The 1,095,874-nt window shown below is 44.3% G+C and overlaps 3 protein-coding genes, 1 long non-coding RNA gene, 3 other non-coding genes and 2 pseudogenes across 12 annotated transcripts; 3 read left to right on the top strand and 6 right to left on the bottom strand.

Moving 5' to 3' along the window:
• Window positions 1-6,591: 6,591 nt before the first annotated feature.
• Window positions 6,592-206,225, bottom strand: APC (APC regulator of WNT signaling pathway). 3 transcript variants are annotated; one of them, XM_073550956.1, is made up of 17 exons: window positions 206,096-206,225; window positions 174,868-175,013; window positions 106,308-106,460; window positions 82,518-82,602; window positions 77,214-77,415; window positions 70,937-71,045; window positions 69,919-70,032; window positions 66,174-66,257; window positions 31,990-32,097; window positions 20,115-20,213; window positions 18,503-18,881; window positions 17,614-17,709; window positions 17,388-17,527; window positions 16,881-16,958; window positions 15,520-15,636; window positions 15,172-15,386; window positions 6,592-15,086 (listed from the first exon to the last, which is right to left on the bottom strand). In XM_073550956.1, exons 3-17 carry the CDS (start codon window positions 106,440-106,442, stop codon window positions 8,630-8,632), a joined length of 8,418 nt encoding a protein of 2,805 aa, XP_073407057.1. In that variant the 5' UTR covers window positions 106,443-106,460; window positions 174,868-175,013; window positions 206,096-206,225; the 3' UTR covers window positions 6,592-8,629. The 3 variants fall into 3 exon arrangements, with proteins under 3 accessions (XP_073407057.1, XP_073406972.1, XP_073407138.1); XM_073550871.1 differs by lacking the exons at window positions 174,868-175,013; window positions 206,096-206,225 and adding an exon at window positions 165,115-165,505; XM_073551037.1 differs by lacking the exons at window positions 82,518-82,602; window positions 174,868-175,013; window positions 206,096-206,225 and having other exon boundaries at window positions 106,308-106,438.
• Window positions 206,226-228,879: 22,654 nt separating this feature from the next.
• ENKD1 (enkurin domain containing 1) lies at window positions 228,880-230,692 on the bottom strand. Its single transcript, XM_073550778.1, has one exon. It carries the CDS (start codon window positions 230,176-230,178, stop codon window positions 229,102-229,104), a length of 1,077 nt encoding a protein of 358 aa, XP_073406879.1. The 5' UTR covers window positions 230,179-230,692; the 3' UTR covers window positions 228,880-229,101.
• A 106,226-nt stretch (window positions 230,693-336,918) lies between these two features.
• On the top strand, window positions 336,919-928,875 carry EPB41L4A (erythrocyte membrane protein band 4.1 like 4A). 4 transcript variants are annotated; one of them, XM_073550632.1, is made up of 23 exons: window positions 336,921-337,223; window positions 469,771-469,875; window positions 685,772-685,823; window positions 700,389-700,467; window positions 704,956-705,053; window positions 722,663-722,783; window positions 761,703-761,790; window positions 778,273-778,361; window positions 780,399-780,462; window positions 813,381-813,472; window positions 839,961-840,038; window positions 840,316-840,437; window positions 850,014-850,104; window positions 867,818-867,901; window positions 870,340-870,447; window positions 881,190-881,237; window positions 882,990-883,067; window positions 904,295-904,414; window positions 906,150-906,197; window positions 909,140-909,208; window positions 920,196-920,306; window positions 927,953-928,031; window positions 928,181-928,875. In XM_073550632.1, exons 1-23 carry the CDS (start codon window positions 337,125-337,127, stop codon window positions 928,298-928,300), a joined length of 2,043 nt encoding a protein of 680 aa, XP_073406733.1. In that variant the 5' UTR covers window positions 336,921-337,124; the 3' UTR covers window positions 928,301-928,875. The 4 variants fall into 4 exon arrangements, with proteins under 4 accessions (XP_073406768.1, XP_073406735.1, XP_073406733.1 ...); XM_073550633.1 differs by lacking the exon at window positions 336,921-337,223 and adding an exon at window positions 439,286-439,330; XM_073550634.1 differs by lacking the exon at window positions 469,771-469,875 and having other exon boundaries at window positions 336,920-337,223.
• Window positions 928,876-945,476: 16,601 nt separating this feature from the next.
• Window positions 945,477-947,030, top strand: LOC141080492 (piwi-like protein 1 pseudogene; annotated as a pseudogene).
• Window positions 947,031-947,195: 165 nt separating this feature from the next.
• On the top strand, window positions 947,196-948,636 carry LOC141053142 (piwi-like protein 1 pseudogene; annotated as a pseudogene).
• Window positions 948,637-949,932: 1,296 nt separating this feature from the next.
• Window positions 949,933-950,059, bottom strand: LOC141080665 (small nucleolar RNA SNORA13). The gene has a single exon (XR_012228987.1). It is a non-coding gene; the product is annotated as a small nucleolar RNA SNORA13 (small nucleolar RNA).
• Window positions 950,060-951,078: 1,019 nt separating this feature from the next.
• On the bottom strand, window positions 951,079-951,208 carry LOC141080669 (small nucleolar RNA SNORA13). The gene has a single exon (XR_012228988.1). It is a non-coding gene; the product is annotated as a small nucleolar RNA SNORA13 (small nucleolar RNA).
• Window positions 951,209-952,619: 1,411 nt separating this feature from the next.
• LOC141080674 (small nucleolar RNA SNORA13) lies at window positions 952,620-952,748 on the bottom strand. The gene has a single exon (XR_012228989.1). It is a non-coding gene; the product is annotated as a small nucleolar RNA SNORA13 (small nucleolar RNA).
• Window positions 952,749-952,899: 151 nt separating this feature from the next.
• Window positions 952,900-955,000, bottom strand: LOC141053213 (uncharacterized). Its single transcript, XR_012220999.1, has 3 exons — window positions 954,832-955,000; window positions 953,826-954,392; window positions 952,900-953,175 (listed from the first exon to the last, which is right to left on the bottom strand). It is a non-coding gene; the product is annotated as an uncharacterized lncRNA (long non-coding RNA).
• Window positions 955,001-1,095,874: the final 140,874 nt, after the last annotated feature.

Below are 1,095,874 nucleotides of genomic sequence, written 5' to 3'. Positions count from 1 at the left end.
ATAGTAGTGAAGAGTGAAAAAAGACACACAGAATAAAAATTAATTTGTGTGATTATTTCATTAAACTTTTTGACCAAATTTATTCTGCTAATCCAACAGAATCCCTTGTCCTGTAAAATGAACCAATAATATCCATACCTCGCCGCCATTTAGTCAGGTCCCCCGCTGCAATCCATCACAAGGGGTTAACTAGTTTACAACAGAGATCGGTGCTAATGCTACCGGCCCCACTGTAAACCACTGCAGAATGACTGAAATCATGTCTGCGCAAGCGCCCCAGCTGACCAGAGATGAACTAATAAGCATGGGAAAGTTTCTGAACTTTTTCCCACGTTGTCAGTTCACCTCCGCTCAGGTAGGGAGTCTGTGCAGCCTCTGTGACTACCACTGACGTCACTGAGGCTGCGCGGAGTCCCTGCCTGACCTGAGGTGAACTCAGGAGCGTGGGAAAAAGTTCAGAAACTTTTGGCAAAAATTAAGACTACTGCAAAATTTTCAGTTTGTCTGATTTTTCTCTTTATAGGTATATTTTTGAGTAAAAAGTAAATTGCTCTTTTATTCTATAAACTACTGAAATGTCTTCAATTTTCCAAGCAATAAATTTTGTATTTATTTTCAGAAAATGAGGAATAGTCAAAATAAAAAAATGCAGTGCTTGCAGACCTCAAATAATGCTAAGAAAACAAGTTCATAATCATTTAGAAACAATACTTATGCTTTAACTCATTGATTTTTTAACGCTTCCTATTTTATGGGAAAACCATGATTTTTAGTCACAGCTTTCATGCGTCTTGGCACGCTTTCCACCAGGCTTTCACACTGCCTTTGGGTGACCGTATGCCACTCTTGGTACAAAAATGTAAGCAGTTCTTTGTTTGATGGCTTGTGACTATCCATCTTCCTCTTGATTATATTCCAGAGGTTTTCAATGGGGTTCAGATCTGGAGATTGGGATGCCCATGACAGGGATTTGATGTGGTGGTCCTTCATCCACACATTGATTGACCTAGCTGTGTGGCATGGCGCTTATCCTGCCAGAAAAAAAGTCCTCAGAGTTGGGGAACATTGCCTGAGCAGAAGGAATGAACCGTTTTTCCAGGATAACCTTGTACACGGCTTGATTCATACGTCCTTTGCAAAGATTAACCTGCCCAATTCCAGCCTTGCTGAAGCATCCCCAGATCATCACCGATCCTCCACCAAATTTCACAGTGTGCGCAAGACACTGTGGCTTGTACGCCTCTCCAGGTCTCCGTCTAACCATTAGATGACCAGGTGTTGGGCAAAGCTGAAAATTAGACTCATCAGAGAAGATTACCTGTTAGGGCTGGCGGAATACACCAAATAATAAAAGATGGTAATGAGGTGCGTTCGCAGCCCGGGGTCCACGTGCAGAGATGGTAGACCGCTGCTTGGTAATGGCGGCCAGAAACTGGCGGTATAGCAAACACACACACACGGGTTAACTTCACCCGGTGAATAGGAGGCGGACCCTGTTGCTTCACAGGGCCATGATACCGCAGAGTGAACGCTAGTGTCTTGGTCACAGGACCCTGCCCCAAGGACACAGGGTTAGAGTCCCTCTAGACCCACTAACATTCAGCGCCGCAACTGCGATGCCAGGCAGAGACCCTTACTGAACGCTGTGCCCTGTCAACAGTCACAGGGTGCAGCTGATAGAAATACCGCACGAAGTACGTACAGCGCAGCTCTGGCGGACGCCACTAACCAGCCTAAGCTTTGGCCTGGAAAGCGCATTAATGGCGCACGGCACCGCTCTGACTGGTGCTGCAGAACGTGTGGTACCGTAGTGCCTGATGTAGTGCCAAGATGTGACTGGAGCTGGGAGCACTGCAGCGCTAGGCAGTGCCACTACTCGGCGCTGACTCGTAACTCTAAACCCTACATACATATCAAAGGAAAGGGGTTTCATAATGAGTCAGTCAGCGGTTCACAAGCATCCATCATCACATACCACTACAAATTACAGACTATACTAGCACATAGCCGAGCGGCCATGTGAACCTTTTATAGCAGCGTCCTTCCGGGACCTTCCTGATGGTCCAATCCGAGCTGGAGAAGGACCTGAGTGTGTGACCCCCAATGAGTTCATCCCATGAGCATGCTCAGAAGGCTGCAAAAAGGACTTAGCCTCTGGAGCTGCTCGCAAGTGCTGATTGCCAAAGCTGACCCAGAGATGGCATTAGCCTGAGCAAGACGTTGGGAACCACGTCTTTGCTGAGCAGGCTCCTCTGCGGCTGGAGAGGAATGGGAGACCGCAGAAGGCAAGGCCTGGGATTCCTGCTGTGCAGAAGCAGGAACTCGACACCTAACATTACCTTACTCCAGTCCTCTATGGTCCAATCCTTATGGTCTTTGGCAAAATTCAGCCCGGCTCTCCTTTGCTTCTCATTGATGAAAGGCTTTTTTTTTCTAGCTTTACATGACTTGAGCCCTACCTCTATGAGCCTGTTACAAGCTGTTTTTGCCGTGCACTTTACCCCAGCTGCCATTTCTTTTGTAGGTCACTTGATGTCATCCTGCGGTTGCTGAGTGACATTCAAATAAGATGACGGTAATCCCGGTCAGTGGAGTCATTTTCGCCCTCTACCGGACTGGAGCTTTGTTGTCGCCAATGTCTGCTGCTTGACCTTGCTGTAATGGACTGCCGTCTTAAAAAATTTTAAGGATGGAGGCAACATGACGCTCACTGTATCCCTCTGCTAGTAAAGCCAGAATTGAGCCCTTCTTTTCCTCACTCAAGACTTTTTTCTTTTCAACTCCTTTGGCATGGTTAAAAGTTATATTTTCATTCCTATTACTTTTTTACTTTACTAATTATTTTTATAAAACTGTGCAGTGGTCTCAATTTTTGCCAGACCTAGCTATATATATATATTATATACACTGCTCAAAAAAATAAAGGGAACACAAACAGAATATAACTCCAAGTAAATCAAACTTCTGTGAAATCGAATTGTCCACTTAGGAAGCAATACTGATTGACAATCAATTTCACTTGCTTTGTGCAAATGGAATAGTCAACAGATGGAAATTATTGGCAATTATCAAGACACCCTTAATAAAGGAGAGGTTCTGCAGGTGGGGACCACAGACCACATCTCAGCACCAATGCTTTCTGGTTGATGTTTTGGTCACTTTTGAATGTTGGTTGTGCTTTCACACTCGTGGTAGCATGAGACGGACTCTACAACCCACACAAGTGGCTCAGGTAGTGCAGATCATCCAGGATGGCACATCAATGTGAGCTGTGGCAAGAAAGTTTGCTGTGTCTGTCAGCGTAGTGTCCAGAGGCTGGAAGCGATACCAGGAGACAGGCCAGTACACCAGGAGACGTGGAGGGGGCCGTAGGAGGGCAACAACTCAGCAGCAGGACTGCTACCTCAACCTTTGTGCAAGGAGAAACAGGAGGAGCACTGCCAGAGCCCTGCAAAATGACCTCCAGCAGGCCACAAATGTGCATGTCTCCGCACAAAGAAACCAACTCCATGAGGATGATCTGAGTGCCCGACCTCCACAGATTGGGGGTTGTGCTTACAGCCCAACACCGTGCAGGATGCTTGGCATTTGCCACAGAACACCAGGATTGGCAAATTCGCCACTGGCGCCCTGTGCTCTTCACAGACGAAAGCAGGTTCACACTGAGCACATGTGACAGACGTGACAGAGTCTGGAGATGCCGTGGATAGCAATTTGCTACCTGCAACATCCTTCAGCATGACCGGTTTGGCAGTGGGTCAGTAATGGTGTGGGGTGGCATTTCTTTGGAGGGCCGCACAGCCCTCCATGTGCTCGCCAGAGGTAGCCTGCCATTGGGTACCGAAATGAGATCCTCAGACCCCTTGTGAGACCATATGCTGGTGTGGTTGGCCATGGGTTCCTCCTAATGCAGAACAATGCCAGACCTCATGTGGCTGGAGTGTGTCAGCAGTTCCTGCAAGATGAAGGCATTGAAGCTATGGACTGGCCGCCCATTCCCCAGACCTGAATCCGATTGAACACATCTGGGACATCATGTCTCGCACTATCCACCGTCACGGTGCACCACAGACTGTCCAGGAGTTGGCGGATGCTTTACTCCTGGTCTGGGAGGAGATCCCTCAGGAGACCATCCGCCACCTTATCAGGAGCATGCCCAGGCATTGTAGGGAGGTCATACAGGCACGTGGAGGCCACACACAATACTGAGCATCATTTTGACTTGTTTTAAGGACATTACATCCACTTTGCAAATTACATTCCACTTTAATTTTGTGTCTGTCTCCAAATCCAGGCCTCCATTGGTAATTTGATTTCCATTGATGATTTTTGTGTGATTTAACTTTGTACAGAACAAAATACCCAATGAGAATATTTCATTCATTCAGATCTAGGATGTGTTATTTGAGTGTTCCCTTTATTTTTTTGAGCAGTGTATACATATCTATATATAAAAAACAGCTGGAGTGCTCCTTTAACCTTTATTAGATGTGTGGGAAAACTGACCAAAATGTTTGTATCCTATGGTTTCTGTTTCTTTCGGAGCCCGTTATTCCTTGCCAACCAACAACAAGGAAGTGATTCTTCTATATCTATCAAGACAAGTTGTGAAGGAATGCTTTATAGAGATGTTGCACTCATCTAATAGGGGATATGCATAAAGCGTTATTTTCTTCTAGTTTGATTGCAGTTTCCCACTTCTTGGGGATACAATGACTTAGGGTGTTTTCACACTGCGTTCTGGCACCTGTTCAGTGTACCCGTCTGAACCTCCGTAAAACAGGATTCGGACATATGCACTGATGGGGCCATAGACCATAATGGTGCCGACAGAGTAAATGTGCGCTCTGCTGTGCATAATTTCCGGGCGTGTACACTATTAGAGACGGACATCCAGACGCAGTCTGCTACATCCGAGTGTCTGTCTCCATGAGGCATATACACCCAAAAATGATGCACGACAGATCGCACGTTCACTCTGTCAGCACCATTATAGTCTATGGCCCCATCTGTGCATACACCTGAATCGAGTTTTGTGGGGGATGCAGACGCAAGCCCCGACAGGGCCAGTGAACGGTTGACTGCAGTGTGAAAGCCCCCTTAGCATTAAACTGTTAATACACAGTGAATGGTAACGTATTTGAAAAATGTATTTGAGTAATAGAAACGCATAACTACTGTATGTCATGGAAGTTTTTAGGCATAAATTGCACCAGAATTTGGGTGGATTTAGAATGATAAACGTCCACCAAATTGTTGCATATTGCAACTATTTATTTTGTATGTACACAAACTTTGCTGGGGGAAGGGGCAAATAAGAGATACATGTGCCTCCGATATACAGTTTCCATGTACTGACTGCAAAGTGCAGCAGAGTTTGTTGGCTAAACAGATCATGCAGACATCCGTATAAATCAGACCACCCACTGACCCGTTATCCAATATTAATGTTCAGATGAATGATTTTTTTCTTGGTCTAATTATCAGTGGAAAAAAAAAAAAAAAATCACAGCATGCACTAATTTCTTTGGAGACTCACACGTTCAAGTCTATGGGTGCGACAAAAAAAATATCAAATCCTACACAAACCATCAGAGCGGAGGCAGATTTTTAGGGATAGATTTCTATTATAAACCTGGGAAGCTGTATGCAATTGTGTCCATATTTTAATGTAGCTGTATGGAAATAGCACACGGAACATCACACAGATTAAAAAGAAAAAAAAATAGTTTTCTAGATGAAAAAAGTTTTTTTTTTCCTTTAAGAAAACTAAGGCCGATTTTTGGTACACTTGTTTGCAAGCACCAAAATAGTGACAATAAATGGGACAAGTGACAAGGAGATTCATACGAAGTCATTCATTATTCATTTACCTTTTATTATTTTAGTTACCATTTACAATAGATCTAGGCCTATGCAGCAAGTTTCAAGACTAGAAAAAAAAAAGGTTTAAACATTTTAGAATTAGGTTTCCAAAGCTGTATTAAAGTGGTGGTTCATTATTGGACAACGCCTTAATAGCTCCAGTGCAAATAACAAAAAAAAGGAAATACTTACATCTCAAAAATGAGAAAATGGGAACGAGAAAAGCGCAATAGGGTTTTATCCGGATGACAGTGGGGTGTGAAAGGAGGTGGATCCACTCACCTGGTATGGTTGCTCAAAAGCAACGTGTAACGGGCATATAAATCAGCTGCTGCAAGGATACCGGTCGTAGATTAGACCAACAGTTGAAGGAACCAGGATGGAGGTATCACTCATGCACTGCCAAAGATGTATAATATTGGATATATAAAAACATTTATTGTGCTGGTTTAAAAAGTCTACACGTTTCAAGGTCACACAGAACCTCTTCATTGTGACAAATAACCTGAGCAGTGCTGGTCCAGGAGGTAATTGTGCCCTTTTCTGCACTAGACTGTAGCTATTAAGAAGCGATTGTCTAGTAATGGACACCCCCTGCCGAAAAGACCAGCACTATCTTGTAGCGACAAAGCAATGCTGGGGGGAGCATAGCAAAAGTTACCCCATTCGCCTGAGTAAATTCCATCCAGAAATGGTTTGATTGAAATCACTTAAACCAGACACATCATTGTTTTAATTTTTATTGCAAAAGTCATAAAATTTTCTTAGTCACGCATAGATAAACTGCCTTGACAAGAAAAAAAAAAAAAAAGTTAGTATTTAAATTAAAAAATTTTCCACAACCATTCAGAAATACATTATTCCCATCTTGGCTTTACAATTCACTTCTATTAGTAACGATACACACAGTCTGCAAGTGTGTGCAGGTTATCTGATCTTTCACTAGCTGGAGCCCTGCATTGCAGAACTGCGGCTACTGAGACCAACAACAAATAGGACGATCAGAGTGCAGATAGCTTTTCAAAATTAATAAATAAGTTGAGTTTAGTACAAGTCAGTTCCTTTCTGGAAGTACAACTACATGTAAAAATCAGTTTAGGTGATGAAACCAGGATTTACACCAGTTGTAATAAAAAAAAACAAAACAAAGTGCAAAGTATAACAAGAATATTAACATTACTAGATCTGAGTGACTTCATTTGTTCAGAAAGATTTTGGCAGCAAGTGATAATTTACTTTTCCCCTAATGGCTCGATTCTAGCTCACGACAGAAAATTATCTCCAGGATTTTTAATTATATGGGGCCGATTCATCAAAGCTTTCACATCAGAATAAAGCTTTGAAAAACTGTTACATTTTGGTGCAACTCAAGGCTGCGCTAATATTTCGCAATTTTTGGCATTCTCCGCCATTTTCACCTAGTTTCGACAGAGTGGGCGAAGCGACCATTGCTCATCAAATTCATGAATGGCGATGGCGTTCGCTGTGCCATAAAATGTATGGCATATCACGGGGTTAAATATAAAGTAACATGGGTTGACTGCTGTCAAACAGATTTTATTGCTCTCTGATGTCAGCAAAGGGCCAATGCATTTGAAATAGTGTTGCTATGGAGACATAGCCTTATAAATTCTGTTGTCCCTAGCAACCAGTTGCCAGTTACTTAGGTCTTGTGTGCAAAGTTAACAATGCTGACATAAAAGAGCAGGCAATGACATTTGGTTTAGCCGAGGCCATGTTTTCAAAATCTATTACTAATCTCATATTAATCAGATATTTTTCAAAAAAGATAATGGGGGCCCTTAAAGGTCCTATTTATATCAAGCAACATAATTCAGCAATATATCCATTAACAAAATTAAAAAAATCTAGCGCCCTGCTCCCATTAAAAAAATGTGCATGCCACGTATCTTTACAGTTCACAATAAAAACACTTATGAATTTACATACAGTAATAATTTATTCAGAAATGTTCAGTTAGGTCTCATCATAAAAGAGCAGCCATCTCACCTCAAATACCAGGACATACACTAGACAGCATAGCAGTGGGGGGGTCTACGAAATCTCTGAGTAAGCAGAGTCTACGATGGGGTGGGGGAAGTTGGCGGTTGTCTAGAACTGCAACACAGATTTCCTTTTTTCATTGTGGATTGTTACACCATACCTATTGTACCTATGCACATCATGAGATCACGGTACTTGGGATTGTCAGATCGGTCATGCAAAAAGGCCAGCCAGGGGAGAAATAGGAGAGCGGGAGGAAAAAAAAAATAGAAAAAACAAACACCTTTCAGTAGAAGTCACATTGCTGATTACAGCCGCATAAGTTGCTTAGTTAAATGTATTCACAATCACTAAACCAACAGTCTGTTATTCGCTTCAATACAAGTTTGATGCAATTAGATCGGTCAGATCCTTTCAATAAAAAGGACCCAGCCACAGTTATAAAGGGTATGTGTATGGACTGCTTGAGTATTCTTGTTAACAGTATGCATCGGTGCCCAAAAAGCGTCAAATGCTCTAAAAGACCCGAAATGGTTTACTGAAAAAGCTCTATAAATAACCTGGGTTTTATTATTCTGAAGCTGTATCTGTTATTTTACAGTAAAAGTGACAATATTGTGTCATGTAGTATGGCTTCCTGAACAATCCTCATCAAAAATCAGTATTTACAGATTTTATATTTGTGTCTTTGAACAATATACACGGACATCTAAAAAATAATACATCAGTATTTCATTGCAAACAATAGTAAATAGTCTTTTCAGACAGAAGTCACCAAATATGAGCCAGAATGTCTTTTGGGACTTTGTGAACCACTAGAGTCTGTAGCTTCACTTTTTGAGTCCCTTTTTTTCGAATTTGTTGTCACAGGCGTGGGTATCTGGGAAGGTCGGGCTGTGCTACCATCTGCAGTGCTTTTTCTAGGACTAGGGTTATAATTAAATGGAGTCACGCGTGCTGCAACAGTCCCACTTGGTGAGCTATGCTTGCTTGAGCTACTTGAGCTAAAAGGAGTACGCTCTGTAACACAATTTTCATTTGTCTCCTGCCCTGATGACTGACTGCTAACTTTTGGGTCACTCCCTTTTGGATCCAAACTATCCAGTTTAATAAAGGATTTCTGCCTATTTTCCAAAACTAGCCCATTTCCATTCCCAGAATTATGCCTTCCTTGTGAGTCTCTTACTCCCTCATCCTTTTCTCCTGGCTCTGAGATGTTGTCAATAACTGGGGGAGAATTTCCAGAAGGGGACCTCCCTGACCTAGGGTTATTGATGGGGCAGTCCTCAATTCTTACCCATACATCTTCTGTTTTAGAAACTGCCGGAGCCATTTGATAGACAGTCCTACTTTCTGCTGATTCAGCAAATGCACTTGATCCACTATTTGCCGTGTCAAGTACTTCGTTCTCCTTTATTTTTCTCCAAGTTCCTTTTGCTGATGGACAGTCTGTTGGAAATTTAGGACCTGGAAAGTAACATGGCTGTTTTTCATCTTCACTTTTTGCTTTCTCACTGGATTCAGAAGACGCAGACAAAATGGAAGATGAGCTTCCAGTTCTTCTCCAAGTGCTAACACGAGGAAGTGAAGATGAATGCTTACTGTGTTCACGCTTCCAAGTTCCTGATCGTGTAATTGGAAGCCTGGATGGCGATTCAGAATGGGACCGGCTTATGTCATGACGCTTTCTGACGTCACCATGTTCTGATGAGGTGTTTAGGTTTGGTGGAGTTTTTCTCCATCCGCCTGATTGTACAGAATGAGTGGATAATGACATATCAGGAAAAGAAGGACTTAATACTGGTGTCTGCGACTGAGATCTTGTTGGGGAATCTGCTCTTGATGAAGATAAGGACTCAAATGATGCAGACTCCTCCAATTTTCTCCTTAAAGTTGGACTAGGTGCTTCCTTAATAAAAGTAGACTGACGTACTAAAGTTGGTCTATCAGATCTATCAGACTCACTTCCACTGGATTTTGTTGACGACATTCTAGACAGCTCTACCTTTTTAGTTGATCCAGATCCATTTTGATTTAGGCCCTTTGATGCAGACTCACTTCTTGGGATACCACTGGCTGTTTTTGGTAGACTCGACTGTTTGCTCATATTCTGCTGACTTAGCTGCCTACCTGGAGATGTATATGACATTCTGCCTGAGCCAGAGGATCTAGTGGATGCTGTGCTAGGGGAGGATGTTCTTGGCAACTGAGAAAATTTGTTTGGGGGACTTATCCCATTTCTGCCTGGTGAAATTGAACTTCGACCAGGTGACTGCATAGGTCTGCTTAATGGTTGAGGAAAAGGTTTTGAAGGCGTAGACTCTCTCGAACCTGATCTAGATGACCCTTTACTTGGTCCACCCAATGGAACAGTTTGTCTGTTATTATAGAATGATTCAGATTTTAATGGTTTTTGCACTCTAGGAGAGCTAGTAGAGTTGTCATTAGAACTTTTGGATGATGCATTCTTTAGGACAGGCGCTTTCTTTGAAACAGGGCTTGTACTTTGAGAACTAGCACGTACACCTGGAATATGAATCATTGTTCTACCTCGAGATATCGAGGGCATATTTGCTTGTGCTGGCTGTTTACACTGACTTGAAAAATCAGAGCTGGACCGTGATTTTCCAGTAATCATACTTTTATATACCTTCTTTCCTCCTTTAATGCCTTTAGTCTCATCTTCATTTTTCTTACACTCCAATGCACTTTTTTCTCCAGGCTTTAAAATTCTTGGCCCTTTGTTTGCAGTGATGGGTTTCTCTTCTTTGTCAGGTGTTAGATGGAAAGGGGAGCCCAACGAAATGCCAGATTTCAGTGAAAGGATCGAATCTGAGTCTGAAGATCCTTGCCGGGACAGTGAGGCAGCAGCTGCTTGATGTATTCGACTGACAATTGAATTGGCGCCTTCCTGGATTGCTTTCCAGTCAAAGTTTTCCGAATCTGGAGAAAATGCATTTTCAGAGTCTGGACTTTGTAAATCTCTTAAGTCAAGGGTAAGATCTGGCTCTTCAGCAAGAATACCACCAATACTATTTGAACGGACCTTCTCCTTTTCAGTTTTGTTCTTTGAGGGCTTCTTCTTCTTTGGCATTGCAGAACTAATACATTCTTGTAGCAAATCATCTTCAGAGTCAATGCTTAAAGAACTCAGAGAGCTATTACGAGAAAAGCAAACTGGGGTATCCTCAACATGAAAAGATTTAGGAGCATACCCTGAGGTCTGAGGTCTCCGCATTTCCATTTGGGAGTCTGGTGGTTCACTTGGCTTAGGCGGTTCAATTTTTTTGTTATTATTCTCTTGATCAATATCACTTAATGAGCTAAGAGATGAATTACGTGAAAAGCATACAGGTGTATTTTCAATAGCAAATTTCTGCATTTTCTCTTCAGAAGCTCCCCCTCTATCTTGGCCTTTAGATGCAGGTGGAAATGAAGCCTGTTTATGTAGTAATGATTTTGACCGATCTCTTCCAGCTATATTACTTTGCTCATCCTGCTCTTGAACTAATGATTGCTTTGATGATGGATATTTTTTATCCTCCTTTGTGTCAGTTTCTTTCACTTCTTTGTCCTTCCGCAACTCTTCTTTTTCTTTAGAAAGATCAACATCATCTTCATCAAAGTCTAAAGAACTCAAGGAATCATTCCTTGAAAAACAGTAAGGTGTGCCCTCAATTGGAGTATAGTGGTGGGGAGAATCAAAGGCAAAGCTTCCTTTTGCACGATCTTCATTGCTAGTTAGTTTCTCATTTGCTTCTCTCAGATTTTTACTATTCTGTTTTCTTGTGTCATTGTAAGGTTTTTCAGGTATTAAACTTCTTTTTTGATCAGGGTTTTTCTTTGACCGTCCATTTGGTTGAGTCATAGGTTTAACAGGGGAGGTTAGCTTCCTTTCATTTTCTTGTGAATTTCTATTTCCAGGAGCAGCGGAAGATGTATGATTAATTTGATCCATAATCTTTTTGACTCTATAAGGCTTGTGACTTTTACCTTTGGGCATTGCCGAGTGTATACATTCGGCAAGAATGTCACCTTCCTCCGTTTTATCTTCATCTAGACGTGGAGTAGCAGTATTTTTGCCTTTTCCTACCTGTGTCTCATCTGTACTCCTCCCCTCGGTAGGTATTGTGTCCCTTTTTTCATAGTTAGCAGAAACAGGTGCAGCATTAACATGATCATTAGTTGCCAGCTCATTTGGTGGTGATTCTATCGTGAGGTCACTAAGAGAAGTTGCTGTAGAAAAATTTATTGGTGTGCCTTCTACACAATACACCTTAGGCATATCATCTGTATGGGTGAAACTTACATGTTTTTGAGCCTGTAGTCTGTTTTGAGGAGGAAGAAGTTTATAGACTGGCAGCTGGCTTGGCTTCCTAACAGTAGGAGGAGCAGCTTTGGATGCAGCTGGTTGGGAAGATTTTTTACTTTTCCTTGAGGATTTTGTAGGCATAGCAGATATTATACATTCCTCTAATATGTCAATATCATCGTCTGTGTCATCAAGCATGTCTTTTTCTGACTCTCCTTGCTTCTTTTCCTTTTTGTTGTGACGTTCGTTTGATTCTTTTGATTTTTCAGACTCTTGTTCATTGGCTTGATCATTTTCAAATACTGGAGGCATAATTTTAAGCTCTACATCTTTAGGAATATATGGTTCATCAAGGCTAAGAGCACTGAGGCTCGATGCGCATGAAAATCCATCAGGTGTACTCTCAGTAGCAAAATGTAGCAAGGTATCAGCTTCCTGAAGCACTTGGACCCTCTGAATTGCTGCGTGCACAGCAGTCGGTTTTGTCACTGGCTCCCTTTCTTCAGTATTAATTGTTGCTTTTGGTTTATTTGTCTCTCTCTTATTTTGTGCTGTTTGAGGGGGTGGTGGAGTCTTACATCTGCTTGGTGGCATTGTTTGTCCTGGGCTGTCAGGAAGATCACTAGGACTTATAATTCCACTCACCATACCACTGCACGGTTCACTTTGCACAGAGCTAGCTATTGAATGACTTTCAAAACTATCCAGTGAGCTCACAGATGTACATCTGCTAAACATTAGAGGAGTTTCTTGTACATAATGCTCTGGTGGGCTTTTAGGTGTTTGAGCACCACTTTTTGAAGGAGATTTAGCACCTGAAGAAAATTCAACTGATTTGTGTCTTGAGGCATCAGCTGGAGACAAGTTTGATGCCTGCAGCCTGCTTGTTTTGGATCGTAAATGATGCGGTGCTGAACGAGTTTCGGTAGAAGCACCTTCTTTTGTTGTAGAATCTCTGACCTCTTTTAGTTCAGTTATTGGGAGAGAATGGTTTCCACTTTCTGCCTGGACATTTCTCCCTCTCCCTTCAATATCATCTTCAGCTGAAGACAAAGAGGACAAAGAGCTGCAGCGAGAAAAACATATAGGTGTGTCTTCAACGCAGTAGGTTTGTATGGTTTCTTGGTTAATTGAAGGAGGTTTACTTGAAGCTTGCTTCTGTCTTGTTTGTCCACTTCTGGTCTGAGCAGAACTAGGATGAAGTTGATTCTGAGGGTTTGTATTGGGTGTTGGAGTATTACTGCTGGATGACGCATGGTCTTTCTTAGTCCTCTGTTTGGAAGAGCTCTTTGAAAAGGAAAATGATGTCTTTTGAGTTAATGGTGGAACATCTGGTGGGTACTTTCGACTGTAATCAATGGGCTGCTCAACGTGATGTTCCTCTTGGTTATATTTAGTGATGTTAAAGTTGACTTGTCTGCCATCCTCTTCCTCCTGCTGCTCTTCCTCAGAATAACGTTCACCGAAATTAGTTGTTTTGTCATCATCATAATCGTCAACCTGACAGTGTGGTTTGGTAGACTTCTGATTCATTCCAATAGTAGAATTTGCTCGCATTTGATCTCCTTGTGTGTTCGGTGCTCTTGATCTATATGGGGATACATTTTCTGGCTTAGTAAAGTGCGGAGAGAATTTTGTGTGTTTCTCTTCTTTGTTTTCCGCAAACACATTATAAGATGTCTTTTGATTCCTAGGTTGCCTTTGCTCATTTTGTTTTAGTTCATTATCTGTTAAATGTTTAGGCCTGGCCCAGCGATCATTTTGAGTTGGGCTTTGTCTGCCAGAATTCAACTGTTCATCTGAGTATTTCAAGCTATAGTTTATTGGGGTGTCTAGTTCAGTGTCATTATCATCCATATGATTAGCACTGTGTATTTTGTGAGCTAACCCTGCAGGATATTGTCCATAACTGCAAAATTTACTTTCGTCGTCCTCAGAGTAGGCCTCAATTGAAGGTTTTACTTGACCACGTTTTCCATAGCCATCAGTGCTGCCAACACTGTTTAAGCTATCATTTGATGACATTTTAATATAGGATACAGGACAAGCTCTGTTAGAATGATCTCCTTTGGTGAAACTGTATGGGTTTGTAAGGGAATGGTTTGTAGGAGTCTTCCTAGAAATAGTTCTTTCTTCCAATGCACTGTGCACTTCTAAAGTGGGTGGCGAAATTCTGTCCTCGACAAGATGAATATTTGACACCTCATCCAAAACTTTAGAAATCGGAGCAGTAGTTAATAGCTGTAATCCAATACGTTTGGATGAGTTTACTTCACTCCCTGAATGATAGGTGTTTATTCCTGGCCTTTCCCTGTCCTTTTCTGTTCTGTTTTCATCACCTGCTGTTCTGGGAGAGGGTGCTGGCAAAACTGTTGCATTCATATATGGAGAAAGAACAGTCAAATTCCCAGGGGTAAAGTTGTCAGACCTGCAAATGGACTCATCATGTCTGCTAGAATCCACAGCATATTCGTTGTACATATTCTGCTTATGTCTCTGCTTATTGCGGTGAGAGGTTTTTGGACTTAAGTTATCAATGTTGTCAAAAGTTTCAGACAAATGTTGTGCATCGAGCTCTGCTTCTAGCGCCTTCTGCTTCCGTACATGAAGAGATGGGACAGTAGATCCTGGGGACATGATATTGGCATCTTTATATTTAGCAGGTCTATTTGCCATTAGATTTCTTAAGGCTGCTGCACTGCCCATTGCTATCATTTTGTGTTTTGAATGGATGAGGTTCTTGAGCATGCTGACGGCACCCATATCCCAGAGAGCTTCCTGGTCCTTAGCATTGCGTGCAGATAAATTCCACAGGGTCCCACATGCGTTGCTGACAATGGTTAGGCTGTGTGATTTCAAGTGCTGTAATAAGGTCTGCAAGCAGCTGTTCTCCCGCAGGATTTGCCTACGATGAAACACAAAAACAAAGTCAGACAAATCTGATCTGCTTACCATTGTAAAAGTACTTCTGGCTGGTACTGTAAGCAGACCTGTGGTCTTCATTAGTGGCAATCAGGCTGGATACATTTCGCAGTATTCCTCCTCCACTCTCAATAATGGCCAATGTATTGGTCTGACTTCGGTAAGTTAAGGTGCCAACTAGGAAAGCGAGAGCCCCATCCACCGAACATATGTCTGCTTTATTCTCTGTACAGTGGGCTGACAAGTTCCACAGGGCACTCAGTACACTCTTCAGTGTGGATTCCTAAAAACAAAACACAAAACACTAACATATCACGAGAAGATTAAAAACCTGTATTATTTAGATCTGACAATTCTTTCATTTTAAAGAAATTGGTAGCAAATCATATAAATGCACAGCCCCATTCTTCATTTACCTTCTTAACATCCAGGGCACATTCTGTCAATGCTTTAACACTGCCAACTTCACGCAAAGTCTTCTTACTGTTGACATCGGCTCTCCAAGAAAGATTTCTGAGCACACTTGCTATTACCTGCGACAAATATTATCGAGTTAAATACTGCTCCTTTTTGGTGTAAGTCGTTAATATTGCGGTCTTATTTTCTGAGGGATTTACTCAATTGACCTGCTAACTTCCATTTTGGTCAAGCAGATCTCTGCCCTAGGTTTAACTGTATCATATGATTTACTTCAACTACATGACCAAAATAGCAGTATAAACCTAGCAATAATCAAGGAAACCCTTAAGAATTAAAGTGAATTTTATCTCCAGCTTTAATTAAAGGAGTCTTCTGGGATTTTTCTTCTTTTTTTTTTTTTTTAAATTGTGCCAAAAGACATTGTCCTAAATAAAGAAATTCCCGTTACTTACCCTTATCAGGTCAGGTGACGGATGGCATTACTGTGGAGCAGCAGTCCTGGAAAGGGAAAGGATTTAAACAGGTTGTCCACTATAACGTTCATGACCTATGGTTAGGAGAAATCATCAATGTCTGATTGATGGGGTTCAACATCCTACACCCCTGTCGATAAGCTGTTCTTGGTGCCGGTGGCTGACAGTGCTCCGTTACAGAGCTGTTATGTCTACGGCACATCCACCCCCTATTAAAATCAATAGGGGCGGATGTGCAGTACACGGTCACAATCTCCGTAACTGAACACTTTCAGCCACCGGTACCGAGAACAGCTGATCGACAGGGGTGTAGGATGTTGAACCCCACTGATCAGACATTGATGACTTATCCTAACGATAGGTCATCAACGTTAAAGTAGAGGACAACCTGTTTAAATCCTTTCCAGGACTGCATCTCCCCAAGATCTGGCTAGTACCAGGACAGCCATCCGTCACATAACCGCTGTAGCTAACCACTGGCCTCAGCTGTGATGTTTGCATATTTGGCTCCTGACTGTTGAGGCCAGGGTTTAGCTAATGTATGAGACATCATCACTTTGGTGAGAGGTGGATTTAAGGAGTAAATAATTTTTTTTTTTGAACAATACTTAATATTGGGCACAATTAAAAACATTCTTCAAAAAACTCTCTAATATTTGAGGCCTAGGAAAATAGTTTCACACACTGAAGTCTATGCAGTGGTCCTCAGTGGACTGCGGGGTCTATGGAGGGACAGATCAATATTCTAACCACTACAAAGTCACTGCATTTTTAATTGAAGTACATTGCAGAACGCACCATGTCCTATATGACGCCTGAAGATGTTTTGTCTGCACTGTCATAATAATGTTTTTTTCATAGTGATTTATATACTGCAAGCTCACCTGCTGCAAGTCTTCACTTTCAGCTTTCAACTGGGCTACAAGGGCTCGCATACAGCTTTTCATTGAACACAGAGTAGCCTGAAGAGCAAACAAATGTGTTACAACCATACACATCTAATTATGAGAAAAAGGGTTTGCTCTGCAAATGGCCAAATAAGGCTGCGTGCACACGCTGCGGATTTTTCCCCGTGGATCCGCAGGTAAAGTGACCTGCGGTTTTGCCAGCTGTTTTCCCCTGCGGTTTGAGACCTGGACAATGGAACAGGTGTCAAACCGCAGCGGAATCCGAAGAATTGACATGCTGCTGATTTAAAACCGCAGCAAAACCGCACGGAAAAATCCGCAGCATGTGCACTGCGGATTTGAAATCCCATTGGCTAACATAGTACTATACACTGCGGAACTGCTGCGGATCCGCAGGACCAAATCTGCTGCTGATCCGCAGCAGAATCCGCAGCTTGTGCACATACCCTAAAACTGCAAAAAAAACAGGTAAATTATAATCACCTTATTGGCTACATCGCCAAATGTCAAGTTGGTCAAAGCCATTCCAGCATACCGCCGCAAAGTAACACTATAGTGGTCATTAATAAGTCCATACATTTCACAGTCAACCTGCAATAGCTCAGCAATCGCCTGCAATCCTCCTGTAACAGAAAACATTGACATCTTAGTAATCACACTACTCCACTCGAATTTGTAGGTTAGATCTGGTAGCACATCCTTATCTTACCGAGTTCATTCATTGCATGTCTATGTTCTTCATCAAAAGAGAGTTTCATCAGCACACACACGGCAGGACAGATCTGATGCTCCACCGGGGCGGGCACTGAAAACCAGGATGGCAATATGGGTGAACAATTGTTTGCCACACAAGTAGGGTTACACACAACCTAGGTATGCAAATTTGTCTGATTTTAATGGAGGTTCTCATGTCAAATACAGAACCTTTAAAAAAAAGGTTTCACTCGCAATCATATGCACTATGAACCAATTACGGTACATACATCGGTGACTTATATAAAAAAATACGTCTTTTAGTTCAGAGATTGAAGAATCGCTTTTATTTCCAATCTCACAAAACTGATGCATGTATTATATGCAGTTGGCAGATGGACCGTATGTATAAAAAAGTATGGAAAGAAACAAAAAGAAAGGGGGCAGTCTATATAGCTAGTCACACATAGTGAGCGCTCACACTGGGTGTCGGTCTTCATGCCAGGGTACTAAACAACTGATCTCCCAGAGTTCACATAGATGACAGCAAACAATTTCTCAAGTGTGCTCCCCAACCGATCAGATTTTGATGATCTGTCCTAAGAATAGGCTATCAATATAAAAGTCCTGGACGACACCTTTAAATGTGGAAGATTCAGGGAAGATAAAGATGGAGTCTGGGCATAGTGAGGCCAGATATGCACAGACAAAAAGCAACCGGCTACACTTCTGCTAGTGCAAGTGTCCACAGAGGAGAGCGCTCCAGCTGTATAAGAAAGTTATCACCTAGCTTGTGGATGGGAATAACCCTTTCAGTGCTAACACGGATTACTCCTTTCGAAAAGACACATGTCCCACCATTAATCTGTGGCATAACAATACATTTGATTTAAATTCGGTCTCACTTGGGTTTTTGTCCTGGTCCATTCCTTGTTCGTGTGCCTCCTGCCATTCCCAACATGTTTCACAATAGGCTCGGATTTGTTCAAGGAGATGCAGGACCCGGATTTCCCTCCGTCCCCTCTTGTCATCTGGCTGGGAGTGAATGATATTGTGCAGAGCTGCGCTCGCTCGGGCACGTGCTTCTTTACTACCACGGGAGTTTCCCAGCAACACCGAATCTTTATCGTTTCCATGCAGTAACTGGATGAGTAGAGGCAGACATCCAGACTGACGCATGGCAATACAACTGTCTTGGGAGCTGGACATGGCTAGCAGAGTACGAGACATGTCGTCCTTGTCATGAGTACCAAGCATTGATAGAAGAGAATATACCATTTCCACCTATGAATAGATTTTTTTTATAAGGTTAAGTTATATCTACAAAAGTCATACATTAATTAAAACATAAAAAGAAAAAAGGCAATAGAGAGAAGGAGAGCAGAATGTGTCATCATCCTGGCCTCATATCAATCTTATCAAAGCAGTTACTGCGGATGATGTAGTACATAAAGCTCTCACATAGGGCATCAGTGCCCAATTATAGTGATGTGCCTATGGGTACACCCAGGCTTCACACAGACTAGTGATCACATCAAGAATGGAGTCTCCAGATAAACCCTAGAAGAGCTCCACAGTTCTGACATCTTGGGGCTTTGGATGGTTTATTTCTCAGGAGTTAAATGCCCACTGATCAGCTACATGGAAGCCAACTGGTAGTCGATTAATAGCCTGTTTAGGAAAAATCAATAATGATTAACTGTTCTCTATGCATAAAACATCACATTCTCGGCAGAACATCACCTGTTTTTACAGAGGAGGATGTGCTGCTGAGAACAATGATTTTAAAGAATTTTATTCATTGGGTGTTTGCTGGCCAAGTTAGACAGGCCCCTCATTGGGAAATGAACGCTCGTTCCCAATTACTGCTCTGTCTAAATGGTCCCAAGTTTTGCTTTTCTCTTTATTCTGCATAGTATGTATGCTTGTTTCTACTATCTGGAAATGATCTATTGCGAAATATTATCTTTTAAACATTTCTATTATTTTGCTACATACTGTTTAGAGCTCTTCACGCTGGCGTATTATCCATATCTGCCTGTTATCATAACCAAAATGTAACAGAATTGAATCTAAGTGAAGCCAACCAATGGTACAAGAAAGCCACTAAACTCAATTTGTAACAGTCAGTGATAAGCAGTCATAAAGGAGCGCTTAGGAAGCAACCCAGGGGCCGACAAGGATGTCAGTTCTCCACCGCAGCTCCAGCCGAAAACCTCCAATGGAGGATAGTAGCAATGAGAAAATGGAAAAGGGTCTTAGGAGCGCAGGAAAGAGACTCAGACAAGAGATGGTCGCTTTCCTGTGCTCCTAAGACCGTTTTTCATTTTCTCATAACTAAACTCAATTTGGGTATTTACGGCCGATTCCCACAAGAATTTCTAATTTCGCTTGAGCAATGCTTTCCTCGAAGACTGTAGACGAGCCCGCAGAACTTCCACCGTGCTTGTCTTCAGTCTTGGAGTAGAGCAGTCACTGACTACAGAGACCACATTCAGTGTTACATTGTCCATTTACCTTGGTACCAAGATGGCTGGTCAGTCTTCGAGGAACGGAGTAGGTACTGTTTGAGCTCATAACACTGGCAGTCTCATGATCCCCACGAGTTGCTGTGCCCTATAACAAAGAACACAAGTGCTCTAGTTCCAGCAGATGCCACCTTTTCTTAGAAACCTCAAGATGAACTAAAGTATTTTAGTAAACTAGATTATCAGCAGCACACAAGCAGTGTACCATAAGGAAAGAGACAATTGCTTTTATTTCACTACACAGATGTTTCAGGAATAAAAACCCCCATACACAATAGATAGAACTCAGCTGAACGAAGGTTCAGCTGACAAACATCCTTCCGGACTTCTCCATACACAGGAGCACCGACTCTGCCGAGCACTACTGTGTTCTGGATGAGCGAGCCTCTGTCAGAATCCTCTGGCGGTGGATTTCACCAAGAACAAAGAGATTGGCAGTCCGAAATCAGACATGATGTTGGGATATTCCTCTCTGTCGAGGGAGAGTTGGGAAGCCCCCATACACATTAGACTGTCAGATGTTTGGGCTGCCGTTAGTCTACTGTGCATGGGGCCTACAGTACTTTCACACATAATGAATATGCTGTGGTTCTACATCTACATTTGCGATTAAAGTAACAGCGCAAAGCTCATCACTAGGATATTCCATAACTTAATTATAGCCACAAGGCACGGCTTACAATACGGACAATGAGGGAATGCAGTGATGGTGTAACACTACAACTACATCTAAGGGTATGTGCACATGTTGCGGATTCTGATGCAGATCCGCAGCGGATTTGGACCAGCAGCTCCGCAGCAGAACTGCAAGTGATGTACAGTAACATTTTATCCTATTAAAGAAAAAAAAAACACAGTGCACATGCTGCGGATTTTTCCACGTAGATTTGCTGCGGATTCAAAACTGCAGCATGTCACTTCTTTTGTGCAAATCCGCAGCGTTTTGAGACCTGCTCCATTATAGGAATCCCCAGGTCTCAAAACGCAGGGGAAATCCGCACAAAAACTGCAGTAAATCCGCCGGAAATCTGCACTAAATGCGCAGGTAAAACGGAAGTCATTTTACCTGCGGGTTTAGCAAAAACACAGCAGAATCTGCAATGTGTGCACATACCCTTATTCTCCCCTTGCCCAAATGCACTCAGCCATCGGGCCATGCTGCTGCTCCCAGCAAAATCAGGTAGCTGGGGTCTGCTGTACAGGGGAAACCAGTGAAGAAGGCCCAGCGCTACATTAGGACTGCGTTCCCTTCATTCAGTGACACTATGGGAAAACCCTTTTAAATTATCAAAAAGCAAATATTCATATGGATAATGGTTGTAGTGTTATATGGTATTAAAGGGGGGAAACCATTTCTAAAATGTCAGTTATTAAAAAAAGCTTATACTCCCCTCCCACTCACGTCACAGTTTCATGTAATGCGAGTGCTGCAGTCACTTAGTGTCCCCTAACAAAAGTATTGATAAACAGATCGATGATTGGCTGCAGCGTTCACGCGCCATAATATCATGTGAGTGCTGGGAGACCAGATGAGGGCATCATTGGAATGGCGTCCATGCGGGAGGGGACCATAAGCTTTTCTTGTTTTACTTGGGGGTCTCGGGCATTTAAAAAGGGGCTGTCCAAGTAGTGGACAACCCCTTTAAGAGGGCTCTCAACCTAAAATAAATACTGAACTCATCTGAAGCATCGGGAGTTCCTAAAGACAGGCTTATTACATCTAATTAATCGCAGCTAGTGTTGAGCATTCCGATACCGCAAGTATCGGGTATCGGCCGATACTTGCTGTATCGGAATTCCGATACCGACTTCCGATATTTTTTCAATATCGGAAGTCGGCATCGGAATCGGAAGTTCAGTTGATTGACAGCCTGACGTCATCATGATGCGCGGTGTGTGCGCATCATGATGCGCCGTCATTTCGGGCCTTCCGGGGGTCTCTGCCGGCCTGCCGGGGGGCTGTGCCGGCCTGCCGGGGGGCTGTGTGGACTGCCCGGGGTCTGTACCGGCCTGCCGGGGGGCTGTGCCGGCCTGCCGGTGGTCTGTGCACCCTGTGGGGGTCTGTACCGGCCTGCCGGTGGTCTGTGCACCCTGTGGGGGTCTGTACCGGCCTGCCGGGGGGCTGTGCTGATGTCCGGGGGTCTGTGCAAGCATCGTCCGATGGGACTACAAGTCCCATCTGGCGATGCCTGCTACCATGACAGTGATTGACACATTAGCCAATGATGGGACAGTAGTAGTCCCATCATCCGGCTAATGTGTTAAATGTTAAAAAAAAAAAAAAAAAAAAAATACTACATACATACTACATGCATGCTACATACATACTACATGCTACATACATACTACATACATACCACATACATACTACATACATACCACATACATAACACATATATACTACATGCATGCTACATACTATATACTACATGCATGCTACATACATACTACATGCTACATATATACTACATATATACTACATACATACATACTACATATATACTACATGCTACATACATACTACATGCTACATACATACTACATGCTACATACATACTACATATATACTACATACATACTACATACATACTACATGCATGCTACATACATACTACATGCTACATACATACCACATACATACTACATGCTACATACATACTACATATATACTACATGCATGCTACATACATACTACATGCTACATACATACTACATGCTACATACATACTACATGCTACATACATACTACATATATACTACATGCATGCTACATACATACTGCATGCTACATGCATGCTACATACATACTACATGCTACATACATACCACATATATACTACATACATACTACATACAATACATTCATACAATACATACATAGACATACAGTACATATAACATAGAGTAACATACTTACCAATACTTGTCACATTGTTCCCCAAAGCCATTGTCTTTTACGGAATAAATATTAACATAACAAACCACAATAATACTCACCCACGATCCGAAGCAGTCCACGAGTGTGTCCCACGACGATCTTGGGTAGAGAACTGCAGCATCAGCTGTTGCTGCCGTTCTCTACGGGCTGCAGGAATCCAATGACGGAAGGTAGGTATCCTTCCGCACTGTATTCCTCCGCCACTTAAAAAAAAAAAAAGTCCCTAGTCTCACTTTATGCCATTGCTGTGTGGGTAGTATATATGTGGTATGTATGTAGCATGTAGTATGTATGTAGCATGCATGTAGTATGTATGTAGTATATATGTAGTATGTATGTAGCATGTAGTATGTATGTAGCATATATGTAGTATGTATGTAGCATGTAGTATATATGTAGTATATATGTAGCATGTAGTATGTATGTGGTATGTATGTAGCATGTAGTATGTATGTAGCATGCAGTATGTATGTAGTATATATGTAGTATGTATGTAGCATGTAGTATATATGTAGTATGCATGTTGCATGCATGTAGTATATATGTAGCATGCAGTATGTATGTAGTATATATGTAGTATGTATGTTGCATGTAGTATATATGTAGCATGCAGTATGTATGTAGTATATATGTAGTATGTATGTTGCATGCATGTAGTATATATGTAGTATGCATGTTGCATGCATGTAGTATATATGTAGTATGTATGTTGCATGTAGTATATATGTAGTATGAATGTAGCATGTATGTAGTATGTAGTATGAATGTAGCATGTATGTAGTATGTAGTATGCATGTTGTATGTATGTAGTATGTATGTAGCATGTATGTAGCATGTATGTAGCATGTAATTTTTTTTTTTTTTTTTTACATTCAACACATTAGCCGGATGATGGGACTACTACTGTCCCATCATTGGCTAATGTGTCAATCACTGTCATGGTAGCAGGAATCGCCCGATGGGACTTGTAGTCCCATCGGACGATGCCTGCACAGACCCCCGAAGCCTGCACAGCCCCCCGGAGCCTGCACAGCCCCCCGGAAGGCCGGCACAGCCCCCCGGAAGGCCGGCACAGCCCCCCGGAAGGCCGGCACAGCCCCCCGGAAGGCCGGCACAGACCACCGGAGCCTGCACAGACCCCCTGGCAGGCCGGCACAGCCCCCCGAAAGGCCCGTACAGACCCCAGAGAGGCTGTACAAGGGAAAAACAGGATTTTTCTTATTCCGATACCGGAAGTCCCATAGACTTGAATGGGACTTCCGGTATCGGAATCGGCGATACCGATACTTTTTTTTAAAGATCGGCCGATCCATTCCGATCCGATACTTTGAAGTATCGGACGGTATCGCTCAACTCTAATCGCAGCACAATAAACGCTGGTACATTTAAAAAAATGTAACAGAAGTGATTTTCTACTATCCTATATTATAAAGCCAGAAATGTGTCAGATGCTTTTATTACTACAGTGCCTACAAGTAGTATTCAACCCCCTGCAGATTTAGCAGGTTTGATAAGATGCAAATAAGTTAGAGCCTTCAAACTTCACACAAGAGCAGGATTTATTAGCAGATGCATAAATCTTACAAACCAAAAAGTTATGTTGCTCAGTTAAATTTTAATACATTTTAAACATAAAAGTGTGGGTCAATTATTATTCAACCCCTAGGTTTAATATTTTGTGGAATAACCCTTGTTTGCAATTACAGCTAATAATCGTCTTTTAGAAGACCTGATCAGGCCGGCACAGGTCTCTGGAGTTATCTTGGCCCACTCCTCCATGCAGATCTTCTCCAAGTTATCTAGGTTCTTTGGGTGTCTCATGTGGACTTTAATCTTGAGCTCCTTCCACAAGTTTTCAATTGGGTTAAGGTCAGGAGACTGACTAGGCCACTCCAACACCTTGATTTTTTGCCTCTTGAACCAGGCCTTGGTTTTCTTGGCTGTGTGCTTTGGGTCGTTGTCTTGTTGGAAGATGAAATGACGACCCATCTTAAGATCCTTGATGGAGGAGCGGAGTTTCTTGGCCAAAATCTCCAGGTAGGCCGTGCTATCCATCTTCCCATGGATGCGGACCAGATGGCCAGGCCCCTTGGCTGAGAAACAGCCCCACAGCATGATGCTGCCACCACCATGCTTGACTGTAGGGATGGTATTCTTTGGAGACTGGATGGCACTGCATACGACCCCAACGTCACGTGTGTGGTTGGCACCAAAGATCTCGATCTTGGTCTCATCAGACCAGAGAACCTTGAACCAGTCTGTCTCAGAGTCCTCCAAGTGATCATGAGCAAACTGTAGACGAGCCTTGACATGACGCTTTGAAAGTAAAGGTACCTTACGGGCTCGTCTGGAATGGAGACCATTGCGGTGGAGTACGTTACTTATGGTATTGACTGAAACCAATGTCCCCACTGCCATGAGATCTTCCCGGAGCTCCTTCCTTGTTGTCCTTGGGTTAGCCTTGACTCTTCAGACAAGCCTGGCCTCGGCACGGGAGGAAACTTTCAAAGGTTGTCCAGGCCGTGGAAGGCTAACAGTAGTTCCATAAGCCTTCCACTTCCGGATGATGCTCCCAACAGTGGAGACAGGTAGGCCCAACTCCTTGGAAAGGGTTTTGTACCCCTTGCCAGCCTTGTGACCCTCCACGATCTTGTCTCTGATGGCCTTGGAATGCTCCTTTGTTTTTCCCATGTTGACCATGTATGAGTGCTGTTCACAAGTTTGGGGAGGGTCTTAAATAGTCAGAAAAGGCTGGAAAAAGAGAGAATTAATCCAAACATGTGAAGCTCATTGTTCTTTGTGCCTGAAATACTTCTTAATACTTTAGGGGAACCAAACAGAATTCTGGTGGTTTGAGGGGTTGAATAATAAATGACCCTCTGAATAAACTTTTCACAATTTAAAAAAAAATTAAACAAAGAAATAGCATTCTTTTTTGCTGCAGTGCATTTCACACTTCCAGGCTGATCTACAGTCCAAATGTCACAATGCCAAGTTAATTCCGAATGTGTAAACCTGCTAAATCTGCAGGGGGTTGAATACTACTTGTAGGCACTGTATATGACCACTGGGAATCACGCAGCTTTATGAAGCAGCTCACCTCTCCATTTTTAATCATACGTTTAAAGAGGTGGCGTTTACTTGTTGGAGCCTCTGTACCCATCCAAATAGTAAAAAAAAAAGCATATATGGCCGCATGCTCTGTCATGTAGCAAGCCACTAATCACTGTCAGCACACAATGGGACCAATCTGTGCAGAACGAGACTTCCTTCTCGGGAGACAGGATGAGATATGGTGATCACTTACCAGATGATTGGTGAACGATCAAGTGAAAAACTTTTGAGAAGAGAAATCCAATATTCACATAGTCTCAAAAAATCATTAAGAGTATGTATTGGTTAGCATCAACTTCAAAGCTACACTTATTAAGGCACCGAGCAAAAAGAGCACCGAAACCGAGGGAGCGCCTTTTGTTTCTTCTCACAAGGCACAGCGACATAAAATACTCACTGGTCCAGAAATACAGAAGCATACGGCTCAGTCTCAGGGGCATGAAGGGATTACTGCTCGAGCCATTAAGTCAGGCAGTGATTAACCTTCTCCAACCCTTGCAGCACTCACGGACCAGAAGATTCCCCAGATGGCCCATGAAAGGCCCTGTGCTCCAGCCAGTAGCCATCTGGCATGAAAACACTATGCAAATACACAGTGTATATGAGAACGCAGAAATACACAACATGTCTAAAATCTCTGAAATAAGAAATCACGTGAAGCCGCATAAGAGGGCCCTTTCTCCGGAAGTATCTGCATATTCAGACATTGGAGCGTCCAAGTACGCAACAATCAATAGGCGTCTCAGGAACAGTTGTATGCATTAGATATATATTATACATATATTTACAAAACCAGCTGGTTATTACAAGATATAAGGCCTATTACACTAATACCTAGGCCTTTCATATTATCTTCATTAAGAAGTTATTTGTCAGGGCAGAGAAAAAGAAACAACATTTCTACCACCAAGTTCAGAGGCCACATGGTCCTCGGAGGGTCAGCCACGGATTATACAAGCAGGACAATTAGTTTCCAGTTTTGCTTCATCAAGTTTTGGAAGTTGAGCGGTTAAAATGATGCAAAAGAAATTTTTGCATAAACATTAACAAAATATCATAAGACTCAATCAATACACTGCGTCTTCTACCTTCTGTAAAGTAGTACTCCTGCTAATTGTGCACCTATAATGCTAAGCACCTGCACTATACTGTGTGAACATGTAATTATGAGGAGGTCACTCATGTTCTATCCATTCTGACAGCCAGTCTAAGAAGTCATTCAGAAGTCCAATTATCATGTACGAGTGCCATCCCTGGTTTTTACGGATAGCACTCATACCTGTCCATTCAACGTCTCATTTATTCCTTGGAATGAATGGTTCACAGAAAATGTTGGAGACCTGTCCGATTTTGATATGGGGGTCAGATTAAAATCAGCAATGCAAGTCAACGGGTTTGTGAAAAAAAGCTGACTGCACTCAGATGACATCAGAGTACGGTCCAATTTTCACACACAGAATGGAGAAGATTAAGGTTTTTTTTTTTTTAATTTCTCCACAGGGTAGAAAAATCAGATGACACTCATAACACACTCTGATCAGAATTATCGGTCTGATTTTCTTGTACATGGAAAAATCCTAAGTCTGAGTGAGGCCTAATACTTTCTCTGCAGTGAATAAAAGTAGTCAGATATACTGAGAACTAGAGGATTTACTTCTTCACCTATTAAATCCCCCAATTTGTGCTTTATGTAAGATTGCAGTAACGTAGTAAGCAAGTGCTTGCAATTAGATGAAGTGGTAAACCTTCCTTGAATCGCATTCTGTGGGTTGTGTGAAGAATTTGTAGAGAGATGTAGCTTTAGCCCGTCTCCTCTGCCTTCTGCTTGTAAGAGGCACAGTGGGAAACCCTGCAGTGTGAGTCAGCAGACCAAGTCATTGGCTCCCATAAGATGGGACACAGAGCAAGTCCAGTGTAATCAGTGACCACTAGTGATGAGCGAGAATACTTGTTACTCGAGATTTCCCAAGCATGCTCGGGTGATCGCCGAGTATATGGATGTGCTCGGAGATGTAGTTTGTGTCGCCGTAGCTGCATGATTTGCAGCTGCTAGCCAGCCTGAATACATGTGTGGAATTCCTAACAAACAGGCAATCCCCACATGTATTCAGGCTGTCTAGCAGCCACAAACTAAATCTCCGAACACATCAAAATACTCGGAGATCATCCGAGCATGCTCGGGAAATCTCAAGTAACAAGTATACTCGCTCATCACTAGTGACCACTCATCTGAAAAAACAGAAGCATTATAGGAAATGCATCTTGTCAGGAGGATTGCGCACAGTAACCTACAGACAGTGTCAGGTCGACGCCGTTATACTGATTACAATGATACCTGGTGATGAAATCTGTCTTGTGGTTATTTAATCTTTATTTTCAGTATTGAGGTAATGATATGCTCCGGGGCGGCCTGTGGGGGTCTTCATGTGGTGCTCTGATTAGGCATTCACCGGTATGACTTCTGACAGGTCACTGATCCCTCACTGACCTACCCCCTAGTTTACATAATGAGTAATATATATATATATATATATATATATATATATATATATATATATCTGGAAGAAAAAAAAACCGCCTGCGATGCATCCTGATCGCATATGTACTGTGTTTGTAATTTCTTTGCAGATCTCCTGATTTCATTTTTATAGCGCCATTTATTCCATGGCGCCTTACATGTGAAAAAGGGGCATACATAGACAACTACAATAAACATGAGCAATACAAGACAAACAGAAGGACAGAAGGGGAGAGGACCCTGCCCGTGAGGGCTCAATATTCCTAGGAGAAAAAAAAACAGTTTGAAAATGGCGCCGACCACGCCATCTTGCGATCAGAGAGATAGTTTCTCCTCCAAGATGGCAACACCAGCGCCTGACAGTAGGAGCTATCGGATCAGTGACCCGTCATAAGCCATACAAGTGAATATCTAATCAGAGCACCACATGAAGACCCCCCACAAGCCGCCCCGGGGCAGGAGCATATCATTACCTCAAAACTGAAAATAAAGATTACCCAACAACCACAAGACGGATTTCATCAACCAAGATATCATTGTAATCAGTATAACAGCGCCGGCCTGACACTGCCTGTAGGTTGCTCTGCACAATCCTGTGGATAGGTTCCCTTTAAGGAAACGATCAGAGAGAAAAAAAGGAGCCAATATGACAGAATACCTAGCACATAAGCTAAACAAGTACACACAAGAGCCCTTACACCAAAATACCACAACCTGTAGCTCTCCAGCTGTGGTGAAACTACATTTTAAAGCAGCATTACAGTATTTTTATTTTGCCTGTAACATGCCGATAGCCTATAATTATAGTGGCCCTGTCCCCAGGTGTTAGACTACAAACTACATACATTATTAAACAGCAGTCAGGCTATGTGCACACAGAGTTTTTTGGCTCTGTGGATTTTGTAGCGAAAACCGCAGATAAATCCACAGGACTAAAGTCCTGCGGTTTTACACCTCATAATGGATGAGGTGTGAAACTACAGCGTTTCTGCACTAAAGAATTGACATGCTGCGGATTGTATACCGCAGCAGAATCCGCACCGTGTGCACATACCCTTAGACTCAAATCTCCGGCCACCTGACCTGACTGACAGCTCCTCAGTGTCCCTCCTGTTGCTGAAGTCCCACACTGGACAGTACAAGCTGCAGCTGTCAGTCATGCTGGGGGTGGTTGCGGGGGGTGATATTTAATACATTTGGACTCATAAAATGCTAATTTTTACATCAGGATCAAGCAGCCATTCTGACTAAGCAAGCCATTAAACAATTTATACAGTCTGTATTGTGAAGTACCGGGGGCACACAAGCTACTGACTACTCCCAGCCTACCCCAACAACTGGGCAATGCAGGAGGATATGCCAGAAGTTGTAGCTTCACAACAGCTAAAATGCTGTGGATTGTTGGCTCCCTGCTCTGTAAAGTTCTTTAAGAATAGCCAAAGCAGCAATATACAGGTAACAAAAAAAAAAAATTACTGGTGATCTAAAAAATACCTTCCTACCAGATCTGACATAAACAGGGGACAGACCCCAAAGCATCTTGGACTGGGCAGTTGCAGAGTTAATGTGTTTTGCAAAAACAATAATATGCATTTTGGGTCAGATTCAAACAGATTTCTTTTGGCATTTTACACGTGGCCTCAGCTTAGCCGGGTGCAAACACAGCTGACAAATTCATCAAAGTAAACACAAAAACAGTGGCAGAAAGTACAACAGATGTACTCCCATCACTGACTAGAGTACACAGCTTGCAGTAGTGCATGGCAGCTGGAAGATGAGCCAAATTAATTAAGAGGGATGCTCCCCTAAGTGAATTTAGAGCATCTTACGCTAGCACTGTACTAATCCAGGAGTATTACTTTGCCAGTATTGGCACCACCAGGTACCCAGTCACCAATTATTCTGGGGGACCCCATCACATACTAGATTTCCCTGAAGTAGCTGTATAATACAAATTATATGGCCCCTGCCAATGCTCGGAGCTGATGGCAGTTTCATGCTGCCCAAAAACTGCAGTCAGCTGATTGTTGGGACTGAATGAAAGTTGGTGGAACAGTTGTTAGATCGTCTATCAAAAAAAGCCATCTACTGTAGAAATTGTATTTCCCATTATAGTCTATACACTTCTGCAGTGAAAATAATAAAACTGAATTAAATCTTAAACAAGGACTCAAGCAAATCTCCTAAAAAGTATATCAAGAATTCACATGATGCTTTTTCCCCCATACATACCATAAGCAAGTTCCCCACTAAAATAAATTGAAAACTTATTTAAAGAGAATTAGACGTGCTTCTTGACAGGGACTTTGGTGCAGGATCTTTAGGGTACATGCACACAGGGCATTTCCGCAGTGAATATGCCACCCCAAAAGCCGCAGTCCGTGGGGTGAAATCAGGGGTATATACACCGCACTGGTCATTTCACGTTGTGAATATTCTCCGCAGCTTGTGTACGAGATTTCTAAAAATCTTATGCAAAATAATAAAACTGGGCAAAAACAAGGAAAATCCTGACCGTAAATCTCCCGTTTTTTCACCCTGTGGGATAACAAGCAAAGTAAACAGTGATATTTTTATGAATGTAATGCAGCTAATCTACAATACAAGACATCCATGCTAATGGTATATGATAGGTCCCTGATTGGGTCTCAGACGTGAACGTCCACACGTCCATTAATAAAATACATCTGTAGCTTAAACCTTCATCCAGGACCATGAATATCAGTGACCCCTCTTACCCTGTTTTTACAATAATCCATTCTTGCAGACGGGTGGCCTTGCGTCTTACTCCTTATGTCGCCGTGCTGCTCTGCTTACTAATAATTTTAACCCAAAACTGCAGCGACGCCGAGAATGTTTCTTTTGTGATGCGAAGAATTAGAAGAAATACTAAGGGCAGAGAGAATAAACGGCACGTGTCACCGGTGCCAACCTCTGGCCCCATGACATCCTTAATCAGGACTAACATTATCTGGCCTGTTAGTCGTCATCGTACTTTAAGAAAGGAAAACTAATGCCTGCAGTCTTCCCGAACAAAGAAAGCGCTCAGCATTGTGGCTGTAATACACAGAGACCTGACAGCGCAGCACTCCCAACTCCGACACAAAGGTGCTGGTGGCAGGTGTCACGCTGATTCTAGGTCTCCTCTCGGCCATGGCTTACAAAGCCCCTGCTGAACGCTGCCCTGACTGCGCAGATACTCAAAGCTTCATCAGATACAGCACATGCCGCCATAGCAGACTAATAACACACATGGAAATAATGGAAGACTCAGTCATGCCCATTTTCCTTCACCTGGCCATTTCCAGCAGTGCTGCTCGTGGCGACGTCTGGAGTCCCTTGTCCATCCACAGGCTTCTCCGCATCCCGGCCTCCAGCTTCATGCTTGCTCTGCGGCGGCCTCTGGAAGAGCGAACAGGAGTTACATCGTGACCACCACAACAAAGCAATCCTCACAACTCGCAGACTGTCCGAGCAGGCCGGGGACCAGGTCACTGCTGGTCAGGACCCTCCTGGACTGAGCTCTGCAGCATCCTACAGATGGGAGACGAGGATTAGCGGTGCACCGAGACGTGTGCCGGCTGGGGATTACAGCCCTGCTAGACAAAGGATGTGCTGGGAGACATGGGAAACCATCCTCCACCAGCTGAGCGCTAGCACAAGCAGGGGGATAGTGAGCCCGCTCCCAGCACCGGCTCTGCTGCACCGTCACATGACCTCATGCACCCACAAGTGTTGCAGGCAGCGAGGCGGCCGATTGTCAGAGCATCCTCCAGAATGACATTACTAGACTGAGCGGAGAGCTGACGAATAACAATCAGACAGGATGGAGACGGCTGTGATAATCCAATAACCTGCCCTGTAAGTTACAAGGTGGGCTCAATAATGTGGAGTGGGATTGTCCCTTAGACTAACAGATGGTTGTGCGGGGTCAGGAGGGCGGCCTCATTATGGGAGCTGAAGGGATGGAGTTTGTCAGCATGAGAGCAATTTGCCCATGGTAGCAATGGCACAGAGGAGGCCCCGACTAATGAGCAGGCATCCATCTGAGGCTCACAGTGCCTCGGAAATACAGAAATGGCTCAGGGGCGGCCAGCATTTTATTTACTTTAATCCATATAGAACTACAAACATGAATTTATATAATTTATTTTTTTTAGCTAAATGGGCCTGGGGGGGGGGGTGGGGGGGGAATCAGAAATTTGTAAAAAAAAAAAAAAAAAAAAAAAAAAATGAGCTTGTGTCATCATTTTCCATGACCCGTAACGTTTTCCATTTTCGATAAATGGGGCACTGTCAGAGCTGACTTTTTTATTGATACCATTTTGGGGCAGACTTGATGCTTTGACTGTCTCCTTATTACATTTTTTTGCAGTGTTGCGGCACCCTAAAAAAAACAATTCAGGCGTTCAGATGTATTTTTTTTGGATTACGCCGCTTACGGATAGGGTTAACTAATTTTATATTTTTTTTATAGATTGGACTTTTACAGACGTAGCGTTAGCAAATGTGTATTTTTTAAGAATTTATCTTTAATGGGGAAAAGGGTTATGGTAATTTGAATAATTATTTTCATTTTTTTACACCTTTTATTTTCCACTTTCAACTGTATCATCTGATCACTTGTAATATACACAAAAATACTAGAGTGCTGATGGGCAGGGCAAATATCACGGTGTCCTGTGAATGCCAATCATGGGCTGGCTTTCCCAGGAGAAGCATGCAGCCAGGCATGGGGGTCTTCAGCAAACCCCTGGCCGTCATGGTAATCCTTTGAGGCAGAGAGCAGGCATATAATGTATCAGTACGTCATATGTCAGTAAGGGGTTAATGTGGTCTGTGGTCATAAATCAGCTGACAGGAGCCGAGAAAAGACAAAAGTTACAAACTCTCCAGCTTACTGACAGATTCTCAGTTAATTCATTCTGCAGCCAGCAACACAGCGTGCATCACAGAGGCTACAGAAGACAAACAGTGCAACATTTTTAATTCAGTCTAATTGCAAAAAATAATCTTAGCTTAAAATACACACATTTCAGGAAAGAAAATGTACCAAAAAGTAAACAACCACTTTAATTTACATAGATAAGTAAAACAAAAGCATGCCAGATTATTCACACACCCAGTGTGCGGAGGCTGCTGTGCTCACATTACTTTTCCTATCAGTCATATAACCATTAACTGACCTGTCTGCTTCTGTCTGACCCTCCGTTGTCCTCTCCGATAACCTCCTCACACACAGGATGGAGATTGCTTTTGAGTTGCCCTAATTCTCTGGACCTTTCTCCTTTGCTCAATTTAATTCCTAAAAACCTACAGCTCCACGTGACATTGCCCTCCATTGTTTCCTCCCTTGCAGTTGTAGCTCTCGCTGCCCTAGAGAAACAATCACCAAGTAGATTTTCTTACACTATTACATACAAGTTATAGCGCCATACAATGATCACATAATAGCGCCACACACAATGCCACTGAGTGCTGACACATTAGTGCTGTGCCAGCTGCCACTATGTAATGACCAGCTAGATACGCTGCAGAGCACCCAAAAATGCATAAATAAGGCTGCTTTTACACTTGCTTTTTTTAGCGCTGCGCCTCGTGCGCATGCGCATTGCTCCCCTATCTTTAACATGGCGGGCGCATGGTATAGCGCTTGTACGCGTTCATGTGCGTTCTCGTGCGCTGCGCTTTTTCCAGGTGTGTGCCCAGGCGCACCAGACGCAACATGTTGCATTTTTCTGTGCGCCCAACTGCTGCCAAAAACCGCATGCGCACAAAAAAAAAAAAACATTACAGTCCATGGGATCGCACGCGTGCGCTAGTACATGCGCACATATGCGTTTTTAGAGTTAACATGGCGACAAACTGGTTAAATCGCATTCGCAAAAAAACAGCAAATGCATGCAAAATGCTTAATGCGTTTTTTGCATGCGTTTGGAATGTGCACGAGGTGCAGCGCAAAAAAACGCTAGTGTGAAAGTAGCTTAACAGCACCTTTACTAAAATAATCCTGCCACATGTACAGTACCCAGAAAATATAGTCATAGGGGCTTTATTATTTAATAAGGTAGATTTCACTGAACATTTTTCAATTATTTATTAAAAAAGTGCAATAAAAGCAGCAAATAAAACAAGTCTCCCCCTCTCCCGCATCGTGTCATTCAGGGATCATTCACAGGACAGGAAATTATTACTGAAAAAACCTACAAGATCATTTCCTCTACAGGGTGGGCCATGTATATGGATACACCTAAATAAAATGGGAATGGTTGGTGATATCAACTTCCTGTTTGTGGCACATTAGTATATGGGAGGGGGGAAACTTTTCAAGAAGGGTGGTGACCGTGGCGCCATTTTGAAGTCAGCCATTTTGGATCCAACTATATTTTTCAGATGGGAATAGGGTCATGTGACACATCAAACTGGATTGTTAATGCAACCCTCTTCTCCCACTCTTGACACACTGATAGCAACACCGCAGAAGAAATGCTTGCACAGGCTTCCAGTCAGGGCTGTGGAGTCGGAGTCGTGGAGTCGGAGTCGGTGCTCATTTTGGTGGAGTCGGAGTCGGAGTCGGTATAAAATGGACCGACTCCGACTCCTAAAATATATAATAAATTGGGTACAGTAATTCAATGCAGGATGTGCTGAATATTTTTTCATAGGAGTTTGGGAAAGTTATGAAATGTCCTATAAATGGCTGTTCTATTCCTGATCTAAGGCTACATTCACACACAGCGTTTTTCCTGTGTTTTTTGAGGATATGTTTTTCAGCTGCAAAAGCTGATCATCTTTTTAAAAAACTGCATCACCTGAAAGGTTTTTGAGCTCATAGATAATGTTTTCAATAGCAAAAGCAGATTAGAAATCTGCTCTATCTATCCATTTATCCATATTTGTCTATCCATATCGTATCTGTACCAAAAAGAATGAAAACCGGGTAGTACACCAATATATATTCTGTTCTATATAAATATCTTGATTATTGGATCATAAAAATGATTAAATGTCTGAGGTTCACATTGTACTACAATAAATTTTTCACTTAAATATAAGCAATATGTGTGGGAGTCGGAGTCGGTGTAAGGGAAATTGAGGAGTCGGAGTCGCAGGTTTGGCTTACCGACTCCACAGCCCTGCTTCCAGTATCCGTTGTTTCAGATGCTGCACGTAACTTCACAGCATAGACAATTGCCTTCAGATGACCTCAAAGATAAAAGTCTAAGGGGGTCAGATTGGGAGACCTTGGTGGCCATTCAACTGGCCCACGACAACCAATCCACTTTCCAGGGAACTGTTCATGTAGGAATGCTTGGACCTGACACCATAATTGATGGTATGGTGTGGTATATCGGGGTACAAAGATAGTGGGGCCATTCTTCATCAATGAAAACGTCAATGCCACTGGATATCTGAAATTGCTACATGATGTATTGCCCTCTTTATGCAGTAGGATGGCACGTTCCCTGAGTTATTCCAGCAAGATGGTGCACCACCACATTATGGGTGTCAGGTGCGAGCATTCCTACAAGGAATCTGACCCCCTTAGACTAGCGTTTCATCTGCGGTGTTGCCATCACTGTGTCAAGAGTGGGAGAAGAGGGTTGCATTGACAATCAACACAATGGGCAGCACTTTGAACACATTTTATAAGTGGTCATAAACTTGTAAATAACTCATGAAAGAATAAAGTTACATTAAAACCAAGCACACCATTATTTTTCTTGTGAAATTCTCAATAAGTTTGATGTGTCACATGACCCTCTTCCCATTGGAAAAAATAAAGTTGGATCCAAAATGGCCAACTACAAAATGGCCGCCATGGTCACCACCCATGTTGAAAAGTTTCCCCCCCTCCCATATACTAATGTGCCACAAACAGGAAGTTGATATCACCAACCATTCCCATTTTATTTAGGTGTATCCATATAAATGGCCCACCCTGTATATTAACCCCTTTCTGACCTTGGAAGCAATAGTCCCTCCATGGTCAGATCCCCCGCTTTGATGAGGGCTCCAGCGGTGATAGCGGGATTTAAACCAGCGCTTCTGGCCGCGCAGCCGGAAATACGCGCATCGCCGACCCCCGTCACGGGGGTCAGTGATGGAAAAATAAAAAAATATATAAAAGTTTAAATTACCCCCCTTTCATTCCATTCTAAATAAAACAATTAAAAAAAAAGTCACACATACACATATTAGGTATCGCCGCGTTCAGAATCGCCAATCAATAAAAAAAAAAAAAGGATTAACCCAATCGCTAAATGGCATAGCGAGAAAAAAATAGAAACGCCAGAATTACAGGTTTTTTTGGTCGCCGCCTCATTGCATTAAAATGCAATAATGGGTGATCAAAAGATTGTATCTGCACGTAACTGGTATCCTTAAAAACGTCAGCTCAGCATGCAAAAAATAAGCTCTCACCCAACCCCAGATCACAAAAAATGGCACAAATTTTTTTTAAGCAAACTTTGGATTTTTTTTCACCCCTTAGATAAAAGAGAACCTAGACATGTTTTGTGTCTATGAACTTGTAATGACCTGGATAATCATAATGGCAGCTCAGTTTTAGCATTTAGTGAACCTAGCAAAAAAAGCCAAACAAAAAAACGTGTGAGATTGCACTTTTTTTGCAATTTCACCTCACTTGGAATTTTGTTCCCGTTTTCTAGCACATGACATGGTAAAACCAATGGTGTCGTTCAAAAGTACAACTCGTCCCGCAAAAAATAAGCCCTCACATGGCCATATTGAAGGAAAAATTAAAAAAAAAATTTTGGCTCTGGGAAGAAGGGGAGCGAAAAACGCAAAACCAAAAAAAGCTGGGGTCATTAAGGGGTTAAATCTTAAAGAGGATTTCTGCTTTCTGAAAAACACTCGACAGTAGGGATGGGCGGATGACCAAATTAATCTGATTAATTCGCCACTGGAGATCAGCACCATTTATATTCTTTACAACATTGAAAACATGGATTTTTGTGATAACTCACCGTAAAATCCTTTTCTCCGAGACGCTCATTGGGTGACACAGAGACTGTGGGTGCATACTTCTGCCACTAGGAGGCTGACACTAAGTGAAAAAAAGAGGTTAGCTCCTCCTCCGCAGTATACACCCTCGCCCCTAAAGCGGGCAAAAATCAGTTTGGTACCAAAGCAGTAGGAGGACAACAAAATCAGCCTTAATACAGGTACAACATGTCCAAAGGAAAACACCACCCTTATATCAAATAAGTAGACACATTAATTTAAACAAAACAAGAGCCAACTGGCTAACAGGGTGGGTGCTGTGTCCCCCAATGAGCATCTCGGAGAAAAGGATTTTACGGTGAGTTATCACAAAAATCCATGTTTCTCCTTCCCCTCATAGGGGAACACAGAGACTGTGGGACGTCCTAAAGCAGTCCCTGGGTGGGAGTTAACTCACCGATCCAAGCTACATGCACTTCTTGGTTAAAGGTGCGCCACCGCTGCTTGGAGAATCCTTCTACCCAGGCTCGCATCCGCTGAGGCCTGAGTATGGATATTGTAATGTTTGGCAAATGTGTGCAGGATGGACCAGGTTGCTGCCTTGCAAACCTGTTCCGTCGAAGCCTGATGCCGAAGTGCCCAAGAGGCGCCCACTGCCCGAATAGAGTGCGCACTGATTCCTGCTGGAATTTGCGTGCCTCTAATGCGGTAAGACTCCTGAAAAGTCAAACGAATCCATCTGGCTATGGTCGATTTTGAGACAGCGAGTCCCTTCCTGCGCCCTTCGGGGAGCACGAACAGCGTGTCCATCTGACGAAAGGGTGCCGTCCTCGACACGTACCTCTGGAGGGCTCTTACCAGGTCTAAAGCGTGAAGAGCCTTTTCCACACGGTGCACCGGTGCTGGACAAAATGAAGGCAAGACAACATCTTCATTAATGTGAAAAGAGGACACGACCATCGGCAGAAACGGAGGGGCTGGTCTGAGCACCACCTTATCCTTATGGAAAGTGAGGAACGGAGCTCGGCAGGATAGGGCCGCCAGCTCTGAAACCCGCCTGATAGAAGTGATGGCCACTAGGAACACCACTTTCCAGGAAAGGTACCTCAAAGAGACATCCTGAAGCGGTTCGAAAGGAGCTTCCTGCAGAACACTTAGGACCAGGTTAAGGTCCCAGGCGTCCATAGGCGCCTTATAGGGAGGTACCAAGTGGGAGACTCTCTGGATGAAAGTCTTCACCTGCAAATTAGTAGCAACTCTGCGCTGGAACAGGACGGATGAGGCCGATATTTGTCTCCTGAGGGAACTTGGGGCTAACCCCAAGTCTAGCCCCGACTGGAGGAAAGCCAAGATGTTGGGGATCGAGAATCTCAGCGGAGAAACACCACGGCCTCGACACCAAGCGAAGAACACCTTCCAGGTGTGGTGGTAAATTCGTGCTGAAGCAGGCTTCCGGTCGCTACAATGATTAGCGCCCATCTTGCTCCCGAACCCTGCCTGGGTTAGAATCCAAGATTCAACAGCCATGCCGTCAAACACAGGGCCCCTGAGTTCAGGTGGCAAATCGGCCCTTGAGAGAGTAGATCCGGGTGTTCTGGTAGGCACCAAGGGACGTCAGTGAGCAGCAGCATTAGATCTGCGTACCAAACTCGACGGGGCCAATCTGGGGCCAGCAGAATTGCCTGGATCCCTTCCGTCTTGATCTTCTTGATGACTCTCGGAAGTAGTGGTAGCGGGGGAAATAGATATGGGAGGCGAAACTGGTTCCATGGCAGAACCAACGCATCCACAGCGATTGCCTTCGGGTCCCTGGCCCAAACGACATATGTGGGCACCTTGGCGTTCACTCTGGAAGAAATCAAGTCCACATCCGGAGTTCCCCACCATTGACAAATCTGATGAAAGACCTCGGGATGTAGAGACCACTCTCCGGACGCAAGACCCTCCCGGCTGAGAAAGTCTGCCGCCCAGTTTTCCACGCCCAGGATGTGAACTGCCGAAATCACCGAGTGGTTTGCTTCGGCCCACTGAAGAACGTGCCCCACCTCACGCATGGTTGCTCTGCTGCGAGTGCCCCCTTGGAGATTTATGTAAGCCACCGCCGTGGCATTATCCGATTGAATTTGGACAGGGCGGCTTGCTAGAAAGTGATGAAACTTCTGCAGTGCCAGCCGGAATGCTCGTATCTCCAATAAATTGATCGGGAGGTGTGCCTCCTGTGGCGACCACCATCCCTGGGTTGTGTGGTGGTGAAACACCACTCCCCAGCCGAGGAGACTGGTGTCCGTTGTCACTACCAGCCAATGGTCTGGGGGAAAAGGTTTCCCCTGGGTCAGAGAGGAACTGGTTATCCACCATCCGAGCAACTGCCTGACTTGAGAGGCCAGACGACACCGCCGATCGAGCGTGAAAGGGTTCTTGTCCCAGGCTGACAAGAGGGCGTGCTGCAGGGGGCTAAGATGGGACTGGGCGAAAGGTATTGCTTCCATTGCTGCCACCATCTTCCCTAGAATCCTCATTCCAGATCGGATGGTATGAGGGACTGGCTGGCGAAGTGTCCGGACGGACTCCCTGCTGGAGAGCTAGTACCTTTCCCTAAGGGGGAATCACCAATCCACGGCAAGTGTCGAAGATCATTCCTAAGCAGGAGATCTTCTGAGCTGGCATAAGGGATGACTTCTTCGCATTGATCAACCACCCTAAGCGGGCAAGAGTATCCAGCGTCATGCTGACATTTTCCTTGCATGCCCGTATTGAAGGGCCCTTGACCAAGGGGTCGTCCAGATAAGGGACGACGACTATGCCTCGAGAATGCAGTATGGCCATGACAACTGCCATAACCTTTGTGAACACTCTGGGAGCCGTGGCTAGCGCTACGAACTGAAAATGTCGACCGTTGATGGCGAAGCGTAGGAACCACTGATGAGGAGGAAAAATGGGAATATGCAGATTATGCATCTTGGATGTCTATTGAGGCCAAGTATTCTCCCTGCTCCATGGCCGATATGACTGAACGGAGAGACTCCATCCGGAAATGTCTGATCCTGATTAATCTGTTTAGAAGCTTCAGGTCCAACACAGGCCTGACAGACCCGACCTTTTTGGGAACCGCAAAAAGGATGGAATTGAAACCGAGTCCTTTCGTGTTCCGGTACTGGAATAATGACGCCATTGTGCTTGAGCAATTTGATGGCTCCCAATAGAGCCCTTGCCTGTGCATCTATCCTGGGAAGCCGGGAAAGAAAAAACAGTCTTGGGGCGTTCTCTGAAAAATTCCATTTTGTAACCTGAGGACACCAATTCTTTTAACCATGCGTCGTGAGCGACGTTGGCCCAGACGTGGTGAAAACAGAGTAGGCGGCCGCCCACCTTGCTGATGTCGTCTGGTAAAGACCTCGAGTCATTTGGACGATGATCTTTGGGATCTGGATCCCCTCGCTCTGGCCTGTTGAGCACGCATTCTCCCCAATGGATTGGCTCTATATGAGACCTGCCGCTCCCTATCCTGGTTGGGGCAGCCTGCGGGGGCGGAATAGGGCCCCGTAGTCCACCCGGGTTTGCGAAAAGCCCGAAAACGTGCCTGAACAGGGTGACGAAAAAGCAGTTTAACCTTTTGTTGAAGGAGAAACCCGCTCTTTCCTCCTGTGGAGTCTGAGATAAGTTGATCCATTTTTTCCCCAAATAGGCGGCCGTCCTGATACGGCAGGGAAGTCAAGGACTTCTTGGAAGTAGAATCGGCTTGCCATGTCCTCAACCACAGGGCTCTTCTGATAGAGATTGCATTGGCGGCAGCAAGTGCCGAACAATTTGCCGCATCCAAAGATGCATTAATTACATAGTCTCCGGCCATCGCCATCTGACATGCGACCTCCGAAATCTCTGCAGGTAGATCCTGCTCCTGCGCGACCTTGTTTAATGTTTCTGACCATGATATCATAGCCTTAGCTACCCAAGTTGCTGCGAACGAGGGAGCGAGTGCAGACCCTGACGCCTCATATACTGAACGAGCTAGGCTCTCAATAAGGCGGTCCGTGGGATCCTTAATCGAGTAAACAGTAGGGACAGATAACAGGGTCTTAAGGCCCTTTTACATTTAGCGATGCACCAGCGATCCAACCAGCGATCCGACCCGGTCAGGATCGCTGGTGCATCGCTAAATGATCGCTAGTGAGCTTTCATACAGAAAGATCTCACAGCGATGCAGCAGCGACGCAGCGCACGATACTTACCATTCACACACAGCGATCCTGCGTCCTCCCGCCCGCGTCCAGCGTCGCTCGTCGTCACAGCAGGAAGTCTCAGCAGGAAGCGGCCGACGAGAAATGGAGCCGGACATTCTCGCGCGATCAGCGATGGACAGCGGGGGAGCCGGTCGCTGGTAAGTATCACACATAGCGATATCGCTAGCAATATCGCTATAACGTCACAAAACCAGTGACGTTTTAGCGATATTGCTAGCGATATCGCTTAGTGTAAAACCCCCTTTAGTGGCCAGGCGTGAAACCGGAGGATCCACTATCAGGGATTCCATCCATTTTTTACGGAGGTCCGGAGCAAACGGATACCTCGTTTCGAGTGCCTTTTGACCTGAGAAACGCCGGTCTGGACGTTCTCTGTGCCACTGCACTATGTCCTCAAACTCAGGGTGAGAGGAAAAAATTCTGTGCAGCCGCTTCACTCGTTTAAATGCCAACTTATGCCCCGTAGCCGCTGCGGGATCATCCTCAATCCCCTGGGTCTGATTGACAGCTTCTATGAGGCTGTCCACTGTTTCATGTGACCCTGGAGTGTCCAGGTCAAGGGGCTCGTCTGAGTCGCAATCTGAGGTCTGCTCGCTATCAACCACTGGTGACGGTGACAGGGAGCGAGAAGCAGAGCTTATGGATGCCAAGGCACCAGATGGACTGGGCGACACCGTGTGAATTTGTTTCCTCCGGGTCTGCCTGGAGTGAGAGCAGCCCCTGCAGGCCGGAGGCTCTAGTGAGGTGGAGCCTCTAAAGGCGGCGAGCCACTGTCCCTGCCCCTATCTGGGGCTTGAAGGGACTCTATTGCTCTCGTAAGCGACGCCATGGACTGTGACAGTGATCGGGCCCACTCCGGCAAATTTGTCACATTGGTCGCGGTCGCAGGGGAGGGCTCCTGGGATCGTTCGGATTCGCAGGCTTTGCATAAACGCTTGCTCTGAGCCCACGGAAACGCAGCCCGACAAGAGATGCATGCAGCGCAAATGAACGTGTGCGTCTTTGCCTTTTCGGACATGCTGTATCTGTAGGTTGCTGGGGACATGGGGAGGAGGTAGCACCTCGTTTTTCCCTGTAGCGTGGCCTCTCGGGTAGCACTTAGCCCCGTCCTGCGCCCCCCCGACCTGGATGCTTCCTTTAAATTGCGCGCCGCCAGCCTGTAAAAAACGATTTAGGGGCGGTTCTTCTGCCTAGCGGCGCTCCGAAGCCGGGGCCTTGATTTTTACCGCCGCCCAGTGCGGCGCGGGCCGCCAGAAGTGATGTGCGGTCCCGGGGGCGGAACTTCCAGCCGCGGCCTAGCTCCGGCCGAAGCCGCTGCCTCAATTTCTCCCCTACCTGACCGGGGGGGCGCGGTACCACAAAAAAACAAAAGGCGCTACTGACCAGCGCGGCATTCCTGACCCAGGCTGCCGCCTGACGGATTGCACCCTCTCTTGCCACTGTGGGCTCCAGCCCGAAGTCTTCGCAGGAGCCCTCCCAGACCCTCTCCTCACCGATGATCCTCTTCAGCCTGAGCGCAGGCATGTGAGGGGGTCTTTGATAAAAAATAGGACGGTGCAGGGACCCTAGCTCCATCTAACCCCTTCAAAGGGTGAGGAGAGGGACCGTCCGCCACCTTGCAGCACCGCAGTCTGAGCATTGGTGCAGTGGGGGCCGCACAGACTAGTCTTGTGCCTCTGTACAGCCCATGGTTTCAATACCTAGGGGTGGTCAGGCTAAGTCGGGCATTGTGTCCCACGACGCGGGAGAGGATACGTGGAGGGACCCTCGCATGTGCTCGCCCGTTGTTGGTTTGGGGAAATTGGACCCTTTCAATAGGATCAGTTGCCCCTGTCACATCTTCATGGGAAAAAGACGAAAAAAAGTCTGGAGAGAAAAACCAGATGTGTGCCTCCATGGACACTAAGCAAAAAACTGATTTCTGCCTGCAATAGGGGAGAGGGTGTATACTTCGGAGGAGCTAACCTCTTTTTTTCACTTAGTGTCAGCCTCCTAGCGGCAGAAGCATACACCCACAGTCTCTGTGTCCCCCAATGAGGCGAAGGAGAAATGAACATTTTAAGCGCTGCTCCCTCTTCTGTCATTGGTGAAGTGGGCACTGCAGGGCGGGAAAGCTGCCGAGAGCCGCAATTGGTCAGAGTAGCCCAAACCTGAGCGGGAGTTGTGAGAGCGGAGAGGAGAAGGTGGTTGTATGGCAAACTCCGGGGATGGGACGCAGGAAGCTCCATACCCTCCATAAACTGCAACTGTTTCTGACCCTTCACCTCGCCCCATCCCACTAGCCCTATTGAAAAAAAAAACAATAGGACTTCGGCATGATCAGACTTACTATTAAAGGTGCCAATCAGCCATTCGGCTATTAATCAGTCCCATTGTCCTGTAGGTAATTAAATACTAGCATTGGTGTTTGTAGCTAAATGACATGATTTGCCATAGTTATCATAGTCGATTCAGCGAGCCATCCTTGGAGCACCACCATGCTCTTTTGATTGATCGTGCTAGTCGGGTGACCTCATTTTTGAAGTCTTGCACATGCCATGTCCTGCACACTAAACTTAGTGAGGCTGAGCTGTATTCACCTTAACTAACTGCACAAAACAGAGGGGCTCTAAGCCCGGACCCTTATAGATTGTGCACAGGTTTTTCAAAGACATCACCAGACTGCAGAGCGATCAATCAAACGAAAATGGTGCATTTTCAAGAATGATGACTTGGGGTAACGGTTGTACACACAAGGAGGCAAAAGTAAATTTACAACTATAGCAAAACACCACATCGCTCAGCCACAAACACTATTGCTATTCTTATTTCATTGCCTGCAGGAGCACGGAGTCAGGTTAATAGCAGATTTCATGATGTCAGGTTCCTTTAAACTGAAGTAGACTTCTGCTGTAATTTCCACCACTTTCCGGCATAGATTATAGTACACTTTAGGCCATGTGCACACGTAGTGAAAGGTGCTGCGGATTTTTCCACACGGATTTGGAAAAATCTGCAGGTAAATCCGCAGGTCAAAAGACCTGCGGTTTTCCCCTGCTATTTGACACCTGCACAAAGGAGAAGGTGTAAAACCGCTGCGGATTCCACACAAAGAATTGACATGCTGCGGATTTGAAAAAGCAGCAAATCCGCGTGGAAAAATCTGCAGCATGTGCACTGCGTTTTTTAATTTCCATTGAAAACAATGGTACTGTACAACGCAGCTAAATCTGCTGTGGTTCCGCAGAGCCAAAAACGCTGCGGATCCGAAAGTGTGCACATGGCCTTATCGTCTGAGGGTAACCATGCCCTCCTACTAAGCCTCACCCAAAATAAATTAAATAAATCAAGATTAAAATTTAAAAAAAAAAAAAAAATCGCCTTTGAAAGAAATTGAGATTATATTTTTTTTCAAAAAAATCACCCAGCCTATATGTGACAGTGGATAAAATTATAAGACTTTTCTAAAATACATATGAGTAGAGCTGGGCAGACCCCTGGATGCTCGGGTCCGATGGGTTAAATTCGGGTTTGGGTACCAGAACAATACCTGGACCTCATTCACTTGAATGGGGTCCCAAACATCCAGTGTCTGCCACACTGTCATGTGGGAACCGCGTCTGTCTGACTGGTGGTAATCATTTTACAGTCGATCACAAGCGGTGTTTGCCGCGCTACCAAACACATGACAGCGTGACAATCACCCGGTGTTCGGGGGTCTGAATCTGAACAGTAAGGCTATGTGCCCACGTTGCATGTTAAAACGCACACTGAAAACCGGACTCCTTCCCAGAAATCGCGCGTTTTTTTCCGCGCGATTTCACCGCGACTCTGTTCGCGATTTTCTCAAGCACTTTCCAAGCGATTTGAAGCATCGCTTGGAAAGTGATTGACAGGTTGGTCACACTCGTCAAACATAGTGTTTGACAAGTGTGAGCAGCTTTTTACTATTGAGGCCGCCTATGCAGCATCAATAGTAAAAGATAGAATGTTAAAAATGATATAAAAAAAATAAAAAAATCGGGGTATATTTACCTTCCGACGTCCCGCGCTGCTATCCCGGGCCTCAGCGTTCCCAGTAATGCCTTGCGAGACCTGTGATGACGTTGGTCTCGCGCTACTATAGCGATCTCACGAGACCTCTAGAGTAACGCGAGACTACGTCATTACAGGGCCTTGCCGCAAGGCATTACTGGGAACGCTTAGGCCGGGAATGCAGCGCGGGACGTCGGAAGGTAAATACGCCCCGATTTTTTATTCTTTTTTTACAGGGGTATGGTACCCAGGGCCTGGAGGACAGTCTCCTCTCCTCCACACCGTGGGTACCAACCGCACATGAGACGCTTAACTTCCCGCATGGTGGGCATATCCACATGCGGGAAGTAAGCGATTCTCATGCATTCCTATGGGTGCGGAATAGCGGCAATTCTTTGCGATTCCGCATAAAAGAATGAGCATGCTGCGATTTTTTCCGCGATGCGATTCCGCTGCGGAAAAAGGCGCAGCATTAGCACAGCATGTGCATGCGCAGTTCAAAATATCGGACTATCAACAAAAAAAAAAAAAAACCTTGCAAAGTCAATCTCATCCACCGGGGAGACGGTAAAATTTTGGCGGATCCGTCAAAAAACGGGTGTGACGGACGACCGTCAGTCAAGATCCGTCACTAATGTAAGTCTATGGGGGGAAAAATGGATCCGCCCCTTTTCTGGCGGATCCGTTTTTTTTCAGAATTTGGCGGATTTTGACTGACGCTAAAAAACTGTGTGAAAGTGTGAAACAGGCCTTAGGGTCTGGTATGTGCGATTCTTTTTTTTTTTGCGGGGGGGGGGGGGGGGGGGGGGGGGGGGTAAACAGTAGGTAGGGTAGTACATCTAAAAATTAAAATATAAATACTGCATATATTTAGCCACTAGATGACACCACATACAACACAATGAGGGAAAGGTAAAATATGACATACCCTGAAAATAAGCTCTGGTGGATTTTTAGAACCAAAATATAACATAAACCAGGGGAAGTCTTGAGGAGATCATTTGCATATTCCCAGTGCCTTCTGGGATAAGTGAAGAGTCTCCGCGAGCTCAACGATCACTGGGTTTTGGCCGTTGCAGCTGAAAAGAAGAAATCGGAAAACCAGGGGAAGAGTCTTGAGGAGATCATTTGCATATTCCCAGTGCCTTCTGGGATAAGTGAAGAGTCTCTGCGAGCTCAACGATCACTGGGTTTTGGCCGTTGCAGCTGAAAAGAGGAAATCGGAAAACCAGGGGAAGAGTCTTGAGGAGATCATTTGCATATTCCCAGTGCCTTCTGGGATAAGTGAAGAGTCTCCGCGAGCTCAACGATCACTGGGTTTTGGCCGTTGCAGCTGAAAAAAGGAGATCGGAAAACCAGGGGAAGAGTCTTGAGGAGATCATTTGCATATTCCCAGTGCCTTCTGGGATAAGTGAAGAGTCTCCGCGAGCTCAACGATCACTGGGTTTTGGCCGTTGCAGCTGAAAAGAGGAAATCGGAAAAACCGCGTGCCTGTCGGCTCATATTTCATCGTTTTTAAGAAATCTCAAGATGGAAGAGGCCAGGAGCCATTTGGTGAGCTGCATTTCTTGCTACATGTTCACAGATTTACCAGTGGAAAAGCCAAACTTCACATGCCACAAATGCAAGCTTGTAACCCTGTAGGAGGAAAAGTTGCAAAATCTCGAAGAGAGGTTAGCTACATTGAAGATCATTAAGGAAGGTGAAGAGTTCTTGGACAAAGCAGAATTATCTCTTCATGTTACAGAAAGAGAAGAAATTCGAAGTGCACCTGAAGAAACAGAGGAATGGAAACATGTGACCCAGAGAAGCAGGAGGATCAGGAGGCAGTCAGCACCCATACTGCTCAGAAACCAGTACCAGGCTCTCACGCAGGAAAACGATGAAGAAATACATCAGGATAAGACTTTGCCAACAAACAGCAACCTTGTACGCCTTCAGAGTCCTCCTGGATGGAGAAAGAAAAATGTTGTGAAGAAGAAACGGAGAGTGGTGGTCATGGGGGATTCCCTGTTGAGAGGAACAGAGGCCGCTATCTGCAGACCGGATATAACTTCAAGAGAAATGTGCTGTTTTCCAGGTGCAAAAATTAAAGATGTGTCTGACAGGATATTAGGACTCTTCAGACCTACAGATGACTACCCATTCCTGCTACTACATGTGGGGACAAATGACACTGCAAGAAACGACCTGGAAACCATCTGCAGAGACTTTGAAGACTTAGGCAAGAAAGTGAAAGAACTGGGAGCGCAGGTGGTCTTCTCTTCCATCCTCCCAGTGGATGGCCATGGAACAAGGAGGTGGAATAAGATTCTGCAGGTGAACAACTGGCTACGTCGATGGTGCCGTCAGCAACGATTTGGATTTCTGGATCACGGAGTGAACTACTTATACGATGGACTACTTGCTAGAGATGGGTGCACCTTACGAAGACTGGAAAGCAGGTATTTGGAAGTCGCCTTGCTACACTTGTAAGGAGAGCTTTAAACTAGAACAACGTGGGAAGGGAAGCAAAAGACCAGAAAAAGCCATACACCTGACAAATGCTATTGAGAATTCTGCTATTAGAAGTGGAAAGGAAGAACAAAGACGAAAGAATCTAATTAATAAAAATATTGGAGAAAGAGAAACCAATCACAAACTAAAATGTTTCTATACTAATGCACAAAGCATGGGCAACAAACAAGGAGAATTGGAACTACTAACACAGGAAAAGAAATATGATGTCATTGGAATCACTGAAACTTGGTGGGACAATACACATGATTGGAATACAAGACTAGAAGGATACAACTTATTTGCAAGAAACAGACTTGATAAACGAGGAGGGGGTGTCGCATTGTATGTTAGAAACGCGTATATCTGCACAGAGATTGAAGCTTCAGAGACTGGGAGGTCTGTGGAAACTGTTTGGGTAAGAATACAAGGACAGAACAATGGAAAGGACACCATTGTAGGCATTTACTACAGGCCGCCTGTGCAAGCTGAAGATATGGATGAAATCTTTATGCATCAAATGGCCAAGTTCTCCAAAAAATATGACATAGTTGTCATGGGAGATTTCAACTATCCAGACATTTGTTGGGAATCTCTCTCAGGCAAAACTAACAGGTCAAGGAAATTCTTATCCTCTCTTGCTGACAACTTTATCTTCCAAAAGGTAAGGGAGAAAACAAGGGGAACTGCTACCTTGGATCTAATTCTTATAAACAGGGAGGAAATGGTTGAGGAGGTAAAAGTGGCTGGGACCCTAGGAGGTAGCGACCATGCTATTTTAGAATTTTGGATAACTAGAGGCGGAAGACCTGTGAAGACTCAGACGTCAAGGTTAGATTTCAGAAAGGCAGATTTTAAGGGATTCAGAAAGAGAATTGGAGGGATCCAATGGATGGATATCCTTAACCCCTTCCCGACATCCGACGGTATATCCCGTCCATGGGACCTGGGCCCCTATGCCCATTGACGGGATAGTACGTCGGGCGCGATCAGCGGCGCCCACGTGGTGAGCGCCGCTGATCGCGGCCGGGTGTCAGCTGATTATCACAGCTGACACCTGGCACAATGTGTCAGGGGCGGTCACGGACCGCCCCCGACACGTTAACCCCTTGCACACCGCGATCAAACATGATCGCGGTGTACCGGGAGTTAAAGGGAAGCATCGGCAGGGAGGGGGCTCCCTCCGTGCTTCCCTGAGCCCCCCACGGCAGCGCAATGTGCAGCGCTGCTGCGGGGGACTCCTTTCCTCCAGGCCCCTGAATCCAAGATGGCGACGGGTGCCTGAGGAAGCTGGCTTCCTCAGTGCCTGCAAAGCGCAGGCATGAGGAAGCCTTCTGCAGTGCCTGTGTCAGATCGCTGATCTGTCACAGTGATCTGTGATGTGACAGATCAGCGATCTGTCACAGGACAGTGATGTCCCACCTGGGACTATTTAATAAAGTAAAATAAAAAAAAGTGTAAAAATAATTAAAAAAAACTCGCCAAATAAATTAGAAAAAAAAAAAATATTCCCCCAATAAATCCATTTTTTGGAAATAATAAAAAAAAAACAATAAAAGTACACATATTAGGTATCGCCGCTTCCGTAACGACCCGCCCTATAAAACTGTCCCATTAGTTAACCCCTTTAGCGAACCCCTTAAAAAATAAAAATAAAAAACGAAGCAAAAAATAATGATTTATTATCATACTGCCAAACAAAAAGTGTAATAACGCGCGATCAAAAAGATGCATATAAATATCCATGGTACTGCTGAAAACGTCATCTTGTCCCGCAAAAAACGAGCCGCCACACAGCATCATCAGCGAAAAAATAAAAAAGTTATAGCTCGCAGAATAAAGCGATGCAAAAATAATTATTTTTTATATAAAATAGTTTTCATTGCATAAAACCGACAAATACATAAAAAAAGACCTAAATGAGGTATCGCTGTAACCGTACTGACCCGAAGAATAAAACCGCTTTATCAATTTTACCGCACGCGGAACGGTGTAAACGCACCCCCCCAAAAGAAATTCATGAAACGCTGGTTTTTCTTCATTCTGCGTCCCAAAAATCGGAATAAAAAGCGATCAAAAAATGTCACGTGCCCGAACATGATACCAATAAAAACGTCAACTCGTCCCGCAAAAAATAAGACCTCACATGACTCGGTGGGTCAAAATACGGAAAAATTATAGCTCTCAATATGTGGTGATGCAAAAACTATTTTTACAATAAAAAGCGTCTTTTAGCGTGCGACAGCTGCCAAAAATAAAAACCGCCATAAATAGTAAATCAAACCCCCCGTTATCACCCCCTTAGTTAGGGAAAAATAATAAAATAAAAAAAATGTATTTATTTCCATTTTTCCATTAGGGTTAGGGCTAGGGGTGTGTTGGGGTAGGGTTAGGGCTAGGGGCATGTTGGGGTTCGGGTTGGAGTTAGAATTGGGGGTTTCCACTGTTTGGGCACATCAGGGGCTCTCCAAATGCAACATGGCGTCTGATCTCAATTCCAGCCAATTCTGAGTTGAAAAAGTCAAATGGTGCTCCTTCCCTTCCAAGCTCTGCCATGCGCCCAAACAGTGTTTTACCCCCACATGTAGGGTATCAGCCTACTCAGGACAAATTGCGAAACAATTTTTGGGGTCCAATTTCTCCTGTTACCCTTAGGAAAATAAAAAATTGGGGGCAAAAATATCATTTTTGTGGAAAAAAAATGATTTTTTTATTTTCACGTCCGAGTGTTATAAACTTCTGTGAAGCACTTGGGGGTTCAAAGTGCTCACCACACATCTAGATAAGTTCCGTGGGGGGTCTAGTGTCCAAAATGGGGTCACTTGTGGGGAGTTTCAATAGTTTAGGTACATCAGGGGCTCTCCAAACGCACATGACACCCGCAGACCATTCCATCAAAGTCTGCATTCCAAAACGTCACTACTTCCCTTCCGAGCCCCGACGTGTGCCCATACAGTAGTTTTCTCCCACATATGGGGTATCAGCATACTCAGGACAAATTGGACAACAACTTTTAAGGTCCAATTTCTCCTGGTACCCTTGGGAAAATAAAAAAATGGTGACTAAAAGATCATGTTTGTGGAAAAAATACGAATTTTTTATTTTCACGCCCGGGCGTTCTAAACTTCTGTGAAGCACTGGGGGGTTCAAAGTGCTCACCACACATCTAGATAAGTTCCTTGGGGGGGTCTAGTTTACAAAATGGTGTCATTTGTGGGGGGTTTCCACTGTTTAGGTACATTAGGGGCTCTCCAAAGGCAACATGACACCCGCAGACCATTCCATCAAAGTCTGCATTCCAAAACGTCACTACTTCCCTTCCGAGCCCCGACGTGTGCCCATACAGTAGTTTTCTCCCACATATGGGGTATCAGCATACTCAGGACAAATTGGACAACAACTTTTAAGGCCCAATTTCTCCTGGTACCCTTGGGAAAATAAAAAAATGGTGACTAAAAGATCATGTTTGTGGAAAAAATACGAATTTTTTATTTTCACGCCCGGGCGTTATAAACTTCTGTGAAGCACTGGGGGGGTCAAAGTGCTCACCACACATCTAGATAAGTTCCTTAGGGGGTCTAGTTTCCAAAATGGTGTCATTTGTGGGGCGTTTCCACTGTTTTGGTACATCTGGGGTTTTCCAAACGCGACATGGTGTCCGATCTCAATTCCAGCCAAAAACGTTAAATGGCGCTGCTTCCCTTCCGAGCTCTGCCATGCACCCAAATAGTGGTTTACCCCCACAAGTGGGGTATCAGCGTACTCAGGACAAATTGCACAATAACTTTTAGGGTCCTGTTACCCTTGAAAAAATAAGAATTGAGGGTGAAAAGATCATTTTTGTGGAAAAAATATGATTTTTTAATTGTACCGCTGTACGTTATAAACTTTTGTAAAGCCCTTGTGGGTTCAAAGTTCTCACCACATATCTAGATAAGTTCCTTGGGGGGTCTAGTTTCCAAAATGGGGTCACTTGTAGGGGGTTTCCACTGTTTAGGTACATCAGGGACTCTCCAAACGTGACATGGCGTCCAATCTGAATTCCAGCCAATTTTGCATTGAAAAAGTCAAACGGCGCTCCTTCCATTCTGAGCTCTGCCATGCGCCGAAACAGTCGTTCCCACCCACATATCAGGTATCTGCGTACTCAGGACAAATTGCACAATAACTTTTGCAGTCCAATTTCTCCTGTTACCCTTGGTAAAATAAAAAAAATTGAACCTGAATTATTTTTTTATGAAAAAAAGTTAGATGTTCATTTTTTTTTAAATATTCAAAAAAATTCCTGTGACGCACCTAAAGGGTTAATAAACTTCTTGAATGTGGTTTTGAGCACCTTAAGGGGTGCAGTTTTTAGAATGGTGTCACTTTTGGGTATTTTCTATCATATAGACCCCTCAAAGTGGCTTCAAATGTGATGTGGTCCTAAAAATAAAATGGTGTTGTAAAAATGAGAAATCGCTGGTCAACTTTTAACCCTTATAACTTCCTAACAAAAAAAAATTTTGGTTCCAAAATTGTGCTGATGTAAAGTAAACATGTGGGAAATGTTAGTTATCAAGTTTTTTGTGTGCCGTATCTCTGTGATTTAAGGGCATAAAAATTCAAAGTTGGAAAATTGCGAAATTTTCAAAATTTTCGCCAAATTTCCGTTTTTCTCACAAATAAACGCAAGTTATTTGAATGAAATTTTACCACTAACATGAAGTACAATATGTCACGAGAAAACAATGTCAGAATCACCGGGATCCATGGAAGCGTTCCAGAGTTATGACCTCATAAAGGTACAGTGGTCAGAATTGTAAAAATTGGCCCGGTCATGAACGTGCAAACCACCCTTGGGGGTGAAGGGGTTAAAGACAAAAATGTCCAAGAAGGATGGGAAATCTTGAAAAATGAAATTCTCAAAGCACAGTTGTTAACAATTCCGAAAAGAGGGAAGAATAGGAAGCATTTAAGGAAACCAGGATGGATGAACACAGAACTTAAGCACATGCTAAAAAGGAAGAAAAAAATGTTTATAAAATGGAAAGAGCGAGGCATATCTAAAGAAGAATATAATGCTGTCTGCAGAACCTGCAGGGCACAAATCAGATTATCTAAAGCTGAAAATGAATTGAGGCTTGCAAGAGATGTCAAAAGCAATAATAAAGGATTTTGGGGATATGTCAAAAGTAAAAGAAAAGTAAAAGATGCTATAGGATTTTTACAGGATGAAAATGATGAAATGGTAAGACAGGATGTTGAGAAGGCTGAACTTTTAAATTCCTATTTTGCAACTGTTTTCTCTCAGAAAGGAAATGTAACATCAACTGTTATTCACTGCCCTATTAAGGGAATAGAAGAATCCAGGAAATCTATAAACAGAAAGATAGTGAGGAAACAATTAGCTAACCTAAATGAATTCAAGTCTCCAGGTCCAGATGAATTACACCCCAGAGTACTGAAGGAGATAGCAGAAGAAATTTTTGAACCCCTCTCCATAATCTTTGAAAATTCTTGGAGAACAGGAGAAGTGCCAGAAGACTGGAGAAGAGCAAATGTTGTTCCTATCTTCAAAAAAGGGGAAGAAGGTGGACCCAGGCAACTATAGGCCGGTGAGTCTGACTTCTATACCAGGAAAGATCTTTGAACAAATTATTAAACAACATGTATGTCAATACCTGGATAAGAATGAAGTGATTAAGCAGAGTCAGCATGGGTTTGTAACTAATAAGTCATGTCAGACTAATTTAATTTCCTTCTATGACGGTATTACTGATTGGGTGGATCAAGGAAATGCTGTAGATATAGTATATCTTGACTTCAGCAAAGCATTTGACAAAGTCTCTCATACAATCCTTATAGAAAAAATGACTAAGTATGGAATGGACAAGGCAATTGTTAGGTGGATTCATAACTGGCTTAGTGATCGGACCCAAAGAGTGGTCGTAAATGGCTGCACATCCAGTTGGAAGAATGTCTCAAGTGGGGTACCACAGGGCTCTGTCCTGGGCCCTGTATTGTTCAACATCTTTATCAACGATTTAGATGAAGGAATTGAGGGTAAACTGATTAAATTTGCTGATGACACAAAGCTAGGAGGGATAGCTAATTCTAGAGGAGAGAGAGAGAGGATTCAAAAAGATTTAAATAAACTGGAGAAGTGGGCAGCAACTAACATAATGGTTTTTAACAGGGAGAAATGCAAAGTACTACATCTGGGCAATAAAAATGAAAAAAGCATATATAGAATGGGAGGAATAGGGCTAAGTGACAGCACATGTGAAAAAGACTTGGGTATACTAATAGATCACAGACTGAATATGAGTCAACAGTGTGATGCAGCAGCAAAAAAGGCAAATGCAATTCTAGGATGTATTAACAGAAGCATACAGTCTAGATCAGGTGAAGTCATTATTTCCCTCTACTCCTCTTTGGTCAGACCTCATCTGGAATATTGTGTCCAGTTTTGGGCACCACATTTTAAAAAAGACATCAACAAACTGGAGCAAGTTCAGAAAAGAGCGACCAGAATGGTGACCGGTCTGCAAACCCTGTCTTATGAGGAAAGATTGCAGGATTTGGGAATGTTTAGTTTGCAAAAGAGAAGACTGAGAGGAGACTTAATAGCTGTCTACAAATATCTAAAGGGCTGTCACATCGTAGAAGGATCAACTTTATTCTCATTTGCACAAGGAAAGACTAGAAGCAATGGGATGAAACTGAATGGGAGGAGACACAGATTAGATATTAGAAAAAACTTTTTGACAGTTAGAGTGATCAATGAGTGGAACAGGCTGCCACGAGAAGTGGTGAGTTCTCCTTCAATGGAAGTCTTCAAACAGAGGCTGGACAGACATCTGACTGGGATGATTTAGCAAATCCTGCTTTGAGCAGGGGGTTGGACCAGATGGCCCAGGAGGTCCCTTCCAACTCTACGATTCTATGATAAAACCCTGTCTTATTTTGGGGGAAACACGGAACAAAGAGCAGATAATTATCCAGCATGTAATAAGATCTTCTCTATAATCTGCAGCCCAGATTAAGGTTTTTATATTTTTATGGAATAAGCAGCAAAAAGAGACATCACTGCTTGTAAGGGTTCATCTACAAAAGAAGGAATCAGCTTCCAATAAAGGGAGATTACAGAGTCTTGCGGGGCCAGGACTTACCTCCGTGGCCATTTGTAGCCCCCTCCTGTTCCATCTAAAAATGCAGGTGACTGAGCATCTCTATTCTCCACTACATGCAGGAAAGCACAGACATTACCTTTTGTGGTGTAGCGTTGCAGAGTAGACACTAGACCTGTAGACATGTTCAGTGCAGGAAGCCCACACAGAGGGCGAGTGGCATTTCTATGGGTATGGGGTCAATGCACACCCTGCCCCGGCCCACTGAAGCCTTGTGACTAATGTGGCCCTGATCTCCCTTACATCAAATGTTCTCCCTCCTGATTGCACAAGACGCTGCGTTCTGCAGTGAAACATCCTTTTTAGTTGCCGGAACGTCAAGAAAAGTCATCCAAATACACAGACTTCTTTAAACTTTTAACACTACTGAAGATTTGCCATCTACTTTTCGTCATCCAAATAGGCAAATTGTGCACATTACTTTAGCCAAGACGACCTAGCTCAGATTTTCTGAGTGATCGTAGACCGGACCACTATAGGTGACCAGTAAAGGTCACGTCTCTGGTTCAGACGCAGATTGTGGACCTAAACCCAGACAGAATATGCGGCCGTAGTATGTGAATAAGGTATTATATATCCCATTTACACGCCTCAGGTACTAAAATCCTAACAAAATTGAACGCATTTGAAAATTATGAAATCCCCAGTGTATTCATTATTTCCATTGACATTGCATGAAAAAAAACCTTCAAAATCAGCTGAAGTTAATTACAATGTGTTCACTGGCCAATTATGTGACCATAAGCTGTGGCACAGGTTACTGATCAGCGCTGACACTTCCAAGTGTACACGTTTTCTGATCGAACCAGCTAGAAATCCACTTGACACCATTTTGGTGCGGAAAAAAAAAAAATAATTTCAGAGTGATTCAGCTACTCAGCGCCACATCTTTATGCTGCAATGTCTATGCAGTAACGAGCGTTCCCCGAGGCCGCTTGGTTTGGTATGCGATTCAATAAAGCTCTCATTATACATCCAGATTTAGAAACAGAATTATCATCATTGCAAATGTCAGAGGCTGAGACAACGGAAGCTGCTAAAGAGTACTGTGCCAGGAAGAAGATGGCATCATTACATGGTACTTATCCAAGACACACAATCAGCCTGAACATCTGCCGACAGTCAGCCACACAGAACCTCTATAGCATGAAACGCAATGGCTTCCGACACAACGTAACCAGAGATATACCTGTATATAGGTCATTCTGAAATCAAGAAAGGCTTACAAGTCTCCTCACTCTGACATGCCAGGCTCGGCTTCTCACTCTCCACAAGGAGACACTTTACCCCTTAGACCCCAGAAAGCAAGAAACAGTTATTTTTAGTATTTGTAGAACTAGACATAAAAGCACTTACAGGGATCCTGTACTAATGGAAAGAGAGGTTACAAAGAGTCTGCACATTTAGTAATAACAGCTGACCACGTACCAATAAAACTAGGAGAAGGCAGTTCACAAGAACTGAACTTAAAGGGAACCTATCTGCCGGATTGTGCACAGTACCCTACAGACAGTGTCAGATCAGTGCCGTTAAACTGATTACACTGACACCTGGTTGATGAAATCAGTCTTGTGGTTGTTGTGTAATTTTTATTTTCAGTTCTCAGTTAAATAATACGCTCGTGCATCAGCCTGTGGGGGTCTACATGTGGTGCTTTGATTAGGTATTCATAATGCAGACTGCTGACAGGTCACTGATCCCTCACTGACCTGCCTCCTAGTTTACATAATGAATATTATATATATCTTGGGGGGAAAAAAACCCTTTTGAAGGCAAGTGCTGGCAGTACCATCTTGGAGGAAGACATTTTTTTTGTTCTCTAGCTAGATGCAATGCCTGCAGTGGCAGCTATCAGGATCACCTCTATATACTAACAGGTACTACTGCGCAGGCGGGCACCATTTTCAAAAAATTATATATATTCATTATGTAAACTAGGGGGCAGGTCAGTGAGGGATCAGTGACCTGTCAGATTCCATACTGGTGAATACCTAGTCAAAGCACCACACGAAGACCCCCCACAGGCCGCTTCGGAACACAAGCATATCATTACCTCAAAACTGAAAATAAAGATTACACAACAACCACAAGACAGATTTCATCACCGAGGTATCATTTTAATCAGTATAACGGCGTCGACCTGACACTGTCTGTAGGTCACTGTGCACAATCCTGCTGACAGGTTCCCTTTAACTACTGACCTCCCTAACTATATCAGACATCTCCCTCTCCATGTGTGGCACCACAATAATGCCTAGGCAGCAGCACGCTGTCTGGGTGTTATGTGTGACACCAATCTTTCCTTCTCCTACATCTCCTCCCTCATTTCTGTTTATCAGCCTTCACGCACCGCGGGCGACTTTCGATTAACCTCTGCACTGATCTGCGGCACAAATTTCTTCCTAATTCCACTGCATTTAATTGGTCAGATTTTTTTTTTCCCACTTCTGCTGGTGAAAAGCATGTTTACAGCTTGTATATTTTCTCATGTTTTTTTCTTTTTTTTTTCGTGTGAGAAAACCAACATTGCAAATTTTTGTACAAATTTTAGATGGAGATTTTTGGCCTGTGCATATTTCCACCAAAGCATACATTGAAAAATTATTGGCCACAGTGGTAAAATTGCTTCAACGTACATAGAGGAAAATGATGAAGACAGAATGGCTGGAGGTCTGTTCTTGTGAGCTGTTCCACTAGTTTCACTGAGTGCAGCCGTTATCGACAGATCCCTTGTCACAATATACAGTGGCGGGTAGTAACATGCGAGACTCGGCCGTGTTTCTTGCATGTGTGATCTCGGCCTTACACTGGTAAAATATAAAAAGTGACTTCCAATCCACACAGCAGACACTGATTCAGCAGGACACAAAGGCGGTCGTGTGATACCGGAGAAGCGCTAGAAACGGCAGAAAACAGCGGCCAGTGAGTACTGAAACACATCTACATACTCATTACTCTTTGCTAGCAGAAGGGCAACTAAAAATAAATCAGAGTGCTCCATTAAAGGAGTTCTGTACATGGAAAAATTTATTATCACCAGAACACCGAATGCGAGTACCAGAGTTCTTCTTTACTGCAGCTTACTCAGCTGATAAATCATGCAGGCGTAGCCAACGGTACCAGTCCCATCATTTGATTAGTCACAATGACATCTAACAACAACATAAAAAGGGATTAAACACCATCAGATTTTTTCAGAAGCCTGGAAACTTGTAGGTATGGTTTTACAGAATGGTATCACGTGCTTGTCTGGAAATCTTCTAGTCAATCTGTGCGGACATTTCACCTGTATGACGGAGGTGTAGACCCTGACTGGCAGACCGGCAGCGCCTCTACAGTTACTCCGCTCCCTTAGGCGAGGCTGGCTCCAGTTTGCGCCCCTGTAGATTGCATTTACTGTGTAGGACCTTGATGAAGCTCCTGTTCTCTATGTGATTGTACGGCTTCCAGCAGCTTTTCCCAGCTTCTATAATTGCTTTATTTGTATTGATATCTGCTTATTTTTCTACATAGTTTTTTTATTTTGAGTTGGGGCTCAAGAACCAATCACTAGTTTTTCATAATTATTGTATCAAGATACAATGTTACAACCTATAATAGTCGCTTAGAACAAAAATTGTGACCTCGGTCAGCGCTGTACGGAGAGATCTTTATTCTGAACTGTGTCTCCTATAATTTCCAGTGGAATGCAGTAGAATCTGCCGTGGGTACGCTGGGCTTTTATTACATGTCCATTTGTAATACTTCCAACTGCGGCTGCTTTAAGTGGCAGTGATGGACGACGTGTCCAATACAGGGTGTATGTCATCTCTGCAGACAGAATGGACTCTTGGGATAACTTCACAATTAGTTTCCAAAAGGGTACGGGGAAAAAGTTGTAGACAGGGGGAAGGTGACAGAAAAGATATAGGGGTTGTCGGAGCAAAAAGAAGTTCCCCAAGGACTTGAACGTGTTAAAGATAAACTAATATTCACATATCTGACACAGGAAAGAGACGTCACCATTCCAAAATCAGCTGGGCCATTGCAGCCTGTGATTGGCTGAAGCAGTCAGGTGACTGTGGCGTGTCATCAGTTGTGTTTTACGCTCAAGTCGCCTGACCACTGCAGCTAATCACAGGCATCAGTGGCACTGCTGCTGGTGGAATGGTGACGTCTCCTCCAGATCCAGGTGGGTGCCAATTGGCGAGAATCGAACCCCTGGGAAACCAATGAACAACTCCTTTTGCCCTTAAAAGTCTGAACAACTTTTCCTCTACTTTTTCTAAGAGTCATTATTGTTCTGTCAATAATATCTGTAATAGGGCAGTTAATACGGTGTTCATACTGTTGTAAAAATGACAGTGACAAAAAAAAAAAAGATTATCCTTGTCAGTACGATATCGGTGATACCAAACTTTTCATAGATTCTTTTAGTTTAGGGAATCTATCAGCAAGATTTCACCTCCCCAAACCTTTTATGTGCACCTGTAGCTCTTTCACAGAGAAGTCCAGCACTAGCTTTACATGGCCAGTCTGTTCTACTGTTACTGACAAATAAGAGATTAAATTATTAAGCAAATGAAGCTGGAGAGTTATTTGTAGATCTGAATCCTATGTCACTCCAGCTCTATTCCTTGCTCAGTGCCTGCTCCTCCTGCTTAGAAAAGCAATACAGAAAAAAGTGGGTTAACTGCGCTGCTGATGAATATCAATGGAAGATTCCAGGAGACCGAGGATTTCCTGTGCGGTTTATCATCAACGCGTTTTGAAGCCACCTGACTTCTTCATCAGGACAAACCACACACAAAAAAAAAAAAAAAAACACATGTAAAAATCGTCAGTCTTCTGGAATCTTGATTTGATATTCATCAGCAGCGCCGTTAACCCACTTTTTCCAGTATTGCTTTTTCTCAGACTCCCACTCGTGGCCTTGTGGACAGATTCCCTTTAAATGAAGAGAAAAAATAATTTGTAAATGTAAAAAAAAAGTTTTTGTTTTTTTTTATGTCACTATTTTCCAAGACCTGTAACATTCTTATTTTTCTGTTGAATGACCAGTGCGAAGTCTTGTTTTCTACATGTTGAGCTGATCGTTTTGTTGATACTAATTTCCAGTACATATGTTTTGATTACACCTTTTTATTTTTTATTTTTAAGGGATGATTGGTGAAAAAACATTATTCCAATTATTTCATTTTTTGCTTGCTTTAAACACATGGCTTAATTACGATTTTGATAGCTAGGGCTATTAAAAACGTGGCTATACCAAATATGTTTATTTTTGTATTTACTTTATTTTTAATGGGGGAAAAGGTAAGCGATTTTAATTTTTATTTCTTTCTAAGGCCTGTTTCACACTTCCGTTTTTTCAAATCCGTCAAAATCCGTTGCTTTCCGTTAAAAAACGGATCCGCCATTTTTTTTGCAGGATCCGTTTTTGTCCCATAGCGGTTACCGCGGATCCGTCAAAAAAACGGAAACGGATCCGTTTGGCGGACACAAAAACGGAAGTGTGAAACAGGCCTTATACATTGACAAACTTTCATTTTTTACTTCTTTTTTTTAGTCCAGCTAGGACTAAATCATTTACAATACAGTATTACAGTGTATAGTGAGAAACTTGGTACAGTGTGTATAATAAATATGTTTGAGGTTCTCCTGATATTCCTAAAAGAAAAAAAAAAAAAAAAATGTAAAAGTCCATTTGAAAATGGCACTTGCTACTGCATAGGTGTGGCGGGCACCATTTCCAAATTAACTTTTTATTATTTTTTTTTTTTAATATCAGGAGAACCTCAAACATAATAATTAGTGATGAGCGAGTATACTCGTTGCTCGGGTGATCTCCGAGTATTTAGGCGTGCTCGGAGATTTAGTTTCTGTCGCCTCAGCTGCATGATTTACGGCTACTTGACAGCCTGAATACATGTGGGAATTCCCTAACAAACAGGCAACCCCAACATGTATTCAGGCTGTCTAGCAGTCATAAATCATGCAGCTACGGCGACACAAACTAAATCTCCGAGCACGCCTAAATACTCGGAGATCACCCGAGCAACTAGTATACTCGCTCATCACTAACAATTATATACACAGTACATATGCGATTATGCTGCAGCGCAGGCGCCTGCCTGCAGAAGGGATTTTTTTTGTTTTTTCTTCAATATGTATATATAATATTAATTATGTAAACTAGGGGCAGCTGTCAGCATTCTTCATTATGAGTAGCTAATCAGAGCACCACATGAAGACCCCCACAGGCCGCCCTGGGGCACAAGCATAGCATTAACTCAAAACTGAAACTAAAGATTAAACAACTTGGCACTCAAAATCGGAGAAGCAATTTTTTCTTTATTTAGCATCCAGACAAAAATAGACTCATATCATATGAACATTTTCGGTCCAACAACGGACCTTCATCAGAAAGATCTTTTTGTTTCTTTAAAGTAGACTGTAAGTTACAAAAAAGTAAACAAGAGAACAAAACAATATGTCAGAACAATGCTATAGACATATAATACACTTTCACAATAATAAATAATCTGACGTCAGAAGCAGGATCTATAGTGAAGGACAGTGACTGCAGACATTCATTCCAAAAGTGTAGATGCAGTTTTCAGATTTCATCTGTGCCATAAATGAGGCCATGTGCTCCCAGAGTGTTCATCACTATAATAGAATAGAAATGTCCTCTCACGGCGGCCCCCTGGATTGTTTCAGCGGCCTCTTAGTGCTGCAGCCCCTTGCAGATACTGCTCCATACAGCGCGGCTTCTCTCTCCCTAAGGCCTGCTTCATCCAGTCATATTGTATCCAGCCCCTTTGATAGACTCGAGCTCCAGTCATTACAAAATACACAGGTATATCCTCCTTGCCATCCATATTTGTCAGCATGGACATTTCTATTATAGTGATGAACACTCGGGAGCGCATGGCCTCATTTATGGCACAGATGAAATCTGAAAACTGCATCTACACTTTTGGAATGAATGTCTGCAGTCACTGTCCTTCACTATAGATCCTGCTTCTGACGTCAGATTATTATTTATTATTGTGAAAGTGTATTATATGTCTATAGCATTGTTCTGACATATTGTTTTGTTCTCTTGTTTACTTTTTTGTAACTTACAGTCTACTCTAAAGAAACAAAAAGATCTTTCTGATGAAGGTCCGTTGTTGGACCAAAAACGTTCATATGATATGAGTCTATTTTTGTCTGGATGCACAATAAAGAAAAAATTGCTTCTCCGATTTTGAGTGCCAAGTAATTTTGTATATGTCTATGGGTTGGAAATCTTACCTGAGCACCAATTCTCCTCCGTTTTTCTCTGGAGTGCCGTGTTTTTTTTTGTATAAAGATTAAACAACAACCACAAGACGGATTTCATCAGCCCAGGTATCATTGTAATCAGTATAACGGCGCCGACCTGACACTGTCTGTAGGTTACTGAGCACAATCCTGCTGACAGCTCAGCTCTGGCAACTGCTGTTAGACTCATATGCCAGCTGTGTAATATGACCAGCATCTGCTGCAGCAGCGTGTGGCGAGTGCTCAGCTCCTGAGCTCCCCCCACACACCATCACCCCTGCACTCACGTGCATATATGTGATATTGTGTTAAGAGGTTAAAGCGAAAAAGGATGGCAATTTGGGATAGTATGAATTTGGAGCTGGGTGCACAGGTATTGGTTGCATCACTGTTCTGCATTCTTAATTTGTGGTGCCGATATCTCCATGATGTGGACATTAGTGATGAGAGAATGTGCTGGGGTAAGGTGTTATCCGAGCATGCTCGGGTGCTAACAAAGTGACTTTGGCGTACTCGAAAAATATGTCCTGGCGGCTGCATGTCTCATGACTGTTAGACAGCATAACACATGCAGGGATCGCTTATTTGTAAGGCAATCCCTGCATGTGTTGTGGCTGTCGAGCAGCTGTTAAACCTGCAGCTGAGGGGGCTTAAACATGTTATGTTATTCGAGCATGCTGAAGACACTCGGTTAGCACCCGAGCATGCTCAGATAACACCTTATCCCAGCACGTTTGCTCATCACTAGTGGACGTTTGGTTTATTTCATACTATATTAAAACAGCTGGTCCTCTTCTCAGCAATTATTTTCTATTACACTACGAATGAACCTGCTGATAGCAACCAGCGGGATTCTTTAAGTCATCTCACCTTTTATATTCAATACGAAGGGTGAACAATGCATGAGAGAAGATCTAAGGAAACCTGAATTGCTCCACATGTCCTTCAGGTCAGAACTGTGGCCGGTTTATGATGCATCTCATCTGCTCACTATGTGCGGACTGACACAGCCTGAATGTATGCTGTACATCGCTTACACAGTATGCACCCACACACTGCAGGTATACTGACAGGTGTGCTGGGGATTTGTTCTTTGTTTTTTTCTGCTCAGCTTTCCATAGGCAGGTAATTACACACAGTCCGGCCCAGATCCTGCTCTGACCCCCTCTACGGTGGCAAATAGCAAGGTGAGATATTACAAAACAAGGCCATCCTGATTGGGTACACCTTGTCATGGTTGGCTGGCTTTCTGCTTTTCTTTTATTAAAAAAAGGTAAATAAGTACCCCATGTTTTTCCATATACCGTATATACTTGTGTATAAGCCAAGATTTTCAGCCCATTTTTTGGGGCTGAAAGTCCCATAACCCACCTCGGCTTATACGCGAGTCATACACCGGGGGGGGGGGGCGGGGGTGTCAGAGACCATACTCGCCTCTCCTAGCACTTCTCTGCAGCCCCTGCGTCTCCCTCTGACGTCTGCTTCCTGCATTCAGCGGTCATGTGGTACCGCTCATTAAACTCATGAATATGCGCATACTTAATGAGCAGTACCACGTGACCATCTGAATGCAGGAAGCAGACGGCAGAGGGAGATGCACAGGCTGCCGCTGCAGAGAAGACTTTGCGCTAGGAGGGGTAAGTATGACGGGGGCAGAGTGATATTCGCCTGTCCCCGTTCCAAGCTGTGCACCGCTGTGTCTCCGGGTCCTCCTGCTGTGACGGCAGAGGGCGCGATGACGTAGTCCGTGTGCGCCCTCTGCTGTCAATGCAGAGATCCGGGGGACACAGCGGTGTACAGCTTGGAACGGGGACAGGTGAATATCACCACTGCCAGGGGCTCAGGACACCGGCACCTGGCCCCCAGCGACGGAGAGGCGAGTATGTCATTTTTTTTTTTTTTATTGCAGCAGCAAATAAGGGCTATTTATGGAGCATCTTATGGGGCAGCATTAACCCTTGTGGAGCAGCATATGGGGGTATTTATGGGTCAGCATTAACCCTTGTGCAGCAGCATATGGGGGGTATTTATGGGGCAGCATTAACCCTTGTGCAGCAGAATATGGGGGGTATTTCTGGGGCAGCATTAGCCCTTGTGGAGCAGCATATGGGGGGGGGGTATTTATGGGGCAGCATAAACCCTTGTGCAGCAGCATATTATGGGGTGTATTTATGGAGCATCTTATGGGGCAGCATTAACCCTTGTGCAGCAGCATATTATGGGGGGTATTCATGGAGCATCTTATGGTGCAGCATTGACCCTTGTGCAGCAGCATATGGGGGTATTTATGGGGCAGCATTAACCGTTGTGCAGCAGAATATGGGGGGTATTTCTGGAGCAGCATTAGCCCTTGTGGAGCAGCATATGGGGGGGGTATTTATGGGTCAGCATTAACCCTTGTGCAGCAGCATATGGGGGTATTTATGGGGCAGCATTAACCCTTGTGCAGCAGAATATGGGGGGTATTTCTGGGGCAGCATTAGCCCTTGTGGAGCAGCATATGGGGGGGGTATTTATGGGTCAGCATTAACCCTTGTGCAGCAGCATATGGGGGGTATTTCTGGAGCAGCATTAGCCCTTGTGGAGCAGCATATGGGGGGGGTATTTATGGGTCAGCATTAACCCTTGTGCAGCAGCATATGGGGGTATTTATGGGGCAGCATAAACCCTTGCGCAGCAGCATATTATGGGGTGTATTTATGGAGCATCTTATGGGGCAGCATGAACCCTTGTGCAGCAGCATATTATGGGGGGTATTCATGGAGCATCTTATGGTGCAGCATTGACCCTTGTGCAGCAGCATATGGGGGTATTTATGGAGCAACTTCTTGGGCGAGCATTAATCCTTGTGCAGCAGCATATGGGAGGGTTTATCTATGGAGTATCTTCTTGGACCACCATTAACCCTCGGATTATACGCGAGTCAATAAGTTTTCCCAGTTTTTTGTGGCAAAATGGGGGGGGGGGGTCGGCTTATACACGGGTAGGCTTATATGCGAGTATATACACGGTATTACTATTTACTGCAATGTTTCTACGGATTGATTTATTGTAGGTTGTATTACTACTGCTGTACGCAAGTCCTGCAACAGCACGATAACATCAATGTCCTTAAAAAGAATATGTCATCATTTTTAAGCAAACCCTCTCAGCATTTGGTCTGTCCTGCTGTTTTGGTGACATCGATTTTAAAATTTGCAGCAAAATACTACCTTTTTTTTTTTGCAACAAGTAGAGAAGAAATAAAACAATTGTATGGCAAAAATGTGGTGTAAAAAGATGTCAGATATTCACTAACCTCAGAGTCTACATTCTGGGTCTGTAGCATCTGTCTCATCCGGAAGACGTCTTTTTCAATTTGCTGAATACGAGCAACTCTTAACTGCATGAAGAAAAATCCAAGTAATTAATCTCGGATGTGGTCAGGCTCTTTACCATTAATATCTGTTTGAACTAGACAGAAAATGATGAGTGTGAAGTGTAATTTGTTTACGTTGTAGAACAAAATCGCATTTCTGTCATGAGAAGGGTGCAAGAACCCCCAATATACAGCCTGCAAAGCCAGAGTCTAGGGGGCTAGATTCTGTGCCTGCCAGCCAGCTAAATATGACCCTGGCATGAGCATTGTACCCAGTATTCAATGAAACAAAGTGTATTTCATGTGCAAGTGAGGCATGTGTGATACTGTTCGTTCTGGATACCAGACCCGAAGTTGGGTCGGGACTTGCAACCACAATGCAGACAAGAAAATATGTCAGCTATGTAGTTGTGTGAATTACCCTTGGACTAAACTCTATAAAGCGCGATCGCTGTCAGACGAATGATGAATCAGTGGAAAGCTAGCTCTCTCAATTTCCTATAAACAGGAACAGTTGGCTGGCTGAGCACTCCTGTGTAGTCTGAGAGGACTGACCCACTGCCAGAATCGTATGGCATTTCTCTACCCCAACATCAGTCTAGTGTGTATGGGGAATCAACCCCCTTCACCAACGAGCCGGTTTCACCTTCCTAAACAGGCCAAATTATACAATTCTAACCACTGTCACGTTATGAGGTTATAACTCTGAAGTGCTTCAATGGATCCCCTGATTCTAAGATTTTTTTCCTGACATATTGTACTTCATGATAGTTGTAAAATTTGTTCGAGATGACTTTGTGAAAAAATTCAAAATTTGCCAAAATTTGGAAAATGTCACTTTTCAACCTTTTTAATATCTCTGCCCTTAAAATCAGAGAGCTATGTCACAAATAATAGTTATGGTAATAAACAACATTTCCTACATGACTACTTTACATTGGCATAATTTGTTAAACAATTTTTTTTGTTAGGAAGTTAGAAGGGTTAAAAGTTGACCAGCAATTTCTGATTTTTTCATCAAAATGTACAAAACCATTTTTTTTTTTTTTTTTTTTTTTTTTTTAGGGACCACATCACATTTGAAGGCATTTTGAGGGGTCTATATGATTGAAGATACCCAAAAGTGACACCATTCTAAAAACTGCACCCCTGAAGGTGCTCAAAACAACATTCAAGAAGTTTATTAGCCCTTCAAGCGCTTCACAGAAACTAACGGAATATGGAAGGAAAAAAAATATTCTTTTTTCACAAAAATTTGACTTTCAACATACACCAAATTTTTTTTATTGTCACAAGGGTATGAGGAGAAAATGGAACCCAAAAATTGTTGTGCAATTTCTCCTGAGCATGAAGATACCCCATATGTGGGGGTAAACCACTGTTTGGGTGAACAGAAGGGCTCGGAAGGGAATGAGCACTATTTGACTCTTTGAGCACAAAACTTGCTGGAATCAATTTGGAGAGGCCCTGATCTGCCTCAACAGTGGAAACCCCGCACAAGAGACCCCATTTTGGAAACTAGATTCCTCAAGGAACTTCTCTAGATGTATGAGCACCTTAACCCCCCCCCCCCCAGGTGCATCACAGAAGATTCTAATGTGAATTTGTGAAAATAAAAATAATCAAATTTTTCCAACAAAATTGATTTTAGCCCCTAGTATTTCATTTTCACCAAGAAAACAGGAGACGGGCTTTTTTATGCTATTTCACAGCCATATTATTCTTCGGATCAGTACATTTACAGTGACAGCACATTTATCATTTTTTTACACAAAAACAATTTTAGACAAAAAAGAATTATATTTGCATTGCTTCCAATAGCTGTAACTTTTTTACTTTTCCGCTGATGGAGCTGTTTGGCGGCTTGATTTTTTTGAGGAACAAGTTGACAATTTGAGCTGTACCATGTTTATTTACATTTGTCTTTTTGATAGCGCTTTATTCCACTTCTTGTTCGGTGGTATGATAAAGAATCATTTTTTACCTTTTTTTTTTTTTAAGGTGTTCACTGAAGGGGTTAACTAGTGGGACAGTTTTATAGGTCAGTTCATTCTGGATGCTGCAATACCAAATGTGTATTTTTTTTCTTCATAAAAATATTTATGAGTAAAATATATTTTTATTTTTTATTATTTTGTAATTTTCTTTAATTTATATTTTTACAATTGTTTTTTTTTTTAACTTACTTTAACAGCTATGATCACTTATAAAGATTAGCAAAGCAGGAGCATTGCTATGCCATATAAACTGTCAGTGCTGCACTGACATACAAGCTTGACAAACTATGCTCTAAACATGGTGTCACAAGTTTACTAGTTCTGGTGACCCGGATGTCGTGATGGCAGCATCGGGGATCACCATGGCAATGATCGGCCCCTCGCGATGAAGTCATGGGGCGCCAATCGGAGGGCAGAGGGGGGGCCCCCTCCCGCGGCCTGCCTTTTAAATGCTGCTATTGATATAGATCTCAGCATTTAGAAGGTTAAACTGCTGGGAGTGGTGTGGGCACCGCTCCTGGCAGTGAGTGATGGGTATCAGGAACTATGATAGCTGAACTCCCAGTGGCAATCGCCCATGCACAATCTCCTGTGTGTGGGCGATTGCCATGACGTATATATACTGCATTGGTCAGGACGTACTTTCCCATCATGACATATATATACTGCAAATGTCGAGATCGGGTTAAAGGGGTTTTACCACAATCTAAGTCGATTTTAATCAATAGATCTTGGAATAATAATAATTTCCACAATTGGATGTGTTTAAAAAAAATATTTCTGTGCTGAGAATCTTATGAATGTGTCCCTGCAATATACTGTGTAATGGCTGTGTCTGTATACCCTTTTGCTTCCTCCCCTGCCCAGGAGCTGTGGTATGATCAGACCATGTCCCTGCGTGGTCAGACACAGCCACTACAAAGGGCACAGCAGGGGCACATGTATAAGATCATCTCAGCTCAGGGACATTTCTTTAAACACATCCAATTGTGGAAGTTATTATTTAAAGATCTATTGAATAAAATGTTGATTTTAATGAATAAAATATAAGTTTTACTGAAGGTTTTCACCCAAGAAATGTATAACAACATCAGAACCTCCTGCACATCAGATACCATTTTCAACATGACAGGCTGCCTTTAAGCCAGAGATCAATTTAATAAAAAAGAAAACCAAAAAATATTTGTTTGAAATAACACACATGAAGTCTTCCGTTACACTCCTACATGTCTAGGTCTGCTTCATTCTATATACTGTGATCTAGCACACACAGTAAGAATAAAACTATTTATCAAAACAAGCTGGTAAAAGTGCAGGGGGGTTCCTTGGACGCCCAGATGTGGCGGATATTTTTTACACCAGATTTTGCTGAGAATTCACAACAAAGTCTGCATGTTCTACATGTCAACTTTGCCTTGGATAACGCACAGAATGAAATCCACAGTGAAAATCCAAGAGGATTCTGCACAGGGACGAATATTTTGGGCATTTAAACATTCACATCATGCTCTGAATTCCGCACTCTTTTCTGCTGCATTATAAAAATTGGATATCTGATGTGAATCCTTACAACTCAAATCCTTTGCAAATCTGCCACATCTGAACAGGGCCAAAATGTGCTATCAGAAGAAGTAGGATTTTGCATTGGGTGATACTTATTCTGAACTTTATAGTTAACAATCACATACCTGTGCTCGCTTCTCCATGTCCTGACAGGTCCCCAATTGCTCCTCCATCGCAGCTCTAATCTGTCTGGCCTCAAATTCGAGCTGCCTTCTGGTCATGTCAGTTTGTATAGAGAACTAAAAGAATGAAAAACATTATTGTAACCATGGCGTTGATTATTCTCATAAGTGAAGTACATTAATGAGGGCAATGTAGAAACAGCGTGAGGATAGCTATAGTGACTGCCACCTGTAACTGCACATTCTGCATGGAGAGAGAATTTAAAGAGTTAGTCCCATCTTCAGTCATCAGATATCATCAGGACAGGTGGTTACTTGCTGACCAGTGGGAGCCAACACCTGGGAAATGCCCCATCTGAATAAAAGGGTGATCGTAAATGCGCATTACCAAAATATTCATCCTCGACAAAACTGCCGCAGATGGCGGAGCACTGAGCTCAGCGATTTACAGCAATCCCACAGAGAATTTATGGCATGCCCAACCTCTTGTTCCACTCAAACGGGTATTTGAGCCCCTTTCCTCAGGTCAGTGATGGTCGAAACCCCAGCAAAGAGCAAGTTCCCACAGGCAGAGGTACGGACATTTCCAGTATCAATACGTCTTACACATTGAAGGCCTATGACATAAAGGATAGAGGAGACTGAAGGTGCCAGTGCTGCTAGTATTTATCTAGTATAGGCTGGAAAATGAAAGACGTTGCTTGCCATAGGGGACGCCGACACTTTTTTCAGCAGCAGGTTCTAGGCACGGAAGCCTGGATATTTAATAGCCCAGGTCTGCGGCACCACAGGAAACAACAGGCTGCCGTAAACGATAGCTTGTGTCCTGCTGACTCAGCAGCAAAAGAGAATTAGAATTTGAGATTCTCTGCTGACTTGTTATCAGATCGCAGCAACTTGCATATAGTTATTAAGTAGAGCTTCAAATGTCGGAATTCAATAATGATGACTACAGGAACCGAAGAAAACACACAGTTGCACTTTAAACTATTCGAGCTCAAGCCCATTTGCTGACACTCACATTTTCGGTAAGAGGGAGGCCATCGATTCTTTTGGTGAGATTCTGTAACTGGGCGTAGTACCAGTCCTTCTCTTTTTCTTCCTTTTCAAGCTCGGCAATAAGTAAGGACCTAAACAGCAAAGGAATATAAATATATAATGACTGGATAAAATTATTAACGCTGACGTCGTACAGTACCGGGAAATCTATGATTGACAGCAAGCCGGTCGATGCCATTTCTGCACACCTTCACATAATGGCCGGCCTGCACTAAGAATACTATATACTTTTACCAAAGGCAAAAAGCAAAACTAAATTTTTAACAAGTCGGATACAGAAATGTTGTGGCATTCTGGCATATTTAACCCTTTGCATTGCCAAAGGGAAAACCTGTGTTGATACCCACAGAATAAATTGGCTGCCGCCTGATTATGGATATGCGTCACTTTGCAATTTTACACTGACAATTTACGCTTCTGAGACTTTAGATGCCAAATCTGATCATTTTATGTAGATGCCATTGCTGTGCTGGCATCATTTGGCCTAGGGTTGGGGGGTCAGCCGCTAGATGGCACCGCTGTGTATGTATGATGGGACTAGATGCTGGAACCTGCTGTGACCACTACTGTTGGCGACAGTGCAGGGAAATACTTATGTCACTTGTACTGGGCACTCTGACGACACAGGAAATATTCTCTTCTCATTGTGGACGACGACTGGAAATATTTATCACAGCACGCTAAACATGCAAGTTGACTTGTTAAGGGTTAATACTAAAATCAGAGTTGAAGTTTCGTTTTATCCATTCAATGTAAGGTTTCGTTTCTCCGTTTTTGTTGCTGTAAGATAAATTTTTATAATTGGCATGGGCTGTCATGAAACCAGATTGTTCTCATCAGGTGCAAAGATAAGGGAGGTTGGAATGTTAAACTCTGAAGAATATGCCATTATACTACTTTCTATTTGGATACAGACATATATGTAGTTTCCGATTTTCTTGCAATATTATTGGCTTATAAAGTGAAATGATGCTATTGGTACTTGAGAACCTTGCATAATTAAGCAAAAGATTATAAAAGATGTGACTAAAATAAAGGGGCTTGGTGATCTGCCTCGATCCTCCCGTACAGAGACCCCCGTCTCCGTGTGGTCATTTGAGTTGCTAGCAACACTGGACTAATTTGGAAATCACTGGCTCAACCATGAAGGGTTAATTTAGCCCTCCCTAAATAGCTACCTCGACAGTGGCGCCCAACGTGGGGCCCCTGAATAGGGACGCCTCTGCCCCCGGAGGACAACAAGACAAAGGACCCTCGGAGCGGACACAGGTGCTGGAAAATTGGGACTGATCACCCCCCCACAACCACGGTAAGTTGGCAGTTATACTGTTCAGACTGGCCGTTGGTGTGGTTTTCCTGTGCTTGTTGCTGCAAAGAGGATCTGAGGTTTGTCCCCTGGTGGGGTGATTCATGGGTGGAATCATATAGAGGTGTAGTCCCGTTGGGGGCCCAGTGCTCGAACCATACCTCATAAGGGACGGACACCCCGGATTGACCAGTGATTGGGACTCTCTTTATAGTCAAAATATCCTGAACTTCCCGATCATTATTAGTATTGGGCGTGGTCATGTGATCGAAGACTGGGTAGGATACGTAACTCAGGTATATATAGAAAGATATATATAACCAGAGGTGTCCGGAGGGATAGTCTGAGACGCCCTCCTCCTTTCACTGGAGTACCGCGAATTTTGGGCAATCCCAGAGGGGGATTGTTGACCCTGTGGAACAAACGGAGACGGCTGCTCCAGTATTGTGCACAACTGAAGTAAGGATATTTAGCTCTAAAGGAGAGAATTATGTTTCTGTGGAAGAAAAAGAAAAGTTTGGACTTGTGTGAAGGATCAGATACTGTTAGTCTTATGATTCAAAGACGAGGAAAGAAATTTGTCAGGAATGCAGGATAAATATTTTCGATTCTGGGATTTCTTAAGGGCGGGAGGTTGCAGCCTACGCTATGGGATGAAGGAGTTAAAAGGTTGACTGATGATGGATTGCTTAAAGGCGCTGAGGAATTCCGTGGCTTGGCACATGAATTGTATAATGAAGGTTATGTGGAAATTGAACAGCAAGTGAATTCTGATTGTTTCTGTTACTGCTATGTTGAAGAAGGAAAAATTGTCTTATGACAGGGACGGGATGATTTATGGTTCAAGAAAGTGACTGTGGTATGAGAATGTGATTGATTAAAGAAGGAACTAAGTTTGATATTAATGTGTCAGGGAAATAGTTAAAAGTGATGATTTGAAAGAAGAGGTCTCCCTGCTAGATGACAATTGTACAAGGAGACCGAGAGTCGCAGCCCCCACCTCTGCTGACGGCACCTATTATCATCTGCCGGCAGCCTTAGTCCCCGTTATTGCTAGTGGTTATGAGTAGCCACCCCTTCCATTTACCAGCTCCAGAAAAAAAAAAAAAAAAAAAAGTTTTCAGACTTTAACCTGCTCTGTTCAAGAGAGAGAGAGAGAAAAAAAAAAAAAGAAAAAAAGAGCAACCAGCAGCCTCTAGCCCCCACCGCAGCTGCGAGCACACAGTGTGCCCTTCAGCACACACAGCAAACTCTGCCCCCCCCCCCCCCCACACTTCAGCTAGTGGGAGCCCTGCTCCTCAGCCCCTCCCTGCTAATTCTCGTTACTGCTCAGTTTGTAATCTCTCTCATATGTCCTGTAAGTTTACTAGGGGCAGATCCATTATCACAGTTCCGCTACAGAATACAATTCCAAGATGGTCAGATGGTTTTTTGTTATATAATCCCTATGTAGATGAAGACAGTGAGGAAATCTGTATTTTGTATGCCCTTCCTACAGTTATGATGGCCCTGATAGGCTCAGATCCACCCCCAATATTGCCAGAGGATCAATGACTCACCCCATACCTCTCAGAGATACTATCTAAAATCTGGTCAAAAGGGCCAAATGATATAGGGAAAATGCCTGTAGAACCAGTAAAAGTGTTTCTCAAACCTGGTGCCTAATCCTCATACTCTTTTGTCCCAAATACCCCAGGATGCTGCTTGGTTTACAGTTATTGATCTTACCAATGCCTTCTTTAGCATTCCGTTACACACAGACTGCCAGTTTCTATTTGCATTCACTTATCAGGGACGACAGTTAATATGGACAGTTATGCCACAAGGGGCCCAAAACAGTCCCAACCAGTTTGCAAAAATATGAGCAGGTGTCTTTTGCCATTGTTGCCATTGTTAGCCTCCTTAAGCATCTGGCAGCACTGAACTGTCGGGTTTCGGCCTCGGGACTTCAGTTCTGCCTTGGTCAAGTGATATTCTTGGGTCACTGTCTCCTTCAGGGTGTCAGACACCTCGCAGAAGAAAAGAATAATAGCTGTCAACTCCCTTCCTTTCCCAAAAGATGAAACTGAACTCCTGCGTTTTCTTATGTACTTATTTTTGTCAGTGGATACCGGATAAATCCCGCATAATGCAACCCCTTTACAACGCCTTGAAAGACGGCATAATGAATTATAAGGGAAGATGGCAGTGATGAGGATTACCTCCAACATGATTGTTCCCTATTTCTGATAGAAGAAACAGCTACTCCACCAAATGTCAGTGAGAATCCACTCCCAAATCCTGATCTGGTGTTATACACGGATGGTTCAAGATATGCTGACGAGTTTGGTAGATTCCACACGGGATATGCTGTTACCACAGAGGACACTGTAGTACACGCAGCTGCGCATCCGCCCTCACAGTCAGCACAAGACGCAGAACTCCAGGCTCTGTCTACTGCATGTACTTTGGCCAAGAACAGATGGGCTAATATATACACGGACTCACGGTATGCATTTGGTATTGCTCATGATTTTGGGGCTCTATGGGCCAATCGAGGGTTTATTACTACTGCCGGAACCCCAGTGAAAAATGCTGAAGCTGTTAAAACTCTCATGGACTCGATCAAATTAACTACTCAGGTGGCTATTATCATAATTAAGGCGCACGGTCCTAGGACCAGTCCACAGACTGTTGGCAACACATTTGTGGATATGCAAGCAAAAGCCGCCACTCTTTTATCCGTTGAACCAACTATACCAACTATGGTGACCACACGCTCTCAGCGTAAACAGTTACAAGAAGCACTGACCCTACAAGAACCTGATGATCTACAATAGACTGAAGTTTTCTGTCAAAGCCTGAGAGACCGCTTAATGACAATGCAGAGAATGTCTCCAAAGGAAGAGGTGAAGCAATGGAAGACTGATGGGGCACGTATGGATAATGGTCTCTGGAAAAAAGACCAACTCGTGTGTCTCCCTAAGCGGATGTACCCTGCTATTGCCACATGGGCCTACACATCGAGGAGAGAATCAGGCCCTCGCACTGGTGCAAAAATTCTACAGGGCCCCGGTTCTCCAGTTGGAAGCATTCCCTGTTACCAACATGACTGCAAAGACCACAGCGTAGAAACTGGTGATGGAAGTTATATGCAGATATGGGGTTCCAGAAGTTGTTGAAAGTGATCAAGGCCCGGCCTTTTCTTCTCATGTGTACCAAGAAGTTCTGACAATGCTTGGATCCACTGTAGCCCTCCATACTCCGTACCACCCACAATCCAGTGGGAAAGTTGAGAGGTTGAATGGCACACTGAAGGGACAATTGACCAAAATGATGCATGAGACTACGGCTCCTTGGCCAGAGCTCCTACCCATTGTACTATACCACATCCGTACTACCCCTATTGCAAAATATGGCCTGTCCCCATATGAGATATTGTTTGGTACTAGGCCCCCAGTTGCAAATTTCCAGCCTCAGCAGTTATCAGAAGAGCCTGACCGTGTTGCTCAATGTTTTTCTGCTTAGTAAAAATCTTGCTAACACCCATGTTCTAGTTTCCTTTTCTTTTCCAGATTCAGCAGAAACCGGTACTTGTCATAACCTGAAGCCTGGTGATTTGGTAGTCGTGAAGAGGCATGTCAGGAAGCACAGACTAGAACCCTTGTATGACGGTCTCTATCAAGTTCTCCTCATCACCCAACAAGCCAATAGCAAATAAAGGGGATATAATGTTTTGGTTTTTCGCATTTTCATATTATTATTGGTAGAAGTTAAAGCTGAAGTTAGAACATATTCAAAGACTCAGAGATTAATACGATAAAGACAATGATCGTAATAAGGACAGTTGGTGGTCAGACACCTTCTCCTTTCTCAATCCAGCCAATTGATTTAAGGGAATTGGGGACTGGATAGCTGGGATCTTACAAAGCTTGTTGCACATTGCTGCCTGTATCCTTGTTGTATATGTGATACTAAAACTTGTTCTTTGGTGTATTTCTGTATGTATTAGGAAATTCTGCACTAATACAGCTAATGATGATACCAAAGGTGTCGTTGCCCCTGCTCTTCTCTGCACCGATCTCAAAAGGCTACTTGATGAAGATGTTGAAGCCAAGCACATGCCTACCTACAAAAGATCCCCACCACCGTCATCAAAAATTGTTATTCGTGAACTGCAGTATACAGGGGGGATGGGTGCGCCGCGACAGCCATGACTGGTAACACGGCATCAGTCATGTGAAGACCAGTACCCCTCAAGCTGTTAGCTTGGGATAGCACCTCTGATGCTGCATATGTGTTAAAAAAATTTATCTAGGGGGGAATGTTAAGGGTTAATACTAAAATCAGAGTTGAAGTTTCGTTTTATCCATTCAATGTAAGGTTTCGTTTCTCCGTTTTTGTTGCTGTAAGATAAATTTTTATAATTGGCATGGGCTGTCATGAAACCAGATTGTTCTCATCAGGTGCAAAGATAAGGGAAGTGGGAATGTTAAACTCTGAAGAATATGCCATTATACTACTTTCTATTTGGATACGGACATATATGTAGTTTCCGGTTTTCTTGCAATATTATTGGCTTATAAAGTGAAATGATGCTATTTGTACTTGAGAACCTTGCATAATTAAGCAAAAGATGTGACTAAAATAAAGGGGCTTGGTGATCTGCCTCGATCCTCCCGTACAGAGACCCCCGTCTCCGTGTGGTCATTTGAGTTGCTAGCAACACTGGAATAATTTGGAAATCACTGGCTCAACCGTGAAGGGTTAATTTAGCCCTCCCTAAATAGCTACCTCGACAGACTAATTTAGGACAGGAATTCCATGCAGACAAGCCCATCAATCTCATATACTCAATAATTTCACTGTCCTTGTGTTCATCTTAATAACTGAAGGAAATACGACTTCATTGGCTAGTCCATATTAAATATGTAGTGTAACAGTTGCCGTTTACCTCTCTTTTTCAAGTTCCTCCATGTATCCGGTGCTTTCTCTGCTCCCATTGACAATGCCTCTCCTTGGAAAAGAGCCCATTGGGACCGGGCTGCACTCTCCCGAGTGACCGGAGAGGGAACCTTCTCGGCTTCCGTAGGAACGGAGGGACATTTTCGATTTCATCTTGACCCCGGGGAAGTTACTGCCATCCAAATTTAATTCTGGAAAGAAAGAAACAAAACCATAACAAAAGAATAAAAGTAAATATTTTCCTCGAACATAAAAAAAAAAATAAAATAATATAATCCAAGTCCAGGTCAAGAGAATCAAGTAAGGTTTGAGTGTTGCAGCAGTAAAATTATGTAATATCTGTGGAGGAGATAACTGGAAAGAATTGGCATAACAAGGCTGCATTGTCTTCATTTTACAAAATCTCGTAGGTAGCAATCTCTGAAGATCTTTTTAGTTGTCATACATGACTGCCATGATAATGAACTAGCTGTCCTACAAGTTAGGTTAGGGCCAAGGAAAGCAAGTCACATGCGACCAGCAGACCTGCCAGAACATCCATTAATTGTGTTAACTCATTGATAGGTTGGGGTCAGACAGAGGACAATTAGTAAAATAGGGAACTTTTATCCGCGGTTAGAATGGAGTGGCAGTGCACTTGCTCAATCACAGCTCCATTCATTCCCAATGTGGCTTTTTCAGGAAGTCCATATAAAGTGAATGGAGTGGCAGTGCACTTGCTCTACTGGGAATGAATGGAGCTTTTTCAGGCAGTTCATATAAAATTAATGGAGTGTCAATTGGGCTTCTGACCTGCTGCTCCATTTTGTAATGGCGATAACATCTCCACATTTGTGATAAAAATTCCATTCTGCTGATGGGGGCGGGTCCTGTGGATTCTGCAGTGAAGCTTTTGTCATCTCGCAGAATCAGGTCGGATAAATGTGGTTTATAGCGGATTTTGTTGTGAATTCATTTTCCCCTTCATTACTGAGGCCCGAGGAACTCCCTCTTCTTGTAAAGAAAGGTAGTGAGCCTGATTATCAAACACCTGACACTGATGATGATGACTGGCTGAGTGGAGTTACTGACTGGATATAAGGCTGCCGACGCCCTTCTGCCCTGCGGGTGATTTCTCTGTGGGATCCTTGGAGACCAGTCTGAATTCCTGCTCCTCTAAAGCTAAGTTTGCTGCTCGGCCTTTTGCTTTGGTGCTTTGATTTTGTTTTGCTTTGTTTTTCTGGATTTCTGCCATTCCCTGCTGGGGTGTGCTGAATTCATTTAGCTCTGTCTTCTGAAAATACCTGAGTGCTGATTTAGTTTTTGAAGCCTAGCTGCTTCAGGGCCTTTTTCATATCAGCTTGTTGGCTTATGTCTTTGATAGGGTTGTGGCAGATTGCAGACAGCAGCCTTCCTGTCCTTTCCTATCTAGGTAGTTTTGGGCCCCGTCTTTGCTCAGTCTATCTTTCTGTCTGTGTTAGTATTTTCATCTTGCTTCACCGTCATTATATGTTGGGGGCTGCCTATTGCTTTGGGGTCTGCTCTGGGGCAGTTTAGATTTCCCCTTTCTTTCTTTGGGCCTATGTAATTCTCCGGCTGTGATCGAGGGGTCTAGGGCATCGTAGGAACCCCCCACGGCTACTGCTAGTTGTGTTGATAGGTTCAGGGGTCTGCAATCTGATAGTTGCCAACTTCTCTGGTTTTCTGGACTTAGCTAGCATTTCTGCTTTTGCCTCCTACGGTGACTCATTCATAACAGGATTTATTCCAGCCTACGCAATGCTCAATGAGCGCTATGTAGCAAACAGAGGCATGGACAAGGTCACTGCGTCTACTAGACTCGCCAGTCACACACCTGCCGTCTGTATCCTCGGCATAGCAGAACTGCGGCTCCATCAGTGACTGATGCTACGACAGCGAGCCATTTCTGCCTGTAATTGGCACTCCTATAAATTCCACATTTACAATGTAATGGAAATCTGCACAAAAAAAGTCACCTAAAATCTTTTATGGCCTTTTTTTAGAGAAATATTAACCTCTTACCAATACATGTATTTCACACAATGGTTGCAGGTGTATGGAAAAGGCTGAGGTACTTCTCTCTGTTTGCAGAGATAATCAGTTGTAAAGTTTAGGTTATAATTTTTAAGCCCAGAGATTTGTCTTAGGGGGGGTCTGTACTTCTTCCACTTCATGAGGTAGACCGGGGGAGAGAAGAACACGATCACAATAGCTTTGAACAGGCTTTCTCCTGTGTGAGGCATGTAATGACAGAAAGTCTGCTCTCCTCACTACAGAGCTGTATGTGATTACATTGTGCCTGGAGTACAACAGAGCCGAGTGTGATAACTAGCATTTCTTCAGCTTTCATATCAGGTCAGTCAGTGTTGTGGGAAGGGCAGTACAGCAGAGGGGAACTTTGTATCATTACAAACACTTCTAGTAGCTCTCTTCTCACATTGCTGCCAACAACTGGTGAAAGAGACTTTTAAAGGGCTCTCCAGGTTATTGCCACCTAATGTGAGGGCAGCATAATGTCCAGCGATGTGTCTTATACTGGGGGCTGCTTAGTGTGGTTTTTATAAAATCACATAGCAGGAGATTATCACTAAAGGACTAGTAAATCTGCTGCCATGTAGTCCTCCATACATGAGCTCTATAACCTCGCCCCCACCAATAACTGACTTCTTTCTGCCTATGCACAGTGTACACAGAAAGCTCACAATCAGTAGTGTTAGCGGGGTTATACAGAGCTCCACATTCAAAAAACTGCTAGATCTGCAGCAGATAAAGCAGGGATTTAAAATAAAATACATCATGCATCCCAGTAAGTGACACATTGCTGGAATCAGCGTATCTGCCTCTACATCATGCTACTCTCGGATGGGGTAGCAAGAAACAGGTGACAGTCACTTCACAAAAAACATATAGAACCCCCCCACCACCACCTAAAAGGATGTATTTTATTAGTAATAATATGAAGAGATAACTATACACTATAAAAAAGAACACCAAATCAAGGATACCAAACAGAGAATCAGAGCAGCAGTCTTTGGGGGAAGACATAGTAATACCTCAAGCTCCCCCTAATATGCCCTAGACTCTGATAGCCTACCAGGCAGCGGAGGCTGGCACCCTAAATTGTGCCATGTGGCGCCCCGGCTCAACGACGGCTGTCCCTTCAATCCCCGTCAATCCCTTATCTATAAAAATATCTCACAGAAACAGATGCACTCAGACGTGTAATGGATCAAGTGTCTCTGTATTGTCTCAACGAACACACCTGGTAATAATGTGCGGAGTCTCCGGCTGCTCAGGAATAGCAGTTCTCAGAGATAACTCCTTATCTCCGTGGTGGTATGGCTACAGCCTCACAAAAGGGTCAGACTTAACTGTGTTATCTCATAGATACAATGATATAGTTTCCTGGCCATCTCTCAGATGGTAATAAAATGCTAAATGGAATCAGAAGTGCCTCAGTGCCAGGTAACAGTGCTATTATATCAGTAAGTATAAGTATCAATACAGTCAATGTCACCTTTATAACCTAATCACAGCCACAAGGCCTGAGCACATTCTGGGCAGGTCGATACCCTTCCTTTAGCTCATGGACCCACCGAGGCCTTCCTGAATTTGCAAGTTCCATGATGAACGCCCTCAAAGGAAAACGGAGGAGAAACTCGTCAGAACTCCTCGGGATAAGTTTACATGTTACAGCTGGAGCAAGGGGTTCACCTTGAAAACACAGCTAAGCCTTTTTTCTTTCTTCTGAGTTTTTGATTATCTCAGCACACCCGTACTTTAATACTTTTGACAACCTTTGTCCTTGCCCTTTGTCAGACCTTGTGGCTGTGATTAGTTTATCTAAGGTGACATTGACTGTATTGATACTTAAACTTACTGATATAATAGCACTGTTACCTGGCACCAATGCACTTTTAAATCCATTTAGCATTTATTACCATCTGAGAGATGGCCAGGAAACTATATCATTGTATCTATGAGATAACACAGTTAAGTCTGACCCTTTTGTGAGGCTGTAGCCATACCACCACGGAGATAAGGAGTTATCTCTGAGAACTGCTATTCCTGAGCAGCCGAAGACTCCGCACATTACCAGGGGTGTTCATTGTGATAATACAGAGACACCTGATCCAACACGGTCTGACTGCATCTACTGTGTGTTTCTGTGAGATATTTTTATAGATAAGGGACTGACAGGGATTGAAGGGACAGCCATCGTTGAGCCAGGGCGCCACATGGCACAATTTAGGGTGCCAACCTCCGCGGCCGGGTAGGCCATCAGATTCTAGAGCATATTACGGGGAGCTTGAGGTATTACTTTGTCTTCCCCCAGAGACCGCTGATCTGATTCCCTGTTTGGTATCCTTGATTTGGTGTTCTTTGGCAAATTGTATATATTCATATTATTACTAATAAAATCTATCCTTTAGGGGAGGTTTCTGTATGGCTTTAGTGTGGCACTCTTCACCCACTCTACAGGTTATTCCTTTCGGTTTCACTTTAGGCTGCATTGCCACGATGAGTATACAGTGAGTTTTGATGTTGTAGCATTTCTGCACCTATTCTGTTGTGTTTTTTTTTACATGCACTCTTTTCAAGTTTTAGACACACTGGTTTTTGTCTCTTTTTGGTATGAAAGCTTTAAATGAAGTTGCAGTGTTTTTGATACTTCCTGTTATTTTGCTTTGACAAAATTTTATTGATATAATCACGAGTGGATTTCATGCCTTTCCACAGCAGAAACGCACTAAAAACGCATAGGTGTTTGTTACCTTAGGGTCATGCAATTCTAGATTTCAAACAAGCACCGCCGGTCAGTTTACGCTGCGTATATGACTGTACGGTGAGCAGGAGAGGGCTATAAATCCATAAGACGCAGCATATTTGAAGCAGTGAAACGACACAATGTCAAGACTCATGCTGGGAACAAGCCATAAGGTCCTTTTAACTGATCAGAATGGGGTTAACGATTGTAATTGGAAAAAAAACTTTTGTTGTGAGATATAACCAAAAAAATATTAACTGTGTGGCACAATCCCATGAAGGAACATGAAAGGACAATAAGGAACTTAAAGGCGAGTACTTTAAGATATGAAGCGGCATTAAAATCCTGCACAAAATTACAAAGCAGGACCTGGAAAATGCAGAACAGCCCTGCAGCTGAACTGGCCTGCCGGCAGCGAGGACCGATCAGTCCGAAACAAGTCCTGACTGTGCAGAAGATGAGCGAGCAGAGATCTCACCACGCACTTTACCTCCGCACCCATAAAAGTGTTAGTTGAGGGATTACCTTTGAGCCGTTCCAGGAGATCGATCTGCCCAGTGCTCGTCATGGCTTCATCCTCAATGCTTCCTTGTAGGTGTTTGAGAACCTCCTGCAGTAGAGAGTGCAACACAATCAGCACCCCGATGTCCAGCATAATGTAGTCATGGCTCAGGTACCGCGAGCCACACGCTGCACCCAGAGCCGCACGCTGCACCCCGAGAAGTATGCGGCACCCCGAGCCGCACGCTGCACTTCAGTCTTTGGCTGCAACAGCGCAGAAACAGGATAGCACTCAGCCTGCTCCTGCGGGACTCTACATTACACACTAATAGACGATTTTGGAGCTCTGGCACAGCGCCACGCCAGTCCTACCTCAGTACTGAGCACCAGGCACATTTCTCCCTGCTCGGGAAGCCTTGATATAACGTCATTTTATCCAAATACACAACGTTCAAAACACTTAGGCAAAGATTACGGAATCGTCTAACGAAACCCAATATCCTGCAGCCTTGTCAGAGGAAGCCGAAAATCTGACACTTCTCCAATGTCTCTAGTAACCAGCGATAGACTGCTGTCCACAATACACAATGAATAAGGCCACCATGTCCACTGGCCTGAGGTATCAGCCTGATATATGACGGAGGTGGTCTGATCATCTAAAGGCCCCGTCTCACTAAGCGATCTCGGTAGCGAGATTGCTGCTGAGTCACAACTTTTGTGACGTAACAGCGATCTCACCAGCGAGATCGCTGTGTGTGACAGCGATCAGCGAGCGGCCCCCCTGCCGGTATCGCTGATCGCAGGAAGAAACCTCTGAACATTTCTTTGGTCGCTGGTCTCCCGCTGGCCAGCACGCATCGCTGTGTGTGACAGACGGGAGACCAGCGATCAGGTGTAAAAAATAAAAAAAATAAAAAATAGTTATTCTCACCTTCTGACGTCCTGTTCAGCAATCCCGCCTCTCTCCACGCTCCGGTCCCAGTGATCCTTTGCACGAATGACCGCGAGACTTTGTTATCCCTCGAGACCGTGACATCTCACGGTCATTCTCGCAAAGGATCACTGGGACCGGAGCGTGGAGAGAGACAGGATGGCTGAACGGGACGTCGGAAGGTGAGAATAACTATATTTTTTATTTTGATTCTATTTTTTACAGGGATGGCAAGCGATTCCGGGCGCTCGGCATCGCTGTGCTGATCGCTGGTGAAGCTGTCTGTGTGACAGCTCACCAGCGATCACATAGCGACTTACTAGCGATCCTGACACCTTGGTGTCGGGATCGCTGGTAAGTCGCTTAGTGTGACGGGGCCTTAACACGGGGCCAGACATTACATGGGGGGTCCAGGAGTAAAACACATGACTGCTTTCTTCCAAGGACACACCACGTGTGGAGCTGTTATGGAAGGAACCTGCCATATTTGTCGAATCATGGACAATCCCTGATCCTGTGAATGAAAGGACCACATGGCTGCCTCTCCTTTACACCCTGGTCCCCTGTGTAATGCCCCATTCATGTCAACAGGACTGGATGCTGTCACCATATTACTTTGTTAACTAGGTAGACTGGCATGTAAAGAAAGCTGGGGGACGACCTCTGTGGGCTCTGATATGCTCAGATGACCGTCACCTGGATGGAATGAGCTCCGGCTATCCAGGACAGGGCATCGCGCAGGTTTCCTGGCTTAGGTCACTCTGTAATTGCAGCCGCCATTCTCTGGATGCAGACGTTCTCACAGAGATGTGGACGGCACAGCTGTGGACTGGCACACAGCAGCGAATCTGTGCCGTCATTATACCGAGAGACATTCAATACCAGCAGTTGTCAGAATGATTTTTGTTACTGGTCAGGAAGCAAGGAATTAGGCTCCAGCAGACAATCCCGCTCTGTTCCCCGGCATCACTACAAGCATGGCAGAAATGTTCTGCTGCATTTTTCACAGCTTAAATAATAAAAACTCACAGCTCCACCACAGCAGCAAGAAATCAGCAATTTATGTCACTAACGGGGTCACATTTCCCCCATATGGCGGCGGCAGAGGTGAGGTGGGGACAGCCGGGGTCTCAGCAGTACCTAAGGTAATAGGACTGCAATGATCTGGATGAACGATAAAGCGGCCGTTCAACTATCATAAATCCTTATTTGTGACTTACACGTCACATTTTATGGAGCAACTGAGGAACGGAGGCCGTGTGTTCACTAGAGGGCGCTACAGCCCACAATGAACCAGGCATAGATGTACTGTACGTTCTGCGAGTCTCCAAACCCGCCAGGCTGGCAATGCATCTCAGGAAAGCAAACAATCTAAGACAATCTGTAGCAAAGCAAAAGGACGGCAATGTATTTCCAGCCGGAGATGGTTATAGCACAGAAATAATCAGTATCTGGTATGATGGCCGGGCTTGCGCTGTATACCGGATACCACGACTACCCGAGTGTGCACATCAGTGACAGACTGCAAGTCAGTGTACATGTATGCGACGATCAATCAAAATAGCATTCTATTCCCAGAAAAGGGAGTTTCATCTCCTGGGACACTCGACATCGCTAACTGGTCACAGATTTGATTCACACTAAGTTCACACCTAAATCCACATCAGAAATCCACATTTAAATGTGTCCATTTTCTTTCCTGATATTAATTTGAAGCATGGAATGTGCTACTGACATTGTATTGCTTGGCCGCTGAAATACACAAGGAAAGCTGCACCTGCGGGTTTCAAAATGCATCGATATTAATGGCCAAAGATAATGGACGTGCTGCAGAGTCAAAATCCACAAAACATGTCCAATATCTGCAATATAACAGATCTACAGCAAGTGAATGGAGTTTTGTAAATCTCAATCACTTTTACTTGGCTGTATTGGACTACACACTTGTGGTACAGAACCTGCTACACAAATCAAAGTGTGAACTTGGCTTTACAGTCTTCCCAAGGCAATCTGGGCTTTTCAAGTGCCCCTGTCAGCAGGATTGTGCACAGTAACCTACAGACAATGTCAGGTCGGCGCCGTTATACTGATTACAATGATACCTTGATTGATGAAATCCGTCTTGTGGTTGTTGTGTAATCTTTATTTTCAGCTTTTAGTTACTGACATGCTCATGCTCTGGGGCGGCCTGTAGGGGTCTTCATGTGATGCTCTGATTAGGGATTCATAATAAAGACTCCTGACAGGTCACTGATCTGTGTCTTAGTTTACCTAATGAATACCTGTATATACTAAAGAAAAAAAATAACCCTGCTCTGCAGCAGAATCGAATGCTTAGTGTCCTAGTAATCACTGTTCTTCATGTTTTATTGATCAAGTACAAAAAAATAAATCAATCAGTTTGAAAATGGCTCTCACCGCGCCTGCGCAGTACCAGCTATCGGTGTGCATAGAGATCGGATAGCTGCTGTTACACAGGTACCCGGGATGCCATCTTGCTGACGAAGAAAAAAAAATGTCTTCCTCCAGGATGTAGACACTGGCGCCTGCGCAATAGCAGCTATCAGATCTCTATGCACACCGATAGCTGGTACTGCGCAGGCGCGGTGAGAGCCATTTTCAAACTGACTGATTTATTTTTTTGTACTTGATCAATAAAACATGAAGAACAGTGATTACTAGGACACTAAACATGCGATTATGCTGCAGAGCAGGTATCATGGTATCATTTCTTCAGTATGTACATATATTCATTATGTAAACTAGGGGCAGGTGGGTGAGGGATGAGTGACCTGTCAGAAGCCATACTGGTGAATACCTAATCAGAGCACCACATAAAGCCCTGCCCACAGGCTGCCCCGGAGCATATCATTAACTCAAAACTGAAAATAAAGATTAAACATCCACAAGACGGATTTCATCAACCCAGGTATCATTGTACTCAGTGTAACGGTGCCGACCTGACACTGTGTGTAGGTTACTGTGCACAATCCTCCTGACAGGGTTCCCTTTAAGGGACGCTGTCACCAGGTTTTTGCCACCTAATCTGAAAGCAGCATAATATAAAGACAGAGACTCTGATTAGAGCCATGCAACATTTACTGCGCTGGTTAGTGTAGCTTTGATATAAAAAAAAAAATAAAAAATAAAAAAACACTTAAGAGCAGGAGATTATCAATATTATCAACAGAGGACTAGTAAACTTGCTGCGAGGTAGTCCTCCATATTCATGAGCTCTGTATAACCCCGCCTCCATCACGGATTGGTAGATTTCTGTGTACACTGTACATGGACACAAAGCAGCCAATCAGTGCGGTGGGCGGGGTCATACAGAGCTCAGCATTCAGAGAACTGCAAAATCTACAGCAGAGAAAACAGATTTCATCAAAACTACAGCAAGCAGCCCAGTATGTGACACAGACTCAGGGTCTCTGCCGCCCCTATATCATGCTGCTCTCAGATGGGAATTCAAAAACCTAGTACAGAGTTACCTTAAATACTGGGATTTGTAGAAAAAGACAGTCTTTATGATATTAGGGCTTTTCTTTTCCTTGGGGCAGCAGTGCATCCCTAAATGTAAGGATAGGTGCACACTAGCATTCGGCAGTCTGTAATAGGCACAGAAAAACTGGATACAAAAAGGGAAACATACTGGTCTGTTCCTTGAAGAAGAATGAACGTTTCGAGGGAGTGTCCATGTGAGCCCAGCCAATATAGTGATGTGCTACTGACGGTACAGAGAGGGGGATGGAAGCATTGTAACCCCGCTAGATTAATATGGTCTTTTGTGTTCTTACATTGTTGATCTACGATACACATATAAAGCATTTTAGTTTGTGACTTTATTTCAGAACGCATAATGCTTTGGACATGTCGTTGTTACTATAGGTTTCTTTATAAAACTGGTAAAATGTTATTAAAGAAAGAAAATTAGCAACAAATGGTAAAAAAAAAAAATAAAATAAAAAATGCTGCAATAAAAACCCAAGCATTTTTTGGCGCCTGGCATTTACGCTTAATGGAAGTATGAGACAGAAGCCATATCGGCCACCCATATACGCACAGCTTAGGTTTTTCTTTTACCGAATGCTACTGTATGAAATAATGCCCACTGCAGAGCTTAGCCATACAGTAAGAGAAACCCTGGCGTATACTGACCAACTGGAGCCCGCTGGGTGATCGGGGGCATATGAATGCACCCAAAGCCTGTTGTCGCAGAGTCGGAAGTAACATTTTAGGATGATTTTGTGATAAGGTCCTGACCTACGCCTTATGCGGCACCTACTAAATGCATTTATGGGAAAAAAAAAATCATCAACAGCCCTATTCATGTGCACACATTCCTAGAGACCGGTCTGCACCTTCTCCCCACGACAACGTCCCCAGTGTAATGTATTCCATGCTGGCTTCTTTCAGGATTCTTCTCTTTCAGCCTAAGGAAACCAATTCTCAAAAATGAGGATATCCTGCCTCCCCGGCATTTACAACATTTACAGAGTGCCGTGTCTAAATAACTGAGTAACATAAACCATATACAGCCAGACCTTCACTATGTGGTTTCCCTAGAAAACACACAGAAACCAGAAAATAACTGGCACTGTGTGCACAAGATCCACCGATTGCTCAAGATCGGAGCGCAGCATGCAAGAAAGGCGAAAAAAGAGCCATCACAGAAAGTCATTAACTTACTGAATTTAAAGGGCTTCCCCAGGAAAATTAAAATGTTTCCCAAGGGACTGGATATTTAAAAAAACACCATGATACCACCCTACTGGAATTCACATGGATTCAGCACAGGCCACATTGATGTCAAGAGTTCCACTGACCCACTGCCCCCTAAGACTGACTGCAGCGGTCAGGGGACTTTGAGCAGAATATCATCATAAAGCAACCAGTGACGCGCTGCTCAAAGTCACCTAACCGCTGAAGTCAATCACCGTTGTGGTCCAACTGCATATGAAATGGTGACATCAGTGTTCCCGTCTCCGCACAGACCATGGAGCAGCCTGGATACAGGTGGGTGCTACTTTTTTATTTTAATATATTTAGTTGTTTGACAAAACTTTTATTTTGCCCGTACATCTTTAAACTACTTCGGTATAAGGCTGAGTGCAGACGGACTTTTTGGCCCTGCGGATTTCTTCCATTTTTCATGCGGTTTTCATGCATTCTTTGTGCGGTTTTCCATCGCGGTTTTCCCCCTGCGGATTTGGTGACAGGGGAGATGGAAAACCGCACAAAAGGAGTAACATGCTGCGGATTTTGTACCGTGGAAAAATCCGCAGCGTCTGCACAGCGTTTTTTTTTTTTTACATTCATTTTAAGGCTACTGTACATCACAATGCAGAAATGCAACGTTTCTGCGCGGTAAAATCCGCTGCAGAACCGCTGCAAATCTGCATCATGTGCACACAGCCTAATTGGTAGCTTTTTTTTGTTGGGGGGGGGGGGATTTGATTAACCTCTTAGTGACGGAGCCAAATTTTTGAAATCTGACAAGTGACACTATGTGGTAATAACTCTGGAACGCTTCAACAAATCCCAGTGATTTTGAAATTGTTTATTCATGACACATTGTACTTTATGAAAACGGTAAATTTAGGTCAATATGTTTTGTTTTTATTTACAAAAAATATCAGAAATTTGAGAAAAATGTAAAAAAAATTAGCAAATTTTAAACTTTGAATGCTTATCCCTTTAACCCCTTCATGACCCAGCCTATTTTGACCTTAATGACCTGGCCATTTTTTGCAATTCTGACCAGTGTCCCTTTATGAGGTAATAACTCTGGAACGCTTCAACGCATCTTAGCGATTTTGAGATTGTTTTTTCGTGACATATTGGGCTTCATGTTAGTGGTAAACTTAGGTCGATAATTTTTGCGTTTGTGAAAAAATCAGAAATTTGGTGAAAATTTTGAAAATTTCACAATTTTCAAATTTTGAATTTTTATTCTGTTAAACCAGAGAGTGATACGAAAAAAGTGGTTTGGTACCGTGTTAACCAGTAGAAAAAAAATATATAAAGTGCTCTCAGTGAGAGAAACAAAATAGGAATCTTGTGGGTATGATACCTTTTAATGGCTAACAAATAATAGTGAATGTTGTTACAAAGCAAGCTTTCGGGACTGCTTATGTCCCTTCATCAGGCTGACATCAGCCTGATGAAGGGACATAAGCAGTCCCGAAAGCTTGCTTTGTAACAACATTCACTATTATTTGTTAGCCATTAAAAGGTATCATACCCACAAGATTCCTATTTTGTTTCTCTCACTGAGAGCACTTTATATACCAGAGAGTGATGTGACACAAAATAATTACTAAATAACATTTCCCACATGTCTACTTTACATCAGCACAATTTTGGACACAATTTTTTTTTGTTAGGAAGTTATAAGGGTTAAAAGTTGACAAGCGATTTCTCATTTTTACAACAATATTTACAAAACCATTTTTTTTAGGGACCACCTCACATTTGAAGTCACTTTGAGGGGTCTACATGGCAGAAAATACCCAAAAGTGATACCATTCTAAAAACTGCACCCCTCAAGCTACTCAAAACTACATTCTAGGAGATTATTAACCCTTCAGGTGCTTCACAGGAACTAAAGCAACGTAGAAGGAAAAAATGGACATTTTATTTTTTTTCACAAAAATTATCTTTTAGCCTCAGTTTTTTTCATTTTCACGTGGGCAACAGGATAAAATGGATCGTAAAATTTGTTGGGCAATTTCTCCTGAGTACACCGATACTTCATATGTGGTCATAAACCACTGTTTGGGCGCACGGCAGGGCCCGGAAGGGAAGGAGCACCATTTGACTTTTTGAATGGAAAATTCGCTCCAATCGTTATCGGACACCATGTCGCGTTCGGAGAGCCCGTGTACCTAAACATTGGAGCTCCCCCCACAAGTGACACCATTTTGGAAACTAGACCCCCAAGGAACTTATTTAGATGTGTAGGGAGCACTTTGAACCCCCAAGTGCTTCACAAAAGTTTATAATGTAGAGCAGTGAAAATAAAAAATCATTTTTTTTTCCTCAAAAATGATTTTTTAGCACGCTATTTTTTATTTTCACAAGGGTAACAGGAGAAATTGGACCACAAAAGTTGTTGTCCAGTTTGTCCTGAGTACACAGATACCCCATATGGGGGGGGAACCACTGTTTGGGCGCACGGCAGGGCTCAGAAGGGAAGGAGTGACATTTGACTTTTTGAAATGAAAATTAGCTCCATGTCGTGTTTGGAGAGCCCCTGTGTGCCTAAACTTTGGAGCTCCCCCACAAATGACCCCATTATAGAAACTAGACCCCCTAAGGAACTTATCTAGATGCATAGTGAGCCTTTTGAACCCCCAGGTGCTTCACAGAAGTTTATAACGCAGAGCCGTGAAAATAAAAAATATTTTTTCTTAAAAAATATTTTTAGTCCGCAATTTTTTATTTTGACAGGGGTACCAGGATAAATTGGACCCCAAAAGTTGTTGTACAGTTAGTCCTGAGTACACTGGTTCCCCATATGTGGGGGGGGACCACTGTTTGGGCACACGTCGGGGCTCAGCAGGGAGGTAGTGACATTTTGAAATGCTGATTTTGATGGCATGGTCTGCGGGCATCATGTTACATTTGCAGAGCCCCTGTGTGCCTAAACAGTAGAAACCTCCCGCACGTGACCTCATTTTGGAAACTAGACCCCCCAAGGAACTTATCTAGATGTGTGGTGAGCACATTGAACCCCCAAGTGCTTCACAGAAGATTGTAACGCTGAGCCATGAAAATAAAAAATATTTTTTTTTTCCTCAAAAAATGATTTTTAAGCTCGCAATTTTTTATTTTCACAAGGGTAACAGGAGAAATTGGACCCCGAAAGTTGTTGTCCAGTTTGTCCTGAGTACGCTAGTACCCCATATGTGGGGGGGAACCATTGTTTGGGCACACGTCAGGGCTCGGAATGGAAGTAGTGACGTTTTCAAATGCAGACTTTGATGGAATAGTCTGCGGTCGTCATTATGTTTGCAGAGCCCCTGATGTGCCTAAACTGTGGAAACCCCCACAAGTGACCCCATTTTGTAAACTAGACCTTCCAAGGAACGTATGTAAGATGTGTTGTGAGCACTTTGAACCCCCAAGTGCTTCACAGAAGTTTATAATGCAGAGACGTGAAAATGAAAAAATCATTTTTTTCCACAAAAATAATTTTTTTGCCCCCAATTTTTTATTTTCCCAAGGGTAACAGGAGAAATTAGTCCCCAAAAGTTGTTGTGCAATTTTTCCTGAGTACGCTGATACCCCATTTGTTGGGGTAAACCACTGTTTGGGCACACGTCGGGGGTTGGAAGGGAGGAAGCACCGTTTAACTTTTTGAACGCAAAATTGGCTGGAATCAATGGTTGCACCATGTCGCGTTTGGAAACCCCCTGATGTGCCTAAACAGTGGAAACCCCTCAATTCTAACTCCAACCCTAACCCCAACACACCCCTAACCACAGCCCTAACCCCAACACATCCCTAACCCCAACACATCCCTAACCACAAGCCTAACCCTAATTCCAACGCTAACCCTAATTCTAACCCTAATTCCAACCCGAACCCTAATTCCACCCGAACCCTAATTCCACCCTAACCCTCTTTCCAACCCTAACCCTCTTTCCAATCCTAACCCTAACCCTCTTTGCAACCCTAACCCTCTTTTCAACCCTAACCCTAATGGAAAAATAAAAATAAAAATATTTTCTTTATTTTATTAGTTGTGCCTACCTATGGGGGTGATAATCGGGGGGTTTATTTACTTTTTCTTTCATTTTGATCACTGTGAGAGTGATCAAAATGAAAGAATGGAATCTGCAGCCGTCAGATTCGGGCGGGCGCACTTCGCATGCGCCCGCCATTTTCCAAGATGGCGGCGCCCATCGTCCGGACCCGAGGGACACCAGGAGGGACGGGGGGGTGAGGGGGGGGGATCGGAGGCTGGCGGGGAGCAGAGGGAACGGGAGGGGGGCAGACGATGACAGCGGCGGCAGATCGCCGCTGTCATTCAGTTGCGGGGGGGGCGATCGCCGGTGGGGGGGGGTGGAATCGGTGTCTCCAGCCATGTACGATGCTACAGCAGCATCGGCCATGGCTGGATTGTATTATTTCAGCAATTTTCATTGATGAAATATTACTATCGCTCCGATTGGCTGTTTCACTTTTAACAGCCAATCACAGCGATTGTAGCCACGTTGGGGTGAAGCCACGCCCCCTGTGAAGAACAAAGCCCCCTATATCTGTGGGTCGGGTGACCTTTCAGTGACCTAGGTCACCCGACCCGCAGGGGGGCTTTAAAGTCATGACGCCACATAGGCGTCATGGGTCGTTCTGGCACGACTTTTCATGACGCCTACATGGCGTCAAAGGTCGTGAAGGGGTTAATCCAGATTGTCATACCACACAAAATCATTCACAAAATAACATTTTCCACATGCCTGCTTACATCAGCACCATTTGAAAAATGTTCTTTTATTTTGTTAGCATTTTAGGAGGTTTATCAAGGAAATTTACAAAACTTTTCTTTTTAGGGACCTATCCAGGTTTGAAGTGAATTTGGGCTTCCTATATATTGGAAAACCCCCAAAAGTTTTACATTTTAAAAACAGCACCCCCTGACATATTGAAAATTGCTGTCAGGTCGTTTATTAACCCTTCAGGTCACTTTCAGGAATTTATGCAAAGTGGCATGACAGAAATGAAAACATGTATTTTTACCACCTAAATGCCACTAACTTCTGAACAAGTTACAGCAGCCATCAGGCTGTAAGGCCACGATTTGGTCGTGAATTGCCATGGCAAAAATCAGGACCACACAATCATGATCTCAGGGTGCCGATGGGAATAAAGAGGAAGCCCCCACATTCTGTTAAGCATTTATATGATGTTGTCACTATTAACAGCAGCATCTAAGGGGTTAAAATGATTTTGACGGTGCAAACACTGATCGTGGCTGATGCAGCCATTTGTCAGCTATAGTGTACAGACGGAGAGATGCTATTCTCTTATATATCACGTCAGTTAAGAGACGAATTGGCAGTCATTAAGGGGTTAATGTACTACTGGGCAAAATCTAGGCTAAAAACAACGAACAAACACGCAGAAAGTAAATAAATTGTAGTAATAGTACATGTAAATGACAAAGTACTTTGTGATGTGATTTTAATTAAAAAGTGTAAAAGCGATCCCACCACAACAAGGTGTACCCAATCTCGATGGGCCCTATCTCTTGCATCTCATCTTGCTATGTGCAAGCAAGCCTCAAAATAGACAGGGGCAGAGAAGGTCCTAGCCCTGACCGTCTGACACCTGCCTATGGAAAGCTATACAGACAAGAGGTGCAGTGCAAAAGGGGAGCCACGCCAATACAAGGAACCATCCTGATTGGGTACACCTTGTCGTGGTGGGAGGGTTTTTCCGCATTGTCGTCAAATGTGTATTTGGTGTTATTAACAAATATTATTACTGCAGGGAATCTATTCATTGTAGTTAAACAAGACAGAAACAAAATAAGCATTGTTAATTAGCAATTATTTGTGGTAGGACATTTTGCCTTCATCCTTTTTTTTTTTTTTTTTTCTTCTTGTTTAAGTGGATTTTTAGGACTAGATGATCTAATTCACATCAGCAATAATGTGTCGCGTTTTCTCATATTTGACCTACGGTCACAAGATTTATTGTCTATTGCACAAGAAGGACTACACATATGGGAATATTGACCACTAAAGCCAAGCCTGAGAACCAATAACCAATTATACGAAGCCGGGCAAAGCAGTTGCCTGGAAACACAGGAACCGAAACGAGCGCAAGAAAACGGAAAAGCTACAGAATTAAAGGGGCTTTCTCAAAATCTGGTCAGCATTGTGAAAAACAAAATACAACATATTCCATACATTACTGCTACCTCTTCGGGCCGGACAGGCATGTGATCACCGCACCCAGTCAGTCACTGACTGGTTGGAGTGGTCACAAGCCCATGTATCAGTAATGGGAGGGCGGTTTTTACATTTTTTAACCCCATTTCCATTTTTTTTGCATTAATATTTTACTCATTTTTCAAAGAGCCGTTCTTTTTTTTTTTTATTTTGTCCAACATAGCCGTATGAGGACTAGTTTTTTTGTGGGGCAAGTTGTAGTTGTTAATGACACCATTCACTTTGATGCACTGAAAAAAAAGACAGAAATTTCAAGTGTGGTAAAATGGTGAAAAAAGCCTGCAATTCCACCAGTGTGTGTTTTTTTTTTTAACAGAATTCATTATGGTCAGTTTAACCACATTTAAAAAGTTTATTAAAAAAAAAAAACATTACAGTGGCAAAAAAAAGAATTTTGTAATTAAAAAAAAATTTGGTTTGTATCACCATTTTCTGAGATTTGCTACTTATTTATTTTCCAGCAATAGATCTGTATGGAGGGGCTTGCATTTTGCGCACTGACCTGACATTCTCATAGATACAATTTTGGAATACAAACTGTTTTGCTTTTTTTTTTAGTCTCCTTATTTGATTGCTTATACTATATACACAGTAACACAGTATTGCACTACGTAGTGAAATCATGGTTCTCCTTTGAAGCTCAGTTTATGGCTAAAGGCCCCGTCTCGCTAGCGATATTGCTGATTTTGTGACGACCCAGCGATCTCGCCAGCAAGATCACTGTGTGTGACGGGGATCAGCAACCGTCCCCCCTGCCGGGTATCGCTGATCGTGCTCGATTGGCCTGGACCATTTTTTGATCACTGGTCTCCCACTGGCCAGCACGCATCGCTGCGTGTGGCAGCGAGAGACCAGCGATCAGCAACGCTGGTTTCTAATGTAAACATCAGGTATCCAGGAGCCACAGCTCTTGGATACCCGCGGTTTACCTTGGAAACCGGCGTACATGCCAGTTTCCAAGGTAAACAGCGGGTATCCAGGAGCCGCGCGGCTCTTAGAAACCCGCTGTTTACCTTAGATACCAGCTTGCTCGCTGGTCTTGATCGCTGGAGGGGCTGTCAATGTGACAGCTCACCAGCGATCAGCCTAACGATGTCCCAGCGATCCCATCCATGCTGAACCAAGATGGCTGTGATAGGGGGCTTCAGCAGATTGCAGGCTGCCATGACAAGCCATTAGCTCCCCGTGATTACATTGTGGGGGATGATGAAATGACAACATTTAACTGCCTAAAGAGCAGCAATTAGAGCAAACATCGGCCGCCTTTAATTCAGCAGATATTTCACACAAAAGGCATGTTCTCTGCTTATTAACACAAGTCCCAAAGCATCACAGGAAAGAAGATGATTAATACTTATTTATCTGGGGGAGAAGGAAGTTAACTCTGTGTCCACGAGGTTGGAAAAGAGGACATAGAGAGAAAAACAGTGCATTTCGCTAATTACTGCTTCATTATATTGGGATATTGTGTTAGATTTAATTAAGTACGGATGTCAAGTGCCAATAATAAGGAAGCAGTCAAAAACCAATTACATTAATATCACATGTGTAAAGATCATAAGACCTAGAGAAAATTTCAGCTTGGACTCGTCGTCCTCACACCATATGAGCCAACCACATTCTAATCCTGTATACTTCATATGAGTTAATGGTGTATTCCCTCCACAGCATAGAAATTAGCTTACTGATAACAGGGGTTCCGAACACTCCACAGAATGGCGCTCTGGATCCCAAAATAGAGGTACAGCAGGGTCCAGTCCCAAATAGAGCAGAAGTGCGTATGCTTTACTTCCGCATTATTTTCTACGGGACTGTAATATGGCCATCCACCATTTCCTCAAGTCCCATAGACAATAAATGAATCAGGTCATATCGGCTCCATTCAAGAGCTGGGAAGCAAATATGAGCAAATATGGTCTTATGTGACAGGGTATGCTAACCTGATCTAACCTGTATCACAACATTTTGTGAGCAATCAGCTGTTGCAGATCCACCAGTCACCAGGCCAGATTCAAATGGGAAAGAAAAATGTGTGGATTAAGAAGAAATTATGAAAATCCGATATACAAGGGAGCTGTAGTTCTGCGGGTGTAGTGTTGAAGAAAAAAAAAACAACTTGCAAAACTACAGCTCTTGTATATCGGATTCTCATCATTTCTTCAGCAACGTTTATTAATCCACAAATGTTTCCTTTCCACTCAAGAAGAGGCTCTACAGGGCACTGCTGTCCAGGTTTAGAGCCATGCTCTCAGAATGCGGAGGGTCTCAGGGGTTGGTCCCTCAGGGATCATTAACCCCTTCACCCCCAAGGGTGGTTTGCACGTTCATGACCGGGCCAATTTTTACAATTCTGACCACTGTCCCTTTATGAGGTCATAACTCTGGAACGCTTCCATTGATCCCGGTGATTCTGACATTGTTTTCTCGTGACATATTGTACTTCATGTTAGTGGTAAAATTTCATTCAAATAACTTGCGTTTATTTGTGAAAAAAATGAAAATTTGGCAAAAATTTTGAAAATTTCGCAATTTTCCAACTTTGAATTTTTATGCCCTTAAATCACAGAGATACGGCACACAAAAAACTTGATAAGTAACATTTCCCACATGTTTACTTTACATCAGCACAATTTTGGAACCAAAATTTTTTTTTTGTTAGGAAGTTATAAGGGTTAAAAGTTGACCAGCGATTTCTCATTTTAAGGCTAAGTGCACACGTACCGGAACTCTCGCGGAAATTACCGCGAGAATTCCGGAATTCCAGTCCACGGGAAAATCGCATTTTAAATTCCCGCGATATTCCCGCGGAAAAACTAGCATTTTGCAAGCGTAATTAGCTTGCAAAATGCTAGCGTTCTCCAAGCGATCTGTAGCATCGCTTGGAGAACTGATTGACAGGTTGGTCACACTCGTCAAACATAGTGTTTGACGAGTGTGACCAACTTTTTACTACTGAGGCTGCCTATGCGGCATCAGTAGTAAAAGATAGAATGTAAAAAAAAAAAAAAAAAATATTGTTATTCTTACCTTCCGACGTCCCGCGCAGGCGTTCCCAGTAGTCCTTTGCGAAAATGCCAGCGATGACGTCAGTTCTCACGGGATCGCGACGTCTCGCGGTAACTCGCGATGACGTCGCGCGAATTACCGCGAGACTTTGCGATCCCGCGAGATCGGACGCCATCGCGGGCATTTTCGCAAAGGACTACTGGGAACGGGAGCGTGGAGAGAGGCGGGAAGGCTGCGCGGGACGTCGGAGGGTGAGAATAACAATATTTTTTATTTTAAATTCTATTTTTTACAGGGATATGGTACCCAAAGCCCGGAGGACAGTCTCCTCTCCTCCGGACCGTGGGTACCATCCGCAATTGTTCTGCTTACTTTCCGCATGGTGTGCACAGCCACATGCGGGAAGGAAGCGGAACAATGCATTCCTATGGGTGCGGGATCGCAGCGATTCTGCAAAATAATGAGCATGCTGCGTTTTTTACCGCGAAGCGATTCCGCCGCGGTAAAAACCGCAGCATTAGCACAGCATTGCGGAATCCCATAGGAATGCATGGGATGCTTATTTTTCGCGTTTTCGCGGCAAAATCGCGCGGTTAAAACCGCCGCGGAAATGCGAAAAAAACGCTACGTGTGAACTCAGCCTTACAACACCTTTTTATTTTTAGGACCACATCACATTTGAAGCCACTTTGAGGGGTCTATATGATAGAAAATACCCAAAAGTGACACCATTCTAAAAACTGAACCCCTTAAGGTGCTCAAAACCACATTCAAGAAGTTTATTAACCCATTAGGTGCGTCACAGGAATTTTTTTGAATATTTAAAAAGAAATGAACATCTAACTTTTTTTCACAAAAAAAATACTTCAGGTTCAATTTTTTTTATTTTACCAAGGGTAACAGGAGAAATTGGACTGCAAAAGTTATTGTGCAATTTGTCCTGAGTACGCTGATACCTGATTTGTGGGGGGGGAACGACTGTTTCGGCGCATGGCAGAGCTCAGAATGGAAGGAGCGCAGTTTGACTTTTTCAATGCAAAATTGGCTGGAATTCAGATCAGACGCCATGTCACGTTTGGAGAGTCCCTGATGTACCTAAACAGTGGAAACCCCCTACAAGTGACCCCATTTTGGAAACTAGACCCCCCAAGGCACTTATCTAGATATGTGGTGAGAACTTTGAACCCCCATGGGCTTCACAGAAGTTTATAACATAAAGCCATACAATTAAAAAATCATATTTTTTCCACAAAAATGATCTTTTCACCCTCAATTCTTATTTTTCCAAGGGTAACAGGACCCTAAAAGTTATTGTGCAATTTGTTCTGAGTACGCTGATACCCCACATGTGGGGGTAAACCACTATTTGGGAGCATGGCAGAGCTCGGAAGGGAAGCAGCGCCATTTGACGTTTTTGGCTGGAATTGAGATCGGACACCATGTCGCGTTTGGAAAACTCCTGATGTACCAAAACAGTGGAAACCCCCCACAAATGACACCATTTTGGAAACTAGACCCCCTAAGGAACTTATCTAGATGTGTGGTGAGCACTTTGACCACCCCAGTGCTTCACAGAAGTTTATAATGCCCGGGCGTGAAAATAAACAATTCGTATTTTTTCCACAAACATGATCTTTTAGTCACCATTTTTTTATTTTCCCAAGGGTACCAGGAGAAATTGGACCTTAAAAGTTGTTGTCCAATTTGTCCTGAGTATGCGGATACCCCATATGTGGGAGAAAACTACTGTATGGGCACACGTCGGGGCTCGGAAGGGAAGTAGTGACGTTTTGGAATGCAGACTTTGATGGAATGGTCTGCGGGTGTCATGTTGCCTTTGGAGAGCCCCTAATGTACCTAAACAGTGGAAACCCCCCACAAATGACACCATTTTGTAAACTAGACCCCCCAAGGAACTTATCTAGATGTGTGGTGAGCACTTTGAACCCCCCAGTGCTTCACAGAAGTTTATAATGCCCGGGCGTGAAAATAAAAAATTCGTATTTTTTCCACAAACATGATCTTTTAGTCACCATTTTTTTATTTTCCCAAGGGTACCAGGAGAAATTGGACGCCAAAAGTTGTTGTCCAATTTGTCCTGAGTATGCGGATACCCCATATGTGGGAGAAAACTACTGTATGGGCACACGTCGGGGCTCGGAAGGGAAGTAGTGACGTTTTGGAATGCAGACTTTGATGGAATGGTCTGCGGGTGTCATGTTGCCTTTGGAGAGCCCCTAATGTACCTAAACAGTGGAAACCCTCCACAAATGACACCATTTTGTAAACTAGACCCCCCAAGGAACTTATCTAGATGTGTGGTGAGCACTTTGAACCCCCCAGTGCTTCACAGAAGTTTATAATGCCCGGGCGTGAAAATAAAAAATTCGTATTTTTTCCACAAACATGATCTTTTAGTCACCATTTTTTTATTTTCCCAAGGGTACCAGGAGAAATTGGACCCCAAAAGTTATTGTCCAATTTGTCCTGAGTATGCTGATACCCCATATGTGGGAGAAAACTACTGTATGGGCACACGTCGGGGCTCGGAAGGGAAGTAGTGACGTTTTGGAATGCAGACTTTGATGGAATGGTCTGCGGGTGTCATGTTGCCTTTGGAGAGCCCCTAATGTACCTAAACAGTGGAAACCCCCACAAATGACACCATTTTGTAAACTAGACCCCCCAAGGAACTTATCTAGATGTGTGGTGAGCACTTTGAACCCCCCAGTGCTTCACAGAAGTTTATAACGCCCGGGCGTGAAAATAAAAAATTCGTATTTTTTCCACAAACATGATCAATTAGTCCCCAATTTTTTCATTTTCCCAAGGGTAACAGGAGAAATTGGACCCCCAAAAGTTGTTGTCCAATTTGGCCTGAGTACGCTGACACCCCATATGTGGGAGAAAACTACTGTATGGACACACGTCGGGGCTCGGAAGGGAAGCAGTGACGTTTTGGAATGCAGACTTTGATGGAATGGTCTGCGGGTGTCATGTGCGTTTGGAGAGCCCCTGATGTACCTAAACTATTGAAACTCCCCACAAGTGACCCCATTTTGGACACTAGACCCCCCACGGAACTTATCTAGATGTGTGGTGAGCACTTTGAACCCCCAAGTGCTTCACAGAAGTTTATAACACTCGGACGTGAAAATAAAAAAATCATTTTTTTCCACAAAAATGATATTTTTGCCCCCAATTTTTTATTTTCCTAAGGGTAACAGGAGAAATTGGACCCCAAAAATTGTTTTGCAATTTGTCCTGAGTAGGCTGATACCCTACATGTGGGGGTAAAACACTGTTTGGGCGCATGGCAGAGCTTGGAAGGGAAGGAGCACCATTTGACTTTTTCAACTCAGAATTGGCTGGAATTGAGATCAGACGCCATGTTGCATTTGGAGAGCCTCTGATGTGCCCAAACAGTGGAAACCCCCAATTATAACTCCAACCCTATCCCCAACACACCCCTAACCATAATCTGAGCCCTAACCCTAACCCTAGCCCTAACCCTAAGGCTGTGTGCACACGCTGCGGATTTTGCTGCGGTTCCGCAGCGGTTTTGGCTGCTGCGGACCCGCAGCAGTTTCTGCTGCGGTGTACAGTACCATGATTCCCTATGGGAATCAAAAACCGCAGTGCAGACGGTGAGGAATTTTCCGTGCGGATTATCTGCGGTTTTCAATCCGCAGAAAGAATTGACATGTCAATTCTTTCTGCGGATTCTCCTGCGGTTTGCCATCTCCTCTATTGAGGAGATGAAAAACCGCAGGACAAAACCGCAGAGCAATCCGCAGGTAAAACCGCAGGTCTTTTGACCTGCGGTTTCACCTGCGGATTTTACAAAATCCGCGCGGATGAATCCGCACCTAATCCGCAGCGTGTGCACACAGCCTTACCGTAACGGGAAAATGGAGATAAATACTTTTTTTTTAGTTTTATTATTTTTCCCTAACTAAGGGGGTGATAACGGGGGGTTTGACTTACTATTTATGGCGGTTTTTATGTTTGGCGGCTGTCACACGCTAAAAGACGCTTTTTATTGTAAAATAGTTTTTGCATCACCACATTTTGAGAGCTATAATTTTTCCGTATTTTGACCCACTGAGTCATGTGAGGTCTTATTTTTTGCGGGACGAGTTGACGTTTTTATTGGTACCATTTTCGGGCACGTGACATTTTTTGATCGCTTTTTATTCCTATTTTTGGGACGCAGAATGAACAAAAACCAGCGTTTCATGAATTTCTTTTGGGGGGGTGCGTTTACACCGTTCCGCGTGCGGTAAAATTGATAAAGCGGTTTTATTCTTCGGGTCAGTACGGTTACAGCGATACCTCATTTAGGTCGTTTTTTTATGTTTTTGTCGGTTTTATGCAATGAAAACTATTTTATATAAAAAATAATTATTTTTGCATCACTTTATTTTGTGAGCTATAACTTTTTTATTTTTTTGCTGATGATGCCGTGTGGCGGCTCGTTTTTTGCGGGACAAGATGACGTTTTCAGCGGTACCATGGATATTTATATGCGTCTTTTTGATCTCGCGTTATTACACTTTTTGTTTGGCAGTATGATAATAAATCATTATTTTTTGCTTCGTTTTTTATTTTTATTTTTTAAGGGGTTCGCTAAAAGGGTTAACTAATGGGACAGTTTTATAGGGCGGGTCATTACGGACGCGGCGATACCTAATATGTGTACTTTTATTGTTTTTTTTTTATTATTTCCAAAAAATGGATTTATTGAGGGAATATTTTTTTTTTTTTTCTAATTTATTTGGCGATTTTTTTAAATTTATTTTTACATTTTTTTTTTATTTTTTTTTTACTTTATTACATAGTCCCAGGTGGGACATCACTGTCCTGTGACAGATCGCTGATCTGTCACATCACAGATCACTGTGACAGATCAGCAATCTGTCACAGGCATTGAAGAAGACTTCCTCTTGCCTGCGCTTTGCAGGCACTGAGGAAGCCAGCTTCCTCAGGTCCCCGAAGGCCCCCGTCGCCATCTTGGATTCGGGGGCCTGGAGGATAGGAGCCCCCCGCAGCAGCGCTGCACATTGCGCTGCCGTGGGGGGCTCAGGGAAGCACGGAGGGAGCCCCCTCCCTGCCGATGCTTCCCTTTAACTCCCGGTACACCGCGATCATGTTTGATCGCGGTGTGCAAGGGGTTAACGTGTTGGGGGCGGTCCGTGACCGCCCCTGACACATAGTGCCGGGTGTCAGCTGTGATAATCAGCTGACACCCGGCCGCGATCAGCGGCGCTCACCAGGTGGGCGCCGCTGATCGCGGTAGACGTACTATCCCGTCCACGGTCATACGGGCCCGGGTACCGTGGACGGGATAGTACGTTGGATGTCAGGAAGGGGTTAAGATCTCCATTATGCCAAAGATTATACACAATAGGAAAATACAATGTTGTGCATTCAAGAGAACAGGGGTCTGCCGGGCATTTCTTCTATATTTACATTTTTGTTGTACCCTTTATGGAAAAAAACAGCAAGAATCTTCTGTTTGGGCAAAATGTGAAGGTTGCAGCCCATCAGCGAATGCTTATTAGCTGCAGGGGCTACAGCAGTGTTTCCCAAACTCCAGTCCTCGCAGACCCCAACAGGTCATGTTTTCAGGATTTCCTTAGTATATCAAAGGTGACTGAAGTATCATCAAGGCATCAGGAATTCTCTCACATGTGTAACACTATGTTAATCCTGAAAACATGACCTGTTGGGGTCCGCGAGGACTGGAGTTTGGGAACCACTGGTCTACAGGATCCCTGCAAGAGGGTTGATATCAGGAGATGGATACAGATTATTTTTTAATTAAAGGGAATCTGTCAGGATTTTGCCAACTTATCTGAGAGCAGCCTGATGTAAGCAAGTCACCCTGCAGACACAGGCACTTCAGGAGGCTCATGGAGAAATACAGCAGATGCCCACTGCATGCGATATATGATGACGCACAGGGCATGTGCATATATGCACAAAATGGGCACAAGCATAAGAGGCATCTTACCTGCCACCACACATGCGTGTGCGTCTGCGCACAAACATGAGAGCCCTACGTGAACTATGCATGCGCAGTCACGTCTGTGCCATCGGCTAACGTGCATGTGCCCGCACACATCCATGAACTCCCCAAGTCCTCTGCAAAGGAGGAAATGTGTTGAGGCACAATATGTGGATGACTGAGTACATTTCACACCCATGGGTGTAACCTGCTCTTTGATTAATACAACGTTTTCCACCTATGCAGATAGAGGAGATCCATGCCGTGGTTTGAGCAGTCATTAACATAGCTGATGGCTTTTTGCACATTTTGATTGTGTTTGCACTATAGTTTCATATCCCATTGGTCCATTATATTTACTTATGACCAGCACAGCTCTTGTACACAGTGATTCTAACCCGCACAAGTATCATTAGCGTCTAATGAGGGCTTAGCAGGGCCAGCCGTCACTGGGCGGGGGCGCCATCTGCGATACTTCTAGGGTACCAAACTCTACGGTCAGGGAGGATTAATTGTAGGGACTACATTTAGGGCGTTATTAGTGACTAAACTACTTTTGTCCGAGTTTATCCCAAGCTCATACTACTAGTCCTTTTTTGCTTTTGTATTTTACACCATTGGTGTTTGTCTATGGTCATTTTAATATATTACTAATAAAATGTACTGTTTTTAAAGACGATATTTATGTTAGACCTGATTTAGAAGACACCTTTATTGAATGTTCAGATTACATAGCAAAAAACTAATGACAGATTCCCTTTAATATTCTTTATTATATTCTGATACCAACCAGGGCTGTGGAGTCGGAGTCGTGGAGTCGGAGTTGGTGCTCATTTTGGTGGAGTCGGAGTCGGAGTTGGAGTCGGTATAAAATGGAGCGACTCCGACTCCTAAAATATATAATAAATTGGGTACAGTAATTCAATGCAGGATGTGCTGAATATTTTTTCATAGGAGTTTGGGAAAGTTATGAAATGTCCTATAAATGGCTGTTCTATTCCTGATCTAAGGCTACATTCACACACAGCGTTTTTCCTGTGTTTTTTGAGGATACGTTTTTCAGCTGCAAAAGCTGATCATCTTTTTAAAAAACCGCATCACCTGAAAGGTTTTTGAGCTCATAGATAATGTTTTCAATAGCAAAAGCAGATTAGAAATCTGCTCTATCTATCCATTTATCCATATCTGTCTATCCATATTGTATCTGTACCAAAAAGAATGAAAACCGGGTAGTACACCAATATATATTCTGTTCTATGTAAATGTCTTGATTATTGTATCATAGAAATGATTAAATGTCTGAGGTTCACATTGTACTACAATAAATTTTTCACTTAAATATAAGCAATATGTGTGGGAGTCGGAGTCGGAGTCGTGGAGTCGGAATCGGTGTAAGGGAAATTGAGGAGTCGGAGTCGCAGGTTTGGCTTACCGACTCCACAGCCCTGATACCAACTTGGACCCATTTAGCTTACCACAAAAATAAGATCTTACACTGGGAAAGGTGTATCATCATATCTAAAACATGACCCAGAACATGGGGAAACGCATCACGTTCTCCAGTCTCTGGGACAAATAAATGACTTATTGAGCTTATCAAAATCTAATGCCTGATCTACCGATCTCCTGGACGGGAGGACCGTGGTCTACTGTGAGTGTAGCATTTCTGGCCGGCACAAGTATCGGATGCAGAGAACAGGGCCCCTGCTGTTCTCTATTTACACCTTTGGCCTGGGACAGCTCATAGAATCTCATGGCTTTCAGTATCATCTTTATGCTGATGACACACAGATCTACATCTCTGGACCAGATATCACCTCCCTACTAACCAGAATCCCTCAATGTCTGTCCACTATTTCATCCTTCTTCTCCACTAGATATCTGAAACTCAACATGGACAAAACAGAATTCATCATCTTTCCCCCATCTCACGTGACCCCCCCTACGAACCTATCAATTACAGTAAATGACTGCCCACTCTCCCCAGTCCCACAAGCTCGCTGCCTCGGAGTAATCCTTGACGCTGATCTCTCCTTCAAACCACATATCCAAACCCTTTCCACTTCCTGCCGACTTCAACTCAAAAATATTTCACGCATCCGTTCATTCCTCACCCAAGAATCTGCAAAAACCCTAGTCCATGCCCTCATCATCTCTCGCCTTGACTACTGCAACCTCATGCTCTGTGGCCTCCCCTCAAACACTCTCGCACCCCTCCAATCTATTCTAAACTCTGCTGCCCGACTAATCCACCTGTCCCCCCGCTATTCCCCAGCTTCTCCCCTCTGTCAATCCCTTCACTGGCTCCCAATTGCCCAGAGACTCCATTACAAAACCCTAACCATGACATACAAAGCCATCCACAACTTGTCTCCTCCATACATCTGTGACCTCGTCTCCCGGTACTTTCCCGCACGCAACCTCCGATCCTCACAAGATCTCCTTCTCTACTCCCCTCTTATCTCCTCTTCCCACAATCGCATACAAGATTTCTCTCGCGCATCACCCCTACTCTGGAACTCTCTACCACAACATATCAGACTCTCACATACCATCGAAACCTTCAAAAAGAGCCTGAAGACCCACCTCTTCCGACAAGCCTATAACCTGCAGTAACCACCAATCGACCAAACCGCTGCACGGCGACCAGCTCTACCCTCGCCTACTGTATTATCACCCATCCCTTGAAGATTGTGAGCCCTCGCGGGCAGGGTCCTCTCTCCTCCTGTACCAGTTATGACTTGTATTGTTTAAGATTATTGTACTTGTTTTTATGTATACCCCTCCTCACATGTAAAGCGCCATGGAATAAATGGCGCTATAACAATAAATAATAATAATAATAATAATAATAATAATAATAATAATAATAATAATAATAACAGGACCTTGGCTGATCTTCATACCTTCATGTTTGACGCTTCAGTCTCTAGTTTTGTAAGGTGATTGGAATTATCCTCTAGTTCCTGACGCAGGTTTGTGTTCTCCATTTTCAGCGCCTCCACTTGCTTTAACAGCTGGTCATACGAAGCAGCAGCCATGCTGGGCTACCCCCAGGCCTGGAGAGGAGAAAGGGCAAAGTAACTACCGAAGTACAGAGAAAATAGAGTCACATATAGGAACAGGAGGTGATTGTTAGATACAAGTGGAAGGTGTTATGGACAAAGTATTCCCATTTCTACACATGCTAAAAAGTGCTACATACTGACGGACATGGCCAGATCTGCAGCATCCCCTACCACAACCAGGCATTACTGCACCACAATGGAATAGTTTATAGATCTGATGGAAATAAAAAAAAAAAAAAACAACTGAACTAGTGTGAACAGTTACCTAGATAAAATGGCGACCAGAATTATGACCATATGGAGCTAGATATAGAACATATAGTGTATACTTTTGTGACATCGGCATTTAATCTCATTTTGCTGCATTCATTGTCCAGATATCCTGTACAATAGTGATATCCACATCTGGAACATTTACTGCATATCAGGGTGGATAAAAATCAATGTTTTTTTTAAAAAAAAATAAAAAAAAAATCGGATTTTTTTTATTTAAATCGGGTTTTTTTTCAATAAACTGCTTTTTGAGGAAAATATTTTACCATCCAAAGGTTCTTCCATCATGAGATAAAGCTGAGTTGTTTAACTCAGTAGAATAAAGGCTGTATATGTGTAACATTCACAATGCCATGCTCTTCCAGAGGTTTCTGTAGGATTAGTGGGCAGTTTCTCTCCTATATTATCACAGACGCTCGCTTTACTTATGCAGTTCTCAAAACTGAATTTGACTCCGCAGAGGTCCCAGCCTCTTCTTCAAGGCAAAAATGTTACAACATGAACAGAGTTGAGAAAATGACCTTAATCCTATTGTTCTACAAACCTATGAATACAGAATCAACCCCTTCAGTGCCAAGTCCAAGAAGTTAGACAATATGTTTCTGATTGTTTGGAGTGGAATAGATCTGCACAACACAAGAAGAATGTGAATCTAAGTGTGAGGAGGAGGAAGGGCAAGCAGACAAGAAAATGAAAGTGAAACTTTGAGCACAATACTGCAGCATAGCCACAGACAGACAAGTCTGGATCTGTTTGTGTGTACGATCTGAGGTTTATTACATTCTTTCCTTATAATGGCAGCAGGCCGTAAAAGAGACCCAATTTGGGAATATTTTAATGAAGCTCCTTCGCCTATCGGTAAGGCAGGCATGCGTGCAAAATGCAAACGATGCAACAAAGAGATGCAAGGCCTGGTGGCGCGAATGAGGCAACATCATGAGAAGTGCGGTGATGAAGATGACCAAAGAAACACTTCTGAACAGGCAGGATCTTCAGGTTGGTAAACATTTTTATTGAATCCTATTTCTAAAGACTGAACTGTCATGTGTGAGAAAAATTATATTTCTTATTATTACTGCATGTTACTGTCATTTGGTACAGTTATGAAGAAAAACAAATATTCCTTTTGGGGCAGGGGCAGTGATGTGTTGTGTACAATAAGCAGAAATTGTATAAACAATAAAATAACAGCATTGACTTTTTTTGTTTAGGGGAATTCATGGATTCTGGAAACTATCCACCTCCAAGATCACCATCATCCTGTTCCACAGTTTCAGAGTTATCCATCCAGGAAAGTGCTTCATTAGCAGCAGCAGCATCATCATCATCAGACACCCACAGCCACATATCACCATCACCCAAAAGGAAGAAAAAACCTTTACCTCCTGGAACCACCATAGATAGGTTTGTGATAAGAACTAGCAGATTAGAAAAAGAGTTGATTGATGAAAAAATTGCCCAGTTTATTTATGCAACAAACTCTTCTTTCCGTCTGACTGAGAACCCACATTTCATTAATATGGTTCAGTCACTGAGACCAGGATACAGTCCACCCAGCAGAGCTGATGTTGCAGGGAAACTGCTGGATCAAGTGTATGACAGAGAAATGGAGCAATGTGCAACAGCTCTGGAGGGTAAAATTGTTAACCTAAGTATTGATGGGTGGAGTAATGTCCACAATGATCCTATTGTATGTGCTTGTATAACAACAGAAGAAGGTAAAGTCTTCCTTGCACAAACAACTGATACGTCAGGAAATGCACACACAGCAGAATACTTACAAGAAGTGGCAGTAAAAGATATAACGACATGTGAACAAAAATTCAAATGTCTAGTACGCAGTTTGGTCACTGACAATGCTGCAAACGTATCCAAGATGAGAAGAGATTTAGAAGAGCAGGGAGGGAATACAAAGCTGCTAATAACATATGGTTGCAGTGCTCATTTGCTGCACCTCTTAGCCAAAGACTTAAGTGTTCCAGAAATAAAGGCTAATGTTGTTGAAATTGCTAAATACTTCCGTAATAATCATTTTGCTGCAGCAGCTCTGAAAAGGATGGGTGGAACCAAGCTAACGCTCCCACAAGATGTTAGATGGAACTCTGTGGTGGACTGTTTTGAGCAGTATATCAAAAACTGGCCTATTCTGATGACACTTTGTGAAGAAAATCGAGATAAAATAGATGGCACTGTCACGGCCAAAATCCTCAACATTGGGCTTAAGAGAAATGTTGAACATATGCTGAGCTTCCTGAAACCCATCTCTCAAGCTTTAAACAAAATACAGAAAAATAGCTGTTTTATTGCGGATGCTGTTGAAATTTGGAAGGAACTGAGTGAACACTTAAAAACAGAACTACACATGGACAGAATTAAATTACAAGCAGTAAACAAACGAATGGGACAAGCACTGACTCCAGCTCATTTTTTGGCAAATATTGTCAATATCCAATATCAGGGTCAAAACCTAAGTGCTGAGGAAGAGGAGTTAGCTATGACATGGGTATCCAGCAATCATCCATCTTTAATGCCAACTATAATAAACTTCAGAGCTAAGGGGGAACCATTCAAGAAATATATGTTTGCTGAAGATATTTTAAGGAAGGTCACACCAGTAAACTGGTGGAAGTCACTTAAGCGCTTGGATTTAGAGACTGTTCAAGTAATGATTTCACGTTTAACAGCAGTAGCTTCTTCTGCAGGCGTTGAAAGAATATTCTCTTCCTTTGGACTCATTCTAAATTTAGAAATCGGTTGGGACCCAATAAAGCAGGAAAGCTTGTTTTTCTTTTCCAGATTATGAATAGGAACAAAGAAGAAGATGATGATGATGATGATGATGAAGATGACGACAAGTGAGCTACAGAGGACAGCAGGGACAGTAGTATTTAAGTTTTTCATGTGTCGGCTGGGCTGACAGTCTAAGTTTCTTAAAATATATATATATATTTTGTTTAGCCAAATTAGTTAACAAACATGGATGTTTGTTTAAGCAAATAACTTATGCTGTAATGTTGTTATTGTTTCAGTTGAATAAATCTATTTAAATTGTTATTAAGGTCAGGATTATTTTTCTCCTTCCTAAGTACAACAGAACAGTGGTGTCCAAATATGAATGATTAACCCATTAAACTGGGGAGAAAAAAGTAATATAAAAAGTGATTCTAAAAATCTTCATCTACTTGCATGTTAAAGTAGCAAGAACTAGTTTAGGTAGAAACTTTGATTTAAATCACTGATTTAAATCAAGCCTTACTGACTAGTGATTTAAATCGTGATTTACATCGTGATTTACATCAGTTAGATTTAAATCAAATCCACCCTGCTGCATATTGATAGGACGGTATGAGTATAACGATAACTGAAGGGGAAAAATAATGTGCTCCCATAAATCAGAATAATTGCTAAATTACTGTTCTTTAAGTACAGATTTGATAGAATTTACAATAATTTGAAGTCCCATTCAGGAAAAGGCTCATCTGAAGACTTGTGACCATTTTTGGGGTTAAACGGGCATGTAGAAGTAAGTAGGCCACTGCTGACATCTGACGTGAAATTACCAGCTTCAGACGACAGCTTAAAATCTGTAATTTAAAAGCACTGTGCTAAATAATCCCAAAAGCCTATATCGGTGGTGTGCAATCGTCTGAAAATCAGGGCAGAGTGAAAAAAAACAAGGGTTACATGACTGCAGAATAAAGACGGATTTAGGAGGTTTAGTATCGGAATAAAAATTCTGGATGGGTGCTGCGCGTTCTCCTAAGCCTCATACAGTGTCCTCTGCCATGATGAGGCACAATAATAACACAGAAAGCCGTAAGTATGGCCTGTTTCACACTTCCGTTTTTTCAAATCCGTCAAAATCCGTTGTTTTCCGTTAAAAAACGGATCCGCCATTTTTTGCAGGATCCGTTTTTTTTGGTCCCATAGACTTCCATTACGGTTACAGCGGATCCGTCAAAAAAACATGTCAATTCTTTCTGCGGATTCCCCTGCGGTTTGCCATCTCCTCCATTGAGGAGATGAAAAACCGCAGGGCAAAACCGCAGAGCAATCCGCAGGTAAAACCGCAGGTCTTTTGACCTGCGGTTTCACCTGCGGATTTTACAAAATCCGCGCGGATGAATCCGCACATAATCCGCAGCGTGTGCACACAGCCTTAGCAGAAACCAGGCTGCAGATTTTTACACTAAAAGCAAGTATTAAATGAGGATGACAGCGCCATTCTACCCATACCGTTAGTTTAACATGGAGAATTCTGATGGCAGGTTCTCTTTAAGCCAAACCTAAAAAAAAAAAAAAGTTGCTTAAAGGGAATCTGTCACCCTTTTTTTTTTTTTTTTTTTTGACTATCAGCTGCAGGCACCAACATCAGGGGCTTATCTACAGCATTCTGTAATGTGGCAGATAAGCCCCCGATGTAATATGAAAGATAAGAAAAACACGTTAGATTATACTCACCGGAGGGGGCGCTCAGGTCCGGTCCGACACCTCCCATCTTCATACGATGCGGTCCTCTTCTTCCCTTCCTGTAGTGGCTCCAGCGCAGGCGCACTGCTCTGCCTTGTTGAGGGCAGAGCACAATACTGCAGTGCGCAGGCGCCGGACATCTACCGACACCTGCGCACTGCAGGACACTGCTCTGCCCTCAACAGGGCAGAGCAGTGCACCTGCGCCGGAGCCACTACAGGAAGGGAAGAAGAGGACGGCATCGTATGAAGATGGGAGGCGCTGGACCGGACCGCCCCCCCCAGCTGAGTATAATCTAATGTGTTTTTCTTATCTTTCATATTACATCGGGGGCTTATCTACAGCATTACAGAATTCTATAGATAAGCCCCTGATGTCAATGCCGGCAGCTGATAGTAAGAAAAAAAAAAAAGGGTGATACATTCCCTTTAAAAATTCATCTATCCCCCTTATATTGTTCTAGAAAGCATAAGTGAGGGCTGCTGTATGCAACGTCCTCAGTCTGGGGGTAGTCTTACAGAGGTTGTCCTACAGGGTTCCTTCTGTTTGGTTGTGCTCTCATAGATCTGGGGAGAACAGCCACAGCAGTAACTCGGCCCGTCCATGTAATACACAAACCACCAATCCAATGCTCAAATATGCCATAGCGGTTGTTAAAAAGTGGGTTTACAGCCTTAAGGCCATGTGCACACGATGCAGATTTGCAGCGTTTCCGCAGCGGATTTTACCGCGCAGAAACGTTGCATATCCGCATTGTGATGTACAGTACCTTTAAAATGAATGAAAAAAAAAAACCGCTTTGCAGACGCTGCGGATTTTTCCGCGCGGTTTTCCTGCGGTACAAAATCCGCAGCATGTTACTTCTTTTGTGCGGTTTTCTATCTCCCCTGTTACCAAATCCGCAGGGGGAAGACCGCAATGGAAAACCGCACAAAAACCGCATGAAAACCGCGTGAAAAATGGAAGAAATCCGCAGGAAAAATGCAGGTCATTTGACCTGCGGTTTTCTTCCATTCTGCACGGAAAAATCCGCAGAGCTCAAAACTCCGTCTGCACTCAGCCTAAAGGGGCTGATCATACAATGCATGTGCACTATATTCTTGAAGAGGCTATACAGTTACATGCATCAGGCATTGCTTCCCAATATGTCAGATCAATGTAAAGAGTTGCAATACATTCTTTGGACAGAAGCAAATCTGGCACTTTGGCCTACCAAATCCGCAAGATAAAAGTCTCATTCATGGCCAAATCTCCAAATCAGTGGTACAGATTAGTCCTACTAAAGGGAATCTGTCACCCCATGGACGGTTTTTGTCTATTACTATGGGCATACAGGTAATTGAATGGTTACACCAGTCTTACCTGTATGCCTCATAGCTGTGGTGTAGACATTGAGGAAATGATTTATAATCTTTTATGCTAATGATTTCTTCCAGGCTCCGGGGCGTGCGGTGCCCAGAAGAAATCCCTGCCTCCACACTGCATTATACCATCACCTCCCTCCCATCAGTGTCATACTGACCTGGACGGCGCTGTGCGATCGCGCGGTTACACTGTCCGCCCTTGTATGGGCAGTGTCTGAGTTGATCTTCTGGGCAGCTCCTTTGTCATCACCATTGCGACAGAGGAATAGGGTCTACCATGTGGCTTTTTAGAACACTGAAGTCATCATTCATTGGCTAATTCATGCCACATGGGCACCGACTATTAATCACAGGGGATTCTCATTAGTTATTTAGCACAGGCAAGACAATATGTCTTTCCATACTAGTATAATGTAAAGGGTGCCAATACCAGTGTCACAGTAAGCTTTAGGTTTTTCTATTTTTCCCTCCTATTGTTTTTTCTTACAAGTTATTGTTTATCATTTGCGCTTTTGTGTTTAACACGAGTGCTCTTACAAAAAAAAAAATAAAACTTTCACTTGATTCATTTTTTAGGAGACATTATTCCACATTATGTATTTACACTTCATGGGTGCCTATAACGATGAGCAGGAGTGTAGTCGGCCTCCAAAATTAAATGGGGGTATCCTATTGGTTGGTATGAAAAAACACAACCCCATTTCCATGCAATACAGAAAAATCTTGCAGAGAGTGTTTAGGGGCCCTCACTGGTTTGGTCAGTCAGTCACCTCCATTAGTTATAAGTATTGAATGCCCTCATCTCTAAGGGGTCCTGATTGTGGATTTCATGCTATAATTTCCATACTACTATTTATATCCTGCTCTGTCCACAGGATGGGCGCAAGAGCCAAATACCCTTCATAGGTTAACAACTGGCTGCAAGAACATTTTAGAAAGAAAACCTATTGCAATGCGTTGCTGAGTAATCATACCGAGACACTTGTCAAGGGCCAGTAGTCACAGTTCCAGCATTCCCCAGGATGTGCTCTTCTGGGCATTTTTAGCTGGCTTACCAGTTGGACGTGACCTGACGAGGATGATGATTAAGCTATAGACCGAACAACTGCTTTGCTGGGAATAGCGTTTTTCTGATCATAACTTGATCAACTTCTTAAAAAAGGGGGAAAATTGGAAAATGTTTGTAAAAACAAGAGGGATTTTTAATTTTGTGGTTTAATGCTCGTTGCCTAGACTGCAGCAGTGGCTGTAACCTGTCAGAGGTGGCCGTTTTCCTAGGCAAGGAACACAGCACTGGGAACCCCTTAGGGCTCATTCTCACTGGTGCGAAAATCGGATTACACTCTGACCAATGTTAATTAATGGGTGACAGCTCACTTGCGATTTTTTTCCCATCCAAAATCAGACTGAGAAAAAAATCGCAGCTGCGATTTTCCCTAGAAAATCACCAATGCAAGTCAATGGATGCGTGTAAAAATCTGACAGCACTCGCTCCATGCGAGTGCTGTCAGATTTATGCGCACCAGTGTACTTTGAAAAGCCGGCAATTCATATGCCGCAACTGTTTAATCACACTGACATGTTAGAATAGATATATTCCCATAGAATACACACACACACATTATATATATATATATATATATATATATATATATATATATATATATATATATATACACACACACACACACGTCAGTGACACACACACATGTATATGTATTTATATTAGATAGATTCATATGCGGCTATACAGTAAAATCACACTGACATGTCATACACCGGGGGGTCGGAGGGGGCGGGGGTGTCAGGTCATACTTACCCGTCCTGACGCTGTCTCTTGAGCCCCCAGCTTCTCCACGCTCTCTATTCCTGCCTTCAGCGGTCACGTGGTACTGCTCATTAAAACTCATGAATATGCGCATATTCATGAGTTTTAATGAGCAGTATCACATGACCGCCGAACACAGGAAGAGAACGCAGAGAAGCCGGGGGCTCAAGAGACAGCATCAGGACGGGTAAGTATAGCGATACTCACCTGTCCTGCGTCCATGGCTGCTTGCTGCTGTCTGTCATCGGTCAGTGACTTCAGACAGCAGAGGGCGCGGTGACGTGATTAGTGCGCGCCACGCCCCCTGCAGTCTGAACGTCACTGACCGATGACGTGGCAGATAGCGGTGAGCAGCCATGGATGCAGGACAGGTGAGTATCTGACACCCAGCGACGGAGAGGTGAGTATGTCATTTTTTTATTTTTACATGCAGCAGCGACAGCACATGGGGGAATAATCTAAGGAGCTTCTTATTGAGTCAGCATATGGGGGAATAATCTAAGGAGCTTCTTATTGAGTCAGCATATGGGGGAATAATCCAAGGAGCTTCTTATTGAGTCAGCATATGGGGGAATAATCTAAGGAGCTTCTTATGGGGTCAGCATATGGGGGAATAATCTAAGGAGCTTCTTATGGGGTCAGCATTCGGGGGAATAATCTAAAGAGCTTCTTATGGGGTCAGCATATGGGGGAATAATCTAAGGAGCTTCTTATGGGGTCAGCATATGGGGGAATAATCTAAGGAGCTTCTTATGGGGTCAGCATTCGGGGGAATAATCTAAAGAGCTTCTTATGGGGTCAGCATATGGGGGAATAATCTAAGTAGCTTCTTATGGGGTCAGCATATGGGGGAATAATCTAAAGAGCTTCTTATGGGGTCAGCATATGGGGGAATAATCTAAGGAGCTTCTTATGGGGTCAGCATATGGGGGAATAATCTAAGGAGCTTCTTATTGAGTCAGCATATGGGGGAATAATCTAAGGAGCTTCTTATGGGGTCAGCATATGGGGGAATAATCTAAGGAGCTTCTTATGGGGTCAGCATTCGGGGGAATAATCTAAAGAGCTTCTTATGGGGTCAGCATATGGGGGAATAATCTAAGGAGCTTCTTATGGGGTCAGCATATGGGGGAATAATCTAAGGAGCTTCTTATGGGGTCAGCATATGGGGGGAATAATCTAAGGAGCTTCTTATGGGGTCAGCATATGGGGAAGTAATCTATGGAGCTTCTTATGGGGGCAGCATATGGGGGAATAATCTATGGAGCATTTCCCACCCTAGGCTTATACTCGAGTCAATAAGTTTTCCCAGTTATTTGCGGCAAAATTAGGGGGGGGTCGGCTTATACTCAAGTATATACGATTATATATATATATATATATATATATATATATATATATATATTTGGCACAGTAACATAGAAAAGATAGAACGCATTTACCGGCTTCTGTCAAATCATTTCAGAACCCGACAGGATATGAGACATGGGTTACATTTAGTAAACCATTGCATATCCCTATTTTGCGTGCGCATGCGTTTTTTTGGGACAAATCAGACACACAAAAAATGCAACAGGATGCATTTTGTGCGCCCGAGCGCACACTACAAAAAAACGCATGCGCATACAAACGCGTACAAACGCATGTGTATGCACACCCATGTAAAGTATAGGAAAAAAAGCAAGCGTTTTTTGCGCAAAAAAACGCAAGTGTGAAACCAGCCTTAGCACTTTATGAATCCATGAATCATGTATATGAATAATGTATGATTTTATGTGAAATTGATTGATTAATGTTCATTGTATGTATACCCTATAAGACTGTGTGTTTGTAACAGACTCATCGCTTGAGAAAGGATTGCCATATCCGAAACGTAGCCACGCCACTAGGCTAACAGTTCACACCACTACTATTTTGGTGCTGCTTTTTCTTTTTATTTGCTACTAGCTGAAGAGCCCGGCGCTGTCCGAGCATAGTAACTAACTGTGGATAGTTATAACAAATTATAATTATCCTCCATCCCATAGTCCCGTGCCCATATACCCAACATACCGATCCTCCATCCCACAGTAGAGTGCCCATATATCCATCGCACATCCTCCATCCCATAGTCCCATGCCCATATACCCATCACACATCCTCCATCCCATAGTCCCATGCCCATATACCCATCATACATATTAGCTATCCCATAGTCGAGTACCCATATACCCATCACACATCCTTCATCTCATAGTCCCATGCCCATATACCCATCATACATATCCTCCATCCCATAGTCCCATGCCCATATACCCATCACACATCCTCCGTTCCATGCCCATATACCCATCATACATATTCTCCATCCCATAGTCCCATGCCCATATACCCATGATATATATTAGCCATCCCATAGTCGAGTGCCCATATACCCATCATACATATTCTCCATCCCATAGTCCCATGCCCATATACCCATCATACATATCCTCCATCCCATAGTCCCATGCCCATATACCCATCACACATCCTCCGTTCCATGCCCATATACCCATCATACATATTCTCCATCCCATAGTCCCATGCCCATATACCCATGATATATATTAGCCATCCCATAGTCGAGTGCCCATATACCCATCATACATATTCTCCATCCCATAGTCCCATGCCCATATACCCATCATACATATCCTCCATCCCATAGTCCCATGCCCATATACCCATCATACATATTAGCTATCCCATAGTCGAGTGCCCATATACCCATCCTTCATCTCATAGTCCCATGCCCATATACCCATCATACATATCCTCCATCCCATAGTCCCATGCCCATATACCCGCCATCACACATCCTCCGTCCCATGTCCATATACCCATAATACATATCCTCCATCCCACAGTCCCATGCCCATATACCCATCATACATTATCCTCCATCCCATAGTCGAGTGCCAATATACCCATCACACATCCTCCATCCCATAGTCCCATGCCCATATACCCATCACACATCCTCCGTCCCATGCCCATATACCCATCATACATATTCGCCATCCCATAGTGAAGTGCCCATATACCCATCACACATCCTTCATCTCATAGTCCCATGCCCATATACCCATCATACATGGGATGGAGGATATGTATGATGGGTATATGGGCACGGGCCTATGGGATCGTGGATATGTATGATGGGTATATGGGCACGGGATTATGGGATGGAGGATGTGTGATGGGTATATGGGCACTCGACTGTGGGATGGAGGATAGGTATGTTGGGTATATGGGCACGGGACTATGGGATGGAGGATAATTATAATTTGCTATAACTAACCACAGTTAGTTACTATGCCCGGGAAGCGCCTGGCTCTTCAGCTAGTATATATATGTCAGAAACATATACAATTACCGTAGTATAGTGTTGCTGTCTATAAATAATAGGGGGACCCCACAACATTTTGTTCCTTGAAATAATCATGTATTAAATAAATACATATCCATAATTTAGAACCAACTTTAGAATAATTGTGTTTGTCAATAACATGTGTATATATATATATATATATATATATATATATATATATATATATAGTTGTGGCCAAAAGTATTGACACCCCTGCAATTATGTCAGATAATACTCAGTTTCCTCCAGAAAATGATTGCAAACACAAATTCTTTGTTATTATCGTCTTCATTTAATTTGTCTTAAATGAAAAAACACAAAAAGAATTGTCCTAAAGCCAAATTGGATATAATTCCACACCAAACATAAAAGAGGGTGGACAAAAGTATTGGCACTGTTCGAAAAATCATGTGATGCTTCTCTAATTTGCGTAATTAACAGCACCTTTAAGTTACCTGTGGCACCTAACAGGTGTTGGCAATAACTAAATCACACTTGCAGCCAGTTGACATGGATTAAAGTTGACTCAACCTCTGTCCTGTGTCCTTGTGTGTACCACATTGAGCATGGAGAAAAGAAAGAAGACCAAAGAACTGTCTGAGGACTTGAGAAACCAAATTGTGAGGAAGCATGCACAATCTCAAGGCTACAAGTCCATCTCCAAAGACATGAATGTTCCTGTGTCTACCGTGCGCAGTGTCATCAAGAATTTTAAAGCCCATGGCACTGTGGCTAACCTCCCTAGATGTGGACGGAAAAGAAAAATTGACAAGAGATTTCAACGCAAGATTGTGCGGATATTGGATAAAGAACCTCGACTAACAACCAAGCAAGATCAAGCTGCCCTGCAATCTGAGGGTACAACAGTGTCAGGGCCAAAACCGCAGCGGAACCGCAGCAAAAATGGCACCCAAAATAGACTAAAAGGGAGGGAATATACGGGTGCTGTCATGGACTCCGAAAAATACCGTTAACCGGTGAGTAACTAAGACTTTATCGGTCGTCCATGACAGCACCACCTGAGAGAATTACAGAGAGTAATAACTATTTAGGGAGGGACTACAGCCTGCAGCACCCTTATACCAAAAGAGGGGTCTGTGGAAGCACCCAGGTCTAGCCTATAATGACTATAAAAGGTGCTCGGAGAGGACCAAGTAGCCGCCTTACATATCTGGTCGATGGAGACTTCTGATCTCTCGGCTCACGAGGTCGCCATGGCTCTGGTGGAATGCGACCTCAGCTTCCCAGGTGGAGACCTGCCTTTTGAAGTGTATGCTACAGAAATTGCTTCTCTAATCCACCTGGCTAGTGTATTTTTTGACACTCTACAACCTTTCCTAGGGCCTTGGTGGGAAATAAATAGGGCATTATCTTTCTTCCAAGGATCGGTAGCTGCCAGATATTCTATGAGGCAATTCCTAACATCCAGGGTATGTAGTTTTTCTTCCTTCTCATTAGCTGGATTAGGGAGGAAGGATGGAAGGACTATTTCCTGAGTCCTATGAAAGTTAGAAACCACTTTAGGTAAGTACGCCGGATCAGGTCTGAGTATTACCCGTCCTAACCTGTATATAAGGAGGACGCCTAAATTATGCCTGGATGTCGCTTACTCTGCGAGCTGAGGTTAGAGCTACCAGGAAGGCTACTTTGAGGGACAGATTTTTAATGGAAGCTGATGAAATAGGTTCGAATGGAGCTTCCGTCATGGCCGTAAGGACTAGATTCAAGTCCCATGGCATGAATCTATCCTTCACTACTGGCCTGGACCTACCTGCTGCCTTAATGAACCTACGGATCCAGTAATTACCTGCGATGTTGCAGCTAAAGAGAGCCCCCAAAGCTGATACTTGTACTTTAAGAGTACTAGTGGAAAGTCCCATATCCAGACCTTTCTGAAGAAACTCTAAGATCTGATTTATTGGAGTTGAACCCCCAGCAACTATTTCAGAGCGCTGCAGGAACTTCTTCCAAATTCTAGCATAGATCTTGGTAGTAATGGCCTTCCTATTCTTAAGTAGGGTGTTAATCAAGTCTGGGGAGAAGTCTTTTTCTTTTAAGAGTGCCCGCTCAAACTCCACGCCGTCAGATGTAGGCCAGCCACCTGAGGGTGGAAGACTGGGCCGTGGGATAGGAGATCCGGGATGTCCGGAAGAACCCAAGGATCGGACACCGACATGGTCCTGAGGCATGAGAACCATGCCCTCCTGGGCAAAAATGGAGCAATGACTATGACCCTTGCTCGGTCTCTCTTGATTTTTCTCAACACCAAGGGTAGTAGCGATAGGGGAGCCTGAAGTCCCGCTTTATCAGAAAGGCATCTACCGCCAGGGGGTTCTCTCTGGGATTTTGGGAGCAGAATAGTCTTAATTTCCTTGGTGGCGAAGAGATCTACCTCTGGCTGTCTCCATTTTTGTATAATCAGGTCGAAGATTGAATTGTTTAGGGACCATTCTCCTTGTTTTAGTAGGTTGCGGCATTTATGTCAACAGGACAAGGGATTCCCAGCCAGTCTCCCATGCCGGTACTGGCCCGGCCTCAAGCTGCTTAACGGCTGCGCTCTGACGAGGGCATGCACATTCAGCTTAGAATGGCTGTTCTGCTAGTTGGAACAACCGTTCTGCCACATTCCTCAGGGGTTTGGAACGAGTCCCACCTTGGTGGTTGACATAAGCCACTGTGACCTGATTGTCGGAGAACACTCGCACATGATGGCCCTGCAGATACATAAGTAACTTCTTAGCTGCCTGCTCTACTGCTGTCAGTTCTTTTCAAATTAGATGACATTTTTATCTCTTGATGGTCCCATAGGCCCTGGACTAGGACTTCACCCATATGAGCCCCCCAACCGGAAGGGCTAGCATCCGTAGTGACTATGGGGGATATGTCACACTCCCAGGGAACCCCTCTGGACAAATTATCCTTTTCTAGCCACCACTCTAGGGACTCCCTTGTGCTTCGGGACAAGGTTAGCTGGCCCTCCAAGTAACCTCCAAGGATTTTTTGATGCAGTAAGATCTCCCCTGTAGTGTTCTTAAATGAAACTGGGCCCACTGGACCACTGGATACAGGAGGAAAGGGAACCCAGAAGGGACATGGCTTTCCTGAGGGACATGGTGGGGTTATTGGCAGCGTTTAGGATCTGATAGTGTAGGCGAACAAGCTTCTCCGGAGGCAGCCTGTTTCTCAATCTAGAATCAGGCCTAAAAATTGCTGAATTCTCATCGGCTGTAACCGAGATTTTTTGATATTAAGCAGCCAACCTAACCGCTCTAGGGCCGACATTGCCCTCTGTAGCTGTGCCTTACAATGTTTTGCCGTTTTCCCTATAATCAGGAAGTCATCTAAGTAGGGGACTACTAGAATGTTAGATTCACGTAGATGGGCCATAACTTCCTTCCACTACTTTAGTAAACACCCGGGGAGCGACTGCCACCCCAAAGGGGAGGGCCGCATATTGGAAATGTTCAACTGACCCATTTAACTGAACCGCTACTCTGAGGAAGCGCTGATGGGCTGTATGAATGGGTATATGGTAGTATGCATCTTTTAAATCTACCACCACCATAAAGCAGTTTTGAAACAACAACTTTATTGTTGAATTGATTGTTTCCATTTTGAACGGCCGTATAACCAAGAAATCGTTTGAGGGACTTGAGATTAATTATAGTCCTAAAGGAGCCGTCTGGCTTGCGGACCAGGAACAGAGGGGAGTAGAAACCTTTCCCCCTTTCTCCCTCTGGAACCATAGTCAGGACTTTCTTGTGGCAAAGCTCATGAACCTCGGCCTCCAGGGCAGCTTGTTCTGATGTGGAAGACCTGAGAGGGGTGACCTTAAATCGATCTAGGGGAACCCGGGTGAACTCTAGTCGTAAACCCGCAGCTATCACCCCCAGTATCCAGTTGCTGCTAGAGATCAGCGACCAGGCTGGGTAGAAGGCAGCTAGTCTCCCCCCACAGCATCTAGTCATTGGGGCGGTTTTTTAGTGTCACGTGATGGACATTCCTGGCGCCCCCCTCCTCCGAACATAAAACCTGTACCTCTCCTTTTGTCGTCCCATCTGCCCTGATCTCTGGACGGCCTTCTATGGAAATATCCTTTCCTGGTGAAGGGGCGTCTATAAGAAGGATTCGGGAGGCTGGGGAACTTCTTTTTATCGTTCCCGGCTTTCTCTAAAAGTTCGTCCAGGACGGGGCCAAACAGATATTCCCCTCATATGGAATGGAGCAGAGTCGTGACCTGGCCTGGATATCTACTGGCCAGCATTTTAACCAGAGGGCCCTTCGAGCTGCGTTTGATAACCCAGCTGATCTAGCCGCCATCCTTGCCGAGTCTGCTGAGGCATCAGCCAAGAAAGTCGCAGCACTCTGGATGATCGGTAGAGTTTTCCGACTGGATGCTCTTGGGGCTCCGTCCTTCAGATGGGAATCTAGTTGATCTAGCCAGACCATCACGGATCTGGCTATACAAGTGGCAGCTATCGCTGGTCTTAGGGCGCCTGCTGACATCTCCCATGTTCCCTTTAGAAAGGAATCCGCTTTTTTATCCAGCGGGTCTTTTAAGGAGGCCATATCATCGAACGGTATGGAGGACTTTTTGGAGGCTTTGGCTACTGCCGCGTCCAGCTTAGGGGCCTTATCCCATCTGTTTACTACTGGGTCATCAAATGGGTACCTCCGTTTGAAGGCAGGTGGTAAGGAGCCCCTTTTTTCGGGTCTCTTCCATTCCCTTTCTATCAGGCTCTGGACCTTATCATTTAATGGAAAAAGCTTTGTGTTTCCTGGGATCTAGAGCTCCGAACATTACCTGTGCCGAAAGCTCTGGCTTTGAGTCTGCTACTGCCATGGTGGACCTTATTGCTTTAACTAGCTTGTCCATCTGGTCTAATGGGAAGCAGAATCGGCTTGAGTCTTCATCCGAAGAGGATGAAGTGGAGGCCGGGGAATCTGAGGAGTAATTGTTCCTAGGGGCAGCTGAGGACTCCGACCCTGAGAAACCAAATTCTCTCCCCCTAGAAGAGTCCCTTTTAGATAGGGCTTTCATCTCTGTCCCTGTAAGGATGGGGGAGAGTGCAAGGGCCTGTCAGTCTATGCCTGGGCCCCCGTCCCTTTCCAACCCCTACCGTCTGTCGCACACATGACTGACATAGTCTTTTGGGTGGCCGTCTGGTAAGGGGCAACTACAGAGCGCACATTCCCTGTGCTTCTGTTTACTGTAGCTTTCCTCCCCTGCGAAACCAGCATAAGGGAACACCGCATCAGGGTACATTCACGGAGATCTCTTACCCATGCAGATGATGCAGGTACCGGATCACGGAGGGAGGCAGGGGGAATCCTTTAGACTGGAGGAACTTCTGCGGCTCTGCTCACTCGTCCGCTTCCACTCGTATGAGGCTTCACCGAGGCCTCCTTCTGTGGGTGCTCCTGCACGTCCTGCTGCTCTATGGGGGTTCTGTCATCCATCGCTGGGCCTTCAGAAGCACCCCGGCAGCATCACCTCCTGCCCTTTAAGGCCTCCCAGTATCCGGTCAGCAGGGCACTGGCGCGGCACCTCCCCCAGGAACCCTCCCGCGACCTTCCCCCGCATGAACCGTCCCCCCCCACCGCCTCGGGTACCGCGCGTCCCCCCGGATCGCCGCGCACACTAGGAAGGCGGCCGGCACCCGACTTCCGGTTTTGGCGTTCCCGGCCCCGCCCCTTCCACCGCGTCACTTGCGCCGCGCGTCAGAGGCCGCGGGATCGCGCGGAAAGGAGCCGGCACGGCGCCCCCGGCTCCGGTATGCCCGCCGCCCCCATGCGCCAGCCTGCGCTTGGCGACCGGACGCAACCGCCGACCTGGCCGGAGGGGGTTTGAGACCGGACCCCGGGGGAAAATGCATCAGGAGGGGCCTGCATACATACCTGGTGCCCGCATTCTGGAGACGGCTGTCCACCGGACCCTTTGCTCCGCCTGCTCTAACCACTGCCGTGGCGACCTACCCGGCCCCACCGTGGCGCTTCCAGGTACCCCGAGCTTGACCGAGGTAGGAGATCCCCCCGCTACCTGAGTCGGTCAGCCGGCCTGGGAATCCCTCGACGACTCCATGATGGACGATCTGAAGGAAGTCCCGTCCTCTAGGAACAGGAAACCAACTGATGCGTGGGAGAGGTGCCGCCCTTTTGTTTCTGTAGGTTTCCTGTTCCTGAAGGGCGGATCCCCTCTCTCAGGTGGTGCTGTCATGGACGACCGATAAATGTGGCAGGATTTCACCCTTTCAATGCACACAGGGGAAATCTGTGGTAAATGTGTAATACATATTCGCAAGCAAAATGTGTTATTTTGCAAGATTTTTCTGCTGCTGATCTCATCACAATGCCACCATAAATCATTATGTTCTAGTAAAATAACGGATACCATAAAGAAAGCCAAAAAGGAGCCCATTATAGTCAGTGGGGGTTTTCAGGTTGCATCCATTGTGCAGCAGATCTGTTATGTGCACACAACAGAGACAGAAAACCACCGCTGATATCCGACAACCAGCTACCGGGGGGGAGATGCCGCTGGCCTTGCACTGCAGCAGAGACACAGAACCACCGCTGATATCCAACAACCAGCTACCAGGGGGAGATGCCGCTGGCCGTGCACTGCAGCAGAGACACAGAACCACCGCTGATATCCAACAACCAGCTACCAGGGGGAGATGCCGCTGGCCGTGCACTGCAGCAGAGACACAGAACCACCGCTGATATCCGACAACCAGCTACCGGGGGGGCAGATGCCGCTGGCCGTGCACTGCAGCAGAGATACAGAACCACCGCTGATATCCGACAACCAGCTACCAGGGGGAGATGCCGCTGGCCGTGCACACAACAGAGACAGAAAACCACCGCTGATATCCGAAAACCAGCTACCGGGGGGGAGATGCCGCTGGCCTTGCACTGCAGCAGAGACACAGAACCACCGCTGATATCCAACAACCAGCTACCAGGGGGAGATGCCGCTGGCCGTGCACTGCAGCAGAGACACAGAACCACCGCTGATATCAGACAACCAGCTACCAGGGGGAGATGCCGCTGGCCGTGCACTGCAGCAGAGACACAGAACCACCGCTGATATCAGACAACCAGCTACCAGGGGGAGATGCCGCTGGCCGTGCACTGCAGCAGAGACACAGAACCACCGCTGATATCCGACAACCAGCTACCAGGGGGAGATGCCGCTGGCCGTGCACTGCAGCAGAGACACAGAACCACCGCTGATATCTGACAACCAGCTACCAGGGGGAGATGCCGCTGGCCATGCACTGCAGAAGACACAGAACCACCGCTGATATCCGACAACCAGCTACAAGGGGGAGATGCCGCTGGCCGTGCACTGCAGCAGAGACACAGAACCACCGCTGATATCTGACAACCAGCTACCAGGGGAAGATGCCGCTGGCCGTGCACTGCAGCAAAGACACAGAACCACCGCTGATATCCGACAACCAGCTACCAGGGGGATATGCCGCTGGCCATGCACTGCAGCAAAGACACAGAACCACCGCTGATATCCAACAACCAGCTACCAGGGGGAGATGCCGCTGGCCGTGCACTGCAGCAGAGACACAGAACCACCGCTGATATCCAACAACCAGCTACCAGGGGGAGATGCCGCTGGCCATGCACTGCAGAAGACACAGAACCACCGCTGATATCCAACAACCAGCTACCAGGGGGAGATGCCGCTGGCCGTGCACTGCAGTAGAGACACAGAACCAACGCTGATATCCGACAACCAGCTACAAGGGGGAGATGCCGCTGGCCATGCACTGCAGCAGAGACACAGAACCACCGCTGATATCCGACAACCAGCTACCAGGGGGAGATGCCGCTGGCCGTGCACTGCAGCAGAGACACAGAACCACCGCTGATATCCGACAACCAGCTACCAGGGGGCGATGCCGCTGGCCATGCACTGCAGCAGAGACACAGAACCACCGCTGATATCCGACAACCAGCTACAAGGGGGAGATGCCGCTGGTCATGCACTGCAGCAGAGACACAGAACCACCGCTGATATCCGACAACCAGCTACCAGGGGGCGATGCCGCTGGCCGTGCACTGCAGCAGAGACACAGAACCACCGCTGATATCCAACAACCAGCTACCAGGAGGAGATGCCGCTGGCCGTGCACTGCAGTAGAGACACAGAACCACCGCTGATAGACAACCAGCTACCAGGGGGAGATGCCGCTGGCCGTGCACTGCAGCAGAGACACAGAACCACCGCTGATATCAGACAACCAGCTACCAGGGGGAGATGCCGCTGGCCATGCACTGCAGCAGAGACACAGAACCACCGCTGATATCCGACAACCAGCTACCAGGGGGAGATGCCGCTGGCCGTGCACACAACAGAGACAGAAAACCACCGCTGATATCCGAAAACCAGCTACCGGGGGGGAGATGCCGCTGGCCTTGCACTGCAGCAGAGACACAGAACCACCGCTGATATCCAACAACCAGCTACCAGGGGGAGATGCCGCTGGCCGTGCACTGCAGCAGAGACACAGAACCACCGCTGATATCAGACAACCAGCTACCAGGGGGAGATGCCGCTGGCCGTGCACTGCAGCAGAGACACAGAACCACCGCTGATATCAGACAACCAGCTACCAGGGGGAGATGCCGCTGGCCATGCACTGCAGCAGAGACACAGAACCACCGCTGATATCCGACAACCAGCTACCAGGGGGAGATGCCGCTGGCCGTGCACTGCAGCAGAGACACAGAACCACCGCTGATATCTGACAACCAGCTACCAGGGGGAGATGCCGCTGGCCATGCACTGCAGAAGACACAGAACCACCGCTGATATCCGACAACCAGCTACAAGGGGGAGATGCCGCTGGCCGTGCACTGCAGCAGAGACACAGAACCACCGCTGATATCTGACAACCAGCTACCAGGGGGAGATGCCGCTGGCCGTGCACTGCAGCAAAGACACAGAACCACCGCTGATATCCGACAACCAGCTACCAGGGGGATATGCCGCTGGCCATGCACTGCAGCAAAGACACAGAACCACCGCTGATATCCAACAACCAGCTACCAGGGGGAGATGCCGCTGGCCGTGCACTGCAGCAGAGACACAGAACCACCGCTGATATCCAACAACCAGCTACCAGGGGGAGATGCCGCTGGCCATGCACTGCAGAAGACACAGAACCACCGCTGATATCCAACAACCAGCTACCAGGGGGAGATGCCGCTGGCCGTGCACTGCAGTAGAGACACAGAACCAACGCTGATATCCGACAACCAGCTACAAGGGGGAGATGCCGCTGGCCATGCACTGCAGCAGAGACACAGAACCACCGCTGATATCCGACAACCAGCTACCAGGGGGAGATGCCGCTGGCCGTGCACTGCAGCAGAGACACAGAACCACCGCTGATATCCGACAACCAGCTACCAGGGGGCGATGCCGCTGGCCATGCACTGCAGCAGAGACACAGAACCACCGCTGATATCCGACAACCAGCTACAAGGGGGAGATGCCGCTGGTCATGCACTGCAGCAGAGACACAGAACCACCGCTGATATCCGACAACCAGCTACCAGGGGGCGATGCCGCTGGCCGTGCACTGCAGCAGAGACACAGAACCACCGCTGATATCCAACAACCAGCTACCAGGAGGAGATGCCGCTGGCCGTGCACTGCAGTAGAGACACAGAACCACCGCTGATAGACAACCAGCTACCAGGGGGAGATGCCGCTGGCCGTGCACTGCAGCAGAGACACAGAACCACCGCTGATATCAGACAACCAGCTACCAGGGGGAGATGCCGCTGGCCATGCACTGCAGCAGAGACACAGAACCACCGCTGATATCCGACAACCAGCTACCAGGGGGATATGCCGCTGGCCGTGCACTGCAGCAAAGACACAGAACCACCGCTGATATCCAACAACCAGCTACCAGGGGGAGATGCCGCTGGCCGTGCACTGCAGCAGAGACACAGAACCACCGCTGATATCCGACAACCAGCTACCAGGGGGAGATGCCGCTGGTCATGCACTGCAGCAGAGACACAGAACCACCGCTGATATCCGACAACCAGCTACCAGGGGGATATGCCGCTGGCCGTGCACTGCAGCAAAGACACAGAACCACCGCTGATATCCAACAACCAGCTACCAGGGGGAGATGCCGCTGGCCGTGCACTGCAGCAGAGACACAGAACCACCGCTGATATCCAACAACCAGCTACCAGGGGGAGATGCCGCTGGCCATGCACTGCAGCAGAGACACAGAACCACCGCTGATATCCAACAACCAGCTACCAGGGGGATATGCCGCTGGCCGTGCACTGCAGCAAAGACACAGAACCACCGCTGATATCCAACAACCAGCTACCAGGGGGAGATGCCGCTGGCCGTGCACTGCAGCAGAGACACAGAACCACCGCTGATATCCAACAACCAGCTACCAGGGGGAGATGCCGCTGGCCGTGCACTGCAGCAGAGACACAGAACCACCGCTGATATCCAACAACCAGCTACCAGGGGGAGATGCCGCTGGCCATGCACTGCAGCAGAGACACAGAACCACCGCTGATATCCGACAACCAGCTACCAGGGGGAGATGCCGCTGGTCATGCACTGCAGCAGAGACACAGAACCACCGCTGATATCCGACAACCAGCTACCAGGGGGCGATGCCGCTGGCCGTGCACTGCAACAGAGACACAGAACCACCGCTGATATCCAACAACCAGCTACCAGGGGGAGATGCCGCTGGCCGTGCACTGCAGTAGAGACACAGAACCACCGCTGATATCAGACAACCAGCTGCCAGGGGGAGATGCCGCTGGCCGTGCACCGCAGCAAAGACACAGAACCACCGCTGATATCCAACAACCAGCTACCAGGGGGAGATGCCGCTGGCCGTGCACTGCAGCAGAGACACAGAACCACCGCTGATATCTGACAACCAGCTACCAGGGGGAGATGCCGCTGGCCGTGCACCGCAGCAGAGACACAGAACCACCGCTGATATCCGACAACCAGCTACCAGGGGGAGATGCCGCTGGCCGTGCACTGCAGCAGAGACACAGAACCACCGCTGATATCAGACAACCAGCTACCAGGGGGAGATGCCGCTGGTCATTCACCGCAGCGACACAGAACCACCGCTGATATCTGACAACCAGCTACCAGGTGGAGATGCCGCTGGCCGTGCACCGCAGCAGCGACACAGAACCACCGCTGATATCCGACAACCAGCTTCCAGGGGGAGATGCCGCTGCCCGTGACCTGCAGCTGCCCATGACCTGCAGCAGAGACACAGAACCACTGCTCAAATCTGACAACCAGCTCCTGGGGGGAGATGCCGCTGGCCGTGACCTGCAGCAGAGACACAGAACCGTGCAACCATCTCCCTGGGTGAGATGCTGCCGGCCGTGACCTGCAGCAGAGACATAGAACCACCGCTGATGTCCGACATCCAACTACCGGGGGGGAGATGCCACTGGCCATGCACTGCAGCAGAGACGCAGAACCACTGCTGATATCTGACACCCAACTGAGACACAGAACCACTGCTCATGTCTGATAACCAGCTCCTGGGGGGAGATGCCGCTGGCCGTGACCTGCAGCCAATCTGTAGGATTAAATGCCCGCCATTCATATTAATGGTAACACACTGCAGGACAGACTGAGTGTTCCTCCCAAATGAGGGTCCAAAGGCCGAGAACCCCCTCTTATCAAGGGCTTTCCTCACAGATAGAAGCCCTCTATTTTTGCTTCTTGTATAGGTAGCTGTGAGATCTTGATTTAATCCTCTGGGGCTGAGTCACTGTATGGCACGGGCTGAAATGTTTTCCACTTATGCACATCCTTTGTAAATGTTAAGTAAGCTAAAGATACTCTTCATGTCGATGCCAAAATTCTTTGTCAGTTCCTGTATATATAAAGCCCCTGAACAATGCTAGCCAGCCATAGGCAATGTAGTGTGACAGGGCGTTCAGGGAGTGCGGAAAATATTCTGGGTCAGCTGAATAGTGCATGTTATGAGGCGACTGACAGAGCAGGCAGCCCTCCTCGAACACGGAGCAAGGAGGCCATGCTAGACTACTGCGCTTTACAGCCAGGGGCTAAAATAGAAAGCTCAGACCTGGCAGGAAGCATCATTGCCAGAAACCATTACTCATAGGCAGGGAAGCTGCTGTCTGCTCCCGTCCTCGGCCACTCGCTGAGGCAGGCAGGAGGCGGCCATTCTTCGGCTTTGCCGTGTTGACTGTGTAATTACCAAGCAGGCTGCAGCGGCAGAGGAGAGTATTGATCCCTTCCCCGAGGCGCCTATGACGATGCAGTATTGATCACACTCACCCAAACAAGGAGAGGAGGACAGATCACAGGCAGGATTGCAGAGAAAGCCAGCTCCTCCATCATACTCTCTGCTTTTTTTCAGTAATTTTAAACTTTTGTGGAAATTTTTTTAAAAAACATATTTTTGGTGTTTTTACAACCGTTTTTGCAGATTGTTTTTTTTTTTTTTTTGGGGGGGGGGGGGGGGGGGCATTTTCCCCTTAGGCTAAGTGCACACGCAGCAGAAAATTTCTGCTTGAAAACCTGACTCCGTTCCCAGAAACCGCACCTATTTTTCCGTGGCGGTTTTTGCTCGCTTTTTGTGCGGTTTTGATGCATTTTTGATGCGTTTTCTGCAGCGGTTTCAAAACGCATGGAAGAAGCCAAAACCGCAGAAAAATCCGCAAAATTAATGTGCATGCTGCGGTTTTTTTAATGTGCACAAAAAATGCAAAATGCATACAAATGACTGGGAAGCTTATTTTGAGCGGTTTTATAGTGAAAACCACGGTAAAAACAAAAACGCTGTGTGTGAACACAGCCTTATAGTCCCACCACTGGGTCTAGTCCCCTTGTCCCTGTACTGCTCATTCAGTCTGGATGACATGTGACCTCTGCAGCCAATTACTAGCTGCTGTGGTCAGACGTCCATCTGGACCAATCAAAGTGCACAGTGCGCAATCAGGGCAGGTCAGAAGGCTTTGCTTACTATTTTACAAGGCAAGATGTACGCCCACCTGCGGCTCCTTTCATTCTTTATGGGCCTGCCAGAGAAAGCCCCATACAGAGTGAATGGAGTGATGGTCGGCATATGAACTGCATCTGCATTCTAACAGGGGTAAATGCGCTCTGTTCTGCCGATTGATGTGGGCCCAGTGACCAAGAAGGTATACTTTGTTTTCACCATATAACGCCTTTCAGCCTAATAAAGAAGGATACTTGAAAAACACCTAAGAAGTACATTCAGTGTACGCAGAGTCTTGGGGAAAAAAAAAAAAAAGAAATGCACCACAACACCAAAAAACAAAATGCTGTGTATGTAGACCTTTCAATTACTTTGAAACAATTCACATCCTTCATCTGTGTGTAAGGGTATGTCTCCACTAAGCGCATTTCCTGCGCTTTGACGGAGCGGAAAGCCCACTCTGCCCAAAGCCTCGCCCCCTTCTGTATGTGTGGTGATTTCGGATGTGTTCATTGAACACATGCGGTATTCACCGCATCGCATACATAGACCGAGTTATTTAACTTGCGGAGACGGAGCGTCTCCGCAAGATAAATAGACATGATGCGTTTTAAAAAGATACGCCACGTGTCCGGTTTCGTGGGTGTGTCACCTGCGTATTAGGAAGCATAGTGGAGATGAGATTTCATAAAATCCCCTCCACTATGCTGTAACCTGCGTTCAATCCGCAGCAAATCCAGATGTAAAACGGCCCATGGAAACATACCCTTATGGAGAACAGCAAGACCCATTCACACACATTGCATCATTTAAAGGGAACCTGTCACCCCCCCCCCAGGCGTTTTTAAGTAAAAGAGCCACCTTGTGCAGTACTAATGCTGTATTCTGTCAAGGTGGCTCTTTTATTTAGCATCCCTTCCACCGCCGAAATAATCGTTTTTAAAATTGGTCAGACATACTGATATTTGACAGGGGGGCAGGTCTTTCCCCACTGGACACAGACGCCTCACATACGTCAGTCATGTCCAGCTTTTGAGTTTGGCGCCACCTCCTCAGCGTTCATTTCTTTTTCGCGCTGTAAGATTCTTTCAGTGGTGCATGGACCTGTGATGATGTCAGGACCATGTGACCAGCAGGGGCGGAGCTCAGAGCAGTGGTGCAGCAGGACCTGTGTTGACGTCAGCACCATGTGACCAGTAGGGGCGGAGCTCAGCAGAGCAGTGGTGCAGCAGGACCTGTGATGACATCAGCACCATGTGACCAGTAGGGGCGGAGCTCAGCAGAGCAGTAGGACCTGTGATGACGTCAGCACCATGTGACACGTAGGGGCGGAGCTGAGCAGGGCAGCGGTGTAGCAAGACCTGTGGTGACGTCACAATATGCTGAGGAGGCGGCGCCAAATTCAAAAGCAGGACATGACTGACGTATGTGTCCAGGGGGGAAAGACCTGCCCCCCTGTCAAATATCAGGTATGTCAGACCAATTTTAAAAGCGATTATTTTGGCGGTGGAAGGGACGCTAAATAAAAGAGCCACCTTGACAGAATGCAGCCTTAGTGCTGCACAAGGTGGCTCTTTTACTCAAAAACGCCTGAGGGGGGTGACAGGTTCCCTTTAAGACTTAAGGCCCTTTTACATTTAGCGATGCACCAGTGATCCGACCCGGTCAGGATCGCTGGTGCATCGCTAAATGATCGCTAGTGAGCTTTCACACAGAAAGATCTCACAGCAATGCAGCAGCGACGCAGCGGACGATACTCACCTTTCACACACAGCGATCCTGATGTCCTCCCGCCCGCGTCCAGCGTCGCTCGTTTCACACAGCAGGAAACCCAGCAGGAAGCAGACGACGAGAAATGGAGCCGCGCGATCAGCGATGGACAGCGGGGGAGCCGGTCGGAGGTAAGTATCACACATAGCGATAACGCTAGCAATATCGCTATAACGTCACAAAATCAGTGACGTTTTAGCGATATTGCTAGCGATATCGCTGTGTAAAACCCCATTTAAACTGGATTCTGTATCGTCTGCCTTATGTCAGAGCTGAAACACACATCCTCCCTCGACAGCAATCACAGCAGGAGCCTCTCAATCCGGATGTTACATTTTAAGCACCCCCATAGTATATTTAGGGTGACGTCTTCTGATGTGCTGACATTTTAAGGTGACGCATCAGAAGATTACAAGGCCATGTGGTGTAGAAACAAAGCTGGGCCTCAAATCTGATAAAGGAACAAATGTGAGGTATTAAGGAGTTGGGACTCGGGGCCGGATTACAAATATGTGTCCAAAATCAATTAACATTGGTGCAATTAAATAAAACTGGATGTTTCCAACTGTTCTATAATTCCATTTTTTCTTGAGACCATCGTAAAAAAGAAAAAAAAAAAATTATATATATATACAGTGGGGAAAAAAAGTATTTAGTCAGTCAGCAATAGTGCAAGTTCCACCACTTAAAAAGATGAGAGGCGTCTGTAATTTACATCATAGGTAGACCTCAACTATGGGAGACAAACTGAGAAAAAAAAATCCAGAAAATCACATTGTCTGTTTTTTTTTTTCATTTTATTTGCATATTATGGTGGAAAATAAGTATTTGGTCAGAAACAAAATTTCATCTCAATACTTTGTGATATATCCTTTGTTGGCAATGACAGAGGTCAAACGTTTTCTGTAAGTCTTCACAAGGTTGCCACACACTGTTGTTGGTATGTTGGCCCATTCCTCCATGCAGATCTCCTCTAGAGCAGTGATGTTTTTGGCTTTTCGCTTGGCAACACGGACTTTCAACTCCCTCCAAAGGTTTTCTATAGGGTTGAGATCTGGAGACTGGCTAGGCCACTCCAGGACCTTGAAATGCTTCTTACGAAGCCACTCCTTCGTTGCCCTGGCGGTGTGCTTTGGATCATTGTCATGTTGAAAGACCCAGCCACGTTTCATCTTCAATGCCCTTGCTGATGGAAGGAGGTTTGCACTCAAAATCTCACGATACATGGCCCCATTCATTCTTTCATGTACCCGGATCAGTCGTCCTGGCCCCTTTGCAGAGAAACAGCCCCAAAGCATGATGTTTCCACCACCATGCTTAACAGTAGGTATGGTGTTTGATGGATGCAACTCAGTATTCTTTTTCCTCCAAACACGACAAGTTGTGTTTCTACCAAACAGTTCCAGTTTGGTTTCATCAGACTATAGGACATTCTCCCAAAACTCCTCTGGATCATCCAAATGCTCTCTAGCAAACTTCAGACGGGCCCGGACATGTACAGGCTTAAGCAGTGGGACACGTCTGGCACTGCAGGATCTGAGTCCATGGTGGCGTAGTGTGTTACTTATGGTAGGCCTTGTTACATTGGTCCCAGCTCTCTGCAGTTCATTCACTAGGTCCCCCCGCGTGGTTCTGGGATTTTTGCTCACCGTTCTTGTGATCATTCTGACCCCACGGGGTGGGACTTTGCGTGGAGCACCAGATCGAGGGAGATTATCAGTGGTCTTGTATGTCTTCCATTTTCTAATTATTGCTCCCACAGTTGATTTCTTCACTCCAAGCTGGTTGGCTATTGCAGATTCAGTCTTCCCAGCCTGGTGCAGGGCTACAATTTTGTTTCTGGTGTCCTTTGACAGCTCTTTGGTCTTCACCATAGTGGAGTTTGGAGTCAGACTGTTTGAGGGTGTGCACAGGTGTCTTTTTATACTGATAAGTTTAAACAGGTGCCATTACTACAGGTAATGAGTGGAGGAAAGAGGAGACTCTTAAAAAAGAAGTTACAGGTCTGTGAGAGCCAGAAATCTTGATTGCTTGTTTCTGACCAAAATACTTATTTTCCACCATAATATGCAAATAAAATGAAAAAAAAAACAGACAATGTGATTTTCTGGATTTTTTTTTCTCAGTTTGTCTCCCATAGTTGAGGTCTACCTGTGATGTAAATTACAGACGACTCTCATCTTTTTAAGTGGTGGAACTTGCACTATTGCTGACTGACTAAATACTTTTTTTCCCCACTGTATACACATACATTCACACACACACACACACACACTTGTGGTCATTATCAGCTGTGAATAAGGATCAAGAACTGAAGAAAAGACGGAAATAAAATGCAGAATTTGCTATGATTTTTATGCCTGCAGCTGCTTCCTTCCCAGATCAGCAGGAAACGGAAGTCTAGCCCTCTCTCCTTCTGTACTTGTGTGTCCCTTGTCTTGCACGTTTACCGTACTTGTCTATTTCCCCTTCTCACATGGAATAAGTGGCGCTATATAAATGTATAATAATAATTCCTCTTGCTGCAGGGGGGACTATTTGTGGCACAACATGTGTATCTGAAGCCGAGGTGTTATTAAAATTGAGGCGGCAGGGGATGAGATAGATATATATATATATATACATACACACACACACACACACACACACACACACATCTTAAAGGGAGCCTCGATCCCCACCTGTGATCACACCCTGATCCCACCAGTAATGCAACTGGTCCTACCTTGAATGTCCACTTTGGGGTAAGGTTTACACAAAATCTGCCCGTTTGGGAGGATTATATGGCAAAACGGGGGACCGTGGTCAGGCATGTCATGGATTATTCCAATCCAATGCTCTACTTTTGTATACATACACGCTCAGATCTGACTTCCCTTTATCGCTGCCATTTAAGCCGGATCCGGAGCTAGCAGTGCTTTGGACACAGTGTGTGCTCGCTACATCCAAAGTGCTGCCGGCTATTCAACAATCCATTGTATCCAATCCATTGTAGGGGTGAGACTTCTCTTGACGAGACGCTAGTCGACATGCTGCGTTCTGGAGACGTGCCGCACGTCCGTCTCCGTGAGTGATCCACAGGTGACTATGGACGCATAGTGGACGTGGGATTTCTTGAAATCCCATCCACTATGCTGTAACATCTGGACGCTGTGGGTTTAATTCTGCATAAGTATGAAGCGTTCAACCCGCAGCACCTCCAGATCGTGTGCACATACCCTGAGATGTTCTGAAGATAGACTAAGGGGGTTGTTCATGTTCACCATTATTTTCTTTTACTTAAATACAATTAATTAAGGTTAAATCCCATTTAATTAAAAATGTTGCACCGCAGAATGAGTTAACTGAGAATCATCAGTCAGCCCATTATGACTGATGGACATTATAGGGAGTTTGTAACTCTTACCTGATAAGATCATAAAAAGGTGCAAACGCAGCAAGGATGCCACCATAAGATACTTAACAACATGCAATATACAAGCCAGCCGATGGAAAAGTAAGGCTGTATTCACACACAGCGTTTTTTTCGCGGTTTTTCCAGCGGATTTGCCAAAAAATCACCATTCATTTCTATGCATTTTGCACTTTTTGTGCACATTGATGCGTTTTTTACAGCGAAAAAAACGCATCGCGGTAAAAAACGCAGCATGCTCATTAATTTCGCGTTTTTTTTCCGCGTTTCTGGCTTTTTCCATGCATCTAGTAACTGCGCGGGGAAAAAAAACAAAAAAAAGCGCAAAAATCGCGGTAAAAACCGAGCGGAAAACGCGCAGAAAAAAACACGCGGTTTCTGGGAAGGGAGTCCTGTTTTTCAGCAGAAAATTTCTGCTACGTGTGCACTTAGCCTAATAATCCAGATATCTCAGCACAGATAGATACTGAGAATTATAGAATCAGATACTGGTCACATATACACTGGAAAAATGAGCAAAACTAAAAGATGTGATCAACAGAAAACCAGATATATGTCCAAAAATATTATAAAAAATATCGCTAGAAGACTTGTCCAAAGCTGGAGTCCAGGGATCAAATCCCTCCAAAGACATCATCTGCAAGGAGTTTGTATGTTCTCCTGTGTTTGGGTGGGTTTCCTCCAGATACTCTGGTCTCCTCTCACACTCTAAGGGTATGTGCACACGCTGCGGATTCTGCTGCGTTTCCGCAGCGTTTTTGGCTCTGCAGAAACGCAGCAGATTTTGCTGCGTTGTACAGTACCTTTATTTCCTATGGAAATAAAAAAAAGCTGTGCACATGCTGCGTTTTTTTCCGCGCGGTTTTGCTGCGGTTTACAATCCGCAGCATGTCAATTGTTTGGTGCAGAAACGCTGCGGTTTTACACCTCATCCATTATGAGGTGTAAAACCGCAGGGCAAAACCGCAGAAAAAACGCAGATAATCCGCAGATAAACCGCAGAAAAACCGCAGCACTTTGTCCTGCGGATTTCCTGCGGTTTTCTCTACAAAATCCGCAGAGACTAAAAACTACGTGTCACAGGGCACATGACAAGTCTATGCTCTACACTGGATGGGGCAGCTGTTATGAATGGGTCACCGAGGAGGAAAGCGCAAAAGGCTGTGCCACTAGAACACCAGAGAGGTTGGTCACTCAGCGGATTGCAGACCCCTGATCTTAACAACACAACTAGCTGTAGCCGTGGAGCGTTCCTATGATGCCCTAGAAGCTTCGTCACAGCCGGAGGACTAACTAGGCCTAAAGACAGAAAGGTGAAATCTAAACTGCCCCGGAGCAGATCCCCAAAGAAACAGACAGCCCCCAAACATATATTGTCGGTGAGACAAGATGAAACACAGACACAGACAGAAAATAGACTGAGCAAATGATGGGGCCCACACTGACTAGATACGAGAGGACAGAAAAGTCACTGTCTGCAATCACGCAAAAACCCTAAAAATTCCAACACGACTGAAGCACAAAAATACTGAGGTTTGCACAACCTCGCCCCCACTATATCAGCACTCAGGTGTGAACTGGCAGCTAGCAGCAGGCTAATACAGCAGGGAACTGAGCAAACAAACACAAGTTACAAAAATACAGGGCAGGAGCCAGCTGACTCCTGACAGCAAGGCAAAATCAATTGCAAAGGATTTAGCAAATGACACTTAGCTGGAAAATGCAGGATCAGGCAGGAAACAGATATCCTCACTATGCACAGACAGGAGTATCACCAGCAGCCACTGAGAGAAGCTTGCTCGCTTATGTACTCCCAGTCACTACCTCCACTTCTCCAATCATGCTCTGCAGATGTTGGATTAACATCCTGTTGACCAGCTCCACTACCAGCAGTATCCACCAGAGGGAGCCCTGCCACAAAAGTCAGATTAAGAGCGTTCACAACAGGCGGCCCATAGTAGCCGGGAGTTCACGTCCAGATCTAAGGGTAATCCTTGACAATAATGAGGCAGCAAGCACCAATAAGTATGAAAGGGGCACGGGACAAGTCTACGCTCTATACTGGATGGGGTGACCCGTAGTAGCCGGGAGACCACACTCAGATCTAAGGGTAATCCTTAACAATAATGAGGCAGCGAGCACCAATATGTATGAAAGGGTCACGGGGCACGTGACAAGTCTACGCTCTACTGATGGACGAGAGAATGGTAACGTGACTTGTTATCAGGAAAAATGAGGTTATTCTCTTTCAGGAAATACTCTGAGTGAAGTTTTGTATACAAAAACACAAACGGCTCTACTCACCGTCCCCAGGTGAGTCTCTGCCGCTGCTGTTCCCAATGGCTGTGGTGATGATGCAGACTCAGGCTAAGTGCACACGTTGCAGAAATTTTCTGCTCAAAAACCTGAATCCCTTCCCAGAACTCGCACCTATTTTTCCGCTTGCGTTTTTTGCGCAGTTTTGATGCGTTTTTGATGCGGGTTTTTTCCGCAGCGGTTTAAAACCGCATGGAAGAGGCCTAAAACGGGGAAAATCTGCAAAATTAATGAGCATGCTGCGTTTTTTACCGCGATGCGTTTTTTTCGCTGTAAAAAACGCATCAATGTGCACAAAAAGTGCAAAATGCATAGAAATGACTGTGCAGCTTATTTTTAGCGGTTTTATAGTGAAAACCGCGGTAAAAACCGCTAAAAAAACGCTGTGTGTGAACACAGCCTGACAGCGCAGCAGAAATCAATGCGTTCAGTGGATGTGCCAGTGTAGTCAGGACGCACCACACCGCTCAGACAGTGAGGTCACCGATTGGATGTCGAAGTGGCAACAGTACCACAGACAATGGAAGATATTGAGAACAGCAGCAGAGACTCAGTGCTGGACCCAGAGACATTCAATAAAATGCGCTTATTATATTTCAAACTGCTCCTGGGAAGTAGATAAACCCGACAGGTGACAATCCCTTTAATATGAAACAGAAATTGCTCCAAGTTGAGAAATAAAATAGTGAATAATGAATGATAATTAAATATCTTTAAAGCGCACAGCTTCTCTTCAAACCAAGCACAACACCTCTATAGGGGTCCTAGCCCTAATAAAAGTTATACCTTTAGGGCTTTAATCCGTTTCTGTGTTTACAAGAAATTATTCTTTAGTCAACTATGCAAAAAAAGCCCTCTGGGCATCCTTGGTGTCACCAAACCGTCCCGTGCCCATTCTCGCCAACGGTTTCCCATCTCTCTCTTCCTATGGCTCCTATAAGGCCAGAGCTGTCCATGAAGGGACAGGTTGGAAATAGATGCAAAACAAGTAGCTGAGAAGGTGCACAGGACTGCTCGGCCATACTCAGGGTGCACAGAGCACTTCAATAGCACATCTGAATAAGGAATCATTTCTGTCAAACACAGCAATAGATTTGATCACTAAAGGTACAATTTCTATAAGGCTATGTGCCCACGTTGCAGAAATGCTGCGGAAATGTCCGCATTTCCACAACTCCCTGCCGCGGGTAAAACGCATGCGGATTTTGCATGCGTTTTACTGGAAAACACAAGCGTTTTTAGCTTGCAGAATGCTTGCACTTTCTAAGCGATTTGAAGCATCGCTTGAAAAAGTGATTGACAGGTTGGTCACACTTGTCAAGCATAGTGCTTGACAAGTGTGACCAACTTTTTACTATTGATGCTGCCAATGCATTGCGTGACCGCGACGTCATCTGGGGTGATTCTCGCAAAGCACGCCTGGGAACGGAACTTGCCGGCAGCATCGCTGGGAACTCCGGGGGCCGCCAGAAGCTAAGTATATCCCTATTTTTTATTGTTATTCTATTTTTACAGGAATATGGTACCCAGGGCCTGGAGGAGAGTCTCCTCTCCTCCAGACCCTGGGCACCATCCGCACATGTAGCGCTCATGGTGGGCATAGCACATATGTAAAGTGAGCTTTTCAATGCAATCCTATGGCGGCTGAATTTTGGGCCAGTCCTCCATACAGATCTTTCAGGTTCTGGCGTAAGATTGAGTTTCAGCTTCCTAAAAAGATTTTCTGTTGGGTTGGCCAAGCCACTCCAGGACCTTGAAATGCTTCTTACTGAGCCAATCCTTAGTTTCCCTGGATCTTAGGTTCAGGTCACTGTCATGCTGGAAGGCCCAGCCATGCCCATCTTCAATGCTCTTACTGAGGGAAGGAGGTTGTTGGCCAAAGTCTCGAGATACAAGACCCTATCCATCCTCCTTTCAATACGGTGTAATCCTCCTGTCCCCTTTGAGGAAAAGTACCCCAAAGTATTGTTTCCCCACCATGCTTCACGGTTGGAACACTATTTTTGGGGTTGTACTCATCTATCTTTTTCCTCCAAACACACCGAGTGGAGATCATACCAAAAAGTTCTATTTTGGTCTCATCTGACCACATGACTTTCTCCCATGAATCATCTGGATCATACAGATGGTCATTGGCAAACTTCAAAACAGGCCTGAACATGTGCAGGATTTTAATCCATGACGGATTAGTGTGTTACCAACAGTATTGTTTGAGACTGGTCCCAGCTCTCTTCAGGTCATTGACCAGATCCTCATGTGTAGTTCTGAGCTGATTCCTGACAGTCATCTTGTGTTTCTTCAGTTTTCTAATAATTGTGCTAACAGTTGTTGCTTTCTTACCAAGCCGCTTGCCTGTAGTCCAGGGTTCCCCAACTCCAGTCCTCAAGGTCCACCAACAGATCATGTTTTCAGGATTTCCTTAGGTGATAATTGCTTCACCTGTGCAATACAAAGGAAATCCTGAAAACATGATCTGTTGGTGGGCCTTGAGGACTGGAGTTAGAGAACCCTGCTGTAGCCCACCCCAGCCTTGTGCAAGTCTAGAATTTGGTCCCTGGCTTCCTTAGACAGCTCTTAGGTCTTGGCCATGGTGGAGAGGTTGGTGTGTGATTGACTGTGTGGACAGGTGTCTTTTATATTGATAACATGTTTAAACAGATGCAATTAATACAGGTGATGAATGCAGAACAGGAAAGCTTCTTAAAGAAAAAACAACAGGTCTGTGAGTCAGAATTCTTGCTGGTTGGTAGGTGATCAAATACTTATTTCATGCAATAAAATGCAATTTCATTATTTAAAAATCATTAAAATGTGATTTTTTTTGTTTTTTTTATTTTTAAATTGTCTCTCACAGTTGAAGTGTACCTACAATAACTTCTCCATTCTTTGTAAGTGTGAAAACTTGCAAAATCGGCAGTGTATCAAATACTTATGTTCCCCACTGTATATAATAATTAGCATATTTTACAGTCAATACATCATCACACAAGCTTCTTGTCTTCTCCACTGACACCTAAAGACACAGAAAAAAAATTTCTTGCCTATCTGAATTGAAAAGGCATGTTCAGAAGCTCTAGTTTTTCTTTTTTGGACTAATTATAATAAACAGTTGTGGCCACAAGTTTTGAGATTGGAACAAATTTTGGTTTTCACAGTTTGCTGCTTCAGTGTTTTCAGATCTTTTAGTCAGATGTTTCTATGGTTACTACAGGACAATTATGTTTTTAAACTTTAAAGACTTTATTTACAGTGTTGACTTATTTTTCAAGACTTACTGTGGCATGTAAAAGGTTGGGCACCCATGGTCTAAAATACCATTATTGTGTGAACTGTTAGGCTGTGTGCACACGCTGCGGATTCCGCTGCGTTTCCGCAGCGGTTTTGGCCGCTGCGGACACGCAGCAGTTTTAGCTGCGGTGTACAGTACCATTCATTTGAATGGGAAAAAAAAAACCGCTGTGCCGACGCTGCGGAAAAGACCGCGCGGATTTGCTACGGTTTTGAATCCGCAGAAAGAATTGCATGTCAATTCTTTCTGCGGAAACCGCTGCGGGTTCCTATCTCCACCATTGTGGAGATAGTGAATCCGCAGGACCAAACCGCAGGCAAAACCGCAGATAATCCGCAGGTCTTTGGACCTGCGGATTATCTGCGGTTTTTGCAAAATCCGTGCAGATTAATCCGCAGCGGATTCCGCAGCGTGTGCACGTACCCCTTACAAGGAATCCGTCACCCAATGGACTTTTTTTTATCTATTACTATGGGCATACAGGTAACTGTTACACCAGTCTTACCTGTGTGCCTCAGCTGTGGTGTAGACATTGAGAAGTTGATTTATAATCTTTAATGTTAATGATTTCTTCCAGGCTACGGGGCATGCAGTGCCTGGAAAAAAAATCTGCCTCCACACTGCATTATAGCATCACCCCCCTCCTATCAGCATCCTACTGACCTGGACGGCTGGTTTAGCCATTCAATTATCTGTATGCCCATAGCAATAAATAAAAATCATCCAGGGGCTGACAGATTGCCTTTAAGCAAGTTGAAGATTAAATCTTTCAAAGGCCTGAAGTTAAAGATGACACAGTTATTTTTTACATTTTAAAAATTACAAAAAGACAAATGGGCAGATGCAAAAGTTTGGACACCCTTGAAGATTTGTGTGCTCAGATAACTTTGACCAAGATTTCAGACCTTTATTAGCCTGTTAGGGTATGTGCACAAACAAGTTCAGGAATTGGCATCACTTTGGAAGCAGCACATGTCCCCTGCGTCCAACGAGCTGCCTGCTATTGAATACAAGTGTTCATTGAACCCTTCGGATTCACCGCGTCCAATACATTGTACGGGTGAAATTTATCTTGCAAAGACTCGAATCTCTACAAGATACATAGACATGCTCCAGTCTGGAAAGACGCGCCGCATGTCCGTCTCCGTGGGTAGTTCAGGACATCTGTCAAGTCAGCAGTCTTCCCCATGATTGTGGAGCCTACTGAAACAGGCTAAGGGACCTTTTAAAACAAAGCCTTTGCAGGTTTTTTTTGTTAATTATTCTAATTTACTGATATAATGACTTTTGGGTTTTCATTGGATGTAAGTCATAATCATCAACATTAACAGAAATAAAAACTTGAAATAGATCACTCTGTGTGTAATGTCCCTATATATTATACGAATTTCACTTTTAGTATTGAACTGAAATAAACTAACTTTGATGATATTCTAATTCTGTGAGAAGCACCTGTATGTGGCAGGACGATAGTGGGCAGGAATATGCAGATATGCGGAAATTTTATCTTAAGTGTATGGGAAACTTTAGTGTCAAGAACAGATAATAATAAATAATAATAATAATAAATTTTATTTTTATAGCGCCGACATATTCCGCAGCACTTTACATTTCAGAAGGGATTTGTACAGACAATAGACATTACAGCATAACAATAATCACATACAGTAGATTATAACAAATACCAAGAGGAAAGAGGGCCCTGCTCGCAAGCTTACAGTCTATGAGGAAAGAGGGAGACACGAAAGGTGGGTGGTAACAGTTACCCTGATTGTATGGACCAGTCATAATGTTAAGTGTGTAACAGTACAGACACAGAGGGCTAATGGAGGCATAAAGCATGTGGGAACATGATGCGGGGAACCTGGTTATGGTAAAACTTTTGGCTCTGCCACACAGGGATAGATTAGGTTAATGTGTTGGGGTGGTAGGCCAGTCTGAATAAATGCGTTTTCAGGACACGCTTAAAATTGTGGGGATTGGGGACTAATCGTATTGACCTGGGAAGTGCATTCCAAAGAATTGGCGCGGCACGTGTAAAGTCTTGGAGACGGGAGTGGGAGGTTCTGACTATTGAGGATGCTAATCTCAGCTCATCAGCAGAACGGAGGGCGCGGGTAGGGTGGTATACTGAAACAAGGGAGGAGATGTAGGGTGGTGCTGAGCCATGGAGGGCTTTGTGAGTGAGGGTAATAAGTTTATACTGAATTCTGGAGTGGATGGGTAGCCAGTGTAATGACTAGCACAAGGTAGAGGCATCGGTGTAACGATTGGTGAGGAATATGATCCTGGCTGCAGCATTCAAGACAGAGAATGAATAAGAGAAACAGTAAGAGTTTTTGCAGAGTCAAAGGTAAGAAAAGGTCGAATTCTAGAAATGTTTTTGAGGTGCAGATGACAAGAGCGAGCCAGTGATCGAATGTGGGGTGAATGCCAATGAGAAGTGTAAAGACATGGCGCATATGCCACCTCCAAGGTTGGCATTTTATTCTAAACGTGAATGTACAAGCCCATATAAAATATACAATAGTAAAGCCAAAGCGATTAATAAGTAGGTGCTAAAATAGCGCTAAAGGAACTTCTCCAGCCTCCCACACAAATGTATGGCATGGTTAGCAACAAGCTGTGTGACAAGGCTGCCCACATACACAACTAATCTGCACTCACACATCTTTGTAGTTGTCAGAAAAAAAAAATTTGGCCTCTAAATCCAAATAATTAGCACGCTTGCCAAATTGTCGATGGTAACAGACTAAGTGTCCAAAAATAATTAGAATAAAAATCACTTTAAAATATATTGGCCATAACTTTGATTTTCTATGTGGGCAACATATTTACTACCTTGTTAAAAAGCACCTTCATCTTGGCACAATAAAAATAAATCGTATATATGTTTGTCTTTGCTCAAGGAATTATTTGGACATCACAGCAGTTACGTCTGACGAGTACAGAGGGTGGTGAGGACTTCAGTGATCAGGAGGGACTTTTCCAGACATTGTCCTCTTAGGGGATGTTCACACAAATGTATTTCTGGTCCGTGTGGGGTACGGAAAGCAGCCGGACTTAATGTTATTCTGCGTTAGCACGCAAGGGTTACTTTCCCTACCAACCTCTGCTCCGTGTGATAAAAAAAATTGCAGAATGCTCTAAGCTGATCTGATTTAAAGACCCGAGTAGTGCAGATACATAGCAGGCAGCGCCTACATCCATCCGCTCTATGGACAGACGTGACCGGTCCAAATAATTCATCGGCAGCTGTGACAGCTTGGCCTAGCCAGCTGGATCGCAGCTTACGCTTTGATATGGACCTAGACTCTGCATTTTGGGTCCATGGACACATCTATGGGTTTATAAACTAATTGTTAGGGAGTGCGGTGATTTTGAATATCCAGACTATATTGTGATTTTTAGACTAATTATAATTGCAAGTCATAGGCAGGGCTGTGGAGTCGTGGTATCGGATTCGGAGCCCATTTTGGTGGAGTCGGAGTCATGGAAATTGAGGAGTTGGAGTCAGGTTTGGCTTATCGTTCCTGTAACAATCTAATGCTTATGTCAAGATGATGGCAAGGTTAGACAGCTAGAAAAAAAAAAGCGCAAATAAGTGAAGCACTCAAGTATAAGTAAGGCTGGATTCAGACATGTGTATATCACAGTCTGAAAACTAACTGGCCAAGGGGCTCGTGACCCAAACTGAAAGCCTTGTACGAGTCCGAGTAAAGAGACCTATGTCCAGTCCATACTCGAACCATGATATATACACGTAACATTGTAGTATTAAAAATAAAAACAACTAAACCAGAGAACCAAAATGAAGACGTTGCACTACCAAATCTGCATAAACTGTCAAGAAGCTCCAACAATTTCTTAGAAAAACAACGATCTACAACCAGATGTCCAATATAGACTGAAAATAGGCCAAATTAGTCATTGCAAAGGACAGCTCATATCAGGGGCAGGCTAGTAGTTGTTGCAATGCACAGGCCAGTGACTAAACAACAGCGTCAATTTCCACAATTCCATTTACCCGTGAGTGTCAGATACAGATTCAGTTACAATTACACAGTTCTATGTTCATCTTTTGGAGGAAATATCATTCCTGTGGTCTTGTGTGATGCACACTTTGTTTTTTTATTTCACATATATCAGATAAAACTCAGCTGATCTAGTATATATATATATATATATATATATATATATATATATATATATATATATATATATATATATATATAAAATTGAATGTATGTGTGTATCACCAACCAAATCCGAAGCATCTTTCATTTCACCAAAGCGGTTTAAAAGAAGCTGAGCTGTGATTGGTTGCTATGAGCAACAGTTTTCCCACTCGGCAACACCTCAGCAGACACTGACATGTTGGGAGAAATCTATCATCCCCGGGAACATAAGCTCCCAGCTATTGTATGCCCCCCAGAAAGGAACAGAGAGCACATGACAGAAAAGAATCACCCCTCCCGTGCCCATATACCCATCCTCCATCCCATAGGCACATCTTCCCTCTTAAAGGGATCTCTGGTATGGAAGTCAGGGCAAATTCCTCAGCGCTCTGAGGCTATGTGCACACGCTGCGGATTCACCTGCGGGCTTTTCCGCGCGGATCCGTAGGTAAAACCGCAGGTAAAGTGACCTGCGATTTTCCTGCGGATTAGCCTGCAGTTTTGCCCTGCGGTTTCACACCTATAATATGTTAAAGGGTGTGAAACCGCTGCGGAATCTGCACAAACAATTGACATGCTGAGGTTTGTAAACCGCAGCAAAACCACGCGGAAAAAAACGCAGCGTGAGCACAGCAGATTTGAAATGCCATAGGGTAAGACGGTACTGTACCATGTCTGTGGAACTGCTGCGTTTCCGCAGGGCCAAAAACGCTGCGGAAACGCAGCAGAATCCGCAATGTGTGCACATAGCCTGATACTGACCCCAGGCCTCTCTTAAAGGGATCATTGGTATGGAACTTAAGGCAATTCCACTAAGTGCTCTGGTTCTGACCCCAGGATCTCTTAAAGGGATCCCCGGAATGGAAGTTAGGACCATTCCACTCAACGCTGTGGTTTTGACCCCAGTATTCTATTAAAGGGATCATTGGTATGCAAGTCAGGGCAAATCCACTCAGCGCACTGGTTCTGACCCTAGGCCCCTCTTAAAGGGATCCCCGGTACAGAAGTGAGGGCAAGTCCACGCTGCGCTCTGGTTCTGACACCAGGCCTCTCTTAAAGTGATCCCGGTATGGAAGTTAGGACCGTTCCACTCAGCGTTCTGGTTCTGATCCCAGGCTGATGGGATGATGTGGGATATTAGGGGTAGTTGTCCAGTGGCTCCGGCTGACGTAGGATATTAGGGGTAGTAGTCCGGTGGCTCTGGCTGGTGAGATGATGTAGGATATTATGGGTAGTAGTCCGGTGGCTCTGAATGACGGGATGATGAGGGATATAAGTAGTAGTCCGGTGGCTCGGGCTGACAGGATGATGTGGGATATTAGTGGTAGTTGTCCGGTGGCTCTGGCTGACGGGATGATGTGGGATATTAGGGGTGGTAGTCCGGTGGCTCTGACTGACGGGATGATGTGGGATATTAGGGGTAGTAGTCCGGTGGCTGTGGCTGACGGGATGATGTGGAATATTAGTAGTAGTCCGGTGGCTCGGGCTGACAGGATGATGTGGGATATTAGTGGTAGTTGTCCAGTGGCTCTGGCTGACGGGATGATGTGGGATATTAGGGGTAGTAGTCCGGTGGCTCTGGATGACGGGATGATGTGGGATATTAGGGGTAGTAGTCCGGTGGCTTTGGCTGACGGGATGATGTGGGATATTAGGGGTAGTAGTCCAGTGGCTATGCAGACTGGGCGGGGCTATACACTCAGCTTTAGATATATATAGATTGTTAGGCGTCGGGTTCCTGTCGCTGCACAGCAGGAATCCCGAGCCTTGCATTTGGCTGGCTCCCATTCCTCTCCGACCGCACCGGAGGCTGCTCAGCAGACTCGTCGATCCAGGCGCTCTCTGCTCAGACCAGCTCTGTAGGTTGGGTTGCTGCTGCCACCTCTGGTCCAGCTATAGCAACGCATGCTGGTCAGCAGCAAGCTACTCCAGGGACTAAGTCCTCCTTTCGGTCCACTGAGCATGCCCGTGGGACGATCTCTCAATGGACCATCAGGAAGGTGCCGGAAGGACGCGGCTATAAAAGGGTTCGCATGGCCGCTCAGCCATGCGTTAATATAGAGAAAGATTTAGACCATGTGGAGTGAGAGTTGTATGCATATATGAATGTCTCTGGTGAATGACTCCTTCGAAACCCCTACCCTTGGTACGCATGTGTTGTGCAGCCTAGCCTGTTAGCGCCCAGGCTGAGGAGCAAGTAGGAGGCAGAGTCAGAGACTGGCATCAACGCCAAGTGGTGGTTTGGTCTGTATGCCACTGTTCACTTGGTCGACACACCACGGTCGCCAGAGTCACTTAGTGGCGTCCGCAGTTGCGACACCACACGCTTAGTAGGTCTAGAGGGACTCTGACCCTGTGTCCTTGGGGCTGAGTTCTGTGACCTAATACTGAGCGTTTACCTTGCCGAGCTCTGTGAGCTTTAACAGGCTCCGGCATTTATGTTCAGCGGTAGTGCGGCTCTGTGAAGCAACAGAGTCCGCCCCTGTACACACCGGGTGACGTTAAACCGCATGTGTTCCTCTATTGTACCGCCATATAGCGTCCGCCATTACTGAGCAGCAGTTTACCACCCCTGCACGGTGGACCCCGGGCTGTGAACGCACCTTATTACCATATTTATTATTTGGTGCGTTTTGCCAGCCCTAACATATTAGCGCCAGGGTCTGGCTACTAATGGCGGACGAACAGCGATTGCAGCGGTACATCCAGCAGCTGGAGGGTAGGTTGGCGGCTCTTGAGCTCCTGGCTGCACGTTTTCCCTCAGAGCGGGCTAAGGTGGGGTTCATAATATCCCTCCTGTCGGACAGGGTGTTGGAGTGGGCCACGCCATTATGGGAGCGCGACGATCATGTGGTACAGAGTGCTCCACTGCTCTTGATAACTCTGAAACAGGTCTTTTTAGGACCTCGGGTCACCCATGATACGGCGCTCCAACTGCTGGCATCGATACAGGGCTCGTCCATGGTCAGTCATTTTGCCATGCACTTCCAGACCCTAGCATCTGAGGTGGAGTGGCCGGATAAAGCCGTCATTCCTGTATTTTGGATGGGGCTGGCTGACCATGTGAAGGATGCCCTGGCCACTAGGGAGATTCCCGCCACACTAGAGGAGATAATAGCAATATCTACTCGCATCGACCTCCGTTTTAACGAGCGAAGGTTGGAGCGAGCCCAGTGTAGGCAGAGGTTTCGGCTGGCACCCACCTTCGCCAAACCTCTAGAACCTCCGGTCCAGGAGTTCGAGCCACATGAGGGCATGGAGACGTCTCGAGCGGGATCCAAGTCCCAGACTGGTCAGGCACGCATGGTCTGTCATGTCTGCCGGCAGTCAGGACATCTCGCCTCCAGATGTTTTCGGCAACTGGGAGAGCGTCCCCGTTTCGTGACGTTGGGAGCTGGCTCACTAATGCAGCGTTGTCTTCTTCTAAGTTGACCTTTAAGGGAACAGTTTCTATTGGCCCATCCTTCCATGTGGTAGAGCTTTGCGTGGATTTCGGGGCGAAGGGCAACTTCATGTCCTCTGCCTTCGCCCGACGGCACGCAATTCCACTAGTCATGCTCGCCAAGCCAGTGACCATACGGGTGATAAATGGGTCGAAACTACCGTCACAGATAACGTAAAAGGGATGGTCTGATGGGTTATCTATGTCTCCTTCCCATCAGGAGCTCATCTCCCTTCAAGTAATTCCCGAAGGAATTGACGAGGTCCTCTCACGGATGCCGTGGCTACGGTATCATTCCCCTCATAGAGTAGTCCTCAGAGAGAATTCTGGGATGGAGTAAATCTTGTGTTGGTAGATGTCAAAGGGAGTGTGTTCAGGTTCCCACCGGAGAGATGTTTGCAAAGTCTTCGACCTCCTACGGGCAAACTTACTCTACGCCAAGTTGGAGAAGTGTGCGTTTGAGCAGGACTCCTTGCCATTCCTGGGCTTTATCATCTCCGCCCAGGGATTGGGCGTGGATCCTGCCAAGCTACAGGCAGTTATGGATTGGCAGGAACCACATTCCCTCAAGGCGGTGCAGCGCTTTATGGGATTTATTAACTATTACCGCCAATTCATTCCTCACTTCTCAACCTTGGTAGCTCCCTTGGTGGCCCTCACCAAGAAGGGGCAAATCCTAAATTGTGGTCAGAGGAGGTCTCCAAGGCCTTCCTCTCTATTAAGTCTCATTTTGCCAGCGCTCCCATGTAGATAAACCGTTTATTTTAGATGTGGATGCCTCGTCCGTCGGTGCTGGAGCGGTCCTATTCCAGAAGGACGTTCAAGGTCGGAAGCACCCTTACTTCTTCTTTTATAAGACCTTCTCACCGGCGGAGAGGAACTATTCCATTGGGGACAGGCAGTTGCTGGCCATGAAATTGGCCTTTTCTGAATGGAGACATCTCCTGGAGGGAGCCCGTTACCCCTTCCAAGTCTACACTGACCACAAAAATTTAGTGCATTTACAAACCACCCAGCGGTTAATTCTCACCAAGCCCAATGGTCTCTCTTTTTCTCACGGTTCCACTTCACCCTACATCTTCTTTCCGGTGAGAATGTCCAGGCCGATGCACTCTCTCGCTCCGTGGTGTCAGCAGAGGAGGCGCCTCGGTTAATTGTTCCATCTGAGAGCCTGAGTACGTCGGCTCCGGTCGCCCTTGACTCTGTACCTCCGGCCAAGACTTTTGTCCCTGCCCGTTTGCATCCGGAGGTCCTCTCTTGGGCTCACGAGTCCAAGGAGGGTGGACACTTTGGTATAAAGTGGACAGTTAAGCTTTTGGCGAGGACGTACTGGTGGCCGCATATGGCCCGTGACATCAGAGACTATATTCAGGCATGCGTCTCCTGCGCCAAGAATAAGTCTTCCCAGCAACGACCCGCTGGGTTACTTTACCCCTTACCCGTGGCGGACAGGCCCTGGGAGATGGTTGGCATGGACTTTGTGGTGGGTCTACCCAAGTCCAGTGGCAGCACAATTATTTGGGTCGTCAACAACCATTTTTATAAAATGGTGCACTTGGTGCCTCTCTCTCGGCTACCTTCCACACGGGGCCTAGCAGTGTTATTCGTTAAACACGTTTTCCGCTTACACGGCATGCCAGAAAGATTGTCAGTGACCGGGGTCCCCAGTTCGCGTTTCGGTTCTGGAGAGAGCTCTGTCGCTTGCTCAGTATTGAGCTGAATCTCTCCTCAGCCTATCATCCCGAGACGAACGGGTTGGTAGGGAGGGCCAACCAGACCTTGGTCACATATCTCCGACATTTTGTCTCGGCCAGGCAGGATGACTGGGCATCCTTGTTGCCGTGGGCAGAATTCGCCTTGAACAACACTGTGGCTGATTCCACTGGCCAAACCCCATTCCTCCTTAACTACGGCCAACATCCTCGTGTCCCGATGCCCATGTCTTCCACCAACTCTAGGGTGGCAGACTGGGCGGTGGAGGCACCTGATATTTGTGACCGCACCCAGGATGCTATCCGGGCCTCTAAGGAGAGAATGAGGGTCTCCGCGGACGCAGACCGGCGTCCTGCTCCAACCTTCTCCCCTGGCGACTTAGTGTGGCTCTCCGCCTGTAACATCAGGCTGCGAGTCGGGTCCACTAAGTTCGCGCCTCGCTCCTTTAAGGTCCTTGAGCAGATCAGTTCTGTGGTCTTATCGGCTGGCCCTTCCACCACACTTGGCTATCTCTGACACTTTCCATTTGTCCCTTCTTAAGCCGGTCCACATGTCTCGGTTCTGAGAGTCATCTGCCGGAACATCTGACCTGTCCTCAGACAAGTTTGAGGTAAATGCCATCATGGGATGCAGGGTGGTACATGGAAAAAAGTTTTATTTGGTGGACTGGAAGGGTCATGGTTCAGAAGCTCAGACCTGGGAGCCAGTGGAGAACATCCGCGCTCTGCTTCTCATTGCGGCATTTGAGCGTAGCAAGGCTCAGAGGGGATGGGGCCCTAAGAGGGGGAGTAATGTTAGGCGTCGGGTTCCTGTCGCTGCACAGCAGGAATCCCGAGCCTTGCATTCGGCAGTCTCCCATTCCTCTCGGGCCTCAGAGGAGGCTGCTCAGCAGACTCGTCGATCCAGGCACTCTGCTCAGACCAGCTCTGTAGGTTGGGTTGCTGCTGCCACCTCTGGTCCAGCTATAGCAACGCATGCTGGACAGCAACGAGCTACTCCAGGGACTAAGTCCTCCTTTCGGTCCACTGAGCATGCCCGTGGGACGATCGCTCATTGGAGATCGGAGGTCACATGCTCAGGTCCTTCTCCAGCTCAGATTGGACCATCAGGAAGGTCCCGGAAGGACGCAGCTATAAAAGGTTTGCATGGCCGCTCGGCCATGCGCTAATATAGAGAAAGATTTAGACCATGTGGAGTGAGAGTTGTATGCATGTATGAATGTCTCTGGTGAATGACTCATTAAGAAAACCCTACCCTTGGTACGCATGTGTTGTGTAGCCTAGCCTGTTAGCGCCCAGGCTGAGGAGCAAGTAGGAGTCAGAGACTGGCATCAACGCCAAGTGGTGGCTTAGTCTGTACGCCATGGTTCACTTGGTCGACACTCCACGGTCGCCGTCACTTAGTGGCGTCCGCAGTTGTGACGCCGCGCCCTTAGTAGGTCTAGAGCAGGGGTCCCCAACCACCGGACCGCGGCCCAGGACCGGGCCTTTGCAGCGCTCTTGCCGGTCCGCGGACACAAGGGGAGCCGGCGGCTGTAGCTTCCATATGGATACTCACCCTGCATCCTTGTCGGCGCGGCGGCTTCATCCAGCGCTGAGCCGTCAAGTGGTACAGCTCATTTAAGGTCATGAATATGGACACCACTCCTCTCCCATAGGCGTGCCGTCCATATTCATGACCTTAAATGAGCGGTACCACGTGACCGCTCCGCACAGGAAGAAGCTGACGCGCCGCGAGATGCAGGGAAGTTCAGCGACGTGAGGGTAAGTATGATGGGGGAGGACGGGGGAGCCCAGCCATGCATACACAGGTGGGAGCGGATCCATATATACAAGGGAGGGAGGGTGCTTGCGGAGCCATATATACAAGCGTGGGATGGTGGGAGCGGAGCCATGTATCCAGGATGGGAGGGTGGGAGCGGAGCCATGTATGCAGGGTGGGAGCGGAGCCATGTATGCAGGGTGGGAGCGGAGCCATGTATGCAGGGTGGGAGCGGAGCCATGTATGCAGGGTGGGAGCGAAGCCATGTATGCAGGGTGGGAGCAGAGCCATGTATGCAGGGTGGGAGCAGAGCCATGTATGCAGGGTGGGAGCAGAGCCATGTATGCAGGGTGGGAGCAGAGCCATGTATGCAGGATGGGAGCAGAGCCATGTATGCAGGATGGGAGCAGAGCCATGTATGCAGGATGGGAGCAGAGCCATGTATGCAGGATGGGAGCAGAGCCATGTATGCAGGATGGGAGCAGAGCCATGTATGCAGGATGGGAGCAGAGCCATGTATGCAGGATGGGAGCAGAGCCATGTATGCAGGATGGGAGCAGAGCCATGTATGCAGGATGGGAGCAGAGCCATGTATGCAGGATGGGAGCAGAGCCATGTATGCAGGATGGGAGCAGAGCCATGTATGCAGGATGGGAGCAGAGCCATGTATGCAGGATGGGAGCAGAGCCATGTATCCAGGATAGGAGCAGAGCCATGTATAAAGGATAGGAGCAGAGCCATGTATACAGGATGGGAGAGTGGGAGCAGAGCCATGTATACAGGATGGGATTACATGTGTGGGGCCATCATATATATGGGGGATTATATGTGTGGGACCATCTTGCTATACATGGGAGTATTATATGTGTGGGACCATATTTCTTTACACGGGGGATTATATGTGTGGTACACCTTTTGATCATTTGTCAAATATGGGACCATCTTGTTGCAGGAAAACAAGCCCAGTGCTCCCACTGATACAGGGAAACAAGCCCAGTGCTCCCACTCATTCAAAACCTATGGTGAGTTGAGACACATTCACATTATAAATGTAATATTAAATCATAAGTATGCACTGACTACTAAACTACAACCCGTCCATAGCCCCGCCCCCTTATGACCAAAGGTCCGCCCCTGCCAGGCCATGGAAGAATGGTTTTGCTTGAAGCCGGTCCCTGGTGCAAAAAAGGTTGGGGACCACTGGTTTAGAGGGCCTCTGACCCTGTGTCATTGGGGCCGAGTTCTGTGACCTGATACTGAGCGTTTACCTTGCCGAGCTCTGTGAGCTTTAACAGGCTCCGGCATTTATGTTCAGCGGTAGTGCGGCTCTGTGAAGCAACAGAGTCCGCCCCTGCACACACCGGGTGACGTTAACCCGCATGAGTTCCTCTATTATACCGCCATATAGCGTCCACCAAACTGAGCAGCAGTTTACCACCCCTGCACGGTGGACCCCGGGCTGCGAACGCACCTTATCACCATCTTTATTATTTGGTGCGTTCCGCCAGCCCTAACATAGATACAATCATTATAATTTATTATAACTAACCGTAGTTAGTTACTATGCCGGGGCAGCGCCGGGCTCTTCAGCTAGAGATCTATAATGACCAGTCGCTGCCAAATGAGTCTGGCAGCTGCTCGCTCCACACTCTCCATTAAGAAGATCTGAATATGATGGCCGTTGGTCAAAGTATCTAAGGTGTACAGAACTTGGAAAATAAAATCTATACTAGGCTGCAACACATTCAGGAGGTAAAGCACAGTTGTGTTCAGCCATTGGACACGTGTAAGAACCAACCTGCTTCCACTGGGGTTCCTTCAAAAAGATAGAAGATGGCATCATTTTCTGGGCAGTGTATAGGCTACATGAATTTTGAGAAGTGCTGCAAAATATTTATTGTATACTTCCATCATATTCTGTACAAAGGCTCATCAAAAGCACCAGACCCGGTCCTCAATGGGACTAGCAATGTTAACTTTCCCATCTCTTGTTTTTGGAATGTAAGAAGACATATCATATATAACGGTGGATGCGGGATGTGCAGCGCCTGCGCAGTGTGGCACCAGAGTCAGTGCATGCGCATACCGCACTACAGCACCATTTTATTGAAGCCACTGTACAAATGTACCAATAAAAATGATCACCACCCAGGCATAGAACGGATTTAACAGCTAGTAGTATATAATAAAATATGTCATCTAAAATAAATACCACCACATTTCACTCACAATATAATTAACCCTCCAGGACACAGGCGTAGGTAACTGAACACTAATTTACTGCGTCTTGGTGATGGATCAGAGAGCAGACATTCGCTTTATGGCGGCAGGGTCAGCTAACTTTACAAATGTGACTTCTATTGGATCTGGAAATCCTGTCTTCTGGAGGCCTAACGTGGGCACAAACACTAAATAGTCCAGACTGAACAAATGTCACCTAGAAATTCCCCTGGCAACAGGAAATGTGTGCAGTGTGACAAGGCCGGAGACAATGTGCTGGAAAGGGTCAGTGATCGGTTGTGCAATGAGTGACTCATGGAGGCGAGCAGTGATTCAGGCTGGCGTGGCTCCGATGAACACTACAGGAATCATAACGCAGGCCTGATCATCTGATAAGAAACATATACTGCTCCAAAAAACAAATAATCTAACAATAAACTAATAATAATGACCGCTAATATCATCATAAATGATCAGAAGGAAAAAAAAACTCAAAACAACACTAGAGACCAGGGTCAGGCAGCGGCTGTCCAAGGAAAACAGTCATTGGATGCATGAAAAGAGGGGTAGTACAAGGCACACCACACGGAATAATGTGCACAATTTGGGGCTGAAAGAGTGCGGTACCAATGTTATTAAAGGGGTAATGTAATACTGCATCCTCAGGAACACACCACTCCCCAGGATCCCGGATCACTGGTTGCTGACGGCTGATTGAAATGCCACAATGACACGCAGTCTGATGCCACAAACAGAGGTAGCTTTGTCTCTGCAGCATCAGACTGAAGCTATGGTGTGGCCAAACTAAGTGCCTCTCCCCCTATACCACCACTTCTTTGATTGACAGCTTTAGGCGGAGATAGATGATAAACAAGGAGTTGGGAAGATGCACTTAGGCTATGTGCCCACATAGCTTTTTAAAACGCTCACTAAAAACCGGACTCCTTCCCAGAAATTGTGCGTTTTTTTCCGCGCGATTTCGCCGCGATTTTCGCGTGCAATATTCAAGCACTTTCCAAGCGATTTGAAGCATCGCTTGGAAAGTGATTGACAGGTTGGTCACACTCGTCAAACATAGTGTTTGACAAGTGTGACCAGGTTTTTACTATTGAGGCTGCTTATGCGGCATCAATAGTAAAAGATAGAATGTTAAAATGCTACAAAAAATAAAAAAAAATTGGTGTATATTTACCTTCCGGCATCCCGCGCTGCATTCCCGGGCCACAGCGCTCCCAGTAATGCCTTGCGAGACCTGTGATGACGTTGGTCTCGCGTTGCTATAGCGATCTCGCGAGACCGGTAGAGTCACGCGAGACTACGTCATTACAGGGCCTTGCCGCAAGGCATTACTGGGAACGCTTAGGCCGGGAATGCAGCGCGGGACGTCGGAAGGTAAATATACCCCGATTTTTTATTCTTTTTTTCACAGGGGTATGGTACCCAGGGCCTGGAGGACAGTCTCCTCTCCTCCACACCGTGGGTACCAACCGCACATGAGACGCTTAACTTCCCGCATGGTGGGCATAGCCACATGCGGGAAGTAAGCGATTCTCATGCATTCCTATGGGTGCGGAATCGCGGCAATTCTTTGCGATTCCGCACAAAAGAAAGACCATGCTGCGATTTTTTCCGCGATGCGATTCCGCCGCGGAAAAAAGCGCAGCATTAGCACAGCATGTGCGGAATGCCATAGGAATGCATGGGGGGCGTTCTGTACACGATTTTTAAACGTTTTCGCGCCGAAAATCGCGGCAAAAACGCTTAAAAATCGCTATGTGGGCACACAGCCTTAAAAGGGACGGAAAACCACAAAAGTCCAAAGCATGAAGTACATAAACTCAATCAAAACATGAGCACACAAAAAAGGAACCAAGTATAAGTACCATACAATAATTTTATTAAAATACCATATAAATACAATAAATTCTAGAGGCTGCAAAACCGTGGCCTGAGGAAGATACACAACGAACCGTGTGTTGGGGCGGTGGGAGAGACATCACTATACCATGTCCACCAATGTAATGTCTTTATTTGGTTTACTGCCATTTTGTTTGCACGCCGTACAGGTCAGCTGTCTGCACTATATGCACTTTATTGTGGCAGTTACTTGGTTAGGAAATGGAAAGTCATTTCAATGTTAGGTAAATTGCAAAGATACTTGTTTTTATTAGCACTTTCCAATACTACTCATTTAAAATGAGGACATTCCTTTAAGTGAATGGGTGACCAAGCTGCTCGGATACAGTCCATCCAACCTGGGGTTATTCAGTTTGGAAAGCAGACAGCGGTGTGCACACGTTACGTGTGCACACGTTACAGAATTCCCGCTGAAGTTACCGCGGAAATTCCGGAATTCCATTCCGCGGGAAAAAAAGCATTTTAAATTCCCGCAATTTTCCCGTGGAAAAACTAGCGATTTGCAAGCATAATTAGCTTGCAGAATGCTAGCATTTTCCAAGCGATCCGGAGCATCGCTTGGCGAACTGATTGACAGGTTGGTCACACTCGTCAAACATAGTGTTTGACGAGTGTGACCAACTTATTGCCTATGCAGCATCAGTAGTAAAAAGATCTAATGTTAAAAATAAAAAAAAAAATAAAAAATGGTGGTTCTCTCACCTTCCGGCGTCTCGCGCAGCGTTCCCGATCATCGCGATGCTCCCATTCCCAGCGGGAAAATCCGCAGCATTAGCACAGCATTGCGGAATCCCATAGGATTGCATGGGATGCTGTTTTTTCTTTTTCGTTTTCGCGACAAAATCGTGCATTTAAAAACGCAAAAAAAACACTACGTGTAAACACAGCCTTAGGGGTGACGTTATTACAATGTACAAATATAAGAATACACAGAACAGAGATCGTTCTAATGATCTTCTTATACCTAGACTTGCAACAATTAAAAGAGGGCATCCTCTACGTCTGGAGGTCAAAAGGTTTCACCTCGTTCACAGATGATGATGATTCTTTAATGTCTCATTCAGACACCAATTTTTCACATACGTGTTCTGTATTGCTTATGGCTAGTACACATACCACTTATAGTTTAATTAACCACTTGTCTCCAAAAAAAAAAAAAATCAGGGAGACATGTTCATTTTTTCATTTCATTTTGGTGTCACGGATGACAATTATCCAAACAAGTGTACGAGTCTGTGAAAATCACATGAATCAGTGTTCGGTCTGTGTCCTGCCCATTGCTAACACTGTCATGTATAGGAGGAGTTTTGCAATTTATTTATTTCTCAATACATGAAAATCACTGATAAAACAGAAAACACACTAAAGACACTCAAGACTTTTTTTGATGTACACTGTGTTCCAAATTATTATGCAAAAAATATTTCCTCATTCTCTAAATTACCTATATGAATTGCAGTCATTGTTATTTTCCAGTCATCTAATATTCTAGTATAATTGCAATGTTTTTGAACAAACTGCCTATGAAAACAGTATATTTTTAAAAATAAGAAACACTCAAAATGCATGTTCCAGATTATTACGCACAGCAGAGTTTTCAACCTTTTTATAATAATGGTCAATTGTGAAATTATAAGCATTATCAGATTATTCCAAAATGAAATCAAACAGTTTTCAAGTCAAAACTTTATTCTAGGTGATGTTACATTTGCACATAGGACCCCTTGTTGGAAAGAAGCTTCTGAACTCTCTCGTCCATTGAATTTGTCAGTTTTTGGATGGTTTGTGCTTCAATTGTTTTGCATGTGGACAGAATACCCTCCCAGAGCTGTTGCTTAGATGTGAAGTACTGCCTCCCGCCATCATAGACACTCCTTTTGATGATGCTCCAGAGGTTCTCAATGGGGTTGAGGTCAGGGGAAGATGGTGGCCGCACCATAAGTTTGTCCTCTTTTATGCCCATACCAGCCAGAGATGCAGATGTGTTATTTGCAGCATGAGACGGTGCATTATCATGCATGAAAATGATCTTGCTGCGGAAAGCACGGTTCTTCCTCTTGAACCATGGCAGGAAGTGCTGTTTTAGAAACTCCACATAGATTATGGAGTTCATCTTTACCTCTTCAGGGATCCTAAAGGGGCCGACAATCTCTCTCCCCATGATTCCAGCCCAAAACATTACTCCACCTCCTCCTTGTTGGCACCTTAGCCGTGTTTTCATGGGGTGTCCATCAACCAGCCATCCTCCACGCCATCCATCTGGACCATCGAGCGTTGCACGGCACTTATCGGTGAACAGAACAGTTTGGAAGTCAGTCTTCATGTCTCGTTTGGCCCACTGGAGCCGTTTCTGCTTGTGTGCAGTGGATAGAGGTGGTCGACAGGATGGCTTACGCACAGCTGCAAACCTCTGAAGGACCCTGCATCTTGTTGTTCGGGGGATGTTGGAGGCACCAGCAGCTTCAAAAACCTGTCTGCTAATATGACAAGGCATTTTTGCAGCTGCTCTTTTAACCTGACGCAATTGCCTGTTGGAAATAGTCCTCAATTTCTCCTTATCAGCACGCACACTTGTGTGCTGGAAATCAGCTACATACTTCTTGATTGTGCGATGATCACGATGAAGTGTCTTGCAATGTTGATTGTAGTCATGCCTTGACCTAAATACTCCACAATTTGTTGCTTCTCAGCAGCCGACACATCCTTTTTCTTTCCCATTTTGGCAAAAAATGTAGGCTGCTTAATAATGTGGAACAGCCTTCTTAAGTAGTCTTGCCTTTATTTGGACACACCTGCCTAACTAATTTGCACAGGTATCTGCAATTGCTTTCAGTGATATAAAGAGCCCTGACACACATCACCATCAATGAGTTTAAATGACAAACAAAAAAATTCTAACCTTAGTTATCACTCCTAAACTCTTTTTGCATAATATTTTGGAACACAGTTTATGTGAAAAAACATGGCCGTCTGAACGAGGCCTTACTGTACGAGCGGTGATACTTTGGGGATCTCCACCAAATAATTATATTGTCATAATTAATGGGAACAAGGAAACAATATTGGGAAAAAGGAATCAATATCACCATGACACACTGAACAGGAAACCACTGGGTAAACCTGACATGGAGAAGGACCTGGGGATCCTAGGTAATGATAAACTTACCTGGAGCAGCCAGTGCCAGGCAGCGGCTGCCAAGGCAAACAGGATCATGGGGTGCATTTAAAAAGGTCTGGATACACATGATGAGAGCATTATACTGCCTCTGTACAAATCCCTTGTTAGACCGCACATGGAGTACTGAGTACAGTTTAGGGCACAGGTGCACAGGAAGGATATAATTGAACTAAAGCAAGTACAAAGGATAACAACAAAATTAATAAAAGGAGATGGGGGGATCTACAATACCCAGAGATTAGCAAAATTAGGGTTATTTAGTCTAGAAAAAAGACGACTGAGGGGTGATCTAATAACCATGTATAAGTATATACAAATATCTCTCCGAGGATCTGTTTATACCAAGGAAGGTGATGGTCACAAGGGGACATAATCTGCGTCTGGAGGAGAGAAGGTTTTTCCACCAACATAGAAGAGGATTCTTTACTGTTAGGGCAGTGAGAATCTGGAATTCCTTGCCTGATGAGGTGGTGATGATGAACTCAGTTGAGGGGTTCAAGAGAGGCCTGGATGTCTTCCTGGAGCGTAACAATATTGTATCTTACAGTTATTGTTAGGTTCTTTAGAAGGACGTAGATCTGGGGATTTATTCTGAAGGAATATAGGCCGAACTGGATGGACAAATGTCTTTTTTCGGCCTTGCTAACTGTTACTATGTTGCTAACTATATTAGAACATCTTTATTATAAATACATGGTGAAATGGTGGCACTGAAAGCAAGGGGTGCCTGAGCATATAAACAGAAAGGATTAAAATTGTTTGAAAGTACAAGAAATAAAACAAGAAATCAGGTAAGTTAGGCCTATGTTACCAAGTCACTTTATTAAACAAGTACATGGATATAACACAATATTACAACTTCTGGGTTACAAATTCTTGAATGGAAAGTTGATCTATGGATTTTCAGAGGCAGGAATGAATGTTTCCCCGAATATATAGCAATTAGTATTTGCATTATGAGGTCTGCACCTACCTCTGGAGCAACACAGTAGGAATATATTAAGAGCATTCAGGTGACCTTTGCCTTTTTACCTATTCTAAGTACAAGTGATAACGTACTAATTGCTGGTGGTCCCACTGCTGGGAGACCACTTAAACTATGAATGGAGAACCCATGCGTGACCAGAGCCTGTCCAGTTCAGAGATATGAATACTTTGGCACTTCCAGCACATGTAAGAAACAGGATTATCTAGATTACTATTATGGAAATGAAATATAGATATACATATCTTTTGAACAGGGGCTCATCTAGCGTCAGTCCGGTGTTCTCACATTGTTATCCATGATCTGAGGTCACTGGAGGTGGACAAAATGATCCTTGTATGACACAGACCAAAGTGATTTGGGCCTCTGATGACGAGAGGATCCAGCAGAGACCTCCAGTCAGTGAGTAACACTAATGTGGGGACAATGGCTCTCCACAGTCCAAGCTCATCTCATAGACTACAAGAAGTCCATGCCACACTGTGTACACCTACCGACCAGTATGAACGATTGGACTGATTTTAGTAGCAACAGTAGAGGTGGGCTGTAATCCAGAATGACTAATATAACAGAAAAGGTTACATACAAAACATCAAGAGACAACGTGACATAATAAGAACAGCAAAACACTAAAGATTAAAGGCAGTCACACTCTGTGGAAACCAAACCCACAGCACGCTGTTTACAAAAGCTCAAGAGCCGAGCAAGTCCTAACAGAGGAAGCCGTAGACTCCCTCCATACATCAGAGTGCACCCCACGCCTCCGATCCGAGGACCGGCACAATAACCAGAGGGCGCTATAATCCCACCAGGTACACACACAGCTGGCACATATCAAACAAGAGCACATTAACACTGTGTGCGGCTTCCAACGGGACATGGCATTACTAGGTCATCAGCATCACTAGATGGCCAGGGAGATTTACCAACACTAAAGGGCCTGTCACACTAAGCGATATCGCTAGCAATATCGCTATAACGTCACTGGTTTTTGTGACGTTATAGCGATATTGCTAGCAACATCGCTATGTCTGCCCCCGCTGGTTATCGCTGATCGCGCGAGAACTTCCTGGACCGTTTCTCGTCATCAACTTCCTGCTGGGCTTCCTGTGGAGAGACGAGCGTGGACACGGGCGGGAGGACGTCAGGAGGATCACCTCGTCTGACAGGTAAGTAGCGACCGCCGACCGCTTCTATGTCGCTGGTGAGATCTGCCTGTGTGGCAGCTCACTAGCGACCACTTAGCGATGCACCAGCGATCCTGACCGCGTCATATCGCTGGTCGGGATCGCTGGTGCATCGCTAAGTGTGACAGTACCTTAATGCCATGAGAAATGGAGCAGTCACCAGCAAGTAGCTTGGAATGACAGTGAAATTAGGTTTGTTTAAGATATGATCACAACAAGTAGTTCATTTCGCTTTCGGATGACAAAAATGGAAATATAATGATCTATTATACCGGATCCATTCATTTGAATGGGGAGGGACGAAAATGTCTTAAATGTCTTCAGTTTGACTAAAATCCGGATCTGCGTTTCTTAGCTGGATTAAAAAAAAAAAAAAAAAGGACATACAAGTCTGCAAACCTTCTTTGTCTACCTAAAAACAGATAGTAACTGGATATGCTTTTTAATTTAGATATGGAAGTCTATGTGACACCGATCATAACGGACGGTCCCCCCGTTTCACCATCCGTTAACAGAACCGTTATATTCCAAGTGCCCAGAACACTGCTGGGGTGCAGACACTTCTAGTAAAAACGGATTCATCACAAACAGGATAAAAACAGCTGGAAAACTGAAACTCAAGTGTGCATTTGTTTAGAACGGATCCAGTATTATATTTAAATGACAACTGGACATGTGAACAGAGCCTTACTCGGGGCATCTACTCGACTTTTCATTTGCCCTAGATTTAATAAATCTTAACTTAGAAGTAAAACGTTGAGAATAGTTTTGAACCTCTCGTCAAGTAAGTGTAAGTCACGAGTAAGTCAGCAAGTACATATTCAAACGCCTAAGAATTGTTGGCAGCGAGGGGACCCTTGGGAAGTGAGACATCTTGCCATGCCACCATTTCAGGTGCAGTATCTGCCAGTATAAGTAGGCATGGCATCCCTGGTGAGAACGGACATTGTCTAGAATTCATGTTCCATTGCTCATGTTACATATTGGAATCCCTAATTTGTAACCTCATACTCTGTACACCACCATATACTGTAATGTCGTGCGCACACAGGACACCCAGCAGATCTTATGGCACTTTAATGCACAATGAATGATCAGTGTAGGGATAGAAGCCACATGCGACTCCCGCATATACTACTGCCACCAGTCTAGAACCTTTGGTTTCCATGACAACACTGCACCTGACATCAGCCTAGCTAGAACCAAGCAGACAGACTAGTGAAGCCGGACCCACCAGCTCTCCTCACAAGTCTGCTGTACTCATCACTTGTGTTATCCATGAAATAACAATTCTGGAGCAATTATCAGCATAATACTATGTGGCAGTTCCCCTGCTTCTCCGCCAAGCGCGGTGGGGTGGCCAGAGGAGAGAACGCCAAGCGCGGTGGGGTGGCCAGAGGAGAGAACGCCAAGCGCGGTGGGGTGGCCAGAGGAGAGAACGCCAAGAGCGGTGGAGTGGCCAGAGGAGAGAACGCCAAGAGCGGTGGAGTGGCCAGAGGAGAGAACGCCAAGCGCGGTGGGGTGGCCAGAGGAGAGAACGCCAAGCGCGGTGGAGTGGCCAGAGGAGAGAACGCCAAGCGCGGTGGGGTGGCCAGAGGAGAGAACGCCAAGCGCGGTGGGGTGGCCAGAGGAGAGAACGCCAAGCGCGGTGGGGTGGCCAGAGGAGAGAACGCCAAGAGCGGTGGGGTGGCCAGAGGAGAGAACGCCAAGCGCGGTGGGGTGGCCAGAGGAGAGAACGCCAAGCGCGGTGGGGTGGCCAGAGGAGAGAACGCCAAGCGCGGTGGGGTGGCCAGAGGAGAGAACGCCAAGAGCGGTGGGGTGGCCAGAGGAGAGAACGCCAAGAGCGGTGGGGTGGCCAGAGGAGAGAACGCCAAGAGCGGTGGGGTGGCCAGAGGAGAGAACGCCAAGAGCGGTGGGGTGGCCAGAGGAGAGAACGCCAAGAGCGGTGGAGTGGCCAGAGGAGAGAACGCCAAGAGCGGTGGAGTGGCCAGAGGAGAGATCGCCAAGAGCGGTGGGGTGGCCAGAGGAGAGAACGCCAAGAGCGGTGGAGTGGCCAGAGGAGAGAACGCCAAGAGCGGTGGAGTGGCCAGAGGAGAGAACGCCAAGAGCGGTGGAGTGGCCAGAGGAGAGATCGCCAAGAGCGGTGGAGTGGCCAGAGGAGAGAACGCCAAGAGCGGTGGAGTGGCCAGAGGAGAGAACGCCAAGAGCGGTGGAGTGGCCAGAGGAGAGAACACCAAGAGCGGTGGGGAAAGGTCTTATTTATCACCCATTTCCACCTCTGACTTCATAAAAGATTTTCATAAAACAGAAAATATGAAGAGCAGTGACCCCAATGTGACACATATACAGCCCAGCAAGAAGGGCAGCTGCAGAATGAAGCTGGGGCACAGAGATTCAGGAGGATGGACCTGCAGGCGCTGTGCTGAGCCCACAACAATGAGCATGCAGCGCTGCACAGCCGGTGATGTACTCACGGGCGGTGATGACGGAAGCCACCATACACACACACGGGCCGGCGACAGTGACCACATACACAGACTACTCCCCGCGCAGAGGTCTTTATTCCATAGACACATATGACAGTATACAAACACTACTCCCATCAGCAGCGCAGGATCCCGCTCCCGTCTGCGCTGTCTCCAGTCCGCCATGCTGGGCTGCGGGCACCGGTGATGGCACAGCTCGGGCACCCCCTCCCACCACTGACAGCTCCCCGCCTTTTGTTCTGTGACAGCGGCACCCAGCGCAGCACTTCCCCCATCAGCTGGCTGCAGCAGCGGCCACAAAGGGCAGGGGACGAGGACACCACATCCCCGCTACCCTCCGCCGCAAGCACCAACCACACTGCGACAATGACAACCGGGACGAGAACACTCCAGCGCGAAGTGATGACAGCCGGCTGCCGCCATCTAGCCCAGACCTGCCGGGCACCTACCCCATCATCTCCACGTCCATCGTCTCCGGGCTCTCCATCCTGCTGTCTGCTGCTCTGCAGGCGCGCACCCGACGGACAGCTATCACGTGACCGCTCCCACACCCAGCAGCAGAGGTGAGGGCAGGGGGCGGGGCTGGTGGCGGCGCGCACTGCTGCAGGGGGGAGGGGCAGCCACACAGTGACAGCACTGACAGCGCATGTACCGGCCATCACACACACGGCGACCACAGCCCCGTACACGTCTGCACTGCGGGAGGCGACGGCACCGCGATTACACCGGCTGAATGCAGGACAGACGCATCACGTATTCTTGGCTAAATCATTCCCACCTAATAGATGTGTAGCCTGTCACTGGCCAGTGTTCACATGGAGATGCGCACATCTGTTCTCAGCAGCCACATTAGTAGCCCATGTGTACGTGACGAGAGGCAACGCTTGGAGCCCCCACCTACCTGCCAACATAATTTCTGATTTGTAGATCCTAAGGTTGTGGTGTACGTGTGATGTCATCATGTCATCTTGTTTTGGCATGTGTGACATTGTGATGTGACGTAAGCGTGACGTTATTGTCGTATGACGTAGTCGTGATGTCATTGCTGTGGTGCGTCACAGGTGTGATGTCATTGTTGTCGTGTGACGTCATTGTGGTGGTATGACATAGGCGTGATGTCATTGTTGTGGTGCGTCACAGGTGTGATGTCATTGTTGTCGTGTGACGTCATTGTGGTGGTATGACATAGGCGTGATGTCATTGTTGTGGTGTTACCTCATTGTGGTAGTGTGACGTAGGCGTGATGTCATTGCGGTGGTGTGACGTAGGGGTGATGTCATTGTGGTGTGACCTAGGGGTGACGTCACTGTGGTGGTGTGACGTAGGGGTGACATTTTGGTGGCGTGACGTAAGGGTGACGTCATTGTGTGACGTAGGGGTGACATTGTGGTGTGACGTCACTGTGGTGGTGTGATATTGTTGTGGTGTGATATACAGGTGATGTCATTGTTGTGGTGTGACGTACGCGTGACGTCACTGTGGTGGTGTGATTTCATTGTTGTGGTGTGATATACAGGTGATGTCATTGTTGTGGTGTGACGTACGCGTGACGTCACTGTGGTGGTGTGATGTCATTGTTGTGGTGTGACGTACACGTGACGTCACTGTGGTGGTGTGATGTCATTGTTGTGGTGTGACGTACAGATGATGTCATTGTTGTGGTGTGACGTACGCGTGACGTCACTGTGGTGGTGTGATGTCATTGTTGTGGTGTGACGTACACGTGACGTCACTGTGGTGGTGTGATGTCATTGTTGTGGTGTGACGTACAGATGATGTCATTGTTGTGGTGTGACGTCACTGTGGTGGTGTGATGTCATTGTTGTGGTGTGACGTACGCGTGAAGTCACTGGTGGTGTGATGTCATTGTTGTGGTGTGATATACAGGTGATGTCATTGTTGTGGTGTGACGTCACTGTAGTGGTGTGATATACAGGTGATGTCATTGTTGTGGTGTGACGTACGCGTGACGTCACTGTGGTGGTGTGATGTCATTGTTGTGGTGTGACGTACACGTGACGTCACTGGGGTGGTGTGATGTCATTGTTGTGGTGTGATATACAGGTGATGTCATTGTTGTGGTGTGACGTACGCGTGACGTCACTGTGGTGGTGTGATGTCATTGTTGTGGTGTGACGTCACTGTGGTGGTGTGATGTCATTGTTGTGGTGTGACGTAGATGATGTCATTGTTGTGGTGTGACGTAGGCGTGACGTCACTGTGGTGGTGTGATGTCATTGTTGTGGTGTGACGTACGCGTGAAGTCACTGTGGTGGTGTGATGTCATTGTTGTGGTGTGATATACAGGTGATGTCATTGTTGTGGTGTGACGTACACGTGACGTCACTGGGGTGGTGTGATGTCATTGTTGTGGTGTGATATACAGGTGATGTCATTGTTGTGGTGTGACGTACGCGTGACGTCACTGGTGGTGTGATGTCATTGTTGTGGTGTGACGTACACATGACGTCACTGTGGTGGTGTGATGTCATTGTTGTGGTGTGACGTAGGCGTGACGTCACTGTTGCTCAATTTACATATTTTCAGTCAATGACCAGAGAAAACTTACTAGATCTCTTTCTCAGCTGCCATTTATCTTACAGATTTTCAGCAGTTTCTCCGCCACAAATGCAGAAATGTAATGAAATGTGCACAGTATTATTACTTAACCAGCACATGCTGTGATAGTGTGAGTGAGGGTAGTGACGGCCTCCACACCGGTCGAGGCTGGCTTTAGTTAGTGCTGTATCCTACCTGCCCTGCACATCTGTTGGCTTTCAGCCCAAGGAAATATTTGAAGAAAAAAAAATGTCCACCTTGTGGTTGGTGGCTGCACATAACTTATCTAGCAAGTGCGGTGTAAGTACCTGAGCTGTATCAGCACAGCCTCTGTAGCTTTCCCCAGCCATGCTCACCTACCCGGGCTGCTGCCCTCTTCGGTAAGTCATGTACATGTGCCATTTTCAGTTAGGGCATGTGCACGTGGCATGTTACATGTTGGAGCACCCAGTGAGCGTTCCCAGGCCAAGAAGCAGCAGCATGAACATCCTGGAGCGCATTTTCCTGTGGGGTGTATGGACATGTGCACAGTGATGTCATGTTCACATTGCACTGTATTATATTCGATCTATGGGGCACTTTTTGTCCACAGGTCAGGGATAAACGGCATCACTGGTAGGCATTGGCAAGCATTTTTTTTTTTTTTTATTTACCATGCTGGGCAACTTTTAAAAGGAAAGAGGTGGATAACGCCTTTAGGCTATGTGCACACGTAGTTTTTTTGGTGTGCGGATTTTGGAGAGAAAACCGCAGGTAAATCCGCAGGACAAAAGTCCTGCAGTTTATCTGCGGTTTTACACCTCATAATGGATGAGGTGTAAAACTGCAGCGTTTCTGCACCAAACAATTGACACGCTGCGGATTGTAAACCGTGCGGAAAAATCCGCAGCAAGTGCACAGCGTTTTTTAATTTCCATAGGAAATAAAGGTACTGTACAACGCAGCAGAATCCGCACCGTGTACACATACCCTTAACCTGATTGTGCCACATGGCCATTAGGCCGCAATGCAGTTGTATCTGTATTTACCTGCTTCATCATTCTTGATGATGGAAGTGATAAACACCAATGAGCACAACACCTTACCCTTCGGGCTTGTGCACGTGGCTGTATTTTCGGTCTGCGTGCGATCGAGCTCGGACTGATGTGCGTTTATGGCGCCGTGCACAGTCAAGTTTTTTCCACAGTCAGTCCGAGAGGAACAAAAAAAAAGCTGCATGACCAGAGTTTGATCTGATATTTGTTTTGCACTCAGCCATGCAACTCAATGAATGTGTGGGAAACATCAGACTGCACTCGGATGACATTAAGTGCAGTCCAATTTCCACGGACTGACACAATGGACAAGATGGAGGCATTTTTTTTCTCATCAAAGTAAATCAGATCACAGTATGCTCACATATTGCAATTAGTGTATGATCAGAGTGTGATTAGCAGAATCACTCAGATGAGAGAAAACATGGTCGTCCGCACCTGCACTTTCGCTCATGATATCTATGAGAAGAGACATTAACCAGTTCTCCCCCATTCTTAACTGGGCACATTTTTGGGTTTTATTGTACATGCAGTTGTGGACTGGCCTAACATTTGTGGAGTAAGGTACGCAGCTGCTCGTCACACCCCTATCCCGCCCACTTTGTTGGAGCTGGGTGAAAATGGTATTAGACGGCTAAAATTTGCTATATTTTAGACTGACCTCGTGTTGCACTAAAACTTTTCAAGCTTTTTACGCCAGAATTGTAGCAAAAGAACTTGTTGCCAAAAGAAAAAATCTAACCAAAATGGACTGCTAAAATCATTTTAATCCCTTTCCAACGTTGGGCATAATAGTATGCCGACGTCAAACTCCCCATTTGGTGCAGGCTCCAGCGCTGTCCCATGGTCGGCGCTCATAGCAAGTGAGCATTTCTGCTACACACAGGCGATCTGATCATAGCCTGTGTGTAGCAGAGGCGATTGAAGTAATGCAGCTTCGAATCTATCATGGAGAATATTGAAACATGCAAAAAGTTTAAAAAAAAAAAATATACACACACACACTGCTCAAAAAAATAAAGGGAACACTTAAACAACAGAATGTAAATCAAGCTTCGGTGAAATCAAACTGTCCACTTAGGAAACAACACTGATTGACAATCAATAACACATGCTGTTGTGCAAATGGAATAGACAACAGATGGAAATTATTGGCAATTATCAAGACACCCTCAATAAAGGAGAGGTTCTGCAGGTGGGGACCACATCTCAGTACCAATGCTTTCTGGTTGATGTTTTGGTCACTTTTGAATGTTGGTTGTGCTTTCACACTCGTGGTAGCATGAGACAGACTCTACAACCCACATAAGTAGCTCAGGTAGTGCAGATCATCCAGGATGGCACATCAATGCGTGCTATGGCAAGAAGATTTGCTGTGTCTGTCAGTGTAGTGTCCAGAGGCTGGAGGCACTACCAGAAGACAGGCCAGTACACCAAGAGACATGGAGGGGGCCACAGGAGGGCAACAACCCAGCAGCAGGACCGCTACCTCAGCCTTTGTGCAAGGAGGTACAGGAGGAGCACTGCCAGAGCCCTGCAGAATGACCTCCAGCAGGCCACCAATGTGCATGTGTCTGTGTCTGCACAAATTGTTAGAAACCGACTCCATGAGGATGGTCTGAGTGCCCGACGTCCAACCCGCTTAAAGGGAATCTGTCACCAGATTAACTCCACATCTGCAGGTTAACAGCATTACTTCTGGTGACAGGTTCCCTTTGACCTCTTCTAGAAGCACAAGCTGGCATTACTAAAATTTTCACTCTGGACCATTCACTCCATTCTTTTTTCTCTGACCTGTGAGGCCACAATAATCACTGCACCAGTAGAAGAATTAATCAAGAGGTGTCATTTCTTAAGTTGAGTCACTTTTGAGGTGTATTTGCTGATCTGGGATCTTACCGAGCCTCTACAAATGACATCAGAAAACTATTCCAGAAAATTCTGCATTCCAAAAGCTTTCTTTTTTTTTTCCAAACCTTGGCGTGTGGTCAAACAGTGGTTTCCAATAACATTAAGGGGTATCATCCATTTTCACCTATCAACCCTTGTGAAAATTAATTAACAATCTGCAGCCAATATAACATTTTAGTGATAAAAATTTAATTTTTTTTTTTATAACCCAAGAATAGAAAATTCTGTGACGCACCTGTGGGTTCAAAAAACTCACTACACGCTTAGGCCTCATTCAGACATCCGTGTCTCATTCACGTGTTCTATCAGAATTTTTCATGGATACAATTTGTTCCCATTATAATAGTTTTTTCACACACCGTGTGTCTGTGCAAAACTGAGACACGTCCGTTTTTCCAACATCTTGGAGGAAAAGTGCCAATACAAGTCTATGGGTCCGTTAAAAACAAGTACAGCACGGATGGTATCCAGGAGCTGTCCGTATTTAACATTGAAAAGTATACAAGAAGCTTTGTCATTTATCCATCTGCGAAAAATACAGATCACACTAATGGTAAAAATGGATACACACGCCGTACACTGACCAAACACTGGTGGCACACTGATGGTAAATACAGACACAGACTGTACACTGACACACTGATAGTAAAAATAGACAGACCGTACACTGATGACATGCTGATGCTAAAAATGGACACACAGACCAAACACTGACACCGGTACCATTTTTTGTTTTACCACATGCGTGTGAATGAGGCCTTAGGTGAATATCCTGAGCGGTGTAGCTTTAAAAAAATGGAGTTACTTCTGTTTTTTTCATTCTGGCACATTTTGTGTTCTACAAATGGCTGCCACAATCTATTCTAACAATCTGCATTCCAAAAGCCAAATGGCGCTCCTTCCCTTTCAAATACCTGTACCCAAACAACACAACAGTAAATTAGAATACTTTAGAACACCGGCTTGAAAAATTATTTTAAAACCAGAAATGTTGGCCTACTGAAATGTATATTCAGTAGATGCACTCAATACTTGATCAGGGCTCCTTTGGTATTAAATACTGCATCAATGCAGCGTGGCATGGAGGCGATCAGCCTGTGGCACTGCTGAGGTGTTATGGAAGCCCAGGTTGCTTTGATAGCAGCCTTCAGCTCGTCTGCATTGTTCGGTCTCGTGTCTTTCATCTTCTTCTTGACAATAGCCCAGAGATTCTCTATTGGGTTAAGGTCAGGCGAGTTTGCTGGCCAATCAAGCACAGTGATACCGTTGTTTTTAATCCAGGTACTGGTACTTTTGGCAGCGTAGACAGGTGCCAGGTCCTGCTGGAGAATGAAATTTCCATCTCTAAAAAGCTTGTCGGCAGAGGGAAGCATGAAGTGCTCCAAAATTTCCTGGTAGATGGCTGCGGTGACTTTGATCTTGATAAAACACAGTGGACCTACATCAGCAGATGACATGGCTCCCCAAACCATCACTGATTATGGCTACTTCACACTAGACATCAAGCAGCTTGGATTGTGGCTTCTCCACTCTTCCTCCAGATTCTGGGACCTTAATTCCCAAATGAAATGCAAAATTTACTTTCATCTGAAAACACCACCTTGGACCACTGACAACAGTCCAGTTCTTTTTCTCCTTGGCCCAGCTAAGACGCGTCTGGGGTTGTCTATTGATCATGAGTGGCTTGACACAAGGAATGCGACTCTTGTAGAACATGTCCTGGATACGTCTTTTGTGTGGTGGCTCTTGAAGCAATGACTCCAGCAGCAGTCCACTCCTTGCGAATCTCCCCAAAATTTTTGAATAGCCTTTTCTTAACAATCTTTTCAAGGCTGCAGTTATCCTGGTTGCTTATACACCTTTGTCTACCACACTTTTTCCTTCCACTCAACATTCCATTACTATAATCGCTACAGTACTCTGAACAGCCAGCTTCTTTAGCGCTCCCGACTTCTGAAAGCAGGCGATTCCGCATATGTTCATTGAACCGTGCGGACTCACAGTGTCCAAAACATTCTATGGTCGACAGTTATCTTGCGGAGACTCGTGTCTGGGAAGACGCGCCGCATGTCCGTCTCCGCAGGTAAGCCGCAGGTGTCGGTGTACACATAATGGACATGGGTTTTTTTGAAATCCCATCCACTATGTTGTAACATCTGGACGCTGCGGATGTAAGCAGCGTCCAACCCGCAGTGTTTACTGACTGTGGGAACATACCCTAAGATAATAAGGGTGCATTCTCAAGTTTTCTTTTGAGCAGCTCACAGTTCTCCAGTCTCCTTACTTCCTGGTTTCTGGGGTGGGAGGGGGGCACTTCTTGACTAACAGCTCTGGTAAGTAGCAGACCTGTAGTAATAGCAGAACTATAAAGTTCTGTACAAGTTCTGTGTAACATTCATCTATCAGTGGTTTGTTCTGAGTCTACACAGTTGTCACTACATTTACAGATAAAGAGAGCATTTGAACAAGCACACAGCTCAGTTAGGAAATTCAGAGAGTGATAGTGATTTTTGCAAGACTTGTAACAGCAGCTGGACAGGAGCTGAGAGAGAGGTGATCAGCTAATTGTTGTATAGAAATCAATTGTGTTGGACAAAGACGACTGGTGTGTTAGGAGTTAACTCCTCAGCACTCTAGGCAGGCACTAAGTGGCCAAGATCCATGGAAACAATCTGTATATTTTGAAGGATTAAAATCTCTCATATTAGGAGAACCATGGCAGATGGAAAAAGAAAGTCAATTGTAAACTGGCTTTTTCATGCTAACTAAAGCAATTTAATACCATGACAATACCCTTTTAATGGTTAAAATATTTAAAGTTTAAAATTGCTATTTTTTTTAAATTTATGTCAAATTTCATACATTTTCATTAATAAAAAAACGAAAAATATTGACTAAATTTACCACTGACAAAGTACAATGTGTCAGGAAAATCACAAATCTTAAAGCGAACCTGTCAGTAGGATTTTGCTCAGTAAACTACAGACGCTGTCAGGTTGACGCTATTATATTGATTGAAATAATATCTGGGATGATGAAATCCGTCTTGTGGTTGTTTAATCTTTATATGTAGTTTTCAGTTAATGATATGCTCATGCTCAGGGGCGGCCTGTGGGCGTAGGGCTTTATATGCATTTTTTAATTTATTTTGAATGTGGAAAAAGGGGGACAATTTTAACTTTCATTTAATATTTTTAAAAACTTTTTTTTTTTACTTTTTAATGGCTTCAATAATATCCATTAGAGAGTAGAAGCTGTAATCTTCTGGTCTCTTGTGCTACACATAGCAGGGCTTCAGGGCTTTCCAAGGTCGTAAAGGGGTTAAAAACAACCACAAGACAAATTTCATCAACCCAGGTATCATTTTAATCAGTATAAAGGCGCTGACCTGACACTGTCTGTTGTTTACTTAGCAAAATCCTGCTAACAGGTTAGCTGACGCAGTTACTACATAAGGTAACATATGGCTAATTTGAAAAATGGGTCTAGGACATTAAGGGGGTTCTCCAAGAATGTAATAAAATAGCCCTCATCACATAATTCAAATGGCAGCTCATCTTTGCCATCAGTGATGAGTTAACATGCTTGGATAAGGTGTTATCAGAGCATGCTAAATGAGTGTCTTCGGTGTGCTCGAAAAATATGTTCGATTCCCAGTGGCTGCATGATATTAGCACGCCAAGACAGTCTGTTAGCACACAAGCTTGTTCGCTCATCACTACTAGTCACGTGTCAGGACAGGCTGCATTTTGAAGAAAAACAGCTCCTGAGACCTGTGTCGTAAGCACACATACCTCTGTGAGCCAAACAGAACTATGTGACAGAAGAAATAAATCTTCACCTCGAATGAGCAGAAAGGATTTTTTTCTTTCTCCAGCCTCAATTCTCTGTGCTCAGTCACCCTTGGGGAAAAGAGTTTCTTTTCCTGTCACATCCCTTTTCCAGCAACTAAGGGATTTGTGTTTTGCGACACAGCTCCTTTGTCAGTCGAGACACAGATCTCGGGAGCTGTTTTATTTCAGACTGCAGCCCCTCCTGACAATTGACTAGGACAAGCTTTCAATTACGTGATGGGGGCGCCATTTTATTACATTGTTGGAGAAGCCCCTTTAGACCAACATTATATCCATCACTAATGAGATGATCTATTCTGCCCTTAAAAAGGATCTGCTTTTTTACTAGAAACAGTACCACTTTTGCACATGGTCTTTCTGAGATGGATGTGAAACCCAGTCTCAGGCTAGTTTCACACTAGCGTATTGAGGAGCTGCGAACGGCTGCAGGCTTCCTCCGTGAAGCTCCGCCCCTGACCGCACCTCCTCTGGTCAGCTCTGCCTCTGTTGGCATGCGGCCTGTGTACCCTATCTTTAGCATTACGCAGGCCGTGCCGATGAATGCAGATGCCTCCGCATGCGCCTTTTTGATGGTGCGGCGAGCACACCAAAATGCAACACATTGCATTTGGTGCAGGTCGCTGCACCCTCAAAAAGACGCATGCGGAGACATCTGCATTCATTGGCACGGCCTGTGTACCTAATGCTAAAGATAGGAGACAGAGGCGGAGCTGACCGGAGGAGGTGCGGCCAGGGGCAGAGCTTTACGGAGGAAGCCCGCAGCCGTCCGCAGCTCAATACACTAGTGTGAAACTAGCCCCAGTTGCTTTTTTTTTGTCCCCTGGAAAATACAAACAGTACTTACTGGAACGCTCTGCCTTTGTCTCGCTCTTCACAAATATTGAGCAAGCCGTTCATCCCACCGCGAGTCCCCCGTTCCAGGCACTACTCTGATTAGGGTATTATGTAATGTTTGGAGGAGATCAGCGTAACACCATATTGTCTGAAGACCTGTAAAAGAGTTTATAAATAATATACTTATATGATAAGTAATGGCTGCTTCATGTGCTAAAAATGCACCACCATCTCTTCCCCATCACACAACCATACTCAATAGGTATAACTATAGCAGATCAGTCAGTCTATGCCGCCTTATGTAAATCCACTGTACTCACTTCCCCCACCACTTGCTGTTTACAAAGGTCAGCAAACTCTTATGACAAGGCCCTAAAATTAACTGGTGGCTATTTTGTAAGTTCCCTGCAAAACTGAGGGCCAGGAGCTGATCAACGTCAACAGTTTAATAGGTGCTGAGGTGAGAGCAACTACAACAACACATACATGATTGACAGGTATCAATGTATATCTTTGTACCGTGTTAGCCAGTAGATAGAAAAATATTCAGAATTGAGAGTCCTCAGTGGTTGATACCTTTTAATGGCTAACTGAAAAGATGGTAACACATTGCAAGCTTTCCAGACTACTCAGGTCTCTTCATCAGGCAATGACTAATACAACATCTGAAGAATCATATATATATGCACAACACAGCACAGAAAAAATGCAATAGATAAGACAAGTGACGTGAAGCAGAATTATCATTATGGGAGAGGGAGAAACATAAATATTGGACTAGTTCAGAGTTAAGGAGTCTGGATGTTTTATTGTCCTCTGATTGGGGTCTCCTAATGTGTTGTGATGCCCCCACAAGGTCTTAGGATTTATGTCTTTTTACATCAAATTAAGGAATTTGCTCCTAAGACTCTCAATTCTGAATATTTTTCTGACAGGTATCAAGAAATTTTGGCTGTCAGTCTAATATCAGGCATCATTCATTCTTACCGAATGTAGACTCTTCAAAACACATTAAAGATGTCCACTACCTGGCACCCCCGGTGATCATCTGTTTTTCAGCTTGCTGATGGCTGGAAGTGCTGAAATGCTGAGCTGCACGGTCTTCAGATAGTGGCCGTGGTCGGGTACTGCACATGTGCCTCATACTGATTTGAATAGGAGGCAGATGTGCAGTAACTGCCCGCAGCCACTGGATTAAATCCTCCAAAAATTAAAAATTAACAGCAGAAAAAAGGCAGCACCACTTACCTGCCCAGGTCTTTGAACAAGCCCAGCACATTTGGTCTTGTATACAGGGGTGTTCACACTGGGATGCATTGAGAGTGTGCTGGCCAGCCCGCCTAAACGAATAGTAGGGGCGTGACTAATAGGCTGAGAACCAGACACTATGCATTACCTTTATGTGAACAGCGCCCTATACAGGCCTTTATTGTGCAAATGTATACTAAGCAGTCACCCCCTCCAGGAACGGGTAGGTGGTGAGTGGCTGTTTGTATTTTGCACCTTTGTTGCGAACATCATGCTATATGGGCTGGCTGCATCCTGTAGTGCATTTGTTCAAAGACCTGGGCAGGTAAGCGGTGCTGCCTTATTTCTGCTGTTTTTATTTTTATAAGAAGACAGAGCAGCACTGCAATTGAGCATTTTGGCCTGAAGCCGATGACAACACAGAGAACAGCTGATTGGCGGGAGGGACTGGTGTCAGACTCCAACCGATCAGACACTGATGACCTGTCCTAAGGATAGGTCATCAATGATAAAGTAGCGGACAACCTCTTTAAAGGGACTCTTAACTCAGAATGACTGTTCAAAGTAAGGGTCCAATTACATTTAATAGAATCATAGAATCGTAGAGTTGGAAAGGACCTCCTGGGCCATCTGGTCCAACCCCCTGCTCAAAGCAGGATTCGCTAAATCATCCCAGTCAGATGTCTGTCCAGCCTCTGTTTGAAGACTTCCATTGAAGGAGAACTCACCACTTCTCGTGGCAGCCTGTTCCACTCATTGATCACTCTAACTGTCAAAAAGTTTTTTCTAATATCTAATCTGTGTCTCCTCCCATTCAGTTTCATCCCATTGCTTCTAGTCTTTCCTTGTGCAAATGAGAATAAAGTTGATCCTTCTACAATGTGACAGCCCTTTAGATATTTGTAGACAGCTATTAAGTCTCCTCTCAGTCTTCTCTTTTGCAAACTAAACATTCCCAAATCCTGCAACCTTTCCTCATAAGACAGGGTTTGCAGACCGGTTACCATTCCGGTCGCTCTTTTCTGAACTTGCTCCAGTTTGTTGATGTCTTTTTTAAAATGTGGTGCCCAAAACTGGACACAATATTCCAGATGAGGTCTGACCAAAGAGTAGAGGGAAATAATGACTTCACGTGATCTAGACTGTATGCTTCTGTTAATACATCCTAGAATTTAGTGATGCACCAGCGATCCCGACAACGATAAGACCCGGTCAGGATCGCTGGTGCATCACTAAATGGTCGCTAGCGAGCTGCCACACAGGCAGATCTCTCCAGCGACGCAGCAGCGATAAACGATCCGTCGGGGGTCGCTGTTACCTGTCACACCGCAGCGATGATGACGACTTCCGCCTGCGTCCATGCATCGCTAGTCGGCGCCAGCGGGACAAAAACGAGGAAAAAATGGCCCAGGACATTCGAGCGCGATCAGCGATATCCAGCGGGGGGGCGGTCGCAGGTACGTGTCACACAAAGCGAGATTGCTAGCGATATCGCTATTGCGTCTCAAAATCGGTGACACTTTAGCGATAGCGCTAGCGATCTCGCTATGTGTAAAAGGCCCTTAAGTCCCGCCGCTCAGTGCTTCATAGAGCGACCAATCATTTATTTACCTTCATCTCCATCCTGTGTTCTTTGATAGCTCTAGCTTCATAGGGCCATAGAAGGGTAGAGGATAGAAAGAAACCATGCAGGTGAGAAGGTGTATATAAATGATTGGCTCCACCATGAAGTGCCGAGTGCCTGTACTGGGTTTGAACAGTCATTCTGTGCTGACAGAGGCCCTTTACATCACTGTGTCCATGGAAGATGCCATATTTTATGAGTCAGTAGATGTCAAGAGCAAACATAAGCTCTGTAGGCTGCCATGAGGAAATGAACTTCATTGAGTATTACATACTATTTTTAATTATTATGCTTGCTTTTATAGCGCTATCATATTCCACAACGCTTTACAGGTATCGTCATCTCCGTCCCCCCATTGGGGCTCACAATCTAAATTACCCTTCAGTAGGTCTTTGGAGTGTGGGAGGAAACACACAAAAACACAGGGAGAATACTTAAACTCTTTGCAGATGTTGTCCTTGGTGGAATGTGAACCCAGGATCCCAGTGCTGCAAAGCAACACTGCATTTCAATCACCATTTGTCTTCAGATTACTGTAGAATTGTTTTATGGCGCATGCATGGGATCGCCACCCAGCTGGCGCCTGTGCAATGTAGTTCCTTTACTGATATTTTCTTAGATATAACACCTGCGCAGTTGTGTTGACAGTCGTTGCATTGTGCTTATGTTACAGGATTAGCACCAGCTGCCGACACAGGAGGGGAGTATAGGCTTTATTATTTTATGGGGGCAAAACATTTTGATCAAGAAGGGATTGTCCAAGTAGCGGACAACCTTTTCAAACTAATATCGGCTGAACCCACTCATATTGACGGGATCATCTAACAGTGTAAAGGGGCTGGCCGACTGGTGGAGATGATGAACCTGCATGTCTGATTTCAGACTGCTAATCATATTGTACTCTCAGAGATAACAGGACACGTCAGCAGATGGCCTTCTCAGAGAAGACACAGGAGCGCTTGGTCGAATGAGCACTCATGTATGGGAGAGCTGGCTGAAGGATGAACAATCGGAAGAAGCATCATTTGGACAACTGCCATCTAAATGTACAGTGCCTTGCGAAAGTATTCAGCCCCCTGGAACTTTTCATCCTTTTCCCACACATGCTTCAAATAAAGATACCAAATGTAAATTTTTGGTGAAGAATCAACAAGTGGGACACAATTGTGAAGTTGAACAAAATTTATTGGTTATTTTAAATTTTTGTGGAAATTCAAAAAATGAAAAGTGGGGCGTGCAGTATTATTCAGCCCCTTTACTTTCTGTGCAGCAAACTCACTCCAGAAGTTTATTGTGAATCTCTGAATGATCCAATGTTGTCCTAAATTACTAATGATGATAAATATAATCCACCTGTGTGTAATCAAGTCTCCGTGTAAATGCACCTGCTCTGTGATAGTCTCAGTGTTCTGTTTGATGCACCGAGAGCATCATGAAGACCAAGGAACACAACAGGCAGGTCCGTGATACTGTCGTGGAGAAATTTAAAGCCGGATTTGGATACAAATGATTTCCAAATCTTTAAACATCCCAAGGATTACTGTGCAAGCGATCATATTGAAATGGAAGGAGTATCATACCACTGCAAATCTACCAAGACCCAGCCGTCCCTCTAAACTTTCATCTCAAACAAGAAGAAGACTGATCTGAGATGCAGCCAAGAGGCCCATGATCACTCTGGATGAACTGCAGAGATCTACAACTGAGATGAGACAGTCTGTCCATAGGACAACAATCAGTCGTAAACATGTATTGTATTGGTCTTTTCCTTTTTTTTTTTTCTTTCTTCTTGCAAGGGAGTGACTCCACCAGTGATTTGAGGGCTTAGTTGTCTGCCTCTTTGATTATACACATGTGTGGAGTCCCTCTGCTGATTAGGAATGTTTATAATCATTTTGTGAACTGTTTTGTTTCATGTCTCTGAGGAAGAACCTGGTGTAAGGTTCGAAACGCGTCAGGCGTGGGGGGTCTGTTTTCCCCTTTATGGTTTTATCATGAAATTATGTGAATAAAACTTATCGTGGATTTTATTAAGTCTCCAGTGCCGGATCTTCCTTCTCTCTTCATGTTTGCAACACATGGTGGTCAGCCATTTGATCCCTAGGCACGACCGGCTTACAGGACTATTTTGGTGAGCACAAATTTCCCTTTCCCCTTCCTAATTTTCTAAATATACTGACTAACTGTGCTCCCATCAAGCCGCACATTTGTTAACATGCAAGCCGGGACTAAAAATATTACAGCAACTTGCTTGTTAAGAAGAAAAAAAGCTGATGAATTATTTGGCATTTCCTCTGATAATGAGGATAAGATTACTATGGACATGCATTCACTTTTCTCTGAGTTGGAGAGAAAGATGACTTCTCACCTTAAAACCTGGTGGGACTCAGTGACTCTTGAGAAATACGTTAGTCATAAGATGATACCGCGAGGTTTGAGATTAAAAAAGGTACCGACTGTGATTTATAATGATACCTTTCTACAGAAGTGGAATGATATTTTGAGTGAATGCTCTTTGAAACTAATGTCTCTTATTGTGGAGGAAGAATCTGTCAAATTGACCAACATTGAAGCTTCCATCAAAGATTTGGAGTCTAAGTTGGATGTATTTTCTGATCATATGACATTTTCTAAGAGCTATGAACGATTACATGCTAATATTGATAATTTGGAAAGCGGCATTACCAAGTCCAAGAAAAATAAGTTCCTGCGTGATCGCAGGGACTATGACTCTAATATGGTTTATGCTTGGAAACAATTCACTCCGTATAAGCCTAGATCTATTCTCAAGAGGAATCAATCATTCCGTAGTAACAACGTCAGTTTTTCCTCATGTGAACAGTCTTTTAATTCACCTACTACTTCTGAGGGTTCAATGGACTCTAATCGGGTGTTACCTTTAACATCACATGCAAAAAACGATCAAAGAAAACAAGGCGAGGTGGACGTCGACGTAAGAAGAAAGCATCAATATGGTCTGCGGAATGTGAATCATTGGAGGAAATAAACGGTAACATTGCTGCGTCTGATGAGTTTACAGTTATAAACATTTCAGCTACCATACTGAGTGAAGCTCAGCTGAGCGTTTTGAAGAGAGGAGTTTCCTTTGTTCCTACATGTAGAGGGGATTTGTTTCAAACATTATGTGATGTCAATCGATTCGTGCGATTATTAACAGTTAAGATACATTTCTTTACTCCTGATTCTGGTATTGGTAATCAATTTTCTGATATATCATCCTTGAGTTCAAACAATGTTGATTTGTTGCCACTTGCTGCTCCTGTTAGAGATCAAATTTTGTTTGACATGTTGTCTAGTTTGGAGAACACAAATCAACATACAGCAGTACAATGTGACACAAATGTACAGATATCTAACCCCACTTTTTATCCCCTGATATCTAGAGTGCCCATTATGGATACTTTCCAGAGGGCAATAGAACGTGATGTTAAATCTCTGTTGGATTCAGATGTGCAGTCTTGTATGAATTTATCTGTAATTGAGCAGCATGCGCTTCATTTACTAAGTAAGAACCAACATATAGTAGTCCGCCAATCAGACAAAGGGGGGTCAGTGGTGATTCTAGACTCACTACTATATCGCAATGAAATTTTATCCATGTTATCTGATATTAATGCATATCATCCTCTCAACAATGATCCTACAAGCTGTATTCAGCAGGGTTTATCTGTGATTTTGCAGGAGGGTCTTGCTTTGGGAGTATTGGACAAGCGCATGGCTGATTTTTTATATGTGGATAAACCAGTGTGTCCTGTATTTCACGCCTTACCCAAAATTCATAAAGGCGTGTTTCCTCCACCTTTCAGGCCCATAGTGGCCGGTATTGGAGGGGTTAATGAAAAACTCTCCGAGTGGATAGACAGAAAATTACAACCTTTGGTTTTGAAAACACCAGGTCACATTAGAGACACCAAACAGCTTCTGCAGGCACTTCAGGAGGTTGCATGGGGGCCTCACCACACATGGATAACATGTGATGTTGTTGCTCTATATTCATGTATACCTCATGATTTGGCATTATCTGCTGTTTCCACCATTTTGACTGAAGAAAGTAATTTCAGTTCTGATCTTAAAAAATTTATCATTATGGCGTTACAACATCTTTTGAACACCAATTTTTTCAAATTTGACACTAAGTACTATCTTCAGGTGTGTGGCTGCCCGATGGGGTCAAAATTCTCTCCTACTCTGGCCAACTTATATATGTCCTTTTGGGAGAACAAATATATATATACTATGGATAATCCCTATTTAGACAATGTATTGTGGTGGGGGAGATACATTGATGACGTGATCCTATTGTGGTTTGATCGTTGTGATGTATCTCCCTCTCCTGGCATGCTTAAGTTTTTTGAGTATATTGGGACTAATTCTTTGAATATTAAATTCACCCACGAAATACATGGCATTTGTGCCACATATCTGGATGTTAAAATTATGGGAGATGTCAAAACGGGGAACATAAATACTTCCCTATATAGAAAAGATACCAGTGGTAATGCCATATTGCATGCGGATAGTTGTCACCCGCCACATGTGATACGAAATTTACCGTTGAGTGAATTAATCCGTGCCAAAAGATCATGCTCTAATGATGCTCTTTATGAATCCGAGCGTCGTAAAATTTGCACCAGGCTATCAAAAAGGGGTTATAAGAACAGGATGTTAAACAGGGCTATTAAGAAAGTGGATAACAAAACTAGGAGTAGTTTATTGCAGAATGACATGGTACACACTAATCAAAATAAAAATATTCCCACTTTTTCTACCGCTTTCAGTTCAGATTACAAGGGTGTTATTAAAATCATAAATAAACATCTTCCCTTACTGCATCAAGATCCAGTCTTATCGCAGATATTGGCTGGTGGACATAGGTGTGTTCCAAAGAGAGCTAAAAATTTGAGTCATTTTTTGTCTCCCTCATTGTATTTGTCTTATTGCACTAAACCTACGTGGTTAAATTACTTGGGCAATTATAAGTGTGGTGAAAAATTGTGTGGTTTGTGCCGCTATATGGATATTACAGATAGATTTGTTAATTTTAGTACACAACAAACCTACAAAATTAAAACCTACATGAATTGTAACACCACACACTTAGTGTATATGGCAGAGTGCACATTGTGCAGTTTATATTACATTGGCTGTACCACACGCAGCCTGAAGAGGAGACTAAGTGAGCACATCACCGCTTCTAATCCAGAGTCTATGTCCAGTCGTAGGAATGTGTCTGGCTTGTCCAAACATTTCCTTGAAATACACAAGGGTAACTTATGCAGTCTTAAAGTTAAGGGAATAGAACGGGTATTGAAACCCCCCAGAGGGGGTGACTGGGAACATTTACTACACTGTCGGGAAGCCTTCTGGATACTTGCGCTTGATGCACGATATCCGCAAGGTCTAAATTATAGAAATGATCTTATGTATTTCTATTGAGTGCTGAGATTTTTGCTGGTTTTTTTTTTTTTTTTTTGGGGGGGGGGGTTATTTTTATTTTTATTTTTTTTTTTTGGGGGGGGGGGGTTTGTTTTTTTTTCTGTTTGTCATTTGATAGTTGCTATGTATTTATGCATTTATACGTGTGTATTGCACATGTTTTTATTTATTCTATGTCTTGTCCATTGTTGTATTGGTCTTTTCCTTTTTTTTTTTTCTTTCTTCTTGCAAGGGAGTGACTCCACCAGTGATTTGAGGGCTTAGTTGTCTGCCTCTTTGATTATACACCTGTGGAGTCCCTCTGCTGATTAGGAATGTTTATAATCATTTTGTGAACTGTTTTGTTTCATGTCTCTGAGGAAGAACCTGGTGTAAGGTTCGAAACGCGTCAGGCGTGGGGGGTCTGTTTTCCCCTTTATGGTTTTATCATGAAATTATGTGAATAAAACTTATCGTGGATTTTATTAAGTCTCCAGTGCCGGATCTTCCTTCTCTCTTCATGTTTGCAACACATGGTGGTCAGCCATTTGATCCCTAGGCACGACCGGCTTACAGGACTATTTTGGTGAGCACAAATTTCCCTTTCCCCTTCCTAATTTTCTAAACAATCAGTCGTACACTGCACAAATCTGGCCTTCATGGAAGAGTGGCAAGAAGAAAGCCATTTCTCAAAGATATCCATAAAAAGTATCATTTAAAGTTTGCAACAATCCACCTGGGAGTCACACCAAACATGTGGAAGAAGGTGCTCTGGTCAGATGAAACCAAAATCAAACTTTTTGGCAACAATGCCAAACGATATGTTTGGCGTAAAGGCAACGCAGCTCATAACCCTGAACACACCATCCCTACTGTCAAACATGGTGGTGGCAGCATCATAGTTTGGGCTTGATATTCTTCAGCAGGGACAGGGAAGATGGTTAAAATTGATGGGAAGATGGATGGAGCAAAATACAGGACCATTCTTGAAGAAAACCTGTTGGAGTCTGCAAAAGACCTGAGACTGGGACGGAGATTTGTCTTCCAACGTGACAATGATCCCAAACATAAAGCAAAATCTACAATGGAATGGTTCACAAATAAACGTATCCAGGTGTTCAAATGGCCAAGTCAAAGTCCAGACCTGAATCCAATCGAGTATCTGTGGAAAGAGCTGAAAACTGCTGTTCACAAACGATCTCCATCAAACCTCACTGAGCTCGAGCTGTTTGCCAAGGAAGAATGGGCAAGAATTTCAGTCTCTCGATGTACAAAACTGATAGAGACATACCCCAAGCGATTTGCAGCTGTAATCGCAGCAAAAGGTGACGCAACAAAGTATTAAGTTAAAGGGGCTGAATAATATTGCACGCCCCACTTTTCAGTTTTTGAATTTCCACAAAAATTTAAAATAACCAATAAATTTCGTTCAACTTCACAATTGTGTTCCACTTGTTGTTGATTCATCACCAAAAATTTACATTTGGTATCTTTATGTTTGAAGCATGATATGTGGGAAAAGGTTGAAAAGTTCCAGGAGGCCGAATACTTTCGCAAGGCACTGTATATAGCCGCTTTCTGGGCTGGGCTTTATGCTGCTTATATGACAGTGTACTTTGTTTCTGTCAGTGTCTTCAGTTTTGGTTTGTGGCACCTTTTGTATTGTACAGGGTTGTCCCTAAAGTCTGGACACAGGCAAAATATGCATATTTCACAAAATTATTAATATTTTATTCAATTGAAATATTAAATAACTTCTTCAACATGATTTCTATCATTTGAGATGCAAAGGCTGATGCGTTTTGCAAAATTCTATTATAGTTACCGGTAATTAAATTTAATAAAAATTATAGTTAATGAGAATTCCTGCATCAAGGTTTTAGAGACTCTGTACCCTGGATTTCTCTCTGTTTGGATTCCATAGTTTTCGGTTTTATTTCCAGGCATCAGGAGGCTTAGTTGTGATATGGTATTGGCCCTGGAGCAAACAACTGCACAATCTGAACAACTATTGGTAAGACAAGGAAATAAAACACTTTAAACAGTTTGTCATTAATATTGGACCAAAGCAGCGGTTCAATCTGGACTTGACATTGTATAAAAATCAACTAAAATCTGTGTCCTTTTCAATCATCCTCCTTAATGTGTCCTCTTGGGGGCCAAGGGTAGGTCAGTAGGAAACATTCATGTAGAGGGAATCGGGGATACTTTTTCATGCAAATTAAATCTAGTTCCTCCATGGAGAACACAAGAAGCTTGTTACCTCTTCCCAGTTCCTTTCTTTTCACTTTCTGGCACTCGCCACATACTTGGAAGAAGGCAGCATGAACCCAAGTCTAGTTCTCAAGGTCTGAACAATGCATTTTAGACATTTAATTAGCGAGTTGTCACTTGAGCTTCCATGAAAAGGCTTCTCTAAAACAGCAAGCTGATTGAGTAAAATGGCAAGAGCAGGAAGCGGATGTCGTCGTTTCCAGTGGAAATGTATTCTGTTACCGTTCGCACACTCGCCCCAAGACGCCCCTGGAACCACGGCTGTTATCTCAGTGAAACATCACATTTATGTTGGTGTCTCAGTAATTCTCATCTGAATGTTCTAGACAGCTTTGAATATATGCTGCAATATTGGAATATTTCTATGCCTGATATGGAGTGCAGAAATATGTTATGCCAAGTGCGCCCAATGTGATACTTGCCCCAACTAGTTGACCCATTTTGCCAAATGGAAATGTATGCATCCAACCCCCTGGTTTATTTGGCTATAGCCAGTTTGATATATAGGGCACCTTCCGCCTCTACCCCAGACAGAAGATGTGGTGGCAGAAAAAGATCGGCCTGGTTTAATTTAAATGTTAGCTCATTTTGTTCTCCCAGAGATGTTCGGCAGTGGTTTACTTTCCTCACCGAAACATGCAGGCACATTCAGCTACATGTATATGGGAGCAATAGCCATCTGCAGTGTATGGGCACCCCATTGCTTCATCCCTTGCCTGTATGAAGAGATGAAGCATCTATAAATCGCCCACTGTACCTCATGTGGGGTGGACTTCATAAAAAAAAAAAAAGAAATAAAGCATGTAGATTTACAGTATGGCCATTATATAGTAGATCTGCAGACCTGTATCGTGTATGGCGGAGGCAGGTGAGATATGGTAACTGAAAGCTGAATGAGACCGCAGTCTTAAGGTGTACAGGCACATTTATTAGACGTGTCCCAGTGTAACATCCCACTCCCCCTTCCTTCAGGATTATGGTGGAATTAAACTTGCTGGATTCCTAATTTCCCCTGTAGGTAACACAGCTTCTGGGGCTGGAGACAAGACCTGTTGGCAGACAGCTATCCAAGCACTGCTGCACCCTGCATGAGAGTCCTACATGTTATTTACAAGGATCGCTTCCTACACACTAATGTAGGGCCTCATTCACCCCACTGACCCAAAACAACGTTCTTTTGGCTTCCTTGGCTATACTGTGTATTAAGAGACCTTTTAATAAACTGTATAGCAAAGAGCAGCAGACTGCCCTGTTTATTCTCACAGTAGTTCTCTTCTGGGTGATGTATGCCCCAATATGCCTATACAGTGCCAGGAGACACAGCCGCTGCACAAGAACTAACCTTTAGGCTGTGTGCACACGCTGCGGATTATGTGCGGATTCATCCGCGCGGATTTTGTAAAATCCGCAGGTGAAACCGCAGGTCAAAAGACCTGCGGTTTTACCTGCGGATTGCTCTGCGGTTTTGCCCTGCGGTTTTTCATCTCCTCAATGGAGGAGATGGCAAACCGCAGGAGAATCCGCAGAAAGAATTGACATGTCAATTCTTTCTGCGGATTGAAAACCGCAGATAATCCGCGCGGAAAATTCCGCACCGTCTGCACTGCGGTTTTTGATTCCCATAGGGAATCATGGTAGTGTACACCGCAACAAAAACTGCTGCGGGTCCGCAGCGGCCAAAACCGCTGCGGAACCGCAGCAAAATCCGCAGCGTGTGCACACAGCCTTAGGTGCAGTTCCTCATATGGAAGTTCCATTTTCAAGAACATTTTAACCTCACTTTTTTTTCCTGGAATTGACCTCTAAAAATGTGCTCCAAAAGGACAGTTTCTGGGTGAGTCGGGGCTAAACATGTCCCTCTTGACAAGACCTTATTAAGGCTATGTTCACATGTTGCATTTTTGCTGCAGGCAAAACCTGCTGTCTTTGCAGTAAAAAAGCTGCATACAACAAGCAGGTTTTGCTGCATTTTTTATACCTCTTGTGCATGCTGATAAAGTTTAGTGACCCCCCCTCCAAAGAAGAAAAAAAAAAAAAAAATCATGATGCAAGTTCCTTAAGGTTTTTAAACAAAAAACAGCAAAACCTTGAACCTGAATTTTTTGGTGCGTTTTGCACGTACTCATTGCTTACTATGGATGAAAAAAATGCTGCAGAAAGTGACATGCTGCAGTTTGCAAAAACTCAAGCCATTTTCCAAATCAGTCTGGAAAAAAAAGTGTGCATGCGATTTCTGAAATCTTATAGACTTTGCTGGTACTGTAAAATGCAGCTTAAAATTTGCATTACAAAAACGCAACGTGTGAACATGGCCTTAAAAGGCTGTCCAGGATTTGGAAAGTCTGCTGGCACTGGATTTTAGACGGCATGTGAACACCACGATGCAAATTGCATACATGAGGTGACTAGACCACCCACTCAATCTGTAAATGCTGCGGGTTACACGCTGCATACTTCTGCAGCGTCCAACCCGCAGCAGCCAGATGTCACAGCATGGTGGATGCGATTTTAAGAAATCTCATCTCCACTATGTGTCCAGAGACGGACATGTGGCGTGTCTCTCCAGACCGCTACATGTCAATTTATCTTGCGGACAGGCTAGTCTCCGCAAGAGCAATGTCACCTGTACAATGTATTCTAGACATGGGGAATCCACACAGTTCAGTGAACACATGCGGAATCACTTACGTTCAATAGCCGGCAGCGTTTTGGACGCAGCGCACACGCTCTGGGTCAAAAGCGCTGCCAATTCCTGATTGTGTGTACACACCCTAAGAGCAAAACACTGTGCACATCACACACCATCAGGATTCTGTATGGTGATGGTCCAGTTTCATCAAAGCCCAGAAAACCCTTTAAAGAAACAGTGCCGGGGGGGAGCGAGTCCCACAGTTTATTAGTATGCTGCAGGTGATTCAGAAAAGCAATTACACAAAAAAAAAAAAGATTATAATGTGGGAATGATCTGTGTGAGAGACATGGGGGGACAGGTGGATTTATACTGATGGCTTTACAATACCTCACTCACACCAGTTCTCCCTCCCCGTGTTCATCCTTTGACAGCAGGACCGAGGCCTTTTTGAGAACTGTTTATTATTTACAAAATCAATTTAAAAAAAAAATTAGCAACAAGAAAACAAAATGCACTTCGGTATCTGTTTTGACTAGAGGTTGTGTAAAAACAGATGCTCAAAAGAGTAAAGCACCAGCTATTTTCCTGGAGTTGCATGAGATCTGGGGCCCCCTCTGAGCTCAAAACCAGGGGTCTGGAACAACAGTAGGGAGTGAATGTAGAGGCCCAACCACAATCCACGGCTACTGAACTGCAGGAAGTGTCCAAGTATCGCAGCAGCCCGGTAGGCATCAATAGAAGCAGTAGACGGGCTACCCCTAAGCTCCATCACTATCCCCACTACGAGGAGAAACAAGGGATCAGGACCAACATTAATGTGATGGTTATGGAAAAACCTCCACATTTGTATTGTTCTTCTACCTTCCTCGAAATTGATGAGAAGAACGCTGATCCCAGTGGTGAAGGATCACTTCTCCACAGAAAAAGGAAAACTCATGTGCAAAGAATTGCCACAGCTGCACAGCTGGTAACCCACATGTAACACTGTTCTGAAGTTTTACCTAAAAAAAAAATAAAATAAAAAAAAAATCTGAAATTAGATCTTTCAGAATCCAATAATCCAGCTGTAGTTGATCATCTTGATTGTAGCAATAACCTCCTGCACCTTCTATCTGCTCGGGTTATATAGCTTTGCCGAGCCTCATAACTCAGTGTTGCACCATAGGCGCTAGAATCGGACATCGAAATCCACTCCTCCCCACAGGCCCAACGGTACAAGCTATTGGGCTACATTCCCACTCGAGTATTTGATGGGGTAGATTTTCTGCACCCATCAGGTAGCGAGTTTCTCATTGCATTCTGTAGTCGTTTGTCTTTTTGGTTAGGTTGCTGATTTGTTTTTGATAGTTCCTGGTATTTGGCTTTGACAAAAACCATCGATATAGTCATGTGTGGATTATATTTATTTTTTATCTGTAAATTTTCCACATCTACCATAACGCCAAGTCCGTTTACAAAAATTAAAAATGGTAATATCTGGGGAGGCCGGAGTACAGAAAGTTTAAGTAGTCCTGAATTAAACATAAGTGAATGTAAGCCCATTTGACCCATGAATCTTTTGTAAACAAGTACTACAAGTCTCAAGCTTGCTGGTAGCACCTATAGTGTCCGCAAGCTTCTCCTCTATACTATTGCCTTTTAAAGGGAAGGTGCCGCGGTTTTTAATTTTGTATTAATTATGGATTACATAATCAATTTTTAATGCAAAATTAAATATACAACTTTGTTAATTTATACTTTAACGACTGGAGGCGGACATTTTCATTTGTGGGGGGCGAGACTGTCTGGGCAGAACAGCTCCACACCTCATTTACGGCAGCCTCTGGGCATAAGGGATCTTTTACACTTGCCAGGTTTTTTTGCAGCCCGTTTTTGTGGGCGGTATTGCTGTGATTCCTGCGGTCTCCAGCAAAAACGGGCTGAAAAAAACCTTCTCGGATCGCCGTTTTTCCCTGTTGTAACAAATTAGAGGGAAAAAAACGGCGATCCACAAATACGGTGTACCGCAAAAACATCGGTAGTTGATTTAAATGGACTCAGTGTCAGTGAGCCGGGAAAAATATCGAGCAAGCTCGATATTCTTTCACAGCCATATATACGGCCCTCCGATGTATTTTTGCAGCCCCATAGAAATCTATTGGGGCCACAAAAACACGGCAAGTGTAAAAGAACCCTAAGAGCCTGTGGGCGGACGGCATGTCTTGTTTTGAGGCCACTCTTCCTCCCTCTAGCTGTGACATCGGCATGCTCCCTAGGCTGACATGATCACAGTTGTGGGAGATCGGACATTGTGTTGTAGCCTGCAGCATTTGCTGCAGGGGACAGGAAGTACTGGCTGAGGCGAGTATCTGCAGCGGCGGAGGGTATCGGTGATCTCAGCCTGTCAGTATAACAGTACAGGCTGCGATCACTGCTCACGACCGTCTCGTTCAGGGCATAACAGGGAGATTGCCACACTTCTGTGCTCTGAACACACTGAACAGGATGCAGAACTGCATGGAAGCACGGCTGTTTTTTTCCTATGTATTGAATATATAGGGCCACTATACTGTGGGGTGCTATATGGGGCCACTATACTGAGGGCTCGCCGACTGACGAGTGGTGTACTTACTGACGTCACCTCTGTTCAGAGCAGCCGCGTCCCGTGGAAAGCAGTAGGACTCATAGTGGCTGCTGCCACAGTCGAAGCTTGGATCTCTGAACGAGGCTCCATAACCTTTGGCCGTCAGATTCAGGGATAGTTGTGGGAATGCCTTAGTTGGTTCTGCATGGGAACTTTTTATTTTCTAATAAATTGGTGGATGAGGGACAGTGTCTTCTCTTGGTTATTGTTTTCAGGCTTCCGTTTGTGGACTACGGCGTATTTGCTATCAATAGCAATCGCAGCATTTAGAAGGCAGGCAGAGGGAGGGGACTCCCCCTGCCCTCCAATCAATGCCACTGCGACATCATATTGGGGGCCCAATCGTTACCATGGTGACCTTACGTCACCATGACGACATCCAGGTCCAAGGTTTAAGGGGATGTGCACACGCTGCGGATCCGCAGCGGTTTTGGCTCTGCGGGTCTGCAGCAGATTCTGCTGCGTTGTACTGTACAGTACCTTTATTTCCTATGAAAAAAAAAAACCGCAGCGCACATGCTGCGGATTTTTCCCACACGGTTTTGCTGCGGGTTACAATCCGCAGCATGTCAATTCTTTGTGCGGTTTTCGCTGCGGTTTCACACCTTATTATGAGGTGCTAACCCGCAGGACTTTTGTCCTGCGGATTTTCAAAGAAAATCCGCACAACCAAGAAACTACGTGTGCACTTACCCTTAGGGGCTCGTGTCAGTGCTGCACTGAGAGTTAGTTATAAGCCATAGCAATGGATTATAACAACAATCAGATTGCTGAAAGTCAAAGCCCCATAGAGGGACAAAGTATATATAACATATTGGTATTGCCACATCGGTAACGGCCCGACCTATAAAACTGTCCCACTTGTTAACCCCTTCATTAAACAAAAAATAAAGGGGCAAAAAAAAAAAAAAAACCAAATGCCTTAACATAACTCTGAACAAAAAGTGGAATAAAACGCGATAAAAAAAGATGAATGTAAATAAAACTGTTATCACTGAAAAAGTCATCTTGTCCCGCAGAACAATCTACCATACAGCTCCATCAGTGGAAAAATAAAGTTATAGCTCTCAGAATAAAGTGATGGAAAAAAAAAATTTCTATACATTTTTATTGCATAAGTGTGTGTGGATATATTTATTATGTGGTATTGCCATAATCATACTGACCCGAAGACTAAAGCTGCCTTATCAATTTTACCACACATCAGCATTAAAAAAGAAAATTCCTGAATTGCTGGTTTTTGTTCATTCTGCCTTTCAAAAATTGGAATGGAAAGCAATCAAAAAACTGTGACCAATACAAACATCAACTCATCCTACAAAAACACAGAACAAAAAAAGCCCTCACATGACGCTGCACAAATATGGCGATGCATAGCTTTTGCAATAAAAAGCGGCAGCCAGATATAAAAACCCGATATAATTCTGGTATCGCTGTATTCGCAACGACTCGAAGAATAAATTGGTCTAGATCACTTTTACCGCACGAGGAACATAAAAAAAAATAAAACCAATTCTTCACCTGCTGTTGGTTTGCTCATTCTGCCTCCCAAAGATCACAGTAAGGCTTGGCTCACAATTATTCTGGGCTCTTCGCTGAGCGCTAACTACTGAGTTTCCATTTAAATCTCTGAAATACATGGTTCAGATGGAGCCGCAGGCGGAAGATTCCCTATAAAAGGCAGATGGAGGGATTGTGGACACGGCATGGCATGTGACGCTGCCTGATGAGTCTTTTGAAGAGCGCATAAAAACACATCCGCCACAGTTTTGTACAGTTCTTAAGAAACAGAAACTGATGAACACAAACTAGACTGAGTCCAGAGCAATTCTGCTGCCTCATTATAGTGAATGGATCCCTCAGGGGTTTCATCCGAATCACATCACTTGGAGATTTAGATTGAAACCCAAAAGTGCTCAGCGTAGAGCGCCGGATAAATGTGATCCTAAAGGTTATGTAAAATGTTCCCAATAAAAGCTTCAACTCAATCCACAAATAGCAAGTCCTCACTTATGTCAGTCACCTATCAATGGAAATATAGAGGGCTTCCATGATACTGGTAGTATAAAGCTCTGGAATAGCGCTATAGCTCCTTGCTCCCCAAAAGAAATCCAGCAAATTCTGCGCTCCCAAATCCAAATGCCCACCTCGCTTCGGAGCATTTAATGTGACTAAACCATATTTAGCATTCACATGTTTGGCATTTCTGTAGTGATGAGAGCCTGCCTAATTTACGGGCGCATATCTCCTGAAACATAAGCTGGGCATAATGTACCGGTCACTACAATGTACAGTGCACTACAATGGCAGTTTGCAATTTACTCAATAACATTCATTGCTGCTTGTTTCTGGAAAAAACCCATGGAGTCAAAATTGTCACAACACTTGTAGATAAATTCCCAAAGGGGCATCTGTTGCGAATTTGCTTTCTGGCCTCCCTTTGGTTATTACTGAAGGTAGTGGAGCTGGTCAGATTGACAGAGGGGTTGCGAGTTCTCTTTCTGGGCTCCCTCTGGTGGTTACTGTAGGTAATGGAGCTGATCTGATTAAAAGAGGCTTGCCACCTGATAATGAGGACAACGATTGGAAATCTGGGGTTTCAGATTGGGATTTAAGACGGCCGACTCCCTCTATCCCTGCTGGTGATTTTCTTCTTGCCTCATGAGGTCTGATGTTTCCAGCTCAGTCCCTGCATGTTCAGCTAAGTGTACATTTGCTATTCTGTTTGCATTTGATCTGGTTTGTCTATCTCAGTTTTGTGTCGGTCAACCAGCTCCGGCTGGGGCTGTGCTGAATCACCGTCCATATGTTACTGCTTGTGCCAGTTTGTTTTTGTCCCTTATTAGATTGGTATATTCTGAAAGCAGAGCAAAAAGAGGCCAGAGTGCCGATATAGTGGGTGAAGTCGTGCCACTTCAGTGTTTTTTGCATCAGACTTGTTGGACTTTTTGCAGGGTTTTTTGCGCGATTGCAGACAGCGTCTTTCCTTTCCTGTCTAGTCAGTGTGGGCCCCATCATTTGCTCAGTCTATTTTTATGCCTGCGTTTGTGTTTTCATCTTGTCTCACTGACAATATATGTTTGGGGGCTATTCCTTTGGGGTCTGCTCTGGGGCAGTTTAGATTTCCCCTTTCTTGCTTTAGGCTTAGTTAGCTCTCCGGCTGTGCCGAGGCATCTAGGATCATCGTAGGTACTCACAACGGCTACTGCTAGTTGTGTGGATAGTACCAGGGGTCTGCAATCCGCTTAGTTACCAACCTCTGGTTTTCTGTGGCTTAGCTTGGGCTTGCTCTCCTCCTCGGTGACCCAATCATAACAGGTATCCTTTCCAAACTGGGGTCACTTCGGGGGGGGGGGGGAGGGGGGGTACTCTGCTCTTCTAGCACATAGGGGCTCTTTATATGGAGTCAGAAAGCTATTCTAGGAAAATCTGTGCTCCAGGAGGCAAATAGCGCTTCGTCCCTCCCGAGTCTCACCGTGTGGCTAAGCAGTACTGTACAGCCACACATGGGGTATTTCTACATTCAGCAGAAATTGTTGGACAAGTTTTGGTACTGTTTACCATTTCCGAGAGTGAAAATATCATATCTGAGAACAAAACAAAATTTTTGTGGCAAAAAATTTTTCTTCACTGCTCAATGGTATAAAATTCTGTGGCCCACCTGTGGTGTCAATATGATCATTGCACCAGTAGATAAATTCATCGAGAATTGTAGTTTGTAAAATGGTGTCTTATAGGGGGGGGCTGCTGTTCTGGCTCCTCAGGAGCTCTCCCAGTGGGTCATGGCCACCGGTAACCATATCCGTAAAATCTGCACTATAGTATGGCGCGCCTTCGGAGCTTTGCTCTGTGCCTGAAAAGTATTTCCCATTTACTTGCAGGGTATTAGCACTCTGCCACACATCGTTCAATAGTGTAAAACTCTGAAGTCAATATGATGACTACACCCTAGATGAATTCATTGGGGAGTATAGTTTGTAAAATTAGGTCATATATAGGGGGGGAATTCTGCTGTTTTGGCACCTCAGGGGCTCTGCTAATGTGACATTGCACCCTCAAAGCATTCCAGCAAAATCTGAACTCCAATATGGCGCCTCTTTCCTTCTGAGCTTTGCACTGTGCTTCAAAAGTTGATTTGACAACATACAGGATATATCTGATTACTCAAATTGCACAACAAATTTTGGGGTACATTTTCTTCTATCCTTGTGAAAATGAAAATAATTGTGGCTGAAACATTTGTGGAGAAAAAGAAAAAAGTTTTTCTTCATTTTCCCAAAACAGTATTGTAAAATTCTGTGAAGCACCTGTGGGGGGGGGGGGGGGATTGAAGGTGCTCAGCCCATGTCTAGATAAATTACTTGAGGAGTCTAGTTTCCAAAATGGGGATATTTGCGGGAAGTTTCCACTCTTTAGGCACATCAGGGGATCTCCAAATGAGACATGGCATCCGCTTTAGATTCCAGCAAAGTCAAACTGCTCCCTTCCCTTCTGAGCCTTATTGTACACCCAAACAGAAGTTTTCACTGCAGCCATTTGGTAAGTCCAAAAAAGTTCATTTTTTCTCATTAATGTACACTCTGCACCCCATCTTGATGGAAAAAAACAAATGTAGAAATTTTTGCAAATTTATTAACAAAAATGAAATATCACATGGTCATAAGTATTCAGACCCTTTGCTCAGTATTGAGAAGCACCCTTTTGAGCTAGTACAGCCATGAGTCTTCTTGGGAATGAAGCAACAAGTTTTTCACACCTGGATTTGAGGATCCTCTGCCATTCTTCCTTGCAGATCCTCACCAGTTCTGTCATGTTGTATGGTGAACATTGGTGGACAGCCATTTTCAGGTCTCTCAGAGATGCACAATTGGGTTTAGGTCAGGGCTCTGCCTGGGCCAGTCAAGAATGGTCACAGTTGTTCCGAAGCAACTCCTTTGTTATTTTAGGGTCATTGTCTTGTTGGAAGGTGAACCTTTGGCCGTCTGAGGTCCAGAGTACTCTGGAAGAGGTTTTCTTCCAGGATCTCTCTGTACTTGGCCGCATTCATGTTTCCTTCAATGGCAACCAGTCGTCCTGTCCCTGCAGCTGAAACCCCCAATAGCATGATGCTGCCACCACGTTTCACTGTTGGGAAAAATATAACTTACCGTATATAGGCCGAGATTTTCAGCCCATTTTTGGGGGGCTGAAAGTCCCCCCCCCCGGCTTATACGCGAGTCATATACCGGGGGGCGGGCGGGGGAGTCAGATACCATACTCTCAACTCCTGGCACATCTCTGCAGCCCCTGCTTCTCCCTCTGCTTCCTGCATTCAGTGGTCACATGGTACCGCTCATTAAACTCATGAATATGCGCATATTTATGAGTTTAATGAGCAGTACCATGTGACCAGCTGAATGCAGGAAGCAGACGGCAGAGGGAGAAGCAGGGGCTGCCGCTGCAGAGAAGACTGTGCGCCAGGAGGGGTGAGTATGATGGGGCAGAGTAATATTCACCTGTCCCCGCTCCATCGTCATGCACCGCTGTGTCTCCGGGTCCTCCTGCTGTGACGGCAGAGGGCGCGATGACACAGTCAGTGTGCGCCCTCTGCTCTCACTGCAGAGATCCGGGAGACAGCGGTGGACGGCGATGGAACAGGGACCGGTAAATATCGCGAGTGCTGGGGGCTCAGGACACCTGTACCTGGCCCCCAGCGACGGAGAGGTGAGTATATCTTTTTTCTTTCTTTATTGCAGTAGCAAATAAGGGGTATTTATGGAGCAACTTACGGGGCAGCATTAACCCTTGTGCAGCTGCATATAGGGGGTATTTATGGAGCATCTTATGGGGCAGCATTAACCCTTGTGCAGCAGCATATGGGGGGTATTTATGGAGCATCTTATGGGGCAGCATTAACCCTTGTGCAACAGAATATGGGAGGGTATTTATGGAGCATCTTATGGGGCAGCACTAACCCTTGTGCAGCAGCATATGGGGGGTATTTATGGAGCATCTTCTTGGGCCACTATTAACCCTAGGCTTATACGCGAGTCAATATGCTTTCCCAGTTTTTTTGTGGCAAAATTAGGGGGGGGGCGGCTTATACACGAGTATATATGTAATATAGAAAAATAAAAATACCATGACGTGCAAGGTGCCAAGACAAATATTAAAGTGCACATAAAAAATAAAAAAAAAAAAAAACACAACCCACACTGGTCTATATAAAAGACCTAAAGGACGCCAAGTCCTCCTTTAAATAGCGGACTAACGGATACTAGTATCCTACCGCAGCTATACTTAAATGTAGCTGTACACAGTTCCACTTATTATATACACAACAGAAGTGGATAAGGATATATCGTATATAACAAAATCATGTGCAAACTTCACAATAATGCAATCAAAGACTGGATAAATGCAGGTTAAGTGGACTGGCATAGATAAATGAATTTACTTATATTGGTAAAGAATCAATGCATCAGCCTCATGTATTTGCATACAAATAAATATACTGCAGGTGTTTGCGCAAATTGGCTTGCCATATGGCTTTACATAAGCCCTTCTTTCATGGTATATCCCATATATTTCTAATGGGTCATAACACCATATCTATAAATGGGGATTGAAATATGGCACAGGCAAATCAGAGGAGGTCTCACCAATACTGGCAGATCCAATGTACAAGAAAATTTATCTCCAGCGACCACAGGAAATATGATTGTTAAAACTTGACGTTTATTTGATCATCATATTAAAAAGCACAGATATGGGCAATCCCAGTGTAAGGAAAATCCTACATGTTTCAACCTACACGGTCTTAATCATTGATCACAGATTGCGCACAGTTTTTGCGCGTGCGCATTCAAAAGTCATCTCGCACATGCGCAGTATGCTTTGCCCAACTGTGGGAAAAGCAGTATTGTGCATGCACCAGTATACATGCTTGCTTTTGATGGCCCGGAAGTATTTCGCTGCCATTTCTGTGTTCCCTGACGATGCATGCGCAACACCACTTTTCGGCTTTGCCCACAGTTGGGCAAAGCATACTGCATACACGTGAGATGCTTTTCAAATGCGGGCGCGCAAAAACTATACGATCGCCGAAATTCATGGCAAGGAATGCGTAGAGCAAGCGGGGGGGGGGGGGGGGGGGTAGACGGAAATGAAGACAGGCCCATCGGACCAGACCAAACATATTAACATACAGCGCTGGAGGAATAAAAAGGGTAATTATGGATGATACATGGGGAGTCAGGGGGTATCATAAGTAGTTGTGTAAGGCATAGGCGACACTAAATTAATGATATTTTTAGCTGGTAGCAAAAAAAAAAGAAAAGTGCACAAGGTTCCCTTTAACTCCAGTCCTCATGGCCTCCTCCATCAAATCATGTTTTCAGGATGTCTTTAGTACTGCACACTTGATGGAATTAGCATAGCATCAGACATTACCACCGATCCTCTCTATATGATAGCCATACATTATAACCTGTTGGGGCAGGTTCTTGAGGTTGAGAGTTGAGAAACACTTCTGTAGAGGACTGGCCACAGGAATTCAATTTATTTATACATCTTAAGTGCTAAGAGGAGTATATACAAAGGCTAGCACACTCCTGCAATGGAGGATCTACACAAGGTGGTAGGAAAACCATACGCAAAGTGTCACTCAATGGCACCAAGCCACGTAATATAGCTGCATAGATCATGACCAGCCGATTGTGTTGGGACTGTACAGGAAATGGCAAACAGCAGGACATGAAGGAATAACAGTTCCTGTTTTCACTACGTGACAGGCTCTGACTTATGTGCTTCATGTAGGGTGGGTGGTGATGTGACCACAATTGCACAAATAGATTAGGCTCTTTCCAGACAAGTGTCATGGCTTACAATGGCATACGACAACTAAAGGAGTAATACGCCACTGCTCCCATGCATGCGCTTCCTTGGTTGCTCTGGTCTCTGTTATCCAGCTTTAACAATGACGCCCTTGCGATTGACTGGCACATGCCCTTAAAACCCAGTATGCAAAGAGCAATTGTGGTCTAGAAATGGAACCATATTGAAAGATTTGTACACATGACATTCATCTTTGCAGATCCTTTGACCCTGGCTTAGTTATAAAAGGACAAATACAAGCAGCTCATAAAATGTGTGCTTTTCCTGATAAACCCTATGATTTCACAAGCTTTTACAACCTGTAAAGTCTATGGTGCAAACAGTAATCAGGATATCATATTGGCTTCAGCGACACATTTCAGCATTTTATTTTTTTTATGTATATATTTACCCCCTTGTAACCTTTTTTTTAATGCATCGGACTACAAATAGTACCCCATATAGTCAGATCCTGCGTATATCTGTCCTGTCCATCTGACTCAAGGCTAGTAAGAAGCAAGGGTCAGATGTAAGGGTGCCCATACACATTGGTCAAATGTTGGTTGAGACTACCAATCTCGGTGGGATCGGCTCACCGTCTATGTGTATGGGAGTTTAGCGTTTACAGGCTTTCTCCAAAGACAAATCAAAGGAAAGAACAAGGGAACATGTTGTACTTAAATATTCCTGATCGTTTGATCTTGTGGGATATAAGCCATTGCCAGAACAGTCCAACAGGAGCATTTTCCCTCTGGCAGATAGTGCATGTTTGTTGGATGGAAAAATACCTTATTTGAAATGTTTCATTTGCACTTGATGTAAAGGGGTTTTTATTAACTTCAAGGCAAGAAAAAAAAAAAAAACATGCAAAAGGACTGCTGAAGATGCCCCTTTTATGGATTTTTTATGGGCCCAAATACATTATATAAATTTGTTGTTTTACTATAATTTTGCATGTAAAAGGAGTGAGGCTGCGGGAAAAAAACAAAAAAAAAAAAAAGGTCCAATGCTCTATAGGATGTGCTGTCGCACAGATGCAAAATCTACACAAGTCCTTCTGGACATATAGTTAGAAGGCACAGGTATATATAAACATTGCCCCCTCAGTGTCCTACATGGAGTCTGTATGTACATGTATATATATGACACACACACACACACACACACTGCAATTGCAACAGCAAGGATAAATGGAAATCACAGGATGGATGGACACAATTATCTACAAATGATGAAAAGTGGAAGCCTTTTCAAAAACCATCTTGCTTCACTCAATACTGAGTATGAGCCACAGAAATCTCCGCACCTTGGCATACTTTAATGAGGTTATCTATTTTACTCCCTGTAAGGTAGCGCTTGTTATTCAGGTAGGGGACACTCGCTAGGCAGCCAAATAACCAGGTCCGGCACGGGTTTCTCATATAATTGCAACAGTCCATGCGGTTTATTAAGCATCATAAACCATGAACAGCAACCGAAAGTTCATATACAACAGCATAGCGTCCATGACAGAGCTCCACTCTGTTAACCTTGTAGTCACATAGGTTATGCAATGCCCAATACGCAGGCTCTCTAGCCTCACAGTTCTCACCCTGTGGCCGGGTTACCTCATGGTTGCTTCACTACTCTGCAGACGTCCATTCCCTCCCCTGGGAACTCGCAGCCATTAAACACAGCGTCCACACGTGCTGTTAGGAAGGCAGCCACATCTTCCTCATTCGGTCTCACATCAACCCAGAAGAGACCTTCTATACAGCAAAACCGGGTCCAAGCATTCACTCATGTGACCTACCCTGGTCACCTTAAATGGTCCGTAACCACGCCCACCGGGTCACATGGCTATGACCTCATCGCAGCTCCTTCACACACATCCACTTTACTATGGCGTTCTAGACAGGGCCCCTAGGTGGGTTTGTAGGTAGCTGGTATCACCAGCTACCTGGAAAGCTCTCCCTGACACAGTGTAACGAAAGCTCAGCAGTACCTCTGCTGATCAACACACATATTCAAGCTTCCATCCCAAGGCCACCTACCTTAGGATACACCGATCATTCAGCATCCTGCCACTCATCCTCTCTCCTGGGACACCCACACAGTGCCCCCTAGCGGACACAGTGGTCACTACACCACATACCTCCCACCTCTGTTCAAACTTGTGGGGTTGAACACAAAACATTCCCCCGGGATCTCGAGACCGGGCACTCATTATACCTTGCCCAATAGGTCGAGAGAACCGTCTCCGTCTGTCATACGGCCTCATCCCTACGTTAGGCCTCCCCCACCCCAGCGGTCAGAATATCGGCCTGGGTCTTTGACCTTCCAGTCACAGTCTGTCTGCGTCATCAGACACTGTTTAGTCTCACAGGGGCTAAGGTCTCTCAGCCTTGTATTGCCCATCGCACTGCCACTTGCTGACCTTCTTCGGCCATCTGCCATGTCACTACTTGGTGGAACCCTTCGGGATCTTACATCTTGGGTTGAAGGCGGCCGCCACCTGGTGTTCCGTACCCCTTTATTGATCCGCAGACGGTCCAGCCTCAACTGCTCAATCTCTTGCAGGTACCCCACTCGATACTCCAAGAGCATCCGAAAGTTTCTCAAGCTTTCCACGGAGCCAACCACCATGATGGAAATCCTACCCTCTTCACTGGATACCTGGCCTTCATCATCAGGAGGGATCCTCACCCTCACCACACCGGAGATATTTACAAGGTCTTGCATTACCTTCCCGAGTCTTCCAATGATTCTCCCAATCAGACCTTTGGGTACCGGAATTACATCTTTCCGCAAACCCAGCCGATCCATAGCTTCCCTTGCTAACTCTAGGAGTCAAGCAGCTTTCATATTACTCCGCCTGACCAACTGTTTGGCATGGAGACATTGCAAATGCATCTCTTACAGCAAACTGGGTAGCTGTCCTGAATCTTTCCTGGCTGATATCACCAACTGCCGAGTCCCAGGCGCCCATTGCACCTTACACACTTTGATGGCGTCCTTAAAAGCCTGATGCACCCCTTCCACAGCACAGGCTTCTTGCATGTCCTCAGGCACGTCAATCACAGACTTGAAGGTCGTGGTCTTGCTCTCTTCCTGGACAGAAGGCTCTGGCTTTACCACGGACACTTCTCTCACTACAGTTGAACCGACTGGGTGACTATCTTCTTCAGTTCTAAGCTCACAAACTTCATGAGATTTTATCTCTTCACGACCCTTTGCCAAGATGGGTACTGGCAGTTCCGCCTTATCACTCGGGCCCGGCCGCTGTAAATCTTCGTCCAAGCTCTTCTCCCGTAGAAGACCTTTTACTACTCCGAGTACTTCCATCTCCTCCCTAAGGGTCTTGTTCACACTTTGCCAGGTTGACAGGTGACCTCTGAGCTCCAAGACTTCTTTCTCGAGCCCCTCCACCCTGTGATCAGCGATTTGTCTCAGGACCCTTTCTCGTTCGAGTTGTTCTTCCACTATATCTTTTATCAACTGTATCTCATGGTCTTGTTCTTTTTTGGCCATCACGTATCGCACCACTACTTCTCTAATTATATCTTCAACGGGTACCACTGGTTCAGCACCATCATGCGAGTGAACCCTCCAGTCATCGTCTGACCGTGTGTCTACTCCAGTCGTCTCATCTACCACCTCACCATCAGTCATGTCACAAGACGTCAGGTCCATAAGTTGGGCAGATGTACCCCTTCTGGTCACTCCTACAACTGACTTGTCCACTTTAGCAAGCGTCACCGTGTCACTGCCTGCTAGCCCAACTGTAGAAATGTCTCCAACCCCTTGCTGTAGAGGAACTCCCCTCTCCCACAAGCCAGAGAACAGTCGAGTCGCAGCCTATAACCACTGGACAGGACAGATTCGGGACTATCGCTACATCCTGTCCCTCGATGTCCCAACCTGTCTCAAAGACTACCCTGGCGACCGGGTAACTCTCAATGCGCTCGTGGTTGCAAGTAACCCCCACCTTTCTGCCGGGTATCTCAGGAGCAACCCGCACTAGAGTCACCGGGCTCCCAGGGTCGACCAGACCAAACTATATCTTCATTACCTATCTGGAGGCCACACCCCCTTGGCTTTGTGCTGGCTGGGTAGTTCACCAGGCAGATAGGACAGACATAGGACATTTGCTCCTGGCAACAGTTCATCTGTACAAGCCTTTTCACATAGGGATGCTCCGCCCCATTCCCCGGGACTCCACCCCCCTTTGGGCGACTATCCCCTTTTGGGACTCCACCCCTTTTTGGGTTACCACCCCCCATTTGGGTCATCACCTCCCTATGAGACTCCACACCTTTTTGGGTTACCAACCTGATTTGGGTCACCGCCCCCTTTCGGGATTTCCCCACGTCCTTTCTACAGGTCTCCTTAGACCACAGTTCACACCCAAAACAGTTTGTCTTTAAAGATACCACACAAGTTCTTGTTGGCACCACCACAGCTCCTGCTGTCACCGATCTCCGACACCTCCGGCTGCCGTTCACACAGCTGCTGGTGTCACCTTCGCAACCCCGCCGAGTTACAGCAAGCCGCTTGTCACCTTCGCAACCCCGCCGAGTTACAGCAAGCCGCTTGTCACCTTCGTAACTCCGCCGAGTTACAGCAAGCCGCTTGTCACCTTCCTAACCCCGCCGAGTTACAGCAAGCAGCTTGTCACCTTCTTGACCCCACTGAGCCACGGTCCACCACAAGCTGACTTGAGAGGGGAAAAGAAAAAAAAAAAAAAAACCACACACACACACACACACACACACACACACACACACACACACACACACAGGCACCCTATAGCAATCCACAGTCTCTTTCTCTGACCCCGGTCAGCACATCACACGGTTTTCACGACCGTCACCTGCCGGCCGCTCAGGTTCTCGGATGCCTCTACCGCAGAGGTGTCCTATAAGTCTCTTCCACTGATCCCGGTCAGCATATCACACAGCTTTCAAGGCCGTCAGCCCACCTGGCTCAGCGTTACCAGCACTGCAACATGTGCTGTTGGAACCGTTGCCCTTAACAACCGAATTTTGCAGTCCTCGTCCGTTGCCCCTAGCAACAAGGCTAAAAACACTGCCCATAGCATTCTCCACCAATTGTAAGGTAGCGCTTGTTATTCAGGTAGGGGAAACTCGCTAGGCAGCCAAGTAACCAGGTCCGGCACGGGTCTCTCATATAACTCCAACAGTCCATGCGGTTTATTAAGCATCATAAACCATGAACAGCAACAGAAAGTTCATATACCACAGCATAGCGTCCATGACAGAGCTCCACTCTTAACCTTGTAGTCACACAGGCTATGCAATGTCCAATACGCAGGCTCTCTAGCCTCACAGTTATGTCACCCCGTGGCCGGGTTACCTCATGGTTGCTTCACCACACTGCAGACGTCCATTCCCTCACCTGGGAACTCGCAAGCACTTGCAGCCATTAAACACAGCGTCCACACGTGCTGTTAGGAAGGCAGCCACATCTTCCTCATTCGGTCTCACGTCAGCCCAGATGAGACCTTCCATATGGACCAACTGGGTCCAAGCATTCATTCACTCATGTGACCTACCCTGGTCACCTTATATGGTCCGTAGCCACGCCCACCGGATCACATGGCTATGACCTCATCGCAGGTCCTTCACACACGTCCACTTTACTATGGCGTTCTAGACAGCACCCCTAGGTGGGTTTGTAGGTAGCTGGTCTAGCCCATTTCACCAGCTACCTGGAAAGCTCTTCCTGACACAGTGTAACGAAAGCTCAGCAGTACCTCTGCTATCAACACACATATTCAAGCTTCCATCCCAAGGCCACCTACCTTGGGATACACAACGATCATTCAGCATCCTGCCACTCATCCTCTCTCCTGGTACATCCACACAGCATCTCCTAGTGGACACAGTGGTCACTACACCACATCCCTTATATATAACCCCATTAATTCCACGGTGCTTTACAGACATTATCAGCGCATCTATAAAGTGTGGAAGGAAACCAACGCAAACACGAGAACATACAAACTCCTTGAAGATGCTGGCCTTGGTGGGTCTTGAACACAGGACCCCAGCCAGCACAGTAAGGCTATAGGTCATTATTGGTTGTCTGAAAATTATTGTGCCTTGCTGAATTCACATAGGCTGCTCATAGTAGCACAAGCAACATGGTCGAGCATTGTCCTGGGACACTTTGGTTCACCCATTGACCTATTCTGTACTGAAAGTGTAATTACATGCCTCATACCAAGCCTAAGGCATGAGGCAGTGTCTACACAAACCATCAGAAGTCATTAGTACAACACTGGGCTGTAAGCCAGACGTCCAGCTACAGGTGTCCATTGTTATCACATCACTGCTCTCAAAGGATATCATAGCGCAGAGGAATACGGCAATGGAGGAGGTCTATCCTGGTCAGTGATGAGGCCCACTTCTGTCTTGGACGCAATGATAACTGTAGATTGGACCAGCAGCTGTGTTGGCAACACCCTTAAGAGGGATTCGCTAGGGAACATAGCACCAGTCCCACTCCCAGAGATTATGGTGTGGGTTGTAATAATGCATGGTAGCCGGACCTCTGCAATCTTCTTTCTAGAGCTATATTGATTTGGGATCAGTGGTAACTTCTCCGGAGTATCTTAGAAGACTTTTTTCAACATGAGAAAGGCCAGACTACGTTTAGCTCCTACAAACAACCTATGTTGCCTAAACAAGCTATCCTGGCCTGCAGAGTTTCTGGACTGGTCGCTGATCAGTCACATCATTGGTCAACAATTCCAAATGGAGCTGCCAGCAGTGGACCTTGATGATTTTCCTAAGTGCATTCAGCACAGTAGAACATTCCTCAGACAACCATTAGTAAGAGCAGCGATAGCAGCAAGGGCTGGAAGCGCAGGGATTTCTGAATGTAGCGCTCATACTCAATATTAAATAGAGATATTCTTCTAACGTTGTTACCATTCTTTCATTTACATGTTTATCCCTCCTGTGATTTACATAATTCCACAACTTCCTCCTCAAGGATAGAGAGATACACATAGCCAATATAGTCCAACTTAGTGGGGTTCTCACCGCCGGAGTCGCCATCAAACATAACTCCCCGGGGTCCTGACAGGAGACCTGCACTGCCAGAATCACAGTGTCTGCAGATTGCCCCTCACAGTGAGTGTAACGCCCAGAAAGTAGGGGGATCTGTGCCCCTCAGTCTCAGCTGTCCAGTGTAGCCACCACCGTGCAGTGCCCACCCCAGGATGCAGTGCATTGGGCAGCCATGCCTCCCCAGATGCCAGTGTGGGCTTTGTTCCCCTGGGAGCAGGCGACTGGGGGTCTGCATACGAGGCAGCTGCTTTCCGGTGGACTATGATAAAGGTGTTAAGCCCATGGAGCCCCCCATAGCAGGCAGCACCTCAAGCACAAGATGCAGCTGCTGGAGTCCCTCCACCCCACAGCACCTGGCATGTGTGCCCCATGGCTGCCCAGTAACTCTAGCACGTCTTCCCCCTCCGCACACCGGTGGTCTCTGTACGGACCAGCCCCGGTGCCGCAGTCGGCACGAGCGCTCTCACTCACCCTTTTATCTACTCTTCCAAACGAGAAAGCAGCGCCGCCATCTTATCAGAGAGACACAACGAGCAGCGGCGCGCATGCGCACACCTGTGCACAATAGAGGCCGCCCCTTTCCTGAAGCCGCAGGGAGCAGTGTGGACCACCCCACTCGTACACTGACTCCGCCCACATACTACACACCCGCCCACAGCAGAGGAGTCTGCGCCGCTCTCATTTTTTTGTAGGTCGCGAAGAGTCGCGAGAAGACTGTTACCCTCCACTGACTAGTGGTACGGCGGCCATTTTTTTGAAGACCACTGATTTCTGTGTGATGATTGGATGTGAGAAAGTTCAGCAAACGGCAGACCTGGTACTCCAGCCACTCAGCCCGCCCGGTGATAGGAGAACTTGCGCTTCTGCTTTCTAGTAAGCCTCTGTACACACCATATTCTTGTCAGGTGGGATCTGCGCTGAAAACCACCTAAAAATGCGCAAATGAAGCGCTCAAAAGGACTTGTGTTAGGTTTTTCAGGTTACACAACAGAAACCGCTGCAAACAATGAACAGGTGCGCTCCTCCCTCCGGACACCCTGCCGTCCATACGGTCAGACGCTGAGCGCCTTTTATCCTCTTCAGGATCCAAAGACGAGAACTAGAAGCCGTGTCCGGGCCACTTTCTAGGCGTCTCCGTCTCAGGCAACGCTCCATGCTTCACACTTGGTTAATGGGAAGACGCAGAAGACGACCGCGGGGCTTTTTGAGCGGTTTCGCTTTAAAAAAACATTAGCTGTTTATTCATTGAGTGGAGTTAAAATAAAAAAGCTGAAGAACACCAGTAGAAACGAAAACTCAAGCACTGGAAAAAAAAACCAAAATCTCGCCGGTGGTTACAAACATCAGACAAGTTTTCAGGAAAGGTCCAGAAGATACGTAGGGAAAAAACACTGGAGAAAGCGAAATCCTACTATCCATATGGACACTGCTGTGCTCTTACTGACCTATTGTTACGGGGTTGTGCACTACTCGGACCTCTTCTCAACCCCTATATCTCCACATTGTAAAATAACACCTATACTCACCTCCAGTGTCGGCAATGGCGATCCCGGGGCTCGCGGAACATTGTTATATCACCCAATCCCTATGGCCAATCATCGGCCGCATCACATACGTCAGGTGGAGGTCAGAGCAGCTGCTCTCATTTCCTCTGGATGCTTGTGATTTACCTCTATAGAAAAAATGTGGAGTGAAACTAAGGCTAGTTTCACACTTGCGTTAGGAGGCGCAACGCACGGCCGCCGTACAGCTCCGCCCCCTCCGGTCAGCTCCTCCTATGGGCGCATGACGCTGCATGCGACCTGTGTACCTTATCTTTAGCATTGGGTATGCAGTGCGTGCGCTGGTATGCTTTATGCTTTTGGTGGCGCATGTGCCCTTTTGACGGTGCGGCGAGCACACCAAAATGCAGAGCGGTTTGGGTTTCCCAAACAGCTGCATGCATACCAAGCACAACACTAAGTGTCAGATGGAGTGGAGTAAGCGCACTGTAGCAGTGGTAACCTGTTCTGTGGAGTGATGAATCTCGCTTCGCCATCTGATAGACCAGTGGTCCCCAACCTTTTTTGCACCAGGGACCGCCTTGAACCAAGACCATTCTTCCATGGCCCGGCAGGGCGGGGATGGAGGTGTGACAGGGGTGGGGCTTTGGTCATAAGGGGGCGGGGCTATGGACACGGTTGTAGTTTAGCAGTGCATATTTATCATTTAATTATAACATTTTTAATGTGACTCAACTCACCATAGGTTTTGAATGAGTGGGAGCACCTGGCTTGTTTCTGTTTCAGTGGGAGCACTGGGCTACTTCTACTGATGACCGTCACTGCTAATGATGATTGGAACCTACAAGGAAATGGAGCATTGAGCACTTAAGAACAATTGTACTGGAGTACTGTACATGCTGATTATTTTCTAATCATCAGAAAATGTATGTGTGGTCCCCCCCGTCCAGCTCTGTGTGGCTCCCCCTGTTGTATGCATGGCTCCCCTGTCCCATCCTGTATACATGGCTCTGCTCCCACTCTCCCATCCTGTATACATGGCTCTGCTCCCATCCTCCCATCCTGTATGCATGGCTCTGCTCCCACTCTTCTATCCTGTATACATGGCTCCCCTGTCCCATCCTGTATGCATGGCTCCGCTCCCACTCTCCCTCCCTTGTATACATGGCTCCGCTCCCACTCTCCCGGCCTCCCTTGTATATATGGCTCCGCTCCCACTCTCCCTCCCTTGTATATATGGCTCCGCTCCCACTCTCCCGGCCTCCCTTGTATATATGGCTCCGCTCCCAGTCTCCCTCCCTTGTATATATGGCTCTGCTCCCACTCTCCCTCCCTTGTATATATGGCTCCGCTCCCACTCTCCCTCCCTTGTATACATGGCTCCGCTCCCACTCTCCCGGCCTCCCTTGTATATATGGCTCCGCTCCCACTCTCCCTCCCTTGTATATATGGCTCCGCTCCCACTCTCCCGGCCTCCCTTGTATATATGGCTCCGCTCCCAGTCTCCCTCCCTTGTATATATGGCTCTGCTCCCACTCTCCCTCCCTTGTATATATGGCTCTGCTCCCACTCTCCCTCCCTTGTATATATGGCTCCGCTCCCACTCTCCCTCCCTTGTATATATGGCTCCGCTCCCACTCTCCCGGCCTCCCTTGTATATATGGCTCCGCTCCCAGTCTCCCTCCCTTGTATATATGGCTCCGCTTCCACTCTCCCTCCCTTGTATATATGGCTCCGCTCCCACTCTCCCTCCCTTGTATATATGGCTCCGCTCCCAGTCTCCCGGCCTCCCCTGTATATATGGCTCCGCTCCCATTCTCCCTCCTTTGTATATATGGCTCCGCTTCCACTCTCCCTCCTTTGTATATATGGCTCCGCTCCCACTCTCCCTCCCTTGTATATATGGCTCCGCTCCCACTCTCCCTCCCTTGTATATATGGCTCCGCTCCCACTCTCCCTCCCTTGTATATATGGCTCCGCTCCCACTCTCCCTCCCTTGTATATATGGCTCCGCTCCCACTCTCCCTCCCTTGTATATATGGCTCCGCTCCCACTCTCCCTCCCTTGTATATATGGCTCTGCTCCCACTCTCCCTCCCCTGTGTATATGGCTCCGCTCCCATTCTCCCTCCCCTGTGTATATGGCTCCGCTCCCACTCTCCCTCCCCTGTGTATATGGCTCCGCTCCCACTCTCCCTCCCCTGTGTATATAGCTTCGCTCCCATTCTCCCTCCCCTGTGTATATGGCTTCGCTCCCATTCTCCCTCCCCTGTGTATATGGCTCCGCTCCCATTCTCCCTCCCCTGTGTATATGGCTCCGCTCCCACTCTCCCTCCCCTGTGTATATGGCTTCGCTCCCATTCTCCCTCCCCTGTGTATATGGCTTCGCTTCCACTCTCCCTCCCCTGTGTATATGGCTCCGCTCCCATTCTCCCTCCCCTGTGTATATGGCTCCGCTCCCACTCTCTCTCCCTTATATTTATGGCTCCGCTTGGCTCCCCCATCCTCCCCATCATACTTACCCTCACGTCGCTGAACTTCCTTCCCGTCGCTGCACGTCCCTGCATCTCGCTACGCTTCAGCTTCTTCCTGTGCGGAGCGGTCACGTGCTACCGCTCATTAAGGGCCATGAATATGGACGCCACGCCTATGGGAGATGAGTGGTGTCCATATTCATGACCTTAAATGAGCGGTAGCACGTGACCGCTCAGCGCTGGATGAAGCCGCCGCTGGATGAAGCCGCCGCGGGATGCAGGGTGAGTATCAGCTGCTGCACCGCCCCCCGGCTCCCCTTGTGTCCGCGGACCGGCAAGGGCACTGCAACGGCCCGGTGCTGGGCCGCGGACCGGCGGTTGGGGACCCCTGTGATAGACAGATCTGGGATGGGAATTTCAGGACATTTGTTCAAACTGTAACGTTTAGTGGTTGAGGAATAATGCTGTGGGGTATTTTTCAGGAGTTTGCCTAGCCCCCTTAGATAATATTTTTTTATTTGTATAGCGCCAACATATTCAGCAATACTTTACATTACAGAGGGGACTTGTACAGACATTAAAGACATAAGAGATTATGGGCCCCGTCTTACATAGCGACTCACCAGTAATCTCGACAACGGTATGAACTTGTCAGGATCGCTGGTGTGTCGCTACATGATCGCTGGTGAGCTGCCAAACAGGCAGATCTCAGCAGCGATCAGGACAGAGACACACGGGTAGCAAGCAACGCACGTCGCTTAGTTACCCGCAGTGTATGTTAAGATAACAGTGCACTGGTACAGGGAGCTGGTAACCAAGGTAAACATCAGGTTTCTAAGCGCGGCGCTTAGAAACCCGTTGTTTACCTTGGTTACCAGCTCCCTGCACCAGCGCGCTGGTATCTAACGTACACATCGGGTTTCTAAGCGCGGCGCTTAGAAACCCGATGTTTACCTTGGTTACCAGCTCGCTGATCGCTGGTCTCCCGCCTGTCACACGCAGCGATGCATGCTGGCCAGCAGGAGACCAATGATCAAAAAAATGTCCAGGCCATTCAAGCACGATCAGCGATAACCTGCAGGAGGACGATCGCTGGTAAGTGTCACACACAGCGATCTCGATGGTGAGATCGCTGTTGCGTCACAAAACTTGTGACTCAGCAGCGATCTCGATAGCGAGATCGCTGTGTGTGACGGGGGCTTAACACATGAATCAACAGATACCACTATGAGTGAGGGCCATGCTACTGGCAAGCTGCAATCTATGAGGAAATCAGAGACACATGAAAGGTAAATGGTAAAAAGTGCTTGTTTTGTATGATCCAGCGATAATATACTAAATGGGGGATTCACATAATGCTGCATGATCCGGTCACCAGCCATAATGTGCACAAGGACAGACAGAGGGCTATTAAGTGCATGGCAGGTGCGTGAACAGATTCTACGAGGGACCAAATTTGGGAGAAAATTTTGGAAGGGCAAAACTGGAATAGTTACAGTGGCATGTATAAGTTTGGGCACCCCTGGTGAAAACTACTGTAAGGCTATGTGCACACGTTGCAGAACTTGACATTTCCGAGGCTTGTAGCATCTCCATTTTTCGGGATCTGGGACCAAGTGAAGGCCTATTTTTTGTGCGCCGAGCTGATGTTTTTATTGATATCATTTGGTTGTAGATAGCTTTTGATCACCCTTTATTGCATTTTATTGCAATGTTGCAGTGACCAAAAAACGTAATTCTCGATTCTGAAGTCTGATTTCTTTTCTCATTACATCGTTTACCAGTCAGATTATTTATTTTTATAGATCGGACGTTTCTGAACTCGGCAATACCAAATATATGTATTTTTTAAATTGCTTTAATTTGAATAAGACAAAAGGGTGGTGTTTTGAATTTTTAATATTTTTAACCCCTTTACCCCCGAGGGTGGTTTGCATGTTCATGACCGGGCCAATTTTTACAATTCTTAACACTGTCCCTTTATGAGGTAATAACTCTGGAACGCTTCCATGGATCCCGGTGATTCTGACATTATTTTCTTGTGACATATTGTACTTCATGATAGTGGTAAAATTTCTTTGATATGACTTATGTTTATTTGTGAAAAATACGGAAATTTGGTGAAAATGTCGCAATTTTCCAGCTTTGAATTTTCATGCCCTTATATCACAGAGATATGGCACACAAAAAACTTAATAAATAACATTTCCCACATGTTTACATCAGCACAATTTTGGAACCAACATTTTTTTGTTAGCAGGTTATAAGGGTTAAAAGTTAAACAGCGATTTCTCATTTTTACAACACCATTTTTTTTTTAGGAACCACATCACATTTGAAGTCATCTTGAGGGGTCTATATGATAGAAAATACCCAAAAGTGACACCATTCTAAATACTGCACCCCTCAAGGTGCTCAAAACCACATTCAAAAAGTTTGTTAACCTTTCAGGTGCTTCACAGAAATTTTTGGAATGTTTAAAAAAAATGAACATTTAACTTTTTTCCAAAAAAATTACTTCAGATCCAATTTTTTTTATTTTACCAAGGGTAACAGGAGACATTGGACCCCAAAAGTTGTTGTGCAATTTGTCCTTAGTATGCTGATACCCCATATATGCAGGTAAACCACTGTTTGTGCGCATGGCAGAGCTCGGAAGGGAAGGAGCGCCGCTTGACTTTTCAGTGCAAAATTGGCTGGAATTGTGATTGGACGCCATGTCGCGTTTCGAGAGCCCCTGATGTGCCTAAACAGTGGAAACACCCCGCAAGTGACACCATTTTGGAAATTTGACCCCCAAGGAACTTATCTAGATGTGTGGTGAGCACTTTGAACCCCCAAGTGCTTCACAGTTTATAATGTAGAGCCGTAAAAATAAAAAATATTTTTTCCACAAAAATGATCTTTTTGCCCCAATTTTTTATTTTCCCAAGGGTAACAGGAGAAATTGGACTCCAAAAGTTGTTCCTTTTCTCTTGAGTACGCTGATACCTCATATGTGGGGGAATACTACTTTTGAGGCACAGTGCAAAGCTCAGAAGGGAAGAGGTGCAATATTGGAGTTCAGATTTTGCTGGAATATTCTGAGGGTGCCATATCACATTGGCAGAGTCCCTGAGGTGCCAGAACAACAGAAGCCCCCTATATGTGAACTCATTTTACAAACTACACTCCCCAATGAATTCTTCAAGTGGTGCAGTGATCGTATTAACACCACATGTGCCTCACAGAATTTTATACCACTGAGTGGTGAAGAAATAATAAATTACATTTGTACCGCTAAAATATTGTTTTAGCCCCAAGTTTTTAATTTTTCTAAGGGTAATAGGAAATGTTTTTCTACAACAAACTTAGGTCCATTTTTTCCTGAGTGTGCCAATACCTCAGCGTCGGACTGGAGCACCTTGGGCCCACCAGAGAAAATCATTCTTGGGGCCCACTATGTAGCTACATAGAAATAAATACAAAACCACCAATTGTGCGGTAAAACGCGCTAATATGGTATAATATAAGGTAGTACACGTCTTAATTATGTAGCAGGGGTTGGCATAGAATCATAGAGGGGTAACCACCTCATAGAATATAATGTAGCCTCCCTCATAAAAATATAATGCAGCCCCCAACATAGGATATAATGCAGTCCCCACCATAGAATATAATGTAGCACCCTCATAGGGTATAATGCAGCCCCTCTCATATAGTATAATGCAGCACCACCACAGAATATAATGCAACCCCCCATAGAGTATACTGTAGCCCCTAATAGGGCATAATGCTGCCCCCCTCATATAGTATGATGTAGCCCCCAGAATATAATGTAGTCCCCTGAGAGAATAATGCAGACGCACCACAGAATATAATGCAGCCCCCTCATATAGTATGATGTAGCCACCCAGAATATAATGTAGTCCCCTGAGAATAATGCAGTCCCCCACAGAATATAATGTAGCCCCCTCATAAAGTATAATAAAGCCCCTCCCCACCCCCATTATTGTCCTCATCACCACCTCCGTCATTGCCTTTTCCCTTACCACCCCTATCATTCTCCCCCACCACCCCATCACTGCCCATTCCATCACCTCAATCATTGCCTCTCCCCACCACCATCATTGCCCATCACCTCCATTATTGCCTCCCCCACCAATCATTGCCCATCACCTCCATCATTGCCTCCCCCGACCATCATTGTCCATCACCTCCATCACTGCCTCCCCCACCATCATTGCCCATCACCTCTATCATTGCCTCCCATCACCTCCATCATTGCCTCCCCCACCGCCATCATTGCCCATCACCTCCATCATTGCCCTTCACCTCCATCATTGCCCTTCACCTCCATCATTGCCTCGCCCCACCACCATTGCACATCACCTCCATTATTGCCTCCCCCCACCAATATCATTGCCCATCACCTCCATCATTGCCTCCCCCACCCCCACCATTGTCCATCACCTCCATCACTGCCTCCCCCACCATCATTGCCCATCACCTCCATCACTGCCCATCAACTCCATCTTTGCCCATCACCTCCATCATTGCCTCCCCCACCGCAATCATTGCAAATCACCTCCATAATTGTCTCCCCCCAACTTCATCATTGCCCATCACCTCCATCATTGCCTCCCCCACCAATCATTGCCCATCACCTCCATCATTGCCTCCCCCACTATCATTGCCCAGCACCTCCATCATTGCCTCCCCGCCAGCATTGTCAGTCACCTCCATTATTGCCTCCCCACACCAATATCATTGCCCATCACCTCCATTATTGCCTCCCCCACTGCTATCATTGCCTCCCCCACCAATATCATTGTCCTTCCCCACCACCCCACTTACACAGCACTGGTCCGCATCACTCACACTCACACAGCACCGCATCTCACACACAGCACGGCATCACTCTCTCACATTCACACACACCACATACACACACGCAGCAGACACACAACACAACTCACCTCCCCGCAGCTGCAGCACATCCCAGAAGCCTCTTTCTCTCCGGCAGCTTTCTCTCTGAGACAGCACGCTGGATGATGACGTCATCCAGCTGGGCTGTCACAGACAGGAAACGCCCAGAAAGCCGGGATGTGCTGCGGCTGCAGGGAGGTGAGTTGTGCTGTGTGTCTGCTGCGTGTGTGTATGTGGTGTGGTGTGTGTGAGAGAGTGATGCGTTGCTGTATGTGTGGTGCGGTGGTGGGGATGGTCTGCCCGCTATTAACCCCTTCATGACCCAGCCTATTTTGACCTTAATGACCTGGCCATTTTTTGCAATTCTGACCAGTGTCCCTTTATGAGGTAATAACTCTGGAACGCTTCAACGCATCCTAGCAATTCTGAGATTGTTTTTTCGTGACATATTGGGCTTCATGTTAGTGGTAAATTTAGGTCGATAATTTTTGCGTTTATTTGTGAAAAATCAGAAATTTGCCGAAAATTTTGAAAATTTCGCAATTTTCAAATTTTGAATTTTTATTCTGTTAAACTAGAGAGTTATGTGACACAAAATAGTTACTAAATAACATTTCCCACATGTCTACTTTACATCAGCACAATTTTGGAAGCAAAATATTTTTTTGTTAGGAAATTATAAGGGTTAAAATTTGACCAGCGATTTCTCATTTTTACAACAAAATTTACAAAACCATTTTTTTTAGGGACCACCTCACATTTGAAGTCACTTTGAGGGGTCTATATGGCAGAAAATACCCAAAAGTGACACCATTCTAAAAACTGCACCCCTCAAGCTACTCAAAACCACATTCAAGAAGATTATTAACCCTTCAGGTGTTTCACAGCAGCTAAGGCAATGTGGAAGGAAAAATGGACATTTTAATTTTTCCAACACAAATTTCCTTTCAGCATCAATATTTTCATTTTCACATGGGCAACAGGATAAAATGGATCCTAAAATTTGTTGCGCAATTTCCCGAGTACACCGATACCTCATATGTGGTCATAAACCACTGTTTGGGCGTACGGCAGGGCTCAGAAGGGAAGGAGCGCCATTTGACTTTTTGAATGGAAAATATGCTGGAATATTTAGCGCTTGCCATGTCGCATTTGGAGAGTCGCTGTGTGCCTAAACACTGGAGCTCCCCCACAAGTGACCCCATTTTGGAAACTAGACCCCCCAAGGAACTTATCTAGATGCATAGTGATCACTTTGAACCCCCAGGTGCTTCTCAAATTGATCCGTAAAAAAAAAAAAGGACTTTTTTTTCACAAAAATTATCTTTTAGCCTCAGTTTTTTCATTTTCACATTGGCAACAGGATAAAATGGATCCTAAAATTTGTTGGGCAATTTCTCCTGAGCACACCAATACCTCATATGTGGTCATAAACCACTGTTTGGGTGCACGGCAGGGCCCGGAAGGGAAGGAGCGCCATTTGACTTTTTGAATGGAAAATTAGCTCCAATCGTTATCGGACACCATGTTGCGTTTGGAGAGCCCCTGTGTGCCTAAACATTGGAGCTCCCCCACAAGTGACACCATTTTGGAAACTAGACCCCTTAAGGAACTTATCTAGATGTGTAGTGAGCAATTTGAACCCCCAAGTGCCTCACAAAAGTTTATAACATAGAGCAGTGAAAATAAAAAATCATTTTTTTTCCTCAAAAATGATTTTTTTAGCACGCAATTTTTTATTTTCACAAGGGTAACAGGAGAAATTGGACCACAAAAGTTGTTGTCCAGATTGTCCTGAGTACGCTGGTACCCCATATGTGGGGGGGGCACTGTTTGGGTGCACGGCAGGGCGCAGAAGGGAATGAGCGCCATTTGACTTTTTGAAATGAAAATTAGCTCCAATCGTCAGCGGACACCATGTCGTGTTTGGAGATCCCCTGTGTGCCTAAACTTTGGAGCTCCCCCACAAATGACCCCATTTTGGAAACTAGACCCCCCTAAGGAACTTATCTAGATGCATAGTGAGCACTTTGAACCCCCAGGTGATTCACAGAAGTTTATAATGCAGAGCAGTGAAAATAAAATCTTTTTTTTTTCCTAAAAAAAAATTTTTAGTCTGCAATTTTTTATTTTCACAAGGGTACCATGATAAATTGGACCCCAAAAGTTGTTTTCCAGTTTGTCCTGAGTACGCTGGTACCCCATATGTGGGGGGGGGGACCACTGTTTGGGCACACGTCAGGGCTCGGAAGGGAAGTAGTGACATTTTGAAATGCTGACCTTGATGGAATGGTCTGCGGGCGTCATGTTACATTTGCTGAGCCCCTGTGTGCCTAAACAGTAGAAACCCCCCACAAGGGACCCCATTTTGGAAACTAGACCCCCCAAGGAACTTATCTAGATGTGTGGTGAGCACCTTGAACCCCCAAGTGCTTCACAGAAGTTTATAAGGCAGAGCCGTGAATATAAAAAATCATTTTTTTCCCTCAAAAAAAATGATTTTTAGCCCACAATTTTTTTTTCACAAGGGTAACAGGAGAAATTGGACCCCAAAAGTTGTTGTCTAGTTTGTCCTGAGTACGCTGATACCCCATATGTGGGGGATGACCACTGTATGGGCACACGTCAGGGCTCGGAAGGGAAGTAGTGACGTTTTGGAATGCTGACTTTGATGGAATGGTCTGCGGGCATCATGTTACATTTGCAGAGCCCTTGATGTTCCTAAACTGTGGAAACCCCCCACAAGTGACCCATTTTGGAAACTAAACCCCATAAGGAACTTGCCTAGATGTGTGGTGAGCACCTTGAACCCCGAAGTGCTTCACAGAAGATTGTAACGCAGAGCCATGAAAATAAAAAATCTTTTTTTTTCCTCAAAAAATGAATTTTTAGCTCGCAATTTTTTATTTTCACAAGGGCAACAGGAGAAATTGGACCCCAAAAGTTGTTGTCCAGTTTGTCCTGAGTACGCTGGTACCCCATATGTGGGGGGAAACCACTGTTTGGGCACACGTTGGGTCTCAGCAGGGAAGTAGTGACATTTTGAAATGCTGACTTTGATGGAATGGTCTGTGGGCATCATCTTACATTTGCAGAACCCCTGATGTACCTAAACTGTGGAATCCCCCCACAAGTGACCCCATTTTGGAAACTAGACCCCCAGGGAACTTATCTAGATGTGTGGTGAGCACCTTGAACCCCCAAGTGCTTCACAGAAGTTTATAACGCAGAGCCGTGAAAATAAAAAATCATTTTTTTCCCTCAAAAAAAATGATTTTTAGCCCTCAATTTTTTTTTTCACAAGGGTAACAGGATAAATTGGACCCCAAAAGTTGTCCAGTTTGTCCTGAGTACGCTGATACCCCATATGTGTGGGGGAACCATTGTTTGGGCACACGTCAGGGCTCGGAATGGAAGTAGTGACGTTTTGAAATGCAGACTTTGATGGAATAGTCTGCAGTCGTCATTACGTTTGCAGAGCCCCTGATGTGCCTAAACAGTGGAAACCCCCCACAAGTGACCCCATTTTGGAAATTAGACCTTCCAAGGAACTTATGTAGATGTATGGTGAGCACTTTCAACCCCAAGTGCTTCACAGAAGTTTATAATGCAGAGACATGAAAATGAAAAAAACATTTTTTTTCCACAAAAATAATTTTTTAGCCCCCAATTTTTTATTTTCCCAAGGATAACAGGAGAAATTAGACCCCAAAAGTTGTTGTGCAATTTTTCCTGAGTACGCTGATACCCCATATGTGGGGGTAAACCACTGTTTGGGCACACGTCGGGGCTTGGAAGGAAGTGAGCACCGTTTGACTTTTTGAACGCAAAATTGGCTGGAATCAAAGGTTGCACCATGTCGCGTTTGGAGACCCCCTGATGTGGCTAAACAGTGGAAACCCCTCAATTCTAACTCCAACCCTAACCCCAACACACCCCTAACCCCAACACATCCCTAACCCTAATCCCAACCCTAACCATAAACCTAACCCCAACACACCCCTAACCCCAACACTAACCATAACACTAACCACAAGCCTAACCCTAATTCTAACCCTAACCCTAATTCCAACCCTAACCCTCTTTCCAACCCTAACCCTAATTCCAACCCTAACCCTCTTTCCAACCCTAACCCTCTTTTCAACCCTAACCCTCTTTCCAACCCTAACCCTCTTTCCAACCCTAACCCTAACCCTGATGGAAAAATAAAAATAAAAATATTTTCTTTATTTTATTAGTTCTGCCTACCTATGGGGGTGATAATCGGGGGGTTCATTTACTTTTTATTTCATTTTGATCACTGTGAGAGTGATCAAAATGAAATAATGGAATCTGCAGCCGGCAGATGGCGGCGCCCATGAACCGGACCCGCCAGACACCGGGAGCGACGGGGGGACTTAGAAGGTGCCGGGGGCGGTGAGAGTGGGTGAGGGGGGGATCGGAAGCTGGCTGGGGGATCGGAAGCTGGCGGGGAGCGAAGGGAATGGGAGGGGGGGCAGATGATGACAGCGGCGGCAGATCGCCGCTGTCATTCAGTGGCAGGGGGGGCGATCGCCGGTGGGGGGGGCAAATCGGTGTCTCCAGCCATGTCCGATGCTACTGCAGCATCGGCCATCGCTGGATTGTAATATTTCATCAATTTTCATTGATGAAATATTACTATCGCTCTGATTGGCTGTTTCACTTTTAACAGCCAATCAGAGAGATCGTAGCCACGTGGGGGCGAAGCCACGCCTCCTGTGGTGAATTACAAAGCCCCCTGTATCTGCGGGTCAGGTGACCTTTCATTGACCCCGGTCAAACGACCCGCAGGGGGGCTTTGAATTCATGACACAGGGTATGCGTTAGGTCGGATTGGCACCGACTTTCATGACGCATACGCTGTGTCACAGGTCGGGAAGGGGTTAAAGAGGAATGGTATTCACTCCTCTTCACGCCCATAGGGGCGTGGGGAAGCGTGAATATTCATTTCGCTTTAGCAGCAGGGACAGGATCCTGTCTCCTGCTGCTGCTAGCTGGCTTGGGGGCCCCTCGAGCAGTGGGGGCCCTAGGCACCTGCTGGCCAGTATGCCCACAGGTGTCAGTGCCTGGGCCAGTGACTGGGTGAGCCAGTCCGAGCATGCAATACCCTACATGTAATTGGGAAATATTTTTCAGGCACAGTGCAAAACAAGGAGTGCCAGATTTTACTGTTACGGTTTGCAGGTGCCATGACCCACCGGGAGAGCCCATGAGGTGCCAGAACAGCAGAACTCCTCACAAGTGACACCATTTCATGAACTACACCTCTCAATGAATTCATCTAGGGATGCAGTGATCATATTGACACCATGGGTGTGTCACAGAATTTTATATCAATGGGCAGTGAAAACAAAATAACTATATTTTTTCCACCAAAATTTTGTTTTAGCCACAGATTTTATATTTTCACACAATAAGTGGGTAAAATGGCACCAAAATTTGTCTCACAGTTTCTACTGAACGTGGCAATACCCCATATGTGGCTGGACAGTACTACTTAGCCATACGGTGAGACTCGGGAGAAACGGAGCGCTCTTTTCCTATTCAAGTGAATGGGTAGTTGCACATGTCAGTGTGTTTCCACGTACTGTGTGCCCGTGGGCAAAACACGCTGACATGTCCGTTTTTTAATGTCAGCACTTAAATGTAACTCTCATCATTCTCCCCTGCTTGCGCCGATCGCCGGCAGAGAAGGGGAGAACGATGATTGCTGTGTTCAGCACCCGGGCCCGGGGAACAGCGCTTACTGCAACGCTTCTCTGGCGCCCGTCCGTGTGGTAGTGATGCGGCGCACGGATGCCACTCGTGTACCACAAGTATTACACACACGGACACTGACATCGCCAGTACCGGAAATATCAGGACGTGTGAAAGAGGCCTTATAGCGGGTTTTTATGTTTGGCTGCTGTCATGCACCAAAAGACGCTTTTTATTGCAAAAATAGTTTTTGCATCACCACATTTTGAGAGCTATAATTTTTCTAGATTTTGGCCCACCGAGTCATGTGAGGTCTTGTTTTTTGCGGGACAAGGTGACATTTTCATTGATACCATTTTCAGGCACATGATATTTTTTGATCGCTTTCTATTCTGATTTTTGGGGTGCAGAATGAACAAAACCCAGCAATTCATGAATTTCTTTTTTTGAGGGGGTTTATGCCATTCCATGTGCGGTAAAATTGATAAAGCAGTTTTATTCTTCGGGTCAGTACGACTACACCAATAGCTCATTTATATAGTTTTTTATGTTTTGGCGCTTTTATACAATAAAAACAATTTTATAAAAAAAATAATTATTTTTTGCATCGCTTTATTCTGTGAGCTATAACTTTTTTATTTTTTCGCTGATGACGCTGTGTGGCGGCTTGTTTTTTTGCGAGACAAGAGGACGTTTTCAGCGGTACCATGGTTATTTCCGTCTTTTTGATCGCGTGTTATTCCACTTTTTGTTCGGCGGTATGATGATAAAGCAATGTTTTTTGCTTTGTATTTTTTTTATGGTGTTCACTAAAGGAGTTAACTAGTGGGACAATTTCATAAGTCGGGTTGTAGCGGACACGGCGATACCAAATATGTGTACTTTTATTGTTTTCGTTTTTTTCATTCAAATATTTAGTTAGAGATAGAATATATTGATTTTTTATTATTTTTGTTGTTTTTAATATTTGTACAATTATTTTTTTTTTTACTTTTTTCTAACTTTTTTACTTAGTCCCACTACGGGACAATCATTTTGTGCAGGCTGTTTGTATAGCATGCAGATGAAGCAGCATCTGCATGCCATAGAAGCTGTCAGCTCTGCACTGACAGACGCTGATCATGCCCTGCACATGATCAGCAAGCTTCCTAGCTCTGATGACATCCATGTCGTCTCCGATACAAAGGTAGAGGGGTTGTCAGCCTTCTGTTGGCTTCTGGAATGCTGTTCGATTGCAGTATTTCGTGGGTTAACATGCCAGGAGCGGTCTGTCACCGCTCTTGGCACCTAATACCAGGTGTCAGTTGTCAGAATCAGCTGACATCTTGCAGCGATCGCCCGCGCACCCCCGTGAGCACAGACAATCGCGATGACCTAATATTCTGTCCATGGTCAAATTGGCCCAGGTCACATGGACGGAATATTACGTGCGCTGTCAGAAAGAGGTAAAAACATTTTCTTTTTGCTTTTCACTGGCTCCATTGGAGACTAGAAGCTGCAATCCTCCGATCGTCTGTGCTCCACATAGCCCTGCTGGGTGTAGCTAAAATGACCATTACCACAGGACGGCACTCCTAGCTATCCGGCAATGATAACCACAGGGGTTACCTGCAGACCCCAGGTTGTCAGGCCAACCCTTTGGTGTCCTAGTCATGTGATCGGCGGGATGCTGAAGCCCTTCCGGCACTGCCATGTTAGATGCCGCTGTCGGAGATTGATTAGCCGGTTATTGTTATGGCTTGTTCACTATCATTGTTAGGAAAGGCCAGGTGCTGCAAATTTCCCAGCTTTATTAAAACCCAGCCTCCTCTAACCTCATGCCAAAAAACAGCAGCCATGGATTCTTCTAAGCAGCTGCCTAGCACTCTGAAAATGTCAGGAACTAGAGTAGCAATTCTGGAGTAAAAAAAAAACTGTTCCTTTTGCTGAATTTATCAGGCAGGCTTAGGCCACTTTCACACATCAGTCACAATCCGTTGTTTAAAAAAAAAAAAAATGGATCCAGCGACTGATGCCCCTGATCCTTTTTTTGCTCATAGACTTGTATTAGCGACGGATTGCGACCGATGGCCTCACGTTTCATCTGTTTGTCCGTCAGCCGGAGACAACGGACATAGTAACAATTTTTGTCTACGTTGAAAAGACGGACAGCGACGGATCCAGCGCCATCCGTCGTTGGCTACAATGGAAGCCTATGGGCGCAGGATCCGTCGCTGTCTGTCAAAAGATGGAACCTGGCGACGGATTCCGTTTTTAAAACTGAGCATGCCCGGAATAATTTCTATTCCTTTAATTTAACCCCTACAGCTGGCACATATAAAAATTCTCTCGCTCTCTCTTCAGTCATATAAGTGGTTCTGATCTCATCGGTGTCCTCACATGCACATAGATAACGGAGCCTGGGATCTACCAGACGTGTCTGCATCCTGCCTGTCATTACCCAAAGCTGAGCTTTCTGTGTCTTTCCTTTCATATCCTATTTTTTATTAAATAAAGTTTTAATAAATCTAATTAAAATTTGATATATTGTGGGAATGATTCCAGACTACCAGCCAGTAAAGCGTGGAATGAATGAGCCCATTATATAGTTAGAAACTCCACATGGAACAGCTTGTTAGAAATTATATTTGGGCATATGCCAGACGCGAATAACCCGAGTGCTCTGACAATGAATGTGTATTCGACAGGGGTCTGCATGGCCTTCCCCACCCAGCTGTTTATTGTATTGTTTCACAGTGTAGATCATCAATGCCCCCTACTGACATTGATAAATCACATCTACAAGTGGACTACTTTACCTTCTTGTTGGACACATGCTTTCCAGCGTCTGTGTATTGCTTTGCCGATTGCCCTGGGGGTTGTCTGAGACCAACATATTGAGGACCTACCTGTAGAATATATCAGATTGGCGGGGGTCAGATACCGCCACCAATCAGCTGTATTGTGCTTCGGTGGCAGCCGGATGTTAATAATATACAGAGCGAGATTAGTGTGACTCCCAGGTACTGCAGTGTCTCCCATGTATCAGCTGACCCCAATGTTCAGGTTCTAGGTGTTGGACTTCCACCGACCTGATATATATAGGTAAATTATGTTAGTCCTGCACAACCCCTTAAAATCAGCCATAAACGTGCAGGCTGATTTCAACCAGTAGACTTTATGGTTCTTTTTTTTTCTGCCACAATTCTAGAAATCAGCTGAATATTTAGTATTGGAATATCAGTCTATATTTTACCATTGTATTTTAAGACATTGTCCAGACCAAAACCTATATTAACAAGGTTAAATTCTATGACCTACATACTGTAGTTTAATAACACCAGGCCCTATGGTCGCCATTCCTGTCCGGCAGCTTCATTTCCGGTCCTGCTCTTGACATGACAGTGTTGTTTCGGCACATGGCCCATGCTGTGTCTGAGGGGGTCTGGCTGACTGCTCATTTCAATACCTAAACCAGCCCCCTCCTCTGTTTAGTTACTGACCATGATAGAGATGTTTGGCTCGGCTTCTGAAATAGGTAGCTGGCCTTCTTCAGAGACCGCATTGGTAATGTGTCACAATAGACCAGACTGGAGGCTAAGCCACTGAGACTTATGTAGCGTTGTGGACTTGTATGTGGTGGCAGAAGTAGAGGCATGGAGTGTGAGTGGTCTACGGGTGGAAGGGAAAAGTAGTGGGCATTTGAGTAGCGTTGGTTACTTCCGTTTTGGTCATGTCAGTAGAACCAGTCTGATCTGTGTAATGCAAGATATTCTTCTGCCCGATCTGACATCACGATTGGAGAAATGCAGCTTCACTCCAGGCGGGAACGACCATCCACATGCATCAAGTATTATTCATAGATCCTATTTTATTTCTTGGGACCAGTGAACAACACTCACCAGGTGCCTGTAGGTTTTCTTCTGACTGTCCAGAGTGCAGCTGCATCTCCACGCTAACAGACTGGCAAAACTGTACCTGGACAACCTCTTTAGAGCTGGACATAAAGTGCTGATTAGAAAGTCTATGATTTTTTTTTTTCAGGACAATGGTTTTTAAAGTTCAACAATGTCCTTTTAATGTCAGAATTATGAAGTCTGCGGCCGACCAGACTCTCTCGTTTGGTTGCAGCTGTCACATGACATTGTCTAGGAGACCGGTGGGTGACTCCTGGCGGAGAGTGGTTCCGGCCCACGAGTATTTTTTTTCAGCACTTTAGAGCTATTTGAGGTGTTGCCAGTTGTGGAAACCCTTTTAAATGGAACATAGATGGAAATATATCTACAATGTTGGCAATAATTGGACATAAGAAAAAAACAGCTGCAATTACCAATTATGGTCCAAGTTGTACATATAGTTTCCTATGCAATAGCTTACAATTAGAGTTGAGCGAATTTATTCGGGTTCCCTCTTATTCGGCAAGCTATAGCGCTTACAGAATAAGCTGCAGAGGGAACCCGGCTTCCTGGATCCCGCCAGCCTGGATCCCGCCAGCTGATCGGCGCCGCAGCTGCATGTGTCGCGGCCGTGTCACAGTCACAGCACATGCATGGATAACCTGTTTGTTGGGCTCTCCATGCATGTGCTGTGACACAGCGGTGACACATGCAGCTGCGGCGCCGATCAGCTGATCAGCCGGCGTGATCCAGGTATCCGGGATCCCTCTGCAGCTTATTCGGTAAGCGCTATAGCTTGCTGAATAAGTGGGAACCCAAACAAGTTCGCTCAGCTCTACTTGTAACATGGGGTTGCAAACTAACAACGCATCCTAGAATATTCCATCAGTAGTCGTCCAACCTTTGGGTCCCCCGCCGGTCCGGAAAATAAAGAGTATGCAGGGCTATGACCTCAAGTTGCTACAGGTTTCCAAACCATAGTTTTGGACAATATTTAAGATCATGGCTAAACCACAATTTTTTCGCTGCAATTTCACCAAAATTGTAGAAAACTGAGGCCAAAACACTGTCGTTATACTGTGATATCAAATGGCAGTATTAATTTTTTTTTTCTTCAATTTTAGAAAAAAACAAAACCACACCGAAGCCCCAAAAAGTGAATACAGCCTAAGGCCTTATTGACAAGTTTAAGAAAAAAAAATGTTGTGACCGTCTCGTTTAGAAGGCCATACTATCCGTCACTATGCTGTCCATGTGTGACCGTGGATCCGCATCTCATTATTAGGGGTGGTCAGGCCTACCGGGCATCTCTTAGGTGCTATCCCAAACAGACTGGGCACTGAACAGTATTAACTTGTTTGTGCACAAAAATAAATATAAAATCAAAAATCGCAGCATTCACTACACTGGTTTTATGAATCAGAATTGTGCATGAAATGGAGGGAGCTCCGGTGCCTGTCCACAATGCGGATGAGCAATACATGGATGTTCTAAAACAGCGTCAGAACCCTGCCCAACGTAGGAACTGACATTGCTACTGGAGGACATGTTAAAGGGACAGTCTCACAAGAGATATTGTGGCATTGTCTTGGATACATGCAGAACTCCCACAGCAATGAATGGAGAAAGCTGGGCACGTGCCGCTACCTCTCCACTCAGTCGGAACAGGGGACCATTTTGAATATAGATGTAGGTCCCAGAGGTGGGATCAGCATCGATCAGACATTTATGGTATGTTCTACAGCTATTCCAGAAATGTCTGTCATGAGACCACCCCAATGGACTGACACAGGGGAAGGCCTAAAAAAAAAACTCTAAAATACATTAGCCTATGTCAACATGGAGCTTTATGCAGCTGATATTGTCCAAAATCCTGCTCAAAAACACTTGAGAGACTCTTCTTAGTCATGTTTTGGGAGATATTCACTATGCTTTTCAGATTTATTTTTCCTGAAGAGGTTTTGAAAAACACCTGGTGGAAAAACAACATGTATGTCAATTCTCGGTCCTTACTCCTTACAGAAAACTGTCCAATCAAAAGGCTGCAAAGAACACAACAGGAAAAAAAACTCTTCAAAAAGAAAAACGCCTCCAAAAAAGAACATTTCACAAAGTCTCTCTGCTTATAAAACTCATCGTTTTTGAATGACCATAGCCTAGCAGCTGGTATTGCCGTGTGTGTAGCACAGTATCAGCTTCCAGCGTCGCATGTGAACAATAACAAGCAGCAAAGATCTTGAGAGCGAAAATACTGTTCCATAATAGAATTACACTTTCACAATAAAACCGTAAGAGGCTGTCCACTACTTTATCACTGATGACCTACCCTTAGGATAGGTCATCAGTGTCTGATCAGTTGGGCGGACACCCGGCACCCCCGCCGATCAGCTGTTCTCGTGTCGGCTGGAAATGCTCAATTGCGGAGCTGCTCCGTCTTCGGATAGTGGCCGCAACCGGGTGCTGCACATTCTCCTGACATCACGCCAGCCTTTCTAGAAAACACTGGCGATTGTCTAAACGCTGTGTCTAATATCATGTCCTCACTATATCTGAAACTGAACCTGTCAAAGACTGAACTCCTGGTGTTTCCTCCCGCTACTAATGTACCTACACCCGACATTGCCATTTCCGTGTGTGGTTCCACTATTACTCCCCAGCAACATGCCCGCTGTCTTGGGGTCATACTTGATTCCGAGCTTTCCTTTGCCCCCCACATTCGATCACTGGCTCGCTCTTGTCATCTGCACCTCAAAAACATTTCTAGAATTCGACCTTTTCTTACTTTTGACTCTGCAAAAACTCTTACTGTTTCTCTTATTCATTCTCGTCTCGACTATTGTAACTCTCTTCTAATCGGTCTCCCTCTTACCAAACTCTCCCCTCTCCAATCTGTCTTGAATGCTGCAGCCAGGATCATATTCCTCACCAATCGTTACACCGATGCCTCTACCTTGTGCCAGTCATTACACTGGCTACCCATCCACTCCAGAATTCAGTATAAACTTATTACCCTCACCCACAAAGCCCTCCATGGCTCAGCACCACCCTACATCTCCTCCCTTGTTTCAGTATACCACCCTACCCGCGCCCTCCGTTCTGCTGATGACCTGAGGTTAGTATCCTCAATAGTCAGAACCTCCCACTCCCGTCTCCAAGACTTTACACGTGCTGTGCCAATTCTTTGGAATGCACTTCCCAGGTCAATACGATTAGTCCCCAATCCCCACAATTTTAAGCGTGTCCTGAAAACGCATTTATTCAGACTGGCCTATCGCCTCAACACATTAACCTAACCTATCCCTGTGTGGCAGAGCCAAAAGTTTTACCATAACCAGGTTCCCAGCATCATGTTCCCACATGCTTTATGCATCCATTAGCCCTCTGTGTCTGTACTGTTACACACTTAAAATTATGGCTGGTCCATACAATCAGGACAACTGTTACCACCCACCTTTCGTGTCTACCTCTTTCCTCATAGACTGTAAGCTTGCGAGCAGGGCCCTCACTCCTCTTGGTATTTGTTATAATCTACTGTATGTGATTATTGTTATGCTGTAATGTCTATTGTCTGTACAAATCCCCTCTGAAATGTAAAGTGCTGCGGAATATGTCGGCGCTATAAAAATAAAATTTATTATTATTATTATCTGTCTCCTATGCAAATCAATAAGGAGGCGGATGTGCAGCACCCTGCGGTGACCACTAACAGAAGACGGAACAGCTCCGCAATTGAGCATTTCCAGCCAGCCATCAGCTGCCAACACCAAGAACAGCTAATCGGTGGGGGTGTCGGGAGTCAGACATTGATGTCCTATCTTAAGGTCATCAGTGATAAAATAATGAACACCTCTTTAATGTCCCAAAGCTTCCCAGCCAGACTACAACATAGTCTAGGTTGAAATGGGCGGCAGAGTTTATCGGTCCCATCTTGGCTGCTAATTGCGTTTGTATCTGGCTGCGTATACAGCTCTGTGCACCGACCCTCATAGCAGAGGGTGCAGAATCTGCCAGCGATTTTCTTCTGCTGTTCTGGTCTGTGAATCAGAATCCATGGACCTGAGCACACAGCGCATACCCCCAATGTCAGCCTGTCCGTTTATCACATGGATCGTACACGGACCGAAAATCCATTCATCTGAACGTACCTAATCCATGGCCTACTTTCTAGAGACAGGTTCATATGACCGATTTCTCCACATCTGAGAGACGCGGTCTGATTAGTTTCATCAGGGTGGCATCAGTTTTTCCCGGACGTGGAGAGAAAAAAATAAAAGTTTCTTCACCTTCTCTTTTTTTGTCAGTCCATGTGCGGTCCGATTTTTTCAGATTCATTGACTTGTATTGCGCGCTCAAAATTGGAGAAGTCTCAGATTTTTCTCCATGGACCACTTGGTCCAAGAAAAAAAATCAGGCATGTGCACAGCCCCATAGACTATCATAGGCAAGAGTGTGATCAGTGACAACCACGGATAACACTGGTAGGGCTCATACTCACATGCGAGAAAATCGGACGAGTCTCGCATGTCAATACCCGGCACTCAGGAGCGGAGTGTGTGGCTGCATGAATTTCTATGCAGCTGAACGCTCTGATCTGAGTGCCGGTGGCAGTGCCAGGTATTCACGTGCGAGACTCGTCCGAGTTTCTCGCATGTGAATATGAGCCCGTAGGAGAAAAATGGTCATGTGCACGAGCCCTAAGAAACGGGAAAAAGCAGCACAGCGACAATATGGAACAAATTATGGGTGACCAGTAATGTCCAAATAAATCAAGAGACTTACTGGAGTGCAGAGTTGGGTTTAATTCTCCTGTGTGCACTACTTTTGATAAATTATGTTTTTCCATTTTATATTAAAATTATAAAGATTAAATTAAATAGTCTTAATTTCACTCCGTCCACATGATGAAAGGGCAGCAGGGACAGTCTGGGCAATCTTGGAGGAAACCTCTGTGTCCTGTAGATGAGTAAAGCAGAACTGGCCTAGAGATTATGGACAATGGGATTAGGAATCTATCTTAATGAAGACTTTAGGCCGGGAAAACACTTTGATGGCCTCCTCAATCTCAGAAAGTTTCTTCTCCAGCTCGGTGCGCCGGTTCTGAATGCTGAGGTTGTCCGCACGCACTGGAATCATCAGGAGCTCCTTAAGCAGCAGGGACTGGGTCGCCTTGATTTTATGAAGCGTCTCCTGACGTTCGTGTTCCGGCATCATGGTGTGTCCCGGGGGTAGAGATGGGTCCGGTGTCTGCTTCTTCAGCTCCTCTCGTTCTTTCATCCACTTGTCCTTCAGGTCTAGGAGATACTGAGGGACGTGTCCCTTCTGCTTGGAGTCATACTCTTTCTGCTGCCGCTGCTTCTCCTGCAGGACTTCGTTCAGGTTCTGTAAGGACCGAGATCTCCTCATTGGGATCTTCTTTACGTTTCTCGCATTGTGGGCTACAAAGTCAATGCTGGAGCCACGGACCTGCATCTCGTCACCAGTGGTGGGCCTGCTGGGCCCAGGTGATGGGGACCTCCTGGGTGGGGCTAACCCTGCACCGCAGCGGGTGTGGGACCTCAGGAAGGCGGCCTGTGCTGGGTTTGGCGGTGGTGGCTGCTCCTGAAGACTGGCTCTCACCTTGGACTCCACCTGCTCGTATTTGGAGGATTTCCATAAAGCTTTGACAGGTTTGGGCGCCCCATGGACCTTCTCCATCTCCTTCTCTCTGCACCGCTTCTGGATCTCCCGCAGGCGCTGCACGTTCTCTTTACCGTGGTCCTTCGGTTTTTTGGGAGGGGGTGAGGCGGTGTGCAGAGAGATCCCCTCCAGCCTCAGGAGGACCCCCACGGTGCCGCTCTTCCCCCTCTCCATGATGGCCCTGGCATTGGGGCGTACCCTAGGGACGGGGCTGGCGGGCCTGGCACTGTAACAGGTGGGATATAAGGTGGGATCCGGAGCCAGGGGTCCTGACAGAAAGTCCAGCTGCACATCAGCCCCCTCCAGCCGAGCCCGAGCGGAGGCCGGCCTCCTGTAGTAGCCTGGGAACAGTGTGGGGTCGGGGGGGATGGGCCCGGAGATCGTGGACGCCCCTTCACACATGGCGGCGCTGTCCTTACCGGAGATCGGGGCCGTGCATCAATCAGCCCTCAGCACAGCAGCACTGGCGCTTCCCGTTGACACGCCAAGCTCATCACTTAGTAACGGAGACTTCCGCCGCCGCTGAGGGCTTCTGGGAAATGTAGTCCTGACCAGGATGCATAGATTATTGATGTGTTCTTGGTGATGTGTTCTTGGTGATGTGTTCTTGGTGATGTGTTCTTGGTGAGAGTGTGAACGGGGCCGGAGCTCCTATGTGGCCCTCTATGGAGGCTCGGGGATCCACGTCCTACGCGACAATCTGCCCGTGCTGAGGATCCACACGTGTTAATTGGAGCAGGTTATCAAAAACCCTGGAGCGATGGATCAGTGTGGATTTTGCCACTGATCTGCAGCTGTGGCGGTCACCACCTTCAGGCTTGGTTGTCATAAAGAGGTTTTCCAATCTCATACAAGTAATGGCTTCTACTCGGCACATCAATATCAGGCGGCTGCAGGGCTGACACCTCATCAGCAGCGGCCATGTGTGATTAGTGGCCAAACAGTACGGCTCCGCACTGAGCGGCTGCAGGTCTGCTCCTATTGAGGTACGTAGGTGCTGAACTGCAGTGCCCGATGTAACAGGCCATGGTATAGTCCAGACTATACCCGGAGTAATGGGCCATAGTATAGTCCAGCCTATACCCAGTGTAACGGTCCATACTATAGTCCGGACTGTACCCGGGGTAACGGGCTATACTATGGTCCAGCGTATACCCAGTGTAACGGTCCATAGTATAGTCCGGACTGTACCCGGTGTAACGGGCTATAGTATGGTCCAGCGTATACCCAGTGTAATGGTCTATAGTATAGTCCAGACTATACCCGGAGTAACGGGCCATAGTATAGTCCAGCCTATACCCAGTGTAATGGTCTATAGTATAGTCCAGACTATACCCGGAGTAACAGGCCATAGTATGGTCCAGCCTATACCCAGTGTAATGGTCTATAGTATAGTCCGGACTGTACCCGGGGTAACGGGCCATAGTATAGTCCAGCCTATACCCAGTGTAATGGTCTATAGTATAGTCCGGACTGTACCCAGAGTAACGGGCCATAGTATAGTCCAGCCTATACCCAGTGTAATGGTCTATAGTATAGTCCAGCCTATACCCAGTGTAATGGTCTATAGTATAGTCCGGACTGTACCCGGGGTAACGGGCTATAGTATGGTCCAGCGTATACCCAGTGTAACGGTCCATAGTATAGTCCGGACTGTACCCGGAGTAACGGGCCATAGTATAGTCCAGCCTATACCCAGTGTAATGGTCTATAGTATAGTCCAGACTATACCCGGAGTAACAGGCCATAGTATGGTCCAGCCTATACCCAGTGTAATGGTCTATAGTATAGTCCAGCCTATACCCAGTGTAATGGTCTATAGTATAGTCCAGCCTATACCCAGTGTAACGGTCCATACTATAGTCCGGACTGTACCCGGGGTAACGGGCTATAGTATGGTCCAGCCTATACCCAGTGTAACGGGCTATACTATGGTCCAGCGTATAACCAGTGTAACGGTCCATAGTATAGTCCGGACTGTACCCGGAGTAACGGGCCATAGTATAGTCCAGCCTATACCCAGTGTAATGGTCTATAGTATAGTCCAGACTATACCCGGAGTAACAGGCCATAGTATGGTCCAGCCTATACCCAGTGTAACGGTCCATAGTATAGTCCGGACTGTACCCGGGGTAATGGGCCATAGTATATTCCGGGACTGTACCCAGTGTAACGAGCCATAGTATAGTCCAGACTGTACCCGGGGTAACGGGCTATAGTATGGTCCAGCCTATACCCAGTGTAACGGTCCATAGTATAGTCCGGACTGTACCCGGGGTAACAGGCCATAGTATAGTCTGGACTGTACCCAGTGTAACTAGCCATAGTATAGTCCAGACTATACCCGGTGTAACGGGCTATAGTATGGTCCAGCCTATACCCAGTGTAACGGGCCATAGTATAGTCCAGACTATACCCGGTGTAACGGGCCATAGTATAGTCCAGACTATACCCGGTGTAACGGGCCATAGTATAGTCCAGACTATACCCGGAGTAACAGGCCATAGTATGGTCCAGCCTATACCCGGTGTAATGGTCTACAGTATAGTCCAGCCTATACCCAGTGTAACGGTCCATAGTATAGTCCGGACTGTACCCGGGGTAACAGGCCATACTATAGTCCGGACTGTACCCAGTGTAACTAGCCATAGTATAGTCCAGACTATACCCGGTGTAACGGGCTATAGTATGGTCCAGCCTATACCCAGTGTAACGGGCTATAGTATGGTCCAGCGTATACCCAGTGTAATGGTCCATAGTATAGTCCGGACTGTACCCGGAGTAACGGGCCATAGTATAGTCCAGCCTATACCCAGTGTAATGGTCTATAGTATAGTCCAGACTATACCCGGAGTAACAGGCCATAGTATAGTCCAGCCTATACCCAGTGTAATGGTCTATAGTATAGTCCAGACTATACCCGGAGTAACAGGCCATAGTATGGTCCAGCCTATACCCAGTGTAATGGTCTATAGTATAGTCCAGACTATACCCGGAGTAACAGGCCATAGTATGGTCCAGCCTATACCCAGTGTAACGGTCCATACTATAGTCCGGACTGTACCCGGGGTAACGGGCTATAGTATGGTCCAGCCTATACCCAGTGTAACGGGCTATACTATGGTCCAGCGTATACCCAGTGTAACGGTCCATAGTATAGTCCGGACTGTACCCGGAGTAACGGGCCATAGTATAGTCCAGCCTATACCCAGTGTAATGGTCTATAGTATAGTCCAGACTATACCCGGAGTAACAGGCCATAGTATGGTCCAGCCTATACCCAGTGTAATGGTCTATAGTATAGTCCAGACTATACCCGGAGTAACAGGCCATAGTATGGTCCAGCCTATACCCAGTGTAACGGTCCATAGTATAGTCCGGACTGTACCCGGGGTAATGGGCCATAGTATATTCCGGGACTGTACCCAGTGTAACGAGCCATAGTATAGTCCAGACTGTACCCGGGGTAACGGGCTATAGTATGGTCCAGCCTATACCCAGTGTAACGGTCCATAGTATAGTCCGGACTGTACCCGGGGTAACAGGCCATAGTATAGTCTGGACTGTACCCAGTGTAACTAGCCATAGTATAGTCCAGACTATACCCGGTGTAACGGGCTATAGTATGGTCCAGCCTATGCCCAGTGTAATGGTCTATAGTATAGTCCAGACTATACCCGGTGTAACGGGCCATAGTATAGTCCAGACTATACCCGGTGTAACGGGCCATAGTATAGTCCAGACTATACCCGGAGTAACAGGCCATAGTATGGTCCAGCCTATACCCGGTGTAATGGTCTACAGTATAGTCCAGCCTATACCCAGTGTAACGGTCCATAGTATAGTCCGGACTGTACCCGGGGTAACAGGCCATAGTATAGTCCGGACTGTACCCAGTGTAACTAGCCATAGTATAGTCCAGCCTATACCCGGTGTAACGGGCTATAGTATGGTCCAGCCTATACCCGGTATAACGGGCTATAGTATGGTCCAGCCTATACCCAGTGTAATGGTCCATAGTATAGTCCGGACTGTACCCGGGGTAACAGGCCATAGTATAGTCCGGACTGTACCCAGTGTAACTAGCCATAGTATAGTCCAGACTATACCCGGTGTAACGGGCTATAGTATGGTCCAGCCTATACCCAGTGTAACGGGCTATAGTATGGTTCAGCCTATACCCAGTGTAACGGTCCATAGTATAGTCCGGACTGTACCCGGGGTAACAGGCCATACTATAGTCCGGACTGTACCCAGTGTAACTAGCCATAGTATAGTCCAGACTATACCCGGTGTAACGGGCTATAGTATGGTCCAGCCTATACCCAGTGTAACAGGCTATAGTATGGTCCAGCGTATACCCAGTGTAATGGTCCATAGTATAGTCCGGACTGTACCCGGAGTAACGGACCATAGTATAGTCCAGCCTATACCCAGTGTAATGGTCTATAGTATAGTCCAGACTATACCCGGAGTAACAGGCCATAGTATAGTCCAGCCTATACCCAGTGTAATGGTCTATAGTATAGTCCAGACTATACCCGGAGTAACAGGCCATAGTATGGTCCAGCCTATACCCAGTGTAATGGTCTATAGTATAGTCCAGACTATACCCGGAGTAACAGGCCATAGTATGGTCCAGCCTATACCCAGTGTAACGGTCCATAGTATAGTCCGGACTGTACCCGGGGTAATGGGCCATAGTATATTCCGGGACTGTACCCAGTGTAACGAGCCATAGTATAGTCCAGACTGTACCCGGGGTAACGGGCTATAGTATGGTCCAGCCTATACCCAGTGTAACGGTCCATAGTATAGTCCGGACTGTACCCAGGGTAACAGGCCATAGTATAGTCTGGACTGTACCCAGTGTAACTAGCCATAGTATAGTCCAGACTATACCCGGTGTAACGGGCTATAGTATGGTCCAGCCTATACCCGGTATAACGGGCTATAGTATGGTCCAGCGTATACCCAGTGTAACGGTCCATAGTATAGTCCGGACTGTACCCGGGGTAACAGGCCATAGTATAGTCCGGACTGTACCCAGTGTAACTAGCCATAGTATAGTCCAGACTATACCCGATGTAACGGGCTATAGTATGGTCCAGCCTATACCCAGTGTAATGGTCTATAGTATAGTCCAGACTATACCCGGTGTAACGGGCCATAGTATAGTCCAGACTATACCCGGTGTAACGGGCCATAGTATAGTCCAGACTATACCCGGAGTAACAGGCCATAGTATGGTCCAGCCTATACCCGGTGTAATGGTCTACAGTATAGTCCAGCCTATACCCAGTGTAACGGTCCATAGTATAGTCCGGACTGTACCCGGGGTAACAGGCCATAGTATAGTCCGGACTGTACCCAGTGTAACTAGCCATAGTATAGTCCAGACTATACCCGGTGTAACGGGCTATAGTATGGTCCAGCCTATACCCGGTATAACGGGCTATAGTATGGTCCAGCCTATACCCAGTGTAATGGTCCATAGTATAGTCCGGACTGTACCCGGGGTAACAGGCCATAGTATAGTCCGGACTGTACCCAGTGTAACTAGCCATAGTATAGTCCAGACTATACCCGGTGTAACGGGCTATAGTATGGTCCAGCCTATACCCAGTGTAACGGGCTATAGTATGGTCCAGCGTATACCCAGTGTAACGGTCCATAGTATAGTCCGGACTGTACCCGGAGTAACGGGCCATAGTATAGTCCGGACTGTACCCAGTGTAATGGTCTATAGTATAGTCCAGACTATACCCGGAGTAACAGGCCATAGTATAGTCCAGCCTATACCCAGTGTAATGGTCTATAGTATAGTCCAGACTATACCCGGAGTAACAGGCCATAGTATAGTCCAGCCTATACCCAGTGTAATGGTCTATAGTATAGTCCAGACTATACCCGGAGTAACAGGCCATAGTATAGTCCAGCCTATACCCAGTGTAATGGTCTATAGTATAGTCCAGACTATACCCGGAGTAACAGGCCATAGTATGGTCCAACCTATACCCAGTGTAACGGTCCATAGTATAGTCCGGACTGTACCCGGGGTAATGGGCCATAGTATATTCCGGGACTGTACCCAGTGTAACGAGCCATAGTATAGTCCAGACTGTACCCGGGGTAACGGGCTATAGTATGGTCCAGCCTATACCCAGTGTAACGGTCCATAGTATAGTCCGAACTGTACCCGGGGTAACGGGCCATAGTATATTCCGGGACTGTACCCAGTGTAACGAACCATAGTATAGTCCAGATGGTACCCGGTGTAACGGGCCATAGTATAGTCCAGACTGTACCCGGGGTAACGGGCTATAGTATGGTCCAGCCTATACCCGGGGTAACGGGCTATAGTATGGTCCAGCCTATACCCGGTATAACGGGCTATAGTATGGACCAGCCTATACCCGGTATAACGGGCTATAGTATGGTCCAGCCTATACCCAGTGTAACGGTCCATAGTATAGTCCGGACTATACCCAGTGTAACTAGCCATAGTATAGTCCAGACTATACCCAGTGTAACAGGCTATAGTATGGTCCAGCCTATACCCGGTATAACGGGCTATAGTATGGTCCAGCCTATACCCAGTGTAACGGTCCATAGTATAGTCCGGACTGTACCCGGGGTAACGGGCCATAGTATAGTCCGGACTGTACCCGGGGTAACGGGCCATAGTATAGTCCGGACTGTACCCAGTGTAACTAGCCATAGTATAGTCCAGACTATACCCGGTGTAACGGGCTATAGTATGGTCCAGCCTATACCCGGTATAACGGGCTATAGTATGGTCCAGCCTATACCCGGTATAACGGGCTATAGTATGGTCCAGCCTATACCCAGTGTAACGGTCCATAGTATAGTTCGGACTGTACCCGGGGTAACGGGCCATAGTATATTCCGGGACTGTACCCAGTGTAACGAGCCATAGTATAGTCCGGACTGTACCCGGTGTAACGGGCCATAGTATAGTCCGGACTGTACCCGGTGTAACGGGCCATAGTATAGTCCGGACTGTACCCGGTGTAACGGGCCATAGTATAGTCCGGACTGTACCCGGTGTAACGGGCCATAGTATAGTCCGGACTGTACCCGGTGTAACGGGCCATAGTATAGTCCGGACTGTACCCGGTGTAACTAGTCATAGTATAGTCCAGACTATACCCGGTGTAACGGGCTATAGTATGGTCCAGCCTATACCCGGTATAACGGGCTATAGTATGGTCCAGCCTATACCCAGTGTAACGGTCCATAGTATAGTCCGGACTGTACCCGGGGTAACGGGCCATAGTATAGTCCGGACTGTACCAAGTGTAACGGGCCATAGTATAATCCAGCCTATACCCGGTATAACGGGCTATAGTATGGTCCAGCCTATACCCAGTGTAACGGTCCATAGTATAGTCCGGACTGTACCCAGGGTAACGGGCCATAGTATAGTCCGGACTGTACCCAGTGTAACTAGCCATAGTATAGTCCAGATTATACCCGGTATAACGGGCTATAGTATGGTCCAGCCTATACCCAGTGTAACGGTCCATAGTATAGTCCGGACTGTACCCGGGGTAACGGGCCATAGTATAGTCCAGACTATATCCAGTGTAACGGGCTATAGTATGGTCCAGCCTATACCCGGTATAACGGGCTATAGTATGGTCCAGCCTATACCCAGTGTAACGGTCCATAGTATAGTCCGGACTGTACACGGGGTAACGGGCCATAGTATAGTCCGGGATTGTACCCAGTGTAACGAGCCATAGTATAGTCCAGACTGTACCCGGGGTAACGGGCTATAGTATGGTCCAGCCTATACCCGGTATAACGGGCTATAGTATGGTCCAGACTATACCCAGTGTAACGGGCCATAGTATATTCCGAACTGTACCCGGGGTAACGGGCCATAGTATAGTCCGGACTGTACCCAGTGTAACTAGCCATAGTATAGTCCAGACTATACCCGGTGTAACGGGCTATAGTATGGTCCAGCCTATACCCGGTATAACGGGCTATAGTATGGTCCAGCCTATACCCGGTATAACGGGCTATAGTATGGTCCAGCCTATACCCAGTGTAACGGTCCATAGTATAGTTCGGACTGTACCCGGGGTAACGGGCCATAGTATATTCCGGGACTGTACCCAGTGTAACGAGCCATAGTATAGTCCGGACTGTACCCAGTGTAACTAGCCATAGTATAGTCCAGACTATACCCAGTGTAACGCGCTATAGTATGGTCCAGCCTATACCCGGTATAACGGGCTATAGTATGGTCCAGCCTATACCCAGTGTAACGGGCCATAGTATAGTCCGAACTGTACCCGGGGTAACGGGCCATAGTATGGTCCGGACTGTACCCGGGGTAACGGGCCAGAGTATAGTCCGGACTGTACCAAGTGTAACGGGCCATAGTATAGTCCGGACTGTACCCGGTGTAACGGGCCATAGTATAGTCCGGACTGTACCCGGTGTAACGGGCCATAGTATAGTCCGGACTGTACCCGGTGTAACGGGCCATAGTATAGTCCGGACTGTACCCGGTGTAACTAGTCATAGTATAGTCCAGACTATACCCGGTGTAACGGGCTATAGTATGGTCCAGCCTATACCCGGTATAACGGGCTATAGTATGGTCCAGCCTATACCCAGTGTAACGGTCCATAGTATAGTCCGGACTGTACCCGGGGTAACGGGCCATAGTATAGTCCGGACTGTACCAAGTGTAACGGGCCATAGTATAATCCAGCCTATACCCGGTATAACGGGCTATAGTATGGTCCAGCCTATACCCAGTGTAACGGTCCATAGTATAGTCCGGACTGTACCCAGGGTAACGGGCCATAGTATAGTCCGGACTGTACCCAGTGTAACTAGCCATAGTATAGTCCAGATTATACCCGGTATAACGGGCTATAGTATGGTCCAGCCTATACCCAGTGTAACGGTCCATAGTATAGTCCGGACTGTACCCGGGGTAACGGGCCATAGTATAGTCCAGACTATACCCAGTGTAACGGGCTATAGTATGGTCCAGCCTATACCCGGTATAACGGGCTATAGTATGGTCCAGCCTATACCCAGTGTAACGGTCCATAGTATAGTCCGGACTGTACACGGGGTAACGGGCCATAGTATAGTCCGGGATTGTACCCAGTGTAACGAGCCATAGTATAGTCCAGACTGTACCCGGGGTAACGGGCTATAGTATGGTCCAGCCTATACCCGGTATAACGGGCTATAGTATGGTCCAGACTATACCCAGTGTAACGGGCCATAGTATATTCCGAACTGTACCCGGGGTAACGGGCCATAGTATAGTCCGGACTGTACCCGGGGTAACGGGCCATAGTATAGTCCGGACTGTACCCGGGGTAACGGGCCATAGTATAGTCCGGACTGTACCCGGTGTAACGGGCCATAGTATAGTCCGGACTGTACCCGGTGTAGCGGGCCATAGTATAGTCCGGACTGTACCCGGTGTAACGGGCCATAGTATAGTCCGGACTGTACCCGGTGTAACGGGCCATAGTATAGTCCGGACTGTACCCGGTGTAACGGGCCATAGTATGGTCCGGACTGTACCCGGTGTAACGGGCCATAGTATGGTCCGGACTGTACCCGGTGTAACGGGCCATAGTATGGTCCGGACTGTACCCGGTGTAACGGGCCATAGTATGGTCCGGACTGTACCCGGTGTAACGGGCCATAGTATGGTCCGGACTGTGCCCGGGGTAACGAGCCATAGTATGGTCCGGACTGTGCCCGGTGTGACGGGCCATAGTATGGTCCGGACTGTGCCCGGTGTGACGGGCCATAGTATGGTCCGGACTGTGCCCGGTGTGACGGGCCATAGTATGGTCCGGACTGTGCCCGGTGTGACGGGCCATAGTATGGTCCGGACTGTGCCCGGTGTGACGGGCCATAGTATGGTCCGGACTGTGCCCGGTGTGACGGGCCATAGTATGGTCCGGACTGTGCCCGGTGTGACGGGCCATAGTATGGTCCGGACTGTGCCCGGTGTGACGGGCCATAGTATGGTCCGGACTGTGCCCGGTGTGACGGGCCATAGTATGGTCCGGACTGTGCCCGGTGTGACGGGCCATAGTATGGTCCGGACTGTGCCCGGTGTGACGGGCCATAGTATGGTCCGGACTGTGCCCGGTGTGACGGGTCATAGTATGGTCCGGACTGTGCCCGGTGTGACGGGCCATTGTATGGTCCGGACTGTGCCCGGTGTGACGGGCCATAGTATAGTCCAGACTGGGAAAACTTATTGACTGAAGTATAAGCTGGGTATCCATTGTCCCCTCATCCCCATCATGGTATGCATGGTTCCTCATCCCCATCCTTGTCTGCATGGCTCCTTATTCCCATCCTTGTCTGCATGGCTCCTTATTCCCATCCTTGTCTGCATGGCTCCTTAGCCCCATCCTTGTCTGCATGGCTCCTTAGCCCCATCCTTGTCTGCATGGCTCCTTAGCCCCATCCTTGTCTGCATGGCTCCTTAGCCCCATCCTTGTCTGCATGGCTCCTTAGCCCCATCCTTGTCTGCATGGCTCCTTAGCCCCATCCTTGTCTGTATGGCTCCTTATTCCCATCCTTGTATGCAGGGCCGTATATGCCACTAGGCACTTGAGGGCACGTGCCTAGGGCGGGAAGATGCGGGGGGGCGGCACCTGAGCCAAGTTTATTTGTTTTTTTTTAATTCCAGGCCTGCCCGCTCACTCACCCCAGTCTTCCGGCTGCTGCAGCGGTCCCACGTGACGATCGCCCCGCCTCATTCCCTGGCAGGTGAATCCAGAAGCGAGGACCGTGAGCGCTGGACACTGTGGCGTTCTGCGGCTGCATAGTAACGGCCTTTGCGCTGCCTTATGTGAAGCCACAGAGTGCCCTCGCTGTGACCTCTCCGCTCGGCCCCCCTCCTCCACACAACGCGGAAGTGTCTGCTTGTTCTTAGTGCAGGCTCGGGCTGAGGTCCTCTCCGGATACCTGCAGACCGGACCCGGCAGACCTGACTGCCAATGAGTGCAAGGCCCCAGCATCTCCTTCCATTGCTAAGAAGAAGTAGATGGTGTGGCGGGCAGGGCAGGTGGGTGTGCGGAGTAGCAGAGCTGGGTATGAGGGATAGTGGTGTAATGTGGGTGATAGGAGCGGAGCAGCAGAGCTGGGTTTGAGGGAAAGTGGTGTAGTGTGGGTGATTGGAGTGGAGTAGCAGAGCTGGGTATGAGGAATAGTGGTGTAGTGTGGGTGATAGGAGCGGAGTAGCAGAGCTGGGTATGATGGATAGTGGTGTAATGTGGGTGATAGGAGCCGAATAGCAGAGCTGGGTATGAGGGATAGTGGTGTAGTGTGGGTGATAGGAGTGGAGTAGTAGAGCTGGGTATGAGGGATAGTGGTGTAGTGTGGGTGATAGGAGCGGAGTAGCAGAGCTGGGTATGAGTAATAGCGGTGTAGTGAGGGTGATAGGTGTGGAGTAGCAGCTGGGTATGATGGTTAGCGGTGTAGTGTGGGTGATAGGAGTGGAGTACATTTATCTACATGAAGTGACATTGACCATTTATTTGTGTGGCTGGCGCAGGAATGTAGCAGAGCCCGTGTGTGTAGTGTCACCATGAGCTCAGGTGTACACATCATGCACAGACCCACAGCTTGTCTGACCCCGGCCTTAGTCATACTTACCAATGGGGGGAGACAGCACTAAAAGTGCCTAGGGCAGCATAAACTCTAAATACGGCCCTGCTTGTCTGCATGGCTCCTTATTCTCATCCTTGTCTGCATGGCTCCTTATTCTCATCCTTGTCTGCATGGCTCCTTATTCTCATCCTTGTCTGCATGGCTCCTTATTCTCATCCTTGTCTGCATGGCTCCTTATTCTCATCCTTGTCTGCATGGCTCCTTATTCCCATCCTTGTATGCATGGCTCCTTATTCCCATCCTTGTATGCATGGCTCCTTATTCCCATCCTTGTATGCATGGCTCCTTATTCCCATCCTTGTATGCATGGCTCCTTATTCCCATCCTTGTATGCATGGCTCCTTATTCCCATCCTTGTCTGCATTGCTCCTTATCACTATCCTTGTCTGCATTGCTCCTTATCACTATCCTTGTCTGCATGGCTCCTTATCCCCATCCTTGTCTGCATGGCTCCTTATCCCCATCCTTGTCTGCATGGCTCCTTATCCCCATCATTATCCCCATCCTTGTCTGCATGGCTCCTTATCCCCATCCTTGTCTGCATGACTCCTTATCCCCATCCTTGTCTGCATGGCTCCTTATCCCCATCCTTGTCTGCATGGCTCCTTATCCCCATCCTTGTCTGCATGGCTCCTTATCCCCATCCTTGTCTGCATGGCTCCTTATCCCCATCCTTGTCTGCATGGCTCCTTATCCCCATCCTTGTCTGCATGGCTCCTTATCCCCATCCTTGTCTGCATGGCTCCTTATCCCCATCCTTGTCTGCATGGCTCCTTGTCCCCATCCTTGTCTGCATGGCTCCTTGTCCCCATCCTTGTCTGCATGGCTCCTTGTCCCCATCGTTGTCCTCATCCTTGCATACATAGTTCCTCATCCCTGTCCTTGCATGCGTGGCCCCCATGAGAAAAGCATTAAAAAAAAAACATCCTACTTACCTTCCCTGTGCGCCCTCGCAGCATCTCCGGTGCCAGCAGCTCCTGCGGCCGAGCGATCATGTGTCCCCGCTCGTTTAGGGAACATATGGAAATACTAATAAAAACTGGATCAAAGCCGGATGAAAATCAGATGAAACTGATGATAATCACTGATGAAACTTAATCCTTATTCACACACATCAGTTTTTTCATGTACAAGAAAAATGACCCAAGTATGAGTACATCTGCTATCGCAGGTGAACAATCTGGTGTCTCCATGCCTATGGGAGTGGAGAGAGGTGAATATTCATTACTTAATGAGCTTAATGACCCGTGATAGCCCGGCAGCGTCTGGAAGCCGGCGCCTGTAACTGTGAGCGCTTTAAGAGAAATGAATAGGCATTGCCAGTGCAGTCTTCTGGGACAATGACTCTTGAATAAGCTGAGGGGGGCGTTTCAGCACGAAAAAATGTGCTGGAAAATTCGGCTTATACACGAGTATATACGGTACTTAATTTGTCAGGTAAGTTATGTGAAAAGATAACTGACATAAATCTTAAGTTGTAAACACACGGAGTTCTATTACTTGAACCAGTAAAACTTCTATCACTAACAATACTAGACTTCCACAAAGATATGAGGTAAAGAATCTACCGCATTTCTCATTAGTCACACATTACAAGCAGCTGTGTGTCTAAGGATGATAGAAAGAGATCTGCACACTTTACAACCAGAGACCGGGAGAAAACCAGTGAATTGATGAAATCAAGGTATAATTGCATTCCAATCAGAGGCGCAGCTTGTGGTTTTGGTTTGGGGGCAACACTTCTGAGTGGGCCCCTAACCAGGTAACCCTGATAACAAGTATGGTGGCACTCACTAAGGCCGGATTAACAAGTCCTGATATTTTCGGTACCGGAGAGATCCGTGTCCGTGTGTGTAATACTTGTGGCACACGTGTGCCACATCAGGACCACATGCACCGGCGCCAGGGAGGCAGCGGTACAGTCTGCAGAGATTACTCAAAGCCACATATGACTGTGCACTAGGGTGACCGCAAAAAATCGATGTCGGAATTTTGTCCGTCCTGACCAGACAAAACGATTCCCCTTTCCAGATATTGAGAGAGCCAAAATTTGAGCTCGATCAAACGACGTTAACCCGTGCCGCTCATCGCTCAAAGTTTGAAAAAATACAAATTGAGGTATTTTAAGATTTAGGTATTTTGCATAGTCTGTTAGACTATAAAGAATGTGACAACAACATTGCAGAAATAGCTCTGACCAAACTTTCGAACCATTTGTGGTATTTGAATGCAGAGTTGGTGGGATTATCGTTTTTTTGATCCCACCATTACAGACAATGAAAAGTTGTTAATGGCTAATAAATTGCTCAGTAGCACAGATGAACCATCAGAGCACGCTAGGGTTGTAAATCCAAAAGTTAGGAAAAAAATTAAAAGAGGTAGGAAGTAACCGACTTTAACGACCTTCTGACAAAAGATGAAGAACAAAAGCAATATGTCCTGCAAGTTGTAAGCAAATGTCGAGCATTATATTCTGACGTTTCAAAAACTACTTTAACAAAAGCTCTAGAATAGATTAGATAACTATGTAAAATTATCAACTCATGTAGGTTAGCGTGCTCTGATGGTTCATCTGTGCTACTGAGCAATTTATTAGCCATTATCAACTTTTCATTGTAATGGTGGGATCAAAAAACGATAATCCCACCAACTCTGCATTCAAATACCACAAATGGTTCGAAAATTTGGTCAGGGCTATTTCTGCAATGTTGTTGTCACATTCTTTATAGTCTAACAGACTATGCAAAATACCTAAATCTTAAAATACCTCAATTTGGATTTTTTCAAACTTTGAGCGACGAGCGGCACGGGTTAACGTCGTTTGATCGAGCTCAAATTTTGGCTCTCTCAATATCTGGAAAGGGGAATCGTTTTATGGGGTCCAGACGAACAAGATTCTGACATTTTTTCCCCCCCATATGAGATCCGGTCACCCTACTGTGCACGTTTACAGCCCCGTCCCCATCTATTGACAACCTACACAAACTCCTCATCCTAATGATACTCCAATGCTGAGCTGCTGCTGTATGTGTCCCCCTAACTGCACCTGCTGTGTGCCCTCTAGATGGTAAAACAAACCTCTAGAATATAGTAATGCTGTATGCAAGTGCCCTAGAAAAACAGTGCCCACATTTTGCCCACCCCCCCTAGAAAATAATAATGCCCTCTGTGTACCCCTTTGACAGTCACAATAACCGGAAGGCCCCTATAACCATAAGTGCCCACTTAACATTTAATAATGTTTTGAGTCTCCTCCTTACCTGTACGTTTTGAGTCTCCTCCTTACCTGTACAACTCCCCTCTACACAGTATGATGCTCCCCACACAGTATACTGATGCCTTAGTAGCCCTCAAACTGATTTATGGATCCAACACTGTATGATGGCCCCCACAATGTACAAAGACCCCACATTAGCTCCCACACTGTATGATGGCTCTCTCACTGTAATCCCCACACTGTATGTCGTCCCCCTAAAGAGCCTCCATATAGTATAGTACACCCCATAGTCCTCCATATAGTATACTGCACTCCTCATAGGCCTTTATATAGTATAATGCACTCCCCATAAGCCTCCATATAGTATAATGCATCCCAAAGTCCTCCATATAGTGTATTGTACTCCCCACAGGCCTCTATATAGTATAATTCACTCCCCATAGGCCTCCATATAGTATAATGCGCTCTCCATAGGCCTTCATATAGTATAATGTGCTCCCCATAGGCCTTCAAACAGTATAATGCACTCCCCGTAGGCCTCCATAAAGTATAGTGCACTCCCCATAGACCTTCATTCAGTATAGTGTACTCCCCATAGGCCTCCATATAGTATTTTGCACTCCCCATCAGCCTCTATACAGTATAATGCACTCTCCATAGGCCTCATTATAGTATAATACACTCCCCATTTGCCTATATATTGTATAGTGCACTCCACATAGGCTTTCATGCAGTATAATGCACTCCTCATAGGCCTCCATACAGTATAATGCACTATATGCTGCATGTATACCAACTTGAACTAAGCTCAATTTTTGTTTTTTAATGAAAAACTCCCTATTGTTCCCTAACTGCTTTATTTTTTTTTTTTTACTATTTCCTCTTTTATGACGCTTCGTTTCAGAATCCCAGTGCATGGTGGGATAGTTAAACTAGTCGTCATCGGGGGGCTCCCTGAACTGGTGTCATCAGTGATGTCTGTTTCGGGGGCTGGGCTAGTCCCTGATCTACTGAGCATGCGTCTGTTGTCAATTCCGACATATGCTCAGTAGGTTTTTGTCACAGTGACAGTGCGCTCACCAACTCTGATGAGAAGTGACGAGTCAGCAAGAGAGCGCACTGTCAGTGCGTGTTGTAAAAAGAATACCTGGCCCAAAGGACAAGTAGAGACCAGCACCACCCCTGCAAGTAATGTCACTTTCTGGGATGGGGCTGGTCTTTGCATTTCCTGATGACCAGGTATTCTTCTTACAACGTGTGCTGACAGTGTGCGCTCTTGCCGATTTCTGATCAGAGCAGAGCAGCACGCCTCCTGAAAAACTGTTTTTAAACCTCTACGATACTTTTTTTATTAATTTCAATAGGAAATTCCCTTTCTGTTCATAGTGTAAAAAAAGTCACATCTTACAAGCGAATCTTGAAGAAAATCTCTCCAAACTAGGCACTGTCCAAGAAAAAGGCTGCGCAAAAATGCTTTAGGAAAACATCCTAACAAAAGCTTCCTCCAAAAATGACTTAAAGGTTAGTGTTTCCTGAAGCGGTTAGTGCTTGAAAAACCTTGTGGCTTTTAAGTGTCTTATAAAATTCTGTGTGAACATATCCTTACTCGACTCAGATTTAACTATAAATCTTAAAAGACGTGAGAGATATGTAGGTTATCAGTATGTTTGAGAAACTTTTTCAGTGATTCACACTTTCACTTTTCTGTAGATACAGATTCTGGCACTGATTCATTTTTGTTTTGAATCATGACTGCCCTCACATGGCCATAAATGGAACATGTTTTGCAAATTAAATTAAGAAAACCCCCCCAAAATTGAGGCAGAACACGTGTTGGTATAAGTGCAATGCATAGGTGTTCATTCACAGCATAGCCATTTAACAAGCAGAACCTAAGATAAAAACAAAACAATACACTGCAGTAAGTAAATAAATAGTAAATGTAAATAACAAGACCTTTTATTTATTTATTTTTTTTTATAAAAAAAATATAAAAGCCATCCTGCCACAACAATGTGTACCCAATCAGGGTGGTATCTAACTCTCTGTGTCACATAGGTGAACTACAGGAGTTACGCACCGTGCTGTTTGAGTGCACCCTGGTGACGCTTTAATTCCTTCGAGACGCTGTAATTTTGAATTTTTGCACTCTTTGTCTTCCATGTGCCCTAACATTTTTTCCCTGTTGTTATAGCTGTATTAGTACTTGCTTTTTGCAAATTATAGTTTTGTAAGACAGCATTAAATTTATAATGCGGTGTTCTGAAAAACACGAAAAAATTCCAAATTGGGGGAAGAAATAAATTAATTCCACTCTTGTTTTTGCAACCCTCACTTTGTGATAGAAATAAAAAGCCAATTTTGTTCTACAGGTCAGAATGGATATGGTGATACCAGAGTTTTTTCTTCATTTTTACTACTTAATTAAAAAAACTTGCAAAAAAGATTCGCCTTCAGTCATCATATTCTGAGAGTCAGAATTTTCTTTATTTATTTAGTCATTAGAATTATTTCAGGGCTTTTTTTGCAGGATGAGCTGTAGATTTTATTGGTGGTGCATACAACTTTTGAGTTTTCATTTTTTTTTTTTTTCAAATATTTTGTGTTTTTATAAATGTTACGGAGTGTAAAATTTGGTATAATTTAACCACTTTGCACAAATTAGATCGAACGTGAAAAAAAAACCCACAGACTTATAGCGTCAGTACAGTAATATAGAAATGTGGCCAACCAAGAGAAAAAGAAAAGGAGGGTTGGTGGGGGTAGGTAAGGGGTAGAGGCGGATAAGAGAGGGAAGAGGTGCATGAAAAATGAGGAAGAAGGGACCAGGAGTTGATACTGATATGTTATGGTTTATAATTAACCGAAGTCAGACTGCCACTAGACAAACGTAGATGGACAAATTCTATCCACGGGAGCCAAATTTTGAAACTTTAGCCTCAGTGTTGTTGAAGACACTTTTAAGTTGCTAGTTGATCATAAAGTAACCTACACATGTTACATTTTCTGGGAATGGGATGTGCTTTTTATCCAAGCACGGAATATTTTTGATTTGCCGCAAAATAGAGAAAGGTAAAAGGTTTGTACTGTTCATTCACTTTGGCCGTCCGGCCGTACTACAACCATCCCTTGGGGTGCTCCAGGGCTCCATCACCCACAGGGATGCAGAACAGTCCCAATTTTAGTTTTTTAAATCAAGCTGCAACGTGCACAACTTTTTTATTCTTCAAGCAAAGTCTTATTACATCAGTGGCGCGCATCCTGTGCTGCCACAAAAATAACTGAATCCCATGCCCTATTTCGGACCGAGGACGACTCTGCAGCCGCAGAGGTTGTAGGCTGCCATGAAGAAACAACTTTTGTATTGTGCCTGGCAGTAACCCAGGTGTCAGCTGAGCCCGCTCCGGGCCTGGAAAATGTCCCAGGTCATCTTCACTGCAGAGGGTGACTGCTACCACATAATAACCCTGGGGACAGTCCTCTATAAAAAATAACTCAAAGTCTCCTTCCTGTAGCGGTTTGCCAAATTTGACCGACGCTGCATTCACATAAATTTTGGCGTCAGTCCCATCTTTTCTAATAAAACCCCATACCCCTTTCAACATTGGTGTATACAAGCCGACCGCAGGTATGCCGTCCTGCCAGAGCGCTCCCTCCGGGTTGGTGCAATTCAGCCCACGCCTCCTCCCTTTGCTTCTTCTTCTTGATGACATCCTCTATCCAGGCAGCCTGCCCGGGAGTAGGAAAAGGGCCTTTCGCTGGAAGATGAAAATGGGGGGGCGCCCAGGGACATAGCGGTGTTGGAGACGGGACGGGCCTCCGAGGGGCGGGGACGGTGTGCAGAACCCCCTTCCTGGAAGCAGGGACGGACAACAGCCTCTGATACAGGGGCTCATGACAAGGACCATCCCTCTGGGGTCAGGGGCACACAAAGGCCCCGACCTAGGGGAAGATGACTCCTCCGACCACAGACTCTGCGCCTGGGACTTCACTGAGGGCGGGTGAGTGGGGACCTCCGCAATGTCTTCCCATGATGTGCCGGGCCGGGTTCTTTCCTTTTCCTGCCGCCATTTCAGCTCCATGTGGCTTCTGCCTCGAAAACTTCGGGTGCAGGAGTGCGCCATCGCTGCCGGTCCAAGATCACACAATGGCGCCGATGGGGCTGCACCTGGGTTTTTCTTCTAGGTCCCACCCGTTTCCAGGTGGGGACGCCTCCGACAACTCCACCCATTTGCTGGAATTCTGTAGGGGAGGGCGAGGTCCTCTTTTGTTCTACTGCACCCACCAGGGGCGGAACAGGGAATATCGACAGGTGGATTTTGGCACCAATACTGTACTGAAACACCCACAAAGGGAAAGGCCCATGTCTTCTACTTCAACGCCATTTCCCGCCATCTTCATAGCTGCCATCTTGGCCAACACAATGTCAGTCTCTTTCACGGTATAAGTCAAGTCCACTTTGTTAGTCACGTCTGGCATTTCAAAAGCATTCACCAAATATCCATTTTTAAGTTTTCTGAACACAGCAATTACTTTCACATCATCCACATCTTCTTTCTTCGTGGTCACTCCGCATTCCAAGGTAGTTGCATTCTGCCGACTACGCCAAGTGTAAGGGAGGTCCAGGACTGTAGTACATTTTCAGCATTTGAGTATTCTCTCTCAACCATGGACAGACATTTCTATGGAATTTATAACTAATTTGTTCTCCTGCTGGTAATATGGTAATTTTGATGATTATTGATAAGATTTCTAAAATGACACATTTTATCGACTTGCCGTCCTTATCAAATGCCAAGACGTTGGCTCAGGTGTTTGGGAGATTGTTAAACTCCACGGTGTTAATAATAATAGGGGGATTCCCTGTTGAGAAGAACAGAGGCCGCTATCTGCAGACCGGATATAACTTCAAGAGAAATGTGCTGTCTTCCAGGTGCAAAAATTAAAGATGTGTCTGACAGGATATCAGGACTCTTCAGACCTACAGATGACTACCCATTCCTGCTACTACATGTGGGGACAAATGACACCGCAAGAAACGACCTGGAAACCATCTGCAGAGACTTTGAAGACTTAGGCAAGAAAGTGAAAGAACTGGGAGCGCAGGTGGTCTTCTCTTCCATCCTCCCAGTGGATGGCCATGGAACAAGGAGGTGGAATAAGATTCTGCAGGTGAACAACTGGCTACGTCGATGGTGCCGTCAGCAACGATTTGGATTTCTGGATCACGGAGTGAACTACTTATACGATGGACTACTTGCTAGAGATGGGGTGCACCTTACGAAGACTGGAAAGCAGGTATTTGGAAGTCGCCTTGCTACACTTGTAAGGAGAGCTTTAAACTAGAACAACATGGGAAGGGAAGCAAAAGACCAGAAAAAGCCATACACCTGACAAATGCTACTGAGAACTCTGCTATTAGAAGTGGAAAGGAAGAACAAAGACGAAAGAATCTAATTAAAAAAAATATTGGAGAAAGAGAAACCAATCACAAACTAAAATGTTTCTATACTAATGCACAAAGCATGGGCAACAAACAAGGAGAATTGGAACTACTAACACAGGAAAAGAAATATGATGTCATTGGAATCACTGAAACTTGGTGGGACAATACACATGATTGGAATACAAGACTAGAAGGATACAACTTATGTGCAAGAAACAGACTTGATAAACGAGGAGGGGGTGTCGCATTGTATGTTAGAAATGCGTATATCTGCACAGAGATTGAAGCTTCAGAGACTGGGAGTTCTGTGGAAACTGTTTGGGTAAGAATACAAGGACAGAACAATGGAAAGGACACCATTGTAGGCATTTACTACAGGCCGCCTGTGCAAGCTGAAGATATGGATGAACTCTTTATGCATCAAATGGCCAAGTTCTCCAAAAAATATGACATAGTTGTCATGGGAGATTTCAACTATCCAGACATTTGTTGGGAATCTCTCTCAGGCAAAACTAACAGGTCAAGGAAATTCTTATCCTCTCTTGCTGACAACTTTATCTTCCAAAAGGTAAAGGAGAAAACAAGGGGAACTGCTACCTTGGATCTAATCCTTATAAACAGGGAGGAAATGGTTGAGGAGGTAAAAGTGGCTGGGACCCTAGGAGGTAGCGACCATGCTATTTTAGAATTTTGGATAACTAGAGGCGGAAGACCTGTGAAGACTCAGACGTCAAGGTTAGATTTCAGAAAGGCAGATTTTAAGGGATTCAGAAAGAGAATTGGAGGGATCCAATGGCTGGATATCCTTAAAGACAAAAATGTCCAGGAAGGATGGGAAATCTTGAAAAATGAAATTCTCAAAGCACAGTTGTTAACAATTCCGAAAAGAGGGAAGAATAGGAAGCATTTAAGGAAACCAGGATGGATGAACACAGAACTTAAGCACATGCTAAAAAGGAAGCAAAAAATGTTTATAAAATGGAAAGAAGGAGGCATATCTAAAGAAGAATATAATGCTGTCTGCAGAACCTGCAAGGCACAAATCAGATTACTAAAGCTGAAAATGAATTGAGGCTTGCAAGAGATGTCAAAAGCAATAATAAAGGATTTTGGGGATATGTCAAAAGTAAAAGAAAAGTCAAAGATGCTATAGGATTTTTACAGGATGAAAATGATGAAATGGTAAGACAGGATGTTGAGAAGGCTGAACTTTTAAATTCCTATTTTGCATCTGTTTTCTCTCAGAAAGGAAATGTAACATCAACTGTTATTCACTGTCCTATTAAGGGAATAGAAGAATCCAGGATATCTATAAACAGAAAGATAGTGAGGAAACACTTAGCTAACCTAAATGTATTCAAGTCTCCAGGTCCAGATGAATTACACCCCAGAGTACTGAAGGAGATAGCAGAAGAAATTTTTGAACCCCTCTCCATAATCTTTGAAAATTCTTGGAGAACAGGAGAAGTGCCAGAAGACTGGAGAAGAGCAAATGTTGTTCCTATCTTCAAAAAGGGGAAGAAGGTGGACCCAGGCAACTATAGGCCGGTGAGTCTGACTTCTATACCAGGAAAGATCTTTGAACAAATTATTAAACAACATGTATGTCAATACCTGGATAAGAATGAAGTGATTAAAGAAAAAGTCAGCATGGGTTTGTAACTAATAAGTCATGTCAGACTAATTTAATTTCCTTCTATGATGGTATTACTGATTGGGTGGATCAAGGAAATGCTGTAGATATAGTATATCTTGACTTCAGCAAAGCATTTGACAAAGTCTCTCATACAATCCTTATTGAAAAAATGACTAAGTATGGAATGGACAAGGCAACTGTTAGGTGGATTCATAACTGGCTTAGTGATCGGACCCAAAGAGTGGTCGTAAATGGCTGCACATCCAGTTGGAAGAATGTCTCAAGTGGGGTACCACAGGGCTCTGTCCTGGGCCCTGTATTGTTCAACATCTTTATCAATGATTTAGATGAAGGAATTGAGGGTAAACTGATTAAATTTGCTGATGACACAAAGCTAGGAGGGATAGCTAATACTAGAGAAGAGAGAGAGAGGATTCAAAAAGATTTAAATAAACTGGAGAAGTGGGCAGCAACTAACAGAATGGTTTTTAACAGGGAGAAATGCAAAGTACTACATCTGGGCAATAAAAATGAAAAAAGCATATATAGAATGGGAGGAATAGGGCTAAGTGACAGCACATGTGAAAAAGACTTGGGTATACTAATAGATCGCAGACTGAATATGAGTCAACAGTGTGATGCAGCAGCAAAAAAGGCAAATGCAATTCTAGGATGTATTAACAGAAGCATACAGTCTAGATCACGTGAAGTAATTATTTCCCTCTACTCCTCTTTGGTCAGACCTCATCTGGAATATTGTGTCCAATTTTGGGCACCACATTTTAAAAAAGACATCAACAAACTGGAGCACGTTCCGAAAAGAGCGACCAGAATGGTGACCGGTCTGCAAACCCTGTCTTATGAGGAAAGGTTGCAGGATTTGGGAATGTTTAGTTTGCAAAAGAGAAGACTGAGAGGAGACTTAATAGCTGTCTACAAATATCTAAAGGGCTGTCACATTGTAGAAGGATCAACTTTATTCTCATTTGCACAAGGAAAGACTAGAAGCAATGGGATGAAGCTGAATGGGAGGAGACACAGATTAGATATTAGAAAAAACTTTTTGACAGTTAGAGTGATCAATGAGTGGAACAGGCTGCCACGAGAAGTGGTGAGTTCTCCTTCAATGGAAGTCTTCAAACAGAGTCTGGACAGACATCTAACTGGGATGATTTAGCGAATCCTGCTTTGAGCAGGGGGTTGGACCAGATGGCCCAGGAGGTCCCTTCCAACTCTACGATTCTATGATCTTTATTTTTTATATAGCGCTAACATATTCCGCAGCGCTTTACAGTTTGAACATATTATCAACACTGTCCCTGGATGGGGCTCACAATCTAAATTCCCTATCAGTATGTCTTTGGAGTGTGGGAGGAAACCGGAGTGCCCGGAGGAAACCCACGCAAACACGGGGAGAACATACAAACTCCTTGCAAACTCCGTGTTCCTTTTAATATCATCTCAGAGGTACATAGTTTATTGCTAAATTCTGGAGAGCTTTTTGTACTCGGTTAGGGATGAAGCTCTCCCATTTGTCAGCTTTTCACCCTCAGTCTAATGGGCTGGACCTGTGTGTGGGTGATCAGGTGTAGTGGTCTACAAAGAAAATTAAATTCAAGGTACCTTCATTGAAGTTAGAACCTTGGTTTATTGGTTCATATAAATTTACAGCGGGCATTAATCCTGTTGCTTTCCGTCTGGCACTACCTGCATCATTCAAAATTCATAACATTTTCCACAGGTCTCTGTTAAAGAGATATGTGCTGCAGTGCAACAGATAGAAGGGACTACATAAAAGTTCAAAGCAAAAGTCTTTTATGTCCAAAGTAACTCACAAACGGAAAGCAAATGGTATCCTCCGGATCGCAGCTGGGGCCTCAAGACAGTCTGTATCCGAGACCGGTTGCCATGGGTGACTGCACTGCCATGTCACGCTGAGGGGTGCCAGACGTTTTTGCTTTCCTTTGCTCCGTGTTACTTCACATAAGGCTGGAGTCGCACTTAACGTATATAAAAATCGGTCCGATTTTGACAGACGAGAATCGCATCAATGTTTTGTGAAAAATGATCCGTATGTAATCCGTTTGCAATGCGAGGATGTGATTTCCTCGCATCTAAGTATCTGTGTGACATCCGTATGGCATCCATATGGCGTGATTTTCTCGCAGCCTTGCAAAATGGACATTTAATGGTTTCTTGGCCTGAAATTAATTAAAATCATAATCAGCAACCCTATTTATTGGCTCTACAACAGGTGACACCCTCCAATCTTTGAATTAGAGTCTGTGCTTGTGTTGTAGTGTTTCTGCTTTGTGTCAAATATGTCAGACTGGCTTATTTTCAACACTACTGAGCGGGTTCTTTTACACTGGGTTATGTCTCGACATTTTGGGGAGCCATACCCAGTGATTGTGGATCCAAGGAGGCGGAGACGAATGTGGGTACATCCACTTTTGAGGCAACAGCTGACTAAAGGGCATTTCCACCGTCCATATGCTTCTCTACGTAGCCATTCTGACAAGTTCTACCAGTATTGTCGCATGAGCATGCCCACATTTGACATTCTGATTGGTTTTATTTGTTTTTAATGTTGTATCTTCCCTTATCGATTCCTTTCCACTGGCCTTTCCTATGTGGCACTGCATTTTGAATTCTTAATTGGCAAATCCACAATCTCAGACATTGTCCGTTCTACGTGCTCGGAAATATGGTCCCGACTACATCAATCGCTCATGCCTGAGACAAAAATGGAAGACTGGCTACGTATAGCCCGTGGGTTTGAGGAAATGTGTCAGTTTCCCAAATGTATTGGCGCACTGGATGGCAAGCACATCCGTATGCATAAGCTGCCAAACTCAGGGTCCCAATATTTTCATTATAAACAGGTTTTTTTCTGTAGTGCTGTTGGCCCTGGTCAACAATGCCTACAGGTTTATAGTTGTAGATATTGGGGCCTATGGAAGTACTAGAGACTCCAGAGTCTTCAATTCTTCCATTATGGGTTTGTGGCTGCGCAATAATGATTTGGACATCCCCCCCCCCACATCAGCTACCAGAGTCCACTATGGATGCGGTGCCTTATGTGATGTTTGCAGATGAGGCCTTTCAACTAACATGCCACCTCATGAGGCCCTATCCACTTAGAGCCCTGGACCACAGGCACAGAATATTTAATTCATGCCTATCCACGTGCCCTCCATTCTACAAATGACCTAAGACTAAAATCCCCCTTGCTTGTTGGGCAACCTCACTGACACCCGGTGTGATGCCAGATGCAGGATGGTGAACAATGGCAGGCTCCTGTTGGGGGTTATAGGGGTAAGATGTGTATGGTGGTGGGTCCTCCTGGCTACAGGCGTGCCCAATTGGTTCATACTCCCCTATATGGCCATGTCGACCATACCCATGTTGGGACCAGCCTCCAACAGTGGGCCTGATAAAGTGGCCATATTGGGCAGGCGCAGTATGGTCCAAAAATTGGAGCTGTGGAGGCCAAAGTTGGGTTGGGGCGGGCTGTGGCTGAGGCGTAGGCATCCGGGGAGGAGGTGGCTCAGACACCGATTGAGCCTGCACTTCTGGTAGTCCCTGCATTTGCAGTTGGTTATTACTAGAAAGCTGCCATCTTTCCAAAAAAGCAAATACCGGGATTGGATTATTGGGTGGTCTGCAGGCATCAATCAGGATCTGGATTGCCCCCGTGGCACGCAGACTGACCTCACTGGGAATTGGCTGGAGGTACGGTGCCAGACTGCGGGCATAAGCTTCCTCCCCATAATCATTTGCAGTCCTGGCCAAATAGTCCGACACCCCATTGTCCACGTGCCTCCTGGTGCCTGTAGCTGGTCCTTCTCTCCTGCGCCGGACACGGCGTGTGATGGCTGTAGCCTGGGGAGAGGTATCCAGAGGCAAGGTGTGGCTGCTACTGTTGCCCTGGTTCTGGATTAGTGTCTTGTGTTCCAGATGCCGCTGCTGGTGGTGGTGGTTAGGTGCAGCTTGAAGGTGCAGAAGATAGACCAGCCACTTCTTCACCTTCCCCCATTGGATCTATAGGGACCTCAGAGTCGAAAGCTGTCTCCCTCTCTGTAAGGTTGGACTCCGTGCTGGTTTTAAAAAAAAAAAAAATACATATTAAGATTTCAGCCCAACAGCATGTATAAAATGTTTTGTAATGCATGCACTTACGGTCTCAGATCCAGAACCAGAGCAAGGAAATTCAGCCTGTCAAAGTAGATGTATTTCCTTTTGCTGGGTGCTGCATCCCCACTCCTGGCCCGCTGCTGTCTCTCCCGCCTGTATTGGTCCCTACAGCTGGGCCACCGTCTTGTGACATGAGTCACCGCAACGTAACACAAAACAAGTTTTAATATTCAAACAATGTGTTTGTATTGCAAAATGTTTTTTTACATTGTAATGTGGCCTGCTACTTGGCAAGTGTTAAGTGTAAAGTAGGTCACATATTCGGCATAAAAAATACCATAAGATGATTTCATGTTAGTTTGGTAACACGTGTTCCTTTTAGTAAAAATTATTTTTAATGATTGTACTTACTAATTTGCTGCTGGGCCTCATGAGATCTTTCCTCATAGTCGGGGAACATCTGCCTGCATATTCTCCTCCATGCTGCCTCCTTTCGTGCCCGGCCTGCGTAGTGTGCGTCCCGTTGATCCCATACTTCTGGTCTCTCTTGCACCAGAACTATGAGAATCTCCACGTTAATATGTGTGGCCATGATGCTGCACTCCGTGGAGACGTGCTTCCTGTTTTATTGTAGCGGTCGCCAGGGAAATTTGTATGCCAAAGTTTCCTGACAATGCCTGATTCAATTTCCTGTCACCTGGAGAATTTATCGCAAGTCACACGCATGGTCCGTGTGGTATCCATTTTTTTCTCGCATCCATAGACTTGCATTGGCGAGTCTCGTCCGATATACGGTGCAAATCGCAGCATGCTGCAATTTCACTCGCTCATATAATATGGGCGAGAAAAAAACTAATGATGGGAGCTGCTCCATAGATTAACAGCGGTCTGAGTGCTATGCGTTTTTTTTCTCCCATAGCACTCGTCCGTTTTCCTCTCTAGTGTGACGCCGGACTAAGACGCACGTTGCAGAGCCATCTGCTCTGCAGTTTGCAAACCAATACTGACACACCCAACTCTTTTCTGCAGGGTTTTTAACCCCTTTCCTACATTAGACGTACTATTCCGTCCCTGTGAACTGGGACCTAAGTCCCAAGGACGGACTAGTATGTCATAACGATCAGCCGCACCCCCCGTGGGGAGCGCTGCTGGTCACGGCCGGGTGTCAGCTGATTATCACAGCTGACACCCGGCACTATGTGTCAGGGGCGGTCACGGACCGCGCCCGGCACATTAACCCCTGGTACACTGCGATCAAACATGATAATTAAAAAAAAATCGCAAAATAAATTTTAAAAAAAAAAATATATATACATATATTCCCTAATAAATTCATTTTTTGAAAATAAAAAAAAACAATAAAAGTACACAAATTTTTTTTATCGCCGCGTCCATAGCGACCCGCCCTATAAAACTGTCCCACTAGTTAACCCCTTTATTGAACCCCTTAAAAAATAAAAATATAAAACGAAGCAAAAAATAATGCTTTATCATCATACAGCCGAACAAAAAGTGCAATAATGCGCGATGAAAAAGACAGATATAAATAACAATATCAAAAAATGTCACATGCCCGAAAATGGTACCAATAGAAACGTCAACTCGTCCCGCAAAAAATAAGACCTCACATGACTTGGTGGGTCAAAATATGGAAAAATTATAGCTCTCAAAATGTGGTAATGCAAAAACTATTTTTACAATAAAAAGCATCTTTTAGCGTGCGACAGCTGCCAAATATAAAAATGCGCCATAAATAGTAAATCAAACCCCCCATCATCACCCCCTTAGTTATGGAAAAATAATAAAATAAAAAGATGTATTTCCATTTTCCCATTAGGGTTAGGGCTAGGTTTAGGGCTGAGATTAGGGTTAGGGGTGTGTTGGGGTTAGGGTTGGAGTTAGAATTGGGGGTTTTCCACTGTTTAGGCACACCAAACGCGACATGACGTCCGATCTCAATTCCAGCCAAAAAAGTCAAATGGCGCTGCTACCCTTTGGAGCTCTGCCATGCGCCCAAATAGTGGTTTACCCCCACATGTGGGGTATCAACGTACTCAGGACAAATTGCACAATAACTTTTGGGGTCCAGTTACCCTTGGGAAAATAAAAATTGGGGGTGAAAAGATCATTTTTGTGGAAAAAAATATTATTTTTTAATTGTACAGCTGTACGTTATAAACTTCTGTGAAGCCCTGGGGGGTTCAAAGTGCTCACCACATATCTAGATAAGTTCCTTGGGGGGTCTAGTTTCCAAAATGGGGTCACTTGTAGGGGGTTTCCACTGTTTAGGCACATCAGGAGCTCTCCAAACCTGACATGGCATCCGATCTGAATTCCAGCCAATTTTGCAGTGAAAAAAGTCAAACGGCGCTCCTTCCCTTCTAAGCTCTGCAGTGCGCCGAAACAGTGGTTCCCCCCCTCATATCAGGTATCAGCGTACTCAGGACAAATTGCACAATAACTTTTGCAGTCCAGTTTCTCCTGTTACCCTTGGTAAAATAAAAAAATTGAACCTGAAGTAATTTTTTTTTGTGAAAAAAAGTTAAATGTTCATTTTTTTTTTAAAACATTCAAAAAATTCCTGTGAAGCACCTAAAGGTTAATAAACTTCTTGAATATGGTTTTGAGCACCTTGAGGGGTGCAGTTTTTAGAATGGTGTCACTTTTGGGTGTTTTCTATCATATAGACCCCTCAAAGTGACTTCAAATGTGATGTGGTCCCTAAAAATAAAATGGTGTTGTAAAAATGAGAAATCGCTGGTCAACTTTTAACCCTTATAACTTCCTAACAAAAAAAATGTTGGCTCCCAAATTGTGCTGATGTAAAGTAAACATGTGGGAAATGTTATTTATTAAGTTTTTTGAGTGCCATATCTCTGTGATTTAAGAGCATAAAAATTGAAAGTTGGAAAATTGCAAAATTTAGAAAATTTTCGCCAAATTTCTGTTTTTTTCACAAATAAGCGCAAGTTATATGAATTAAATTTTACCACTAACATGAAGTTCAATATGTCACGAGAAAATGATGACAGAATCACCGGGATCCATGGAAGCGTTCCAGAATTATTACCTCATAAAGGGACAGTGGTCAGAATTGTAAAAGCTGTCACGGGCATTAACATGCAAACCACCCATGGGAGTAAAGGGGTTAAATGGAATATGTGGCCATGGGCCACTTGTAAGATCCAGCTGGAGGGAATGAGCCACCCTACTACCATCCTGTAGTTCGCTCTAAAAATAAAAGCCCATGCCGGGTTTTCTTAATTCTGCCTTGGTCAAATAGCTTGTCCAAGACCAACTTACATTTTTTTCTGCATTGCAGCCACAGCTATACCTGTGACTGCAATGCACTCCATATCGTCCCTCACATATGATTCCCCTCACATATGATTCCCCTCATTGCCTCACATTGGTTTCTGAAACCTCTCTTCCTTTATCACTACCTCTGGTCCTAGTCAATGGGTCATTAGAGTTTCAGGTATCCATATCATCGATTCTCATCTCTCGTTCAAGAATTTGGTTCATTGGCGGAGTTATGGTCCTGAGGAGAGAACTTGAGTAACAGCCATGGATATTCTTGCTGAACGTCTGGTTAGGTCCTTTCATCGCCTTCATCTAGATAAACCAGGGCTTGAGGGTCCCGGGGCCCTTCTTAGAAGGATGGGTACTGTCACAAGCAGGGTCGGCTTTAGCGGCAGGCAGACCGAGCAGCTGCCTAGGGTCCCTGCTCTCCCAGGGGCCCCCAGCTAGTGGCACATCACACAGCCGCTACGGGGCCCATGAGGCAGGGGGGGCCCGCCTGCCGCCAGCTCCAACTCCACCCGCCGCCTTCGCATTGAACTATACTGGCATCATAGACACCTGTACAGTTCAAAGCAATGTTGGAGGAGAGAGCGTCAGATGACGCTCCCTCTCCCATCATTCCCTTCTGACACTGCGGGTGTGCGATGACGTCATATCACCGCGCGCCCACTGTATGTCGGGCAGACTGCAGCTGCTGAGACCGGAGCCGGGAGCAGCGCGGGGCATGAGGAGAGGTGAAGATTGTGTGTGGGTTTTTTTAATATAGCTGTGAGTACTGGACTGTGGCGCTATAGGGGGGGGATGGAGGAGGCTGTGTTATATACAATGGGGGAGGATGTAGGAGGCTGTGTTATATACAATGGGGGAGGATGTAGGAGGCTGTGTTATATACAATGGGGGGGATGGAGGAGGCTGTGTTATATACAATGGGGGGATGGAGGAGGCTGTGTTATATACAGTGGGGGGAGAATGGAGGAGGCTGTGTTATATACAGTGGGGGGAGAATGGAGGAGGCTGTGTTATATACAATGAGTTTAGAATGGAGGAGGCTGTGGTATATAAAATAGGGGAGAATGGAGGAGGCTGTGTTATATACAATGGGGGAGGATGGAGGTCACAGGCCCGGATTGGCAATATAACCAACCGGGCATTTTCCCGCTGGGCCGCGGGCGGCAGCGCCCGATCATCTGGCCGCTTGCCAGCTGCTGCGGCCACTGTTGCTCCTGCCGCCGGCCCTCTGCGGGCACGGCGGTGATAGTTTCCAAGTTCCTCCCGCACTGCAAGGAGATAAGCCGCCTCGCACCCCATCCTCGCCTTAGCATGAGACACCCCCCCAGCCACTCACAGCGTCGCACTCGCTTGCCTGCTCGCAGGACCTGTGATGAGGTCACAGGAGGGGAGGAGTCAGGGGGTCACATGATCAGGAGCCTTTGTCCAGACCCCCGATCATGTCACCCCTGACTCCGCCCCCTCCTGTGACCTCATCACAGGTCCTGTGCGCTCAGCCTTGCCTCTACCGTCTGCGACTGCAAGACTCTGCTTTGCTGTTGTCATGGTGCTGGTTGAGGTAAGTATGTGTGGGGTCAGGATTTACAGTGTGGATGTAGCAGAGCTGTGTGTGTATGAGGTGTACGGAGCGGAGCCGCGTGTGTGCGAGGTGTACGGAGCAGAGCCGTGTGTACAAGGTGTATGGAGCGGTGCCGTGTGTGTACAAGGTGTACGGAGCGGAGCCGTGTGTACGAGGTGTACGGAGCGGAGCCGTGTGTGTACGAGGTGTACGGAGCGGAGCCCTGTGTTTATGAGGTGTAAGGAGCGGAGCCGCGCGTGTACGAGGTGTAAGGAGCGGAGCCGCGCGTGTACGAGGTGTACGGAGCGGAGCCGTGTGTGTACGAGATGTACGGAGAGGAGCCACGCGTGTACGAGATGTACGGAGAGGAGCCACGCGTGTACGAGGTGGACAGAGTGGAGCCGTGTGTGTATGGAGTGGAGCCATATGTGTACGGGATGTACGGAGCGGAGCCAAGTGTGTACAAAACATACAAAGCGTGCTTTTCCCACGGACACAGGAGTACACGGCGGAGCCCCGAGGAGCATTTTAAAACACACACATGATGTTCCACCTGAAGTGATGTGCTGGAAGCTGACCGGAAATGAGATAATTTCTTGAGATTGTGACGGAACCAGGAATGCTTCAGATCCATCACCGTGTCCTCCTCCGACAGCGCAGACAGCAGGATCGCCTTGGAATCGGGGATGCCGGCCATGTGAGCGGATCATGATAGGTCCTGCACCGGGAGGCTCAGGTGGGCACTACAATGGGAGCCGGGCTGCTATAGTATCTTTGTAGAATCTTTCTTTCTCTCTTTTTTCTTTCTCTGTTCTTTCTTTCTCTCTCTGTTCTTTCTTCCCCTCTTTCTTTCTTTCTTTCTTTCTTTTTCTTTCCTCTCTTTCTCTCTGTTCTTTCTTTCTTTTCTTTACTTCTTTCTTTCTCTCCCTGTTCTTTCTCTGTCTCTCTGTTCTTTCTTTCTTTCCCCTCTTTCTCTGTCTCTCTGTTCTTTCTTTCTTTCCCCTCTTTCTCTGTCTCTCACTGTTCTTTCTTTGTCTCTCACTGTTCTTTCTTTCTTTCCCCTTTCTTTCTCGCTCTCTCTGTTTTCTTTTTTCTCTCTCTCTCTGTTTTCTCTCTTCCTTAGTGCCAGCCACTGTGCCCTCAGTACCAGTCAGTGTGATCAGCAGTGCTAAATGGGTGCGATTAGGTGTGGACATGGGTGTGACTATTTGTGACATGGGTGTGGCTGGGCGTGGCCAAAATTTGCAGCTGCGCGCGCCACAGTCTTTGTCCGTCTTTCCCTTCTTCAAAAGTTGGGAGGTATGATAGGGGCAGCTATGACCAGGGGGTCTGGTTGCCCAATAGAGAGCAGTTCTGCCAGGAATTCTGTAATCATGCATACAAAAGGGGACAGAGATTTGGGAGGAGTACTGTACCTAAAAGCAATAAATAGGACTGAGCTGAAATACTGGGCACAGCTCTGACTACATGTTATATAGTCTTGTTAATCTCCTCTCACTTCTTGTAAACTACAAGTGTACAAAGATATTATATAGTCACCATGTGACTAGTGGGCCTGTGTAACTTCAAATGCCAGGGCTGAATTTTAGTCCCAGTCCGGCCCTGATGGAGGAGGCTGTGCTATATGCAATGTGGGGGGAATGGAGGAGGCTGTGTTATATACAATGGGGAGAGAATTGAGGATGCTGTGTTATATACAATGAGGTTAGGATGGAGGAGGCTGTGGTATATAAAATGGGGGAGAATGGGGAAGAGTCTTGAGGAGATCATTTGCATATTCCCAGTGCCTTCTGGGATAAGTGAAGAGTCTCCGCGAGCTCAACGATCACTGGGTTTTGGCCGTTGCAGCTGAAAAGAGGAAATCGGAAAAACCGTGGCTCATCTTTCATCGTTTTTAAGAAATCTCAAGATGGAAGAGGCCATGAGCCATTTGGTGAGCTGCATTTCTTGCTACATGTTTACAGATTTACCAGTGGAAAAGCCAAACTTCACATGCCACAAATGCAAGCTTGTGTCCCTGTTGGAGGAAAAGTTGCAAAATCTCGAAGAGAGGTTAGCTACATTGAAGATCATTAAGGAAGGTGAAGAGTTCTTGGACAGAGCAGAATTATCTCTTCATGTTACAGAAAGAGAAGAAATTCGAAGTGCACCTGAAGAAACAGAGGAATGGAGACATGTGACCCAGAGAAGCAGGAGGATCAGGAGGCAGTCAGCACCCATACTTCTCAGGAACCAGTACCAGGCTCTCACGCAGGAAAACGATGAAGAAATACATCAGGATAAGACTTTGCCCACAAACAGCAACCTTGTACGCCCTCAGAGTCCTCCTTGATGGAGAAAGAAAAATGTTGTGAAGAAGAAACGGAGAGTGGTGGTCATGGGGGATTCCCTGTTGAGAAGAACAGAGGCCGCTATCTGCAGACCGGATATAACTTCAAGAGAAATGTGCTGTCTTCCAGGTGCAAAAATTAAAGATGTGTCTGACAGGATATCAGGACTCTTCAGACCTACAGATGACTACCCATTCCTGCTACTACATGTGGGGACAAATGACACCGCAAGAAACGACCTGGAAACCATCTGCAGAGACTTTGAAGACTTAGGCAAGAAAGTGAAAGAACTGGGAGCGCAGGTGGTCTTCTCTTCCATCCTCCCAGTGGATGGCCATGGAACAAGGAGGTGGAATAAGATTCTGCAGGTGAACAACTGGCTACGTCGATGGTGCCGTCAGCAACGATTTGGATTTCTGGATCACGGAGTGAACTACTTATACGATGGACTACTTGCTAGAGATGGGTGCACCTTACGAAGACTGGAAAGCATGTATTTGGAAGTCGCCTTGCTACACTTGTAAGAAGAGCTTTAAACTAGAGCAACATGGGAAGGGAAGCAAAAGACCAGAAAAAGCCATACACCTGACAAATGCTATTGAGAACTCTGCTATTAGAATTGGAAAGGAAGAAAAAAGACGAAAGAATCTAATTAATAAAAATATTGGAGAAAGAGAAACCAATCACAAACTAAAATGTTTCTATACTAATGCACAAAGCATGGGCAACAAACAAGGAGAATTGGAACTACTAACACAGGAAAAGAAATATGATGTCATTGGAATCACTGAAACTTGGTGGGACAATACACATGATTGGAATACAAGACTAGAAGGATACAACTTATTTGCAAGAAACAGACTTGATAAACGAGGAGGGGGTGTCGCATTGTATGTTAGAAACGCGTATATCTGCACAGATATTGAAGTTTCAGAGACTGGGAGTTCTGTGGAAACTGTTTGGGTAAGAATACAAGGACAGAACAATGGAAAGGACACCATTGTAGGCATTTACTACAGGCCGCCTGTGCAAGCTGAAGATATGGATGAACTCTTTATGCATCAAATGGCCAAGTTCTCCAAAAAATATCACATAGTTGTCATGGGAGATTTCAACTATCCAGACATTTGCTGGGAATCTCTCTCAGGCAAAACTAACAGGTCAAGGAAATTCTTATCCTCTCTTGCTGACAACTTTATCTTCCAAAAGGTAAGGGAGAAAACAAGGGGAACTGCTACCTTGGATCTAATCCTTATAAACAGGGAGGAAATGGCTGAGGAGGTAAAAGTGGCTGGGACCCTAGGAGGTAGCGACCATGCTATTTTAGAATTTTGGATAACTAGAGGCGGAAGACCTGTGAAGACTCAGACGTCAAGGTTAGATTTCAGAAAGGCAGATTTTAAGGGATTCAGAAAGAGAATTGGAGGGATCCAATGGCTGGATATCCTTAAAGACAAAAATGTCCAGGAAGGATGGGAAATCTTGAAAAATGAAATTCTCAAAGCACAGTTGTTAACAATTCCGAAAAGAGGGAAGAATAGGAAGCATTTAAGGAAACCAGGATGGATGAACACAGAACTTAAGCACATGCTAAAAAGGAAGAAAAAAATGTTTATAAAATGGAAAGAAGGAGGCATATCTAAAGAAGAATATAATGCTGTCTGCAGAACCTGCAGGGCACAAATCAGATTAGCTAAAGCTGAAAATGAATTGAGGCTTGCAAGAGATGTCAAAAGCAATAATAAAGGATTTTGGGGATATGTCAAAAGTAAAAGAAAAGTCAAAGATGCTATAGGATTTTTACAGGATGAAAATGATGAAATGGTAAGACAGGATGTTGAGAAGGCTGAACTTTTAAATTCCTATTTTGCATCTGTTTTCTCTCAGAAAGGAAATGTAACATCAACTGTTATTCACTGTCCTATTAAGGGAATAGAAGAATCCAGGATATCTATAAACAGAAAGATAGTGAGGAAACACTTAGCTAACCTAAATGAATTCAAGTCTCCAGGTCCAGATGAATTACACCCCAGAGTACTGAAGGAGATAGCAGAAGAAATTTTTGAACCCCTCTCCATAATCTTTGAAAATTCTTGGAGAACAGGAGAAGTGCCAGAAGACTGGAGAAGAGCAAATGTTGTTCCTATCTTCAAAAAGGGGAAGAAGGTGGACCCAGGCAACTAAAGGCCGGTGAGTCTGACTTCTATACCAGGAAAGATCTTTGAACAAATTATTAAACAACATGTAAGTCAATACCTGGATAAGAATGAAGTGATTAAACAGAGTCAGCATGGGTTTGTAACTAATAAGTCATGTCAGACTAACTTAATTTCCTTCTATGATGGTATCACTAATTGGGTGGATCAAGGAAATGCTGTAGATATAGTATATCTTGACTTCAGCAAAGCATTTGACAAAGTCTCTCATACAATCCTTATTGAAAAAATGACTAAGTATGGAATGGACAAGGCAACTGTTAGGTGGATTCATAACTGGCTTAGTGATCGGACCCAAAGAGTGGTCGTAAATGGCTGCACATCCAGTTGGAAGAATGTCTCAAGTGGGGTACCACAGGGCTCTGTCCTGGGCCCTGTATTGTTCAACATCTTTATCAACGATTTAGATGAAGGAATTGAGGGTAAACTGATTAAATTTGCTGATGACACAAAGCTAGGAGGGATAGCTAATACTAGAGAAGAGAGAGAGAGGATTCAAAAAGATTTAAATAAACTGGAGAAGTGGGCAGCAACTAACAGAATAGTTTTTAACAGGGAGAAATGCAAAGTACTACATCTGGGCAATAAAAATGAAAAAAGCAAATATAGAATGGGAGGAATAGGGCTAAGTGACAGCACATGTGAAAAAGACTTGGGTATACTAATAGATCACAGACTGAATATGAGTCAACAGTGTGATGCAGCAGCAAAAAAAGGCAAATGCAATTCTAGGATGTATTAACAGAAGCATACAGTCTAGATCACGTGAAGTCATTATTTCCCTCTACTCCTCTTTGGTCAGACCTCATCTGGAATATTGTGTCCAGTTTTGGGCACCACATTTTAAAAAAGACATCAACAAACTGGAGCAAGTTCAGAAAAGAGCGACCAGAATGGTGACCGGTCTGCAAACCCTGTCTTATGAGGAAAGGTTGCAGGATTTGGCAATGTTTAGTTTGCAAAAGAGAAGACTGAGAGGAGACTTAATAGCTGTCTACAAATATCTAAAGGGCTGTCACATTGTAGAAGGATCAACTTTATTCTCATTTGCACAAGGAAAGACTAGAAGCAATGGGATGAAACTGAATGGGAGGAGACACAGATTAGATATTAGAAAAACCTTTTTGACAGTTAGAGTGATCAATGAGTGGAACAGGCTGCCACGAGAAGTGGTGAGTTCTCCTTCAATGGAAGTCTTCAAACAGAGGCTGGACAGACATCTGACTGGGATGATTTAACGAATCCTGCTTTGAGCAGGGGGTTGGACCAGATGGCCCAGGAGGTCCCTTCCAACTCTACGATTCTATGATTCTATGATTCTATAATTCTATGATTCTATATACAATGGGGGATGGAGGAGGCTGTGTTATATACAATGGGGGATGGAGGAGGCTGTGTTATATACAATGGGGGGATGGAGGAGACTGTGTTCTACAATGGGGGATGAAGGAGGCTGTGTTATATACATTGGGGGATGGAGGAGGCTGTGTTATACAATGGGGGGAGATTCTAGGAGGCTGTGTTATATACAATGGGGGAGAATGGAGGAGGCTGTGTTCTATACAAAGGGGAGAGAATGGAGGAGGCTGTGTTATATACAGTGGGGGGAGAATGGAGGAGGCTGTGTTATATACAATGGGGGGGATGGAGGAGGCTGTGTTATATACAATGGGGGAGATGAAGGAGGCTGTGTTATATACAATGGGGGGGAGAATGGAGGACGCTGTGTTATGTACAATGGGGGGAGGATGGAGGAGGCTGTGTTATACACAATGTGTCATGATCCAGTGTGGATCTGACAGGTTAAATGTACAAAATGAGTTTTTTTTCCTTTGGCTTGGTGCCAATGTGGGTTGATTGCCCCCGGTGGCCATTAGAATTATTACACGTGGTGTCGTTCGTTCTAAGTTGCCCGGTGGTGGTGAACGGTAGTGCACTTTAGTTTCTTTGGTTTAATGTGCACGTAATTATAAAACAGGTGTTAGGCTCTATAAAAGAGTGCCAGGTGTGTTTGATCACTGATGGTGATATTGTGTGTTCATTTGGCAAGTAAGCCTGGGGTGAGGAAGGAGCTGAACATGAGTCCTGCGCAGCCCAGCCAGAGGGGACGAGTGGCAGCTATGTGGTCTGCAAGAAGGGCTGGCATGGCGTGGTGGAGTCACAGTTTATGGTGTCGGTAGGAAGTGCTCGCATGGCTTGGTGGAGTGGCGACTATGGAGAGAGTTGCACTCAGCATGCGGGACTTGGTTGCTGAGAGCTGGACTCAAGCATGCTTGACTTTTTGGGCAGGAGCTGAACTCATCTTTGGGACTCTGTTACTGGACTTCTGCAATTGGTGGTGGACTCTGCTCCAAGGCTGCACTATGGTGAAGGATCCAGTTATGGTGATGGATCCGGGTGGAGGAGAAGATGCACGCAGGTGGTGGGCTCTGTTGTTAGGAGCGTACGCAACAGAGCAAAGCTGAGTGGCGTTTCCCCTGTTTTGTCATCTTTCCTCGTGTGTTTTAGTGCAGTGGTGGGATTAGTTTCCGCACCGACCAATTCCCTAGTGAGGGTTTAGGTCAGGGCGAGCTAGGGTTTTTAGGTTCCTGTTGCGCTCCCGGTGCGGAACCGGCATAGGGAACATTGGGAGTGCAGGGACACTGGCTCAGGGGAGCTCAGGAGGTCTCCACTTCCCTATCGCAGGGCCCACCATTGTTAATGTTTCCCAGGTTTCCCTCATTGTTTAAATTCGTCTTACTGGAGGCGGGGTTTCCAGACTTGTATATACGTGTATTGTTTAAATTCGCCGGTTGGAGGCGGTGTATCCAGCTGCACGTGTTTATTATTTAAATTCGCCCCACTGGAGGCGGTGTATCCAGGGTCACGTGTGTCATATGGGTTTGCCTTGCGGTACTCGCTGCGTCCAGACACACGTGACCGTGACACAATGAGGGAGATTGGAGGAGGCTGTGTTATATACAATGGGGGGAGAATGGAGGAGTCTGTGTTATATACAATGGGGGAGAATAGAGGAGGCTGTGTTATGTACAATTGGGGGAGGATGGAGGACGCTGTGTTATATACAATTGGGTTAGGATGGAGGAGGCTGTGTTATATACAATAAGGGAGATTGGAGGAGGCTGTGTTATATACAATGGGGGAGAATAGAGGAGGCTGTGTTATGTACAATTGGGGGAGGATGGAGGACGCTGTGTTATATACAATTGGGTTAGGATGGAGGAGGCTGTGTTATATACAATAAGGGAGATTGGAGGAGGCTGTGTTATATACAATGGGGGGTAGAATGGAGGAGGCTGTGTTATATACAATAGGGGGAGGATGGAGGAGGCTATGTTATATACAATGGGGGGATAATGGAGGAGGCTGTGTAATATGCAATGGGGTACATTAGATTCTATAGGTGGGCTGTGTTATATTCTATGTGGGGTACATTATATTCTATGGGGGGCTGTATTATATTCTATGGGGGCTGTATTATATTATATTCTGTGAGGGGTGATTGCATCATACTCTATGAGGGGGCTGCATTATATTCTATGGGGGGCTAGATCATATTGTATTTGGGCTTCATTATATTCTATGAGGGGGCTACATTATATTCTATGGGGGCTGCATCATACGCTATGAGGAGGGCTACATTATATTCTATGGGTGGGCTGCATTATACTCTGAGGAGGGTTACATTGTATTCTGTGGAGGGGCTACATTATACTATATAAGGGGGCTGCATTATATTCTATGGAGTGGCTGCATTATACTTTATGAGGGGGCCACCATATATTCAATGGAGAGGCTGCATTATACTATATGAGGCGGGCTGCATTATATTCTATGGGGGGTTACATTATATTGTATGGCAGGGCTGCATTATACTCTGTGGGGTGGCTGCATTATGCTCTGTGGGGTGGCTGCATTATGCTCTGTGGGGGTGGTGGCATTATGCTCTGTGGGATGGTGGCATTATACTATATGTGAGCTGTATTATACTGTATTGAGGACTATGGGGAATACATTTTTCTATATAAAGAACTATGGGGTGCTTTATACTATAGGAAGTGAATTGTACTATATGGATGACTATGGCGGTGCATTATACTATATGGAGAACTATGAGGAGTGTATTATACTATATGGAGGACTGAGGAGTGTATTATACTATATGGAGGACTGACTGTATTTTAATATATGGAGGGTTATGATGAGTATATTATACTATATGGAGGACTGAGGAGTGTATTATGCTATATGGAGGACTGAGGAGTGTATTTTAATACACGGAGGACTACAGGGAGTGTATTATACTATATGGAGGACCATGGGGAGTCTATTATACTATATGGAGGACCACGGGGAGTCTATTATACTATATGGAGGACTATGGGGAGTGAATTATACTTTATGGAGGACTATGGGGCACATTATAATATATGGAGGACTATGGGGTGTATTATACTAAACAAGCAAAATGCTACATATTCATCGAGTGATTGGATTGTTTATGCCGGAACAACAATCATTGTTTTCAGCAGCACATCGCTGGTTTAAACTGTAGATGTGCTGCTGAGAACATGATACTGTATGGGGACAGATTGATGTAATAGTGATTGTTCTGTTCCCATCATTCTTTCTCAGTTGGTGTAAAGAGGCCGGGAAACAAGTGTCAAGCGACTTCAGTATTGTCGATCACACTCCTTTAGCATCCTGAACGCAGCGCATGTAACTACAAACGAAATGCTTCTGTGTGATGTGCAATATGTTAGAATTTGGGGCCCCATTTAAACTGTTGCCTAGGGCCCCACTTTGCCTAAAACCGGCCCTTGTCACAAGGAGGTTTTCTCAAATATCTTCACATGTCATGGTGGTGTCAGGGTCTGTGGATTCCACAGATTCAGACAATCCTCCTTATGTCTCCGTAGATAGCTATGGTCAGCACAGAGTGACTAGGTCATCGACTTCTAGAGTTGCAGCTCCTAGGCAGGTTAAAAGGAGTTAGGGTGTGTGCACACGCTGAGGATTCTGCAGCGGTTTCGGCCGCTGCGGGTCCGCAGCAGTTTTTGCTGCGGTGTACAGTAACATTATTCTCTATGGGAATAAAAAAAACGCAGTGCAGACGGTGCGGATTTTTCCATGCGGTTTTCCTGCGGATTTGAAACCGCAGAAAGAATTGACATGTCAGTTCTTTCTGCGGATTCCGCTGCGGTTTGCCATCTCCTCCATTGTGGAGATGAAAAACCGCAGGGCAAAACCGCAGAGCAATCTGTAGGTAAAACCGCAGGTCTTTTGACCTGCAGATTTACCTGCGGATTTTACAAAATCCGCACAGCCAAATCCGCACTACAATCCGCAGCGTGTGCACATACCCTTAATCTTTGCTGAACTTAGATTGTTGATTGCCTATGGTCACTATTTAAGCTGACTCCACTGATCAGGGGATGCCACAAATAGTTTTCTCTATACTGGTCTAGGAGAGGTGGACATGTTCTGGTGTACTAGTTATTTCCAAAGTTGTTGCGAGCAGTGTTTAGTTAACCCTTTCTTTTCCCCCAGTTGTCTTTATATTTCTTTGTTGCCTCTCGGGCTTTACACTTTATGTCCCTTTGTGTATTTCCCTGCAAGCATGTTGTATGACTGTTTCAGTTCTTCCCTGTCTGCCTGGTTTTGTATATCCCCATATACTGTACATTTCAGACTAGTTCTGCTTAGGAGCATAGTAAGGAACGAGGCCTGGGCATCTCCACCTTCAGGAGTAATTTCGGGAAAGGAATCCCAAAATTGCTATTCCACCGTTAGACCGGATTCTGTAAATGTCGGACGGTAATTTTGCAACTTACTCAAGCACCTTCCGTTTGGAGGGTGCCTTTTATATGTGAAGGAAGTGAGTCCAGCTTCAATACATAACATCAAATCCTTTATTTCATGATTCAAATAGATATGGCAACACTAAAATAATCCTAGGCATTGGGCAGCACTGTGGCTCAGTGGTTAGCACTGCAGCCTTGCAGTCCTGGGTTCGAATCCCACCAAGGACAACATCTGCAAGGAGTTTGTATGTTTTCCCCGTGTTTGCGTGGGTTTCCTCCGGGTACTCCGGTTTCCTCCCACATTCCAAAGACATACTGATAGGGAATATAATGCCATAAAATGTAATTTACTTTATTGAATGACGTATAACAAAGATAGACATAAAAAATAGACATAAAAAGAGATGGATATAGCGGTGGATATCACTGGTACAAATGTGCTAAACGTGTACAGATACACAAAAAATGATATACCTAATAATCCGATGTCGAAGATATCATAACCAAGTGTATCAATAAGAGGTATAAGAAGTATATAACGTATGTGCGTTCTTAGGCGACTAGATTGTAAAATGCTATAGTAATATTACTATCAAGAAAGAGAGCTATAGGCATCCATGGCAGTGATATGGCCACCACCCAATATATATGACCCAAATGGCCAAAAAGAGCTCTTAGCAGCTAATACATTAATATGGCCAAGTTAAGTGCACGACATTACTATAATACTTTGGACAAAAATTCATGTCCTAACAGAGAGGTAATGATGTATGTATTCACCCCCTGTCACCGCTATGACACTGCATAGACACATATACTATTATAATATAACACTGCTATAATTTGGACAGCCCAGTCCTAAAAAAGTGCTAATAGTGCAAAATGTAAGTCTGCTGTCACAGCTATAACATTAAGTAAACGTGCAAAAAGAGTAGGCCAGAATGTTCAATGATTGTAAAATACGCTGTTTTAGGCAATTAGAATGCCAGGTAGCATAAAGTAGTATATACCCACATAGTCATATCACAGACATGGGTACAAGAAATAACACAGAGTGTGCATAGCATAAAAGTCCCCATAGAAATGCTGATAAGCCCCCTTAATTAAGAGCACATATGACCTGAGATACCGCGGTCCCCGACGCGCGTTTCGCCTTAGCTTCGTCCTGGGAGGTAAGTGAGTATGGCTGTGGGGTGTATTAGAGTATATATAGCAACATGATTGCAAATCATTCACCGCTGAGAAATCATCCGATGCCCGGCGTGTGACGTCATCATGGCGTGCGTCCCCCGGCCGCACAGCCACTCCCCATCATACACGTCATGAAGTGGAGACGGCTGAATGAGGCCAGGGTGAGCGCGTTGCCACGGCGACGCACCACGCTGCAGGATGACGCTGCAGATAGGTAAGCCACTCCTCCGCCCGACGTGTCAGGGAAGAGAGGCAGGCTTAACCCATCCAACAGACGTATCCGCACAGAGTGTGCACGGTGCTCTGGGAGATGCATAGAGATTAAGGTATGATAAAGTGTCTTGAAATCATGTTGCTCAAATGCATCATTTATAAATAAATGATAGACTTAAATAGCGTCCTGTCAGATTAAATATACAGAAATACATGTTTCCAAAATTTTCACCATTAAACCATACAATATAAATGGGTGAATATCTATTGATGAGATATAAGGAGAAAATTCTAAAGATTATAAATATAGAGAGCACTGTATGGTTAATAAAGATTTAGGAAGTTGAGCAGTAATATATATAGCGGCAAAGTTGAAAATTTCAACTGCATACAGTATAAATCACATCGTACACTAGAGAATTGCAATCAAAGGCGTATGATGTCATGAATTATCCCCCTAATTGTCAACATAACTAGAGCAACATTACACCGTTAAGTAAAAGATGGCCATATGGAGATGTGAAAATGTAACATAACGTATCACTGCGTATTCCTTCCCTAAATACTTTGTATGGAAATATAGTTATAACCATGTGCAAGTCAATTAGCACATGACTATAACTCTGATTTTTAAAGGCCTGGAGGTCATGCCAACATATATTTTTTCACATGGACATACAGCATAATATACTACACCAATAGAGTTGCAGGTAATGTGCTGCGTGATGTTGTATGTTATGCCACCATCACTGGATTTGAAAGAAGAAGTCTGTTGCATATTAGGACATGCAATGCATTCCTTACATGGGAAGAAACCCCATTTGGGACCCAGAGTTAGGGAGCACTTTAGGGACATTAGAAATGCCTCTGATACCGAGGATAACACAACTCTCAAATCAGTTCCGAGACATTTTAAATTGGTCCATGGGAGTAATCCCAAACTACTCAAGGTCTGTGGAATAGACAAGGTTCACATTGACCACCGTGGTGGAAATTGGAAGAAAATATTAGCTCAAAAAGAAGCCGAATGGATATACAAGCTGGGAACGGTCCAACCAAGAGGACTCAATGAGGTTCTGAGCTTTGCCCCATTTCTGTAGGATGCTATTGTTGTAAGGTGTAGGTTGGCTTTCTTTGTTTTATATATTTTTTATTCTCATTTTATTCCTAGTTTCTGTATTACATTGGTGTGTGGTGTATTTGGACATCGGGTCAGGACGACACCTCCAAGCCTACTGATTGAGAAGCTGTTACATCCCATCTGATATTGGAGGGACTCGAATATCTATTGGTTGACACTCATGGGAAATCAAGAGAGAATGTGATCATCGTGGGATTTATTTTTCAGGACTGCTGTATGTCTATACTGTGGACTCTGATGTCCAGATAGAGTGTGCACTCATTAGTACATTCATGTACGTCTTTGGGTTCACACATTACCTGTTTTGGAGTCCTCACCTTCGTAAGTTCAATATAGTCATGTGCTAATTGACTTGCACATGGTTGACACCCTGGTTATAACTATATTTCCATACAAAGTATTTAGGGAAGGAATACGCAGTGATACGTTATGTTACATTTTCACATCTCCATATGGCCATCTTTTACTTAACGGTGTAATGTTGCTCTAGTTATGTTGACAATTAGGGGGATAATTCATGACATCATACGCCTTTGATTGCAATTCTCTAGTGTACGATGTGATTTATACTGTATGCAGTTGAAATTTTCAACTTTGCCGCTATATATATTACTGCTCAACTTCCTAAATCTTTATTAACCATACAGTGCTCTCTATATTTATAATCTTTAGAATTTTCTCCTTATATCTCATCAATAGATATTCACCCATTTATATTGTATGGTTTAATGGTGAAAATTTTGGAAACATGTATTTCTGTATATTTAATCTGACAGGACGCTATTTAAGTCTATCATTTATTTATAAATGATGCATTTGAGCAACATGATTTCAAGACACTTTATCATACCTTAATCTCTATGCATCTCCCAGAGCACCGTGCACACTCTGTGCGGATACGTCTGTTGGATGGGTTAAGCCTGCCTCTCTTCCCTGACACGTCGGGCGGAGGAGTGGCTTACCTATCTGCAGCGTCATCCTGCAGCCGTGGTGCGTCGCCGTGGCAACGCGCTCACCCTGGCCTCATTCAGCCGTCTCCACTTCATGACGTGTATGATGGGGAGTGGCTGTGCGGCTGGGGGACGCACGCCATGATGACGTCACACGCCGGGCATTGGATGATTTCTCAGCGGTGAATGATTTGCAATCATGTTGCTATATATACTCTAATACACCCCACAGCCATACTCACTTACCTCCCAGGACGAAGCTAAGGCGAAACGCGCGTCGGGGACCGCGGTATCTCAGGTCATATGTGCTCTTAATTAAGGGGGCTTATCAGCATTTCTATGGGGACTTTTATGCTATGCACACTCAGTGTTATTTCTTGTACCCATGTCTGTGATATGACTATGTGGGTATATACTACTTTATGCTACCTGGCATTCTAATTGCCTAAAACAGCGTATTTTACAATCATTGAACATTCTGGCCTACTCTTTTTGCACGTTTACTTAATGTTATAGCTGTGACAGCAGACTTACATTTTGCACTATTAGCACTTTTTTAGGACTGGGCTGTCCAAATTATAGCAGTGTTATATTATAATAGTATATGTGTCTATGCAGTGTCATAGCGGTGACAGGGGGTGAATACATACATCATTACCTCTCTGTTAGGACATGAATTTTTGTCCAAAGTATTATAGTAATGTCGTGCACTTAACTTGGCCATATTAATGTATTAGCTGCTAAGAGCTCTTTTTGGCCATTTGGGTCATATATATTGGGTGGTGGCCATATCACTGCCATGGATGCCTATAGCTCTCTTTCTTGATAGTAATATTACTATAGCATTTTACAATCTAGTCGCCTAAGAACGCACATACGTTATATACTTCTTATACCTCTTATTGATACACTTGGTTATGATATCTTCGACATCGGATTATTAGGTATATCATTTTTTGTGTATCTGTACACGTTTAGCACATTTGTACCAGTGATATCCACCGCTATATCCATCTCTTTTTATGTCTATTTTTTATGTCTATCTTTGTTATACGTCATTCAATAAAGTAAATTACATTTTATGGCATTATGCTTCCTTGATCTTTTTGGTATATACAGTAGTTGGGGAGTGCCATGTATTTTCAGGCCCGAATTGTGGATATTTGTATACTGATAGGGAATGTAGATTGTGAGCCCCATCGGGGACAGTGATGATAATGTGTGCAAACTGTAAAGCGCTGCAGACTATGTTAGCGCTATATAAAAATAAAGATTATTATTTATTATTGGCATGAGGCATGATTGGGGATAAGGGGTGAAAGGAGGTGAAACTGGACGCACTTCAAACGACTACTGCGTTATTAAATTCGGTCATCAGACAGTAGACAACTGTGTGCAACTTAATAAAATGATGGATTAATCACATACGTCTCCAGCTGGAAAGTTGAGGTAATGAGCTAGTGTGGGATACAGAAAATATTTTTCCTGAATGTTTTTTGATGTCTGTTAGTGCAGTACCAGGTACGCCTCCTCTTTTTTTACACTGCAGTATAATTTCAAGCAAGATGACATTATGAGGTTAATCTAGTATTCTATAACAGGAATCCTGCTGCAGCAGTAAAAGCCTGGAACATAAATACAATAATTACAGCATCATTTTTTTCTGCCTGGTGACAGCAGTATGTGTCATTTCTATATAAGATTGTCAGAAGAAAATGTAACTTTGCTAATAATTCCCTTGCAATAAGCGTTACAGATCAAAATAAAATCACACTTCTGGAAAATGAAACCAACAATTGTTTGAGGTTTTAAAAAAATAAATTAAGTCAATTTTACACAAAAACAAGTTGAACAAATGATTCAGTAAGTTATTTGCTCAGACTGTACAAGTTTTCTATTACTAACGTCATTATTAAGATTGCTGTTCATTTCATTAGCCTGATAAGTGAATCAAATAATAAAATATACAGCGCTCCCGATGTTGTACATATTGTTCTGCTGGCAGCTAAGAAATGTATCTTGAGACACTGGCTGGAGAAGAAACCACCGAGTGTTTCAGAACTGATAGATACTATAAAATCCCTAATGTTGATGGACAAAATAGATACAAAATCCCAAAAAGAAAAGAATACTGAAAAATTTTTCAAAAAATGGAGGACTTTTATTGAATGTAGTTATTCACAAGCAGAGATCAGTCAATTAATGGTATCATTTAAAGGTACAATATGGTACAATCTTGAGGATGTAGCTGGTAACTTGGGGATCTTGAGGTCATAATATTTGTTTATAGTTTCATCACTAGTTCTGTATATGGATCGAATGAACAATTGTTGTAACATTCAAAAGGTTAAATTGAAAGTGGATAAGGGCACACTGTATTGTCTGGATATATGCTTATCTTGTATGGTATCTGATGTATATTTGATTGCAAATTAATATGTCAAATCATCTAATAAAGAAGTTTAAAAAAAAAAAAATGCTGTTGAACAAAAAAGTGACAAAAAGAGGTGCATCTAGGTATTCCTGCACCCGGGGCAAAAATTCAGTTTAGCGAGCCCTCCTATACACAGCTTAAGGGCTCATACTCGCTGGTGAGAAATATGGACGTGTGCAATCCGATAAAAAGTCGTATTGCACTCGGACCAATGTTATTCAATAGGTGACATCTCATTTGCGATTTTTTTCTCAGCCGAAATCGGACAGAGAAAAATATCGCAGCATGCTGCGATTTGCTGCAATTCTCAGATGAGACTCGCCATGCAAGTCAATGGATGCGAGAAAAAATGCATATGCACCAATGCGTGTGCTGTCCACTTTTTACACACCAGTGTCCTTAGAAAAGCCGGCATTTCATATGTGACTACTGTAAAATCACACTGACATGTTAAAAAAATAAATACATGTATACACATAGAATAGGTGTATATATATATTATATATACAGTGCCTACAAGTAGTATTCAACCCCCTGCAGATTTAGCAGGTTTACACATTCGGAATTAACTTGGCATTGTGACATTTGGACTGTAGATCAGCCTGGAAGTGTGAAATGCACTGCAGCAAAAAAGAATGTTATTTCTTTGTTTAATTTTTTTTAAATTGTGAAAAGTTTATTCAGAGGGTCATTTATTATTCAACCCCTCAAACCACCAGAATTCTGTTTGGTTCCCCTAAAGTATTAAGAAGTATTTCAGGCGCAAAGAACAATGAGCTTCACATGTTTGGATTTATTATCTCTTTTTCCAGCCTTTTCTGACTATTTAAGACCCTCCCCAAACTTGTGAACAGCACTCATACATGGTCAACATGGGAAAGACAAAGGAGCATTCCAAGGCCATCAGAGACAAGATCATGGAGGGTCACAAGGCTGGCAAGGGGTACAAAACCCTTTCCAAGGAGTTGGGCCTACCTGTCTCCTCTGTTGGGAGCATCATCCGGAAGTGGAAGGCTTATGGAACTATTGTTAGCCTTCCACGGCCTGGACAGCCTTTGAAAGTTTCCTCCCGTGCCGAGGCCAGGCTTGTCCGAAGAGTCAAGGCTAACCCAAGGACAACAAGGAAGGAGCTCCGGGAAGATCTCATGGCAGTGGGGACATTGGTTTCAGTCAATACCATAAGTAACGTACTCCACCGCAATGGTCTCCGTTCCAGACGAGCCCGTAAGGTACCTTTAATTTCAAAGCGTCATGTCAAGGCTCGTCTACAGTTTGCTCATGATCACTTGGAGGACTCTGAGACAGACTGGTTCAAGGTTCTCTGGTCTGATGAGACCAAGATCGAGATCTTTGGTGCCAACCACACACGTGACGTTTGGAGACTGGATGGCACTGCATACGACCCCAAGAATACCATCCCTACAGTCAAGCATGGTGGTGGCAGCATCATGCTGTGGGGCTGTTTCTCAGCAAGGGGCCTGGCCATCTGGTCCGCATCCATGGGAAGATGGATAGCACGGCCTACCTGGAGATTTTGGCCAAGAACCTCCGCTCCTCCATCAAGGATCTTAAGATGGGTCGTCATTTCATCTTCCAACAAGACAACGACCCAAAGCACACAGCCAAGAAAACCAAGGCCTGGTTCAAGAGGCAAAAAATGAAGGTGTTGGAGTGGCCTAGTCAGTCTCCTGACCTTAACCCAATTGAAAACTTGTGGAAGAAGCTCAAGATTAAAGTCCACATGAGACACCCAAAGAACCTAGATAACTTGGAGAAGATCTGCATGGAGGAGTGGGCCAAGATAACTCCAGAGACCTGTGCCGGCCTGATCAGGTCTTATAAAAGACGGATTATTAGCTGTAATTGCAAACAAGGGTTATTCCACAAAATATTAAACCTAGGGGTTGAATAATAATTGACCCACACTTGTATGTTTAAAATTTATTAAAATTTAACTGAGCAACATAACTTTTTGGTTTGTAAGATTTATGCATCTGTTAATAAATCCTGCTCTTGTGTGAAGTTTGAAGGCTCTAACTTATTTGCATCTTATCAAACCTGCTAAATTTGCAGGGGGTTGAATACTACTTGTAGGCACTGTATATATACACCTATTCTATGTGTATACATGTATTTAGGTTTTTTTAACATGTCAGTGTGATTTTACAGTGTATATACACTCACTGGCCACTTTATTAGGTACACCATGCTAGTAAGGGGTTGGACCCCCTTTTGCCTTCAGAACTGCCTCAATTCTTCGTGGCAGAGATTCAACAAGGTGCTGGAAGCATTCCTCAGAGATTTTGGACCATATTGACATGATGGCATCACACAGTTGGCGCAGATTTGTCGGCTGCACATCCCTGATGCGAATCTCCCGTTCCACCACATCCCAAAGATGCTCTATTGGATTGAGATCTGGTGACTGAGGAGGCCATTTGAGTACAGTAAACTCATTGTCATGTTCAAGAAACCAATCTGAGATGATTCGAGCTTTATGACATGGCGCATTATCCTGCTGAAAGTAGCCATCAGATGTTGGGTACATTGTGGTCATAAAGGGATGGACATGGTCAGCAACAATACTCAGGTAGGCTGTGGCGTTGCAACGATGCTCAATTGGTACCAAGGGGCCCAAAGAGTGCCCAGAAAAAATTCCCCACACCATGACACCACCACCACCAGCCTGAACCGTTGATACAAAGCAGGATGGATCCATGCTTTCATGTTGTTTACGCCAAATTCTGACCCTACCATCCGAATGTCGCAGCAGAAATCGAGACTCATCAGACCAGGCAACGTTTTTCCAATCTTCTACTGTCCAATTTCGATGAGCTTGTGCAAATTGTAGCCTCAGTTTCCTGTTCTTAGCTGAGAGGAGTGGTACCCAGTGTGGTCTTCTGCTGCTGTAGCCCATCTGCCTCAAAGTTCGACGCACTGTGCGTTCAGAGATGCTCTTCTGCCTACCTTGTTTGTAACGGGTGGCAATTTGAGTCACTGTTGCCTTTCTATCAGCTCGAACCAGTCTGCCCATTCTCCTCTGACCTCTGGCATCAACATGGCATTTCCGGCCACAGAACTGCCGCTCACTGGATTTTTTTTCTTTTTCGGACCATTCTCTGTAAACCCTAGAGATGGTTGTGCGTGAAAATCCCAGTAGATCAGCAGTTTCTGAAATTCTCAGACCAGCCCTTCTGGCACCAACAATCATGCCACGTTCAAAGGCACTCAAATCACCTTTCTTCCCCATACTGATGCTCGGTTTGAACTGCAGGAGATTGTCTTGACCATGTCTACATGCCTAAATGCACTGAGTTGCCGCCATGTGATTGGCTGATTAGAAATTAAGTCTTAACACACAGTTGGACAGGTGTACCTAATAAAGTGGCCAGTGAGTGTATATATATATGTATATATATATATATTTGTTAGAGATATGGCAGAATAGCCGTTAATTCAATTGTCGGGTTCTGTAAAATAATTGCAGAACCCTACAGGATATGACACATGGTTTACATATTGTAAACCATGTCTTATCAAAATGATTTATATATGTCAGTTTGTATTTAATTGTTTAGTGTGTGTTAGGAAAAAATTGGATCTCTAGGGGTTAAATTAAAGGTTATAATCACAGAAAATAATTGCGTGGGCTCCCGCTGTATTTTCTCCACCAGAGAGGGAAAGCCAGTGAGTGAGGACAGATATTAATAGCCTAGGAAGGGACCATGGTTATTGGCCCCCCCGGCTACAAACATCTGCCCTCAGCCACCCCAGAAAAGGCACATCTGTAAGATGCGCCTTTTCTGGCACTTAACCCATGAGGCAATGGGAATAGAGAGGCTAATAGTGGGTTAATGTCACCTTGCTATTAAAAAGTGGCATTAAGCCGGGTTAATAATGGATCCATTATTAATCCTATTGTAGTAAAGGGTTAAAAAAGACACACACACATTAATTGAAAATTCTTTAATGAAATAACTACACAAAGTTTTTGACAAAATTTATTATTCTGCCAATCCAAAAAAAGCCCTTGTTCTGTAAATACAATAAAATAAAAAAACAACAATATACATACATCTCCGCCGTTCAGTCAGGTCCCCCGCTGCAATCCATCACAAGGGGTGTGTCATGCTCGCCATGTCTGTCATGTCCGCCATGTCTGTTTTGCCTCAAGAACCCCTGGAGCGGTGTGCACGCGCATCTCGTGTCTGCTATCCTGCATGTTCCCTAGAGCAGTGTGCACACTTACCTCATGTCTGTTGAGCTGCAGGATGCCTGCGTTTCTGCTCTGCCTTCTGTGATCACCTCTTCATGTCTAGAATCCCTGATCATGTGTCCTTCCTATGTTCCAGCATAGGCTGGTTCTGCATTCGTCTCTGCATGTCTGAAACCCTGATCATGTGACCTTTCCTAGGATCCTGCACTGTTCGGTTCTGTATTCGTCTCTGCATGTCTGAAACCCTGATCATGTGACCTTTCCTAGGATCCTGCACTGTCCGGTTCTGCAATCGTTTCTGCATGTCTGAAACCCTGATCATGTGACCTTTCCTTGGATCCTGCACTGTCCGGTTCTGCAATCAACCCTGCATGTCTGGAATCCTGATCATGTGACTGCGCTCTGTGATCCTAGAGGAACTGAACTGGAAGCTCTTCCCTGGTCCTGACCCGGAAGTAGTGGTGCCATGCCCTATATCAGACCACCCCTTCCTATGCTCAGGGCCTGAGTATGGTGTTGCTTCCTTGCATGGCTGCTTGGTCTGCTGGGTTGCTCCCTCTATTCTGTGTCCTTGCACTTTGCTCTGTCGTGCGTCTCTGCACACCCTCCGTGTTCGTATTCCATCTCTTGTCTCGTGCTTTGTCTCGTGTTGTCCTCCGTGCTCTGTTTGTCCTTGCTATGTTTCCTGGTTATGTTTTGCTCTGTCCCTAGCGTGCCTCTTCACACGTGCAGGCCTCGCTCTGTACCCTGTCCCTGGCGTGTCTCCTACACGTGCAGGCTCCGTTCTGTACCCTGTCAGTTTACACGTGCAGGTCTCCGCTCTGTACCCTGTCTAGTCCCAAGGTTTTCCGTTGGCCTGGCTCTGGGCTTCGGCCTACGCTCCGCTGCTAGACTCTGTCCCTGTCCCTGACGTGTCTGTCTACACGTGCAGGCCTCCGTTCTGTGCTCTGTCCCTGGCGTACCCCTCGGTACGCACAGGCCTCGCCTTGTACTTTGCCCCTGGCATGTCCTTTGCATGCGCAGGATCCTGTCTACTACTCTATGCCTTGTCTCTGATACTTTGTGCGCTCTTGCACTTTTCGTACTAGGCTTTGCCGTGCTGTCTGCATGCGTCTCTGTCCTGCATCTTTGCCTAGCCCTGCCTTGTGGCTCCGTTCCTCCGTGCATGTGCCTGGTCGCCTGTGCCTGCCTGGTGTGCCTCAGCCGTGCCGCCTCTAGCCGTGCTCGCCTGTGTGCCTCAGCCGTGCCCGCTGTCCAGTGCTATAGTGGTCTCCGGCTGTGTGGCCGCAGCGGTGCCGCCTCTAGTCATGCCCGCTTGCTTATGCCATCATCGGTACCAGCTGCCGGTGCTCCCAGCTGTGGTCTCCGTGCTCCCTTGCACGCATGCTGGTTCTCGCACTGTGCCTTTTCGTGTTACTCTTGCACAAAGCCTTTTGCCTCTTTTGCTCTGCTCTGAACCCTAGTTTGCCTGCCGGATTCCGTAACCTGCCGACCTCTGACAGAGGTCCGGACCTAGATGACTGCGGCCTGATGTGCGGAGCTGATGTCCGTAGCCTGATTCCTGGACCCTGTTGGTCGATGCCAGCACCTCGGATTCCAATGCCATTGAACCCGTCCCTGGCGTGCCCTCGCACGCGCAGGCCACCGTCCTTGTGTTCTCCCTGGCGTGCCCTCACACGTGCAGGCCACCGTCTTTGTACCCGTCCCTGGCATGCCCCTCGGCATGCGCAGGTCTCCGTTCTGTGAATCTGATCCTGGTGTGTCTCCTTGCACGCACCCTGTTTTGTCTCCTAGTTTGTCTGCCAGATTCCTGAAGCCAGCTGACTACTGCCGGAGGTCTGGAGCCAGATGTCTACACTCTGATGCCTGGACCCTGTCAGCCCTTGCCAGCCTTCCGGAATCCGATTCCTCGCACCCTGCCTTGGACTTTGGCGTGCCCTGGCATGCACCTTGTTATATGGATTCTGTGTGTTCACGTTTTGCACCTGTTTTACCTTGAAGAGTTCCTCATGCCTTGGACCTCGGCGTGCCCTTGCACGCATCTTGCTTTGTGTTCTTTGTGTGTTCACCTTTGCACCTGTTGTACCCGGAAGTGTTCCTGAATGAAGTTTACTTGAACTAATGCCTTGTCTCATCTTGTCTTGCTTCCTGAGCTGGCCGTCTAGTCCAGCAGCCGTGGTGGCTCACCCGCTTGGTCTTGCCCCTGACACTCCCTGTATAGGGGATGGTTCCTCACTAGGTCAGCTCGCCCTAGGTGGGTGGGTGCCATGGCCCAGAGGGTCCACTCATTCAAAGAAGAACGACTGCGTAAGCTGACGCTCGTCACAGGGTGGTGTGGGCATGTTTTTACTGTGGGTAGACTGGTCATTTCATCGGTGTCAGCCCAGCTCACGCCAAAATACCAGTATCAGGTAAAAAGCCGCGTCCCCCTGGTCGTATGGAGGGAGGCGATCAGGGAGTGTATATTTCCTCCATTTTTCCCCTCAGTGTGCCTTGTCTGCTGAAGTGGTGGTTGGTGGTGTAACTGAGGGTATACCGGTGCTTATGGACAGTGGAGCAGGTGTTCGTCCAGACTCATGGTCTGAGGTGTAGGACGCTGGCAAAACCCCTAAGTGTCCAGGCCATTGACTCAGTCCCACACAGCCAGGGGAGGGTTACTCAAGTCATAGACAATATACACCTGCATATAGGGACTTGTCATGAAGAGTCTCTGTTGTGCTACGTCTTGGAGGGTATGCCAACTCCCATGGTCTTAAGACTCTCTTGGTTGAAAAAACACAACCCGGTCATAGATTGGCAGTCCAAGGAAGTTGTCAGCTGGGACCAGTCGTGTAAGGACTGCTGCTTGGGACCTACGATCTTTGCTGTCCTTCTACAACCATCCCTTTCTTCTCTGGTGGGGGCAGCAGAGGTACTGCCAGGGAGTAGGGGCAAGACTCTACCATCACTACAAAATAACCCTGTGTGTCAGAGTCCTCTTGGGAGGAGGGGTCAGGGGAGGGTGGTGGTTCTCTCTTTGCATAGTGGGGGTATGAGTGTGGTGACACAGGGGTTCGCCTCTGTTTTCGGTTTTGTAAAGAGTTCACCATCTTGTGGCAGACGCATGCATGAAAATAAACGTTCAGGTCCGGACCTGTGTGTGAATGCGTACATATGGGTGTCCACCAAAAACATCAGATGGAAGTGTGGCACTGGGATCTGGAGTTCTAGGGTAATCGGGCTGTATCAGGTGTCGGCCATTCTCAGCCCGGGGACTTACCAGCTGGAGTTACCCCCAGTAATGCCCGTACACAACTCATTTCACAGGTTGGCGCTCTGGAGACTTGTGGCGCCTCCGGAGCATACGTTGTTGTCATCTCCATTGTGCTGCATTCGCTGTAAATCTGAGGGTCAGGTAACTGCAGAGGTGAACTATGGTGAATCGAGGCGTCCTCACCGTAGGTTGTTTTCTGGTGAGGTCCGATTTTGAGGGTCCAGAGGGGGTACTTGTTAGGCGTCGGGTTCCTGTCGCACAACAGGAATCCCGAGCCTTGCATTCGGCAGTCTCCCATTCCTCCCCGTCTGCAGAGGAGGCTGCTGAGCAGACTCGTCAATCCAGGTGCTCTGCTCAGACCAGTTCTGTAGGTTTGGTTGCTGCTGCCACCTCGGGTCCAGCTATAGCAAAGCATGCTGGTCAGCAGCGAGCTACTGCAGGGACTAAGTCCTCCTTTCGGTCCACTGAGCATGCCCGTGGGACGATCTCTCATTCGAGATCGGAGGTCACATGCTCAGGTCCTTCTCCAGCTCAGATTGGACCATCAGGAAGGTCCCGGAAGGACGCGGCTATAAAAGGTTTGCATGGCCACTCGGCCATGCGCTAATATAGAGAAAGATTTAGACCATGTGGAGTGAGAGTTGTATGCATGAATGAATGTCTCTGGTGAATGACTCATTGGAAACCCCTACCCTTGGTACGCATGTGTTGTGTAGCCTAGCCGCTAACGCCCAGGCTGAGGAGCAAGTAGGAGGCAGAGTCAGAGACTGGCATCAACGCCAAGTGGTGGCTTGGTGTTATGAGCGGTGGAACGCACTAAATAAAATTAAAATAAAGTGCGTTCACCGCTCGGGGTCCACCGTGCGGCAGATGGAAAAACCGCTGCTAACAGAGGCAGAGCACTATGACGGTAATGTGCACTGGGTTTAACTGCACCCAATATGCACTAAGGCAAGCTCTGTTCACACACAGAGCTGCAAGCACAGAGTATACAATAACGCTGAGTCTGTTCTATGTCACAGACTGACAGCAACACAGATACGGTATTTAAGGTCACAGGAGTAGCCTTAAACCGCAGGACTACTCCGTCTAGACCTACCGTAACAAAAGATGTGGAACGTCGCAACTGCGAACGTCCGACAGACTGCAACCGCAGCGGGGTGAGAACTGAGCCGCAGAGAAAGCACCGCTAATCTACAAGCGCAATGCAGGACGCTAGCTGCTGGAACAGATGGAGCTTGAGCGCGCTGGTGTTAGCACTAATACTGGCTGATGCCCAAACACTCACACAATCGTATTATCAGAGGGAAGGGGTTTCATAATAAGTCAGTCACCAGTCCAAGCATCCATCACCATACATACAGCAGCAATATGAAAAATACTAGCACATGGCAGAACAGCCATGCGCACTTTTTATAGTGACCGGAACCTTCCGGAAATCTCCAGAGCCCTGAGCTGAACCAATGGAATCAGGAGCAGGACCTGAGCACCTGACTCCTGAACTCCAATGGGAGCTCATTCCAGGAGCATGCTCAGAAGCTGGCTGAAAGGACTTAGCCTCTGGAGACAAATGTGGGGATCTGGATCTCTGCATAGGTATGGCAGGACACAGATTCCTAACATTACCCCCCCTCCTAAGTCCCCCTCCTCCCCGAGCCCTCCAGGCGAATACCCTGTGCCCTACGGTGGCAAAGGGCTCAAACTCGTCCGAGGGCGAGCTTGGTGTCCAGGTAGGGGTTACAGTAACCCGAGACACCTGGAAGGCATCAGAGGAACCGAGGTCACCAGGTTTCAAGAGGGACACTTGGGAGATAGTAGGAGCAGGAGTGACAGAGGCACGCTGCCGCGTGTCGACAGATGTCGCCACCCTCTGTCTAGGAGGGTTAGGCTGAGCACATAAGGTGCAAGCCTGAATAAATTTTTTTATGTCCCGAGCTCTATGGGGCCACCAATACGCATCAGCCAACAGTTTTGAGACCTGCATATAGCCCCGATGGTGGTGCATGTTAGGCGCATGCGCCCAGGCGAGCACCTGAGCCCAGAGATGAGGAGGGACAAAGGTCTCGATAGCCGGTTCAGACTCCAAACTTTGCGGGGAGCCGGCTTCCGGAGAAACCGCACAGACATGGTGACAACCGCAGATGGATTCCTGGTCAGAGTCTGTATTAAAGTTGGTGCGAGACACCTCCATGGGTTCAGGAGGTAGAACCTCCGGCTCGTCTAGCTCAAGGGGTACAAAAAATTTGGGAGCCGAAATGGATTTGCGCTTGGAGTGAGCCCGCTCCATACCGCGCTCCGAAAAACGGAGATCGATACGTGAGGAGACTGAGATTAGCTCTTCCAAGCTAGTGGGAATCTCTCTAGTAGAGAGAGCATCCTTCACATGTTCCGCTAGACCTCGCCAAAAAACGGGGATTAGGGCCCTGTCGGACCATTCCAACTCGGACGCCAGTGTCCGAAAACGGACGGCATACTGACTAACTGAGAGTGACCCCTGAGTAAGGGCGAGTAACTGCAGGGACGTATCATGCGTGACCCGAGGACCGAGAAAAACTTGCCTGATGGCAATTAGCAAGTTAGTCGCGGACCGAATCTCGGGGTCACCACGCTCCCACAGAGACGTAGCCCATTCCAGCGCCTTGCCCGACAGTAGGGAGATAACAAAAGCCACCTTAGCCCGCTCTGTAGGGAATTGCGCAGCCAGCAGCTCCAGGTGTATCGAGCACTGGCTGATAAAACCCCTACAGGAGGCGCCATCCCCAGCATATTTATCGGGCAACAGGAGGCGGGTAACTGTTGGTGCAAGGGCGGACATGGACATCCGTCCTACCGCATCTGTGAGTGCCTGGACGGCAGCATCTGTAGCCTGCGCAGCTGCGAGAGACCTCCAGGGTAGCAAGGCGAGCCTCGAGCTGACGCACAAGCTGTAACAGCTGCTGCTGATCTGCCATTTCTAGCCAGACCCTGGCGCTAGTATTATGTTATGAGCGGTGGAACGCACTAAATAAAACTAAAATAAAGTGCGTTCACCGCTCGAGGTCCACCGTGCGGCAGATGGAAAAACCGCTGCTAACAGAGGCAGAGCACTATGACGGTCATGTGCACTGGGTTTGCACCCAATATGCACTAAGGCAAGCTCTGTACACACCACACACAGCTGCAAGCACAGAGTATGCAATAACGCTGAGTCTGTTCTATGTCACAGACTGACAGCAACACAGATATGGTATTTAAGGTCACAGGAGTAGCCTTAAACCGCAGGACTACTCCGTCTAGACCTACCGTAACAAAAGATGCGGAACGTCGCAACTGCGAACGTCCGACAGACTGCAACCGCAGTGCGGCGAGAACTGAGCCGCAGAGAATGCACCGCTAAGCTGCAAGCGCGATGCATAACGCTAGCTGCTGGAACAGATGGAGCTTGAGCGCGCTGGCACTAGCGCTAATACTGGCTGATGCCCAAACACTCACACAATCGTATTATCAGAGGGAAGCGGTTTCATAATAAGTCAGTCACCAGTCCAAGCATCCATCACCATACATACAGCAGCAATATGAAAAATACTAGCACATGGCAGAACAGCCATGCGCACTTTTTATAGTGACCGGGACCTTCCGGAAATCTCCAGAGCCCTGAGCTGAACCAATGGAATCAGGAGCAGGACCTGAGCACCTGACTCCTGAACTCCAATGGGAGCTCATTCCAGGAGCATGCTCAGAAGCTGGCTGAAAGGACTTAGCCTCTGGAGACAAATGTGGGGATCTGGATCTCTGCATAAGTATGGCAGGACACAGTTTTTTAACATTACCCCCCCTCCTAAGGCCCCCTCCTCCCCGAGCCCTCCAGGCGAATACCCTGTGCCCTACGGTGGCAAAGGGCTCAAACTCGTCCGAGGGCGAGCTTGGTGTCCAGGTAGGGGTTACAGTAACCCGAGACACCTGGAAGGCATCAGAGGAACCGAGGTCACCAGGTTTCAAGAGGGACACTTGGGAGATAGTAGGAGCAGGAGTGACAAAGGCACGCTGCCACCACCCTCTGTCTAGGAGGGTTAGGCTGAGCACATAAGGTGCAAGCCTGAATAAATTTTTTTATGTCCCGAGCTCTATGGGGCCACCAATACGCATCAGCCAACAGTTTTGAGACCTGCATATAGCCCCGATGGTGGTGCGTGTTAGGCGCATGCGCCCAGGCGAGCACCTGAGCCCGGAGATGAGGAGGGACAAAGGTCTCGATAGCCGGTTCAGACTCCAAACTTTGCGGGGAGCCGGCTTCCGGAGAAACCGCACAGACATGGTGACAACCGCAGATGGATTCCTGGTCAGAGTCTGTATTAAAGTTGGTGCGAGACACCTCCATGGGTTCAGGAGGTAGAACCTCCGGCTCGTCTAGCTCAAGGGGTACAAAAAATTTGGGAGCCGAAACGGATTTGCGCTTGGAGTGAGCCCGCTCCATACCGCGCTCCGAAAAACGGAGATCGATACGTGAGGAGACTGAGATTAGCTCTTCCAAGCTAGTGGGAATCTCTCTAGTAGAGAGAGCATCCTTCACATGTTCCGCTAGACCTCGCCAAAAAACGGGGATTAGGGCCCTGTCAGACCATTCCAACTCGGACGCCAGTGTCCGAAAACGGACGGCATACTGACTAACCGAGAGTGACCCATGAGTAAGGGCGAGTAACTGCAGGGACGTATCATGCGTGACCCGAGGACCGAGAAAAACTTGCCTGATGGGAATTAGCAAGTTAGCCGCGGACCGAATCTCGGGGTCACCACGCTCCCACAGAGGCATAGCCCATTCCAGCGCCTTGCCCGACAGTAGGGAGATAACAAAAGCCACCTTAGCCCGCTCCGTAGGGAATTGCGCAGCCAGCAGCTCCAGGTGTATCGAGCACTGGCTGATAAAACCCCTACAGGAGGCGCCATCCCCAGCATATTTATAGGGCAACAGGAGGCGGGTAACTGTCGGTGCAAGGGCGGACATGGACATCCGTCCTACCGCATCTGTGAGTGCCTGGACGGCAGCATCTGTAGCCTGCGCAGCTGCGAGAGACCTCTCCAGGGTAGCAAGGCGAGCCTCGAGCTGACGCACAAGCTGTAACAGCTGCTGCTGATCTGCCATTTCTAGCCAGACCCTGGTGCTAGTATTATGTTATGAGTGGTAGAACGCACTAAATAAAATTAAAATAAAGTGCGTTCACCGCTCGGGGTCCACCGTGCGGCAGATGGAAAAACCGCTGCTAACAGAGGCAGAGCACTATGACTGTAATGTGCACTGGGTTTAACTGCACCCAATATGCACTAAGGCAAGCTCTGTACACACACAGAGCTGCAAGCACAGAGTATACAATAGCGCTGAGTCTGTTCTATGTCACAGACTGACAGCAACACAGATACGGTATTTAAGGTCACAGGATTAGCCTTAAACCGCAGGACTACTCCGTCTAGACCTACCGTAACAAAAGATGCGGAACGTCGCAACTGCGAACGTCCGACAGACTGCAACCGCAGCGTGGCGAGAACTGAGCCGCAGAGAAAGCACCGCTAAGCTGCAAGCGCGATGCAGGACGCTAGCTGCTGGAACAGATGGAGCTTGAGCGCACTGGCGCTAGCGCTAATACTGGCTGATGCCCAAACACTCACACAATCGTATTATCAGAGGGAAGGGGTTTCATAATAAGTCAGTCACCAGTCCAAGCATCCATCACCATACATACAGCAGCAATATGAAAAATACTAGCACATGGCGGAACAGCCATGCGCACTTTTTATAGTGACCGGGACCTTCCGGAAATCTCCAGAGCCCTGAGCTGAACCAATGGAATCAGGAGCAGGACCTGAGCACCTGACTCCTGAACTCCAATGGGAGCTCATTCAAGGAGCATGCTCAGAAGCTGGCTGAAAGGACTTAGCCTCTGGAGACAAATGTGGGGATCTGGATCTCTGCATAAGTATGGCAGGACACAGATTCCTAACATTACCCCCCCTCCTAAGTCGCCCTCCTCCCCGAGCCCTCCAGGCGAATACCCTGTGCCCTACGGTGGCAAAGGGCTCAAACTCGTCCGAGGGCGAGTTTGGTGTCCAGGTAGGGGTTACAGTAACCCGAGACACCTGGAAGGCATCAGAGGAACCGAGGTCACCAGGTTTCAAGAGGGACACTTGGGAGATAGTATGAGCGGGAGTGACAGAGGCATGCTGCCGCATGTCGGCAGATGTCGCCACCCTCTGTCTAGGAGGGTTAGGCTGAGCACATAAGGTGCAAGCCTGAATAAATTTTTTTATGTCCCGAGCTCTATGGGGCCACCAATACGCATCAGCCAACAGTTTTGAGACCTGCAGCTGAATCAATGGAATCAGGAGCAGGACCTGAGCACCTGACTCCTGAACTCCAATGGGAGCTCATTCCCGGAGCATGCTCAGAAGCTGGCTGAAAGAACATAGCCTCTGGAGACAAATGTGAGGATCTGAATCTCTGCATAAGTATGGCAGGACACAGATTCCTAACATTTGGTCTGTACGCCATGGTTCACTTGTTCGAAACCCCAAGGTCGCCAGCGTCACTTAGTGGCGTCCGCAGTTGCGACGCCGCATGCTTAGTAGGTCTGGTGGGACTCTGACCCTTGTCATGGATGAGTCACCGAAGGAGGAAAAAACAAAAATAATAGCTAAGTCCAGAAAACCAGAGAAGTTGGAAGCTATCGGATTGCAGACCCCTGAACCTATCAACAACAACTAGCAGTAGCTGTGGGGGGTTCCTACAGTGCCCTAGATCCCTCGATCACAGCCGGAGAACTAAATTAGCCTAAAGACAGAAAGGGGAAATCTAAACTGCCCCAGAGCAGACCCCAAAGCAATAGGCAGCCCCCAACATATAATGACTGTGAAGCAAGATGAAAAACACTAACACAGATAGAAAGATAGGTAGAGCAAATGATGGGGCCCAAGCTAACTAAATAGGACAGGATAGAAAAGCTGCTGTCTGCAATCCGCAAAAACCCTATCCGAAAATGAACCAACAGACTGATAGGAAAAACAGGCCCTGAAGTCGCTAGGCTTCAAAAAGACTATATCAGCACTCAGGTATATTCTGAAGACAGAGCCAGAGATCAACAGATCAGAGACAAAAATGGAATTCAGCTCACCCCCGGCCGGGGATGGCTGAACTCCAAAAAACAAGGCAAACAAAACCAGAACTAAAGTGTACAAAAGGCAGAGCAAAACTTAGCTTTGAGAAGCAGAAATCAGACTGGTCTCCAAGAATCCAGCAGGAAGATCACCAGCAAGGCAGCAGGGCGTCAGCTGCCTTGTATCCAGTCATCAGTTCCTGTGACCCAGCCATCATCTACCTGCTCAGCTGTTTGGTAATCAGCCTCACTACCTTCCTTCGCCAGAAGAGGGAGTTCATCAGACCTCACTGGTGAAGGGAAAAATGAACTCACAACAGTACCTCCCCCTTGAGGAGGGGTCACCGAACCCTCATCCATGCCACCAGGGCGATCAGGGTGAGCCTGATGAAAGGCACGCACCAATCTTTCGGCATGAATATCAGAGGCAGAGACCCAGGAATTATACTCCTGACCATAACCCTTCCACTTAATCAAATACTGGAGTCTCCTTCTAGCCAGACGGGAATCCAGTATCTTCTCTACCTCATACTCCATGTTACCTTCAACCAATACAGGGTCAGGAGGTGCCACCCCAGGAACTACTGGTTCAACAAACCTCTTCAACAAGGACTTATGGAACACATTATGAATCTTAAACGTGACAGAAAGAGCCAAGCGAAAAGAGACTGGATTAATAATCTCCAAAATCTTATAAGGTCCAATAAATCTAGGCTTAAACTTAGAAGAAGCCACCTTCATAGTGATATTTTTTGATGACAACCAAACCATATCACCCACCTTAAACTGGGGACCAATGGTCCTATGCCGGTTGGAAAACCGCTGGGCCTTTTCCTGGGAGAGAGACAACTTATCCACCACTTGGTCCCAGATCTGGTGCATTCTCTCCACCACAGTGTCAACACCTGGGCAGGCAGAAGGCTCCACCTGCCCTGAAGAAAATCGAGGATGAAACCCAAAGTTACAAAAAAAAGGTGACATCAAAGTGGCTGAACTAGCTCTATTATTTAAAGCAAATTCGGCCAAGGGCAAAAATGAAACCCAATCATCCTGATCAGCTGAAATAAAACATCTCAAATACGTCTCCAAAGTCTGGTTTGTTCTCTCCGTCTGCCCGTTGGTCTGAGGGTGAAACGCAGAGGAGAAGGACAACTGAATTCCCACCTTGGAACAGAGAGTCCTCCAAAATCTACACAAACTGAACTCCTCTGTGAGACACAATGTTCTCAGGAATCCCGTGCAAGCGAACTATCTGTTGCAAAAACAAGGGCACCAACTCAGAGGAAGATGGCAACTTAGGGAGTGGTACAAGATGGACCATCTTAGAGAATCTATCACAAATCACCCAAATAATGGTCATTCTCTGAGAGACAGGCATATCAGAGATAAAATCCATTGAAATATGGGTCCATGGCCTCTTGGGCATCGGCAAAGGCATCAACAACCCACTAGAGCGAGAACAAGGTTTAGACCGGGAGCAAGTCCCACAGGACTGCACAAAATTCCTGACATCACGAGACAAGGCGGGCCACCAAAAAGACCGACTCACCAGATCTCTAGTACCAAAAATACCTGGATGACCAGCCAATGCAGAGCAATGAACTTCAGACATCACTCTCTTCCTCCACTGGTCAGGAACATACAACTTTCCACTAGGACAACGCTCAGGTTTGTCCTCCTGAAACTCTTCCAGAGCACGTCTCAAATCGGGCGAGATGGCAGAAAGAACTACCCCCTCGCCTAAGATGGTAGGAGGCTTGGTCACAACAGGAGAATCAGCAAAGAAACTCCTAGACAGGGCGTCTGCCTTGACATTCTTAGTGCCAGGAAGAAAAGAGACCACAAAATCAAAACGTGTGAAAAACAAGGCCCACCTAGCCTGTCTAGGATTCAAGCGTTTGGCCGACTCCAGGTAAATCAAATTCTTGTGGTCAGTAAGGACCATGACCTGGTGTTTAGCTCCCTCCAACCAATGTCTCCACTCCTCAAATGCCCATTTCATGGCCAACAGTTCCCGATTCCCCACATCATAGTTACGTTCGGATGGGGAGAACTTTCGGGAAAAGAAAGCACAGGGATTCATTTTAGATGTCACAGGATCTTTTTGGGACAAAACAGCTCCTGCACCAATCTCAGAGGCATCCACCTCTACCTGAAACGGGAGTGAGACATCAGGTTGCCGCAGAACCGGAGCAGAAGTGAATCTTCGCTTCAGCTCCTGAAAGGAAGAAGCAGCCTCCGGAGACCAATTCAGCACATCAGCACCCTTCTTAGTCAAATCAGTCAATGGCTTGGCAATAGTAGAAAAATTAGCTATAAATTTCTGATAAAAATTAGCAAAACCCAAAAACTTCTGGAGGGCCTTCAAAGAAGTGGGCTGAACCCAATCATAAATGGCCTGTACCTTGGCCAGGTCCATTTCAATAGTTGACGGAGACAAAATGAATCCCAAAAATGAAATCCTCTGTACCCCAAAAAGGCATTTCGATCCCTTGACATACAGAGAATTCTCCCTCAAAATCCGGAACACAGTCTGAACCTGTTCCACATGAGAGTCCCAATCCTTGGAAAAGATCAAAATATCATCCAGATAGATAATCAAAAATGTATCCACAAAGTCTCGGAAAATATCGTTCATGAAGGACTGGAAGACAGAAGGGGCATTATTGAGCCCAAAAGGCATCACCAGGTACTCAAAATGTCCCTCCGGAGTATTAAACGCCGTCTTCCATTCATCCCCATGCTTAATGCGAATAAGATTATACACCCCCCCTGAGGTCAAGCTTGGTAAACCAGCAAGCACCTTTAACTCTGGAGAATAGATCATAAATCAGGGGTAACGGATACTGATATTTAACAGTAATTTTGTTGAGGGCACGATAGTCAATACAAGGCCTTAATGAACCATCTTTTCTAGCCATGAAAAAAAACCCAGCACCTAAGGGTGAAGAGGATGGTCTAATATGACCCTTCTCCATCGACTCCTTAATATAGGATCGCATAGCCTCATGCTCGGGTACAGATAAATTGAAAAGCCGACCCTTGGGAAATTTACACCCGGGGCTCAGCTCAATTGCACAGTCATAACTCCTATAAGGAGGCAAAGACGCAGACTCATTCTCACTAAATACATCATAAAAGTCAGCCAAATAGTCAGGAACATCATGCGACTGGGGAGAGGTGAAGAAAACAGGAGCGTCACTAAGGGCACACCGACAACCCCAACTCACCACAGACACAGATTTCCAATCCAAAACTGGATTATGGATTTGCAACCAGGGAAACCCCAGAACAATGGTATCATGCAAATTATGCAACACCAAAAATCTGCAATTTTCTTGATGGTCTGGGGCGACCCGCATTACCACCTGGGTCCAAATCTGAGGTTTATTTTTCGCCAAAGGAGTCGCATCAATACCCCTCAAAGGGATAGGCGTCCGCAAAGGCGTCATAGGAAATCCACAACGTTTAGCAAAATCCAAGTCCATCAGGTTCAGAGCTGCTCCCGAATCCACAAAAGCCTTGGCGGAAAATGTGGACAGGGAGCAGATCAGAGTAATTGCCAGAAGAAACTTAGGTTGAACACCACCCACAGAAAACGTGTGAGCAAAATAATAGCTAAGTCCAGAAAACCAGAGAAGTTGGAAGCTATCGGATTGCAGACCCCTGAACCTATCCACAACAACTAGCAGTAGCCGTGGGGGGTTCCTACAGTTCCCTAGACCCCTCGATCACAGCCAGAGAACTAAATTAGCCTAAAGACAGAAAGGGGAAATCTAAACTGCCCCAGAGCAGACCCCAAAGCAATAGGCAGCCCCCAACATATAATGACTGTGAAGCAAGATGAAAAACACTAACACAGATAGAAAGATAGGTAGAGCAAATGATGGGGCCCAAGCTAGCTAAATAGGACAGGATAGAAAAGCTGCTGTCTGCAATCTGCAAAAACCCTATCCGAAAATAAACCAACAGACTGATAGGAAAAACAGGCCCTGAAGTCGCTAGGCTTCAAAAAGACTATATCAGCACTCAGGTATATTCTGAAGACAGAGCCAGAGATCAACAGATCAGAGACAAAAATGGAATTCAGCTCACCCCCGGCCGGGGATGGCTGAACTCCAAAAAACAAGGCAAACAAAACGAGAACTAAAGTGTACAAAAGGCAGAGCAAAACTTAGCTTTGAGAAGCAGAAATCAGACTGGTCTCCAAGAATCCAGCAGGAAGATCACCAGCAAGGCAGCAGGGCGTCGGCTGCCTTATATCCAGTCAGCTGTTTGGTAATCAACCTCACTACCTTCCTTCGCCAGAAGAGGGAGTTCATCAGACCTCACTGGTGAAGGGAAAAATGAACTCACAACAGACCCTGTGTCCTTGGGGCTGAGTTCTGTGACCTGATACTGAGCGTTTACCTTGCTGAGCTCTGTGAGCTTTAACAGGTTCCGGCATTTATGTTCAGCGGTAGTGCGGCTTTGTGAAGCAACAGAGTCCGCCCCTCTACACACCGGGTGACGTTAACCCGCATGTGTTCCTCTATTATACCGCCATATAGCATCTGCCATTACTGAGCAGCAGTTTACCACCCCTGCATGGTGGACCCCAGGCTGCGAACGCACCTTATTACCATCTTTATTATTTAGTGCGTTCCGCCAGCCCTAACTATACTGTCTCGATCCATTTTTGGATCTGTGGCAGATTAAAACTTTTCCTCTCAGGCCATCGGGAGTTAATGTCAGTCCCCCCCCCGCTAGCCTGCTGGTGAAATTGCATTGCTGCTAGTTCTGCTGATGTGGGTAGTGACCACTCCCACCATCCTTTAAAGGTCACCTGATGCATCAGCTGACTGTTGGTTATGCAGGTCCTTTTGGAGACCAACTGAGCTGGAGACAGGAGCTTTCTGGTGCAGTGGTGCTTCAGTTGAATGCTGTGATCTGGTGCCTTACTCTGCTGTGCGGTGCATTGCAGCAGAGAAAGCTAAGTGTTGTATTTTTGTTCCCCATTCCCTTTTGGTGTCTGTCTTTCCTTTCCTTTTTGTTGGATTAGTGCAGCAGTGGGACCAGTGTCCTCACTTGCCAATTCCCTACTTAGGGATAGGAGCAGGGCGAGTGAGGGTTTAGGTATCCTGGTCGGTGACGGGGTGAAAAAACCCATATAGGGAAGATAGTGAGATTAGGGCACATCCTTAGGTGAGTGTAGGAGATGCCCATTCCCTCGTTCCCTATCGAAAGGGCCTACCGCTGTTATTGTGTCCCTGGTATTTCCTGGTGTGTTTTTTGTTTTGCTGTTTGGTGACCGACCGATTGGTGGGTCGTGTCACGCAAGGACAGTCACTTCGTGACATCAACATTGTGCAGGTACTCGCAGCCAAGTCTTCCTGCTTTCACCATGATCCTGCTCCATCTGTCCCATGATCCTGCCTCATCTGTCCCATGATCCTACCTTATCTGTCACATGATCTTGCCCCATGTTTCTCCATCGTATCCATCCTGCCCGATGATCCTGTACCATCTGTCTCCATTGTGCCCCATCTGTCTCCATCCTGCCTCATGATCCTGCACCATGTGCCTCCATCCTGCCCAATGATCCTGCACCATGTGTCTCCATCCTACCCATCTGTCTCCATCCTGCCCCATAATTCTGCCCCATCTGTCTCCATCCTGCCCCATCTCTCTCCATCCTGCCCCATCTGTCTCCATCTTGTCCCATCTGTCTCCATCCCTTCCCATCTATCTCAATCCTCCCCCATGATCCTGCACTATGTGTCTCCATCCTCCCCCATCTGTTTCCATACTGCCCCATGATCCTGCCCCATCTGTCTCCATCCTGCCCCATCTGTCTCCATCCTGTCCCATCTGTCTCCATCCTGTGCCATGATCCTGCCCCATCTGTCTCCATCCTGTCCGCACAGAAATAGATTTTACTCAACCTGCGTGAGTCGACCAGTATGCATCAAATTTGGGAACATGTAGAAGAGACCTGAGATCAAACTTCGGTAAACACGTTTGAATCTGATTGAAAGCATGCACAGAAGGATTCAGGCAGTGTTGAAAGCCAAAGGTGGATTTACAAAATACTAGCCAAATAATAAAAATTAAAATTTCGATCTTTAGGAGAAAAATAGTAACAATACAGAGACATGACAAGAATCTGCATAACTAATCATATGCTAAATAGTTGCAAGTCAGATTTAAATATGAAATATCCAAGATGATTGTCTATAAAATGATGGCAGTATCAAGTTCAAAGCAGAAGTGGATATTGAGATATGAAGCCTGAGAGTCAAAAGTTCAAAACATTCTTACCCTTTTGCTCTTCACTGTATTTTTCGAGCACGCCCAAGACATTCCGCTAGCACACATGCATGCTCGTATAACGAGCACGTTCGCTCATCACTATTCTTAACATATGACAATGGTTTGATTATGTTTTATTACAGGGCTGGATCCTCTTTTGATACTTTTGATATGGATTCTGGGCCACCCATATGTACACTGGGGAGCGCTTTAGGCGGATCTAAGTACGTAAGAAAAGAGACGGTGATCAAGCACGGCGGTGATCACATGGCTTGGTTTCCGGGGTTTGGGTTGGAGCAAGGTTTTGCTATAAGTGCATCATAGTGCTCCTTTGGATAGGGCTCTAGGCATTTTAGTTTGACATGTGGGAGGTATCAACTTGAGGATTCAACCATTCAGTGAGTTGATCAGCGAAGTAAATTTGAGATGTTCAAAGTGTCCTCGTTGTGGCTGTTGGGGGATCCTTGAAGTTGGTACTAAATTGGTCTGGAGAATTCACTAGGATTAATTGTACAATTACAACTACAAGGACTGTCCCCCTAAACGTTGCCTCATCATGGGACAATGTAGAAAAGTGAACATCTCTGGGACAGATGGTGTGGTGCAGCAATGATGTTCTGCAAGGCAGGGCAGATGAAGAGAGTTGGTTGGTGGTGAGGTAGTGTAGAGCGAAGGATGCAGCAGTGCGGGGAACATGGCGCAGAAATAAGTGGAGGACACAGTGGAATGTAGTTCCAAGGCTTTACTCACAGTCTGGTGCACACAGATGCCCTCTTCGGTGCCGTGTCCTCCAGGTCAGGGGCTCAGCCAACTCCCAGGCAAGGTAGAGTACACCTTTCCAGCACTCCTCCAACATATGCCTTTCCTGAATGTCTCCTCACTAGCGCTTAAACTGAAGTACTTGTAGTTGTGAATTAAACTCAAGTTCCTCCTTCTAGATGTTACTTGGAACTCCACTCGTACGGCAGATAGCTGTAGCCCGCTTCGGGGACTTCCTACTCTCAGGTCCCGGCTCACACACGTTGCTATTGTGCCCCCGAATCTTAGGTGGGAATAAAGTGGTGACAACTTCTATTCCTCCGGTTTCTGCTGCAGGAACTTCAGTTATCCATACAACCTCGGAGACCGGACTCTGGACCACGCGCTTTAACTGAAGGAAGGGCTCTGCTCTCACACTTGTCCTCAGTTCTCTTCTCCCCACGTTCCGTACTAATCCTTCTGAAGAATTAGGCTTTCTCTTGCTCTTCCCTGTGCCAACAGCTCCAGATCACAGGAGTCTGCTGCAGCACTTGCTTTCACTCCATTGCTCTCTGGGGATCTTCTCTCACCAACTGACTCCTTCCTAACCTTCTTCCCTCTCTTGTGCAGTCTAAGCTCCACCCGCTTCCCCAGCACCCTTTGTGAACCAAAGCAAACGACTTACAGGGTGCTCCACTATTCTAAAGTGTCTGTGCTGGGTGCAGGTGTTGGAGTGTGGTCGGGTGTCTCCACCTTACCTGGATAGTGGGATACCACACCTCAGGAGGACTTGCAGTACCTCTGTGGCGACTGAACCCTCAGGGGCGCCACAATAGCTTAAGGTATAGCATGGGATATAGGATAAAGCTTTAGCACCAGATATAAGTTAGGTTTGGTGACAGTGTAGTTTTGGGCATAATAGATTCAGAAAGTGATTACCACACTGTCGGACAGCATGAGAATGTCCGTGAAAATATTCAGTGGACCTTCCTGTAACATCTGGGGCCTACGGTCCCAATTATACACAGTGTAAGGCAGTGACCCCGGTTACCGCTAGGGGGTGCTGTATGTTCTATCCAGGATACGCACATAGGCATATTGAGGCTATGAGGATGCATTGCGGTCACAGGCGTAGCTGGGATTGCAGCGAGGAAGCAGTGACCAATGTCACAGGTAGGGGTCGCTGTGTAGTCTCCCCAGGATATGCACGGAGGTGTATGAAGGCCATAGGTGTGCATGGCAGTCACGACCGTAGCTGTGACTGGAATGCAGACTGATAATAAAAGTAAGTGTTAGTGTACAAGACAGAGGTAGGGAAAACCTGCTCTGGATGTTGTTTGAAACATTGCGGCATGATAGTGTTGCAGTCTGTTCCATTCCGGATCCAGGTTTTCCATGTGGCTGAAAGCCACAGGTTTCTGTGATAAAAGCCCTGCAGGAAAGGGATAAAGAGAGATCTGAGGAGGTCTGAGAGAGTGCTTAGTGAGTCTCAGGTGTGTCAGGGACAGAGTGAGGCCTGGCAACCCACAGTGTACACAGAGATGCAAGTTGTCCACGGTGACTGGTCTCGGATGTGGACAGTCCTGTGCCTGGAGGTGAACCGGAGTTGGATGTCCTGTGCCCGAAAGAAGACTGGCATGTGTAACGATTGCAAAACAGTTGGATTTGGTGCCCGGCTGCGATCCGGAGGATATCCTGTACTGTGTATGGCTGTGTGAGTAAAGAGACTGTGATGCAGCGGTGCAAAACACCCACAGGAACTAGTCAGAGGAGGACTAGCGTGTGTAGTGCCTGCAACATGTAATGCTGTGTGAATAGAGTCTTGGATACGGCACATAGACATGCACGGGAACTAGTCAGAGGAAGACTGGCGTGTTTAGTGTCTGTAAAATGAAGGATGATGGCCATATAATATATATTCTGAAAATCAGGCCCGGATTGGCAATATAACCAACCGGGCATTTTCCCGCTGGGCCGCTGTCATGTGGGCCGCGGGCGGCAGCGCCCGATCACCTGGCCGTTTGCCAGCGGCTGCGGCCACTGTGGCTCCTGCCGTCGGCCCTCTGTGGACACGGCGGTGATAGTTTCCAAGTTCCTCCCCCACTGCAGGGAGATAAGCCACCACGCCTCCCCCACGCACCCCATCCTCGCCGTAGCATGAGACCCCCCCGCCCCCGCAGCCACTCACAGTGTCGCTTGCCTTCTCTGTTCGCAGGACCTGTGATGAGGTCACAGGAGGGGAGGAGTCAGGGGGTCACATGATCAGGAGCCTTTGTCCAGACCCCTGAACATGTGACCCCTGACTCCGCCCCTCCTGTGACCTCATCACAGGTCCTGTGCGCACAGCCTTGCCTCTTGGTGTCTGCAAGACTCTGCTGTGCTGTTGGCTGTTGTCATGGTGCTGGATGAGATAAGTATGTGTGGGGTCAGGAGGGGTTTACAGGGTAGATGTAGCAGGGCTGTATGTGTATGGGGTGTACTGAGCAGAGCCATGTGTGTACGAGGTGTACGGAGCGGAGCCGTGTGTGTACGAGGTGTACGGAGCGGAGCCGTGTGTGTACGAGGTGTATGGAGCGGAGCCGTGTGTGTATGAGGTGTACGGAACAGAGCCGCGTGCACGAGGTGTACGGAACAGAGCCACGTGTACGGAGCGGAGCCGTGTGTGTATGAGGTGTACGGAACAGAGCCGCGTGCACGAGGTGTATGAAGCGGTGCCGCGTGCACGAGGTGTATGGAGCGGAGCCGCGTGCACGAGGTGTACGGAACAGAGCCGCGTGTACGGAGCGGAGCCGTGTGTGTATGAGGTGTACGGAACAGAGCCGCGTGCACGAGGTGTATGAAGCGGTGCCGCGTGCACGAGGTGTATGGAGTGGAGCCGCGTGCACGAGGTGTATGGAGCGGAGCCGCATGCACGAGGTGTATGGAGCGGAGCCGCGTGTACGAGGTGTACGGAGCAGAGCCGTGTGCGTATGAGGTGTATGGAACAGAGCCGCGTGCACGAGGTGTACGGAACAGAGCCACGTGTACGAGGTGTACGGAGCAGAGCCGTGTGTACGAGGTGTACGGAACAGAGCCGCGTGTACGAGGTGTACGGAACAGAGCCGCGTGTACGAGGTGTATGGAACAGAGCCGCGTGTACGAGGTGTACTGAACAGAGCCGCGTGCACGAGGTGTACGGAACAGAGCCGCGTGTACGAGGTGTACGGAACAGAGCCGCGTGTACGAGGTGTATGGAGCGGAGCCGTGTGTACGGAGCGGAGCCGTGAGTACGAGGTGTACTGAGCGGAGACGTGTGTGTACGAGGTGTACGGAGTGGAGCCGTGTGCGTACGAGGTGTATGGAGCAGAGCCGTGTGTGTATGAGGTGTACGGAACAGAGCCGCGTGCACGAGGTGTACGGAACAGAGCCGCATGTACGGAGCGGAGCCGTGTGTGTATGAGGTGTACGGAACAGAGCCGTGTGCACGAGGTGTATGGAGCGGAGCCGCATGCACGAGGTGTATGGAGCGGAGCCGCGTGTACGAGGTGTACGGAACAGAGCCGCGTGTACGGAACAGAGCCGCGTGTACGAGGTGTACGGAACAGAGCCGCGTGTACGAGGTGTACGGAACAGAGCCGCGTGCACGAGGTGTACGGAACAGAGCCGCGTGTACGAGGTGTACGGAACAGAGCCGCGTGTACGAGGTGTACGGAGCGGAGCCGTGTGTACGGAGCGGAGCCGCGTGTGTACGAGGTGTACGGAGCGGAGCCGTGTGTGTACGAGGTGTACGGAGAGGAGCCGTGTGTGTATGAGGTGTACGGAACAGAGCCGCGTGTACAAGGTGTACGGAGCGGAGCCGCGTGTGTACTTGGTGTACGGAGCGGAGCCGCGTGTGTTTGGGGTATACGGAGCAGAGCCATATGTGTACGGGATGTACGGAGCGGAGCCAAGTGTGTACGAAGCATACAAAGCGGGCTTTTCCCACGGACACATGAGTACACGGCGGAGCCCCGAGGAGCATTTTAAAACACCCACGTGATGTTCCACCTGAAGTGATGTGCTTGAAGCTGACTTGAAATGAGATAATTTCTTGAGGAGATTGTAACAGAACCAGGAATGCTTCAGATCCATCACCGTGTCCTCCTCCGACAGCGCAGACAGCAGGATCGCCTTGGAATCGGGGATGTCGGCCATGTGAGCGGATCATGATATGTCCTGCATCGGGAGGCTCAGGTGGGCACTACAATGGGAGCCGGGCTGCTATAGTATCTTTATAGAATCTTTCTTTATTTCTTTCTCTCTTTTACTTTCTTTCTCTGTTCTTTCTCATTCTCTGTTCTGTCTTTCCCTCATTTTCTTTCTCTCTCTCTCTGTTCTTTCTTTCTCTCTCTAATCTTTCTTTTTTTCTTTCTCTCTCTCTCTGTTCTTTCTTTCCCCTCTTTCTTTCTTTGTCTTTCCTCTCTTTCTTTCTGTTCTTTCTTTCTTTTCTTTACTTCTTTCTCTCTCTATTCTTTCTCTGGCTCTCTCTGTTCTTTCTTTCCCCTCTTTCTTTCTCTCTCTATTCTTTCTCTGTCTCTCTCTGTTCTTTCTTCCCCCTCTTTCTTTCTCTCTCTGTTCTTTCACTGTCTCTCTCTGTTCTTTCTTTCTTTTTTCCCCTCTTTCTTTCTTTCTCTTTTTTCTTTTTTCTCTTTCTCTCGCTTCTCTCTTCCTTAGTGCCAGTCAGTGTGCCCATAATGCCAGCCACTGTGCCCTCAGTACAAGTCAATGTGATCAGCAGTGCTAAATGGGTGCGATTAGTTGCGGAAAGGGTGTGGCCGGGCGTGGCCTAAAATTTGCACGCGCCGCAGTTTTTGTCCCTCTTACCCTTCCTCAAAAGTTGGGAGGTATGATAGGGGCAGCTATGACCAGGGGGTCTGGTTGCCCAATGGATAGCAGTTCTGCCAGGAATTCTGTCACAGTGCGTACAAAAGGGGGCAGAGCTTTGGGAGGAGTACTGTACCTAAAAGCAATAAATAGGACTGAGCTGAAATACTGGACACAGCTGTGACTACATGGTATATAGTTGTGTTAATCTCCTCTCACTGCTTGTAACCTACAACTGTACAAAAATATTATATAGTCACCATGTGACTAGTGGGCCTGTGTAACTTCAAATGCCAGGGCTGAATTTTAGTCCCAGTCCAGCCCTGCTGCAAATGGTGAAATGGATACTAATTATATGCACTGAAATTATATGCACTTGTGTGCATTGGACTTTTATGTGTGAAGTTAACATGTTAAAGAGACTTTTGTTTTTAAATTTTGTGGGTCACTGCCTGTTCGCTGCGTACTGTGTTACTGCTGCCTTACAACAGATAAACTTGCCTTAATCTCTTTTCACCAGTGAAAACCAGGCTGGAAAGCACTTATGGAAGTCGGGACAGGCCTTGTGAGAGCTGCTATGCAGGACAGAGTTGCCAGAGAGGAAAGGGATAGCTCAGGCTGAAGGATACATAACTACAACAATATATTTTGCTATAACTAAAATTGAACTTGGTCTGCTCAGTAAAGTTAAACTGTTTGAAAAGAACATACTGTCCCCTTTTGAATGTGTGAGGGTATGTTCCCATGGTCAGTAAACGCTGCGGGTTGGACGCTCCGTAACTCCACAGCATCAAACCTGCAGCGTCTAGCTGTTACAGCATAGTGGATGGGATTTCATTAAATCCCATCTCCACTATGCATCCTGGGATGCCTCCGGCGGAGACGAATATGCGGCGCATCTTTCCGGACCACAACATGTCAATTTATGTTGCAGAGACGCTCCGTCTCCGCTGTGTAAATTACCCATTCACTATCATTAGATGCGGTAAAACCGCATTATCTTCTTAGTCACATGCATATTAAGTGCGGGAACGCAGCTTACTATGCATGTGTACTAATTTAAATAATATTGTACCTTGTTTCAGCCGGAAGTTCGCGTACACTGCAGTTCGTGGTGAGCTGAGCTGACCAAGAGAACTACCGTGCACGTGACCACCGGGGACGGGGTTATCTCCGGTCACTAGCCAAGTTCTCATGGTCAGCTGACCACGAGAACTGCAGCGCACGTGACCACCTGGGACCAAGCTATCTCTGGTCATCAGCTTCAAGCTCCGCTGTGTCTGGATATCAGGCTGAATGATGGCATAAAGCCACCATACAGCCAAAGGCATCCAGATGTAGCAGTGCTGAACTCATCGTGTTACAGTATGTATATCTTCTCGGTGGACAGGTAAGGATACTGTTGCTTTTTTATTTTATTTCGCTTACGGGAGAACAAGGGTGTCGGTGGAATAGGCAATGCAGTAAGTGTGGTTTAATTAAAATCTATTAAAGGATTCTGTGTCATTATTTCAATTAAAGGACTTAATTCTGTCTGTGTCTTTATTTACCATGTAACTATAGGATTATTAATGGATAGGTGTCTTATAGACGCTTCTCCATTACTAAGCAGTGGACTTGATGTCACTGGACAATACAAAGGTGACATCAACCCCACAAATATTACCCAACTTGCCACCGCTACAGGGCAAAGTGCTGTAACAGCTGGATTCTGCAGGTAGGACACTGCGCACGGTAGACACAGGAACATTCAGGTCTTTGGAGATGGACTTGTAGCCTTGAGATTGCTCATGCTTCCTCACAATTTGGTTTCTCAAATCCGCAGACAGTTCTTTGGTCTTCTTTCTTTTCTCCATGCTCAATGTGGTACACACAAGGGCACAGGACAGAGGTTGAGTCAACTTTAATCCATGTCAACGGCTGCAAGTGTGATTTAGTTATTGCCAACACCTGTTAGGTGCCACAGGTAAGTTACAGGTGCTGTTAATTACACAAATTAGAAAAGCATCACATGATTTTTCGAACAGTGCCAATACTTTTGTCCACCCTCTTTTTATGTTTGGCGTGGAATTATATCCAATTTGGCTTTAGGACAAGTCTTTTTGTGTTTTTTTTCATTTAAGACAAATTAAATGAAGATAATAATACCAAAGAATTTGTGTTTGCAATCATTTTCAGGAAGAAACTGAGTATTATCTGACAGAATTGCAGGGGTGTCAATACTTTTGGCCACAACTGTATATATATATATATATACATATACATGTCAGTGAAATACATATATATTTTTATATTTCATAGGGGGATACATAGTGGAATAGGTGGTAATTCATTTGTCGGCTTTTGTAAAATCATTACAGATCACGACAGGATATGAGACATGGTTTACATACAGTCAACCATTGCATATCCATTAGATTTATATATGTCCCTCACTAACAATGTTAGTAGTGTGTGTATGTAAAATTTTGGAGCTGTAGGTGTTAAATTAAAGGATTAATTCATGGTAAAAAAAACTGGCGTGTGCTTCTGGGCAATTTTCTCAGCCAGAGAGGGAAAGCCAGTGATTGAGGGCAGATATTAATAGCCTAGAGAGTTAACATGGTTATTGCCCCCCCCCCCGGCTAAAAAAAATTTGCCCCCAGCCACCCCAGAAAAGGCGTATCTGTAAGATGCGCCTATTCCGGCACTTACCCTCACTCTTCCCATTGCCCGGTAGCGGGTGGCATATGGAGTTAATGTCACCTTGCTATTGTAAGGTGACATTAAGCCTGGTTAATAATGGAGACATGTCAATAAGACACCTATCCATTATTAATCCACTAGTCTGAAAGGGTTAAAAAACACATATACATTAAGAAAAAAGACTTTTAATGAAATAAACACACATTTTTTCCATCTTTATTTAACTCCCAATCCAATCAAAGCCATCGTTCTCCTGTAAAAAAATCCAAAATAAAAAAGCAACAACATCCCATGCTTGTCCGCCGTACAGTCATGTCCCATGCTGCAATCCATCTCAAGGGGTTAAATCGCTTACAACCGGGAGCGGTGCTAATGCGATCGGCTCGGCTGTAAACCACTGAGGAATGAAGGAAAAGCTGCCTGCGCAGCCTCCCCGCCTGACCGGAGATTAGCTCTTTAGCATGGGAAAGTTTCTGAACATTCACCCATGCTGTCAGTTCACCACGGGTCAGGCGGAGAGTCTGCGCAGCCTCAGTGACTACCGCTGATGTCACTTAGGCTGCGCTGACTCCCCGCCTGAAGAGAGAGGGTAAGTGCCAGAATTGACGCATCTTACATGCCAGTTTTTTCCGTGAAATAATCCTTTAACACCGACAGCTCCAAAATTTTACACACACACTACTAACATTATTAGTGAGGGACATATACTACCGTTCAAAAGTTTAGGGTCACTTAGAAATTTCCTTATTTTTGAAAGAAAAGCACAGTTTTTTCCAATGAAGCTAACATTAACTGATTCAGAAATACACTGTATACATTGTTAATGTGGTAAATGACTATTCTAGTTGCAAATGTCTGGTTTGTAATGCAATATCTTCATAGGAGTAATGAGGCCCATTTCCAACAACCATCACTCCAGTGTTCTTATGGTACTTTGTGCTAACTGTGTAATAAGGCTAATGGGTGGTTAGAATACCCTTGAAAACCCTTGTGCAAGTATGTTAGCACAGCTGAAAACAGTTTGGCTGATAAGAGAAGCTATAAACCTGACCTTCCTTTGAGCTAGTTGAGAATCTGGAGCATTACATTTGTTGGTTCCATTAAACTCTCAAAATGGCCTGAAAAAAAAGAACTTTCATGTGAAACTCGATAGTCTATTCTTGTTCTTAGAAATGAAGGCTATTCCATGCAAGAAATTGCCAAGAAACGGAAGATTTCCTACAACGGTTTGTACTACTCCCTTCAGAGGAGAGCACAAACAGCCACCAGAGTAGATAGAGAAGTGGGAGGCCCCTCTGCACAACTGAGCAACAATACAAGTACACTAGAGTCTGTAGTTTGAGAAATCGATGCCTCACAGGTCCTCAACTGGCAGCTTCATTATATAGTACATGCAAAACGCCAGTGTCAACATCTACAGTGAAGAGGAAACTCTGGGATACTGGCCTTCAGGGCAGAGTGGCAAAGGAAAAGCTATATCTGAGACTGTCTAATAAAAGGAAAAGATTAATATGGGCAAAAAAACACAGACATTGGACAGAGGAAGATTCGTAAAAAGTGTTATGGACAGACAAATCCAAGTTTGATGTGTTTGGATTACACAGAAGAACATTTGTGAGATGCAGAATAACTGAAAAGATGCTGGAAGAGTGCCTGACGCCATCTGTCAAGCATGGTGCAGGTAATGTGATGGTCTAGGGTTGCTTTGGTGCTGGAAAGTAGAAGATTTGTGCAAGGTAAAAGGGATTTTGAATAAGGAAGGCTATCACTCCGTTTTGCAACATCATGCCATACCCTGTGGACAGCGCTTGATTGGAGCCAATATCATCCTACAACAGGACAATGACCCAAAGCACACCTCCAAATTATGCAAGAACTATTTAGGGAAGAAGCAGGTAGCTGGTATTCTATCTGTAATGGAGTGGCCAGCGCAGTCACCAGATCTCAACCCCATTGAGCTGTTGTGGGAGCAGATTGACTGTATGGTATGCAAGAAGTGCCCATCAAGCCAAATCAACTTGTGGGAGGGGCTTCTGGAAGCATGGGGTGAAATTTCTCCAAATTACCCCAGCAAATTAACTGCTAGAATGCCAAAGGTCTGCAATGCTGTAATTGCTGCAAAGGGAGCATTCTTTTACAAAAGCAAAGTTTGAAGGAGAAAATTATTATTTCAAATAAAAATCTTTTTTCAAACCTTGTCAATGTCTGGACTAGATTTTAAATTCATTTGGCAACTCATTTGATTAATAAAAGTATAAGTTTTCATGGAAAGCTCAAAATTGTCTGGGTGACCCCAATCTTTTAAACGGTAGTGCATATAAATCTAACGGATATGCAATGGTTTACTGTATGTAAACCATGTCTCATATCCTGTCGGGTTCTGCAGTGGTTTTACAGAAGCCGACAATTGAATTATCGGCTATTCTGCTATCTACCTATATATATATTTAGCTCTGGCTGGGATAGCACGCGTGCGGGCTCACGCGTGCAACAGATATTAAGTGCAACAGGATCAAGTGTTTTGCAGTTAGACAATGCAAGACAATGCAATGGACAGGGTAGGAGACAGGTAAGGTGCATAAGTTTATCATGCACGCATGCTTCTTGGTCAGTCGTACTACATATGCATTGATCATATCAACCTGCTGCTTATTTGTCTTCACTTCTGCTTTTTAACAACTCGCCTGCCCTTTTACACATTCTGTGCACTCTCTGCATATCCACCCCTCCCTTTTCCCCTCTCCCATGTATAACTCTGAGGCTCTATTGACATTTCTTACCCACACCAAACCATCCAAAACCTCCATGCAGCACTCAAAACGTTCATACAAATCATCCCACCACCTGCTTTTTCTGTTTTTTCTCCTTTTACTAGTTGCAGGTGACATCTCCCCCAACCCTGGGCCTCCCTCCACCAGCATACGTTACTCTCCTCCAGCTGCATATAGAAACCCTGCTAATCTTATTAACATTCAGTGCATGCCTTCTCCTATCACTTTCCAATGTGCTCTCTGGAATGCACGGTCTGTGTGTAACAAACTGACTTACATTCACAAACTTTTTCTCTCTAATTCCCTTAACCTTCTGGCTATTACAGAAACCTGGATCCAGCATTCAGACACCACCGCTGCTGCTCTCATTTGGTGGGCTGAAATTTTCACATACCACCAGACCTGAGAACAGACAGGGTGGAGGTGTTGGTTTGCTCCTTTCATCACAATGTGCTTTCCAGGTCATCCCCCCAGTTCCCTCACTTACATTTCCTTCCTTTGAAGTCCATGCCGTCAGACTCTTTAAGCCCTTCTCCTTACGAGTGGCGGTTGTTTATCGCCCTCCAGGCTCCTCCCGCCAGTTTCTAGACCACTTCGCCACCTGGCTTACTCACTTTCTATCCTGTGACATCCCCACCCTCATCATGGGAGACTTTAACATCCCCATCAATGATCCGCTCTCCCAGTCTGCCTCTCATCTTCTTTCTCTAACTTCTTCATTCGGCCTCTCACAGTTTACTAATTCTCCTACACATGAGGACGGGAATACTCTGGACCTGGTTTTCTCCCGTCCCGGCTCACTGCACGACTTTACTAACTCACCTCTCCCGCTCTCGGACCACAACCTTCTTTCCTTCTCAGTCAAGAATTGTCTCCTCACCCGGGACACCCCCACTTACCACACTTATCGGAATACACGTACCATTAATACCCAACAGCTTATGGACAATCTCCACACATCTTTAGCCCCCATCTCCACCCTCTCCTGTCCAGACATAGCATTGTCACACTTCAATAATACACTGAAGAATGCCCTAGATGAAGCAGCACCTTCTATACACAGAAAGACCCGACACAGACAACGGCAGCCCTGGCACACAACGCAAACACGCTTTCTTCAGCGCTGCTCAAGGTGTGCAGAGCGGCAGTGGAGAAAATCTCTCTTAGCAGAAGACTTCACCCACTATAAGTTCATGCTCAAAACCTATAACTCTGCCCTTCATCTGGCCAAACAATCCTACTTCACCACCCTCATCACCTCACTATCCAACAACCCAAGACGACTTTTTGAAACCTTAAACTCCCTCCTGAAACCTAAAGTAGAGGCCCTCATCACCAACCTCAGTGGTGAGGATCTGGCCACTTATTTCCTAGAAAAAATCAACCACATCCATCAGGATATCTCAGCCCAATCTCCTCAGTGCCTGGTTCCCCTTCCCTGCCGCACCTCAAGCTCACTAGACATCTTTGAGCCTGTTTCAGAAGAAGAAGTTTCCAAGCTCCTCGCTTCTGCTCGGCCTACAACCTGCAACAGTGACCCCATTTCTTCACAGCTCCTGCAGTCTCTCTCACCAGTGGTCACCACTCACCCGAATAAAATATTTAACCTCTCTCTTTCTTCAGGTATATTTCCCTCCTCATTTAAACATGCCATCAGCCATCCCTGGACCAGAACTGCACTGCTAACTACAGACCTGTCTCTAACCTTTCCTTCATCTCTAAACTCCTGGAACGCTTGGTCCACTCCCGTCTAATCCGCTATCTCTCGGATAACTCTCTTCTCGACCCCTTACAATCTGGTTTCCGCTCTTTACACTCTACTGAAACTGCCCTCACTAAAGTCTCTAATGATCTAATAACAGCTAAATCGAAAGGTCATTGCTCCCTGCTGATTCTCCTGGATCTCTCTGCCGCATTTGACACTGTGGATCACCAGCTCCTCCTCACTATGCTCCGCTCTATAGGCCTCAAGGACACAGCCCTCTCCTGGTTCTCCTCCTACCTCTCTGACCGCTCCTTCACTGTATCTTTTTCCGGCTCCTCTTCCTCTCCTCGTCCCCTTACTATCGGGGTCCCGCAGGGCTCAGTCCTAGGCCCCCTCCTCTTCTCTTTATACACTGCCCCTATTGGACAAACAATCAGCAGATTTGGGTTCCAGTATCATCTCTATGCCGATGACACCCAATTATACACTTCTTCCCCTGACATAGAATCATAGAACCGTAGAGTTGGAAGGGACCTCCTGGGCCATCTGGTCCAACCCCCTGCTCAAAGCAGGATTCGCTAAATCATCTCAGTCAGATGTCTGTCCAGCCTCTGTTTGAAGACTTCCATTGAAGGAGAACTCACCACTTCTCGTGGCAGCTTGTTCCACTCATTGATCACTCTAACTGTCAAAAAGCTTTTTCTAATATCTAATCTGTGTCTCCTCCCATTCAGTTTCATCCCATTGCTTCTAGTCTTTCCTTGTGCAAATGAGAATAAAGTTGATCCTTCTACAATGTGACAGCCCTTTAGATATTTGTAGACAGCTATTAAGTCTCCTCTCAGTCTTCTCTTTTGCAAACTAAACATTCCCAAATCCTGCAACCTTTCCTCATAAGACAGGGTTTGCAGACCAGTCACCATTCTGGTCGCTCTTTTCTGAACTTGCTCCAGTTTGTTGATGTCTTTTTTAAAATGTGGTGCCCAAAACTGGACACAATATTCCAGATGAGGTCTGACCAAAGAGGAGTAGAGGGAAATAATGACTTCACGTGATCTAGACTGTATGCTTCTGTTAATACATCCTAGAATTGCATTTGCCTTTTTTGCTGCTGCATCACACTGTTGACTCATATTCAGTCTGTGATCTATTAGTATACCCAAGTCTTTTTCACATGTGCTGTTGCTTAGCCCTATTCCTCCCATTCTGTATATGCTTTTTTCATTTTTATTGCCCAGATGTAGTACTTTGCATTTTTCCCTGTTAAAAACCATTCTGTTAGTTGCTGCCCACTTCTCCAGTTTATTTATATCTTTTTGAATCCTCTCTCTCTCTTCTCTAGTATTAGCTATCCCTCCTAGCTTTGTGTCATCAGCAAATTTAATCAGTTTACCCTCAATTTCTTCATCTAAATCATTGATATACCCCTACCCTAATTCAAAATACCAAGGATTGTCTGTCTGCTGTCTCTAGCATCATGTTCTCCCTCTATCTGAAACTAAATCTCTCCAAAACTGAACTTCTTGTGTTTCTCCCCTCTACTAACCTCACTCTACCTAACATCGAAATAACCCTGGAGGGTTCAACCATAACTCCCAAGCAGCATGCCCGCTGTCTTGGGGTCATATTCGACACTGAACTTTCCTTTACTCTCTACATCCGATCACTCAGTCGCTCTTGTCACCTGCTTCTTAAAAACATCTCCAGAATCCGACCTTTTCTCACCTTTGAAACTGCTAAGACTCTTACTGTCGCTCTTATTCATCCTCGTCTGGACTACTGCAACTCTCTTCTGATCGGTCTCCCTCTTACCAAACTTTCTCCTCTCCAATCCATCTTGAACGAGGCAGCCAGGGTCATATTTCTGTCCAGCCGCTTCGCCGATGCCTCCATCTTGTGCCAGTCATTACACTGGCTACCTATTCGCTACAGGGTCCAGTAAAAACTGATCTCTCTCACCCACAAAGCTCTCCACTGTTCTGCACCGCCTTATATCTCCTCTCTCATCTCTGTCTATCGCCCTACACGTGCCCTCCGTTCTACAAATGACCTAAGACTAACATCCCCCATAGTCCGAACCTCGCACCTCCGTCTCCAAGACTTCTCTCGTGCTGCTCCAGCTCTCTGGAATGCACTTCCCCAGACGATCAGACTGATACCTAGCCCTGACCTATTCAAGCGCGCTTTGAAAACCCATCTCTTCAAACAAGCCTACCACATTAACTACTCAGCAAACTAACTTTGCCCTGTTCCCTCCTTCCAAATATTATTCTGAATCTGCACCCTACTATTCATCTGTCTCCACACCCTCCATGCACACGATAACTGCACTTGATACTTGTCTATTGCACTTAAACACACGGGCTGATGACCGGATCATGCAGCTTTATATGAAAATCCCTATTTATTATAATTGCCAGACCTGAATTAACAAGCACTTCTCACCTACTGTGTCCCCCCTTTTCCTTGTTGATTGTAAGCTTGCGAGCAGGGACCTCACTCCTAATGTCACTGTTTGAATTGTCTTAACTTGTATTGAATTTATTGTCTGTACATGTCCCCGCTTAATTGTAAAGTGCTGCGGAATATGTTGGCGCTATATAAATAAAAAATTATATATTATATTATTTATATACCTCAGTACGAAATATAAATATATATATATGTGTGTGTCAATGACATATACTGTATATATACTGTGTGTGTATATATATATATATATATATATATATATATATACACACACCTATTCTACTTGTATATATCTATTCTATTATATTCGAACCTATTCTATACTGTACCCGGCATCTGCAGGCTTTTAAGCTATCTATCTATCTATCTATCTATCTATCTATCTATCTATCTATCTATCTATCTATCCATATATATATATACAGAGAGAGAGAGAGAGAAAGAAAGAGAGAGAGAAGATTATTTGTTTTTTTTAAATGATGTGTACAGTTTTTTTACAGTGCTATTTTAACATGAGTTTTTACATAGAGAGAACTGCTGTATGTAAAAGCTTATGTTAAAATCGCATTGCATACGGATTGTACACGCATGTCATACGGATGTTCCGTGGAAAAATCGCACGGAAATTGCATTATACTAGCATGACACTCGCATAGCACTCGTCCGTTTTTTCGGTCCGGAAATCGGACCGTTTTTTTTCTTCTCACAAATGGATATGAGCCCTAACCGTGAGTGTTATACCGTGCACCCACAGCACAAGGGAACCGGGACACTATTTACTTGTGGGGTGCCAAGGTGTGGGAATATAGCAGCCCATCGTACATTACTACCGTCCTGTGCACCTTACAACTGTATGACTACTATTTAGAAGTATTACTTAAAAAATTATTGCTTATTGCTGTGTTTTCTATGACATTTAGTGATCTTTTATGTAGCTCTTTTTATTGGGTAGGGCGATGTGAAGTCATAGGATCTAGAACACTACAGAGGTCCATTCATCTGACCAACATGCGGGTGTGGGCCAGGTCCAAATTTTGCATCAGGGACAATTGGACTTTAGTTAAGCCACCGATTCCCGTTGTCTACGTAGATCAGCATAAGGGTCACCTGATGATCTTTCGAGCTACACCCTGCATATTCTAGCTCAGGTGAACCAGTCTTGGATCACAGATGGATAATTTCTACCTAATGGGAATGCTGGAGCTTCTGAGACTTCATTATTATATGTTTCTCATTTTGGGTGATACATAATATCTGATTATCCCTTCGCATATTTCTCCCGCTCAGCTATTTGGTAATAACTCCGCACAGTACTGTTTTGAGATGAGATTACCTGCTAATTAATTATGTATGAATTGCTCTGCAATGTGTCTCACATATCAGAAGGAAGAAGCTCAGTAACTGTGTGAAGTTGTACAATGAGATTGGCACCGCTACTCAGTCGCTTGATGTTTTTACAATTTTTATCCACGTAAAAATCTTTTGACATGACTGATTTTTAAGCAGCTTTCACATTACTTAATGAAGGAAATAAGTCAAAAATTTTAGTGATGGCAACAAAAACAACATTGGTATTGAGTCATATGGGTCTAATTATTTGCCAGCAAGGCTGAATTCACTCAACCATGACATGTATTGTGTGCCGTCTTTTTTTTTCTCCAACCACCCTCTGATCCATAAAGTTTCATTCTCCAAACACATCCATTTTAAAAATGGATCATGTCTATGTGTAAATGTAGACTAAGGGCTCATTCAGGTGAACGTATTAAACATTCGTGTACAGTCTGTATGCAAAACTGATAGCATATGGGCAGCACATAGGCTAATGCAAGTCAATGTGATAGATCTCGTGAACGTTTCTACATCTGGACTGATGATCCCTATTCAGGATCAGACTGTACCATTATAAGTCAAAGGATCCGTAAATAAAAAAAACATATTACCTACAGGTTGCCATCTATTTGTCATACATTTTTCAGGGATAGAATACAATTATAAAGATAGGAAACTGTATATGACCTTTATTGTCTATTACGTTGTTCTTGTATGTATACCCAAGTGAGTTGAGCGCTGTAAAATGTATTTTTTTTGGACAAAAACAGTAAAAATGCGATGACATGACAAGAATCTTCATAATGAATCATATGCTAAATAGTTGCAAGTCGAGATAGCCAAGATGATTGTATATAAAATGATGGTAGTATCACGGTTGAAGCAGTAGTGGATGGTGAGATATTTGGGTCTGAAAGTCAAAAGTTCAAAACATTGTTACCCCTTTTCTCATAAGTGTAATGGACCCCATATTCCTCCATATAGTATAATTCACTCCATAGTCCTTCATATAGTATAATCCACTCCCCATAGTTCTCCATATAGCATAATGCATACCCCATAGTCCTCCATATTGTATAATGCACACCCCATGATCCTCCATATAGTATAAAGCACCCCTCCATAGTCATCCATTTAGCATAATGAACCTGTCATGCTCGCCATGTCAGTCATGTCCGCCATCTCATAGTCATCCATATTGTATAATGCACACCCCATGATCCTCCATATAGTATAAAGCAACCCTCCATAGTCATCCATTTAGCATAATGAACCTGTCATGCTCGCCATGTCTGTCATGTTCGCCATCTCTGTTTTGCCTCAAGAACCCCTGGAGCAATGTGCACGCGCATATCATGTCTGCTATCCTGCGTTTTCTCTGGTGCAGTGTGCACACTTACCTTGTGACTGTTGGGCTGCTAGATGCCTGCGTTTCTGCTCTGCCTTCTGCAATCATCTTTGCATGTCTGAAACCCCTGATCATGTGACCTTTCCTAGGATCCAGCACTGTCCGATTCTGCAATCATCTCTGCATGTCTGAAACCTCTGATCATGTGACCCTTCCTAGGTTCCAGCACTGTCTGGTTCTGCAATCCTTTCTGCATGCCTGGAATCCTGATCATGTGACTGCTCTCTGTTATCCTGAGGAACTGAACTGGAAGTTCTCCCCTGATTCTGACCCGGAAGTGGAGGTGCTAATGCCCTATATCAGACCGCCCCTCCCTATGCTCAGGGCCTGAGTATTGTGTTGGTTCCCTGCATGGCTGCTTGGTCTGCTGGGTTGCTCCCTCTATTCTGTGCCCTTGCACTCTGCTCTGTCGCGCGTCTCTGCACACGCTCCGTGCTCGTACTCCGTCTCTTGTCTCGTGCCTTGTCTAGTGTTTGTCCCTCGTGCCATGTTTTGTCTCTGCTCTGCTTTGCCTTGTAGTCCTTCCTTGCTCTGATTCCATTCTGTGCTCCAGTCTAGCTTTCGTACCTTGCCTTGCTCTGCATTGTGTTCCTCCCTATGATCTCTGCCTTTGTTTGCTCTGCCTCTCTCTCTCCTATGGTGCTCTGTAGTGCTCCCTGGCACACGCACCATTCCTCCTCTCTTACTTTTTGTCCTCTTTTCCATGTCTAGTCCCAAGGCTCTGCCTTGGCCCGGCTCTGGTCTTCGGCCTACGCTCCGCTGTTAGACTCTTTCCTATTGTGCTCTCTTGCACGTTTCTAGGCTAGTCCCAAGGCTCTGCCTTGGCCTCGCTCTGGGCTACGCTCCGCTGCTAGCTCTGTTCTTGCTATGACCTGATTTCGTGTTTCTGCCTATGCTTCCGTTCCTGGTTCCGTACTCTGCCTAAGCTCTGTCTTGTTTCTTGTCTTGCTTTGCCTTCTTGCTTCATGTGCCCTTTGCATGTGCCTGGCCTTCCTAGCCTCCTGCTTGTGCCTCAGCCGTGCCCACCCTAGCCGTGCCCGCCTGCTTGTGCCTCAGCCGTGCTCGTCGGTCAGTCACAGCTGTGTCGCCTGCCATGCCTCAGCCGGGTTCGCTGGAGTCTTGCCCGTCTGTCAGTGCCAGCCCGATCAGCTAGCCAGTGCCCCAGCCGTGCTCTCTGTGCTCCCTTGCACCTCACGCTGTTTCTGCACTGCGCTCTACGTGCTCTCTAAAGCACGCGCAGGACCTCGCCTGCTCCTTGGCATACCTCCCCGTGCTTCTGTACAAGTGCGCGCAGGCCTTGCCATGTACCCTGTCGTGCCCTCTTGCACGCACAGGTCCTAACCCTGTCCTTGAACCCTGACCCTGGCGTGCCTCTCTGCACGCGCAGGACTCTGCCTCGCCTGACCCTGACGTGCCTCTCTGCACGTGCAGGACTCTGCCTCGCCTGACCCTGGCGTGCCTCTCTGCACGCGCAGGACTCTGCTTCTCCTGACCCTGGCGTGCCTCTGCACGTGCAGGACTCTGTCCTTGTACTTGTCCCTGGCGTGTCCCTCTACACGCGCAGGTCTCCGTCCTTGTTTGTATTGTACCTGTCCCTGGCGTGCCCCTCTACACGCGCAGGCCTCCATCCTTGTACCTGTCCATGGAGTGTCACCTAGCACGCACCCTGCCTCGTATCCTGGTTTGCCTGCCGGATTCCCGAAACCTGCCGACCGCTGCCAGAGGTCCGGAACCAGACGACTGCAGCCTGATGTCCGGAGCTGATGTCCGCAGCCTGATGCCTGGACTCTGTCGGTCGTTGCCAGTAGTCCGGAGTCCGATTCCATCGCTCCCCGTCTTGGATCCTGGCTTGTCCATGCACGCACCCTGCCTTAGACGCTGGCGTGTCTCTCTGCGCGCACCTTGTCTTGGACTCTGGCGTGTCCTAGCACGCATCCCTTCTAGGAACTCTTGTGTGATCCCTAACACATACCCTGCCCTGGACCCTGGTATGTTTTCTGCACGTGTTATGTCTGGAACATTTGGCGTGCCCTTGCACGCACCTTGCCGTGTTTCCCCGTTTGTGCCCTGCACCTGATTCCCTGTTTATGCCTTGCACCTGAATAAAGTGTGAAACCATGTTTGCTGAAGAAACTCCGTGACTTCGCTTTATGTTTGGTATCCTGTCCGTCCTGTTGCCAGACACTCAATAGTGTCTCCCTGAGCCGGCCGTCTGGTCCAGCTGCCGTGGTGGCTCACCCCTTGGTCTTGCCCCTGACACTCCTTGTACAGGGGTGGGTTCTCACTAGGTCAGCTCGCCCTAGGTGGGTGGGCGCCACGGCCCAGAGGGTCCACTCTAAAAAGGAAAACGACTCAGCGTAAGCTGACGCTCGTCACAGAACCCCCCATAGTCTTTCATATAGTATAATGCACCCATAGTTCTCCATACAGTATAATGCACTCCCCATAGTCCTCTATATAGTATAATGAACCCCATAGTCCTACATATGGTATAAAGCACCTCCCCCAGACCTCCATATAGTATAATACACCCCATATTAATGTAAGTGGAGGCCAGGACTATAGTCATGGCTAGAGACACTGAAGCATTTGTGTCCCGACCTTCCCTCACAGAAAACTGTATTCCACGTCTCAACATACCTAAGTCTCCAGGTTCAGGTCCCCCTGGGCTCTTCCCAGGCAGCGACGGCCCTTCTTCCAGGTGACCCCCAGTAATAGAGACACAGTCCAGGATAACTTGAACGTTTTCTTTACTGATAGCTTCACACATTATATCCACAGTTGGCACATCATGGAAATCACATTCAACTTCACTTTTTCCCTCATCTTTCCCTACTTCGCTGACGCTTCTGTGTGACACACATCCGGACTGAACCGTCTTAGACTGCTCCCCAGATTCTTCCTGGCCTAACCTCGCCATGATGACAAATCCTTCTGCCTGTTTCGCCCCAGACTCAAAATCATCAGCCACCCAGTTTGGTTGCCTCTGGTAAAGCATCCAGCCCATCTGTACCATTCCCTTCGAAGCTCCAGCTTCCTTCAGTTCCTCACTCCAACCAACTCCCGCCCTAAAGGCATCCGCTCAGGCTATGAGTCGCCACATCTTTCTTCTCCTGTACTGGCCCACTGCAATGATGCCCAGTGGCCGTAGATAACGTGGGCTGCAGCTACTTAACGTTGAGTTGCTGCTGAGCTGTCCTGGGCCTATTGCCCATGTGGACACTTCGGGCACCCTGGCCCCATCTGACTAACTTCCCTTCTGCTCTAACCTTAACTCCTGGCAGCCCCTCCTATGTGCTTAACTATTTACTTACTTTCTACACTATAGTGGGAACAGTGTGTATTAAAATGCCCTCCATCTTGTGGCCAAATGAAGGTACTACGCTCTCCCTATAAACCACAGTGCACAACCTATGTTCATAGCAGCAACAAGATATAACAGTATACATAAAGACATAGCAGAACATATATACACATTATAGATTTGACTTCTAAGTTAATACACCAGTAGGTGTAGCAATACCCTAACAACATTTATGTCATACCCTTACAGTAACACTGCATTGTTACTGTTTTGCTCCTAAAAACCTAAATTTTAATTTTTATTATTAGTACCGTATATACTCGTGTATAAGCAGAGATTTTCAGCCCATTTTTTGGGGCTGAAAGTTCCCCTCTCGGCTTATACGCGAGTTATAGATGGGGGTCAGTGGGGGAGGGGGGTGTCAGAGACCATACTCCCCCCTCCTGGCACGGTCTCTGCAGCCCCCATGCTTCCCCCATGATCTCAGTGTCCCAGCTGTTCCTGCATTCAGTGGTCACATGGCACCACTCATTAAACTCATGAATATGCACATATTTAATGAGCGGTACCACGTGACCGCTGAATGCAGGAACAACCTGGGATGCCATCATGCTGGAAGCAGGAGCTGAAGAGACCGGGTGCCAGGAGGGGGGTGGTGAGTATGATGGGGGAGCAGAGCAATACTTACTGCTCCCCGTTCCATCGCTGTCTCCGGGTCCTCTGGCTGTGACATTTAGAGGAGGGCACGATGATGTAGCGGCTACACCGGCACCTGGCCCCCAGCGACGGAGAGGTGAGCATGTTTTTTTTCTCTTTATAGCAGCAGCAGCGGCAGCAGCAGCATATGGGGGGTATTTATGTATGGAGTGTCTACTTGGGCCACGATCAACCCTTGTGCAGCATGTGGGAGGTATTTATGTATGGAGCATCTACTTGAGCCACCATTAACCCTTGTGCAGCATATGGGGGGTATTTTATGTATGGAGCTTCTACTTGGGCCACCATTAACCCTTGTGCAGCATATGGGGGTATTGATGTATGGAGCTTCTACTTGGGCCACAATTAACCCCTGTGCATCATATGGGGGGTATTTATGTATGGATCTTCTACTTGGGCCACCATTAACCCTTGTGCAGCATATGGGGGTATTTATGTATGGAGCATCTACTTGGGACACCATTAACCCTTGTGCAGCAATATATGGGGGTATTTATCCTTAGAGCATCTTGTTGGGCCACCATTAACCCTTTTGCAGCATTTTATGGGGGTATTTATCCTTGGGGTATCTTTTTGGACCACCATTAACCCTTGTGCAGCACCACCCTTGGCTTATACATCAGTCTATAAGTTTTCCCAGTTTTTTTGTGGCAAAATTAGGGGGGTTGGCTTATACGCGGGTCAGCTTATACACGAGTACATACGGCATTCTGTAAATGAGCCTTTGGCTTTCAACACTGCCTGAATCCTTCTGGGCATGCTGTTGATCAGATTCAAGCATGTTTTGACAGAAATCTGATCCCAGAACTCTTCCACACGTTCCCAAAGTTGGTGCATACTAGTCAACTCACTTGGGTATGCCTTCAACTTTTTCTTCATCTCTACACACATGTTCGTTTGAGTTGAGTTCTGTGAACTGTGGGGGCCATTCCAGCACCTCTACTTCATTGTCATTGAACCATTTCTTCTCTAATCTCAATGTATGCTTCAGGTCATTGTCCAGGATGCTTATTCAGTTGGACTTGTGATGATAGGCGGTTTCACTGGGCTCACACGCCACATAGCGGTACCATGGTCTGCTGCCATTGGTGGAACTATCAATCACACAGTGAGGGCTCAATTCATCAAAGCTTTGAAAAGTCGCAACATTTTGGCGCATCTCAAGGCTCTACTAAAATTTTGAGGCTTTTGGTGTTCTCACTCCATTTTTGCCATGCTCCAACAAAATTGTTGGAGTTGAGACAGAATGGAGGTGTTGCCACTGCTGCTTGCCAAATTCATGACAAGCAGTGGCATTTGGAATACCACAAATCTTACCCCAGAACAGACTTGAGTTAGACTTGTCATGAGGCACAGACGGAGGTGCATGCCACTTGTCAGCCGCTTTTGTTGTTTATAAGCCCATACCCAAAGGCCGGTTTCATATGTTCTGATATTACAGGTACTGGAGATGTCAGTGTCCATGTGTCCGTGTGTGTAACACTTGCAGTACCAGTATGGCAACCGTGTGCCGCATCAGTACCACACACACACGGGCGCTTAATGCACCACTGCTTCCCTGGCGCCGGGTGCCGAAGACGGCTCTCATCATTCTCTCATGCTCTGCCAGCGATCATCGCTAGCAGAGGAGAATGATGAGTGTTATCTTCAAGTGATAACAACAACAGCAGGCATCGGCTGATGGGACTCTAAAGCCCCCTTCACACATAGCGAGATCGCTAGCGATATCGCTAAAGTGTCACCGATTTTGTGACGCAACAGCGATATCGCTAGCGATCTCGCTACATGTGACACTTAACTCCGACCCGGCTCCCCGCTGGATATCGCTGATCGAGCGAGATCGGCCTGGTCCATTTCTCGTCGTCGGCTTCCTGCTGGAGCGACTCCATAGACGTGGGAGGAAGTCGTCACCAGAGCTGCCGTCTGACAGGTAAGTAACAACCGCCGACCACTGCTACGTTGCAGGTGAGATCACTAGCGACCATTTAGTGATGCACCAGCGATCCTGACTGGATCGTATCATTGTCGGGATCGCTGGTGCATCGCTAAATGTAACGGGACCTTTACTCCCATCAGCGTATGCCTGCTGACACTAATAACAGTGACAGCAGGAGTGGCTGATTGAGGTGTTCATCACCTGCCGCCTGTGCTATAAATAAATAAATCTGCCATGGGTTCTCTTGTATTTTCTAAAACCAACCAGGCAAAACTCACATCTAGGGGCTGCAACCCTCAGCTGTCGGCTTCAGCAAGGCTGGTTATCAAGAACAGAGGGGTCCCCATGCTGTTTTTGTAAATTATTTAAATAAATAATTTTAAAAAATGGTGTGAGGTCCCCCCAATTTTTGACAACCAACCTTGCTAAAGCTGACAGCTGGGGGCTGGTATTCTCAGGCTGGTAAGTGTTAATGGATATTGACCACCCCAGCCTAAAAATAGCAGCCCACAGCTGCCCAGAAAAGGCGCATCTATTAGATGCACCAATTCTGGCGTCTAAAAATATTAACAAAAAAGTAATTTATTTCAGTTCTTCAATACAAAAAGTGAAATTCATAAATTATATAGTCATTACAGTGATCTATTTCAAGTGTTTATTTCTGTTTATGTTGATGATTATGGCTTGCAGCCAATGAAAACCCAAAAGTCATTATTTCAGTAAATTAGAATACTTTATAATAACAGTTTGGAAAATAATTCTAAAATCCAAAATGTTGGTCTACTGAAATGTATGTTCAGGAAAAGCATTCAATACTTGGTCGGGGCTCCTTTTGTATCAATTACTGCATCAATAAATAAACGCTTAGGAACACGTTGTAGGTTTTTTTTTTTTTGTTAATTATTCTAATTTACTGAGATAATGACTTTTGGGTTTTCATTGGATGTAAGCCATAATCATCAACATTAAAAGAAATAAACACTTGAAATAGATCACTCTGTAATGACTCTATATAATATGAGTTTCACTTTTTGCATTGAAAAACTGAAATAAATTAACTTTTTGATGATATTCTAACTTTGTGAGAAGCACCTGTATGTGTATTGATGGTTTCAGACTTTAAATCCATTTGTACCCTACTTCATGCTGACTGTCAAAGTAAAGGGCCTTTTACACACAGAGATCTCGCTTTGTGTAACACCTACCTGCGACCGACCCCCCCGCTGGATATCGCTCGAATGTCCTGGGCCATTTTTTCCTCGTTGGCGTCCCGCTGGCGCCGACTAGCGACGCAGAAGTGATGACTAGCGCTAGCGACGTAGAAGCGCCGACTAGCGGCGGGAAGTCATCATCATCGCCACGGTGTGACAGGTAAGAGCGACCGCCGACGGATCGCTTATCGCTGTTGCATCGCTGGTGAGATCTGCCTGTTTGGCAGCTCACTAGCGACCATTTAGTGATGCACCAGCGATCCTGACCAGGTCGTATCGTTGTCGGGATCGCTGGTGTATCGCTAAATGTAACGGGACCCTTACGCTAGGTCACACTGCAACACTGGTTGCGTAATAACAAAATCTAGGAAAAGTCGTACAAACAAAACCATTTGTGAAACTTCTGTTCACACGACTATATTATTACAGCTGTAATTAGGTGTAAAAGACACAACCAAAGTGCAGACTTGTCGCATATGACGTACAAATTAAACATGACTTACATTGAAGACTCAGGATATGTTCACATGATGCCTTTTTCAGGTAAATTCCGCAAAAATCTTTCACAAAATGAGCATAATGCACAGCAAAAAATGACATTACTGCGCACATGTTCCGGTTAAGTGACATTTTCATTCTCCAGGCCTTTCTCTCTCTATACATCGCACTATGGATTAAAAGACACCAGTCGAGGAGCTGGTGCGAGAACGATGGTAACATCACCGATGAAGCCTCTTCAGTAAAACGACCGCCAGTGCACTCCTGAAGCTGCTTAGCTTGGGAAAACTCAGTGGCAGTCCTGATGTCTATAAGACTCCATGTGCACAAAGCCTTAAAAACTGTTTAAATACACTTTGCTGTAGTCATGTACAGTCTTTTAAGCATTTTTTCTCCCTCTTCAGAAAAAAACAACTTCTTGTCAAGTATTTCGAAGAGACTTTTGATGGAATGTAATCCAAACCAGACAATGTTCAAACAGAAAAAAAAACTCTGCAAAACCTAATTGAAATAGCTTCAGGAAACGAAAACCTCCTCCAAAAACGCCTTAGGCTAAGTGAACATAACATCGTATTGTTGAGTTGTCGGAACAGAAACTAATTGAGCAGAAGCTCCAAGTGTTTGAGGAATTTTACGTTTTTGAGGACGATTTGGAGAGATTCCACACAATTTCCAGTCAGTTTCTTCTCCAAAAACTCCTCAAAATACTCTTTGTGCAAGTAGCAAAAGGGTATGTACACCCGTCTTAATTCCAGCAGTAGTCTCCACCCATCTCCTCCTCAAGATTTTCCTAGGAAAAGCTGTTTCAAGAAAAAGTTGATGATCTTTGGCTGTATGCACACTGGGTTTTTTTAGGCGAAATCCAAGCGGAATCAGTGTGAAAATCAAGGTTCGGAAACCCTGTAGCTGTTAAAAGAAGTAACATGCTCAATCTTCTGGCGGCTTTGTTTGAAAGCCACCTCTCTCTATTTTTGAACTCACAGGAAAAAGTCGAGCCGCATGTAGAGCTGCTTTAGGAAAAATGCTGGCTTTTCTCAGAAGTTGCTTTGTGATATAAAACTGTGAAAAACGATACAAAAATAATTATTTTTTGTATAATTTTTTATTGTGTAAAAGCGCCATAACCTAAAAAAATTGTATAAATATGGTATTGCTATAACCGCACTGACCCAAAGAATGCTAGTTTTTGTTCATTCTACCTCCCAAAAATAAAAATAGAAAGTGATCAAAAAATGTCATGTGACTGAAAATGATGCCAATAAAAATGTAAATTCATCCCACAAAAATCAAACCCTCCCATGACTCTGTCAGACGAGATATGGAAAAATGATAGCTCTGAAAATATGGCGATGCAAAAACTAGTTTTTGAAAAAAAAGTGTCTTTTAGTGTGTGACAGCAGCCAAACATAAAAACCCGATATAAATCTGGTATCAATGTAATTGCACTGACCCGAAAAATTAAGTTGCTGTGATGCTATTCCCTTCTCATTGCCAAGCCGTAAGTCAGAGTGGTTAAGGAGTCCAACGTCAGAAGCCAGGAGGGTAAATTATAAACAGAAGGAAGAGACAAAAGCATATTCAGGTAAGATTCCGTGGTCAGGGTACCGGGAGGATAACGGATCAGAGCTGAAGGGGATAAACAGGCTGATGGTCAGAACGAAGTCCAAGGTCAGGAAACAGATCAAGCATACAGACCACAAGGCACAGGAGCGCACAGCACAAACCACACAATATGAATGTATGTCTGGCAGTGTTCTGGGAAGCACAGCTCATTTAAGAAGCATGGCCATTAACTGGAATAATGAACACATGAGACAACCAACGTCTCATAGTCTCAATTTGGATAGTCAAGATGTCAATTAACACACTGACAGCTCAGAATGCCCCTGTACCAGATTGGATGGCCAAGCTGTCAATCAAAGTGTTGACAGATTCAGCACACCCCTATACCAGATTGGAATGGCTAAGCTGTCAGTTACCGCATCCCAGACACACTGAGTAAGTCGCCTAATCGCTTATACCACAAGAGGAACTGTGGAAAAAATAAATAAAACCAATTCTTCACCTGCTGCTGATTTGTTCATTCTGCCTCCCAAAGATCGCAGTAAGGTTCGGCGCACATTTATTCTGCGCTCTACACTGAGCGCTTACACCATGATTTCCATGTAAATCTCTGAAATACGTGATTCAGACGGAACCCCCTGGCGGAAGATTCCCTATAATGAGGCATATTGAGACACTGTGGACACGGTCTGACCTGTGATCTGACGGGGTCCATCTTTTTAGGCTTCCAGTCTGCCACAGTTTTATGCATCTCTGAAGAAAAGGACAATGCTGAACACAGGCCAGACGGAGTCAAGATTAACTCTGCTGCCGCATTATAGTGAATGGATCCCTCGAGGATTTCCTCTGAATCACGTCACTCAGACATTTAGATGGAAACCCCAATGTAAGTGCTCAGCGTAGAGCGCCGGATAAATGTGATCCCAAACGTTATGGAAAATGTTCCCAATAAAAGCTTCCACTCAATCCACAAAAAAGCAAGTCACCACTCAGGTCTGTCAATGGAAATATAGGGGGATTCCATGTTACTAATAGTACAAAGGCTCTGGAAAAGTGAAATAACTCCTCGCCCCCCCATCCCCAATAGAACTCCAGCAAAATCTGCACTCCCAAATCCAAATGTCACCCTGCCTTCTGAGACACAATGTGTCTAAACCACATTTAGGGTCCACATGTTTGTCAGAGGTATAATTTGCAAAATGGGGTTACTTGAGGGAGAATTCTGCTCTTTCAGCACCTATTCTAGGAAAACCTGCGTTCCAGGATGCAAATAGTGCTCTGTCACTCCAAGTCTCACCATATGGCTAAGCAGTACCGTACAGCCACATATGGGGTATTTCGACATTCAAGAGAAAGAATTTTTTGCCATTCTTATCCATTTCCATGTGTGAAAATTATTATTTTCACAGATCTACGTTATAAACTTCTGTGAAGCACTTGTGGGTTCAAGGTGCTCACCACACATCTAGATACATTCCTTGAGGGGTATAGTTTCCATAATGAGGTCACTTAAAGGGAATCTGTCACCCCATTTTTGAACTATCAGCTGCCGGCACCGCCATCAGCGGCTTATCTACAGCATTCTGTAATGCTGTAGATAAGCCCCCGATGTAACCTGAAAGAGAAGAAAAATGAGTTATATTATACTCACCCAGGGGCGGTCCCGGGTCCGGTTCAGTTCCGGTGGGTGTCGCGGTCCGGCGCCTCCCATCTTCTAACGGTGACGTCCTCTTCTTTGCTTCCCGTCGTGGCTCCAGCGCAGGCGCACTGCTCTGCCCTGTTGAGGGCAGAGCAGAGTACTGCAGTGCGCAGGCGCCGGACCAGGTCAGAGAGGTCCAGCACCTGCGCACTGCAGTACTTTACTCTGCCCTCAACAGGGCAGATAAAGTACGCCTGCACAGGAGCCGCGACGGGAAGCAAAGAAGAGGAAGTCACCGTAACAAGATAGGAGGCATCGGACCGCGACACCCTCCGGTCCCGAACTGGATCCGGGACCACCCCTGAGTGAGTATGATATAACTCTTTTTTCTTATCTTCCAGGTTACATCATGTCCTTATCTACAGCATTACAGAATGCTGTAGATAAGCCCCTGATGGCGGTGCCGGCAGCTGATAGTCCAAAAATGGGGTAACAGATTCCCTTTAATGAGGGACTCTCCAAAAGCGTCATGGCGTCCTCTCTGGATTCCAGACATTTTTGTGCTCAAAAAGTCAAATGGTGCTCTTCCCCTTCCGAGCCCTGCCTTGCAAACATGTGGGGTATTTGCGTACTCAGGAGAGATTGCACAAAAAGTTGTGTGGTTCAATTTCTCATGTTACCCTTGTGAAAATAAAAAATCTAGGGCTAAAGTAAAATTTTTGTGAAAAAAGTTAAATTCATTTTTTTCCTTCCTTATTGCATTAATTAATGTGAATCATCTTAATTGTTAATAAACTTCTTGAATGTGATTTTGAGGACTTTGAGGGGTTTGGTTTTAAGAATGGTGTAACTTTTGGTTATTTTCTGTGATATAGACCCGCCAAAGTCACTTCAATTGTGAGGTGGTCCATGCAAAAATGATTTTTGTAAATTTTGATGGAAAAATTAGAAATCGCTGGTCAACTTTAAATCCTTCTAACTTCCTAACAAAAAAATATGTTTCAAAATTTGTGCTGATGTTAATTAAACATGTGGGAAATGTTATTTATTAACTACTTTGTGTGATATTTCTCTCTGATTTAAGGGCATAAGAATTAGAAGTGTAAAAACGTGAAATGCTCGCCAATTTTCCTATATTTTGACAAATAAATGCTTAGCAAACAATTTTTACCACTATCATGAAGTACAATATGTCACGAAAAAAACAATCTCAGAATCACCGGGATCCGTTGAAGCGTTCCAGAGTTATTACCTCATAATGTCAGATTTAAAAATGAAGCTCGGTCATTAACGTACAAAGTGGCCCGGTCCTTAAGGGGTTAAAATAATAATAATAATAAATATTCTTTATTTTTATATAGCGCTAACATATTCCGCAGCGCTTTACAGTTTGCACACATTTACATCACTGTCCCCGGTGGGGCTCACAATCTAAATTCCCTATCAGTATGTCTTTGGAGTGTGGGAGGAAACCGGAGAACCCGGAGGAAACCCACGCAAACACGGGGAGAACATACAAACTAAAATAAGTGATTTGATCATTCTCCTGATGTTTTTCACTCAGAAGACACTCTGTACTTTGTAATGCAAGTCAAGCTTTGAGATGGATTTTGAGAGTTTGTGCTTAGTTTCCACTCCAAAAACTCATTGAAAAACTTTATGTCCACATAACCAGTTTTTGCTGTGTAATCTCCTCAACAAACTACATGTGCACACAGAAGAAAAAGCAGTATTTCCTAAAGCAATTTTGATGTCACCGGACAATACAAGGGTGATGTCAACCCCACAAATTTGAACCCCACTTGCCACTGCTACAGGCAGCGTAGGACTGGAGCACCTTGGGCCCACCAGAAAAATCATTATTTTTTTTTACTGCCTGAAAAAAACTTTTCAGTTTTTGTTAAAAAATAAAAATGTCAGCATTAGCAAGGCTGGTTATCACGAATAGAGGGGTCCCCATGCTGTTTTTTTTTAAATTTTTTTAAAATAAATAGCGAAAATAAAACAGCTTGGGGTCCCCTCCCTGTTTTTGCACTGTAGCGGTGGCAAGTGGGATAATATTGGTGGTGTTGATGTCACTTTTGTATTGTCCGGTGTCATCAAACCCATGCGTTAGTAACGGAGAGGCGTCTATAAGACACGTCTCCATTACTAATCCTATAGTTACTGTATATGGTGAATAAAGACACAGCCAGAATAAATTATTTTATTTGAAATAATAACAGAATTTTCCATTTTTATTTAAAAATAACAAGCACAGTTATACTCACCTAACTCCCATTCCATTGAAGCCCTTGTCGCCTATAATAAATTAAAAATAAAAACACAACCATATCCCTCACCTGTCCGTCGTACTGTCCCACACTGTAATCCATGGGTGGGGGATAAACAGTTTTCAACCATCCAGGATGAGAACCACTTTAACATTGAGCTGTGCAGTGGTGACATCATCAATGTTACTGCGGGTTACAGAGTGGGACAGTACAACAGACAGGTGAGGGATATGGTTGTGTTTTTATTTTTGTTTATTATAGGCCCAGTGACCCGCGGTAATCTCGATGACATCAACGCCAGTTGCTGACACTGCGCTCGTAGCAGCTTATTCCTCTGTGGTTCTAATCCTGGATGGTTGCATCTTGGCACCGTCCAGGTTGAAAACTATCGCAGACATGGATTATGGCGTGGGACAGAATGACGGACAGGTGAGGGATATTGTTGTTGTTTTTATTTTGTTTTATTACAAGGACTTCAATGGAATGGGAGTTAGCTGAGTATAACTGTGTTTGTTATTTTTAAATAAAAAAAGTAAAACTGTGTTCTGTTTTTATTTCAAATAAAAGACTTTATTCTCCCTGTGTCTTTATTTACCATGTAACTATAGGATTAGTAATGGATAGGTGTCTTAGGCTATGTGCACACGTTGCGGATTCTGCTGCGTTTCCGCAGCGGTTTTGGCCCTGCGGAAACGCAGCAGTTCTGCAGACATGGTACAGTACCATGTTAGCCTATGCAATTTCAAAACCGCTGTGCTCACGCTGCGTTTTTTTCCGCGCGGTTTTGCTGCGGTTTACAAACCGCAGCATGTCAATTGTTTGGGCGGATTCCGCAGCGGTTTCACACCTTTAACATAGTAGAGGTGTGAAACCGCAGGGCAAAACCACAGGCTAATCCGCAGGAAAACTGCAGGTCACTTTACCTGCGGTTTTACCTGCGGATCCGCGCGGAAAAACCCGCAGGTGAATCTGCAGCGTGTGCACATAGACGCCTCTCCATTACTAAGCTGTGGGCTTGATGTCACCGGACAATACAAAGGTGATGTCAACCCCACAAATCTGAACCCCACTTGCCACCGCTACAGGCAGCATAGGACTGAAGCACCTTGGGCCCACCAGAAAAATCATTATTGGGGGCCACTATGTAGCTACATAGAAATAAATACAAGTGTGGGGCTGAGGGGATCCAGAAGTGAACCCGCAGAACCACGACGACGAACTACCTCTGGGCGAGCTGGCCAAGTGGACCACCCCCTATACAGGGAGCGTCTGGGGCAAGCCCAGAGGAGACTATCGCCGCGGAAGCTGATACCCGGGGACACAAGCGAGAGACGGACTGGACGGCAGGAGAAAGCAACTGGGGACCACAGGGAGGCTGCTGCAGGTCCTGAAGGAGGTGGCTTGAGGGAAGGAGCTGACGAGACAGGTAGCGGCAGGCACAGGCTGGAACGGACGGGCACTAGGAAGGAACACAGGGAGGTCACAAGGAGGTACTGCAGCACAGGACGCAAAACAGAGTGCAAGGCTGGGAGGACGCAGGGAAGCGTGGACCTGAATCAGAGGTGCAACACAAATGATAGTCAGGCACAGGGCAGGGGGCGAGGCTACCTGGTATAGGGCATGCTGGCAGGACTTACGGGTAAGGGTCCTCCAGGATCACAGAGACAGGGGTGTGGAGCGGCTGCAGCATAGGCAGAGAAAGTGCACTGTAGAGTCACTGTCGCGCAGTGCGCAGGCGCACCCGACGAGCACCCAAAGCCGGCCGCAGGAGCGGAAGTGAAGGAGCCGAGGGACGTGCGCTCCCCTCGGGAGCGCGCTGGGAGAGGTGAGCGCGCCGGAACTCGGGGGGAGCGCAGTGGGGACGGACGGCGCGGCGGCAGGCAGCGTGACAAGACCACCAATTGTGTGGTAAAACGCGTTAATATCAGGGTATAATATAAGGTAGTACCCGTCTTAATTATGTAGCAGGGGTTGGGTTCCCCCCTCATAGAATATAAAGGAGCCCCCCCTCATAGAATATAATGTAGCCTACCTTATGGAATATAATGCAGCCCTCCTAATGGAATATAATGTAGCCCCCTCATAGAATATAATGCAACCCCCTCATAGAATATAGTTCAGCCCCCCTCATAGGGTATAATGCAGCACCCCACAAAATATAATGCAACCCCCTCATAAGGTATAATGTAGGTCCCCATAGAATATAATGTAGCACCCTCATATGCTATAATGCAGCCCCCCTCATATAGTATAGTGCAGCCCATCCACAGAATATAATGTATAATGCAACCCCCTCATAAGGCAGTCCCCCATAGAATATACTGTAGCCCCCTAATAGGGCATAATGCAGCCCCCCTCATATAGTATGATGTAGCCCCCTGAGAGAATAATGCAGCCCCCACACAGAATATAATGTAGCCCCCTCATAAAGTATAATGCAGCCCTTCATAGGGTATAATGCAGCCCCCTCATAGGGTATAATGCAGCCCCCTCCACGTCCATCATTGCTTTCTCACCCACCACCCCTATCATTGCCCTTTCCACCACCTCCATCATTGCCCATTCCACAACCTCCATCACTGCCTCCTCCCCTACCAACCCCTTCGTCCTTTCCACCACCACCAACATTGCATTCTCCCCCACCACCCCATCACTGCTCTCTCAATCACCCACTTCATTGCCAATCTACAATACACACACAGCACCACTCTCTCACACACACATACACACACACAAAGCAACGTACCACATACACACACACTCGCACACACACACGCAGACAGACACACACAGCACCACTCGCCTCTCCATATGTTCCCCGCTGCTGCACCACATCCCTGCAGCTTTCTCTCTGAAAACAGCCATGCTGAATGATGACATCATTCAGCAGCACTGTGTCAAGACAGAAAAGTGCCGGGCAGGAAGCAGGACGGCACTGGATCCCTGTAGCTCTGCTCCGCTGCTAAGCTGCAGGGATCGGTCCCAGCCCGGTGACTGCACTGAAGGGGCCCACCTTCGGGGTAGATTACATGCGTCATGTCCGCTTCTGTGTGCAGTGTTAGCCTCAGCCTGCGGCTAACATTGCCCGCTATTAAAGTGAAATGATATTCACTCCTCTCCATGCCAATAGGGGTGTGGGGAACTGTGAAAATTAATTTCTCTTTAGCAGCGGGGACAGGCTCCTATCTCCAACTGCTGCTCCACTGGCATCGGAAGGGCCCCCCTCACTCAGGGGCCCCATAGCAGCTGGGTGTGCTGCTATTAGCGACATGCCACTGGCTGGGGGCCCCTGGAGCAGTGGGCGCCCTAGGCAGCTGCTGGCCAGTATGCCAGCAGGTATCAGTGCCTGGGCCCAATGGAGAATCCTCCAGTTCTCCGGTGGGCCAGTCCGACCATGGCTACAGGACAAGTGGGAAGAGCCGGGCAAAGCACCAGAATTGGCGCATCTAATAGGTGTGCCTTTTCTGGGCAGCTGTGGGCTGATATTTTTAGGCTGGGGGGGTCAATATCCATGGCCCCTTACCAGCCTGAGAATACCAGCCCCCAGCTGTCTGCATTAGCAAGGCTGGTTGTCAAAAAGGGGGCGGGACCCCACGGCGTGTTTTTAAATGTATCTATTCTTGATAACCAGCCTTGTTAATGCTGCCAGCTGAGGTTTGCAGCCCACCGCTGTCAGTTTTGCCTGGCTGGTTATTAAAAATACAGGTGAACCCAATGTCATTTAAAAAAAAAAGTATTTATTTATAGCACTGGCGGCAGCTGATGAATACTCCCATCAGCCAGCACCTGCTCTCACTATTATCAGTTGAATACTGTCCACATTCTCCTCCACTAGCAATGATCGCAGCAGAGAATGAGGAGAGCTGTCTTCAGCACCCAGCAACAGGGAACAGGGCGTTGGTACATGTGATACTGATGTGGCACATGGGCGGCACACGTCTTAAACCCATGTACACATGGACACGGATATCTCTGGTACTGTTTTTTCCATTACTGGAAATATCAGGATGTGTGAAAAACCCCGAAAACTGCTTTGTTTTGGATACTTCTTATAAGGGTATGTGCACTCTCCATTTTTTTAGGTGGATTATGCCAGCAATGCACAGCAAAGTCAAATAACATCTGTCTTATGTAATTTCTTTTGACTGCTTCACCGTTTGGAAATTCTGCAGTGGCTGAATGAATTGACATGCTCGTCCTTTGGGTGGCTTCTGCAAATGCAAATAAGGCCGGGATCACACATGCGAGAAACTCGAACGAGTCTCGCATCTTAATACCCGGCACTGCCGCGGGCACTCAGGAGAGGAGCGTGCGGCTGCATGTGGGTTGCCCTCCCATGGCTGTGGGGTACTCGGTACCGGGCTGGTGTCAGGGGGGATGTGTCACAGCAGCAGTGACCCGGACCGTGGCCCTGGGCGCCCAAGTCAGTGGCGGAATGTATAGTAGTTAATGGAATGGAATAGTTCGTGACGCCACCTGTGGTGCTCGGCAAGGGAAGTGTTAAGCCAACGCTGCAAACAGATCCTCTGGGACAGATGGTGTGGTGCAGCAGTGATGGTATAGCCCTCCACAGGCAGGGCTGATGTCCCAGGGCAGTGTAGTTGTAATGGTTGTGGAAAGCCGCAGGCAGTGTAAAGAATGGTACCCAGAAGTAGCAGTGCTGAGCAGGTTGGCGCAAGAATGAATGGAGGACACCGAGGCTTGCAGTTCCAAAGCTTTACTCACAGTCTGCGGTACACAAGGGTGCCTGCCTCCGTGCTGTGTCCTCCGGGTCAGAGACACAGCCAACCTCCAGGCCAGATGGAAAGCTCCTCTCCAACACTCCACCAACATGTACCTTTCCTGAACGACTCCTCTATTGCGCCTTAAGGTGTGAAGATCTCCAGTACCGTGGTACTCTGGAGTTCCTCCTGTCATATGTTCCTAACAATTCTACTCGTATGGCAGACAGCTGTAGCCACTCTCGGGGACCCCTTTCTCCGGAGTCCTGGCTCTCTATTCAATTGCTGTTGTGCCCCAAGTCTTAGTTGGGAGTAGTGCATTTACAGCCCACTACTCCACCGGTGTCTGCTGCAGAACCATAAGTGTCCATACAACCTCGGGGACCGGGCCCCGGCCTTGCGCTGAGAACCTATAGGCAGGGTTCCTCTTCCAACCCACGTCTCCTCTCTGTTCTCCTACTCCTTTGTTCCGTAATGATCCTTCTCTCTCTTATGGAAGCTTAGGTTGCAGTTCTACGTCTTTCTCCTTTCCCTTTCCCGTGCCAGCTGGCTCAGATCACTGACGCAGCTGCAGCACTCCTTCCTCCATCCCTTCTTCCAGGGATACTCACTCCTGTCTGAGTAACTTCTTACCCACCTGACCTTCTGCCAGACTGAACCTGTAATCCTACACTTTCCCACTCTTTTATATCTCTCAACTCCACCCACCTTCCAGCACATCCAGTGTTCCATGCAGGGAACCACCAGAGGTGCTCTGCTACTCTCCAAGCACTGAGCCGCAATGTGGTTGTGCAGAACCACCCTGTTGTGTGGGGTGCGAGTGTTGGAGCGTGGAAAGGAGTTCCCACCTTACCTGGATGGTGGGGCACTACACCTTAGGAGAAGGTGCAGTACCTCTGTGGCGACTGAGCCTCAGGGGCGCCACACATGTATTTTGAGTTTCTCGCATAAGTGATCCCGGCCTAAGGGTATGTGCACATGTTGCGGATTTGTGTGCGGATCCGCAGCGGATTTGGCCCTGCGGATCTGCATCAGTTTTGCAGGGGATGTACAGTACCATGTTATCCTATGGAAAACAAAAACCACTATGCACATGCTGCGGAAAAATCCACGCGGAAACGCAGCAGTTTATTTTCTGCAGCATGTCAATTCTTTGCGGATTCCGCAGCGTTTTTACACCTATTCCATTCTAGGAATCTGCAGGTGTAAAAACGCAGATGAAATCCGCAATAAATCCGCAGTAAATCCGCAGGTAAAACGCAGGCATTTTGACCTGCGGATTCTGCGGAAATCTGCACACGAATCCGCAACGTGTGCACATACCCTAAAACATATTTACTGAGAGACACATTGTCCTATTGCAGATGTGAAGCACGCACCGCAGGTCAGTTTATGCAAAGTAAAAAGTAGCACAGTGGGCGTGAGGAGAACTAGATAAATCCCACTTTGCTGGAACTATAAGACGTTGCATTTTTTGCAAAACTCTACAGCATCAAAAACACAGCAAACACTCATTGTGAGAACTTAGCCTTAGGTCGGGGTCACACTTGCGAGAAACTCGCACGAGTCTTGCGCCTCAATACCCGGCACTGTGGCTGGCACTCGGGGCGGAGCGTGCGGCTGTATGTATTTCTATGCAGCCGCACACTCCGGTCCCGAGTGCCGGCCTCAGTGCCGGGTATTGAGGCGCAAGACTCGTGCGAGTTTCTCGCAAGTGTGACCCTGGCCTAATAGGTCTGAGTAGGCAAATGGTGGGGCAATAACCAAGATCATTCCTTTATTTGTATTCTATATGAGCAATTAAGCCAGAACGGTCTTTTAGATCAGAGAGCCACATTGTCCCATCCCTCCAACTCCACGGGCCGCAATAATACTGAAGTATTTGGCTGTGTTCACATTGCATTTTCTCTTACAGTCAGTAGCTACTACATCAGGGATCATAGCCAAACCCTCCTGCAAATTTGGATTTGGATGTTTTCGCCTACGGGGCCATTGACTTTAGAGATGCAGTGTCACTGTGTGCTCTGTTTTGCATGATTTTCGGCTATTGGAGGACAGGAAGACGCAGCCGACAACATATTAAGGGTATGTGCACACGTTGCGGATTTGCTGCAGATCCGCAAGGGATTTACAGTTCTATGTTATTCTATGGAGGAAAAAACCGCTGTGCACATGCTGTGGAAAAATCTGCGTGGAAATGCAGCGGTTTATTTTCCGCAGCATGTTAATTCTTTGTGCAGATTCCGCAGCGTTTTTACACCCATTCCATTATAGGAATCCGCTGGTGTAAAAACGCAGGGCAAATCCGCACAAAATCCGCTAGAAATCAGCAGGAAATCCGCACAAAAAAGCGTGGATTTTGACCTGCGGATTCTGGCAAAAACGCAGATTCCACGGGGAAAATTCCGAACAGCAATCCGCAATGTGTGCACATACTCTAATAGGTTTTGCTGCACTTTTGGTGAATAAAGTCGGAGTCACACTAGTGTATGGCATCAGATGCGATATGCCAAAGACCCTCGGCTCCTGCTCTGCTGCGAGCGTGATCCAGTGTCAGTGCTCTGGGCTCCGAGCCTCTCGCATGAGAGAACAGAAGGAGCACATCATGTGTGAAGGAGCCGGAGGAAGTAATTGCTTTCTTTCCTCTGCTGCTGGCATGGGAATCGCACTGCACTCGGGTGACATCCGAGTGCTGTGCGATGTTTCTCTCGAACCCGTAGACTTATATGTGTGTGAATGAGCAGAGTCTCGCTGCCGATCACAGCATGCTGCCATTGTTCTCTCAGGCTGAATCGGCATGAGAAAACAATCGCACAGCACTCGCCCGTGTTATACGCTAGTGTGACACCGGCCTAAAACTGGAGACAAATACCACCTATGATCCACACCAGAAAACTGGTAAAAATGCAAAAAAAAAATGCAGCAAAACCTGCATTTTCAGTGCAACATTTTATACTATGAAGAGAGGTCTAAGCTGCAGAAAAAAAGTTACAAAAGCACTGCGTGTGAACATAGCTCTGGTTTCTTTCGTTTGCTAGGTGCGCAATTACCCTTTCCACCGGCAGGGGGCAGACAAGGCATGCTGCGTAGCAAACCCTTGGCCGCAGATGTAACTTCCAATCACAAGGGCCAAATGGAAAGCAAACCCTGGTGAGAGGCCGCCCTCCTGGTGACGTCACGCAGCAGGGCCCGCCCCCGTGCCTTTCTCTCATGCATTGGCTGTACTGCCTTGGTAACCCCAGTGTGCGCGGCGGTGAGGACATGGTCAGTGCCCGGCGGGGCGGCACCGGGGGGCTTCATCTCTCCGCACACTGCTGCCTGTGACTGACCCCTGCTCCCCTCCGTGGCCGGGCGCCCGGCGGCAGTGATGGGTTGTTTCTGCGCCGTCCCGGAGGAATTTTATTGTGAAGTTTTGTTACTGGACGAGTCCAAGTTGTCACTGACCGCCCAGCAGCAGGGGGTGAAGGTAAGTGCCCGGCCGGTGCTTGTGGCAGGCGAGACAATGGCTGTGCACGCCCAGGACAGAAAGTTACTGGCGACCCTGGAGGAGTGCGGCTCCGGGGGCATTAACGCTGCATCCGGGAGTGACTGCTGCTCTGTCATGTGTCAGGAGCACAGATGCGCGGGGGAGGGTCCTGCACCTGTGACTGACAGCTGGGAGGAGTCAGCTGTCAGTGTAGCCGGAGGGACACGCCCCTTCTTACAGGATAACTGAAAGCAGTTGTCCCCATTAGGCAGTGTTCTCATTGATTATTGGCTCCTCCATTGCAGATTTCACCATTTTATCAGGAAAAATTCAACGCAGCTCTATATTGTTGTTTTTATTTTATCAATGACTGAATGTGACAGACCACCATTATAATCCAGGGGGTCTTTTGGAGACTGGTGTGTGTCTGTGACACTTTGCCTTTCTGTCATTTTTATGATGGATCAGAAATGCGCTTAGCCAGAGACAATCTCCGTTCTGACAGTCTGCGACAGCCAGGCCGCACTCAGGTGTCATCCGAGTGCAGTCTGTTGGTTTTGTTCTTTATCACAGACCCTCAGATCAAAATCAGACAAGTGTCCCCGATTTTAATCACAGTCATGTGAATGGCGCCATAGAATATCACAGGTACGAGTACTATTGCTGAAAATCACGGCTATCACTCGGGCACAAAAATTGTATGTCTGACTGAGGCTTTATAAGGAAACAATATCCAGAAGTGTTATTTATTCTGGAATACCTGTCAGGAGATCCAGAGGTGTTGATGATGGAGGGTCTTTGTAGGCTGAGCCATGATGGCCGCCAGTGGACGCTGTGGTCCGTGTGAGGGGGACGGGTTTGTCTTGTGCCCCAGTGAGAGCATCGCTGACGTCTGAGACCTTGGACCAGCACTTGTTGAATGAGCTCTGAACAGTGCAAAAAGGGGTCCCAAACGAGCGAGTGTTTCTCTACCCACAGGACAGCAGATGCTGATCACTGGGGGTCCGAGCATGCAGACCTCCGCTCCATTCCTTGCCTATAGGACAGGAGGCGTGAATGCTCGATCCCTGCACCATTCAGACAGGGTTCTGCTGAGCCCCCATCCCAAAATCATGGTGGGGGGGCCAAAAGGGGATCATTTCTATTCTTCGTACACTTTAAAAGGGGCTCGTCACCAGAAGGCTCCAGTTTCTGCTGTTATTTTATTCCCGCTGCTCCCCCCAGTATTACGTAGTTTTTGTCTTCTTTAGCTGCGTCATATGGTTCCAGAGATACGGCCTTTCTATTGAGTGCTAATCTTACAAGGGGGTGTGGCTCAAGGGTAATAGTGCAGATCAACTTTTATCTATTGGTAATTGTACAAGTGGGTGTGGCTCACAATGTAATAATATGATGCAGCCTAAACGCACCTCCCCAGAAAAATCCTGAGAACCACGCCCATTTGATTAAATAGGCCCATAATATATTGTTTTAAATCCGCCATATGGTTCCAAAACGTGATACTTGGGCACAGTGGGAATAAAATGAGAGCAGACGCCGGCCTGGTTTGTCCTGGTGACAGGTCCTCGTTAAGCCGAGCCGGGCTATAAACACTTGGCGTCAGATGATGAGCAGTTTTGCTGGGAAAAAAGTGAAAAATCAGTTGTGTTTGGGTGAAATATTGTGTGTTTCTCCAATCGTAGTTCAGTAAATGCTGCAGAAGTGACATTTCCCACTTGTAAAAGTGACATGGCCAAAGCCAAGGGACTGTAATTGGCAATGGGGTGTACTCTGCAGTGTTGAGGAGTGCGGCGCTCCCCTGCCTCCCGCACACTGCTAGCGGTTCACTCCTGAAGATTGTCAGGCTGGCCCAGAGCCATTGTCGTTCCTCCTGTCTGAACTGCGGGTAAAACTAAAATTAAGGGTCTCAAAAAATGGCAATACAATAATTTATTTTTTTGTATCGAGTTTCTGAACTTTTTTTTTAACAAACCTATGTGTTTAGTATCGCAGAAATTCTGCTGCCCTGAATAATCATTTTGCCGGGTCATTTACAGCATGAACACCGTAAAAGCAAAACTCAAGAAACTGTGTCAGAATTACTAATTTATTTATTTTATTTTTTTTTCTCCATTTAACGGTACTTCGTGTGGTTTTTTTTTTTTTCAGTAATTTATATTGTAAAATCAATGTTGTAATTAAAATCTATAACCCATGCTGGAAAAAAAACCCCTAGTTTTGTCGACAGAAAAAAAAAATTTATGTCTCTTGGAATAAGGAGGGAAAGTGGCAAAAGGACAAAAAAAGAAAAAAGTAGTTACCTTGAAGGGAATCTGTCAGCAGGTTTTTTTACGACTTCATCTGAGAGCAGCGTAGGGCCGGGATGAGAAACTCTGACGAGTCTCACATCTTAGTACCCGGCACTCGGGATCGGAGCGTGCGGCTCCATGTATTTCTATGCGGCCGCACTCTCCGCTCCCGAGTGTCAGCGGCAGTGCCGGGTATTAACATGCGAGACTCTACCGAGTTTCTCGCATGCGTGATTCCGGCCTAATGGAGAGAAAGGTACCCTGAGTCCAACGATGTATCACTCAGTTAATTGGGTGCTGCCGTTTTGTCACACAGAGTTCTTGTTCTTAGCTTTTCAGCTCTGTTGCGTTGTTAAAATCTAATCCCGCCCACACCAGGCTCTGTATGTACATAGTCTATAGACGGTGAGCAGCTTATCACAGAAGGGGCGGAGCCATTCTAGGAAGCACCCGCCAGTTAGTCACAGCACTGATAATCACTAGTGATGAGCGAATATACTTGTTGCTTTTTCCGAGCATGCTCGGGTGTCCTCCGAGTATTTTGGCGTGCTCGGAGATTTAGTTTTCGTGTCTCAGCTGCATGATTTGTGACTTGTAGACAGGCTGAATACATGTGGGAATTCTCTAACAGGCATTCCACACATGTATCCTAGCTGTCTAGCAGTCATAAATCATGCAGCTGCGGCGACGAAAACTAAATCTCCCAAAGGCTCCTGTGCAGTGGCTGCCCATGCCCGCCGCTGCTTACAATCCTTGATAGTACTGTGCTAATCCTCCGCAGCAGGCGGCGATTGCTGGCATAGAGGAAGAGCTGGGGAAACATTGCTCTTCACAAATGCCGTCCCCGGTTGTGGCCTTTGGCACGGTTCTGGTGTGAGACGTTGTTTCCACGAGTCGCAGACAATGGAGCCGCCTCTCCGCTCTCTCTGGATTTTAATATACTTGGGAGTTGTTTGACAAGTCTGTGTCAGAGAATGGAAATAACCCCGAGGCCGGCAGCAGGACGTCTTTGTGTGGGGAGACTACTGTGCTGGGCGAATAGTGCAGATAGCGAGGAGAAGACCTTCCATCATGTTCAGTACAAGCTCACCTGTATATATGCTGCTTCCTTTCTGGGTCGCTCCAGCTGCCCTTGTGTTACATGATGTTCTATTCATCTGACTGGCCCCATATAATGCTACACTTCTCAGGACTCCCTGTGGTCTGATGACATAACCCCTTTAAATCCTTTATACATTAAAAATAAATAATAAGCGTATTTGTCTTTTATCCACAAAATCGTCCTAAAATTGGGGTTTAGTGATTGCAGATATTGTTCTCTCAGCCCCGATATACTGAATATCTCGAATAAAGAATTATCTGCACTGTCACATAACTTTTCAGGTCGTTGAAATGTTGAAGTTTGGATTGGCGAGGTCTCAGCCCCTGGACTCCATCGATCCAGGCTTATAACATTGTCTCTATGACATGGCTAAATACCATATACTCGAAGTGTCACCATATCACTGTGGAGCCCCCTGTCCTAATTGATCTCTGAATTTGCCATTCCTTGAATTGTTCCCCACACGGATTAATGGTTTTCCTCCATGGTTGTGAGTGTACCCTGGCTTGTAGAAGGATCACCCCTCTATGATGGCCGTATACCCTATTAACGAATATATAACAGTTGTCCTAATGGGCAGCCCATTACCTCTCCTAAATACCACAGTATCAAGCAAATGGACCATGTAGTTTTCTAGATAATCAGATATTATTTTTACACTAATCTGTGCTGGCATTAAGGGTATCAGGAACCAATGGGAATGAGAAGCCCCAACATTAAAAAGGCCTGTGGAGATTTGCTATATGGGATGCCATTAACAGATAAAGAAAACCTTTCACTGGATCAACAGTGAGCTCTTCACTCTCACAGCTTCCCTTAGGCCGGTTTCACATTAGCGCTTTTTAAGCGCACGCACGGCCGGGGGTAGCTCCGCCCCCGAGCCGGCTCTCTGCCCGGCGTGCCCGCCCCTTGCTTATAGCGCCGCCTCCTAGCGGACAGCGGCGCCTGCGATCGGCGCACCCTATCTTTAGCATAGGGTGCGCAGATCGTGCGCAGGCCGTGCGCTAGTTGCGCTTTGACCTGCGCTGCGCACTTTTGACGGTGCGCCGTGCGCGCCAAAATCGAACTTTTCGGATTTTGGCGCGCACGGCGCACCGTCAAAAGTGCGCAGCGCAGGTCAAAGCGCAACTAGCGCACGGCCTGCGCACGATCTGCGCACCCTATGCTAAAGATAGGGTGCGCCGATCGCAGGCGCCGCTGTCCGCTAGGAGGCGGCGCTATAAGCAAGGGGCGGGCACGCCGGGCAGAGAGCCGGCTCGGGGGCGGAGCTACCCCCGGCCGTGCGTGCGCTTAAAAAGCGCTAATGTGAAACCGGCCTTAAGGTACTGTCACACTTAGCGATGTACCAGTGATATGACGCGGTCAGGATCGCTGGTACATCGCTAAGTGGTCGCTAGTGAGCTGCCACACAGGCAGATCTCACCAGCGACATCGCTGGAGACGGGGATCGCTACTTACCTGTCACACTAGACGATCCTGCGTCCTCCCGCCCGGCTCCACGCGTCGCTCGTCGTCACAGCAGGAAGCGCCGCAGGAAGCTGACGACGAGAAACAGTCCAGGACGTTCTCGCGCGATCAGCGATAACCAGCGGGGGAGCCGGTCGTAGGTAAGTATCAGACACAGCGATATCGCTAGCAATATCGCTATAACGTCACAAGTTATAGCGATATTGCTAGCGATATCTCTTAGTGTGACATGCCCTTTAGTATCCAGGGATTTTTATTGTTTGATTTAATCCACCATAAGGTCCCAGAGATATGGGCCTTTTTATTTAGTACTCATTTTTATGGTCTTTACCTAGGGGGTCATGGGCCACAGAGTTATTATGCAGAACCACCTAAAGCTACATCCTCGGGGTTTCTGTGAGCCATGTCTCCTTGTAAAGACCCTAAAAATTTGCACTAAACAGGCCAATTTCTCTGGTATTGTATTTTGGACTTTTTTTTTTACCTGGAAACTCAGGGGAGCAGCAGGAGAGGAAAACTTGAACTTTTGCTATGTAATCTGAGAACTACATGATGTAGGGGTATAGACCTTAATCGCAGTGATGAGTTACTAATTGGGCTGTGTGATGTCCTTTTGATAAAATAGTGATTGTATCTGCTGCAGATCTAGCAGTTCTCTGAATGCTGAGCTCTGAATAACTCCTCCCACAGTATTGATTGAGGGTTGTCCGTCACGATGATCAGGAACGAGCTCTCTTAGGAACTCTTTTCCTGATTGGCAGCCTGTATATACTGCAGGACTATCTCCTTACGAGCAAGCAAAACTCTTGTTCGTCAGGTGAAATGAACTTTTGCTTTCCTTGATAATCATCATTCTCGATAGCAGATAACCTGTCTGACGACCATGGCAGCCCGTGTGCACTAATCGACGTTATGCTAATCACTCTGTGCGCGTGTGTAGGGAAGGTGACCTGACGGACGGACTGACTGGTCAGGTTTCAAAGGGGTTTGCACTTGTCAGGCAGGATGTCAGTTATGACAGAAGGGAAAACAGCTAGGAAAGTGTAGGTGACGTGCAGTACCTGGAATTGACATTAGAGGGCAGGGAGGAGTGTGAGCATAGGACTTGACATCAGCTTAGGGCTAAGAAACCGTTGGTCATGGGGGGCGGAGTTACAGGGAATTGGGAAAGCTATAAATTTGACAGGAGGGTTCCAGAAGATTCCAGTCCCCAGGGGGAGCTCAAGTGACGAGGAGACTGTGACACTTGCTGCACTGTGAGGAAAAACCTAACCAGGGGACTGAGGAGAAAGGAAGTCAGGGGGGTGGTCCTGACTTGAAGTACCGCAGTACAGACGAGGCCTCGGGGAAACACATACCGAGTTGAAGACGATACCTGACCAGAAACATTACTGTTGGTGTACGGGCCTAAGGCGGCCACAGTGACCGAGCTGACAGGAACGTCGATAAGCAGAAAAGGACGGTACGTGTATTTACGTCCCTGGTGTTAAGTATGGTGTGTGTGTAACGGGGCCTGGACACGGAGGGCCATTAAGAGAATTTGCGGTGTATCGTGAGGGCCGTCAGTCGGACGGCGGGAAATAAACTTGGACCTGTTGCACCCGAAATCTTGCCTCCAGCTTTTGTCTGTGTGTCACTGCGTGGTATACAGAGGGACCACCCCCCCTAGCCCGGCCTTCCGACCGTACACAGGTGAAGTGCTTTCTTTGTACAGGTAGGTGTACACTACCCTGCTGGCTATGGTAAATGACCGCTGGCCGGTAACATGCATGCCATTGTTGACCCTTACGGTATTTTTCAATACTTCTGTCATTTGCCCTGACAGCTGGATAGGCACTTCTGGGCCAAATCCTGACTGATGACAACTATTCTTGTCTATTCAGTGCTTGGTGTTTCTCACATTTTCTGTTTGATGCATAATCTCTGTTAACCTGCAAATTAACCCCGTATCTGCAGTTTAATGGTGTTATTCCTGGTGATAGGTTCCCTTTAATATATCATTTTTATTGCAAGTTTTACCAAATAGTATAACTAAACATAAACAGGGGTGATAACTCAATTCCAGTGCACAGACTGGGTAGATAATGCTGATGTTCAGGTACGGACTGGGGCTGAAATTCAGCCGTGGCATTTGAAATCACCCAGGCCCATGCTATCCCTGTCCCCAAGCACCAGATGGGATATGTTACTAACTAGCTGAAGAGCCCGGCGTTGCCTGGGCATAGTAACCAACTGGTTAGTTATAACAAATTATAATGATTGTATTGCACATAAAAACCGTACATCTAATCCTATTCTGTGTGATACTGTCTGCTGAGCCGTGTATCTAATCCTATCCTGTGTGATACTGACTGCTGACCTGTGTATCTAATCCTATCCTGTGATACTGACTGCTGAGCTGTGTATCTAATCCTCTCCTGTGTGATACTGCCTGCTGAGCTGTGTATCTAATCCTCTCCTGTGTGATACTGCCTGCTGAGCCGTGTATCTAATCCTATCCTTTGTGATACTGACTGCTGAGCCGTGTATCTAATCCTATCCTGTGTGATACTGATTGCTGACCTGTGTATCTAATCCTATCCTGTGATACTGACTGCTGAGCTGTGTATCTAATCCTATCCTGTGTGATACTACCTGCTGAGCCGTGTATCTAATCCTATCCTGTGTGATACTGCCTGCTGAACCATGTGTCTAATCCTCTCCTGTGTGATACTGACTGCTGAGCTGTGTATCTAATCTTATCCTGTGTGATACTGACTGCTGAGCCGTGTATCTAATCCTATCCTGTGTGATACTGGGCTCCCCCTGCAGTCTGTGTCTGTGTTGGCACGGTAATAAATTATGCTATTTCCAGCTTTACAGAAGGACGATAACACCATAGAAATGATAAGAATAATAGGCCTCAGTTACCACAACTGTCTACAAAGAAAACTGTTGCTGATAGCAACCAATCACAGCTCATTTTTCATTTTTTTTAACAGCTCTGGGACAGCGTGGGGAGTTTTGAGTGGCGATTTTTGTGTTTTGACTTTTATGTGGCGAGGCTGGTGTATGTGTGGTGAAATGTGTGCTGAGGGTGGTATATGTGGTGAAGCACGTGGTAGTGTGTGGCGCATTTTGTGTGTGTTCATTTCCCCGTGTGTGGTGAGTATCCCATGTCAAGGCCCCACCTTAGCAACTGTACGGTATATACTGTTTGTCGCCAACGCTCTCATTTAAGTCCCCCTTGTTCACATCTGGCAGCTGTCAATTTGCCTCCAACACTTTTCTTCTCACTTTTTCCCCATTATGTAGATACGGGGAAAATTGTTTGGTGAATTGGAACGCGCGGGGTTAAAAATTTTGCCTCACAACATAGCCTATGACGCTCTCGGGGTTGAGCTTTATATATTAGATATCACCGTGGATGGAGGAAAGCAATATTTATTACAAGATCAATATTTCTAATGATACCCGTGGCGTGCTGGGAAAAGTGACGGAGTCAGTGACATTGTGCTCCGTCACAACTCTTAGGCCGGGGTTACACTGCGTTATAGGCAGTCCGTTAACGCCGCCGTTGCGCCCCATTGTCGGCCCCATTCATCTGCGCTAGCAGGTATAGAATAACGCGATCACGTTGTGCTATACCGTTAGCAGCCCGTCAACGCTATGCGTTGAACGGGCTGCTAAAATGTGATTTGAACCTGGCATTAACAGTGTGGGTGTCTTGAGAACAACGATTCTGTTAACAACGTAGCACACAAGGCGGCCCACGACCAGACAGGCCCGTCTGGCATTTACCAGATGGCCAGTCCAGCCCTGCTGATGTTAATAAAATACAGACAATGCAAATAGTATTAAAGACAAATAATACAACGTAAAAAAAAAAAATCATTTAAGAAAAGTTCAAGGGGAGAATTTATCCCGCTGCTATGTTTGCACTGCTTCCTTTCCTGTCAACTAATGATGCAGAGTTGGCCAAGATTGGCTTTGAGATCCTCCAAGATGTACCATGCAGTGTTGGCGAAAGGTTCTGCAGCACTCCCTTTTTTTTTTTTTTTTTTTTTTTTTCCCTCTAGAGTGCAAAATTTTGCGATAGATTAATGTTTCATCTGGGCTATTAAAAGGAATCGGTCAACCCCTGGGATACTTTTAAGCTACTACAATGGGTATACAGGTAATAGAATGCTTAAAATAGTCTTACTTGTATGCCTCATAGCTGCGGTATAGTTGTTGAGAAATTGAGTTTTAATGTTTTATATGTATGATTTCTTCCAGGCTTCAGGGCATCTAGTGCCTGGGCAGTGTCTTCATCCTCCTTCTGCACCGGCAAGTCACTGTCAGTAGAAGGGTGGATAAGGTTTGGATAACAGATGCATGTGCAGGGCGCAGGCGTGGGATTACGGCACCATAACTGCACGTCACAGGGTAGTGTGATGTGCATGGGAGGGGGTTGGTATTATAATGAAGACAGTAGGCAGGGTTTTCTTCCAGGCATTGCATGGCCTGGAGCCTAGAAAAAAAAAATCATTAACCTAAAAGTTTAAGGCTATGGCCACACTATCAGTATTTGTTCAGTATTTTTTCTCATCATTTGTAAGCCAAAACCAGGTGAGGAACAATCAGAGGCCATGTATAATAGAAACAAGTGCACCAATTCTGCATGTTTGACCTCCTCCGGGTTTTGGCTTACAAATACTGATATGTAATACTGACTAAATACTGATAGTGTGGCCATAGCCTAAAATTAAATTTCTCAACAACTAGACCGCAGCTGTGAGGCATACAGGTAAGACTATTTTAACCATTCTATTACCTGTTTGCCCATAGTAATAGTTTAAAAGTGTCCAGGGGGTGATAGATTACGTTTAATTCTGGGATGGAGGAAATGGGAGGGACCAACTAATATTTAAGAATTACAGTAGTTTTTTTGATAATGGCAATAAAGTATAACCGTTTTGGAGGGCCCTCAGATTTGATTGCTTTCGTCATCTGGGTAGATAAAGAGCATTTAGAGCACCATAAGGAATCAACAATGTCCAATTTCCAAAATTTTTATTTTTTTTTTATGTTGTTGTCCACCCCTTCTTTTTTTCAGGATTGACCACAAGATCTCAATAGGGTAGAGATATGGGGAGTTTCCTGTCTAGGGATCCAAAATCTCAATGTTTTGCCCACCGAGTCGCATACTTATCACTTTTGCCTTGTGACATGTTGGCCCATCATGCTGGAAAAAATATTGCTCATCACTAAATTGCTCCTGGATCATTGGAAGAAGTTGCTCTTGTGGGATGGTTAGATAACATTCTTTATTAATGGCAGTGGTGTTTTGGCAAAATTGTGAGTGAGCCCAGTCCCTTGGAAGAATTGCAACCCCACACATGAATGGTCTCGGAGGCTTTACTGTTAGCATGACACAAGACTCATGTTTTTGTTTATCTTCACCTGACATTCTTCCAGATGTCTGAAGGGTGCTTCATCAGAAAAAATAACTACCACAATCCTCTGCAGTCCAATTTCTGTACTTAATGCAGAATGTCAGTCTGTCCTGGATTTCACTTCTCACCAATAAAAACTCTTTTTTTTTTTTTTATTGCCATACTTGACATCAGGCCTTCACCTAACTAAGAGAGCATATGCACTGACATCACCATGCTGGCATTCCTGAGCAAGCTTTGGTGTAGAATCAATCCTCTTTATTTGATGGTCCCAACACTTGCTGGACTTGTTTTTGTTGCCCTGAATCCTTCTTCACAGCAATTTAACCTCTCTATTTGACGTCATTGATGGTCTTATATATGGTTGTTTTAGGGCCAATCTTACAAGCAGCAATGTCCTTGCCTGTAAAGTTCTTTGTCTGATGGCAAATCAATGATGACTGCATGTTTTCTTGGAGCTGAGTATACTGTAGTTAACAGTAGAAGACAATGATTTCATGCACCAGTCACCTTTTTAAAGCAACCGTTCTGCTCTTCTAATTCAATCAACATGATAGAGTGATTTAAGCTGCCTTGTCCTTGTTAAAACTTTCTCCTCAGCTAACAATAAGATCATTGAAATGGTGTTAGCAGGTAATTTTGTGGCAGGGCTGAAATTCAATGGAATTTTTTTTTTCTTAGTTTTCATAGCACAGAATGACTTTACAATATTTTGCAATTCCTCTGATCACTCTTTATAGCAATTTAGAGTTAATGCAACGTGCCCCTATAAAACCTGAACCAGTGAACTTTGTGAAAAACAAAATTTGTGTCAGTCTCAAAGCGTTTGACCACGACTGTAAATGCATCTTTAGCTATTAACGATCACTCGTCCGCAAACAAGGCCAGTGGTCATTTAACAATTCCAGTTACACAGATCATAGCCTAGATCGATCAATCATTTTGTCATAGACCAACCGCTGATTGTTCATAAAGCAGTAATACAAAAACACTACTATATGGCCGACTTTCCTCATTTCAGTGATGATTGAAGATGATGTACTGACAGGTTGTAATGAGAACGTGATCAATTAAGCAGGACTCTTGAAATAATGAGCATCATCCTTTGAAATAACCAAAGAGAATAGAGTATCCACTATTAATCAATAAAATATATTTTATTAAATAATTTTATATAAACTGGCAGCAAAAAACATTTCTTGTAAGAATAATAGGCCTAATAATAAACTGTAGAATAACTTAGTGATAATCCGGGACTAACCACAAAACATACAGTGAAGAAAATAAGTATTTGATCCATTGCTGATTTTGTAAGTTTGCCCACTGACAAAGACATGTACAGTCTATAATTTTAAGGGTAGGTTAATTTTAACATTGAGAGATAGAATATCAAAAATAAAATTCCGAAAATCACATTGTATAAAATTTATTTGCATTTTGCAGTGAAAAATAAGTATTTGATCGCCTACCAACCATTGAGTTGTCTCCTACAGACCAGTTAGATGTTCCTATTCAACTTGTTACCTTCATTAAAGACAGCTGTCTTACATAGTCACCTTTATAAAAGACTCCTGTCGACAGACTCAACTAGCCAATCAGATTCTAACCTCTACAACATGGACAAGAACAAAGAGCTTTATAAGGATGTCAGGGACATGATCATAGACCTGCACAAAGCTGGAATGGGCTACAAAAGCATAAGTAAGACACTGAGTGAGAATGAGACAACTGTTGGTGCAATAGTAAGAAAATGGAAGAAATACAAAATGACTGTCAATCGACATCGATCTGGGGCACCATGCAAAATCTCACCTCATGGGGGTATCCTTGATCATGAGAAAGGTGGGAGATCAGCCTAAAACTACATGGGGGAACTTGTTAATGATCTCAAGACAGCTGGGACCACAGTCACCAAGAAGACCATTGGTAACACATTACGCTGTAAAGGTTTAATATCCTGCAGTGCACGCAAGGTCCCCCTGCTCAAGAAGGCACATGTGCAGGCCCATCTGAAGTTTGCCAGTGAACACCTGGATGATTCTGTGAGTGATTGGGAGAAGGTGCTGTGGTCAGATGAGGCAAAAATTGATCTCTTTGGCATTAACTGACTCAACTCATTTGGATAACTAAAGGCGGAAGACCTGTGAAGACTCAGACGTCAAGGTTAGATTTCAGAAAGGCAGATTTTAAGGGATTCAGAAAGAGAATTGGAGGGATCCAATGGCTGGATATCCTTAAAGACAAAAATGTCCAGGAAGGATGGGAAATCTTGAAAAATGAAATTCTCAAAGCACAGTTGTTAATTCCGAAAAGAGGGAAGAATAGGAAGCATTTAAGGAAACCAGGATGGATGAACACAGAACTTAAGCACATGCTAAAAAGGAAGAAAAAAATGTTTATAAAATGGAAAGAGGGAGGCATATCTAAAGAAGAATATAATGCTGTCTGCAGAACCTGCAGGGCACAAATCAGATTAGATAAAGCTGAAAATGAACTGAGGCTTGCAAGAGATGTCAAAAGCAATAATAAAGGATTTTGGGGATATGTCAAAAGTAAAAGAAAAGTCAAAGATGCTATAGGATTTTTACAGGATGAAAATGATGAAATGGTAAGACAGGATGTTGAGAAGGCTGAACTTTTAAATTCCTATTTTGCATCTGTTTTCTCTTAGAAAGGAAATGCAACATCAACTGTTATTCACTGTCCTATTAAGGGAATAGAATAATCCAGGATATCTATAAACAGAAAGATAGTGAGGAAACACTTAGCTAACCTAAATGAATTCAAGTCTCCAGGTCCAGATGAATTACACCCCAGAGTACTGAAGGAGATAGCAGAAGAAATTTTTGAACCCCTCTCCATAATCTTTGAAAATTCTTGGAGAACAGGAGAAGTGCCAGAAGACTGGAGAAGAGCAAATGTTGTTCCTATCTTCAAAAAGGGGAAGAAGGTGGACCCAGGCAACTATAGGCCGGTGAGTCTGACTTCTATACCAGGAAAGATCTTTAAACAAATTATTAAACAACATGTATGTCAATACCTGGATAAGAATGAAGTGATTAAACAGAGTCAGCATGGGTTTGTAACTAATAAGTCATGTCAGACTAACTTAATTTCCTTCTATGACGGTATCACTGATTGGGTGGATCAAGGAAATGCTGTAGATATAGTATATCTTGACTTCAGCAAAGCATTTGACAAAGTATCTCATACAATCCTTATTGAAAAAATGACTAAGTATGGAATGGACAAGGCAACTGTTAGGTGGATTCATAACTGGCTTAGTGATCGGACCCAAAGAGTGGTCGTAAATGGCTGCACATCCAGTTGGAAGAATGTCTCAAGTGGGGTACCACAGGGCTCTGTCCTGGGCCCTGTATTGTTCAACATCTTTATCAACGATTTAGATGAAGGAATTGAGGGTAAACTGATTAAATTTGCTGATGACACAAAGCTAGGAGGGATACCTAATACTAGAGAAGAGAGAGAGAGGATTCAAAAAGATATAAATAAACTGGAGAAGTGGGCAGCAACTAACAGAATGGTTTTTAACAGGGAGAAATGCAAAGTACTACATCTGGGCAATAAAAATGAAAAAAGCATATATAGAATGGGAGGAATAGGGCTAAGTGACAGCACATGTGAAAAAGACTTGGGTATACTAATAGATCACAGACTGAATATGAGTCAACAGTGTGATGCAGCAGCAAAAAAGGCAAATGCAATTCTAGGATGTATTAACAGAAGCATACAGTCTAGATCACGTGAAGTCATTATTTCCCTCTACTCCTCTTTGGTCAGACCTCATCTGGAATATTGTGTCCAGTTTTGGGCACCACATTTTAAAAAAGACATCAACAAACTGGAGCAAGTTCAGAAAAGAGCGACCAGAATGGTGACCGGTCTGCAAACCCTGTCTTATGAGGAAAGGTTGCAGGATTTGGGAATGTTTAGTTTGCAAAAGAGAAGACTGAGAGGAGACTTAATAGCTGTCTACAAATATCTAAAGGGCTGTCACATTGTAGAAGGATCAACTTTATTCTCATTTGCACAAGGAAAGACTAGAAGCAATGGGATGAAACTGAATGGGAGGAGACACAGATTAGATATTAGAAAAAACTTTTTGACAGAGTGATCAATAAGTGGAACAGGCTGCCACGAGAAGTGGTGAGTTCTCCTTCAATGGAGGTCTTCAAACAGAGGCTGGACAGACATCTGACTGGGATGATTTAGCGAATCCTGCTTTGAGCAGGGGGTTGGACCAGATGGCCCAGGAGGTCCCTTCCAACTCTACGATTCTATGATTCTAACTCGCCTTGTTTGGAGGAAGAGAAATGCTGCCTTTGACCCCAAGAGTATTGTCAAGCATTGAGCTGTTTGGCATTCATTCAACTCACTGTTTGGAGGAAGAGAAATTCTGCCTATGACCCAAAGAACACCATCCTCACTGTCAAGCATGGAGGTGGAAACATTGTTTTGGGGGTGTTTCTCTGCTAAGGGCACAAGACTACTTCACCGCATCAATGGGAGAATGGATGGAGCCAAGTACCGTAGAATCCTGAGTGACAACCTGCCTTCCCAATGCCATGGGTCTTCCAGTGAAACAATGAACCAAAACATAAAGCCAAGGCAACAAAGGAGTGGCTCAAAAAGAAGCACCTTAAGGTCATAGAGTGGCCTAGCCAGTCTCCAGACCTTAATCCCATAGAAAACTTATGGAGGCAGTTGAAGCTCTGAGTTGCCAAGCGACAGCCTCAAAATCTTAATGATTTAGAGATGATCTGCAAAGAGGAGTGGACCAAAATTCCTTCTGACATGTGCGCAAACCTCATCATCAAATACAAAAAAGTTTGACTGCTGTGCTTGCCATCAAGGGTTTTGCCACCAAGTATTAAGTCTTGTTTGACAGCGGGATCAAATACTTATTTCTCACTGCAAAATGCAAATTTATAGAATTTATACAATTTTCTGGATTTTATTCTATCTCTCAAAGATAAAATTAACTTACCCTTAAAATTATAGACTGTTCATGTCTTTGTCAGTGGGCAAGCTTACAAAATTAGCAAGGGATGAAATAATTATTTCCTTCAATGTATGCAATAGATATTGTATATATACAGTTAGGTCCATATATATTTGGACCGAGACAACATTTTTCTAATTTTGATTCTAGACATTACCACAATGAATTTAAAACAAATCAATTCAGATGCAGTTGAAGTTCAGACTTTCAGCTTTCATTTGAGGGTATCCACATTAAAATTGGATGAAGGGTTTAGGAGTTTCAGCTCCTTAACATGTGCCACCCTGCTTTTAAAGGGACCAAAAGTCATTGAACAGATTAAATAATTGTAAATAAAATGTTCATTTCTAGTACTTGGTTGAAAATCCTTTGTTGGCAATGACTGCCTGAAGTCTTGAACTCATGGACATCACCAGACGCTGTGTTTCCTCCTTTTTGATGCTCTGCCAGGCCTTCACTGCGGTGGTTTTCAGTTGCTGTTTGTTTGTGGGCCTTTCTGTCTGAAGATTAGTCTTTAACAAGTGAAATGCATGGTCAATTGGGTTGAGATCAGGTGACTGACTTGGCCATTCAAGATTATTCCACTTCTTTGCTTTAATAAACTGGGTTGGTTTGGCTTTATGTTTTGGGTCATTATCCATCTGTAGTATGAAACGACGATCAATCAGTTTGGCTGCATTTGGCTGGATCTGAGCACACAGTATGGTTCTGAATACCTCAGAACTCATTCGGCTGCTTCTGTCCTGTGTCACATCATCAATAAACACTAGTGACCCAGTGCCACTGGCAGCCATGCATGCCCAAGCCATCACATTGCCTCCGCCGTGTTTTACAGATGATGTGGTATGCTTTGGATCATGAGCTGTACCACACGTTCGCCATACTTTTCTCTTTCCATCATTCTGGTGGAGGTTGATCTTGGTTTCATCTGTCCAAAGAATGTTCTTCCAGAACTGTGCTGGCTTTTTTAGATTTTTTTTTTTTTTTTTTTGCAAAGTCCAGTCTAGCCTTTTGATTCTTGATGCTTATGAGTGGCGTGCACCGTGCAGTGAACCCTCTGTATTTACTTTCATGCAGTCTTCTCTTTATAGATAGATTTGGAAATTGATACGCCTACCTCCTGGAGAGTGTTGTTCACTTGGTTGGCTGTTGTGAAGGGGTTTCTCTTCGCCATGGAGATTATTCTGCGATCATCCACCACTGTTGTGTTCCGTGGGCGCCCAGATCTTTTTCCATTGATGAGGTCACCAGTGCTTGCTTTCTTTCTCAGGATGTACCAAACTGTAGATTTTGCCACTCCTAATGTTGTAGCAATTTTTCAGATGGGTTTTTTCTGTTTTTGCAGGATGGCTTGTTTCACCTGCATGGAGAGCTCCTTTGACCGCATGTTTCCTTCACAGCAAAACCTTCCAAATGCAAGCATCACACCTCAAATCAACTCCAGGCCTTTTATCTGCTTAATTGAGAATGACATAATGAAGGGATTGCCCACACCTGTCCATGAAATAGCCTTGGAGTCAATTGTCCAATTACTTTTGGTCCCTTTAAAAGCAGGGAGGAACATGTTAAGGAGCTGGAACTCCTAAACCCTTCATCCAATGTGGATACCCTCAAATGAAAGCTGAAAGTCTGACCTTCAACTGCATCTGAATTGTTTTGTTTTAAATTCATTGTGGTAATGTCTAAAACCAAAATTAGAAAAATGTTGTCTCTGTCCAAATATATATGTACCTAACTGTAGATGGTTATGGTATCATTTTATACAATCCTAATATATAAACAAGGGGTAATCCTAGAATAGCAATGTGTATCCCGATATAGCAGAAAAAAAGCAATGCAAAATAGTTATTATGCATTTTAAATATCTTAAAAGGGCAGACTTGGGTTCAAGTCTGCAGTCACTCTTTGACTGCAGACTTGTGAATCTTGACATTGCGTGCACTGCATGCTCTCAAGATTTTCCTGCACAGAGAGCAGGCTGGTATGTGACCGCAAGTAATTTGCATACCTGCTGAATAGACCTGCATGGCCTCACTCCATACAAATGATTTGGGTGAGCTTGATCACCCTCTCCCAGCATCGATACCGGAGAAGCCTGACAGCGTGCACTGTACGTGCTGTGAGGATTCACAAATCTGCCGTCACTCTATGTACTCTTAAACCCCAATCTTGGACGACCCTTTTAATTCAATAAGCTATAAAAGAAAATCTCATAGTATATCGTCTGTAGCCACAGTATGGTACGAAATGTGTTTTATATTGTAAAAATAATTAAAGTGAACCTGACAGCTGATGTATGCTGCCCAATCCATGGCCTGCATGTATCAGGCACTTGCTGTTCGATCTCCACCAGATATGTTTTGACGTTGAACCGCTGCGACTGTTCAGAGAACATTCTCCATTAGCTGCTGGGGACCAAGACCACGGTGTAGACTAGACAGACAGGAGGGTCCTATGTGGCTTCTCCCTGCCCGCTGCACTGAATTAACAGGTCTCTGCCTACATGCGCTATTAAAATGTTTTTCTTTGACTCATTGCAGCATTTTAAATTCAGACATACCTGACTGAGATGATGCAGCCAGTGCCTGATACGTGCTGCCCATGGATTGGGTTGCATGTATCAGCTGTTGGGTTCACTTTAAAGATTATACGATATATATGCCATGTGGGCATATATGCATTGGTTCCCGCACTGCAAAGACATAGTGATAGGGAGTTTAGATTGTGAGTCCCAAGGTAAAGCACTGCAGAATATGATGGCAATGTATCAGTAAAAGAAATATATAGTGCATAAATGGCTGCTCCTAGGACTCACATAAGATGGATTATAATAATATAACAAAACTAGCTGAAGAGCCTGGCGTTGCCTGGGCATAGTGACCAACTGTGGTTAGTTATAACAAATTATAATGATTATATTGCACATAAAAACATTTCACATCATATATTCAACACTACAGATTTGAAACACAAATTAACTAAATGATTACCCAAGTATTGATTAGTATTTTATTTTCAACTCATTCAAGAGCCTTTTGATGAACAACATTTTTGTTTTTTCTTTTCGGTGCAAAGATGAACAGATTTTTGGCAGTTCCAGCTCTTGAACAGACTACGTAAAGTTGACCATAAGAAAAGCATGGAGATTGCAAATCAATCCCTACTACTTTCAAGGACTGTCCCTGAGCATTGTTAATGGACATTGCAAATAGCAGTTGAACTGGAAACTGGAGGCGTTTAAAATAAAAAAAAAAAAAATCAGATGGAATGAGTGAAATTCTTGGAATGAAAATGTCCTCTCCTTTTGCACATCCTGTCTCTGAGCTGTGTATCTGTGATGTCACAGGTGACTGGATACTCCGCCTCCAGCAGGGCGAATTTAAACAATGTAACGTGCAGCCGGATACACCGCCTCCAGCAGGCGAATTTCAATAATTGCACGTGTATCTGGATACACCGCCTCCAGCAGGGCGAATTTACAGAGGTAAGGGCAACACCAGGGAAACTGATACAATTGAGGGCCCTGCAATAGGGAACGGGGACATGGAGACCTCCTGCACTCCCCTGAGTCAGTGTCTCTACACTCCTGACGGTCCCTAGGCAGGTTCCGCACCTGGCGACGAGCAGGATACCTAAAAACCCTAGCTCGCCCTGCACCTATCCCTTTCTAATGAATTGGACGGTGCAGAAACTAATCCCACCACTGCACTAAAACACACATCAGGAAAGTTACAAACAGGGAAAAACCACTTAGCTTTGCTCTGTTGCTATTGCTCCCAGAAACAGAGTCCAGCACCTGAGTGCAGCTTTCCTCCTGAATAGCTGCTACTTCACCAAAGCTTTGTCAGAGCTTCAAGGAACTCCTCACTGTTGCTCCTTCACCACCAGGACTCTGACTGAGCTGTAAGGAACTCTTCTCTAGCTCCTTCCTCCACCAAGGATGGTTGGAAACCAATATCACCAACAGTGAGTGAGACCACCTGACTCTCTTTTATAGGCAAGAGCCAGAGCAATCACACCTGCTAGTGATTCCCGTGTAATAATACTAGCCACCACCGTGGGCAAAACTAGAACTAAAGACACCACTGTGTAATGACCCTAATGGCCACCTGGGGCAAAACTAACTTTAAGCAAACAGCTTAAAGGAAAAAAAAAAGGTTACATGTGCTTTTATCTGTCATAATCCAGCATGGATTGTGACAGTATCTAACCCTATCCTGTGTGATAATGTCTGCTGAGCTGTGTACCTAATCCTCTCCTGTGTCATACTTTCTGCTAAGCTGTTTATCTAATCCTATCGTGTGATACTGACTGCTGAGCCGTGTATCTAATCCTATTCTGTTTGAACTGGAGGCGTATTCTGTGTGACACTGTCTGCTGAGCCGTCTATCTAATACTAGTCTGTGTGATACTGACTGCTGAGCTGTGTATCTAATCCTATCCTGTGTGATGCTGACTGCTGAGCTGTGTATCTAATCCTATCCTGTGTGATACTTACTGCTGAGCCGTGTATCTAATCCTATCCTGTGTGATACTGGGCTCCCCCTGCAGGCTGTGTCAGAGGGTGGTCTGTGTTGGCACGGTAATCAATTGTGTTATTTCCAGCTTTACAGAAGGACGATAACACCATAGAAATGATAAGAATAATAGGCCAAATTTTTTGGTGAAGTAGAACGTGCGGGGTTAAAATTTCGCCTCACAACATAGCCTATGACACTCTCTGGGTCCAGACGTGTGGCTGCAGCTGTGACGGTGCAGATGCCAATCCCGGACGTGCGCGCGCGCGCGCGCGCACACACACACACACACACACACACACACACACACACACACACACACACACACACACACACTGAGCTTTATATATTAGATATCAGACAAGGTAAACACTATGCTAGTGCCAAACCGTCACACAATATCTCTATATACAGGTGCTTCTCACTAAATTAGAATATCATCAAAAAGTTAATTTCAGTTCTTCAATGCAAAATGTGAAACTCCATATCAGAGTCATTACAGAGTGATGTATTTCAAGTGTTTATTTCTGTTAATGTTGATGTGATGATTATGGCTTACAGCCAATGAAAACCCAAAAGTCATTATCTCAGTAAATTAGAATACTTTATAACACCAGCTTGAAAAAATGATTTTAAAATCTGAAATGTTGGCCTACTGAAATTTATATTCAGTAAATGCACTCGATACTTGTTCAGGGCTCCTTTTGCATCAATTACTGCATCAATAAGACGTGGCATGGAGGCGATCAGCCTGTGGCACTGCTGAGGTGTTATGGAAGCCCAGGTTGCTTTGATAGCACCCTTCAGCTCGTCTGCATTGTTAGGTCTGGTGTACAGTCATATGTTAAAGTTTGGACACCCCTATTAATGTTAACCTTTTTTCTTTATAACAATTTTGGTTTTTGCAACAGCTATTTCAGTTTCATATATCTAATAACTGATGGACTCAGTTATATTTCTGGATTCCAATGAGGTTTATTGTACTAGCAGAAAATGTGCAATCTGCATTTAAACAAAATTTGACCGGTGCAAAAGTATGGGCACCCTTATCATTTTCTTGATTTGAGCACTCCTAACTACTTTTTACTGACTTCCTGAAGCACTAAATTGGTTTTGTAACCTCATTGAGCTTTGAACTTCATAGCCAGGTGTATCAAATCATGAGAAAAGATATTTAAGGTGGCCACTTGCAAGTAGTTCTCCTATTTGATTCTCCTATGAAGAGTGGCATCATGGGCTCCTCAAAACAACTCTCAAATTATCTGAAAACAAAGATTATTCAGCATAGCTTTTCAGGGGAAGGATACAAAAAGTTGTCTCAGAGATTTAACCTGTCAGTTTCCGCTGTGAGGAACATAGTAAGGAAATGAAAGAACACAGATACATTTCTTTTTAAGCCAAGAAGTGGCAGGCCAAGAAAAATATCAGAAAGGCAGAGAAGAAGAATGGTGAGAACAGTCAAGGACAATCCACAGACCACCTCCAAAGACCTGCAGCATCATCTTGCTGCAGATGGTGTCACTGTGCATCGGTCAACAATACAGCGCACTTTGCACAAGGAGAAGCTGTATGGGAGAGTGATGCGAAAGAAGCCGTTTCTGCAAGCACGCCCCAAACAGAGTCGCCTGAGGTATGCAAAAGCACATTTGGACAAGCCAGTTACATTTTGGAAGAAGGTCCTGTGGACTGATGAAACAAAGATTGAGTTGTTTAGTCATACAAAAAGGCGTTATGCATTGAGGTTAAAAAACACAGCATTCCAAGAAAAACACTTTCTACCCACAGTAAAATTTGGTGGAGGTTCCATCATGCATTGGGGCTGTGTGCCAATGCCCGCACCGGGAATCTTTCTAAAGTTGAGGGTCGCATGGATTCAACTCAGTATCAGCAGATTCTTGACAATAATGTGCAAGAATCAGCGACGAAGTTGAAGTTACGCAGGGGATGGATATTTCAGCAAGACAATGATCCAAAACACCGCTCCAAATCTACTCAGGCATTCATGCAGAGGAACAATTACAATGTTCTGGAATGGCCATCCCAGTCCCCAGACCTGAATATCATTGAACATCTGTGGGATGGTTTGAAGCGGGCTGTCCATGCTCGGCGACCATCAAACTTAACTGAACTGGAATTGTTTTGTAAACAGGAATGGTCACAAATACCTTCAGAATCCAGGAACTCATTAATAGCTACAGGAAGCGACTAGAGGCTGTTATTTTTGCAAAAGGAGGATCCACGAAATATTAATGTCACTTTTATGTTGAGGTGCCCATACTTTTGCACTGGTCAAATTTTGTTTAAATGCAGATTGCACATTTTCTGTTAGTACAATAAACCTCATTTGAATCCAGAAATATAACTGAGTCCATCAGTTATTAGATATATGAAAATGAAATAGCTGTTGCAAAAACCAAAATTGTTATAAAGAAAAAAGGTTAACATTAATAGGGGTGCACAGACTTTAACATATGACTGTATCTCCTCTTCCTCTTGACAATACCTCATAGATTCTCTATGGGTTTAAGGTCAGACGAGTTTGCTGGTCAATCAAGCACAGTGATACTGTTGTTTTTAAACCAGGTAATGGTACTTTTGGCAGTGTGGACAGGTGCCAAGTCCTGCTGGAGGATGAAATTTCCATCTCCAAAAAGCTTGTTGGCAGAAAAAAGCATGAAGTGCTCTAAAATGTCCTGGTAGCGGCTGCGCGGACTTTGGTCTTAATAAAACACAGTGGACCTAGACCAGCAGAAATGCTAAATTTTCTTTCAGCTGAAAACAACACCTTGGACCACTGAGGAACAGTCCAGTTCTTTTTCTCCTTGGCCCAGGTAAGACGCTTCTGGTGTTGTCTATTGGTCATGAATGGATTGACACAAGGAATGTGACACTTGTAGCTCATGTCCTGGATACGTCTGTGTGTGGTGGCTCTTGAAGCAATGACTCCAGCAGCAGTCCGCTCCTTGTGAATCTCCATCAAATTTTTGAATGGCTATTTTTTTTTTTCTTAACCATCCTTTCCAGGCTACGGTTACTCTGGTTACTTAGGCACGTTTTTCTACCACACATTTTCGTTCCACTCAACTTTCCATTAATATGCTTGGATACAGCACTCTGTGAACAGCCAGCTTCTTTAGTAATGGCCTTTTGTGGCTTATCCTCCTTGTGGAGTGTGTCAATGGCTGCCTTCTGGACATCTGTCAAGTGATCAGTCTTCCCCATGATTGTGGAGCCTACTGAAACAGACTAAGGCTGGGTTCCCATTGCGTTAGGTGCCATGCATTTAACGCATCCGTTACTAAGCGGCACTAATGCTATGTAACGGATGCGTTAACGCACCTATTGTCATCTATTATGGTAACACATCCTAACGCATGTCCAAATTGGCATGCGTTAGTGATGATGCTTTACTTTGTGACGCACCCTCGAACGTGGTCTACAACGTTTTTGGGTGCGTTAGGTCTAACGCGCAGCAAATGGACGCGTTCGCTGTGCATAGACCTGTATTGCTTAATGCATGGTACCGCAATGCTACCATTCGTTGGCGGCTGGCGCTATCGGTAAAAAGATACCAAAAAGGACATCAGCGTTAGCACATCTGTTTAACGCATCTGTTAAACCAATGCCACTAACGCGAGGTGAACCTAACCTTAGGGACCTTTTAAACACTTAGGAAACCTTTGCAGGTGTTTTTTGTTGATTATTATTTACTAGTATAATGACTTTTGGGTTTTCATTGGCTGTAAGCCATAATTATCATCAACACAAACACGTGAAATAGATCACTCTGTTTGTAATAACTCTATATGATATGAGATTCACTTTTTGTATTGAAGAACTGAAATTACCTACTTGATAATGTAATTTTATGAGAAGCGCTTGTATTTAAATGCAATTACAGATAGAAACGTAATAGATTAATATTGGTAATGGTGCGCGTGAATATCCTAAAAATACAGTATGTGCAAAGCCAAAATAGTTATTCAAAAAGTAAAGCCATTACCATTATAAGGATGGAGTAGATCATATTACTGAGCAACATAATGTATGGCATAGTCACTTTATCATAGACACCTCAACGTGAGTTTCTCACCTCCAAAACCAGCTACCAGAATGCAGAGGTGGTGGGTCACTTATGCAGTGAGCTGTGAACTATAAAATAAGGGGTAAATTGCAAATTTTCATGTTATAAAAAAACATATTTGGTAAAATTTGCAATTTTGGAGGTTGAAACAACGGCTGTAAACGAAGGTCTAATCTTTTTTACAAGTTTCACCTGTAAAAAAAATAACTTGCATGTAAAAATTGTAAAAAACTGGGGTGTGTGTTTTTATATGCAGTCGTTAACCGCACCTACAATGCAATGTCTGAATACTTCCCTCTTCTCATTTTCTACAGCTGTTTGTAAACTATTTCTTGGGGCTAAAAACCACACTTCTTTTTATTTACTTGTTTTAATCTTTTTAAATAAAAGAAAAAAATGCTAGAAAATGTTGAATGAAACACCTTTTTGTTTTTCCAAAAGATTTCAGTGCATCTATTGAACACATTTGCTTGTAAATGGGTGCGTCTGAGAATTGGCCGATGGAGACTTCTGCCGCCTGGAGTCTTCCCCATGAGCCCACGTGCCGCTGTCTCCACACTGACCCTGTCACTTGTGAGCGACTTTCTCCCTGTATGAGTTTTAAGTTTCTCTTGTAGCCAAAGCCGAATTCTGGAGATAATATCTCCCTTTGTAAAACGACCTGTCAATCATCAATGTTATCAGAGTTAGAAATGAGGAAACCGTGACTGCTGTTTATTTTCTGTGCCAAAGTTGTTGGGAAATATTTCCGTTCAGAACGAATCCCTGTAATCAGATTGTTAAGCTAAGCATTTCTTTGTATTTAAATGTAAATTTGGGAGATGGGCTTTTGCAGTAATGTATTCTGATTCTGCAGAAATATACCACAGTCACTGACTTGCGCTTTGCCAGGAACAAAGGCGTCCGCAAATCCGGCCATAAATTAGCTAGTCTTAGGAATTGCCTTCACATCGCTAAACTAAATTAGTAATTTCTCCAGGGTTTTTACAGATGAGACCGCCATTGTCTGTCCCACCTGGGACTTTCCATCAACAGAAACTAGGATCCCTTTTTTTTTTTTTTTTTTCCCCCCCTTCTGATCCTCCCAATCTTATCAGAATTTAATGAAACACATAATGCAATGTGACAAAGGGCCCGGCTGCTGCTCTGTGTGTTAGTTGGTTTTGTGTATGTGGCGGCTTCGTGCCCCGGAGTATATCCGTTCATCATTTAAGCTTATATAAAGTATTCACCCTATCCAGTGTAATTTGGGACAGCGGCATTTTTAACCAATTGAAAAGGTATTAGTGACAAAGGTCATCCTCGCTTGCCCACAAAAATGATTCAATGTAAAACTACAGATTCCTTTAAAGGGGGTGTGCAGCTAGAAACTCAAATGGATTCAAATTAGAGATTTCGAGGACCATGGGGAATTGATGTAACAAAGTGTTTTTTGAAAATTGCAGAATTTAAATCCATTTACCCTTTAATACTTTGTGATGAACCATATATGAGCCGTATTTGCCTGACACTGTAATAACTGCAGCAGGTGCTGCCCTAGGGGGCACATCTGATCATTAGAGGGGTTATCCAGGATTTTTAAAAAATCTATCTAACTGCAGGAAATGTGATTTAAAAAAAACCCAAAACAAAAACGTATACCCTCAAATCACCTGCTGCTCCATCACTGCCGCACCTGTGGTCTCGCCAGTCTTGTTTACTTCCCTTGTGACCTCTGCAGTCAGTCACTGTCCTCAGCCGTGATACTTGTGCAACATGAGGCCAGTGATTTTACATGCACATGGGGTGGCATGTCATGTGTGAAGGAGAAGTCAACAGGATCAATAGGACCACCAGATCTGGAACAGATTTACCAGATGAGTATTAGGCTGTGTACCCACGTAAGCGGTTTTTTTTATTTTTTTCTCGTTTTCTCGGTTTTTACCGGCAAAAAAACTTAAATGCTTACAAGAAGCATCCCATTCATTTTAATGAACTCCGCACTTTTTGTGCACATTGATGCGTTTTTTTCCGCGAATAATGCATCGATGTAAAAAAGGCAGCATGCTCATTAATTTTGCGGAAAAATCCGCATTTCTAACTATATTCTATTAGCAGGAGGATGCTCCTGTAAAAAACGCATAAAAAATTGCGCAAAAAAACAAGCGTTTTTCCTGGGAAGGATTCTGTTTTTTTCTGCATACGTGGGTACATAGCCTTAGTTGTTTTTGTTTCATTGCATTTCCTGGCTTCAGGGACTTTTTTTTTTTTTTTTTCTTCAGGGATATAATAAAAATAATACATAAAAATATATAATATTAATAAATAATAATGGCGGATTTGGCCCTGCGGATCCGCAGCAGTTTTCCATGCGGTGTACAGTACCATGTAAACCTATGGAAAACAAAAACCGCTGTGCACATGCTGCGGAAAATTCCGCGCAGAAACTCAGCGGTTTATTTTCCGCAGCATGTCAGTTCTTTGTGCGGAATCCACAGCGTTTACACCTATTCCATTATAGGAATCCACAGGTGTAAAACTGCAGGTGGAATCCGTCAGGGTCATTTTACCTGCGGATTCTGCAGAATCCACGCGGAAAAATCCGCAATGGAATTCGCAACGTGTGCACATACCCTTAGCCCTGTTAGGTGTAACACAAAATAATCTCCTTTGATGGGTTTACAGTGACAGGCACAGTGGTCTTCTGCAGACCTCGGGCTGTCATGACAACCCATGGGTACCCCCTGACCAAGTGACAGAGGCGTTGTTGGGTAGGTCTTGTGATGTGCTTACTCCTGAAGTGTGTTAAAAGCCTCTTTCAGTGATTGACGGCGGCATTTAACTTAACAGCCGCACTTAACAGCCGCGGGTAGATCTGAGTTATTCACGACTGTTAATTATTAGGGTATGCGCACATGTTGCGGATTCTGCTGAGGATCCGCAGTGGATTTGGCCCTGCGGATCCGCAACAGATTATGCTGTGTTGTACAGTACCTTTAAAGTCTATGTAAAATGAAAAACGCTGTGCACAGCATGTCAATTCTTTTGTGCGGATCCTCAGCGTTTTTACACCTGCTTCATTATAGGAATCCGCAGGTGTCCAAACGCAGGGGAAATACGCACAAAATCTGCACTAAATCCGCAGGTAAAATGCAACGTGTGCACATACCCTAAGGCTCACAGTAAAAAAAATGAACAAGCGGGTATTTGCTTACCTACCTACTTGATCTGCTCAGCACGGATATGGACTGCTCCTGCTGGCAAGTCTGCGGCTTCCACTGACGTCGCTTTGACAGATCAGCTGCTTCTCTTCTTTGACAGGTTGTGACTCCCGATGTCATGGTGATTCACAGTCTGCTCCCCACTGACTAACGGCGAGAAGCAGGCTGTCAATCAGCATGACATCGGCAGTCATACACCATTGACAGAGCAGCAGGGAAGAGGAAGAGATGCTCTGTTGACGTGGAGCAGCTGAATCGCCAGCAGGAGCGGTCAGTTATTGATCTGTGCCAGCCTCGGATAGAACAAGCATCTAAATAGCAACTACCTTCCTGTTACGGTTTTTTTTTTTTTTTGTCTCATAGTAAAAAATAATTTAGTCCTGTATAAACCCTTTCAGTATACAGAGCTCGTTGAGTATTCTGTCTTTAAGTGGATACAAAAGCCTAAATGAATGAAAGGACAGAGTACGGCTTAGATTTTGCACGATTTGCCTTCAGACATATTTTCGGTATCTTCTTACATATAAATTTGTGTTTAACCAACATTATATGGAATTGTCATGATCTGAAGTGATCTGACAGTTTTAAATTGCACTGGGTGAACTTTTTTTACTTTGGAAAGTTCCAAGGTGTCTTGACTGTCCCCGGTGGTGGTGAGTGGTATTGCACTTTAGGGTTTTTTGCACTTAATTATGGATCAGGTGTGACACCCTATAAAGGTGTGCTCAGGGTGTTCACTCACTGCCTGTGATATTGTGAGTTTGTGTTCACTCTGAGTTGGAGAGCCTGGAGGAAGGATGGAGCTGGTGAGGAGTCCTGCGCAGCTTAGCCAGGGGGGACGTGTTTCAGCTATGGTGTCTGGACGAAGGGCTGGCATGGCGTGGTGGAGTCGCAGTGATGGTGTCAGCGGGAAGTGTCTGCATGGTCTGGTGGAGTGGCTACTATGGAGAGTGGCACTCACCATGTGGGACTTGGCCGCTGAGCTGGACTCAAGCATGCTCAACTTCGTGGCAGAAGCTGAACTCATCCTTGGGACTCTGGTGCTAAGCAGCTGCAACTGGTGGTAGACTCTGCTCCAAGGCTGCACTAAGGTGAAGGATCCTGTTATGGTGATGGATCCGGGTGGAGGAGAAGACGCACGCAGGTGGTGGGCTCTGTTGCTGGGAGCGCACGCAGCAGAGCAAAGCTAAGTGGTGTTTCCCCTGTATTGTCTCTTTCCTCATGTGTGTTATTAGTGCAGTGGTGGGATTAGTCTCCGCACCGACCCATTCCCTAGTGAGGGTTTAGGGTCAGGGTGAGCAAGGGCGTTAAGGTACGCGTGCGGCGACAGGTGCGGAGCCTGTTTAGGGAATGTAAGGAGTGCAGGGACACTGGCTCAGGGGAGCTTAGGAGGTCTCTATGTCCCCATTCCCTATCGCAGGGCCCACCATTGTTAAAGTTTCCCAGGTTCCCCCTTTATTATTTGATTATTGTATGTATAACGTGTAATACCTAAATTCGCCAGGTGGAGGCGGCGTATCCACCTGCACGTTTTATTATTTAAATGCGCCCCACTGGAGGCGGTGTATCCAGGGTCACGTGTGTTATGGGTCCGCCTTGCGGTATCATCTGCGTCCTGACACACGTGATCATGACAGGAATAGCAGTGACGGTGACATTTACTGCATTTACATTTCCTGATCAATTATACATCATTTCTCAATTTTGTGTTGGAGAATTTATTGACTCAATATTCTGTTTTTACCATTGACTTAGTCTGATACTATAACATCGGTACGTCTAGTGATGTGACATGAGAGCAGCCCTCTGTCCTTAGTACAGCTTTAGAGGACTGACTTGTGTGCATTAAGTTCCTTCCCCTGACTAACAAAGGTGAAAGCTCTTGTTCCTTTGTCACCTTCCCCCCATCACCTTCAACTTTTAGGTAATGGATAACTTTTGCTGCATGAAGTGGATGTGGATTGGCCGTAATAGGAGACCAGAGACCTGTTACATGTCCTGCCGAGGACAAGTCCTGGAACCAACTGAATTGTGTTGAGTAATATCTAGAAAGGCAATATTAAATAATTCACAGGGTAATTGCTTATAAGACATGTCGAGATTAATATAATGAACATCATCAACAGTGCAGTCTTAATAAAAACCATGAGGATAAAAATTATAGAAGAAACTCCTAAAAGATATAAAGATAATTGGAGTGCTGTCTTCAAAAATTAAATGTGATTTTATTGATACAATGATAAGTAACATACATAATCTTATACACAAAAAAAGATAGGATCCACAATAGAAGCCCTGGGAATAAGGGGTTGGGGTAGGAGGCAGTTTCATAAATTACATAAGTATACAGTATTGGAAGATCATGGAAACATATCCTCTCCTAGTGCAAATGTAGTAATATTGCAACAATCATAAAGTGCTTGTGCTGAGGGTCTACCATTCATTATAAACTGCCCGCACCCAAGTTATAAGGGTTAATAATAATTTTTATTTCTATAGTGCCGACAAATTCTGCAGCACTTTACATTTCAGAGGGGATTTGTACAGACAATAGACATTATTGTTATGTTGTAATCACATAGATTATAACAAATACCAAGAGGAATGAGGGCCCTGCTCGCAAGCTTAGAGTCTATGAGGAAAGAGGTAGACACGAAAGGTGGGTGGTAACAGTTGCCCTGATTGTATGGACCAGCCATAATGTTAAGTGTGTAACAGTACAGACACAGAGGGCTAATGGATGCATAAAGCATGTGGGAACATGATGCTGGGAACCTGGTTATGGTAAAACTTTTGGCTGTGCCACACAGGGATAGATTAGGTTAATGTGTTGAGGCGATAGGTCAGTCTGAATAAATGCGTTTTCAGGGCACGCTTAAAATAGCGGGGATTGGGGACTAATCGTATTGACCTGGGAAGTACATTCCAAAGAATTGCATACACTTGCCCATGTTGTAAAGTGCCGGTGCACAGACCACAGAATTCTCAGGTGCCGACTCCAGACGCACGTTTCGTGTAAGCTTTTTCCCCATTGGCGTCACTGGGCACCCTCTGCGACAGCGATCGTTACACCCCCGGGGAGCTGCCAAGTCTGCTCCTCTCAAGCCCCCAGTCACACATAGCGATCTCACTAGCAAGATCGCTGCTGAGTCACAAGTTTTATGACGCAACAGTGAGCTCACCAGTGAGATCTCTGTGAGTGACACCTTTCAGCGACCGGCCCCCTGCCGGTTATTGCTGATCGTTGTTGGAAAGCCCTGGACATTTTATTGATCGCTGGTCTCCCGCTGGCCAGCACACATCGCTGCGTGTGACAGGCAGGAGACCAGCGATCAGCGCGCTGGTAACTAAGGTAAACGCAGAGTTTCTAAGCAGTGCGCTGTGCTTAGAAACCCTCTATGTACCTTAGTTACCAGCGCGTTGATGCAGGGAGCTGGTAACCAAGGTACACATCAGGTTTCTAAGTGACGCGCGCTGCTTAGAAACCCGATGTGTACCTTAGTTACCAGCTCCCTGCATCAGCGCGCTGGTAGCTAAGGTACACAGCGACGCACCCGCTCGGCGTCGCTGGTGCTGATATCTGGTGAAGCTACCTGTTTGGCAGCTCACCAGCGATCATGTAGCGACACACCAGCGATCCTGACAGTTGATAACGTTGTCGGGATCGCTGGTGAGTTGCTATGTGTGACGGGGCCCTGAGGGTACTGCACAGCCGCTCTTGTTCAAGATATATGATCAGTTTGTTGTGACCGGACAAGCCCTTTATGATTGAAAGTTAAAATACTTTAGTTTCCCTCTTCTTTTTTTAATTTAAACAGACTACAAATTGATATTTTTCCAGGATGTTGTTTTTGTTTTTCAATACAAAGATGCAATTAAAGGGTTTCCCCGTGTTCTGTAGTAGTAATGCAGAACTCCCCAACCTCCCGCCCTCCTGACTCTATGGGGATGTGGCGCACTCCTGCTAGCTTGGCAGTTTGGACTGGCGATATTTCACTGTGCTGGCAGCTGTCCGCTCTCTGACTCTCCTATATGAGACAGCGATGGAGGAGAGCAGTATCACTGAAGCTGCTCAGGACTGGAAGCTAAAAGTTGTCTCCTGGTCAGGTTCAGAGCAGCACTGAAAATCTCTACTGCAAAGGTGCCTGTAAGCGCTGCGCATGCTGGACCGCAGTCGTGGCCGGTGCTTCTGGGCAACCAGATGTACATAATTAAAAATGTACCTTTTTAATTAGAAGGGAGGCATTTTAATAAACGGTAAATTGCAAAGTTATTTGTTTTCCTGAGCACTATCCAAATCTGCCCATCAATGAAGATACAAATACATTCCCTAAAAGGGGGATTTATTACGTTTGTGAATTTTTAATTATAGATTATTTTTTCTTTTACGTACAGTACATGATTAAAGGTGCGGCCATCTTTCCTGAGTTTGTTAGCAGACTTTTGAGAGTGGTTTTACAGCATCTATAAGGACCATAGGCACTCTTAAGGGCCTTTTACACATAGCGATATTGCTAGCGATGTCGCTACATGTGATACTTCCCTCCGACCGGCCCCTCCCCACTGGATATCGCTGATCGCGCGAGAACGTCCTGGGCCGTTTTCTTCTCGCTGGAGTCCCGCTGGCACCAACGAGTGATGCATGGACGCAGGCGGAAGACGTCATCATCGCTGCCGTCTGACAGGTAAGTAACGACCGCCGAGCATCGCTGCGTCGCTGGAGAGATCTCCCTGTTTGGCAAATCACTACCAACCATTTAGCGATGCACCAGCGATCCTGTCCGGGTCGTATCATTGTCGGGATCGCTGGTGCATCACTAAATGTAACGGGACCTTTAGTCTGAAGTTATCTTAACCCCTTAACGACCGCCGATACGCCTTTTAACGGCTGTAGTTAAGGGTACTAAAACCACAGCGCCGTTAATTCACGGCGCTGTGATTTAAGTGAATAGCGCCCCTCAGTGTCGGATTTTCTCCGGTGTCTCAGCTGCCGGGGGTAGCCGAGACCCCAGAGAACATGAATCGGTCGTTTTTTTCCCCGCTTTTGCGATCGCCGTTATTAACCCTATAACGGCGACTGCAAAAAAACAAACAAACCGCGATTATGCATTAAATTTCTCTTTCCTCTGATGTGATTGCACATCAAAGGAGAGAGAAATAGGGTCCTCGATTTCTCCCCCCCCCCCCCCCCCGGTACCTCTCCGTGGTCCTCCGTCCCCTCCCGGTGGTCCCACGTCCCGCCGGCGTCCTCCAATGGGCGCCGCCATCTTGAAAATGGCGGGCGCATGCGCAGTGCGCCCGCCGGGAATCTGCCGACTCCGGCTGGCAGATTCCATTCATTATTTTGATCACTATGATAAACGATTTTTTCAGTTTTCCATTTGGGCTAGGGTTAAGGTTGGGTTAGGGTTAGTGTTGGGCTAGGGTTAGGGTTGGGTTAGGGTTAGAATTAGGGTTAGGGCGAACTAGGATTAGGGTTAGGATTAGGATTAGGGTTTGGATTGGGGTTAGGGTTGGAGCAAGAATTGAGGGGTTTCCACTATTTACCTACTTTGGGGGTCTAAAAATTGGGGTCTAAAAAAGACTTTTTATTTTCACGGCTCTGCATTTATAAACTACTGTGAAGCGCTTGGGGGTTCAAAGTGCTCACCACACATCTAGATAAGTTCCTTAGGGGGTCTAATTTCCAAAATGGGGTCACTTGTGGGGGGTTTCCACTGTTTAGGCCCATCAGGGGCTCTGCAAACGCAACATGATGCCCGCAGACCATTCCATCAAAGTCTGCATTCCAAAATGACACTCCTTCCCTTCCAAGCTCTCCCATGCGCCCAAACAGTGGTTCTCCCCCCCCCACATATGGGGTATCGGCGTACTCAGGACAAATCGCACAACAACTGTGGGGGTATGATTTCTCCTGTTACACTTATAAAAATTTGGGGGCGAAAAGATCATTTTTGTGGAAAAAAAAATGGATTTTTTATTTTCACGGCTCTACGTTATAAACTTCTGTGAAGCACTTGAAGGTTCAAAGTGCTCACCACACATCTAGATAAGTTTCTTATTGGGTCTAGTTTCCAAAATGGGGTCACTTGTTGGGGGTTTCCACTGTTTAGGCACATTAAGGGCTCTCCGAACGCAACATGGCATCCAATCTCAATTCCAGCCAACTCTGTGTTGAAAAAGTCAAATGGCGCTCCATCCCTTGCGAGCTCTGCCGTGTGCTGAAAAAGTGGTTTACCCCCACATATGGGGTATCGGCGTATTCAGGAGAAATTGTACAACAAATTTTGTGGTTGATTTTCTCTTTTAACACTCGTAAAAATAAAAAAAAAAATGGTTCTGAAGTTAATTTTTTGCAAAAAAAAGTTAAATGTTAATTTTTTCCTTCCGCATTGCTTTAGTTCCTGTGAACCACTTAAAGGGTTAATAAACTTTTTGAATGTGGTTTTGAGCACCTTGAGGGGTCTAGTTTTTAGAATGGTGCCAATTTTGGGTATTTTCTGTCATGTACACCCCTCAAAATGACTTTAAATATGATGTGGTCCCTAAAAAAAAAAAAAGGTTTTGTAAATTTTGTTGTAAAAATGAGAAATTGCTGGTCAACTTTTCACCCTTATAACTTCCTAACAAAAAAAAAATTTTGCTTCCAAAATTGTGCTGATGTAAAGTAGACATGTGGGAAATGTTATTTATTAAGAAATTTGTGTGACACATCTCTCTGATTTAAGGGCATAAAAATTTAAAGTTTTAAAATTGCAAAATTTTTGCCATATTTCCGTTTTTTTCATAAATAAACATAAGTCTTATCGAAGAAATTTTACCACTAACATGAAGTACAATATGTCACGAAAAAACACTCTCAGAATCAGCGGGATCCATTAAAGCGTTCCAGAGTTATAACCTCATAAAGGGACAGTGGTCAGAATTGTAAAAATTGGCCTGGTCATTAAGCTGCAAACTGGCTCTGTCGCTAAGGGGTTAAAGGGAATCTGTCAGCAGTAGAGTTGAGCGACTTTGGTCGGATCGGGTTTCATGAAACAAAATTTGTTTCAGATGAAACTGGTCCGACTAGGGCAAAAAAAGTCGGAGTTTCGTCCGAAACCCGACCCCAATGCAAGTCAATGGGAAATAAAAGTCTGCATTAAGCGGATGACATTCATCCACTCAATGCCGACTTTTATTTCCCATTGACTTGCATTGGGGTCGGGTTTCGGACGAAACTCCGACTATTTTTGCCCTAGTCGGACCAGTTTAATCTGAAACAAATTTTGTTTCATGAAACCCAATCCGACCAAAGTCGCTCAACTCTACTGCTGACAGATTCCCTTTAACCCCCTTAGCTGTGTCACCTGAGAGCTGCATGATATAGGGATAGAGTCTCTGATTCCAGTGATGTGTCAGATATCTGACTGCTTGGTGTAGTTTGGGTAGAATTCCTGTTTTCTCTGCTGTAGATGTAGCAATACTCAGAATGCTGAGCTGTGTATAACCTCTTTACCACCTTGGGATTTTCCATTTTTGCATTTTCGTTTGTGCAATTCCACAATTTTTTTTTTTTTTACTATGCTCACTGAATGCTAAAATTGAGCTGCCATTATAATTCTCCAGGGCATTATGAGTTCAGACACCAAACATGTCTCGGTTCTGTTTTATTTAAGTGATGAAATAAAAAATCTGAATCCAAAACCCATAGGTTCATGATCTGGGGTTAGCTGAGGGCTTATTTTTTGCGCAATGAGGTGACGTTTTATTGATACCATTTTGATGTGGATACGATCTTTTGATCGCCCATTATTGTGTTTTAATGCAATGTTGCTGTGACCAAAAAAATGTACTTCTGGCGTTTTAATTTATTTATTTTTTTTCTCATTACGCATTTTAAAGATCGGATTAATTCTTTGCATATTTTGGTAGATTGTGCAATTCTGAACTCAGTGATACCAAATGTGGTTTGTTTGTTATTTTTCTTTATATATTGAACCTTTCATATATATATATATTTTTTTTTTTTTATATACCTTACATATATTTTTAAAAACTTCAATAGTATCCATAGGAGACTTGAATTTGGGATCTTCTGAGTGGCCATGGGGCTGCGCTCATAGCAGATTGGCAATGGCAAGCACAGGGGTCTCCTACAGACCTCTGGTTGTCATGCCAACCCGTCACCACCCTTGATCATGTGACAGAAGTACCAATGCGCAGGGTTAGTGACGAGCTTCTGGTGTGGCCATGTTTGACAGCAACAAACACTGAAATAAACACTTGATACAGATCACTCTGTAATGACTCTATATTATATGAGTTTCACTTTTTGAATTGAAGAACTGAAATAAATAAACTTTTGAATGATATTCTAATTTTGTGAGAAGCGCCTGTAAGTTCTCAGCGTAGAGTGCAGGCTAAATGTGATCCCAAATGTTATGTGAAATGTTCCCAATAAAAGCTTCAACTCAATCCACAAGAAAAGCATGTCCTCACTCAGGTCTGTCAATGGAAATAAAGGGGACTTCCATGTTACTGGTAGCACAAAGGCTCTGGGAAAGCAAAATAGCTCCTCACCAGCCAAAAGAAATTCAGCAAATTTCCACTCCCAAATCCAAATGCCCCCTCCCTTCTCATCCCCATAGTGTACCTAAACCACATAATGTGTGCATGCTTGTCATTTCTATAGTGATGAGAACCCGCCTAACTTACAAGTGCGTGTCTCCAGAAGCACGGGCTGGCCATAATGTACTGGTCACTACAGCGGCAGTTTGTAATTTTCACATTCATTGCTACTTGTTTCTCGAAAATACCCATGGAGTCAAAGTAGTCACTCCACCTGTAGATAACTTTCCCAAGGGGTATGATTTCCAAAATGGGGTCAATTGAGGTAGATTCTGCTTTTCTAGCACTTAGGGGCTCTGTATATGGAGTCCGCAAACTGTTCTAGGAACATCATCGCTCCATGAGGCAAATAGCACTCCGTCCCTCCCAAGTCTCTCCGTATGGTTAAGCAGTACTGTCCAGCCACATATAGGGTATTTGCCAAGTTCAGTAGAAACTGTGGGACAAATTTTGGTGCCATTTTTACCCACTTCTTGCGTGAAAATATAAAATCTGTGGCTAAAACAAAACTTTAGTGGTAAAAATGTAACTGGTGTCAATACGATCACTGCACTACTAGATGAATTCATTGGGGAGTGTCGTCTGTAAAATGAGTTCACATATATGGGGCTTCTGCTGTTCTGTCACCTCAGGGACTTAGCCAGTGTGATATGGCACCCTCAAGCCATTCCAGCAAAATCTCAACTCCAGTATGGCACCTCTTCCCTTCTGAGCTTTGCACTGTGCCTCAAAAGTAGAATTCCCCAACTTACGAGATATTGGCGTACTCGGGAGCAATTGCATAGCAAATTGTATGGTGCAATTTCTCCTGTTACCCTTATGAAAATGCTAAATTTGGGGCTAAAACTGCATTTTTTGTGAGGGAAAATTTGATTTTATTTTTTTCACGGCTCAACATTATAAACGTCTGTGAGGCACCTGAAGGGTAAATGTAGCTTTAGCTACTGCCTGCAATGTTTGTGTGTGAAGGGGACTATTCACATTACATGAATATTGGCCTAATTCCCTGATTTCTATGAGACTGACTGACTATCCAATGTGAATTTTAGGGTCCTGATTCTTTCCCAATGTCGAATATCAGGAGGAATAAAGGATAAATAATGTTGGATTTACAGCATGACGAATCCTTTTGTTCTTATGATCGGGCTCCTGATTTCACAATACAAACTATAGCCATTATTAAAATAGATCTGTTAATCCTGGTGTATTTGTAGTAATACTGATAAGGCTTTTTGAAAATGTTCTTGCCTAATATATAACAAGCTATTTGTGAGTCCAGCATGGATTTTCAAAGTAAGCACACCGGCTTCATCAAGTATTTAATAATGTATATAGTTTGTATTTTGAAGTCTTTGACAGATCCATCTTATGGGAGATAACAACATGCTGTGAGAAATGTCTGCTATTGCCCCATGCACCCCCACCTCGTCTATTGAGGAAAGCTCATTACGACTGATACCTGTCACACCTGTGGGGAGATTGTAAGAAATGTGTTGTGCTTTGCGGTCTGAGAATGATGGCGTCTTCTGGCATCAGGCAGGTTAAGTAGAGTTTGATGCGTATGGACAGGAGCCGATGTGGAGTGTTTCTTTTATCCCGGCTATGTTGTGCCGCTCTGAGTGGTATTGACATTCTGCTCCCACTATACATCTATCGAGTCTGGTTTGTTGGCTGATAAATCCATTAGCCGAGCTGGAGAGTTGCAGAGTAAATACGGCTGTCCTAATTTTTTCTGACATTTACTTCCCATCTGACTCCTGCAACCTGATGTACAACAACTTCACTTCAAAGGTGAAGTTTTCTGCTGGATGCGGCAAATCGCGTCAGCCACGACTACTTCTCTCTTAGAAGAAAGCAGAAAGGCATCAATTTCGACTTTAAGACGTTGCTTTTTCACAAGGGACAGACTCGGTGGAGCTTGAAAGTTCAAGATTTGCAAATAAAAGCTTGCGAGTAATGCAATCTGCCGTCCCCTAAATTATTGCAGACTTTGATATTTTAATAATTCCAAATATTTAACACCTCAATGGGCTGTAAAGTTTGTCAAAGAAGTTTGGAAACTTTCTGGAACTTTCTTTTTTTTTTTTCTTGTTAAGATGCAATTGGTGAGCTGCCGGCAGAACATCCGGCTTAGGAATATGCGACATGGATATGAATGCGGGAAACTAAACAGCAGTTTCTCAATTTCCATTGTGTTGCTAATGCAATGTCATTGCCATTATTACAGTGGCTTGCGAAAATATTCACACCCCCTTGGCTTTTTTGCCTATTTTGTTACATTACAACCTGTATTTACCATAAATATCTGTAATCTGACTTGTGTGTGATGCATCAGCGTTAAATAGTCAAAGTTGGTGAAGTGAGAAATATCTGCATAAATTTAATTTATGGGATCAAATAACTAAAAATTGACGTGCACATGTATCCACCCCTCTTATGATGAAGCCCCTAAACATTTCTGATGCAAGTAATTACCTTCATAAGGCCAGGATCACACATGTAGGAAACACGGCTGAGTCTTGCATGTTCATACCCGGCACTGCCGCTGGCACTCGGGAGTGGAGCATGCAGCTCCATGTATTGCTATGCAGCCGCACGCGCCGATCCGAGTGCAGACGGCAGTGCCGCGTAGTAACATGTGAGACTCGGCCTTGTTTCTCACGTGTGATCCCGGCCTTAGTCACATGCTTAGTGATAGATTGCATATAGGTGGACTTTCTAAGTGCCACATGGTCTTTTCTGAAAGGCCACAGAGGCTGCAATACCATTTAGCCCCTTTCCGACCTTTGACGTATAGGTACTTCTAAGGTCGCCTCCCCCTGTTGGCTCCGGCAGTGAGCCCACAACTTCTCTGGCACATGTCAACTGATTTCAGCTAATCTCATTAGCTGACCTGTGCCTCTAACAGCTGCGGGTGGAATCACGATCTACCCACGGCTGTTAACATGCTAAATGCCTTTGTCAAACGCTGACAGCAACATTTAACATAATCTTGCCAAAAGCACCTCACAAACCCGGCTCATCACCACCCGTGTAACATGACTGCGTGTTGTTGATGGGTTGGCATGACAACCAGGGTCTGCAGGAGACCCCTGTGGTTGCCATTGCCAGGCAGCTATGAGTGCCGCCAGATGGCCAGCGCTCATAGCATGTGATCATTTTAGCTACACAACCAGCAGGTCTGAAGCCCTGCTCTGTATAGCATAGGTGATCGGTTGATCGCAGCTTCTATTAAAAAAAGTGAAAAGTTGAGAAAAAAAAACTTGTTTAAAAATATTAACTTTAAAAAATAGAAACATTTAAATCACACCTCCCCCCCATTTGCCCCATTTAAAACAAATAAAAAAAAAATACATATTTGGTATCACCGCATTCGGAATCGCCCGATCTATCAATATATAAAAAGAATGAATCCGATCGGTAAATGGCGTAATGAGAAAAAAAATAACACCAGAATTGGGTTTTCTTGGTCACCACAACATTGCAATAAAGTGCAATAACGGGCGATAAAAAGGTCATATGTACACCAAAATGGTTTATATAAAAATGTCAGCTCGGTACGCAGAAGATAAGCCTTCACCCAGCCAGAAATCCTGAAAAATGGAGATGCTACTGGTCTCGTAAAATGGCAACTTTTTTTTTTTTTTCAAAACTCTGGATTTTTTTAATTCATCACTTAAATTCAAAACCACCTGGACATGTTTGGTTTCTACGATCTCGTAATGACCTGAGGAATCGTAATGGCAGGTCGCTTTTAGTGAAGTTGGTAAAAAAAAAAAAATGTGGAATTGCACTTTTTTTTATTTCACCGCATGTTTAATTTTTTTCCTAGTCTCTAGTACACTGTATGGCAAAACAAATGGTGTCGTTCAAAAGTACAACTCGTCCCACAAAACAACAAGCCCTCACTTTGCACAAAGAGCAAAAAACTGAAGCTCAAAAATAACCCTTTCACCACCTTGGGTTTTTTAAATGGCCCGGTTTAAACTGATGAGTCTGCAGTCATTCTGTGTGACTGTAGACATGAATCCCCCCCCCCCCAGCACATGCCTGGATTCTCCCTTTTCAGTCTCGGGACCAGGGGGTATGTATGAGTACCCCGACGAATGTGTTGTGCGGCCTTATTCTCCATACACTTGCATGGAGCAAGGCCACAATTGGGACTTGCATCGATCTCAAAAACGGAGCCCCGTTGCACACTGCTGTCATAGAATCATAGAAACGTAGAGTTGGAAGGGACCTCCTGGGCCATCTGGTCCAACCCCTTGCTCAAAGCAGGATTCGCTAAATCATCCCAGTCAGATGTCTGTCCAGCCTCTGTTTGAAGACTTCCATTGAAGGAGAACTCACCACTTCTCGTGGCAGCCTGTTCCACTCATTGATCACTCTAACTGTCAAAAAGTTTTTTCTAATATCTTATCTGTGTCTCCTCTCATTCAGTTTCATCCCATTGCTTCTAGTCTTTCCTTGTGCAAATGAGAATAAAGATAATCCTTCTACAATGTGACAGCCCTTTAGATATTTGTAGACAGCTATTAAGTCTCCTCTCAGTCTTCTCTTTTGCAAACTAAACATTCCCAAATCCTGCGACCATTCTGGTCGCTCTTTTCTGAACTTGCTCCAGTTTGTTGATGTCTTTTTTTAAAATGTGGTGCCCAAAACTGGACACAATATTCCAGATGAGGTCTGACCAAAGAGGAGTAGAGGGCAATAATGACTTCACGTGATCTAGACTGTATGCTTCTGTTAATACATCCTAGAATTGCATTTGCCTTTTTTGCTGCTGCATCACACTGTTGACTCCTATTTAGTCTGTGATCTATTAGTATACCCAAGTCTTTTTCACATGTGCTCTTTGCTTAGCCCTATTCCTCCCATTCTGTAGATTCTTTTTTCATTTTTATTGCCCAGATGTATTAATTTGCATTTTTCCCTGTTAAAAACCTTTCTGTTAGTTGCTGCCCACTGCTCCAGTTTATTTATATATTTTTGAATCCTCTCTCTCTTCTCTAGTATTAACTATCCCTCTTAGCTTTGTGTCATCAGCAAATTTAATCAGTTTACCCTCAATTCCTTTATCTAAATCGTTGATAAAGATGTTGAACAATACAGGGCCCAGGACAGAGCCCTGTGGTACCCCACTTGAGACATTCTTCCAACTGGATGTGCAGCCATTTACGACCACTCTTTGGGTCCGATCACTAAGCCAGTTATGAATCCACCTAACAGTTGCCTTGTCCATTCCATACTTAGTCATTTTTTCAATAAGGATTGTATGAGATACTTTGTCAAATGCTTTGCTGAAGTCAAGATATACTATATCTACAGCATTTCCTTCATCCACCCAATCAGTGATTTCCATCATAGAAGGAAATTAAGTTAGTCTGACATGACTTATTAGTTACAAACCCATGCTGACTCTGTTTAATCACTTCATTCTTATCCAGGTACTGACATACATGTTGTTTAATAATTTGTTCAAAGATGTTTCCTGGTATAGAAGTCAGACTCACCGGCCGATAGTTGCCTGGGTCCACCTTCTTCCCCTTTTTGAAGATAAGAACAACATTTGCTCTTCTCCAGTCTTCTGGGACTTCTGTTCTCCAAGAATTTTCAAAGATTATGGAGAGGGGTTTAAAAATGTCTTCTGCTATCTCCTTCAGTACTCTGGGGTGTAATTCATCTGGACCTGGAGACTTGAATTCATTTAGGTTAGCTAAGTGTTTCCTCACTATCTTTCTGTTTATAGATATCCTGGATTGTTTTTTTCCCTTAATAGGACAGTGAAGAACAGTTGATGTTACATTTCCTTTCTGAGAGAAAACAGATGCAAAATAGGAATTTAAAAGTTCGGCCTTCTCAACATCCTGTCTTACCATTTCATCATTTTCATCCTGTAAAAGTCAGTGGTCAGAATTCCCAAACAATGCCACTACTTTGGGATTGGTGGGATCTTCTGTTATACTTTTATAGCATGGCCACAGAAGTATCAGGTGGGTGAGACGGAAATACCTTTGCCAGACTTTATTTTGGGAGAGGCTAGTCCAGTTGGGACATCCCATTTAGTAATTTTGTGATCTTTTAATAAACTTTGTGAAGCAATTTCACATAAATGTTCTGCTATCTGCTTACTGACAGTAAAGGAATGGATTCCTTGGTCAGCCAGAGTTTGGCAGCTATCTCTGACCATCAGTATGGCCGCCATCACTCTGACAGCGTCAGTATAATGTTCTTGAACAGTTTATTGCGAGTGATGGGACTTCGTTTATACGCTTTTTTTTTTTTTCCTTTCCATCTGGGACTGTCAGGAGGCCATGGTCGGCTTGTCAGGAGCGCTGCAGTCGTCCATCTCAATAATTCGGTTTTGCTTTGATGTTGCCAACTTCTTTTATATGTTCCAGACATAGTCAATGGACTTCACAAGGCGGCAATTGTGAGAAGAAGCTGTCAGAAATATTTGATTTCAATATTTCATCTTCTCTGCCAGCAGTTTACTAAGATGAGTTTTATTGTCGCATTATTCATTTTTCTTCCTGTTCAGTTCCTATAGAGATGCTGTGACTATGGACGTCAGCCCGGACCTGTACTGTTATTTTCTGCCACTGTGCAAATCACAGGTCTCCAATATATTGGGCTGTCATCAATAAATGGACAATTTCACATGAGGTCTAGACCTGGTGAACAGCCGGCTGGAATGCGACAGCTCCAAACTGAATAGCTTTAGGCGTCTTGCATACATTATACATTTCAAGCAATGCGAAGACAGGAGTTTTAAGACAAAAATATAATTATTTTATTAACAAAAATACAACGTATAATAACACATGATTAGATAAAAAGCCGACAAGGAAAATGTAGGTATCCTAGTGCAGGGTTCCCCAACTCCAGTCCTCAAGGCCCACCAACAGATCATGTTTTCAGGATTTCCTTTGTATTGCACGGGTGAAGCAATTATCACCTAAGGAAATCCTGAAAACATGATCTATTGGTGTGCCTTGAGGACTGGAGTTGGGGAACTCAGTCCTAGTGGACCACGCTAATGGTGAAATTGGGTCGCCCTCACACGCCCACGGCAGCGGGGTACTCGGTACCGGGCCGGTGTCAAGGCGGGAATGTGTCACAGCAGCGGTGACCCGGTCGGTGGCCCTGGGCACCCAATATCAATGGAGGTGATGTTAATGGTGTTAAAGTTTATTAGAATAGTTCGTGACGCCACCCGTGGTGTTTGGCAAGTAAGATGTTGAGCCAACGCTGCATGCAGATCCGCTGGGACTGATGGTGTGGTGCAGCAAAGATGGTGTAGCTCCCCACTGGTGGAGCTGTAGTCCCAGGGCAGTGTAGGTGCAATCGATGAGTAGAGGCGCAGAATGGTATAGATGCTGGTACCCAGGTGTAGCGGTGCTGGAATAACTGGAGGACACCTGAGTATGCGGTTCCAAAGCTTTACTCACTGTTTGCAGTTCACTCAACTTCCTGCCTCCGTACTGTGTTCTCCTGGTCAGGGCTCCAGCCAACCTCCAGGCAGGATAGGATTCTCCCCTCCGCCAACATGTACCTTACTGAACGACTCCTCCAATGCGCCTTTAGGTGCGAAGCACTCCAGTACTTAGTTACCCTGGAATGCCTCTCTCTAGGTGTTCCTAGTCTTTACTTGTATGACAGACAGCTGTAGCCCGCTTCGGGGACTCCTCTCTGCGTCCCGGCTCTCTATTCAGTTGCTGTTGTGTCCCAAGTCTATGATGGGAGCAAGGCGTTAGCGGCTCACTACTCCTCCGGTGTCTGTTGCCGAACATAAAGATCCAATCAAGCTCGGGGACCGGGCCCTGGCCTTTGCGCTCTCTGGACTGGAAGGGTTCTCTATCTTTCTTCAACCAGCTTCCCACCGTCCTTCTATTCTCCTTCGTTCCGATCTGTTCTCTCTCTCTTATGGAAGGTTAGGTTATCAATCTTATCAGTCTCTTTCTCTGGTCTTTCTCGTGCCAGCAGCCCAGATCACTGGGACCTGCTGCAGCACGTCCCTCAGTCACCCATCTTCTCTCTCTAACCAACTAACCACTAACTCTCACTCTTCCCACTCTTTTATATCTAACTCCACCCGCCTCCCCAGCACCTCTCGTGTTACGAAGCCAGGGACCACAAAAGGCACCCTATGACCTTTCCAGCATAAAGCATGGATGGGATCCTGCTGAACTATCCTGTGTGTGGGGTGCAGGTGTTGGAATGCGGAAAGGAGTTCCCATCCTACCTGGATGGTGGGGCACTACACCTTAGGAGAAGGTGCAGTACCTCTGTGGCGACTGAAGCCTCAGGAGCGCCACATAATCAATATATACCTACCTCTTGAAGCTCATCAAGAGAATGCCAAGAGTGTGCAAAGCAGTAATCAAAGCAAAAGGTGGCTACTTTGAAGAACCTAGAATATAAGACATATTTTCAGTTGTTTCACACATTTTTGTTAATTATTTAGTTCCACATGTGTAAATTCATAGTTTTGATGCCTTCAGAGTGAATTTACAATTTTCATAGTCATGAAAATAAAGAAAATTCTTTGAATGAGAAGGTGAGTCCAAACTTTTGGTCTGTACTATGTGTATATGTATGTGTGTGTGTATATATATATATATATATATATATATATATATATATATATATATATATATATATATATATATATATATATATATATATATAATATCTCCATCCGCTCATTTGCCTGCCTAATATCCCTGTCTATTATATGTTGTTTTGTTAATAAAATTAAGTTTTTTCATATAAAACGTCATATGGAATATTTATTGTGTGTGTGTGTGTATTTTGGTTAATATGAACTTATTGCTAATCAGTCCTGGGTACCTTTTTTTTTTTTTTTTTTTTTTTTCTGGATTGCTGCCAATTTATTACTATTTGTGCTCCTGTGGTGTTTTCTTTCCCCCCCCCCCCTGCTTTGTGGGTGTAGTTTATTGATTCCTTGTGTTTTTGGCTGATTTTGTCAATTTGAACTTTTTAAAGGTCACAAAATTTGGTGTATTTGGAGTGCGCCAAACCTAGACTTTTTTTTGCTAAATTGTGACTTTTGACACTAAAAGTCGCAAAAATACCCCAGAACAATTGAATGTTTTTCTTTACTGAGTTGTATGCACCATTCGGATTAATTTTGCACCAAAAAACGGCAATTAATACCACAAGACAAAAACAAAAAATTTCTTTAATAAAACTCAAATGATCAATCAAGGCTTCTGGGTCCAATTTACCATTGCGTTTGTGCTTTTTTTTTTTTTTTTTTTATTATTGTGTTTTGTGCTTAACTTTTTTTGTGCCATATTCATCTTTCCATTCATGTCTTTGTAAAGTTTACGTGCTTTTGTTCTCGTTTTATAGCTCACCATTGTGAGCAGATCTTGGGGTTCCCAGATGTGTGTGTTCTTCTAAGTTATCATTTGTGACTACTCAAAATATGCAAAAAATATAGCTAAACCCAAGAATCCAGGGATACTGTACATTCTGTATTACAGCTTTTAAATATTTTTTTTTCTCAGTTTGCCTCTTGGATCCCGGCACTATCTAACACTATACTTTCATCAGTTAAAAAAAAAAAAAAAAAAAGTTGAATTCAGTAAGATATTCCCTTGAAGGATAATTTGGGACTGTGTAATCTACCTTACTTCGCTTTTGGGTTCAAACAGAAGAGACACTTTAAATTGGTCCCTGCTCTTGTCGTTCCAGCCCGGTGTAGTTTAGGCCATGGGCTTGTAAGATCACTGGCACGCCATTAATAGGAAGACATGTGGAGACATTATATCTGAAAGCGCAGGTTACTAGGCAACAGCACGAAAGTCTGTAACATATATATAATCAATTCTAAAATCTTACTGTCTCATAAATTGCAGGTTTAATAGGGGAACATACAGGGGATATTTTTGGAAGCAACAGATGGGTGCAAGTTTAGTAACTTACAAGTTACTGTTTCGTTTCACTCTGCGTCTTTGTTCCTTTTCCCATGAATAATTCTGCGTAGATAATCTCACACTTGCAGAGGTTTAGTATAAAAGGGTCTTTATTATCAGAAGGAGTATGCTTTTGATGGACAGATCAATGCTCTATTCCCTGAGCGATTTCTGTTCTCAAATCACTATAATTATCAGTTTCGTAGGATTCTCTTATTGAAGGCCTGCAGGTATTGACAGTGCTGCTGCTCTCTGCAGCCAATCAGATTCCAGCCTTAAAGGGAATCTGTCACCCCTTTTTTGAGATATCATATAATGATATCATTCAATTGTGTGTCACATAAGGATTCTCTTAGTACTTTTGCTTCCCCCTGACCCCGCACCTTTCATGCATAAATACCTTTTTTATATCAGTTCAGATGTATGTAAACTGCCGCTGTCTGGTCCGCTGGGCGGGGCTTATTCAACTGCTCCCCCCTCCCTGTCTTGCTCTACACATTGTTTTTAAGGCATTTAACGCAATTGTTTTTGATCAAGTGACATGTCCCCTTCTTAAGGGATTGCCCAAGCGCTAAGAAAGTCTGCAGTCACCTGCAATGAGCACTCTGTCCTGATTCCCCTGTATTCCTGCAGTTGGGCAGTCACTTGATCGCATGTAAGGGATTTGCATACTTTCGGTCACAAGCCAACTAGCCTCATCCTGTTTCATTAATCTCTCATCTATTGAGATAAGCCGACACATGACCGCAAGTTTGCAAATCGCATGTGATATCGCTTACCCACACAGCAAATCATGACTTTGAGTGCATTGCACAGTGTCAGGATTCGGTTGTCTGCAGTCACAAAGTGACTTTTTAATTTCAGACTTTAGCTCTTTCTTTTGAATACCATTTGATCCTTTATACCATTTGATCCTTTATACCATTTGATCCTTTATACCATTTGATCCTTTATATTTTGAATCAATATTTAACTTTAGAAATATGTAAAGTTACATTCGTTACCATATATATTATGTATAGGCGTCTATGGGAATATCCCATGTTGATGGACAAGAGTACGGATCATACAGGTTATGTATGATCAAAAATTAGTATGGTACTCCATCATCCCTGTTGTAGCATTAATTACCTGAGCATATAGTAAGTCACGTTATAAGATGCCCAGTGCAATGCCGCTCCCCCAATTTTGATTTGAAACTTTTTGAGTTAAATTTTTTTTTTGCTATGATCTCCTGAATAGCGACAAAGGCTAAAACCTGAGAAAAATCTCCATGGTTGCAATTTTTGTGACTCCTATCAATTCTACTTGTCGCCAATAGCCGTTTTTTCTTACCCTAGGTGTCTTTTTAAGTTGAATAACATAAGCTTTTCAGGATGACCTCTAATGACTGCCAGGGTTATTTCATCATTTGATGAGTAGTATAAAATGTGCGTGCATCTGGGGATTATTACATCTAATTCTTGAAGTATTTTAGCTTAATAATGTACATGAAGGGTTTCTGGAGTAAAATTTTAATCCACCGCATTTAGGTATTGAATCCAATTTAACGCTTCACCTCTTTATTTTAGAAGATTTAAAGAGCGGTTTATGGGGGAAAAAATCTATGACCACCTCTCAATACAATATTTTAATATAGAGCTCATTAGTTCTTATTAAAATATGTGCCATCATCCAGTACCTGAAAATCACTTAGGCTTTATTCACACATCAGTGTTTTTGATCAGAATTTCTACCAAAACCAGGAGTGTCCCCAAAATGCAGAATGGGTGTCAAGTAATGATGAGCGATCGGGCTCGGGTAAGGTGTATATTGAGCATGCTTGGATAATGTGTTCGAGCCCCTGCGGATGCATGTCTCGCGCACTACACATGCGGGGATTTCCTGTTTGTTAGACGGACCGCATCTGTGGTAACGGTCATGCGAGACATGCATCCGCGGAGACTCAAACATATTATTCAAGCACGCCCAAGATAATTGGTTAACACTCGAGCACGTTCGGATGACGCCTAATTCGAGCACGTTCACTAGTGTCACGCTTTCAATTCTAAAGTAGTTTTCCTTTGTAAGTTCCACTCCTGGTTTTGGTCCACAAACACGGAAGTAAAATACCGATGTGTGAATGAGGCCTTAGTCTGTGTTTATATGTAACAGTCATTCTGCAGCTTCATACAGTAACAGCCCTGTGCTGCTGTGGCAGTTCAACTTTCTATTCCAATCGGCCGCGCGGTCTTATAGGTGCAGTAGCTGTTTACGTGCAAGATTAAATGATTCCTCGGGGAAACCATGGAAAATCACAGCGGCACAAGACTTCTTAAACCACAGTCCTACCTATTGTTGGATGGCATTACCTGAGCAGATAGGATTATGGCTTACTGTATCAAAGGGGCCAACCGAATTTTGAAATAACCAGTCAATAAAACTTTTCCATAGCTATCGAACCAAAGCAAGGTCCTTGGCGGACTATAGATGGGGGGGGGGGGTCTCGCTTGTTCACCCTAATAAACCATTGATTGCTGCACTAATGCTATGAAGGCTCATTTACAATGAGTTCCGACAATGAGTATAGTGAGACAGTCACCGGCGTTGTTGTGAATGGCTGGTATGTGTCGCAGAGGAGGTCCTCTGCACTGTAAGCCTGGAATGTTTCTCTGGGACTTGTAGTTCCAGTAGCCTTGCTTAGTGTATAACGGACTGGGCTTGCAGGGTTAGTTTGAGAGCTGGGTGGATCTGGCTAACCACACACCTCCCATCAATTGGTGTGTCTCATACGATATAATGAGACTGTGGTTTGGTCACATGGTCTCTGTGTTGGAAGGTCCTGCAAGAGGACAGGTTTCCTGAAAAGCACACAATGGAGATTGTGTACCTGCAGAATCTGTGACGACTACTGCGTTGGGGAAGCTACCATCCTTCTGTGGATCTGGAACTGATGGATGTGACCTTGTCAAGCAAATCGTGGTCCGTGATCTTAGTAAAGCAGCTTCCCTGGAAGTGTATGTGCCTGCAGAGTCCATGACTGCTATCTGCGTGGGGCGAAGCTACCGTACTTCTGTGGATCTGGAATTGGCGTATGTGAGCTTGTCAAGCAAGTCATAGTACGGGTCAATGATACCAGTAAGGAAGCTTCCCTGGAAGTCAGGACCCATGTGATGCCAGCCTGTGAAGCCTGCAATGCTCCCAAGCAGGTAACCCAGAGCATGGGGGACTGTGTGCACTGACGAGGGTCAGTTAATGAACCGTAATTCATAACCGCAGTTGAGTGGACTGTATGTTAAGGGCATGCTAAGAGATATCGCTAGCAACATCGCTATAACTTGTGACGTTATAGCGATATTGCTAGCGATATCGCTATGTCTGATACTTACCTACGACCCGCTCCCCCGCTGGTTATCGCTGATCGCGCGAGAACAGGCTGGACTGTTTCTCGTCATCAGCTTCCTGCGGCGCTTCCTGCTGTGACGACGAGCGACGCCGGGCGGGAGGACGCAGGATCGCCTAGTGTGACAGGTAAGTAGCGACCCCCATCCCCAGCGATGTCGCTAGTGAGATCTGCCTGTGTGGCAGCTCACTAGCGACCACTTAGCGATGTACCAGCGATCCTGACCGCGTCATATCGCTGGTCGGGATCGCTGGTACATCGCTAAGTGTGACAGTACCTTTAGGCTTGTGATGTGTAACATGGCCTACAGAGGTTTATGATTTGCATAATAAATTGCATAGACTGTTTAAGTGGAAAAATCATTCCTATGTGCCTTAAATTCCACTGCCAATTGAATGTCCCCCAATACATTCAGTGATCACTGCACTACAGTATTTAGTGAGTTTTTGATGTTGAAGATTTTCTGCACCTTTTATGTAAATTCACTGTGTTTTTAGTGCATTTTTTAACTTGCATTTTCATCACTTTTTGCTCCTGCAGTTTTTGCTTCTTACTGGTATGTCATGTTTTAAAAAGCTGCTTTTTGACACCTCTCTGTGCTGTGTTTGACTTTGATTAAACTTTATTGACACAGTGATGTGTTGATTATATGTGATTTTATTGTATTTCCACAGCGAGAACTTACTAAAACACGTGTTTTTTTTGTTTTGTTTTTTACCTTAGGATTTTGCATATCTGATGTCATTCTTTTGGGAAAATCCACATATAAAACTTAAGAAATGCACGTGTTGCGGATTTTAAAAAAAAAAAAAAAAAAAAAAAAAGCTAGGTGGCTATGAGAAGGGAGCCAGGGAGCTTGTAATTTTGTGAACTTTCATTTATTCCTCACTATCTTCCAAGAGCCCTAACTTTAAAAAAAAACAAAAAACTTGCTGATCTAGAACTTTTTAAGCCCTTTTTTTTTCCTTTTATGGGACAAGTTGTAGTTTTGAATTGCACCATTCGTTTTGTCACAGTGTTATGCAAAATATGGAATTCCTAGTGAGATTAAATTGTGTGGGGGGTTTTTTGTGTGTTTTTTGGGTTTTTTTTAGAAAAAAATGCATTTCCATCTTTTTTTTTTTTTTTTTTAAATTTGTGTGAGTTTCAATAGTACAGTTTTCATTATGCGATAGATATTGGCGATTCCAAAAAACCGTGCATCATTGATTTAATTTTAAGTGATGAAAAAATGTCTGAAAATTCAGAATATTATAAAACATCATTTTTGTTGTTGTATCGCCACTTTCCAAAACCCATAACATCTTAAGTTTTCTGTTGATGGGGTTGAGAGAGGGTTTGATTTTTGTGCAGTGAGCTGATGTTCTTATTTGTACAAAATTTTTTGTACATACGATGCCTTGATTTCTGATAACATTTCTTTGGGTAGGTGAAATGACCTAGAACGAAAAAAAAATTGTGCCTTCTACCGATTTGGGTTAATTTAATTATCAGGATTTTTACAAAGGTGGCAATACCAAATGTCAAGCTTTTTTTTTTTTTTTTTTTTTTTTTTTTTTTTTTTTTTTTTTAACTGACAGACATCTACGATTAAAAATAAATCTGCAGGCCAAAGTCAAACATGCCAGATCCTTCTGTTGGAGGAGAGTCTGAGGTGTGTGTGTATGTGTGTATGTATGTGTGTATATATATATATATATATATATATATATATATATATATATATACACATTATATGTATATACAGTGGCATGCAAAAGTTTAGGCACCCCTAGTCAAAATTACTGTTATTGTGAACCGCTAAGCAAGTTGAAGATAAAATGATCTCTAAGAGGCCTAAAGTTAAAGATGACACATTTGCTTTGTATTTTAGGCTAAAAAGTAATACACATTGTCATTTTTTCACATTTTAAAAATTACAAAAAGAAAAATGGTCTGATGCTCAAGTTTGGGCACCTTTGGAGATTTGTGTGCTCAGATAACTTTGACCAAGGTTTCAGACCTTAATTAGCCTGTAAGGGATATGGCTTGTTCACCCTCAATGTTAGGAAAGGCCAGCTGATGCAGATTCCACAGGTTTAGAAACACATAGCCTCCTCTAACCTTGTGCGAAAAAACAGCCACCATGGGTTCTTTTAAGCAGCTGCCTAGCACTCTGAAAATGAAAATGGTGGAGGCCCACAAAGCAGGAGAAGGCTATAAGAAGATAGCAAAGCGTTTTCAAGTTGTCCTTTCCTCCGTTCAATATGTAATTCAGAAATAGCAGTTTACAGGAACAGTGGAAGTCAAGATACGGTCTGGAAGGCCAAGCAAAATTTCAGAGAGCTGCTTGTAGAATTGCTAGAAAGGCATATCAGAACCCCCACTTGACTGCAAAAGACCTTCAGAAAGATTTAGCAGATTCTGGAGTTGTGGTAATTGTTCTACTGTTCAGAGACACCTTATCAAATATGGCCTTCATGGAAGAGTCATCAGAAGAAAACTCTCCTGCACCCTCACCATAAAATTTAGCATCAGAGGTATGCAAAAGAACATATAAACAAGCCCAGTGCATTTTAGAAACAAGTCCTGTGAATCGTTGAAGTTAAAATAAAACTCTTTGGTCGCAATGATCAAAGGTATGTGCAGAGAAAAAATTGCATAGAATTTCAGGAAAAGAACATCTCTCCAACCATTAAGCATGGGGATGGATCAATCATGCTTTGGAGTTGTGTTGCAGACAATGGCACAGGGAACATTTCACAGGTAGAGGGAAGAATAGAGTCAATGAAATTTCAACAAATTCTTGATGCAAACATAACACCATGTGTAAAGAAGCTGAATTTGAAAACAGGATGGCTTCTACAAATGCATAATGATCACACACACCAAAATCCACAATAGACTACCTCAAAAGGCGATAGCTAGAGGTTTTTCAATGGCCCTCACAGTCCCCCGATTCGATCATCATTGAAAATCTGTGGCTAGTCCTCAAAATAGCAGTGCATGCAAGACGACCCAGGAATCTCACAGAAATGGAAGAATTTTCCAAGGAAGAATGGATGAAAATCCATCAAACAAGAATTGAAAGACTCTTGGCTGGCTACTAAAAGCGTTTACAAGCTGTGATATTTTTAAAAGGGAGTGCTACTAGGTACTGACTATGCAGGGTGCCCAAACTTATGCATTGGCCTATTTTCCTTATTGTAATTTTTAAAATGTAAAAAATGACAATATATAATTTTTTTGGCCTAAAATACAGAGAAAATGTGTCATCTTTAACTTTAGCCCTTTTAGAGATCATTCCATCTTCAATTTGCTTAACTGGTCACAATAACAGTAATTTTGACCAGGGGTGCCCAAACTTTTAAATGCCACGGTATATATAAAATATATTTTAGCTGAAGAGCCCGGCACTGCCTGGGCATAGTAACCAAATGTGGTTAGTTATAACAAATTATAGTGATTATATTGCACATAAAAACATTTCACATCATATATTCAACACTACAGATTTGCAACACAAATTAACTAAACGATTACCCAAGTATTGATAGTATGTTATTTTCAACTCCTTCAAGATTTTCGGGTTTTCCTTTTGGTGCAAAGATGAACAGATTTTTGGCAGTTCCAACTCTTGAACAGACCACGTAAAGTTGACCATGAGAAAAGCATGGAGATTGCAAATCGATCCCTACTACTTTCAAGGACTGTCCGTGAGCATTGTTAATGGACATTACAAATAGCAGTTGAACTGGAAACTGGAGGTGTTTAAAATCAAAAAAGCAAATCAGATGGAATCAGTGGAATTCTTGGAATGAAAATGTCCTCTCCTTTGGCACATCCTGTTTGAGCTGTGTATCTAACCCTATCCTGTGTTATAATGTCTGCTGAGCTGTGTACCTAACAGGGCTGTGGAGTCTCGGGGTCGGAGTCGGTGCTCATTTTGGTGGAGTTGGAGTCGGTATAAAATGAACCGACTCCTAAAATATATAATAAATTGGGTACAGTAGTTCAATGCAGAATATGCAGAATATTTTTTCATAGAAATTTGGGAAAGTTATGAAATGTCCTATAAATGACTGTTCTATTCCTGATTTAAGGCTACATTCACACACAGCGTTTTTCCTGCGTTTTTTGAGGATACGTTTTTCAGTTGCAAAAGCAGATCAGCTTTTTAAAAAACCGCATCACCTGAAAGGTTTTTGAGCTCATAGATAATGTTTTCAATAGAGCAGATTTCTAATCTGCTTTTGCTATCTATATATCCATTTATGCATATCTGTCTATCCATATCATATCTGTACCAAAAAGAATGAAAGCCGGGTAGCACACAGACTAACACTCCTTTTTTTTTAGCACCAGTCAGGTACACCTCATAGCTGCCCAAAAGGACACCCAGGACAGGCATTGCTCGTCTTTAGTAACACATCAACTTCAACTGATAGTTGGAATAAATAGACTGCATTCATCACCACATCTTCTTAAAGTGCAGGCCTTATTTTCAAGTGTAGGGGTGTGAAGCATGAGGTTCTGCAGCAGCTGAGGTGTGCAGTATGAAATTCTGCGGAACAGTATGAGATTCTGCCCCCCCCCCCCAGGTTTGATCCTGGCTACGCCCATAGTGTGAATGTAGCCTGAGGATCTAGGCTTTATCTTAGCCGAGATCAGTCATAGTGTGTGTGTGTGTGTGTGTGTGTGTGTATATGTATGTGTGTGTATGTATATATATATATATATATATATATATATATATATATATATTAATTATACGCACGCACACAGTACAGACCAAAAGTTTGGACACACCTTCTCAATCAAAGCGTTTTCTTTATTTTCATGACTATGAAAATTGTAGATTCACTCTGAAGGCATCAAAACTATGAATTAACACATGTGGAATTATATAATTAACAAAAAAATTGTGAAACTACTGACAATACTGTATGTCTTATATTCTAGGTTCTTCAAAGTAGCCACCTTTTGCTTTGATTTCTGCTTTGCACACTCTTGGCATTCTCTTGATGAGCTTCAAGAGGTAGTCACCGGAAATGGTTTTCACTTCACAGTTGTGCCCTGTCAGGTTTAATAAGTGGGATTTCTTGCCTTATAAATGAGGTTGGGACCATCAGTTGTGTTGTGCAGAAGTCTGGTGGATACACAGCTGATAGTCCTACTGAATAGACTGTTAGAATTTGTATTATGGCAAGAAAAAAGCAGCTGAGTAAAGAAAAACGAGTGGCCATCATTACTTTAAGAAATGAAGGTTAGTCAGTCCGAAAAATTGGGAAAACTTTGAAAGTGTCCCCAAGTGCATTGGCAAAAACCATCAAGCGCTACAAAGAAACTGGCTCACATGAGGACCGCCCCAGGAAAGGAAGACCAAGAGTCACCTCTGTTGCGGAGGATAAGTTCATCCTAGTCACCAGCCTCAGAAATCGCCGGTTAACAGCAGCTCAGAATAGAGACCAGGTCAATGCCACACAGAGTTCTAGCAGCAGACACATCTCTACAGCAACTGCTAAGAGGAGACTTTGTGCAGCAGGCCTTCATGGTAAAATAGCTGCTAGGAAACCATTGCTAAGGACAGGCAACAAGCAGAAGAGACTTGTTTGGGCTAAAGAACACAAGGAATGGACATTAGACCAGTGGAAATCTGTGCTTTGGTCTGATGAGTCCAAATTTGAGATCTTTGGTTCCAACCACCATGTCTTTGTGCGACGCAGAAAAGGTGAACGGATGGACTCTACATGCCTGGTTCCCACCGTGAAGCATGGAGGAGGAGGTGTGATGGTGTGGGGGTGCTTTGCTGGTGACACTGTTGGGGATTTATTCAAAATTGAATGCATACTGAACCAGCATGGCTACCACAGCATCTTGCAGCGGCATGCTATTCCATCCGGTTTGTGTTTAGTTGGACCATCATTTATTTTTCAACAGGACAATGGCCTCAAACACACCTCCCGGCTGTGTAAGGGCTATTTGACCAAGAAGGAGAGTGATGGGGTGCTACGCCAGATGACCTGGCCTCCACAGTCACCAGACCTGAACCCAATCGAGATGGTTTGGAGTGAGCTGGACCGCAGAGTGAAGGCAAAAGGGCCAACAAGTGCTAAGCATCTCTGGGAACTCCTTCAAGACTGTTGGAAGACCATTTCTGGTGACTACCACTTGAAGCTCATCAAGAGAATGCCAAGAGTGTGCAAAGCAGTACTCAAAGCAAAAGGTGGCTACTTTGAAGAATCTAGAATATAAGACATATTTTCAGTTGTTTCACACTTTAATTATATGATTCCACATGTGTTAATTCATTGTTTTGATGCCTTCAGAATGAATCTACAATTTTCATAGTCATGAAAATAAAGAAAACTCTTTGAATGAGGTGTGTCCAAACTTTGGTCTGTACCGTATACATGTACATGTATACAGTGTATTACATATTTGCAATTTATTACAGTTTTTTGTGTTATAAAGTTGTATTCCAATAAATAGATATTATGTTCTACCTAAATATCTTGATTATTGGATCATAGAAATGATTAAATGTCTGATGTTCACATTGTACTACAATAAATTTTTCACTTAAATATAAGCAATATATGTGGGAGTCGGAGTTGGAGTCGTTGTAAGGGAAATTGAGGCGTCGGAGTCGCAGGTTTGGCTTACCGACTCCACAGCCCTGGTACCTAATCCTCTCCTCTGTGATACTTTTTGCTGAGCTCTGTATCTAATCCTATTGTGTGTTACTGACTGCTCAGCCGTGTATCTAATCCTCTCCTGTGTGATACTGACTGCTGAGCAGTGTATCTAATCATGTCCTGTGTAATACTGACTGAGCCGTGTATCTATTCCTATCCTGTGTGATACTGTCTGCTGAGCCATGTATCTAATTCTATTCTGTGTGATACTGTGTGCTGAGCTGTGTATCTAATCTTATCCTGTGTGATACTGGCTGCTGAGCCATGTGTCTAATCCTCTCCTGTGTGATACTGACTGCTGAGCCGTGTATCTAATCCTATCCTGTGTGATACTGGGCTCCCCCTGCAGTCTGTGTCAGAGGGTGGTCTGGGTTGGCACGGTAATAAATTGTGTTATTTCCAGCTTTACAGAAGGACGATAACACCATAGAAATGATAAGAATAATAGGCCAAATTGTTTGGTGAATTGAAATGTGCGGGGTTAAAATTTCGCCTCACAACATAGCCTATGACGCTCTCGGGGTCCAGACGTGTGACTGTGCAAAATTTTGTGTCTGTAGCTGCGATGGTGCAGATGCCAATCCCGGACACACACAAACACACACACACATACACACACACATTCAGCTTTATATATTAGATATAACTTTGGGCCTGTTAGAGCTCATTTCATCTTCAATTGCTTAACTGTTCGCAATAAAAGTAGTTTAGACTAGGGGTGCCCAAAGCTTTACATGCCACTGTAAATACAGTTACAATTAAAATGATTCAATCCCGATTGCAAATCAAATTAGGCTACTTTCACACATCAGGTTTTCGGCGTCAGGCGCGATCCGGCGTTGTGCCGGAGCGCCGGATCCGGCAAATATTTCATAAAACCGGATGTGACTGATCCGTTTTTCTGCCGGATCCGTCTTGTTCTTGACAGACAAATCCGGATCCGTCTCATCCGGTTCATCCGTTTTTTGATCCGTTTTTCGACGGATTACGCCGGATCCGGTTTTTAAAAACACCCCTTGTGGCCTTCCGAACGGGATTGGCTACTGGAAAACTATATATAGCGTGTTCCTACAGCCCTTCTTTGACAGGTTGTAGAGGAGTAAGTGCAGGTTGGAGAGAAGAGCAAGTTACTGGCGAAGATGGATGTTGTCATTGGAAATATTTTGAAGAATTTGGCGGATTTTACAGCGGAGGAAAATCGTTTGAGGGTGATTGTTCTGGAGGAGAGAGCGAGACAGCAGCGCATCAGGCATCGTAGACGACGTTTGTGGATCCACCCCATCACAGCCAAGAGAATGACGCGTGGGGTCTATTCTACACTCTGCATGGACCTTCGACGAAACCCGGATAAATTTTTTGGATATGTTCGGATGAAAATGGAGAATTTTGATTACTTGGTGGAGCGCATTGCACACCTCATAAGAAAAGCAGACACCTATTGCCGCTTCTCTGTTTCACCCGCAGAGCGTCTGATGGTGACTTTAAGGTAAGCCACATTTATTGGATATGTTCGCATCAGAGCACACTTTCACTGCAATCTTGTTGGTGGTAGTTTGTATCTCCAAGTGTTATAGCTGAGTTTTGGTATGTAATGCTGTGATTTAAAACTAATTGATTGTTTTTTAATTCCCCACAGATTTCTTGCAACTGGAGAATCCCTTTCGTCACTGCATTTCCAGTACAGACTCGGGATTTCCACCATATCTGGAATAGTGAAGTACACATGCCGTGCACTGTGGGACTCCTTAGCTGAAGAGTTTTTACCAGAGCCCACAACAGAGAGGTGGATTGAAATTTCAGAAAAGTTTCAACAGATATGTCAGTTTCCCAACTGCTTGGGCGCTGTGGACGGGAAACATATCCGCATCGTAAAGCCAGCCGGATCGGAATATTTCAATTACAAGAAATATTTTTCAATTGTCCTCATGGCCATCGCTGACGCGGAATACAAATTTATTGCTGTTGATATTGGGGCCTATGGCCGCTCCAATGACTCTCAAGTTTTCAAACTGTCTGCCATGGGGCGTAAACTGTATGGAAACACCTTCCAGTTCCCACCCCCTAGACCGCTGCCGCAAACATCTGGTCCACCTATGCCATTTGTCTGTGTAGGGGATGAAGCCTTCCAGCTGTCAGAACACCTTTTGAAACCGTACGGTAGCAGAGGATTGTCAAGAACAAAACGCATTTTTAATTACCGCCTCACAAGAGCAAGAAGAATGGTTGAATGTACCTTTGGTATTCTGACAGCCAAATGGCGGGTCCTATTGACTGCGATCAACCTCAAGACAGAAACTGTGGACGAGGTGATCAAAGCTTGCGTGGTACTCCACAATTTTGTTATCTGCAAGGAACCCATTTCCATTGAGGACACCTCTGAAGAAACCACCTTGCAAGATTACTATGACATTACCACTAGAAGTTCTGTGACGGTTTCAGTAATGAGGGACAATTTTGCACTATACTTTATGTCACCTCAAGGCAGAGTACACTGGCAGGATGACAGAGTGTGAAAGATTTGTGCCCTTAACCAAACTTGTGTACCTTCTGTACCAACAGTATATACCTTTGCCAACCAAAGTTGGCTATCTTGTCATGGTCTTACTATTTTTAGCTTTAGGCCACAGGTGTGTACCTGGTTGTGTTTTATGCAAAGTATTTCACCTTTTAACAAAAGTTGTGTACATTGTTAGGAAATCACCAACAATAAACACAACTTTTTAGGTGAAATACTTTGCTTCAAACACAAACTGGAACACAACTGTGGCAAAAAGCTAAAATTTACCCACAGTTATATACCTAGTTTTGAATACCATTTTACCTTTTAAATACTCTGTATTTAACCTTTTTGGCCGCAGAAAGAAATGACAGACAACCAGTGTAAAATAATTTAACTTTTATTGAAAAATGTTTTTTTTTGTAAACTGTTTTTAAATTTTAATAAACTTTTTTAAATAAAGCTTTGAAACCATAAAACTGGTCATTTTTATTAAAATACACACATATTATAAATCTGTGTAGTGTGGGGTGGAAATACTGCTGGAGGGGCTGCGGGACACTTCGACACTGGGAGTGTGGAGAGAGGACTGGGATCGTGGTGGGGAAGGAACAGTTAGAGGTGAAGGTGTGGAAAAAGCTACAGAATGGGTGGACATGTGGGAGGCAGAAGAGGTGGTGGGCGGTGGAGTGGAGGGTTGGGCAGGAACTGTAGGAGCAGATGTTGATGGCAAGTTGTATGGGGAAGGAGTTTGGTATGGGGCAGGTTGCTGGAAGTGGGGAGGTTGCTGGTACTGGGGAGGTGGATGGTATGTAATAGGAGGGGGAGGATGGAAAGTGGCTGGAGGGGGTGCAGGTGGAGGAACTACTGTGGTGGGAGGAGGAGGTTGGGAGGTAACGTGCTGGAGAGCACCGTGGCATGAATGCATTACATGCATCTGCTGGGTAGGAGATAGCGTTTCCATTCGCTCCACAACAGACCTGAAAAAGGTGTGGTTTGGCGAAGATCTTGCTTCTGAATGCATGGTTTGCAGAAGTGTCTTCACCTTCAGAATGCTGGAGTTGATCTGCTGAAAGCCTGCGGAGATTTGCTCTGACAAGACTTTTAGACAGTTCTGGAAAGATGCATTCAGATGCAAGAACTCTGGCGCATAAGTCTTTTCCTGACCCCTCTGCCGCTGCCGCCCAGTACCCGCAGGTGTACTAGAGGTGGCAGGGGCAGAAGGGTGGGGTAAAGGGAAAGCGATCTCCTCACCAGCAGCTTCATGTAATGTAGGCGGCCACGATGCTCCTGTGCTGGTGGATGGGACAGAGGGGTTGAATGTGTGGGAAGGCTGTGAAGGTGCAGATGTACCGGGGCGGTCGAAGTGTCCCTCGGTGCAGGTCTCCTCAGGGATCGCCTCAGAAGGGTCCAACCGTGCAGGCTCCCGAGTGCTGCTCACCGTGCTGTGGAATAAAGAGAAAAAAAAACAATTAAAATAGTGACATGGTATGGCCCTGGCTGAAAAAAAAAAGTTACATCTAAACATTTTTTTTCACATGTGGTGTGTAATATTTACCTTCTGGTGACCATTGTTTCCCGGAGGAACGACAGGGCTTGTGCGTACTTGTACTTGCTCCTGCGTCCTCCAGATCCACTCGGGGCCCGCATCTCTTTATTGAACTCCTTCTTGAAACGATCCCTCACAGACCGCCACCGCTTCACAATTCTGTCCCCTGAAACGAGAAAGGAGTGGTTAGTATACAACATCAGTGTTTCCCAAACTCCAGTCCTCATGGTCCCCAGGGGTCATGTTTTCAGGATTTCCATAGTAAATGGAAATCCTGAACACATGATCCGTGGGGACCACGAGGACTGGAGTTCGGGAAACACTGGTTTACATCAAGCAACCGGTACTGTATATACTTACGCTCTTTAATCTGGGCCCGAGCATCGAGGTCCTCCCAGCGGTCCACAAGGAGCGAACAGATTTCCTCCCAGAGTCGTCGGGTAACGATCAGGTCAGCGTGGCGGCGGTCAGCCATATTCCAGAGCGGCTCCCTTTCTCTGACGAGATCGATGAGGTGGTCCACATCGATTCCTCCATCCTCACCGTCAGAGTCGGGAGCACGCTGTGAAGGCTGTTAAAGAAAAAGACAAAAATAACATAATTAGGCTCCACAAAAGAAATGAAATAAAAAGTGCAAAAAAACAAAGCAAAAATATTTATACTTACACGCTGGTGACCGCCGCGTTGCTGTCGCCGACGACCTCTTGGCCGAGCACCAGATTGGGAAGACTAGAGAAGAAAACAAAAAATGTTATGTCTTTGGATGTAGGCATTTGTTTGCTGTGTGTGGTCTGCAGAACATTGTTTTCTATGTGTTGTGTGTAGTGTGATGTTGTGTTTCTGCGTTTGATGCCAAAAACTTACCAATTGTGAGCCCACTCCAGGTGTCTGTCCACCCCTTCCTTCTTCTTCTGGGAGCTCCTCTTCATCTTGTGATTCCTGTTTTGAAATAAAAGGCAATGAATAGACATATATTACAGAGATGATGGATTTTGGAAATAAAAACTTACCGTCAAACGCTGACGATGCGAGGGAGGGCTCCCAGAAGAAGATGTGCTGTCCTGTTGATGGCCAGACTCCATGGCTGTGGGTATTGCTGCTGCTGTTGCTGCTGCCAGTGATGCCATTTCTGCTGCTGCTGCATCTCTTGGGCGGCTATTGAATAAAGAGAAACAAAGGGCCAATGAATATCTTGATATTCCATGGCCCTAGTTTGGAGGAATGGGGGATTTGATAATTACCGTCTCTCATCTGCTGCTGGACTCCCCTCCCGTTGTTCAGCATGCTGCTCCATTTGGGAAGGTGGTGGTGCTGATGGTGCTGCTGCAGTGGTCTCCTGCCTTCTCCTGCGCCTGGTTGCTGTCTTGGGTGGCATGTTGGGTGTGGCTGAGGGTCCCACTGTCTTGCTTTTATATATGTGTCTTGTGGGCAGAGCTACTGAGCATGCTCAGACCAAAAAAACCGGATCCGGATCAGACGCATTGCGGAGCTCATAGGCTTTCATTGTGTGAAAAAGCCGGACGCGCCGGACACGGCGTGTCCGGCTTTTTCGCCGGAGACAAAAAACGTTACAGTAGCCGTTTTTTCCAGACGCCGGATTGAGACACATTGCCGGATCCGGCGAAAACCGGATGAAACGCATGGCCATCCGGCGCAAATGCAAGTCAATGGGGGGGAAACCGGATCCGGCATTGCATTTCGCCGGATCCGGTTTCTGTCAAAAGCGCCGGATCGCGCCTGACGGCGAAAACCTGATGTGTGAAAGAGGCCTTAGTGTTGTCAGCATTTACAAATTTCTCTTGTTTCTCATTTCTTATCAAACAAGAGTAATTTAAGTGGTTACTTCAAATTCAACACCAAATATCCCTTTTTCATGACTACAGCAGTCCCAGAATTGGGCCATGTTCATATTTGTAAGCCAAGATCAGGCGTGGAACAATCAGAGGAAAAGTATAGTAGAAACACGTCACCAACTGCATTTTTCACTCGCTCATCGTTTTGGCTTACCAATGATATGCTAAAATACTTGCCAAATACTGAACGTCGCCTTATTTCTCCCCCTTCATGACCACACCTTTAGTAGAGCCCACTTGGCTGTTATGACCTGCTACAAACCTGATGATTAGCCAAGACACCAGCTTCTGGCAGTGTTCCTGAGGAATCTTAGCCCATTCCTCATGTGCAATGGCCTCCAATTCACTTATATTCTGATGTTTGCATGCTGCAACCGTCGTCTTCATATCCCATCAAAAAGATGTTATATAGGTTTCAAGTCATAAAATTGCCGGCCACTCCAGAATCTTCCAGAACTTTTTCTGAAACCAAGCCATGGTGGACTAGATGCTTGGGATCATTGTCCTGTTTGAAGGCAATACTCACAGATGTCATAATGTTTTCTCAAAGGATTTCTTTATGCTTTCATTGAATCCATCTTGTCCTCCACATGATACAAGATTTCAAAACCAAAATGGACTCCATTGCTGCACAGAATAGAGTCTCCAAAACTTCTGTGGCTCATTTGTATGACTTTAACCATATTGTTGCCATTTTTTCTTGTGCGATTTGCTCTACAGGGTTGACTTTGAGTCTTGGGATTGCGAATCTTCAGTATTTAATATGCACCTTGTTGTGCCTATTTCCACCGGTGCCTGCTTCCACCAAGTCTTTTGCAGTCACTCGTGAGTTTTGACCATCTGGTTTGTTAGTGTCATGTCGGACGCTGTTCACACCACAGCATCCGGCAGGCAGAGGTAGTTCCACCTCCAGCCACTATGGCCTCAGTGGCGCCGGCCTGATCTTCAGGCTCTCGGGGGTTAATCCTGCTGGAGACCAGGTTGGATGGTTAGTCACGCCCACGGTCTTTAAATAGTCATGCTGGCCTATGGGTGTCGCCGATTATAGCTTGTGTTTCATACCAAGTGGTTCCGGTCTGGAGTGGAGGTGCTCAAGAGAGAGAGATTCATATCTGGTGTCGTATGATCCGTCGTTATCCTTTCTCCTTCCCATATTTGTGTTTAGTTGTGCCCTGTTCACATTACTGTTTATTCCTGTGTGTGTGCGGCGCAGTGCAGTTTAAGTTCTCCCTGTCTGTCATTATTTGTGTGGGAGCTTTGGTGGTGACTTCTCACTGGGTGGAGGGTGGAGGGTTAAGTGCAGGGCTGAGCAGGAGATAAGGAAAGGTCGGAGGCTCAGGCATTTGCACCTTCAGCAAAAACCCTGGGTTGAGGGTCAGACAGGGTTTCCCCTAGTAAAGGGACACCACAGGGGCCCCGGGTCTTTCAGCCTTAGTTGAACTAAGCCCCCGTGACATTCAACTAAGGCTGAAAGACCCGGGGCCCCTGTGGTGTCCCTTTACTAGGGGAAACCCTGTCTGACCCTCAACCCAGGGTTTTTGCTGAAGGTGCAAATGCCTGAGCCTCCGACCTTTCCTTATCTCCTGCTCAGCCCTGCACTTAACCCTCCACCCTCCACCCAGTGAGAAGTCACCACCAAAGCTCCCACACAAATAATGACAGACAGGGAGAACTTAAACTGCACTGCGCCGCACACACACAGGAATAAACAGTAATGTGAACAGGGCACAACTAAACACAAATATGGGAAGGAGAAAGGATAACGACGGATCACACGACACCAGATATGAATCTCTCTCTCTTGAACACCTCCACTCCAGACCGGAACCACTTGGTATGAAACACAAGCTATAATCGGCGACGCCCATAGGCCAGCATGACTATTTAAAGACCGTGGGCGTGACTAACCATCCAACCTGGTCTCCAGCAGGATTAACCCCCGAGAGCCTGAAGATCAGGCCGGCGCCACTGAGGCCATAGTGGCTGGAGGTGGAACTACCTCTGCCTGCCGGATGCTGTGGTGTGAACAGCGTCCGACATGACAGTTAGGAATCTGGTGGCAGCCGGTGTTGGATTCCACTGGTAGTGTAGCCCATGTTTCTTTGACTTTGAACTTATGTGCTCTTCAGCTCTATGTCAAGGAATGTTCAATGTCTTTAATATCTTTTTTTTTTTTTTTTTTTTTAATTCATTTTAAGGCAGTGATCCGTCTTTGAAGGCACTGATCTCTTCTCTTAAAGGGGTTTTCCAGGCCAGGGCTAATTTTTATAAAGACCTTCAGAAAATAGAGGAACATCAATGTTCAACTTGTTTGTGGAGGATTTACTAGGTGATTATTTGTAATTTTACCAATATTCCTCTGTTGGCTCTGTTAGCTACATTTTTTTTTTTTTTTTTAAATCCCAGATATCCCCATTACCTTCTACGTAGACAATAGGAAATCTAGAATGTTTATGTCAAACCCGATGTCAAAAGTGTAGACATAAGTGCACAGTAATTAAGAGGTAACCTCTTTTGAGAAAATAGCCAGAATATCTTCTCCTATGGGATGATAATTGAGCTAAGCGGCTCTGATATTAATATCATAGCAGCTAATTCGGTGACCGGGTTATAGAAAGGCTGGTAATTTCTTCTGTTGTTACTGTGTCACAGGAGAGTCATAGCGAGCCTGGGCAAGTCAATATCTTCCTGAATTAAGACTTAATGTGATGCTTCCATTACTGCTTTACCAATGCTGTGGCAAGTCTAAACGGTGGCTGTTTTATTGATCATTTATATTATTATCCTATTTTTACTATCTTGGCTTAATATAGTCTAGAAGTGACTAGGTATGACTACAGTAATAACAGAAAACTTGTTCCTTTTCATTGTTTTTTTTTTCCCTTTTAGATGGATCTTAAACTGTCAGTCTACCAATAATATCAAGGTTTTTTTTTTCTTGAATCTTTAAGGGAATCTCTCACCAGGTTTTTGCTATGTAATCTGAGAGCAGCATGATGTAGCCTTGTACTAGTAGTAGCCTTGTACCACATAGTCATCCTGCTCTGTGTAGCCACACCTGTTCCACTGATGGGCAGCTTTCAGTCAATGTACAGAGAAGGCTGCCAATCAGTGGTGTGGGTGGGGTTATACAGAGCTCAGTGTTCTGAGAAACTGCTAGGTCTGCAGCAGGGAAAACAGGGATGTTATCAAAATGACAGCATGCAGCCCAGTAAGTGAAATATCTCTAGAATCAGAGTTTTTGCCCCAACAACATGCTGCTCTCAGATTACATAGTACAATTCTGACAGATTTCCCTTAAAGGCAACCTATCAGAAACTTTAACTGCCCTCTCCCAACCCTCAAAATAATTTGTATGACACTGTAGCAGTTTAAAAGATAATCCTTTATAACTCCAAACCACTGCTCCATCAGCAAGACCTCTCTGTTGTGAGCTCATTTTCGGGTTTGCCTCTGGCTTCTGGTGAGAGTTATGGAGCTGGCTGTGCTGACAGAGGAGTAGTGAGTTCTCTATCTGGACTCCCTCTGTTGGTGAAGGGAGGTAATGAAGCTGATCTAAATGGCAGAGACCGGCCACCTGAGGAAGAGGACTGCGATTGGACATCAGGAGTTTCTGATTGGATTTAAGGCAGCCGACTCCCTAGTTTCTTGCTGGTGATTTTTCCTGACTGTGGCTTCTGGTTTCCAGTTTGGTTCCTGCCTTCCTAAATCTAAGTTTTCTCTGCTATTGTTCATATGAGTTTTTGTCTGGTTTACTTAGTTTTTGTGTTCAGCCAGCCCTGGCTGGGACTGGGCTGAATCCCCATTTTGTCTCTGATCAGTTGATCTCTTTTGCTCTGTCTTCAGAATATACCTGAGTGCTGATATAGTGTTTTGAAGTCTATCGACTTCAGGGCCTTTTTCTATCAGACGTGTTGGACATTATTTTTGGCAGGGTTTTTTGCTTGATTGCAGACTGCAGCTTTTCTTTCCTGTCCTTTCTAGTTAGCGAGGGCCCCATCGTTTGCTCAGCCTATCTTTCTATCTGTGTCTGTGTTTTCATCTTGTTTCACCGACAATACATGTTGGGGGCTGTCTATTGCTTTAGGGTCTGCTCTGGGGCAGTTTAGATTTTCCCTTTCTTTCTTTAGGCTTATTTAGTTCTCCGGCCGTGACGAGGTGTCTAGGACCACCATAGGCACGCTCCACGGCTACTGCTAGTTGTTGTGGATAGGATCAGGGATCTGTAATCCGCTAGCTACCAACCTCTCCGGTTTTCTGGGCTTAGCTTGCTTTTTGTTTTTTCCTCCTCGGTGACTCATTCATAACACCTCTCATTTTGAATTTCCTTGAAAGTGCATCAGGGCGTGACGATGTACTTCTAGCTTCTCAGCCTCATGCTTTATTCCCTACCTAGCAGCATCCTCCCCCTGATGATTGGCAGTACCAGAACAAATGACCTGTCAATCAGCCAGAGGAGGGCACTGCTAGATAGGGAACAGATTAAAACCACATGTGACATGCACAAATGTGAACAAGTCGGTCGGACAGTGTTCACACCACCCACTAACTGAAACACAAAAAGAAAGCACAGAATAACAAATGTGCGAAAATGCCCTGCAGTAAAAAATATGACAATAATCAGCAAGTGCTGGTAAAAAGATGACAACAAATACAGGGTATTTCGATACTTTTTTTGCAAAAAAGTGTATACTAAGCCCCTCCACCTCGTCAAGGTAATCCTTAATGGAGCAGTCCCTATCTAATGTATTTAAAACCTGAACATATGAACAGTGTCTAAATGAACAGGATTAAGACAGGCGCTTCCTAGTATGGGCACGTGGTGTAAGACTGCTCTTTATGTGCATGTCACACAAGAGAGGGGTGGGGGTCTCTCAAACCATGCACAAGCAAGGAAAAAAATTTGTTATTCTGTGCTTTCTTATTGTGTTTCAGTCGGTGGTGTGAACACTGTCCGACCGACTTGTTCACATTTGTGCATGTCACGTGTTTTTAATCCATTTTTTCCTTGTTTTTGCATGGTTTGAGAGACCCCACCCCTCTCTTGTGTGACACCACGTGCCCATACTAGGACGCGCCTGTCTTAATCCTGTTCATTTAGACACTGTTCATATGTTCAGGTTTTAAATACATTAGATAGGGACTGCTCCATTAAGGGTTACCTTGACGAGGTGGAGTGGCTTGGTATACACTTTTTTGCAAAAAAAGTATCAACTAAATACCCTGTATTTGTTGTCATCTTTTTACCAGCACTTGCTGATTATTGTCATATTTTTTACTGCAGGGCATTTTTGCACATTTGTTATTCTGTGCTTTCTTTTTGTGTTTTAGATAGGGAACAGGCGTGAGGGTGACAAGCTGTAAGTGCATCATCACACCCCAGTGCACTTCCAGGTACAACTTCAAATTTTGATTTCCATAAATGGCTTCTTTTATAAAGGGCTACACAATCATATTAATGGTTTGGAGGGTGGGTGGGTAAAAGTTTTTGAGAGGTTCCCCTTAAAAACACAGTAAGTTCTGCTCTTACTCAACACTCATTAGAGCCCTATGCAGAGCAGTCGGAGTCTACCAGTAATTACCGCAGATGGCAGTGCATTGTTCAGCACGCTGTTCAGATGTCACCGCCGGTGCTTCATAACATTTATTGTATCTCTTCACCCAAATAGGCGGTTGCGTGTTTAATTCTAGTTTTACATTTTCTTATTCCTTTCAAGCTCATCAGTTGTTGAATGGGCCATAGCCACATGACTTGACTTTGAAAACTTGCGATCAGATATATGAGCCATTCCAATAGTATATTAATAGCTAGCGTTACAATTCACATACAGCTATTCATATACAAAAGACTTCACATGAAAAAATGAAACTCCCGTTGGCTGCATATCAGGAGCTCTTAAAATTAGAATAAAGTAATGACTACAGTTGGTGCAAATCAATTCGCATCACCTGGTCCGTCAGCCTGATCAGTAATCTGTGGCCATACGACGGGAGCCATCAGGGCCACCTCTTACCTGATTGCATCCGCGACTCTTATCTTCATTAGCCGGCCTGACGTGACGTCACGTGTATCAGCACTACTACAATGACGCTGCCCCCTGCCTGCTAATCAAAAGTACAGCCGTACATGCAGTCAGGTAAGAGACTGATCTCAATTTCTCCCATCCAGCAGCTACACATTATCAACTTTATTGTGCCACCTGTCAGTCACTGCCGCCACTCACTGTGACTGAAAACGCACGGCCCATTCTATGCCTGAAAGCCGGAGGCTGCCGGAAGTGATAAAGTTTAATTTCCTCCAGGTAGCCGGGCTTTCAGGCAGCTTTACAATGCTGTTAACCTGCAGATTAATCCCACATTTTACTTACATTATAGGTGACTGCATCAAGGTTCTTATCCTTTGTTGCCTTCATCATATCTTTATCCATTCAATTATTTTATTCTCCTATATATGGAACACCCAGATATTTAGACATCTTTTTATAATATTTAATTAAAATGACTATTTTTTTTATGTTTATATGACTGTTTTTTGGAACTTCTGATATGTACAGTTGTGGCCAAAAGTATTGACACTCCTGCAATTCTGTCAGATAATACTCAGTTTCTTCCTGAAAATGATTGCAAAAAAAATTCTTTAATATTATTATCTTCATTTAATTTGTCTTAAATGAAAAAACAAAAATAATTGTCCTAAAGCCAAATTGGATATAATTCCACACCAAGCATAAAAAAAGAGGGTGGACAAAAGTATTGGCACTGTTCGAAAAATCATGTGATGCTTCTCTAATTTGTGTAATTAACAGCACCTGTAACTTACCTGTGGCACCTAACAGGTGTTGACAATAACTAAATCACACTTGCAGCCAGCTGACATGGATTAAAGTTGACTCAACCTCTGTCCTGTTTCCTTGTGTTTACCACATTGAGCAAGGAAAAAAGAAAGAAGACCAAAGAACTGTCTGAGGACTTGAGAAACCAAATTGTGAGGAAGCGTGAGCAATCTCAAGGCTACAAGTCCATCTCCAAAGACCTGAATGTTCCTGTGTCTACCGTGCGCAGTGTCATCAAGAAGTTTAAAGCCCATGGCACTGTGGCTAACATCCGTAGATGTAGACAGAAAAGAAAAATTGACAAGAGATTTCAACGCAAGATTGTGCGGATGTTGGATAAAGAACCTCGACTAACATCCAAACAAGTTTAAGCTGCCCTGCAGTCCGAGGGTACAACAGTGTCAATCCGTACTATCCGTCGGCGTCTGAATGAAAAGGGACTGTATGGTAAGAGACGCAGGAAGACCCCACTTCTTACCCCGAGACATAAAAAAGCCAGGCTGGAGTTTGCCAAAACTTACCTGAAAAAGCCTAAAACGTTTTGGAAGAATGTTCTCTGGTCAGATGAGACAAAAGTAGAGATTTTTGGGCAAAGGCATCAACATAGAGTTTACAGGAGAAAAAAAGAGGCATTCAAAGAAAAAAGCACGGTCCCTACAGTCAAACATGGCGGAGGTTCCCTGTTGTTTTGGGGTTGCTTTGCTGCCTCTGGCACTGGACTGCTTGACCGTGTGCATGGCATTATGAAGTCTGAAGACTGCCAACAAATTTTGCAGCATAATGTAGGGCCCAGTGTGAGAAAGCTGGGTCTCCCTCAGAGGTCATGGGTCTTCCAGCAGGACAATGACCCAAAACACACTTCAAAAAGCACTAGAAAATGGTTTGAGAGAAAGCAATGGAGACATCTAAGGTGGCCAACAATGAGTCCAGACCTGAATCCCATTGAACACCTGTGGAGAGATCTAAAAATGGCAGTTTGGAGAAGGCACCCTTCTAATATCAGGGACCTGGAGCAGTTTGCCAAAGAAGAATGGTCTAAAATTCCAGCAGAGCATTGTAAGAAACTCATTGATGGTTACCGGAAGCGGTTGGTCGCAGTTATTTTGGCTAAAGGTTGTGCAACCAAGTATTAGGCTGAGGGTGTCAATACTTTTGTCTGGCCCATTTTTGGAGTTTTGTGTGAAATGATCAATGTTTTACTTTTTGCTTCATTCTCTTTTGTGTTTTTTCATTTAAGACAAATTAAATGAAGATAATACCAAATAATTTGTGTTTGCAATCATTTTCAGGAAGAAACTGAGTATTATCTGATAGAATTGCAGGGGTGTGAATACTTTTGGCCACAACTGTAGATGTTTGGATCTATTTTATGTCTCCTCATTTTTGGTCTCCGGACATTCAATAATATAAATGATATGCACAGTACTCACTCCGGACCCGTAGCAAATGACATGAATGGGTTCTAACAATTGCTATTATTCCGAATGTAGAAAGAGGCTGTATGGTGCTGCAGGGATTACTTTTGAAGTAGATATTGTCTTAATTGGGGCATTTGTTCAAACCTTATAATATGCGCTTTTTACGTTTAACTCCTCAGCCATGCAGAAAATCGTTCAGTTTCATGTCTAGTACATACTTTTTAATTACTCCCTTTGAAGTGTAAGTTTTAATAGCTTTGGAAAATGACAAAAAGAAGTCTTGAGATAAAAATACAGTAACTAATTATATTATGTCTAAGTTTTATTATGCAGCACTTGAAAAGTTTCACATTCATTGGCAGCACTGTCAGCCCAAGCCATATGCGGAAAGCAGGAGCGATTTCAAGGATTTCGTTTTGGGGAAAACAATATGAATGTGTCCTTCAAGCTTTGGAAGTTGATAATAAAGATGCAGTTGTTAAAGGGAAGCTATTCTTCTGTTTGAATTAAGTTTTTGTGCAAGGCTCAGAGGCAGGCCATTATAATGACAAGTATCATCACTTTACACAGGATCCACCAATGACAGGTGATGTAACAGCTGACTATGCTCCTCCACAAAGGGCTTTGCATGCGCGCATTAGACATTTCAGTACAAAAGATGGGGTGAGGTCTGATCATTTTGGCTAATGTGCATGTGCTCTTTCCTGAAACAGGAAGTTAGTCTTAAAAATAAAACAAAAATCCCCACAATAACCAATGTGACAATTGCAAAATTTCTATTTTTCATTTTAATAGTGATTGCAATATGAAAAAAAATTGTACATACAGTACAGAATTTCATCCATATGTTATGTAAAAAAACCCCACTCTGAGCCCATGTGGTATGCTGTACCGATTTGATTATTTTTTTTAACCCCTTCTCAACATAGAGCTTACTGTTGCATCCTATGTGCAAGGTATATGTAGCAGGCTCTGGACCTGAGCATACTATACCCAGGACAAGTGTCGGCTGTGCTATACATCCAGCACCTGCCTTGAACAGCTAACTCTGATCACTGTTTTTCTTTTTTAACAATTTAAACGTTACTGAAATTTTCTGAAAGACTTTAAGTCGCTCTATCCCAGGGATGGGGAAATATGTGATGCGATAGAGGCTGCCCCAGGGCGACCATGGTAGTTGGGAATCTGCTAAAGACTCCCATGACCACCATATTGATTCCTCATGAAGCCCAGCATAATCCTGTACTTCATAGGGGAGCATAATATTCCTTATATTTTGCAATACTCCAGTATGTAATACAAGCGCTCAAATGATTTCAGGCTCAAGTCCCCCTATACGGACTAGGATTACGTAACTATGAATTATTTTACCCATAAGGTAGATGCTCTAATGAACGAAAAAAATCAAACCATCAAAATTGTAAGCTTTCTGGCTGCCGCTTCTACCCCTCAAAAGTGAAACGTAAAGTGAAATGTCTCATATATCTCCAAAAAAAGGTGTCTCACAGCTCTATTGAAGGGAAAGAAAAGTTCTGTATCGGAAAATGGCAACACAAATTAACTCAGAATTTGTTTTCACTACTTTAAAAAAAAACAAAATTAAGAGACCACTGCACAATTTTATAAAAATCAGCTTCTCTACATGTCTGACAGTCATAACATTCCAGTGTCAGTTTAATTTCAACCAGAGTACACCTCATTCTACTTAATGTGCTTCTGATTAGGTGATCACCTGAACCAAATCTTATTTAATGAAGGAACGTATAAAAAAACAAACCCTGCTGTGGTGTTCACAGTCCTCTTGCAATAGGACAAGCTGAATGACAAAACAAGAGCTAGTAATATCCCAAAAGTAATAGGAATGAAAAAATAACTTTTAACCATGCCAAAGGAGTTGAAAAGAAAAGTCTTGAGTGAGGAAAAGAAGAACTCACTTCTGGCTTTACTAGCAGAGGGATACAGTGAATGTCATGTTGCCTTCATCCTTAAATTTTCTAAGACAGCAGGCCATTATAACAAAGTCAAGCAGCAAATTGGGGACAATAAAGCTACAGATCCGCAGAGGGCGAAAACGACTCTCCACGGACTGCAGGATGACATCAAGTGACCTACAAAAGGAATGGCAAATGGCAGCTGGGGTTAACTGCACGGCAAGAACAGTTCGTAACAGGCTCTTAGAGGCAGGGCTCAAGTCATGTAGGGGTAGAAAAAAGCCTTTCATCAATGAGAAGCAAAGGAGAGCCAGGCTGAAGTTTACCAAAGACCATAAGGATTGGACCATAGAGGACTGGAGTAAGGTAATCTTCTCTGATGAGTCTAATTTTCTGCTTTGCCCAACACCTGGTCATCTAATGGTTAGACGGAGACCTGGAGAGGCGTACAAGCCACAGTGTCTTGCACCCACTGTGAAATTTGGTTCAGGATCGGTGATGATCTAGGGATGCTTCAGCAAGGATGGAATTGGGCAGATTAATCTTTGCAAAGAACGTATGAATCAAGCCGCATACAAGGTTTTCTTGGAAAAACAGTTGATTCCCTCTGCTCAGGCAATGTTCCCCAACTCTGAGGACTGTTTTTTTCCAGCAGGACAATGCGCCATGCCACACAGCTAGGTCAATCAATGTGTGGATGAAGGACCACCACATTAAATCCCTGTCATGGCCAGCCCAATCTCCAGACCTAAACCCATTTGAAAACCTTGGGAATGTAATCAAGAAGAAAATGTATAGTCACAAGCCATCAAACAAAGAACTGCTTACGTTTTTGTACGAGGAGTGGCATAAGGTAATCCAAAAGCAGTGTGAAAGGCTGGTGGAAAGCATGCCAAAACGCATGAAGCTGTGATTTTAAAATTCATGATTATTCCACAAAATATTGATTTCTGAACTCTTTCTGAGTTAAAATATTAGTATTGTTGTTTCTAAATGATTATGAATTTGTTTTCTTAGCATTATTTGAGAGCTGCAAGTACTACTTTTTTTTTTTTTTTTTTTTGTGACCATTTCTTATTTCCTGAAAATAAATAAAAAATTTAGTGCTTGGAAATTCGAAGACCTGTTGTCAGTAGTTTATAAGCATATTTTTTACTAAAATGGAAATTGCTCTTCTATTCTAAAAGAGAAAAATCACACAAACTGAACATTTTGCAGTGGTCTCTTATTTTTTGCCAGATAAATATATATTGCTCAAATAAATAAAGGGAACACTCAAATAACACATCCTAGATCTGAATCATTGAAATATTCTCATTAAATACTTTGTTCTGTACAAAGTTGAATGTGTTGACAACAAAATCATCAATGGAAATCAAATTTATTAATCAATGGAGGCCTGGATTTGGAATCGCACACAAAATTAAAGTGGAATGTAATGTCCTTAAAACAAGTCAAAATGAGGCACAGTATTTTGGGTGTGTGTCTGAGGCCTCCACGTGCCTGTATATCCTCCCTACTGTACAACACCTGGGCTTGCTTCTGATGAGGCGGCGGATGGTCTCCTGAGGGATCTCCCAGACCTGGACTAAAGCATCTGCTAACTCCTGGACAGTCTGTGGTGCAACGGCGTTGGTGGATGGTGCGAGATATGAGCACATCTGGGACATCAATCGGATTCATGTCTGGGGAACGGGCGGGCCAGTCCATAGCTTCAATGCCTTCATCGTGCAGGAACTGCTGACACACTCCAGCCACATGAGGTCTGGCATTTTCCTGCATTAGGAGGAACCCAGGGCCAACCGCACCAGCATATGGTCTCACAAGGGGTCTGAGGATCTCATCTCGGTACCTAATGGCAGTCAGGCTACCTCTGGCGAGCACATGGAGGGCTGTGCGACCCTCCAAAGAAATGCCACCCTACACCATTACTGACCCACTGCCAAACCGGTCATGCTGAAGGATGTTGCAGGCACATCTGTTATGAATGGGTCACCGAGGAGGAGAGCAAGCCCAAGCTAAGCCACAGAAAATCAGAGAGGTTGGTAACTAAGCGGATTGCAGACCCCTGATCCTATCCACACAACTAGCAGTAGCCGTGGAGCGAACCTACGATGATCCTAGACGCCTCGGCACAGCCGGAGAGCTAACTAAGCCTAAAGCAAGAAAGAGGAAATCTAAACTGCCCTGGAGCAGACCCCAAAGGAATAGATGGCCCCCAAACATATTGTCGGTGAGACAAGGTGAAAACACAAACGCAGGCAGGAAAATAGACTGAGCAAATGATGGGGCCCACACTGACTAGACAGGACAGAAAAGGAAAGGAAAGATGCTGTCTGCAATCACGCAAAAAACCCTGCAAAAAGTCCAACACGTCTGATGCAAAAACACTGAAGTCGCACGACTTTTGCCCACTTTATCAGCACTCTGGAATATTCTGAAAGCAGAGCAAAAAGAGGCCAATCTAATAAGGGACAAAAACAAACTGGCACAAGCAGTAACATATGGTTGGTGATTCAGCACAGCCCCAGCCGGAGCTGGCTGACCCACCCAAAATTGAGATAGACAAAACCTGATCAAATGCAAACAGAATAGCAAATGAACACTTAGCTGAACATGCAGGGACTGAGCTGGAAACATCAGACCTCAGGAGGCAGAAGAAAATCACCAGCAGGGACAGAGGGAGTCGGCTGTCTTAAATCCCAATCTGAAACCCCAGATCTCCAATCGTCCTCATTATCAGGTGGCAAGCCTCTGTTAATCAGATCAGCTTCATTACCTTCAGTAACCACTAGAGGGAGCGCAGAAAGAGAACTCGCAACCCCTCTGTCAATCTGACCAGCTCCACTACCTTCAGTAATAACCAGAGGGAGGCCAGAAAGCGAATTCACAACACACATCTGTCACATGTGCTCAGTGTGAACCTGCTTTTATCACAGGGCGCCAGTGGTGAATTTGCCAATCCTGGTGTTCTGTGGCAAATGCCATGCATCCTGCACGGTGTTGGGCTGTAAGCACAGCCCCCATCTGTCGACGTCGGGCCCTCAGACCATCCTCATGGAGTCTGTTTCTAACAGTTTGTGCAGACACATGCACATTTGCGGCCTGCTGGAGGTCATTTTGAAGGGCTCTGGCAGTGTTCCTCCTGTTCCTCCTTGCGTAAAGGCTGAGGTAGCGGTCCTGCTACTGGGTTGTTGCCCTCCTACCGCCCCCTTCACGTCTGGTGTACTGGCCTGTCTCCTGGTAGCGCCTCCAGCCTCTGGACACTATGCTGACAGACACAGCAAACCTTCTTGCCACAGCTCGCATTGATGTGCCATCCTTGATGAGCTGCACTACCTGAGCCACTTGTGTGCAAAGCAGTAATCAAAGCAAAAAGTGGCTACTTTGCAGAACCTAGAATATAAGACATATTTTCAGTTGTTTCACACTTTTTTGTTAATTATATAGTTCCACATGTGTAATCTCATAGTTTTGATGCCTTCAAAGTGAATCTACAATTTTCATAGTCATGAAAATAAAGAAAACTTATCTTGAATGATGTGTGTCCAAACTTCTGGTCTGTAGTGTGTGTGTGTATATGTATGTAATATATATATATATATATATATATATATATATATATATATATATATATATATATATATATATATATATATATCTCATACAGGGGCTGGACAAAATAATGGAAACCCCTAACGTTTTGGCATCATAATCTTCGAACATGTTATAAACATGCAAACCGTGACATATGGTAATTTTTTGTAGTTGATTAATTGTGTTATGTGATGTGTATGTAAATGAACTGTTTGTTTTGCAAAATTGTAAGAACATTGATGAGAACCTGATACCAATGGCAGACCTCTCGGATCTTCAAAGAGGCCAAATTGTTGGTGCTCATATGGCAAGCGCTAGTGTAACAGAGCCCGAATGCTTGGCGTGTCAAGAGGTGCTGTCTCCAAAGTAATGACTGCGTTTGAAAGAGAAGGAAAAACGTCTGCAGCAAAGCACAGGTCCGGCCAAAAGTCGAAGTTGACTGAGAGAGACCGTCGGACTCTAAAGCGAATTGTGAGAGAGGATCGCAAGACCACGGCTCCGAAAATCAATGCTGAGCTCAATGAACACCTACAGAACTCAGTTTCCACGAAAACTGTTCGTCGGGAGCTGAACAAATCTGGATTCCACAGAAGAGCTGCAATTAGAAAACCACTGCTCTCAATGACAAATGTTTCCAAGCGTTTAGAGTTGTGTAGAAACCTCCAGAATAGGTTCCTCGAGCAGTGGAAACGTGATATTCTCAGACGAATCATCATTTACCCTATTTCCGACCTCCGGCCGAGTGTACTTTTGGAGACAGCCGAAAGAAGCATTCCATCCAGGCTGCCTTCTCCCAATCGTAAAACATGGCGGAGGTTCTGTGATGATCTGGGGTGCTATTTTGTGGAGATCCGCCGGGCCAATGATATCCCTTCATGGAAGAATTAACAGCCGCGATTATTTAGGCATTTTGGCCGACCAAGTGCATCCTATGGTTCAAGCATTGTTCCCGGAGGGGAATGCCATCTTTCAGGATGATAATGCACCAATTCATACAGCTAGAATCGTTAAAGCATGGCACGAGGAACATTGTAACGAAGTTGAGCATCTCATCTGGCCCCCACAATCCCCAGATCTCAACATTATTGAGCATTTATGGTCGATTTTAGAGATTCAAGTTAGACGTTGATTTCCGCCGCCATCGTCGCTCAAAGAACTGGAGGGTGTTTTAACTGAAGAAAGGGCTACAATTCCTTTGGAAACAATTCACACCTTGTATGAATCCATGCCTCGGAGAATTGAGGCTGTAATCGCCGCAAAAGGTGGACCTACACCATATTAAACTAACTTTTGTTGATGTTTCCAGGTGTTTCCATTGTTTTGGCCAACCCCTGTGTGTATAGATATAGATAGATATATATAATATATATTATAGTGAATGTGTGTGTGTGTGTTTGTGTGTATCAACCAACCAATCACTAAGCATCTTTCATTTCACCAGACCTGTTTAAAAGAAGCTGAGTTGTGATTGGTTGCTATGAGCAACAGTTTTCCCACGTGACAACACCTTAGCAGACACTGACATGGAGGGAGAAATCTTGCATCCCCTGAAACATAAGCTCCCAGCCATTATCTGCCCCCAGAAAGGAGCAGAGATCACATGACAAATTCCCCCCCCCCTCCTGTGCCCATATACCCATCACACATCCTCCATCTCATAGGCACATCTTCCCTCTTAAAGGGATCTGCGGTATGGAAGTTAGGACCCTTCCACTCAGCGCTCTGGTTCTGACCCCTGGACTCTCTTAAAGGGATATCTGATACGGAAGTTAGGGCAAATCCCTCAGGGCTCTGATTCTGACCCCAGGATTCTAGTAAAGGGATCATTGGTATGGAAGTCAGGGCAAATCCATACAGCGCTTGGTTCTGACCCCAGGCTCTCTTACAGGGATCTCCTGTATTGAAGTTAGGACAAATCCCTCAACACTCTGAATCTGACCCCAGGATTCTATTAAACGGATCATTGGTATGAAAGTCAGGGCAAATCCACTCAGCGCTCTGGTTCTGACCCCAGGCTGACGGGATGATGTGGGATATTAGGTGGAGTAGTCCGGTGGCTCTGGCTGACAGGATGATGTGGGATATTAGGGGTAGTAGACCGATGGCTCTGGCTGAGGGGATGATGTGGGATAATAGGGGTAGTAGTCCTGCGGCTGTGATGGGATGATGTGGGAAATTAGTGGTAGTAGTTCGGTGGCTGTGACAGGATGATGTGGGATATTAGTAGTCCGCTGGCTCTGGCTGACGGGACGATGTGGGATATTAGGGGTAGTAGTCCAGTAGCTTTTTTTTTTTTTTTTTTTTTTTTTTTAAATTTCCACACTCCTAAGGCTGGAGTCACACATAGCGACTCACCAGCGATCCTGACAATGATATCAATGTTTCGGATCGCTGGTGAATCGCTTTGTGATCGCTGGTGAGCTGTCAAACAGACAGCTTCACCAGCGATCAGCACAGCGACGCCCAGCGTCCGGCGTCGCTGTGCACGTTAGTAACCAGCGCGCTGATGCAGGAAGCTGGTAACTAACGTACACATCGGGTATCTAAGGGACGTGCGTCCCTAGATACCCGTTGTGTACATTAGTTACCAGCTCCCTGCATCAGCGTGCTGGTAACTAACGTACACATCGGGTATCTAAGGGACGCACGTCCCTTGGATACCCGATGTGTACATTAGTTACCAGCAGATCGCTGGTCTCCCGCCTGTCACACGCAGCGATGCGTGGTGACCAGCGGGAGACCAGCGGCCAAAGAAAAGTCCTGGCCTTTCCTGCAGGGATCAGCGATACCGGCAGGGGGGCCGGTCGCTTATCGCTGTCACACACAGCGATCTCGATGGTGAGATCACTGTTGTGTCACAAAAATTGTGCTAGCGAGAATACTATGTGTGACAGGGCCTTAAAGGAATAAAAAAAAAATAAATAGAAATAAAAACAAACAAACAATGGTGGGATTCCCTTCTTCACCCTCTTAGGCCTGTTTCACACTTCAGTTTTTCTAAATCGGTCAAAATCCGCCAAAAAGTGAAAATGGCGGATCCGCAAAAATTGTGTAAAAACGGATGCCAGCTGATGGTACGGATCCGTTTTTTTACAGATCCGCTATACGGATTTTTGTACGGATCCGTCAAAAAGCGGATCCGTCCCATCCCCTGGCATCCGTTTTTTCCATCCGTTGGATCCGTTTTCTTGCGGATCCGTTTTTCCACACCTCCAAAATGGGATGCTCCCAAATATGATTGGCTTTTGGAGAATGTTCCCAAATGTGATTGGATACTGGAAACTAGGGAAAACTATATCTAGGGTGTTGTAATACAAAATCTTTGAAAGGTTTTAGAGCTAGGGGCAGCGATGGAAGGAGTTATTGCGAGTATTGACAGCTTCTGTGTGGACTTTGATCTTCACTGCAATCGGTTGGCAATTATTGCTCTCCAGAGGGAGAAAAGAAGACTGCGAATCCTCGTCTGAGGAGACTACGGAAGTGGATTCATCCAATAAATGCGCAGAGGTTTACCCGTGGTGTGTTTTCTACACTATACCTGGAATTGAAGGATAATCCGGACAAGTTCTTCAACTATGTGCGCATGAGGCAGGACTTGTTTGAGCTATTGGTGGAGCGTGTTGGAGAACAAATCTGGAGAAGGGACACCTACATGCGGTTTTCTATTTCACCGGCGGAGCGTTTGATGGTGACCCTACGGTAAGTTATCTATTTTTTAAAAGGTTTCAGATTCTGCAGACTTTTATTGTTATGTTATGGCATGTAGTTTATATTAATTTTACTTTTTTCCCTTTTTTTATAAGTTTCCTGGTAACTGGAGAATCATTCACCTCCCTCCATTACCAGTTCCGGCTTGGTATTTCAACTATATCTGGAATTGTACAACATACCTGCCGGGCATTGTGGGATTGTCTTCACGAGGAGTACATCCCACAGCCAACACAGGAGAGGTGGCTGGAGATTGCCGACAAGTTTCAACAAATCTGCCAGTTTCCAAATTGCATTGGTGCCGTGGATGGGAAGCATATCAGGATTTTGAATCCCATCGGATCTGGATCTGAATTTTACAACTATAAGAAATTCTTCTCCGTTGTACTTATGGCCATTGCAGATGCCAACTGCAAATTTATTGCCGTGGACATTGGTGCGTATGGGCGTTCAAATGACTCTCAGGTCTTCAAGATGTCTGCAATGGGCCGTCGTTTGTATGGAGACAATTTTGACTTCCCACCTCCAAGATCACTCCCTGGAACAACAGGCCCACCAATGCCATTTGTGTGCGTTTGTGACGACGCATTTCAGCTTTCCAAACACCTACTCAAGCCATATGGTAGTCGTGGATTGACACACCGCAAAACAATATATAACTATCGATTGACCAGAGCGCGAAGAGTGGTGGAGTGTGCTTTTGGGATTTCAACTGCCAAATGGAGAGTCCTGTTAACGGCCATAAAAATGAAAACAGAGACTGTGGATGAGTGGTGAAGGTGTGTGTCATCCTGCACAACTTTGTACTTTCAAAGGAACCTGTTTCCATGGAAGAAAATCTTTCTGAAACCACCTTGTGGGATTATCAGCAGCCAACTTTTCTGAGTACTGGGTCAGTGGCAAGAATGAGGGACACCTTTGCAGATTATTTTCTGACACCGGAGGGACAACTTGACTGGCAAGATGAAATGGTATAATTTTTTTTTTTTTTTTTTTAACCTTTTACACCACCGGTGTACTGTGAAATGTTACCAAGTGTTGCGTTTTTTTTTTTTTTTAACGTTTTACACCACCGGTGTACTTTGAAGCCAAGAAATAAAGAGCAAAAAAGAAACTACACAATAAAGTTCTTTTAAAAAAAAAAAAACAACCTTGTTTATTTGTGAAATTTTTCAAAGTTATATATTTGAAAACTTTATTTTTTACATGTTTTTGGAGAAATTTTTTTAGAATTTTTTTGTAGAATTTTTTTATTTTTCGTAGAAAAAAAAACATTTTTCTTTGACATCACAAATGCTGGTACTGTTGGGTGGAGATACTATCGGAGGGGTTAACAGGGTGGACCACATCGAGAGGGGGGTGGAGGACTGGGAAGGGAGTTGGTGAGGATCAGAAGTGGAAGGGGGGTTGAGAACATGAGGTGAGGATGGGAGTGGATGGACAGACGAGGTTTGTGGGAACATTGAAGGTGTGTGTGGGGGTGGGTATGGTGAGGGCATTGGGGTATAATGCAATGGGGAAGGAAGGTACTGGGAAGAATGGAATGGGGAACTAGAGAAAGGAGAAGGAGTGGTAGGAGGAGGGATGGTTGTATGATGGATGGTGGTGGAAGGATGGACGGGGGAAGGATGGACGTTGGAAGGATAGACGGGGGAAGGATGGACAGAGGGAGGATGGACAGAGGGAGGTTGGGACAATACTTCCACTAGAGCATTGTGACAGGCTTGCATAACATGCATCTGTTGGTGAGTACTTAAACCTTCCATTTGCCGGACATCTGATTGAAAAAAAATGTCTCGGCGTCTGGTTTGATTCTAAATTCATCTGTTCCATGATACTTTGATCATGGTCAACCCAGAAGATAACTGTTGTCCATAAGTGTGGAAACATGCTGGACAGATGAGTTCAGACTCAAACAGTCAGACAAGGTCATCCTTTCCTGACCCCTCAGACGCTGCCGGCCAGAACTAAAAGTTGGTTGAGATGTTGCGGCAGTGTCTGCCCTGTTGCTCCAGTGCTGGTGGAGGGGATAGAGGGACGAGACAAGAGGGAAGGTAGAGAGGGGTCGGATACCTCGATGTGGTCACCGGGGGCGGTCTCACAAGGGATCACTCCAGAGGGAGGCATCTCAGATGCAGGTTCCCGAGTGCTGCAGACGGTGCTAAAAAAAAGCAAAAAAAATATATTAAAGATATTGATATTTAATTTAACTGTGCTGAAAAAAAAATGGTTAAACATGTAAACATTTGTACTACAGAAATGGTTTGTGGAATATTTACCTTCTGGACACCATCGTCGACCGGAGGAACCCCAGGGCTCTGTAGTTTTTATACTGGGTTCCCTGGCGTCCTCCCGATCCACTTGGGGCCTGCATCTCATTGTTGAAGTCCCTCTTGAAGCGATCCCTGAGCGACCGCCACCGTGTGATAACCCTGTCACCTGTGAAGAAAAAAAACAAAGTTGTAAGTATTCAACACTTCACATGCTGGAATATAAGTTACTGAAATTGTAATACTTACGCACTAAATCCCTGGCCCTCGCATTGAGCTCCTCCCAGTTCTCTACAACCGCGGAACACACCTCATCCCAGAGCCGTCGGTTGGTCGGCATGCAAACGGTTTCCCATGTTCCACAGCGGCTCCCGTGTTTCAACTTCATGGATGAGGTCGTCAGTATCTATTATGAGACCCTCCTCAATTGGTCTTCGGTGAGCATGCTGTGAAACCTGTGAAGAAAAAAATAACAAAAAAAAAAATTACATTCAATTCAAACACATGATGTTCATTACTCAATTATCCAAATAGGGTTACTTACCGTTTGCTGACCACCAGAGGCATCACCTCGACGACGCTGGGATGTCCTGGGAGTCGCTCTTGTATGGGCACCAGATTGTGAAGACTGTAAAAAAAAAATAAAAAAAAAAAAAAATAAATACATTTTGGTTTGGATGGATGCATAGCTATTGTGTGTGTGCTGTGATGAATGTTTGTGTTGGGTGTAGCATTATGTATGTATGTTTGTATGTGCTAAACTTACACTCTGCGCGATCTCTCCTTGCATCTCTCCACCCTGCATGTCTCCTCCTGGAAGCTCCTCTGAATCAGCTTCCTGTGGAAACATAATACATGGATATAGGGTTAAAAAAAAATGTAAATAAGAGTTAAAAAAAAAAAATTATTTACCTCAGTTTGCTGATGATATGAGGGGGAGCTTTCAGAAGAAGACATTCCTGCAGTCTGGCTTGCGGGTCTGCTGCGGTGTGGCTGCTGCTGCTCTGCAGTAGTTCCTGAAGTGATCTGCAAGTATAAAAACACTTGTTAAGCTACTATACAAAGGATAACAAAAGCTTTCAGGCCTTTATACTTACTGAGATAATTACACTCTTTTGTGTGGGTCTGCTGCGGCCTGGTGGGTCTCCTGCGGACTGGCGGGTGTGCGGTCCTTCCTGAAGTGATCTGCAAGTATAAAGACACTTGTTAAGCTACTATACAAAGGATATCAAAATCTTTCAGACCTTTATACTTACTGAGCAAATTTCACTCTTTTTTGTGGGTCTGCTGTGGCTTGGTGGGTTTGCTGCAGCGTGGTGCGTCTGCTGCGTACTGGCGTGTGTTCGGTTCTTCCTGAAATGATATGAAAGTGTAAACAAAATTTAAATAACATAAAAAAAATCATCATTGGTATTTAATGTGTGTAATTCCCTGAAACTGAGTATACGCGCAATTTTAAGTGTTTGCATGTGTGTAAATTCCCTTATAATCTCTCACTGAGAGTGTAACCACACTGTGATTGCAGGTGTGTAATTCCTGTGTATACCCACACTGTGTGTTTGCATGTGTTTGAATTCCCTGAAAAACTCTCACTGAGAGTGTAACCACACTGTGATTGCAGGTGTGTAATTCCTGTGTATACTGTGGTGCAGTGACCACTGTGTCCGCTAGGGGGCGCTGTGTGTGTGTCCCAGGACAGCCGTATAAACATTTCCATTGCCCTGATAGGTGTAGGATACTGAAAGATCATAATGATCAGCAGAGGTACTGCTGACTAGTACGTTCTGTTACAATGTGTCAGGGAAGCCTGTGTGTGGTTGTGTGCAATAGGACCTTGGGTGAAGTCATCGCTATGTGATCACCTGTGGGTGTGGTTATGGACCATATAAGGTACCTGAGGTCTGGTCACATGTGGGTGAATGCATGACCCGATTGGTCCAGAGAGGAAGGTCCCGCTGACATAGGGCTTCCTGCCTGACAGCACATGTGGACGCTGTGCGTAATGGCGATGTGTGCCTGTTAGTTCCCTGGAGGGAAAGAACATGCAGCATGGTGAAACAGTACGAGGCAACCCTGACGTGGGTGCGATAACTTGGTGGCTAGAAAGCCTGCACATTGAACAGTGCATAATTTGCGTGATGCAAGGATAACAGAGCTGAACTCTGTAATGGACGCAATGCTGGCTGCATGCTGTTTTCTGTTGCTCTGACGGTTTATGAAGCTGAAATAAACCGCATGGACTATACTGCTTTATGAAAACCCGTGCTGGATGTGACTTATTTGCTGCCAAGCGAGTGTCCCCCAACCTTGAATGACAGCGCTACCTCACAATACCCACAATACCTCACAATTTGCATGTGTGAATTCCCTGAAAAACTCACTGAGAGTGTAACCACAGTGATTGAAGGTGTGTAATTCCTGTGTATACCCACACTTTGTGTTTGCATGTGTGAATTCCCTGAAAATCTCTCACCGAGAGTAAACCCAAGTGTTTAAATGTGTAAATTCCAATCTCTCACTTGAGAGAGTAACCACACTTGTATACCAAAACCCAAAAACTAATGTACCTTTTTGGTACATAACCATACTTAATTTTACCTGGTTTTAAAATGATACTACAGAGAGTTTTTCAAAACAGTTTTTATTTAATTTTTTTTTTTTAGTTTATTTTTTTTTTTACACAAATAGGAGCTACTCTGCTCTTTATTTTAAATACCACAATAAATGAAAAATAAAACACTGATATACAAGAGAAACACCACATACAATACACAACACAATCAGCACAATTGCATATAGTAAAATAAAATGCAGTACACATGCAACAGAAAAACAATTAAAATATGAATAAAAAATCCAACTAAAAATACACACACACAAATGCAACACTAGGAGGCCACGAACATACATGCAGGAAGGCAGACCACACACACAAGCCACACAAACACAGACAGGCCACACATACACACAGACAGACAGACAAGCCACAGACATGCTCCAGGGGTCTTGCAGGTGGAGGTCTTGCAGCTGGGCAGGCAGGTTTTATAGCTCTGGTTATATCTCCTTCTATCAGTCTGGCTGGTGCCGGATGTCTGGCTCTGTATCTTCAGTGTGGCTGGTGCCGGATGTCTGGGCCCAATTACACCACATACAATACCAATTACACCACATACAATACACACAGAACACAATCAGCACTTGCAAATATTAAAATAAAATTACAGTAGTAATAAAATAAAGTGCAGTACACATGCAACAGAAATAAAATTAAAGTATGAAAAAAATACACACACACACACACACACACACACACACACACACACACGCAACACTGGGAGGCCACGAACATACATGCAGAAAGGAAGACCACACACGCAGACAAGCCACAGACACACAGACATGCCCCACACAAATAGTTTTAATACTCACACAATTGCAGGCTTTGGTGGCTTGGTAGCAGGCCTCTCTCTGTCCTGGCTTGTAGCTGGGCAGGTGCTGGCAGGCCTCTTGCAGCTGGGGTATGGCAGGCTGGCAGGCTCTCTCTCTTCTCAGCTGGGGGGGCTTTATGCTGGGCAGGTGCTGGATGGCTCTGTCTCCGTCTTGTCAATGTGGCTGGTGCCGGATGTCTGGGCCCAGTGATTAATTAGCCCACCGTATATAGTTTTGGGACTGTCTGGAAAAGTATCTTTTTTTTCTGAGCATGCTCAGTGCGATTTAGCGGATTCCGCAAAATAGCGGATCCACCGCCCATAGGCGCCCATTCTACCGCATGGCGGACGATGGCGGATCCACCGTTGTCCGCCATTTTGACGGCGCAAAAAAAGTTGCAAGCTCCGTCCACCTTGGACAGAATCCGCCAGGAATCTGGCGGATCCGCCGAATAGCGGACATAACGGATGACCATCCGTCAAAATCCACCACTAATGTATCTCAATGGGAAAAAATGGCAGATCCGCAACAAAAAAAGCGGATCCGCCATTTTCAAATTTTGGCGGATTTTGACTGATGGTAAAAAACTGAAGTGTGAAACAGGCCTTACCCGACTTGGCGTTTTGTTTACCGTTTTTCAATGCATTTTTGGGTAAATTGAATGGTGGTGTTCAAAACTACAACACGTCCTACAAAAATCATTCCCTCAAACAGTAGGGAAAAGTAAAGTTAGGGTTCTTGGATTGGAAGAAGGGGGAGAGGGGGAAAACGCGCAAAATGTGAACATTCACTCAATCCGGAAGATGATAAATTCACATCATGCTAGTATGTTTTACACATTTTCAGTATGGATTTCGCATTTTGCCATGGAAATAAAATCTGTGGCAAAACTGAAGCAAAAACTTCATGACAAATCCTTCAAATTACCCTTAAACTTACGTCCCGTATGGCAGATTTATGGGGAATAATTGTATTTGATGGACCAACAAATCAACAGATGTGATAAATTTATATTATGTTCTCTGGTGATTGCATACATAGTTGTTTAGTTAAACTGGGGACCCAGTAAATTAGGACCAAAAAGGATATCGGTGGTTTTGAACTAGTGTTCCTGTAACCTGGATATACATAGATGAATACCATACACATTTGTAATTTTATGATGCATTTGACATAAATTTTAGGACCATTTTATGAAAGCAAAGAATTGAATGAACACTGCCTAATATCTAGATGCACTTAATGGGCATGTAGGTCATAGGAAGCTGAATAAAGTGATACTGATATCTGTGATCTGATGTCTTTCAGATAAATCCACAATTTTTTTCATATGTAAATGAGCTGTTCTAGACTATGTGCGGGACATATATCCCTCAAATCTGCCTCTAGTGATAAATAAAAGGTGACATTACCTGTGTGGTGTGTAATGGCTGCTCTCTGCTCTCCTGATCTCACTGCAGAGCTGTGTGTGATTATACCTGACACGTCTGCAGGTTCTACTCAGCTTCCATCCCACAGACAGCCTGTGTGGCAATACAGCAGAGCTGTGAGAGCTGCACCAAATGTGTTTGTAATAAAACAAAGTGCAGTTCTCCTGTTCTGTGTTAGTTACATGCCTCACTTTGGAAACTCCTCCTAATGCAAAATAACCTCCGGAGGCAGAGTTATCTTCCAGGCAGCGTCCTGCCCATGGGCTGGAAGAGGTAATTTATATAGATGAAAAACATATATAGCTCTGGAATAAAACATCGGATTACAGTTATCCAGGTATCTTTTATTCAGATTCCTATGACTTGCATGCCCATATAGATGACTTTAAGAGGGTTCATCCTACTGAAAGATATACTATATTAGAAAGGTAATTGTAATTGGTTGAATAATAAGTTGATGAACTGTAGTTCTGACTTGTTTTCTTTTTTACTATTTCCGTGTAACCCTCATATAGTCAGAGAAGTATTATCTGCACTTTACCACTAATCACCTTTAGTATTTTAATATCTGTGAAAACTGCACACGTTACATAATACTACAAATAACCTGTTATTAAGTTAATGATCTTGTTGGCACCAGTGTTAGTAATGCTCCGGCTTTATCTTATGGTACAGGAGACTAGTCATGCAGCATTCTCACACGATAGAAGTGATACTATCCATTTATCGCTGTCATTTCAGTGATGAGATTCACTGATCTCATTTTCTCGTCTTGTAGTATTTTTAGGTAAATAAAAATTTTTTTGACATTAGACAGGAGTTTTCTTGTATCTATAAGCCGGTATACACCCTGTATCCCTGTACTTAGTGTCGGGACTTGACAGCACAGGCAGAGTATTAGATAATACGAAGCTAATAGCATTTCCCCGGGGCCATGCGTGCTGTGTCAGAAGTGACAAGTCTGCAGGAATTTACAAATCCAGGACTCCAGAACCCTTTTTATGCTTTCATTATGCCTCTCAATTCCTTCCTAAAATTCCATAGTCATGTAATAAGATATAATTTATCATCTGCCGAACTGCTTGTGGTGTTACAGTAAGTTATCACTATATATTATATTTGGCTTTATACAAATTATGCAAAACCTATACAAATATTAACAGCTGCTCCTTAGGAGATCTGGAGAGCTTACATTAGAGGACTCGTCATAAACATATACCGGTAATTGTTTTATTTAGTGTAAATGCAAATATGAAGGTAGTCTTTAATTTATTATTTTTATATTTTTTTTGTCTACTCCTGATCGTCCCTGAGCTACAGCCCCCTCTTCGTTGTCCAATTTCCACGCACTGACACAATGGAGAAGATGAGAAATTTTGTTCTCCGCTCAGAGTTTGATCAGAATGTAATTTGTATAACCTGCCTGATTCTCTTGGATAAGAGTCTACGGCTGTCTGACCCCCAACATTAGAGGGGGCCACATCTCAGGAATGTAGTGGCGTAGGAACACAAAAAATAGTAAATGTCAGAGGAGAACAGCGGCGTTTACATCTAGTGAAAAAAATGACCTATTTGTGGCAAGTGACAGGTCCTCTTTAAAATGGTGTCAAGGTAGTTTCTTCTAATGTAACAAATAATATTGGAGAACAATTCCTATTTCTGCCTCAATAGACCCCAGTGTTGGTTTAGTTAATCATATCGCATACGCCCATCTACCCTATAATTGCTGCATTTTCTGCATCCTTGGTAATTCTAAACAGAGGTCATAGCTGACGATTAGCAAACATTGGCATCAAGAAAGTTTTCTTGGTCAATTAAGTGACCTTTCCGGTAGAGGAAACAATAGCTGGCTGTTTATGGTAAGTGAAGAAACTTCATATTGAAATTTGGTCTGAGAGATCGATATATATGGCTGGGTGCTGCATAGAAAATGTGTTAATGAACAGTAAAGTCATACTCGTATACTAATTACATAAGAGTATTAAGAGAACACTTAGGAAGATTTGCTAATTATCTGAAATGTCCAATTTTTTGCGGCTAAAGCTATAAGCACAATTTACTCAATGACCACAGCACTGTAACTTTTAAAGGTAAATTGTCATCAGAAAATGACCTGTTTCAAGGGAATCTGTCAGTGGGAACAACCTCCCCCCAAGCGGTCTATATTGTCATATAGGACATAGAAAGCTGAAAATAACCATACCTTGATATCTGTGATAGCCCAGGGATACTCATGGTTTTGTTAATGTATAAATTAACTTAAACTGAAAGGAAATGTACATTTTGAATAGATATATAAAAATATATAAATAGACACCGGAAACAACATGGTGGGTGAGCCAAAAAGACACATATACAGTCATTTCCAAAAGTGTTGGTGTTTCTCCCAGAAAATTATTGAAATTACACAAGTTTTTTGTTTCATTTGTGTGTATTGGAACAACACAAAAAAGGCAAATTGGACATAATTTCACACAAACCCCAAAAATTGGTGGCACCCTTCCAAAATTTGGGTAAACAACTTTGTTTCAAGCATGTGACGTTCCTTCAAACTCACCTGTGGCAAGTAACAGGTGTGGGCAATATGAAAATCACTCCTGAAGCCAGATAAAAAGGGAAAAGTTGACTGAACCTTTGCATTGTATGTTTGTGTGTGCCATACGAAGCTTGGAGAAAAGAAAGAGCAGAACTGACTTAGGACTTGAACCAAACTAGTTGAACAGTTTCGACATTCTAAAGGTTATAAGTCCCTCTCCAGAGATTTTGATGTTCCTGTGTCCACAATGCGCAACATAATAAAGTTGACAACTCGTGGAACTGGAGCTAATCTCCATGGATGTGAATGGCAGAGAAAAATTAAGAGTTGGAACGCAGGATAGTCCGGATGGTTAATAAGCAGACCCAATCAAGTTCCCCAAAAAATCACTGTCCTGCAGGCTTAAGGTGCATCAGTGTCAGCACAAACTATCAGTCAACATTTGAATGAAATGAAAGGCTATGGCAGGAGGCCAGTGAGGACACCATTGCTGACGCAGAGAAATATAAAGTTTACTGCAGTTTGCCAATATTCACCTAAGTAAGCAAAAATCTTTCTTTGAAAACATTTTGTGGACAGATAAACGGAATGAGACCTACAAAGAAAAGAATACAGTACCTACAGTCAAATATAGTGGCGGGTCAAAGCTGTTTTGGGGTTGTTTTGCTGCCTCTGGCACTGGGTGCCCTGTCTGTGTGCAAGCCATCATGAAATCTGAAAATGACCAAAAAGATTTTGGGTCGCCATGTAGTGCCCAATATCAGAAAGCTGAGTTTGCATCCTAGGTCATGGGTCTTCCAGCAGGACAATGACCCCCAAGCATACTTAAAGGAGCACACACAAATGGATGAAAACAAACCACTGGAGAGTTCTGAAGTGGCTAGCAATGAGTCCAGATCTAAATGTCATTGAACACCTGTGTAGAGATCTTAAAATTGCTGTTGAGAGAAGGCACCCTTCAAATATGGGAGGCCTGGAGCAGTTTGCAAAAAAAATTAGTGGTCCAAAATTCAATTTGAGAGGTGTAAGAAGCTTGTTGATGGTTATAGGAAGCGATTAATTGCAATTATTTATTCCAAAGGGTGTGCAACCAAATATTAAAGGGAAACCTGTCAGCAGGATTGTGCACACAGTAACCTACAGAAATTGTCAGGTTGGCGCCGGTATACTAATTGAAATGATACCTTGATTGATGAAATCCATCTTTTGGTTGTTGTTTAATCTTTATTTTCCGTTTTGAGTTACTGATATGCTCGTGCTTCGGGGCGGCCTGTGGGGGGGGTCTTTATGTGGTGCTCTCATTAGGTATTCATAATGCAGACTGATTACAGGTCACTGATCCCTCACTGACCTGCCCCCTAGTTTACATAATATTATACAATGGGGGAAATAATCATTTGATCCCTTGTTGATTTTGTAAGTTTGCTCACTGACAAAGACATGAACAGTCTATAATTTTAAGGGTAGGTTAATTTTAACACTGAGAGGCTAGAATATAAAAAATAAAATCCAGAAAATCACATTGAATAAATTATATAAATTTATTTGCATTGTGCAGTGGGAAATAAGTATTTCATCCCCTACCAACCATTAAGAGTTTTGGCTCCTACAGACCAGTTTTATAAAAGACTGCTGTCCACAGACTCAACTAGCCAGTCAGACTCTAACCTTTACAACATGGGCAAGACCAAAGAGCTTTCTAAGGATTTCAAGGACAAGATCATAGACCTGCACAAAGCTGGAATGGGCTACAAACCTTACGTTAGGCACTGGGTGAGAAGGAGACAACTGTTGGTGCAATAGTAAGAAAATGGGAAGAAATGCAAAATGACTGTCAATCAACATCGATCTGAGGCACCATGCAAAATCTCACCTTGTGGGGTATCCTTGATCATGAGGAAGGTGAGAGATTAGCCTAAAACTACATGGAGGAACTTGTTAATAATCTCAATGCAGCTGGGACCACAGTCACCAAGAAAACCATTGGTAACATATTACGCCGTAAAGGTTTAAAATCCTGCAGTGCCCGCAAGGTCCCCCTGCTTAAGAAGGCACATGTGCAGGCCCACCTGAAGTTTGCCAGTGAACACCTGGATGATTCTGAGAGTGATTGGGAGAAGGTGCTGTGGTCAGATGAGACAAAAATTTATCTCTTTGGCATTAACTCACTCAACTCGCCTTGTTTGGAGGAAGAGAAATGCTGCCTATGACACAAAGAGTATTGTCAAGCATGGAGGTGGAAACATTATGCTTTGGAGGTGTTTCTCTGCTAAGGGTGTGGGACTACTTCACCACTTCAGTGGGAGAATGGATGGAGCGATGTACCATAAAATCCTGAGTAATAAACTCCTTTCCTCTGCCGGGACATTAAAAATGGGTAGTGGATGGGTCTTCCAACAAGACAATGACCCAAGACATACAGCCAAGGCAGCAAAGGAGTGGCTCAAAAAGAAGCACATGGAGGTCATGGAGTGGCCCTGTTCTTCATGTTATTGATCAAGTACAAAAAAAAAATCAACTTGAAAATGGCGCTTGCCACACCTGAGCAGTAGCAGCTATCGGTGTGTATGGAGATCTGATAGCTGCTTTTGCACTGGCTGTGCCATCTTGCTGGAGAAGAATAAAAAAAATTTCCCCTCCAAGATGGCGCCGCCTGCGCAGTGGCGCCTCAGTGATCTCCGAGAGCAGCTGCTGCAGGTAACTGTGCACAATCCTGCTGTCTGGTTCCCTTTAAGTTGAGGGTGCCAGCAATTTTGTCTGACCCCATTTTGGGGGTTTTGTGTGAAATTATGTCCCAATTTGCCTTTTTTTGTTCCAATGCACACAAAGGATAATAACGTGCAAATGCAATAATTTTCAAGGAGAAACACTTCCAAGGGTGCCTGCACTTTTGGCCATGACTGTATATGGAAAGAATTACAATATTATATTAAGTAATCATGGACAAGAATGCATGTGTAGAAAAAAGGGTGTCAAATCAACTAATATATAGTAAACAAGGAAGGAAAGATTAATAAATAGTAAAGTCCCTATGGGCTATATAATTGAGCTGTTAAGATCTATGGGAAGTACATAGATTTCCCTGAGAATCTGTCTTCAGAGTTTATTTTAACCCTTTAATGATGAGAAAAATATTTTTTTAAATCTGACTAGTGTCACTTTGAGGTAATTAACTCTGGAATGCTCCAATATATCCTAGTGACTTTGAGATTTGTTTTTCATGACACATTGTACTTTGTTATCGGTAAATTTTAAGTTGATATGTTTTGTGTTTTATTTATAAACAAATCAGAAATTTGACAGATTTAAAAAAAAAAAAAAAAAAAATTAGCAATTTTCAAACTTTGAATAATTATCCCCTTTAATCCAGATAGTCACATCACACAAAACATTAAAGGGAACTTGTCAGCATGATTGTGCACAGTAACCTACAGACAGTGTCAGGTTGGCGCCGTTATACTGATTGCAATGATACCTGGTGATGAAATCCGTCTTGTGGTGGTTGTTTAAACTTTGTCAGTTTTGAGTTAATGATATGCTCGTGCTTCGGGGCAGCCTGTGGGGGGTCTACATGTGGTGCTCTGCTTAGGTATCTAAGGTATCTATCTTCTGATCTGACCTGCCTCCTCCACAGAGCAATGTTACACTTTAACCTTCATTTAATATATAACTGCCCTTTCAGGTGACCTTTCAGAATAAGCCGTCATTTATGTAGGGAAGGAATAACATTATTTCTTTCCATTGTATGACTTCTATCCTGCATTTGTTGACAGCTTTTAGCATTTTCTCTGTGTGCTCTGCATTTTTTTCCTGCCTCCCTCCCCTCTCCATACAGGAAAGATGTATATCTTTGTACCGTGTTAGCCAGTAGATAGAAAAATATTCAGGATTGAGAGTCCTCAGTAGTTGATACCTTTTAATGGCTAACTGAAAAGATGGTAACACATTGCAAGCTTTCGAGACTACTCAGGTCTCTTCATCAGGCTAGACTAATACAAAATCTGAAGTCACATATTTATGCACAATACAGCCTAGAAAAAATGCAATAGATAAGACAAGTGACGTGAAGCAGAACTATCAATATGGGAGAGGGAGAAACATAAATATAAACATTGGACCAGTTCATAGATAAGGAGTCTGGATGTTTTATGGTCCTCTGATTGGGGTCTAGTTCTGTGTTGTGATGCCCCCACACGGTTTTAAAAGGAAATTCCTTAATTGATGTAAAAAGACATAAATCCATGCGACACATTCATTCCAGCACTGAGAGTGTCAAAGGTCGTCATAAATTTGTACTCCCAAACTCGTCTCTCTCTCTGAGAATTGAAGTTACCTTTCAATTATTATTATTAGTATTGTATTAGTATTGTATTAGTATTAGTATAATTATTGGTATTGAAAGGTAACTTCAATTCTCAGAGAGAGAGACGAGTTTGGGAGTACAAATTTATGACGACCTTTGACACTCTCAGTGCTGGAATGAATGTGTCGCATGGATTTATGTCTTTTTACATCAATTAAGGAATTTCCTTTTAAAACCGTGTGGGGGCATCACAACACAGAACTAGACCCCAATCAGAGGACCATAAAACATCCGGACTCCTTATCTATGAACTGGTCCAATGTTTATATTTATGTTTCTCCCTCTCCCATATTGATAGTTCTGCTTCACGTCACTTGTCTTATCTATTGCATTTTTTCTAGGCTGTATTGTGCATAAATATGTGACTTCAGATTTTGTATTAGTCTAGCCTGATGAAGAGACCTGAGTAGTCTCGAAAGCTTGCAATGTGTTACCATCTTTTCAGTTAGCCATTAAAAGGTATCAACTACTGAGGACTCTCAATCCTGAATATTTTTCCCCTCTCCATAGGCTTTTATACTCTCGGAAGACAGATTTGTAGACGTATTTGAGCTATGTGTACACGTCTTTTGAAGCGAATCTGTCACCTGAAAAAAAAAGCTATTAATCTGCAGATTGGGGATAATCTTCAGGTTAACAGCATTGTCGACCTGCCCACAACTTAAACCCCTGCTGCCGTGAGGGAATTAACTTTATTCCCCCTGGCAATGTCCTGGTTTCTGCCACAGAGTGGTGCTGCCGCTGGTTCAGTCACCGCTCCGTGTATAGAGAGTGGTGGCTGTAACTGCACTCCGGCACTGACTGACAGCAGCTCAGCATTAGGTCTGGATGATAGTGCGGAAGGCTCGGTTACAGCCACCACTAACTATACACGGAGTGGTGACTGAACCTGCACTAGTGCCACTCCCATGGATGAAATCAGAAAGCTGCTGGGGCGAATAAAGTTACTTTCCTCACGGCAGCTGGGAACTAGGTGCCAGGCAGGTTAGTAACGCTATTAACCTGTAGCTTATCCCCATATCTGCAGGTTAATAGCGTTTTTTCAGGTGACAAGTTCCCTTTAAATGGCAGCGCACGCATCAAGGTTTTTCTAGGCAAATCCACTTCAAGCAGAAACTATCAGTCTTAGGCCGGGGTCACACTTGCGAGTGCAGTGCGAGAAACTTGCGTAAGTCTCTCACCTCAATACCTGCCGCTGCCGCCAGCGGTTCGGACCGGAGCGTTCAGCTGCATAGAAAGACATGCAGCCGTACACTCCGGTCTCGAGTGCCGAGTATTGAGGCGAGAGACTCATGCATTGCACTCGCAAGTGCGACCTCGGCCTTATTCCTGAAGTGGTTTCGCTGACTGTTCTGCCATTTGTTTCCTTACGGCTGCCAGCGTCTTTTTGCTATAATTCTAACTATAACTACATGTCAGTTTTCGTACTCCATAGCGACAAAAGCCTGGACATGTGCACAGATATGGTGTTTTTACATTGCTGTGTATTATGGTAACTTTTTCAGCAGTTTTAAATCGTTCCCCCCCCCCCCCCATTTTTTTTCCTTCCAGTGACATCAATAAAAAATCTGCCAGAAATAACGTCATTAGCACGTACCCTAAGATCATCCAAGTCTACGATGAAAGCAGGAGACAAAAAAATTACAAGAGGAGAGAGAAGCAAACTTCTGTAATAAAATATATTACAAAGTTTTTTTTCATCTTCACTTGTATTATTTTCTGAAAAAGTGTATTTCCTATTCAGTTGTAACGTTTGATCCCTTCGCTTGATCATTGCAGCCTGCACAAGCCTTTGCGCTCTTGCTTTATCCTTGATAGCTGATAGCAGCACGTTCACCCACATCCGCTCCTTTCACTCTCTCATCCCCCTCTTTTCATTTTTTTCTTTTTTTAATCTGACTTTTCTATTTTTGCTATCCTTCTCTGTAAGTCCTCCTCGTGTTCTCTTTCACTTGGGCTGTGTACTTTCTTTCGACTACTTTCCTTTTGGTCTTATACGCCTTCCTGGGTACTTATGGAACTTCTCAACCATAATGTTTGATATGATATATTTCAGGAAATTTTTACTAGACTTTGTTTCCCCTTCATGAGGTGATTTAAAGTATTATGAAATGACAGTTAGCTGTGTCCCCAGATTCTAAGGTCACATGTGGTGGCTGTGTGAGGGGGCATGAGCTGGTTTATACTGGATATTTCTAGCTGTTTTTTGCGCGTTTTTCCTCTCATGTGATTGGCTGTTTCACCTATCAGCTGGATGTTTTCCTCTATAAATATACAGGTGACCTGTCAGTTCTCTGTCAGCTGTAAGAAGAGAAAAGTTACCTTGTCGTGCCTCAAGATGGACAACCTTCTTCAGAAGATCTTGGCGAGAGCCGGTGAAGAGGAAGGAGTGGAGCGAAGTGGATGCAGAGCTGCTTAGCTTTAAAACCTGCCCTGGCAGAGGGTGAAGTCTCCGCTCCGGTTCCTGCCCCATTGCTCCCCAGCCAGCCGGCGAGCGATCCCGCTCCGGTTCCTGCCCCATTGCTCCCCAGCCAGCCGGCGAGCGATCCTCCTCAAGTACCCGGTGTCTATGGCGGCAGCGGGAGGAAGCGCCAGCAGAAGACTCCGTATTCACCGCCAGCCGCCCCTTCCAGGTCAGTAAGCCGCGCTCGGGAATCGCGCGTGAAGTCTTCAGTACAGACCGCCCGGAACTCTCGCAGCCCAGCGCGAGACTCCCGGCATCATCTCACACGTCATCCATCAGCGCCGCCTGTGTCGGCGGCTAAGGAGAATGAAGCGGCATACCCGCTGCAGCCGTAAAAGCGCTGCAGCGGTCTGGACCCCCTCCGACGAGGTGACCGCTGGCTACTCCAGGGCTTGGCGGGTGGACACGGCACCGTCAGAAGCCTGGAGAGTACCCGATCTCGACCCTGAGGATGAAGCACAGCTGACAGGGCAAGTCACAGCAGCGCTCTACTCACCCCATCCTTTGGGCTTGAGTGGGAGCGCTAGGGAAGACGTGAACCTGGACCAGTCACGGAGGGGTGAGACATTCAATGTGCCCCCGTCAGTGTCCCATAGCGAGCTCAAGTCATTAATAGGCTCCCTGTTGGCAGAAGCTTTGGGTGATTCAGCTAATGCTGGCACCTCTTCTGCTAACTTATCTTCTGCTAATGTTATCCCTACCGTCTCTAATGAAGGAAGCACTCACATGTGAACTTTCCCCGCTTGGATTCCATCTGAGTGCTTCCGTGAAAGAGAGCATTTGGAGGAGGTGTTACATTGATGTTTTTTCTCTGTTGCCTTCTCTGAAAGAGCAGCATTCTAGACCTGAAAAGCGGGATGACAGATTGTTGAATGATGACAAAAAGCCTGGAATCCCAAAATCCTTTTAACATCTGGCTCCAGGCTTTTTCCATATATGCTGCCGTTCTAGGAGAAAAGTGTCCCCATCTTTGCTATGGCCTTTTCCAGCATGTTGATATTATTCTGGAGGCTTATCGCAACTTTGGGGGCACTGCTTGGCTGAGCTATGATGAAGCTTTTCGTCAGAAGCTATCTGTCCATCATAACATTTCTTGGTGAGAGAAGGATGTGGGTTTATGGTTGAATAAAATGCTCCCCCAGAGGCACTCATTCTTTAAACAGCCTATGACCCCTTCAGTCAAGAAGGGTATATGCTTTGCATTTAATGATGCTTCTTGTAGATGGCTTCAGAATTGCCGCTTTTGGCACGAATGTTCCTTTTGTGGGGGATCTCATCCAGTGATAAAATGTTTTAAAAAGCAAAATATGGCGTCACATCAGGTCCCTGGTAAAGAGATTTTTCTTACGGGCTCCGACCCCAGTGAGGTTGGAAAGATTTTCACCTTGGCTAAGCAAATTCCCTGATCCAACGACTAGGAATTTTTTGTTTCACGGTTTTTCTTCGGGTTTTTTTTGTACCTCCCTTCAAGGGTTTAGGTTGTTCTTTAGTAAAGAATTTACCTTCATTATATGAATTTCCTGAAGTAGCTAGGTCAAAAATTTATAAGGAACTTCAGTTGGGAAGGGTTGCCGGCCTGTTTGATGAGCCGCCTTTTTCAAATTTTAGGATCTCCCGCCTCGGGATTGTCCCCAAGAAAGAGCAATGGGGCTTATAAACTTATCAATCATCTATCCTATCCTCATGGGTCTTCATTGAATGATGAAGTGGATAAGTCTATGTCCTCTGTTCACTATGCATCCTTTGATTCTGTTGTGGATCTACTCAGAGGTTTTGGTAAGGATGCGCTTTTATCTAAATCCGACATCCATTCGGCCTTTAGGCTGCTGCCGGTCAACCCAGTGGGTTTTAACGCGTTAGTTTTTACTTTGATAACAAATTCTTTTTTGATAAGTGTTTGCCCATGGGTTTTTCCCTTTCTTGTATTTATTTTGGAACATTCTCTTCTTTTTTGCAATGGGTAGTGCAGTCACAGACCTCTCAGGGTGGGATTATTCATTATTTAGATGATTTTTTGGTTTTAGCCTCTCCTCATTCTAGTGTATGTCAGGATCTTCTGGATAGATTCATTTCAATTTGCGTTGATTTTGGGATCCCTCTCGCACTTGAAAAGACAGTACAACCTTCAAAATCTTTGGAGTTTTTGGGAATAATTTTGGATTCAGAAAAAATGGAGTGTAGGTTACCTGAGGACAAAATCTCCAAACTGAAGAATTCCCTTATTCACATTTTTGCTAAAGAAAAAGTCACGTTAAAGGAGTTGCAATCCCTTTTAGGTCTCTTAAATTTTGCATTACGTGTGCTTCCCATGGGGAGGGTTTTTTCCAGACGTTTATATGATGCCACTAAAGGCCTTAATTCCTCTGGTTCTCATGTTATGCTATGTGCCCACGTTGCGTTTTAATTCAGGACACTGAAAACCGGACTCCTTCCCAGAAATCGCGCGTTTTTGCCGCGATTATGTTAGCGATTTTGCCGCGATTTTCGCGTGTGATATTCAAGCACTTTCCATCGCTTGGAATGTGATTGACAGGTTGGTCACACTCGTCAAACATAGTGTTTGACAAGTGTGACCAGGTTTTTACTATTGAGGCCGCCTATGCGGCATCAATAGTAAAACAAAGAATGTAAAAAATAATTAAAAAATCGGGGTATATTTACCTTCCGACGTCCCGCGCAGTCTCAGCGATGCTCTTGTTCCCAGCGATGCCTTGCGAGACCTGTGATGACATTGGTCTCGCGTTGCTATAGCGATCTCACGAGACCTCTTGAGTCACGCGAGACTACGTCATCACAGGACCTTGCCGCAAGGCATTACTGGGAACGCTGAGGCCCGGGAAGGCAGCGCGGGACGTCGGAAGGTAAATATACCCCGTTTTTTTTATTTTTTATTCTTTTTTTTACAGGGGTATGGTACCCAGGGCCTGGAGGACAGTCTCCTCTCCTCCACACCGTGGGTACCAACCGCACATGAGAAGCTTAACTTCGCGCATGGTGGGCATAGCCACATGCGGGAAGTAAGGGATTCTCATGCATTCCTATGGGTGCGGAATCGCGGCAATTCTTTGCGATTCCGCACAAAAGAATGAGCATGCTGCGATTTTTTTTTTTTCCGCGATGCGATTCTGCAGCGGAAAAAAGCGCAGCATTAGCACAGCATGTGCGGAATGCCATAGGAATGCATGGGGTGCGTTCTGTACAAGATTTTTAAACGTTTTTGCGCCGAAAATCGTGGCAAAAACGCTTAAAAATCGCATCGTGGGCCCACAGCCTTAGGGTAAATTCTGATATGAGAGAGGATATTAAGGTTTGGCTTGATTTTCTCTCTAATTTTAACGGTATTTCTTACTGGCAGGCCCCCTTTACAGATTCTGCTTTTTACGCTGACAGAGCGAAAGGTTTAGGTCTTATATGTTTTTCTCATTGGTTTGGACACTCTTGGCCTGTGTCATGGTCTTTATAGAAGATCACGGACAACACATTAGTTTTGAATCTCTTTTGTCTATTTTTATCCATATTTTTATGGGGAGAATTTTTAAGGGATAGAAGGCTTTTAATATTATCAGAGGATCGTGGGGTAGTAGTTTTTATTAACACCTTATCTTCCAAAAATATTTTTGTCGCTAGAATCCTTTGATCTATTGTCTTACATTGCTTAAAATATAATATTTGGTTGAAATGTAAATTCGAGTTTAGTGTTCACACTTCAATTTGTCATTCAATTTGTCACCGGTAGTGGTCTTTATTCCGTCAGTTGGCCCCGGACTCCAACAAGGAAACTGCATCCTGCCCCCCAGCTGTATGGGACTTAATTCTGAGTTATTCCCCCTTTTTATTGCTAACTCTTTAGCTGCCAGAACATGGGCTGGCTACTCAGCTGCATGGAAGCAGTGGATTAATTTCTGCAATGTCTATCATTTCCCCTATATGGAGCCTTCTCCCTTGTCTGCTGTAACATTCGGGGAATATTTAGTTAAATTAGGTCTCTCCCATTCAGCTTTGTCTAAATCGGATACTGGAGTATCTTTCTTTTTAAAATTGTCGGGTTCTGCTCCTCTTACTATCTTTTTCCCACTGAAGCAATTTTTGAAAGGAGTTAAGAGAGGTTCCGTCAATGAAGATACGAGGCGACCGATCTCTGTTGAGCTACTGAAGGATTTATGTCAAGTTCTGGTTTGTCTGTTCGGATTACTCTGAGGTTTGTCTTTTTTCCGCAGCTTTTTGTCTAGCATTTTTTTGCTGCACTCCGTGTTGGTGAATTAGTTTCAGCAAAAGTCGGCTCCGTCTGGCCTGATGATTTCGGACAATATAATAAGAGTCCTCTTTAGTTTTATTAAATAGGAAGTCAAAAACGGACCAGTTCGGTAAAGGAGCTAGCATCCATTTGAATTCAATTCCTGATGTCTCTATTTGTCCGGTCATTAAATTAAAGACTTGGTTATTGTTAAGGCTCATTCGGGACGGTCCTTTGTTTATTCATTCTAATGGAGAACCAGTTACCATTTGCCAGTTTAATTTCATTCTCAAAAAATGCTTAGTCAAGCTGGGTAAGACTCATTTAAAAATTACATCGCATTCCGTTAGGATAGGAGCAGCCACAGAAGCATCTAGAATGGGTCTTCAGGATCACAGGATAATGCAGCTGGGTAGATGGGATTCAAGACAGTTTAGGTTATATATACAACCAAATCTTTCTTATTATTAAACATTTGAATTCCTTTTCAGATACTTTATCCATTTGGATTATCGGGCATTCCTTCATATTTTGGGCCAGGAAGAGGGCCTCGCAAAGATGCTATACAGAGAATTTATCTTTTAATTCTTCCTATCTCAGAATATACTTGCACAGTGTTAGAAGCATGAAGTGGAGGAACCTAGTTGATGCGTTATTAGGACTTTTGGGTAAACTACCTTTTCCTGATTTTGATTAATATTCACTTAGGTGGTAATGACATCGGGAAAAACAAAACCCTTGACCTGATTGCCGAAATGCACAATGATATCTCTCATCTGAAACTTAAATTTTCGGGAACCGGTTTTGTATTTTCCGAAATCATCCCCAGGTTAGTTTGGTCTGATCCGAAATTCTTTTTTTCTTGAAAAAATTAGACACAGAATTAATAGAGGTATGGAACCTTTCATGTATTTAGTCCAGGGATTCTCCTTTAGGCATGTGGATTTAGAGGGGTTCACACTGGGATTGTCCAGAAATGATCTTGTTCACCTGTCAGAAGTGGGGCTTGACGTTTTTAATCTTGATCTTCAATCGATGATCGAGCAATGGCTGCGGTGTTTTGGGGGGGTCATGGCGTTTGGGAAATCGCCCAGCCCCCCTGGGTGGATCGGTCATAAGTTATATATTTTCTGAGTATGGTTATTTATTAAAGTTATTATGGTTACCAATTTTTGTTACCCTGAATAAAACATCGCGGCCATTGTTTTCCACTTACATTCTGTGTCTTATTTATTCCAATGGGTTCTGTGTTCACATGGTAGCCCTCCCCCGAGCTACGTGAAGGGGAGGTCTCATGTGACCCTGGTTATGTTTTTGTGATTCATGAGGTGATTTACAGTATTATGAAATGACAGTTAGCTGTGTCCCCAGATTCTAAGGTCACATGTGGTGGCTGTGTGGGGGGGCATGAGCCTGTTTATAAACTGGATATTTCCAGCTGTTTTTTTGTGCCTTTTTCCTCTGATGTGATTGGCTGTTTCACCTATCAGCTGGATGTTTTCCTGTATAAATGTACAGGTGTCCTGTCAGTTCTCTGTCAGCTGTAAGAAGAGAAAAGTTCCCGCCGTCCCTCCCTTGTATTTAATTCTGTCGCAATGTTTATTTGAGGGAAATCGCCCAGCTCCCCTGGGTGGATCGGTCAGAAGTTATATATTTTCTGAATATGGTTATTTATTTATTAAAGTTATTATGGTTACCAATTTTTGTTACCCTGAATAAAACATCGCGGCCATTGTTTTCCACTTGCATTCTGTGTCTGTGTCTTATTTATTCCAATGGGTTCTGTGTTCACATGAACAGTATATTGTTTTAATACTGTGGTGTAGTGACCACTGTGTCCGCTAGGGGGAGCTGTGTGGATGTCCCAGGACGAGAGTATAAGCATTTCCAGTGTCCTGATAGGTGTAGGATACTGAATGACCATTATGTATCTCAAGGTAGGTGGCCTTGGGATGCAGGCTTGAGTATTGATCAGCAGAGGTACTGCTGATGTTTCCGTTACAATGTGTCAGGGAAGCCTGTGTGTGGCTGTGTGTAATAGGACCTTTAATGAGGTCATAGCCATGTGATCACCTGTGGGTGTGGTTATGGACCATATAAGGTACCTGAGGTCTGGTCACATGAGTGAATGCAGGGACCCGATTGGTCCATATGGAAGGTCTCGTGCAAAGAGATGTCTGTCTTCCTGACAGCACGTGTGGACGCTGTGTTTAATGGCTGCAAGTGCCTGAGAGTTTCCGGGGAGAGGGACTGAATGTCTGCAGCATGTAGAAGCAGCCATGAGGTAAAACCCTGACAGGGGATATAATTGTGAGGCTGAAAATTGGACATTGCTAACAGAGTGATGCTCTGTCATGGACGCTATGCCGTTTATATGAACTTTATGTTGCTGCTGTGGGTTTATGATGCCTGAATAAACCGCATGGACTGTTACTGCTTTATGGAAAACCCATGCCGGATGTGATTTATTGGCTGCCATGCGAATGTCCCCTCTCTGAATAACAGCGCTACCTCATAATACTTACACAACTTGAGTAAATGTTTCATAAATCTTCTTTCTCAACTGTTTTTATCTCGGCAGCAGCAAAATATACACGAGTGAATGTTTAGCGCAATGCAAACCCCGCAGTGTTAGAGGCGCCGCTTTATTTTATCTACTGTCATAGTAACATAGTAACATAGTTATTAAGGTTGAAGGGAGACTTTAAGTCCATCTAGTTCAACCCATATCCTATCCTAACTTGCCCTAACATGTTGATCCAGAGGAAGGCAAAAAAACCCCATGTGGCAACAGTAAGCTTCACATTGGGGAAAAAATTCCTTCCTGACTCCACATACGGCAATCAGACTAGCTCCCTGGATCAACGCAATATTAAGGAGACTAGTGTATATACCCTGTAATATTATACTTTTCAAGAAAGGCATCAAGTCCCTTCTTAAATTTTAGTAGTGAATCACTCATTACAACATCATATGGCAGAGAGTTCCATAGTCACAAGTAGTCGCAACATAGGAGGCACATATTACCTAAAAGTTGGGCGGCGAACAATCGGAAAAAATGGCAGTGTATGTCTGATCTTTGTGTAGACTGAACGGTCCGATGCTCATACATTCATTGGCTTTATAACTTCACATAAAATCTGTCAGCTCTGCAGACGAGTCTTTTTGGGTGAACATTTGTGCTTTCTATAAAATGGCAATTCTGGAGTATACTTAACAATAATTTTAATTTTTTTACTGTTTTGTGTTATTTTTCCTGAAAAAGTATGAATAGTTTGAGAACTAGTCTGACCATTCTATTTTTCAAGAGGGAACGTAATATACATTGATTTTGCTGCAGATATGTTGTAGAAAAGTCCACACCAAATCCGCAATATTTGAATTTAGCCTAAAAGTCTGATTCTAAGGCCACGTCCCCACGTTCAGTATTTTTTACCTCAGTATCTGTAAGCCAAAACCAGCAGTGGGTGCTAAATCTAGAAGTGGTGACGTGTTTCTATGATACTTTTCCTCTGATTGTTCCACTCCTGGTTTTGGCTTACAAATACTGAGGTAAAATACTGACCAAATACTGGCCTTATTTTCATTTGATTTTGGCAATTCAGTGATTTGGAGATGGACTGACAAAAGGATTCTTTTTCCAAATGTCACTGAAAAGCAATACCCAAACCATAAATTACCGTACTCCAATCCTATATGGTGGTGTTTGCTGTGGGTTAAATGACACAAATATGTTCTCTTATCGCTGACTTACTATGGCCACTTCTGCAGATGACAGCAGTCTTTGTCTCATTAATATCCGTCTATCAAAAGCAAACGACAATCCAGCAGCGGCGGTATTTCCTCAGTCACTGAGATAACAAGAAGTACACCTTAATGCGTTCCTATGTCGGGGGGGATCTGTGTAGAAATCCATGGTCCTATATAAGGTGGACGCGCATCGTGGAGCTATAACTATAATTTTATATTTCTGTATTTTTTTTCTTTAGTTTTTCTGTTTTTCACTACACTTACATTACATCTCATGAGGACATCGGTGGTTCCATAATTGTCCTTGGCATCTTTTTGGTTGTTGAGAAGCTTTTAGTACTCTAGCAAAATTGTAAATGGGGTTGTCCCACGGTTGAATAAGAACAGATGCTGTGTAGTCTGATCTCTGGGCTCCTTCACCAGCGGTGAAATAGAATATTACCATCCTCATGACGGTACAAAGTCGTGTGAGTCGGAGATGCTCCAGAAAATGCCTCTAATCCACCAAGAACTTTATATGCTCCATAACTGAGCAGATCTCTTCCTGTACACCAGATGCCAGCCTGAGATCCCGTTACTGCACACACTACGCTGACAACTGTTCCTATTCCAAGTGTCCTTACATCTCTTTAGCAGGTCAGACAATAATTATAACTAATAAGTCAGGAGTCATCCGCCGGTCATTATTCCGCTGATACGTCTGCTCCTCAGATTACCGCCTGAAATGTCATCACAGTCTAAAGTGGGCGGCAAATATCTTGCAAAACCTAAATTACTGACGTTACTCTCCCTTGTTACCTGTTTGTTTTTTTTCTCCTTCATCGTGGCATTAAATTCCTGTCATATTGGAGCTGACTTGTTGATTTTATAATATTCCATTTTGCATATTTATTCTAAGTCCCCCTACAGGACTATATAGCCCATTATAAAGCATTTTTGGGGGTGATGGACTCCCTTTAAAAAAGATTATAGAATAATTCTGACCCAGAGTCTTATTGGGTCTCAGAAATCTAATTATGAATTCAGTTCATGTTGTGAAATCTAGCGACAGATCCTAATCCGATAAACAGTTTCAGTCCTGTATTCCAGTGGACATTAGAGGGAAAAAACAGAAATTCACATAAGATGTTGCTGTTTTTTCCACTGTTTATTGAGGTTGTGAGTAGTAATAACGCTTCCAAAGAACGACCTGTCTGTGAGGAAAAAGGGATAATGGAGGCACACAATTCAGCATATGGATTTTCAATCCTCCAAGACAAATAATTTAAGGGAATCTGTCACCAAGTTTTTGTAATATGAGGGCAGCACAATGTAGGGGAATAGACCCTGATTCTACCAATGTATCACTTACTGGGCTGCCGTTTGCAACTTTGATAAAAATAACTGCTGCAGATCTAGCACTGCTCTGAATGCTGAGCTCTGTTAAGCCTCACCTTCACCACTGATTATCAGCTTTCGGTCAATGCATAGACTAACCGTAAAGAAAAGTAACAGAAAGCTGCTAAGCGGTTATAAAGCAGGAGGACTACATGACACAAGACCACTAGTACTCAAGTGATTATCTCCTGTTTATAAAACACTGATTTTATTGAAACTACAACAAGCAGCTCAATAAGTGGCACATCACTGGAATCAGGTGCTCGGCCCCTACTTCACACTGCTCTCAGTGTACATGACAAGAACTTTCTGACAGGTTCTCTTTAGTTTCTGCATTTTATGGAGAAAAGTGAGGGTTGTTATAGCAATTGGTCCAACTCCATTATCAGGTTTATGGTCTTGAAATAAAATGCTCAGCATGTCTAGTTGATGTTCATATAGGTGACGTCTTGGTCCCAAATACTTATTGGCTCAGTGGTCTGATGGTGTAATTGTGTCTTCATCGTGGATGCGATTGAGCAGATGTCTTGTAGGTTGGTTTAGCGACCTTTTGGCACATCAGCCATGTAGCATGCACAGAAAATTGTGCTGCCATTGGCGCAAAGATGGGTATGAGTGATTTGTCAGCAACGACAACCAGGCTGTGATGGTTTTAAAAAAAACATACATTGTAGCTGTGATCAAGACCCTGACCCTGTGGAGAATTGTAACTAGCGTTTTGGGAGAATTTGTAACAAAACATCTGCATCTGTCTCTAGCTCCCTCCTCCTCCCTCTCTGTAGAATTTTATAAGCACCAACTGTCATCTAATTTAATTGAAAAATCTGTATTATTACTGAATTTACGGATATTACCCATAAATTGAAAGTGAATGATCAGTCCTGGAGGAGAAATAAGCAGATTTCTCATATTCTATACATTACAAAGTTGTTTATTTTTATGTCTACTATTGATATGTTAAATAAAAATGTAAGCAGCTACTCTTTAACCCTTTTCATAGAATCATAGAATCGTAGAGTTGGAAGGGACCTCCTGGGCCATCTGGTCCAACCCCCTGCTCAAAGCAGGATTCGCTAAATCATTCCAGTCAGATGTCTGTCCAGCCTCTGTTTGAAGACTTCCATTGAAGGAGAGCTCACCACTTCTCGTGGCAGCTTGTTCCACTCATTGATCACTCTAACTGTCAAAAAGTTTTTTCTAATATCTAATCTGTGTCTCCTCCCATTCAGTTTCATCCCATTGCTTCTAGTCTTTCCTTGTGCAAATGAGAATAAAGTTGATCCTTCTACAATGTTACAGCCCTTGAGATATTTGTAGACAGCTATTAAGTCTCCTCTCAGTCTTCTCTTTTGCAAACTAAACATTCCCAAATCCTGCAACCTTTCCTCATAAGACAGGGTTTGCAGACCGGTCGCCATTCTGGTCGCTCTTTTCTGAACTTGCTCCAGTTTGTTGATGTCTTTTTTTAAAATGTGATGCCCAAAACTGGACACAATATTCCAGATGAGGTCTGACCAAAGAGGAGTAGAGGGAAATAATGACTTCACGTGATCTAGACTGTATGCTTCTGTTAATACATCCTAGAATTGCATTTGCCTTTTTTGCTGCTGCATCACACTGTTGACTCATATTCAGTCTGTGATCTATTAGTATACCAAAGTCTTTTTCACATGTGCTGTTGCTTAGCCCTATTCCTCCCATTCTGTATATGCTTTTTTCATTTTTTTTTGCCCAGATGTAGTACTTTGCATTTTTCCCTGTTAAAAACCATTTTGTTAGTTGCTGCCCACTTCTCCAGTTTATTTATATCTTTTTGAATCCTCTCTCTCTCTTCTCTAGTATTAGCTATCCCTCCTAGCTTTGTGTCATCAGCAAATTTAATCAGTTTACCCTCAATTCCTTCATCTAAATCGTTGATAAAGATGTTGAACAATACAGGGCCCAGGACAGAGCCCTGTGGTACCCCACTTGAGACATTCTTCCAACTGGATGTGCAGCCATTTGGGTCCGATCACTAAGCCAGTTATGAATCCACCTAACAGTTACCTTGTCTATTCCGTACTTAGTCATTTTTTCAATAAGGATTGTATGAGATACTTTGTCAAATGCTTTGCTGAAGTCAAGATATACTATATCTACAGCATTTCCTTGATCCAGTGATTCCATCATAGAAGGAAATTAAGTTAGTCTGACATGACATATTAGTTACAAACCCATGCTGACTCTGTTTAATCACTTCGTTCTTATCCAGGTACTGACATACATGTTGTTTAATAATTTGTTCAAAGATCTTTCCTGGTATAGAAGTCAGACTCACCGGCCTATAGTTGCCTGGGTCCACCTTCTTCCCCTTTTTGAAGATAGGAACAACATTTGCTCTTCTCCAGTCTTCTGGGACTTCCCCTGTTCTCCAAGAATTTTCAAAGATTATGGAGAGGGGTTCAAAAATTTCTTCTGCTATCTCCTTCAGTACTCTGGGGTGTAATTCATCTGGACCTGGAGACTTGAATTCATTTAGGTTAGCTAAGTGTTTCCTCACTATCTTTCTGTTTATAGATACCCTGGATTCTTCTATTCCCTTAATAGGACAGTGAAGAACAGTTGATGTTACATTTCCTTTCTGAGAGAAAACAGATGCAAAATAGGAATTTAAAAGTTCGGCCTTCTCAGCATCCTGTCTTACCATTTCATCATTTTCATCCTGTAAAAATCCTATAGCATCTTTGACTTTTCTTTTACTTTTGACATATCCCCAAAATCCTTTATTATTGCTTTTGACATCTCTTGCAAGCCTCAATTCATTTTCAGCTTTAGATAATCTGATTTGTGCCCTGCAGGTTCTGCAGACAGCATTATATTCTTCTTTAGATATGCCTCCCTCTTTCCATTTTATAAACATTTTTTTTCTCCCTTTTTAGCATGTGCTTAAGTTCTGTGTTCATCCATCCTGGCTTCCATCCTTAACCCTTTTCCGACATGTGCCGTAATAGTACGCACATGTCACACGCCCCCTGTTTGGTGCAGGTTCCTGCGCTGAGCTCGCACCTTTCCTTCCGGGCACATGACAGCTGGTCTATACACCTGACATGTGCCCGCAACAGCCGCGGGTTGAATTGCGATCCACCCGTGGCTGTTAACTAGTTAAATTCCGTTGTCAATCTTTGTCAGCGGCATTTAACTTGCACTTACAGGAAGCGTGTCACTAATCCCTCCCATCAGTTACCTGTTATTTGATCGCTGGTTACCGATGGATCGGCATGACAATCAGAGGTTGACAACCAGCAGACCTCTATGGTTGTCATTGCCATGAACACTGTCTGATGGTCGGCACTCATAACAAGTGAGCATTTCTACTACACACAGGTCATCGGCTCTGCTACATCCAGGCGATGATCAGATCAGACACCTGCAGCCTCTAGTCTCCCATGGAGACTATTGAAGCATGCAACAAGTAAAAAAAAAAAAGTGTTTACTGTAAAAAAATTCAAATCGCCCCTCTTTCACCCCAATCAAAATAAAACAATAAAAAAATCAAATATACAGATATTTCGTATCGCCACGTTCAGAATCGCCCGATCTATCAATATAAAAAAAATTAACCCAATTGCTAAACGGCGTAGCGAGAGAAAAAAAAAAAAACTCCAGAATTACGTTTTTTTCTTGTTGCGGTTACATGGCAATAAAATGCAATAACAGGCGATCAAAAGATCATATCTACACCAAAATGGTATCGTGAAAAATGGAGACACTACGGGTACCAGAAAATGGCGCAATTTTGGTGTCTATAAACTCATAATGACCTGGAGAATCATAATGGCAGGTCAGTTTTAGCATTTAGTGAACATGGTGTGGTGTAGTGACCACTGTGCCCGCTAGGGGACGTTGTGTGGGTGTCCCAGGATGGACGGATAGCCATGTCCAGAGTGGTAACAGGAGCAGGGTGCTAAAGGATCGTTATGTATCCCAAGGTGGGTGACCTTGGAATGAAGGCTTGATTATGTGCTGATCAGCAGAGCTGATCTTTCGTGCCAATGTGTCGGGAGAAGCCTTCAGGTGGTTGATGAGACGGGTGGAATCAATCACCTACAAACCCACCTAGGGGCGGGTGTCTAAAATGCCATAATAAAGTATGTGTATGAATGGTTGAAGGACCTGTGATGAGGTCATAGCCATGTGATCCGGTGGGCGTGGCTACAGACCATATAAGGTGGCCAGGGTAGGTCACATGAGTGAATGCTTGGACCCGGTTGGTCCGTATGGAAGGTCTGGTCTGGGCTGACATGTGGCCGACTGAAGGAAGATGTGTGTGAGAGTTCCCAGGAGAAGGAATGAACGTCTGCACTGAGAAGCAGCTAGGAGGTAATCCGGACACCGGGGATATAACTGTGAGGCTAGAGAGCCTGTGTGCTGGACATTGCACAACCTGTGTGACCACAGGATAAACAGAGTGAAGCTCTGTCATGGACGCTATGCTGTTTATATGAACTTTCTGTTGCTTTGGTTTATGCTGCATAATAAACCGAATGGACTGAGTTATGTTAAGAAACCTGTGCCGGACGTGATTTATCAGCTGCCTAGCGAGTATCCCCTCCCTTAATGACAAGCGCTACCTGATAATTGATGGAGAATGCAAAGGGCAGTGTTGTAGCCTTGTTGCTAGGGTCAACGGATGAGGACTGCAAAATTCGGTTGCTAAGGGCAACGGTTCTAACAGCACATGTTGCGCAGTGCTGGCAACGCTGAGCCAGGAGGGCTGACAGTTTTGAAAGCCATGTGATTTGCTGACCGGGGTCAGTGGAAGAGACTTACAGGACACCACTGCGGTAGAGGGGTCCGAGAACCTGTGTGGCCAGCAGGTGATGGTCGTGAAAACCGTGTGATGTGCTGACCGGTGTCACTGAAAGAGACTGTCGATACCGAGAACCTGTGTGGCCGACACAGGTAACGGACAGGTGTCCGTGTTGTACTGACCGGGGTCAGTGAGGAAGACTGTGTACCTGGAGGGTTCAGTGTGTGAGGTCCTGGAGGGTCAGGGTTGGGAGGTTCTGGGAGAAGAATTGGATCCCTGGAGCATGTGCTGTGACCTTGGACCTGGTGAGGCGTGAGTGTTGGACAGTCTCAGGCGGAGACGTATGTCCTGAATAGCACCTGCTGAGCCCCTGGACCTGGTGAGGCCGGTGTGTTGGGAAACCCTGGGAGGAGGGTCGGCTCCCTGAATAGCACCCGATGCACCCTGTATGTTGGACGGTCTCAGGAGGAGACGGACGTCCTGAATAGCACACAAACAGGACACGTGAGTTTGTGTTGTGTGGTTTTTTTTTTTTTTTTGTTTTTTTTTCCCTTTCCCTCTCAAGTCAGCTGGCGGTGGCTCAGTGGGGTCAAGAAGGTAACAAGCGGCTTGCTGTAACTCGGCGGGGTTACAAAGGTGATAAGCGACTTGCTGTAACTCGGCGGGGTTACGAAGGTGACACCAGCAGCTGTGTGTGAACGACAGCCGGAGGTGTCGGAGATCGGTGACAGCAGGAGCCTGGGTGGTGCCAATAAGAACTTGTGTGGTATCGTTAAAGACATAAACTGTTTTGGTGTGAACTGTGGTCTAAGGAGACATGTAGAAAGGACATGGGGACCCAAATCGGGGTGGTAACCCAAGAAGGGGTGGAGTCTCAGAGGGAGGCGATGACCCAAATGGTGGTGGTAACCCAAAAAGGGGTGGAGTCCCAAAAGGGGATGGAGTCCCGGGAAATGGGGGCGGAGCATACCGATGTGAAAAAGCTTGTACAGATGAAGTGTTGCCAGGAGCAAATGTCCTATGTCTGTCCTATCTGCCTGGTGAACTACCCAGCCGGCACGATGCCAAGGGGGTGTGGCCTCCAGATAGATAATGAAGATATACAGATAGGTCCATATATATTTGGACAGAGACATTTTTCTAATTTTGGTTCTAGACATTACCACAATGAATTGTAAACAAAACAATTCAGATGCAGTTGAAGTTCAGACTTTCAGCTTTCATTTGAGGGTATCCACATTCAAATTGGAAGAAGGGTTTAGGAGTTTCAGCTCCCTAACATGTGCCACCCTGTTTTTAAAGGGACCAAAAGTAATTGGACCAATTAAATAATTGTAAATAAAATGTTCATTTCTAGTACTTGGTTGAAAACCCTTTGTTGGCAATGACTGCCTGAAGTCTTGAATTCATGGACATCAACAGACGCTGTGTTTCCTCCTTTTTGATGCTCTGCCAGGCCTTCACTGCGGTTGTTTTCAGTTGCTGTTTGTTTGTGGGCCTTTCTGTCTGAAGTTTAGTCTTTAACAAGTGAAATGCATGCTCAATTGATTTGAGATCAGGTGACTGACTTGGCCATTCAAGAATATTCCACTTCTTTCTTTTAATAAACTCCTGGGTTGCTTTGGCTTTATGTTTTGGGTCATTGTCCATCTGTAGTATGAAACGACGACCAATCAGTTTGGCTGCATTTGGCTGGATGTGAGCACACAGTATGGCTCGGAATACCTCAGAATTCATCCGGCTGTTTCTGTCCTGTGTCACATCATTAATAAACACTAGTGACCCAGTGCCACTGGCAGCCATGCATGCCCAAGCCATCACACTGCCTCCGCCGTGTTTTACAAATGATGTGGTATGCTTTGGATAATGAGCTGTACCACGCCTTCGCCATACTTTTCTCTTTCCATCATTCTGGTAGAGGTTGATCTTGGTTTCATCTGTCCAAAGAATGTTCTTCCAGAACTGTGCTGGCTTTTTTAGATGTTTTTTAGCAAAGTCCAGTCTAGCCTTTTGATTCTTGATGCTTATGAGTAGCTTGCACCATGCAGTGAACCCTCTGTATTTACTTTCATGCAGTCTTATCTTTATGGTAGATTTGGATATTGATACGCCTACCTCCTGGAGAGTGTTGTTCACTTGGTTGGCTGTTGTGAAGGGCTTTCTCTTCAACATGGAGACTATTCTGCGATCATCCACCACTGTTGTCTTCCGTGGGTGCCCAGGTCTTTCTGCATTGATGAGTTCACCAGTGCTTGCTTTCTTTCTTTCTTTCTCAGGATGTACCAAACTGTAGATTTTGCCAGTCCTAATGTTGTAGCAAATTCTCGGATGGGTTTTTTCTGTTTTTGCAGCTTGTTTCACCGGCATGGAGAGCTCCATTGACCGCATGTTTCCTTCACAGCAAAACCTTCCAAATGCAAGCACCACACCTCAAATCAACTCCAAGCCTTTTATCTGCTTAATTGAGAATGACATAATGAAGGGATTGCCCACACCTGTCCATGAAATAGCCTTGGAGTCAATTGTCCAATTACTTTTGGTCCCTTTAAAAACAGGGTGGCACATGTTAAGGAGCTGAAATGCCTAAACACTTCATCCAATTTTAATGTGGATACCCTCAAATGAAAGCTGAAAGTCTGACCTTCAACTGCATCTGAATTGTTTTGTTTAAAATTCATTGTGGTAATGTCTAGAGCCAAAATTAGAAAAATGTTGTCTCTGTCCAAATATATATGGACCTAACTGTAGATGGTCTGGTCGACCCTGGGAGCCCGGTGACTCTAGTGCGGGTTGCTCCTGAGATACCTGGCAGAAAGGTGGGCGTTACTTGCAACCACGGGCGCACTGAGAGTTGCCCGGTCGCCAGGGTAGTCTTTGAGACAGGTTGGGAGATCGAGGGACAGGATGTAGCGATGGTCCCGAATCTGTCCTGTCCAGTGGTTATAGGCCGAGACTCGACTGTTCTCTGGCTTGTAGGAGAGGGGGTTGGAGACATTTCTACTGTTGGGCTAGCAGACAGTGACACGATGACGCTTGCTAAAGTGGACAAGTCAGTTGTAGGAGTGACCGGAAGAAGGGGTACATCTGCCCAACTTACTGACCTGACGTCTTGTGACATGACGGATGGTGGGATGGGAGATGAGACGACTGGAGCGGAGACACGGTCAGAGGGTAACTGGTGGGTTCACTCGGATGATCGGGGTGACTTAGACTCTGGGGGTGACTGTGGCTCTGATTGAGAAAGGGAGCACAGACTAGAAGAGCTAGAGAAGGAAGTCTTCCGAGTTCAAAGATCACCTGACAACGTGGCAAGGTCTGAATAAGTCCCTCAGAGAAGAGGTAGGAGTACTAACAGAAACTGTAAGAGGTCTTCTGCGGGAGAAGAAGTGGGACGAAGACTTACAGCGGCCCGGCCCAAGTGGTGAACAGAGTGAAGATAAGAAGAAACTGGAGAGTATGGAAGCAGAGATGATCCATGTGCAGGAGGAGCTTGCTGCTGCAGAGTGTGCTAAAAGGCAAGCACAGCAGGAAAGAGATGATCTGGTTGATGTAATTGCCACCACCAGTGGTAAAGATGCTCTGGCTTTGGAAGAAAAGAGGCATCTAGAGTCTTGCATTGCTCAGCTTGAAGAAGAAGTAGAGGAACAATAAGGCAACGTTGAATTAGCCAATGACATGCTGAGAAAGGCCACACTTCAGGTTGACCAGATGAATGCTGATCTAAAGGCGGAACGTAGTAATGCTCAGAAGAACGAGAATGCCCGTCAGCAGTTAGATCGTCAGAATAAGGAGTTAAAAGCAAAGGTTGCACAACTGGAGGAACAGTTGGAGGCTGAAACTGAAGAGCGACAATCTGCAAGCAAACACTTATGTCATGCGGAGAAAAAACTGAAGGATGTACTAATGCAAATAATAAACCGAATGGTTTATCAGTTCTCCAAGCGATGCTACAGATCGCTTGGAATACGCTAGCAAAAAATACTAGTTTTTTGCGGGAAATGTGTGGGAATTACATATGCGGAATTCTAGCGTATTTCCCGTGGCAGGCAATTCCGCAACTTGTGCACATGGCTGTAGGATTACAGCCATTATGGATCCTAAAATGTCTCGGCAAGGTTTTCAACGATGAAAAATCTTTGACTTTATGTGCATTCATGTCACGTACGTGCTCTCTAGTCCTTATTCGTAAGTGGCGAGATGTTAGGCCAGCATAAATTTTTTTGTAATAAATAACATGTCGAACTGCAGGACATGTAATGTTTAATTTCAAATTGTCTTTGACCATCAGAAGAACAAAAATATGTACTTCTGATCATGTTTTCACAGGCCAGACACTCTCCACAAGGAAAGAATCCTTTCCGTGGTTTAATACCAGGAAAGAAAATTGGGTCAGGGCAGGAAAGGGTTAACCCCCTTTAAGCCCAGGGTCATTTTCCGTTTCCATTTTTTGCTCCCGTTCTTCCCAGGGCCATAACTTTTTGATTTTTCAGTCAATATGGCTATGTGCGGGCTTGTTTTTTTGCGGAACGAGTTGTACTTTTCATTTGGCTTTAACATATCATGTACAGGAAAACGGAGAAAAAAAATTCCAAGTGCTGTGAAATTGCAAAAAAAGTGCCATCCTAGTTTTTTTTTTTTTTTTTTTAACCATTGTAAGGTAGCGCCTGTCATTAAGGTAGGGGATACTCGCTAGGCAGCCGATAAATCACGTCCGGCACAGGTTTCTTAACATAACTCAGTCCATTCGGTTTATTATGCAGCCTCAGTAGTAAAAATATATAAAGTTAAAAATAATTTAAAAAAAAATAACAAATAGTGTTATTCTCACCTTCCGCCATTACCAGGCCTCAGCGATGCTCCCGTCATCTTCCGGTCCCAGTGATGCCTTGCGACAATGACCTTTCGTGATGTCGCCGTCTCGCGAGACCGCTACGTCATCTCGGGTCATTGTCGCAAGGCATCACTAGGACCGGAAGATGCTGGGAGCATCGCTGAGGCCTGGGAACGCTGCGTGGGACGCCGGAAGGTGAGAATAACATTTTTTATTTTAATTCTTTTTTTTTTTTTTTTTTTTTTTTTTACAGGGATATGGTACCCAGAGCCTGGAGGACAGTCTCCTCTCCTCCAGACCCTGGGTACCATCCGCACATTTTCCGCTTACTTTGCGCATGGTGGCCATAGCCACATGCGGAAAGTAAGCGGAACAATGGATTCCTATGTGTGCGCAATTCCCGCGATTCCTCACAAAGAATGAGCCTGCTGCATATTTTTCCGCAATGCGATTTTGCTGCGGAAAAATACGCAGCATTACCACAACATGTTCAAAATGCCATTGAATTCAATGGGCTGCTTATTTTAAGCGTTTTTGCCACAAAAAAAAGCGGCAAAAACGCATAAAATCCGCGGGAATTCCGAACGTGTGCACATAGCCTAAAGGTTTACAAATTAGAGCTATTGATTGTGTTCAGGGTGGCATTAGGGGAGTTGATCTCAAACGGATCCTGGCACGGAAGGCATGCCAGTGGATAGTCACCTTGGACACAATGACTCCCAAAGGATTGAATGAGAAGGTCAGCTTCTCTTCATTTTTGTAAGGAAGTGATTAATTGGAGTATCTGTATTTGATAATTTTATGGTTCCCTTATTTTAATTTTCTGTCTTTGACTTTTTCTTTTAGTATGTAGCCCGATGAATCTCGTGTGTGTGTGTGTGTCAGATGAAAATATATTCCCTTTTTTGTACATCATTGGCTAACAGAAAAGAATATGGGACATTTTTATCTTTCTTTATATATTTTATCTATACTATTAGTGCACAGGTCTGTGATGTCATGGGAAGTTTGTTCCCTGACCTTCGCCCTTCAGAGACTCCTGAATTTGATCACTTCCGGGTTGCAGTCCACGTTGTGCATGCGCTGTTTACGATGCTCCATTAATCATTGTGAATATAAAAAGGGCAGACTAGTAGTGTTAGTCATCCCTGTTGATAAAGCTGCTCGCGAAACGCGCGTCCAGGGCTCTCTTGGGGAACTCTTGCACCTGCAACTGACTATGGGTAAGCTTTCTTAAATGGTTTATGGTAAATGGAATTGCACTGTGCGCTCTATGCTCTCTATCTAAAGCCAGTTTCCTCACTATATGTTTTCATAGGTGTGGAACTGGGGCTCTTTATATTCCATAATTATTTGTCTAGCTTTCCCACTATACAGTAATTATCCCCAGGGGTGATTTTTTTTTTTTTGTGATCCTGCCTTGCCCATTTGTATTGTATTGTCTTATTTTGTGCAATTTGTATTAATAAAGAATGTTTTAATTGAATACCTTATGAAGTCAGTACTCCTTTTTTCCTCTTGATATCACATTTTCATTTCCTAACTTTTTTCCAAGAACCATAACTTTATTTTTTGTCAGCATTTCCAAATCAGGGCATGTTTTTTTTTTTTTTTGCTGGATTGGTTGTAGTTTTGAATGAGACCATTCACTTTATTGTACAATTCACTATTCCAAATGCGGCAACTTGGTGAAATAAACCGAAACAAATTCCTGCATTATTTTTGTTATTTAAATCTTTTAAATATGTTCATTATGTGGTGAAATTGTATTCACTAAAAGGTTGAAACAAGAGCGCAATAGGGTCTTATCCGGGTAAAATGTACAAATACTAAAAGTATTATACTCACCTTCTCAAAGAGAAAGTAAAGCCTGTATAGTATGTCAGCCTGCTGAACGTCCAACGGTCCACAGCGGAACCGCAGCACAGATAATAAGGAATAAATTCTTGGACTTTAAGTGCGCTGCCAGACAAATTCCATAACCACACAAGGTTAAAAAAGTTAACTCTTTAATCCCTACGCGTTTCGAAGCATAACGCTTCTTCTTCAGGGGTTGACACATTATGTGGTGAAATATTCTGGCAACATGATTCTCCAGGTCAATACATTTATGATATTAAACTTTTTTTTCGTTTTTTGGTTATTTTTTATTTAAATGTAAGCGATGAAAACTAGAAGTTTGTTTAAATAAAAAAAATTGATTTGTCGCCAATTTCTGAGTCCCATAACTTTTTTCCTTGTCTGAGTTCTTGCCTGTTGTGTGGTGAGACGACATTATAATAGATATCAACTTTGGAGTCTAATTCTGGCATTTCCATTTTGTGTTCTTTACGGCATTTCATGTACGAGTCCAAGAATGTTATATTTTGATAGATTGGACCTTTACAGACTCACAGATGCCAAGTATATTACTTTTTTATTATTATTATTACAGGGAAAACATGAGGATTACATTTTAAAACTTTTTTTTTTTTTTTTTTTTAAGTATTTAAACTTTTTTTTTTTTAACTTCTTCCTTAAGCAGTCTCCTGGCTACTATGGAAACCCATCAGCACCCCCTTGAAGTGACATGTCACTACGATCATGCGCCATAAGTGCCACTGGCAAAGGTTGACGATGGCACTTAAATGGAATCTGTCAGCAGATTTTTGCTGTTTAATCTGAAGACAACAGGAGATAAGAGGCTGAAACACAGAATTCAGGGATGTGTCACTTGTCACTTGCTAACTGTGAAAGATTTATCACTAAGAGTAACATCACTGGACTAGTTCGGCAACTAGGCAGGCGCCTCATGGTCTATACACAGAGAGCCTGGCGTGGAATGTTTTTGCTGTGGTGTGGGCGGGGTTAGATGTGGTGTGAGCGAGGGCAGCTTCCTCAGCTCTGCTTCATTCTAAATCTAAGAGCTCTGATATTGTGAGAACCACTGCACCCAGTAATCTAAGTGATACATCGTTGGATTCAGCTTCTCTTTGCCTACATCATGCTACTCTCACAAGAGGTAGCAAAAACCTGCTGACAGATTCCCTTTAAGGGACTAAGGGTATGTGCACACGCTGTGGATTCTGCTGCGGATCCGCAGCGGATTTGTCTTCTGCGGATCCGCAGCAGTTTCTTCTGCGTTGTACAGTACCTTTTATATTTAATGTAAATTAAAAAACATTGTGCGGAGTTTTCCACGCGGATTAGCTGCGGATTTAAATCTGCAGCATGTCAATTCTTTATGTGGAATCCGCTGCGGTTTGACACCTGCTCCATGACCAGGTGTCAAAACGCAGAGGAAAACCGCAGGCTAATTCGCAGGTAAAACGCAGGTTTTTTGACCTGCGGATTTAGCCAAATCCGCACAGAAAAATCCGCAGAGTAATCCGCAGCGTGTGCCTATACCCTAACAACTGCAATAGAGAGAGAGCTAGTAGGAAACGGCCAACATATAGGGCCCAGGTTCATGAAAGCTTTTACACCAGAATTTTAAAGATTTTTAAAAATGTCATAATTTTGGAACAACTAAAATTTTACCACTTTTGGCGTTCCCACAACGTTTTTGACCAGTTCTGACAAAGTGGGTGATGCTTTAGTCGGTCAGGGCGTGAACAATGCCAATCTTGATGATCCAGGCCAATTGGTTGTGGCACAACTGCCAACATAGCTGAAACATAAGCAGACAGCTGGCCCAATACAACAATGTGTAGCTCCCATCACCGTTTGTTCTAGGATTTTTATATGTCACAGTACATTGACTTCATCTTTATTTCATTTATTTTTTAAGGAGGGTTAATCTGGCACTGACCAAATCGCAGTGCTCCTCTTTCCAGTTTGCAGTCTTCCCATCTGCGTTCCTCATCCAACGACATGTTGAATATTCTAATTTTCTCAGGATATTGTTTTTTATACTACATGTGATCGTTGGCACAAAGGGTTTTTCTTGCTTTATCTGTTTTGCAGAAATACTTTCTACCTTTAATTTCATACAGCTAATGCTCAAACCGTATTTATGGGTCTGTGAAGCAGCCTTTGTTGTCTACTGAAAGCCTTACTGATCGGTATCCAGGATAAATGTATTCTGCTATAAAGTTTCATAGTACTTCAAGCCTGGAATCGTCAAGTACATGCTGATTATGTAATACCCATACGTGTGCACTTCAAGGGCTTCATACTTGAAACCCCAGCTATTGCACTTCACAAAAGAATCATTTTCCCTTCCAGACAATTATACTGTAGAGGAACAAAGTTAGCCAGGTTTATATGCTGTACTTAGTAACTTTTTAGGATCCACTTAGTATTAATATGCAGTTTTAAATGAAGTCTGTCAGCACACAATGACTGTTCAAACCAAGCATACAGTACTAGTTGAACCTTTGGTGTGGCTGAAAAATTAATCCCATAGCACTTGGTTATTTTTTTCCTATCAAACTCGCTCCTTTTTAAGCTAAGTGCACACGGTGCGGATTCTGCTGCGGATCCGCAGCGGATTTGGCCCTGCGGATCCGCAGCAGAACTTCTGGTGATGTGAATACCATTCTAGCCTATGGAAAATTGAAACTGCTGTTCAGACTATGCGGATTTTTCCGCGTGGTTTTTCCTGCAGTTTCAAATCCGCAGAAAGAACAGACAAGTCATTCTTTTCTGCGGATTCCACTGCGGTTTGCCATCTCCTCCATTGTGGAGGTGATAAACCGCAGGGCAAAACCTCAGCCTAATCCGCAGGTAAACCGCAGGTCTTTTGACCTGCGGATTAAGGCCTGTTTCACACATCAGTTTTTCACAATCAGTCAAGATCCGCCGTTTTGTGAAAAAAAAGGATCCGCCAATTTTCCTTGCGGATCCGTTTTTTTTCCCCATTGACTTTCATTATCGGCGGATTTTGACTGATGACTGTCCGTTGCATCCGTATTTCTGCGGATCCGCCAAAATGTTGGCGTCCGCAGAGATCACCGAACGGACCATGCAAGGTTTTTTTTGCAGTCCGGATCCGCATTTTTGCCTTTTAACCCCGAATCAAGTGTCGCTGCTGGTTGAAAATTCATTCTCTCTCTCTCTCCTCATCCGCAACCTCCATTTCTCTTGCGCGATGGGATCTCCAGTCACAATGCGCGATCTCCAGCCCCACATCTCTGATCGGGCGATCTCCAGCCCCATCCCGCGAGATGGCCGCGCGATCTCCAGCCCCACATCTCTGATCGCGCGATCTCCAGCCCCATCCCGCGAGATGACCGGTATTAATATTTTTTTTATTTTTTCCTGCTGCGGTTCCTTTAAATTTTTACCATCGGCGGATCTGTACATCCGCTGTTCCCCGTTTGTCAGTCCGCTTGCGGATCCGTTTTCTGCTATTTTGGCGGATTTAGACTGACAGAAAAAACTGAAGTGTGAAACAGGCCTTAGCTGCGGATTGTGCAAAATCCGCTCTGAAAAATCCGCGGGTGAATCCGTACCGTGTGCACATAGCCTAATAGCTAAATGGTCAATGAATGACAAATTGTAGGGAAACTTGAAAGTATATTTTTGTTGTTTTTTTTGCATTGTAAGATCCTCAATTGGCATTTAGTTTAGTTGAAAACTAGTTTTCAAAAGATGAAATTATGTATCCTAGTTAACTGTAAAAGTTTTTCCAAGTTGTTAAAAAAAAAACTGCCCCAGTCATCAATATGCATTAAATAAGGTAAGTAAAAAAAAAAAAAGTATACTTACCAATTCATTTCTGTTCGAATGCCACAGCTCTTTTTCTGCCTACTGGTTCTCTTCTAACCTGCTGCAGCAATCGAGGACCTGGTTCTAAAACTTTTTTTTTGTCTTGTGTGTTTTTTTTTTTTTTATCTTTATATATGAAAACCGGAAAGAAAAACACAAATGAAGTAGAGGGGTTAGTTTGGGAAACGCTCTAATTTTGCATAAGTCCTTCAATCTCGATTACCAGTCCAATAGGGATAGTTCTTTTTGCACCTTTTGAGCCTATTGTTGGCTAGGCATAAATTTGCTAATGTCAAACATGAAACTGGAGAATGCTAAATGGAGAAAAGCGGCACTTACCGCTTGTATGTGAAAAACCGGCAACTTTATTAGGTCATCACATGAAGAGAGGAGAGATGAAGGATAAATGAGTGACAGCAGTTTCGCATAAATTAAGCTTCTTCCGGGTCCAAGCTCCAGTGGGGAGTGTCATGTTTATACTATTCTCTATAGGCTGCGTTCTCCTAGATTTGGACACCTATAAATTTTTTGCAATAATTTGTTTCCAGACTAATTTCCATATAAATGTTGCAGCAGTGCCAGCTTTCTTGCCTCTTTTTTCCATAAGTTTGTTAACCTCTCGGAAAACCACATTTTCAACTTGTTTGTGGCTGTAAAAAAAAAAAGTCATGTACTGCAGTTGCTAATTCCCTCCTGATTTTGTTTAACAAAAGGCATAGGGATGGGACTAAGTCGAGGAGATGGAGCTTAAAGAGGTTGTCCAGGATTTTCACATAATCTCAGTGCATATCTGGGCTAATAATGCTGACAATAAGTAATTTACCTTCTGTGGCCAGTTTGCAGGGTTTCCAAGATATGATCTCTTCTAAGAAAAACGTCCAGGGGGGTGTGTTCTGGCATTGAAATGAGAACTGGTCGTTTCCTCCTACTCTACTAAAAACCTGCCCTCTATAGCAACAACCCCACCCTCCATAGCAACAGGCCCTCCCCGACCACATGAACAAGCCTATCCCTCCTCACACAGTAACAAATCCTCCCCCTCTAGCAGCCTCCGTGCAGAGAGCAGGACCACCCAGCTGCCCCTCCCCCAGACACACGATGCAGAGTGATCTATGGAAAGTGAAACTAGTGAAGAGGAAACGACCAGTTCTCATTTCAATGCCAGAACACACACCCCCTGGACGTTTTTCATAGAAGCAAGAGATCCTATCTTGGAAACCGTGCAAACTGGCCACAGAAGGTAAATTAGTTATTGTCAGCATTCTGCAGCCCAGACATGCACTGAGATTATGTGATAAGCCCGGACAACCCCTTTAAGCCTGCCATCTGATGCATGCTGCCCGAGCGTTGGACATCGTGTATCAGGCCCTGGCTGTATGAACTCGGCCAGGTATATGTTTTTCTGAAATGCTGCAGCATTTTAGAGTCAAACATACTTTAGAAGCCACCACGGATCGTGGGGTGCTTTACACTGGTCAGAAAGGCGGGTCACTGGCAGCTTCTCCCCACCCACTGCCCTGGAGTGGCAGATAAATGCAGAAACCTGTCAATCTAGGATTGTGGGCAGAGAAAAGCTGCTGGGGCCCCACTTGCCCGAATAGTCTATACAGTGCGGCTCAGTCCCCAGTGGCTCTTAAAGTGTGTTTTTCTTTAAAAAGCTGCAATGTTTCAGAGCCAAACATACATGGCTGAAGTCATACCGCCAGTGTATAAGATTCTGCCCAATCTACAGGCAGCATGTATCAGCTGTCAGGCTCTCTTCAACAGTACTGGTTTTCTAGAGGGTTCAACCATAACTCCCAAGCTGCATGCCCGCTGTCTTGGGGTCATATTCGACATTGAACTTTCCTTTACTCCCTATATCCGATCACTCACTCGCTCTTGTCACCTGCATCTTAAAAACATCTCCAGAATCCGACCTTTTCTCACCTTTGAAACTGCTAAGACTCTTACTGTCGCTCTTATTCATTCTCGTCTGGACTACTGCAACTCTCTTCTGATCGGTCTCCCTCTTACCAAACTTTCTCCTCTCCAATCCATCTTGAATGCGGCAGCCAGGGTCATATTTCTGTCCAGCCGCTTCACCAATGCCTCCATCTTGTATCAGTCATTACACTGGCTACCTATTCGCTACAGGGTCCAGTATAAACTGATCTCTCTCACCCACAAAGCTCTCCACTGTTCTGCACCGCCTTATGTCTCCTCTCTCATCTCTGTCTATCGCCCTACACGTGCCCTCCGTTCTACAAATGACCTAAGACTAACATCCCCCATAATCCGAACCTCGCACCTCCGTCTCCAAGACTTCTCTCGTGCTGCTCCAGCTCTCTGGAATGCACTTCCCCAGACGATCAGACTGATACCTAGCCCTGACCTATTCAAGCGCGCTTTGAAAACCCATCTCTTCAAACAAGCCTACCACATCAACTACTCATTAAACTAACTGCTTTGTTCCCTCCTTCCAAATATTATTCTGAATCTGCACCCTACTATTCATCTGTCTCCACACCCTCCATGCACACGATAACTGCACTTGGTACTTGACTATTGCACTTAAATACACGGGCTGATGACCGGATGATGCAGCTTTATATGAAAATCCTTATTTATAATTGCCAGACCTGAAATAACAAGCACTTCTCACCTACGGTTTCCCCCCCATTTCCTTGTAGATTGTAAGCTTGCGAGCAGGGACCTCACTCCTAATGTCACTGTTTAAATTGTCTTAACTTGTATTGAATTTATTGTCTGTACATGTCCCCGCTTAATTGTAAAGTGCTGCGGAATATGTTGGCGCTATATAAATAAAAATTATTATTATTCTGTTGGAGTACTGGGGGAGGCTCCTTCTGCAATCTGTACACACAAACACTGGTTTTTGCAGAGGAAGCAGGTGGATGATCTCTTCTGTTTTTACATATAAAAGACATTTTTATATATGCTTTAGTGCAAGATACAATAGGAGCACAGAGATGGAGGATATAATTGCAGGAATTCTTAGTATCTGTCTTCAAACATCAGGGATCATCAAAAATATTTCTATAGTCCTGGAACTAGGATGTAAGAGGACGGAATAGTCTTCTATTTGATCAGTTAATTGATGCCTTTCTAAATCATACAAGAGCTCACCCAATCACTGTATACAGGTGCTTCTCACTAAATTAGAATATCATCAAAAATTAATTTATTTCAGTTCTTCAATACAAAAAGTGAAACTCATATGTTATATAGTCATTACAAACAGAGTGATCTATTTCAAGTGTTTATTTCTGTTAATGTTGATGCTTATAGCCAATGAAAACACACAAGTTATTATCTCAGTAAACTAGAATAATTAACAAAAAACACCTGCAAAGGCTTCCTAAGCGTTTAAAAAGGTCCCTTAGTCTGTTTTCAGTAGGCTCCACAATCCCACAATCATGGGGAAGACTGCTAACTTGTGAGATGTCCAGAAGGCAGTCATTGACACACTCCACAAGGAGGGTAAGCCACAAAAGGTCATTGCTAAAGAAGCTGGCTGTTCACACACAGAGTGCTGTTTTATTATTATTATTATTAATAATAATATTATAGCACCATTTAATCTATGGCGCTTTACATGTGAGGAGGGGTATACATAAAAACAAGTACAGTAATCTTAAGCAATACAAGTTACGACTAGTACAGGAGGAGAAAGGACCCTGCCTGCAACGGCTCACAATCTGCAAGGACTGGGTGAGAATACTGTAACAACCCTGCTGGCATCGCTGCATGGCCGCCCATTCCCCACTCACCGACTTTCTCACTGCTCCAGGCCATGCTGTGATTTCTGTCTGCTTCCATCTCCATGCTCTGTCTCCTGTCTGCTCTGTGCATGTTTCCTGGCTGTGTATAGGGGGGCGGCACCAGAACTCTCTGGTTCTTATGGAGTCAGGGTGCACCTGTCTAATGTGTCCCTGACCATATACCAAGAGCCCTCTAGTATTTAGGCCAGTTCCACCCACTGGAACCTTGCCTGTGCAATGTGTTAACTCAGTTAGTCTCTTGCTACTGAGCTGCCAGGTCTAGCTCTGTGTACCTCCTTCCCTGGAGGTCTTTGTCCTAGCTTTGCTTGGTACTGTCTATCTGCTGTCCAGGATGCAAAATATCCTAGTCTCTGTGTCTTTGTCCTAGCTTTGTCTTGTACCTGTCTTGCCGCCCTCCAGGAGACAGTATTTCCTGGTTCCTGTGCTGTTACTCCTAGTCTTACTTTGTATCTGTGTATATACTCTGGTCCCTGTGTCTTTGGCCCTGTCTCATATTGTTTCCCTGTCTGAACTCTGTCCTACCTTTGTCTGTCTGTCTCCTTGTCTTTGGCTTCTTTCCCTGCTGTGTCTTTCCTTGTGTCCTTCCTGTTTGCCTGTGCTCCGTACTCTTGCGGTTCTGCTTGGTTCTGCTGCTGCAGAACCTCTTGCTGCTCTACTATTCTTCTCCGCAGCCTTGCAGTTCTCCTCCTGTGTGAACAGGTCCAAACCTGTTCCTTCATACTCCACTCCTTCCTGCCTGTTCCTGTACCTGCTCCTGTTGTGTGAACAGGTCTCTATCTGTTCATTCCTGCCTGTACCATTACCGCACCTACTGTGTGAACAGGTCTCTACCTGTTCCTTCATATACCACTCTCGCCTGCCCTGTGTTTCAGCCGTGCCCCGCCTGCCCTGTGTCTCAGCCGTGCCCCCGTCTCCCCAAGTTGGATCAGCAGCCACAGCCAGACACCACCCTGCCGCACAAGCCTGACCTCACCATCAGAGGCTCCAGCGAAAACCAAGGCAGCTGTTCTAGTCACGCCCCCTTCCAGGGTTTTCTGGTTTGTGGGCCACAACCCCCTGGCTCACGCCCACCAGACAGGGCATGAGTGTGACAGATACAATAGGTGAGGGCAGAGCTGGTCATGCAGTGGTTTGGTGGATCGGTGGTTACTGCAGGTTGTAGGGTTGTCAGAAGAGGTAGGCAGGGGTGGGATTCAAATTTTTAACAACTGGTTCTGTGTTTGTGTGTAGGAAAACCACACCCATTTTAAGCCACACCCATTTTAAGCCACACCTTTTCCTCATATACAAGTAGGGGCACCAAGCTGGCAGACAGTCGCGAGCCACAATTCACGGAACCGCGAGCCACATGTGGCTCCCGAGCTACAGGCTGGGGACTCCTGATCTATAGAGTAATATCCGTAATGAAATGCAAGGCCCAGAACAAAACAAGGCAAACTCAGACTGTACAGGAGGAGGCACAGGGCGCATAATCGGGCGTCCAAAATAATGAGGCACAGGACACATATCGGGCTCTGACCTGGCATTAATGGGCACAGCACATATAGGGTATACATGTAACTTGGTACATTATGGGGCACAGCACACAGAGTATTTGTGGTACATTTCAGGGCACATTTCAGAGCTCAGCACGTGGGGACACACAGGGCATACTAGGTACATATTGGGGAATGCAGCACAGGCCCAGGGCATACTTGGGACATTGATTTCAGGGCACATTTCAGGGCACAGCATGTCGGGGGACACAGTGGGCATACTAGGCAAAATGTACCTAGTATGCCCTCTGTGTGTCCTGACATGCTGTGCTCTGAAATCAATGTCCCAAGTATGCCCTGGGCCTGTGCTGCGTGCCCCAAAATGATTTTGGGGCACGCAGCACAGGCCCAGGACATACTTGGGACATTGATTTCAGGGCACATTTCAGAGCACAGCACGTGGGGACACACAGAGAGGGCATACTAGGTTACATTTTGGGGCATGCAGTACAGGCCCAGGGCAAACTTGGGACATTTCAGGGCACATTTTGGGGCAAGCAGCTGCACACATGGTTTAACACTGTCAAGTCACCTTGGGCTCTGACCTGGCGTGGCCTGGAGTGGTACACACAGGCTGGGTCTGAAGTCCCAGCGGCGGTTGAACAGGCATCCTGGATAGCCCCCGCGTCATTCCAGCCGCGTCATGGATGGGAGGCTCCATTTGCTGCGAGACATGCGGGTGGCGTGCCCGCGGCGCTTCCGGTTGGCGCATATAAATATATGCATGAAGTGCTCTACACCTATGCCCCCTGAGGAAGGAGCGCAAGGCTCCGAAACGCGCCTCGGGGTGACATTTGGACTGCCTGGTCATCTGAGGGTTCCACTGAGGTAATGTTGGCTTGGGGTTTTTAATCCCTTTTGGGTGGGTGATAGTGAAGTCCCCCGGAGGGAATGATTACTTTCCTCCCATTTGCAATGTGAATGGCTTGAACTTATTGCAGCAGCACATGAAAGCTTGATAGGCATTATAGTGGGGCATTATAGCTCTTTGAATACATATGGATCATAGGTAATAGATATTTGCCTTCATAGCTGTGATCTTCTTTGGAGGTGGTGTAGGCTGTCCTGGTGTCATACTGTTGTACACTTTTGATAACTGCCATTTATGTTCTATTAATGTGTTAACACATTGTATGCCTCTTGATAAATAGATTTGTATATCTCTACTACATCCCTTGTATGGCTGGGGTCAGTCCAGCGCGTCTTAAGCACTGCTGCACTTTAGTTTGCAATTTGCACATGTCCCCCTATTGTCCAATTCTGTCCTTTTCTAATAAAGATGTTATAATTTGATGATACAGGATCTTTTGGTCGTAATTTTTGTGGTTTCCACACTCACGTTCAATTTCATTTGGAAATCAAGGTCCCAAAATCTCGAGGAAGAGGTGGTAAGGCACACAATCCAAACTGCTTGAGGTCTAGTGTGAAGTTTCCACAATCAGTGATGGTTTGGGGAGCCATGCCATCTGTTGGTGTAGGTGCACTGTGTTTTATCAAGACCAAAGTCAGCGCAGCCGTCTACCAGGAAATTTTATAGCACTTCATGCTTCCTTCTGCCAAAAGTACCAATACCTCGTTTAAAAACAGCAGTATCACTGTGCTTTATTGGCCAGCAAACTCGTTTGACCTTTTCCGGCAGATTCTCTGTGGGGTTAAAGTCAAAGAGCCCCAGCACCTGTGCACTGCAGTACTTTCCCTGCAATGCCGGGGAGCCTGTTTGGATGATGCAGGGGCGCGTCATCCACAAGAAGAAAGCAGATGGGAGGCTCCGGACCAAGACCAGCGACACCCATCGGACCGGACTGCCCCGCAGGTGAGTATAATAAAACTTATTTTTCAGTTCTTCCAGGTCAGGTTGGGGGCTAATTTACAGCATTACAGAATGCTGTATATAAGCCCTGAAAGGTGATGGACGCATGTTATATCGGCCAAACCTGCTGACAGGTGCACTTTAACCCCATAGAGAATCTATGGGGTATTGTCAAAAGCAAGATGAGAGACATCAGACCTAACAATTCAGATGAGCTGAAGGCTGCTATCAAAGCAACCTGGGTTTCCAAAAGCACCTCAGCAGTGCCACAGGCTGATAAAGGAGCCCTGACCAAGTATTGAGTGCATTTACTCAGGGCTGTGGAGTCGGAGTCGTGGAGTCGGAGTCGGAGTCGGTGCTCATTTTGGTGGAGTCGGTATAAAATGGACCGACTCCGACTCCTAAAATATATAATAAATTGGGTACAGTAGTTCAATGCAGAATGTGCTGAATATTTTTTCATAGGAGTTTGGGAAAGTTATGAAATGTTCTATAAATGGCTGTTCTATTCCTGATCTAAGGCTACATTCACGCACAGTGTTTTTCCTGTGTTTTTTGAGGATACGTTTTTCAGCTGCAAAAGCTGATCATCTTTTTAAAAAACTGCATCACCTGAAAGGTTTTTGAGCTCATAGATAATGTTACTCAATAGCAAAAGCAGATTAGAAATCTGCTCTATCTATCCATTTATCCATATCTGTCTATCCATATCGTATCTGTACCAAAAAGAATGAAAACCGGGTAGTACACCAATATATATTCTGTTCTAAATATCTTGATTATTGGATCATAAAAATAATTAAATGTCTGAGGTTCACATTGTACTACAATAAATTTTTCACTTAAATATAAGCAATATGTGTGGGAGTCGGAGTCGGAGTTGGAGTCGGTGTAAGGGAAATTGAGGAGTCGGAGTCGCAGGTTTGGCTTACCGACTCCACAGCCCTGCATGATTTACTGAACATACATTCCAGTAGGCCAACATTTTGGATTTCAAGGCTATGTGCACACGTAGCGATTTTTAAGCGTTTTTGCCGCGATTTTCGGCGCGAAAACGCTTAAAAATCGTGTACAGAACGCCCCCCATGCATTCCTATGGCATTCCGCACATGCTGTGCTAATGCTGCGCTTTTTTCCGCGGCGGAATCGCATCGCGGAAAAAATCGCAGCATGCTCATTCTTTTGTGCGGAATCGCAAAGAATTGCCGCGATTCCGCACCCATAGGAATGCATGAGAATCGCTTACTTCCCGCCATGCGGGAAGTTAAGCGTCTCATGTGCGGTTGGCACCCACGGTGTGGAGGAGAGGAGACTGTCCTCCAGGCCCTGGGTACCATACCCCTGTAAAAAAAAAAAAAGAATAAAAAATAAAAAATCGGGGTATATTTACCTTCTGGCGTCCCGCGCTGCATTCCCGGCCTAAGCGTTCCCAGTAATGCCTTGCGGCAAGGTCCTGTGATGACGTAGTCTCGCGTGACTCTAGTGGTCTCGCGAGATCGCTAAAGCAACGCGAGACTACGTCATCACAGGTCTCGCAAGGCATTACTGGGAACGCTGAGGCCCGGGAATGCAGCGCGGGACGCCGGAAGGTAAATATACCCCGATTTTTTTATTTTTTTTTAAGCATTTTAACATCCTATCTTTTACTATTGATGCCGCATAGGCAGCCTTAATAGTAAAAACCTGGTCACACTTGTCAAACACTATGTTTGACGAGTGTGACCAACCTGTCAATCACTTTCCAAGCGATGCTTCAAATCGCTTGGAAAGTGCTTAAATATCGCACGCGAAAATCGCGGCAAAATCGCGATCATAATCGCGGTAAAATCGCGGTGAAATCGCGCGGAGAAAAACGTGCGATTTCTGGGAAGGAGTCTGGTTTTTAGTAAGCGTTTTAAAACGCTACGTGTGCCCACAGCCTAAAATCATTTTTTCAAGCTGGTGTTATAAAGTATTCTAATTTCCTGAGATGAGATAATGACTCTTAGGTTTTCATTGGCTGTAAGCCATAATTCTCATCATTAACAGAAATAAACATTTGAAATCAATCACTCTGTAATGACTCTATATTATAGGAGTTTCACTTTTTGTATTGAACTAAAATAAATTAACATTTTGATTATATTCTAATTTAGTGAGAAGCACTTGTAGCAGAGCATTATTGATCGGTGCTTCATTAGCAGCAGATCCATTAATCATTCAACTTTGCATTGACAGTGTATATATTGGAGAAAAAGTAATTGAGACTGGTCTAATGAAGCTAATTATTTTGCCGTTGTGTTTACTCAAAAACAAAGTATACTAGTAAGTTGGCGTCTATTTTCTGGAATATATCCTTTTTTTTTTTTTTACGCAAAATAAATTTAAATTATAAGAAAAGTGTTGGGCATGTTAAAATTCCACGTGTTTAGTCCATGTTGTAAGGCTACATTCACATGTAAATTTTCCATGGTTTTTGTGTGTAGGCTCATGCAAGTCTCTCGCATGAAAACCTGGCATTGCTGCTGGCACTGGGACCAGAGCGTGCAGCTACATAGAAATACATGTTTTCCTTGATAGCACTATACCTATAATAGAGTCTCATATATGCTGCCCTTGGAACGGGCACCACTTGGCAGGTGCTCCGTAAAGTTTATTAAGGCCCCCATATACATTGGTTGTAGTGTCGGTCAAATTATTTTTTGGGTGATGGCCATCTAGCCCAATTGCCCCATACATAGGACGTCTCTGATTGAGATCTCCTGTGTTCTGAGAAAGCAGCTGTTAGACTCCTGGTACAGGCTTTTCTGTCTGAGGCCATAAGGCTTTGCTGTTTCAGCATGCAGGATCCTTCTCCCCCAACATAATCTGTTGCAGGATAGTCAGGCCACCATACACTTTAGACTGTTGTGTGATCCTGCTGATGATGATAGGCTGGGCTAACTTTTGTTTATTGTGTATGGGGGCCTTTAGACTAGGACTGTAGAATGGCTCCGGTAATCCGACGTGACGACCGCAGTGAAACCAACTGATTATTTTCATGAGAGTTTGAACATGGGGGTCATCCTTTTTTTCTCATGAAAGGAAAAAAAAAGTTTCTGCACCTTTTCCATTCTGACAGTCTGTGAAAATCGGACCGCATTCTGATGTCATCTGAGTGTGATCCAATTTTTTTTGTTTTTCACAGACTCATTGACTTTTATTGCCGATTTTATTCTGACCTTTGGATCAAAATATCAAAATTGTACATGTCTCTGCGATTTTCTGCTGACTGGTCAGTCCACAAAAAATTATTGGCATGCGATGGCCCCATAGACTTTCATAGATAAGTGAAAAGCACGGATCACGCTAGTACGTACAAATAGGACTTATGAATGAGCCCTAAATGGCAACATGATATTTTAATATTTGTCAACGCCTTCAAATAATTGAAATACATCTATTGACAAAAAAAAACCTGCTCGATTTCCGTGGCAAATCATGTGCGATTTTTGTCATCGTAGGCCACAAAGTAAACCACATGTAATGTTGACTTGCTTGTATCCTGTTTGAGATTTTGTCGTCTTTTTCCTCCAAAAAAATTGCAGCCCAAAAATAGCTAAGTGATGACAAGTTAAGGGCAAATTGCATGAGTTATTTTGGATGAACAACGGGCGAGAGGTTTCATGTAATCCTTGACACTGATCTCTCCTTCAACCCACTTATTCAAGCCCTTTCCACTTCCTGCCGACTTGAGCTCAGAAATATGTCCCGGATCCGTACATTCCTCATCCAAGAATCTGCAACAACTCTAGTCCATGCCCTCATCTCCTCCCGCCTTGGCTACTACAACCTCCTGCTTTGTGACCTCCCCTCTAACACTCTCGCACCCCTCCAATCTACTCTGAACTATGCTGCTTGACTAATCCACCTGTCCCCCGCTATTCCCCGGCCTCTCCTCTGTCCCCATTACCCAAAAACTCCATTTCAAAACCATAACATACAAAACCATCCACATCCTGAGTCCTCCATACATCTGTGACCTTGTCTCCCGGTACTTACCTGCACGCAACCTCTGATCCTCACAAGATCTTCTTCTCTACTCCCCTCTTATCTCCCCTTTCTACAAGCGCATACAAGATTTCTCCCACGCATCACCCCTACTCTGGAAATCACTACCACAACATATCAGACTCTCGCCTACCGTGGAAACTTTCAAAAAGAACCTGAAGACTTTCCTCTTCCGAGAAGCCTACAACCTGCAGTAACCACTGATCGACCAAACCGCTGCACGAGACTAGCTCTACCCTCACCTACTGTATACTCACCCATCCCTTGTAGATTGTGAGCCCTCGTGGGCAGGGTCCTCTCTCCTCCTGTACCAGTCGTGACTTGTATCGTTTAAGATTACTGTACTTGTGTCTATTATGTATACCCCTCCTCACATGTAAAGCGCCATGGAATAAATCGGGCTGCAATAATAATATTGTATGACCAAAGTTGCTATTGACCCAAGCCTTACAGGCAACATGACTTATCATTCATGCTGCCTGAACCATGTTGTCTTCTGGAATGCCTAGGGCTTTTCATAATGAAACATACACAGTTATATAAAACTGTGCCAGCCTGTGGTTCGGGCGGCATGAATTGACTAAAAGGTTCCCTTAAGGCGAACTCCTTGCGTCTGATCAAAATTTTCATGTGAGTTTATAGGTAACTCTGAAATGATAAAGTAGTTGAATATGGGAGTTTAGCATCTTGTGAAGGGAAGTTGCATTGAAATTCCTGATATTGGTGGAATTCTTCGTTCTGCCTCGAACCAGTGCTCAGTGTAATGTTTTCACTCTGTCAGTCACTTCTACATAAATGATGTGGCATGTGGACAGCGGCAGGTGTTTCTCAGTCTTGCCATGAGTTTATAGAAATGATAAGGAAACACCCCTGAAGAAAGGGCTGTCACTTGTCAGACACGGTGCTGAGGAGCACAAAAGCAGCACCTTTGCATGCATTTCATGCATTTTGTACAGCGAATAGACAACGACAAAGGTTTTAAGAGCCTCTTGCTGTGAGGAAGCCAAACATAGCTCTTGGTCAATAATACAAACCCCTCTCCTTACACAAAGCCGTAGTGAATGCATGAATGACGCTGACAACCCAAAATATTCTCCTGAATAGATTCTGTACATTCTTTCCCACAGAAGTCAACTAAAGGCTCTGTTGTCCTGGACTACGTATTCCGTCACATAAACCTTGTGGAGATAGATTACTTTGGGCTACGGTACTGTGACAGAAACCATCAGACGGTGAGTAGAAACAGAGCACATTCTGCTTGTCCAACCATTGCATCTGTCTGTGACCTTTAATATTGATGTAGCTCAGCCGTGGAGAAGGAGCGCTATAGATGCAATCATGGTCACAAGATGTGAATAAGTAGCGATGTACTAATGGCTATGTTTTCCGTTCTTTTTTTGTTTGTTTTAAACCTGATTTCCTATAACCAAAGCGTTTTCTATGTTACAATCAATTGAAATAACCGATAGAGAAATTACACTGTGATGATGGAGACAGAGGTGATAATGTTTGTAATGAATTGTGGGAACAGCTATACCAGCAAGTCAAATAAATTACAGACCCATTCAATCCACACAGTCAAATTAATCAAACCATAGATGTCCGGACATAAATTGTTTGTAGTAATGCTTTTTGAAGCGTATTTAATAATTTGTACGAAACCATTTGATTTTGTTGACAGCTTCAAAACGCCTCCTGTATGGAGAAACTAGTCACATGCATTGCTCAAGTGTGATTTTGGCCCATTCTTCCACTCTCCAAATCCTGAAGCTTCTGTGGCTCCTTCTTTGAGCTCTGAGCTTTAGTTCCTTCCATTAATTTTTCATTGGAGTCAGGTGATTGGCTGGGACATTCTAGCAGCTTTATTTTCCTTTTCCTTCATGAAGAGAGGTATATTCATGCCACTTGCCACATAAATCTTCATCCAAGGTTTCTGTTTATTTACATAAAGTGCATACAAGAAATGTATACGGGAGACAATTGTGCAGTAGCAGCTAAGGTCTGTTTCACACTTCCGTTTTTCCCCATAGACTTACATTAGTGGCGGATCTTGACTGACGGTCGTCCGTCCCACCCGTTTTTTGACGGATCCGCGGGTGGATGAGACTGACAATGCAACGTTTTTTTTGCCTTGACTGTCTGCTATTTTTAAGTGCGCATGCCCGGAAGCTTTACTCCGGGAGGCATTTTAACCATGAAATGCCGTTCCGGAAGCGGCGAAAAATTCTCTCTCTATCTCTCTCTCACACAGAAAAAACTTAAGTGTGAAACAGGCCTTACAGCTGTTTCACATCCTCAGACTTTTTTTTTTTTTTTTCTTTTGTTGGATTATTTTCTTTCTGAAACCAATTGCCTTTATTTTTTTTATTTTTTTTCAGATTATAAGATGCACTTTCTTTCCCTCAAATTTGGGTGATAAATGGGGGGGTTCATATTTTAATCCAATTGTAGCTTACCGGCCGACTGCTGTGGTGTGGGTTGATAGGAGTTAGGGTTGCTGCTGCAGGAGGGTAGCAGTGGCGACAGGAGTGGAACAATGCTGTGGTCCCGTACTGGGAGGAAAGGGTGTCCTGGCGGTTTGAGGCTGCAGGCCCTGGGATTTCATAAAATCTCGGTGGCAATTTCCCTGCTTTGGGCTTTTGGAAAATGGCCAACGGAGGCGCAGCGCATGTGCAGATTGAGATCTGGTATCCTTAGCATCGCCCTATAAATGCTGCCACCTCAGACCTCCTGCAACAACGACCCTGACTCCCATGACCCCGCTCCATCGCAGTCACCCTCCCCACCCCCCCGGTAAACTACCATAAAATCTGACTATATGACGCATCTTTTTTATTTTACTCCACTAAATGTGTGATGCGTCCTGTGATCTGGAGCGTTTTATAGTCCCCAAAATACAGATATCTTGGCTGTGTGTGTGGATCGTTGTCTAACCGAAATGTCCACCACCATTTTATCTTCATCATCCTGGTAGATGGCAGCAGATTTCACTGTTGGTATGGTGTGCTTTTTGGCGTGTAAAAAAAAAAGTGAGTATTATGGCATCCAAAGAGTTAAATTTCGGTCTCCTTGACCAGACTATATTTCACAAGCTTGTCTATATGTTAAGCAAGCTTTAAACGTGCTTGGTCATCCTTCTTTTTCAGCAATGGAGTCAGGCTTGGTGAGCGTGCATACAGACCATGGAAATTGAATGCATTATTTTATAGTTTTCTTTGCAACAATTATACCTGCTGATTCCAGGTCTTTCTGTAGCTTTCCACAGGTGGTTCCTGGCTCTTGGACAACTCTTCTCAAAATTATTTTCACTCCTCTGTCTGAAATCTTGCGGAGATCACATAGTCAGTCGGTTTTTGGTGAAATGATGTTCTTTCCACTTCCAGATTATGGCACCAACAGTGCTCACTGGAACCTTCAGAAATATAGAAATTCTTCTGTAACCAATGCTTTCAGTATGTATTGCAACAATAAGGTTGCAAAGGTCTTGCGACAACTCACTGGTTTGTGGTGTGGCACCTTGGTAATTATACACCTTTTTATTAACCATTAGTTCAACCAGTTGCCGCCATTTTTCACCAAATGGCAGGATTGCTTTCTAATTACTGATAGATTTCCGCTAGAATCATGATTTTCCATGGCTTTTTGCACCTCTAGTTCTTCGTGTTCAGTACTTTTTTCCCTGTGTCAATTCTCATTATTACAAATAATTTATGAATATTTTAGAGTTTTAAGTCATTTATCTGGGTGGATTGGATGAGTTGTTACTTGAGAATTTTAATGTCAATTCCACCTTTAGAAATATATTTACTTAGAAAATTGGTGATATGTTCAGTACTTATTTTACACGCTATCTATCTATCTATAATATATTGTGAGGTAGCGCTGTCATTCAAGTAGGGGATACTCGCTTAGCCGCCACAAAACCAGATCCTGCACGGGTTTTCCACAAAACAATCATAGTCCCTTCGGTTTATTCAGCATCATAAACCATCACAGCAACACAAAACAGCATATAATCAGCATAGCGTCCATTACACAGTTTCCCTCTGTTATCCTGTAGCCATATAAGTTATGCACTGATCAATGTGCAGGCTTCCTATCCCCAAGTTATCTCACCCTGTCAGGGTTTCCTCATGCTGCTTCACCATGCTGCACACGTTCATTCCCTCCAGGCCAGGGAACTAACAGGCACACGTCGCCATTACTCACAGCCACTTCACAGGCTGTTAGCCAGGAAGCCCCATCTCAGCGGGACCTTCCACACTGGACCAACTGAGTCCCAGCATTCACCACATGTGACCTACGCTGGCCACCATATATGGTCCATAGCCACGCCCACCGTGTCACATGGCTATGACCTCATCACAGGTCCTTGACCCATTCACAAACTCTTTGCAATAGTGTCCTTAAACACACCCCCTGGGTGGGTTTGTAGGTAACTGGGTCAGCCCATCTCCCTAGTTACCTGGAGACTTCTCCCTGACACATTGAAACAACACCTCAGCAATATCACTGCTGATCAATACACACATCAGTCTCCATCTCAAGGCCACCCACCATTAGATACATAATGGTCATTCTTGACTCTGCCATTCATCCTCTCTCCTCGGACATCCACACAGCACCCCCTAGCGGACACAGTGGTCACTACACCACAATAATATATATATATATATATATATATATATATATATATATATATATATATATATATATATATATATATATATATATATATACACACACATACACACAGTTGTGGCCAAAAGTATTGACTCCCCTGCAATTCTGTCGGATAATACTCAGTTTCTTCCTGAAAATGATTGCAAACACAAATTTGTTATTATTATCTTCATTTAATTTGTCTTAAATGAAAAAACACAAAAAGAATTGTCCTAAAGCCAAATTGGATATAATTCCACACCAAACAAAAAAAGAGGGTGGACAAAAGTATTGGCACTGTTCGAAAAATCATGTGATGCTTCTCTAATATGTGTAATTAACAGCACCTGTAACTTACCTGTGGCACCTAACAGGTGTTGGCAATAACTAAATCACACTTGCAGCCAGTTGACATGGATCAAAGTTGACTCAACCTCTGTCCTGTGCCCTTGTGTGTACCACATTGAGCATGGAGAAAAGAAAGAAGACCAAAGAACTGTCTGAGGACTTGAGAAACCAAATTGTGAGGAAGCATGAGCAATATCAAGGCTACAAGTCCATCTGACAAAGACCTGAATGTTCCTGTGTCTACAGTGCGCAGTGTCATCAAGAAGTTTAAAGCCCATGGCACTGTGGCTAGCCTCCCTAGATGTGGACGGAAAAGAAAAATTGACAAGAGATTTCAACGCAAGATTGTGCAGATGTTGGATAAAGAACCTCGACTAACATCCAAACAAGTTCAAGCTGCCCTGCAGTCCGAGGGTACAACAGTGTCAACCCGTACTATCCGTCGGCGTCTGAATGAAAAGGGACTGTATGGTAGGAGATCCAGGAAGACCCCACTTCTTACCCTGAGACATAAAAAAGCCAGGCTGGAGTTTGCCAAAACTTACCTAAAAAGCCTAAAACGTTTTGGAAGAATGTTCTCTGGTCAGATGAGACAAAAGTAGAGCTTTTTGGGCAAAGGCATCAACATAGAGTTTACAGGAGAATCAATCAATCAATCAAATTTATTATCGCCAAGTACATATTACATATATACAAGGAATTCTTTGTGGCAAAGAGGCAACATAATATATAACAACAGATACAACAAGTAACATCTAACAAGACAGATACAGTATATAGTCTACACATGACGATTTAATTGTTGAACAGAGAGTGGATAGAAGCTGTTCATATGGCGGTTGGTACTGCATTTGGGGACTCTGAAGCGACGTCCTGAAGGGAGTAGTTGGAATGAGGAGTGTCCCGGGTGAGAGGGATCGGATGAAATTTTCAATGCGTGGGATCGAATACTCTTATCATAAAGATCCTGGATTTTAGGCAGGGGGGAGCCTATAATTCTCTCTGCTGTTCTGAAAGTCCTTTGTAAGCGGAGTTTGTCATGCGCAGTGGCTCCCCCATACCAGACTATCAGAGAGGAACAAATCACAGATCTGATGACAGCATTAAAGAATAAGATCAGCAGATTCTTAGACAAACCATATCTTTTCAGCTGACGCAGGAAGAACATCCTCTGTTGTGCTTTTCTTATAACAGCATCCACGTTTTTCCCCCATTTAAGATCATGAGAGATGATAACACCAAGGAATTTGGTCTCTGTGACCCTAAGAACCACTTCGTCATGGATGTAGATTGGAAGTATCTCATGTTGATCTTTCCTAAAATCCACAACCATCTCAGCAGTTTTTTTAGTGTTGAGTACAAGATTATTGGCTTTACACCAGTCACATATTCTTTCCACCTCACTCCGATACAAGTCTTCAGCATTTCCCCTGATGAGACCAATCAGTGTCATATCATCGGCAAATTTCAAGATTTTTACTGAGTCTGCTGAAGAGATGCAATCATTCGTATAGAGAGAAAACAGTAACGGGGACAAAACACACCCCTGAGGTGCCCCGATGTTTGTGACCAAGGTGTCCGAAGTGAATGGTCCAACTTTTACACTCTGTATCCTGGCTGTCAGGAAGTTATAAATCCACAAGCATAAGTTGAGAGGGACTCCAAGAGCTACCATTTTCTTATGAAGTAAATTCGGATCAATGGTATTGAACGCTGAGCTAAAGTCCATGAAAAGAATCCGGACATATGAGTGCCGTTCATCTGTATGATCCAAAATGTACTTCAGTGCCAGATTGACAGTGTCGTTTGCCGAACGATTCTCCTTATAGGCAAACTGAAGCGGGTCCCATAGCTTCTGCGTGAATTTTATCAGGTGGGACATCATAATTCTTTCGAAGACTTTCATAGCTACAGATGTGAGTGCTACTGGTCTATAGTCGTTCAACTCAGAGGATCCCACTTTCTTAGGGACAGGGATAATTGTGGAATTTTTCCAACACTGAGGTACAACGCACTCTTTCAGTGACACATTGTATATATTTGTCAGTATAGGGGCAAGCTGGGTAGCACATACTTTCAGACACATTGGAGATACACCATCAGGGCCAGGTGCCTTTTTGACCTTAAGTCCCTTCAGGATGCGTATCACCTCTGCCTCGGAGATCACTACTTGGGTGTTGCACAATGAATGATCTTTATATGAACAGACTAAGGAGCTTAGAGATGAATAGCCACTGTGTGTAGAGCTTGCCTCAAATCTGCAGTAGAATTCATTTAACTCTGCTGCCAGACTTCTGCTGGGGTTCACTATAGTGGGGTGGCTTTTATAATTGGTGACCTCTCTTAATCCTCTCCATGCAGATCTAGTATCTTTTGATGAGAACCTTTCCTCCAGAATCTTTGCATACTCGTGTTTGGCTAACTTGATCTCTTTAGATAGCGAGTTCCTAAGTTTCTTGAATTCAGTAATATCGCCTGCTTTATAAGCCTCCTCTTTTCTCTTACGGATCAATCTGACTTTATTTGTAAACCACGGCTTGTTGTTTCCCCGAAAGTGGACAGATTTGGATGGAATAAACGTGTCTTCACAAAAACGGATATATGAGGACACTGCATCAACCCATTCATCCAGACCCGAGCATGTTTCCTGGAATACCTCCCAGTCCGTGCATTCAAAGCATGCTTGCAGTTGCAGTTTTGCCTCCTCAGACCATGAGAATAAAAGAGGCATTCAAAGAAAAGAACACGGTCCCTACAGTCAAACATGGCGGAGGTTCCCTGATGTTTTGGGGTTGCTTTGCTGCCTCTGGCACTGGACTGCTTGACCGTGTGCATGGCATTATGAAGTCTGAAGACTGCCAACAAATTTTGCAGCATAATGTAGGGCCCAGTGTGAGAAAGCTGGGTCTCCCTCAGAGGTCATGGGTCTTCCAGCAGGACAATGACCCAAAACACACTTCAAAAAGTACTAGAAAATGGTTTGAGAGAAAGCACTGGAGACTTATAAGGTGGCCAGCAATGAGTCCAGACCTGTATTCCATAGAACACCTGTGGAGAGATCTAAAAATGGCAGTTTGGAGAAGGCACCCTTCTAATATCAAGGACCTGGAGCAGTTTGCCAAAGAAGAATGGTCTAAAATTCCAGCAGAGCATTGTAAGAAACTCATTGATGGTTACCGGAAGCAGTTGGTCGCAGTTATTTTGGCTAAAGGTTGTGCAACCAAGTATTAGGCTGAGGGTGCTAATACTTTTGTCTGGCCCATTTTTGGAGTTTTATGTGAAATGATCAATGCTTTGCTTTTTGCTTCATTCTCTTTTGTGTTTTTTTCATTTAAGACAAATTAAATGAAGATAATAATGCCAAAGAATTTGTGGTTGCAATCATTTTCAGGAAGATACTGAGTATTATCTGACAGAATTGCAGGGGCGTCAAAACGTTTGGCCACAACTGTGTGTGTGTATGTGTATGTGTGTGTGTGTGTGTGTGTATGTATATATATGTGTGTGTGTATATATATATATATATATATATATATATATATATATATAATATTGTAGGGTTTCAACTCGCTCAGGTGCAATGGGAGACAATCAGGAGGCACAGTCCTTTAAGAGTTCATAGGGTTTATTGCTCCATAACCCATAAACCAGCACATAACATAAGGAATAGCCTTTAGCTCAGGCGAAAGTAAGTATAAGTGTCCATTGTTTCAGGCTCAGTCCTGGAGCCTCAGCAAACACAGGAGGCTTATCCGTCCTCACATACAGCCAATATCCACAGGCCTCACCGGGTCAGCAGCCTCAGCACGTGGCCTTTAGAAAGGTAGCAAACCTTCCTCCACATAGGCCTGCCGGGACCTTCCACACGGCCCAATCAAATCCATGCGCTCTCTCTCATGTGATTGGACCTCAGGTACCTTATATGATCCATAACCACACCCACAGGTGATCACATGGCTATGACCTCGCTAAAGGTCCTATTACACACAGCCACACACATACTTTATTATGACACACTTAAACACACCCCTGGGTGGGTTTGTAGGTAACCAGGCCCTCCCATCTCTCTAGTTACCTGGAGACTTCTCCCTTATACATTGAAGCAACACCCCAGCAATATCATTGCTGAACAACACATAAGTCTCCATCCCAAAGCCACCCACTTTGGGATACATAATGGCCATTCCGTGTTCTGCCATTCATCCTTTCTCCTGGGACATCCACACAGCGCCCCCTAGCGGACTCAGTGGTTACTATACACATATATATATATATATATATATATATATATATATATATATATATATATATATACTAGTATATATACTATATATATATATATATATATACTATATATATATATATATAGTATATAGTATATATAATAATACACTGGTGTGAAAAAGTGTTGACCCCTTTCCTAATTTCCTATTTTTTTTTTGCATGTTTGTCACATTTACCGTAAATGTTTCAGATCACCAAACAAATCTAAATATTGGACAAAGATGACACAAGAAAATACGAACTGCGGTTTTTAACTGGAGACCTTTTTTTTTATTAAGGGAAAAAGAAACCCAAACCTACAGGGTTCTTTATGAAAAATTAATTTCCCCCTAAACCTAATAACTGGTTGGGTCACCCTTAGCATTCTAAGCTGCAATGAAACGTTTGCAATAACCAGCATTGAGTCTTTTACAATGCTCTGGAGGAATTTTGGCACTCTCATCTTTGCAAAATTCTTGTAATTCAGCCACATTGAAGGGTTTTCGAGCTTGACCCGCCTTTTTAAGGTCATGTCACGCCATCTCCATGAGATTAAGGTCAAAACTTTGACTAAACAGCTCCTTAAGCCATTCAGAGTTGGACTTGCTGATATATGTTTTGTATCATTGTACTGCTGCATAAGCCAAGTGCACTTCAGCTTGAGGTCATGAACAGATGGCCGGACATTCTTCTTCAGGATTTTTTGGTAGAAAGCTGAATTCATGGTTCCATTTACCACAGGAAGTTTTCCAGCTCCTGACCATCACATTACGACCACCATATTTAAATGTTGGTATAATTTTCCTTTTCTGAAATGCTGTGTTATTTCTACGCCAGATGTAATGGGACATATTCCATCCAAAAAGTTCAAATTTTGTCTTGTCAGTCCACAGAGTATTCTCCCAAAAGTCATGGGGATTATCAAGAGGTTTTCTGGAAAATCTGAGATGAGCTTTTATGTTCTTATTGATCAGCATTGGTTTTCGTCTTGGCCATTTTTGCCCAGTTTTTCTTAGGATGGGGTCATGAACACTGACCTTAACTGAGGCAAGAGAAGCCTACAGTTCTTTGGATGTTGTTGTGTGTTCTTTTGTGACCTCTTGGATGAGTCGTTGCTGCACTCTTGGAGTAATTTTGGTTGGCTGGCGACTCCTGGGAAGAATCACCACTGTTCCATGTTTTCACTGTTTGTGGACAATGGCACTCACTGTGATTCGCTGGAATCCTAAAACTTGAGAAATGGCTTTATAACCTTTTCCAGATACTTAGATCTCAATTACTGTATATACTCGATTAGAAGCCGAGGCACCTGATTTTGCCACGAAAAACTGGGAAAGCTTATTGACTTGAGTATAAGCCGCATATGCATTGTCCCCTCATCCCTGTCCTGGTATGCATGGCTCCTCCTGTCACTGTCCTTGTATGCATGGCTCCTTATCCCCCTATCCTTGTTTGCATGACTCCCCCATTGCTGTCCTGGAATGCATGGCTTCCTCATCGCTGTCCTTGTATGCATGTCTCCCCCGTCCCTGTCCTTGTGTTAGGCATCTGGTTCCTGCCACTGCACAGCAGGAATCCAGAGCCTTGCATCCATTGGTCTCCCATTCTTCTTCGGCCGCAGTGGAGCCTGCTCAGCAGATTCGTCGGTCCCGGCGCTCTGCCCAAGCCAACTCCGTGGGTTTGCTAGCTGCTGCCACCTCTGGTACAGCTATGACTATGCATGCTGCTCAGCAGCGAGATTCTCCAGGGACTAAGTCCTCATGTCGGGCCACTGAGCATGCCCGTGGAGTGATCTCCCATTGGAGATCGAAGGTCACGTGCTCAGGTCCTGCTCCTGTTCGGATTGGTCCATCCGAGAAGCCAGGAAGGTCGCGGACGCTCGCGGCTATAAAAGGTTCGCATGGCAGCTCGGCCATGCACTAGTATAAGACTGTATTTACAGACTATGTGGAGTGAGTGATGTATGCGCGCATGAATGTCTCTGGTGAATGACTCATTAATAAACCCCTACCCTTGGTACGCATGTGTTGTGCAGCCTAGCCTGCTAGCGCCCAGGCTTAGGTGGAGGTAGGACAGAGGTTGAGTCAGGCATCAGTCCTCACCAGGGACTCGGCACGCCTCAGTGCACGTGCTCCATAGCCAGCGTCTATAGCGTCGTTCGCGGTAGCGATGCCGCGCGTTCAGTGGGCCTAGAAGGACTCTAACCCCGTGTCCTTGGGGTAGAGTACTGTGGCCGTACACTGTGCGCTCTTTTGGCAGGGCTCTGTGAGCTTAACAGGCTCCGGCATCTACGTTCAGCGGTTGTGCGGCTCTGTGCATTAACAGAGTTCGCCCCTGTTCACATTGGGTGACGTAACCCACGTGTGACTGGTTTCATACTGCTTAATTCTTCCGCCATTGCTTAGCAGTAGTGTACCACCTACTACTATTTTATAATTTGGTGCGTTCCGCCAGCCCTAACACCTTGTATGCATGGCTCATTATCCCCTATCTTTGTATGCATGTTTCCTATTAAAAAAAACAAACTTCCTACTCCCCTTCCTGAGCACCTTCGCTGCATCTCGTTGGTTCCGGCGCCAGCAGCATTTCCGACCGAGCGATCATTGGCTCTGCTCATTAAGGTAATGAATATTCACTCCACACCTATGGGAGTGGAGAGGCGTGCTTATTCATTACCTTAATGAGCGGGGCCACGTGATCGCTCGGCCAGAAATGCTGCTGGCGCTGGAACCAACGACATGCAGCGAGGGTAGGTAGGATGTCTTCTGGAAGCCGGCAGCTGCAGGTGTCACTGTGCGGGCTATAAGAGAAATGATTACTCATTTCTCTTCAGCAGCGGGCACAGTTAAGCTGCAGCCCCCGGCTCCTGCCTACTGTGACCCACTGCTTCACCGCTCTCCCTGCCCCACTAGCCCTCTGGGACAATTGACTCGTTTATAAGCTGAGGGGGGGCGTTTTCAGCATAAAAAAGTGCTGAAAAACTCGGCTTATACACGAGTATATATGGTACTTTGTTTCTCATTTGTTCCAGAATTTCTTGGGGTTGCTGCATGATGTCTAGCTTTTGAGGAGCTTTTGGTCTACTTCACTTTGTCAGGCAGGTCCTATCTAAGTGATTTCTTGATTGAGAACAGTTGTAGCAGTGTTCAGGAATGGGTGTAGCTAGGGAATTTGAACTCCACTTTCCAAAATTTGATAGACCACAGTTCATTTATGTTTTAAGGGGACAATCACTTTTTCACACAGGGCCTTCTAGGTTTGGATTTCTTTTTCCCTTAATAAAGACCTTCATTTAAAAACTGCATTTTGTACTTTCTTGTGTTATCTTTGTCTAATATTTTAAATTTGTTTGGTGATTTGAAACCTTTAAGTGTGACAAACATGCAAAAGAATAGGAAATCGGCACGGGGCAAACACTTTCACACAACTTTGTGTGTGTGTGTATATATATATATATATATATATATATATATATATATATATATATATATATATATATACACATAATTTTTATACTTATTCGGTTCTATTCCATTTAGTCATTACGGAGTTTTCCAGGTCACCACCTGACAGCACACTGGAGGACGTCCTTCTCATCCGGAGTGGGACAGGAAACCACGAGAGTTCAAAAGGATCCTCCCCCTACCATCCCTCAGTGTGTTTTTCCTGTCCCACTGCGGATAGGAACGACGAGAGGAATATCCTACCGTTCCATGCAGATGGTCAGGATCGGGGGCCCCAGCCTTTTCCCTTCCTACCTGGAGAGATCTGCAGCTGACACCCGACAGAGGGTCCCTCAGCTATCCCGGTGTAGCGCTGCTCCCGGATGTAGAGTCGCTTCCTCCTGACGGGGGCTCTCGACTCTGGACGCCACCACCGCCAGACCGCCTCTGGGAGCCCACTAAGCTCACTAACGGCTCACTGACAGTTACCGCGCCTTCCCCCGCCTGCCCCGGGGAACTCGGGAGTCGCCATACCCGGAGACAGAGGCATGCAGCAGCAGGCGCGCGGCATAGACCGAGGGCACCGCAGCAGTCGCCCCCATCCAGACACGCAGGCCGGGGCGCACAGAAGGGCGCTTACTTTTGGCAGGAGCGGGGCGCGGGCCGCGGGGGGGGGGGCGCGTCATCGGCCGGGGACGCGTCACTTCCGGTCGCGTCGTCGGCCGGGGACGCGTCACTTCCGGTTGCGTCGCTGCAAAGCCCCCGGACAGCGACTGCCCGGTGCCACAAACCGCAGCGGCATAGGCCCACCAGGGAAGTTGGCAGGCGTCCGTAGGAACGGATCAATAGCGCAGTTACAAGTGGCCAACAGACAGCGGCGATCCCCACCATAACCAATGGAGGACCAGGCTAAGACTGAGACGGGAGCAGAGAGCCAGGGTCACGTGAGTAACCTCTAAAGAGGTCACTGCAGAGTCCATAATGATAGACCCCACAGAACCCGTATTTTATATGTTCTAGCGGGGAGCCTCCACCTCTGAGAGAAAGGACCCTAAGCGGAAAGATAAGAAGTGTCTGGTTTGCTCTAAGAAGCTAAAGGACTCGTGGCAAAAGACCCTCTGTGACGCATGTGCAAAGCGTATAGTGGGGGAGGAGCAGGCTACTTTCATGTCTAACATGAGAGTGATAATCAGAGAGGAAGTACAGGCCTCGGTATCCGGTCTAGCCACTGCCCAGACCCCGCAGGCGAATCCCCAGTCATCCAGGAAAAGACAGAGGAAGTCGGATACGTCTTCTGACGACATTCTGTCCGAGTCAGACTCAGTGGAGGAGGAGATCAGAGAACACCCGGAAAGGGGAAGGAAATATCTGTTTTCGTCTGGGGATACAGACGAACTATTGGGTGCGGTACGGCAGACTATACAGATCGAGGAACCCCCCTCCTTCCCTCTCAATTCAGGATGAAATGTTTGGGGGGTTGCGCTCCCAGACTTCAATGGTCATCCCAGTAAATACCCACATACGGGCAATGATACTGGAGGAATGGGAGGAGGCAGAGAAAAGGTTAACTATCCCCAGAGACTTTAGGTTGCGTCTGCCGTTTGACCCGGAAGAGGTCAAAGTCTGGGAGGAGGTCCCCAAAATAGACATCCCCGTAGCAAAGGTGTCAAAGAAGACAGCAATTCCGTTCGAGGATTCCTCAAGCTTGAAGGAACCTCTAGATCGGAAGGCAGATGGGCTCTTAAAAAGGGCCTGGGAAAGCTCAGCGGCAGTCATAAAGACGAATATAGCTGCAACATCAGTAGCACGCTCCATGCATCTATGGATAGATGACCTGGAAGAGCATTTGTCAGAACCCTGAGGGAAACCATTCTCGAGTCCCTCCCTTTACTTAAGTTAGCTACTGGGTTTTTGACCGACGCCTCGGGAGAATCGGTTAGGTTCACAGCCAGGAGCCAGGCCTTGTCCAACACAGCCAGAAGGGCTATCTGGCTTAAAAGTTGAGCGGGCGACGTGCAATCAAAAAATAAACTGTGCTCAATTCCCTTCTCGGGGGGCAGGGTCTTCGGGCTCGTGCTCGATGACATCCTGGAAAAAGCATCAGATGAAAAAAAGGGGTTCCCTGAAGAGAAGCGTAGGAGATACCAGCCCTTTCGTAGACCCCGATACAACCAGAGAACGGACTACAGGGGGAAGGGGAAGTCGGGTTGATGGATGGAGCTACCCCAAAGGAGGCGAGGGTAGAAATAGGAACAGAGATAGCATCTTTACCGGTCCTGGGTCCAGCTCCCGGAGAAAATGATGCCACCAGAGTAGGGGGGCGATTTCTCAAGTTTGCGGGAGAATGGCAGAAAATTACCTCCAGCCCCTGGGTACTACAGATCATCTCAGGGGTACAAGATAGAATTCAACTCCCTGCCACCGAACAAGTTTTTAGTCACCAGTTCACGTCTCAGTTCAGCTTCCCCCATGTGGTTGGACATTCAGGATCTCCTACACATGGGAGCGGTCACTCCGGTTCCCACCCAGGAAGAAAGCAGAGGGCACTACTCAAGCCTCTTTGCAATAAAAAAACCCTCAGGGGAAAACAGAACCATAATAAACTTCAAACCCCTAAACAAATGGGTAACATACAGACGCTTCAAAATGGAATCAATAAGATCTACGATTCCACTCCTGGGGAAGGGAGCAGTAATGTGCACGTTAGACTTAAAAAACGCATATTATCATGTCCCTATCCAGCCAGATCACCAAAAGTACCTCAGATTCGCGGTTGAAAGAGACGGCTCAATTTACCATTATCAGTTTCGCTGCCTACCCTTTGGCCTTGCGTCAGCCCCGAGAGTCTCACAAAGATAATGATAGAGGTAGTAGCCTACTTAAGGGACCGGAACATCTTGGTGGTCCCGTATCTAGACGACTTCCTAATTATAGCCGATTCGGCAGCCCAGCTCAGGGCCGACTGTCAGTCCTTGATCTCCACGCTGCAGAGTGTAGGATGGATCATAAATTGGTCAAAGTGAGATCTTATACCCAAGCCCAGAATAAAATTCTTGGGGGTCATGCTAGACTCAGAAAGAAGAATGTCTTATCTACCAACCGAAAAGCAGACTATGATGCCGAAGAAGATCTGGCAATTCTCAAAGAATCGGGTATCGATCAGGGACGCAATGAGAGTCCTGGGGCTGATGACTTCATGCATTTCCTGTGTCAGATGGAGTCAGTTCCACTCCCGCGACCTGCAACGCACGGTCCTAGCGTCCTGGGACAGAAGGCAGGGCTCACTGGACAGCAAGATACTGTTGACCCCCCGAGCCAGAAGATCGCTATTGTGGTGGACCATTCTGAGAAACCTAAAGAGGGGTGTCTCATGGGTTCAGTCTCCGGAGGTTGTAGTAACAACGGACGCGAGTCTATTCAGCTGGGGCGGACATGTCGCAGGGAGGTACTACCAGGGGCGATGGAGTCCGGAGGACAGCAACAGGTCCTCCAACGTCAGAGAATTACATGCAGTCTGGAAAGTACTGCTCGTCGCCGGGGCTCACATAAAAGAACAAACGCGTCAAAATTATGTCAGACAATACCACAACAGTGGCCTTTCTCCGTCACCAGGGCAGACCAAGACACCCAACACTTCAGGGCTTAGCGGATCAGATTTTCAGATGGGCAGAAAAGGAGGTCCTCTCAATCTCGGCCGAGCATTTGGAGGGCTCTCGGAACCAGATCGCAGACTTCCTCAGCAGGAAAAGGATAACTGCGACAGACTGGGAGCTCAACAACGAAGTGTTCAGCAGCCTGTGCGATCGTTGGGGCAACCGACAATAGACCTGTTTGCGGACAAAGGGAACGCAAAGCTCAGGACCTTCTACTCCCTGAACCCCCTGGGAGATCCGGCGGGAATAGATGCTCTATCACAATCCTGGAGCAGGGGCCTGTTGTACGCCTTCCCGCCCCTAGCCCTCATTTCATGGGTCCTCAGAAAAATCTGCGAGGACAGAGCCAGGGTCATACTGGTGGTTCCCTACTGGCCAAGAAGTTGGTTTCCCCTACTCAGGAAACTAGCGGACGAGGAACCCATTCTCCTGCCAAGAAGAGAAGACCTCCTCCATCAGGGCCCGGTCCTACATCAAAGACCGGAGGCTTTCCAGTTGTCAGCCTGGATCCTGAGCGGCAGGTCCTAAGAGCAAGGGGTCTATCGGACAAAGTTATTTCTACCTTACAAGCCAGTAGGAAACCCGTGACCGCGGCGATATATAACAAGATCTGGAAAAAGTTCTGCAGCTTTTGTGGAGAGGCGACAGTCGGAACTGACCAGCCCAACATCCCGAAGATACTTGATTTCTTGCAGGAAGGGTTCAGAAAGTGCCTTAAGGGGGTTTTACACCTATAACGTCACCGATTTTGTGACGTTATAGCGATATCGCTATGTGTGATACTTACCTCCGACCGGCTCCCCCGCAGTCCATCGCTGATTGCGCGAGAATGTCCGGCTCCATTTCTCGTCGTCTGCTTCCTGCTGCGCTTCCTGCTGTGACGACGAGCGACGCGTGGAGGCGGGCGGGAGGACGTCAGGATTGCTGTTTGTGAAAGGTGAGTATCGTGCGCTGCATCGCTGTGAGGTCTGCCGTGTGACAGCTCACTAGTGATCATTTAGCTATGCACCAGCGATCCTGACCGGGTCGGATCGCTGGTGCATCACTAAATGTAAAGGGGCCTTTAGACCCAGCACTCTGAGAGTGCAGATAGCAGCCTTGAGCGTGTTCTATGACACAGCTCTATCATCACACCCATGGGTAGCCCGGTTCTCGAGAGCGGTGAAAAGGCTTAAACCCCTAATTAGGAAGAGCATACCACCCTGGGACCTTAACCTAGTCCTCAATACACTATGCAAACAGCCATATCAGCTAGGGGCAGAGATAAATAGTAATCTCTCTCTCAAAACAGCCTTTCTAGTGGCAGTCACCTCAGCAAAAAGGTTAGGAGAACTGCAGGCCTTATCAACCCAAGATCCCTATTTACAGGTGTTTAGGGACCGTTTAGTCCTAAGACTTGACCCGGCTTTCCTGCCCAAAGTTATCTCAAACTCTAACATGAACCAGGAAGTAGTACTCCCTTCCTTTTTCCAGTCTCCCAAGAATAGCAGGGAAAAAAACAACCATAATTTGGACGTAAGGGAAACTGTACTCGGGTACCTGGACGCAACCAGACCCTGGAGGCAGGATAGCAACCTTTTCGTCCAATACAGAGGCCCCAACAAGGGGAAAATGGCATCAAAATAAACAATAGCAAGGTGGATTAGATCCACTATTAGCATGGCATACAGAGCACAGGGTCAGATTCCCCCGGGGAACCTTAGAGCCCACTCAACTAGGGCCATGGCCGCTTCATGGGCAGAAAGGGGGGGAGCTTCGGCAGAACAGATCTGCAGGGCAGCGTCTTGGACCAGTCTTAGTACTTTCTCCAAGCACTATAAACTAGACATAACATCCACACAGCTTACTTTTGGGAGAAAGGTACTCCACGCAGTGATCCCTCACTAAGACCAATATACTTTGGTACTACTCCAGTGTGCTGTCAGGTGGTGACCTGGAAAACGGTAATTAGACCTACCGGTAATTGTTAATTGTGTTTCCAGGAATCCGTCCTGACAGCACTGTTAGATCCCTCCCGATAATACTATCCATACAACTGTGATGTAACGTGTATAAAGAATGTTGGTTTGAATAAAAACTATGTTTGCATCCATCCAGATGTGTTACTTTGTGAGATCACTGAGGGATGGTAGGGGGAGGATCCTTTTGAACTCTCGTGGTTTCCTGTCCCACTCCGGATGAGAAGGACGTCCTCCAGTGTGCTGTCAGGATGGATTCCTGGAAACACAATTACTGGTAGGTCTAATTACCATTTTCTTGATCTTATATACTAGTAGTCAATAACAATAATTGGTAATAAGGATCACCTGAGAGCCGCCACCTAGTATCTTCTATGTAATGACTGCCAGTAGTCGTCTTTATGTTGTACATGTAGACAAAAATAACTTCAAAACTGGGATCACTCTAGACATGGCAGTCCATATTCCTTTTTTGTTCTGCGAAGTCTACCATTAAATTTCTGCAGAATTCAGTGATTTTTTTTTTTTTTTTTAAAGCTCAAAGTTTTCCCTTGCTTTTGTGATTGTAATCTCAAGATGACAACTATGTCTAAATATATTTTAAGGTGCATTGGGAACAATGTTTTAGACTTTGCCATGTTATACATACGTTGGAGGGTAGTCTGGATGGTTAGTCATCTGTGCTGTATTGAGCTACGTGGTTTTATGATGACCCGGACATTCTCGTGTAAGATCCCTGCATTTACCTCCTTCAATTGCAATTCTATAGACCGTTTCACAGGTTTTAATGATTAAAAACCATATACAAGGCCTTAAATGTGTTTTATTTTTTTTTAATTTTTTTTTTATTACCACTATAGTGCAGAAAACTGTTTTTCCATGTTGAAGATTACAATTACCAGTGTAGTGACAGTCTTTTAGCCTCCATTGGGTCATCAGAGGGTTTATGGAGGCCAGTATGGCCAACAAACATTAGAAAGTTAAAGCTTTCCCTCTTAGGTCTACTGTTTCTGAAACACATGTTGCTTTGTCTGGTGCCATCCTTATGTTTCAGTGTTTTGCAAGCGCTTAAATACCGTATATACTCGTGTATAAGCCGACCCGCGTATAAGCCGACCCCCCTAACTTATTGACTCATGTATAAGCCGAGGGTGGTACTGCACAAGGGATAATGGTGGTCCAAAAAGATGCTCCATAGATAAATACCCCCATAAAATGCTGCAAACAGGTTAATGGTGGCCCAACAAGATGCTCCAAGGATAAATACCCCCATATATTTCTGCACAAGGGTTAATAGTGGCCCAAGTAGAAGCTCCGTACATAAATACCCCCCATATATTGCTGCACAAGGGTTAATGGTGGCCCAAGTAGATGCTCCATACATAAGTACCCCCCATATGCTGCACAAGGGTTAATGGTGGCCCAAGCAAATGCTCCAAACATAAATATCCCCCATATGCTGCTGCCACTGCTGCTATAAAAAAAAAAAAAAAGACATACTCACCTCTCCGTCGCTGGGGGCCAGGTGCCGGTGTAGCCGCTGGCTCAGGCCCCCATGACTGGCTATATTTACCGTTCCTGGTTCCATCTCTGTCTCCCGGGTCCTGTGCAGTGATGTTAGCAGAGGGCACGCACTGATTATGTCATTGTGCCCTCTGCTAAATGTCACAGCCAGAGGACCCGGAGACAGCGATGGAACGGGGAGCGGTAAGTATTGCTCTGCTCCCCCGTCATACTCCCCAGCCCCTTCCTGGTGCCCAGTCTCTTCAGCCCCTGCTTCCAGCATGATGGCGTCCCAGGCTGTTCCTGCATTCAGCGGTCACGTGGTACCGCTCATTAAATATGCACATATTCATGAGTTTCATGAGCGGTACCACGTGATCGCTGAATGCAGGAACAGCTGGGACACTGAGATCATGGGGGAAGCAGGGGGGCTGCAGACACCGTGCCAGGAGGGGGGAGTATGGTCTCTGACACCCCTTACTCCCGCTCCCCCACCGACCCCCGTATATGACTCGTGTTTAAGCCGAGAGGGGGGAGTTTCAGCCCAAAAAAATGGGCTGAAAATCTCGGCTTATACACAAGTATATACGTTACTAAAAATCAGTCTCAAATATTGACACTTACAAGTAGTTTTTCTCTGGCATCTTCTGTAGGTGAAATTAATTATGCACCATGATGCTTTGCGAAAAGTCTACTAGTACATATTGTGCACCAAATTTATATTTTGTTACATCTTCCTTTACAGTTTTGAAAGGTTAATATATAAATAAAGGCGACATAGCTAAGATGGCTTGTGAAATTCAGCAAATTCACGGCCATTGTGCATTGTTTTGGGGCAAAAAATATTAGTGTTATGTACAGCGTATAACGTTCATGAAGACATATAAGAACAGAGTGGTAACCATTTTGTCAAAATACACTGCTAAAAAAAAATAAAGGGAATGCTTTCGCAACACAATGCAACTCCAAGTCAGCCACACTTCTGTAAAATCGACCCATCCAGATATGAAGTAACACTGATTGTGAATCAATTTCCCCTGCTGTTGTGCAAATGCCTGAATACATTGTGCCGACTATAAAGTTTGGTGGATGAGGATTGATTATATTGAGTTTTGTTTTTGGTAGGGGTCAGCCTAGGCCCCTTAGTTCCAATGAAGGGAAATCTTATTATTTATTTATTTTTTTAGTAAATCAGGAGTTTTTGGCCAACTCTGTGTTGACAACTTTGTGGGATTAGTTTGGGGAAGGCCCTTTTCTGTCCCATATCTATAGAGACAGGCATGGACCACATGTCCGAATCTTATATATTGATCTATTACTGCTAAGCAAAAATTTATAAAGCTGAACATTAAATAACATGCTGATCAGACCATATGAAGCCCACTTCATGTGGCCTCACGAAGAACCTTTCAATGGGCCCCTAACCTTCAAGGTGCGGCATCTTTTCAATTCCACCATGTTTTATACCTTGTTGCACAGTGAAGGTCCATAAAGCTAGAGTTGGGAGAGTTTGGTGAGGAAGAACTTGACTGGCGCACACAGTGTCCTGACCTCAAACCTATCAAATACCTTGAGATGAACTATAACGAAGATTGTGAGTCATGATCCCCCCCCTCCCCCCCCCCACCCCCCCCCCCCCGCCAAACAGTGTCTGACCTTACAACTGCTCTTCTGGATAAACGGGGAGGGGAAAAACCCACAGACAACACACTCTCAAATTCTTGTAAAAAGTATTCACAGAAGAATGGGAGCTATTAAATCCACAAAAGGAGGGACCAACTCCACATTAATACTTATGGAGGGATGAATGGGACGTCATAAAAGCTCCTGTAGGTGTAATGGGTAGGTGGCACAACACTTTTGTCCAGATAGTGTGTGTAGAAGAAAATGTTTTATAGATCCCCTATTAATTTTGATTTAGCAATTGTTCCATTGTACAATGAAAATTCATTGGATCAGAGGAACATTTACTATTGAAAATGGGTTTTACATGACCGCTCTGGTGTTCTGCTTTTTTCAATTCATTTGTGAGGTTTAGCTTTTCATAGAGTTAATAAAGAAAAGAAAAAAAGAGCGCAGAAACCTAAAGCTCTCCTTCTTCCACCATAGTTCAGCAGCTGAGCCTCCGGGGTCGTTGGCTGACATCTGATGAGTTCCTGGACCCAAACATATTTGTTCATTTTCCAGGAGATGGCCCTGCAGGGTAATAGGCCATATTGTTTGTTACATTTCCTATTCTCCAGCATGAACATTAACACCTGCATGGTATCACTTCACATGTGATTCATTTTCTGGAAAATATTGTCAATTCTTATTCCAAATGAAAATTCAGCTTTTTATAGTTTTACCTTGACACTGACAGGCATTAATTTCACTTTCATAATATGAGGGAAAAAAAAGTAATTGTCATGGAATGCCTAGGTTACTTTAGGCAAAAACCCCGGGACCCCTGCGATGTCCCTCAGACTAGGGGAACCCTGTCTGTCCCTCTACCCAGGGTTTACACTGAAGGTGTGCCTGCCTGAGCCTCCACCCTGTCCCTGTCTCCTGTCCAGCCCTAAGCTGAACCCACCTCCCTCCACCCAGTGAGGGGACCAGACACCAGACCCCACAAATACGTATGGACAGGGGTAAAAGAAACACCACACAGTTAATACACAAGGGAATACAATAATGTGCAAGGGCAACCAAATATATATATAACAGATTGGAGAAAGAACCACTGAGGGATATACTGCACCAGATATCAGACGCTCCAACACCACCACTGCTGACCGGTATTGCTAGCACTAGGCTAAAGCTATAGTCGGCGACGCCCATAGTCAGGACGAACTATTTAAAGACCAAGGGCGTGGCCCAGCCCTCAGCCAGCATGACAACCTGTTTAACCCTAACCCGACTGGAACAGAATACCCAACAGGGTATTACCGCTGTCTGCCGGACACCCTGGTGTGAACAGTGTCCGACATGACAGTACCCCACCTTCTACGAGGGACCTCCGGAACCTCACCATGTCGAGGACCTGGCTTGTCCGGATGGCGACGATGGAACATAGTAACCAGTCGATCAGCATGAATGTCAGAGGCCGGCACCCATGTCCTCTCCTCAGGACCATAGCCACGCCAGTGGACCAGGTACTGTAGAGTGCGACGCACAACCCTAGAGTCCACCACTTTGGACACCTCAAATTCCAACGCGCCATCCACCAAGACGGGAGGTGGTGGCCCGGGGGAACCATCCACCAAACCCACGACCTTCTTTAGCAATGCTTTGTGAAATACATTGTGAATCTTATACATAGCCGGCAACTCCAAACGAAATGCCACGGAGTTGATCACTGCGGAGTTTCTAAATGGGCCAATGAACCTGGGACCCAACTTAAGTGACGGTATCTTGAGCTTAATGTTCCTAGTAGATAACCACACCCAATCACCCACACACAGGTCCGGACCTGGCACACGTCTGCAGTCAGCCACCCGTTTGTACCTGGAACCCACCTTCAACAAGTGCTGCTTGACTCTCCTCTAAACAGACGACAATTGAGCTCCCAACTGGTCCTCCTCAGGGACGCCAACTGAGCACCCCTGACGCAATGTGCAAAATTGAGGATGTTGACCATACACAAAAAAAAAAGGAGATTCCCCAGACGATTCCTGGCAATGGTTGTTTATTGCGAATTCTGCCAGAGGAAGAAACGCTGACCACTCTTCCTGATTGTCGGAAATAAAGCAGCGCAAGTATTGCTCCAGGTTTTGGTTCATCCGCTCAGTCTGTCCATTCGACTGAGGGTGGAAAGCCGATGAATGAGATAATTTGATTCCAAGGCGAGAACAAAAAGCTCTCCAAAACTTTGCCACAAACTGCGTACCTCGATCAGACACAATGTCAGACGGGACACCATGAAGTCTGACCACCTCGCGAATAAATATCTGAGCAAGAAGAGTCTTAGCATTGGGCAAAGATGGTAAAGCAACGAAATGTGACATTTTGGAGAACCTATCAACAATTACCAAAATGACCGAGTTCCCTGCCGAGGCGGGCAAGTCAGTAATAAAATCCATGGAAATCTCAGTCCATGGCTTACTGGGCACCCCGAGAGGCTGCAAGCTACCAGCGGGACGGGAACGAGGAGTCTTGGCCCGTGCGCACGTGGTACAGGCAGCCACATATGAGGCCACATCCTGCCGGATTTTAGGCCACCAAAAACGACGCAATACCAGTTCCAGAGTGCTCTTAACCCCTGGATGACCTGCCAGTACCGTGTCGTGATGTTCGCCCAACACTCTAGAGCGTAGATGTAGCGGCACAAAAGATTTATAAGCAGGCAACCCCGGCGGTACCACCTCCTGAGCCTCCGCAATCTCTGCCTCAATCTCTGTCGTGATGGCAGATACCACCACACCCTTTTGGAGAATAGGCACCGGCTCTTCACATAACTCTCCACCAGGAAAACACCTGGATAAAGCGTCTGCCTTAACATTCTTCGACCCAGGTCGATAGGTAACAATGAAGTTGAACCGGGTGAAGAATAATGCCCAGCGAGCCTGTCTGGAGGACAGGCGCTTAGCAGATTCTAAATAAAGCAAATTCTTATGGTCGGTTATCACAGTAATCTGATGAACAGCCCCCTCCAAGAAGTGTCGCCACTCCTCAAATGCCAATTTGATGGCCAATAGTTCCCTGTTGCCAATATCATAATTACGCTCCGCAGGCGACAGCTTCTTGGAGAAGAAGGCACACGGATGCAACTTGGCCCAAGAAGGGCCCTGAGACAGTACAGCCCCCACTCCAACCTCCGACGCATCCACCTCCACGACAAACGGTAAGGAGACATCGCGCTGCACCAGAATGGGCGCTGAGGCAAAACTATTCTTGAGGAATTCAAACGCCTGTACCGCAGGCTCAGACCAGTCAGAAAAGTCGGTACACTTCTTAGTCATGTCAGTCAGTGGTTTGGCAATCATAGAGAAGTTCTTAATAAATTTCCTATAGTAATTGGAGAAGCCAAGAAATCGCTGAAGCGCCTTAAGATTATCAGGCCGATCCCAATGTAGTACCGCCTGCACCTTTGCGGTGTCCATCTTAAAACCTGAGGCGGAGATTATATAACCCAAGAACGGTAGCTCCTGTACGAAAAACACACATTTTTCAAGCTTGACATAGAGCCTGTTCTCTCTGAGCAACTGCAGAACCTGTCTAACATGCTCTATATGTGTATCATGGTCGCGAGAGAAAATGAGGATGTCGTCAAGATAAATTATAACGAACCTCCCCAACAACTGAGAGAAGACGACATTAATGAAGTGTTGAAAGACCGCCGGTGCCATAGTCAACCCAAACGGATTCACCCGCGGCAACCTCACCGACCACTCCCCCACCTCCCGGAGGCAACGAAACCAGCGCCCTCTGACGGAGACGTCGGTCTATGCGTACTACAAGTGCCATCGCAGCCTCCAGAGAGGCGGGAGTCTCGTACATTAGGAGAGTCTGTTTAACCCTTCCAGAAACCCCATGCAAAAATTGACTTCTAAGCGCAGGGTCATTCCACTGCGTATCCACCGCCCAGCGCCGGAATTCCGTGCAGTAATCCTCAGCTGGTCGATCACCCTGTAGCAGTGAGCATATCTTAGACTTTGCTAAGTTTAATCTATTCGGATCGTCATAGATCGAACCCAGAGCAGAGAAAAAAAAATCTACAGATTCAAATGTCGGTGAGTCTGAAGGGAGTGAAAAGGCCCAGGCCTGTGGGTCACCACTCAGCAAAGAAATCACCAAGCCCACGCGTTGAGCCTCATTACCTGAGGAATGTGGACGCATACGGAAATACAATTTGCATGATTCACGAAACACCGTGAACTTACCACGATCACCAGCAAATCGTTCAGGAAGGGGAAACTTGAGCTCAGCTGCCCTGGCTGCAGCCTCAGCAGGTACTGCAGGAGCTGACAGGCCTTGTTGCTGGACCGCCCCCCTGAGTTCAGCGACCTGTATGGATAGAGCCTCCAGCTGCTTGGTTAGGGAAAGTATAGGATCCATAGTAAGTAACCCCTATATTCCCTATCTATACCTTTTTTTTTATTTTTTTATTTTTTTCTCTCACTTTATTATTTGGGCCGACTATAATGTCATGGAATGCCTAGGTTACTTTAGGCAAAAACCCCGGGACCCCTGCGATGTCCATCAGACTAGGGGAACCCTGTCTGTCCCTCTACCCAGGGTTTACACTGAAGGTGTGCCTGCCTGAGCCTCCACCCTGTCCCTGTCTCCTGTCCAGCCCTAAGCTGAACCCACCTCCCTCCACGCAGTGAGGGGACCAGACACCAGACCCCACAAATACGTATGGACAGGGGTAAAAGAAACACCACACCGTTAATACACAAGGGAATACAATAATGTGCAAGGGCAACCAAATATATATATAACAGATTGGAGAAAGAACCACTGAGGGATATACTGCACCAGATATCAGACGCTCCAACACCACCACTGCTGACCGGTATTGCTAGCACTAGGCTAAAGCTATAGTCGGCGACGCCCATAGTCAGGACGAACTATTTAAAGACCAAGGGCGTGGCCCAGCCCTCAGCCAGCATGACAACCTGGTTAACCCTATCCCGACTGGAACAGAATACCCAACAGGGTATTACCGCTGTCTGCCGGACACCCTGGTGTGAACAGTGTCCGACATGACAGTAATTTATACATTTGTGAGAATTTTGCTATGGCGCACGTTATTCTCCCCTGAAATATGTAATATTGGTTTTATATGATCAGCTTACTTCTATTAGCCTTAAATTGTCAATTACATTTGCTATGTTCGTGGCACGTAATTTTTTCAAGTCATCTTAGATTTAAGTCATCCTAGATTACATCGTAAATAACTGAGTATAATGGGTAAGGAGATCTGTCCGCTCAGGGCTATAGTGCAAGGTATATGGTCCGCCACTTTGCCCTTCCCACACATACAGAGAAGTTAAAAGTAATCGCCAAGAATGTGGCATGTTCACGTTGCGCTCATCAACTTTTCTACATGTTCTGGCGAATCTTACCCTGGTCAATGTAGGGGGCATGTAAAGGGTATTGAAAGATGGGTCCATTCATTATTGCTTCTTCTTGTATCTAATTATGACTTTGATACATAAATACTTCAATCACAATGAATGATATTATGTTCTGGATAACAGAAATAAATAAAAACATGGCTGATCAGAGTCAAAGTGCTGGCTATGCATGAAGTACGAGAGACAAGAAGACAGCAAGGCTAGGCAGCTACATGAACGGATTCATAGAAAGGAAATGAGTCTTGGAGGTAAGTTAAGTATTCATACACAGTCCTCGATGAGCAACGCGTTTCAACATGACTCATGTTCCATGAGTGATGAAGTGTCATGAGGCTGACATATTTAAGTATTTGGTATATGAAAAATAATATATGGCCAGTGGTAGTGCGACACTTGACAGGTGCGTCCGTGTGATCGGCAGTCAGTGTGTAACTGTAAAACCTCTGCTGGTATCCTTTTATACCGCAGTCAGTGTGGCATGAAAGAAGAGATGTCCCCCCTATACCCCGAGCACATAGCTTCCAATCTCTTATACAGGCGAGCAGTCGAGCATTCACTGTCATACATCGGTAATATCCTGGCATCTTGTTCATCCCCTATCAGTAAACATATTATTATCCATCTTGTAGCAGGTCCTCACAAAATGCACCTCTGTAGCAGATATTATTAGTTAAGTGTTGCCCTTTCACAGTGGCTGAAAATCACATTAAGAATGATGGCTTCCGTCACTTTGGCTGCCTCCTGTGCTTCATGCAGTAAACGCTCCTGCTGACAGGTTAATAGCCATTTGTGACACTGCGTTATTGTGTAGTTTGAATTATTTCTGACTTCTTGGCAAAGCAGACAACGTGGGTCATTTCCCAGAGCTGGGTTTTCTATGATCGCAGATGGAGAGCGGAAATCGCCTTACCTTTTCATCTTTCAGCCATGACCCACTCAGTCACTGAAATATTGTGTAATTCCTAGGTGTGTAATGTCGCACTGATTTGTAGTCATATTGCATTAACTGATTGTCAATTTTTCTTTTTCAACACAAAAATAAAAAACAACTAAGTAAATGTGATGGCGTTTAAGTGTTTATGGGTAAGAATCTATCAGCATGGTGCATCTAGAATTGGCAGTATTTTCCCACTCTCCACAGTACATATCTGTTAGATTGCAAGGGCATCTCCTGTGTACAGCGCCCTCTTCTGGTCAGCCCACAGATTTTAAATTTGATTCAGTCTGGGCTCTGGCTGAGTGATTCCAAAACTTTGATCATTTTCTCATAAAGATGTTCTTTTGTTGAATTGGATTTATGCTTGGGGTCATTGTCATGCTTAAAGGTGAATTTCCTCTTCAGATTTGTAGCAGCATACTGAAGGTTTTGTTACAAATTGACTGATATTTAAAATTGTTCATACTGTAATTCCCTCCATCTTGACTAAAGCTCTAGTTCCAGCTGTCTAAACACAACCCAAAAACATAATGCTGCCTCCACCATGCTTTACTGTGGGTATGGTGTTCTTTTGGTGGTATGCAGTGTTGGCTTTATGCCAAACATACCCTTTTGGAATTATGGTCAAAGACTTCAACCTTGATCTCATCAGATCATATCCTGTTTTACCACGTTTTTTTGGCAGACATGATGTAGGTTTCGGCAAAACATAGCTGAGCGGGGGGGCGTGGCCTGAGCGGCATGTGAGGAGGACGTGTGCCCGCTGAGCTCCCGCATATACCTGCTTCATTTAGCCGTTTCGTCCCCACAGCACGGCTAGTATAACCCCTGGAGGCTGCACCGGAGTCGGTAGACACCGCGGGGCACCGGAGATCGCTGCTTCACCCCAGGATATGGGGAAAAGAGGTCAGAGAAGGGTGGCAGGAGAGGCCGGAGCGGGGAGCCAAGATGGCGCCGCCGCCACAGCGCGCGCCTTAGAGGAGGCCGCAGAAGACAGCGCGGCTAGGAACAGGGCAGTGGCGGCCAGGCTGCAGCGCTTTGCCCGCACGGCTGAGGCAGAACAGGAGTCTCTCCAGGACTCTGATATCGACCAAGTGACTGGCAGAGGACATGAGCCCGGGAATGGGGGAGGAGGAGGAGGCTGCCCATGCTAGAGTGCAGGGGGGGAAGGGAGCTGAGCCTAGCTGGAGTGATCTGGTGGAAAGAAATAAACAGCACCTCACAGCCTTGCAATTACAAGTTCCAGACGAGCCCACCAACAAAGATGTAATGCTGGCAGTGGTGCACTGTGGGACTGCGATCTCACATGTCCTGACACAACTGGGCTTTCTGCAGGAGTCCATGCAGACTGTGCGACATGACCTGCACAGTGTTAGAGACAGAACAAGCCAGCTGGAAAAACGTATGGGTGCTGTGGAGAATTCGGCCTCTGACGCAGGACAGCATTGTACAGAGCTCAAGAAAGATATGGCAGCTGTCTGGGCTAAAACTGATGACCTTGAAAATAGATCCAGACGGAATAATGTTCGTATTGTGGGCATGCCAGAGCGCTGTGAGGGAAAGAACCCTACTGCCTTCATTGAAACATGGCTTAAAGACACAGTAGGTGTGGACAATCTAACGCACCTGTATGCAGTGGAAAGAGCACACAGAGTCCCGACTCGGCCCCCCCTCCCTGGTCATCCACCAAGACCTGTGCTGGCTAAAATTCTCCATTACAGGGACAGAGACGTTATCCTTAGATACTCGAGAGAGCACCCTGACCTTACAATGGAGGGATCCAGAGTCTCCTTTTACCCGGACTTTTCGCCGGAAGTTCAGAAGATGAGAGCGAAATTCACAGACATCAAGAAGCGTCTGAGAGCCTGTGGCGTCAAGTACTCCATGTTTTTCCCGGCTAAATTGCGTGTTGAGGCCTGGAATAAAAGCCACTTTTTTCTGGACCCCAGGGAAGCCGTGGACTGGTTGGACCTTAACGAGCGACAATTGAGGAAGGAGAGGAAGGAGCAGGAATGTGGCTGATGGTTTCTTGACCTGCTTAGTTGTTATGGAGTCATGCGGTTGAAGTCTGCGGTCCTGATGCAATGGACTGCCTAAGAAGTTATATTTCTATTTATTCTTTTCTTACTCTGTTATATGCTGTTTTTTAAGAATTTGTGGTCCTTATGGGGCCTTAGTCTGAGTATGGATAAGGGAAAATGCAAAGTGCTGTGGGGTTATATCCTGTCAAATGCGGGTAGTGAAAAGGAATTGAAGCGCCTGCTGAATGGGGTGGAAGGGTTCGACAGTACCCTTACTTGTTGCACCCTTGGTTCAGCCCAAGGAATTGTTGGAGAGTGTTCTTTGGGGGGAGGGGGGAGGGATTGGGTTCAAAATGTCCTTTGGCATACTTGTACATTTCAATATTGGCTATGGTACGGCCGGGGGGGAGATGGTAGGCAATATGCTATGGTACGATAATGGCTGATTTTAAGATACTTAGTTGGAATATCAGGGGGTTGAAGTCGCCGGTAAAACGACAGGCCATATTCTCCTTCATAGCGGACCAGAAGCCGGCGGTTGTTTGTTTGCAAGAGACGCATCTCACACAGGAGACGCTGGGAATCCTGGATAAGAGATGGGTACAGGCGGGCTTTCACTCTACTCATTCCCAATACTCTAGGGGGGTTAGTATATTGATTCACTCCAGGACTCAATTTAAGTGCCACCGGGTGGTGGTGGACACAGAGGGGCAATTTGTCCTTTTATCTTGTACAATCTTTTCCACCCCACTGGTGTTGACATCTATATATATACCTCCGCCTTATAGCAGTAGAGTTATCTATAAAGTTCTGGCCATTCTGAGAGATTTTCCGGGGGTTCCGCATATGGTGGTGGGAGATTTTAATAATAATCTGGATTCACATTGGGATAGGGGTAGCCATGAACCTCTGAGGCTGGGAGGTAATCTTACGCCATTTGGGGTTCTCGTGCGGGAGATAGCTTTGATTGACTTGTGGAGATGCCGTAACCCTGGTGTCCGTCAATTCTCGTGCTTCTCCTCTACTCACTCCTCCCTGTCTCGCATTGATCTGGCCCTGGGTGATGATCTTATGCTGGGTAAAACTTTAGAGGTTAAATATTTGGCGCGAACGGTATCTGATCATTCGCCTGTTTCAGTCATGCTTGGGGGGGGGGGGGCGGGAACGGGAGGAATGATAGACCTCTCTGGCGCCTTAACCCATTTTGGCTGCAGCTAATCGATAAGAATGACGGTTTTATCCCTGAGTTGCAGGAATATCTTAATTTTAATAAAGGCTCGGCTTCTAGTGGGATCGTCTGGGAGGCCTTAAAGGCATACTTAAGGGGAATGTACATACGAGAGATTTCTAAAATAAAGACCGCCTCCAGGGCAAAATCACAACTTGTATTCAGGGAACTGGAGGATGCGGAAAGGGCCCTTGCAACACAGAGCACACCTGTCACTCGGAAGCGATTGGGGGAGGCCCAGTCAAAGGTGACCAAACAGACATTAGAGGCGGCGGCACAAAAACGTCTGTTTCAATCTACTCAATATTTTGAGAGTGCGGAAAGTGTGGGGCATTTGCTTTCTGTCGTGACGTCGGCACAGAGAGGGTCTGCGGTTATAGCGGGTCTTCAGGATGTGAATGGGCGACTGCTCACTGACGCACCGGGGATTTTAAAAATTCTAGAGACTTTTTATGCTGACTTGTATTCCTCACATGCTAGGGCCCCGACAGAGGATGTTGTTTCCTTTTTGGAGGCTGCCAATCTCCCAAGGTTGACCCCTGAGGACAGACGCTCTCTAGATAGACCTCTAAGTCTGGACGAGTTGGAGGAGGCTCTGGGAACCATGTCCAATGGTAAGGCACCTGGGGTAGATGGGTTGCCAGCTGAGGTATACAAACGGTATAGAACGGTATTGCTCCCTGCTCTATTGACGGTGTTTAATGATAGTCTGGAACGGGGTGTTCTCCCACCGTCTATGCGAGAAGCTGTCATTGCCGTGCTGTTGAAAAAGGATAAGGACCCAACTCTGCCCGCGTCGTATAGGCCCATCTCCCTGTTGACGCTAGACATTAAACTTTTAGCGAAGGTCCTGGCCATTCGTCTCTCAAAGGTAGTTGCTGTGTTAATACACCCCGATCAGACGGGGTTTATGCCCAACAAATCGACGGCTATGAATATTAGGAGATTATATCTGAATATGCAAGTGAGGGCTGATAATGCCGGGAAGAGGGTGGTTCTGTCCCTAGACGCCGCTAAGGCATTTGATAGTCCCACTCCACACTATCTATGGGCGATGCTTCACTGTATGGGCTTTGGCCCGGGCTTTATTGGCTGGGTCAGGCTCTTGTACTCGGAGCCGAGCGCTCGGTTGAGGGCTAATGGTCAGTTGTCTAATCCTTTTTCACTTCATAGAGGAACAAGGCAGGGATGTCCTTTATCCCCGCTGCTGTTTGCTCTCGCGGTGGAGCCATTGGCTTCCAGGGTAAGATTGGATGCTGGCATAGAGGGATTCCGGTATGGGGAGCATGAGGAGAAGGTAGCATTATATGCGGATGACCTGTTGTTATTTTTAGCGGACGCGGACAGATCATTACAAAACACGATGACACTTCTTGGGGTATTTGGGAAGGTCTCGGGTCTGGTTATTAACTGGGAGAAGTCTGCGCTCCTCCCATTGGACTCAAGCTCCTGCAGTGTGGTAGGTGTGCCGGTTGCAACGTCCCTTCAATATTTGGGCATAAAAATATCCAATAAGCTGACAGACTATGAGAGCCTAAATCTTGTTCCGTTGTTGGACAGGATCAAACAGAAGGTTAAGGCCTGGGCAAAGTTACACCTCTCTGTTGTGGGAAGAGTGAATCTGTTGAAGATGGTAGTTATGCCGCAACTCTTATATGTCCTTCATAACTCCCCTGTCTGGCTTCCCCAGAACAGGTTTCATAAAATTAATATGATTTTTAGAGAGCTCGTTTGGCTGAAACAAGGCGCGAGAATTAAACTTGAACACTTGCAAAAACCTAAAGATGAGGGGGGACTTGCGTTGCCCAACCCATGGCTTTATTTTTTGTCTTCCCAGTGCCAGCATGTAGCAGGAGGGATGGAGGGCGAGTTGGTGGATTTGGTGGGAGGTCGGAAGATCCTTCAATTTCTAGTGGGACGGGGATCACTGGTGTCGAGTCTGGAGTCGGGTAGATTTCCATCCCTTGCATTCAGGTTCCCTACGGTGCTTCTAATGGTTAGAGTATGGGATAAGCTGAGGCAGCTGAGAGGAATACGCGGTCTTACAAAGTACTCCCCCATATGGGACAATCAGCATTTGCCATGTATGAAAACGCTCAGAGGCTTTGCTCACTGGAGGCGGATTGGCATATGGTGGGTGTCGCAGCTGGTGGAGGGAGGGGTTTTTAAAACTTTCGAGCAATTGGGACGGGAATTTCCCCTCCAACGTTCTATGTTTTATCAATATTTGCAGCTGCGTCACGCGTATATGGTGCAGAGCAAAAAAGTTGACCTAACCATACACCACGACGTCCTTATTCATAGGCTTGGTATGCAGGGGTCCACCAGGGGACTGATTTCAATGGTGTATGGTGGCTTACTTGAACAGGTCCTGTCAAGGCATCCTATTAGCGCACTGATAAAGTGGGAACAACAGCTGGGTACGATATCAGCGGAACAGTGGGACTCGATTCTACAGATGATTCCCAGATTATCTCTTAGTGAGCCTGGCCGCCTGTCTCAGCTATATGTCCTCTATAGGACATACAGGTCTCCCAAATGGTTGTTCAATAGAGGGTTGCGGTTGGATTCAAGGTGCCCCAAGTGCACGATAGATAATGCGGACATTTTACATATGTTGTGGACATGCTCTTGCCTGCAGATATTTTGGATCGTGGTCCTTGGCCTTATACACTTGGTCACGGGACAGGATATTCCCAGGGACCCCACGATTTGTGTTCTGGGTTATGTTGATGAGGTGGGAGGGGATCAATACCTTAAAATTGCTGTGGCCAGAATGCTATTTGTGGCCCGAAAGCTGATAGCTAATCACTGGATTTCTGCCAAAATCCCCTCAAGAAAAGAATATATTAATAGGTTGAACCAAATATTATATAGGGAAAAGTCTGTGTACCTTAGGAGGGGTGTGCCACATATTTTTGGGAAAATATGGGAGGGATGGTTGAAGGTTCCCAGCCTGGCTGCCTCGAATCTTCTGGATTAGTGGGTGGGCCCTGGAGGTGGTCTCCTGTCGGTTGTTGCTCGCCGTTTCTCATATGATATGGTTGTGTGATAGAATTGGATTTATTCGCTATGTACCAGTCCATGCCATAGGACAAAGGGAGGGGGGGGGTTATGGGGGAAGGGAATGTTTGACAACATGTTGTAAGTTGTACATGCCTGTCATTTTCAAAACTTTAAATAAAAACTATCTGATTAAAAAAAACACAGCTGAGCTTGCATGCTTGTTTTTCTTTGTAGGAAAAGGCTCCCATCTTTCCACCCTGCCCCCACATGCCAGATATATGAAGAATACTGGAGATTGTGATCACATCCAGTACACAATCAGCACCTGCAGCTCCTTACAATGTTGCTGTAGGCCTCTTAGCAGTCTCCTGAAACAATGTTGTGCTTGTGTTTTTTTTTTTTTTTTTTAAATATTTGAGGGACATCCAGTTCTTGGTATTGTCATTGTTGTGCCAAATTTAAATCACTTCTTAATGCTCGTCCTCACAATGTTCCATGGCACATCTAATGCCTCAGACTTTTTTTTGTTTCTTTCTCCTGAAAAATAACTTAACAGTGAAGCCCCTTTGCTGTGTTGTGAGCTATTTTTGGACCAAGGCTTTTGCAGTAATATGGAATTCAGAAAATGTCAGGAAAATCTTACTGGAACAGCTAAACTTCAATATTGGGTTAATCATAATATCCGTAAATGATGGTAGCTGTGTAGTGACTACTGTTTAACAGGGGTTTAAATACAATTGTTTAATTCTGAACATAACCGCATCCCCAATTGTAAGTGGATGTACACACTTGTGCAACCACATTATTTTAGTTCTGTTTTTATTTCACATCGCTAAATGATTTCAGTTTTTCTCAGTGGATTAGTGCAGATTATGGGTGACTGTGGAGGAAACAGGACCCGTTCCTCCCATGTCACCAATGTGATGTAACTACACAGGCACAGCTCTCCGACGCCCCCTTTGTCTCTCAGGTCAGTAAGGGAACTGCACCTAGAGCAAATGGCTGCCGGGGAGGATGTCCTGTTACCCGCTGGGTATTCTAAGATTCGTAATCGGAGTAAAAGGTTTAATTGCCTTAAGGGCGCACTAGATAATTACAGAAATATACAGTAAGCTATACAATGGAATTAAAGTGGATTTGCAGTCAGAGTAAAATATAGCAATAAGGGTACAACACTTAGAGATATTAAGCTGGAGGTCAATTTACCAGATTGTAGGTTGCATGTTGGTGCTGGGAGCTCTGCAGTCCACAGTTACAAGAATCTTAGTTGCCGGACAGACCCTAAAGCATGGGCCGCTGCTCCCCTTGGCAGATCTGTCCCCAGTTCCTTCTTAGATCATCATCGTCTGGTTATTCTGTGTGAGAGACACTCTCTGCCATGGGCTGCTAGTTCTTAAGCACGCTAGGTCCCTCCCCCTGTGTCAGAGGGTGGGCTAATAATCTCCACCCTGTAGCTCCCTGCAGAACTTATTCCCAATATTACGATGGACTACTTGCTAGAGATGGGGTGCACCTTACGAAGACTGGAAAATATGTATTTGGAAGTCGCCTTGCTACACTTGTAAGGAGAGCTTTAAACTAGAACAACATGGGAAGGGAAGCAAAAGACCAGAAAAAGCCATACACCTGACAAATGCTATTGAGAACGCTGCTATTAGAAGTGGAAAGGAAGAACAAAGACAAAAGAATCTAATTAATAAAAATATTGGAGAAAGAGAAACCAATCACAACCTAAAATGTTTCTATACTAATGCACAAAGCATGGGCAACAAACAAGGAGAATTGGAACTACTAACACAGGAAAATAAATATGATGTCATTGTAATCACTGAAACTTGGTGGGACAATACACATGATTGGAATACAAGACTAGAAGGATACAACTTATTTGCAAGAAACAGACTTGATAAACGAGGAGGAGGTGTTGCATTGTATGTTAGAAACGCATATATCTGCACAGAGATCCAAGCTTCAGAGACTGGGAGTTCTGTGGAAACTGTTTGGGTAAGAATACAAGGACAGAACAATGGAAAGGACACCATTGTAGGCATTTGGCCTGTGCAAGCTGAAGATATGGATGAACTCTTTATGCATCAAATGGCCAAGTTCTCCAAAAAATATGACATAGTTGTCACGGGAGATTTCAACTATCCAGATATTTGTTGGGAATCTCTTTCAGGCAAAACTAACAGATCAAGGAAATTCTTATCCTCTCTTGCTGACAACTTTATCTTCCAAAAGGTAGGGGAGAAAACAAGGGGAACTACTACCTTGGATCTAATCCTTATAAACAGGGAGGAAATGGTTGAGGAGGTAAAAGTGGCTGGGACCCTAGGAGGTAGCGACCATGCTATTTTAGAATTTTGGATAACTAGAGGAGGAAGACCTGTGAAGACTCAGATGTCAAGGTTAGATTTCAGAAAAGCAGATTTTAAGGGATTCAGAAAGCGAATTGGAGGGATCCAATGGCTGGATATCCTTAAAGACAATAATGTCCAGGAAGTATGGGAAATATTGAAAAATGAAATTCTCAAAGCACAATTGTTAACAATTCCGAAAAGAGGGAAGAATAGGAAGCATTTAAGGAAGCCAGGATGGATGAACACAGAACTTAAGCACATGCTAAAAAGGAAGAAAATTTTTTTATAAAATGGAAAGAGGGAGGCATATCTAAAGAAGAATATGCTATCTGCAGAACCTGCAGGGCACAAATCAGATTATCTACAGCTGACAATGAATTGAGGCTTGCAAGAGATGTCAAAAGCAATAATAAAGGATTTTGGGGATATGTCAAAAGTAAAAGAAAAGTCAAAGATGCTATAGGATTTTTACAGGATGAAAATGATGAAATAGTAAGACAGGATGTTGAGAAGGCCGAACTTTTAAATTCCTATTTTGCATCTGTTTTCTCTTAGAAAGGAAATGTAACATCAACTGTTCTTCACTGTCCTATTAAGGGAATAGAAGAATCCAGGATATCTATAAACAGAAAGATAGTGAGGAAACACTTAGCTAACCTAAATGAATTCAAGTCTCCAGGTCCAGATGAATTACACCCCAGAGTAATGAAGGAGATAGCAGAAGAAATTTTTGAACCCCTCTCCACAATCTTTGAAAATTCTTGGAGAACAGAAGTCCCACAAGACTGGAGAAGAGCAAATGTTCCTATCTTCAAAAAGGGGAAGAAGGTGGACCCAGGCAAATAAAGGCCGGTGAGTCTGACTTCTATACCAGGAAAGATCTTTGAACAAATTGTTAAACAACATGTATGTCAGTACCTGGATAAGAATGAAGTAATTAAACAGTCAGCATGGGTTTGTAACTAGTAAGTCATGTCAGACTAACTTAATTTCCTTCTATGATGGAATCACTGATTGGGTGGATCAAGGAAATGCTGTAGATATAGTATATCTTGACTTCAGCAAAGCATTTGACAAAGTATCTCATACAATCCTTATTGAAAAAAATACTAAGTATGGAATGGACATGGCAACTGTTAGGTGGATTCATAACTGGCTTAGTGATCGGACCCAAAGAGTGGTCGTAAATGGCTGCACATCCAGTTGGAAGAATGTCTCAAGTGGGGTACCACAGGGCTCTGTCCTGGGCCCTGTATTGTTCAACATCTTTAGCAATGATTTAGATGAAGGAATTGAGGGTAAACTGATTAAATTTGCTGATGACACAAAGCTAGGAGGGATAGGTAATACTAGAGAAGAGAGAGAGGATTCAAAAACATATAAATAAACTGGAGAAGTGGGCAGCAACTAACAGAATGGTTTTTAACAGGGAAAAATGCAAAGTACTACATCTGGGCAATAAAAATGAAAAAAGCATATACAGAATGGGAGGAATAGGGCTAAGCAACAGCACATGTGAAAAAGACTTGGGTATACTAATAGATCACAGACTGAATATTAGTCAACAGTGTGATGCAGCAGCAAAAAAGGCAAATGCAATTCTAGGATGTATTAACAGAAGCATACAGTCTAGATCACGTGAAGTCATTATTTCCCTCTACTCCTCTTCGGTCAGACCTCATCTGGAATATTGTGTCCAGATTTGGGCACCACATTTTAAAAAAGACATCAACAAACTGGAGCAAGTTCATAAAAGAGCAACCAGAATGGTGACCGGTCTGCAAACCCTGTCTTAGGAGGAAAGGTTGCAGGATTTGGGATTGTTTAGTTTGCAAAAGAGAAGACTGAGAGGAGACTTAATAGCTGTCTACAAATATCTAAAGGGCTGTCACATTGTAGAAGGATCAACTTTATTCTCTTTTGCACAAGGAAAGAGTAGAAGCAATGGGATGAAACTGAATGGGAGGAGACACAGATTAGATATTAGAAAAAACTTTTTGACAGAGTGATCAATGAGTGGAACAAGCTGCCACGAGAAGTGGTGAGTTCTCCTTCAATGGAAGTCTTCAAACAGAGGCTGGACAGACATCTGACTGGGATGATTTAGCGAATCCTGCTTTGAGCAGGGGGTTGGACAAGATGGCCCAGGAGGTCCCTTCCGATTCTATGAAAGGGGGTAACTTTCAACAGCATGATCGGATCAGGACATGAGAGGTACCAGTGAATGCGGTTTGTTTTGCCTGTCATGTGGAGAGCAAACATGGCCCCATTGGGTCGCTGTGGAGGGCCAATCTATGTATCTCAGGTCACTCGGATATTTTTCATAAGTCCATAACTCGAAAGATGTGCTCATAATCCATGATCCTAGGATGGAGTCCGGGCGGCTGGGAGAGACAATGGATGTGTATTTCTGTGTCTAGCTGACAGGTATATACTAATTGAAGCCCCCAGGCGCCTTCCTGTTCCATGCTGACGTGGCTTCTACTTAAGCTTTGAAGTTCTGTTTTGGGCCTTATCTCATTAACATACTAAAAGACTTTGCTATTCAACATTGGAGCACTAAATCCTGCTTTGTTCTATATGCTTACAGGCCCTGGGGGTGTAGGAGCAGTTAACTCCTTCATCACACCTCCCTGCTTTAGAGGGCGCTAGCGGGTATCACATTCCTGTGTTCCCCCATGCGCCCTTCCGCACCCTCTCCTTACCAACCCATCAGCGTTACCATGGTCCCTGCCTTTTTTGTGGCGAATGGTGAAGTGATACTGCTGGAGAGCGAGGCTCCAGCGTAGCAACTTCCTATTCGTCCCAGAGACCGTGTGTAACCAGCTGAGGGGTTGTGGTCTATTTCCACGGTGAATTGGCGTCCATACAAGTATGGCTGCAGATGCTACAGGGCCCACACAATTGCCAGACATTCCTTCTCCATCGAGGAATAGGCCACTTCCCTCGGCAGGAGCTTCCGGCTCAGGTACAGAACGGGGTGTTCATGGCCCGTAGTGTCGACCTGGCTGAGCACAGCACCGAGGCCTAAGTCGCTGGCGTCGGTCTGCACTACCAACGGACGCGTGAAGTTGGCTGCCTGTAGTACAGGAGAGCTAGAAAGGGCGGTCTTGAGCGCCTGGAAAGTTGCCTCGCAGGCGACTGTACAGTCGACTGCGACAGGCAGCCTCTTCTTGGTGCGGTCCGTCAGGGGCTTGGCCAGGGCACTATAGTGTGGAACAAACCTCCTATATTACCCGGCAGTCCCCAAGAAGGACATCACCTGCTTCTTGGTCTGGGGGTGGGTCAGGATGCGATGGCATCCACCTTCCCAGGCTCTGGCTTCAGAGCTCCCCCACCTACCCGGTGTCCCAGGTAGTGGACCTCACTCATACCTAGCTGGCATTTTTCCGGCTTAATGGTCAAGCCTGCTCGCTGGATCCGCCCGAGCACCTGCGCCAGGTGCTCTAGGTGATCCTCCCAGGTGGGACTGAAGATGGCGATGTCATCTAGGTACGTGGTCGCATACTCTTCCAGTCCCTCGAGCAGCGTGTTGACCATCCTCTGAAAAGTGGCAGGGGCATTCTTCATGCCGAATGGTATCACCGTGGACTCGTATAGTCTGAATGGGGTGATAAAGGCAGAGCAATCCCGTGCCCCAGGGGTCAGGGGAATCTGCCAATACCCCCTGCTCAGATCCATGATGGTCAGGTACTTGGCCCCAGCCAGCTGATCGAGCAGGTCATCGATGCGCGGCATTGGGAACGCATCGGTGACCGTCACAGCTTTGAGCCCCCGGTAGTCCACGCAGAACCGCGTAGTTCGGTCCTTTTTAGGGACAAGGACTACAGGTGAAGCCCACGCGCTGTTGGACACTTGGATCACCCCCAGCTTCAGCATCTCGTCAATCTCTTGGCGCATGTGCTGTTGGACCTCAAGAGAGACCCGATACGCTGAATGCCGGATCGGGGGGTGATTGCCGGTGTCCCTGTCATGGACGGCTCAGTTCTTCCGGGCAGGCTGCTGAACAGCTCCCGAAAGGGGTGTAGTTTGACCCCCAGCTGGGACCGTTGGTCCTCCGAGAGCTGGTGGCCAACCCCCACATCCTCGATGGATCCACCTGCCTTGGCTTGGGTGAGCAGATCCAGGAGGGTTTCTACCTCTACTTCCTCAGGAAGGTTGCACACTGGGTGCGCACAAGCCTCCCGCTCATGATGGGCCTGCATCATGTTCACGTGGAAGGCCTACCTCCTTCCACGGACGTGGTCCAGGGTGACCAGATAGGTGACAGCGTTGAGCCACTGGTGCACGAGGTATGGACCCTCCCCGGCCGCCTGAAGCTTGTTTTGAGGTGCGGGGACCAGTACCCACACCTTTTGACCCACCTGGTAGGTCCGCTCACAAGCATTCTGGTCGTACCACCGCTTCTGGTCAGCCTGGGCTTGGGTCATATTGTCATGCACCAGCCGTGTCAAGGCCATCATTCTGTCCCGGAAGCGCATGACATACTCAATGACCGACACTCACTCCAGGGGTGGCCAAATCCCCTTCCCATGCTTCCTTCACCAGAGCAAGGGGCCCCCGTACAGGTCGCCCGTACAGGAGCTCAAAGGGGGAGAACCCCGTTGAGGCCTGTGGGACCTCCCGGTAGGCAAACAGCAGGTGTGGGAGATACCGCTCCCAGTCTCTCCCGTGGGAGTCGACCAAAATCTTCAGCATACCAGCATCTTCAGCATCTGCTTTAAGATGCCATTGAACCACTCACACAGGCCATTGGTCTGTGGGTGGTACGGGCTGGCTACCAGATGTTGCACCTGTACCTGCTTACAGAGAGACTCCATCAGCTGCGACATGAACTGGGTCCCTCGGTCGGTGAGCATTTCCTGGGGAAACTCCACTCTGGAGAAAATATCCAGTAAGGCAGTGGCCACTTTGTCAGCCCGAATGGACGACAAAGCTACCGCCTCCGGGTACCGGGTGGCATAGTCCACTACCGTTAGTATGAAGCATTTCCTGGAGCGGCTGGGAGTGGACAGAGGTCCAATGAGATCCACAGCCATCCTCGAGAAAGGATCTTCGATGATGGGCAGAGATACCAGTGGGACTTTGGCGTGCCGCCCCGCCTTCCCCACCCTCTAACAGGTGTCACACGAACGGCAGTAGGCAATCACCTCCGTCCTCATTCCCAGCCAGTAGAAATGCTGAGCTAGCCTGGCTCTGGTTTTAGCGATCCCTAGGTGTCCGGCCATGGGAATCTCGTGTGCGATCGGCAACAATTCTGCCTTGAATGGTTAGGGTACCATTAACTGTTGGTCCCTGGGCCACGCCTCCGATGAACCCTGCTGGACCGTTACCCGGTACAGCCGTCCCTGGTCCCAGACCACTCGATCGCGGTCGGACTCCAGGGGGGGCTGTGCCGCCTGCTCCTTGAGAGCTTCCAACGCTGCCTGAAATCCCTGACTCGATATGGCAAGAATTGATGAAACTGCCACATCCTCTGTCAGCTCCCCGGGATCTGTTTCCTGGCCGCTGTCTGACTCGGCAGCCACTTGGTCGGAGAGGGGGAAACAGTCGGACCTCCGCGAGGCTCCTTGGGCTCCTGGTAACAGCGGCCACGACCGCTGAGACCACAGGTAGCGCCTGCTTCCCCTCGGCCCCTGACCAAGTCGCCGGGTCAGGTAGACTTCCCTGGCCCCCTGACATCCCGGATGCGGGGAACTCCTGCCTTGGGGTCTTACCTGGTGGCTCCTCTCCCAGGACGCCCCCTCCCCCCATGGCCTGTTCATCTTTCTGCAGAGGCCCTAGACTCAGCAGGCTGAATTCACTTAAGGGCCCTACACTGCCCATAGCAGCCCCTCCCTCCACCTCTGAGCTCTCCCCTGCAGTCTTCTCACCTGTCCTCACTGTGAGCCCTGTGTGTGTAGTGTCAGTGCATGGCTTACCATCAGGTTTCACTCCCTCCTCCACTGTTGGTGGCACGTTCAACACATTAACATTAGCATTCGCAGTAGAGTCATGACATTCTTGGGGGGCCGGACTTGGGGGTTCAGTGGCCAAATACTGAGACACTAGCCACCCCAAATCGGTCCCAAGCAACACATTGGTAGGAATATTTGGCGTTACTCCCACCTCCCGCATTCCCCTCCCGGCGCCCCAGTCCAAAAACACCTTGGCGACAGGCAGCGCCAGTTCAACACCTCCAATTCCGGAGATGGAAAGGGTTTTCCCAGGCACCAAGTCTTGAGGGGACACCACCTCAGGACGTACCAGGGTTTGTTCAGCTCCTGTGTCCCGCAGTCCCATGACCGCTGAGCAGCTGATGGTGACGGGTTGGTAATTGTCTAGGGACCTCCCATCACCCCCTCCCACACACAAAACAGTGGACAGTTTCTGGGACAGGGATGGGGCCTTCTGGCGCTGGGGACACGCAGCCTTAAAGTGTCCCAGCTGTTTGCAATGATGACAGCGTCTGGGTTCTGCACCTGGCCTGGAGAGGGCAGCAGGGGGTACACCCCTTGCACTCTGGGGGGACAGGGGCAGGATTGGGCTTACCCCTTCTCCAAGTGCTGCTGGCAGGCTTCTTAGGCTCGGGCGGCTAGTTGTTGGCATATTCGTCTGCCAGGGCCGCTGTAGCAGAAGCCCCCTTTGGTTTCCGGTCACTGAGGAACTTCTGGAGGTCCTCTGGGCAGTTCCACAAGAACTGCTCCGTGATGAACAGTTCCTGGACCTCCTGGCGGTTGGTGAGCTCTAGACCCGAGATCCAGTGCTCCGCAGCTCTCAGCAGTGCCCGCATGTGGTCGGTCCAGGTGTCCTTTGAGCCCCACTGCAGGCTCCGGAACTTCATGCGGTATGACTCTGGAGTGAGGTTGTAGTGCTGGATCAGGGCCCGCTTGATGCTGTTGTAGTCCTGCTTCTCCCTGGCAGGTAAGTCCCCCAAAACTTCCAGGGACTTACCCCTCAAACAGGGGGGTCAGGTACCTTGCCCACTGATCCAGGGCCAGATGGTATTGGAGGCAGGTTCTCTCAAAGGCCAGCAGAATGGAATCCAGGTCTCCATCCTTTTCAAGCAGTGGGAAGTCCTCCGCCCGGACCTTGGAAGCCTTGGTCCCCGGTGGGGCTGGATCGTCCAGTGGGAGCCCGTGCTGAGCCATCTCCAGTCGGTGCCGGCGCCCCGCAGCTTCACGGCGTTCTGCAGCACACGTTCGGCATGCTCACGCTCCGCTGCTTTCTCTGCCGCCACCAGAAGTCTGTCATGGGCGGCGTCGTTACCAGCCTCGAGCTGTGCCATAGCTGCTTGGAAAAGGGCCTCCCATCTGGACAGGCTAGGTGGTGGACAGTCCACTGCGGGACTGAGCACGGGGGTCTGGCTCCTTGGGGAGCCCTGGTTGAGCTCCCCCTCACCTTTAATGGTATTGTCCTCCACCACCTCCTCATAGACCATAGCATTGGCTTCCCCCTTTGCCTTATTCCTGGTGCCTTCCGCCATCTTGGGAACCTCTGGTTACTGACACAGCTGCAACCCTGATCTCGCACACAACTTATTATATTTGCACTCTGACCGTCTAGTGCTGGGCTGACCTTAAAACCCCAGCAGTGAAAGTTACCGCTGGTAGTCTCTAGTGTCTGGGAGTAGGGGTCCCACGCACACTATTACTCTGATCCCACTGCTGCCACCAAATGTGGAGGAAACAGGACCCGTTCCTCCCACTACACAGGCACAGCTCTCTGGCGCCCCCTTTATCTCTCAGGTCAGTAAGGGAACTGCACCTAGAGCAAATGGCCGCCGGGGAGAATGTCCTGTTACCCGCTGGGTATTCTAAGATTCGTAATCAGAGTAAAAGCATCAGTCCAAGATTTTATGGTTTAATTGCCTTAAGGGCGCACTAGATAATTGCAGAAATATACAGTAAGCTATACAATGGAATTAAAGTGGATTTGCAGTCAGAGTAAAATATAGCAATAAGGGTACAAGACTTAGAGATATTAAGCTGTAGGTCAATTTACCAGATTGTAGGTTGCATGAGGGTGCCGGGAGCTCTGCAGTCCACAGGTACAAAAATCTTAGTTGCCGGACAGACCCCAAAGCATGGGCTGCTGCTCCCCTTGGCAGATCTGTTCCCAGTTCCTTCTTAGATCATCATCGTCTGGTTCTTCTGTGTGAGAGACACTCTCTGCCATGGGCTGCTAGTTCTTAAGCACGTTAGGTCCCTCCCCCTGTGTCAGAGGATGGGCTAATAATCTCCACCCTGTAGCTCCCTGCAGAACTTACCCCCTTTCTTAGATATAGGGAATAACTTTCAACAGCATGATCGGATCAGGACATGAGAGGTACCAGTGAATGCGGTTTGTTTTGCCTGTCGTGTGAAGAGCAAACATGGCCAATCTATGTATCTCAGGTCCCAGAACCCTCACCACCTCAGGAGTCGCACTGCCAGATGCGCGATTTACTCAGGGTCACTCGGATATTTTTCATAAGTACATAACTCGAAAGATGTGCTCATAATCCATGATCCTGGGATGGAGTCGTGGCGGCTGGGAGAGACAAAGCATTTGTATTTCTGTGTGTAGCTGACAGGTATATTCTAATTGAAGCCCCCAGGTGCCTTCCTGCCCCATGCTTCTACTTAAGCTTTGAAGTTCTGTTTTGGGCCTTATCTCTGTTAGTACAATAAACCTCATTTGAATCCAGAAATATAACTGAGTCCATCAGTTATTAGATATATGAAACTGAAATAGCTGTTGCAAAAACCAAAATTGTTATAAAGAAAAAAGGTTAACATTAATAGGGGTGCCCAAACTTTAACATATGACTGTATATAAAGCACTAAATAATATGAGAAGAATTTTTTTATATCTCAAATAGATGCTCATAATTGTCCTTGTCTTGATGTTGCACAAATACAAAGAAGTCATTTTAAAGCAGTAAGAAAAACATCTAACCACTGCTGATGACTAAAGGTACTGTCACACTTAGCGATGTACCAGCGATCCCGACCAGCGATATGACGCGGTCAGGATCGCTGGTACATCGCTAAGTGGTCGCTAGTGAGCTGCCACACAGGCAGATCTCCCAGCGACGTCGCTGGGGACGGGGGTCGCTACTTACCTGTCACACTAGGCGATCCTGCGTCCTCCCGCCTGGCTCCACGCTCGTCGCTCGTCTCTCCACAGGAAGCGCCGCAGGAAGCTGACGACGAGAAACAGTCCAGGACGTTCTCGCGTGATCAGCGATAACCAGCGGGGGAGCAGTCGGAGGTAAGTATCAGACACAGCGATATCGCTAGCAATATCGCTATAACGTCACAAGTTATAGTGATATTGCTAGCAATATCGCTTAGTGTGACAGTACCTTAAAAGTCTTCTATACGCAGTGAAATTGAATCATGGCGCCTGACTGCCACATACAAAAAGTGTCTATGTGCAATCTAGAGAAACGAGTGTTATCACAATGACCTGAGTAAATGATATGTAAAAAGATAATCTCCCCCCATAAATGTGCTAACCGTGCTAAACATGGGACATTACCTGAGATGCTGTGTCCTGACCCACACCGCGTCCCCTTTTAGTCATCAGCAGTGGTTAAATGTTTTTCTTACTGCTTTAAATTGACTTCTTTGTATTTGTGCAACATCAAGACAAGGACAATTATGAGCATCTATTTGAGATAAACTGTGTTCCAAATTATTATGCAAAAAGAGTTTAGGAGTGATAAGGTTAGAATTTTTTTGTTTGTCATTTAAACTCATTGATGGTGATGTGTGTCAGGGCTCTTTATATCACTGAAAGCAATTGCAGATACCTGTGCAAATTAGTTTGGCAGGTGTGTCCAAATAAAGGCAAGACTACTTAAGAAGGCTGTTCCGCATTATTAAGCAGCCTACATTTTTTGCCAAAATGGGAAAGAAAAAGGATGTGTTGGCTGCTGAGAAGCAACAAATTGTGGAGTATTTAGGTCAAGGCATGACTACAATCAACATTGCCAAGACACTTCATCGTGATCATCGCACAATCAAGAAGTATCTAGCTGATTCCCAGCACACACGTGTGCGTGCTGCTAAGGAAAAATTGAGGACTCTTTCCAACAGGCAATTGCATCACGTTAAAAGAGCAGCTGCAAAAATGCCTTGTCATAGCAGCAGACAAGTTTTTGAAGCTGCTGGTGCCTCCAACGTCCCCCGAACAACAAGATGCAGGGTCCTTCAGAGGTTTGCAGCTGTGCGTAAGCCATCCTGTCAACCACCTCTATCCACTGCATACAAGCGGAAATGGCTCCAGTGGGCCAAGCGATACATGAAGACTGACTTCCAAACTGTTTTGTTCACCGATGAGTGCCGTGCAACGCTCGATGGTCCAGATGGATGGAGTGGAGGATGGCTAGTTAATGGACACCCCATGAAAACACGGCTAAGGCGCCAACAAGGAGGAGGTGGAGTAATGTTTTGGGCTGGAATCATGGGGAGAGAGATTGTCGGCCCCTTTAGGATCCCTGAAGGGGTAAAGATGAACTCCATAATCTACGTGGAGTTTCTAAAACAGCACTTCCTGCCATGGTTCAAGAGGAAGAACCGTGCTTTCCGCAGCAAGATCAATTTCATGCATGATAATGCACCGTCTCATGCTGCAAATAACACATCTGCATCTCTGGCTGCTATGGGCATAAAAAAGTTTGTCGTGGCCACCATCTTCCCCTGACCTCAACCCCATTGAGAACCTCTGGAGCATCATCAAAAGGAGTGTCTATGATGGCGGGAGGCAGTTCACATCTAAGCAACAGCTCTGGGAGGGTATTCTGTCCACATGCAAAACAATTGAAGCACAAACCATCCAAAAACTGACAAATTCAATGGACGAGAGAGTTCAGAAGCTTCTTTCCAACAAGGGGTCCTATGTGCAAATGTAACATCACCTAGAATAAAGTTTTGACTTGAAAACTGTTTGATTTCATTTTGTAATAAGCTGTTAATGCTTAGAATTTCACAATTGACCATTTTTTTGTTCAAAATAAAAATAAAAAGGTTGAAAACTCTGCTGTGCATAATAATTTGGAACATGCATTTGGAGTGTTTCTTATTTTTAAAAATATACTGTTTTCATAGGCAGTTTGTTCAAAAACATTGCAATTATACTAGAATATTAGATGACTGGAAAATAATGACTGCAATTTATATAGGTAATTTAGAGAAAATATGAGGAAATATTTTTTTCATAATAATTTGGAACACTGTATATATGAACTCTTATATTATTTAGTGCTTTATATATACCAGTTATTGTTTCTGAGTGTTTGTGCTGGTCCTATCTGCTTCTGTTTTTGATCTTGTGAGCACTGTAATATGTATTTTTAACTTTGGTTAAATAAATTGTTTTTTTATTATATGGAAATTTGCTATCCATCCTTTATATCCGCTTAGGATATGTTTGTTTTGAAGCTCCCGATGTAACCTGAAAGATAAGAAAAAAAGTTAGATTATACTCACCGGGGGGGCGGGGGGGCTGGCCGTCTGGTCTGATGGGTGTCGCCGTCTGGTCCTGCGCCTCCTATCTTCTAACGATGACGTCCTCTTCTTTCCTTCCTGTCGTGGCTCCTGCGCAGGCGCACTGCTCTGCCCTTTTGAGGGCAGAGCAGAGTACTGCAGTGCGCAGGCATCGGGAAAGGTCAGAGCGGTCCGGCGCCTGCGCACTGCAGTACTCTGCTCTACCCACAACAGGGCAGAGTAGTGCGCCTGCACAGGAGCCACGACAGGAAGGAAAGAAGAGGACGGCATCGTATGAAGATGGGAGGCGCCGGACCGGACCCCGACACCCATCGGACCGGACCGCCCCCCCCCCGGGTGGGTATAATCTAACTTGTTTTTCTTGTCTTTCAGGTTACATCGCAGGCTTATCTACAGCATAACAGAATGTTGTAGATAATCCCCTGATGTCGGTGCCGGCAGCTCTTATTCGAAAAAAGAGGTGACAGATTCCCTTTTAAAGGTGGAAAAAGTTCTGTAATGATTCTTTGTGGTATGTTTTTATTTTTTCTATACATATCAAAAATCTCTCACTTTAGCAAGGGTGTGCAGACTTTTTATACCAACTGTATGTGCATACTCGATCATGTTTGTTTTCTCAGTGAGTAAAGAGTGACCTATATATTCTTGAAACAAACAACCTGGCATATTAGATTTTGTCCTTTCCCCCTGTGTCTGCTCCTGGGAAGAGCCAGGACACATTTTTTACACATTAGAAAGACTTCTGTTGAAATGTTTTGTGTTCCTTTTGAGTTACTTTGTCTCAATAATGTATATAACTGAAAGTCTAAGAAATGCAATATACCAGATCTAATAGTATGATTTGTAAACTATTTACCTAGCAAGTTATCCCCAATGTGCTATTTATTAAATGGTATCCTTGAAAAGCTATTACTGTAGTCTCAAACTGTCCCTAATGGTCTATATCTCTGCATAATAAACTAACCCTAGCAGAATGTATAATGAAATGTCCTTACACTATATCTAAAAAGGTTATTTATACCTTCCTATTTAATATAAGCGATTCTTGATGCATCATGTCATAAATTTAAAAGAATGTACACATAGAATTTTTTGTTTCAGGTCTGCTGAAATTGCCTAAAAAGTGCTTGAAAAACTCTTCCTATCAATTATTAGTATGAAACCACTTTGCTGTTGATACATTTATTTTTTTTTTTTAGGCTTTTTCTGCTTTAGATTTGGAATAAAAAAGGAAGTTCTTTCACTTCTTCAAAGTGGCTCCTGATGGAATCTGCCCAAAACTGTTCACTGTCCATTCAAAAGCCTGCAAAAATAATTCGTAAAACTCAAAACTACTCCTAAAGCTTCCCAAACAAGCAATGTTTCCTGAAGCATCTTGCACTAGAATGCTCTTCATTTTTTTACTTCCTCAAAAAAACTCTGTGGACATACCTTAAAGAAGTTGTTCACTACGTGGACAACTTCTTGTCATACCCCACAGTTGTCCCTGATAAAATAATAAAGCCTATTCTCGCTTCCTGTGCCGACGGTATCCGCAGTTCCTCTCCCCGGGGCTCTCGTCTGGTGTTGTGACACGTGATGCTGGCGCCCAAACAGCGCTGGTGTTTCTTCAACAAATCGAACATGAAGATGAAGTCCAAGCTGCAACTGATTCCATACTTCCACTTCATGTTATATTTGTCCTAAGGTACGCCAGCGTTGATTGGGCACCGGTGTCACATGTCATAGCGCTTCACGAGAGCCCTAGGGAGAGCTGCGCTGGCACAAGGGGAGGTGAGTATTGGCTTTATTATTTTATAGGGGACAAAAATATTTTGATCAAGAAGGGGTTGTCCACTACTAGGCTATTTGTACACGGTGTTTAGTTGTGTTTAGAGCTGAAACTGAATGAAAACTCGTTTTTTTGAGATTTGGAGAAAGATTTGGTAAGTGTTTGCTCAGTTTCTTCTCCAAAAAAAAAACATTCAACAACAGTGCACCTACAAAGTTTTCCCAGACTAGGCTGCTTCAGCAAAACCAAGCGGTTTATATATACAACCTGAATATGACTTTATGTGCAGATACTGTTAGATGACATATGTCAAACTCTGGCCTGTGGGCCAAATCTGGCCCGCAGGTTAAGTATGCTGGTCAGATCACCCCAGGATATTTGGCACCAACGCCGACCCACCTGGTATCATACTTTGACCCGACATTGCACTTTAAAATATATTGGTGTCCTAGATGCTGATACACTTGAAAGCAATGATGGAGGACGGAGTGTCAGCTGACGCTTCCTCTCCCATCATTCCCCCTCTGCGTCTGACGTCTCATTGCAGCTGGCACGATGATGTCCTTACGATGTGCCTGCTGTACCGAGATGTGCAGAGGATCTGAAGATACCATGAGAAGACCGGAGCAGGGATGGTGTGTTCAGGGTGATGAGCTGTGTTGCCTTTACGGCAAACATTTCGTTTGGCATTGTTGCCAAAAAGTTCGATTTTGGTTTCATCTGACCAGAGCGCCTTCTTCCACATGTTTGGTGTGATTCCCAGGTGGCTTGTTGCAAACTTTAAACAACACTTTTTCTGGATATCTTTGAGAAATGGCTGCTTTCTTGCCACTCTTCCATAAAGGCCAGATTTGTGCAGTGTGCGACTGATTGTTGTCCTATGGACAGACTGTTCCACCTCAGCTGTAGATCTCTGCAGTTCATCCAGAGTGATCATGGGCCTCTTGGCTGCATCTCTGATCAGTCTTCTTGTTTGAGATGAAAGTTTAGAGGGACGGCCGGGTCTTGGTAGATTTGCAGTGGTATGATACTCCTTCCATTTCAGTATGATCGCTTGCACAGTGCTCCTTGGGATGTTTAAAGTTTTGGAAATCATTTTGTATCCAAATCCAGCTTTAAACTTCCCCACAACAGTATCACAGACCTGCCTGTTGTATTTCCTTGGTGTTCATGATGCTCTCTGTGCTTCAAATAGAACCCTGAGACTGTCACAGAGCAGGTGCATTTATAAGGAGACTTGATTACACACAGCTGTATTATATTTATCATCATTTGTCATTTAGGACAACATTGGATCATTCAGAGATCCACAATGAAATTCTGGAGTGAGTTTGCTGCACTGAAAGTAAAGGGGCCGAATAATATTGCACGCCCCACTTTTCAGTGTTTGTATTTCCACAAAAATGTAAAATAACCAATAAATTTCGTTCAACTTCACAATTGTGTCCCACTTGTTGTCGATTCTTCACCAAAATTTACATTTGGTATCTTTATGTTTGAAGCATGATATGTGGGGAAAAGGTCGAAAAGTTCCAGGGGGCCGAATACTTTTGCAAGACACTGTATATGTTGCCCATTACACAGTATGGAGCACTATGTGGGGCCATTATACAGCATGGAAGGCAATGCAGGGCCTCGTTATATTACGGTATATGGATGACTGTGGGGCCCAATTTACTGTATGGAGCTCTTTTTTGTGGCCATTATACTGTATGGAGAGCTGTGTGGTGATTGTGATGGGGGTCACTATTTGTCAGGGGAGATTGAGGTGGGGTTATCATACTGTGTGTGGTGGAATTCACTGAAATGGTATCATACTAAGTTTGAATGTACTTTTATTAGCAGCGTACTTTATTATCTATATTATTCAAGGTTTTTTATCCTTTATTATTACATATTTAAATTAGGCCATTGGACCATATGCTTTTTACTGCTCTTGCATAACATATTATTGCAATATTTTATTCTAAAGGTCATATTTCATATTAAAATATGCTTTGTTAGTGGGACAACCACTTTAAGTTTGTTTCCATATGAAAAACTTTGTTATAATTGATGAAAGGGAAAATGTCATCAATTGTAGACCTTTTATTTATAAGGTTGGCCCGCATTTGTCTCAGCTTTTAATTTTGGCCCTCTATGTATTTGAGTTTGACATCCCTGCCTTAGATATACCTTTAGGGTATGTACACAGTGTTTGGATTGCATCATCCCAAAAATCCTCTTCAAAAACTCTTGGAAGACTCTTCCACTTAATTTTGATGGAAAGTCCAATTTGCTGTTCATAGGAGTATATTTTTCTTTTTTTTTAGCTTTTTTTTCTCAGATGAGCTTTTGAAAAATATCTGGTCGAAAAATGAAATTACATGTCTTTTCGATTAAATCTTTTTCTAAAAACCTTCAAACTTACTTTAGAAAACTCTTTATGAAAAGAAAAACTTCCCTAAAAAGGAGTTTCCTAGAGTTTTATTTCGCCTTTAAAAAAAAAACCGCACCCCATACAGATTAGACTAATGTCGGACAAACTCGTTTACAGTTATGCGTAAGGAGGTGCCAGCTGACTGATGGTTTGGGTAGATGTTCATCTGGCATGTCTGATTTTGGGCTGCCAATTGCATTTTTCTCCCATAGGGAACACAGTAGCATTCAAACGATCGATCGAGTACTTCTGTGTATGGGAGAGATGGCTTTCGGCTGAACCTTCGTCCTATGTTTGCCTGACAGCCCCTAGACTTCCTTCCCCTATCTGTTACTGCATTCAGAGTGTTAACTATTGTATTACGCCAGCACATTTAATGTCCGTCATTTACTCTACAACATCTACATAGAGAATCTAGCACTTCTTTTTCTAGAGAGATCAGATGTAGAACATTTTCTGTGTGTATACTACAACTGAAACATTCCTAAGGGTCAGTGAATGCATTTCTTAAAGTAAGAAAAATATTCAGAATTGAGAGTCCTCAGTGGTTGATACCTTTTAATGGCTAACTGAAAAGATGGTAACACATTGCAAGCTTTCGAGACTACTCAGGTCTCTTCATCAGGCATTGACTAATACAACATCTGAAGAATCACATATATATGCCCATCACAGCACAGAAAAAATGATAAGACAAGTGACGTGAAGCAGAATTATCATTATGGGATAGGGAGAAACATAAATATTGGACTAGTTCATAGATAAGGAGTCTGGATGTTTTATTGTCCTCTGATTGGGGTCTCCTAATGTGTTGTGATGCTCCCACAAGGTCTTAGGAGCAAATTCCTTAATTGATGTAAAAAGACATAAATCCATGCGACACATTCATTCCAGCACTGAGAGTGTCAAAGGTCGTCATAAATTTATACTCCCAGACCCTCCTGTCTCTCTGAGATGTGAAGTTACTTTTCAATACCATATTGATACAGGAAAGATGTATATCTTTGTACCGTGTTAGCCAGTGGATAGAAAAATATTCAGGATTGAGAGTCCTCAGTAGTTGATACCTTTTAATGGCTAACTGAAAAGATGGTAATACATTGCAAGCTTCCGAGACTACTCAGGTCTCTTCATCAGGCTAGACTAATACAAAATCTGAAGTCACATATTTATGCACAATACAGCCTAGAAAAAATGCAATAGATAAGACAAGTGACATGAAGCAGAACTATCAATATGGGAGAGGGAGAAACATAAATATAAACATTGGACCAGTTCATAGATAAGGAGTCTGGATGTTTTATGGTCCTCTGATTGGGGTCTAGTTCTGTGTTGCCCCGCAAGGTTTTAAAAGGAAATTCCTTAATTGATGTAAAAAGACATAAATCCATGCGACACATTCATTCCAGCACTGAGAGTGTCAAAGTTCGTCATAAATTTGTACTCCCAAACTCGTCTCTCTCTCTGAGATGTGAAGTTACCTTTCAATACCAGTAATTTCATATCCATGCTGCTGTGATCAGGGATACAGAAATGTTTTGCCACAGGTAGATCCATTCTTTTTTCTCTTATTGTGTGACGATGAGCATTCATCCTTGTTCTAAGCTTTTGTCCTGTCTCCCCCACATACAGACCCCCAGTTGGACATTTAGTACAAATAATTAAGTACACCACATTAGATGTAATGCAGGTGAAAGTACCTGGGATCTTGTAGTCCTGATGTGAGTTGGGGATCTTTATCTTGTCCGTGGTCATTATAAATGGACAGGTTTTACATTTTTTCTGGTTGCAAGGAAAGGTTCCTGCAGCTGTTGGAGAGGACAGGGAGCTTCTGACAATGATGCTTCTTAAATTTGGGGCTGCCTAAAACACAGCAGTGGGGGTCTGGAAAAATGGATTGTAATCGGGCATCTTTTTGTAGTAAAGGTTGTAATTTCCGTGCAGCTCCCCTTAGCACCTCCAGATTTGGGTTGTAGGTGACTACTAGAGGCACTCGGTTATTTTCTTCTTTAGCTTTGTAATGTAGCAGGTGATACCTTGACAATCTGGTGGCTCTTGTAATTTGGTTTTCAATTGTTCTTGGATGGTAACCCTGATTCAAAAAGGTCTTTTTGAGGCGACCAAGGTGTTTGTCTCTATCCATGGGGTTGGAACATATACGATTGTATCTGATGGCTTGGCTATAGATAATAGAGTTCTTTATGTGTTTTGGATGGAAACTGTCCTATTTAAGGTATGTTGGACGGTCGATTGGCTTCTGATACAGGGATGTCTCTATTTCATTGTTTTTTAGCTTAATGATGGTGTCCAAAAAATTAATCTCGGTACTGGAGTAGTTGAGTGTTAAATTGATGGTGGGATGAAATTGATTAAACTGTTCGTGGAACGTCTTTAGCTGTTGCTCAGACTACGTCCAGATGATTAAAATATCAGAGCCACCAGATTGTCAAGGAATCACCTGCTACATTACAAAGCTAAAGAAGAAAATAACCAAGTGCCTCTAGTAGTCACCTACAACCCAAATCTGGAGGTGCTAAGGGGAGCTGCACGGAAATTACAACCTTTACTACAAAAAGATGCCCGATTAAAATCCATTTTTCCAGACCCCCACTGCTGTGTTTTAGGCAGCCCCCAAATCTAAGAAGCATCATTGTCAGTAGCTCCCTGTCCTCTCCAATAGCTGCAGGAACCTTTCCTTGCAACCAGAAAAAATGTAAAACCTGTCCATTTATGACCACGGACACGATAAAGATCCCCAACTCACATCAGGACTACAAGATCCCAGGTACTTTCACCTGCATTACATCTAATGTGGTGTACTTAATTATTTGTACTAAATGTCCAACTGGGGGTCTGTATGTGGGGGAGACAGGACAAAAGCTTAGAACAAAGATGAATGCTCATCGTCACACAATAAGAGAAAAAAGAATGGATCTACCTGTGGCAAAACATTTCTGTATCTCTGATCACAGCAGCATGGATATGAAATTACTGGTATTGAAAGGTAACTTCACATCTCAGATAGAGAGACGAGTTTGGGAGTACAAATTTATGACGAACTTTGACACTCTCAGTGCTGGAATGAATGTGTCGCATGGATTTATGTCTTTTTACATCAATTAAGGAATTTCCTTTTAAAACCTTGCGGGGCAACACAGAACTAGACCCCAATCAGAGGACCATAAAACATCCAGACTCCTTATCTATGAACTGGTCCAATGTTTATATTTATGTTTCTCCCTCTCCCATATTGATAGTTCTGCTTCACGTCACTTGTCTTATCTATTGCATTTTTTCTAGGCTGTATTGTGCATAAATATGTGACTTCAGATTTTGTATTAGTCTAGCCTGATGAAGAGACCTGAGTAGTCTCGAAAGCTTGCAATGTATTACCATCTTTTCAGTTAGCCATTAAAAGGTATCAACTACTGAGGACTCTCAATCCTGAATATTTTTCAATACCAGTAATTTCATATCCATGGTGGTGTTGTGATCAGGCATACAAAAATGTTTTGCCACAGGTAGATCCATTCTTTTTTCTCTTATTGTGTGACAATGAGCATTCATCCTTGTTCTATGCTTTTGCCCTGGCTCCCCCACATACAGACCCCCAGTTGGACATTTAGTACAAATAATTAAGTACACCACATTAGATGTAATGCAGCTGAAAGTATCTGGGATCTTGTTGTCCTGCAGCTGTTGGAGAGGACAGGGAGCTTCTGACAACCAAATTACAAGAGCCACCAGATTGTCAAGGAATCACCTGCTACATTACAAAGCTAAAGAAGAAAATAACCGGGTGCCTCTAGTAGTCACCTACAGCCCAAATCAAAGTGCTAAGGGGAGCTGCACGGAAATTACAACCTTTACTACAAAAAGATGCCCGATTACAATCCATTTTTCCAGACCCCCCACTACTGTGCTTTAGGCAGCCCCCAAATCTAAGAAGCATCATTGTCAGTAGCTCCCTGTCCTCTCCAATAGCTGCAGGAACCTTTCCTTGCAACCAGAAAAAATGTAAAACCTGTCCATTTATGACCACGGACACGATAAAGATCCCCAATTCACATCAGGACTACAAGATCCCAGATACTTTCAGCTGCATTACATCTAATGTGGTGTACTTAATTATTTGTACTAAATGTCAAGCTGGGGGTCTGTATGTGGGGGAGACAGGGCAAAAGCTTAGAACAAGGATGAATGCTCATCGTCACACAATAAGAGAAAAAAGAATGGATCTACCCGTGGCAAAACATTTTTGTATGCCTGATCACAACAGCACCATGGATATGAAATTACTGGTATTGAAAAGTAACTTCACATCTCAGAGAGACAGGAGGATCTGGGAGTATAAATTTATGACGACCTTTGACACTCTCAGTGCTGGAATGAATGTGTCGCATGGATTTATGTCTTTTTACATCAGTTAAGGAATTTGCTCCTAAGACCTTGTTGGAGCATCTCAACACATTAGGACACCCCAATCAGAGGACAATAAAACATCCAGACTCCTTATCTATGAACTAGTCCAATATTTGTTTCTCCCTATCCCTTAATGATAATTCTGCTTCACATCACTAGTCTTATCTATTACATTTTTTCTGTGCTGTGTTGTGCATATATATGTGATTCTTCAGATGTTATATTAGTCAATGCCTGATGAAGAGACCTGAGTAGTCTCGAAAGCTTGCAATGTGTTACCATCTTTTCAGTTAGCCATTAAAAGGTATCAACCACTGAGGACTCTCAATTCTGAATATTTTTCTATCTACTGGCTAACACGGTACAAAGATATACATCTTTCCTGTTTCTTAAAGTAAGTCATCCATATCTAAAATCCTGCCCCATAAGTAGGTCTGTCAAATAAGCTGTTTTAACCACTACTTGTTTGGACAGAAACTACCTGAGACTTATGGGTAATTTATGAATGAAATCTTGATAACGCTGTACGGGCAGTACCTCTCGCCTATTACTAGACTGACTTTCTTACCTACTGTTATTTAGGTGCTTTAGAGGAACACTAAATTTTGAAAAGAATCTTTGTATGAAACAAGAAATGTACTTTGTCCTTACTGTTTGTTATATTTCCCCATTTTCCACATCACCTGCTGATGAGGTCCATCTTTAGCTGATGGCCAGATGAAGCCCGCCTTGTACGATCGACAGATCTTTGTTCTTTCATATCTTTATACTTGCACTTTTGTATGTCTTGGGTTGTCTGAGACTTTTAGGCTGCGTTCACACGTCGCGTTTTTTTCACGGCGGTTTTTAACGCGCGATTTTGCCGCAAAAAAAACAACATCCCATGCAATCCTATGGGATTCCGCAATGCTGTGCTAATGCTGTGTATTTTCCCGCGGTGGAATCGCATCGCGGAAAAATACGCAGCATGCTCATTTTTCGGAATCGCGGCGATTCCGCCCACATGGGAATGCATTGTTCTGCTTACTTTCCGCATGTGGCTGTGCCCACCATGCGAAAAGTAAGCAGAACATTTGCGGATGGTACCCACGGTCCGCAGGAGACGAAAGTGTCCTCCGGGCTCTGGGTACCATATCCCTGTGAAAAATAGTATTAAAATAAAAAAATCGGGTTATATTCACCTTCCGATGTCCCGCGCAGCGTCCCCAGGCTTCAGCGATACATGTGGCAGGTCCCGTTCCCAGTGATGTATTGCGATAATGACCTTTGACTTCGCTGTCTCGCGATACTGCGACGCCCTCAAAGGTCATTGCCGCAATGCATCACTGGGAACGGGACCTGCAGGAGCATCGCGGAGTCCTGGGGACGCTACGTGTTACGTCGGAAGGTGAATATAACCCAATTTTTTTTATATATTTTTTTTATTATTTTTAACATTAGATGTTTTACTACTGATGCTGCATAGGCAGCCTCAATAGTAAAAAGTTGGTCACACTAGTGAAACACTATGTTTGACGAGTGTGACCAACCTGTCAATCAGTTCTCCAAGCGATGCTACAGATCGCTTGGAAAACGCTAGCATTCTGCAAGCTAATTACACTTGCAAATCGCTAGTTTTTCCACGGGAAATCGCGGGAATTTAAAATGCGATTTTTCCCGCGGAATGGAATTCCGGAATTCCCGCGGGAACTTCCACATGAGTTCCACTACGTGTGAACTTAGCCTTAAACTGATGCCTTATCCTCAGGTAGGCCAGCCTAGATAGGTCATCAATATCGGATTGGCAGTGTCGTACTCTCACCAATCAGCTGGTGGTGGCAGTGGGCAAAAGTGCTCAGTTGTGGAGCTGCACAGAACAGCTCTATCAACTGTGGTATAGTGGACTCGGCCATGTTCTGCTTTTTTCGTCCAGTATTCGAATCGGAAGGGGTCACATTTGCAGTATTCGGCCGCAGCCACTATACAAGTTATGGAGCTGTATTGTGCAGCTTCACAACTGAGCATTTGCAGCCGCAACCAGCGTTGAGAGAAGCTGATCGGCCAGGCACATCGAATGACGTATCCCCACCCACTGAATAGATATTGATGACCTATCCTAACAGCAGAATCAGACTGGCGTATAAATTGGAGCGAGAACAGAATGCAGTGCACCGGCCGGCGGCTTTCCAGACCCTAGCATAGCAGCTGCTTGTATTTCTATGGCCGTCTGACCTTAGGATAAGCTATCAAAGTAAATGTCCCGGACAATACCTATAACTTGTTTTATGGTGGTTGTGGAGGAACACACACAGACCCGTTCCTCCCACGTCACCACCGTGACGTAATTACACAGGCACAGCTCTTCGGCGCCCCCTTTGTCTCTCAGGTCAGTAAGGGCACTGCACCTAGAGCAAATGGTCGCCGGGGAGGAGGTCCTGTTACCCGCTCGGGGTTCTAAGGTTCGTGATCAGAGTAAAAGCATCAGCCCAAGATTAAGTTTATAGTTTAATTGCCTTAAGGGCGCACTAGATAATTACAGAAATATACAGTAAATTTGCAGTCAGAGAAAAGATATAACAATAATGGTACAAGACTTAAGATATTAAGCTGGAGGTCAATTTACCAGATTGTAGGGTCATGTGGGTGCTGGGGAGCTCTGTAGTCCACAGGTACAAGAATCTTAGTTGCCGGACAGACCCCCAAAGCATGGGCCGCTGCTCCCTTCGGCAGGTCTGTCCCCAGGTCCTTCTTAGATAGTCATCGTCCGGATCTTCTGTGTGAAAGAATGAATGTCTGCCAGGGGCGGCTAGTCCTTAAACATGCTAGGTTCCTCCCCCTGTGTCAGAGGGTGGGCTAATACTCCATGCTCCTAGGATGGAGCTAAAGCGTCTGGGACACACAAAGGACGTATATTCCTGCGTCTGCTAGCAGGTACATTCTAATTGAAGCCCTAGGCTTTTTCCCGGCCCCCTGCTGGCACGGCTCCATACCTGAGCTTTGAAGCTCTGTTTTGGGCCTATCCTCATTATCACACCAATGGCCCTGGCTATTTAGCATTGGAACACTAAATCCTGCTTGTATTTACTAAGTACACAGCACCTGGGGGGTATAGAAGCCGTTAACTGCCTATAATTCCTGAACTTAGAACAAAATGGATGCCAAGCTCAGACATGTGGCCCCATATCCAAGATGGCGGCTGCTCCTTCATCACAGTGGTTTTAAACTAGAAGATTTGACAACCAGCAGTCAAACTTACACCTTACAAGAATACTGAAAGATGAATTATCACCGGAGGAGGCCATAACCAAGTGCAAGGACTAATATTGTATTCACCGACTAAGCACTTTTATGGAAGATTAGTTAAAATATTACTTTTATTAGGCTTGTTAAAAAACTATATACATGAGAATAAAGAATATATATGAGAGCCTACAAGTCATATCCCACGCAGAAAAATCAAACCAATAAGGGGACTACTAATATTATACTGCTATTGTGTCCCTTCCTTGCCAGGGAAGTTGGCACCCTGGAAAAGTCTGCTTGTACAGGCTAAAATTTTTCATATCTTGTAATTCGGTGCAGTTTCTAAAACCATACCATCCACAATGATTGTTCTTGGTAGTTGCACTGCTTACATGGATGCTCTGATCTCAGGCTACTTGTGCTGTTTGCTTAGTTACCCATCACTCCCAGCTGTTCTGGATCCAGTGAGACTGTCCCTGATTTGGTGAACTTTGGGATGCAAACACAGGTGAATGTAATGGCGGAGCAGGGAACCATCGGCTCCCTGATTGATGATTCTTTTGTGCTGTCTGAGGCTGACACAGGAGGTGTGATGCCATCATTAGATAGTGCCTGCTTTGCACAGTCACACACTGCAGGGGAACCAAGATCTGTTCCGTTCATTGTGGGGAAAGGGGTTACAGGAGTGATTTCTTTTCCTCAGTAGGGCACTGTTAGGAAAGAGGGCACTGAGGAGCATCATGTGTGCCCATCATAATATGTTAGAGATATCCAAGAAGTATCGTTTCTCCTTGCAGAGAATGACATGCTAAGCATGCCGAGATGAGGAGCCTTAAAGCCGCAATGCTCCTCTGGGAAATATGCAAATTGTCTCTTCAGAGAGGAAGAGGACTAGAACTCTAGTGACACCTATTGGACGTAGCAATCCTAAAAGTCAATGTCTACTCTTTAACGAGCCTTGTTACATGACTTGAAATTCTGGTTTTGGCTTTTATCCTAATTTGCAGACTGTGTTTCAGGATACTGCCCTCGTCAGTGTTAGAGAGCACTATAGTGAAATCCTACTGTTGGGGGCATCATTGTGTGGAAGGTACTGTGGGATGTCATAATCTGTGCCAGGGGCATCATACTGCATGGGTGCATTGTAAAGTGTATGGGGGAAGGTATGCTTGTAGGTCCTTGTAATTTCCTACATCTCCTGGATAGGTCTTTTCCCAGGCTGCGTCCAATCTGTGGAACGCTATCTTTCTTGGGCCTTAGACTTGCTCTCTGCATTCACTGTTTAGGTGTGACTCAAACTTTTTTTTTTTCCAACTTCACCTTTGTTAAAATCCTATTTTGTGCTCTATACACAACTTAACCTGGAAGTGAATATTTCCACTCCATCCTTTCCTGAGCATGTTCCTCTTCTTGCAGTATTACTCCAAGTGGTCGAAACAACCACAGTTTGAGGCCTGTCGCCCTGCGTGACAATCAGGGCTGTGGAGTCGGTAAGCCACAGTTGCGACTCCGACTCCTGGATTTTATCAGGCTCCCACTCCGACTCCGGCTCCGACTCCTTCATAAATGGCCAATTCATAACAACAAATTTACTGTTGTAAAATATTAAACATCGTGCTTATTCAGTTTCTCACCATCATATAAGTAATCAGACCTCTTAGAGCAAAAACTACATTTATTAGAATACAATTAGAATATAGCAAATAACTTTTATAAACTTTTCTAAACTGTAAGTAAATATGCAATAAACATTTTTATGCCGTTAATAAGAAGAAATCTATAAATTTGTCCTCAGAAAAAGTATTGCCTCTGTCAGATCCTCCTTCATGGATGCCCTCAAATCTGATCTAATTATTTTGAGAGCAGAGAACAACCTCTCTACACTAACTTGTGTTGGTGGCAAAGCAGTAACCACTCGGGCAACATCTCTGACAATGTCAGGATACAGAGGAATCGCTTGTTGCACTGTTATTTTTGATGAACGGTCAAATTTCTCAATTTCTTTTAGTGCACATGAAAAATTCTGCTGAAATGTACTGGCTGTGTTCCTTGATGGGGATGACTCTTCTTCTATGCGGGAACGCTTTGCACGGTCCTTGTGATCCAAATATTTTTCGAAATTAAATTCTTCATCAGTTGATGATGAGGGTGAAGATGTGGCAGGACGACCAAATTCTTCTTGTTCCTCCTGACTGTTCTGCAACCCTTTCATCCTTACTGCTATTTCAAACAGAGCTTCTTTTCCTTTACTTAGCTGTTGATCATCTAGAAGAATCCGATGCATTGGGTCTACATAAACAGCTGCCAAAAGAATGTTATTTTGTAATAGTAGCTCCTCTCTCCGTTTCATTGATGTAGCAATGCCACTTGCAATTAACCCTCCTCTTTGGGACAGGCGAAACATCAGGTTCTTCCACTCCTTTAAGAAAATACCTGGAGTTAAGTCCTCTGCTTGTAATTTTTTAGTCACTGTAAATGGGTGCTCTAGCAATTTTTCCAGCTCAGTCACCTGATTCCACTGACTTTCATTTAGCGTCAGTTGAGGGTTAGCCATGTCTACAAGAAAGGTTTTCAGCTCAACCAAGCGCTGAATCATTAAGCAAGTACTGCCCCATCGTGTGGCTTGATCAATAATTGCCCCTTTATCGGTCGTCCATGACAGCACCACCTGAGAGAGGGGATCTGCCCTTCAGGAACAGGAAACCTACAGATACAAAAGGGCGGCACCTCTCCCACGCATCAGTTGGTTTCCTGTTCCTATAGGACGGGACTTCCTACAGATGGTCCATCATGGAGTCGTCGAGGGATTCCCATGCCGGCTGACCGACCCAGGTAGCGGGGGGGTCTCCTACCTCGGTCAAGCTTGGGTCCCTGGATGCGCCACGGTGGGGCCGGGTAGGTCACCACGACAGTGGTTGGAGCAGGCGGAGCAGAGGGTCCGGTGGACAGCCGTCTCCATAGGGCCGGCACAAGGTAAGTATGACCCCTGGAACCCCTCCTGTTGCATTCACCCGGTCTCCGCTTGCTCCTCTCTCTCTCTCTCTCCCTCTCTTGCCGGGGGCTGGTGGTCGCGCCTGTTCGGCGGGCGCAGGTCGGCACATGTGGGGGCGGCGGGCATTCCGGAGCCGGGGGCGCCGTGCCGGCTCCTTTCCGCGCGCTCCAGCGGCCTTGATCGCGCGGCGGAAGTGACGCAGCGGAAGGGGCGGGGCCGGGAACGCCGAAACCGGAAGTCGGGTGCCGGCCGGCTTTCCGGGATGCGCCGCCGGTGCTCGGCAGTCTGGGGCGGCCCGCGGCCCCGGGGGGGGGGGGCGGGGGGGGAGACGGAGCATGTGGGGGGGGGGAGTCGCGGGGGGGAGGACCCGGGGGGAGGTGCCGCGCCAGAGCCCTGCTAACCCGGACACTGTGGGAGGCTTTAAAAGCAGGAGGTGACGCTGCTGGGGTGCTTCTGAAGGCCCAGCAATGGATTCGACAGAAGCCCCCACAGAGCAGCAGGACGAGGCGCAGGAGCGCCCAGAGAAACAGGCCACAGCGAATTTACATGCGAGTGGCCAGCAGAAGAAGAAACGGACGGGCGAACAAAGCCACAGAAGTTCCTCCAGGCTAAAGGACCCTCCTGCCTCCCTCCGTGACCCGGTACCTGCCTCGTCTGCATGGGTAAGAGATCTCCGTGAATGTACCCTGATGCAGTGTTTTATTTCGTTCTTTCGCAGGCAAGGAAAGCTACGGGGAAGCAGAAGCACAGGGAATGTGCCCTCTGTAATTGTCCTTTGCCAGACGGTCACCCTAAAAAGTTGTGTCAGCCTTGCGTGCGACAAACGGTAGGGGTTGGATGGGGACGGTACCCTAGGGGTAGATTGACAGGCCCTTACACTCTTCCCCGTCCATACAGGTGGCGGAAGAAACACCAGACTTCACCACAAGCCTGAGGGAGATAATCAGGACAGAAATGAAGGCCCTATCTAAAAAAGACTCCTCTAAGGGAAGAGATGTTAACCTCTCGGGTTCAGAGTCTTCGGCCGCACCTGGAATCGATATCTCCTCAGATTCCTCGGCCTCCACTTCATCATCTTCAGAGGAAGACTCGAGCCGTTTCTGCTTTCCCTTAGACCAGATGTATAAGTTAGTTAAAGCAGTAAGGTCCACCATGGGGGTAGCAGACACAAAACTGGAACTTTCGGCACAGGACGTGATGTTCGGAGGCCTAGATCCCAGAAAGCGCAGATCCTTTCCGCTGAATGATAAAGTCCAGAACCTAATAGAGAATGGAAAAAGCCAGAAAAAAGAGGTTCTTTGCCACCCGCCTTCAAACGAAGGTACCCGTTTGATGACCCAGTGGTAACCAAATGGGACAAGGCCCCTAAGCTGGACGCGGCAGTGGCCAAAGCCTCCAAAAAGTCCTCCATACCTTTCGATGACATGGCCTCCTTAAAAGACCCGCTAGATAAAAAAGCGGATTCTTTTCTGAAAGGAACATGGGAGATGTCAGCGGGTGCCTTGAGACCAGCAGTAGCGGCCACATGTACGGCCAGATCCTTGATGGTCTGGCTGGATCAGCTGGATTCCCAATTGAAGGATGGAACCTCAAGAGCATACATTCGAAAAGCTTTACCAGTTATCCAAAGTGCTGCTGCTTTTCTGGCTGATGCGTCAGCAGATTCTGCGAGGATGGCGGCTAGAACCGCAGGTTTATCCAACGCAGCTCGAAGGGCTCTCTGGTTAAAATGCTGGCCAGGAGACATCCAGGCCAGATCTCGACTCTGTTCCATTCCTTGTGAGGGCGAATACCTGTTTGGGCCCGTCCTGGATGAACTTTTAGAGAAGGCCGGGGACGATAAAAAGAAGTTCCCCAGTCTGCCGAACCCCTCTTTTAGACGCCCCTTTACCAGGAAAGGATATTTCCGTAGGAGGCCGTCCAGGGATCAGGGCAGATGGGGTGACAAAAGAAGGAGAGGTACTGGATTCATGTTTGGAGGAGGGGGGTGCCAGGAAGGTCCAGCACGGGACACTAAAAAGCCGCCCCAATGACTAGTTGCTCCTGTAGGGGGGAGACTAGCTGCCTTCTACCCGGCCTGGACATTAATCTCTAATAGCAACTGGATACTGGGGGTGGTAGCTGCGGGCCTACGACTAGAATTCTCCCGGGTTCCCCAAGATCGTTTTAAGGTCACTCCTCTTAGGTCATCCTCTTCAGAACAGTCTGCCCTGGAAGCTGAAGTTCGGGATCTTTGCCATGAAAAGGTCCTAACTAAAGTTCCAGAGGAAGAAAGGGGGAAAGGTTTCTACTCCCCTTTGTTCCTGGTCCGCAAGCCAGACAGTTCCTTTAGGACCATAATAAATCTTAAATCCCTCAATGAATTCCTGGTCACACGCCCATTTAAGATGGAAACAATTAATTCAACAATAAAATTACTGTTTCGAAACTGCTTCATGGTGGTGTTAGATTTGAAAGATGCCTACTACCATATACCCATTCATGCAGATCATCAGAGTTTTCTCAGAGTGGCAGTGCAGTTAGATGGGTCAGTTCAACATTTCCAGTATGCGGCCCTTCCCTTTGGGGTGGCAGTCGCTCCCCGTGTGTTTACTAAAGTAGTAGCGGAAGTTATGGCCCATCTACGTGAATTAGACTTTTTAGTAGTTCCCTACTTAGATGACTTCTTGATTGTAGGGAAAACGGCTAACCATTGTTTGCAACAGCTACAAAGGGCAAGGTCTGCCCTAGAACGGTTAGGATGGCTGCTTAACATTAAAAAATCTCGGTTACAGCCGATGAGAATCCAACAATTCTTGGGCCTCATCCTAGATTCCGTAAAACAGGAATGCCGTCTGCCCCCAGAGAAGCTGGTTCGCCTACACTATCAGGTCCTGAACGCTTCCAATAACCCGACCATGTCCCTCAGGAAAGCCATGTCCCTTCTAGGTTCACTTTCCTCCTGTATCCCGGCGGTCCAGTGGGCCCAGTTTCATTCAAGAACTCTACAGGGCGAGGTCTTAAGGCATCAAAAAATGCTTGGGGGTTACTTAGAGGGCCAGCTAACCTTGTCCCGAAACACAAGGGAGTCCCTAGAATGGTGGCTAGATGAGAATAATTTATCCAGAGGGGTTCCCTGGGAATATGACATATCCCGCATAATCACCACGGATGCTAGCCCTTCCGGTTGGGGGGCTCATATGGGGGAAATTCTGGTCCAGGGCCTATGGGAGCATCATCAGATAGAGATGTCATCCAACTTGAAAGAATTGACAGCAGTAGAGCTGGCGGCTAAAGAACTGCTTGTGTATCTACAGGGCCATCATGTGCGAGTGTTCTCCGACAATCTGGTCACCGTAGCGTATATCAACCACCAAGGCGGGACCCGTTCCAAATCCCTGATGAATGTAGCAGAACGGCTGTTCCAGCTAGCAGAGCAGCATTTCCTATCATTAACAGCTCTACATATAAAGGGGAAAGAAAACACCACGGCAGATTTCCTGAGCCGCAATCTCTTAAGGCAAGGAGAATGGTCCCTAAAAAACTCTATCTTCGACCTGATTGTACAGAAGTGGGGACTGCCAGAGATAGATCTCTTCGCCACCAAAGAAAACAGGAAAGTAAGACAGTTTTGCTCACTAAATCCCAGAGAAGCCCCACTGGCGGTAGACTCCTTGCTGATAAAGTGGGATTTCGGGCTATCCTATGTCTTCCCTCCCCTATCGCTATTACCTCTAGTGGTGAGGAAAATCAGGAGAGACAGAGCGAAAGTTATAGTGATCGCTCCGTTTTGGCCCAGGAGGGCTTGGTTCTCATGCCTCAGGACCATGTCAGTGTCCGATCCTTGGGTCCTGCCGGAGATCCCGGATCTCCTATCCCAGGGCCCAGTCTTTCATCCTCAGGTGGCTGGCCTACATCTGACGGCGTGGAGTTTGAACGGGCACTGCTGAAAGATAAAGGCTTCTCCCCAGACCTGGTTGACACTCTACTTAAAAGTAGAAAGATCACTACTACCAAGATCTATGTCAGAATTTGGAAGAGATTCCTAAAGAACTCTAGAGTAGTCGCTGGGGGTTCGGCTCCTATAAATCAAATCTTAGAATTTCTTCAGAAAGGTCTAGAAATGGGGCTCTCCACTAGTACCCTCAAAGTACAAGTTTCAGCCTTGGGGGCCCTCTTTAGCTGCAACATCGCGGGTAATTACTGGATCAGTAGATTCATCAAGGCAGCAGGTAGATCCAGGCCAGTGGTGAAGGATAGATTCATGCCATGGGACCTGAACCTAGTCCTTACAGCCATGACAGAAGCTCCATTCGAACCCATCTCATCAGCCTCTATAAAAAACCTGTCCCTCAAGGTAGCCTTCCTGGTAGCTCTAACCTCAGCTCGTAGAGTAAGCGACATCCAGGCATTATCTAGGCGTCCTCCTTATTTACAGTTTAAGGACGATAGGGTAATACTCAGACCTGACCCGGCGTACTTACCGAAGGTAGTTTCTAGCTTTCATAGAACACAGGAAATAGTCCTTCCATCCTTCCTCCCTAATCCAGCTAATGAGAAGGAAGAGAAATTACACACCTTAGATGTTAGAGAATGCCTTAAAGAATATCTAGCGGTTACTGACCCCTGGAAAAAAGAGAATGCCCTATTTATCTCCCATCAAGGTCCCAGGAAAGGCTGTAGAGTGTCAAAAAATACACTAGCTAGGTGGATTAGAGAGGCTATTTCAATTGCATACACCTCAAAGGGCAGACCGGCACCTGCAAAAGTGAGGGCGCATTCCACCAGAGCCATGGCGTCCTCGTGGGCCGAGAGATCAGAAGTCTCCATTGACCAGATATGTAAGGCGGCTACTTGGTCCTCTCCGAGCACCTTTTATAATCATTATAGGCTAGACTTGGGTGCTTCCACAGACCTCTCTTTTGGTATAAGGGTACTGCAGGCTGTAGTCCCTCCCTAAATAGTTTTACTCTCTGTAATTCTCTCAGGTGGTGCTGTCATGGACGACCGATAAAGTCTTAGTTACTCACCGGTTAACGGTGTTTTTCGGAGTCCATGACAGCACCCGTATATTCCCTCCCTTTAGTTTAAATTTGGGTGTGCACTTCTTCCTCTTGTATGTACACTGGTAAGGAATAGTTGTGTAAAAGTACTGTATATAAATTTTGCCATTAACCATTGTGGTCCTCTTGTGCTCTGTAATCCAACTGATGCGTGGGAGAGGTGCCGCCCTTTTGTATCTGTAGGTTTCCTGTTCCTGAAGGGCGGATCCCCTCTCTCAGGTGGTGCTGTCATGGACTCCGAAAAACACCGTTAACCGGTGAGTAACTAAGACTTTTCCAGCACGTCTCTTCAAAATTGAGTCAACTTTAGGGGTTCTGGCAACAGTAGCCAATTTTCTCACCTTGCCAATCAGTGCAGCAGCATGTCCTTCTTGCAGACTGTCTCTTATAGCCAGCTGTAGCGTATGCACAACACAGCGCATGTGATGAATGAAAGAAGATATTGACACAGTTTCAACAAGATCATCTAAACTATCATGTTGCTGTTCATCTGAAGCAACTTCAGTTTGCTCCTCAGTTACAATACCGTGTTCCTCTATTTCAAACATTTCTGTGTCTGTGGACCCAGAATGTTCTTCTAGCTGCTGGTCACCATCATTACTCTCATTCATTAGCTTAATAATACTTATCATATTTGAAGCATTGTCAGTTACGACAGAAAGAACTTGCTCTTTTTTAAGTTCATAGTCTTGCAGAACCTTTTCCACCAAGACCTGGAGAAACTCACTGGTGTGATGAGCTTTGGTGTCTTTTACTGCCAATGTCTTGGTAACTATTTCATTTTTGTCACAAACAAATCGGACATTGATGGCAAAATAGTTCACTCTGTGACGTGTGCAGGCATCCATTTTAAGAAACAGAAAGCGTCCCTTGAGAGTTTTTTAAGTTCTTCCTTTTGTTTAAAAGCTTCTTCGATTACTAATTTTCTAATACTTTCTCTCTCCAGAGAAACACCAAGCTTGCGGGCCATTTCCCCATTCAGACACATAAAATAATGAAATAGGCACACTATCCTTTACAACAAGCTCTATGATCTGTTTTTTAAATGTATCTACTGTCATTGTCACAGTAACTTTGTCACTGACAAAATATCTTGCAACTGATGGCTGCAAAGTTCTCTGCTCCTTTGTTTGGCTGGAAGAGCTGGGCACTGGTTCATTGGTTTGGATGCAGTCTTTCTCATCCACTGCTTTCAGTACTTCTGGATGAAAGCGCTGTAAATGTCTCTTTAGATTAGAAGCTCTGGTAGGAGCATTTTTATCTTTGCCTGAATATGCACTCATCTTGGCTTCACAGCATTTGTTTTTGTCTGGATCATTTGTCATACACTGACAGACATAATGTTTTCTATCTTGAGTGATGGTGAAATGTTCAAATACAGCTGATTTAATGTGATGCTTCTTTGACATTCTCAGGTTTTTAATTCTGCATTCACAATCAAAATGACAATTGTTTTTCCTAAAAACAATTGTACAAAATTATTGCCGGGTCGTACAACTGATATAGTGGTCAGTAATACTGTTATTATTCCTCATGTACTCACAGTTAACTGATGCAAAGTTTGTTGAAAGGATAATACTTCTTACAGTCTTCCTCTTCTGAGTAGCAGGCAGCTGTGAGATGCTTGGAAGACACACACCTAGTATGATCTAGTCTAGAGGAGGAGCTTTACTACTAAGAATTTGCAACACATTTTCACTTTCAGTTTCATACATTGTAAGTAGGGGGGTTGGGGCAGCATGAGGTTAACCAAGTATAAGATTAGATAAGGGCAGTGGAGAACAGTGACACACAAGAAGTAAGAAATGTCTCTATCTCCAGCAGAACTGCTTATCACTGTTGTTCATAGTTTGATAGAACATATATATTTGAGTAACATTTATAAAATTCATATGAAAGTTCAATTATGAAATATTAATACATTTTTTTTAAAGCTGGAGTCGGTACATTTCTACCGACTCCGACTCCAACCAAAACTAACTCCGACTCCACGACTCCGACTCCGACTCCACAGCCCTGGTGACAATCCTCTCCTTGCTTTTGCCCCATGTCTTCGTTTTCCTGGAGTCCTTGGTTACTTGTTTGTGTTCCGCTCATGCTGCTGTCTTCAGTGAGGTGGATGATCCTTTAGGTCATACACAGTGATCAGTAAGGTCCTATTTCCTCCTGTTTTGTGCATGTTCAATACAGGTAATTTTGGTGTGGATACGTGATTTCCCTAAGCGTTACAGCGGCTCTGGTAGAAGAAGCTGGCAGAACTGTTAATGCTACCTCATAAAGGCAGTCTTTGATAGACCGACTCGGGAGAGCTGGCTGGGAGATGGGGTTTTAATGACTAGCGGAAAATGCATGTTGTCTGCACTGAAAGCAATATTGTTGTTAAACCTACTCTTCAGGTCCCACCTGCAATGCTGGTCTCCAGAAACCCCTTATATGTGCACAGGTGAGTTAATTACTATGCAAAAAAAGGATTCTGAATTGATGTTCATATAATTACTATCTGGAAGCTTTTACTCTGTGTCCCATAAGAACCGCAAACTAACATGTATATAATTAGACCACAAGCAAGAAAATGAAATCAAGAAAGTAAGATTTCTGCAATAATAAATTGGAAATGATATGTAAGGATGGAGGAAAGTGTCGCTTTCTTACCCCTGAAGACACCAGTCGTGCTATGTATTATGTCAAGCGTCTTTTCGTAGCTATTGTGTCATGTGAATTGTAATGTATTGTGATATAGGGTGTGATAAGCGTTGCTAGTATAATGTGTCCCTGTATAGTGTGTAGTAATGTAAGAAATAGTGTAAGACATAATGTTATAAGATGGGTAGTGTAATGTATAGGAATGTAGATAGTTGACAATAGGGCAAGTTAGGAGTTAACAGTTGGGACTAGCCCACGGTGGGAGAGGTTCGTGTTAAAGAGTGACTGTATCCTTGTGATATCTGAGTGGAGTGCAATGTTACACATGCACTCATAGACTTATATTGGTGCGTGTGATCTGAAGTTAGCAAGCTGTGTTTTTTTGTTTTTTTTTTCCTATCCGATCTCAATCGGATCAGAGCAGGGAAAAAAGCCATTGAAAACAGAACTATAGGATTAAATTGGTACAAATTCAATCTTCATTAGTCTTATTTAATTGCAAGTGGGAGCAAGGTCTAAAATATACCGTACCCGTCTGCAATTGTACAGTCAGGCTCTTATTCTTCCTGCCAGTGGTTTTGGACAGAATTAATCTATTGACAGGTTCCCTTCTTAGGCTATGTGCACACGCTGCGGGTTTGGCCTCTGCGGATCTGCAGCAGTTCCGCAGACAGTGTACAGTACAATGTAAGTCTATGTGATTTACAATCTGTAGTGCCCATGCTGCGGTTTTTCAACTGCGGAAAAGCAGCGGTTTTGAATCCACAGAAAGAATTGACATGTTAATTCTTTCTGCAGATTCCGCTGCGGTTTGCCACCTATTCCATTGTCCAGGTGGCAAACCGCAGGGGAAAACCGCTGGCCAATCCGCAGGTAAAACCGCAGGTCATTTTAGCTGCGGTTTTACCTGCGGATCCGCAGATACAAATTCGCGGGTGAATCCGCAGTGTGTGCACATAGCCTTAAGGTTGAACAAGATCTTCAGATTTGGGTTTAGTCCTTTTTTTATACTAACATCCTCTTACTGATTTTAGATTCATTTTGTTTTGTGTTTTTTATTGTCGTTTTTTTTTCTCCTTTTCCCCTTTATTTCTTTTTCTTTGTTACTTTTATACCTATGACAGATTTGTTTTAAAATGGATCCCCAACAAGTCATCAAGGTTTCCATTCAGTTAAAGGGAATCAGTCACCCCTTTTTTAGACTATGAGCTGAGCAGTGTCCTGCAGTGCGCAGGTGCCGGGAGAGGTCCGGCGCCTGCGCTGTGCAGTATTCTGTTCTGCCCTCAACAGGGACCGGACTGCCCCACCCCCGGGTGAGTATAAACTAACTTGTTTTTCTTATCTTTCAGGTTACATCGGGATCTTATCTACAGCATTACAGAATGCTGTAGACAAGCCCCTGATGGCGGTTCCGGCAGCTCATAGTCGAAAAAAGGGGTGACAGATTCCCTTTAACCAGCAGTCTTTCAGCTTTTTTTTTTTTTCAGAGATTAGGCATGTTTAACAGTAAAGATAGCACTGCAGACTATGCAGTTCATATAAAAATCCCCAACCCTTGATGGAAAGGGCAAATCTAAAGTGTGAACAGAGTTCTATTTTTTCACTTTTATTTACTCAAGCTCTACCAAATAGACATATGACATTATGTTGTTTTGTTTTTTTTAAACACCATTTTATTTCTGATGTTTCCAAATGGGCTTCCCCAGAAGTAGACACAGACAGAAGAGGCCCCCTGTGTAAGACCAATAAATGGGCCCTTTGAAGTCCAATAGCTGGTCATAATGCATAATTCCACCAGCTTTTGTTGCAGATGTGGCCCCCTTTATCCTGTGGGGCCATTGCGGCTTCGCAGGTCGCACCAATGGTATGTCCACTCCTGGGCTTCTTTATAGGACTAGAAAAATTGTGCAAAAGCCATATGTACAAAATAGCAGTAAAAAAATCAAATGCCAAAAACGCATTTAAAAACGCTACAAAAAATGCATGTAAAAAGTAAGCGTTGTATTTTTTTCTTCCCCTAAATCAGTAGTACACGTAAAACTAAGAAATTTTGCATTATATTTACCGTAATCGGACAAGGACCACAACTTAATGGTTGGACTGGCCGGTGGCTCTCCTGACTTGAGCATGTTAGCTGCATAAAAAAACATAATTCTGTCTCACTCTAGTCAGGAGAACAAATGGCCAGTCCAAGGTGTACGGCCATCTGACTTCCCTTACTTGTAATTTATTAATTGAATTCCCTGGTGGTTGGATGAGTGGAGTGAGCGGTCCTACTCTGATTGACAGCTATCTCTGTATGCACAGTCTACAGCAAAGACTTTAAATCACTGAATACGACCGCCCATTGGACTTGTCTACATACATACACCAGGGATTTCAAATAGTAAAATACAAGTTTTGCTGACTCTTACCCCCCAAAATATTTATTAATCTGATCATCTTCTCCTGCTGTATAATATCCTGCCTACAGATACCATTCGCAATATGACAGGTTCCCTTTAAATTTAACATGCATTTTAAATTCTTTTTTTTTTGAGTTTGAAAGATCAGAAAGACACTCTATAAGATTTACTACACTAAATAAACCAGAATATTAATCTATATATGTAAAATTGTGTGTGTGTATATATGTGTGTATCACCAACCAATCACTAAGCATCTCTCATTTCACCAGAGCTGGTAAAAAGTAGCTGAGCTGTGATTGATTGCTATGAGCAAGTTTTCCCACTTGACAACACCTCAGCAGACACTGACATGTTGGGAGAAATCTAGCATCCCGGGAACATAAGCTCCCAGCCATTGTCTGCCCCCCCCCAGAAAGGAGCAGATGGCACATGACAGAAATGAATCACCCCCTCCCGTGCCCATATACCCATCACACATCCTCCATCCCATAGGCACATCTTCCCTCTTAAAGGGATCCCCGGTATGGAAGTTAGGACTGTTCCACTCAGCGCTGTGGTTCTGACCCCAGGGTCTCTTAAAGGGATCATTGGTATGGAAGTCAGGGCAAATCCATCCAGCGCTTTGGATTTTGATGCCAGGCCTCTCTTAAAGGGATCCCCGGTATGGAAGTCAGGGCAATTGCCTTCAAATGCTCTGGTACTGACCTGTTGTGAACACTTTTGACCTGATTTCTGAGTTTGGGCTCCCTCTGATGGTTGCTGCGGGTAATGGAGCTGGTCGGGTTGACAGAAGTCAATCACCTGAAGAGGATGAGTGGAGGTCAGGTGTTACAGACTGGGAAGATTTAAGTCAGCAAGCTTCCTTCAGTTGTTGCTGGTGATTTGGTTTTCTTCCTGTGCATATTGAAGTCCGCTTGCCCCTTGCTTGATCCTGCATCATTCAGATAAGTTATTTGTTTGCTGGCATCTTTTTGCATTTGATCCAGTTTTTGTCTTTTTCTGCTTTCTGCTTTGCTGTGTGGGTTCAGCATTCAGGCATCGTAGGTACGTCCCACGGCTAATTCTAGTTGTATTGTTAGTTTTAGGGGTCTGCAATCCGCTTAGTTACCAACCTTTCTGGTGTTCTGGTTGCCTTGCTTGTTCCCCGGCTGTCCTCCTCGGTGACCTAATCATAACACTGACCCCAGGCCTCTATTAAAGGGATCATTGGTATGGTAGTGAGGGCAAGTCCATCCAGCGCTTTGGTTTTGACCCCAGGCTTCTCTTAAAGCAGGGATAGGGAACCTCAGGGCCATTTACGGCCCTCGATGACCTTTTATCAGGCCCCGGCAGATTCTCAGGGACTGCATTCTTGGGTAGGGAGCTGTATTTTGATTGCCACAAACTCATTAATTTCTTCTTGCTTTGTTAGCACACACACGCAGTGTTCACTAATGAATACTGAAAGGCATGCAATGAAAGATTACGTCCTGACACCAGTGCCAGAGCCAGGATGTAATTTGTGGGCGGAGTTTGTACAGCCCCCGAAGGATGGTATAAATATCCAAATGGCCCTTGGCAGAAAAACGATTCCCCACCCCTGTCTTAAAGGGATCCCCAGTATGGAAGTTAGGACCGTTCTACTCAGTGCTGTGGTTCTGAACCCAGGGCCTCTTAAAGGGATCTCCTGTATGAGGGTAAATTCCTCAGCGCTCTGATTCTCTCCCCAGGCTTCTATTAAAGGGATCACTGGTATAGAAGTCAGGGCAAATCCACTCAGCTCTCTGGTTCTGACGCCAGGCCTCTCTTAAAGGGATCCCCGGTATGGAAGTTAGGGCCATTCCACTCAGCGCTCTGGTTCTGACCCCAGGCTGACTGGATAATATGGGATATTAGGGGGAGTAGTCTGGTGGCTCTGGCTGATGGGATGATATGGGATATTAGGGGGAGTAGTCCAGTGGCTCTGGCTGACTGGATGATGTGGGATATTAGGGGTAGTAGTCTGGTGGCTATGGCTGACGGGATGATGTGGGATATTAGGGGTAGTAGTCTGGTGGCTTTGACAGGATATTAGTAGTCCGGTGGCTCTGGCTGACGGGACAATGTGGAATATTAGGGGTAGTAGTCCGGTAGCTCTGGCTGTTGGGATGTGGGATATTAGAGGTAGTAGTCCGGTAGCTCTAGCCGATGGGATTGTGTGGGATATTATAGTGAATGTGGCTATGCGGAGTGGGCGGGGCTATAAACTCAGAGAGAGAGAGAGAGATATATATAATGTATACCTAAAACCATTATAATTTGTTATAACTGCAGTTAGTTACTATGCCCGGGCAGCGCTGTGCTCTTCAGCTAGAAAATAATAAAAATAAATGTGTGTATGTTTATACAGTGGAATGTAAAAGTTTATGCACCTGTTGTCAAAATTAATTACTGTTAATGTGAACAATTAAGCAAGTTGAAGATGAAATGATCAATTAAAGAGAGAAACTGTGTCATCTTTAACACATTTCCTTTGTATTTTAGGCACCTAAAAGTCGTTTTTTACATTTTAAAAATTATAAAAAGGAAAATGGGCCGATCTAAAAGTTTGTGCACAGTTGGAGATTTATGATAACTTAGACAAAGGTTTCAGACTTTAATTAGCCTGTTATGGTTATGGCTTGGTCGCTATCATCCTTAGGAAAAGTCAGGTGATGCGAATTTACCAGCTTGATAAAAAAAACCATCCTCCCCCCTAATCTTGTGCCAAAAAACCAGCAGCCATGGGTTCTTTAAGCAGCTGCCTAGCACACTGAAAATGAAAATGGTGGAGGCCCACAGAGCAGGAGAAAGCTGTAAGAAGATAAAACATTTTCCAGTGACCCTTTCCCCAGTTCGAAATATAATTAAGAATTGGCAGTTGACAGTTAAGGTAAAGATAATGTCTGAAAAACCTAGCAAAATTTTGGTGAGAGCTGCTGGTAGGATTGCTAAGAGGTAAATCAGAACCCCTGCATGACTACGAAAGACCTTCCAAAAGATTTAGCAGACTCGGGAGTTGTGGTACATTTTTCTACTGTGGAAGTCATCAGGAGAAAGCCTCTCCTGCATCCAAACCATAAAAACTCAGTGTCAGAAATATGCAAAAAAACATCTAAACAAGCATGAAGCATTTTGCAAACAAATCCTGTGGATCGATGAGTTTCAAATGGAAATCTTTTGCAACAATGATCATGTATGGTATGGAGAAAGAAGGGCTCAGAATTTCATATCTCGCCAACCAGTAAGCATGGGGGTGAATCAATTGTGCTTTGAGGTTATGTTGCAGCCAATGGCACGGGGAACATTTGACGGGTAAAGGGAAGAATGGATTCAATTAAATTTCAACAAATTCTTGATGCAAACATAACACAATCTGTAAAAAAGCTGAAGGTGAACAGAGGATGGCTTCTACAAATGGATAATAATTCTACACACACGTTAAAATCCACAATAGACTATCTAAAGGCACAAGTTGAAGATTTTGCAATGGCCCTCACAGTCTATGATCTTGATCTGAAAATCTGTAGCTAAACCTCAAAATAGCAGAGGATGCAGGACGACCCAGGAATCTTACAGAACTGGAAAAATTTTCCAAAGCAGAATGGATAAAAATCCCTCAAACAAAAATTGAAAGTCTCTTGTCTGGCTACAAAAAAGCATTTACAAGCTGTGATACTTGCAAAAGGGGGTGCTACTAGGTACCTACCATGCAGAGTGCTCAAACTTTTGCATCCTTTTTGGTCATTTTAAAGTGTAAAAAATTAAAAGATCTTCCCTTCCTCCCCGAAAATTCAAAGGAAATGTGTCATCTTTAACTATAGCCCGGTTAGGGATAATTTCATCTTAAACTTGCTTAATCAGGGGTGCCCAAACTTTCAAATGCAATGCATATCTGTATTTTTCCATCCATTTAAGATGGGGTGCAGAGTGTACATTAATGAGTAAAAAAAAAGCTTTTTTTGAATTTACCAAACGGCTGCAATGAAACAAGGAGTGAAAAATTTAAAGGGGTCTGAATATTTTCCGCACCCACTGTAATATATACACTCTGCACCCCATCTTAACGGAAAAACAAAACAGAAATGTAGAAATTTTTGCAAATGTGGCAGCAGATTACTCTGCTCTCCCTATAGAAAACACATGAAAACTCCGCTGAACCCATCATTCATGTGAATGGGGGAGATGGCATCGCTTTTCAGCTTGCTCAGGCTCCATTATGTAAAGTGTATGTGTGCCATAAGACATTACTGTTTTTTAGAATTGCACTGATGCCCTAATTAGTCATGTAGGGATAAAGGAGAATGATTCATTGCCTTGGAATTTATTTCACAAGATATGGAATAAAACTTGTAATGTAAAATGTCGGTGTGGGTCTTGCCCTGCCGTACAGTATCCCAGCCATAGGTTATGAGTGTAGTCTGTGTACAAGCAGCTAATAGTATGTGAGGGATATTTGTGCTGTCAGCCACGATTTATCTCCCGGTATTCATTGGTAGACGCTGACCTTACTTCACGTTGTACATAGAAGCCTCAATGTTCTCGCATCTCGGTTCATTGTAGAATTCCTCCTCCACTCTGGATAAACACAGACGCTCTTTGAAGACCGCTCAGGTGTACATTTAGTCTAAGTGACCGTTGTGCAGTTTGTTCAGTAATAAAGGGTTATGGATAGAAAATTCCAGAAGCTTTTCATGTCACAGCACGATTCTGATTAAAACTTCAAGTTGCATAATTTATTTTTTTTTTCTTCATATCGAAACATGACTGGACTCACCAAAACCTTGTAACTCATATTAATATATCCTAAGGGTGCACATAAAATTAAATGTAAAATATCACTTTGTTCGCAAGTGTGGAGTAGACTTTAATGAAAATTTGACTTCAATTTTAGATATGGAAAACTTCTGAAAATCTTCTTGGTGGACGTGAGCCTTAAAGTCCTTGATATTTCCCTTTCTTCATCCTTCCCCTTTAATTTGTTTTCCTTATTTCTGTCCCTTATCCTCCCTCTCACCATTCCAATCTTCTATTCTCTGGCTACCATCATTGGCTACAATTTATTAGTTTTCAAAGGTTAATCTTGAAGATCATTTTAAAGTAAACATGACCTACTGGTCCAAAGACACAATGTTCACATGTGATGGGTTATAAGGAGCTGAAATACTTGGTACATGGCGCTGGCCATTTTGAATAGAGGGAATGTTTCTTTGTGAGAGTTGCAATAGTTATGCTGGGCAAAAGAAGAGTAGTCCCTAAAATTGTAGATCGGTAGCAGTGTGACGCAAAAGGAGGACACCAGATAGTATTCTTCCTTATACGCAATTGTACGTTAAATGTGGTCCATGGACTGGAAGATAACTTAAAAACCAGGTTCATATGGCAATATGTCACTATCCGACAATGCCCCAACTAGTCACAGGTAACCATACAAAAGTTGTGTCCCCTTCTCCCTCCATGCAGGGACGTCTACTTACTCATCAACCTCGTGGCATGATCCCCGTCATTCCCTACTTCCTGTACTGAACGCTGGTGGCGCACCTAGTGTGCACATTCTTTCATTTGCTCTTAAAGGGGCAGTGTGCACATATAGTAAATGCCCTAGCTTGCTGAGAGGCATTTACTATAATAATTTCCATCTGCATGATGGCTTCCAGCCAATTGCTGGGAGTCATCATGTATAAAAGATTCCCTCTCCCTTAGTAAGTGGCCAAGCAACGTGTTTTAGTTTTAGGTAGTTTGGTGTTCTACTAGAGCATTTGTGAGGTCCCCGGTTCCGATGCGGCCAGTATCCTGAACTCAAATCCCTGGTCTCTTTGCAGTCAGCGTCCTGAACCCGAATCCAAGGTCCCAGTGTCCTGAAGCCAAATCCATGGCCCTAGTGCAGCCAAAGTCCTGAGGCCAAATCCATGGCCCTAGTGCAGCCAATGTCCTGAAGCCAAATCCATGACCTTAGTGCAGCCAGTGTCCTGAACCCGGACTTCTGGTCTCGGTGCGGCCCGCTTCCTGATCTCGAATCCCTGGTCCCTGGGCTGCCAACGTCCTGAAACCAAATCCCTGGTCCTGGTGTAGCCAGTCCTGAACACTGTCTCCCGGTCCGTGTGTGGCCAGTATCCTAAACCTGTGTGACTGATCTTAGCCCTAGTCAGTGTCAGTGAACCTTACCCCTGGGGTCAGCAGTTGCAGTACCTGGCAGCTACCTCCAGACCAGTTTTTCCCTCCCCTTCTTCCAAGACCCATAACTTTTTTATTTTTCTGTCAATATGGCAGAGTGAGGGCTTGTTTTTTTGTTGGACAAGTTGTACTTTTGATTGACACTATTGGTTTTACCATGTCGTGTACTCGTAATTGGGAACAAAATTCCAAGTGCTGTGAAATTGCATAAAAAGTGCAATTCCACCTCTGTTTTTTTAAAAAAAAATTTTTCACCATGTTCGTCAAATGCTAAAATTGACCTGCCGTTATGATTCTCCAGGTCATTACGAGTTCATAGACACTAAACATGTCTAGGCTCTTTTTTATTTAAGTAGTGGAAAAAAAAAATCCAAAATTTGTTAAAAAAAAAAAAAAAAAAAAAAGCATTTTTCGAGACCAGGAAATGGGACCGGGTGAGGGCTTATTTTTTGCGTGCCGAGCTGGCGTTTTTAATGATACCATTTTAGTGCAGATATGATCTTTTGATCACTTGTTATTGCATTTTATTGCAATGTAGCAACGACTAAAAAAACGTAATTCTGGTGTTTTGTATTTTTATTTTTTAAAAATTTTTACACTTTTTTTTTTTACTTTTGGCATGCCTAGAATATGCCATAACCCGATCGGCTCTGCTACATACAGGTGATGATCAGACTGCCTGTATGTAGCGTACTGCGATTCCATCCGCGGCTGTTACAGGCACATGTCAGCTGTCACGATATGTCGCGACCCAACAGAGGGTTGCTCAGCGGATGGCACAACACACAACGGGATGGAAATGGGAAGAGGAAGGCCCTACCGATAGGGAATGCGGGATGGACTCCTCCTGAGCTCTAACCTGAGCCTTTCCCTAACACCCTAAGCGGGTCCTTCCCCCTCCGCCATCACAAATCTCGTCCCTCGCTGTCACCTCGCACTACCCTGGCTAGTTCATTGGCCGGCAAGGGCACTAGCATCACCGCTGCAAATGGTACAGCACAGGGGGTGATGACAAACACAAGACAGACAAGGTAAAAACACTTCACCTCCAGACTCAGCTTCCAAGCTCCACACCGCAGAGAACACAGAAACAGGACTCCAAACTGGTCTCCATAGAATAATTATCACCAACAGTCAGCTGATGCATCAGGTGACCATTTAAAAGATGGTGGGAGTGGTCACCACCCACATCAGCTGACCTAGCAATTCAGCAGCTACTGCACACTGCCAGCAAGGGAATTTGACATTAAGTTATATATAAATTATAAAAAAGTTACTTATAAATTATAGCCGGACCAGAGCTGCCACACATCCAAAAATGGATTGTGACATCAGCTATTCAAAACAGCTGACATGTGGTGGGAAAGATGGTGGGAAAGATGATGGTGCCGGAGCCCACATCAAAGGGCGAGACACGACATGTGCGGTAGTAGTACGGCGCTTGTCATGAAGGGGTTAAAGCATCTTAGTTTGTGGCATTTTTGTTTCATTAAAACACACAATCCTTTTGAGAGTGATTTTTTTTTTCTCTACAAACTTTAAATGGAATTTAAAATATGGGTGAACTAAAAATATTTGTCAAAATAAAGCTTTTTTTTTTTTTTTTAATTTTTTAGAAAAGCTTGTAAATGTTGGCACTTTTACACTGGCACCCCACTGCTGTGTTGATACTACACTGTGTTCCAAATTATTATGCAAAAAATATTTCCTCATATTTTCTCTAAATTACCTATATGAATTGCAGTCATTGTTATTTTCCAGTCATCTAATATTCTAGTATAATTGCAATGTTTTTGAACAAACTGCCTATGAAAACAGTATATTTTTAAAAATAAGAAACTCAAAATGCATGTTCCAAATTATTATGCACAGCAGAGTTTTCAACCTTTTTATTTTAATTTTGAACAAAATAATGGTCAATTGTGAAATTCTAAGCATTAACAGCTTATTACAAAATGAAATCAAACAGTTTTCAAGTCAAAACTTTATTCGAGGTGATGTTACATTTGCACATAGGACCCCTTGTTCGAAAGAAGCTTCTGAACTCTCGTCCATTGAATTTGTCAGTTTTTGGATGGTTTGTGCTTCAATTGTTTTGCATGTGGACAGAATACCCTCCCAGAGCTGTTGCTTAGATGTGAACTGCCTCCCGCCATCATAGACACTCCTTTTGATGATGCTCCAGAGGTTCTCAATGGGGTTGAGGTCAGGGGAAGATGGTGGCCACACCATAAGTTTGTCCTCCCATAGCAGCAAGAGATGCAGATGTGTTATTTGCAGCATGAGACGGTGCATCATCATGCATGAAAATGATCTTGCTGCGGAAATCACGGTTCTTCCTCTTGAACCATGGCAGGAAGTGCTGTTTTAGAAACTCCACATAGATTATGGAGTTCATCTTTACCCCTTCAGGGATCCTAAAGGGGCCGACAATCTCTCTCCCCATGATTCCAGCCCAAAACATTACTCCACCTCCTCCTTGTTGGCGCCTTAGAAGTGTTTTCATGGGGTGTCCATCAACCAGCCATCCTCCACTCCATCCATCTGGACCATCGAGCGTTGCATGGCACTCATTGGTGAACAAAACAGTTTGGAAATCAGTCTTCATGTATTGTTTGGCCCACTGGAGCCATTTCTGCTTGTGTGCAGTGGATAGAGGTGGTCGACAGGATGGCTTACGCACAGCTGCAAACCTCTGAATGACCCTGCATCTTGTTGTTCGGGGGACGTTCGAGGCACCAGCAGCTTCAAAAACTTGTCTGCTGCTATGACAAGGCATTTTTGCAGCTGCTCTTTTAACCTGACGCAATTGCCTGTTGGAAAGAGTCCTCAATTTTTCCTTATCAGCACGCACACGTGTGTGCTGGGAATCAGCTAGATACTTCTTGATTGTGCGATGATCACGATGAAATGTCTTGGCAATGTTGATTGTAGTCATGCTTTGACCTAAATACTCCACAATTTGTTGCTTCTCAGCAGCCGACACATCCTTTTTCTTTCCCATTTTGGCAAAAAATGTAGGCTGCTTAATAATGTGGAACAGCCTTCTTAAGTAGTCTTGCCTTTATTTGGACAAACCTGCCAAACTAATTTGCACAGGTATCTGCAATTGCTTTCAGTGATATAAAGAGCCCTGACACACATCACCATCAATGAGTTTAAATGACAAACAAAAAAATTCTAACCTTATCACTCCTAAACTCTTTTTGCATAATAATTTGGAACACAGTTTATTTACTGTAACTTAATAGGTGCTGCTTTGAAATTTTAGGAAGAATCCATTAGACCTTGTACAGAGCTGTGCTGTTCTGGGTCTGTTCACTGATTACATCCGGCTAATGCTAGAACTGAAAACATCTGTGTCAGACTCCCCAATCTTAAGGACAGGTCATCAATGTCATAAGGGTACTGTCACACTTAGCGATGTACCAGCGATCCCAACCAGCGATATGACGCCGTCAGGATCGCTGGTACATCGCTAAATGGTCGCTAGTGAGCTGCCACATAGGCAGATCTCACCAGCGACATCGCTGGGGACGGGGGTCGTTACTTACCTGTCACACCAGGCGATCCTGCGTCCTCCCGCCCGCCTCCACGCGTCGCTCGTCGTCACAGCAGGAAGCGCCGCAGGAAGCTGACGACGAGAAACAGTCCTGAACGTTCTCGCGCGATCAGCGATAACCAGCAGGGGAGCCGGTCGTAGGTAAGTATCAGACACAGAGATATCGCTAGCAATATCGCTATAACGTCACTAGTTATAGCGATATTGCTAGCGATATCTCTTAGTGTGACAGTACCTTAAGGCTGGAGAACCCCTTTATAGATCAGGACAAGCTGAGTAATGCAATAGGGGAAGATTTAAAAATGCCCTTAACTCCCGATTGAAAATTTGCTGTTCAGTCTGTATTTATAATACAGCGAGATCCAGAAATATTTGGAGAGTGACCGAATCTGGACTTTGAGGCCACTATTTTGGATTTCAAATGAAACCACTGACATGCAACTGAGGTGTGAAATTTCAGGTATAATTAAAAGGAGTTGAGCAAAAATATCCTTTGAACTGTTTACCCGCCCCGTTGGTGAACATAAGACGTTATTTTTTGTAGGTGTGTGTTCGTATATGTGTGTGTGTGTGTGTATATATATGTATATATATGTGTATATATATATATATATATATATATATATATATATATATATATATATATATATATATATATATATATATATATATGGCACTCTTTCACACTTCAGTTGTTTGACGTCAGTCAAAATCCGCAGCTTTTATAAAAAAGTGGATCCGCCATTTTCTTGGCAGATCCATTTTTTTCCCCATAGACTTGCATTAGCGGTGGATTTTGACTGATGGTCATCCGTTGTATCCGTTTTTTGACAGATCTGTTTGAATTTTAGCGTCCACCGTATGGAGTAGACGGACAAAGGAACGTTTTTTCCAGCGGCGGACTGCTATTTTAAACTGCGCATGCCCGGAAGATCTTTCCTGTCATGCATTTTAACCCTAAACCTCTCTTACTTTATTTCTTTCTATTTTACTGAGTTCTGTTTCTTTAAATTTCATACACTTGCGGATCCATCCGCAAAACAGATCCGGTGCATCCGTTTGTTACATGGCGGAAACGGATCCATTTTTTCACACTTTGGCGGATTTCAACTGACGTCAAACAACTGAAGTGTGTAACAGGCCTTAGGCGTCGGGTTCCTGCCTCTGCACAGGAGGGAACTGGAGCCTTGCCTTCTGCGGTCTCCCATTCCTCTCCAGCCAGAGAGGAGGGTGCTCAGCAAAGATGTCTGTCCCAGTGCCTTGCCCAGGCTAATGCTAGTCATCTCGTTGCTCCTCATGGCTCTGCTATTTTATCATGCGTGAGTCAGCAGCAAGCAGACGCTCCTGGAACTAAGCCCTGCATGCTCGTGGGACAACCTCTCATTGGAGGTCGGAGGTCACATGCGCAGGTCCCGTTCCTGCTCGGATTGGTCCACTGGGAAGGTCCCGGAAGGACGCAGCTATAAAAGAGTCACATGGCCGCTCGGCCATGTGCTAATATAGACAGTTAATATAATTTTGTGTGTGTGATGATGGATGCATGGAACTGGTGAATGTCTTATTATGAAACCCCTCCCTTTGATATGCATGTTGTAGGGTTATCTTAGTTTGAGTCAGCACCTTGTAGTGCCTAAGCCTAGTGCCACAGTGCTTCCTAGTCACAGCACCTCTTTCAGCACCATATTGTGCCATCCAGCACAAGGCACCTAGTGGCTGCATCCTCCAATGCGGTGCCATGCGCAGGTCTAGCGCTTTCCTCCTTAGTCTGGGTGGTTAGTGGCTTCTGCCAGAGCGGTGCAGTGCACACTAGTGCGTTATTTCTTTGTCTCTTGCTGGCTCTGCTGCAACGGCGCCGAGCACTAGTGGACTAGAGGGACTCCAACCCCGTGTCCTTGGGGCGGAGTCCTGTGTCTGTCTACTAGCACTCTTCTGGCCGAGCCCTGTGAGCTTAACAGGCTTTGGCATTTACATTGTGCAGCACCGCGGTTCTGTGAATCAATAGAACTCGCTCCTGTACACACTGGTGACGCTAACCCGCGTGTGTTCATTTATTATTTGCCGTATAACCTCCGCCATTACCGAGCAGCAGTTCTACATCTCTGCACGGTGGACCCCACGCTGCGAACGCACCTCATAATTATCTTTATTATTTGGTGCGTACCGCCAGCCTAACAAAAAAAAATGAGGGGGAGCGGGGGTGTCAGAAATCATACCTACCCCCCCCCCTCCCTGGCGCGGTCTCTGCAGCCCCCCGCTTCTCCACGGTCTCTCTTCCTGTCTTCAGCAGTCACATGGTACCGCTCATTAAACTCATGAATATGCGCATATTCATGAGTATAATGAGCGGTATCACATGACCGCTGAAGGCAGGAAGGGAGACTGTGGAGAAGCAGGGCTGCAGAGACCACACCAGGAGGGGGTAAGTATAGCGATATTCACCTGTCTGGGGTCCATTGCTGCGCACCGCTGTCTGCCGCATCCTGTATCAGTGACGTTTAGCCAGCAGAGGGAGCGATGAAGTGGTTAGTGCGCGCTGCGCCCTCTGCTGGTTTAAGAGTGACTGACACAGGAAGTGGCAGACAGCGGTGAGCAGCGATGGACCCCGGACAGATGAATATCTCAGGTGCCGGGTCCTGCGCAGGAGAGATGAGTACAGCATTTTTTTTTTTTGCAGCAGCATATGGGGGCATAATATATGGAGCATCTTATGGGGGCATCATATGGGATCATATTCTATGGGGCAGCATATGGGGGCATATTCTGTGGGGAAGCATATGGGGCATATTCTATGGGGCAGCATATGGGGGCATATTCTATGGGGCAGCATATGGGGGCATAGTCTATGGTGCAGTATATGGGGTCAGCATATGGGGGCATATTCTATGGAGCATCTTATTGGGGCATAATCTGTGGAGCATCTTATGGGGGCATAATCTATGGAGCATCTTATGGGGGCATAATCTATGGAGCATTTTATGGGGGCATAATCTGTGGAGCATCTTATGGGGCCATAACCTTTATGGAGCATTATATGGGGCATATTATTCTATGGAGCATCTTATGGTGGCATTATTAACCTTTGTGCAGCATTATATGGGGTGCATTTTGTATGGAGCATCTTATGGGGCCCATCATGAACTGTATGGAGCATTATATGGGGCTCCTGTTTTCAATATGGATATTCAAAAACATTTAACCAACTGATGTCTCAATTAATTTTCCATACATGCCAAATTTTATTAAACTTCCCCTAGCAACCCCTATTCTGGTACAGTGTCCGCTCGTAAGGTATAATTGATTTTACTAGTTAAATACAAGCTCTAAGAGAAGGATGTTGATTACCCATCCAGCGTAAGGCCAATATCTTCCTGCCTAAAAACAGTCTCCCGCAGGAAAATTCTGACGTGGTGTCCCCATATCTCTTCCTCCAGCACACCGAACAGACATACCAATGGAGTGAGAGGAACAGGAATACCTATGAGGGAGGTTAACAGTGAGGTCACCTCGCACAAAAAGATAGAATAGTTGGGCATCCCCACACCATATAGAAAACTAAAAACAAAACACAAAACAAATATCCTGGAATAAAAAAGTAAAAAAAATTATATTGCAAAAATTGCATGAAGGTAGTAATAAATATGTATAAAATCCGCATCCATTGTATGACACCTTAAACATTCTGAGGATTGGGACCACCCCATCCTAAATAGCATAGTGGAGTCAGATATGACTGGTGCACTATATACATTTGAGTCATTTTATTATTGGCTACTAGTACGCTCTTTCTTTTGCAGAATGTACAAACTGTTGATTTGGCCACTACTATCATTTCTGCTATCACTGATGATTTTTTTTTTTTTTTTGTTAGCCTAGTGATGGTCTATTTCTCTTCTACTGAGATCTCCTTTGACCGCGTGTTGTAGGTTCACAGCAATAGCTTCCAATTGCAAATGCCACACCTGGAAGATTTTACCTGCTTAACTGATGATGGATTAATGAAGGAAAAGCCTATGCAGCTCATTAAAGAGCTTTTGAGATTATTATTCAATTACTTTCTCTACCCCAACATATTAAACTCTCGCCTGCCATGGAAACCTTCAAAAAGAACCTGAAAACCTACATCTTCCGACAAGGCTACAACCTGCAGTAACCACCGATCGAGCAAACCACTGCACGACCTGCTCTACCCTCGCCTACTGTATCCTCACTTATCCCTTGTAGATTGTGAGCTATCGCAGGCAAGGGTCCTCTCTCCTCCTGTACCAGTCACGACTTGTATTGTTTAAGATTACTGTACTTGTTTTTATTAAGTATATCCCCTCACATGTAAAGTGCCATGGAGTAAATCGGGCTACAATAATAAATAATAATACTTTTGGTCCCTTTAAAAAAACAAAACAAAAAACCTATATATTAATGAGCTGTAATTCCTAAACTCTTATTCTAATTAGGATGTGAATAATTAATTAGTTTCTGTTATGTCCCAGTTTGATTATTTGTATATTTTTGTATCTAGTTTCTATCATGTTTGATAATATTGTAATAAAATTTGCTATACTTTAATACATTCAGATCGTTTGCTCCTTCATAATCGCTATTGGTTTTCATAGAATACAGAGATATGCATAAAAATGGTGCTGTCTCACGTTATTGACCTGGCTTGTTTACCCACTCTGTTAGATTTATCCATCCCTGACTCTGGCTTTGTACTGTGAAATCCATGCTGCCCGCCCTGACCTCGGACCTTCTGACTAAACCTCGCCCTGTCGTAACTAATACCTGCGTCTCTAACCCTCTGGTCAACTGGGTCAGTCCCAGGGTCTGCCCTGTATGATACCTCCTGTCTACCGGCACCCTAACCAATCCTCCCCATCAAAACCCCTAGTGAAGACCCAGTAGGCACAGTCATGCCTCTCCAAGGAAAGCCTGGCCCGTGGCTCAGTGGCTCCACATTCACCAGCGTTACATAAAAAAAAATGCTTCAAAAATCCTACATGTCCAGTTATAATTTCCGCTAGGCCTCATAAGTGTGACACACTTTAATGCAAATTTGTCTAAAGCCGGTGTCACGCTTGCGAGAAACTCGCATGAGTCTCTCGTCTCAATACTCGGCAGCCGGCAGTTGGACCGGAGCGCTCAGCTACATAGAAATACATGCGGCCGCACACTCCGGTCCCGAGTGCCAGCGGCAGTGCCAGGTATTGAGACGCGAGACTCGTGCGAGTTTCTCACAGGTGTGACCCCGGCCTAAGCCGCAGTATGGAACTGATTTATAGGATGTTTGGGGAGAGTTTTTACCCTAAGAGTAGGCACATACATGTCTGTCAGCATAGCCAGACATTAAATCTGTACCTTTAATGTCAGATTTTTTGCCACCTAATTTGAGCACAGCATAATGTAGAGACAGTCTGATTCCCGTAATGTGTCACTTACAGAGCTTACTATTGTAGATTTGATAATCTCTGGTTGATAAAACAGTGATTTTATAATTAGAGGACTAGTAAACTTGCTGCCAGGTAGCCAAGCATATTCATGAGCTTGGTATAACCCCACCTCCACCACTGATTGACAGCTTTCTGTGTACACTGCACATGGACAGAAAGCTGCCAATCAGGGGTGGAGGCAGAGTTATACAAAGCTCCACATTCAGAGAACTGCTAGATCTGCAGCAGATAAAGCAGTGATTTTATTAAAACTGCAGCAAGCATCTGGAAACAAGGTCTCTGCCTCTACATGATGCTGCTTTCTGATGGGGTAGTAAAAACCTGGTGACCGATTCCCATTAAATTCAGGACATTGTACAGTCAGACATCTGCACTGTACCATTAGCTGCTCTGTGTAAACAATAGAAAATATTATAGTCTTTCTTGCCTTGAATAAAGTTGTCTTCAGTCTTTGTGACCATTGTACGTGATACTTAGAGATATCCGTCATTGTCAGCGCCACTGACACTTCTTCTAATGGATGGTTGGTGACTGGCAGTTTAATAGACGTTGACAGAATGAAAACATAACTACAGGTGTAGTGAAAGTGGAAACCTTGTAGTGTCGGAATTAATATTTCTCCTTTCAACAGGAATCCTGTCTTTGCATGTTACACCCATTCATCATGAAGGGGAGAGATCCACCTGATAATACTTGCTGATATTAACTGTGGTGTGTGTGACACCTCATTCATTGTATGACTCAGGCTACTACATTATGTTGGATCCTTAGTGATCCTAATCTTTCAGGTGCACTGCAGCAAATACAGTTGTGGCCAAAAGTATTGACACCCCTGCAATTCTGTCAGATAATACTCAGTTTCTTCCTGAAAATGATTGCAAACACAAATTCTTTGGTATTATCTTAATTTAATTTGTCTTAAATGAAAAAACACAAAAGAGAATGAAGCAAAAAGCAAAACATTGATCATTTCACACAAAACTCCAAAAATGGGCCAGACAAAAGTATTGGCACCCTCAGCATAATACTTGGTTGCACAACCTTTAGCCAAAATAACTGCGACCAACCGCTTCCGGTAACCATCAATGAGTTTCTTACAATGCTCTGCTGGAATTTTAGACCATTGTTCTTTGGCAAACTGCTCCAGGTCCCGGATATTTGAAGGGTGCCTTCTCCAAATTGCCATTTTTAGATCTCTCCACAGGTGTTCTATGGGATTCAGGTCTGGACTCATTGCTGGCCACCTTAGAAGTCTCCAGTGCTTTCTCTCAAACCATTTTCTAGTGCTTTTTGAAGTGTGTTTTGGGTCATTGTCCTGTTGGAAGACCCATGACCTCTGAGGTAGACCCAGCTTTCTCACATTGGGCCCTACATTATGCTGCAAAATTTGTTGGTAGTCTTCAGACTTCATAATGCCAAGCACACGGTCAAGCAGTCCAGTGCCAGACGCAGCAAAGCAACCCCAAAACATCAGGGAACCTCCGCCATGTTTGACTGTAGGGACCGTGTTCTTTTCTTTGAATGCCTCTTTTTTTTTTCTCCTGTAAACTCTTTGTTGATGCCTTTGCCCAAAAAGCTCTACTTTTGTCTCATCTGACCAGAGAACATTCTTCCAAAACGTTTTAGGCTTTTTCAGGTAAGTTTTGGCAAACTCCAGCCTGGCTTTTTTATGTCTCGGGGTAAGAAGTGGGGTCTTCCTGGGTCTCCTACCATACAGTCCCGTTTCATTCAGACGCCGACGGATAGTACGGGTTGACACTGTTGTACCCTCGGACTGTAGGACAGCTTGAACTTGTTTGGATGTTAGTCGAAGTTCTTTATCCAACATCTGCCCAATCTTGCGTTGAAATCTCTTGTCAATTTTTCTTTTCCGTCCACATCTAGGGAGGTTAGCCACAGTGCCGTGGGCTTTAAACTTCTTGATGACACTGCGCACGGTAGACACAGGAACATTCTGGTCTTTGGAGATGGACTTGTAGCCTTGAGATTGCTCATGCTTCCTCACAATTTGGTTTCTCAAATCTTCAGACAGTTCTTTGGTCTTCTTTCTTTTCTCCATGCTCAATGTGGTACACACAAGGACACAGGACAGAGGTTGAGTCAATTTTAATCCATGTCAACTGGCTGCAAGTGTGATTTAGTTATTGCCAACACTTGTTAGGTGCCACAGGTAAGTTACAGGTGCTGTTAATTACACAAATTAGAGAAGCATCACATGATTTTTCGAACAGTGCCAATACTTTTGTCCACCCTCTTTTTTATGTTTGGTGTGGAATTATATCCAATTTGGCTTTAGGACAATTCTTTTTGTGTTTTTTCATTTAAGACAAATTAAATGAAGATAATAATACCAAAGAATTTGTGTTTGCAATCATTTTCAGGAAGAAACTGAGTATTATCTGACAGAATTGCACGGGTGTCAATACTTTTGGCCACAACTGTATGTGATGATGAGCAAAGCAATCTGTTCTATATAGCTACACGCCACATCTACCACTGTCTGAGGCTGGCGAGACGCTAGCTAAACTCTCCAACAAGAAAAGCCTCCATGCACATGGGTCATGGTTAGTGGTCATGCTCCTCTCTTCAATATTCAATTTGAAGACCATGACTAACGTTTGTGTAATACAACTTTAAACTTTTAAGATATAGTTGCAATGTTTGGGATGTAACATCTCTGGATACCCATACTCAGTATCATTGCACTGGAAGGAACCCCTTAAATTTTCACTTTCAGTGGTCACTGCCATTTCTACAAATTTTCCACAAATTAGTAGTACAAGTGAACATAAGAAACTTTATCATTTATCAGAGAAATAAGCGTCTTTCTCCACTTCAGAGCCACTTGTTTTCGTTTTGCTACATCCCAAACTCCTCATTCATTCTGAAAAACAGCTCAAATCTGTCATGGTCAAACCAAGATGGACTGCCAGCACAGTGAGGAGTCGGTTTACAATTGCTGTTATACACCATGGAGAGGGAAGGAGTGATGGACCAGACAGGTCAGGTGAATTCACAGCCACACAGCTCCGTACAGCTGTTTAATGCCCTCCATGCTGCTGCTTTTCTCTATTTACTACAGAGAAAGAAGAGCAGGATTCAATCTAGTTTTGTAGTATTTATGGGAGACTTCTAATTAGCTTGTTACCGCCCAACAGCTCAGAGAGAAAAAAATAAGTGTTAACCCAAATCAAATCAATATATGGTGACACCACATAATCAAATCAAAAATTGTCTTGTCTTGATGCCCCCTCCCCATTAAGTTTAGAAATTACTGCCTGCTGCCGTATGTGTCCCTATTACTGCACCTGATACCCCAATGCTGAGCCACTGCTGCTGCCGTATGTGTCACTATTACTGCACCTGATACCCCAATACTTAGCCGCTGCTGCTGCCTTATGTGTCCCTATTACTGTACTTGATACCCCAATACTGAGCCGCTGCTGCCGTATATGTCCCTATTACTGCACTTGATACCCCAATACTGAGCCGCTGCTGCCGTATGTGTTCCTATTACTCCACTTGATACCCCAATACTGAGCCTCTGCTGCCGTATGTGTCCCTATTACTGCACCTGATACTCCCTATATACACACGGCTCTGCTCCACACCCCCTGTACACACACGGCTCTGTTCCGTACACACTGTACACATGCAGTTCCGCTCTGTACACCTTATACACACCTGGCTCCGCTCTGTACACCTTGTACACACCTGGCTCCGCTCTGTACACCTTGTACACACACGGCTCTGCTCCGCACACCCCGTACACACGCGGCTCCACACCATACACCTCGTACATATACGGCTCAAATCCTTACACCTTGCACACACGGCTCCTCTCCGTACACGCCGCACACACACGGCTCTGCTCTGTACAGCCCGTACACACACGGCTCTGCTCTGTACACCCCGTACACACTTGGCTCCGCTCCTTAAAGAAACAGCTCTTCTCACCCCATACACACACGGCTCCGCTCCTCTGTACACCTCATACATGCATATCTCTGCTCCGTACACCTTCTACACACACGGCTCCGCTCTGTACACCTCATACACACACAGCTCTGCTGCATCCACCCTGTAAACCAATCCTGACCCCACACAGAAACTTACTTCACCTCATCCAGCACCATGACAACCAGCACAGCAGAGCCCTGTGCTGAAGCCCCTGATCATGTGACCACCTGACTCCGCCCCTCCTGTGACTTCATCACAGGTCCTGTGCGCACAGAAAAGCTCATAACAACGTTGCTGGCTGTGAGGTGGGGGGCGCACTGCTGGTACCGGGGCCCCCCACCGTCTTCTCAGGGGCCCATAGTGGCTGGGCGGCAGAGTAGGGAGATCGATTCTCCCTGCTCTGCCGCAGATTGTAACTGTATGGGCGCGCTGTGCACGCCGATACAGTTACAGTAGCGTAGCTCAGTGGGCCCCTCAGAGCTCGGTGCCTGGGGCGACCGCCCCCTCTGCCCCCCCGGTAGCTATGCTACTGCTCAGATCATAATAACAGGTATGGCTTTCTTTTCCAAACATTTTATTATTATATTATAATAATTATAACATAGTAGACTCATTGTCTGCATAATGTGGGAGAGGGGTGGGGGGGAAGAGAAGGGAAGGGGAAACAAATCAGTGAACTTTGGTTCATGGTCAATACCATGTTCAAAGAATAACATAAGAACAATAATACAAACAATCAGTTCAAGTGAGTAATTGGCACATTATATGATATACAATACACAATACCAAAATCTGGCTTTTAATTAAAGGGCAGTTTCCTTTGTAATTGGTGTAGGAAAGATGTGATCCCACTTAGACCATTTGGTATAAAACTTTGAAAAATGATCATTAGCCAGAGCAAATTTAAGTTTGTATGCACGGTGTTGAGCCATGATATCTATGATGTGTTGAAGACTAGGAAGTGTATGACTCTTCCAATGATACACAATAGTGTTTTTTACAACTAAACATAAATGTACAATTAATGTTTTGACTTTTAAGTCCAGACTATCCAGCTCTAGAGAGAGTAATGCCGACTGTGGAGAGAGAACAAAGGTTTTACCATATATTTTGTGTATAACAGACGAGACCTGCGACCACAGGGATTGGGTCACAGGGCAACTCCAGAACATGTGTAACAAGTCACCTCTTTTGCCGCAGTTTCTCCAGCAAAGTGGTGACCTGTCGGGATCAAAATGAGCCATAGAATCGTAGAGTTGGAAGGGACCTCCTGAGCCATCTGGTCCAAAGCAGGATTCGCTAAATCATCCCAGTCCGATGTCTGTCCAGCCTCTGCTTGAAGACTTCCATTGAAGGAGAATTCACCACTTCTCGTGGCAGCTTGTTCCGAGTGACCCTGAGTAAATCGCGCATCTGGCAGTGCGACTCCTGAGGCAGTGAGGGTTCTGGGACCTGAGATACATAGATTGGCCCTCCACAGCGACCCAATGGGGCCATGTTTGCTCTCCACATGACAGGCAAAACAAACCGCATTCACTGGTACCTCTCATGTCCTGATCCGATCATGCTGTTGAAAGTTACCCCCTTTCATAGAATCGGAAGGGACCTCCTGGGCCATCTTGTCCAACCCCCTGCTCAAAGCAGGATTCGCTAAATCATCCCAGTCAGATGTCTGTCCAGCCTCTGTTTGAAGACTTCCATTGAAGGAGAACTCACCACTTCTCATGGCAGCTTGTTCCACTCATTGATCACTCTGTCAAAAAGTTTTTTCTAATATCTAATCTGTGTCTCCTCCCATTCAGTTTCATCCCATTGCTTCTACTCTTTCCTTGTGCAAAAGAGAATAAAGTTGATCCTTCTACAATGTGACAGCCCTTTAGAAATTTGTAGACAGCTATTAAGTCTCCTCTCAGTCTTCTCTTTTGCAAACTAAACAATCCCAAATCCTGCAACCTTTCCTCCTAAGACAGGGTTTGCAGACCGGTCACCATTCTGGTTGCTCTTTTCTGAACTTGCTCCAGTTTGTTGATGTCTTTTTTAAAATGTGGTGCCCAAAACTGGACACAATATTCCAGATGAGGTCTGACCAAAGAGGAGTAGAGGGAAATAATGACTTCACCTGATCTAGACTGTATGCTTCTGTTAATACATCCTAGAATTGCATTTGCCTTTTTTGCTGCTGCATCACACTGTTGACTCATATTCAGTCTGTGATCTATTAGTATACCCAAGTCTTTTTCACATGTGCTGTTGCTTAGCCCTATTCCTCCCATTCTGTATATGGCTTTTTCATTTTTATTGCCCAGATGTAGTACTTTGCATTTTTCCCTGTTAAAAACCATTCTGTTAGTTGCTGCCCAATTCTCCAGTTTATTTATATCTTTTTGAATCCTCTCTCTCTCTTCTCTAGTATTAGCTATCCCTCCTAGCTTTGTGTCATCAGCAAATTTAATCAGTTTACCCTCAATTCCTTCAACATCTTTATCAACAATTTAGATGAACAATAAAGGGCCTGTGGTACCCCACTTGAGACATTCTTCCAACTGGATGTGCAGCCATTTACGACCACTCTTTGGGTCCGATCACTAAGCCAGTTATGAATCCACCTAACAGTTGCCTTGTCTATTCCGTACTTAGTCATTTTTTCAATAAGGATTGTATGAGATACTTTGTCAAATGCTTTGCTGAAGTCAAGATATACTATATCTACAGCATTTCCTTGATCCACCCAATCAGTGATTCCATCATAGAAGGAAATTAAGTTAGTCTGACATGACTTATTAGTTACAAACCCATGCTGACTCTGTTTAATCACTTCATTCTTATCCAGGTACTGACATACATGTTGTTTAATAATTTGTTCAAAGATCTTTCCTGGTATAGCCAAACAAACCGGCGTAAAGTACCATCTGGAGAGCACCTTAAAATAGGTTTCCTGTAAAGCCATGGAAAGGGTCGAGGCATAAGATAAGGACAATGCATCTTCCCAACTTTCTGCTGAAAAGGATGCCTTGACGTCTTTCTCCCATGTTAGCATATATGAATCTTTTGTGAGAGAGGAGTCCTGGTTAAAACTGTCATATATGAACTTGTGGCTCCAGAATATTGTGTGGCCTATATTACTCAATTACTCAGGATTTTAACAGAATGTTCGGAAAATATCGGTCTATTCTGTAAGAAATCTAAGATAGTGTCCTTTAATATTTGATATTCCATAAACATAGACCAAGGTACTTTGTATTTGGATTTTAAGTCACTAAAGGGTGACATTTTTCTGCCGTCGGAGATGTCCCCCAGTTTCTTAATTCCAAATTCAGACCACCTTACAGGGAGATCTAGTTTCATTATTGAGTATACTAGTGTGAGAGGTAAGGTTTTCAGGATTATCTTTTTAGCGGTTCCTCTCTTTGGAGTGGAGAGTTTCTTCCAAGCCAAAGAGAGAGCCTGAAAGATTGGATGTGCTGTACAGTTAAATGTACGGTTAAAGATGGTATTTGAGATAATGACCCTTGGATGCTTGTTATTATTAAGCTCAATCTCTAAATCCAACCATGCTGGTGGATTTTCTTGATTGAACCATTGAGAACTTTGTTTTAATAGTGTTGTATGGTAGTGAGCCGAAATACTCGGTATTCCTATTCCTCCATTCAATTTCTTTTTATACAAGGCTTTATTAGATGTCCTTGGTTTTTTGTTTAGCCAAATAAAACTATTTGGTATAGTTTGGAGATTTGTCAATTGAATAGTTGGAAACGGGAGGGGTAAGCACCTCAGGACATACAGTACCTTCGGGAGTATAAATATTTTGACCGTGAAATTCCTACCCCACCATGATAGGTCCCTGTCTCTAAAAATAGAGCAGTCTTTTTCAACGACTTCCGTTAATCTTTTTATATTGTCTTGTACTGTATCACGTAGGTTTTTATTTAAAATTATTCCCAGGTATTCAATATTTTTAGTTTGCCAATTGAGGGATGAGATAGATTTAATTGAATTTGTTGGTTGCTAAGTTTAAGGGGGAGAATGTTGGATTTGCTTTCGTTAATTTTGAAATTGGAGCAGGCCAAAAAATTTTTCAATTCCTCTAAGGCTTCTGGAATAGAATTATCAGGGTCCGTGAGGGTCAGAATAACGTCGTCGGCAAATAACTTTAGTTTGTGCTGACGATTTTTTGTTATCAGCCCTTTTATCTTATCGTTTTGCCTGATGTGTTCGGCCATTGGCTCCATCGCTGAAATAAACAAAAGGGGGGATAATGGGCAGCCTTGTCTGGTGCCATTCGTGATTGGAAAGACATCAGAAACGTGGTTGCTGGAAACAATCTTAGCTATTGGGTTTGAGTACAAGGCCATTATTGAGGTAAATAAATTATTGTTAAAACCGAATTTACGTAAGGTTTGTTGAAGGAAGACCCATCCCAGGCGGTCAAAGGCCTTTTCCGCATCCAAAGAAATAAAGGCCATAGGAGTTTTTGTAAGAGCAACCATTCTCAATGAATTGATGACCCTTCTCGTAGCATCTGGTGGTTGTCTTCCCCTAAAAAACCCCATCTGATCATTTCCAATTAGGGAGGGCAAAATTGTACTCAGTCTGCTAGCAATTATTTTCGAATATATTTTTAGGCCCGTATTTATTAACTCCTTCCTGCCATCCGACGTACTATCCCGTCCACGGTACCCGGGCCCGTATGACCGGGGACGGGATAGTACGTCGGCGCGATCAGCGGCGCCCACGTGGTGAGCGCCGCTGATCGCGGCCGGGTGTCAGCTGATTATCACAGCTGACACCCGGCACAATGTGTCAGGGGCGGTCACGGACCGCCCCCGACACGTTAACCCCTTGCACACCGCGATCAAACACGATCGCGGTGTACCGGGGGTTAAAGGGAAGCATCGGCAGGGAGGGGGCTCCCTCCGTGCTTCCCTGAGCCCCCCACGGCAGCGCAATGTGCAGCGCTGCTGCAGGGGACTCCCTTCCTCCAGGCCCCCGAATCCAAGATGGCGACGGGGGCCTTCGGGGGCCTGCGGAAGCTGGCTTCCTCAGTGCCTGCAAAGCGCAGGCATGAGGAAGCCTTCTGCAGTGCCTGTGTCAGATCGCTGATCTGTCACAGTGATCTGTGATGTGACAGATCAGCGATCTGTCACAGGACAGTGATGTCCCACCTGGGACTATTTAATAAAGTAAAAAAAAAAATAAAAAAAAGTGTAAAAATAATTTTAAAAAAATCGCCAAATTAGAAAAAAAAAAAAAAATATTCCCCCAATAAATCCATTTTTTGGAAATAATAAAAAAAACAAACAATAAAAGTACACATATTAGGTATCGCCGCGTCCGTAACGACCCGCCCTATAAAACTGTCCCATTAGTTAACCCCTTTAGCGAACCCCTTAAAAAATAAAAATAAAAAACGAAGCAAAAAATAATGATTTATTATCATACCGCCAAACAAAAAGTGTAATAACGCGCGATCAAAAAGACGCATATAAATAGCCATGGTACCGCTGAAAACGTCATCTTGTCCCGCAAAAAACGAGCCGCCACACAGCATCATCAGCGAAAAAATAAAAAAGTTATAGCTCGCTGAATAAAGCGATGCAAAAATAATTATTTTTTATATAAAATAGTTTTCATTGCATAAAACTGACAAAAACATAAAAAACGACCTAAATGAGGTATCGCTGTAACCGTACTGACCCGAAGAATAAAACCGCTTTATCAATTTTACCGCACGCGGAACGGTGTAAACGCACCCCCCCCAAAAGAAATTCATGAAACGCTGGTTTTTGTTCATTCTGCGTCCCAAAAATCGGAATAAAAAGCGATCAAAAAATTTCACGTGCCCGAAAATGGTACCAATAAAAACGTCAACTTGTCCCGCAAAAAATAAGACCTCACATGACTCGGTGGGTCAAAATACGGAAAAATTATAGCTCTCAATATGTGGTGATGCAAAAACTATTTTTACAATAAAAAGCGTCTTTTAGCGTGCGACAGCCGCCAAACATAAAAACCGCCATAAATAGTAAATCAAACCCCCCCATTATCACCCCCTTAGTTAGGGAAAAATAATAAAATTAAAAAAATGTATTTATTTCCATTTTTCCATTAGGGTTAGGGCTAGGGTTAGGGCTAGGGGTGTGTTGGGGTAGGGTTAGGGTTAGGGTAGGGTTAGGGTTAGGGCTGTGTTGGGGTTCGGGTTGGAGTTAGAATTGGGGGTTTCCACTGTTTGGGCACATCAGGGGCTCTCCAACTGCAACATGGCGTCTGATCTCAATTCCAGCCAATTCTGAGTTGAAAAAGTCAAATGGTGCTCCTTCCCTTCCAAGCTCTGCTATGCGCCCAAACAGTATTTTTACCCCCACATGTAGGGTATCAGCCTACTCAGGACAAATTGCAAAACAATTTTTGGGGTCCAATTTCTCCTGTTACCCTTAGGAAAATAAAAAATTGGGGGCAAAAATATCATTTTTGTGGAAAAAAATGATTTTTTTATTTTCACGTCCGAGTGTTATAAACTTCTGTGAAGCACTTGGGGGTTCAAAGTGCTCACCACACATCTAGATAAGTTCCGTGGGGGGTCTAGTGTCCAAAATGGGGTCACTTGTGGGGAGTTTCAATAGTTTAGGTACATCAGGGGCTCTCCAAACGCACATGACACCCGCAGACCATTCCATCAAAGTCTGCATTCCAAAACGTCACTGCTTCCCTTCCGAGCCCCGACGTGTGTCCATACAGTAGTTTTCTCCCACATATGGGGTGTCAGCGTACTCAGGACAAATTGGACAACTTTTGGGGTCCAATTTCTCCTGTTACCCTTGGGAAAATGAAAAAATTGGGGACTAATTGATCATGTTTGTGGAAAAAATACGATTTTTTTATTTTCATGCCCTGGCATTACAAACTTCTGTGAAGCCCTTGGGGGTTCAAAGTGCTCACCTCACATCTAGATACGTTCCTTAGTGGGTCTAGTTTTCAAAATGGGGTCATTTGTGGGGGGTTTCCACTGTTTAGGTACATTAGGGGCTCTCCAAAGGCAACATGACACCCGCAGACCATTCCATTAAAGTCTGCATTCCAAAACGTCACTACTTCCCTTCCGAGCCCCGACGTGTGCCCATACAGTAGTTTTCTCCCACATATGGGGTATCAGCATACTCAGGACAAATTGGAAAACAACTTTTGGGGTCCAATTTCTCCTGGTACCCTTGGGAAAATAAAAAAATGGTGACTAAAAGATCATGTTTGTGGAAAAAATACGAATTTTTTTATTTTCACGCCCGGGCGTTGTAAACTTCTGTGAAGCACTGGGGGGTTCAAAGTGCTCACCACACATCTAGATAAGTTCCTTGGGGGGTCTAGTATACAAAATGGTGTCATTTGTGGGGGGTTTCCACTGTTTAGGTACATTAGGGGCTCTCCAAAGGCAACATGACACCCGCAGACCATTCCATCAAAGTCTGCATTCCAAAACGTCACTACTTCCCTTCCGAGCCCCGACGTGTGCCCATACAGTAGTTTTCTCCCACATATGGGGTATCAGCATACTTAGGACAAATTGGACAACAAATTTTGGGGTCCAATTTCTCCTGGTACCCTTGGGAAAATAAAAAAATGGTGATTAAAAGATCATGTTTGTGGAAAAAATAAGAATTTTTTATTTTCACGCCCGGGTGTTATAAACTTCTGTGAAGCACTGGGGGGGTCAAAGTGCTCACCACACATCTAGATAAGTTCCTTAGGGGGTCTAGTTTCCAAAATGGTGTCATTTGTGGGGGGGTTCCACTGTTTTGGTACATCAGGAGTTTTCCAAACGCGACATGGTGTCCGATCTCAATTCCAGCCCAAAACGTCAAATGGCGCTGCTTCCCTTCCGAGCTCTGCCATGCGCCCAAATAGTGGTTTACCCCCACATGTGGGGTATCAGCGTACTCAGGACAAATTGCACAATAACTTTTAGGGTCCTGTTACCCTTGGAAAAATAAGAATTGAGGGTGAAAAGATCATTTTTGTGGAAAAAATATGATTTTTTAATTGTATGGCTTTATGTTATAAACTTCTGTGAAGCCCATGGGGGTTCAAAGTTCTCACCACACATCTAGATAAGTTCCTTAGGGGGTCTAGTTTCCAAAATGGTGTCATTTGTGGGGGGTTTCCACTGTTTTGGTACATCAGGGGTTTTCCAAACGCGACATCGTGTCCGATCTCAATTCCAGCCAAAAACGTCAAATGGCGCAGCTTCCCTTCCGAGCTCTGCCATGCGCCCAAATAGTGGTTTACCCCCACATGTGGGGTATCAGCGTACTCAGGACAAATTGCACAATAACTTTTAGGGTCCTGTTACCCTTGGGAAAATAAAAATTGGGGTGAAAAGATCATTTTTGTGGAAAAAATATGATTTTTTAATTGTACCGCTGTACGTTATAAACTTCTGTAAAGCCCTTGTGGGTTCAAAGTTCTCACCACATATTTAGATAAGTTCCTTGGGGGGTCTAGTTTCCCAAATGGGGTCACTTGTAGGGGGTTTCCACTGTTTAGGTACATCAGGGACTCTCCAAACGTGACATGGCGTCCAATCTGAATTCCAGCCAATTTTGCATTGAAAAAGTCAAACGGCGCTCCTTCCATTCTGAGCTCTGCCATGCGCCGAAACAGTCGTTCCCCCCCACATATCAGGTATCTGCGTACTCAGGACAAATTGCACAATAACTTTTGCAGTTCAATTTCTCCTGTTACCCTTGGTAAAATAAAAAAAATTGAACCTGAAGTATTTTTTTTATGAAAAAAAGTTAGTTGTTCATTTTTTTTTTTAAATATTCAAAAAAATTCATGTGACGCACCTAAAGGGTTAATAAACTTCTTGAATGTGGTTTTGAGCACCTTAAGGGGTGCAGTTTTTAGAATGGTTTCACTTTTGGGTATTTTCTATCATATAGACCCCTCAAAGTGGCTTCAAATGTGATGTGGTCCTAAAAATAAAATGGTGTTGTAAAAATGAGAAATCGCTGGTCAACTTTTAACCCTTATAACTTCCTAACAAAAAAAAATTTTGGTTCCAAAATTGTGCTGATGTAAAGTAAACATGTGGGAAATGTTAGTTATCAAGTTTTTTGTGTGCCGTATCTCTGTGATTTAAGGGCATAAAAATTCAAAGTTGGAAAATCGCGAAATTTTCAAAATTTTCGCCAAATTTCCGTTTTTCTCACAAATAAACGCAAGTTATTTGAATGAAATTTTACCACTAACATGAAGTACAATATGTCACGAGAAAACAATGTCAGAATCACCGGGATCCATGGAAGCGTTCCAGAGTTATGACCTCATAAAGGTACAGTGGTCAGAATTGTAAAAATTGGCCCGGTCATGAACGTGCAAACCACCCTTGGGGGTGAAGGGGTTAAAGAAATGGGCCTATAACTACCTACTTTTTCTGGATCTCCTTTTGGCTTTGGAATGAGTGTTATTGGCGCTTCCAGCATTTCTGTTGGAAATGAACCATGTTTTGCTGCCCAATTGAAGGTATCTGCTAGATGAGGGGAGAGTATATTGTTAAATGCTTTGTAATAAGCATTCCCGAAGCCATCAGGACTCGGTGATTTTAGTAGAGAAAGTCGTTGGGGATGTTGTGGGTTTAATTTTAGATTATATAACTTTTGATAATATTTAGAAAATTCTTGGACTATATCCTGTGGGTGAGAAAGAATGGAGTTGTTATCGGTAATTAATCTGTTTATTCTGTTAGGAATTCGCTTCTTTTTTATGCGATTTGTCATGTACCTTGTTGCTTTATTGAGGGAAGTATAGTATTTATAACGTGAAGATTTGATGGCAGCATCATATGAAGAGAAGAGTAGATTTCTAAGACGTTGTCTGAGGTTCAGTAGCTCTGTATGAAGGTAGAGGGTGATAGGAGTTTTAATTGAGCTTTTTCCTTGTCTCCAATTATGTTCTGTATTTCTTTAACCTTGGTTCTATTTTCTTTTTTTACTTTGGATGATATGCCGGTAATCACTCCTCTGAGGACTGCCTCATGGGCACACCATCTTGTGAATGGGGTGGTGGAGTCAGGGCCATTTTCCTTAAAATAATTCTTTATGGACTTTACGATTGAATTTTTATGGATAGGATCGTGAATTAAATTGGAATTGCATTTCCATAATTGTCTATTGTTCAGTAGGGGACCTAACGTTAGTTCTCCTGTGACTGGAGCATGGTCGGATATTGATCTATCTCCTATAGTTACCTTGTTAAACTTTTGAAGAGAAAAAATGTCAGCGATTATCAGATCTATCCTTGAGGCAGTCTGGTGGACATCTGAAAAATAACTGATCTCTATTGACGAGGTGTTTATGCACCTGAATACGTCATAGAGTTCATTTCTGAAAAGCCAGTCGTTCAAGTTACAGGCTTCAGTTCTTGTTTGCGAGGAGGAGTCCACCAGCCTGTCGGGAACCACATTGAAGTCTCCTAGCATCAGTAGCACACCTTTTCTCACCAAAGACAGTTTTCTCTGCAACTTATTGAGGAACCTAATTTGTTGACGGTTCGGGGCGTAAATATTTACTATGGTGGATAACTGGTCATTTATATTACATACCAGGATGTGGTATCTGCCCATGTCGTCTTTATACTCCTCTAGGAATTCAAATGGGCCCGAATTTTTAATAATAGTAAGGACTCCTGCCTTCTTCTTCTTATTAGATTCATATATATGGGGGAACCCATTGTCGTGAAAATATGGATGGTTACCGTCCAGAAACTTTGTCTCCTGGATGCAAATAATGTCAGCCTTTGACTTCTTAAGCTCTCTCCAGAGTTGGAACCTCTTATGGGGGCTATTTTGCCCTCTTACATTGTACGTGATAAGTTTGATACTCATCTATACAGCTATCACAAGTATGTGACAAAGATATCAGCCAGATAGCTGAGTATCAAAGTGTCGATATGACCAATCACTCAAGAACTTGTCCTGTAGGAAATTTAATAACCTTAATAAACAACAACTTCAATCACGGAGTGCACCAAACAGTATACTTAATAACATAAACAATGAATTTAGGTGCCTACAGTACTGTTGTCTCGAACCAGAAGAACTGTGTAAAGCTCTCCAATAGGTGCCTTGCTCAAAAGAAAGGTACTTCTAACCTAATGGGGGTATATAATACGTGGTTGGGAATTTTTGGGTAGAACCTCATTGTAGAGGTAAAGCAAGCCAGGTGTGCTTGATGTAAGCAAAACCTATGTAATGAGTAAACTATTCATCTATTGTCCCTGGAGTGAGAAGGCTCAGCCAGAGATCTCAGGAAGTTTGCCCCTTCTTCCGGGGAGAATATTGGTATAGTTTTACCCCTGAAGTGGATTAGTAACTTAAGGGGAAAACCCCATGTGTAATGGATCTCTTTATCCCTAAGGGCTGCAGTGATTTTGTGGAAGGACCTCCGTAGATCCAATGTTTCCTTGGATAAATCTGCAAAAGTCTTTAGACCTTGAAAGGGTTCTGGGAAGGTCTTCTCTGACTTTAGGTATTGCTGAATTTTCTTTCATTTTAAAGAAATGAATCCGAAGGATTGTATCCCTAGGAGATTTAATTGGGATCCCTGATGGACGTGGCAGCCTATGGATCCTATCTATTATCAATTCAGATTCCGTGAGTGATGGTATTGCTTTTTGAAAAATGGATTTTACATTTGCAGCTAGATTTTCTTGTGCAATGTCCTCAGGTATGGCACGTATTTTAAGATTATTGTGGCGACTTCTGTCCTCTAAGTCCGCCAGTTTCGTTCTAAGTTTTTGCATTTCTGAGGACAGGTATTCAATGTCAACTGTAGAGTCTGTGGCTTTGTGTTCTAGTCTTACAATTCGTTTTTCTTCTGCAAGTGTCATTTCGAATTTGGCCATTGCTCTATCCATTTTGTTTTCGTGTTTATTAAAACGAAGCTCAAATTTCTTATCAATATTATCCGTTAGTTTAATTAGGAGATGTTCAATGTTATCAATAGAGAGGGTTTGACCAGCTTTGGACGCAGAGAGAGGAGGGAAATTAGAGTTATAGTCATGTTGGGGAGCGTCCAGTCTAGGCTTATTTTTAGCTGGACTAATATTAGGGGAGTAATCGCTTGAATCCTCATCCTCTTCTGAGGCTTCTCTAGATAAGGCAGAGTGTTTCTCTCCCCAAGACCCTGGGGTCTGTCTTTTGGAATTGAGTGATAAGTCCATCTCATCGGATAGTAGATTCTTTTTAGAGTGGGTGGTTTCAGGCCTATTTTGACTCGGGAGTTTAGATCCCAAAAGAATCTCGTCTCTTTTTAGCAGAGACCTAGATTTGAGTGGACTAAGGACCTTAGCTTGGTCGTTTGAATGGTAATTTTTTCTACATGGTTTGTGGGAAGATGAGGTATTAGACTTTACGAGTGACCTGGAATTTTTCATTGTGTGTATGTTAAGTAAAATTTGTGTACTCCCCTCTAAATTTTAACAAAATTACCTCTTTGTCTTGGGTTACTCGTCTTGGCTGGATTGATGGCAGAACAAGAAGAGAAGTGATTCCTGCAGTACAATTCTACAGAGTGATAACAATATGAGGAAATATACTAGAGTAAAATTCGGGTTAGAAAACACTAGAATCACTAAAGGTTACCAGAATTATTCACATCATATACGGATGTAGCAGTTACTAGAATCAATCATGGAATATACTAGAATTAAAGGGAAGGTGCCATCCAAAAAAATTTTTTTCAGCAATTGAAAAAATGTAAAGAATTAATGTTTACATTTTCTTAAAAAATATTATCATTTGTTTTTAAAGTTTGGCATTTCCACTTGTTAACACTAGGGGGAGCAGCTACTGAAATCTGGCACAAAAACCTATGACATCTAGGAACACAGTGAGCAGCCATTTTGATGGGGTCTGCAAAGTTACTGACTGTCTTTGCATGTAAAGTCTGGATCAGAACGGCCATCAATCAGCCTGATCCAGACTTTGCAGGAAAAGACCCCATTCCCCTCCTCAGATCCTGTCCTGACGATGTGTGAAAGCGAGGCGACAGGCGCAGTCCGGGGTGACGCTGGGAAGCAGGATGGGGGAAATGTAGCCATACAGTAACGATAAAAATGAGACCCCTCTCTTCAGCTGCCTCACCAGCCCCCCCCTGACTGCACCTATTACCCCTGACCCGTGTGCAGGGGCTCAGCCAGAACCACCCTAGAATGGGTCCCCTTTCAGCAGATAATACTGCCATAGTGTTCTCACATAATACCGCCATATAGTTCATACCACCATGTAGATCACACATAAAACCAGCAGGGTGACAGCAGCACAGAGTATTTCAGGAGAGCAGTATCACACGGGATAGGATTAGATACACGGCTCAGCAGACAGCATCACACAAGAGAGGATTAGATACACGGCTCAGCAGTCAGTATTACACAGGATAGGGTTAGATACACGGCTCAGCAGTCAGTATTACACAGGAGAGGATTAGATACATGGCTCAGCAGTCAGTATCACACAGGATAGGATTAGATACACGGCTCAGCAGTCAGTATCACACAGGATAGGATTAGATACACGGCTCAGCAGTCAGTATCACATAGGATAGGATTAGATACACGGCTCAGCAGTCAGTATTACACAGGAGAGGATTAGATGCACGGCTCAGCAGTCAGTATCACACGGGATAGGATTAGATACACGGCTCAGCAGACAGCATCACACAAGAGGATTAGATACACGGCTCAGCAGTCAGTATTACACAGGATAGGATTAGATACACAGCTCAGCAGTCAGTATCACACAGGATAGGATTAGATACACGGCTCAGCAGTCAGTATGACACAGGATAGGATTAGATGCACGGCTCAGCAGTCAGTATCACACGGGATAGGATTAGATACACAGCTCAGCGACAGCATCACACAAGAGGATTAGATACACGGCTCAGCAGTCAGTATTACACAGGATAGGATTAGGTACACAGCTCAGCAGTCAGTATCACACAGGATAGGATTAGATACACGGCTCAGCAGTCAGTATGACACAGGATAGGGTTAGATACACGGCTCAGCAGTCAGTATCACACAGGATAGGGTTAGATACACGGCTCAGCAGTCAGTATCACACAGGATAGGGTTAGATACACGGCTCAGCAGTCAGTATTACACAGGAGAGGATTAGATGCACAGCTCAGCAGTCAGTATCACACGGGATAGGATTAGATACACGGCTCAGCAGTCAGTATCACACGGGATAGGATTAGATACACGGCTCAGCAGTCAGTATCACACGGGATAGGATTAGATACACGGCTCAGCAGACAGCATCACACAAGAGGATTAGATACACGGCTCAGCAGTCAGGATCACACAGGAAAGGATTAGATACACCACTCAGCAGGCAGTATCACACAGGATAGGATTAGATACACAGCTCAGCAGGCAGTATCACACAGGATAGGATTAGATACACGGCTCAGCAGGCAGTATCACACGAGACAGTGTAGGGAAGGTGACCTGACGGACGGACGGACTAGTCAGAGTGAAGAAAGATAGGTTTGCACAGTGTAGGTAGGAGTCAGTGATTACAGTGGGGAAACAACTAGGAAAGTGTAGTGGACGTGCAGTACCTTGGGATGACCATTAGATGGCAGGGTGGAGTGTGAGCAAAGGACTTTACAGCAGCTTAGGGCTTTAGAAACCGTTGGTCATGGGGGGCGTGGTGACAGTTAGTGACAGTTTCAAGGAACCGGGGGAGTTATAAATACTGAGGGAGGGTTCCAGAAAGTTCCAGTCCCCAGGGGGAGCTCAAGTGACAGGAGGACTACGACAGTCTGTGCACTCTGAGGAGAATCCAGACCAGGGGGACTGAGGAGAGAGAATGTCAGGGGGGTGGTCCTGACAGGAAAGGACCGCAGTTGAGACGAGGTACTGGGTGTAAGACACCGTATGTGACACGACGACTGAGCAGTAGAAGCGCTGTTGGTTAATGGGCCTAAGGCGGCCACAGTGACGGAACTGTCAGGAGCGTCGACAGTAAAGGAGGGGACGGTGTGTGCAGACACGTCTCCAGTGTACGGTGTGAGAAGCGGCTCTGGAAACGGAGGGCCGCGAGGTGTGCCGTCAGTCGGACGGCAAGTGAAATAAACTTGGACCTGTTGCACCCAGAATCTGCCTCCATCGTGTCTCTGTTGTCATCTCTGCGCGGTAAGAAGTGGGACCACCCCCTATCCCCCCCCAGCTCGGCACCCCACCACCGACACTACATTTGGCGTAGTCGGCAGGATCGCCGCCGCTAATACCCCATCTTCTGCGGCAGACCTGCCTCAAAGAATGGAAAAGGACTTGGACTACTCTGTTTGGATTACAATTACCTGTGGATTACAAATGACCTACCTGTGGAATACAAATGGGAAGCGCTGTGGCGGATCTGTGTGGCCAGCAGAGAATCCGGGGCGGTACCAGGTACTGTGCAGTATGGCGGTGTTGCTTCAGCGCAGAGGAGAGGTCCGGGTGTTTGCAGTCGTGTTGAATGGACTGGGACCCCCTCCAACGTACCTCAAAAGGAAGCAGTATGTGCCTGGAAATCGACGCTTCCATATATTGGACCCTGACAGGATGGTGGAGAGGCCTGCCGACACCTCACCTCACAGAGGGAGTGGCACAGAAGAAAAACTTGGCTGCGGCTGTCTGATGCCATTCGAGTGCTGCCCAACGGACGGTATGAGACTCTGCAGGTGTCGGGGCATCGGCCGCCTAGAGTGGCAGTGGCGGCAGGGGATGGAGCTGTGCCAGAAGTCGCCCTCAGAGCCACGGGAGAGCAGCGGGATGCTGAGCTGGGGAGCGGAGTCAGCGAAAACGGCCGCCACCAATACCAGCAGAGGACTTCTCAGCGGAGCCCCCGAGTTTAGGGGAAAAACCCGCGGGACAGTGGAGCGAGGGAAGGAGGCTGCGGGTGAAGCCACGTATTGATGGGATGGAGGCCGCAGCGCCGGGGAAGGTGAGAGTACCCCCGGCACCACCAGTGCCTCCGCCAGCGGCCCTCATCATTCCGCCGCAGCACGCTGCCCCCTGCGCACCGGAAGGCCTGGGTACATCGGGCCCAGTGGTGTATGCAGAGTTGTGCGAGGCCCCTGCTCAAGTCCCTGAGGTACCCCGCCTGGAGCCGCCAGTGCGGAAGTCATCCAAAGAAGACGCTGCTGCGTTCCCCCTGCTGATAGCAGCTGCGTCGTTGGAACCGGCCGTTACTCCGGCTCCAATGGAAGTAGTGGATGCGGCCTGTCCTGAGGCCGCGGTTATGCCGCTGCTGAAGTCGACTGCGGCCGACTTAGTGGGCCTTGTGATTCCAGCCTCCAAGGATCCGGTTGTCCCAATTTGCCACCTGGCCCCAGCGGCTGTTGAGCCGCAGGAATCATCGGCCGCCTCTGATCCACGTCCTTCCTCGGTTAAGTCCCGCCCACCGGACTCCAGGGCTCATGCCGGACCCTCTGTTTGGGTCGCAGGAGTTATAGAGAAGAAGAGGGCCAGGGGGCAGGAAGTCTGGAACCTGCTCCATGAGAGGGGAGAGGCTGGCATGGCGGCTGCACGACCCCCGGGACGGCTCGTTTATACTATCTTGCAGAAAGGGACACTTCTTGCATCCTGGGAGCTCCACGGTTGTGGGGTCCCATACTACTGACCACCGAAAGGAGGATTGAACTGTCAGGAGTTCGTTGCACCGTTGTGCAGGTCAAAAGGACAGTTCGCGGTCAGCTTTAAAAAAAAAAAAGAAATGTTTATCTGTGATTTTTATGTCTGTTTTTCTATGTTCCTCTTACAGGATAGTTTGTGTTTACTTGTTAGACTGACAGAGCGGGGATACTTAGAAGAGAGGGAGTGTCCATGTCCAAGGAAGGGGGGAGAAAGAAGACATGCAAAGTTATGTTGTTATATGTTGGTTTTAAAATGAGCAAAAGAAAACGGAAAAAAAAAAAAATTATAAAAAATGGGGTACTTGTGCTATTATAAAGTTGTATGATGTATAATATGCAAAGTAAAATGCAACAGGTCTGGGTAAGGGAAGGTCTGCGGGACCAAAGGAAAGTGTGAGATCCGGTAGGGATCTAAGAGTTGAGGAGGTCTGGGAGACCGGGACGCCGACCATGACATGTAATTGAAAGAAGGAAAATGAGTTGGAAGACGTGAGAAAGACAGCCGTCCTAGGTCAGGTCCCCAACACCACGGACACCCCTGAAGAAGGAAAGGCGGGCGCCGGCAATGATCTGGTAGGTGAGTGGCCTCGATCATGGCGTACCGGATAGTGAAAGGTAACAGTAGGGGAGAGTAGGGGAAAGATACACGCCGTAGAGAGAATACGGGTGTACCTTGCCCAATTTGAAAGACGTCATGTGGCATGCGCGCTGGTGAGTAGCAGTAGGCTGCTCAGAGCATAGTGCTCCCAGTATGGTTCGGCCCCCGCAGATAGTGGGTTTGGCTCAACTTCTGGTCCGACAACAGAATGTAGGTGTAGATTCAGAACGACGAAGGCAGGGATGACGATTGTCGAGGACGACAATGGACAAAGGAAGGGAGAGTGTAGGGAAGGTGACCTGACGGACGGACGGACTAGTCAGAGTGAAGAAAGATAGGTTTGCACAGTGTAGGTAGGAGTCAGTGATTACAGTGGGGAAACAACTAGGAAAGTGTAGTGGACGTGCAGTACCTTGGGATGACCATTAGATGGCAGGGTGGAGTGTGAGCAAAGTACTTTACAGCAGCTTAGGGCTTTAGAAACCGTTGGTCATGGGGGGCGTGGTGACAGAGTGACAGTTTCAAGGAACCGGGGGAGTTATAAATACTGAGGGAGGGTTCCAGAAAGTTCCAGTCCCCAGGGGGAGCTCAAGTGACAGGAGGACTACGACAGTCTGTGCACTCTGAGGAGAATCCAGACCAGGGGGACTGAGGAGAGAGAATGTCAGGGGGGTGGTCCTGACAGGAAAGGACCGCAGTTGAGACGAGGTACTGGGTGTAAGACACCGTATGTGACACGACGACTGAGCAGTAGAAGCGCTGTTGGTTAATGGGCCTAAGGCGGCCACAGTGACGGAACTGTCAGGAGCGTCGACAGTAAAGGAGGGGACGGTGTGTGCAGACACGTCTCCAGTGTACGGTGTGAGAAGCGGCTCTGGAAACGGAGGGCCGCGAGGTGTGCCGTCAGTCGGACGGCAAGTGAAGAAATAAACTTGGACCTGTTGCACCCAGAATCTGCCTCCATCGTGTCTCTGTTGTCATCTCTGCGCGGTAAGAAGTGGGACCACCCCCTATCCCCCCCCAGCTCGGCACCCCATCACCGACCCTACAACAGTATTACAGATATGCCCACACTGGTGAAACTTCCAGCCCCCCCCCATACACTAGACTATGGGCTGTATAAGTCACTGTCCTCCTCAGACAGCCATAAAAGCTGTCATAAAAGCAAAGGTGTCAGATTACCGGAGATCACTGGGGCTGTGAGTGAGGAGACAGAGCAGAAGAACACAGTAGAGCAGTAAGCACAGGGCCGAGCCTAAAGTAAGCAGGACAGAGGAGCATAGAGGAAAGTCACCTGCACTCACCACTCTCCATCCTCCGGCTCCAGTGAGCGCTTCTCTCCTCTGCTGACCACCTTCTCCATATCTTCAGCCTCTCCTCACAACACAGGACCTGTTATGCCACAAGTGGTTCTGTGATAGAGGGTAAGTGGAGCTCAGCAGATAGCACTGGGCTACAGTAAAATGGCGCCCAGCCACACCTACAGCAGTGAATAGTGCAGCCCACAGGGGCGTGCCCAGTTCACTGCTAATGAGGCTGCAATGTGGGGTCGGGAGCCGGCCGCAGTCTTCTATGTCCAGGGACGGCCATATTTGCAGACTGTATGAGTCCTCCACAGATCTGCAAATCAAGATGGCAGCGCCCAGTGGCTACATTAAAACATTATTACAAACAAACCATAAATCCTGGTTAGTACAACATTTGCTGAAACAACATGTTTTGTTACTATTTTTTTGCAAATTATATAAAATTGCGGCACCTTCCCTTTAAGGTAAATTCCACAAGAAAGTCAATATTGATCCACAAAGTAGCTGAGTTGACCCAAGAGGTCTATAAACGAAACTTTCAGTATAATAGTTCAGGCTACTAGGTCCAACAACTTAAGTGCTTTAATCTCAGAGACACTAGGATTAGGTCCAGAAGGGATGCCAATGCAGAATTTGGGGTCTCTTCTAAGGTTGTAGTAGGTTCTTTAATTATCGTTGAGATCGCAGCTGCGAACTAAAATAGGATCCCAAAGGATGTCGCAACAGAGATCACCAGGCGCTGTTAGACTAATGTAAGTAGGTCCTTATCACAGTTGGACCTAACGTCGCTCGGAACAATGAGGTCCTAAGAGCTAGTTGTGACCCAGGAGCAGTCACCTGTGAATCAATTTACTGTTAAAGTATATGTAAACAGCTTAGGAAATGCAGGGGATGTAGGTGCTGTGATTGTAGGTCGCAACTTTGATGCAGAAAGAGATCCCTTATATGGGACTGAAGACTGTAAATTGTATATACTCTGTGGGCCTCTCCACCACTGCTACAGGGGGATGGAGAAGTCCCCGCAGCTCCAGAAGGGATGAGCAGGCAGCGAGAGTTATAAGTACGCAGCGGGGATCGCCGGGGAGAGCGGGAGTCGGCTACAGTGAAACCGAAAGCAAAAGTAGGAGTTTCCCCCGTGCTCCCGGAGACGCCGCAGCTGCGTCACGTTTTATAGGCAGAGATTGCAGCTTGCATGTAAAGGAAGCTCTCCCCTCAAAGCTGAAGACGGTTGCCTGTAATCAGCTAGTGAGCCTCTCCGCCGCTGCCGCAGGGAGGTGGAGATGTCCCTGCAGCTCCAGAAGGGACGAGCAGGCTGCGTGAGTTATAGAGACGCAGCGGGGTCGCCGGGGAGAACAAGGGCCGGCTGCGGTAGAGGTGGGAGGGGTTTATCTCACACTGGAGGCGCCGCAGCTGCGACCACAGAGCCCCGCACGGCAAAGCTCCGGGAGCTGATGGAGGTAGTCAAACCGCTGGAGAAGTCGCCCAAAGGGGTGGCAAGGGGTGAAGTCGGTGAGCGCTATACTCACAATCACACCCCGTTCTCTCAAAGGAGCCACAGTCTGAGTCGCCGTCCCAGTTCCTGAGAAGGGGTCACAGCTGAGATGTCACTCGTCTTCTTCACCACTGAATCGTTGTAGAACCACTGTGAGGGTCTGTTGTCCTGGTCTGCCAACACAGGGTCACAGCTGCGATCTGCGGCTGGCGGCGGCCTAATTCTCTCTTTTTGTGGCTTTCTCCTTCTGTTGAAGCCCAGATGAAGATTAGGGGGTCCTGGGGGTTGCAGATGGGTGCCTCATCGCTGATGCCTTGCAGAATTTGAGGGGTCCTTAAGGTAGAAATCCTGTGGTGTAAGTACTGGCAGACCCAGAAGTGAGGTCTGGTGAGGATGTGGGCCTCAATACCTATCTTCTCTCAAAAGTTGATTTAGATGATAACTTTTGTAGCCAAAAGTATCTTCATAGTGCCAGAAGGACTCTGAGAGATATTTGGAGACAGGATGGCTTGCTGAAGTTGAGTTAAAAGTCGGATTTTGAGGTGTCCCTTCAGAGCTACCAAGAAACCTGTCTCACATGTCTGTGAGCTAGGCCACGTCCCCCCTCAACAGGTATGGCTTTCATCCGTCATAAGGGGAGATCAGACATGTTGTCCCCTAATGATTGATGCAGGGGCCGGCGTGATACCCGCAATGGGGCAGAGTACCATAGTCCTGTAAATAAAAATTCCAGAAAAGGAAGGGTTAAAAATGGATGTCTGAATAAAAACAATCAACAGGTATACTCCAGTAATTACTTGCAAACAATAAAACAAACGGAGTACCAAACACCATATATAAAAAGTATTAAATTTATTTAATACTAGCTGAAGAGCCCGGCGCTGCCCGGTCATAGTAACTAACTGTGGTTAGTTATAGCAAATTATAATTATCCTCCATCCCATAGTCCCGTGCCCATATACCCATCATACATATACACGATCCTATAGTCAAGTGCCCATATACCCATCACACATCCTCCATCCCATAGTCCCATGCCATATACCCATCATACATATTCTCCATACCATAGTCCCATGCCCATATACCCATCATACATATTCTCCATCCCATAGTCCCATGCCCATATACCCATCATACATATTCGCCATCCCATAGTCGAGTGCCCATATACCCATCACACATCCTTCCTCTCATAGTACCATGCCCATATACCCATCATACATATCATCCATCCCATAGTCCCGTGCCCATATACCCATCATACATATCCGCCATCTCATAGTCCCATGCCCATATACCCGTCATACATATCCTCCATCCCATAGTCCAGTGCCCATATACCCATCACACATCCTCCATCCCATAGTCCCGTGCCCATATACATATCCGCCATCCCATAGTCCCGTGCCCATATACCCGTCAAACATATCCTCCATCCCATAGTGAAGTGCCCATATACCCATCACACATCCTCCATCCCATAGTCCTGTGCCCATATACCCATCATACATATCCTCCATCCTATATTTGCGTGCCCATATACAGTGCCTACAAGTAGTATTCAACCCCCTGCAGATTTAGCAGGTTTGATAAGATGCAAATAAGTTAGAGCCTTCAAACTTCACACAAGAGCAGGATTTATTAACAGATGCATAAATCTTACAAACCAAAAAGTTATGTTGCTCAGTTAAATTTTAATAAATTTTAAACATACAAGTGTGGGTCAATTATTATTCAACCCCTAGGTTTAATATTTTGTGGAATAACCCTTGTTTGCAATTACAGGTAATAATCGTCTTTTATAAGACCTGATCAGGCCGGCACAGGTCTCTGGAGTTATCTTGGCCCACTCCTCCATGCAGATGTTCTCCAAGTTATCTAGGTTCTTTGGGTGTCTCATGTGGACTTTAATCTTGAGCTCCTTCCACAAGTTTTCAATTGGGTTAAGGTCAGGAGACTGACTAGGCCACTCCAACACCTTGATTTTTTGCCTCTTGAACCAGGCCTTGGTTTTCTTGGCTGGGTGCTTTGGGTCGTTGTCTTGCTGAAAGATGAAATGACGACCCATCTTAAGATCCTTGATGGAGGAGCGGAGGTTCTTGGCCAAAATCTCCAGGTAGGCCGTGCTATCCATCTTCCCATGGATGCGGACCAGATGGCCAGGCCCCTTGGCTGAGAAACATCCCCACAGCATGATGCTGCCACCACCATGCTTGACTGTAGGGATGGTATTCTTGGGGTCGTATGCAGTGCCATCCAGTCTCCAAACGTCATGTGTGTGGTTGGCACCAAAGATCTCGATCTTGGTCTCATCAGACCAGAGAACCTTGAACCAGTCTGTCTCAGAGTCCTCCAAGTGATCATGAGCAAACTGTAGACGAGCCTTGACATGACGCTTTGAAAGTAAAGGTACCTTACGGGCTCGTCTGGAATGGAGACCATTGCGGTGGAGTACGTTACTTAGTAGTATTGACTGAAAACAATGTCCCCACTGCCATGAGATCTTCCCGGAGCTCCTTCCTTGTTGTCCTTGGGTTAGCCTTGACTCTTCGGACAAGCCTGGCCTCGGCACGGGAGGAAACTTTCAAAGGCTGTCCAGGCCGTGGAAGGCTAACAGTAGTTCCATAAGCCTTCCACTTCCGGATGATGCTCCCAACAGTGGAGACAGGTAGGCCCAACTCCTTGGAAAGGGTTTTGTACCCCTTGCCAGCCTTGTGACCCTCCACGATCTTGTCTCTGATGGCCTTGGAATGCTGCTTTGTCTTTCCCATGTTGACCATGTATGAGTGCTGTTCACAAGTTTGGGGAGGGTCTTAAATAGTCAGAAAAGGCTGGAAAAAGAGATAATTAATCCAAACATGTGAAGCTCATTGTTCTTTGTGCCTGAAATACTTCTTAATACTTTAGGGGAACCAAACAGAATTCTGGTGGTTTGAGGGGTTGAATAATAAATGACCCTCTGAATAAACTTTTCACAATTTAAAAAAAAATTAAACAAAGAAATAACATTCTTTTTTGCTGCAGTGCATTTCACACTTCCAGGCTGATCTACAGTCCAAATGTCACAATGCCAAGTTAATTCCGAATGTGTAAACCTGCTAAATCTGCAGGGGGTTGAATACTACTTGTAGGCACTGTACCTATCACACATCCTCCATCCCATAGTCCCGTGCCCATATACATATCCGCCATCCCATAGTCCCGTGCCCATATACCCGTCATGCGTATTCGCCATCCCATAGTCGAATGCCCATATACCCATCACACATCCTTCATCTCATAGTCCCATGCCCATATACCCATCATACATATCCTCCATCCCATAGTCCCGTGCCCATATACCCATCATACATATCCGCCATCTCATAGTCCCGTGCCCATATACCCGTCATACATATCCTCCATCCCATAGTCCAGTGCCCATATACCCATCACACATCCTCCATCCCATAGTCCCGTGCCCATATACATATCCGCCATCCCATAGTCCCGTGCCCATATACCCGTCAAACATATCCTCCATCCCATAGTCCAGTGCCCATATACCCATCACACATCCTCCATCCCATAGTCCTGTGCCCATATACATATCCTCCATCCCATAGTCTAGTGCCCATATACCTATCACACATCCTCCATCCCATAGTCAACCATTATGACATCATAATGAGCGGCGGGGCTTGCAACCTATGATGACATCAGCGTCGCCATGGCAACCATTGTGACCTCATAATGAGGGGCGGGGCTTGATACACACACACACTGTTTCCCCATTATGCAAATAGGGGCATTATGACATCATGAGGGGAGGGGCTTGACACGCACACACTTTTTCCCCAGTATGTAGATAGGGTCAAAATTGTTTGGTGAATTGGAACGCGCGGGGTTAAAATTTCACCTCACAACATAGCTTAGGACTCTCTCGGGGTCCAGACGTGTGACTGTGCCAAATTTTGTGACTGTAGCTGGGACGGTGCGGATGCCTATCCCGGACATACATACATACATACATACATACATACACACACACATACATACACACACACTTTGAGCTTTATATATTAGATATTCATGAATATAAATTACATAATCCATTATAAAAATATATTATAAACAAATTAACGATGTGAAGGACACAAGACATAAACTCCAACAGAATTTTAATAATTATAGCTCGGGAATCATGAGAGCATATGAAATGTCTTACAACCACATTAACTATTATAATACACCCCTAGTATCAAACACATAACCCCCTGAGGAAGCCCACGCGAAACGCGTGTTGGGGCTGCATGGTGTGACCAGTTACAAAGGTTTATCCGGGTGAGATTTCTCCTAGTATTAGATTTCTGTTTGAGGCTCCTTTGGGTTTATTATTTGAGTGGCACTATGCTGAATGTATGTACCCAGAGTGACTTATGGACGCCTGTATTATGTGTTTGATACTAGGGGTGTATTATAATAATTAATGTGGTTATAAGATATTTCATATGATCTCATGATTCCCGAGCTATAATTAATGTAACTGTGTTGGACTTTGTCTTGTGTCCTTCACATCGGTAATTTGTTTATAATAAATTTTTATAATGGATTATGTAATTTATATTCATGAATATATTAAACAAATTTAATACTTTTTATATATGATGTTTGCTACTCCTTAGTTTGTTTTTTGTTTGAATCTCCTGTGTGGCTCTATAACTCTCGATCAGGCTAACCACATCTTATCTAGTTTGCCCAGTTCCCCTTGTCCCATCCAGCGCTGTATGGCTACCGGCAGAGTTCACACCAACCAGTCCACTACTACCCTCTCTACAATCTGGGCTGGGCACAATGTCTCAGGCTGGAACCATTTTTTTGCTAGATGTAATGTCATGTGACTGGGACTTAGCAGGTCGGGCTTCCACAATGGACTACTAGTACACTTGTTGTGCCTGTACACAGCGTCGGACTGGAACACCTTGGGCCCACCATAGAAAATCATTCTTGGGGCCCACTATGTAGCTGCATAGTTAAATACCAGACCACCAATTGTGCGGTAAAACACGCTAATATCCGGGTATAATATAAGGTTGTACATGTCTTAATTATGTAGCAGGAGTTGGGGTAGCCCCCTCATAGAATATAAAGCAGCCCCCTCATAGAATATAATGTAGACCCCTCATAGAATATAATGCAGCCATCTCATAGAATATAATACTGCCCCCCTCATAGGGTATAATGCACCCCCTCATAGGGTATAATACTGCCCCCCTCATAGGGTATAATACTGCCCCCTCATAGGGAATAATGCACCCCCTCATAGGGTATAATGCACCCCCTCATAGGGTATAATACTGCCCCCCTCATAGGGTATAATACTGTCCCCCTCATAGGGTATAATACTGTCCCCCTCATAGGGTATAATGCACCCCCTCATAGGGTATAATGTATCCCCCTCATAGGGTATAATGCTGCCCCCTCATAGGGAATAATGCACCCCCTCATAGGGTATAATGTATCCCCCTCATAGGGTATAATGCTGCCCCCCTCATAGGGTATAATGCTGCCCCCTCATAGGGAATAATGCACCCCCTCATAGGGTATAATACTGCCCCCTCATAGGGTATAATACTTCCCCCCTCATAGGGAATAATGCACCCCGTCATAGGGAATAATGCTGCCCTCCTCATAGGGTATAATGCTGCCTCCTCATAGGGTATAATGCACCCCCTCATAGGGTATAATGCTGCCTCCTCATAGTGTATAATGCACCCTCTCATAGGGTATAATGCTGCCCCCTCATAGGGTATAATACTGCCCCCCTCATAGGGAATAATGCACCCCGTCATAGGGAATAATGCTGCCCTCCTCATAGGGTATAATGCTGCCTCCTCATAGGGTATAATGCTGCCCTCCTCATAGGGTATAATACTGCCCCCCTCATAGGGTATAATGCTGCCTCCTCATAGGGTATAATGCTGCCTCCTCATAGGGTATAATGCTGCCCCCTCATAGGGTATAATACTGCCCCCCTCATAGGGTATAATGCTGCCCCCTCATAGGGTATAATGCTGCCCCCTCATAGGGTATAATACTGCCCCCCTCATAGGGAATAATGCTATATAGATATATAGATATAGAGTTAGATAGATATAGATAGAAAGAAAGAAAGATAGATAGATATAGATATAAAGATAGATAGAGATAGAGAGAGCGGTAGATAGAGAGATAGAGAGATAGATACAGAGATCGATAAATAGATAGATAGATAGATATAGATATAGATAATAGAGATAGATAAAGATAGATAATAAATATAGAGATAATAGATAGATATAGAGATAGAGTAAGATAGAAAGATATAGAGATAGGTAGATATAGATAATAGAGATAGCTAGATAGATAGACATAATAGATATAGATATAGAGATAGAGATAGATGTAGAGATAGAAAGATAGATGTAGAGATAGAAAGATAGATGTAGAGATAGAAAGATAGATGTAGAGATAGAAAGATAGATGTAGAGATAGAAAGATAGATGTAGAGATAGAAAGATAGATATAGAGATAGAGCGATAGATAGAGATAGATAGATATAGATAATAGATAGAGATAAATAGATAGAGAAAGATAGATAGATATAGAGATAGAAAGATAGATAGATATAGAGATAGAAAGATAGATAGATAGATATACAGAGAGATAGATATAGAGAGAGATAAATAGATAGATAGATAGAGAGAGATATAGAGAGAAATAGATATAGAGATAATAGATATATATAGATATAGAGAGAGATAGATACAGAGAAAAGATATAGAGATAAATAGATAAAGATAGATAGATATATAGATATAGAGATAGAAAGATAGATATAGAGATAGAGCGCTAGATAGATATACAGAGAGATAGATATAGAGATAGATAGAGATATATAGATAGATAGCTATAGAGAGAGATATAGAGATAGATATAGAGATAGAGCGATAGATAGCGAGAGATATAGATATAGAGATAGATAGATACAGAGAAAAGATATAGAGATAGATAACGGATAGATAAATAGATAGATAGGTATAGAGATAGATAGATATAGATATTAGATAGAGATATATAGATAAAGATAGATAGATATAGATGGTAGCTAGACAGATAATAAATATAGATATAATAGATATAGAGATAGATAGATAGATATAGAGATAGATAGATAGACATAATAGAAAGATATAGAGATATATATAGAAAGATGATAGATAGATATATAGATGTAGAGATAGAAAGATAGATATAAAGATAGTGCGATAGATAGAGATAGATATAGAAATAGATAGATATAGATAATAGATAGAGATAGATATAGAGATAGATAGATAGATAGATACAGATAATAGATAGAGATAGAAAGATAGATATAAGAGAGATAGAGATAGATAGATAGATAGACAGAGCGAGAGAGATATGAAAAAAAACAAACAAACCACGATACTCACCTCTCCTCCTCGCTCCCACGCTGATCCCGGCTTCAGTGTCAGGAGCTGCCCCCTCTGCCAGACACACAGCGGGTGCGCGATGGCTGTGAGTCAGCAGCAGAGGGGACTGAGGGCGGCGCCGGCCCTGATGCAGAGCGGCTTACTGGGCTGGGGGCGGGGCCTCTGGGGGTGGAGACCTGAAATGATATTCACTGCTTCGCAGTGAATATTCATTTCTCGGGGACAGGGGCTCCTGCCTCCTGACACCCGCTGCTGCTCCGCTGGCAGGGGCCCCCATAGCAGCTGCATGGTGTGCAACACACCATTGGCTGGGGGCCCCTGGAGCAGCGGGGGCCCTAGGCAACTGCTGGCCCTGTATGCCAGCAGGTGCCAGGGCCCACCAGATGCCAGGGCCCACCGGAGAATCCACCGGTTCTCCGGTGGGCCAGTCCGACGCTGCCTGTACATATGTATTAACCCCCAGTTGGGAAAGGACCTACCCTTTGAGTTTCCCATAGTCCTTGGCGGCCTCCCGACTGATGTCAAAGTAAACATTCTGGGTACCCCCATCAGGAACGGGGCCACCACTTCAGCCCACTGGGAGAGCAGCAAGCTATCCCACTCTGCAGTATATTCAAACACGGAGCGGAAAGCTTACATGTCGCCCTCCTAGCTCATCTTCCTCAGTGCAGACTTGAGGTCCCGGGCTGCGGGACGAGCCGGGGTCGGCAGTTGGAGAGTCTCTCCCAGTGCAGCAGTCTACTGCAGAATCAGGTGGATAGTCTACTGCTGCTGTTATTGTTGCTCCAGAAACTGCTGCTGCTGCTGTTGTTGCTGCGTATGGGAGGGGAACAATTGCCTCAGGAGTTCCTCCATCCTGTCCAGCTTTCTTCAAGCCTTCCCTTAGTTTACACTGCATGAATTCTCAACCATACGTAATGCAATGGCTTTCATGTCAGTGCAGTAATGAGGCAGTGACCCAAGATAGTTCAACTTAAATGTCTTTATTTTGGCAATTTACGAAAATATCCTCAAACGTTATCCTCCGTTAGCAGCCGGATTGTCCGTAACAGTCCGTATTAGTCCATTGCTGAGGGCGACTACTCCACCGTGTAGCTCGTGGGTGAGGCAATGGCTTTGCTTTCTCTGGCTGTGACCTGTGTTCAGTCTCACACAGACCAAACATACATAGAGCTTCGGCTGTGTGCTTGCAAAACCAAATACTGACACACCCTAACCTTACCTGAAAGTTTAAATGGGACTCATGGACATGGGCAAATCCCAAGACCCAAACTGGAGTGAGAGATCCATCCCAGTACCTACCTACTGATCTCTCCAAAAATAAAAGCCCATGTTAGGTTTTCCTAAATCTAACTTGGTCAAATAGATTGACCAAGTCCACACTCTCTTTTATTTTGCATTGTAGCCACATCTGTGGCTGTAATTACAATGCTCTTGTGTGGGTTCAGTATATTTCGATGCACATCCTGGGGTACAAGTAATGACCCTTGTATATGATCTCCTGCAGTGTCTTACAGTCTCTAATGCTCATCATGTGTGATACAGCGCAGAGAGCCACGAATATAATCCATTCATGTGTGATAAATCCCACAGAGCCGCAAATATAATCCCATCATGTGTGATACAGCTCACAGAGCCGTGAATATAATCCCATCATGTGTGATACAGCTCACAGAGCCGTGAATATAATCCCATCATGTGTGATACAGCTCACAGAGCCGTGAATATAATCCCATCATGTGTGATACAGCTCATAGAGCCGTGAATATAATCCCATCATGTGTGATACAGCTCACAGAGCCATGAATATAATCCCATCATGTGTGATACAGCTCACAGAGCCCGTGAATATAATCCCATCATGTGTGATACAGCTCACAGAGCCGTGAATATAATCCCATCATGTGTGATACAGCTCACAGAGCCGTGAATATAATCCCATCATGTGTGATACAGCTCACAGAGCCGTGAATATAATCCCATCATGTGTGATACAGCTCACAGAGCCGTGAATATAATCCCATCATGTGTGATACAGCTCACAGAGCCTCCTTTTTAATCCTATGATATTTGATACAGCCCGCATCTGTGTATCCAATCCCAATCCATGGTACTCTGTTCGTAGCCAATCCCAGCACTTCATACACACCGTGTATTTCAGAGCATAATACAGTCTGTGTAACTAATCCCAGCGTGTGATACAGTCCACGTATCTAAACCCAAATCATGATGGTGTTTACGGATCCCCCCACTTCTACTGCATCCATTTGGGAGTAAGCAGGTTTCCAAGGCAAATTTCGCCACCTGCTTCCATGTTTAACCCCTTCATGACCGGAGCTTTTTCCGATTTTCCATTTTTCGCTCCCCTTCTCTCCAGAGCCATAACTTTATTTTTCCGTCAATATGACTGTGTGCGGGCTTATTTTTTGCGGGATGAGTTGTACGTTTGAACGATACCATTGGTTTTACTATGTCATGTACTCGAAAAAAGGAAAAAATTCCAAGTGCGGTGAAATTTCAAAAAAGTGCAATCCCACACTTGTTTATTGTTTGGCTTATTTGCTAGGTTTACTAAATGTTAAAAGTGACCTGCAATTATGATTCTCCAGGTCATTCTAAGTTCATAGAAACCAAACGTGTGTAGGTTCTCTTTTATCTAAGTGGTGAAAAAAAATTCCAAATTTTGCTAAAAAAAAAAAAAAAATTGCGCAATTTTCCGAGACTCGTAGCGTCTCCTTTTTTGTGATCTCGGGTTGGGTGCGGGCTTATTTTTTGCGTGCCGATCTGACGTTTTTAATGATACCACATTTGTGCAGATACGATCTTTTAATTGTCCGTCATCGCATTTTAACGCAATGTCGCATCAACCAAAAAAGTAATTCTGGCTTTTCTTTTGTCATTACACAGTTTAGAGATCGGGTTAATTCTTTTTTTATTGATTAGATCAGGCGAATCTGAAGGCAGCGAAAGGGGAGTGATTTGAATTTGTTTTTTTATTTTTTTTATATTTTTGAAACCTTTTTTTTTTTTTACTTTTGCCCCATGCTCCAATAACCTTTATAGGAGGTTAGAAGCTGCCATAGCGCCAATTTATTTTTTTAACCTAAACCACATTTCGGAGGGTTTCCACTTTCAAAAGAATAATTTATACAACCAATGGATGAATTTAACGTAAGTTTATAAGCTTTTATTTACATAACGTGGATAAGCGACATAACTTCTGTCAGGGAGTGTAGAGGTGATGCTCAGATCACCTCTATGCAGCAGAATTACAGGCTTGCTATGAGTGCCGACCACAGCACAGGGTGGCGCTCATACTAATCTGCTATCAACAACCATAGACGTCTTGATGAGGCTTCTGGTTGTGATGGCAACGCAGTGATGACCCCCCCCCCCCCCCCCCGATCACGTGACAGGGGTCGTCGCTGTGTGTATTTCCGGACCGGCGTACGATAAATGCATTTAAATGCCCGCTGTCAGAGTTTGACAGCAGCATTTAAATAATTAATAGGCGCGGGCGGATCGCGTTTATGCTCACACCTTTTGCGGGCACATGTCAGCTGTTGAAAACAGCTGACATGTTGGGGCTTTGAGTTGGGTTCAAAGAGTGGGATACTGCCAGCTGATGTACTATTCTGTCAGCTGGCAGTAAGTGGTCAAAAGTCGAAAATAGCAAACCTTTTAAAATTATCATGTTTTTTGTTTTCCTGGTATAAATTTTTTTTTTTTTTAAACTAAAACTATAATACAGTACATTTTTTCAATTGTTTAATACATAGCCGTAGATGTTGCTGGCGGGTAAAGGATAGCTGTAGATGTTGCTGGCGGGTAAAAGATAGCCCTAGATTTTGCTGGTGGGTGGAGGATGGCCCTAGATGTTGCTGGCTGGTTTAGGATGGCCCTAGATTTTGCTGGCGGGTGGAGGATTGCTGTAGATGTTGCTGGCGGGTGGAGGATTGCTGTAGATGTTGCTGGCGGGTGGAGGGCGTCCAAAGATGTTGCTGGCGGGTGGAGGACGTCCAAAGATGTTGCTGGGGGGTGGAGAACGGCCAAAGATGTTGCTGGCGGGTGGAGGACGGCCAAAGATGTTGCTGGCGGGTGGAGGACGGCCAAAGATGTTGCTGGCGGGTGGAGGACGGCCAAAGATGTTGCTGGCCTTTGGAGGACGGCCACAGATGTTGCTGACGGGTGGAGGACGGCCAAAGATGTTGCTGGCGGGTGGAGGACGGCCAAAGATGTTGCTGGCGGGTGGAGGACGGCCAAAGATGTTGCTGGCGGGTGGAGGACGGCCACAGATGTTGCTGGCGGGTGGAGGACGGCCACAGATGTTGCTGACGGGTGGAGGACGGCCAAAGATGTTGCTGGTGGGTGAAGAACGGCCAAAGATGTTGCTGGCGGGTGGTCACATCTTGAGGAAATAGGTGGCATTTCGTAGTAGTTGATGATGGTAGCTGGTCATATTTGCTTGCATGAGGTAGGAATTAGTGGTAGGTGATGTTAGTTGATGGTAGTTCGACATAGATGGGGGCTGGTAGGTAGTAAAGGGTTGGAGCTCATTTTGGGGGGGTTGGTTGTAGGTGACTGGTGGAGGCAGTCACCATCTAAAACAAGAAAAGAAAAATATATAATTATGGTTCTTTGTACCATTCCTGACCACTGTGATGTGTCAGTCTTTGTTTCAATATGTAGCATGTCATTATTTTATGTGTTTCCTCATTCCCAATCTGTCTTCTGTGAAATACCTTTTCTGTTCATGTTTATGTTTATACTTGTAATATTTTTATGAGACTATATTCCCCAATTATCATTCTAAAAGGGCTAATATATAGTGATCCTTATCTCTCCTCACCCATACAAAAATTAAGATATCGACGCTCTATATCACCTCATCACTAATGGTTCTTTTTCGCTTTTTTCTTGGGGGGCGGCTGGCTGCTCGTATCAGCTGCTGTCCCTGAGTCAATCTCCTCGTTTTGATTTTCTGGCCTGTAAAACAAAAGAAAAAAAAAACAGAACGAAATCCTGACATTGTACGTGATTAACAGACAAGAAATAATATATTAAGTTTAACTTTTAGTGTATGGCTGGTGCCATCACGTTACTCACGGGTCGGGTGATCTGGGCTCCTTAAATTTTCTTGCTGGTTTCTTAAGCTCGGCCTCAATCTCCTCTCTATTTAGATTAGACAATCACATTATACTGTGGCGCACTATATGAGACCATTGTACTGTAGAACACACTATAGGGCCATTATACTGTGGGGCACCTTATAGAATGGGGAACTTTATGGGGATATTTTACTGTAGGTCACTACATGAGGCCATCATGCTGTAGGGCACTATATGGAGTCATTTTACTGTAGGGTGCTATATGGAGCTATTGTATTGTAGGTTACTATATGGGTCCACTATACTGTAGGGCACCATATAGGGCCATTATACTGTCAGGCACTATATGGGGCCTTTATATTGTAGGGCACTATAAGGAGCCATTATACTGTGGAGCGTTGTATGGGGCCATGATACTGTAGGGTACTTTATGGGGCCATGATACTGTAGGGTACTATATGGGGCTATGATACTGTAGGGCATGATATGGGGCCATGATACTGTAGGGCATGATATGCGGCCATGATACTGTAGGACACGATATGGGGCCATGATACTGTAGGGTACTATATGGGGCCATGATACTGTAGGGCACGATATGGGGCCATGATACTGTAGGGTACTATATGGGGCCATGATACTGTAGGGTACTATATGGGGCCATGATACTGTAGGGTACTATATGGGGCCATGATACTGTAGGGTACTCTATGGGGCCATGATACTGTAGGGCACTTTATGAGGCCTTTATTCTATAGCGCACTATACGGGGCTAGTATACTGTATTGCACTGTATGGGGCCAGTATACTGTAGGGCACTATATAGAGCCGCAATTATACTGTGGTGCACTATATGAGGTCTTTATACTGTGGAGCACTATATGGGACCATTATACAGAGGATCAGCCACTCTCATAAGTGGTGTAGTTACTGACGTCACTGCTCATCACAGCCGCCGCTTCTCAAGGAGTTCAGCGGGTCCCAGAGAGGCTGCTGCTACAGCCTATGAATCTTTATTCTCTGAACGAGGCTCCATAACCTTTAGACTTTAGAATCTGGGATAGTCGTGGGAAAGTCATGGATTACGGTGGACCTGCATGAGAACTTTTTATTTTCTAATAAATTGGTGAACGAGGGAGAATGTCTTGTCTTTATTTCTCTTGTTTATTTTTTCTAGGTTTCCCTTTGTGGACGAAATAGGACTTGCATGGGTTTTTCTTTTCAAAAATAAATATGGAAACCGGAAAAGAGTCGAGGGAGTCTTTATTCAAATAAAGAAAAAAATGTTTGTTTGTTTTTTCTCTTTCATTAATTAGTGTGTTAATAATGAGCAGTGTCTGATAGTCACCTTTCCATTACTAACCACAGGACTTGATGCCAGATGTGATTTTTGACAATTCACAGCTGTTATCAACCCCCAACTACCATTACCCCAATTGCCACCACACCAGATCAATTTGGAAGAGCTAGGCAAAGCTTCAGAATTGGCACATCTAATGTGATGCACCAATTCTGGGGCTTGTACTTTTAGGCTAGGAAGGGCCCAATAACTAGGGACCTTCCCAGTCTGATAATCTAAGCCCCCAGCTGTCTGCTTTACCCTTGCTGGTTACAGAAAAAAGGGTGAGGGGACGCCACGTCATTTTAAGTGCTCCATGAAAGGCACTAAAAGGTGCAAGTTTGTTATATGTAGAGGGCTTGTTAAATTATATATTTACAGGACCTTTATTTTAGTTACCTATTCTATTACAGCACTGCTCCCATAGAAGTGGACAGACCAGGGTTACACATTTCTAAGGGAGCAGTGGTGTAATGCGTGATCCCCTCCTTCCAATTATATCGGTGGAGTGATTTACGCTCTGTCGACTTCCATGGGAGCAGTAGTGAAATGTGTGACCCTTTTTAAATTATTTTTCATATTTTATTAAAAACAACTGATATTTTTTTAAAATTAAAACATTAAGACTTCAAATTTTTTTAGTTGTTGAGAAAAATTTTTATTTGATGACACCTTCCCTAAAACTACAAGACCCCATCTATCCTTGATACATGGACTTATAAGGTAATGAACCCTCTGTAACAGCAGGTGTAGCATTATACAAATGGTGACTTACATGGAGTACAGTGTGCTTTCTATTTCTGTACCCGGCTCTCCAATCTCAGGGAGGATTGCTGCCTGTTCCAGGAAATATTTTAAGGTTTTTCTCTCCTTTCTATTTGTTGGTTTAATGCGCCGAACAGCTAAAAGTGGAGAAAAAGGAATATTAGGAGAACCTTCTGCTTAGGAAATGATAGCAGCTGATTTGGGGTTTATATTTTAACTTGGACTTTCTTCCAGAAGGTTTTCTCCCCTTAACAGTAATTTCTATCTGTTTTACTAGAAGTAAAAAAAAAATGAAGCAGCGCTCCATCATTACCAAAAACATGTAGTGGACTTTATTTGGCCCACATGGCTTGGAGACGTTTCGCCTCACATGAGCCTTTCTCAACCTAACTAAATGATGTGCTGTTCCATTTTTCTAAAAAATATCTATTTTACAAGGTATATTGATGTTATCAAATAACTGTTAATCCGGCACTTGTCTGGCTGCTCTTACGCCATATTAAAGGGAACCTGTCACTTAATTCTCTGTGCCCAAACACGTGTAGCATGAATCTGAGCCGGACTGCACGACTTCAACCAGGTATGATTTTTTCTAAAAACAGTTTGGAGTTTGAAATCACATGGTATATATAAAGAGCCGTCCGTTTCCCTGTCGCCCTCCGGTGACCTTCCCGGCTTCTCACGTCCTCGCTCCAGGTCACTGACAGATCACTCGCTAACACACTTGAGACCTTTCAGTCAACCGGAGTGGTGCAGGGAAAAGCTGCCGGAGCATTTCAGGAAAAACCTATCTGGCTGCAGCGGTGCCGCCAAGCTCTGATTCATGCTGCCTACAGCTCGGGAAGCATTTATCTAATGACCAGGTTCCCGTTAAATGAATTTTACTGTACAATAATTTTAATGTCTCCATTTTACACTTACGAGGTTTTTCCTTTTTGCATAAAATCTCGAGCAGGCCGTTGGATACAAATTTCTTGTATCGGGCCCCTTTATTTGTCCTAGCAGACCTTCTTTCAGTCATTATAGCTGATAGTGATTTCGGTTTTCCCAGAAAGTGAATATGAAGTGTCGCTTTTTCACTGTCACTAAAACTGTTAGTAGCGGTCGGTTTCGTTGCTATAGAGTTAGAATGTTTGGATGATTACATAATACGGCAGTTAGTGATGACGTCGCTCACTGGGCAGAACTACTTGCTGTAGGGTCGTATTCACATATTAAAGAGCACCTGTCTTCGAATGCTATTTTTGGATACAATCATTACTAATAATGATATATTGCATTATGTTAGGAGGAATTTATTGACTTTCACATGTTTCTTCATCAAAATAATGCATAATAAAACATCTATATAATAATACCCTCCCCCTATAATGGAAAATATTGTATCTTCCACTATATGCTGGCATCTGATTGGCTGGACATTTGACTGTCATAGCAACATGGAGCGCAATCATTTAATGCAGTTTGTGTTATTACTCTGCTCTCTGACATAAAAAATACACGTGTGCAGCCACCATAGACCAACAATCATGTTTGTATCCAACATTTAATAGAAAAGATACCTTGCTGCTGGGAGCTGCTTTGCATTTTATATCTCTGTTTTTGCATTTTAATTGTAAAATTAGTACTATTTAATAAACTTTTTGTCTTTTCTATTAAATGGTGTATACTTCCCTTTTCTTTGTTGATTTGAGGTATTTATAGGAAGTATTGTTAATTAGGCCTTTTTTTGCATCATGTTTGTATCCAGTTGACAGCATGTCTGTTTTTAAAGGGGTTATTCACTACTGAACAACTCGTTTTGAAAGCTGTCAGTGTGCTAAATTTAAAGAAGGAAAATAGCATGCAGGTCTACCAGGCCGATGATGCTTTTCCATCTGGCCATTCTGGCAAACGCCAGATGTGCCGATCTGCATCTTTTGCGACTTTGTTAACTATATTGGCGTTGTCCATTCGTTGGTACTGTTAATAGCAGTGACGGAGCACAGAGCCGCTAGCTCCGTACTCCGTCACTTACTCTTGCAGGCTGCAGTATGCTTCTATCCTGTATTGGGGCTCTGGGGACCACCGTACTATATAGGGGCCTGTGTTCAGACCATCGTACTGTATTGGGGCCGTGGAGGACCTTGATACTAGATAAGGGCCTGCTTGCGAACCATCATACTATATAGGGGGCAATCATAATATATGGAAAACTGTGTGAAGCCATCATACTATAAAGGGGCCTGGTGGGGTCCCATCATACTATATAAGAGTATGTGGGGGGACAATCATATTTTGTGGTGGATTATGGGAAACCATGGTACTGTATTGGTGCCTGTGGGGGGCCATCATACTATATAGGAGCCTTTGGGAGGACTGTCATACTATATAGGGGGCTATGGTGATCATCATACTGTATTAGGACTGTGGGAGACCATCATAATATATTGTGGCATGGTCTCTCCCAGACCATCGTACTGTATTGGGGCACCATCGTATTGTATTGTGGTTGTGGGGGGACCATCATACTATTTGGGGGGTGTGGGGAACCATGACACTGAATTAGAGCTGTACGGGACCATCATACTATGTGGGGGGACTATTATACTGTGGGGGACCATCATATTATATAGAGGGCTGTTGTAGGGCCATTGTATTGTGTGTGGTGACTATCGTACTGTGTGGAAGGCTGTGCGTTAACCATCATATTGTGTGGCGGGCTGTGGAGATCATCATGTGTGAGGAGTCTGTGGTGGACAATATGCTGTGAGGTTGTGGTGGATATTATACAGTGGGTATGGAAAGTATTCAGACCCCTTTTACATTTTTACTCTTTGTTTCATTGCAGCCATTTGGTAAACTCAAAAAAGTTCATTGTTTTCTCATTAATGTATACTCTGCACCCCATCTTGACTGAAAAATAACAAATTAATTAAAAAAAAAAAATTGAAATATCACATGGTCAGAAGTATTCAAACCCTTTGCTCAGACACTCATACTTAAGTCACATGATGTCCATTTCCTTGTGATCCTCCTTGAGATGGTTCTACTTCTTCATTGGAGTCTAGCTGTGCTTAATTAAACTGATAGGGCTTGATTTGTAAAGGCACACACCTGTCTGTATAGTACTTCACAGCTCACAGTGCATGTCAGACCAAATGAGAATCATGAGGTCAAAGGAACTGGCCAAGGAGCTCAGAGACAGAAATGTGATAAGGCACAAAGCTGGCCAAGGTTACAAAAGAATTTCTGCAGTACTCAAGGTTCCTATAAGCACAGTGGCCTCCATAATCCTTAAATGGAAAAAGTTTGGGACCATCAAAAGTCTTCCTAGACCTGGTCTTTCAGCCAAACTGAGCAATTGTGGGAGAGAAGAGCCTTGGTGAGAGAGGTAAAGATGAACTCCAAGATCACTGTAGCTGAGCTCCACAGATGCAGTAGGGAGATGGGAGAAAGTTCCACAAAGTCAACTATCACTTCATCCCTACAACAGTCAGGCCTTTATGGCAGACTGGCCCAACGGAAGCCTCTCTTCAGTGAAAGATATATGAAAGCCTGCATAGTTTGCTGAAAAACACATGAACGACTCCCAGACTATGAGAAATAAGTTATAACTTTTTCTTGATAATTCTAAGCGGTATGTGGAGAAAACCAGGCACTGCTCATCACCTGCCCAATTCAATTCCAGCAGTGAAATGTGGTGGTGGCAGCATCATGCTATGGGGGTGTTTTTCAGCTGCAGGTACTGGACGACTGCAATTCAAGAAAACATGAATGCGGCCAAGTACAGAGTATCCTGGATGAAAACCTTTTCCGTAGTACTCTGCACCTCAGACTTGACCGAAGGTTCACCTTCTAACAAGAGACTGACCCTAAGCACACGGCTAAAAATATAAAGGAGTGGCTTCAGAACAACTCTGTGACCATTCTTGACTGGCCCAGCCTGGGCCCTGACCTAAACCCAATTGAGCATCTCAGCAGACACCTGAAAAGGGCTGTCCACCAACGCTCACCATCCAACCTGACGGAACTGGAGAGGATCTGCAAGGATGAATGGCAGAGGATCCCTAAATCCAGGTGTGAAAAACTTGTTGCATTATCCCCAAGAAGACTCATGGCTTTACTAGCTCAAAAGGGTGCTTCTACTCAATACTGAGCAAAGGGTCTGAATAATTATGACCATGTAATATTTAACTACTTTTTCTTTTTTTAATAAATTTGCAAAAATGTCTACATTTCTGGGTTTTTTTCAGTCAATATGGGGTGCAGAGTGTACATTAATGAGAAAAAAATGAACTTTTTTGAATTTACCAAATGGCTGCAATGAAACAGAGTGAAAAATTTTAAGGGTTCTGAATACTTTCCTTATTTCCTTACCCACTGTATTGTGTGAGGGGGCTGTAGTGACCATCATACTGTGTAGGAGGCAGGGGTGACCATCTTATTGTGTGGAGCCATGATGCTATTTAGGTGGAGGGATGTGGTAACATCATTAATTGTCATTTTTTTGTGGTATCATACTCTATGCAGACCATGGAAAGAGGTATCTTTGATACTAGCTGTAATAAGTCATATGTCTGGGACTTAGCAGGTCGTGCTTCCACAAAGGACCACTGGTACACTCGTTGTGCCCGTACACGTGCTGCAGGTGTCATGGTCACGTGTGTCAGGATGCAGATGATACCGCAAGGCGGACCCATAACACACGTGACCCTGGATACACCGCCTCCAGTGGGGCGCATTTAAATAATAAAACGTGCAGGTGGATACGCCGCCTCCACCTGGCGAATTTGGGAATTACACGTTATGCATAAAATCTGGAAACCCCGCCTCCAGAAAGGCGAATTTAAATAATAAAGGGGGAACCTGGGTAACTTAAACAATGGTGGGCCCTGCGATAGGGAATGGGGGACGTGGAGACCTCCTAAGCTCCCCTGAGCCAGTGTCCCTGCACTCCTTACATTCTCTAAACAGGCTCCGCACCTGTCGCCGCACGCGTACCTTAACGCCCTTGCTCACCCTGACCCTAAACCCTCACTAGGGAATGGGTCGGTGCGGAGACTAATCCCACCACTGCACTAATAACACACATGAGGAAAGAGACAATACAGGGGAAACACCACTTAGCTTTGCTCTGTTGTGTGCGCTCCTAGCAACAGAGCCCACCACCTGCGTGCGTCTTCTCCTCCACCCGGATCCATCACCATTACAGGATCCTTCACCTTAGTGCAGTCTTGGAGCAGAGTCCACCACCAGGTACAGCTGCTTAGTACCAGAGTCCCAAGGATGAGTTCAGCTTCTGACACAAAGTCGAGCATGCTTGAGTCCAGCTCAGCGGCCAAGTCCCACATGGTGAGTGCCACTCTCCATAGTAGCCACTCCACCAGACCATGTAGACACTTCCCGCTGACTCCATCACTGCGACCCCACCACGCCATGCCAGCCCTTCGTCCAGACACCACCGCTGACACTCTTCCCCCCTGGCTGAGCTGCGCAGGACTCCTCTTCAGCGCCATCCTTCCACCAGGCTCTCCAACTCAAAGTGAACAATCTCACAATATCACAGGCAGTGATTGCACACCCCTAGCACACCTTTATAGGGTGTCACACCTGATACATAATTAAGTGCACAAAAACCTAAAGTGCAATACCACTAACCACCACCGGGGACAGTCAAGACACCTTGGAACTTTCCAAAGTAAAAAAAAGTTCACCCAGTGCTATTTAAAACTGTCAGATCATGACAGCAGGACAATGAAGCAGCTAGCTGGGTGACAGTTAGAAGGCGGGGTAGAGGGAAGAGCACCAGGGAGGCTAGTCCTGATCTGGCACACCCCAATAAGTTTGCTAAGTTGACAGATGAGGGGAGTGTTAGTGCAGGAGTAGCACTGCTGCAGCAAGGCATGTCCTCTGAAAGCCGGAGGCGTGTCTGCTCCAGTAAGGGGGGAAATAGGAGAGCAGGGCAGGCCAGACAGATTCTGGTAGTGGGAGACTCAATTATTAGGGGAACAGATAGGGCAATCTGTCACAAAGATAGGGATCGTCGAACGGTGTGCTGCCTACCTGGAGCTCGAGTCCAACACATCGCTGATCGGGTTGACCGATTACTGGGAGGGGCTGGTGAGGATCCAGCGGTCATGGTGCACATTGGCACAAATGACAAAGTTAGAGGTAGGTGGAAGGTCCTTAAAGATGATTTCAGGGAATTACGCTGTAAGCTTAAAGCAAGGACCTCCAAGGTGGTATTTTCGGAAATACTTCCTGTACCACTTGCCACACCAGAGAGGCAACGGGAGATTAGGGAGGTTAATAAGTGGCTCAGGAATTGGTGTAGGAAGGAGGGGTTTGGGTTCCTGCAGAACTGGGCCGACTTCTGAGTTGGCTACAGGTTCTACGCTAGGGACGGGCTGCACCTCAATGGGGAGGGTGCAGCTGTGCTGGGGGAGAAAATGGCTAGAAGGTTGGAGGAGTGTTTAAACTAGGGATGGGGGGGAGGGTATTCCTTTTATAGGAGGGGAAGACAGTGCAGATAGAGACCTGGGCACAAATAATGACAATGGGGGTGGGGGTGGCATGGAGGCTGGGTTAGAACAGTTAATAATTTAAGAAAGAATAGAGGTACAGAGAGATACATAAAGTGCATGTATACTAATGCCAGAAGTCTCTCCAACAAAATGGAGGAATTGGAGTTAATGTTGTTGGAGCATAATTATGACATGGTGGGGATATCTGAGACATGGCTGGACGAGAGCCACGACTGGGCGGTTAATTTACAGGGCTATAGTCTGTTCAGAAATGACCGAACAAATAAGCAAGGGGGAGGTGTGTGTTTATATGTAAAATCATCCTTAAAACCCATCCTTCGTGATAATATATATGAATCTAATGAAAATGTAGAGTCACTGTGGGTGGAGATAAGGGGAGGGGGGAAAAATAATAAATTAATGATAGGGGTTTGTTATAAGTCTCCAAAAATAATGGAAGCAACAGAGAATATCCTCATAAAGCAAATAGATGAAGCTGCGACTCAAGGAGAAGTCATTATTATGGGGGACTTCAACTACCCTGAAATACATTGGGGAACCGAAACCTGCAGTTCCAGCAAAGGTAATAGGTTTTTGACTACTATGAGAGACAATTACCTTTCACAACTGGTTCAGGACCCAACAAGAGGGGGGGCACTGCTAGACCTAATATTAACCAACAGGCCAGACCGCATATCAAATGTAAGGGTTGAGGGTCACTTGGGTAATAGTGATCACAAATTAATAAGTTTTCATGTATCCTTTAATAAGATGTGTAGTAGATGGGTTACAAGGACACTAAACTTCAGGAAGGCAAATTTCCAACGGATGAGAGATGATCTTGGTGCAATTAACTGGGAATTTAGAGAATTAAAGCAAGTAGGTAATGATGAGGCATTAAATAAATACAGAAAATGAAATAAATTCTGTAAAAAGCAAATCAAGGCTGCAAAGATTGAGACAGAGAGACTCATTGCCAGAGAAAGTAAAAATAATCCCAAAATATTCTTTAACTACATAAATAGCAAGAAGCTAAAAAATAATAGTGTCCCCTTAAAAATAGTCTGGGTGAAATGGTGGATGAGGATGAGGAAAAAGCCGATATGCTAAATGACTTTTTTTCAACAGTATTTACACAAGAAAATCCCATGACGGATAAAGTGATCAGGGATAAAAATTCTCCGTTAAATGTCACCTGCTTAACCCAGCAGGAAGTACAGTGGCGTCTAAAAGTCACTAAAATTGACAAATCCCCGGGCCCGGTTGGGATACACCCCCGAGTACTGCAGGAATTAAGCACAGTCATAGATAGACCATTATTTTTAATCTTTAAAGATTCCATAATAACAGGGTCTGTACCACAGGACTGGCGTATAGCAAATGTGGTGCCAATATTCAAAAAGGAGACAAAAACTGAACTTGGAAATTATAGGCCAGTAAGTTTAACCTCAACTGTGGGTAAAATCCTGGAGGGTTTTCTAAGAGATACTATACTGGAGTATCTGGAGAAGAATAACCTTATGACCCAATATCAACATGGGTTTACAAGGGACCGTTCCTGTCAGACTAATCTGATAAGCTTTTATGAACAGGTAAGTTCTGGACTGGACCAAGGGAATGCAGTGGACGTGGTGTACATGGACTTCTCAAAAGCTTTTGATACGGTGCCACACAAAAGGTTGATACATAAAATGAGAACAATGGGGATAGGGGAAAATCTGTGTAGGTGGGTTAAGAGCTGGCTCAGGGATAGGAAACAAAGGGTGGTTATTAATGGAGCACACTCGGACTGGGTCACGGTTAGCAGTGGGGTACCACAGGGGTCATATTTATTAATGACCTTGTAGGGGGCATAGAGAGTAGAATTTCAATATTTGCAGATGTCACTAAACTCTGCAGGGTAATCAATACAGAGGAGGACAATTTTATATTACAGGAGGATTTATGTAAACTAGAAGCTTGGGCTGATAAATGGCAAATGAGCTTTAATGGGGATAAATGTAAGGTCATGCACTTGGGTAGAACAAACAAGATGTATAATTATGTGCTTAATTGTAAAACACTGGGCAAAATAGTCACTGAAAAAGACCTGGGTGTATGGGTGGACGATAAACTCACATTTAGTGGCCAGTGTCAGGCAGCTGCTGCAAAGGCAAATAAAATAATGGGATGCATTAAAAGAGGCATAGATGCTCATGAGGACAACATAAGTTTACCTCTATATAAGTCACTAGTGAAACCACACTTAGAATACTGTGTACAGTTCTGGTCTCCGGTGTATAAGAAAGACATAGCTGAACTGGAGCGGGTGCAGAGAAGAGCGACCAAGGTTATTAGGGAACTAGGGGGTCTGCAATACCAAGACAGGTTATTACACTTGGGGTTATTTAGTTTGGAGAATCCAAGGCTTAGGGGTGATCTTATTACAATGTATAAATATATGCGGGGACAATACCAAGACCTTTCTAATGATCTTTTTACTCTTAGACCTGTGACGGGGACAAGGGGGCATCCTCTACGTCTGGAGGAAAGAAGGTTTAAGCATACTCACAGACGCGGATTCTTTACTGTAAGAGCAGTGAGACTATGGAACTCTCTGCCATATGATGTTGTAATGAGTGATTCCCTCCTAATATTTAAGAAGGGACTGGATGCCTTTCTTGGAAAGTATAATATTACAGGGTATATACACTAGTTTCCTTAATATTTCGTTGATCCAGGGAGCTAGTCTGATTGCCGTATGTGGAGTCGGGAAGGAATTTTTTTCCCCAATGTGAAGCTTACTGTTGCCACATGGGTTTTTTTTGCCTTCCTCTGGATCAACATGTTAGGGCAAGTTAGGATAGGATATGGGTTGAACTAGATGGACTTAAAGTCTCCCTTCAACCTTAATAACTATGTTACTATGTTAACCCCCAGTCAGGCAAGGACCTACCCTTTGAGTTTCCCATAGTACTTGGCGGCCTCCCGACTGAGGTCAAAGTAAGCCTTCTGGGCACCCCCATCAGGAACGGGGCCACCACTTAAGCCCACTGGGAGAGCGGCAAGCTATCCCACTCCGCAGTATATTCAAACACGGTGCAGAAAGCTTACATGTCGCCCTCCTAGCTCATCTTCCTCAGTGCAGACTTGACGTCCCGGGCCTCGGGACAAACCGGGGTCGGCGGTGGGAGAGTCTCTCCCAGTGCTGCAGTCTACTGCAGAATCAGGTGGATAGTCTACTGCTGCTGTTATTGTTGCTCCAGAAACTGCTGCTGCTGCTGTTGTTGCTGCGTATGGGAGGGGAACAATTGCCTCAGGAGTTCCTCCATCCTGTCCATGGACCTTCAGCTTTCTTCAAGGCTTCCCTTAGTTTACACTGCATGAATTCTCAACCATACGTAATGCAATGGCTTTCATGTCAGTGCAGTAATGAGGCAGTGACCCAAGATGGTTCAACTTAAATGTCTTTATTTTGGCAATTTACGAAAATATCCTCAAACGTTATCCTCCGTTCGCAGCCGGATTGTCCGTAACAGTCCGTATTAGTCCATTGCTGAGGGCGACTACTCCACCGTGTAGCTCGTGGGTGAGGCAATGGCTTTGCTTTCTCTGGCTGTGACCTGTGTTCAGTCTCACACAGACCAAACATACATAGAGCTTCGGCTGTGTGGTTGCAAAACCAAATACTGACACACCCTAACCTTACCTGAAAGTTTAAATGGGACTCATGGACATGGGCAAATCCCAAGACCCAACTGGAGCGAGAGATCCATCCCAGTACCTACCTACTGATCTCTCCAAAAATAAAAGCCCATGTTAGGTTTTCCTAAATCTAACTTGGTCAAATAGATTAATCAAGTCCACACTCTCTTTTATTTTGCATTGTAGCCACATCTGTGGCTGTAATTACAATGCGCTTGTGTGGGTTCAGTATGTTTCGATGCACATCCTGGGGTACAAGTAATGACCCTTGTATATGATCTCCTGCAGTGTCTTACAGTCGCTAATGCTCATCATGTATGATACAGCGCAGAGAGCCACGAATATAATCCATTCATGTTTGATAAATCCCACAGAGCCGCAAATATAATCCCATCATGTGTGATACAGCTCACAGAGCCGTGAATATTTTCCCATCATGTGTGATACAGCTCACAGAGCCATGTATCTAATCCTATCATGTGTGATACAGCTCACAGAGCCCGTGAATATTATCCCATCATGTGTGATACAGCTCACAGAGCCGTGAATATAATCCCATCATGTGTGATACAGCTCACAGAGCCGTGAATATAATCCCATCATGTGTGATACAGCTCAGAGAGCCGTGAATATAATCTCATCATGTGTGATACAGCTCACAGAGCCCGTGAATATAATCTCATCATGTGTGATACAGCTCACAGAGCCATGTATCTAATCTTATTATGTGTCATACAGCCTGCAGTCCTGCATATCTATTGCCACTCATGTAGGATGCAGCCTACAGTGCCTCCTGTCTAAAGCCCATTTGGGAGATAGCAGGTTTCCAAGGCAAATTTCGCCACCTGCTTCCATGTTTAACTCCTTCATGACCGGAGCTTTTATCTATTTTTCATTTTTCGCTCCCCTTCTTTCCAGAGCCATAACTTTTTTATTTTTCCATCAATATGACTGTGTGAGGGCTTAATTTTTGCGGGACGAGTTGTACTTTTGAATAATACCTTTGATTTTACCATGTCGTCTACTCGAAAACAGGAAAAAATTCCAAGTGTGGTGAAATTGCAAAAAAGTGCAATCCCACACTTGTTTATTGTTTGGGTTTTTTGCTAGGTTCACTAAATGCTAAAACTGACATGCAATTATGATTTTCCAGGTCATTACAAATTCATAGACACCAAACATGTGTAGGTTCTCTTTTATCTAAGTGGTGAAAAAAAATTCCAAATTTTGCTAAAAAAAAAATAAATTCCGCAATTTTCTGAGACCCGTAGCGTCTCCATTTTTGATATCTCGGGTTGGGTGCAGGCTTATTTTTTGCTTGCCGATTTGACGTTTTTAACGATACCACTTTTGTGCAGATTCGTTCTTTTATTTGCCCGTTATCGTAATTCTGTTAATTCTGGCTCTGCTACATACACTCCCTGACAGAAGTTATGTCGCTTATCCATGTTATATAAATAAAAGCTTATAACCTGACGTTAAATTCATCCATTGGTTATATAAATTATTCTTTTGAAAGCTGAAGCCCTCCAAAATGTGGTTTCGGTTAAGAAAATTTATTGGCATCAATGCAGAATTACTTAATGGACACAGAATGGTCAGATTTTGGCAAGACAAAAGTTTTGTCGCCTGGTCATACAATACACCCAATCCTAGTTTACATCCTCACCTGTGCTTAGTAAATGATCGGTTAATTAGTGGGTGTGTAGAAAAAGAAACCCAGCTCCCCAGACCTTCACTTGAGCTGCAACTTGAGCTCTGAGAACATGCCAAAAATCCAGCTTGTGACCAAAGCCTGGATTATCAAGAGGCTGAAGATCAGATCCACTGCAGAGGTGGCTGGCACCTTAAATGTGTCTCAGTGTCAAGTACAAAGAATTAAAAAAAGATTCGAAGAGACTGGAGATGTTTGACAAGCCCAGGTTCGGCAGACCCCGCAAGACAACTGCTCAAGAGGAACGCTTGTTGGTTAGAAAATCCAAAGCAAGCCCCTCTTCCACTGCAGCAGAGCTCCAACAGGCCTGGTCACGTCAAGTCCCTGAGTCAACTAGAACAGTTTGTAGGATTCTGTCTTAAAAGGATCTCCATGGTCGAATCAGTCCCCAGAAGCCAGCACTAAATAAAAGGCAAATAAAAAACTGTGGGGCATTTGCAAAGTCCCACAGCCTGCAAAACAGATGGACGCCGGAAAAGTGGCAGAAGGTGGATTTCTTTGATGACTCTTCAGTAGAATTACATCACAGCTGCCGCAACTACTGCAGGAGACCTAGAGGAGTCCATATGGATCCAAAGTACACCCAGAAAACAGTTAAAGTTGGTGGTGAAAAGATCATGGTCTAGGGTTAGATTCATTATGGGGTGGTGCGAAACATTTGCAAGGTGAAAGGCAATCTCAGTAGCCTAAAATATCAAGAAGTATTAGCTACCTCTTATATTCCAAATCATGAAAGGGGTCAAATTCTGCAGCAGGATGATGCTCCATCTCTACAACAAAGTTCATCCAGGCAAAAAAGATCAAGGTGCTCAATGACTGGCCAGCCCAGTCACTAGACATGAACATCATTGAGCATGTTTGGGGTAGGATGAAAGAGGAAGCTGGGAAGACAAAAGCAAAGAATCTAGATGAACTCTGAAAGGTATGTAAGACTGCATTCTTTGCTATTCCTGATGACTTCATTAATAAATTGTATGAATCATTGTTGAATCGCATGGATGCAGCCCTTCATGCTCATGGAAGTCACACAAAATATTAAATATGCCTCTAATAGCACCACAACTTCATTCACCAATGTAATGCAACATATATTTGTATTTTAAGTTAATTATTTGTTTGAATATCACCTTACTTTCTGTGGCCGACAAAACTTTTGTCTTGCCAAAATCTGACCATTCTGTGTCCATTAAATGATCAATATTTCTGCATTCATGCCAAATTATTTTTTTAATCTAAACCACACTTCGGAGGGTTTCAGCTTTCAAAAGAATATTTTATACAACCAATGGATGAATTTAACGTCAGGTTAAAAGCTTTTATTTACATAACATGGATAAGCGACATAACTTCTGTCAGGGAGTGTAGAGGTGATGCTCAGATCACCTCTATGCAGCAGAATTACAGGCTTGCTATGTGTGCCAACCACAGAGTGGCGTTCATAGTAATCTGCCATCAACAACCATAGACGTCTCGATGAGACCTCTGGTTGTGATGGCAACGCAGCGATGACCCCGCCGATCACGTGACAGGGGTCGTCGCTGTGTGTGTTTCCGGACCAGCGTCTGGAAATGCATTTAAATGCCCCCTATCAGAGTTTGACAGCAGCATTTAACTAATTAATAGGCGTGGGCGGATCGCGTTTCTGTTCGCGCCTATTGCGGGCACATGTCAGCTGTTGAAAACAGCTGACATGTTGGGGCTTTGAGTTGGGCTCACCACCGCAGCCCACCTCAAAGCGTGGGATACTGCCAGCTGACGTACTATTCTGTCGGCTGGCAGTAAGTGGTCTAAAGTGGAAAATAGCAAACCTTTTAAAATTATCATGTTTTTTGCTTTCCTGGTATAAATTTTTTTTTAAACTAAAACTATAATACAGTACATTTTTTCAATTGTTTAATACATAGCCGTAGATGTTGCTGGCGGGTAAAGGATAGCCGTAGATGTTGCTGGCGGGTAAAGGATAGCCGTAGATGTTGCTGGCGGGTAAAGGATAGCCCTAGATGTTGCTGGCGGGTGGAGGATAGCCCTAGATGTTGCTGGCTGGTGGAGCATAGCCCTAGAGGTTGCTGGCGGGTGGAGGATAGCCCTAGATGTTGCTGGCTCGTGGAAGATAGCTGTAGATGTTGCTTTCGGGTGGAGTATAGCCCTAGATGTTGCTTTCGGGTGGACGATATCCCTAGATGTTGCTGGCGGGTGGAGGATAGCCGTAGATGTTGCTGGCGGGTCGAGGACGGCCAAAGATGTTACTGGCTGGTGGAGGACGGCCAAAGATGTTGCTGGCGGGTGGAGGACGGCTAAAGATGTTGCTGGCGGGTGGAGGATGGACCTAGATGTTGCTGGCGGGTGGAGGATTGCCCTAGATGTTGCTGGCGGGTGGAGGACGGCCAAAGATGTTACTGGCTGGTGGAGGACGGCCAAAGATGTTGCTGGCGGGTGGAGGACGGCTAAAGATGTTGCTGGCGGGTGGAGGACGGCCAAAGATGTTGCTGGCGGGTGGAGGACGGCCAAAGATGTTGCTGGCGGTTGGAGGACGGCCAAAGATGTTGCTGGCGGTTGGAGGGCGGCCAAAGATGTTGCTGGCGGGTGGAGGACGGCCACAGATGTTGCTGGCGGGTGGAGGACGGCCACAGATGTTGCTGGCGGGTGGAGGACGGCCACAGATGTTGCTGGCGTGTGGAGGACGGCCACAGATGTTGCTGGCGTGTGGAGGACGGCCACAGATGTTGCTGGCGTGTGGAGGACGGCCACAGATGTTGCTGGCGTGTGGAGGACGGCCACAGATGTTGCTGGCGTGTGGAGGACGGCCACAGATGTTGCTGGCGGGTGGAGGACGGCCAAAGATGTTGCTGGCGGGTGAAGGACGGCCCTAGATGTTGCTGGTGGGTGGAGGATGGCCCTAGATGTTTCTGGCGGGTGGAGGATGGCCAAAGATGTTGCTGGCGGGTGGAGGATGGCCCTAGATGTTGCTGTCGGGTGGAGGATGGCCAAAGATGTTGCTGGCGGGTTTAAGATGGCCAAAGATGTTGCTGGCGGGTGGTCACATCTTGAGGAAATAGGTGGCATTTCGTAGTCGTTGATGATGGTAGCTGGTCATATTTGCTTGCATGAGGTAGGAATTAGTGGTAGGTGATGTTAGTTGATGGTAGTTCGACATAGATGGGGGCTGGTAGGTAGTAAAGGGTTGGAGCTCATTTTGGGGGGTTGGTTGTAGGTGACTGGTGGAGGCAGTCACCATCTAAAACAAGAAAAGAAAAATATATAATTATGGTTCTTTGTACCATTCCTGACCACTGTGATGTGTCAGTCTTTGTTACAATATGTAGCATGTCATTATTTTATGTGTTTCCTCATTCCTAATCTGTCTTCTGTGAAATACCTTTTCTGTTCATGTTTGTTTATACTTGTAATATTTTTATGAGACTATATTCCCCAATTATCAATCTAAAAGGGCTAATATACAGTGATCCTCCTCTCTCCTCACCCATACAAAAATTAAGATATCGGCGCTCTATATTACCTCATCACTAATGGTTCTTTTTCGCTTTTTTCTTGGGGGGCGGCTGGCTGCTCGTATCAGCTGCTGTCCCTGAATCAATCTCCTCGTTTTGATTTTCTGGCCTGTAAAAAAAAGAACAAAAACAGAACGAAATCCTGACATTGTACGTGATTAACAGACAAGAAATAATATATTAAGCTTAACTTTTAGTGTATGGCTGGTGCCATCACGTTACTCACGGGTCGGGTGATCTGGGCTCCTTAAATTTTCTTGCTGGTTTCTTAAGCTCGGCCTCAATCTCCTCTCTATTTAGATTAGACAATCACATGATAATGTGCAGCACTATATGAGACCATTGTACTGTAGAACACACTATAGGGCCATTATGCTGTGGGGCACCTTATAGTATGGGGAACTATATGGGGATATTTTACTGTAGGTCACTACATGAGGCCATCATGCTCTAGGGCATTATATGGAGTTATTTTACTGTAGGGTGCTATATGGAGCTATTTTATTGTAGGTTACTATATGGGTCCACTATACCGTAGGGCACCATATAGGGCCATTATACTGTCAGGCACTGTATGGGGCCATTATATTGTAGGGCACTATAAGGAGCCATTATACTGTGGAGCGTTGTATGGGGCCATGATACTGTAGGGTACTTTATGGGGCCATGATACTGTAGGGTACTATATGGGGCCATGATACTGTAGGGCATGATATGGGGCCATGATACTGTAGGGTACTATATGGGGCCATGATACTGTAGGGCACGATATGGGGCCATGATACTGTAGGGTACTATATGGGGCCATGATACTGTAGGGTACTATATGGGGTCATGATACTGTAGGGTACTGTATGGGGCCATGATACTGTAGGGCACTTTATGAGGCCTTTATTCTATAGAGCACTATACGGGGCTAGTATATTGTATTGCACTGTATGGGGCCAGTATACTGTAGGGCACTATGTAGAGCCGCAATTATACTGTGGTGCACTATATGAGGTCTTTATACTGTGGAGCACTATATGGGACCATTATACAGAGGATCAGCCACTCTCATGAGTGATGTAGTTACTGACGTCACTGCTCATCACAGCCGCCGCTTCTCAAGGAGTTCAGCAGGTCCCAGAGAGGCTGCTGCTGCTACAGCCTATGAATCTTTATTCTCTGAACGAGGCTCCATAACCTTTAGACTTTAGAATCTGGGATAGTCGTGGGAAAGTCATGGATTACGGTGGACCTGCATGAGAACTTTTTATTTTCTAATAAATTGGTGAACGAGGGAGAATGTCTTGTCTTTATTTCTCTTTTTTATTTTTTCTAGGTTTCCCTTTGTGGACGAAATAGCACTTGCATAGGTTTTTCTTTTCAAAAATAAATATGGAAAACGTAAAAGAGTCGAGGGAGTCTTTATTCAAATAAAGAAAAAAATGTTTGTTTGTTTTTTCTCTCTCATTAATTAGTGTGTTAATATGAGCAGTGTCTGATAGTCACCTTTCCATTACTAACCACAGGACTTGATGCCAGATGTGATTTTTGACAATTCACAGCTGTTATCAACCCCCAACTACCATTACCCCAATTGCCACCACACCAGATCAATTTGGAAGAGCTAGGCAAAGCTTCAGAATTGGCACATCTAATGTGATGCACCAATTCTGGGGCTTGTATTTTTAGGCTAGGAAGGGCCCAATAACCAGGAACCTTCCCAGTCTGATAATCTAAGCCCCCAGCTGTCTGCTTTACCCTTGCTGGTTACAGAAAAAAGGGTGAGGGGGTGCCACGTCATTTTAAGTGCTCCATGAAAGGCACTAAAAGGTGAAAGTTTGTTATATGTAGAGGGCTTGTTAAATTATATATTTACAGGACGTTTATTTTAGTTACCTATTCTATTACAGCACTGCTCCCATAGAAGTGGACAGACCAGGGTTACACATTTCTAAGGGAGCAGTGGTGTAATGCGTGAGCCCCTCCTTCCAATTATGTCAGTGGAGTGATTTACGCTCTGTCGACTTCTATGGGAGCAGTGGTGTAATGTGTATCCCCGTTCTGTCCACATCTATGGGAACAGTGATCTAATGCATGACCCCGCTCCATTCACTTCTATGGGAGCAGTGGTATAATATGTAACCTCACGCCGTCCACTTCCATGGGAGCAGTAGTGAAATGTGTGACCCTTTTTAAATTATTTTTCATATTTTATTAAAAACTGATATTTTTTTTAAATGAAAACATTAAGACTTCAAATTTTTCTAGTTGTGGAGAAAATTTTTTTTTTGATGGCACCTTCCCTAAAAGACAAAACCCCATCTATCCTTGATACATGGACTTATAAGGTAATGAACCCTCTGTAACAGCAGGTGTAGCATTATACAAATGGTGACTTACATGGAGTACAGTGTGCTTTCTATTTCTGTACCCGGCTCTCCAATCTCAGGGAGGATTGCTGCCTGTTCCAGGAAATATTTTAAGGTTTTTCTCTCCTTTCTATTTGTTGGTTTAATGCGCCGAACAGCTAAAAGTGGAGAAAATGGAATATTAGGAGAACCTTCTGCTTAGGAAATGATAGCAGCTGATTTGGGGTATATATTTTAACTTGGACTTTCTTCCAGAAGGTTTTCTCCCTTTATCAGAAATTTCTATCTGTTTTACTAGAAGTAAAAAAAAAAAAAGCAGCGCTCCATCATTACCAAAAAGATGTAGTGGACTTTATTTGGCCCACATGGCTTGGAGACGTTTCGCCTCACATGAGCCTTTCTCAACCTAACTAAATGATGTGCTGTTCCATTTTTCTAAGAAATATCTATTTTACAAGGTATATTGATGTTATCAAATAACTGTTAATCCGGCACTTGTCTGGCTGCTCTTATGCCATATTAAAGGGAACCTGTCACTTAATTCTCTGTGCCCAAACACGTGTAGCATGAATCTGAGCCGAACTGCACGACTGCAACCAGGTATGATTTTTTCTAAAAACAGTTTGGAGTTTGAAATCACATGGTATATATAAAGAGCCGTCCGTTTCCCTGTCGCCCTCCGGTGACCTTCCCGGCTTCTCACGTCCTCGCTCCAGGTCACTGACGGATCACTCGCTAACACACTTGAGACCTTTCAGTCAACCGGAGTGGTGCAGGGAAAAGCTGCCGGAGCATTTCAGGAAAAACCCATCTGGCTGCAGCGGTGCCGCCAAGCTCTGATTCATGCTGCCTACAGCTCGGGAAGCATTTATCTAATGACCAGGTTCCCGTTAAATGAATTTTACTGTACAATAATTTTAATGTCTCCATTTTACACTTACGAGGTTTTTCCTTTTTGCATAAAATCTCGGGCAGGCCGTTGGATACATATTTCTTGTATCGGGCCCCTTTATTTGTCCTAGCAGACCTTCTTTCAGTCATTATAGCTGATAGCGATTTCGGTTTCCACAGAAAGTGAATATGAAGTGTCGCTTTTTCACTGTCACTAAAACTGTTACTAGCGGTCGGTTTCGTTGCCATAGAGTTAGAATGTTTGGATGATGACATAATACGGCAGTTAGTGATGCGTCGCTCACTGGGCAGAACTACTTGCTGTAGGGTCGTATTCACATATTATTTAAAGAGCACCTGTCTTCGAATACTATTTTTGGATACAATCATTACTAATAATGATATATTGCATTATGTTAGGAGGAATTTATTGACTTTCACATGTTTCTTCATCAAAATAATGCATAATAAAACATCTATATAATAATACCCTCCCCCTATAATGGAAAATATTGTATCTTCCACTATATGCTGACATCTGATTGGCTGGACATTTGACTGTCATAGCAACATGGAGCGCAATTATTTAATTCAGTTTGTGTTATTACTCTGCTCTCTGACATAAAAAATACACGTGTGCAGCCACCATAGACCAACAATCATGTATGTATCCAACATTTAATAGAAAAGATACCTTGCTGCTGGGAGCTGCTTTGCATTTTGTATCTCTGTTTTTTGCATTTTAATTGTATAATGAGTACTATTTAATAAACTTTTTGTCTTTTCTATTAAATGGTGTATACTTCCCTTTTCTTTGTTGATTTGAGGTATTTATAGGAAGTATTGTTAATTAGGCCTTTTTTTGCATCATGTTTGTATCCAGTTGACAGCATGTCTGTTTTTAAAGGGGTTATTCACTACTGAACAACTCGTTTTGAAAGCTGTCGGTGTGCTAAATTTAAAGAAGGAAAATAGCATGCAGGTCTACCAGGCCGATGATGCTTTTACATCTGGCAATTCTGGCAAACGCCAGTTGTGCCGATCTGCATCTTTTGCGACTTTGTTAACTATATTGGCGTTGTCCATACGTTGGTACTGTTAATATCAGTGACGGAGCACAGAGCCGCTAGCTCCATACTCCGTCACTTACTCTTGCAGGCTGCAGTATGCTTCTATCCTGTATTGGGGCTCTGGGGACTACCATACTATATAGGGGCCTGTGTTCAGACCATCGTACTGTATTGGGGCTGTGGAGGACCATGATATTAGATAAAGGCCTGCTTGCGAACCATCATACTATATAGGGGGCAATCATAATATATGGAAAACTGTGTGAAGCCATCATACTATAAAGGGGCCTGGTGGGAGCCCATCATACTATATGAGTCTGTGGGGGGACAATCATATTTTGTGGTGGATTATGGGAAACCATGGTACTGTATTGGTGCCTGTGGGGGGGCCATCATACTATATTGGTGCCTGTGGGGGACCATCATACTATATAGGAGCCTTTGCGAGGACTGTCATACTATATAGGGGGCTATGGTGATCATCATACTGTATTAGGACTGTGGGAGACCATCAAAATATATTGTGGCATGGTCTCTCCCAGACCATCGTACTGTATTGGGGCACCATCGTATTGTATTGTGGTTGTGGGGGGACCATCATACTATATGGGGGGTGTGGGGAACCATGACACTGAATTAGAGCTGTACGGGACCATCATACTATATGGGGGGACTATTATACTGTGGGGGACCATCATATTATATAGAGGGCTGTTGTAGGGCCATCGTATTGTGTGTGGTGACTATCATACTGTGTGGAGGGCTGTACGTTAACCATCATATTGTGTGGCGGGCTGTGGAGATCATCATGTGTGAGGAGTCTGTGGTGGACAATATGCTGTGAGGTTGTGGTGGACATTATACAGTGGGTATGGAAGTATTCAGACCCCTTTAAATTTTTACTCTTTGTTTCATTGCAGCCATTTGGTAAACTCAAAAAAGTTCATTGTTTTCTCATTAATGTATACTCTGCACCCCATCTTGACTGAAAAATAACAAATTAATTTAAAAAAAAATTGAAATATCACATGGTCAGAAGTATTCAAACCCTTTGCTCAGACATTCATACTTAAGTCACATGATGTCCATTTCCTTGTGGTCCTCCTTGAGATGGTTCTACTTCTTCATTGGAGTCTAGCTGTGCTTAATTAAACTGATAGGGCTTGATTTGTAAAGGCACACACCTGTCTGTATAGTACTTCACAGCTCACAGTGCATGTCAGACCAATTGAGAATCATGAGGTCAAAGGAACTGGCCAAGGAGCTCAGATACAGAAATGTGATAAGGCAGAAAGCTGGGCAAGGTTACAAAATAATTTCTGCAGTACTCAAGGTTCCTATGAGCACAGTGGCCTCCATAATCCTTAAATGGAAGAAGTGTGGGACCATCAAAAGTCTTCCTCTCCCTGGTCTTTGAGCCAAACTGAGCAATTGTGGGAGAGAAGAGCCTTGGTGAGAGAGGTAAAGATGAACCCCAAGATCACTGTAGCTGAGCTCCGCAGATGCAGTAGGGAGATGGGAGAAAGTTCCACAAAGTCAACTATCACTTCATCACTACAACAGTCAGGCCTTTATGGCAGACTGGCCCAACGGAAGCCTCTCTTCAGTGAAAGATATATGAAAGCCTGCATAGTTTGCTGAAAATCACATGAACGACTCCCAGACTATGAGAAATAAGCTGTAACTATTTGGTGATAATTCTAAGCGGTATGTGGAGAAAACCAGGCACTGCTCATCACCTGCCCAATACAATTCCAGTAGTGAAACGTGGTGGTGGCAGCATCATGCTATGGGGGTGTTTTTCAGCTGCAGGTACTGGACGACTGCAATTCAAGAAAACATGAATGCGGCCAAGTACAGAGTATCCTGGATGAAATCCTTTTCCGTAGTACTCTGCACCTCAGACTTGACCGAAGGTTCACCTTCCAACAAGAGACTGACCCTAAGCACACAGCTAAAAATATAAAGGAATGGCTTCAGAACAACTCTGTGACCATTCTTGACTGGCCCAGCCTGGGCCCTGACCTAAACCCAATTGAGCATTTCAGCAGACACCTGAAAAGGGCTGTCTACCAACGTTCACCATCCAACCTGACGGAACTGGAGAGGATCTGCAAGGATGAATGGCAGAGGATCCCTAAATCCAGGTGTGAAAAACTTGTTGCATTATCCCCAAGAAGACTCATGGCTTTACTAGCTCAAAAGGGTGCTTCTACTCAATTCTGAGCAAAGGGTCTGAATAATTATGACCATGTAATATTTAACTACTTTTTCTTTTTTTAATAGATTTGCAAAAATGTCTACATTTCTGGGGTTTTTTTTCAGTCAATATGGGGTGCAGAGTGTACATTAATGAGAAAAAAAATGAACTTTTTTGAATTTACCAAATGGCTGCAATGAAACAGAGTGAAAAATTTTAAGGGTTCTGAATACTTTCCTTACCCACTGTATTGTGTGAGGGGGCTGTAGTGACCATCATACTGTGTAGGAGGCAGGGGTGACCATCTTATTGTGTGGAGCCATGATGCTATTTAGGTGGAGGGATGTGGTAACATCATTAATTGTCATTTTTTTGTGGTATCATACTCTATGCAGACCATGGAAAGAGGTATCATAGATACTAGCTGTAATAAGTCATATGTCTGGGACTTAGCAGGTCGTGCTTCCACAAAGGACCACTGGTACACTTGTTGTGCCCGTACCTATGTCTTAACCCCCAGTCAGGCAAGGACCTACCCTTTGAGTTTCCCATAGTCCTTGGCGGCCTCCCGACTGAGGTCAAAGTAAGCCTTCTGGGCACCCCCATCAGGAACGGGGCCACCACTTCAGCCCACTGGGAGAGCGGCAAGTTATCCCACTCCGCAGTATATTCAAACACGGAGTAGAAAGCTTACATGTCGCCCTCCTAGCTCATCTTTCTCAGTGCAGACTTGACGTCCCGGGCCTCGGGACAAATCGGGGTCGGCGGTGGGAGAGTCTCTCCCAGTGCTGCAGTCTACTGCAGAATCAGGTGGATAGTCTACTGCTGCTGTTATTGTTGCTCCAGAAACTGCTGCTGCTGTTGTTGCTGCGTATGGGAGGGGAACAATTGCCTCAGGAGTTCCTCCATCCTGTCCATGGACCTTCAGCTTTCTTCAAGGCTTCCCTTAGTTTACACTGCATGAATTCTCAACCATACGTAATGCAATGGCTTTCATGTCAGTGCAGTAATGAGGCAGTGACCCAAGATAGTTCAACTTAAATGTCTTTATTTTGGCAATTTACGAAAATATCCTCAAACGTTATCCTCCGTTCGCAGCCGCATTGTCCGTAACAGTCCGTATTAGTCCATTGCTGAGGGCGACTACTCCACCGTGTAGCTCGTGGGTGAGGCAATGGCTTTGCTTTCTCTGGCTGTGACCTGTGTTCAGTCTCACACAGACCAAACATACATAGAGCTTCGGCTGTGTGCTTGCAAAACCAAATACTGACACACCCTAACCTTACCTGAAAGTTTAAATGGGACTCATGGACATGGGCAAATCCCAAGACCCAAACTGGAGTGAGAGATCCATCCCAGTATCTACCTACTGATCTCTCCAAAAATAAAAGCCCATGTTAGGTTTTCCTAAATCTAACTTGGTCAAATAGATTGATTGACCAAGTCCACACTCTCTTTTATTTTGCATTGTAGCCACATCTGTTGCTGTAATTACAATGCTCTTGTGTGGGTTCAGTATATTTCGATGCACATCCTAGGGTACAAGTAATGACCCTTGTATATGATCTCCTGCAGTGTCTTACAGTCTCTAATGCTCATCATGTGTGATACAGCGCAGAGAGCCACGTATATAATCCATTCATGTGTGATAAATCCCACAGAGCCGCAAATATAATCCCATCATGTGTGATACAGCTCACAGAGCCGTGAATATAATCCCATCATGTGTGATACAGCTCACAGAGCCATGTATCTAATCCCATCATGTGTGATACAGCTCACAGAGCCATGTATCTAATCCTATCATGTGTGATACAGCTCACAGAGCCGTGAATATAATCCCATCATGTGTGATACAGCTCACAGAGCCGTGAATATAATCCCATCATGTGTGATACAGCTCACAGCCGTGAATATAATCCCATCATGTGTGATACAGCTCACAGAGCAATGTATCTAATCTCATTATGTGTCATTCAGCCTGCAGTCCTGCATATCTATTGCCAGTCATGTAGGATACAGCCTGCAGTGCCTCCTGTCTAAAGCCCATTTGGGAGATGGCAGGTTTCCAAGGCAAATTTCGCCACCTGCTTCCATGTTTAACTCCTTCATGACCGGAGCTTTTTTCTATTTTTCGCTCCCCTACTTTCCAAAGCCATAACTTTTTTATTTTTCCGTCAATATGACTGTGTGAGGGCTTTTTTTTTGCGGGACGAGTTGTACTTTTGAACAAAGCCATTGATTTTACCATGTCGTGTACTCGAAAACAGGAAAAAAAATTCCAAGTGCAGTGAAATTGCAAAAAAGTGCAATCCCACACTTGTTTATTGTTTGGGTTTTTTGCTAGGTTCACTAAATGCTAAAACTGACCTGCAATTATGATTTTCCAGGTCATTATAAGTTCATAGACACCAAGCATGTGTAGGTTCTCTTTTATCTAAGTGGTGAAAAAAAATTCCAAATTTTTCTAAAAAGAATTCCAAATTTTGCCAAAAAAATTTTTTGCATTTTTCCGAGACCCTTAGCGTCTCCATTTTTGTTATCTCGGGTTGGGTGTTGGTTTATGTTTTGCGTACTGATTTGACGTCTTTAACGATAGCACTTTTGTGCAGATTCGTTCTTTTAATTGCCCGTTATCGCATTTAACGCAATGTCGCGGCAACCAAAAAAAGTAATTCTATTAATTCTGGCTTTTTTATCATTACGCTGTTTAGCGATCAGGTTTTTTTTTTTTTTTTTTTTATTGATAGATCGGGCAATTCTGAATGCAGCGAAAGGGGGGTCATTTGAATTTGTTTTGTTTTTTCATTTTTATATTTTTAAACCTTTTTTTTTTTTTTTTACTTTTGGCATGCTTCAATAGTGTTTATAGGAGGTTAGAAGCTGCCATAGCGCGATCGCCTCTGCTACATACACTCCCTGACAGCAGTTATGGCGCTTATCCATGTTAGGTAAATAAAAGCTTATAACCTGACGTTAAATTCATCCATTGGTTATATAATTTATTCTTTTGAAATCTGAAACCTTCCGAAATGTGGTTTCGGTTAAGAAAATAAATTGGCATCAATGCAGAATCATTTAATGGACACAGAATGGTCAGATTTTGGCAAGACAAAAGTTTTGTCGCCTGGTCATACAATACACCCAATCCTAGTTTACATCCTCACCTGTGCTTAGTAAATGATCTGTTAATTAGTGGGTGTGTATAAAAAGAAACCCAGCACCCCAGACCTTCACTTGAGCTGCAACTTGAGCTCTGAGAACATGCCAAAAATCCAGCCTGTGACCAAAGCCTGGATTATCAAGAGGCTGAAGATCAGATCCACTGCAGAGGTGGCTGGCACCTTAAATGTGTCTCAGTGTCAAGTACAAAGAATTAAAAAAAGATTCGAAGAGACTGGAGATGTTTGACAAGCCCAGGTTCGGCAGACCCCGCAAGACAGCTGCTCAAGAGGAACGCTGCTTGTTTAGGAAATCCAAAGCAAGCCCCTCTTCCACTGCAGCAGAGCTCCAACAGGCCTGGTCACGTCAAGTCCCTGAGTCAACTAGAGCAGTTTGTAGGATTCTGTCTCAAAAGGGTCTCCATGGTCGAATCAGTCCCCAGAAGCCAGCACTAAATAAAGGGCAAATAAAAAACTGTGGGGCATTTGCAAAGTCCCACAGCCTGGTAAACAGATGGACGCTGGTAAAGTGGCAGAAGGTGGAATTCTTTGATGACTCTTCAGTAGAATTACATCACAGCTGCCGCAACTACTGCAGGAGACCTACAGGAGTCCATATGGATCCAAAGTACACCCAGAAAACAGTAAAACAGTTAAATTTGTTGGTGAAAAGATCATAGTCTGGGGTTAGATTCATTATTTGGGGGGTGCGAAACATTTGCAAGGTGAAAGGCAATCTCAGTAGCCTAAAATATCAAGAAGTACTAGCTACCTCTTATATTCCAAATAATGAAAGGGGTCAAATTCTGCAGCAGGATGATGCTCCATCTCTACAACAAAGTTCATCCAGGCAAAAAAGATCAAGGTGCTCAATGACGGGCCAGCCCAGTCACTAGACATGAACATCATTGAGCATGTTTGGGGTAGGATGAAAGAGGAAGCTGGGAAGACAAAAGCAAAGAATCTAGATGAACTCTGAAAGGCTTGAAAGACTGCATTCTTTGCTATTCCTGATGACTTCATTAATAAATTGTATGAATCATTGTTGAATCGCATGGATGCAGCCCTTCATGCTCATGGAAGTCACACTAAATATTACATATGACTCTAATAGCACCACAACTTCATTCACCAATGTAATGCAACATATATTTGTATTTTAAGTTAATTATTTGTTTGAATATCACATAACTTTCTGTGGCCGACAAAACTTTTGTCTTGCCAAAATCTGACCATTCTGTGTCCATTAAATGATCAATATTTCTGCATTCATGCCAAATTATTTTTTTAACCTAAACCACGTTTGAGATGGTTTCAGCTTTCAAAAGAATATTTTATACAACCAATGGATGAATTTAACGTCCGGTTATAAGCTTTTATTTACATAACATGGATAAGCGACATAACTTCTGTCAGGGAGTGTAGAGGTGATGCTCAGATCACCTCTATGCAGCAGAATTACAGACTTGCTATGAGTGCCAACCACAGAGTGGCGCTCATAGTAATCTGCCATCAACAGCCATAGACGTCTCGATGAGACCTCTGGTTGTGATGGCAGCGCAGCGATGACCCCGCCGATCACGTGACAGGGGTCGTCGCTGTGTGTGTTTCCAGACCAGCGTCCGGAAATACAGTTAAATGCCCCCTGTCAGAGTTTGACAGCAGCATTTAACTAATTAATAGGCGTGGGCGGATCGCGTTTCTGTTCGCTCCTATTGCGGGCACATGTCAGCTGTTGAAAACAGCTGACATGTTGGGGCTTTGAGTTGGGCTCACCACCGCAGCCCACCTCAAAGCGTGGGACACTGCCAGCTGACGTACTATTCTGTCAGCTGGCAGTAAGTGGTCTAAAGTCGAAAATAGCAAACCTTTTAAAATTATCATGTTTTTTGTTTTCCTGGTATAAATTTTTTTTTTTTTTTTTTTAAACTAAAACTATAATACAGTACATTTTTTCAATTGTTTAATACATAGCCGTAGATGTTGCTGGCGGGTAAAGAATAGCCGTAGATGTTGCTGGCGGGTAAAGGCTAGACCTAAATGTTGATGGCGGGTGGAGGATAGCCCTTGAGGTTGCTGGCGGGTGGAGGATAGCCCTAGATGTTGCTGGCGGGTGGAGGATAGCCCTAGATGTTGCTGGCGGGTGGAGGATAGCCTTAGATGTTGCTGGCGGGTGGAGGATATCCCTAGATGTTGCTGGCGAGTGGAGGATAGCCCTAGATGTTGCTGGCGGGTGGAGGATAGCCCTAGATGTTGCTTGCAGGTGGAGGATAGCCCTTGATGTTGCTGGCCGGTGCAGGATAGCCCTAGATGTTGCTGGCGTGTGGAGGATGGCCCTATATGTTGCTGCCGGGTGGAGGATAGCCCTAGATGTTGCTGGCGGGTGGAGGATAACCCTAGATGTTGCTGGCTGGTGGAGGATAGCCCTAGATGTTGTTGGCGGGTGGAGGATAGCCCTAGATGTTGCTGGCGGGTGTAGAATATCCCTAGATGTTGCTGACTCGTGGAAGATAGCTGTAGATGTTGCTTTCGGGTGGAGGATAGCCCTTGAGGTTGCTGGCGGGTGGAGGATATCCCTAGATGTTGCTGGCGGGTGGAGGATAGCCCTAGATGTTGCTGGCGGGTGGAGGATAGCCCTAGATGTTGCTGGCGGGTGGAGGATAGCCTTAGATGTTGCTGGCGGGTGGAGGATAGCCCTAGATGTTGCTGGCGAGTGGAGGATAGCCCTAGATGTTGCTGGCGGGTGGAGGATAGCCCTAGATGTTGCTTGCAGGTGGAGGATAGCCCTTGATGTTGCTGGCCGGTGCAGGATAGCCCTAGATGTTGCTGGCGGGTGGAGGATAGCCCTAGATGTTGCTGGCGGGTGGAGGATAGCCCTAAATGTTGCTGGCGTGTGGAGGATGGCCCTAGATGTTGCTGCCGGGTGGAGGATAGCCCTAGATGTTGCTGGCGGGTGGAGGATAACCCTAGATGTTGCTGGCTGGTGGAGGATAGCCCTAGATGTTGCTGGCGGGTGGAGGATAGCCCTAGATGTTGCTGGCGGGTGGAGGATAGCCCTAGATGTTGCTGGCGGGTGAAGGATCGCCCTAGATGTTACTGGCGGGTGGAGGATGGCCCTAGATGTTGCTGACCGGTGGAGGATTGCACTAGATGTTGCTGGCGGGTGGAGGACGGCCAAAAGATGTTGCTGGCGGGTGGAGGACGGCCAAAGATGTTGCTGGCGGGTGGAGGACGGCCAAAGATGTTGCTGGCGGGTGGAGGACGGCCAAAGATGTTGCTGGCGGGTGGAGGACGGCCAAAGATGTTGCTGGCGGGTGGAGGACGGCCAAAGATGTTGCTGGCGGGTGGAGGACGGCCAAAGATGTTGCTGGCGGGTGGAGGACGGCCAAAGATGTTGCTGGCGGGTGGAGGACGGCCAAAGATGTTGCTGGCGGGTGGAAGACGGCCAAAGATGTTGCTGGCGGGTGGAGGACGGCCAAAGATGTTGCTGGCGGGTGGAGGACGGCCAAAGATGTTGCTGGCGGGTGGAGGACGGCCAAAGATGTTGCTGGCGGGTGAAGGACGGCCAAAGATGCTGCTGGCGGGTGGAGGACGGCCAAAGATGTTGCTGGCGGGTGGAGGACGGCCAAAGATGTTGCTGGCGGGTGGAGGACGGCCAAAGATGTTGCTGGCGGGTGAAGGGCGGCCACAGATGTTGCTGGCGGGTGGAGGGCGGCCAAAGATGTTGCTGGCGGGTGGAGGGCGGCCACAGATGTTGCTGGCGGGTGGAGGGCGGCCACAGATGTTGCTGGCGGGTGGAGGGCGGCCACAGATGTTGCTGGCGGGTGGAGGACGGCCACAGATGTTGCTGTCGGGTGGAGGACGGCCACAGATGTTGCTGTCGGGTGGAGGACGGCCACAGATGTTGCTGGCGGGTGGAGGACGGCCACAGATGTTGCTGGCGGGTGGAGGACGGCCAAAGATGTTGCTGGCTGGTGGTCACATCTTGAGGAAATACGTGGCACTTCTTAGTCGTTGATGATGGTAGCTGGTCATATTTGCTTGCATGAGGTAGGAATTAGTGGTAGGTGAAGTTAGTTGATGGTAGTTCGACATAGATGGGGGCTGGTAGGTAGTAAAGGGTTGGAGCTCATTTTGGGGGGTTGGTTGTAGGTGAATGGTGGAGGCAGTCCCCATCTAAAACAAGAAAAGAAAAATATATAATTATGGTTCTTTGTACCATTCCTGACCACTGTGATGTGTCAGTCTTTGTTACAATATGTAGCATGTCATTATTTTGTGTTTCCTCATTCCCAATCTGTCTTCTGTGAAATACCTTTTCTGTTTATGTTTATACTTGTAATATTTTTATGAGACTATATTCCCCAATTATCAATCTAAAAGGGCTAATATATAGTGATCCTCCTCTCTCCTCACCCATACAAAAATTAAGATATCGGCGCTCTATATTACCTCATCACTAATGGTTCTTTTTCGCTTTTTTCTTGGGGGGCGGCTGGCTGCTCGTATCAGCTGCTGTCCCTGAGTCAATCTCCTCGTTTTGATTTTCTGGCCTGTAAAAAAACAACAAAAACAGAACGAAGTCCTGACATTGTACGTGATTAACAGACAAAAAATAATATATTAAGTTTAACTTTTAGTGTATGGCTGGTGCCATCACGTTACTCACGGGTCGGGTGATCTGGGCTCCTTAAATTTTCTTGCTGGTTTCTTAAGCTCGGCCTCAATCTCCTCTCTATTTAGATTAGACAATCACATTATACTGTGGAGCACTATATGAGACCATTGTACTGTAGAACACACTATAGGGCCATTATACTGTGGGGCACCTTATAGTATGGCGCACTATATGGGGATATTTTACTGTAGGTCACTACATGAGGCCATCATGCTCTAGGGCACTATATGGAGTTATTTTACTGTAGGGTGCTATATGCAGCTATTGTATTGTAGGGTAATATATGGGTCCACTATACCGTAGGGCACCATATAGGGCCATTATACTGTCAGGCACTATATGGGGCCATTATATTGTAGGGCACTATAAGGAGCCATTATACTGTGGAACGTTGTATGGGGCCATGATACTGTAGGGTACTATATGGGGCCATGATACTGTAGGGCACGATATGGGGCCATGATACTGTAGGGTACTATATGGGGCCATGATACTGTAGGGTCCTGTATGGGGCCATGATACTGTAGGGCACTTTATGAGGCCTTTATTCTATAGCGCACTATACGGGGCTAGTATACTGTATTGCACTGTATGGGGCCAGTATACTGTAGGGCACTATGTAGAGCCGCAATTATACTGTGGTGCACTATATGAGGTCTTTATACTGTGGAGCACTATATGGGACCATTATACAGAGGATCAGCCACTCTCATGAGTGGTGTAGTTACTGACGTCACTGCTCATCACAGCCGCCGCTTCTCAATGATTTCAGCGGGTCCCAGAGAGGCTGCTGCTACAGCCTATGAATCTTTATTCTCTGAATGAGGCTCCATAGCCTTTAGACGTCAGAATCTGGGATAGTCGTGGGAGAGTCATGGATTACGGTGGACCTGCATGGGAACTTTTTATTTTCTAATAAATTGGTGAATGAGGGAGAATGTCTTGTCTTTATTTCTCTTGTTTATTTTTTCTAGGTTTCCCTTTGTGGACGAAATAGGACTTGCATGGGTTTTTTGGAAGAGCTAGGCAAAGCTTCAGAATTGGCACATCTAATGTGATGCACCAATTCTGGGGCTTGTATTTTTAGGCTAGGAAGGGCCCAATAACCAGGGACCTTCCCAGTCTGATAATCTAAGCCCCCGGCTCTCTGCTTTACCCTTGCTGGTTACAGTAAAAAGGGTGAGGGGGCGCCATGTCATTTTAAGTGCTCCATGAAAGGCACTAAAAGGTGCAAGTTTGTTATATGTAGAGGGCTTGTTAAATTATATATTTACAGGACGTTTATTTTAGTTATCTATTCTATTACAGCACTGCTCCCATAGAAGTGGACAGACCATGGTTACACATTTCTAAGGGAGCAGTGGTGTAATGCGTGATCCCCTCCTTCCAATTATATCGGTGGAGTGATTTACGCTCTGTCGACTTCTATGGGAGCAGTGGTGTAATGTGCATCTCCGTTCTGTCCACATCTATGGGAACAGTGATCTAATGCATGACCCCACTCCTTTCACTTCTATGGGAGCAGTGGTGTAATATGTTACCTCACGCCGTCCACTTCCATGGGAGCAGTAGTGAAATGTGTGACCCTTTTTAAATTATTTTTCATATTTGATTAAAAACAACTGATATTTTTTTTAAATGAAAACATTAAGACTTCAAATTTTTTTAGTTGTTGAGAAAATTTTTTTTTTTGATGGCACCTTCCCTAAAAGACAAAACCCCATCTCTCCTTGATACATGGACTTATAAGGTAATGAACCCTCTGTAACAGCAGGTGTAGCATTATACAAATGGTGACTTACATGGAGTACAGTGTGCATTCTATTTCTGTACCCGGCTCTCCAATCTCAGGCAGTACTGCTGCCTGTTCCAGGAAATATTTTAAGGTTCTTCTCTCATTTCTATTTGTTGGTTTAATGCGCCGAACAGCTAAAAGTGGAGAAAATGGAATATTAGGAGAACCTTCTGCTTAGGAAATGATAGCAGCTGATTTGGGGTATATATTTTAACTTGGACTTTCTTCCAGAAGGTTTTCTCCCTTTATCAGTAATTTCTATCTGTTTTACTAGAAGTAAAAAAAAAAATGAAGCAGCGCTCCATCATTACCAAAAACATGTAGTGGACTTTATTTGGCCCACGTGGCTTGGAGACGTTTCGCCTCACATGAGCCTTTCTCAACCTAACTAAATGATGTGCTGTTCCATTTTTCTAAAAAATATCTATTTTACTAGGTATATTGATGTTAGCAAATAACTGTTAATCCGGCACTTGTCTGGCTGCTCTTATGCCATATTAAAGGGAACCTGTCACTTAATTCTCTGTGCCCAAACACGTGTAGCATGAATCTGAGCCGGACTGCAACCAGGTATGATTTTTTCTAAAAACAGTTTGGAGTTTGAAATCACATGGTATATATAAAGAGCCGTCCGTTTCCCTGTCGCCCTCCGGTGACCTTCCCGGCTTCTCACGTCCTCGCTCCAGGTCACTGACAGATCACTCGCTAACACACTTGAGACCTTTCAGTCAACAGGAGTGGTGCAGGGAAAATCTGCCGGAGCATTTCAGGAAAAACCTATCTGGCTGCAGCGGTGCCGCCAAGCTCTGATTCATGCTGCCTACAGCTCGGGAAGCATTTATCTAATGACCAGATTCCCGTTAAATGAATTTTACTGTAAAATAATTTTAATGTCTCCATTTTACACTTACGAGGTTTTTCCTTTTTGCATAAAATGTCGAGCAGGCCGTTGGATACATATTTCTTGTATCGGGCCCCTTTATTTGTCCTAGCAGACCTTCTTTCAGTCATTATAGCTGATAGCGATTTCGGTTTTCACAGAAAGTGAATATGTAGTGTCGCTTTTTCACTGTCACTAAAACTGTTACTAGCGGTCGGTTTCGTTGCCATAGAGTTAGAATGTTTGGATGATGACATAATACGGCAGTTAGTGATGCGTCGCTCACTGGGCAGAACTACTTGCTGTAGGGTCGTATTCACATATTATTTAAAGAGCACCTGTCTTCGAATACTATTTTTGGATACAATCATTACTAATAATGATATATTGCATTATGTTAGGAGGAATTTATTGACTTTCACATGTTTCTTCATCAAAATAATGCATAATAAAACATCTATATAATAATACCCTCCCCCTATAATGGAAAATATTGTATCTTCCACTATATGCTGACATCTGATTGGCTGGACATTTGACTGTCATAGCAACATGGAGCGCAATTATTTAATGCAGTTTGTGTTATTACTCTGCTCTCTGACATAGAAAATACACGTGTGCAGCCACCATAGACCAACAATCATGTTTGTATCCAACATTTAATTTAAAAGATACCTTGCTGCTGGGAGCTGCTTTGCATTTTGTATCTCTGTTTTTTGCATTTTAATTGTATAATGAGTACTATTTAATAAACGTTTTGTCTTTTCTATTAAATGGTGTATACTTCCCTTTTCTTTGTTGTTTTGAGGTATTTATAAGGGAGTATTGTTAATTAGGCCTTTTTTTGCATCATGTTTGTATCCAGTTGACAGCATGTCTGTTTTTAAAGGGGTTATTCACTACTGAACAACTCGTTTTGAAAGCTGTCGGTGTGCTAAATTTAAAGAAGGAAAATAGCATGCAGGTCTACCAGGCCAATGATGCTTTTCCATCTGGCAATTCTGGCAAACGCCAGATGTGCCGATCTGCATCTTTTGCGACTTTGTTAACTATATTGGCGTTGTTCATACGTTAGTACTGTTAATAGCAGTGACGCAGCACAGAGCCGCTAGCTCCGTACTCCGTCACTTACTCTTGTAGGCTGCAGTATGCTTCTATCCTGTATTGGGGCTCTGGGGACCACCATACTATATAGGGGCCTGTGTTCAGACCATCGTACTGTATTGGTGCCTGTGGGGGGCCATCATACTATATTGGTGCCTGTGGGGGACCATCATACTCTATAGGAGCCTTTGGGAGGACTGTCATACTATATAGGGGGCTATGGTGATCATCATACTGTATTAGGACTGTGGGAGACCATCATAATATATTGTGGCATGGTCTCTCCCAGACCATCGTACTGTATTGGGGCACCATCGTATTGTATTGTGGTTGTGGGGGGACCATCATACTATATGGGGGTGTGTGGGGAACCATGACACTGAATTAGAGCTGTACGGGACCATCATACTATGTGGGGTTACTATTATACTGTGGGGGACCATCATATTATATAGAGGGCTGTTGTAGGGCCATCGTATTGTGTGTGGTGACTATCATAATGTGTGGAGGGCTGTACGTTAGCCATCATATTGTGTGGCGGGCTGTGGAGATCATCATGTGTGAGGAGTCTGTGGTGGACACTATGCTGTGAGGTTGTGGTGGACATTATACAGTGGGTATGGAAAGTAATCAGACCCCTTTAAATTTTTACTCTTTGTTTCATTGCAGCCGTTTGGTAAACTCAAAAAAGTTCATTGTTTTCTCATTAATGTATACTCTGCACCCCATCTTGACTGAAAAATAACAAATTAAAAAAAAAATTGAAATATCACATGGTCAGAAGTATTCAGACCCTTTGCTCAGACACTCATACTTAAGTCACATGATGTCCATTTCCTTGTGATCCTCCTTGAGATGGTTCTACTTCTTCATTGGAGTCTAGATGTGATTAATTAAACTGATAGGGCTTGATTTGTAAAGGCACACACCTGTCTGTATAGTACTTCACAGCTCACAGTGCATGTCAGACCAAATGAGAATCATGAGGTCAAAGAAACTGGCCAAAGAGCTTAGAGACAGAAATGTGATCAGGCACAAAGCTGGCCAAGGTTGCAAAAGAATTTCTGCAGTACTCAAGGTTCCTATGAGCACAGTGGCCTTCATAATCCTTAAATGGAAGAAGTTTGGGACCATCAAAAGTCTTCCTAGACCTGGTCTTTCAGCCAAACTGAGCAATTGTGGGAGAGAAGAGCCTTGGTGAGAGAGGTAAAGATGAACCCCAAGATCACTGTAGCTGAGCTCCACAGATGCAGTAGGGAGATGGGAGAAAGTTCCACAAAGTCAACTATCACTTCATCCCTACAGCAGTCAGGCCTTTATGGCAGACTGGCCCAACGGAAGCCTGCCTTCAGTGAAAGATATATGAAAGCCTGCATAGTTTGCTGAAAAACACATGAAGGACTCCCAGACTATGAGAAATAAGCTGTAACTATTTGGTGATAATTCTAAGCGGTATGTGGAGAAAACTAGGCACTGCTCATCACCTGCCCAATACAATTGCAGCAGTGAAACGTGGTGGTGGCAGCATCATGCTATGGGGGTGTTTTTCAGCTGCAGGTACTGGACGACTGCAATTCAAGAAAACATGAATGCGGCCAAGTACAGAGTATCCTGGATGAAAACCTTTTCCGTAGTACTCTGCACCTCAGACTTGACCGAAGGTTTACCTTCCAACAAGAGACTGACCCTAAGCACACAGCTAAAAATATAAAGGAGTGGCTTCAGAACAACTCTGTGACCATTCTTGACTGGCCCAGCCTGGGCCCTGACCTAAACCCAATTGAGCATCTCAGCAGACACCTGAAAAGGGCTGTCCACCAGCGTTCACCATCCAACCTGACGGAACTGGAGAGGATCTGCAAAGATGAATGGCAGAGGATCCCTAAATCCAGGTGTGAAAAACTTGTTACATTATCCCCAAGAAGACTCATGGCTTTACTAGCTCAAAAGGGTGCTTCTACTCACTACTGAGCAAAGGGTCTGAATAATTATGACCATGTAATATTTAACTACTTTTTCTTTATTTAATAAATTTGCAAAAATGTCTACATTTCTGGGGGTTTTTTCAGTCAATATGGGGTGCAGAGTGTACATTAATGAGAAAAAAATGAACTTTTTTGAATTTACCAAATGGCTGCAATGAAACAGAGTGAAAAATTTTAAGTGTTCTGAATACTTTCCTCACCCACTGTATTGTGTGAGGGGGCTGTAGTGACCATCATACTGTGTAGGAGGCAGGGGTGACCATCTTATTGTGTGGAGCCATGATGCTATATAGGTGGAGGGATGTGGTAACATCATTAATTGTCATTTTTTTGTGGTATCATACTCTATGCAGACCATGGAAAGAGGTATCATAGATACTAGCTGTAATAAGTCATATGTCTGGGACTTAGCAGGTCGTGCTTCCACAAAGGACCACTGGTACACTTGTTGTGCCCGTACATATGTCTTAACCCCCAGTCAGGCAAGGACCTACCCTTTGAGTTTCCCATAGTCCTTGGCGGCCTCCCGACTGAGGTCAAAGTAAGCCTTCTGGGCACCCCCATCAGGAACGGGGCCACCACTTCAACCCACTGGGAGAGCAGCAAGCTATCCCACTCTGCAGTATATTCAAACACGGAGCAGAAAGCTTACATGTCGCCCTTCTAGCTCATCTTCCTCAGTGCAGACTTGACGTCCCGGGCCTCGGGACGAACCGGGGTCGGCGGTGGGAGAGTCTCTCCCAGTGCTGCAGTCAACTGCAGAATCAGGTGGATAGTCTACTGCTGCTGTTATTGTTGCTCCAGAAACTGCTGCTGCTGTTGTTGCTGCGTATGGGAGGGGAACAATTGCCTCAGGAGTTCCTCCATCCTGTCCATGGACCTTCAGCTTTCTTCAAGGCTTCCCTTAGTTTACACTGCATGAATTCTCAACCATACGTAATGCAATGGCTTTCATGTCAGTGCAGTAATGAGGCAGTGACCCTAGATAGTTCAACTTAAATGTCTTTATTTTGGCAATTTACGAAAATATCCTCAAACGTTATCCTCTGTTCGCAGCCGGATTGTCCGTAACAGTCCGTATTAGTCCATTGCTGAGGGCGACTACTCCACCGTGTAGCTCGTGGGTGAGGCAATGGCTTTGCTTTCTCTGGCTGTGACCTGTGTTCAGTCTCACACAGACCAAACATACATAGAGCTTCGGCTGTGTGCTTGCAAAACCAAATACTGACACACCCTAACCTTACCTGAAAGTTTAAATGGGACTCATGGACATGGGCAAATCCCAAGACCCAAACTGGAGTGAGAGATCCATCCCAGTACCTACCTACTGATCTCTCCAAAAATTAAAGCCCATGTTAGGTTTTCCTAAATCTAACTTGGTCAAATAGATTGATCAAGTCCACACTCTCTTTTATTTTGCATTGTAGCCACATCTGTGGCTGTAATTACAATGCGCTTGTGTGGGTTCAGTATGTTTCGATGCACATCCTGGGGTACAAGTAATGACCCTTGTATATGATCTCCTGCAGTGTCTTACAGTCTCTAATGCTCATCATGTGTGATACAGTGCAGAGAGCCACGAATATAATCCATTCATGTGTGATAAATCCCACAGAGCCGCAAATATAATTCCATCATGTGTGATACAGCTCACAGAGCCGTGAATATAATCCCATCATGTGTGATACAGCTCACAGAGCCGTGAATATAATCCCATCATGTGTGATACAGCGCAGAGAGCCACAAATATAATCCATTCATGTGTGATAAATCCCACAGAGCCGCAAATATAATCCCATCATGTGTGATACAGCTCACAGAGCCGTGAATATAATCCCATCATGTGTGATACAGCTCACAGAGCCGTGAATATAATCCCATCATGTGTGATACAGCTCACAGAGCCGTGAATATAATCCCATCATGTGTGATACAGCTCACAGAGCCGTGAATATAATCCCATCATGTGTGATACAGCTCACAGAGCCGTGAATATAATCCCATCATGTGTGATACAGCTCACAGAGCCGTTAATATAATCCCATCATGTGTGATACAGCTCACAGAGCCATGTATCTAATCTTATTATGTGTCATACAGCCTGCAGTCCTGCATATCTATTGCCAGTCATGTAGGATACAGCCTGCAGTGCCTCCTGTCTAAAGCCCATTTGGGAGATAGCAGGTTTCCAAGGCAAATTTCGCCACCTGCTTCCATGCTTAACTCCTTCATGACCGGAGCTTTTTTCTATTTTTCGTTTTTCGCTCCCCTTCTTTCCAGAGCCATAACTTTTTTATTTTTCCATCAATATGACTGTGTGAGGGCTTAATTTTTGCGGGAAGAGCTGTACTTTTGAACAATACCATTGATTTTACCATGTCGTGTACTCGAAAACAGGAAAAAATTCCAAGTGTGGTGAAATTGCAAAAAAGTGCAATCCCACACTTGTTTATTGTTTGGGTTTTTTGCTAGGTTCACTAAATGCTAAAACTGACATGCAATTATGATTTTCCAGGTCATTACAAGTTCATAGACACCAAACATGAGTAGGTTCTCTTTTATCTAAGTGGTGAAAAATTTTTTCCAAATTTTGCTAAAAAAAATAAATTCCGCAATTTTCTGAAACCCGTAGCGTCTCCATTTTTGTTATCTCGGGTTGGGTGCAGGCTTATTTTTCTCGTGCCGATTTGACGTTTTTAACGATACCACTTTTGTGCAGATTCGTTCTTTTAATTGCATGTTATCGTAATTCTGTTAATTCTGGCTTTTTTATCATTACGCTGTTTAGCGATCGGGTTAATTCTTTTTTTATTGATAGATCGGGCGATTCTGAATGCAGCGAAAGGGGGGTCATTTGAATTTGTTTTTTTTAATTTTTTTATATTTTTAAACCTTTTTTTTTTTTTTTTTACTTTTGGCATGCTTCAGTAGTGTTTATAGGAGGTTAGAAGCTGCCATAGCGCGATCGCCTCTGCTACATACACTCCCTGACAGAAGTTATGTCGCTTATCCATGTTATGTAAATAAAAGCTTATAACCTGACGTTAAATTCATCCATTGGTTATATAAATTATTCTTTTGAAAGCTGAAGCCCTCTGAAATGTGGTTTCAGTTAAGAAAATTTATTGGCATCAATGCAGAATCATTTAATGGACACAGAATGGTCAGATTTTGGCAAGACAAAAGTTTTGTTGCCTGGTCATACAATACACCCAATCCTAGTTTACATCCTCACCTGTGCTTAGTAAATGATCGGTTAATTATTGGGTGTGTATAAAAAGAAACCCAGCTCCCCAGACCTTCACTTGAGCTGCAACTTGAGCTCTGAGAACATGCCAAAAATCCAGCCTGTGACCAAAGCCTGGATTATCAAGAGGCTGAAGATCAGATCCACTGCAGAGGTGGCTGGCACCTTAAATGTGTCTCAGTGTCAAGTACAAAGAATTAAAAAAAGATTCGAAGAGACTGGAGATGTCTGACAAGCCCAGGTTCGGCAGACCCCGCAAGACAACTGCTCAAGAGTAACGCTTGTTGGTTAGAAAATCCAAAGCAAGTCCCTCTTCCACTGCAGCAGAGCTCCAACCAGCCTGGTCACGTCAAGTCCCTGAGTCAACTAGAACAGTTTGTAGGATTCTGTCTCAAAAGGATCTCCATGGTCGAATCAGTCCCCAGAAGCCTGCATTAAATAAAAGGCAAATAAAAAACTGTGGGGCTTTTGCAAAGTCCCACAGCCTGCTAAACAGATGGACGCTGGAAAAGTGGCAGAAGGTGGATTTCTTTGATGACTCTTCAGTAGAATTACATCACAGCTGCCGCAACTACTGCAGGAGACCTACAGGAGTCCATATGGATCCAAAGTACACCCAGAAAACAGTTAAATTTGGTGGTGAAAAGATCATGGTCTGGGGTTAGATTCATTAGGGGGGGTGCGAAACATTTGCAAGGTGAAAGGCAATCTCAGTAGCCTAAAATATCAAGAAGTATTAGCTACCTCTTATATTCCAAATCATGAAAGGGGTCAAATTCTGCAGCAGGATGATGCTCCATCTCTACAACAAAGTTCATCCAGGCAAAAAAGATCAAGGTGCTCAATGACTGGCCAGCCCAGTCAGTAGACATGAACATCATTGAGCATGTTTGGGGTAGGATGAAAGAGGAAGCTGGGAAGACAAAAGCAAAGAATCTAGATGAACTCTGAAAGGCATGTAAGACTGCATTCTTTGCTATTCCTAATGACTTCATTAATAAATTGTATGAATCATTGTTGAATCGCATGGATGCAGCCCTTCATGCTCATGGAAGTCACACAAAATATTAAATATGACTCTAATAGCACCACAACTTCATTCACCAATGTAATGCAACATATATTTGTATTTTAAGTTAATTATTTGTTTGAATATCACATTACTTTCTGTGGCCGACAAAACTTTTGTCTTGCCAAAATCTGACCATTCTGTGTCCATTAAATGATCAATATTTCTGCATTCATGCCAAATTATTTTTTTAACCTAAACCACATTTGGGAGGGTTTCAGCTTTCAAAAGAATATTTTATACAACCAATGGATTAATTTAACGTCAGGTTATAAGCTTTTATTTACATAACATGGATAAGCGACATAACTTCTGTCAGGGAGGGGTCCTGGCATGGCAGGCGAGGAGTGAAGACGCTTCAGGAGAGCTCCCATCCCCATACAGATAACCGACCCGAACAGCGCCCTTTACAAATGCCCTCTAATCCGATGCCTACCAGGAGGAGCAGGGGGACCATATCCACCGGCCCCACAGCACCCGACAGGACCTATCAAAGTTTCTCCCGCTACCTTACAGCAGCGGATAGGAAGAAGGCCGCGGACGCCATGACAGACGAGGCGCTTGGAGTGCAGCGGGCCCCGCTGACAGCAGGAGACGGAGCACAAGAGGTGAAGGAGCGGCCTGGTGGGACAATGGAGCGTGGGGAGACCCCTCAGAGACCTACCTGTGTAAACGCTGAAGCCCCGCGGATGAATAAGTGCTCTCCCCAGGATAAAATCATTGAGCCCCTGGAGGCCCGTCTCTCACAGGGGAACCCCGTAAATAAAGCAGGACAACCACGCTTCACAGATGCGAGGGGTGACCAGGGTAGGATGTCCACAGAACCCCCCACACCATACTCACGGGGAGACGGCGGTGTCCCCCCCCCCCAGATATCAATCTTGACACCACCGGTGGATCTCCAGCATTAGGGGTCGCAGACCCCATGATAGGAGAACAGGAGGATAACACTGAATCACCTGCATATCAGGCTAGACAGCTGCCTGGCGCGGCTCCCCCACCTGCCCACCGAATAGATACATCCATAATATCACCATGTGGGACATCGGCGTCTCCGTTGACTGGGTACTCCACAGCACCCATAGGAGCTGATCTCAATTTACTATACAATAAACTAAAGGATATCCCGACTAAGCAGGATATGGAGCAGTACATTGCTCGGCTGGAATCATCCTATAAGGCTGAACTTTCTGTACTTAAAGATGACATCCAACAATGTGGCGAGAAAGTGGAATCCCTTGATCAGCTTCTATCCTCCCTGAATGAAAGAATGGAGGCTCAGGAAAACGTCACAGCCGCCCAAGCTAGACAACTACAGACCCTAGCAGAAATGCTGGATGACTCAGAGAACAGGGGACGCAGGAATAATATAAGAATACGGGGGTTACCTGAATCTATACCTCCCCAGGAGCTGAATACCACTCTGAGAGGCATTTTCAACACGGTGTTAGACAGGCCTCATGACACCCCATTGGAAATAGACCGTGCACATAGGGCTCTAGGCCCACATCCCGGCGAACAAGACCCACCAAGAGATGTGATATGCCAGGTGCTCAAGTACCAACTTAAAGATGCGGTCATGGGAGCAGCCAGAAGAGCAAAGCCCATACACCACTTGGATTCTCGCATACAGCTTTTTCCAGATCTGTCCAGATGGACCTTACAGAGACGTAGAGCTCTTCGCCCCCTTTTGAATGAAATGCGGCAGCGTGACCTTCTTTATACCTGGAGATTTCCATTTTGTCTTCGAGTTCAGAAGAGAGGCAGAGTGCATCGATTGAGTCACCCTAGTGGTATTTCAGCTTTTTCAGCTGCCCTCGACATACCTGAGGTGGACATTCCTGATTGGCCATCCTTACCATCATTTTATCGAATGGAGGATCCCCGCAGAGGCCTGGATCTTGAACAACAGCGCCGTCGCGGAAGATGGCCTAATGGACAGGGACGCATACACCCGGAAGAAGGAGAAGCTGACTGATTATCCTGTATTATTCGGGCCTTTTTCTCCCTTTTTTTTTTTAAGAGGATAAATCTTAGGGGTTACTTCTATAAGTAATAATGAATTAGTTCATGTATGTTCATGCTATTAACCGACTCTCCTCTTCTATTTTTTCCTTCCCCCCCCCTTTTTTTTTTTTTTTCTCCTCCCCTCCCTTCCCTTGTTTCCCCCTCATATTCTTAAATAGCTCATATTTCTTAAATTATAGCAATGTCCTTTGTCCTTTATTGGATTATTAGTCTAGGATGTCCTGTTTTTGAAAAGAGAAGTGGATTCTAAAAACTTACGCTGGTTCAGAGTTACAGGATGGGGTACCTTTATATACGGTTCATCTCAACGATATTGAAGCTAATCACGAGTCGTTACAGGTATCATACGTGTTATAGTTATGATAGGATGCATATGGTCTTTACCCGTTACATTTTTGATTTGCAAGGAACATGACTGTTATATCATTACGGGGTCGGGTATCGAGGGAGGTGGTATCTCCGACTCCTCTTTTGTCGTACACGTGCCCCCCTGGAGACGCTGCTTTGCCATTGAGGCACGCAGCCATTAACGATTTCCTCCACTTGGTTAAATTTTCTATTGGAGTGTGACTATCCGCACTCGTATTGTTAATTTCTTCTATTCTTTGTCCTTTGTTAACTTTATTTACTTTGCCTTTTGCTGCATCCACCCCCCTCTTCCTAGCCTTTCTCTCCCTTCTCAGTAGCGGGCATTGGACCCCGAAGCCGACTCATCCCTGCAGGTGAAATTTACATCCTTGACCCCGGACTACATCCACAATGCCGGGTAAGACTGCCACGCAGAAGATCATATTGGGCTCCTTAAATACTAGAGGCTTTAACATTCCGCAGAAACGGTCACATATCTTATATGGCATGCATAAGAAAAGAGTAAATGTGTTGCTTTTACAAGAGACACATTTTAAATCTGGGCATGTTCCTAATATACACGATCGTTATTACACAACCTGGTTTCATAGTACCAACCCGAGCTCCCGATCCCAAGGTGTATCTATAGCGCTTCATAAATCCCTTCAACATACCATATTGGACACATTGGTCGATACGGAGGGCAGATACGTAATTTTGAAAATTCAGATTTTTTCAACAATATACACTATAGCAGGATGGTACGCCCCCAGCCGAGACCAAATACGGACAGCTAGATCTTTCTTGAAGACAATGGCTGATTTTGCAGAAGGGGTTGTTATACTAGGGGGTGACTTTAATTTGACTCTTAACCCGACATTGGACTTCACAACAGCAAAATCTTACCTATCTCTTCGTCAACTGTCCTCTTTGAAAAAAGACCTACACGATTTACGTCTTGCTGATGTCTGGAGACTACTTAAAACTAACGGGAAAGATTATACGTTCTTCTCCACACCACATAACTCCTATGGCAGAATAGATTTCTTCCTCCTCAGTCATTGCGCACTGGCCTGGGATCCGAAACCGTCCATCGGCAGTTTTTTATGGTCGGATCATGCTCCAGTCTTTCTAGACATTAGTCCTCCCGATTCAGGGGTACGACAGTGGACGTGGAGATTGAATGATAACCTTTTAAAGGACGCTATTTGCGTGGCTGATATTAAGACTACCGTAGCAGAATTCCTACAAGACCACGCACATGACACTACTGCTATGCATATCAAATGGGAAACCCTCAAATGCATACTCAGAGGGGTACTTATCAAACATGGATCTCGCATAAAACAAATAAAAAGTAGGGAAATTATAGACCCGACGGAAAAAATTTTGATGTTGGAGATGAAACATAAGATGACTAAGGAGGCGGAGACAATGACTGACCTGATTAAATGCAGAGACGATTTGAAGTCACTACTAAATGAGAAATACCGACACCATGTAAATCGTTTTAAGAGTATATTATATGGTCAGGCCAATAAATGCGGGTGTTTGTTAGCTAGATTTCTACACCCACGCAATCAAACCACATACATTCCATCTCTCCAACGACATAGAGGTCAGACGACGTCGAACCCGACAGAAATTATGGATATAATGCGGCGGTATTACCATACATTGTATAATATTAATGGAGATTACCCCCCTCAACCGCCTTTGGACCCCCAATCAGATATAGAGTCTTATATACGGGACACAGCCATTCCGACATTAGCCACAGACCTGACGATGCCATTAGACACTGATTTTACGCCAGAGGAGATTGACGACGTCATTCGAAATACCCCAACTGGTAAAAGTCCAGGACCGGACGGTTTTTCCCCTCATTTTTATAAGATGTTTCGTGAACAACTTAACCCCATCATGACGTCGGTGTTCAATACCATTGCAATCGACACCCCGTTTGTCCCACAATCCTTAGAGGCTTTTATCACAGTCATACCGAAACCAGGGAAAGATCCTAAAGTAGTAGCTAATTACCGCCCAATATCTCTCATCAATATCGACGTAAAATTATACGCTAAAATCTTGGCAAATCGACTGGCTCCTCTTCTACCTTTAGTAGTACATTCGGACCACGTGGGATTTGTGCGAGGGAAAGAAGCGAGAGACGGCATAGGTAAAACTCTCATATTGACTGCACATGCTAAATCAAAATGTAGGCCACTGGCTTTGTTATCGATTGACGCGGAGAAGGCCTTTGACCGTGTGCACTGGGGCTTTATGTTCTCGGCCCTAAAACAGCTGGGCCTGGGAAATCGTTTCCTACACAGAATCGCAGCCCTATACTCTGACCCTTCAGCGAGGGTTAGGGTTAACGGGGCTTTATCAGACCCTATTTCCATTGGGAACGGGACTAGACAGGGTTGCCCCCTGTCGCCTCTCTTATACGCGATAGTTATGGAACATTTGGCGGTGGCGATTAGGAAGAACTCCAGTGTGCACAGTCTCTGGGTGGACCGCGTTCATTATAAGGCCTCTCTTTATGCAGATGATCTCTTACTGTATATATCCCAACCACACATCACTCTCCCATCACTAATGGAAGAGTTTCGAAAATATGGAGCAGTCAGTAACTTTAAAATCAATTTTCAGAAAACTGAAGCCCTCAACATTTCCTTAGGACAGGCAGAACTTACAAGCATAATGGGAAACTTCCCCTTTCGATGGAAAACTGGGGCCATTCAATATTTGGGTGTTCAAATTCCTACTGACATGACTGACCGATACAAATTAAACTATGTGCCCCTCTTAGAATCGACTCTGAAACGTCTGAGGGAATACGGACGGAAAACTATCTCATGGTTTGGTAGGATGAATTCATTTAAGATGGACATTCTTCCCAGGTTTTTATACCTGTTCCAGGCGGTTCCGGTTGTACCGCCGAAGGCATTCTTCCAGACCATCAGATCTGCGCTAATCCGCTTTATCTGGCAGGCTTCTAGACCCCGTTTAAAATATTCTATCTTAACTGCTCCAAAATCCAGAGGTGGTGCGGGTCTCCCTGACCTGGAACTTTACCATAGGGCCTCCTTACTTGCACGTTTATTTGACTGGCAATTCAACTACCGCTCTAAACAATGGGTTCAATTGGGGCAAACATCTTTTAGTATCCCGTTGCGCCATCTTCCATGGATCCGACGTTATGATTTGGGTGCAAACGAATCTGAGGAATCCACTGGCTTCTTGACTCGAGAAGTCCTACAGATATGGAATCGTTTTAAAAATAAAAAGAAATTTATTAGCACCCTAAATCCACTGACACCAATATTCGGTAATCCGGATTTTCCCCCAGGATGTCACAGAGACCAATTTCTGGGTTGGCATAGTAGTTCTGACTTAAGACTAGGACAGGTTCTAGTGGGGGGGAGTGTTCCGTCCTGGGGTGCCTTACGAGAGATGTGTCCCGATGGGGATCTCTCCTGGATGGAATACAATCAATTGAGATCGTTTTTTCGGGGACATTTGGTCGATCGTTCTTCTGTTCCCCCCATGACACGGCTGGAAACTTTACTACAACAACAGAGCCCTCCCTCTCATCTGATTTCTCTTTTATATCAGGAATTCCACATAGGAGACTCGGACAGGGCTCCGAGCTATATCCGAGCGTGGGAGGATGAGATAGGATGTAAATTTTCAGGTGAAGACCTTGTCAAAGCATACCTCTTCATGCACAAAATGTCTCCAGCTGGGGGCGCACAATAGAAAAACTTTAAGATACTGACCAGGTGGTATCTGTCCCCCGTCAGACTAAAATCTATTTTCCCGTCAGTAGACGATGTCTGCTGGCGTTGTGGGGCCGAAAGGGGGGAGTGTTCCGTCCTGGGGTGCCTTACGAGAGATGTTTCCCGATGGGGATCTCTCCTGGATGGAATACAATCAATTGAGATCGTTTTTTCGGGGACATTTGGTCGATCGTTCTTCTGTTCCCCCCATGACACGGCTGGAAACTTTACTACAACAACAGAGCCCTCCCTCTCATCTGATTTCTCTTTTATATCAGGAATTCCACACAGGAGACTCGGACAGGGCTCCGAGCTATATCCGAGCGTGGGAGGATGAGATAGGATGTAAATTTTCAGGTGAAGACCTTGTCAAAGCATACCTCTTCATGCACAAAATGTCTCCAGCTGGGGGCGCACAATAGAAAAACTTTAAGATACTGACCAGGTGGTATCTGTCCCCCGTCAGACTAAAATCTATTTTCCCGTCAGTAGACGATGTCTGCTGGCGTTGTGGGGCCGAAAGGGGTACACTGCTCCATATTTGGTGGCAGTGCCCTGCTGTACGATCCTTCTGGGAAAAGGTGTTTCGGGCTTATCAAAAGATTACCGGTGTCAGCGCCGGGATTTTTTCTCTAATCACCAACCTCGGGTAAAGCTCATTTAGAGCTTCTCTTACCTAGGATCCTAGGAATGGAGACGTAAAAAAAAAGACACAGGAGGCTTGTCTTTCAAGTTAATCTCTCTCTTTATTAAGATGGGTACTTCTTTTATAGGATCGCAAAAGAGGAAATAGACAAATATAGACAATTTCCGTAATATTATGTAACAATTGCGAAATGGTGGATGGTTGGCAAAAACAATAGTTATATAACAGATATGACAAAATAATATATTATGTGTCTAATTGGGGATGACGGGAATATGGCACTTCCTCGATATCAATTTAACAATTCGTGGAACTGCATCCGGTAATACTAACAGGCCAAAATACTTGGCCTTGACATTTTAGACATTATTCTAAGAAAAAGAGAGAATTTTGGAACTGACCACTTGGCAGAATTTTCTAACCACGTAGACAGATGATAACAATTAAAATAGTGTCATGGGTTACAAGTTGTTTTTCAGTTATTTTTCTGGTCTATAGAAACTAAGATTAACCATTTCTTTGACACCGGGAAATATGTTCCCCCCTCCCCACAGATTGCCATCCTATCAATTCTTCCGGGTTCTATATCCACTCAGAAGAAGAGCCTTCTTAGGTTTTGCATTACTGCGGCGCGGATGGTAATCCCACGTCACTGGCGCACGACAACACCACCAACTATGGCAGAATGGTTGGCGGAATTTGCAGACATTTTCCGTATGGAGGAAATATTGGCTGAAATGGAAGGTGATAACACCCGGTTGGTCCAAGCGTGGCAGCCTTGGATCTTATTCAAGGAAACTTCTGAACTCCCTCGATTGCGCGAGAAAGCTCCTTAATGGTCGGCTCGGAAATCCGAGGCCCGCTTTTCCTCACCCCCTCCCCTTCCCCTCTCTTTCTTTTCCTCTTTCCCCACTTCCTCTCCTGTGAGTTTTCTTTTCCCCTTCTTAATTTCTTTCTCTCTTGGTCTTAGAAGTGCACTCCCATTGGTTACAAGTAAAGGTGCCGTTATGTATGCTCGCAATTATTATCTCCTTATATTTGATTAGGGATGCTGATAATGTACTGGAGGACACACAGAGCATAATGACGCTTTTTACAATTTTTTTTTTATTATATACGAGTAGCTATGGTATGAAGAATGTTCATACAGTTGAGTTTATTAAGATATGAAGACAAATTCCTGTTTGTTCTCTTACATAAGATAATTTTGAGGAATATGCGTCGACCTCCGCTCGTTCGAGGCATACAAATATATGAGCCGGAAGACATCTTACCTTTACAGGGGACTGATTATACTGTAACCTAGTGCGGTTTGGTGTACAATTCTTGTTGTTGTCTTATATGTTATGTTATGTCTAATTGTTTTCAATAAAACAGATTCAACATAACTTCTCTCAGGGAGTGTAGAGGTGATGCTCAGATCACCTCTATGCAGCAGAATTACAGGCTTGCTATGAGTGCCAACCACAGAGTGGCGCTCATAGTAATCTGCCATCAACAACCATAGACGTCTCGATGAGACCTCTGGTTGTGATGGCAACGCAGCGATGACCCCGCCGATCACGTGACAGGGGTCGTCGCTATGTGTATTTCCGGACCAGCGTCCGGAAATGCATTTAAATGTACCCTATCAGAGTTTGACAGCAGCATTTAACTAATTAATAGGCGTGGGCGGATCGCGTTTCTGTTCGCGCCTATTGCGGGCACATGTCAGCTGTTGAAAACAGCTGACATGTTGGGGCTTTGAGTTGGGCTCACCACCGCAGCCCACCTCAAAGCGTGGGATACTGCCAGCTGACGTACTATTCTGTCGGCTGGCAGTAAGTGGTCTAAAGTGGAAAATAGCAAACCTTTTAAAATTATCATGTTTTTTGTTTTCCTGGTATAAATTTTTTTTTTAAACTAAAACTATAATACAGTACATTTTTTCAATTGTTTAATACATAGCCGTAGATGTTGCTGGCGGGTAAAGGATAGCCGTAGATGTTGCTGACGGGTGGAGGATAGCCCTAGATGTTGCTGGCGGGTGGAGGATAGCCCTAGATGTTGCTGTCTGGTGGAGCATAGCCCTAGATGTTGCTGGCGGGTGGAGGATAGCCCTAGATGTTGCTGGCTCGTGGAGGATAGCTGTAGATGTTGCTTTCGGGTGGAGTATAGCCCTAGATGTTGCTTTCGGGTGGAGGATAGCCCTAGATGTTGCTGGTGGGTGGAGAATAGCCGTAGATGTTGCTGGCGGGTGGAAGATAGCCCTAGATGTTGCTGGCGGGTGGAAGATAGCCCTAGATGTTGCTGGCGGGTGAAAGATAGCCCTAGATGGTGCTGGCAGGTGCAGGATAGCCCTAGATGTTGCTGGCGGGTGGAGGATAGCCCTAAATGTTGCTGGCGTGTGGAGGATGGCCCTAGATGTTGCTGCCGGGTGGAGGATAGCCCTAGATGTTGCTGCCGGGTGGAGGATAGCCCTAGATGTTGCTGGCGTGTGGAGGATAGCCCTAGATGTTGCTGGCGGGTGGAGGATAGCCCTAGATGTTGCTGGCGGATGGAGGATAGTCTTAGATGTTGCTGCCGGGTGGAGGATAGCCCTAGATGTTGCTGGCGGATGGAGGATGGCCCTAGATGTTGCTGGCTGGTGGAGGATGGCCCTAGATGTTGCTGGCTGGTGGAGGATGGCCCTAGATGTTGCTGGCGGGTGGAGGACGGCCAAAGATGTTGCTGGCGGGTGGAGGACGGCCAAAGATGTTGCTGGCGGGTGGAGGACGGCCAAAGATGTTGGTGGCGGTTGGAGGACGGCCAATGCTGTTGCTTGCGGGTGGAGGATGGCCAAAGATGTTGCTGGCGGATGGAGCACGGCCCTAGATGTTGCTGGCGGGTGGAGGATAGCCCTAGATGTTGCTGGCGGGTGGAGGATAGCCCTAGATGTTGCTGGCTGGTGGAGCATAGCCCTAGATGTTGCTGGCGGGTGGAGGATAGCCCTAGATGTTGCTGGCTCGTGGAGGATAGCTGTAGATGTTGCTTTCGGGTGGAGTATAGCCCTAGATGTTGCTTTCGGGTGGAGGATAGCCCTAGATGTTGCTGGCGGGTGGAAGATAGCCCTAGATGTTGCTGGCGGGTGGAAGATAGCCCTAGATGTTGCTGGCAGGTGCAGGATAGCCCTAGATGTTGCTGGCGGGTGGAGGATGGCCCTAGATGTTGCTGCCGGGTGGAGGATAGCCCTAGATGTTGCTGGCGGGTGGAGGATAGCCCTAGATGTTGCTGGCGGGTGGAGGATAGCCCTAGATGTTGCTGTCGGATGGAGGATAGCCTTAGATGTTGCTGGCGGGTGGAGGATAGCCCTAGATGTTGCTGGCGGGTGGAGGATGGCCCTAGATGTTGCTGGCGGGTGGAGGATGGCCCTAGATGTTGCTGGCGGGTGGAGGATGGCCCTAGATGTTGCTGGCGGGTGGAGGATGGCCCTAGATGTTGCTGGCGGGTGGAGGATTGCCCTAGATGTTGCTGGTGGGTGGAGGACTGCCAAAGATGTTGCTGGCGGGTGGAGGACTGCCAAAGATATTGCTGGCGGGTGGAGGACGGCCAAAGATGTTTCTGGCGGGTGGAGGATGGCCAAAGATGTTGCTGGCGGGTGGAGGACGGCCAAAGATGTTGGTGGCGGGTGGAAGACGGCCAAAGATGTTGCTGGCGGGTGGAGGACGGCCAAAGATGTTGCTGGCGGGTGGAGGACGGCCAAAGATGTTGCTGGCGGGTGGAGGACGGCCAAAGATGTTGCTGGCGGGTGGAGGACGGCCAAAGATGTTGCTGGCGGGTGGAGGACGGCCAAAGATGTTGCTGGCGGGTGGAGGACGGCCAAAGATGATGGTGGCGGGTGGTGGATGGCCAAAGATGTTGCTGGCGGGTGGAGGACGGCCACAGATGTTGCTGCCGGGTGGAGGACGGCCACAGATGTTGCTGGTGGGTGGAGGACGGCCACAGATGTTGCTGGTGGGTGGAGGACGGCCACAGATGTTGCTGGCGGGTGGAGGACGGCCACAGATGTTGCTGGCGGGTGGAGGACGGCCAAAGATGTTGCTGGCGGGTGGAGGACGGCCCTAGATGTTGCTGGCGGGTGGAGGATGGCCCTAGATGTTTCTGGCGGGTGGAAGACGGCCAAAGATGTTGCTGGCGGGTGGAGGATGGCCAAAGATGTTGCTGGCGGGTTGAGGACGGCCAAAGATGTTGCTGGCGGGTGGTCACATCTTGAGGAAATAGGTGGCATTTCGTAGTAGTTGATGATGGTAGCTGGTCATATTTGCTTGCATGAGGTAGGAATTAGTGGTAGGTGATGTTAGTTGATGGTAGTTCGACATAGATGGGGGCTGGTAGGTAGTAAAGGGTTGGAGCTCATTTTGGGGGGTTGGTTGTAGGTGACTGGTGGAGGCAGTCCCCATCTAAAACAAGAAAAGAAAAATATATAATTATGGTTCTTTGTACCATTCCTGACCACTGTGATGTGTCAGTCTTTGTTACAATATGTAGCATGTCATTATTTTATGTTTCCTCATTCCCATTCTGTCTTCTGTGAAATACCTTTTCTGTTCATGTTTATGTTTGTACTTGTAATATTTTTATGAGACTATATTCCCCAATTATCAATCTAAAAGGGCTAATATACAGTGATCCTCCTCTCTCCTCACCCATACAAAAATTAAGATGTCGGCGCTCTATATTACCTCATCACTAATGGTTCTTTTTCGCTTTTTTCTTGGGGGGCGGCTGGCTGCTTGTATCAGCTTCTGTCCCTGAGTCAATCTCCTCGTTTTGATTTTCTGGCCTGTAAAAAAAACAACAAAAACAGAACGAAATCCTGACATTGTACGTGATTAACAGACAAGAAATAATATATTAAGTTTAACTTTGTGTATGGCTGGTGCCATCACGTTACTCACGGGTCGGGTGATCTGGGCTCCTTAAATTTTCTTGCTGGTTTCTTAAGCTCGGCCTCAATCTCCTCTCTATTAAGATTAGACAATCACATTATACTATGCAGCACTATATGAGACCATTGTACTGTAGAACACACTATAGGGCCATTATACTGTGGGGCACCTTATAGTATGGGGAACTATATGGGGATATTTTACTGTAGGTCACTACATGAGGCCATCATGCTCTAGGGCACTATATGGAGTTATTTTACTGTAGGGTGCTATATGGAGCTATTGTATTGTAGGTTAGTATATGGGTCCACTATACCGTAGGGCACCATATAGGGCCATTATACTGTCAGGCACTGTATGGGGCCATTATATTGTAGGGCACTATAAGGAGCTATTATACTGTGGAGCGTTGTATGGGGGCCATGATACTGTAGGGTACTTTATGGGGCCTTGATACTGTAGGGTACTTTATGGGGCCATGATACTGTAGGGTACTATATGGGGCCATGATACTGTAGGGCACGATATGGGGCCATTTTACTGTAGGGTACTATATGGGGCCATGATACTGTAGGGCAGGATATGGGGCCATGATACTGTAGGGTACTATATGGGGCCATGATACTGTAGGGTACTATATGGGGCCATGATTCTGTAGGGTACTGTATGGGGCCATGATACTGTAGGGCACTTTATGAGGCCTTTATTCTATAGCGCACTATACGGGGCTAGTATACTGTATATAGGACCATTAAACCATCAGAGGATCAGCCACTCTGATTAGTGGTGTAGTTACTGACGTCACTGCTCATCACAGCCGCCGCTTCTCAAGGAGTTCAGCGGGTCCCAGAGAGGCTGCTGCTACAGCCTATGAATCTTTATTCTCTGAACGAGGCTCCATAGCCTTTAGACGTCAGAATCTGGGATAGTGGTGGGAAAGTCATGGATTACGGTGGACCTGCATGGGAACTTTTTATTTTCTAATAAATTGGTGAACGAGGGAGAATGTCTTGTCTTTATTTCTCTTTTTTATTTTTTCTAGGTTTCCCTTTGTGGACGAAATAGGACTTGCATGGGTTTTTCTTTTGAAAAATAAATATGGAAACCGGAAAAGAGTCGAGGGAGTCTTTATTCAAATAAAGAAAAAAATGTTTGTTTTATTTTCTCTCTCATTAATTAGTGTGTTAATAATGAGCAGTGTCTGATAGTCACCTTTCCATTACTAACCACAGGACTTGATGCCACATGTGATTTTTGACAATTCACAGCTGTTATCAACCCCCAACTACCATTACCCCAATTGCCACCACACCAGATCAATTTGGAAGAGCTAGGCAAAGCTTCAGAATTGGCACATCTAATGTGATGCACCAATTCTGGGGCTTGTATTTTTAGGCTAGCAAGGGCCCAATAACCAGGAACCTTCCCAGTCTGATAATCTAAGCCCCCAGCTGTCTGCTTTACCCTTGCTGGTTACAGAAAAAAGGGTGAGGGGGCGCCACGTCATTTTAAGTGCTCCATGAAAGGCACTAAAAGGTGCAAGTTTGTTATATGTAGAGGGCTTGTTAAATTATATATTTACAGGACGTTTATTTTAGTTACCTATTCTATTACAGCACTGCTCCCATAGAAGTGGACAGACCAGGGTTCCACATTTCTAAGGGAGCAGTGGTGTAATGCGTGATCCCCTACTTCCAATTATATCGGTGGAGTGATTTACGCTCTGTCGACTTCCATGGGAGCAGTAGTGAAATGTGTGACCCTTTTTACATTATTTTTCATATTTTATTAAAAACAACTGATATTTTTTTTAAATGAAAACATTAAGACTTCAAATTTTTTTAGTTGTTGAGAAAAAAATTTTTTTGATGGCACCTTCCCTAAAAGACAAAACCCCATCTATCCTTGATACATGGACTTATAAGGTAATGAACCCTCTGTAACAGCAGGTGTAGCATTATACAAATGGTGACTTACATGGAGTACAGTGTGCATTCTATTTCTGTACCCGGCTCTCCAATCTCAGGCAGTACTGCGGCCTGTTCCAGGAAATATTTTAAGGTTCTTCTCTCCTTTCTATTTGTTGGTTTAATGCGCCGAACAGCTAAAAGTGGAGAAAATGGAATATTAGGAGAACCTTCTGCTTAGGAAATGATAGCAGCTGATTTGGGGTATATATTTTAACTTGGACTTTCTTCCAGAAGGTTTTCTCCCTTTATCAGTAATTTCTATCTGTTTTACTAGAAGTAAAAAAAAAAAATGAAGCAGCGCTCCATCATTACCAAAAAGATGTAGTGGACTTTATTTGGCCCACATGGCTTGGAGACGTTTCGCCTCACATGAGCCTTTCTCAACCTAACTAAATGATGTGCTGTTCCATTTTTCTAAAAAATATCTATTTTACTAGGTATATTGATGTTATCAAATAACTGTTAATCCGGCACTTGTCTGGCTGCTCTTATGCCATATTAAAGGGAACCTGTCACTTAATTCTCTATGCCCAAACACGTGTAGCATGAATCTGAACCGGACTGCACGACTGCAACCAGGTATGATTTTTTCTAAAAACAGTTTGGAGTTTGAAATCACATGGTATATATAAAGAGCCGTCCGTTTCCCTGTCACCCACCGGTGACCTTCCCGGCTTCTCACGTCCTCGCTCCAGGTCACTGACAGATCACTCGCTAACACACTTGAGACCTTTCAGTCAACCGGAGTGGTGCAGGGAAAAGCTGCCGGAGCATTTCAGGAAAAACCTATCTGGCTGCAGCGGTGCCGCCAAGCTCTGATTCATGCTGCCTACAGCTCGGGAAGCATTTATCTAATGACCAGGTTCCCGTTAAATGAATTTTACTGTACAATAATTTTAATGTCTCCATTTTACACTTACGAGGTTTTTCCTTTTTGCATAAAATGTCGAGCAGGCCGTTGGATACATATTTCTTGTATCGGGCCCCTTTATTTGTCCTAGCAGACCTTCTTTCAGTCATTATAGCTGATAGCGATTTCGGTTTTCACAGAACGTGAATATGTAGTGTCGCTTTTTCACTGTCACTAAAACTGTTACTAGCGGTCGGTTTCGTTGCCATAGAGTTAGAATGTTTGGATGATGACATAATACGGCAGTTAGTGATGCCATCGCTCACTGGGCAGAACTACTTGCTGTAGGGTCGTATTCACATATTATTTAAAGAGCACCTGTCTTCAGATTACTATTTTAGGATACAATCATTACTAATAATGATATATTGCATTATGTTAGGAGGAATTTATTGACTTTCACATGTTTCTTCATCAAAGTAATGCATAATAAAACATCTATATAATAATACCCTCCCCCTATAATGGAAAATATTGTATCTTCCACTATATGCTGGCATCTGATTGGCTGGACATTTGACTGTCATAGCAACATGGAGCGCAATTATTTAATGCAGTTTGTGTTATTACTCTGCTCTCTGACATAAAAAATACACGTGTGCAGCCACCATAGACCAACAATCATGTTTGTATCCAACATTTAATAGAAAAGATACCTTGCTGCTGGGAGCTGCTTTGCATTTTGTATCTCTGTTTTTGCATTTTAATTGTATAATTAGTACTATTTAATAAACTTTTTGTCTTTTCTATTAAATGGTGTATACTTCCCTTTTCTTTGTTGATTTGAGGTATTTATAGGAAGTATTGTTAATTAGGCCTTTTTTTGCATCATGTTTGTATCCAGTTGACAGCATGTCTGTTTTTAAAGGGGTTATTCACTACTGAACAACTCGTTTTGAAAGCTGTCGGTGTGCTTAATTTAAAGAAGGAAAATAGCATGCAGGTCTACCAGGCCGATGATGCTTTTCCATCTGGCAATTCTGGCAAACGCCAGATGTGCCGATCTGCATCTTTTGCGACTTTGTTAACTATATTGGCGTTGTCCATACATTGGTTCTGTTAATAGCAGTGATGGAGCACAGAGCCGCTAGCTCCGTACTCCGTCACTTACTCTTGCAGGCTGCAGTATGCTTCTATCCTGTATTGGGGCTCTGGGGACCACCGTACTATATAGGGGCCTGTGTTCAGACCATCGTACTGTATTGGGGCCGTGGAGGACCATGATACTAGATAAGGGCCTGCTTGCGAACCATCATACTATATAGGGGGCAATCATAATATATGGAAAACTGTGTGAAGCCATCATACTATAAAGGGGCCTGGTGACATCTCAGTGGCCAAATTAAAAAAAGTCTTTGAGGAGGCGTTAAGGGTGGGAGAGCTGCCGGTGTCCATGAGAGAGGCGAAAATAGTAGTCATTTTAAAGGAAGGAAAGGACCCGGAATTGGCGGAATCGTATAGGCCAGTTTCATTGTTGTCGGCGGACGTTAAGATTTTGGCTAAAGTTTTGGCCGGCCGGCTGGCAAGTGTGGTTCAGGGTTTGGTACATTCGGATCAGTCTGGCATTATGCCAAATAAGTCTACAGCGATAAATCTACGTAGATTATTCTTGAACTTGCAGGTGCCGTCGGATAATGAAGGGAATAGAATTGTAGTCTCTTTGGATGCGCGTAAGGCATTTGATAGTGTTGAATGGTGCTACCTTTGGGAAGTGTTGAGATCTTTTGGTTTTGGACCAATTTTTGTCTCGTGGGTGAGGTTATTGTATTTTTCTCCGACTGCTAGGGTGAGAGTTAATGGGGAGGTTTCTGGAAGTTTTGGTTTACATAGGGGGACTAGGCAGGGGTGTCCGCTGTCGCCGCTGCTTTTTGCGTTGGCAGTGGAGCCCCTGGCGCAGACAATCAGGAACTCGACTTTGGTTTAGGGGTTCCGTTATGGTATGATAGAGGAGAAAATAGCTTTATACGCAGATGACATACTATTATTTTTAGAAAATTCTGGAGGGGCCTTGGAGGGGGCGATGAACATTCTTGGGGCATTTGGGGAGGTTTCGGGTCTGGAGATCAATTGGGCAAAGTCAAATATCTTGCTGGTAGATGAGGGGGGCGGGGAGATTCCGACGGTACTGGAGGGTAGTGGGTTGCCGGTGGTTCAGCGGTTCAAATATCTGGGAGTTCAGGTGTCCCTTCCTCTTTCGAGTTATATTGATTTAAATCTGTCCCCATTACTGGACAAATTTAGGAAGAAAGTAGGGGTGTGGTGCAGGCTGTGCCTCTCTGTGGTGGGTAGGATAAACCTGGCTAAAATGATTCTTATGCCCCAATTGTTATATATATTGCATAACTCCCCTGTTTGGCTGCCCCGAAGGTGGTTTCGTACCATTAACTCTATTTTTCGAGACCTGGTATGGGGGGAAAAAACAGCCAAGAATCAGGCTGGAACTCATGCAGAGGCCTAAAGATGGGGGGGGATTGGCTCTTCCGAATCCCTGGATTTATTTTTTGGCGGCACAGGGTCAGCAGTTAAGAGGATGGAGTGAGGAGAAAGGACTGGGTTCGGTTCAAAGGATTATGGTTTGGTTGGTGGGTAGGGACCCATTGGTTCAAGGTCTGGAGGCAGGGAATTTTGGGAAGCTGGGTGGGACCTATCCTACTTTGATGCTAATCCACAGAGTTTGGGAGGCAATTAAAAGGACAAGAGAAGTGGGAGCATTAACAAATCTCTCCCCAATTTGGAACAATGAAGTACTGCCTGAATTTGTTAAAATGGGGGAATTTAAAAATTGGATATCACTAGGTATACTATATGTGGATCAGATACAGGACGAACGGGGGTTATTGTCCTTTGAGACACTGCGGGGGAGGTATGGGTTGTGGGAGACCAGTAGGTTTCAATATGGACAGCTGAGACATGCCTATCAGGCGCAGAGTAAAATGGTTGATATGAAAATTTGTAGAGATATTCTGGTGGACTATGTATGTGCGGTGGGTGGAACGAAGGGGCTAGTTTCAAATATTTACAGGGATTTGTTACATACCTTTCTTAATAGATTTCCCATTAAAGCAAAAGAGAAATGGGAGGAAGAGGTGGGAAGGATAGAGGAGGATATATGGGAAGATATCATGGCATATATTCCTCAGTTATCATTAAGTGAGCCGGGTAGACTTTCACAATATTATGTACTTCACAGAGTATATAGAACTCCAGATAGGCTTTATAGGGCAGGGTTGAGACAGACTTCTGAATGTCCTAGGTGTCAGTCTGAGGGAGCGGGGATTCTGCATATGTTATGGCAATGTACGAGACTGAATGCATACTGGTTGGAGGTGGGAGAAGCAATTGGGAAATCGTATGGATGTACAATCACATGGGATCCTGTGGTATGCATTTTGGGTTATGTAGAGGAGATCCAAGTTCAAAATCATCATAAACTGGCTATAGCTAGATTATTGTATGTTGCACGTAAATTGATTGCCAGACATTGGTTGAGTGGAGAGCCGCCGACTCTGCGGGAATTTTATACACAGTCTGATGTAGTTGTAAAAATGGAAAAGGATATATATAAGAAAAGGAAAAGTGTGAAATCTTTTGAATCACTTTGGAAACCATGGGTGGAGAGAAACTGATTCCGGAGGGATGCTGTTTACACGTGTAAGCAATGGATGCTAATGTCTCATTATTGGCTATTGAGGATTTAAGGGAGGGGGGTGGAGGGAGGGAAATGGGGGATTGGTTTATAATGTTTGTAAATATGTCTATGCTCCTTTTTTGGGCACAATTGTGTGCAATGTCATTTTGAATCTTGTTAATAAAAATTATCTGATTTAAAAAAAAAAATAAAGGGGCCTGGTGGGGGCCCATCATACTATATAAGAGTCTATGGGGGGACAACCATATTTTGTGGTGGATTATGGGAAACCATGGTACTGTATTGGTGCCTGTGGGGGACCATCATACTATATAGGAGCCTTTGGGAGGACTGTCATACTATATAGGGGGCTATGGTGATCATCATACTGTATTAGGACTGTGGGAGACCATCATAATATATTGTGGCATGGTCTCTCCCAGACCATCGTACTGTATTGGGGCACCATCGTATTGTGGTTGCGGGGGTACCATCATACTATTTGGGGGGTGTGGGGAACCATGACACTGAATTAGAGCTGTACGGGACCATCATACTGTGTGGGGGGACTATTATACTGTGGGGGACCATCATATTATATAGAGGGCTGTTGTAGGGCCATCGTATTGTGTGTGGTGACTATCATACTGTGTGGAGGGCTGTACGTTAACCATCATATTGTGTGGCGGGCTGTGGAGATCATCATGTGTGAGGAGTCTGTGGTGGACAATATGCTGTGAGGTTGTGGTGGACATTATACAGTGGGTATGGAAAGTATTCAGACACCTTTAAATTTTTACTCTTTGTTTCATTGCAGCCATTTGGTAAACTCAAAAAAGTTCATTGTTTTCTCATTAATGTATACTCTGCACCCCATCCTGACTGAAAAATAACAAATTAATAAAAAAAAAAATTGAAATATCACATGGTCAGAAGTATTCAAACCCTTTGCTCAGACACTCATACTTAAGTCACATGATGTCCATTTCCTTGTGATCCTCCTTGAGATGGTTCTACGTCTTCATTGGAGTCTAGCTGTGCTTAATTAAACTGATAGGGCTTGATTTGTAAAGGCACACACCTGTCTGTATAGTACTTCACAGCTCACAGTGCATGTCAGACCAAATGAGAATCATGAGGTCAAAGGAACTGGCCAAGGAGCTCAGAGACAGAAATGTGATAAGGCACAAAGCTGGGCAAGGTTACAAAATAATTTCTGCAGTACTCAAGGTTCCTATGAGCACAGTGGCCTCCATAATCCTTAAATGGAAGAAGTTTGGGACCATCAAAAGTCTTCCTAGACCTGGTCATTCAGCCAAACTGAGCAATTGTGGGAGAGAAGAGCCTTGGTGAGAGAGGTAAAGATGAACCCCAAGATCACTGTAGCTGAGCTCCACAGATGCAGTAGGGAGATAGGAGAAAGTTCCACAAAGTCAACTATCACTTCATCCCTACAACAGTCAGGCCTTTATGGCAGACTGGCCCAACGGAAGCCTCTCTTCAGTGAAAGATATATGAAAGCCTGCATAGTTTGCTGAAAAACACATGAACGACTCGCAGACTATGAGAAATAAGTTATAACTTTTTCTTGATAATTCTAAGCGGTATGTGGAGAAAACCAGGCACTGCTCATCACCTGCCCAATTCCAGCAGTGAAACGTGGTGGTGGCAGCATCATGCTATGGGGGTGTTTTTCAGCTGCAGGTACTGGACGACTGCAATTCAAGAAAACATGAATGTGGCCAAGTATCCTGGATGAAAACCTTTTCCGTAGTACTCTGCACCTCAGACTTGACCGAAGGTTCACCTTCCAACAAGAGACTGACCCTAAGCACACAGCTAAAAATATAAAGGAGTGGCTTCAGAACAACTCTGTGAACATTCTTGACTGGCCCAGCCTGGGCCCTGACTTAAACCCAATTGAGCATCTCAGCAGACACCTGAAAAGGGCTGTCCACCAACGTTCACCGTCCAACCTGACGGAACTGGAGAGGATCTGCAAGGATGAATGGCAGAGGATCCCTAAATCCAGGTGTGAAAAACTTGTTGCATTATCCCCAAGAAGACTCATGGCTTTACTAGCTCAAAAGGGTGCTTCTACTCAATACTGAGCAAAGGGTCTGAATAATTATGACCATGTAATATTTAACTACTTTTTCTTTTTTTAATAAATTTGCAAAAATGTCTACATTTCTGGGTTTTTTTCAGTCAATATGGGGTGCAGAGTGTACATTAATGAGAAAAAAATGAACTTTTTTGAATTTACCAAATGGCTGCAATGAAACAGAGTGAAAAATTGTAAGGGTTCTGAATACTTTCCTTACCCACTGTATTGTGTGAGGGGGCTGTAGTGACCATCATACTGTGTAGGAGGCAGGGGTGACCATCTTATTGTGTGGAGCCATGATGCTATTTAGGTGGAGGGATGTGGTAACATCATTAATTGTCATTTTTTTGAGGTATCATACTCTATGCAGACCATGGAAAGAGGTATCATAGATACTAGCTGTAATAAGTCATATGTCTGGGACTAAGCAGGTCGTGCTTCCACAAAGGACCACTGGTACACTCGTTGTGCCCGTACATGTGCTGCAGGACAATGAAGCAGCTAGCTGGGTGACAGTTAGAAGGCGGGGTAGAGGGAAGAGCACCAGGGAGGCTAGTCCTGATCTGGCACACCCCAATAAGTTTGCTAAGTTGGCAGATGAGGGGAGTGTTTAGTGCAGGAGTAGCACTGCTGCAGCAAGGCATGTCCTCTGAAAGCTGGAGGAGTGTCTGCTCCAGTAAGGGGGGAAATAGGAGAGCAGGGCAGGCCAGACAGATTCTGGTAGTGGGAGACTCAATTATTAGGGGAACAGATAGGGCAATCTGTCACAAAGACAGGGATCGTCGAACGGTGTGCTGCCTACCTGGCGCTCGAGTCCAACACATCGCTGATCGGGTTGACAGATTACTGGGAGGGGCTGGTGAGGATCCAGCGGTCATGGTGCACATTGGCACAAATGACAAAGTTAGAGGTAGGTGGAAAGTCCTTAAAGATGATTTCAGGGAATTAGGCTGTAAGCTTAAAGCAAGGACCTCCAAGGTGGTATTTTCGGAAATACTTCCTGTACCACGTGCCACACCAGAGAGGCAACGGGAGATTAGGGAGGTTAATAAGTGGCTCAGGAATTGGTGTAGGAAGGAGGGGTTTGGGTTCCTGCAGAACTGGGCCGACTTCTGAGTTGGCTACAGGTTCTACGCTAGGGATGGGCTGCACCTCAATGGGGAGGGTGCAGCTGTGCTGGGGGAGAAAATGGCTAGAAGGTTGGAGGAGTGTTTAAACTAGGGATGGGGGGGGAGGGTATTCCTTTTATAGGAGGGGAAGACAGTGCAGATAGAGACCTGGGCACAAATAATGACATTGGGGGTGGGGGTGGCATGGAGGGTGGGGTTAGAACAGTTAATAATTTAAGAAAGAATAGAGGTACAGAGAGATACATAAAGTGCATGTATACTAATGCCAGAAGTCTCGCCAACAAAATGGAGGAATTGGAGTTAATGGTGTTGGAGCATAATTATGACATGGTGGGGATATCTGAGACATGGCTGGACGAGGGCCACGACTGGGCGGTTAATTTACAGGGCTATAGTCTGTTCAGAAATGACCGAACAAATAAGCGAGGGGGAGGTGTGTGTTTATATGTAAAATCATCCTTAAAACCCATCCTTCGTGATAATATATATGAATCTAATGAAAATGTAGAGTCCCTGTGGGTGGAGATAAGGGGAGGGGGGGAAAATAATAAATTAGTGATAGGGGTTTGTTATAAGTCTCCAAAAATAATGGAAGCAACAGAGAATATCCTCATAAAGCAAATAGATGAAGCTGCGACTCAAGGAGAAGTCATTATTATGGGGGACTTCAACTACCTTGAAATACATTGGGGAAACGAAACCTGCAGTTCCAGCAAAGGTAATAGGTTTTTGACTACTATGAGAGACAATTACCTTTCACAACTGGTTCAGGACCCAACAAGAGGGGGGGCACTGCTAGACCTAATATTAACCAACAGGCCAGACCGCATATCAAATGTAAGGGTTGAGGGTCACTTGGGTAATAGTGATCACAAATTAATAAGTTTTCATGTATCCTTTAATAAGATGTGTAGTAGATGGGTTACAAGGACACTAAACTTCAGGAAGGCAAATTTCCAACGGATGAGAGATGATCTTGGTGCAATTAACTGGGACGATATCCTGAGACATAAAAATACACAAAGAAAATGGGAGACGTTTATTAGAATCCTGAATAGGACCTGTGCACAATATATACCATATGGGAATAAACATGCTAGAAATAGGAGGAAACCACAATGGCTAAATAGAGCTGTAAGGGGCGCAATAAGAGATAAAAATAAAAGCATTTAGATAATTAAAGCAAGTAGGTAGAGATGAGGCATTAAATAAATAAAGAAAATTAAATAAATTCTGTAAAAAGCAAATCAAGACTGCAAAGATTGAGACAGAGAGACTCATTGCCAGAGAAAATAAAAATAATCCCAAAATATTCTTTAACTACATAAATAGTTAGAAGCTAAAAAATGATAGTGTTGGTCCCCTTAAAAATAGTCTGGGTGAAATGGTGGATGAGGAAAAAGCCAATATGCTAAATGACTTTTTTTCAACAGTATTTACACAAGAAAATCCCATGACGGATAACGTGATCAGGGATAAAAATTCTCCGTTAAATGTCACCTGCTGAACCCAGCGGGAAGTACAGCGGCGTCTAAAAATCACTAAAATTGACAAATCCCCGGGCCCGGATGGGATACACCCCCGAGTACTGCAGGTATTAAGCACAGTCATAGATAGACCATTATTTTGACTCTTTAAAGATTCCATAATAACAGGGTCTGTACCACAGGACTGGCGTATAGCAAATGTGGTGCCAATATTCAAAAAGGAGACAAAAACTGAACTTGGAAATTATAGGCCAGTAAGTTTAACCTCAACTGTGGGTAAAATCCTGGAGGGTTTTCTAAGAGATACTATACTGGAGTATCTGGAGAAGAATAACCTTATGACCCAATATCAACATGGGTTTACAAGGGACCGTTCCTGTCAGACTAATCTGATAAGCTTTTATGAAGAGGTAAGTTCCGGACAGGACCAAGGGAATGCAGTGGACGTGGTGTACATGGACTTTTCAAAAGCTTTTGATACGGTGCCACACAAAAGGTTGATACATAAAATGAGAACAATGGGGATAGGGGATAATATGTGTAGGTGGGTTAAGAGCTAGCTCAGGGATAGGAAACAAAGGGTGGTTATTAATGGAGCACACTCGGACTGGGTCACGGTTAGCAGTGGGGTACCACAGGGGTCATATTTATTAATGACCTTGTAGGGGGCATAGAGAGTAGAATTTCAATATTTGCAGATGACACTAAACTCTGCAGGGTATTCAATACAGAGGAGGACAATTTTATATTACAGGAAGATTTATGTAAACTAGAAGCTTGGGCTGATAAATGGCAAATGAGCTTTAATGGGGATAAATGTAAGGTCATGCACTTGGGTAGAACAAACAAGATGTATAATTATGTGCTTAATTGTAAAACACTGGGCAAAACAATCACTGAAAAAGACATGGGTGTATGGGTGGACAATAAACTCACATTTAGTGGCCAGTGTCAGGCAGCTGCTGCAAAGGCAAATAAAATAATGGGATGCATTAAAAGAGGCATAGATGCTCATGAGGAGAACATAAGTTTACCTCTATATAAGTCACTAGTGAAACCACACTTAGAATACTGTGTACAGTTCTGGTCTCCGGTGTATAAGAAAGACATAGCTGAACTGGAGCGGGTGCAGAGAAGAGCGACTAAGGTTATTAGGGAACTAGGGGGTCTGCAATACCAAGACAGGTTATTACACTTGGGGTTATTTAGTTTGGAGAATCGAAGGCTTAGGGGTGATCTAATTACAATGTATAAATATATGCGGGGACAATACCAAGACCTTTCTAATGATCTTTTTACTCTTAGACCTGTGACGGGGACAAGGGGGCATCCTCTACGTCTGGAGGAAAGAAGGTTTAAGCATACTCACAGACGCGGATTCTTTACTGTAAGAGCAGTGAGACTATGGAACTCTCTGCCATATGATGTTGTAATGAGTGATTCCCTACTAATATTTAAGAAGGGACTGGATGCCTTTCTTGAAAAGTATAATATTACAGGGTATATACACTAGTTTCCTTAATATTACGTTGATCCAGGGAGCTAGTCTGATTGCCGTATGTGGAGTCGGGAAGGAATTTTTTTCCCCAATGTGAAGCTTACTGTTGCCACATGGGTTTTTTTTGCCTTCCTCTGGATCAACATGTTAGGGCAAGTTAGGATAGGATATGGGTTGAACTAGATGGACTTAAAGTCTCCCTTCAACCTTAATAACTATGTTACTATGTTAACCCCCAGTCAGGCAAGGACCTACCCTTGGAGTTTCCCATAGTCCTTGGCGGCCTCCCGACTGAGGTCAAAGTAAGCCTTCTGGGCACCCCCATCAGGAACGGGGCCACCACTTCAGCCCACTGGGAGAGCGGCAAGCTATCCCACTCCGCAGTATATTCAAACACGGAGCAGAAAGCTTACATGTCGCCCTCCTAGCTCATCTTCCTCAGTGCAGACTTGACGTCCTGGGCCTCGGGACAAACCGGGGTCGGCGGTGGGAGAGTCTCTCCCAGTGCTGCAGTCTACTGCAGAATCAGGTGGATAATCTACTACTGCTGTTATTGTTGCTCCAGAAACTGCTGCTGCTGCTGTTGTTGCTGCGTATGGGAGGGGAACAATTGCCTCAGGAGTTCCTCCATCCTGTCCATGGACCTTCAGCTTTCTTCAAGGCTTCCCTTAGTTTACACTGCATGAATTCTCAACCATACGTAATGCAATGGCTTTCATGTCAGTGCAGTAATGAGGCAGTGACCCAAGATAGTTCAACTTAAATGTCTTTATTTTGGCAATTTACGAAAATATCCTCAAACGTTATCCTCCGTTCGCAGCCGGATTGTCCGTAACAGTCCGTATTAGTCCATTGCTGAGGGCGACTACTCCACCGTGTAGCTTGTGGGTGAGGCAATGGCTTTGCTTTCTCTGGCTGTGACCTGTGTTCAGTCTCACACAGACCAAACATACATAGAGCTTCGGCTGTGTGCTTGTAAAACCAAATACTGACACACCCTAACCTTACCTGAAAGTTTAAATGGGACTCATGGACATGGGCAAATCCCAAGACCCAAACTGGAGTGAGAGATCCATCCCAGTACCTACCTACTGATCTCTCCAAAAATAAAAGCCCATGTTAGGTTTTCCTAAATCTAACTTGGTCAAATAGATTGACCAAGTCCACACTCTCTTTTATTTTGCATTGTAGCCACATCTGTGGCTGTAATTACAATGCTCTTGTGTGGGTTCAGTATATTTCGATGCACATCCTGGGGTACAAGTAATGACCCTTGTATATGATCTCCTGCAGTGTCTTACAGTCTCTAATGCTCATCATGTGTGATACAGCGCAGAGAGCCACGAATATAATCCATTCATGTGTGATAAATCCCACAGAGCCGCAAATATAATCCCATCATATGTGATACAGCTCACAGAGCCATGTATCTAATCCTATCATGTGTGATACAGCTCACAGAGCCCGTGAATATAATCCCATCATGTGTGATACAGCTCACAGAGCCGTGAATATAATCCCATCATGTGTGATACAGCTCACAGAGCCCGTGAATATAATCCCATCATGTGTGATACAGCTCACAGAGCCATGTATCTAATCCCATCATGTGTGATACAGCTCACAGAGCCATGTATCTAATCCTATCATGTGTGATACAGCTCACAGAGCCCGTGAATATAATCCCATCATGTGTGATACAGCTTACAGAGCCGTGAATATAATCCCATCATGTGTGATACAGCTCACAGAGCAATGTATCTAATCTCATTATGTGTCATTCAGCCTGCAGTCCTGCATATCTATTGCCAGTCATGTAGGATACAGCCTGCAGTGCCTCCTGTCTAAAGCCCATTTGGGAGATAGCAGGTTTCCAAGGCAAATTTCGCCACCTGCTTCCATGTTTAACTCCTTCATGACCGGAGCTTTTTTCTATTTTTCGCTCCCAGAGCCATAACTTTTTTATTTTTCCGTCAATATGACTGTGTGAGGGCTTATTTTTTGCGCGACGATTTGTACTTTTGAACAAAACCATTGATTTTACCATGTCGTGTACTCGAAAACAGGAAAAAAATTCCAAGTGCAGCGAAACTGCAAAAAAGTGCAATCCCACACTTGTTTATTGTTTGGGTCTTTTGTTAGGTTCAGTAAATGCTAAAACTGACCTGCAATTATGATTTTCCAGGTCATTACAAGTTCATAGACACCAAACATGTGTAGGTTCTCTTTTATCTAAGTGGTGAAAAAAAATTCCAAATTTTTGTAACAAGAATTCCAAATTTTGCTTAAAAAAAATTTCGCATTTTTCCGAGACCCGTAGCGTCTCCATTTTTGTTATCTCGGGTTGGGTGTTGGCTTATGTTTTGCGTGCCGATTTGGCGTTTTTAACGATAGCACTTTTGTGCAGATTCGTTCTTTTAATTGCCCGTTATCGCTTTTTAACCCAATGTCGCGGCAACCAAAAAAAGTAATTATGTTAATTCTGGCTTTTTTATCATTACGCAGTTTAGCGATCGGGTTTTTGTTTTTTTTTGATAGATCGGGCAATTCTGAATGCAGCGAAAGGGGGCTCATTTGAACTTGTTTTGTTTTTTTATTTTTATATTTTTAAACCTTTTTTTTTTTTTTTTTACTTTTGGCATGATTCAGTAGTGTTTATAGGAGGTTAGAAGCTGCCATAGCGCGATCGCCTCTGCTACATACACTCCCTGACAGCAGTTATGGCGCTTATCCATGTTAGGTAAATAAAAGCTTATAACCTGACGTTAAATTCATCCATTGGTTATATAAATTATTCTTTTGAAAGCTGAAACCCTCCGAAATGTGGTTTCGGTTAAGAAAATAAATTGGCATCAATGCAGAATCATTTAATGGACACAGAATGGTCAGATTTTGGCAAGACAAAAGATTTGTCGCCTGGTCATACAATACACCCAATCCTAGTTTACATCCTCACCTGTGCTTAGTAAATGATCGGTTAATTAGTGGGTGTGTAGAAAAAGAAACCCAGCACCCCAGACCTTCACTTGAGCTGCAACTTGAGCTCTGAGAATATGCCAAAAATCCAGCCTGTGACCAAAGCCTGGATTATCAAGAGGCTGAAGATCAGATCCACTGCAGAGGTGGCTGGCACCTTAAATGTGTCTCAGTGTCAAGTACAAAGAATTAAAAAAAGATTTGAAGAGACTGGAGATGTTTGACAAGCCCAGGTTCGGCAGACCCCGCAAGACAACTGCTCAATAGGAACGCTTGTTGTTTAGAAAATCCAAAGCAAGCCCCTCTTCCACTGCAGCAGAGCTCCAACAGGCCTGGTCACATCAAGTCCCTGAGTCAACTAGAACAGTTTGTAGGATTCTGTTTCAAAAGGGTCTCCATGGTCGAATCAGTCCCCAGAAGCCAGCACTAAATAAAGGGCAAATAAAAAACTGTGGGGCTTTTGCAAAGTCCCACAGCCTGCTAAACAGATGGACGCTGGTTAAGTGGCAGAAGGTGGATTTCTTTGATGACTCTTCAGTAGAATTACATCACAGCTGCCGCAACTACTGCAGGAGACCTACAGGAGTCCATATGGATCCAAAGTACACCCAGAAAACAGTTAAATTTGTTGGTGAAAAGATCATAGTCTGGGGTTAGATTCATTATTGGGGGGGTGCGAAACATTTGCAAGGTGAAAGGCAATCTCAGTAGCCTAAAATATCAAGAAGTATTAGCTACCTTTATATTCCAAATCATGAAAGGGGGCAAATTCTGCAGCAGGATGATGCTCCATCTCTACAACAAAGTTCATCCAGGTAAAAAAGATCAAGGTGCTCAATGACGGGCCAGCCCAGTCACTAGACATGAACATCATTGAGCATGTTTGGGGTAGGATGAAAGAGGAAGCTTGGAAGACAAAACCAAAGAATCTAGATGAACTCTGAAAGGCATGTAAGACTGCATTCTTTGCTATTCTTGATGACTTCATTAATAAATTGTATGAATCATTGTTGAATCGCATGGATGCAGCCCTTCATGCTCATGGAAGTCACACAAAATATTAAATATGACTCTAATAGCACCACAACTTCATTCACCAATGTAATGCAACATATATTTGTATTTTAAGTTATTTGTTTGAATATCACATTACTTTCTGTGGCCGACAAAACTTTTGTCTTGCCAAAATCTGACCATTCTGTGTCCATTAAATGATCAATATTTCTGCATTCATGCCAAATTATTTTTTTAACCTAAACCACATTTGGGAGGGTTTTAGCTTTCAAAAGAATATTTTATACATCCAATGGATGAATTTAACGTCAGGTTATAAGCTTTTATTTACATAACATGGATAAGCGACATAACTTCTGTCAGGGAGTGTAGAGGTGATGCTCAGATCACCTCTATGCAGCAGAATTACAGGCTTGCTATGAGTGCCAACCACAGAGTGGCGCTCATAGTAATCTGCCATCAACAGCCATAGACGTCTCGATGAGACCTCTGGTTGTGATGGCAACGCAGCGATGACCCCGCCGATCACGTGACAGGGGTCGTCGCTGTGTGTATTTCCAGACCAGCATCCGGAAATGCATTTAAATGCCCCCTGTCAGAGTTTGACAGCAGCATTTAACTAATTAATAGGCGTGGGCGGATCGCGTTTCTGTTCGCTCCTATTGCGGGCACATATCAGCTGTTGAAAACAGCTGACATGTTGGGGCTTTGAGTTGGGCTCACCACCGCAGTCCACCTCAAAGCGTGGGATACTGCCAGCTGACGTACTATTCTGTCAGCTGGCAGTAAGTGGTCTAAAGTCGAAAATAGCAAACCTTTTAAAATGATCATGTTTTTTGTTTTCCTGGTATAATTTTTTTTTTTTTTAAACTAAAACTATAATACAGTACATTTTTTCAATTGTTTAATACATAGCCGTAGATGTTGCTGGCGGGTAAAGGATAGACCTAGATGTTGCTGGCGGGTAAAGGATAGACCTAGATGTTGCTGGCGGGTGGAGGATAGCCCTAGATGTTGCTGGCGGGTAGAGGATAGCCCTAGATGTTGCTGGCTGGTGGAGCATAGCCCTAGATGTTGCTGGCGGGTGGAGGATAGCCCTAGATGTTGCTGGCTCGTGGAGGATAGCTGTAGATGTTGCTTTCGGGTGGAGGATAGCCCTAGATGTTGCTTTCGGGTGGAGGATAGCCGTAGATGTTGCTGGCGGGTGGAGGATAGCCGTAGATGTTGCTGGCGGGTGGAGGATAGCCCTAGATTTCCTGGCTGGTGAGGGATAGCCCTAGATGTTGCTGGCGGGTGGAGGATAGCCCTAGATGTTGCTGGCGGGTGGAAGATAGACCTAGATGTTGCTTGCGGGTGGAGGATAGCCCTAGATGTTGCTGGCGGGTGCAGGATAGCCCTAGATGTTGCTACTGGGTGGAGGATAGCCCTAAATGTTGCTGGCGTGTGGAGGATGGCCCTAGATGTTGCTGGCGGGTGGAGGATTGCCTTAGATGTTGCTGGCATGTGGAGGACGGCCAAAGATGTTGCTGGCGGGTGGAGGACGGCCAAAGATGTTGCTGGCAGGTGGAGGACGGCCAAAGATATTACTGGCGGGTGGAGGACGGCCAAAGATGTTGCTGGCGGATGGAGGACGGCCAAATATGTTGCTGGCGGGTGGAGGATAGCCAAAGATGTTGCTGGCGGATGGAGGACGGCCAAAGATGTTGCTGGCGGGTGGAGGATAGCCAAAGATGTTGCTGGCGGGTGGAGGACGGCCACAGATGTTGCTGGCGGGTGGAGGACGGCCACAGATGTTGCTGGCGGGTGGAGGACGGCCACAGATGTTGCTGGCGGGTGGTGGACGGCCAAAGATGTTGCTGGCAGGTGGAGGACGGCCAAAAATGTTGCTGGCGGGTGGAGGACGGCCAAAGATGTTGCTGGCGGGTGGAGGACGGCCACAGATGTTGCTGGCGGGTGGAGGACGGCCACAGATGTTGCTGGCGGGTGGAGGACGGCCACAGATGTTGCTGGCGGGTGGAGGACGGCCACAGATGTTGCTGGTGGGTGGAGGACGGCCACAGATGTTGCTGGCGGGTGGAGGACGGCCAAAGATGTTGCTGGCGGGTGGAGGACGGCCAAAGATGTTGCTGGCGGGTTGAGGACGGCCCTAGATGTTGCTTGCGGTTGGTTGATGGCCCTAGATGTTGCTGGCGGGTGGAGGACGGCCAAAGATGTTGCTCGCGGGTGGAGGATAGCTCTAGATGTTGCTGGCGGGTGGAGGATGGCCAAAGATGTTGCTGGCGGGTGGAGGACGGCCAAAGATGTTGCTGGCGGGTGGTCACATCTTGAGGAAATAGGTGGCACTTCGTAGTAGTTGATGATGGTAGCTGGTCATATTTGCTTGCATGAGGTAGGAATTAGTGGTAGGTGAAGTTAGTTGATGGTAGTTCGACATAGATGGGGGCTGGTAGGTAGTAAAGGGTTGGAGCTCATTTTGGGGGGTTGGTTGTAGGTGACTGGTGGAGGCAGTCACCATCTAAAACAAGAAAAGAAAAATATATAATTATGGTTCTTTGTACCATTCCTGACCACTGTGATGTGTCAGTCTTTGTTACAATATGTAGCATGTCATTATTTTATGTATTTCCTCATTCCCAATCTGTCTTCTGTGAAATACCTTTTCTGTTCATGTTTATGTTTATACTTGTAATATTTTTATTAGACTATATTCCCCAATTATCAATCTAAAAGGGCTAATATATAGTGATCCTCCTCTCTCCTCACCCATACAAAAATTAAGATATCGGCGCTCTATATTACCTCATCACTAATGGTTCTTTTTCGCTTTTTTCTTGGGGGGCGGCTGGCTGCTCGTATCAGCTGCTGTCCCTGAATCAATCTCCTCGTTTTGATTTTCTGGCCTGTAAAAAAAACAACATAAATAGAACGAAATCCTGACATTGTACGTGATTAACAGACAAGAAATAATATATTAAGTTTAACTTTTAGTGTATGCCTGGTGCCATCACGTTACTCACGGGTCGGGTGATCTGGGCTCCTTAAATTTTCTTGCTGGTTTCTTAAGCTCGGCCTCAATCTCCTCTCTATTTAGATTAGACAATCACATTATACTGTGCAGCACTATATGAGACCATTGTACTGTAGAACACACTATAGGGCCATTATACTGTGGAGCGCTGTATGGGGCCATGATACTGTAGGGTACTTTATGGGGCCATGATACTGTAGGGTACTATATGAGGCCATGATACTGTAGGGCACGATATGGGGCCATGATACTGTAGGGTACTATATGGGGCCATGATACTGTAGGGCACGATATGGGGCCATGATACTGTAGGGTACTATATGGGGCCATGATACTGTAGGGTACTATATGGGGCCATGATGCTGTAGGGTACTGTATTGGGCCATGATACTGTAGGGCACTTTATGAGGCCTTTATTGTATAGCGCACTATACGGGGCTAGTATACTAAATCACAAAGAAAAAGGAGCGATCAAAATAAATCCAGAAAGACTAAATATGTATGAAACATATAAAATAAATCTTTATTCAATTAAGAACAGGAAAACAGGGCAGGAAATGGAGTCATAGATTAGCCATGGCAGCGTGCAAGCGACCAAAATAGGGTATACATGGAGTACAGAGACCTGATAAAGACACCGGCACAAAACATATAACTAGATGGCATAATTAGAAAAAATGTGCCAGTTCCTAAAAGAAAACAGTAATGCAACCAAACAAGACAGATGCATAGATGTAAGTTATGAACAAATGTCAAAAAAGCTTATTACCTGTTTGGATTATACGTAGCGGTCCTCCCCAGTATACCCTCCCCAACGCACGTTTCGGCAGATGGCCTTTCTCAAGGGGTACAAGGAAATAGGAAGTAGGGGATATTTAAGACAGAGTCGACCAATCAGCCTAGAAAATCATACCCATGTGATTGTTCACCATTAGTATAAAATTAAACAAGGTTCCACCCAGTCATGGCGTCCATTGTCATGGCTACAAGCCATCAAACCACCCGAACAAACTCACCACCAACACCTGGACCATCTAGGGAGAGGAGCCAACAAATAAATACCACCAAATTTAATTTAATTACTTTTATAGAGATCGCCGTCTGTACGTAAGAAAACTACCGCTTTGTATTAGTAACGTGTCATGGTCTTTATGATGTCCATTTAAGATGACGTTGTCATTGGTAGGATCAAGTGAGTCGTACTGACTCACAACTTGTACCCAATCAGGTACAAGTAACGCTGGTCACATGACCATCATCTCACATCCGGGACTCCTCCCCTAACTACGTCACCAATGACTATGCGTCCATTCATGGTGATGCGAGCGTCACCCTGGCAACCAAGACAACGAGCGGCGCGGCGGCAAAAGTAAAGCGTCACCATTGTGACTAACCACCACCAATCAGATACAAGTAACACTGGTCACATGACCATCATCTCACATCCGGGGCTCCTCCCCTAACTACGTCACCAATGACGATGCATCCACTCATGGTGACGCGAGCGTCACCCCGGCAACCAAGATAACGGGCGGCGGCGGCAAAAATAAGGCGTCACCACTGTGACTAACCACCATGTAGAGACGCCTAAAAACATCAAGGCTCCTCCCCTAACTACATCAACCACGATGACGCGTCAACTCATGATGACGCAGGCGTCGCCCCGACAACCAAGACAGCGGGCGGCGGCGTCATCAATGTGACGTCACCAGAGTGACTGGCCACAGTCATAACTTACATCTATGCATCTGTCTTGTTTGGTTGCATTACTGTTTTCTTTTAGGAACTGGCACATTTTTTCTAATTATGCTATCTAGTTATATGTTTTGTGCCGGTGTCTTTATCAGGTCTCTGTACTCCATGTATGCCCTATTTTGGTCGCTTGCACGCTGCCATGGCTAATCTATGACTCCATTTCCTGCCCTGTTTTCCTGTTCTTAATTGAATAAAGATTCATTTTATATGTTTCATACATATTTAGTCTTTCTGGATTTATTTTGATCGCTCCTTTTTCTTTGTGATTTAATATATTTTGCGATTATCCTTGTATAGGCATCCTATATTTAATCCTGTTCTATGTTTCCTTTGTTAATAAGGGATTGTTACATCTATATTTACTCTAATGGGATTGTTATCCTTACTATGTTTATGGGGCTAGTATACTGTATATAGGACCACTAAACAGAGGATCAGCCACTCTCATTAGTGGTGTAGTTACTGACGTCACTGCTCATCACAGCCGCCGCTTCTCAAGGAGTTCAGCGGGTCCCAGAGAGGCTGCTGCTACAGCCTATGAATCTTTATTCTCTGAACGAGGCTCCATAGCCTTTAGACGTCAGAATCTGGGATAGTGGTGGGAAAGTCATGGATTACAGTGGACCTGCATGGGAACTTTTTATTTTCTAATAAATTGGTGAACGAGGGAGAATGTCTTGTCTTTATTTCTCTTTTTTATTTTTTCTAGGTTTCCCTTTGTGGACGAAATAGGACTTGCATGGGTTTTTCTTTTCAAAAATAAATATGGAAACCGGAAAAGAGTCGAGGGAGTCTTTATTCAAATAAAGAAAAAAATGTTTGTTTTATTTTCTCTCTCATTAATTAGTGTGTTAATAATGAGCAGTGTCTGATAGTCACCTTTCCATTACTAACCACAGGACTTGATGCCAGATGTGATTTTTGACAATTCACAGCTGTTATCAACCCCCAACTACCATTTGGAAGAGCTAGGCAAAGCTTCAGAATTGGCACATCTAATGTGATGCACCAATTCTGGGGCTTGTATTTTTAGGCTAGGAAGGGTCCAATAACCAGGGACCTTCCCAGTCTGATAATCTAAGCCCCCAGCTGTCTGCTTTACCCTTGCTGGTTACAGAAAAAAGGGTGAGGGGGCACCACGTCATTTTAAGTGCTCCATGAAAGGCACTAAAAGGTGCAAGTTTGTTATATGTAGAGGGCTTGTTAAATTATATATTTACAGGACGTTTATTTTAGTTACCTATTCTATTACAGCACTGCTCCCATAGAAGTGGACAGACCAGGGTTCCACATTTCTAAGGGTGCAGTGGTGTAATGCGTGATCCCCTCCTTCCAATTATATCGGTGGAGTGATTTACGCTCTGTCGACTTCTATGAGAGCAGTGGTGTAATGTGTATCCCCGTTCTGTCCACATCTATGGGAACAGTGATCTAATGCATGACCCCGCTCCATTCACTTCTATGGAAGCAGTGGTGTAATATGTTAACTCACGCCGTCCACTTCCATGGGAGCAGTAGTGAAATGTGTGACCCTTTTTAAATTATTTTTCATATTTTATTGAAAACAACTGATATTTTTTTTAAATGAAAACATTAAGACTTCAAATTTTTTTCATTGTTGAGAAATTTTTTTTTTGATGGCACCTTCCCTAAAATACAAGACCCCATCTATCCTTGATACATGGACTTATAAGGTAATGAACCCTCTGTAACAGCAGGTGTAGCATTATACAAATGGTGACTTACATGGAGTACAGTGTGCATTCTATTTCTGTACCCGGCTCTCCAATCTCAGGGAGGATTGCTGCCTGTTCCAGGAAATATTTTAAGGTTTTTCTCTCCTTTCTATTTGTTGGTTTAATGCGCCGAACAGCTAAAAGTGGAGAAAATGGAATATTAGGAGAACCTTCTGCTTAGGAAATGATAGCAGCTGATTTGGGGTATATATTTTAACTTGGACTTTCTTCCAGAAGGTTTTCTCCCCTTATCAGTAATTTCTATCTGTTTTACTAGAAGTAAAAAAAAAAAAAAAAGCAGCGCTCCATCATTACCAAAAAGATGTAGTGGACTTTATTTGGCCCACATGGCTTGGAGACGTTTCGCCTCACATGAGCCTTTCTCAACCTAACTAAATGATGTGCTGTTACATTTTTCTAAAAAATATCTATTTTACTAGGTATATTGATGTTAGCAAATAACTGTTAATCCGGCACTTGTCTGGCTGCTCTTATGCCATATTAAAGGGAACCTGTCACTTAATTCTTTGTGCCCAAACACGTGTAGCATGAATCTGAGCCGGACTGCACGACTGCAACCAGGTATGATTTTTTCTAAAAACAGTTTGGAGTTTGAAATCACATGGTATATATAAAGAGCCGTCCGTTTCCCTGTCGCCCTCCGGTGACCTTCCCGGCTTCTCACGTCCTCGCTCCAGGTCACTGACAGATCACTCGCTAACACACTTGAGACCTTTCAGTCAACCGGAGTGGTGCAGGGAAAAGCTGCCGGAGCATTTCAGGAAAAACCTATCTGGCTGCAGCGGTGCCGCCAAGTTCTGATTCATGCTGCCTACAGCTCGGGAAGCATTTATCTAATGACCAGGTTCCCATTAAATGAATTTTACTGTACAATAATTTTAATGTCTCCATTTTACACTTACGAGGTTTTTCCTTTTTGCATAAAATCTCGAGCAGGCCGTTGGATACATATTTCTTGTATCGGGCCCCTTTATTTGTCCTAGCAGACCTTCTTTCAGTCATTATAGCTGATAGCGATTTCGGTTTTCACAGAAAGTGAATATGAAGTGTCGCTTTTTCACTGTCACTAAAACTGTTACTAGCGGTCGGTTTCGTTGCCATAGAGTTAGAATGTTTGGATGATGACATAATACGGCAGTTAGTGGTGCCGTTGCTCACTGGGCAGAACTACTTGCTGTAGGGTCGTATTCACATATTATTTAAAGAGCACCTGTCTTCGAATACTATTTTTGGATACAATCATTACTAATAATGATATATTGCATTATGTTAGGAGGAATTTATTGGCTTTCGCATGTTTCTTCATCAAAATAATGCATAATAAAACATCTATATAATAATACCCTCCCCCTATAATGGAAAATATTGTATCTTCCACTATATGCTGGCATCTGATTGGCTGGACATTTGACTGTCATAGCAACATGGAGCGCAATCATTTAATGCAGTTTGTGTTATTACTCTGCTCTCTGACATAAAAAATACACGTGTGCAGCCACCATAGACCAATAATCATGTTTGTATCCAACATTTAATAGAAGAGATACCTTGCTGCTGGGAGCTGCTTTGCATTTTGTATCTCTGTTTTTTGCATTTTAATTGTATAATGAGTACTATTTAATAAACTTTTTGTCTTTTCTATTAAATGGTGTATACTTCCCTTTTTTTTGTTGATTTGAGGTATTTATAGGAAGTATTGTTAATTAGGCCTTTTTTTGCATCATGTTTGTATCCAGTTGACAGCATGTCTGTTTTTAAAGGGGTTATTCACTACTGAACAACTCGTTTTGAAAGCTGTCAGTGTGCTAAATTTAAAGAAGGAAAATAGCATGCAGGTCTACCAGGCCAATGATGCTTTTCCATCTGGCAATTCTGGCAAACGCCAGATGTGCCGATCTGCATCTTTTGCGACTTTGTTAACTATATTGGCGTTTTCCATACGTTGGTTCTGTTAATAGCAGTAACGGAGCACAGAGCCGCTAGCTCCGTACTCCGTCACATACTCTTGCAGGCTGCAGTATGCTTCTATCCTGTATTGGGGCTCTGGGGACCACCATACTATATAGGGGCCTGTGTTCAGACCATCGTACTGTATTGGGGCTGTGGAGGACCATGATACTAGATAAGGGCCTGCTTGCGAACCATCATACTATATAGGGGGCAATCATAATATTTGGAAAACTGTGTGAAGCCATCATACTATAAAAGGGCCTGGTGGGGGCCCATCATACTATATAAGAGTCTGTGGGGGGACAATCATATTTTGTGGTGGATTATGGGAAACCTTGGTACTGTATTGGTGCTTGTGTGAGACCATCATACTATATAGGGGCCTTTGGGGGGACTGTCATACAATATAGGGGGCTATGGTGCTCATCATACTGTATTAGGACTGTGGGAGACCATCATAATATATTGTGGCATGGTCTCTCCCAGACCATCGTACTGTATTGGGGCACCATCTTACTGTATTGTGGTGGGACCATCATACTATATAGGGGATTTTGGGGGACCATCATACTATATGGGGAGTGTGGGGAACCATCACACTGTATTAGATCTGTATGGGACCATCATACTATGTGGGGGGACTATTATACTATGGGGGACCATCATATAGAGGGCTATTGTAGGGCCATCGTATTGTGTGTGGTGACTATCATTCTGTGTGGAGGGCTGGGGGCTAACCATCATATTGTGTGGCAGGCTGTGGAGACCATCATGTGTGAGGAGTCTGGTGGACAATATGCTGTGAGGTGAGGTTGTGGTGGATATTATACAGTGGGTATGGAAAGTATTCAGATCCCTTTAAATTTTTACTCTTTGTTTTATTGCAGCCATTTGGTAAATTGAAAAAAGTTCTTTTTTTTCTCATTAATGTACTATCTGTACTCCATCTTGAGTGAAGAAAAACAGAAATGTTTGCAAATTAATTAAAAAAATTGAAATGTCACATGGTCATAAGTATTCAGACCCTTTGCTCAGACACTCATACTTAAGTCACATGCTGTCCATTACCTTGTGATCCTCCTTGAGATAGTTCTACATCTTCATTGGAGTCTAGCTGTGTTTAATTAAACTGATAGGACTTGATTTGTAAAGGCACACACCTGTCTGTATAATTGTGACGAGGTCAGCTTACGCTGCGTCGACTTTTCTTTAGAGTGGACCCTCTGGGTCGTGGCACCCACCCACCTAGAGCGAGCTGACCTTTTGAGGAACCACCCCATATACAGGGAGTGTCAGGGTCAAGACCAAGGGGGTGAGCCACCACGACTGCTGGAACCAGATGGCCGGCTCGGGTAGATACTAGGTACGAGTGTCTGACGACAAAGGACGTGCAGGAAACAAGACAATACGTGAATTCAAGGTATCTTCATTAAGGCAAATTCAGGATAACATTAAGTGCAAAATGTGATAACAGGCAAACACAGCAAGGTGCGTGCGTGGCATGGTACGTGCTAGAAGGGAAGCCCGGTTACCGCAAGGACACGATGGCATCGGACTCCGGACAGCTGGCAAGGATCAGGGCATCAGGCTGTAGTCTTCATGCTTACGATCTCTGGCAGTGATGGCAGGTTCCGGGAATCCAGCAGGCAAACCAGGGTACAGGCAAGGAGGCACGACAGATCTCCAGGCATGGTGCGTGTTAGGGAACACGACGAGGTTCAACGTGCAAAGTGCGGTGCGTGTGTAGGGGACACGCCAGGGTTCAAAGTTCAACATACAAGACAGGGTGCGTGTGTAGAGACACGCCAGGGTTCAAAGTCCAAGGCAAAGTCCTGTGTGTGCCGAGGGACACGCCAGGGTCAGGGTACCAGGCAAGGTCCTGCGCATGCCGAGGGACACGCCAGGGACAGGGTTCAAGGCCGAGTCCTGCGCGTGCAGAGGAGCACGCTAGGGTCAAGGTTCAAGGCAGATTCCTGTGCGTGCAGAGGGGCACGCCAGGGTCAGGGTTTAAGGCAGAGTCCTGCGCGTGCAGAGAGGCACGCCAGGGTACAGGCTAGGGTCTGTGCGTGCATGAGGGCACGACAGGGTACATGGCAAGACCTGCGTGTACTTTTACAGAAGCACGGGGAGGTATGCCAAGAGGCAGGCGAGGGCCTGCACGTGCTAATAGAGGAGCACGCAAAAACAGTGCAGAGCCAGCGTGGGTGCAAAGAAGCACAGAGAGCTCGGCTGGGGCACTGGCTAGCTGGTCGGCAGACGGGCAAGACTCCAGCGAACCCAGCTGAGGCATAACAGGCGACACAGCTGTCACTGACCGACGAGCACGGCTGAGGCACAAGCGGGCGGGCACGGCTGAGGCACAGACAGGAGGCTAGGAAGGCCAGGTGCATGCAAAGGGCACACGAAGAAACAAGGCAAGACAAGGTACAGGGCAAGTAGCAGAACGTAGGCAGAAACACAGAGTCAGATCAGAGCGAGAACAGGGCTTGGAGCGGAGCGTAGGCCGAAGCCCAGAGGCGGGTCAAGGGATAACCTTGAGACTAGCCATGAAATGTGCTAGAGAGCACCAAAGGTAAAAGAGGAGGAATGGTGCGTGTGCCAGGGGGCACAACAGAGCACCATAGATAACAGAGGAGGAATGGTGCGTGTGCCAGGAGGCACTACAGAGCACCATAGGTAAGAGCAAGGAAGAACAAGCAAAGACAGAGAACACAGGAAGGACCACAAGGCAAAGCATAGCAAAGGCAAGACATGGCAAGGCAGAGAACACAGGAAGGACTGCAAGTCCAAGCATGACAAGGACAAAACATGGCACAATGGACGAACAAAAGACAAGGCACGAGACAAGAGGCAGAGTACAAGCACAGAGCGTGTGCAGAGACGCACTACAGGGAAGAGTGCAGGGGCACAGAATACAGGGAGCGACCGAGCAGACCAAGCAGCCATGCAGGGAAGCAACACGATACTCAGGCCCCGACCATAGTAAGGGGCGGTCTGATATAGCACCATAGCACCTGCACTTCTGGGTCAGAACCAGGGAAGGACTTCCGGTTCAGAACCTCCAGGGTGATAGAGAGCGTTGCTAGATCAGACTGGGCTGGACCATAGAGAAGGTCACATGATCAGGGGCTCCACAAACACTGAGAGTTTAGCTGGGACAGACAGTGCTGGAACATAGGAAAGGTCACATGATCAGGGGCTCCAGGAATACAGAGAGGATTGCAGAATTAGAGCGGAGCCAGATGGTTACCTAGCAACGGCGTGCAGCCATGAGGTAAGGCGCGCGTGCACACTGCTCCAGGCATCTTGCAGCACAACAGTCACGAGGTACGTGTGCACACTGCTTCCAGGGATCTTGCAGCATGAGACATAATGGGCATGAGAATTCAGTGCACGTGCACACTGCTCCATGGATCATGCGGCATAACAGACATGGCGGGCATGACAGGCATAACGGACATGGCGGGCATGACAGGCATAACGAACATGGCGGGCATGACAATAATACTTCACAGCTCACAGTGCATGTCAGGCCAAATGAGAATCATGAGGTCAATGGAACTGGCCAAGGAGCTCAGAGACAGAAATGTGATAAGGCAGAGATCTGGACAAGGTTACAAAAGAATTTCTGCAGTACTCAAGGTTCTTATGAGCACAGTGGCCTCCATAATCCGTAAATGGAAGAGGTTTGGGACCACCAGAAGTCTTCCTAGTCCTGGCCGTCCAGCCACACTGAGCAATCGTGGGAGAAGAGCCTTGGTGAGAGAGGTAAAGAAGAACCCCAAGATCACTGTGGCTGAGCTCCACAGATGCAGTAGGGAGATGGGAGAAAGTTCCACAAAGTATCACTTCATCCCTACAACAGTATGGCCTTTATGGCAGACTGTCCTGACTGAAGCCTCTCTTCAGTGCAAGATATATGAAAGCCTGCATAGAGTTTGCTAAAAAAACACATGATGGACTCCCAGACTATGAGAAATAAGATACAACTTTTTGGTGATAATTCTAAGTGGTATGTGTGGAGAAAACCAGGCACTGCTCATCACCTGCCCAATACAATCCCAGCAGTGAAACATGGTGGTGGCAGCATCATGCTATGGGGGTGTTTTTCAGCTGCAGGGACTGGACGACTGGTTGCAATTGAAGAAAACATGAATGCGGCCAAGTACAGAGTATCCTGGATGAAAACATTTTCCGTAGTACTCTGGACCTCAGACTTGGCCGAAGTTCACCTTCCAACAAGAGAATGACCCTAAGCACACAGCTAAAATTATAAAGGAGTGGCTTCAAAACAACTCTGTGACCATTCTTGACTGGCCCAGACAGAGCCCTGTCCTAAACCCAATTGAGCATCTCTGGAGACACCTGAAAATGGCTGTCCACCAACGTTCACACCTTTCCTTACCTACTGTATTGTGTGAGGGGGCTGTAGTGACCATCTTACTGTATAGGAGGCTGGGTTGACCATCTTAGTGTGTGGAGCCATCATGCTATGTAGGTGGAGGAATGTGGTAACATCATTTTGTGTTGGGTCATTTTTTTGTGGTATCATACTCTATTGAGATCATGCAAAGAGGTATTATAGTGAGTGAGAACTTTAAGGGAGTTCATTAGGGGCAAAATAACTGTAAGTGCCACAATACGGTATATACGGTATCCCTCTCTGTGTCTAAGTTGGGAAGTGTGCCCTTCTGTGGCTGAGGCCATGTTAAGTGATAGATCTTTTGCAAAGGGGTATTATGATTTCGATTGCGCTTCTGCTCAGGAGCATTATTATAAGGAGGCACAATAGAGGGGAGGCATTATTATAAAGAGAAAAAATTGGGATTTATTTTCCCTCTAAAGGACTATTAGTCTTTTTAGGGAGACCACAGGAGACATAATATTATTATTATTTATTATAAGAATGCATAGGTGTGTTTGTTTTATAAGTAGGTTTGGGGTAATTATAAAAAGTCAAGGGCAATTATTATAAGCAGATCCAGGGGAGATTATTACTATTGGGTGCTGTATAACTGTAAGGCTATGTGCACACGTTGCAGATTGTAAGCGTTTTTTCCGCTGCGAAAACGCATACAAAACGCAGCCATTTGAATTTAATAGCACATGCTGTGCTAATGCTGCATATTTTTCCGTGGCGGAATCGCATTGTGGAAAAATACGCAGCATGCTCATTCTTTGTGCGGAGTCGCGGGGATACCGCACACATAGGAATGCATTGAAACGCTCTCTTTCCGCATGTGGCTATGGCCACCATATGCAAAGTAAGCGGATCATGTGCGGAGGCCCTGGGTACCATATCCCTGTTAAAAAAAAAAAATAATTAAAATAAAAAATCGTGATATTCTCACCTTCTGGCGGCCTCCGCAGCCTTCCCGGTCCTTACCGATGCCTCCGGCAGCTCCCATTCCCAGTGATGCCTTGTGACAATGACCTGTGATGACGTAGCGGTCTCACGAGATGCTACGTCATCTGGGGTCATTGTCGAAGGCATCCCTGGGAACGGGAGTTGCCGGGAGCATCGCGAGGATCGAGAAGGCTGCTGGGGTCGCCGGAAGGTGAGAAATATCACGATTTTTCATTTTTTTTTATTATTTTTCACATTAGATCTTTTTACTACTGATGCCTCATAGGCAGCCTCAATAGTAAAAAGTTGGTCACACTCGTCAAACACTTTGTTTGACAAGTGTGACCAACTAGTCAAATCAGTTTTCCAAGCGATGCTACAGATCGTTTGGAAAACGCTAGCATTCTGCAAGCTAATTACACTTGCAAAACGCTAGTTTTTTGTTGGAATTCCGCATGCGTATTTTTTCGCGGCAGGGAGTTGCGGAATTGCCGCAGAAATTTGCGTGACAATTCCGCACGTGTGCGCATAGCCTAAGGAGGCACAGGCGAGAATTATTACTATGATGAAGTACAGAGGGGACATTATTACTATGTAGGGGCACATAGGGGGCGCTGCTATTGTGTGGGGCACAAAACGAGGGTAATTCTACTCTACAGGGAGCACAGGGGGCATTATTATTGTCTATGGCACTGTTATTAACACTATATGGTTTGTGTAAAGTTGGAGGGAATGTGTGGAGAGGGCTGGAAAAGCAGTACATTAAGGATGTTTCTGTGTGACATTTTTCATGGACTAGTTATGGATGGAAGAAGTCATCATTTCGGTCTGGGTTGAATAAAGAAAAAGGGAAAAACGAATGACAATAATCAGCAAGAACGTAACTGGTGAGATCCTGTAAAGCGTTCACCACTGTATATATTTGGTGATATTTATTTGTTTTATTACATTATTATTATTATTATTATTATTATTATTAAATCTTATATAGAGTTATTATTGGAAATGTAGGTACTCTTGATTTCCTGCCGACAGGATACTATAAGTTAATAGAAACATCAATCTGGGCATGGCAGCGGGTACAGCATAGGCCTGTGTGCTTTCAATTGCCAGGGCTGTATTTTAATTCCAGTCTGTCCCCGTGCCTCTCTTATAGCGTGGTTTCCATCACATTGATCAATGACTTATCTGGATTTATGTTCACTCTTCTCTGCTCTGGATAACTCACTTCACATAGACATTTTTTGTAGCAGATCCTGTATAATTAGTCCTTGTGAGAGTACTTTGTAACAATTACTTCTCTATTGCAGATTAAAGTCATTTTAATATCAAAGACCCCCATTCTAGAATCAAGAAAGATTTCTCTTCTTTAACGAGATTTTTTTTTTTTTTTTTTGAAGTGAGGTTGGGAAACATGTAAATTGCTAATAAGTGACTTTTTGTGTTCATTTCACTGCAGCGGAATACTTCATCAAGGAACAGTACTGTACTTTGTGTTCAGGCTTTATCAGGGCGTTTGTTCATGTAACTCACTGTCTGTGTAGATACCTGGATAACAAAACTCATCTGTAAGGGATGACACCTTCCGTCACCATATGCCTTCATGAGACGTTTATCACACAATTTGATAACATGCTGATGAATGAGACAGGGTGTTGAATGTATGCCATGGTGTGTAATGGATCCCCTATGCTATTGTAGTATTTCTCTGCTGTGTGTGACTGGTGACCAGGGGACGGGGCCTCCTCTCCAACTTCAGAATTATGATAATGTGAAACCCTATTGCTATGTGGAACCAAAGAGGATCTTATATCAGTAGTGTCATTCATACTACACAAAGTATGATATGTCTGAAACCAGAAGCCTTCACAAGAAACTATTAATTTGTTTTCACCATTAAATAGGTTGTCCAGTGAAAACGAGCTATCAGCTATCCAAAGGATACAGTGTTTGGTATAAATGAGTACACCCCCTTGAAACTGAATAAAAGAGCAAATTTGGCAATTTTGGCTAGACTAAGTTTGAGAGAACATTTCACTTTTTTTTTTTAACCCATAATATAAAAGTAATGTTAATAATATAACTTTCATTACAAAATCTTCAGTTTTAATCAAATTAGTTGATGCAAAAATGAACAGAACACACCCCACATCAAAAACTCCTACATCTAGTATCTTGTACAACCCCAATAATTAAGAACAGCACCAAGTCTTCTAGGCATAGAATGATCATGTCTGTAAAATGTTACAACATCTATCTTTTTTTATTCTTCAAGAAAAACCACTTTTAGAGCCTGGGTGCTGAATGAAGAGTGCTGACAACTTGACTCTTCAGAATTCTCCATAGGAGATTAGGCTGAGTTGAGATCAGGAGCTTACTTGGCCGCTAAATCACTTTCACCCTGCTCTTCATAAATGCAACAGATGTGTGTTTTAGATCATTGATACTGTATGTTTCAAACATACACGTCTACCAATAGCAGAGAGTGATGGTAGCATGCGGTTTAATAAAATAATTTAGAAAAATGCATGGTGCCTACAGTGAAACATTGAGCTGTATTTTATTAATGGTATCATGAATTCACAGATGTACTGCTCTGTAGTGAAGGAGAAGATGCTACCATCACTTTGTGCAATTTATAGCTACATTTCATTGATGATCTAACATCAAGACCTGCAGGACACCGCTCTGGGCTCTTCGAAAAGATTGCAATCTACTTTTTATCTCTGTTTGTCTAGCTTGTGCAAAATTTTATTTTTCTTCTACTGATCGACGTGGATGCCACGTCTAGAACAGGCTTCGTTAGATATACATAAGGTACATCGTAATGTTTTTAGTCAAACTTCCTAACAATATGCGCTAAATACTCACTTCTAAAAACCAAAAACCCAGAAGGTGAAACTTTTGCAGCTGTCAGTGCCTGTTGGGAAAAATCTATTATATACTTAACTTGTAATGTGTTCACATCCTGCTCCATCCAGATGTGTCCGGATTCCAGAATTCCAAGCGGCGGAAGTTCACCGACCGCCATATTGGGACACCCAAGTGATTGGTGTCTCAATATGGAAACTGCTGGTGGTACCAGCCTCTTGAACGATACCACCAGCGGAACACCGTCGCAATACACACACACACACACACACACACACACACACACACACTGTATACGCCACATGCACCACACACTGTATATGGCGTACACACCACACACACACTGTATACACCGTACGAACGACCAACACACACACGCATGCACGCACACACACACACTCTGTATACACCGTACACCACACACACACTGTACACGCTGTACGCAGCCTCTTGCACGGAACCACCAGTGGAATATCGTCGCAAACACACAGATGCCGGGATCAGCTGAATGATTCACTGACTGCCGCAATCTTTGTACACGTGGAGTGCGTGCACAGTTTTAATGTGACCACTGCTATATGTCTGCACAAAGATGGCGGTGGTTTGATTTACTGCGCCTGTACGAATTCCACGCAGGTGCAGTGAATCATTTAGCTAATCCTGGCCGCAGAAGGAGCGCATGTGCAGTTTTAATGTGACCGCCGCTATCTGTCTGACAAAGATGGCAGAAGTCTGATTTACTGAGCCTGCGCGAATTCCGCGCAATGAACGAAAGTTCATTTTAAAAATTGTCTGTGTCTGACCGTGTACTTATGGAGCATACCCACATCTCCTGGGCAGGGGAGGAAGCAAAAGACAATACTGACATTAAAGCAGGGGATCACAGATGATTCATTTTGTGAGGTAAAATATTTCACTGACTGTTTTTAAACAGTATTTTACCTCACAAAATGAATCCTCTGTGATCCCCTGCTGTAATGTCAGTATTGTCATTTGCTTCCTCCCCTGCCCAGGAGCTGCGGTATGTTCTTTACACGGTCAGACACAGGAGAACACAGCACAGGAAGCAGAGAGATAGCAGACAAGGGGGGATAGCACATGGGGTAGACAAGTCAAAGAAGAGAGCACAGACGGGAGAAGTCAGCACATGGGGAAAGAGAGAGTGAATAGGTGGGTGAGCACATGGGGGGGGGGATTCTCAACTCTGCAAAGCCTGCCCCCATTGTGACATTACTGCCCTCCCGCCCTCCATTTAGTATGTAATAATATCTATAGGGAGATATCATATTGCCTATTATGCCTGATTATTCTTGTGTGGTGCTCGGTGCATGAATGTTTGCTATAGTTTTTATTAAAGGGTTAATTTTTCCTTCCTTGAATGTCGGCAGTTCCAATTTTCTTGGTATAATTAGTTTTTTTTTATCATCTAATTACATTTTTGTCCTGATAATCCCTATTTTAATAGATTGCTTTAGGTTGTTTTGATTCTGCAGACCGTCCATAATGTGCTTAAGGGCTATAGATAAAAATGATTTGTGTAATGCTAGATAACATGGCAGTGTCATGGCATTTATAGCACGTGCGTTATTAATATGGACTTTTTTTCTCTCCTTTCCAATTCTTTTTAGAAGACAGCCAGGAACATAATGCTACGTATTTCTGGATTAGCTGCGCAGAACTCCTTCCTTTAAAACTTCTTTCCTACCCACAGTGAGAACAATCTGTGCAAAAATATGAGCATGATGCGGATTTTGAAATGTGCAACATGCTTATTATTTTGCCGATTTCACTCTTGTCAATGACCTGGTGTTGATAGGTGTCATTGGTTTTTAATAGGTGTGACTGTTGTAATGGGTTTTATATTTGTCAGAATTTCCCGAGGAATCTGAGAAATCTGCTGACCGTGTAATATCCGTGAGCAGTGATAGAGTGAGGTGTCAAGGGCCCACCGTTACATCAATTCTGGGGGCCCAGTACTCAGCTACATGCAAATATTCAAATATTTATATTACCTTTATTCCGTAGGTCGCTAAATGAATGCCGATATGCCGCCTTGGTCTGTGCATAGTGCATCAAGTGTATTGTGCCAAGTTTGGCTCATATAGGCGGGTGGGGGACCCACTCATACACAGGGGTCTACCAGCGGATTTCCCTGTGGGCCATCCGAGCCTGTCCATGAGCCTTTCTACTGGATTTTACTTCTGTCCAGTTACATTGCTACTCCCAACACAAGCTCTGCCTGGGAGATGTTCATCTTTTCCCCTGCTATACAAAGTCTGTCAAGATATTTTAAAGGGACTGTTGCTACCCCATCCTAGAGCAGCATGATGTAGGGGCATAACCCCTGATTCCAGAGATCTCACTTACAGGGTTACTTGCTGCAGTTTTGATAATCTCACTGTTTTAGCTGCTACCACTGATTGATTCACAGTTTGAATGATGCCTCTGTTCAGGTTAAAGGTCAAGTAATCACCGTAACAGCCTCTGTACTTCTAGATATTATAAGATTTAACCTTTATGGAAAATTGTTTAAAATGAAATAACAGTGTAAGCACAACTCAGAGCCACAATCACCATTAAAAAGAATAACATAGGAGCCAGGAACTGTCTGACCCTACCAGATTCCTGTACTCTCACTGGCTTACTACGGAGGTTGGCACTGTATGACCTGTGCTCTGGCGCCCCCTGCTGCACATTGCATCCTTCCAGCCACATTCCAACTAGATGTTCCTGGCTTCTCTCCATACAAATGAATTGAGAGAAGTTAAGCACGTCTAGTTTGACTGTGACCACATGTAGGCAAATCACATACTTATGGTCAAGTGATCATCCGCGCTCGCCAGCAACACTAATGAATCCTGATCACAATGTCAGGATTCAGTGGCCTGTAGTCACTTAGAATGATCACAGACTTTTATCAGAAGACTGAAAAACCCCTTTAAATGGTAAATGCGAGGCAACTTCTGCTGCCGGAAGCATGGCCTGCAGGAAACCCAGACAGTTTCGCTTAGAGAAAATGATCTTTCTCTCTAATGGCTACTCTTTCATGAGGAGCCACCTACTACTCATGAAAATCTCTTGACATTTCTGTTTAGCGTGTCTGTATTGAATGTAATACAGTGGTATCCATCCATCCTTTAATATGGAAAGCAAGCAGGTGGGAAGGTGTATATAAATGATTGGCCCCGTCATGGAGCACCGAGCGTCTGCACTGGATTTCAATAGAAAAAAACAAAATTTTTAAAAGAAAAATGAATCAATCAATCCTATATTGTGTTTGGATACAATGAGAGAAGGCATTTTTACACTACTTTTACCATATCTTGTTTCTGTACAATCATATTAAAATGTATTTTTATATATTTTTAATCATTGATCTTAATTCTGCATATAGTAAAAAAAAAACTAAACTGTGCAATGCCAGCTTTCTGATCGGCAGCAGAGACGTTATCAGCAAGGAATGGAAATGTATCTCCAATGTGAAAATGCCCATTTGACACTTGGTTAAACAAACCACTGCTCTCCCACCATCCCGGGGGGTCACAAGACAAATGGGGCTGCCTTTTCCCATGCACATTAGGGCCACATAACATGTAAAAAAAAAAAAAAAAAAAAAGAAAACCAAGAATTTAATGTCAGCAGCTCAAGGCTGTGCCTTGGCCTTCATGATGACTAAAAACAATATGATCATGAAGCGCTGCCTGTAATAACTCTAAGAAATCCATCACTATAGTCTTGCGCGTTTTGTATCCTGCCTGAGTTCATCCATTGGCCTGCTACAGAACATTCGTAGGCAGTAGAAAACACCATTCTGCCTAATTTGATAGAAAATATGACTATTATTAACTTATATTTAAAGAGGACCTGTCACCATGTTAAATAGCCAAGTTTTGATCTTATTTTATTTCTGCTGTTCCCTTGATATTTCATTTTTTTTTTTTTATATCCGACATGCTGCTTTAGATTTACGGACTAAATAAAAAGGCCCATATCTCTGGAATAGTATGGTGTATAGCATCAGCAGGAATAAAATAAGAGCAAAATCTGGCCTCTTGCCGCGAATGTGAGTTCTCTTTAAATTAACTTGTAGATGTATTTTACTAGCCAAAAATGTTTCTAATAACACTGGTCAACGCAATTTTTCTGGCAAAAGGTTTTAAAACATATTTTAAGTCAATTTTGGCTGCTGATTTACGAATATGAACTCCGTTTTTGGCTATCACATCAGGATTTCGAGATATTTTCAATTTTTGATGAAAATTACTCCTATCAAACGTGTTTTTTTTATGATAAAAAGACATGATTTTCGGCACTACATTTTGTATATTTTTAATCAAGGAATAACAAAGATTACAAAGTCTTTGTACAGCAAATCAAATATACTTACAGAGTTAAACTACAAAATATTAAAACACAATTATATATGGCACACAGATGAATGGCAAATGGCAGTTATTTGAACTTTCTTTTCTTGGCTGATCTGTGATGTACAGCTTCTGGGTTGTCTCTCATCAAGCTCCAGCAATAGTCAGCCATTATATGTGAGTCCCACCGGCCTTGATACCGTTCTTCCATTGTTTTATTGTCCTGATGAATAAGCTCCCCTTGTTCCTCGCTCACATCCCTAAGGTTCTCTGGAAAAAAAAGTCCAAATGGCTGTGTAAATAGTGAATCTTGATACTCCTTCTACATCCAAGATTTCGCAGACTCATTAGTAGCTGTTCCACAATCTCTTCATAGTTATCTTCTTTCTTATTCCCTAGAAAATTCTGCACCACATTACAAAATGCATTCCAAGCTCTTTCTTCAGGTCTCATTCATTGATGTGATAAAATTTGGGTCTCTCATAAGTGTTCTTATTTGAGGTCCATCAACTATTCCAGCCTTTTTCTTCACTAAGACCTGGAAAAGTTGAACATAAATAGTTAAAACAGTACCTGCACACAACTGTTGTGTACGTTGAAAACTGTTTGTTTACTTATCATAACAAATGGAAATTATGCATGTTCAAAGAAAACAAAGATATTCTCACATTTATTGGGAGACTAAATGAAAACTAAATTTACCTTTAGTGAACCGTATAAACCGGCACTTTTCATACACTACTTATATTTTTCATGGAATTCATGAAAATGGGCTATATCCGTATAGCGCAAAAACGTGATGTGATAGAGAAATTATAAGATCAGATTTGAATTCAGCACCCTCAAATTAGTCTAAAACTGTTCTTAAAGTCCATGCCAGAAATTTTTTTTTATTATTTTTTTTTTTAGTAAACCAGTGTAATATGTGAAAGAACATTGAAAGATTATTCGATAACATTGCGTTATGCTTCTTATATTATTCCTTTTCTTAACTATTATATTAATACGTGACATTTTTATTTTTTCCACACAGTTCTGGCTGGATCCAGCAAAGACTATTTCAGAACATAAAGACTTGATTAGCAGTAAGTACTCTGTATGTGTGGGCCTCGCAGATCTGCCAGGAGTTTGTATGAGACACGACATGGATTAGCTAGATTATGCATCAGAATAGAGTATTTTACAGGATTAACGCTGCACACAATAACATTTAATGTAATGAGATCCCAGAATAACAAACTGTGGATGCGGCGTCTGACAATGATGCTTGTTACATCCAGTTGATGTCTGTTGACTTATATACTTTTGGATTTCTTTATTGTTTGTTCTACTGAATTTTTTTGTTGTTGTAATGAACAAAGATATTGTGATTCAAACATGTTACAGGGAGTAGAATAATGGGTAGATACTATGGCAATACACACATTGTGGTGTCGAAAGGTTTCATGCGGTAAGGTAATGGCAGTCAGTGACTTCTGTCTTCAGGAGAATGCGTACATATCATTACTAGATGAAGTATTCTAGGAGTGATATGTTTTGTGGTTTGACATAAAAGTATTTACATACATTTTGGTACCATGTTAGCAAGAAAAATCTATTTTTTTGTATTCTACATTATATTGAATAGACATTATGTCACTACAGATGCAAACAAAAATTCAGTGAACTCTGGGATTCCCTGTATTTCAAATGTAATATACAATGAGAACACTCTGCAATATTTCTGTATTGATTGCTAATCCCTTCACGACATGCGCAGTACATGTACAGCGCATGTCGTGTCCCTCCCTTTGATGTGTGCTCCAGCGCTGAGCCCACATCTTTTCCGGCACATGTCAGCTGTTTTGAACAACTGTCATGTGCCCCTAGCAGCCGCGGGTGTTGACCTGTTAAATGCTGCTCTCAATCTCTGGCAGCGGCATTTAATGTGATCACACCGGAAACGCGTCACTTATCCCGCCCATCGGTCACCCCGTCACATCATCGCGGGTCATCGATGGGTCATCATGACAACCAGAGGTCTCAAGCAGACCTCTATGGTTGTCATAGCCAGATTGCTATGAGTGCCGCCCAGTGGTTGGTGCCCATAGCAAGTGAGCAATTCTTCTACATACTGGCGATCTGATCATCACCTGTATGTAGCAGAGTCGATCGGTTTATGGCAGTTTCTAGTCTCCCATGGAGACTATTGAAGCATGCCTAAACTAAAAAAAAAAAAGTTTTTAAAAATGTAAAAAAAAATAAAAGTTCAAATTACCCCCCATATCGCCCCATTCAAAATAAATCAATTAAATCAAATCAATTAAAAAAAACCAACATACACATATTTGGTATCGCCATCTTCAGAATCGCCCGATCTATCAAGCTAGAAAGAGAATTAATCCGTTTGGTAAACGGCATAGTGAAAAAAAGTCAAAACTCCAGAATTACTTAAAAAAAAAAAGGTCACCACAACATTGCATTAAAATGCAATAGTGGGCAGTCAAAAAACCGTATCCACAGCTAAATGGAATAATTAAAAACATCAGCTCGGCACGCAAAAATTAAGCCCTCACCCAACCCAAGATCATGAAAAATGGAGACGCTATGGGTCTCAGAAAATAATTTTATTTTTTTTTAACAAACTGGATTTTTCTTTCACCATTTACCATAAATAAAAAACAACCTATACATGTTTGGTATCTACAAACTCGTAATGACCTGGAGAATCCTAATGGCTGGTCATTTTTAGCATTTGGTGAACATAGTAAAAAAAAAATCCAGAAAACAATTGTGGAATTGCACTTTTTTTTTGCTATTTCACTACACTTGGAATTTTTTTTCCCATTTTCGAGTACACGACATAGTAAAACCAATGGTGTCATTCAAAAGTACAACTCATCCTGCAAAAAACAAACCCTCACTAGCCCTATTGATGGAAAAATAAAAAAGTTATGGCTGTGGGAAAAAGGGGAGCAAAAAGCAATCGCAAAAAACGAAAAAGGGCTGCAGCGTGAAGGGGTTAATGTTGCATAGTTTGTCTAATAATTTAGCTTAAATCCGATAATGGATAACAATAAAACACAATCTAAGTAAACTAACAAAACAGTTGTACTGTTCACGAAGATTAAATAAATATTTACAGTAAAAGCAAAGAAATTTTTTTATCCTAGGCTATAAATATCCACAGTTCGATAATGGTATGTAACATTCTGTGTGTTAATGTCTCTTACAATCCCTATGTCCTTTAAATAAAGGCAAACAAAGCCTGGTTACTGACAAATCTGTTCCTTTCAAGAAACATTGATTAGTGTGAGTCATACTTTGGGGCAAAAAGATTTGTCATAGAGAAGCTGAACTTGGAAAAGACTATGAAAGCATTGTTAAAACCTTGGTGTACATCAATATATGGTTAGGTTGTTCACGTATTTCAGGACTGTTGCTATCCCTGGTAAAACCTCTCCAATCCCGAAAGAGCTGAGAAGGATTTGAAGTGTCACAGTAAAAGACCTACTGAAGACTGCACAAACTGCCAAAACCTCTGGCGTCGGGGAAATTGAGGAGTCGGAGGTTTGGCTTACAGACTCCACAACCCTGTTAAGTGGAAAATATATCACGTTAAAACAGCACCAAAACCTCATCCCAACTGTGAAGCAGGGAGGAAGCTCATAGTTCAGGGTTACCTTGCTTCCTTCCTCCGGACATGGCTGACTTGTGATCATTTTACTTGAGAATGTAAAGGCAGCAGTTCATAACATCGAGCCGAAGACACTGATTCAACGAAACGATGACCCAAAGCACATCCTGTAATTACTCAACTATATGAATGAAAAAGAAGAATGTTAATGGTTTGGAATGGTCAAGTCCAAGTCCTGAGCTTTCCTCTATTTAGATGCTTTGGCATGACCTAAATACAGCTGTGCATGAAAGGCATCCCAGAAATATTAATGAACTGGAACACATTTACAAAAAGAAATTATCCAAAATTCCTAAGCAACATTATGCAAATCTTAGTTGCAGCTACACAAAATGTTTGGTGCAGGTTATTGCTACTGAAGCGGGATCTACAGGTTAATAAATGAATGGATTCACTTTCTCTCCTTGCACTGTAGATATGAACTGAAAAGCATGAATAGTACAACTGTTTGTGTCTTAGTATTTTGTGTTTGTCTGTAAGTGTAATAACAATCAGATCTCAATTTATTAGAAATCAATGCAGAAATATAGAGGATTCCAAGGACTGACAATTCCATGCAGCGATTGGGAAGAAGTATGGTATTTCTGAATACTTGGAAGGGTTCACCACACTGTCCCTTGCATGATATGACAGCGCCTTGTTAGCATTGCATTATAAGCATAACCATGGGCTGTAAAGCAGTGATGCAGGAGCACAGCACCAAATACAGTGGCTAAGGCTCTCAGGCTTACTGTTAGGATTCTGCAGCACAGTACTAGTTTAGGAGGGGGGAAAACTGACCCTGCACTGTGACTAGGCTAATACCCTATGATGGAGTGGCGACCCATTCCTAGCGAATAAACCCACCGACGATCCTAGGTTAATCTCAAGCAAAGACCTATAGATAGGGGGAAGGGGGTGCCTGAAAGATCTAAGGACTGAGTACAAAAACAGGTCACCTCCTAATAGAAAACAAAGAGAAGGCTGCAGAAACAAACTGAAAACAGAAACTAAGACTAGTAGAACCAGAGGTTCCAGCACTGCACTAATTAAACACACAGAAGGCAAAACAAAGCTCCAAGCCAGAACTCAAGCGGATTAACACTGTTGTCCAGCAAGGAATGGGAGACAGATTAATAAAGGGTGATGCAATCACCTGACCCAAGACAAACCCAGCACCAAAGGACAACCAAACCATGTCCCCAACAACATGTCCCCTTCTTCTCTTGCCAAATTATTTCTTAGACCTCCTATTAGCCTGATTCAGATTATGGGGCACACTGGTCCAAACCCTTTCCAAATTTCCAGAAAAACTCTCGTCCTCAGGCACCGCTGCCCCAATCCTAGAAAAAGGGCTGAAAGATGGATGCTTCCCAGTACAGCAAAAAAAAAAAACCCAGCCGAAGAAGACGTATGATTATTGAGAGCAAACTCAGCTAATGGTAGATATTCTGACCACCTCTCCTGATTGTCTGCTACAAAACATCTCAAAAACTGCTCAACGTCCTGGTTCTTCCTCTCTGTCTGTCCATTGGACTCCGGATGATAACCCGACGAAAACGACAAATGAACCTTAAGTCTGTCACAAAAGGCACACCAAAATCGAGCTACAAACTGTGGTCCCCTATCGGAGACAATCTCTGTGGGAACACCATGGAGTCTGACAATCTCTTTCACAAATGCCCTGGCAAGTGTCTTAGCGCAGGGTAATTTATTGAACGTGACCAGATGACACATCTTACTAAACCAGTCCACCACAACCCAGATGACAGAAAAACCCTCAGAGACCAGCAAGTCGCTGTTAACATCCATTGCAAGATGCGTCCATGGGGAACTACGAACCTCTAACGGGCACAGCAACCCTGCCACTGGGGCATAAGAAGCCATAGACCTAGCGCACACGGTACACTGGCGCACCCACTTGACGATTTCTTAGCTACCCCGGCCACCAGAAACTCCGACTGATTGACTTTCTAGTCTCGGCAATCCCTGGATGACTCGCCAAACAAGACTCATGACATTCCGTAAACAAAGCTCTCCTCAGGGCTTTAGGCAAAAATAATTTCCCATACGGAGTGTTAGTTGGTGCCGCATCCTGGGCTTTAAGAGTGCTATTTTCCAACTCCGAACCTAAAGCTGCCACTACCCCTTTCTGCAGAATAGACTCATCCTTTTCAGTATTAACCACTGGGGAGAAACTTCGAGACAAAGCATAAGCTTTAACATTTTGTCCCAGGGATATATATATCACAGAGAAATGGAACCGGGCAAAAAACAATGTCCATCCTCTCGCTCCTGTGACAGAACAGCCCCCACTCCTACTGATGAGGCATCCACCTCTACCAGAAAGGGCTTAGTCTCATCTGTCTGGATCAAAACAGGAGCAGAGCTAAACTTCTCCTTGAGATGCTCAAAGGCCTTAATAGCCTCAGGGGACCATTGGACAGTATTGACACCCTTCTTAGTCAGATCAGTAAGGGGTTTGGTGATAACAGAAAAATTCTTTATGAATTTTCTGTACTAATTATTAAACCCCAAGAATCTCTGAATTGACTTCAAGCAGTCAGGTCTAGGCCACTCCAATACCGCCTGAACCTTCACTGGGTCCATCTCAAACCCATCACTGGAAACAATGTACCCCAAAAAGCTAATTTTCTGTACCGCAAACTCGCATTTCTCCAGTTTTTCAAAGAGTGTGTTTTCTCTCAGAATCTGCAGAACCTCGCAGACTCTCTGCCAATGCGACTCCAGATCAGGCGAGTAGATCAAAATATCATCCAAATAAACGATAACACTAATACCGATCAACGGCCTCAGAATGTCGATGAAATTTTGAAAGAACGCCGGAGCATTTGTACGGCGGAAAGGCATTACTAGACACTCAAAATGACCTTCTGGGATATTAAAGGCTGCCTTCCATTCATCGCCTTCTTTAATCCGCAGCAAATTATATGCCTAACGGAGCTCAATCTTAGAGAACCACTTGGCTGCCACTAATTGGTTAAACAAATCCGGAAATAGCGGCAAGGGGTAAGGATTGCGCACAGTGATCTTATTAATCTCCCTGAAATCCAGACACTGCTTAAGACCCCCATCTTTCTTTTTGACAAAAAAGAATCTCACAGCCACAGGGGACTTGGGGGGTCTTGTATGACCTGCAGCAAGACTAGTCTGCAGGTATTCCTTTAAGGCCTCCCTCTCGGGGATCGTCAGATTAAATAAACGACTCTTAGGGAGAGTAGCACCTGGGACTAACTCAATAGCGCAATCATAATCTCTATGCGATGGTAGAGCTTGTGACTCAACTTCAGAAAATAATTTCCAGAACTCCTGAATGGCTTCAGGTAGCTCATTTTTCACCACAGCAGTGATGTGTACATCACATCATTTCCCATAACACCCCTGACCCCAGGATCTTATAGTATTTGACGACCAATCCAGTACAGGATTTTGCATTTTTAACTAGGGTAACCCCAGGACGACTGAAAAAGGCAATTTATCAAGTACAAACAAATCTAAAGATTTCTGGTGCTCCATATTCACAGTGAGTAGAAACCCGGTGACCTTTCGAGAAACGCACTCATGCTCTGGCGGAGTTTTATCAATCACTACTACAGGAAAAGGGGATAATAAAGGTACAGACTCAATCTAAGGGTACTGTCACACTAAGCGATGCACCAGCGATCCCGGCAACGATATGGATCGCTGGTGCATCGCTAAGTGGTCGCTAGTGAGCTGCCACACAGGCAGATCTCACCAGCGACATAGCAGCGGTCGGGGGTCGCTACTTACCTGTCAGACGCGGCGATCCTGACGTCCTCCCGCCCGCGTCCACGTGTCGCTCGTCGGTGCCACAGGAAGCCCAGCAGGAAGCTGATGACGAGAAACGGCCCAGGCCGTTCTCGTGTGATCAGCGATAACCAGCGGGGGAGCCTGTCGGAGGTAAGTATCAGACATAGCGATATTTCTATAACGTCACAAAACCAGTGACATAATAGCAATATTGCTAGCGATATCGCTTAGTGTGACAGGCCCTTTATACTTGTCTAGAAATTGTTGATCGATCAAATTCAGTGCAGACCCACAGTCCACCATCACTTGAAAATCCATAGTATGACCATGACAGATAGAACTACCAGAAAAAGAAACTCCTGCGGAGCATAAAAATGCAATACAAATGGGAGGGTTACTCTGACCCCTTTTTTTTTCTTTTCCTGATTTATGCGACCTTCCAACATTAACCGGTGCAGGCGTTAAGAGATATCCTGAACGCTGTTCATTTTGCAGAAATCAGGGAGGGTTTTTATATATATATATATATATATATATATATATATATACTTTCTTGGGCTGGACAAACTTATGATTCTGCAGCACAGGACTAGGGTAGGAGGGGGGGGAAACTGACCCTGCACTGCGACTAGGCTGATACCCTACGATGGAGTGGGCGACCAATTCCTAGCGAATAAACCCACCGACGATCCTAGACTAATCTCAAGCAAAGACCTATAGATAGGGGGAAGGCGGTCCCTGAAAGATCTAAGGACTGGGTACAAAAACGGGTCACCTCCTAATAGAAAACAAAGAGAAGGCTGCAGAAACAAACTGAAAACAGAAACTAAGACTAGTAGAACCAGAAGGCCTCAGCACTGCACTAATTAAACACACAGAAGGCAAAGCAAAGCTGCAAGCCAGAACTCAAGTGGATTAACACTATTCAGCAAGGAATGGGAGACAGATGCAGGTTAATAAAAGGTGATACAGTCACCTGACCCAAGACAAACCCAGCACCAGAGGAAAAAGACCAGCAGCCAGAACACGACAAGAAAATGGAGGATAGTCACAAACCGAACAGATTCTATGGCCGGGGTCACACTGGCGAGGAATACGACCGAGTGAGAGGCGCTAAAAGCACGCATTAGACACGGACAAATGATTCTCTATGGGGTCCCTCGCACCAGCCGTATATTTCTCATCCGTATTCTACTGTCCGTGCCAATCGCAGCATGCTGCGATTGTCAGTGTACTATGCCCGTAGTACGCCAATGCAAGTCTATGGGTGCGCAAAAAATACGGATTACACACGGACCACACATGTGACCTGCGAGAAATACGCACCCGGTGTCTTTTAGCAAAGCCGGCAATTCAGTGCGCTATACAGTAAACTCACCCTGACAGGTTTAATAAAGAAACCAAAGAATAGATATAGACACACAGAATGCATATATATATATATATATATATATATATATATATATATATATATATATATATACATACTGTGTATATATATATATATATACACGCATTCTATGTGTCTATATCTATTCTTTCATTTCTTTATTAAAACGGTCATAGGGCTCCATTATATGTCCATTTTGCAAGCCTACAAGAAAATCTCGCCATACGGATGCCATACGGATGCTGACATGCGCAAAATACGCGACCACACCTTGATTACGGATGACATACGGAGCACTATTTATGGGTCTGTCATCCGTATTACGCATGTAAAATACTGACCGTATTTTGCGCAGGTTAGTGTGACTCCAGCCTTACACTCACTTTCCGGTCGCTTTGGGTGAGCATTGTTGCCTTTACAGGAAACTGACAAGAATCTGGCATGATTAATCATAGTGCAAAAAGTCAGCAATGTGATTGATGGCGACTAATAATTCTGTTCTTCTACTGGTGAAGATTAATGGCTGCCTCTTATTTAATTTTATGGATTTTTTTTTAGATTCTGCCATTTAGTAAGTACAAGTACAATGACTACCTAACAGTATAAAAACAGAACATGCGCTATATGGATGAACCTCAAGTATGAATAAATAAATGTAAAGACCCCCAAGAGAAGTCAGGGAGGGGAGAGAACGAGAGGTGGGAGACAGAATGTTGAAACTATAGACATCTAAAATAAAGATATCCCAAACCTGCAGTAATTCTAAACACGTGCACTTTTATAATATTTCTTGTATTCATTCCTGGCACTGAATAAAGGATTACCACATTGACTGCTAACTATAGGGATAAATGCTAACAATTCGTATGATTAGGCATCAGTTTTAGCTTTAAAGGGTTTTTCCACTTTTAGAAAAGTGCACCTCAAGCATAGCCTGCCATGTAAAATCAGACCGCTTCCTCCGCTCCCCCCAGATCCAGCATCGGATCTCCATCGCTGCTTCAGTTTGAGTGTTTTGGCTGCAGTGGTGACATCATCTTCGCAGATCACAGGACTGCTGCAGCCAATCGCTGAAATCAGTGGCTCTGCTGATGTAGACAGCACAAGCTGCTGAGCTCAGTGATTGATTGGAACAATGATGTGAGCTGTTAAAGCTACGTGACTACTGCACCCAAAACAGACCACAGCAGCACTGGAGAGCCATACATGATGACCACTCGCACACCTTCTAAAATGCCTCCTTACACGCGGCATGCTCCACTCAGTACCTGACAATCACCCTGAGCAGCCTAATCCTTCTCTTCCTGCTCTGCTGTTTTGTGAGTCATAGGGGGCGCTGTTGTGAATTCTCTTTGGCTTCCCTCTGGTGATTAGTGAAGGTAGTGGAGCTGGTCAGATTGAGCGTTCTCTTTCTGGGATCCCTCTGGTGGTTACTTGAGGTAGTGGAGCTGATCTGATTGACAGAGGTTTGTCACCTGATGATGAGGAAGACGATTGGAGATCTGGGGTTTCTGATTGAGATTTAAGACAGCTGACTCCCTCTATACCTGCTGGTGATTTTCTTCCTGTGCCTCCTGAGGTCTGATGTCTCCTGCTCTTTCCCTGCATGTTCAGCTAAGTGGTTCATTTGCTATTCTGTTTGCATTTGATCTGGTTTTGTTTATCTCTGCTTTGTGCGGGTCAGCTAGCTCCGGCTGGGGCTGTGCTGAATCACCGCCCATATGTTACTGCATGTGCCAGTTTGTTTTGTCCCCTTTTATATTGGTCTCTTTTTGCTTTGCTTTCAGAATATACCAGAGTGCTGATTTAGTGGGGACGAAGTCATGCAACTTCAGTGTTTTTGTGCATCAGACGTGTTGGACTTTTTGCAGGGTTTTTTGCATGATTGCAGACAGTGTCTTTCCTTTCCTGTCCTCTCTAGTCAGTGTGGGCCCCATCGTTTGCTCAGTCTATTTTTCTGCCTGCGTTTGTGTTTTCATCTTGTCTCACCGACAATATATGTTTGGGGGCTATCTATTCCTTTGGGGTCTGCTCCGGGGCAGTTTAGATTTCCCTTTTCTTGCTTTAGGCTTAGTTAGCTCTCCGGCTGTGCCGAGGCGTCTAGGATCATCGTAGGTATGCTCCACAGCTACTGCTAGTTGTGTAGACAGCATCAGGGGTCTGCATCCGCTTAGTTACCAACCTCTCTGGTTTTCTGTGGCTTAGCCTGGGCCTGCTATCCTCCTCAGTGACCCATTCATAACAGGGTGCAGGAATTGTATCTATTCTGTCCTGCAGAGATCTTTTTCCTCTGCCTACTACTTGTCAGCCAGTGATATATCGGGCAACTCCACCCTTCTTTCCTCGCCTGAACTTAAGTTCTCAGTAGCTCAGTCTCTAGCTTCCTGTATTGGTGTATTCCAGCTTGTCTCACCTGTTATCAACCCGTTGCCTTCTCATTTATCCTCATCTCTACACTCCTGACCTCGGCTACGAATTCTGATCCTCTGCTGCGTGCCTCGACATTAGACCATCTGACACCGCTTTAGTCTTGCCCACCTGTACCCTGTACTAGAGTCTCTGACACTCCAGTCAGCTGCTGCAGTCCTGGGGACTACCTGTAGTGGTTCCTGGCGTCTAGTCTACCGGCGGTCCAACCTATCCTCACCATCAGAGGCTCTAATGAATACACTGTAGACACTTGGTCACTCCCCTCCGATGTAAGCCAGGCCCATGGCACAGTGTGTCTGCACCCACCAGAGTTACAGAGCACAGGCAATGTTTGGAGTCGACTTTTCTAAAAGTGGAAAACTCCTTTTAAGCCAGAAATTATGCCTTAAATTATTCTCTTTAAATTTCAAATTTTTAGTAGTATTAATGGATTCATGGCTGTGTATATTAACATGTAAACAGAAAAATACATTAAACGGGTTATGCATGATTAGAAAAAAGTGTGAAAACTTGTCTGGTTTGTCTGATTTTGTTATTTTACATGGCAGGCAATGTATTGAGTCAATAAGTCTTGAGTCTAAATAATATTCTTTTAATTTCATAAACCCTTATACATGAATCTATTACTACTATGTATATTAAAGGGAATCTGTCACCCTTTTTTTGGACTATCAGCTGCCGGCATTGACATCAGGGGCTTATCTACAGCATTCTGTAATGCTGTAGATAAGCCCCCGATGTAACCTGAAAGATAAGAAAAACACGTTAGAATATACTCACCGTAGGGGATGGTCCGGTCCGGTGCCTCCCATCTTCATACGATGCCGTCCTCTTCTTCCCTTCCTATAGTGGCTCCGGCGCAGGCGCACTGCTCTGCCCTGTTAAGGGCAGAGCAGAGTCCTGCAGTGTGCAGGCGCCAGACCTCTCCCGATGCCTGCGCACTGCAGGACTCTGCTCTGCCCTCAACAGGGCAGAACAGTGCGCCTGTGCCGGAGCCACTACAGGAAGGGAAAAAGAGGACAGCATCGTATGTAGATGGGAGGCGCCGGACTGGACTGCGACACCCATTGGACCGGACCGCCCCCCTCCGGTGAGTATAATCTAATGTGTTTTTCTTATTTTTCAGGTTACATCGGGGGGGGTCTTATCTACAGCATTACAGAATGCTGTAGATAAGCCCCTGATTTCAATGCCGGCAGCTGATAGTCCAAAAAATCGGTGACAGATTCCCTTTAAAATGTAAACCGAGAAAAAGCATCAAAAGGATTGTACGTGATTAGAAAAAAACGGTACTTTGAAAGGAAGCCTTTATCAGAAAATTACCTATTGTTTATCAGGGTTTTTTATGTACTTTTTAAGGGCAATTTTTTTTAATTTTGCTTTTTTTTCTTATCATCTGTAAAAAAAAAAAAAATAAAAAATAAAAAATGGTAATCTTGCAATTTTCACATTGGTCACGGTGGCTTTTCCAGACTCATACTTCCAGGTAACTCCTCTATACACAGCTGATTACACAGGATCCACCAATCACTAAGTGATATTAAAACTGACCCTGCGCCCCCTTCCTTAACCATCATCTTTGCACATGCTCATTAGACCCTTCTATGTGCTGTGGTGTTTCCTAAAAAAAAAAAAAAAATTGGAAATAAAAGTCTAAAAGGCCACAGTGGCCACAGCAAAAATTGCAAGATTGCTAGTTTTATTTTAATACAGATTGTGATAAGTAAATATGAAGGAAAACAAATATTGACAATTCTTTTTTAACAAATACCTATAACACAAAAACCTGTTTTAAACAATAGGTCATTTTCTGCCGAGAACTTCCCTTTGACAGAAAGTGAAGCATTTGAGTCCATGAGATATCCCTGCTATGGTGTCACAGGTCTGATTTGAATTGTCTGTTTTGGCTTAACCAATACTTCAAATAAAATATGCTGGCCATATGCATTAGATGTATTGCATCCGATGTTAGTGAGACTATAAAGGGGCCCTCCTGACTAGAGTTGAGAGAATTTTTCAAAATTCGGTTCCGATTACGATCGGATGTGAATATTGTATTTGCAATATTCGCCGAACGTTAATGGGAGTAGAAATGTCCGAAATATGTTCGGAACCGATCATCAAACATAAAATCGGCACAAATAGAGTACTAATATGGCACGAATATGGCAAATTCAGATTTGGCAACCGATTCCGAACATATTCGCTCAGCTCTACTCCTGATCCTCCCTTTTCCTCAGATAGGGAATTTCAGCTGCCCATGTTTTTTGTTCCGGGAGATATAAAATGCATCCACTAAGAACACATGCATGCTTGGCCTCTTTACGCATGCATGGAGGAGTCAGGAGGTAAGATTTTGACCAAGCAAGCATTCATCTAGCACATGTCCAACTCTGGCCTATGGATGAAATCTGGCCCTCAGGGTTATTATAGTTGGCGACTACGACTACATCGGCCTCACATCCACGATCCCGGTGAACACACTTTCAACTGCATTGGTATCCTGGATGATACAGATGGAAGCGGGAAGGTCTGTTCTCTCTCCCCCATCATTCACCATATGCGTCTAACGTCTCAGCGCAACAGGCGTGATGATGTCACTTCTTTGCGCCCCCTGTGCTGAGCAGTGAAGAGTTTCAGAGTACTTGTTGCCGATGCTTGAGTAGTGGGGGAATGAGTAAAGGTGAGTATATATACCGTATTTTGCAGTTTATAAGACGCACCCCAAATGTTGAGGAGAAAAATGGGAGAAAAAAACTAAAATGGTGGTGCTTCGTTTAGTCCATGAGTCTTATTACTTACCGGGGGTGGTGGCTGCGGTGAAAAGGGGTCCCAGGGTCGCTGCTGGCGGAGGCATCAGTGGGGCAATGCTGCGGACCCCAGACTGTGAGAAAGGGGTGTTCGGATGTGTGACACTGGAGGTCTTTGGTGGTGCCGGGGCTCCGCTGACATTTTATGAAAGCCCGCAGCCCCCGCACTTCCATTGTTAACTATGTAGTGGATTCCGGGAGAATGGCTGCTTGGGGCGGCATATGCGCAGATGTAGACCTTGGCGCTGAGATTTCATGTCCTGAGTTCTTGGTGCTGAGATCTCCATCTGCGCATGCGCCGCCCTCAGCAGCCATTTTCCCGGAATCCACTACATCAGGTTTCCCCAACTCCAGTCCTCAAGGCCCACCAACAGGTCATGTTTTCAGGATTTCCTTAGTATTGCCCAGGTGATAATTGCATCACCTGTACAATGCAAGGGAAATCCTGAAAACATGACCTGTTGGTGGGCCTTGAGGACTGGAGTTGGAGAACCCTGCACTACATAGTAAACCATGGAAGTGCTGGGGCTCCTGGCTTTCACAAAATGTTGGTGGAGGCCCCGCACCATCGAACACCCGCAGCGTCGCACATCCTAACACCCCCTCATCCCAGCCTGCGGCCTACAGCAACACTCCACTCTTGCCTCCTCCAGCAGCGACCCTGGGACCTTGCTCCTCCGCTGCCGGTAAGGTATATCCGCATTATCAGATGCACCTCCATTTTCTGGAATTTATATTTTTAATGTGGGGCCCATTATACTGTATGCAGGACTATGTTGGGTCATTATTCTGTATGGATGACTATGTGAGGTTGCTATTCTCTGTGTAGGACTATATGGGGTCCATTATTTTGCATAGAGAACTTTGGGGCCCATCATACTGTGTGGAAGGTTCTGTGGGGATCACAGTTGGTGCATCACACTATGTTGGGGTCACCATACAATTCTGGGAAGGTTTAGGGGGGTACAGTAGAGTCATCGTACTGTGCGTGTGGAGGTATCATACTGTGTTTGAAGGGGCAATTTTGTTAGCACCATACTTTATGGGGGCAATGAAAGGGCAATGTAGGGGCTTCAATAGGAGGAAAATTACTTTGTAAGGTCTGCAAAGTTATGCTATATTCTCCTCTGTGACCCCACCAAATATTAAGGTTTTATTTTTTAGGGGGGGGCCCAATTAGAACTTCTGCTATGGGGCCCCATGATTTCTATGTATGCCCCTGCCCACGAGGAAGTAGTCAATGCTCCAGTCATGTGATCTGACTCTTAAGATCTATTAGTTAAAATGTATTTTGTTTCTGGAACCCGGTTAAGTTTTTTCCATATGAAAAGGTTCATTGTTATATTTGATAAGGAAAAAATTCCTCAGTTATACACCTATTTATTTTTAATAAATATGCAGGTTGGTCCACAACTTTGTCCAAGCTTTTAATTTTGGCCCGCTGTGTATTTGAGTTTTACATCCATGAATTTTAACAGCGGTTTTATAGTTGTTGCTGGTAAAATAAAAAATTACATTATCTTAAGCATATGATATATGTATACAATTCCTTCTGCTCTTTTCTGTTTTCTAGCCGGCCCTCCCTACACTCTATATTTTGGGGTTAAATTCTATGCAGAAGATCCATGTAAACTGAAGGAAGAGATAACCAGGTATAGTATACTGCACATCTGCATGGCTGTGTGATGGCATTCAGCAAAAAGGCCATACCTTTACAGGTCTCATACATACATACATACATACATACATACATACATACATACATACAGCAATTAGAGTATATACTAGGGATTGTTGCCAGCATTTAGTATTAAAGGGAAACTGTCAGTAGGATCAACCCTCCTAAACTGTCTATATGGGCATGTAGGTCATGGAAAGTGAAATGAAATTATACTTGGATATCTACGATCTGATGTCTTATTCCAGAGAAATCCTTGTTTTGCATAATACATAAATGAGCTGTTAAGATCTATGGACTGGACATAGATTTCCCCTAGAATATGTCTCTAGAACTCCTTTAGATCAGGAGAGCATACTGTCAGTCATTATATGTCTCACACTGGTAACACCCCTTCTTTCATTTAACATAGCATGGGAGCTAGATTCTCAGGGAGATCTATGTCCGGCCCATAGCCTGGAACGGCTCATTTACATATTAAGAAAAACATGGCTTTCTCTGGAATAAGACATCAGATCGCAAGTATCGGGGTATCTTTTTATTCAACTTTCCATAATCTGCATGTCCATATAGACTGCATTATCCTGAAGTTTTATATTCTACGGCTACCTGTTCCTTAACTCAATATATACTGATTTATACAGTACGTCACTGAAAACCGCAAGAATATATTAACCCCTTCACGACATGTAACAAATAGTTACGTCATAGATTATGTATCCCCCTTTGATTTGGGCTTCGGTGCTGATCTTTTTTGGTACATGACTGCTGATTTGATCAGCTGACATGTGCCCCTAACAGCCACAGGTGGTCTGCAGAAGACCCCCATGCTTGTTATTGCTGATCTACTATGAACGTTGGCCACGGGATGATGATTTTGCTACACCTAGCAGGGCTTCAGCAAGCAATCAATGATTGCAGCTTGAAGTTTCCTAAGGAGACTATTGAAGAATGGAAAAAGTAGAAAAAAAATGTTGTTTAAAAAAACGTAAAAGTTCAAATCGCCCTTTTGCCCCATTCAAAGTAAAATGGTAAATAAAAAATACACATATATTTGGTAACTCCGCTCTTAGAATCTTAGAAACCCCCAATCTATCAAAATATAAAAATAATTAATCTGATTGGTAAACAGAATAACGAGAAAAATTAAAAACATCAGACACTTAGGTTTTTTTGGGCGCCTCAGCATTGCAATAAAATGCAATAACAGGCGATCAAAACATGGTGTCTGCCCCAATATGGTATCAATAAAAATGTCAGCTTGGCGTGAAAAAAATAAGCCCTCACCAAGCCCCAGATCCCAAAAAATCGAGACGCTAAGAGTCCCAGAAAATAGCGCCTTTAAGAAAAAAAAAAAAAAAAAACTTTAGATTTTTTTTTTTCACCACTTAAGTTTGGTGTCTATGAACTTGTAATGACCTGGAGAATCATAATGGCAGGTCAGTTTTAGCATTTAGTGAGCTAGATAAAAAAAATCCAAATAACAGTTGTGGAATTGCACTTTTTTGCAATTTCACTGCACTTGGAATTTATTTCCTCTTTTCCAGTACACAATATGGTAAAATCAAAAGTACAACTTGTCCCACAAAAAACAAGCCCTCACACGGCCATATTGACGGAAAAATAAAAAAGTTATAGACAGAGGTTAGACAAAGGTGTAGTTAGGAAACAGTCCAAGATCAGAATTCTAAGAAGGAAGTGGATCACGACAAAAGGGCTAGGCAAATGGATGGTCAAGACAAGTCCAAGGTCAAGCAGCCAATATCCAAAAATCAGACTAGGCGCACAGAGAAACTCACACCTCATGAGCAAAGCAACAGTTGGCAATTACCTAACATTGCTAGCCAGTTAATAGCCTGCAATTATCCAGAAAGGAAAATACCTGGAAGAAACCCAAACAATAGACTGAAAGCTCCAACATGCCCCTGCTATCCATAGGTGGACTGATCTGTCAGTGTCCCTAGGACACAGCGAGTGGTGGGATCATGATTTATACTTGCTGCCCTAAATAAATAATGAGGCCATTTCTTCAGGACTTATTCACACACAGTTGAGCACTGTACCCCTAAGGCAAACAGTATAACAATGCTTGTCTTCCATTTTATTTAGCAGAAGTCTGTCACTAGGAAAAACTTAAGTCACATAAATTAAAGCAGTTGTGCTCCTTGACCTGCTGTATGCCCCTAGCACTTTTCTTGAGAAAAGCACCCTCTGAATTTAGCTGATTGACCTGCTGAACAGAGAGGACCATGTAGCCAAGACCATAGCACCACTCCAGTGTTTATTGTAGCGCTAGAGTACTGACCGGGGGCAGGGGACTTATATTTAAAGTGCCACTCCAGTGCTGTAAAAAAAAACCCCACTGGAGTGGTGCTTTAAGTTCTACAGCATTAGTGAGTAGATGTAGCACGCTCTCTAGTGATATCCCAAATGGGGCAAGCTCTGCAGATGCAGGAGATGCTACTAGCTGTTACAGCGCAGTCTCATCAAGATTTTTTAGATAGTTTTTACACAAGTATGGTACTTTCAACTAATTTGTCCTACTTTATGGCTCCATTCCTGTCTTTGATTTGATATATTGCACCATGTTGCTTTTTTTCCCACACATATTGCAGGCTGCAGCAAATCCAGCATATAGTTGTAGTGAGCACAGTGAATCTAAGATATGGCCATTAGTGATGAGCGAGCATGCTCGGGTGGTATGCGAACATCTTCGGCATGCTTGAATAACATGTTCGAGTCCCTGCGGCTGTTAGACAGCACAACAGATGTGGGGATTCCGTAACAGACAGGCAACCCCCGCGTGTGTTGCTGCTGTCTAACAGCCACGAGCTATGCAGCATCGGGGACTCGAATATATTTCCCGAGCACGCCCGAGATACAGATTCACGGTCGCTCATCACTAATAGTCATGCTAATTGCTTAACATTGTAAGTGCTTTACTAAAATATCTCACTGCACTGACCAGCAAAACTATGCATGAGTGCCTTGTATAAATCCTTATTATATACTGTTGGTTCTTCATAGAATAGTTATTTCACTCGTATTTTATGGTAAAGTTCCCATTATGAGCATTTGGTGAGTTTTTGATGGTGCAGCTTTTCTGCTCCAATTACGGTAGCTAAAGTAGGTTAGATTTTTCATTGTGTTTTTTTCTATGCAGTTTTATCATGTTTTATTGGATTTGTTTATGGTAATATGTCATTTTTTAAATAAAACTTTTGTTTTTTTTATACCTCGTGGTATTTTGGTTTGGTAACATTGTTAGTCATATACAGATTACTGGCATTTTTTAGTGTTTATGCTGCAAAAAAAGACATTAAAAATGCCACATATTCATTTTTTTTTATCTATATCTTTTCCAAACTTCATTCAAGTCTATGGGGAAAACCTGCAAATCACACATTTAACACCAGAGAAATTGACATGCTGCGGGCTTCAAATACACACAAAACAAAACAAAGGCACAGTGTGCATGAGGTTTCTATAAATCCCATCTACTTTGTTAGAGTTGTGTGGCACTGCGTTCACTGGAGAGAATACGCAGTGTGAAAAACTCACCAAATACTCATCGTGGGAACTTCGCTTAAAAGAAACTCTTAAAGGAAAAAGTATTCTTCCTAGTCGCTACGACTATAACTAGAACTAGAGATGCCAGCACTGATTAGCAGCTTACTGTCAATATACAATGTACACAGAGACCGTGGTGTGGGAGGAGTTAGCTTTCTCAACTCTGCTACATCTAAAAACTATGTCACAACTGCTGCACCCAGTAAACTAAGTGATGCATCACTGGAATCAGTTTTTTTCCTACATTATACTTCTCTCAAATTAAGTAGCAAAAACCTGCTGACAGATTCCATCTAATGCCATGTGTTTCTCTTATCACCGTATACTTCATATTTCTGAATATATAGCTAGACCTCTCTTTATAATGCACCAGGCAGAAAGCCTTTGCCTCTATCCCACGTTTGCCTTCCTTTTAATGGTGTATGGTCAGTTAATTTAATGTTTGACACATCTATGGAATTGTTGCTTAGTGACGGCTATCAAATTACGTGGCTGCCAGGCTAATCTGTATGGCCATTATATAATTGTTTGTTTTTGTTTCATTCTTGTGTTTATTTGTGACACTAATATTTACAGAGTAATCGTCATTTTAATTTTTATTTCATGAATCAATAGCACCCATGAAAATAAGTAATTGTGTGTACTACATCTTATCAGAGAAATCTGCTTCTTTCTCTGCCAGAATTGATCAGTCATTCTCAAAATTCTCAGTTCCGAGGTAAAATCTCTGTCTGAGAAAGAATCAGATTTCGCTGATAAGATATATTACTCACAATTACTTATTTTCATGTGTACTATTCATTTATAAAATAAAAATTAAAACAAAAGTTACTCTTTCAGCTCATGAATAACGATACTGATCTGGTATACATTTGTATTTTTGTTGCTTTAGGTATCAGTTCTTTTTGCAAGTGAAACAGGATGTTTTGCAAGGTCGATTACCATGTCCTTTTAACATTGCTGCTCAGCTTGGGGCATACGCTATACAATGTAAGTATGAAAATGAGATTGGTTACAGGGTACAGGGTACATGTAACATTTAACTGCCTTTATAGAAGACCTTTACCCAGTTTGATCATATTTTACTGTCCACAGCATGAAATAGCGGCTGAAGGGCTGAATAAAATGTCTTTTTCATGTTATTTTTTTAATTGATCTTGATGGATCAAAGTCTTTTTTTCAACCTGTGTAACGATCTCTGTTGCAGAAACATTCACTTGTGAAGTTTAAATTCTAATTTTCACTAAGACAAAGGAAATGTTAGCGGCGATTCTTGTCTGGAATATTTACATTTCCCCTGCATGACCTTGACCAATCATAAGCAGAAGGTGTTCAGCAGGGGTGGGGAAGAACACTCCTCCAAAGAAAGTCAGAGCAGGTTTCTGTGTGCGATATGTAATGACACACAGTTCTGATCTCCTCGCTGATCTCACTGCTGGCATATACTGTGATTACAAGCTGGGGAAGGGAGTAGAGCAGAGCTGTGTGTCACGGCAATCACTTCTTACAGCTCTCCTCTCCTATCACTGTCTGCACTGCTTTACTCAGTCTCCCCCCATACTGACTGCCATGAGCTGCTAGAAGTGTAGCTTCCTGCTTATCCGTCATGCAGGTGAAAAGTTTCATAAGGTTTTAAGTCCATCGAGTTCAACCTATAGCATAACATATTGATCCACAGGAAGGCAAAATTCCTTTGAGGTAGTTGCTAATAAACTCATATTAGGGGGGAAATTATGGCTTTCACAAATAACCATGGCTACAAAACCTACAAAAGACAAAATGAAAAAAAACCCTGCTATAATTAAATAAGTAAAAAGCAAAAGTGCATTTAAATCATACAGAGTTCTTAGTAATACTGTATTTGATCAAACATAGCATAAAAGCCGTCCCACCATCGAAAAGGTGACTCTGTGGTCGGGGCGGGCCTACACTGTCTAGTATTAATAACCTTATCATGTGTCAAAGTTGACGTCTGCGTGAATAAGGGCAGACAAGGACCGGGTCCCAACTACTGGACACCAGTCAAGGGAAGCCTTTAAATACAATTTCCTGCTCAGGAGAGGGAGGCCACACCCCAGCTTGCACAGAATGCAAAAATACAAAGAAAAAACAGAAAAATTGAGCTTGGTTTATGTTGGTACACATGCAGCATATAAATGCATGTTCACATGGCCAAAAAGCATACAAAAGACAAAATGAAAAAAACCCTGCTATAATTAAATAAATACAGTCATATGTTAAAGTTTGGGCACCCCTATTAATGTTAACCTTTTTTTTTTATAACAATTTTGGTTTTTGCAACAGCTATTTCAGTTTCATATATCTAATAACTGATGGACTCAGTTATATTTCTGGATTCAAATGAGTTTTATTGTACTAACAGAAAATGTGCAATCTGCATTTAAACAAAATTTGACCGGTGCAAAAGTATGGACACCTCAACATAAAAGTGACATTAATATTTCGTAGATCCTCCTTTTGCAAAAATAACAGCCTCTAGTCGCTTCCTGTAGCTATTAATGAGTTCCTGGATCCTGGATGAAGGTATTTGTGACCATTCCTGTTTACAAAAGAATTCCAGTTCAGTTAAGTTTGATGGTCGCCGAGCATGGACAGCCCGCTTCAAATCATCCCACAGATGTTCAATGATATTCAGGTCTGGGAACTGGGATGGCCCTTCAGAACATTGTAATTGTTCCTCTGCATGAATGCCTGAGTAGATTTGGAGCGGTGTTTTGGATCATTGTCTTGCTGAAATATCCATCCCCTGCGTAACTTCAACTTCGTCACTGATTCTTGCACATTATTGTCAAGAATCGGCTGATACTGAGTTGAATCCATGCGACCCTCAACTTTAACAAGATTCCTGGTGCCGGCATTGGCCACACAGCCCCAAAGCATGATGGAACCTCCACCAAACTTTACTGTGGGTAGCAAGTGTTTTTCTTGGAATGCTGTGTTTTTTAGCCTCCATGCATAACGCCTTTTTGTATGACCAAACAACTCAATCTTTGTTTCATCAGTCCACAGGACCTTCTTCCAAAATGTAACTGGCTTGTCCAAATTTGCTTTTGCATACCTCAGGCGACTCTGTTTGTGGCGTGCTTGCAGAAACGGCTTCTTTCGCATCACTCTCCCTTACAGCTTCTCCTTGTGCAAAGTGCGCTGTATTGTTGACCGATGCACAGTGACACCATCTGTAGCAAGATGATGCTGCAGGTCTTTGGAGGTGGTCTGATGAGGATGAAGAAACGGCAGCAGCAGCACTGGCAGGACCCGAGTCCTCTTGCTCTTGGCCGTCCTGTAGCTCACTCATCCTTACTGTTTCCTCAATCAGAGCTTCTTTTCCTTTAGTAAGCTGTTGATCATCCAGCAACATATGATGACTCAGGACCACATAAACAGCTGCCAGAAGAGTTTTATTTTCTAATAGCATTGTCTCTCTCCATTTCCTTGAAGGAGCAATGGCATCTGCTATTAAACCTCCTCTTTGGGATAGGCAAAACAACAAGTTCTTCCACTCCTTTATAAAAATGCCAGGAGTTAAATCCTCAGCTTGTAACTTTTTTAGTCACTGTAAATGGTGATGAAGCAATTCCTTCAGTTCAGCCACCTGTGTCCATTGACCTTCATGTAGTGTTACCCGAGGGTTGGCCATATCTATAAGGAAGGGTTTCATCTCAAGCAATCGTGCAATCATTAAATAGGTGCTGCCCCACCGAGTGGCTTGATCCACAATTGCCCCTTTTCCATCACGTCTCTTCAAGATGGAATCAATTTTAGGGGCTCTGGCAGCAAATTCCAATTTCCTCACTTTGCTAATCAAAGTTCCAGCATGTCCCTCTTGCAGACTGTCTCTTATTGCCAGCTGAAGCGTGTGCACAACACAGCTCATGTGATGAATAGGAAAGAGGCGTGAAGCAGCTTCAACAAGATCATCTAATTGTAAAGAATATTTTTGCTGTTCTTCTGTAGTAATAATTGATCCTTCCTCTGTTATGGGAGCAGGACTGTGGCCTTCCGTCTCCAACCTACTGAATGTGAAATGTTCTTCTTGCTGTTGTTCAACATCATTATTCTCATTCATCAGTTTCATTGTACTTATCATGTTTGAAGCATTATCAGTTAGGCTGAGTTCACACGTGGCGTTTTTTTCACGTTTCCGCGGCGGTTTTAACCGCGCGATTTTGCCGCGAAAAATAAGCATCCCATGCATTCCTATGGGATTCCACAATGCTGTGCTAATGCTGCGGTTTTTACCGCGGCGGAATCGCTTCGCGGTAAAAACCGCAGCATGCTTATTAATTTGCGGAATCGCGGCGATCCCGCACCCATAGGAATGCATTGTTCCGCTTTCTTCCCGCATGTGGCTGTGCCCACCATGCGGAAAGTAAGCAGAACATTTGCGGATGGTACCCACGGTCCGGAGGAGAGGAGACTGTCCTCCGGGCTTTGGGTACCATATCCCTGTAAAAAATAGAATTTAAAAATAAAAAATATGATTATTCTCACCCTCCGACGTCCCGCGCAGTCTTCCCGCTTTTCTTCACGCTCTCGTTCCCAGTAGTCCTTTGCGAAAATGCCCGCGATGGCGTCCGTTCTCGCGGGATCGCGAAGTCTCGCGGTCATTCGCGCGACGTCATTGCGAATTACCGCGAGACATCGCGATCCCGCGAGAACGGACGTCATCGCGGGCATTTTCGCAAAGGATTACTGGGAACGGATGTGCGGAACGTCGGAAGGTAAGAATAACACCATTTTTTATTTTTTTTTTTTACATTCTATCTTTTACTACTGATGCTGCATAGGCGGCCTCAGTAGTAAAAAGTTGGTCACACTTATCAAACACTATGTTTGACGAGTGTAACCAACCTGTCAATCAGTTCTCCAAGCGATGCTACAGATCGCTTGGAGAACGCTAGCATTTTGCAAGCTAAATACGCTTGCAAAATGCTAGTTTTCCCGCGGGAAAATCGCGGGAATTTAAAATGTGATTTTCCCGCGGACTGGAATTCCGGAATTCTCGCGGTAATTTCCGCAAGAGTTCCGGTACGTGTGCACTTAGCCTTACAGTAGCAAGAACCTGTTCTTTTTGAGTTCATAATCTTGCAGAACTTTTTCCACTAAGGTCTGGAGAAACTGGCTGCTGTGACGAGCTTTAGTAACTTTTACTGCCAGCTTCTTAGTAACAATTTTTTGTTGTCACAAACATTTCGACCATTGATAGCAAAATAGTTCACTCTCTGACGTTTGCAGACATCCATTTTAAGAAAAACAAAACGTCTCTTGAGTCTTTTTAAGATCTTCCTTTTGGTTAAGGGCTTCTTCAAACACTAATTTTCTAATACTTTCTCTTTCCAGAGAAACACCAAGTTTGCGGGCCATTTCTTCATTAAGAGCTGTAAACGCTGGTTGTGCAAATAATGATAATGGTGCACTGTCCTTCACAACAAGCTCCATGAGCTGCCTTTTAAACACATCTGCTGTCGTTGTTACAGTAACTTTGTAACTTACAAAATATCTTGTAACTGATGTTTGAGACACTCTTTCCCCCTCCTTTGCCTGATGGGAAGTGCTGGGCTCTGTTTTTTTTTTAGTGCTGCTGTGATTTTTTTCAATCACAGCTTTGTAAACTTCTGGGTGGCAGCATTGTAAATGTCTTTTTAGATTGGAATCTCAGGAACCATAACTCACAAAAGCATGAAGGAGAAACAGCATCCAATCCGGGTGAAAAAAATAATTTCCTTTATTCTGCCATCAGTACAACGTTTCGGCCCATGTTATGGTCGAAACGTTATACTGATGTACTGATGGCAGAATAAAGGAATTGATTTTTTTCACCTGGATTGGATGCTGTTCCTCCTTCATGCTTTTTGTTTCACTAAGAACTCACTGTCACTATATCAGTGGTCATAACCATGGATACCTACACTACTGCAATGCTCTGTACATAGGGAAAGCAACATAGCAAATCAGAAGAACTATACTACATTTCTAATTGGAGGTATTTACTTTTATTATTATTATTATTATTATTACACCTACTACATATTGGGATAGGATCTTGGAGATACATAGTAACATAGTAAGATAGTTTTGAAGGCTGAAGGAAGACCTTATGTCCATCTAGTTCAGCCTATATTTAGTGCAGCTGTTCTGCATTGTTGATCCTGGGGAAGGCAAAAAACCCACAGAGTAGAAGCCAATTGTCTCCATAGGGAAAAAAATTCCTTCCCCTAAGCTGGGTCAACCATCTACCTATAATGTTATGTTATTCGTAACCTTCTATACTGTTATTCACAAGAAAAGCATCCATTCCTTTTTTTAATTCATTCAGTGAGTTGGCCATCATCACTTCCTCAGGAAGAGAATTCCAGAGCCTCACTGCTCTTACCGTGCAGAACCCTCTTCTATGCTGGTGCAGAAATTGTCTTTCCTCCAAACGAAGAGAATGCCCCCTTGTTCTTGTCACTGTCCTTGGTACAAACAGTTCATAGGAGAGATCTCTGTATTGCCCTCTGATATACTTGTACATATATATTAGGTCTCCCCTAAGTCTTCTCTTTTCTAGAGTAAATAGACCTAATTTTGATAACCTTTCTGGGTATTGTAGTGAACCAACCCCATTTATCATTTTAGTAGCCCGCCTTTGAACCCTTTCAAGTTCAGTAATGTCTTTCTTGAGCACCGGCGTCCAAAATTGCACACTATACTCCAAGTGTGGTCTGACAAGTGATTTGTACAGAGAGAGAATTATGTTTTCTTCTCGTGTCCCCAGACCACTTCTAATGCATCCCATGACCCTACTTGCTTTGGTGGCAGCTGCCTGATACTGGGCACTCCAACTTGGCTTCTTATTGACTAAGATGCCTAAGTCTTTTTCCATGTCTGATTTCCCCAGCAGTTTCCCATTTAGTAAGTAACTAGCTGAAGAGCCCGGCGCTGCCCGGGCATAGTAACTAACTGTGGTTAGTTTTAGCAAACTATAATTATCCTCCATCCCATAGTCCCATGCCCATATACCCATCATACATATCCACGATCCCATAGGCCCGTGCCAATATACCCATCATACATATCCTCCATCCCATAGTCGAGTGCCCATATACCCATTACACATCCTCCATCCCATAGTCCCATGCCCATATACCCATCATACATATTCGCCATCCCATAGTCGAGTGCCCATATACCCATCACACATCCTTCATCTCATAGTCCCATGCCCATATACCCATCATACATATCCTCCATCCCATAGTCCAGTGCCCATATACCCATCACACATCCTCCATCCCATAGTCAACCATTATGACATAATGAGCGGCGAGGCTTGCAACCTATGATGACCTCAGCGGCACCATGGCAACCATTATGACATCATAATGAGGGGCGGGGCTTGATGCACACACTTTTTCCCCATTATGTAGATAGGGGCAAAATTGTTTGGTGAATTGGAACGTGCGGGGTTAAAATTTCGCCTCACAACATAGCCTAGGACACTCTCGGGGTCCAGACGTCTGACTGTGCCAAATTTTGTGGCTGTAGCTGCGACAGTGCGGATGCCAATCCCGGACATACACACATACATACATACATACATACATACACACACTTGAGCTTTATATATTAGATTGTAGCATCTGTTTCTCCTTCCCATGTGCATAACCTTACACTTATCTGTGTTAAACCTCATTTGCCATTTTTCAGCGCAATTCTCCAATTTACTCAAAACAGTTTTGTATCATCTGCAAATACTGATATTTTACTGGGTAAGCCATCCACTAGATGAGTAATAAATATATTAAATAGTAGGGGGCCCAATACAGAACCCTGTGGTACCCCACTAGTAACCCTGGCCCAATCTGAGTATGTACCATTAATAACCATTCTTTGTTTTCTATCACTAAGCCAGCTACCTACCCATCTACACACATTTTCCCCTAACCCAAGCTTTCTCATCTTACTTACCAATCTTTTATGTGGGAAAGTGTCAAATGCTTTAGAGAAGTCGAGATAAATGACATCCAATGATTCTCCTTGGTCCATTTGAGAGCTTACATCCTCATAGAAGCTGATCAGGTTAGTTTGACAGGAGCGATCCTTCATAAATCCATGTTGATATGGAGTTAAACATTTATTAACATTGAAATATTCCATAATGGTATCCCTTAGATACCCTTCAAAAATTTTACCCACAACAGATGTTAAGCTTACCGGCCTATAGTTTCCAGGTTCCCTTTTACACCCCTTTTTGAATATTGGTACCACATTTGCTTGCCGTCAATCAAAAGGAACAGACCCTGTTTCTATAGAGTCTTTAAATATAAGGAATAGAGGCCTGTCTATGTGGCGCCCCTGAGGCTCAGTTGCCACAGAGGTACTGCACCTTCTCCTAAGGTGTAGTGCCCCACCATCCAGGTAACGGGGGAACTCCTTTCCACGCTCCAACACTCGCACCCCACACAACAGGGTAGTTCTGCACAACCACATTGCGGCTCAGTGCTAAGAGAGTAGCAGAGCACCTCTGGTGGTTCCCTACTTGGAACACTGGATGTGCTGGGAAGTGGGTGGAGTTGAGATATATAAAATAGTGGGAAAGTGTAGGATTACAGGGCAGTCTGACGGGGTTCAGTCTGACAGAAGGTCAGTGAGGATGGAAGCCACTCGGGAGGAGTGGGGATCCCTGGAAGAAGGGATGGAGGAAGGAGTGCTGCTGCTGCCTCAGTGATCTTAGCGAGCTGGCACGGGAAAGGAACAGAAGGAGAAAGACGTAGAACTGCAACCTAAGCTTCCATAAGAGAGAGAAGGATCAGTACGGAACGAAGGAGTAGGAGAACAGAGAGGAGACGTGGGTTGGAAGAGGAACCCTGCCTATAGGTTCTCAGCGCAAGGCCGGAGCCCGGTCCCCGAGGTTGTATGGACACTTATGGTTCTGCAGCAGACACCGGTGGAGTAGTTGTCTGTAAATGCACTACTCCCAACTAAGACTTTGGGCATAACAGCAATTGAATTGAGAGCCAGGACTCCGGTGAAAGGAGTTCCCGAGAGAGGCTACAGCTGTCTGCTATACGAGTAGAATTGTTAGGAACATCTGACAGGAGGAGCTCCAGAGTACCACGGTATTGGAGATCTTCACAATTTAAGGCGCAATAGAGGAACCGTTCAGGAAAAGTACATGTTAGCGGATTGTTGGAGAAGAGCTTCCCATCTGGCTGGAGGTTGGCTGAGTCTCTGACCCGGAGGACACGGCCCAGAGGCAGGCACCCTTGTGTACCGCAGACTGTGAGTAAAGCTTTGGAACTGCAGGCCTTGGTGTCCTCCAATCATTCTTGCGCCAACCCGCTCAGCACCACTACATCTGGGTACCATCCTTTACGCTGCCTGCGCCTTTCCACAACCATTACAGCTACACTGCCCTGGGACACCAGCCCTGCCTGTGGAGGGCTATACCATCACTACTGCATTCTACCATCTGTCCCAGAGGATCTGTCTGCAGCGTCGGCTTAACACCTCCCTTGCGGAGCACCACAGGTGGCGTCACGAACTATTCCATTCCATTAACTACAACTACATTCTGCAATTGACTTGGGCGCCCAGGGCCACGGTCCGGGTCACCGCTGCTGTGGCACATCCCCCTGACACCGGCCCGATACCGAGTACCCCGCAGCCCTGGGAGGGCGACCCATCTATCACATTACTTAACTCCCTTAATACCCAAGGGTGAATGCCATCAGGGCCTGGTGATTTGTCAATTATAAGCTTACTAAGGCGGTTCTGCACTTCTTCCTGGGTTAGGCAGGTAATACTTAATGGGGAGTTTACATTATCACTCTGCATTTCCCCTGGCAAATCCTTTTCCTGTGTGAACACTGTTGAGAAAAAATTATTTAAAACATTTGCTGTTCCCACATCGCTCTCTATGATTTCACCCTCATTGTTCTTTAAAGGGCCAACACAACTATTCAACCACCTAGCAAAGATTCAAAGGATGCCTCACAAAATGTCTACATGCATGATATTAGGTTTATTTCTTCCCTGTGATACTGTGTACAACAACATATTCTTTGTGACGTAAGAGCGTGTTCTGTACTTTCCATTGATTTATTCTTGTGGAGAAGTATTTATTTCCTTTTAGATTTTTTTTATATTTATTTATAAAACATGTCAAGTTTGGAATGATATATGAGTTAATAGATAATGCAGTTTCTCAATTATTACTACTTATAGACATACCTTCCTACTTTTCAGGAAAGAGGAACACATAATATGACGCGCATAGTGCGTTGTGGTAATGTTAGTTTTCACTGTGCCAATTCCTCTTATATGCATTCAGAGAAATATTGCTCCATTAATGTATAATATCACTTTTACTGCCTACACAGTATGATGCCCACAGTGGTCCCCCACATTGTGATGTCCCCACAGTACATTTTGTCCCATGTAGTATGATGCCCCCCAAGACATGGTATGATGTGTCTACAGACCCCCATGTGTAGTATGAGGCCCCCACATTAAACCGCACACAGAATGAAGCCCCGTAGCTCCCCCCAGGTTGATGACTATATTGTGCCTGGAACACTGAACAGTGTCCTCTGTCCTCTCACAGTATGGTGATCTCAAATTCCCCAAACACAGTGTAATGTAGAAGCTCATTGTGTGCGCAAAACTGCTGTCGTCCGGCACTTTTCCACTCTATGTTCACCTGCATCATGTAAAATCCGATAAAGGACATTGTCAGGAAAAGGGGTTGTATGACCTTTGGCTGCACACGGCTATCAGATGTGCAGGGGGGCTTATCTTAGTTATCCCACCGCTGCCAACAATGTGAAGAAAACAGCAAGCTAGTCTTGCCCTAACAATTTATTGCAGGGGCTTATTGTAGGTATTCCACTGCTGCCACAATATGTCACAAACTGCCGGGATTTAAGAATATCCCACTTCCCAGTTCCACTTTGGAGCTCGCAGCTCTCCAGCGCCCCCCTTACCTTCAGGTCAGTCAGAGAAGTGCACCTAGGATATTTAGTCGCCGGACTTGTTGTGCAATAGCTATTAGGCCCGCTGCAGAGAGGGAATTATAAATACTTTGGCCGCAGCCACACATTCAGCTTATAAAACCCGCTCAGTCACTGCCAGCACTACCCACCTAGCTAAACCACACTTCGCTGCCACCAGCTCCGATTTCTATATTAATATTACTCAATTAATAATAATTAATAAAGGGGTCCGAAGCCAACCCAAATTAGTAGCGTAATCACTTCAGGCGTGTATAAATTCGTCACAGAGCAAGGAGACAGAACTAATACATTTTATATTTACTCCAAAAAAGGTAGGCAGTGTTTACAGAAGGTTTAAAAAGGAATTTACAAAAATGAGACAAAAGTATGTATAATGCGAATTGCAAAATAAAGAGGATGAAAACAGAAAATGAACACTCACATGATGCTTAGATAATTTCAGGCAAAACCAGGCTGGGGAGTGGGCGACACATCCCAATACATGTGGAGGTCTTGAGACAACAGCATCCAGGCAGCAACTGCCTGGGGGGGGGGATCAGTTGCAGACTTATACATCTGGGCTTGTGACATCACTAAAGGGGCTGATGTTATGGTTGGGTCACCGAGGAGGAAAGCAAGACCAAGCTAAGCCACAGAAAACCAGAGAGGTTGGTAACTGAGGTTGGTAGGTTTCCACTATTACTCCCCAGCAACATGCCCGCTGTCTTGGGGTTATACTTGATTCCGAGCTTTCCTTTGCCCCCCACATTCGATCACTGGCTCGCTCTTGTCATCTGCACCTCAAAAACATTTCTAGAATTCGACCTTTTCTTACTTTTGACTCTGCAAAAACTCTTACTGTTTCTCTTATTCATTCTCGTCTCGACTATTGTAACTCTCTTCTAATCGGTCTCCCTCTTACCAAACTCTCCCCTCTCCAATCTGTCTTGAATGCTGCAGCCAGGATCATATTCCTCACCAATCGTTACACCGATGCCTCTACCTTGTGCCAGTCTTTACACTGGCTACCCCTCCACTCCAGAATTCAGTATAAACTTATTACCCTCACCCACAAAGCCCTCAATGGCTCAGCACCACCCTACATCTCCTCCCTTGTTTCAGTATACCACCCTACCTGCGCCCTCCGTTCTGCTGATGACCTGAGGTTAGTATCCTCAAAAGTCAGAACCTCCCACTCCCGTCTCCAAGACTTTACACGTGCCGCGCCAATTCTTTGGAATGCACTTCCCAGGTCAATACGATTAGTCCCCAATCCCCACAATTTTAAGCGTGTCCTGAAAACGCATTTATTCAGACTGGCCTATCGCCTCAACACATTAACCTAACCTATCCCTGTGTGGCAGAGCCAAAAGTTTTACCATAACCAGGTTCCCAGCATCATGTTCCCACATGCTTTATGCATCCATTAGCCCTCTGTGTCTGTACTGTTACACACTTAACATTATGGCTGGTCCATACAATCAGGGCAACTGTTACCACCCACCTTTCGTGTCTACCTCTTTCCTCATAGACTGTAAGCTTGCGAGCAGGTCCCTCACTCCTCTTGGTATTTGTTATAATCTACTGTATGTGATTATTGTTATGCTGTAATGTCTATTGTCTGTACAAATCCCCTCTGAAATGTAAAGTGCTGCGGAATATGTCGGCGCTATAAAAATAAAATTTATTATTATATTATTATTATAACTAAGCGGATTGCAGACCCCTGATCCTATCCACACAACTAGCAGTAGCCGTGGAGCGTGCCTACGATGATCCTAGATGGCTCGGCACAGCCGGAGAGCTAACAAAGCCTAAAGCAAGACAGTGGAAATCTAAACTGCCCCAGAGCAGACCCAAAAGGAATAGATAGCCCCCAAACATATATTGTTGGTGAGACAAGATGAAAACACAAACACAGGTAGGAAAATAGACTGAGCAAACGATGGGGCCCACACTAACTAGACAGGACAGGAAAGGAAAGACTCTGTCTGCAATCACGCAAAAAACCCTGTAAAAAATGCCCAAAACGTCTGATAGAAAAATACTGAAGTCACTAGACTTTGCCCACTATATCAGCACTCTGGTATATTCTGAAGAGCAAAAAGAGGCCAATCTAATAAGGGACAAAAACAAACTGGGACAAGCAGTAACATAAGGATGGAAATTCAGCACAGCCCCAGCCGGAGCTGGCTGAACACGCAAAACTGAAAAAGACAAAACCAGATCAAATGTGAGCAATAGCAAAAGAACACTTAGCTGAGAATGCAGGGACTGAGGAGCTGGAAACTAAGACCTCAGGAGCCAGGAAAAAATCACCAGCGGCGATAGAGGGAGTCGGCTGTCTTAAATCCAGTCAGAAACTCCAGATCTCCAGTCATCCTCCTCATTATCAGGTGGCAGGTCTCTGTTAATTAGATCAGCTCCATTACCCCCAGTAACCACCAGAGGGAGCCCGGAAAGAGAACTCTCGACCCCTCTGTCAATATAACCAGCTCCTCTACCTTCACTAGTAACCAGAGGTAGGCCAGAAAGTGAATTCACAACAGGCTGAGTTATGGCCGCCCTCCCCTTCTCTGAGTACAGACTTGGTTCTGAAAACTTATTTTAATCATATCTCGCAGAAACGCACATAGTATCATCTTATCTAGTTTGTTGCTGGCATTTATTCAAAACCAAACACGGAGCGTCGAGCTGCCTCGGCTGTGCAGGAACCCACTTCTCGGATTCCGCTGAAGTTAGAACTGGGGAAAACACAGGTTAAATAGTCCTGTCGAGGAACGTTCCAAATATGTAATTTTTACTCTACTATCACAACCTCTCACCGTTTTATGACCAAATGATTAGATTCTCATTATTGTTTATGGGAAGTCAGGGCACATGAGAAGACAAAGAAGCCCCGTGCTGTGAGGCGGGAAATCATTCACTGGTATTTCAGGTTACACTGAGTGTGTGTGCAGGCTGAGGGGGGGAGGGGGTTGGACAGTTTCACAGGCTGTGAGTGAGCAGAAATTTGCAGCTGCTGGCAGGCTAAGGAAAGGAAGGGAGGTGGTCAAGCCCTCACCACTGGCATAGCAGAGTTCATTGTGTGAATAGAAGAGTCTTGGCTGTTCCAGAAAATGTGATTATCAGGGAAATCTTACATCTTATTTTACATTATCGTTACAAACATTTAAGGACAATGAGTGCCATTTGCCACCTTTTTCTTGTGAGGATTATAGAAATAGGAAGTTAATTGCTCATTTTCCTTCTGTTTAAGTACTGATTTCACAGGGGCAGACACTGACAGCTTGGGGCCCCTGTGCAAGAAATGTGTCTGGGCCCCCCTCCTTTTATGGTGACAAAGATATATATCTATCTCTTTATCTATCTCTCTCTCTCTATATATATATATCTAATATATAAAGCTCAAGTGTGTGTATGTATGTATGTGTGTATGTCCGGGATTGGCATCCGCACCGTCGCAGCTACAGCCACAAAATTTGGCACAGTCACACGTCTGGACCCCGAGAGTGTCCTAGGCTATGTTGTGAGGCGAAATTTTAAGCCCGCGCATTCCAATTCACCAAACAATTTTGCCCCCATCTACATAATGGGGGGAAAAGTGTGTGTGTGTGTGTCAAACCCCGCCCCTCATTATGATGTCATAATGGTTGCCATGGCGACACTGATGTCATCATAGGTTGCAAGCCCCGCCGCTCATTATGATGTCATAATGGTTTATGGGATGGAGGATGTGTGATGGGTATATGGGCACTGGACTATGGGATGGAGGATTTGTATGACGGGTATATGGGCACGGGACTATGGGATGGAGGATAATTATAATTTGCTATAACTAACCACAGTTAGTTACTATGCCCGGGCAGCGCCGGGCTCTTCAGCTAGTATGTATTACATAGTCTACTTTATTATGTATATTTCTGTCCCTTACTATACAGTGCCCTCTCTTGTTATGTACAGTACTGTCCCTTACATATTGGATTATATAGAGCCCTGTTTTTTATTACATACTGTCCGGTCTTGTTAGCTGTATAATGCAATGATGGCTGATGGAGAATGGGAAAACTTTTCCAATGGAGGAGCTGATGGACTGGCTGTCTGGTCACCAGCTCCTCCATCAACATTCATTTTATATCTAAAAAAAAGTGGGGACTATGTAATAAGAGGGCCCTGTGAATAACAAAACAAGAATACACTATGTAAGATACAGTAATGTTCATAACAGCAGAGGAAGCTATATAATAAGGGATGGCATCATATATAACTAGAGAGGATGGTACGTAATAAGGGATGATGTTATACATAATAAAACAGGAGACTATATAACTAAGGATGCTGTTATACAGAATTAGTGAGTACACTATACACTAAGGGACTGTGTTATACATAATAAGAACGTATACTCTATACTAAGGGACTGTGTTAGACATAATAAGTGATAATGTCTTCCTCCACCTCCCCGTTCCTACGTCCAATATAAGTCCTTCTTCCTCCCATCCCAATCCTCCACACCCCTCAATGTCCTCCTTCCCCCGCATCCCATTATTGTACTCTTCCCCACCTCATTATTGCCCTCTTCATCACCTCCATCATTGGCTTCTCCCCCAACACCCCATGTCATTGCCCATTCCACCTCCTCCATCATTTCATCCTCCCCCACCACCACCATCTTTGCCCATTCTACCACCACATTTCCTCCTCCACCACACCTCCTTCACTGCTTTTTCCCCCACCACCCCATCATTGCCATATCCACCCCTCCATCATTTCCTTCTCCCCACCACCCCATTATTGCCTTTTGCACCACCACCATCATTGCATTCTCCCCCACCACCCCCATCATTGTTCTTTCCTCCACCTCCATCATCGCTATTGCCCTTTCCACCACTTCCATCATTGCTTTCTCCCCTACCACCCCATCATTGCCCTCTCCTTCACCTCCATCATTGCCCTTTCCACCCATCATCATAGCCTTCTCCTCCACCACCTCCATCATTGCCTACTTCCCCACCACTCCCATCATTGTCTTTTCCACTACCACCATCATTGCCTTCTCTCCATCTCCATCATTGCCTTCTCTCCACCACCCCATCATTGCCCATTCCACTACCTCCATCATTTCCTCCTCCCCCACCATCCCCATCATTGCCCTTTCCACCATATCCATCATTTTCTCCTTCCCCACCATCCCCATCATTGCCCTTTCCACCACTATCATTGTCCTTTCCACCACCACCATCCTTGCCCATTCCACCACCTCCATCATTTCCTCCTCCCCCACCATCCCCATCCTTGCCCATTCCACCACTTCCATCATTTCATCCTCCCCCACCATCCCCATCATTTCCCTCTCCATCACCCCATAATTGCCTTCTGCCCATCAGCCCCATCATTGCCCTCCCCCTCCCCACACACACACAGCACCATTCAGCTCTCTGCCCATTCCCCCACAGCGCTACGCATGCACGCACACACAGACACAAACAGCACATGTACACACAAAAACACACACACGGCACCTCTCACGTCTACGCACTCTCTGCCGCAGCATCACCGTCGCCTTCCTCTCTATGGCACAGCCTGCCGCTGAATGATGACGTCATCCAGCGGCGCTGCTGTCTGTGAGAGAGGAAGCGTGAGCAGGAAGCAGGACAGATCGCTGCAGCTCCACTCCGCTGCTATTTTCTCTTGTAGGCAGCGGAGCTGCAAGGATCTCTCCCTGCCAGCTGCACATGAGGGCAATCTGGCCAGGGGCTCATTATTAGCCACCCTGCAGGGCCCCCATCCACCTCCGGTGCAGCCGCACAGGCTGCATATGCGGTATGTCCGTCAATGCATGAGACACTAAACCTTTCAACATTTCTTCTGGGCCTAGTGACTATAGCGGGTCTTGTAAAGTAATAGCAGCAGGGAGCAGTGGAAAAGCTGCATGGAGGGACGAGAGCTTCAGTAGGCGAGTAATGCTTATTTTGTTGAACGCTTGGCTCCTAATTTTTACTCAGAATGCACAACTTTTTAACAGTTATTTTACATTTTCATATTTTTATTGATAAATGGAAAACGGTTCTACATTCCACTTGATTCTTCCCAAATGTTGCTGATGATGAGGCCTTTTTTAGTCCCACGTTCTAGGTTTCTATTAAATTTATAATACCCAATCTAATCCATTCTTATACTATAATAATGCTGCCGGATGGATGAAGAGAACTGAATGTGGGGAATGTCAATGGGGTTAGCACAGTCCTGCATCAGATAGCAAACAATGACCGATTTCTATAGGCTGAAGGAGATGAAAACACAGTTGGGTTGAAAGAGCCTGGATCCTAGAAGTGGCTTCTGAAGAAGCCCTGCTCATACACAAATAAGCAGCTTTTTTTTTTTTTTTTCTTTAGTAGAGAAGGATTAAACGCTTTTCTTGTTTATCATTATGTTTGTGTCCTTTCCTCAAAAAAGCTCATTTGGCTTTCTGTCGAGAAGAAGGCCCCTTCAGGAGACGCTTCAGTGTGTCGGAAAGTTTCTCTTTTTTCCAACGCCATGGAGGCTTCGGTATAATAATGTTCTGCCGTTAACTCCCTTGAATTGAAAAAGCTTTTCTTCCAATAAATAGAACTTTGAAGTTGAATTTTTATCGCTCACAAACAACCTTCAAGGCCCTTCCCGTCAAACATATGCTAAAATGTCAATCCCCAAGATAGAGCAAATCTAGCCCGAGATAGAAAAATACACACAGCACCTTCTTCTACTAATATATATTTTTTATTAATGTCCCTCCAGAAAGTCATGATAAGCTTCGCTATTGTACGTCCTAGCAAGCTAACATTTACAAATGCATTAAAAATGCTTAGCTCTATTTTTCTCTTCAAATAGGTTTTAGGGCTGAATTCCCTGAGGAAAAGCTCGTGTTGGCTGGAATCTTCTTTACGTGTCCTGTTTATAGGCTACAGGAATGTTATACTAAACCATAACGCATCGGCCACTGTGCCATATCTGTAATTTGTCAACATTATTAATACCAAGATTCCCTACACAAAAGATATCAAATATAATGTCTCTGGCAAATATTACTTGTAAGTCAATGGAAATGTCTGAATTTCCACCACTAACACACAGCTTGTTTTTTTAAATTTATTTACCATATCTTTTTTATTTATTTATTTTTTTTTAACACCTTTATAGATTTCATGAGTGTTAACTTAACTACAGTCTGTGTAAATCCAGTTAAAAATGTATCTTCAAGCCTAAAAGTGTGTTGTTAACGCAACGTGTGTACACGGCCTAAGGATGCATTCCCGCGTTGCACGTTTTTACGGATCCTACGAATGGTACTTTGCATTCCACTGTGCGACCGCCTCTTCACTGACGGCGACGCGTAAAGGGGGCTTGTTGTTCTAATAGATCCTGTTGTGGGACAGGCCTCTATCGATATAACCCATTTTTGCAGATGGAATGTATTGTGTCCTGCACAACGCTCACAGGACTCTTTCTACTTCTTTTTCCTACTTGAGGCTTTTTCAATATTTGAATTCCACTTGGGTTCCAAAATTAAAATAATTCTGGCGTGATATCATAATCATTAATGGTAACTTCTCACTTTTGCAGCGGAACTTGGGGACTATGATCCATATAAGAACCTCGCTGGTTACATATCTGAATATCGTTTTGTGCCTGACCAGAAGGAAGAGCTGGAGGAAGCCATTGAACGTATCCATAAAACACTAATGTAAGTATTTCAATTGTCTGTGATTTTCATTAGTAATGGCGATTTAAAGGGGTTTTTGAGTTTCAGAAAACTCTTTCCCATAGATGCAGTTTGTTTAAAACAAAAAAGATCCTGTGTTTCTCGCACTCCCCTGCGGAGTCCCGCTGCTTCTCCTGGTGCCTGTTGTCCGTTGTGCTGATGTCACATCAACAGCAGACAATCACTGAGCTCAGTACACAAACAAAAGAGTACAGCAGCACACTACAAGCACTAAGATGTATGCAAACATTGAATATATGCAAACAACGAAACTGGGAAAGAAAGAAAGCGCAATAGGGTCTCAACTAGTAACAAAAAGGTGGCAAGGAAAGGGATCCACTCACCTTATATAGTTTCTACAAAGCAACATGTAACTGGCATGACATAGATATAAGCTGCAAGGACATTGATCACTAGAAGGACCAAACAATGCAAAACGATCGAGAGGGAGCTGTCACTCCTGCGCTGCTGCTGATGAATCCACAATGGTTTCCAACACACAAAATGTATTCATAAAACACTTTTACAGAGTCAACGAGTTTCGAGGCCACGCAGGACAGAAACGTGGCCTGGTCCTGGTTTTTGTCCTGATGAAGAGGTCCTGTGTGGCCTTGAAACACGTTGACCTTGTAAACCTGTTTTATGAATGAATTTTATCCATTGGAAACCATTGTGGATTGATCAGCAGCAGCGCAGGAGTGACCTCTCCCTCCTGATCGTTTAACATTGAATATATGAAATTTGAACTGCATTACTGCTATATAAAATATATTTATAAAAATGAAGAAACTTGGCGCTTAAATTGGCCAATTCATGAGAGCCCATCAGCCATGACAAGTTGACCTATCTTTGATAGGATCCTAAATCTAATAGTTATCAAACATGTCTCTCCCCTGCCTAAAAGACCACTAATTTGAAAGGCTAGTGGGATACAGCAATAACTGAAAACAGCCTTGGGCTGGAGGGAGGAGTGCTCAGTCATAAAAGGAGGCAGTCAAAACCTCTAATACAGTATTATGCTACAAAAAGCAAAATGCATATAAAATTTAAGGTACTGATTGTGCACTCCTACCATAAGCCTAAGGCTGTTTATAATTAATGCTGGATCTTACTTGTCCTTTTAAATTTGTAGGCTTTTAGCCCGGGAGAGACAAGTTTGATAAATATTAGGTTTGGGGTCCCTCAAAGAAAGGTCGCCTTGTCATGGCTGATGGGTAGGGATGGTTCGACTGGCGGAAGTTTGGGTTCTGGTGCCTCACCCGAACTCCCTCCCTCTCCACCTCCATCTCCCACTCTTCCTCCATCTGCCTCTCCCTGTCTCCCTCGTTTTCTCTCTCTCTTTCCTGGACCACAGCAGAAAGTCCATGTTCGGTTTTCAGGCCCAAACAGTAACAAACACCGAACATTTCTGTTTGGGTTTGCCCATCTCTACTGATGGGTTCTCATTTAATTCACCAATTGATGCTTTAAGTGCCTTCATTTTTATAAGTCTGTTCTATATAGAAGTAATGCAATTCAGTTTTATATATTTAATGTCTTTGTTCTTAGAGTATTCTTTTGTTTGTATGTTATGCATTACAAATATTATAAATTAACAAAAAAGAGAAAAAGGTATACAGTGGGAGAAAAAAAGTATTTAGTCATCTACCAATTGTGCAAGTTCTCCAACTTAAAAAGATGAGAGAGGCCTGTAGTTGACATAATAGGTAGACCACAACTATAAAAGTCAAAATGAAATAGCAAATCCAGAAAATTCAGAAAATACTTTTTTCCCCATTGTATGTGCCATAAAAAAAATACATTTTATTAAATATATATTAAAAGATAATAGAAGAAGAATACTGTGTGGTTCCCTTTATGGCGCATGAGCAATGCGGATTCAGCACTGTGTGACGTGTGGATCGCAAGCACAGACGCATCGTCATGACGACAGCGCACACGCAGGCGTCCAAATGGACCGCTCACCGAGACACCAGCAACTGACACACTGCGCAAACGCAGAGAGAGACCACAGCGGAAGTGTTGGCATCAAGGATATGAATGCATGGTGAAATGATGCTGAGCTACATCAGGATGTTGTGGGTGAGAAAATCCTCATAATAAACTAAGTACCAGGGGCAGCATTAATATCATATCATCAAAAATAAATGCACTTGCACTCTTAGGGTACCGTTACACTACGCGACGAACCAGCGATCCCGACAACGATGCGACCTGGTAAGGATCGCTGGTACGTCGCTAAATGGTCGCTAGTAAGCTGTCAAACAGGCAGATCTACTCAGCGACGCAGCAATGATACGGCGATCCGTATAGCGACCTCGGCGGTCGTTGGGACCTTGTCACACAGCCGCTATTCTGACGACTCATCCCTGCGTCCCTGAGTTCTGTCGCCAACGAGGTCGCTTGTCGGCGTCCAACACAAAAATGCATGCTGGCCAGCGGGACACCAATGATCAAAAAATGGCCTAGGACATTCAAGCACGATTTCGCTATGTGTCACATGTAGCGAGATCGCTGACGAGGTCGCTGTTGCGTCACAAAATCTGTGACGTTTCAGCGATCTCGCTAACGATCTCGCTATGTGAGACGGGGCCTTTAGGTGAAAGCACAGATTAAAAAATGTGAAAAGTGTTTTATAGATTTGACTTAAATGCTGAATTTGTGAGGAAAAAAGTGATTCAATGGAATGGATAATTAGGAATATATAATGGCATACAGTATAAGACCAAATGGTGAGGGAAATAATGCAATGAATTATTAAAATGTAACAAGAGAGTTTATGAGTGTTAAGTAAAGCTGGATAAAACCAGTAAAAACATGACGTTGTAAAAAATGGGAATATGATAGTAAGATCCTTAAAGTGAGAGGACTAAATTACTGAACTTATTGTGACAGTACAATAAAATAACAAGACATATAAACATATGTGTCGCACTGGACAAAGTCATTTTTGGATGTGGACCTTAAGGAGAACATCAACTAATGGTCCACCAATACATGCATCCGGAGAGAAATTTTGCCCTGTAGTCAAGTTTGAAAAAAATTCCAACCCATAGTCCACCTATGTGTCCGTCCTGATAACCTCTTCATCCACCCATGATCCAGAGCACATGAGACCAATGGGAGCATATTCCAAATGGTAGGAATTAGAAATCTATGATCAACCTAGCAAAAAAGACAACATATTAAGGCAGGAAATAAAGAACCATCAAGTTAATCAAAACATGTGAAATGATACTAATGTGGCCGGAATTTGCCTCTAGAACAAAAAACTAGCTAAAAAACAACAAAATAATGAATTAAAAAATAGTTTTGAGTTGTGCACATTTGTCATCATTTTGGGTATTTTGTTACCTAATTGCATATATATTATGTATTATCACTGAGCTCAGTATCTCTGAGTGACTTGTGCCATCTACTCTCATGACTTCAGCAGTGTTGACAATAATAGACACCCGAGAACAGTGGTTATATTCAGCACTGGACCTGGTGAGAGTGAGGGCGGCTCAATTTGCAGCTCATGGACAGATATTTTCTGAAACCGGAAAACCCTTTTCAAATCTTTAATAACTAATGATACGCCTTTTAATGGTGGCAGTTAAGGGTACTTATTCCTATGTGGTCTTGCTCTCTTTAAGGGGTGCAGTTTTTAGAATGGTGTCACTTTTGGGTATTTTCTGTTATATTGATCCCCAAAATTACTTAAATGTAAGGTGATCCCTAAAACAAATGGTTTTCTAAATTTTGTTGGAAAAATGAGAAAATCGCTTGTTAACTTGTAACCCTTATAACGTCCTAACAAAAAAAAATTATGATTCCAAAATTGTGCTGATGTAAAGTAGACATGTGGGAAAAGTTATTTATTAACTATTTTGTGCGATATGGCTCTCTGATTTAGGGGCACAAAAATTAAAAGTTTAAAAATTGCAAAATTTTCAAAATTTTTGCCAGATTTCCATTTTTTCATAAGCACAAGTCATATTGAAGAAATTTTACCACTAACATGAAGTACAATATGTCACAAAAAAAATGATCTCAGAATCAGTGGGATCCATAGAAGCGTCAACCTCATAAAGTGACAGTGGTCAGATTGGTAAAAATTGGCTTTGTCACTAAGGGGTTAAGAGTATACATGGGAAGGATTTTCATTGAAAGGTGTCATAGGCTTTTCCATTACCATTTGGCCTGTATGACATAGACTTCCTAGACGTGCGCCTTTTTTGAGTCCTGTTCTTCCAGGGGGTTTCTTTTTTGTTGACAAGTGTTCTGTGTCACCCTGGCACTCTGACCTGAATTTAGCCTATGTAACAGCTCTCACAAGTTGACATTTTAGATTTATTAGCCTCTGACAAGAATGTGTATAAAACGTGTTAATATGTTGACACATTTTATGAGGAGCAAAGGTTATTGCCCCTAAACTTACTAGTTGTAATGGGTGAATATTTATTTTGGGTTGGTATTTAGTACAATTCTGTGTTACTTATCACAGCCCGAACTTACAACAATTCACACTTGTGGTCAATAGAAGTGATGGGGCCGTTTATTAAAGCTTTGCATACTGGAGGAAAATAATTGCAAGGAATCATTTTGTTTTTGTTGGCATTATTGTATGTCTTTTTGTTAAATTCTTGGATGTTTTGAGGTCAGAGCTCAATATATAATTTTACATCAGTTCATATTTATCAAATACACCCATTACACTGTGTTACCAAGGTTTTGTCCCTCGGACAATTTTGAGTGTTTCTGATGGATTTTTTCAAGCTGATTTCAGAAATTACTTAAGATTTTTCCTATCACGCAAGGTTTTTGAGAAATGATACGAAACATTATAAACTGTTATAATTCTAAAAACTCATATATGAACTTTTTCTGAAAGAGTATATTCTGAATTTTCCATTGAAATAGCATAAATCGCTGATCTACACATATGCAAGCACTTACTATGCGAATTCCGCACAGGCGCAATGAATCATTTGGCTGACCGTGTACGGGGCATACCACATCTCCTGGGTGGGGGAGGAATCAAAAGCAATACTGACATACTTAGAGCATGGCTGAATGGACCACGACCTTCAATGTCATTCGCTGTCCCAATGATATGGAGAGAACAGAGAGATCATGTAACAGATTGCTACTTCTGCCTTACAAATGTAACAGGATATTCAGCAAAGAACAAGAAATCAATAGAATATCCTAATCTTCCTTCAGCTATAAGACCAGTGCCACACGATGAAAAGTCTTCGTGTTCCAAAGTCGCCCAAAATATGGACAATGGAGGACGACGAAGATGAACTAACAGTGAAAAATGAAACTGCTGCAGACCCAGACTTTGAGCCATCTACATCTAATCCACATTTGTTCAGTCAAGCTGATCTAAGTGACTTGGTCAGAGATTTGAAATTGCGAAAGAGGCAGGCAGAATTATTGGGGTCAAGGCTCAAAGAACGGAATCTCTTATTACCGGGAACAAGAGTTTGTTTTTCGCAGTCGTCAAGAAGACCTTAATCAATTTTTCAACCATGTCGACGGTTTAACCTTTTGCATTGATGTCTTGGGGTTGTTTGGGGCTAAAAATTCATTTTCTACATTCTCTCTTGAACTTATTTCCATCCAATCTTGGTGCCGTTAGCGATGAACACGGTGAAAGATTTCACCAAGGCACTGTGCTAATGGAGAAAAGGTCCCAGGGAAAGTGTAGTACGTCAATGCTGGTTGACTATTGCTGGAATCTTATTCGAGAAGCAAGTGACATGGACTATAAAAGAAAATAGTCTGCAAAACACTTTTGAACAATTGCTTTGCTATTGACATCAATTCACATGTATGTAGTGTCTCGGACATCATAATGTAGACTATAAACTGTTGTTTCTTAACCCCCTTCTGCCAGCTGACGGAATTGTACGGCAGCTGGCAGTATTCCCCGCTTTGAGGTGGGCTCCAGGGTGAGCCCACCTCAAAGCCGCAACATGTCAGCAGTTTTTAACAGCTGACATGTGCCCGATAGGCGCAAGCGGAATCGTCATACGCCCGCACCTATTAAGTAATTAAATGCCGCTGTCAAACAGTGGGCATTTAAATGCACTTCTGGATGCCGGTTCGGAAATGCACGCGTGGACGACCCCCGTCACGTGATCGAGGGTCATCACTGCGTTGGCTTCACAACCAGAGGTCTCCTCGAGACCTCTATGGTTGTTTATGGCAGATTGCTATGAGCGCCACCCTGTGGTCGGCGCTCATAGCAAGCTTGTAATTCTGCTGCATAGAGGTGATCTGAGCATCACTTCTATGTAGCAGAGGCGATTGCGCTATGGCAGCTTCTAGCCTCCTATAAAGGCTATTGAAGCATGCCAAAAGTGAAAAAAAAAAAAAAAGAGAGAAAGGGTTTAAAATTGTGAAAAAATAAGGCATAAAAGTTCAAATCACCCACCTTTCTCCCCAATCAAAATAAAACAATTAAAAAAAAAAATCAAACCTATGCATATTTGGTATCGCCGCGTTCAGAATCGCCCGATCTATCAATAAAAAAAAATTAACCTTGATCGCAAAATTGTGTAGCGATAAAAAAAAAAAAGAAAAACGCCAGATTTAGGGGTTTTTTTGGTTGCTTCGACATTGCATTAAAATGCAATAACGGGCAATCCAAAGAACATATCTGCGCAAAAGTTAAGAACGTCAGCTCGGCATGTAAAAAATAAGCCTGCACCCAACCCGAGAGCACGAAAAATGGAGACGCTATGGGCATCGGAAAATTGCACAATTTTTTTTTCTTTTACCAAACTTTGGATTAGATTAAAGAGAACCTAGACATGTTTAGTGTCTATAAACTGCTAATGACCTGAAGAATCATAATGGCAGGTCAGTTTTAGCATTTAGTGAACCTAGCAAAAAAGCCTAACAAAAAACAAGTATGGAATTGCACTTTATTTGCAATTTCATCACACTTGGAATTTTTTTCCCGTTTTCGGTGACATGGTAAAACAAATGGTGTCGTTCAATAGTACAACTTGTCCCCCTAAAAATAAGCCCTCACACGGACATATTAATGGAAAATTAAAAAAGTTATGGCTCTGGAAAGAAGGGGAGTGAAAAACAAAAACAAAAATTTGAAAAAAGTTCTGGTCATGAAGAAGTTAAAAACCTTACGTGATACAGACTTTTGGAGCACATATTCGTGTTCAGCATATCAAAATCTTTAAGATACAATAAAATTTTCTCAGGGGACAAGAACTTCCCTGAAATTTGTTGCTCAGTGATATTACTGGCTGGCAATTTCCCGTAAAACTTTAAAAAGTGATTGTGGGAGATGCAGCTTTTTCTTCTGTTTAGTATAATGAAGCATCTTTATCAAATTAGAAATGTACCGTATATACTCGTGTATAGCTGATCCCCCTAATTTTGCCACAAAAAACTGTGAAAACGTATTGACTCGTGTATAAGCCTAGGGTGAAAAATGCAGCAGCTACTGGTAAATTTAAAAAATAAAAATAGATACCAATAAAAGTAAAATTAATCGAGACATCAGTAGTTTAAATGTTTTTGAATATCCATATTGAATCAGGAGCCCCATATAATGCTTCATACAAAATACACCCCATATAATGCTGCACAAAGGTTAATAATGGCCCCATAAGATGCTCCATAGATTATGCCCCCATAAGATGCTCCATACATTATGCCCCCATAAGATGCTCCATAGATTATGCCCCCATAAAATGCTCCATAGATTATGCCCCCATAAAATGCCCCATAGAATATGCCTCCATATGCTGCTCCATAAATTATGCCCCCATATGCTGCCCCATAGAATATGCCCCCATATGCTGCTTCATAGATTATGCCCCCATATGCTGCTGCGAAAAAAAATGCCATACTCACCTCTCCTGCTCAGGACCTGGCACCTGTGATATTCACCTGTCCGGGGTTCATCGCTGCTCACCACTGTCTGCGTGTCCTCTCTCAGTGACTGTTCAGCCAGCAGAGGGCGCGGCGCACACAAACCACGTCACCGCGTCCCCTGCTGGCTAAACTTCACAGACACAGGAAGCAGCAGACGGCGGTGAGCAGCGTGGGAACGAGGACAGGTGAATATCGCTATACTCACCCGTCCTGGAACGTCTCTGCAGCCTCGCTTCTCCACTGTCTCCCTTCCTGCGTTCAGCGGTCATGTGATACCGCTCATTACCATTCATGAATATGCGCATATTCATGAGTTTAATGAGCGGTATTACGTGACCGCTGAAGGCAGGAAGGGAGACAGCGGAGAAGCGAGGGGGCTGCAGAGAATGCCAGGACGGGTGAGTATGATCTGTGACACCCCCGCCCCCCCTTCCCCGCTGACCCCCAGGTATATGACTCGTGTATAAGCCGAGAGGGGGACTTTCAGCCCCAAAAAATGGGCTGAAAATCTCGGCTTATACACAAGTCTATACGGTAACTTTCTGCAGAAACTATTGTTTGTATTTGTGTTTTTTTTGCTATGATATGGACGATTTTTCTTTAAGAAACTGTTCTAGAAATCAAATCTATTGAGTTATATACAGTCATGGCTGAAAGAGTTAATTTCATGGATGCTATCTCAGAAAATTATTGCAATTAAACTTGTTTTGTCATACACATGTTTATTTCCTTGGTCTGTATTGGACCAACAGTAAAAAAAAAAAAAAAAAAGGGAAAAAAGGCAAATTGGACATAATAGTAACATAGTTATTATGGTTGAAGGAAGACTTTAAGTCCATCTAGTTCAACCCATATCCTATCCTAACCTGCCCTAACATGTTGATCCAGGAGAAGGCAAAAAAAAATCATGTGGCAAACAGTAAGCTTCACATTGGGGAAAAAAATTCCTTCCCGACTCCATATACGGCAATCAGACTAGCTCCCTGGATCAACGCAATATCAAGGAAACCTGTGTATATACCCTGTAATATTATACTTTTCAAGAAAGGCATCCAGTCCCTTCTTAAATTTTAGTAGGGAATCACTCATTACAACATCATATGGCAGAGAGTTCCATAGTCCCACTGCTCTTACAGTAAAGAATCCGCATCTGTGAGTATGCTTAACCCCTTTCTGCCATGAGACATACTATCCCATCCATGTGCCCTGGGACTTAATTCACGTGGTGAGCGCCGCTGATCGCGGCCGGGTGTCAGCTGATTATCACAGCTGACACCCGACACAATGTGTCAGGGGCGGTCACGGACCGCCCCCGACACGTTAACTCCTTGTACACCGCGATCAAACACAATCATGGTGTACCGGGGGTTAAAGGGAAGCATCGGCAGGGAGGGGGCTCCCTCCGTGCTTCCCTGAGACCCCCGCAGCAGCGCAATGTGCAGCGCTGCTGCGGGGGGCTCTTTCCCTACAGGCCCCCGGATCCAAGATGGCGACGGGGGCCTGTAAGGAGCTGACTTCCTCACTGCCTGTAAAGCGCAGGCATGAGGAAGTCTGCGTCTATGACTGTGACAGATCGCTGATCTGTCACAGTGATCTGTGATGTGACAGATCATCGATCTGTCACAGGACAGTGATGTCCCACCTGGGACAATATAATAAAGTTAAATTAAAAAAAAAGTGTAAAAATAATTTAAAAAAAATCGCTAAATAAATTAGTAAAAAAAAAATAAAAATTCCCCAATAAATTCATTTTTTGAAAAAAACCAAAAAAACCCAAAAGTACACATATTTGGTATTGCCGCGTCCGTAACGACCCGCCCTATAAAACTGTCCCATTAGTTAACCCCTTTAGCGAACCCCTTAAAAAATAAAAAACGAAGCAGAAAATAATGATTCATTATCATACCGCCGAACAAAAAGTGCAATAACGCGCGATCAAAAACACGCACATAAATATCCATCGTACCGCTGAAAACGTCAGCTTGTCCCGCAAAAAACGAGCTGCCATACATCATCATCAGAGAAAAAATAAAAAAGTTATAGCTCGCAGAATAAAGCGATGCAAAAATAATTATTTTTTATATATAATAGTTTTCATTGCATAAAACCGACAAAACATAAAAAAACGACCTAAATGAGGTATCGCTGTAACCGTACTGACCCGAAGAATAAAACTGCTTTATCAATTTTACCGCACGCGGAATGGTGCAAACGCACCCCCCTAAAGAAATTAATGAAACGTTGGTTTCTGTTCATTCTGCGTCCCAAAAATCGGAATAAAAAGCGATCAAAAAATGTCACGTGCCCGAAAATGGTACCAAAAAAAACGTCAACTCGTCCCGCAAAGAATAAAACCTAGCTTGACTCGGTGGGTCAAAATACAGAAAAATTATAGTTCTCAATATGTGGTGATGCAAAAACTATTTTTACAATAAAAAGCGTCTTTTAGCGTGTGACAGCTGCCAAACATAAAAACCGCCATAAATAGTAAATCAAACCCCCCGTTATCACCCCCTTAGTTAGGGAAAAATAATAAAATAAAAAAATGTATTTATTTCCATTTTCCCATTAGGGTTAGGGCTAGGGTTAGGGCTAGAGCTGAGATTAGGGTTAGGGGTGTGTTGGGGTTAGGGTTGGAGTTAGAATTGGGGGTTTCCACTGTTTGGGCACATCAGGTGCTCTCCAAATGCAACATGGCGTCTGATCTCAATTCCAGCCAATTCTGCGTTGAAAAAGTCAAATGGTGCTCCTTCCCTTCCAAGCTCTGCCATGCACCCAAACAGTGTTTTACCCCCACATATAGGGTATCAGCCTACTCAGGACAAATTGCAAAACAACTTTTGGGGTCCAATTTCTCCTGTTACCCTTAGGAAAATAAAAAATTGGGGCAAAAATATCATTTTTTGGGAAAAAAATGATTTTTTTATTTTCACGCCCAGGCGTTATAAACTTCTGTGAAGCACTTGGGGGTTCAAAGTGCTCACCACACATCTAGATAAGTTCCATGGGGGGTCTAGTTTCCAAAATGGGGTCACTTGTGGGGAGTTTCAATAGTTTAGGTACATCAGGGGCTCTCCAAACGCACATGACACCCGCAGACCATTCCATCAAAGTTTGCATTCCAAAACGTCACTATTTCCCTTCCGAGCCCCGACGTGTGCCCATACAGTAGTTTTCTCCCACATATGGGGTATCAGCATACTCAGGACAAATTGGACAACAACTTTTGGGGTCCAATTTCTCCTGGTACCCTTGGGAAAATAAAAAAAAGGGGACTAAAAGATCATGTTTGTTGAAAAAATCCGATATTTTTATTTTCACGCCCAGTCGTTATAAACTTCTGTGAAGCACTGGGGGGTTCAAAGTGCTCACCACACATCTAGATAAGTTCCGTGGGGGGTCTAGTTTCCAAAATGGGGTCATTTGTGGGGGGTTTCCACTGTTTAGGTACATCAGAGGCTCTCCAAAAGCAACATGACACCCGCAGACCATTCCATCAAAGTCTGCATTCCAAAACGTCACTACTTCCCTTCCGAGCCCCGACGTGTGCCCATACAGTAGTTTTCTCCCACATGTGAGGTATCAGCGTACTCAGGACAAATTGGAAAACAACTTTTGGGGTCCAATTTCTCCTTGTACCCTTGGGAAAATAAAAAAATTGGTGACTAAAAGATCATGTTTGTGGAAAAAATACGATTTTTTTATTTTCACGCCCGGGCGTTATAAACTTCTGTGAAGCACTGGGGGTTTCAAAGTGCTCACCACACATCTAGATAAGTTCCTTGGGGGGTCTAGTTTCCAAAATGGTGTCATTTGTGGGGGGTTTCCACTGTTTTGGTACATCAGGGGCTTTTCAAACGCGACATGGTGTCCGATCTCAATTCCAGCCAAAAATGGCGCTGCTTCCCTTCTGAGCTCTGCCATGCGCCCAAATAGTCATTTACACCCACATATGGGGTATCAGCGTACTCAGGACAAATTGCACAAAAACTTTTAAGGTCCTGTTACCCTTGGAAAAATAAAAAATTGGGGGTGAAAAGATCATTTTTGTGGAAAAAATATGATTTTTTAATTGTACCGCTGTACGTTATAAACTTCTGTGAAGCCCTTGTGGGTTCAAAGTTCTCACCACATATCTAGATAAGTTCCTTGGGGGGTCTAATTTCGAAAATGGGGTCACTTGTGGGGGGTTTCCACTGTTTAGGTATATCAGGGGCTCTCCAAACGCGACATGGCGTCCAATCTGAATTCCAGCCAATTTTGCATTGAAAGTCAAACGGCGCTCCTTCCCTTCTGAGGTCTGCCATGCTCTGAAACAGTGGTTCCCCTCCACATATCAGGTATCAGCGTACTCAGGACAAATTGCACAATAACTCATGCAGTCCAATTTCTCCTGTTACCCTTGGTAAAATAAAAAAAATTGAACCTGAAGTATTTTTTTTGTGAAAAAAAGTTAAATGTTCATTTTTTTTAAATATTCAAAAAAATTCCTGTGACGCACCTAAAGGGTTACTAAACTTCTTGAATGTGGTTTTGAGCACCTTAAGGGGTGCAGTTTTTAGAATGGTGTCACTTTTGGGTATTTTCTATCATATAGACCCTGCAAAGTGGCTTCAAATGTGATGTGGTCCGTAAAAATAAAATGGTGTTGCAAAAATGAGAAATCGCTGGTCAATTTTTAACCCTTATAACTTCCTAAGAAAAAAAAATTTTGGTTCCAAAATTGTGCTGATGTAAAGTAAACATGTGGGAAATGTTACTTATCAAGTTTTTTGGGTGCCGTATCTCTGTGATTTAAGGGCATAAAAATTCAAATTTGGAAAATTGCGAAATTTTCACCAAATTTCTGTTTTTTTCACAAATATACACAAGTTATATGAATGAAATTTTACCACTAACACGAGAAAACATTGTCAGAATCACCAGGATCCATGGAAGCATTTCAGAGTTATTACCTCATAAAGGGACAGTGGTCAGAATTGTTAAAATTGGCCCGGTCATGAACGTGCAAACCACCCTTGGATGCCCCCTTGTCCCCGTCACAGGTCTAAGAGTTAAAAGATCATTAGAAAGGTTTTTGTACTGTCCCCGCATATATTTATACATTGAAATAAGATCACCCCTAAGCCTTCATTTTTTCAAACTAAATAACCCCAAGTGTAATAACCTGTCTTGGTATTGCAGACCCCACAGTTCCCTAATAACCTTCTCTGCACCCGCTCCAGTTCAACTATGTCTTTCTTATACACCGGAGACCAGAACTGTACACAGTATTCTAAGTGTGGTCGCACTAGTGACTTATCTATATAAGTCTATAGGTAAAATTTATGTTCTCCTCATGAGCATCTATGCCTCTTTTAATGCATCCCATTATTTTAATTGCCTTTGCAGCAGCTGCATGACACTGGCCACTAAATGTGAGTTTGTTGTCCACCCATACACCCAGGTAATTTTCAGTGACAGTTTTGCCCAGTGTTTTACAATTAAGCACATAATTATACATCTTGTTTGTTCTACCCAAGTGCATGCTTACATTTATCACCATTAAAGCTCATTTGCCATTTATCAGCTCAAGCTTCTAGTTTACATAAATCCTCCTGCAATATAAAATTGTCCTCCTCTGTATTGATTACCCTGCAGAGTTTAGTGTCATCTGCAAATATTGAAATTCTACTCTCTATGCGTCCTACAAGGTCATTAATAAATATGTTAAAAGAAGCGGGCCCAATACTGACCCCTGGGGTACCCCACTGCTAACCGTGACCCAGTCCGAGGGTGCTCCATTAATAACCACCCTTTGTTTCCTATCCCTGAGCCAACTCTTAACCCACTTACACATATTTTCCCCTATCCCCATTGTTCTCATTTTATGTATTAACCTTTTGTGTGGCACCGTATCAAAAGCTTTTGAAAAGTCCATGTACACCACGTCCACTGCATTTCCTTGGTCCATTCCGGAACTTACCTCTTCATAAAAGCTTATCAGATTAGTCTGACAGGAACGTTCCCTCGTAATCCCATGTTGATATTGGGTCATGAGGCTATTCTTCTCCAGATACTCCAGTATAGTATCTCTTAGAAAACTCTCCAGGATTTTACCCACAGTTGAGGTTAAACTTACTGGCCTATAATTTCCAAGTTCAGTTTTTGTCCCCTTTTTGAATATTGGCACCACATTTGCTATAGGCCAATCCTGTGGTACAGACCCTGTTATTATGGAATCTTTAAAGATTAAAAATAATGGTTTATCTATGACTGTACTTAATTCCTGCAGTACTCGGGGGTGTACCCCATCCGGGCCTGGGGATTTGTCAATTTTAGTGATTTTTAGACGCCGCCGTACTTCCTGCTGGGTTAAGCAGGTGACATTTAATGGAGAATTTTTTTTTTTTCATCACTGATCATGTTATCCGTCATGGGATTTTCTTGTGTAAATACTGTTGAAAAAGTCATTTAGCATATTTGTTTTTTCCTCATCCACCATTTCACCCAGACTATTTTTAAGGGGACCAACACTATCATTTTTTAGCTTCTTACTATTTATGTAGTTAAAGAATATTTTGGGATTATTTTTACTTTCTCTGGCCGTGAGTCTCTCTGTCTCAATCTTTGCTGTCTTGATTTGATTTTTACAGAATTAATTTAATCTTCTGTATTTATTTAATGCCTCATCACTACCTACAGTACATGCTTTAATTCTCTAAATGCTTTATTTTTGTCACTTATTGCGCCCCTTACAGCTCTATTTAGCCATAGTGGTTTCCTCCTATTGCATGTTTATTCCCATACGGTATATACTGTGCACAGGTCCTATTCAGGATGCTAATAAACGTCTCCCATTTTCTTTGTGTATTTTTATGTCTCAGGATATCGTCCCAGTTAATTGCACCAAAATCATCTCTCAACCGTTGGAAATTTGCCTTCCTGAAGTTTGGTGTCCTACTACACATCTACTACACACCTTATTAAAGGATACATGAAAACTTATTATTTTGTGATCACTATTACCCAAGTGACCCCTAGCCTTTATATTTGATATGCGGTCTGGCCTGTTGGTTAATATTAGGTCTAGAAGTGCCACCCCCTCTTGTTTGGTGCTGAACTAGTTGTGAAAGGTAATTGTCTCTCATAGTTGTCAAAAACCTATTACCTTTGCTGGAACTGCAGCTTTCGGTTCCCCTGTACACTGCTCAAAAAAATAAAGGGAACACTAAGTTGCCACATCGTAGATATCACTGAATGAAATATCGCAGCTGTGAATCTTTATTTGTTACATAGCGGCATGCTTTGAGAACAAGAAAACATAAAAATGATCAATGTAAATCAAAATTAATATCCCATGGAGGTCTAAATTTGGAAGGATACTCAACATCAAAGTGGAAAATCAAATTAAAGGCTGATCCAACTTCAGTGGAAAAAATGCCTCAAGACAAGGAAATGATGCTCAGTAGAGTGTATGGCCTCCACGTGCCTGTTTGACCTCCCTATGACAAATGGGCATGCTCCTGATGAGTCGACAGATGTTGTCATGAGGGTTCTCCTCCCAGACCTGGAATAAAGCATCCGCCAACTCCTTGACAGTCTGTGGTGCAATGTGACGTTGGTGGATGGAGCGAGACATGATGTCCCAGATGTGCTCAATTGGATTCAGGTCTGGGGAACGGGCGGGCCAGTCCATAGCTTCAATGCCTTCATCTTGCAGGAACTGCTGACACTCCAGTCACATGAGGTCAGGCATTGTCCTGCATTAGGAGGAACCCAGGGCCAACCGCACCAGCATATGGTCTCACAAGGGATCTGAGTATCTCATCTCGGTACCTAATGGCAGTCAGGCTACCTCTGGCGAGCACATGGAGGGCTGTGCGGCCCTCCAAAGAAATGCCACCCCACACCATTACTGACCCACTGCCAAACCGGTCATGCTGAAGGATGTTGCAGGCAGCAGATCACTCTCCACGGCGTCTCCAGACTCTGTCACATGTGCTCAGTGTGAACCCGCTTTCATCTGTGAAGAGCACAGGGCGCCAGTGGCGAATTTGCCAATCCTGGTGTTCTGTTGCAAATGCCAAGCGTCCTGCACGGTGTTGAGTTTTGAGCACAATCCCCATCTGTGGAAGTTGGGCCCTCAGACCATCCTCATGGAGTCGGTTGCTAACCGTTTGTGCAGACACATGCACATTTGTGGCCTGCTGGAGGTCATTTTTCAGGGCTCTGGCAGTGCCCCTCCTATTCCTCCTTGCACAAAGACTGAGGTAGGTGTCCTGCTGCTGGGTTGTTATTCTCCTACTGCCCCCTCCACGTCTCCTGTTGTATTGGCCTGTCTCCTGTTAGCGCCTCCCACCTCAGAACACCACGCTGAAAGACAGCAAACCTTGCCATTGCTTTCATTGATGTGCCATCCTGGATGAGCTGCACTACCCGAGCCATATGTGTGGGTTGTAGAGTCCGTCTCATGCTACCACAAGTGTAAAAGCACAACCAACATTCAAAAGTGACCAAAACATCAGCCAGAAAGCATTGGTCCTGAGATGTGGTCTCTGGTCCCCACCTGCAGAACCACTCCTTTATTGAGTGTGTCTTGATAATTGCCAATAATTTCCATCTGTTGTCTATTCCATTTGCACAACAGCATGTGAAGTTGATTGTCAATCAGTGTTGCTTCCTAACTGGACAGTTTGATTTCACAGAAGTTTGATTTACTTCGAGTTATATTCTGTTTTTAAGTGTTTCCTTTATTTTTTTGAGCAGTGTATTTCAGGGTAGTTGAAGTCCCCCATAATAATGACTTCTCCTTAAGTCGCTGCTTCATCTATTTGCTTTACTAGGATATTCTCCATTGCTTCCATTATTTTTGGAGACTTATAACAAACCCCTATCAGTAATTTATTATTTTATCCCCCTCCACTTAGCTCCACCCACAGGGACTCTACATTTTCATTAGATTCACATATTTTATCATGCAGGATGGGTTTTAAGAATGATTTTACATATAAACATCCCCCTCGCTTATTTGTACGGTCATTTCTGAACAGACTATAGCCATGTAAATTAACCGCCCAGTCATGGCTCTCGTCCAGCTATGTCTCAGATATCCCCACCATGTCATAATTATGTTGAAACAAAATTAATTCTAATTCCTCCATTTTGTTAATGAGGCTAATTTCACACAATACCCCACAAATGGGCTGTACAAAATTGGCACTTTTCCAAAATTGTGGATAAACCACTTTGTTTCAAGCATGTGATGCTCGTTGAATCTTACTTGTGGTAAGTAACAGGTGGGCAATATGACAATATGAAAATCACACTTGTAACTAGATAAAAATTGGAGAAGTTGACTCAATATTTGCATTGCGTGTCTGTGTGAGTGCTACACAAAGCATGAAGAACAGAAAGAGAAGAGAACTGTCTGAGGACCTGACAGCCAAAATGGCTGAACAATATAAACAATCTGAAGGTTACAAGTCCATCCCAAGAGATCTTGATGTTCTTTTGTCTACGGTGCGCAACATAATCAAGAAGTTTACAACCCAAGGCACTGTAGCTAATCTCCCTTGACATGGACGGCAGTGAAAAATTGATGAAAGGTTGCAACGCAGGATAGTCTGGATGGTGGATAAGCAGCCCCAATCAATTACAAAGTTCCAAACTGTCCTGCAGACTGTTGTAACATCATGTGTTAGCGTGAACTATCCATCGACATTTGAATGAAGTGAAATGCTATGTCAGGAGACCCAGGAGGACCCCACTGCTGATACATAGATTTAAAAAGCTAGACTGCAGGTTGCCAATGTAGTGAAACCTCCACCAGGGGGAGCTGGTGAGGTAAGAGAGGTTACACACTAAGAGCAGCAACCCTGAGCAACAGCACAGGTGCCACAGGTAACGAGAGAGAATAGTCAGACGAACCGAGTCAAAAACTAGCAAGAGCAGACGTACCAGAAGGAGCAGCAACACACGTAGTCAAAATACAAAGCCAAGAGTCAGAAAGCCAGAACATGAGCACGGGGTCCAAACCGTGAGACGAAATACGTGGTTGGGGTACAAGCCGGGGAGTCAGATGCCAGAGAGGGAACGTAACAGCAGAGATGAATACCAAGAGACGGGGTCAGAAATCAGTCCGGGTCATACACGTGAATATCAGTCAAAGGCAGGAGGATCACCAAGGTACAAGGGTCAGAGGCTCTAAACTGGAAGCTTGAGCTATCACTAACACTGGTCAGCAGGCTGTGAGAGACTGAAATAGCCCAGCTAGCTCCAGAACGAGGCTGAGGAGATTAACTCCCGCATGACCAGTCCGGAGTGAAGACAGCAGAAAATAAACTCCGGACTGGACCATGACAGCCAAATTGTGAGTAAGTAAAGATCTTTCTGGGAAAGTGTCTGGTGGACAGATGAGAGCAAGATAGTGCTTTTTGGTAAAGCACATCCTTCTGCGATTTACGGAAAATGGAATGAGGTCCACAAATAAAAGAACACAGTACCTACAGTCAAATATGGTGGAGGTTCAAAGATGTTTTAGGGTTGTTTTGCTGACTCTGGCACTCGGTGCCTTGACTGTGTGTGGGGCATCGTGAAATGTAAAGATTACCAAAGGAGTTGGGGTCGCAATATAGTGCTCAGTGTCAGAAAGGCTCGGTTTGTGTACTAGGTCATGGGTCTTCTAACAGGACAATGACACCAAATATACTAAAAGAAGCACCCAGAAATGGATGGAAACAAAGCACAGGAGAGTTCTGAAATGGCAAGCAATGAGTCCAGATTTAAATCCCATTGGACACCTTTGGCGAGATCTTAAAATTGCTGTTGGGAGAAGGCACCCTTCAGATATGATAGACCTGGAGCAGTTTGCAAAAGAGTAATTCAAAATTCCAGTTGAGAGGTGTTGATAGTTATAGGAAGCGATTGATTGCAGTTATTTATTCCAAAGGGCGTGCATCCAAAAATTAAGCTGAGGGTTCCAACAATTTTGCACAGACCATTTTTGATGTTGTGTGGAACTATATATACTTTGCCTTTTTTCCTCTTTTTTTGTGTTGTTCTAATACACACAAAGGAAATAAACATGTAAAATAAAACCTGTGTAATTGGAAGGGAGAAATACTTAGCACCCTTGAATTGTTCAGGAAAATTAACACTTTGAGCCATGACTGTATGCAGTGGCATAACTACAGAGTTATGGGCCCCGGTGCAAATTTTCAAATGGAGCCCCCCATGCCAAAATACACGCACATCTCCGCTCCGTCTACCTCGTACACACGCAGCTCCTCTCCATACACCTCGTACACACGCGGCTCCGCTCCGTACACCTCGTACACGCGCGGCTCCACTCCGTACACCTCGTACACGCGCGGCTCCGCTCCGTACACCTCGTACACGCACGGCTCCGCTCGTACTCCTCGTACACGCGCGGCCCCGCTCCGTACACCTTGTACATGCTCGGCTCCGCTCCATACACCTCGTACACGCGCGGCTCTGCTCCATACACCTCGTACACACGCGGCTCTGGTCTGTCGAAAAATTGTACACACATGGCTCTGCTACATCCACCCTGTAAACTGCTCCTGACCCCACACATAAATTTTACCTCATCCAGGACCCATGACAACCAGCACAGCAGAGTCCTGCAGACACCCAGGCCCCTGATCATGTGACCCCTGACTCCTCCCCTCCTGTGACCTCATCACAGGTCCTGTGCGCACAGAAAAGGACAGCCATGGACGTCATTGCAGGCTGCGGTGGGTCTATCTGGGAGGGCGAGGATGGGGTGCATGGGAGGCGTGACGGCGCAGTGCAGGAGGAATAGACTCCCGGGCGGGACGCGGGGGGGTCAAAAACGGGACTGTCCCGCGAGAATCGGGACGGTTGGGAGCTATCATGGTCTGACCTGCTGGGCCCCTGACTCCCCCGGGCCCGGTCGCAGTGGCGACTGCTGCGACCATGATAGTTACGCCCTTGACTGTTTGTACATGCTCTATATAATATAATCAGGAGTGGACATACCTCTGGTGCAGAGAGAGACACGCAAGTCCTGGAGTTCCAACTAGTAATTTATATATGCAGCTAAATTTGACTTGCTGTCTGTTATATTGGCCGCTCGTTCTTTGCTGTACACTGCTGACTAATCACCGTCATTGTTAGAAGTCTGAACAGAGAGAGTTGGAAAACTGACACAGTACCCATTACTGCCTGTAGCTATGTGCTCACTTCTGCTTCACCTCTTTCTTTGATGTGTATTCACCTAGGAATAGAGCATATCACTGCTGTGAGCATGTGACATTGCGGTTTGTCAGTATTTTTATTTTTTTCATGTTTTTTTTTATTTTTTATGAAGCTTGTTACCATTCTTTGTTCTCACAATATTAAAACATCTAGAGTTATTGCATTTTGTGCCTGAGGGATTTGTGAGAGATATTTCTTTTTTGATTGTCACAACTTGGCACAGGACTTTTTTTATTCATTTTGACACATTAGTAGCATAACTTGTACTACTAGACACATGGGAATAAATGCCCAACAAATAGCAATTCCCATATTTGCCCTGCACAAAATATAAATGCTTCCTAAAGACGACCTTCCACCAAATTGTTCATGTTGAACTGGACATATAGTGTAATAGTCGCTACAGAGTGATATAATACTTTTTTTTTTTTTTTTTTGCCTCTCCATTGCAGAGATATTAGCAATCCAAGTATTTTTTACTTTGTATTTTGTATGGAGTTACCTTTCAAGTCCAAGTGGATGATATGATATAGTTTTCACTGGGGGCGTGTACTTCTTTTCCTTGTATGATGCTGACCAATCATAAGCAGTCAGTAACACAGGATAAAATGAACACTCCCCCCACCATAGCTTGCAGCAGGCTTCTCAGTGTGTGAAATTTATGACAGTCTTTATCTCTTGGTCTAACCTCCTGCATGATTAGAAAGCATAGATAACTAACACTTTTAAGAAAAGGTTCCTTTGAGGGGAGCTTATTTGAATTTAGCTGTGTCACATTACAAACCCTTCCATCCGCTCTAATCCTCTTCTCAGAACACTGTTACCTCTGCTATATTGATCTTCACCTCACACTGCCTGTCCAGAAATATATCAGTAATCACACTTTTTTCTGTTGTGCTCCACTTGGGCTGGCTCTGTAGTGAGAACACAGCAGGCTGACATTGAATCTCACATAAGTAGAACAGGCAGGCTGCTCCTGTGTGAAATATAATGACATCCCTGATCTGATATATCTGCAGAGCCAGTACATGATTGAGCATAGCAGCAGATATACGTGTGATTACAACTCACACCCTAAAGGTACTGTCACACTTAGCGATGCACCAGCGATCCCGACCAGCAATATGACGCGGTCAGGATCGCTGGTGCATCGCTAAGTGGTCGCTAGTGAGCTGCCACACAGGCAGATCTGACCAGCGACATAGCAGCGGTCGGGGGTCGCTACTTACCTGCCAGACACGGCGATCCTGACGTCCTCCCGCCCGCATACATGCGTCGCTCGTCTGCGCCACAGGAAGCCGACAACGAGAAATGGTCCAGGACGTTCTCGCGCGATCAGCGATAACCAGCGGGGGAGCCGGTCGGAGGTAAGTATCAGACATAGCGATATCGCTATAAGGTCACAAAAACCAGTGACGTTTTAGCGATATTGCTAGCGATATCGCTTAGTGTGACAGGCCCTTAAGAAACCTGCTGTAAGCGACTGTGGGGGTGTGTTATTTTTCTGCTGCGTGTTCTTACCTGCTTTTGATTGTTCAGCATCATACAGGGAGAAGTAGTACACGCCCCTAGTGAAAACTATCTGACAGCACCCACTTGGACTTAACCAAGTTAAATCTTTAGATGTCAACTTTAATTTCTAATTTTTCTGCAACAGAGAGGCAACATTTTAGAAAAAGTTTTATTCCACTCTGAAGCCAATATTAAATCATGTGTCCAGTTCAACATGAATAATTTGGTGAAAGGTCCTCTTTAAACATCACATATGACTATTTACCCTTGTACTGCATGTAGGAAATAACAGTGGTATAAATGGTAAAAGCTCATTTTTTTACAATAGCAGAATATTTCTCTGTAGATGAACTTTGATTTATATTTAGAGAAAAATGTGATGTGTGAACTGTGGTTATTACATTTTTTTTAAGTTTGTGTGTTTTCTCCTCCATTCATCTCAGAGATTTAAGCTGCCCTTAAAGGGAACCTGTCAGTTGATTCACATCCCTCCCGAACCATGGGCAGCATGAATCAGAGCCTGTATGTGTGATTGCAGCCAGTTATGGTTCTTTCTGAAATATTCCTGTGTTTTAGGGATAACATAGTTTAAAGATCTGGTTGGGGACTATAGGTAGAGAAGACACTGTTCCATTGCAGTCCTGGGCGGAATCTCCCTGCATTGGTCTGATTGATTGACATGTTGCTCTCATGTCTGTACATGGGGAAACACTTGTCAACCACCTGTAGCAGAGCAGGGAGAAGATAGCCGGGGGCTGCGTCGAACGAGTCTCCTCTTTCCATATGCTCCTAAGTTGGCTCTTTAAACTATATTTTCCCTGGCATTTCAGAGGGAAACATACGTACCTGACTGCAATCATACAGCTAGGCTCTGAATTGTGCTTCCTGCGGTTTGGGCAGCATGACTCTAATTAACAGGTTCCCTGTAAAGCTTGTTAGGTCAACAGCTATCTCTTCTGAGATCTCTATGCACATGCATGCTTGATTTGGACAGGTGTGCATGTGATGGCCAAGTTCTTGTCCATCCGCCATGCAGAACACTTCATTACAGCTTTCTTCAAGTGAATGGGCCTATCTGGGTGGACGGGGGCGCTACTGTGCAGTAAAGAAAAGCTATAAACCTAACTATCACTTCAGCTCCTTCACCTTTGGGATTGTTGAGGTTATGGCTGTCCAACCTCAGTATGTTGCAGTATTTATCACCACTTCCAAAAGCCTATAGACACTCCTGGTCTGTAGCTACAGTGGGGACAAAAAGTATTTAGTCAGCCACCAATTGTGCAAGTTTTCCCACTTAAAAAGATGAGAGGCCTGTAATTGACATCATAGGTAGACCACAACTATGAGAGTCAAAATGAGAAAACAAACCCAGAAAATCACCTTGTCTGATTTGGCAAGATTTATTTAGCAAATTATGGTCGAAAATAAGTATTTGGTCATTAACAAAAGTTCATCTCAATATTTTGTTATATTATAATAATAATAATAAATTTTATTTTTATAGAGCCGACATATTCCGCAGCACTTTACATTTCAGAGGGGATTTGTACAGACAATAGACATTACAGCATAACAATAATCACATACAGTAGATTATAACAAATAACAAGAGGAGTGAGGGCCCTGCTCGCAAGCTTACAGTCTATGAGGAAAGAGGGAGACACGAAAGGTGGATGGTAACAGTTGCTCTGATTGTATGGACCAGCCATAATGTTAAGTGTGTAACAGTACAGACACAGAGGGCTAATGGATGCATAAAGCATGTGGCAACATGATGCTGGGAACCTGGTTATGGTAAAACTTTTGGCTCTGCCACACAGGGATAGGTTAGGTTAATGTGTTGAGGCGATAGGCCAGTCTGAATAAATGCGTTTTCAGGACACGCTTAAAATTGTGGGGATTGGGGACTAATCGTATTGACCTGGGAAGTGCATTCCAAAGAATTGGCGCGGCACGTGTAAAGTCTTGGAGACGGGAGTGGGAGGTTCTGACTATTGAGGATACTAACCTCAGGTCATCAGCAGAACGGAGGGCGCGGGTAGGGTGGTATACTGAAACAAGGGAGGAGATGTAGGGTGGTGCTGAGCCATGGAGGGCTTTGTGGGTGAGGGTAATAAGTTTATACTGAATTCTGGAGTGGATGGGTAGCCAGTGTAATGACTGGCACAAGGTAGAGGCATCGGTGTAACGATTGGTGAGGAATATGATCCTGGCTGCAGCATTCAAGACAGATTGGAGAGGGGAGAGTTTGGTAAGAGGGAGACGGATTAGAAGAGAGTTACAATAGTCGAGACGAGAATGAATAAGAGAAACAGTAAGAGTTTTTGCAGAGTCAAAAGTAAGAAAAGGTCGAATTCTAGAAATGTTTTTGAGGTGCAGATGACAAGAGCGAGCCAGTGATCGAATGTGGGGGGCAAAGGAAAGCTCGGAATCAAGTATGACCCCAAGACAGCGGGCATGTTGCTGGGGAGTAATAGTGGAACCAGACACAGAAATAGCAATGTCGGGTATAGGTACATTAGTAGCGGGAGGAAACACCAGGAGTTCAGTCTTTGACAGGTTCAGTTTCAGATATAGTGAGGACATGATATTAGACACAGCGTTTAGACAATCGCCAGTGTTTTCTAGAAAGGCTGGCGTGATGTCAGGAGAAGAAGCGTATAATTGGGTGTCATCAGCATAGAGATGGTACTGGAAACCAAATCTACTGATTGTTTGACCAATAGGGGCAGTGTACAAGGAGAAGAGGAGGGGGCCTAGAACCGATCCTTGAGGAACCCCAACAGTAAGGGGAAGGTGAGAGGAGGAGGAACCGGCAAAAGAAACAGTAAAGGAGCGGTCGGAGAGATAGGAGGAGAACCAGGAGAGAACGGTGTCCTTGAGGCCAATGGAACGGAGCATAGTGAGGAGGAGCTGATGATCCACAGTGTCGAATGCTGCAGAGAGATCCAAGAGAATTAGCATGGAGTAATGACCATTTGATTTAGCTGTTAGCAGATCATTAGAGACTTTAGTGAGGGCAGTTTCGGTGGAGTGTAAAGAGCGGAAACCGGATTGGAGAGGGTCGAGAACAGAGTTTTCTGAGAGATAGCGGATAAGACGGGAGTGGACCAGGCGTTCCAGGAGTTTAGAGATGAAGGGAAGATTAGAGACAGGTCTATAGTTAGCGGCACAGTTTTGGTCGAGGGATGGTTTTTTAAGTAGTGGATGTATGATGGCATGCTTAAATGAGGAGGGAAAAATACCAGAAGAGAGAGAGAGGTTAAATATTTTAGTTAGGTGAGGGGTGACAGCAGGGGAAAGGGACTGGAGGAGATGTGACGGAAATGGGTCACTGGTGCAAGTAGTTGGGCGAGAAGATGCAAGGAGCCTGCTTACTTCTTCTTCTGTGACTGGTTCAAAATCAGAGAGTGAGTTAGATGCAGTGGGGGAGGGAGGACAGTGCATGGTATGAGGGGATTTGGAGATAATTTCCTGTCGGATCTGGTCAATTTTTTCTTTGAAGTAATTGGCCAGATCGTCAGCTCGGAGCTCCGTGGTTGGGGCCTGTACTCTTGGATTGAGTAGAGAGTGAAAAGTGTCAAAGAGACGTTTCGGGTTGTTGGACAGTGAGGTGATGAGGGTGTTGAAATAGGTTTGTTTGGAGAGGTGAAGGGCAGTGTTGTATGTTCTAAGCATAAACTTAAAATGGATGAAATCTTCGTGTAGATTGGATTTTCTCCACAGACGTTCGGCGCACCTGGAGCACCGCTGCAGGAAACGTGTTTGCACCGTGTGCCAGGGTTGTCGCCGTCTGTGTTGTGGTGTTCTATTTATAGGGGATGCAAATTCATCCAGGGCACTTTGAAGTGTTTCATTGTAATGCTTCAATGCAGAATCAGGACATGAGAGGGAGGAGATAGGGGCCAATGAAGACTGCAAGTTCTTCAGAAGTTTCTGGGTGTTAATGGCCTGTATGTTTCTATAAGTCTGGACAGTGGGGGTGACCTGAGCAGCCTGGCAGTTCTTTATAGAGAATGAAAGAAGATTGTGGTCAGAGAGCGGGAGAGGGGAGTTTGCAAAATCATCCACTGCACAAAGCCGAGAGAAGACCAAGTCGAGGGAGTTTCCGTCTTCATGCGTTGGAGAATTAGTAAGCTGCGAAAGGCCAAATGAGGAGGTTAGAGATAAAAGGTGAGTAGCAGATGGGGAGAGGGGAAGAGCAATGGGGATGTTGAAATCTCCCATGATGAGGGTAGGGATGTCACAGGAGAGAAAATGTGGAAGCCAAGTGGCAAAATGATCCAGGAACTGATGGGAGGGGCCGGGAGGACGATACACCACCGCCACTTGCATGGAGAAAGGGGTGTAGAGTCTGACGGCATGGACCTCAAAAGAAGGGAAGACAAGTGAGGGTACTTGAGGGATAACCTGAAAGGTACATTTTGGTGATAGGAGCAGACCAACGCCTCCACCAGCTCTATTGTCTGATCTTGGGGTATGAGAGAAGTGTAGCCCCCCGTATGAAAGAGCAGCAGCAGCGGTAGTATCTGACTGCTGGATCCAGGTTTCAGTAAGAGCCAGGAGGTTAAGAGAATTAGAAAGGAAGAAGTCATGAATGAAGGAGAGTTTGAGAGTTATATATCCTTTGTTGTCAATGACAGAGGTCAAGCGTTTTCTGTAAGTCTTCAGGTTGGCACACACTGTTGGTGGTATGTTGGCCCATTCCTCCATGCAGATCTCCTCTAGAGCAGTGATGTTTTGGGCCTGTCGCTGGGCAACACAGACTTTCAAATCCCTCCAAAGTTTTTCTATGGGGTTGACATCTGGAGACTAGTTAGGCCACTCCAGGACCTTCATATGCTTCTTACGAAGCCACTCCTTCGTTGCCCTGGCGGTGGGCTTGGGATTTTCATCATGCTGAAAGACCCATCCATGTTTTATCTTCAATGCCCTTGGTGATGGAAGGAGGTTTGCACTCAAAATTTCACAATACATGGCCCCATTCATTCTTTCATTTTGACCTCACGGGGTGAGATCTTGTGTGGAGCCCCAGATTGAGGGAGATTATCAGTGGTCTTGTATGTCTTCCATTTTCTTATTATTGCTCCCACAGTTGATTTCATCACACCAAGCTGCTTGCCTATTGCAGATTCAGTCTTCCCAGCCTGGTGCAGGGCTGCAATTTTGTTTGTGGTGTCCTTCGACAGCTCTTTGGTCTTCACCATAGTGGAGTTTGGAGTGTGACTGTTTGAGGTTGTGGACAGGTGTCTTAGGCTGGTTTCACATTTGCGTTTTTTAGCGCTGGAAAAAAACGCATATGTGCGCATGCGTTTTTTCCCCTATATTTAACATGGGTGCGCATACCTGCGCGCTTGTAAGCGCATGTATGCGATTTTCATGCGCTGCGTTTTTTTGGGGTGTGCGTTTGTATTTTCCAGACGCAGCATGTTGCATTTTTTGGCCCTGCAAAAAAGCGCATGCGCACATATGCGCACGTTTTGCGCTAAAAATGGCCATTGAAGCCTATGGATGCGCATATGTGCGCACTGGCATGCTCATGTATGCGTTTTTTTGCATATGCGTTTTTTTTTTTTAACCATGGAATTTAGGGGTTTGGGTTAGAGTTAGGGTTAGTTAAGGGGGTTTAGGGTTAGGGTTAGGGTCAGGGTCAGGGTTAGGGTTGGGGTTTGGTCAGGGTTAGGGTTAAGTATGGTTTGGTTAAGGGTTAGGGTCAGGGTTAGGGTTAAGTATGGTTTGGTTAAGGGTTAGGGTCAGGGTTAGGGTCAGGATTAGGGTTAAGTATGGTTTGGTTAAGGGTTAGGGTCAGGGTTAGGGTTAGGGTCAGGGTTAGGGTTAGTAAAGTCATGGTTTGGGTTAGTGTGAGGGGCCACCTAATGTTGGAAAAAAACGCAAACGCGGTAAAAACGCACTAAAAACGCATAAAAACGCTGCGTTTTTTTCATGTATGCTCATAAAAATGCTTGAAAAAAACGCAGCAGTTGTATGCTTTTGTATGCGTTTTTTCAATGCGTTTTTTTGCGGGAAAAACGCGCTGCAAAAAAAAGCAAGTGTGAAACTAGCCTTATATACTGATAAGTATAAGTTCAAACAGGTGCCATTACTACAGGTAATGAGTGGAGGACAGAGGAGCCTCTTAAAGAAGAAGTTACAGGTCTGTGAGAGCCAGAAATCTTGCATGTTTTTAGGTGACCAAATACTTATTTTTATTTTACAAAAATAAATCTTGCCAAATCAGACAAGGTGATTTTCTGGATTTGTTTTCTCATTTTGACTCTCATAGTTGTGGTCTGCCTATGATGTCAATTACAGGCCTCTCTCATCTTTTTAAGTGGGAGAACTTGCACAGTTGGTGACTGACTAAATACTTTTTTCCCCACTGTATATGGTAGCACCTCCAGAGATGCAAAGGTTTGTGTTGCAGAAAATGTCATCAAACATTTGTTAAATAAGTTTATTGAAGAGATAATCAAAATGGTAAATTCTGCTGTATTTTTTAGACTTGTAAATATACCATGATGTAAAATGTTTAAGACCAGGTCCAGATGTGGTGAAAAGTTCACAGTGAATCCTTAACTGCTTAAAAATATGAAATTGACATAATTTGGATTAATGACATAACACAGATCAATTTCTGCGCATAAAAATTTGTTAAAATCTTATCCACATGCCTAGTGCTATATTTCCATGAGCAAATCAGCCTGCCACATTTCCATCCCGTGAGTACAGGACTTTATTGTCCAAGGTGATGCAAACTTAGACTTCTACAATAATTCTGTGAGAACATCGTGTATGCTTTGTGTGACCTTCCAAGTGACATGTGTAGGATTCCTCGGAGGTCACATCCGGGAATTCAAGTACTTGTGATACCTTTCGTGACTTGGTAATGCTAAAAGGATTAGCCCCAGTATTTATTGTGTCTACGGTGACTACCATATGACATATCTTATGTTGCTGATGAGGACTACGGCATAAAGTGAATGAATATTTTTTTTTTTACATATTTAAAGGATTAAAGAGATTTTGATGATATATTGTGTATCGAACTATAAAGCTTTTATCTGCCAAGCTGTTGTTGTTTTTTTACTTTTTAGATTTTGCTTTTTTTTTTTTGTATTTTTGAATACTTTATCATGATGTGATGCAGGGTGCGCCTCTTGGCCAGGACTCTGCATACTAATAGCTCACTTTCACTGACCTTTCATAGTTCACCTTCACATGGAAACAAAGAATGTATTTTCTGCTCCCAGATTTGTCTCCTACATCAAGGATATTGTTTAATCATTAGTGGGCTAGACAAACATTTGTTAATATGGCAGTGTTGATTCATGGATAGTTTGGTTTTCCCAGGTATAAAAAAAATAAGGACTTCTCAGTAAACTACATGGAATGCTGGCAGTTTTGCTCTTATGTTTAATGATATAGGGCATGAAGGTGCCTTTGTAATTTTGACATTCATTCTGAAAATTAAGTTGAGTTTCAGTCATCGTAGAAAGGGGACTTTGGAGGTGAAAAATGAAGAGGAAGAAAAAATTGTTATGCAAGTGGATTACGGTTTTGGCACATAAATGAAGAATGAAAAGTTAGACTTTTTTTTCAAAATACTTTCTGTATCAATCCCTCATGATTTTATTAAGATCTCTGCCTGGAGTAATTAAGTAGTAACCATTATTCTTTATCACTAGTGATGAGCGCAAGTGATTGTTACTCGAGTTTGCCCAGTGTGCTCAGTAGTGATGAGTGAGCGTGCTCGGATATGGTATTTCTCGAGTGCTAATAGAGCACCTTCGGCGTGCTCTAATACTATGTAAGAGTCCCCGCGGCTGCATGTCTCGCGGCTGTTTGACAGCTGTAACACATGCCTTGATTGCCTAACAAACAGACAATCCCTGCATGTGTCACGCAGCCACGGCAACTCTAACATATTATTCAAGCACGCTGAAAATGCTCTTTTGGCACTCGAACATGCTCTGACAACATCTTATCTGAGCACTCTTGCTCATCACTAGTGCTTGCGTATGCAGAGCGTCACTCGAGCATCCGCGATATGTTCGAGTCCCCCATGTTTCATGGCTGTTAGCATGTTTGTCTTGGTGCGGGGACTTGTATGTGTCACTCGTACAACCACGATACTCGGTGCATACCCGAGCACCCTCGGCAAACTCGAGTAATGAGCACTTGCACTCATCACTGTTTACCATGTATGCCCCTCTCTGTGTAGTAGATTTTTACTATTTAATCTGATAGCATAATATAGGGCATGAGACCCTGATTCCAGGATGTGTCACTTACTAGGCTGTGTGTTGCAGTTTTAATATAAACAGTGTTTTATCAGTAGGATATTATTAACACTGCCAGATTACAGCTCACAGGACCAGCAGTCAGGCTAATCTGTGTAACCCCGCATCTTCCACTTCCTGACAACGCACAGTGTGTACAGGATGCTGCCAGTTAGGGATGTTGGTGAGTCACTACATCTCATACAATAGTAGTAGTGGTAGCCCAAAACAGGTAGGCTGCTCCCCTGGGAGCCAGAATGACAGCCCTGATCCGATATCACTGCAGAGCAAGTACAAGATAATTGAGCAGAGCAGATATAAGTGTGATTACATCTCACACCCTAAGAAACCTGCTCTAAGCTACTGTGGGGGGCATGTTCTTTTTCTGCTGTGTGTTGTTACCTGCTTATGATTGATCAGCATCATACAGGATGAAGAAGTACACGCTCTTAGTGAAAACTATCTGATGGCCACTTGGGAAAATAATCTAAAATTTATTGACTATGTATGTGTGAGGTGATGGGGAATATACTGCTGACCATCACCTACCATTAAAGGTTTGCATGTAATTTGTAGCTGTTCTACAGGGTGGGCCATTTATACGGATTCACCTAAATAATATGGGAATGGTTGGTGACCCAGATCGGCGCACTGAGTTTGCAGAATGGGCAAAATAAAAATTTGGAACAGTAACCTCCGTTTACACAGAACATTATGTTCAGTGATGAGGCAAACTTTTTTGGGTGGGCCATTTATATGGATACACCTAAATAAAATGGGAATGGTGACAGTTTTCTTGCATAAGGGTGTCTTGCATTGAAATCTACTGCAATGACCCGGGTACTGCGTTCACCAGACATCAACACAATTTCTATCCGCCCCTCACGTGTTAACCTCTGCTACATGTCAATGGCTGTAAACAAAGAGAAACTTGTAAATAACTCGTGAAACACTAAAGTTACGTTAAAACCAAGCACACCATTGTTTTTCTTTTGAAGTTCTCAATAAGTTTGATGTGTCACATGACCCTCTTCCCATTGAAAAAAATAAAGTTGGATCTAAAATGGCCGACTTCAAAATGGCCACCATAGTCACCACCCATCTTGAAAAGTTTCCCCCTTCCATATACTAATGTGCCACAAACGGGAAGTTGATATCACCAACCATTCCCATTTTATTTAGGTGTATCCATGTAAACGGCCCACCCTATATTTTATTAGTAATGGACATGGAGAATATTCTTGCCTGCACTACTTCCCACTGGCCACAGGAGGACGCTGTTTCCTCTGTAACTTGTCTATGACTCTGGCTTACTCTGGTTTGTGCAGGATTTTTATTCAGAGACCGTTACCCGGTTCTGTGAGGAGACATAGAAACGGAGATTCTGCTGGCAGAGACTGGTGTTATGTTAAATGGACTCTGTTCTGCTGGTTTGAACAGAGCCAGATGTAATCCCAGGCCAGTGAAAGCAGCTGGTCGGAAGTGCCTGATATGAAGGGGTTGGAAGAGCGAGGTGCTCCAAGGGGAAGTCGGTTGCTACAAGGGGACAAAGACCGCACCAGGCAGAGGATACTGTTCTAGTTTCACCGGCAGTGGAGATGTTTAGAGTGACAATATCCACAGGAAGTAGCGGAGCCGAAATTCCCAGGATCCAACATCCATGACACACCCAGAGGGCCCTCCAGAAAGTCCGCTGTGGTACCACACATCAGAGACTCGGCAGCCTTTTGGTCAAACAGCTGTCATCGCTCAGCTCTGTCAATTTTTTAGATTTTATCTGTACATAGCTATGTTTAATATGTTCGTTTTTTTTCTGATGTTGTGTTTATCCTGTTCATTTTTTGTAATTATTTCCCATATTTATTTTATTTTTACAGTATGGTTTGAGAAAGACCTATGGTTAGGGCGAAACGTAACCATATAGAATACACTTCTGGGATATTTTCTTGTAACTGCGTTGGAACACTATCTGGTGAATTGAAAAATAAAAAATAAAAATTTTTTTGCAAGAACAAGTCATTGCGAGTGCGACTGTCTCTTTTCGTGACTATTATTTGTGCATCATCCACACTCAGTCTGCACCTAACCAGCTAGAGTGCGCGTCTTTTTTCCTTTCTGCAGCTCTATAATGACACAGCGACCAGACACAGGTCGGTAAGTCCTGAGCTCAGGCCCACCCCGAGGATATTATGGTGGGCGCGTGCATGCACACACAGTTAGTTTAGTGCCAAACTCAGGCAGGTACAGGCACTTAAATGCATTAGTGCCCATCAGACTCAGCTTGCTGAACCACCAGAGACTTCCAGAAACTACAGCATTATAGGGGATCTACGGAGTATACAGAGGTGATCCGAGGAGCAGCCTATCGCAGTAACTTGGTCCTTAAAGTGGACACGACGGTGCATAATTCCATAACTGAGTTCTACCTGGGGGGGTTGAGAGTCTTCTTGTTATCTTGTAAGCTGCTCTGCTGCATCACCAATAGTAAATTATAGTAACATAGTCAACATTTCCGTGCCACTTCTGACCAGGTGTGTGAATTAACCTGTTAAATTTTGTTGGTTGATGGAAACATAATCATACTGATTTTAACAGTAAAAGTTAATTTGACAAGCTTAGTATTTACTGCTTTCCTTGTCTACAGCTTCACTGTATCCTGGGAAGCCCACCCCAGTTCAATGTTAGGGGCAAAAGGTTTTGAGTGAAAGCGATTTAATTGACCTTAGCATTTAGTGTGACTAGTTGTGTAAAGCTTCATAGACCTCTGAGGTGTATAGTGCCATGCTGGGAAGCCCATCAGCTTTTATAGGAGCCTACTATACCCCTGTATTACTAAAGATGTCATATTACAGACCATACTTGACTCTGGTGCACCATATGGCGACACGCAGCTTGTCTACAGCTCTTTATGAAGACTTTTTGCTGTGTGCAGGTTTTTTTTTTTCCTGTACGAGGCTGGAAGACACAACTGACTATGTTTGTCATGTAGAATAACAATCTGTGTTTTTTTTTCTAAGACTCAGAGGCAATTTATCACACCCTTCATTCTAATGTCTGAGGCCAAGGTAGTCTGTCATTACTTGTATTGTGCCTCCATCCTCTGTAGCACTTTACGTGGAGGAATATTGAGGTAAGCATTGTAAAAGCCTGCACTGGACTGATGGAGCAACGTATGAGACTTTCTGGAGGAGCCTGCAATATGTCATCTTTCGTTACTCTGAAACATGGCATATGTAGGTTACAACGCGTTTTCATCTTGTTTCCTAATATGTCCAGACAGGAACGTGTTCCTCTCTAGACAGATTAATATACTGTCTAGTATCTCTGAGTAATAAGCTGAGCCAGTACAATAATGATTTCGTAAAAATGCCAATATTTTCAATAAAATTAATAATGGATTCTTTTATTAACCTTCTCAATAGGACAAAACATTAAAGCGGTCACCAGATTTCATAATCCATTCCGCATGTATTATTACATAGATCTCTAAGACTTGATTATGCTGGTGTACTTGCTTTGAAAATTGTATGAGAATTGCATTATTCTTACTAAACCGGGACTTGCGTCTTTGAATATGCGGTTAGACAACGTTCGTAAACGATTGTACAGCCATTTTAAAGTTGATTTTTAAGGTAAATACACCAGCCTCATCAGGTGTAAAAGATCTGTATTGTGAAATCTGGTGACAGATCCACTTTAAAGGGAGTCTTTTTTCTTTTCCCTATTGTTACCCTCTTGTTGTAATTGTCTTGTCTTTCCCTCATAGAATATATGTGTGTCATCACAAGTTAAAATTCCCCTGCGAGGGAATGTTTTACAGCCTAATGTTCTTTTGAATTATAAAAATTTCAATAAAAAATATTTTGAAATTAAAGGGAATCTGTCACCCAAATTTTTGACATCTAATCTGAGAGCAGCATGATGTAGGAGCAGAAACCCTGATTCCAGTGATGTATCACCTTCTGGGCGGCTTGCTGTAGTTTCAATTAAATATATTTGATCAACATTATACTTTCACTAGAGGACTTGTGAACCTGCTGGTATGTAGCCCTCTATATTTAAAAGCTTAATACAACCCATCCTCCATCACTGATTGGCATCTTTCTGCCTATGCACAGGGTAGACACAGGGTAACATAGCAACATAGTTATTAAGGTTGAAGGAAGACTTTAAGTCCATTTAGTTCAACCCATATCCTATCATAACTTGCCCTAACATGTTGATCCAGAGGAAGGCAAAAAAAACCCATGTGGCAAACAGTAAGCTTCACATTGGGGAAAAAAATTCCTTCCCGACTCCACATACGGCAATTAGACTAGCTCCCTGGATCAACGCAATATCAAGGAAACTAGTGTATATACCCTGTAATATTATACTTTTCAAGAAAGGCATCCAGTCCCTTCTTAAATTTTAGTAGGGAATCATTCATTACAACATCATATGGCAGAGAGTTCCAGTCTCACTGCTCTTACAGTAAAGAATCCGCGTCTGTGAGTATGCTTAAACCTTCTTTCCTCCAGACGTAGAGGATGCCCCCTTGTCCCCGTCACAGGTCTAAGAGTAAAAAGATCATTAGAAAGGTCTTTGTACTGTCCCCGCATATACTGTATTTATACATTGTAATAAGATCACCCCTAAGCCTTCGATTTTCCAAACTAAATAACCCCAAGTGTAATAACCTGTCTTGGTATTGCAGACCCCCTAGTTCCCTAATAACCTTGGTCACTCTTCTCTGCACCCGCTCAAGTTCAGCTATGTCTTTCTTATACACCGGAGACCAGAACTGTACACTGTATTCTATGTGTGGTCGCACTAGTGACTTATATAAAGGTAAAATTATGTTCTCCTCATGAGTATCTATGCCTCTTTTAATGCATCCCATTATTTTAATTGCCTTTGCAGTAGCTGCCTGACACTGGCCACTAAATGTGATTTTGTTGTCCACCCAAACACCCTGGTCTTTTTCAGTGATATTTTTGCCCAGTGTTTTACAATTAGGCCGGCATCACACACAGCGAGATACGCAGGTTAAAACCAAGCTCTGGCGCCGGCACTTTGGAGCGGAGCGTGCAGCCGCACAGCAATACATGTAGCTGCACACTCCACTCCGGAGTGCCGGTGCCAGAGCTTGGTTTTAACCTGCGAGACTCGGCCGTATCTCGCTGTAGTGTGACTCCGTCCTTAAGCACATAATAACATCTTGTTCATTCTACCCAAGTGCATGACCTTACATTTATCCCCATTAAAGCTTATTTGCCATTTATCAGCCCAAGCTTCTAGTTTACATAAATCCTCCTGTAATATAAAATTGTCCTCCTCTGTATTGATTACCCTGCAGAGTTTAGTGTCATCTGCAAATTTTGAAATTCTACTCTCTATGCCCCCTACAAGGTCATTAATAAATATGTTAAGAAGTGGGCCCAAAACTGACCCCTGTGGTACCCTACTGCTAACCAGTCTGAGTGTTCTCCATTAATAACCACCCTTTGTTTCCTATCCCTGAGCCATCTCTTAACCCACTTACACATATTTTCCCCTATCCCCATTTTTCTCATTTTATGTATCAACCTTTTGTGTGGCACCGTAACAAAAGCTTTTGAAAAGTCCATGTACACCACAACCACTGCATTCCCTTGGTCCAGTCCGGAACTTACCTCTTCATAAAAGCTTATCAGATTAGTCTGACAGGAACGGTCCCTTGTAAACCCATGTTGATATTGGGTCATGAGGTTATTCTTCTCCAGATACTCCAGTATAGTATCTCTTAGAAAACCCTCCAGGATTTTACCCACAGTTGAGGTTAAACTTACTGGCCTATAATTTCCAAGTTCAGTTTTTGTCCCCTTTTTGAATATTGGCACCCTGTTATTATGGAATCTTTAAAGATTAAAAATAATGGTCTATCTATGACTGTGCTTAATTCCTGCAGTACTCGGGGGGTGTATCCCATCCGGGCCCGGGGATTTGTCAATTTTAGTGATTTTTAGACGCCACCGTACTTCCTGCTGGGTTAAGCAGGTGACATTTAATGGAGAATTTTTATTCCTGATCATATTATCCATCATGGGATTTTCTTGTGTAAATACTGTACTTTCTCTGGCAATGAATCTCGCTGTCTCAGTCTTTGCTATTTTGATTTGCTTTTTACAGAATTTATCTAATCTTCTGTATTTAATGCCTCACTACTACCTACGTCTCCCATTTTCTTTGTGTATTTTTATATCTCAGGATATCGTCCCAGTTAATTGCACCAAGATCATCGCTCATCCGTTGGAAATTTGCCTTCCTGAAGTTTAGTGTCCTTGTAACCCCTCTACTACACGTCTTATTAAAGAATACATGAAAACTTATTATTTTGTGATCACTATTACCTGTGACCCCCAACCCTTATATTTGATATGCGGTCGGGCCTGTTGGTTAATATTAGGTCTAGCAGTGCCCCCCCTCTTGTTGGGTCCTGAACCAATTGTGAAAGGTAATTGTCTCTCATAGTAGTCAAAAACCTATTACCTTTGCTGGAACTGCAGGTTTCGGTTCCCCAATGTATTTCAGGGTAGTTGAAGTCCCCCATAATAATGACTTCTCCTTGAGTCGCAGCTTCATCTATTTCCTTGATGAGGATATTCTCTGTTGCTTCCATTATTTTTGGAGACTTATAACAAACCCCTATCAGTAATTTATTATTTTTCCCCCTCCCCTTATCTCTACCCACAGGGACTCTACATTTTCATTAGATTCATATATATATTATCACGCAGGATGGGTTTTAAGGATGATTTTACATATAAACACACACCTCCCCCTCGTTTATTTGTTCGGTCATTTCTGAACAGACTATAGCCCTGTAAATTAACCGCCCAGTCCTGGCTCTCATCCAGCCATGTCTCAGATATCCCCACCATGTCATAATTATGCTCCAACAACATTAACTCCAATTCCTCCATTTTGTTGGCTAGACTTCTGGCATTAGTATACATGCACTTTATGTATCTCTCTCTACCTCTATTCTTTCTTAAATTATTAACTGTTCTAACCCCACCCACCATGCCACCCCCAATTTCATTATTTGTGCCCAGGTCTCTATCTGCACTGTCTTCCACCCCTTCCCTAGTTTAAACACTCCTCCAACCTTCTAGCCATTTTCTCCCCCAGCACAGCTGCACCCTCGCCATTGAGGTGAAGCCCGTCCCTAGCGTAGAACCTGTAGCCAACTGAGAAGGGTAGACAGAAAGCTTCCAATCAGTGTTGTGGGTGGGGTTATACAAAGCTCAATAAGAGAACTGCTAGATCTGCAGCAGTTAAAAAATTGATTTTATGGCAAAAAAACACACGCAGCCCAGTAAGTGTTTCATCACTAGAATCCGGGTCTCTGCTCCTGCATAGTGTTGCTCTTAGATGGTCTAGCTAAAATCTGATGAGATTACTTTTAATCTCAAAATGAATGTTATGTTCTGTATCTGTACACATGTAATCTTCACTTATTTTAACTCTCTCCCTCTGAAGTATAGAAAATTTAATTTTTTTACGCAATCCTAGGATTCCCAATTGTCAGTTCATACATGTAGTTTAGGAAGTGTCAAAGAACCATTGTACTTGAATCCTCTGAATTCATTTTAAGACATGTTATGTTTTTTATTTTTTTTTATAAGGATATCCCACATCGCCACAATTACTTACATTATGTTTGCAAGTTTAGTATGATGTTTTGGGTACGTGTGTTATGTCCGGTGTAAGGACATACAGTCCTCAGAGGTTCTACATTTGCTCTTCTTGGCCAGAGAAGATGTGTTCTTGCAATAGTCTGTGCATTGAAGTTGATCTCGGATAGAACGGTTTCCACCTTGCTACTTATTAGTCTTATTCTAATTAAAGGTTAAGAAATGTTTCCTGGGATGTTTTCCAAAGTTCATCATTATGTGGATAAGGACATAAAAAGTTTAAAATTTGTTGTTTATAAACAAATCTGAAATTTTCCAAAAATTAAAAAAAAAAAAAACGCAAGACACATTGACCTAAATTTACCACCAGCATAAAGTATAATGTGTCACAAAAGCATTCCGAGAATTACTGAAATATAAGCGTGCCAAAGTTATTACTATATAAAGTGACTCATGTCAGATTTAGAAAAATGGGGCCTGGTCACGAAAGCCCAAACTGGCTGCCGCAGAAAGGATTGAATTATTTTTGTGTTTCTGTAGTTGCTCAGTTTAGATTAATTGCTTACCTGGCGACGTTCCTGATTGCTTCTTGTCTGCAGCTCCTTGTGTTGTCAGTTCTGTACTGTGAAGCGACTGTGATGAGCAAGATAAGCGGTGTACTTACTGTGACCTGTGTGTGTGCTACTCATGTAAATGTCTGATCTATCAGCAAACCTTCTTTGTGCCTAAAGGCCTTATTTCAGTCCAGACGACTGTAGTAAAATTGCCATCATTAGTGGAAATTCCTGGTCTGTATATAAATTTGTTAAAGGGGGGTATTCCAGGCTTGGGACACAGTCTGCCGTCACTCTGTGACCACAGACAGCCGGATTGTGACCACATGCGGTGCAGTGTTCCCATTGCGAGCGTGTGGTCACATGACTGCATTTCTGTGATTTGCCCGCTTGCAGTCACATGCCAACTAGACTCATCTGGCTTCTCAATTCACTTATATTGAGAGAAGCCAAACATGTCTAGTTGGTCTGAAATCGCCATCTTCAAAGGGACTTTTGAGACTTTATAATAACAGCAGTGGTGCGTCCCACTCATTTCTTGTCTATATGATTTATATACAGGATATAATCGTGCAATGTACGCTTCTTGTAGGAACAAGCACATTAGGAGGCATCTTATGAAATAAAAAAAGTTTCATATTTTGCGATTCTCTACAGCGCTACTAGATGCAAAGCTAAGCTTGGGAGTCCCATCTTCTTGATGCGATTTCAGATTGATGATCATCTGCAGATGAAAACATTTTTACTAATGATATTTTTTTTTGCTTTCTTTTTCTATAGGAGTCAGGTCCCTGCTGTAGCGGAATCCAATTATTTGTCAGTGGCCAAATCTCTTGAAATGTATGGCGTTGACCTGCACCCCGTCTATGTAAGTGGGAATGAAAAGAAAATTCTCTACTTTTTATGTGTGCATAATGAAGATGGCGAGCATAGAAACGAGAGATGATGGAATCGACTGGCAGGAATGTGGGGGCTCTGAGGACCACCACCTAGCCACCGGCAGCTCTTGCTCCTCTTTAGGTTAGCTAGAACATCATTGAGGTGTGACGCACCAGCCCGCCTAATCAAAAGAGGACACAGGGATGCCGGCACGTAGAAGGCAATTGTCCAGGGCTGCCAGGGCTGTAATTAGAGAGTGAATATTTACGATGCTATCCCTTGTTGGTCCTCTTTTCTCCTTCTAGAACTGCTTCGGCATTTAAAACGGTCTTCTTTGCAAAGTTGGGATTTGCGTTTATTGTGGGTTAGGGAACTGAAGTTGAGATGCTTTGTCTGTTTTATACTATAGAATTATTATGTTAATCATGTTATTTGAAAGAAGGAAAAATTAGTTTTTAAAATAAAAGGATTTGATTTGAAAACATTTTGAAATTATTTTTTTTTAACTTGAAAAAGATGCCAGTACGGCATAGAAACGCACTGTCCAAAAGATCCTTTATCTACTATTTTTGCAGCAAGTTCTTTAACCAGTGCTTCCAGCCATGCAGCCGATTTTAGTGTTTTGTTTTTTTTTTTTCTTCTGGTGATTTTTTATTTTGATGAAGAGTGCATATATACATTTGGACTTTGACTATTAAATATGAAATTATATGTCCTTGTTTCCGACACGTGTGGTATGTTTTGTGTTACGAACCCCACATGTATCCATTATAACCTGTGCTGTCCATGTTTTTGCATGGACTGTATGTACTTGAAAAATGCAGAGACATCATCATTTTTTTCCAGCATGGTTGACATGGGCCAATACAAATCTATGGGTCCATGAAAACCACGTACAGTACATGGATGGTGTCTATGTGCTATGTGCTGTCCATATTTAACATTGCAAAGTATCGGAGAAGGTTTGTAATGTATTTCTTTTTTTATCCATCTGTGAAAAGCACAGATGACACACTGATGGTAAAAACGGACACACGGGTGACACACTGATGGAAAACACTCATGACACTGGTACCGGTTCTCCACGTATGTGTTTTATACGATGGCCTAAGGGTACCGTTACACCTAGCGATGCACCAGCGATCCCGACCAGCGATATGACGCGGTCAGGATCGCTGGTGCATCGCTAGGTGGTCGCTAGTGAGCTGCCACACAGGCAGATCTCACCAGCGACATCGCTGGGGACAGGGATCGCTACTTACCTGTCGGACGAGGCGATCCTGCGTCCTCCCGCCCGGCTCCACGCGTCGCTCGTCGTCACAGCAAGAAGCGCCGCAGGAAGCTGACGACGAGAAATGATCCAGGAGCATCTCGCGCGATCAGCGATAACCAGCGGGGGAGCCGGTCGGAGGTAAGTATCACATGCAGCGATATCGCTAGCAATATCGCTATAACGTCACAAAATCGGTGACTTTACAGCGATATTGCTAGTGATATCGCAGTGTGTAATGGGGGATTAAGTTGTGAGGCCTAGGTTGGTCAAGTTTGATGGACAAGGTGAAGTTGGAGTTTGTTAGGACCAAAGTACATGAGCGTCAGCAAGTATTGTAGTAAACGCCTGTCTTGATTTTGTCAGACTCTTTCTGTTGCATGTTGTATAGTAAGGTGACAGCTTTTATAAGTGGCCACTGCAGATGCTTCATTCTTTCTTGGATGCCATGAAGAGCCAAGAGTGATCAAGTGCAGAGTGGGGTGAATGACTTGTGTGTCTTTAGTCAAAATGCATATGTAATGAACTTGTGCGACCCGTTGTCTTAAAGGGTTTTTCCCACAAGCAAAGTACATTTTATTCAATAGATCTTGGAATAATAATAACTTCCACAATTAGATGTGTTTTAAATTAAATGCTCCTCTGCTGAGATAATCTTATAAATGTGCCCCTGCTGTGTGCTGTGTAATAGCTGTGTCTGACCATACAGGAGCATGGGCTGATCACACCACATCTCCTGAGCGGGGGGGGGAAGTAGTCAGATGTTACAACATGGGATCACAACTGATTCTTTCTTTAAAAACAGGCAAGGAAATGTTTTACTTCATAGAAAGAATCATTTGTGATTCCCTGCTGTAATGTCTGTATACTCTTTTGCTTCCTCCCCTGCCCAGGAGCTGTGGTATGATCAGCCCATGTTCCTGCACGGTCAGACACAGCCACTAAACAGTACACAGCAGGGGCACATTTATAAGATTATTTCAGCACATGAACATTTTTTTATCCAATTGTGGAATTTATTATTTCAAAATCTGTTGATTAAATTGAATTTTTATTCGTAGGAAAGTCCCTTTAAGGAAACTAATGTGTGAAGAGAAAAGCAGTATGTTCAACCCGACTTACCCCAAACACTGCACCAGACTTGAGCGGAAAGTCAGTGTTCGGCGTTCAGGCACAAACAGCGACTCTGCGGTATGAGCGCCGATCATTTCTGTCCGGGTTCGCCCATCTCTACACATTGGTATATAGAGGGTTTATGGGAATATAAAGGGTGTAATGTGTCTAATATATGTGTAATCTATTTGTATTTGGGATTTTTTACAGGCGTTTGTCAGGCTCTTTCACATAAAACATAAACAAGCAAAAATATCTTTATTTTTTGCCCAGCTTGTGAAGAGCACAGAAGAAAGGAAAGAGGAAAGCCTTTATTTTAGAGTGATAAGTGTTAGAAGTGCTAAATTAGTCTCTATTCTCTGAAAAAAATGATATTTCTTCTTTCCAAGTAATTTTCTTTGTTGTTTATCTATCGGCCTAGAACGACTATTTTGAGCTTCTGCTTAAAAACAAATAAGAAAAAACCAGCAGTAATTGAACCTAAACCGGAGAACTATTATCTCTTTGCCATGTTTAAATGTGTAATAGTGGTGCAAATATTTATTTTCACTAGAACAGACTGTTTTGGGATTATAACGCTATAGATATTTGTCAGATTTATTATTAACTTTAAATGGGTTTTCCCCTTTTTTATTTTTTTTTAATAAATAATTTATGGCCATGTTGAAAATAATAAAATGTATCTGCTGCTTATCCCCCAGGGCAAGCGCTGTGTCTCCACCACTGCTTCAGTGATTGTGTATAGGCTGGAATGTTGACGCCATGTTGAAGTGCTGTAGCCGTTCATTGGGCCTAGCGGATTTACTGATGTGAATTAATCAAGACGCTGAGCCCAGTGATTGGCTGCAGCGCTGTAGATGTGAAGTCACTGCTACAACCTGTTTACTTTCACTGTAGCAGTGACAGAGACTCTGTGCTGGACCTCGGGAGAGTCAGTACCAGCTGATTTGATTATTTTGTACATGGCCATATGGATTTAGTTAGAAATTTTAACCTAAAATTGCACAGTTTAAAAAGAGGTTCCATAAAATTTCCCAATTTTTTGCTTTTTGTTTTGCCAATTCAGTTTAATAAATCCAGCTATAAGCACACTTTTAGACTTGTGTATCAAGGGCATATAAAAAAAAAACATTTTAAATTCACCCCATTTATAAATATTAGGCATAGTGATTAGTCAATCATTTATATACCGTACTCTTAGAGCTCGGCATTGTTCCACTCCTCTGGTGTTGTACGAATGTTTTAATAACTGGGTATTACCATTGCACCTGTCAATAGGGTTTTCTCTACAAAGTTCAACACTGTGTGAGCAGTATCAGAGTGCTTCTGACATTACCCCATTAATAAGGGAATGGTAAATAGGCCTCTAATTCAGACGTCTGTCTCACGGTCCGTTTTCTGACTGCGATGCACAGATGGCCACAGGTCTCTTGACCTGAACTTGATAACCTTATTAATGAGGACCATAATACATGGACGTCTGAATGAGGCCTTTTTCATATATTTCCAGTGGGAGAAATAGAAGAATGGAACAAAACAGAGTTCTAAGTTCTAAACTGAATGTTCTGCCCCAATAAAGTAAATAAACTTCTACTCCCCTGCCATGCTGGCTCCATCCGAGCGGTGTCAGCACTCGCAGTCCCGGTGCTGTGATGCGATGTTGTGACACCCACCTCCTGTCAAAATGAACATGAATAAGAGGGATCAGCTGCAGCCCGGACTTCCACTTCATGTTCAGTTTGTCCAAAGGCGGAGACAGTGATGCCAGCGCTGATTGGGCTCCGGGCATCACATTCATTCCACCGCATCACAGCACCGGGACTGCAAGTGCCGACACCGCTAGAATGGAGCCATGATGGGAGGTTAGTATTAATATTAATTTTATCAGGGGGCCAAACATTTAGTTTAAGAAGGGGTTGTCTTAGTAGCGGATAACCCCTTTAACGTGAACTGCGTTACTACTACACTATAGCAGTCACATTGCATGGGTTTAGCAACTGACACTTGAAGGGGCTGCAACTGCCTTTTTCATTGTTGGCATGAATCAGAATTGTCAACTTTTTTTTTTCCTGGACTGCTTATAAAAAAAAAAACCAGTCAACATTTTTTATGTACACATTGGAAAACTACAATAAATCACATTGTATGACTTTTACATAATTCATTTGCATTGTATTGCATAAGCTAAATATTTGATACAATAGGAAAGCAGAACTTAATATTTGGTACAGAAACCTTTGTTTCCAATTACAGAGGTCAGCCGGTTCCTGTAGTTTTTGACCAAGTTTGCACACACTGCCGCAGGGATTTTGTCACATTCCTCTATACAGATCTTCTCCAAATCTTTCAGATTTCAGTGCTTTCGCTGGGCAACATTGAGTTTCAGCTCCCTCCAAAGATTTTCTATTGGGTTAAGGTCTGGAGACAGGCTAGGCCACTCCAGGACCTTGAAATGCTTCTTACAGAGCCACTCCTTAGTTGCCCTGGCTGTGTATTTCTGGTCATTGATATGCTGGAAACCCAGCCAAGACCCATCTTCAATGCTCTTACTACTGAAAGGAGGTAACATACATAGTGACATAGTTATTAAGGTTGAAGGAAGACTTTCAGTCCATCTAGTTCAACCCATATCCTAACCTAACATGCCCTAACATGTTGATCCAGAGGAAGGCAAAAAAAAACCCATGTGGCAAACAGTAAGCTTCATATTGGAGAAAAAAATTCCTTCCCAACTCCACATACGGCAATCAGACTAGCTCCCTGGATCAATGCATTATAAGGAAACCTGTGTATATAACCTGTAATATTATACTTTTCAAGAAAGGCATCCAGTCCCTTCTTAAATTTTAGTAGGGAATCACTCATTACAACATCATATGGCAGAGAGTTCCATAGTCTCACTGCTCTTACAGTAAAGAATCCGCGTATGTGAGTATGCTTAAACCTTTTTTCCTCCAGACGTAGAAGATGCCCCCTTGTCCCCGTCACAGGTCTAAGAGTAAAAAGATCATTAGAAAGGTCTCTGTATTGTCCCTGCTTATATTTTATACATTGTAATAAGATCACCCCTAAGCCTTCGATTTTCCAAACTAAATAACCCCAAGTGTAATAACCTGTCTTGGTATTGCAGACCCCCCAGTTCTCTAATAATCTTGGTCGCTCTTCTCTGCACCCGCTCCAGTTCAACTATGTCTTTCTTATACACCGGACACCAGAACTGTATACAGTATTCTAAGTGTGGTCGCACAAGTGACTTATATAGAGGTAAAATTATGTTCTCCTCTTTTAATGCATCCCATTATTTTATTTGCCTTTGCAGCAGCTGCCTGACTCTGGCCACTAAATGTGAGTTTGTTGTCCACCCATACACCCAGGTATTTTTCAGTGACCGTTTTGCCCAGTGTTTTAAAATTAAGCACATAATTATACATCTTGTTCGTTCTACCCAAGTGCATGACCTTACATTTATCCCCATTAAAGCTCATTTGCCATTTATCAGCCCAAGCTTCTAGTTTACATAAATCCTCCTGTAATATAAAATTGTCCTCCTCTGTATTGATTACCCTGCAGAGTTTAGTGTCATCTGAAAATATTGAAATTCTACTCTCTATGCCCCCTACAAGGTCATTAATAAATGTGTTAAAAAGAAGCTGGCCCAATACTGACCCCTGTGGTACCCCACTGCTAACCGTCACCCAGTCCGAGTGTGCGCCATTAATGACCACCCTTTGTTTCCTGGTATTGTCTAAAATCTCAATTCGGTGCAATCGTCCTCTCCCCTTTGCAGAAAAGCACCCCTAAAGTATGATATATTCCCCACCATGCTTCATCATGCCTCCTATCAATCTACGCCTCCTATTTTAAATACTGTGCTTGAGCAGTTAATAATGATGTCTTTTAAAAAGCAAAAAAATTAACTCTAGCAAAATGGCGGCAGCGCATTCACAGTCACATCTATTGCTTGCCTCTAGATGCTACTGCGCATGCGCCACCACCATTTTGCTGGAGCCAAATTTTTTTCTCCAACAAAATGGTGTCGACGGCACATGCGCAGTAGCATCTGTCTGCAAGGCATGCTCTCAATCTGCGCAAGTGCAGCCCACCAGCCGAATTTGGCTCCAGCAAAATGGCAGTGGCGCATGTGCTGTAGCAACTATATAGGCAAAGCAAGTTGCTGGAGTTAATTATTATTTTTTTTAAACAGTCCACAATATCAACTGCGCAAATGCATTATTTAAAATAGGAGGCAGGCTTAGTGACCTGTCATTTAAGCCCAGAATGATGATGAGGCCAGAGCACGAAAAAAAAGAGAATCCCACTGTCCCGCTCCTGAACACGAGCATCTCATTAACTCAAGACATCTAACACTGATTGCACAAGAACAAGAAGATGGATTTCTTCAACCGATATATTATTTTAATCAGTGTAACAGCGCCAACCTGACAATACCTGTAATTTACTTGGCAAAATCATGATGACCGGTTCTCTTTAATGCTAGTTTCACACTTGCGTTAGGAGGCACAGCACATGGCCCCCCGTGCAGCTCTACCCCCTGCCGCGCCCCCTCTGGTCAGCTCCTCCTATGGGCGCATGACGCTGCATGCGACCTGCGTACTCTATCATTAGCATTGGGTACGCAGGCCGTGCGCTGGTATGATTTTGACGCCGCATGCACACCAAAATGCAACACGGTGCGTTTGGCGCACATCGGCGCACCGTCAAAATCATACCAGCGCACGGCCTGCGTACCCAATGCCAACGATAGGGTATGCAGGTCACATGCAGCGTTATGCGCCCATAGTAGGAGCTGACTGGAGGGGGCACGGCAGGAGGCGGAGCTGCACGGCGGCCGTGCCCTGCGCCTCCTAACGCAAGTGTGAAAATAGCGTAAGTCTCTTACAATATGACAACACATTAAAGGGTTTGTCCTTCCTGATGTGAGTGTTTGCCCTGTGAAAATAAAAACACTAATACTCGCCTCCTGTGCCTGCGCTGTTCCACTGGTGTCAGGACTCGTGTTCCTGGGGCTCTAGTGCAGTTGTTACATTACGCTCTGCGCACTCTGGGTGAAGTTTAACCCGTGTGCATCATACCGCCATATTGCTTGTCTGCCACCACTTAGCAGCAGTTATACCACCTACTGCACGGTGGACCCCGAGCGGCGAACGCACTTTATTATTTTATTTAGTGCGTTCCGTCGTTCCTAAAAAATATGGGCAAAAGAACACAGACATTAGACAGAGGAAGATTAAAAAAAAGTGTTATGGACAGACGAATCCAAGTTTGGGGTGATTGGATCACACAGAAGAATATTTGTGAGACACAGAACAACTGAAAAGATGCTGGAAGAGTGACGCCATCTGTCAAGCATGGTGGAGGTAATGTGATGGTCTGGGGTTGCTTTGGTGCTGGTAAAGTGGAAGATTTGTACAAGGTAAAAGGGATTTTGAATAAGGAAGGCTATCACTCCATTTTGCAATGCCATGTCATACCCTGTGGACAGCGCTTGATTGGAGCCAATTTCATTCTACAACAGGACAATGACCCAAAGCACACCTCCAAATTATGCAAGAACTATTTAGGGAAGAAGCAGGCAGCTGGTATTCTATCTGTAATGGAGTGGCCAGCGCAGTCACCAGATCTCAACCTCATTGAGCTGTTGTGGGAGCAGCTTGACCGTAAGTGCCCATCAAGCCAAACCAACTTGTGGGAGGGGCTTCTGGAAGCATGGGGTAAAATTTCTCCAGATTATCTCAGCAATTTAACTGTTAGAATGCCAAAGGTCTGCATTGCTGTAATTGCTGCAAAGGAAGCATTCTTTGACGAAAGCAAAGTTTGAAGGAGAAAATTATTATTTCAAATAAAAATCTTTTTTTCCGAACCTTGTCAATGTCTGGACTAGATTTTAAATTCATTTGGCAACTCATTTGATTAATGAAAGTAAAAGTATGAGTTTTCATGAATAACACAAAATTGTCTGGGTGACCCCAAACTTTTGAACGGTAGTGTAGTTATCAATTTTCACAGCTAATCATTAAAGGAATCTGTGGGGTTAACGTGCTTGGTACAAATCTAGATAAGTTCCCTGACAGGAGTAGTTTCTGGGGGATTACTATTTTGGCAGCTCAGGGTCTCAATTTGCATTCCAAAGCGAAATAACCCAGCACTTTGAAGCCAGCTCTTCAGCAGATACTGTATGTGCTGTGTGAAATATCCGAGGTGATCTTATAGTCGTCGCTCACAGTATAGTGATTGGTGCTGTGAGTCTAGCCATTGCGTATGCCTGCATGACTGAAAACCGGTGGCTCCCAGGAAGAAATAAATTCATTTTCTCCCAGTAGCCACACTTTCTGTGAGGCAGCTAGGCACCATTGTAACACTGTTTACCTGCAAATAAATCCTGTGTCTGCAGGTAAATGGGGTTTTCGAGGTGACAGTCACTCTAATGGGTTAACTGTACATTCTAGGTGGACAATATGGTCCTTGACAGAATAAATTAATGAAAAATATTTATTGATATCTTAAAGCACAGAATACTATTTGCAGTCAGAACGGGTTCATCCCTTACTGTAGTTCCGGAATTGTATTACAACATTTCACTATGTGTAAAGAGATATTGGACCGTTTCTCGTGTACAACTCCTCCATTTCTTAGAAGGATGAAAGACCTAGAAATCTGTTTCATATACATTCCAGAAACTACTATAAAGCTGTGCAGATGATTAGCTCTACGAACTTTTGAGGCCAATGTAGGCATTTGATATCACTGTAACAGCTGCAACATTAGCGACCTCTATGAAGGTTTCGTTTTAGAGGATTTCCAGTAACACCGTGGTGCATCCACTGTGCTGCTAATTTGCCTTTCAACACCACTGATCTCTGACATTCCCTTCCAAATTAGAAACTAGTGAAGAAGTGCTGTGAATTGGTTGCTAAAAAGCAACTGAGGGGTCTTCAAACCTCTATGGAGGGAATCTCCACAGAGATTGAGATTTTTCTGTACAGTTAAGGATTCAAGAATAGTTCTGACACCATTTATGATAGTTTCCTCTATTCTATCAAACAAGGCCTCATACCACTTGACCATAATTTAGCCAGCCATGATTATCTGCATAATTCTGTGTTCAATATCATTAGTACATAATATGAAATATTGGGAAACTGCATTATGGTGAAACTTCTCCAAAAGACCACCACTTTCAGAAGACTTGTATCATAATTTGCATAATTACATCGTTTTTGAGAGGACCGTATTTCAAGAGGAGGAGGGATCATGTCGATATTTTCTCCTGTGATGCCATCTTAAAAATGTTCCTCAGGGGTGGGACAGACAATTCTGCTTCTCAAGGCAATGTCTTCAAAATGAACCTCAAAGGCTGCAGCAGTCACAATTATATCTGTTTGGTGAGGTCTTATGCTATTTGGACTTGTTACCATACAGATTATTTTCCTCAATAAACAGTAAAGCACCTAAGAGGCAGCCATCTCTGTCTTTCCTCTACAAATAGGACTGTTCATTCATAAGTGACTTAAAGGGCATGGTAGCAATTTTAAGCTTTTAGAAGTATTAAAATGTTCCTCTAGACCACGGGTCCCCAACCTGTAGCTCAAGAGCCACATGTGGCTCACGGGCTCATTATGTTTGGCTCGCGGCTGTCTGCCAGCTAGATGTATTAGCACTGGGTGTAGCAAACAGCTACCGTTAGGTCCATATATATTTGGACAGAGACATTTTTCTAATTTTGGTTCTAGACATTACCACAATGAATTTTGAACAAAACAATTCAGATGCAGTTGAAGTTTAGACTTTCATCTTTCATTTGAGGGTATCCACATTAAAATTGGATGAAGGGTTTAGGAGTTTCAGCTCCTTAACATGTGCCACCCTGTTTTTAAAGGGACCCAAAGTAATTGGACAGATTAAATAATTGTAAATAAAATGTTCATTTCTAGTACTTGGTTGAAAACCCTTTGTTAGCAATGACTGCCTGAAGTCTTGAACTCATGGACATCACCAGGTGCTGTGTTTCCTCCTTTTTGATGCTCTGCCAGGCCTTCACTGCGGTGCTTTTCAGTTGCTGTTTGTTTGTGGGCCTTTCTGTCTGAAGTTTAGTCTTTAACAAGTGAAATGCATGCTCAATTGGGTTGAGATCAGGTGACTGACTTGGCCATTCAAGAATATTCCACTTCTTTGCTTTAATAAAATCCTGGGTTGCTTTGTCTTTATGTTTTGGGTCATTGTCCATCTGTAGTATGAAACGACGACCAATCAGTTTGGCTGCATTTGGCTGGATCTGAGCACACAGTATGGCTCTGAATACCTCAGAATTCATTCGGCTGCTTCTGTCCTGTGTCACATCATCAATAAACACTAGTGACCCAGTGCCACTGGCAGCCATGCATGCCCAAGCCATCATACTGCCTCCGCCATGTTTTGCAGATGATGTGGTATGCTTTGGATCATGAGCTGTACCACGCCTTCGCCATACTTTTCTTCCCATCATTCTGGTAGAGGTTGATCTTGGTTTCATCTGTCCAAAGAATGTTCTTCCAGAACTGTGCTGGCTTTTTTAATGTTTTTTAGCAAAGTCCAGTCTAGCCTTTTGATTCTTGATACTGTGAGAATCATGTGGGAATAGTGGATGAGGGCAGGTATATCTCGCCCAGATTCCTTTCCTATGTGGCCTAGTCTGGTCAGTATCGCACCTGCTTACTAATGGATAATGGGAGGTGGATATAAAAGGATGCAAGGTGGTTGTGTGAGTGTCTCAGCCTGGGAACACAGAGAGCCTGTCTGTGTGAGAGACACACACGTGAGTGGAAGCAGTGCCCACTGCAACTGTGGTTTGGCTGGACGGGAGAAGCCCGCCAGTTGGTAGTTAGGTTGTCCATTGTTTAGTTAGTGCCGGACAGGCAAGGATTTGTTTTATGTTTTATTTCCTTTTGCATTGCTTTCACCGTTAATAAACCTGACCCAGGGTCAGTTATACACGAATCCCAGCTCTGCGCCTGAGTTTCATGCTGAATGCACGTGACCTTTGACCCCAGCAAAGGCGATCCCGGAGTGTTTTATCACAATACTTATGAGTGGCTTACACCATGCAGTGAACCCTCTGTATTTACTTTCATGCAGTCTTCTCTTTATGGTAGATTTGGATATTGATACGCCTACCTCCTGGAGAGTGTTGTTCACTTGGTTGGATGTTGTGAAGGGGTTTCTCTTCACCATGGAGATTATTCTGTGATCATCCACCACTGTTGTCTTCCATGGCCACCCAGGTCTTTTTGCATTCATGAGTTCACCAGTGCTTTCTTTGTCAGGATGTACCAAACTGTAGATTTTGCCACTCCTAATGTTGTAGCAATGTCTCAGATGTTTTTTTTCTGTTTTGCAGCTTAAGGATGGCTTGTTTCACCTGCATGGAGAGCTCTTTTGACCGCATATTTCCTTCACAGCAAAACCTTCCAAATGCAAGCACCACACCTCAAATCAACTCCAGGCCTTTTATCTGCTTAATTGAGAATGACATAACTAAGGGATTGCCCACACCTGTCCATGAAATAGCCTTGGAGTCAATTGTCCAATTACTTTTGGTCCCTTTAAAAACAGGGTGGCACATGTTAAGGAGCTGAAACTCCTAAACCCTTCATCCAATGTGGATACCCTCAAATGAAAGCTGAAAGTCTGAACTTCAACTGCATCTGAATTGTTTTGTTTAAAATTCATTGTGGTAATGTCTAGAACCAAAATTAGAAAAATGTTGTCTGTCCAATTATATATGGACCTAACTGTATTAAAAACAGATCTCTAGATGGTGACTTTTGTGTGTAGACCTCCACAGAAGAGCAGCTTTGAATGGGGGTAAGACAGGAAACCCCGGACTTTGGCATACTGCCTTGGTGAAAAAGCTTTGGCTGTCAACATGCTCGTAATGAGGGCTCTGGTTGTCGCTACTAGGTGTGTGGCAGAACCTTGCAACTCCCTGAGTTGACTGTGGCTTTCGACCCTCTTTTATAGCGAAATGTGGCTCTTGAAGTGAGAAAGTTTGGGGATTTCTGCTCAAGCCTATAGGCTGACAGAGATGTGTAACTAAACTTTAATAGTTTTTATTATTATTATTATTATTATTATTATTATTATTATTATTTGAAGCATTCTGTAGATCAGTGGTGGTCCAGATCCTGATCAGTGGATTGCTCAAACCACAGCGCTCAACTCAACAAGCAAGAGCACTCCCCTTCTATAACAGCACAAAGAGTAGTGTTTGGGCTCATAAACTTTCTATTGTGCGCTGTCACTGCTGTGCTTTTACTTGTGCAGAAACTGAGAACACTGGAGTGATCGACAGAATGTTAAAGTTCCAAATTATCAGAAGTCTAATAAAAGTTTACTTACACTTTAAGATACATTAATAAAATCTTAGTTGAGTATGCTTTCAATTAAGGCCGGTCCACAAAACACCAGTTTTAATAAATTACACCTATATATTTCTTGAAGAAATTGAAACTGTGATGGCGCCCTAGGGGGCACTTGCTGCATCTTCTCTTGTTCCAGCTCTGATATTTTTCCAATGTTGTCTCACATTTTGTAATACAAAAAAAAAACTAAGTAGTTTATATCACAGAAACGTAGAGATAGATAAATCCTCTGCCAGATTACTTCACTGTAGTACTTGATCTCATCATTTTCTGCGGACTCTATAAAAACTGTTAATTGGCTGTAATGTGCCCTTGCTGAGTATAATAAAACAGGCAGAATAAATGTATTTGCCATATTCATTTACAGGCGTAAAGGTTTAACAATGTAAATGTTTCCGTTCCATTAGTCCTATCTGAGGGAATTGGCCGTATTACCGGCCTTATAGTTTTTATGTGTTTGAAATGAGAATTAATATTTTATTCTTCACTGAGCAGAGTATAAATCCTAATATATATTTATCTAGATTTATGTTATATGTACATTCTTCAGTATGAATAATGGGAAACAGACTCATTTGTTACAATCCTAAAATGTATTATAATAGAGGCTTAAATTGTGTAATAATAACACAAAATATAATGATGTTCCCAACAAAATGTGTCATATACGTTATATACTGGGCCTCATTTATCGAAAACAGAAAATCTAGCCTTTTTGCTTAATTTTGGGGCTATTGGTCTGTCATCTATGTCTATTATAATCCAGATATGTCACATTATCTTATAATGGGTCCAGTAGGATTCTGTTTTTGGTGTTTTAACTGGATAATATAAAAAAATAGAAATCTACAGTAATACGGTAATTACAAAAAAACATAAATGGTGTGCCACACATTTTTAAAGCCTAAGGCTTTATTTACACATTCGTTTTTGGCAAACAGATAGAAAGTGTCATCTGGAGGGGGAGGATGGGCTGGGACATCCCTACACTCCCCTTTCTTCTTTTGCCGCCCTGAAACCAAGCATCATCAGAGGGTGGTAGCTCATTTGTTCTCTTAGTCGGCCCATGAAAGGAGATGTAATCTCTGCTGTCCATTTCATAGGCTTCACTGTGTATTTTCAACTGCTCATGCGTTGGTTTAATGCCTTAAGCATGCTCAGTACACATTTCCTTGACATTCAGAATGAAACGTCGCCTATGTCGTCGTCTTTACTGCAGCTGCACTTGCACTCGCAGCCCATGAAACAAGTTGGCAACACTGACATTCGTTTCATTAGCTGGACAGTGTATTTTCTTCAGTTCCTTCTGCATTCCCTCTTCTTCGTGCTTGCGATGCATGTGCTGTAGAATATACACAGCCCCACCTATAAAACTGATGTCAGTGATGATGTCACATTTCATTGGCCAAGAGAACAAATGTGTTACCGCCCCCTAATGACACTTGGTTTCAGGGCGACAAACAGAGCAAGAGGAGTGTTGGGATGTCCCACCCTTCCGATGACTCTCGGCTTCAGGGCGGAAAGGGGAGTGACTACAGTTTCAGCCAGCAGATGACGATTCGTTTGAGTATCCCATCATGCAGTGGGGATTCTCAAATGAATCGTCATAGGACGTGGGTAATATAGACAGACCCCTAAGTTGTAAACAAATTGAAAAGTAGAGAATTTTACCATGACTTTAAAAACTAATAACTTTTTTAATTTAAGATTTATTAATTCACTGAAATTTACTTTTGGGTTTCAGACTATCCCTTTAAGGAAGAAATCCATAATACTTGCAATTTTGGTGTCTATTACAGACAAAGCACCCAAATCTCCAGCAGTTCATCAGAAGCCAAGTTTAAGAACCATCAATTTTTAACTCCAGCTTTTATGACAGTTTTAGATGCTGGTTGTGGCAACTGGAACACGAAAGCAAAAACAAATTGCATGTATGAAGGCGATTTGAAAGCGGCCTAAAATATATAGTGGGTGCAGGAAGTATTCCGACCCCTTTAAATTTTTTACTCTTGGTGTTTCATTGCAGCCATTTGGTAAACTCAAAAAAGTTCATTTTTTCTCATTAATGTACAGTCTGCACCCCATCTTGACTGGAAAAAATGTAGAAATTTTTGCAAATTTATTAAAAAAGAAAAACTAAAATATCACATGGTCATAAGTATTCAGATAAGTATACCCTTTTGAGGTAGTACAGCCATGAATTGTCTTGGGAATGATGCAACAAGTTTTTCACACTTGGATTTGGGGATCCTCTGCCATTCTTCTTCCAGATCCTCTTCAGTTGCATCAGGTTGGATGGTGAACGTTAGTGGACAGCCATTTTCAGGTGTCTCCAGAGATGCTCAGTTGGGTTTAGGTCAGGGCTCTGGCTTGGTCAGTCAAGAATGGTCAGAGTTATTCTGAATCTACTCCTTTGTCATTTTAGCTGTCTGCTTAGGGTCATTGTCTTGTTGAAAGGTGAACCTTCGGCCAAGTCTGAGATCCAGAGCACTCTAGAAGAGGTTTTCATCCAGGATATCTCTGTACTTGGCCGCATTCATGTTTCCTTCAATGGCAACCAGTCGTCCTGTCCCTGCAGCTGAAAAACACCCCCATAGCATGATGCTGCCACCACCATGTTTCACTGTTGGGATTGTATTGGGCAGGTGATGAGCAGTGCCTGGTTTTCTCCACACATACCACTTAGAATTATCACCAAAAAGTTCTATCTTCATCTCATCAGACCAGAGAATCTTATTTCTCCTAGTCTGGGAGTCCTTTGTGTGTTTATTAGCAAACTCTATGCTGGCTCTCATATATTGCGCACTAATGATAGGCTTCCGTCGGGACACTCTGCCATAAAGGCCCGACTGGCGGAGGGCTGCAGTGATAGTTGACTTTGCGGAACTTTCTCCCATGTCCCTACTGCATCTGTGGAGCTCAGCCACAGTGATCTTAGGGTTCTTCTTTACCTCTCTCACCAAGGCTCTTCTTCCACAATTGCTCAGTTTGGCTGGACTGCGCGGTCTAGGAAGACTTCTGGTGGTCCCAAACTTCTTCCATTTAAGGATTATGGATGTCACTGTGCTCTTAGGAACCTTCAGTACTGCAGAAATTCTTTTGTAACCTTGGCCATATGTGTGCCTTACCACAGTTCTGTCTCTGAGCTCCTCATGATTCTCATTTGGTCTGACATGCATTGTGAGCTGTGAGGTCTTATATAGACAGGTGTGTGCCTTTCCAAATCAAGTCCTATCAGTTTAATTAAACACAGCTGGACTCCAGTGAAGGAGTAGAACCATCTGAAGGAGGATCACTAGGAAATGGACAGCATGAGACTTAAACATGAGTGTTTGAGCAAAGGGTCTGAATACTTATGACCATGTGGTATTTCAGTTTTTCTTTTTAATAAATTTGCCAAAATTTCTACATTTCTATTTTTTTTTTTCAGTCAAGATGGGGTACAGAGTATACATTAATGAGAAAAAAATGAACTTTTTTTGAATTTACCAAATGGATGCATTGAAACAAAGAGTGAAAAATTTGAAGGGGTCAATAATTTCCGTACCCACTGTAAATGGTGCGACAGGTGTTTTCGATGGAACACATGTAAAGCCTCTGTCTTCTGTACAACAGTCATAGTAATAGGGACATTTATCAATACTTTGTGCTTTGTTATACTTTTTTATAGGGGGAAAACAACTCTGAATACTTTTTAGGTCTCACCCCCGTAGGGCTGGTTGTATACAAGAATAAGAAGCAAGTGGGAAAATATTTTTGGTAAGTTTTTTTTCTTTTACAAAGATTACATTATTGATCAAGTATTTTGTCTTTTGAGACTAATGCTTCAAATGTCACAGATTAAATGCTGTGAATGTTGTGGAAGTAGCTGACATACACTGTGTGCAGAATTATTAGGCAATTTGTATTTGAGAGGATTCTTTTTATTATTGTACAACTATGTTCGCAATCAACCCAAAAGACTCATAAATATTAAAGCTTAATATTTTTGGAAGTTGGAGTGGGTTTTTTTTTAGATTTGGCTATCTTAGGAGGATATCTGTTTGTGAAAGGTGGCTATATTGGTCACTGATTTTTTTTTTTTGTTTTGTTTTTGAATGTCAGAAATGTTTATTTCTAAATTTTGTGTTGCTCTATTGGTTTACCTGGTGAAAATAAACAAGTGAGATGGGTATATATTTGTTTTTTATTAAGTTGCCTAATAATTCTGCACTGTAATAGTTACCTGCACAAACATATATCCTCCTAAGATAGCCAAATCTAAAAAAAAAACCACTCCAACTTCCAAAAATATTAAGCTTTGATATCTGAGTCTTTTGGGTTGATTGAGAACATAGTTGTTATTCAATAAAAAAGAATCCTCTCAAATACAACTTGCCTAATAATACTGCACACGGTGTATATGTACAGTCATGTGAAAAACTAAGTACACCCTGTATGAATTCTATTTTGCGTATCAGCACTGGTGGAAACAGACAGAACAGGGCCCCTGTGTAAGAGCAATATATGCGCCCTTTGCAGTCCAATAATGCACAATTCCACCTTCTTACCCCTCGGGATTCTGTGCGAATGCACAAATGTTATGTTCGCTCCTACATATCAGGACACAATATAAAAGATCTTGCCCTTTGAAGGTCTTAAATGTAAGATTTCTATGACCTAACCTAAAAATTGGTTGTCCTTTTAATAGTAGTGGGCCAACAATATATAGAAAAATAATGGTGTTTTCATATTGTGTTCTTGACCACGTTCAGTGGTCCCATTGGGGCTTGTGTTTAAATAACCCCGCAAAATGGGATTCGGTTGTATGTGCCGACCGGGCCATTGACCAAAATGATGCTGACAGAATCAACGTGTGCTCTGATGTGCATAATTTTTGGGTGTAGATGCCTACTGGAGGCAGACACTCAAACGTAGTAGACTATGTCTTAGGCTGGGGTCACACTTGTGAGAAACTTGCACGAGTCTCGCATCTCAATACCCGGCACTGCCGCCGGCACTCTGGATCGGAGTGTGCGGCTGCATATATTTCTATGCAGCAGAGAGCTCCGGTCTGAGTGCAGGTGGCAGTGCGGGATGTTGAGATGCGAGACTCGTGCGAGTTTCTCGTAAGTGTGACCCCGGCCTTAGTGTCTGCCTCCAGTAGGCGTGTATGACTGAAAATGATGCACGTCGGAGCCATTGTAGTAAATAGCCCTGTCAGCGCATATGGCAGAATCTCATTTTGTGGGTAGTTCAGACGGAAGCCTGACGGGACCACTGAACATGAGCAAGAATGCAATGTGAAAGGGCCTTAGTCACAACACAAAACCAAACAAACAAACAATAATTCCGCAAATAAGAGAGAGAATTTAGCAAAACATTTGGAAAACTGATATTGCAGTGATTGAATGTATTCATAATGGAAGGAATGTGAGAAATGTTTGTGTGAAGTCCCAGCTGTACAAGCACATTAGACAAGGTGTTCAGATGAAATAGTTATCATTTGTGCACAATAGCGCACTTGTCAGTTGAGTACATGGTACACTTGTCCATTCTGGTGCTTGTTTGTTTTGTCTTGTTGTTGGCCTCGTTACTTCTTGTGAACATATACATGGTGAATGGAGTGTAGCTATCGGTACAAGGTTATGTAATCTGCAGCTGGCACAACTTACTGTTCAGCCCTGATCCAACAACCTGCGTACACAGAAAATCTCTGGAACAGCTTGAAATTTTGAACTTTTTCTCGCGAATCAAGCAGACGAAAATTTACGTAATTGTGGGCTCATATTCAGTAATGTTCTTTTTTTCTAATAGGCCTAGAATTACAAAGATTCATTTCAAGGAGACACAGTTTGAACTACGAGTTGTTGGAAAAGATGTAAGTAAATTAAACTGTCAGAGTTGATATATTTTTGCCGTGATGTCTTTAATAGTAATGTTAGAAGGACGCAAGTAGCTGCATGGAATAATAGGATTCAAGGGATAATGAATAGAAGAAACACATAAAAATTACATGTACAAATCTATACAGATAAGTACATTATTCAATGTATTTAGATTATACTGTGTATTTAAACTGATGTATCACATCATTTCGAGAAAAAAACAGCTTGAATTCTAACTGAATTCTAATAAAGGCAATTTTACATACTTGATTGTTTGTACAGTGAATTAATAAAACAGTTAATCTATTCAGATATTAAGCTACATAGATGTATCATCTAAGGTCAGTACTAGGGCTCGTAAGACGTTTGTTTCTCACATACAAGTACTATTTGCCTTTTTCACAAATAGAAATATGTACTCACTGAAGTCTATAGGGCTAACACACGGTCCAAAAACGGAGAAAATCTGGTCCAAAATACTGATGGATCACGAGTCGGCTGTCAATCAGCATGACATCCTGGCGACAAAGTGGAAGAAGACCTGCTTTATAGACATGAGGCCAAATGAAGCAACAGATTTGTCGGCAGGAGAGGATTTTGAACCCTCTGAGTTGCAGAGATTAGCAGAATAGGCAGTTAGTCAGCAATTTCCTGTCTGTTAGTTCTTAGCTCCATGTGTGAAAGTAAGAAAAGTCCCCGATAACCCCTTTAATGTTGGAAATATTAATGAAAGCAGAACAAATAGATGTTACTGTTCAGTTTGGCAACAGAGACTGGAATTGTCTTTATTGATTGTACTACTTCAACACTTGTGTTTAATAAAACTGAGAGCTCTGAAAAGCTGATGGATCCTGCTTACATAAAATCAACAGTAGGTACACCATATGTAACAACATACATAATACAAGTTGTATTAATATTTAAGGAATTTTTGAATAATAAATTGTATTAGCTATTTATGCGGATCAATCATCTCCTGTGTCAATATTTCCCTGACTTAACTGTTGGGAGCCGGCTGTTAGTCAGCATAATGACAGCAGTGACTCCAGAAGAGAAAGAGCTGCTCTGATGATGTGACGTTGAATGAAGCAGCAGAATCACCGGCAGGAGTGGTCCGTGACCCCTCTGAAGCGGCAGAGATCGGCACCTTGCAGACAGATGGCAACTAGCTGCCTGTAAGTACTTAGTCACCGTTATGAGAATACAGAGCGGCCACTGTAACCGCAACCCCTTCACTGACTGACAGCAATCCGTAATGCAGAGTCAGTCAAGGCCGGGCCGCATTACAGCCGCCGCTCTTTACACTCAGAGCGGTGACTGTACCAGTGCACAGGACTAACACCGGTAGTCTAAAGGCCATTTTACATTTAGCGATGCACCAGCGATCCGACCCGGTCAGGATCGCTGGTGCATCGCTAAATGATCGCTAGTGAGCTGTCACACAGGCAGATCTCACAGCGACGCAGCACACGATACTCACCTTTCACACACAGCGATCCTGACGTCCTCCCGCCCGCCTCCACGTGTCGCTCGTCGTCACAGCAGGAAGCCCCAGCAGGAAGCTGAAGACGAGAAATGGAGCCGGACATTCTCGCACGATCAGCGATGGACAGCGGGGGAGCCGGTCGGAGGTAAGTATCACACATAGCGATATCGCTAGCGATATTGCTATAACGTCACAAAATCGGTGACGTTATAGCGATATCGCTATGTGCAAAAAACCCCCTTAAGGCTGTGTGCACACGATGCAGATATCCAGCAGATCCGCAGCAGATTTTACAGCTCAGAAACGTTGCATATCCGCATTGTGATGTACAGTAGCATTTAAATCAATGAAAAAAAAAGCTGTGCAGACGCTGCGGATTTTTCCGCATGGTTTTCCTGCGGTACAAAATCCGCAGCATGGCACGTCTTTTGTGCGGTTTTCCACCTCCCCAGTATTCAAATCCGCAGGGGGAAAACCGCACAAAAACTGCAAGAAAACCGCATTAAAAATGGAAGAAATCCGCAGGAAAAATGCAGGTCACTTGACCTGCGGATTTCTTCAATTCTGCGCGGAAAAATCCGCAGGGCAAAAAAAGTACGTGTGCACTCAGCCTAAGGGTGTGTGAACACGTTGTGGATTCTGCTGCGGAATTTTCCGCGTGGATTTTTCTAAATCCTCAGGTTTATCTGCGGTTTATCTTCGGATTTTCTGCGGATTTGCCTTCGGTTTTCCCCTGCAGTTTGACACCTGTCATAGAGCAGGTGCCGATCCGCTGTGGAATCCACACTCAAAGAGGTGACATGCTGCGGATTTACATAGGTTCTAATGGTACTGTTAGATTGTGAGCCCCATCGGGGACAGTGATGATAATGTGTGCAAACTGTAAAGCGCTGCGGAATATGTTAGCGCTATATACAAATAAAGATTACTATCATTACTGTACACCGCAGAAGAAACTGCTGCGGATCCGCAGGCCAAATCCGCTGCGGATCCGCAGCAGAATCCGCAACGTGTGCACACACCCTTAGGCTGTGTTTATCACCTTGAAAAAGCCGATTTTTGTCCATATTGTCACTCGTATGTCTGATTTTAACATCTATACGGCATCCATTTTTGCACATCAATACTTAGAAGGTCACTTATGTCTGCATGGAAAATCATCTATGTGAAATAACACATTGATTATCATTGGTCCGTGTGCTGTCAGTGTGTGGTCTGTTTTCCACATCTACAGGACTCAAAAATGTGTTTGGTTGAACGAACCCATAGGTCATATTTAAAGGTTCATGTATCACTGTCCAAGTACGGACCACAATGTATGGTCTATCCCTGGGTCTTGACCGTTTCATATATACGAGGCTTTCACGCTCTGGTCAGAAGACCTGCGGTCAGTCTGTGCATTGCGGTCCGAACAAGGGTGTATGAATGAGGCTGTATTGACAGATTTTAAGTAATTTATAAGCCTCCGTTGTAGACCTACAAAATGCAGAGAAGCATGGGTGTCACACCTCTGCTCACGGTGGACCAAGTGAATTTAAGACATATGACAAATACAATATAATTCAGATATTTAGCATGGGCATGGAGGGAAGAAAATAGACTTTTTGGCATATTTAAGACCATTTCTTTATGTTTATGCTCTTGAAGAAACTTGTTCCTACACACTCAGGGATTTAATCCCTTGACAAATAAAGGTGGAATCTTTTCTCACCATTCCATTTTTCTTTCCTGATGGTGGCTGAGAATTTTTTAATCCAAAGTGCACTTTTTCATGATTTGGATGGCAGCCTAGGCCGCCAAGCATGTTTTTCTTTATATATTGATGGCACATTAAGATCAGCCTCTCGGTTGGTGAAATTCAACCAAAGGGATTAACGACGGCGAACAAACAAGATGAAACTCCATCCGTGTCTCAGAAAAGAATGTAGTCTTGTAATACAGTAACATCTACTCCTTGTAATGCTAACATCCCCTCTCACCTCACCGTGCATCATGCCCACACCCAAATAGTACAGCTTTGAAATATTTCTGTTGCCATTGACCTCAGCTAATAGGCTGTTTACCTGGGGATTACACTGAACTCCCCCAAACTTCGTGAAAATGAGCAGTGCCAGCTGGCACATACCACGGTCTGCAAACAGCACAGTGAGGGTGAGGTATGTGGTAAGGAATTAGGGAGGATGCCCTGCTTGGCGGGTTACTCCAACCCTGTACAACTAGCAGACAGGCTGGTCTTCCTCATACGTGAATGTTGCGCCTGGTATATTAAAGGGAAGGTGCCATCCAAAAAATATTTTTTCAGAATGTAAAGAATTAATGTTTACATTTTCTTAAAAAATATTATCATTTGTTTTTAATTTTGTAAAATCTGAAAAATACTGTAATTTTAAAAAGTTTGGCATTTCCACTTGTTAACACTAGGGGGAGCAGCTACTGAAGTTTGGCACAAAAACCTAGTGCAACTAGCTCTCATTACTGCCCTGCAGTAATTATGGGCGGAATCTGCTGACATGGGTGTGATGTCACTCCTCTCCTCCCCTTCTGGGTGTTTGCTAAGGGAAAAGAGAGGATGACATTTAGGAACACAGTGAGCAGCCATTTTGATGGGGCCTGCAAAGTTACTGACTGTCTTTGCATGCAAAGTCTGGATCAGAACAGGTCACCAATCAGCAGACATGTTTCCTGGATTTCTGTGGAGCAGACAAGCAGATGGTCCATCCATGTGTATGTAACACAGCGCTCTATGTACAATCCCTGGCACCGAACAGGGTGCCCCCCCATAGACCAGCACACTGCACTCCTGAAATACTCTGTGCTGCTGTCACCCTGCTCCTTCCACCATATATCAGGCCCCTGTCGCCTCGCTTTCACACATCGCCAGGACAGGATCTGAGGAGAGGAATGGGGTCTTCGGTCACTGACAATGGCAGGCACCAAGGATTCTGGGAGCAGGGTGACAGCAGCACAGAGTATTTCAGGAGAGCAGTGCGCTGGTCTATGGGGGGCACAGAGAGAGATATATGGGGGAGGAGCAGGGTGACAGCAGCACAGAAATCCAGGAAACATTTCTGCTGATTGATGGCCTGTTCTGATCCAGACTTTGCATGCAAAGAGCCCATTCCCCTCCTCAGATCCTGTCCTGGCAATGTGTGAAAGCGAGGCGACAGGCGCAGTCCGGAGTGACGCTGGGAAGCAGGCTGGGGGGAAATGTAGCCATACAGTAACGATAAAAATGAGACCCCTCTCTTCAGCTCCCTCACCAGCCCTCCCCTGACTGCACCTAACTATTACCCCTGACCCGTGTTCAGGTGCCCAGCCAGAACCACCCTAGAATGGGTCCCCTTTTAGCAGATAATACTGCCATAGTGTTCACACATAATACCGCCATATACTTCACACATAATACCGCCATATACTTCACACACAATACTGCCATATAGTTCACACATAATACCAGCAGGGTGACAGCAGCACGGAGTATTTCAGGAGAGCAGTATCAAACGGCAGAGGATTAGATACACGGCTCAGCAGTCAGTATCACACAGGATAGGATTAGATACGGCTCAGCAGTCAGTATCACACAGGATAGGATTAGATACACGGCTCAGCAGACAGTATCACACAGGAGGATTAAATACACAGCTCAGCAGACAGTATCACACAGGATAAGATTAGATACACGTCTCAGCAGACAGTATCACACAGGAGAGGATTAGATACATGGCTTAGCAGTCAGTATCACACAGGAGAGGATTAGATACACAGCTCAGCAGTCAGTATCACACAGGATAGGATTAGATACACAGCTCAGCAGTCAGTATCACACAGGATAGGAATAGATACACGGCTCAGCAGACAGTATCACACAGGATAGGATTAGATACACGGCTCAGCAGTCAGTATCACATAGGAGAGGATTAGATACACGGCTCAGCAGTCAGTATCACACAGGATAGGAATAGATACACGGCTCAGCAGACTGTATCACACAGCATAGGATTAGATACACGGCTCAGCACACAGTATCACAGAGAATAGTATTAGATACACGGCTCAGCAGTCAGTATCACACAGGATAGGATTAGATACGCAGCTCAGCACACATTATCACACAGAATAGTATTAGATACATGGCTGAGCAGTCAGTATCACACAGGAGAGGATTAGCTACACGGCTCAGTAGTCAGTATCACACACGATAGGATTAGATACGCAGCTCAGCACACATTATCACACAGAATAGTATTAGATACACGGCTCAGCAGTCAATATCACACAGGAGAGGATTAGCTACACGGCTCAGCAGTCAGTATCACACAGAGGATTAGATACATGGCTCAGCACACAGTATCACACAGGAGAGGATTAGATACACGGCTCAGCAGTCAGTATCACACAGGATAGGATTAGATACACGGCTCAGCACACAGTATCATACAGAATAGTATTAGATACATGGCTCAGCAGTCAGTATCACACAGGAGAGGATTAGATACACGGCTCAGCAGTCAGTATCACACAGGATAGGAATAGATACACGGCTCAGCAGACAGTATCACACAGGATAGGATTAGATACACAGCCTAGCAGTCAGTATCACACAGGAGAGGATTAGATACACGGCTCAGCAGTCAGTATCACACAGGAGAGGATTAGATACACGGCTCAGCAGTCAATATCACACAGGATAGGATTAGATACATGGCTCAGCAGTCAGTATCACACAGGATAGGATTAGATACACGGCTCAGCAGTCAGTATCACACAGGATAGGATTAGATACACGGCTCAGCAGTCAGTATCACACAGGATAGGATTAGATACACGGCTCAGCAGTCAGTATCACACAGGATAGCATTAGATACACTGCTCAGCAGACAGTATCACAGAGGAGAGGATTAGATACACGGCTTAGCAGTCAGTATCACACAGGAGAGGATTAGATACACGGTTCAGCAGTCAGTATCACACAGGAGAGGATTAAATACATGGCTCAGCAGTCAGTATCACACAGGAGAGGATTAGATACACGGCTTAGCAGTCAGTATCACACAGGAGAGGATTAGATACAGTGAACATCCAAGCCCTGCATCCGGCATAACAGGGCTTGCAATAGAGTGTAAATGGAGCTAAAAGGAAAGCACTGGGCTCTAATAAAATGGCGCCTGGCCACACCTACAGCTGTGAATTGAGCTGCCCACAGGGGCGTGCCCAGTTCACAGCTGATGCTGCTGCAATGGTGCAGATAGGGTCGGGAGCCGACTGTTATCTCTTATGCCCAGGGACTGCTGTAAATGAGCATGAAAAGTGTCGTTCAACAGCCAGAAAGGTAAGATGGCATCCCCCAGTGGCTGCATTAATACAGTAAAGCTTAGGGGACAATATCTTTTTATACCATTTTCTTTTTTACATTAAATTATGAAAAAACACGGCACCTTCCCTTTAATGTAACATGACTCTGTCTACAATATCCTGATTTCCAAGGGAACATATTTTATACCCTATATTAGGTTAAAAAAATTATTTTTGTTTCTCATAGTATCTTTCCAAAAGTGTTATGAAAAAATGACAGTAAAGCATTTTTTTTTTTAAAATGGGACGTTCTGTACTCGGGAAAGATCATTAACCCCTTCCTGACATCTGACGGTATATCCCGTCCATGGGACCTGGGCCCCTATGCCCATGGACGGGATAGTACGTCGGGCGCGATCAGCGGCGCCCACGTGGTGAGCGCCGCTGATCGCGGCCGGGTGTCAGCTGATTATCACAGCTGACACCCGGCACAATGTGTCAGGGGCGGTCACGGACCAAACATGATCGCGGTGTACCGGGAGTTAAAGGGAAGCATCGGCAGGGAGGGGGCTCCCTCCGTGCTTCTCTGAGCCCCCCACGGCAGCGCAATGTGCAGCGCTGCTGCGGGGGACTCCTTTCCTCCAGGCCCCCGAATCCAAGATGGCGACGGGGGCCTTCGGGGGCCTGAGGAAGCTGGCTTCCTCAGTGCCTGCAAAGCGCAGGCATGAGGAAGCCTTCTGCAGTGCCTGTGTAAGATCGCTGATCTGTCACAGTGATCTGTGATGTGACAGATCAGCGATCTGTCACAGGACAGTGATGTCCCACCTGGGACTATTTAATAAAATAAAAAAAGTGTAAAAATAATTTAAAAAAAATCGCCAAATAAATTAGAAAAAAAAAAAAAATATTCCCCCAATAAATCCATTTTTTGGAAATAATAATAATAAAAAAAACAAAAAAAGTACACATATTAGGTATCGCCGCGTCCGTAACGACCCGCCCTAATAATAGTTTTCATTGCATAAAACCGACAAAAACATAAAAAAACGACCTAAATGAGGTATCGCTGTAACCGTACTGACCCGAAGAATAAAACCGCTTTATCAATTTTACCGCACGCGGAACGGTGAAAACGCACCCCCCCAAAAGAAATTCATGAAACGCTGGTTTTTCTTCATTCTGCGTCCCAAAAATCGGAATAAAAAGCGATCAAAAAATTTCACGTGCCCGAAAATGGTACCAATAAAAACGTCAACTCGTCCCGCAAAAAATAAGACCTCACATGACCCGGTGGGTCAAAATACGGAAAAATTATAGCTCTCAATATGTGGTGATGCAAAAACTATTTTTACAATAAAAAGCGTCTTTTAGCGTGCGACAGCTGCCAAAAATAAAAACCGCCATAAATAGTAAATCAAACCCCCCGTTATCACCCCCTTAGTTAGGGAAAAATAATAAAATAAAAAAAATGTATTTATTTCCATTTTTCCATTAGGGTTAGGGCTAGGGTTAGGGCTAGGGGTGTGTTGGGGTAGGGTTAGGGCTAGGGTTAGGGTAGGGTTAGGGCTAGGGCTAGGGTTAGGGTTAGGGTTAGGGCTAGGGTTAGGGCTAGGGTTAGGGTTAGGGCTAGTGGCATGTTGGGGCTCGGGTTGGAGTTAGAATTGGGGGTTTCCACTGTTTGGGCACATCAGAGGCTCTCCAAATGCAACATGGCGTCTGATCTCAATTCCAGCCAATTCTGAGTTGAAAAAGTCAAATGGTGCTCCTTCCCTTCCAAGCTCTGCCATGCGCCCAAACAGTGTTTTACCCCCACATGTAGGGTATCAGCCTACTCAGGACAAATTGCAAAACAATTTTTGGGGTCCAATTTCTCCTGTTACCCTTAGGAAAATAAAAAATTGGGGGCAAAAATATCATTTTTGTGGAAAAAAATGATTTTTTTATTTTCACGTCCGAGTGTTATAAACTTCTGTGAACCACTTGGGGGTTCAAAGTGCTCACCACACATCTAGATAAGTTCCGTGGGGGGTCTAGTGTCCAAAATGGGGTCACTTGTGGGGAGTTTCAATAGTTTAGGTACATCAGGGGCTCTCCAAACGCACATGACACCCGCAGACCATTCCATCAAAGTCTGCATTCCAAAACGTCACTACTTCCCTTCCGAGCCCCGACGTGTGCCCATACAGTAGTTTTCTCCCACATATGGGGTATCAGCATACTCAGGACAAATTGGACAACAACTTTTGGGGTCCAATTTCTCCTGGTACCCTTGGGAAAATAAAAAATGGTGACTAAAAGATCATGTTTGTGGAAAAAATACGAATTTTTTATTTTCACGCCCGGGCGTTATAAACTTCTGTGAAGCACTGGGGGGTTCAAAGTGCTCACCACACATCTAGATAAGTTCCTTGGGGGGTCTAGTTTACAAAATGGTGTCATTTGTGGGGGGTTTCCACTGTTTATGTACATTAGGGGCTCTCCAAAGGCAACATGACACCCGCAGACCATTCCATCAAAGTCTGCATTCCAAAACGTCACTACTTCCCTTCCGAGCCCCGACGTGTGCCCATACAGTAGTTTTCTCCCACATATGGGGTATCAGCATACTCAGGACAAATTGGACAACAACTTTTGGGGTCCAATTTCTCCTGGTACCCTTGGGAAAATAAAAAAATGGTGACTAAAAGATCATGTTTGTGGAAAAAATACGAATTTTTTATTTTCACGCCCGGGCGTTATAAACTTCTGTGAAGCACTGGGGGGGTCAAAGTGCTCACCACACATCTAGATAAGTTCCTTAGGGGGTCTAGTTTCCAAAATGGTGTCATTTGTGGGGGGTTTCCACTGTTTTGGTACATCAGGAGTTTTCCAAACGCGACATGGTGTCCGATCTCAATTCCAGCCAAAAACGTCAAATGGCGCTGCTTCCCTTCCGAGCTCTGCCATGCACCCAAATAGTGGTTTACCCCCACATGTGGGGTATCAGCGTACTCAGGACAAATTGCACAATAACTTTTAGGGTCCTGTTACCCTCGGAAAAATAAGAATTGAGGGTGAAAAGATCATTTTTGTGGAAAAAATATGATTTTTTAATTGTATGGCTTTATGTTATAAACTTCTGTGAAGCCCATGGGGGTTCAAAGTTCTCACCACACATCTAGATAAGTTCCTTAGGGGGTCTAGTTTCCAAAATGGTGTCATTTGTGGGGGGTTTCCACTGTTTTGGTACATCAGGGGTTTTCCAAACGCGACATGGTGTCCGATCTCAATTCCAGCCAAAAACGTCAAATGGCGCTGCTTCCCTTCCGAGCTCTGCCATGCGCCCAAATAGTGGTTTACCCCCACATGTGGGGTATCAGCGTACTCAGGACAAATTGCACAATAACTTTTAGGGTCCTGTTACCCTTGGGAAAATAAAAATTGGGGTGAAAAGATCATTTTTGTGGAAAAAATATGATTTTTTAATTGTACCGCTGTACGTTATAAACTTTTGTAAAGCCCTTGTGGGTTCAAAGTTCTCACCACATATCTAGATAAGTTCCTTGGGGGGTCTAGTTTCCAAAATGGGGTCACTTGTAGGGGGTTTCCACTGTTTAGGTACATCAGGGACACTCCAAACGTGACATGGCGTCCAATCTGAATTCCAGCCAATTTTGCATTGAAAAAGTCAAACGGCGCTCCTTCCATTCTGAGCTCTGCCATGCGCCGAAACAGTCGTTCCCCCCCACATATCAGGTATCTGCGTACTCAGGACAAATTGCACAATAACTTTTGCAGTCCAATTTCTCCTGTTACCCTTGGTAAAATAAAAAAAATTGAACCTGAATTATTTTTTTTATGAAAAAAAGTTAGATGTTCATTTTTTTTTAAATATTCAAAAAAATTCCTGTGACGCACCTAAAGGGTTAATAAACTTCTTGAATGTGGTTTTGAGCACCTTAAGGGGTGCAGTTTTTAGAATGGTGTCACTTTTGGGTATTTTCTATCATATAGACCCCTCAAAGTGGCTTCAAATGTGATGTGGTCCTAAAAATAAAATGGTGTTGTAAAAATGAGAAATCGCTGGTCAACTTTTAACCCTTATAACTTCCTAACAAAAAAAAATTTTGGTTCCAAAATTGTGCTGATGTAAAGTAAACATGTGGGAAATGTTAGTTATCAAGTTTTTTGTGTGCCGTATCTCTGTGATTTAAGGGCATAAAAATTCAAATTTGGAAAATTGCGAAATTTTCACCAAATTTCTGTTTTTTTCACAAATATACACAAGTTATATGAATGAAATTTTACCACTAACACGAGAAAACATTGTCAGAATCACCAGGATCCATGGAAGCGTTTCAGAGTTATTACCTCATAAAGGGACAGTGGTCAGAATTGTTAAAATTGGCCCGGTCATGAACGTGCAAACCACCCTTGGATGCCCCCTTGTCCCCGTCACAGGTCTAAGAGTTAAAAGATCATTAGAAAGGTTTTTGTACTGTCCCCGCATATATTTAATATTTTCAAAATTTTCGCCAAATTTCCGTTTTTCTCACAAATAAACGCAAGTTATTTTAATGAAATTTTACCACTAACATGAAGTACAATATGTCACGAGAAAACAATGTCAGAATCACCGGGATCCATGGAAGCGTTCCAGAGTTATGACCTCATAAAGGTACAGTGGTCAGAATTGTAAAAATTGGCCCGGTCATGAACGTGCAAACCACCCTTGGGGGTGAAGGGGTTAATATGACCAGTGGTGGTCCAACACCCTGCCAATCAGCCTTTCTCGGATGCTTCAGCAAAGCTTCTAGTGACGTGAATGAGAGCTGAGCTGTAGTGCTCAAGAATGGCCACTAGAGTGTATGGCACTGTGGTGTTCTGGCACCGCCCGTTGTGATGACTGATTGCTGGGGATGCCGGATGTCAGACGTCAACAGATCTGATACTGATGACCTGTCCTAAGTCTATATCCTCAATATATCCACATTTTATCGTAGAATCCCTTAAACTTGGCTAGTCGTAAACTATTCTTTAATCAGTTTAGAATTCTTATTTTTGATGTAATTCATTATTGAAATACTTTATTTGGCTAAAACGTAAAGGAGAAAATTCAATACTAAAGTTTATGCAAGACACGATGTTTTTGGCCATTTCTCCTGGACTATGTAAATTATGCATAAGCAACTATCCACAGGATTAGTGATTAATATACGATTGGTGGGAAATCTTCTGCCCAGTGTGTATGGAGCAGGAGTGGGACTGTATAACCACCGCGCCATTCACCATCTATGAGAGCAATGGTCACACATGCACGCTACTGCTCCCATAGAAGTGAAATTCACACTGGGGACATCAGCGCCTAGTACTTAGGTCATTGGCCAGATGATAGATGTTGCTGGGGATAACCCCTTTAACAGTAAAAACACTTATATTAGATTGTATCTTTATATATTGTGGATGCAGTGACTTTTTTCTATGTGAACCAACTTTGCATCAGGACCCAGGGGATTGTATGGCATGAAGCAGTCGTATAACTAGTGTCCAATGGGTTGAGGTACAGAATTTGGACCTAGGCTCCCACTTGCATGTTGTTCAGATGTATGGGCCCTTGTAGCATTCCATATGCTATAAAGGTATGCATGTTCACCCCCCCATGTAATAATGTCCTTCATCCTGGCTCCTTCCAGTAATAATGCCCTTGTCCTGGCCCTATCCAGTAATAATTCCCCCCTTCCTGACCCCTTCCAGTAATAATACCCCCATCCTGGGCCCCTTCAAGTAATAATGCCCTTGTCCTGGCCCTATCCAGTAATAATTCCCCCCTTCCTGACCCCTTCCAGTAATAATACCCCCATCCTGGGCCCCTTCAAGTAATAATGCCCTTGTCCTGGCCCTATCCAGTAATAATTCCCCCCTTCCTGACCCCTTCCAGTAATAATACCCCCATCCTGGGCCCCTTCCATTACTAATGCTCCCCGTCCTGGGCCCTACCAGTAATAATTCACCTCTCCCTGGGCCGCATGCTGTAACAATGCCCTCTATCCTGGTAATGCCCCTCCTAGTATATTCCCCATTATGTAATAGTGTCCCCCTTCTGGGCCCTTTGTTTAATAATGCCATAATAATGTCCTCCATTCTGGGAAGCTCCTAGTAGCAAGTACTCCCTGAGCATAGTATACACTATTTATCTGAGTAATATATAGAACTTGTACATTTTTTAAATAATTTAATCTCAAAAATTTTCTTTCTTTTCTACGTAATTCACTTCTAGTATGGAGCACATTAGCACAAGGAGTACATGGAGACATCCGCTTGCTGTTTACATGAATCATCATGCCCAGCGTTCCTTGAGATAATTTTCGCTCACCCCCCCCCCCCCCCCCCCGGCTGTACTGCCAGTTCATGCTTCTCTGCACAAACTATGCCTGGCATGCAATATGACTTTCCTTAGAAGGCAAACTCTTACCAGTATTACCTGTTAGTGAGGACAAAGAATGGCTTACAGGTGCGTCTGCAGCCAGCCCAGACTAATGACTTGGGGCAGAATACTTAGAAACATCATTGTTGTGCCTTTGGTCATTATCAGCCATTGAATGAAAGTTAAATAGTAACGAATTTGTACTGGAATAGCGGGACGTTGTGTTATTTTTCATTCCCCTTGTTTTTACTTTTATGAAACTTTAAAATGAGCATATCTTTAATTTATTACATTTATCTAAATCTGTAAATTACAAAATGTAAGCTGTATTTATTTAATTTTGGTGAGGTTGTCCAGGCCTGAATCCTCACAACGCGTAGTGTGCGCGCGCTCAGGATTCTCTGGTAACGGGTGGGCGAGTGGCTCCAGCTATGCGATTTGAATACAAGAAGTCACATGCCGACTAGACTTGTGCAGCAAGTGAATTGAGAGAGGCCGTATATGTCTAGTTGGAATGTGGCGAGAAGTATGCATATTACATGCTTGCTGTCACATAACTGCCTGTGGACACGTGTTATCTGAGAACTTTACGTTCTGGTTATAATTCTTTAGTACATTCAAGGTGTTTTTTCTGCAGCAGTCTTGATCTCTCTTTCACTTGCATAGAGTCTATTTAGTGGAAGTTTTGTATGCAGCCTGCAGAAAAAAGTTGAGAGAAAGTATAGTTTGTAATACAGATAAATTCCAGGATGTTAATATTTCACCCCATTGATCTTGTATAGTGTCGCTGTCCGCTAGCTGGAAATTATTTTGTCAAATTAATTTTTACATATTATGCCGGTGATTGATACAAGATTGTTACGAGCTTTTTACTGTGATCTTCCAGTTTATTATTTCAGCTCTGATTTCATGTAACACCATTTTATCTCACTAACTGCCCTGAGTTAATGAATATTAATTGCTTACATTTCACATGTACATTATTATTTGCGGTAATGGGTTTTGTGGCTTCATACTGCCTCCGCAGGAAACGGGAGAAGCAGTAATCACATTTGCATTAATTTATCAGTGGAATGAGACATCAGTTCATATTCCTGGTTTGGATATAATAATTTCTAGTTATCTCATAAGTAATACTGAGTATCCAAACTACATCACTAAAGTACAACGGATGCTTAAAGTATATACTAAGTGCAGTAGCTCAGTGGTTAGCACTGGTAGAACAGTGGGGCAGACTGGATCATGCATTACAGTTGCACATCCCCTCGTGAGAAGCTAGTGAGAAAGGTCTCGCGCAGCCAACACTGACGTCAGTGAGTCTTCCAGAGTTCATCGATTATGAACACGGGTAGCTGCACTGAAGTCAGTGCTGTGCGCTAAAGTGTATTTCTCACGCTCCGTTCAGTGTCTTCTGGATTCATGCCGGAGCAGTCTCATTATGCCACTGCTCAGCCATGAAATTCAGAAGTAGCAGAGGTGGATCGAATCATGGGACATATGGATTATCATCGAACAAGTGAGGAATATGTTTTTTTTGTTTGTTTTTAATGTTTGTAAATAAGTGGGTAAAAGAGGATGGGGAGTTTTATTTAAAATAAATTACTTCATTCTGGTAGTGTATTTACTAAAACAATGACTATGGGGTTAGTAATGGGGGCATCTTATAGATGCCTCTCTATTATTAACCTCTGGTTTTGTTGTCAGCTGACATTACAGAGCTGACATCAACCCCAGACCTATTACCCACTTGCCACCGCACCAGGGCAAGTGAGAAGAGCCAAGGCTAAGTGCCAGAATTGGATGCACCATTACTGGGGTGGCTGAGGGCTAATGTATTAATCTGGGAGGGGGCACACATCTGTCTATTTAGCCTTTGCTGGTTGAGTATAGGAGAGACAACTAGTCATTTTTTTTGGGGGGGTCTCCCCTATGATAAGCAGTAAAGGCTGCGCAAACAGCTGTGAGCTGTTATTAATAGACTGGGAAGCTTTAGGTCTATTGGACCGTTCCCAGAATATTAACATCAGCCCACAGCCGTCGACTTTACCTCCGCTTATTATGAAAATTACGTGGGACTCCATGCCATTTCTTTTTTTAATTTACTTTTAAGGTGTAAGTTTACCGCAGGTCGGAGACACTGTTCCCACACAAATGACAGTGTGGCAAACACCTGATGTTCGGGCCCCCCATTCATTTGAATGGCGTTTTGGTTCGGGTACTGTTCAAGTACCCTACCCTAACCTAACTTTTTTATATGTCCAGCCGAAGCCGCCGGACAAGAGCATCCATGGGTTCACCCATGACTATTCATAACACATTAGTGATATTGCACCTTATCACTATGTTTTAAGTGGATCTTCATTATTGACCAATGGATTTCAATGTTCGAATTTAATCTGGAGAGGGTCCATTTTTCTTGCTTTACATACCATGATACGATGGACAGTGCCGAGGTTGTGGGCTTCTGTTTTCCTATGTGTAGGATGGGTGAGCTGGTTCCTATACTTCTATATTGATTTTCCCATGAATTAACACTACTAAGAGATTGCAAGCTCTCATAATGGACAGGGATTGATCTAGCTTGTGTTTGTGTGTGTATATGTATATATATGTTTGTATATGTATGTATGTGTGTATATATATATATATATATATATATATATATATATATATACAGCTTTGGCAAAAATTGAGACCGCTGCACAGTTTTCTAAAATTCAGCTTCTCTACATGTCTGACAGCCATTCCATTCCAGTGTCAGTTGAATTCCAACCAGAGGACACCTCGTTCTACTTAATGTGCTTTTGATTAGGTGATCACTTGAACCAAATCTTATTTAACGAAGGAAAGTATAAAAAAAAAACCTGCTGTGGTGTTCACAATCCTCTTGCAATAGGACAAGCTGGATGTCAAAACAAGTGCTAGTAATATCCCAAAACTAATAGGAATGAAAAAATAACTTTTAACCATGCCAGAGGAGTTGAAAAGAAAAGTCTTGAGTGAGGAAAAGAAGGGCTCAATTCTGGCTTTATTAGCAGAGGGATACAAAAAGAAGGGCTCAATTCTGGCTTTATTAGTAGAGGGATACAGTGAGCATCATGTTGCCTCCATCCTTAAAATTTCAAAGACGGCAGTCCATTACAACAAGGTCAAGTAATAGACATTGGTGACAACAAAACTACAGATCGGCAGAGGGCGAAAACGACTCTCCACTGACCGGGATGACTGTCATCTTATTCGAATGTCACCCAGCAACCGCAGGATGACATCAAGTGACCTACAAATGGAATGGCAAATGACAGCTGGGGTGAAGTGCATTGCAAGAACAGTTCGTAACAGGCTGCTAGACGCAGGGCTCAAGTCATGTAAAGGTAGAAAAAAGCCTTTCATCAATGAGAGCCAGGCTGAGGTTTGCTAAAGACCATAAGGATTGGACCATAGAGGACTGGAGTAATCTTCTCTGATGAGTCTAATTTTTAACTTTGCCCAACACCTGGTCTAATGGTTAGACGGAGACCTGGAGAAGCGTACAAGCCACAGTGTCTTGCACCCACTGTGAAATTCGGTGATGAACTGGGGATGCTTCAGCAAGGCTAGAATTGGGCAGGTTAATCTTTGCAAAAAGTACATACAGGAAAGATGTATATCTTTGTACCGTGTTAGCCAGTAGATAGAAAAATATTCAGAATTGAGTCTCCTCAGTGGTTGATACCTTTTAATGGCTAACTGAAAAGATGGTAACACATTGCAAGCTTTCGAGACTACTCAGGTCTCTTCTTCAGGCTAGACTAATACAAAATCTGAAGAGTCACATATTTATGCACAATACAACACAGAAAAAATGCAATGGATAAGACAAGTGACGTGAAGCAGAACTATCAATATAGGAGAGGGAGAAACATAAATATTGGACCAGTACATAGATAAGGAGTCTGGATGTTTTATAGTCCTCTGATTGGGGTCTCCTAATGTGTTGTGATGCCCCCACCAGGTCTTGAAAGCAAATTCCTTAATTGATGTAAAAAGATATAAATCCATGCGACACTTTCATTCCAGCACTGAAAGTGTCAAAGGTCGTCATAAATTTATACTCCCAAACACGTCTCTCTCTCTGAGATGTGAAGTTACCTTTCAATACCAGTAATTTCATATCCATGTTGCTGTGATGAGGCTTACAAAAATGTTTTGCCACAGGTAGATCCATTCTTTTTTCTCTTATTGTGTGACGATGAGCATTCATCCTTGTTCTAAGCTTTTGCCCTGTCTCCCCCACATACAGACCCCCAGTTGGGCATTTAGTACAAATAATTAAGTACATTAGATGTAATGCAGCTGAAAGTACCAGGGATCTTGTAGTCCTGATGTGAGTTGGGGATCTTTATCTTGTCCGTGGTCATTATAAATGGACAAGTTTTACATTTTTTCTGGTTGCAAGGAAAGGTTCCTGCAGCTGTTGGAGAGGACAGGGAGCTTCTGACAATGATGCTTCTTAAATTTGGGGGCTGCCTAAAACACAGCAGTGGGGGGTCTGGAAAAATGGATTGTAATTGGGCATCTTTTTGTAGTAAAGGTTGTAATTTCCGTGCAGCTCCCCTTAGCACTTCCAGATTTGGATTGTAGGTGACTACTGGAGGCACCCAGTTATTTTTTTCTTTAGCTTTGTAATGTAGCAGGTGGTTCCTTGACATTCTGGTGGCTCTTGTAATTTGGTTTTCAATTGTTCTTGGATGGTAGCCCTGATTCAAAAAGGTCTTTTTGAGGCGACCAAGGTGTTTGTCTCTATCCATGGGGTTGGAACATATACGATTGTATCTGATGGCTTGGCTATAGATAATAGAGTTCTTTATGTGTTTTGGATGGAAACTGTCCCATTTAAGGTATGATGGACGGTCGATTGGCTTTTGATACAGGGATGTCTCTATTCCATTGTTTTTTAGCTTAATGATGGTGTCCAAAAAGTTAATCTCAGTGCTGGAGTAATTGAGTGTTAAATTGATGTCATTAAAAGGTATCAACCACTGAGGACTCTCAATTCTGAATATTTTGCAAAGTACATATGAATCAAGGCGCATACAAGGTTATCCTGGAAAAACAGTTGATTCCTTCTTCTCAGGCAATGTTCCCCAACTCTGAGGACTGTTTTTTTCCAGCTGGACAATACACCAGGCCACACAGCTAGGTCAATCGTGTGGATGAAGGACCACCACATCAAATCCCTGTCATGGCCAGCCCAATCTCCAGACCTGAACCCCATTGAAAAGCTCTGGAATGTAATCAAGAGGAAGATGGATTGTCACAAGCCATCAAACAAAGAAGAACTGCTTAATGTTTGTACCAGGAGTGGCAAAAGGTCACCCAAAAGCAGTGTGCAAAACTGGTGGAAAGCATGCCAAGAAGCATGAACACTGTGATTAAAAATCATGGTTATTCCACAAAATATTGATTTCTAACTCTTCCTGAGTTAAAACATTAGTATTGTTGTTTATAAATGATTATGAACTTGTTTTCTTAGAATTATTTGAGGTCTGCAAGCACTGCATTTTTTTGTTATTTTGACCATTTCTCATTTTCTGAAAATTAAATACAAAATTTAGTGCTTGGAAATTTGAAGACATATTGTCAGTAGTTATAGAATAAAAGAGCAATTTACATTTTACTCAAAAATATACCTATAAAGAGAAAAATCAGACAAACTGAACATTTTGCAGTGGTCTCTTAATTTTTGCCAGAGCATATCCAGCAGGCACACTTTGGGGCACCACACCCTAAGGAATTCAAAGTTTTTCTGACTAACACAGTACCACAATAATAATTTATTGTACATCACTACTGTGAAATAAAATGTATCTTCCACACTTCTCCATTCCTCCACAGTAAAATCTAGTATGTTTGCCACACATAAACCTTATCATGAGGCTTGACAACAGATGACTGGAGAAGAGAAAGGCTAATCTTAAGGCCCTTTTACATTTAGCGATGCACCAGCGATCCGACCCGGTCAGGATCGCTGGTGCATCGCTAAATGATCGCTAGTGAGCTTCCAGGAAGATCTCACAGCGATGCAGCAGCGACGCAGTGGACGATACTTACCTTTCACACACAGCGATCCTGACGTCTTCCCGCCCACGTCCAGCGTCGCTCGTCTCACACAGCAGGAAGCCCAGCAGGAAGCAGACGACGAGAAATGGAGCTGCCCGATCTCGCGCGATCAGCGACGGACAGCGGGGGAGCCAGTCGGAGGTAAGTATCACACATAGCGATATCGCTATAACGTCACAAAATCAGTGACGCTTTAGCGATATTGCTAGCGATATCGCTATGTGTAAAACCCCCTTTAGTGTTTAAGTAAATCAGATTTCCTCAAGGGCCCCTCCAGTTTTGAAAAGCCTAGGACACGGGCGCTTTCCCAAATTGTGCGTGCACTGTTTAATGAAGTATGTATTAGGAACTTAACGTTATCAGGAGGCCATATCTAGCTTGGAAATCCTCAAAAGTAAGCAATGCGGAGGTATCTGAGAAAATATGAAAGGCAAATTTGACACCATACCTCACCCTGAGGACTTCAACATGCAAAGAATATAAATGTGGAAGGTAAGGATTAAACCAAGCTACTATCTTTAGAGGGATTGGAGCTGATGAGACTGCATTATATATCTATGGAGTAGATTAGTTAACCCTTCATAAAAACCTATCAATGCTCCTGCTAGTGCACTGGCGGCATTGCTCATGTCAATATCTATCCAGCAATGGGCATACACTAACTGAGCGATCAGGAAGTTCAATAGTAAGTTAGGAGTCACCAGGCCTCCGTGATGTTTCGGCGCTTTTAAACTAGATAAACTTATTCACCTGCCAGTAAAAGGTGCGCACCAAATTTTCCAAGAGGTGAAATGTTCCTCTAATAATTGTAACCGGGGAGGAATTAAATAAATATAAGAATTTGGACAAATACACCATTTTAAAGAGATGTATATACCTAATAAGCGTTAGAGGGAAATGTTGTTTGGCCTTGAGCTGCCTATCTGTCTCTGCTTTTAGAGGATCAACGTTTAATGCATTAAATGGTTCTACTTTTAGAGAAACAATAATCCCCATATACATACAATTATCAGCCACTGATACACAAACATCTTGAGTCTGGCTCAGACTATATGAATGCGATAGAAGGAAGGAAATGATTTCTGCCAACCTTTCAGCCCTAAAATGACCCAAATTCATCGACCAACCTTGGGAGGGAAGTCAGAGAAGGACACATGTCTGCCAGATATACTAAAGAGACTTTTTCATTAAGGACCCTCAGATTAAACACTCAATATCCCGAACCTGCCGAATATCCAGGGCCAATGGCTCGATAGCCACTGCGAACAGCATAGACAGGGGTGCCCCTGTTTAGGCCCTCATTGCAAAAGAAAAGGTTGTGACACCTCCAAGTTAGTTCGCATTCTTACTCTAGGAGAATCATATAATGGTTTAACCCAAGTGCAAAAATTGAGAACAAAATTGTGGTGCGACAGTAGTGAATGCAAATATTGCCATTTAAGAGTCAAAGACTTTACATATAGAAGGGCAGCTGCTATATTTAAGAATAACCGTTGAATATTAATAGCTGTCGCTCTATCCAGCTTGGTCAGGATGTATTAATGATGACATAACCCGACTCAATCTTAAAGCAAGAATTTTAGCTAGAATTTTAATGTGTTTAAGTAATTAAATTACTTTGCAGCATTTTTTTTTGTCACCTGCCTACAAGTTTTGCACAGTACTGTATATGGAGTGCGGAGAAAAACTAAGTACACCCTGGTTATATGGTAATTTCCAAACAATTTGGAATCCTTCATTATACAGTGACAAAGATTATTCACAAGTGGAAAACATTCAAGACAGTTGCCAATCTCTCCAGCTGAACAAACTGCAAGACTTCTGGAATAATGTCCGTTGGACAGACCAGAGCAAATTGAAGATTTTTGAAAATAATTCCCTGTGCCATGTTTGTTGAAAAATAAATTCCACATATCAGTAGAAACCTCTCATAAAGTGGTGGAGGCATGGTGATTTGATCTTGTTTTGCCGCACGACCTGGACACCTTTCAGTCTTTAAGTTGACCATGAACTCTTCCGCAAACAAAAGTTTTCAGCTAAAGCTTGGCTGAAACTGAGTCATGCAACAGGACAACGATCTCAAGGACACCAGGAAATCTACATCCGACTGGCTGAAAAAGAAAAGATATTGCGGTGACCCGAAGTCCAGCCTTCAGCTCAATTGAATTGCTGTAACAGTGAATGCATAAACAAATGCCCACAAACCTCGATGAATTTGTTCACTATCCTGACTCGGTTACTTATTTTGTCATAAAGGATTTGGGATAATGTCACTATAGGTCCCCCACTATAAATTTTCTGCCAAGTTTTATGATGGCACCAGCTCTGTTGTAATAGTGATCACTTCCTCTTCAGATTCCTCTGCTCCCTTACTACATTTCCCACCATTCCTTGTGTTGGGCTGCAAGCCAGCAGTGAGCACAGACCTTTAGCTCTACCTGATCTCCTTCCCCATCCTTCCTTCACACAGGCCCAGCACCATCTCCTGTATAGGACACTGCAGAGAATAGAACGAATGCAAAAAGCACCATTACTCTAGCCCTGAAAATAAAGATTCTGCCTATTCTTCCTCACTGACTGATGGGATGGATCAATGGGGAGAATTCTGAATGTGTTCACATTATAAAGGGAATACATCAGGGTATATATACATTAGACAGGGTATACGCAAATATATGTAGATGTGTATACACACTGCTGTATAAATACAGATACAGGAGAGAGCTGGGTCTGCAGAAGGAGCTAGCATTCATAGAATCCGAGAGAGCTCTGCTGAATTCAGCCCCACCTACCCGCTCGGCAAGTCCGCCCACCCATCAGTTTCCAGATCCCGAAACTGAGGGATGATATGACTGGACATCAAAGGAAGCAGAAGATTTTCAGCCAGAGGTCAAGTGGCCAGAAGAGCAGCTCATGTTACAGCAGGATTTGGCAAAGTATTTAGTTAAGTGCTTATCTGTGGTAGTTAGTTTACATGAGAGGGATATGTAAATTAGTGGCCATCCCCTTTTAGCAATTCTATGAAGAAGTACATCTCATACTGACAAGCGGAATAATGTAATGAATGTGAGAATATTTAGAACTTGGGGTCCTCAGTGGTTGATACCTTTTAATGGCTAACTGAAAAGATGGTAACACATTGCAAGCTTTCGAGACTACTCAGGTCTCTTCATCAGGCATATAGACTAATACAACATCTGAAGAATCAAATATTTATACACAAGACAGCAAAGAAATTCTTCAGATGTTGTATTAGTCTAGCCTGATGAAGAGACCTGAGTAGTCTGGAAAGCTTGCAATGTGTTACCATCTTTTCAGTTAGCCATTAACCCCTTCATGACCCAGCCTATTTTGACCTTAATGACCTGGCCATTTTTTGCAATTTTGACCAGTGTCCCTTTATGAGGTAATAACTCAGGAACGCTTCAACGGATCCTAGCGATTCTGAGATTGTTTTTTCGTGACATATTGGGATTCATGTTAGTGGTAAATTTAGATCGATAATTTTTGCGTTTATTTGTGAAAAAATCAGAAATTTGGCGAAAATTTTGCAATTTTCAAATTTTGAATTTTTATTCTGTTAAACTAGAGAGTTATGTGACACAAAATAGTTACTAAATAACATTTCCCACATGTCTACTTTACATCAGCACAATTTTGGAAGCAAAATATTTTTTTGTTAGGAAGTTATAAGGGTTAAAAGTTGACCAGTGATTTCTCATTTTCACAACAAAATTTACAAAACCATTTTTTTTAGGGACCACCTCACATTTGAAGTCACTTTGAGGGGTCTATATGGCAGAAAATACCCAAAAGTGACACCATTCTAAAAACTGCACCCCTCAAGCTACTCAAAACTACATTCAAGAAGATTATTAACCCTTTAGGTGTTTCACAGGAACTAAAGCAACATGGAAGGAAAAAAAAGGACATTTTAATTTTTCCAACAAAAATTTTCTTTCAGCATCAATTTTTTCATTTTCACATGGGCAACAGGATGAAATGGATCCTAATATTTGTTGGGCAATTTCCCCTGAGTACACCGATACCTCATATGTGGTCATAAACCACTGTTTGGGTGCACGGCAGGGCCCGGAAGGGAAGGAGCGCCATTTGACTTTTTGAATGGAAAATTAGCTCCAATCGTTATCGGACACCATGTCGCGTTTGGAGAGCCCCTGTGTGCCTAAACATTGGAGCTCCCCCACAAGTGACACCATTTTGGAAACTAGACCCCTTAAGGAACTTATCTAGATGTGTAGTGAGCACTTTGAACCCCCAAGTGCTTCACAAAAGTTTATAACATAGAGCAGTGAAAATAAAAAAATCATTTTTTTTCCTCAAAAATGATTTTTTAGCACGCTATTTTTTATTTTCACAAGGGTAACAGGAGAAATTGGACCAAAAAAGTTGTTGTCCAGATTGTCCTGAGTATGCTGGTACCCCATATGTGGGGGGGGCCACTGTTTGGGTGCACGGCAGGGCGCAGAAGGGAATGAGCGCCATTTGACTTTTTGAAATGAAAATTAGCTCCAATCGTTAGCGGACACCATGTCTTGTTTGGAGAGCCCCTGTGTGTCTAAATTTTGGAGTTCCCCCTCAAATGACCCCATTTTGGAAACTAGACCCCCCTAAGGAACTTATCTAGATGCATAGTGAGCACTTTGAACCCCCAGGTGATTCACAGAAGTTTATAATGCAGAGCAGTGAAAATAAAAAATCTTTTTTTTTCCTAAAAAAAATTTTTTTATTTGGCAATTTTTTATTTTCACAAGGGTACTAGGATAAATTGGACCCCAAAAGTTGTTGTCCAGTTTGTCCTGAGTACGCTGGTACCCCATATGTGGGGGGAAACCACTGTTTGGGCACACGTTGGGGCTCAGCAGGGAAGTAGTGACATTTTGAAATGCTGACTTTGATGGAATGGTCTGCGGGCGTCATGTTACATTTGCTGAGCCCCTGTGTGCCTAAACAGTAGAAACCCCCCACAAGTGACCCCATTTTGGAAACTAGACCCCCCAAGGAACTTATCTAGATGTGTGGTGAGCACCTTGAACCCCCAAGTGCTTCACAGAAGTTTATAATGCAGAGCCGTGAAAATAAAAAATCATTTTTTTTCCCTAAAAAAAAATGAATTTTAGCACGCAATTTTTTTTTTACACAAGGGTAACAGGAGAAATTGGACCCCAAAAGTTGTTGTCCAGTTTGTCCTGAGTACGCTGATACCCCATATGTGGGGGATGACCACTGTATGGGCACACGTCAGGGCTCGGAAGGGAAGTAGTGACGTTTTGGTATGCAGACTTTGATGGAATGGTCTGCGGGCATCATGTTACATTTGCAGAGCCCTTGATGTACCTAAACTGTGGAAACCCCCCACAAGTGACCCCATTTTGGAAACTAGACCCCCCAAGGAACTTATCTAGATGTGTGGTGAGCACCTTGAACCCCGAAGTGCTTCACAGAAGATTGTAACGCAGAGCCATGAAAATAAAAAATCTTTTTTTTTTCCTCAAAAAATGAATTTTTAGCTCGCAATTTTTTATTTTCACAAGGGTAACAGGAGAAATTGGACCCCAAAAGTTGTTGTCCAGTTTGTCCTGAGTACGCTGATACCCCATATGTGGGGAGGGACCATTGTTTGGGCACACGTCAGGGCTCGGAATGGAAGTAGTGACGTTTTGAAATGCAGACTTTGATGGAATAGTCTGCGGTCGTCATTACGTTTGCAGAGCCCCTGATGTGCCTAAACAGTGGAAACCCCCCACAAGTGACCCCATTTTGGAAACTAGACCTTCCAAGGAACGTATGTAAGATGTGTTGTGAGCACTTTGAACCCCCAAGTGCTTCACAGAAGTTTATAATGCAGAGACGTGAAAATGAAAAAATCATTTTTTTCCACAAAAATAATTTTTTAGCCCCCAATTTTTTATTTTCCCAAGGGTAACACGAGAAATTAGTCCCCAAAAGTTGTTGTGCAATTTTTCCTGAGTACGCTGATACCTCATATGTTGGGGTGAACCACTGTTTGGGCACACGTCAGGGCTTGGAAGGGAGGGAGCACCGTTTGACTTTTTGAACGCAAAATTGGCTGGAATCAATGGTTGCACCATGTCGCGTTTGGCGACCCCCTGATATGCCTAAACAGTGGAAACCCCTCAATTCTAACTCAAACCCTAACCCCAACACACCCCTAACCACAGCCCTAACCCTAACACATCCCTAACCACAAGCCTAACCCTAATTCCAACGCTAACCCTAATTCCAACCCTAACCCTAATTCTAACCCTAATTCCAACCCTAACCCTAATTCCAACCCTAACCCTAATTCAACCCTAACCCTCTTTCCAACCCTAACCCTCTTTCCAATCCTAACCCTAACCCTCTTTCCAACCCTAACCCTCTTTCCAACCCTAACCCTCTTTCCAACCCTAACCCTTTCCAACTCTAACCCTCTTTTCAACCCTAACCCTAATGGAAAAATAAAAATAAAAATATTTTCTTTATTTTATTAGTTGTGCCTACCTATGGGGGTGATAATCGGGGGGTTTATTTACTTTTTCTTTCATTTTGATCACTGTGAGAGTGATCAAAATGAAAGAATGGAATCTGCAGCCGGCAGATTCGGGCGGGCGCACTGCGCATGCGCCCGCCATTTTCTAAGATGGCGGCGCCCATGAACCGGACCCGCCGGACACCGGGAGCGACAGGGGGACTTAGAAGGTGCCGGGGGAGGTGAGAGGGGGTGAGGGGGTTATCGGAATCTGGCGGGGAGCAGAGGGAATGGGAGGGGGGCAGATGATGACAGCGGCGGCAGATCGCCGCTGTCATTCAGTTGCGGGGGGGGGGCGATCGCAGGTGGGGGGGGTGGAATCGGTGTCTCCAGCCATGTCCGATGCTACAGCAGAATCGGCCATGGCTGGATTGTAATATTTCATCATTTTTCATTGATGAAATATTACTATCGCTCTGATTGGCTGTTTCACTTTTAACAGCCAATCAGAGCGATCGTAGCCACGTGGGGGCGAAGCCACGCCCCCTGTGGCAAAGAACAAAGCCCCCTGTATCTGCGGGTTGGGTGACCTTTCAGTGACCTAGGTCACCCGACCCGCAGGGGGGCTTTAAAGTCATGACGCCACATAGGCGTCATGGGTCGTTCTGGCACGGCTTTTCATGACGCCTACGTGGCGTCAAAGGTCGTGAAGGGGTTAAAAGGTATCGACCACTGAGGATTCTCAATTCTAAATATTCTTCTATCTACTGGCTAACACAGTACAAAGATATATATCTTTCCTGTATTGTAATGAATGTAGGCATATGACACTTGCTGCGAAGTTCTAGCCCAATGTACGGGAGAGCTTTGCATGCAGGCAAAAATACTGATTTAAGCAAGTTGGGCACACATACGAGCAACCACATATTAGTTTTTTGGTTGTTTAGCTTTAATAATTGTATTGTCACAGCAGAATGTTTTGGGTTTATTTACATTTCTGCTCTGAATTAATTCTTCTATGTCTGGATATGGTTCCGTCTTATCTCTGTATAATGATTTTGTGTATTCTTTGTGCCCCCTCTACTCTCCCTGACAAAGCCGAGAACCGAGTGGCTGTGATACATAACGTGCCACATGCACATTCATATGAAAACACAGCTAACACTTTTCCTTTAAAGCCTCACAGTGGTATTCTTGATAATCTTCCTTTCATGAGGTGTTTTATCTGTAAAAATACATAAATAAGCACTTGAAAAAAAAGAAAAATGCACATTTACATGTGGGATTCAGGTGCTTAGCTCTAGCTGTTTGTCAGAAATTCAAAGCACGGCGAGAGATATTTGTTAATTACCCGTGCAATCTCTACAGAACATATTTTTCAGTGAAATCCTTTTGATGAAAGTGTAATTTTCTCTAATTAAAGATTTGTTTTATTTAATTGCTTATAGAAGGCCAACATATTGCCCCCCTTTATCGGAAATTGCCTGTTACTAGAAAAAACCTGTAGCACATGAAGCGGATGAGCGGATTTAAATAGACGTATTGTAATCTTTTATTTATAGCAATAGTACATTAATCAAAATACTACAATATATTCCATCTAAAAGGCTATATTTTGCTCTAATGCATAAAATAATGCAGATATACTTGATAAAATATTTCTACCATTTCAAGTATGCAGGCCCTTTGCAGAACTATGCTTGCCAGGCTGAGATAAATATGCTACAAAACTAGTAAAATTGTAAAAGAAACTAAAAGAAAAAGGAATAACAGGTTTACATGTCTGTTAAGTTAAAGCTGATCTGTAATGTCTTCTATCTTACCCCATTTTTGGGCAGCATATTATACAGGGCTCTACAGTTGTGTTCAAAATAATAGCAGTCCAATGTGACTAACCAGATTAATCACTGTTTTTAGCATAAATTATATTATATTACCACATGTCAAACAATTTACCAGTTCGTGCAGTAGATTCTAAGAAAACCAACAGACTGCATGTTTTTGAGTCTGTGTATTAGAATAATTATTTGTGAGTGTGTTCAAAATAATAGCAGTATGGAGATCAATTAGTGAGGTCAATCATTCTGTGAAGAAACAGGTGTGAATCAGCTGGAAAAAACAGGAACGTTCCGGTTACTAAAAATGCTTACTTTTATTTCACAATTAAAAATATAGTACATCGGCTTTCTCCTCACAAGCAGTTAGATGTGCTGTGGAGCACTACATCATCAGCTACGCGTTTCGATCCTGAACGGATCTTTATCACAGTGCTGTGATAAATATCCATTCGGGATCGAAACGCGTAGTTGATGTAGTGCTCCACAGCACATCTATCAGCTTATGAGGAGAAAGCCGATGTACTATATTTTTAATTGTGAAATAAAAGTAAGCATTTTTAGTAGCTGGAACGTTCCTGTTTTATCTGTCTACAATCAACATTCGTTGGGTCCAGACGAAGTTCCGTGCTGCGGCTGTGGTTGGTAAGCTGGCTAGGACTTCTTATATAGCCCATTTTTTTCTATTTGTGGTGAATCAGCTGGCCCTTATTTAAGGGTGAAACCAGGGCATGTTGTACTTGCATTTCTCCTTGAAAGCTTGAGAAATATGGGTCGTTAGAGACATTGTTCGGAAGAACAGCGAACTTTGATTAAAAAGTTGATTGGAGAGGGTAAAACTTATAAAGCAGTGCAGACAATGATAAGCTGTTCAGCTGAAATGATCTCCAATACTTTAAAATGGAAAGCCAAACCAGAGAAATGTGGACGAAAATGGAAGACTACCATTCGAATGGATGGAAGAATAGCCAGAATGGCAAAGGCTCAGTCAATGATCAGGGCCAGGATGATCAAAGACAGTCGCAAGTTACCTGTGAGGACTGTGACAGATAGAAGATGCCTGTGTGAATCTAATTGTTTAGCAAGAAGTCCCCACAAAGTCCCACTGTTTAAAAAAAAAAAGAAAAAGATTTGTACTGAAGCGGATACAATTTTCCAAAGAACACATCAACTGGCCTAAAGAGAAATAGAAAAACATTATGTAGACTGATGAAAGTAAAATTGTTCTTTTTGAGTCCAAGACAGTTCATCAGATGACCTCCAAACTCTGCATTCAAGTGACAGTACACTCTGAAGATCGTGAAGCATGGTGGTGCAAGCATCATGATATAGGCATTTTTCTCTTACTATGGAGCCGGACCTATTTACCGTACACCAGGGATTATAGACCAGTTTGCTTATATTAAAATACTTGAAAAGGTCATGTTGCCTTACATTGAAGAGGATTTTCCCTTGAAATAGGTGTTTCAACAAATTAACGACCCTAAACACACCACTAAATGAGCAAAATCTTGGTTCCAGACCAACAAAATGGAGGTTACGGAGTGACCAAACCAATCCCTGGACCTTAATCCGATAGAACACTTGTGAGATGACATTAAAAATGTCATTAGTGAATCAAAGCCAACAAACGCCAAAAAAATGTGGGATGTAGACCAAGTACCCTGGGCTGGAATAACAGGTGACAGGTGCTAGAAGTTGGTTGACTTTACGCAACATAGATGTGAAGCAGTTCTAAAAAACTGTGGGAATACAACTAAATATTAAATTAGTGATTCACAGGAATGCTAAATCCACCAAAAAAAGTACATATTGTGAGTTTGTAAAGAGAAATGTAGGCATTGCTATTTTTTATAACAGCCCAATGTTCATTTTTTGCTACTTTCTGTAAAGTATTTGAAAATTATATACATTTCTCTTCATGTTTTGTACTACAAAACAGTGTGCAATGTTGCAAATGCATAGAAATAAAAACTAGTATAAAGAATTTGTGATTAACTCATGTTTTTAACACACTGCTATTATTTTGAACACTACAATATCTTCACTGTATGGGGAAAAGTATTGAAACACATCTCTTAATCACTAAAATTAGGTTTTTCATGCATAAAACCAGCCCTCGCCCTGCAGTCTGCCCTTACAGACATTGTGCAAGAATGGGTCATTCTAAATAGCTCAATGAATTCAAGTGTGGCCTGTTGAAAGAAGTCAGTTTGTAAAATTTGTTCCCTAAGGCCGGGGTCACACACGTGAGAAACTCGCACGATTCTTGTGCGAGTCTCTCACATGAACACCCAGCACTGCATAGAAATACATGCTGCCGGTATGCTCCAAGTGTCTGCAGCAGTGCCGGGTGTTCATGCGAGAGACTCGTGAATCGAGAATCGTGCTAGTTTCTCGCATGTATGACCTCGGCCTAATAAACAGTCAACAATCAGCTGGGAGTGGTTTTCTTAAAAAGTGGAAGTGTTTAGGAACCATAGTGGCAGATTATGTAAAGTTACAGAATGGTGTCGCAGAGTGCTAAGGCACAAAAGTCATAAAAGTCACCCACTGTCCGCTGACAGAGTTCCAAAAGTCTTATGGCCATAACTGATAATTGACTCTGGAATAGTGGAAATGTGATCTATGTAGTGATTGCACTTCTCTATCTGACCGTATAATGTGCAAGTCTATGTTTGACAAATGTCAGGAGGTCATTGCCTGCCTGACTGCATTGTGCCATCTGTAAAGCTTGGTGGTGAGAGATAACGCTATGGGGTGTTCTTTGTGGATTATCTTAGGTCCCTTAGATCCAATAAAGGAAAATCTTAATGCTTTACCATAACACTTTGGAAAGAAACTGAAAATGGACCAAAAAGTGCACATAGGGCGTTCTTTAGATGCAGTGTTTACACACTGGATTTAGTTGTGAGAAGTACAACTCTTATAAAGACTCAGTAAAATATCCAGCCGCTGCTGCTTCCGCTGGTTGGATGATCCAACGTGGATCAGAATTAGATCGGAATTGCAAATAATTCTGCGCTGCTGGTAAAAATAAAGAATTCTGAAATCCTTGGTGTTCAGAGATTGTTATGAATGGGTCACCGAGGAGGAAAGCGCAAAAGGCTGTGCCACCAGAACACCAGAGAGATTGGTCACTCAGCGGATTGCAGACCCCTGATCTTAACAACACAACTAGCAGTAGCCGTGGAGCGTTCCTACGATGCCCTAGATGCTTCGTCACAGCCAGAGGACTAACTAAGCCTAAAGACAGAAAGGTGAAATCTATACTGCCCCGGAGCAGATCCCCAAAGGAGTAGACAGCCCCCAAACATATATTGTCGGTGAGACAAGATGAAACACAGACACAGACAGAAAATAGACTGAGCAAATGATGGGGCCCACACTGACTAGATAGGACAGGACAGAAAAGGCACTGTCTGCAATCACGCAAAAACCCTAAAAATTCCAGCACGACTGAAGCACAAAAATACTGAGGTTAGCACAACCTCGCCCCCACTATATCAGCACACAGGTGTGAACTGGTAACTAGCAACAGGCTAATACAGCAGGGGACTGAGCAAACAAACACAAGATGCAAAAATACAGGGCAGGAACCAGCATCCCCAGGGGGAGCCAGCTGACTCCTGACAGCAAGGCAAAATCAGATGCAAAGGATTTGGCAAATGACACTTAGCTGGAAAATGCAGGATCAGGCAGGAGACAGATATCCTCACTGTGCACAGACAGGAGTATCACCGGCAGCCACTGAGAGAAGCTTGCTCGCTTAAGTACTCCCAGTCACTACCTCCACTTCTCCACTTATCCTCTGCAGCTGTTGGATTAACATCCTGTTGACCAGCTCCACTACCAGCAGTATCCACCAGAGGGAGCCTTGCCACAAAAGTCGGATTAAGAGATGTCACAACAGATTATATATGGTTTATGCTCGACGTATTTCAGAGTCGTGCCAACTTCTTCCTCAGAAAACCACATAATAGTGTCTCCTGAGGAAGCGGTCGGAACGACTTTGAAACACGTTGAGAATAAACCGCATACTCTGTGAACACCAAGGATCTTGGAATTTCTCCTTCACCATAACACTTTAATATTTTGAACCATTGAGTGCTTCCAGCTTTGATGTAACAGTTTGGGGAAGGCCCTTTTCTATTTCAGGATGACTGTACACAAAGCAAGATCCTTAACAGCATGGGTGAGTGAACTTGATGGGGAAGACCTTCACCTTGACACAGAGCAATGATCTCCACCCTAGTCAACAACTTTGGAATGAATAAGAACAGAAACTTCAGTCTAAGCCTTTCGTCCAATATCTGTGGCTGACCTGTCGAATTGCACAGGCGCAATCCAAAATCTTATAGAAATTACAATTTATCAAAATTAATATATATTTGCACTTTATCTGTTTTTTTTCCTTTAAATAATATTTTTTTTTTTTTTTTTCGCATTTCAGTGCTGGAAATATGCCAGACTGCTATAATTCCTTCATATTGTATGTCAGAATGAAAGAATTATATTATATGTTTAAATCTTAAATTCATAAATAAATAATATATATATATATATATATATATATATATATATATATATATATATGAAAAGTAAAACCAAAGACGAAACTAAACCTAAATCTATGGATTCATGTACGCGGCCTTGTTTTGTACTTTCCTGTAATAAGGCACCTGCAGAATTGCATGAAGCTTACAAGAAACAAATTGTGACTTGCTTTATCGGAAGCGGCATGTACAAACCTTTTTTCATTCTAGGAGCGTTGGATAAATTAACCCTATAATCTCACACCCTAGTGAGAATTGTGATGGTGCATGGATCCTATATGGCTCTGTAGTACGGGGCCATGATCCTGGCTGCCATCATGTAGCTTTTGCGTCGTGTGACGAGATATAAATGTAATGTATGCTGGAACACATCCAGGGAAAAAGAAAATATTTGGTTATGCAGGCGAAGAACAGTTCTCGTGTACATTGCTAATGCTGCTGATGTTTTTGTTAGCAGCTCTTGTAGGTGTAATGGGGTCAGAGCACCCATCATTCTAGTTATTTCAGCAGACACCTGTGTATATTGTCAGCGTTGAGCTTGGATCCTCGCCATCTGACATCATTATGTGTTTGAGTTGGCAGAGGTTGTATCTTTTTATTTTTGAAGTAGGAATGCCAATCAAACCTCATCAGAATTGTACAGAAATGTTGCAGGAACCAACAGATAAATCAATGATTTAAGAGTTATTTTATTAGCAGCATAAAACTGTCTGGCTTCTCATTGTTTCTTTCTATTCTTTTTTTCAGTGTTCTGAAACCTCATTTTTTTTTGAAACCCGGAACAAAGTGGCCTGTAAGCATCTGTGGAAATGTTGTGTGGAGCACCACACGTTTTTCAGGTTTGTATGTAAGCGTTGTTCACACAGTGTGTGTCATCGATGGAGCAATTGGAAATATACAATATATAAAGTGTTTGCAAGTTAGAATCCAAACACATGATGTAGTTGGGGTTGCAGAGGCAGTCAGTGTTTTTTATGATACAGACCCCTTTGGAGAGAATTTTTTTTACTTAAAGAGAACCTGTCACATCTTTTTTTTAGCAACTAAACTGTCCTCAGTGTGTTGTTAGTGGTGCAATGTGCATCACCAAAACGTTTTCAATCAAAACGGCTCCGTAATCATCTCCAAAAATCACTTTGCATATACAGTGGGTACAGAACGTATTCAGACCCCTTTAAGTTTTTCACTTTGTTTCATTGCATCCATTTGGTTAATTAAAAAAAGTTAATTTTTTTCTCATTAATGTACACTCTGCACCCCATCTTTACTGAAAAAACTCAGAAATGTAGAATTTTTGGCAAATTGATTAAAAAAGAAAAACTGAAATATCACATGGTCATAAGTATTCAGGCCCTTTGCTCAGACACTCATATTTAAGTCACATGCTGTCCATTTCCTTGTGATTCTCCTTGAGATGGTTCTACTCCTTCATTGGAGTCCAGCTCTGTTTAATTAAACTGATAGGACTTAATTTGTAAAGCACACACCTGTCAAGACCTCACAGTGCATGCCAGACCAAATGAGAATCATGAGGTCAAAGGAACTGTCCAAGGAGCTCAGAGACAGAATTGTGGCAAGGCACAGATCTGGCCAAGGTTACAAAAGAATTTCTGCAGTATTCAAGGTTCCTAAGAGCACAGTGGCCTCCATAATCTTTAAATAGAAAAAGTTTGGGACCTCCAGAAGTCTTCCTACTCCTGGCCGTCCAGCCCAACTGAGTAATTGTGGGAGAGGTAAAGAAGATGGGAGAAAGTTCCACAAAGTCAACTATCACTTCAACCCTCCATCAGACGGGCCTTTATGGCAGAGTTGCCTGACGGAAGCCTCTCCTCAGTACAAGACATATGAAAGCCCGCATAGAGTTGGCTAAAAAACACATGAAGGACTCCCAGACTATGAGAAATAAGATTCTCTGGTCTGATGAGACAAAGATAAAACTTTTTGGTGATACGGTAATTCTAAGTGGTATGTGTACAGAAAATCAGGCACTGCTCATCACCTGCCCAATACAATCCCAACAGTGAAACATGGTGGTGGCAGCATCATGCTATTGGGGGTGTTTTTCAGCTGCAGAGACAGGACGACTGGTTGCAATTGAAGGAAACATGAATGCAGCCAAGTACAGAGATATCCTGGATGAAAACTTCTTCCAGAGTGCTCTGGACCTCAGACTTGGCCGACGGTTCACTTTCCAACAAGGCAATGACCCTAAAGGTACTGTCACACTTAGCGATTCACCAGCGATCCCGACAAGCGATATGACCTGGTCAGGATCGCTGGTGCATCGCTAAGTGGTCGATAGTGAGCTGCCACACAGGCAAATCTCACCAGCGACATCGCAGGGGTCGGGGGTCGCTACTTACCTGTCAGACGAGGTGATCCTGACGTCCTCCCGCCTGCGTCCACGCGTCGCTCGTCTCCACAGCAGGAAGCTGACGACGAGAAACGGTCCAGGACGTTCTCGCGCGATCAGCGATATCAAGCGGGGGAGCGGTCGGAGGTAAGTATCAGACATAGTGAAACCAGTGACGTTATAGCGATATTGCTAACGATATCGCTTAGTGTGACAGGCCCTTAAGCACACAGCTAAAATAACAAAGGAGTGGTTTCAGAACAACTGTGACCATTCTTGACTGATCCAGATAACTCATTCAGCAGCCAGAAATAGACAGTGTAAGGCCAGGATCACACATGCGAGAAACACGGCCGAGTCTCGCATGTTAATACCCGGCACTGCCGCCGGCACTCATATCGGAGTGTGCGGCCGCATAGCAATACATGCAGCTGAAAGCTCCGCTCCCGAGTTCCAATGGCAGGGCTGGCTATTAACATGCGAGACTCGGCCATGTTTCTCGCATGTGTGATCCTGACCTGACGTAGAGGCTATAAAGGGCAAACAGTGCAAAATCCAATTGAAAAGTGTTTTTTTTTTTTACGCCAACCTGTCACGTCGGATAACGCTATTGACCTACAGATGTATAGGTTTATCTGCATGTAAATGGCATTAGAAGGGTGCCTGGCTACCGTAGCAACAGTGCAGTTTCTGGAAGAAATCTATCTTTATTCCTCCTGGCAACCGCCGGCATTTAGTCATAAAGGCGTGCCAGCCATAAGCAAACCCTGGCACTTGATTTGACAGGCGTCTCTGTAGTGTATCAGTAGATCTTGTTGTCAGTCAAAGTGCTTTGGCATGCTCACACACGATATGAGCGGTGACTGTAGCTGTGCCGGCATGCCTCTATGACTGAAAGCCAGCAGCTTCCAGGACAAAATACCTTAAGTTAATTTTCTCCAGGTAGCCGTGCTTTCATTATGGTGGTTGGACAGCATTTTAACGCTAATTGTCTACAGATTAACCTTATAGTTGCAGATAAATAGCATTATCCTACATGACCGGTTCCTTTTAAGTGAAAAAAGTGCCCCAGAAGGTGCTGATTTATCGTACTCCAGTTCGGTGAAGCCCGAATCCATATATAAAATATTGCTTGACTTTGTGCTGTTGAAGCACATCTAGTCCTAGTTCCACAATTACAGGGAAATTCTACGCCCATAAACATATCTTTATCATCACCACAGAATCGCATAGAGCAGATTGACAGCACAGCAGCCCAGCTGGTAAAATGATGGGTTTCAGTACTTCATAGTTTCGCTGTGTGGGTGTAGTTTGCTGTGAGAAAGCACATTCTTTTCATGTTTTATCTCCGCTCTTCCTTGCCTGTCTATCAGGAGGAAGCACAGGTTCTCTTTCTAAGGCTCCTCACTGCCCCTCATGCACCACATACCAGGCGACATGAAGACCTGATTATTGCACTAAACTGTTTTCTGGTTATTTTTTCAGAAAAGCTTCATCCCTACATAATTGCAGTTATACTTATTAATCTAATATAATTTGATATAAAGAAGCATCTTTGATAGAAAAGCCCACAGTAATGTACTATCCATCAAATTACTTCATTCAGGTCATATAATATTTGCTCATTCTGTTAGAAATGTATCTATTTATATAATTTCTTTGTAATGTTCTCATTTCCTGTTCTGTCTAGATGTCACCGTATCACAGAATTCCAAGTGCAGGAAGTTCTCCGACCACCATATTGGGACACCCAAGTGATGGGTGTCTCAATATGGAAACTGCTGCTGGTACCAACCTATTGCGCGGTACCACCAGCGAAACACCATCACACCACACACACACACACACACACACACACTCTCACACACAAACACTCACCTTCACTCACACACACTCAGACTCACACTCACATTCACACTCACACACACTCCCACACTCACGCAGCCTCTTGCGCAGTACCACCAGTGGAACACCGTCGCACGGCGCCTGCGAGAATTCCGCACAAGCGCAGTGAATCATTCGGCTGATCCCGGTGGCAGATGCGCAACGTGTCTACAGGCAGAGGAAGCCGGTCACATTAAAGGGGTTTTCCCACGAACGAAAGTTCATTTTAAAAATTGTCTGTGTATGACCATGTACGGAGCATACCACATCTCCTGGGCAGGGAGAAATCAAAATACAATACTGACATTACAGCAGAGGATTCATTCTGTGAGGTAAAATATTTCATTGACTGTTTTTAAACAATATTTTACCTCATAAAATGTATCCTCTGCGATCTCCTGCTGTAATGTCAGTATTGTCTTTTGCGTCCTCCCCTCCCCAGGAGCTGTGATATGTTCTGTATACGGTCAGACATAGGGTGAGAGAGACAGAGCACAGGGGGGAGACAGCTCAAATGGGATAGCACATGAGGGGAGAACACAGCACAGGAAGGAGAGAGAGAGACAGCAGACAAGGGGCAACACAGTGGCTCATTGGATAGCACTGCAGCCTTGCAGCGCTGAAGTCCTGGGTTCGAATCGCACCAAGGACAACATCTGCAAGGCGTTTGTATGTTCTCCCCGTGTTTGCGTGGGTTTCCTCCGGTCACTCCTATTTCCTCCCACATTCCAAAGACATACTGATAGGGAATTTAGATTGTGAGCCCCATCGGGGACTGTGATGATAATGTGTGCAAACTGTAAGTCGCTGCGGAATATGTTAGTGTTATATAAAAATAAAGATTATTATTTATTATTCAGGCTATGTGCTCACGTTGCGTTTAAATCCGGACACTGAAAACCGGACTCCTTCCCAGAAATCGCGCGTTTTTTTCTGCGCGATTTTACCACGATTATGTTCGCAATTTTGCAGCGATTTTTGCGTGCGATATTCAAGCACTTTCCAAGCGATTTGAAGCATCGCTTGGAATGTGATTGACAGGTTGGTCACACTAGTCAAACATAGTGTTTGACAAGTGTGAGCAGCTTTTTACTATTTAGGCCGCCTATGCGGCATCAATAGTAAAAGATAGAATGTTAAAAATGATAAAAAAATAAAAAATCGGGGTATATTTACCTTCCGACGTCCCGCGCAGCCTCAGCGACGCTCCCGTTCCCAGCGATGCCTTGCGAGACCTGTGATGACATTGGTCTCGCGTTGCTATAGCGATCTCACGAGACCGCTAGAGTCACGCGAGACTACGTCATCACAGGACCTTACCGCAAGGCATTGCTGGGAACACTGAGGCCCGGGAATGCAGCACGGGACGTCGGAAGGTAAATATACCCTGATTTTTTATTTTTTATTCTTTTTTTTACAGGGGTATGGTACCCAGCGCCTGGAGGACAGTCTCCTCTCCTCCACACCGTGGGTACCAACCGCACATTAGACGCTTCACTTCACGCATGGTGGGCATAGCCACATGCAGGAAGTAAGCGATTCTCATGCATTCCTATGGGTGCGGAATTGCGGCAATTCTTTGCGATTCCGCACAAAAGAATGAGCATGCTGCGATTTTTTCCGCGATGCGATTCCGCCACGAAAAAAAGCGCAGCATTAGCACAGCATGTGCGGAATGCCATAGGAATGCATGGGGTGCGTTCTGTATAAGATTTTTAAACGTTTTCGCGCCGAAAATCGCGGCAAAAACGCTTAAAAATTGCATCATGGGCACACAGCCTAAGGGGGATAGCACATGGAGTAGACAGGTCAAAGAAGAGAGCACAGATGGGAGAAGTCAGCACATGGCGAAAGAGAGAGTGGATAAGTGGGTGAGCACATGGGGGGTAGAGAGTATCAACGCTGCAAAGCCTGCCCCCATTGTGACATTACTGCCCTCCCGATGTGATAGCATCGGGCCTCCATCTAGTAATAATAATCTTTACAGTGCCCCCTGGAATTTTTCAACCTTTAACCAAATATCATGCTTCAAACATAAAGATACCAAATGTAAATTTTGGGTGAAGAATCAACAACAAGTGGCACACATTTGTGAAGTTGAACAAAATTTATTGGTTATTTTAAATTTTTGTGGAAATACAAAAACTGAAAAGTGGGGCGTGCAATATTATTCAGCCCCTTCAACTTATTATTTTGTTGCGCCACCTTTTGCTGCAATTACAGCTGCAAGTCGCTTGGGGTATGTCTCTGTCAGTTTTGTACATCAAGAGACTAAAATTCTTGCACATTCTTCCTTGGCAAACAGCTCGAGCTCCGTGAGGTTGGATGGAGATCGTTAGTGAACAGCAGTTTTTAGCTCTTTCCACAGAATCTTGATTGGATTCAGGTCTGGACTTTGACTTGGCCATTCTAACACCTGGATACGTTTATTTGTGAACCATTCCATTGTAGATTTTGCTTTATGTTTGGGATCATTGTCTTGTTGAAAGACAAATCTCCACCCCAGTCTCAGGTCTTTTGTGGACTCCAACAGGTTTTCTTCAAGAATGGTCCTGTATTTGGCTCCATCCATCTTCCCATCAATTTTAGCCATCTTCCCTGTCCCTGCTGAAGAAAAGCAGGCCCAAACCATGATGCTGCCACCACCATGTTTGACAGTGTGGATGGTGTGTTCAGGGTGATGAGCTGTGTTGCCTTTACGCCAAACCTATTGTTTGGCATTGTTGCCAAGAAGTTCGATTTTGGTTTCATCTGACCAGAGCACTTTCTTCCACATGTTTGGTGTGTCTCCCAGGTGGCTTGTTGCAAACTTTAAACGACACTTTTTATGGATATCTTTGAGAAATGGCTTTCTTCTTGCCACTCTTCCATAAAGGCCAGATTTGTGCAGTGTACGACTGATTGTTGTCCTATGGACAGACTGTCCCACCTCAGCTGTAGATCGCTTCAGTTCATCCAGAGTGATCATGGGCCTCTTGGCTGCATCTCTGATCAGTCTTCTCCTTGTTTGAGATGAAAGTTTAGAGGGATGGCCGGGTCTTGGTAGATTTGCAGTGGTATGATACTCCTATTTCAATATGATCGCTTGCACAATGCTCCTTGGGATGTTTAAAGTTTTTGAAATCATTTTGTATCCAAATCCAGCTTTAAACTTCTCCACAACAGTATCATGGACCTGCCTGTTGTGTTCCTTGGTCTTCATGATGTTCTCTGTGCTTTAAACAGTACCCTGAGACTATCACAGAGCAGGTGCATTTATACGGAAACTTGATTACACACAGGTGGATTATATTTATCATCATTAGTGATTTAGGACAATATTGGATCATTCAGAGATCCACAATGAACTTCTGGAGTGAGTTTCCTCCACTGAAAGTAAAGGGACCGAATAATATTGCGCGCCCCACTTTTCAGTTTTTGTATTTCCACAAAAATTTAAAATAACCAATAAATTTCGTTCAACTTCACAATTGTGTCCCACTTGTTGTTCATTCTTCACCAAAAATTTACATTTGGTATCTTTATGTTTGAAGCATGATATGTGGGAAAAGGTTGAAAAGTTCCAGGGGACCGAATACTTTCGCCAACATATTCCGCAGCGCTTTACAATTTAACATTTTCAAAACACAAGTCATAAGTAACAACATTAACAATACAATAATTAAATCAAAATTAGACAACTCTGCTCAAGAGAGCTTAAAATCTACAATGAGGTGGGGGAGAAGCAAAGTACAGGTGTGTATTTACAATGGTGTATTTACAATTATGGTCCAGCCATCTTCAGGGAGTGAGGGATAGATAGAGATAGTGAATGGGTTACACATGCACACTTTCACATAAAATTACTTTGATTAGTGAACATGATAGGCCACTCTGAACAAATGTGTTTTGGGGGAGCGCCTAAAATTTTGCAAATTGTGGATAGTCCTAATATCTTGGGTAGAGCATTCCAGAGGATTGTCACAGCGCGGGAGAAGTCTTGGAGTCGGGAGTGGGAGGTTCGGATTAGTGCATAGATTAGTCGAAGGTCGTTTGCAGAGCGCAGCGGTCGGTTAGGCTGGTAGACAGAATTGAGGGAGGAGATGTAGGGGGGTGCCGCACTGTGGAGAGCTTTGTGGGTGAGAACAAGCACTTTGAATTGGATCATGTAGTGAATGGGCAGCCAATATAATGATTGGCGAAGAGCGGATGCGTCCAAGTACCAATTAGCCAGATGGATGACCCTATCTGCTGCATTATGTATGGACTGGAGAGGGAAGAGTTGTGTAACAGGGAGACCAATTAATAGAGTGTTGAAGTAGTCCTGACGGGAGTGGAAAAAACTGTATGGGCACACGTTGGGGCTCGGAAGGGAAGTAGTGACGTTTTGGAATGCAGACTTTGATGGAATGGTCTGCAGGTGTCATGTCACGTTTGGAGAGCCCCTGATGTGCCTAAACAGTGGAAACCCCCCACAAGGGACCCCATTTTGGAACCTAGACCCCCCCAAGGAACTTATCTAGATGTGTGGTGAGCACTTTGAACCCCCAAGTGCTTCACAGAAGTTTATAATGTAGAGCCAAAAAAAAAAAAAAAAATTTTTCCCACAAAAATGATATTTTCGCACCCAATTTTTTATTTTCCCAAGGGTAAGAGGAGAAATTTTACCCCAAAAGTTGTGCAATTTGTCCTGAGCAGGCTGATACCCCATATGTGGGGGTAAACCACTGTTTGGGCGCATGGCAGAGCTTGGAAGGGAAGCTTGACTTTTTCAACGTAGAATTGTCTGGAATTGAGATCAGATGCCATGTCGCGTTTGGAGAGCCCCTGATGTGCCTAAACAGTGGAAACCAATTCTAACTCCAACCCTAACCCCAACACACCCCTAACCCTAATCCCAACCATAACTCTAACCACAAACCTTACCCTAACACACACCTAATCCTAACTTTAGCATCAACCCTAACTTTAGCCCCAACCCTAATCCTAACTGTAGCCACAGCCCTAACCCTATATTAATCCCCAACCCTAACTTTAGCCAGAACCCTAACCGTAATGGGAAAATGTAAATAAATAAATTTTTTTTATTTTATTATTTTTCCCTAGCTAAGGGGGTGATAAAGGGGGGTTTGATTTACTATTTATAGTGGGTTTTTATGTTTGGCAGCTTTCACACGCTAAAAGATGCTGTTTATTGCTTAAAAGTTTTTGCTTCACCACATCTTGAGAGCTATAATTTTTTCCATATTTTGGCCCACAGAGTCATGTGAGGACTTATTTTTTGGGGGACGAGTTGACGTTTTTATTGGTATCATTTTCGGGCACATGACATTTTTTGATGGTTTTTTATTCTGATTTTTGGGACGCAGAATGGACAAAAAACAGCAATCCATGAATTTCTTTGTGGGGGGGCGTTTATACCGTTCCGCTTGTGATAAAATTGATAAAGCAGTTTTATTCTTCAGGTTAGTACGATGACCGCTATACCTCATTTATATCATTTTTTTTGGCGCTTTTATACAATAAAAACAATTTTATATAACAAAATTATTTTTGCATCGCTCTATTCTGCGAGCTATTTTATTTTTTTCACTCACGCTATATGACGGCTCGTTTTTTGTGGGGCAAGATGACGTTTTCAGCGGTACCATGTTTATTTATATCGGTCTTTTTGATCGCGTTATTGCACTTTTTGTTCGGCGGTATGAAAAAGCATTGGTTTTTGCCTTTTTTTTTTTTTTTTTTAGGGGTTGTAAGGATTCGCTCTGGTAGGTAATGGCAGGGCTGCAGTAACGAGGCAACACACAGGCTTAAAGTCTAATTTCAGTGGTTTAATGTCACTTTGCACACAGCAGGTTAGCAGAAAATAAGGGAAATACATAAATGTACTCCAGCTTGGAGAACCACTGGTCCCAGACTCACCCGTTGCACGGGACGGGCTTAACTATGCGGCTGCCAGGTCCTACGGCATTCACCAGGTGCCATTCCCTGGGTTGTTGAGAGTCTTGCTGCTATAGTCCTGTATACAAGTTCTGGCTAAGTCCAGCCAAGTTCCTGTAACTTCCAGACACACACTCCCCATGTGCCAAACACCAACCTCCGTTACATAGCCCGTAGCCCCTCCCACAAGTGAGGTAGACATCACATGGGCCGATCATGTGACCATGACGTCATTGCAGGTCCTGTCTTTAGGGAAAAACCCGGCCAAACATTAATCTGCTGGGAGAAATGTATCTCCCATCCAGTAAAACACCCTTTACTGTACCACATACCTCCCTCCTATGTTCAACCCTAGAGGGGTGGACACATGACATACAGTGAACTCTGGACAGGGCATCTGCATTCCCCTGTAGTCTGCCTGCCCGATGTTCTACTGAAAATTTTAAATTTTGCAGGGACAGGAGCCACCTGGTGACTCAGGCATTCCTCTCCTTAGCTTGACTCATCCACATAAGAGGGGAATGATCTGTAACCAACCGAAATGTTCTCCCCAGCAAATAGTAGCGCAATGACTCCAGTGCCCACTTGATGGCCAGGCACTCTCTCTCCACAAAACTGTACCTGGTTTCAGCTGGGGTAAGCTTCCGGCTTAGGAAACGAACGGAATGCTCTTCCCCGTTAACCTCCTGAGACAGCACGGCACCGCTGTTTTTTCCTTTGCCGCCTCTGTTAGGGGTACCTACCAATAACCTTTTGTGAGGTCCAGAGTTGTAAAATACCGTGCCTGCCCAAATCACTATATCAACTCATCAACCCGGGGCATGGGGTAGGTGTCAAACTTTGAAATGTCATTAAGCTTTCTAAAATCATTACAGAATCTTAGAAACCCATCATGTTTGGGTATTAGGACTATTGGGCTGGCCCACTCACTTTGGGACTCTTCTATGACCCCTAACTGTAGCATAGTTTTTACCTTTTCCGAGATGGCTTGTCGTTGGGCCTCAGGCACCCGATATGGCTTTAGTCAGACTTTGGCCTGTGGCTCCGTGACAATGTCATGTTGGATTAGGGAGGTGCGTCCGGGGAGCTCCGAAAAAACATCTGTGTTTCGGCTAATGAACTCCCGGACCTCCTGAACCTGTCTAGGAGACAAAGTATCTGCAATTTTGACTGCGGGTTGGGCTTCTCCTACCTCTCTCCGAGGTAATGGAGCCTTCGCCATCTGAAATGCAGGCAGCGGACTATCCCCACCAAGGTTTACTCTATCCATATTTTAAGCAAATTAACATGGTAAACCTGTTCTGGCTTTCTCCGTCCTGGCTGGTGTACCTTGTAGTCTACTGGCCCCACCTTTCCCATGATCTCGTAGGGTCCCTGCCACCTTGCAAGGAATTTGCTATCTACGGTAGGCACAAGTACCAGCACCCGATCCCCAGGGCTAAAATTTCTTTCCCGAGCCTCCCGGTTATAGACCCGACTCTGTGACTGTTGTGCTGCCTCCATATGTTCCCAGACTAAGGGTAGGACTGTCTCCATTCTTTCTTGCATTTTTGCAACATGTTCTATCACACTTTTGTGAGGGGTAGGTTGGTTCTCCCAGGCCTCTTTGGCTATATTGAGTAAGCCCCATGGATGTCTGCGGTACAATAGTTCAAAGGGCGAGAACCCCGTAGATGCCTGAGGCACCTCCCGCACTGCAAACAACAAATATGGCAATATGAGATCCCAGTCCTTCCCATTTTTGGAATCTGCCTTTTTTAACATGCTCTTCAGCTTCTTATTGACACTTTCTACCAGACCATCTGTTTGGGGATGATAGACCGATGTGTGCAACTGCTTAACATTTAGCAACCGGCAGAGTTCCTTCATAATTTTTGACATAAAGGGGGTTCCCTGGTCTGTTAAAATCTCTTGAGGAATTCCTACCCGTGAAAACATACCCATGAGTTCCTTTGCTATAAGCATAGTTGATGTGTGGCGCAGAGGAATGGCCTCAGGATATCGGGTAGCATAATCTAGAACTACCAGGATGTGTTGGTGTCCCCTTGCTGACTTATTAAGAGGCCCCACCAGATCCATTGCCACTCTCTCGAAGGGGAAGAGTCTTGAGGAGATCATTTGCATATTCCCAGTGCCTTCTGGGATAAGTGAAGAGTCTCCGCGAGCTCAACGATCACTGGGTTTTGGCGGTTGCAGCTGAAAAGAGGAAATCGGAAAACCAGGGGAAGAGTCTTGAGGAGATCATTTGCATATTCCCAGTGCCTTCTGGGATAAGTGAAGAGTCTCCGCGAGCTCAACGATCACTGGGTTTTGGCGGTTGCAGCTGAAAAGAGGAAATCGGAAAAACCGCGTGCCTATCGGCGCGCGAAGTTTGGCTCATCTTTCATCGTTTTTAAGAAATCTCAAGATGGAAGAGGCCAGGAGCCATTTGGTGAGCTGCATTTCTTGCTACATGTTCACAGATTTACCAGTGGAAAAGCCAAACTTCACATGCCACAAATGCAAGCTTGTGTCCCTGTTGGAGGAAAAGTTGCAAAATCTCGAAGAGAGGTTAGCTACGTTGAAGATCATTAAGGAAGGTGAAGAGTTCTTGGACAGAGCAGAATTATCTCTTCATGTTACAGAAAGAGAAGAAATTCGAAGTGCACCTGAAGAAACAGAGGAATGGAGACATGTGACCCAGAGAAGCAGGAGGATCAGGAGGCAGTCAGCACCCATACTGCTCAGAAACCAGTACCAGGCTCTCACGCAGGAAAACGATGAAGAAATACATCAGGATAAGACTTTGCCAACAAACAGCAACCTTGTACGCCCTCAGAGTCCTCCTGGATGGAGAAAGAAAAATGTTGTGCAGAAGAAACGGAGAGTGGTGGTCATGGGGGATTCCCTGCTGAGAGGAACAGAGGCTGCTATCTGCAGACCGGATATAACTTCAAGAGAAATGTGCTGTCTTCCAGGTGCAAAAATTAAAGATGTGTCTGACAGGATATCAGGACTCTTCAGACCTACAGATGACTACCCATTCCTGCTACTACATGTGGGGACAAATGACACCGCAAGAAACGACCTGGAAACCATCTGCAGAGACTTTGAAGACTTAGGCAAGAAAGTGAAAGAACTGGGAGCGCAGGTGGTCTTCTCTTCCATCCTCCCAGTGGATGGCCATGGAACAAGGAGGTGGAATAAGATTCTGCAGGTGAACAACTGGCTACGTCGATGGTGCCGTCAGCAACGATTTGGATTTCTGGATCACGGAGTGAACTACTTATACGATGGACTACTTGCTAGAGATGGGGTGCACCTTACGAAGACTGGAAAACATGTATTTGGAAGTCGCCTTGCTACACTTGTAAGGAGAGCTTTAAACTAGAACAACATGGGAAGGGAAGCAAAAGACCAGAAAAAGCCATACACCTGACAAATGCTATTGAGAACTCTGCTATTAGAAGTGGAAAGGAAGAACAAAGACGAAAGAATCTAATTAATAAAAATATTGGAGAAAGAGAAACCAATCACAAACTAAAATGTTTCTATACTAATGCACAAAGCATGGGCAACAAACAAGGAGAATTGGAACTACTAACACAGGAAAAGAAATATGATGTAATTGGAATCACTGAAACTTGGTGGGACAATACACATGATTGGAATACAAGACTAGAAGGATACAACTTATTTGCAAGAAACAGACTTGATAAACGAGGAGGGGGTGTCGCATTGTATGTTCGAAACGCGTATATCTGCACAGAGATTGAAGCTTCAGAGACTGGGAATTCTGTGGAAACTGTTTGGGTAAGAATACAAGGACAGAACAATGGAAAGGACACCATTGTAGGCATTTACTACAGGCCGCCTGTGCAAGCCGAAGATATAGATGAACTCTTTATGCATCAGATGGCCAAGTTCTCCAAAAAATATGACATAGTTGTCATGGGAGATTTCAACTATCCAGACATTTGTTGGGAATCTCTCTCAGGCAAAACTAACAGGTCAAGGAAATTCTTATCCTCTCTTGCTGACAACTTTATCTTCCAAAAGGTAGGGGAGAAAACAAGGGGAACTGCTACCTTGGATCTAATCCTTATAAACAGGGAGGAAATGGTTGAGGAGGTAAAAGTGGCTGGGACCCTAGGAGGTAGCGACCATGCTATTTTAGAATTTTGGATAACTAGAGGTGGAAGACCTGTGAAGACTCAGACGTCAAGGTTAGATTTCAGAAAGGCAGATTTTAAGGGATTCCGAAAGAGAATTGGAGGGATCCAATGGCTGGATATCCTTAAAGACAAAAATGTCCAGGAAGGATGGGAAATCTTGAAAAATGAAATTCTCAAAGCACAGTTGTTAACAATTCCGAAAAGAGGGAAGAATAGGAAGCATTTAAGGAAACCAGGATGGATGAACACAGAACTTAAGCACATGCTTAAAAGGAAGAAAAAAATGTTTATAAAATGGAAAGAGGGAGGCATATCTAAAGAAGAATATAATGCTGTCTGCAGAACCTGCAGGGCACAAATCAGATTATCTAAAGCTGAAAATGAACTGAGGCTTGCAAGAGATGTCAAAAGCAATAATAAAGGATTTTGGGGATATGTCAAAAGTAAAAGAAAAGTCAAAGATGCTATAGGATTTTTACAGGATGAAAATGATGAAATGGTAAGACAGGATGTTGAGAAGGCTGAACTTTTAAATTCCTATTTTGCATCTGTTTTCTCTCAGAAAGGAAATGCAACATCAACTGTTATTCACTGTCCTATTAAGGGAATAGAAGAATCCAGGATATCTATAAACAGAAAGATAGTGAGGAAACACTTAGCTAACCTAAATGAATTCAAGTCTCCAGGTCCAGATGAATTACACCCCAGAGTACTGAAGGAGATAGCAGAAGAAATTTTTGAACCCCTCTCCATAATCTTTGAAAATTCTTGGAGAACAGGAGAAGTGCCAGAAGACTGGAGAAGAGCAAATGTTGTTCCTATCTTCAAAAAGGGGAAGAAGGTGGACCCAGGCAACTATAGGCCGGTGAGTCTGACTTCTATACCAGGAAAGATCTTTGAACAAATTATTAAACAACATGTATGTCAATACCTGGATAAGAATGAAGTGATTAAACAGAGTCAGCATGGGTTTCTAACTAATAAGTCATGTCAGACTAACTTAATTTCCTTCTATGACGGTATCACTGATTGGGTGGATCAAGGAAATGCTGTAGATATAGTATATCTTGACTTCAGCAAAGCATTTGACAAAGTCTCTCATACAATCCTTATTGAAAAAATGACGAAGTATGGAATGGACAAGGCAACTGTTAGGTGGATTCATAACTGGCTTAGTGATCGGACCCAAAGAGTGGTCGTAAATGGCTGCACATCCAGTTGGAAGAATGTCTCAAGTGGGGTACCACAGGGCTCTGTCCTGGGCCCTGTATTGTTCAACATCTTTATCAACGATTTAGATGAAGGAATTGAGGGTAAACTGATTAAATTTGCTGATGACACAAAGCTAGGAGGGATAGCTAATACTAGAGAAGAGAGAGAGAGGATTCAAAAAGATTTAAATAAACTGGAGAAGTGGGCAGCAACTAACAGAATGGTTTTTAACAGGGAGAAATGCAAAGTACTACATCTGGACAATAAAAATGAAAAAAGCATATATAGAATGGGAGGAATAGGGCTAAGTGACAGCACATGTGAAAAAGACTTGGGTATACTAATAGATCACAGACTGAATATGAGTCAACAGTGTGATGCAGCAGCAAAAAAGGCAAATGCAATTCTAGGATGTATTAACAGAAGCATACAGTCTAGATCACGTGAAGTCATTATTTCCCTCTACTCCTCTTTGGTCAGACCTCATCTGGAATATTGTGTCCAGTTTTGGGCACCACATTTTAAAAAAGACATCAACAAACTGGAGCAAGTTCAGAAAAGAGCGACCAGAATGGTGACCGGTCTGCAAACCCTGTCTTATGAGGAAAGGTTGCAGGATTTGGGAATGTTTAGTTTGCAAAAGAGAAGACTGAGAGGAGACTTAATAGCTGTCTACAAATATCTAAAGGGCTGTCACATTGTAGAAGGATCAACTTTATTCTCATTTGCACAAGGAAAAACTAGAAGTAATGGGATGAAATTGAATGGGAAGAGACACAGATTAGATATTAGAAAAAACTTTTTGACAGTTAGAGTGATCAATGAGTGGAACAGGCTGCCACGAGAAGTGGTGAGTTCTCCTTCAATGGAAGTCTTCAAACAGAGGCTGGACAGACATCTGACTGGGATGATTTAGCGAATCCTGCTTTGAGCAGGGGGTTGGACCAGATGGCCCAGGAGGTCCCTTCCAACTCTACGATTCTATGATTCTATGATTCTATGGTACCTCGATAATTGGCAAAGGCACCAAAGGACTCCGAAAGTAAGGCTGGGGACTGGTTACCTGGCACACTGGACAGGAATTGCAGTACTGTTTAACTTCTTCATGGACCCCTAGCCAGTAGAACCACAGCAGAATTCGGTCTAGGGCTTTCTTTTGACTCAAAATGCCCACCAAGTACATGCGCATGTGCTAAGTCCATTACCAGCCTATGATATGTCTGAGGTACGAGTAACTGTTCTACCAGTTCCCCACGTATTTTCTCCACTCGGTACAGCAAATCTTGGTGTAGCTCAAAGCGTGGCAGCACTGTAGCTGCCCTAGGTTGTTGGGGTTCCCCATTGACAAACATTACATTTTCTCTGGCCTGGCCAAAGTAGGGTCTCGGAGTTGCGCCGTACAAAAATTGTCACCTGACACATTAAAGTCTGACAACTTGGGTCCCGGCGGCAAGTTTTCCACCTCTCCAGCCAGTACTTCTATGGGAGAATTCTTCCCCTCGTCCACCGAAGGGAAGGTTACCCCTACCGCCAGCACTTCTTCCTCCGGGCCATCAAGTTCATGCCCTACTTCTGGAGAATGTAACCTGGTTGCCTCTGGTGCCGGCAGTTGCTCCGTCGGTGAGACAACAGATGGCCACAGCATAGAAAAGAAAGGAAAGTCTCTTCCAATTATCAGCTCATAATGCAAATTAGTCTCAACCCCCACCTCGTGGCACCGCCTCTCCGCTGGCGTGCTGATCACCACAAGTGCGGTGGGACAGTCTTTTAAGTTCCCATGCATACACAACACCACAATTTTCCGACCCGTATACTCGCTGGTTTGTATCCAGCTGGCTCGTACCAGGGTTACAAGACTCCCAGAGTCCAATAGGGCCACAGCCGGGGTGCCCTCCACTTCAACCTGACACAAATGTTCCATATTGGGACCTTTCGGGGTGCCCATTGCACACATCGGTTTGCATAGTGAGACTGGCGGTACCCAAAGCTGGTGTCCATGGCTCAGCCAGGTGGGGGCAATCAGCTCTCATATGCCCTGGTTCCTGGCACCGCCAGGAGATTATGGGGCTCCTCACTTCCCCAGATAAGTCCTGAGTGGCCTTCCTGGGCTCCGCTTGCCAAACCAGGGGTGTAGACTTAGGGAACCTTCCTATTACCTTCCGGGGAGTCCCTCCCTGTAGCTCTTTGGTAGCCCCATACCTTTCTATGAGGTCTATCATCTGCATGGCATTAGTAGGGAATGCCTGTCCGACCCATGTCTGGAGGGAGTGGGGTAAAGCCCTCCAAAACTTATCAGTCACTATGCGGTCCAGCATGGCCGTGGAGGACAACACATCAGGCTGCAACCACTTTCGTAACAGGTGCAACAGATCGTAATACTGGGACCGAGCCAGCTTGGAGGGGGTAAACTCCCACTGGTGTACCCGCTGGGCCCGAACTAACACATTTAACCCAAGACGTGTCAGTATCTCACCCTTGACAACCGTGTAGTCCACCCTTTGCTCCATGGGTAGGTCCTGATATGCTTTCAAAGGTCTTGGGGCCAGAAGCGGAGCGATGATTTCTGTCCATTGGTCCCGGGGTAGCTTCTCTCAGCGACTCCTTCGAATATCTCCAGGTACGCCTCCACATCGTCCGACTTCTCCATTTTGGGAACCGTGGTACGAACCGCTTTCCGGACATCATGGATTCCCCGGTTAGTTCCTTTTGTCTGTGCTGTCGTGATATGCTGTATCAGCAGCTGATTGGTTTCCTGCTACTGCTGCATAGCCTGCTGTTGCATGTCCTCCTGCTGCTGCATAGCCTGCTGCTGCTGTCGCATGGCCTCTATGAGCGTTTTGACCGTGGCCTCCATTTCTGGAGAGTTCCCCGCCTGGGTGTGTGCCACTTGTTTCACCCAGGACATAGGCTGGGGTACCGATCAAAAATAAGCAAAAACAGCCTGGCCTCTCTGCGTTTGCCCGCATTCAGTCCACCAATTGTAGTTATTCGCTCTGGTAGCTCCCTCCCTGCGCGATGCTTCCCTATGGCACTGGAACACTGCGATCATGTGCCGGGTGTCAGCTGTGATAATCAGCTGACACCTGGCTGCGATCAGCTGCGCTCCCCCCGTGAGCGCCGCTGATCGATGATGACGTACTATTCCGTCCATGGGAATTAAGTCCCTGGGCACATGGACTGAATAGTACGTCATATAGCAGAAAGGGGTTAAAGGGATTTATTAGTTCACCTTTATTTTAACAGATGTGTTGAGTACCTGCTTTTGTGGCACTTGGTAATATATAAGTGTTACAGGTTCTTCTCCTGCACTTTTTTGTGCCGCCTTCTCCATAGATTGCACAGCTCTCCTGCTCTCAAAATGGCTGCCAGTATAGGAGCATGTGACCAGTCCATCAGCCTCCTCCAATTGAACAACACCTCACATGGGAATGCTGATTTTCAATTGGAGAGGTTGAAAGGTTAGGTCACATGGTTCTTCATTCGCAGATGTTTTGAGAACAGGAGAGCTATGCAGTCTGTGAGGAAGAAGCAATACGGGCATATTAGTAAATGCCACAAAATCATGTCTCCAACACTTGCTAAAGTAAAGGTAAAGTGGCAAACCCCTTTTTAAATGGGACCTGCATCTCTCTATCGTGCCTCCCACATTTAGTCCTAAAAATGGCATTTATTTCCTTTTAAGTTGATCCCACATAAATGAATATACATTACATGCATATATGTGAATATACATCACTCCTTGAAAAAGCTCTGCGCGAAACGTACGTCAGGGTAGAGGCTCTCCCTTTTAGAAATGTCTCATTTCAATTTACTATAATGGTGTATTTCTCTATCCCCCATGACAGCACCACGGAGAGAGTGGATCCTCCTTCAGGGGCAAGAATCTACAGATAAAAGGGCGGTACCTCTCCTTCGCCCCAGTTGGGTTCCTGTCCCTGACGGGTGACCTACAGTATTGCGGTACCTGAAAGATGAAGATCCAGGGCCGCGGGGAGGCCCCTGTCACGGCGTGTGCGGTTCCCGAAGCCGCCACCACTTGGACCGATGGGTCTGCTGGGGAGAGGACGAAGCCGCCACTCTGGATAGGAGGCTGGGGCTGGCAGGGACCTGGGCCAGACCCAAGGGCAGCGCCATGGTGTAGAGGTGGACCAAGATGGCCACTGCCCCGGAAGTAGATGATGCCTTCCGGGTCCCTGAGTCGGCGCATGCGCAGTGCGCGCTCCGCGGGGCAAGCGTGGTGCAGGATGGGAAGAAGTGAGATCACATGCCGGGAAATTTAAAAATGGGTGTTTGAAAATGCTCCTGGCTGGAAGCGTCCTGTGCAAAATGAAAGATAGCGACCAGCAGCAGCCCAGGCAGCAGCAGCAGCATCACCACCGGCAGAAGGACCGGGACAGGTGAGACACCCAATCCAGTAGTCACTCCACGCAGCACAGCAGATCAGCTGCAAGGAGCAAGTCACCATCCTTGGATCATTCTATGCAGGATATGATTCCACCTCCCGAACTGGTACCTGCGACCACATCCATCTGGTAAGTGATCTTCGAGAAGAATGTTCACCATTGTAATAGGCTTCTTTTCCCTTATTATGGAAAGAAGAAGGGGAAAAGGAAGAACAGGGAATGCCCAACTTGTAACAGAGCCTTACCAGAATCATGGGATAAGAAGCTCTGCAAATCTTGTGTACAAGAAGTGCTCTGCGAGGAAACCCCGGATTTCGCCTCTGATCTTAGAGCCGTAATTAGATCAGAGGTTCAGAGTGCCCTTACATCTCTAAAACAGTGGCATAAAGTAAAAAAGGACACCTTAATGGGTTCCCAATCAGATCCCTCTACATCTGGGGAAGTTAACTCGGATACATCGAACTGTTTCTCCTCATCCTCAGATGAGGAAACGGGGGCATCATTGTTTTCCCCCTAGATGAGGTAAACACACTAGTGAAAGCTGTGAGATCTACCATGGGGGTGTCGGACCCTCGTCCTGATAGGTCTGTCCAGGACATAATGTTTGGGGTACTGGGCCAAAAGAAACGCAGGGTGTTTCCGCTAAATGAGAATGTACAGGGCCTGATCAGAAAGAATGGGAGAAGCTGGACAGAAAGAACTCCACGGTCCCTTCAGTTAAGCGGAAATATCCCTTCAACGAGGAGGCGTCCACATCTTGGGACAAAGCCCCAAAATTAGACGTGGCCGTGGCCAAGGCCTCAAAAAAGTTCGCCCTCCCCTTTGGAGACATGGGTACACTTAAGGACTCCTTAGATAAAAAAGCTGACACCTTCCTCAAGGGGGCCTGGGAATCAGCAAGGGGAAACCTAAAGGTACTGTCACACTTAGCGATGCACCAGTGATCCCGACCAGCGATATGACACGGTCAGGATCGCTGGTGCATCGCTAGTGAGCTGCCACACAGGCAGATCTCACCAGCGACATAGCAGCGGTCGGGGGTCGTTACTTACCTGTCAGACGAGGCGATGAAGACGTCCTCCCGCCCGCGTCCACGCGTCGCTTGTTGGCGCCACAGGAAGCCCAGAAGGAAGCTGACGACGAGAAACGGTCCAGGACGTTCTCGCGCGATCAGCGATAATCAGCGGGGGAGCCGGTCGGAGATAAGTACAGTATCAGACATAGCAATATCGCTATAACGTCACAAAATCAGTGCCGTTATAGCGATATTGCTAGCGATATCGCTTAGTGTGACAGGCCCTTTAGACCGCCTTATAGCTTGGCGGACTCGTCGGATGATTCAGTCTGCTTAACATCTAAAGTGGCAGACCTATCGAACGCAGCCCGGAGAGCATTATAGCTCAAATGCTCGCCAGGGGACTTGCAAACTAAAATGAAATTTTGCTCAATCCCATGCGAGGGAAAATTCTTACTTGGAGAGACACTGGATGATATCCACCAGAAGGTGGGGGATAAGAAAAAGGGCTTTCCGAAACGGTCCTTTCGGAACAAAAAGTTTTTTCGTAAAAGGCCATCAAGGGAACAGAACAGATGGGATAAGGGGAGAAAGCGGGATAGAGGTTTCCTCTTTGGCAGTTCTTCCCAGGACAAAAAAATCCTGACAGTGACAGTTCACCCAGGGTGGGGGTGGGGAGATTAACCCTTTTCCTTCCAGCCTGGGGAAAAATCTCGAACAACCCTTGGATATTGAATCTAATCGAGTCATGCCTGAGGATTGATTTTCTCTCTCTCCCACCTCAAAAATATGTGGTAACCCCACTAAGATCCTCTACACGAGAACAAAAAGCTCTAGAATGCGAGGTCCTAAATCTAGTTAAAAAAAAAGGTTCACCCTCAGGAGATGAGCAAAGGGTTCTACTCCCCGCTCTTTCTAGTGTCCAAACCGGACGGCACATATCGAACAAATATAAATTTACGGAAACTAAATGGATATGTCAAAAATTCAAAATGGAATCAATCAAATCCACCATCAAAATCCTGTTCCCAAACTGTTTCATGACTGTATTAGATCTCAGCGATGCATACTATCACGTCCCCATTCACAAAGACTCTCAGAAATTCCTCAGATTTGTGGTTTCCATAGAGGGCGCGATAAGGGAATTCCAATACAGAGCCCTGCCTTTCGGAATATCTATAGCCCCACGCGTGTGCACAAAATTAGTAGCAGAGCTGATGGCCCACCTAATGTAGCCAGACATCCTAATAGTCCCATACTTGGACGATTTCTTAATAGCAAGTGACTAGGCCCAAAACTGCAAACAAAGGGACAGAGTGATGGATACTCTGCAGAACTTCGGCTGGCTTTTAAACCTAAAAAAAAAATCAAGGCTGGAGCCCAGCAAAGTGCAGGAGTTCCTAGGGCTCATGTTGGACTTAAACAAGCAAAAGTACCTCCTCCCAAGCCACAAAAAAGAAAAAATTGCGCAGATAGTGGCAAAAGCAATACAGAACCCCTCTATGACACTAAGAAAAGGGATGTCACTGCTGGGTTCCCTTTGCGCCTGCTTACTGGCAGTCCAGTGGGTGCAACTACTGTACAAACCAGGGATCTCCAATGGGATATATTAGCAAACCAGCTGGTTTTAAGGGGTCACTTAGAGGGTCACATAACCCTAGATTCGAAAACTATTCATTCCCTAGCCTGTTGGAGGAATGCCGACAACCTATCCAAGGGGATTTCCTGGGTGACAAAAATATCACGCATAATCACCACAGATGCCAGTCCGATGGGATAGGGAGCACACATGGACAGCAGGGTGGCTCGGGGAATGGAGGGGTCAGGAGCTAGAAGCCTCCTCAAAACAGAAGGACCTCAGTGCGTAACCTACTGCCCAATCACGCTTTCTACCTTCGCTACCGGGTCCTCACGTCCGCATATTCTCAGACCACCAAGTGACAGTGGCCTATATAAACCATCAGGGGGGAACTAGGTCCCGAGCCCTAATGGATACCTCCTCCAAAATCCTCAGCCTGGCAGAGGAAAATCTGATATCCCTCTCCGCATTGCACATTCGGGAAACAGAGAACCATAAGGCAGACTTTCTGAGCCGCACTCAATTGCAGCAGGGCGAGTGGGTCCTAAAGCAGTCCATTTTTCAGCAGATTGTAAAGATGTGGGGAACCCCGGACATAGATCTGTTTATCGACTTCAAAAACAAAAGAGTGGAAACATTCTGTTCTCTAGACCCCAGAGGGAATCCTCAGGCCCTGGATGCCTTTATGCTTCCATGGACTCAGAACCTGACATATGCCCTTCCCCCAATCATCCTCATCCCTGTAGTCATAAGGAAAATCGGAGAGGACAAAACGAGAATGATATTAATAGCCCCTTTCTGGCCAAAAAGAACTTGGTTCTTCTGGCTGAAGATCACCGATCCTTGGATCCTACCGGATCTCCCAGACCTACTATCTCAGGGACTGGTACCACATCCTCGGGTAGTGAACCTCCATTTAACAACATGGAATTTGAAAGGGCACTGCGGAGGGGAAGAGGGTTTTCAGAGAACCTAATTACTACACTACTAAAAAGTAGAAAACGGTCACGACAAAGTCTTATGGGAAAACCTGGAAAAAGTTTCCGTCCACTTCCGGGGTAAGAGTCCAGGATGGGGTCCCGGTTACTAAAATTCTCAAATTTTTATAGAAGGGCCTAGAACAAGGGTTAGCAGTCAGTACATTAAAGGTACAGGTAGCGGCTTTAGGCGCTCTATATAACCATGATGTGGCAGGTAACCTATGGATAGCATGATTCAATAAAGCTGCAGTTAGGTCTAGGACGATAATTAGTCAAAAATTATCTTCGTGGGATCTGAATCAAGTACTATCTGCACTAACAGGTTCCCCATTCAAGCCTGTTGAGTCGGCCCCTCTAAAAATCTTATCATTAAAAACTGTTCTACTGGTAGCACTAATATCGGCCCGTAGAGTGAGTGATATTCAAGCTCTATCTGCAGTACCACCATTTACAAAAATTTGGAAGATAGAGTCATCCTAAAGCCTGACCAGGCCTACTTACCTAAAGTAGCATCGCTTCCTTCCTTCTGCCCAAATCCTAAGAATAGGGGAGAAGAGAGGTTTCACACCCTAGACGTGAAAAGATGCCTAGTTCAATACTTATAGGCCACCAAGGGGTGTAGGAAGGAAGATTCTCTCTTTGTGTGTTTCCAGGGGCTCAGTAAGGGACTCAAAGAGTCCAAGAGTACCCTGGCAAGGTGGATAAGGGATGCGATTGCCCTGGCCTATTCTTCCAGCGAGAATACCATCCCGGAAGGGTTGAGAGCCCATTCCACAAGAGCAATGGCGACCTCATGGGCTGAAAGATCTGAGGTATTGATAGAACATATCTGTAAGGCGGCCACTCGGACATCACCTTCAACCTTTTTTTAGACACTATCTGTTAGATTTAGCCTTTACGTCTGACTTGACCTTCAGGAGAAGGGTCCTTCAGGCTGTGGTCCCTACCTAAACTACCAGTCTCTGTAATTCTCTCCGTGGTGCTGTCATGGGGGATAGAGAAAAACGTAGTTACTTACCGATAACAGTATTTCTCAGAGCCCAGACAGCATCCGCTTATTCCCCCCCATCACGTGTGCGGTGAGCACGTTTTACTGTTCATAGAGTGTTTTCTTATAGGCACCGTGTTCTTTGATAATAAGCAATATTATAATCTATAATAATTAATGCCCTAAGCAGCTTCCGGTTGTAACAACTTCCGTCCAGTTGTAACCGGTGACGTCACCGCACACCTCTTTCCATGTTAACCCTCAACACACACACTCCTCTCACCTTTCACCATCTCCACTCACTCTTTCACTCCACATACGACCCTTTCTCTCACTCCGTCTCTCATACTCACGCCGTCATCGCCGCTGATCCACGATCCCCGACATCATCTTCCGCTGGCGCCCTCCTGGATCCAGACGTCCTCCATGCCGGCGACATGTTCTTGCGGCGACGCCATTTTGGATCGGCAAAATCCCGCGATAGTCAAGATGGCATCGCCGCAAGAACATGTCGCCGGCGTGGAGGACGTCGGGATCCAAAATGGCGTCTGCGAAATCTCACGAGATTTCGACCGACGCCATTTTGGATCCCGACGGCATCCACGCCGGTGACATGTTCCTGCGGCGACGCTATTTTGGATCTGCAAAATCCCGCGATAGTCAAGATGGCGTCGCCGGAAGAACATGTCGCCGGCGTGATCGACATCGGGATCCAAAATGGCGTCGGCGAAAACTCGCGAGATTTCGCCGACGCCATTTTGGATCCCGACGTCGTCCACGCCGGCGACATGTTCTTCCGGCGACGCCATCTTGACTATCGCGGAATTTCACGATACTCAAGATGGCGTCGCCGCAAGAACATGTCGCCGGCGTGGACAACGTCTGGATCCAGGATGGCGCCGGCGGAAGAAGATGTCGGGGATCGTGGAGCAGCGGCGATGACGGCGTGAGTATGAGAGACGGAGTGAGAGAAGGGGTCGTATGTGGAGTGAAGGAGTGAGTGGAGATGGTGAAAGGTGAGAGGAGTGTGTGTTGAGGAGTGTGTGTGTTGAGGGTTAACATGGCAAGAGGTGTGATGCTATCGCATCCTCCCGATGCGATAGCATCGGGCCATAATCTAGTGTTATATATTTCTGTTGTTTAACTAACCTGGAGACCCTCTGATGGTCTGTAACCAACTGGGGGCGGAGGAGAGGTACTGCCCTTTTATCTGTAGGTTCCTGTCCCTGAAGGGCGGATCCTCTCTCTCCGTGGTGCTGTCATGGGCTCTGAGAAATACCGTTATCGGTAAGTAACTACATTTTTTGTTCAGATTTATATATTTTTCTGTTGATCACGGTATCCCTATTTATTCATATAGTATTTATATACCATACACTTCCATAGTACCTTGATTCCACTTTACTATTATATACCTCTACATGCATATTCATACAACTTTAATCTATTGACGTACTTTTATAGTGGGCTGTTAGTACCCTTACAATATGTATCATGTGGCTCCCTGCCTGTTTTTTTTTTATATTAATGTGCAGAAAAATATTTTCATACTTTGTTCAATAAACTAATTTGTTTAATAAATCATATGTTTATAGGTTTAGTTTTCTAGATCTATTGATAATGTTTTGTTATTAGTGCTGTGTGTTATAGGTTTCTAATGAATATACATAGTAACATCATTAGAACGGTGTCCTGCCACACTGTATAATAGAAATGTAATGCTAATGTAGTTTACTAATATACTGCCTAGACCTAAGGTCCTCACAGTGTAACTGTCCTTTCAGGAGAACTTGCAGCAGAATGTCTGTTTGTCTCTAGCTTCTCCCTCTCCTCGCTTCTCCATAGAATCTTAGAAGCACCAACTGTTATCTCAGTAAGGCCGGGGTCACACTGGCGAGGAATACGGCCGAGTGAGAGGCGCTAAAAGCACGCATTACACACGGACCAATGATTCTCTATGGGGTCCCTCGCACCAGCCGTATATTTCTCATCCGTATTCTACGCCCGTAGTACGCCAATGCAAGTCTATGGGTGCACAAGAAATACAGATTACACACGGACCACACATGTGACTTGCGAGAAATACGCACCCGGTGTCTTTTAGCAAAGCCGGCAATTCAGTGCGCTATACAGTAAACTCACACTGACAGTTTTAATAAAGAAACGAATGAATAGATATATAGAATACATATATATATATATATATATATATATATATATTTATATATGCATTCTATGTGTCTATATCTATTCTTTGGTTTCTGTTAGAAACCCTGTCATAGGGCTCCATTATATGTCCATTTTGCAAGCCTGCGAGAAAATCTCGCCATACGGATGCAGACATGCGCAAAATACGCGACCACACCTTGCTTACGGATGACATACGGAGCACTGTTTAGGGGCCATTCATCCGTATTACGCATGTAAAATACTGACCGTATTTTGCGTCGGTTAGTGTGACCCCGGCCTAATTGGAAAATCTGTATTCACTGAAGACTGATTTTACCACTGAATAGAATGAAAGCTCAGTCCAGGAGGAGATAGAAGCAGATTTCCCTGATAAGATATATTACAACGTTTCTTTATAAACACTGGTTACTTCTTAACATTCTTTACCAAGTGAGTCAAAAAGAAACAGCTTGGCATATTATAAGATATAAGAAATATTAAAGATATGAAAGTAATGTTATGATTTTTACCCCAGTGCTTGTGCTATGACCAGTCGGAGAGCCACACACAGGAGGACACAAGAGCCTCATATTGCTTCCGAGTCACTCTTTTGGGCACACTGATATAACTATTGATTTTGTGACCATTTTTTACATATTTTTCCCATCAAGGATTCCTGAAAATGATTCAAGCACATTGTCTAGGAAACTCAGTAAACTTGGCTCCTTAGGCTCCAGGCATCGATACAGGTGAGTGATTATGTGCCTATAGGCGAACACTTCTTACTTAATGTAGATATCTTAGTAGCGTTTTTTGCAAGTTATATTAGACTTTAAGAGCTCCGGTGAGTCTGATACCTCTGATTCCTTCTCACTTTCTTATTTAGTATATTTTAAGGGTTACTTCTGGTGATCATGTTGAAAGCCTTCAGTTTCATGATAGCATTCATGTACAGATGTTTTCACAGCTGTTTTCATTAACACTTTCATTATGCATTGAAAATCCAATCTGTTCTGTTATTCCCAGTGGTAGGACTGCCTCACAAATGTGCAGAGACCTTTCCATCCAACTTCCCCGGCCTGATCAAAGGGTAGAGAGAAGTCGGAGTAAAACCTATCCTAAAAGAACAGCTCTCACACAGCAGCCAGGTAATGTGTAATGGTTATTAAAATGGAACCAAAGACCTGAGTGAGCACACCTGTTGGTATAAGTGCAATGTGTGGGTGCACATTCACACTGTGGCCATTAAGAGACGAAACCTAGGATAAAAACAATGAGCAAATGCTCCACAGTATGTAAATAAATAGTAATTGAACATGGACAGAAAACATTGGGGACTTTGTTGACATTATTTTGATCAAAAAAGCATAAAATTCATCCCACTGCGACAAGGTATACTCAGTCAGGATGGTATACAACCAAAATGTGATGATATATTCTATTAAATAGATATAACTATATAGAAATGAGATCACCATAAAAGATTTTTTAATTCAATACAAAATTTATTTAGTAAAATACTGACAATGCCTATGATAAGAATTCATAACAGAAAAATATTTTTTTTGTGAGAATTGATACACAGCATGAAACCTCATCACAGAACCCATGAGGGACTCACTGAACGATGAACACCTAGAAATGGCTGAAGGTTCAAATAAATCAGCAACTAACTATATATTATTGAAGGTGCTTTAACAATATAAGTGTCTAAATATACCACCTCTATTCCAGTTACAGAGAACCTTAGGCACCAGTATTAGTCATATGTAGATATACATATGTCTGGACTACATAGTCCTTGTAAAGTAATAATAGAATAATAGTATAAATAACACTACCACTGAATGGCTAATGATCAGTCCAGACACATGTCTAACAAACAGCCCAAATAAATTATCTAAGCATACCCACTAATGAGGGTGAAGTTTTATACCTGAAGTCATGGTGCCGACAGCAAAAGGTAGGTGCCCCTACAGGAGTCCCACCCCGCAACCTCGACGTACGTTTCGCCCTAAACAGCTTTGTTAGGAGGCATGGCTAAATGTTAGATAGGGTACCTTATATAGCTAGTCAAAATTGGACGTTAGAGAGCAGCTGAACAAAAAATCGCTCAATAGCTGACAACCACATGATGTAATCAAGGGCCGCATTTGGCATATGGTCAGCTGCAGCTGCATTAATATGTAATTAATTACCTTAAATCGGGAGCTTTCTATAGCATACATGTGCTGGCTGCATCAATCGACGCGTGTAGTTGTGATGCCGCGCCCCCAGTGTCGACATAGGCTACCAGCACATCACGTGATCAGGAGGAGGATATGACATCATCCCCCGGATCACAGAGGCAACCAGGACGCCCAGTCAACACCGCAGGCCGCGACAGCGCACAAACATGACGCGTCTGGATGGACACGCTGATAGCGAGCAGCACTTCCACTGGTGGGACACAAAATGCATGGGTTCAAGAACCATTAAAGTTGGACTTCAAAGAAGCACAATATATCACCATAAAAGATTGCAACAATAAATACTAGATGTTTTTCATAATTAGTACATGCAATCCATTATATCACAAAAAATATCAAAAAACCAACACGTCGTAAGGAAAAAAAAAAAAATTTCACGATGATATCATTGCCCATCTTTTTAGCAATCCAGACATCAGTAGGCAGCTCACAAGCATGACGTATCTAAATAGACACGTTGGTAGCAAGCTGCCCTTCCACCGATGGGAAACAATATACACAGGTTCAAGAACCATTATCAGCCACAAAGGATTACAACATGTCTCTAGCCAAGATTACAACAAAAATTATTAGATATCATTTATAATTGACACATGTAATCCATACTATCACAGAAAATATATCAAAACGCCGACACATTGTAGAATTTATCAATGTAGTCCAATATTTCATGGATATTTCCAGTAGCAATATTTTTCTCGTAATGAAATTTCTCCCATCTCTTTTGGCAATCCAAACATGAATAGGCAGCATCATCACGTCCATCTTATAGATCATAAAGGTTTATGTAGTATCATAGCAAAAACTGAAAAGACATATATCACAATCATCATTAGTATAAGACACACATATAAAAATTAAACGGAACCCTAGAAATACTTAAAAAGCGCAAAATGTGACCGCATAATATGTCACATAAGGCTGAGTTACAAAAAAGACTTGAAGCTAATAGATTCATTGAGCCCAAGTGGGCTAACAGTGTTCAAAGTGACCATCCACTTTGTTTCCAACTGCAACAGTTTCCACTTGAGATCTCCTCCTCTTATTCCCATGTAAACGTGGTCTATGCCACATACTTTTAAGCCCTTGGGGGTGCAGCCATGAAAGTCAAAAAAATGTCTGGGACCATTTTTCAATTTATCAGAGTCCTTTTCTTTCTTTGCATTAATTATATCCCTCACGTGTTCCTGGATTCTGACCTTAAGAGCTCTAGTGGTCATACCTATATATATCAAACCACAGGGGCACGTGAGGTGATATATAACAGATTCTGTATTGCAAGTGATATGGTGGACAATATTATATGTCCTATCCCCACTGCCATTTAGAAATTGTGTGCATTTAGGGATATATTTGCATACAGAGCAAGAACCGCAAGGAAAAGATCCCCATGGTGGACCTTTACTGCCAAAGAGAAAAGGACTCACTTTAGGTGGAACATAATGACTTTTTGTTATCATAGCACTAAGATTTCGTGATCTCCTCCAAGTAATAGATGGAGTCGGGGGTAAATGGTATTTTAAATATCTATCTGTCAAAAAGGATGGACCAGTTTTTTGAAAGGATGTTTTGAATTTGTCTCCAGTTAGAATTAAAAGTAGATATAAAACGTAGTTTTGTATCATTAACATGAGATCTATTAGAGATAGTTTTAGATTTATACGACAGAAGTCCCTGTCTGTCCATTTTGGTCGCCCGATTATAACCTTTGTTAATGTCCCTAAGCTTATAACCTCTTTCCAGAAATCTGTTAGAGAGATTTTTCGTCTGTTGATGATAAGTTTGTTCGTTAGAGCAGATGCGGCGTGTCCTCAGGAATTGCCCTATCGGTATAGAGCTTCTCTCGGCTTTGTGCAGTGGATGATTTTGTAAACTCCCCTCTCCCGCTCTCTGACCACAATCTTCTTTCATTCTCTATAAAGAACTGCCAGGCTGCTCAGGTCACCCCCACTGTCCAGACTTATAGAAACATACAGGCCATTAACACCCAGAAACTTCTGAAGAACTTGCAGTCTTCATTGGCCCCTATCTCCTCCCTCTCATGTCCTGATTCTGCATTGAAGCATTACAATGAAACACTTCAAAGTGCCCTGGATGAATTTGCACCCCCTATAAATAGAACACCACAACGCAGACGGCGACAACCCTGGCACACGGTGGAGAAAATCCAATCTACACGAAGATTTCATCCATTTTAAGTTTATGCTTAGAACATACAACACTGCCCTTCACCTCTCCAAACAAACCTATTTCAACACCCTCATCATCTCACTGTCCAATAACCCGAAACGTCTCTTTGACACTTTTCATTCTCTACTCAATCCAAGAGTACAGGCCCCAACCACGGAGCTCCGAGCTGACGATCTGGCCAATTACTTCAAAGAAAAAATTGACCAGATCCGACAGGAAATTATCTCCAAATCCCCTCATACCATGCACTGTCCTCCCTCCCCCACTGCATCTAACTCACTCTCTGATTTTGAACCAGTCACAGAAGAAGAAGTAAGCAGGCTCCTTGCATCTTCTCGCCCAACTACTTGCACCAGTGACCCATTTCTGTCACATCTCCTCCAGTCCCTTTCCCCTGCTGTCACCCCTCACCTAACTAAAATATTTAACCTCTCTCTCTCTTCTGGTATTTTTCCCTCCTCATTTAAGCATGCCATCATACATCCACTACTTAAAAAACCATCCCTCGACCAAAACTGTGCCGCTAACTATAGACCTGTCTCTAATCTTCCCTTCATCTCTAAACTCCTGGAACGCCTGGTCCACTCCCGTCTTATCCGCTATCTCTCAGAAAACTCTGTTCTCGACCCTCTCCAATCCGGTTTCCGCTCTTTACACTCCACTGAAACTGCCCTCACTAAAGTCTCTAATGATCTGCTAACAGCTAAATCAAATGGTCATTACTCCATGCTAATTCTCTTGGATCTCTCTGCAGCATTCGACACTGTGGATCATCAGCTCCTCCTCACTATGCTCCATTCCATTGGCCTCAAGGACACCATTCTCTCCTGGTTCTCCTCCTATCTCTCCGACCGCTCCTTTACTGTTTCTTTTGCTGGTTCCTCCTCCTCTCACCTTCCCCTTACTGTTGGGGTTCCTCAAGGATCGGTTCTAGGCCCCCTCCTCTTCTCCTTGTACACTGCCCCTATTGGTCAAACAATCAGTAGATTTGGTTTCCAGTACCATCTCTATGCTGATGACACCCAATTATACGCTTCTTCTCCTGACATCACGACAGCCTTTCTAGAAAACACTGGCGATTGTCTAAACGCTGTGTCTAATATCATGTCCTCACTATATCTGAAACTGAACCTGTCAAAGACTGAACTCCTTGTGTTTCCTCCCGCTACTAATGTACCTACACCCGACATTGCCATTTCCGTGTGTGGTTCCACTATTACTCCCCAGCAACATGCCCGCTGTCTTGGGGTCATACTTGATTCCGAGCTTTCCTTTGCCCCCCACATTCGATCACTGGCTCGCTCTTGTCATCTGCACCTCAAAAACATTTCTAGAATTCGACCTTTTCTTACTTTTGACTCTGCAAAAACTCTTACTGTTTCTCTTATTCATTCTCATCTCGACTATTGTAACTCTCTTCTAATCGGTCTCCCTCTTACCAAACTCTCCCCTCTCCAATCTGTCTTGAATGCTGCAGCCAGGATCATATTCCTCACCAATCGTTACACCGATGCCTCTACCTTGTGCCAGTCATTACACTGGCTACCCATCCACTCCAGAATTCAGTATAAACTTATTACCCTCACCCACAAAGCCCTCAATGGCTCAGCACCACCCTACATCTCCTCCCTTGTTTCAGTATACCACCCTACCCGCGCCCTCCGTTCTGCTGATGACCTGAGGTTAGTATCCTCAATAGTCAGAACCTCCCACTCCCGTCTCCAAGACTTTACACGTGCCGCGCCAATTCTTTGGAATGCACTTCCCAGGTCAATACGATTAGTCCCCAATCCCCACAATTTTAAGCGTGTCCTGAAAACGCATTTATTCAGACTGGCCTATCGCCTCAACACATTAACCTAACCTATCCCTGTGTGGCAGAGCCAAAAGTTTTACCATAACCAGGTTCCCAGCATCATGTTCCCACATGCTTTATGCATCCATTAGCCCTCTGTGTCTGTACTGTTACACACTTAACATTATGGCTGGTCCATACAATCAGGGCAACTGTTACCACCCACCTTTCGTGTCTACCTCTTTCCTCATAGACTGTAAGCTTGCGAGCAGGTCCCTCACTCCTCTTGGTATTTGTTATAATCTACTGTATGTGATTATTGTTATGCTGTAATGTCTATTGTCTGTACAAATCCCCTCTGAAATGTAAAGTGCTGCGGAATATGTCGGCGCTATAAAAATAAAATTTATTATTATTATTATTATTATAGAGCGGATTAATTAAGGTGGGTGAGATGACTTTGCATGCAGTAACGCATTGGTTGCTGTACTTTTACGATAGATGTCGGTGGGCACCAGACCGTCTTGTCCCTTGGAGATCAGAATATCTAAAAATTTGATATTATTACCACTATATTTCCAAGTCAACTTAATATTTTGATCATTAGCATTAAGGTCACCGAGAAAAGTGTCAAGAAGTGACGTGGAGCCCTGCCAGATAAAAAATATATCATCAATATAACGAGACCACGAGATGAGGCTGCCATATCCGGGTGTATCTAGGACCGTCTCCCTCAGTCAGGATGGCCCCTACTTCTAATATCTCGTCTCGCTATATCCCAGCAGGCCTCAAAATAGATGAGGGCAGAGCAGGACCGAGACCTGACTGTTTTACACCTGACTCTGAATAGTTAAATGGACAAGATGCCTTTAAAGGGAATCTGTCAACAGGTTTTGCTATGTAATTTGAGGACATCATGAGGTGTGATTAAAACACAGAATTCAATGATGTGCCACATGTCCAGCTGTGTGCTGTTGTTTTCTTAGGCTGAAGGTTTTATCACCTTGTGATTATCAATGCTCAGACTACAGAAGTGCGTGACCCTGGTCTGACTCTGCTTCCATCTGTGATAAGCAGCTCACGGTCTACAGACAAAGTACCTAGAGAACCTAGTGTGGGTGGGGGCAGCTTTCTCAGCTCTGCTGCATTGATAACTCTATTAACTCTGATTGTGTCAGAACGACTGCAACTAGTAATCTAAGTGATACATCGTCTGATTCAGTTTCTCTTTTCCCACATCATGCTGTCCTCAGATGAAGTTGCAAAAACCTGCTGACAGATTCCCTTTAAATCTTGAATTTACCTGTATATCAGGTTTTCTAACAACTGTTGGCAAAAATAAAAGGCTGTCCATGTTCACAACTAGATTTTTTTATGCACCTAAAGCTATGACCATAAGTTATAACTAAGCAGCTCTGCAAATAGCCTTGATTAAAGAAAAAACAAAACCAAATCGTGAATATTCTGATCAGAAGTCGGGGACAGATGGTAGGGAGGATCGGCATACTACTTTGCTGTCTTACAAAGTTGGGGGAAAAAGGGACGTTCACGTTTAGCGTTCCTAAAAAGTGTTGGGGAGCCTGTCTTAATTTAATTATATTGATCGAGACCTTAATTTTAACACTTGATCACTCGCTTCTTCTTGTAGTTTTAATAAAACACTGTTTTATCTGCTCAAGCTTTGCTAATCCTTTCAATCTATAGGTCCTGTTATGTGGTACTCAGTCATGAGCTATGACTTTTCTCACTGGCCACCATTGTTTGGTAGGTAATGTAAGCAGAAAGCTGTCAATGGTGTTGACGTGGCTAGGCATAGCTCCTCATTAAAGCTGGAGTCACACATAGCGACTCACCAGCGATCCTGACAACGATATCAACGTGTCAGGATTGCTGGTGAGTCGCTATGTGATCGCTGGTGAGCTATCACACAGACATCTTCACCAGCGATCAGCACAGCGACGCCGAGCGCACGGCGTCGCTGTGTTCGTTAGTTACCAGCACGCTGATGCAGGGAGCTGGTAACTAACGTACACATCGGGTATCTAAGGGAAGCACGTCCCTTGGATAACGTCCCTTGGATACCCGATGTGTACGTTAGTTACCAGCAGATCGCTGGTCTCCCGCCTGTCAGAAGCTGCGATGCGACAAAAGAAATGTCCAGCGGTTTCCTACAGCGATCAGCGATACCGGCATGGGGGCCGGTCGCTGATCGCTGTCACACACCGCGATCTCGCTGGTGAGATCGCTGTTGTGTCACAAAACTTGTGACACAACAAGCTATGTGTGACGGGGCCCTATGGGGACTAGCTGACCTTCAGCAGATAAAACAGTGATTTTGTCAACACTGCAGCAACACTCTGCTGGAATCAAGGTCTCTGTCTCTATTTTATGCTGGACTCAGATTGAGAGACAAAATTTTGACGACAAATTTTCTTTAATAATGCAACTTTATACATATTTATATATACAGTGCCTTTAGCCCATAAAGTTTGACTTTGGTCTCTTCTGACCAGAGCACCTCCTTCCACATGCTAGGTGTGTCCCATACATGGCTTTTTGCAAACTGCAAACTGCTTATGGCTTGCTTTGAAAATGGCTTTCTCCTTGCTACTCTTCTATAAAGGCCAGATTTGGGGACAGATTCTCATGGTTGAGCTCTGGATCTCTGTAGCTCCTCCCCAGTGACCAGGGACCTCTTGGCTGCTTCTCTAATCATCCTTTCTTGGATGTCAGTTTAGGTGGACAGCCATATCTTGGTAGGTTTGCAGTTGTACCATAGTCATTCCATTTCTTAATGATTGATTGAACAATGCTCAGAGATTTTTAGAGCTTGAGATATTATTTTTTATAACCCAGCCCTGTTTTAAGGTACTGTCACACTAAGCGATATCGCTAGCAATAGCTATAACTTGTGACGTTATAGCGATATTGCTAGCGATATCGCTATGTCTGATACTTACCTACGACCCGCTCCCCCGCTGGTCATCGCTGATCGTGCGAGAACGTCCAGGACTGTTTCTCATCGTCCGCTTACTGCGGCGCTTCATGTGGAGTGTCGAGCGACGAGCGTGGAGCCGGGTGGGAGGACGTCAGGATCGCCTAGTGTGACAGGTAAGTAGCGACCCCTTCGATGTCGCTGGTGAGATCTGCCTGTGTGGCAGCTCACTAGCGACCACTTAGCGATGTACCAGCGATCCTGACCACATCATATCACTGGTCGGGATCGCTGGTGCATCGCTAAGTGTGACAGTACCTTTACTCTTCTCCACAACTTTATTTCTGATCTGTGTGGTGTGTTCATTAGTTTTCATTATGTTCTTTGACCCCTAATGTTCTCAAACAAATTTCTGAGGCCTTCACAGAACAGCTCTAGTAATATGTAGAATAAATTACACACAGGTGGACTCAATTTATGTAATATAATCACATTATGTGATTATGTGGCGGCATAATGTCTGTAAAGCGCTGTGGAATTAATAGCGCTATATAAATGAGTAAAATAAATAAATAAAATTGGTCACTCAGGATTTTATTTAGAGGTATCAGACTACAGGATAGAAATGCACGTCACAATTTTCAGATTTATATTTTTAAAATAATTAGAAAACCATGCATCATTTCCTTTACACTACAGAAATACTTTGCTACTTTGTGTTGGTATATCACATAAAATCACAATAAAATACATTTAAGTTTGTGGGTGTAACATGAAAAAATGTGAAAAGTTCACAGGTTATGAATACTTTTTCATGGCCTTGTATGCTGAATCAGAACAGATACTTTGTACATATTTTGAAATTGACTTGTTATTTTTATCGCTTTGTTGATGACCTTATGTATTCTGGACTTGTCCTTTTCCGAGGACATATTATATTGTAGAATTTTGGTTTTATAAACCTTACTTTTAGAAACCTTACTTCTTAGACCCTAGTCCAGAGCCTCTCACCTTGCCAAATCAGATCTCATACTTTGCACTGACGAGAGCCAACAGCTCGAAACACCGTGTCTGCAAATTGAGATTCTGATTTGGCTTGTATCCTAAGTCATACTACAAGACTCGTTAAAGGGTTGATTGTGACTTGTAGGATCGCTACTACCAATAGGTGGCGCTGTAGAGTAAAAGTCCTCTTTCTTTCTGAAGAGGCAATTTGCATACGGTTTTATAAATGAAACTTTGGAGAATGAATTTCCACAGAGCTTCAATAACTGCTGAGTTTAACAAAAAGCTTCCCAATAACCCAACGCTTTTTTTTCTCAGAAACTTGCCTAGCTTTGACAATACCGCTATATCAGCATAGCAAAAGTACTTCAAAGAAACATGCTCATCTCTGACTTGTGATTTTAGCCCTAAGCGGCATTTTGATTTTTGCATTGCTGATCTGTGATGACAGAAGTAAGCAGACCTGAAATAAAGTTAATATAACATGAGTATCTGTCATGCATGATACAGAAAGACGTTAGCAACTCACAAGGAAAGTTTTTGTTTCTAGGCTCAAATAATTCAGAACTGATCATGACGAATGGAGAAAATGGGGAAAACGAGGGCACGACCAAAATTATTGCCCCTTCACCAATAAAAAGGTACATTACAACATTATTCCATATTATAACATCACATTTATTGTAGACAATGGGCAGCATGGTGGCTCAGGGGTAGCACTGCTGCCTTGCAGCGCTGGAGTCCTGGGTTCGAATTCCACCAAGGACAACATCTAGGAGTTTGTATGTTCTCCCCATGTTTGCGTTGGTTTCCTCCGGGTACTCCGGTTTCCTCCCACGTTCCAAAGACATACTGATAGGGAATTTAGATTGTGAGCCCCATCGGGGACAGTGATGATAATGTGTGCAAACTGTAAAGCGCTGCGGAATATGTTAGCGCTATACAAAAATATATATATAGATTATTTATTATTAGACAATCACATGAATTGGAGATGGAAAGTGAAAAAATAATTGTGTTTTTATTGGTCTAAATATGTACAAGACAGGATGGTTATAAAAGAGTAACTAAACTTAACTTTAATTTTTTTTTTTTACTTTTTCCAGCATGTAGTAAGGTTGTCGACAAATGATCCAGCACAAAGCGCCACCCCCATTTCTGAACTATGGTAGTTGGCACCCCAGTGGGAGCCATTGGAAGTTTCTGAATAGCGCTTATTGGGGGTAAAACTCATCCATGATGCCAAAACCCCGTATGAGACAGCAGAGATTTTACTATGCATTCCCCTGACTTTTTTTGGTGAGCAAAGCCACATGGTCCAACTTGCCAGAAAGAGCTGGACTGCCCCTCACTGACCGCAGGGAAAGTTCTGAAGCTTTGTAAATCAATCATTTTGTTAAATGTTTTGGTTTCATTCATTTCATTATATACAAGCTCTGGCAAAAATTAAGAGACCACTTCCAAATGTTCAGTTTGTCTGATTTTTCTCTTTAGGCTGGAGTCACACACAACGAATAAAAAATCGGTCCCATTTTAACGGTCCGAAATCGCACAAAAGTATCTTAACCAGTGATCCGTTTTTGATGCGATTTTTCTTCATTGATGCGATTTTAATCGCATGTAAGGATCCTTTTGACATCCTTCTTGCGAGATTTTCTATATATATATATATATATATATATATATATATATATATATATATATATATATATATATATATTTCATACATGTCATAGAGACACATTTATATATATATTTCTAATTCATACAGTTCTTAATTGCAGAATAGCCGCTGAAACATTAGCCGGCTTTTGTTCATTGCAGAAGTATTCTGATGACTCTGCAATAGTAGGCCTCATCACAGGAGGAGATGAAAGAGAGTACATAGATACTAACCAAGCTTTTGTGGAGTGGTGTCAGAGGAACCACCTTAGGATTAATTCCGGGAAGACCAAGGAATTGGTGGTGGACTTTCGCAAGGGCAAAAATCCACCAGTAGTGGTGAACATTCAGGGAAATGACATTGAGATAGTCGACACCTATAAGTACCTTGGTGTGATCCTCAATAATAAGCTTGACTGGGCCCATCACTTGGATGCAGTGTACAGGAAGGGCCAAAGCAGGCTTTATCTGCTCAGAAGGCTGAGAGCCTTCGGAGTTAGAGGGGCACTCCTTGCATCCTTCTTCAACTCTGTTGTGGCATCAGTCATGTTCTTTGGTGTGGCGTGCTGGGGTAGTGGCATATCAACCAGGGACAGGAATAGGCTGGACAAACTGATTAGAAGGGCCAGCTCTGTCCTGGGATGCCCCCTTGATCCAGTTCAGGAAGTAGGCAACAGGAGGATACTGGCCAAGGTGAGCTACATGGTGCAGAATGATTCCCATCCCATGCATGAGACTGTGACAAAGATGTGCAGTACTGTCAGTGACCGGCTACTTCATCCTAAATGTGAGAGGGAGCGCTATCGAAAGTCCTTCCTTCCTGCTGCAGTTAGGCTGTATAACCAGCACTGTCCAAAACGGAGAACGACCCAAACAGAGAACTGATAGATCCAAAGTTGTGACAGTCCGGTTACATTTTTTTTTTTTTTTTTTTCATATATGTACCTACCTACTGTCAATGCAATGCCTTTATGCATCTGTATCTGTACTTGTTCCTGCCTTGCTGCTGTAATGCTCTGAATTTCCCCATGGTGGGACGATTAAAGGATTATCTTATCTTATCTTATAACATTCTCCTGCCCGACATGAAATGACACATGGTTTACATATAGTTATCCATTTCATTTCATGTTTTTTTTTTATGTATATTACTATTAATTATATGAGGGCTTGTGGGTAAAATTTTGGAGTTGTAGGGGTTCATTTAAGGGGTTAATTCGTTGTATTAAATTGCGGGGACTCCCTGCAGCCTCAGTGACGTCAGCGGGAGTCCCCGCAATTTAATACAACGAATTAACCCCTTAAATGAACCCCTATAACTCCAAAATTTTACCCACAAGCCCTCATATAGTTAATAGTGATAGACATAAAAAAAAAAAAACATGAAATGAAATGGTAAACCATGTGTCATTTCATATCGGGCAGGAGAATGTTATACAAAAGCCGGCTAATGTTTCAGCGGCTGTTCTGCAATTAAGAACTGTATGAATTAGAAATATATATATAAATTTGTCTCTATGACATGTATGAAATAAATATATATATATATATATATATATATTTATTTAATGTGTCAAGATCTATTAAATCGTTTCTTTATTTAACCGGTCACTGTGATTTTACTGTATTTTGGAAAAAAAATGCCGGCTTTTGGTGCGATTTTATCGCAACTCACACGTCGGGTCCGTTTGCAATCCAATTTTTTCACGCCCCCATAGACTTGCATTGTCGAATCCGATCCGAAAATCGGTGACAATCGCAGCATGCTGCGATTGTCTCGGTCCGAGGATCGGATCCGATCAAAAATCACATGATGTGAGCTGCCTCATAGAATAACATTGGGACGAATGCAATGCGATTTTTTTTATTGCATTGCATTCGTCCGTTTTAATCGCCAGTGTGACCCCGGCCTCATAGGTATATTTTTGAGTAAAATGTAAATTGTTCTCTTAGTCTATAAACTACTGACAACATGTCTCCAAATTTCAAAGCAATTATATTTTTTTTCTGAAAAGGAGAAATGGTAAAAAAAAAGTGCTTTCAGACCTCGCATAAAGCAAAGAAAACAAGTTTATAATAATTTAGAAACAACAATACTAATGTTTTAACTCAGGAAGAGTTCTGAAATCAATATTTTGTGGAATAACCATGATTTTTAAAAACCGCTTTCATGTTTCATAGACCTCATCTTCACCCACCTCTGCTCCCTATCTAGCTTCTCTAACTCACCTCTTCCTCTCTCTGACCACAACCTACTTACATTCTCTTCCCTCTCCTCCTCAGGTCCACAATCCCCACCTCAAAAACTTGCACACCTTCGCAGAAATCTTAAACACCTCGATCTACACTCATTGTCTGAATCCCTCCTCCCTCTTACAGACATAAGTTCCCTACACAATGCGGATGCTGCTGCCGCTCTATATAACACCACAATAGCTGTAGCTTTGGAATCTGCTGCCCTCTTACACATACCAAAGCTCGCAAAATCAACAGACAGCCCTGGAACACCAGCCTGACCAAAGAACTGAGGCGGGCTTCCAGGGCTGTTGAGCGGAGATGGAAAAGATCCTACTCCAATGAGGACTTTATCGCATTCAAAGAGTCCCTCACTACTTTCAAGGACACACACGCTGCAGCAAAACAAACCTACTTCTCATCTTTCATATCCTCCCTGTCTCATAACCCTAAACAGTTATTCAACACCTTCAATTCTCTCGTCCGCCCCCAGCACCTCCTCTTTCCCCACTCATCTCAGCTGAAGACTTTGCCTCATTTTTCAAGGAGAAGATTGATAACATGAGAGACAGTCTTGGTCAACAACCCCCAGTGCCCTTCCTCCTAACTGCCCTGCCCTCCTCCTCCAAAACCAACTTCTCCACCATTACAGAAAATCGACTCTCCACTCTACTCTCAAGATCACATCTCACTACCTGTGCACTTGACCCGATCCCATCCCACTTCATCCCAAACCTCACGACAGTCTTCATCCCAACCCTAACCCACCTCTTCAACCTGTCACAAACAACTGGTGTTTTCCCCTCAAGTTTTAAACATGCCTCAATCACACCTATCCTCAAAAAGCCCTCTCTTGACCCATCCTCTGTATCTAGCTATCGCCCTATATCACTTCTCCCCTATGCTTCAAAACTACTGAACAACACGTCCATCTTGAACTGTCCTCCCACCTCTCTTCTTGCTCCCTGCTTGACCGATTACAATCTGGCTTCCGGCCACACCACTCCACTGAAACTGCCCTAAATAAGGTCACCAATGACCTACTAGCCACCAAGGCCAAGCGACACTACTCTTTCCTCCTCCTCCTGGACCTGTCCCCTGCCTTTGACACAGTGGACCATTCCTTATTACTACAGACCCTCTCATCTCTTGGTATCACAGACTTGGCCCTATCTTGGATTGCATCATACCTAACGGACCGGGCATTCAGCGTCTCCCACTCGCACACTACCTCCTCACCGCACCCCATCTGTCGGAGTCCCGCAAGGTTCAGTCCTAGGGCCCCTTCTCTTCTCCATTTACACCTTCGGCATCGGACAGCTCATAGAATCTCATGGCTTTCAGTATCACCTCTATGCTGATGACACACAGATCAACATCTTTGGACCAGATATCACCTCCATACTAAACAGAATCCTTCAATGTCTGTCTGCTATTTCATCCTTTTTCTCCGCTAGATTTCTAAAACTTAATATGGACAAAACAGAATTAATCATCTTTCCCCCCATCTCACGTTACCACCCAAATGGACCTATCCATTAAAGTAAATGGCTGCCCACTCTCTCCAGTCCCACAAGCTCGCTGCCTCGGGGTTATCCTTGACACTGATCTCTCTTTCAAACCACATATCCAAGCCCTTTCCACTTCCTGCCGACTTCAACTCAAAAATATTTCACGGATTTGTACATTCCTCTACCAAGAATCTGCAAAAACCCTAGTCCATGCCCTCATCATCTCCCGTCTTGACATCTTCAACCTCCTGCTCTGTGGCCTCCCCTCTAACACTCTCGCACCCCTCCAATCTATTCTAAACTCTGCTGCCCGACTAATCCACCTGTCCCACCGCTATTCCCCGGCCTCTCCCCTCTGTCAATCCCTGCACTGGCTCCCCATTACCCAAAGACTCCAGTTCAAAATCCTAACCATAACATACAAAGTCATCCACAACCTGAGTCCTCCATACATCTGTGACCTTGTCTCCCGGTGCTTACCTGCATGAAACCTCCGATCCTCACAAGATCTCCTTCTGTTCTCCCCTCTTATCTCCTCTTCCCACAATCGCATACAAGACTTCTCCCGAGCATCCCCTCGACTCTGGAACTCTCTACCACAACATATTAGAATCTCGCCTACCATGGAAACCTTCAAAAAGAACCTGAAGACCTACCTCTTCCGACAAGCCTACAACCTGCAGTAACCACCAATCCACCAAACCGCTGCACGACCAGCTCTACCCTCGCCTTCTGTATCCTCATCCATTCCTTGTAGAGTGTGAGCCCTCACGGACAGGGTCCTCTCTCATCCTGTACCAGTCGTGACTTGTATTGTTTAAGATTACTGTACTTGTATGTATTATGTATACCCCTCCTCACATGTAAAGTGCCATGGAATAAATGGCGCTATAATAATAAATAATAATAATGTGTCTTGGCATGCTTTCCACCAGTCTTTCAAACTGCTTCTGGAGACAAAATTTAAGCAGTTCTTCTTTATTTGATGGCTTGTGACTATCCATCATTCTCTTGATTACTGTCCAGAGGTTTTCAATGGGGTTCAGGTCTGGAGAATGGGCTGCCCATGACAGGGTTTTGATATGGTGGTCTCTTAATTTTTACCAGAGCTGTATATATAGCTTCCAAATCCCCTGTCTATTTACCTGCACTGATACCAGAATGTACTCACTTGGAGTACAGATGCTTGCATTGAAAGTGTCAGTCCCATATTCTCCTCTGAGTGTTGTGCTTATCAAATCATTTTATCCCCAGGGTTGGTGAAACAGATACTGAGCTGATCCTTTAACTGCCATCATCTGTACTCCTAATGAGTACATTTTGGCAAATATAACCTGGAAAAGCAGGGTTTATAAGACACTTGCATACAGGTTTTTACAGTAATAAAGACAAATTAGCCAAAAAAAATTTGCAAAGTTTCATAACTTTCCATGCCGGTACAAAATTAATTAAAAAAAGAAAAAAAAGTGTTTAATTTTATAATATGCGTTTTAAGTGGTCATACATCCAAACATTTATGGGTCAAGAGAGACAAATTCCTTACTTTACTACATAGAATTAGAGAAGAAAATTCTGGCTGCCTGCAGCCACTGCAAGGGGTGAGTGATTCAGGACATTTAATATTAAAGGGTTTGTCCAACAACAACTCCTGCTTGATCTAAATGTTTGGCCCTGATAAAATAAAAAAACCTATACTCTCCTCCCGTGCCGGCGCCGCTCTCTCTCCCCGGGGCTCCCATGCTGTTGTTGTGACATGTGACTCTGGTGCCCAGTCAATGCTGGTGTCACTGTCTCCTTCTTTGGACAAATCTAACATGGGGAGGAAGTCTGGGCTGCAGCTGCTCTCTCACTTACTCTTCATGTGCAATTCAGGAGGCGGGGACAGTGAAGCCAGTGCTGATTGGGTGCTGGGGTCACATGTCACAACAACCGCATGGGAGCCGTGGGGAGAGTGAATGATGACATCACAAGAACGGCGCCGGCATGGGAGGTGAGTACAGGCTTCTTTATTTTATCGGGGCCAAGCGTGCGGTATGAGAAGTTGTCCAAGTAGTGGACAACTTCTTTAAATCTATCTTTAGTAATTCCAACTGCCCCTTTCCCCTCTGGTGGCAGCTGCAGACATCTGATGACTTCCATTCCCTCTGGTCTTATGTCTTATGCATGTTCAATTGATTTTAGAGGGAATATCCACCTAAAACAAAGAAAGAAACAACAAATGCGCTAATAAAAAAAAAAATAGTGCTCACCTCATCTGTCTCCCAAGTATCCAATGCCGACACTCCCTCCATACTCTCAGTCTTCATTTATCAGTGGCCAGCACATGACTGCTGGAGCCAATCATTGACTGCAGCAGTCACCTATTATACTTTAGGGTATGTGCACTCATTGAGTAAAATTTCTGCATCTTTTGGCAGGAAAAACGCAGGCAAAAACTTGCATTTTTGCCTGCGTTTTCGATTGATTTGAGTAAATTTATTGATTAAAAGAACAGAGCAAAAATGCACAGAGAATTGACATGCTGCAGGTTATTTTCTGCACCAAATCTGCAAGTCAAATATACTCAACGTGTGCATGACACTTCAGGTTTCCCATTCAGTTTGCTGGCATCAGGTTTTACTTCAGGTTTTTCCACAAATCTGCGCAGAAAAACCGCTACAAAAATGCACCAAACCTGCAGCGTGTGCACACAGCCTTACCACTCAGAGCTGCGCCATGATTCCAGGAGTATGCTTGTGACACCTGCAGCCATTGATAATTATGTTGCTTGAACCTCTAGGTTCAAGCAACAGATTGTAATCCGATTTCTTATATTTTATTATTATTATTATAGTGCTTTGAAGAAAGCACTATCATGTAATCCGAACGCTGCTAACTTCTTCTTCTTATTATTATTCAGTTGATTTCCGCAATTAATGTGGCCCCTACCGCTACATGCACAGACTCCGTTGAGGCGTCGTTTCGAAGCCAGCGTCCACGAGTGTTGTGCTAAGTATTTTTCATCTCGATTGTAGTTTTTGCGCAATTTGCGTTTGAAATGACGAGGAAATTTTTTTCCTCGTCATTGGAATGCATTGTCTCAATGCATTTCAATGGGAAAATTTTGCCATAGGAATACATGGGGCAGTCGTGAGGCAATTCAAATTTGAGGACCAGTTGCGGCAGTTAAGCTCATTGATATGCGCAGGCAGACCCAGTTACTATGCCAACGCCTACGAACTTTACATGACCCCACCAGGACACAGTTTCTGGCAGATAATATCAGCTCTTAAAGCGAAACCCAAAGCACAAATGCAAATCTAGCTTCATCACATGACGCATGCCCCTGAGAGAGAATGTGCGCCAAAGTGGATTTAGAAGCCCAGTGCGCCAAACTGGCTCTTAAAGGGTCGACTTGCCAAAGTGATTCTTAAAGGGCCGGACCAAAATGAGTCTTAAAGGGCCGGCGCGCCAAATCGAAAGCTGAGTGACCCCAGGCTCCAAATCGGAGGCTGATTGACCCCAGGCTCCAAATCGGAGGCTGATTGACCCCGGCCTCCAAATCGGAGGCTGATTGACCCCGGCCTCCAAATCGGAGGCTGATTGACCCCGGCCTTCAAATCGGAGGCTGATTGACCCTGGCCTACAAATCTGAGGCTAAGCCACCCTGGCCTCCAAATCGGAGGCTGAGCCACCCCGGCCTCCAAATTGGTGGCTATGCCACCCCGGCCTCCAAATCGGAGGCTGAGCCGCCCCGGCCTCTAAATCGGAGGCCTCTAAATCGGAGGCTGATCGACCCCGGCCTCCAAATCTGACTCTGAGGGGCCCTGCCCATAAAATCGGACCCTGAGGGATCCCGTCCACCAATTCAAGCCATGAGGAGCCCAGGCCACCGAATTGGATCCTGAGGGGCCCCACCCACCAAATCAGACCCTGAGGGGCCCCACAGGCCAAAGTGGCCCCTGAGAGGCACCCACAGTTAAAACGGATCCTGAGTTGAAAGTCTTGCAGGGGCAGCAGGCAAGTCTCTCTTAAAGGGGCAGCCCGGGCACCATTTCAAAGCACTATCTGTACTTCCTTCAGGAAATACACATCTAGTTATTTTGCTTTTCTGCGTTGTCTGCAATTAATGCGGCCCAAGCCGCTCGGCGCAGAGACCCCGTTCAGGTGGCGTTTCGAAGCCCTCAGTGGGGACAGGTGTGCTATGTATTTTTGGAGTCGATCCGATTTGTAGTTTTTCTTTTTTTTTTTTTAATCGCATTTTAAGCAAAAATTTTCCCATAGGAATTAATGGCGACCTTTCCATGACCCCCAACTGACATGGATTGAAGCCACAGCGCAGGTGCAGTGACCTTACAAAGATGGCAGCTTTGCAAATGCAGCTTCCACACATGACCCGTATTAGCTAATGGAAGCTGACAGATCGCTGATTCAAGGTCTTAAAGGCGCAGCGCGCCAATGGCTTCTGAAAAGCCCCACCCAGTGATGGCTAACCTTGGCACTCCAGCTGTTGTAAAACTACAGTCATGGCCAAAAGTTTAGAGAATGACACAAATATTAATTTTTACAAAGTCTACTGCTTCATTTTTTCTAATGGCAATTTGCATATACTCCAGAATGTTATAAAGAGTGATCAGCTTAACAGCAATTACTTGCAAAGTCAATATTTGCCTAGAAAATTAACTTTATCCCCCAAAACACATTTCAACATCATTGCAGCCCTGACTTAAAAGGACCAGCTAACATCGTTTCAGTGATTGCTCCATTAACACAGGTGTGGGTGTTGATGAGGACAGGGCTGGAGATCAATCTGTCATGATTAAGTAAGAATGACACCACTGGACACTTTAAAAGGAGGCTGGTGCTTGGCATCATTGTTTCTCTTCTGTTAACCATGGTTATCTCTAAAGAAACGCGTGCAGTCATCATTGCACTGCACAAAAATGGCCTAACAGGGAAGAGTATCGCAGCTAGAAAGATTGCACCTCAGTTAACAATCTATCGCATCATCAAGAACTTCAAGGAGAGAGGTTCCCTTGTTGCCAAAAAGGCTCCAGGGCGCCCAAGAAAGACCAGCAAGCGCCAGGACCGTCTCTTAAAAGTGTTTCAGCTGCAGGATCGGGCTACCAGCAGTGCAGAGCTTGCTCAGGAATGGCAGCAGGCAGGTGTGAGTGCATCTGCACGCACTGTGAGGCGGAGACTCTTGGAGCAAGGCCTGGTCTCAAGGAGGGCAGCAAAGAAGCCACTTCTCTCCAGAAAAGACATCATGGACTGACTGATATTCTGCAAGAGGTACAGGGAGTGGACTGCTGAGGACTGGGGTAAAGTCATTTTCTCTGATGAATCCCCTTTTTGATTGTTTGGGACATCTGGCAAACGGCTTATTCGGAGAAGACCAGGTGAGCGCTACCACCAGTCTTGTCTCATGCCAACTGTCAAGCATCCTGAAACCATTCATGTGTGGGGTGGCTTCTCAGCCAAGGGAATGGGCTCTCTCTCAGTCTTGCCTAAAAACACAGCCATGAATAAAGAATGGTACCAGAATGTCCTCCAAGAGCAACTTCTCCCAACCGTCCAAGAGCAGTTTGGCGATCAATAATGCCTTTTTCAACATGATGGAGCACCTTGCCATAAAGCAAAGGTGATAACTAAATGGCTCAGGGAACAAAACAGAGATTTCGGGACATGGCCTGGAAACTCCCCAGATCTTAATCCCATTGAGAACTTGTGGTCAATCATCATGAGGCGGGTGGACAAACAAAAACCTTCAAATTCAGACAAAATAAAAGCATTGATTTTGCAAGAATGGACTGCTATCAGTCAGGATTTGATCCAGAAGTTGATTGAGAGCATGCCAGGGAGAATTGTGAGGTCCTGAAGAAGGGTCAACACTGCAAATATTGACTTGCTGCATTAACTCATTCTAACTGTCAATATAACCTTTTGTTACTCATAATATGATTGCAATTATATTTCTGTATGTGATAAAAACATCTGGCAAACACACATAAAAACCAGAGGGCAGCAGATCATGTGAAAATATAATATTTGTGTCATTCTCTAAACTTTTGGCCATGACTGTACAACTCCCAGCATGCCCTTGCAACCTGCAGCAGTTGAGGCAGCAGTTGAGGCATGCTGGGAGTTGTAGTTCTCCAACAGCGGGAGTGCCAAGGTTCACCATCACTGCAGTCAGACGCCAAAGTGGCTTTAGAAGCCCAGTGTGCCAAAGTGGCCCCCGAGGGGCCCGGAGCACCAAAGTGGCCCCCGAGGCAAAGTGGCAGCATGTGTCAACATGGCTAACGTGGCTACCAAGTGGCCAAAGTGGCTACCGAGGTGCCGAATGTGCCAAAGTGGCTACCAAGTGGCCAAAGTGCCTACCGAGGGGCTGAATGTGCCAAAGTTGCTACCAAGTGGCCAAAGTGGCAACTGAGGTGTCGAATGTGCCAAAGTGGCTACCAAGTTGCCAAAGTGCCTACCGAGGTGCCGAATGTGACAAAGTGACTACCAAGTTGCCAAAGTGGCTACCGAGGTGCCGAATGTGCCAAAGTGACTACCAAGTGGCCAAAGTGGCTACTGAGGTGTCAAATGTGCCAGAGTGGCTATCAAGTGGCCAAAGTGGCTACCGAGGGGCTGAATGTGCCAAAGTGGCTACTGAGGTGCCGAATGTGCCAAAGTGGCTACCAAGTGGCCAAAGTGTCTACCGAGGGGCTGAATGTGCCAAAGTTGCTACCAAGTGGCCAAAGTGGCTACTGAGGTGTCGAATGTGCCAAAGTGGCTACCAGGTGGCCAAAGTGGCTACCGAGGTGCCGAATGTGCCAAAGTGACTACCAAGTGACCAAAGTGGCTACTGAGGTGCCAAATGTGCTAAAGTGGCCAAAGTGGCTACCAAGTGGCCAAAGTGGCTACCGAGGTGCCGAATATGCCAAAGTGGCTACCAAGTGACCAAAGTGGCTACTGAGGTGTCGAATGTGCCAGAGTGGCTACCAAGTGGCCAAAGTGTCTACCGAGGTGCCGAATATGCCAAAGTGGCTACCGAGGTGCCGAATATGCCAAAGTGGCTACCAAGTGGCCAAAGTGGCTACTGAGATGTCGAATGTGCCAAAGTGGCTACCAAGTGGCCAAAGTGGCTACCGAGGTACCAAATGTGCTAAAGTGGCTACCATATTGCCAAAGGGGCTACAGAGGTGCTGAATGTGCCAAAGTGGCTACCAAGTGGCCAAAGTGGCTACCGAGGTACCAAATGTGCTAAAGTGGCTACTAAGTGGCTACCAAGTGGCCAAAGGGGTTACCAAGGTGCCGAATGTGCCAAAGTGGCTACCAAGTGGCCAAAGTGGCTACCAAGGTGCCGAATGTGCCAAAGTGGCTATCAAGTGGCCAAAGTGTCTACCGAGGGGCTGAATGTGCCAAAGTTGCTACCAAGTGGCTACTGAGGTGCCGAATGTGCCAAAGTGGCTATCAAGTGGCCAAAGTGTCTACCGAGGGGCTGAATGTGCCAAAGTTGCTACCAAGTGGCCAAAGTGGCTACTGAGGTGCCGAATGTGCCAAAGTGGCTATCAAGTGGCCAATGTGTCTACCGAGGGGCTGAATGTGCCAAAGTTGCTACCAAGTGGCCAAAGTGTCTACCGAGGTGCCGAATATGCCAAAGTGGCTACCGAGGTGCCGAATATGCCAAAGTGGCTACCAAGTGGCCAAAGTGGCTACTGAGATGTCGAATGTGCCAAAGTGGCTACCAAGTGGCCAAAGTGGCTACTGAGGTGCCGAATGTGCCAAAGTGGCTATCAAGTGGCCAAAGTGTCTACCGAGGGGCTGAATGTGCCAAAGTTGCTACCAAGTGGCCAAAGTGGCTACTGAGGTGTCGAATGTGCCAAAGTGGCTGCCAAGTGGCCAAAGTGGCTACCGAGGTGCCGGATGTGCCAAAGTGACTACCAAGTGGCCAAAGTGGCTACTGAGGTGCCAAAGTGGCTACCAAGTGGCCAAAGTGGCTACCGAGGTGCCAAATATGCCAAAGTGGCTACCAAGTGACCAAAGCGGCTACTGAGGTGTCGAATGTGCCAGAGTGGCTACCAAGTGGCCAAAGTGGCTACCGAGGTGCCGAATGTGCCAAAGTGGCTACCAAGTGGCTACCGAGGTGCCAAATGTGCCAAAGTGACTACCAAGTGACCAAAGTGGCTACTGAGGTGCCAAATGTGCTAAAGTGGCCAAAGTGGCTACCGAGGTGCCGAATATGCCAAAGTGGCTACCAAATGACCAAAGTGGCTACTGAGGTGTCGAATGTGCCAGAGTGGCTACCAAGTGGTCAAAGTGGCTACCGAGGTGCCGAATATGCTAAAGTGGCTACCGAGGTTCCGAATATGCCAAAGTGGCTACCAAGTGGCCAAAGTGGCTACTGAGGTGTCGAATGTGCCAAAGTGGCTACCAAGTGGCCAAAGTGGCTACCGAGGTACCAAATGTGCTAAAGTGGCTACTAAGTGGCTATCATATTGCCAAAGGGGGCTACAGATGTGCCAAAGTGGCTACCAAGTGGCCAAAGTGGCTACCGAGGTACCAAATGTGCTAAAGTGGCTACTAAGTGGCTACCAAGTGGCCAAAGGGGTTACCGAGGTGCTGAATGTGCCAAAGTGGCTACCAAGTGGCCAAAGTGGCTACCGAGGTGCCAAGTGTGCTAAAGTGGCTACCAAGTGGCCAAAGTGGCTACCGAGGTGCCGAATGTGCCAAAGTGGCTACTGAGGTGCCGAATGTGCCAAAGTGGCTACCAAGTGGCCAAAGTGGCTACCGGGGTACCAAATGTGCTAAAGTGGCTACTAAGTGGCTACCAAGTGGCCAAAGGGGCTACCAAGGTGCCGAATGTGCCAAAGTGGCTACCAAGTGGCCAAAGTGGCTACCAAGGTGCCGAATGTGCCAAAGTGGCTATCAAGTGGCCAAAGTGTCTACCGAGGGGCTGAATGTGCCAAAGTTGCTACCAAGTGGCTACTGAGGTGCCGAATGTGCCAAAGTGGCTATCAAGTGGCCAAAGTGTCTACCGAGGGGCTGAATGTGCCAAAGTTGCTACCAAGTGGCCAAAGTGGCTACTGAGGTGCCGAATGTGCCAAAGTGGCTATCAAGTGGCCAATGTGTCTACCGAGGGGCTGAATGTGCCAAAGTTGCTACCAAGTGGCCAAAGTGTCTACCGAGGTGCCGAATATGCCAAAGTGGCTACCGAGGTGCCGAATATGCCAAAGTGGCTACCAAGTGGCCAAAGTGGCTACTGAGATGTCGAATGTGCCAAAGTGGCTACCAAGTGGCCAAAGTGGCTACTGAGGTGCCGAATGTGCCAAAGTGGCTATCAAGTGGCCAAAGTGTCTACCGAGGGGCTGAATGTGCCAAAGTTGCCTCCAAGTGGCCAAAGTGGCTACTGAGGTGTCGAATGTGCCAAAGTGGCTGCCAAGTGGCCAAAGTGGCTACCGAGGTGCCGGATGTGCCAAAGTGACTACCAAGTGGCCAAAGTGGCTACTGAGGTGCCAAAGTGGCTACCAAGTGGCCAAAGTGGCTACCGAGGTGCCGAATATGCCAAAGTGGCTACCAAGTGACCAAAGCGGCTACTGAGGTGTCGAATGTGCCAGAGTGGCTACCAAGTGGCCAAAGTGGCTACCGAGGTGCCGAATGTGCCAAAGTGGCTACCAAGTGGCTACCGAGGTGCCAAATGTGCTAAAGTGGCCAAAGTGGCTACCGAGGTGCCGAATATGCCAAAGTGGCTACCAAATGACCAAAGTGGCTACTGAGGTGTCGAATGTGCCAGAGTGGCTACCAAGTGGTCAAAGTGGCTACCGAGGTGCCGAATATGCCAAAGTGGCTACCGAGGTTCCGAATATGCCAAAGTGACTACCAAGTGACCAAAGTGGCTACTGAGGTGCCAAATGTGCTAAAGTGGCCAAAGTGGCTACCGAGGTGCCGAATATGCCAAAGTGGCTACCAAATGACCAAAGTGGCTACTGAGGTGTCGAATGTGCCAGAGTGGCTACCAAGTGGTCAAAGTGGCTACCGAGGTGCCGAATATGCCAAAGTGGCTACCGAGGTTCCGAATATGCCAAAGTGGCTACCAAGTGGCCAAAGTGGCTACTGAGGTGTCGAATGTGCCAAAGTGGCTACCAAGTGGCCAAAGTGGCTACCGAGGTACCAAATGTGCTAAAGTGGCTACTAAGTGGCTATCATATTGCCAAAGGGGCTACAGAGGTGCCGAATGTGCCAAAGTGGCTACCAAGTGACCAAAGTGGCTACCGAGGTACCAAATGTGCTAAAGTGGCTACTAAGTGGCTACCAAGTGGCCAAAGGGGTTACCGAGGTGCTGAATGTGCCAAAGTGGCTACCAAGTGGCCAAAGTGGCTACCGAGGTGCCAAGTGTGCTAAAGTGGCTACCAAGTGGCCAAAGTGGCTACCGAGGTGCCGAATGTGCCAAAGTGGCTACTGAGGTGCCGAATGTGCCAAAGTGGCTACCAAGTGGCCAAAGTGGCTATACACAACATTCATATTCTAACTTTACTTTCTTACAGTCGACACCTGATACACTGCTGTAAAGCTGGCAGCGCTGTTCAAGCACCATGTATTTCCTTCAGGAAATGTCCATCTAGTTCTATGATTGAAAACCATGCCTTTTTATGCCGAAATCGGGGGTAATGTTATTGGAAACGTAATTTTAGTAGTAAGCTTCTTCCTAGATGTAACAGTCATTATGTGACTTGTATAAAACACCCTTCATCATTTCTAGTATAGGAAATATAGGACAGCAATGGCTTCAACCTGGCGAGATATAGCTAATATAGTGATACATTTTTATGCATTTATCGTAGACAAAAATGATGTCAAGAAGAAATTTCATAAAAATTCCACCACCTATTGCTGGGTTAGTTTGGCATTTAGCTGTTATGTAGTCATGTAACAAAAAATTTATAATCAGCTGAAAAAGTTTTTTTATTGTATTTTTATCTTTTTCTTTGTCTTACAAAATCTTTATCTTTCTTCGAGGAAACAATTTATGTATTTGGTGTTTTGTTTCACAAGTGTACGGCTGTAGCTGGGTAGAGTTTCGCCGGCGCTGCCCCAGCCTCACACATGCAGTCATTGTTCTCCCTGCTGTGATTGTTCTACTAATGACTTCTCCGTTCTGTACAAGCCCGTGTACATGTATTCATTTCTCTAGAACAAGCGCAGACAGGGAAAATAAATTCTCCATTGACGTAAAACGAAACATTAGTTTGCATCAGTAATTGATGCTGTGAAACGTTGTAAATTATGGGATATGTCGTTCTTGGAATATGTATGTGTTCTTCATTTGTTCAACACTTTAACTATACACACTGGATATAGATTTCTATACTGTATCCTCCTATATCCCACAAGAGCTTGTAATCACTGAATTATTTAGAATACTGATCCCACCACCAATTTTTATTTCCTATCCTCAGGACAAGTGGTAAGTGTATGATGATGGGGATTCCACCACTCGGAACCCCACAGAGTAATAGCACAGAGATCCCATGTTAGTCTTGTAAATGGAGTGTAATATCCATGTGAGACCACTCTTTTTAACCATTCCTGGTTTTAGAAATGATGGTAACACATGCACAATAGGGGTCCCATAGACCCCCCAGAGATGAATAGAGTGGTGGTTACACTGCTTTATTGACATGGAACTTTGGGATTATATAGTATATATAATTGGGATAAAATGTATATATCCACCAGACACCACTAATCTCTAGGCGTGGTGGCAGAACATGCACAGTTTGCATTGAGGTCCTGGCTGACTCTCTATAGTCCTATTAATTTCTGTAAAATGGCTCCCAGGCATGCACAATAGTCCAGGAGCCGTTCTATAGAGCAGTCACCTTCCTCATCAGCTCATGATCCAGTCATTACTCACCTCCACAATCAGCTCCTGAGAGCCCCAGGAAGGTGAGAGGTTGAAAAGCATTGTGTTCCTCAGTTGTTGAGAAGAACACTGATGAGAAGACAATTATTTTATGAAGACTTTTTTTAGAAAGTTGATTAACTTTCCAGTTAAATCAGTTTTCAGGAACACAATGCTTCCCGACCTCTCACCTTCCTGGAGTTCTCATGAGCTGATTGCGGAGGTGAGCAGCGGCCAGATAATGAACTGATGAGAAAGGTGACCGCACTTTAGAACTGCTCCTGGGCTACTGTACATGCCCAGGAGCCATTTTATAGTAATGAATGGGACTATAGAGAGTCAGCCAGGATCAGGAGCTAAAGCGCATGTTCAAGATCCTGACTGACCTCAACACAAACTGTGCATGTTCTGCCACCACTCCTAGACATCAGTGGTGGCTGGTCTCCTTGGCAATGAGCAGTACACTGCAAAGCTTAGGAAAAGACATAGCAGGAGAACAATGGCAGATAGAAACTGCAAGTATAGTGCAAATGTGCATATTTTATCACTGTTTGACCAGTAAACAGTAATGGTTCTATGTGGTGTTCTCATGATTTGCTGGAGACATCCGTTCTATCTTTCTTCTCCACCTGATCTTAGACTATATGAATAATAATTGTGGAGTACGACCAGTGCTACAGCTGCTTTGTATTTGGCCACAAGTCTTTTACTGCAAGATAAAAAAAAGATCCCTAATGTTGATATTAACGCTCATTGTTGCTGTTACGGTCGTTTTTATATAACGTTCTACTTACAAGAATAAGCAACTATGCTTACAATTTGAGGCAACGGGTGCGCCAAACTGTATCGACGAAATGCTTGCCAAATTACACTCTTATGAAAGTCAATGGGTGTATTAGATGTATACATTGAAGGCATTTTTGTGTGCATATGTTTCCGGCATAGATCCTAAACATGATATGAACCTAGCCATACCTGGAATTTTGATGTACAATTAGGTCCAATAAAGTAGTGAAGAATATATTTTGTAAATCTTGTAAAGGTGATTCACATTTTTCTTCATTTATGTATTTTCTGCAGTTCTAAGAAGGTCAAACGGGACAACAGCCTAGATACCCAAAGAAGTAAAGGAAGTGCCCCTTGGGAAGAAAACGGCTCTGCAAGGTACTGTGCTTTAAAAAGTGTTGTTTTTTTTTTTGTGTTATTTTGTAGGCTGACTGTGTAATGCATATGTACTGATTCCTAACCTTTCCTTTATCTCGCCTATAATGATAAATTGCATTCATTACGGACACTATTATATATAGAATTAAATTCATGCAGTGATGGCCTTTATAGGGCTCATGCACATGGCTATTATTACACATCTGTATTTGTAAAGATCAATGTGGTGCCAGCCTCCTATGGGCCCATACTATATCTCCATGTACCTCTGGTTTTATAATGAGACATACAGAGGTTACATTCCAATTCGATAAGAAAAAAGCATTGCATGCCCCAAGGAAGGAAAATATATGCACCTCATAGACCCCATACATCAGAACTAGGGCTGCATCTGTACAGTGCTTGACAGGTGTATGATTACAAACACTAATCCCTGTTCAAAAAAATGATCACAGGTTATTTTTATTGATCTGATTTACCTGGATGCAACAGAATTTTATCTGTTCCTAATACTTGGATACAGTCATATGTTAAAGTTTGGGCACCCCTATAAATGTTAACCTTTTTTCTTTATGACAATTTTGGTTTTTGCAACAGCTATTTCAGTTTCATATATCTAATAACTGATGGACTCAGTTATATTTCTGGATTCAAATGAGGTTTATTGCACTAATAGAAAATGTGCAATCTGCATTTTATCAAAATTTGACCGGTGCAAAAGTATGAGCACCTCAACATAAAAGTGACATTAATATTTCGTAGATCCTCCTTTTGCAAAAATAACAGCCTCTAGTCACTTCCTGTAGCTATCAATGAGTTCCTGGATCCTGGATGAAGGTATTTGTGACCATTCCTGTTTACAAAACAATTCCAGTTCAGTTAAGTTTGATGGTCGCCGAGCATGGACAGCCCGCTTCAAATCATCCCACAGATGTTCAATGATATTCAGGACTGGGATGGCCATTCCAGAACATTGTAATTGTTCCTCTGCATGAATGCCTGAGTAGATTTGGAGCGGTGTTTTGGATCATTGTCTTGCTGAAATATCCATCCCCTGAGTAACTTCAACTTCGTCATTGATTCTTGCACATTATTGTCAAGAATCTGCTGATACTGAGTTGAATCCATGCGACCCTCAACTTTAACAAGATTCCCGGTTCTGGCATTGGCCACACAGCCCCAAAACACGATGGAACCTCCACCAAATTTTACTGTGGGTAGCAAGTATTTTTCTTGGAATGCTGTGTTTTTTAGCCTCCATGCATAACGCCTTTTTGTATGACCAAACAACTCAATCTTTGTTTCATCAGTCCACAGGACCTTCTTCCAAAATGTAACTGGCTTGTCCAAATGTGCTTTTGCATACCTCAGGCGACTCTGTTTGTGGCGTACTTGCAGAAACTGCTTCTTTCGCATCACTCTCCCATACAGCTTCTCCTTGTGCAAAGTGCGCTGTATTGTTGACTGATGCACAGTGACACCATCTGCAGCAAGATGATGCTGCAGGTCTTTGGAGGTGGTCTGTGGATTGTCCTTGACTGTTCTCACCATTCTTCTTCTCTGCCTTTCTGATATTTTTCTTGGCCTGCCACTTCTGGGCTTAACAAGAACTGTACCTGTGTTCTTCCATTTCCTTACTATGTTCCTCACAGTGGAAACTGACAGGTTAAATCTCTGAGACAACTTTTTGTATCCTTCCCCTGAAAAGCGATGTTGAATAATCTTTGTTTTCAGATCATTTGAGAGTTGTTTTGAGGAGCCCATGATGCCACTCTTCATAGGAGAATCAAATAGGAGAACTACTTGCAAGTGGCCGCCTTAAATACCTTTTCTCATGATTTGATACACCTGGCTATGAAGTTCAAAGCTCAATGAGGTTACAAAACCAATTTAGTGCTTCAGGAAGTCAGTAAAAAGTAGTTAGGAGTGTACAAATCAAGAAAATGATAAGGGTGCCCATACTTTTGCACTGGTCAAATTTTGTTTAAATGCAGATTGCACATTTTCTGTTAGTACAATAAACCTCATTTGAATCCAGAAATATAACTGAGTCCATCAGTTATTAGATATATGAAACTGAATTAGCTGTTGCAAAAAACAAAATTGAAGAAAGAAAAAAGGTTAACATTAATAGGGGTGCCAAAACTTTAACATATGACTGTATATAGTTCCCTTACTGTACATGTAATATATGGTAGGCTACCAGAGTACTAAGACTTCAGGATCACCAAATACATACAAAATCATTTTGAAGTGAAGCCTGACTGAGAATTGTTCCTTTGCATAGTGAAACACTTCTCAATCCCAGGCCTTAATTTTCATGGGTCAAGTGTGTCATTCTGTGAGTGCTATTAGAAAGATCCACTTACTCCGCTGTACTGCAATAATCTGCATAAAGGACACATGTACCAGAGAATTAAATGCTTCACTCTTTTCAGTGGTCTTTATCATTCTCCCAATGACCGCACAAAGTCACCAAAGTTCCCCAGTCCTCGGCGGCGCAATCAGTCCGGGAGTGAAAATGAGTCGGGACAGCCTATGAGGAGGTCAGTAGCATCCCATTGTTTTCTTCCTTCTGTATCTATAGTACGTAGGCTGATGGTTAACACATGCTAAGGACTGCTGCCGGACTACATAGAAGCATCTTGATCATTATTCTGGGGGCTGAACGGCCAATGTCTGCTCTAAGAATGGTATAAAACACAGCGATGGATAATAAAGAGCTGTATTTAGAGCGCTACCTGAGATGATCGCCACATAAATCTTCCAGCAGACTGCATCCAACCAATAAGATGCTACCTGGATTATTCCCAACAATACACAGTATAGAAGGCAAGGGGTTCCATATGAAAAGACGTCCTTACGGTGGACAATGGTCCTTTTACATTTGAGTGTGTTTATTTGTGCAGTGGGGAAAATAAGTATATGAAGGTGGGAAAACTTGAAAAATATGCCATATATCAAAGAATGGAGAGGTCTGTTATTTCTATAGTAGGTACTCTTCACCTGTGAGAGACAGAATCTTAAAAAAAAATCCACAAAATCACATTGTATGATTTTTAAATAATTAAATTGCATGTGAAATGGAACATATTGCATAGTTTCCATTTTAAATACAATAGTAACAACCTCAATGTGATAAATGTAGAATATAGCAAGTAGTAGAGGATAAAATGTAACTTTTAATAATTTATCCATTTAATACCCAAAATAGTGTAATTTAAAAATAGCAGCTGTCAATACCATCTCTGGTTATATTGGGACACTGTATTAATAAACTATGTGCATTACCACCATAATTGAGTCAGTATAATAACCTCATATATGTGACAAATGGCTTAACCTCAGGCCTTACTCCTAGGTAGCGTTGAGCGAATTTGATCGGTTCTGTGCTTATTCGGCAAGCTATTTAACTTACCGAATAAGCTGCAGAGGGAACCCGGGTACTTGGAGCGCGCCGGCTGATCAGCTGTTCAGCTGCGCAGCTACATGTGTCACGGCTGTGTCACAATCATGACACATGGATGGAGAGCCTGTTTGTTGGACTCTCCATGCATGTGTAGTGACCGTCAAACAACTGCGACACATGCAGCTGCGGCGACGATCAGCTGATGAGCCGGCGCGCTCCAGATATCCGGGTTCCCTCTGCAGCTTATTCGGTAAGCGCTATAGCTTGCCGAATAAGCCTAGACCCGATCAAATTAGCTCATCTCTAATCCTAGGGCATAACAGACATCTGTCACAGAATCTGTGTAAACATCATCATATATATGACATTCACTAACAGTTGGTATTTTCTTACACCTCCCTCAAATTGGCAAAGGAAAGATTGATCACCAACTCACAGTGATAAGGAGAGAGTTAAATTAACCCTTCACGGTTGAGCCAGTGATTTCCAAATTATTCCAGTGTTGCTAGCAACTCAAATGACCACACGGAGACGGGGTCTCTGTACGGGAGGATCGAGGCAGATCACTAAGCCCCTTTATTTTAGTCACATCTTTTATAATCTTTTGCTTAATTATGCAAGGTTCTCAAGTACCAATAGCATCATTTTACTTTTAAGCCAATAATATTGCAAGAAAACCGGAAACTACATATATGTCCGTACCTAGATAGCGTAGAAAGTAGTATAATGGCATATTCTTCAGAGTTTAACATTTCCACCTCCCTTATCTTATACAGATGGGAACAGTCTGGTTTCATGACAGGCCATGCCAATTATAAAAATTTATCTTACAACAACAAAAACGGAGAAACGAAACCTTACATTGAATGGATAAAACGAAACTTCAACTCTGATTTTAGTATTAACCCTTAACATTCCCCCCTAGATAAATTTTTTTAACACATATGCAGCATCAGAGGTGCTATCCCAAGCTAACAGCTTGAGGGGTACTGGTCTTCACATGACTGATGCCGTGTTACCAGTCATGGCTGACGCGGCGCACCCATCCCCCCTATATACTGCAGTTCACGAATAACAATTTTTGATGACGGTGGTGGAGATCTTTTGTAGGTAGCCATGTGCTTGGCTTCAACATCTTCATCAAGTAGCCTTTTGAGATCGGTACAGAGAAAAGCAGAGGCAACGACACCTTTGGTATCATCATTAGCTGTCTTAGTGCAGAATTTCCTAATACATACAGAAATACACCAAAGAACAAGTTTTAGTATCACATATACAACAAGGATACAGGCAGCAATGTGTAATAAACTTTGTAAGATCCCAGCTATTCAGCCCCCAATTCCCTTAAATCAATTGGCTGAATTGAAAAAGGAGAAGGTGTTTGAACAACCAACTGTCCTTATTACGATCATTATCTTTAACGTATTAATCTCTGAGTCATTGAATATCTTCTAACTTTAACTTTTAACTTCTACCAATAATAATAATATGAAAAATACGGAAAACCAAAACATTATGTCCCCTTCATTTGCTATTGGCTTGTTGGGTGATGGGGAGGACTTCATAGGGACCGTCATACAAGGGTTCTAGTCCGTGCTTCCTGACATACTTCTTCACGACTACCAAATCACCAGGCATCAGGTTATGACAAGTGTCTGTTTCTGCTGAATCTGGAAAGGAAAAGAAAACTAGAACATAGGTGTTAGCAAGATTTTTACTAAGCAGAATAACATATTGAACAACACGGTCAGTCTCTTCTGATAACTGCTGAGGCTGGAAATTTGCAACTGGGGGCCTAGTACCAAACAATATCTCATATGGGGACAGGCCATATTTTGTACGAATGTGGTATAGTACAATGGGTAGGAGCTCCGGCCATGGAGCCGTAGTCTCCTGCATCATTTTGGTCAATTGTCCCCTCAGTGTGCCATTCAACCTCTCAACTTTCCCACTGGATTGTGGGTGGTACGGAGTATGGAGGGCTACAGTGGATGCAAGCATTGTCAGAACTTCTTGGTACACATGAGAAGAAAAGGCCGGGCCTTGATCACTTTCAACAACTTCTGGAACCCCATATCTGCATATAACTTCCATCACCAGTTTCTTCGATGTGGTCTTTACAGTCATGTTGGTAACAGGGAATGCTTCCGGCCAACTGGAGAACCGGGGCCCAGTAGAATTTTTGCACCAGTGCGAGGGTCTGATTTTTTCCTCGATGTGTAGGCCCATGTGGCAATAGCAGGGTACATCCGCTTAGGGAGACACACGAGTTGGTCCTTTTTCCAGAGACCATTATCCATTTGTGCCCCATCAGTCTTCCATTGCTTCATCTCTTCCTTTGGAGACATTCTCTGCATTGTCATTAAGCGGTCTCGCGGGGTCCGACAGAAAACTTCAGTCTGTTGTAGATCATCAGGTTCTTGTAGGGTCAATGCTTCTTGTAACTGTTTACGCTGAGAGCGTGTGGTCACCATAGCTGGTATGGTTGGTTCAACGGATAAGAGAGCGGCGGCTTTTGCTTGCATATCCGCAAATGTGTTGCCAACAGTCTGTGGACTGTTCCTAGGACCGTGCGCCTTAACTTTGATAATAGCCACCTGAGTAGGTAATTTGATCGAGTCCATGAGGGCTTTAACAGCTTCAGCATTTTTCACTGGGGTTCCGGCAGTAGTAATAAACCCTCGATTGGCCCATAGAGCCCCAAAATCGTGAGCAATACCAAATGCATACCGTGAGTCTGTGTATATATTAGCCCGTTTGTTCTTGGCCAAAGTACATGCAGTAGACAGAGCCTGGAGTTCTGCTTCTTGTGCTGACTGTGAGGGCGGGAGCGCAGCTGCGTGCACTACAGTGTCCTCTGTGGTAACAGCATATCCCGTGTGGAATCTACCAAACTCGTCAGCATATCTTGAACCGTCCGTGTATAACACCAGATCAGGATTTGGGAGTGGGTTCTCACTGACATTTGGTGGAGTAGCTGTTTCTTCAGTCAAAAGTTGGGAACAATCATATTGGAGGTAATCCTCATCACTGCCATCTTTCCTTATAGTTCATTATACCGTCTTTCAAGACGTTGTAAAGGGGCTGCATTATGCGGGATGCATCTGGTATCCACTGACAACAATAAGTGCATAGTCCAAGAAAACGCTGGAGTTCAGTTTCATCTTTTGGGAAAGGAAGGGAGCTGACAGCTATTATTCTTTCTTCTGCGAGGTGTCTGACACCCTGAAGGAGACAGTGACCCAAGAATATCACTTGACCAAGGCAGAACTGAAGTCTCGAGGCCGAAACCCGACAGTTCAGTGCTGCCAGATACTTAAGGAGGCTAACAGTGGCAGCAATGGCAAAAGACACCTGCTCATATTTTTTTGCAAACTGGTTAGGACTGTTTTGGGCCCCTTGTGACATAGCAGGGACGACAGTTAATATGGACAGTTAAGTGAATACAAATAGAAACTGGCAGTCTGGGTATAACGGAATGCTAAAGAAGGCATTGGTAAGATCAATAACTGTAAACCAAGCAGCATCCTGGGGTATTTGGGACAAAAAAAGTATGAGGATTAGGCACCAGGTTTGAGAAACACTTTTACTGGTTCTACAGGCATTTTCCCTATATCATTTGGCCCTTTTGACAGGAGTTTAGATAGTGTCTCTGAGAGGTATGGGGTGAGTCATTGATCCTCAGGCAATATTGGGGGTGGATCTGGGCCTATCAGGGCCATCATAACTGTAGGAAGGGCATGCAAAATACAGATTTTCTCACTGTCTTCATCTACATAGGGATTATATAACAAAAAAAAAAAAAAACCATCTGACCATCATCTTGGAATTGTATTCAGGAGCAGAACTGCGATAATAAATCTCTCCCTGGTAAATTTACAGGGCATGTGGGAGAGATTACAAACTGGGCAGTAACTTCGGGGAAGGGTCCCACAGAAATAGGGTTTATAAAAGTATATTAATTGGGTCTACCATCTACTCCGATCAAAACAGCAGGGGAATGACAATCTCTGATAGTGCTCGAGTCTGGCGCATCGCCAGAATTAGCAGGGAGGGGCTGAGGAGCAGGATTCCCAGTAGCTGAAGTCTGGGGGGGGGGGGCAGAGTTTGCTGTGTGCTCCAGTGATAAGAGATTGGCTGTGCACTCGCAGCTGCGGTGGGGGCGAAGGGGGATATGGTGTGGGCTAAGATGGGAGGGGGTACTGAAGCAGCTGCAGCTGTTAGCTTGCTTTTTTTTTCTTTTTTTTTTTTTTCAAATCATCACTTTTAACTATTTCCCTGACACATTAACCTCGATCTCAGTGTCGTCTCCGTTAATCACATTCTCAATTCTCTCCTGTACCACAACACTTTCTGTCTTTTTCACAGTGTTAGACAATTTTCCTTTTTCCACATAGCAATAAAAACAATCAGAATTCACTTCCTCTGTTCTTCCTAACACCTTCGTCACACAATTCATGTGCAACAAGTTCCACCCAAACATCAAACTCACCCTCAACTCTTCAAAATCCCAAATCCATTTTCTAGAACCTACAGTCAAGCTCTAAGGTACATTCAGATCTGTTCAATGAGGATAGAAAACTACTATCACGCCTATCCTCAAAAAGCCCTCTCTTGACCCATTCTCTGTATCCAGCTATCGCCCTATATCACTTCTCCCCTATGCCTCCAAGCTACTGGAACAACACGTCTACCTTGAACTGTCCTCCCATCTCTCTTCTTGCTCCTTCTTCGACCGCTTACAATCTGGCTTCCGGTCACACCACTCCACTGAAACTGCCCTTACTAAGGTCACCAATGACCTCTTAACCGCCAAGAGCAAGCGACACTACTCTGTCCTCCTCCTCCTGGACCTGTCGGCTGCCTTTGACACAGTGGACCATTCCCTATTACTACAGACCCTCTCATCTCTTGGCATCACAGACTTGGCCCTATCCTGGAATTCATCATACCTAACAGACCGGACATTCAGCGTCTCCCACTCACACACCACCTCCTCACCTCAGAGACCTCTGCTCTCTCTCCTCACCTCGCCCCCTATCTGTCAGAGTCCCGCAAGGTTCAGTCCTTGGACCCCTGCTCTTCTCCATCTATACCTTCGGCTTGGGACAGCTCATAGAATCTCATGGCTTTCAGTATCACCTCTATGCTGATGACACACAGATCTACATCTCTGGACCAGATATCACCTCCCTACTAACCAGAATCCCTCAATGTCTGACTGCTATTACATCCTTCTTCTCCGCTAGATTTCTTAAACTTAACATGGACAAAACAGAATTCATCATCTTTCCCCCATCTCACGTGACCCCCCCAACGAACCTATCCATTACAGTAAATGGCTGCCCACTCTCCCCAGTCCCACAAGCTCGCTGCCTCGGAGTAATCCTTGACGCTGATCTCTCCTTCAAACCACATATCCAAGCCCTTTCCACTTCCTGCCGACTTCAACTCAAAAATATTTCACGAATCAGTTCATTCCTTAACCAAGAATCTGCAAAAACCCTAGTCCATGCCCTCATCATCTCTTGCCTTGACTACTGCAAACTCCTGCTCTGTGGCCTCCCCTCAAACACTCTCGCACCCCTCCAATCTATTCTAAACTCTGCTGCCCGACTAATCCACCTGTCCCCCTGCTATTCCCCAGCTTCTCCCCTCTGTCAATCCCTTCACTGGCTCCCCATTACCCAAAGACTCCAGTTCAAAACCCTAACCATGACATACAAAGCCATCCACAACCTGTCTCCTCCATACATCTGTGACCTCGTCTCCCGGTACTTTCCTGCACGCAACCTCCGATCCTCACAAGATCTCCTTCTCTACTCCCCTCTTATCTCCTCTTCCCACAATCGCATACAAGATTTCTCTCGCGCATCACCCCTACTCTGGAACTCTCTACCACAACAAATCAGACTCTCACCTACCATCGAAACCTTCAAAAAGAGCCTGAAGACCCACCTCTTCCGACAAGCCTACAACCTGCAGTAACCACCGACCGACCAAACCGCTGCATGACCAGCTCTACCCTCGCCTGCTGTATTCTCACCCATCCCTTGTAGATTGTGAGCCTTCGCGGGCAGGGTCCTCTCTCCTCCTGTACCAGTTATGACTTGTGTTGTTAACATTATTGTACTTGTTTTTATTATGTATACCCCTCCTCACATGTAAAGCGCCATGGAATAAATGGCGCTATAACAATAAATAATAATAATAATCACTCAGAAAAACATCGCAGACCTCCAACCCATATTCCACAGAGACCACAGACTGAAAGCAATGTTCCCGGAACTGCCACTTCTCTCCTACAAACAGCCTCCCAACCTAAGGAATATCCTTGTCAGAAGTACCCTCACATCACCTTCAGAGACAGGCACAGTCCCTGTAACAGTAAGAAATGCAAGACCTGCCCCCACATATCACCAACAGATAAAGTCCCCATACCCAACACAAATCAGGACTATAAGATCATGGACTCTTTCTCATGTCCATCCTTCAATGTCGTGTACATGACACAGTGTACAAGGTGCAATGCAGGGACATACATCGGGAAAACTAAGCAAAAGCTACAAACAAGGATGAATCTGCACAGACATACGATAAAGACTGAGCTGGACACACCTGTAGGGATACACTTCTCTAGACCTGGACACAGCTTGGCAGATCTAAAAGTCCTAATATTGAAAGGTCATTTTTCATTTTTTTTAATAGTGACAGAGAAAGGAAGATTTGGGAGTTTAAATTTATAAATATGTTCCAATCGCTAACAATAGGACTGAATTTGACACCTGGGTTCATGACTCATTACATGGACACAGTTCACACCTCCACAAGAAGGTCTTCAGATCTCTAATAGAACACTTGGTCCTCATCTGCATGTGTAACAAAAACCTTAATTTGATTTCCTTGATGTCTATAGCTAGCATCATCTCATGTCCTGTTGTAATTCCTATTTAAATGTTGCCATCTTTTCTCAGTGATTCACTTGTAATCTAGCCTGATGAAGGGGCCGCCTGAGCCCTGAAAGCTTGCTTGCAAATATAATTTCTCTGGTTAGCCAATAAAGGTATCACACCTTGAATAATTACATCTATTTTTCTGGCTAACACGGTACCACAATTTTATTTTGTATTATACATGTGCCAAGCCACAAAATTCTTCTTTTCCTTCCACAGATTCTCTCATTTACAGCTAAATACCCTTACTTCAATTGTGCACAATACTGGAGCGGCCGTCTCAGTTTGTTCCACCGGGTCAATAATCCCCCTCTGGGATTGCCCAAAATTCGTGGTACTCAGTGAAAGGAGGAGGGCGTCTCAGACTCTCCCTCCGGACACCTCTGGTTATATATATATATATATATATATATATATATATATATATATATCTATATATATATACCTGAGTTACGTATCCTACCCATCTTCGATCACATGACCACCCTGATTACTAACAGGGAATTCAGGATATTTTGACTATAAAGAGAGCCACAATCACTGGTCAATCCGGGGTGTCCGTCCCTTATGAGGTACGGTTCGAGCACTGGGCCCCCAACGGGACTACACCTCTATATGATTCCACCCATGAATCACCCCACCACGGGGACAAACCTCAGATCCTCTTTGCAGCAACAAGCACAGGAAAACCACACCAACGGTCAGTCTGAACAGTATAACTGCCAACTTACCGTGATTGTGGGGGGTGATCAGTCCCAATTTTCCAACACCTGTGTCCGCTCCGAGAGTCCTTTGTCTTGTTGCCCTCCGGGGGCAGAGGCGTCCCTGTTCGGGGGCCCCACGTTGGGCGCCAAGCTGATAAGGAGAGAGTTAAATTAACCCTTCACGGTTGAGCCAGTGATTTCCAAATTATTCCAGTGTTGCTAGCAACTCAAATGACCACACGGAGACGGGGTCTCTGTACGGGAGGATCGAGGCAGATCACTAAGCCCCTTTATTTTAGTCACATCTTTTATAATCTTTTGCTTAATTATGCAAGGTTCTCAAGTACCAATAGCATCATTTTACTTTTAAGCCAATAATATTGCAAGAAAACCGGAAACTACATATATGTCCGTACCTAGATAGCGTAGAAAGTAGTATAATGGCATATTCTTCAGAGTTTAACATTCCCACCTCCCTTATCTTATACAGATGGGAACAGTCTGGTTTCATGACAGGCCATGCCAATTATAAAAATTTATCTTACAACAACAAAAACGGAGAAACGAAACCTTACATTGAATGGATAAAACGAAACTTCAACTCTGATTTTAGTATTAACCCTTAGCAACAGAACCATTTGCAGTTTATCAAATCATAGAACCGTCGTCCAATACGACATCAAAACACCCATCTATCCAATCATGCTAAAATCATGAAATGGTAGTGCATAAGGAACCATTATGTCTCACATGTAAAGCGTCATGGAATAAATGGCACTACAATAATAAATATTAATAATGTATGTAAATTAAATAGATTCCCCAAAATGTATATTTGGGATCATTCGTGGTCATCAATAAAGTGCAAAAGACAATTAAATAGAACAATCTCACCCCTCATCTGGCATCATACTCATTCCAGCACAGCGTCACTATAGCAGCTGATTTCTTGCATGGCATAATATAGTTGCATTGTGGCATTAGGATTTAGGATTTCCAAATCCAAGGTAACCATGTTTTAAGGAAAATTTAGATGTTTGTGTTTCCTAACTAGATAATTCATCAGGCCAGGGCACTGGGAGTATTTTAGATAGCCACGCTGAGGGTTGGTGGAGTGGATTGTCTCTAATGTATAGAGATTAGGTGCTTCGCAGCTCCAATCACAGGAGCTTGGAAATCATGTTTCTTAGGTTTAAAGTACTTGGATGGTCACGATACTAAGACTTTGGGAGTTTCAGTTCCTCTGTGAGTACCACATATCCAGCACAAGTTAGAATCTGTTAACCCTAGGAATTCAGGGGTCCTGTACCACCGAAACAGCATTTTGTAAGAAATTTCCAGTAAAAGTGTACACCTGGAGAAGCTGTGTGAGTTAGAGAGGACAGTCCTGTCTTCAGTCCATTAGTTTAATGTTTGTTACACCTTTCTTTTTCCCGCCAAGAGATTAGGATGGTCGGCTTATAAGGACTAAAAGGGGAAATCAAGTATTATGTAATTTCAAGGTCTCGTTGCATAAGAGGAATGAAAGTTTTGAAAGTAGATGAAGCCTGGACCATTCTCTAACTGTGGGGTTTAATATTTCTGAGACTGAAAGTAATTGAAAGTGGCATTTTGTGTTCAATTTGGAGAAGCCACTTGTTATATTAGTTGTATTGGGGTATATAAGTAGTTTGTTTGATTGCTTTATTTTAGCCTGTCTGGAATTTGTCAGCTAATTTGCAATGGGGGTGGAATTATTCTATTTACAACTGTGAATATAAAATAAACAAATATATATATATATATATATATATATATATATATATATATATATATATATATATATAATATATTGAATTGATGTGGGTGATCAGGAACAATTGCAATGAGTAACACTACAATCCCTTAACATGGTTCTACCCAATGAAGTATAAGCACTATATACTTCACATACAAATGATTGGGGTGTCTGTGGAATTCCTAACACTCAGACCAAAAGATGGCAAGCGTACCGTACATACATTGGCACCTTGATATTCCCTTTACAGTCTTTGGTTATGTTTTCCAAACTTTTATGAGTATTTGTATTTTATTAGTGATGTGATACGATAATATAATGAAATTATAATACAGCCGTGTCTTATTTGTCATTTTGATAAAAATTAAGATATTTTAGGAAACTAAAATGTTTATATCTTGTAATTCATATATGTCTGTATAATTATGTATTCTGCAATATGCAGGAAAGGACAGAACAGTGGTGAGGATTCTGATCTGAAGCACAGAAGGAGGTGCGTATAGGACCAAATATAAGAAACCTTGTTGTACAACGTATGTATAATTACATACAGTCGCATGACAGACAGTCCTTAAAGAATATGCCCGCTTGTGGCAATGAAGGCATCACTTTTGTCTAGGTACAGATGTGTCCTTCTTGTCTCTATACCCCACATGTCCCATATGTATGTCACAAAAGTGTTAATTAAACATATATAAGATGGAGGCTATGTATTTGCTATCGGTCACCCATTGGCTCATCTGTTAAAAAATAAATGAAAAAACATCCGATATTTTATTGAACGATGCAAGTTTTTTATTGAATTGGTATCATGACAAGTTGAGTAACTTCACATAATTCAAGAAAGATGTACCAATGTCTATCCAGGTGCATGATCTTTCAAACTCTGTGTCTTTAAACCGGTTGTCCAGCAAAAAAAAGCGATCACCTATTATGGAATAGGTGATAGCTTATAGATTGGGTCCAACCACTGGACCACCACTGATCCCCGTAAGAATGAAGACTGCAGCGCTCAGCAGTCCCATAGGGAATGAATGGAGCAGCGGTCGAGCAAGTGCACTGTTCCATTCTAATGGGGATAAAAGTTCCCCATAATGGTAATTATTGCGGGTCAGAGTGATTGGACCCTCACCGATCTACACGCTATCACCTATCCCGCTGATAGGTGATCACTTTTTCTTAATGGACAACCCCTGACACTAAATTAGCATGGGCAAATAAAATGAAAAAATGAGAGAACAAAGCAAAAAACAACGTACTAATATGATGCCACAGCTCCTCGCAAGTCCCACACTGATGTGCCGTTTGTTCCTAATAAATATAGCAAATCTCAATCCTCGCATATGTTGATATGCTGCACATAAAAACTTTTTTCATCACCATTCAAATGTATAGCTTTCTTCTTCTAAAAACTGATGAAGTGGATGCTGAGCTGAGATAATTGTGGAAAAAATGTGTCTATATGCCAGCACATACACTCTTCTAAAAGTCTCCTTACAAGACTGTACCTGGCGCCTGCCTGCAGCTGGCACACCACAAGCCAGCAGACGCAGACCGTCTTATCCTACGATAGCTGATTGTCCTACAAATGTTTCTTCATCGTCATAAATACCTGGTGACCTTCTTTTCTCACTGCCCCGATCCTCTCTTGTGGAGCCCTATTTGCATCTTCCCAAAATGGCTGAATCTGTCTGAGGTATCTAAAAACTCAGAAACGCCTCTCCCATTGCCCTTTGATCGGTTCAGTGATGGTGTCATCAGGGCTGGTTCTGTCAGCGGGCCAGTTGGAGCTTTCCTCTGACTGTTTGGAACATTCTCCACAGAAGGCCCCAACAGTGATGGACATATTTTCGTGATGCTGTCAGTGCTTCCCCACTGGGTGACAAAAGCTGGATCGTTCAAAAAAGGGCATCAGGTACATTGACATTGGGTTTAGATTTGGACTGATGTGCGATTACCTGTAATATTCAAGGCTTTGTGTTATGTTGTGTTATTAAACATACTGTCCACCAGAAGCATGGGTTTGACATGGCGCCATCCAGTTTTTATTTTTTATTTTGTTAAAATATGGAATATTTTATTTAAAAGTACTATGTGGGCCCATAGATTTGTGGGGTGCCATATCACATCTGCACACAATTATTAACGTGCACAGAGGCACAATATGGCCATGTGCATGAGGCTTTTATCAGTTACTGTTTTTATTGAAATTCCACTATTGACATATTGATGTCCAATTCTTCAGGTCTCGATCACGTTGTAATACCAGTAGCGGCAGCGAGTCTGAAAACTGTAACAGGGAACATCGCAAAAAACGAAACAGGTAATTGATCAGTAACTGGTGATGGACCCATCAGCTGAACACAAGTACAATATTCAAAATTTTGACAAGACTTTTCATAGAATTTTTTTTAACTCATACCGTGAAAAATAAGGTCAATAATATAACTTTTATTACAAAATCTTCAGTTTTACTCAAATTAGTTGATTTACAAATGAGAACACAGCACATCAAAAACTACTCCATCTTGTATCTTGTATGATCTGCATGATTTTTAAGGACAGCATAAAGTCTTCTAAGTATGGAATGAACAAGATGGAGACACATTGCAATAGATATCTTTTTCCATTCTTCAAGAGCAGCCTCCTGGAGCCTGGATGCTAAATGGGGAGTGATGACAACAGAATTCCCCATAGTTGTTCAATTTGGTTCATACTAGGCTACTGAATGACTTTCACCCTGTTCTTCAGAAATGCAGCAGTGGCCTTAGATGTGTGTTTTGGATCATTTTCATGATGGAAAAATGCACGTGTACCAGGGGCACAGAATGATAGTAGAATCATAGAATCGTAGAGTTGGAAGGGACCTCCTGGGCCATCTGGTCCAACCCCCTGCTCAAAGCAGGATTCGCTAAATCATCCCAGTCAGATGTCTGTCCAGCCTCTGTTTGATAGAATCATAGAATCGTAGAGTTGGAAGGGACCTCCTGGGCCATCTGGTCCAACCCCCTGCTCAAAGCAGGATTCGCTAAATCATCCCAGTCAGATGTCAAAACATTATTAATAGTGATTATGGATATGGGTTTAACTTTTGAAATGTGTTTAGCTTGAATATATTCTTATCTAATTATTGCATTGAGCATCATAGTCCACCTCAGCATTAACGTACCTATCAGGTGGGAAGAAGGTGCAGTCACCCGAGGCCCAGAGACAAGACCAAGCATCATTCTCATCACCGTGGGCCTACAGCATTGTTGCTTATTTACTTTTAATACTAGGCTTCTTTTCAACAGGACCAGCGCCTCCCGCTGCATCTTCTTTTTCAATATAGAGCAGTACAACTCTGAATTCATGATGCTACCAATGAACTGTAGCTCCCTGACACCATTAACACTCATGTAGCCCACATAAGTACACTGCCACCACCATGTTTCACTGTAGGCCCACATATTTTTCTTTTGTATGCCTCACTTTTGTGACACCATACAGTTTTAGCCATCACGTCCAAAGACATCTACCTTGGTTTCATCACTCCAGAGTATAGAGATCCCATAGTCTTCATATTTTCAGGATGGGCCCTGGTAAATTGTAGGCAGTCTTCTTTTGTGCATGAGCTTTAAGAAAGGGTTCCTACATGGACAACACTCACATACATGCCATTCATACAGTGTGCGCCGTATTGTGTTTGGTTTGGCTATGTTCGTCTTATGTTTGGTTTGGCTATCTACTTCTTTAGCTAACTGCAGTGAACTTGCTTGTCGATTTTCTTCAACCCTCCTCATCAAAAGATGTTAACTTCCGTGGTTGACCTAGACGTCTCTGTGAGATCGTTGTAGTTTCATCTTCGCTAAATTTTTGTATTACTTTTTCTACCATGTTCTGACTGATAAGTAATACTTTGCTGATAATCTTGTCACCTTCCTCGTGTAAAAATATTTTCTTTCTCCGGTCTGACATTTCTCTTCCATGTTGTGCCATTGCTGACACCATGAAATAGGAAAAGGTTTTCTTTTTTAAACAACACCATTTTCTAGACAACTCTCTGTTGGAAACCTGTTTAATTAATAATTAAACTTACCTGTGGCCGAATTCTTGTTAATTAGAATATTGCAGTTTAAACTTTAAGACTTAAATTGGGGTGTACACATTTTTGCAACGTGTTCTTGAATGAATTTGTTAGGAAAATTAGTAGTATGGTATCACATAGAAAAAAAATGATTCTGTTATCTCATTTATGCTGAGCACAGTGTGTCGGTGTGGGTATAAGTGTCTGTGTTTATGTGTGTGTGTGTATGTGTGGGTGTCAGTGTGTATTTTTTTAAGGGCTAAACAATAACAATCACATAGATTTTTTTTTTAAGGCAATAAGCATAGCTTTGCTTTTGAGCCGTAGATAGGGTATGTGCACACGTTGCGGATTTGGCTCTGCGGATCCGCTGCAGATTCTAATGTGCTCTACAGTACCATTTTAGCCTATGCAAAACACAAACCGCTGTGCACATGCTGAGGAAAATTCAGCGCGGAAACGCAGCAGATTATTTTCTGCAGCATGTCAATTCTTTGTGCGGATTCTCGCAGCGTTTTTACACCCATTCCATTATAGGAATCCGCAGCTGTAAAAATGCAGGGCAAATCCGCACAAAAAACGCAGAAATTCTGCAGTGAATCCCCAGGTAAAACGCAGGTCATTTTACCTGTGTATTCTGCAGATTCCTTGCGGAAAAATCCACACACAAATCCACAACGTGTGCACATACCCTAAGTATTATAACATTTTTAGACAGAGTCTCCGGTAAAGTAAGTTGGATACTTTATACAGCTCTGGCAAAAATTAAGAGACCACCACATCAAAACCCTGTCATGGGCAGCCCATTCTCCAGAACTGAACCCCATTGAAAACCTCTGGAATGTAATCAAGATGATGAATAGTCACAAGCCATTAAACAAATAAGAACTGCTTACATTTTTGCGCCAGAAGCAGTATGAAATACTGGTGGCAAGCATGCCAAGATGCATGAAAGCTGTGATTAAAATCATGGTTATTCAACAAAATATTGATTACTGAACTCTTCCTGAGTTAAAACATTAGTATTGTTGTTTCTAAATGATTATGAACTTGTTTTCTTTGCATTATTTGAGGTCTGAAAGCACTGTTTTCTCCTTCGCCTCATTGGGGGACACAGGTACTGTGGGGACACAGGTACTGTGGGTGTATGCTACTGCCGCCTGGAGGCTGACACTAAGTGGAAAAAAGAGGTTATCTCCTCCGCCGTATACACCCTCGCCCGTTTGCGGGCGGAATCAGTTTTTGCTTAGTGTCCATTAGAGGCACACGTCTGGTCTTTATTTCCAGACTCTGTCATTTTTTTCCATAAAGATAAGACAGGGGCAACAGATCCTATTGAAAGGGTCCGATTTCCCCAAACCAACAACAGGCGAGCACGTGCGAGTGTCGCCTCCACGTATCCTTTCTTGCTACGTGGGACATGATGCCGGACTGAGCCCTGACCACCCTAAGGTAGTGAAACTCTAGGCTGTACAGAGGCCTGCGAACAGTCCGTGCATCCCCCACTGCATCACCAATGCCAGACAGCGGTGATGGAAGGTGGCGGACGGTCCTTCTCCTCATCCCCTATAGGGAAGATGGAGCTAGGGTGCCTGCACCGTCCTTAAACATTTTTATGGCTCCCCTTCCCTCCTTAACCTAAGGATCAAGATGGACGTCGAGGGGTGAGGCATGGAAGGAGGTGGGCTGGGAGGGCTCCTGTGGAACCCTGTGGTCAGCACTCCTGGCGCCATTTGCAGGCATCCCTCGGCTCCTTGGGTACACCACTTAGCGTGGCAGCCGGCGGTGTAGGCTCCAAGCTCCATGTCCGGCGGTCCCGCCCCGAGTCCGGGCGCACGCCAGAAATTTAGTCCCCGGCTTTTCCCGGAGCTAGGCCGTGGGCACAAGTCCTGCCCCCCGTGACGCGGCCACTTCCGGCGGACCCGCCCATTGGGTCCTCGGGCGGACAGCAGAAATTTAGTCCCTGGCTTCTGCCAGGGACTAGGCCGCGGACGGAAATTCCGCCCCATGACGCCCCGGGGCCGCCTCTTCGTCCGGAGGCCCGCCCACACGCCGGTGCGCGCTGTTTTTAAAGAAGGAACAGCTGGTCGGCAGGCTGGACGTCTGACAGGTCCAGGACGGGGGACACAGGACTGGGGTAAGTGCTACCCCTGGAGGAAGGCCACCCTCTGTGTGTTTTCCAGAGGCTAAGCAGCTTTTTGGTCCTTGGCATATCACTTAGCAGCCATCATGTCCAGAAAAGCTAAGGCACACACATTCTTTTATGTTGCGTGCACCTCCTGTCAGTCCACCTTCCCACGGGTACAAACCAAGCAGATTTGCGAAGCCTGCGATTCCGAACGTCCCCAGGAGCCCACCCCTATGACCAAGCCCAGTGTACCGAGCCCCCCGGAATGGGCTCTGTCTCTGTCGCAGTCCATGGCATCGCCTACGAAATCCCAGATCACGAGATCACAGATAGGGGCAGGGATAGCGGCTCGCCTGTGTTAGAGGGGTCCTCCACCTCACAGGAGCCTCCGGCCTGCAGGGGCCGCTCTCACTCCAGGCAGACGCGGGGGAAACAAACCCACCCAGCGTCTCCCGGTCCATCTGGTGCTTCGGCATCCATAGGTTTGGCCTCTCGCTCACCTTCACCAAGGAACATTAACGGGAGCTCAGATTACGACTCGGATGAGCCGCTTGATTCAGGTACTCCAGAATACCGGGAAACAATTGACCGTCTCATTGAGGCCGTCAACTAGACCCTTGGGATTGAAGATAATTTCACCTTGGCCTCAGGTCACAAGGTCTCATTTAAGCAAGCAAAGCGGCCGCATAGAGTGTTTAGTTCTCACCCAGAGTTTGAGGACATATTACAACAACACAGAGAGCGGCCCGACAAACGGTTCTCAGTGCAAAAGGCGCTCGAGGCGAGGTATCTGTTCGCCCCTGATCTCTGTAAGAAATGGGCAGAGTCCCCAACGGTAGATCCACCCGTGTCACGCTTGGCCTCTAGGACCCTGTTATCCATACCTAGTGGGTCCTCTATCAAGAGAGCCTAGCTCGCTCAGTATTTGAGGCATCAGGTTCAGCACTCTCCCCCTCATTTGCGGCAATCTGGGTAGCAAAGGCCATGATGGCTTGGTCAGAATCATTGAACAGAGCCCTGCAGGGCCTGGACCTACCAGCAGAGGTATCAGAGATCGCAAATCAGATCACTTTGGCCGGGACTACCTAATTAATGCATCTTTGGATGCGGCCAACTGCGCGGCTGTCGCTGCGGCAAATGCGATCTCCATTAGGAGGACTTTATGGTTGAGGACATGGCAGGCAGACACAACTTTCAAGAAATCCCTGACTTCCTTGCCCTATCAGAGCGGTCGTCTGTTCGGGGAGAAGTTGGATCAGCTCATCTCTGATTCCACAGGTGGAAAGAGCAGTTTCCTCCTCAACAAAGGGTTAAACAGCCATTTCGCCACCAACCTCAGACACGGTTTCGGTCCTTTCGCAACCCCAGGTGGGCTGCAGCGACCAATCCCGCTGCTTCAGGTCGTCCCAGCCAGGACAGGGATCGGCAGGTCTCATATAGAGCCAACCCGTTGGGGAGAATGTGTACCCACCAGCCCAGATCAAGAGGACCTAGATCCCAGAGATCTGCAGCCAAATAACTCGAGGCAACCTCAAGGTGACTTCGGCAAGGTAGGCGGCCGCCTGCTTTGGTTTCGCCATGCCTGGCTCTCCGTCTCACACGACACATGGGTTACAGAGCTGGTGTCCTCGGGGTACAAGATAGAATTCATCAAATACCCCCCAAGATGGTTTTTTTCTTTCCCGTCCTCCAAAAGTAATCGCCCGAGCAAGGGCTTTACTCAAGGCCATAAAATTACTCCAGCACAACGGAGTCATTGTTCCCATACGAGAACGAAAAATATCAGGGGTTCTACTCCAACCTGTTCACGTGCCCAAAAAGGATGGGGTCGTCAGGCCCATTCTGGACCTAAAGCTCCTAAACAAGTTTATCAGGATCAGACATTTCCGGATGGAGTCTCTCCGTTCAGTCATATCTGCCATGGGGCGGGGAGAATACTTGGCCTCTATCGACATCCAAGACGCCTACCTACACATCCCCATTTTCCCCCCGCAGCAAAGGTTCTTGCGCTTCGCCATCAATGGCCTACACTTTCAGTTCGCAGCACTACCCTTCGGGTTGGCCACCGCTCCCAGGGTATTCACAAAAGTCATGGCAGTCGTCATGGCCACCCTGCACTCCCGGGGCATAGTTGTCTTTCCTTATTTAGACGACCTCTTGATCAAAGGCCCTTCCTTTCGGGCATGCGAGGAGAGTGTCAGCATCATGCTAGATACTCTTTCCCGCTTAGGATGGTTGGTTAATCTAAAAAGTCATCCCGTGTCAGCTCAGAGGATCGCCTTCTTAGGAATGATCTTTGACACTTCCCGAGGGTTGGTAATTCTCCTTCGGGACAAGACCTTAGCTCTCCGGCAGGGAGTCCGGAAGCTGCGCCAACCAGTCCCTCATACCTTCCGCTTGTGCATGAGGATCCTAGGAAAGATGGTGGCAGCAATGGAGACAATTCCGTTTGCCCAGCTCCATATTCGCCCCCTGCAGCACGCCCTGTTATCATTCTGGACTAAAATCCATTTTCCCTCGATCGCCTGTGCCGGTTGCCCACACGGGTCACACAGGCACTCGGGTGGTGGACAGCCAGTGCCTCACTTCTCCAGGGCAAGCCCTTTCCCCCAGACCAGTGGTTGGTGGTGACAACCGACGCCATCCTCCTCGGCTGGGGAGCGGTTTTTCGCCACCACACGACCCAGGAACGGTGGTCACCGCAGGAGGCACGCCTCCCAATCAACTTGTTGGAAATACGGGCAATCCGGCTAGCTCTGCGACAGTTTCATCCCCTTCTAGCAGGCTGGCCCGTTTGGATTCAGTCAGACAACGCCACGGCTGTGGCTTACATAAATCATCAGGGGGGCACCCGCAGCAGGGCAGCCATGCGTGAGGTAGGGCATGTGCTTCATTGGGCCGAGAGAAACCACTCGGCGATATCGGCAGTCCACATCCCAGGCGTTGAGAACTGGGCGGCAGACTTCCTCAGCCGGCAGGGTCTCGCATCCGGGGAATGGTCACTTCACCCCGAGATCTTCCAGCAGATTTGCCAACGATGGGGGACGCCGGATGTGGACCTAATGGCCTCCAGAGTGAACGCCAAGGTACCAGCATTTGTCGCTCGATCCCGGGATCCGCAGGCAATTGCCGTGGATGCGCTGGTTCTGCCATGGAACCAGTTTTGCCTCCCATACCTATTTCCCCCGTTGCCACTACTTCTGAGAGTCATCAAGAAGATCAAGGCGGAAGGGGTGCCAGTGATTCTGCTGGCCCCAGATTGGCCTCGTCGGGCATGGTACGCAGACCTGGTACAGCTACTTGCCGACGTTCCTTGGCGCCTGCCAGAGCGCCCAGACCTACTGTCCCAGGGCCCGATCTACCACCACTGAGATTTTCTATTCCCAACATCTTGGCCTTTCTCCAGTCCGGCCTAGACTCAGGCTTGGCTCCAAGTTCCCTCAGGAGACAAATATCAGCCTTATATGTTCTGTTCCAGCACAGGATTGCTACCAATCTGCAGGTGAAGACTTTCATTCAGGGAGTCTCCCTCTTGGTACCTCCTTAGAGGGCGCCCCTGGACGCTTGGGACCTTAACCTGGTCCTAAGTGTTCTACAGGAGGCTCCATTTGAGCCGTTACAGGCGGAAGGGGTGCCAGTGATTCTGCTGGCCCCAGATTGGCCTCGTCGGGCATGGTACGCAGACCTGGTACAGCTACTTGGTGCCTGCCGGAGCGCCCAGACCTACAGTCCCAGGGCCCGATCTACCACCCGAACTCAGGGGCCCTGTGTTTGACGGCTGGGCTGTTGAATCCTGGATTCTAACCCAGGCTGGGTTCGGCCGCAATGTGGTCGCTACAATGGTTAGCACCCGGAAGCCGGGCTCAGCACGTATTTATCACTTCACCTGGAAGGTTTTCTCCACATGGTGTTGGAACTATGGTTGTTCTCCACTGAGATTTTCTATGCCCAACATCTTGGCCTTTCTCCAGTCCGGCCTAGACTCAGGCTTGGCCCCAAGTTCCCTCAGGAGACAAATATCGGCTTTATCTGTTCTGTTCCAGCGCAGGAATGCTACCAATCTGCAGGTGAAGACTTTCATTCAGGGAGTCTCCCTTTTGGTAACTCCTTATAGGGCGCCCCTGGACGCTTGGGACCTTAACCTGGTCCTAAGTGTTCTACAGGAGGCTCCATTTGAGCCGTTACAGGCGGAAGGGGTACCAGTGATTCTGCTGGCCCAGATTGGCCTCGTCGGGCATGGTACGCAGACCTGGTACAGCTACTTGCTGACGTTCCTTGGCGCCTGCCAGAGCGCCCAGACCTACTGTCCCAGGGCCCGATCTACCACCCGAACTCAGGGGCCCTGTGTTTGACGGCTTGGCCGTTGAATCCTGGATTCTAACCCAGGCTGAGTTCGGCCGCAATGTGGTCGCTACAATGGTTAGCACCCGGAAGCCGGCCTCAGCACGTGTTTATCACTTCACCTAGAAGGTTTTCTCCACATGGTGTCGGAACCATGGTTGTTCTCCACTGAGATTTTCTATTAGACTCAGGCTTGGCCCCAAGTTCCCTCAGGAGACAAATATCGGCCTTATCTGTTCTGTTCCAGCGCAGGATTGCTACCAATCTGCAGGTGAAGACTTTCATTCAGGGAGTCTCCCTCTTGGTACCTCCTTATAGGGCGTCCCTGGACTCTTGGGACCTTAACCTGGTCCTAAGTGTTCTACAGGAGGCTCCATTTGAGCCGTTACAGGAGGTCTCTTTAACCTACCTTTCTTGGAAGATAGTATTTCTGGTGGCAATAACGTCAATCAGGCGGGTCTCTGAGCTGGCAGCTCTATCCTGCCAAGCTCCGTTTCTGGTCTTCCACAAAGATAAGGTGGTTCTTAGACCAGCTCCTCCCTTTCTGCCGAAGGTTGTTTCCTCATTTCACATTAATGAGGATATTGTCTTGCCCTCTTTTTGTCCAGCACCGGTACACCATGTGGAAAAGGCTCTTCATACGTTGGACCTGGTGAGAGCACTCAGGAGGTACGTGTCGCGGACGGCACCCTTTCGTCAGACAGACACGCTGTTCGTGCTTCCCGAGGGGCGCAGGAAGGGACTCGCTGCCTCAAAATCGACCATAGCCAGATGGATTCCTTTGACTATTCAGGAGTCTTACCGCATCAGAGGCACACTAGTTCCAGCAGGGATCAGAGCACACTCTACTCGGGCAGTGGGCGCCTCTTGGGTGCTTCGGCACCAGGCATCGGCGGAACAGGTTTGCACGGCTGTAACCTGGTCCAGCTTGCACACATTCGCAAAGCACTACAATATCCATACTCAGGCTTCTTCAGATGCGAGCCTGGGTAGAAGGATTCTCCAAGCAGCGGTGGCGCACCTTTAGACATTTAGACAGGAGGTGCATGTAGCTTGGATCGGTCACTCAACTTCCCAACCATGGACTGCTTTAGGATGTCCCACAGTACCTGTGTCCCCCAATGAGGTGAAGGAGAAACATGGATTTTTGTGATAAACTCACCGTAAAATCCTTTTCTCTGAGACGCTCATTAGGGAACACAGCACCCACCCTGACAGCCAAGTTGGCTTCTGTTTTGTTTAATTAACGTACTTTTTTGAATGATATTAGGGTGATGTTTTTTCTAGACATGTTACCTGCATTAAGGTTGATGTCTGATTTTTGTTTGATCTCCTACTGCTTTTGCACCAAACTGATTCCGCCCGCAACAGGGGAGAGGGTGTATACGGCGGAGGAGGAGCTAAGCTCTTTTTTTTCATTTAGTGTCAGCCTCCAGGCGGCAATAGCATACACCCACAGTACCTGTGTCCCCCATTGAGCGTCTCGGAGAAAAGGATTTTACGGTGAGTTTATCACAAAAATCCATGTTTTTTTTGTTTTAATTTTGACCATTTTTCTTTGTGAGAATAAAATACAAAATTTATTGCTTGGAAATTCGGAAACATGTTGTCAAAAGTTTATAGACTAAAAGAACAATTTTCATTTTACTCAAAAATATACCTAGAAAGAGAAAAATCAGACAAACTGAACATTTGACAAAATGGTCTCTTAATTTTTGCCAGAGCTGTATATACAAGATTGATCTCACAGGCCATTCTTGTGCACCTCACTTTTCTTTTTATAGTTAGTAGTAAAAAAAAAAATCCTTTACTAGGTTACTTAAAAAAAAACAAAAAAACCTCATTGAATCAATACTGAAAAATTGCTAAGAAGTAACGTTTCTCCTTGCGGAGAGTGACATGCCAGCTGTGGCTTGTCAAGGTAGGGAGACTTATTCGCCGTGCAATGCTCCTCTGGGAAAATAATATGCAAATTGCCTCTTCAGAAAGAAAGAGGACTTTTACTCTACAGCGCCACCTATTGGTAGTAGCGATCCTACAAGTCACAATCAACCCTTTAACGAGTCTTGTAGTATGACTTAGGATACAAGCCAAATCAGAATCTCAATTTGCAGACACGGTGTTTCGAGCTGTTGGCTCTCGTCAGTGCAAAGTATGAGATCTGATTTGGCAAGGTGAGAGGCTCTCACCTTGCCAAATCAGATCTCATACTTTGCACTGACGAGAGCCAACAGCTCGAAACACCGTGTCTGCAAATTGAGATTCTGATTTGGCTTGTATCCTAAGTCATACTACAAGACTCGTTAAAGGGTTGATTGTGACTTGTAGGATCGCTACTACCAATAGGTGGCGCTGTAGAGTAAAAGTCCTCTTTCTTTCTGAAGAGGCAATTTGAAAAATTGCTGTAATTTGTACTTACTCAGCAACCTTGCATGTGCACCTGCATCCATTCTTAGCTATCTTCTTGCTCATGGATTAATATAGATTCTTTGCCTGCCATCTAGTGGTGCAAAGAGGTAATTTTCAGTGTTACAAAAATCCACTTGTATGGTTACATTGCTCATCGCTATGAATTGAGTTGAAGATATTTATCAGTACAAATTAATCATTTATGCCTTAGAGGGTTATTTCTAAAGTAACAAGTTATCACTTATACATTGAATGTGGGATGACTTGTTGATCACTGGAGGTCTGATTTTTGGGACCCAAAAGCAAAACTTGGATCTCTTTTGTCTTATGGAGCCATAGGCACTCCAATCAGGGATTGGACCTCTGAATTCCCGGAACCGGGCACTGCAGCTCATGCTCGATCTCCACTCCACTCATGGTGTATGTTACTGCTGGAGAGTACAGCGTTCTGCTATTTTCAGCAGTCGAACATTCACTCCATCCAAGTTCTCGGGGTCACTATGTTTCCTGCAAAGCAGCATGTTAGCTCATATCTAAGGGACAGCATTTTAAGAAGTTCTGTAGCTGCTAAATTGAATAAGCGGTTAGTATTAAAAAGAGAGCATTTGTGACAAGCAAATCTCCTAAAAGAGCAGTGTAAACCTGGACCAGACAGTCTAAAAATGCCACATTTATCACTGCAGCACTTATAAAAAATATTATGTATCTGGTACATCTTTAAACTTTCTTCTAAGTCTACACCGCCTATTTGTTGGCATATTTTTTGCTAAAAAATTTTGTGCCAAAATTTTGCCAGATTGTGTTGCAGTTCAAGTCACATCACTTTCCCACTAAGCCACCAACTCTTGTCTAGAAAGGCAATAAAAAGTATCAAACACTTTTTAAGCTACTGTAGTCTAAAAAATCTAAACTTAAACTGTTGCTCAGAGAAAAGAGTCTGTTCGATAAAACCTATAGTGCAGCAGTGTGTGGTGTTGGTGATTGTATCTACGCACTGGCCATCCCAGGACTCATGGATGTACAGTAAAGGTCGCCCATGGTAAACAAAGAACGACTACACATATCAATATTATTTATTTCCACAGCACTTTACAGACATTATCATCGTTGTCCCCATTGGGGCTCACAATCTAGATTCCCTATCAGTATGTCTTTGGATTGTGGGAGGAAACCGGAGAACCCGGAGAAAACCCACGCAAACACGGGGAGAACATACAAACTCCTTGGTGGGATATGGACCCGGGACCCCAACGCTGTAAGGTTACAGTGCTAATCACTGGGCCCTCGATATCTTCTCCAGGACATACACGTACCGGTGCCATGCCTCTTTCTCTGTTCAGGATTTCTGTAGGTGATTGGAGAGTGCAATGCCATTGTCCATTGTTTCTTCTTTGCAGACAATGCCTGACAGTAAAGAAGTCGCTTCTTACCATTTTTCTCTGCTCTGATGGCCAATCTATTCCACTGCCCAACAATAGTAAAACCTGTAATAATCCTGTCTACTGAAGCAGCGTCTCACCTAATCAGTAATGTCCTCATTTACTCTCCATAGTGTTTTTCATGCAGAGCTTTGTGCGATCAATACTTGACAACATCATGATAAATTAAATTACTTGGTGTAACAAGATGGAAAGAAAAGCGGTCATAAACTTGAGCCTAATGAGCATGTGTAAGCAGCTTTTCTGTATGATGCTTGTGTACTGCCAGGATTGATATAGCGAGCCGGAGAGTGTTTGCTTGTCTGTAAAATCTCATTAGGCTGACGGTCATACATCATGCGGTAGTGCAGAATACAAAGATACTTATATTAACATGTTGTATGCAGACACTTTACTGATTTATTGCATGATTATCTTCCAAGTTGGCTACATTAGTAACAGTCGTCAGAGTTAGTGCGATGTTATTGCCGCTACTCCACCAAATTGTCTAATAAGGCTAAGATTTCACAAGCGGGGGACTGGTGTCTTCAAGTTATGAGAACACTGCGATAATTCTGTTATAAAAATGAATGAAGCATTGCTCTACTTTTACCTTCATTATGTCTCATCTCTGATTCCTTCTGCTTTTATAAATAAGAACTGATGGTACAGTAATGCAATTAATCAGTAAAGCTCTATAAATATAGCACAGTGGCTCAGTGGTTAGCACTGTTGCTTTGCAGCGCTATAGTCCTGGGTAGAGATGAATGATCGTCGAATCCGAATTTGCCATGTTTTTGCCATATTTGTACTATATTCATGCCAAATTTATGTTTAACGAACGTTTCCGAACATATTCGCTTATCTGTAAAGTAACTGTAAAGTGCTGCGGAATATGTTAGCGCTATATAAAAATAAAGATTATCTGTACTCCCATTAACTCCAATGGTGTTTGCTATGTTCGGCGAATATTGAAAATACTGCGACCATAATCTGAACCAAATATTGAAATATTCACTCTTATCTAGTCCTGGGTTCAAATCCCACCAAGGACAACGTCTGCAAGGAGTTTGTATGTTCTCCCCGTGTTTGGGTACTTCAGTTTCCTCTCACACTCCAAACACATACTGATAGTGAATCTGGAATGTGAGTCCCAATGGGGAGAGTGATGATGATGTCTGTAAAGCGCTGTGGAATTAATGGCGCTATATAAGTGAGTAAAATAAATGAATACCGTAGGTTCAATATCCTGTGCTAATTAATTTCTCAATAAATGTTTAGAGCCACCAGAGCTTTGTTTTTTTTTCTGATAAGATAGTCCAAATATTTTGTCTTTGGAGGTCACTTTTCAGTATAAGCCCGGTTTCACACTTGCGAGTGTGATGCGAGAAACTCGTGTGAGTCTCTCGCATCAATACCCGGAACTCGGGACCGGAGTGTGCGGCTGCATAGAAATACAGTGCCGGGTATTGATGCGAGAGTGTCACGCGAGTTCTCGCATCACACTCGCAAGTGTGACCCCAGCCTGAGACATCATGTCATAAGACAAAGATGTTTCTGATCAATATATGGCACTTTTATATATAATTTGTTTCCTCCACAGCAGGGCGAATCTCTGTTGATTTTTCATGAGGTTAGTGACAAAAAGATCAGAAACTAGATTTTATGAGAAAACAGGAGGTCTTGATCCTTTAATCTAGACTCATCAACATTAGTAACAGTAAGAAGGAAAAGTCATGGAGTTATGTAAATCACAGAATTGAGAGAGATGTTATGTAATGATATGTAAGTGATGACTATTTTCAAAACATCTTGATTGATTCAGTATCAAATATGAGTGCCACGTGCAGAAATACTTGTGCTCACATACCTTGGCTGCTATCAATGAGGTTTCTAATGGTTGTCTGAGGAATGTTCAGCCACTCAAAATATACTTGGGCATAAATAATAAAGATCCACTGCTGGCGGCTCCCTTTGCAATTGCCGACCAATGAAGTCCTAGATGTGCTCGATGGTAGACAAGTCCATAGACACTTCAGGTCATGGCAACACATTTAGGCCATGCAAGCTGCTCACAGTAGTATGAGCATCACGCTGCCTGGCTTTGTTGTGTTTAAAAACGTCTTTTGTGACACTTTGGAGAGTTGTCCGTACAACTGGTTACACGACCAAGTCAATGTAACTTCGATCTATTAGTCTACCTGCAATAAAGACCAAAGGGGTCCGGATACAGTACATTATGCCACCCCACACTATAATCGCTGGAGCGTGATTGGTGTGTCGTTCCCACATGAATATGATCCACTGACCTCACACAAGCGCTCATAAAGGAAGTTGGAGTGCAGAGCAAGAAGGTAAGGAAGGTAATGGAGGCTGGAATGGAAGTCTGTTCTCTTTAGTGATGAGGCCCGCTTTTGTCTTAGATGCAATGATAGCCAGAGATTGGTCTTAAGACCACATGCCTCTTCCATCTTGAAGGAACATTTATACTAGTCCTATTCAAGGTATGATGATGCGGAGTGGCATAATGTATGGTGGCCTTCCAGGTGCACCAACAGCTAGGCATCACATTGATTTCATCAGGGATCCAGTGGTGTGGCCATTTCTCCAAAGTGTCTCTGGAGCTAATTTTTCAATACAACAACCCCAATCCGTATGTTCCTCGTGCAACTGTGAGCAGCCTCTGTGACCTAAATGTGCTACCAAGGGCTGCTGCATCCCCGGACTTGTCGCCCATCGAGCACATCTGGGAAGTCATTGGTCGGTAAAGCATGTAAGTGTGTGTATTTCCGTGTGTGGTGCACGTACCCAATGCTGAATGAATCTGGATGTTTTGAAAATTTTGTTTTTCATTATTTTCATATCAGTAATATGATCCAGTTATTTTCATAGCTCAATGACTTTTCCTTCTTGGTGTTGTAGTTTCAGTGTGGAGGAGTCTATTTCTATCTCAGTCATAAGCAGCCCCTTCTGCCACCGAACGCTGATGAGTACTTGATCAGTACTTAGTCGCTCGATTTTTGGCAGTTTTTTCTTTTTTGTTTGTCCTGCAGCCTCGTTGATTAGTAACACAAATCACTGATCAACGTCCGTGCTTGCTGATTTCCACGACTTTTTTTGCCCTGATCCCCCCCCCCCCAATTAGTGCATGTGCTCCTGGCACATTACTTTCTTCTTTTCTGTGATATATTTACCCCTGTGCCTTATGGTGACCTTAATAAATAAATTAGTTTGTCAGGTGAGATTTATAGGTATATTTAATCTAAGAGCAGCATAATGTATGGGCAGAGATCCCGATTCCAGCAATGTATCACTTGCTCAGCAGTTTGCTGTAGTTTCAATACAATCAGTGTTTAATCTGCTGGAGATTATCACAGCAGGACTAGGTGTGGTGTGCCAGAGAGTCCAGCTAATCTGTGTAACCTCATTCTCACCATTGGATTGGCAGTTTGCTGACAATGTACAGTGTACACAGCAATCAGCTGTTTTTTGCCAGCTAATTTGAGAGCAGCGTAATGTAGAGACAAAGACCCTGATTCCAGCGATGTGTCTCTTACTGGACTTCTTGATGCAGGTTTGATAAAATCACCTTTTAGGCTTCATACAGACATTAGTATTTTGCATCTGTGTTTGTTTGTCAAAAACAAGAGTGGAACAAACAAAGAAAAACTATAATTTAAAAGCTGACCGCTGACTGTTCTGTAGTTTGGAGACATTTCTAATTTTGACACACAAATACTGATTAAAAATACTGATGTGTGAATGAGGCTTTATCAGCAGTAGATTATCAGTAGAGGACTATTAAACAAGCTACCACATAGTCCTCCATATTCATTATCTCTGAATAACCCAACTCCAACCACTGATTGTCAGCTTGCTGTGTACACTGTGCACAGGCAGAAAGCTGCCAATCATTGGTGTGGGCAGGGTTATACAGGGCTCAGCATTCAGAGAACTGCTAGATCTGCAGCAGAGAAAGCAGGGATTTTACCCAATCTGCAGCAGTTTAGTAAGTGACACATCACTGGAATCAGGGTTTCAGCTCCTACATCATGCTTCTCTCAGATGAGGTAGCAAAAAACTGGTGACAGATTCCTTTTAAAATAAGGCCAATGAAAGCTGTAACCAGAAAGGTATTTTCTCTTCAGCAGCTGCTGCAGGAGTAACATAGTATCACATGGGGCCATTTAGGCTTGGGTCCTCCACTCCCCAGTTTAATTTAAATAGCTTTGTTTTTTGCAATAAGAAAAAAATGTGCCTGGGTTTACAGAATGGCCAAATTCACATCATTGGCAGGTAATTAGGCTGTATAATTTGGAAACAACCTTGATAAGATGATTCCCATATATTTCTGCTTTCTTTCATGTCGTCCTCTTTCCAGAGAATAAAGCAGCAGAGAATAGGCGGAGAAGAAAAAGCCGGTTGTATTTTGGCACAAAGTCAGAATTCTCTTTAATCTTTCATGGTCAAGGCAGGAGGTTGTCATCCCGTGTTGTAGTTGTGTGAACTCACATGTGCAATTGGATACATTAATGTCATTATAGATTTCTGGATTGCTTGTCCCGGTGAATAGCTCCTGCTGGCTGGTGTCACTTTTATCTCCTGCTGTTGCTGATGTTTACCCTGCTCCATGCTGATCCCCAAATGTACCCTTGGATTAAAGTGTGAGAACTGACCTTTACAGGAGTATGCACACGAGTAGAACAATTCTGCATTTCAAAACTTTCACAACCTAATCTGATCGTTTGATAAAAATCACCTGTCACTGTTGATCATTTCCCATGATGAGTCTTGCTTTTTGACTTGAGTCTTACAGATAATAAAAGCACCTGGCTAAAGCTATTATCTAAACTATACACAACACCCTGGCCATGATATGTTAGGCTACTTTCACACTAGCATTTCCTGGAGTTGCGGAGGGATGTGCATGGCCGCCGTGAAGCTCTGCCCATGGCCGCACCTCCTCCGGTCAGCTCCGCCTATGGTCGCATGACGCTGCATGCGACCTGCGTACCCTATCTATAGCATTGGGTACGCAAGCCGTGCGCAGGTATGCGTTTGCCGGCGCATGCGTCCTTTTGACGGTGCGCCGAGTGCACCAAAATACAACATGGTGCGTTTGGTGCAGGTCGGCGCACCGTCAAAACGACGCATGCGGCGGCAAACGCATACCTGCGCACGACCTGCGTACCCAATGCTAAATATAGGGTATGCAGGTCGCATGCAGCGTCATGCGCCCATAGGCGGAGCTGACCGGAGGAGGTGTGGCCGTGGGCGGAGCTTCATGGCGGCCGTGCGCATCCCTTGGCAGCTCCAGGAAATGCTAGTGTGAAAGTAGCTTTAGTCAGCTCCCTTTATGTTCTGATGTTTTATTTAAAGGATCAGATTTCTAATCTGCCCGTATTGTAATTCATATATGTTAGTGGAATACTCTCATAGGTATATTAAAGGGAATCTGTCACCTCATTTTTGGCCTATGAGATGCAGCCACCGCCATCAGGGGCTTATCTACAGCATTCTGTAATGCTGTAGATAAGCCCCTGATGTAACCTGAAAGATAAGAAAAACGAGTTAGATTATACTCACCGGGGGCGGTCCGATGGGTGTCGCAGTTCGGTCCGGCGCTTCCCATCTTCTAGCGATGACATCCTCCTTGTTACTTCTGCCGCGGCTCCTGCGCAGGCATACTATATCTGCCCTGTTGAGGGCAGAGCACTGCAGTGCGCAGGCGCTGGGAAAGGTAAGAGAGGGCCGGTGCCTGCGCACTGCAATACTCTGCCCTCAACAGGGCAGAGTAAGTACGCCTGTGCAGGAGCCGCAGCAGAAGTAAGGAGGAGTCATCGCTAGAAGATGGGAGGAGCCGGATCGGACTGCGACACCCATCGGACCAGACCGGACCCCGGGGTGAGTATAATCTAACTCGTTTTTATCTTTCGGGTTACATCGGGGGCTTATCTACAGCACTTCAGAATGCTGTAGATAAGCCCCTGATGGCGTTGGCCGCATCTTATAGGGCAAAAATGAGGTGACAGATTCCCTTTAATGATGAAAAAATCAACAATTGAAAAAATCTAACACATTAATGTTTTAGTTTAAGAAACAATATATATATATATATATATATATATATATATATATATATATATTAGTGTACAATATGAAAAATTATATAAAAGGTTTTGATATTTTCTATAAACACTAGAGGGAGCAGCTGCTGACATTTGTCATGAAAACATAGTGGCAGATCACTTTACGACTACAGTAAATGTGGGCGGGATTTGTCTGATGTCATTCTTCCCATCCCCTTCTAGGTGTTTGCAGAAGGAGGGGGGAGGATAAAGTTTAGGATCACAGTGGTGACTGCTATGTGATGCTGACATGTGGTCATGTGGTATAATTAAGGATGGCTGTCAGGGATAATTCTGTTTTTTCTGCAAAAGAAAGAAGAATTGAAATAGTGCCCCTTCCCAACAGTGCAATATAAACATGCAGGGAATAATGGAATTCCTCCATTTTTTTGTTGGTTTTATTAACGCCATTAATTGTTTGATAAAAATGACCTGTCATCATGATTCTCCAGGTCAGTGTGATTACTGTGATCCAAAACTTGTATTGATTTTGGCATAGTTTGTGGCATCATTTTCTGAGACCCTTTATGTTGGTTTTATCAGTCAATCGAGATATGTTAGGGTTTTTTTGGGGGGGATAGAAGGGCAATGCACATTTTGTTTTTACATTTTTTTTTTTACCTTTTACATTCTCTTTTTTTTTACTTTTCTACATCACCCCTGCACACTGATTCAGCTCTGGTCAATCAATGTAAAGCCTCATTCAGACACCGATGATATATGGGGATGTCTGAGCGATGCTTTACTGCTGTGTCTCCAATGCTCATCAGAAGAGATGTCACTGGTTACTGCGCCCTGTACATTAAAGTTGAATGTGCTGTTAACACTGTAACCATTGGCAAAGTAATCGCTTCTTTACACTGACATAGCAGAGCTCAGTAGGTGTTTTGTACACAGCAGCATGATGATTACACTGCTATGGTGTGAACATTGCGCCAGTGAGAACACGTCGGCAGCCTGGTGCTATACAGCTAATGGCAGGTTACCGACTTTTCTCACTGCTGGAAGAAGTCACCACCGCAGCACTGATCAGAGCAGGACTCTGGGGGTAACTTCTTCCAGCAGTAAAAACAGGTCAGTATTCTGATATACTAATAAAATACCAAGCAGCCTGTTCTCGCTGCCTGGTGCCCGAACCTCCTGTCACTGCTGCAAGTAGCAGTGATGAAGGGGAACTGTAGCTCAGTGCACAGCGCTGGGCTACGGTAAGATGGCGCCTGGAACCATCTACATCAGTTCAGTGAGCATGGAGAGTTCACAGCGGAGGTAGCTACAATATAGGAGATGTAGTTGGACACTGATCACAGTCTCCTATAGCCTTGAGCTACCATATTTGTAGCATGTAAGTGTTGTGCTCTGTTATACACCAGCTAATAAAAATGATAGTTCCAAATGTCTGAAGAAAAAAATGATAAAAAACTAAATACTAGAATAGAGAATTTTAATTTGTTTTAAAAAATAACTGTTGATAGAATTAATAAAAAGTGTTATACCTTCCCTTTAAGGGATCACCCCTGTTATGTACAGTCTTATTGGCTTTGTCTGACCATGTAGAGCTGCTCCAGTTCATGGTTAGCAGATATCACAGCTCCTGGACAGGGAAGAATAACAATGTAATGAGATAACACAGCAGCCACTGATCCTGCTGCATCTCCACCCTCTGAGCTCATCACAAATCACGTCCGGAACATACAAGCTCAGCAGCTACCAGGAGCACCTACGTCACTGACTTGATTAATGATGAGCTCAGAGGGCTGGAAAAATGTCAGAAACCCTTGCTCCTGTGATAAAACAGGCAGGGAAATGTGTTACCTCACAGAAAGAACCAGCTTTGTGCCCCTGCTGTGTTGCCTGTGTAGTAGTCATAAGTGAATTGCACTTTTCCCCTGGCCAGGAGCTGTGTTATGTGACCACCATGAACTGGAGCAGCTCTGCATGGTAGGACACCGCAAATAACACCGTACATAGCAGGGCAGTTATAAGATTATCACATTGAATTATGCAGTGTATTATTATTACACGATTTATTAAAGGGAATCTGTCACCCCTTTTTTGACATATCTTGTAATGATATCATTCAATTGTGTGTCACATAAGGATTCTCTTAGTACTTTTGCTTCCCCCTGACCCCGCACCTTTCATGCATAAATACCTTTTTTATATCGATTCAGATGTATGTAAACTGCTGCTGTCTGGTCCGCTGGGCTGGGCTTATTCAACTGCTCACGCCCTCCCTGTCTTGCTCTACGCATTTCTTCTTGTGTAGAGCAAGACAGGGAGGGGAGGAGCAGTTGAATAAGCCCCGCCCATCGGACCGGACCGTGGCAGTTTACATACATCTGAACCAATATAAAAAAGATATTTATGCATGAAAGGTGCGGGGTCAGGGGGAAGCAAAAGTACTAAGAGAATCCTTATGTGACACCCAATTGAATGATATCATTATATGATATCTCAAAAAAGGGGTGACAGATTCCCTTTAAGTAAATAGTATTTTGAGGGACACCCCCTTTAAGCACATTTAACTACTCTTTAATTTTGATGCACCCTCATATTCATCTCTTTTTGTGTTCATATAGATATATGATGCGTGCTGCATGCAGTTTCTGTTTAGTCAGCCAGTTATGCAACTGGGATTTATGTTTTTTGAGGTTCCGTTGGCTTCTATTGGGGATACACAATCCCAACATGGACTATAATAAACTATGCTGCACGTGTACAGTACAGATATAAAAATGGCTGTGTATATTGCTTCCTCAGCTGTTAATGACTGTCTATCTATTAAAGACCTTCTGAATGACAAGAAATATACAGATTATACACAGTCTGTAGAATACAGGCCTTTTCTTTGTAAGCCAAATGTTTCTATTATGGATGTTTTCCTGTTGTTTCTTCTTGTTTCCCCAGTAATTCACACATCAGACTTTCGTTTTTCCAAACCGACTATGCAATTCTCTAAAACAAGCACAGCGGCAAAATGACATAGTAGCAAAAGCATTAGTCCCATGATTGCACTTTGCACTCGCTTCAGTGGAAACATAAAGAATTCATTTATTGCAGGTTACGGCAGGAAAATGACATGGTGGATTCTGCTCCACAATGGGAAGCTGTATTAAGAAGGCAAAAAGAGAAGAACCAAGGCGACCCAAATTTCCGGAGGTCAAGACATCGGTCTCGATCGTATGTTAAGTTTAAATGTACAGTTAGTTTATAGGTCCTGATCCATTTTTCTCGCTCACCGAACCTGAGTAACTACATTTCTTTTTGAGCGAGACGGCGTGGTCCATTGCTCAGTGATACTTGTGCAAAGAGTTATTATCCTTAGCCCAATAAATAATTCTCCTATCATGGTGACTAGTAGGAGGGTTTTATTATCAGCACTTAATGCACTGCTTCAGAGTTTATTATTTCAGCTCTGGAGTGGCGCCACTAATGTAAGTTCCCTGATCCTAGTATTATACCTACCATCCGCCATCTTCTGCTCTTCCCGGCATCGCTCTGGTCCCTATCCGCAATCTTGTAACCACAACTTCTGACTGACCAGTAGTTGGAGGTAACGATCAGAAGCCAAGAGCCTTGTGCTGGCTCGTACAGATGTAGGCCACATTCACAAGTTCAGGATTTGGTCAGTATTTTACCTCAGTATTTGTAAGCCAAAACCAGGAGTGGGTGAAAAATCCAGAAGTGGTGACGTGTTTGTATTATACTTTTCCTTTGATTGTTCCACTCCTGCTTTTGACTTATGAATACTGAGGTAAAAAACTCACCAAATACTCACCGTGTGAACGTGGCCTTTACATTGTGTAATGACTTCCAGCTCGCCTAGCAAACACTGAAGCGATACAGCAGGTTACAACCTGCAGAAGAACGACCGGAGCGGCAGCGATAACAGAAGAAGATGGAGGCTGATGAGTATAATACCAGGGGCAGGGAAATTAGATTAGTGGCACTACTCTATAGGTAAAAGGAAAAAAAAAACACTAGAGTGGTGCTTAAAGGAGTATTCTTAAAGGGGTTTTTCTGTTCCATTTTAAGAGAACCTGGCTTCAAGTTATTGTAGAGAAACAATCCGCCCTGTACTCACCTTCCCCAGGTCCACTGGTGTGCCTGGTGTTTGGCATTGGATGTGGCAATGACATCACATCAACAGTGAGACCAGTAGCTTTGCTATTGCAGACAGGACGCCCCCGTCAGAGCCGCTCAGTGCACTGGTAGGCTATGGACATGGCGTCAGCGCCACATCCAATGCCAGACACTGGGAGTGTAAGTGGAGACTCGCCAGTGGACCCACAAAAAGTGAGTACAGCGCTGTTTATTTCTTTATAATAATTTTCAGCTGGAGAAATTAATTTATTAAATGTGAACAACCCCTTTAATTCTAGTTGGCGCTTTAACACAGCACAACACATTAACAACAAATGTCATAATGGACTTTGTGCATCTCTGATTTTTAATAAGAGCTGATACAAATCTAATGGTAACTGTAGAGATAGGTGATAATCGTCAACTGTCTTAATGGAACACTAAACAAGAATTGAATGTTGAAAGTGTAACTTTCAGGAGAACTTGCAGCAGAATGTCAGCGTCTGCCTCTAGCTCTTCTCCTCACCTCTACATAGAACTTTATAAGCACTAACTGCCATCTCTTATCTCAGTAATGGAAAAATCTGTATTCACTGAAGACAGATTTTACCACTGAATAGAATGAATAATGAATCCAGGAGGAGAAAGAACACGATTTCTCTAATCAGATATATTACAGATATTTTTAAGCGTTCTTTGCTACTCAGAAGAGATTTATAAAACATATAAATCTCTGATCTATCGGATCACTATGGCATGAAACGAACAACGGTTCTGCCGGTAAATAAATCCTTAGTAATTCATTGATTTTTTTTTTCTTTCTTTTTGTCAGGAGAAGCCCAGATGTCCAAGCGAAAGAAGAACTGTGGAAACATATTCAGTAAGATTTCACTATTTCCTCTTGTATTGGCAGAAGGTTTCTTGTGTTTCAAACACAAAAGAAATAATTGTACTCTAAGAAACCTACTAATATTATTGTGGGACAAGAAATAAAAGCCTCCCTTTATACTCCTTACTCCCCATCATCAAATGCTTATCCCCAGTAATAGCCCCCTTGTATAAAGTCTCATTCCTCACACATTAGTCCTTATCGCTTCTTATACTGCTTCTTTGGGGTCTTGCTTTCTATAAGAATACCAGCTGACTTTGAAGTCTTTAAGGTAACACTTCATTAGGAAAAGAGCATGCAAATTTGCTGTCTCCAGGAAGGAAATAAAACTATCTTGGCAGCGCCACCTATTAGAGGTAGCCAGCCTGGAGGTCCATGTACTGCCATTTAAGCCTTGCAATGTATTCATACATCCATCTACTAGGTGGAACTACTCAGTTTTTATTTCTCCTATCCTTGAATGTATATTTTCTTCTGTTCATATCCACTAAAACCAGTCTGTCCAGTGATAATGAAGCTGTGATTACCTACAACAGAGAGGCTATTGACAATAGAAAATAATAATGGGCTTGTTCCGAGTGATACAACCATTGTAACCAGCATTTCCTAAGTAAGGATAGGTATAGATCTCTGCTGGTTGAATTTATACTGGCTTGCAAAAGTATTCAACCCCATTGGCTTTTACTTAATTTGTTACATTACAACTTGTGTTTAAATATTTTTGTAATCCAATTTGTGTGTGATGCATCAGCACTAAATAGTCTAAGTTGGTGAAGTGAGAAAAATATAGACAAAAATTAAATTTATGGGATGAAATGACTAAAAAGGTAACCCTGAAGGAGTTGCAGCGTTCTCAAGCAGAGACTGGAGTATCTGTCTGTACGACCACAATAAGTCGTACACTCCATAGAGGTGGCCTTTATGGAAGAGTGACCAGAAAAAAAGCATTTACTTACACTGAAATTGTAAGACTTGTTTTGAGTTTGCCAAAAGAAATGTGAGAAACTATCCAAATGTATGGAGGAAGGTGCTGTGGTCAGATGAGTCCAAAATTTAACTTTATGGCCACCAAGGTAAATGCTATGTCTGTGGCCCAACCAAGACAGCTCATCACCCCAAGAACACCAACCCCACAGTGAAAGATAGTGGTGGCAGCATCATGCTGTGGGGATGTTTTTCAGCAGAAAAATATCCAAGTCAAGGGAAGATGGATGTCCAAAATACAGGAGTATTCTTGGGCAAAACCTGTTTATCTGTTAGTGATCTGAGACTGGTATGGAGGTTCAGCTTCAAACAAGACAATGACCCAAAGCATACAGACCTTAATGCATTTAGAGAGTCTGTTGTCAGACGTGAAGATTGCTGTTCACCAGAGGAAACCGTCTAACTTGAAGGAGCTGTAACAAGATGTGGAAAGCTCATAGAGACTTATTCAAAATGATTTGTAGCTGTAATTGTTGCAAAAGGAGGCTCTGCAAAGTAATGACATTAGGGGGATGGATAGTTATGCACACTGAAGTTTTCAGTTATATTGTCCTATTTGTTGGTTGCTTCACAAGAGAAAGAAAAACACATGTTAAGAGTTGTAGGCATGTTCTTTACATGAATTCATGCAAACCCTCAAAAAGACCAGTGAAATTCAAGGTTGTAAGGTAGCAAAACATGAAAAATACCAAGGGTGGTGAATACTTTTGCAAGCCACTATACCTTATGTCACACACCTTATATATAAAGACTGTGCCATGGACAAGTTGACGATGTCACACACAAATTGGTACATTAGGATCTGAAATTTTTCAGTTCTAAACTTCAAACCTGGAAAGTTCCTGACCCGTATAACAGCAAGATCTAATGTGTCCCAAATCTACTGCTAGCATAGCAATAGAGAAGCAGTTTATTAAAGGAGTTGTCTCACTACAATCTTGTCCAGTTTTTTTTTGTCTGTGTGTTCTGTCCATGCTTTTTACTGATAAAACACGTAGCACTTATGGTAGTTCATTATCCTGGGGTTTTTAGTCATGAGGACAAGATGCAAGTCACAGATCAAAATCACCCATACTAGTATTATGGGTCAAGTATTTGGAAATCAAGGCAACACATGGATTTTTAATATTGCAAAGGGTATGAGAAGCTTTCCAAAGTGTTTTTTTTTCTTTGCATACGAGAAAGACAGTGATGGTAAAAACAGACACACTGACGAAACACAGCTGAAAATCTGATCTAGCAGACTAATTAAAATTGTTTTTTTTCCCATATATGAGAAAATGTATGGACATCTGAATGGGGATTTTAACACAGGTATATTCGCCAGCAGGGTGGCTCAGAGGTTAGCACTGATGCTTTGTAACTATGTGGTCCTGGGTTCATATCCAACTAAGGACAACAGGAGTTTGTATGTTCTCCCTGTGTCTGCGTGGGTTTACTCCAGATTTTCCACTCCAAACATAGTGATGGGAAATATAGATGTGAGGTCCAATGGGGACAGTGTCAATAATGTCTGTAATGTGCTGTGTAATTAATGGCGCTATATAAGTGAGTAAAAATAAATTATTGCTGGTTGCAATTTCTGCCTAGAATAAAACAATGGCTTGGCCTGCATCGTTTGGCGTTAAGAAACAGCCGCTTTAATATAAGCTTCTCAATTTATCAGCCGCAGCATCTACTCTAAAGGGAAAAATAGTCAGAAAGTAGAGGTGCTGATGATGGCTGCGGAATAAAAACCAGTCCATTACTGTTCTACCGCATACAGAAACTAAAGGACAAAGCTACCAGTGCCATCAAAAGCCACTGGCAAAATGTAAGACTTATGGCAAAGTCCTTCAGCTGTGCTCTAAATCTGCATGTATGTCATTAGTTACAATTATCAGTCGTGCAGTAGACATGTTTATATGTAAGTACGCAAATATTCAGATCTGGAAATTGTTCATTTGCAGGAAGGAACTGGTCGACCCCTCAGGTTTATCCACAGAACAATTAAAGGAAATTCCATACATGAAGATAGAGTAAGTGAATTAACCTTAAATGCTCCCTTGCTGCAAGCTGAAGGCCTCTTAAAGTAATACTGCAAGGGCGAAAATGTGTTCCTCAATATGAAACTGCGTAATGCAGATGGACAGTAGTGTCATAGCCACAAAATCTACCATTGTGTATACAGCAACAATGCAGTCACATGTGTCTTCATGGTTACAGGCTATAAACAAACCTTTTGTAATTTTAATTTGTAATCCTACAATTTCCTGAACCTGCCTTCTCTTCCATTGACTGTCAGGTTAACGAGAAGAGGAGAGAGAATAGGAAGAACAGAGTTAAAAAAAAGAAAATGCAGATTAGGTTACACTCAGTCTGTGAATTTAGGGCTCTTTCACAAATCAGTGTCTTCAGTACATGTGGTGACAGTTTTCTCATGTACCGGAGACACTGACACACGTAGACCCATTCAAGTTAATGGGTCTGTGCACATGTCAGTGTCTTTCCACGGACCGTGAGCCCGTGTGACCCACATGTAGACATGTTCATTTTTAACCATCAGCAAGGACCGCAAAACGTCCCGCACACGTGCACTCGGATAACACACATGTATGTCATCCATGTGACACGCACCAGCACCAGGGAAGAAGTGCTACAGTAAGTGCTGCTCCCTGGCGCCGGGTGCTGAAGACCGCTCTCATCATTCTCCCCTGCTCTGCTAGCGATCAGTGCGAGCAGGGGAGAATGATGAGTTATATTAAAGTGAGAACAATGACAGCAGGCTGCGGCTGATGGGACTATCACTTTCATTACCCTACACCTGCTGCCGCTAATAACAGTGTCAGTAGGAGCGGCTGATGGGAGTATTCATCAGCCGACTCCTGCGCTGCAAATATATGAAAAACCCGGCGTGGGTTCTCCTCTTTTTTCTATAACCAGCCAAGCAAAACTCACAGCTGGGGGCTGCATCCCTCAACTGTCAGCTTCAGCAAAGCTTGTTATCAAGAATAGAGGGGTCCCCACGCTGTTTTTTAAGTTAAATAAATAATTTTAAAAAACGGCGTTGGGTCCCCGCATTTTTGCAACCAACCTTGCTAAAGCTGACAGCTTGGGGCTGGTATTCTCAGGCTGGTAAGGGGCCAGGGATATTGACCCCCCCAACCTAAAAATAGCAGCCTGCAGCTACTCAGAAAAGGTGCACCTATTAGATGTGCCAATTCTGGTGCTTTGCACGGCTCCTCCCACTTGCCCTGGAGAGGTGGCAAGTGGGGTTTATATTCGTGGGGTTGATGTCACCTTTGTATTTTCTGGTGACAAGTCCACGGCTTATTAATGGAGGGGCGTCTATAAGACACCTATCCATTACTAATCCTAGAGTTGTATTGTAAGTAAAGACACAGCCGGAATAAAGTCCTTTATTAGAAATAAAACAAAACAAAGTATTCCATTTTTATTTAGAAATAACAAAGTTATACTCTAACGCCTATTCCACCGAAGCCCTCGTCTCCTGTAATAAAACTAAAATAAAAAACAACAATATCCCTCATCTCTCCGTCGTTCTGTCCTACGCTGTAATCCACGTGTGGGGAATAAATAGTTTTCAACCTGGACAGTGCCAAGATGCGACCGTCCAGGCTGAAAACCACTGATGAATGAGCTGCTGCGAGCGCAGCATCAGTGTCCAGCAGTGACATCATCGTTACCGCCGGTCAGTGAGGCTGCGTTCCCAGCAGGGCTGAACTGCGGTGACCTCGGTACCGTGGGAAAAAGTCAGTGATTAGGTCACCACAGTTTAAGCTCAGTGTCTTCACAGCAGATCACTGAGAATTTTTCACAGTGATCTGCTGTGGAGACACTGAGCTTAAACTGCGGTGACCTCATCACTGACTTTTTCCCAAGGTGCTGAGGTCACCGCAGTTCATTTCCTGGCTGGGGTCGCAGCCTCAGTTGACCGACAGTAACCACGATGATGTCACTGCTGGTCACTGATGCTGCGCTCGCAGCAGCTCATTCATCAGTTGTTCTCAGCCCAGATGGTCGAATCTTGACACCACCAAGGTTGAAAACTATTTATCCTCCACATATGAATTATGGGACAGAACAACAGAGAGGTGAGGGATATTGTTTTTTATTTGAGTTTTGTTACAGGAGACGAGGGCTTCAGTGGAATAGGCGTTGGGTGAGTATAACTGTTAATTATTTTTAAATTAAATAAAAATGTAAAACTGCGTTTTGTTTTATTTGTAATAAAGGACATTATTCTGGCTGAGTCTTTAATTACAAAACAACTCTAGAATTAGTAATGGATAGGTGTCTTATAGACGCCTCTCCATCACTAAGCTGTGGACTTGATGTCACCAGACAGTACAAAGGTGACATCAACCCCACAAATATAAACCCCAATTGCCACCGCTACAGAGCAAGTGGGAAGAGCCGGGCAAAGCGTCAGTATTGGCGCATCTAATAGATGCGCCTTTTCTGGGCAGCAGTGGGCTGTTATTTTTAGGATGGGGGGTCACTATCCATGGCCCCTTACCGCCTGAGAATACCAGCCCCCAGCTGTCTGCTTTAGCAAGGCTGGTTGTCAAAAATGTGGGGGACCCCACACTGTTTTTTTAAATTATTTATTTAAATAATTAAAAACAATGTGGAGATCCCTCTGTTCTTGATAAAAAAAATCTTTGCTGACAGCTGAGGGTTGCAGCCCCCAGCAGTGAGTTTTGCCTGGCTGGTTATAGAAAATACAGGGGAACCCCAACCGGGTTTTTTCATTTATTTATTTACAGCGCAGGAGCCGGCTGATGAATACTCCCATCAGCTGCTACTGCTGTCACTGTTATTAGCGACAGCAGGTGTAGGCTGATGGGAGTAATAGTTCCATCAGCCGCCGCCTGCAGTCATTGTTCTCACTTGAATATAACTCTCATCATTCTCTCTTTCTCATGCAGATTGCTGGCAGAGCTGGGGAGAATGATGACAGCCGTCTTCAGCATCGGGGAATAGCGCTTACTGTAGTGCTTCTTCCCTGGCACCCGTCCGTTTGATACTGATGTGGCACGCTGTTGCCACACATGTACCGCAAGTATTACACACATGAACACACGGACACTGACATCTCTGGTACCGATTTTTCCGGTGCCAGAAATATCAGGTTGTGTGAAACCGGCCTTAGTCTGTAAATGTGGAGACTTATTGACCTGCATTTGAGCTGAAGACACAAAAAAAGATATAAAAAAAGACTTTTTGCGAAGTTGCTATCCTGTCTATTGTATTATTGTTTGAGGAATAAAAAAATAGTTGCAAAAGTGTTCAATCCTTTAGGATTTGAATTGTGTTGTGAGAGGAAACCTCTGTTAATCTCAAGACTACTGGTTTCCTTTAAGAGGTTGTCTGGCTAGAAATGTGTTACAATAATAAAATAAGCCTTAGTTATTCAAATTCTCCACCCCTTGACACTTCAGAACCTCTGGTCCCGGTAGTCCGGCACTGGTGATATGACAGTAATATCATTCAAATGACCTAGTCACATGATGTCATTGTTGCAGGAGGTGCAGGGACCATTGGAGTGACATTGCTGGTATGGCAGGGTATCAATAGGTACACACGTGGTCAAAATTGTTGGTACCCCCTCGTTTATTGACAGAAAAACCCACAATGGTCACAGAAATAACTTGAATGTGACAAACGTAATAATAAATCAAAAATCTATGAAAATTAACAAATGAAAGTCAGACATTCCTTCCACAGAATTACAAAATAAAATAAAATAACTCATGAAATATTCCTGGACAGAAATGATGGTACCCCTGAAAATAATGTGACAAAAGGGACATGTTAAATCAAGGTGTGTCCATTAATTAGCATCACCGATGTCTACAATCTTGGAATCAGTGAGTGGGCCTGTATAGAGGTCTACAGATACTCGCTGTGCTGTTTGGTGACATGGTGTGCATCACACTCAACATGGACCAGAGGAAGCGAAGGAAAGGGTTGTCTCAGGAGATTAGAAAGAAAATTATAGACAAACATGTTAAAGGTAAAACTTATAAGACTTTCTCCAAGGAGCTTGATGTTCCTGTGACTACAGTTGTACAGGATGAAAATTGATGACAAATCAAAGGATATTACGAACAGTAACAAAAGATCCCAGAAAAACTTCTAAACAGATTAAAGGTGAACTTCAAGCTCAAGGAACATCAGTATCAGATCGCACCATCTGTCGTTGCATGAGCCAAAGTGGACTTCATGGGCAACAACCAAGGAGGACACCATTGTTGGGAAAAAAATAATAAAAAAGCCCGACTGGAATTTGCCAAACTACATGTTGACAAGCCACAAAGCTTCTGGGAGAATGTTCTATGGACAGATGAGACAAAAATGGAACTTTTTGACAAGGCACATCACCTCTATGTTCACAGGCAGAAAAATGAATCATATCAAGAAAAGAACACTTTCCCTACTGTGAAACATGGAGGGATCTCTGTTATGTTCTGGGGCTGCTTTGCTGCCTCTGGCACAGGGTGTCTAGAATCTGTGCAGGGTACAATGAAATCTTAAGACTATCTAAGGATTCTAGAGAGAAATGTGCTGCCCAGTGTCAGAAAGCTTGGTCTGAGTTGCAGGTCATGGGTCTTGCAATAGGATAATGACCCAAAGCACACAGCTAAAACACCCAAGAATGGCTAAGAGGAAAACATTGGGACTATTCTGAAGTGGCCTTCGATGAGCCCTGACCTAAATCCTATTGAGCACCTTGGAAAGAGCTGAAACATGCAATCTAGAAAAGGCAACCTTCAAACATGAGACAACTGGAGCAGTTTGCTCTTGAGGAGTGGACCCAAATGCCTGTCGAGAGGTGCAGAATTCTCATTGACAGTTACAGGAATCATCTGATTGCAGTGATTGCCTCAAAAGGTGGTGCAGCAAAATATTAAGTGAAGGATACCATTATTTCTGTCCAGGCCTATTTCATGAGTTTTATTGTTATATTTTTTAAACAATTCTGTGGAAGCATGGTTGAAAAGCAATGTCTGACGTTCATTTTCATAGATTTTTGCTTTATTATTACTTTTGTCAGATTCAAGTTTTTCTGTCACCATTGTTGATTTTTCTGTCATTAAACGAGGGGTAACCAACAATTTTGACCACATGTATAAGTAATGGTTATTTTGTTATTTTACACAATTCCTGCCATTACCTAATTTTGTTTTTAATTTAAAACAAACCCTTTAATATTTTTTGACCTGCTGATAATTTACAATTTAAATAACTAGTATATTTTAGGCTGAAATGCAGTTTTTGGTGCTTCCTATTCTGTCCAAACACTGTAATAGTTGCAAAAGAAAGAAAGTTAATTCCTTCCTTTGTGTTTCATTCCTTTGGATCCACTCCTGGCATTGGCCAGTATCTGTATATCAGATACAGTCCATCATTAATTTTAATATATGTATGCCTGCACTTTGAGGTGTAAACCTAGCCACAGCAGCTGATATGAGGCTGCCCACCGGACAAAGTAAAAATGGAGTGGCGGATGCACAGCATTATGTAAATTGCACGCTGCGCTTCCTCCACTTTCATAGGAATATCCGCAAATATGCCATCCATCACGCATAAGGTCTAATTGAAAAAAATGTTTTTTCCTAGATACAGTAGTATGGAATAGGGTAGTCTACTACACTATTCTACACATTTTTTTGTGGTTATACTATCATACTGAGAAAAAATGATATTGTTTGAACTCCACCTGGCTAATGTACACATTTCTTTATAATCAGATAATTTTTTTTATTGTGAAATGCAAAACATACACCCGATTGCTTGAAAAGAACATTTTCAATTCCAACATTTCATGATTTACACAGCTATCTTCATCAGATCTGTGATTATTATGTTATAAGGAATAGCAAGATATTTGGGTAAAAGGTACTTATTATACAGTCATGGCTGAAAGTGTTAGCACCCTTGAAATTGTTCCAGAAAATTAAGTATTACACATGTTTTGGTATTCCCAAATTTCCCTTGTGTGTATTGAAACAACAAAAAACACAAAGAAAAAGGCAATTTAGACATAATTTCATACAAAATCCCAAAATTGGGCCCTACAAAATTGTTAGCAACTAGCCAAAATTGTGGATAAACCACTTTGTTTCAAGCATGTGATACTCGTTCAAATTCACCTGTGGCAAGTAACAGGTATGGGCAATATAAAAATCACACCTGAAACCAGATAAAAAGGGGAGAAGTTCACTCAATTTTTGCATTGTGTGTTTGTGTGTGCCACACTAGCATGAGGAAAACAGAAAGAAGAGAAGAGAACTTTCTGAGGTCTTCAGAAACAAAATTGTTGAAAAATAGCAACAATCTCAAGGTTACAAGTCTATCTCCAGAGATCTTGATGTACCTGTGACCATGATGCAGAACATAATCAAGAAGTTTACAACCCATGCCACTGGAGCTAATCACCCTGGCCGTGGACGGCAGAGAAAAATTGATGAAAGGTTGCAATGCAGGATAATCAGGATGGTGGTAAGCAGTCCCAATCAAATTTCATAGAAATTCAAGCTGTCCTGCAGGCTCGGGGTTCACCACTGTCAACGCAAACTATCCGTCAACATGTGAATGAACTGAAACGCTATAGCAGGAGTCCAAGGAGGATCCTTCTGCTAACGCAGAGACATTAAAAAGCTAGACTTCAGTTTGCCAAAATGTATGTAAGGCTGGTTTCATACTAGTGTTTTTTTGCTCTGCGTTTTTGCGCATACATGCGCATGTGTCCTTTTCCCCTATCTTTAACCTGGGGGCGCATGGTCTAGCGTTTGCACGTGTTTTACGTGCGCATGCGTTTTTTTGTAGTGTGCGCCCAGGCGCGCCGGACGCTACCTGTTGCATTTTTGGTCCGTCCGACCTGTCTCAAAAAAACGCATGCGCACGGAATGCGCAAAAAAACACATTACAGTCTATGGGAACGCAGATATGCGCATGGATATGCGCACGTCTGCATTTAAAAATGCATGCATTTTAAGAGTAAAAATGGCTAAAAAATGGTTACAACACATGCGCAAAAAAGCAGCAAACGCATACAAAACGCATGATGCATTTTTGTATGCGTTTGCACTGCGCAAAAACGCAGCGCAAAAAAATGCTAGTGTGAAACTAGCCTAAGCCGTAATCCTTCTGAGAAAGTGTCTTTCATCAATCTACTGCTAACCGAAAATGTAATAAGGCCTACAAAGAAAATAACATAGTACCTACATTCAAATATGGTAGGTTCAAAGATGTTTTGGGGTTGTTTTGCATCCTGTGGCACTGAGTGCCTTGACCCCATAGGATTTGTGGTTGCAATGTAGTGCCCAGTCTCAGAAAGCTAGGTTTGCATCCTAGGTCATGGGTCTTCCAGCAGGACAATGACCCCAAACATACTTCAAGAAGCACCCAGAAATGGATAGAAACAAAGTGCTGGAGAGTTCTGAAATGGCCAGCGATGAGTCTGGATCTATATCTATTGAACATCAGTGGAGGGATCATAAAATTGCTGTTGACAGAAGGCACTCTTCAAATATGAGAGACCTGGAGCAGTTTGCAAAAGAAGACTGGCCCTAAAAATCCAGTTGAGTTGTTAAATGCTTGTTGATGGTTATAGGAAGCGATTGATTGCAGATATTTTTCTAAAGGATGCGCAACTAAATATTAAGTTAAGCATCGTAACAATTTTGTCTGGCCCATTTTGGGGGTTTTGTGTGAAATTATGTCTAATTTGCCTTTTTTTCGCTGTTTTTTTGTGTTGTTCCAATACACAGAAAGGAAATACACATGTTTATAACAAAACGTGTATATTAATTTTCTGGGAGAAAATAAGATTATAACACACACTTTTTCCCCCCAAATTTATAATACGGATATACCTTACTGGCCATGGTGGAGCAGGGTCCCAGGGTCGCTACTTCAGGACGTTGCTGCAGGCTGGGATGAGTGGGTGTTCGGATGTGCGGAGCGCCGCTGCGGGTGTCCGGTGCTGCTGCTGCACTGGACACATCTCCTGAGATCTTGGTGCCGAGATCTCCATCTGCGCATGCGCCGCCCCTGGCAGCCATTTTCCCGGAGTCCACCGCATAGGAAACCATGGAACTGGGGGGGCTCTGGCCTTTCACAAAATGTTGGCAGAGCTCCGCAGCAGCATCGGACACCCGTAGTGGCGCGCCGCACATCCGAATACCCTCTTATCTCAGCCTGCAGCAATGCTACACTCTCGCCTCCTCCAGCAGTGACCCTGGGACCCCACTTCACTGCAGGCACAGCCACCACCCTAGATAAGCAATAAGACGCATGGATTATAAGAAGCACCACCATTTTATAAAAAAAAAAAATAAAAAAAATTTCCTATTTTTCTCTGCAAAATTTGGGGTGCTTCTTATAATCCTAAAAATATGATTCTTCATTTTCTGGAACAATTTCAAGGGTGCCAACACTTTCGACCATAACTGTATGTTAATATTGGTACCATACCAACTTTGATCCATACACATCCAAATGAAAAAAAATGATTTGAGTTCCCCCCTATTTTATGAAATCAGCAAAAGTAAATAAGACAGCTATGAGCTGATATTATCATGCTGGGAAGGTCCTTAGTTATTGGGCCCTTCCCTGCCTAAAAATATCAGCCATCATCCGCCCCAGAATTGGAGAATCACACAAGTACCGCCCCCAGGACTCCTTCTTCCGGCGGCCCGCCCGCAGCTGAGGTGCGCATTTTGAATCGGGAGCAGCGCTCTGCACTTCCAGGACGGTGAGGGGACCAGTGTACCAAGTCTCCCGGAATGGGCTCTATCTCTGTCGCAGTCTATGGCGTTACTTACTAGAGCAATCGAGTCCCTTCGAGCCCCAGATAGGGGCAGGGACAGTGGCTCGCCTGTCTTAGAGGGGTCCTCCACCTCACAGGAGCCTCCGGCCTGTAGGGGCCGCTCTCACTCCAGGCAGACGCAGGGGAAACGAACCCACACAGCGTCTCCCAGTCCATCCGGTGCCTCGGCATCCATGAGCTCTGTCTCGCTCGCCTTCACCAGTAGTCGATAACAAGCAAAGCTCAGATTACGACTCGGACGAGCCGCTTGATTTAGATACTCCAGGGTACCAGGAAACAGTTGACAGCCTCATTGAGGCTGTCAACCAGACTCTTGGGATTGAAGATGATTCCACCTTGTCCTTAGGTCACAAGGTGTCATTTAAGCGAGTCAAGTGGCCTCATAGAGTATTTGGCTCTCACCCAGAGTTTGAGGACATACTGCAACGACACAGGGAACGGCCAGACAAGTGTTTCTCAGGCCAGAAGGCGCTCGAGGCGAGATACCCGTTCGCCCCTGATCTCCGTAAAAAATGGGCAGAATCCTCAACGGTAGATCCACCTGTGTCACGCTTGGCCTCTAAAACCCTGTTATCCATACCTAGTGGTTCCTCTATCAAAGATCCCACTGACGTCTCATGGAGAGCTTGGCTCGCTCAGTGTTTGAGGCATCAGGTTCAGCACTCTCTCCCTCGTTCACGGCAACTTGGGTAGCCAAGGCCATGATTTCTTGGTCAGAATCATTGGACAGAGCCTGCCGCAAATGCAATCTCCATTAGGAGGGCTCTATGGTTGAGGACATGGCGGGCAGACTCAACCTCCAAGAAATCCTTGACTTCTTTGCCTTATCAGAGCGGCTGCCTATTCGGAGAGAAGTTAGATCAGCTCTTCTCTGACTCCACAGGGGTAAAGAGCAGTTTTCTCCCTCAGCAAAGGGTCAAACAGCCGTTTTCGTCACCAGCTTCAGGCATGTTTCCGGTCCTTTCACAACCCCAGGTGGGCTGCAGTGATCAATCCCGCCGCTTCAGGTCGTCCCAACCAGGACAGGGATCGTCAAGTCTCATATAGAGCTAACCCATTGGAGAGAATGCGTACCCCCAGCCAGGTCAAGGGGTCCTAGGTCCCAGAGATCTTCAGCCAAATGACTCGAGGCAATTTCCAGGCGACACCAGCAAAGTAGGCGGTTGCCTACTTTGGTTTCGCCACGTCTGGCTCACATCACACACGACACATGCGTAAGAGAGCTGGTGTCCTCGGGGTACAAGGTAGAATTTGTCAAGTACCTCCCAAGATGGTTTTTTCTTTCCCGTGCTCCCAAAGTGGGCAAGGGATTTGCTCAAGGCCATCAAATTGCTCCAGCACAACGGAGTTGTTGTTCCCGTACTGGAGAACAAGATATTTCAGGGTTTCTACTCCAACCTGTTCACGGTCCCCAAAAAGGACGGAATTGTCATGCCCATTCTGGACCTGAAGCTCCTGAACAGATTTATCAGGATCAGACATTTCCGGATGGAGTCTCTCCGTTCAGTCATATCTGCCATGGGGCGGGGAGAATATTTGGCCTATATCGACATCCAAGACGCCTACCTACACATCCTCATTTTCCCTCCGCATCAAAGATTTCTACGCTTCGCCATCAACGGCCTACATTTCCAGTTCGCAGCACTGCCCTTCGGGCTAGCCACTGCCCCCAGAGTGTTCACAAAGGTCATGGCGGTCATCATGGCCATCCTGCACTCCCTGGGCATAGTCGTTTTACCTTACTTAGATGACCTCTTGGTCAAGGGCCCTTCATTTCCGGCATGCGAGGAGAGTGTCAACGTCACGCTAGATACTCTTTTCCACTTAGGGTGGTTGGTCAACCTGAAGAAATCATCCCCTGTTTCAGCTCAGAGGATTTCCTTTTTAGGGAAGATCTTCGACACTTCACGAGGGTTGGTAATTCTCCCTCAGGACAAAGCCCTAGCACTTCGCCAAACAAACAAAAAAATAACGTCTGAATGAGGCATAAAGGTGATATTTAGTGTTGTGGGGGCGTGAGCAGAGCAGCAATTCAAAAGATTGCTCTAGGGCCCAGCCCTTCCTAGTTCCATCCCTGCCACCCTTACAGGATGCATTACTTCTGACCTATAGATAATGTAAGTATGATCGTTGTACTGTATATAACCACCATTTGGTTTATCCAGGACTCAAGGTGACCCCATACGTATCCGGCACTCTCACTCCCCACGAAGCTTTCGTCAGTACAGGAAATCTCAGTGTTCTGATGGTGAAAGATCAGTTCTGTCTGAAGTCAAGTAAGTCCGGAAATCACCAATGTTATTAAGCTGGCAGTGAGTAGCCAGCACAAAATAAGTTTATAAATATCCATAGTACTCTTATTCATGAAAAATTTAGAAATATCGAGAGTAATTTTATTATAGAAAAAAGATCTAAATAAAATATATACCTATAGTAATTCCAACTAAAGAGGCTTGGGTTGTATCGTCTACTGTGCATGGGTGTGTATACATTTTATACATACACACACATATTGTATTTGCTTGTGCTGCTTCACTGTGTGTGTTATAAACAAAACATGAGGGAGCACAAGCAAAGACCAAATACAGCCCAGTAACCAAATAATATAAGCACACTGTAGGAATACTGAAAAAGGTGAAGAAACTTAATTTGACACTTGTGCAAAAAAAGCATTTTTAACACACATGGCAAATTAAGTTTAATCACTTTTTTATATACCTATTCTGTGCTGCCTTCTTATTTTTTTTTTTGCATACTGTATATATTTGTGTTTAAGCCGACCCGAGTATAAGCCGACGCACCTAATTTTACCATGGAAAACTGTGTAAGCTTATTGACTCGAGTATAAGCATTGTCCATGGTTCCTCATCCCCATCCTTGTCTGCATGGCTCCTTATTCCCATCCTTGTCTTCATAGCTCCTTATTCCCTTCCTTGTCTGCATGGCTCCTTATCCCCATTCTTGTCTGCATGGCTCCTTATCCCCATCCTTATCTGCATGGCTCCTTATCCCCATCCTTGTCTGCATGGCTCCTTATCCCCATCCTTGTCTGCATGGCTCCTTATCCCCATCCTTGTCTGCATGGCTCTTAATTCCCATCCTTGTCTGCATGGCTCCTTATCCCCATCCTTGTCTGCATGGCTCCTTATCCCCATCCTTGTCTGCTTGGCTCCTTATCCCCATCTTTGCATGGCACCTTATCCCTATCCTTGTTTGCATGGCTCGTTATCTCTATCCTTGCATGCATGGCCCCCATGAGAAAGGCATAAAACATCTTACTTGCCTTCCCTGCTTGCCCTCGCAGCATCTTGTTCCGGTGGTAGCAGCTCTTCCGGCCGAGCCATCGGGTGTCCCCACACATTAAGGGAATGAATATTCACCTCTCTGCACGCCTATGGGAGTGGAGAGGTGAATATTCATAACTCTTAAGTAGCACGCATCCGTGATAGCAGGCTGCTGTTGGAAGCCAGCGGCTGCGTCTGTAACTGCGCACTATAAGAGAAATGAATATTCATTGTCAGTGCAGTGAATATTCATTTCTCTTTAGCAGTGGGCACAGGAGTTAGCTGCAGCCGCTGTCTCTGCCTCCTGTGACCCGCTGCTCCACTGCTCCGCCTCCCTCTTCTGGGACAATGACTCGTGTATAAGCCAAGGGGGACGATAATAAACCGTATTTTGCAGATTGAGATGCAAACCGAATTCTGGGGAAAAAATTAAGATGAAAAAACTGTAAGAAAATGGCGCATCTTGCTGCTTACCGGGGGTGACAGCTGCAGTAAAGCAGGGTCCCAGGGTCGCTGCTGATGGAAGAAAGAGTGGGGCGATGCTGCAGACCTCAGGCTGGGAAGAAGGGGTGTTCGGAGGTGCGACGCTGCGGGTGTTCGGTGGTTTCCCAAAATCTTGGTGCCAAGATTTCCATCTGTGGGTACACCGCCCCCGGCGGTCATTTTCCTGGAGTCCACCGCAATGTAAACCATGGAAGTGCAGGGGCTCTGGGCTTTCACAAAATGTCGGCGGAGCCCTCTAACCACCGAACACCCGCAGCTTCACACCTCCGAACACTCCTTCCACCCAGGCTGAGGCCCGCAGCATCGCTCCACTCTTGCCTCTCCCAGCAATGACCCTGGAACCCTGCTCCACTGCAGCCAGTAAGGCATATTTGAATTATAAGATGCACTCCCTTTTTCCCATTATAGAGATTTGAAATATATAGATATAAATATATAGATATCGCACACTTTTGTGTATGTATGTGTGTATGTATATGTTATGTGTGTATGTATGTATATATATATATATATATATATATATATATATATATACACATACACACAAATATGTGATATCTATGTATCTGTGTGACTGCTTTTTGCTTTCAAAACAACATCAATCCTTCTAGGTACTCTTGCATGCTGCTTTTGAAGGAACTCACCAAATATGATGTTCCAAACATCTTGGAGATCTAACCACAGATCTTCAATAGATGCGGCTTGTTCAAATCCTTCCTTCTCTTCATGTAATCCCAAACAGACTTAATGATGTGGGGGCCATATAACCACTTCCAGGACTTTTTTTTTTGTCCTTATTGACACAATTTCTCTAAAGATGCTCTAGGAGTGCTGAACGCCGATGGAGAAAAACCCGCACACCAGAAGACTTCATCCACTTCAAATTTATGCTAAGAACCTACAACTCTGCCCTTCACCTCGCCAAACAGACCTACTTCACCACCCTGATCTCCTCACTAGCCAACAACCCCAAGAAACTTTTTGACACCTTTCACTCCCTCCTCAGGCCAAAAGCACAAGCTCCTATCTCAGACATTTGTGCAAATCACCTGGCCTCCCATTTTATAGAGAAAATATATAATATCCGTCAGGAAATCCGCTCCCAACCACCAAGTGCTGTGACTCCCATGCCTTCCTGCATCTCCCCTGGCTCACATTCCATATTTGATCCCATCACAGAAGAAGAAGTCTCCAGACTCCTCTCTTCTTCTTGCCCAACTACATGCACTACCGACCCCATTCCCTCACAACTCCTCCAGTCTCTCTCTCCAGTCATCACAACTCACCTAACTACAATCTTTAATCTCTCCCTTTCCTCGGGCATTTTCTCATCCTCCTTCAAACACTCTATCATTACTCCATTAATAAAGAAACCTGCTCTCGACCCATCCTGCACAAACAACTACAGACCAGTCTCTAATCTCCCCTTCATCTCTAAACTTTTGGAGCGCCTAGTCTACTCCCGCCTTACCCGTTACCTCTCCACTCACTCCCTCCTAGACCCTTCGCAGTCTGGCTTCCGACCCCTACATTTGACTGAAACTGCACTCATCAAAGTGACGAATGACCTTCTGACAACAAAATGTATCGGTGAACACTCTCTGCTCATTCTTCTCGACCTTTCTGCAGCTTGTGACACTGTTGACCACCGTCTCCTACTCTATAGGCTCCAGTCACTAGGCATTAAGGACACTGCTCTCTCCTGGTTCTCTTCCTATCTCTCTGACCGCTCCTTCAGTGTTTTGTTCGCTAGCTCCACGTCATCTCCTCTTCCTGTCGCTGTCGGGGTACCTCAGGGCTCATTCCTTGGCCCCCTTCTCTTCTCTCTCTACACGGCCCCAATTGGACAGACCATCAGCAGATTTGGCTTTCAGTACCATCTTTATGCTGATGATACACAACTATATACGTCATCCCCCGACCTTACCCCCGCTGTACTACAGAACGCTAGTGACTGTCTGTTCGCAGTCTCCAAAGTCATGTCCGCTCTGTATCTGAAACTTAACTTCTCAAAAACTGAACTTCTTCTGCTCCCGCCATCTACTAACCTCCCTAAATCTGACATTTCCCTCTCCGTGGGTGGCACCATAATAACACCATGGCAGCAGGCACGCTGTCTGGGTGTTATGTTTGACACCAACCTCTCCTTCACATCCCATATACAATGTCTTGCCCGCTCTTGCCGCCTACACCTAAAGAACATCTCCAGAATTTGCCCTTTTATCACCATGGAAACAACAAAAACCCTCACTGTAGCATTGATCCACTCCCGCCTGGATTACTGCAACGCTTTATTAATTGGCCTCCCCGCTACTCGACTTTCCCCTCTCCAGTCCATACTTAATGCAGCAGCCAGGGTCATCTACCTGGCTAATCGGTACTCGGATGCGTCCGCTCTTCGCCAGTCCTTACATTGGCTGCCCATTCATTATAGGGTCCAATTCAAAGTACTTGTTCTCACCCACAAAGCTCTCCACAGTGCAGCACCCCCCTACATCTCTTCCCTCATTTCTGTCTATCGGCCTAGCCGACCGCTGTGCTCTGCAAAAGACTTTCGACTAACCTCTACACTCCCAACTCCAAGACTTCTCCCACGCTGCGCCAATCCTCTGGAGTGCTCTACCCCAAGAAATTAGGACTATCCACAATTTGCACAGTTTTAGGCGCTCTCTCAAAACACATCTATTCAGAGCAGCCTATCACGTTCACTAATCAGTCACTTTATGTGCAAGTGTGAGTATGTAGCCCATTCACTATCTCTGTCCCCCACCTTCTCAAGATGGCTGGACCATCAATGTAAATACATCATTGTAAATACACACCTGTACTTTGTATCTCCCCCACCTCATTGTAGATTGTAAGCTCTCACGAGCAGGGTCGTCTTATTTTACTTTAATTACTGTATTGTTAACGTTGTTACTTATGACTTGTGTTTTGAAACTGTTAAACTGTAAAGCGCTGCGGAATATGTTGGCTCTATATAAATAAAGATTATTATTATTATTGACATTGGCTGTACGTTTGGGGTCATTGTCATGCTGCAAAATAAATTTGGAGACAATTAGAAGCCTCCCTGAGGATATTGCATGATGGGTAAGTTTCCGCATTCTCAGCACTGAGAACACCAAGAAATGGGGACGGTTGAAGACTGTATATGCAGTGGTCAGCCAAGGAAATGTAGTGCAGCAGATGAAAGACACACCATGTATCCCATGGAAATGGGAAGGTATCCAGCAGTGCCATCAGCTCAGAACTGGAAGCAACCAGTGAGATCCAGCTACACCCATCTGCTGTAAAAGTCTGTCCAGAAGTGGTCTTCATGTAAAAAATTCCAGGCAAAACCATAACTTCAACATGGAAACAAAGCCAAATAACTTAACTGTGCGCAGAAACTTGGTAACTGGGGTGCAGAAAAATTACAGCAGGTGCTCTGGACTAGTGAGTCAAAATGAGAAATCTTTACAGTTGTGTCAAAAAGTGGTTTCCCCTTACTGATTTCCTATTCTTTTGTATGTTTGCTGCATTTAAATGATTTAAATTACCAAACAAATTTAAATATTATAGAAAGATAACACAAGTAAAGACAAAATGCAGTTTTTAAATGATTATTAAGGGAAAAAGAAATCCCAAACTACAAGGCCCTGTGTGAAAAAGTGATTGCACCTTCCAAATAATTCAACTTTTGTCTCATCAGTCCACAGTCTATTCTCCCAAAAGTGTTGAGGATCATCGAGATATTGTCTAGCAAAACTGAGACGAGCCTTTGTTCTTATTGTTCAGCAGTTTTCGTCTTTGAACTCTACCAAGCAGGCCATTTTTGCCAAGTCTGATTATTATGGGAGAGTCATGAACACTGACCTTAACTGAGGCAAGTGAGGCTTTCAGTTCTTTAGATGTTGTTGTGGGGTCTTTTGTTACCTCTTTGATGAGTCATCGCTGTGTTCTTGGTTTAATTTTGGTCGGCCGACCACTCCTGGGAAAGTTTACCACTGGTCCGTGTTTTCTCCATTTGTGCATAATGGCTCTCAATGTGATTTGCTGAATTCTGAAAGCTGTAGAAATGGCTTTATAACCTTTTCCAGACTGATAAATCTCAATTACTTTGTTTTTAATTTGTTACAGAATTTCTTTGGATCGTAACATAATGTCTAGCTTTTGGTCTACTTCACTTTGTCAGGCAGATCCTATTGAAGTGATTTCTTGATTGAGAAAAGGTGTGTCAGTAATCAGGCCTGGTTGTGGCTAGGGAATTTGAACTCTGCTTTCCAAATATGTGATAAACCATAGTTAATTTGTTTTGGGGGGGCAATTATTTTTTCACACAGACCCTGTAGGTTTGGATTTCTTGTTCCCTAAATAATAAAGACCTTTATTAAACAGTTGCATCTTGTGTTTACTTGTGTTATATTTTGTCTAATATTTAAATTTGTTTGGTGATCTCTGAAGCATTTAAGTATGACAAACATGAAATAGAATAGGAAATCAGGAAGGAGCAAACACTTTATCACAAACTGTAGCTGTAACAGAAAGCCGTTTGTTCACCAAAGGACTAAAAAGCGATACAGTAATGAGTGTCTGCAGGACACAGGGAAGCATGTTGGGGGTTCTTTGCAAGTTTAAGGATGCATTTGAAACATATAGTTAGATTCTTATCCATCATGCAATACTATCTGGGAGGCATGTGACTGGCATTAAATTTATTCTGCAGCAGAATAATGACCCCAAACATGCAGCCAATGTCATTAAGCACCATCTTCAGTGTAAAAAATAACAAGGAGTCCTGAAAATGATATGGCCCCACAGAACCCTGATCTCAATATCATCGAGTTTGTCTAGGATTACATGAAAAAAAACAGAAGGATTTTTGCAAGCCTAAATCCACAGATGATCGGAGTTTAATTTTAAAAGATGTTTGGAGAATCTCCCTGCCGAGTTCCTTCAAAAACTGTGTGCAAGTTACCTAGATGAATTGATGCTTTGATGTTGTTTTGAAGGTAAAGGGCGATCACACCAATATTGATTTGATTTAGATTTCTTATTTGTTCATTCACTTTGCACTGGTGGACATGGATGAAATTAGTTTTGGAAACGTAGAAAGGTCGCCAGGGTTGTGCTCTCACAAAGCCATATTTAGGAAAAAAAAATTCTTTACTCACCACTGCTTACTAATGTCTGATATTGCCTGCAGCACTAATATCACGTTGACTGTGGCCAATAACTGATCTCCGCATCTCTGAGCGGCCTATGCCGACAACTCGGGAGGAGCTGCTGACCTAGGTCATTGGCCGCAACGCTGTAGATGTGGCGGCAGTACTGCAAACCATAGCAGAGATTGGGAGAAGCATGTGAGATGCAATGCTGGTCCCAGGGATAGCAAATAATGTTTTGTTGTTTTTAAACAAAGTGCAGCCAGGGGACAGGTTTTTCTGAAATCAGAAAACCCCTTTAACGTCAAAACAGGACAGGTCACAAAAGAGTTAACACGCGTAATTGGTGAAATGACCAGAACACAATATTGATTGCAGCATCAAGACTTAGATTGGAAAATCATTTAGCTTTATTTAGATTTTCTTAAATCCAACACTTACAAGGAGTCTGATAGCACACAATGATTGCTGAAACCCTTTACATGACTGAGCAGTGCAATGCATCTTCCCACCTGTTTGTTTTCTATCGGTATCCTCTTTTTCTTGATTGACATTCCTGGCTTTACAGGAGAGGAGAGTGGAAATAGATGGAAAACAAATATCTGGGAAAGCGCATGGAACTATTTTTCACCTCTATGGGTTCACCGAGTACCTGGGCTTGGATTCAACAGTAATTTTGTGCTGAAAGATTAATTTCAGATGGGCTCTTCTTTAGGGCTCTTTCAGATGTCCATGATAATCATTTAGATCTCGGATCGTTATGTAGGCCTGACCGTGCATCTTCCGACCGAAGCGTGACCACTTTATATGTTTCTATGAGACTTCCATGCTTAGGTCGGGAGGCTCGCTTACCTGTCTGTGCATTGCGATCCAAGATTGGACCAGTGATCACAGATGTCTGACAGAGCCCTTCTGTGGATGTTAGTGGGGTTCTCCAGCATGTTCTTCATTTTTCTTAAGCCGGTGATACATGTATATTTCTTTTAGTGCGAAAACTGATCTTGTGCCTCCCTTGATTGTAACACGAGCCTCGGATACCCATTGTGTCACTGGACCTCCTTCACAGGTATTTTATGATTCACACCGTAATTATTATTTGGAGATTTTTTTTTAATAGTGCATAAAAGCAATCAATGTTGACGATGTCTAATTTTACCAGTTGTGGTAACCTCCATATAGAAACATTTGACCTATTAATTTTAACTTTGGTTCCAGAGACGGAACGGGTCCAAGGATAGCCTGACTGAAGTCGGAGTGTCTCATGGCAGGGATGGAAAGCACAGTCTGAAAAACATCAAAACAGCACAGACCTCACGCCTTACCTCCGAAACCTGACAACAGTGGGAAATGGTAGTACTTATGTTAGGATGATGTATGGACCAAGAACCCCCATAAATTACAATTCCATGTCAGACTAAATGGAAAATCTCTTCAGCCCTTGTTATCGCTGGAGCCTACACCATAGTGATCATAATGGCAAAGTTATTACCTGTGCGTTATGTGACCAAAGGTGTGGACACCTAACTCTAAACTGTTCTAGGAAAACCTGAACAACGCTTGTGTCTCCTACATCAGCCGCCAATGTTACAGTGACCGCCACATGAAAGATGCTGCTCCTATGCCATTGTTACGAACCCTGTATACGTTTTATGTGGTCTGTGATGACGAAAGCCAATCACTTCTAGCTGCCGGAATGTTGAAATATTTGACGTTACACCTACTTGTTTGGCACAATCTTAGATTCTAGTTGATCAAAGGCATTTGGCCTATAGATGCTTGTATATCAAGTGAAACATTATTTGTAAATTGTTTTTTTTTATTTTGAGGAATTTTTGAATTTATTTTATTCTTGCAGTATTAAAATTTTAAAGTATTTAAGAATAAAATCTTAAAAAAACAAACAAAAAAAACTACTTGTATTTATTCTCCAGATGTGGAACCATATTTTTCCAAGAAAACAGCAGCAGCAAGAGCAATGTCTTCTACAGTAGGGATATCAAATGCCTGGCACAGGTCAAAGCCAAGTACTCACCAGATCTGAGCCATAATCTAAGTACATGTATATGGAATGAATAAGATAAAGATTTTGACAGACTATTACACAGTGCTGGCTGCCCTGACAGGAGCTAGGTGATTCTGTCATTAGCCTTATAGGGGGTGCTATTGTGTCTTATTCATTTTTATTTAAATATATAACCTTATAGGGGGCTCTAGTGTGTCTTATTCATTTTTATTTAAATATATAACCTTATAGGGGGCTCTAGTGTGTCTTATTCATTTTTATTTAAATATATGGAATGTTTTCCTCTTTCTAAGGCCACACAAGTAGTGATATGCGAGCGTGCTCTGTTAACGGGTTATCCAAGCACACTCGTGTGCTAATAAAGCATCTTTGGTGTGCTCGAATACTACTGTACGTTCGAGTTGCTGCGGCTGCATGTCTTGCGGCTGTACGGCAGCCGCAACACATGCATGGATAGCCTGTTTGTTAAGCAATCCATGCATGTGTTGCGGCTGTTGAACAGCCACAAAACATGCAGCCACGTCGACTCGAAAATATTAACTGTTTGTGTCTTGTGTGTAGTCCTTCCTCATGTACAGCCCCATTGAATCAATGGTGCTCTAAAAATAAATAATAAAGTTCAAAACTACATGTCAATTCATTCTGCAAAAACAAGCAATCATATGGCAATGTTGACAGAAAATTAAAAGTTGTGACCATTTGAAGAAGAGGGAAGAAAAATCTAAAGTCCAAAAACAGAAAATCGCCTGGTTGGGAATGGTTTAACCCCTTTACGCCTAATGATCGACTTAGCACGTCATGATCGGGTGTCAGTTCCCGCACCAGGACAGGCTACGTCCGTCATGACTTTGAACTGTTCCTGCGTGTAAAGAGACAGTTCAGTGCCGACTGCTGTCACTGACACCTGAGAGGCACTGGAAGAGGTGCCATCTGTCTCCTCACCCAGATTGCTGTGGTCGGTCAGTCAATCTGATTGACTGAACACAGCATTATCACAGTGCAGTGGCTGAACTCCAGCACTAAACATCCAGGAGTGATGTCATCACCGCCCCTGGCTGTTAAGTCCCTAAATGCTGCGATCAAGCGCGATCACAACATTCAGGAGGCAGGCGGAGGAACGAGAGCACCCTCTGCCTTCAAATCGGCATCCTGCGACTTCATCGCGGTAGCCCGATCGTAGCCATAGTGACTACCTTCCCTTGTGTCTTTCTGTACCTTCCAGTTTGTCTATCGATTCCCGTGATTCCACTTTGTCATCTATCCCCAATGTCTCCACTGCCATCCCTGATCAAATCCTTCATTTTGTTGCCCCTTCCCCTGTAACCCCTTCATCAGCTACCACCCAATCCTCCACACCCCCAAGGTCCACCCCATCTCACCCTCATGTAAACCCCGATGCAAAACCTAATCACCCCTGACCTTAACCCATCTTTTTTGTGAAATTTTGTAAAATAAAACTTGTATTTTGTTTGCACTATATCTTGTTTTATTTGTATCTTTATGCGCCAACGCCACAAACACACGTGTATTGTATTTTTGAGGGAACTCTTTTTACTGGAGGTATTTTATTATCTCAGCAAACATTACAGGTAAATTTTAACATTACATGTACATTTTTACATCACGGGTTGAACGAAATCGGCCGACTATTGTGAAAAATCGAAGTCCGACTGAAACACGAAATCCAATGTAAGTCAATGGGGAAGAAAAGTCGGCAGTGAGTGGAGGACAGGAAACACACCTAGAGTGCCCATTTTAATGCCAAAAACATCAATTCTTATTCCTTAAGCTTGCCAACCTTAATTTACTTTATAATAATAGTTGAAAACTGGGGGTTATTTGGCTAAAGTTGTGGGGGGGGGGGTAGTGCTGGCTCCAGATTTTCGTGGGCCCAGGGCCAAAGAGTGTCACTGGGCTCCTTTATCACATGCCACAATTCATGATCCTCTGATACGGCAGAGAAATAGCGGTATAGTACAATGAAAAATACTTCACTTCTTACATCACATGACTGATATCCATTTTAAATTCTCCAATAGCGCCAAAAACAGACAGTATATTCCTCCATATAGTATTATGGCCACCGCATAGTGCGCCATACAGAGTAATGAGGCCCATATACCGCATTTTTCGGACTATAAGACGCACCGGACCATAAGACGCACCCCAATTTTCAGTAGGAAAATAGGGGGAAAAAAATAATGTGTCAAATGGGGGTCCGTCTTACAGTCCGAATTCAGCTTACCTGGGAAGGGATCCGGCACAGGTAGAGTAGTCACAGGGGTCATTCAGTGGTCCAGGCTCGTGCGGTGGCGACTCTGTGCTGGGGCAGGTTGGTTGTGCTGGGGTAGGGGCAGCTGTGCTGGGGCAGGGGAAGCTGTGCTGGGGCAGCTGTGCTGGGGCTGGGGCAGCTGTGCTGAGGCAGGGGCAGCTGTGCTGGGGCTGGGGCAGCTGTGCTGGGGCAGCTGGGGCTGGGGCAGGTGGGCTCTGCGGTGGTGGCAGCTGTGCTGGGGCAGCAGTGCTGGGGCAGCAGTGCTGAGGCAGGGGCAGCTGTGCTGGGGCAGGTGGGCTCTGCGGTGGTGGCAGCAGTGCTGGGGCAGGGGCAGCAGGGCTGGGGCAGGTGGGCTCTGCGGTGGTGGCAGCGGGCTGTGCTCCGGTGCAGGGGCCGCGGCTCCGCCGGCATTTCTTCGCAGCCCGGAGGCCCCCGCCAGTTCCCTTGCTGGCCGCCGCCATGTTGCGGTGGCCTCTGGGAGGATGGACGCCGGAAAGATGGCCGCCGGTCCGGGGACGGCGCATGCGCGGGATCAGATCTCGTCCCGAGATCTCGGGGGACTAGATTCAAATCTCGGCAACGAGATCTCGTCCCCCGAGATCTCGGGACGAGATCTGAAGCTGCGCATGCGCCGTCCCCGGACCGGCGGCCATCTTCCCGGCGTCCATGCTCCCGTAGGCCACCGCAACATGGCGGCGGCCAGCAAGGGAACTGCGGGGGCCTCCGGGCTGCGAAGAAATGCCGGCGGAGCAGCCGCCCCTGCACCGGTGCACAGCCCGCTGCCACCACCGCACCGCAGAGCGCCGCCCGCTGCCACCACCGCACCGCAGAGCCCCGCCCGCTGCCACCAGCCACCAGGTTAGACCGTGTATTGCGACCATAAGACGCACCCCCCACTTTCCCCCAAAATTTTGGGGGAAAAAAGTGCGTCTTATGGTCGGAAAAATACGGTATTTCTCCATACAGAATCATTGGTCCCATATAATGTTCCATACAGTATATGATGAGCTCCACATAATGCTACAGTATATGTTGTTCACCATGGATGAAGCTCCAGTCTCTTATGGGCCCAAATAATGCTCCATATATAATTGGCCCCATTTCTAATGCTCCAGTGTATAATGGGCCCTGTAGTTGCTGCTCCAGTGACTGATGTCCACCTTTGGAATGCTCCAGTGTATGGTGGGCCCCAGATATCATTCTCCAGAGTATCGTGCTCTCCAAAAATTTCTCCCAACCTTTAAAACAAATAAGTCTCCTCGCTAGGGAATCCCTGTACTCTGGACTCCTCGTCGTCCCCATCTTCCATCTCTCTGCACTTGGACTGTTTAGGCAGAGGGCGTACAGTCGTGATGTTATCGCGCTCTTTGACTAGAATGTCACTGTCAGGAAAAGTGGTTTCCGGGGGCAGTATGGTTGCAAAGCTGAACCTTAAGCTGAACCTTAAAGGAATAACCAGAAGGGCGCAACTAGGAGTGGAGCCTGTGGCTTAATTGGACTCAACACAGGCAACCTAAACCATGCCATCCACAAAAAAGCTGCACAGCTTGCAAGCTTAATTCCGTTAACGAACGAGACTCAGGAATGCCCCCGCGTCCAGCTTACTAGAGGGACACGCGAGGCTCTGGCATGCGAGATCGGCCAATAACAGGTCTGTCGTGCCCTTACATGTCCGGGGCTGCACGCGTGCTACAATGAAAGGACCAGCGTGGATCGCTTACAGGTGCGGATAACACGCTGAACCCCGTTAGTGATGGGGATCTGGGATTACAATTCTTCCCCGCGAACAAGCATTTCCCAGTAAGTGCAGGTCAACCGTAATTCCGGAATTAGGCCTAAACGGCATTCCAGAAAGAATGTTAAAAAATTAAGTGTCCAAACCACAGGTGCTGTAGCTTGCTTAACAGCTGGGCTCCTCTGCTGAGTAGCACACAGTTCTTACATAAACAGGCGGCATAGCTTGGTTCACGGGTGGCCAACTCTGCTGAGTAGCATACACAGTTACTAGGCCCAAAGTATTAAGTGGTGTAAATGCAGTCAAAAACTGGTTGTTTCATAAACAGGCGGCATAGCTCGGTTCACGGGTGGGCTCCTCTTATGAGTAGCAGACACAGTTACTAGGCCCAAAAGGATTTTCAGGACAATATGCGGTAAAAAATTATTAGAAACACACGGTGTTGCTCCTTCACAGGTGTACTACACCGCTGGCTATCAGACACCGCTACTATGCCCTAAAACTGTCTATTATCATTGAAAACCATTATTAATGTGAAAAAAAGATATGCTTTTAACGAAACGTTCTCGAACGGAAAATTGAACAGCTGAATTTTAATCAAAGTGTTGTAGTTCGACGAACGGATAAAACACCGCCCAAAACAGCTAGAATTTGAACTTGGCCAACAGTTCCACTCAAACACCACTCATCTGTAATCAGGAGGCAGACTCAGACGGTCTCAGGCACAGTATGAATTCGACAAGATTGCAGAAAGTTGAGAAAGGGTACAGTATCACCGGATAACAGGTATATATATACCATAGTTTAAACATTTAAAATCTCCATGTTTATTTCCGGAGTCCGACAAAGCCTCAGTATGGATTAGACAACAATCTAAAAAGTAGAAAAAAGGAAATGTTTTTGAAGCGTACACCAGTATACACTGTTGAGGTATTTTTAAATCTTCATATATATTTCTGTCTCAGTAAGACAGTCTAGACTCTCCACAAGAGGAAACGAGATGGATAAAAGTACAGACATAAAGTTGAGTGATTGTAGAAATTTAGGAATTACTAATCATGGGAAAAACTCCCGGGAGAATTCTCAGAGGCGATGCTGACCCTCAATTACTTTGTGTGTGGAGACAGCGAAAACAGTTCTTTGTGAAGAAAGGGTTGCTGTATCGCAGTACCGTTGATCCCATCACCGTTACTCATCTCCATCAAATTTTGATCACAGGGAGAGATGTAGACATGGTCTTCACTGCCTATCATGATCTGTCAGGTAACTTTGGAGTGCAAAAGACAGAAGCCACAGGCTGTAGGCGATTCTATTGGATTGGCATGAGAGGGCACATTTAAAAAGGAGGGCAGGAATGTGACACGTCTGTGAGTAGGAAAACTGTGAAAGCCGATGATAAACCACCACTGCATCTCATTGTGAGTCGACGTCCATAAGAAATGGAAGCCATTGATCATCTGAAGCTAGAGCCCGGCCAGCAGGACAGGGCATAGCTACGTCTTAACCATCATCTATCAGTTCACCAAATTTGTAGTGGCAGTCCCAGGGAAGGATTTGACAGCCCAGACTACACAGCAGAGGAGCAGGGAGAGAGGTAAATATTGCAAATACTGGGGCCCTGCCCAAGCAAGAGGGGCCACTCGTGGGCGTCGGTACTGGCACTGGGCCCCTCATAGTACGCCGGCAAGCGAGCTCCTGTAAGGCATATTGTGCCAATTCAGGCCAGGCGTCCAGTTTAGAGGCCCGATCGTCAAAGGGGAATGACCTGTGAGGGAGAACATCGATATGGGACGAGAAGTAGTTTGTAACCATAGTTGACAACTGCTGTCTCCTGTCATTTTCAATCGATGCAGTATTACCAGTCGTGTGAGCGGGACTTGAAAAATCAGTCCACAACATGGTCATGAAACCCGTCTTCAACGCCACTTCTGATGTGTGCACCACGAACACCTCTTCCATGTTGCCCCCTACGGCTCGTTGGAGAACCATCACCGCTGCTGTGTGCTGGGAATGCCTCAAACAAACGGTTTACCAGAGTTGCTTGTTTGTTAACCAATATTGGGTCAAGGTTCTCCTGTGGCATGATGTTTTGGAATTTGCCTTTATAGCGTGGATCCAGGATGCTGGCCAACCAGTAGTCGTCATCGTTCATCATTTTGGCAATGCGGGGGTCCCTTTTTAGGATCTGCAAGGCATAATCTGACATGTGGGCCAATGTCCAAGGTGTCAATGATGCACTGCGAGTGCTAGGTGGAGGAGCACTTTCTGGCAAATCCACATCCCTCCAGTCACGCACAAACCCTGTACCAGCCCTTGCCACGCCAACATTTTCTCTTGCCCCACGAGAAGCATCCTCCCCTAAATAATCATCCCCATCATCATCCTCCTCCTCTTCTTCCTCCACCTCGTCCAGGAGAGGTCCCGGAGCAGACAATGGCTGACTGTCATCAAGGCTTCCCTCCTCTTCCTCATCCTCCTCGGCTGCAGACGCCTGCTCCTTAATGTGCGTCAAAGTTTGCATGAGCAGACGCATAAGTGGGATGTCATTCAAACCTCTGTTTTTCACAAACTTATACTTTCCATGGCCAGAACATAAACCAATTAACCCCTTCACGACGGAGGCCTTTTTTGTTTTTGCATTTGTTTTTCGCTCCCCTTCTTCCCAGAGCCATAACTTTTTTTATTTTTCCATCACTATGGCCATGTGAGGGCTTGTTTTTTGCGGGACAAGTTGTACTTTTGAATAACACCATTGGTTTTACCATATCGTGTACTAGAAAACGGGAAAGAAAATTCCAAGTGTGGTGATATTACAAAAAAAGTGCAATTCAACAACTGTTTTTTGAATTTTTTTTTTTTACCATGTTCACCAAATCCTAAAACTGACCTGCTAATATGATTTCTCCAGGTCATTGCGAATTCATAGACACCAAACATGTCTAGGTCCTTTAAGTGGTGAAAAAAAAATCCAAAATTTTGTAAAAAAAAAAAAATATATATATATTGCGTCATTTTCCAAGACCCGTAGCGTCTCTATTTTTCGTGGTCTGGGGCTTATTTTATGTGTGCCGAGCTGACGTTTTTAATGATACCATTTTGGTGCAGATACGATTTTTTGATCACCTGTTGTTGCATTTTAATGCAATGTTGCAGCAACCAAAAAAACATAATTCTGGGGTTTTCACTTTTTTTTCGCAACGTCATTAAGCGATCAGATTAATTCTTTTTATAGCTTGATAGATTGGGCGATTCTGTATGCAGCAATACCAAACGTGTATGTTTGATTTTTTTTATATTATTTTGAATGGGACGAAAGGGAGGTGATTTGAACTTTTATATTTGTATTTTTTTCAAACACAGGCGATGATCAGATGCCCACTTCCTATAAGCACCGACCACCGGGTGGCGATCATAGCAATCCGGCTATGACAACCATAGAGGTTTGCTGGAGACCTCTGGTTGTCATGCTAACCCATCAGTTACCCGCGGGGTCACCGATGGGCGGGATTTCCGGCTCGCTTTTGGTAAATGCTAGTTAAATGCCACTGTCAGATTGACAGCAGCATTTAACGGGCTAAGAGCAGTGGGTGGATCGCGATTCATTAGCTGTTAGAGGCACATGTCAGCTGTTCAAAAACTCGCTATGTGTGACGGGGGCTTAATTCTATTTTCTCTAATTCCCTCCATGACAGCACACAGGAGACATGCTAAAGGATTTTCCTGCCAAAGGCTAGATCTTTTAAAAACATTAGATCTAATCTGTAGGGTTTAGTGAAGGTATGGACCGAGGACCAGGTTGCAGCTCTGCAGATCTGCTTAATGGATGCATTGGCCCTTTCTGCCCAGGAGATGGCGACAGCTCTAGTGGAATGGGCTTTCAAGGATTCAGGAGGAGACAGATCCTGATTCCTATAAGTGTCCATGATTGCTTTCTTGATCCAATTTGCCAGAGAGCTTTTGGAGGCCTTCTTTCCCCAGTTTGGTTCACCATACTGAACAAAAAGATTCTGATCTTTCCTCCAAGGTTCTGACTGACTCAAGTAGAAGAGAACAACCCGTGGAACATCCAGGGAATGGAATCCTGCTTCTCTCTCATCTTTTCGGTTGTCACAGAAGGAGGGTAGAACTATTTCTTAGGATCTGTGGAAGTTAGATGATACCGTTTGGCAAAAAAGATGGGTCTAGGCGGAATATTATTCTGTCGTCCAGAATTCTTAAATAAGGCTCCCTGATGGATAGGGACTGAATCTCGTCCACCCTTCTCGCCATTGTAATGACCACAAGCAGTGCCATTTTCCAGGATAGTTTGTCTATCTGAATCTGATCTAAGTGTTCAAATGGTGGAATGGTTAGACCTTTCAGTACTATATTTAAATTCGAAGATAGTACTATGTTGGATTTCCTTGGGCGGATTCTGGAAGCAGCTGACATGAACCTCCTTATCCATCGGTGCTCTGCCAGGTTTTGATCTAAATAGGAGCTCAGGGACGACACCTGGACCTTTAAGGTACTTGGTTTTAGTCCCTTAGATAAGCAATCTTGTAGAAAGTCTAAGATTTTTGCTATGTCAGGGTGAATGGGATCAATGGGAGTGGATCCGTGCCACACCGAGAAAGTTTTCCATACCTTGGAATAGATAGCATTTGTGACCTGCTTCCTACTTTTTTGTAAGGTGGATATGACAGCATCTGATAGGCCTCTGGCTCTCAGGATTGTGGTTTCAGAAGCCAGGCTGCCAAGCCTAGGCTGTGGGGAACGGGTTGAAAAATGGGACCTTGATGTAGGTCGTAGTCCAGCGGCAGGATCAGAGGTCCTTCGGAGCTCATCAGTTTCAGGGCTCCGAGCCAGCTCCTCTTTGGCCAGAGAGGGGAGATCAGGATGGTTTTGACCCTGTCTGTTCTGACCTTTTGCAGAGTCTTTGGTAACAATGGAATTGGTGGAAATGTGTAGGCCAGTTTGAAGCTCCACGTGCGAGCAAAGGCATCCACCCTCGATCAGTTTTCGTTTGGACCTGTGGAGAAATAATGCTCTGCTTTTGGCATTCCCTCAGTTTGCGAATAGGTCCACCTCCAGGAGACCCCATTTTTTGGCCTAGGGTGACTGTGAATCTCAGATATCGACGGTAGGCCGGATGGATAGGTACATGGTAGTATGGTAGTATACATCATGGAGGTCTATGGTGGCCATGGCAAAGCTCTTCCCGGTCAGTGGTATTGTAGTTTTTACTGATTTCGTTTTGAAACGTCGGTATACAATGTGTTGGTTTAGTTCCTTCAGGTTGATGATGACCCAGTACTTGCCACTCGGCTTTTTTTTTTTTAAAAGAAACACCCGAGAGTAATGGCCTTGCTCTGCTTCCAGAACTGGTGATATTACTGCAGAGGACAGCATCTGTTGGAGTTCTGTATATAGAATTTCTTGAAGCCTTGAATATGGAAGGTGTCACTTCTAGCCTTTGTGGGGGGGGGGGAGAAAAACTCTATTTTTACTCCTTTTCTGAGTCCAGGATTTTTTGGTCTGATGTTATCTCTTGCCAGTTTGAGAAGCTCGAAATCCTGCCCCCTACCTGCTTGGCATCATTACCTATCTGAATTGGGGTTCTGAAAGATATTTCTTCCTTTACTTCCTTTTGGGTGGCTCCATCGTCCGGTTTTACATAATTTCCCTCTGTATTGGGGGTTTTGCTGGTTTTGAGGTGGACTAAATTGGGTGGTTTTGGCTCAGGTAGATTTTTCGTTTTGTCGTTTACTTTTTCCAGTAATTTGTCTAGTGCAGGACCAAACAAGTATTCGCCTTTGAAGGAAATAAAGCACAGTTTGGATTTAGATAGAATGTCACCGCTTAACATCTTTAACCACAGTGCCCTACGGGTAGTGTTTGAGAGTACTGATGATCTTGTCGCAATGCGCACTGACTCAGCAGAGGCGTTTGCCAGAAATCCCGCTGCCTTCTGTAGAAGGGGTAGGGAGGCTATAAGGTCTCTTGGGGTAGCATTCCTAATATGGTCTTCCAGTTGGTGTAATCTAGCGCCTACCGATTTGAGTAGAAAAAAATCCAAATTTCAAATTTCCCGCCAAATCGAGGGTGCGTTCCACAGGGGAACGCAGGGCGGAAGTGAAGTCGCGCCTTCTCTCCCGGCAGTGTACATCGCTTCCTGCATGTGCCCGGGACTGCTAGAGAGTGCGGAAGCAACCGCCAGCATGCAGGCACGAGGGGGAGAGAGCCATTAGGCTGGGCGGCTATTGGAGGTCCCCAGCCATATAAACACCATCCAGCATTGCCCGCGGCGCTGGAGGATGGTGTGGTTTAGACCTAAACTTTTTTTTTTATTTTCACAAGGGTAACAGGAGAAAATCGACCCCAAAAGGTATTTTATTTTTATTTTCGAAAACCTCTCAAATCTTACTCCAACCCTAATCCCAAAGAATAGAGGATTTGATTTACTATTTGTTTTATTTTGATTACTGTGATAAGGTCTATCACAGTGATCAAAAGGAACAAATAGGAAAAATTCCTTACTGTTGCCAGGTACAGGCTGGCAGATCTCTGTGTGCGCGCTGTGAATGTGGCCGCCATTTTTTTTTCCAGAAGTATGACATGGAGGGCAGGGGCTCAGAGATTTGTTGCTTTATTCCAGAGTAATCCACTTTTTTCTTATTATGTAAACAAACTGTTAAGATCACTAGGTCAGACAAGACAGGTCTCCCCTTGAATCTGCCTCCAGAGATTATTTTAAATGAGAAAGGGACACTACTAATGAGACATGTAATGACCGACAGTCTGCTCTTCTGATTTACAGGCCTTACACTGGTAACATCCTTTTTCATTTAAAATAATCTCTGCAGGCAGACTCTCTGGGAGATCTGTGTCCTGTCCATAGATTTTAACAGCTCATTTATGTGAATTTCTTGGTAACAAGACATCAAATAGCAGATATAAAAAGGTATTTTTTTTAGCTTCCCATGGCTTAGTTATACCCATGATCCTAAATCAAAAAGGCAATAGTCACTTCAGTAGACATATCTCAACAAAAAATCGTCACGGAAGGTACCATGAAGACTCAAGAAGTGAAGACAATGATAAATGTAAAAATACACTTTTTATTAATTATCAATTAAAAATAGCATGATTACATTAAAAAAACAGGACTGATTGGTCTCCAACATAGGGGGGTAGGAATAACCAGCAAAAAAAGATTATAGCGTCTCCATAAGGTGCAAACTGTATAGAATAACCAAGAGTCTAATTTTGTTCACAATGATATATGTTATGAACTCATTTTCTGCTCCACCAGTTGAGAGTTCCCCTTCCGTTCTCCCTCTGGTGGTGACAGGAGGTAGTGAGGTTGGTTTAAGTGTTAGTGATCTGCCACCTGATGAGGAAGATAACGATTGGATCTCTGGAGTATCAGACTGGATATAAGACAGCCGACGCCCTATCCTAGTGCTGGTGATTCAGTCTGCTTCTCAGGTCCTGGACTTTAGCTCTCTTCCAGTCTTCTCAAGATAAGTGTGTTTTTTGCTTATGTTTACACTTGCGCTTGTTGGTCAATTCAGTTTCTTGTGCAATCAGCCTGCCCCTGCTGGGGCTATGCTGAATTTCCACTCCTATTTATCAATATTTCCCAATCTGCTTTTTGTCCCTTATTAGATTGGCCTCTTTTTGCTCTGTCTCAGAATATTTCAGAGTGCTGATATAGGTTTTGAAGTCTAGTGACTTCAGGGTTAATTTTGCTATCAGAAGTGTTGGACAATATTTTTGTAGGGTTTTTTTTTGGCAGATTGCAGACAGTGTCTTTCCTTTCCTGTCCTTTTTAGTTAGCCGGACCCCATCGTTTGCTCAGCCTATTTTCCTGCCTTTGTATTTTCATCTTGTTTCACCGTCAATACATGTGGGGGGCTGTCTTTCCTTTGGGGTCTGCTCTGGGGCAGTTAGTTTTCCTCTTTTCCTGCTTTAGGCTTATGTAGCTCTCCGGTTGTGACGAGGCGTCTAGGACCATCGTAGGAACGCTCCACGACTGCTGCTAGTTGTGCGGTTAAGATCAGGGATCTGCAATCTGCATAGTTACCAACTTCTCTGGTTTTCTGAGACTTAGCTTGTTGTTTTTTTTTTTTCCCTCCTCGGTGACCCATTCATAACAGATATACATCCAAAGTCCAAAAATCCCTCCAAGACAGAAAAAAATGCAATATATTGAGGCCTATGTTCCAACAGCAGTTGCAAAAAGTTTGCTAAACTTGCCAAAATAAAGCACTACAAGCACTAAAGGAAAAGTTGCCTATTCAATATGTATGAGAAGGGAGGGCTACGGAAAGGAATTGCGCTTCAAAAATTTCCAGGGCACAGCAGGAACAGTTCATAAATGATTAGATGCAAGAAATGTTAAAGTCAGGATTTTACCTGTAGCTGGCCGCTGAGAAAAAGAAGCAACTTATGCGAAACAGCGCTGTCGGGCGGCGGGGGGAGAAGCTTCACCAGCATTTAGCTTCCACACATCGGCTCTTTTTCTCAGCGGCCAGCTACAGGTAAAATCCTGACTTCAAAATTTCTTGCATCTAATCATTTATGAAATGTTCCTGCTGTGCCCTGGAATTTTTTGAGGTGCAATTCCTTTCCGTAGCCCTCCTTTCTCATACATATTGAATAGGCAACTTTTCCTTTAGTGTTTGTAGTGCTTTATTTTGGCAAGTTTAGCAAACTTTTTGCAACTGCTGTTGGAATAGAGGCCTCAATATATTGCATTTTTTTCTGTCTTGGAAGGATTTTTGGACTTTGGATGTATATCATTGTGAACAAAATTAGACTCTTGGTTATTCTATACAGTTTGCACCTTATGGAGACGCTATAATCCTTTTTTTGCTGGTTATTCCTACCTCCCTATGTTGGAGACCAATCAGTCCTGTCTTTTTAAAGTAATCATGTTATTTTTAATTGATTATTAATAAAAAGTGTATTTTTACATTTATCATTGTCTTCACTTCTTGAGTCTTCATGGTACCTTCTGTGACGATTTCTTGTTGAGATATTTCCCATGGCTTAAGCAGATTCCCTGTAATTTTCAGGCAACAACCAGAAAACAAGAGGCATCCATAACCTTCATCAGAGGCAGGTATAAATCACTATAGGTCTTTGCGATCCCTAAACTCATCTTTAGAGCTAGAGTCAAACAAGACATTACATCTATTTGATGGGCTGGAAGGGATAGCGCCATGTCCCTTTCCTTATTAAGTGTCTAAGGGTCCCGTTACATTTAGTGATGAACCAGCAATCCCGACAATGATACGACCTGGTCAGGATCGCTGGTGCATCGCTAAATGGTCACTAGTGAGCGGGACATTCGTGCGCGATCAGCGATATCCAGCGAGGGGGGGGTCGCAAGTACGTATCACACAAAGCGAGATCGCTAGAGATATCGCTGTTGTCACAAAATCGGTGACGCTTTAGTGAGATCGCTAGCGATCTCACTATGTTGTAAAAGGCCCTTAACTTTGATTAGTCTTTATTTCCCAAAACAGGGATGAAGATGCAGTACTTCTGATAATCCTTTCAATACAGGTGTGATCACCTTTTTTTTCAACAGAATTAGGCAATTTCCCTTTACACGAAGTGCATTCCTTGTTTTACTTTTTGCTAAAGCCTTCCTGGGCCGATCCTACAGAACAAACACTGCTTATCTGTACTCATCGCATCCTATAAAGTGAAACTATTATGCTAGGTGGAGAGCAAGGGTCATCTGTTGGATGTTGATGGTCAATTCATCTTGTTAAAATCCAACAAAAAGGCTGATTTTTTTTGGACCTGCAATGATGAGTGCCAAGCGGGGCTTCCATTGCCACTTGTTTCGAGGATTTTTTTTTGTCTATGTCTGTAATATAAGTGCTATTCCAATTGGAAAAAGGCCCAATCAGGTGACCCAACTTCCATGTGCCAAAGTACTTTTCTTTCAAACTTTACACCAATTTTGTGACATAAGTGGGGAACTTATTGGGCCCGCTACTCAAAGACCCATTCAAGCTTCATCCAGTTGATAATGAGCTGGCTGGGACTGGTGCAAAACCACCAAAAGCCACACATTTTTGCACAAGTTTGAGCTGCGCAGAAATTTTGTGCCATCTCAAGCAGTGTTAAAATTGGAATCCTGGAGATAGCGTTCATTTACTCTAGCAGTTAGTATCCCAATACAAGACAATAAGATTACAGTGATATCCAATTTTACTTTGTTTTATTTATCTACAAAAGTTAAGTTTTTTGGGGCAACAGGCACTTATGATACATTAGACTTTTTGACCATTAAATTTTACATGAGATATATAGTCTGAGGAGAAACACCGCACTTGAATAGAAGTTAAAATAAATTGTATATTAAATTGTTAAATACAGAATATTAATTTCATATGATGAATAAAGAGAATCGCACAGAAGTAGTGAGCACAATGAACAATATAGAGTAATAAGTCTTTACAGTACCTGTCCGATAAATAGCAAATATAAAATAGTAATAAATACTTCTAAATTAATAACATTTTAAATGAGTGCAAATGCATTAGATTTGTCACATTGACCTGGGTAACGTGTCTGTACTGATATAACATATTTAGTTTTAACATGATGCTGTAAATACTTCACGTATTCTATTTTGCTAGATCATCCAGTAGAACAGATCTAATTGTGCTCTTTCAACTAGTTGATATTTTCTTATCTATTTAGTATTTGATGTTTATCGAAGTTACTATTAGTGATGAGCGAACACACTCTATAATGCTCAGTGCTCACGCGAGCATCGCTGTGTACTCAAGGTGCTCAGCGAGCATTTCTGGGATTGTTCGGCGGCAGTTTGGGTCTCCGTCCTGCATGTTTGGCGGTCTTTAGAATGACAATCAACATGCAGGGATTGTCTGCCACGCACTATAATGCCGCAGCCATATTGGTTGTGGCATTACAGTGATTGGCTGGCCGCACAGCGTCATCAGGTCTGTATCAGACCTGCAGCCACCCTGCTTGTCATTCAGTTCCAGAATCAGATAGTGTAGAGAGAGTTGCTGCTGACATAGCGTCAGATTTGGGGGGTTTCAAAGTTAGTGTGGGTATACCATAATTGAATACAAAAATCCAGCTAAATCAACCATCCTTCTAAGGACTAATAAACGGGGTATATAGAGTGCAGTGCTAGGCAGGCAGGGAGTGTATGTAGGTATATAGATATCACTGCTTGTTAGGCAGGCATTGTAAGTGGCATACTTCATTGCATACATCAAGATGGTCCATTCAATTACTATCTGCTGCTGACGCCGATTACATATATTGACCGTATATACAAAGCCCCAGGTATCCGTGGCCAGGAATAATATTTTTTGCATCTTAAGCCTGATTATTTTATTCAAAAGCAATCCAGAGCACACATTTTTTTTCCCTCCATTTGCTTGTCGACACTGCAGAATACAGCCAGATCTTTCTCATTGTACAGCATGAAAATCTAGCTATTTCAAAACAAGTTTGCCCGTCTCAGCGATCAAATCTGAGTGCACAGAAAAGTCTGCCATTTTGTGGTACTGTAAAATGTTTTGGCGTGTCTTATACAATTTCTTGACACCATTTTGCTGCCCAAAAAATATTTAGCTACAGGGCAGATATTTTCCACGGGGTTTTGTCCGCCACACGGATCGCATATCATTGCGGTCAAAATTCAGGCCTCCATAGGATTGTTTTTGTTGTACATATTGACACAATTTTACTGGACAAAAAAGAAAAAAAAAAGGCCAGATATTCTAAAGTGTGGTATCTCCATCACATGCCTCATCAATCTGAAGGCTACATTGAACTGCTTTTGCTGTGTGCTACCCTAGTTCTTGACACTATTTTGCTGTAAAAAAAAAAAAAAATAGAAATACAGGCCACATTTTAGTGTGGCATCTCCATCACACGACTCAGCTAACTGTGGGCTACAAATTGTGGCATTTGAGGCCTCCAATTCAACTGGTTTTGCTGTGTTACTCCAATTGTTAACACTATTTTGCTGTGGAAAAAAAAAACCACACAAAGTGGCCATTTTTCCCTGCTGGTTTTGCTTGAAAAGGGGAGTTAATAGTCTTCATATGAGGAAGACTACCATTGCACTTCTAGGAGGAAGAATTACCTCAGGGCAGAAACAGAGCACAGTGCTAGAGATAGTCAGACTTAATAAAACCAGAGGTTACAAAGATCTGCCTGTCTGCAGGTACATAGCAATCATCAACCGTGAGTGTAATCCTGTGCCTCAGTTTACTGCTGTTTGTAAATAATAATTTGCCCCATTACCTTCAGTAAAAAGATTGTTTCAAATTCTTACGGCTGCTTCGTGACAGGCTCAAATGCACCAACTACTACCACCATCATTTTCTGCCTAGAGGCAGTTACTGCACAGTCTCTGGAGCAGAGGGTGAATGCTTGGGCAGTGCTGTACTCTATCAGCGCATTATGAAGGCTAAAGCTTCTAGATTAAATCATGACTGGAAGAGTCAGTGCAAGAGCACGGGGCCAGGACTCGCAACCACACAAGCATGGTGTTCCTGGCCCAGATTCTGACAAGTCATATCACCTACTAATCCTGAACTTGTTGGGACGAGGACATCAAGAAGGAGCCCCTGCAGCTGCTAGACCAGAAGCTAGTGATTGACTTTTCGGCTGGATTTCAAGAGGAGTCATTTAGAGAGCGTGGTGGTCGTAGACGTGACTTCCACGATATGGGTGTTTGCACTACACAATCCATCCAACATGTCACAGAATCAAAGTCTGGTTTTTCTGGCAACTTTATTAAGCTTTGCACAGACTATGTCAAATTGATTGCTTGACGCCAGTGGGTCTTGTACCAGTACCATTAAATCCACAGATTATTATTGTAATATTTTTATATAGCACCAACATATGCCACAGCGGTTTACTATTTAACAGTTTAAAAACACAAGTCATAATTAACAAAACAATTAAAGCAAAATAAGACGACCCTGCTCGTGAGAGCTTACAATCTACAATGAGGTGGGGGAGATAGAATGTACAGGTGTGTATTTATAATGATGTATTTACAATAATGGTCCAGCAATCTTGAGAGTGTGGGACAAATGGAGATAGTGTTCGTGTGTAGCCCATTCACTTACACATAAAATCTAGATCCCTGAGGTCAGCTTTACTCTACCAGAATGATGAATTAATAGGAAAAGCACATGGTTTTGATGGAGCTGTTATTCTCTTGCCAGAGAAACTAAATAAGATCAATTAAGTGGTTAGCCGGACACGCAATAGAGAAATAGTAAAAATTACAATTACTTTAACAAATGCGTTACCACCAACTTCACCAATCTGCTTTCACATTATATTTAGACGCAAATAGGACTGAATTATCACCCAAATGATGTTACAGAAGTCAGAACACAACCTGTGTTGCAAGGATTTACCACCTCAATTTTGCAGTATCAGACTAGTATGTTGTGCATTGATGTGAGCCACAAGGTCCTTTGAAGTGAAACTGTTCTGGATTTAATGCACAATTTTCACTCGAAAATTGATCACTTGCCTTCTATGATGCTTGCAGTAAAGAACTGATTGGACAGATTGTTGTTTTTGGTAAGAACTATCGTACGTATCATACTGATGATATCAACTGGGATTTAACACTGCAGTCTACTTTCAAGCAGTCAGATGGCTGTGAAATCCGGTTTATCGATTACAAAAATCAATATAACAAGCAGATCATATACCTGAAACAGCCTGCTCTCCTACACAATCCCAAAAAAGCAATAGGTCCAGGAAAAATGCCAACAGGGCCTATTATTCTGATTCCAGAATTCTGCAATGTAACAGGTTTAACCGATAGCATGAGAGCTGATTATTCTGTAATGAAAGAGCTAGCAAATCACACTTGATTAGTACCAGAACAGAGAGAAAAACAAGTTGAAACATTTTTGGACGATATTCACAGAGAAGACAATGTACAGAAAACTTCAGGTTTGGGGACTAATTTGACAGTAAACTTCTGTCCTTCACTGGAGTTTGTAAATATTAATTTGCCCCATTACCTTCAATAAAAAGACTTCTGTTTCAAATTCTTACGGCTGCTTCATGACTGGGGCTCAAATACACCAACTACAACCACCATCTCCTGCCTAGAGGCAGTTACTGTGCTGAGAGAAAGTCTGAGGAGCAGAGGGTAAATGCTTGAGTGGTGGTGTACTCTGTCAGCGGATTACAAAGGCAAAAGCTTCTATATCAAATCATGACTGGAAGAGCACAAGCACATGGAAGAGCACAGGGGCCAGACTCACAACCACCCAAACCTGGTGTTCCTGGGCTGCATTCTGAAAAGTCATCACCTACCAATACTGAGCTTGTTGAACGAGGACATCAAAAAGGAGCCCCTGCAGTAAGCTAGACCAGAAGCTAGAGATTGACATTTCAGCTGGATTTCAAGATGTGTCAATTGGAGAGTATGCTGGTCGCAGATGTGACTTCCATGATATGGGTGTTTTCACTACACAATCCATCATGTCATAGAATCAATGTTTTTTTTCCCTGGCAACTCTATTCAGCTGTGCACAAACCATGTCAAATTGATTGCTAGACCCCAGTGGGTCTTGTACCAGTACCATGTTGACTACAGTTCACAGATAGAATCTAGATCCCTGAGGTCAGCTCTACTTTACCAGCAAGAATTGGAAAAGCATGTGGCTTTGATGGAGCTGTTCTTTTCGTGCCAAAGAAACTAAATAAGATCAATGAGGTGGGTAGCCACACACGCAATGGAGAAATAGTGAAGATTACAATTACTTTGACAAATGAGTTACCACGAACCTGCTTTCGCTTTTACATTATATTCTAAAGGCTTCTGAAGATGATGAATATGAAGCAAATAGGTCTGAATTATCACCCAAATGATGTTACAGAAGTCAGAACACAACCTGTGTGGCAAGGATTTACCACCTCAATTTTGCAGTATGATACTAGTATGTGTGCATTGATGTGAGCCACAAAGTTCTTCGAAGTGAAACTGTTCTGGATGTAATATACAATTTTCACTTGAAAACTGGATCACTTGCCTTCTATGATGCTTGCAGTAAAGAACTGATTGTTGTATTTGGTAAGAACTATCTGTCCAATCATACATATCGTACTGATGATATCAACTGGGATTTAACACTGGAGTCTACTTTCAAGCAGTCAGATGGCTGTGAAATCAGTTTTATTGATTACAAAAATCAACATAACAAGAAGTTCACAGACCTGAAACAGCCTGCTCTCACACAATCCCAAAAAAAGCAATAGGTCCAGGAAAACTGCCAAAAAGGCCTATTATTGGTGTTCCAGAATTCTGCAATTTAACAGGTTTAACTGATTGACTCATTCTATTATTAGACTTTCACACATTTGATATTTGCATCTTGTGCAATTTGGTAGTCTTTACAGGATGAGAGAAGCATCAGTTTACTTCTAGATGGAGGCAGACGTCCAGACTGTGACAAAGGTACTTGTGAATGCAGGATTACACCGTCAAAGTACAGAATGATTCCTGGTCTCCTGACCCCAACTTTTCAATGTCACAGGCACACAACACTATGCAAATAAAGACAAGATCCAATAATGTCACTTAGTATGGATCAGGATGGAGAGGTTGTTCATATTTACAAGCTGCTCATGTACAATTCCTGACGATCTAGAAAGAATATGGAAAAAATGGTATAAATACAGTATATCAAGAAAATGTGCCAATTTCAGTAATGTATAAAAGCAATATGTTAACAAGATCCTGTTAGTAGCAGCAGCCACCTCTTCCCTTTGTACTCCCCAGAACCCTGTACAATGGTGCACAGCACTAATGTGAGTGATAAGGGAGGAGAGGCAGGGAACCATTTGTGGTTTTAGTACACAAGTTTTGATTACATTATTCCTATAGCGTGGAGGTAGTCATTGGCATGAAAGGGTTGAGGTCCATTTCCACTGGGTTATAGTAAGACTAGTGATCCCAGGAGTGCTCGTCTGATGGTCGGCCTTGCCAAGCAGGTTGCTGACCCCCAAGCGTTTTACTCATTTGTAGGGTGGAATGGTTTTTAAGCTTGGAGTTTTTTGGCAGCACATGTCCTATGTAAAGAGGATGTGTGGTCATGAATAATATTCTATGCGCTCAGAACACTTGAAATTATATGGCTTTTCCATTTCAGAAAACCTTTTTCCCCCAGCTGCAGTATATAGCTGTGATACAAGATATGCACACTCCTGGGCAGAAGCAGTCTAGTGGGCACAGCCTTGCTCCATACAAGTTTATGGAACGAGGGTATGGCCTTCCCTTAACACTTGTATAGAGCGAGGCTGTGCCAACTAGACTGGTTCTGCCCAGAAGTGTGCGTATCACATACATCACCGCCGTTCAAAACTCAGAAACCGATGAATCCTCGCATGGTCTTTGCAGATCTATGACCCCCCCCCCCCCCCCTCCATAGTGCAGTCACTTAATATTGGCCTATAGAGCTAACTGAAGCTCCCAGAAATTTTAAGGTTAGGGTTCGTGATTCACACAGGATGTGCATTTACGCTTTAGAAGCTAGATTACAAACCCAATTCATATAGATTGGCATTGTGCATGTCACTGGACACAGCAGCGTCACAAGACATGCCACTCACTTAATGGGCATAGAATAAAGTGTCCAAAACAGTGTTGTAAATCAAGCAGGGCAGATCTCTGATGTGCGTGTCATATGAAGGACCTCACTGGGCAGATTTACCAGAGCTGTCAAAAAATAAATCAAGCATATTTGTTGGTCAGAGCAGCTTTTAGATATCCAAAGCTCCAAAACTATTTGTAGCTATGTGTAATAGTTGCTTTCAATTTTGATAAATTGAAGCCCACGTTTTTTAGATTCTCAGTGAGCATGAATAGTTAAAAATCCATACAATAATACAATGTACAGTAAGACAACTGTTCCCATGCATCCTAGTACCCGGACAAAAGTGTCAGGGCACTATAAGGGGCAAGGAAGTTACTGTATGCCTTGTTTGACACCACATTCATCATTTTAATAATGAATGGGTAACACAAAGGCAAATATTTCTCTGCTTGAGCACAACAGTATACTTTGGGGGTGGGTAGGTGGATGCGGCAGGGGATGGTCCCGCCACGAGGGGCAGTGTGTGGCAGGGGATGGTCCGGAAATTCTCCCATAATCTGAACACAAATGTGTCAGAATATGGTTTGTGCTTACCTCTGAACGGTCTCCTTATGGTGTGCATTAAATGAACTGTTCATTACGTTACCTACAAATATTAAAAAAAAAAAAAAATTAAAATCCTCAAAGCAGAAATTGAAATCTTAGTCAACTGCCATTACATCTCCAGAGTCAAAGAGTCCAACCCCCTCCCATGTATACCATAACCACATTCTGGGACCACCGCACATGATGGAAATGGCGTCTAGACCAGTTGGAAGCATAAGCTCCTGGAATATTGGCTTCAGTGGAAAGTCGAGCAACTAATTATTCCAACACCTATTGGGAATCCAAGAGAAGTTCTGCAGATAAAGCATTATTGACCCAGTGAGAATATGACTTAAGGGAACCTGTCAGCAGGTATGAGCTATACAATCAGAGAGCAACATAACATAGGGCAAGAAAGCCTGATTCCAGGGATGTTACTGGAATGCTGGTGTCGTTTTCATAGCATACCCGCTTTGTCTGATATAACTGGTCACATACCTGACTGGCAGCTTCTTGTGCACACTGTGCATTGTGAGCAGCTGCTAATCAGTGGTGGGAGCGGGGTTACACAGATTGGCTGGACTGATGGTCATGTGAGCTGAAACTACAACACACAGCATAATAAGAGACGCATCACTGCAATAAGCTCATTCCCTATATTACAGTATGTTGCTCTCAGATTAAATAGCAAAACAACCTGCAGATAGATTCCCTTGAACTGCTTGAACTGCTAGAGCTCTTTCTGAAGTGGGACCCTCTTGTAACCATCCCAGGCAGAGAAGAAAGCTGATTAGTTTATGTAGCATTCATGAACAACCTTCTATGACAGCAATAATGTCTAATGTGGTGCAGCGAAGTGAGAAGGTGCAGAATTATTCCAGCACAACCATACACCTAAAGAGGAGACCTCGTAGGATGAGACAGGCCATGATGGGATTTCTTTCTGCCTTTCCTGACACCACATTCACCATTAATAGAGCAAATGGGCAACACAAAGGCATTAATTAAATTAACTCTATACATGACCAGTGCTAACCAGGCAATGCCCTTATCATAACCATCCCATCTTTAAGCAGGAAATCACTGACCCTTTGGTTCTGTTGGCCATCATTAAGTGCCTAGTGGTTTGTAGTCCTTCATTCAAGGATATGGAGACCGAGGTGTCATGTCACAGCACACAGACCTAGAAGTAACAAAAAACAGATTTTTCTTCAATATAATAACTATAAAAAGAAACAAGAATACAAGGAAACATTTCTCAAAATTGTCTAGAAACACGAACACCTGCACCTATACTTAGTGCCCATGGTGAGCTATCACATCATTTTTTTCCAAATCAGCTTTGTAAGTACCGTATTTTTCGGACCATAAGACGCACTTTTTTCCCCCAAAATTTTGGGGGAAAGTGGGGGGTGCGTCTTATGGTCGCAATGCACGGTACCTGGTGCGCTGGTGGCAGCGGACGAGGCTCTGCGGTATGGTGGTGGCAGCGGGCGGCACTCTGCGGTGCGGTGGTGGCAGCGGGCTATGCTCCGGTGCAGGGGCGGCGGCTCCGCCGGCGTTTCTTCGCAGCCCGGTGGGCCCCCGCACACCCCTTGCTGGGCGCCGCCATGTTGCGGTGCCCTCCGGGAGCATGGACGCCGGCAAGATGGCCGCCGGTCCGGGGACGGCACATGCGCAGCTTCAGATCTCGTGCCGAGATCTCAGGGGACGAGATTCAAATCTCGGCAACGAGATCTCGTCCCCCGAGATCTGAAGCTGCGCATGCGCCGTCCCCGGACCGGCGGCCATCTTGCCGGCGTCCATGCTCCCGGAGGCCACCGCAACATGGCGGCGCCCAGCAAGGGGTGTGCGGGGGCCTCCGGGCTGCGAAGAAACGCTGGCGGAGCCGCCGCCCCTGCACTGGAGCACAGCCCGCTGCTACCACCGCACCGCAGAGCGCCGCCCGCTGCCACCACCGCAGAGCCCACCTGCCCCAGCACAGCTGCCCCTTCCCCAGCACGAGCCTGGACCACTGAATGACCCCTGTGACTACTTCTCCACCTGTGCCGGATCCCTTCCCAGGTAAGGTGAATTCGGACTGTAAGACGGACCCCCACTTGACACATTGTTTTTTTTTCCCTATTTTCCTTCTGAAAATAGTGGTGCGTCTTATAGTCCGAAAAATACGGTAAATGCAATCATAGTCCCTGCACAATAACCACGTGCGCTCTGTTGTCAGCTCAGATCACAGCAGTAGCGAGCCAGCAACAGAGCGGTGTCAGAATACCCGATATACACAGACCAGCGCTGCCCCCGCAGGAAGAAAGCTGGATACGTTTTCCTCACCATCAGTTGGTGGCAATACTGTATTAATGAAAAGCATCTACTAATATAACGATAACGCCTATATCGTGTGTTCCCAAGTACAGACGTATTCCAGCACAGCTATACACCCAGGGAGGAGAGGTCCCAGAGTCAGGCCGCCATGATGGGATTTCTTTCTGCCTTTTCTGACACCACAGTTACCATTTATATAGTAAATGGGCAACACAAAGGCAACGGGCATTAAACAGTAGAGAAATTATTTAACTGGTCATTACCAGAGCGACAAGACGACACCGAGCATTAATTTCTGATGGGCATCAGCAAGCGACCAGGAACAAGCAGCCCTTCATATGGAGCCATGGCACCGCCAGCGGACCTAGAGGAGACAGGGACATATAAATGGAGCCATGGCACTGCCAGCAGACCTAGAGGAGACAGGGACATAAATGGAGCCATGGCACTGCCAGCAGACCTAGAGGAGAAAGGGACATAAATGGAGCCATGGCACCGACAGCGGGCCTAGAGGAGACAGGGACATAAATGGAGCCATGGCACAGACAGCGGGCCTAGAGGAGACAGGGACATAAATGGAGCCATGGCACCGACAGCGGGCCTAGAGGAGACAGGGACATAAATGGAGCCATGGCACCGCCAGCGGACCTAGCGGAGACAGGGACATATAAATGGAGCCGTGGCACAGACAGCGGACCTAGCGGAGACAGGGACATATAAATGGAGCCGTGGCACCGCCAGCGGACCTAGCGGAGACAGGGACATATAAATGGAGCCGTGGCACAGACAGCAGACCTAGAGACAGGGACATATAAATGGAGCCGTGGCACCGACAGCGGGCCTAGAGGAGACAGGGACATAAATGGAGCCGTGGCACAGACAGCAGACCTAGAGGAGACAGGGACATATAAATGGAGCCGTGGCACCGCCAGCGGACCTAGCGGAGACAGGGACATATAAATGGAGCCGTGGCACCGCCAGCGGACCTAGCGGAGACAGGGACATATAAATGGAGCCGTGGCACAGACAGCAGACCTAGAGGAGACAGGGACATATAAATGGAGCCGTGGCACCGCCAGCGGGCCTAGAGACAGTAGCACACAGGTGAGCGGCTGCAGCCCTGTCAGCCCCTGTGCACACACTGCTTACATTGTAGTCTATACAGTACTAAATAGCGGTAAATCACGCTGGAAATAGCGGACAGGAGCCGGAGCACACGGGCAGCGCCGCCTCCCCCAACATTGGGCGCCACATGGCAGGATCTCCTCTCCTGTAGTTGAGATGTATAACAAACTTACACGGTGCAGTGAGACCAATACCACACGGCACGGTGCAGCCTCCGGCCGCCCCGCGGAGTTCCAGAATCCAGGCATCCATGAGTATAACGCGCCCGACTCTTGTACTTCGAGCCGCCATGCTTGGAGCACGTGACATAATCCACTGGAGAACAGCACACAACCAAACAGTGCGCTGTTCTCCTACAGAAAGGAAGTCGCGCGAGCGGATCACGCCTATTTCATTTCGGATCATACCATCTGTGAAGCAGGGAGAGGGGTGTACCATTAGACCATAACTCAATGTCAGACCCTAGGAAACAGCTGCCTCATGTAGGGACCGCTTCGTGTAAGGCGCTGCGCAGTTTTCTTAGGACCCTTGTTGCAGATTCAGTGGTGGGAAAAAAAGCCAGGAAGCTAAGGCCCCCAATGTAGTCCGTAGGGGCCATTGGCCAAGTCCGGAGTTCATCATGTTCTGGTAATTTCTAGAGAACTGTAGACTAATGGGAATAGAACAGAGCTGAGGTATTGGTGTGACCAGGGCTGGCTCCAGGTTTTCATGGGTCCCGGGCAGGAGACTCTGTGGGGCCCCTGTAACACATACCACAAGTCATGAGGCAGAGAAATATAGGTGTAGTAACAATGCCAAAGGTTTCACTTCTTACATTACATGAGTGATATCTAGTGTAAGTTCTGCAGTGGCTCAGGAACCTGACAGTACAGTCCTTACAGTATTGTTAGGAACGGCGGAACACACTAAATAATAAAGCGCGTTCACCGCTCGGGGTCCACCGTGCAGTAGGTGACATAACCGCTGCTAAGTGGTGGCAGGAGCAATATGGCGGTAATGCGCACAGGGTTAAACGTCACCCAGGTGCGCAGAGCAATCTCAGTTAAGTCACAGATGCAAAAATAAACACAAATACACAGACTGTGCCTGTTGAGGTCACAGTACTCAGTATAAAGGCACACACAGTATCAGGTCACAGGAGTAGCTCAAGACGGCGGCACTACATCTGTCTAGACCTACCGTGTGCGGGTCATCACAACTGCGAACGCTAAGTGGAGCTGCTACTGCAGCGCGGCGTGGACACTGCCGCTAAACGACAAAGGCAAGGAGCAAGCGCAATGTCTGACGCTAGCAGCTGTGGATGTTGCAGCAGAGGAGCGCTGGCACTGAAACTAACTCAGTCCCTAACCACATACGTAGTGTCAGAGGGAAGGGGTTTTATAATGAGTCATTCACCAGAATCATGCATCCGTCCTCATACACACAGCAGCAAGTAAGTCTATACTAGCACATGGTGGAACAGCCATGCGTGCCTTTAATAGCAGCCGTGAGCTTCCGCAAGCTTCCAGATCTCTGAGATGGACCAATGAGATCTGGAGCAGGACCTGAGCACATGACTAATGGGAGATCGTCCCATGAGCATGCTCAGTAAGAGCACAGAAGGACTTAGCCTTAGGAGAGATTTGCTGCAAGGCAATCTCCTCTGCAGTAGATAAACAGCAGGAGACTGCAGAATATGAGGGTCTGGATCCCTGCGGAGTAAACGCAGAAATCCGACGCCTAACAATTATGGGCGCCACATAGTCCTCCATACAGTATAATGAGCCCCATATAATGCGCCATACAGTATGACCCCCAAATATTGTTCCATACAGTATAATGATTCCCATATATTGCTCCATACAATACAATGACCCCCATATGTTGCTCCATACAGTATAATAAGCCCCATATACGCTCTATATGGTATAATGATTCCCATATGTTGCTCCATACAGCATAATGATGCCAATATATGGCTCCATACAGTATAATGAGTCCCATATATTGCTTCACACAGAATAATGGACCTCTTATATTGCTTTATACAGAAAAAAGAACCCCATATATTGCTCTATACAGTATAATGAGCCCGATATGTTGCTCAATACACTATAATGACCCCCCATATATTACTCCAGTATAATGAGCCCCATCTACTGCTCCATATGGTATAATGGTTCCCATATATTGCTCCATACAGCATAATGATCCCCATATATGGCTCCATACAGTATAATGAGTCCCATATATTGCTTCACACAGAATAATGGACCTCATATATTGCCTTATACAGAATAAAGAACCCCATATATTGCTCTATACAGTATAATGAACCCCATATATTTCTCTATACAGTATAAGGACCCCTTATATATTGCTCCATTCAGTATAATGAGCCCCATATATTGCTCCATATGCTATAATGATCCCCATATATTGCTCCATACAGCATAATGATCCCCATATATGGCTCCATGCAGTATAATGAGCATATTGCTTCACACAGAATAATGGACCCCATATATTGCTTTATACAGAATAAAGAACCCCTTATATTGTTCTATACAGTACAATGAGCCCCATATATTGCTCCATACAGTATAATGACCCCCATATTTTGCTCCTTACAGTATAATGGGACCCATATGTTGCTTCCCACAGAACAATGGACCCTATATATTGCACTATACAGAATAATGAGCCCCATATATAGCTTCACATAGAATAATGAACCCCATATATTGCTTTATGCAGAATAAAGAGCCCCATATATTGTTCCATACAATATAATAACCCCCATATAATGCTCTATATATTATGGGCCCCATATAATGCTCCATATAATAGGCTCCATAAGATGCTCCATATATAATGGGTCCCATATAATGCTCCATATATTATGGGCTCCATATGATGCTCCATGCAGAATAAGCCCCATGTAATGCTCCATGCAGTATGTGATGGGCCCCGGCTCCCATATATGATGCTCCACTGTATGATGGTCCCCATATATGAAGCTCCAGTGTGTGATGGTTCCCATATACAATGCTCCAGTGTATGATGGACCCCATATCATGCTCCATATATAATGGGTCCCTTCTGATGGTCCTCATATTGCTCCAAATATAAAAAGAGAAAAAAAAAATGAAATACTCACCTCTCCTCCTTGGCCGCTGCTCTGCTCTGGCCTCCTCAGTGTCGGCGTCTTTCGGCTCACTGTGCTGTATTCTATTGCCACCAGTCGTGGTGGCAATAGAATTCTAAATTTTAAAAAAATGAGAGGCGTTTTGGATCCATACACTTGAAACTATGAGCCCTAAGGGCCTGAATAAGGAATATGAGATATCAGCCTTTTTGTGACTACACATTAAAATGTATCATGCGATTTTTGCCTTTTTTCTCTTCATTTACGCACAGGATTTGTTAGCATGATTTATGGCATTCTATGATATAATCTGTGAATATATTTCTTTGCATAAGATGTATGCTGAGTTGTTTACCAGGACCTTATACTCTCTCCTCTTCCATAGAGTCGCCTATACTAAACTATTGTGACCGGACGACATCGCTTGTTCTTTCTATATGGAATTCTCTATTATAACCACTTCACTAGAAATCACACGGAATAGAAAGAAAATAAAGAAAAAAAGCCCTATTCACCTGCTCACTGACTGCCTGTATTCGCTTTTCTCTGTTATTGTCTGATAATTAAATCCATCTTTGTTAGACTTCTGTCCACGTTGTCTTTCATCTCTCCATAGACCTATGTTCACATAATACATCTCCCTATGTTTTTACTGCTATCCTCTGTCAGCGGTCCACAAAGTTCTCCCAATTCGCTATGACACCTCCGCAACCATGTCCCGCCCTCTGCCCGCCTACATCCGCTATATTTTTGATAGATTTTCTGCTATCACAATCAGTAAAGCACTGTTTGTTTTTTTTGTGCTGGAACACAGAGACATGCCGTGGAACACACGGCCATGTTCTGCCTGTTTACTACGTCGGGTCCGTTACATCACAGCCTCCGATTTGATGCCAGCCTTATAGTCCCACCCCCTCCCCTTCTTAAGTGCAGTGAATGCTATGCCTAGCCAGACATGCAGTGGATACTGTGTCTGGAGGAACGGCCTGCCCCATCCACTGGCTGACACAAGGTAACAAAATACCCCTCCATATACTTTTATAGTTATATATCGCGGTATGCAGATTCTTTCTCTGCTACTTTAGTGATCGCCCCCTTTTTTGCATAATCTTTAACAGGCTGTGGGACAGATCTCCCCAGTAAACAGCATACGTGCATATGTTGCCTCATCTACTGGCCTCTATAAGGTAACCTTGCGTCTCTATGTGATTACACACAGTGGTATATGCATATCTTTTTGCTCATCTTACTCATGGCCCCATATATGTATTCTAGCATACTACAACAGGCAGTGGGACGGATCACTCCAGTGAGTAGCATTCACATGCCAAAACTGCACCCTCTACCTTCCACTAATGAGACTCACTCTCTTATTAATCCTTTCTTCAATAGATTAAGAGCACATGAATCTTCACAATAGGTTTAATACCCATTACCACGTATTTGGTACAGTACGGTACGTCACATTCCCCATTGGGGATACTTACCTTTCTTTTCTCCCAGTGGATGGCCATGGACCAAGGAGGTGGAATAAGATTCTGCAGGTGAACAACTGGCTACGTCGATGGTGCCGTCAGCAACGATTTGGATTTCTGGATCACGGAGTGAACTACTTATACGATGGACTACTTGCTAGAGATGGGGTGCACCTTACGAAGACTGGAAAGCATGTATTTGGAAGTCGCCTTGCTACACTTGTAAGGAGAGCTTTAAACTAGAACAACATGGGAAGGGAAGCAAAAGACCAGAAAAAGCCATACACCTGACAAATGCTATTGAGAACTCTGCTAATAGAAGTGGAAAGGAAGAACAAAGACGAAAGAATCTAATTAATAAAAATATTGGAGAAAGAGAAACCAATCACAAACTAAAATGTTTCTATACTAATGCACAAAGCATGGGCAACAAACAAGGAGAATTGGAACTACTAACACAGGAAAAGAAATATGATGTCATTGGAATCACTGAAACTTGGTGGGACGATACACATGATTGGAATACAAGACTAGAAGGATACAACTTATTTGCAAGAAACAGACTTGATAAACGAGGAGGGGGTGTTGCATTGTATGTTAGAAACGCGTATATCTGCTCAGAGATTGAAGCTTCAGAGACTGGGAGTTCTGTGGAAACTGTTTGGGTAAGAATACAAGGACAGAACAATGGAAAGGACACCATTGTAGGCATTTACTACAGGCCGCCTGTGCAAGCTGAAGATATGGATGAACTCTTTATGCATCAAATGGCCAAGTTCTCCAAAAAATATGACATAGTTGTCATGGGAGATTTCAACTATCCAGACATTTGTTGGGAATCTCTCTCAGGCAAAACTAACAGGTCAAGGAAATTCTTATCCTCTCTTGCTGACAACTTTATCTTCCAAAAGGTAGGGGAGAAAACAAGGGGAACTGCTACCTTGGATCTAATCCTTATAAACAGGGAGGAAATGGTTGAGGAGGTAAAAGTGGCTGGAACCCTAGGAGGTAGCGACCATGCTATTTTAGAATTTTGGATAACTAGAGGCGGAAGACCTGTGAAGACTCAGACGTCAAGGTTAGATTTCAGAAAGGCAGATTTTAAGGGATTCAGAAAGAGAATTGGAGGGATCCAATGGCTGGATATCCTTAAAGACAAAAATGTCCAGGAAGGATGGGAAATCTTGAAAAATGAAATTCTCAAAGCACAGTTGTTAACAATTCCGAAAAGAGGGAAGAATAGGAAGCATTTAAGGAAACCAGGATGGGTGAACACAGAACTTAAGCACATGCTAAAAAGGAAGAAAAAAATGTTTATAAAATGGAAAGAGGGAGGCATATCTAAAGAAGAATATAATGCTGTCTGCAGAATCTGCAGGGCACAAATCAGATTATCTAAAGCTGAAAATGAATTGAGGCTTGCAAGAGATGTCAAAAGCAATAATAAAGGATTTTGGGGATATGTCAAAAGTAAAAGAAAAGTCAAAGATGCTATAGGATTTTTACAGGATGAAAATGATGAAATGGTAAGACAGGATGTTGAGAAGGCTGAACTTTTAAATTCCTATTTTGCATCTGTTTTCTCTCAGAAAGGAAATGTAACACCAACTGTTATTCACTGTCCTATTGAGGGAATAGAATAATCCAGGATATCTATAAACAGAAAGATAGTGAGGAAACACTTAGCTAACCTAAATGAATTCAAGTCTCCAGGTCCAGATGAATTACACCCCAGAGTACTGAAGGAGATAGCAGAAGAAATTTCTGAACCACTCTCCATAATCTTTGAAAATTCTTGGAGAACAGGAGAAGTGCCAGAAGACTGGAGAAGAGCAAATGTTGTTCCTATCTTCAAAAAGGGGAAGAAGGTGGACCCAGGCAACTATAGGCCGGTGAGTCTGACTTCTATACCAGGAAAGATCTTTGAACAAATTATTAAACAACATTTAAGTCAATACCTGGATAAGAATGAAGTGATCAAACAGAGTCAGCATGGGTTTGTAACTAATAAGTCATGTCAGACTAACTTAATTTCCTTCTATGACGGTATCACTGATTGGGTGGATCAAGGAAATGCTGTAGATATAGTATATCTTGACTTCAGCAAAGCATTTGACAAAGTCTCTCATACAATCCTTATTGAAAAAATGACTAAGTATGGAATGGACAAGGCAACTGTTAGGTGGATTCATAGCTGGCTTAGTGATCGGACCCAAAGAGTGGTCGTAAATGGCTGCACATCCAGTTGGAAGAATGTCTCAAGTGGGGTACCACAGGGCTCTGTCCTGGGCCCTGTATTGTTCAACATCTTTATCAACGATTTAGATGAAGGAATTGAGGGTAAACTGATTAAATTTGCTGATGACACAAAGCTAGGAGGGATAGCTAATACTAGAGAAGAGAGAGAGAGGATTCAAAAAGATTTAAATAAACTGGAGAAGTGGGCAGTAACTAACAGAATGGTTTTTAACAGGGAGAAATGCAAAGTACTACATCTGGGCAATAAAAATGAAAAAAGCATATATAGAATGGGAGGAATAGGGCTAAGTGACAGCACATGTGAAAAAGACTTGGGTATACTAATAGATCACAGACTGAATATGAGTCAACAGTGTGATGCAGCAGCAAAAAAGGCAAATGCAATTCTAGGATGTATTAACAGAAGCATACAGTCTAGATCACGTGAAGTCATTATTTCCCTCTACTCCTCTTTGGTCAGACCTCATCTGGAATATTGTGTCCAGTTTTGGGCACCACATTTTAAAAAAGACATCAACAAACTGGAGCAAGTTCAGAAAAGAGCGACCAGAATGGTGACCGGTCTGCAAACCCTGTCTTATGAGGAAAGGTTGCAGGATTTGGGAATGTTTAGTTTGCAAAAGAGAAGACTGAGAGGAGACTTAATTGCTGTCTACAAATATCTAAAGGGCTGTCACATTGTAGAAGGATCAACTTTATTCTCATTTGCACAAGGAAAGACTAGAAGCAATGGGATGAAACTGAATGGGAGGAGACACAGATTAGATATTAGAAAAAACTTTTTGACAGTTAGAGTGATCAATGAGTGGAACAGGCTGCCACGAGAAGTGGTGAGTTCTCCTTCAATGGAAGTCTTCAAACAGAGGCTGGACAGACATCTGACTGGGATGATTTAGCGAATCCTGCTTTGAGCAGGGGGTTGGACCAGATGGCCCAGGAGGTCCCTTCCAACTCTACGATTCTATGATTCTATGATTCTATGATTCTATGATTTTCCTCCTCTTGTTATCAGTCCTAGGGTTGATTGAGCACAGTTTCTGGTTAGGTTTGACTGCATTTAATGATGTTGCTATATGTATGACCATATACTATGTGCATACCTTGTTTCTGTTCATTTTTTGTTAATTTGATTATTTTTTCATGTTTATTTATCTCCTATGTCTATGCATTTGATTTTGTAGTAACTGAAGGTCAAAATTTGACCGAAACTTTTTTTTTATGTACTACAATAAATATTCTTCTAAATTTCCTAAAGTTGAGTGCTAGGTTTATAACTTATAACTACTTGGTTTGGGAACCTAACCTTTAGCACCATTACTTAAGTTGTGCATACGGTGTTTACACTGTGATGTCATCGTGACTTCTGACCTGAAACATCAGAGGACCTCGGAAGACGCCGCAATGAAGGATCGGGAAGAAGTAAGTATCAAAAGTATCGGGGCCCTGAGGAAGCAGCAGGGTGAGGCCCACTCGTGGGCGCCGGCACAGCCCCAAGCTCCCATAGCGCACCGGTGTCCTGACGGCGAGTGGGCCCCCTGCCTGCTCAGGGTCGCCTGCACTTCCCCGGGTTCTGTCTGCCACCCAGAATTTGAGGGTACCCCATGCTACCAAAATTTTATGGCCCCATTGAGATTCTGCCCAGGCTCCACCCAAGCTCCACCTCCATCCCTCGAACCTTCTACAGGCCCACTGCCCACTCTTGGAAAAACTCCACTTCTGCCCCACATCCTCACCAATCACACATTAACAGCTCCCATACAGCACCATATCACATATCTTTTCAGCAGCGTTTGTTTTGGCCCAAAGACTTTTAAGCCGCCAATATGACATGGTAGACTCTTTTGGCCGGGCCCTGCTCTACCCTAACCTATTAAACATTTCATAAAATAAACAATACTTTATTTGGATATATTTTTCTTCTTTAAGGTAATGTGTTCCATACATTCTGTGTGAGGAAGGTCAGTATAGGGCTGGTTTCACATTTGCGAATGGAGGGCTGCGGACTTCCTCCGTGAAGCCCCGCCCCTCCTCCGGTTAGCTCTGCCTATTTCTACGGTCTGCATATCCTATCTTTAACACTGGGTACGCAGGTTGTGCCGCAGTATGCGGATGCCGCATGCGTCGTTTTGACAGCGACCAGCGTAGAGCGCATCATGTTGGAATTTTATGCAGGCACTGCATTGTCAAAACGTTTTCTTCGCTCATGGTTAGTGGTTGGGTGAAGCCATTTATTGTCAAACTACGGTGTAGTGACGGAAGTAGTGACGTTTTGAAATGCAGACTTTGATGGAATGGTCCGCGGTCGTCATGTTACGTTTGCAGAGCCCCTGATGTGCCTAAACAGTAGAAACTCCCCACAAGAGCCCACATTTTGGAAACTAGACCCCCCCAAGGAACTTATGTAGATGTGTGGTGAGCACTTTGAACTCCCAATTGCTTCACAGAAGTTTATAACACAGAGCTGTGAAAATAAAAAATATTTTTTTTTTCCACAAAAATAATTTTTTAGCCCCCAATTTTTTATTTTCCCAAGGGTAACAGGAGAAATTAGACCCCCACATTTGTTGTGCAGTTTTTCCTGAGTACGCTGATTCCCCATATGTGGGGGGAACCACTGTTTGGGCACACATCATGGCTCGGAATGGAGGGAACACCGTTTGACTTTTTGAACGCAAACTTGTCTGGAATCAATGGTGGTGCTATGTCACGTTTGAAGATCCCCCTGATCTGCCTAAACAGTGGAAACCCCCCAACACACCCTTAACCCTAACCACAAGCCTAACCCTAATCCCAACCCTAACCCCAACACACCCCTAACCCTAATCTTAACCCTAATCCCAACCTTAATTCTAACCCTAACCCTAATTCTAATCCTAACCCTAATGGAGAATAAAAATAAATATATTTTCTTTATTTCATTATTTTTCCCTACCTATGGGGATTGATAAAGGGGGGGTTATTTACAATTTTTTTCATTTTGATCACTGTGATAGGGTCTATCACAGTGATCAAAGTGAATGAATCTGCCGGGTGCCAGCCGGCAGATCTCAGTGGGTGCACTGCGCATGCGCCCACCATTTTAGAAGATGGCGGCGCCCATGGGAGAAGGCCTGAAGACGGAGGGACACCGGGACTCAGGAGGTACCAGAGGGGGGGGAGGGGGGAATCAAACGGCGGGTGGAGCGGAGGGGAGAAGATGGGAGCAGTTCGCCGTTGTCAGTCGGTGGGGGCAGATCGCCACCGTCAGTCGGTGGCGGGGGCAGATCACGGTCTCCAGCCATGGCTGATGATATTGCAGCATTGGCCATGGCTGGATTGTAATATTTCACCAAGTTTCATTGGTGAAATATTACAATTGCTCTGATTGGCTGTTTCACTTTCAATATCCAATCAGAGTGATCGTAGCCATGGGGGTCAAAGCCACGCCCCCTGGGGTCAAGTACAAGCCCTGTACCTGTGGGTCGGGTGACCTTTCAGTGACCCCGGTCACCTGACCCACAGGAACGCGATCCCGTCATGACACATATATTGCTTCATAGGTCGGAATGGCACAGGTTTTCATGACGCATACGCTGCATCACAGGTCGGGAAGGGGTTAATTAACCATACTTACTGAATGCCTAATCCCCGACTCCCTCATCTCCTGCAACAAAACTAAAATTATAAACCAACATATAATACTCCCCATCCATCATAGTCTATTTCCAAAGTGTCCCACGACGATCTCACATATAGAACAGTCACATTGAGAGAAGTGACCTCTCTACCCGGTCTCCAGCGATACACTGAAAGGAGGTAATCCCTGCCGAAGTGTATCACTACACTGTCGTGAGAGTTCTGCTGTGTGAGAACTTTCCCACGCATCGGTGCCACAAGTGAAAGCACCAGAGCTGATCAGCTGATACACTGCAGGAGCGATTATCTCCTGTCAATGTATCGCTGGTTGTTGTGAGCTCATTTTCGAGTTTGCCTCTGGCTTCTGGTGAGGGTTATGGAGCAGGCTGTGCTGACAGAGGAGTAGTGAGTTCTCTATCTGAACTCCCTCTGTTGGTGAAGGGAGGTAATGAAGCTGATCTAAATGGCAGAGACCGGCCACCTGAGGAAGAGGACTGCGATTGGACATCAGGAGTTTCTGATTGGATTTAAGGCAGCCGACTCCCTAGTTTCTTGCTGGTGATTTTTCCTGACTGTGGCTCCTGGTTTCCAGTTTGATTCCTGCCTTCCCAAAGCTAAGTTTTCTCTGCTATTGTTCTTATGAGTTTTTGTCTGGTTTACTTAGTTTTTGTGTTCAGCCAGCCCTGGCTGGGACTGGGCTGAATCCCCATTTTGTCTCTGATCAGTTGATCTCTTTTGCTCTGTCTTTAGAATATACCTGAGTGCTGATATAGTATTTTGAAGTCTAGCGACTTCAGGCCCTTTTTCTATCAGACGTGTTGGACATTCTTTTTGGCAGGTTTTTTTTGCGTGATTGCAGACAGCAGCTTTTCTTTCCTGTCCTTTCTAGTTAGCGAGGGCCACATCGTTTGCTCAGCCTATCTTTCTACCTGTGTCTGTGTTTTCATCTTGTTTCACCGACAATACATGTTGGGGGCTGTCTATTGCTTTGTGGTCTGCTCTGGGGCAGTTTAGATTTTTCCTTCTTTCTTTAGGCTTATTTAGTTCTCCGGCCGTGACGAGGCGTCTAGGACCACCGTAGGCACGCTCCACAGCTACTGCTAGTTGTTGTGGTTAGGATCAGGGGTCTGCAATCCGCTAGTTACCAACCTCTCCGGTTTTCTGGGCTTAGCTTGCTTTTTGTTTTTTCCTCCTCGGTGACTCATTCATAACAGCCGGTGCTGGGTAGAGTAGTCACATCTCCCAATGTGACTGCTCTACACATGAGATCTCCGTGGGACAATCTAGATTACTTGAACTACGGCGGACAGGGAGTATATGTTGGCTTATTATTTTACATTATTTCTAGGAGACGAGGGCGTCGGGGATTTGGTGTGAGGTGAGCATTAAATGTTTTTTATTTCTATGTGACTATGTATGTAATTTTACTTTTTTCAACTGTGAACACTGGCGCCGGCAGATGATACCACTTTCCCATCAGCGGCACCTGCACATATTCTCCACCCGCACACATACAGTCGGTACGGAAAGTATTCAGACACCTTTAAATTTTTCACTCTTTGTTACTCAATATTGTCCCCATCAATATGCTGACCCTTGGGGCACCCCTGACCGCTTGGTCTGCCACCGTAGACTGCTGACTACGCCAAATGTGAGCAGGTTGCGGGATGCAGTGATGGACAGGAGGCAGAGCAAGGGTTGACAAGTTTAATAACAGGGGAATAAACAGTACAATTAGCAAAGGATATTGTGGGATGAAGAACAAAGGCTCAGGTAACGGCAGTTCCTGTGAAGCACTTGTGTCAGGAGATCCTCAAATTGTAACTCCTGTTGGGAACTCAATAGCGCCGACAACGGCTGGTGCGGTGTCTTTCCAGGAAGGTCCTGTGGGCATCAATGCCCCGTCTTCTGGCGGCAGCGGTCGATCTCCGGTACCTTCTGCTGAGCCTAGTCCATATGCTGCAGTGGCTGACAAGGGTACGGGCCACAGTCCTGTACGAGCCCAACTTAGCTCTGCAAATATACACTGGTGAAGTCAGGGCCAAGTGTATGGGCAAATATTCGCTGGCAACATCAGGGCGCATGTGGCACGTGCGCTGTACTCACGGAAACGGACTGTACAACGCCTTGTTCTCTGGTAGACACCGGGCTCACACTGTACGTCTCCGTCTCTCTGTAGTCACTGGGCAAATATTCGCTGGCAACATCAGGGCGCATGTGGCACGTGCGCTGTACTCAAGGAAACGGACTGTACAACGCCTTGTTCTCTGGTAGACACCGGGCTCACACTGTACGTCTCCGTCTCTCTGTAGTCACTGGGCACACTGCACCTCTCTCTGTAGTCAAGGGCACGCACTGCACGTTCCTCTCCCTCTCTGGTCTCCACTGCTGGCGGCGGGAGATGGCGGACACTGGCCTGCACGCTGCTGATGCTCCCAGGACAGAGCACGCCTCTGTACTCATTGCTGTACTAGCTCAAAAGGGGTCTTCTACTCAATATTGAGCAAAGGGTCTGAATACTTATGACCATGTGATATTTCAGATTTTTTTTTTTTTTATAAATTTGCAAAAATTTCTACATTTCTGGGGTTTTTTTCAGTCAAGATTGGGTGCAGAGTGTACATTAATGAGAAAAAAAAAGAACTTTTTTGAATTTACCAAATGGCTGCAAAGAAACAGAGTGAAAATAATTAAAGGCGTCTGAATACTTTCCATACCCACTGTATTCTCTCCACACACTCTTCCTCCTTCTGACATTATTTCCTTTTCTACAGCGTTTTTGGCAGCACATCCGCAGCAAATACGCAAGCCTTTTTACACCTGCGGTTTTGCTGTGGATTTGACTGACTCAATGGAGGTCAATGGGTGCAGAAACCCTGCAGATCCGCAAAAAGAATTGACATGCTGCGGAAAATAAAACGCCTGAAATAAGGAGGGTAATTTCCGCAGCATGTGCACAACAATTCAGGAATGTGATTGATTAACATTGCTTAAGTAATCACTTGCGTTTTTGGATCATTTCCACGTGGAAAAAAACGCTGCGGAAACTCAACAAATCCACAATGTGTGCACATAACCTTACAGTTCTTCGGATAACTGCGAGCATTAAAGTTGCAGTCATGAGGACTGGTAACTGCAAGGAAGTAATCAACCTCAGAGGTACCACCCTTGTACCTGCATGTGATATAGCAAAATGACTAAGAGGGAATGGGAGAGAAGTATGTTTGCAATTGGGAAATATGGCTGAAAGATAGATAAGAACAGACTTGAGGTGGCTAGAAGTAGTCAAAGTATCTCTCAATGAGTGAAAATAAATCAGAGAAAATGGACAGAACCAGAGACCCCTGTAATCTCTTCTGTAATTGATGTAAAACTTGCATCCTTTTTGACACCCCTGCCTTATACAGGAACAATAGGAACAATAGGATGTAACTGCAGATATTTTGGCCAACAGAATCCCCTAAGGTCAATTACTGTGTCCTGTGGGTACCCACGCCCATGGATGCCCAAGGTGCATCTTATCCCCATGAGGACCACGAGACATTTACACTTTCTACCTCCTATGATAGAAAATAACCTGCTGGTATATGATCCACCATGGGCATAGCCAATAGCATAACATTGGCCCTGGTCCCCTGGTGAGCTCATTACTCTCGTTACTGAGCTCCTTAACCCATTAACATTTACAATGCATCTCCAGGATACTAAGGAGGCATATCGGGTCACATGGGATGATCTAGTTTGTCATTTTAGCACATTTTCCCGGTGCACAACTCAAAGGGTAAGATGTGTGTGTAAGGGGGAACGACGAGACTGCGGGTACCTAAGTGCTGGGTCCGGAACTGCAGAGGCTGCATCCCTGACAGTGAGGGCGGGGAGATAAGGCAGAGCGTGTACAGCAGCAGGGTTTTTGGCGTGAACCTTGGCAGCGTGCAGTCAGAGGAGCGCTGCGCCCCGTCCCTCCACACAGTACGGGAGAGAAGGGCCAGGCATGCTACAGCAGACCAGAAAGAGAGGAACCGCTTCACTGAGGGAGGCAGTGTGTCCAGCAGCAGCCAGAGGAGTGCTGCGTCCTGGGAGCATTGTACTTTTTATTCCCCTGTTATTAAACTTGTTAACCCTTGCTCTGCCTCCTGTCCGTCACTGCATCCCGCAACCTGCTCACATGTGCAGTGGTGCTCCAAAACTGGTGAGCCTCAGGGTTCCTGATTGTGGCTACAAAGTATGTCTTGTTTATGCAAAACATAACCCCAGTAAACATATTTGAGTGCCACAGAAATGCACACCAAAACTAGATTACCAGTTCAAAGACTGTAGGTGGACTACATAAAGCTACCTAAGGTGGGTACTTATGAACATGCATTAATCTCTTCCCAAGATGATCTGAAGCTTGGGCCGTGACCAATGTAAAAAAAAGGAAAAAAATTTGATCAGCGAGGTGGTTTGTAGATATGGGGTGCCCAAAGTATAGAGAGTGACAGAGGCACACACTTAAACTGAGGAATTAATTAAAGGGAATCTGTCACCCATATTTAGTGATATCATGTAAAGATATCAATAAATTGTGCGTCCCATAAGGATTCTAGTAGGGCTTTTGACTCCCCCCGACCCCGCACCTTTGAGGCATAAATACCTTTTTAGCTTGTTGGGTGTCATGATCCATGCTGGATTATGACAGATAAAAGCACATGTAGCCTTTTTTTTCCCTTAAGCTGTGTGCTTAAGTTTGGTTTTGCCCACGGTGGCCATTAGGATTATTACACAGTGGTGTCTTTTGTTCTAGTTTGCCCCGGTGGTGGTGAGCGTCATTGCACTCTGGTTTCTTTAGTTTAGTGCATGTGATTGTAAAACAGGAGTGATTGCTGGCTCTTACCTATAAAAGAGTGTCAGGTGTTGCAATCACTGTTGGTGATAGTGTTCATTTCAACCATCCTTGGTGGAGGAAGGATCTAGAGAGAGGTCCTGGCAGCTCAGTCAGAGCCCTGTTGTGGTAGGAGTCAGAGGGGATTTCCTTGCAGCTCTGACAGAGCTTGGTGGCAGCTATTCAGGAGGAAAGTTGCATTCTGGTGGTGGACTCTGTTGCTGGGAGCAAGAGCAACAGAGCAAAGCTAAGTGGTGTTTCCCTGTCTGTATTTTTCCTGGTGTGTATTAGTACAGCAGTGGGGTCAGTGCCTGCATCACCCAGCTCCCTAGCAAGGGATAGGTGTAGGGTGTGCTAGGGTTACAGGTATCCTGATTGGCGCCCGGTGCGGAACCGGCCTAGGGAATGTTAGGAGTGTGAGGGACACTGACTCAGGGGAGTGCAGGAGGTCTCCACGTTCCCGCTCCCTATCGCAGGGCCCACCGTTGTAACCGTTTTCCCCTTCCCCGTGTCTTGTTGTTTTAGTACCGGCCTGTTGGCCGTGTCACACAGGACAGTTGCACGTGCCGTGTCTTGTTGTCTGAGTTCCCGGCCTACGGGTCGGGTCACACAGGAAGGGTCCACGTGACATTGGGGATGCATGCAAATCGCCGCGGTCTGGTCCGATGGGCGTGGCTTAGTGGTCTTCTCCCCCTCACCTCCTCAGCTTGATTCACGTAATCTTCGTCTGTGAATACCACAGACGCCGTTGGTTTCCGCGCTTGCGCAATGTAAAGACCCCCGGAGCCTGCGCAGTATGCTTTGCCCAACTGTGGGAGAAGCATAAAATCGCTACTGCGCAAGCGCCGGTATTTTCCAGCGCGGTCTATGCCCCGGAAGTCTTCACATGCAGGACACAGTTCCGGGGGCACAGACCACGCTGGAAAATACCGGCGCTTGCGCAGTAGCGATTTTATGCTTTGCCCACAGTTTGGCAAAGCTTACTGCACAGGCGCCGGGGGCCTTTACATTGCGAAAGCACAGAAACCAACGGCGTCTGTGGTATTCACAGACGAAGTGTCATGGTCACATGTGTCTGGACGCAGATGATACCGCAAGGCGGACCCATAACACACATGACCCTGGATACAGCGCCTCCAGTGGCGAATTTAAATAATAATACGTGCAGATGGATACACCGCCTCCACCTGGTGAATTTAGGTATTACACGTTAATATAAATTCTGGAAACCCCACCTCCAGTACAGTGAATTTAAATAATAAGGGGGAACCTGGATAACATTAACAATGGTGGGCCCTGCGATAGGGAATGGGGACGTAGAGACCTCCTAAGCTCCCCTGAGCCAGTGTCCCTGCACTCCTTACGTTCCCTATACAGGCTCCGCACCTGTCGCTGCACGCGAACCTTAAACCCTTGCTCGCCCTGACCCTAAACCCTCACTACGGAATTGGTCAGTGCGGAGACTAATCCCACCACTGCACTAACAACACACATGAGGAAAGAAGACAATACAGGGGAAACACCACTTAGCTTTAGGCTCTGTGCTTATGCTCCTGCAACAGAGCCCCACCACCTGCATGCGTCTTCTCTTCCACCCGGATCCATCACCATCCTGGATCCTACACCATAGTGCAGCCTTGGAGCAGAGTCCATCTCCAGTTGCAGCAGTCCAATAACAGAGTCCCAAGGATGAGTCAGCCTCTGCCAAAATTCTAAGCATGCTTGAGTCCAGCTCTCGGCCACCAAGTCGAGCATGCCGAGTGCAACTCTCTCCATAGTCGCCACTCCCCAAAGCAATGCACGCACTTCCCGCCGACACCATAAACTGCGACTCCTCCACGCCATGCCAGCAATTCCTGCAGACACCATTAGCTGCCACTCGTCTCCTCTGGCTGACTGTGCAGGACTCCTCTTCAGCTCCATGTTCACCCAGGCTTCACAAACTCAGAATGAATCAATCAATATCACCAGCCGTGATTGCACATCCTGAGACTCACTTATAGAGCCCCACACCTGATTCATAATTACGTACACATTAAACCTAAAGTGCGATACCACTAACCACCACCGGGGACAGTCAAGTCACTTGGCACTTGCCAAAGTAAAAAAAAGTTCACCCTGTGCAATTTAAAACTGTCAGATCAAATTCAGATCATGACACGAAGATTACGTGAAGCAAGCCGAGGAGGTGGGGGGGAGAAGACCACTAAGCCACGCTCATCGGACCGGACCGCGGCGATTTGCATGCATCCCCAACAAGCTAAAAAGGTATTTATGTCTCAAAGGTGCGGGGTCGGGGGGAGTCAAAAGCCCTACTAGAATCCTTATGGGACGCACAATTTAGTGATATCTTTACATGATATCACTAAATATGGGTGACAGATTCCCTTTAAACAAATCATGCCTACTTCTAGAATAGGACAGGCTTTCCATGTTTAATATCACCAACAAAGTAGCGGGAAGGTGGAATCCTTATTGATACTCTGAAATTAAAAATCCATAAGGGCATGGAAGAAATACACTGGTTCTGGGTAGATTGCTTGCCATTGCATTCAGTGAGGATCACTGCGAGGGGTAGAGAGAAGCTGTCCCCATATGAAATACTGTTTTGTAGTGTCCCTAAAACAGGTTTGTATTTCCCACAAGTCACCTATGGTCCCCTCAATGAATATATCTTGGAGTTGCACAGGCATCTGATTGTTACTCATAACTCAGTTCTTTCCTCCATCCTAGACTCCAATTTCATACTGTCACCAGGAGACTGGTTCGTGGTCAAGGGACATATGAGGAGACCACTGGAACTGAGATACAGTGAGCCATTTCAAATACTACTGACCACTGCCACTTCTGTAGAGCTTCAAGGCAAAGACACTTGGATCAATGCCAGCCACTGAAAAAGGTCCTGAACTCCAGCACCAGTAAATATGATGATGTGCCTCTTTGGACCATGTTGACAGCAATTGCATCCCTTGCCATAACTCTCAATGAGGTACTAACTGAAGACTGAGATAACAAAGTTATAAGTATCAGCAAGTCCTGCTGCTAGATATAGTTTCTAAAGACGTTCCTAATAACTCCTGGATACGCACCCATAGCCCAATAACCTCTAAAACTTTGCCATATCTCGCAGTGCCCCTAACCCCATATGAGGCCTTAAACTATAGCTGTTTCCATAAAGAGACTTTTGATATTGCCTATTACGACAGCGGAAACCTCACCAGCAACCATGTGGTTCCAGTCCAGATTGTGGGGTGGGGGAAGGTCCATGGTTACAGATAAATCTTACAGGTAGATTAAAACATTGGTGTGAGCTGGATCTACTACATAGTAAATTTATAGCACTCATGGCTAAGAAGTTTCCAGTAGGTGAGACTCCCAGTAAAAGAATCTAAAGGCCCCGTTACATCCTTCAATGTCCCAGCGAGCCCACCAACAATCCGACGTGACTGGGATCGCTGGGACATCGTTAGCTGATTGCTGGTGAGCTGTCACATAGGCAGACTCACCAGCGATCAGGACCAGTGAGCACGTTGGTATCCAGGGTAAACAGCGGGTAACTAAGCGCCGCACGGCACTTAGTTACCTGCTGTTTACCCTGGATACCAGCTCCCAGCGTCTGCTGTATGGCGCTGGGATCTCGCTGATCTATGGTCTCTCGCTGTCACACGCAGTGATGTGTGCTGCCCAGCAGGAGACCAACAATAGATTTATAGCCCAGACCATTAGGCAACGATTAACGATCAGCCAACTGATCGTTGATCGTTGCCACGTGTCACAGGCAACTATGTCGTTTCGACATCGCTGCAATGTCACCAAACTGGTGACGTTGCAACGATATCGTTCACAATATCGTTGCGTGTAACGGGGCCTTTAGTTAAGCCTGTGATGCCCTCATTATGATGACTAGAAAAGGTGTGAGAGCACTTCTTTGACTCGTGATCATAGATATTTTCAGGAAAATAACTATAGATAGTTTGACAATAGTAAGATGTGGTTCTCAGACTCTGCCCAGACTTGTGAACAACTTGACCCATTTGATTACACTTTTAAGTTTAAGATGTTTCGAAGGAATGAGGTCGGTTTCTAAAACAACCAAACTTGGTGGGCCAAACCTCTGATACAAGGACTTTTGACTTATATACATTGTCTTGACATCGTACCCTGCATACTGCTTGCTAAGGATTTATATCTAAAGTAGTATGTGGTCACCAGGCCTATAAATATCTTCCCCGAGTGCAGAAGGAACCTGCACCTTAGTATGCCTTACTGTCACGATCCATTTTTGGCTCTGTGCCAGACCTGGTCCTCAGATTAAAACTTTTTTCCTTTCAGGCCATCGGGGGTTAATGTCAGTTTTTCCCCCCACTGGCTTGCTGGTGTAATTACATTGCTGCTGGGTTTGCTGATGTCTGTGGTGACCACTCCCACCATCCTTTAAAAGGTCACTGTTATGATTAGGTAACCCAGGAGGATAGCGGGGGAATAGGCTAGGCAACCAGATAACCAGAGAGGTTGGTAACTTAGCGGATTGCAGACCCCTAAACTGACAACACAACTAGAATTATCCATGGGATGTTCCTACGATGCCCTAGATGCCTCGGCACAGCCAAAGAATTAAGTAAGCCTAAAGAGAGAAAGGGGGAAGCTAAACTGCCCCGGAGTAGAACCCCAAAGAAATAGATAGCCCCCGAACATATATTGCCGGTGAGACAAGATGAGGCACAAAACACAGGCAGAAAATAGAGGTAGCAAATGATGAGGCTCAAACTGTCTAGACAGAACAGGACAGGAAAGGATACTGTCTGCAATCACACAAAAAACCCTAAGAAAAAATCCAACATGTCTGATATGCAAAAATACTGAGGCCCAACAAGAAAACAGATTTGCAAAAATACTCTGCAGTAAAATATATGACAGTAATCAGCAAGTGCTGGATAACAAATACAGGGTATTTAGTCGATACGTTTTTTTGCAAAAAAATGTATACCAAGCTGCTTCACCGCGTCAAGGTAACCCATATTGAAGCAGTCCCTATCTAATCAGTCTCATATTTGTGCATGTCACATGTGTTTTTAAAAATACTGAGGCCGCACGACCTCTCCCCCACTAAATCAGAACTCTGATGTGAACTGGATGCAAAACAAAAGATACTGATATAACAGGGGATTAGAAATACTGAAAAGACTGACTTAACCTGTGGCATATTGAACAGAGTCCAGCACAGGTCCCAGCAGGGAACCAGGCTGAACTCACACCAGCAAAGCAGAAATCAGAGAAAAGTAAAAAATGGATTAAATGCAAAAAGATTCAAGCAGACAAATAACTAATCTGAAAGATGCTGGACAAAGCAGGAGGAAAGCAGACTTCCAAAATGCTCAGGAAGAAAACCAAATCACTGCAACAACTGAAGGAAGGTTGCTCACTTAAATCTCTCCAGTTTGTAACACCTGACCTCCAATCATCTTCCTCAGGTGATTGACTTCTGTCAGCCAGATCAGCTCCATCACCAGCAGCAACCCCCAGAGGGAGCCCAAACTCAGAAGCCAGGTCAAAAGTGTTCACAACAGTACTCCCCTTGAGGAGAGGTCACCGAACCCTCACCCAAGCCACCAGGCCGATTAGGATGGGCCGGGTGAAAGGCGCAAACCAATCTCTCGGCATGAATGTCAGAATCAAACACCCAAGAATTATCCTCCTGACTATAACCTTTCCACTTGACCAAGTACTGGAATCCCCGTCTAGCCAGACGAGAATCCAATACCTTCTCTACTTCATACTCCAGATTACCCTTAACCAATACAGGATCAGGGGGCGCAGCCATAGGAACTACTGGCTCCACAAACCTTTTCAACAAAGATTTATGAAAGATGTTGTGAATCTTGAATGTTCCTGGAAGAGCCAAATGGAAAGAAACGGGATTAACGATTTCCAAAATCTTATAAGGTCCAATGAACCTAGGTTTAAATTTTGGAAATGCAACTTTCATAGGAATATTTTTTGAGGACAACCAAACCATGTCACCCACTTTAAACCGGGGTGTTGTGAGTTCATTTTCCCCTTCGTCACTGGGGTCTGGTGAACTCCCTATTCTGGTAAAGGAAGGTAATGAGCCTGATTATCAGGCACCTTAGTCTAATGACTGACTGGAGTGGCTGAGTGGAGTCACGGACTGGATATAAGGCTGCCGACGCCCTTCTGCCCTGCGGGTGATTTCTCTGTGGACTTCTAGGAGACCAGTCTGATTCCTGCTCCTCTAAAGCTAAGTTTCTGTTTTGCCTGTTAGCTTTTTGTTTTGTTTTTTGTTTTCCTTGCTTTTCAGTATTCTGCCATTCCCTGCTGGGGTGAGCTGAATCTCCTTTTGCCTGTAGCTCTGTCTTCAGTATATTCCTGAGTACTGACATAGCTTTTTTGAAGCCTAGCGTCTTCAGGGCCTTTTTCACTGTCAGCCTGTTGGCTCTTATTTTCATAGGGTTTTTCACGGATTGCAGACAGCAGCCTTCCTGTCCTTTTCTATTTAGTTAGCTTGGGCCCCTCTTTGCTCAGTCTATCTTTCTGTCTGTGTTAGTATTTTCATCTGGCTTCACCGTCATTATATGTTGGGGGCTGCCTATTGCTTTGGGGTCTGCTCTGGGGCAGTTTAGATTTCCCCTTTCCTTCCTTAGGCCTATTTAATTCTCCGGCTGTGATCGAGGGGTCTAGGGCATCGTAGGAACCCCCCACAGCTACTGCTAGTTGTGTTGATAGGTTCAGCGGTCTGCAATCCGATAGCTGCCAACTTCTCTGGTTTTCTGGACTTAGCTAGCATTTCTGTTTTTGCCTCCTACGGTGACTCAATCATAACACCGGGGACCAATAGTCCTATGCCGGTTGGCAAACCGTTGGGCCTTCTCCTGAGAGTGAGGGAGCCCAAACTCAGAAGCCAGGTCAAAAGTGTTCACAACAGGTCACCTGATGCATCAGCTGACCGTTGGTGATACAGGTCCTTTCTGAAGTCCAACCAAGCAGGAGCAGCTCTCTGGTCTACAGCCAAGTCTGGTGTATTGAAGTCCTGTTGCTGTGCTATCTGTGTTGTGGCATTTGCAGCGGTGCTTAAGCTAAGTGTTGTTCTTTTGTTACCTCATCCATTCTGTGTCTGTTCCCCTCTCCTTCTGTTTCTTAGCAGTAGTGGCTAGGCTAGCATCTTAAGCCGGCCAGTGCACTAGCAAGGGCAGTTTGAGGTGACAGTTAGGGACAAGGTATCCTGACGTCGGCAGGGGTAAGGACCTGCATAGGGTGATAGGTGAGAGCAGGGACAGGCTCAGGTTGGAGCTCAGGAGGTGACCATCCCTGGTGCACTATTGTCAGGGCCTTCCTCTCCGCTATTTCTTCGGCGTTGAGTTGCTGTATTTTTTGGTTGCCAACCAATTGTTGGGTCATGTCACACTGGGCCAGTCACTCCGTGACATTATCACCAATCCTCCTATTTTTTTTTCTGGTGAGCCATGGCCCAAATGCAAGCCTTTGCCCAACTGCTTCAGACCCTCACCGATGACCTTAAGGTGCTGCGTGGTGAGGTGGTGCAGCAGCTGCCGCAGTTGGTGGGGTTCTGGGCCTCAGCTCAGGTGCAGGCTCAACCAGAACTCAAGATATCTCTCCCTGACAGGTTCTCTGGAGGGAGAGACAAATTTTTGTTTTTTCAGGAGGCCTGCAAGTTATACTTCAGGCTCCGCCGTCGTTAATCAGGGAGTGAGGAACAGCGTGTGTGGATTATAGTCTCCCTTCTCAAGGGTGATCCCCAATCCTGGGCCTTCTCTCTGCTGACCGGTTCGCCATCTGTACGGTCGGTGGACGAGTTTTTTACGGCATTGGCGCTTGTGTATGGGGATCCTGATGGCATCTCCCTGGCGGAATCCCAACTGCATAAAACCAAGCAGAGGTGGCCGGCTGGCCAGCTGAGGAGTACTGCTCAGAGTTCTGGAGGTGGGCCACTGACATGCAGTGGAATGACTCTGCTCTTAGGAGCCATTTTATGCAGGGTCTGTCTCCAAGGTTGCAGGATACTCTTGTGCAGTACGCTGCCTGTTGTGAGTTCATTTTCCCCTTCATTACTGAGGCCCGAGGAACTCCCTCTTCTGGTAAAGAAAGGTAGTGAGCCTGATTATCAAACACCTGAGGCTGATGATGATGACTGGCTGAGTGGAGTTACGGACTGGATATAAGGCTGCCGACGCCCTTCTGCCCTGCGGGTGATTTCTCTGTGGGATCCTTGGAGACCAGTCTGAATTCGTGCTCCTCTAAAGCTAAGTTTGCTGCTCGGCCTTTTGCTTTTGTGCTTTGACTTTGTTTTGCTTTGTTTTTCTGGATTTCTGCCATTCCCTGCTGGGGTGTGCTGAATTCATTTAGCTCTGTCTTCTGAAAATACCTGAGTGCTGATTTAGTTTTTGAAGCCTAGCTGCTTCAGGGCCTTTTTCATATCAGCTTGTTGGCTTATGTCCTTGATAGGGTTTTGGCAGATTGCAGACAGCAGCCTTCCTGTCCTTTCCTATCTATATAGTTGCGGGCCCCGTCTTTGCTCAGTCTATCTTTCTGTCTATGTTAGTATTTTTCATCTTGCTTCACCGTCATTATACGTTGGGGGCTGCCTATTGCTTTGGGGTCTGCTCTGGGGCAGTTTAGATTTCCCCTTTCTTTCTTTAGGCCTATGTAATTCTCCGGCTGTGATCAAGGGTTCTAGGGCTTCGTAGGAACCCCCCACGGCTACTGCTAGTTGTGTTGATAGGTTCAGGGGTCTGCAATCTGATAGTTGCCAACTTCTCTGGTTTTCTGGACTTAGCTTGTATTTCTGCTTTTGCCTCCTACGGTGACTCATTCATAACAGCTGCCCCCAGGTCGTTGGAGGCTGCCATGTCCCTTGCCATCCGGGTGGATAGACGCTTGAGGGAGAGACATGCACTAAATGTGCCCCCTGTACTCCTTGCTAGAGAGGAGGATACACCGGTGCAACTGACGAGCCCATGCAGGCGGGTGGAGTTGGTTACCAAAGGGGTTGCCTATGGTTCGTTGTAGTGTGGGGGCATGTTTTTACTGTTGGCAGACTGGTCATTTCATCGGTGTCTTCCCAGCTCCCGCCAAAATGAAAATGAATTGAGGCTTGTAAGAGATGTCAAAAGCAATAATAAAGGATTTTGGGGATATGTCAAAAGTAAAAGAAAAGTCAAAGATGCTATAGGATTTTTACAGGATGAAAATGATGAAATGGTAAGACAGGATGTTGAGAAGGCTGAACTTTTAAATTCCTATTTTTCATCTGTTTTCTCTCAGAAAGGAAATGTAACATCAACTGTTCTTCACTGTCCTATTAAGGGAATAGAAGAATCCAGGATATCTATAAACAGAAAGATAGTGAGGAAACACTTAGCTAACCTAAATGAATTCAAGTCTCCAGGTCCAGATGAATTACACCCCAGAGTACTGAAGGAGATAGCAGAAGAAATTTTTGAACCCCTCTCCATAATCTTTGAAAATTCTTGGAGAACAGGAGAAGTGCCAGAAGACTGGAGAAGAGCAAATGTTGTTCCTATCTTCAAAAAGGGGAAGAAGGTGGACCCAGGCAACTATAGGCCGGTGAGTCTGACTTCTATACCAGGAAAGATCTTTGAACAAATTATTAAACAACATGTATGTCAGTACCTGGATAAGAATGAAGTGATTAAACAGAGTCAGCATGGGTTTGTAACTAATAAGTCATGTCAGACTAACTTAATTTCCTTCTATGACGGAATCACTGATTGGGTGGATCAAGGAAATGCTGTAGATATAGTATATCTTGACTTCAGCAAAGCATTTGACAAAGTCTCTCATACAATCCTTATTGAAAAAATGACTAAGTATGGAATGGACAAGGCAACTGTTAGGTGGATTCATAACTGGCTTAGTGATCGGACCCAAAGAGTGGTCGTAAATGGCTGCACATCCAGTTGGAAGAATGTCTCAAGTGGGGTACCACAGGGCTCTGTCCTGGGTCCTGTATTGTTCAACATCTTTATCAAGGATTTAGATGAAGGAATTGAGGGTAAACTGATTAAATTTGCTGATGACACAAAGCTAGGAGGGATAGCTAATACTAGAGAAGAGAGAGAGGATTCAAAAAGATATAAATAAACTGGAGAAGTGGGCAGCAACTAACAGAATGGTTTTTAACAGGGAGAAATGCAAAGTACTACATCTGGGCAATAAAAATGAAAAAAGCATATACAGAATGGGAGGAATAGGGCTAAGTGACAGCACATGTGAAAAAGACTTGGGTATACTAATAGATCACAGACTGAATATGAGTCAACAGTGTGATGCAGCAGCAAAAAAGGCAAATGCAATTCTAGGATGTATTAACAGAAGCATACAGTCTAGATCACGTGAAGTCATTATTTCCCTCTACTCCTCTTTGGTCAGACCTCATCTGGAATATTGTGTCTAGTTTTGGGCACCACATTTTAAAAAAGACATCAACAAACTGGAGCAAGTTCAGAAAAGAGCGACCAGAATGGTGACCGGTCTGCAAACCCTATCTTATGAGGAAAGGTTGCAGGATTTGGGAATGTTTAGTTTGGAAAAGAGAAGACTGAGAGGAGACTTAATAGCTGTCTACAAATATCTAAAGGGCTGTCACATTGTAGAAGGATCAACTTTATTCTCATTTGCACAAGGAAAGACTAGATGCAATGGGATGAAACTGAATGGGAGGAGACACAGATTAGATATTAGAAAAAACTTTTTTACAGTTAGAGTGATCAATGAGTGGAACAGGCTGCCACGAGAAGTGGTGAGTTCTCCTTCAATGGAAGTCTTCAAACAGAGGCTGGACAGACATCTGACTGGGATGATTTAGCGAATCCTGCTTTGATCAGGGGGTTGGACCAGATGGCCCAGGAGGTCCCTTCCAACTCTACGATTCTATGATTCAAAATATCTGTACCACCTAAGAAGCCACGTCCCCCTGGCCATGTGGAGGGAGGTGACCAGGGAGTGTATATTTCCTCCATTTTTTCCCCTCAATATACCTTGTCTGCTGAAGTGGTGGTTGGTGGGGTAACTGAGGGTATACCGGTGCTTGTGGACAGTGGAGAAGGTGTCAATCTGGTGGATGCTCACTTTGTCCAGACCCATGGCCTGAGGTGTAGGACGCTAGAAAAACCCCTAAGCGTTCAGGCGATTGACTCTGTACCACTTAGCCAGGGGAAGGTTACCCAAGTCGCAGACAATATACATCTGCGTATATGGGCTTGTCATGAAGAGACCCTGTTGTGCTATGTCCTTGAGGGTATGCCAACTCCCATTATCTTAGGACTCCCTTGGTTGAAAAAATACAACCCGGTCATAGATTGGCTGTCCAGGGAAATAGTCAGCTGGGACCAGTCATGTAAGGACTGCTGCCTGGGAGCTACAATCTCTGCTGTCTATCTACAACCTACCCCTTCTCCGGTGGGGGCAGCAGAGGTGCTGTCAGGGAGTAGGGACAAGACTGTACCCTCACTACAAGCTAACCCTGTGTGTCAGAGTCCTCTTAGAAGGAGGGGTCAGGGGAGGGTGGTGGTTCTCTCTTTGCATAGTGGGGGTATGAGTGTGGTGACACAAGGGGACGCCTCTGTTGTTGGTTCGGTAAAGAGTACACCATCTTGTGGCAGACGCATGCGTGGCAATAAATGTTCAGGTCCGGACCTGTGTGTGAATAAGTACGTATGGGTGTCCACCAATGACATCCGGTGGAAGTGTGCTTCTTGGGCCTGGAGTTCTCGGGTGATCGGGCCATATCGGGTGTTGGCCATTCTCGGCCTAGGGACTTACCAGCTGGAGTTACCCCCAGTAATGCCCATACACAACTCATTCCCCAGGTCGGCGCTCTGGAAATTCGTGGCGCCCCCGGAGCATACTGTAACAACCCTGCCGCATCACTGCATGGCCTCCCATCCCCCACACACACCAACTTACTCACTGCTCCAGGTATTGCTGTGTGTTCTGTCTGCTGCCTGCTCCATGCTGTGTGCTTCTTGCTTCCTGCCTGCACTCTGCATGCTTCCTGACTGTGTGCATAGGGGGAGGTGCTGGCACTCTCTGGTTCTAATGGAATCAGTGTGCACCTGCCTAATGTGCTCCCGGCCAATCACCAAGAGACCTCTAGTATTTAGGGCAGCTCCACCTGGTGGAAGCTGCTTGAGCAATGTCTTCACTCAGCGTCTTGCTACTGAGTTGCCATGTCCTGTCCTGTGTTTCACCTTCTCTGGAGGCTTGTTTCCTAGTCCTGTATCTGTGCCTTTCTGCCCTGCCCTCCAGGAGACAGAATATCCTGGTCTCTGTGTCCTTGTTCTGAGCCTTGCCTTGTACCTGTCCATCTGCCCTCCAGGAGGCAGAATATCCTGGTCTCTGTGCTATTGCTCCAGACCCTGTCTCATACTTGTCCTTGCCACCCTCCAGGAGGCAGAATATCCTGGTCCCTGTGTCTGTGGTCCTGTACCTTGTCTCGTACCATTACCTTGTCTGAACTCAGTCCTTCCTCTGTCTCTCAGTCTCCTTGTCTGTGGCTCTTTTCCCTGCTGTGCCTATCCTTGTGTACTCTCCATCTGCCTGTGCTCTGCACTCTTGCGGCTCTGCTTGTGCTCGCCAAAATCATATGTGTCACCCTGGTCACATCTCCTGAAGATTCATTAAGTATCTGTTGCGCTGCTTCAGAAAGGCTACTTCCCCCTGAAACAGTAGCGTAGCTACCCGGGGGGCAGAGGGGGCGGTCGCCCCAGGCCCCGTGCTCTGAGAGGGCCCCCCAGAGCTACACTACTTATCGACGTGCGCAGCGCGCCGATATAATTACATTCATGTGTGGCAGTGCAGGGAGAATAGATCTCTCTGCTCTGCCGCCCGGCCACTATGGGGCCCCTGAGCCGGCAGGGGGGGGCCTGGTACCAGTAGCGTAGCTACCGGGGGGGCAGAGGGGGCGGTCGCCCCAGGCCGCGCGCTCTGAGAGGGCCCCCCAGAGCTACACTACTTATCGACGTGCGCAGCGCGCCGATACAATTACATTCATGTGTGGCAGTGCAGGGAGAATCGATCTCCCTGCTCTGCCGCCCGGCCGCTATGGGGCCCCTGAGCATGCAGGGGGGGCCTGGTACCAGCAGTGGGCCCCCCGCCCATCATTGCAGGGTCCGCTGTATCGGCATCTAGCCCATACAGCTGACCATCACCGCAGTGCTGAGAGAGGGAGCTTTAGGCTCCCTCTCCCATCATCCCCCTCTCCCTGACAGCGGGCGCGGTGACGTCACTGCCCGACGCCCGCTGTCAGGAGATGAGCGGGAGAGCAGGGAGCAGCGCAGGAGCCAGGAGGAAGAGAGGTGAGTACTGAATTTTTTTATTTTTGTAACAGGTTGCATTATAATAAGCTGCCTATGGGGGTACAGAGGCTGCCTATGGGGGGTACAGAGGCTGTCTATGGTGGTACAGAAGCTGTCTATGGTGGTACAGAGGCTGTCTGTGGGGGTAGAGAAGCTGTCTGTGGGGGTAGAGAGGCTGTCTGTGGGGGGTAGAGAGGCTGTCTATGGGGGTACAGAGGCTGACTATGGGGGTACATTATAATACAGAGGTTGACTATGGGGGTACAGAGGCGGCTGCCTATGGGGGTACAGAGGCTTACTATGGGGGTACAGAGGCTGACTATGGGGGTGCGTTATAAGATAGATAAAGGCTGCCTATGGGGATGCATTATAATACAGAGGCTGCCTATGGGGGTGCATTATAATATGGAGGCTGCCTATGGGGGTGCATTATAATACAGAGGCTGCCTATGGGGGTGCCTTATAATACAGAGGCTGCCTATGGGGCTGGATTATAATGCAGAGGCTGCCTATGGGGCTGCATTATAATACAGAGGCTGACTATGGGGGTGCATTATAATACAGAGGCTGACTATGGGGCTGGATTATAATACAGAGGCTGACTATGGGGGTGCATTATAATACAGAGGCTGACTATGGGGCTGGATTATAATACAGAGGCTGACTATGGGGGTGCATTATAATACAGAGGCTGCCTATGAGGGTGCATTATAATACAGAGGCTGCCTATGGGGGTGCATTATAATACAGAGGCTGCCTATGGGGGTGCATTATAATACAGAGGCTGACTATGGGGGTGCATTATAATACAGAGGCTGACTTCGGGGTGCATTATAATACAGAGGCTGACTATGGGGGTGCATTATAATATAGAGGCTGCCTATGGGGGTGCATTATAATATAGAATCTGCATATGGGGAGTGCATTATAGCATAGAGGCTGCCTATGGGGGTGCATTATAATATAGAGGCTGCCTATGGGCCTGCATTATAATACAGAGGCTACCTATGGGTGTGCATTATACTATAGACTCTGCCTATGGGGGTGCATTATACTATAGACTCTGCCTATGGGGAGTGCATTATACTATATTGAGGACTATCTGGTGTATTATACTATATCAGGGGTCCCCAACTTGTAGCTTTGGAGCCACATGTGGCTCGCGGTCCCATGAATTGTGGCTCGCGACTATCCGCCAGCTTGGTGCATTAGCTCCAGGTCTAGCAAACAGGTATGAAGAGAACATCTCAAAATAGTGATTTACGTTAGTAGCCCTGCACAGAAGTGCAGATCTGGATGCACATTTACTGGTCATAGGGGTTTAGAGATGATTTAGGTATGGTACGCTGGAGGATGGTACTACCTGTTAGAGGAGGCGCTCAAAGCTGGCTGTGACAGTGTGTTGAGAGTCCTTGATGGGAGAATCCTGAATGGGGGTATTGTGGGAACCCCTGGATCTCCATGAACTTCTTTGGAGTGATTTATGTGGAAAAGCTTTGGTTATCATTATACCTGTAATGGGGGCTTTGGTTGACACTACATTGAAGGAGATGGGAGCTGAATGTTGCTCGCGACCCTTTGTATAAGCTGAATGTGGCTCTCAAGGTCAGAAAGGTTGGAGACCACTGTGCTATATGGATGCTATCTAGGGGGCCATCATACAGTGTGGGGATTATAGTGACGGGCCATCATACAGTGAGGGGGCATTACACTGTGTATAAGAGAGCATCATACTGTGTATAGGGGAGCTGTACAGGGGGAGACTTGGGACATTGCTAAATGTAAAGTGGGCACTTATTATGACTGTCAAAGGGGCACACAGGGCACTATTACATTCTAGGGGACAAAATGTGGGCACTGTTTTCTAGGGCACTTGCACCCAGCATCACTATATTGTAGAGGATTGCTTTAAAATTTAGAGGTCACACAGGGCCACACAGTAGGTGCAGCAATAGGGTCACATACGGCAGCAGCGGCTCAGTATTGGGGTATCAACAGGATGAGCTGTTTGTGCAGGATGAGAATAGTCCAATTGGTGACAGTGCTGAGAATTGAAACGTGTCTTTATTGTATTCTCTGCAGCCGAGTCCTGCCTGGAGGAGTCGTTGTGTCGGTCTGGGCCAGATAGAAAAGACGTGAAAAGTGAACGGTTCCGTCAGCGGTAAGACATTATCTGTAACTCTGCTGTAATCTATTATATGTTCTATAGAACTGGTATTATTTACCTCTGACCATATGCCGGTAATATCAATATTGGTATTTTTATATATATAGATTATTTTCGGCAACAGCACGGTCATCTGTTGAGGTTCTCTGGTTAGGGGCCCACTCAGAAGTTTCGTCCCCCCTGAATCAAAACCCTAGCTACGCCTCTGCCCTGAAATTAATGAGGTTAGCAAATCCAGGCATATATGTCTCACAGGTACTTCCGCATTTTCACTCCTGGAGACTTTACTGATAATACAGGGCTTGTATTGTCAGTGCAATCTTTATTCACTGTGTTCTCCCCCTTATATATCCTGCCAGTGAGCAGGAGAGCTATCAAGAGGAATCTCCTGTGGAGAATTGTGGGTGGAAAAAGTAACGGGGTGCATTGACAAGAATGAAATTCCCCAGCTGCTGCAGCAATAACACTATAGATGTAGTGCCGCAGCTTCATCGCTGGGACAGTCCATACAGACCTGGGAAGGAGGAGCACAGATGGGACCGTTACATGAGAATAGGGGCATTAGGCATGGGGTGGACTGCGGCAGGGGTATTATTTTCATGGTTGTTGCAATGTGGTCTTTAGGCTTCTTCATTCATTCGTTGCCAGTTCTAGTTGTGCAAACACCTTTAATCGGCTGTTGGTAAACCACATCACAGGCCTACGACTGCTACAGTCCTACTAGTGGAGGCTTTTAGAGTCCTACTATTGCATAGCTTCACAGACAATGCTAGTGCTCACCCTTGAAGTACTAGCAGTGCACAACTTCACATTTCATGATATGCCCATTTTCCCAGTTGTCCCAGTAGCCACCTTCACATTCCCACTAGTGTTAACATAGAATCATAGAATGGTAGCATTGGAAGGGACCCCCAGGGTCATAGTATCCAACCGCCTGCTCAAAGCAGGAGGCACTAAACCATCTCAGACAGATGTATGTCCAGCTTCTGTTTGAAGACTTCCATTGAAGGAGAAATCGCCACCTCCCGTGGCAGCCTATTCCACTCATTGATCACCCTCACTGTCAGAAAGTTTTTTCTAATATCTAATCTTTATCTTCTCCCTTTCAGTTTCATCCCATTACTTCTTGTCTTTCCATGTGCAAATGAGAATAAGGGTGATCCCTCTACATCCCTTCAAATATTTATGAATACATAGCTAGAAACATGGATTAAGAAAAAACCCTAATTATGGCTAGAGAAACTCTCCATATGACATGAATAGCATGAGGGGAAAGATTGGGAGCTTAAATCTCTGATTGTCAAAAAAGTCTCGGTAACATAATAAGTAAATCCCCAGTTATAGTCAAAATACAAATAATCTTTATTAACAATTAATTAACCAGGACACATTTATGTAAATATTACCACATAGTGCAAAGATAGTACTAAAATCAGGCAGGCAGTGATACAGCCATGAGGCAGCACAATGAGCAAGTCAAAAAATGTGGTATGGGACATGTTTGCATGTGCAAATGAGAATGATGATCCCTGTACACTGTGACATCCCGTCAGATATTTGTAGACAGCTTTTAAGTCTCCTCTTAGCCTTCTTTTTTGCAAGCTAAATATTCCCAGATCCTTTAACCATTCCTTGTAGGATATGCTCTGCAGTTCACTCATCATTCTGGTAGCTCTTCTCTGAACTTCCTCCAGTTTATCACTAGTCTTGGGACCTACTCTTTAACTGATGGCCCTCTCCTTAGGAAAGGCGATCAATATTTGATCTGTGAAGTTGCGACACCTGGCATCTCTGATGATCAGCTGTTAGCAGCACTTCAGATGCTGCTGTGCTCCAGAAGCATCTGGGAACTTCTGGCTGCCGTAGGATACAGTTGATCAGTGGAGGTGCCAAGTGTCACATGCCCACCAATCAGATATTGATGGCCTGGCCTAAGAAAAGACCATTAATAAAAAAGTAATAGTCAAACTCTTTAAGGCCATGTTCCCATGTGTAAAAACACAGTTTTTTCCTGCCAATTCACACCTTCGCAGTGCCACTGGTGCATACAGTCCTGTGACATTGCTATAATGTGTCACCTCCCTCTATAACTTATTGATGGATGATTTCCCAGTCCAACCAGTACATTTTCTCAGCTTTACTATGGCTCCTTCTCGGCTCCAGTGGTGCAGACCTGAACAGTCCAACTGGTGAAAATCGTAATATGGCTCATGGTCCAAAATCAGGACTTTACGGTTGATCTGTATATGGTGCGAAAACAAAGAGCAGGAAGGTCAGATTCGACTTCATCAGCCTGATCGATTGTCTCTTGTCTCATCTCAGGCTTCTCACTTTGTCCATCTCTGGAAACTATCTCAAAAATGTAATAAAATGCTCAATGATGATGAGGTGCCAGAATCGCTGTATCGGAATCTGATTAAAAATTCTAATTATTCATCCTGCTCCAACATTATCAGCAGGTAAGAGCGATGTTTGTGTACAGTATACAGCGGTTCTAGGTTCATCCTATGATAGAAAACCTCCAATGTGAAGGCCCACCCAGTATATCCTGCCAATGAGCAGATGACACCTCTTGTCTCTGCCCCATCCTTGGCTCTCTCTGTCTTTTTAGAAGTTTAGGGGAGCATTACTAAAACAATCATATATAAAAATACAACCTTTATTGAAGCTTATCTAAAAACAAGACAACCACACAGAAAAACCAACAAATAACCGTGTCACCTATTATTGCCCTACACTGGGGCCTCGATAGCAGCTACCTAACAGCGGAGGTTGGCACCCTACACACAGTCGAGATTGGCGTCCCCGCTCCACGATGGCTGACCCTAATACTCATGTATAACCCTGGACTGGTGCCACAAGCAGTCACTCATTTAACCAGGAAAGGAGTGTACAGGTGCTGCTGATATAAATAGGTCAATAGACAACAATAGAAAGGTGCAAAAAAAGTGCTGTAAGCACAAGACATAAAGTGACACGTGCAAACAATTGAGTACCTGACTAAACTGTTCCCTGTGACTGAACAGCTTCCTGTCAGCGGAGGTTGGCACCCTACTGGTCAGCGGAATGGCGCCACCGCTCCACGACGGCTATCCCTTAAATCCCTGATATAACTATTAAATCCAATAAGGATAGTGCAAAATAAATAACCGGAAGGTACAATTTAACCCATTGGTCCATTATTGACCCATATACGAGAAAATATAAATCATATTGATAACAGTAAAAGGGTACTCAAAGTTAGTAGTTGATAACATGAAACCTCAACGCGTTTCTCCTATTCGGATCATCAGGAGGTAGATAATCAGATGCTGTGTGAAAATTGACCAAAATACCCCATATATATAGACTAGCCTTCAGGACACAGCCAGTAAAAAGTAACCCCTCCTCCGTATGGAAGAGGTCTCCTTAGCAAGATGTAGCCAAGTTGTGATAGACCATAAGCAAAAACATACAAATGGCCGTGCCCTTATGCTCTATAAACTGGAAGAGGGCTTTGTAACATGAATAGATCGATCCATGATGGGTGGATGCAGCTGTCAATCACCTTAGTAGCCAATGAGTTAAAAGACTACTGGGCGGTTATAGTCGGCGTGCGCTCCACATGGAGCGCATATTAGCTCACACCTGTTGTGAAAGTGCCGCCAGAGAGCGATGCCGCTGGGTGCGTTTACTGTTCCACATACAGAGGCACAGGTTAGCAGTCTACTGCACATGTCAGATATCTCTATAAGCAAAGGACTGACGCTTATTCCCGCACATGCCCAGATCATCTCCCGGGCCCCCACGATGCACTGCGCATGTCAGACATTCCTGAGCACAATGCAGGCCGTCGCTCTTACCACGCATGCCCAGATCCTCTCCCGGGTAAAGCGATGCACTGCGCATGTCCGATATTCCTAGACACGGGGCAGGCAGTCACTATTATCGCGCATGTCCATAGCGTCTCCCGGGTAACCAGAATACGCACATTCCACCAATCACCGGTGACTGTGGGCGCACGCTCAGATGACTACTTTCTGCTGCATCCACCATGAATGTCTCTATAAACATAAATAAACACCCCCAAAGTGTCACTATGAATAGATAGGGCACAGATCCAGGAAAACCCTATCTAATGTATCTGTCCGGAGCATCACTGCCTCTATAATTTGCGCCATCCACTATAAGGCACATTATTGAAGATAAATGCAATGCCCTTACATATGTTATTGGGTCGCCCTCCCAGGGCTGTGGGGTACTCGGTACCGGGCCGGTGTCAGCGGGATGTGTCACAGCAGCAGTGACCCGGTCCATGGCCCTGGGCGCCCAATGTAAAAAGGGGAGATTGGAAATGATGGAATGTAAATGAATAGTTCGTGACGCCACCTGTGGTGTTTGGCAAGTGAGATGTTAGGCCGACGCTGCATGCAGATCCTCTGGGACTGGTGGTATAGTGCAGCAAAGATGTAAAAGCTCCCCACAGGTGAAGCTGTAGTCCCAGGGCAGTGTAGATGTGGTTGGCATGGGGATGTAGCGGTGCCGGAAGGGTAGGAAGCAGACAAGACACAGCGGGGTAGAGTTTCTGTACCTTTACTTGACAAATGAAGTCCAGGGTCCTGATTTCAGATGGTACAGGAGCAGGCTAGCCTGGAAGCAACTCAGGGATTCTCTCTTAGCAGATGGGCTGTACAGTCTCCTTCCTAGCGCTTATTTGAGTGAAATACTCCTAGTACTGATTTACACTGAAGTTCCTCTCAATTTTCTTCTACTCTCACTCCTCGTATGGCAGACAGCTGTAACCGCTATTCCTCTCCTGGCTCACTCCGTGCTGTTGTGCCTCCAAGTCTTAGATGGGGGTAGGGCATTTACAGCCTCCTACTCCTCTGGTGTCTGTTGCAGGACCGTTAGTATCCGTACAACCGTTGAGACCAGGCTCCAGTTCATGCGCTCACTGTGAGGGAGCTCTCTTTCCTCAGCTCAACCTCCAGCTTCTCTCCACACGTCTGCACACGTGGACCTCCTCACACTAACTGACCACTCCTTCCTCTTGGCCCTCAGAGAGCACTCCTCCCTTCAAATCCGATTCAGAGTCCCCCCTGCTGGCCTGGAGTGGAACTGTGTTGCATGTATTGGTTAACTGCGAGAGAGACCCTTCACTGCTTCCAAGCCTGGCATTACCCTCCCTGGAGGAAGGCAAAGCCACTGTGGCGGCCATACCCCTGGGGGCGCCACATTATCATCATCATCTATACACCCCCAAAGCAGATTCACCATGAAAAGCACCATTTACACATTATTTTGAGAGTAGATAATGGTCATCTCATAGCATAGACAATCAATGATGACCCTATATAGCACCAGACATCCTCCATATCATCCAATATTATAAGGATACACATAAGGGGAATAAGAGTAAAGGGGAAAAGGTCAAAATGGATTTTTAAGCAATAAAGGGATAAGTAGGTAGCAGAATGTCTATGAATATATATGAAATTCAATCCATATTTTTGTTATTAGCTCACAATAATTTGTGAATCCCCAAAGAGGGGAAAAAATTGTATTGTATGGCAAGAAACTAGGCCCTATCCATATTAGGAAACTTATAAAAAGCACGCATAAGACAGACTTTCATTTAGGCCCTTTGGTCTTATGGACTCCAATCTGTGGATCCACATGCATTCTCTTTGTAGCAATAGTCTGTCAAAATTTCCACCTCTAGGGTTCCTTTTAACCACCTCAATCACAGAGAAATGAATTTCCTCCAAATTACCCCTGTGCGCCTCATTTAGATGTTTTGCCAGAGGGGTGTCGCGGTCATGCCTAATATCACAAATATGCTCACCCACTCTGCGCCGGAATTCCCTTAACGTTTTGCCCACGTAGTCCTTTGGGCAATTACATGTTGCCACATATATTAGGCTCGAGGTCTTACAGTTAGAGAAGTCTCTCTGGTGGAATATCTTGCCATTCGAGGAACTTGTGATGGACTTGCATGGTTTCATATAATTGCAATTCACACAGTTTCCACATTTAAAAACCCCCACAAGTTTTACGGTCCAGCCAAGTACCTGCTGGATTAGTTCTTCTGAAGAAACTATGTACCAAGTTATCCTTGATGGAACGCCCCTTTCTAAATGTTATCATGGGGCGTGAGCCTACAATGTCCCTCAGATCGGGGTCAGATGTTAAAATATCCCAATGTTTATTTAGGATCCCCCTGACTCTTTTATTCTGGCAATCAAAAGTGCCAAAAATTCTGGTTATATCCAATATTTTCTCAGGATTGTTGGGTTTAGTTTGTAACAGGGAATTTCTATCTTGAGCTGAGGCAAAATTATATGATTGTTCAATAATAGGCCTAAGGTAACCCTTTTCCAAGAATCTCCTTTTCATATCAACTGATTGATGTTTAAAGACCTCCATGTCCGAGCAATTTCTTCTTAATCTTAAAAACTGGCCTTTTGGAATACCACGTTTTAGTGCATCCGGGTGGTGACTATCCCAGCGTAGTAAACTATTTGTGCTCGTTTGCTTACGATAAATTTGAGATCTCAGAAAGCCATCCTCCCCATTCTGAATCAAAATATCAAGGAATGGTAAGGTAGTCTTACCCAACTCATAAGTAAATTTCATACCAATTGTGTTGTCATTTAATTCCTCAATAAATTTCAAAAAACCATATTCTGTCCCCTGCCATATGATGAAGACGTCATCAATGAATCTATACCAAGTTCCAATATGTTCTTGCCACCATTTGGGTTCATCAGGGAAGACCAGGGTTTCCTCCCACCAGCCCAGGAACAACCCAGCATACGTAGGCGCACAGGGACTGCCCATAGCGGTGCCCCCGAGCTGGTGGAAGTACTTCCTGTCAAATAGAAAAAAAATTTTGGTGAGGGTAAACCGTACCAATTCCAGCACAAATTCACTATGGGCCCTGCATTGTATTGCTCTTGATTTTAAAAAATATCCAACCGCCTCGAGGCCTAATTCATGTGATATGTTACTATACAATGCCTCAACATCTATTGAGGCCAAAATGGAGTTCTCCGTCAATTGAATTCCCTCAAGCTTCAATAGGAGATCTGAGGTGTCCCTAATATATGACGGTAGGGACAAAACAAAGGGACAAAGTATCAGATCAATGTATACCCCACAACTTTGAATAAGGGGATCCGACCCCGAGACGATTGGACGTCCCGTGAGGTGGTTGAGTCCCTTATGCACCTGGGGTAAAGTAAGAGAAGTCCAATGAACATAATTGGTGGAAAAAGTCAACCAAAATTGTACAGAGTAGAAACACAATCTCAGAAAAAAATCACCCAACTAGGACAGTATGTGACCAACTGCAATGATATAATCACAGTCAAAAGGCAATACAGTCTGTCCTGGGCCCTGTATTGTTCAACATCTTTATCAATGATTTAGATGAAGGAATTGCGGGTAAGCTGATTAAATTTGCTGATGTCACAAAGCTAGGAGGGATAGCTAATACTAGAGAAGAGAGAGAGAGGATTCAAAAAGATATAAATAAACTGGAGAAGTGGGCAGCAACTAACAGAATGGTTTTTAACAGGGAAAAATGCAAAGTACTACATCTGGGCAATAAAAATGAAAAAAGCATATACAGAATGGGAGGAATAGGGCTAAGCAACAGCACATGTGAAAAAGACTTGGGTATACTAATAGATCACAGAATGAATATGAGTCAACAGTGTGATGCAGCAGCAAAAGAGGCAAATGCAATTCTAGGATGTATTAACAGAAGCATACAGTCTAGATCACGTGAAGTCATTATTTCCCTCTACTCCTCTTTGGTCAGACCTCATCTGGAATATTGTGTCCAGTTTTGGGCACCACATTTTAAAAAAGACATCAACAAACTGGAGCAAGTTCAGAAAAGCGACCAGAATGGTGACCGGTCTGCAAACCCTGTCTTATGAGGAAAGGTTGCAGGATTTGGGATTGTTTAGCTTGCAAAAGAGAAGACTGAGAGGAGACTTAATAGCTGTCTACAAATATCTAAAGGGCTGTCACATTGTAGAAGGATCAACTTTATTCTCATTTGCACAAGGAAAGACTAGAAGCAATGGGATGAAACTGAATGGGAGGAGACACAGATTAGATATTAGAAAAAACTTTTTTACAGTTAGAGTGATCAATGAGTGGAACAAGCTGCCACGAGAAGTGGTGAGTTCTCCTTCAATGGAAGTCTTCAAACAGAGGCTGGACAGACATCTGACTGGGATGATTTAGCGAATCCTGCTTTGAGCAGGGGGTTGGACCAGATGGCCCAGGAGGTGCCTTCCAACTCTACGATTCTATGATTCTATGATTCTATGATTCATCAGGTCAACAATAAGATTAATTTTATTGGAATACAAGTATAAAAATTTATTCATAGAGGAGCTATGTGTGAGATATATATGCACTTGCATGATGTTTTCTGTATGCCTGTTTCCCTGCAGTTTTGTCCTGGGCCTCGGTAGTGTGGTTGGAATGACTTGTTCCACCTTATAGCCCCATCTTTTATCTGTCCGTCTGTATACATTTTTATACTTGTATTCTAATGAAATTAATCTTATTGTTGACCTGATGACTGTATTGCCTTTTGACTGTGACCTTGGGTAAAGTGTAGAAGGTGGCAATCAGGGGTTGGGACGGATATAGAAAATCAAGCTCATTCTTAGATATTAAACTACCTGTTCTTGCTATTTCCAATATTTCTTTAAATTCACCCTTATATTTCATAGATGGATCAGAGTGTAAAATTTCATATGTCCCCCACATCAGATAAAATGGTATTACACATATCTATGTAATCTCACTCAGCCATAATGACAAGGTTGCCACCCTTGTCAGAGGGTTTGATTATCAGCTCATTCCGATCCATTAATCTAGTTAATGCCTCCTGTTCCTTGATCGTAAGATTAGAATTGGGCACATTAGACGGTATTTTCCTTAAATCTTTTTCCACCAACCTAAGGAATATATATATCAGACTGTGGAGGCATGTTGGTACTGTTATTTCTCAAGTTTGTAAAAGGACCACAACCCTCCCTTTTATCATTTTCTTCCAGAAGGCCTACTAGTGCTCTGTAACCCTCCAGTTCATCCCTTTGTAACCCTAGACGTTCACATTCAGTTTGATCATTGAGTGCAAAAAACTTTTTCCATTTCAGTTTACGACAAAAGAGATTTATATCCTTCGTCCAATTGAAGCAATCAAATCTATTGGTGGGGACATAATTAAGGCCCTTTCTCAAAACGCTATAATCCTCCCTAGAGAGTGTGTAGCTGGATAGATTTATAATCTGGCCCTGGTTCAAATTTATTTGGGTCTCAGATAATAACCCGTTTTGATATTCCTCTCTAAAAAAGAAGAGGAAGAAGTAGAGGCAGTTGATGAAAAGTTGTTTCCCACATTTGCTACCCTCGGGTCTGCATGTGCCATTCCACCCCTTTGGGGGCCTCTCGAAAAATTTCTTCCCCTGCCTCTCCATTGTCTGTATCGTCTACCTCCTCTCGGGGAGATGAAAGTGCTATTTCGCTCAGTGTCAGATGTTTCAATGTCAGATGATGAAATATCAGAAATATTGTTATTCTGATGAAAACTATATGCCCGGTTGTCACCAAAGGCCTTAAAATCCCTCTGGAACTGCTGTTGTTTTCTCTCCTTAATGAAAGATTGAAATTTTCCCCCGAGGTTTACAGTAGGCCCTCCCTCCTATTAAAGTCCGGGTCCACCTTAAATTTCAAAATATTATCAATTGATTTATTTAGCTGTTTGGTGGACAAATCAAAAAGCTTTTTTTCCTCCTCCCAAAGTAATTGCATGAATCTAATGGAGGAATCTGTTGATTCTTTTAGCCACTTATTGAGGAGTTCAGGAGATGCAGTTCTAGGGGATGGATGTAAATTCATTCTCAGGCCTCCTGTTACAACTCGGTTTTTAATATAGTTTTCTAGGACTTTTATCTCCCACCAAGATTTGATATGCTCCTTATAGTCGTTATATAGATCACCGAAACGTGATTTCAAAGATTGGTTGATCACACCTGATTGACCAGTTAAAGAAAAAGCTTGGCTGGCATCCTCCAGCCAAGAGTCAGTATTCAAAGGGCCGTGTTATACGCTGATATGAGCGAGCACTAAGTGTCCTTATCATTTACCTTAACTTATATGGACTTGTCACTTTATGTCTTGTGTTTCCAGCACTTTTTTTGCACCTTTCTATTGTTGCCTATTGACCTATTTATATCGGCAGCACCTGTACACTCCTTTCCTGGTTAAATGAGTGACTGCTTGTGGCACCAGTCCAGGGTAATACAGGAGTAATAGGGTCAGCTATCTTTGAGCGGGGGCGCCAATCTCGACTGTGTGTAGGGTGCCAACCTCCGCTGTTAGGTAGCTGCTATCAGGGCCCCAGTGTAGGGCCATAATAGGTGACACGGTTATTTGTTGGTTTTTCTGTGTGGTTGTCTTGTTTTTAGATAAGCTTCAATAAAGGTTGTATTTTTATATATGATTGGTTTAGTAATGCTCCCCTAAACTTCTATTGAATTTTTGAGCTTACATTCTTTATTAACTCTCATACATCTCTCTGTCTTTTTACCACTTTTTTGACTATTTTTCTCACATTTTCACATTTGAACTATCAAGTGGAATCTTCCATGAAGAAAGGGAAGAACTATGAGTGGAAGAAGTCACTGGGTGCATTATAAAGAGTGATTTTCTCCATCTGCTGCTGCTGCAATAAAACTATGGATGAATATTTCTTGCTATGAAATACAGAACATTACAACAAATTTGTGATTTTCCTCCTTATCTTTATTTGAAGTGAAAATGATGAGGGGATTATTCATCACTGCACCTATCAAGTGGACAATTATCCCCAGCATACCTCAAAGACCTGGAAGATTGTGGAGTGACCGTCACAGTCGTCTGACTTGAACCCCATAGAAATTCTTAGGTGGAATCTAAAGAAGGTAATACCAGCATGAAGACACCACTAATGGCCTGGAGGCCATTGTTCTCTACTAGGATGCTTGTCATAAAGGGTTTGGATGATTCTGCAACTGCAGAAGGTGTTAAAAGTGGCATTTTGTGTTGAATTTGGGGAAACCACTTATTATATTCGTTATTTTGAGCTATAGAAATTATTCTTCTTTGTGCATTACACCACCATGACTTACTGCCATGTCTCGATTGCTACTGACTTGTTCCTGATATTAGCTTGGGTACCAGCTGCTATAATGTTACAAAAGTATTTTTGAGCATGACCAATTTGACGTGTTAATTCTAAGAATAGTATTAATATTATAAGAGAAATAAGTTTAAAGAATTATTATAGTTTTTGTAATATTTTTCACGTGTAACATAAAATCAGGCAACTGTAGCAGTGCTCCATTATGAAACTGTGCACAAGATGGCAGCAAAGACCACAGTGTTGTTATACCCAGTAGCGCTACATCTGGTGAAGGGACGATCAGAGGATGGGTGAACTGACCAAAAATCCTTTCAAAAGGACAATAGATTTTTCTTTTATATGCTTTTTAAATTAGAACACAAAGAAATTGTGTGAAGAAGACATAATAAAAGGGTCTGCAATGTAATTCAAGAACACCGAGCAGAAATACTGGCAAGTCCATATAAGTTATGGTAAATGATAAGGACACTTAGTGCTCGCTCACATCAGCGTATAACAAGGCCAAGTGCTATCCGATGGTTTATTGACCAATATTATACTATGGGGCAGTGCAGATCTGCATTTATTTTTACCATGCTGATTCAGCACGATAGAACAACCTCACCATGTTGTGAGTGGTTCCGCAAATTGCAGCACGCACATCCATTCAAGTCTAAGGGTATGTGCACACGCTGCGGATTCTGCTGCGGGTTTTTTCCCGCAGAAACGCAGGTAAAAGCGCAGGTAAAGTGACCTGCGGTTTTGCTGCAGTTTGGCCTGCGGTTTTGGCCTGCGGTTTCACACCTCTACTATGTTAAAGGTGTGAAACCGCAGCAGAATCCGCAGAAACAATTGACATGCTGCGGAAAAAAAAACGCAGCTTTTCCGCAGGTAAAAAACCGCAGCGTGAGCACTGCGGTTTTGAAAACCCATAGGCTAACATGGTAAAGTACCATGTCTGCGGAACTGCTGCAGTTCTGCAGGGCCAAAACCGCAGCAGAACTGCAGCAAAACCGCAGCGTGTGCACATGGCCTAAGGGTGCATGTAAAACATCGGACTGCACTCGGATATCACAGACAATGGAGAGGATGGAGAAATCAAGTTCTCCATCCTCTCCGCACCTGTGATACGATTTTCTCATGCGTGAGAATCGGATGACAGTAAACAGACACTCAGGAAAACTCTGATCAGCATGTAAGCTGAATGTCATTAGGGTCATTCCATGGTAACTAACGTTACAACAGTTAGTAACTTACGTTATAATAAGTTTACTTCCCTTATGAAGTAATGGTATTGTAACGTAAGTTACCATCAGCTTTGTAATGTAAGTTACTAAATTGTGTTGTATTGTAAGTAATAACACTGTATTTTGTATTTAATTTGTATTCTTGAAAAATCAAACAGTGTTGAAATCTATTGAGAATAGTTTAATGTACAATATACATTCACTCTTTTGTGCCTGCCTTCAAAGAACAGTCTGTAGCCATTATTAACTCAGTTTTTGACTTGTGAATGTATGGAATGACCCATTAGCATAATCGATCTGATTCCCTCGCATGAGAGAATCATTGCTCATGTGACCCACTCCTTAGTCTCTGTTCACACATACCAGAATTGCTTCAGATTTTTGGGCAAAAAATTTGCAAGGTTTTATAGCAGCAGCAAAGTGGAAGAGAATTTAAGTTTTAATCCACACACTGAGGGTATTTTTCTTTCAGAAGTTGACCAGTGCGGCAGATTTTTATTTATTAATTTCAGTTTTGGATAAATTGAACTTTTATTGAGAAATTTCTTTATTGAATTTAAGGCTGTGTGCACACGCTGCGGATTCTGCTGCGGTTCCGCAGCGGATTTGGCCGCTGCGGGTCCGCAGCAGTTTTTGCTGAGGTGTACAGTACCATTATTCCCTATGGGAATACAAAACCGCAGTGCAGACGATGCGGATTTTTCCGCGCGGTTTTTCTGCGGTTTTGAAACCGCAGAAAGAATTGACATGTCAATTCTTTCTGCGGATTCCACTGCGGTTTGCCATCTCCTCCATTGTGGAGATGAAAAACCGCAGGGCAAAATCGCAGAGCAATCCGCAGGTAAAACCGCAGGTCTTTTGACCTGCAGATTTACCTGCGGATTTTACAAAATCCGCGCGGCCAAATCCGCACCTCAATCCGCAGCGTGTGCACGTAGCCTAATTGTGAAATCCACAAAGAAGCTTTTTTTATTTCCAAAATTTGCTGAGGATTACTTATAGACGGCGAAATCTGGAATAAAAGTTTCCTAAGATCCTAGCACGTTTTTCAAGCTGGTCTTGGTTTATCCTGCACCCTGTGGTGACGTTTCATTCCAGAGACAATGGCAATGACATGAGACAATGTGTCACCAAAGTGCGCTGAAATGCACAGCACTGATATGGGCCTAACAAAATAGCGGGACTGCGTTTTTTCTTTCAATGGGAGATCATTCGTCAGCAATTACAATTGGAACTAACAGCAGCGGATCTTGAGGATTGGCCCAGGTGCATTCAGCAGGTCAGATCATTCTTCAGACAGCCATTATTAACCTCATAGATAGCATGTAAGGGCTGGGATTGCTTCGTGTGTCGCTCATTTTCGATGTTGAAAACATCGAAGTGTTTTGAAATTGTTATTTACATTTTGTCCTCATTTGCATATCATTAACATGTCTATCAACCCTGTGATGTTCATAATTCCATGACTTTTCATTTTTGATGCTGCAATTTTTAATGTTGTGAAGTGATTAAAAAAATTCTTGTAAGTTTGGTATTGTTATAACCATGCTGACCTGGAGAATCATATTACTATGTCAATCGAACCACACAATAAAGGTAGTAAAACAAACCGACCCCAAACATTGTAAATTGTTTTCATTTTCACCATTTAGTCCCACTTGGAATTTTTTTTCTTGTATTTCAGTACATGGTAAAGTAAAAGGGAAAGAAAAAATGAAAGTGCAAAAATGAAAAATGCCCAAGTTCTTAACTCCTTCCTGACATGCGCAGTATATATACGACATATATGAGCACCACCATGATCACATGCGGGTGTCAGGTCTTTGAGAGAGCTGACACCCTGCCGCAATGCCCACGATCGGTGCTAGTAATGATCATGAGCGTTTAACCCCTCTGATACAGCTGTCAATAATTACATCAAGATCGAGGAGCATCGCACAGGGAATGAGCTACCTCTGTGCTCTCACCGGCAGAATGCGATGCGATCGCGTTGTGCCGATGATTTCCATGGTGACCCTGGGCCACAAGATGGCCACGGGGTCCTTCGGGGTCCTTCAGGAAAGGTGGCCTGTGAGTGCTATGCTTTATTGTCATACCACCAAACAAAAAGTGCAACAAAACGCGATCATAAAGACGTATTGTAAATAAAAATGGTACCATTGAAAATGTCATCTTGTGCTGCAAAAAGTAAACTGCGAAACAGCTCCATCAGTGTAAAAATAAAAGTTATAGCTCTCGGAGTAAAGCGATGCAAAAAAAATTATTTTTTCTATAAAATAGCTTTTATTGTCTAAAAGCGCCAAAATATAAAAAAAAAATACCGTAAATGCCGTAAATGGGATATCGCTGTAATCGTACTGACCCGAAGAATAAAGCTGCCTTATCAATTTTACCACATGCAGCATAAAAAAACAAGCAAAAAATTACTGAATTGCTGTTTTTTGTTCATTCTGGCTCCTAAAAATCCGAATAGAAAGCAATCAAAAAATGTCATGAGCCCGAAAATGGTACTAATAAAAACGGCAATTCGTCCTGCAAAAATCAATCCATCACATGACTCTGTCATCTGAAATACGAAAAAATTATAGCTGTCTAAATATGGGGATGCAAAAAGTAGCTTATGCAATAAAAAGCGCATTTTAGTGTGTGACAGCTGCCAAACATAAAAACCCGATATAAATCTGGTATCGCTGTAATCTCACCGATCCGAAGAAAAAAAGTCGTCTTGTCACTTATTCTGCATGAGGAAAGGCATGCAAAATAAATAAAACCAATTCTTCACCTGCTGTTGATTTGTTCATTCTGCCTCCCAAAGATTGCAGTAAGGAATCAAGTATTCAAACAGAATCCTGACGGAAGATTCCCTATAATGAGGCAGATGGATTCACTGTGGACGCCATCTGACCTGTGATCCATCAGTGTTCGTCTTTTTAGGCATGAACAGTTTTGTGCACTTCTGAAAAGGACAACACTGAACAGAGGCCAGGCAGGGTCTAGAGTAAATCTGCTGCTTCATTATAGTAAATGGATCCCTTGGGATTTTCATCTGAATCATTCACTTGGAGATTTAGATGGAAACCCCAAAGTAATTGCTTAGCATAGAGGGCCGGGTACATGTGATCCTAAATGCTATGTAAAATAATAGCAATAAAAGCTTCAACTCATTCCACAAAAAAGCAAGTCCTCCTCAGGTCCGTCATCTGTTAATGGAAAGAGGGCTTCCATGTTACTGGTAGTACAAAGGCTCTGGAGAAGCGAAATGGCTCCTTGCCCCAAAAAGAAATTCAGCACTCCCAAATCCAAATGCCCTCCTCTCTACATTTAGCGTCCACATGTTTGGCACTTTTGTAGCAATGAGAGCCTGCCTAATTTATGGGTACATGTCTGCAGAAGCATGAACTGCGCATAATGCACTGGGAACTACAACATCCTGTTCACTAAAATGTACAGGTCACTACAATGGCAGTTTGAAATTTCCACTCCAAAATATCCACTACTGCTTGCTTCAAGAAAACACCCATGGAGTCAAAATAATCACTCCACCTGTAGATAAATTCCCAAAGGGGTATGATTTCCAAAAATGGGGTCATTTGTGGGAGGATTCTGCTCTTCCAACACTTAGTACTCTGTAAATGGAATCTGCAAACTATTCTAGGAAAATCTGCGCTCAGGAGGCAAATAGCGATCTGTCTCTCCCATGTCTCACCTTGTGGATGAGCAGTACTGTACAGCCACAACCACATATGGGGTATTTCTACATTCAGCAGAAATTGTGGTACACATTTTGGTGCCAGTTTTACCCATTACCCAGTATGAAAAGGTAAAATTTGGGGCTAACACAAAATCTTGGTTGTAAAAACTGCAATTATTTTTTCTTCACTTCCCAATGGTATAAAATTCTGTGACATCTGTATATCTACCTATTCTATGTGTGTTTATTGTAAGAAATGCATCTCTTCTATCCTGCTCCTGTAGTGATTTTACAGTACACGGCAGATGAATTGCCGGCTTTTCTTCTATTTATCTATCTGTAATATATATATATATATATATATATATATATATATATATATATATATATATATATATATATATATATGTGTGTGTGTTCCATTGACATCTATATATCTATGTATTCTATGTGTATATATCTATTCTATCTATTTTATTTTTTATCTATTCTATCTATTTTATTTTTTAGGACGATGATGCGTAAAAATCGGACAGTACTCACATGGTCCGAGTGCTATGGGATTTTTTTTATTTTTCTTGCACCCATAGGCTTGCGTTGGCGAGTCTCGGTGACAATCGCAGCATGCTGCGATTTTACACGCATGTCGAATACGGCTGAGAGAATAAGCGCTGATGTGAGCTTCCCCATAGATTAACACTGGGCTGAGCGCTATGCGATGTTTTCTCGCATAGCACTCAGCCGTATTCTACGCTAGTGTGACTCCGGCCTAATACAGAGGCTATAGAAAGCAAACAGTGCAAAATGTTCAATGATACCCAATTACAAAAATGATTTTTACATCCAGTTGCGTGCAATTAAAAGGAATGTGTCACCCCTGGAGTGTATATGAAGTATTAATATGGACATACAGGTAATAGAAATGTTACACCAGTCATACCTGTATGCCTCATATTAATGGTCTTGTTGTAGAGATAGGGCACCAGCACTGGATTCCGGGGCTGTAACTGACGCTGATGGGAGGTGGTAAGTATAACAATGAGAACAGGAGACAGGAATTTCTTCCAGCACTGCTCGCCCCGAAGCCTGAAAGAAATGAAATCATTAACATAAAGAAAGAATATAACATTTCTCAACAACAAGACCATTAATATGAGCCAGACAGGTAGGACTGGTGTAACTTTTCTATTACCTGAATGTCCATATTAATAGGTCATTATGTCCCGAAGGTGACAGATTCCCTTTAAGTAAGAAAAAGATGTACCCAAAGGTGGACTACCCCTTTAAGCAAGCATTCTTGCCAGGATCTAGCAACATCTGGACTATGCTATGAAGCCATTGCATGTGTCTTTATGGAAGTGTCCATTTTCAACATTTACAAAAAGTTAATAGAATAATAATATGACAAATGATTGATGTGCTGTGAATGGCAGCAATATTTAACACGTGCTATGATCTCTTCTCTGAGACATGTTATTAGTTGCTGGTTATGCACAGACATGTCTCTATGTCAGTCACCCTAAGGGCTGAATCTTTAAAAACTAAACACAGTTTGTAGAACACAGAGAATCAGGTTCAGTGTTGGATTTTAGCTAAGAAGATAGCTATGGGAGAAAGTTTGCTCTGTGCCCTTTAAGATTAAATGTACTTAGAAGTGATGGGCGAGCGTGCACGGTACTGCTCGGTACTCGATCGAGTATCCTGGTGCTGGAGACGCTCGGTACTCGATTGAGTATCTGCGTACTTGGAAGCCATGCATTTTCTTTGTAGCAATAGTCTGTCAAAATTTCCACCTCTAGGGTTCCTTTTAACCACCTCAATCACAGAGAAATGAATTTCCTCCAAATTACCCCTGTGCGCCTCATTTAGATGTTTTGCCAGAGGGGTGTCGCGGTCATGCCTAATATCACAAATATGCTCACCCACTCTGCGCCGGAATTCCCTTAACGTTTTGCCCACGTAGTCCTTTGGGCAATTACATGTTGCCACATATATTAGGCTCGAGGTCTTACAGTTAGAGAAGTCTCTCTGGTGGAATATCTTGCCATTCGAGGAACTTGTGATGGACTTGCATGGTTTCATATAATTGCAATTCACACAGTTTCCACATTTAAAAAACCCCACAAGTTTTACGGTCCAGCCAAGTACCTGCTGGATTAGTTCTTCTGAAGAAACTATGTACCAAGTTATCCTTGATGGAACGCCCCTTTCTAAATGTTATCATGGGGCGCGGGCCTACAATGTCCCTCAGATCGGGGTCAGATGTTAAAATATCCCAATGTTTATTTAGGATCCCCCTGACTCTTTTATTCTGGCAATCAAAAGTGCCAAAAATTCTGGTTATATCCAATATTTTCTCAGAATTGTTGGGTTTAGTTTGTAACAGGGAATTTCTATCTTGAGCTGAGGCAAAATTATATGATTGTTCAATAATAGGCCTAAGGTAACCCTTTTCCAAGAATCTCCTTTTCATATCAACTGATTGATGTTTAAAGACCTCCATGTCCGAGCAATTTCTTCTTAATCTTAAAAACTGGCCTTTTGGAATACCACGTTTTAGTGCATCCGGGTGGTGACTATCCCAGCGTAGTAAACTATTTGTGCTCGTTTGCTTACGATAAATTTGAGATCTCAGTAAGCCATCCTCCCCATTCTGAATCAAAATATCAAGGAATGGAAAGGTAGTCTTACCCAACTCATAAGTAAATTTCATACCAATTGTGTTGTCATTTAATTCCTCAATAAATTTCAAAAAACCATATTCTGTCCCCTGCCATATGATGAAGACGTCATCAATGAATCTATACCAAGTTCCAATATGTTCTTGCCACCATTTGGGTTCATCAGGGAAGACCAGGGTTTCCTCCCACCAGCCCAGGAACAACCCAGCATACGTAGGCGCACAGGGACTGCCCATAGCGGTGCCCCCGAGCTGGTGGAAGTACTTCCTGTCAAATAGAAAAAAAATTTTGATGAGGGTAAACCGTACCAATTCCAGCACAAATTCACTATGGGCCCTGCATTGTATTGCTCTTGATTTTAAAAAATATCCAACCGCCTCGAGGCCTAATTCATGTGATATGTTACTATACAATGCCTCAACATCTATTGAGGCCAAAATGGAGTTCTCCGTCAATTGAATTCCCTCAAGCTTCAATAGGAGATCTGAGGTGTCCCTAATATATGACGGTAGGGACAAAACAAAGGGACAAAGTATCTGATCAATGTATACCCCACAACTTTGAATAAGGGGATCCGACCACGAGACGATTGGACGTCCCGTGAGGTGGTTGAGTCCCTTATGCACCTGGGGTAAAGTAAGAGAAGTCCAATGAACATAATTGGTGGAAAAAGTCAACCAAAATTGTACAGAGTAGAAACACAATCTCAGAAAAAAATCACCCAACTAGGACAGTATGTGACCAACTGCAATGATATAATCACAGTCAAAAGGCAATACAGTCTGTCCTGGGCCCTGTATTGTTCAACATCTTTATCAATGATTTAGATGAAGGAATTGCGGGTAAACTGATTAAATTTGCTGATGTCACAAAGCTAGGAGGGATAGCTAATACTAGAGAAGAGAGAGAGAGGATTCAAAAAGATATAAATAAACTGGAGAAGTGGGCAGCAACTAACAGAATGGTTTTTAACAGGGAAAAATGCAAAGTACTACATCTGGGCAATAAAAATGAAAAAAGCATATACAGAATGGGAGGAATAGGGCTAAGCAACAGCACGTGTGAAAAAGACTTGGGTATACTAATAGATCACAGACTGAATATGAGTCAACAGTGTGATGCAGCAGCAAAAAAGGCAAATGCAATTCTAGGATGTATTAACAGAAGCATACAGTCTAGATCACGTGAAGTCATTATTTCCCTCTACTCCTCTTTGGTCAGACCTCATCTGGAATATTGTGTCCAGTTTTGGGCACCACATTTTAAAAAAGACATCAACAAACTGGAGCAAGTTCAGAAAAGCGACCAGAATGGTGACCGGTCTGCAAACCCTGTCTTATGAGGAAAGGTTGCAGGATTTGGGAATGTTTAGTTTGCAAAAGAGAAGACTGAGAGGAGACTTAATAGCTGTCTACAAATATCTAAAGGGCTGTCACATTGTAGAAGGATCAACTTTATTCTCATTTGCACAAGGAAAGACTAGAAGCAATGGGATGAAACTGAATGGGAGGAGACACAGATTAGATATTAGAAAAAACTTTTTTACAGTTAGAGTGATCAATGAGTGGAACAAGCTGCCACGAGAAGTGGTGAGTTCTCCTTCAATGGAAGTCTTCAAAAACAGAGGCTGGACAGACATCTGACTGGGATGATTTAGCGAATCCTGCTTTGAGCAGGGGGTTGGACCAGATGGCCCAGGAGGTGCCTTCCAACTCTACGATTCTATGATTCTATGATTCTATGATTCATCAGGTCAACAATAAGATTAATTTTATTGGAATACAAGTATAAAAATTTATTCATAGAGGAGCTATGTGTGAGATATATATGCACTTGCATGATGTTTTCTGTATGCCTGTTTCCCTGCAGTTTTGTCCTGGGCCTCGGTAGTGTGGTTGGAATGACTTGTTCCACCTTATAGCCCCATCTTTTATCTGTCCGTCTGTATACATTTTTATACTTGTATTCTAATGAAATTAATCTTATTGTTGACCTGATGACTGTATTGCCTTTTGACTGTGACCTTGGGTAAAGTGTAGAAGGTGGCAATCAGGGGTTGGGACGGATATAGAAAATCAAGCTCATTCTTAGATATTAAACTACCTGTTCTTGCTATTTCCAATATTTCTTCAAATTCACCCTTATATTTCATAGATGGATCAGAGTGTAAAATTTCATATGTCCCCCACATCAGATAAAATGGTATTACACATGTCTATGTAATCTCACTCAGCCATAATGACAAGGTTGCCACCCTTGTCAGAGGGTTTGATTATCAGCTCATTCCGATCCATTAATCTAGTTAATGCCTCCTGTTCCTTGATCGTAAGATTAGAATTGGGCACATTAGACGGTATTTTCCTTAAATCTTTTTCCACCAACCTAAGGAATATATATATCAGACTGTGGAGGCATGTTGGTACTGTTATTTCTCAAGTTTGTAAAAGGACCACAACCCTCCCTTTTATCATTTTCTTCCAGAAGGCCTACTAGTGCTCTGTAACCCTCCAGTTCATCCCTTTGTAACCCTAGACGTTCACATTCAGTTTGATCATTGAGTGCAAAAAACTTTTTCCATTTCAGTTTACGACAAAAGAGATTTATATCCTTCGTCCAATTGAAGCAATCAAATCTATTGGTGGGGACATAATTAAGGCCCTTTCTCAAAACGCTATAATCCTCCCTAGAGAGTGTGTAGCTGGATAGATTTATAATCTGGCCCTGGTTCAAATTTATTTGGGTCTCAGATAATAACCCGTTTTGATATTCCTCTCTAAAAAAGAAGAGGAAGAAGTAGAGGCAGTTGATGAAAAGTTGTTTCCCACATTTGCTACCCTCGGGTCTGCATGTGCCATTCCACCCCTTTGGGGGCCTCTCGAAAAATGTCTTCCCCTGCCTCTCCATTGTCTGTATCGTCTACCTCCTCTCGGGGAGATGAAAGTGCTATTTCGCTCAGTGTCAGATGTTTCAATGTCAGATGATGAAATATCAGAAATATTGTTATTCTGATGAAAACTATATGCCCGGTTGTCACCAAAGGCCTTAAAATCCCTCTGGAACTGCTGTTGTTTTCTCTCCTTAAAGAAAGATTGAAATTTTCCCCCGAGGTTTACAGTAGGCCCTCCCTCCTATTAAAGTCCGGGTCCACCTTAAATTTCAAAATATTATCAATTGATTTATTTAGCTGTTTGGTGGACAAATCAAAAAGCTTTTTTTCCTCCTCCCAAAGTAATTGCATGAATCTAATGGAGGAATCTGTTGATTCTTTTAGCCACTTATTGAGGAGTTCAGGAGATGCAGTTCTAGGGGATGGATGTAAATTCATTCTCAGGCCTCCTGGTACAACTCGGTTTTTAATATAGTTTTCTAGGACTTTTATCTCCCACCAAGATTTGATATGCTCCTTATAGTCGTTATATAGATCACCGAAACGTGATTTCAAAGATTGGTTGATCACACCTGATTGACCAGTTAAAGAAAAAGCTTGGCTGGCATCCTCCAGCCAAGAGTCAGTATTCAAAGGGCCGTGTTATACGCTGATGTGAGCGAGCACTAAGTGTCCTTATCATTTACCTTAACTTATATGGACTTGTCACTTTATGTCTTGTGTTTCCAGCACTTTTTTTGCACCTTTCTATTGTTGCCTATTGACCTATTTATATCGGCAGCACCTGTACACTCCTTTCCTGGTTAAATGAGTGACTGCTTGTGGCACCAGTCCAGGGTAATACAGGAGTAATAGGGTCAGCTATCTTTGAGCGGGGGCGCCAATCTCGACTGTGTGTAGGGTGCCAACCTCCGCTGTTAGGTAGCTGCTATCAGGGCCCCAGTGTAGGGCCATAATAGGTGACACGGTTATTTGTTGGTTTTTCTGTGTGGTTGTCTTGTTTTTAGATAAGCTTCAATAAAGGTTGTATTTTTATATATGATTGGTTTAGTAATGCTCCCCTAAACTTCTATTGAATTTTTGAGCTTACATTCTTTATTAACTCTCATACATCTCTCTGTCTTTTTACCACTTTTTTGACTATTTTTCTCACATTTTCACATTTGAACTATCAAGTGGAATCTTCCATGAAGAAAGGGAAGAACTATGAGTGGAAGAAGTCACTGGGTGCATTATAAAGAGTGATTTTCTCCATCTGCTGCTGCTGCAATAAAACTATGGATGAATATTTCTTGCTATGAAATACAGAACATTACAACAAATTTGTGATTTTCCTCCTTATCTTTATTTGAAGTGAAAATGATGAGGGGATTATTCATCACTGCACCTATCAAGTGGACAATTATCCCCAGCATACCTCAAAGACCTGGAAGATTGTGGAGTGACCGTCACAGTCGTCTGACTTGAACCCCATAGAAATTCTTAGGTGGAATCTAAAGAAGGTAATACCAGCATGAAGACACCACTAATGGCCTGGAGGCCATTGTTCTCTACTAGGATGCTTGTCATAAAGGGTTTGGATGATTCTGCAACTGCAGAAGGTGTTAAAAGTGGCATTTTGTGTTGAATTTGGGGAAACCACTTATTATATTCGTTATTTTGAGCTATAGAAATTATTCTTCTTTGTGCATTACACCACCATGACTTACTGCCATGTCTCGATTGCTACTGACTTGTTCCTGATATTAGCTTGGGTACCAGCTGCTATAATGTTACAAAAGTATTTTTGAGCATGACCAATTTGACGTGTTAATTCTAAGAATAGTATTAATATTATAAGAGAAATAAGTTTAAAGAATTATTATAGTTTTTGTAATATTTTTCACGTGTAACATAAAATCAGGCAACTGTAGCAGTGCTCCATTATGAAACTGTGCACAAGATGGCAGCAAAGACCACAGTGTTGTTATACCCAGTAGCGCTACATCTGGTGAAGGGACGATCAGAGGATGGGTGAACTGACAAAAAATCCTTTCAAAAGGACAATAGATTTTTCTTTTATATGCTTTTTAAATTAGAACACAAAGAAATTGTGTGAAGAAGACATAATAAAAGGGTCTGCAATGTAATTCAAGAACACCGAGCAGAAATACTGACAAGTCCATATGAGTTATGGTAAATGATAAGGACACTTAGTGCTCGCTCACATCAGCGTATAACAAGGCCAAGTGCTATCCGATGGTTTATTGACCAATATTATACTATGGGGCAGTGCAGATCTGCATTTATTTTTACCATGCTGATTCAGCACGATAGAACAACCTCACCATGTTGTGAGTGGTTCCGCAAATTGCAGCACGCACATCCATTCAAGTCTAAGGGTATGTGCACACGCTGCGGATTCTGCTGCGGGTTTTTTCCCGCAGAAACGCAGGTAAAAGCGCAGGTAAAGTGACCTGCGGTTTTGCTGCGGTTTGGCCTGCGGTTTTGGCCTGCGGTTTCACACCTCTACTATGTTAAAGGTGTGAAACCGCAGCAGAATCCGCAGAAACAATTGACATGCTGCGGAAAAAAAAACGCAGCTTTTCCGCAGGTAAAAAACCGCAGCGTGAGCACTGCGGTTTTGAAAACCCATAGGCTAACATGGTAAAGTACCATGTCTGCGGAACTGCTGCAGTTCTGCAGGGCCAAAACCGCAGCAGAACCGCAGCAAAACCGCAGCGTGTGCACATGGCCTAAGGGTGCATGTAAAACATCGGACTGCACTCGGATATCACAGACAATGGAGAGGATGGAGAAATCAAGTTCTCCATCCTCTCCGCACCTGTGATACGATTTTCTCATGCGTGAGAATCGGATGACAGTAAACAGACACTCAGGAAAACTCTGATCAGCATGTAAGCTGAATGTCATTAGGGTCATTCCATGGTAACTAACGTTACAACAGTTAGTAACTTACGTTATAATAAGTTTACTTCCCTTATGAAGTAATGGTATTGTAACGTAAGTTACCATCAGCTTTGTAATGTAAGTTACTAAATTGTGTTGTATCGTAAGTAATAACACTGTATTTTGTATTTAATTTGTATTCTTGAAAAATCAAACAGTGTTGAAATCTATAGAGAATAGTTTAATGTACAATATACATTCACTCTTTTGTGCCTGCCTTCAAAGAACAGTCTGTAGCCATTATTAACTCAGTTTTTGACTTGTGAATGTATGGAATGACCCATTAGCATAATCGATCTGATTCCCTCGCATGAGAGAATCATTGCTCATGTGACCCACTCCTTAGTCTCTGTTCACACATACCAGAATTGCTTCAGATTTTTGGGCAAAAAATTTGCAAGGTTTTATAGCAGCAGCAAAGTGGAAGAGAATTTAAGTTTTAATCCACACACTGAGGGTATTTTTCTTTCAGAAGTTGACCAGTGCGGCAGATTTTTATTTATTAATTTCAGTTTTGGATAAATTGAACTTTTATTGAGAAACTTCTTTATTGAATTTAAGGGTGTGTGCACACGCTGCGGATTCTGCTGCGGTTCCGCAGCGGATTTGGCCGCTGCGGGTCCGCAGCAGTTTTTGCTGAGGTGTACAGTACCATTATTCCCTATGGGAATACAAAACCGCAGTGCAGACGATGCGGATTTTTCCGCGCGGTTTTTCTGCGGTTTTGAAACCGCAGAAAGAATTGACATGTCAATCCTGCTCCTGTAGTGATTTTACAGTACACGGCAGATGAATTGCCGGCTTTTCTTCTATTTATCTATCTGTAATATATATACATATATATATATATATGTGTGTGTGTTCCATTGACATCTATATATCTATGTATTCTATGTGTATATATCTATTCTATCTATTTTATTCTAACCGGTCAGTGTATGCATCAAATGAATTGCAGCTTTTCAAAGGACGATGATGCGTAAAAATCGGACAGTACTCACATGGTCCGAGTGCTATGGGATTTTTTTTATTTTTCTTGCACCCATAGGCTTGCGTTAGCGAGTCTCGGTGACAATCGCAGCATGCTGCGATTTTACACGCATGTCGAATACGGCTGAGAGAATAAGCGCTGATGTGAGCTTCCCCATAGATTAACACTGGGCTGAGCGCTATGCGATGTTTTCTCGCATAGCACTCAGCCGTATTCTACGCTAGTGTGACTCCGGCCTAATACAGAGGCTATAGAAAGCAAACAGTGCAAAATGTTCAATGATACCCAATTACAAAAATGATTTTTACATCCAGTTGCGTGCAATTAAAAGGAATGTGTCACCCCTGGAGTGTATATGAAGTATTAATATGGACATACAGGTAATAGAAATGTTACACCAGTCATACCTGTATGCCTCATATTAATGGTCTTGTTGTAGAGATAGGGCACCAGCACTGGATTCCGGGGCTGTAACTGACGCTGATGGGAGGTGGTAAGTATAACAATGAGAACAGGAGACAGGAATTTCTTCCAGCACTGCTCGCCCCGAAGCCTGAAAGAAATCATTAACATAAAGAAAGAATATAACATTTCTCAACAACAAGACCATTAATATGAGCCAGACAGGTAGGACTGGTGTAACTTTTCTATTACCTGAATGTCCATATTAATAGGTCATTATGTCCCGAAGGTGACAGATTCCCTTTAAGTAAGAAAAAGATGTACCCAGAGGTGGACTACCCCTTTAAGCAAGCATTCTTGCCAGGATCTAGCAACATCTGGACTATGCTATGAAGCCATTGCATGTGTCTTTATGGAAGTGTCCATTTTCAACATTTACAAAAAGTTAATAGAATAATAATATGACAAATGATTGATGTGCTGTGAATGGCAGCAATATTTAACACGTGCTATGATCTCTTCTCTGAGACATGTTATTAGTTGCTGGTTATGCACAGACATGTCTCTATGTCAGTCACCCTAAGGGCTGAATCTTTAAAAACTAAACACAGTTTGTAGAACACAGAGAATCAGGTTCAGTGTTGGATTTTAGCTAAGAAGATAGCTATGGGAGAAAGTTTGCTCTGTGCCCTTTAAGATTAAATGTACTTAGAAGTGATGGGCGAGCGTGCACGGCACTGCTCGGTACTCGATCGAGTATCCTGGTGCTGGAGACGCTCGGTACTCGATTGAGTATCTGCGTACTTGGAAGCCATGCTCAGTTCCCTGATCCACATGTTTCTTGGTTAATTTTCAGCCACGAAACATGTGGGGATTGCCTGCCAATTACGTTAATGCCATAGCTATGTTGGCTATATAAGACCCGGTGACACCATGACCGGCGCATTGTACCAGGAAATAGTGGAGGAAGAATCTCTGCTGCAGAAGGGACAGTGTTGATATAGCGTTACAGTACCTGCTGGTGCAACAGTAAACCAACAGGGCTCTTCAGGGCCAACTCAAACAGATTCTATTCTGCAATAATACCGCTGCAATTAATGTAGGATGAGCTGCTGGAGTAGGGATAGTGTATTAGAGGCATTTAGGCAGGCTTCATTGCTTTACAATCCTCGGTGCTGCTGTGATAAACCGACAGTCCTTTCAGGGCCAATTTAAATAGATTCTATTCTCTAATATAGAATACTGTTATCTGTAATTCGTGTAGAGTTAGCTTCCGGAGTATTGCTAGTATATTAGAGGCATTTAGGCAAAGTTGATTGCATTACAGTAATTTGTGATGCCTTGTACAACCAACAGTCCTTTCAGGGCCAATTTAAATGGATTCTATTCTCTAATAATGCTGCTCTTAGCTGCAATTAGTGTTGAGTTAGCTGCTGGAGTAGGTATAGTATATTAGATGCATTTAGGCAGGGATTATTGCATTACAGTTCTTGATGTTGCAACCTAAAACCAGCAGTCCTTATGAGGGTTACATCTATTCTATTCCATATTAATACTGCTGTTAGCTGCATTTATGTAGGGATAGGAGCTGGAGGAGGACAAGAAAAAGAAGAAACCATGAACTCCGGTTTCCTCCCATATTCCAAAGACATACTGAAAGGGAATTTAGATTGAGAGCCCCATCGGGGACAGTGCTGATAATGTCTGTAAAGCGCTGTGGAATTAATGGCGCTACATAAATGAGTAAATAAATAAAAAAATAAATTGTATACCCTTTTTTGGGTGGGAAGGGGTGCATGGGAATACACCAGAAAAAACGAATATTTGAATTGGCTTTATGTTCTGCTTGTTCATTTTGAGAACAGTCATCCTGTCATCATTTTCAGCTGACAGACGGATGTGCCTATCAGTTATTATGCCCCCATCAGCACTAAAAATCCATGGAATCAACTTAAGCAGAGAGGGAGCAGTAATTGTGGCCTGCCAGCCTCAGATTTGCCTCAACTCTATACAAAATAAAAATAAAGATGCATTAATTAAATGGGAGAAAGACCCAAATGCACCTCTTGTGTGAATAAATGGGCAAAGGACTTGTGGTGTTCTTTCTCCAGGATGGAGAGTTTCCCCCACATGGTTCACAAATTTTCATTGCCAAAGGTCTCGAGATAAAAAAATGTTTTGAAATCCCTGCTTCAATCTATTTGAAACCTCAGGACTGTCTGATGCCCTGAGAAACTGCTGCCCACCTTAGCTGGAGCAAAATCGAAGTCGGATGCCTAAAGGTTCTTGTTGTGCCAGTTGTACCCTGAGTAAGGCCTCAAATCTGGGACTCCTCGTTGGCCGCAGAAGTCCCACTCCTTCTATTTGTAAATATTTTGTGAAGGCCCTACTCTACATGTGTTCCAGGGTGAAATAGCGGAGAAAAAAGGAGCAAAGCGATGATTACAAAAATGCAAAATATTTTATTAAATATATTTACAAAAACATGCACAAAGTCATGATGAAGTGTCAATACAACACAGATGTATACACACCCAAATGCAACCCCTCATCATCCAAGATGGAACTAGTATCCTCTGATATACGAAAAACCGTATAATTACATAGGGCAAAAAGAGTCAAAATAAGGTATCATAAGATCCTGCTCAATAGCTATGTAGTACCAGGTATTCAAAATAACAAACCCGGATCCCAGCTCCAAGTGAGCACAGAGCGCAGTAAGTTACCCTGAGATGCAGGAAAGATAAGCCCAGTTTCAAACATTCATAGAAAGAAACAGAGTGGAAGAATCCAAAATCTTACCAGAGGATACAGGAGGAAGAGGGGGAGCGCCTAGCAGTGACCCCCGAAGCGCGTTTCGCGGCACTAACCGGCCGCTTTATCAAGGAGATAGTAACCATATCCCCCTAGGACCTTAAAATACCCTATGACCTCAGTCATGTGACAAGAATCAACCAATCAGGAAGGCATAACCGGCGCATGCGCGCTGAGGTCGGCCAGCCCCGCTGTACAACGCTGGCGTCATACTGGAAGTGGATGCCAGTCAAAAGAACTGAGGCAACCAGATACAGCGTGGAGACACCTGCTTGTCAGCGGCGCATGTACCGCCGCAAGGCGATGCGCACAGCCACCTGTGGTTCAATACCATGTGAGGTCTAGAATCAATATGAAAAAGTAAATAATGCAAAAAGGTCTTGATCCTCTGATAAAACATATTAAAATATATGTATGGATGGTAGTAGGTGTTACAGACAAATTAAGTGTATTCAATACGATAGCCATATATGGGCACAGAAAAGCATTATACCTGTGGGGGCAACACAGTCCGAACACATAAACACAATAATATCATCATGATTTTATCACATATATAAACGGAATAGAAAGTCCCCAAATTATTACAGGCAATAATTCAAAAATTTTCAAAAATATGGCCATACAGAGGGTCATCGTATATCTACACACAGTGCATATATGATCCCAAAAAAAAAAAAATCTATATATAGAATATGTCCAATACAGATGATCATGATGATGACGATTCACAACAACACATGACTGTTAATTCGGTTTCTCATAGGTGCGATTCGAGGCAAGGGTCCAGGAGAATTATGGGATCCTCAAGGTCACTAAATGCAAAATATTAGCATACAAAGAAAATTAGTGACGAGATTTTTTTTAAAAAGGGAATTAAAAACAACAATAAAAGCAACACACTGCCAGGACCAGGCAGGGACTGTGATAAGGGCATGGGGAGAAAAAACTGGAGAAAACTATCACACGTATAAATGTACCAATATATCAATATAAAGTATATTATATATACTAGAAGGGAGCGCACAGAACATTTATCCCGAACAAAAAGGGGGAATGGTGTCAGCAGAACATTAGTGTGTAGTTATTAATTACAAGAAAGGAGCAAAGCTCAACGATTCGTTGAGTCCATTAGGGATCATGGTGTCGAGTTGGACAATCCATTTGACTTCCATCTGTGACAAAGTTTTTTTGTTATCACCACCCCTGATCCCCATATGCAAAACATCAATCCCTCTAATCTTCAATAGGGTTGAGTCACTTTGTCGGGGGAGGGTCTTTAATTCCCCAATATCGGACACCGTCTTGGCCGCGCCAATGTCCCGCACATGCTCACACACTCTAATCCTAAGTTTTCTTGTTAGACCCACGTATATTTTGGGACAAGGGCATGTGGCATAATAAATCACATTTGAGGTTCCACAAGAAATCCTCTATCTGATTTGAAAATCTCTTGTCCCATCGGATGAGCAGAAGCTAGAGCAGCGCAGGACATTGGCGCAGGCAAGACAGTGACCACATGGGACTGATCCCTGAAAAGGACCTCTAGAGCCAAAGAAATTACTAGGGGCAGGAACATAGTGGCTCTGAACTAACAGGTCATTAAGGTTTCTTCATCTCCGAGGCGTCATGGAGGGGGAACTGCCCAGGAGAGCCCCCAGGGTCGGATCCGTACCCAAAATTGACCAGTGCCTATTTAAGATGGCACGCATGTTCCGCCACTCATGGTTATGTGTTGAGATAAAACGAATAACCCCATCGTCATCCGGCTTTTTATCACTCCTAGTAGGATATAATAAAGTGCCGCGTGGAGTGTGTCTAGCCCTGTCGTAGCCAGCTTTAATGCATCTTCGACTACTGTATATCCACGTGCCAAAAATCGATTTTTCAAGTCAGTAGCTTGTTCCTCAAATTTGGTGTCAGTGGAACAAATTCGCCGCATCCTCAGAAACTGTCCGACCGGGATTGCCCTAATAGTGGCAGGATCATGGGCAGAAGTAGCATGTAGAAATGCGTTGACAGACGTTGGTTTCCTGAAGACGTCCGTCTGGATGTGCCCAACAGAATCAACCTCCAGACAGACGTCGAGGAAATCCACAACCTTGTTAATTTTAATTTTATGGATTTTAGGATTAATTTTATGAGGTGAAATATTTCACTGACTGAAGCTTCCTAGTGTCCTTTGATGTTCACTGCATAAATCAAGAATAAAAATGATCTGCGTCTGCAAGTCCATGGACTGAATACATATAAATATAATATGGTATAGTTGCTTTGCACATTCATGAACTGTCTGCATCATGCTATCGGTTACTTAGGTTATGCAGACGTAATAATGCGTACTAATACATGGTAATGCCATTCCAAATCCATATGGATATAATCTCCTCCCCTGCTGCAATATCCAATAACCTGCCATGACTCTAGCAGGCTCTGAGACAAAAAAAAGGCTAAGTTAGAAAACAGACTGTGTAACACTAACACCTATGTCATGTTCAAGCTGCGCCTTAACCCAGCGCCGGGCTGTTCTTTGCACAATGCGGGGGCTTTGTTTTCTGTAATCTGCACCCTAAAGGCTCGTGTCAGTGGTTATATTACGCATTCAAGTGTAAGGCCTCTTTCACACATCCGGTTTGTGCCATCAGGCACAATCCGGCATGTGTGTAAAAAAACGGATCCGTTTTTTTTTACCGCCGGATGCGTTTTTTTGTCATTGAGAAGCACATGCGCCGGATCGCGCCGCATGTGCTTCCGTTTGTTCCGGTTTTTACCGGATCCGGCTGAATTCCTCTGTCCGGCGGCCGGACAGGACGGGTGCTGCAGCGTTTTTTTGTCCGGCGAAAAAAGCCGGACATGGCCGGATGCGGCCCTCCCGGCTCTGCGGGACAATGTTACGCTATGGCACATTCCGGCCGCCGGATCAGGCTTCTACCTGATCCGGCCACCGCATGCACGGTTTTACCCTGTGCGCATGCCTGGATATCTCTCTCTCTCTTTCATACCCCGTTCTCTCTCTCTTTCATACCCCGTTCTCTCTCTCTTTCATACCCCGTTCTCTCTCTCTCTCTTTCATACCCCGTTCTCTCTCTCTCTCTTTCATACCCCGTTCTCTCTCTCTCTCTTTCATACCCCGTTCTCTCTTTTTCATACCCTGTTCACTGGCTCGTGGATCCTTTTCTTCCCCGGCGACTCCGCAACATAGCTGTGTCAGGCGCCGTAAGATGCGCCGCATATACTTCCGGCCCCTCCATTCACGGCTGGATCCGGCACTCCATCTTTTTGCCGCACGGAGCCGGAATGCCACCGACGGACGTGTGAAAGTAGCCTAAGGGAAACAAAAGGGTGCAGAATAATGGAAATCCGGCAGCATGGCGGGTGAAGGCTGTGATAACACTGATGAGCAATGGGAAGCAGTCACTGCTGCAGAGTCCTGGTCATTAGAATTCTCATCCACAAGTCTTTTTCTTTCCTCCAGACTCCACTGGTGAAGCAGGGTCATTTCAGGATAAAGAGGGAGCATCCATTAGCATAGGCGGGGAATACAGGATGTAAATGATGAAAGATGCAATGTAATGCCTTAGACATGAAGGAATTGCAGATGTAAAGACAATATAATAGAGGCAGCAGGAAAACTACACTGAAACGTAAGCGTAGATAGCTAGTTAAAGATTCATACAGGTCAAATAAGGACAGCATTTTTCAGGAGAGATTGTTCTATCAATGTGGCAGATTAGAGAGACTCCTTGGGGGAAGACGAGTGAAGTCTATGGCGGGTCACACCAGGACACATCATTCTTTCCTGGGCTGATTATTCCTGGCATGATGCTGAAACACACTCAGTAAATTCTGCTCTGCCTGGCATCTGCGTTTTATGGATTGTTGTACTTGCAGAGAGCGCTGGCACAGATGCTTAATGCATGATTTCTCTGTAGCATGCAGAATTTGACCATGCCGGAGATAAATCGACATCTTGCAGAGCAGATCTAGCTTTTTTTTAGACAGTGTCGTCATGCCTAGACTGCAGAACAGAAATCTAAAGAGCGAGAGAGAGAGAGGCGGGCGATATTTGTGTGTGACATTGAGAATCCACAATAAGCCAGCTGTGGAAATGATGTAACAATGCGGACAAGAAGCAAAGGCCTGCACACAGCAGATTATTACATTCTGCCATCATAAGGGCATTATAATCAGATGATTCATAAAGGGCATTAAAGCTTTGCGCCAATATAGCACATTATTTATTTTACTCATTTATATAGCGCCATTAATTCCGCAGCGCTTTACATACATTATCGGCACTGTCCACGATGGGGCTCACAATCTAGATTCCCTATCAGTATTGTCTTTGGATTGTTGGAGGAAACCGGAGAACTCGGAGGAAACCCACGCAAACACGGGGAAAACATACAAACTCCTTGCAGTTATCACCTATTTATGTGATAGGTTATAGCATGTTGTTTTCTTGGGGCCACTGCACTAGGAACCCATCTGATCCCGAGTACAGGACTCTGGCATTGCCCTGTATGAATTTAATGGCGGTCAAGCATTGTACTTAAGACCAATAGACAATAAATGGAGTGGTGGTATATATGCTAGACCGATGCTCCACTCACATAGAGAACTGCTCTATGTTGTTTATCTGACCACAACATTAATTGGGTCCTGCTGTGTCAATTTAGTTTGATTGATTAACGAGAAGAGAGAGAGCAAAAAAAAAAGGAGATCTAAGCCTTAGTTTCCTATATATTCAGACATAGCTTGGGGAAGGCATCTATGCAGGGGGCATTTATGCACATTTAATTGAAGTACATTTGATCAAACTATGAGGCAGTTAAAACATGGCAGCTAGACAGGGCAGGAGACAGGTAAGACATTTATATACATTTACTCCCTGTATATTTGGATTGCAACAAATATATACCATAGACATTTGTGTAATTTATATCCTGGCAGCTGCATTCACACACATCCACCGCCCTGGCATTAACTCTCTACACTCCATCCATATCGGCCCCTCACTCCTTTCCTCTCCTATGTATAGCACTCACGCTCTTTTCACATTGCTAAATTGCACAGATCCATTCAGTCCCACCATTCAACATCAGAGACCCTCTCACAAATCACTTAACCATCTGCTCACTCTTTCTATCATTCTTCTCCTAGTCGCAGGAGACATTGCTCCCAACCCTGGTCCCCCATGTTATAGAAAGTCAAACCCCCCAACTGCTACACTCAGAAACCCCTCTAATCTTATTAACGTTCCCTGCATGCCATCTGTCACTCTTAATTGTGCTCTTTGGAATTCTCGCTCAATGTGTAACAAACTCTCCTTCATTCATGACTTCTTCCTTTCTAATTCTCTTAACCTTCCGGCTCTTACTGAAACCTGGATCCAGCAGTCAGACACTACCGCTGCTGCTGCTCTTTCATATGGTGGACTACACTTCTCTCATACCCCAAGATCAGACAGTACAGCAGGTGGAGGCATTGGTCTGCTCCTATCACCAAAATGTACCTTTCAGGTTATCCCTCAACTACCCTCACTTGTCTTCCCTTCTTTTGAGGTCCATGCCGTCAGACTCTACACCTCCTTCTCCATGCGAGTGGCGGTGGTATATCGTCCTCCCGGCCCCTCCCATCAGTTCGTGGATCATTTTGCCACTTGGCTTCCACATTTTCTCTCCTGTGACATCCCTACCCTCATCATGGGCGATTTCAACATCCCCATTGCTCTTCCCCTTTCCCCATCTGCTACTCACCTTTTATCTCTAACCTTCTCGCTTGGCCTTTCGCAGCTTACTAATTCTCCAATGCATGAAGACAGAAACTCCCTCTACTTGGTTTTCTTTCGGCTTTGTGCAGTGGATGATTTTGCAGACTCCCCTCTCCCGCTCTCTGGCCACAACCTTCTTTCATTCTCTATCAAGAACTGCCAGGCTGCTCAGGTCACCCCCACTGTCCATACTTATAGAAACATACAGGCCATTAACACCCAGAAACTTACGAAGAACTTGCAGTCTTCATTGGCCCCTATCTCCTCCCTCTCATGTCCTGATTCTGCATTGAAGCATTACAATGAAACACTTCAAAGTGCCCTGGATGAATTTGCACCTCCTATACATAGAACACCACAACACAGAGGGCGACAACCCTGGCACACCCTGCAAACACGTTTCCTGCAGCGGTGCTCCAGGTGCGCCGAACGTCTGTGGAGAAAATCCAATCTACACAAAGATTTCATCCATTATATGCTTCGAACATACAACACTGCCCTTCATCTCTCAAAGCAAACCTATTTCAACACCCTCATCACCTCACTGTCCAATAACCCTAAACGTCTCTCTGACACTTTTCATTCTCTACTCAACCCAAGAGTACAGGCCCCAACCAGAGAGCTTTGAGCTGACGATCTGGCAAATTACTTCAAAGAAAAAACTGACCAGATCCGACAGGAAATTATCTCCCAATCACCTCATATGCACTGTCCTCCCTCCCCCACTGCATCTAGCTCTCGCTCTGATTTTGAACCAGTCACAGAAGAAGAAGTAAGCAGGCTTCTTGCATCTTCTCGCCCAACCATTTGCACCAGTGACCCATTTCCGTCACATCTACTCCAGTCCCTTTCCCCTCCTGTCACCGCTCACCTAACTAAAATATTTAACCTCGTTCTCTCTTCTGGTATCTTTCCCTCCTTATTTAAGCATGCCATCATACATCCACTACTTAAAAAACCATCCCTCGACCAAAACTTTGCCGCTAACTATAGACCTGTCTCTAATCTTCCCTTTATCTCTAAACTCCTGGAACGCCTGGTCCACTCCCATCTTATCCGCTATCTCTCAGATAACTCTCTTCTCGACCCTCTCCAATCCGGTTTCCGCTCTTTACACTCTACTGAAACTACCCTCACTAAAGTCTCTAATGATCTACTAACAGCTACATCAAATGGTCATTACTCCGTGCTAATTCTCTTGGATCTCTCTGCAGCATTCAACTCTGTGGATCATCAGCTCCTCCTAGCTATGCTCTGTTCCATTGGCCTCAAGGACACCGTTCTCTCCTGGTTCTCCTCCTATCTCTCTGACCGCTGCTTTACTGTATCTTTTGCTGGTTCCTCCTCCTCTCATCTTCCCCTTACTGTTGGGGTTCCTCAACGATCAGTCCTAGGCCCCCTCCTTTTCTCTTTGTACACTGCCCCTATTGGTCAAACAATCAGTAGATTTGGTTTCCAGTACCATCTCTATGCTGATGACACCCAATTATATGCTTCTTCTTCTGACATCACGCCTGCCTTTCTTGAAAACACCGGCGATTGTCTAAATGCTGTGCCTAACATCATGTCCTCACTATATCTGAAACTGAACCTGTCAAAGACTGAACTCCTTGTGTTTCCTCCCGCTACTAATGTACCTATACCCGACATTGCCATTTCCGTGTGTGGTTCCACTATTACTCCCCAGCAACATGCCCGCTGTCTTGGGGTCATACTTGACTCCGAGCTTTCCTTTGCCCCCCACATATGATCACTGGCTCGCCCTTGTTATCTGCACCTCAAAAACATTTCTAGAATTTGACCTTTTCTTATTTTTGACTCCGCAAGAACTCTTACTGTTTCTCTTATTCATTCTCGTCTGGACTATTGTAACTCTCTACTAATTGGTCTCCCTGTTACCAAACTCTCCCCCCTCCAATCTGTCTTGAATGCTGCAGCCAGGATCATATTCCTTGCCAATCGTTACACCGACTCCTCTACCTTGTGCAAGTCATTACACTGGCTACCCATCCACTCCAGAATCCAGTACAAACTTATTACCCTCACCCACAAAGCTCTCCATGGCTCAGCACCACCCTACATCTCCTCCCTTGTTTCAGTATACCACCCTACCAGTGCCCTCCGTTCTGCTGATGACCTGAGGTTAGCGTCCTCAATAATCAGAACCTTCCACTCCTGTCTCCAAGACTATACACGTGCTGCGCCAATTCTTTGGAATGCACTTCCCAGGTCAATATGATTAGTCCCCAATCCCCACAATTTTAAGTGTGCCCTGAAAACACATTTATTCAGACTGGCCTACCGCCTCAGCACATTAACCTAATCTATCCCTGTGTGGCACAGCCAAAAGTTTTTACCATAACCAGGTTCCCCGCATCATGTCCTCACATGCTTTATGCATCCATTAGCCCTCTGTGCCTGTACTGTTACACACTTAACATTATGGCTGGTCCATACAATCAGGGCAATTGTTACTACCCGCCTTTCGTGTCTACCTCTTTCCCTCATAGATTGTAAGCTTGCGAGCAGGACCCTCATTCCTCTTGGTATCTGTTATGATCTATGTGATTATTGTTATGCTGTAATGTCTATTGTCTGTACAAGTCCCCTCTTTAATGTAAAGTGCTGCGGAATATGTCGGCGCTATAGAAATAAAATTTATTATTATTATTATTATTATTATAACTGCTGTTCCCTGTTATTCAGATTGCTGTATGTGCGAATGATGGATACAGTATGTGATAACTCGATATTTTGATACAAAGAGTGCAACATTTTCCTTTACCAATACCATGGTGATTTCAAGACCCAGTATAACGTATAACCTAGAATAAAAATAATGAATAGATGCTCTTCTGTAAGTAAATGAATATTAGCAATACATGCAAAAAAAACACTTAAAAGCCATCCCACCATGACAAGGTGTACCAATCTAAATGGCCCCTATCTCTAGTAACTCACCTCCCAATGTGCCAGCAGACCTCAAAGTAGACAGAAACAGAGAAGGACCTGGGCCTGACTGTTTTATACCTACAGGTGGAAAACTAAATAGACAATGTGCACAGTCCAAAAATGGGGGCCACGCTCCAAAATGTATAAAGTACAAAGGACTAAAGCAAAACCGAAAACATGGGCCATCAGACCTGTTGGTCTAAGTGTAATATGTACAGTAGGTGCACATTCACACTATGGTCATTCAGAGACAAGTATAACCTAGAATAAAATCAGCCCTGCCGTAAGTAAATAAATAGTTATAGATGTAAAAAACATAGGATACTTGGCTTACAAATTTTTGATAAAAAAAATATATAAGCCATCCAACTACAAAAAGGTGTATGCAATCAGGGTGGTCTCTATCTCTAGTAACTCATCTCGCTATGAGCCAGCAGACCTCAAAATAGACAGGGGGGAAAGAGCACTAGACCTGACTGTTTTACACCTGCCTGCGGAAAACTAAATAGACAAGGCGCACAGCCCAAAAGGGGGGAGGGCCACCCTCCCATCATGTACAAAGAACTAAAGCAAAACCGAAAATATGGACCGGAATACCTGTTGGTGTGGCCACAGTGTGAATGTGTAGGAAAACCTAAGTTAGCAACTGGACATGGGAAAGAAAAAATACCAAAGGAAGAGAAAAATAGGGCTTATATCCTAACAACTACAGACAAAATATACTTGTCCCCCACTCTCGTCCCAGCATGTCACACTACCCGTACAGAAGAATGGGTCAACATGAACTATGTCTCCTTCCTTCATAGGTCTTTGGCAGCTTCTAAGGTGTGTATGCCCTTGGGAAAACATGTGCTGAATGTAGTTTTAGATGTTTATATAAATTACTTCCGTGGGCGAAGAACATACTTGTATGTAAGTACAGACCTGATGCCTCTTCTCCCACAGCCTCCAAGATGCGCAATTAGAAAGAACATCTTCATGGAATTTGTGAAAGTTAGATCAATTACCGTATTTTCGTTGTGTATGAATAATTCCGTGTTTGGCATTTAAAGAATGTAAATGTGTAACAGCCTGAATCATGCACTGATTTTCAGTTTTCTCAGCTCAGCTGTTAGATAATACTTGTATATTCATAAAAGAACCTAACAAACGTATCCACAGCCACACAGTTATTCCCCAATTAGATTATTTATTAAGTGGCATTTTGGGCAAATAAAACAAACTGCGCTGTTTTGGCTACAAATGGAATTTGTCAGTCCAATGTGAAACTGGACACCATATAATACTCTATGTTTTTGACATTGGTTAAACAAATCCAGCATAAGGTTGGTGTCACACTTGCGTAAAACTCGGACAAGTCTCGCATCTCAATACCCGGCACTGCCGCCGGCACTCGGGACTGGAGCGCTCAGCTGCATAGAAATACATACAGCTGCACACTCCGATCCCGAGTGCCGGTGGCAGTGCTGGGTATTGAGATGCGAGACTTGTCCGAGTTTCTCGCAATTGTGATCCCGGCCTAATGCTGAGACATTGCTTTTTTTTATTTGCCTGGTAAGTGACTCAGTTAAAAGAATCTAATTGGGAAATAACACTGGCAGCCTGGGTCCTTTTTTTGGATTCACTGTTGGTTTAGAGGAGAGTTGCTCCGAGAGAGCACAGAGTTTGACAAGTGGTGCACAGGAATGAGAAAACAGATCAGTTAAAGGAAGTTTATTATTGAACATGTAGTCTAATCTGCAAGTAGAATCAGAGTTGTACGTAGAACTCATGAGGCACCATACAAAAGTCATAATTGGGTCTTTCTCCCTCCAAAAAATTAAAATTCGATGGAGTAGGTGTGGTTACATCACATAGGTGCAGTCACAGAAGGGTATACCTCCTAACTTTTAAAGAGTAGTGGGAAATGTATTGTACTTACACAGTAATTTTGATCACTTTTGTAATGTCCATATAATATGATGCCCCCCAAAATGCCTCACTCACACATTATACCTACACAGTATGTTGACTCTTCGTTGCCCCTAACACAGTATAATGCTGCCACTATGTCCAAAACATGGTATGATATTCAAAAAGTGCCCCTCACACAGTATGTCACCACAGTGCCTAAACAGTATAATGTCCCCACATTTCTCCCACAAACATTATGAGGCCCCAAAGTAGGATTCCACTACTGCTCCCCAACACAGTATGATGCCCCTACACAGTATGTTGCTCCCTACATTCCCCCACAAGTACTAACTGATAACTTTTTTTTAAATACTCAATTAGCTCCATTTTACTGGTGCACTGTTCTCGTCTGTGCACTGTGTGGACAGAGACTCTGCATAGCAAGCACAATATAATTTTGTTATGGTACCTGTTGCAGTGAGACTCAGACCCACAGGCTGAATGGTGGAACAGGGAGCAAACAACTAGCTGTCCCACCATTGTATTTAACTGTATCTGCATCCTGAGGATGCAGACATCATTGAATTTGAGATGGAAAGCATGGGGAAGGATAGGGAAACAATGGGCTCCCAACTCAGGGGCCTTACAATGGCTGCGATGTATCAGCTGGAATTACCAGTACATCACCACTATGTAAAATGTTATAGAGCATGGGAACATAATCAGATTTATATAGAGCTTTGTGGGAGAAGATTCAATGACTTGTGTTTTTATTTTTTAAAATCCCAGCTCATTTTTTATTTAGGAGTCTAGGGGGTTGACTGCAATCTTTGCATGCACATTTAAGGCCCCTTTACATTTAGCGATGCACCAGCGATCCCGACCATGATACGACCCGGTCAGGATCGTTGCTGCATCGCTAAATGGTCGCTAGTGAGCTGCCACACAGGCAGATCTCACAGTGATGTAGCGACGCAGCAGCGGTCGTTACTTACCTTTCAGACGTGGCTATCCTGACGTCCTCCGTCCGCGTCCACGCGTCGCTCGTCGGCGCCAGCAGGAAGCCCAGCAGGAAGCTCCTGACGAGAAATGGACCCAGCCGATCTCGCGCGATCAGCGACAGACAGCGGGGGAACCGGTCGGAGCTAAGTATCACACATAGCGATATCGCTAGCAATATCGCTATGTGTAAAGGCCCCTTTATACAAAATGGACTCAATCACTGATTAGCAATGCCCACTTGACTGGTAAACCCTGAAAAAGCCCAGCTTTCAGTGAATAAAATACAGGATATATTGAATCTTTTCCTGAAAATTTATATTGATCTTTTCAGCTTCTCCTGCTCTATAGCATGCTGCCTATAGATTGCATTTGTAAGCTGTCAGGTTTCCTTAAATGCTTTGACATATCAAAATAGGGTACCCTTTGTAATGTCCAGTGCTTCTCATTAACGACTCATTCAGATATCTAATTTATACTTACCTTGTAATACCTTCACATCCTGTTCCATCCAGATGTGTCCGCATCCCAGAATTCCAAGTGACAGAAGTTCACCGACCGCCATATTGGGACACCGAAGTGTCTCAATATGGAAACTGCTGGTAGTACCAGCCTCTTGCGCGGTACCACTAGCGGAACACCGTCACACCACACACACACACACACACTGTATACGCCGTACACACCACACATTCTGTATATGCTGTATGCACCACACACACACACACATACACTGTATATGCCGTACGCAGCCTCTTGCGTGGTACCAACAGCGGAACACCGTCGTGAGCACGCCGCCGGGATCAGGCGAATGATTCACTGACGACCACTGCCATCTTTGTACAGGAGGAGTGCATGCGCAGTTTTAATGTGACCGCCGCTATCTGTCTGCACAAAGATGGCGGCAGTCTGATTTCCGGAGCCTGCGTGAATTCCGCGCAGGCGCAGTGAATCATTCGGCTGATCCCGGCGGCAGATATGCGACGTGTTTACAGGCAGAGGAAGCCAGTCACATTAAAGGGGTTTTCCCACGAACGAAAGCTCATTTTAAAAATTGTCTGTGTCTCATCGTGTACAGAGCATATCACATCTCCTGGGCAGGGGAGGAAGCAAAAGACAATACTGACATTACAGCAGGGGATCACAGAGGATTCATTTTGTGAGGTAAAATATTTCAATGACTGTTTTTAAACATTATTTTACCTCACAAAATGTATCCTCTGCGATCGCCTGCTGTAATGTCAGTATTGTCTTTTGCTTCCTCCCTTGCCAGCACATGGGGTACACAGGTCAAAGAAGAGATGAGATGACATGAGAGGAGAAGACAGCAGATGAGGGAGAGAGAAAGCGCACGGGGTGAGTGAAACAGAGCACAAGGGGGAGACAGCTCAAATGGGACAGCACATGAGGGGAGATTCACAGGAAGGAAAGAGACAGCAGACAAGGAGGATAGCAGATGGGGTTAGCAGGTCAAAGAAGAGAGCACAGATGGGAGAAGTCAGCACATGGGGAAAGAGAGAGTGTATAGGTGGGTGAGCACATGGGGAGGAGAGATTCTCAACGCTGCAAAGCCTGCCCCCATCGTGACATTAATGCCCTCCCAATGCGATAGCATCGGGCCTCCATCTAGTATACTACTATTTGCAGACACTCAGCTGGGAGAATGTGATGCCAGTGTGCGCCTGCAGCTTAGTGTAAAGTGCTAGCAGACTGCAGAACACCAGGCATAGAGAGATTTCCAGCTTCAGATAGCCCAACTACCAAGGGGTACCAGTTTTCAGCTATCCCATTCCCATGACATAAATCTAAGGAGACCACACTTGGAAAACTTCCCTGTGATTGAGAAAGATGCAGGCTTAGCTACTTTTTTTTCTCCTGGGGTTTGAAAAAAAGCGGCAAGCAATACCATCTGCCCCGCAATCAGTGGGCACAGTATTTAACTCCAAGGATGAAAGGCAAAGCCTTGGAAATTTTTGTGTATCTTTCACCAGAGCTAGATGGGGAATATGATGCCATAAAAGAGACCTTGGCCAGGAAATACAACCTCGCTCAGAGGTATATCAGAAAAAGTTCCAAAATCTACAGTGGGGATCAACTGACAGCAATGAGGATGTCATGAGCACCACATTCCGTCAATGGATCCGAGGACTTTGTTACCAGCTTTGAGGAACTAGAAGATTTTATGGTTAATGATCAATTTCTTTACATACAGGTGCTTCTCACAAAAAAAAATAATCAAAACGTTAATTTCAGTTCTTCACTACAAAAAGCAAAATGCATATATTATATATAGAAGTTATAAACAGAGTGATCTATTTCAGGTGTTTATTTCTGTTAATGTTGATGATTATGGCTTATAGCCAATGAAAACCCAAGAGTCATTATCTCAGTAAACTAAAATAATTAACAAAAATGCCTGCAAAGGTTCCTGAGTGTTTAAAAAGGTCCCTTAGTTTGTTTTAATAGGCTCCACAATCATGGGGAAGACTGCTGACTTGACAGATGTCCAGAAAGCCGTTATTGACACACTCCACAAGGAGGGTATGCCACAAAAGGTCATTACTAAAGCAGCTGGCTGTTCACAGAGGGCTGTATCCAAGCATATTAATGGAAAGTTGAGTGGAAGGAAAAAGTGTGGTAGAAAACGGTGCACAAGCAACCGGGATAACTGCAGCCTTGAAAGGATTGTTAAGAAAAGGCCATTCAAAAATTTGGGGTGAGATTCACAAAGAGTGAACTGCTGCTGGAGTCATTGCTTCAAGAGCCACCACTCATAGATGTAGCTAAGACATGAGCTACAAGTGTCACATTCCTTGTGTCAAGCCACTCATGACCAACAGACAACACCAGAAGCGTCTTACCTGGGTCAAGGAGAAAAAGAACTGGACTGTTGCTGAGTAGTCCAAGGTGTTGGTTTCAGATGAAAGTAAATTTTGCATTTCATTTGGAAATCAAGGTCCCAGAGTCTGGAGGTAGCGTAGAGAGGCACACAATCCAAGCTGCTTGAGGTCTAGTGTGAAGTTTCCACAATCAGTGATGGTTTAGGGAGTCATGCCATCTGCTGGTGTGGGTCCACTGTGTTTTATCAAGGCCAAATTCAGCACAGCCGTCTACCAGGACATTTGAGAGCACTTCATGGTTCCCTTGGCTGACAAGCTTTTTGGAGATGGAAGTTTCATTCTCCAGCAGGACTTGGCACCTGTCCACACTGCCAAAAGTATCAATACCTAGTTTAAAAAACAAAAGTATCACTGTGCTTGACTGGCCAGCAAACTAACCAGACCTTAACCCCATAGAGAATCTATGGGGTATTGCCAAGATGAAGATAAGAGACACCAGACCCAACAATGAAGACGAGCTGAAGGCTGATATCATATCTTCCATAACACCTCAGCAGTGCAACAGACTGGTCGCCTCCATGCCACACCTCAATGATGCAGTAATTAATGCAAAAGGAGCCCCGGCCTAGTATTGAGTGCATTTACTGAACATATATTTCAGTAGTATCCAAATCCAAAAGAAGACAAATGGAGCGCACTCATCGGGCTGGTGAAGAAATGCTGCTAAAGTACTTTATTGGCACATGCGATTCATGTTGGCCGGGGGAGTGATAGCAGGAGTGAACAGAAAGCTGACAACGGCCATTTCGCTATGACCCATTGAAGCTCTGGTTCAGAGCGAAACGGCCATTGTCAGCTTTCTGTTCACTCCTGCTATCACTCCCCCGGCCAACATGAATCGCATGTGCCAATAAAGTAGCAGCATTTCTTCACCAGCCCGATGAGTGCGGTCCATTTGTCTTCTTTTAGATTTACATATTGCTGTGACTTTCCAGGATGAGCACCCGTGGCTGCAGGCGAGCCACAATTCCGACTACCGCACACAACTTGATCTCATTACGATAACAGCGGTGCCATCCGCGTTTTTTTCTTTTCATGCATATATTTCAGTAGGCCAACATTTTTTATTTTAAAATAATTTTTCAAACTAGTGTTATAAAGTATTCTAATTTACTGAAATAATGACTTTTGGGTTTTCATTGGCTGTAAGCCGTAATCATCAACATAAACAGAAATAAACACATGAACTAGATCACTCTGTTTGAAATGACTCTATTTAATATATGAGTTTCACTTTTTGTATTGAAGAACTGAAATAAATTAACTTTTTGATGAGAAGCACCAGTATGTATGACAATTTGAGTGCGATCGAGAGCCAAAGACTACTGATCTGGCTACAAAGACTGCTAACTCTTATGCAACTAACAGGATGCCAGAGGCTCGGAAGCCATCCGAATTCAGCTGGAAGGGAGGTAAGCCAGTTGGGCATCCCTCTCCCTCTGCCAACTGATCCCCAGTGCATTCTACATCTACTTCCGGGGCCCCTGGGACCAGTCAATCTTTTTTTGATACACGTCAATGCTTTACGTTTAGCAAAGTGGGACATGTTTGTGTCACTTGCCCTGATAGGAAGAAAAGCTCCACTTTGACCACTAAGCCGCAGGGGCCCTCACCTTCTGTCTCCATTTGTGGCTGGCACTTATATGAGGAATAATGAGAACTGTCAATCTGTCACTGTAGGCAATAAAGTTACCATTGGCCTCAGAGACACTGGAGCAAAAGTAACTCTGGCGTGTCCAGAAATGGTGACCACTGCGGATATAATTCCAGGAAAGACAATGTTTGTAACCAGAGTTGGGGGGGATGCTGTCAGTTCTGCCATGCCCATGGCCTGTTTAACTGGACTGGGGAGCATGAAAAAGACTGAGGGAAGCAGGTGTATCAGACACTATCCCTACCAATGTGTTGCTAGACACAGACGTGGGCAGGATATTATCCCACTATGTCCCTGCCTTGCAAATCAAGGTCATGGAGAAGGTGGAAGCCTGTAACATACCTAAGAGCCTGTGAAACACAGGAAAATGTACAGATGTGCAGAATTGCACATATGTGGCAGCTATGACCCCCAATCAGGCTGCTGCTAAAACGCAACCCCAAGGATTAGAGGATGTCTCAGAAAGAAGAACTGCCAGAAGAAAAGGCCCCTATTATGGCGATGGAACCTCCCCACATGGCAAACCTACTGAGGTCCCCGATAGCAGACTTTGCATCTGACCAGGGTCTGGCATTTCCACTAAGCCGGGGCCTAGAGACTGATAGAGCTTCCTGAAAGACCTGCTAACAGATGCCAGTCTGGAGAAGCTGAGATGTCTTGCAGACCAACCACCTCCTGGGTCTGACAAGGTGAGATTAGAGTGGAATGATCGAAAGTTATATAAATAGACCCTTCCCCATGGCATGGCACAACAGAGCATTTGGACTGTGAGAGGAGACTGGTTGTCCCCTATCTAATCAGAGAACACTTATTAAGGACTGCTCATGATTCCTCTTTCTGGTCACCTTATAGCACGAAAGACTAAAAGCCCATCTATACCACTGCCAATGATTGATGAGATTTTCCAGCGTGTGGTTGTGGATATCATAGGGCCACTTGCAATATCTAGCAGACCTGACATTTGATTTATTTTTCCAGTTGTTGACTATGCTACGCACTATGCAGAAGCTGTGGCATTGTTTTCCATTCAAGCCGATAAAGCGGCCAATGCACTATGGACTGTATTCTCTCATGTGAGGTTCCCCAGGGAGACGTTAACCAATCAGGAGACCCAATTCATGTCTAATCAGATGTAAAGTCTCTGCTAGAAAGCACAAGTGCAGCATCTTGTAGCCAGTCCCTATCATCCTCAGACAAACAGGTTTTGTGAACGTTTTAATGGAACTTTAAATCAAATGTTCAAGATGCTGATGGATTCTGAAGTGAAGGACAGGGAATGTTACCTCCCTCATCTCTTGCTTGCGTACCAGGAGGTACTTAAGGCCTCTACAGGATATTCCCCCTTTGAACTCATTTATGGGAGAAGGTTCAGGGAGCCACTTGATTTAATTAAAGACTGTTGGAAGGGTGACCCTAAAACTCCAGGAGTCCCTTTGGTGGAATATGTACTGAGACTCCTGGAGAGAATACAGAAACTGAGCGACCTGGCTCATGAGAAAGTGACACAGGCCCAAATGAACCTGAAGGTCTGGTATGACCGTAATGCCAGACTGAAGCCCTATAAGGAGGGGCAAAATTTGGGTGTTAGTTGCTATGTTGCAGAACACATTAAGGCCACATGGAAGGGGACCGTACACTGTATAAAAGTATTTATGTGTTATTAACTATGTTGTGACCCTGGATGGACTCAAAAACTTTGAAAAAGTTGTCATGTCAATAGACTGACAGCTCATCATAACAGGGAGACCTGTGTCTCGCTGTTAGGTGTCAGGTTTCTGCGACTGCTCTGCAGGAATCAAGAGCCTCACATTCTGCGGTCTCCTGCTGTCTTTCTACTGCAGAGGAGATTACTTTGCAGCAGACCGCTCCAGAGACTAAGTCCCTCTGTGCTCCTACTGGGCGTGCTCACGAGAAGATCTCCCATTGGAGATCGGGAGTCATGTGTCCAAGTCCTGTTCCAGATCTCATTGGTCCATCTCGGAGATCTGGAAGGTCCCGCACGGCTATAAAAAGTGCGCATGGCCGCTCCGCCATGCGCTAGTATAGACTATACTGCTATGTGTGAATGGTGACGGATGTATGATTCTGGTGACTGATTTACTATGAAACCCCTTCCCTCTGATATTACGCATGTAGTTAGGGAATTAGTTCAGTAGTCTGCGCCAGTCTGTGGCAAGCCTTAGGCCACTGTGCACACCGCACCTCTGCGCTAGCAGCCGACATAGCGCCTGCTTTGCAGTTATGTTGTCAAGCGGCAGTGTCCTGCGCCGCGCTGCAGTTGCAGCTCTTCTTGGCGTTCGCAGTAGCGACGCCGCACACATGGTAGGTCTAGACGAACGCCCCCCCCCTGTCTTAGTTCCTGCTCCTGTGACCTTATACCGTGTGTGCATTTACCTGAGGCCTGTGACTCTAACAGGCTCAGCTTTTTGTATGTTTTTGTTGCGGCGCCTCTGTGTGTGAACAGAGCCCGCTCTGTGCACTTCGGGTGAAGTTGAACCCATGCACCTTATATTGCCATATTACTCGTCTGCCATTACTCAGCAGCGGTTGTAACACCTACTGCACGGTGGACCCCGAGCAGTGAACGCACTTTATTATTATTTTTATTTAGTGCGTTCCGCCGTTCCTAACATTATACTAGCGCCAGGGTCTGGCTAGTGATGGCAGATCAGCAGCAACTCCTTCAGTGCATTCGCCAGCTAGAGGGCCGGTTGGCTACTCTTGAGAGTGTTATCGCAGCGGCGAAGTCTTCGGAGGCTGCTGTACAGGCGTTTCTCGTATGTCCACGTCCTCCCACGCGCCGACAGTTACCCGCCTCCCGTTGCCCGATAAATTTTCTGGCGATGGCGCCTCCTGTAGGGGTTTCGTCAGCCAGTGCTCTATCCAGCTGGAGTTACTGGCTGCGCGATTCCCTACGGAGCGGGCCAAGGTGGGGTTTATTGTTTCCCTTCTTTCGGGCAAGGCGTTGGAGTGGGCTACGCCACTATGGGAGCGTGGTGACCCAGAGGTTCGGACCGCTGCTCAGTTTTTAACAGCTATTAAGCAGGTCTTCCTGGGACCAGGGGTCACGCACGACACCTCTCTACATCTACTGGCTTTGACTCAGGGATCCCTCTCGGTTAGTCAGTATGCCGATCGTTTTCGGACGCTGGCTTCCGAGCTGGAGTGGTCTGACAAAGCCCTCTTCCCTGTGTTTTGAAGAGGTTTAGCTGAGCATGTTAAGGATGCTCTTTCTATCAGAGAGGTTCCTGTAAGTCTGGAGGAGCTGATTACCATTGCCACCCGTATTGATCTCCATTTTTCGGAGCGCGGGCTGGAGCGTGCTCAATCCAGACGGAAGGTTACTCCGGCTCCCAACCTCTTTGAACCTCTGGAATCACCTGAGCCAGAGTGTTCACTCCCAGAGCCCATGGAGGTGTCTCGCGCCAGTCTCGAGGCGCGTCCGGCACTAAGCTCCACTTGCGGCTGCCACTGTCAGCACTCTGTTTACCAGGATAACGGGGCCCCACAATGGCCAAACTCTGTGCCACCGGGCAAGACCTTTGTCCCTCCTCGCCTTCGGCCTAAGGTTCTCGCGTGGGGACACGCGTCCTGGGCAGGTGGTCACTGTGGCTACATGCAGACCACAAAACTCCTGGCAGGGTCGTATTGGTGGCCAAGTCTGCCATTACTCAACAGCGGTTGTAACACCTACTGCACGGTGGACCCCGAGCGGCGAACGCGCATTTATTTAGTGCGTTCCGCCGTTCCTAACACTGGCCTGTCTACAGAATGTCTGAGGTAGGAGAGGGTGACCTATTATTGGATTTGATGACTGGGACTCCATGAAGTCTGCCCAAGAAATTCATAGAAGTCTTCACAGGGAAGCCTGAGAGGACTCATTTAGCAAGTCACCATTTAGCTATTGGTACTCATTCTCCTGCGAGGCTATCTGCATACCGGATATCAGTAGAGGTGAAAGCAAACTTGGAGGGATAGATAGAGGAGATGTTGGACCTTGGTGTAATATGAAAATCCCCAAGTGCCTTGGCCTCACCTATGGTTCTTGTAATGAAGAACTGTACCACCTGGGTTTGTATAGACTACAAGGAATTAAAATGGTTTACAGTATTTGGTTTATCTCGCCAAGGGGGGGCCAGAACTGGATATGTGCTAGGGAGCTGGCAAGTAAGCAAACTTCCATGCATGTTCAAAAGGGGGGAGGTGTGAAGGAAATGCATAACAGCAGTAGTGTTACATTTAGTTGACAAAAGGGTATAACTGGATATGCCAGTATTGCAATCACAAACAGGCTTTTTCTGCAGATGTCAAACATGGCAAGCTTAGCTTCTTGACCCTGGGCTTCAAAGGGGTTAGCAATTGGTCTGTACTAGACATAATATTTCCTATTGACTGTTTAGAGAGGAGTGAGGGAGACACGATATTTGAAATGCAAGACCATAAATTATCCCATCGTCCAATCACAAAGAATAAGTTTTAAATGAGCCGATTTGGGTCATTCAGGAAATATGAGCCTATATTCAGGACTATAAAAAGCTGGATGGCACAAAAGAAGTTGTTTACATGTGGGGGCTGCTTAGGATGCTGGTGTGATACATAACTCATTTCCTCAAGGAAACAAAATAACTATAGACGGAAACATTTACGTATTTGATATTGCTCTCTTTTTATTTTATAACTGTTTTGCATATTTGTAAGTAGTTTTATTTGTATCTTTTATTGTAAGCACTGTACATTTTTATATTAAAGCTTAAAATCTTTAATACATTTGATCCTTGTATGCTCAAAGAATCCATAACCTTTCGGAGAGTGTGTGAGTTTTTGATTGTCCGATAGTAACATATTTTGGGGATTCATCACCTCGTTAGTATGATGAGTGGTGGCAGCGCGTTATCAGGGTGTAATGAATGTGTTGGGGTGTGATTTATGCTAACTTTATAGTCTAGAACAGAGGTTGAGTGTTGAATTGAGTGAAGAGATAATAGATTAATTCTTGTAGGCACACCCCACGTCACGTGCTGAAAAGTGTGTATGTGAGAAATATGTTTTGAATAGTTTCTGACATATTACAGCCCGTGTTCAATCCTTTTGATTGGTAGGGATCTGAGTGTTGAAATCCCAACTGATCACTCAAACCAAGGGACAGAATGCCACAGCATCTGCTCGAGCAGGAGTAAAGTGGTGGATGGGTTTAGTTGATTTTATATGGGTTTGTATACTGCTCTACTTGCGCTTGAGAATATACTAAATGCTTATGACACCTCGTTTCAGCAATTATTGGGAATCGTAGGACTTGAACCCTGACAATAAACAGTATTGAATTGGGATTATAACATTTTAAACAATATTTAAAGTGTATTTAATTATACATAACCTGAAAACAAACAAGAAAGAAGTCAAGCATAGCCTAAAGATCAATGATGTAATTTGAAACTCCTGGGGACATGTTGCAAAATATGCAGCATCAATCCACTAATATCACATACCATCCACCTTAGGTAGGAAATGGACTATAGGGCTCTCACAGGCTGGGTATACAGTAAATCCCCACTCAGCAAGACTGTTTAACTGGAAAACCTGAGGCCTCTTGTCAAAAAGACAATCATTATTACAAGTGTAAGGCTGTGTACACACGCTGCGGATTTTGCTGCGGTTCCGCAGCGGTTTTGGCCGCTGTGGACCCGCAGCAGTTTCTGCTGCGGTGTACAGTACCATGATTCCCTATGGGAATCAAAAACCGCAATGCAGACGGTGCGGAATTTTCCGCGCAGATTATCTGCGGTTTTCAATCCGCAGAAAGAATTGACATGTCAATTCTTTCTGCGGATTCTGCTGCGGTTTGCCATCTCCTCCATTGAGGAGATCAAAAACTGCAGGGCAAAACCGCAGAGCAATCCGCAGGTAAAACCGCAGGTATTTTGACCTGCGGTTTCACCTGCGGATTTTACAAAATCCGCGCGGATGAATCCGCACCTATTCCGCAGCGTGTGCACACAGCCTTAAGGTGTAAAATATGCTTAAGATACTGCAATTTGTAACAGGCAGCCTTCTGTAGCACAAAGTTAGGTACAAACACTCTCTGACATTATAAATTATTTATTTCAACTTTTGCTGTTCACCTTACCCATAAAGCCCATTTTATCCTTTTTACTGATGGGCAAGAAAAGTGAAGTGGCGCATGTCATGTCAAGTGATTTTGAAACCTTATTCTACTTGAGTAACTATTCAAATGCTTGCCTGTAGCTAAGTTTTCATGTCTAAATTACCTACATAAACAAAGTTCAATGATAACTTTCACATGTACAGCACCATGGAATTAATTGTACTGTAATAATAATAATAATAATTAATAATTTGATTAGTCTGTGGCAACGACTAGATCAGGGGACTCAGACATTCACTGGGTAAATTGGCCGCACATAGAAAACCTTTGAATATGAAGGGTCACGTTCTTTGCCAGAGAAGATACCTTTCTTTTTCTACATTACTTTTTAATTATCATAATTTTTTTGGCATGTTTTTAATTCTTTTAATGGTGTTTATCATAAAGATTATGGTATGGGTCTTATAGTAATGTCCCCATCCTGGTACCCATTTTATAGTAATGTTCCCATCCTGGTCCCCATCTTATAGTAATGTCCCCACCTGGTTGCCATAATATACTAATGTCCTCATCATGGTTGCCATCATATAGTAATGTCCCTATCCTGGTCCCCATCTTATAGTAATGTCCTCATGTAATGGTAATGTCTACATCCTGGTTGCCATCATATAGTAATGTCCTCATCCTGGTCCCCATCTTATACGAATGTCCCCATCCTGATTGCCATCATATAGTACTGTACCCATCTTGTTCCCCATCTTATAGTAATGTCCCATCCTTGTCCCTTTCTTATAGTAATGTCTCCATCCTGGTCCCCATCTTAATGTCCTCATCCTGGTTGGCATCATATAGTAATATCCCCATCCTGGTCCCCATCTTATAGTGATGTCCTCATCCTGGTTGCCATCTTATAGTAATGACCCCCTTCTCGTTTCCATCTTATACTAATGTCTCCACCCTGGCTGCCATCTTATAGTAATGGCCCCCTCCTGGGTGCCATCTTATTGTAATGACCCCCAACTTTTTGCCATCTTACAGTAGTAACCACCTCCTGGTTGCCATCCTATAGTAGTGACCCCTTGTGGTTGCCATCTAATAGTAATGACCGCTTTCTGGTTACCATCTTATAGTGATGTCCCTATCCTGGTTGACATCTTATACGAATTGTCATGCCCGTCGGGTCTGTTATGCTGCATGACCTCTGGAGCAGTGTGCATGCGCACCTCATCTCATGGCTGCCTGCCATTACTGGTGCGCACTCGTGCTCTACCTCATGGCTATACGCCATTGCTTGTGCGCACATGTGCTTCATCTCATGGCCGTGCGCCATCGCTAGTGTGCACGCGTACCTCACCATGGTTGCATGCCTTTGCTGTGCACATATGTGCTTTACCTCATGGCTGCATGCCGTTGCTGTGTGTGTGCCCGTCTCTGCTCTGCCTGCTGCAGTCCTCTCTATGGTCCTGGAGGACCGAATCCAGCAATCCTCTCTATGGTCCTGGAGGACCCGACCATGTGATCCTCTCTATGGTTCAGGAGGACCTGATCCAGCAATCCTCTCTATGGTCCTGGAGGACTCGACAATGTGATCCTCTCTATGGTCCAGGAGGACCTGATCCAGCAATACTCTCTATGGTCCTGGAGGACCCGACCATGTGATATTCTCTATGGTCCAGGAGGACCTGACCCAGCCATCCGCTCTATGGTTCTGGAGGACTGACCCGGAAGTTCCCCCATGGTCCAGGTGCTAATGCCCTATGTCAGACCGCCCCTTTCTATGTTCGGGGCCTGAGTATCGTGTTGCTTCCCTGCTAGGCTGCATGGTCCTGCTTGGTCGCTCCCTGTATTCTGTGCCCCTGCACTCTGCCCTGTTGTGCTTCTTCGCACATGCTCTGTGCTTGTACTTTGTCTGGTGTCCTGTGTTTGTCCTTGTCCTGTACTTCGTCTGGTGTCTTGTCTTCGTCTGGTGTCCTGTACCTGTGTCCTGTATCTAGCCTTGTGTGCTTTCTCTGTACTCTGTCTTTTTGTGCTCCTTTAGCACAAGCTCTGCTCCTTTCTTACACTCTGTCTTATCGTGCTCTCTTGCACAAGCCTTTTCTGTACTATGCCCCGCCGTGCTGTCTGTACACACCTTGGCCATGTATTCTGTCTTTAGCTCTATCTTTTCATTCTGACCTTCCGTGTTCCTTTAGCACATGTCTTGTCTTGTACTCTGTGCTTTGCCATATACCCGGCTCTGTGCTCTGGCATATGCTCCACTTTTCCCTTGTACCCGGCTTTGTGCCTCAGCACAGGTTCTGCTACCTGTCTGTACTCTGCTCTATGTCTCTGACCCGGCTCTGGGCTCTAGCATACACTCCACTTCTCTTTCTAGTACCCGGCTCTGTGCTTCAGCCTACGTTCCGCTCCTTGTTCTGTACTTTGCCTTGCCTTCTTTCTTCGCGTGCCCTTTGCCCGCACCTGGCCTTTCCTCGTCCGCCTGTTTGTGCTTCAGCCGTGCCCTCCTTAGCCGTGCCTGCCTGCTTGTGCCTCAGCCGTGCTCGTCGGCCAGTGACTTAGCTGTGTCCGCCTGTTGTGCCTCAGCCGTGCTCACCTCAGTCTTGCCCGCCTGTCTGAGCCTCAGCCCGACCAGCTAGCCAGTGCCCCAGCCGTGCTCTATGCTTCCTTACACTCACGCTGTCTCTGCACTGTGCATTGTGTGCCCTCTTGGCACGCGCAGGCCTTAGCCTGCTCCTTGGCATACCTCCTCGTGCTTCTCTAAAGTATGCGCAGGCCCTGCCATGAACCCTGGCGTGCCTCCTAACATGCACAAGCTCTAGCCTGCACCCTGGTGTGCCCTCTAGCATGCACAGGCCTTTGCCTGAACCCTGGCGTGTCTCTTAACATGCACAGGCCCCAGACTGAACCCTGGCGTGTCCTCTAGCACACACCCCGTCTTGAACTTTGAACCCTGGCGTGCCTCCTAGCACGCACCCTGCCTTGAACCCTGCCCTGGACCCTGGTGTGTCTCCTAGCATGCATCCTGCCTGGAACCTTGCTTTGGACCTTGGCGTGTCTCCTAACACGCACCATGTCTTGAACTCTGGCGTGCCTCCTTGCCTGAACCCTGGCTTGCCTGCCGGATGCCCGGAGCCTGACGATCGCTGCCAGAGGTCCGGAGCCTGATGACTGCGGCCTGATGTTCGGGGCTGATGTCCGCAGCCTGATGTCCGGACCCTGTCGATCGTTGCCAGATGTCAGGAGTCCGATGCCATCTAGCCCTTACCGGAACCCTGGCATGCGACCTAGCACGTATCATGCCTTGGACCTTGGCGTGCCCTCGCACGTGCCTTGTTATGTATCACTTTGTCCTTGTAACTATGTCTTGCTCCTGATTAAACCCTGAGACCACGCTTTATTGAAGAAACCCTGTGACCACGCTTTGCTATGTCTTGTACCCTGCATGTTCCCTGTTGCCAGACACTCACACCCGTATCTTACATGAGCCGGCCATCTGGTTCCAGCAGTCGTGGTTACTCACCCCCTTGGTCTTGCCCCTGACACTCCCTGTAACGGGGGTGGTTCCTTACAAGGTCAGCTCGCCCTAGGTGGGTGGGTGCCACGACCCAGAAGGTCCACTCTAGAAATCGACTCAGCAGAAGCTGACTTCGTCACACGAATGACCCCCTCCCGGTTACCATCTTATAGTAATGTCCCCATCCTTGTTGCCATCATATAGTAATTAACTGTACCTTGTCCCCTTCATGTATTAATGTCCCAATCCTTGTCCCCATCTTATAGTAATGTCCTCAACTTGTGCTCTTTCTCCTTCACAGCCAGGGTGGTGCATGGCAGTGATGTCTTGCGCGGCAGCGACGGAGAGGCTGATGTCAGCTGCAGGCCTTTGATTGTCCGGTGGCTGATACTGGTATTGCTGTGCAGACAGACGTCCTCTACACCACAATACATTTCAATTGAATGGGAATTCGAGGACGCCCATTTAGTTGAAAAGAAATTCTGACATCAGCTGTCCCTGGACTGGGCCATGGCTGTGTCAGGGGCCCAAGGGCTGCACAATGGAGCATCGGGAGCCGCATACAGTCCACAGACAGCATATTTGCAACTCCTGTACTAGAGAAAGCTTAGAAGTTAATTTCATCCCATATGAAAACTGAGCTTGATGTTATACCAGTATGTGGCTGCAGGCTTCCATTATTTCATTATTTAACTGTTTGCTTATAATGGCGGATAAAAGCGCAATATCCAAAAATAAAACACTTCCATTACTTTAGCACATAATGTTGAACCTACATATTTCAGGGTGTTAGAAGTTTGGCATCACTGCAAGAATTCGTTAACACCAGTGATAACATACAGTAGCATGTAAAAGTTTGAGCACCCCTAGTCAATATTACTGTTATTGTGAGTAGTTAAGCAAGTCGAAGATGAAATGATCACTAAAAGGGCTAAAGTTAAAGATTACACATTTCCTTTGTATTTTAGACTATATATATATATATATATATATATATATATATATATATGTTCATCTTTTACATTTTAAAAATTGCAAAAATGCAATGCAAGTGTTTGGTTACCCTGCATAGTTAGTACATAGTAGCAACCCTTTTTGCAAGTATCACATCTTGTAAACTCTTTTTATAGCCAGCCAAGAGACTTTCAATTCTTGTTTGAGGGATTTTTATCCATTCTTCCTTGGAAAATTCTTCCAGTTCTGTGAGATTCCTGGGTCGTCTTGAATGCATTGCTATTTTGAGGTTTAGTCACAGATTTTCAATGATGTTCTGGTCAGGAGACTGTGAAAGTCATTGTAAAACCTTCAGTTTGCGCCTCGAAGTAGTCTAATGTTGATTTTGATGTGTATTTAGGATCATCATCCATTTGTTGAAGCCATCATCTTTTCAAATTCAGCTTTTTGCAGATGGTGTTATGTTTGCATCAGGAATTTGTTGAAATTTCATTGAATCCATTCTTGCCTCTACCCGTGAAATGTTCCCCGTACTATTGGCTGCAACACAATCCCAAAGCATGATTGATCCGCACCCATGCTTAATGGATGGCGAGACGTTGTCTTCCTGAAATTCTGTGCCCTTTTTTCTCCATACATACCTTTGATCATTGTAGTCAAAGAGTTCTATTTGAACCTCATCGGTTCAAAATGCATCAGGCTTGTTTAGATGTTCTTTTGCATAGTTCTGATGCTGAATTTTATGGTGAGGATGCAGGAGAGATTTTATTCTCATGACTCTTCCATGAAGGAGATATTTGCACAGATGTCTCTAAAAAGTAGAAAAATAAACTACCACTCCAGAGTCTGCTAAATGTTTCTGAAGGTTTTTTCAGTTAAGCAGCAGGTTTGATTTGCCTCTCTAGCAATCTTATGAGCAGCTCTCATTTGAAATTTTGCTTGGTCTTCCAGACATTATCTTGACCTTCACTGTTCCTGTTAACTGCCATTTCTTAATTATGTTTCAAAATGATGAAAGGACAGCATGAAAGCATTTTGCTATCTTCTTATAGCCTTCTCCTGCTTTGTGTGCCTCCAAAATTTTCACACAAATCTCCAAGGATGACCACACTTTTTCAACGACCCATTTTCCTTTTTGTAATTTCTAAAATGCGAAAAAATGTAAATTAATTGTATTTTAGGCTAAAAAGAAATGCAAATGTGTCATCTTTAACATTAGCCATTTTAGAGATCTTTTCATCTTCAACTTGCTTAGCTGTTCACAATAAAAATAATTTTGACCAGGGGTGCCCAAACTTTTACATGCCATTGTAAGCTATACACCTTTCAATCAAGTGAAAATCAAGCAATAAAGAATAGGCACCTCACAGATATCCTGTAGACACTTTTTTCATAATTCTAGCAATAAAGAGCTTTTACAATACATCATTTGGATGGATGGATGCATCAAGCTATTGGACACACTTAAAGGGGTATTCCCCTTCTTGTTTATGGGATAACCCCTTTAAGAAAGAATGATAGTACAGGACAGAGGGAATGAGAATGTTTGAGTAGTGGGTAAAGATCCACCCTTTATATATGACATCACCAACAACAACCTTTTATATAGTTTAGTTTCCATAATTTATTTTCCAGTTACAATTAACATTCATAACGATGGCCTAGTTTTTGGTTGTTGGCTCCAAAAAGACTTCTCTCTCCTTATCCCCAGTGATATACAATCAGCTTAGTTTTATGGATCATTGGTTTTTTAAATATCCGTTGAATTTGGCACCTGGAGTGGATAGATCTCAGTTCAATGCCCTCCATCTGTCATAATACACCACAAAGAACAGTTGGTACACAGGCTTGCCAAGATAAAGCCTACATCTGCTGCCAGCATTCACCATGCAAAGGGCAGAAAACAGAGAAGAGAAGCAATCTTATTCAGGTCTAAGACTCAAAGGTTAATTGAAATACAATACAATGTACAAATAATTTTTATCCTTATCACCTGTCTCATCTTGTGCTATACATTTCAAAGGTTTTTAGTTGTGTTATTATTAATATCCTTTCTAAAATGTGAGACTCATTTCTGTTATCTTTCTTTTTGTTAACGTTCTTGGGTTTTTAGAACTTATCTTTCAATCATTCTTTTCAAAGGTCTACATAGATGAAAGAGAAAACTCCCCTCAAATAGAAACATTTACCAAACTCAGTAATTACCAGCATACAGTATATAAATAGTTTTGTTCAATACTTTGAATGGCATTCATACATTAGTTGCATGTAGTGTCACCTTATTGCCATGTGCCATAAATTACCACAATATAAAAACTGGGAAACAAAAATTCTAAGTAAACAGAAGCAGAAAAAATAAGGAGAAAAACACAACATCGACACAGTATAGCATTTATTTTGGCCCATGTATGCTATTTATAGCATTGTTAAGAAGAAGATGAAGATGAAGATGAGCACTGGATGGCGTGATGAGGTGTAGGTAGCTAACAGGGAGTATACTGGACAGAGTGTATATCTCTCCCAGAAAGTTAAGCTGGCGAAATATTAAAAGCTGCGTAGTACTGGCTGAAGTAGCAGCATAGGTGCTGAGCTGTTTTATTCATGGTAGTTCCGGGCTGGTTTTTAATGGAGTGATGAGTAGGATTTGGCAGTGGGACTCATCACGCCGACACACGCTCCTGTACGGGTAGTACTGGAGGCTTAGCCAGCTCAGCTAAGGAGGTTGCCTCATTACATACACATAATGGGCTGAAGAAAAGCCTCAGAAAGTGTTCTGCCTTCATACATGTTGACATGGTGTGCAATTCAGCATACAGCATAAACCACTGTTCTGTGTTCCAAATAAGCAGACTGCTCTCTGTAGTCTAACTTGTTTATTGGTGAACAGTATAAAACATGCGCGGTAAAACATAAGGAATACAAACGACATGGGTAAGTATTGGGCAGATGATCACACAGCTAACACAATTATAAAAAGTGTACTGTGATGCAAACATTACATAGGAATACATGAGTCTCTGATTACATTCACTGTGAACTGGCGCCTAAACAGTTAATGACATCTCCTGGCTGCTAAACAGTAAATAACACCTCTGTAAAGCACTGCATTGCATGAAAACACTGATTCTTACCAGATATGCTTTACCCAGATAGCGACTCAAGTAGAGAAGTTACAGGAAAACAAAGGTTAACAGGAGGACAAAAATAACACGTGCGTCCTATGAGATACACAAAAGGAAAATGACATCTCCCTCATCCCAGAATACACTGTTTCATTCCCACAATGCATTGCTTCAATCCCACAGTGCATTGCTTCTGTTAAAGGCACAGGCTGTAAATGCTATTTAAGACACAGCTATAAATTCAGCCACCACTAGATGGTGCTATAACTAACCCAGCACCTAATACAAACATATTGCCTTATTTAGGGCACATAACACAACAGACTGCCCTATATCCAGAGGGCAGAACAGAAAGAGACACATGGTCCGGACTGATATGGTGTATTTATGAGAAGGATATGCATGGTGTTTAAATATGCTAAACACTGGGTTGCTGGAGAGCCAAGCCCCACAAACATCCCTGGTAGCGTGAGTCAGAGGTATGATGTATGAGTTAGTGCCTGCCTGGGCAAGTATTTGTTGTTTTCGGTTGGTTTATTGTTTGCTGAATTTTGGCTGAAAACAAAAGCCCCATGTTTCCTTTATATGGACTATTTCCATCTATGCCACGGTCATGCTGCCCTACAACAACCCCTAGCGTGTTACAATATGGTGGAGAATGCAGGCATTTGGGTCTACCCTGCGGTTTGGTGAGTGTCTGGTTGATGTCCTGGGTGCAGTTGCTGAATATTGTGCAATCACAAGCAAGTACTATGGAGGAAGTGGCCAAAAGTCTGGTCCAGGAACGAGTCTTGGAGTAGCACCAGACCCAGGACTAGACAACCCCCCTAATGCTGGAGCAGATGCTATTGTTGAAAGAGGATGTTGTGGCATGCTCTAAGACAAGGCAAACTACGGGCCCCTGTGTAGTGAGGTGGTACAACGCTCCCTGGAAAAAATAACTCCAGATGACGAAATGGAGACTTACTAATGGGTGGATCTACTTGCACCCTACTTGATAGAAGTGTCTCAAAAAGTTTACCATGACCTTAGTGAGCAAGATGTGGACCCTATGCTAAACTGAAAGCAGAGATTCTTGCTCGCCTAGGGTTTACAGCTTCGGTGCGGGCTAGATTGGTCCAGCCTTGGGAATACCAGTCAGACAAATCTCCCTGATCCCAAATGTTTGATTTACTTAATTTGGTAAAGAAATGGCTGTAACCTAATGTCTGCACACCAGCACAGATCGCAGAATGGGTGGTTGTCGACCTTTTCTCCCCGGTGCCTTCCCAGTAAACTGCAGCATTAGTCATGGTGACCCCTAGAGTTAAGACCATCTAGTGGAGTTGATGGAGAGATTTGTCACTACCGAGGCAAATCTCCAGGACTTTTCTCAGAACCCATCACCCATAGGGAGCCGTCGACCAACTCTCAGTCAGAAACGTCCCACCATCCAAGGGGTGGTGGAAGGAGGCTGCCAAAAAAATCACTGCCGTGTTAGGGACCCTATGATTAGAAAACCCAGGCTGGTCCAGTGTTGGAGGAGAAGGGAGTTTGGTCACGTCATGGCTCACTGCCATTAGATCCAGAGCCTATGGAATGTGATGCCGACCAGTGCCAGTCCTTGATTGCAGCTCCCTCCTGTGTGGTCACACCTGGATTAGAGACTGAGTCACAAGTGTGTAAAATTAGGCTTAATGGTTGTCCTGTTACCTCTCTACTAGATTCAGGTAGTTTCTTGACACCAGTACATGACAGCCTCATACCTGGGGGTTAGATACATGACAGGTTCATAAGTGTGGTGTGTATCCATGGTGACAACAGAATGTATTTTGTGGCCCTTACGAAAATAGCGACATCATATGCAATAGTGGACTATGAAGTGGGGGTAATAAAAGCTCTTATCCATAATGTAATTTTGTTCTGGAAGTTGTGGGCAAAAGTACAGATGCAGAGGTTAGTCTCTGTATCAGCCCAAAGAAAAAGGTAAGAATTCTCCATTGCAGGTCTTCACTGGTGAAGATCAAATTCTCCCTGATTCCCAAATGATACTTGCGGTAGAAGAAACGCAAGATAAGTTTGGTACGGCTCAATTGAAGGATGACAATCTTAGATATGCAAGGCAGAAGGTCGTCGTCATCAATGGAGTTTCCCAATATCCAGGAGCTGACCAACGGTTTGTCCACTTTGCTATGAATAATGAGCTCTTGTAATGAGTGTTCAAGAAAGATATAGAAATCATTGAGCAATTATAGGTTACAAAAAGACTATCGGCACATGGTGCTTGATATGGCTCATAGTCATGTTCTAGAAGGACACTTGGAGACAAAGAAGACCCAGGAGAGGATTCTCCAGAGGTCCTTCTGGATAGAGATGTACATGGAGATTGAGGATTATTGTAAGTCCTGCCCCTTATGGCAAATAATTGCACCCGTGACTCATTTTCACAGTCCGTTAATACCCCTCCCCATCATTGAAATACCCTTTGAGAGGATTGGGCTGGATCTGGTAGGACCAATTGTAAAGTCAGCTTGGGGGCACCAATATATCTTTGTTGTAGTAGATTATGTCATTCGCTATCCTGAAGCTGTTCCCCTAAGAAATACCACGTTTAACCACGTTTAACCCCTTAGTGACAGAGCCATTTTGCAGCTTAATGACCAGGCCAATTTTTACAATTCTGACCCCAGTAATTCTGAGAATGTTTTTTCATGACATATTGTACTTCATGTTTGTAGTAAAATTTCTTCGATATGACTTTGGCTTCCGTTTATTTATGAAAAAAACGGAAATATGGCAAAAAGTTTGAAACGTTTGCAATTTTCAAATTTTAAATTTTTATGCCCTTAAATCAGAGAAATATGGCACACAAGTTTCTTATTAAATAACATTTCCCATATGTCTACTTTACATCAGAACAATTTTGGAAGCAACATTTTTTTTTTATAGGAAGTTGTAAGGGTTAAAAGTTGACCAGCGATTTCTCATTTTTACAACAAAATTTACAAAACCATTTTTTTTACGGGCCACATAATATTTAAAGTCATTTTGAGGGGTGTACATGACAGAAAATACCCACCAGACACCATTCTAAAAATTAGACCCCTCAAGGTGGTCAAAACCATATTCAAGAAGTTTATTAACCCTTTATGTGCTTAACAGGAACTGAAGCAATGTGAAAGGAAAAAATTAACATTTAACTTTTTTTGCAAAAAATTTAATTCAGAACCAATTTTTTTATTTTCACAAGTGTTAAAAGAGAAAATAAACCACAAAATTTGTTGTGCAATTTCTCCTGAATATGCCGATACCCCATATGTGGGGGTAAACCACTTTTTGGGCGCACGGCAGAGCTCAGAAGGGAAGGACCACCGTTTGACTTTTTCAATGCAGAATTGGCTGGAATTGAGATTGGACGCCATGTCGCGTTTGGAGAGCCCCTGACGTGCCTAAACAGTGAAAACCCCCCACAAGTGACACCATTTTGGAAAATAGACCACTTAAGGAACTTATCTAGATGTGTAGTGAGCACTTTGAACCCCCAAGTGCTTCATAGAAGTTTATAATGCAGAGCAGTGAAAATAAAAAAGTCATTTTTTTCCCTCAGAAATTATTTTTTAGCCCGTTATTTTTTATTTTCACAAGGCTAACAGCAGAAATTGGACCACAAAAGTTGTTATGCAATTTGTCCTGAGTACAGCGATCCCCCATATATGGGGGGTTAACCACTGTTTGGGTGCATGGGAGAGCTCAGAAGGGAAGGAGCGCCATTTTGGAATGCAGACTTTTATGGAATGTTCTGCAGGGGTCATGTTATGCTTGCAGAGCCCCTGATGTGCCCAAACAGTAGAAACCCCCCACAAGTGACCCCATTTTGGAAACTAGACCCCCCCAAGGAGCTTATATCTAGATGTGTGGTGAGCACTTTGAACCCCCAAGTGCTTCACAGAAGTTTATAACGCAGAGCCGTGAAAATAAAAAATAATTTTTTTTTCCACAAAAGTGATTTTTTAGGCCCCAATTGTTTTATTTTCCCAATGGTAACAGGAGAAATTAGACCCCCAAAGTTGGTAAATAGTGGAAACCCCTCAATTTTAGCTCCAACCCTAACCCCAACACACCCCTAATCCTAATTCTAACCCTAACCCTAATTCCAACCCTAACCCTAATTCTAACCCTAACCTCACCCTAATTCTAACACTAACACTAACCCTAATTCTAACCCTAACCCTAATTCCAACCCAAATTGCTATGAATGGGTCACCGAGGAGAAAAAAGCAAAACAAGCTAAGTCACAGAAAACCAGAGAGGTTGGTAACTATGCAGATTGTAGATCCCTGATCCTACCACACAACTAGCAGCAGCCGTGGAGCGTACCTATGATGTTCCTAGATGCTTCGTCACAGCCGGATGACTAAATAAGCCTGAAGCATGAAAAGGGGAAAACTAACTGCCCCAGAGCAGACCCCAAAGGAATAGATAGCCCCCACACATGTATTGACAGTGAAACAAGATGAAGGCACAAACACAGGCAGGAAAATAGGCTGAGCAAACGATGGGGCCCAAACTAACTAGAAAGGAAAGGAAAGGAAAGACAATGTCTGCAACCTGCAAAATACCCCACAAAAATAATGTCCAACACTTCTGATAGCAAAATTAACCCTGAAGTCACTAGACTTCTCCCACTATATCAGCACTCTGAAATATTCTGAGACAGAGCAAAAAGAGACCAAACTAGTAAGGGACAAAAAGCAAATTGGCAAAATACTGATAAATAAGAGTGGAAATTCAGCACAGCCCCCAGCCGGGGCTGGCTGACCACACAAAAAAACTGAATAGACCAACAAAATCAAATGTGAACATTAGCAGAAAAACTTAGCTTTAGATGACTGGAACAGAGCTGAAAACCAAGAGCTGACAAGCCAGAAGGAATCACCAGCAACTGAATAGGTCGTCGGCTGTCTTAAATCCAATCTGAGACTCCTGAGGTCCAATCGTCATCCTCATTCTCAGGTGGAAGATCTCCACCAATCAAATCAGCCTCACTACCTCCTGTTACCACCAGAGGGAGTCTGGAAGGAGAACTCACAACTGGTGAACCAGAGAATGAACTCACAACAGTACCCCTCCTTGAGGGGAACCCTCATCCACGCCACCAGGCCGATCAGGTTGGGCCCGGTGAAAAGCACGAACCAATCTATTGGCATGAATATCGGACGCAGAGACCCAAGAATTATCCTCCTGACCATAACCCTTCCATTTGACCAAATACTGGAGTCTCCGTCTAACCAAACGAGAATCCAATATTTTCTCTACATCATATTCCACAGTGCCTTCAACCAACACAGGGTCAGGAGGTGCTGCCATAGGAACCACTGGCTCAACAAACCTCTTCAACAGAGATTTGTGAAATACGTTATGGATCTTGAACGTAACTGGAAGAGCCAATCGAAACAAAACAGGATTAAGAATTTCCAAAATCTTATAAGGACCAATAAATCTTGGCTTAAATTTAGGAGATGCAACCTTCATAGGAATATTCTTGGACGACAACCAAACCATATCACCCACTTTAAACCGGGGACCAATGGTCCTATGCTGGTTGGAAAATCGCTGGGCCTTTTCCTGAGAGAATGACAACTTATCCACCACTTGGTCCCATATCTCCTGCATTCTCTTAACCACAGTATCCACACCTGGGCAGGACGAAGATTCCACTTGCCCTGAAGAGAATTGAGGATGAAACCCAAAATTACAGAAAAAGGGTGACATCAAAGTGGCAGAACTAGCTCTATTGTTCAGTGCGAATTCGGCCAAGGGCAAAAATGAGACCCAGTCATCCTGATCAGCAGATATAAAGCATCTCAAATAAGACTCCAAGGTCTGGTTTGTTCTCTCAGTCTGTCCATTGGTCTGGGGATGAAACGCGGAGGAGGATAACTGAATTCCCAGATTGGAACAAAAGGCTTTCCAGAATCTGGAAACAAACTGGACTCCTCTGTCGGACACAATGTTCTCAGAAATCCCATATAACCGAACCACCTGTTGTAAAAACAAGGGCACCAACTCAGCGGAAGATGGCAACTTTGGGAGTGGTACAAGATGGACCATCTTCGAAAATCTATCACAAATCACCCAGATAACAGTCATTCTCTGAGAGACAGGAAGATCAGAAATAAAATCCATTGAGATATGGGTCCATGGCCTCTTGGGCTCCGGCAAGGGCATCAGCAACCCACTAGAACGAGAACAGGGTTTAGGCCGAGAACAAGTCCCACAGGACTGTACAAAATTCCTGACGTCACGAGATAAGGCAGGCCACCAAACGGACCAACTCACCAAATCTCTGGTACCAAAAATACCTGGATGACCAGCCAATGCGGAGCAATGAATTTCAGACATCACTCTTTTTCTCCACTGGTCAGGAACATACAATTTTCCCATAGGGCAACGCTCAGGTTTATCCTCCTGAAATTCCTCCAGGGCGCGTCTCAAATCGGGCGAAATGGCAGAAAGAACTACCCCCTCACTTAGGATGGTAGTAGGCTCGGTCACACTAAGAGAATTGGCAAAGAAACTCCTAGAAAGGGCGTCTGCCTTAACATTCTTAGTGCCCGGAAGAAAAGAGACCACAAAATTAAAACGCGTGAAAAACAAGGTCCATCTAGCCTGTCTAGGATTCAAGCGTTTGGTCCACTCCAGATAAATCAAATTCTTGTGATCGGTGAGGACCACAACTTGATGTCTAGCTCCCTCCAACCAATGTCTCCACTCCTCAAATGCCCACTTCATGGCCAACAATTCCCGATTCCCCACATCATATTTGCATTCAGATGGGGAGAACTTTCGAGAAAAGAAGGCACAGGGATTCATCTTAGAAATCACAGGGTTTTTTTGGGACAAAACAGCTCCTGCACCAATCTCAGAAGCATCTACCTCCACCTGAAATGGAAGTGAGACATCAGGTTGCCGTAAAACTGGAGCTGAAGTAAATCTCTGCTTAAGCTCCTGAAATGCTGAGATAGCCTCAGGAGACCAATTCAGCACATCAGCGCCCTTCTTGGTCAGATCAGTCAGTGGTTTGACAATACCAGAAAAATTACCTATAAATTTACGATAGAAATTAGCAAAATCCAAAAAGTCTGGAGGGCCTTCAAAGAAGTAGGCTGAACCCAATCATAAATGGCCTGTACCTTGGCCGGGTCCATTTCAATAGTCGATGGAGATAAGATAAATCCCAAAAATGAAATCCTCTGTACACCAAAGAGGCATTTCAATCCCTTAACAAACAGGGAATTTTCCCTCAAAATCCGTAACACAGTCCGGACGTGTTCCACATGAGAATCTCAATCACTAGAAAAGATCAAAATATCATCCAGATAGATGATCAAAAACTTATCCACAAAGTCACGGAAAATATCATTCATAAAGGACTGGAAGACAGAAGGGGCATTAGTGAGCCCAAAAGGCATCACCAGGTACTCAAAATGTCCCTCCGGAGTATTAAACGCCATCTTCCATTCATCCCCATGCTTGATGCGAATAAGATTATACGCCCCCCTGAGGTCAAGCTTATTAAACCAGCAGGCACTCTTAACTCTGGAGAATAAATCAGACATCAGAGGTAACGGGTACTGATACTTAACCGTCACCTTGTTAAGGGAATGATAATCAATACACGGTCTTAATGAACCATCTTTCTTGGCCACAAAAAAAACCCAGCACCTAAAGGTGACGAGGATGGTCTAATATGACCCTTCTCCAATGACTCCTTAATATAGGATCGCGTAGCATCATGTTCGGGTACTGATAAGTTGAAAAGCCGACCCTTGGGAAATTTACACCCAGGCATCAACTCAATTGCGCAGTCATAACTCCTATGAGGAGGCAAAGACGCAGACTTGCTCTCACTAAATACATCAGAAAAATCGGCTAGATAATCAAAAATATCATGAGACTGAGGAGAGGTGGAGAAAACAGGAGCGTCCCTAAGAACACAGTGACAACCCCAACTCACCACAGACCCAGATTTCCAATCCAAAACTGGATTATGAGTTTGCAACCAAGGAAAACCCAGAACAATAGCATCATGCAAATTATGCAGCACCAAAAATTTACAATTTTCTTGGTGGTCTGGGGCAACTCGCATTGTCACCTGGGTCCAAAACTGAGGTTTATTCTCTGCCAAAGGAGTAGCATCAATACCCCTAAAAAGAATAGGCGTCCACAGAGGCATCATGGAAAAACCACAACGTTTAGGAAAGTCCAAATCCATCAGATTCTACGCTGCTCCTGAATCCACAAAAGCCTTCGTGGAAAATGGAGATAAGGAGCAGATCAGAGTAATTGCCAAAAGAAACTTAGGTTGTATACTGCCCACAGCAAATATGTGTGCAAAACGTTTCTCTCGTCTTGGGCAGACAGAAATAGTATGAGAGACGTCTCCACAGAAAAAACACAGCTTATTACACCTTCTAAACTCCTGATGTTGCGCCCTAGACAAAACCCCTTCACATTGCATAGGTTCAGATGTTTGTTCAAAAGGTGGCAGCGCCTTCCATGTAGTTTTACGTTCACGTAAACGCCGATCAACTTGAATGGCTAATGACATAGAATCATCCAGACCAGAGGTAACAGGAAATCCCACCATAACATCTTTTACGGTCTCTGATAAACCCTTCCGAAAGAGAACTGCCAATGCACTATCATTCCATGTAGTAAGGACTGCCCACTTTTGGAATTTTTCACAGTATAACTGCAGAATCCTAACCCTGGTTTAATGCCAACAGGGTTCTCTCAGCTTGATCAACAGCATTAGGTTCATCATACAGCAACCCCAAGGCTTGAAAAAATGCATCCACATTAGTCAGAATAGGATTTTCAGGTGTCAGAGCAAAAGCCCAATCCTGGGGATCGCCGCGCAGCAAGGAGATGACAATTTTAACCTGCTGCACAGAGCTCCCCGATGAGTTAGGCTTCAAGGCCAGAAATAATTTACAATTATTCTTAAAATTCAGAAATTTAGACCGATCCCCAGAAAACACATCAGGAGTAGGGATCTTAGGTTCAGCAGCATGTGACTGAATGAGGTAGGTGGAAATTCCCTGCACTTCAGCAGCCAGCTGCTCCACACGATCAGGCAATTGCTTAATCTCCATTAGGAAAAAGAAAAAAAAATCCTCCTACGGCCCCAGAGAAAAAGAGGAAAAAATATAAAAAAAAGAAAATTTATGACTCTTTTTTTTTTAACAACTTTTTCCTGCTGTTGAGTACCCTAGAATCTGCGGTATGGCTGGTGATTCTATTATGAATGGGTCAGCGAGGAGAAAAAAGCAAAACAAGCTAAGTCACAGAAAACCAGAGAGGCTGGTAGCTATGCAGATTGCAGATCCCTGATCCTACCACACAACTAGCAGCAGCCGTGGAGCGTACCTACGATGTTCCTAGGCGCTTCGTCACAGCCGGAGGACTAAATAAGCCTGAAGCATGAAAAGGGGAAAACTGCCCCAGAGCAGACCCCAAAGGAATAGATAGCCCCCACACATGTATTGACAGTGAAACAAGATGAAGGCACAAACACAGGCAGGAAAATAGGCTGAGCAAACGATGGGGCCCAAACTAACTAGAAAGGAAAGGAAAGACACTGTCTGCAACCTGCAAAAAACCCCACAAAAATAATGTCCAACACTTCTGATAGCAAAATTAACCCTGAAGTCACTAGACTTCTCCCACTATATCAGCACTCTGAAATATTCTGAGACAGAGCAAAAAGAGACCAAACTAGTAAGGGACAAAAAGCAAATTGGCAAAATACTGATAAATAAGAGTGGAAATTCAGCACAGCCCCCAGCCGGGGCTGGCTGACCACACAAAAAACTGAATAGACCAACAAAATCAAGTGTGAACATTTGCAGAAAAACTTAGCTTTAGATGACTGGTACAGAGCTGAAAACCAAGAGCTGACAAGCCAGAAGGAATCACCAGCAACTGAATAGGGCGTCGGCTGTCTTAAATCCAATCTGAGACTTCTGTTAACCCTAATTCTAACACTTACCCTAAACCTAATTCTAACCCTAACCCTAATTCCAACCCTAACCTTAATTCAAACTCTAACCCTAATTCTAACCCTAACCATAACCCTAATGGAGAAATGAAAATAAATATATATTTTTTATTTTATTTTATTTACCTAACTAAAGGGGTGATAAATGGGGGAGGGGTATTTTCTATTTTTTTTTTTATTTTGATCACTGTGATAGGGTTTATGACAGTGATGAAAATGTACCTGTAAAATGAATGAATTGAATCTGCCAGCCGGCAGACCCGTCGGGCGCACTGAACAAGCGCCCTCCATTTTCTTCCTGGACCAAGATGGCGGCGCCCACCAGAGGAGGCAGGAGGGCCCGGGGACCACGAAAACTTCAGGGAGGTAGCGGGAGGGGATCGGGGACACTATTTCTCTCTCCTCTGATGTGCGATCACATCAGAGGAGAGAGAAATTACATGCAAAATCGTAACTTTTTTTGCGGTCGCCTTTCTACGGTTAATAACGGTGATCACAAAAGCGGGGTCGGTAAAAACTGACCCGATTCATGTTCTGGGGGGGTCTCGGCTACCCCCAGCAGCTGAGACCCCGGAGAAAATCCAACTCTGGTGGGCGCTATTTCCTTTCTCCACAGCGCCGTGAATTAACGGCGCTGTGGTTTAAGTACCCTTAGCAGCCGCCTTTAAAAGGCGCATCGGCAGTCGTTAAGGGGTTAAAACTATCGCTCATGAGTTATTTTTTATGTTCTCTTCGTCTGTGATTCCAAAGGAAACCCTTGCAGACCAAGTCACACCCTTCTTGTCAAAGGTAAAGAAGGAGTTGTGCCGAATGCTGAAGATGGTGCACATACTTACCTCGGTATATCATCCACAAACGGTTGGACTAGTCAAGAGGTTCAATAACACGCTGAAGCACATGTTAAAAAAGGTAGTGGAAAAAGATGGACGTGATTGGGATTATCTTTTGACATATTTAATGTTCTCCATTAGAAAAGCACATCAGGCTTCTACCGGTTTCTCGCTTTTCGAGTTAGTGTATAGGAGGCACCCAAGAGGTCTGCTGGACATAGCGAAAGAAACATGGGAAGCTGAGGCCACCCACATAAAAGTGTTACTGAATACGAAACGAAGATGTAGGACCGAATTGAAAACATTTTAACTATTGTCAGAGAGCACATGCAGATGGCCCAAGAGGCCCAAAGCCGAGTGTATAACAGGCCAAAATCAGGAACTTCAACCCAGGAGATAGAGTCTTGCTGTTAGTGCAGACAGTTGAAAGCAGTTTTTGGTAAGATCCACATAAGGTATTTGACAAGGTTGGAGAAGTATATTATAAGGCACATCAATCGGGAAGAGATACACCGTACCAGCTGTATCATTTGAATCCACTTAAAGCTTGGAAAAACAGTGAATCGGTAGGTGCTGCCAGTCTTAAGAGTAGCATGTTAACACAACCGGTTCTAGAAGTGAAATTAGGTGATACCCTTTTGATGCCCCAATGACAATAAGCGCAACAATTCCTCCAGAGGAATAAAATGAAGTTCTCTGACCTGCCTTGGAAAACTCATCTGATAAAGCATGATATTGTTACTGAACCGAGTAACAAAAAAAACCTTAAACCTTATAGAATAACATAGACATGCTGAGAAGCAATCTCGACTGAAGTCAAATGTATGTTTGAGCTGGGAGTGATAGAAGAGTTGCAAAGTGAATGGTCTTGACCAGTTGTGTTGATTCCCAAACAAAACGTGACCTGGAGGTTTTGCAAGAAGAGGGTTCTTCACGGTAAGAGCAGTGAGGCTCTGAAATTCTCTTCCTGAGGAAGTGGTGATGGCCAACTCGCTGAATGAATTTAAGAAAGGAATGGATGCTTTTCTTGTGAGTAACAGTATAGAAGATTACGAATAACATAATATTATAGGTAGATGGTTGACCCAGCTTAGGGGAAGGAATTTTTTTCCCTATGGAGAAAATTGGCTTCTACTCTGTGGGTTTTTTGCCTTCCCCAGGACCAACAATGCAGAACAGCTGTACTAAAAATAGGCTGAACTAGATGGACATAAGTTCTTCCTTCAGCCTTCAAAACTATGTTACTATGTTGCAATTATTTTTGGAAATTAAATGGAATCTCTAAATTTGATGCATATCCCATGCCTAGGGTAGATGAATTAATTGATAAACTTGGTAATGCCAGATACATGATAAAGCTGGATCTTCCTAAGGGTTATTGGCAAATTTCTTTAACAAAGAGGGCCAAGGAAAAATGTCTTTTTCCACCCCGGAGGGTTTGCATCAATACAAGAACAAACTATTTGGTTTACATGGAGCACCTGGCTGCAACCTTTCAGAGACTGATGAACTTAATTTTAAGGCCACATAATAGTTATGCAGCAGCTTACCTAGATGATGTGGTTGTCTTGTGTGCAGACTGGGCAAGCCATCTTTATAAAGCACAAACCATACTAGATGCGGTCAGTGGGGCAGGTCTCATAATATATCTGGAAAAATATGTTTTAGGGCTAGAGGAGTCCAAGTATCAGTGGTTTGTTATTGGCAGTGGCTTGATCAGACCTCAAATTAATAAAGTTAAGGCCATACAGAGTTTGCCAAGGCCAGTAACTAAGAAACAAGTGTAGGCTTTTTTAGTGATCGACGGCTATCGGAGGTTCATACCAAAGTTAGCCTCAAGGACAACACCATTGACGGACCTGACAAGGAGAGTAATCTGTAATGATGCCATTGTCTCCCGAAGCGAACAACCCTTTCAGTGCCTTAAGCCAGCGCTGTGTGAGCAACCCCTATTAATTACGCCGAATTGTAGAAAGGAGTTCTTGGTTTAGACAGATACCTTGGTCACAGGTTTGGGAGCTGTCTTGTCTCAAACTGTAAGTGGAGAAAAACACCCAGTACTATATTTGAGTAGCAAGTTGACTCTGGCAGAAAAAACTATGCCATGGTGGACCTCAAATACTTGAGGGCACTAGCATCTTTAAAGTATTACCTCTTGGGTAGGAGATTTAGGCTATGTGCCCACGATAGCGTTTTTAAATGCTCAGGAAACTGATCCCCTTCCCAGAAAACGCGCGTTTTATTTCCGCACGTTTCTTGCGCGTTTTTTGCACAAAAAGACGCGCGTTTTTGACGCTTTTTTCCACGCGTTTTCTGGGAACATTGGAAAAGGCTAAAAACGCTCAGCAATGCGGAAATTAATGAGCATGCTGTGTTTTTAGCCGTTAAGCGATTCCTGTGCGTTTAAAAACGCATGCATTGGCACAAAAAGCCAAAAATGCAATTTAATGTGAAGCTTCTTTTAAGCGTTTCTGCAGCATCTGAGCCGGCACAAACGCTGCGGAAACACTTAAAAAAATGCAACGTGGGCACACAGCCTTAAGCTTGTTTCAGATCATACCCCATTTACGTGGATGAAACATAATGAGGAAAAAAAATTTTAGGGTAACAAAGTGGTTTCTTGTCCCTTATTAATGAACCCAAACAGCAAAAAAAAATGATAATAACTTCTTGGACTAGTGCCACTCCTCCATACTCAGTAATGCATCAATCATCGATCTGGAATCCACATATGGCAGGTAGATCGCAAACTTATTATCCACACATTTTATTCTCTTCAGACTGGACAGATGCACAACTCACAAGATGCCCCTGCCTGATATTGATTTCAGAAGAATAGGAGATGAATTGTTAAGTGCGAAGTATGGAGGAGTGGCACCTGTCTAGGAGGTCTCTTTTTTTACTTTTTTCATCTCCGTGAGTGCTTTATAGTGGTGGTCCAAAACCTATAAAGCCCTTTATAAATTGATATCTTTATGCTTTGACGACTTTGTAATTAGCTTTATGTCACGCCGCCTGTCACGCCGCTCTCAGCTGGAGGCGGGATCCTACGCCACCACTTCCGCCGCCGTGGCAGCTTCGGGGGTCCCGTCGGGTGCGCACACGTACCTCTCGTACTTAGTCCCATTGCTGCACAACGTTGCTAGTGCTCATGTGCGCTCTTCTCGGTTCTAGCTGCAGCCTTGCCCTCTCTATGGTCCTGGAGGACCTGACCTGGAAATCCTAGCACTCATGCCCTATATCAGGCTACCTCTTCCTATGGGAGGTACCTGATTATTGTTGTGCTTCCCTGCTAGGTCCCTGCTCAGTCGCTCCCTGTATTCAGGTCCCTTGCCTGCTCTGTGCTCTGTCGTGCTCCTTAGTGCTAGGGACGGTGGAACGCACCAAATATTAAATAATAGAAAGTGCGTTCGCTGCCCGGGGTCCACCGTGCAGTAGGTGTTAAAACTGCTGCTAGACAATGGCAGACGCGCTATATGGCGGTATAGCACACGTGGGTTATAACGTCACCCGATGTGCGCTGGGCGTACTCTGTTGATTCACAGAATCGCTTAAGGCATAAACATAAATGCCGAGCCTGTTGACCTCACAGGACTCAGCGGAGTGCACGCACGGTATGTGGTCACAGGACTAATCCCAAGACTCAGGGCAATGTCCGTCTAGACCTACCGTGCGTGCGATGTCACTAACACGGATGCCAACTGGTGCTGTTACAGCAGCGTGGTGACTGACCCAGCCGCAATGCGACAGTGCCCAAGAGGGGCACACTGTCGGACGCTAATACTGTGGAGGATGTGCCGGGTGGCCAGCAACTTGCCACTGACTGGTGCTGACTCTATAACTAGATCCCTATACGCACTCGTAATATCAGAGGGAGGGGAATCTTAATGAGTAATTTGCAGTCCATACATCCATCACCATTCACACAGTAGCAATTAGAGTCTATACTAGCGCATGGCCGAGCGGCCATGCAGGCCTTTTATAGGCGTGCGCTTCTGGGACCTTCCAGATCTCTGAGATGGAGCAATCAGATCAGGAGAAGGACCTGAGCATGTGACTCCCGATCTCCAATGGGAGATTGTCTCGTGAGCATGCCCAGTAGCGCGATAAGAGGACTTAGCCTCTGGAGTGGCTTGCTGCAGGACAGCCTGCGCTGCTATTGCTGACCCAGAGGTGGCAGCAACAACCAGTCCTACAGAGCTGGTCTGAGCAGAGCATCTGGGACGCCGGGATTGCTGAGCAATCTCCTCTGCGGTCGATAGAAAAAGGGAAATTGCAGAATGTGAGGCTCTGGATTCCTGTTGAGCTGCTGCAGGAATCCGAAGCCTAACATTACCCCCCCTCCTAGGGCCCCCTCCCCCCTGAGCCCTCCAGAAGAAGGCATCAGGGATGGCTAAGTCTCCCGAAGCCGAAGTTGGAGCGGGGCACCGATGTGTGTCGGCGGGTGTCTTCATTCTCACTTTAGAAGCTTGAGTGGCATGCAGGGTGTGACTCAAACTGTCGCAAATCTCCATTGCCCGGTCTGCCACCGGCAAGGGATACAGTAACCCAGTCGGCTTCTGTTTAGAGGAGCTGCTCCGAGCACAAGAGGCGCATGCCTGAATGTATTTTTTAGTGTCTCGAGCCCTGTGCGGCCACCAATAAGACCTTGCCAGGAGTTTTGTGGTCTACTTGTAGCCAAAGTGACCACCCACCCTGGACGCGTGTGCCCACGCGAGAACCTTGGACCGTAAGTGAGACGGGACAAAGGTCTTGCCTGGTGGCACTGACTCGAGGACGATCAGAGCCACGGTCTTCAGACTTCCAGTAGGGGACGCGGAAAGATCCGCAGACACCTCTGCAGAGGCTACTTGGATGCTTTCCCCCATGCTCCATCCCAGTATTCTCCCTGAGGACTACTCTATATGAGGGGAATGGCAACGGAGCCAGGGAACCCCGAGGAGCACTTGATCAATGCCCTCTGGCATAATGAGCAGGGAAAGCATCTCCTGGTGAGACGGTGAAATTGAGAGCCTAAGGGGTGCTGTTTGGTGGGTAATCTGGGATGATAAGGCCGCCCCATTGACCACCCTGATGGGCACTGGGCGAGGAAGAGGTACCAACAGGATAGCGTGCTGTTGGGCGATGGACGAAGACATAAAGTTCCCTTCTGCCCCGGAATCCACCGTGACCCGTACCTCCCAAGAGGAAACACCGCTATCTAATGTCCCTTGGAGCGCCGGTTTGGGGGAAAAGGTCTCCATAGCGAATAGTCCCCCACCAATGACCAGTGGACGTGATTGTTTTTCGGCTGCTGCGAACACCTTTTAGCCGGGTGACCAGACAGTCGAAACAGGTAACAGCGTGTGGTGCTTTGTGCCGGACGTGTCTTAAAACCGGCGCGGGGCACCTCCATGGGCTCTGGAGGTAAACTCTCCTGCTCAGGTGGTCCTAGAGGTTCAAAGAGGTTGGGAGCCAAGCTAACCTTCCATCTGGATTGAGCACGCTCCAGCCCGCGCTCTGAAAAATGGAGATCGATGCGGGTGGAAATGGCAATCAGCTCTTCCAGACTTACGGGAACCTCTCTGGTAGATAGAGCATCCTTAACATGCTCCACCAAACCTCTCCAGAACACAGGGATGAGGGTTTTATCAGGCCATTCCAGCTCAGAAGCCAGTGCCGGGAAACGGACGGCGTACTGGCTGACCGAGAGGGATCCCTGAGTTAATGTTAGTAGCTGGAGAGAGGTGTCGTGGGTGACCCGTGGCCCCAAGAAGACCTGCTTTAAGGATGTTAAGAACTGAGCAGCGGTCTGAACCTTTGGGTCACTACACTCCCACTCCAACGCCCTGCTCAAGAGAAGGGAAACGATAAACCTCACCTTAGACCGTTCCGTAGGGAATCGGGCGGCCAGTAACTCAAGCTGGATAGAGCACTGGCTTACAAAACCCCTGCAGGAGGCGCTGTCGCCAGAAAATTTATCGGGTAACAGGAGGCGGGAAACTGTCGGCGCAGGCGTGGACGTGGACACACGTGAGACAGCCTCTGCGACTGCCTGGGCAGCAGCCTCAGTAAACTTCGCACCAGAGGTGACACTCTTGAGAGTAGCCTACCTGCCCTCCAGCTGCTGAATGTAATGCAGTAGCTGCTGCTGGTCCGCCATTACTAGCCAGACCCAGGCGCTAGTATAAAGTTAGGGACGGCGGAACGCACCAAATATTAAATAATAGAAAGTGCGTTCGCCGCCCGAGGTCGACCGTGCAGTAGGTGTTAAAACCGCTGCTAGACAATGGCAGACGCGCTGTATGGCTGTATAGCACACGCGGGTTATAACGTCACCCGATGTGCGCTGGGCGTACTCTGTTGATTCACAGAATCGCTTAAGGCATGAACATAAATGCCGAGCCTGTTGACCTCACAGGACTCAGCGGAGTGCACGCACGGTATGTGGTCACAGGACTAAAACCAAGACTCAGGGCAATGTCCGTCTAGACCTACCGTGCATGCGGCGTCGCTACCGCAGACGCCAACTAGTGCTGCTACAGCAGCGTGGCGACTGACCCAGCCGCAATGCGACAGTGCGCAAGAGGGGCGCACTGTCGGACGATAGTACTGTGGAGGATGTGCTGTGTGGCCAGCAACTTGCCACTGACTGGCGCTGACTCTATAACTAGATCCCTATACGCACTCGTAATATCAGAGGGAGGGGAATCTTAATGAGTCATTTGCAGTCCATACATCCATCTCCATTCAAACAGTAGCAATTAGAGTCTATACTAGCGCATGGCCGAGCGGCCATGCGGGTCTTTTATAGGCGTGCGCTTCCGGGGCCTTCCCGTTCTCTGAGATGGAGCAATCAGATCAGGAGAAGGACCTGAGCACGTGACTCCCGATCTCCAATGGGAGATCGTCTCGTGAGCATGCCCAGTAGCGCGATGAGAGGACTTAGCCTCTGGAGTGGCTTGCTGCAGGACAGCCTGCACTGCTATTGCTGACCCAGAGGGGGGAGCAACAACCAGTCCTACAGAGCTGGTCTGAGCAGAGCGTCTGGGACGCCGGGATTGCTGAGCAATCTCCTCTGTGGTTGATAGATAATGGGAGACAGCAGAATGTGAGGCTCTGGATTCCTGTTGAGCTGCAGCAGGAATCTGACGCCTAACATTTAGCACACGCTCAACTCCTGCCTTGTGTCCTGTCATGCTTCCTGGCACACCTTCTGCCTTGCCTTGCACTCAGGCGTGCCTCCCAGCGCACCCTCCGTCTAACCCTGTACTCAGGCGTGCTTCCCTGTACACGTGCTCTACTTAACATTGTTCTCTGGAGTGCTCCCTTTCACGCGCCTTGCTGTGCTGTGCTCCATACCCGAGCGTGCTTGTCACTGCACGCTATATGCGCTCCCATATCTAGCGCACTCTCATGTACACTTCTTGTATTGTCCTGTACTCTTCGTACTCCCGTACACTTGCTCTGTATTGTCCTATACCTTGTGTGTCCCTATGTCCATGCTTTGCGTACTCTGCACATTCCCTGTTGCTAGACTCACTCATTCGTGTCACCTGTGAGCCAGCCATATTGTTCCAGCAGTCGTGGTACCTCGCCCCCTTGGGCTTGTATAGGGGGTGGTCCTCACTAGGTCAGCTCGCCCTGGGTGGGTTGGTGCCACGACACAGAGGGTCCACTCCAGTAGTCGTCACACTTTATTTTTAAATTAACTACACTTCTCCCTATCTTTCTATTTCCTATATGAGTTTTTTGTTTTATTTTCTGTGACGTTTCATTTGAGAGGAGTCTCAAATGGGACATCATAGGGGATTGGGGGAATGCACTTACTTCTCTAAAATGTCTGTCACCCTAACAAGACGTTGCAGAGCGGAGATGTTATGTTATGCTGGTGGGTGAATGTAACTCGAGAGGGTGTGGACCCACTGCACTTGGGTGTACCCTGGAGGGACGTGACTAGGTGTCTACAGGGTCTTCACTAGAGCCTTTCATGGTGAGGATAGGCTGGGCCACTGGTAGACACCAGGAAGCACTCCAGGACAGTCTCTGGAACTGCAGCAGTTGGCCGGAGGGTCAGATATACATGTATGCGGTACAAGAGGATAAAATCTTGGTCAGACGATGCAAGGTCGTGGCAGGCAGCACAGGTTGAGGATATGTAGCCAAGGAACGGAAATGTCAGACAGGTCAGGTACACCAGCCACGTCAAAAACAAACTGAACGCTAGTTGAACAAACAGGCTAGAAACCAACCTTCAGTCCACGAGTGGTGGGAGGAGCTGCCTAATAAAAAGCCTGCTAGCACAGGATAGGCATAGGGAGCCTAAACTCTGCAGCACACAGCAGGGTTAAATTCCTGCAGAGACCTCCGCAGAATCAGATGTATCACAAGTCTCAGGCCAATACCTTGACAAGGCAGTTGGTAAAACGTGATGATCTCCATTGAAGCAACTGAGCAGTGGACCAGTCAGCAACTGGAGCGTGTAGATGGAACCACGGAAGACCTAGAAGAACAGAGTCTACAGAGGTAGGTTTCAGATAAAAAGAGATTCTTTCAGAGTGCTGGGTTCCAAATTGCATGGTGACAGGGAGTGTGACATGGCAAATAGGCTCTGCAAAGGATTGACCATCAACGGAGGCAACAACCAGGGGACGAACAAGCTGTTGTGTATGAAGCTGAAGCTGACCAACCAGTTTGAGGTGGATGAAGTTGGCAATGAATCCGGAGTCTAAATGGGCTGCCACAGAAAGAAACTTCTTTTCCCAAACTAAGGTGACTTGGGCCAACAATTTTGGAGAGCTATCTTCCCCATCCAGGGTCATTTCTCTGACTGTCCTAAGGCGCTGGAAGCCTCCAGGCCTCACTGGGCACTGACGAACATAATGTCCCTTACTTCCACATTACAGTACATGCACACATTGTCACGGTTCCTTAGCTGTTTCTCTTGTATAGAAAATTTGGCTTGCTATACCTGCATTGGCTCTACAGCAGGAGGTGGGACTTGTGGCAGCAAAGAGTACTGAAAGGTTGTAACCAACCTGGGAGGTTTCCCCAATAAAGCAGACTCTTGATCCTGTTCTAGAGCTTGCTCATAGAAACATAAATCAGTCCTAGAAGTGAGGTGCATAAGGGCATCCAGAGAGGATGGCAGATTTCTGTCTACCAACTCATCCTTGATGTGACCAGATAGGCCCTGTCAGAAGGTTGCCACCAGGGCTTTTTCATTCAAAGCATAAGGCATACTGAGCCACCATATCAATGAACAGTCTGTGAGTCAATAGGAACGAGTCAGAAGACGAGGTTCAGCCAGATTTCTCTAATACTGCCCGAAACATCTCCAAAAATCTCCCTACATCACAAATCTCACGACTTCCATGCTCCCAAATGGGGATTGCCCAGACCAGGGCTCATCCGGATAGCAGAGAGACCAAGAAAGCAATCTTGGTCTGTCCCCTTCTCCCTCCATGCATTGACGTCGGCTTACTCACCACCCCAGTAGATAAAAGTAGTGCGAGTGACACAAGTGCCGTCCCTTCATGACAATTCATTTGAATGTGGACATAAAAGAAAAGTGAGAGAGAGCAAGGCCAACGCATAGCTTCTATCATCGCCCTTAAACAAATAGTCATCAGGGGGCAGGGCTGGTGTCTCTCCCACTGCTTTTATCACTGCGACTTGATTATGATTTGTTTCAAGGAAAAATGCTGCGATGTTAGAAGCACTGACTATGACGGTGGCGACTGGAGATGTGGTGACTTTCTGATCACCACTACTGAACCAGGATTTCATCAGGGGACATCAATGACAGTAGCTGTGGGAAATGACCACAGCGACACCACTGACAACTTCCTGTTTCAGGAGGGGTGAAAGATGCTACGGTTAGTGAGTGCAGCCCCAGCCTCGTGTAAGGTCCCGTTTGAGACTCTGATCAAATAAAATGTCACTGTGAGTAAAGAAAAAAAAAACATATACCATAGGAAATATAAGGATAGGGAAAAGTGTAGGGAATTTTAGAATAACGATAATTACAAAAGTTAGTGCTTAAATATAGACATTTATAAAGGGCTTCATAGGTATTGGACCTCCCCTTTAATAAGGGCTTGTCCAGTAGTGAACAACCCCTTAAAAGTAAAGAAAATTACCATGTTGATTATATTCTTGGAAATGTATACCATCAAGTGGAGGCATGGTTTAAGCCTTTTCTTGTTTTGCATCTCTTGACACAATTAAAGTGATGGATATCTTGCTCTGTATATATTGTACTAGGATAAAAGAATAGTGGAAAGTCTAAAAAGAGAATTAGCAATACAATCAGTTTTACAGAAGACTAGCTCAGATATAATCTCTATATGTGATGAACACATTTAAAAATCTAAAAAGCAATATATACATTTAGTAAACTTTTTTTATCTATTCGATATAGTGGAACATATTTGGTTTGAAATTAAATTTATTCAGCAGCAACTGAATAATTAAGTTGGGTTAGCTGTAACCCTATCTCCATTCCTACTACTTTACACTTAATCAAGAAGTCTGTTTAATAATTTATGTATAATTTGCATGTGAAGTCATTTATCAAAACATTTAGTGAAATGTTCAGTATTTTTCATTTTGCTATTTCTCAAGTCTATTGCATCTAGTTAAAATATAAACGGAAACAAAATGGGGACTAGAGTGCAATGACTGCTGTAATCTACAGTACATAATGGTCAAAGTTTGGTATTTATGTGGGCAAAGAGTACAAGCCTAACATCTATGCCTGATGTCATGTGGTAAGGTGAGAAGTAGAATAATATAATAATAAAGTGCAATCATCATATTATAAAGCACTGTGTACTCACAATTGCTAATTTTCCCTTTCTACCCAGTTAATTCTTCTCTTTGTTCTATGTAGAAATAGGAAGTCTCTTTTCCCTAAATGAGTCATCTGACTCTTCAACCCTTGACCCAGCTGTTTCTCCCCCAGCCAAGAACGTTTGCAGTTATGACTAATGCTGGGAAAAAAAGACTTCCTGTTTTTACAAAGTGCTCAGAAGAATTCAGGTAGATTGCTTTTAATCATGTGATGTTAAAGACCAAATGGAAAAAAGAATTAACAGGGTATAAGGGCAAAATGAGCAATTGTGAGTACACAGAGCTATATAATATGATGATTGCTTTATATTAAGATAATAAACATTTTGATGTGTGTAACCCTAATGCCGACGTCCCTGCATGTTCCCTCTCCCTACTCCTGGCAAGGATACCGATTTACTCACTGCTCCAGCTGCTTGGTGGTGCCTCTGTACCCTGTAAAGGCTTCCTGGTCCCCTGGGCCTGCACATGTCACGTGGCTCTCCCAGTGGTGGGCCCAGTTCCCCAATTCTTAAACAGTTGGGAGGTAATTAGTATTTAAGGCACGCTCCCCTGTAAAGAGGTGGCTGTACAACGATCTCGTAATTTTGAGTTTTTCTCTGCCAGCTAGTTGTCAGGTCCCTGAACGTATCCCTGAACCTATTTTGTTAGATCCTGATGCTGTTCAAGAACCTGTTTAATCTGAAACTGAACCTGTCCCTGAGACCCATGTTGTCTAATCCTGAACCTGTTTCCGTTGCACGTGTTACCTAAACCAGAAACCGCTCCGGCGGTAACTGAACCTGTAGCGGCTCCGGCAGTACCAGAACTTGAAGCTGCTCTGGTGTTACCTGAATCTGAAGCTGCTCCAGTGGGAGCCAAACCTCAAGTTTCTCTGGCCGTACCTGAACCTGAAGCCGCACTGCAATTTGCACCAGTTTCCATCCTGTCAAGTCTTCCAGGATTCGCACTTTCTGATTGTGCATCTGTATCCAGTCCTGCCTTGGATTCTGAGTCCGTGAATGCAATCCTGACCCATGGGGTCAACTGCCGCAGTACTGGAAACTGCCCTTGGAGTGGTATCTGATAGCCAACTGCAGCTCAAGCCTAACTCCACCATCAGGAGCTTTAGCGAAAACCAGGGGACCACATTGCCACACCCCTCCAAGGGAAAGCCTGCACCATGTCGTAGGAGGTTCATGATCCACATGCATGAAAGAGTGCTTCTTTATAGATGTCCTTTCTTTGGATTATTTGATTTAAACTGCGTACCTCTTCCAATTAGTGCTCCTCCACCGATTATGTAACATTTTTTCTTTTGTGCTCTTCCGTTCCAAAGTTATTTTCCCCAGTAATTATGGTGCAAATTCATGTAATTGGATGTATGTTATAGAACTTTTTCTGTGGTTTTCGTATTTTCTTTTCAGATGATGGCTAATCAAAATACAGCTCTGCAGACAGAGAACTTCTGTGGTATATGCCCAGTCGATTGAAGCATAACTTTTGAATTGAGGGGCACCGAAGAAAAAGAAAAACTGATTCAGCATCATTGGAGCAGCAGCACTTGGAGCATAAATGAAATGAAATCCAGTAACATACCCTCTTTTAAATCTGGTGTGAAACGATTAGAGTTTTAAACATTCAATGCGTGTAGGTAGAAAGGAAGGAAATCTGGTGGCCAACTTTATGTTTCGTTGTTTTTCAGTGGCCAGAGCAAGGCTTTGACATAATAAAATACTCTCTGCTTACATCCTGCCACTCTATCATTCATTTCTACATCACTATACTACCAATTAATCCACTGTTGTCACCTCTGTTAACTTAAAAAATGCAAATCACTTAAATGACTTTACTACCATTAATATCACCTTTAAAGACAAACATCACCAAACTGTTACTCACCTTTCCCTGCTCAGCCACCGGATGTTGGTTCCTTTGCCTATGGCATTTTTCCCTTTGTGGTAGTCCATGCAAGGTTACTATGGTATCCCAGTATACACGACTGACATCATCACCCAAGGCATTTAAAGGTCCACTTAGGCAGCCATTAGTGGTGAGTGAGTATGCTCGTTGCTCTGGTTTTCCCGAGCATGCTCGGGTGGTCTCCGGGTATTTGGAAGTGGTCAGAGATTTAGTTTCTGTTGCCACAGCTGCATGATTTGCGGCTTCTTGATAGCCTGAATACATGTGGGAATTCCCTAACAAACAGGCAATACCCACATGTATTTAGGCTGTCAAGTAGCCACAAATCATGCAGCTGTGGCAACAGAAACTAAATCTCTGACCACTTCCAAATACTCAGAGACCACCCGAGCATCAAGTATACTCGCTCATCACTAGCAGCCATATGCTGTCTGAGTATTGAGATAGCTTTACTCCCAGAAACCATGTGCTTGTCAGGAGTTGCTTCATCTTTTTACTTTGCTCAAGATCCAGACAGGTGCATAATTACTAACTGATATAGCATCATTAAGTTCCACAGTGCATTATATACATAATAATCACACTCCCTGTTGAGGCTCACAATGTAAATTCCTTATCAGTATGTCTTTGAGGTATGGGAGGAAACTGGAGTACCTGGAAGAAACCCACAGAAATACAGGGAGTAAATACATACTCCTTGCAGATGTTGTCCTTGGTGTGATTTGAATCAATGACCCAAGTAGTGCAAACCAACAGAACTACCCACTGAGAAACATATCTCTGCAAATCAAATTTCCAAATTACCAATTGTTCTTGGCGATATTGACACCTGAGTCACTGTAATTAGGGTAATGCATCACCAAAAAGCTAATTTCCAGTTTGCTGATTTATTTCTGCTATTTATTTGTGAACCTTATCTCTGCAAGTAACAAACAGCTACTTTAATGCTATCTTGCCATTAACCATTTTCCTGCTGCATGTTCGAGATTGTCTATATCTATTATTCTCATATGTATCCTCACATCTGGCTTAGCTTCTTTCGGTGCTTCTGAATCTGCTTGTCTGTCTGTCATCCTGCATGCTGCACTGTCCGGATCCACGTACCATCCAGCTAGACCCCACATCACTGCTGCATCTGGTCTATGCTGTTCACCATGACCTATGGAAACTCAAATAGAAACTTGCAAAGTTTGGTCATTATGTAGACATTTACAGTATGTTTGGTATTGGCGGGTTGGGAAGTGTGGCGGTGGAGTTAATGTTGGGTCGCCGCAGACTAGAATATCAAAATTTGTATGAACATAGATATGCCATTTTACAAATAAACAATAACAACGAAAGGAATAACTAAATATATAGATACATAAGGTTGGATAAAAAGAGTGACAGCAAGAACAGAATATAATACAGTTGCACAATAAAAGTATGGTAAATTCTAAAAATACTTGATATTTAGTACTTAGTTGTACTTGGCTACTTGGGACCAAAAAAAGAAAAAGGTTTCTTTGTTTAACTTCTTGAATAATTTTTGCTAAAAACATGCCAAGAAGCAAATCTGGGCTTTATTGGGGTCATAAACATTTACAAGAGTACAAAGACAGTTATTTAAATAACAGATTAATATAAGATACCTCCCCTCTGTATCTTTATGTTCCAAAATTAACTTAAAAGGAATAGAGTTTTTTTTATAACAGTAAGGACACCAGTTCTCATTTTTTATTAACGGATCTAAAAACGGGATAATTTTTATGTTTGACTTTGGGATGGTTTTCCTTTGCTAATTTTGTCTCCTGCAAGCATATAACATCAGTGCTACTGTTTTTTATTTCTCTCCATGCCAGGTATGTTTTTTTTTAGGACAATTTAGCCCTTTAACATTATGTGTTAGAAATTTTGCTGACAGTTTGTAAGTAAGTGCTGATATACGGATGACCACTTATTTTTGAGAATTTCAAATATATTTTGTGAAAAAATTACAAATTGTGACAATCAGTGTAAAACACAAACCTAATAACTAAGTAAAAAAAAACAGGTTATACTTCAGAATGACAAGAGAAATAAAATAACAACACGTTTAGACAATAATCTGTGTTAATAAACCTAGGAGGAACCTGGCATACTTCTGCAAGTTTGCATCCAAATTGGGGAAAAAGTTTGTGGGATAAAGGTTTGTGTTCATCCATTTTGTAAATATGAGGAATCTTGTAGGAATCTCAGGTCTGGTGGGGTAGTCAGGATGTTGTATCTTCTCCTTGTTCTAAGGTTAAGATACATTTTTTCCTTTTTCCGGAGTGAAAAAAGGGTTTAATTTTTCCTTTATTAGAAACTAGAACCTTAGTGGCAAAGTCCTACCTGTATTGAATTTTTTTTTTTGAGAAGCATGGAAGTTACATTTGCAAAGGAAGGTTGTAAGGTGAAGGGAAGTGATTTTTTTTCCTTTAGATAGTTTAGTAGTTTTTCCCTAGTGCGAAAGAAGTGGAGCCATAGCATTAGTATATACCTAGGGAGCTCCGGAGAGATAGAGCTTGGACGGGGCAGTCGGTGAATTCTATCAATGAATATGTCCAGTTCTGTAAGGGAAGGAATTGTTTTCTCTAGTAGATATTTTATATAATCTTCAAGTTAGCCTTGTGTTATTTTTTCTGGTCTGCCTCTCAGTTTAATGTTGTTTCAACTACTGCAATCTGGGAGGTTGGCTATTTTTGTGAGAAGCTGATGTATTTCAGCTTGCATTTCATGTTCGTTCTTGGATAGATCTTTGCTTTTATTTTCAACCGCTTCAATCCTTTTTTTGTTGGAGTCGAGTTTTTGATTGAGTAGTTGTACATTAGGCTGGAATAATTGGCTTGCATTTTGAAGATAATCTCAAAGTTAATATTGATTGCATTTAGAATACTTGCCAGGGCTGATTTGGTCACATTTCTTTCAGAGATCTATATATGGTCAAACTTGCGTCAGAAATCTTTGCTTGAGGCAGAGAATTCAGAATCTTCTAATCTAGGGTGATTTTTTTTCTGGACTTTGAGATGGTGATGTATCAGCAATGTCCGAGTCACATTCAGATTCTAGTGGTGACACTGTTTCTTTGGCTCTCCATGTTCCTGGACCTTTACGTTTGTTTTTGGGGAAACGTATTGACTAAATTTCTGTTACAAAAGGAGTACATGGGTTAGTTTCAGTAGGTTTATTCATGGTAGTCTCGAGGTCCCCAGTAGATTTGTTATTTGTAGACCTTAGGGGTTTTTTTAAGTTTAGTAATGACTGTGCTTCAGGAGGGCTTATCCTCTTGGGTATTGGCTTTGGGAGGTCTTGTGCATCTGACAGAGTCCTCTAGAAGGTGATTGCTGAGTATTTTTCTCTCTTTGTGGTGTAGGTTTATTATCAGGGAGAGGAAGTTTGCTTGCAAGAAAGCTGCTTGGTTTAATGTTAGAATTTCCTGTCTCCATTATTGGTTTACAGGGATTGTCAAGAGAGACATGCAACCGAGATTTAGGTTTTAAAATTTCTAAAATTCGCTGAGAAATTCTCTTCTTTGTGTAAAGAGGATTCCAAAATATTCTGGAATCCGTCACCTCTATCAATTATTCACCAACTAATTCCTGGATGCTTGATGAAGATTGAGTGTGAGCTTGTCACCATACATATTTTAAAAGCAGAAGAGTTTTAACCCCTTAAAACAGATTATATATTCGAGTGTCCGTGAGGAAATTCTACTTACTTATTTCTGATGTGTTATATGCCTGCCAGATGTATTGGCAGCCAGAAAGTACTGCGATTTAAGTTCTGGTGGGTAAAATGCCTTTAAGAGACTTGTGTCTTGCAGAGCCGTCTGCTGCGAATTTCCAGGTATAGTATAGTAAGGCTACTTTCACACATCCGTTTTTTTAAATCCGGCATGATGCGGCGAAATTTGTGAAAACCGGATCCGGAATTGGATCCAGTTTTTTCACATATAATGTAATGATCGCCGCATCATGCCGGATGGACATGCGGCGCCTCCGGGTTTTGCCGGATACGGCAAACATGCGCCGTCCGGCATCTGCAAAAAACGTTGGCTGCAACGTTTTTTTGCAGCGCCGGACCGGCTTTTTCAACTGCGCATGCCCGGGCACTATGAGTTTTAACCCCACAAGTGCCCGGCGCGCATCTCTCTCTCTCTCCCCCTCCCCTTCTCTCTCTCCCTCTCTCTCTCTCCATACGCTCCATACCTTTCTTTGGCTGGCTCTGTAGTCCCCCTCTGTCTCTCTGGCTGCTCTCTCATCCCCCGCTGTCTCTCTGGCTGCTCTCTCGTCCCCTGCTCTCTCTTCGGCTGCTCTCTCGTCCCCCGCTGTCTCTCTGGCTGCTCTCTCATCCCCCGCTGTCTCTTTGGCTGCTCTCTCGTCCCCCGCTGTGTCTCTGGCTGCTCTCTCGCCTCCCGATCTCTCTCCGGCTGGCTCTCTCGACCCCCGGTGCTGCGGCTCCTTTAAATGTCCTCCAAGCCGCATCAGGGGCCGCATGTACATCCGGTGTCATCGCTGCAGGCCGGATCCGGCGGCCCGGCTATTCGCCGCAGGCCGCCGGACCCCTGACACCGGATGTGTGAAAGAGGCCTAAATCATCTTTTTATAGTAATATTACAGCTTTTTTAGAGGTGTCTCTTTTATAAGTAAAATACAATTTTTTAGCCCGAAGTCCACTCTGTCCGAGACATGTAGAAAAAGCTATGTATTACAGGGCAGTGTCGCAGTCAATACGTTAAACAATTAGCAAGCTATCCGATTTATATGGAAAAGATATGAAATACTAGCCAAAAAAGTACACTTCCGGACAGGATTAAACACATCCTTTGATTGTTTTCGTGTGTTGTTGTCACTCACCTAAAGGTCAGAATTCGGCGATATTAGACTTTGCGTTTCCTGAATTGTCTCCAGATGGTGATTCATCGGTTCCATGTAGCTACACAGCAGTGCAGGTCCCTACTCTTTATGTTGTGATAGTAGCTTTTAAAGCAGGGTCACAGTCTCATACAATAAATCGGCTATTAGCCAGATATCTGTAGTATCAAAGGAGAATTAATAAACCTGTCAGAATCAGATCAGTTAGCTGTCACTGCACTGGAAGAGAAGGCGCCTCATCTTCTGTGTTCACTATAGTGAAGTCAGCGTTTTCCTCAAGTTACTTCACATAACAAATGTATCTACTTTGCACAGCTTAATCCAGCATAGACATATCCGGACACATAAAGACTGTTACATACAGAGCAGATAGGATTTACTAGAACCACTGATGTAAAGTCAGGAGTCCGGCTGCCTCAACAGAGCCCTTGCATTCTCAGCGGGGGACTTCTGGGCTCCGCTGAGTAAAATGACCGTGTGCGTCACCACCTATCTGCCATGATCTGATGTTGCTGTCAATGGGTTGAAAGTTAAACAGATTCTATGGAGCCTCTGCGTTTTCAGCATCGATGTAGGCTAAGGTTTCTCGGCTTCACAGAGCTGCACAGTCCGAAAGTCCTGCTTGATATTTTAAAAGCTTCAAAGATCCTCCTGTTATGCTGAGAAAGTAATAGAGTCCGGCAGTCTCGATAGAGTCCGGCAGTCTTGATAGAATCCAGCAATCCCAATAGAGGCCTTGCACTCCTAGCAGATACTCTGGCAGGGGATTTCCCAGTTTTGCAGAGTTTTGCAGCTGACTTATAAGTTTGCCAATAACTTCTCTTTCTTGGCACTTATATGGATAATCTTGGTATCTGAAAGATGCAAAAGGGTTCCCATAACCTTGGGAAGAAGAAGGGATAGAAGTTGAGTTATTTTTTGGTTTTCTGGTTGGGTACACAGAGCTCTGACTTCTGCAACTTACATGCTCAGCTTCCTAGCCACGCCCCCATTATCACTAATTTTTGGGTATTTTGTAAATCCTAATTTTTGGATTTATATCTGGAGTTTTGGGATCCATTGCTTTTGATGACCATGCACCCTTTTCCTTAGCCATATGTGCATAACTTGGATTTTTATAGATTAGACATACTGGACTTCTACACCAATCTCGATATGTATTATGTATATGTTGCATTGTTATTAATATTAAGGCACTGTTACTATATATTCTCAATATGTATGTATATTTACATTTAGATTTAGGCGCTAGGCATAATTTGGACTTTTGTACCTTACTTTACAGATTAGCCTTTATTGTTTTTTGTGGGTATCTTGATTATGCATTCCATTTTTGACAAGTAGATTATCTCAGTTATTGTGCATTTTATTATGTTCTTAAAGTATATACTATGCGCACGGGTATGATGAGTATTTCTAGTCTGCTAACCACAAAAGATACAAACCAGAGGATAAATCAATAACAGACTAACAAAAACATCACCTTAAAACCATTACTTTATTAAAGTCTGTAAAAAGATAAAGTCCCCAACAAAACAATCAAATATATATTATGTGAAATACTAAAAAGTGTCACAACAAGTGTATGGTCTTTCTATATATCGCATCTATAGATAAAGGTATTGAAGGATAATGTTGTATAAATACCCTAGCTGTAATCCTACCTGACCGCCTCCTCTGTCGATGAATCCACCCTGGATTAGATGGAGCCCCCCGTCCATCAATGTAAGAAGAATTATCAATATTTTCAGAGTGGGGCTATCAGGGATATTTAGACTACAATATAATCCAATAACTCATTGTATTTCTAGTCTGGAATGCACGTTGCTTCTTTCATTAAGTGTTTTGTGTGCGCCTTTCGACCCTGGGCAGTTCACCTCTTTGATTGATCTTTCCATGTTGTGTTCCATCTCAATATGCACATCACTCTTTAACTTTGAATATTTACTTACCTACAGTATGTTAGTAGGTGCGGTTTACTTTGACACACGGTGTCCTGCATCCACTGACATTTTAGACTGCATAGATATGTTGACTGTTCCTTCCATCTTCTTTCTTCCGTTGATGATCATTTACTTATATATTTATAGGTAAGTATACATATATATTGCTACAAATCAGAATACAAATTATCAAGTTAATCCTCTATAACTACTATCTGAGTGAACATTTGCACACACCTGAAGAATCGTGTCTTATTGTATCCTTGTGATCTATTGATGTGTTTCTGCCATTTATTACCTATTTAATCTTCTTCATATACATTTTTTGGCTATTTCTAATACTACCTATGTATTTTTGTATTGTGTTATATATTGACTTGTAGGGGGATGGTTAAGATCTCTGCACATATTTTTATGTGAAGATCTAGGTGGTTAAACTGCAATTTTTTTACTTTTAATGTTATTGTTCACTGATATGTAATAAAGTATTCTTTATATGTATTAGGATTTTTTGCTATATTTTGGGATTACTGCTCTACAGTTACAACACTCTTTCTCCTAATTTACTTTTTGGCACGCTGGCTTATGCAGGGTATCACAACCAGGCCATAATTTCCCTCATCAGGGTTGTGGGTACGTTTTCAATAGCAAAGAGTAATCATATTACATTTTTGGTTTAAAAGAAGACATAGCAAAAAGACATACATAAAAGGCAAAAACAATGTAAAACAAAGAGTGGTTAATTTTTTATTTTTGAGGAGAAATTTGGGCAGATCTATAATTCATATTGTGTCTCTTGGAATCTGACCAATTAGTTTTTCTCGATGAGATATTTTAAAAGGTCTCATCCACACCCGTTTCCCCTCCTCCTCAGGTGTGATTAAGTCCCACATTTACAGATAGGTACCATATATTGGGGTAGAGTGTTGATATCATACTAATATAGATATGGCATGGAACTATTACATCTCCATTGCCATGTGATATCCGAGGCATGCTAAAGATGTACTGTCTACTTTTAGAGGCAATTATCTTCTGTCACATATTTTATCACCCCTTTGCTAGAGAGAAAAATACCCAGAGAACGTTTGTTCTTCCTACCATTGTCAGCTCCATGATAATTTAATTATTTAACCCGAAAGAGATTCTGACAGCTGTCCAGTCATACATAATCCGTAACTCTTCCATGACATCATCAATATGTTAAAATAAGGAAGAGGAACAGCATCCGGTCTAGGTGAAAAATTGTATCAAAAATTTATTCTGCCAGTACAAAATACAACGTTTCGGCCATATTGTGGCCTTTTTCAAGTATAACATAACAACACATATGGTGGCCTTTTATAGTGTGGCACAGCCAATCACCATTTAGGTAACACCCATCACAAAAAATCATACATAAAATACATATAAATACATCCATCAGATACATATATATTCAATAGCACAGTTTATCTAGTCGTTAACAGTAATGGTCATAATCATATTAGAAATATTGCAAAAGCAATTCATATATAAACAACCATCCCCAAATCAGCCCACCAATAATCGTGATGCATCAAAGGTATCCATAGAAATAACGCACCAATCACTTACAATAATACATATCCATGCATAAACTGCCAATCCCTAATCACATAATAATGGTGCCAACCCCAAAGGACCAATCATGTGGACTCACACATCCATGTATCGGCGCTGTAGGTGCTGTAGCTTGCTTAACAGCTCGCCAGCCGTTCTCACGCCCAGTATGGATTACACGTGATTGCACAAAGGTGAGAAAGGGTACCGTATCCCCAGATAACATGTATGGATAGCGTACACATTCAAAATATATGTCTATACATCAGGAGGCAGGCTCAGACGGTGTTAGGCCCAGTATGGATTGCACGTGATTGCACAAAGGTTAGAAAGGGTACCGTATCCCCAGATAACATGTATGGATAGCGTACACATTCAAAATATATGTCTATACATCAGGAGGCAGGCTCAGACGGTGTTAGGCCCAGTATGGATTGCACGTGATTGCACAAAGGTTAGAAAGGGTACCGTATCCCCAGATAACATGTATGGATAGCGTACACATTCAAAATATATGTCTATACATCAGGAGGCAGGCTCAGACGGTGTTAGGCCCAGTATGGATTGCACGTGATTGCACAAAGGTTAGAAAGGGTACCGTATCCCCAGATAACATGTATGGATAGCGTACACATTCAAAATATATGTCTATACATCAGGAGGCAGGCTCAGACGGTGTTAGGCCCAGTATGGATTGCACGTGATTGCACAAAGGTTAGAAAGGGTACCGTATCCCCAGATAACATGTATGGATAGCGTACACATTCAAAATATATGTCTATACATCAGGAGGCAGGCTCAGACGGTGTTAGGCCCAGTATGGATTGCACGTGATTGCACAAAGGTTAGAAAGGGTACCGTATCCCCAGATAACATGTATGGATAGCGTACACATTCAAAATATATGTCTATACATCAGGAGGCAGGCTCAGACGGTGTTAGGCCCAGTATGGATTGCACGTGATTGCACAAAGGTTAGAAAGGGTACCGTATCCCCAGATAACATGTATGGATAGCGTACACATTCAAAATATATGTCTATACATCAGGAGGCAGGCTCAGACGGTGTTAGGCCCAGTATGGATTGCACGTGATTGCACAAAGGTGAGAAAGGGTACCGTATCCCCAGATAACATGTATGGATAGTGTACACATTCAAAATATATGTCTATACATCAGGAGGCAGGCTCAGATGGTGTTAGGCCCAGTATGGATTGCACGTGATTGCACAACCGTGAGAAAGGGTACCGTATCCCCAGATAACATGTATGGATAGCGTACACATTCAAAATATATGTCTATACATCAGGAGGCAGGCTCAAACGGTGTCAGGCACAGTATGGATTTGACGGCCCAGACTACACAGCGGAGGAGCAGGGAGAGGTAAAGATTGCAAATGCTGGGGCCCTGCCCAAGCAAGGGGGGCCCACTCGTGGGCGTCGGTACTGCCACTGGGCCCCTCATAGTACGGCGGTGTGTCTGACGGCGGGTGTGCACCACCACCGTCAGAGACACTTGATTGCACTATGAGGGACCCTGTGCCAGTGCCCGCGCCCAAGAGTCGGCCTACCCACCTGTCCAGGGCAACGGCACTCGCACGGTGTCGTGCGCTAGGTGGTGACCCCGGCCATGGGGGGGGGAGGCAGCACAGTTAGGGAGTTTTAGAAAGTGGCATATGTTGATGTTGGACATTCAGCTGATGCAAAAGGTGAAATAGGTCAAGTCCCAGGAAGAGGTGGACCAAAGCAAGCCATTTTTCTGTCACCTTATGTGTCATCAGGGGAAGGTGGGACAAATCATTGGAAACCCATGCGTGGTTCATTTTAATGAAGGTTAGATCATCCACATTTTGGGTTGACAGACGGGTCCTTTTTTCTGTCAGGATTGATCCAGCTGCACTGAAGACTCTTTCCGATAGCACACTTGCAGCTGGGCAAGCGAGCTCCTGTAAGGCATATTGTGCCAATTCAGGCCAGGTGTCCAGTTTAGCGGCCCAATAGTCAAAGGGGAATGACCTGTGTGGGAGAACATCAATATGGGAGGAAAAGTAGTTTGTAACCATAGTTGACAACTGCTGTCTCCTGTCACTTTCCATCGATGCAGTATTACCAGTTGTGTGAGCGGTACTTGAAAAATCAGTCCACAACATTGTCATGAAACCCCTGTCTCCAACGCCACTTCTGCTGTGTGCACCACGAACACCTCTGCCAAGCTGACCCCGGCCCGTACGGCTCGTGTGAGAACCATCACCGCTGCTGTGTGCTGGGAATGCCTCAAGCAACCGATTTACCAGAGTTGCTTGTTTATTAGCCAATATTAGGTCAAGGTTCTTCTGTGGCATGATGTTTTGTAATTTGCCTTTATAGCGTGGATCCAGGATGCTGGCCAACCAGTAGTCGTCATCGTTCATCATTTTGGCAATGCGGGGGTCCCTTTTTAGGATCTGCAAGGCATAATCTGACATGTGGGCCAATGTTCCCGGTGTCAATGATGCACTGCGAGTGCTGGTTGGAGGAGCACTTTCTGGCAAATCCACATCCCTCCAGTCACGCACAAACCCTGTACCAGACCTTGCCACGCCAACATTTTCACTTGCCCCACGAGATGCATCCTCCTCCCCTAAGTTATCATCTCCATCATCCTCCTCCTCCTCCTCCTCTTCTTCCTCCACCTCGTCCAGGAGAGGTCCCTGAGCAGACAATGGTTGAATGTCATCAAGGATTCCCTCCTCCTCTTCCTCCTCATCAACATTGGCTGCAGAAGCCTGCTCCTTAAGGTGCGTCAAAGTTTGCATGAGCAGACGCATAAGTGGGTTGCTCATGCTTAGGATGGTGTCGTCTGCGCTTACCAGCCGTGTGCATTCCTCAAAACACTGAAGGACTTTACAGAGGTCTTTCAGCTTCGACCACTGCACACCTGTCAACTCCATGTCTGCTCTCAAAGTGCCTGGCCGTGTATCCTCCCACAAATGCATTATGGCCTGCCTCTGCTCGCACAGCCGCTCCACCATGTGCAGGGTGGAGTTCCACCTTGTTGCAATGTCGATAATGAGGCGGTGGTTGGGAAGGTGGAGCAATCACTGCAGCTTCTGCATACGAACGGAGTGTACAGGCGACCGGCGGATGTGCGCGCACAGTCTTCGCACCTTATGGAGCAGGGCTGTTAACTCCGGATAATTTTTGAGGAAGCACTGCACCACCAGGTTCAAGGTGTGAGCCAAGCAAGGTATGTGGCTGAGTTTTGAAAGGGCTATGGCTGCCACAAAATTACGGCCGTTATCACTAACTACCTTGCCTGCCTCAAGATGTACACTGCCCAGCCATGACTCAGTTTGTCGCTTCAAGTACTCAGCCAGCACCTCGGCGGTGTGTCTGTCGCCCAAACACATCATCTGCAACACAGCCTGCTGACGCTTTCCACTAGCTGCTCGATAGGGGGACACCTCGTGTGCAACAGTGGCAGCTGCAGATGGAGTGCTTGTACGACTGCGCTCTGTGGACGAGCTTTCGCTTCTGGAGGAGGAGGAGGGTCGAACGCCTACAGCCAACTGTTTCCTATACCGTGGGCTAGGCAGCACTGTCCCACCACCGCTGTCCCCTGTGGACCCTGCATCCACCACATTAACCCAGTGCGCAGTGATGGACACGTAACGGCCCTGGCCATGCCGACTGGACCATGCATCAGTTGTGAGGTGCACCTTTCCGCTCACTGACTGCTTGAGTGCATGGACAATGCGGTCTTTCACATGATGGTGGAGGGCTGGGATGGCTTTGCGAGAGAAGAAGTGGCGACTGGGTAGGTCATAGCGTGGTACTGCATAGGCCATGAGTTCGCGGAAAGCTGCGCTTTCCACCAACCGAAAGGGCATCATCTCAAACGAGATTAGTTTGGCAATGTGGGCGTTCAAACCCAGTGTACGCGGATGAGAGACTGAGTACTTTCTTGACCTACTCATAGTGTCTGGGAGGGTGAGCTGGACTTGAGAGCTGCATATGGTGGAAGTAGCGATGGACAGGGCGGACAGAGAGAGGGTTGATGATGGTGATGGAGTTGGTGTTCTTTCTGATGGCCTAGAATCAGTCTTTCGTTGATATAACAGTGGGATTCCCTGACTGCTGTGGCCTTGCAACGACACCTCAACATTTGCTGCTGTGCTAACCGGTGGGCTTACAGTGGGGGAAACAATGTAGCGTTGCTGACTACCTTCGTTGTGATCAGTTGCACATGTGGCACTTGAGGTTTAGTGTTGTGTCCACGCTTGCAAGTGCATGCTGGTTAAATGTCTAAGCATGCAACTGGTATTCAAATTTTTCAGATTTTTCCCTCGGCTAAAGGTCTTTGCGCACTTCTTACAGATAACCTTGGCCTGATCATGAGGATTTTGTTCAAAAAAGTGCCACACTGCACTCTTCCTACTTTGGCAGACATTTTGCGGCCTAGCACGCTGTGATCTTTTGACCCTCTGGACAAGCTGTCCAGCAACTCTTTTGATTTTTGGAACCTGTCTTTGGAGTGCTCCGGGCCTGCCAGATAACAGCTGTTGCGATGTCGATGTCTGCTGTGGATGCTCCTCATCTGAGCTATTGGAAGCAGCACCCTCTTCCCCCAATGGATGCCAATCTGGGTCAACAACTGGGTCATCCATCACCTCCTCTTCAATGTCATGTGCACCTTCCTCTGTGTCACCGTGTATGGTGGTATAGTGTGCGGGAAGGGGCACCTGAGTCTCATCAGGGTCAGAATCTGGCTCTGTACACTGTGAGGACAATGTAGTGCTCTGAGTGAATGTACCAGCAGAATCATCCATCAGCGGCTGTGCATCAGTGCACTCCATGTCAGATTCATCTTGGCCTGGGTAATTCACCATTTGACTTGATAATCCAGGCATGGTATGTGAAAACAGCTCCATGGAGTAATCAGTAGTATGGCCTGCGTCATCCTTCAATCTTGGTTGTGGTGAAGGACACAAGGAAAGGTGTGGTTCATGAACATGAGCCTCCAATGACGACTCAGTGCTTTTACTTTTTACAACTGAAGAAGAGGAGGCGATAGAGCTGGAGGCTGAGTCAGCAATGTAAGACAAAACTTTTTCCTGATGCTCTGGCTTTAAAAGCGGTTTGCCAACTCCTAGAAAACTAAGCCTTCGAAGCCTTATGAAGCCAGACGATGACGCAGGCTCAACACCTCCTGCATTCGGTCCTATTTTGCTCTTGCCACTACCATCAGATCCACCACCAACACCATCATTACCAGCTGCCAACCCCCGCCCAATTCCACGGCCTCTTCCACCAGCCTTCCTCATTTTTGGTAGAAATGTAGACAAAATCCAACAAACTATATAGTAATGTAAAACAAGGTACAAGGTGTCTATAGGACAGGGGAGATTTTGAATTTCTGCTCACACTAGTGGACACTGGACACTTTTGGATTGTGTGAGGCCCACTGAATATCTGAGTGCTATGTCACAGGCTCGATGGCACAGCTGTGACCAAAGTGACTAGAGGATAAGTGAGATTTTGAATTTCTGCTCACACTAGTGGACACTGGACACTTTTGGATTGTGTGAGGCCCACTGAATATCTGAGCGCTATGTCACAGGCTCGATGGCACAGCTGTGACCAAAGTGACTAGAGGATAAGTGAGATTTTGAATTTCTGCAGACACTTGTGGACACTGGACACATTTGGATTGTGTGAGGTCCACTGAATATCTGAGCGCTATGTCACAGGCTCGATGGCACAGCTGTGACCAAAGTGACTAGAGGATAAGTGAGATTTTGAATTTCTGCAGACACTTGTGGACACTGGACACTTTTGGATTGTGTGAGGCCCACTGAATATCTGAGCGCTATGTCACAGGCTCGATGGCACAGCTGTGACCAAAGTGACTAGAGGATAAGTGAGATTTTGAATTTCTGCTCACACTAGTGGACACTGGACACTTTTGGATTGTGTGAGGCCCACTGAATATCTGAGCGCTATGTCACAGGCTCGATGGCACAGCTGTGACCAAAGTGACTAGAGGATAAGTGAGATTTTGAATTTCTGCAGACACTTGTGGACACTGGACACTTTTGGATTGTGTGAGGCCCACTGAATATCTGAGCGCTATGTCACAGGCTCGATGGCACAGCTGTGACCAAAGTGACTAGAGGATAAGTGAGATTTTGAATTTCTGAAGACACTTGTGGACACTGGACACTTTTGGATTGTGTGAGGCCCACTGAATATCTGAGCGCTATGTCACAGGCTCGATGGCACAGCTGTGACCAAAGTGACTAGAGGATTAGTGAGATTTTGAATTTCTGCAGACACTTGTGGACACTGGACACTTTTGGATTGTGTGAGGCCCACTGAATATCTGAGCGCTATGTCACAGGCTCGATGGCACAGCTGTGACCAAAGTGACTAGAGGATAAGTGAGATTTTGAATTTCTGCAGACACTGGACACTTTTGGATTGTGTGAGGCCCACTGAATATCTGAGCGCTATGTCACAGGCTCGATGGCACAGCTGTGACCAAAGTGACTAGAGGATAAGGGAGATTTTGAATTTCTGCAGACACTTGTGGACACTGGACACTTTTGGATTGTGTGAGGCCCACTGAATATCACAGCGCTATGTCACAGGCAGAAATTGGCTAGTGTATCACAAACTACAAGGTGTATGTAGAATTGGGCAGAGTAGGAATCTCCCTAGAGTGCAGGTCTGTAAGAACGGAACATGTCCTCGACTTATTCTCACAGAGTGACACAGATAGCTTCACTGTGGCTGTGATAACAGCCGTTACACGGTACTGTGTGAGGAGCGTACACCGCTGTATGGTGTGAAAAAATGCACGCTCAGTACCTCAGCAGGACAAAAAAAAAAAATTGGGATTGCTTTTAAAAAAGCAGTTTGCAGCTCAGTACCTCAGCAGGACAAAAAAAAAAAATTGGGATTGCTTTTAAAAAAGCAGTTTGCAGAGCAGTGGGTAAACAGCAATGCAGCTGTCAGGAAGCCTTAGAAGGCAGCCCAACAACCAACACCACTGATACACCACAATATAGCCTCCCCTTGCACTGCACACACAGTGACTGGTGTGTTGTACAGGCACAATCGCTAGCAGCAGAAGCAGTTTTTTTTTCTTCTTCCCTGCCTAACACTCTCCCTACAGAATCAGCAGCAACCTCTCCCTATGCTAAGATCGGCAGAAGTAAGATGGCGGTCGGCGTGCACGCCCTTTTATACCCCCTGTGACGCCCACCAAAGCAAGCCAATCACTTGCATGCCCTTTTGAAAGATGGTGGTGACCCGTGCTTATGTCATCACGTTGCCCACAGTGTCCGTGGATCCTGATTGGCTGAAAAAGAGCGCAAAACAAACTTTTGAAACGCGACTTTGGCGCGTAAGTCGCCGACCTCGTGGCCGACCTCATCCTAGGGTCGGGTTTCGTTTCATGAAACCCGACTTTGCCAAAAGTCGGCGACTTTTGAAATTTTTCGACCCGTTTCGCTCAACTCTAGTACTGGCAGAATAAATTTTTGATACAGTTTTTCACCTAGACCGGATGCTGTTCCTCTTCCTTATTTGGACTATTGTTCATTTGGGTCCATGAACCTTTGAACCTGCATCTACTCCTCCGTTGTGCTGTCAGCTGCTCTCTGTTGATCATCAATATGTTAGTCCCCAACAACTCATTTAGGATTTTGAAAGGTAACATATCTTTTAATCAGTGTATTAATTATACAATCCACTTAGACTGGCTGTGAACTTATTTAGGCTTTTTCTCTTTTAAACATTTTGACCTCATTGTGAATTGCCACAGGAGATGATTGATCTATAGAAATATTTAATACGATTTTCAGTTCTATAATTAATTAAATATCAATGCAATTTCTATTTTGTATTATGTTTGGTGTACCTACATGTATAGTTTATTTTATATAATTCGGATGTGTCAGCTTTTGTGAAATGTATTGATGTTATCCAATCAGTAATGACAATTCCAACCTCTGGAGGACATGGCTTTTTGACTAACTCAACGTTAAGGCTAAGTGCACACGTACCGGAACTCTAGCGGAAATTACCGCGAGAATTCCGGAATTCCAGTCCGCGGGAAAATCGCATTTTAAATTCCCGCGATTTTCCAGCGGAAAAACTAGCATTTTGCAAGCGTATTTAGCTTGCAAAATGCTAGCGTTCTCCAAGCGATCTGTAGCATCGCTTGGAGAACTGATTGACAGGTTGGTTACACTCGTCAAACATAGTGTTTGACGAGTGTGACCAACTTTTTACTACTGAGGCCGCCTATGCAGCATCAGTAGTAAAAGATAGAATGTAAAAAAAAATAAAAAATGGTGTTATTCTTACCCTCCGACGTCCCGCGCAGCCGTTCCCAGTAATCCTTTGCGAAAATGCCCGCGATGACGTCCGTTCTCGCGGGATCGCGATGTCTCGCGGTTATTCGCGATGACGTCACTCGAATGACCGCGAGACTTCGCGATCCTGCGAGAATGGACACCATCGCGGGCATTTTCGCAAAGGACTACTGGGAACGAGAGCGTGGAGAGAAGCGGGGAGGCTGCGCGGGACGTCGGAAGGTAAGAATAACAAAATTTTTTATTTTAAATTCTATTTTTTACAGGGATATGGTACCCAAAGCCCGGAGGACAGTCTCCTCTCCTCCGGACCGTGGGTACCATCCGCAATTGTTCTGCTTACTTTCCGCATGGTGTGCACAGCCACATGCGGGAAGTAAGCGGAACAATGCATTCCTATGGGTGCGGGATCGCCGCGATTCCGCAAATTAATGAGCATGCTGCGGTTTTTACCGCGAAGCGATTCCGCCGCGGTAAAAACCGCAGCATTAGTACAGCATTGCGGAATCCTATAGGAATGCATGGGATGCTTATTTTTCGCGTTTTCGTGGCAAAATCGCGCGGTTAAAACCGCCGCGGAAACGCGAAAAAAACTCCACGTGTGAACTCAGCCTAACATCTATCTGTTCTGCTTTCATCAATATTTCCAACATTACACTACGAGGAGTTGTGCAGCAAATGATTGGACTTTCTATTAATGTATTGAATTTTTCTCTAGTCCAAAGTCACACTATTTACTTGCATCTTTGCCATCTGTCCTATTTGGTGGCAAACACAGGAGTGGATATAAGAGAAAAGTTGTATTTTTTTTCCTTTTAGATCCACATCTGGCTTTGGTAAAAAAAATAATGTACAAAACTGCACAAGAACTACACATAAGATGCCAGCCTTGATGAAATTTGAAGTTAAAAGCTATCCTTTATTTAAAGGGAATCTGTTACCGGAAGTTGCAGGCCTATGTAAATGGCCTGGGTCCGGTCCGATGGGCGGTGTTTGTTCTTCTTTCTCCACCCCATCCGTGGTGCCCGTCCGCAATCTTCTCCGGTATTAGAGTAGTTCTTCTCCATAGTTCGCGTTTGCGCAAAGCAATCTTGCTTCGCGTATGCGCAGTATGCTTTGCCCAACTGCGGGCAAAGCCGATAATCGTTACTGCACATGCACCGGTACACTATGTCCCAGAACACAGCAAAATACTTCCGGGACATAGTGTACTGACACATGCACGGTAATGATTATTGGCTTTGCCTACAGTTGGGCAAAGCATACTGCTCGTGCGCGAAGCAAGATTGCTTTACGCACGTACGAACTGTGGAGAAGAACTACTCTAATACCGGAGAATATTGCGGACCGGGTCCATGAATGGGGTGGAGAAAGAAGAACAAACACCGCCTATCGTACTGGACCCAGGCCATTTACCTAGGCCTGCATCTTCCGGTGACAGATTCCCTTTAAGTCCCATCTGTGGCGAATTCATTGTTCAATCTCAAAGATCATGAATAATTTGTTGTGAAATACTAATCGTATCCATGCACAAGTTCTGCACCAGGTCGGATCTGTTGTACATTTGATTTATGTGCTTTTGTGGCTTAAGGCTATGTGCAGACAATCAGTAAACACTGCGGGTTGAACGCTGCGTACTTGTGCAGCGTCCAACCCGCAGCGTCCAGATGTTACAGCATAGTACATGGGATTTCAAGAAATCCCATGCCTACTATGCGTCCACAGATGCCTGTCGCTCACCCGCGGAGACAGATATGCGGCACATCTCTCCAGTCTGCAGCATGTCTATTTCACCAATAGAATGTATTGGATGTGCTGAATGGAAGGACACGTAGAGTCCAGAATGTGGGATATTATTACTGTAGGGGCTAATTAAAGGATATTATTTTTCTGGATACTGTTTCCAGTACGGGGGAGAGATCCTGTTACTTTGCAGGGCGACACAGTCACTTTTTTTCTTCATCTGGCGTAGGTTAGAGGTTGGGGAAAAATTGGGAATGTGCTCTAGATAACTGGGTTATTTTCTGAAGAGACGAGTCCTGGCTTGAAGAAGTGATGGCGGTGTGCACTGGATGAAGATGAAAAGCGAAGATGAAGGGCTTCAACTAGAGATGTCACCGGTGAGTCAGTGTGTTACCTGTACATTGACACTATAACTGTATACTATATACAGAGGTCCTGTGTATAATGTCACCAGTGATCACTGTATTATCTGTGCAGTGACATTATATACAGAGCTCCTGTGTATAATGTCACTGGTGATCACTGTATATTACTTGTACACTGACACTATATACAGTGCTCCTATGAATAATGTGACTGGTGATCACTGTGTTACCTGTACACTGACACTATATACAGAGCTCCTATGAATAACGTGACTGGTGATCACTGTATTACCTGTGCATTTACACTATACACAGAGCTCCTGTGTATAATTTCACTGGTGATCACTGTACTATCTGTATATTATACACTATATAAAGAGCTCCTGTCTATAATGTCACTGTTGATCTCTGTATTACCTGTACACTGACACTATACACACTATATGGGCAGCACGGTGGCTCAGTGGTTAGCGCTGCAGCGCTGGAGTCCTGGGTTCGAATCCCACCAAGGACAACATCTGCAAGGAGTCTGTATGTTCTCCCCGTGTTTGCGTGGGATTCCTCCGGGCACTCCGGTTTCCTCCCACACTCCAAAGACATACTGATAGGGAATATAGATTGTGAGCCCCACCCGGGACAGTGATGATAATGTGTGCAAACTGTAAAGCGCTGCGGAAAATGTTAGCGCTATATAAAAATAAAGATTTATTTTATTTATTTTATTTATACACTTTGTACTACCGTGTTTCCCCGAAAGTAGGACCCCCCCGAAAGTAAGACAGGGTGGGGGTTACGGGGGGGTCCTTCAATGTAAGGCCTCCCCCGAATGTAAGGCAGGGTTGGGGGCCGCTGTGAAATGTAAGGCCCTTACCTTTGGGCCGCCGCTGTCCCCCATTGGGTCCCCAGGCTCCAGAGGTGTCCTCAGGTGCAGCTGGGCGGGTCCAGCGCTCATGGGGTTAACTCGCCGTGTTAACCCCGCAATCCGCCCAGCTCAACAGCTCATTGGCCGCCCCTGTTCCCCACGTCACCGCCGGCCCCCGGCTCGAGCACTGATTGGTCCAGCAGCTCGGGCTGTAATTGGCCGCCCCAGCCCCACATCACCGCTGTTTCCCTGCTGATTGGCACAGCGTTCCCTGCAGCACAGGCCTTCCGCACCCACAGCCGCACCGCAGAGGAAAACGTCCAGCATTTAAAAACCAAGTAGGGAAACATGTACTGTATAGGGTATGGGGCTGTGTGCAGTGGGATACGGCACTGTTATGGGGTATGGGGCTGTATGCAGTGGGATACGGCACTGTTATGGGGTATGGGGCTGTGTGCAGTGGGATACGGCACTGTTATGGTATGCAGGCAGAGGGTATACGGCAATTACCGTACAGTACCGTACCGTAGTGTGTTACTGTTACCGTACTTTGATTTGTTGTCTGCTTTCCAGTTGAACGGTGTAACGTTAAGTACTGTACTGTAAAAGAGATACTGAATGATAAACAATGCTGATACGGTACCGTATATTTTTACCCCTAGACATGAGCGCTTCCGGGAGCGGTAAAAGAAAGAGCTACTCCGTGGAGTATAAAAAAGGAATAGTGGAAGAGTCTTGGGGCAAAAATATGGCAGAATTCTGCAAGGAAAAAATGTTGAGTGAACGATTGGTGCGTAAATGGCGAGCAGATTACGGTCACCTCAGTGAGCAAGTGGAGAGCGGCATGGCTAAAAAGCGCAAGGTTGGATGTGGTCGGCAACCAATGTATACCGAGCTGGAAAGCCTGGTCTGTGAGTGGGTTGCTGACAGGAGAGCGAAGACATTGGTGGTGACCAGGGCTCAGATTCAGGAATATGCCCTTGCTGTGGCACCCCAGTTTGAAATTTCCCCAGAGGAATTCAAGGCATCACAGCACTGGGTGGATAACTTTCTTGAGCGCAATGACCTGTCGTTGAGAAGATCCACGACCCTCTTTAGGCTGGAAGATGCGGAGATTGTTAAGCGTGCATTTGCATACAAGAAGTTTGTGGATGACACTGACTTCTCAAAGTACGGTCTCTCCAACATGATTGCCATGGATGAAACTGCCGTGTTCATGGGCCAAGCAGCTCAAACCACCATTGACCAACGAGGTGCCTCCTCTGTGTACGTTCCCTCCACCGCTTATGAAAGTGCACGTGTCACCTGCATTTTGGCGATTCGTTTGGATGGTAGTAAAGTCCCACCTTTACTCATTGTGAAGGGCAAGAAGGACAAGATTGAGAGGGTGTCTGGCATTTATGTGCTGGAAACTGAAAAAGCTTGGGCCACACAAGCGGTTATAAGGAAGTGGCTTGATTTAATGCTGCCGCTTGTTATGCGCGGGAACAAAAGAGGGATGCTGATCTGGGATGCAGCCAGCACACACCGCGCCAAGGACATGAAGAACTTCCTTCATGAGCGAAGAATCGACCAGATCATGATTCCGGCAGGGATGACGGCTTATCTCCAGACTCTGGATATCGCTATTAACAAGCCCTTCAAGGACAATCTCCGTGCAGAAATCAATGATTACATTGAAAACCGTATGGAGAGGAACGTCCGTGGGAACTTTGTTAAGCCAAAACTGCCTGAGATTGTTAACTGGGTGAAGAACTCATGGGGAAAGATAACTGACACTTACGTTGCTAATGCACTGCGAGCTGGCTACCTGGACAAGACCTGCTCATTTCAGGACAGTGCCGTTGCAACACATGACAGGTATGGGCCAATGATCCAGGCGGAAATGGAGCCCCAAGAGCCCCAAGAAAATCCAGAGGAACCTCAGAGTGTTGATGTTTATGATGATGTTCCTGAAGATGATGACCTGGTTGTGATGGAATAAATCTTGTTTTATCTTCCAGTATAACTCATTCAGACTGTTTGTTGTTGTTAGTTCGTTGTTTTACATGTTATACATGGAAATACCGTCATACGGTAACACGGTAGTAACAAGATATTCTTGATACGCTACATTTGTTTTATTCTACTGTTTGGTGATGACCGACTCTTCAGCATGTTAATAAATGTTAATTTATTGGTTAAAAAGAAATTGTCATTTTTTTTCGGCTAAGACCTCCCCCGAAAGTAAGACAGGGTGGGACTTTTTGGGGTAAAATTAATGTAAGACAGGGTATTACTTTCGGGGAAACACGGTATGTACAAAGCTCATGTGTAAAATGGCACTTATGGTAAATTTAGTATTGTGTTTTTTTTGATTAATGATCAATATTGTATTCAGTCACTTTATGGTTGTAATATGTGGTCCGGCAATTGGTGTGGCTATATTTGTCCCTTGTATGAGCTATTATTCGGTAACTATGTGGTGGTAATATGTGGTCTGGTAATGGTGTGGTGGTATTTGTCCCTTGTATGTAGTATTATTAAGTCACTATGTGGTGATAATGTGGTGGGCAATGTAAAGGTATAGTGTGAAAAGGGGGAGCAGAGTGAATATGGAGAGGGGGCAGATTGAAATGGGGGCACAGTGTGGAAGAGGTTAGCATGGCGAAGGGACAGTCATAGAATCACAGAATCATAGAATCATAGAGTTGGAAGGGACCTCCTGGGCCATCTGGTCCAACCCCCTGCTCAAAGCAGGATTTGCTAAATCATCCCAGTCAGATGTCTGTCCAGCCTCTGTTTGAAGACTTCCATTGAAGGAGAACTCACCACTTCTCGTGGCAGCCTGTTCCACTCATTGATCACTCTAACTGTCAAAAAGTTTTTTCTAATATCTAATCTGTGTCTCCTCCCATTTAGTTTCATCCCATTGCTTCTAGTCTTTCCTTGTGCAAATGAGAATAAAGTTCATCCTTCTACAATGTGACAGCCCTTTAGATATTTGTAGACAGGTATTAAGTCTCCTCTCAGTCTTCTCTTTTGCAAACTAAACATTCCTAAATCCTGCAACCTTTCCTCATAAGACAGGGTTTGCAGACCGGTCACCATTCTGGTCGCTCTTTTCTGAACTTGCTTCAGTTTGTTGATGTCTTTTTTAAAATGTGGTGCCCAAAACTGGACACAATATTCCAGATGAGGTCTGACCAAAGAGGAGTAGAGGGAAATAATGACTTCACGTGATCTAGACTGTATGCTTCTGTTAATACATCCTAGAATTGCATTTGCCTTTTTTGCTGCTGCATCACACTGTTGACTCATATTCGGTCTGTGATCTATTAGTATACCCAAGTCTTTTTCACATGTGCTGTCACTTAGCCCTATTCCTCCCATTCTGTATATGCTTTTTTCATTTTTATTGCCCAGATGTAGTACTTTGCATTTCTCCCTGTTAAAAACCATTCTGTTAGTTGCTGCCCACTTCTCCAGTTTATTTATATCTTTTTGAATCCTCTCTCTCTCTTCTCTAGTATTAGCTATCCCTCCTAGCTTTGTGTCATCAGCAAATTTAATCAGTTTACCCTCAATTCCTTCATCTAAATCGTTGATAAAGATGTTGAACAATACAGGGCCCAGGACAGAGCCCTGTGGTACCCCACTTGAGACATTCTTCCAACTGGATGTGCAGCCATTTACGACCACTCTTTAGGTCCGATCGCTAAGCCAGTTATGAATCCACCTAACAGTTGCCTTGTCCATTCCATACTTAGTCATTTTTTCAATAAGGATTGTATGAGAGACTTTGTCAAATGCTTTGCTGAAGTCAAGATATACTATATCTACAGCATTTCCTTGATCCACCCAATCAGTGATTCCATCATAGAAAGAAATTAAGTTCGTCTGACATGACTTATTAGTTACAAACCCATGCTGACTCTGTTTAATCACTTCATTCTTATCCAGGTACTGACATACATGTTGTTTAATAATTTGTTCAAAGATCTTTCCTGGTATAGAAGTCAGACTCATCGGCCTATAGTTGCCTGGGTCCACCTTCTTCCCCTTTTTGAAGATAGGAACAACATTTGCTTCTCCAGTCTTCTGGCACTTCTCCTGTTCTCCAAGAATTTTCAAAGATTATGGAGAGGGGTTCAAAAATTTCTTCTGCTATCTCCTTCAGTACTCTGGGGTGTAATTCATCTGGACCTGGAGACTTGAATTCATTTAGGTTAGCTAAGTGTTTCCTCACTATCTTTCTGTTTATAGATATCCTGAATTCTTCTATTCCCTTAATAGGACAGTGAAGAACATTTGATGTTACATTTCCTTTCTGAGAGAAAACAGATGCAAAATAGGAATTTAAAAGTTCGGCCTTCTCAACATCCTGTCTTACCATTTCATCATTTTCATCCTGTAATAATCCTATAGCATCTTTGACTTTTCTTTTACTTTTGACATATCCCCAAAATCCTTTATTATTGCTTTTGACATCTCTTGCAAGCCTCAATTCATTTTCTGCTTTAGTAATCTGATTTGTGCCCTGCAGGTTCTGCAGACAGCATTATATTCTTCTTTAGATATGCCTCCCTCTTTCCATTTTATAAACATTTTTTTCTTCCTTTTTAGCATGTGCTTAAGTTCTGTGTTCACCCATCCTGGTTTCCTTAAATGCTTCCTATTCTTCCCTCTTTTCGGAATTGTTAATAACTGTGCTTTGAGAAATTCATTTTTCAAGATTTCCCATCCTTCCTGGACATTTTTGTCTTTAAGGATATCCAGCCATTGGATCCCTCCAATTCTCTTTCTGAATCCCTTAAAGTCTGCCTTTCTGAAATCTAACCTTGACGTCTGAGTCTTCACAGGTCTTCCTCCTCTAGTTATCCAAAATTCTAAAATAGCATGGTCGCTACCTCCTAGGGTCCCAGCCACTTTTACCTCCTCAACCATTTCCTCCCTATTTATAAGGATTAGATCTAAGGTAGCAGTTCCCTTTGTTTACTCCCCTACCTTTTGGAAGATAAAGTTGTCAGCAAGAGAGGATAAGAATTTCCTTGACCTGTTAGTTTTGCCTGAGAGAGATTCCCAACAAATGTCTGGATAGTTGAAATCTCCCATGACAACTATGTCATATTTTTTGGAGAACTTGGCCATTTGATGCATAAAGAGTTCATCCATATCTTCAGCTTGCACAGGCGGCCTGTAGTAAATGCCTACAATGGTGTCCTTTCCATTGTTCTGTCCTTGTATTCTTACCCAAACAGTTTCCACAGAACTCCCAGTCTCTGAAGCTTCAATCTCTGTGCAGATTTACGCGTTTCTAACATACAATGCGACACCTCCTCCTCGTTTATCAAGTCTGTTTCTTGCAAATAAGCTGTATCCTTCTAGTCTTGTATTCCAATCATGTGTATTGTCCCACCAAGTTTCAGTGATTCCAATTACATCATATTTCTTTTCCTGTGTTAGTAGTTCCAATTCTCCTTGTTTGTTGCCCATGCTTTGTGCATTAGTATAGAAACATTTTAGTTTGTGATAGGTTTCTCTTTCTCCAATATTTTTATTAATTAGATTCTTTTGTCTTTGTTCTTCCTTTCCACTTCTAATAGCAGAGTTCTCAATAGCATTTGTCAGGTGTATGGCTTTTTCTGGTCTTTTGCTTCCCTTCCCTGTCGAGATATAGAGAATGTAAGGGAAAGCTAAAGAGGAAACAGCCATTGTATAGGCTATGGTTCTGTAGTTGCTATAGCTGATGATAGCGGAGAGTGTGGTGGGTGTACCTCATTAAATGGGGAGGCCATATACCATAGGAGGTTTATTTAGGTCATAATATGGACAGATCTTTTTATGCAGGGGTAATTTTAATAATACTCTTATTTTTAAAGGCACTGTGTCAGGATGTGCTGCAGAAGACCAGAGAAGAGGCAAAAAAAAAAAAAAAGAAAAGACTCAATCAGAGAAGATGTCACCCATAAGGTACCTGGATGTAAATGTTTACTTGTTATTACTGACTACATCCCATCAGTACTGTGGTTCCTGAATTGTCCTCAGTCTGATAAAGACTGATCACAACACCCAGCATCTCTTTACCATTCTTAAGACCTTACTGGGAGCTGTTGGTTCATGAGATATCAAGCGAAGAAGGGAAGAATCCAGCTCAGGATGGAGTAGGCAAAAATAGGACAAGCCTTTATTGGACAAACTTAAAATATCCAAAACACAGCACACACCTGGCAAACCAGTGGAAGCGATCAACGTGTTTCAACTAAAAAGCCTTACTCATGATCTCATTCTTCCGACAGGTATGTCCATCCACCCAGCTCTCCTGCTCTCCTGCTGTCTGTCTATGAAGGACACACAGTGCGTCACCCAGCTTTGCACATAGACTTGCCTCTGCACCTAGCATTCACATGGTATGTCCATCCACCCAGCTCTCCTGCTCTCCTGCTGTCTGTCTATGAAGGACACACAGTGCGTCACCCAGCTTTGCACATAGACTTGCCTCTGCACCTAGCATTCACATGGTATGCCTTTCAGCTAACCCCAGCTTACCCCAGTGTTATTTATGACCTTGTTTACTCTGGCTTGATCATATACATCTGGTCCACTCTTAATTGTCTGGCCAAGATGAGCAGAGACCACTCCTCTCTGCTTCACACCTGACTGCACTTAGTTGTACATATATTGCAGAGTACAAGTCTGCATAGACTTCAGTCTGCATTGTGATTGCTATAAGTGTGTGCTAGAAGTGTGAAGATTAATTTAAGAATTAAAACCAGAATTGAACCAGAAGGGAACTGAAGGTAACTGGACACAGTCACTGTAAACAATGTTTCTGTTTGTTTTCACTTTCACCCCTATAATCCTTCACTTTCTGCTAATTCCCCTAATCCCTACTCCTAGTAAGGAACTGTTCATCTCTTCTTCAATCCTCCCCATCCACCTCACCTCCGCCTCAAAACTGTTCCTTAACATACAATCCTCTGTCTCCAAACACAGACAGCCCCCTCATGCCCTCTCCTGCTCCCACCTGCTAACACTTTCTCTGCTCCTTCTCACTGCTGGTGATATCTCTCCAAATCCTGGTCCTCCTCACCACATTCCCACAGTCATTTCTACCTCCCATCCACGCTCTATCACAACCTTCCGTAACCTCTCCAACCTTATACCCATTCACCCAGCCCCCGCTTCCCCAGTCCCACTAACAGGAGCTCTGTGGAACGCTCGCTCTGTCTGCAACAAGCTTTCCTACATCCATGATCTTTTTGTTACTACCAAACTCTCCTTCCTCGCCATCACCGAAACCTGGCTCACCCCTTCTGACACAGCCTCTCCTGCTGCACTTTCGTATGGCGGCTTCCACCTTTCTCACACCCCCCGCCCCAGCAGCAAACATGGTGGAGGAGTTGGTTTTCTCCTGTCAGATACCTGCTCCTTCACCCCAATCCCACTGCCACCCTCTGTTACCCTCCCTTCCTTTGAGGTGCACTCTGTGCGCATCTACTCCCCCTCCAACCTCCAACTGGCTGTCATCTACCGCCCCCCAGGGCCAGCCACCACCTTCTTTGACCACTTCACCACCTGGTTACTTCATTTCCTTTCCGCGGACATCCCTACTATCATCATGGGCGACTTCAACATCCCCATTGACACTTCCCTCTCAGCTGCCACTAAACTTCTATCTCTCACTTCCTCCTTCGGCCTCACTCAATGGTCTTCTACAGCCACCCACAAAGATGGCCACACACTGGACCTCATCTTCACCCGCCTCTGCTCCCTATCTAACCTCTCTAACTCACCTCTTCCTCTCTCTGACCACAACCTGCTCACATTCTCTTCCCTCTTCACTCCATGTCTACAATCCCCACCCCACAAACTTTCACACCCTCGCAGGAATCTTAAACACCTTGACCTACACTCATTCTCCGAATCCCTCCTCCCTCTTACAGATATAAGTTCCTTACACAATGCGGATGACGCTGCCGCTCTATATAACACCACAATAGCTGTAGCTTTGGAATCCGCTGCCCCACTTACACATACCAAAACTCGCAAAATCAACAGACAGCCCTGGCACAACAGCCTGACCAAAGAGCTGAGGCGAGCTTCCAGGGCTGCTGAGCGCAGATGGAAAAGATCCCACTCCAACGAGCATTTCATCGCATTCAAACAGTCCCTCACTACTTTCAAGACCACACTCGCCACAGCTAAACAAACCTACTTCTCATCTCTCATATCCTCCCTGTCTCACAACCCTAAACAGTTATTCAACACCTTCAATTCTCTCCTCCGCCCCCCAGCACCTCCTCCCTCCCCACTCATCTCAGCTGAAGACTTTGCCTCATTTTTCAAGCAGAAAATTGATAACATCAGGGACAGTTTTGGTCAACAACCCCCAGAGCCCTTCCTCCCGACTTCCCAGCCCTCCACCTTCAAAACCAACTTCTCCACCATTACAGAAGATCGACTCTCCACTCTACTCTCAAGATCACATCTCACCACCTGTGCACTCGACCCGATCCCATCCCACTTCATCCCAAACCTCACCACAGTCTTCATCCCAACCCTAACCCATCTCTTCAACCTATCACTAACAACTGGTGTTTTCCCCTCAAGCTTTAAACATGCCTCCATCACACCTATCCTCAAAAAGCCCTCTCTTGACCCATCCTCTGTATCTAGCTATCGCCCTATATCACTTCTCCCATACGCCTCCAAGCTACTGGAACAACACATCTACCTTGAACTGTCCTCCCATCTCTCTTCTTGCTCCCTCTTCGACCGCTTACAATCTGGCTTCCGGTCACACCACTCCACTGAAACTGCCCTTACTAAGGTCACCAATGACCTCTTAACTGCCAAGAGCAAGCGACACTACTCTGTCCTCCTCCTCCTGGACCTGTCGGCTGCCTTTGACACAGTGGACCATTCCCTATTATTACAGACCCTCTCATCCCTCGGCATCACAGACTTGGCCCTCTCCTGGATCTCATCATACCTAACAGACCGGACATTCAGCGTCTCCCACTCACACACCACCTCCTCACCTCGCCCCCTATCTGTCGGAGTCCCACAAGGTTCAGTCCTAGGGCCCCTGCTGTTCTCTATTTACACCTTTGGCCTGGGACAGCTCATAGAATCTCATGGCTTTCAGTATCATCTTTATGCTGATGACACACAGATCTACATCTCTGGACCAGATATCACCTCCCTACTAACCAGAATCCCTCAATGTCTGTCCACTATTTCATCCTTCTTCTCCACTAGATATCTGAAACTCAACATGGACAAAACAGAATTCATCATCTTTCCCCCATCTCACGTGACCCCCCCTACGAACCTATCAATTACAGTAAA

Source organism: Dendrobates tinctorius, unplaced genomic scaffold, assembly GCF_039654945.1.
Source record: "Dendrobates tinctorius isolate UK_male_01 unplaced genomic scaffold, ASM3965494v1 ptg000003l, whole genome shotgun sequence".
Classification (NCBI taxonomy): domain Eukaryota; kingdom Metazoa; phylum Chordata; class Amphibia; order Anura; family Dendrobatidae; genus Dendrobates; species Dendrobates tinctorius.
The sequence above is the reverse complement of the archived record's forward strand: the minus strand, read 5'-3'. Positions and strand labels throughout refer to the sequence as shown.

Coding starts and splice junctions, on each gene's coding strand:
- EPB41L4A (XM_073550632.1), top strand. CDS start 337,125: ATGGGTTGTTTCTGCGCCGTCCCGGAGGAATTTTATTGTGAAGTTTTG. Junction 337,224..469,770: donor CCCAGCAGCAGGGGGTGAAG/GTAAGTGCCCGG, acceptor TCTTTCCCACAG/AAGTCAACTAAAGGCTCTGT. Junction 883,068..904,294: donor CATCGCAAAAAACGAAACAG/GTAATTGATCAG, acceptor CATTTATTGCAG/GTTACGGCAGGAAAATGACA.
- ENKD1 (XM_073550778.1), bottom strand. CDS start 230,178: ATGTGTGAAGGGGCGTCCACGATCTCCGGGCCCATCCCCCCCGACCCC.
- APC (XM_073550956.1), bottom strand. CDS start 106,442: ATGGCTGCTGCTTCGTATGACCAGCTGTTAAAGCAAGTGGAGGCGCTG. Junction 82,603..106,307: donor CTGAAGCGTCAAACATGAAG/GTATGAAGATCA, acceptor TCTCTACTGCAG/GAGGTTCTCAAACACCTACA. Junction 15,087..15,171: donor GCCACTAATGAAGACCACAG/GTCTGCTTACAG, acceptor GTTTCATCGTAG/GCAAATCCTGCGGGAGAACA.